At 42.4% G+C, this 985246-nt stretch overlaps 25 protein-coding genes, 1 long non-coding RNA gene, 2 other non-coding genes and 5 pseudogenes across 106 annotated transcripts; 17 read left to right on the top strand and 16 right to left on the bottom strand.

The window, feature by feature from the left end:
- Positions 1 to 9788: 9788 nt before the first annotated feature.
- On the top strand, positions 9789 to 27939 carry F2 (coagulation factor II, thrombin). The gene is made up of 14 exons (XM_037840456.1): positions 9789 to 9913; positions 10337 to 10500; positions 11199 to 11223; positions 11483 to 11533; positions 13002 to 13107; positions 13206 to 13342; positions 14738 to 15052; positions 15388 to 15516; positions 15592 to 15718; positions 16279 to 16446; positions 16966 to 17139; positions 17402 to 17583; positions 27452 to 27522; positions 27673 to 27939. The coding sequence occupies exons 1-14, from the start codon at positions 9835 to 9837 to the stop codon at positions 27814 to 27816; spliced, it is 1872 nt and encodes a 623-aa protein (XP_037696384.1). The 5' UTR covers positions 9789 to 9834; the 3' UTR covers positions 27817 to 27939.
- A 2435-nt stretch (positions 27940 to 30374) lies between these two features.
- On the bottom strand, positions 30375 to 168736 carry CKAP5 (cytoskeleton associated protein 5). Its single transcript, XM_037838906.1, has 44 exons — positions 168675 to 168736; positions 124078 to 124171; positions 121226 to 121419; positions 119528 to 119734; positions 116541 to 116712; positions 115801 to 115933; positions 115456 to 115556; positions 90962 to 91075; positions 89609 to 89713; positions 87279 to 87368; positions 87001 to 87165; positions 86303 to 86431; positions 85411 to 85593; positions 73426 to 73539; positions 73023 to 73133; positions 71977 to 72069; positions 67561 to 67746; positions 67023 to 67117; positions 64859 to 64916; positions 64643 to 64768; positions 63941 to 64080; positions 63634 to 63808; positions 62931 to 63044; positions 61754 to 61882; positions 49487 to 49681; positions 48967 to 49102; positions 47775 to 47863; positions 46262 to 46387; positions 44856 to 45005; positions 44346 to 44549; positions 44058 to 44193; positions 43447 to 43640; positions 42288 to 42460; positions 40925 to 41098; positions 40583 to 40703; positions 35786 to 35965; positions 35093 to 35280; positions 34586 to 34661; positions 33625 to 33813; positions 33391 to 33528; positions 32842 to 32925; positions 32595 to 32754; positions 31250 to 31401; positions 30375 to 31103 (listed from the first exon to the last, which is right to left on the bottom strand). Exons 2-44 carry the CDS (start codon positions 124132 to 124134, stop codon positions 30858 to 30860), a joined length of 6102 nt encoding a protein of 2033 aa, XP_037694834.1. The 5' UTR covers positions 124135 to 124171; positions 168675 to 168736; the 3' UTR covers positions 30375 to 30857.
- Positions 40433 to 40532, bottom strand: LOC119538947. Its single transcript, XR_005217728.1, has one exon. It is a non-coding gene; the product is annotated as a small nucleolar RNA SNORD67 (small nucleolar RNA).
- On the bottom strand, positions 43850 to 43961 carry LOC119538946. Its single transcript, XR_005217727.1, has one exon. It is a non-coding gene; the product is annotated as a small nucleolar RNA SNORD67 (small nucleolar RNA).
- Positions 142312 to 151220, top strand: LOC119536896 (annotated as a pseudogene).
- On the top strand, positions 168142 to 171659 carry LOC119536894 (annotated as a pseudogene).
- Positions 171660 to 174507: 2848 nt separating this feature from the next.
- LRP4 (LDL receptor related protein 4) lies at positions 174508 to 225104 on the bottom strand. The gene is made up of 38 exons (XM_037838931.1): positions 224881 to 225104; positions 210550 to 210696; positions 209190 to 209306; positions 208817 to 208930; positions 208364 to 208480; positions 207846 to 207974; positions 207487 to 207606; positions 206978 to 207103; positions 206255 to 206380; positions 205929 to 206063; positions 205427 to 205552; positions 204916 to 205146; positions 203900 to 204056; positions 202770 to 202987; positions 202436 to 202612; positions 201848 to 201970; positions 199956 to 200164; positions 199696 to 199777; positions 198835 to 198940; positions 197789 to 197990; positions 196266 to 196455; positions 196046 to 196177; positions 194950 to 195090; positions 194585 to 194671; positions 194307 to 194478; positions 193722 to 193884; positions 193384 to 193609; positions 192740 to 193043; positions 191467 to 191685; positions 191139 to 191273; positions 189510 to 189618; positions 187906 to 188050; positions 187531 to 187644; positions 186937 to 187072; positions 184052 to 184119; positions 183578 to 183665; positions 182006 to 182147; positions 174508 to 178185 (listed from the first exon to the last, which is right to left on the bottom strand). The coding sequence occupies exons 1-38, from the start codon at positions 224930 to 224932 to the stop codon at positions 177853 to 177855; spliced, it is 5718 nt and encodes a 1905-aa protein (XP_037694859.1). The 5' UTR covers positions 224933 to 225104; the 3' UTR covers positions 174508 to 177852.
- Positions 225105 to 236011: 10907 nt separating this feature from the next.
- On the top strand, positions 236012 to 556671 carry C6H11orf49 (chromosome 6 C11orf49 homolog). 2 transcript variants are annotated; one of them, XM_037838577.1, is made up of 9 exons: positions 236012 to 236176; positions 306015 to 306117; positions 403250 to 403380; positions 530525 to 530609; positions 544409 to 544494; positions 546222 to 546417; positions 547102 to 547211; positions 549957 to 550020; positions 552371 to 556671. In XM_037838577.1, exons 1-9 carry the CDS (start codon positions 236131 to 236133, stop codon positions 552528 to 552530), a joined length of 981 nt encoding a protein of 326 aa, XP_037694505.1. In that variant the 5' UTR covers positions 236012 to 236130; the 3' UTR covers positions 552531 to 556671. The 2 variants fall into 2 exon arrangements, with proteins under 2 accessions (XP_037694505.1, XP_037694504.1); XM_037838576.1 differs by lacking the exon at positions 552371 to 556671 and adding an exon at positions 550277 to 551126 and having other exon boundaries at positions 236016 to 236176.
- On the top strand, positions 316894 to 320226 carry LOC119536051 (annotated as a pseudogene).
- On the bottom strand, positions 372000 to 373254 carry LOC119536054 (POU domain, class 5, transcription factor 1-like). Its single transcript, XM_037838574.1, is given in 1 exon segment — positions 372000 to 373254. A coding segment is annotated over 1 exon segment (1086 nt). The 3' UTR covers positions 372000 to 372168.
- Positions 403828 to 406213, top strand: LOC119536052 (calcium-transporting ATPase type 2C member 1-like). Its single transcript, XM_037838571.1, has one exon. The coding sequence runs from the start codon at positions 404273 to 404275 to the stop codon at positions 405998 to 406000; it is 1728 nt and encodes a 575-aa protein (XP_037694499.1). The 5' UTR covers positions 403828 to 404272; the 3' UTR covers positions 406001 to 406213.
- Positions 496326 to 498345, top strand: LOC119536056 (ras-related protein Rab-31-like). Its single transcript, XM_037838578.1, has one exon. The coding sequence runs from the start codon at positions 496413 to 496415 to the stop codon at positions 496998 to 497000; it is 588 nt and encodes a 195-aa protein (XP_037694506.1). The 5' UTR covers positions 496326 to 496412; the 3' UTR covers positions 497001 to 498345.
- Positions 526858 to 527537, top strand: LOC119536057 (annotated as a pseudogene).
- ARFGAP2 (ADP ribosylation factor GTPase activating protein 2) lies at positions 552583 to 563711 on the bottom strand. Of its 2 annotated transcripts, XM_037838572.1 has the most exons (17): positions 563428 to 563711; positions 563140 to 563258; positions 562497 to 562569; positions 561780 to 561911; positions 561610 to 561690; positions 560726 to 560807; positions 560379 to 560435; positions 559657 to 559698; positions 559231 to 559283; positions 558621 to 558757; positions 558351 to 558482; positions 556246 to 556374; positions 556032 to 556166; positions 554875 to 555001; positions 554642 to 554735; positions 554404 to 554522; positions 552583 to 553822 (listed from the first exon to the last, which is right to left on the bottom strand). In XM_037838572.1, the coding sequence occupies exons 1-17, from the start codon at positions 563497 to 563499 to the stop codon at positions 553802 to 553804; spliced, it is 1605 nt and encodes a 534-aa protein (XP_037694500.1). In that variant the 5' UTR covers positions 563500 to 563711; the 3' UTR covers positions 552583 to 553801. The 2 variants fall into 2 exon arrangements, with proteins under 2 accessions (XP_037694500.1, XP_037694501.1); XM_037838573.1 differs by lacking the exon at positions 559657 to 559698 and having other exon boundaries at positions 563428 to 563706.
- A 501-nt stretch (positions 563712 to 564212) lies between these two features.
- PACSIN3 (protein kinase C and casein kinase substrate in neurons 3) lies at positions 564213 to 582848 on the bottom strand. Of its 4 annotated transcripts, none has more exons than XM_037838566.1 (11): positions 571885 to 571989; positions 568828 to 568898; positions 568487 to 568577; positions 568177 to 568333; positions 567211 to 567395; positions 566943 to 567098; positions 566157 to 566332; positions 565897 to 566017; positions 565647 to 565783; positions 565107 to 565228; positions 564213 to 564712 (listed from the first exon to the last, which is right to left on the bottom strand). In XM_037838566.1, exons 3-11 carry the CDS (start codon positions 568538 to 568540, stop codon positions 564597 to 564599), a joined length of 1224 nt encoding a protein of 407 aa, XP_037694494.1. In that variant the 5' UTR covers positions 568541 to 568577; positions 568828 to 568898; positions 571885 to 571989; the 3' UTR covers positions 564213 to 564596. The 4 variants fall into 4 exon arrangements, with proteins under 4 accessions (XP_037694494.1, XP_037694493.1, XP_037694492.1 ...); XM_037838564.1 differs by lacking the exon at positions 571885 to 571989 and adding an exon at positions 582603 to 582847 and having other exon boundaries at positions 564214 to 564712; positions 567211 to 567446; XM_037838563.1 differs by having other exon boundaries at positions 564214 to 564712; positions 567211 to 567446.
- On the top strand, positions 570635 to 572070 carry LOC119536893 (basic proline-rich protein-like). The gene is made up of 3 exons (XM_037839594.1): positions 570635 to 570846; positions 571247 to 571439; positions 571501 to 572070. Exons 1-3 carry the CDS (start codon positions 570635 to 570637, stop codon positions 572068 to 572070), a joined length of 975 nt encoding a protein of 324 aa, XP_037695522.1.
- Positions 582849 to 583061: 213 nt separating the features above from the next.
- DDB2 (damage specific DNA binding protein 2) lies at positions 583062 to 585153 on the top strand (the record flags this gene model as incomplete). The annotated part of the gene is given in 5 exon segments (XM_037839593.1): positions 583062 to 583228; positions 583330 to 583352; positions 583439 to 583491; positions 584820 to 584959; positions 584961 to 585153. Coding segments are annotated over 5 exon segments (456 nt in total), but the record flags the coding sequence as incomplete, so codon positions are not given.
- A 14618-nt stretch (positions 585154 to 599771) lies between these two features.
- Positions 599772 to 613790, bottom strand: ACP2 (acid phosphatase 2, lysosomal). Of its 4 annotated transcripts, XR_005217349.1 has the most exons (13): positions 612765 to 613790; positions 612072 to 612167; positions 611680 to 611766; positions 610451 to 610603; positions 610244 to 610342; positions 609936 to 610025; positions 609354 to 609486; positions 608494 to 608576; positions 608281 to 608387; positions 607974 to 608149; positions 605928 to 606099; positions 602898 to 603163; positions 599772 to 599922 (listed from the first exon to the last, which is right to left on the bottom strand). XR_005217349.1 is itself a non-coding variant. In XM_037838569.1 (12 exons), the coding sequence occupies exons 1-11, from the start codon at positions 612876 to 612878 to the stop codon at positions 605966 to 605968; spliced, it is 1272 nt and encodes a 423-aa protein (XP_037694497.1). In that variant the 5' UTR covers positions 612879 to 613790; the 3' UTR covers positions 602697 to 603163; positions 605928 to 605965. The 4 variants fall into 4 exon arrangements, 3 of the variants coding, with proteins under 3 accessions (XP_037694497.1, XP_037694495.1, XP_037694498.1); XM_037838569.1 differs by lacking the exon at positions 599772 to 599922 and having other exon boundaries at positions 602697 to 603163; XM_037838567.1 differs by lacking the exons at positions 599772 to 599922; positions 602898 to 603163 and having other exon boundaries at positions 605156 to 606099; positions 612765 to 613512.
- NR1H3 (nuclear receptor subfamily 1 group H member 3) lies at positions 612991 to 626404 on the top strand. Of its 5 annotated transcripts, XM_037838557.1 has the most exons (11): positions 612991 to 613132; positions 615891 to 617004; positions 619464 to 619605; positions 620362 to 620442; positions 620858 to 621046; positions 621484 to 621750; positions 622016 to 622224; positions 622330 to 622509; positions 622702 to 622801; positions 625278 to 625391; positions 625877 to 626404. In XM_037838557.1, the coding sequence occupies exons 4-11, from the start codon at positions 620400 to 620402 to the stop codon at positions 626194 to 626196; spliced, it is 1422 nt and encodes a 473-aa protein (XP_037694485.1). In that variant the 5' UTR covers positions 612991 to 613132; positions 615891 to 617004; positions 619464 to 619605; positions 620362 to 620399; the 3' UTR covers positions 626197 to 626404. The 5 variants fall into 5 exon arrangements, with proteins under 5 accessions (XP_037694485.1, XP_037694487.1, XP_037694488.1 ...); XM_037838560.1 differs by lacking the exons at positions 612991 to 613132; positions 615891 to 617004 and adding an exon at positions 625575 to 625669 and having other exon boundaries at positions 625877 to 626169; XM_037838559.1 differs by lacking the exons at positions 612991 to 613132; positions 615891 to 617004 and having other exon boundaries at positions 619310 to 619605.
- A 987-nt stretch (positions 626405 to 627391) lies between these two features.
- MADD (MAP kinase activating death domain) lies at positions 627392 to 744504 on the top strand. Of its 50 annotated transcripts, none has more exons than XM_037838523.1 (37): positions 627392 to 627544; positions 630805 to 630950; positions 631567 to 632163; positions 709659 to 709962; positions 710505 to 710636; positions 711092 to 711205; positions 711908 to 711988; positions 714311 to 714489; positions 714845 to 715080; positions 715298 to 715454; positions 715728 to 715831; positions 715924 to 716114; positions 716510 to 716634; positions 717016 to 717155; positions 717962 to 718063; positions 719385 to 719444; positions 719808 to 719910; positions 720277 to 720463; positions 720561 to 720711; positions 721015 to 721221; positions 723076 to 723129; positions 724092 to 724192; positions 724785 to 724856; positions 725192 to 725350; positions 727685 to 727793; positions 728070 to 728132; positions 728374 to 728494; positions 728600 to 728705; positions 729867 to 729977; positions 732563 to 732670; positions 738322 to 738486; positions 738727 to 738799; positions 738941 to 739047; positions 741048 to 741056; positions 741245 to 741314; positions 743045 to 743091; positions 743444 to 744504. In XM_037838523.1, the coding sequence occupies exons 2-37, from the start codon at positions 630889 to 630891 to the stop codon at positions 743546 to 743548; spliced, it is 4812 nt and encodes a 1603-aa protein (XP_037694451.1). In that variant the 5' UTR covers positions 627392 to 627544; positions 630805 to 630888; the 3' UTR covers positions 743549 to 744504. The 50 variants fall into 50 exon arrangements, with proteins under 50 accessions (XP_037694451.1, XP_037694438.1, XP_037694436.1 ...); XM_037838510.1 differs by having other exon boundaries at positions 716510 to 716763; positions 717043 to 717155; positions 724785 to 724868; XM_037838508.1 differs by having other exon boundaries at positions 716510 to 716763.
- A 1070-nt stretch (positions 744505 to 745574) lies between these two features.
- Positions 745575 to 765696, bottom strand: MYBPC3 (myosin binding protein C3). Its single transcript, XM_037839592.1, has 35 exons — positions 765672 to 765696; positions 765252 to 765350; positions 764285 to 764632; positions 763350 to 763451; positions 763161 to 763268; positions 762923 to 763071; positions 761912 to 762029; positions 761395 to 761443; positions 761227 to 761256; positions 760993 to 761046; positions 760442 to 760462; positions 759965 to 760128; positions 758343 to 758475; positions 758053 to 758055; positions 757795 to 757919; positions 757606 to 757711; positions 757351 to 757517; positions 756808 to 756973; positions 756033 to 756139; positions 755885 to 755914; positions 754080 to 754219; positions 753778 to 753858; positions 752896 to 753055; positions 751777 to 751881; positions 751500 to 751688; positions 749292 to 749426; positions 748954 to 749121; positions 748197 to 748285; positions 747839 to 748034; positions 747435 to 747574; positions 747066 to 747225; positions 746835 to 746971; positions 746193 to 746379; positions 746003 to 746040; positions 745575 to 745855 (listed from the first exon to the last, which is right to left on the bottom strand). Exons 1-34 carry the CDS (start codon positions 765694 to 765696, stop codon positions 746030 to 746032), a joined length of 4002 nt encoding a protein of 1333 aa, XP_037695520.1. The 3' UTR covers positions 745575 to 745855; positions 746003 to 746029.
- A 2074-nt stretch (positions 765697 to 767770) lies between these two features.
- On the bottom strand, positions 767771 to 780212 carry SPI1 (Spi-1 proto-oncogene). Of its 2 annotated transcripts, none has more exons than XM_037840718.1 (5): positions 779968 to 780212; positions 777304 to 777403; positions 769968 to 770155; positions 768965 to 769127; positions 767771 to 768500 (listed from the first exon to the last, which is right to left on the bottom strand). In XM_037840718.1, the coding sequence occupies exons 1-5, from the start codon at positions 780010 to 780012 to the stop codon at positions 768181 to 768183; spliced, it is 816 nt and encodes a 271-aa protein (XP_037696646.1). In that variant the 5' UTR covers positions 780013 to 780212; the 3' UTR covers positions 767771 to 768180. The 2 variants fall into 2 exon arrangements, with proteins under 2 accessions (XP_037696646.1, XP_037696647.1); XM_037840719.1 differs by having other exon boundaries at positions 767773 to 768500; positions 777304 to 777400; positions 779968 to 780211.
- Positions 780213 to 788293: 8081 nt separating this feature from the next.
- On the bottom strand, positions 788294 to 793346 carry LOC119538715. The gene is made up of 4 exons (XR_005217636.1): positions 793124 to 793346; positions 792532 to 792674; positions 792036 to 792165; positions 788294 to 791860 (listed from the first exon to the last, which is right to left on the bottom strand). It is a non-coding gene; the product is annotated as an uncharacterized LOC119538715 (long non-coding RNA).
- A 7742-nt stretch (positions 793347 to 801088) lies between these two features.
- SLC39A13 (solute carrier family 39 member 13) lies at positions 801089 to 808726 on the top strand. Of its 3 annotated transcripts, none has more exons than XM_037841081.1 (10): positions 801089 to 801204; positions 802697 to 803005; positions 804569 to 804682; positions 804991 to 805112; positions 805515 to 805619; positions 805721 to 805810; positions 806629 to 806679; positions 806934 to 807062; positions 807210 to 807337; positions 807419 to 808726. In XM_037841081.1, exons 2-10 carry the CDS (start codon positions 802705 to 802707, stop codon positions 807492 to 807494), a joined length of 1116 nt encoding a protein of 371 aa, XP_037697009.1. In that variant the 5' UTR covers positions 801089 to 801204; positions 802697 to 802704; the 3' UTR covers positions 807495 to 808726. The 3 variants fall into 3 exon arrangements, 2 of the variants coding, with proteins under 2 accessions (XP_037697009.1, XP_037697010.1); XR_005217530.1 differs by having other exon boundaries at positions 801090 to 801204; positions 807238 to 807337; XM_037841082.1 differs by having other exon boundaries at positions 801093 to 801204; positions 806934 to 807066; positions 807238 to 807337.
- A 2033-nt stretch (positions 808727 to 810759) lies between these two features.
- On the bottom strand, positions 810760 to 816502 carry PSMC3 (proteasome 26S subunit, ATPase 3). The gene is made up of 12 exons (XM_037838453.1): positions 816290 to 816502; positions 815964 to 816047; positions 815227 to 815352; positions 814672 to 814776; positions 814497 to 814559; positions 814100 to 814237; positions 813513 to 813656; positions 813271 to 813419; positions 812311 to 812407; positions 811937 to 812082; positions 811005 to 811086; positions 810760 to 810870 (listed from the first exon to the last, which is right to left on the bottom strand). Exons 1-12 carry the CDS (start codon positions 816314 to 816316, stop codon positions 810760 to 810762), a joined length of 1272 nt encoding a protein of 423 aa, XP_037694381.1. The 5' UTR covers positions 816317 to 816502.
- A 13111-nt stretch (positions 816503 to 829613) lies between these two features.
- RAPSN (receptor associated protein of the synapse) lies at positions 829614 to 845596 on the bottom strand. The gene is made up of 8 exons (XM_037839001.1): positions 844901 to 845596; positions 844091 to 844429; positions 833029 to 833187; positions 832332 to 832430; positions 832129 to 832251; positions 831578 to 831631; positions 830359 to 830558; positions 829614 to 829927 (listed from the first exon to the last, which is right to left on the bottom strand). The coding sequence occupies exons 1-8, from the start codon at positions 845150 to 845152 to the stop codon at positions 829855 to 829857; spliced, it is 1299 nt and encodes a 432-aa protein (XP_037694929.1). The 5' UTR covers positions 845153 to 845596; the 3' UTR covers positions 829614 to 829854.
- A 14137-nt stretch (positions 845597 to 859733) lies between these two features.
- On the bottom strand, positions 859734 to 926193 carry CELF1 (CUGBP Elav-like family member 1). Of its 10 annotated transcripts, XM_037838492.1 has the most exons (15): positions 914273 to 914424; positions 912642 to 912764; positions 892945 to 892982; positions 877536 to 877723; positions 876856 to 876938; positions 876310 to 876358; positions 875366 to 875500; positions 874754 to 874833; positions 874278 to 874439; positions 871764 to 871839; positions 870104 to 870232; positions 869650 to 869763; positions 868778 to 868963; positions 866672 to 866815; positions 859734 to 866207 (listed from the first exon to the last, which is right to left on the bottom strand). In XM_037838492.1, the coding sequence occupies exons 4-15, from the start codon at positions 877711 to 877713 to the stop codon at positions 866080 to 866082; spliced, it is 1464 nt and encodes a 487-aa protein (XP_037694420.1). In that variant the 5' UTR covers positions 877714 to 877723; positions 892945 to 892982; positions 912642 to 912764; positions 914273 to 914424; the 3' UTR covers positions 859734 to 866079. The 10 variants fall into 10 exon arrangements, with proteins under 10 accessions (XP_037694420.1, XP_037694421.1, XP_037694422.1 ...); XM_037838493.1 differs by lacking the exons at positions 912642 to 912764; positions 914273 to 914424 and adding an exon at positions 926013 to 926193; XM_037838494.1 differs by lacking the exon at positions 912642 to 912764.
- LOC119536038 lies at positions 894254 to 895116 on the top strand (annotated as a pseudogene).
- Positions 926194 to 958604: 32411 nt separating the features above from the next.
- On the top strand, positions 958605 to 962945 carry PTPMT1 (protein tyrosine phosphatase mitochondrial 1). The gene is made up of 4 exons (XM_037838991.1): positions 958605 to 959138; positions 959281 to 959361; positions 961294 to 961485; positions 962619 to 962945. The coding sequence occupies exons 1-4, from the start codon at positions 958647 to 958649 to the stop codon at positions 962772 to 962774; spliced, it is 921 nt and encodes a 306-aa protein (XP_037694919.1). The 5' UTR covers positions 958605 to 958646; the 3' UTR covers positions 962775 to 962945.
- A 376-nt stretch (positions 962946 to 963321) lies between these two features.
- Positions 963322 to 967633, bottom strand: KBTBD4 (kelch repeat and BTB domain containing 4). Of its 2 annotated transcripts, none has more exons than XM_037840290.1 (4): positions 967587 to 967633; positions 966123 to 966740; positions 965364 to 965470; positions 963322 to 964899 (listed from the first exon to the last, which is right to left on the bottom strand). In XM_037840290.1, exons 1-4 carry the CDS (start codon positions 967603 to 967605, stop codon positions 964039 to 964041), a joined length of 1605 nt encoding a protein of 534 aa, XP_037696218.1. In that variant the 5' UTR covers positions 967606 to 967633; the 3' UTR covers positions 963322 to 964038. The 2 variants fall into 2 exon arrangements, with proteins under 2 accessions (XP_037696218.1, XP_037696220.1); XM_037840292.1 differs by having other exon boundaries at positions 967480 to 967628.
- On the top strand, positions 966113 to 972311 carry NDUFS3 (NADH:ubiquinone oxidoreductase core subunit S3). Its single transcript, XM_037840293.1, has 8 exons — positions 966113 to 966136; positions 967613 to 967814; positions 967924 to 967989; positions 969139 to 969236; positions 969443 to 969592; positions 970491 to 970616; positions 970756 to 970875; positions 972067 to 972311. Exons 1-8 carry the CDS (start codon positions 966128 to 966130, stop codon positions 972232 to 972234), a joined length of 939 nt encoding a protein of 312 aa, XP_037696221.1. The 5' UTR covers positions 966113 to 966127; the 3' UTR covers positions 972235 to 972311.
- Positions 972312 to 973389: 1078 nt separating this feature from the next.
- On the top strand, positions 973390 to 976377 carry FAM180B (family with sequence similarity 180 member B). Of its 3 annotated transcripts, none has more exons than XM_037841287.1 (3): positions 973390 to 973556; positions 974406 to 974476; positions 974693 to 976377. In XM_037841287.1, exons 1-3 carry the CDS (start codon positions 973418 to 973420, stop codon positions 975086 to 975088), a joined length of 606 nt encoding a protein of 201 aa, XP_037697215.1. In that variant the 5' UTR covers positions 973390 to 973417; the 3' UTR covers positions 975089 to 976377. The 3 variants fall into 3 exon arrangements, with proteins under 3 accessions (XP_037697215.1, XP_037697217.1, XP_037697216.1); XM_037841288.1 differs by having other exon boundaries at positions 973459 to 973556; positions 974313 to 974476; positions 974693 to 976376; XM_037841289.1 differs by lacking the exon at positions 974406 to 974476 and having other exon boundaries at positions 973453 to 973556; positions 974693 to 976376.
- Positions 976217 to 981343, bottom strand: C1QTNF4 (C1q and TNF related 4). 3 transcript variants are annotated; one of them, XM_037841286.1, is made up of 3 exons: positions 979952 to 980141; positions 979208 to 979335; positions 976217 to 977324 (listed from the first exon to the last, which is right to left on the bottom strand). In XM_037841286.1, the coding sequence occupies exon 3, from the start codon at positions 977317 to 977319 to the stop codon at positions 976345 to 976347; it is 975 nt and encodes a 324-aa protein (XP_037697214.1). In that variant the 5' UTR covers positions 977320 to 977324; positions 979208 to 979335; positions 979952 to 980141; the 3' UTR covers positions 976217 to 976344. The 3 variants fall into 3 exon arrangements, with proteins under 3 accessions (XP_037697214.1, XP_037697213.1, XP_037697212.1); XM_037841285.1 differs by lacking the exons at positions 979208 to 979335; positions 979952 to 980141 and adding an exon at positions 980215 to 981343; XM_037841284.1 differs by lacking the exon at positions 979208 to 979335.
- Between the last annotated feature and the right edge of the window lie 3903 nt (positions 981344 to 985246).

Genomic DNA, 985246 nt, shown 5'->3' with positions numbered 1-985246 from the left:
TTGCTGATGTGTTACCTTGTGCACTTTATGGCCTTAAGACTGTAACTGTGTAACCAAATAAACCCCCTTTTATAAAAGCCAATCCATCTCGTGTTTTGCATTCCAGCAGTATTAGCAAACTAGAACAGGCAGTGTCGCAGCCCATGAGGGCCATGCCAGTCCAGAGGTCAAAGAAGACAATAAGCATTTTCTGATACATGAACTTTTATTCAGGGCTTACTTACAGGGTAAGAAGTCATAGAGAGATCATGGTGGCTCTCTCAGGCCGGGCAGGCATCGCATTCGCAGGGAAGTTGACTGCGCAATGCAAAGAGGACAGCAAGCCATATATAAGGGTTTAAGACAAAGGTATTCCTAAGGGTGAGGGAGCATAGATGTGGGAACAGGTCACTGTGACCTGGGGGGGTGGTGCAGGAAGGAAAGAACTATAGGATGGGGCTTTGTAAATAACCACAAGAGTGTTACCACTTGGGGGCCAGGAAGCAGGTAGACTAGATTAACATTGTTGCCCTTTTGTGAGACCAGGAGACTCTTACCTCCTGTTTGCTTCCGGTTTCACATTTTAAAGTTACATTTTAAGGTCAATTTACCCTTTTTCTCTTTACTGACTTAAAAAGACAACAGGTTAAACATTAGGTGCCTAGGTCATGCAGACTGCTATGCACCAAGATCTGCAGGCCTGTTTTGCTCAGGCCACGAGCTGCCACAGGCACGGTACCCCAAATAGCTAAAATTTTCTTTAAAAATAAGAATGAAGTGGGAGGTCTCACACTATCTGACTTTAAAGCATACTACAAAACTACAGTGGTCAAAACAGCATGGGACTGGCATAAAGATAGATATACCAGCCAATGAAATAGAATTGAGTGCACAGAAATAGACCCTCTCATCTACAGACAATTGATCTCTGATAAGGCAGTCAAGCCAATGCAACTGGGACAGAGCAGCCTCTTCAATAAATGGTGTTTGGAGAACTGGATATCCATATCCAAAAGGATGAAAGAGGACTCCTATCTCACACCTTATACAAAAATTAACTTGAAATGAATCAAAGACCTAAACATTAGCACTAGGACCATAAGACTTGTAGAAGAAAAGGTTGGGAAATATCTTAAAGATCTAGTTATAGGAGGCATTTCCTAGACCCTATACCCAAAGCACAAGCAATGAAGGAAGAAATAGATAAATAGGATCTCCTCAAAATTAAACACTTTTGTACATCAAAGGACTTTGTCAGAAAAGTAAAAAAGGCAGCTTATGCAATGGGAGACAATATTTGGAAACCACATATCAGATAAGGGTTTAGTATCCAGAATATATAAAGAGAGCCTACACATCAACAACAGAAAGACAAACAACACAATTTAAAAATGGGGAAAAGATATGGACAGACACTTCTCTGAAGAGGAAATACAAATGGCAGAAAAACATAAGAGAAGATGCTCAGCTTCATTGGCTATTAGGGAAATACAAATCTAAACATCAATGAGACATCATCTCACACCTACTAGGATGGCCATTATAAAAAAAAAACAACAGAAAATTACAAGTGCTGGAGAGGATGTGGAGAAAGAGGCACACCTATTCACTGTTGGTGGGAGTGTAGAATGGTGCAGCCACTCTGGAAGGCAGTGTGACGGTGCCTCAGGAAGCTAAGTATCAAATTGCCATACCATCCAGCAATTTCATCACTAGGTGTGCCAGTTTGAATGTATTGTGTCCCTCAAACGCCATTATCTGTGATGTAGTCTTGTGGGGCAGATGTTTTGGTGCTGATTAGATTTACTTGGAATGTGCCCCACCCAGCTGTGGGTGATGAATCTGATGAGATACTCTCATGGAGGCATGGCCTCACCCATTCAGGGTGGGCCTTGATCAGTGGAGCCATATAAATGAGCTGACAGGCAGAGGGAACTCAGTGCAGCTGTGAGTGACGTTTTGAAGAGGAGCAAGCTTGCTAGAGAGGAACGTCCTGGGAGAAAGCCATTTTGAAACCAGAACTTTGGAGCAGAAGCCAGCCACATGCCTTCCCAGCTAACAGAGGTTTTCCGGACGCCATTGGCCATCCTCCAGTGAAGGTACCTGATTACTGATGTGTTACCTTGGACGCTTTATGGCCTTAAGACTGTAACTGTGTAGCCAAATAAACCCCCTTTTTATAAAAGCCAATCCATCTCTGGTGTTTTGCATTCCGCAGCATTAGCAAACTAGAACACTAGGTATATACTCAGAGGAACTGAAAGCAAAGACACGAATGGACATTTGTAAACTAATGTTTATAGCGGCATTGTTCATGATTGCTAAGAGATGGAAACAACCTAAATGTCCATCAATAAATGAGTGGATAAACAGACTGTGGTATTTACATATGATGGACTATTATGCAGCTGTAAGACAGAACAAAGTCACGGAACATATAATGACATGGTTGAACCTTGAGGATGTTATGTTGAGCAAAGTTAGCCAGAAACATAAGGACAATTACTGTATGGTCTCACTAATATGAAGTAGCATTAATGAGCAAACTTTGAGAGTTAAAGCTGAGAACACAGGTTATCAGGAGATAGAAAGAGGCTAGAGATCAGGTATTTGATGCTGAAGGAGTATAGAATGTTCAACAGGATTGACTGTATAGATCCATAAATGGGTAGCACAAATACTGTGTGATGGAAGCACAATATTGTAAGTACACTGAACAAAGATGTCTATGAGTAAAGGTGAAAGAGGAGGGCTAGGCATGTGTGACACCAGAAGGAAAGATAGAAGACAAAGACTGGGACTGTATGACTTAGTGAAACCTAGAGTGGTCAATGACGGTGACTAAATGTACAAATAGAAAAATCGTTTTACATGTGGGAGAACAAATGAATGTCAACCTTGCAAGGTGTTGAAAAAGGGATGGTATTAGGGAAAAAATACAATCAATGCAAACTGGAGTCTATGATTAACAATAACATTGTAATATGCTTCCATTAAATGTAACAAAGGCAATATACCAAAGCTAAATGTCTGTGAGAGGAGGATATAAGGGAGGGGTATGGGATTCTTGGTAGTGATGTTGTTGTCTGACCTTATTATTGTATTGTATTGTATTGTATTTCTTAAAAATCTTTTTTATTATTCTTTTTAAAATTTTTTTGGAGTAATGAATATGTTTAAGTGCTGATTGTGGTAATGAATGCACAACTATTTGATGATACTGTGATGACTGTACACTGTGGATGATTGTGTGGTATGTGAATATATCTCTATAAAATCGCAGGGAAAAATATAAACAGAGCGATACAAATGCTGGAGGAAACAATGGAGAGAGGGAGGTACCTATTTACTGTTGGTGGGGAAGTAGGATGGCGTAGACTATCTGGAGGACAGTGTGGTGGTTCCACAAGAAGCTAAGTATGTGGGTACGATAAGGTCCTGCAACCTCATTATGGGGTATATACTTGGAAGATCAGAGAGCAGGGACACGAATGGACATTTGCACACTGGTGTTTATGTCTGCAGTATTCCCGATTTGCAGTGGATGGAGGCGGCCTAAGGGTACATTGACTGATGAACAGAATGGTGAACTGTGGTGTACGCATAAAATAGAATATTGAGCAGCTGCAAGAAGGAATGAAGTTGTGAGACACATAACTAGGTGAATGGATTTTGAGGACAGCGTTTTGAGTGAGGTATGCCAAAAACAGAAAGACAAACATTATAATGCCTCCTTAATATGTACTAACTATAATGTGTTAACTCTGAGAATTGATTCTAAGAGCACAGCTTATCACGGGAATGCTTATTGTAATGGTCCTTAGATCGTAAGCTATTATAGCAGTCATATCTATTCCTGAGTTGTAATGATTATGAGATGCTGAGCTCTTTGTGTATAACCTGGTCAGTCTCTGGAACTTTGGTGTCTGTGTGACACCTCAAATTCAGATCTAGAGCTCGGCAGCTATGAATGTCAGTATTACCTCATATGGCAACTGTTAAAAAAGCTGAAAAAGAATTCAGACTTCAATTAGAGATATGAATGAAGAGGATCTGGTTAGGATAAGGCAAATCCTGCCAAAGGGAAAAGGATGATATTGACTGTGTTTTAAAACTTCAGCTTCTGTGTAAGACCAAGGGAAGAGATGTTTATTTGGTGCAGGATCTATATTTTCTGTAGCACACTAAATAATTTAACTTGTACAGTCAATTTATTCCAACACCATAATTACATGGAACTTTGAATAGGAAGTGAGATCTGATAGGTTTGTACAGGTTAGTGTGAAATCCTGATACATCCCAAAGTAATTTGGGCAGAAAATAAAAAAGTATTTGCAGGGTGCCCCCGAGGAACTGGGCAAAAATGTGGAAATGTTGGACTTCCCCACCTGGGTTGTTACTGATACCTTCACAAACGTTGAGGACTACCAATTTAGTAGGACGAGCCTTTGATCTCAGGGCTTGCCCTTATGAAGCTTGTTACTGCAAAGGAGAAACTAAGCCTACTTATAATTGTCCCTAAGAGTCTTCCCCTGAGTACCTCTTTGTTGCTCAGATGTGGCCCTCTCTCTCTCTCTCTCTAAGCCCACTTGGCAAAGGGACTCACGACCCTCCCCACTACATGGGACACGACTCCCAGGGGTATAAATCTCCCTGGCAATGCGGGACCTCACTCCTGGGGATGAGCCTAGACCTGGCATCATGGGTTTGAGAAAATTTTCTTGACCCAAAGGGGGAAGTGAAATGAAACAAAATAAAGTTTCAGTGGTTGAGAGATCTCAAATGGAGTCAAGAGGTCATTCTGGAGGTTATTCTTATGCATTGCATAGATAACCCTTTTTAGTTTTTAGCGTACTAGAATAGCTAGAAGGAAATACTTGAAACTGTTGAACTGCAATCCACTTTCCTTGATTCTTGAAGATGATCATATAACTATATCGCTTATACAGTGTGAATGTGTGATTGTGAAAACTGGTGGTGCACACTCCTGTATCCAGTGTATGGACAGATGAGTAAAAAACTGGGGACAAAAATTAAATGAAAAATAGTGTAGGATGGGGGAGATGCAATGCTTTGGGTGTTCTTTTTTACTTTTACTTTTGTTCTTATTTTTATTTTTGTTTTTTTGAGTAAGGAGAATGTTCAACAATTGATCATGGTGATGAATACACAACATATGATGGTACTGTGAACAGTTGATGGTACACTGTGGATGATTGTATGGTATGTGAACATATCTCAATAAAACAATTGAAAAAAAAAAGAACATATGCTTGCTGGGTTCAATTTATCACAGATAGAAATTGACTTACACATCTTTTTAATCAAAATGGAAAACTGATCAGACTGGAAAAATAAGGAAATTAACCACCTGAAGAGACATCATTTCAGCCAACAGGAAGATCAAACAAATGTTTTTCTCAACAAGGGAAACTTACAATTTTTGAAACATGGCAAAAATAAGGTTGTCCTGTAAATCATGCATGGAGCCCTAGGCTTGGGAACTGCCAGATTTAATAATATGTGGTCTTCCTTCCAACTCTGAAATTCTCTAACTCTATGTCTTGGAGCATAATTTTGCTCTTTGTAACGAATACAGAACTTAACAACATAGCATTTGTCTTACCCACGATTTGTTTGACACCGACTCACTGAGCAGGAATGCAACGCCTCCTCATGGCCTTGTTCTTAGGGGGCGTGTGATCTGCATTAAGCCCCAATGCGCAGATACGTATTTGTGGTGAACGAAGCGCTCAGTTGCGTGGTACCAGCTGGGTCTGGATCGTTCCCAGGAAGACCTCGTGGAGGCTGAGGGGCTTGTATTGGATCCTGAAGTCTAAGGGTGCACTGGGTCCATTGGGGCCCTGTACCCTGGGTGGTGTCACCTGGGTCTGGCAGATCTCCTGTATCATTCCACAGTAATTTTCATAGATGGGACAGTTTCCCTCAATCTTCTCTGCAAAGTAGAGAGGGAAGGTGTGGTCTTCTGTTTCCCCAAGAAAACATGGAAGCTTTCCAGCTAGATCCTAATCAATAATACTAGTCTCCATATATTAATGAATTAAATTTACCTTTCATTGTGAAAAATTTCAAAGACCAACAATTAAAAAGAATAATACCACTAGCCCTTTATCTAGATTTAATGACTGTTATTAATATTTTGCCATGCTTGTTTCATCGGCTGTTTGTTGTAAATTTTTCATAAGGATATTTAAAAATATAACCCCACATAATTTCATAAAATGCCATTTACAGTTGGTTTGTTCAAAAGTGTAAACCAGCCATGGTAATTCTATCCCTCTTTTGCATTTGGTTGTTATGTCTCTCTTAAGTTTCTGTTATTCTGAACAGTCTCCCCCAGCCCACTCCTTTTATTTTCATGCCATGAATTTGTCAGAGAAACTGGGGTCATTTGTTCAAACGAATGTCCCTCATTTTTTGTGGTGGTGTTTAACTTATTCCTTTATCTTCTATACATCCTGTAAACTAGTAATTAAAGCTAGAGCTTTGATTAGATCCAGGTTCATTATTTTAGGAAGAACAAAGGCAGTGTTGGTCATTTTCTGTTGTGTCTTATCATGTAATAGTGCTGTTTATTGTATGCTTGCCATGTGGTAGGCATTAGGTTACTTTACAAACATTATATGTGTTGGGGGGAGTAGTTTAGTTTTTATTTCATTACCATAAACTTAACTCTGCACCCCAGCTACACTTAGAGGAGGGTAAGGAAAAAAATGGAATCCAAAGAATTGCAGCAAAGGAGAATGCAAAGATTTCAGGATAGGAGAGTTGGGGGTTGCTGTCCCCAGTGACAGAAGGCATGGTTGGGGGTGAGATAAAACACAGAATCAAATTTATGAGAATTTCCCAGAGTTTTGCTGGTCTTGCTGTTCCTGGATCCAAAGCACCCCATGACTTCTGCAATATTCATACCATCTTTCTCCTTGCCAAAGAGAACAAGCTTGCCATCCAACCCTAACCGTGCAGATGACAACCTGGGAACCATTTGGGTTGGGTCCAGCATTTGCTATAGACAAGATGTCAAGACCCATATCCTTTAGAACGAAGTTCTCATTGTCATTGCTCCTCCCAGGTAGGCTTTCCACCAGGACCGCCAGTGCTGACACATGAACCCAGGAATAAGACTCATAACTAAATCCCATCTTCCCACTGCTCAGAGAAGTGACGTGTGCTGTTTTGGAACATTGTCTGCAAACAGCTTGAAGAAGACATGGTGCTGTTTGGGGTGATGGAAAAGTTTTGGTAATGGATCATGGTGATGGTAGCACAACATTGTCAAAATAATTACCACCACTGAATTGCATACTTGAAAGTGACTAAAACAGGACATTTTATGTTGTATACATGTTACCGCAATAAAAAATTAAAAAAAATAAAAATAAAACAGCAACTAACTTGCTGTCAATGACCACATCAAAGTACATGATGGGGTTGGCCATGTCTTGGCCTGAGCATGCCATGACTCAGCAGCGCCACGACTCCAAATAACAGAGTCTGCAGAGAGGTCCATATGATCTTGGTTTAGCTTCTCAACAGCCTGGCAAGGCAAGTAATGTTATAATTCTTTTACAGATAGGGAAACCAAGGTTCAGAGGCTAAGCCAGGATTCAAACATTGATCTTCTGACTGCCTTGTGCAGATGCTTGACTCACCGGGTTCCGTGATGAGTGCTCTCTCTCTCTCACCATGGCGCCTGTCTGCCGGGATTGGGAAGTACTGACAGTGAGGGGACAGACGGCCTTTCTCCAGTCCTTCTCCCTGAACACACCATCCTCTTGCCTCTTCTCTCTAGCCAGGCTGACTCAGCACTGGCCCCAGGCAGTCCTCAGAAAAGGAGGCCCTCCGAGGATCACCCACCTGGCGGGTCACACTTCTTTTCTTCTCTCCACTTCCCAGGAGTCCTGTCCCTTCCCTCCCTCAATGTATAACTGTTGAATAAATTAGAGAAGTGAGATCTTTTCACCATCACACACACACAGAGTAGGATCAATATCTTTAGTCAACAGGGAATACAAATTAAAACCACAATGAGATGCCCCTACATGTCCATCAGAATGGTTAATATTAAATGGATAAAATAAAGTGTTGACAAGGATATGAAGCAACCGGTACTCCTAAACCTTGTCGGTGGGTGTATAAACTAGTACAACCACCTAGAAAGACTATTTGTCAGAGTTACTTAAGCAAAACATAAGCCTACTTTATAACCCAGCAAGTCCACTTCTAAGCATATAGAGATGAGTGCTTATTTATACCAGAAGACTTGTACAAGAATACTTTCTATTCATAAAACTGGAAATGAATCTAAATGCCCATCAACAGATGAAAGGAATGAATTCTCACAATGATATACTACTTGGCAATAAAAAGGAATGAACCACTGATACACACACACTGGATGAGTCTCAGAAACATGCTGAGTGAAAAAAGCCAGACACAAATGAGTGTTATGCTATAGGTTTCCATTTGTACCAAGTTCCAAAAGAGACAAAATTGATCTATGGTGATAGTGGTTAGGATAGTCATTATCTTCAGAGATACTAACTGGAAGCAACACAAAGAAACTCTCTCTTGATCTGGGTAGTGGTTACATGAGTGTAGATGTAAAAATTTGGGTTACACACTTACAATTTGTGAACTTTGTTGTATGTAAGTTACACCTCAGTTAAAAAAATAGATATGTATATATACAGAAAAAATATATAGGAACTTGGGCCACCCTGGAATTAAGCTATTTGCAGGAGCCCAGTCCCCAGTCTTCTGCCAACCCTCTCCTCCTGCCTCTGCACCAGGCCCCTCCCCATGCTCTCCCCAGACTGTTTATGTCTGCTGTCCAGACCCCAAAAGGCCAGGCCCGGAGGGAGGCAAGGCCAGCCAGGAACCTGTGCTTCCCTCTGTTCCTGCTCTTTGTCCCTCTGTCCTAATTAGACCCAGGACTAATATTTACTTTGCATACTGCAAACAGGAAACGGGGGAGGGCCAGGCATAGGGGCAGGGTAGGACCAGTGGCCAGTCTAGGCCTGGCCCAGGCAGACGGGCAAGGAGAGAAGGAGGGGCCCTGCCATGGAGATGTGGGCCTATGGGCTGACCCCTGTTCTGGGGTGGGCAGCAGGTCCTGGGGGAGGAGAAAAAAGAGACCACAGGCCCAGGAGGCCCTGCACCTGGCCCCTCCTCCCAGGCACCCACCACACACAATCACACCTCCCTTGCACCCCAGATGGGAAAGGGGAGAAATGGGGGCCCTCCATCAGTGGCTGGAGGCTGGGCCATTGCTGACTGTCCCCGCACCCCAGGGTGAGGTAGGCAGCCTGCATCTGGCCCCAGCCTGGCTATAACCTTGCCGCTATTTCCTTATATCTGGTTTGTACACATACATCTCTCAGTTATTAAGCACTCACTGTATGTCATGGGCTTTCCATTCATAGTCTCCTTTAGTCCTCACAGCAAAGTATTGTTATGATTCCCATTGCACAGATGAGGAAACTGAGGCACATAGAGATTAAAGCGACCATCGCCATGTGTTCAGAATGGAAGCTTTGGAGCCATCTTCTGACACACACACACGGCCCAAGTTCTCCCCACGGTCAGGGAGGGAGGGCTGAGAGCCCCTGGTCACACTGACCCTTCCTCTCTGATTTCTTCCCACACCATCCAGCCCTGGTCTCAGGGGGACCTGTCCCCTAGGATGGCAGGGGATGCGCAGGAGGACTTTCTGTCCACTTGTCCCCACGGCCCTGACCGCTGACCTCTCCCTCTGGGCTGATTTCTTCACATTAGTTCAACATTAACCCAGAGGGGTCAGGACGAGCCCTCAGAGTCCCGAGCCGACACGCTATGGCGCACGTCCGAGGCCTGCGGCTGCCTGACTACCTGGCCCTGGCTGCCCTGTTTAGCCTTGTGCACAGCCAGCATGGTAAGGTGGCGGGGGGTGGGGGGGCTTGGAAGCTGGGACGGGCCCACAGCCTGGGGTCTGGGCTCATGGGCTGGGGGCTCCTGGCTTGATAGGGAACACAGAGACCACCCCACCCCCACCCCGCCCCACCCCAGGTGGTCCTCAGCACAAGGCACCCAGCTAGAGGAGGAGCTGGGTCCCCAGTGCTGAGCCATCAGTGGCTGCTTCTCTCTTGCAATGTGTGGAGTGAGCTGGGGGTGATCAATGACCGGAAGGGAGAAGGGAGCCGGTGGGCTATGTTTGGCAGCCTTCTGGGTCCTGCTGCCATCCTAGCCACCCCTTTCGGAAGCCAGCTCAGGGCAGGCCAGCCTTCCCTCCTGCCCCCTCGATGGCCAAGGCGGCCTGGCTCCCTGAGGCCACTGTCCCCCCACCCTCCTTCTACAGTGTTCCTGGGCCCTCAGCAAGCACTTTCGCTGCTCCAGCGGGTCCGCCGGGCCAACAGTGGCTTCCTGGAGGAGGTGCGCAAGGGGAACCTGGAGCGAGAGTGTCTGGAGGAGCAGTGCAGCTACGAGGAGGCCTTCGAGGCCCTGGAGTCTTCCAGCTCCACGGTGAGGGCCAGGCTGCGTGGAGGGAGGGAGAGCCAGGGGTCTCACCAAGTGGGTCTAACTCTAGGACCTCAAACAAGGCAGGGAAGGAACATCGTGGTTCTCTGTTGATCAGTTAAGTCATTGCAACTCTGAGCCCCATTTCACTGGGCTGGTAGGAAGACCAACTTCAGCCACTCTTGGGGGTCCCTTTGCCTGGGCCATGCTGAGGTTCCAGGGTTGGTGAGGCCCCATGATATTGGGAGGCCCTGTGGTCTCAAGACATCTGTCTACATTGTGCGAGCCCCTTGCCCTGGCCCACATGGCATATGCTACTTTTGTACCATCTTTTAGTAGCACAAAGGGCCCTGGGCTTAGGCCTCTGTGTTCCTGGAGCTCTCTGCAGCCTTTCCTTTCCTTTCCCTGGCAGAGCTCACTCCAAGGGCCCACAACCCTCTCTCCAACTGCCTACCCCAGACCAGGGGAATCACTTTTCAGTAGTGGCTGGAGGACAGGGAGGCCCCTCTCTTCCCCGCTCCTCAGTGGGCTTGAGCTTTTGGAAACAAAAGCAGGAAGCTCTGCCATAAACCTCCCCAGAGCCTGATCCCCATGTGATCTGGGTAAGGGATGGGACTATAAGAAGACATAAGTTTACTAAAGCAAACAAAACAAAACACAAAATGGATGCTGGCACAGCCTCACCCTCAGCCCTTGTTTTTCAGGATGCATTCTGGGCCAAGTACACAGGTAAGCACTGGGAAGGGTTTGCTCCAGAAGGGGAGGTCTGGGGACCCCAGTTAGAGAATGTTCTACCCCAGAGAATCTGGTCCGTCTGTCCGTCCATCCATCCATCCATCCATCCATCCATCCATCCATCCATTCACCCATCCATCCATCCATTCACCTGTCTGTCCAGCTCTCTGTTTTGATGTCATCCCACCCACCTTTTACTCCAGCCCGTCCTGTCCCTACCCCTATCCCAAAGATGTTTCTGGCTCTTTTCCAGCTTGTGACTCAGTGAAGAAATCTCGAGAAAAGCTCATTGAATGTCTGGAAGGTGAGGAACTGGTGTGGGAGTCAGGGGGACGGGATGTGAGGGGCAAGCAGACCAAAGAGAGAGGGGCTTGAGCCTGGGAGAGAAGCAGTAGGGGTGGGTTTGGTGTGCCCAGTGGTGGCGGCGTCTACCATCTGACACTGCCTGTTTGTCCCTGTGGTCAAGGATGAGTCTTTGCATCCCCAGCACCTGCCTCTGCCCGGCAGTCAGTAAGATGCTTGATGTTGGAGGAACAAGCGAATGAATGTACAACAGATTCATGTTTAAGGCCTCATTCTCATTTGCCTGACCTGAGCCTCTGCTCACCCCAGTCCGTCTTCGTCTACTCCCAGAGCACAACTCCTGCAATGGCACATTCATTCTCCAAAATCTTTAGCAGCTCCCCATTGTCCACAGAACAAAGCACAGTCTTCTTAGCCTGGTGAGCTTGGCATGCTCTTGGTTTTCCTCCACGTCTAGCCTTACCTCCCATTGCACCAATCACAGACCCAACCTCCCAGCTACTCTGACAGCAAGCACTTATCCAAGCATGCCAAGGTGTTTCTCCTTCCTGGCCCTTGCTCACGTTGTCCCCTGCCTACTGAAAGCTTCCCTGTCCTTCAAGGGCTAGCCCAAAGGCCACCATCTACACGAGCCTTCAGGAAGCCTCCTCCCTCCTCTACAGAACAGACCTTTAGTATGACAATTGGCCCCACTACATGGAACTCTTTAATCACTGGCCATACTTTCATTAATTAAATAACTCAGTCAACATTTTACTAAATTCCTGCTACATGCCAGGCACTGTGTTGGGTGCTGGAGATTCTAAGATAATCAGATACAATCCGTGCCTTCAGAGAGCATACAATATCATGGGAAAACAAACTACAAATCATCAAGGTTTTTCCCTCTTCAAAAAGTTCTATTCAAGGTGCCAAGAGAACAGGGAAGAAGGAGCGTCCAGATTGCCAGTGCAATCAGGGATACTCCCCAGAGGAAGCAGAGTTTGACCTAGCCTTATGGGATGTCCTGATGAACTCTGCATCCCAAGCAGAGGAAACAGCAGGTGCAAAGGCCCTGGGGCATGAGAGAGCCTGGTGAGCCCAGGATTTAGGAGCTGAAATACCAGGACAGATAGACCAAGGCCAGATTGTAGAAGGGCCTTGTTCTTTTTTTCCTCCTGTGAGCCATGAGGAGATGCTGAATATAAGCTCTGTAAGGGCCTGGACCTTGACTATGAACATCTTATTCATCCCTATGTCCTAGAGACCCGGTACAGTGCCTGGCACATGGTGGGCACTCCATGACTATTTGGTGACTATTGTTCAGTGGATTGGAGAACTGCCAGGAGTAGGGGAGATGATGAGTAAATGCTGGCCAAGCGTCGTGGACCTGAGAGAGCTTGGAGGGGCTGGACAGACAGAGCTTTGCTGGGATAAAGGGGGACAAATCCTCAGGCTCCCGATGCTGACCTGGACTGGGGCCTCTGCAGGGAACTGCGCTAAGGGTCTGGGTATGAACTACCGAGGAAAGGTGAACGTCACCCGGTCGGGCATCGAGTGCCAGCTTTGGAGGAGTCGCTACCCGCACAAGCCCAAGTGAGTGATGGGCAGGCCTGTCTGCCCATGGGCTGACTGTAGGGAGCAAGGAGACACTGGGGGCCAGGACCTCCTGCTAACCCCCTTTCCCATTCCAGAATCAACTCTACCACCCACCCCTGGGCTGACCTGCAGGAGAATTTCTGCCGCAATGCAGATGGCAGCACCACCGGGCCGTGGTGCTATACTACAGACCCCACCATACAGAGGGAGGAGTGCAGCATCCCCGTCTGTGGTGAGCCAGGGGCAGTTAGGCATCCATGGTCAAGGCCCAGGGGCCTCCATGGGGCCTGGAGGCCTGGGGTGGGAACCAAGATCCCAGCTTCCTTAGGAGCTGGGCTGGTCACTTAGAACATATGGGGGCCTGTTGGTCAGTGAAGTCGGGAGACCCGAGGGACTCGGCTTCAACCCCCTCCCCCATCTTCCTCCCCAGTCTTGGCTTCCTTATGATGCAGGCTGAATCAAATATGCTTTCCTTCCTGCTCAGGATGCTCCCTAACTGTTTTAGTCCACACGCCCTTTTCTGAGCACCACAGCACAAGACTCATACAGTTCCTCCCTGGGTGACTCTCATCGTTATTTCTCATGGTGTATCAGTTAGCAACCGCCACAATGATGCTGCAAAACAAGCCATCTCAGGGGCCGACACAACAAGCATGTATTTCTCATGTGTTTGTGCGGTGGAATGACATAGGTTGGCTTTGGTTCTGCTCCAAACCCTGGGTCCAGCTGAGCTCAGATCCTCACTAATGGTTGGACCCGGGTCTGCTCCACCTGGTTTCATTCTGGGGCTGAGGCTGAGGGGTGGCAACTCTCCCGGGAAGCTCTTCTCACGAAGACGGCAGAAGCACAAAACAGTACACAGAAACATACCATATATCTCAAGGCCTAGCGTCAGAACTGGTTCAGTCACTTCTGCCCACATTCCATTAGTTTGAGCAGGTTCCCTGCACAAGGCCAACACCAAGTGCAGGAGAAGTAGACACTGCCTCTGCCTGTAAAGTTCCAGGGATTCAAGTAGGGCTAACGAATTAGCACCAGTAATTCCATCTCCCACACATGGGCTGGTATTCTTTGCCCTTTGTGCATCCCTGTTGGACCCAGTGCTTGATCTTGGGCCTGGTCTTATACCAAATTATCAATCATCTTAGCAAAAACAGCTAAGATTTACCAAAGACACACACACACACACACACACACACACACACACACACACGCACAAGGATGATAAATATGTTGCAGGCATGGAACTGAGCATGTAAACATCCTTGGTCAATCCCAGAAGTCTTTCCTGCTGTGCCCCTATACAAACAAAACCCTTAAAAGAGCACTCCAGGCGGTCACTAACAATTGATTAAAGCTAGCGCAAGAGACAAAACCTGGTTACAATCTCTGGCTTATCATGTGCCAGACACTTTATCAGATGCTTATGCTTTATATTCTGTTTAATACATTCAACAACCTTGCGAGGATGGCATCAGCAACCCCTTTTATAAACAAGCAAACTGAAGCTCAGAGAGTTCCCTGGATCACATAGCGAGAAAGCAGCGAGGCGGGGCAGGGAAGCTCTGCCCGCCTGGCTCGGTGCGTGGGCCTGCCCACTCGGCCCCGCTCCCTCCTCACCCCCCAGGCCAGGACAACTTCACCGTGCAGCTCACGCCGCGCTCCGGAGGCACCAAGGTGAAGCCGTCGCTCCCGTGGGAGCCGTGCGTCCCGGAGCGTGGCCGGCACTACCAGGGGCGCCTGGCGGTGAGCGCCCACGGGTCCCCCTGCCTGGCCTGGGCCAGCGCGCAGGCCAAGGCCCTGAGCAAAGACCAGGACTTCAGCCCCGCGGTGCCGCTGGTGGAGAACTTCTGCCGGAACCCAGATGGGGACGAGGAGGGCGCGTGGTGCTACGTGGCTGGAGAAATTGGCGACTTTGAGTACTGCGACCTCAACTACTGCGGTGAGTAGGCAGGGCCGGGACCCGACGCCAAGAGGACAAAGCCCGGAGGGAATAACACCAGCAAGACCGACAGTCACTTCCACGCATCTAAGGTTTACCACGTGCGCACGTGGGCGCGTTCCTTAACTCCTCCCCTTAGCCGGGGGAGATGGGTTCTCTCCCCCTCTTACAGAAGAGTAAACTGAGACCCTGGAGGCCAAGTTACCCAGAATCCCAGGCGCCCCGGCACACTTACCCTCGACCCCAAATTGCCGGCAGGGGGCGCCCGGGAGGTCCGGGGCGGGCGGGTGGCGACCGGCCCGGCTCAGCCCCAGCCGTCGCCTGCGTCCCTGCAGAGGAGCCCGTGGACGGGGAGGCGGTAGACAGGCCGGAGGAGAACCCCGACGGCGCCATCGAAGGGCGCACGTTCACCGACGAGTACCAGCCCTTCTTCAACGAGAAGACCTTCGGCGCGGGGGAGGCAGGTGAGGCCGCGGGCGGCCGCTGGGCCGCGGGGCTGGGGGCTGGGCTCGCCCCTCACGGCGCCGCTTGCTCTGCAGACTGTGGGTTGCGGCCTCTGTTCGAGAAGAAGTCGGCGGAGGACACAGCGGAAAAGGAGCTTCTCGCGTCCTACATCCAAGGGCGCATCGTGGGGGGTTCGGAGGCGGATGTCGGCATGGCGCCCTGGTGCGACCCGGGCCCCTGCCCCATGATCCACTCCCTGGGCGTTCTGCCTCCGCCTCTCCCCCACCTTCCCTCTCCCCTCACCTTCAGCCCTTGGGGGCTGGGGGAGGGCCTCTTTCCCTGTAGGCCCGGGCTTCACAGAATATAGTAGCTTGGCCTTATTCTGCTGCAATCCGTTATGTCTATTATCTCTTCTGCTTCTCACAGCAGTCCTATGAGATGAGGTCTGTTATTTCTCTCATTCTGCAGAAGGCAAAGCTGAGGCCCCGCTAAATCACACTGCTAAAGGCAGGACTTCAGACCACCTCTTTTGACTCCAGAGCTGGGCTAATCTATGCAAACTCTAGACTGGATAAAACTGGGGGTGGGGGACAGACACAAAAGCAGGAGGCAGCCCCTGGGCATCGCATGAACGCCCCAGGTCCCAGAGCAGCCAGGTCAAGCTAAGGTCTGGGTCAGACAGTGGCTCTGTCTAATTATATCTTAAATCTGGGACGTTTCACTTGTAGGGTTGGTGGGGGGGCAGCCCCCGAGCCCTTAACACTTTCTGCTCCCCCTCCCAGGCAGGTGATGCTTTTCCGGAAGAGCCCGCAGGAGCTGCTGTGTGGAGCCAGCCTTATTAGTGACCGCTGGGTCCTCACTGCAGCCCACTGCCTCCTGTACCCGCCCTGGGACAAGAACTTCACAGAGAATGAGCTTCTCGTGCGCATTGGCAAACATCATCGCACCAAGTACAGGACCGGGGTCCATGAGTGCCGGGAGGGGTCCAAGTCCTCCAGAGTGACCATGAAGTGCACTGATGAATTTGGGGCATGTGGGATATGCTTGAACAGCTCCCAGAATATGACATTCTGGCAGGGACTGGGAAATCCCACTGGCCACGTCCTCATTTAGCCTTGGAGCTGGGAACAGAGAAACTAACACTTTGCAGAAAGCAAAATCCTGGTCTGTCCCCAGCTTCCTACTACACCAGCATGTGGCCCAGGGTGTTAGTCCCTGAATAGAGGCTCTTCAGACCAGGGCCTGTGATCTGTGCCCCTGTCCTTGCCCCACAAGCTGCCCTTGCCCTTCTGCGTACCCCCATCTTCCTGGGCTGTCTGGCTCCAAAGCCCTATGCAGCTTTCGGCCTGGCCCCCTCCCCTCACGGTGGCTGACAGTTCACCTTGTCTCCTGGGTCCTGCTCGGGGGACCAGCTGCCCCTCACTGGGTGGGCCTACAGCCTCTCTGTTCCTCTGTTGTGGTCTCTGCAGGTATGAGCGTGGCACCGAAAAGATCTCCATGTTGGATAAGATCCACATTCACCCCAGGTACAACTGGAGGGACAACCTGGACCGGGACATCGCCCTGCTCAAGCTCAAGAAGCCCATCACCTTCAACGACCACATTCACCCTGTGTGCCTGCCCGACAGGGACACAGTGGCCAGGTGCGGCCGCTGGAAGGCCGTTAGCTGAGGGGCAGACATGGGCTGAGTTCTGGGTCTGACTCCGCCATGGTGGAGCTTTGCAGAAGTACCTTCTCTTTTCCAGGCCTCAGTTTCTCAGGGAAAAGGGTGTGTGTGGGTGGGTGACCTCTATAGGTCATTTCTGCCTTGGTGTTTCCGATTTGGGGCTCCATGGGATGGTGTTGGGGCCAGGAGGCTCCTGGAGGAGTCAGGTCTCACCAGATCCTTCTCCCTTCCCCCAAAGGTTGCTCCAGGCTGGATACAAAGGGCGGGTGACTGGCTGGGGCAACCTGAGGGATACGTGGACGACCAGCATAAACGAGGTGCAGCCCAGTGTCCTGCAGGTGGTTAACCTGCCCATTGTGGAGCGGCCCGTCTGCAAGGCCTCCACTCGGATCCGTATCACAGACAACATGTTCTGTGCCGGCAAGTCCTCAGGGCATGGCTTGGCAGGAGGGAGCAGCAGGGACTTAGAGTGGGGGGTGGGTGGGTTTGGGACACGTTAAGAGCAACGACGTGGGTTCCAGTTCTGGCTCAGCCACTTACAAGCCATAACTTTGGGCAAGTTGCTTAACCTCTTGGAGGCGTGCTTTCCTCCTCTGTAAAATGGAGATAAAACCGTCTGTCCCATATGCTTGTTGGGTGAGGGTTAAGCAAGATAGTGTGTTTAAAGTGTATGGTCTCGTGCTAGCCACTGATGAAATGTTTGATATATGTGAAATCAGAGAGCAGCTAGAGGCCATGGGGTGGGAGTGAAGGTAAAAGCCATTCAGTCCTTTAGCAAATATTTACTGCATGCACAATTCTAGATGCTGGGAACAGTAGGGCTCAGACAGACAGTCCCTGGGTCCTCAGAGAGCTTCCTCCCTAGGAGAGACCCTTAATTAACAGATCTAGAACACCAGGTGCTGATAAGTGCTACAAAGAAAAAAGAAGCAGAGGATGAGGGCAAGGGAATCTTCTAAATAGAATGGCCAGAGAAGGCTTCGGTGAGAAGGTAAGCAGAGCTTGGAAGAAGGAAGGAGCTAGCCAGGCATGTTCCAGGGAAGGGCACCCCAGGCCGCGGGAACGGCAGGTGCAAAGGCCCTGAGGTGCATGTGTGCTTGAAGTGTCTGAGGTACAGAAGGCAGGCAGATGGGGCTAGGGTGCAGGAAACCCAGGCAGGGCAGTGGAAGGTGAGGTGAGAGAGGTGGGCAGGCAGAAGACGCAACTTCAAGTAGTGCCATGAAGGACTTCGTGTTTTATTCTGAGTGAGACGGGGAATTATGAGAGTGTTTGGGGAAGGTGAATAAATGATCTAACTTACTTAAATTTTTTTTTTTAAATTTTAATGTCATTTCAGGCTTAGGGAAAATTTGCAAAAGTAATACAAAGAATTCATTTATACCTTCATCCAGGTTCTCCTCTCTCTTTCTACATATTATGTATATGTGTGTGTATGTGTGTGTGATATGTATATGTGTGTATGATGCATGAATGTGTGTATGTATTTGTATATACATGTGTGTATAAACACATACTGTTTGACAGTAATTGTACCCCTAGATACTTGAGTGTGTGTTTCTGAAAAGCAAGGATCTTCTTTTACATGACCACAGTACAATAAACGGAAAATTATTAATGGTGCAATATATTATATGACCTGTAGACCTTATTCAAGCTTTGCCAATTATCCCACGAATGTCTTTTATAGAAAAGAAAAAAAGGGTTTTTCTCACCCAGGATCTAATCCAGATTCACACCTTGCATTTTGTTGTCAGTCTTTGTCAACCCTGATCTTGACCTTTTTGAAGAGTACAGGCCAGTTATTTTGTAGACTGATACTCACTTTGGGTTTGTCTAATGTTTCTCATGATTAGGGTCAGGCTAAGTGATGTTGTGTCCCTCTCAGCGCATCCTGTTAGCAGTCACCGATGATGTCAGTTTGTCCCGTTATTGGTGATATTAACTGTGGACATTTGGTTAAGGTTTATCTGCCAGGTTAACTTGACAAGAACTGTGAAGTTCTTGTCTTCCTTTTGTAATTAGCAAATATCTTGTGGGGAGACACTTTGATAATATGTACCCTGTTTCTTATCAAAATGTTCTCCTACTCATTTCTTCTAGTACTTGGTTTACGTTTTTCTACACTTAGATCCCTGATTCATTTGGAGTTTATTCTTAGGTAATTATTTGTCCCTAGTATTTGTGTGGTACTAGTAAGGTATTCCTATTAATTATAGTCCCTAATATGCAATAGGTAGATCTTTCCGATAAACCATTCTGTTATCAACTCTCTCTACAAATGTCATGCCTTAAAAGTATATCATGCAAACACGTATCTATATTTGTATTGCTGATCTGTGGGATATGCCTTTTACAACTCCTTTCTATCCAATTCGCCTTCAGTACAGCTCTGAAACTTATAATCCTATTAACACACAATCATCACCCCTATCCATCCCCATACCTTTGAATGGGCATCCTTGTCTTGTTCTTGATCTTAGGGGGAAGGCTTTCAGCCTCTCACCGTTGAGTACTATGCTGGCTGTGGGTTTTTCATATATGCCCTTTATCATATTGAGGAAGGTTACTTCAATTCCTGCCTTTGGAAGTGTTTTTATCAAAAAGGGATGTTGAATTTTGTCAAATGCTTTTTCAGCATCTATCGAGATGATTCTTGATTTTTCTCTTTTGATTTATTAATGTGTTGTATTCTGTTGATTGATTTTCTTATGTTGAACCACCCTTGCATGCCAGGACTGAACCCCACTTGGTCGTGGTGTATAATTCTCCTAATGTGCCTTTGGATTTGATTTGAAAGTATTTTGTTGAGAATTTTTGCATCTGTATTCATTAGGGAGATTGGCCTATAGTTTTCCTTTTTTGTAGTATCTTTATCTGATTTTTCTGAGTGATATTAGCTTCATAAAATGAGTTAGTGTTCCTTTTTCTTCAATTTTTTGAAATAGTTTGAGCAGGAACGGTGTCAATTCTTTTTGGAGACTTTGGTAAAATTCCCCTATGAAACCATCTGGCCCTGGGCTTTTATTTGTGCATAGATTTTTGTTGACTGATTGGATCTCTTTGCTTGTGATTGATTTTTTAGGTCTTCTATTTCTTCTTGGGCCAGTCTAGGTTGTTCATGTGTTTACAAGAAATTGTCCATTTCCTCTAAGTTGTCTAGCTTGTTGGCATACAGTTGTTCATGGTATCCTCTTATGATTTTTTTTTTTTTAATTTCTTTGGGATCCGTAATGATTATCCTGCTCTCATTTCTGATTCTGTTTATTTGGGTCTTCTCTCTTTTTGACTTTTATCAGTCTAGCTGATATCAATCTTGTTGATATTCTCAAAGAACCAACTTTTGATTTCATTTACTCTCTCTATTGTTTTATTGTTCTCTGGAACATTAATTTCTGCTTTAATCTTTGTTATTTCTTTTCGTCTTCTTGCTAGTTTGCTGATCATTCTCTAGTCTCTTCAGTTCAGTTAGGTCTTTGGTTTTAGCTTTTTCTTGCTTTTGATGTATGCATTTAGAGCTACAAATTTCCCTCTCAGCACTGTATCCCATAGGTTTTGATATGTCATGTTCTCATTTTCATTCATCTGTAGATATTTACATATTTTTCTTGCAAATCTTCTTTGACCCATTGTTTGTTTAGGAGTGTGGTTGTTTAACCTCCACATACTTGTGAAGGATCTGATTCTTTGGTGGTTGTTGATTTCTGGTTGCATTCCCTTGTGATCAGAGAATGTGCTTTGAATAATTTCAATCTTTTTACATTTATTAAGACTTGTTTTGTGTCCCAGCATATGATCTATCCTGAAGAACGTTCCTTTGGGCCCTAAAGAAAAATGTATATCCTGGTGCATTGAGATGTAATGATCTATGTATGTCTGTTAAGTTTAATTCATTTATCATATTGTTTAGGTTCTCAAATTCCTAATTGTTCTTCTGTCTAGTTGTTCTGTGTATAGAAGAGAGTGATGTATTGAAGTCCCCTACAATTATTGTAGACATGTCTATTGCTCCCTTCAGTTTAGCCAATGTTTGTCTCACGTATTTTGGGCTCCTTGATTGGGCACATAAACATTTATGATTGTTATTTCTTCTTGGTGAATTGTCCCTTTTATTAATATATAGTGTTCTTCTTTGTTTCTTATGACATCTTTGCATTTGAAGTCTATTTTGTCCAATGCTAGTAAAGCTACCCCAGCTTTCTTTTGGTTGCAGCTTGCACGGAATATTTTTTCCATCCTTTCACTTTCAGTCTCTTTGTGTTGCAGGGTCTAAGATGAATCTCTTAAAAACAGCATATCGATGAGTCATTTTTTTAATCCAGTCTCCCATTCTGTATCCTTTTAATTGGAGAGTTTAATTCATTCATATTCAAAGTTGTTACTGTAAAGGGAGTTCTTGAATCAGCCAACTTTTTCTTTGGTTTTTAGTTGTCAGATCTATTCCCCACCCCCACCCCCCCTTTTTTTTCCTTCAAGTTACCCTTCCTAATACTCTTCCATTCTGTGCCCTTCTCCAGGCCTCTCTCTCTTTTCTTTTTTTCTCAGTCAGTAGAGCTCTTTTTAGTATTTCTTGAAGGGCAGGTCCCTTGTTAGCAAATTCTCTCAGCGTTTGTTTGTCTGTGAAAATTTTAAACTCTCCCTCAATTTTGAAGGAGAGCTTTGCTGGATCAAGAATTCTTGACTGGCAATTTTTCTCTTTCAGAATCTTAAATATGTCATACCACTGCCCTCTCGCCTTCATGGTGCCTGCTGAGTAATCAGTATTTAGTCTTATGTTGTTTCCCTTGTGTGTGGTGAATTGCTTCTTTCTTGTTGCGTTCAGAACTTTCTCCTTCTCTTCAGGATTTGACAGTCTGATCAGCATATGTTTCGGAGTGGGTTTATTTGGATTTATTCTATTTTGAGTTCTTTGGGCATCTTTGATTTGCATACTTACGTTGTTTAGAACGGTTGGGAACTTTTCCCCAACTATGTCTCGAAACACTCTTTTAGCCCTTTACTCTTCTCCTTCTGGGACACCAATGATTCTTATATTTGTTTGCTTCATGTTTTCCGTCATTTCCTTGTGATCCATTTCAAAATTTTTAATTTTTTTCACCATTTGTTCTTTTGTGCGTTTGCATTCAATAACTCTGTCCTCTACCTCACCTGTTCTTTCTTCTGCCTCTTCAAGTCTGCTGTTGTGTTTCTGTAGTATAGTTTTAATTTGATCCACAATATCTTTTATTTCCATAAGATCTGCTATTTTTAAATTTACTCTTTCAAATTATTGTTATGCTTTTCTAGTGTCTTCTTGATGTCCTTTATGTCTTTAACCATCTTGTTGAAATTATTTTGGAGATTTGTGTGTACTTCTTTAAAAAATTTTTTGTCTCTTTTGGCTTTTTAATTTATTCATTTGGCTTGTCCATATCTTCTAGATTCTTCAAGTGCCTTATGATTTTCTCTTGGCTTTGGGGCATTTGCTTGTCTTGATAAGGTTATTTTGGGAAATATAGGATAATTTGAGCATTTATATATAATTTGACAGAGCTACAGCTTGCTTGAGTGCAGTTTCCCTATCCTACCAGCAGTTGGTGCTCTCAAGCCATCTTTTACTCTCAAGCGGGTCTTCCCCCAACTTCTGTGTGTTGGGTGGGGTCCAAACTGGGTGGGGATCCAATCAGTGCACCAGTTATCTGTGTGCACTGGGGACTATCTGCCCCGGGGCTGCGATGTGAGCCCTGAGCTGTTCAACAGGGAGTTCACTCAAAGGCACACCCTCCAGCACAAACATGCTCCGCTCCCTGGCTGCCTTGTGCCCACGAGCCTCTGTGGTGTAGGAGGGGCTCCTGGTGCTTCTGTATACCGCCCTCTCCTATCCCCGCTTCTTGCCAGTGCATCCCCCCACATTTCCATGGGGGGAGAGTAAATGCTGCCTCCTGGATTCCCTCACAGGAGCTCCCGGCCATATGGATGTGGTGGATCACCTCCCCAGCTAACTGCCAGGGTGGGTGCATGGGAGTGGAGAGCTGCTGCTCACTCCCATTTCCAATGGTCATCTCAACTGCTGCCGGCCCAGGAGGCAGTCCCAGCCAGATAAACTCAACCAGTCCCTGGAGGCAACGTTTCTCAGCGTTTTTTTCCCCACGTCCCCACCATGAACTGTAGGGTTCCCTCTGTGGTCAGTCACACCCCGAAACCATGGTCCAAGGCATCCTCCAGCCCCGCCCTAGTTTCTTTCATGAAAGAGTAGCCTACTCCACCTCACGCACTCTGCCATCTTCCTGGAGGTCTAGAGTATGTTTTAATATCTGGTGGGCTAATCCTCTCTTGTAGCTTTTCTTTTTCAATGTTTGCCTTGCAATTCTTGCATATTTGTTTTTCTATATGTACTTTAAAATCAACCTGCCCTGCTTCATAAAAATGCTTTTGAGTATTTTTACTGGGATTGTGTTCAATCTATAGATTAATTTAGGGAGAACTGACTTTTTTTTTTTCCTCCTTTCTGGGAACAAGAACTATTTTCCCCTTTGTTTATGTCTGCTCTGTTGTCTTTGCAGAGTGCTGCAATGTGTTCTTTTAAGATTTTTCATTCTTGGCTCTTCTTAGTTCATCTATTTGTACTTTCTCCCTTATTTTTTCTTGAGTAAACTAGCTAGTGGTTTGCCTGCCTTGAAGAAAAATTAAAAACCAAAACACAAAACCAAGCCCCAAAAAACCCCACGAAAAACCTGTAGGATTTTGATTTATTAGCCTGATGGTTTTTCCTATTTTCTACCTCATTAATTTCTTTTATCTTTTTTTTCTATGCTTCCTTTTTGTTTACTTTGCTGTTCTTTTTCTAGTTTTTTGAGCTGAGAATTTCAGTTTTCACTTTTTAAAATTTTTATTGAGTAGGGCTATGCATTTTCCTCTGTTCACTGTTTTAAATGTATCCAATAGATTCTGATATGTAGTGTTTTCATTTTTTTTTTAGAAATTCCATAATTTCAATTTTTATTTCTCTTTCACTCAAGAGTTGCTTAATAGGCAGATTTGAAATTTCAAGATGAGCGGGATTTTTGTGTTTTGATTTTGTTAATTTCATTTTTCTGCACTGTGATCAGAAGTTATTGTAATATTTCTACTTTATGGTACTGATGTGTTTATTTTTGGAGGGGGAGCTGTTTGATCAATTTTTGTGTTACATGTGTGCTTGAGAAGTTAGTTTTCTATGTGTAAAATTTGATATATCCACAAATGTACTTTATTACTTGTTATCTAGGTCTTTTATAGCCTTACTTTTTTTTTTTTTTTTTTTTTTTAATCATCATTTTATTGAGATATATTCACATACCACGCAGTCATACAAAACAAATTGTACTTTCGATTGTTTACAGTACCATTACATAGTTGTACATTCATCACCTAAATCAATCCCTGACACCTTCATTAGCACACACACAAAAATAACAAGAATAATAATTAGAGTGAAAAAGAGCAATTGAAGTAAAAAAGAACACTGGGTACCTTTGTCTGTTTGTTTGCTTCCCCTACTTTTCTACACATCCATCCATAAACTAGACAAAGTGGAGTTTGGTCCTTATGGCATTCCCAATCCCACTGTCACCCCTCATAAGCTACATTTTTATACAACTGTCTTCGAGATTCATGGGTTCTGGGTTGTAGTTTAATAGTTTCAGGTATCCACCACCAGCTACCCCAATTCTTTAGAACCTAAAAAAGGTTGTCTAATGTGTGCGTAAGAGTGCCCACCAGAGTGATCTCTCGGCTCGTTTTGGAATCTCTCTGCCACTGAAGCTTATTTCATTTCCTTTCACATCCCCCTTTTGGTCAAGAAGATGTTCTCCATCCCACGATGCCGGGTCTACATTCCTCCCCGGGAGTCATATTCCATGTTGCCAGGGAGATTCACTTCCCTGGGTGTCTGATCCCACGTAGGGGGGAGTATAGCCTTACTTTTAGTTCGCTTGACATTATATAAGTTTGGTGTATTAACATCGATTATAAATATGTTTCTATGTCCCCTTGCTTCTCATGTAGTTTTTGCTTTATAAAATGTGGTTGCTATGTTATTTGGTGTGTAGATGTTTATAACTATTATATCTTCACTGCAGATTGTGGCTTTTAGAATTAAAAAGTGTCCTTGTCACTTTTTTTGACTTGAATTCTTGCCCAATTTCAGGATCACTATCTGTGCTCTCTTATTGTTTCCAGTTGCCTGAGGTCCTTTTGCTTTTATGAACTGCTTTGTTTTAGGCATGTCTCATATAAATATAGGGTTGGGTCTTGTCCTGTGAGCCAAATTGAAAATCTTTTTCTTTTTTAATAGTTGAATTAAGCCCATTAATATTGATATGATAGCTATATTTGGTATCATCTCTCATGTATTACTTTGTAATGATTATGCTTTTTATGTTTCATTTGTACCTTCCTCTATTGCTTTATTATTTAAAAAATATGTTTAGGAAGGTTTGAGTTTTGTTCTAGTGATTATCTTTGTGCTTACACCTCTTTTTAAATGCCCTTAGTTGCGTGTTTTCTTATATAACCTTTTTAAAAAATGCTATTTTATTGAGGTATTCACACACCATACAACCCATCCAAAGTATACATTCACTACCTCACCATTTTATCACTTAGTTGGGCATACATCCTCATGATCAATTTTAGAACATTTTCATTACTATAACCTTTTAATTGTACCTTTGAACTCTCACCTATTGGTTATACAACAATCAGTGAACTGATTTTACTTTCCTTTTTTCTCCTCTCTTATTTTTAGTTGCATTATTTCTGCTTTCTCAGAACAGTTCATCAGTGCTTTTACTGAAGTTACTCCATTCATCTCTTGGTTGGAAGAAGCTTGTGTGCTAGTAGATTCTTCAAGAAGGGTCAGGGGTGTAGTATTTCCCAAGTTGAACAGTTGATAACTGGTTTTCTGTAGCATTGACACCTGAGGGTAAACTTAGTAGCTATAAAGTCCTTGGTTCATATGCTGGAGTTTTCTTTATGGATTTTATATTATTTTTGTAACTGTCTTATAAATCTGAAATTATTTCAAAATACAAAGTTGAAGAAAAATGAAACAAAAATCCTTGATTCACCCTTTTTTTCCTTGATGTGTTTTGAAAATGCAGCTTTATTGTTGATTGCTTTGTATTTTTTGACGTGTGACGCCAGTCTAATTCTTTTGCCTTTGTAAGTTATTTGGTCTTTTTTTGCTTGGAGGCCTTGGGGATTTTTTTTCTTGATCTTTGAAGTCTAACAGTTTTACTAGGATATGTCTGAGAGCTGATCACTTCAGGTCAGTTTTGCCAGGCATCCCTGAATTCCTTTCAATATGTAGAATCAAATCATCTTTTATTTCTGTGAAGTTTTCTTGGATAATATTCTAAATTGGTTCTGTTCCATTGTTTTTTATTCTTTGCCCTAGTTTCATTTCAACCACTTTCTGCTTTTTATTTCTTCCAATTTTTTTATTGATTTGTTTTTAATGCTAATTAAATCTGTTTCTGATTCATGGTGTTTTTTTCACATCCCAAAAATTTGCTTGAGGATAAATATGTTTGGAGTGTTCAGTTTTCTTCTGTTTCATGGTTGTGTTTTGGGGAAAATTTTCATTAGCTGAGGTATTTTTACCCTTATTTTGTTTACTTATGGCATCTTTATATAGATTTATTTAGTTTTCCTCTATTCATTTTGTGGAATTGGGGTTACTTACAAGATTCCCTATTCAATTGCATCCTCTTCTTTTATCTAGTAGATAGTATTTTTCCATCCTCATCCCTACATAAGTTTTAGAATTCTATATACAATTAAATAGATTAATTTGAAGTTTGGATGCTCTCTGTATTCTAGTCATGCTGAAGGTGTGGTTTGTTTGCATGTAGGATTTTATTATTGTTCTTCATTTTGTTCTGTATTGTTTGAGGAAGATAAGTGGGAAAATTCAGTTAAAGGCTACCACCCTTATCCTCAGCTACCTGTAAGTCTAACTTACTTTTTAAAAGAGTCATTCTGCCTGCTGGCTGAAGGGTGGGTTTTTTAAGTGGGTGAAAGTAGAATGAGGGAAACTAGTGGGTCACTGGAGAGGTGGATATGATTTGGCCAGGCATAGAGAAATGAGAAGTGATTGGATTAGGGATATATGCTGAAGGCAGAGCTCAAGGATTGAATACTTGGGGTGATGGAATGAGGAGTCAGGGATGACTAGAAGAGAGTAGGCAGACACTCACCCTCCGTATCTCTTGAAGGGGAGCAACTGAAGAATGAGCTATGCTCCTGAATACTGCTGTTCTCTCTCAAGGTTACAAGCCCGATGAAGGGCAACGAGGGGATGCTTGTGAAGGCGACAGTGGAGGGCCCTTTGTCATGAAGGTAAGCTTCTCTCAAGGCCAGGGACTGGTGGGTAGATCTTTGTGTGTGTGTGTGTGGGGGGGGGCGGGTGGGTGAGGAGGGACCCCAGTTTTCAGAAACAGCTGCTTGGCAGCGTAATACTTGAATTGAAATCCCATGTCTCTTCCTCAGAGCCCCTACAACAAACGCTGGTATCAAATGGGCATCGTCTCATGGGGTGAAGGCTGTGATCGGGATGGGAAATATGGATTCTACACACATGTGTTTCGCCTGAAGAAGTGGATACAGAAAGTCATTGATCGGTTTGGAGGATAGCGGGCCACCCACATTCCTGGCTCCTCACTGCAAACATGACAGAAACCAATCCAGTGAAAGAATTTTTTTTTCTGGTTTGTTTCTACAAGTATGGTTCCCAATAAAAGTGACTCTCTCAATGAGCTTCAGTGCTTCCCAGTGCTGTTCATAGCCAGCTCCCTGGACTGGGTCTGAGAGAACTTAAAGAATCCAGCACCTCCAGAAAAGGGCCAGAGGAGAGGGGAGCTGGAAGCTTGAATTTATGAGCACTTAGAATGTCCTAGATTTGGGGCTTTAACGGATTATCTCATGTAATCCCCACAAGAGATAGGTACTATCCTCATAAGAGGTAGGTAGGCTGAGGTTTGAAGTCAAGTACCTTGCCTCAGTTTACACAGCTAAGAAGAGGCAAAGCTAGGACATGAAATGTGGTCAGAAGATACTGAGGCCTGTGCTTTTAGTCACTCTGCTATAAGGGCTCCAAGGAGCTTGTTCTTGGACCAGAGAAGAGGCAGGAGGGTAGGTATGGTGAGGGGTGGGTAGATTCTAGTGAGTCCCTATATCTTTCCTCATGTCATTAAAATCATGTCAAGTTTATGTCTTGACATGCTCAGTATTTAAAAGGCCTTCATTTTAGAGTACTGTGAGCCCAGTGGTTAGGCTTGGGCCTTAGTGCCAGGCTGCCTGCGTTCTTATTCTGGTTCCACCCTTAATAGATAAAGTCATTACCCTTCTTGAACCTAAGTTTCTTTATATATAAGTTGTATGTAATGATATTACTTACCTCATAAGGTGACGATTAAATGTGATAATTTACATAAAGTACTTAGTATAATGTTTAGTTCCTGGTAGGCTCTCCATAAGTCATTGTCACAGTTTTTCTCACTACTGCCTGGCAGCTGGAATAGAGGTCTGGGTTGGCAGGTTAAAAGTTCTTCCTCTGCCACTTACCATCTCCTCTGGTCCTTGCAAGTAGCATATTGGGGTTTTTGTGTCCCAGAATTTCTTTTCACACAGCCATTATTGTACTTCATAAATTATGAAGTGGGACCAGCAGAGTATGTAAGTAAAAGGTATCGCAGCATATTCTCCAAGGTTGCTGTCGGCAGATGTCACTGGTGGGGAAGGAGGGAGGGAGCATGGCTCTAACCCATTGCTGTCCTTCCACATGGCTCTACCAGTTTCCTAGCTATACTATGTTGCATTACTATTCCTGTTAAATGCATTTATGATTCAGAGGGAACCAGACACTATAGCCAACAACAGGTGTGATAGTGAGTTTTAACTTGTGTGACATGCTAATCAATTGATAAGTATCTGGAGGATTAGGCTGAGACGTCTCATTTCTGAGCCCAGAGGGAAGGAGTGAAGACTGTCTGCCTTGGGTATAGGATAGGGGAGTGGAGCAGGGATGCCACGTGGTTACCATTGCTGCCCTAGGATCTTCCACTAACGTGCATGGTTTAAAGGGGCAAGGGACCTAAGGCTGGTGGGTATTCTTACCCTTTATTTTTTTATTTTTCAATGTTCCCATTTTCTAATACATGAAGGAACAGATAACTAGTACTGAATTCTTTGCCCTAATTCTTTGTTTTTGGTTGACCAGAAAGCAGGGTAAAATCTGGAAATTCAGTGAGCTTGCAGGACCTTGGTAGTCCAGAATTTTAACCAGAGCAAGGGGTGAAAGGATTAAGAATTAGTTGTAATACTGACTCTGCTTTGTAAACAAGAGTATGTATTCTCACAAGAACACTTCCCTCCAACCTATAGTTGTCTGGGTTGTAAGCTCTGGGCACTTTGGTTTTTCAGGTTAGCTGTGCTAATACCAGACCTGAGCAGACACTTCTATAGCACTGAATTCCTCCATCTTCCCTCCAGTGAACCCATACCCGCTCCCATGTTCCTACTGTAAGGAGGAGAGGGAATTTCAAGCAGTGTAGAGGGCACCTGAAAATGATGACTGAAATCAACAGAGGATTCATTTTTCTGTCAACCTTTCATTTCTTGAACACCAGTCTTCAAAGTGGGCTAGAAAAGTTCCTTTGAACTCAATGATTGCCCAAAAAAGTCTTCACTGGATCCAGAATCTCTTAGTCTTGAAGAGGTCTTCTGACTGTGGAGGGAAGTCCCTGAGGAATTTATTCTAAAGGTCAATCCTCAGTATTTCTGGTATTTTGAAGGAATTGTTAATCTGGACCCAAACTGACTCAGATAACCAAGCAGGAAGCTCCTAAGTTCCCCCATCCTCCGTTAGTCAAATGAACTCAAATCCATTTGTGGGGTGAGAATCCCTGTAGCACAGCCAGTCCCTGGGCACAATTTCAGATGCACTTGGGCTGGAAAGTGGTTGGATGCCTAAGAGCACATTAATACCATGGCGATGACAGGAAGAAGTCACAACCAAAACCTCAAAACAGGGAAGGAGAGGATTTCTCTGTTTTCTTAAGAGCTGCCCAAGGAAAGCTAGAGAGTCAGGTTCCTCCTATTCCAAAGGAGTAAAAGAGAGCTCCAAGGAGTGAACCAGGAAAAAGTGACAGAAAGAGCTGCCTCAACTCTCCCAGATATGGGGCATCTTGGGAGACAGGTATAGTTAATGCAAACTTTATTTACAAAAGACTCTTAAATTAGTTGTATCATGCCATGCATTCATACAGAATACAGTGACCCTTCAGGACTACAGGGAGAAGCGCTAACAAAAGAAAACTATTAAAGAGTTTAGAATAGTTAAAAGCTAGGAAAGATTAGGACAACTTTACAAATGGGTAATTAAAAATAAAACAAAAAGAAAAAGTATATGGTGACTAGTCTGAGCTGAGAGGAGAGCAGCTGTTTACAAGTCTGTACACTAAACTAATACACAGACAGTCTTCTAGAGAGGCAGGATGCTGACAGAGAGAGCAGAGTATGTACAAATACTTGTGCCACAATCACTCCTCCCTCAGATCCATGTATGATACATACAACCAGTGTGTGTACACTAGGCCTGCCAAGGCCACTTTAAACTATGAGGACTTCTAGTTTAGTAAACTAAAGCTGCAGGGTGCCAGGGGAATGGGGTAGCTTCATTTGCGACTGCTCTTTATTCTCTCCAGTCTTTTTTTCAAGTCATCAATGTTAGCTGTGGAGGAGGAAGATGTGGTCATGGTTCCTGAAGAGTGAGTCTGGTTAGAATCCAGGTCTGAATGCTGGTGCTGCTCCCGGGACTCGCGGAGCTGAGACAGTTTGCTGTGGAGCATGTCTGTGGAGGAGGCGACAGTAGGAACTGCTGGTTTGGAGAGCAAAGAGGTCAATGAAGGCCGGTCATCTTGCTATTGAGAGAAGAAGAGACATCGTCTAAGCAGGTCAAGATGCAAAAACATCTCCTAAGACTGAGCCACTTCTCTGTGGGCTGGCCTGCCCTTGGCCTGGCCTGTCATCGCCCTCCCTGACCCACACAGAGGGGAGGGAGCAGTACCTTTGTATTGTCCAGACCACATCGCTGTCGGAGGATTTTTAGCCTTTCCAGGTAGACAGATGGTCCCACCTCTTCTCCATTTGTGTTACCTAAGGAGGACACTGTGCTTGTGGGGGTGGGAACACATGTGACTTCCATCTGAGGGGAGATGCCTTAGAAAGGAAAATGCATAAAGAATATTCAGATAAATGAACACCCTACTTCTGGGCTCCCTGGCTGATCTGTCACCAAAGGGGACAATTAAGATTTTCCTGGAGCTTGAATATCTACACTAAACTTAAAAACTAAAAAATCCACAAGAATTCACCTGGGCTTGGTGGTGAAGAGTGCACAGAAATATACACGATAAGCTTGATGGGAACTGCAAGAACTGATTCAGAAGGACGAATGTATGTTGGGCCATTATGCGTTATGCAGGGGGTTGTATTTCAGCAACCCCAGGTCTTAATCCTGAAACTTGGACAATCCAAATAACCTAAGCAACCCAAGCTACTGTGTACCCAAGTATACTGTAATTGCCCAAGTGAAGAACATGAAGACCTTACATGTTTTGAAGAATTCCACTAGATTCAGACCATGTGCTACACACAGGAAAGCTCTTATTCAAACCTATAGAGGACAGCAAGGAGCTCAAGGCTATGGTGTATTCATGAGGAAAAGTGGGAGAAGCTGAAGTGCCCAACAAATATCTTAAAGCGGAGATAGGAGTGAGGGCATCCAACCCCCCGCACTAAGATCAATATTCTGGCAGAAGAGGGAATAAACCAAAACCAAACTAAAAATCCATCACAGTTCCTAAATTTCTGAAAAGAAATACTAGCAAAATGTAGGCCTTTAAAATAATTAATTCAAACTCAATGAAAACGTATGACACAGGCCAAAAAGACAAGGAAGGCACTAGAAAGAAAAACTCCCTCATGGTAAATAGAAGAATAAAACAAGTTACTCTAGGAAAAATGGTATTCTTTAATGTAAAGATGAGAACTTTCTAAAGGGTGGAAAATAAATGAAGAACAATTTAAAAGTCAGCAACAGGAGGTATTTGAATATGCTAAGGCAAGAAACCAATTTAGTTCTCAGTGGGGTCACGTCTTATGTTGCAAATGTGCTGTTTAGACTAAAAATATAAAATGTTGGACATCAACCAGAAAGATCTTTGGAAATGAGAAAACGAAGCCCTACCCTTACTGACCAAACCACGATCTGTCCATACCTGGCATACCATTTGACATTCTGCTCATCACACTTCAAGAAAAAGATTTTTAAGGTCTTGGAGAAGGGTAATTTAAGGGGTCAAAAGGAAAAAAAAGGATGATTTAAGAGAACACAACTGATGAAACCATACCTGTTGAAGTGTGAATTCGGCCTTTGCCTTCCCTCTCCATCTCAATTACCCGAAGGCCTCTCTCAACATAGCTCTGGAAAAACTGTGAAGAATTTTTCAGAAATGGCTCAATGTCAGCATCTGAATATTTCTTCTTATATTCATACAACTCTGCTAGGCCCTGGTCAACAAAAAGGGGTGGGGGTGGATGTTAGTTAGTGACTCCATAAAGCACATCCCGAGTTGCGCTTATCCCTTTCCCTCTCACCTCTTTAGTGTTTTCCTTAGAACCAATCTTCTTAAAAATCTCAGCTAAGAAATCATTCACTTTGGCCTTTGATGATTTTTCATCCTGAAAAGTTAAAAGACACAGGAAGGACTATTTAGACTTGAGTTACTAATTAGGAATCAACCATTTAATATGAACTAAAAATATCTCAAAATTTGGACCTTATTGGAAACACTAATATTCTGGGTTACTGAATGCCTCCAGTCTGAGGTTTTCAACTAAATTTGATGAAGAAAGTCCTGATCCTTCCCTATTAAACAGAGCTCACAGATTTATTTGGTGACCAATGTCTTTAATAGACACAGAAAACTTTCTTAGGGATCTAGAAGTTCATGGTTATAATTAGTTTATATTAAAAAATGTGATGGTGGAAATGGTTAAAGCGTCACGGCAGGGGATGGGTTTGACCAATCCCTGAGCCTTCATCTTAGACCCTCAGAAAGACAGGCTCTAAGGGGCTTACACCTTAGACAAGATCACTTTCAGGACAACCTCATTTCCCTCAGTCTTTCGAGTCAGGACACTCACTATTCGAGATGCTCCCTTTTCTGTATCCTTATCAGATTTGCTCCCAGTCTGGTCCATACTGTGCTTCATCATCCGGCAGAGATGGGCCTCCAGCTCAGACTCATTCTTGTTGTCAATCATTGTTAGGTGGTCTAGAATCTGAGGGAGACACATATGCACATTCAAATGGGAGTAATGCCATTTCAGGATGTTCTCTCAAGCTTCCTCAGGAACTGGTTAACTGTTCTCGCTCACCTTGGGCCCTTTTAATTTGCATAAGGTGTGCAGCAGGGTCTTTAGGGTTCTTATGGGAAATTCACTTTTGCATTGCTTCAGTTTCTCTTTGGGGAAGACCTTCATGAAAATATGTATATCCAGAAGAATTCTGTCCAGGTTAATGCTGTTGATGGTATCAGGCAATAGTCGAACCATTCTCCAAAGACACTATTGAAAAAAGAAACCAAAGTTAGAAGAAGTGACTAAAGAATGAGGATAATTTCTGTCATTCCTCATCTTCCCTAAGTTCTGGGATCATTTCTAAACGATGATCAGGTAGCTATATATATATATATATATTTCGTCTTTCAAATTTAGCTGCTAAAACATGAATAACTTTAGTCACATCAATCTGGCTTAAGTGACAAATCATCCATCTGATCATCCATCTCCACTCTTCCCTCCCATCCCCTAGAGATAGGGGCCTTAAATGATCTGAAAATGTGGAAATTATGTCTGGAGTTTGCTTGGTACCTAAGGGTAAGTAATTCATATTAACAAAATCCAACCTGAGGAAACAAAATTACTGATATGGTACATTAACAATATTGTTATTGTTATGTTCCTTTGGAGTCTTCTATCAGAGACCAAAGTATTATAGGGTTATACACATGTTTTTTCCAAACAGGTAAGAAATTTGTCTCCAAACATAAAGCCACCAACTTCTAAACTCAGGTTTCAAACCTCTTTCTTGCCTTTTGATTCTAGAATTGGTGAAATATTTACAAAGTAGTTCTTCTTTGTCACTGTTTGAGGCCAGTATTGTTTAGGCCTGAGCATGGGGTATAAATTGGAGGCAGGGATATTTGGACTAACTATATTCTTCAGGTGGGTCTTGTTTGATTTGAGCCTATGTCTTAGCTCCAGATCCTCTTTCCCCATACTTTAATAAATTGATTTTATGTTTGAAAGAAAAGAGATCAAATAATTTCAACTTCACCTTCATAACAAGCTCTGAGAATTTGGGGGAACTGGCTGTTGCTAGCAGGCTGTCTTGGAGCAAAACAAGTAGAGCGCTGTGAAAAAAAAACCAACATTAGTAATTTTCAAACCTGCATTCCAATTAAAATCAGTACTTGAAAGGGCAAGTGTGAATATTCTCTACCCATCTAATAAACTGAGAGCTCACAGACCAGCAACTGTCTTTGATTACTTTGACATTCAGTTATTAAGATAATACACATAATTTTAGCTTTGGTACCAACTGGTAAATGATAAAGCCTGACTGCTCTTTTTTATTGTCACTGGAAGCAGAGAAAGAAATGTACTGGAAGTGTAAATTATTACTTGTTTTACCTGTTGTCTCAAGCCGGAATGAATACCTTTGGTTCATTAGGAGGAGAATAGCAATAAATCAATTTATTAGGCAAACCTAAAGTTACATACAACTTTATCTAGTGACTTTCTGGTTTCTATGGGTAGACAGAGTTGTTCTGGGCTCTAATACCTCAGGATGTTGGTTTGGTCTGACTTCTCCAGAACTTTCACCACCAAGAGGTTCACAGAGCGGATCACCTGTTGTCCTTCCTCTAGATCTTCAATTCGAGAATCCAGCATTAAGGTGATGAGGCCATGCATTAGGTCCTTCAGTACTCCGGTGGAGGCCTCCCGGGCTAGACTCTCTATCTGAAACAGCTAGCCAGCCATAACCATGTTAGGGAGGTTTAAAAATGTATAGAATAAGAAAGATAAACCTGGATGGCATAATTTAACATTTGATTGGTTTTGTAAAAGATTCAGAGTATTAAGAAAAAAATAAAAATCACACAATCCCTCAGAAGGTTATTATTATTAGTAATAACCAAAATGAACTGGTGTCTTTCCTTCCTGTTATACAAAGTATTTTTAATTTTAATGTAAGCATTCTTATATTTGAAAAGCCAGCTGGAGACCACCATGCCTAATGAAGAAACTGACAAGAAGCAGAATTCTAGGTAGACTATAAGCATTCTGCTTTATATCCTAACAATAAGGTAAGCTGGAGTTCCAATAGAAGTAGTCAGTAGCTTGCTACGCTACATATGTAAAATTTTACCAAGTGACATAGGACTCTCTGTTACACCTGCACTGGTGCAGGCTTTAGAACCTGGTGGGTGAGAGACTGAAGGGAAGGTTCATGGTGTGCAGAGGTTGCCCTTACCGAAATCATGTTGCCAATGATACAGCTGTACAACTTGATGATCTCATCCTTCTCCAATTTCTCATCTGCCATGTGTGTGTTGTAGATGAGTCTCAGCTGCATGAATGTGGCTATCAGAAACTGATCAATATGGCCAGACATAGCTTCGGCTTTGTCTTCCTGTCTCAGGACCTCATCGATCTGATAACAAAAAACCCAAGATATATTTTCCAAGCTTCACACTTCTAAGTAGCAGAAAGATACAAAAAGGGACTTCTCTGTATTTATTGGCAAAGTATTTCCAATATCTTACCTTGAAAAAAAACCCCAGATACTTTGCATATAAATAACCAGGCCTTAAGGATTCAATCATTCAACAAATATTTCTGAACAAGACACTGTCAAATGAATTAGGTGCAGGTCCTATAAAACCTTACTGACTAATAAGGGAATAATAATCCCTATGTTTAATTCAATTTGTTAAAAAAAATACTTTCATATCCATTATATCATTTGATCATCCTAACAGCTCTAAGAGGTTGACAGGGCTGACATTAAGATATCCATTTACCAGATGAGAAAAGTGAGGCTCAGAAAGATCAGACAACTCATTCCAAACTCAAAACTTAGGTCTCCTACATCTTGGCCCAGTGCTCTTTTTGCTTCAGTACACTGGTTGTCACTAATGGTAAAACATTACTGTGGGAAACATATACCTGCTATTCACTGTAGTAAAAATAGCTTTATTTTTATGATTACCTCACACTCTACATAAATAACAACCATGATAAATTCTCAGTGATCATGCTTTCATGCAGGGCTGCCACCACGCCCAATTCCAAGAGCACCAAATTACACTCTGTATTCCACGTGCCAGGAGGCAGCATTTATATAGACTACGATGTGAATGGTACCCCAAGGTGTTGTGGAATTCAGGGATCCTACTTTCATTTATCTCTTTGTACATATATACCCCATAAGCACACACACACAATTTTATATAACTGAGTCCATTTAACAACGCCATTTCAACATGGACACCATAGAAAAATACTATCTTTTTTTTGGTGGGAATGGGTATGTACACCCCTTTTTCTTCATGTTCATAGATATAACCACATATGCATACATTTATAGTGTCAAAGTTTCGGTCACTGTTTATTCTACAAGAGGATTATAGTATATACACTTTGCTGCATCTAGCTTTTCTCACGCAATAGAAAATTATGAAAATCCCAAAAGTCAACAGAACAGTTCTAACATTATTTTTAAAGGCAGCATCATTGTCCATGTATGCATGTACCAAAATTTATTCAAACACTTCCTTACTGATGAACTTTCAGTACGTTTCTAATTTGTTTGTTCTTCCTGTTGCCAGATACCCTAAGGTGTGTTATGTTATTCTTTACCTGCTCAGGATTCACTCTTGGGTGTGGCTTTTGGAAACCCTCAACAGTGGCAATCTGAGAGTGGTGGGAGACGTAGCAGCTTCAGGCCTTGCCAGCTAGTGGCGTACCAGCTGCAAGTTGTCAGTCATCTGGCAAAGCACCAAGAACAGGCATTTCTGTTCTTTGGTCTCTGAAGGGGTAAAAGCTAGAGTCTTTCCAGGCTCAGAGAGTCAACTCAGCCTTTCTATTCAGCTACCTGTAGTTCCTTGGGGGCCAGGGAGAACACCAGAACCTTTCAGTAATACTCACATAGGTCACTGTTACCCTTCAGGATTCCCTTTGGGGATCTACTGATCTCCACAGACAAAGAGACGTCTCTCCAGGATTTCTGGTGTTTTGATCCTCATCCTTGGGCTCTACCAAATTAAACCCCAGATTCTCTGTAGGCTCACATGGAAAAATGTCTTGTACAAGATAAAGCTTGAGATCTGCTCACACATTTCAGACACAGTGTAGCTGACCTAGTAGCTCCTCTGTTTAGAAAGGCAGATGGTTGTTGGATTGAAAGTGATAGAGAAGAGCAACAGAGATGTATGTATTCAAGTCACTAGGTTCCAGAAACCCGTTTGTTTTCTTCCCGTACCCAAATTGTTAACAGTGTTAATTTGTCAAACAACAGCAAAAGCCCTGTGCTAGGATTCCTTATTCTGCCCTTCCATTCCTAATCATCTGTCTTCATTTGGTTGTCTAGTGGGCTGCTCAAACTTAACACAGCAAAGACATATATATCTCTTGATTTCCAACCTCTCGAGCCAGCTTCCTGATCTTGGTACATACACAGTACTACTATCCACCTAGTTGCTCAAGCCAAAAATCAGGGGTTTATTCTTGATTCCGTTCCTTCCTTTCTCATATCCAATGTATCACCAATTCCTCTGGACTCTATCTCCAAAAAATAAATCTATTTTCTTCCTTTCCATCACCATCTTAAGGGCATGTCATAGAGTTTTTCATATGAATTTTGGCCATAGCTTCCTAATAGGTCTCCCAGAATCTATTCTTGCCCTACCTATAATCCAATTTTTAGAGTGGTCAGAGTGGTTTTTACCCACCCAAATTAAAAAAAAAAAGTTCAAACATTACAGAAAACTTGGAAGTATGGAAAAGGAACTTTATATTCTGAATCATATAAGAGTAAGCTGCCAGTCTGATGTTCTATGCCCTTCAAATACTTTAGTGTGTATTACTTAATAACAATGACTTTAATGACTTTCTCTGTCATAATCATGATACAATCATCAAAATTAGGAAATTAACATTGACTTCACTACTCTCTATCCTCAGACCCCATTCACTTTTCTCCAATTACAGCAAAAGGTCAGTCTAGAATCATGTACTGGATTTAGTTATCTCTCTTTGGTCTCTCTTCAGTCTGAAACAGTTCCTCAGTCTTTCCTTCACTTTCTTGACCCTAACACAGGATACAGGCCATTCATTTTATAAAATGTCCCTCAATTTGCATTTGTTTGAGGTTTCCTTTGGATTCAATTCAGGCTGCACATCGTTAGCAGAAATATCACCAGAGTGAAGCTGAATTCTCACTGGATCCTATCAAGTGGCACATGATTTCATTTTGTCCCATTATTGATGTTGTTCACTTTTATCACTTAATTAAGAAGTAAGGTGGTTTCCGCCAGGCTTCTCTTCCTTCAAATTACTCTTTGTACTCAAAGAAATTGTTGGGAAGTACTATGAAACTACATAAATATCACATTTCTCTTCAAATTTTTAATTGAAACATTAACATGTACATGGACCTGTGGTTTCCTATTTTATTAAATATTTTATTGAATTTAGTAAGTTTACTGATTTTCATCCAATTTATTAGATTATAACTCATTATCATTATTTATTTTGATTCTCAAATTGTCCCCCATTTGGATAGAATCCATTCTAGTTGGCCTCTGTTATCTTTCTGACATGTCCCTATCACCCTATGAGCCTACCTTTTTTTTGTCTGGCATAACATGTTCCAGACTTATCTTGTATTTTCCCTGACTCAGCCCTGGAATCAGCCATTTCTCTAAGGAACACTCATTACTTTTAAGTGGAAAATGGTATTTATAAGACAAGATTTGGGTACTGGGTATGCTCATTGCCATTCTCAGTTCCTCGCAGTGCAAAGAGCTAGGGAATATATATATACACATACACCTATATGTATATTACATGTCATAAAGATACCTTATGTAGGTATATATATACACATGTACATTTATATTTAATTCCACATTTACCTATAAATTGAAAACCATGAGTTCATACTGACACATCTAATTCTGTTCCAACACCAGTCTATTTTGCTCACCTTCCATATCTGTAATTCCTTTCTCTGACAGTGAGAAATCTGATTCTCTTTACTGTCATCATATTCATTTATTTGACCAATCTCTTTGTATGTAACCAATTGCTCATCTCTGCCACCAACCCACTCCCACGCAGATGCCCTTTTCTCCTACTTCGGCTCCTGACTCCCCATTCTGAGTCCTTCTCCACCACTTCTCCCAACACACATGGAAGCCCTCCTCACAATGCTTGGGCTCTGAGACCCTCACTTTGGGCCCTGTGGCTCTCCACTCCTACCCTCTCACCACAACCATGGATGCCTACCTTGCTCCACCCTACCTAATGGCTTTAGGACTGGATTGTTAAGAAAGAGAAAATGAGGAAGAAGAGGAAGAGGAGAAAGACTTAAAAAAAAAAAAAAAAAAGTAGCTTCTTTGCTTCAAATCTTTTAATGGCTTCCGATCACATAAATAAAACCCAAACAACATTGCCTGAAACTTCCAAAGCCCTACATGATCTGGTCTCTCTTTTTACCTCTCAAAACTTATTTTGTACCATTCTCCTCCTTGCCCACTATGCTCCAGGTGCATGGGCTGTCTGTGATTTCCTTGAAGAACCAAACTCATTCCTGTAACAGCTGTTCCTTCTGCTTGGAATGCTCTTATCTCGGATCCATACATCCTTGTTATTCAGACTTTCCCCTACCACCCAGTCTGTTATTCAGACTTTCTCTCTCTTAAGACTCCTACTTTAGTCATATTTACAAAGTAGTTACTATTCTCTGATATTGTCTTATTTGTCTCTGTCCACTAAAATCTAAGTAAGTTTCATGGTCCCTACTTGTTCACAGCTGTATCTCCAACTCCGGTGAATGAATGCAATTATAAAAATGCAAGGCTCTAGTAGAGCTATATCCTGTGAGGCAAATGATGACTGTGAGCAACTCCTGTGCACTTTTTTCACCAGGGCAGAACTGAAAGATGCCTGCATCCCACTACTGTGACTCCACCAGTGTACAACCCATCACTCTCACAGCCTCTACATGCAAAAACAGAATTACAGTTATGATTAGAACCCCCATTACCTGTGTTAGAGCTTGGATGCTCGTATTGATGTCACCACTGGCTACTTGGGAGATAATGAAATTGATTGTGGATGCTGTATTGCTGTGCATGTCATCGAAGTGTGGTGAAACAGCCCGGATCCTAGACAGCAGAGCAAAGGGAAAAATTCAATCTCTATTACAAGACATACCAGTAAGATGGAATTACTCAGTTCCCCACTAGGTCTGGGTCTTATTCAAGAATGGTTATTAGATAGTAGTTCTAAAAGGTTTTAATTGCACACTACCAGCATGGAGTTCTTTTCACACATGCGTTGCAAGGACCACGGACTGCTTATAATTAAATGAAGGAGTTTAACTTACTTGGGTTCAGGAATAAGAACTGGTTCAAAAATGTCATCCAGTTTGTGTTGGACAAGTTCTGGCATTTCACAGCGGACTGTACCACTGTCATTCTCAATCTCATCTAGATCTAGCTGGAATTCTCGGCGAACCATCTGGGCTGCTTCAGGATGCCCACTCATGCTTCGTGCTTGGCTAAGGGAAGCAGAAAGAAGGTCCTGAACTAACAGAATTCTTAACCAAAGGGCAAGAGTAGCACTGCCAGTTGCCCCAAAGCTTCAAGACAGATGTTCAACTTCTGGTTTCAGCCCCACTGAATGATTTAAGTCCTAGAGTCTAGGCAAATGCCTTCAATGGGCAACGAACATTGGTTCATGAGTATTCTGAAAAAGCAGATAACTTTAACTTGTACTTACACCATCTGCCAAGTTATAAGTATTACCTCTGGTTTATTACAGCCAACAACCCTTACACTGCTGTGGCAGAAAATAATAAAAGTATCCATAATACTTACATTGACTCAAAGTTCACTTCTTATGGGAAAATAGATAAGAAAAATCTAGACTGGCTATTTTTTCCCCATCAAATTAACCAGTGTTTAAGTTTTTCTAATCATGAGCATCATTCCAGGCAGTGCACAGTATACATCTTACAGTTTGAGGGACAGTCAGTTACCTTTTCTAGGAATATTCACTTCTGACAAATCAGGACCAGCATTCTATCCAAGCAATAGGCATTAAAAGTTTCCAAATTCAAAATGGTTAAAATTATACTTATGACACAACCCCAAATAGAGCTGTCCTGCTTAGAAGGCAGAATTTTGAGTCCCTAAGCCAATTCTGGGTTGCATCCATTTTAGTTAGCCTTAACTCAATAATAGGGACCTGAGGATGACCAAATATAATACAAGGAAGAAGGTGAATCAGTATTTAGCCACATGACATTGAGTTGCCATTTCTGCTAGACACTGGGCTTTTGGGGAAGGCTTGATTCATCGGATACTTATGGATACCCTCCATCCTGGTTATATACTCTAAGCCAGTCATCCTGCAGAGGGGATGAATCCAAATCAGAAGTTAGAAAGATATAAGAGCCTGCTAATGAGAAATTAGCAGGCAGTACTTACATCCTATAAGTGTGATACATAATTTTGTCCACGGAAAAGCAATGAAAGAAGGCACAAGACCATTTAGAAGTGGTTTTGAGACAAAGACAAAGACAATGAAGACTGAAGATTAAACATCTGATTACAGGACATTTACCCATACATTTTCTCATGCATGATAATGATACAAGAACTCAAGATTGTGTTACAAGACAAGCTCTGAGCATATAAGGCAAAGCTCACAGAGACGCTCTCAGACAACTATCTCCATCTACATACTTGAGTTTGGAGGACATGTCCTCAGATGGTCCCTTGCGAAGTATGTTGGCATTGGAGCTTATGCTTTGTGTGCGCTGAGGCTTCTCTTCCATTTGTTTTATTGGTGCAGCAGAGGGCCTCTTTGCTGACCGCTTAATCCGCTCTTCAAGCATGCTCATATCCTTTTCAGAAAGCTGTATAAAGAAGCCAAATTTAATTTATTAGCATATCCCTCTACTAGAATATAAGGAAAACTAAAAATCTAATTGGAGGACTCAAGAATTAATATTCATTTTCATATCTAAGCAAATAGAACCTAGAATGTTAGAAGTTCAGTTTTAAAACACTATCTACATTTTTAAATCAACCACTGTTAATAACTGCCTAGCTGTAATAATAAGAGAACATAAAAAAGAAGGAAAGAATACAAAAGGGAAGATTATTAATAACTATAAATAAAAAAGGCAAAAATAGTAAATGAAGCTACCCTATTTTTGTTCGTCAATGCTAACTTGCTGTGTGACTATGGGCAACAAACTTTAATTTTGATCATCTGCAAAATTCCCACCTCCTTTTTCTCCTTCACTGGGCTGTACAAGGATTAATCAGATAATTCAAGCAAAAGTTTGTAAGTACAGGACAAATATATGGTGAAATGAAGAGGCAACTGGAGCGAAGAACTGAGATCCAGCCATGATAGGGACTGGCTTAAAGGAGCTAAAGAAGTCAGAAGCAAGCTAGTATGCCTGGAAAGTCTGGCTCATGGCTTTAGCATGAGACTTGATATGACAGGTACTAGTATCCACTTTGTACACAGATTCAGTGGGTACTTGTTAACCAGAAACTACACGCATTAAAAATTACAAAGTAGACTGCCAGCAGAATTTAAATCCCCAACTAGCTCAGATTTCTTCATTCAAATATGGCTCTCATTTCTAAAGCAAATGGCTATAAGTAGAATGCTCTGAAAAGAAAATTTGATTTTCAATAAAACACAGCCTAAAATAACCAGAGACACCCTCAAGTGTTCATCTGGATTTAAGAACATATTGATAGGTTGAGTATAATAAAAAAGCGGAAAAAAATTTAGCTATAGCCGAGATGGCATGAAACTTGACACCTAAGAGGTCTTGCAGTTCTGTTCACATGCTGACAATGTTCAGAGAAAAGAGTCACTCACATTTCCAATCAGTTTGAACACCTGATCCCCATGTACATTGTACACCGTTACAATGGTGTTGAGTGCAGCATTGCGTACAGCATTGTCACGGTCTCCTATATGAATAGCTATCTCCTTTAAGGCTTTTCCTGGGGTTGGCTGGCAAACATTCATGCCATAGGACTCCACCAGACACCCAAGCTCTTCCAAGCACTCTGATGGGAGAGAAAGGCTAGTTAATAATAGACTCAATACACATCTGGCATAGAGACCTATCTTTACTAGTTAAATTTCCCTTGGCATACAGAAAGGACTAAAACCTTATTCTGGCGCCAGTTAGAACTTTTTCTTGTTTACTAACTTCTTATAAAACACACAATAAAATAATGGTGCTATACCAAGTGATCCTGAAAGAAAGGGACGGTGTGAGTCAGATGGCCCCTGTGCACTTGATTTTGTCACCAGGGTGGTACTGAGTGGTCCCTGTATCAACCTGATACCACGGCTCCACCAGTGTGCAACTCATCATTCTCACAGCCCAAATCAAAAGGTTGGAATCAACTATACAGATTTTGAACAAATTTCCTTCTTAACTTATAAACTATTTTCTCAATTTCAATTATATACATCACCTGCTCTCTGCTTAGAGTTTTTGGATTTGGTTCCTTCCATGATGAAAGGGAACATCTTGCTAGCTGGGTAGACAAGGCACATCCGGTTCAGGATGGCACGGACATCTTTACGAATGACATCCTTTGGTTCTCCAACCTAATCAATAAAGGAAATAATAATAAAGTGAGGCATTTTCTGAGATAGAAGGTATCACCATAGAATAAATGAAAATGGGAGAGGGAATAAGTATAGGAACTGAGGTCAGCTGGGATTTTTGAGCAGTCTTCAAAGTGAGAACAACACATTACCTTGAGGATGAGATACGGGATAAAGGAAGATGCTTCATTCTCGGTAAGATGATATTCCTCTTCACTTAGCAGGGTGAAAAGTAATTTTAAATATTCTAGGGCTTTCATTAGGACGCTTGTATTGGTGTCAAAAAACCGCAGGGTAAGCCACTTTAAGATAAGATCCAGGCAACCAATGACACCCTCTTTTTCACTCTCCAAGTGCTTAAAATAAAACAAAATAAAAACCTCACAAATAAGACTCTATAAAAACTTAAGTCTTATTAGACAAGTACCTCTTAAATTTTACAGGGGTCCAAAAATAAAATGATAGATTTTTAGGCCTGCATAAGACCTAAAAAATACAGATGTGCAGTTTTTATTCTACCAAAAAACAAGACAGCTCTAAAAACAGTGAACATAGTGTATTCCACTTCCTTCTCAACTCAATGCAAACTGCTAAGTTATTTCACAGGGCTCAGTATTGTCACATGACTGAGATATGTATATATTTATCTACAGCAAACTTACATCAACCATGACAGCTAGAGCTTTGTTATGATGCTGAAAATCTGAGTGAAACATTTCATCTTGTAACCATTTTGCTACACAGCTAGACATCTGAGTCTTCAGTTGTTCAATGTATTCATCCCGGGGAGTAGTAAAATTCCATTTCAGCACCTGAAAAAATCCAGTGAAAAGGATGTCAGCAGTGCTGGAGTTCAACTGCGAAATGAGGTAGAATCATATTTAATCCAGTTGCAGCTATCAATTTAATAGGATATTTTAAAATTAATAAGATTCATTTGTAATTAAACATGAAGGCAAAATTTACTCTCAAGTTGTAATCCTTCTGAAAGATGAGCAACTCTGAAAGTCTTCTAGGAATAAAATTTTTAGTAATTCTTACTTACTAGATAAGTCAATGCTATGCTCCCGTGTGATATGGTGGACACAGTACAACTTTATAAGAGTGCAATTTTGAAACATCTATCAAATTTTAAAATGCACATACCAATCTAAGAATTTAATATAGATATACTCACATATGATCTACATAAAAAGATCCTTACTGCAGTACAGTTTGTAACAGAGAAAGACAGGAAATAAGTAACCTAAATGTCCAACATAGTGGATTGGATAAAGAAAGGTACATACATACAATCTACCAATAAAAAGAATAAGCCAAATTATATGTATATATATAATGCAAATACATATGCAGACATGGAATGATCTTTAAGATATTTCAAACATATTAAAAGGTAAGATACAAAACAAAAGTATGACATGTTCCCATCTGTGTAAAAGGAAGGGCTATATATTTATACATACACATTTGTATAGGTATGGGATAGTTCTGGAGTAGTACCCACACACAAAAAAACTGGTAATAATATCTGTCCCTGCGGAGGGAGACTGGACTTGAAGTGAGACATGCTTTTCATCTATATGATACAGTTTTTGTAGTGGATGATTTTTTTTTAAGCCACATACATATTTTGAAAAAACTTTAAAATGACCCAATAAAACCAAAACAACATTAAAAGATAAATGATTGAACTTGTCATATTTAGTCACCAAGTCTGTCTTTTAATATATTGGGGTATAAGGAGTCGTCCATTATATATGTATAGTTGATAAAAATCAATGAATACTTCCCATACTTTGATTCTAGAAATTAAACACACCTCTAAATCATTCTTTTCTATTTGGAGGAAAAACAGGCAATAGCTTATTTCTATAGAGTCTTTTGTAGGAATCAAAGCACCCATAAAGTACTTTAGAGAAAGAAAAAGATGTAATTCACAAGGTAAAGATTCAGTTAATTACAAGATGTTTCACAATGATTCAAATTTCAGATAGTAAAACTATTATTAATAAAACAAACAAACAAAAAGCCCAAAACATCTGAAAAATTCTTATCCCTTCCTTACCTTCAATCCTTTTTCATCTTTCATCCTTTGCTCCTTTCCATTTGGAATAACAATAAAAATAGGACCAGATTTGTCTTCATCCTCCTTTAAGCTGGTTTTACTTGGCACTTTCTTTCCTTGTGCACTCTACAACCATGGTTCAGGAAATATGGATTAGCAAGGTCATTTCTCTGGGACTATGAGGTTGCTGCCCAGTAAAAGGGTACTGTAGAAACCAGAGAACCCTTTCTACATTTTATTTCACATGAAAGAAATAGATGAGATAGAATCTTGCTTATAATAATGTTTTTGTAGATGTTCTCTAGAAATGTTTCTAATAGCGTTCTTAAGCAACTATTGGTTAGCCTTTGGGCTGGCATGCAGTTTAATTGGCAAGCTGCTACTATCTATCATAGACTATTTTTATTTATTGGATAGTTCTTTTCTTTCTTGAAATCTTCAATACCATTTACAGCTACCTATATTAACAATATTTTGAATGACATTTAAACATTTCACACCACTTAGCTGAGAAAATTTTTCTGTAACTCCCCATATTTATATGTATCTTTATCACATCAGAATAACCTTAATCACTGGGGCTGCTTCCAGAGAGTTGCTAGAAACATTTTAAATACTTAAATCACAAAAGTGGCTTTTAAAAATAATCTAAGATTTAGAATCTTTGGATCAGATGGAAAGAAAATAGTGAACACTCAGTATATATGTTTAAAGTAAAATTTGATTTTAATTATTGGAATTATTATTATAAATATTGTAAGAGTTCACTATTTCTAGTGAACCAGAACTTTCTTTCTAGTTCAAACACTGCAACCATTCAGTCAAAACAAATATGAGATAACATATGTGAAAATGCTTTGTAAACTGCAAAATATTGAAAAAAAAAAAAAAGTATGGCATTAAGAACAGAGTTAAAGAGTTTGAAGCATTCATGATCAAAACACTAAAATAAACACTTGTTAAATATGGGGTGAGGATGGGGAGAAGGGCAGGAAAAGACAGCTTCACTGGATAGTTTAGGAAATAATTACCCATTTAAATTAACACACGGAGTTAAAGGACCCAAATGTAGGGAAGAAACATGAATAACTAATATTAAGAAGAATGGTCCCAGAGTGCCCATTTTATGAGTGCACAGATGTGGAAAGAATTGGTGATGCATTGAAGAAAGTCACAATGGTGTAAGGACAAAAGATATTTCCTTATAGATGAATCAGAACACCTTCTTGTATGAAGACTTCACTGTGCCACATTCGAAGGAAGCTGATTACCTTCCTTTCTCAAATAAAAATCAACCAAAATAATTATTCTGCCAGAGCTACAAATGATTTCCTTCCCTCTTCATTACAGGAACCGTAACAGCATCTCTAGAGAACTGGATGTCTCTGTTTTCAGATATTATTTAAAATGAACACTTGTATAAATAAATACTTTATATTATCTGATATCTTTCCTAATAGAATGTCTTGGTGTACAAAGCAATTCTATATCTAAGAATTCAGAGTTAACCTACCTTTGCTTTAGAGGAAACTCCTAGTGCTTTGGCCTTTTTGGGATCAGGCTTGGGTTCTACACTGCTCAAAATGGAATCTTCAACAGGTACTTTGAGAAAAAAAGCATGAACAATACACATAAGCTCTAAATAATAACTTTTATTCTAGGCATGTTAAATATATAATGATGATGATAAGGTCTGCAGTTTCATATTTATAAAGTTATAAAGTATTAGATTTTTTTCCTAATCTTTTCCTCCCCTAATTTTTCGTAAAGTTTAACCTTAAGAAATGAATTCAGAAAATCTATACTTCCTTTACATTTAAACTTCAGTGTTAAAACCTTTTTCTAAACAGCAGTTTAAACATCTTTTTTGCTAGACTGATACTTCTTTAAGGGTATCATTTTTGATACTTTGCTACTATATAGCAGTATTCCAATATTATAATTATATATATATACACACACACATATATATACATACATATATATATACACACACACACACACAAAATAGGTGTAAATTTCTAACATCTAGCACCAACAATTTCTTTCCCACTAAACTAAAGAATACTGTTTTGTTTAAGAAATAAATCTCTAGAAGAGAAAGCTTACATGTTAGCATTCTATTTATACATTATGGAATTTTAACAGCAGAATGAAGAAATCAAGAATATTCTCTTAAAGAAGATTAATATTAGAATGGATCAGTAAACAGCCAAGTGTTGTAGAAGGAGAATTCATTTGTGAACCAGGGAGTGGAATTCTATGCTGGTTCAGGCACTGGCTAGCTGGTTGACCTTGAGCAAGTCAACCTTGAGAAGCTAACCTCTTTTGATTAATAAAGCACATTAAGTTAGGTGGTCTCAGTTTCCCTTCCAACTATAATATCCAATAGGAGAAAACTGATTGTGGAAACTTTAATAAGATAGAACACTGGTTTTCTGGAGTATTTCAATGTGCTACTCACTCAATGAAGAGTCCCTTTTTGGACGTGGAAGCCAAATTAATCCTCTTTGTACCTTTAGCACAGTTCCTAACATAAAATAAGTACCAGACAAATGTTTGTGAAAGGAGAGTAAGCAGAGAGGAAAGGAGGGCTTGATATTTAGGCTGTAAGGGACTGTGATGAAAAATGAAGGGTGGATTTCTTTTCAGCATCCCATAGGGCAGTGTTTCCTTCCCCTTTAACCCTCTTGAAACAGAATTACCTGAGGCAGGCTGGAATTTGGCTGGAGCGGACCCTCCTACTGGTTTGGAAGTTGCCTTAGCAGGTGCAGCAGGTTTAGCTGGCATGTTAGCTTTGGCTTTCTCTAGCATGGCCAAAACCTGATCTTTAGAAGTTGGCTAGAGACATAGTATAAGAAGTGAGAAGCCACATAAATGATACTCTCATATTATGTTTACTACAGATCTGCTGTAAAAAAATTACTGTGCTCCTAGCTTTGAAATACCAACGAAGTATCAAGGAGGCAGCAAACAGTGCAAGAGAAGTAACACATTATGAAGTCACACTAAATTAGCTATCCTCCTAGAAGGTCAGAATTTTCACCCTTGTGGAGTCAGCAGATTCTTTAGAGGTTCTACACTGCTCAATATTTTGTTTTTCCTCTCATCAGGATTACAAGTTTGAGATTTATAAGAGGTAACATAATCTTTTGCTTATATAAATTCATGTTCAATATTTTTCTATTGGCTTTCAACAACAACAACAACAAGTAGTTTAAGTACCTTTAGTTTCCCAGTAGCCTTGGCCATCTTCTCATATCCTAAATGCATCATGAAGAATGGCAAGGCATCCTGGGCCTTCTTTCGCACATCTCCATTGCGATCCTCTAGGCACGAGTAGAGATGAGGAACACAAAGGATAAGGTCTGTGGGGGTGGAACGAAGAGTAGGTAGTTTCTCAGCCAGCCAGCCCAGAAGCTGCCAAAAAATAGAGTAGTTAGTTACACACTTCAAGTGGAAAATTATTATTTATGATCTCAGGTTTAATGACTTTTTCAGTCTCAAACACTGAATTAGCTCTTACACTGCAACTTTCCAATAGAAAATCAGTAATTTCATTGCTCAATAATTGTGCTATATTTAAATAATAAATGCAAAGATGACAAAGTACTGTGAGGATACAGATATTTGAGTGTGAAATTATAAAGCATTAATAGTTCTTAATGAATTATAAAGATAGAAAACTTTCGCTTCTCTCCCCTCACCCCACCTTGTTTGTAAGTTGTAAGAAACACTCAGCTAGAGAAGGCCCAAAACATTTACTTCATCAGAAGACAAAATCTACCAGGACTTCTGTTTTCGTCTTATACTGACAGTTTTTCTCTGTAGCCCTAAAACAATTTATCTGTACGTATTTTCTAATTGAAATTTTTATTGAGATAACTGTAGTTTCACATATAATTATACTGTTACAGAGAGATCCCGTGTACTCTTTACCCAGTTTCCTTTAATAAAAGCATTTTACAAAACTACAGTACGGTATCACAACCAGGATAATGACCATTGATACAATCCATTGATTATTCGGTTTTCCCCAGCTTTACCTGTACTCATTTGTGTGTATTTAGTTCTGTGCAATTTTATCACATGTGCAGATTAGTATACCCACCACCAGAGTCAGGACACTAAACAGTTCCTGCTCAAGGATCCCTCAATGTTGCCTTTTCATAACTATACCCACCTCCCTCCCCATACCTTACCCTGACCCAATCCTAGCAACTACTAATCTGCTCCCATTTAAAAAATTTTGTCACGTCAAACATGTTATATAAATGGAATCACATAGTGTAACCTTTTGGGATTGGTTTTTATTGAACAGCATAATTCCCTGCAGATTTGTCATATGTATCAATAGTTTATAATTGTATTGCTGAACATCTATGGTATGGATGTGCAACAGATTGTTTAACCATTCATTTGTTGAAGGACATCTTGGCTGTTTCCAGTTTAGGGCTATTATGAATGCAGCTGTTATAAACATTTGTGTACAGGTTTTTGTGTGGGAATGTTTTCATTTCTCTGGGATAAATGCCCAAGAGTGCAATTACTGGGTAACTGCATGATTATTTTTATAAAGAACTGCCGAACTCTTTTCCAGACTGGCCGTACCATTTTACATTGCCACCAGCCAAGTATGAGCATTCCAGTTTCTCCACATCTCACCAGCATTTGGAGTTATTACTATTTTTTTATTTTAGCAATTCTGGTAGATGTGTAATGTTATCTCGTAGTTTTAATTTGCATAGCCCTGATGGTTAATGATGTTAAACATCTTTCATCTGCTTATTGGCCATCCATATATTCTCTTTACTGAAATGACTTGTTCTAGTTTGCTAAAGCTGCTGGAATGCAAAATACCAGAAATGGATCGGCTTTTATAAACGGGGTTTATTTGGTTACACAGTTACAGTCTTAATGCCATAAAGTGTCCAACGTAAGTCATCAACTATCGGGTACCTCCACTGGAGGATGGCCAATGCTGTCTGGAAAACCTCTGTTAGCTGGAAAGGCATGTGGCTGGCGTCTGCTCCAGAGTTCTGGTTTCAAAATGGCTTTCTCCCAGGATGTTCCTCTCTAGACTGCAGTTTCTCAAAAATGTCACTCTTAGTTGCTCTTGGGGTGTTTTTCCTCTCTTAGCTTCTCCGGAGCAAAAGTCTGCTTTCAACAGCCATCTTCAAACTGTCTCTCATCTGCAGCTCTTCTCTCAGCTCCTGTTCGTTCTTGAAAGTGTACCTCTTGGCTGTAGCAAGCTTGATCCTTCTGTCTGAGCTTATACAGTACTCCAGTAAACTAATCAAGACCCACGCTGAATGGGCGGGGCCACATGTCCATGGAAATTATCCAATGAAAGATCTCGTCCTCAATTGAGTGGTCACAACTCCATGGAAACATCCAATCAAAAGTCTCCAACCCAATCAATGTCAATATGTTTCCTGCCCACACAAGACTGCATCAAAGATAATGGCGTTTTGGGGGACATAATACATCCAAACTGGCACATGCCTGTTCACCTTTTGATCATTTTCTAATTATATATTTTTTTTTACTGTTGAGTATTGAGAGTTGTTTATATATTCTAGACATTAATCCTTCAACGGATAGTTTGAAAATATTTTCTCCTACTCTGTAGGCTCTCTTTTCATCCTCTTGACATGGTCTTTTGTAAAGTAAAAGTTTGTAATTCTGATAAGGTACAATTTATCAATTTTTTCTCTTGTAAATTGTGCTTTGATGTTAAGCCTAAGAATTCTTTACCCAGCTCTAGATCCTGAAGATTTTCTCCTATGTTACAGTTTAAAAGTTTTATAGTTTTATGTTGTACATAAAAGTCCATGACGCATTTTGAGTTAATTTTTGTATAAGGTGTGAGGTTTAGTTGCTGCTCATTTCTTTGTCTATGGATGTCCAATTGCTCCAGATTCATTTACTGAAGAGGCTATCCTTTCTTCATTTTCAACAATTCGTTGATCACATTTGCGTTCTATTTTTGGGTTCTCTCTTCTGTTCTACATATCTATATGTCTTTCCTCCACCAATACCATAGTGTCTTGATTACTACAGACTTATTTACCAGTAAAGTGATTGTTCCTCACTTTTTCTTTCTCAAGATAGTTTTAGCTATTCTAAGGCCTGAGCCTTTTCATATAAATTTTATAATAAGCCTGTCTGTGTCTATAAATACTTTGCTGAAATTTTTATAGGCACTGCATGAAACCTATAGATAAATTTGGCAAGAACTGACATCTCCACGATGTTAAGTCTTCTAACCCATGAACAGAGCCTATCTGTCCATTTACTTAGGTTTTCTTTGCATTCTTTCATCAGCACTTTGTAATTTTCAGCATATATATTCTGTATCTATTTTATTAATTGTATACCTAAGGCTTTCATTTTTTTTTAGCATGACTATAAATGGTATTGTGTTTTCAATTTTGGTTTCTATATATTCATTGTAGCATAAGAAATGCAATTGGTTTGTTTTTTTTTTAATTAACAGATGAATTTTTTTTTAATTCAGTTTTATTGAGATATATTCACATACCATACAATCATCCATGGTATACAATCACTTTTTCACAGTACCATCTTATAGTTGTCCATTCATCACCCCAATCTACTTTTGAACATTTTCCTTACACCAGAAAGAATCAGAATAAAAAATAAAAATAAAAAAAAGAACACCCAAATCACACACCCTCCCCATCCCACCCTATTTTTCATTTAGTTTTTGTTCCCATTTTTCTACTCATCCATCCATACACTGGATAAAGGGAGTGTGTGTGATCCACAGGGTTTTCACAATCACATTGTCACCCCTTGTAAGCTACATTGTCATACAGTCGTCTTCAAGAGTCAAGGCTACCGGGTTGGAGTTTGGTAGTTTCAGGTATTTGCCTTTACCTATTCTAATACATTAAAACCTAAAAAGTGTTATCTATATAGTGCGTAAGAATGTCCACCAGGGTGACCTCTTGACTCTATTTGAAACCTCTCAGACACTGAAGCTTTATTTCATTTCTTTTTTTTTATTAAATTCAGTTTTACTGAAATACATTCACACACCATACAATCATCCATGATATACAATCCACTGTCCACAGTATAACATAGTTTTGCGTTCATCACCACAATCTATCTCTGAACATTTTCCTTACATCAGAAAGAACCAGAACAAGAATAAAAAATAAAAGTGAAAAAAAAAACACCCAAATCATCCCCCCATCCCACCCCATTTGTCCTTTAGTTTTTATCCCCATTCCTCCACTCATCCATACACTCGATAAAGGGGGTATGATCCACAAGGTCTTCACAATCACACTGTCACCCCTTGTAATCTACATTATTATATAATTGTCTTCAGGAGTCCAGACTGCTGGGTTGGAGTTTGGTAGTTTCAGGTATTTACTTCTAGCTATTCCAATACATTAAAGCCTAAGAGGTGTTATCTATATAGTGCATAAGAATGTCCACCAGAGTGACCTCTCGACTCCATTTGGAATCTCTCAGCCACTGAAACTATTTCATCTCATTTTGCATCCCCCTTTTGGTCAAGAAGATGTTCTCAATCCCACGATGCTGGGTCCAGATTCATCCCTGGAAGTCATATCCTGCATTGCCAGGGAGATTTACACCCCTGGGAGTCAGGTCCCACGTAGGGTGGGAGGGCAGCGAGATCACCCACCAAGGTGGCTTAGTTAGAGAGAAAGGGCCACATCTGAGCAACAAAGAGGCTGGGCATAACTTTTCTTTTCTTTTTTTTTTTTCATTTTTATTGAGATTGTTCAGATACCATACAATTATCCAAAGATCCAAAGTGTACAATCACTTGCCCCTGGGTACCCTCATACAGCTGTGCATCCATCACACTTAATTTTTGTTCAATTTTTAGAAACTTTTCATTACTCCAGACAAGAAATAAAGTGAAAGATGAAAAAAGAAAAAAGAAAAGGAAACACTAATCCTCCCCTATCCCTAACCAACCCCCCTCAATTGTTGACTCATAGTATTGATATAGTACATTTGTTACTGTTCATGAAAAAATGTTGAAATACTACTAACTGTAGTATATAGTTTGTAATAGGTATATAGTTCTTCCCTATATGCCCCTCTATTATTAACTTCTAATTGTATTGTCATACATTTGTTCTGGTTCATGGCAGTGATTTCTAGTATTTGTACAGTTGATCATGGACATTGCCCACCATAGGATTCAGTTTTATAAATTCCCATCTTTTGACCTCCAACTTTTCTTCTGGTGACATATATGACTCTGAGCTTCCCCTTTCCACCTCATTCACACACCATTCGGCGCTGTTAGTTATTCTCACGTCTTGCTACCAACACCCCTGTTCATTTCCAAACATTTAAGTTCATCCTAATTGAACATTCTGCTCATACTAAGCAACCACTTCCCATTCTTAAGCCTCGTTCTATATCTTGGTACCTTATATTTCATGTCTATGAGTTTACATATTATAATTAGTTCCTATCAGTGAGACCCTGCAATAATTGTCCTAATGTGTCTGGCTTATTTCACTCAGTATATTGCCCTCGAGGTTTTGTCATCAACCCATTTTTTTTTAATATGGTTTTGTTCACTCACCATACATTCCATCCCAAGTAAATAATCGATGGTTTTCTGCATGGTCATACATTTATGTGTTCACCACCTTCACCACTATCTATATAAGAGCATCTACATTTCTTCCACAAGGCAGGAGGGAGAGTCAAAGAAGGTAGAGAGGCAAAAGAAAGAGGAAAAAAAAAAATGACAGCTAGGAAGCAGCAAAAGGAAAAATAACCTTAAATCAAAGTAGAATAAAGAATCAGACAATACCACCAATGTCAACTGTCTAACATGCCTCCCCTATCCCCCCCTCTTATCTGCATTGACCTTGGTATATCACCTTTGTTACATTAAAGGAAGCATAATACAATGATTCTATTAGTTACAGTCTCTAGTTTATGCTGATTGCATCCCTCCCCCAATGCCTCCCCATCTTTAACACCTTGCAAGGTTGACATTTGCTTCTTCTCCCTCGTAAAAGAACATATTTGTACATTTTATTACAATTGTTGAATACTCTAGATTTCACCAAGTTACACAGTCCCAGTCTTTCTCTCTCCTCCTTTCTTGTGGTGTCTCACATGCTCCCCATCTTCCTCTCTCAACCGTATTCATAGTTACCTTTGTTCAGTGTACTTACATTGTTGTGCTACCATCTCCCAAAATTGTGTTCCAAACCACGCAGTCCTGTCTTCTATCACCCTGTAGTGCTCCCTTTAGTATCTCCTGTAGGACAGGTGTCTTGTTCACAAAGTCTCTCATTGTCTGTTTGTCAGAAAATATTTTGAGCTCTCCCTCATATTTGAAGGACAGCTTTGCTGGATATAGGATTCTTGGTTGGCAGTTTTTCTCTTTCAGTATCTTAAATATATCACACCACTTCCTTCTTGCCTCCATGGTTTCTGCTGAGAGATCTGCACATAGTCTTACTAAGCTTCCTTTGTATGTAATGGATCGCTTTTCTCTTGCTGCTTTCAGGATTCTCTTTGTCTTTGACATTTGATAATCTGATTATTAAGTGTCTTGGCGTAGGCCTCTTCATATCTCTTCTGTTTGGAGTACGCTGCCCTTCTTGGATCTGTAATTTTATGTCTTTCATAAGAGATGGGAAATTTTCATTAATTATTTCCTCTATTATTGCTTCTGCCCCCTTTCCCTTCTCTTCTCCTTCTGGGACACCAATGATACGTACACTATTGTACTTTGTTTCATCCTTGAGTTCCCGGAGACGTTGCTCATATTTTTTCATTCTTTTCTCCATCTGCTCCTTTGCATGAGGCTTTCAGGTATTTTGTTCTCCAGTTCTTGAGTGTTTTCTTCTGCCTCTTGAGATCTGCTGTTGTATATTTCCATTGTGTCTTTCATCTCCTGTGTTGCGCCCTTCATTTCCATAGATTCTACTAGTTGTTTTTTTGAACTTTTGATTTCTGCCGTATATATGCCCAGTGTTTCCTTTACAGCGTCTATCTCTTGCAATATCTTCTCTAAACTTTTTGATTTGATTTAGCATTAGTTGTTTAAATTCCTGTATCTCAGTTGAAGTGTACGTTTGTTCCTCTGACTGGGCCGTAACTTTGTTTTTCTTAGTGTAGGTTGTAATTTTCTGTTGTCTAGGCATGGTTTCCTTGGTTATCCAAATCAGGTTTTCCCAGACCAGAACGGGCTCAGGTCCCAGAGGGAAGAAATATTCAGTATCTGGTTTCCCTGTGGGTGCGTCTTAGAAAATTGCTCTACCCTTTGATGCCTCGGGTCACTGTGCTTTTCTGCCCAGCAGGTGATGCCTGTTAGCCTATAATTCTTGCCTGGTGTGAGGAGGTATGGCCATGTTCCCCCAGGCTCTGGGGTCTGGTTCTGAATGGAAAGGGCCCCACCCCTTTCTTCCTAGAGAAGACAGACCCCCCAGGTGGAGGTCATTAGCATTTCAATGGTCTCTCTCTCTCTGCTTGTGCTGTCTCCACCCTTCGCTGTCACAGCCCTGGAAACTGAAAATGACTGGGGCTTTCTCCACTGAGCCAAAAAAGAAACAGATAGTCCCCTTCAGACCCAGTCCAAGACGACCCTCCTGCTCTCCAAGGTCAGTCGTCACCCAAAGCCTGTCTGTTTTTTGGGGATGCGTACCTGTAGTGAGCAGTTCACACTCGCTACTTAAAACCCCAGTTGGAGCTCAGCTGAGCTATATTCGCTTGCTGGGAGAGAGCTTCTCTCTGGCACCACGAGGCTTTGCAGCTCGGGCTATGGGGGAGGGGGTCTCACGACTTGGATCCGCAGGTTTTACTTACAGATTTTATGCTGTGTTCTCGGGCATTCCTCCCAATTCAGGTTGGTGTATGAGGAGTGGATGGTCTCGTTTGTCCCCCCGCAGTTATTCTGGATTATTTACTAGTAGTTTCTGGTTTTTTGTAGTTGTTCCAGGGGGACTACTTAGCTTCCACTCCTCTCTCTGCCGCCATCTTGCCGGAGTCTAACAGATGAATTTTATTGCATTTTTAAAATCACAAATAGGTCTGGCATCTTGTTGTTTCCGTTGCTGCACAACCCTTAGATCTTATTCATCAGCCTGCTGAACTGTTTCTTTTTTCAGAGACATAGATACCATCCAAAAATTTTCTTATATTCTTGTTTTTAACTATTGTTGCTTGCTGAATCAAAGCAGCTGAATTTGATACAAGTTCAATGTCATTTCCTTCAAGAATTAACTCATCTCTCTGGGATTGGGATACTGAATAGGCTAACCCCTGGCCTCATCCGAACCCTGCGGATATATTTTTTACCCAAGAAATTTCGGATTTCAACTAGAGACCCACTCTCCTGAACAACAATGTTGATGGGGAAGTGAGCACACACAGACCTCATCTTGTACAGAAGCCCAGGGTAACACCCTTGATCATGTTCTGTACATGACTACAGATAGTGCAACTGTAGCCAGCTCTTTTTTATTTCCCCACAATTTGTCAACCTGAAGCCTCTTCCTTTTCTTCTTAAGTAGACTGAGTTCGACATTGATATTATTGAAGTCCCTCTTCAGGGTTCCTCGGGTGCCCTTCACAATAACTGTGTGTCCCTTCAGTGTGATGTTGACATTTTCTGGAATGTTGACAGTCTGGTTGCCGAGAATGGTCTTCATTCTCGCAGTAGATGCGGCAAAGAGAGAACGTGTGCAATTGGTTTTGTATGTTGATTTTGTATCCTGTAACCTTGCTGAATTCATTAGTTCTAGGAATTTGTTAGTAGATTACTTGAGATTTTCTATGTAGACAATCATGATAACTGCAATTAGGGTCAGTTTTATTTATTCCTTTCCAAACTATATGCCTTTCATTTCTTTTTGTTGCCTTACTGTAGAGACTAGAGCTTCCAATATATGGTGAATAAGAGTAGTGGGAGAAGATGGCAGAATGAGAGGCTTCAAGGCTCCTTCCCCTGACAGAAGTTTTGAACAACTAGCAAGAACTGGCAGAAACACCTTTCTCAAAGTTTCAAGAAACAGTTAAAGGACTGCACTTACAGAGTTTAAATCAAGAAAAATGCTACTTAAAAGCAGTAGGATGATCTCATGGTGCCTTGGCTGGCCCCTCCCCCATCTCCACTTGCTTGGTGTGGAGCCAGCTCATGATCCCAGTGTGGAACCCTGGTCCCAGTTCCAGAGGGAACAGAGTAACCTTTGCATACATAATGGAAGCCTCTATGTCTGGCCCAGTCTATCTAGTGGTGGCCCGAGGGACTTGCTGACCCAGAACTTGCCCTGATGAGAAGGCAGTTCACAGGGCTCTCCTACAGAACACTGTGGGACAGCATTCAAGTTGTGCTGCCTGTGGCAAGGGAATGCTGGCTGTAGAACACACATTGCAGTGCCCATGACTGTGAAGAAACTGTTTCTGAGGGAAGAGGGGATATTAGGAACCCAGTAAATGGGGAAATTCCTAAGGCCACATGCATATGACCAAGACAAGACTCAGGGAAGATCAGGGAGGCCCCTACACTTGGGCCTGGAGCTATTCTTTGAACTCAATGTATGGATAAGCCCTGAAGGAGAACACTTGGACAAGTTAATCTGCAAAGACTGGGAAAGGGGTTTCTTTTTTTCCCCTTCATCTTTTACTTTTTTAGCTCCTGGCATTCAAGGCAAGTTCTGCCATTACACCAGCTGTATAAAAGCTTCAAGAACAGAAAACTCATTTAGAGTCTAAATTCCAGCAATAAATTAAATATCAAAATGTCCAGGTTTCAACAGAAGATTACAGAACATACAAAGAAACATGAAGTGATGGCCCAGGAGAATGAGACAACTAAAGCATCAGAAACCATCAATGAGGAAGACTAGAATGGCGGCACACCAAAGACTTTAAAAAAGTGGTCCTAAATATGCTCAAAGAGCTAAAGGAAAATATGGACAAAGAACTAGAGGAAATCAGGAAAATGAAAGATGAATATAAACAGAATATCAGCAGAGAGATGGGAATTACGAAAGGGAACCAAACAGAGCTGAAGTCCATAGTAACAGAAATTAAAAATTCCCTAGAAGGTTTCAACAGCAGATTGGAGGTGGCAGAAGGAATCAGAGACCTTGAAAATAAGACAACTGAAATCACTCAGCATGAGAAGCAGAAGGAATAAAGTATGAAGAAAAGTGAACAGAGCCTGAGGAAACTGTGGTTACCATCGAGCATGCCAATATATAAATCTTGGGAGTCTCAGAAGGAGAAGAAACAGAGACAGGGACAGAGAGAATATTCAAAGAAATGATGGCTGAAAACTTCCCAAATTTAGACAAAGACATGAACATACAATCTGAGATACTCAATGAACTTCAAATAGGATAAACCCAAGAAACCCACACGACACCATGTTATAATCAAACTGTTGAATACCAAAGATAAAGAGAGAATTCTGGAAGTCGTAAGAGAGAAGCAATGTGTCACATACAAGGGAGCTTCAATAAGATTAAGTGCTGCTTTCTCATGGGAAACCATGGAGGTAAGAAGGCAGTAGTATGACATATTTACATGCTGAAAGCAAATAAAAAAATTGCTAACCAAGAATTCTATGTCTGGCAAAACTTTCTTTGAAAAATGAAGGAGAGATTAGGACATTCCCAGAGGAATGAGGGAGTTTGTCACTATTAGACCGGCTCAGCAACAGATGCTAATGAGAGTTCTGCAGCAGGCTGAACGAAAAGTTCAACAAACAATACATGGAGCCACATAAAGAAATAAAGAGTGCCAGTCAGGATAATGACATGGGTAAATATAAATGCCAGTACTATTCTATTTTTTATTTTTAACTCTGTTTTACTTTTCTATAGGAACAAAAAAGCAAATCATAATATGTAGCAAAAAAATCAGTGATTTTGGACTCATAATGTATAAACATGTAATCTGTGACAAGAACTACATAAAGCTGGGGCTCTGAGCTATGCTCAAAGTTTTGCAAGTTTCTGCTATGTAGTCAATACAGTAGGAAGTTTCTGGTCTACTTAAGATATAGAGAAATCAACCAAGTGGGGTATAGGAATGTAGTTTGTGTAGTTGGTATCAACAAAAACAAGATTATTATAGATTTAGGATGTTATATTTAAGTACCATGGCAACTACGAAGAAATATTGGAGAATATGCAAGCTCATAGAGACAGAAATTAAGAGTACAGGACGCCAACACTGGAGAGGGGAAGAAGGAATGGGCCATTAACGTGTAATGGGTGTAGGGTGTCTGTATGGGGATTTGGGAAGGTTTTGGCAATGATAGTTGGTGAGGATACTGCAATATTGTGAATGTGATTAATCCCACTGAATGGGTATGCTTGGGATTGGATGAGATGGGAAAATTCACATTGTATATATGCTCACATTAAAAAAAAAAACAAAAAAACAAAAAACAGAAAGAAAGAAAGAAAAAGCAACTAAAGAGACAACAAGAATTAAATGCAACACATGATCCTGGATGGGATCCAAAAAAGCAGGAGAAAAGGCTCAAAGGGATATTATTGGGATGTATGAAAAAACTGGAATATAGATTATAAGCCTTATATCAATGTTAAATTTCTTGAACTTGATAACTGCAAGGTGATTAGATAAAGTGAATGTCCTTGTTCTTAGGAAATGTACATGGCAGTATTAAGTGTTCAGGGAGCATGAGGTATACCACCTAAACTCAAGTATTCAGAAAATGGATTGACAGATAGGCGGACTGACAGACAGACAGAAAGATCAATGGATAGACAGAATGATGTAGGAAATGTGGCAAAATGTTAAAATTGGTGGATCTGGGTATCTGGAGACTGGTTAGGGGTATGTTAAAGTTCTTTATATGGGGTTTGTATTATTTTGGAACTGGCCTTTAAGTTTGAAAGTATTAAAAAAAAATGGGGGGTATCAAGAGTGGACATCCTTGCATGTTCCTAATCTTAGGAGGAAAGCACCCAGTCTTTCACCATTAAGTATGATTTTCAGTTATAGGCTTTCTGTATATGCTGTTTATCAAATTGAGGTAATTCTCCTGCATTCCTAATTTGCTAAGAATATTTACCATGAATGGGTTGTAGATTTTGTCAAATGTTTATTTAGCATCAACTGATACGATCATATGATTATCTTTTCTAGCCTATTTATCCACCTTGATGTGGTGGATTAACTTGATGGATTTTCAAATATTGAACTCGGTATTTTTATGTTCTCATTAAAACCTCTTGTTTTACCATTTAAGAGTTCAAGAAAAGAGAACATCCCACCTTTAAAAGGCTAGTCATTTAAAAAGTTTATTAAATAAGCACATGTAATGAAAAAAAGCACATGAATACAGGAATTTGGTTTTATTTCATTAACTACTTTATAATGAAACTCATTCTTACCATACATACATATTAGGCAGACCCAAGCCCCTATGAAGGTAAAAGACATGAGCAAAGCACATGATTATACAGTACTAACCTCTTGCCTCAAGAAAGGATTTTCCTTTTTGAGCTCCTCAGAAAGATCTTCTCCCTCCAGCCATTCCTTCATGCCAGTCTGTTCTGCCCAAGCATTCACAGTTGCTAGGGCAGCAGCTCGAACATTGTTCTGAATTGAGAAGAGAATTAGCAAAAATAACAACTATGGCTTGGAGGTGGGGATGAAAAGCTTGTTACTTTGTGACCACTGACAATGGAGGTTTCTTTAAGGTCCACAGGATCATAGTTGGAACCATCTTCTCTGAAACAGAATCTACTTCTATTCAAAGGTAGAAACATAAAACTCCAAATTATAAAGATCCTGAACTCAGTTAATTAGGCAAAAAGTTATCTAGGCATAAACTATCATGTAAGAGGAATAAACTCTAAGGTTTTGTTTCCTGTATGTCTGGGGGCTCATATGCCCATGACTATTTCATAAAGAATGCAATTCTACATTCAGAGACCTCATAAAGGTTAAGATTGAAATTGCTAACAATTCAAACATTTAAGTTATGTTTATATACAACATTTAAGTTATATTAGTTTGTATTCATAGAATGAGATGGATATATTGACATGAAGAATATTAAAATAGACAATTCCTCAAATTAAAATAATTACAAAAAAGTAACTCAAATATTCTAAGGCTAAATATAAAAGGCCTGGAACTGAAAACAGAACTAATTCCAGGACTGTGAATCTAAAAGATGTTACTGAACTACAAGAGCCTACTCTAGTAGTATGTGGAAAACCTATAAAAAAAAGCACATGACCACAAAATTCATGTATTTATTCAACTTCTATTTACACCAATACTTTTTACAATGATGTCATAATCATAGTAGCAACCATTTACTGAATGCATACTATATGATAGGCACAATACAACATACCTTTACATACAGACTTTAATTATGCAAGAATCATATTTCAAAGATAAACTGAGCTGCAGAGAAGATAACTTATCTAAGGGTCACAAAGCTAGTAAGTGATTTATCTGGTCATCCTAATACTGCCTGGGAGATAAAAATCTTCACTGTTTTACCCCTAAAATTCTCTTCTTTAAAAAGCATATAAACTCTTAAATATGCTCTAGGAAAGAGAATTATTTTTAGCCCAAGAATGTGGTTGACCTATTCTAGAATGGAGCTATGGTGAAAAGAGTTTAAGTTTACCTTGCTATCTCCAAGGACTGTGATGACAGGGATACCCAAGTTCTTCACATGTTGCCTGATGTTTGGGCCCATGGCTACTGCCATTTGCTGGAGGATATTCAATGTCTGTTGCACCTGAGTAGAAAAAGCAAACACTTTATGTTCAAACCATGAGTGAGATCTGCTCAAAGTTTTGCAAATTTCTGCTATATAGTCAATACAGTAGGAAGTTTCTGGTCTACTTAAGATACAGAGAAATCAACTTGTTATGATGCTATTCTAATTGGCTTAGTAATAATTTTTAGGCCATGACCTCTTCTTTTATCCATTCCTAAGACCAAATTACTAGAATTTTAGACTACTGATTACACTGCTTTATAATTTTATGATAAGGTAAGACCTAGTTTAAGAAAACCCTGACTCAAAAATCCAAATTTAAAAGTTATAAATTAAGCATATTTACGTGTATTATAAGAGGTTTTATATAAAGATATTTAATATTGGATTCCTATAAAAAGCAAATTCTGAGATTTATGAAAATTTTATTAATAAATCTGCTTTCCACAAACATATCTTGAATCACACTTAAGGAATTAAAGGAAGCTATTTCTAGTTTAAAGCAAATAAAGTGACCATTCATTTTTTGCTAGTGAAAGTTGTACTGAAAAAGAACCTCTAGAAAATAAATAAATAAATAAAAAGAACAGGCATATGCTCCACATACCAAGATTTTATTTGAATCATTGAGCCGACCCTTCAAGGCAGTTGGAAGTTCACCTATATTTGGTTGGATAAATTTTGCTTCATTGATAATGCCTGCTACTTCATCTAAGCCTTCTTTCCGGATCTTCCAATTCTTGTCACCAATCTTAGACACCAACTCTGAAGTGATTTTATCACTGAAAAACAGCAGAAGACAGAACCCTTAATTCCAGATCCCTAAAAGAATAATGATGTCATAGAAGTACCCTTGACTGAGTTCACAGAGGAGACACCATTAAGAATAAACCAATTCACAGATCAAAACCTACCTGATCTCTGTCCTTGGCAAAAGATCAACAACATCACTGCCCCCTTCATCTGGCTCATCTCCGTCTTCTCCTTCATCTGTACCATTTGTGCTGTGCTTGGAAATCCCTCTAGTTGGAGCAGGTGGGCTTTGTCCTTGCATCTACACATAAGCAAACAAAGGTAATTAAACTAATGAAGGATGTGGGAATAAACAAATTAGAGGGAACAGTGCCTGTGTCAAAATTCCAAATTTATTCATAATACTTAATATTCATATAGTAGACATTTTAATCCCTACCCAGGTTCCAATTTTGAGACCACATGGCAAAGGTATTTTTATACAAACATATTAAAATCTAACTTCTCAACCATGAAGCTGTTTTTTGACTTGCATGCCCAAGACAAGAAACCAAGTCTGTGAATACTCAGCAGCAATTTCAGTTAGAAAGGTTATTCAAGGAGGGCCAAGTTTTTTAATGTTAAATTTTAAGAAATGTTTTCTTACTATACTTTTTGAATAAGTAATATATTCACAATGCTTGAAATTTCAAAGGATCAAAAAGACATAAAGATGAAAATCTCCTCTCCTACCCAGTTCTCTTCCTCATAGGCAAAGTCATATATATATTCTTTATTCCAAAGTGTTAGAAGTTTAAATTTAACCAATTAATATGAGCATTCTTGAGTCTACCAATAAATTATATCATTTGTAGAATCCTTACCTTTTCAAATTCTGCATCTATTTGGGATAGGAGGGCAGGTTTCTCATCCTCAAAGAACATTCGCAAAGAGGGACCAACATACAGATACATTACACCAAGCAGGGTGATGGCAGAGGTCCTCACAGCCTGCCAGACAAAAACAAAAAGAACTTTCCATGTCAGAACAGAACCACAAAAATGGCTATAATGCTGCTACATATGCTGGCATATACTCACTGGGTTTGTTGCAGCAAGAGCTGTCTTCACATTGCTAATGAAAGCTTTGACATTCAACCTGGAAGAAATATCATTTAGAATTATAAACAAACAAACAAATGAAATCTTCAAAATACTCAAAAGTTTTAGAAAGCCAGAGTCTATGACTAGCTACCTTTGGATGTCCTGGGTTTCATCTATTCTCTTTCTACACTCACTTTCAAGTGAACTTTAAACACCATCTACCATGTCAATTGCTCCTAAATCCAGTCTAGACCTCTCTCCTGACACCAAATTCATATATCCAACTGGCTTTGTGACATCTCTATTTTTACGTTTAGCAGACATCCTACACCTAACATGTCAAAAACCAGACTCCTGATTGTCTACAACTACCCCCAAAACCTGTTTTTCCTACAGTCTGTCCTACTTCAGTTGAGTCACATCACTCTTCTAGCTGCTCAGGCCACCATGACTCCTCAAAGTCATTCTTGACTCCTCTCTTCTTTTAAATTCAGTATCTTCTTCAGCTCTACTTTAAAAATCTATCCCAAGTCCTAATACTTCCATCTCTACAGACTATGTCCAAGTCACTACAGTCTCTCAACAGGATTATTCCAATAGCCTATGAACTTGTCTCTCTGCTTCTGCCCTTGATTGCCACTATCTGTTCTCTCTGATGATAGTCAAAAACATCCTGTTACTCTTCTGCTCAAAACTCTCGAACGGTTTCCCAACTTAAACATTTATGAGGCCCTGCATAACTCAGCACCCTGTTCTTCCTCCAATCTCATCTCTTACTACTCCCCAACCCCCTTACTCATTTCACTCCAGTTATATTGGCCTCCTTGCTATTTCTGAATATATTATGTGTGATTCTACCTTAGGGCTCTTGCACTTGCTGTTCCCTTGATCTAGAATGCTCTTCTCCCATGGTCTATAGGTTTCTGCTCAAACGTCATTTTTTTTTTTCAGGAAGGACTCTTATTAACCTACAGAAAATAACACCACCCCAACCTCTCCAGGATGACGCTACCCAGTTTCTTATCCTGCTTTATTTTTATTCCATTGTTCTTATACCTCTTGATATATTTTGCTGCTTACTGACCATCTTTTATTAGTCAAATATAAATCCCATGAAGGCAGGAATTTTTTCCATGATAAATTCCCAGGGCCCAGAACAAAAGATTGGAAATTGTAAGTGTTCAATAAGTAGTTGTTAAATGAATGAGCAAATGAAAGATCATGGATGAATGAAACAAGAGGAAAATATTTACCTGGCTTTTATGTCATGTTACAAGATTAGTTTAACATCAAAAACTGTACAATTCAGAAGGGATTATATCAATACCATCAACTATGGCAGGACACCAGAGTAGTAACAGAACAAACAATTCCTCGCATTACTTGAATGATAGCTCCTAGTGTTTCTTCAACTGGTAGAACTCAGAACTCTATTTTGCAGGATATTAAGAAGTATGTTGTGAAAAACAGCATGGCACAGAAAAAGGCAGCATAGTGTAGTCGTTAAGAATATTCTCTCTTGAAAACAAAATGCCTGGATTCAAATCTTTGCCACTTCCTAGCTGTGACTTGGGCAGAATACTTAGGTTTCTGTGTTTTTTTAGTTTCCTTAATTATAAGAAGGGATAATAACAATTCCACACGCATGGTTGTGAGTTAAATCAAATGAATTATTTGTAAATTGCTTAGAAAAGTGCCTTGCATGAAGTAATATAAAATTTCCTTAAAAAAAAAAATAAACAAACAAATGTGTTCTTTATGAAAATAAGTTTGGGAAAGAGTGGTTAAACAAAGTCAAATGAGTTTATTTCAGGATCTCTCAAATCCTTTAATTTACCAATATGCACTGTAGGTCTCTAAACAGAAAGATACATAGTAATTTTCAAATGTATTTAACTAGAAACTGTTGGAATTGGCTTTTCTGTTGGACACCGATCAACATTCCAGGAAAAATAACTTAGAGAATTCTGTAAGTGGATATCAAATGCAGGAATAGAAGTAAAGATAGACTTTGGAAATCTAAAGGGCTTTTGTTTTATGTAAATTAGCACTCTAACTCTGGTTTCTCAAAAAACAAATAGAAATAGCTATGACAAATATTATAATCATCAATTAGAGGCTGGCAAAACATTCATTTTTACTTGATTTCTCTGTGACTTACCCAGAAAATCCAAATTCTTTTATCGCATTTGATAGCCAATTCAGAGTTTCTGACTGATTCTTGGGATTCTTCTGTGAGAAAGCCATTGACATAACCTGGAACAGGGGGAAAAACAACAGACTGATGCTTTCTTTCATATTTCTCATTGAAATATATATATGGCACGATAATAAGGCAAACGGTTTTTCTGATGCTAAAACAAATGCTGAAAATGCCTTAGATATATATTTATCTTACACAAGAAAATGAGGTAAGTGAAAATAGTATTAAAAGCAATCTGAACTGTTTACATCTTTATCAGTGATCTCTGTTGTACCGTCTAAAGATAAAATTACTCTCCTTTTTAATAGACTATTCTTGATTAAGGTAAATTTTTAATTATCAGGCAATAGTTTGTTATTAAAGGCAACAATAAAAATGCAGCATCAAAAGGGTTTTACTCCAGAAGATAAAAACTAAAATTTAATTAGTAAGCCTGAAATTACAAATTTGGGAGACAATGAGGAAACTTGGGGAAGGAAAGGTTTATATTACTGACCTGTTCAGCTGTCCAAGGCAACATACAAGCTTCGGCTATTGCTGTCATAGCTTCTTTTGCATTGTTCCCACACTTCACATCTCCAATCTTGTCTACAAGGCCATCTAATACAATCTGAGCTGAAGTTTTGGAAAAATTTCCCTTCTGGGCCATCACAGCAACTACATGGAGCTTCATCTGCATCACCTGAATAAAGACAAGCATCATAAAGTTATGAGTAAGCCAAAGAGAATTACTTATTTACTTATTTTTATAGTAGCTTAAAGATGTAACACAGAGACAGCTGTGAACATAACCAAACTAAAATCAGAATTTTAAACAAAGCAGAATTTTTATCCTTTAGTTGTTATCACTTACCAATTAAAGTAGCGAATTGACAGTGAAGAGAGAAACAAACCAAACCACTCAATAATGCTTCAAAATATTAACAAGCAATGTTTATCATGTGGAAAGTTTATGAATTGAGAAAGCTGATTTCAATATTCTCCTCCTTATGTTTATTTGTATTTGGTACTGGATACATATCCTGAGATACTTATGACCATAATAGCTCATTACAAAAAACTATAACCCTCATGCATCCACACACAACAGAACTTGGGAAAATTAAGAGGACTTGCAGGTTTTTAAATGGAAGCAAGGAAGAAGTTGTGGTAAACAATTTAAAAACATAAATAGCATGGTGGACTTACGGCCTCTTTACTCATAAATATTTCTATTTCGACTTTACTTTGTTAAGCTACTATAAATTCCATCAACTACAGATCCATTTAGATAATAAGCAACCTCTTTCAAAATTTAATTATTCTGGGAGGGAGTTATGCAATGGTGAAGCAAACATCTACAAAATCTTCTCCTCCATAAAAGCAATGAAAACAGTGGCAATAATAATCAAAATCAATTTTTTTCAGAACACTGGAAATTAACCTAAGGTTTACAAGAATAAAAAAGAGCATTTAAAGAAAAACTGCTGAATCTTTCTTTGTAAGGAGAGCAGTGAGCTTTGTGGTAATTTAACTTGGCCTATTCCCAACCCTGTCCCCTTCTGTGACACCGGTTTGGATGTATTATGTCCCCCAAAATGCCATGTTCTTTAATGCAATACTGTGGGGGCAGACATATCAATGTTGATTAGGTTGGAGTCTTTGGATCAGGTTGTTTCTATGGAGATATGACCCCACCGATTCAACATGGGTCTTGATTTAATCACTGGAGTACTTTAAAAGAGAGCCACACAGGCCCCAGACGTCTGCTGACGCTGATGCTTAGACATGTTTGGCATTGCGGACCCCTGATGTCAGCTACAGCCAAGAGAGACATTTTGAAGATGGCCATTGAATGTAGACTTTTGCTACTCCAGAGTTTGCCTGGGAGAAACTATGAGAATACTCCCAGACGCCTAGAGAGAAATGTCCTGGGAAAAAGCCATTTTGAAACACAACCTCGGAGCAAAAGAAGATGTTAGCCATGTGCCTTCCCATCTAACAGAGGTATTCCAGACACCATTGGTCATTCTTCTGTGAAGGTACCCTGTTGTTGACGCCTTAGCTTGGACACTTTTATGGCCTTACGACTGTAACTTTGTAACTAAATCAACCCCCTTTAAAAAGCCAATCCATTTCTGGTATTTTGCATAACGGCTGCATTAGCAAACCGCAACACCTTCATAGCAGCTATGAAAACCAGCAGCCTTGCAACCAGGGTAGCTGTGAAAATCTGCAGCTGTGCAGTCACTGGAGTGGGGTAGACTAGGTTTGGAGGTCCTCAAAAAGTCTCAACCCCAGAGCACTGTCACTACTTGACTTGTCTGGCAGCACCCTGCAAAGCCCAATTTGTAAGACCTCTTCCTACTTTACCTGACTTGGACTAATGTAGTTAGAAAACACCCATCTGCAATGTTTCAAAAACAATCTACAATGACTGTTTAACATTGCAGCTGCCTGAGGCTATAATACCAGTTGGGGCAAGCAAGAGCTTGGCAAAAAACTTAGAAGGAAGATAATGAGATTTTAAAAAATTAAAAGGAAGAGGAATAAGATTTCTAGAGGGGGTTTTGAGAGTCTAGAAGGCATGTGCACATGAGGCTGCACACATGCCCAGGAAACACCTGAAAGGGCCCTAAACAGTAACATGAATCCACACAAAAATAAGGAATATTGGTAAAGGGATTTTTGTTTGTAACTCTTTTTTTCTCCTATCTGCTAAAAAAAACAAAACCTGCATAAAGCAGTAATTATAAAACTCTGCTGATGGGCTTATAATGTATAAAGATATAATTTGTATGACAATCATAGCAAAAAAGGAGGAAAAAAAGGAGTTACATTGGAGCAAAGTTTTTGTATACTACAGAAATTAAATTATATTTAGATTGTTACAGATTAAGATTCAACTGAAATCCTAAGAAAATAAAAACATATGTAACGAAGTAAATGACAAAGGAATTAAAATGACAACCAGAAAATATTTAACACAAGAGAAGGCAATAATAGAGTTACAGAGGAATAAACAAGACATAAGATATATAGAAAACAAACAGCAAAATGGCAGACATAAACTCTACCTTATCAGTAATTACATTAAATGTAAATGTATTAAACACCCCAATTTAAAAAGATTGGCAGAATGGACAACAAAACACAATATAACTAAATATTTTCTGCAAAAAAAAAAAAAAAAAATTAGATTCAAAGACACTAAAAGCTTGAAAGTATAAGGATTAAAAAAGATAACTGAAAAATGTGCTGAAATGGCTATACTAGTATCAGATCAAATAGATCTGACGACAAAAATTGTTACTAGAGACAAAGAAGGCTTTTATAATGATAAAAGGGTCTATCCATCAAATATGAACATATATGCACTGAGCAACAGAGCCCCCAAAATGAAGCAAAACTGTCAGAATTGATGGCAAAAAAACAAGTAATTCAACAATATTAGTTGGAGATTTTGATACTCTACTTTCAATAATAGACCAACTAGACAGAAGATCAACAAAGAAGAATCTCAAATCAATAACCTATTCTTCCACCTTAAAAAACTAGAGAAAGAGAAAACTAAATCCAAACAAGCAGAAGAAAAGAAATAATAAAGATCAGTGTGGAAATAAATGAAATAGAGAATGGAAAAATAGAGAAAAATAATGAAACCAAAAATCGGTTTTTAAAAAGAATAAAAAATATTGGCAAGCCTTTAGATAGACAGAACAAGAAAAAAAGAGAGAGAACACAAATTTCTAAAATTAGGAATGAAAGAGGTGCAATAAATTAAAAAGACTTTGGGAATACTATGAATAACTGTATATCAACAAATTAGATAATCCAGATGAAAAGGACAAATTCCCAGGGAAACTCAAAGTACCAAAACTGAGTGAGAAGAAACAGGAAATCAGGAAAGACCTACAACAAGAGAATGAATTAGTATTCAGAAAACTCCGCCTCCACCCCTACCTCCCCCTGAAACCCGAAAAGCCCAGGATGAGATGCCTTCAGTGGTTTAAAGAATTTTAAAACTTTTCAAAATAAATTAACAACAGTACTTCATTTCACCAACTCTTCAAAAAGATAAAAGAGGAGGAAACACTTTCCAACTCATTCTGTGAGGCCAGTATTATCCTATTACCAAAGTCAAACAGTGATATCTCAAGAAAAATACAGACTGATACCCCTTATGAATATAGTCACAAAAATTCTCAATAAAAGAGTAGCAAACTGAATCCATTAACATAATGAAAAGGATTACATACCATGACAAAAATGGGATTTATCTCAGGAATGTAAGGTTGGTTCAATATTCAAAATGAATCAATGTAATTCATTATACTAATGGAGTAAAGGGGAAAAACCCACATGATCATCTAATAGATGTCCCTCTCACCCCCCAAAAAAGCATGTGATAAAATCCAACACCCTTCCATTAGGTCTATATAAAAAGAGAGAAGGAAACTTTTCTTTTTCCCCTCTGTATCAACTCTCAACTTTCCTTTACCTCTCTCTTCTACTTCTTTTTTAGACTATTAAGTTAGTATTGCTACATTTTGTTTTATCATCAGTTAATGATGCCACAAACTATGTGGTAAATTTGCACCGGCAGATTAAATACTGCATTTATTATTTACCCAAATGAATAAGAAAGCTTTCACAGTATTTTTCCTTGAATACACAAAAATCAGAGGGTTTCTAGGCCTAAATAATGAGAAAAAATATATAAATATATATAAACTACTAATTATACAAAGTTATAGTTACATGTTTAATTGAAATGTACACATTTAAAAAGATGATACACTGGTTGAATGTTTTTTAAAATAGTCATGCTAAATACCATTACTAAAAACTATACCTCTCTTTTACCTCACAGGATAATGTAATCGAAATTACTTGTATGTTAAAAGACATTAAATCTCCAATTTAAAAATACCTGAAAATTAGTTTCTTTCCATCCAGGTTTCTTGGCCAGCATCCTCACTAACGCCTGGCATGGCATTTCAGATCGGTCCATTAGTTCAACAGCCTTGACGTAAAACAGGATAGTGAGAGAGTTAAGGATTAAAGACTAATTTCAAAAGAATACTAAATTCCAAAATCAAGTAAGTGGTTACTTCTGAAGGAGGAAGCGGAATGGAATTGAGGAGGATTTTAGACGGAACTTATATAGTTTCTTTTCTAACACTTTAGTTTGGCATATGGCTAAATTATCATCATTGGAACTCGTTTTTTGACGTTTGAGGAATTCATAAATACTTTCTTCTAAAGAATGTAACAGAATCAGTTTTCATTAGCTTAGTGTGTGGCAGGAACTACTTATACATAGTTTGTCTTATTTGATTTTCCTAGAGACATAGTGAAATAGGGTAGGTTAGAAGTGCTTAAGTACTAAATATCAAAGACACAGAAAGTCAGGTCTAAACCAGATAAGGGACAGATGCAAGACTAGAAGCCAGGTCTCCTGCCTCAAGTCCCAATGCTCCTTCAGTTTCTTCACATTCCTCCTCATTAGAACTACACAGCATATGCCAGAATGAACTACTGTGTTTCTTTCCACTCCTGGATTTTGAAAGAAGTTTCTCATACCAGGAGATAATGTTCTGTTATACCAAGGAATCATTTGACAAAGGGGAAAACAAAGAAATGGATAAGGGGTGATTTAAATGGAGAGCTCTGTCTAATAAGTTTAATGAACAAGTACCATAATTCTGAAATTCATCTAAGCCTTATAATTCAGAATGAGAACCTAATTTTCTCGAGTAAGCACTAAGTTATAAGTTGAGATAAGTCATAGAATACAGATGCTGAAAATAAACATTACACAGCTATAAAAAAATAAAACCCTCATCTTTTGTTAACACAGTGAAACATATTTACTGGTTATCAAACAGCAATGAAGACAAATACTTCATTTGTCAATTTCATTGTCCCCATAAAATTTAATTTTCTTCCACACTCAATTCATCCTTGTGTACCCACCTTCTGGAACTCTTCCATAGAAGCCAGCCTTTCTTTCCAGTTACTACTGTCTAGAAGTTGTATACAGTTAGAGGGAAGGACAGCTGAAGCTTTTTCTTCACATATTTCAATCTGTCAGATACAAAAATATAAAAATGAGGAATTGCATAAGAAAACATTTCAAGACTGTAAAAATACGCTAGTGAAAACTAAAAGAATACTCCCATAGGCATGCTAAAGTATATGAAGTTTCTATTATACTGCCATAAAGGGGAGGTCTGGTACGCTCAAGGCAGTTTCAATAAGCTAAAAGACATTGATTTACTATAAGGTGTAGAACCCAGCAAAAGAAAGATCTCAGATTTTCTCACAGGTTTCAACTTTCCACAGTTTTTTGAGTTTGAGGTCCATATATAATACTGACCGAGAGCTCAGGCTCCACGATTTCTTTGGTATCTAATCCTTTCTTGTTCTTGGTTCCAGTGTTCCCTGTGCCTCCTGGCGCAGCTGGCTTCCCCTTCTTAGGTGGCCCACCAGCCTAAAATTAATTTTTAAAAAACATAAGCCACTTAACGGTTTAGAACAGTGGTTGTTAAACTTTTTGGGGGTCACAGACTGCCTTGAATATCTGATTAAAATGAGGGATAACCCCCACAACAAAATGCATATTTTTTTTCAGGCCCACAGAATTTAGCAGTTTCAAGGGCAGAAAGACTCCTTCAAGACCATCAATGGTAGAATCTGAAGACTCAATATTAAGAACCTCTGAATCATTAAAGGGACAGATACTGTATGATCCACTCATACAAAACAGATAGAATATGGAAATACAGAAAGTAGAGAACAGGTTTACCAGAGGCGGCAGGAAGGGGAATGAGGAGTTAATGCATAATGGTTTCTGTTTGGGGTGATGGGAAATTTGTGGTAATGAATGGTGGTGTGGGAAGCACAATATTGCAAACCTGGTTAATCCCACTAAATGGTATATTTGGGAGTGGTTGAGATGAGAAAAGTTGAGGTTCCATATATGTTTCCACAATTTAAAAAACAGAAAGAACCTCTGATTCAGAATGAGATAAATGAAATAAAAATTGACTACAATTATACTATATTACAGATTAATTTGAGAATTAAACACTGAAGTTTTCCTACATTAGTAAAGGACAGTTGTTAATTTAAAACATTTACTCAATACTTAACCACAAGGAGCCCCAAATAAAGGGGAATATGGGAATATATTACTAGTTACTGTAGAACTATATAGCTTGCAAAGAAAAAGAGACTGAAATAGGAATCTCAATAAGCATTCTGGATATGCTGAAGATGGTCACCTCATTCAATCTTTTTATTGTTTTAGTAGTTTTTCAGATGACTTGCTTGGATTTTACATATACTTATATCAGCATATAATCTATAAATAATTCACAAATAATGAACAACTCTTCCTTCCTAATATTAATACCTCTTATTTTTTTTTTCTAATTACAGAACATTATTAAGCAATAATAATAATAAGAGCAACCTTTTTTTTAACATTTCTCATTTTAATGAGAATGCTTCCAGTGTTTCACCACTAAGCATGATGCTGGTTTTTGGTTTGCCATATCTATTACTATATGTAGATCAACCAATCTATCTATCTATCCGTCTATTTATTTAATCATGTCAAAGTATCCATCCATTTCTATGTGGTTAAGAATTTTTATCAAGAAGGGTGTTAAAATTTATTAGATTCTGTTAACAATATCTGAAATGATAGATTTCTTTTGAGCAATTTATCTAGTAAATTTTACAATATTAATATTAAACCATCCTGGAATAAAACTTCAATTGGTCATACTTTTTATTGCACCTCTTAGATTCCATTTGCTAAGATTCTATTTAAATTCCTGGATCTAATTTAATTTCACTCAGTTTTTTTTTTTTTTTTTTAATCTTCATTTTATTGAGATATATTCACATACCACGCAGTCATACAAATCAAATCGTACTTTCGATTGTTTACAGTACCATTACATAGTGGTACATTCATCACCCAAATCAATCCCTGACACCTTCATTAGCACACACACAAAAATAACAAGAATAATAATTAGAGTGAAAAAGAGCAATTGAAGTAAAAAAGAACACTGGGTACCTTTGTCTGTTTGTTTCCTTCCCCTATTTTTCTACTCATCCATCCATAAACTAGACAAAGTGGAGTGTGGTCCTTATGGCTTTCCCAATCCCATTGTCACCCCTCATAAGCTACATTTTTATACAACTGTCTTCGAGATTCATGGGTTCTGGGTTGCAGTTTGATAGTTTCAGGTATCCACCACCAGCTACCCCAATTCTTTAGAACCTAAAAAGGGTTGTCCAAAGTGTTCATAAGAGTGCCCACCAGAGTGACCTCTCGGCTCATTTTGGAATCTCTCTGCCACTGAAGCTTATTTCATTTCCTTTCACATCCCCTTTTTGGTCAAGAAGATGTTCTCCGTCCCACGATGCCAGGTCTACATTCCTCCCCGGGAGTCATATTCCACGTTGCCAGGGAGATTCACTCCCCTGGGTGTCTGTCCCCCACGTAGGGGGGAGGGCAGTGATTTCACCTTTCAAGTTGCCTTAGCTAGAGAGACAGGGCCACATCTGAGCAACAGAGAGGCATTCGGGAGGAGACTCTTAGGCACAACCACAGGGAGGCCTAGCCTCTCCTTTGCAGCAACCGCCTTCCCAAGGGTAAAACCTGTGGTAGAGGGCTCAACCCATCAAACCACCAGGCCCCTATGTCTGTGGTCATGTTAGCAACCATGGAGGTGGGGTAGGCGAATACCCCTGCATTCTCCACAGGCTCCTCAAGGGGGCACTAAATCTTTTTTTTTTTTTTAACTTTCCCTTCTTTTTTAAATCAACTGTATGAAAAAAAAGTTAAAAAGAAAACAAACATACAATAAAAGAACATTTCAAAGAGACCATAACAAGGGAGTAAGAAAAAGACAACTAACCTAAAATAACTGCTTAACTTCCAACATGTTCCTACTTTACCCCAAGAAAGTTACCTAATATAGCAACATTTCTGTGAACTTGCTCCTACTATATCCATCAGAAATTAACAGACCATAGTCATTCCTGGGCATCCCCAGAACGTTAAATAGCTTATCTGTTCTTCTTGGATTACTGTTCCCCCTTCCTTAATTGTTCTCTACTACTAGTTCCCCTACATTCTACATTATAAACCATTTGTTTTACATTTTTCAAAGTTCACATTAGTGGTAGCATATAATATTTCTCTTTTTGTGCCTGGCTTATTTCGCTCAGCATTATGTCTTCAAGGTTCATCCATATTGTCATATGTTTCACGAGATCGTTCCTTCTTACTGCCGCGTAGTATTCCATCGTGTGTATATACCACATTTTACTTATCCACTCATCTGTTGGAGGACATTTGGGTTGTTTCCATCTCTTGGCAATTGTGAATAATGCTGCTATGAACATTGGCGTGCAGATATCTGTTCGTGTCACTGCTTTCCGATCTTCCAGGTATATACCGAGAAGGGCAATCGCTGGATCGAATGGTAACTCTATATCTGGTTTTCTAAGGAACTGCCAGACTGACTTCCAGAGTGGCTGAACCATTATACAGTCCCACCAACAGTGAATAAGAGTTCCAATTTCTCCACATCCCCTCCAGCATTTGTAGTTTCCTGTTTGCTTAATGGCAGCCATTCTAACCAGTGTTAGATGGTATCTCATTGTGGTCTTAATTTGCATCTCTCTAACAGCTAGTGAAGCTGAACAGTTTTTCATGTGTTTCTTGGCCATTTGTATTTCCTCTTCAGAGAACTGTCTTTTCATATCTTTTGCCCATTTTATAATTGGGCCGACTGTACTATTGTCATTGAGTTGTAGGATTTCTTTATATCTGCAAGATATCAGTCTTTTGTCAGATACATGGTTTCCAAAAATTTTTTCCCATTGAGTTGGGTGCCTCTTTACCTTTCTGAGAAATTCCTTTGAGGTGCAGAAACTTCTAAGCTTGAGGAGTTCCCATTTATCTATTTTCTCTTTTGTTGCTTGTGCTTTGGGTGTAAAGTCTAGGAAGTGGCCTCCTAATACAAGGTCTTGAAGATGTTTTCCTACATTATCTTCTAGGAGTTTTATGGTACTTTCTTTTATATTGAGATCTTTGGTCCATTTTGAGTTAATTTTTGTGTAGGGGGTGAGGTAGGGGTCCTCTTTCATTCTTTTGGATATGGATATCCAACTCTCCCAGCCCCATTTGTTGAAAAGACCCTTATGACTCAGTTCAGTGACTTTGGGGGCCTTATCAAAGATCAGTCGGCCATAGATCTGAGGGTCTATCTCCGAATTCTCAATTCGATTCCATTGATCTATATGTCTATCTTTGTGCCAGTACCATGCTGTTTTGGCAACTGTGGCTTTATAATAAGCTTCAAAGTCAGGGAGTGTAAGTCCTCCCACTTCGTTTTTCTTTTTTAGAGTGTCTTTAGCAATTCGAGGCATCTTCCCTTTCCAAATAAATTTGATAACTAGCTTTTCCAAGTCTGCAAAGTAGGTTGTTGGAATTTTGATTGGGATTGCATTGAATCTGTAGATGAGTTTGGGTAGAATTGACATCTTAATGACATTTAGTCTTCCTATCTATGAACAAGGAATATTTTTCCATCTTTTAAGGTCCCCTTCTATTTCTTTTAGTAGAGTTATGTAGTTTTCTTTGTATAGGTCTTCTACATCTTTGGTTAAGTTTATTCCTAGGTACTTGATTTTTTTAGTTGCTATTGAAAATGGTATCTTTTTCTTGAGTGTCTCTTCGGTTTGTTCATTTCTAGCATATAGAAACATTACTGACTTATGTGCATTAACCTTGTATCCCGCAACTTTGCTAAATTTGTTTATTAGCTCTAGTAGCTGTATCGTCGATTTCTCAGGGTTTTCTAGATATAAGATCATATCATCTGCAAACAATGACAGTTTTACTTCTTCTTTTCCAATTTGGATGCCTTTTATTTCTTTGTCTTGCCGGATTGCCCTGGCTAGCACTTCCAGCACAATGTTGAATAACAGTGGTGACAGCGGGCATCCTTGTCTTGTTCCTGATCTTAGAGGGAAGGCTTTCAGTCTCTCACCATTGAGTACTATGCTGGCTGTGGGTTTTTCATATATGCTCTTTATCATGTTGAGGAAGTTTCCTTCAATTCCTACCTTTTGAAGTGTTTTTATCAAAAAGGGATGTTGGATTTTGTCAAATGCTTTTTCAGCATCTATTGAGATGATCAATTGATTTTTCGCTTTTGACTTGTTAATGTGTTGTAATACATTGATTGATTTTCTTATGTTGAACCTTCCTTGCATGCCTGGAATGAACCCCACTTGGTCATGGTGTATGATTTTTTTAATGTGTCTTTGGATTCGTTTTGCAAGTATTTTGTTGAGGATTTTTGCATCTATATTCATTAGGGAGATTGGCCGGTAGTTTTCCTTTTTTGTAGCATCTTTGCCTGGTTTTGGTATTAGATTGATGTTAGCTTCATAAAATGAGTTAGGTAGTGTTCCATTTTCTTCAATGTTTTGAAAGAGTCTGAGTAAGATTGGTGTCAGTTCTTTCTGGAAAGTTTGGTAGAATTCCCCTGTGAAGCCATCTGGCCCTGGGTATTTATTTGTGGGAAGATTTTTGATGACTGATTGGATCTCTTTGCTTGTGATGGGTTGATTGAGGTCTTCTATTTCTTCTCTGGTCAGTCTAGGTTGTTCATATGTTTCCAGGAAATTGTCCATTTCCTCTACATTATCCAGTTTGTTGCCATGCAGTTGTTCATAGTATCCTCTTATAATTTTTTTAATTTCTTCAGGATCTGCAGTTATGTCACCTTTTTCATTCATTATTTTGTTTATATGGGTCTTCTCTCTTTTTGATTTTGTCAGTCTAGCTAGGGGCTTGTCAATCTTGTTGATCTTCTCAAAGAACCAACTTTTGGTGATATGTATCCTCTCTATTGTTTTTTTGTTCTCTATGTCATTTATTTCTGCTTTAATCCTTGTTATTTCTTTTCTTCTACTTGGTTTAGGATTGGTTTGCTGTTCATTTTCTAGCTTCTTCAGTTGATCCATTAGTTCTTTGATTTGGGCTCTTTCTTCCTTTTTAATATATGCGTTTAGTGCTATAAATTTCCCCCTTAGCACTGCTTTTGCTGCTTCCCATAGGTTTTGGTATGTTGTGTTCTCATTTTCATTCGTCTCTATATATTTAGCAATTTCTCTTGCTATTTCTTCTTAAACCCACTGATTGTTTAGGAGTGTGTTGTTTAACCTCCAGGTATTTGTGAATTTTCTAAGTCTCTGATGGTTATTGACTTCTAATTGTATTCCATTGTGGTCAGAGAATATGCTTTGAATAATTTCAATCTTTTTAAATTTATTGAAGCTTGTTTTATGTCCCAGCATATGATCTATTCTGGAGAAAGTTCCATGAGCACTAGAAAAGTATGTGTATCCTGGTGCATTGGGATGTAATGTCCTGTATATGTCTGTTAAATCTAATTCATTTATCAGATTGTTTAGGTTTTCAATTTCCTTATTGGTCTTCTGTCTGGTTGATCTATCTATAGGAGAGAGTGATGTGTTGAAGTCTCCCACAGTTATTGTGGAAACATCAATTGCTTCCTTTAGTTTGCCAGTGTTTCTCTCATGCATTTTGTGGCACCTTGATTGGGTGCATAGACATTTACGATTGTTATTTCTTCTTGCTGAACTGCCCCTTTTATTAGTATGTAGTGGCCTTTTTTGTCTCTCAAAACATCCCTGCATTTGAAGTCTATTTTATCTGAGATTAATATTGCTACACCTGCTTTCTTTTGGCTGTAGCTTGCATGAAATATTTTTTTCCATCCTTTCACTTTCAGTTTCTTTGTGTCCCTGTGTCTAAGATGAGTCTCTTGTATGCAACATATTGATGGTTCATTTTTTTTGATCCGTTCTGCGAATCTATATCTTTTAATTGGGGAGTTTAATCCATTTACATTCAACGTTATAACCGTGAAGGCATTTCTTGAATCAGCCATCTTATCCTTTGGTTTATGTTTGTCATATTTTTCCCCTGTCTATTAATATCCTTTATTGTACCCATACCAAATCTCTTTAGTACTGAACCTTTCTCCAAGTCTCTCTGTCCTGTCTTTGTTTCTCTGTCTGTAGGGCTCCCTTTAGTATCTCCAGTAGGGCAGGTCTCTTGTTAGCAAATTCTCTCAGCATTTGTTTGTCTGTGAAAAATTTAAGCTCTCCCTCAAATTTGAAGGAGAGCTTTGCTGGATAAAGTATTCTTGGCTGGAAATTTTTCTCACTCAGAATTTTAAATATATCGTGCCACTGCCTTCTCGCCTCCATGGTGGCTGCTGAGTAGTCACTACTTAGTCTTATGCTGTTTCCTTTGTATGTGGTGAATTGCTTTTCTCTTGCTGCTTTCAGAACTTGCTCCTTCTCTTCTGTGTTTGACAGTGTGATCAGTATATGCCTCGGAGTGGGTTTATTTGGATTTATTCTATTTGGGGTTCGCTGAGCATTTATGATTTGTGTATTTATGTTGTTTAGAAGATTTGGGAAGTTTTCCCCAACAATTTCTTTGAATACTCTTCCTAGACCTTTACCCTTTTCTTCCCCTTCTGGGACACCAATGAGTCTTATATTTGGACGTTTCATATTATCTATCATATCCCTGAGGTCCATTTCGATTTGTTCAATTTTTTTCCCCATTCTTTCTTTTATGCTTTCATTTTCCATTCTGTCATCTTCCAGGTCACCGATTCGTTGTTCAACTTCCTCTAGTCTTGTACTATGAGTGTCCAGAATCTTTTTAATTTGGTCAACAGTTTCTTTAATTTCCATAAGATCATCCATTTTTTTATTTAGTCTTGCAATGTCTTCTTTATGCTCTTCTAGGGTCTTCTTGATTTCTTTTGTCTCCCGTACTATGGTCTCATTGTTCATCTTTAGTTCTTTGAGTAGCTGCTCTAGATGCTGTGTCTCTTCTGGTCTTTTGATTTGGGTGCTTGGGCTTGGGTTATCCATATTGTCTGGTTTTTTCATATGCTTTATAATTTTCTGTTGTTTTTGGCCTCGTGGCATTTGCTGAACTTGATAGGGTTCTTTTCGGATTTGTAGACCTATTGAAGTCCTTATCTCTAATTTATCAGATCTACAGCTTCATGGAGTACACTTTCTCTAACTAACCAGCAGGTGGCGTCCACGAGCCACCTGTTCTCCACAAGCCAGTTCTCCCCTGCTTAGCCTTTTTTGTGAGTGGGGGAGTGAGTCTTGTGGGGTCCAATTGGTGTACCAAGCTTGCGTGTGTAGTTGGTGTTGCCTGCCCCGTATATAGGGCGTGTTTCTGGGCAGTCAGGGAGGGGGGGGTGGCTCTAACAATCAAATCTCCCTGGTGATCCTAGAGTTTTAAAGCTGCTGCAATAGTCTAATCCTTCAGTGCAGTCCTGCCACAGTTTGTCTCTGCCACTGACCCACAAGTCCTTGGTATTGGCGTATGGCACCTGAGACTTGCAAGTGGGCCCCTCTTCCAGGCCGTGCACCCCGGGTCCTCTGTTGAGGGATGACTGTGCTATGTCACAGGTGAGTGCCGTCCCCCCAGGGCAGTTCTGGGCTGCTGGGCTGTGTAGGGAGGCTCCTAGTCTGCTGAAATGATGGCTGAATGGGGCTTTGTTAATTCACACTGCTCTACCTTCCCAACTCTGGGACAATCAGCTGAGGTTGCAGGGAAGGCTAATGTCCACGCCCAGTTTTGTGGTGTGTGCCTGTTATTTGAAGCGCTTCCGTCACACTGCGTTGTCTGGGGCAGTTCTGGGCTATGGGGCTGGCGATGGGCAGGAGTGTTTCCTGTCCACCAGGATGATGGCTGTGAGCGGACACCCCCCTTTTCTTGGGAAGTTGTGGTGTTTAGTGAATTTTCTCAGCCACTGGATTATTGCCTTTTGTCTCAGAGCTCTCCTAGTTCTGCTCTTGACTTGACCTGCCCAAATTGTAAGTCTTTGAAGCTTTCTGTATTGGGCTTCTTAGAGTAATTGTTTTAGAAAAAGAAAAAAGGATTAAAAAAAAAAAAAAAAAAAAAGGGCCCTCCTCAGAGATCTAATGGGTTATTGAAATGCTAAGAGACAAAGCAACCAGGGCCATTAAGGAAAGGTCCACAGGGCTGAGAGATCAGCTTTTCTTCGGGATTTGCATATGCGCCTCAGGGCCTGAGCTCGGGCCTGATCTCTGCCCTTCCCCTTTCTATGTTCACCAGAACTCCAAAAATCCTCCGCTTTTATTTTGGAGTTTTTCGTGTTGTTTTTTTTCTATGCCTGTCTCCTCTCTGCTGGGCTGGCTGCTCTCAGATTCTCTGGTGTCTGGTCTCAGTCTATCTATGGTTGGAGTTTGGATCAGCAGAATGAGTTTCCGATAAGGGCTGCCACTTCAGTTCTCCCTTCTCCTTCCCGGAGCTGACAGCCCCTCCTCCCACGGGACTGAGCCTGGCAGGGAGGGGCGCGGGTCCCCTGGCCGCAAAAACTTACAGATTTTGCTGATCTCAGCAGTTCCACATTTTCATGAGTGTTGTATGAAGTATGCCCAAAGTCAGATTGCTCTGTGGTGTCCAGTCCACGCAGTTCCTGGCTTTCTACCTACTTTCCTGGAGGAGTAACTAAAACATACAGCTCACCAGTCTGCCATCTTGCCCCGCCCCCCATCATAAATTTTTACTCAGTTTTTAAAAGACACTAGTAAATAGCAGTATATCACAAGGCACATAACCAACAGCAATAACAATATTATGGCAACACACATCACTGTTCACATTTCCTTCTATTTAGTGGAATATTTGTTTAGAAATTTCCCAAACCTGAAAAGAAAAGCTAGAAAGATGGAGGAGCAAATTAACCTTCGGCAACCAGACCAGTTCTGAAACCAACATTATCTGAACACATTCCAAGATTTTTAAGACATAGTTAACAAAACTAAGATGCTGGTATAGCCCGCATTCTAATCAAATGGCAACCTCTAACACTTGACACTTCATGTAAGTAGTATGATTTTGTTAGTTCATGATAACAACCCCCTCAAGAGATTTAAAAATGTAAAATTCTACACTTTTTTATTAACTAGAATGTATATTCTGAATCTTTCACTGTAGTAGCATTCTCTGCAGAGGGATACCTCAAATAATAATCTCCTGCTTAGGTTTTTAAAATGGGAATAGAAGGAGGTTGCCCTTAAAAAAAAAAAAAAAATCCTCAAACTATAAGAAGGACAATTAAGTTTGGGCATGGAAGGGTTCAGAAAGATAAGAAGAATTTAAGAGTAGACTGCAGTAAGAAAACCCAGACAGGTCTTAAGGTGTTAGGCCCAGGTAACTGACCAAAGAGTAGTAGATGGTGACAAAGGAGAAAATAACTGCCTACTACCTGTCCTAGAAATGCTGGAGAGATAGCTTAATATGATAGAAAGTACATACATTCTGTAACTAGAGACACCTGGGTTCAAATCTCAGTTCTTGTACTCCTTCATTCAACAAATATATGGTAGGCCCCTACCATATGCCAGAAACTGTTACATACATGGGGAATCAAGTAGTAAAATGATCTCTCTCCTTGTAAGATCACAATATAGTGGGGAGACAAAGAGTAAACAAACAAATGTGCAATAAAAATATCATACAGTAAAATGTAAGTGTGTAAGGACACTTAAACTCAGCCTTAATGTACTTTTTTTTGAAAACAGGGATCACAAAACACCTACCTCAAAGGTTGTTATGATGATTAAATGGTATTATGCAGGTAAAGTGCTTCACAAAGTGATGATCACTAAATACCAGTTCCCTTCCTCAACTCCATGCCAGGGTTGGGAGGGGGAGTGGTAAGTAAAAAGAATTACACTTTTTGCATCTGCAGCAGATAGCTTTTATCCTTAACAGAGATCACAAGAGGCTAAGCCTATTTGTGCTTGTACCTAAGAGTCCCCACCCAAACGCCTCTTTTTTTTGCTCAGATGTGGCCTCTCTCTCTCTAGGGTTACTTAGCAGGTGGACTTGTTGCTTTCCCCCCTGCATGGGCCATGACTCCCAGGGGTAAGAATGTTCCTGGCAATATGGGACATGGCTCCTCGGGACAAGCCTGGACCTGACATTGTGGGACTGAGAAGGTTTTCTTGACCAAGAGGAGGAAGAGAAATGGAACAAAGTAAAGTTTCAGTGGCTGAGAGATTTCAGTGGAGTCTAGAGGTCATTCTAGAGGGTATTCTTGGGCGTTATATGGATATCCCTTTTTGGTTTTTGGTGTGTTGGAGTGGCTAGAGGGAAATGCCTGAAACTGCTGAACTGCAACCCAATAGCCTTGATTCTTCAGAACGATTATATTACCATGTAGCTTCCACAGTGTACTGTGTGATTGCGGAAGCCTTGTGGCTTGTATCCTTTTGTCCAGTGTGTGGAGATGAGTGGAAAAATGGGAACAAGGATTAAATGAATAGTTGGGGGGGTGGGGGGAGGGGTGGGAGGTTTTGGGTGTTCTTTACTTGTATTCTTGTTTTTTGGTTTTTTTTGAATGATGAAAGTGTTCGAGGATTGATTTTGGTGATGAATGCACAGCTATGTGATGGTACTGTGGATAACTGTGCACTGTGGATGACTAAAGGGTATGTGAACATACCTCAATAAAACTAAATTAGAAAAATAAATAAATAGGAAGAGTAGCATTTAAAAAAACACAAATGGAATGTGTTTTGGGGGTTCTTTTCTGTTTTGGGGGGATTCTTTTTAATTTTTATTCTTATTTTTATTTTTTCTTGGAGTAATGAAAATGTTCAAAAATTGATTGTGGTGATAAATGCACAACTATATGATGAAATGAACAATTGATTGTGTACTTTGGATGACTGTATGGTATATAAATATATCTCAATAAAATTGCATTTAAAAAAAAGAGTCCACAGGACAGGTGTGTATGAAAATAATGCCGTATTTGCCACTGAACATTTTCCTCTCTTCTATACTGTACAAAAGTGACAAGACTGTACTGGTGTGGAGTATCAGTGGTGTGGCTCAGCAGCATTATTAGCAAAGTGACCAATGTGATGTTATTAGTGTTAAGGATCTTGGTGTGTCTCTATTTCATTATTTAATGATATTTTCTGATCCCTTAACATGCTCTCCTACAACTTCACTACTATTTTTATCTCTATTAAAGTTTCAAATAGCCACATGTATTTTTGGAATACTCCATTTTTATTAACAGATGCTCTGCTGTGTTTTGAATGTGGCCAATGAATTCAAATCTCAAAAGAGTCATATGGGAAGGACTATCATAAACCTAAGGCTATCCTCTCTTACTAAATTTTAATTTTTAAACCATATTTTGCAATGTCATCTATTAACCTTCGTAGCAGGTGCCTTTTTTAAGGGTCCTGGTTTGGGTGCTGAACTGTCCTTTATGTCCTTATCTCCTGCAGCTCCTGAAGCAGCAGTCCTTCCAGGGGCAGTTTTGAATTCCTTCTTATCCACTGCTAGTCCACCTTTCTTACCATGTACGAGTTCTACTTTTTCTGAACATTCTTTGATCTGGAGAATGAAATTGAGACAAACATCATTAATCCTAATCTTGAAATACAAGCACTTCTTTATTATTTAATACATCATTTCTAAACCATAACTACATGAGAATTCAGAGAGAAAACAGTTTCCTTTTCAACAAAGATAAGTTACTCATTCTTACATTAATAATGTCATATATTTTATTTCTAAACAAATAGAATTATAATAAAATTATAATGATCACATTTATAATGTAAGGCATTCATATTTGGAGCAGTAATTTTCCAGATATTAGAGACAAATTTATCTGAAAACATTGTTTTTATCTTCACCACAAATTGATCACTTGGCTTTCTTCCTTATAATTTCAAAGGTATCTCTACTATCGATATTGTAGCTTGGAATGAAATTTAAATCCTCAATAGCTATGTTTTCAAACTCCAGGACGAAACCATCAATGGTTTTAGGAGTTATGAGAATTTTTTTCTTAATGAAATAGAACAAACAAAGTAAAAAATAACAGAGTGCATCCTCCAAGACTTGTTTCTACTGTATGTGTGCATGTGTATGCGTGCGTGTGATGTGATGTAAAATGCATTTTTATTGTGGATTATAATAAAAAAACAGAAATACTGATCAAAAGAATGCCATTACACTCAAATTTGCAAGAGACAAAACTAGAATGCACTGAGACAGGACTGTTGTCCAATTTCATTGTACTCTATCACTAACCTACCTTGTCAAGCTTGAGTTTATCCACATCAGCCAAAAATGGATTTACTGCTTTCTCACCAACCACCTTCAAAGCAGTACCCAATGCTTCAAATGCAGCATCTCTGACTTCAGGAGCAGAATCATTGATGTGCTATAGCCCAGGAGTAAGCAAAATGATTTTAATGCAAGGTATCTGAAATTACAAATTTTAATTCATATGGATGGAGTTTGGTTGTAGAATTTCTTTTTACAATTCATTGAAATTAAGTATAGCTTTCGTTTTGCTAGTTAACAGTTACTCTTTCACAAACTCTGTTTGGGTTAAGGAAAGCTCTGATAATCCATTTAGCAAATAAGTACTTCCTTTACTCTCTACTCTCTATCTATAACACCTTACTCCCAAATGAATTTCAAATATTCCAAATTGGATGCCAGTGCTTGACTAGATTGAGCCAAACACTAGTACATGGACCAGTAAGAAACAAAGTGTTTAGCAGTTAGTTGAATCACAAAGTTAACCTGTGCTTCTCTTTAAGAATAAGAACACAAACAGAATTTGGCTTCAGGTTCCAAACCTGTAGAGTATCTGCACCTCAAAAGACCACAAGCTACAATCTGAAAGTCAACTAGTCACTTACATATTTAATAGAAACAGAAAAATCTTGATTACATTAAAAAAAAACAAAACAAAAAAAACCCTATTTTGAAAACAGCCTATACCTTAAGTAGAGCAGCACAAAAGGGCTTTAGTAAACACTTTGGCAGGGTAGAAGCAGTGCAGTGGCGGAAACTTCTTGCAATAAAAAGAGATGTCTGCTGCTTGATGGTTGGGTTTTTATTATCCATTACTGCTAAAACATCCTCACTGATGCTCTGTAGTGTGGTCTGTAGAAGAAAAATTTGGTCAATATTTTTTCAATTTTAAGGAACAACCAAACTATTACACTGATAAAATTTTACTTTAGACAAAAACCTCAAAAAACATGCTATCAACTTACAGTAAGGAAGACTGCATCAATTGCCTCCTGCAGGGCCTGTACCACTTGAGGCTTTTTCTCTTTGAATTTCTCCAAAATTGTTGGCACAACCTATAAAAGTGGAATATTATTCAGTGATAAAAAGGAATACATACTGATACATGCAACAACATGGATGAACCTCGAAATCATCAGGCTAAGTAAAAGAAGCAAATCACAAAAGATTACATATTGTATGACTCACTTATATGAAATGTGAAATGGAAAGAGGCAGAAGTTAGATTAGTGGATGTCAAGGTCTGAGAAAAGGGCAAAATAGGGACTGACTTCTAATGGGTGTGGGGTTCCTTTATAGGGTGACGAAAATGTTCTAAACTTAATAATGAGGTGACGGCTGCACAACTCTGTGAGCACAACAAAAACCACTAAATTAAACACTTCAAAAGGGTGAATTTTATTGTATGTAAACTATATCTCAATAAGGTTGTTATTAAAAAAATGACCTTGGTTCTATATATTTAAAAAAAGGTAACTAAATAGAATAAAAAGTCATTTCCCTTCCTGAAGAGCACAAAAATCTTACATTGGAACAATTAAGGGTTCCCATTCCATCCCACTGTACCAGTGCTTCTCAAACTTTTTTCTGCCTCTACACCTTACATGCAAAAACCCACTTCCATCAGTAACATCTTTCATTAGACAAAATGATTCTCAACTAGGTGGACTTAGGTAAGAGAACAGGTAAAGTATATAATTCTCCATCCCCACCAAAGATTCTGAAATACTTCCTGGGAAGTCTCCTACCTCTTCACTACTGAAAGGCAAAAAGAAACAGTACCAAAAATTATAGCAATTTGTGATGAGAATTTTATCTTCTTATTCAAGTACTAAGTTTAGATCAGTAATGTTGGAATTCTAATTTTCTAAATTACCACTAATTCATTAAATATTTATTGAATGTCTAATGTATATACTGAGTGCCAGGCACTGTGTTAGCAGTCAAATTAAAGATTTTTTTTTAAGATCCAAAAGAGTGCAACTCAATGGCATTCAAAATATTTTTTCCCAAGATTCACAGAAATGGTAATATAGTTTCCATGAAGAAATATGTCTTTTTAATACTGAGTTATAAACTTGAAAAATCAAAATATTTTAATGGCTAAAAAGTTAAAGTTCACTTTTATAAATAATGTCAAGAAGACAGTTCACAAAATGGCAAAGAAAATAAAACTGAATCACAAACATGCTAGATACCAAATGGTATACAATCATCCAACCATGAATTGGTAAATAAAAAGGATTCAAAAAATCATTTTCTAGCTTGAAAAGCTACTCCTAATAGAAAAGTAAAAAATACCCTAATTATACAAAACTGACCAAAACACAGTTATTACCTTGATAGCACACACACACACAGATATTACATATATTCCAATTTATAGTTTATGTCTAAGGCTTTTATAGATCTTAAAAATTTCCGTTAAGCCAGTCATGATTTATTTGGTAGTATGTTTTTTTCCTTTAGCTAAGTTGTCTGAAATTATTTTTCAGGCTATGACTAAGAAAGCTCCTAAGTGATACTAGATATTAGCCTCACAATATAAAACTGACATATGACTAGGGACTATTAAGAGACTTGTAAGTCAATCTAAGGAATCAAATGATCAAAAGGCTAGGATGTTGAACCCTAAAATTCAGTAAAGTCAATTTTCAGGATGCTGAACCATTCTAAGTAATTCAGACCAGACTTTGAGATCAATTGACATATGCCACAATTAAAGAAAACATCTCATTAAAACTGCTACCAAATTTATACAAGGAAAACAGCATATTCAACAAATGTCCTGTCACATTTTCTTAAGATCAATTAAACTGATGCATCACTAACAGTGTAACTTATATAAAATGTCTCATGTATATAAGTAAATTATTCTTTTTTAAACAGGAAAACATTATAAAATACATTTTATTTATTGGCCTCATTTCTGGTTTTATATTGCCTTTCCTAATCTCATTTTCACTCTGTCCTAGTTATTTCAAGTTTTATTTCATCCTGTTGAAAGAACAAAACAGGATATGAATAAATGAATAAAAACAAACAAATCAATTCAACTAAATACTCTAGGCCAAGTGCCTGGTTTTATACATAAAGCTAATGAATTAAGTTACAAATGATGTCTTCATTGAAATGCTGTGAGGAGCTATGCTGAATATTAATAAGTCTTAGTGAGAGACTTAACTTTGCCCAATATAGAAAGATTATGCCCAAGAGTTGTTTTAAAGCATAAAGCAAACCAGCCCACCATTTTTAATCATTTTTTGATCTGTATATAAAAAGTTGTGTTGCTTACATGTCCTGCATATTGTCCAAATTTCTTCCGAAGCCCAACAGCCAGGCCAGTAAGACATTTTGCTGCCAAAGCCACTAACATGACATTGGTATCCTTTCCAACAACCTACAAAAGGAAGAAAAAATGAAAAATAAAATAGCTGCTGCCCTGTAGATGGGAACTGAAAGTTTATTCTCAAAAGAACACTGAAAACTATCATGCTAATGGTTACCAATTTTGTTTCCTACAAACATGAAACATTGTTTTTGACAATAACAAGTCTGGAAGCTTCCCTGCCTCTTACATGCCTCCTATCTTAAGTTCCACTGAAGAAATATATTGACATATTGAAAATTCAGTAACAGAGTAATAAGATTCCTGGTAAAAATCATAAGCTGGAAGAATTTACAGAGAATCAGAAGCTCTATTCTCAGGCTGCTAGAATCTCACTTCCCTCTCTTGGTGCCCTGTACCCTTCACCCTGCTATTCTCTTTCCCTGGTGTCCAGGCTGGTAAAGCCTTTTCCCTTTAGGGCAATTCTCTTATAAATAATTTTGCCTGGGTCTGTGGCTCTTCAAGATGGAAGACTGATGAGTGAATAAGGACTCTGACAAGTCATATCCCTGCCTCCAAGTCTCACTTGGAACAATGTGCACAGGAAGGCCAGCTATAAGAAACACGTATACGTACAAATTAAAGATTAACTGCCTCCTCCTATCATTCTAATCCTCTGTAATTTCTGGCTCAGGGAGCAATCAAAACAAAGTTTTCAACCTTGCTGTATTCAAGAAGATGGCTTCAGAGTTTGTTCTCAAGCTTTCTAACTATATCCACAGTGTCTGATCTAAACTTTCAGATTTTATAAAAAGCTATTCAATAAAAAAACTATCCACCAGCAGCATTCAACCCTGTTGAACCTAAATAATACTAAAGGAGTATATTTCCTAAAAAGATTTATTTCTTATTTAGTACTTGCCTGCTTAATCACCACATATCCTCACATCCTTTGCTTTACATGCTGAGACAATATAGTGTATTACACTACCCACTATCCAGTGAAAAAGACACTCATCATATTTAGTATTTGCCCCATTAAAAGGAGCCAATTAAAACAACTCATCCCACAGAATTATAAAACTTGAATATGTGGTGCTAGATCGGCAAATGCCTCTTTTTCTTGAGACTTATAGAAGCTATCAAACAACGTACTTAAAATCAGTGATAAAAATCCCTCCAAACTACCCTAGGACAATTCTGAACAATCCTTAAAAAACTTATGCCTATAATTAAATAGTAATGTATTTTTGATCAAAAATGACTAATGAAGAAAAATTCTGTTATTAGAATGCCAATGCCTTAACTCCTCACATTTACCTTCTTTAATGCTTTTACTAAATCCGCATAATCGCCTGCTTCCAGTTTGGGGTTTTTCACTAGTACTTCTACAGCCTCCAGAGCTTCCTTCCTCTCTTGCCATTTTTTTGCTTCCTGCAAGACACAATATGAGTCACTTGTAGAACAAAATATATGAGAGCAGAATAAAAGTCTATTCAATTAGATATATGAATGAAAAGGACCTGATTAGAACTAAGGTAAACCAGACTAAAGGGAAAAAGATAATTTTGACTACTTTAAACCTCAACTTCTGTGTAAGACCAAAGGAAGAGATGTATATTTGGTACAAAAACTATACTTTCTGTAGCTAGCACACTACATAATTTAACTTGTATGGTCAGCTTATTCAAACACCGTAATTACATGGAACCTTGAACAGGGGTTGAGATCTGGTTGGTTTGTACAGGTTAGTGTGAAACCCCGATACATCCCAGAGTAATTTGGGCAGAGAATAAAAAGTATCCGCAAAGCCCCCTTGAAAATTTTTCCAGTTGGGTTTTTCACTAGTACTTCTACAGCCTCCAAGCTTCCTTCCTCTCTTGCCATTTTTTTGCTTCCTGCAAGACACAATATGAGTCACTTGTAGACAGTTTGAAAAACTGCAAACTGGAAAAATGTGGAAACATTAAACTTTCCCACCTGGGGAATTCCTGATATTCTCACAAGCATTGGGGAATACAATTGTAGTAGGCCAAGTCCTCGATCTTGGGGCTTGCCCTTATGAAGCTCATTACTGCAAAGGAGAGGTTAAGCCTACTTATAATGGTGCCTAACAGTCACTCCCAGGGAACCTCTTTTGTTGCTCAGATGTGGCTTGTCTCTCTCTAAACCCACTTGCTGGTAAACTCACTGCCCTCCCCGCTACGTGGGACATGACTCCCAAGGGTGTAAATCTCCCTGACACTGCGGGACATGATGCCCAGGGATGAGCCTGGACTCAGCATCATGGGATTAAGAAAGGCTTCCTGACTAAAAGGGGGTAAAAAAATTAAACAAAATAAAGTTTCAGTGGCTGAGAGATCTCAAATGGAGTCGAGAGGTCATTCTGGAGATTATTCTTATGCATTATACAGATATCCCTTTTTAGTTTTAGTGTACTAGACTAGCTAGAAGGAAATACCTGAAACTGTTAAACTGCAATCCACTATCCTTGGACAATTGAATAACTACATAGCTTATATAGTATGACTGTGTGCTTGTGAAAACCTGGTGGCTCATACTCCTTTTATCCAGCGTATGGACAAATAAGTAGAAAAAATGGGGACAAGAAATAAATGAATACTAAGGGGGAAAAAGGAGTATGGGATGTTTTCGGTGTTCTTTTTTAACTTTTATTTTTATTCTTATTCTTTGGAGTAATGAAAATGTTCAAGAAATTGATTGTGGTGATGCACAACTATGTGATGATACTGTGAACAACTGATTGTGCACTTTGGATGATTGTATGGTATGTAAATATATCTCAATAAAACTGAATTAAATTAAATTAAATTACTTAAATTTATTTAAATAAAATTGCATAAAAAAAGAAAAAAGAATAAAAGTCTATTTCTTCTACTTTACTAATTCAAAGAAATAATGGTTTTGTTTCCAGAAATCTTTTCTAAAGCTAGTTGAAAAAATATAATTGCAAAAGTGCGCAGGCATTAGGAATGTTTTGTTCATATACATAAATTTTTGTTCATACATAAAAAATATTTTCATAAAATTTCATAACCCTAAAGTTCTATAATAAGTAAGCAGGATGAGGTGCCATTAACTTATTCCTTCTCAATTAGTAGGCAGATTTTAGTAAGCAGGTGTTAATAAAAAACATCAATAGAGAGGGACATTTGGTAGACCAAGATGGCTGCCGTTCCAGGGTTCTGTTCACCCAGAGAATCTTTGAACTAGCAAATGCTGGTGGAACAATCTTCCTCAAAACTCCAGAAAACAGTTAAAAGGGTGAAGAGATGCAGTAACTGGGTAAGCGCCGAATCAAGGAAAAGCAACTTAAAAACGGTATGAGACGTTAGCGGTGCCCTTGCTGGTTCCTCCCCTCCCTCTCCCCAGTATGGAGCTGGCCTGAGCTCCCGCTACAGGTCTCTGGCTCTGTTCCAGAGGAAGCAGAGTAACCCCTATGTGCATACTGAGGTGTTGTATGTGGATGCTGATATATCAGGTGGCTGCCTGAACCACTAATCCAGGACAGCTATCTCTGGCTTACCCTCCCAGAACTTGCCCTTAAGGCAAAAGCAGCTTGCAGACAACTAAAGCAGTAAAAGACACACTTAAGTCAAAGCAGTCAGGGGCAAAAGATTACCTGCTTTAAGTCATACAATAGAGCACCCAGGAGGCGGAGAAAGTCATAGGGAGTAGAGGAGGCATTGGAATTCCTGTAAACAGTAATTCCTAAAGCCAACTCTGCTTTTTACAAGAGATTCACAATTCAAATACACAACTAGGCTGAAAGTAAAAGGATAGAAAAAAATATACCATGCAAATAATAACCAGAAAAGAGCTGGGTTAGCTATATTAGTATCAGATAAAATAGATTTTAGGTCAAAAAGTGTTAAGAAGGACAAGGAAGGACACTATATACTGAAAGGACACTATATACTGATAGAGGGGTCAATTCAACAAGAAGACATAACAATTATAAATATATATGCATCTAATGGCAGAGCCCCCAAATATATGAAGTAAATATTGACAGATTTGAAGGGAGAAACAGAAATCTACATTAATAGTAGGAAACGTTAATATATCATTTTCAGTAATGGATGGAACATCTAGATGGGGGATCAATAAGCACATAGGAGACTTGAATGATAACATAAACCAAGTAGACCTAATAGATACATATAGAACACTTCACCCAACATACTTCTCTAGTGCACATGGATCATTCTCCAGAAAAGACCATATATTAGGTCTCAAAACAAGTTTCACTAAATTAAAAAATATTGAAATCATATATCTTCTGCAACCGTAAAAGAAGGAAGCTAGAATTCAATAACAGGGAGAAACAGAAAAGTCACAAATACGAGGAAATTAAAACAACACATTTTAAACCAACAAATGGGTCAAATAAGAAATCACAAGGGAAATTGGGAAATACCATGAGGCAAAGGAAAATGAAACCACAACATACCAAAACCTATGGTATGCAACAAAGGCAGTGCTGACAGAAAATTTTATAGCTCTAAATGCTTACATTAAAAAAAAGAAAGATCACAAATCAGAGGTCTAACCTCACAACTAAAGATCTAGAAAAAGAAGACCAAACCAAACCCAAAGCAAGCAGAAGGAAGGAAATAACAAAGACTATAATGGAGATAAGAGAGAATTAATTTGTATACAATATCTATTTGGGTTGATTACAAAGGTTTGAAAATGGATGGTGGTGACAGTAGCACATCATTGTGAGTGTAGTTAACAGAGCTGAACTATGTATGTTAATGTGTTTGAACGGGGAAGTTTTGGGTCATGTATGTTACCAGAATGAAAGTTAGAAGACAAAACATGGGACTGTATAACCCAGTGAACTTTGCTGTACACATTGGCCTGGGGTAATATAAGAATGTTCTTTCATGAATTATAACAAATGTTATGACACTAATAGAAGGTTTTAATAATAGGGTGGTATACAGGAAAAAACACACCCAATGTAAACTATGGACTCTAATTAATAGTACTATTTTAATATTCTTTCATCAACTGTGGCAAAGGCACCACACTAAAGCAAACTTTCAACAACAGAGGGATATATGGGAATGCTGTATTTTTTACATGATTTTTCTGTAAATCTACAATTTCTTTAATTAAAAAAAATGATGTTAATAATAATAAGATATATTCCACAGGCCTGCGTATTGGGTGTTTTAAAAGAGGTAATCCATGTAAATTGCTTTGCACAGTACCTGCATCATAAAATCTCTCAATAAATGCTGTAACTGTTAAAAAATATATACAATTATAAAAAGTGCTATCAGCAATTGTAACAAATGTTCCACACCAATGTAAGGTGTTGGTGGTGTTGCACTGTATGGGAATCCTATATTTTATGCATGATTGTTCTATAAACCTACAACTTCTCTAATTAAAAAAAAAAAACAACAAAAAAACAGAATAAACAAAACCAAAACTTTGTTCTTTAAAAAGATCAATAAAATCAACAAGTTTTAGCTAGACTGACCAAGAAAAAAGAAAAAGAGAGAGAGAAACAGAGAAGACACAAATAACTAAAATCAGATATGAAAGGGGGGACATTACTTTAGACCCCTCAGAAATAAAATGGCTGAGAGGATACTATGAACAATTATACACCAACAAATCAGATAACCTAGATGGAATGAACAAATTCCTATAAACATACAAACTACCTACACTGACTCAAGAAGAAACAGAAGATCTCAACAGACCAATAACTATCAAAGAGATTGAATCAGTAATCAAAAACCTTCCCACAAAGAAAAGCCCAGGACTAGATGGCTTCACAGGTGAATTTTACCAAACATTCCAAGAAGAATGAACACCAATCTCGTGCAAACTATTTCAAAAATGTGAAGAGGGGGAACACTCTCTAACTCATTCTACAAGGCCAACATCACCCTAATACCAAAGCCAGATAAAGATACCATGTGAAAAAAAAAAATTACAGACCAATATCCCTTATAAACACAGATGTAAAACTCTTCAACAAACTGAATCCTTCAGCACATTAAAAGAATTATACACCATGATCAAGTGGGACTTATTCCAAGTATGCAAGGGTGGTTTAAAATAAGAAAATCAATTAATTTTCTATAAATTAGTAAGGAGCAATCTCAGGAAAAAAATCAAGAAAAAACTTCCATCTACAAAAGAATGGAATTCTATTCAGCAGTAAGAAGGAATAAAATATCTAGGAATAAATTTAAAAGAACCAAATATCTAGGAATAAATTTAACCAAGGATGTAAAGGACCTATACACAGAAGAGTACAAAACATTGCTAAATGAGATCAAGGAAGACCTAAATAAATGGAAAGACATTCTGTGTTCATGGATTAAAGATTAAATATCATTAAGATGTCAATTCTATCCAAATTTGATTTACAGATTCAACACAATCCCAATCAAAATTCCAATAGCCTACTTTGCAGAAATGGAAAAACCAATCATCAATTTTATTTGGAAGGGTAAAGAGCCCCAAATAGTCAAAAACATCTTGAGAAAGAAAAACAAAGTAGGTGAACTCACATTTCCTGACTTTAAAGCATATTACAAAGTTACAGTGGTCAAAAAAGCATGGTACTTGTATAAGGACAAATACATTTTGACCAATGGAACTGAACTGAGAATTCAGAAATAGACCCTCACATCTATGGTCAAATGATTTTTGGCAAGGCTGCCAAGTCCACTCAACTGGGACAGAACAGTTACTTCAAAAAATGGCATGAAACATTAGAACTAGAAACATAAAACTCCTAGAAGAAAAAGTAGGGAAGCATCTTCAAGATCTTATGGTAGGTGGTGGTTTCTTAGACCTTACACCCAAAGCACAAACAATGAAAGAAAAGATAAATGGGAACTCCTCAAAAATGAATCCTTTGTGCTTCAAAGGATTTTGTCAAGAAAGTGAAAGGCAACCTACTCAATGGGAAAAAATATTTGGAAACTACATATCTGATAAGGGTTTAATATCCAGAATACAGAGGGGAGGAGCAAAATGACTGCATTGAGAAATATGGAATTTAGTTAGTTCCCTGGAAAAACTAATAAACAACCAGAAACAACTAGTAAATAATCAGGAATATCTGCTGGGGGACAACTGTGATTGTCCACACATCGTACACCAACCTGTAATGGGTGGAATGGCTGAGATCGCAGCATAAAAGCTGTAAGTAAAAACTGCGGAACCGCACCAGGAGCCCCCTCCCCCCACAGCAGACTGAGCTGCAACACCTCGCTGTGGGAGAAAGTAGCATTCCCAGATTAAGTGAATATAGCTCAGCCCAGCTCCAAATGCGGTTTTAATTAACAAACGCAGACTGCTGAATATAAGCTACAAACATAAACAAACCCATAACAAGCAGCAAAGTACTCTGAGGTCGCTCCCAGTGGAAAGGAGGTGGGGCTGAAGGAAAAAAACAATTAAATTAAAAAAAAAAATACAGAGGCTTTTAGAGACAGCTGACCTTAGAGAGCCAGAAAACTCCTGTGTCCTGGGAAAGGGAGCCCAGAAGACCAGGTGCTATCTCTGGCTGATGGGTGAAACGGGGGAACCATGGACTGACTCTGAAAAAGGGGCTTTCTTTCCCTTTTTCTCTCTCTCAACCTGAGTGGCTCAGTGGAGAAAGTAGCAGTCATTTTCAATTCGCAGTGCTCTGACCCAGACAAGGGTGGGGTCAACAGAGTCAGAGAGACAAAGGAGTAATTCAAGTGTAGAAGATAACTCCATAGGGGGTGAATCTTCCCTAAGAGGAAGGAAGCGGGGACCAGCTCTAGTGCCTACCCTCCCTATAGAACTCAGACCCAAGGGTCTGGGGGAAAATAGTCAAAACAGAAACAACTTAAGCTGAGAATTAAAGGGGCCACACATTTTAACACCAGTGGGGAGAGACAGGCTGACAGATGCCACCTGCTGGGCAGGTTAGGAAAAGCACAGTGGCTTGAGGCCTCACAGGAAAGTCTGTCAATCTTCCAAGACAGACCCTCAGGGAAACCTGATACTGAATATAGGCCCCTTCTGAGACCTGAGCCCCTTCTGGTCTGGGAAAATCTGATTGGGGTAATCAAGGAAACCAGATGCCTAGACAACAGAAAACTACAAGTCTCAACAGGAAAAACGAAGATATGGCCCAGTCAAAGGAACAAACTTACACCTCAATTGAGATACAGCTGAGATCCTGTTTCACTTTAATGAAACAATAAATTAAAGATTTTCAAATAAATATGCTAAATCAATTAAAAAACCGAGTCAACGAGTTTAGGGAAGATACAGCAAAAGAGAGGAAGGCTATAAAGAAATCGAAAGTTGAAAAAACAACTGGCAGAATCTACGGAAATGAAAGGCACAAAACAAGAGATGAAAAACACAATGAAGACATAAAATAGCAGACTTCAAGAGGCAGAAGAAAACATTCAGAAACTGGAGAACAAGATAACTGAAATTCTACACACAACAGAACAGATAGGGAAAAGAATGGAAAAATATGAGCAACGTCTCAGGGAATTGAATAACAACATGAAACGCATGAGTTATGTGTAATGGCTGTCCCAGAAGAAGAGAAGGGAAAAGGAGCGGAGGCAATAACAGAGGAAATAATCACTGAAAATTTCCCATCTCTTATGAAAGACATAAAATTACAGATCCAAGAAGTGCAGGGTACCCCAAACAGAATAGATCTGAATTAGACCTATGCCAAGACACTTAAAAATCAGATTATCAAACGTCAAAGACAAAGAGAGAATCCTGAAAGCAGCAAAAGAAAAGCGATTCATCACATACAAGGGAAGCTTGATAAGACTGTGCAGATTTCTCAGTAGAAACCATGGAGGCAAGAAGGAAGTGGTGATACATTTAAGATACTGAAAGAGAAAAACCGCCAACCAAGAATCCTATATATGGCAAAACTGTCCTTAAAATATTCTCTGACAAACTGACAATGAGAGAGTTTGTGAACAAGATAGCTGCTCTACAGGAAATACTAAAGGGAGCACTACAGACAGATAAGAAAAGACAGGAGTGAGAGGTTTGGAACACAATTTTGGGTGATGGTAGCACAACAATGTAAGTACACTTAACAAAAATGACTGTGAGTGTAGTTGAAAGAGGAAGGTTAGGGGTATGTGGGACACCAGAAGGAAAGAGGGAAAATAAAGACTGGGACTGTATAACTTGGAGTACTCAAAAACTGTGATAAAATGTACAAATATGTTATATGAGGGAGAACAAATGAATGCAACCTTGCAAGGTGTTAAAAATGGGGTGTTATTGGGGAAAAAAAATGCAATCAATGCAAACTAGAGACTATAGTTGGTGGAAACATTGTATTATGCTTCCTTTGATGTAGCAGGAGCAATGTATCAAAGCTGGATGCCTGTGAGAGGGGGTTATAATGGAGGGGTGTGGGACTCTTGGCACTGGTGATGTTGTCTGACTCTTTTATTATACTAGATTTTAATTGTGTCTTTCCTTTTGTTGATTTTTAGCTGTCATCTTTTCTTTTTCTTTTTCTTTTATCTCTCCCCCTTTGACTCTTCCTCTTTCTTTGTGGAAAAAATGGAAATGTCCTTCTATAGATAGTGATGATGGTAGTGAATACATAAATACGTGATTATGCAGGGAACCACCAACTGTTTACTTAGGATGGAATGTATAACGTGTGAACAAAAGTCTTAAAAAAAAAAAACGGGTTGATGAGGAAACCTTGAGGGCATTATATGGAGTGAAATAAGTCAGACACAAAAGGGCAAATATTATATGGTCTCACTGATATGAACTAATTATAAATGTAAACTCATAGACATGAAATATAGGTTACCAGGATACAGAATAAGGCTAAAGAATGGGAGTGGTTGCTTACTATGAGCAGAAAGCTTAACTAGGTTGAACTTAAGTGTTTGGAAATGGACAGAGGTGATGGTAGCATGTTATTTTAAGAATAACAGTGCTGAATGGTGTGTGTATGTGGTAGAAAGTGGAAGCTTAGAGTCACATTACGTCACCAGAAGAAAAGTTGGAGGTTAAAATATGGAAATGTATAAAACAGTGAATCTTGTGGTGGACAATGTCTGTGATTAACTGAACAAGTATTAGAAATCTCTTTAATGAACTAGAACAAATGTATGACATTATAAGTAGAAGTTAATAATAGAGGGGTATATTGGGAAAAAACATACCTACTGCAAACTATGTACTACAGTTAGTAGTATTCTGAACATTCTTTCATCAATAGCAACAAATGTACTATACCAATACTATGAGTTGGTAACGGTGGGGGGTGGTTAGTGGGGTATGGAAGGATTTGAGTTTTCTTTTTTTCTTTTTATTTCTTTTCTGGAGTAATTTAAATGTTTTAAAAATGGAAAAAAATTAACTGCGGTAATGAATGTACAACTATATAATGGTACCATGTACAACTGACTGTACACTTCTGATGATTGTATGGTATGTGAACAATCTCAATAAAATTGAATTTACGAAAAAATATCCAGAATATATAAAAAAAGTCCTACAACTTAATAAAAAGACAAACAACCCATTTAAAAAATGGGCACAACTCCCCCCTATGTGGGATCTGACACCCAGGGGAGTAAATCTCCCTGGCAACATGGGTTATGACTCCTGGGGAGGAATCTAGACCTGGCATCGTGGAATGGAGAACATCTTCTTGACCAAAAGGGGAATGTGAAAGGAAATGAAATAAGCTTCAGTGGTAGAGAGATTCCAAAAGGAGCTGAGAGGTCACTCTGGTGGGCACTCTTATGCACAATATAGACGACCCTTTTTAGGTTCTAATGAATTGGGGTAGCTAGCAGTAAATACCTGAAACTATCAAACTACAACCCAGAACCCATGAATCCTGAATACGGCTGTATAAAAACGTAGCTTAAGCGCGGGGCGGGGCGGGGCATGGTGCCCACAGCCCAGGGCGCCTGGCGAGCTCCGCGCGTCCCGGCAGGAGCGGAGGGCCCCGCGGCACCATGGGGTCCGGGGACTTCGAGCTGATTTTTGACCGTGTGGGACACTTCGGCAGATTCCAAATATTCCTCTATTTTGTATGTGCCTTCCAGAACATCTCTTGTGGCATCCAATATTTGGTTTCTGTGTTCATGAATGTCAACCCCAGATATGTCTGCAAACCCCCAGGCAATGTGAGCTTGGTTCTTTTCCAGCAGCACTTCCGTAGGAAGTTGTAGGACACCTGGGCCCTGTTTTCCCCAGGCCAGGAAGGTCACATTGCACTGCAGCTACAGGACGGCTGTGTGTGGGAGCTCCTTGGGTGTCACATGTTCCGGAGGGAGGATGCAATTTATTTGGAGTACAACTACAATGGCAGGTAGGAAAATGGCTCATCCTGTGGTGTATAAGCATTGGCCAGCTGCTGTTTGGAATAGCCGTGGCAGTCACTCTTGATTATTACAGCTTCACGGTCACCCGCTTTCTTCTTGCCACGGTCACAAGCGGCTATCTCATGGTGATGTTTGTCTACATGACAGAATTCATCGGCATGAAGGCTCGGACGTGGGCCTCCACCCATGTGCATTCCTTTTTTGCCACTGGGGTGACAGTGGTAGCTTTGGTGGGCTACTTGGACAGGACCTGGTGGCTCTATCAGATAGTTCTCTCCACGGTGAACGTCCCCTTTGTCCTGTGCTGCTGGACGCTCCCGGAGATGCCTTTCTGGCTTCTCTCCCAGGCATGATATGAGGAAGCACAAAAAGTAGTTGATAAGATGGCCAAATGGAATAGAACCAGCTCCTGCAAACTATCCAAACTTTTATCTCTAGATCTAAATGGTCCTATTGGTAACGACCTCTCCAAAGTAAAGAAGCACAACATATCAGATCTGTTTTGTGACTGGAATATTGCATTCAGGACACTTTCCATTTGGCTGATTTGATTCACGGGGAGTCTGAGATTCTACTTGTTCTTGAATTCTGTTAATTTAGGAGGCAATGAATACTTAAACCTCTTCCTCATGGGCACAGTGGAAGTTCCCACCTACGTCTTCGTGTGCATTAGGATGGACAAGGTGGGAAGAAGAAATGTTCTGGCCTTCTCCCTTATGTTAAGTGAAGTGATCTGGGCTGTGATTATGGGGATCCCCCAGGATTACCATATTTGGGGTGTGGTGGCAACCATGGCTGGAAAATTTGCCATAGCAGCAGCCTTTGGCCTTATTTACCTTTACACAGCGGAGCTGTATTCAACCGTTGTGAGATGTCAGTAGTCCTTTGCTCCCTGAGAAGATCACCTCATTCAGAAGTTCTCAAAGCTCATCAGAATTTCCAAGGCATTTGATAAAAATCCCAACTCCGGGGCCCCATACTGGACCTGCTGGATCAAACTCCAAGGATGAGTCTCTGGGCACTGCCCACCATTTGATCTGAGTCCCACTGAGTTGGAAACCACAGGCACTTTTAAAAGGCTTGAAAGGCTTTTCAGACAAAATTTTACTTGAAAACGCATTGTGTGGTGAAGACGACAGAGCTTCTTTGTGGGAGAGCTCTGTTGGGGTATCTGGGGTCCCCCTTCTTGCTCTAGGGAGCCGCAGCAGAAACTCCAGGGCTCCGTAGACACCCCTTGAGAACCACAGTTCTTTTCTCAACCTCTCATTTCTGGATGAGACAATGAGACCAGGGAGATCAAGGACCCAAGGACCTGGTGCAGGGCACATTCCCAGGTCCTCCGGTATAATGTGAAGGCATCTTTTCTCCAATTCTCCATCTAACTTTTTGGGTCTTGCTTTGCAAAATCTTCTGGCAATTTTTTAAGTTTAAATAGTCTTTAGGGTCACACTATTGCCACAAGAGGTTTGTGCCCCAGGTTACCCACTGTGAAGGTCTATAAAAGTTTCCTACTGATAGGCTTCCTCAAATCCTCCAAGCTGCACTGTTCCTGCCACAAAGTGGTTTTTCAAGTAAAATTTCTTATTTGCTAAGGGAAAAATAACTTTGTTAGTGAGACTGGGTAATTTCTTAGCTGATTAAAGACCCAATCTTTTTTTTTTTTTTAATCTTCATTTTATTGAGATATATTCACATACCACACAGTCACACAAAACAAATCGTACATTCGATTGTTCACAGTACCATTACATAGTTGTACATTCATCACCTAAATCAATCCCTGACACCTTCATTAGCACACACACAAAAATAACAAGAATAATAATTAGAGTGAAAAAGAGCAATTGAAGTAAAAAAGAACACTGGGTACCTTTGTCTGTTTGTTTCCTTCCCCTATTTTTCTACTCATCCATCCATAAACTAGACAAAGTGGAGTGTGGTCCTTATGGCTTTCCCAATCCCATTGTCACCCCTCATAAGCTACATTTTTATACAATTGTCTTCGAGATTCATGGGTTCTGGGTTGTAGTTTGATAGTTTCAGGTATCCACCACCAGCTACCCCAATTCTTTAGAACCTAAAAAGGGTTGTCTAAAGTGTGCGTAAGAGTGCCCACCAGAGTGACCTCTCGGCTCCTTTTGGAATCTCTCTGCCACTGAAGCTTATTTCATTTCCTTTCACATCCCCCTTTTGGTCAAGAAGATGTTCTCCGTCCCACGATGCCGGGTCTACATTCCTCCCCGGGAGTCATATTCCATGTTGCCAGGGAGATTCACTCCCCTGGGTGTCTGATCCCATGTAGTGGGGAGGGCAGTGATTTCACCTTTCAAGTTGGCTTAGCTAGAGAGAGAGGGCCACATCTGAGCAACAAAGAGGCATTCGGGAGGAGGCTCTTAGGCACAATTATAGGGAGGCCTAGCCTCTCCTTTGCAGCAACTGTCTTCCCAAGGGTAAAACCTATGGTAGAGGGCTCAACCCATCAAACCACCAGTCCCCTATGTCTGTAGTCATGTTAGCAACCATCGAGGTGGGGTAGGCCAATGCCCCTGCATTAAAGACCCAATCTTAATTTCAACAAATATGCAAACAAGCTTTTTCCACAGGAAATTGGTTTTTAAAAAATCTAAAAGGCAAATGGTTTTCTGTAGAAATAAGTCCACATAACACCAGCTCTTAGGGATTTCCTCTTTGTTTCCTTGAACAGGAGGAATGTAGGGCCTAGGACATCCATTGGTCAAGAGACAGCATAAATCCCTCTCTAGAAGTCAGCCATGCCCATACCCTGGAGGCCATTATATCAACCTCATAGGGGTGCTTTAAAAGGAAAGGAAGGAGGGGGGGGCAAGATGGCAGACTGGTGAGCTGTATGTTTTAGTTACTCCTCCAGGAAAGTAGGTAAAAAGCCAGGAACTGCGTGGACTGGACACCACAGAGCAATCTGTCTTTGGGCATACTTCATACAACACTCATGAAAACGTGGAACTGCTGAGATCAGCGAAATCTGTAAGTTTTTGCGGCCAGGGGACCCGCGCCCCTCCCTGCCAGGCTCAGTCCCGGGGGAGGAGGGGCTGTCAGCTCCAGGAAGGAGAAGGGAGAATTGCAGTGGCTGATCTTACCGGAAACTCATTCTACTGATTCAAACTCCAACCATAGATAGACTGAGGCCAGACACCAGAGACTCTGAGAGCAGCCAGCCCAGCAGAGAGGAGACAGGCATAGAACAAAAACAACACGAAAAACTCCAAAATAAAAGCAGAGGATTTTTGGAGTTCTGGTGAACACAGAAAGGGGAAGGGCGGAGATCAGGCCTTGAGGCGCATATGCAAATCCCGAAGCAAGGCTGATCTCTCTGCCCTGGGCACCTTTCCTTAATGGCCCTGGTTGCTTTGTCTATTAGCATTTCAATAACCCATTAAATCTCTGAGGAGGACCGTTTTTTTTTTTTTTTTTTTTTTTTTTTTTTTTTTTTTTTTTTAAATCCTTTTTGCTTTTTCTAAAACAATTACTCTAAGAAGCTCAATACAGAAAGCTTCAAAGAATTGCAATTTGGGCACGTCAAGTCAAGAGCAGAACTAAGAGAGCTCTGAGACAAAAGGCAATAATCCAGTGGCTGAGAAAATTCACTAAACAACACAACTTCCCAAGAAAAGGGGGGTGTCCACTCACAGCCACCATCCTGGTGGACAGGAAACACTCCTGCCCATCGCCAGCCCCATAGCCCAGAGCTGTCCCAGACAACCCAGTGTGACGGAAGTGCTTCAAATAACAGGCACACACCACAAAACTGGGCGTGGACATTAACCTTCCCTGCAACCTCAGCTGAATGTCCCAGAGCTGGGAAGGGGGAGCAGTGTGAATTAACAGAGCCCCATTCAGCCATCATTTGAGCAGACTGGGAGCCTCCCAACACAGCCCAGCAGCCCAGAACTGCCCTGGGGGGACGGCACTCACCTGTGACATAGCACAGTCATCCCTCAACAGAGGACCCGGGGTGCACAGCCTGGAAGAGGGGCCCACTTGCAAGTCTCAGGAGCCATACGCCAATACCAAAGACTTGTGGGTCAGTGGCAGAGACAAACTGTGGCAGGACTGAACTGAAGGATTAGACTATTGCAGTAGCTTTAAAACTCTAGGATCATCAGGGAGATTTGATTGTTAGGGCCACCCCCCCTCCCCGACTGCCCAGAAACACGCCCCACATACAGGGCAGGCAACACCAACTACACACGCAAGCTTGGGACACCAATTGGGCCCCACAAGACTCACTCCCCCACTCACCAAAAAGGCTAAGCAGGGGAGATCTGGCTTGTGGAGAACAGGTGGCTCGTGGACGCCACCTGCTGGTTAGTTAGAGAAAGTGTACTCCACGAAGCTGTAGATCTGATAAATTAGAGATAAGGACTTCAACTGGTCTACAAACCCTAAAAGAACCCTATCAAGGTCAGCAAATGCCACGAGGCCAAAAACAACAGAAAATTATAAAGCATATGAAAAAACCAGACGATATGGATAACCCAAGCCCAAGCACCCAAATCAAAAGACCAGAAGAGACACACCTAGAGCAGCTACTCAAAGAACTAAAGATGAACAATGAGACCCTAGTACGGGATATGAAGGAAATCAAGAAAACCCTAGAAGAGCATAAAGAAGACATTGCAAGACTAAATAAAAAAATGGATGATCTTATGGAAATTAAAGAAACTGTTGACCAAATTAAAACGATTCTGGACACTCATAGTACAAGACTAGAGGAAGTTGAACAACGAATCAGTGACCTGGAAGATGACAGAATGGAAAATGAAAACATAAAAGAATGGGGAAAAAAATTGAAAAACTCGAAATGGACCTCAGGGATATGATAGATAATATGAAACGTCCGAATATAAGACTCATTGGTGTCCCAGAAGGGGAAGAAAAGGGTAAAGGTCTAGGAAGAGTATTCAAAGAAATTGTTGGGGAAAACTTCCCAAATCTTCTAAACAACATAAATACACAAATCATAAATGCTCAGCGAACTCCAAATAGAATAAATCCAAAAAAACCCACTCCGAGACATATACTGATCACACTGTCAAACATAGAAGAGAAGGAGCAAGTTCTGAAAGCAGCAAGAGAAAAGCAATTCACCACATACAAAGGAAACAGCATAAGACTAAGTAGTGACTACTCAGGAGCCACCATGGAGGCGAGAAGGCAGTGGCACGATATATTTAAAATTCTGAGTGAGAGGAATTTCCAGCCAAGAATACTCTATCCAGCAAAGCTCTCCTTCAAATTTGAGGGAGAGCTTAAATTTTTCACAGACAAAGAAATGCTGAGAGAATTTGCTAACAAGAGACCTGCCCTACTGGAGATACTAAAGGGAGCCCTACAGACAGAGAAACAAAGACAGGACAGAGAGACTTGGAGAAAGGTTCAGTACTAAAGAGATTCGGTATGGGTACAATAAAGGATATTAATAGAGAGAGGGAAAAATATGGCAAACATAATCCAAAGGATAAGATGGCCGATTCAAGAAATGCCTTCACGGTTTTAACGTTGAATGTAAATGGATTAAACTCCCCAATTAAAAGATATAGATTCGCAGAATGGATCAAAAAAAATGAACCATCAATATGTTGCATACAAGAGACTCATCTTAGACACAGGGACACAAAGAAACTGAAAGTGAAAGGATGAAAAAAAATATTTCATGCAAGCTACAGCCAAAAGAAAGCAGGTGTAGCAATATTAATCTCAGATAAAATAGACTTCAAATGCAGGGATGTTTTGAGAGACAAAGAAGGCCACTACATACTAATAAAAGGGGCAATTCAGCAAGAAGAAATAACAATCGTAAATGTCTATGCACCCAATCAAGGTGCCACAAAATACATGAGAGAAACATTGGCAAAACTAAAGGAAGCAATTGATGTGTCCACAATAATTGTGGGAGACTTCAACACATCACTCTCTCCTATAGATAGATCAACCAGACAGAAGACCAATAAGGAAATTGAAAACCTAAACAATCTGATAAATGAATTAGATTTAACAGACATCTACAGGACATTACATCCCAAATCAACAGGATACACATACTTTTCTAGTGCTCACGGAACTTTCTCCAGAATAGATCATATGCTGGGACATAAAACAAGCCTCAATAAATTTAAAAAGATTGAAATTATTCAAAGCACATTCTCTGACCACAATGGAATACAATTAGAAGTCAATAACCATCAGAGACTTAGAAAATTCACAAATACCTGGAGGTTAAACAACACACTCCTAAACAATCAGTGGGTTAAAGAAGAAATAGCAAGAGAAATTGCTAAATATATAGAGACGAATGAAAATGAGAACACAACATACCAAAACCTATGGGATGCAGCAAAAGCAGTGCTAAGGGGGAAATTTATAGCACTAAACGCATATATTAAAAAGGAAGAAAGAGCCAAAATCAAAGAACTAATGGATCAACTGAAGAAGCTAGAAAATGAACAGCAAACCAATTCTAAACCAAGTACAAGAAAAGAAATAACAAGGATTAAAGCAGAAATAAATGACATAGAGAACAAAAAAACAATAGAAAGGATAAATATCACCAAAAGTTGGTTCTTTGAGAAGATCAACAAGATTGACAAGCCCCTAGCTAGACTGACAAAATCAAAAAGAGAGAAGACCCATATAAACAAAATAATGAATGAAAAAGGTGACATAACTGCAGATCCTGAAGAAATTAAAAAAATTATAAGAGGATATTATGAACAACTGTATGGCAACAAACTGGATAATGTAGAAGAAATGGACAATTTCCTGGAAACATATGAACAACCTAGACTGACCAGAGAAGAAATAGAAGACCTCAACCAACCCATCACAAGCAAAGAGATCCAATCAGTCATCAAAAATCTTCCCACAAATAAATGCCCAGGGCCAGATGGCTTCACAGGGGAATTCTACCAAACTTTCCAGAAAGAACTGACACCAATCTTACTCAAACTCTTTCAAAACATTGAAAAAAATGGAACACTACCTAACTCATTTTATGAAGCTAACATCAATCTAATACCAAAACCAGGCAAAGATGCTACAAAAAAGGAAAACTACCGGCCAATCTCCCTAATGAATATAGATGCAAAAATCCTCAACAAAATACTTGCAAATCGAATCCAAAGACACATCAAAAAAATCATACACCATGACCAAGTGGGGTTCATTCCAGGCATGCAAGGATGGTTCAACATAAGAAAAACAATCAATGTATTACAACACATTAAAAACTCGAAAGGGAAAAATCAATTGATCATCTCAATAGATGCTGAAAAAGCATTTGACAAAATCCAACATCCCTTTTTGATAAAAACACTTCAAAAGGTAGGAATTGAAGGAAACTTCCTCAACATGATAAAGAGCATATATGAAAAACCCACAGCCAGCATAGTACTCAATGGTGAGAGACTGAAAGCCTTCCCTCTAAGATCAGGAACAAGACAAGGATGCCCGCTGTCACCACTGTTATTCAACATTGTGCTGGAAGTGCTAGCCAGGGCAATCCGGCAAGACAAAGAAATAAAAGGCATCCAAATTGGAAAAGAAGAAGTAAAACTGTCATTGTTTGCAGATGATATGATCTTATATCTAGAAAACCCTGAGAAATCAACGATACACCTACTAGAGCTAATAAACAAATTTAGCAAAGTAGCGGGATACAAGATTAATGCACATAAGTCAGTAATGTTTCTATATGCTAGAAATGAACAAACTGAAGAGACACTCAAGAAAAAGATACCATTTTCAATAGCAACTAAAAAAATCAAGTACCTAGGAATAAACTTAACCAAAGATGTAAAAGACCTATACAAAGAAAACTACATAACTCTACTAAAAGAAATAGAAGGGGACCTTAAAAGATGGAAAAATATTCCATGTTCATGGATAGGAAGGCTAAATGTCATTAAGATGTCAATTCTACCCAAACTCATCTACAGATTCAATGCAATCCCAATCAAAATTCCAACAACCTACTTTGCAGACTTGGAAAAGCTAGTTATCAAATTTATTTGGAAAGGGAAGATGCCTCGAATTGCTAAAGACACTCTAAAAAAGAAAAACGAAGTGGGAGGACTTACACTCCCTGACTTTGAAGCTTATTATAAAGCCACAGTTGCCAAAACAGCATGGTACTGGCACAAAGATAGACATATAGATCAATGGAATCGAATTGAGAATTCAGAGATAGACCCTCAGATCTATGGCCGACTGATCTTTGATAAGGCCCCCAAAGTCACCGAACTGAGCCATAATGGTCTTTTCAACAAATGGGGCTGGGAGAGTTGGATATCCATATCCAAAAGAATGAAATAGGACCCCTACCTCACCCCCTACACAAAAATTAACTCAAAATGGACCAAAGATCTCAATATAAAAGAAAGTACCATTAAACTCCTAGAAGATAATGTAGGAAAACATCTTCAAGACCTTGTATTAGGAGGCCACTTCCTAGACTTTACACCCAAAGCACAAGCAACAAAAGAGAAAATAGATAAATGGGAACTCCTCAAGCTTAGAAGTTTCTGCACCTCAAAGGAATTTCTCAAAAAGGTAAAGAGGCAGCCAACTCAATGGGAAAAAATTTTTGGAAACCATGTATCTGACAAAAGACATATCTTGCATATACAAGGAAATCCTACAACTCAATGACAATAGTACAGACAGCCCAATTATAAAATGGGCAAAAGATATGAAAAGACAGTTCTCTGAAGAGGAAATACAAATGGCCAAGAAACACATGAAAAAATGTTCAGCTTCACTAGCTATTAGAGAGATGCAAATTAAGACCACAATGAGATACCATCTAACACCGGTTAGAATGGCTGCCATTAAACAAACAGGAAACTACAAATGCTGGAGGGGATGTGGAGAAATTGGAACTCTTATTCATTGTTGGTGGGACTGTATAATGGTTCAGCCACTCTGGAAGTCAGTCTGGCAGTTCCTTAGAAAACTAGAGATAGAGCTACCATTCGATCCAGCGATTGCACTTCTCGGGATATACCCGGAAGATCGGAAAGCAGTGACACGAACAGATATCTGCACGCCAATGTTCATAGCAGCATTATTCACAATTGCCAAGAGATGGAAACAACCCAAATGTCCATCAACAGATGAGTGGATAAATAAAATGTGGTATATACACACGATGGAATACTACGCGGCAGTAAGAAGGAACGATCTGGTGAAACATATGACAACATGGATGAACCTTGAAGACATAATGCTGAGCGAAATAAGCCAGGCACAAAAAGAGAAATATTATATGCTACCACTAATGTGAACTTTGAAAAATGTAAAACAAATGGTTTATAATGTAGAATGTAGGGGAACTAGCAGTAGAGAGCAATTAAGGAAGGGGGAACAATAATCCAAGAAGAACAGATAAGCTATTTAACGTACTGGGGATGCCCAGAAATGACTATGGTCTGTTAATTTCTGATGGATGTAGTAGGAACAAGTTCACTGAAATGTTGCTATAGTATGTAACTTTCTTGGGGTAAAGTAGGAACATGTTGGAAGTTAAGCAGTTATCTTAGGTTAGTTGTCTTTTTCTTACTCCCTTGCTATGGTCTCTTTGAAATGTTCTTTTATTGTATGTTTGTTTTCTTTTTAACTTTTTTTTTCATACAGTTGATTTCAAAAAAGAAGGGAAAGTTAAAAAAAAAAAAAAAAAAAAAAAAAAGACAAACAAGGAAAAAAAAAAAAAAAAAAGATGTAGTGCCCCCTTGAGGAGCCTGTGGAGAATGCAGGGGTATTCGCCTACCCCACCTCCATGGTTGCTAACATGACCACAGACATGGGGGACTGGTGGTTTGATGGGTTGAGCCCTCTACCATAAGTTTTACCCTTGGGAAGACGGTTGCTGCAAAGGAGAGGCTAGGCCTCCCTGTGTTTGTGCCTAAGAGTCTCCTCCTGAATGCCTCTTTGTTGCTCAGATGTGGCCCTCTCTCTCTGGCTGAGCCAACTTGAAAGGTGAAATCACTGCCCTCCCCCCTACGTGGGATCAGACACCCAGGGAAGTGAATCTCCCTGGCAACGTGGAATATGACTCCCAGGGAGGAATGTAGACCTGGCACCGTGGGACGGAGAACATCTTCTTGACCAAAAGGGGGATGTGAAAGGAAATGAAATAAGCTTCAGTGGCAGAGAGATTCCAAAAGGAGCCGAGAGGTCACTCTGGTGGGCACTCTTATGCACACTTTAGACAACCCTTTTTAGGTTCTAAAGAATTGGGGTAGCTGGTGGTGGATACCTGAAACTATCAAACTACAACCCAGAACCCATGAATCTCGAAGACAGTTGTATAAAAATGTAGCTTATGAGGGGTGACAATGGGATTGGGAAAGCCATAAGGACCAAACACCACTTTGTCTAGTTTATGGATGGATGTGTAGAAAAGTAGGGGAAGGAAACAAACAGACAAAGGTACCCAGTGTTCTTTTTTACTTCAATTGCTCTTTTTCACTCTAATTATTATTCTTGTTATTTTTGTGTGTGTGCTAATGAAGGTGTCAGGGATTGATTTAGGTGATGAATGTACAACTATGTAATGGTACTGTAAACAATCGAAAGTACAATTTGTTTTGTATGACTGCGTGGTATGTGAATATATCTCAATAAAATGATGATTTAAAAAAAAAAAAAAAAAAAAAAAAAAAAAAAAAAAAAAAGAAAAGTAGGGGAAGCAAACAAACAGACAAAGGTACCTAGTGTTCTTTTTTACTTCAATTGCTCTTTTTCACTCTAATTATTATTCTTGTTATTTTTGTGTGTGTGCTAATGAAGGTGTCAGGGATTGATTTAGGTGATGAATGTACAACTATGTAATGGTACTGTAAACAATCGAAAGTACAATTTGTTTTGTATGACTGCGTGGTATGTGAATATATCTCAATAAAATGATGATTAAAAAAAAAAAAAAAAAAAAGGAAAGGAAGTGCTCAGTTAGAGAAGACCTCTGTACCTGAAGATGGGTGAATACATCTGTGCTGGTTCTAAATACACAGATAGATGACAGATGATAGATGGATAGATGGATAGATAGATAGATAAGAAAAACGTTTATCAGACTAATATGTGACCAGGGATATAGGATATCAGAAGAAGAGTTCCCCATGGAATTGTCACTTAGCCCTGTTGTCTGAGGGGGGAGAGGGGATTTTTCCTCTTTTCCCCCTACCTCCCCCCCAGGTCACCAGGAGTGCTTGGGGAGAACAATCTAATAATGAATACAGCTTCCTTTCACAGTCCTCATCTTCCTTAACCCCCGAAGCAGCTCTGTGAGGTTAGCATTTTGGTTTCCATTTTGCAGATTGAGGAGCTGAGACTCAGACAGGCTTGGCCCAGATCCCATGACTGGTCAGTGGCCAATCAGAACTCAGATCCACAGTTTTTGTCCTTTTCTGTCTCCCAATGAAACACACAAGAATTTTCATGGGGCAACAGTGCTTATCACAGCAAGTGGTAGAGTTTGAGTATCAAAGGGGAAGGTATTTTGGACTCTTCTCAAATCAAGCAAGTGCCACCCATGCATAGATGTACAATAGCAGACAGGCAGAATAACCAATTGAATTCTTACACTTGTAGTGTGACAACAGGGAAGACTGTCTAATGTGCAGAATGTCATAGGGTGTGAAGTTGTGCACTTGCTGACTCAGGTTGAAGTTCCAGGCTCCCTCATGGCAGACCCAAGGAAGAAAGCACTCTGTAAAGCAGGGTGAATGTCTTTGCCACATCCTGTGGGGCCCTCCCTCTTCGGTGGATTTCTGCACAGCTGAAGCTGTAGGTTTCCCCAGTTCTGCATCCAGGTTGCATAAGATCCACCCATACCTTGCACACACTAAACTCTCAACACATCTGTGCTGAGTGAATGTATGTTATTTGCATATATACATACCAATTACTGTGGTATGTTAGGATTATTTTAAGACCTTTTGTTGGTTTGGTTGGTTGGTTACAACTGCAGGTACATGCCGTCAAAAAAATCCAACATATGACTATTTAATACAAGGGATGCAGAACAAACTCTAAGGGCTCTTTGCACACTTGTCTTAATTTGCCAGGCCACTATGACAAATACCACATAATGGGTTGGCTTAAACCACAGGAATTTGTCTCATGGTGTCAGGGGCTAGAAGGCCCACTTTCTTCTTGAAGACTGTATCATTCTACGTTGAATCAGGTTCTGGTAAGTGTGTGTGACCCAAGATGAAGCACCATGTACTTGAAGAGGTGCTTATTCATCACAAAAGGACATTCTACGCTTACTATTAGACATTCTATAGGTTCTCTTTAAATCACCTTTAAAGAAAAACGTTTTAAGATATTTGACTTCAAAAATTGAGCTAAATATTCCACAGATATAAAAATTTTGCTCTCCCAAATATGCACTCCTTACCCCAAACAAATTCCTGATCTAGAAGATCAATTCTACCCTTAATATCAGAGTGGATGAACACACATAAGGACCTCATCTACACAGCAGATGAAGAATTGTTGTTGACCTTTTTGGGGACAGGCTTGAATTGTCTTGAATTACTTACAGCCTTGTTTAAACCACTGTTTCACAGACAGTGAATTTTAAATCACAGATGATTTTTCAAAAATTAAAATCAAAGTAAAATTATTTCTAAGTCTAAAAAAAAAAAATGTAGCTTATGAGGGGTGACAATGTGATTGGGAAAGCCATATGGATCACGTTCCCCTTCGTCCAGTGTATGGATGGATGAGTAGAAAAATGGGGGGGGGGTGGGAAGCACCCAGTGTTCTTTTTTACTTTAATTGTTCTTTTTCACTTTAATTTTTATTCTTATTATTTTTGTGTGTGTGGTAATTAAAATGTTCAAAAATTAATTTTGATGATGAACGCACAACTATATAATGGTACTGTGAACAACTGAATGTACGCTTTGTATGACTGCATGGTATATAAATATATCTCAATAACATTGAACTTAAAAAAAATGGGCAAAAGACTTAAAGACACTTATCCAAAAAGGAAATAAATATGACTAAAAAGCACATGAAAAGATGCTCAACCTCACTAGCTATTAGGAAAATGCAAATCGAAACCACAATGAAATACCATTACACACCTACTAGAATGACCCTTATCAAAACAACAGAAAACTACAAATGCTGGAGAGGATGTGGAAAAATAGGAACACTTATTCACTGCTGGTGGGAATTAAAAAAAGTGCTATGGAGGAGCAGTGTGCTGGTTTGTATATATTATGTCCCCCAGAAAAAGCCATATTCTTTGAAGCAATCTTGTGGGGGCAGGTGTATTAGTGTTGATTAGGTTGGAACCTATTGGTTCAGTGTTTCCATGGAGATGTGATTCAATCAACTGTGAGTGAGACCTTTCATTGGATACTTTCCATGGAGGTGTTGTCCCACCCATTTAGGGTGGGTCTTAACTGGATCACTGGAGTACTTTAAAAAGAGCCACACAGCCCAGTTGCTGAAGCAGCTGTGACTGACATTTTGGATAGCAAATGAAAGTGACATTTTGAAGAGCAGCTGCAGCTAAGAGAGGACAAAACGCCCCAAGAGCAACACTTTGGAGAATGCCATTTTGAAACGCAACCTGGGAACAAGCAGACGCCAGCCATGTGCTCTCCCAGCTAACAAGAGGTTTTCCAGATGTCAATGGCCTTCCTCCAGTGAAGGTACCCTTTGTGGATGCCTTACCTTGGACACCTTATGGCCTTCATACTGCAATTTGTAACCAAATAAACCCCCTTGATAAAAGCCAATCCATTTCTGGTGTTTTGCAAAAGGGCAGCATTAGCAAACTGTAACAGGCAGATACAAAAGCATTATAGGAGTAAAGAAGAAAGACACACCTAACTCACTCTATAAGGGAAGATAAGGGGTGGAAAAGGGTGCCTCAGACAAGTGCTAAGCAGAGCATTCTCTAATTCTATTAAGTAATGATTTAAAACAAAATAAATTGTTGGGGCTTGAGTTATGTGCCCCAGAAAAATATGATATTAATCTCAGTTCATTTTTGTGGGTGTGAGTCCATTATAAATAGAACCTTTTGATAAGGCTACTTCAGTTAAGGTATGGCCCACAAATGAATCGGGATGGGTCTTAATCCTATTCCTGGAGTCTTACAGAGAAGACCACAGAGCGAGAAACAGCAGGAGAAATAAGAAGATGGTAGTCAATCGAACCCAGAATAGAAAGAAGACACTGCAATATGTATTGCCATGTGACAGAAAAGGCAAGGAACACTGAAGATCGCTGGCCAGCCAGAAGATCCCTGGGAGGAAACAAGCCTTCTAGACTCTGTGAGCCAATAAATTTCTGTTGTTAAGCCAACATATTGTATGGTAAAACTAAATGTAAACACAACTAAACTAAATAAAAAGTTTAACCATTACTTACAATTTTGTCATAAAAGTCTTTTGGAAGCTTAGAAAGAATTTCTACTGCTTCCAAAAGCTCATAAGCATCTATTTGTGGCACTTCATCACCATCGTCACCACCTTCGAAAAGAAGAATAAGACAAACCTTAAAAACAGATGGAATTGTTTTATTCTCTTACTTATCAAACAGTTCTCAATCCTTTCAAACACCTTATGAAATCTTAATGTGGAAGGTTATAAATGCTATATCCATCTTATATTTTATTAATTGACAGCCCTAAAAATGTTCTTAGCAAACACAGGTTCTTGTAGCAGTGCCAGGTTTGCAAATTGTTATAAAAACCAGTGTTTAAACTTGGCTTACCTCCCTCAGCATCTCCACCAGCAGACTGCTGCTGTTCTAATTTAGCTTCTAGTTCTTGTTGGGAACGCAGAAATCGACTTGGTTTAGGAGCACCTGTTGGCAGTTTGACCCATTCTTCCTCTAATTCTTTCAACTGCGTAGAACAAAAAATATTTTAGAAACGTGTCTACATCTCTGCCATTAGAGAATATTTAATGTTTATATTTTCTAATATATCTGAACCCAATTTCTTATTTATGTGGCTCTAAGAGGGCAATTAAGATAAATTTAAATTGTTCATATTTTATAGGCCAAGTCAAACCAACTTACATTTACTAAAAGATTTATATCTATGAGCTGAGAGAGAATAAAATTAGCTTTTTAGTACACCTTCATTAGTTCATGAATTCAGATATATCTGCATCAGAACACAATCTCCAAAACCAATTATAATAAAAAACTCAGATAGAATGCAGTTTGCCCAAACCTATATTAATTCCTGCCATCCAATAGCATTATGAAGTTATCTTTTATACTGTCATAGATTCAACACTAACATATTGGAATCATTGAATTTATGGTATTTAATTTGACAGGACAAAGTAACAGCAGAAAAAGTTAGCCATACTCAGAAAAATCAGCTGAATTCAAAGTTAAGTGTGAAAAAGCATTATTTGCATGAGAGGAATATCAATTAATCATAGAAAGGATATATAATTATATACATTATGCAAAGACAAACAGAAAACTTTATGCCTCACCTGGACAGAGTTTATATTTTGTAATGGCGGTCTCAGAGCATCCCGAATCCATCTGTAAATCTCTACAGCAATTAGTTTGGCTTCATCTCGAACAGCCTTCTCTCGGGATTCAAAGAGTTTTGGCAACACTTTGATAATTGGCTTAAGCAAGATGATTTTTGAACCAAATTCACTAGAAGAAAAAAATTGGAAAGAAATTTGTCAACAGGGAATATCACTGGGTAAAATGTTAGATTTCATTCATCAAACATAGTTCTGTATCTATATATTAATAGGGTTACATAGGTTGAGTTTTTTTAAAGCAGCAAAAAAAAGGAACTGATACTATGTCTATATTTAGAGTTCATTCTTACATAAATATTATTATCTAGGGCTGAAAATAATATTACCATTTAAAAACTAATCTTCTAGATAACCAACATTCAAATTCATAAAGGCCCAACACTTGTGTAATATTTTAAATATTTATACACTTAAAAATATAAATGAATCATTTTATAAATATTTACATGAGTGAAATCTACTTTTAATAGACTCTTAATAATTCTTAAAATTAAGGTGATACACTCAACTAGATAGATCACAAATCCTGGCAGTATGTGTTTCATTCCTGGCTTTACAGCTATCACATTGCAACCTCAGACAACTTAAATCTCTCTTTGTTTACCCTATGGAGTAAACAATTGCATTTTGACTTCCTTTAAAAAGACAACACATTTAACCTTACATATCTTCCATGTATTATATTTTTAAGTTACCAACTGGTCAATTTTAGCTGTATGATGTCACTGCTAACTTTTCTAAATAACTAATTCTGGAGCAGGAGGGATTTAGTTTCAAAAGAATACTGAAAATCTACATGAATAGTAGGACCCATATATATTATCTATTTCATGTGCACAGTGGACATGCAACAAAATTTTTTAGTAAGAGCTGTTGATCTACTCCAACAGATGAAAGAAGGACTGTGAAAATACTTTCCTTAGAAAGTGATTTTTAACAAAACACTTGGCTATGTGACATAGTTTAAGCTTACCTATCATTCCATGAAAATAAACCACATGATCTCTAAAATTTTCTTTCAAATGAACTTTATTTTAATAGAAAAGAACAAATTAACCTGACTTTAAAATCAGAGGAAAAATAGGAAATCCTAGTGATGATAACCCATTCTGCTTTAGGGATACTTAACATGATGCCTGAAGAACCTCAGATTTGGAACCTCACTCTTCCTTTACATAACTACTACTTCATCTGTTTCTTTTTTGTTTTTCTATCCTGACCTGCTTCTGAAAGATAGACAAAACAGATGGATCAGCTCCATATGGAAAACAGACACTTTAACAAATCAAAACCTAATTTTGATATTAAGTTACCATAGAAAAATCAAGAGTTCTGGAAGTCTGTTTTTAGAGGCAATAGAATGTTTCTGGTCTCCTGACAAGAACCATTTTACATTCTGAGATGCTTTAAGACAGGTAAAGAACCACACAAGGATAAGACTAAACAACAATATCTAAAAGGATGACATAATAAAATATACCTAATCTGTTCTATTCCCTACCCTTATTCTCCCAGTCAATTTGAAAATGAAATATCCAGAGTTTACTGCATGCCAGATTACGAACTTCAAATTTAAAGGTAGAAGATTATAGCATAATATATATTTGTAATCAAGAGATCCATTATTACCAAAGACAGATCTACTGACAGAAGCACAGTGCTAATAACCAAATCAATTCACTAGATCTCTAAAATGATAAAATGAGCATACCATTTACTACTCATGAAAGCACATGCCTACCACACCAAAATAGGCTAGAAACAAGGAAAAATTTATCACACAAGAATCTAAGTGAAAGTCAAACTTTATAAAAGAACATTATGTCAATTAAACTGTATTTTGCAAAAGGAAATGAACAATGGGGGAGAAAGAGAATGGGATGTTTTGGATATTCTTTTCTATTTCAATTTTCATTTTATTTTTTGGAGCAATGAAAACGTTCAATGTTTGATTGTGGTGATGAAAGCACAACTATATGACAATACTGTGAACAATGAACACTTCGAATCTATATTATGTAACTATATCTCAATAAAATTGCATTAAAAAAAGAAAGAACATTATGAACCAAGCTAAAGACAATGTAAAATTGAGGACAGTTTAATGAAATTGTAGAATTTTGATACTTTCACATAACATAAATACCAAAGGAAGCATTTTCTCTAAGACGTAGGTCATAAGCAAAATCAAAGGAAGTCAGATTGGGATGACCTTCATTCTGACCGGTCATATATTTTGCATTTCACTGGAGCTGCTTCTACAGCATCTCATGTGGATAGTATTTGGGACAGGATATCAGAGCAGAAGGACTGCCAAATTCAAACAGAACTGTCTAATTCAGTTTTCCATAGCACTGTACAACTACTTGTCCCTGAAAGAGAGTCTATTCACGAAAAACTTCAAGGCCAAACAGCAAGAAATTCTAGGGCTGAAAATACCTTATCACATAAGAGTAAAATTGTTTTCTATTTGCAGTTGCTGTGCTTCTGTTTAAAGACATCAAGCCTTTGCTTCTATTTTACTAAAATGCACCTAAACAAAGGTTTGCTTTAGCCAACACTACAAAATACAGAAATTTATACTTGAGGAAAACACGAGTCAAAGAGCTTATTAAATACCTGAGGAATGCTTTTCCAAAAAAAGGTCAATTCTTAATTTGAGAACAGGTTAGAAATATTCCCTGTTAATCTTCATTACAAAGGGTTTTAGATAAAATTGCACTGCAACACACTTGAAGGATACAAGTACTCAATACAAAGTGCCACACTGGAGGAACAACTTCAGCTTTTCAGGCCAATTGACTGGTGGTTGTGGCATACCAAGTCAAATCCTGCAGTTCCCATCTCTGTTTAAACCAGGAGCCCAAACTCAGATTGAAATGTTCTAGCTATTAAGAGAACTAAAGCAAAATAAAAAGTCTTACCTTAAAGCCTTCCTCAGTGTCTCTATACAGGCCACTATGATCTTGGGGTTCTTATTGTCCAGGCCTTTCAGGAGCTCTTCTTGCACGGCCTCTCCTTTCTCAATCTCTATGTACATTAGACAGATCTCTATGCCTAGCTCCTTGGCTTTGGCTTTAGGCTGGTTGAACACTTTGCTTACAACACCTGACACAACTTCTCCAGTGGTTCTGTAACAAAGATTATAAACAACCACTATCACCAAAAAAACCACACACACTTTAGTAGAAAGAACTGGATAAAAGTCATAGAAAGGAGGGTACAAGAACCTTAATAAGTGCTTAGAAATAAAGGAAATAATTGCCTAATTTTTAAATTTATGTTCAAGTATATTTTTTAAAAAAACTATGCAAACCATAAAAACAGACAAACAGAACCAAGTAGGTATTAAAAAAGTTATAGATTTTTAAAAATCCTTGTTTAGAAATGCAAACAAATGTAGAAAACTCAAACAACAAAGTAAAAATTCCTTGAAATCCCACTACCCAGAGGAAGCTATTTTTCGCTTTTTCCTGTCCATCTTTTCAGACCTTCCTCTATGCATATATATGTATACACAAACACACACACATACACACATGAATACACAGATATAGTTTATAAAAATAAGATTACAGAGTACTTGCTTTTTTTGAACATTTTTTAAAAAGTCATTTAAAACACTTCTTAGGACAAGGGAATTTCTTCACAGAGGGAGTGGATATGTTGTACCTTTAATAACAAATGGCTACTCTTGACACCTTGGCAAGACTTTACCAGTACTTTTACTGCTTTGAGTCTCTTCTAAATTAAATAAAGCCTAAATTGCCAGGAATTAGAAGACTTGAGTGGGCCAGTACTACATTAAGCATTTGTCAAAAAACAGCTTCTGAGATCAAAAAAAAAAAGAAGGAAAAAGTAATGGTTTCACTTACAGCAGGGGAAACCACGTGATGCTGACTAACCAAACTCTTAACTTAAGGACTTCTTTATTGCTATAACCTTTGAAGTAAGTGAAGTATAAATTATGTGTGCAATTAAGTCAAGGGGCTCAAATAATTTTGTGTGGAGGGCTCCTTTCAGTGACTTAATGACTAGTTAGAAAAATCAGATTTATGGAATATGGAGGGGGGAAGTGACTAGAAACCTCTATAAAATACTGCACAAGTCAAATAGGCCGGGTGTCATAGAGGCTGTCCTGTCAGCATTACATCCCTGAAGAAATAAAATTCTTAATGATCACAGGAAGAAAGATGTGAATCTAAGATTAACTATCTGGGATCCCTTACAGAGAAGTTTTTTTGTAATGTCCAAAATGCCTTGAGTGAAATTCTGATAACTCCTTTGCTGAAGACATTAGTTTCTTCCAAAAGTGACTTTAGCATAGGATAATTTCATACAAAAGGAAGCAAAGGAAAATGACTTGCTCTCAAGCCTTGAGGTAAAAACTTAACATCTGATTTCTGATTTTCTCCTCTTTAGAGAGATCATGTACTTCTAAGAGCAGATAAATACTGAATGAAAAACAAGTATCCAAGAGCTATGAAAGTAAGAAAATTGATATATTTTTAAAAGTACTAGTAAGTAAGGACGGCTATCCATAAATACACATTAAATTAATCTTAATCTATGTGGCACCAGAAAGGAGTTTTTATCAAAATAATTGGAAAGAAACTACTTACTTCCCTGCTACATGGGCATTTTCAACATAAACAAGTGAAGCTTCCAATCCTTTCAACTGAACCACTGCATTGGAATCAGTCACAAATTTTTTGATCAATCCTAAAAATTTGGACCATTCTGGGCTCTTTTCATCTTTTATTTTCTGGAAGATCTTCAGGGCTTCTTCATAACCACTTAACCTTGCTTTCCACAGCTAAAAGAAAAATAATTTTTGAAATGAAATATCATTACATTTTAATGTAATATATTATTATCTACTCAATTTTTTTGGGGGGGGCAGGGAGGTAAAAATGACTATCATACTGGGTAATTTGAACAAAGGATCCCATGATTGGAAACCAAAAAAGAAGTTTAAGAAATTCAGTTTTCAGAAAAGATTAGCTAATAAACATTTCCTTATTAAGTGTTTAATATTTACAACACCCTGCCAAAACCATCTAAAATTTATAAAAGGCCTTGATAAAAGAAACTCACTTTGTATCCAAGCATTAGTTCTTACTTCTGTTTAATATGGTATTAAAGATGTAAAAATTCAAACACGGAGAAATCACCCTGCTGAAACTGCCTAATCTTCAAAGTATCTTGTTTTTTAGCTGTATTGGTATAACAATTAGACAGCCTTATACTATACTATAAAATTTTTTAATCAATAATTTTTTGTCTTAGTAAATCTCACACCCATTTATTGAGCTATTCTGTTTTCATTAATTTATTCAACAGATATTTAATATATATAAACATAGTCTTGGCCCTTGTGGAACTTACATTCTAGTAGTAGAGAAGGACATTAACAATCATACAAATAAAATCAAAAGTAACAAAGTGATAAGTGCTACAAGAGAGAAGGGATTTGGTGCTATGAAACTGCATAATAGGAGGTCTATTCTGATTAAGTTAAGAAAAGGTTTCCCTGAGAAAGTGGTGATTGAGCTGAACTCTGAAGGATAAGTAGGAATTAACCAGGAAAGGGTAGAAAAGGGGGAGAAAGAAGATTACAGGAGAGGAAACAGTATATGCAAAGGCCCTATGGCATCAGGGAACAAGGTATTTCCCATTCCTATATAGAGAGAGTATGGTATGAAATGAGCTGGAGAGGACTAGTAAAGGCAAGACCACACCAGACTGTGAAGGCCAAATTAAACATTTCACTCCTTATTCTAAGAGCAATGGAAAGACAATGAAATGTTTTCTGGATGATAAGTGAGAGGTTAGTATGTGTGATTATCAAATTTGCATTTTGAAAAGATCAGTATTACATTGTGTTGAACATGCAGGATCCTGTGTGTTTGACACTGATAGATTTTTCACCTCAACATATTAGATCAAAGACAGATAAGGATCAACATCTGATTGAAAAACAGGAGAAATAATTTATATATTATTTAATAAATGAAATAATTGGGGAATGTACTATGTTCATAAAAAAAAAACTTTTCTTTCTTAGGAAAAAAGCTGCCCAATCCACTACAGAGTGCCTTTAAGTTCTTCCAAAGAAGGCACTTCACATTCTGCAGCATTAGAGTGAAGTATAATATAAATTAGCATCACAAGTTGTACATTTAATTAACAATTTAAATCAGATGTAATGTCTCCATTCTTACAATTTCAAAGACATAATAAGTGCAACAGCAGGAACACGAATGGAAAAAAAAACCCCCACCAACTTCTACTGGATTAAAGAGTTCTTAGTACATAATAACTGATCAAAAATTGGGAAGTCTTCAAGAAATTTATCTAATTCATCTGCCCCTTTCTGTGAGAAAAGACAATATCTACAAAAAAAGGCATTACAAATAGCTATCATTCTAAACAGGTTCCAAAATGTTTTGTTAAAATTTAATATTCTACATACTAACAATTTCAGTAACAATAAATTAAAATGAACCAGGTCACAGTTAATCTGGCCTTATATGACGATATAAACTGATTTTTATTGATACAGTATTTGACCTCCACTAACTTATTATACAAGGTCCAAGAGTGGCTCTATTGAGGATATAGGGACCTGAGCTCCAAATTTCTACTTTACTATATAGAACTGAATGCATACAACTATGTGGATTAATATATCTATTGTGTATTTTTAGCAATCATCAACCATAAATCTTGTATAATCAGATTCAAAACAAACTTTAAACAGCTGCCAACAACCTAAGAGGGTCAATCTGAGAACCCTCTTTATTAATTTATTAAATAAAATAAATTTACAAGAGGGGGCATGGAGTTCTACAATCTACTAAATGACAGTTATTTGTTGTTTTAAGAATTATTAAAAATGAAAGAAACTTAAGAGGTATAGTTGAGGACAAACAGGATAATTTGAAAAAATAACCAATAAATAATGATAAAATATATATAAGTTGTTTCTCCTTAGTTTTAAATAAAATAAGCCAGAATAAAAAGACTGGTAGCTTCTGGTGGTAGATATTGGAATACATATTAAACAGATTGGAGCACCTAAAAAATGCTGGAGTTCTATGGCAGAATTCAGAAATATATTTCTAAATAAAAGTTTCTATACAATGAAATATTACTAAATACTTAGTTACCCTGAGCATACTGTACATATACAATAGGAGATTACAAAATTAGCCAGTTAGTAACACTTTACAGGTACGACTTGCTTTCACTTCACTCATGTATCTTCTTTGAATTCTTCTCAGAGATTCAAAAAATTTTTTTATTGAGCTAGAAAAGCCCATTTTTAATGAGATAAAATGACAAATATCTAACAAGGCACTAGCGTTTCTGCAACTAGTAACGTTTCCACATGCTCCTAAGTAAGTCAACAGTATAAGTGCTGACAAAAAAAGCCGATGACACTGAAATTTGAGTTCCAGAAAATTCTCACCTTGTGTTCACATTTCTGATCAACTGGCAGTTTCATCCACTCACTGTCATCTCCCATTGTGCTTCCAGTTTCTTCTTAGAATTAAGAGTAATTCCTGGCCAGATAAAAATAGAAACCTATTCACTCTAGCAATCACAGTCTCTCAAGACAAAATGACTTTTCTGAGATTCTCATTTTATCATACACAGTACCAACAAGTATAAAAAGCCGCTTTTTTTATCAGACCCCATTTAATTCTATTAGTAGAACATTTTAAAAAAGTCAATCAAAAAATCTAAATCAACTTAGAAAGGATGGACACAATCGCTTAAAAAAAAAAAAAAAAAAAAAGATGCTTATATATTTTCCCAAATGGGAACTTCTTAGATATATGACAAAACTAGAATTAAACTGAAAAGCTTCAATTTCCTTATAGGATACAATCAATATAGAAAATCTCAATGCTACCCAGTTCTTCACTTAAACCTGATTCTAGTCAAAATGTTTATATAAACCAGTAAAAAATCAAATTGCTGATGAATGATTCCCATATATTCTTTATACTAAACCATTTATTAGTAAAGTTTATGGTTAACATTCCTTTAGCAACCTTACACTCTACGCCATTCATTTAGATAACACCTTTTTTTTTCTGATTATAAAGGTAATGTAATGTTAACTGCATTACATAGAAACTATAGAAAATACATAAGGATTAAAACACAATTTCATCATCCGCTGGTAATCATGACGAATACTCAAGTGTGTGTCGTTCCAGACTTTTTTCAAGGCACATGCAGTGTATAAATTATAGTAAAAAGATGGGCATAATCCTATTTCATAATCTTTCTCTTATATAATCACCAAGTATTTCCCTGTATTTGAGAACATGATGTTTAAAGGCTGCCTAGCACTTCATTTTATGAATGTACCATAATTGCCAATCCTACCGTTAAGATATTTAAGATGTTTTCCAATTTTTCAGTATCATAAATAACATGTTAAGACCTCCACATAGTAGAGTTCCTGCTTCTCTCTCCATCCCAAGTCCTAGCCTGACATAAAATATATTTTCAAAGAATATTTGTTGAATGAATAAATTACTATGAATCAGGCACTGTGCAAAGTACTTTTTAAACTTGTTAACGTACTAACAGCTACATGAAAGACAAATATTCTCACCATTTTCACTCCAGGCTCAGATTTAAGAAACTTGCCAAAACAGAACAAATAGGCAGTGAAATCAAACTAGGATTTGAAGTCTACATACCTCTTATATTATATCTTGTTTCTTCCCATCAAAATGAGAGAACTATTCCCAGGGAAAGTTATATATTCAAATATTAAGACTGAATTCTAGAAATGTATTAGAATAAATGAAACTTTCATTAAGACTTCTCTCCAAAATCCCTAGGACCCCTGTGAAACAACAGCTGTATGTTTTAGTGTGAAAGTCAAACTTTAATAGGAAATCAGCAGGAACTCAAATACAGCAATGATGGGAGTTAAAACAGTATTGCAGACAAGGCAGCTCTGGCTAATTGGAACCAATCGTTAGGAAAGCGCCATTTTGGGAGCTGGTGGCGCCATTTTGGGAGCTCTGACTGCGTGTGACTGGAAAGGCATAAGGCGCATTGGACTGAGGCAGGGACGTAACTGGAGAAAATTGAGAACGTGGTTGAGGATTTGGCTCTGAAAGACCAGGCGCATAAGGAGGTGGCCGAAACGGAGGAAGGGAATGATCCTCCACAGAAAAGCTTTTGAATATCAGGGGCCAGAGAATGGACTTTTAGGATTTCATTAATTAGATTCCACGAGTTACTTCGCGGCGATCCCTGGTGCGAAAGAGTGTGGAGAAGTGAGGTTTATAAATATAACAACCAAGAAGAGAAGATGACACGGGACCTCAGTAAGAATGAGCAGCTTGTCTACATCTTCAGGCCTCTAGTGAGCAGCAAGAATGGCTTTCAGGATGTTGCAACTCTGTCTGCTTCCACCAGAGATCATAATTGGGCTATGGATTTTTGCAACAGAAAAGTCTTCCTATAATAGACTGAGACTGACAAAAAGTTTATTTAAATTAATGCCAAAAGAATCTCAGAACTGTAGAAGCTATGCACATGAATATACTTAAGTATAAAGTATCTTCTTTCTTTTTTAAAAACTTAATTTCTGTTATACTGCTCTTTAGAGTTTCTAAAATACAGCTTGTTTCTGGGGCTTGTTCTGCATACTGGTTTTCTGCCCAATGACATGATGTGTACTTTGGGGAATTCAAGAAGCCAATTGAGGTGAGTAGAGGTGATTTATAAATTGAAACCAAATGATAGCAGAAGATGTGAACTAAAGCTATTTCTTGATCAGTGAAGAGCTAATTGGGCACATTTCAGAGCAGGTCTCTGAAGACACAGCTCATGAACCCTGTCTTTCTGATGCTGTGCTCATTATGGACACTCAATAGCGGACTGGCTAATTGCTAGGGAAATCCCCATAAAGATGGACTTTATATGACACTGCAGATTTACCTCAGGAAGGAAAGAGAAAAGAAGGCAAAGGGAATGAGAAATTCCAGGCAACTAGCTGTTTATAAATTCCTATTTGCTTTATCAAATTTATCTGAAATGGAAGAGCTTATCTCTAAAGTCTGCCCTTCTTCACAAAATCTCAAGGGACATTTGTCATCCTCTGACATAACTGAGTTACCAGGTCATATTTGTTATTTGGCTATTGTGAGAATAAATTTAGGGAGGCTGACAGTTCTTTTCCTTCACCTTATCACAGAGTTCTTTGGTCCTGTGTCTGCTATTTGATAGGGGCGACTGAATACAACACCCTTGTCCCATGTACTTCTGGAACAGCCCACACATGCCACTGATACTTAAACATTTTAGTGGTAATTTTAAATGAATGCATGTGTCAGTTTGATGTGTTATGTCCCCCAAAACGCTATTATCTTTGATGCAATCTTGTGTGGGCAGACATATTAGTGTTGATTAGATTTTGGAATCCTTTGGTGTTTCTATGGAGATGTGATTCAATCAACTGTGGACAAGACCTTTGGTTGGAAAATTTCCATGGAGGTGTTGCCCCACCCATTGAGGGTGGGTCTGAATTAAATTACTGGAGCACTAGATAAGCTCAGAAAGAAGGAGCAAGCTTGCTACAGCCAAGAGGGACACTTTGAAAAATGCACAAGAGATGAGAGAGGAGCTGCAGCTTACAGAGACATTTTGGAGATGGCTTTTGAAAGCAGACTTTTGCTCCAGAGAAGCTAAGAGAGGACAAATGCCCCAAGAGCAACTAAGAGTGATATTTTTGAGGAACTGCAGCCTAGAGAGGAACGTCCTGGGAGAAAGCCATTCTGAAACCAGAACTGTGGAGCAGACACCAGCCACGTGCCTTCCCAGCTAACAAAGGTTTTCCAGATGCCATTGGCCATCCTCCGGTGAAGGCACCCAATTGTTGATGCCTTACCTTGGACACTTTATGGCCTTAAGACTGTAACTGTGTAACCAAATAAACCCCCTTTTATAAAAGCCAAAAAAAAAAAAAAAAAAAAGAAACAGTATTGCATTACCTACAATGAAGATATGAAGATGTACATCTATACCACCCAGCAACTCCATTCTTGGATACACACCCTTGAAACAGATGCCAACTGCACCAGAAGGCCCATAACAAGGAAGTTCATAGCAATATTATTCACAACAGCCAAAAGCTGGAAACGATCCACAAGTTCATCGAAAGGAGAATGAATAACACAGGGTGCAGTATTATACAGCTGTGAAAATGAATGAACTATACAGCGCTCATACTTTCAGCAGTGAAAAGCTAGTCTTTTAAATTTCCAATGTATTGTGTATTGATAGACATATTTGTAAAATACAATAAAAATTAGTTACTAGATCTGTGTATTTTTAAAGTGCAGCAAGGGTAGAAAACCTCTAAGTTACCTTCCTGTCAAAAGTTTGAAGTGCAAAAAAAAAGTAATCTTTCTGTGTTTTCAAAAAGAAACACTCAATGAAAGCTTTTAAAACATTCTCCAAGCAAGAGAATGTGAACAACAATATTTCATTTTCAGTTTCTTGTGAGTACATTGGAATACTTTGTCTTTTTTCCTGTTTTATTCTTTTAGAAACATGAATAAAAAGGCTCTGCTTATATAAAATTTAGAAATGGCTCTTTGACTTTATAGCCTGGGTTTTAAATACTTGTTTTGATTTTGTTTCTTTCCATTCAAAGGAAAGGCTTGCTTCATACCAACATTTTCCCAGTCACTGAAATAAGGAATGCAATGTATATACATGTGACAGTAGGACTCTTGATCTTTGTGCTTACCTTTCTCCACTAATTTTACCCACAATTATTTTAATTTGAAAATTAATTTTAAAATTTAATGTATATTACATGTAAGAATATATATGCAGCAATATAAGAGCTATGAAGCAGTACAATAAATTCCACATTATCAACCCATCACCCCAATCTCTAGAACACTACCAATACCATCACTGCATCTGTATGTTTCTTTCCTACCTCATCCTTCTTCCCATAGAAGTAAGTATTTTCCTGAAGTTTTAGTTTTATGCCATAGACATATATCCACATATCCCTAGCAACAAAATTAGTTGTGTTAGTGAGCTGTTTATAGTCTTCTATAACTTGCTTTTTCACTCAGTATTTTGTTTGTAAAGTTCATCCACATGGTGCAGTATAGTTCAATGCTACTCAAAGTGTGGTTCAAAGACTTGCACTAGTTCACAAACTGTTATCATTCAGAGATGAAATGAATACAGAAATTGGGTCAAGTGTTTAGAAACTTTCAATGTACCTCTTCTAACTTCTTTTATTACAGTAGACTGGAAGAACTGAAAAAAGTTCAGCATGGTTCAAGTATAAAACACAAGGAGAGTGAGACTTGCAGTGCAAAGCGAGACTAGAGAGTAAGCAAGGTCAGACCCTGGAAAGCCTTACAAGGCAATATTAAGGAATTAGAATCTACCTGAAAACAAAAAGGAGACTTAGAAGGATCATCAGTAGGAAAATTATATATGCTATTAGCCTCGAATTTCTTTGCAGATCAAAATCACAATAAGATTCCATCTCATACCCACAAGAACGACTATTATGAAACAAAGAGAAAACTGGAAGTGTTGGCAAGGATGCAGAGAAACTGTAACTCTTGTGCACTGCTGGTGGGAATGTAAAATGATGCAACCGCTGTGGAAATAGCAAAAAGTTAAACGTAGCATTACCATATGACCTGGCAATTCCACTACTTGGTATATATATAAAAGAATTGAAAAACGGAGTCAGATACTTCTAGCCAATGTTCGTAATAGCAGCATGATTCACAACAGTCAAAAGGCAGAAACAGCCCAACTGTCCATCAGAGATGAATGGATAAATAAAATATAGTGTAGTCATATAATGGAATATTATTCAGCCACAAAAAAGAATGAAGTTCTGATACATGTTACAACACAGATGGACCTTAAAATCATTATGCTAAGTGAAGACACAAAAGGACAAATATTGTATGATTCCACCTATCTGAGATATCTAGCAAAAGCAAATTCCAGAAAAGGTTAATTAGATGTTTCCAGGGTCTGGGAGGAGGTGGGAATGGGGATTTATTTCTTAATGGTTAATTGTTTGTGGTGATGAAAAAAGTTTGGGTACTGGGTGGTGGTGCTGGTAGCACAACACTGTAAATGTATTTAATGCTACTGAATCATACATTTAAAAATGGTAAAAACAGTACAAGATCAACACACAGAAATCAATTTTGTTCCTATACACAAGCAACGAACAATCTGAAGAAGAAGTTAAGAAAACAATTCCATTTACAATAGCATCTGAAAAAGTAAAATACCTAGGAATAAATGTAACCAAGGATACAAAGACTTGTATACTGAAAACTATAAAACACTGCTGAAAGAAATTAAAGAAGTCCTAAACAAATGGCAAGACATCTCATGTTCACTGACTGGAAATTAATATTTTTAATAAGTCAATTAACAATTACCCAAAACAATGTACAAATTTTTTCCAATCCCCATCAAAATTCCAGCAGCCTTTTTTTTTTTTTTTTCCAGAAATGGAAAAACTGATCCTTAGGTTTATATGGAATTGCAAGGAGCCTCAAATAGCCATAACAATATTGAAAAAGAAGAGGATTAGAGGACTGACAATTTGATGATTTCAAATTGTACTACAAAGCTACAGTAATGAAAACAGTGAGGTACTGGCATAATGATAGACAAATAGATCAATGGAGCAGAACTGAAGGTCCGGCAATAGACCAACACATCTATGGCAAAGTGATTTTTACATTGGTGTTAAGTACATGCAGTGGGGAAAGAATCGTTCCTTCAACAAATGGTGTTGGGAAAACTGGATACCCACATATAAAAGAATGACATTAGACCCCCTACCTCACACCATATAAAAATCAACTCAAAATAGATCACGGACCTAAGTATAAAAACTAAAAACTATAAAACTCTTAGAAGATAACATAGGGACAAACCTTCATGACCTGGGATTGAACAATGGACTCTTAGATATGACACCAAAAGCATGAGCAACAAAGGAGACAAAAGATAAATTTGATTTTATCAAAATTCTTTATAGACCAAAAGAAATTATTAAGAAAGTAAAAAAAGACAGCCTATACAATGGGAGAAAATAGTTGCAACTTACATATTGGATAAGGGTTTAACATCTAGAATATAAAGAACTTTAACAGAAGATGGCAGACTGGTGAGCTGTATGTTTTAGTTACTCCTCCAGGAAAGTAGGTAAAAAGCCAGGAACTGTGTGGACTGGACACCACAGAGCAATCTGTCTTTGGGCATACTTCATACAACACTCATGAAAACGTGGAACTGCTGAGATCAGCGAAATCTGTAAGTTTTTGCGGCCAGGGGACCCGCGCCCCTCCCTGCCAGGCTCAGTCCCGGGGGAGGAGGGGCTGTCAGCTCCGGGAAGGAGAAGGGAGAATTGCAGTGGCTGCTCTTTTCGGAAACTCATTCTACTGATTCAAACTCCAACCATAGATAGACTGAGACCAGACACCAGAGACTCTGAGAGCAGCCAGCCCAGCAGAGAGGAGACAGGCATAGAAAAAAAACAACACGAAAAACTCCAAAATAAAAGCAGAGGATTTTTGGAGTTCTGGTGAACACAGAAAGGGGAAGGGCGGAGATCAGGCCTTGAGGCGCATATGCAAATCCCGAAGCAAAGCTGATCTCTCTGCCCTGTGCACCTTTCCTTAATGGCCCTGGTTGCTTTGTCTATTAGCATTTCAATAACCCATTAGATCTCTGAGGAGGGCCGTTTTTTTTTTTTTTTTTTTTTTTTTTAAATCCTTTTTGCTTTTTCTAAAACAATTACTCTAAGAAGCTCAATACAGAAAGCTTCAAAGAATTGAAATTTGGGCACGTCAAGTCAAGGGCAGAACTAAGAGAGCTCTGAGACAAAAGGCAATAATCCAGTGGCTGAGAAAATTCACTAAACAACACAACTTCCCAAGAAAAGGGGGGTGTCCGCTCACAGCCACCATCCTGGTGGACAGGAAACACTCCTGCCCATCGCCAGCCCCATAGCCCAGAGCTGCCCCAGACAACCCAGTGTGACGGAAGCGCTTCAAATAACAGGCACACACCACAAAACTGGGCGTGGACATTAGCCTTCCCTGCAACCTCAGCTGAATGTCCCAGAGCTGGGAAGGGGGAGCAGTGTGAATTAACAGAGCCCCATTCAGCCATCATTTGAGCAGACTGGGAGCCTCCCAACACAGCCCAGCAGCCCAGAACTGCCCTGGGGGGACGGCACTCACCTGTGACATAGCACAGACATCCCTCAACAGAGGACCCGGGGTGCACAGCCTGGAAGAGGGGCCCACTTGCAAGTCTCAGGAGCCATACGCCAATACCAAAGACTTGTGGGTCAGTGGCAGAGACAAACTGTGGCAGGACTGAACTGAAGGATTAGACTATTGCAGCAGCTTTAAAACTCTAGGATCATCAGGGAGATTTGATTGTTAGGGCCACCCCCCCTCCCCGACTGCCCAGAAACATGCCCCACATACAGGGCAGGCAACACCAACTACACACGCAAGCTTGGTACACCAATTGGGCCCCACAAGACTCACTCCCCCACTCACCAAAAAGGCTAAGCAGGGGAGATCTGGCTTGTGGAGAACAGGTGGCTCGTGGACGCCACCTGCTGGTTAGTTAGAGAAAGTGTACTCCACGAAGCTGTAGATCTGATAACTTAGAGATAAGGACTTCAACTGGTCTACAAACCCTAAAAGAACCCTATCAAGTTCAGCAAATGCCACGAGGCCAAAAACAACAGAAAATTATAAAGCATATGAAAAAACCAGACGATATGGATAACCCAAGCCCAAGCACCCAAATCAAAAGACCAGAAGAGACACAGCACCTAGAGCAGCTACTCAAAGAACTAAAGATGAACAATGAGACCATAGTACGGGATATGAAGGAAATCAAGAAGACCCTAGAAGAGCATAAAGAAGACATTGCAAGACTAAATAAAAAAATGGATGATCTTATGGAAATTAAAGAAACTGTTGACCAAATTAAAAAGATTCTGGACACTAATAGTACAAGACTAGAGGAAGTTGAACAACGAATCAGTGACCTGGAAGATGACAGAATGGAAAATGAAAGCATAAAAGAAAGAATGGGGAAAAAAATTGAAAAACTCGAAATGGACCTCAGGGATATGATAGATAATATGAAACGTCCGAATATAAGACTCATTGGTGTCCCAGAAGGGGAAGAAAAGGGTAAAGGTCTAGGAAGAGCATTCAAAGAAATTGTTGGGGAAAACTTCCCAAATCTTCTAAACAACATAAATACACAAATCATAAATGCTCAGCGAACTCCAAATAGAATAAATCCAAAAAAACCCACTCCGAGACATATACTGATCACACTGTCAAACACAGAAGAGAAGGAGCAAGTTCTGAAAGCAGCAAGAGAAAAGCAATTCACCACATACAAAGGAAACAGCATAAGACTAAGTAGTGACTACTCAGCAGCCACCATGGAGGCAAGAAGGCAGGGGCACGATATATTTAAAATTCTGAGTGAGAGGAATTTCCAGCCAAGAATACTTTATCCAGCAAAGCTCTCCTTCAAATTTGAGGGAGAGCTTAAATTTTTCACAGGCAAAGAAATGCTGAGAGAATTTGCTAACAAGAGACCTGCCCTACTGGAGATACTAAAGGGAGCCCTACAGACAGAGAAACAAAGACAGGACAGAGAGACTTGGAGAAAGGTTCAGTACTAAAGAGATTCGGTATGGGTACAATAAAGGATATTAATAGAGAGAGGGAAAAATATGGCAAACATAATCCAAAGGATAAGATGGCCGATTCAAGAAATGCCTTCACGGTTTTAACGTTGAATGTAAATGGATTAAACTCCCCAATTAAAAGATATAGATTCGCAGAATGGATCAAAAATAATGAACCATCAATATGTTGCATACAAGAGACTCATCTTAGACACAGGGACACAAAGAAACTGAAACTGAAAGGATGGAAAAAAATATTTCATGCAAGCTACAGCCAAAAGAAAGCAGGTGTAGCAATATTAATCTCAGATAAAATAGACTTCAAATGCAGGGATGTTTTGAGAGACAAAGAAGGCCACTACATACTAATAAAAGGGGCAATTCAGCAAGAAGAAATAACAATCGTAAATGTCTATGCACCCAATCAAGGTGCCACAAAATACATGAGAGAAACATTGGCAAAACTAAAGGAAGCAATTGATGTTTCCACAATAACTGTGGCAGACTTCAACACATCACTCTCTCCTATAGATAGATCAACCAGACAGAAGACCAATAAGGAAATTGAAAACCTAAACAATCTGATAAATGAATTAGATTTAACAGACATCTACAGGACATTACATCCCAAATCACCAGGATACACATACTTTTCTAGTGCTCACGGAACTTTCTCCAGAATAGATCATATGCTGGGACATAAAACAAGGCTCAATAAATTTAAAAAGATTGAAATTATTCAAAGCACATTCTCTGACCACAATGGAATACAATTAGAAGTCAATAACCATCAGAGACTTAGAAAATTCACAAATACCTGGAGGTTAAACAACGCACTCCTAAACAATCAGTGGGTTAAAGAAGAAATAGCAAGAGAAATTGCTAAATATATAGAGACGAATGAAAATGAGAACACAACATACCAAAACCTATGGGATGCAGCAAAAGCAGTGCTAAGGCGGAAATTTATAGCACTAAACGCATATATTAAAAAGGAAGAAAGAGCCAAAATCAAAGAACTAATGGATCAACTGAAGAAGCTAGAAAATGAACAGCAAACCAATCCTAAACCAAGTACAAGAAAAGAAATAACAAGGATTAAAGCAGAAATAAATGACATAGAGAACAAAAAAACAATAGAGAGGATAAATATCACCAAAAGTTGGTTCTTTGAGAAGATCAACAAGATTGACAAGCCCCTAGCTAGACTGACAAAATCAAAAAGAGAGAAGACCCATATAAACAAAATAATGAATGAAAAAGGTGACATAACTGCAGATCCTGAAGAAATTAAAAAAATTATAAGAGGATATTATGAACAACTGTATGGCAACAAACTGGATAATGTAGAAGAAATGGACAATTTCCTGGAAACATATGAACAACCTAGACTGACCAGAGAAGAAATAGAAGACCTCAACCAACCCATCACAAGCAAAGAGATCCAATCAGTCATCAAAAATCTTCCCACAAATAAATGCCCAGGGCCAGATGGCTTCACAGGGGAATTCTACCAAACTTTCCAGAAAGAACTGACACCAATCTTACTCAAACTCTTTCAAAACATTGAAAAAAATGGAACACTACCTAACTCATTTTATGAAGCTAACATCAATCTAATACCAAAACCAGGCAAAGATGCTACAAAAAAGGAAAACTACCGGCCAATCTCCCTAATGAATATAGATGCAAAAATCCTCAACAAAATACTTGCAAATCGAATCCAAAGACACATTAAAAAAATCATACACCATGACCAAGTGGGGTTCATTCCAGGCATGCAAGGATGGTTCAACATAAGAAAAACAATCAATGTATTACAACACATTAAAAACTCGAAAGGGAAAAATCAATTGATCATCTCAATAGATGCTGAAAAAGCATTTGACAAAATCCAACATCCCTTTTTGATAAAAACACTTCAAAAGGTAGGAATTGAAGGAAACTTCCTCAACATGATAAAGAGCATATATGAAAAAACCCACAGCCAGCACAGTACTCAATGGTGAGAGACTGAAAGCCTTCCCTCTAAGATCAGGAACAAGACAAGGATGCCCGCTGTCACCACTGTTATTCAACATTGTGCTGGAAGTGCTAGCCAGGGCAATCCGGCAAGACAAAGAAATAAAAGGCATCCAAATTGGAAAAGAAGAAGTAAAACTGTCATTGTTTGCAGATGATATGATCTTATATCTAGAAAACCCTGAGAAATCAATGATACACCTACTAGAGCTAATAAACAAATTTAGCAAAGTAGCGGGATACAAGATTAATGCACATAAGTCAGTAATGTTTCTATATGCTAGAAATGAACAAACTGAAGAGACACTCAAGAAAAAGATACCATTTTCAATAGCAACTAAAAAAATCAAGTACCTAGGAATAAACTTAACCAAAGATGTAGAAGACCTATACAAAGAAAACTACATAACTCTACTAAAAGAAATAGAAGGGGACCTTAAAAGATGGAAAAATATTCCATGTTCATGGATAGGAAGGCTAAATGTCATTAAGATGTCAATTCTACCCAAACTCATCTACAGATTCAATGCAATCCCAATCAAAATTCCAACAACCTACTTTGCAGACTTGGAAAAGCTAGTTATCAAATTTATTTGGAAAGGGAAGATGCCTCGAATTGCTAAAGACACTCTAAAAAAGAAAAACGAAGTGGGAGGACTTACACTCCCTGACTTTGAAGCTTATTATAAAGCCACAGTTACCAAAACAGCATGGTACTGGCACAAAGATAGACATATAGATCAATGGAATCGAATTGAGAATTCAGAGATAGACCCTCAGATCTATGGCCGACTGATCTTTGATAAGGCCCCCAAAGTCACCGAACTGAGCCATAATGGTCTTTTCAACAAATGGGGCTGGGAGAGTTGGATATCCATATCCAAAAGAATGAAAGAGGACCCCTACCTCACCCCCTACACAAAAATTAACTCAAAATGGACCAAAGATCTCAATATAAAAGAAAGTACCATAAAACTCCTAGAAGATAATGTAGGAAAACATCTTCAAGACCTTGTATTAGGAGGCCACTTCCTAGACTTTACACCCAAAGCACAAGCAACAAAAGAGAAAATAGATAAATGGGAACTCCTCAAGCTTAGAAGTTTCTGCACCTCAAAGGAATTTCTCAAAAAGGTGAAGAGGCAGCCAACTCAATGGGAAAAAATTTTTGGAAACCATGTATCTGACAAAAGACTGATATCTTGCATATACAAAGAAATCCTACAACTCAATGACAATAGTACAGACAGCCCAATTATAAAATGGGCAAAAGATATGAAAAGACAGTTCTCTGAAGAGGAAATACAAATGGCCAAGAAACACATGAAAAAAAGTTCAGCTTCACTAGCTATTAGAGAGATGCAAATTAAGACCACAATGAGATACCATCTAACACCAGTTAGAATGGCTGCCATTAAACAAACAGGAAACTACAAATGCTGGAGGGGATGTGGAGAAACTGGAACTCTTATTCATTGTTGGTGGGACTGTATAATGGTTCAGCCACTCTGGAAGTCAGTCTGGCAGTTCCTTAGAAAACTAGATATAGAGCTACCATTCGATCCAGCGATTGCACTTCTCGGTATATACCCGGAAGATCGGAAAGCAGTGACACGAACAGATATCTGCACGCCAATGTTCATAGCAGCATTATTCACAATTGCCAAGAGATGGAAACAACCCAAATGTCCTTCAACAGATGAGTGGATAAATAAAATGTGGTATATACACACGATGGAATACTACGCGGCAGTAAGAAGGAACGATCTCGTGAAACATATGACAACATGGATGAACCTTGAAGACATAATGCTGAGCGAAATAAGCCAGGCACAAAAAGAGAAATATTATATGCTACCACTAATGTGAACTTTGAAAAATGTAAAACAAATGGTTTATAATGTAGAATGTAGGGGAACTAGCAGTAGAGAGCAATTAAGGAAGGGGGAACAATAATCCAAGAAGAACAGATAAGCTATTTAACGTTCTGGGGATGCCCAGAAATGACTATGGTCTGTTAAATTCTGATGGATGTAGTAGGAACAAGTTCACAGAAATGTTGCTATATTAGGTAACTTTCTTGGGATAAAGTAGGAATATGTTGGAAGTTAAGCAGTTATCTTAGGTTAGTTGTCTTTTTCTTACTCCCTTGTTATGGTCTCTTTGAAATGTTCTTTTATTGTATGTTTGTTTTCTTTTTAACTTTTTTTTTTCATACAGTTGATTTAAAAAAGAAGGGAAAGTTAAAAAAAAAAAAAAAAAGAAAAACAAGGAAAAAAAAAAAGATGTAGTGCCCCCTTGAGGAGCCTGTGGAGAGTGCAGGGGTATTCGCCTAACCCACCTCCATGGTTTCTAACATGACCACAGACATAGGGGACAGGTGGTTGGATGGGTTGAGCCCTCTACCATAAGTTTTACCCTTGGGAAGATGGTTGCTGCAAAGGAGAGGCTAGGCCTCCCTATATTTGTGCCTAAGAGTCTCCTCCTGAATGCCTCTTTGTTGCTCAGATGTGGCCCTCTCTCTCTGGCTAAGCCAACTTGAAAGGTGAAATCACTGCCCTCCCCACTACGTGGGATCAGACACCCAGGGGAGTGAATCTCCCTGGCAACGTGGAATATGACTCCCGGGGAGGAATGTAGACCTGGCATCGTGGGACGGAGAACATCTTCTTGACCAAAAGGGGGATGTGAAAGGAAATGAAATAAGCTTCAGTGGCAGAGAGATTCCAAAAGGAGCCGAGAGGTCACTCTGGTAGGCACTCTTACGCACACTTTAGACAACCCTTTTTAGGTTCTAAAGAATTGGGGTAGCTGGTGGTGGATACCTGAAGCTATCAAACTGCAACCCAGAACCCATGAATCTCGAAGACAGTTGTATAAAAATGTAGCTTATGAGGGGTGACAATGGGATTGGGAAAGCCATAAGGACCACACTCCACTCTGTCTAGTTTATGGATGGATGAGTAGAAAAATAGGGGAAGGAAACAAACAGACAAAGGTACCCAGTGTTCTTTTTTACTTCAATTGCTCTTTTTCACTCTAATTATTATTCTTGTTATTTTTGTGTGTGTGCTAATGAAGGTGTCAGGATTGATTTAGGTGATGAATGTACAACTATGTAATGGTACTGTAAACAATCGAAAGTACGATTTGTTTTGTATGACTGCCTGGTATGTGAATATATCTCAATAAAATGATGATAAAAAAATGGAATTAACATCATTTACCTCTCATTTTGTCTTAAAAGTCTACAAAATGCTGATGTTCACACAAACATTGAGGACTGATGGCTTGGTATACCAGGCCCTCTATCTTGGTACTTGCCCTTATGGAACCTGTTACTACAAAGTAGAGGCTAAAACTGCTTATAATTGTGCCTAAGAGTCTTCCCCTGAGTACCTCTTTGTTGCTCAGATGTGGCCTCTCTCTAGGTCACCCAACTCGGCAGGTGAACTCACTGCCCTCCCCCCTACGTGGGACCTGACTCCCAGGGGTGTAAATCTCCCTGGCAACGCAGGATATGCCTCCCGGGGATGAATTTGGACCCGGCATCATGGGATTGAGAACATGTTCTTCACCAAAAGGGGGATATGAAATGAAACAAAATAAAGTTTCAGTGGCTGAGAGATTCCAAATGGAACCGAGAGGTCACATTTTCATAATCACATTTCATAATGATATGGAAATGATTTTTATTGGTGACAAAGCCACAAGTTTTTCTATTATTATAGTGACTTATTTCCTACATTCTAACTGAAGGAAATGCTAAATTTTAGTCAGAGATTAGTGAAAATAAAGACGTAATTATTTTCCCATCCAAGTTCAGACCCTCTGAATTCTAATCCCAAATTAAATCCCATCTATTCTCTTTCAAATCCTACGATCAAATGAAAGCTCCTTTCTTTCAAAGACTTTATAGCACTGTTTACAATATTCCCAAAGTTCCTCTTAAAATAACAATAACTACCAACCCCAAATTTTAATAGGACTTTATTAGAAATATTTTCACAATCATTCTCTTACTTGAGACTTGAGTGAGGAAGACATTTAATCACTTCTATATATTTCATAATAGAAGTACAAGCACATTGTTATACTTACTGCCTAATTCTGGTTTCTTTTCTCTCTTTTTTTCTTTTTTGGTATTATTCTTACTTATATGGCTCTTCCCTACAGATGATAAGATTCTTTTGAGCAAGGTCTTTGTCTTATTCATCTCTGAATCTTCAAAAGGCTCAGGATATGGGGTGGGAAATGGGATAAACCATGTATCATTATCCTGTTTTTACATATGGGGAAATAGAGATTCAGTGAGGTTAAGTGTCTTGCCCAAGGTCACTTAAGTAGGGGAGACTGGACTAGAAGAGGTTTCTTAATTCCTAGTTTGGTGAGATTCCTACAATTTATCTACATATGGCTTCTAGATATCCATATCAAAAAATATTCACACATTACAAATAAGATTTATTTTGGTGATTACCTACCTCACTAAAATGTTGTGAAAAGAAAATGAGATAATATGTGAAAAGCAAGTTTATTTGCTCCAAAGGACATGGTAATTTAGAGAAATTTAAAATAAAGTTAACTGGGAAGGGGAAACCTAACCTCATCAGCAGCTACCTAATAATCAAGCCTAATTACCGTATTGGGACTTAAAACACTGTTTATCTGCTCCTGGATAAGAGAAGAATAACCACAATTTTAATTGTAATCTGGGGTTATCCATACAGTCCAACCCGTCCCCTTGGCAACCTTCATTCCATTGAGAGTTGAGTCTACCCGTTGAAAAGGAAAACCTTTCCTTGAGATTACAAGAGACTGAAGGGTGGCAGACTGTGCTCTCTATGATGCATATTAGATCTAAATTTCTGGTTATAACTCTCTCAAACTTTTTTTTTTAATAATAAAATGGCTACTTGTTTGGAAGCTAAACTCTGCCTCTATACACAAATTTTAAAAAACAATTATCACAAAGTAATGTAAAGGGTTTGGGAACGTCCAGAATATGCTTGGGAAGTACTGAAGTAACCTTAGAGTCAGCATAAAATGGAATACATGTAGAATTAAAACTTCACAATTTCATGAAACATCATTCAAGTTAAAGGCCTGAACGATCTCTTTCAAGAAATGTAGTAATGTTTTCAATATGCATAGCAAATTAAAACTAAACTAACATTCATAATAGCCAAAAAGTGAAAACAACCCAAATGTCCATCAACTGATGGATAACTAAAATGTGGTATAACCATATATGGAATATTAATCAGCAATAAAAACCAAATGAAGTATCAATATATGCTACAATACAGATGAACCTTGCAAATATTTTAAGTGAAAGAAGCCAGACACAAAGGATCACATACTGCCTAATTCCATTTATATGAAATGCCCAGGAGAGGCAGATCTACAGAGGAAGAAGTACATTAGTGGTCATCTAGGGCTGGGGAGGTTGGGGGATTGGGAATGATGGCTAAGGGGAAGGTCGTTTCTTTTTGGGACAATGAAAATGTTCTAAAATTCACTGTTGTAAATCCTAAAACTCAACAACAAAAAGTGAATCAATCCAATTAAAAATTGGGCAAAGGACTTGAATTGACATTTCTCCAAAGCACCAAAAAGCACATGAAAAAGATGCTCAACATCATTAGCCATTTAAGAAATGCAAATCAAAAACCACAGTGAAATACTACTTCACACCCACTAGGATGGCTATGAAAAAAAATACAAAAAACAAAACAAACAAAAAAATGGAAAATAACAAGTGGTGGCAAAAATGTGGAAAAATAGGAACCCTTGCAGCATTGATGGTGGGACAACAAAATGGTGAAGGTGCTGTGGAAAACAGTCTGGTGATTCCTAAAAAAGTTAAACACAGAATTACCAGATGACCTGGCAAACTCACTTCTAGGTATATACTCCAAAGAACTGAAAGCAGGGACTTAGATATTTGCACACCAATGTTCACAGAAGCACTATTCACAGGAGCCAAAAGGTGGAAGCAATCCAAATGCCCATTAGCAGATGGATGGATGAACAATGTGGTATGTCCATACAATGGAATATTAGACAGCCACAAAAAGGAATGATGTTTTGATACATTGTACAACATGGATGAACCTTTATAACATTACGCTAAGTGAAGTAAGCCAGACACAAAAGGACAAAAACTGTATGAGTCCACTTATCTGAAATATCAAGAATAAGCAAATTTATAGAGAAAGAAAGTAGATTAGAGGTTATCAGGGGCTGGCAGGGAAGGGAAATGGGGAATTATTGCTTAATGGGTACAGAGTTTCTCCTTGGGGTGATGAAAAAGTTTTTGGTAATGAATAGTGACACAACATTGTAAAAGCAATTAATGACAATGAACTGTATATTTAAAAATGGTAAAATGGCAAATTTTATATTATATAATTGCTACTACAATAAATCTGCTTTGAATTATAAAAAAAAAAAACCTGAACAAATAAAAATAAAATTGATTGTGGTGATGGTTGCACAAAATGTGATGAGTAAATCGTATGGTATATGAATTATATCTCAATAAAGCTATTAAAAAAATAAAAACAACAAAATAAAGTTTAGTAAAAGTCCATAGGAAATAAAAATGATTTGTTAAAGCTACCAGTCATTTACATGTGCATGGGTTGGTTGTAAAGGTTGAGTCCTCTCGAATAATAAGACCTAATAACAAGGATTATCAAATTCCAATTTTTACCTGACATTTCCATTCACTGAATTTCCCTCTGGGCAAACTTCAAGGAATTCACAGTAGTATAAACAAGGCATGTAAACAATCAAAATATGAATCAGTATGTGGAAAGTGCCATAAGCAAGGAACAAATAAGAGCTATGGAAGTTCAAAGTTGGATTGACCACCATAAGTGAGGAATTGTCAGTAGGATGTCATTTGAGCTCAGTGATGAATGGTAGGTGAGATTTTTCAAAAGATAAGGTTGAAAGGGGGGATATTCCAGACTGAGGAAATAAAAAAGGCCAAGCCTTGGGGGTAGGAAAGTACTATGCATGTTTAAGAACACTGAATGCTCCATTTATCAGGCTGTAAGACCAGAAAGGAAGACTAGGGTTAGATCATGGAAAGTCTTGAATATTAGTCTAAACAGCAAGGGATGATAATGAATTGAAGCGGGGGAGTGACATGATCATATAAACCTTAGAAAGATAAATCTGTGTAGAATGAATTGTAAGGGAGAGAAAGTAGAGACTTGACAGGAAAATATTTTAGTATTCAAAGCTAAGATGAATAGGAGATGGAACTAGGAACCTTGGCAGTAGAAATGGAAAAGGTAGGCAGGGGAGCCTGATGGGAGTTATGTTAAAGAGATACAATCAGTAAGCCTCAGAACATGGGAGTCCAAGAGTCAAGGCATCTCCAAACCAGATGACTGGGAGAAAAAAAGTGCTAATGACAGAAAAATAAGTCAGAAGGATGTTCTGATTAGTTTGCTCTTGAGGAGTAGAGGAGAGGTGAGGAATCTGATGAGTTTGGTTTTAGACTCGAGAAATATCTTTGAGTGGCTGGAAATAGGGCACTTGGAATGAACAGTAGGGTCTGGATGTTGTAAACAGACACAGGAAACCAAATTTTTACTACATAGCAGGGTTCAATGCCTTAAGAGTAAATCAAATTGTAACAAAGAGAAGCTTTAATAAAATTAATTTGAACTATATACGATGCTTGCCATGGTTCATTCAATCTCATTTCTACAACAAATATTCAGAAATTTCAAGTTATTCAGTGATCTCATAAGGTTTTACTCTAGACTAAAACAGAGACAAAAACAAGGTCAGCTAAAATAAATCTGTTCTATAGAAATATTATTACTTTAAACCACTGATACATCTAAAAATGTCTTCCAAAGAGCTTGAATGGTCCACTGTTGATGGAAAGGATTTAGATGTAATTGTTTATTTTTAGACCAGAAATGTTTCCAAGGTTATATATAAAAGCAAAACATAGAATTCCAGCCTGTCCAATTTTTTAGTTCAGTATTCAACTAAGCATTATGTACTATCACAGATTGTAGACCTCAGTGATCTACGCATTTTCTCAGACCTCAACCAGCTAGAAGTAAGATATAGAGAGATTAAGAAATGAGTAATGTTAGAGATGAACCTAGAACCTATGTCTCCTCTCAGTCTACCAACTGAGGATTCAAGTATGGTTTCCTTTTATTTTAAAAAAATTCTTGTGCTTTGAAAGTCTATAGGAATAAATTATACAGATACTAAACAGATTAGTTTAGCCTTTTACTAAGAAGTACAACTATATTTTGTGGGAAATTCCCAAGTTCTTGACCTACAAAAGCTCTTCACTATTACAATACAAGAGATCTGGATTTGATTACCATTCCTAGACTTTTACTTTTGGCTAAAGATATGCTACCACAGAAACACAAAATGAGCTTGAGGAAAGTTTGAGGAAAATTTCCATCCAATAAAAGAGCAACCACTTTGAATAACTAAAGAGGTGTGATGATAGGCTTATTCAAAAAAGGAGAATAATTATAAAACAAGACTAAAACAGAATGCTGGTATATGCCCAGAAATCTTTACTTGAACCATATCTAGGAAGGACACTGGATTAAAGAAGTGTAACAATTATGTAACTGTCATAGAAAATTTAAGATATTTCTTATTTGGCAAAGGCCAGCCAAAATCCCATCTTTAAGTAACCAATAACAAAAATACTAGTTATTTCCCTCTAATTTAAAAAAAAACTCACTGCTCCCATGCATTCCCATTAACAAGGACAAGTGTTAACTTTCTGCTGGAGCATTCTGCAGTTTCAGGGGGCCAGAAATCTGAACTGCTTCTCTAGATTATCTCAACAAACTTTCATGTGCTTGCTGTCCAAGCCCTGGGACAGCAGCCTCCCACAAATTCCTTCAGAGGGGGAGGGGTGCAGAGCTGTCTCTTTCATATCATGCTATTCATATCAACAGGGAAGGTTAACCGGACTCTCTCTAATAGATGAACGCTGGTAATGGCTCCAAAAGGAGGATCCGACAGCAACACAGGCCTCTGGGAACACAGAAAACTAAAACTGACTGTGAATTAGGTCAACTTTGAGTTACTGTTCAGTTGTACCAAGATAGATGAGAATCTAATGCTTACGCATCCTGAAGCTGCCCAGAGATCTCCAAATCCCGGGTTAAGTACCCAAGGCCCAGGGCACTAGATCCAGCTCCACCCAACCAGAAGCTGAGCTGTGTTATACACTGGTAAAAGCAATCCTCTCCTCACCCCCAAGAAGGAATCAGCGTGGGGCAAAGCCTGGTTGTCGGCACCACTCAACCACTGCATATCCAAACAAGTACCCTAGGGCCGCTGTCACCACCCAGAAGTAGAGCAGATGCCCCAGGCTTTAGCTCACTGCAGCCGGCATTGTTTACGCTCTTTCGCCGCCTTAGCCTCTGATAGGCCAGGAAAGTCCCTTGTACTGTCCACCAGGACTTCCCGCATGGGTAGGGGATGCTTGACCCCAGCCTGCAGTTTGACACTTACGCTCCCCCCGCAGGGAGAGATCGGGGGCTCTAAGGTCCGAGCAGGATCAGCAGGAATACCCGGCGGGCGGCGGCATTGGTGCAGTGAGGCCTCTGGGAAACGCCTCCTCCAAGGGCGGGGCACAGAGTGCTACTGTCAGAGTGCCCGCCCCACCCTCAGTCCCTGCACACACTAAAGGTTTAAAGGGGCCACGCGTCCCTTCCCCCAGGGGTTCGTAGAACTCACTGTGCTGTTTCTAGTCCAGAGGGTTTCCAAGGGAAGAGGCAAATGAACAACCATCCAGGAAGACTGCACCACAGTTGGATGGACCTTTTTTTGTGTGTGACAACACAGGTAATATTCCAGCAACAAAAGAGATGACCAGTTTCTACTCTCACAATCCTAATCCTTCCTCCAGGAGAAAGAAATCACTGCAAGAAGCTGTCAAAGCAGCAGGGCAAATCTATACAGCTGGCTCCATTAAGTAAACAGCTTAAATCATCAACCTCCCTCGGACCAGAGCAGTTTAAGAATGTTTTTCGAGCATCAACTCAAAGGCCTGAAAAGAAATTCTACACCCCGCACTGCCTCACCTTACCCTTCCACCGACATCCTTCTCCATAATTTGATTTTAGAGTATGGATATTCCAGACAGCGATAGAAGATGAGTAGGAAGATAACGGAGGCCAAAATAGAAAAGTAACATTCTCCTTTGTGTGAGTAAATTGTGATCTTTTAAAATCCTGGGAATTTGACAACAAAGCTACTTGAGTTAATAAAAAAATTCAGCAGAATGGCAGGATATAAGATTAATGCACATAAGTCAGTAATGTTCTTTTTTTTTTTATCTTCATTTTATTGAGATATATTCACATACCACGCAGTCATACAAAACAAATCATACTTTCGATTGTTTACAATACCATTACATAGTTGTACATTCATCACCTAAATCAATCCCTGACACCTTCATTAGCACACACACAAGAATAACAAGAATAATAATTAGAGTGAAAAAGAGCAATTGAAGTAAAAAAGAACACTGGGTACCTTTGTCTGTTTGTTTCCTTCCCCTATTTTTCTACTCATCCATCCATAAACTAGACAAAGTAGAGTGTGGTCCTTATGGCTTTCCCAGTAATGTTCTTATACACTAGCAATGACCTGAAGAGGCAATCAAAGAAAAAATTCCATTCACAAAAGCAACTAAAAAAATCAAGTACCTAGGAATTAATCTAACCAAGGACATAAAAGACAAAATTTTACTAAAAGAAATTAAAAAGGACCTAAAAAGGGGGGAAAATACTCCATGCTCATAGATAGGAGGACTAAACATTGTTAAGACGCCAATTCTACCCAAACTGATCTAGAGATTCAATGCAACTCCAATCAAAATTCCAACAACCTACTTGGCAGACTTGGAAAAGTTAGTTATCAAATTTATTTGGAAGGGAAAGGAGCCTAGAATTGCCAAAAACATCCTAAAAAAGAAGGATGAAATCGGAGGACTGATACGTCCAGACATTAAAGCCTACTATAAAGTTACAGTGGTCAAAACAGCATGGTATTGGCATAAAGACAGACATACTGATCAAGGAATTAAACTGAGAATTTGGATATAGACCCCCCTAGAAAGATGGTTGACTGATTTCTGATAAGGCCCCCAAATCCACAGAACTGGGACAGAATACTATCTTCAACAAATGGGGCTGCAAGAACTGGAAGGCCATAACCAAAAGAATGAAAAAGGACCTCTACCTCACACCCTATACAAAAATTAAGACCAAGTGGAACAAAGACTTCAATATATGAGACAGCACAATAAAACCCTTAGAAGATAATATAGGGAAACATCTTCAGGACCTAGTAATAGGAGGTAGCTTTTAGACCTTACACCCAAAGCACAAGCAACAAAAGAAAAAAACAGATAAATGGGAACTCCTCACAATCAAAACCTTCTGTGCCTCAAAAGACTTTGTCAAAAAGGTAAAGAGGCAGCCAACTCAATGACAGAAAATATTTGGAAACCACATTACCTGATAATAGACTGATAGCCCGCATATATGAAGAAATCCTACAACTCAACACAATAGTTCAAACAGCCCAATTATAAAAAGGGCAAAAGACACAAAAAGGTATTTTTCTGAAAAAAAAAAAAAAAAAAACAAATGACTAAAAAAAATACATGAAAAAATGTTCATCTTCACTAGCTATTAGGGAAATGCAAATCAAAATCACAATGCGATACCATCCCACACCAATAAGAATGGCTGCCATTAAACCAACAGGAAACAAATGCTGGAGAGGACACTGAGAAATTGAACTCTTATTCATTGCTGGTGGGAATGTATACTGGTAGAGCCACTGCGGAAGGCACTTTGGTGGTTTCTCAGAAAACTAGATATTGAATTACCCTATGATCCAGCAGTTCCACTTCTTCACATATACTCAGAAGATATGAAAGCAGTGACACGAACACACATTTGCACACCGATGTTCACAGCAGCATTGTTCACAATTGCCAAGAAAAGGAAACAATTCAAGTGTCCTTCAACAGGCGATAAACGAAATGCTATATACATACAATGGAATACTATGCAGCAGTAAGGAACAAGGTCCTGAAACACATGGCAACATGGATGAACCGTGAAGATATAATGCTGAGTGAAGTAAGTCAGACACAAAAAGAGAGATATTGTATGTTACCACTTCTATGAACTCTCTGAACAATGGGAAATCAATGTCTTATAATATAGAATATGGGAGACCTAGTGATAGACAGAAACTAATGAGGGGGAATGATAATCTAATATGTTCAGATGTATTAATCACGGTGAATTCAAAGGTATGGTCATAGATAGGGGTGATGAATCCTTGTTAATGAGATTATAAGTATTAGCGCTATATTGAAGGGGAATAAGATTGAAAGGGGTTGTTTAAAGGCATATTTTCCACAGATTAGCACCACAAATATAGATAGGTGTTTGCATGATATACTTCTAATGTATGACACTAGCACAGAGAGTTGAAAACAGAAGTGTATATGGGAAAAATCTATTTATTGTATACTAGGGACTATAATTAATAGGAATACCATACTAGTACCACACAAACACTAGGGACAAATAATTAAGGGCTGACAAGGGCTATGAGATGTTTTGGGTCATGAGAATTGTTTAAAATGGAGAGTGATGAGGATTGCATAACTAAGTGAGGATAATGTAAGATATAGATGGATTACCGTGGACATAACATACACTATGTGAACCTAGGAAACCCCTAGGTTTGTAAGTCAAGCTTGGGTGGTATTTATGGTTGTAGGGGAGGCTAAGCCCACCCACAATTATGCCTAGGAGTCACCTCCAGAGAACCTCTTTTATTGCTCAAATGTGGACTTTCTCTCTCTAAGCCTAACTCTGAAAATAAATCCATCACTTTCTCAACCCAACATGGGACAGGACCACCCCACCCCCCCCGGATGAATGAGTCTTCCTGGCAACGCGGGGCACGGATTCTAGGAAGGAGTCTGACCCTGGCATCAAGGGATTGAGAATGCCTTTTTAACCAACAGGGGGAAAAGAAAGACAACAAAATAAGGTTTCAGTGGCTAATAGAATGCAAATACAGTCAAGAGGCTGTCCTGCAGGTTACACCAATGCATACTTCACCTAGATATGTCAAATGACCACAATATGACATGTTGAAGTCAACAGTCATCCCAAAAACCTTAAAGAATACCCACATCCCTGAGACTATAAGAGTTTCACTCATTAAGTTTATTCTTCAGAAACAAAATTCCTTCAGAGAACTTTTATACTGGCTAAGTCCCCAAACCCAGAGGCAACAGCCTCTTTAAGAACATCAACCAGAAGTGACCCCTTTTCTCATAAGGTTGACACCCCTTATCAACATGAACAAAATTAGGGTGGTCACTGCCTCGACATCCCTGAAGATCGGGAAAGTGACTAAACTAGAGGAAGGGGTAGAAACAGACAAGATGGAATTTAACAAAGGATGATGAAGACTGAATCTATATAATTTTCTTTTTCTTAGTTACTAGGGTATTAGAATAGCTAGAAGGAAAGAACTGAAATGATAGGACTGTAACCCATAGCATCCTTTGAAATTTGTTCTAAAGCTACTTATTAAATTGTAATTTGAAAGCTATCATCTCTTTGCATATATATTATATTTCACAGTAAAGAAATAACTGAAACTATGGTACTGTAACTCATAACAACTTTGGAAATTTCCTATGTAACTACTTGTTAAATCATACTTTGAAAGATTTTTTTTTTGTATATATAAAAAAGTCTGTAACCTTTTATCAGAAATTATCCTTAAGAGACCCTATCGGTCTATTCCCTTGGCCTGTGTAGCACCGTTAAAACCTGTAGGCTCCCAGGCATGATGAATATGCTTTACCTGATAAGCATGTGCTGTCTGAATCCACAAATTCCCATATTAAAAAACCTTCCACTACAAGCCAGGAACAGAACTAGCAGGGAAATCTTGCAGCTCCAGGGTTGGTAGATCTCCCCTCAATCACTATCATTGAAAGAATGACTCTTAGAGATTTGTGGGTTCCTGGAGTATCTGATGCCCCAGAAAAGAACTACAGTAAGGGCCATTGGTTAGAAATTAAAATCCTATGACCTCTTCTCTTTTATGCTTCTTCCTCAGCAGCTCTTTCACCCCCCGATAGTCTTTCACCCTTTCTCTTCTGATTTCTTCTTGGTTTCAGGTACCTGCTGATGTGTGTTTATAGAGGGAGTGGTGCCTCCCCAGATTGCTAGTACCAAGTCCCCTGACTCTCCCTAACTCACCCAGAATGTCTCTCTGATGAAGACCCTGAGTGGCCTGCATCTTACATGACACTAATTTCAGCTTAGAGGGTGTGCTGGTTGAACGGACCTCTGTATGTGCGTGTATGTATGTGTGTGTGTATGTGTGCCATCTGTGTCTCTGCATGATTGAGGGTGCTGTCACTCACAGAGGGCAGGGACCACATTCTATATACATTTATCTAATCATCAAAGCACCTAGTACAGTATCCTGCATAATGTAGGGGCTCAATAAATATCTGTGGAATTGAACTGTGGCTAAACTAGAGCAGGAGTTACATGGCTCTGGACAGGAACCCAAGCCATGGCCCATTTTCTCCTGGCAATGGCAGCATGTGGGTTGATATCCCCCAGAAACCAGGAGTAAGGCTACCTTTTGAGGAATCCAATTCATAAAGGGAGAAGCCTAAGCAGTACTTAAGGCTGTCTTTGGAATAATCCCAGGTTGCTTGGAAATGACCCCAGGGTTCATAGGAGCCTGAGTAACCTCCCAAAAAAGGTTACAGGTTATGGGGCCTCACTGGATTGACACTTAGAACCCAAGTCTTGCTGCCTGAGTTTTCTCCTTAACAATATTACAAAGAAGAGATAATTAAAAACAAAATAGCATAGTTTAAAATCCTGAATAAATGCATATTTAATTGCTTTTGTCAATTGCTTTCGATGATTTATGTCAGCATGATGACTGAACAACAATTTTACAACAGCTAACATGTTTCAGTATATCTTGTGTGTCAAGCACTCTTCTAATTGCATTTCATGTATCTCCTCATTTAACGCACAGCATTTGTCTGTGAGATGCGGCTGCTGTTATTCTCCCCACACTGCAGATGTGGAGACTGAGTTTTAGAAAGGTTAAGTAATTTGCCCAAGGTGACACAACCAGTGAGTGGCTGAAGCCATGGTTTTCCCTCCTCCCTATTTGATAATGGTAACAATCTTTATAGCTGTTCCTGTCCTTTTAGGCTAGTCCTCTTATATTTGCTCTGACCAAGTTTCCCCATTTGTTTGTGGGATATTTGTGCTCTTCTTGCCCACCCTTACCCCATTGACTTCCTCTTTCAGTTCGCCACGAGATCATTAATAGAAAGCCAGCCGACTGGCCATTGTCTCCCCCTCTCTGTACCCTAGGGTGGGCCTGACCACAACTACACCAAGGAGAAGATCAAGGTAGTAGAGGAATCTGCCCCTGTCTGGGGACGATGCTGAGTGGGATGACCTCAAGCAACTGTGCAGGTCACGGGGGGCCTTCTCCGGGATCACGTGTGCATGAAGACAGACACAGTGTCCATCCAGGCCAGCTCTGGCTCCCTGGATGACACGGAAACAGAGCAGCTGTTGCAGGAAGAGCAATCTGAGTGTAGCAGTGTCCACACTGCAGCCACTCCAGAAAGATGGGGATCTCTGCCAGACACAGGCTGGAAACATGAACGCAAACTCTCCTCAGAGAGTCAGATCTAAATGCCCACGTTTCCTTCCCTCTGTGCTTGTGTCCTCTCCTTTATGGACTTCCAGTCCTTGTGCTCACTTATACAACAGGCCTCCTTCCTATGTGCTCATCCTCCTCTTCTTACCACCCCATAACTGTTCTTCCCACCCCATAAGTGCTCATAAGCCCTCCATGAGAGCTCTTTCCACCTGAACCTATAACCACCCGTGCTCAAGAAATGATGGTATCACCTGAGAATTTAGATCTGGATTTTACCACAAACCTCACCTGTCCTGGGCCTCCTGAAATTGGGCTATCAACTTTTTGTATATATGTTATGTTTCACAATAAGGTAATAACTAAAAGTATGGTACTGTAGCTCATAACAACTTTGGAAATTTCCTATGTAACTACTTGTTAAATCATACTTGGAAAGATACTATTTTCTGGTACATGCTGTATTTCACAATAAGGAAATAATTGAAACTATGGAACTGTAACCCATAATATTCTAAAAGTTTGCTCTCTAACTAATTGTTAAAGTGCATTTGGAAAGTTATCACTTCTAAGGCATACTTGTTATATACTACAAAAAAAAAAAAAAAAAATCAGCCAAGAATTCACTACAAATCTATGAAGGTAAAGAAATCTTGCAGGCAAATACAACTCTGATGCACAGTTATCTGGTTTAATATGAAGAGTCCTTGAGATAAGTCTAGTAGAAAGTGCATTGATATCTCAGGAAGTCTTGATCTCTGAGAAATCCTTTATATATCAATGAGCTCTAATTTTCTTTTCATAGGAAGAATTTTTTTCAATCTCAGCTTCCAAGGATTGGCTGCATTTTGTGTCTCCATCATACTGACAGGAAAGATTTAAGGTTTATTAAGCCTGTATTCTTCCATTTAATCTAAGTGAATAAGCAGACCTTACTAAAGCTTTAAACCATTACGCAGCCTAGTATGGAAATCAATTTAGTGAGGCTAAAGACCATTTGTAAGTACCCTAACACCTCTGATTCCAAACAGGGGTTCAAGTAGAAATTCATATTCCAAAACAGGCATGAAGATTGTTCTACCAGGGAACAGAGGTCTAAGAGAGAATACTAAGCTAAGGTGGCCATGAAGAGCAACTAGGACTAGAATAGTCTGATATTGAACTGCCTGACAATCTCATTCTAAAATACATTTAACTCCTAATAATACTTTTCAATTAGGTAATAAAGACCTTCTTTCATTATATCCCCAAATTTATCACAGTGTTCTGAAAATAATGGTTTGCAAATCAGTCTTCCCCACTAGACTATGAGCACCTCAAGGGCAAAAGCTAGAATGTATCTTAATTAGCTTTTTCTCCCAGAGTGTGATACAAAATAGGTACTCAATAAATATTTATCCCAAAAGTCATGGCCAACACTTTCTGTTGTATAGCATCCTAGTGATACAGGAGTCTAGATAATCTCAATGAGCACAGCACAGTGAGTGCATGTACCCACATGCACACACAAATGCACAATAATCCACTGCCGTGCTTACTAATGAATTAAAAATTAGAGAAAAAAATCCACTGATTCTACAGCTTAGTCTCAGATATTAGAGCTCAAGATTATTGGGATTTCTATTTTTTGTCCCCAAATGCATAGACATTTTATACAAATATTCCTGAATAATTCCTGAATTTGTTAGCAAATGTCACAGTCCAAACATAGTCCATCTTACTTCAGTTACTGCTTCCTTTTCTTTCCTACGGCATATAAGAGATTAAACTGCATGTAAAACCTTCATAATTCAACAATTTGCCAGGTAGTAGAATTCTCCTTAACATACAAAGTGGAAACTGTTTAGAAAATGACAATAAATATTACATGCATTTGGTTAAAAACTGGAAGAGAACATGAGAAAATGACAATTCATGTATTAGGAAGGCACAGAGTTTAAGTAATTTGCCTAACGAGAGAGTCAACTAAAAATTGTTGTTATGAAGATTAAATGAGATTACTGCTTGTTCATGTTAAGAATCTCCCCAAATGTTCATATTCTGCTGTCCACAAATACATTTGTATTTGTCAGATCACGTGAAGCTACTCTGCGCTAGGCATTCAGCTAGGTGCTGTGAATACAGATTGTGCAATACAGTGGCCCTACACCAGGATTTTAGAAGATGGTTTGACAGAGGCATCAAATCTAGACTGGGTAGTCAGGAAAAATCTCCTGAGAAAGCAATACTCAGGCTGAGAACAAAAGGAATTAATAGGGATTAGACAGGCAAAGACATAACAGTGGATATCAGAGAATGCTTCAGGTATGCGTGTAAAGGCCTGAAAGAGCTAGGCAAGAGCAAAGAACAGACATGCCCATGTGGCCAAAAAGGCTGAGAGAGAAGGGCAGACTGTAAAGGACCAGATCATACAGACCCAAGTGACTTTATGCAAGTAAACAGTACTAACAGATTTTCTGGTAAATACTAAACACTCAGTATAGTAGCTATCATTACTGTATTCATATTATAATCATCATCCCAGAGACATTTAGGGATTTTAGACTGAAATTCAGACTTAACCAAAGTCATATTTCAGCCTTCTAGTCCAAGAAAAGCCTAAATTAGGTTAGGACTTTCAGGAACAAGTAAAAGCAAGTCTTCTCTGGTCTAAAACAAACTGCTTCTATTCCTTTTTATCTATTCCTTTTTGTCCTACAAAGAGCAGGTTCACTATTAGCTAAACAAGCCAAATGCCATTTGGTAATACTCCTGGGCACTGTTCATATTTTTTTGGAGGGGCCTCCCATATTTAACATTGCTCAAAATAAGCAGGCAGTCTTTCAACGCTTAAAATTTTTTTACTTACTGTTCAGGGATTTTTGATATGGAATCTGACATTTACTCCCAAATGCAGCACCCACACTAGTTATAGACTAGGATTGTTTTCATGATATATTTTTTTTAAAAGGCATGTATCACATAAAAAAAAGGCCAAACAAAAAAGTATGGAATCACAGTACTGACAAAATTCCTAAAATCTACAAACAAGAGACTTCATACTGCAAGTGGAGGAGGACACGAAATAATAGAAACAAGCACTGCAAACAAACACAAAAAAGGAAAAAATTTCACAGCAAAACTGATTAGGAAATGCGATGTTCTAGACAGCTAAGTTTACCAGGTATCAGAGGTTTATCCCTGTAACATCAGTTATTTAACACAAACTGTTTTCATAGAAATCTAAGAAAAAGTATAAGCCTTCCAACCTTCCTAAACAAAGTATACTGATAATCATTTAAACTTTTCAGGATTTTCCATCTGAACAATCAATTCATTGATATCCTCAAGTCTACAGCTACAGAGGTAAACTCTGCACCAAAGTAAAAAATGGTCCCAATGTGGCTCTTTTGAGGTCCCCCTCCATTAAAAAAAATACATTGATGTGAAACTCACATAACATAAAATTAACTATTTTAAATGAACAATTCGGTGACAGTGCATTCACAATGTTGTACAAGTACCATCTCTATGTAGTTCCAAAATATTTCTATCACCCCAAAAGGAAATCTGTACCCATTAAGCAGACGCTCCTTCGCCACCTCCTTCCATTCCCTGGCGAACACCAATCTGCATTCTGTCTCTATGGATTTATCTATTCTGTTATTTATAAGAGAACAACACAATATGTAACTTTAGCATAATGTTTTCAAGGTTCATCTACATTGTAGCATGTATAGTATTTCATTCCTTTTTATGGCTGAATAGCTCATTTGGTATGCAAATACTACAATTTGTTTACCCACCTCTTTTGAGTTTTAATGCTTTATATTTTGTAGCTTTCCTTTCTCAATCTTGTGATCAAGTTATTGCTTCTAGTTATCTGTGGTAATATCTAAGGTAGATTTCTTATCTCGGAATAAAATAACCATCATGTTTGAAGAGACAGGTCATCATGTCTTATCTGCCATCACATCTGTGCCAGAAATATATGACCATTCCAAATGAGTCAGAATTTATGCTTTAAAGCATCTCTAAACAAAGATCATGTGCCAGGAACAAATAATCACTGCTACCATGTCAAAGAAACTATGTTTTCTGTGGAACTTAAAGGAGATATCAGGAAGGGGGTGGGGGAAGAGACGTTAGATCTCGGTAAAAAGTGAATCAAAAGGGAACATTTATTTAGGGCATAAGTTTCCTCCAAAAGTCAGAGACATCTATATGAGCTCATGATTAGCTTAAAATAAATACACACAGAAAGATACAGAAACAATTATAGATATATGCATATATACATACACATATACACACATAGCTTAGAATTCACACATGTATTACCTAGCTCTGTCTGCTGAGAGGGCCTAGGAACAATGATACACCAGTAGCAATGAGCATACCCAACATCCAGATCTTCAGTTCTAAATACTATGTCCAATAAAAGGAACCAGGGTTTCTTGGAGAAATGGCTGATTCTAGGACTAGGGCAGGAAATACACAAGATGAGCCCAGAACATCTTGTAGTACCACAAAGTAAAAATGCGTTCAAAACAAAAGGAGGGGGAATGTCAAAGGGACACAGAAGTCAACCTGAAAGAACTCCCAATGATCAATGTTGGAACAATCTGAGCCAAAAAAACAAGTATTGGATTATAATCCAAAGTAAAATATAAATATACATCAGCCAAATATATACACTGATATAAATGGTTGAATAAAGAAATAAATGGGGAGTAAAGAGACAAATATTTCTTACAAAATTACAAATATATGTAGATACTCTCCACTTCAGTAAGTGGAACTTAATTTCTCCTGCTACTTTGAGAGTAGGCTAGACTTAGTGACTCATTTCCAAAGAATAGAGTATAGAAAGGGAAAAACAGTAACTTTACTACTTAACCTGGCAAACATGACCTTACAATTCACATCTCCAATGACGTTATGGATATCATGTACTCACATGACAGTGTTCTGTGGTAATCTTTCCAAAATGCCTAACTTTAGTCTAATGATGAGAAAAACATCAGACAACCCCAAAAAGAGGGATACTTTACAAAATACCTGACCAGTACTCCTCAAAATTGTCAAAGTCTTAAAAAACAAGAAAACAAAACAAAACAAAACAGAGAAACTCTCACAGACCAAAGTATAAGGTGAGATGATAACGAAATGCAGCTTGGTACTCTGGAATGAATCCTGGAACAGAAAGGGGACGTTAACAACAACAAAAAACAGTGGAATCCAAACAAAAACTGGAGTTCAGTTAATATGATGTACTAATGTTGGTTTCTTAATTTTCATGAATGTTACCATGCAAGATGTTAATAATAGGGGGAACTGAGTGAGAGGTATAAGGGAAATCTCAGTATTATCTTTGCAACTTTCTGTAAATCTAAAATTGTGCTAAAACAAAAACCTCATTTAAACAGTTTCCTTTAAAATAACTATCATTTCTCTTCAAAAAAAGTTAATGTCATGAAAATCAGACATCTTTAAAAGTGGAAGCACTACACACCTACTAGAATGGTTAAAAGCCAAGAAACTGATAATACCAAATGCTGTCAAGGATGCAGAGCAACAGGAACTCTCATTCACTGCTGGTGGGAATGCAAAATGGTACATCCACTTTGGAAGACAGTTTGGTATTTCTTACAAAACTAAATATAGAGGGGTGATGTCATCAACATGGCAATATAAACAACTACTGAAAACCCCTCTCCACAGATTCAACGAAAAAAGGACAATTCTGAATTGTCTGAAACTCTGCAGAAGGATATAGACTGGAGAAGACACCACAGATGCCAAATTGAAGAGAGAGAAGTATCAGGTAGGAATCTTCCATCCCAGACCAGCGGTTCCTCTCCCTCCCCCTAATGGGACCCCTCCCACCAAGGACAAAGATTTTAAAATCTTTCACAGCAGTGAGACATACCCCACTGTTTGAAGATCTGGGAGACATGGGAGGACATTTTAAGGCCCAAGTCAGTGAAGGACAAAGAGACTGAGAAAACATGGACAGAGACTGTGTTTCCAGCCCTAGATCTGAAAATCCTTCCCCCACCCTTGAAGGAAGCAGCAGTCGGTGGCCATTTCCTTGCCTTGGGGTGGCTGGAGTACTGGGTCAGCTGAGAGAGTACTCGGGCACAGGTGTAGCATCACATGGAGCCAGATTTTGGCTGGTGAAGTGAGCGCACAGAAATCCTGCACTTTCAGCTCACCTGTTTAGACACAGCTTGAGCTTGGAGGCAAAGCATGAGCAGTGCCATCAGCTGGACAGTCTGGAAAGAGCAAAGGTATAAAGATGCTCCAGACCCTTTATTAGGACCACAAGAGCTGGTCTACATGTCCTGCACAGAAACTCAGCCCTGTTTTGGCTGAGACATACAGACAACACAACTGTTAAAGCAGGGCGCTAAAACAAACCCAGGTCTTAATGGCAAGGAGAAAACAGAGCAGCACTGGAAGCCAGCAGATCTATATTACCACACACAGTGAACTTCCTGGAGTGCCCAGTGCCTACCTCCCATCCCTGTGGCAGCCCATGGTGGGTGCCTGATTTGGGGGGAAAAATAGGGGGCAGAGGCAATCTGACAACTGCCCAATGAGAGAAACAAAGAAATACAGACATCAAAGAAAACCAACAAGAAAACCCAAGGCAAAAGAGAGAAAACAACCTCCAAAATAAACTAAACAAAAAAAATCAGATGCCTAGACAGCAAAAAATCACAAGCCACACCAGGAAACACAAAGATATGGCCCAGTCAAAGGAACAAACTAACATCTCAACCAAGAATCAACAGCTGAAACAACTAAAGATGTTCAAACAAACATGCTAAATCAAATCAAGTTGAAAGAAAATGTGACAGCCCAAACGTCCATCAAAGGACGAGTGGATAAACAAACTGTGGTATATACACATGATGGAGTATTATGCAGCTGTAAGACAGAACAAAGACATGGATCATGTAATAATGTGGATGAACCTTGAGGACATTATGTTGAGTGAAGTTAGCCAGAAACAAAAGGACAGATTCTGTATGGTCTCACTAATATGAACAGACATTAATGAACAAACTTTGGGAGTTAAAAGCTGACAACACAGGCGACCAGGAGATAGAAAGAGGGCAGAGATCAGCCATTTGATGCTGAAGGACTACAGAATGTTTAGGATTGACTGCATAGATCCAGAAATAGATACCATAATACTTTGTGATGGTAGCACGGTATTGTAAGTACACCGAACAAAGATATCCTTGAGTAAAGCTGAAAGAGGTGGGATAGGAGAATGTGTGACACCAGAGGTAAAGATAGATGATAAAGACTGGGACTGTATAACGTGGCAAAAACTGGAGTGGCCAATGACTGTTACTAAATATACAAATATAAAAATGTTTTTGCATGTGGGAAAGAAAATGAATGTCAACCATGTAGAAATTTGAAAAAGGGATGGTATTCAGGAAAAAACATAATCAAAGCAAACTGGAGTCTATGGTCAACAGTAACATTGTAATATACCTCCATTAAATGTAACAAAGGCAATATGCCAATGCTAAATGTATATGAGAGGGGGATATAGGGGAGTAATATGGGATTCTTGGTAGTGGTGTTATTTGCTGTCCTTACTAGGATATTGTATTGTATGACATGTTATTTTTCTTTTTATCATTTTTTCTTATTGCTAAAAAAAAAAATTTTTTTTCTTGTAGTAATCAGTATGTTCAAGTGCTGATTGTGGTGATAAATGCACAACTTTATGATGATACCATGAACAACTGATTGTACACTGTGGATAAATGTATGGTATGTGAATATAACTCTTATGAAGCTCATTACCACAAAGGAGAGTCTAAACTTGTATGAATGGTGCCTAAGAGTCTCCCCCTGAGTACCTCTTTGTTGCTCAGATGTGGCCCTCTCTCTCTCTAACTGAGCCATCTCGACAGGTGAACTCGCTGCCCTCCCCCCTACGTGGGACCCGACTCCCAGGGGTGTAAATCTCCCTGGCAACGCAGAGTATGACTCCCGGGGATGAATGTGGACCTGGCATCGTGGGACTGAGAGTATCTTCTTGACCAAAAGGGGGATGCAAAATGAGACGAAATAGTTTCAGTGGCTGAGACTTCAAATGGAGTTGAGAGGTCACTCTGGTGGACATTCTTATGCACTATATAGATAACACCTCTTAGGCTTTAATATATTGGAATAGCTAGAAGTAAATACCTGAAACTACCAAACTCCAACCCAGCAGTCTGGACTCCTGAAGACAATTATATAATAATGTAGATTACAAGGGGTGACAGTGTGATTGTGAAGACCTTGTGGATCACACCCCCTTCATCTAGTGTATGGATGAGTGGAGGAATGGGGATAAAAACTAAAGGACAAATGGGGTGGGATGGGGGGATGATTTGGGTGTTCTTTTTTCACTTTTATTTTTTATTCTTGTTCTGGTTTTTTCTGATGTAAGGAAAATGTTCAGAGATAGATTGTGGTGATGAATGCATAACTATGTTATCATACTGTGGACAGTGGATTGTATATCATGGATGATTGTATGGTGTGTGAATGTATTTCAATAAAACTGAATTAAAAAAAAAAAACAAATGGCAGAACTTAGGGGAATGAAACGCACAATAGAAGAGATGGCCAAAGGGTACACTGACTCATGGAAATGCAATGGCGGACTGTAGTGTATACATACAATGGAATATTGAGCTGCTACAAGAAGGAATGAAGTTGTGAGATATGCAACTAGGTGAATGGACACTAAGGACAGTATGTTAAGTGAAATAAACCAGAAATGAAAAGACAAACATTATAATGCCTCACTAATCTGGACCAACTACAATGTGCAAACTCTGAGGATTGAATCTAAGAGCATGGGTTGTCAGGGGAAGGCTTACTGTGAACATTCCCAGACTGTAAGCTCTTACAGCAGTTACATCTATTCCTGAGTTGAAATGGCTATTCCTAAATTCTGAGATGCTGAGATCTTTGTGTATAACTGGTTGTTCCCTGGAACTCTGGGTATCTGTATGACACCTGAGACTCAGAGCCAGAGTTCGGCAGCTATGAATGTCAGTGTTACCCCATATAGCAAATGTTAAAGTGTCTGAAAAAGAGATCAGATTTCAATTAGAGATATGAAAGAAACGGACTTGGTTAGCACTAAGGTAAATAAGACTAAAGGGTAAAGGAGGACATTGATGGTGATTTAAAACTTCAACTTCTGTGTGAGACCAAAAGAAGAGATGTTTATTTGGTGGAAAATCTGTATTTCTGTAGCACGCTATACAACTTAACACATATGGTCAGTTTATTCAAACACCATAATGATGTGGAAACTTGAATGGGGGTGAGATCTGGTTCATTTGTACAGGTTAGCACAAAACCCTGATACATCCCTGAATAATTTGGCCAGAGAATAAAAAGTATTTGCAAAGCCACCTTGAGGGCCTGGGGAAAAATGTTGAAATATTAAATTTCCCCACCTGGGGAACTCCTGATATTCTCGCAAGCATTGGGAGCTACCATACTAGTAGGCCAAGTCCTCAGTCTTGGGGCTTGCCCTTATGAAGCTTGTTACTGCAAAGGAGAGGCTAAGCCTACTTATAATGGTACCTAAGAGTCACCCCCAGAGAACTACTTTTGTTGTTCAGATGCGGTCTCTCTCCCTAAGCCAACTCTGCAGGTAAATGCACTGCCATCCTCACTATGTGGGACAGGACTCCCAGAGGTGTAATTCTCCCTGGCAACATGAAACATGACTAGCGGGAATGAGCTTGGCCCTGGCATCACGGGATTGGGAAAACCTTCTTGGACCAAAAGGGGGAAGAGAAATGAAACAAAATAGAGTTTCACTGTGGAACTGTAACGCATAAAAATTTCTGAAATTACCTATATAACTGCTTGTTTAGCTGTACATCGAAAGTTAATACATTTCTGTATGCATATTATATTTTACAATAATGGAAATAGCTGAAGTTGTAGAACAGTGACCCATGATATTCTTTGAAATTTGCTAATTAGCTGTTAAATAATACTTTGAAAGTTATCATTGTTATGTATACATGTTAAAGTTCACAATAAAAAAATGCATTAAAAAATAGAGTTTCAGTGGCTGAGAGATTTCAAATCGAGTCGAGAGGTCATTATGGAGGTTATTCTTACACATTATATAGATATCCCTTTTTAATTTTTAGTGTATTGGAGTGGCTAGAAGTAAATACCTGAGACTGCTGAACTGCAACCGAGTAGCCTTGATGCTTGAAGACGATTATATAACTATACAGCTTACACTGTGTAACCATGTGATTGTGAAAATCTTGTGGCTCCTAATCCCTTTATCCAGTGTATGGACAGATGAGCATAAAAATGAGGACAAAAAGTAAATGAATAATAGGGAGGGGCGGGAGGGTATGGGATGTTTGGGGTACTCTTTTTTACTTTAATTTTAATTTTTATTCTTTTTCTGCATGGTAAAGAAAATGTCCAAAAATTGCTGATGAATGCACAACAATATAAAGTTAATGTGAACAACTGACTGTATACTGTGGATGACCGTATGGTTTGTGAATATATCGCAATAAAATCAAATTAATAAAAAAACTAAATATAGTCTTACCATATGCTCCAACAATTGCACTTCTAAGTATTTACCCAATGTCCACCCAAAAACCTGCACGGAAATGTTTAAAATAGCTTTATTCACAACTGTCAAACACTAGAAGCAACCAAGATGTCCTTAAATAGGTGAATGGATAAGCAAACTATAGAACATCCATAAAATAAATAATCAGCAATAAAAAGAAATGAGTTATCAAGTCACAAAAAGACACAGAGAAACCTCACATGCATATTACTAAGAAAAGGAAGCCAGTTTGAAAAGGCTACATACTGTATGATTCCAGCTATATGACATTCTGGAAATGGCAAATTATAGGCACAGTAAAAAGATAAGAGCTCCCAGTTATCTGAGGGGAGAAGGGAAGGGATGAATAGGTGAAGCACAGATGATTTTAAGGGTGATGAATATATTCTATATATTATAGTGGTGGATACATGACATTATGTATTTGCAAATCCTATAGAACCTTACAATACAAAGAGTAAACTTTAATGTGTGCATATCAAAAATAAATAATTTCAGAGGTTAGGTGATCCCAGGAAAGAATGTAGGCTGTGACAAGGGTATCTAACTATATTAGAAATGTATGAAACAATCTCATGAAGGGAGGGGGTGAGGAAGGAGTGCTCACCTAAGTAACTTTGGACATGAAAGGAGACTGTATGACGAGAGGCAAAAGGAGCTGCACATAAGCACTGTACTCTAGTTGATAAAGTTACTTCTCATAGGGTTATACAATTCTGATACTGCTACACATGTATACTGGAAATGAACCACTAAGTAAATGAATAGCAGATGGTGGGAGCCAGATTTTTCACTGTTGGAGTGGAGATTTACAGATTCAGCAAGGGAGTAGGCTAGAATGATCCATGGATAAGAGTTGGAGATTATCAGCAAAAACTCATTTAACTTAATATATATACAGATGGCCACATAAATCACTATTTATAGATACATGGCTATACATGCATGGTAATATATATATATGTCTTTCTTTGCTCTGACAGCTGAGACACCCTGGCAGCAATGAGCACATCTAGTGCCCAGGTCTTGATTTTAAATACCACTTTCCAATAAAAGGAACCACGACTCCTTAGAGAAATGGCTGATTCTAGAACAGGTGCAGGAAATATACATGATGAGGTTAAAGCATCCTGTGGTACCAGAAAGTAAGGAAGTGCTTAAAAAGAATTGATGAGGGTGGGTCAAAGGGCTTCTACCAATGGCTAAAGCAGGAAGAATTTGAGCAACAAAAGAAATAAAATAGTATTGGAATATAACCCAAAGTATAAAATAAATATCCCTGAGTCCACACTGATAAAAATTAAGGATTGACTAAATTAATAAATAGAGGAGAAAAGACAAATCTCCCATGAAGAGAATTCCAAATAAATATGTAGAAACTATGCCCTCAAAGAAGAGGAACATAACTCCTGAAGTATGGGCTGCACAGTGACTTTCCTCCAAACAGTAAAGTATGGAAAAGGGGGGAAAAAAGAGTAATTTTACAGTGGAGAGACCTGACAAACACTACTTCAGCCACGTGATCAAGGTCAATTATCAGCAGTCGTAAATCATGTTGATAGAATGTAACCTTGATACATCAGATGTGATGAAAAAGGCACCTTACCTCTGTGATCTTTCTCCCTCACACCATAATTTCAGTCTAATCATGAGAAAAACATCAGACAAATTCCAAAAGAGGGACATCTGACACTATAATATACTCCTCAAAACTGTCAAGGTCATTGAAAACAAGGGAAGTCTGTAAAAAACTGTCAAAGCCCAGAAGAGCCTAAGGGGTTAAAACAACTAAATGTAATGTGGTATTCTGGATGGGGTCCTAAATAAAAAAGGACATTAGGTAAAAACTAAGGAAATCCAAATAAACTATGGGCTTTAGTTAATAATAATGTATTGATATTATTTCATCAATTGTAACAAATATCACATAATAACAGAAGATGTTATAACTGGGAAACTAGAGGAAGGGGAAAGGGAGCATATGGGAACTTTCTGTACTATCTGCTGAATTTTTCTGTAAATCTAAAACTGTTCTTAAAAAATAAATTTAATTCTTTTAAAATTAGAAAACTGTTGTAGAATAAAAGAGACTAAGGACATAACAACCAAATACAATATGTGAACCTTAACTGGATTCTGGATCAAAAAAAGGGACGGTGGGGTCAGGAGAATGTTATTCGTAAAGGACTGCTAAATGGTTCAGAAAAAAAGTTTGTGTACATATATACAATCTTCACAAATGTATAGAGAGAGAAAGCAAATGTGGCAAAACATTGAAACTGATTAATCTAAGTAAAGATAGTATATGAGTATTCTTGATACTATTCTTTCAATTATTCTGTAGACTGAATTAAAAAAAAATAGATCTCATCACCCAATTGACACAAATATAAAATTATGATTTTTTCTGGTTTTCTTAGTTAAAGATTTTCCAAATTAGTCTGTAGAGATACTGCTTACATCCAAAGACACAGTAACACATCCAATTGGTTAGTTACGTACTGTCTTTATCACTACAGAGGACACTATACCAGTTTTATTCAATTTTGTCCAAAAAATATTTTGAGCATTTGTTCTAGGCATCGTTTAAGGCACTGTGATCACAAGATAGAAAAATCTGTTCTCTGCTTTCAGGGTACTTACATGCTGTGAGGAAATCACACAATATACAAGCAAACAATAAATGCTATGAGATAAATGAAAAAGAAAAATGAGGTAAAAGTGATTGTGCCAGTTTGGATGTATTATGTCCCCCAAAATGCCATATCTTTGATGTAATCTTGTGGGAGCAGACAAATTAGAGTTAGAGTGGAATTCTTTGATTGAGTGTTTCCATGGAAATTTGACTCAATCAACTGTGAGTGAAACGTTTCATGGGATAATTTCCATGGGGGTGTAACCCTGCCCATTCAGGGTGGGTGTTAATTGGGACCACTGGAGTCATATACAGGAGTTCACAGACAGAAGGACGTCAGAGCAGCAGAGACTGACATTTTGGAGAGCAACGGAGAGTGACATTTTGATGAGAAGCTGCAGCTAAGAGAGGACAAAATGCCCCAAGAGCAACATTTTGGAGAATGCCATCTTTTTTTTTTTTTTTTTTTAATCTTCATTTTATTGAGATATACTCACATACCACACAGTCATACAAGACAAATCGTACATTCGATTATTCACAGTACCATTACATAGTTGTACATTCATCACCTAAATCAATCCCTGACACCTTCATTAGCACACACACAAAAATAACAATAATAATAATTAAAGTGAAAAAGAGCAATTAAAGTAAAAAAGAACACTGGGTACCTTTGTCTGTCTGTTTGTTTGTTTGTTTCCTTCCCCTATTTTTCTACTCATCCATCCATAAACTAGACAAAGGGGAGTGTGGTCCTTATGGCTTTCCCAATCCCATTGTCACCCCTCATAAGCTACATTTTTATACAATTGTCTTCGAGATTCATGGGTTCTGGGTTGTAGTTTGATAGTTTCAGGTATTTACCACCAGCTACCCCAGTTCATCAGAACCTAAAAAGGGTTGTCTAAATTGTGCGTAAGAGTGCCCACCAGAGTGACCTCTCGGCTCCTTTTGGAATCTCTCTACCACTGAAACTTATTTCATTTCCTTTCACATTCCCCTTTTGGTCAAGAAGATGTTCTCCGTCCCACGATGCCAGGTCTACATTCCTCCCCGGGAGTCATATTCCACGTTGCCAGGGAGATTCACTCCCCTGGGTGTCTGATCCCACGTAGAGGGGAGGGTAGTGATTTCACCTTTCAAGTTGGCTTAGCTAGAGAGAGAGGGCCACATCTGAGCAACAAAGAGGCATTCGGGAGGAGGCTCTTAGGCACAATTATAGGGAGGCCTAGCCTCTCCTTTGCAGCAACAGTCTTCCCAAGGGTAAATCCTGTGGTAGAGGGCTCAACCCATCAAACCACCAGTCCCCTATGTCTGTGGTCATGTTAGCAACCATTGAGGTGGGGTAGGCCAATACCCCTGCAGAGAATGCCATCTTGAAATGCAAACTGGGAGCAAGAGGATGCCAGTCACGTGCTTTCTGAACTAACAGGTTTTCTGGATGCCAATGGCATACCCTATTGTTGATGCCTTACCTTGGACACTTCATGGCCTTAAGACTGTAACTTTGTAACCAAATAAAACCCCTTTATAAAAACCAACCCATTTCTGGTGTTTTGCAAAACGGCAGCATTAGCAAACCAGAACAGATTTTGGCACCAGAGAAGTGGGGTGATGCTGAGTTTGCAAACACCAAACATGCTGGACTGGCTTTTTAAATGGATAAGGGGAAAATTCTGGAGGAATTGTGGGGAGCTTAAAAGGCCTAGACTGCTTTGAAGAGAATGTTAGTAGAAACATGGACTCTAAAGATACCTCCGATGAGGCCTTGCACAGAAATGATGAATGTGTCATTGCCAACAAGGTGATCCTTGTTTTAAAGTGGCAGAGAATCTGGCAAAATTCAGTCCTGGTGCTGGATGGAAGGCAGAATTTGAAAACGATGACCTGAGATACTTAGCTGAAGAGATTTCAACACTAAATATCGAGAGTGTGGCCTGGCTTCTCCTTGTAGCTTATAGTGAAATGTGAGAGGAGAGAGATAAACTTGGAACTGAACTCCTGGGTTCAAAGAAACCAGAAACTGATGGTTTGGAAAATTCTGGGCTTCTAAAAAGTGAGACCCCAGAAGCTACAGCCCCACATGAGGATTTAACCAAACATGGAACCCAGTTGCCATTTCAGTACAAGCCAGGATTGGAGTTATCTAGAAAGGATTTGTGGACAGTCCTATTGTCTGACGGCTTTGACCCCTGTAAACTGCATGCCAAGCCTACAGAATTTTTGCAAAATCTATATAAACAGAACCAGGGTAACCAGAACAGATTTTAATCCAGCTGCATAACTTCTCTAAGATTCAGTTTCCTCATCTGTTAAATGTTGTTGTGTGGATTAAAAAAAGATGAAATATGGCACCCACTTGGCATTCAATAAATGTTAGCAACTGCTAATAAAAGTATTTGAGCATTTATTTAGTTCAAGGACCAGAGCTGGGCCACAAGGATTATAAAAACTAAAATTTGCAATAGCGTATTGTTGGAGAGATAAGACTATAAAACTCCCTTAGGTCTGGGAATTTGTCTTTTTCTAGTTCACCAGGGTATTTCCAGAACCCAGAAAATGTTTAACACACAGTATACATCAATCTTAACATCTGTTGAATGACTGAATAAATGAGACCCCATTAAATAAAAAAGCATAAGCTTTTCAACAATACCCTAAGGCATTATTAAAGATGTTTATTATTTTTAACTGCTTCCCCAAAACCTAGAATGCTATTCATAAAATTAATTTACTCAAATTTACTGCAATTAAAACCCTACTGCAAAAAATGAGCTGTTAGCTGTAGAAGACTATCTCTGTGATAAAATTACCAAAACATTCCAACTCCAAGTTGAGGATCAAAAAAAAAAAAAGAGAATGAAGTTTAAGATCTATTTATCATTATAAAATATCTTTGCTTGCCATTGCCTGTGTGAAGAGACTTCAAAAATTTGTGTTAATTTTTCTTTCTCAAGACTTTACCTACTAGCTTTAATTTATGCTGGCAATATAAATTGATTTCACTTTCTCTATATTAAATTTTACAAAAGCAACATCACCTTTTGTCCAGTCACTTAAGAAAAGCCCAAATCTTTTATGACTTAAAAGTTTCAAAAGCTTGTTAGCTTAATTATTGGTAGCTACTCTTTAGGTTAAAAAGGACTTTGGGGGGGGGGGTGAAAAATGGAGAAAGGAGGAGCTCAACCTTTCTAAAAATGAGTTTCAATTACTATAATTATGCATAAAAACTAAGGCAGGCAGCATTTCTGGGCCAAGATTTGATGCGTTGGTTCCTACGAGATTAAATTAGAGCCATGCATAAATCTGGGGCAAGTTCTACAAAAGCCACTTCACACTCTGTTGATGATGAATGAAAACTCATTAAGATTCATCAACATGACTATATTTTCTAACACACAGTAGGCACTCTGGCAACATCACTTTCATTATTTTCTATTCCACAAACAAAACCGAACGCATTTAAATCCTGCCATTACTAAGACAGCAGGGTAACTAACTCAACAGTGGTAAAAGCTAAGAAGTAAAAGTCCAGTTTACCGAACCCCTACTTTGAAGTAGCAAGGCCTGCTTAGCCTACAGGTCTGGCTATTGTATTGGTCCCCCAAACCTTCAAAGCTGGAAAGACACCTTTTAAAGGACAAGTCTCCTGGCTTGGAGAAAGCCTGGCGTATCAGCCGGGTGGTTAATGACTGGAATCGTCAAAATCGCAGTAAACCGCAAGTCGGTGGGGACACAGGTGCGTGACCAGGCCCCGGTACCGCTGTCATTGTCAGACTCCAAGGCGACCGGACCCTTCCCAACCACTACAACCCTCACAGGCGTTCCTTCACTTATTCATTCACTTGACAATTACGCGAGGAGCACTATAGAAAGGTGGGTTGCAGGGCCCCCGCCCCAGCCCCGGAAAACCTCAGCGGCCAGATGCAATTCTGCGCCGCCCGCGCCCCACCGACTCTACCCCCCGGGCCTCGCCGCTGCGTACTCGGGTCACCGGGATCCCAGCCTCGGCCCCCACCACGTAGGCGCGCCCGCGCCCCCCGCCTTCCCAGCCGCGGGTCCCGGGGCCTCCGCCCCGCCTTGCCGCTTCACCACCGCCGGGGTTGCGAGGAAAGGGAGGCGCGCGCCCGCGGAGGACCCGGGGTTCGGAGGCCCTCCGCGCGCGCGCGACACTTGGACCCGGAGGTCTATATGGGTGGGTCAAGCCCACCACCCACTTACCTCCGCCGAGCCAGAACCCAGGGGCCTGCTCCAAGCCGTTTAAAACCGCCAGGGCCGCCGCACACCCCGCAGTGTTCTTGCTGTCTATTGGTCTTTATCGGACCTCCCATTGCCCTTCCATTGGTCCATTTGAAAGGACTGTGGGCACGCGCCGCCTGCAGCCTTAAAGAGGCCGCTCGCGATCGGGTTTCCCTGTACCCCGCGGTGTCAGCTTGGGTTTCGAGGTTCCCGGGAAGGGGCGAGGGAAGCTCTAATGAAAGCGGCCATGACCCCGGTAGGAAGGGCGAAAGGGATTGTAGAGCTATGCAACCCTGGCCGCCAGCATATTCTCTTTAATTCCAGATGTTGAGGCTGCTGTTTACACCTGACATTTTTTTCAGTCATTTCATTCACCAAATATTGATTCTGCAGCTAAGAGCAGTGAGGGAAACCAGAGAGGCAGCTAGGATGTAGTGAAAGGAGCAGTGAATGGAGCCAGGACTCTGGATTCTTGTCTGGGACCTGTTACTGAGTAAATTACTCAGTATATCTTTCTGGAGCTTATTTTCCTTGTCTGTAAAATGGGGATAACGATGCTTTCGTTACAAACTTAGTGTGAGGATTTACTATAACTAATTGAAAATTATCTGGTAGAGGCCTTTGATGAACTGTTATACATTCTGCAAATGCTTAATATTCCTGTTATTTATAAAATGAAAGGCTTAAGTGAATATGAGTGGAAAGCTGTAGATATTTAGTGAAGGAAGACATTTTTGATGAAGTGTCTATGAAAGGGATGGATTTTAATCTGGGATTAGAAGAATATGTAGATTACCAACAGGCTGAAAACTGAAGAGGGGATGGATAAAAGCAAATTAAAACAACTTTTTTTTTTTTTAATCTATCAAATTGGAAAAGATAAAAATGTTTAACAGCCTTCAGTTGAACATGATTTGGAGAACTAGACACTCAGACTCACTGATGATGGAAGTATAACTGGTGCAAACATTTAGTAGGACAATTGGCAGATATTAAGATGTAAAATGCGTAAAATCTTTGACCCAGTAATGCCACTGCTATTGGCATTAAAGCCTTAGATTAATGAAAATATGCAAAGAAAAATGTACACTGCAGCACTGCTTATGATAGGAAAAAAACCTGGAAACTACAAATCCATCAATAGAGAACTTGTTACATGCATAAATTGTAGTATATCCATTCAATGAGCTGCAACCATTAAAAAGAATGTGGTTAATCTATGCATGCTGATATAGAAAAATGCACAAATTTTATTAATTGAAAAGAGGTAAATTGCAGAAAAGTTTATGTGGGATGATTTATATATAGTTATAAAGGTATGTGTGTGTTTGTGCACATGACCGAAAATGATTAGAACATTCCTGGAATTACAAGAAACTTAAAAGGAGTGGGACTCCACGGGGAGGGAAATGAGTTTTTTATTATTGTCGTATAACTTTTTTTTATTAGAGGGGGCAGGGAGAATATGTCTGGTGATGGGAAAAATATGAGCAAGGGCTCAGAGACAAGAAAATGTATGTAAGTGAATGAACATCTGGGTCTGAATTTTGGACTGGGTTCATGTTGGGAAGTAGTAGCACACTTGACTAACAGAAGCTAGAAACAGATCATGGGGGGCCTTGAATGCCAGGGTAAGGAATTTGTGCTAGTTTTAGAAGGCAATGGGGAGCTATTGAAGGTTTCTGAGCAGTACCGTACTTTAGGAAAATTAAAGCTTGATTGTCTAAAATGGGTTAGAGTTGTGAAGTGGGAGCCCAATTAGGAAACTCATGTGACGTATAGCAGTGGAAATGAGAACAGATTAAAGAGATAGTGGAAGATTTGGCAACTGACTAGATTTAGGTGCAAAGGTGAGGATTTGAGCCTAGGGACCGGGAGGACAGTGATTGCCCAAATGGAAGTGGAAAGTCAGGAGATACTGGTCTCAAGGGAAAGGCAGTAGTCTAGTTTTAAAAATATTTACTTTTAGGTACCAACGACACATTGGAGTAGAATCATCTAAGTAGGCCTGGAAAATACAGGACTGGAGCTGCCAGAAAACATTAGGACTCAAGTAATATAGATTTGAAAATCACCTCCATGGAGTGAAAGGTTAAAATTGTGGTAGTGGATGAGACCAGAGGGGAAGAGTAGAGAGAGTGAAATTATGGGAGATGAGAACAGATTCACATGTAGGGGAAGGAGAAAGAAACCAATTAGAATAAAAAGGTCACAGTAGGCGCGGCCCTGGGGACGGAGGAGGGACGAGATACCCCCCCCACCACCGACCGACAGGTTATATGCGCTGTGGCTATGACTAGTGTCAGATTGCCTACCAGAGTTTTAAGAAAGCCAGATGCCTGGATTGGACTCTGGGAAGCACTCTGAGGAATACCTTCTTCATACAAACTCTGTGCTTCCTGGAATCAGTATTTATATTTTTCAAGTGCCAGGTTAAATGCATCCAATTATAAAACACTTTTCCACGACATTTTCTCACTGAGATTCCCAGAGCTTTTGGATATCTCTGGAATATATTTTTCCACTTTTCATAAGTCTCAGTAATATGAGCTCTAAAAAATCCACTAAAAAGACTGCACAAAGTAGAAGATGAAGATGGCTCTGATGAAGAGAGGGATCCTGATGAGATGAGCGAGCAGGAAGAGGAGCTCAAGGATGATCCCAGTGCAGTGAAGGCTATGAAGACCTAGAAAAAGTTGTGCATTCTTTGCCGTATGATGATATCCTGAAGACACTGGATGTTGGAAGAAACAAAGTGGAAGATGCAGTCTACAAAGGTGAACTCAAGCTGCATGGGGGAAAATTATGAAAGAAAAGCAGAACAGTGCAAGTGGAAGATATGTTAGATTTCATTGGAGAGGATAAAGAAGCAGAAACAGAGACAGAGATGCAAGTTCTCCAGAGAAAAGTGTTTGAAGGGAAAACTGAAAGTGAAAAATACAGAAGTTAAAGGTGCCCAGGAAGAGTGTACCCAAATAGATAGATTGCTTTGTAGGGATAAACCTGCTTTCTGGGGGTGGGGAGTGGGGTGACACCAGCTTAAAATGAGGACGTTTTAATTAAAATAAAGTTGTTACCATCTGTGGAAAAAAAAAAAGGTCACAGTAATCTTTGGGTTGGGAATATATAGAGTCTTCTTCAGTCACTGGTCATTGACATATTTACTTTATTTAAATACTACCAGAAATAAACTGAAGATTACATTTAAAGGGAGGGTGAGGATACCTAGAATTTGATCAATAAAGGATGTGTGGAGTCTGGGTCCTGGGGAGTGGCTAAAACCCATAGCCACTTAAAATCTGCATTAATGTCAGCACGGCTATCTTCAGACAATACTTAAGGAGATATCTGAACTAAAAGGATGACATGATCCATTTTTGCCTTAGATGGGCTAGGTGCAGCCCTTCTAGAGGGTGGGCAATAGATTTGATATCATTTATTTATTCATTCAACAAATATTTATTAAGCACCTAATATCTATAGGGACTATTCTAGGCACTTGAACAGTGAACAGGATAGACCAAATCAAACCAAACCATGACAATGAAACACCCTCCCCTTGTGGAGCTCACATTCTGGTGGGGAAACACAAGAAAATGATATTGTATGGTAGAAGATTATATGTACAATGGAACAAGAAAAAAAGAATAAAGCAGGGAAAAGGAATCAGGTAGTTGGGGTGGGGAAGACTGTAATTTTACAGAGGGTGGTCAGAGTAGGTTTCACTGAAGATACATTTGAGCAAAGACTTTAAGTAGTTAGCCATGAGTATGTCTAGGGGAATAAATTGCTAGCCAGAGGGAATAGCCATCCAAAGACCCTAAAGTGGGAACATGCCTAGCAGGTTGGAGTTACAGCAAGGGGTCCACTGGAGCTGAAGCAGAGGAGTAGGCAGTAGGAAGATGGTAAGAGAGGGGGTCTGATAGACAATGCAGAGAGAGGGGTGATATATCATTTGGGGCCTTGTAGAAATCTTGTATAGTATCTTGCCCATAGTAGATGTTCAAGAATTGTTAGGCTAGAGATCTTTTGCAGTCTAGGATTATCCTCACATAGCATTTACAATGTATTTATTAGTGTTATGTGTGCCTTCTTTGCTCCAGGGGCCTCTCAATAGTTCTACATAAGGGGAGTATTCATTGGTCAATGAAACCCTTGAGGGCATTAGAGTTCAAAGTGAGCATTTTATATCATTGCAACCAGAAGCAGGAAACAAATGCCACTGTGACTGCTGAATAACTGTGCTGGGCATTTCTGCAAAACCTGTTAGGATTGGGACAGTGCTCATTCCATCATCAAAAGTTGCATTCTGGTCAAGGCATTACTACCTTGGGACATGGATCTGTCTTTTCAGCCTAGAGGCACAACCTTGATGGTTATCTTCCTTTCAACTTTCAGTTCAGGTATCTCCTGAAGTATTGCCTGCAGATAGCCATGCTGACACTAGTGCAGATTTCAAGTGGCTGCGGGTTTTAGTGAATTGACTGGCCTCCCAAATTGAAAGACCTATTCTAGCTTGCAACTGGTTGCATTTAATAAGTGCTCGTTGAACAAAAGAATGAGTAACTTTTCCTCTTCTATCTGTAGCTCCAAGAATGCAGATTGTCCAATGACTTTGACCACATAAGCATCAGCTTCACCAAAAAGGAAAGCAATGGAAGGAGAGATAGGGACCTCATTAGCAGGCTGTCAACAGACTTACAGGCTGGAAGGAAAACCATTTTGGAGGGCAGGATAAGTGAGAGTTCTTGGCTCTTTATGTCTTGTAAAATGAAATAAGCACATTGTGTGGCTTGGGGCTAACTTCAGCCTTAGGTCTACACTCAGACCCTTAATTAGACTGCCTGGGTCTGTTTTAATACCATATCAAGGAATCTAAAGTTGTGAGCTGGAGCCTTGACTGGAGAGAAAACTGTTCCCTGTGCTGAGCTCTACTAGCCTCTGCCAGATCATTAGTGGGGAAAAAATCTAGAGGGAAAATAAATATGCGAGTGAGGAAGTGTTTCAAAACAAAATTAGAGAACTGAAGTTTACTTGATACTCTTGAATGTCAGTGCATAATATTTAGAAACTTGTCTTGTAGATGCTTTTACTAAGTTCCTCTGCAGCACTGACTTTCTGTTTTCTTCAGGCCCAGATTTGGTAAAAGCTTCAATATTCGTGCCATGGAGATCTTTCTACCTTAGGTTTCACAATTTATTCAAAGTAGAAAGAAGGGCAGTGATTATATTTTGAACATAATCAGTTTGCAAAAATATGTCCAGTTGGTTATAATTTGACCCACCTTCTTCCTGCTTTTCAGTTTTGGGTTTTACTTGCAGAAAACCAGACAAGAACTCTTAACCCTAGTGTCATCCCCAGGATTACCTGGAAAGAACACAAATTCAAATTTCAGGCTAGAAGTGACTTCAGAAATCGTCTGGTTCAACTTTTTTGTTTTACTGAAAACAGAGTACTAGTCCTTAACACTGTGACTAACGTCTCACTTGCTACCAGCCAAATTCTTGCCAAAACCTGGGCCGGGAGGCCCAGCTCATTCTCCTTTCCCCCATCTCCTGCTGAAGCAACAGGATGGCCACAGGTTAGGGGAAACTCTAAGGCTCAGGGAGTGTTGAATGCCTGGTTAAACTGGCTGTCGTGGTCACAAGGCGGCAAAATATATTCACCAAACTTTGTTCTCCCAGAAACATCTTCAGTTTTCCAAGCAAATATTATCTGTTTGCTGCATTCCTTTTGTCTTCCCATTTTAAGAGTTCTTCCTGAGTTCCCAGCTCTGGAGGACACTGTCCATAGACCCCAAAGCTTTGGGAGAGGGTGCTACCTATAAGTATATAGGCTTGTGCTTTAGGCGGGTTGTACTGCTTAAAATGTCCTCCTTTTCTCTGTTTTTTTTTGTTGTTGTTGTTGTTTTTTCCAAAAGAGAATGGTGGGGTGGAGGTGAGAGTTGTCCTTGATCTATTTCACTTACTTTTGTCTTCGCACCTTTACCCCCTTGTCAAAGTTGGAAGAATACACACTGTAGTTTATACTCAGATCTCTTGTCACTGAAATGCAAGAGTCTTTCTTTCTTTCTTTTCTTTTCTTTTTTTTTTTTTTTTTTTGGTGGGTGGGGGGCAGGGTATTGCTAGACTCTAAACTCTGTGAGACTGTCTTTCTTGTTCACTCTTGGGCAATGCCCAGCCCATAGTAGGAGATGAATGAATGAATGGGAGCATTATTCTATACATGGGTTGTGATTTAGAAAATCAACTACTGAGCCTTGACACCAAATTCTACATCTGGCATCAAGACTAACATAATTCCTAGCCTTCACTGAGGGGTAATTACATTCAGAGAATCTGAGAAGGGATCCTTTACTCCTTGTTGCAGCCCTGATATGTAGTGGATGAGAAATGAGAAGACACCTTTTTGAAAACAAAAGGAATCTTCGTGTTCCTTTGACCTAATCTCAGACTAACCATGAAACTTGACTGAAGTCAACTAGAATAAGTGGCAGAGCTAAGGCTGGAATTAGCCCTTCTTGTCCCCATTCTAGTACTCTTCTTTCTTACTACATCAAACAGTCTTGTCAGTGTGCAAGGCAAAATCAAATTCTGTAACACTCAAGTTCTCATAGGCCTAGAAGAGATAGATGATCACGGTACACATGCCTTCACTCTTCCTTCTGGAGCCCGAGGGAGATATCACTAATGATCATGACACTTCCCATTGAGTCTGGACAGGACCTCAGGCAGCCACTACCAACCCGTTAGAGCTGGCACCCAAGATAAAACCTGCCATCCCTCCTCCTCCAGAGGAAATAAGGCTTTCATGAATTCTGGTCTTGACCTGTCTTCTCAAGATGAGCTGAATTTCCAGCCAGGAATCTCACACTCCTTGTTGCTCTTCACCATCCCCACATCCCCAGAGGACTCGGAGGTGATGCCTGCAGGCAGGTTTCCCACACACGGGTCTGCCAGACAGAGCAGGTGTGGCATTAGTCATGACTCCAAGCCAAGCAAGGTGATTAAGAAAAGCTAAATTTATATTAAATTATCATAAAGTTCTAAAATACTGAACATAGTGGTTAAATAACTCAAGAAAGTCCAATCTCTCCAGTGAGTAACGTTAAAACCATTACACATGAGCATGGGAGAATCACTTCCATTAGCTTAGGACAAAGAGATTTTGCTTTTTACATAGTAAATCAATCAGTGCTCAAATAGATAATTCCTCAAATATGTCCTTTCTACATTCTGAACAGCCCAAGTGCAATAAGATCCTTCCCCTTTTCCAGTCAAGAAAATACCACTTTTCTACTTTCTCCTCCTCCCCAACTGTGAGGCTGAAGACCCCAAGTGCTCCTTCTTTTCCTGCCCCATCAAGTGTGAAATGTCCCCCTTTCCTCCCGGAAGTGGCCCCTCAACTTCCCCACTATGTGCACTGGAAAGCCTTGGCCTGGCCTGTCTGTAATGTGGAAGCCCAGACCTGGGGCTGACTGCCGAGGGCAGGGTTTAGCATCTGTCTTTAGCAATCTTAGAACTGACCAAATAAAGTTTCATCTTGTCCTCCTTTTTCACTCATGCTTGGCATCTGTTTTCTTCATATCAATAACCATGGGAAATGTTTCAATTTAGGAAACTTCCCCTAAAATCCTTCCCCTCTGCTTCTCAGCCCCTATCATCCTCTCCTGCGGCCTCTAATTCCTAAGTGGAAGAAGCCCCGGCCTGCCCCTGGCCTTCATCCCCATCGTCCTTCTCACCCACTCCTTTGCATCTGTTGAGCCCTCCTCACCACAGGACTCTGAAGACTGCTGGTGCCAAAAGGCTAGGTCAGAAAAAAGAAAATTAGGCAACAAAGTGAAGAAGAGCTAAGTAGAAATTTAAAGACAGAAAGGTCTCAACTCTGCTTGATACTAGCCTGAGATGTATATGCCCTTTGTGTGAATGAACATGGACCAAGTGATGGCATCTCAGCAGAGAAAGTAAGTCACTTAGCTGAGAAGAGAAAGGTGGAATAGAAACTTCACCACCCCATAGCCACAGACTCTCTGCCCACTGACTTAGATCCTGGCTCATGTGAGAGAACACAGGAGGTTCAACATCATGGATAAAACTTCCATTTACATGCCCCAAGTCTCTAGTCACCCAATGGCTTTTCCTGAACATTTATAGAAACTTCTGGTCCTTTGCTGAACAGTTGTTTCAGAATCTCTTCCCTCAGCATCCCAGAGAATGAGGCAGAGAGGGGTAGAACACTAAACTTCAGGTGGTATGCAATACTTGGTCTAGACAGAGCTTCTTAAACAGACATTGCAGAGACTCAGCCCCTAGATCCCAACATGTATTCAAACCACTAGTCCCCAACCTGGTTAATTAGAGTAAAAGACTTAGGAAAGATACTGGCAAGTAGTGGCACCAGAAGGGAATTCATATTAGTCAGTAGCTACGTAATAGGGGTCTCCAGTCATCTGAAGGTAGAAGAGTCCCCAGACATTCAAATTGAAAGAACAATTTGAACCACACCCAGATCTTACCAGCATCTCTGCAGTTGAAAAAACAGCAACTCTTAGGGCAAGAGTAACATCCGCTGCCAGCAATGGACACCCAGGCCCAACTGCCCCCAAAAGCTTTTTCATATTACAAACACACTTGAGGCTGGAGGTTTTCCAGATGCCCATACCAGCTGGGCTGACTCTTCCTTCCTTCTCTCAGCCTCTGTCCTTTATCCGTCTCTTTACCTATGACCCCCTGCCCCAGGCCCTGGAGGGCAAGTTCTCTCAGAGAAGCAGTCAGGCCAGCTCTGATGGGGGAGAGTACAGTTTTGGATCATCCAATCTTGGGGGGCAGGCATCGAGGACACCGGGGTAGGGGGAGGTGTGGCTCTGAAATGATCGGGGTCCTTACTGAGCCCAATTTCAGGGGGCCCAGAATGAAGTGCAAGAGGTGAGGTTTGTGGTAAAATCCAGATCTAAATTCTCAGGTGATACCATCATTTCTTCTGCACAGGTGGTTATGGATTCAGGTGGCAAGAGCTCTCATGGAGGGCTTACAAACAGTTATGGGGTGGGAGGAGGAGGAGGACGAGCACATAGGAAGGAAGCCTGTTGTATAAGTGAGCACAAGGACTGGAAGTCCATAAAGGAGAAAACACAGGCAGGGAGGGAAGGAAACATGGGCATTTAGACCTGGCTCTCTGAGGAGAGCTTGCGTTCATGTTTCCAGCCTGTGTCTGGCAGAGATCCCCGTCTTTCTGGAGTGGCTGCAGTGTGGACACTGCTACACTCGGATTGCTCTTCCTGCAACAGCTGCTCTGTCTCCGTGTCATCCAGGGAGCCAGAGCTGGCCTGGATGGATACTGTGTCTGTCTTCATGCACACGTGATCCCGGAGAAGGCCCCCCCGTGAGCTGCGCAGTTGCTTGAGGTCATCCCACTCAGCATCATCCCCAGACAGGAGGGAGATTCCCTCTACAACCTTGATCTTCTCCTTGGTGTAGTTGTGGTCAGGCCCACCCTAGGGTACAGAGAGGGGAGACAATGGTCAATCGGCTGCTTGCTATTAAGGATCTCATAGTGAACTGAAAAAGGAAGTGGATGGGGTATAAGGGTGGGCGAGAAGAGCACAAATATCCCACAAATGGGGAAACTTGGTCAGAGCAAATATAAGAGAACTAGCCTAGAAGGACAGGAACAGCTATAAAGATTGTTACCATTATCAAATAGGGAGGAGGGAGAACCATGGCTTCTGGTCCTGCATCAGTCACTCACTGGTTATGTCATTTTGGGCATATTACTTAACCTTTCTAAAACTCAGTCTCCACATCTGCAGCGTGGGGAGAATAACAGCAGTCGCACCTCACAAACAGGTGCTGTGAGTTAAATGAGGACATACATGAAATGCAATTAGAGGAGTGCTTGACACACAAGATGCACTGAAACATGTTAGCTATTATTACATTGTTATTGGATCATCATGCTGACATAAATCATCAAAAGCAATTGACAAAGCAATTAAATATGCATTTATTCCAGATTTTAAACTATGTGTGCTATTTTGTTTTTAATTATCTCTTCTTTGTAATATTGTTAAGGAGAAAACTCGGGCAGCAAGACTTGGGTTCCAAGCGTCAATCCAGTGGGACCCCATAATCTATAACCTTTTTTGGGAGGTTACTCTGGCTCCGCTCCTATGAACCCTGGGGTCATTTCAAGCAACCTGGGATTATTCCAAAGACAGCCTTGAGTTCTGCTTAGGCTTCTCCCTTTATGAATTGAATTCCTCAAAAGGTAGCTGTGCCAGTTTGAATGTATTATGTCCCCAAGAAAAAGCCATATTCTTTGATGCAACCTTGTGGGGCAGACATATTAGTGGGGATTAAGGTGGAACATTTGGATTAGGTTGTTTCCATGGAAATGTGCCCCACGCAGCTGTGGGTGATAACTCGGTTGGATAATTTCCATGGAGGTCTTGCCCCACCCATTCAGGGTGGGTCTGAATTAAATTACTGGAGCACTATATAAGCTCAGACAGAAGGAGTGAGCTTGCTACAGCCAAGAGGGACACTATAAAGAATGCACTGGAACTGAGAGAGGAGCTTCAGCTTACAGCGACATTTTGGAGGTGGCCTTTGAAAGCAGACATTTGCTCCGGAGAAGCTAAGAGAGAACAAATGCCCCAAGAGTAACTAAGAGTGACATTTTTGAGGCACTGAAGCCTAGAGAGGAACATCCTGGAAGAGAGCCATTTTGAAGCCAGAACTTGGAGCAGACGCCAGCCATGTGCCTTCTCAGCTAACAGAGGTTTTCCGGACACCATTGGCCATCTTCCAGTGAAGGTACCCGATTGTTGATGCGTTATCTTGGACACTTTATGGCATTAAGACTGTAACTGTGTAACCAAATAACCCCCCTTTTTATAAAAGCAAATCAGTTTCTGGTGTTTTGCATTTCAGCAGCATTAGCAAACTAGAATGGTAGCCTTACTCCTGGTTTCTGGGGGATATCAACCCACACGCTGCCATTGCCAGAAAAAAATGGGCTGTGGCTTGGATTCTGTCCCTGGGATGGTGTTGCTGCCCAGAGCCGTGCAACTGCTGCTCTAGTTTAGCCACAGTTCAATTCCACAGATATTTATTGAGCCCCTACATTATGCAGGATACTGTACTAGGTGCTTTGATGATTAGACAAATGTATCTAGAATGTGGTCCCTGCCCTCTGTGAGTGACAGCACCCTCAATCGTGCAGAGACACAGATGGCACACACACACACGCACACACACACACACACATAGAGGTCCATTCACCCAGCACACCCTCCAAGCTGAAATTAGTGTCAGGTAAGATGCAGGTCACTCAGAGTCGTCATCACAGAGACACGCTGGGTGAGTTAGGGAGAGTCGGGGGACTTGGTACTAGCAATCTGGGGAGACACCACTCCCTCTATAAACACACATCAACAGGTACCTGAAACCGAGAAGAAATCAGAAGAGAAAGGGTGAAAGACTATCAGGGGGGTGAAAGAGCTGCTGAGGAAGAAGCATAAAAGACAAGAGGTCACAGGATTTTAATTTCTAACCAATGGCCCTTCTTGTGGTTCTTTTCTAGGGCATCAGATACTACAGGAACCCACAAATCTCTAAGAGTCATTCTTTCAATGATATTGATTGAGGGGAGATCTACCAACCCTGGAACTGCAAGATTTCCCTGCTAGTTCTGTTCCTGGCTTGTAGTGGAATGTCTTTTAAATGGGAATTTGTAGCTCCAGAAAGCATATGCTTATCAGGTAAAGCATATTCATCATGCCTGAGAGCCCACAGGTTTTAATGGTGCTATGCAGGCCAAGGGATTAGACTGATTAGGGTCTCTTAAGGAATAACTTCGGATAAAAAGTTATAGGATTTATATATATATATATATATATATATATATATATATATATATACACACACACACAAAAAAAAAAATCTTTCCAAGTACAATTTAACAAGTAGTTATATAGGAAATTTCCAAAGTTGTTATGAGTTACACTACCATACTTTGTTATTTCCTTATTGTGAAATATAACATATATATAAAAAGGTGATAGCTGTCTAATTACAATTTAACAAGTAGCTATAGAATAAATTTCAAAGGATGCTATGGGTTACGGTTCCATCATTTCAATTCTTTCCTTCTAGCTATTCTAATACCCTAGCAACTAAGAAAAAGAAAATTATATAGAGATTCAGTATTCATCATCCTTTGTTAAATTTCATCTTGTCTGTTTCTACCCTTTCCTCTAGTTTAATCACTGTCCTGATCTTCAGGATGTCTAGGCAGTGACCACCCTAACTTGTTCGTGTTCATAAGGGGTGTTGACTTTATGAGAAAAGGGGACACATCTGGTTGATGTTCTTGGAGAGACTATTGCCTCTAGGTTTTGGGACTTAGCTGGCATAGGAGTTCTCTGAAGGATTTATGTTTCTGAAGCATAAACTCAGTAAGTGAAACTTTTATAGAGTCTCAGATAGGGATCTGGGTATTCATAAAAGTTTTCGGGACTAATGTTTCTTGGGTTTATCATATTGTGGTCATTTGGCATATCTAGGTGATGCTTACATAGGATTTTTACACAGGATTTTTAAAAATTCAAGGGTCATATCAGACTTGGAAAAACCTGAAATAGATCCAAGAGATTCCTTGAGAAAATGGGACTATTTTTCACGCCCAAGTATTTAGCAAAAAAAAAAAAAAAAAATTTCACTGAAGTGACAAAGGAGTTAAAGGGAAAAAGAAACCAAAGAAAACAAACAAAAAACCAAAAAGAGTGTAAAACCTTGTAGATTCTAGAGAAATCCCTTAAGACTCTGTGATAAGAGGAAGGATGGAGAAAAACCAGCCATTCCCAGCCACAGAGGCCACCAAGTTGGACTGGAGGTCAGAAAAGGGACTCCGGCAGCTCTGGGGCTTTGGGGGCAGTGTCCATAAGAGCCCCCTTGTTTTCACTGGGGCACCAGTCTCATTGCAGGAGAATGACAACTCCAGGAGAGAAGAACCTATTGGCCTGGGAAACTATCTCCTGGCAAGAGATGCATATTCACTTGCTTTAAGACCTAACCCTTCTGAGCTCTCCTTTCTAACCTCGCTCTCAATAGAGTCCCCCAAGCTAATCACAGATTCTACACCTCTCCAGAAACCCAAATTATATTCAGCTCTTCTGTTCATTATAACTTCCAAAATGGTGGATGGGACCACCCAGCATCCCTAACTGATCTATTCAGGTGGTTAGAGCATAACTAAACCCTCCCCAACAAAAACCCAACAAACTACCTTGAATATAAATTTTCATTTCTTACCTCTTTTTTATAGCATAGTTGATTATACATGGCTGGTTTGGGGATTGCTTCTATTTTCACCTCCTGAGTGGAAGTTCGGTAGGAGGGGTTGCTGTAGGTCAGATTCCCCATTCCAGGATCAGTGAACTTGGATTTTTTGTGTCTTTAGGAGGAAAGGTGATGAGAAATTAGTTCAGATATTTTGGGGGTAAAACACCTGGGGAAGCTGAAACCAACATGTGGTAGACAGTTTCTAAGATGTCCCCCGTGATCACTACCTCCTGATATTCATGTCCTTTTGAATCCCCTCCCCTGGAATGTCAGCTGGTAACTAGCTTCTATCAAATAGAATATGCTAAAGCAATGGATACTATATTAGGATTCAAAAACACAGAGGCTTGGATCTTGTGTTGCCCTCCTTCACCCTCTCTTGGTCTCACTCTGGAGGAAACAGGCTGCCATGCTATAAACTGCCCTGTGGGAAGGTCCACATGGCAAGGAACTAATGCAGGAGGCCTCCAACCAACAGCCAGCAAGGAACTGAGGCCCACAGTCCAACAGCCTGCAAGGACCTGAATCCTGCCAACAACTATGTCAGTGAGCCTGGAAAGGGATCCTTCCCCAGTTAACCCTTAAGATGAGACCACAACCCTGACTGACACCTAGATTGCAGCCCTGTTCTTGAAAGAACTTGAGGTCAAGCCCCCAGCTAAGCTGAATCCAGATTTCCGACTCAGAAACTAGAAGATAATAAATGTTTGTTGTTTTAATCTGCAAGTTTGGGGGTAATTTGTTATGCATCAATAGATAGTTAATACACCAAGCTTTGGAGTCAAGACAGATCTATGTTTCAATCCCATCTCTGTTAGCTAATAGCTGGGATCTTGTTGGACAGTATCTAAACTTTCTGAATCTCAGATCCTCATCTGTAAAGTGAGGAATAATAATATCTGTGTAACAAGGATGTGTGGCATTAATACATATTCATTAAATGGTAGATGTTATCAATATTAATAGTAGTAGTAGCAGCAGCAGCAGCAACAAAATCCTGACATTTTTGCTGCAAGCTGTGTTTAAAGCATTTTGAAAAAATATAGAGAAAGAGGGACATAAAAAGAAGATTCCGAATTAAAAATGGCACCTTTTTCCTTCCCAGGATAGTCCTTACCAAGCAATGACATACAGACCAATATTATAGTAAAGAGCAGTGTTTGTATAAAGAGAAAATTATTTCCAATTTCAATGGTTTAAGGCAGTGTGGGATAGTGGAAAAAACAAAGATGCTAGAGACAGTCCCAGCCTTGCCTCTTACAGCGTGTCCTTGGGCAAAGCCCTCTGCGCCCTCAGCATCCTAGGGTAAAATGAAAGTCCCGAGGGTGGCATGGTCATTAAATGAAACAACATATGTAAGTGCTTAGGCCTGACCAGCGAAGAAGAGTATGGTCCTTTCCTTCTGCTGCTCTGACCAGGGACCCAGCCTTGAAATGAGGCTGGTCAGAGGCTGAATCAGTGAACTGTGGAGCTTCAGAAAGATCCCAGATGTGCTAATGAAGACCAGTAAACATGTGGCCCCTGCAGCGGGTCTGAGGTTACCTGTATAGCACCAAAGCTGCAATCACCAACAGAATCAACAGAATGCTGAGGAGTCCTCCGATGATATAGCTGACATGAAGTCCTTCCCCTAGAAAGAACAGACAGACACTAGGCAGAAGCCACCAGCAACCTTGTAGCTGGTGCTGTGGTGGGGAGTGGGATGGGGAATGACTTAAGGCAAGTTATGTATCTTTTAAGCCTACGTTTTCTCAACAGTTAAATGTAAATAATAAATTTATCATGGGGCTTGTAGAGATTAAATGAGAGGGGTGTGTGTGTTTGTGTGTGTGTGTGTGTTTATCTTTGCAAATGCCTGCATTTGGAAAGCACTTGATAAGTAGTGGCTATTATGATTATTATTTCTACAGATTTAGTCAACCCCAAAGAGTCCCCATGAAGGTTATGAAACATATCAGTGGAGACTCAGATTCCTTACATCTTCTTTTCCAAACCTGTTGGGCACTCATGGCTTACCTGGAGCAGCAGGTATGGCCTCATTGGAATGTGCACAGAGGCCCAGCTGAGCGTCCTTTTCAGAGCATCTGTGGGCATAAGAAAACTGAACATGAAGGCTACTTGTATTCAATAATGACTTCACCTTCCTTTAGGACAGGATCAAAGTCCTGTGAGTGGGGCTGTCAGATATGAGAGTTTGTACAGGTGAGTGGTCAGAAGCATGGAGAGGTTGAGACCAGAAAATATAGAGAAATCAGTATGAGACATTGTCTTCAAACAGCTATACCATACTTAAGTGTGTTTAAAAATATGTGCCTTTTAAGAGGATTCTTTTAAAAATGAGAAGGTTGGTGAGAAAGCTGGAAGTCTGCTGAATGAATACTTAGGAAATCCGTATTAGGCTTTATTAAACTACCAGGATGAGGTGGAAGAAATTACCAGCCAAGCAAACCTCTGATTGGATAAAGACTATCATGAGGTTTAGATTGAACTAAAAAAAAATTTTTTTCTTCTCTTCATTCCTTCACAAGGGAACATGCAAGATATCCAGAGGGATGGCTCAGATAAGTAACTTGGAATGCCAAAAAGGTAGCTTTTTTGTGGCACATTATGCACAGGCAATTAAAGGCATCTTCTAGAAGGCTAGAGAAAAAGCTACCTGGAAGAGCTTTTGAAACCAAGATGCATGAATCTTCAAATAGAATTCTGACATTCACAAAAGGTCTGAGGTGAGCACACAAATTGTCTAAATAAACCTAGAGAAAATCAGGGATTAGTAACAATTAATAGTACTTAAAAGTTAGTGAGAAAGATACATGATTATACTTGGGTGTTTCCTTTTTTTTTTTACAAACTGTTCTAAAAAGAAAGAATGGGGCACACAGCATATGATCATGTGCAAATCTTATAATTTTAGGAATGTGAATCTAGAGTTCTTACTTTACATTATTAATATGTTTTGGGTTTTGAAATTGAAATCAAATGTTATTTTTTAAAATAAACTTGATATTAAAAATAAAGAGGCCATGAATCTCTCTGGCAACGTGGCACATGACTCCCAGGAATGAGCCTAGCCCTGGCAGCGAGGGATTGAAAATGCCTACTTGACCAAAAGAGGTTAAAAAGAAAGGTAACAAGCAGAGGTTACAGTGGCTGAGAGATCCCAAATGGAGTCTAGAGGCTATCCTGGAGGTTTCTCTTATGCAAGTTCCAACTAGAAATCCCAAATGGCCACAGTGTGCCATGCCCTTACCAAAAGAAGTCCCCAAATACCTAGGTCCCTACCTGAGATTCTAAAAAAGATTCACTCACTAAAGTTTTCTCTCTCAGAAACTTAAATCCAACAGTGTGTTCCTATGCCAGACAAGTGCTAAAACCCAGAGGCAACAGCCTGTTTAAGATCAACAATCAGATGCAGTCCCCTTCCCCATACTTCCCCCTTTCAATATGAACAAGTTAGGGTGGTCACTGCCTAGACATCCCTGAAGATGGAGAAAGAGATTAAGTGAGAGGAAGGGGTAGCAACAAGCAAGATAAGATTTAACAAAGGTCTATGAATACTGAAACTTTATATAAATATATATATATATTTTTAGATGCAGGGGTGTTGGAATAGCTGGAAGAGGTAAATGACATAGTGGAACTGTAACCTGTGACATTCTTTGAAATTTGCTCTATAGCTACTCATTAAATTGTGCTTTGAAGGTCTTCACCTTTCTGTATATACCCTATATTTCATAATAAGAAAAGAACTGAAACTGTGGAACTGTAACCCATAACAATTTTTGAAATATCTATATAACTGCTTGTTGAGCTGTACATCAAAAGTTAACAACTTTCTGTATGTATGTTATATTTTACAATAATGGAAATAGCTGAAGGTGTGGAACTGTAACCCATGACATTCTCTGAAATTTACTAACTACTTGTTAAACCGTATTTTTAAAGTTATCACTGTTATGTATATATGTTAAAGTTCACAATAAAAAAAATGCATTAAAAATAATAAAATAAAGAGGCCAGTATACTACAGTGAAAAATTGCTCTAATAGAAAATGTCTGGAAAGATATACATCAGAATATCAAGAGTGATTATATATAGACATATGGTTGCTCATTTCTTCTTTATTCCTATCTGTATTAGCAGATTTTTTTTTTTTTTTTGCAAAGTGAAAATAAAAAAACAGGCTGTAAGAATTTCTTCAAATTGGATGTGACATCATGTTTCACCAATTTTAAGATGTGCGTTTTTTCCTTAGACTCTAACATCTCTGAAATAGGAATACGTCTTATAATCAATGGCATGTCACAATTGCTGTTGGTCATTTTTCAGTTTAATCACTCAAATCAAGATGCATCTCATAATTGATACACTTAATTAAAATAAAATATGATATTTTTATACTTGATCTGAGAACTGTTCATTTTTATGCCATTATTTAATAATGGTGTGTGTGTGTGTTTGAATGCTAGAGGTCATTATAATTTGAAGCTAAGTCCATCACTTCCCTGGGGAAACCTTTTTGTTCCAAGTCATAGAGACCTCGATGACTCAGTGGCTTCTAAGTGAACTGCTAGACAAGACCATATACTAAACCTGTGGTGTGAAAGCAAATGTCACAGAGAGAGGGGAAGAAGAAGGAATGCCACGTGTGAAAATCCTGAGTGATTTCTCTCTAAAGCTGTTCTTAAAGCTTGTTGCCTTCAGAGGTAAAAAGGGAATCACTTTCAACAATCTACAAGTCTAAATATGATCTCCTGTTCCAAATAGCAGGGGATGCTGGCTAATGATGGGATCAGCCTCCCATCTGCCAGAATAATCAAGCTGGGACTACTGGTTTTCTAATGATAGGGGGTGTTGATTTGACTCAAAGGGCCCTCAATCCTGTACTGAACCCACTTACCTTCCTTCTACCTCCTCCAGGGATGTGCGGGTCCGGGTGGTAGAAGAATGCAAGGTGGTAAGTAGTGTGTTGGGTAGCACTGGGCTCTTTTCACTCATGCTGGTAGCCCTGGGAGCTGGGGGGACCAGGCCAGGAACTGGAGACAAAAGAGGATTGGAGTGGACCTTCACATATGGTCCAAGGGCAGTATCTAAAGAACTTGATGAAACAATCCTTTAGCTGCCCTAATCCCAGATACTCTCAATAGGGGCCCTTCTTAAACCTGTAAATAAAATGATTTGGATTCTAATATTATCTGGCCCACAAAAGTCAGGAAGAGAGAGTAATGCACAGGCCACAGCAGGGATCAGGGAATCAGGAGACCTAAATTCCAGTCTAATAAATGCCAGAAGCCAGACTCAAACTCAGGTCTGTGCGATTCCAAAGCCCAAGCTCATTGCTCCGAGTCACTCTGCTGTACTGCCTCCAAAGGTATATTGTTTGGCTACAAGATGCTCTGAAGAAGGATCCCTTCTAGAAGAACAAAGCTGAGGCTGCTGATTCTCTGCCCTTCTGTTGGCTCTGCTATTCCAGGAGCCATTTGGTCCAACTTACCAAGGGAGCAGGGCCGGCCATCGGGCTCATCAGGACAGGCACACACAAAGTCCAAGGCTCTGGCAAAGCAGAGGTGGGTACAGCCACCGTTGTTCACACCACAGGCATTGGTCCCTGGAGGCAAAGGACATGCATGTCTGATCTGGGATAGAATCAGGTCTCCCAATTTAACACCTCTCAGATAGGAGGAGATCAGTGCTACCCCACTCCCAGGGACAGAAGAACAGAAGAAGTCTAACCATAGGAGGCTGAAAAGAAGTTGTAGGAGCTTAAAATGTGAACCAAAAGGCTCTCCTGGGGCCCTAATTGTCTTGGTCATTGATGGTCCTTAGGGTGACTGACCCCACTGATGGGTAAGGAAGCCCAAAGGCCCACCTGTCTGCCGTTGAGGGGAAACCACGATGATATCCATGAGCCCTTCCACATTTGCCAATACCGTCTCCTTGTTCCGGCCGGAATACTTGTCCACACGCTGGATTGATTTGGTCTGCCAGTCTGTCCAGTAGATCCACCTGTCCTGCTACTCAATAGGGACCCCCCCCCAACCCAAAAAAAAGAGTAAATGTTATTCAATAGTCATACCCCAGTAGAGCCCTGCTGAATGCTCTTTTCATCTCTTATCCATCAGGTCACCTTCTCTGCATCTCCAGAAATGACCTCCAGGAAATCTCCCCCAACCTATATAGAGTTCATCATTCTCTCCTCCATGCTGTTCTGTGCCTGGTATTTACTTCTATAAGCGAGTTTTGATACTATATATTTGTTTATATATCTCTCTGTCTGTCCTACCAGATTATTTTAAGGACAAGATTGTGTTTCATTCATCTCTGAACTTCCAGCACTAACACTTAGTCCTCAATCAGTTGATGGAGTGGCTCAATGAATAAATGAGTTCCCAAACCTAGCATATAGGAGTACCTTTGGGAGTCCTGCTAGATCCCTGTTCTTCCAGGCCCTCCACTCAAAGCCCTGGCCCAGTTTTCTCTGATACTTCTGTGGGCAGCTGCCTTCTAAAGCAGTGATCCTGAGATTCTCAACCAGAGGTGTGAAGGGTCAATAAAGGCACTTTTCCTCCCAGCCCAGGGTTACATATCAGAAACTCCAAGGTGAACTTGTAGATTGAAAAAATATATTCAGTATTACCCTGTAATTTTACATTTGAAGTATGGAAAAAAAAAAAAAAGCCAGACAAAATTGTATTGGCTACTAAGATGTAAAACACAATGTATACAGATGAGGTAGATGATGTTTGTCAAAAAAGGACAAAGATTTTTAAAAGGTTGAGAATCCCTGTTTTGACACCAGGCTTGGTAGATGTTTTTTTTCCTTCCCTGAATCATCTCACAGGGTTAGAACTCTCAAAATGACAGCTAATAATAATTAAAATGGTTAGAGATACCATGCACTAATTACTTACTATGTACCAGGTACTGTGCTAATACTGTGTATTTTGAGGACGATACTGTGTATTTGGGGACGATACTATTATTAAACTCAAATGCTTTAAAGGTAACTGAAACTTAGGTTCAGTACCTCACGGAAAGTTATAGTTACTTAATGGGACAGACAGAACTTGAACCCAGGTACCTGGCATGTTGAAAGTACTCAATAAACACTGGCTGGTTGCCTCAAGAGCTCTAAGCTCTTAGCTACTCCACCCCACTGCCACTAAGTGAATTGCCTTAGCTCAGATTCCAGGAAAACAGCATTAGAATCACTTAGGGGACTTGTTCAAATGCACATTCCTGGACCCATCCCTCATGAAGCAGATTCTCCACGGTCATTAACACAGGTCCAGGAACCCTCATTTTAACAAGCTCCATGGATGATTCCGTTCATGTCTGAGAGTCACTCCTTTGAATGCTAGAACATGGGAGTGGTGGGACAGGAGTAGCAACCAGAGCTGAGGCTGCTGATTCAGAACTCCAAGAAAACATGCCAGTCAAGAAGGTTTCATTATCTGTTTCCTAAGCCAGTACCTGTGTGAGGGCAAAGGGGTGAGACACATGGCTGACCAGGACCTGCCGAAGCTTCCCATTGAGGTCAGCACTCTCGATCCGGTCCAGGTGTGCATCTACCCAGTAGATCCTGTGAAGAAAAGGAGAGAAGGGTGGCTGCTCAAAAAGCTTGCCAGGCAGGTGAACTCACTGCCCACCCCGATATGCGGGACCCAACTCCCAGAAGTGTAAATCTCCCTGGCAATGCAGGATATGACTCCCAGGGATGAATCTGGACCCAGCATCGTGGGACTGAGAGTATCTTCTTGACCAAAAGGGGGATGCAAAATGAGACGAAATAGTTTTGGTGGCTGAGAGATTTCAAATGGAGTCGAGAGGTCACTCTGGTGGACATTCTTATGCACTATATAGATAATACCTCTTAGGTTGTAATGTATTGGAATAGCTAGAAGTAAATGCCTGAAACTGCAAAACTCCAACCCAGCAGTCTGGACTCCTGAAGATGATTATATAATAATGTAGATTACAAGGGGTGACAGTGTGATTGTGAAAACCTCATGGATCACACCCCCTTTATCTAGTGTATGGATGGATGACTAGAAAAATGGGGATAAAAACTAAATGACGAATAGGGTGGGATGGGGGGGATGGTTTGGGTGTTCTTTTTTCACTTTTATTTTTTATTCTTATTTTGATTCTTTCTGGTGTAAGGAAAATGTTCAGAAATAGACTGTGGTGATGAACGCATAACTATACGATCATACTGTGAACAATTGATTGTATACCATGGATGATTGTATGATATGTGAATATATTTCAATAAAACTGAACTTAAAAAACAAAACAAAAAAAAAAAAAACCTTGCCAGGGAGCCTAGCCCTTCCCTCTAAGGAGCTATCTGTCCCCTCCAGAGCCGAACATGCTGTGAGCAGTCAAGAAGCCCCTTGAAAGGACATTGGAAGTCCCAGAGAAGAAGAGGGTAATTGGATTTGTAAGTGGGGAGGCCACAGCTTTTCTGGGGAGGGGTAGAAAGTCTGGGACCTCAAAGGAGCCACCACCCAGCCTCATCTTCAGCAACTTGATCACCCTTTGATGCCTAACTCAGAATCTAAGACCAAATTCTTAAGAATGATCTTAAGAAGATAGCTCAGCCTACATGGATGCTTCTAAAATTAAAGGAAGAGGACAAGTCTGCCACTTTCCTGGTGACTTTGATTCCTTTCCCTTCTGATGGGAAAAGGGGAACGGTTTCAGATCCCCCTTTACCCTCTTTTCTTGCCCTCCAGCTACTTTCCCCTAGACTGGGAGTTGTAAATTCCAATCCCTAAGGGACCAGAAAGGTGATAAAGAGGAAGAATCAGCTCTGTAAATGGATAGGGGATAGTGAGCCTGTAGCCAAGCTAGAGGATGTGCCCTGCTAAAGGCACTCAACTTAAAAACATTGAAACCAGCCAACCAAAACCCATGCGAAGACAGAGGGCTGGATTCAGCAATTCAAGCTCTAAGACTATGTTCCTTCTGCTTTCTCATTGCTTTCTCTTCCCTACCTACCAAGGAGCTTACTATCTTTTTGTTTTCTCTACTTAAGTCTCAACCTTCCTCTCCTCTACCCATCAATTTGTAAGAGGCGATTTGGGACAGGATTCTCACCTGCGGGTGTCGTAATCCAAGGTAAGGCCATTGGGCCAACCCAGGTCTGTGTTGATGAGGACCTTTCGTTCAGAACCATCCAGGTTTGCTCGCTCAATCTTGGCAATGTGGCCCCAGTCTGTCCAGAAGAGGTACCTGAGACACAACAGTGCCATCATCACCAAGGTATGGGAAGATGGCACCCAGAGGTTGAGAGACCCAGAGTCCACCAATACCATTAATATATAGGTAGGAGTCCACCAATACCATTAATATATAGGTAACCTCCAAGGGCCTCTCTTCCAGGACCTTCTTCCCTAGATCTCTTTTCAGTTGGCCATAAACTTACCCCTTTCTGGGGAAAACAGCAATGGCTCGGGGCTCATCCAGGCTGTTGTTGATTAGCACTCTGCGGCAGGAACCATCCAGCCTTGATGCCTCAATAGTATTTCGGCCTGTATCTGTCCAATACAGGTTCCTGGCCACCCAGTCCACTGCCAGCCCATCAGTGGTCTTCAGCCCACGCCCGATCACTGTCTCCATGTTGCTGCCGTTCAGATCTGCTCGCCTTGGGAACAGCCCAGGGGTGGATGAGTCACCAGACTGACCAGCCATAGACCAAAACCCCTTTAGTCCATGCTCTCACAATTGGACCCCCACTAGACTGTAAGCTCCATAAGGACAGAAGCCAAGTACCTATTCGTACATTCCTCAGCACCATGCACATTAGGTACTCAATAAAATATCTGCAGGATGAATGAATGAATATCTAGGAGGACAAAGTGTTTCCTGCTAACCGGAATATAAAGGGGGTTTGGGCCTATGTCTTGCCAGAATATAGGTTAATAAGTCACCATAAAGCTTTGGGAAGAGACAAGGACTGCTAGATGGTGATTATCAGAAAGGGAGTTGTTTCAAAACCTGCCTGTGCATTTTCACAGTGGTCCTACACCAGAAATCTCAACCTCTGGGTAGGCAGGGCATGTCACAACCACCTGGGGGACTTCTCTAGATGACATGTACCCCTCTCCCCCAGCAGGAGATTCTAATACACACCCCTCTAGGAGAGCAAAATGGAATGCCCCCATTCCTCCATGTGAGAATCTCTGCCATGGTAAACCACTCTTACTGGTGGCAGGACATCATATTCCTCAGCTATTCTGGGTCAAAAACTTAAAGAATAATAAAAACAAAACACAAAACAAAAACAAAAACAAAAACTCTGTCAACTACCACAGGCTTTGTCATTTGGCCAGGGCTCCTATATTTCAATACAGATACATGGTTTAGCTGCATGGCTTACACATTAATGAGTCCTAGGGGATCCTTGGAGCTCCCTCAGAGCCCAGCGGTAGGCGTAGAAAGCTCCAAGGGCCCAGCCTGACTTTAACTTTTTTTTAAAACACACTGGGCTTTCACATAAACTTTAAGCAAACCCACCAGTTTGAAACTCTTCTCTAAGTGATAACACTACAAAGTGAGCCAAATCACGATTAGCACTTGCTATTCAAATTGCAAATCATTCAGTCCATGTAGAGGTCAATGTAAAACATAACCTCACCCATCAGGGATCAGAGGCAGGTAGGTTTGTGTCTCTCTGGAGATCTCAGCAATACTCATACCTGATAACATCCAGGAACACATCTGTGTAATAGACTTTCCCGTCCACACTGTCATAGTCCAGGGAGATGACATTGTTGAGCTCAGGAACAGGCACATGCACATCTGTGTGGTCGCTGGTGTCCAGGGAGATACGCCGGATAGAGCCGCGGCTGGAGAAGAGCAGGTAGGTCTCAGGAGAGGGATCACAGGTCTTCCCATCTCCCTTTAGCTGGATGCCAGTGGGGCAGGCACAGGAGAAGCCAGAAGGCCGAGGCAAGCAGAGGTGGGAGCAGCCACCATTTCTTGAGCCGCACTTGTTAACACCTGGTGATGAGAGACAGAAGCACAAACTTTCACACCCAACCTGGAATACTGGCTGAATCTTAAAAAGATCCTGGTTTCACATGGTTGATTCTCTGCTTTTCTAAGAGGCAGGGTATTATGCTTGGCAGGGATGAAGTAGAAGAAGCAGGGATATCCCTAAGAGTCATCTGAAGGCAATAGCCATACCCAGATGGAATACAGCCTAATTCTGGAAGGTGGCTTAGATGGGTCCCCATCTCTCTGATTGTAAAGGAGTCTCTGGGCTCTGGATTTAGCTCTGATGTTGAGATACCCCCCAGAAAGCCCAAGGATTCTGACTCAGCCCCTAGGGTCTTCTCACCCAGTGGCTGTGCCCGGTTCACAGCCTGGATGTCCATGAGGCCTGGCAGGTTGGACCTCACCAGGATGACATTGCTGCCGGTACCCTTGTCGGCACGGTGGATGCTACGGGTCTGCCAGTCTGTCCAGTAGATATAGGAGTCAAGCAGGGTGAGGCCGTATGGGTGCTGCACAGGTGACACCAGTGTGTGCCGACTGGCACCATTCAGGTCAGCAGTCTCAATTCGCTGGAGAGGAAGGAGAGGGTAGAGGGTGGCAATCAGTAGACTGGAAGCCCTCAGGGAGAGAGACCTCCTTCTCAGGCTCCTGGAACACAGCAGGAGCCAGCAGAGCTCTAACCTCGGTGTGGGCATCAGCCCATAGCAGTTGGGAGCTGGCCTTGTCCACAGTCAGTCCATTGGGCCATCCCAGGTTGTTGTTGATGAGCACGGTGCGGTCTGATCCATCCATTCCAGACCGCTCTAACTTGGCATTCTCCCCCCAGTCTGTCCAGTACATGTACCTGGGTGAGGAAGAATACTAGCTGGTGACACCCAGAGCCACTGTATACCATGAGCACTTATGGTGTGCAATACACCGTGCAAAGTACTTTACATGCATTACCTCACTTAAGGTTCATGAGGACCATGAGCTAGGCATTTTCACTAGCACCTGTTTTACAGGTTAGGAAGCTGAAGATCAGAGAGGTTAAGTACTGGGCCCAAAGGGACATGGCTAATAGAGGTGAAGGAATTTGGTTTTCCTGGTTTTCTGACTCCAAGGCTCATGCTTTTGACCTCTCTATGCCAGCCCGAAAGAAGTCACAAGTGAATGGAACAATCCCAGGAAAGTCAGTCCAGGTGTTTCCAGGAAGCATGCTTGCTCTCCATTGCCCATTCTCAGCCCCATCCTTGGCTCCAGCCAAGACACAGAGCTGGCCCTCACCCCATCTCGTGGTACAGGACAATGGCCCGGGGGCTGTCAAGGTTCTGCCACACCAACACTTTCCGCATGGACCCATCCAGGTTGCCCACTTCAATCCGATTGGTTCCGGTGTCTGTCCAGTACACTTTCCGGCCAATGGCATCCACCGCAAGCCCGTCTGTGGTTTGTAGCCCTGCAGGAAGTCAAGAGAGCACACTGGCTCCTGCTTTAAAACAGATGGGATATTTCCCTGGCTCTGCAGCCAGACAGGTCATCCCTGGGCTGGGAGGAGGCCCCACCTGTAGTGATGATGTCCTCATGCTGTGAGCCATCCAGGTTGGCGCGGCTGATCCTGTGTAGTGTGCTATCAGTCCAGTACACTTTTCCTGGGGAGGGAGAACTTGGCTCAGCTAGCAGAGGAGAACAAGGAAAACACAGAAATACCATAGCAGGATGGCTATAGCAGGACAGCTTTTGGCAGAGATGGAGACGAAGTACCCCTTAACCAAAGAGAAAGTGCTGGAGAGCTGGGGCAGGTTTGTGCCAGAGGGAACAGGGAGCCCCCACACCTGTAACAGGGGGCAAAAGGTGGTGGGAAAGGAAGGACAGCGGTTGCTGTGGGGTAGGGACAGATGGTCAGCTGAGAGGGGAGGGCCACACAGACCTTCCTGGGGATCCACCCCAATGGCAATGGTGTTCTTCATGGTGACATTGATTGGCACCACCACATCGGCAAAATAAGGGATGTCCAGGGAGACCATGCGGACATCTATTCTCCTGGCGAAGATGAGGAAACTGTTCATGCCTGCATGGGTGGAGAGAGAAGGAGAGGAAGTCACTTTAGCATGGCCATTAAGAGGATCTGGAGTCAGGCAAACTCAAGTTCAAGTTTGTGCCCTGGCTCTGCTAGTGCCTAGTTTGTGATCCAGGGAAAGTTATTTAAAATACTTAAGCCTCAGGTCCTCATCTGTAAAATAAGAACAATAACACGGTGGCTCTAAGGATTAAAAGGATTCATGTACAAAAATGTCAGCATTGGGTTTGATACAGAGGAGCTCAATAAATGGCAGTTGTTTATTAATTTTATGGAAGCAGGTCCCTTGGAAGGTCCCCTTACCATGAAGTTTAAGAAATGGAGTAAAGACCCCAGAGAACTTTCTCCACAATCTGGGAGGCAAAGTCCACAGCTCCTTTCTTACTCCAAATTCCCTGGAGGGTTAGGTTTCAAATGCAGCCTACCTTACAGCACCCCCCAGGGAGAAACCTCAATTTCCAAGATCTGGACAGCCAGGTCCTGCTTCTGGGACCCTCCAGTTAAAGCTGCCACATAGGTTGTGCTTGTTGTGTGATCACAAAAGTGCCACATCCATGGGGGCGGGGTGACATTTACATTGTAGACATGATACATTTTTATATTTATTATGCCAATTCGGGGGCAGATGGAAGTAAAGTATCTTCTTTTTATCAAATCAGTGTATTATGACAGTTTTCCAACAGACAAAAATAAAATGTCTTGAGAAAGGAGCACTTTTTCCTAATATGCACAAAATCACCATATGGACTAGTTGGACCCTGCCTCCAATCCTGTCCACCTGCTCCTCCAGGCCTCGCCCCTTTTCTAAAAGCTCTCAGTCTCTCTCCCAGGCCTCTAGAAGCACCAGGAATCCCAGGGTTTCTCAGACCACAGCCCATCTGCAAGGAAGGAGAACCACTTCCCCTCCCAGAGAGACTCCATCAAGGTCTGTGATATTCTGACTCACCTGGTGAACAGGTCTTGCTATCAGGCAGCAAGTTGATGCCCGTGGGGCAGGTGCAGCTAAAGCCACTGGGATTTGGGGAACGAAGACACAGGTGGCTACAGCCACCATTCTCCAGAGCACATGGTGTGGACACTGGGTAGGGAAGAAGAGGGGTGGGTCAATGAAGAAACAGGATGTAGAAAGATGGGGTTGAAGCCAGTGCAGGCCAAGGGCTGTTCACCTGGGGGCCGCCGGCGGTGGAAGACATGGATGTCCATGAGGTTCTCTAGGTTCTCCTGCAGGGTTTCCCGGTCAAGCCCCGTAAGCCGATCAGCACTCTGAATACTCTTGGTCTGCCAGTCAGTCCAATAGATGCGCTCTCCATAAAGGGTCAGACCAAATGGGTGGGGGAGCTGGCTTCCAATCAGCACCTGCCGGGGCCCCGGTACTTATGTCATCCCCCAGGAAGGTCCAACAGTACAGAGCAATGGTCAAGAGCATTGTTGTGGAGTCAGAATGCAGCTCTGCCACTACCACCTGCTGTGTGACCTTTAGCAAGAGCTAGTTACCAAACCTCTCTGAGCCCTGACCTACCAATCTGCAACATAATTCTGGTGATGGCTGGCTCCAAAGGTTGGTAGGGATTGAAAAAGATTACAAGCAATTTACAAAGTCCTCGTAGAATCTCTCTACATATTACTTATTAATTATAAAAGGAAAAATAGCAACTTTATAGTGGACACCACCTTAAACAAGCAATCAAAGATAATACCATCAATAATGGGATAAACCAACATAATGTACCTACTGAGGAGACTGAGAAGTCAGGACATAATGTCACTTATACAACATTCCTGCCAAAAATGAATAATCTAAATCTAATCAGGAGAAAACATCAAACAAATCCAAATTGAGGGGAATACTTCAAAAGAACTGGATTTTACTCTTTAAAAAAGCAAAGGTCAAGAAAGACATGGTAGAAAGGCTGAGAAAGTGTTCCACATTAGAGATTAAAGAGATGTGAATACTAAACACAATGGGTGATCCTGGATTGGATCCTGGACCAAAAAAGAAAGAAAGAAAAAGAAAAGAAAAGCTATAAAGGACATTGGAATAATTGGTGGTGAAATCAAATATGGACTATGGATTAATGTTGTATCAATGTTAAATTTCCTGATTTTCAAAACTGTACTGTGGCTATGTAACACAATCCATGTACTTAGGAAATATGTGTTGAAATATTTTGGGGTCAAGGGGAAGGATGCCTCCAACTTAATCTCAGATGGTTCAGGAAAAAAAAAAATATGTGTATATATATAGAGAGAGAGAGAGAAAGACAGGGAGAGACAGAGAATGGTAAAGCCAGTGTGGCAAAATGTTAGTTATTGGTTTTTTTTTTTTACTAGTCTTGTAACATTTTTGTAAGTTTGAAATTATAACAAAACAAACAGTAACAAAAACAAAAACAAAAGAAAGATTGAGATCATGAGCCCAATATACAGCTGGTGATTAATTAGTGTTGGTTATGACGGTTATTAGAGAAGTCTATGCACTTATACCCACAATGCACTATCCAAACAAATCCTGTTTCCTTTCACCATCAACCAGCAGAGATCACTGTGCAGCCAGAACCTCAAAGAAACAGCACTTTCCCCATACTGCTCCCATAACCCTTGTGCCCCCTAGTTTCCATCAGCTGCTGGCCAGTGGGCACTGCCCTGAAGGCTGTCAGGCTGTAGGAGGGTGCCCTGGTTCCATCCTTACCTTCCTCTTGCTGCCATCCAGCCCAGCAAATTCGATTGTCTTCATGCCAGCATCAGCCCAGTACAGCTGCTGGGACCCATAGTCAATGGCCAATCCATTTGGCCAGGTCAGATTAGAAGAGATGATGACCTGGCGGCCAGAGGCATCCATGCCGGCTCGTTCTATCTTGGGGCTTGCACCCCAGTCAGTCCAATACATGTACCTGGGTACAGGCAAGGGAGGTCTTAGAAACCTTCGATTTAATACCCAGTGGGGATTCGGGGTACCCAGGGTTTCAGGATTTCTGCCTGCAACAGTGGCCCCAGCCTCCTGTCTCAGCTCCCAGCCCCAATCCTGGGCTCAGAGCTGTTGCATCTTCTATCACTATCAAAAAGTACCCACAGTCTTAAAAAAGGCAGAGCTCATTATTCAAGCAGTGTTTGGCAAACAAGGCTTATTTGAGAATAAAGAAAGAAAGGAAATGAAAATGGGAAATAAGAAATGTTTCCTTGGCTGGATGTGTTAAATAATTTTGACACATATATTTCATGAATACCATATAAGCAATCATTAAAAAGAACGAGGTAGACCTGTACGATCAAATGGAAAGATACCCAAGATATATAGGCAAGTGAAAAAAAAAATCAAGTTATAAAACAGTATGCCATTTTTATAAAACCAAAACCACCACCACCAATAACAATGTATATATATATACACTTAGAAGAAAATCCGGAAAAAATACCCTTAACTATTAACAATGGTTTTTGCTGGAGAATGAGATTATAGGAAATTTTCACCTTTCACAGATTAAATTTTTTTTTACTAATCAGTTACTTCGTAAGCTGACCACCCCCCCCCCATTCCCCCCAGAAAAAAATAGATGAAAAAATTTAAAAGGTTTCCTTGTTCACAGAGGAGACAGGGTCGTCACTACCCTCTGTGGTTGCTGCTGCTGCCCTTGCTTCCTCAGTGTGCGCATTAAGATCTGGCCTCTTTCCGTAATCCCCAGGCTGCCCGCTACTCCTCAGGTCTGGGGGGTGGGAGTGGAAGAGGCAGGTGCTCACCCGCCCATGGGTTCCACCACTATGTCCCGGGGACGATCGAGGTTCTCCCAGATGAGTACTGTCCTCATGCTACCATCTGTGTTGGCCACCTCAATCCGGTCAGTACCTACCGAGAAGTAAAGACAAAAATATTACTTCTACTCTTGTTCCCTACCTTCCATGCCCAGCACAGAGGCTGGCATGCAATCGATGCTCAATAAATATTTTCTGATAGATGTGCAATGGATATTTAGTGAATTGAATTGTGAGAGCAAATTCAAGGAAGTGACCAGTTACATTTCTTAGAAGTGCTAGCCTTCCCCAACTCAAGCAACTAGCCCTGTTCTCTACCTTAAGGCAAGGATTCTCAAACTTTTGTGTGCATAGGAACTGGGAAAGCTTGTTAAAATACAGATTCCTGAATCCAACAGCCAAAAATTCTGATTCAGTAGGTCTGGAGTGGGGCCCCAAATTTTGCATTTCTAACAAGTTCCCAGGTGATACTGATGCTCCTGGTCCAGGGATCACACTTTGAGTAGTACTGATTTGAGTCATTTCCCTTGCCTCCCATACCTACCTGGTGAAAGAAAATACCTGTTTTACCCAGACAGTGATAGGAGGAAAATCACAGGGCCATAGATTCCTTATCTGAAATGCTTTAAAACATCCCTAAGCATCATCTGCACAGCAGAAGTAGCTGCCATTCAATTGGCAAATGCCAAACCTTCAGGTTTCTGCAGAAACCCCATCATTCCTGACCTACCAAGGACAAAAGTGGTCTAGGGTGGGCACTGGCCATCTGTCCAAGGCCAGGGTTTTAAATAAGAGGACTTCCAGAGAGGCAGGCCCCAGCGGCAATGGGCATGGCTGCCCTGCACTTACCTGCATCTGTCCAGTACAGCTTGTTGGTGACCCAATCAATAGCCAGGCCTGCAGGGCTCTCCAAACTGGTATCCACTACCACCTGGGCAGAAAGCAAAGTTATATCACCGGCTGAACTTTCACTCTGTCTCTGGGGCCCAAACGCAGCCAATTCCCAAGTTTGGGGAAGGTGTGGGAAGCCCTTGCCCTACAGAGGGCAGATTCCATCCGGCGATCTCTGCCCACCCCTGGGTGGCTGGGCCCAGCACCTCCTGTCCTACCTCCTGTCCTGTTCCATCCCACTTGGCCCGACTGATGGTGTCAGTGCTGACATCTGTCCAGTACACGTGGTCATCCCGGGAGTCCCAGTCCAGGGCCACAGCACTGCGCACGTCAGCCAGTGGGATGACGTCGTCGGACAGGTCCTCTGTGTCGAAGCTGATCCGACGGATGTCCATCCTTCGGGCAAAAAGCAGGAACTTGTCAAGACCTGATCAAAGGCCGAAAGGGGTCTCCTTTTAATGCTCTAAATCCAATAACAGTGACAGACACAGGTGCTCACCTGTGTGACATCTGGTTCAATCATACTTCCTGGCACTCGGTGCCCTTCGTGCCCCTGCTCTCCACACCGCAGGCGCATTTGGAACATTGGGCAGCCCACGCTGGCTGAATCAGACTTTGGGATCAAATGGAAATGGACTCTATCCAGGGCCCAAAGTGCATCCTGTTTTGTCTCTAATTTCTCCCTAAGTGTTTCTTCTTCTCCTCCAGCACACTGGCTAGATCGCTGCCTCCCCCTCCCCACTACTTCTTTGATTTCGGTGTCTGCTTCAAGTTTCTGTTGTTCTACTCATCATCTAAATTCCTTCCTCTTGCTTTTCTTTTCACAACTTTAGCCTATAATGACTATTTCTTGGGCAGTTATCTTTGCCAAGCACTGTGCCTGGTGCTTTTCTTGCCTAATCACCTTTCCCCTCACACCAACACTTTAGAGTACATTTCTAATTCCTATTTTCAAGAGAAGGCTAACAGAGATCAAGGTCAAGTAACATGCCCAGCATTACATGGCCAGAAAGCAACAGATCTGGGACTTGAACTCTGGTCTGTCTGGCTCCCAAGATGGAGCTTTGGCCACTCCCCTATACAGCTTTTTCCCACTTGCTTTTCTCCCTCTTCTGCCCTGTCTCTGGTCTGTCTGAATCCTTTCCCAATGTATGTCTCTGCCTGGAAAGGTACTTTCTGCCTAATATTACCAACTGTCTTCTCTCAAGCTCTGGGAAACCCTTAAAGGAAAGCTTCCGGGGAAATCTCTTATATCCCACTAAGAGAGTATGAGAAGAGCTGAGCACAAAAGAATGCAAGGGAAAAACTCAAGAGCATAAAACCAGGTGTTCTCAATCAATGTGTATTGAATGAATATTGTCCCAGCTCCTCTGAATTTTTCCCCTAATCTGGAAAGGACCCAGATCCCAAGAGAATTTTATTTTAACCAGAGATGAGAGGGTCAGTGAGGTACAAAATAGTAAATAAAAGCAGCTGCTGATGTGTGAGGAATTATCCCAGGCCCCTCTCTGGTCATGATACACCTGCATCACTCCCCTCTGGACTGTTCTTAGGAAAAGTCACCTGTATGGCTCTGAGCTATACCAGGCCACCCTCTCTAAGCAATAACCCTGCAGGAGCCCAAAGAAGGTCAAAGCAGCAACTTCGGGAAAGACCTGGCAGCTGGCACAGGAGATGGGGAATCCCATTATCTTTCACTTGTTGGACACGTATTCATCTAGAGCCTATATACACAGTGCATCATTAGAGATCCTAATTTTGGCTCCCTGTTTAGGGACTGAAGGGCTTCAATAGGGTGAAGCTAAAGGTAAAGAGGTAGGAAACCATTCTCCTGCTTTCTAGAAGGACGTAGTGCCTTCCTGCTGCTTCTAGATCCTACCTGGCTCCAGGGTAGATGGGTGGTACCCCTGAGCCTCAGCAACTACTGCTGGGCCCTCCATCCTCAGCTTTCATATAGAAGGCCCCAGCCTCTGAAATTCGTCCTCTCCGGGTGCCACATGAGGAGCCTGGTGGCTCTTCCCCATCAGACAATCCCTCAAGCTCCTATCCCTTGTTCCTTCCACCACCCTCCCAGGTCCCTCCATTGAGGCTGGTGCTCAGACCCACTTACTTTGGGCACAGGCATGGCTGCTGATTTTGCGGAAGCCAGTGGGGCAGGCGCAGGTGTAGTTCTGGCCATTGGGCAGACACAGGTGGGTGCAGCCTCCGTTGTTGTCTCCACAGCGGTTTTTTCCTGCTCAAAGAGCCCAGAGTAAGAGGACCAAGTAAGACCAAAGTTTTGCAAAATGGAGCCAAGGCTAGGGAATAAGGGTTTAGCTAGGGTGTGAGCTCCCAGAAGGCAGGAACCAGGTCTTACTATTTTTTGAATCTGCCCCCCATCTGCTAGCACAGGAAGTACCTGGCACAGAGTACATGCCCTATCAATGTTTGCAGGAATTAGATGGGAACAGAGAAGCAGAATGAGTCAATGTTCACCATCCACGAGTCTCGATATTGTACCACCCTAAATGTCCAGCAGAGGGAGGAGTTAGCCCATGTCAATGCCAACACCAAATTTCCCCACCAGGTGCAATGGCAATTGTGACAGGTTCAAGGAAGTTTCCCAGAAGCATCACTCATGATTCTATTCTGGCTCACCCAATGGGCAGTTTTGTTTTTTTTTTTGTTGTTGTTGTTTGTTTGTTTGTTAGTTTTTTACCTGCAGGCTGGCGCTGGGGGTGCAAGGTGTGGATGTCCATGGGGAAGTGGAGTTTGTTCCGAATGATTTCCTGATTCTTGCCAGTAAATTTGTTAGCACTGTTGATGCTCTTGGTGTGCCAGTCTGTCCAGTACAGGCTGTCTTCAAATACCGTGATGGCAAAGGGGTGTGGGAGACCTGGGGAGAGTCCAGGAAGACCTGAGTCCAGGTGCGACCTGCCATGGCCCCGGGTCAGGCCTGGAAACTGCACAATCTCACCATCTGCCAAGGCTCCGCGGGGCAGGGACTGGGGGAGGAGGACGGGAGATGAAGGAGAGCGGAGGAAGGGCCTCACCCTGGCTAATGACAGCCTTGCGATGACTCCCGTCCAGATTGGCCCGCTCGATGACATGGTGCTTAGCGTCCACCCAGTACATGCGGTGCCCAGCGTAGTCGATGGTGAGGCCATTGGGCCAGAAGAGATGGGTGTCGGCGATGATGCGGCGTCCGGAGCCATCCATGCAGGAGGCCTCAATGCGGGGCGTGTTGCCCCAGTCTGTCCAGTAGATGGTCCTAGGAAGGGAGAAAAGGGAACTGAGAGGCTGGCCCAAGAGGGCGGAGGGCAGCAGGGGCAGTAATCAGGCCAGGGGATGCCAACTGGTGGGAGAAAGGTTCCGATTGGACCACAGAGTGTTTGTTTTTTTTTAAAGTTTGAAGTTAGGGGTCTTTAGATACGGCATTACTCATTTCAAAACAACAAGTTTTTTGAGTACCCTGCTATGGGGAGGACATTATTCTAGGTATTGTGAAGACAGCAGTGAAGAAAACAGACAAAAATCCCTACCCTTGTGGAATTGATGATATAGCACATTATTTAGGATAGGTACTTTCTTCTTTGTCACCATCTCTACCACTACCTATTGTTTTTTTAACTGTGGCATAATATTTATAACAAAAATTCGTCATTTTAACCATTTTAAAGTATACATTTGCTTATCGTATTTTACATACATACAATGGGTCTAAAGTCAACCCACAACTGTAGGATCCTAGAGGATACCCCACACCCCTCAAATGACTATTATTAATAAAATTAACTTATTATTAATAAAATTATTAATGATTTTTATTAATCAGCTCAACCCTGTGAGGTGATGCTAAAAATACTAAAAACCTACAACTTACCTAATGGACATTAGGTACCATTTCAAATGCACCATCTCATTTAATCATCACACAACTATAAGGCAGGTGCACTTTTTTATTGTCAATTTAGAAATGCGTAAACAGAGGCAGGAAGAGATCAGCCCAAAGACACACAGCTAGTTACTGCAGAGCCAAGACCCAAACCCAGCTGTGTCTGGATGCAGAGCCTGTGTTGTTAACACACACTGAGAGAATGCCCTCTGTAAAATTCTAGACCAGTGGGCCTGGGAACGGCCCTAGAAGTTGCAGAAGGGATTCAGGAATTGAACCCTGACTCACCCCTCCATGGGGTGCAAGGCAATGGCCCGGGGCTTCTCGAGGTTCTGCCACAGCAGCACCTTCCGGTGGGCTCCATCCAGGTTGGCCACCTCAATCCTTGACGTCCCTGAGTCAGTCCAGTAGAGTTTGTCATGGACCCAGTCTACAGCCAAGCCCCCTGGTGGAAAGTGGCAGGGGCAAGGTGTCAGCAATTCAGCCTGGGCTCCTCTGTGCTATAATAACAAGAGCAAACTTCTACATGAGGCACTTTCTTAGGCCAGGCATTGTTCTGGTTGTTTTGCATATACTAACTAATTTAATCCTCACTGCAACTCTGTGAGCTGGGGACTATAATTCCCATGAAGATGAGGAAACAATACAGAGAAGTCAAGCAGCTGTCCAGGGTCATGCATTTACTTCTCCCAGCTGATCATACTCCCACTTCCTGAATCCTGGCTCTCTGATCCACACCCAGTGTTCCAAACTGCACAGTCTCATGGGTTTGCAAATTGTGGCCTAGGATTCTGCAGAGATATAGCATTAATTACAGAAGAATTTTAGTCAAATGTGGTTATTCCAAATCACCTGCTTATAGAATAGCCTGAGATTGCAAAGTGAGCTGCTGCTGTTGTTGTAATCTGTAATCATTTAGATATAGTTATCTGGGTCTATCAGAATATTCTTGACACTGAACAATCAAAAGAAACTCAGAAATAAACTGATGCTAAGGCTGATAGAATACTGTAACTGTCACTTGTAAATCTCTTGATCTCAAATTATTGCATTCATCAAAAGTCTTACTGATCTCATGGACTGAGCTCAATAATGAGCAAATGTTACAAGTCTGAATCTATTTCTGAACCTGTAAAAGTAATGTATGTTGACAAATATTTTCTATATTGGAGTTCCATCTAAAATTTTACCAGAAGCAAAAAATGTTCTGCTGCCCAAGACTTGCAAACCACTAGCCTGGTTCCTTCCACTGTTGCTTGTGAATGGTGTGGCCCTGCTTCTCCCCACGGGGCCTTGTTCCCTACCTGGGCTCTCTAGCCCCGTAGACACAACTTCCTCCACACTGCTGCCATTGAGGTTGGCTCGGAGGATCCGGTCCAGGGTGACATCTGACCAGAAGACAAGTTCGCGCCGGTGATGGAAATCAAGGGCAATGGCATTCTCCAGGTTGTTGAGCAGTAGAGTGTACTCAGAACGGTGCGGCAGCACCTGCCGGATGTCGATGCGATTGGCGAACAGTAGCACAGGCTCTGGCCCTGGGACACGGTATGGAAACGGGGCCCCCACTGGGCTCCAGAGCTGCCCCTCTGCATGCACCCCAGCTCCTCAGCTTACAGGTTGGGGATGACCACCAGGGCATGCTCCAAGAGCTCAGCATCAGTAGTAGGAGAGGGAGCCTCCAGAACGCAGCCCTCTGCTGCATTTTCCTGAGATGGAAATCTCTCTACCTCTCAGCCCGTCTCTGAGCATTGGAGCACCTGGCCTGTCTCCAGGCCCAGCCCTCTGTCCACCCAGCCAAATGCCAATACCGCTTACCCAGAGCCTTGCAGCTGCGCCTGTCAGGCCGTAGCTCGTAGCCTGCTTCACACCAGCATTGGAAGGCCCCTTCGCTGTTGGTACAGCCCTGGCTGCAATACCCCTCCTCAGCACATTCATTCACATCTGTGAGGACCAGGCAGGACCAGGAGCTGTCCTTTCTGCCATCATTCCACCCCAATTCCCAAGCCGACTAGCTGCTTTCCTGCCCACATACCCATCTGCTTTCCAGGCATGGCAGGAAGGCTGTATCACAAGTGATTCAGCCTGGGCTGGAATCCCACCTCAGCTACTCACTAGCTGTGTGGCCTCCAATAAGTTATCTAACCTCTCTGAGCTTCAGTTTTTCCATCTGTGGTATGGGAGGGACAATCCTCACCTCCTAGGGTTATTGGGATGATTAAATAAGGGCTCATCCAGCAAATGCCTGGCCCATAGGAAATTCAGCTAACTGTCTACTGCCCCTGTGCAAAAATCTGTTCCAAACTAGGCCCCAGCTCACCCTGGCATGTGCGCCCATCCTCTGTGAGCCGGTAGCCTGTATGGCAGGTACACTGCACTGTGCCCCGCACCATCTGGCATTTCTGGGCACAGCCACCGTTGTTAACATTGCAGTTCTCCTCTCCCATCCGGGGCCCTGTGCCAACCAAGCCAGAGATGGGAGTTGAGCCCAGAATCCTCCCCCAGAGAGCCAACTTGGCATTCTACCTGGACCACGAAAAACAGCTCTCGAAGCTGCAAGAGTCCCTGGAGAGGATTTCCTTTGAACTCTATGGGTGGGGTTCAGCCACAAACCAAGGGCCAGGCCCGCTCACTGGGGACACTCACGGCAGTTCTGCTGTGGGCTTTCATCACTGTTGTCACCACAGTCATTGATCCCATTGCACAGCTTCCTCTGCCCGATGCAGCGCCCGTTCCCACACAGGAACTGGTCTGAGGCACACTGAGGGCTTCCTAGAAAGGGAGGGAAGATGGGAGGGGAGGGTCACAGCAGGAAAGGGATTGGGTCAACAAAAGGATGGGAGCCTTTCATTTTCTAGACAGAAGAGACTCAAGGTGGGAGGGTTGGGGTCCAAGGCAGGAAACAGCTCAGACAGGCTGGCTGAATGTCTGCATTCATTTTTCTCCCCAGGACACCACAGTGGGAAGGTGAGGGATGCGGGACAGAATGAGAAAGTGCATCCGTGTGCCTGGCAGAGGGTGTGGCTGGGGGTGGGGGTGGGGAGCTGTCAGCCACCCAGAGTCCTTGCTCACTAGGCCACAGTGAAAGGCACTGGCTGGGGGTAAACTGGAATGGGAGTGGCAACTGACACCTGCAGCCCTGATATTGTGCTCCCAGCCATAAGGCTGCAGGTCAACAGTCTTACCAGGTAACCAAAACCTGGATTTGACCCTGGTTAGTAAGAATGGCAGACCAGTTCAGGCCATGGACAAGATCTGAAGAAAGCACCCCCTTGGCCCTAAAGGAAGGCAGCAATAACTTCCTCTTTCCACCCTGTCCCCACCTCAACTGCAGGCTAAGGGGTCCAGGGCACCCCTGAGAGACTTCACCTGTGTTCTCACAGTTCTCTTCATCGCTGTTGTCTGCACAGTCGTCCTCCCCATCACAGTGCCAGGACAGGCGGATGCAGCGGCCTGACCGACAGCGGAACTGTTCTGCTGTACACATCGAGGTGGCTGGGCAAAGCAGAGGCCAAATGAAAGGTTGGCTCCCTGAGACTCCACCCTGCCACTCAAAGCCACACCTCATGTCAGCGCCACAGCTGACACTGGCGTCACAACTGGCCCATACGGCACCTGTGGTGTGAATCAGAAAAAGGCGTGCCTTCCTCAAGACACGTTATGACCATCAGCTGAAACACTGCTAGGATGAATATATACATACGATGTCTATTATGTGAACAGCATCCCTTGGGACATAGTGCCTCTGTGCTGTGCACAACCTGCACAAATGTACACAGTGGCCCCATCCAGTATGTCTTTATCCCTGGTGGCCTATTTGGCTCCATAAGCCCTCTCTCTAGGTCCAGCCTGACCTTTTGGTGCTGTCCCCCACTCACTGCAGTTACGCTCATCAGACTGGTCGTCGCAGTCCGCGTCGCCATCGCAGCGCCAGCCTGCGTTGATGCATAGGCCGCTGTCACACATGAACTCCCCTGAGCGGCAGGGCTGGTGGGAAGCTGGAGAAACACAACAGACTTGTCTCTAACCAGTCTGTGCACATGATGTCTCAGGGCAGACCAGAAAGCCACAGCCCTAGCACCCAGACTCCATCTCTGCCCAAGAGGGACTACAGACAAGTCCCTGGGAATCCAGAAACTCATCTCCTGAGCTCTTGCCCCAGCTGGCACCTGTGCCTTCTACTGAGGAGTGCCTCCCAGCCTGGCCTCCCCTTCTCTCAGCCAGCCAGGGCACTCACAGCAGTCAGACTCGTCCGACCAGTCTCCGCAGTCATCATCACCATCACAGTGGTAGATATCGAGGATGCAGCGGCCGTAGGCACACTGGAACTCCTCCAGGCTGCAGGGGGGAGCTGGCACTGCGGAGGCTGAAGGAAGGCAGGTGTGGGGAGGGGCATGCACTCACACCTGGATGGAGAAGAGGGGCCCTGACTCCTCAAAGGGACAAGATGCTCAGGCAGGGTGACTTCCTCCAGGAAGATGTGACCAGGTTTTATTTGGGACAGCCCTTAGGGACAAAAAGAGAACTTCCCTTCCCACCCTGGGAGCCTGGTCCCACCCTAGCCCAGACTAGAAGGAGATGCTTCTTAAGAACCCATCCCCATAGTAGGATTGGTGCCTCATTCTCCACCAAAAACAATTTTTTTTAAAAGAACCCACCCTCCTTGCCTATTGTACATGCACTCCTCGGCCTGGCCCATTGGAGGCGGATCTCTGCCCTCTCCCAGCCCAACAGCCTGAGGTCGGGGCCACTCACGACAGCTCTCCTCATCAGAGCCATCTTTGCAGTCGGTGTCCCCATCGCAGTACCAGTGCTCAGCAATGCAGCTTCCATCAGTGCAGCGGAATTCCTTGTCGGAGCACTTGCGCATGTCTGGGGGGGAGGGGACGGCAGGATGCAACAGGACAGCAGTCCTGAGAGACCCCTACATGGACCCCTGGTACCATCCTCCCTGATCCCCAACCTCACTGTCCCTGGGGGTCTGATCCAGCCCCTGAAAGACCCACAGATTCAGGGCAGACTTTTGGGGAAAAGCTGAGGCCCTGGAGAGACGGGCCTTGGACTCCTGGTCCCTGATTCCTGGGGGAGTAGGCCCTGGATGCCTGGGGCAGCTGGAGGTCCAGCAGTGTAAGGGCCAAGGCTGCCCTCTCCTCCCACAACCAGGCCACCCACTGGCCATCCTGTCCGGCTCCCTGGGACACCACTCACCACACTGCTCATCGCTGTTGTCGCCACAGTCATTGTCGCCATCGCAGTGCCATAGGCTCCGAATGCAGTAGCCGTTCTGGCAGGGGAACTCGTCCTCCTCACACTCCCGGGGGGCTGTGGGCACAGCGCGGTCAGACTGCTGCAGGCAGAGGGGCCCAGGGCCTGGAACCCCAACCTTATGCCTTCTAGAACAATCAAGGTGTTCCGGGGCCACCCCACAGGACCTGCCTGCCTCTGACTAAGAGAGGAGGCGAAGGGATGCGACAAGAGCGGAAAAGCCCAGGGCCCACAGGGGCCTGAGCATCTTTTCCTGATTTAGAGTCCTTTCCCGACAGAGCCCGATGGAGTCCACCTGGCCCCTGCCAACACTCACGACAATCCTGCTCGTCCGAATCGTCCTCACAGTCATTGTCCCCGTCGCACACCCAGGAGCGGCGGATGCACTTGCCATTGTCACAGCGGAAGACGAGAGGGGAGCAGGTGGGCAGCACTAAGTCCCAGGAAAAAGAAGGAAAGAGTTCCTCCATCCAGCACACTGACACAGGCATGATACACTGGGCCTGAAACCCTTTCCCAACATCCCTTGTCCTAAATCTTCTGGTCTTCCTCCTGGCCCTTCCTCACAGACCCCTAACTCCTGCCCCAGCTGATGCAGAAACTTCAGCTAAGAAGAGGCAGTGTTAGAAAGGAACGATGGTGAGAGGGTCCCAGGGCAGGGGAAGGGGTACAACCCAAGGAAGTCAAAACCACCAAGAAACAGTAAGAAAACATGAGCAAGAGAGAGACGTGGGGGAAAAAAGAAAGAGCTATTAGTGGTTTTTTTCCCTTTCCTCTTATTAAATAAAGATTGACACATCTAAGCTCAAATTCCACTTCTGGCATTCATTACTTATTATACTGAGCAAGTCAGTTACCCTCTCTGGGCAATAGTTTCTTTGACTTTATAATGGGGATAATTATACTCAGCTCACAGAAGTCTTTTGAGATAATGCATATGAAACCATGACATGAAAGTGAGGCATTTATCACCATCACAATTAGTAAACTGGTTAGGGTTAATAAAGCTCAGGTTGTAGTTTCATTCTCATTAGAGTAATTAGCCACCTTTGGCTGTAGATGCTGCAGGTCAGAGATTGCCTCCCTAAAACTGGAAGACTGGCTCAGCAGTGACATTTCTATATATCCAAGACAGGATACCCAAGCCAACTATTCACAGGTTACTATTGTGAGGGGCAAAGGGAGAGTTAAAGAAAATATACGATTTCTTACAGAGTTTTTGGTATTATAAAAGGTGTAACTGCACAGAATACCAAGACAAGAAACAAAAATAATCTGTGTCCATGCATAGTCTGTAAATTAAAAATGCACAAATAAGCAGAACACATACACAAATGCCTATGCACATAAATACAGAAAGATCTATTTAAAGAGACTACCTGTTGTTCCAAGGGTGTTTTTCCCTACACTTGCTTCTAGGCTTTATTGGACTTACATGCATGGGCCAACCAAGAGAAACTACAAGGCATGAGTGGCAGAGGAGTTGGGGCCATGTGAACTGTGAAGAAACCACCCTTCTGTCAATATCTGTCACCCTCGCCAGAGCTCAACTCTCTGAGTCTGATGCAGTTGGTCCACAGAACTCTCCATCAGCCTTGTCCTTGCTCCCCAACCCCAGCCCGTCTTCTATCACCTTCCACCCCCACCCTCTCCCCGCCCCATGGGGAGGTTCTTACTACATCCATCCTCATCACTGTGGTCCCCGCAGTCATTGTCTCCATCACACTGCCACTGGGCGGGGATGCAGGTACACTCGCCGAGGGCACTCACTGCACATGTAAAGTGGCTGCGACCACAAGCACACTCGGGGCTGCTGGCCAGGCCTGGGCAGAAAAGGAATCAGTGAGGGCTCAGCTCCCACTCATCCAAAGCCCATTCCAGGGGCAGGGACAGGAGCCTAGTCCGGGGCAGAAATAGCCAAAAAGGCATCCTCTGACTTTGGGCTCACAAGTTGTCCGGGTACCCTCTAAGCACCCCAAAGGCCCTGAGACAAATGATGCTGTCCAGAGGGTTGGAACTCTCAGGGAAATGGAGGAGAGGGAAGATGTGATGTTGGGAGGCCTCCATTTCCTTCCCTCCAAAACTAGGTTGAGCTATAGATGATTTAGCCTCTATCCGGGACAGGGCCCTTGGACCTTGCCCAGGGAGGGCAAGAAATATTAGTGGGGTTAAAATCCTTGGAACCCCTTTAGGAACAAGGGGACCACACAGAGGAGAAGGAAGCAACACTGGATACTGTGAGTCTTCAATCAGAACTTACTTTTGAGGAGGGTGACCGGGGGAGTGAGGTCAGAGGGGTGGGAGAGGGGCTGGGAGCAGTCAGGGCCTTCCTGTCTGTGGAACAGGTCACAGCCTAGAGGTGGGGGGCAGAAGCAGCCCTCCCCCCAGCCTCAGCAGCATGCAGCTGGGCTTCCCCATTGAGCTTCGAGCTATCTGCCTGGCCAAGTCCCATGACTGGCTTTTGCGTCCCTTCGCTAGTGTGCCCAGCATGATGCCCTGGGATGGCGTGTGAATGGTTCCGATGCCCCTGATACAGCCTCAGCTGGAACAAAGGGTTCTGCCAGGGTCACTCTCCCCTGTCCAGCATTCATCTAACCTGCTGAGTTGCTTGCAGCTGGGGAAGGAGGAGGCCACTGCTCACTGCTCGTCCCCCGCCCCCACGCTTTCTTCCCCACTTCCTCCCATCAGCTGGGCCCTGCCCCCAGGCTGAGCTGGAACACAGGAGGAATCAGCTCCTAAATTGCCACCCATCTTCCTTTATATTTAACTGGCCCGGCTTCTGTCTTGACTCATCTCCTTGATGTACATCTTCGCCTCACATTAGAATTACTTGGCCTGGCTTAGTTAGGGCTTAGGGCCAAGAATCAAAAGGGTGTGCTGTCATCCCCTCCAAGAGCTGCGAGAGAGCCCTAGACCCTGCCTTCTCTACTCAATTCCATTGCTGAGTGTGAGCATAAGGCAGGGGTCCCTAACTTGCAGATGAATGGAGATGGCCTTTGGGATCGGCGAACCCCTGAAACGGCATGCAAAAATGTATGCTTCTGGGGCGAGGGACCACAGCTTTCACCAGATTCTCAACCCAGGTCAAAATACAGTCTTGACCTCCCCTTCCAAACACTAAAGGAATGAGCTGCCCTAGAAAAGATGCAGGATTTCCTGCAAAGACAAGGTAAGTCTGTTTGGGAGGTGTAGCATCGCTATACCTCGCAGGCAGGCTCACTCCAACCCCAGGAACTTCTGTCTCTCCAAGACGCTTTGCAAAGGCAGGGCAGAGGATTCTTTCCCAGGGAAGCCTGAAGACCCTGCTGTCCCAGCCCCACCCCCATTTGCTCAGGCCGGTTCGGAGAGCACTGAGAAGGGATAGGGTCTTTTCTCACTCAGGCCCTGGGCAACAGAGCATGAGGAAATTGTGTAGTGTTACCAGCTCATCACAGCTACAGGGGCCACTTTAGACAAGAACAAAGAAGGGCAGAATCAGGTGGTTGGGGAGCAGAGGAAAAAGCACAAGACTTAGAGTAGGCAGCCCCAGGTTTTGATCATCATGACCTTGTGCAAGTCACTTAATGCCCTAAGCCTCCGTTTCCTCATTTGTAAAAAAGTCACAAGGATTGGACAAGAAAATACATGTGGAATAAATGAACCTTGTGCCTTGGCATATAGAAGAATCTCAATAAATGGAGCCTAGGGATGTGTGGGTGTGTAATATAGGAAACAGGAGTGAGGGGATGTGGGGTGCAGTTGTGTAGAGGTGCAGGGGTGTAGGGATGCAGGGGGGCTAAATTTTTTCCAAAAGAACCTTGATTTTAAGAACCCAAGCACCATGGATCTGGAGAGCAGAAAGAACAGCAGTATCGATACAAATGAAAGGAATACTGAGTCCTCAGTCCTGTTTTTTTTCAGGGTCCCACCCCTGCCTTTGGCTAAGAGGTAAAAGAAATCCTGATTTCACAGAGTAGACTTCAGGAACAAAGCATTCCATCAGAGGGGCATCAAGATGCAGGGGTCTGGAGAGTCCCCAACTTCCTGCTTGCGGGGGCGACATTCCAGCGTCATCAGCACCGTGAAGGTTCGGCAGCCACCAGCAAGGCGAACCCTTGACTGGGGCTTTCCTACAGTAAACAGACATACACACACGCCCCAAAAAGCTCTTCTGCACAACTGGTGCCCCTCTGGGTCCCCGGAGGTGGAATTCTGCCTTTTCACTCAATTCCTGGCTTTGATCATGAAGAATAGCTTTTAACCCCTTTTAAACTAAAAGAATGGTGAGCAAAGAAAGGAAAGAAATGACCACGCGCAGCAAAATGCAGTCTTTATTTTAAGAAGTTTTGAGTTAAAACATTCAGCTTTGTTTCTGGCCTCGAAAGCCATTCCGGGGCTTCCCTGACCTCTGGACCTAATGTTTTCAACAAAGGAAAGGTCTCTCCCTGACGTGTTCGCTCTGAACAAAAAGGCACCCAGCATTTGAAATACATGTTCATGTGCTCACTGGGCCTTCCTGAGGAGTTAACCTGAATCTCACCGTTTACACCTTACTGGTCTCACCCAGCCACCTTACCACTCCCTCACTGCTTTCTTTTGGAGAGAATGGAAACACCCACTTGATATACAAGACTCAGTATAAAAGGATGGTAGAGAGCATAGATACTGGAGTCAGAGACAGGGATTCCAATCCTGGTTCTGCCACTAACTGTACAACTGTAAGCAAGTGTGATGGTTAGGGTCACGTGTCAACTTGGCCAGGTGATGGTTCCTATTGTCTGGTCAAGCAAGTACCGGCCTAACCATTATTGCAGGGACATTTCGTGGCTAGTTCATAAACCAGAAGGCTGGTTTATTAAATTATCAGTCAATTGACTGCATTTGTGGCTGATTACATCCATGATCAACTAAGGGAGTATCTTCCACAATGAGAATCCAATCAGTTGGATTTAATCCAATCAGTTTAAGACTTTTAAGAAAGAAGAGAGAACTTGCATTTCTTCTTCAGCCAGCCAGCCTCTCCTGGGGAGTTCATCGAGGACTTTCATTGGAGTTGCCAGCTTGCAGGCTGCCCTATGGAATTTGGACTTGTGCATCCCCACAGTTGCATGAGACACTTTTATAAAAGCTCATATTTACAGATATCTTCTGTTGGTTCTGTTGCCCTAGAAAGCCCTGACAAATACAGCAAGGGACATAATACCTCTGAGCCTCAGTTTCTTCATCTATAAAATGGGAGGGATAGTATCACCTAAAAGAGTTTTTCTAAAGATTAAGTTAAATAAACTATGTAATGCTTAGCAGGGGACTGGCACACAGCAAAAGCTTCATAATAATACAACCATCAAATATTGAATACTTATCAAGAGCCCTGCAAGCACTTATCCAAGTGATTTTCATATGTAACATCACTTGATCCTCTCAGCAACCCTGGGAGGTGGTACCATTACTATTATCAGCCCTGTAGAGTTGAGGACCTTGAGACACAGGGAAGTTAGGTCCATAGGTGGGTTACACAGGTGCTAAGGGTTGGAGTCAGGCAGGTTGATTCCAGAACCTCTGCTCCTAACCACTTCACTATATTCTCTCCCAATAAATGGTACTGCTCTTATGAGAACCTCTAAAACCTGGAGGTCAAAAAAAGCAATTTACACAACCCTGGGTTGTCTGGGTCCCTCTGCTTTATACATTCTCAATTAGCAAATTTGCAGTGAGTTTACTTGTCTCAAACAGTGGCCTCTCTCATTCTGGTTACTGCTAAAGCTAAAGACCAATTTCCTGTGCCCTGAAGTAAAGTAGTGAAGCAGGAAAGTCTGGAGCCTCAGCCCTTTTGAACCAGTGCCTTAGGTGTTACACAGGTCCAGGCAGAAACAGGGCTTCTGATAACAAATAATAATCCTTTGCAGATTCTCTTTGTAGTTTACATACTACTTTTGCCTATGCATTTGCATTCTCAGTTAATCATTATACTAACCCTGAGCAGATACTGTAGTACCTATTTAATAGGTTAAGGTTACCTGCTATGGCCAAGGTCCTGGAGTAAGTGGGTGAGCCAGGAGGAGAGCCCCAGTCTGACCCTTAGGCTAGTATTCTTGCAGTGTGACCTCAGAATCTGGAACTTCAATAGGCTTCCCAGTGACACTGATGCACACAGGTTAGGGAGGCATTGCTCGCCACCATCCTACAGAATGGGGGGAATCCTCATGTTTGCTTATAACTTGCCCTCCTCTCTCCTCACGCCTACAGGTGGCAATGGTGAGACTATAAAAACCTTATTTAATGAGGATAAGTTATCTGACCCTAAACTACATCCAGGCCAATTGAGGGACAGACCCACTCATTTCAGCTCCTTGGCAGCCTCCACTGTAGGCATCTCTCAGTGAAAGGGGCACCCGTGTAGCAAGACCCACTGATATAACAGGAAGGAGTGGCAGCAAGGAATCACATGGAAATAGACCTACCCTCATCTAAGAGATGCCTGGAATCTGGAGAGATCTGGTTGCCTATAAACAGTCACTGCTAGAAGAGAGCAGAGCTTGCTTAGGAGGCATTAGTACCAATACAAAAAAAGAGTCAGTGGATGGTAGCATGAGGAGATCAGAAAGTGAATCCTTTCCTGATGCTGCCCTGCCTGGCTCCACTTGGCCCCAGGCTAAGGTGGAAGCTCCTCCTCTGAACCCCAGAGGCCCTTTGTGTCCACTCCATGGTAGCACTTGGTCAACTCAGGGATTATTGTCCACTCACTAGACCACTAGATCTTCTTGGTAGCTGGAATTGTACACTATAAACTTCATCTTCACGGTACATAGGTCAATACTTGGTATGTAGTAGGTGATCAACACAAGTCTGTTAGATGAACGAATGAATGATATACATTCCTCTAGAGGCTTGGGAGTCAGAGCCAAGGGTAAAAACAGATGCAAAGATCAGACATAAGACTAGTTATTTCCTACCTAACCAGTACTCAAGAGGAAGCCTCTTAAACTTAAAAAGGAAGCTTCTCCTTTTTAAGGTGGCTTTCTAGTCCTATCTGAGTTAAGCTCTCTCTCTTCTCCTACAAGAGTTCCTTTCACTTGCTATAGTATCAGGCTGTGACACTGATGTCATAACTTTACTTACTTCTGTCCCATGGTTACTTTTATTCCTGTGATCCTTAGAAGCCAGCCTTACTTGGTTGGTTTGAAAATCTACCTGGTGAAGTCTTTTCCTAGTGGGCACTTTCAAACAGGACACCATCAGATATGTCATTACTGGCCCCAGCAAGTTCTGCCCTCCCTTGCCACTCTTAAAAACAAACAAACAAAAAGGACAGATACATAAAATGACACAGCAAATGTAGCAAAATGTTAAAAGTAGGTAGATCTGGTAGCTGCGGGGGTGGGTGGGTAGTTGTTCTCTGTATGGTTTGTTATTTACAACAACGAAATGTAGAAGAAGTTCTCAATGTTCTCAATGGTCAGCTTCCAAAGTTATGAGACAGAAGAGCATAATGTTAAGAACATGGAAACAAAATCTTCCGGGTGCAAATCCTGACTCAGCTAGTTCCTGGCTGGCTGACCCTGGACATATCATTTAATCTCTTTATACTTTAGTTTTTCATTAGGAAAATTGGGATAATAAGGAACCCTACCTCAGATGGATATTATGAGAATTGAATGAGTTAATGTCTTATCTAGCTGTCCCACAATTAAGACCTGCCACTTCAGGGCTTAATTGAGATGTCTAAAAAACCTTACTGTGTGCCAAGCAGCAGTGCCACCCCCCTGGGTTAAGTTGGTAACATAAGTCACCACAGGAACGAAACAGCCACAGGGGGGAAGTGAAAGAGTAATGTGTCAAGAGCCCTGCTTTGCAGCCTTTCTCTAGAGAAGACTGAGGCAGATAGCATCCTTTATCCTTACCTAATTTATCATCAGCTAATTCCTAGGAGGCGAGTGTAGAAGAGAGAACTCAGAACCTAAAGTACAGAGCAATTCAGAAGTGGATTAGTTCCCTCTTTTGCAAAATAAGGATAACAGTACCTGTCTTATAGGGTTGCTGGAAGGTTTCAATGAGATAATAGACTGAAGTACACAGTAAATGGCTATTATAATTTTTATTATTATTATTATTACTACCAACACTACCTTCTTCTTCTGGATGTGTCCTCTCTCTCAACCCAGTAATGCAGCCATGATAGCTATCAAGGTGCCTCCATACAGATCCTCAAAGTTCTACTTACCCTACCCAGGAGCTCAGTCAACAGATATTTCACAAATCCAGCAGAGCTTGAATCTGGATGTGCTCTGTGAGGGGCTGCACAAAATATCCCTCTCCCCTTTCCCGACATTTTAAAACACAAGGCCCACAAGGAACAGGCGGGTGGCCTCAGGGAGCAGCAAACCACATTGTACATTGTCCCTTCTTGGAGCCTTCTGAAGCACATCTCCATCAAAAAACACCTGGAAAGTAATTCTGTTTGCATTGGGATTCCCTGCAAAGAAGATGCCTGAAAATGGACAAAAGCAGTCAATCCAAGATGAAATATAGGTACTCTCGAACCAGACCTTCTGGGACCGCCTGGATTTAAAATATTCTATTCTGAGAGGTATTATGGTTTGGGGATTAACAGTTTAGACTCTGGGGTCAAAACCAGCCTCAATTCACTAGCTGTGTGACAGTCAACTGCTCTGAGCCTTAGTTTCCCCTCTGTAAAATAGGAACTTAATATCTACTTCATAAGGATATTGTGAGGAGTAAATATAATTAACACATGTAAGTACTTATCACCATGCCAGGAATGGAGCAAAGCACTCAAAAGTGTTAACTGCCCTAGAAATACATTTGTATTTTTTTTTTAACCACATGTTGCTGACCACAGTTTTTGGTGCAAAAATGGTCACTAAAGGAGATCATTCTCAGAAGAGCAGATGTTCTTATTTGGGGGACATATATTTTAGAGCCATTCACTTTTACTGCATCTCTGAGTCAGTCCTTGAAACTTCTTTATTGAACTGCCTGGGGTGGGGGGAGTGGAAAGAGGAGAAGGGAGTTCCCTTACTTTCTAGGCTTACAAATGTTATAACCTGGCATCTCCATTCGGTTTCCTGAAGGCTGTGTCCAGCCCAACAGAGGAGGTGTCTCCGTCCTCACCTATGCCCACAAGGTGGTGGCAGTTGAGCTGGGGCCTACAGAAGGGAACACTTGAAGCAATTCCCCTCACCCCCTCTCCGCCCCGCCCCCGCAGGCCTGGCAGGAAGTCGAGTTGCTGAGCTTGGAGCAATCACTGGAAGCACTCACAGCCTCGTAGCTTCTTTACTTTCATGTGCTAATCAAGTATCTCCCTCAAAACCATGTTCTGTTCCTGCCTGGCCTTATCCCCAGGAAGGCGGGGAGGGTCCTTCTCCCCATAAAAGGCTCTGCCTGGAGCCAGGAGCTCCCCAGCCCCAGTAAACCACCTGTGATAAATTATGCAGCAGCACCTTTGCTGTCGCTGCCCCTCAGCCAGATGGGAGGTTTGCTCCCAGTCTTTTGTTTCCGGTTTTGCTCACAGCTCTGAGCCTCAGCTCTGCACAGAGATGAGGGGGGAGCTCCGGCAGGCCAAGTCAAGACTTGCGGCAAGTCCGGGCCAGGCTTTCTCCAGCTGGGTCTCAAGCAGTGTCCCTCCCTTCTGCATTGGGACCTGAGTGCTTGGAGAGCTTTGAAAGTGCCCTTATGTATGGGGGAGCAGAGCGTTAGGGAGAGCTTACAGCCAATCCACTCAAGTGTGAGCAAGGATGGGAATGCCTACATTGAGTAAAAGAATGAAGTTTTCTCGGATAGGCGTGATAGGTGCCTGAGGACACCTAGGGTGTTTGCTTCTTGCTAAATCAGAAACACAGAAGAAAAGAAAATGGAGTCAAAGGACCACCTGGAAGCCAGAGAAGCAACTCCTTTTAACGGCTGCTCTTGGTTACGGTCAACTTTCCGCAGCTCCCCAAAACATCACATCACTAGCACCAACTTAAAAAGAAGAAACAAAGAGACAAAAGGGGTCAAACTTTGGGGTGGAGGAGCTGGGGGAGAGTCAGAAGCTTGAGACCCACATCAATTATCCCTGCACAGTGACGGGATTCCTGATTGAAGATGGTTGTCGTGAAGGAAGGAGGCTCTGCAACAGCCCATCCTCTAAATTGAGGCAATTATTACCTTATGAGTTCTGAGTCTGACTCCCTTCTCAGGCCACTGCGAGGGAGAGCTTGGAATTCTAAACTGTTCAATCTCAGTGTGAGAAGTTGCCTTGCTGCAGCCCTGCCTTGCAGATTATCCTGTTTTTTTTGTTTTTTTTTTTTTAACAGAGAAGCTCTGAGAGGAAAGCCCATCTTCCAGGACTGCTCCCAGAACTAAGGCAGAGAGGACTCCCCCAGACTCACATTAAAGCTTAACAGACCTCTTTTCCGCAAGCATGGACAGGAGGAAAATAGGCTTAGATTTCATTCAGTTGTTTGTTTTTTTTTTTTTGGTGGTGGTGGTGGTGGGGGGTGGGTGGGAGGAAAAAGGGGCAAGATCTTTTTTTTTTTTTTTTTTTTTGCAGTTTTATTTAATGGGGGAGAATAAACAAACCTACAGAATTACTTTGCAGAAACAATGCACAGTATCTAAATCATGTCAGTTCAAATCACTACTTTGTCAAGATGGGGCAAGATCTTTAAAAGAAAAGTGAAATAACAGCTGAAATCAATGAAGGGCCAAGCCTGTGTTTTAGCATATGACACTGTAGAATAATTATTTACCTGGCTCCCATATTCCAAATACAAGACCATCTCTAATCCACTTATGCAATCTTTTTTTTTAAACCTGAATTCTGTAGTCTTTTTTTTTTATTTTAATGCAATTTTATTGAGATATATTCACACCACTTATGCAAACTTGCTAATAAATAGGTAACATTTGTCCATGCAAAAATGGTAGTCAGGGTCTGTGCTGAATGGTTTTTTTTTTTTTTTTTTTTTTTTTTAATCATCATTTTATTGAGATATATTCACATACCACGCAGTCATACAAAACAAATTGTACTTTCGATTGTTTACAGTACCATTACATAGTTGTACATTCATCACCTAAATCAATCCCTGACACCTTCATTAGCACACACACAAAAATAACAAGAATAATAATTAGAGTGAAAAAGAGCAATTGAAGTAAAAAAGAACACTGGGTACCTTTGTCTGTTTGTTTCCTTCCCCTACTTTTCTACACATCCATCCATAAACTAGACAAAGTGGTGTTTGGTCCTTATGGCTTTCCCAATCCCATTGTCACCCCCTCATAAGCTACATTTTTATACAACTGTCTTCGAGATTCATGGGTTCTGGGTTGTAGTTTGATAGTTTCAGGTATCCACCACCAGCTACCCCAATTCTTTAGAACCTAAAAAGGGTTGTCTAAAGTGTGCATAAGAGTGCCCACCAGAGTGACCTCTCGGCTCCTTTTGGAATCTCTCTGCCACTGAAGCTTATTTCATTTCCTTTCACATCCCCCTTTTGGTCAAGAAGATGTTCTCCGTCCCACGGTGCCAGGTCTACATTCCTCCCTGGGAGTCATATTCCACGTTGCCAGGGAGATTCACTTCCCTGGGTGTCTGATCCCACGTAGGGGGGAGGGCAGTGATTTCACCTTTCAAGTTGGCTTAGCCAGAGAGAGAGGGCCACATCTGAGCAACAAAGAGGCATTCAGGAGGAGACTCTTAGGCACAAATATAGGGAGGCCTAGCCTCTCCTTTGCAGCAACCGTCTTCCCAAGGGTAAAACTTATGGTAGAGGGCTCAACCCATCAAACCACCAGTCCCCTATGTCTGTGGTCATGTTTGTGCTGAATGGTTTTAATGTATTATCTCATTTAATCTGTACAATATTCTTATGTGGTGAGCTATTATTATCTGCATGCCCCCCTCTTCTGCCCCACCTCCATCCAATTAACAAATAAGAATCTTGGAATTCAGGGAGATTAACATTTTGCACGGGGTCACCAGGAAGCGTCAAAGTCAAGATTCAAACCCAGGTCTGCCTTCTTAATCACTCAGCTCTGTATGCAGTGATTAGATCTGTGCTCGACAGATGTGTTTGCTGAATGAATGAACAAATAAATGGGTGTAGAGCCCAGTTTAGCAAATGCTCTGGAGTATACTAGGGAAAAAGAATTTGATCCTGCTAGCTCTAAGCTGGAGGGAGCTATTTATAGGGCCATACTTGGGCTCTGCCAGTCAGCATGGAGTCTTCCCTGGGACACTGAATCCCAGTAGGCTGAGAAGAGGAGAAGGGCTTCTGTTGCTGAAGATGTGATGGCAATCCAAACAAAGTCTGGGGCCTGGATGCCCCATGCCCAGGCCAATATGACAACACTCGTGTCTAAGGCCCGTCAAGGACGCAGAGAGACCATGGCTGGAAGAAACTAACAGACCTAGACAACCAAGGGCATTCAACTGTCTCATAATTAAGAGAGGTGCCTAAGCATATAATAGACAAGGCCATGGGGACTTTTCAGCCACGAGAGTCTTAAAGTAGACCCTGAAATTCTGTAGCCCCTAGTATTGATCTCTTCAAAAGGGATGCAATATAGCCAATCCCTCCCATTTTCTTTCTTTTAAGGATCAAGGTTAGTGGTCAGTCTGTAGAAAGGGTGAGCAAAGACATATAAAACACCCTGTCCTCTGTGACCTCCTATGTTCTTTGCTTGCCCAGAAGATGGACATGTCTAATATGCATTGCATCAGACATGGCCAGACGTGGTTCCCTTGCACCTGTCATTCTTAATACCATGTGCCAGTCCCAAAGATGAAAACTGATATTCAACAGGGGACAGAAGAGGAAATCCAAAATCAGTGACAAGCCAAGTATCTTTCAGAAGTCCAATAAGATCAGGGGCAAGGTTACCCAAGCACCATGACAACCACCGTCATGACAACCAAGACAACAGCTAGATGGAAAGGTGACCAGTCTCAGCTCCACTCTTTTGCACTCGTCCTCAGAAACAACCCTTCATCTATCTAAGCACTCTTGAGCAGAATTTTTCAACTTTTCTTTTACCTGGAAGTGATGTCCAGGATAAACACCGTTTCTTCCACCCTTCAAGTAGTGGTAGATTGCCTGTGGCCTCACCTCAACCCTCAAAAAGAAGACACCCATGGCTACTAAGAGCAATCAAGGTTCCCTCCAAAATCTTTTAAGGCTGGAGTGTTTTGTAGGCTTGGGCCAAACCCATAGGCTCTAGGAAGAGCCAAAGAGACAAGCCGCATCCAAATAGGCACTTTAAACATCAGTGCTTGAATTTGCTTCTAGCTAAGGTCAGATCTGCCTAACTGATCAACTACTTTGCTTATCTTCTCCCTAAATCCCTGGAATCCTGGTGGGGATAAGTTTTGGTTGTGCTGGTTCCAGACTCTGCAATTACTCAGTCTCACTGGTGAACCATGAATCTGTCTGTCCCCTCGCAGCCTCCAAGGATGGCTCAGTATCAAGCTGGGCAAAGTTTAAATCTTTGTGCCACTGACTATCCTTATGAACGCACACAGAAAATTTCCTGTGCTTCAAAGTTTAACTTCAAACTTAAGTTTTCTTAAAAAGGAACCCTAAGGAGTTATTCATCTTTTTGTTGTGTGTGTGAAACGTTAAATACAGACAAATCACTATCCGTATTCTCACCTCCAGCCTTCCGTGTGGATGTAGTGTATATAATTTTTTTTTATTTTAGTTATTTTCAAGTTTAATTTCTTTATTTTCCAAATAAAGCATATAGATAAGTAGAAATTATAATTTTTCCACACATCCTAACAGATCGTACTCCATACTCTCTTTGGTCAGTCATTTATAACTTTTTTCCCCCCAAGTCCTCTGTCATGAAATGGCTGTCACACCACCTCTTTCATACATTGTTGCCATATTGAAATTTTTGCTTTAATCCATCAGGTTTCTGGTAGTGGTTGCTTTCTTATTACTCTTTTCATCTTACAACTCTCCCAGCAATCGTGGTGTAAGAACATATACTTGGGTGAAAAACCTCAGTGCAGACTCTCCCAATGGCTATAACCCAGCTGTTCCATCTCAGTTTCTCCTGTTCCCATCTGAACCCTAGTCCTACTAGAGTCTTTTCATACCCTGGCCCATAACCACAGGGAAGATCACATCAGTTGGGAAGTAGACCAGGGAGAGCTTCTCAAGGAAGGGTATACAGTTTTGACAGCTCTGGAGCAGGAAAATCCTTTTAGCCAGTCTCAGCCCAGAACCTTCCAGCTCCCCCTTCCCTAGGGCACAAAGGGACAATATCCTCTGTGGCTTTGTTGGTATCCCTTTAGTCCTTTTTTCAGTCCCCAGCCATTTCCCTTGATCTCTTTCAGAACTTCCTCCAGGGGGCCGAAAGGAAAGTTCCACCCCCTCCCCTGGCAGCCAAGGGGGACCCTCCCCCAAAAAAAAGCATAGCTGTCCCTTTAAGGGGCCCATGAGGTGGGAAGAGCAGCTACATTCCTACCCCAGTAGGGCTGCTGTCCCGACACGCCAAAGAGGCTACAAATAACCTTCTAGGAGAGTCCCGGGAGGGGGAAAGCACAGTGCAGAGAGGACCGTGGGTCGGCCAGGCTACCCTCGTCAGAGAGGAGTGAAGCGCCGAAAGAGCTCCGTCGGCGCTAGAAAGGACCTGGAAAAAGCCATTTAAAACCCATGGGTAGTTTAAACAACAGACATGAGAATTCTGTTTTGGATTTGGGAGGTAAACCAATCTTTAAAACAAGTACCTAGACATCTCCACGCCCTGCCAGGCAAGTTCCGAAATCTGCACTATTTCCACATGACCTCCCCGTGTTCAAGAGAAAACTGACGCAAGGCCAGGGTCTACGAACCCCTCCATGCTGAATCCCGTCCCTTCATCCGGGATGGGAGGGGAAGGGGCAGATTCGGATCTTCCCCCACATTGAATACCGGTGGGATGATGGGGATGGGGTTCGAAGATCAAAGTTCTTTGATCATTGGGCACAGCCAGAGACAGCTGCTTAAGTCAAGGGGTGCACCCACAGTCCCAGCCGGCTGCGGAGAAACAGATTCCACTGGAGCCCTAATCACACACAACAGTTTCGTAAGGGCACCAAACGAGTTATTAATGCGGAGCAGATGAAGCAGCAGTCCTGCTGCGTCGGTCCGGCTCCCCTGAGGGCCGAGGCCCTACTGCGCGGGCCGGGTGGCTGTCTTGTGAGGCTCAGCGCCACCCCCGGCCAGGACTGATCTGAGGGCGCCTTCTAGCAGTTTCTTCCCTATGTCCTTCCTTTGCCCCCTTTCCTACCCTATCCCTCCTCCGTCCCCCACTTTCCCTGGGGAGGATCCAGGGCAGGAAGCTGATTGGCCGCCCCGCAGCCAGGAGGGGGACCCCAAAACACCACTAAGGGGAGATGCTGCGAGCAAGCAGTGTCCAAAGACTCTCGGAGGGAGGAAGGTCTGGAGTCTGAGGAATTGTTCCCGGAGAAAGGAATCCCCGGAGCTCAAGTACTCAGATTCCACTGGGGCCCCTCTCCGCAATCCGCCCGAGACCCCCAAACTCTGGAAGTAGATCTATTTACAATTTATGGGTTTAGCTACCATCCTCCCTTGCCTCCCTGTCTTTGCACACATTCCCTTGCACCAAGGACACAGAGACCCTGTCTTAATCCGAAAGAGAAGCAGCCCCAGCTCTTCAAAGAGCAACGAGGGACGGCGAGCGAGTGCCTCCGATCTTACCCCAGCTCCGGCCACAGCAAGGGAGGCAAGCCTGGGAGGGAAACTTGGGAGCGCCGAGCCCCGCCCAGACTCGAGTCCACGGGGATGGGGGGAGCTCCTCCACCTCTGCCCAGTCTCGGCTTGGGGCGCTGGGGGAACTCCTGATCCCCTCCACAACACGCAGTCTCGGGGCTACGGCTACAAGTCGGAGCGATGGGTCCCTGGCCCCCACCTGCACCGTCCCGCTCCCGGGAGGTGAGTCCTGCAGCGGCCGGACCCTGGAACAAACTTTCCCGGTGGGCCGGGCGGCGCTGGCGCTGCAGCGCGGCTTACCGTGTGCGCAGAGCAGGGCGCCAAGCAGCAGCGCGCCCCACGGCCGCCTCATGGTGCCGCGGTCGCCGCGGCCGGGGGTCCCGCCAATTCCCGCAGGACGGCGCAGCGGAGTCGGCCGAGGGTCCCCGGGGGGGAGCGTCCCGGCTCCACCGCGGCTGACGCGCCCCGCAAGTCGCCCTCCGGCCGCTCCTGCCTCCAGTGCCTCCCGAGCCGAAGCCTCCGGGGCTGGGGACCGAGAAGGGGTGTCCCGGGCCGGCCGCCCCGCCCCCCGCGCCACAGCCCCCGCGCCTGGTCCCGCCCCCAGCGCCAGCCCAGCCCCTTCCCGCCCTCGGCCCCCGCCTCCCAGACCTCGCTCCCCACCCGCCCGCGCCTCTTCGCGGGCCCAGCTCCTCCTCAGGCCGCCCCCACATTCTTAGCCCTCGAGAGAGAGCCCCCCTCCCTGTCCCCATTACTACTGCTCGAATGTCCCTAACTTAAAAGAAATTATTCTAGAGACGCTATCCCCTTCACTCTTGCTCTACCCCAGTGAGGAGCACCCAAGCTGACCCAAGGCCCCTGGACGTGACCCCGGCCCCCCACCGGCCCCAAGTCCAGACTTTATTGATGTCTCAGAATACGCAAAGCTTGCTAATGCATAATCCGCTCCGTCTTTATTGACATCAAACAAGGGACAACAGGGGGCCTGGAGTGCTGTATCTTAACTAGAGTTCTCACCGTCAAAATTCCTCTTCTGAGGTCTTTTTTTCTCCTCCTCCCCCTCCCCCTTCTTCTATTTTCTTTCTTTCTTTTCCTTCCTTCCTTCCTTTTTTCTTTCTTTCCTTTTTTTTTTTTTTTTTTTTTGCGGGGGGTGGGGGGGTGGGGGTTCTGGGAAGCGTTAATCTAGAGCTAAATAATTCCACGAACTCTGCTTTTCATTTGCTGGTTTCCTGAAGTGGTTGTCTGTGTCATGTCTCCCAGCTCAGACATCCAGAATTGGCCCAGACAGATAGTTTCTCCTGCCTGTCTTGGTAATTCAGCATTGTTAGCCTCTTCACCTTCTCTGACTTTCTGATCCTGGCTACAAAGGAAGGGGCTGAGGAAATGAGTCTTTCCTAAAAGTCACAATCCCCCAAATACCTCAACCTCTTCCTCAGCTTCAGAGTGCAGGGCCCTCCAGCAATATAAAACTTTTGGATTACTATTTAAAATTGCAAACTCCTCTTTCCTCTTAATCTTGTGGCCTATCCCTCCTTAATGCATATTAATAATGTGGGTTAATTTTTCTATGTTGAATCTTGTTTTGTTACTTTTGCCCAACTCTCCAACCTCTTTAGGGCCCTATGTATCATTTTTCTCTCCAAGCTAGTATGCCAGCATTTCCTGGCTTTGGATCATCTGTGATTTCATTAAACCACTTTCCTCTCACTAGAAAATAGAGTCAGGAAGACCCAAATGCCATGTGTTAGCTGAGGGGAAAGTAATTTGGTACAGTGCAAAGTGGATATTAGGAAATTTCTCCAAATGGATAGGTTGACATTTCATTCATCCTTGCTTATTTTCAATTTTTCAAAGGCTTTCACATTAAATTACCCATTTCTAACCAAAGCTAACAAAAACCACACTTTGCAACAGCAACAACAAATGTGAAGTGTTAACTCCTTCTTAGCCACTGTTTCTCTATATTGTTTTCTCTGGAATTTTTACCCAGATGCAATGTGGTTGAACTAGCATCACCATGATAACTAATACTGAGGCATTTTCTGTATCTGTAGTTCTTCCCAACTGAAGGCGGCAGTTGCGTCAGGTCAGGTTTAAATGATCTTACTGCTGGGAATGATAGTTGACCTTTCTGGCCTAAAACACCTTAGCCTAAAGTCCTAGGAGAAAAAAGTAACACGAAGAGGCTGTTTCTCAGCCCTCTCTAACTTTCTGATGCAACCTTAGTTGGTTTCAGGCTTGAAGCATATGCTGCTTAAGAAGACTTACTTTTCAACCTGCTGAGAAAGGCCTTATGATTCTGGGGACCATATTTTTTTCCAAATGAAAACTAGGGACATATGATGTAATGAATTCATTTGTACCAAAAAATCCAGGACAGGAGGTCACCATACTTTCAATATCAGGGGATTAAGAATTCATAAACAGTTTCCACTTTGTATGTTCCTTTCTAGAAGGCATTATTTGTGTTGTTTTTCTGGGATTGGGGAGGAAAGGGGAGGCTGGCTGTCCCTGTCTGACTCAGGCTCGAGAGACTGCGTTTTTTTGTGTGCATCCCAAGTCCTTCTCCTCTTCCATGGTTCAGCACAGCTCTGGTGCACAGAACCATCCCTGGCTGCTGTGAGTCATTGGGAATATCAATGGGTAGAAATGAACTCCGTGCATAGTCCCTGCTTGGGTCACCCCCTAGGGTGAGTTAAGTCTTGGCTGTTAGAAACTGCTCTTGTGCCAAGAGTGCTAAGCCATATTTATTTTTACCAGGCCTCTCAGACTTTCTTGTTTAGAGTGAAAGATCCTGAAAAGCATGCCAGAATGGGCTGTTTTTTTCTCCCCTTTGTTGTCCTCTGGGATATGCCCCTAGAAAAGTTGTGGGGGACTGCCAATTCCATAGGGGTCTCAGAGGTGTTGGTTTCCTCAGAAACATCACCTCTTTCCTTCAACCTTGTAGCATAGTGCAGGAAACTGAATTTCCAAGATCAGAAAATGCTCTAAATTAGACCGTCACTAATGGCCTTTTCAAAGGAAACACAAGGAGTGCTACATAGACAATACAGAAATGGGTACTCTTTTGATCCAACTGGGTTTTTAGAATCCTCTTGTAACCCGGTCATCATTCAACAGCCTGAATTTCTAAACATAATTCACCTAAAAAAGAAGGTGGCTTCAAGTTTCGTATTTTAAAATAGTGGTTCTCAATGGCCGCCTCTAGTGCCAAGAGACATTTGGCAATATTGAAAGACATTTTTGGTTGTCACAACTAGGAGGGGTTCTACTGGCTTCTAATGGGTAGAGGCCAAGGATGCTGCTAAACATCCTACAACTATCAGGACTGTTCCAACAACAAAAAATTACCCAGCCCCGAATGCCAGTAGTATTGAGGATTGAGAAATCCTGCTTTAAAAAATTAAGTACATGAGTCTGCAACGAAGTGCTCCATTTTGTCTCTGGAATCAGTTGTTGAATCACTTCTGAAGTGAAAGCAATGCAAATGGAGGGAAGGAGTTTTTAAAGCTGTAGAAGGGAAATGAAGAGACAGCACAGCTAAAGGAGCCTGGCTGCATTTGGGAGGCCTATTTTCAGTATTCTTTTCATTCAGTATTATTGAGGGCATATTATGTGCCAGGCTCTGTGGAGGCAGTGGTCTTTGGAACTTACAGTTTGGTAGTTGGGGGACTGCAGGTACACAGAGGCATTAAATTAATAATCCCACAAATGAATTTAAAGCTACAGATGGTAGGGTCTTTGAAGGAGAAGTACAGGGTTCTATGAAAGGAGAGACTGGATTTAGATTTGGGGGTTCAAGAAAGGCCTGTCAGAGGCACTGATATTTAAGCTAAGTAGCAGTTGTCAGGCTGAGAGTGGGTAGAGAGAGGGCCTTCTGGGCAGAGGAAACTCCTGAGCCAGGAAAGAGGCCATAGGATTTAGGGAAAAGTATCACTACTTTCAGCGATAGGTGTGTTTTGGGTGGCATAATTTTTATCTAGGTTCAGGGGGTACTCCTGGAGAGAGGGAAAAGGCAGAAGCCTGAAAGGATAGTCTTACTGCATTTCTGTGCTTTCTTTAACTGTAAATCCTCCGTACCACCATTTCTAGCACTGACACCTTTCATGCTTTAGCTCAGCAGTGGGGCTCAGGATCCTGGGCACCCTGGCTGATTCAGTTCTCCAGCCTAACTTAGGGCACACCCTGAAAGGTAGGGCTTTCCAGCACATTTGTATCTCCTGAAAACTTGATAGTCACACACCTGGCACATATAAGTAGAGCCTGTGCAGCAAATAGCTCAGTGTATCTTGCTTATTTCAGCAGCAAAGGTAAATTTTAAATGGTGGATAAAGCAATAGCTCAATGAATAAATGCTTGCTTAATAACAAATATGAATCAAGCATCTATGTAAATGGTCTCTTCGTGTCCACTGTTGTCCCTTTCTAACTCTATCCACACAGCAACCAGAGGGACTTTTATAAAACCGATAAATCAGACCATGTCATTACTGGGCTTAAACTGACCAATGGCTTCCTGCTGCACTTGGAATAAAATTCAAATTTTCACATGCCTTCAAAGTCCTTCTTGATCTGTCCTCTGCCTCCTTCACTGACCACTCTTCCCTGGACACGTTTTGCTCTAGCCACACTGCTTCCTTTCAGCTCTTCGATATGCTGTCATTTCTGGCTACCAACTTTTGCATGCGCTGTCTCCTCTACTTAGAAAGCGGTTTCCCCAGACCCTTCCATGGCTAGCTTCAGCTTCAATGTCACAGGCTCGGAGAAGTCTCACCTTACCACCCGAAAGTTGCCTTGTCCTCACTTCACATACCCTGTTTCATTTTCTCTGTAGCACTTATCACTCTCTGAAATAATCTAGTTAATGATTACTTGTTTATTGTCTGTCTCCCTACCAGTAGATTATAAACCCCATTGGAGGGGGGATCTGATTTGTTTTATTCGCTAGATTAGTGCCTGCCACACAGAAGGTGCTCAATACATTTTTGTTAAATGCATGAAAACCCAACAGTCTTCTAGGGCTAGGAAAATACAAAGGTAACTAAGGTAGGGTCCCTAACTTTAAGAAGCTCAAAATCCAGTGGGGAGGAAAACTTGAAAACCAATTATTAAAATACAGTGGAATGAAGGTGTCAGGGATTGATTTAGGTGATGAATGTACAACTATGTAATGGTACTGTGAACAATCGAATGTACGATTTGTTTTGTATGACTGCATGGTATGTGAATATATCTCAATAAAATGAAGATAAAAAAAAGAAATAAATTGGGAAAATTTTCCATGGGGGAAAAAAAAAAAAAGAAAAGCTATTGCATTAAAAAAATTCAGCTTCAGTGTAGTTATTTTAGGTTATTTGGTTTCTCTTAGGCCTTTGATTATGGTTTGTTAATTTTCTTGGGGTATGGTAGGAACATGTTGGAAGCAAAGTAGTTATTTTAGGTTATTTGTTCTTAATCCTTTGCTTTGTTTTGTTTGAAATGTTGTGTTTTTTGTTATTTTTATTTTTCGATAAAAAGTTAAAAAATTTTTTTAAACAGTTAAAAAAGTTTATCTAGAAATCAATTTGTGTTGTATTATTCTTTGTTAAGGTTAAAAAATAAAATGTGAGATCTTTAAAAAAAAATACAGTGGGATAGAAGTATGTATAAAAGACTTTGCAAACAGAGAGGAGAAGACCCTTAGATTTGCTTGTGGTAGCTGCTGTCTTAAAGGTGGGGAATATCTCACCAGTTGAAGAAAGGAGAAAGTAGGATGGGGGTGGGGGACATATTCCAAATGGAATTTGGATGAACAAAGGCATAATAGCTTGATAGTGCGTGGCATGTTCAAAGAATGACCATTAGTCTCATGTGGCTAGAAGTAAATAGGGTGACTTGCAGAAATCAAAAAGGGGAGCTCTTAATTACCAACTACGGCTACAAATTGTTTTTGAATTAAATGCCCCTTTACACATTTTAGATCTGTTTTTTTTTTTCAATCAATATTCACTGAGTTCCTGCAAAGTACAAGGGAAGGATAATATTATTCTTATTTTTTAATTAGTTTTTCTGTTCTTTACATACTTTTGACTCCAGACAATCAGGATAATATTTTTCCAGGGAGAATGGTAATCTAGGTGGTGGGCTAACATTTGGTTTTCTTTAACTGTTATCTAAAATTTTACCCTCCTTAGGAAAGCTTAAAATGTAAATATCCTTAAGAACATATTCCTACAAGATCAAAAGCATTGCAATGTCAGAACAGAGCCCGAATCCAGTTTGTCTAGGTTTCTGCCTCTGATGATGGGTGTGTCGTGCAAAGCAGAGTTGTTTTACCTGAAGTCCCCTCAAAACAATGGGGCCATAACACACCTGATTTTAGTTTCCCTTAAGGACGTCCACTGCCTATCACCCACAGACTTATTAAACCCATTTTGAAGCCATGTGAATGTTCATCCTTTGTAACTTCTTGGAGTAATAAGTTTCTTAAGTTTACTACAGCCATGTAATGTAGTATTTCTTTAATTTGTCTTACATTTTCCAATTTAAAGCTTGAATCATTTATCCTGACTTCCAACAAATGTTTATTGAGTGTCTTGCTAGGCACAGGGAAGTTTATAACTGTGAACAAAACACGTTCCCTGACCTTGAAAAATTCACAGCCCAAGAGGAAAGAGACCCAGGTAAACAAATAAATATAGAATATAATAAACACTACAATACAGGTACATGTCAAGTGGTTACTGACTCCTTGGGAGATTGGCTAAGGTTTCATGGAGCTGGTGGCATTTAGCCTAGGTCTTATTGCCTGTGTTCAAGTTTACCAGGCAGAAAATGTGGAAGAGGGATGTTCCAGGAAAAGGGAAGAGCTTATGCCAGAGCAAAAGGAAAGAGCTCAGCATATGTGACAATATTGAGTAGGAAAGTATGGGTGGAGTATTAAGTATGTAGGGAAGAGTGAATGGCAAGGTGGCTGGAACAGTAGGTTGGGAGCAGACTGTGAAAGATTTATATCTGCTAAGCAGTTTTGCTTCATCCCAGTAAGGGTGAGTCAGCAAAGCTTTTTTAAAAACAACTTTTTCTTTTTAAATAATTTCAAACTTACAGGAAAGTTGCAAATATAATCCAGAGAACTCCTATATCCTCTCTCCCCAGATACCCAGATTTACCAACTTTTAATATTATACCATATTTAGCTAAGCTTTTTCAGGAGAGAAGTAACATGGTCAAATTTTAATTTTAGAACAGTAAACTTGTGTGATAACATACAGAATGGCTTGGGAAGAAAAAAATAGACACATACTGCTCCAGCTTTTTGTCCTAAGATTCTGAAATTTGGAAACTTCCAGTTCATACCTCAAGTTTATTCAACGACTCCTAGAATATTTCCTCTTGGCCTCCTGGACTAATTCTCTTAGCTTGCATACATATAGCATCATCTATAAGCCTTTTGTCGATTTAGTTGCTTTTTTCTGGACATTCCTGAAGATATGGAGATCTGTCGCACATAGTAATTAGGTATAGGAAGAATATGCCAGTGCCTTCTGATGGATTTTTAATGCCCTTCTCAGTAAGGCCTTGCATTTTGCTGGCCTTTTTGTTTAATGATGTTATGAATTGGTTCCTATGAGGCAACCATAAGTCCATGGATTGGATGGCCTTTGATTTCAAGACTTAATCTATAGGGAAGAAATTCCATTTAACAGACATTTATTGTATACCCGCCTTTTGCCAGGCACTGTGCATGATCCTAGAAATTTAAAGATAAAGACTATCTCTGTCCTCAAGGAAATCACAATCTAGTGAGAGTCTGAAGAATTAAAAGAAAAAAAAAAGACAGCACATAACATAAATGCTTATAGAGGTGTATACTCTGGGACAGAGAAAAGCACAACTGATTTTTACAGGTTATCAAGAAGGATCAGAAAATCTTCCTTCCTTTCAAACTATATGAAAGTGTAATTTCCAACTTTTTTTTGTAGCATCTGAAAATACTAGAATAGCACGACGGTACAAGTCTGTAATTGCCTTTGAGTTCCAGCTCAATTTAAGCCATATGCTGTTAACCCCATTCTTGTAATTTATTACTCTTCACTGACCAAGAATTTGTGAACATTTTTCTTTTCCTTGAAAATTCCCCAATGTTCTGATCTGTAGACTTGTGACAGTCCAGAATGACTTTTCCGTAAATAGCAATTTTAATTTAAACATGTTAATCCCGTACAGTGCCATTGCACTTAGTTTCTGTTTGGCTCTTGTGGACGATAAGTCTTTTAAGAAGAGCCTAATAGCTCAGCATGAATTTCATGACCCGCATTTCTTAGTAGCTACTTCGCCTTTAGCATCTTTTCTGCTTGATGAGTTGATAAAAGCTTGTCCTAGTTTCTTGAACCTGTTCTGTAGCAATAATTCAGCCTGCATTTTCTCTTTGCTTATTGTTTCCTTGAGGTTTACAGCTATTTGGTGCATTCATATTTGCTTTCAGGGAGGCCTTTTTTTCTCAGTCTCTTAGTAGCTCCTTTGCAGAGTCAGAGACACCTACTAATTTTCTCTTTGTAATAATTTTTTCTTTTTAAGAGAGGAGTTATAATCTGATAAATTGATGCCTTAACATATACTCTTTCATGGGTGTTTTCCCCATTTGCTTGGAGCCTGATGTTTGCATTCATTATACTGTATTGCTGCCTTTAACATTTCATGCCATTTCTATGTTTTGATCAATTTCACATTATTTGCCTCTTTTCAAGATTGTGGAGTTGTCTTCTGATTTATTGGTTTGCCTGGGTGATTAGTTGTTTAGGTAAATTTTTCAGAAATATACTTTGATAATTTAGGAACCTTAAAAACCCATCTAAATTGAAGGCCAATATTTTTTTTCCTTAACATTCAACAGGATCACAAAAATATACTTGACTTCAACAACTCTTGTGTATCTCCTCTCCTCTTAAAACTGGTACTGTGGATGTTTCACTGAGGATTTTCCTCCATCACTGCTGTGTTGCCAACATCGAGTCTCTTGTAATCTATGACAGAAGAGAATCTAAAAGTAGTGGCTTCTTTTTGGGAAAAAATAAACATTGTGGTCATCATTTGTGCTTGAAAAATATATATATATTTTAAATTCAGTTTTATTGAGATATATTCACATACCATACAACCATCCACAGTCATCACCACAGTGAATTTTTGAACATTTTCCATACTCCAAAAAAAAAAAAAAAAGAAAAGTAAAAGTAAAAAAGAATACTCAAAGCATTCCATCCCTTCCATCCCACCCTATTTTTCATTTAATTTTTGTGTCCATTTTTCTACTCATGTGTCCATATACTGGATTTGAAAAATATTTTAAAGTTTTTCAAGCCACTCATTTATTGTTTTTTTTTTTCAGGTTATAAATATAACATATGCCCAATATAGAAATTTCCGAGAATATAGAAAAGTAAAAAGAAGAAAAATGTAAGCAGTAGGTAATTCTACTACCAGTAAGGCTTCCTGTTATTTCAGTGCAACCCTAAATTTTTTTGAAGCCTTAGTCTAGCAACCTCCTACCCTTTTCTAACTCCTTCTCCTCAATAAACTATCTAGGACATTCATAGTTGAAGTCTGTCTTCAAAACAAAGGCCCTTAGGATTTTTATGGAAGGGATGGAGCTGTAGGAAAAACCTACCAATTGCTCCAGAGATGACATCTTGTTCTTATTTAGCTTTCTTTGAGTCATTAACATTCGGGCGCCACTTGTGCTGAAACTTATCATTGTTACAACCGCAAATGGGTTAATGCCCAAACAAAGCTATATTCTTGGGGCTGCTTCCCAGCTCTTTACACAGACCCCAGCAGCAGCAGCCTCCAAGTCCCAGGTTAATATTCCACAAATAAGAAGATGTCAAATGTTCGGCCTGGACTCAAAATTCTCTTCTTTTATCTGGACACTTCCAGTTGTTGGCAAGGCAGAGCCAAAGTTAAAAAACATAAATAAAAACCAAGCCAACAAACCCTAAAAAAAGGAGGCTGTGTGGTTTAGTGGTTAGACCACTAGCCTGGATGTTGGGATAGCTGAGATCTAGTTCCAGCTCTCCCATTGATTGGCTGGATGATGCTAGACAAGCCACTTTCCTGACTTGTGCCTCAGTTTCCTCACTTAGGAAAGAGAGAGGTGCCTTAGAAAGTTTTTATGAGGACAAATGAAATTGGCTTAGGTTGCTTGAGAATAAAATAAAATTATCATCCTTAATAATTACTTTCCTATTATTTTATTTATAGTGTAGTAATAAGCCACAGGTGTGAAACGTATGAAACACCCAAACCCACAAGGAACGGCTGCATTTAGGAGGGTGGGGGTGATAGGAAGAAGGCAGTTTTGATCAAATTTGCAGAACTTCACATCAAGTACCAAATTAGCAAATTTATTACCTCAAGACACTAAGTGCTGTTCCTAGTTTGGCTCTGTCCCTTTATCCTCACCACATCCAAACTCAGGGTGACTCACAGGATCCTAGAAATGAGACACATATACAATTTTAAGGGAAAGGGAGAATTAGGAGGTTTGAGGCTCTTTGCTGGAGGACGCTAAGAATAGGACACTCAGAACAAAAAGAGAGGAACCTCCTCTTTCTTTTTCCTCCCAGTGTAGGTGGTCCACTGCTTTCCCGGTCATTCCTCCGATAGCACGCCCTCCCCGCCAAACCTCACCTTGTTTCAGAGGTGGGTGCCAAATTATCTGACTCTACCACAAAATAAAAAATGAAGACAAAGTGTCTTTTTCTACTAGGTTTGAACTATGACAAGTCCCAATCCTCTGACCTGTTGTTGGATATGGAGAGGGGCAAAAAGAGAAATGTTTGGGAACTTGAAAATCCATGAATGCTCTTCTCTCTTAAAGGAGAAATGAGCAATTAGGCACATGGGGGGAGGGGGGAATCATAGGTGTCCTCGTTTGTGGACCTCTTCCCTCAAGAGGTGAAGTGTCTAGGTAGGAAAAATAAATGACATTTGGGAAGGGTACTAAATAGTAAGGGGTGGGAGTATCAGGGAGTAAATTCATCAAAGAGCATCTTCCTGTGGTAGGCAGAAAAGATATATCCCCCATCTCAAGAAGCAACCAAGATTTATGAACATAAAACCTTTTGGGGGCAATTTAAGGTAGTAACTTTAAAAGATAAAAATAGAAATTCCCATAAGTGTTTATGGGAATTCAGGGGTGGGAACTATTATAGTTTTAGGTTAACAGCTGGAAAAGGCAGAAATAGTTAATGATTCTGAAACTGCGGATATGGATGGCTGACAGTAATTCAGTGACACCGGGAAATACGGACGGATTCAAAAGAATTTTCCACCACAGATTCCTCGAGAACTAACTCAAGAATGGGAGTCCAAAGGAACCTCCACTGCGGCTGGAAGACTGCTCCCGGAACTTGTGTGGTCTGCTTGGTGATGCTATACGGAGACTGTTTGCGTGACACCCCCGCCGCCTTCCACCTCGCCTCCTGCCGCGTACGTGCCATGGCGACGGAGAGCGACGGTGACCTGGGTTCCGGCAGCCAGAGAGTTAGAGCTTTGAAGCTACCCTGGCCAAAGGATGCTGAGTCCGGAGCGCCTAGCCCTACCGGACTACGAGTATCTGGGTAGGATCTTCCTTCAGCTTCGGGGAAGAAAGGAGTGAAGAAGAATTAGGCTAGAGTTTGGGGAGGAGGCGGAGGCGGGGTCTGAGTGGGAACGGGTGGAGGTGGGATAGGGAGGGGCAGGGAAGGGGAATTGTTCCAGGGCCTGAGGCGGATGAGGCGCATCCAGGAGGGAAAAAAAGGCTCTTGGGAATGCCTAAGGATCGAGCTGGAGCTTGGCAGTGGGGATTGTGTTCAAAATGAGGCAGGTTGGACGTGGGAATTTGGGGTTCTGTTGGAGAATTGCTGATGTGCTGGTACTGGAGTAACCTTGGAATGTAAACTGCCCAGTCATTCCGTTGATTTTATGTTATAGCAGCGGCTAGTATTTTTGACCATTTCATTTCCATTAGGCACACTGTTAAGCATTTTACATGAATTCTTTCTTTGCATCTTCACAACAGCCCTAGGAGGAATTACTGTATTTTCTTCCATTCTGCGAAAAGAGAAACTGAGGCTGAAGAGGTAGCTTGCATAAAGAAAGCCAAGTAGCTAGAAGGTGATAGAGCTAGGATCAGAACCCAGTCTTGCCCACTCCAGCACTTGAGTTTTAGTTCTCTAAGGCTGTAGAGCACCTTCAGTGTGAAAGGCACTTACTGGATGAAAAAACGGCACCCACACACGTATTTTTTACATTGAAAACAATTCTGATTTAAAATTTTGAATTGGTAATTTGGAAATTTGGTTCAAAAATTAAAAAAAAATATACGTATGTGTGTATATGTATATATATATGTATATATAGAGAAAGAGGTTTGCAATGAAATGTCTCCTCCCACTTTTCCCCCATCTGTCCACTTCCCATCCACCCTGTCCCCATACACTTAACCGCTATTACTGATTTCCTGTGTATCCTTCCACAGTTTATATTATTATGTACATAAGGGAGCATACAGAGTGTGTGCATGCACACACACACACACTCACACACACCCTTAATGTATCTTGGAGAACTTTCTATATCAGCAGACAGCTTCCTCATTCTTTCTTTCTTTATTTTAGCTATGTAATATTTAAATAATTTATTTAGCCAATCCCCTGTTGATAGACAATGAGCTGTTTTTAGCCTTTTGCTATTACCAAAAAAATGCTGGAACAAATAACCTGCAATTTCATTCCTTTGCAAGTGTATCTGCAAGGATGAATTCTGTGAAGTGGAATTGGTGGGTCAGAGGGAATATGTATTTAAAATATTGCTAGATATTGCCAAATTACTCTAGTAGGGGTTTGCCATTTTACACCTGCCACCAGCAGTGTGAGAGAATATATTTCCCCATAGTCTTGCCAACAAAACATATCAAACTTTTGAATTTTTAAAAATCTGTTAAGTGACCAGTAGTATTTCAGGTTTAATGTGCATTTCTCTTATGAATGAAGTTGAATGTCTGTGTCAGTTTGGATGTATTATGTCCCCCAAAATGCCATGTTCTTTGATGCAATCTTGTGGGGGCAGACATTTTTAGTGTTGATTAGGTTGGAATCCTTTGATTGAATGTTTCCATGGAGATGTGACTCAATCACCTGTGGACTAGAACTTTGATTGGATAATTTCCATGGAAACATTACTCTGCCCATTCAGGATGGGTCTTACTAAATCACTGGAGTCCTATAAAAAGAGCTCACAAACAGAAGGACCTCAGAGCAACCGTGAGTGACATTTTGGAGAAGAGCTGCAGCCAAGAGAGACATTTTGAAGATGGCCACTGAAAGTAGATTTTTGCTACTTCAGAGTTTGCCTGGGAAAAACTAAGAGAACACTGCCAGATGCCTAGAGAGAAGTGTCCTGGGAGAGAGCCATTTTGAAACACAACCTGGAAGCAAAGGAAGAGGACGCCAGCCACCTGCCTTGCAGACAACAAAGGTGTTCCAGAGGCCAGTAGCCATTCTTCTGTGATGGTACCCTATTGTTGATGCCTTACCTTGGATACTTTTATGGCCTTAAGACTGTTACTTTTTAACCAAAGAAACCCCCTTTATAAAAGCCAATCCATTTCTGGGATTTTGCATAGCAGCAGCATTAGCAAACTGCAACTATGTCTTTACTACAAGTTTAAGGGCTATTTTTGAAAGGTATGAAGGTAGGTAGATAGTTGATAGATTGTTCAAGAGAGTGACCAGATGCATTAATGAGCCAAAGGGGATAGCTGTATCACAGAACATTTTGTGTCCAATGAAGAACAATATCAATGTCTAGCAATGTCCTGACTTTAGATATTTTATCTCATTTACCCAGTATACGCAATTAATCTATGAAGTATTTGAAAAGACTCATTCATTATTTGATTCCTTGGGCATTCGCTTTTTTAATGTTATGTCTCAAGGGCATGGTGTATTTGGTATACTGGTGCTCCTGGTGAGTGGAAGTTAGTCGTTCTCCATAAGTGTCTTTTTCATGAAGACTAAATCAGTGGCAAAACTGATAATGAATCTAGAGAGACTCAAAATTTCAGGTTGTTTGAAAAGGCTTCAGTGTTCATGGATTCTGACCACCCACCTAATGCTTGAATCCTGGACAAGTGCTCTTCCGGGATCTGTTACCTATTTAAGTTTCTTGACTCCCTGTCCTAACCACCATCTGGATATTCATACTGCCCTAAGCAGGCTGTCACTACTTAATGGCATCCTTATGGATCATGAAACCCTACAACTCTGCTGAAATGCTTTTGTCTTTAGTTGAAGATAACCTCTGCCCATTACAATTTTCTCTCTTTTAGAAACTTGCTATTTTAAAGCATTCACTCGCAATTTAATGGCCATTTAAAACCACCCGCTATATGTTTACTTAATAAAATATTTTCTGAGTTAAATTTTTAAATACCTGTGGTTTCTTTACAAATTATAAAGTTACTTGCACAATAGGCCTAGAGAAGAGAAAACATACAGAGAAAAGAAAATTGCAGATATAGGAACGCCCTAGGCATTTAGTGAAACAGAAAGACCAAAGCTGAGTACCTCTCAGTATGTGTATTTGGAGACCTCTTTTTAATATTTATGGTATAAATTACAAGGATATCTATTCAGTTAATATCTATAGATTGCCTTTATTCCTTCCATCCAGGGACTGTGTTTGCCTTTTTGACTATTAGTGAAGAAAACAATCTTTCATCATGTTGGGTAAACTGCTCCTTTCCCCACTGACTTTGTGGCCATGTAGTCATGGCCTGGAATGGCTTCAGATCTTAAGATCATCAATAAAGAATCAGCTCAATGATGTTCTGGCCTGAGTCATCAGAATGTAATGATAGAAACTGTGTTAATACTCAGTCCTGAAAAAAGAGAGGAGAGTCTAGTAAGGAGATGAAATAAGTTCCATGAAAGATTTCAAGCCTTATGAAAGCTATGTACTGGCAGCTTCTGCCAGAGACTGAGGTGTGGCTGTGTATCTTGGTTAGGTGTGGTCAGTTCTCTAGAGCGAAGGGCAGCCTGTTCTGGCCCCAGGTTTGCAAAACACACCACCTACGTGCTGACCCGAGTATATGCATGAGGGTGTGAGGTTTATTTTTTACCCTACGTAATTTGTGAGGTGCATGCTTTTTATTCAGGCCCCATGATGCCTCTTCTATTTCCATGGAACCTGCTTATTTTCACTAAGGCTAGCAGTGGGTTGGCAATAGATAACTCTAGGAAATCAGAGATGATCTTTCTTCTCTGGAGGCTGTGATTTTGGAGGAATCATGATAAATTGGATAGTATTTTTTTTTAAAAGCTATAGTTTTGGGGCACTTCCTGTATGCTTAGCACTGTGCTAAATATTTTGTATGCCTTTCTCATTTAATCTTCATAACCACCTTATGAAGTAGGTAATATTATTAGTCCCATTTAATAGTTAATATCATCTCGTTATTTTAAAAATGAGAAAACCGAGGCTTAGAGAGGCTAATTGATTTGCATAAGGTCACACAGACAATGATGCATAGCCAAACAGGGATTCAAACTCAGGTTTGTCAAATTCTATTTCCTTTCCACCAAAGAGATATTTTTTAAAAATGCACCTGTTGGTTGCAAAAGACTGATCCCTTCTTCCCTGTTAGGGATGAAACTCTTGAACAGTTCACTAGTTGCAAATAAGTTTCCCGGGAACAGTAATTATATCTATCTCATTTTGGTATACCCTCCTTTCACAATGTAGACCCTTTGTACACACACTCACACACACACACACACACACACACACTCTACTTTTGGGTACCCCAAATGTGAGCAGTTAACAGTAACAACTAAGACTTAATAAGCACTTCTTATATACCAGGCACCATTTTAAGGGCTTCACATATATTAATGCATGTGAGGGTAGTTTCAGTTATTATTTCCTTCTAAAGATGAGGAAACTGCAGCATAAAGATATTACATAAATAGAAGTGCTGGAGCCAGAACTCTAACCCAGGATGCTGACTCCAGGGGCCACATTGTTAAACAATGTGCCATAAATATCTCAAACAACTCCAAAAGTGAGACTCCAACTATAGCATAGATTGCATAGACCTATATATGGATCCTAGAGGAGGTTCAGGTGATTCCAGGGGCTCCATTTAACATTTCTGCCAGGAGGTGGCACCCTGGGAATCAGGATGGATCAGAGAATGGTAAAATTCCAGTTCCCACTTGCCACTGGACACAACTCAGAAGCAGGCAATGTGGAAGATAACTTCTAAAAATAACCATTTGGGAACGGTTTACTGACAGTAATCTGTGTATTTTGGTTAGCTGGGTGACTTTGAAGAAGTAACTTAACCTCTCTGTGCCTTAGTTTCCTCATCTGCAAGATGTGGATAATAATAGTACTTACCTCATACATGTAAACATTTAGAGCAGTTCCTGGCTGCTACTTGGTGTCTACATTGTGAAAGGAGTGTATACAAAGATGAATAAGATGTAATTCCTTTTACAGCACCTGGGTAGGTGCTCAATAAATATTAGCTACTATTACTATTATTATACCTTTATAAAAATATATATCTGTGACAGCCGTGAAAATGCACCTCTCAGATCTCCTGCAGCAGAGAGGGTAATTGACTAATGACCCCAGCTCTGAATCTATCACTGCCTTCACCCTAAGGTCACATCTCCCTCAGGCTGCTCCCATTGACTGATGAGCAACTTTGGCTTGAGGACTCCCCTCAGGCCATAGACTGCACTGTGATCTAAGTCTTTCCCTCCCTACTTCTCTCTCCTTCCCTCTTTCTCCTTTACAAGGATCAGACCTGCATTGTGTTCTTTTGGCTCTCCTGGGTCCCTCTGGCTCCCTCCACGTTTTCCCTCATGGGTGTTTTCCTGAGTACATCTCTTGAGCGTCTGATCTTGTCTTGGTGTGTGCTTCTCAGAGTACCTGGACCTAGACAACATCCAACTATCGATGATATAGTCCCTTCCAGCCATGAGGTTAATATAGTTTCGTTAACACTTGGCATAGGTTCTGACATAGGGCTCTTTATGTGGAAGACTCTTTTTTTCAGATTTCAGAAAATCTTTATTTTGTTGATTTTTATATATAAAAAAATACACATAATATTTATTATAAGCTTCTTTTGTGTTTAAAACTTTTAAATGTATCTATCTTTGACTTAGCACTTCTGCACAAATATTATTGGATGAGAAGGCAAAGATACATGTTAAATGTTCACTGCAGCATTGTTATAAAGTAGTTTTGTTTTTTTTTTAAATAACCATCCACCTATCCTTCTGAGGAATTTAAATAAGGTTATGACCATGCTTTACAGCCATTGAAATTGAAGATGTATATCTTTTTTTGTTTATATGGAAAAATATGTTCACAACATGCAATATGGAAAAGGCAGGTTAATAAACACTATGTGTGGATAGATGTGTAGGTAGGTAAGTAGATAGATGAAAGTCTGAAATGTTTTACATGGCAGGGTCAATAATAATTATTTTGGGTGATGGGATTATGGACAGTTTTCTATTTTTTCTATTTTTTTTTTAACTCTTTAAAATGAACAAATACTTATTTTTAATCAGAAAGAGCAAAATCAACAAAATTAGGTATGAAAAAGCAGAAATAACCAAAAAATACTGGGTGGTACTTCATTAAACTCTATGCAGATAGATGAAAAGGATGGTATTTCTAGGAAAGTTGACTTTCTCAGAGTGGCTCCCAGGAGAGAGAACCTCAAGTAGTTACTGTGGAAGAAATGAAAAAGTTATCAAAACGTGCTCCTAAATTTGAAGTGCAAGCTCCAAAAACCCTGAGTAAATTCTTCTAACATTCGAGGACTTTGATATTATTAAGCAGGTGACCATGTAATCTTTTGAAGGGAGTTTTAATTTTTGGGACACTGGGACAGTAGGATTAAACCAGGACTGTTCCATGTACACCTGGATGAATGATCACACTACTGTTTAAACTTTTTCTGAGAATAGAACAAAAAATCAAATTTCCAAGTTTTTTTAAGATGCAGAGAGGATCTAAATACCAGCCTTTCAAAGATAGTATGCGCGCACACACACACACACACACACACACACACACACACATACACATGCTACAGATCAATTGTGCTTATGAATATGGATGCAAAACCCTTAAATAAAATACCATCATATAGAATTTAGCAGGATATTATGTAAATATCATGATCAGTGGGGTACATCACAGGAATGTAAACGTGGGTTAATATCGGGGAAGATTCTCTCCATATTGATAGATTTAAAAAAAAAATCTGAATAGATGCCAAAAATGCTTTGTTAAGATTCTAAATGCAGTGATATATGGATTGTGGTGGTGGTTGCATGACTAGATATACATTTGACAGAACTCATTGAACTGTATATTTATATATATATATATATATATATATATATATATATATATATATATATTTAGCTTTTATAAAGGGGGTTTATTTGGTTACAAATTTAGAGTTCTAAGGCCATAAAAGTGTCCAAACTAAGGCATCAACAAGAGGATACCTTTACTGAAGAGTGGCCGTTGGTGTCCGGAACACCTCTGTCAGCTGGGAAGGCATGTGGTTGGCGTCTGCTGTTTTTTTGCTCCCAGGTTGTGTTTCAAAACGGCGTTCCTCTGGAATGTCCTGGGTCTCTGTCTTAGCTTCTTCGGGACAAACTCTGGGCTTCATCTCTTAGCTTAGCATCTCCAAACATCCTTCTGTCCACAACTAAAAGCATCTCTAAGTGTCAGCAAGTATCAGGTCTGCTCCTAGCATCTCTTGTCAGCCCAAGCATCTCTTACAGGACTCCAGTGATCTCTAGTTATATATTTTTTAACATGCTGTTTTACTGAGATATATTCACACACCATATAATCCATCCAAAGTTTACAGTCACAGCATTGTCATATAGTTGTGCATTTATTGCCACATCAATTTTAGAACATTTTCATTACTCCAAAATAAAGAAAAAAATAAAAAAGAACACCCAAACCATCCCATAATCCTTATCCCCTTCTCTATTGTTTATATATATTTTTGTCTTTATTTTATTACTCATCTGCTCATACACTGGATAAAGGAAGTGTTAGTCACAAGGTTTTCACAATCACATGGTCACACGGTAAAAGCTATATAGTTATACAATCAGCATCAAGAATCAAGACTACTGGATTACAGTTCAACAAATTCAGGTATTTCCTTCTAGCTATTCTAATACACTAGAAATTAAAAAGGAATATCTATATAATGCTTAAGACTAACCTCCAGAATGACCTCTCAACTCTATTTGAAATCTCTTAGCCACTGAAACTTTATTTTGTTTCATTTCTTTTCCACCTTTTGGTCAAGAAGGCATTCTCAATCCCACAATGCCAGGGCCAGGCTCATCCCTGGGAGTCATGTCCCACATTGCCAAGGAGGCTTACACCCCTGGGAGTCATGTTCCACACAGCGGGGAGGGTGGGGAGTTTATTTGCAGAGTTGGCTGAGAAAGAGAATCAACATCTGAGCAACCAAAGAGGCTCCCTGGGGGTGACTCTTAGGCATAATTATAAGTGGGCTTAGCTTCTCCTTTGTAGGAATAAGTTTCATAAGGGCAAGCTCCAAGACTGAGGATTTGACTTACTAAATTGGGAGTCCCTAATGCTTGCAGGAATATCAGGAATTCCCCAGGTGGGGAAGTTTAATATTTCCATATTTTTCTCCAATCCCTCAAGGGAACTTTGCATATATTTTCTTATTTTCTGCCCAAAATACTCTGGGATGTATCAGGGTATTACATTAACCTGTACAGAATAAAAGATCTCCTTCCCTAATCTAGGTTCCATGTAATTATGTTGCTTAAATAAACTGACTGTACCAGTTAAATACAAGTAAACATCTCTTAAATAACAGCTAAAACTCAGGAATAGGTGTGACTGCTGTAAGAGCTTACAATCTAGGAACCTTTACAATAAGCTTTATTGAACATTCTGTACTCCTTCATTGTTGTTTGCCCAATCTCTGCCCACGTTCTATCCCCTGATAACTTATGCTCTTGAAATCAGTTCTCAGCATTTGCTCATTATAGTTAGTTTATATTAGTGAGGCCTTACAATAATTGTCCTTTCCTTCCTCTCTTATTTCAGTCAGTATCCTCAAGTTTCATTCATCTAGTTGCATGCCTTACAACTTCATTCCTTATTGCAGCTGCTGAATGTTCTGTTGTATGTCTACATCACAATTCACCCTTCTGTTCACCCATGGATGTACCCATGGCCACCTCTATCAGTTGCAAATCGTGAATACTGACGTCATAAACACCAGTATGCAAATACCTATTTGTGTCCCCACTTTCAGTTCTTCCAAGTATATACCAAATAATGGGGTTGCAGGATCATATGGCAACGGTATACTTAGCCTCCAGTTGAATCACCACACCGCCCTCCAGAGGTGCTGCACCGTTCTACTTCCGTACAACAGTGAATAGGTATCTTTCCCTCTACATCTTCTCCCAGCATTTGTATCCTATTCAAAAAATAATTTTATTTATCTTATTCACATTTTATTCATAATTTTATTTTTTTATTCACACACCATACAGTCCATCCTAAGTGAACAATCAGTAGCTCCCGGTATAATCGCATAGTTATGCATTCACCACCACAATCTCTGAGAACATTTCCATTTCTTTATGTGGAAGACTCTTAAGTGTTAATAATCTTATTTTTATTTATTTATTTATTTATTTTGTATTTGCTGCTACCATAGCACATGGTATTTACTTGTCTGACAGCCAGGCACAATTTTTTTTTTTGCTTTTGGATGAATCCTGATAAGCAAATTTATTTTGTTTGAATATAACTAACGAACCTTCTAAACCCCCTTATATGCTTGAAAACATTGCTATTAACAATAAGTTAGTAGAAATACTCTTGGTCGTGCTTGGTTTTGTGCTTGGGTTTTTGCAGAAAGGAAATGAAATAAAATATCATGGATGTTACATTGACTCCCTAAAGAGTTGGGAATGAGTTTTATAACATGCAAACTGGTCACCTTAAAATAGTTATGAACCTATTCACAAAATTGTCTCTTTCCTTTCTTCCTTCCCTCTTTGTCCTTTCTTTGCTGTCTTCTTAATTGTTCCTTTCTGCCTTCCTTCCTGCATACCTTCTCTGTAAACAGTAAGGCATGAAAAAATATCCTTCCCTATAGAAAGCTTATGTCATAGATGGGAGATGAGACATATTCATAAATGACCACAGCACAAAGTGACATTATAGAATGGGTAAGCAGTATGATTCTGGAACTAAGAGCTGTCATGGCTCTTTCTCAGTTTGGTTGCCACTTTCTCATTCATGGCAGGGGCAGCAGTTCTGGTGGTAGCGGCCCAGTTCTGTGATGTGCTTATCAGGGTTTTTCCTGGAAGTTCTTCCTTCCCAGACTCTGTGCCTTGACCTTTCCAAGGATTCTGTAAACTATTTAATAATGTAATAAATATCTTTTGTTGGGGGGTGGTAGTGGAGTTATAGGGTATGTTATTCCCCACCTTCACCCACCTTCATTTCCAGAAGGACTAAATTGCTTAGTGATTTTGGTGCTACACTAGAGTTTTTTTTGTTTGTTTGTTTGTTTTTTAATTTATTTATTTTATTTATTTTTTATCTTCATTTTATTGAGATATATTCACATACCACGCAGTCATACAAAACAAATTGTACTTTTCAATTGTTTACAGTACCATTACATAGTTGATCATCACCTAAATCAATCCCTGACACCTTCATTAGCACACACACAAAAATAACAAGAATAATAATTAGAGTGAAAAAGAGCAATTGAAGTAAAAAAGAACACTGGGTACCTTTGTCTGTTTGTTTCCTTCCCCTATTTTTCTACTCATCCATCCATAAACTAGACAAAGGGGAGTGTGGTCCTTATGGCTTTCCCAATCCCACTGTCACCCCTCATAAGCTACATTTTTATACAACTGTCTTCGAGATTCATGGGTTCTGGGTTGTAGTTTGATAGTTTCAGGTATCCACCACCAGCTACCCCAATTCTTTAGAACCTAAAAAGGGTTGTCTAAATTGTGCATAAGAGTGCCCACCAGAGTGACCTCTCGGCTCGTTTTGGAATCTCTCTGCCACCGAAGCTTATTTCATTTCCTTTCACATCCCCCTTTTGGTCAAGAAGATGTTCTCCATCCCACGATGCCGGGTCCACATTCCTCCCCAGGAGTCATATTCCACGTTGCCAGGGAGATTCAGTCCCCTGGGTGTCTGATCCCATGTAGGGGGGAGGGCAGTGATTTCACCTTTCAAGTTGGCTTAGCCAGAGAGAGAGGGCCACATCTGAGCAACAAAGAGGCATTTGGGAGGAGGCTCTTAGGCACAACCATAGGGAGGCCTAGCCTCTCCTTTGCAGCAACCGTCTTCCCAAGGGTAAAACTTATGGTAGAGGGCTCAACCCATCCAACCACCAGTCCCCTATGTCTGTGGTCATGTTAGCAACCATGGAGGTGGGGTAGGCCAATACCCCTGCATTCTCCACAGGCTCCTCAAGGGGGCACTACATCTTTTTTTTTTTTTTTTTTTTTTTTAATCATCATTTTATTGAGATATATTCACATACCACGCAGTCATACAAAACAAATTGTACTTTCGATTGTTTACAGTACCATTACATAGTTGTACATTCATCACCTAAATCAATCCCTGACACCTTCATTAGCACACACACAAAAATAACAAGAATAATAATTAGAGTGAAAAAGAGCAATTGAAGTAAAAAAGAACACTGGGTACCTTTGTCTGTTTGTTTCCTTCCCCTACTTTTCTACACATCCATCCATAAACTAGACAAAGTGGTGTTTGGTCCTTATGGCTTTCCCAATCCCATTGTCACCCCTCATAAGCTACATTTTTATACAACTGTCTTCGAGATTCATGGGTTCTGGGTTGTAGTTTGATAGTTTCAGGTATCCACCACCAGCTACCCCAATTCTTTAGAACCTAAAAAGGGTTGTCTAAAGTGTGCATAAGAGTGCCCACCAGAGTGATCTCTCGGCTCCTTTTGGAATCTCTCTGCCACTGAAGCTTATTTCATTTCCTTTCACATCCCCCTTTTGGTCAAGAAGATGTTCTCCGTCCCACGGTGCCAGGTCTACATTCCTCCCTGGGAGTCATATTCCACGTTGCCAGGGAGATTCACTTCCCTGGGTGTCTGATCCCACGTAGGGGGGAGGGCAGTGATTTCACCTTTCAAGTTGGCTTAGCCAGAGAGAGAGGGCCACATCTGAGCAACAAAGAGGCATTTGGGAGGAGGCTCTTAGGCACAACCATAGGGAGGCCTAGCCTCTCCTTTGCAGCAACCGTCTTCCCAAGGGTAAAACTTATGGTAGAGGGCTCAACCCATCCAACCACCAGTCCCCTATGTCTGTGGTCATGTTAGCAACCATGGAGGTGGGGTAGGCCAATACCCCTGCATTCTCCACAGGCTCCTCAAGGGGGCACTACATCTTTTTTTTCCTTGTTTTTCTTTTTTTTTTTTTTTTTAACTTTCCCTTTTTTAAATCAACTGTATGAAAAAAAAAGTTAAAAAGAAAACAAACATACAATAAAAGAACATTTCAAAGAGACCATAACAAGGGAGTAAGAAAAAGACAACTAACCTAAGATAACTGCTTAACTTCTAACATGTTCCTACTTTACCCCAAGAAAGTTACCTAATATAGCAACATTTCTGTGAACTTGTTCCTACTATATCCATCAGAAATTAACAGACCATAGTCATTCCTGGGCATCCCCGAACGTTAAATAGCTTATCTGTTCTTCTTGGATTATTGTTCCCCCTTCCTTAATTGCTCTCTACTGCTAGTTCCCCTACATTCTACATTATAAACCATTTGTTTTACATTTTTCAAAGTTCACATTAGTGGTAGCATATAATATTTCTCTTTTTGTGCCTGGCTTATTTCGCTCAGCATTATGTACACTAGAGTTTTAAAAGAGCTCTTTAAAATGTTGACCTTGCTTATCATTTATATATTCAAGAAATCTTAAAACCTTTTCCCCCAATGTTGGGGATTTAACCCACTTTTTAAAAACCTGTATTTTAGGAAGGAAGGAAATTTTATCTAATTTGGGGTATCTTCATGAGCTCCTGTCCATTATAGTTGGGCAGAGTAATATGCTTTGATTAAGAGTGGAATTACCCTGGTAAACTAATCTCTGGGTCCTCTCTGTGTTGGGATCTCCCTTGAACTACTTTCCTAGGGGCCTTAGGAAATAGCTCATTCTATGATTGGAATTTCAAGTCAAAACACATTCATCTGAGCAGAATTTTAATGATTTATCAAAGAGAGGAGGGATTTTCCCAAACACAGCTGAATTTACCGAATTACTGATCCCATTAGCTATGTTTTTTCTTAAGTACCTTTCTTTAAACAAAGCAATTACTGCTGAAAATGTATTTTTCATAAAAGTATTTGACTAAGTTTTGTTTGATTAGCAGGAATCCAGTAAAAGTAAATATTGTTTGAGAAGGCACTTTCAGAGCCCTTTCTGTTTTCTTTGTTGAATTGGCTTTTTTAAAGCAGCCATTCTTTGGAAAGAGTAAGAACCTTTTCCCAGCTGTCCTATTGTGTAGCTCAAGGTCTTGTTAATACTATTATCTGGCGCTGAGATTACAGGTAATTGTGATAAAACACAAGCTTCAATTTCTATAATCTCAGACAGAAATCTGCTCACCGCCCCAGGCCTTCATATCAGGTGTTTGTTAAATTCAGACTTCTCTCACCTGGGATAGCCCCATCAGCCGTGGTAAACAGAGGCATCTGGCGGGGATTAGGCTTGCTTTAAAGCCCATTGCTTTTTTTTTTTTTTTTAATTCACGTGGCAGAACTCCTCCTGTGGCCAACTTACATACAACATGCTCTAAATGGGAAAATTATATATATTAAAATAGGCATGTTTGAAACAACACTTTTGAATGTGAAATGTACCAAAGGCCACATGTCTCTGGCTTTGCTTGTCAAATGGAGAGGCTGCCAGAATCACTTGGCTCCATGGTTCTCATGCCCCAGTCCTGCAAATTGACACATAAGTGGGCAACACACAAAGAAGTTCAGCCCATGAGAAAGTGAGTTTGGGCACTTGGGCTGGCCTCCTTTCTCTGTGTGTGAAGTTCTTTCTAGCTTTGCTTCTTCTGTCCCATCTTAGTTTTTCAGAAAGGAGAGATTAAATGTGTCTGGTATTTCAGCATGTTAAGTCACAGGCCACATGAGGCTAGCACTCAGGCCACTATTCAGCCTGTCATATGGAAGGAATTGCCTTTCAGGGGAGATTATAATTGTGTATGTAGCCACACAAATGCACATTCTGCCTGGAGGAAAATGCACAGAAGAGGAGGCCTTATGCTGCCACTCAGGTCTCTTTGTGGAGGGCCGCATAAGAAGCCCTTACATGGCATAGTCAACTCTTTTGGGCTTAATTAGTTATCTTTTTGTGTGATGCCTACTTAAAAAAAAAAAAAAAAAAGGAACAAGAAGAAATGCACTCTTCCCCAAGTGAGTTGCTTTTATTGGCCCTGCAGCTTTGTCTAAGAGTTTTGTACATTCCTGATGACGTCATTTACAATGGTAGTGCACAGACAGTAAACAAAAAATAATTTCGCTTTGGGCATCTAGACAAAACTGGAATAGTCCAATTTAGAGAAATAATAACAATAAGTTTTATAACAGTGAGCACATTAGCTTAAACAACAAGCATGACCTCGATCCTTTTTGGAATGTGATGTATTGAGAGATGGCTCTGCAGAAAATGAGAAGCTTGACAATCTTGAATTATGTGCTGTTCAGACTTGAGTCCATGGTCCAGTGTTAATCCCGCTAGTTAGTTAGTGGATAAAACACCAGTTACCATGTGAAGGAAGTCATTGAGCTGATTGAGCCAAAGCATTTCACCTATAAAAATGGAGAACGTAACATTGCCACTTGCCTCACAGGAATGTTAGAAGATTGAGAAGATAAACGTGGAGTTCTTTAGAGGGACAGTGTTTTGTAAATCGAAAATAGTAGTATTATTCTCCTTGATCAAATTTCCCCAACAAATAGAGTTGATAAAAGCTACCTCACAGAGGGTTGAGAGGATGAATTAATATATGTCAGGTATCTTAAAAGTAAAGTTTAATGAGACCTAAAATTGAATGTTTTTCTTGATAGTTTATAAACCACCAAAGCTGAGATTTAGACACTTGATCACCTTATAAAGTCTCTTTGTCTTGTCTTCAAGGGTTGGCGTGGTAGAAGCTGGTGAATATATTGAAAGAATAAAATAGGTTAGGTCTTCAGGGAGAACAGCCCTTTTTTCTCTTCAAGGTTATTCCTACAAATAGCCTTTAGAGTCGTCCTGATCTTTGTTGCCACGTCTGGACATAGGGACTGTTTTGACCTTTGCTCTCTCAGTAAATATTTATTTTTGATTTCATATTTCTAAAGGAGAAACAATCTTACAAGGGAAAGAAGTGGTTGATTTGTCTCACATTCTGAACTTTTTTCTTATCATTTTGCCTAATCTGGTAAGAGAAAATAACTATTATTGAAGGACCTGACACCAGGCTCCCTAACTGGAAAGTTCCCAAACTCAGCCAAGCAATAAAAAACAGCTTTGGCTGTTGTCTGTAGAGAAGGGACACCAAAAAACAATTTATATTTTTAAATGATAGAATTGTCACTGGCATCTGCCCTTCCATTTTTGTTGATCTTCTCATAGTATTTTAGGCAGCAAAACCTGAGAAGACCCCTCAGGTATTTTACAAGTTCGGAATTTCACCTTTAGTTTCCAATTATAGCTAGTAGCATTTGGGTAAGTAACTTCATTTCTCAGATTTCGTTTTCTATTAGATAACACATAAATGGGGGGGGGGGAGCTATTTCATTTAAATTCTAAACCCCTAGGCAAGGATCATATCTCTTACATTTTTATTTTATATAGAGATAGTATGCCAACCTCTAAGTAGTGGAGCCCTCTAAATACTGTCTTAAGTGGGAAATATGTTTGAGTAGATCTTCTTGGTATGCCATCTGGAGTCATTCTCCTATCCAGGAGAACCGGAGGTAGACAGCAATTTCATTTCATCCTCACAACAGAGCTATGAGGTAGGCACCAGGATGATCCCCACATTTTCATAAGGAAACTGAGAATTAGGTTACATAATTTGTCCAAGGGCACTCAGCTAGTAGGTGTGGAGCTGAAGTTTGAATGCAGTTTCTCTGACCCTAAAGCCTTCATCCAGTTAGCCACTTTGCTTGCTGCAGGTCCTGTTATTTCTTTGGGCTCTTTGGTTAATATTGTAACCAAAATTTCTACTGAATACTGTATGTGATACATTCCCTAGATTCTTTAGTATAATATATAGAACATAAGTTAACATTTTCTCGAAGATGTGGTATCATTACTTTAGACGTCACTTATTGTCTGTTGCTGTAGGCATGTTTTTTGACTGTGAGGGAGGATGTTATTTTTATTATGCATATAAAGAAATGGAGGCTCCAAAAACTTGAGTAACTTATCCCATGGTGCATAGATACCATTTGGTAGATTGATTCCAGTTTTTCTGATTTAAAATTAGGTGGTTTAGGTGCCATTCAATCAATGGTAATTAAATCTGACTTCTATAGCTATCATTATTGTTTTAATTTTTTGATTAGAGAAGTTGTGGGTTTACAGAACAACCATGCTTAAAATACAGGGTTTCCATAGACCACCTTATTAACACCTTGCATTAGTGTGGTACTTTTTTTTTTTTTTTAACATTTTTTATTGTGAAATATAACATATATGCAGAAAAGTGATAAAGTTCAAAGTATGGTTTGACAAGTAGTTATAGAACAAATTTCAAAGTATAGTATGGGTTACAGTTCCATAATTTCAGGTATTTCCCTCTGACTGTTCTAATACCCTAGAAACTAAAAAGGAATATCTATATAATGATTCAGTAGTCATAATAGTTTGTTGAAGACTAACTAACTTCTCTGTTACAACTCCTCTCTCTCATTTAATCATTCTCTCAATCTTCAGGTATATTTGGGCAATGACTGTTCTAACTTCTTTGTGTTGAAAAAGGGTTTGACATTATGGGGTAGGGGAATGCACCTGGTTGATGTTCTGGGCAAGACTGTTACCTCTAAGTTCTACGTTTCAGGGCTCATCTGGCATAGGCACAATCTGGAAGTTTTAAGTTTCTGAAAAATAAACTTAATAAGTAAAACTTTTATAGGGTCTTAGATAGACTGGGTTTTCTTTAGGGTTTTCAGGAATACTGTTGGATGGAGCTTGGAATACCATGGCAATTTGTAGTATCTAGCTGAAGCTTACATAAGAGTAACCTCCAGAATGACCTCTTGACTCTATTTGAAATCTCTTAGCTACCAAAAACTTATTTTGTTACATTTCTTTTCCCCCTTTTGGTCATGAAGGAAAGTGGTACATTTTTTTCAATTAATGAAAGGACATTTTTATAATTGTACTATTAATTATAGTCCATGGTTTAACTTAAGGTTCACTGTTTTGTACAGTCCCACAGATTTTTTTTTTTAATTTTTGTTCTAGTAACATATATATAAAACCTAAAATTTCCCCTTTTAACCACATTCAAATATATAATTCAGTGCTGTTAATTACATTCACAGTGTTGTGCTACCAACACCACCATCCATTTCCAAAACTTTTCCATGATGCTAAATAGCAACTCTGTACAATTTAAACATTAACTCCCTATTCTCTCCCCCACCCCCGAACCCCCAACCCCTGGTAACCTATATTCTAGATTCTAACTCCATGAGTTTCCTTATTCTAGTTGTTTCTTATCACTGAGCTCATATAATATTTGCCTTTTTGTGTCTGGTTTATTTCACTCAACGTGATTTCTTCAAGGGTCGTCCATGTGTCGCATGTATCAGAACTTCATTCTTTTTTATGGCTGAATAATATTCCATTGTGTGTATATACCACATTTTGTTTACCCATTCATCGTGGATGAATACTTGGGTTGCTTCCAACTTTTGGCAATTGTAAATAATGCCACTATAAATATCAATGTGCAAATACCTGTTTGAGTCCCTGCTTTCAAATTTTTTGGTATATACCTGGAAATAGGATTGCCAGCTCATATGGTAATTCTATACTTAACTTTCTGAGGAACTTCTAAACTGTTTTCCATAGCAGCTGTACCATTTTACATTTCCACTATCAATGAATGAATGTTCCTATTTCTCTGCATTCTCTCCAACACATGTAATTTTCTGTTTTTTATTTTTTTTAGCAGTAGCCATTCTAGTGGGTGTGAAATGAATCTCACTATGGTTTTGATTTGCATTTCCCTAATGGCTAATGATGTGAAGCATCTTTTTATGTGCTTTTAGGCCATTTGTATATTTTCTTTGGAGAAATGTCTATTCAAGTCTTTTGCCCATTTTTTGATTGGGTTGTTTGTCTTTTTGTTGAGTTGTGAGATTTCTTTACATAGTCTGGATTTTAAATTCTTATTGGATATGTGTTTCCAAATATTTTTCTCCCATTGTGTAGATTGTCATTTTATTTTCATTGTAAAGTCCTTTGATGCACACAAGTTTTTAATTTTGATGAACTCCCATTTATCTATTTTTTTCTTTTGTTGCTTGTGCTTTGGGTGTAAAGTCTAAGAAACCAGTGCTGAAGACAAGGGCCTAAACATGCTTCCCTACAGTTTTTTCTCAGAGTTTTATAGTTTTGGTTTTTATATTTAGATCTTTGATCCATTTGGAGTTGATTTTTGTATATCATGTGAGGGAGGGGTTCATCTTTTTTTTTTTTTGCTTATGGAGATCCAGTTTTCCCAGCACCTTTTGTTGAAGAGACTATTCTTTCCCAATTGAGTGGTATTTGTCTCCTTGTCAAAAATCAGTTGGCCATAGATGTGAAGGTTGATTTCTGAACTCTGCATTTGACTCGATCTATATGTCTGTCCTTGGGCCAATAACATGCTGTACTGATTACTGTGATTTTGTAATAAGTTTTAAGATCATGAAGTCTGAGTCCTCCAACTTTGTTCTTCTTTTTCAAGATGACTTTGGCTACTTGGGGCTCCTTATCCTTCCATATAAATTTGATGATTGACTTTTCCTTTTCTGCAAAGAAGGCTATTGGAATTTTGATTGGGATTGCGTTGAATCTGTAAATTGCTTTTGGTAGAATTGGCATCTTAACAATATTTAGTCTTCTAATTCATGAATATGGAAGGTCATTCCATTTATTTAGGTCTTCTTCTATTTCTTTTAGCAATGTTGTGTAGTTTTCCATGTATAAGTCCTTTACATCTTTGGTTAGATTTATTCCTAGATATTTAATTCTTTTAGTTGCTATAGCTATTAATTTTTTATAAGAACTTCCCTCTGGCACAGACACACACTCACAACTCCCCTCTATCTAGACTAATGATTTTTACCAGTCCCTAAGCTGTTGAGGTCTACTGATGTTTTGCATACTTCAGGTAGTTTTGTGCCTTGATCTCTCAGAGTAGTAGGATTAAGGCTGACCTGTTCTTTTTTTTTTTTTTTTTTTTAATCTTCATTTTATTGAGATATATGAGATATATTCACATACCACGCAGTCATACAAAACAAATTGTACATTCGATTGTTCACAGTACCATTACATAGTTGTACATTCATCACCTAAATCAATCCCTGACACCTTCATTAGCACACACACAAAAATAACAAGAATAATAATTAGAGTGAAAAAGAGCAATTGAAGTAAAAAAGAACACTGGGTACCTTTGTCTGTTTGTTTCCTTCCCCTATTTTTCTACTCATCCATCCATAAACTAGACAAAGGGGAGTGTGGTCCTTATGTCTTTCCCAATCCCATTGTCACCCCTCATAAGCTACATTTTTATACAACTGTCTTCGAGATTCATGGGTTCTGGGTTGTAGTTTGATAGTTTCAGGTATCCACCACCAGCTACCCCAATTCTTTAGACCCTAAAAAGGGTTGTCTAAAGTGTGCGTAAGAGTGCCCACCGGAGTGACCTCTCGGCTCCTTTTGGAATCTCTCTGCCACTGAAGCTTATTTCATTTCCTTTCACATCACCCTTTTGGTCAAGAAGATGTTCTCCGTCCCACGATGCCAGGTCTACATTCCTCCCCGGGAGTCATATTCCACGTTGCCAGGGAGATTCACTCCCCTGGGTAAGGCCGACCTGTTCTTACAGAAAGATCCACTGTCCTCCTTCCTTCCCTGCCCCCCAGTGCAACGGCTCATACAAGACAGAACTTTTATTTCTCTTACCTAACCAAGTCTAGTATGTGGAAAGCAAGATCTGCTCTAGGAATTCATCATGGGATTTCAGGTTAGCAGGGAAGCCAAGATATTTTTCAATACATGGCATCTCAAGATGCCTCAGCTGTAGCCATTTCAAGCCAGGAGAAAGGAAAGGAGAAAGAATGAGTCCAGGGCAAGGATCTTTAAAGCAAGTGAGGCAGAAGTTGCAAACATCACTTGAGCTCACATTTCCTAAGTTTGAACTTTTTGTAAGGGTCCAGCTAACTGCCAGGGAGATTGGGAATTAAAGTCCAACTGGACAATCGTATCCAACATGGACTTTAGGGATGTGTTCCAGTCTGCTAATGCTGCCAGAATGCAAAACAACAGAAACAGATTGGCTTTTATAAAAGGGGGTTTATTTGGTTACAAAGTTACAGTCTTAAGGCCATCAAGTGTCCAAGGTAAGTCATCAACAATTGGATACCTTCACTGGAGGATGGCCAATAGTGTCTGGAAAACCTCTGTTAGCTGGAAAGGCACATGGCTGGCGTCTGCTCCAGAGTTCTGGTTTCAAAATGGCTTTCCCCCAGGACGTTCCTCTCTAGGCTGCAGTTCCTCAAAAATGTCACTCTTAGTTGCTCTTGGGGCATTTTTCCTCTCTTGGCTTCTCGGAGCAAAAGTCTGCTTTCAACGGCTGTCTTCAAACTGTCTCTCATCTGCAGCTCTTCTCTCACCTCCTGTGCATTCTTCAAAGTGTCCCTCTTGGCTGTAGCAAGCTCGCTCCTTCTGTCTGAGCTTATATAGTGCTCCAGTAAACTAATCAAGGTCCACACTGAATGGGCGGAGCCACACCTCCATGGAAATTATCCAATGAAAGATCTTTTGCCCACAGTTGAGTGATCACATCTCCATGGAAACATCCAATCAAAAGTCTCCAACCCAATCAACACCAATAGGTTTCCTGCCCACACAAGACTGCATCAAAGATAATGGTGTTTTGGGGGACATAATACATCCAAACCAGCACAGGGTGCAAACCAGAGTCTACCATATGTAGTATGTATTAAAGAGGTATCTCTCCATTCAAGGTGCGCTGTTGGGAGCTACTCACCCTTATTCATAGGTGAAGTGGAAATAAGCCAGTGGGTGTTTGACTTTTCCTTCCCACCATCTACCTCTCTAAGTGCAGTGATATCTCATGCCTTTGTTCCTGTTCTCCACTGTTCTGCCTCTCTGCCACCACTGAGCTCGGTTTATTACCTTTTATTGTTTTTCTTTCTTACCTCTTGTATGTCGTCATTTCTCTTGTATCACTTCTCTGTCCTTTGTAAACATTTCCACTAATCAGAATGGTTCCTTTCTACTTGTTAGTGAGCCACAGTGATCTCTGTGACCATATTAATATTAAGGTTTTTGGTTCTTTATAATTGTGTTTGATGTTGGGGGTTGCTTCTTTGCTGCCAAATAATTTATTCTTGGTTGGGAGTTAGACCTATTGTAAGAACCTAAATCTTATTTCCAGAGAGCTACTTTTACAGCCTTCATCTTATTACTCTGAGAGATCAAGTCACAAAACTACCTGAAGTGTGCAAAACATCAGTAGACCTCAACAGCTTACTGACAGGTAAAAATCATTAGCCTAGATAGAGGGAAGTTGTGAGTGTGTGTGTGCCAGAGGGAAGTTGTTATAAAAGATGTTTATCATCCTAGACTGAGAGTGATTAGTAAGAGATTTAGGAGGAGAACAAGGAAAAGGCCATGCCTCAGTATCCAGGGGAGGAGAGAATTTCAAGATGGAGGGAGTGTTCAGCGATTTCAAATGCCTCAGAAAGGAATAAGGTAAGAACTGCTAAGCAGGTTGTTAGAGGCATTAGGAAAGAAATTTTAGTAGAGGAGGATGGCAGGATGCCACACTTTCCTGAATTGAAGAGTAAATGGTAAAGATGAAGGAGAGGAGACAGTAAATGTAGGTTAGATTTTTTTCAAAAAGTTTGGCCAGTGAGAGAAGGAGAACAGGGTAGGTGGTGATAGCAAGTGGAGAGAGGGAGAGTTTGTTGTTTTTAGTTTTTTAGGTGGAAGAGATTCGAGTATGTTTATAGGCTAAGGAAAGGTTGAATAACTGATGGAACTCATTTTTAGAGGATGTGGAGAGAACTCTGGGATCAAAGGCAGAGATGGCAAGGTTGGTTTGGAGGTGAAATCAAGGCCATATCTATTCATTAGGCATTATAGGCATTGTGCCTAACCTACAAATTGTTTTGAGATCTTTGAAAATATTTGAGGCCTGAAAAGAAATTTATCAACCCTAAAATATGATAAATGTTTAACTATGTATTTATAAAACATAATATAATTTTGCTTTCATTCTTACATTTAGTATTGACAAACATTTTATTTTATTGCAAAGCAATTTATAGGTAAGATTTTTCTCAGTCAAGAATTTCTCAATCAAGTGAGAAATTTGAGCCAATGTTAAATTATTTCAATCATAATTAAATTATTTGAGCAAATAAATTATTAACATTCTTTTTTTATCCTGTTCCTGCCTTTTTTTAATAATTCAATTTTATTGAGATATATTCACAAACCATGTAGTCATACAAAGTGTACAGTTGTTCAGAGTACCACCATATAGTTGTATGTCCATCACCAAAATTAATTTTTGAACATTTTTATTACCACACATACAAAAGTGATAAGAATAAAAATTAAAGCGAACAAGAACAATTAAAGTAAAAAAGAACACTGGGTGCTTTTTTTTTTTTTTGCCCCCATTTTTCTACTCATCCATCTATAAACTGGACAAAGGGGAGTGTCAGCCGCATGGCTTTCCCAATCACATTGTCACCTCTCATAAGCTACATTTTTATACAATCGTCTTCAAGATTCAAGGGTTCTGGGTTGTAGTTTGATAGTTTCAGGTATTGACTGCTAGCTATTCCAATTCATTAGAACCTAACATGGGTTATCTATAGTGCGTAAGAGTGCCCACCAGAGTGACCTCTCAGCTCCTTTTGGAATCCTCATCCACTGAAACTTATTTCATTTCATTTCCCATCCCCCTTTTGGTCAAGCAGATGTTCTCCATTCCATGATGCTGGGTCCAGATTCCTCCCCGGAGGTCATATTCCAAATTGCCATACAACCCTGGGAGTCAGATCCCACATAGTGGGGAGGGCTAGTAACATTCTTTTAAAAAATCTTTTTACAGCAAAAATTGTTTGAAAGTTGAATTTGGGTGCATTTTAGTATTTTCATAGTATGTGACTTGGGCCTTTAAAAGTAGGAGTCCCAAGATGGTCTTATAATGGCTGTAGAAGAAATTATTGTATTTGAACAACAGAGGTATAGAGAGTACAGATTGTTATGGACATAATTAAGTTTAGGAATGGAGCTGAAAGTTGATGTTCTTTACCTGACAGCTTTGTCTTTGAAATAAAAATTAAGTTATCTTCTTAGAGTTAGGGAGGTAGAAGCAAAAGGCTTAAAGAGAGCAGAGAAAGTTTGTATTAGTTGCTGTGTGAAAGAAGAAAGATAGCTTGACTAAGGACAAGTAAAGAATATTGAGCTGCATCAAGACATTTGAAGTAAGTCTACGTAAATAGGTCTATTGAAGAAGGAAGTAAATAAGAACACAATGGAGCAAAATTGACTATGTAAATTGTTAAAAGAGAAAATTACAAAGTATTGCATAATAATAATTAGATGAAAAAATTGAAAAACTGTTTTAGGAAAACAAGAAGTCACAAGCAATGGGTATGAAGAGGAAGCACTCAAATAGCACAAAATTCCACTTTTTCCGTAGAAGAATGTCCAAAGGATTGTTGGATTTTTGTAAATCAAGTTTTTATTTATATTAGCTATAGAATTTAAAAAGTCAAATAGATCCATAAGAGTTATTACAAAAAACAGTACCCCATCCACAAATTTCCCACCTCTTAAGTCCTACTTCTTAAAGAGACCACTTTCAAATTGGAAAAAACTTCTTTTGATATCTTGCTGCCTATTTTTAAATAACATACTTAATCTGCTCCTCTTGATTTTTCAGTTTTAGATATTATATAATGATTTCCTATTATGAAAGAAGAGGATTTATTCCTTCTATACCACCCTGCTTCCCTTCCTACGAGCCTTCCAATAAAATTATAATTCTTGGTGAAATCAATTTTCAGTGTTTACTTTATTATGACTATGGAAATGTTATGTGTATATTGGTCATGTAAGATTAAATTTCCTTTTTTTACATAATTTTTTTCTTTTTCCTGGAGTTTATAATCACCCCTTTTTTATTGGCTTAGTTTTCTGTGCCACTAATTTGTCCCTAAACTCTCCAACAAAAAGCTCAGTCTTCTCTCAGTCATTCAAACCCATCAGGTATTTTCTCAGTTTCAATTTCTTTTCTTCCCTGGAGTGTTCTTCCACCTAACTGGTCCCCCTTACTCCATATGGCCTTGTAGCACTCTAGCCCTTGATTCTTATGATGGGCATTACTTGCCTCTCTTAAATTATATTCCATATTTTATGAAACCTATATCTTCCTTTTTCCTTATATACTCCTTTTTGTTAGATTCCATCATCTAGTAGCTTTCTAACAGTTTGTGCAAAGTAATATTGGGGGGATCTTGTGTCTCTGAAAAAGCCTTTTTACTACTCTTACTCTTGATTGATAGTTTGAACAGGTATAAAATTCTAGATTGGAGATAATTTTCCCTTAGAATTTTTAAGGCATTTCTGCATTGTTTTCTAGCTTTCAGTGTTTCTGTTGAGAAATCTAATGCCATTCTGATTAGTGCTATTTCATGAAGATGTACCTTGGTGTGGATCTTTCATTCATTGTCTTGAGACCCTTTCATTGTGGAAATTCGTATCTTTCCATTCTGAGATGTTTTCTTGAATTATGTGTTTGATAGTTTTTCTTCTCTGTTTCCTCTGTTCTCTCTCTGGAACTGCTGCTCCTCAGGTGTTGGACATTATGTATTAATGCTCTAATTTTCTTATTTTTCTCCCCCCTTTTCCGTCTTTTTTTGTTGTTGTACTGTCTGTGCAAACTTGAACTTTTCCAATCAGGCTGTTGAATTTTTAAAATATCTACTATTATATTTTTAATTTCCATTCACTTTTTTTGTGTGTGTTTTTTTTATTTTTTTGAAATTCGTGAGTACAAGATTTTGTCTTACCTTTCTGAGACTATTAATTGTGGGTGTCTTTTTTTAGCTTTCTAAAAGTTTTCTTGTGTGTTTCCTGCGTTTTCTTTTTTTCTCCTGAGTTCCTTTTTTTCTATTTGTTATTTTTGTTCTCTTTTTCATTTAAGAGGCTTTCCTTAAGGTTCTGGAGCTTCTTGGATATCTGTTCAAATGCGAAGTGAGGGAGGGTGTGCAGGTTTGGATATATTATGTCCCCCAAGAAAAACTCATGATCTTTTAATCCAATCTTGTGGGATATTTGGATTAGGTTGTTTCCCTGGAGATGTGACACACCCAACTGTGGGTGATATCTTTGATTAGATTATTTCCATGGAGGTGTGGCCTTGCCCATTCAGAGTGGGTCTTGATTAGTTTACCAGAGCCCACAAGAGCTCAGACAGAAAGAGCTTGCTGCAGTTTAGAGAGACATTTTGGAGATGGCTGTTGAAAGCAGACTTTTGTTGATGCTTTGGAGATACTAGCACAGAGTCTTCCTAGAGAAACTAAGCCTAGAGACATTTTGGAGAACACCATTTTGAAATGCAACCTGGAAGCAAGCAGATGCCAGCCACAGGCCTTCCCAGCTGCCAGAGGTTTTCTGGATGCTATCGGCCATCCTTCATTGAATGTCCTTGTTGTTGATGCCTTAGTTTGGACACTTTTATGGCCTTAGGACTGTAATTTTGTAACCAAATAAACCCCCGTTATAAAAGCCAATATGATGCCGGTGCCAGAGAAGATGTAGTTGCCTCTTCTCTGAGCCACCCCTTGCCTCCTGTCTTCTCTGGGGCCAGCAGCTGCCTGACCAGGGGCCCGGGGCCACAGGCTCAGGTAACGACCATGGGCTTGGTGTCCAAACAGCAGTTTGCAGGTGGCTGCGCCAAGGTGGCGGAGGAGGCACTGGAGAACGCGGCCAGGGAGGCAGAGGAGCCGCAGCTTCTGCACAGTGCCAGCGTCTGTAAGTGTTCAATGTGTCATGGGGTTCGGCTTCCTGTCCATGACCGCCTGTGCCGTGGTGGCACTCGACCCCCCCGGTGGACATCTTTGTGCATCAGAGTAAGCTGCACATGGAGAGCTTCTGGAGCCTGGAGGAGGGTGAAGCAGTAGAGTTCACCTTTAAGTCAGCCAAGGGCCTGGAATCTATCTGTGTGTCACTGGACCTGGTGGGGTGTTCTGTATTGGGAGTGAGAGGCAGCCAAAGGAGAACATGCAGAAGCACAGATCAAAAAGAGACAGCCAGGGAATGCAAACTGCCACCCCAGCCCAAGAAATGTCACTTCTGCCAGAGCATTAGCTATATGGTGGCTTCATGACCAGTGAAGTCTCAGCGGGCACCCAGCTCACAGAGAAAGCCCTCCTACTTTCATGAGGAAACAGAAGAGATCCACAGCCGTGCCCTGCTCCCAGAGGCCAGTATTGAGCTACTGCACATTGGGGCAATCCTTTTGCGTTTAGGAAGTTCCAAGGAGTAGGCATCAATTGGCAGCATGGAGAAAGTGAGAGAGGGTGGGTAGGGGGCAGCTGGCACTGCCGTATATCTCAGGCTGGGGTCCATAGCATCACCCCCTCTTCCATCTTGGTGAGGGAAGGGGGTGAAGCAAAGGGACTCCAAATACAAGAGAGGGCTTTCAAGAGAAATACCCCTATAATCTACATGAAATACCCTAGAATCTCTAGTTTTTTTGACAGTGGCCTGGATAGGAAAGTTTTCTTAAGAAAGAGGATTTATAAAAATTTCTCATGCCAGAGTGAAAAGATGAGAGCAGATTGATGGACCCAACCCAGGAGGAGCCACTACATTCTGTGGGAGGGAATCTCTCAGGGGTGGAGCAGGGTTTTTCCTTGTCTTGTCTCATAACCCTCTCTTGGGACAGAATGCTGGGAACTGTCCTCAGCAGTGGCTTGTGATGATAGGCAGAAGGGGTGGTTGGTGGGACAGCTGCTCCTAAGTTCACTCCTACCTCATTCTGGCCAATAATGATTTTATTTATTTGCTCCCTTGGATAACTATACCTTGGGTCCCACTCTTTCCAGGATGCCAGCTGCACTAGCTGTGTGCAAATGATGTATCGTGTGCATTTTAACTTTTTTTTTTTCTTAATATGCTGGTTTTGTATTTTGTATATTTTAATCTAAGGCCCTCATTCCTGCACTGTGTTCTCAGGTACATGAGCAATCTCAGGGATAAGTCGGCAGCAGCTCCATGTCTGCACAGCAGGAATACTTTTTTTATTGTTGTTGCTTTATCAACACAAAGAACAACTACTTGAACTACCTCATTTTTGCCAATTAGAGCTGGCTTTTCTGCCATAGTGTCCTCTTGAAATCCCTCCCTTTACGGGAGACTAGATTTTAATTGGGTCACCCCATAACTTGATCTCCTACTGAAAGATTGGAAATTGATTTAAATGGGAATATTGTGCGGAGAGGTTAGGAGAGGCTGGGCCAGGTTAAAGGTCAAGAGAAGAAGCCAAGATTAGGTGAGAGTTACCAATATATGTAATAAAGGATTCCTGTTCCCAACCTCTTAATCCTAGGGCTTGGTACACCAGATCCATCCTTCTCTGGATTAGACTGGGCCTGCCATGCACAATGGGTGTGTGTGTGTGTGTGTGTGTGTGTGTGTGTGTGTGTGTGTGTGTGTGTGTGTGTGTGTGTGTCCAAGGATGGATGTATGAAGCAAAGACTAAAATCCTTAACCTTTCAAAATTCTGGACTTTTCCTCCTTGGCTTCTGGAGAGACCGTAAGTGAAGGCTTCTTTGTGGCACCCAGAGCCAATGTCCTACCCTGCTGCAGTAGTGATTATAGTGTCATTGTAGCTAAAGGAGAAAGGGGGTTTTGTTTACATGCTGTGGGATCACTGCAAACCTACCTCACTGTGTTGAAACAGGGCAAATGCAACAGAATGCATTGGGTGATGTGTGTCTGATCCTGGGTTCTTGTCTCCCCCAAATGCTGCTCCCGTCTAGTTATTGTATTTGTCTGGGTTTTGTAGAACTTCATGAGTCGCTGATCTGATGATTGCTAGGTGGCCTAATTTGTGTAAATATAATGTGTTAGTCTTTCTTCATGTTCTTTTGGGGTTTTTATTGTTTACAAACTTCTTTTTTTTTTTTTTTTTTTTTGGTGGTGAAAGAAAAATAGCTAAAGCATCTTTGATGGAAGATTCTTCACCAGGCAAAAGGATTTGAAACATGCTTGGGAGCCCCTCTTTGAAGTGGGGATCTTGAACCATCCTTTCTTTCATGGTCTCTTTCCCTTATTTCCTATTTTGGACTGAATCTTCTGTCCTAAAAACTTACCCCATCAACCCTTTCCAGCTCTCCCTCCCCAACGCCACACACACATATAATTTTGGGAGAATCTCCACAAGTCTTAAATGACTTATGCAAAAGACCTAAAGAATCTAGGAACCCTCCGTCTCTCATTCCCAACCTTCTGAATTAAGACCATTCCTCAACGTGATTCATGCCAAAGGTTTAATGCTGCTGTACTTGGATTGACTAAACCTACTTAATCATCAATCCTAGGATAGAGAGCAACAATGGGTGGCAGTGGGGGTGGGGTGGTCCCATGTAGAAAGTGGAGGTAAGAGATTCAAAAAGGGACGATGAATGTATATCCAAGTCACTCAGGGACTTTTATGCAGGTGCAAGAAACTTATGTCAAAGTGGCCACAAGATTGTTTAATAGGAGATGGAAGAATGTAACTCCATGTTTAATGCTAGAAACCAAAGCGTTGTGTGGAATCTTGAATTTATGGGGATGAAGGGAGGGTAGGAAAGCATGTACCAGTCTGTTTCCCTAATCCCTTCCCCTCATTCCTGAACTTCAGGAGACTGAGCCCCCTTAGGCTTCAGTGACCCGATCGCTGGGTATGTTTATTTGATGGTTGATTTTGTACTGGGTACTTCTTTCCCCTTCTGCTATCATTTTGTATCATGTGTTGACCCTTTCCCCTTCCCCCTTTTTCCTGGGATAATAGAATGAATAAATAAAGACTTATTGGTACCAAAAAAAAAAAGCCAATCTATTTCTGGTATTTTGCATAATGGCCGCATTAGCAAACCAAAACAGAGGGCTTGCAGATTATTATTTAGACTTTCATGTAATCCTCTTGTTTTTAGTAGGTCACTTCTGCCTTCAGCTGTTCTTGATGTTCCCAAGTTCAAAGTCCTCTAATTCAACCTCTCTAGAGAAAAAACCTTCACTGTTTTACCAGGGTAAGGGAAGGGTGGTAACTTGCTCACAAGGTTGGGGAGAAAATCTAGGAATGTAACTGCTTCTATGTAGGTTTTTAACCTGTACTTCTGTTTTTACCTTTACCTGTACCAATGATTTCAGTGGTACCTAATATCTACAGTTTCTGAGCCTTTCTGGTACTACATAACAGTATGGGCTTGTTTCTTGTCACTTGACCTCAGTACAGTTGCTTAACTTTTAGCTTTTTCTAGTCTATTACATCAGTTATTACTTGTTTGTCTTTCTTCCATCTTCCAGAATTTTCTCAGCATCTTTTTTTTTTTTTTACTTTTTTTTTTTTAATCATTTTATTGAGATATATTCACATACCACGCAGTCATACAAAACAAATTGTACTTTCGATTGTTTACAGTACCATTACATAGTTGTACATTCATCACCTAAATCAATCCCTGACACCTTCATTAGCACACACACAAAAATAACAAGAATAATAATTAGAGTGAAAAAGAGCAATTGAAGTAAAAAAGAACACTAGGTACCTTTGTCTGTTTGTTTGCTTCCCCTACTTTTCTACACATCCATCCATAAACTAGACAAAGTGGAGTTTGGTCCTTATGGCATTCCCAATCCCACTGTCACCCCTCATAAGCTACATTTTTATACAACTGTCTTCGAGATTCATGGGTTCTGGGTTGTAGTTTAATAGTTTCAGGTATCCACCACCAGCTACCCCAATTCTTTAGAACCTAAAAAAGGTTGTCTAAAGTGTGCGTAAGAGTGCCCACCAGAGTGATCTCTCGGCTCGTTTTGGAATCTCTCTGCCACTGAAGCTTGTTTCATTTCCTTTCACATCCCCCTTTTGGTCAAGAAGATGTTCTCCATCCCACGATGCCGGGTCTACATTCCTCCCCGGGAGTCATATTCCACGTTGCCAGGGAGATTCACTTCCCTGGGTGTCTGATCCCACGTAGGGGGGAGGGCAGTGATTTCACCTTTCAAGTTGGCTTAGCCAGAGAGAGAGGGCCACATCTGAGCAACAAAGAGGCATTCAGGAGGAGACTCTTAGGCACAAATACAGGGAGGCCTAGCCTCTCCTTTGCAGCAACCGTCTTCCCAAGGGTAAAACTTATGGTAGAGGGCTCAACCCATCAAACCACCAGTCCCCTATGTCTGTGGTCATGTTAGCAACCATGGAGGTGGGGTAGGCGAATACCCCTGCATTCTCCACAGGCTCCTCAAGGGGGCACTACATCTTTTTTTTTTTTTTTCCTTGTTTGTCTTTTTTCTTTTTGTTTTCTTTTTAACTTTCCCTTCTTTTTTCAAATCAACTGTATGAAAAAAAAAGTTAAAAAGAAAACAAACATACCATAAAAGAACATTTCAAAGAGACCATAGCAAGGGAGTAAGAAAAAGACAACTAACCTAAGATAACTGCTTAACTTCCAACATGTTCCTACTTTACCCCAAGAAAGTTACATAATATAGCAACATTTCAGTGAACTTGTTCCTACTACATCCATCAGAAATTAACAGACCATAGTCATTTCTGGGCATCCCCAGAACGTTAAATAGCTTATCTGTTCTTCTTGGATTATTGTTCCCCCTTCCTTAATTGCTCTCTACTGCTAGTTCCCCTACATTCTACATTATAAACCATTTGTTTTACATTTTTCAAAGTTCACATTAGTGGTAGCATATAATATTTCTCTTTTTGTGCCTGGCTTATTTCGCTCAGCATTATGTCTTCAAGGTTCATCCATGTTGTCATATGTTTCACCAGATCGTTCCTTCTTACTGCCGTGTAGTATTCCATCGTGTGTATATACCACATTTTATTTATCCACTCATCTGTTGAAGGACATTTGGGTTGTTTCCATCTCTTGGCAATTGTGAATAATGCTGCTATGAACATTGGCGTGCAGATATCTGTTCGTGTCACTGCTTTCCGATCTTCCGGGTATATACCGAGAAGTGCAATTGCTGGATCGAATGGTAGCTCTATATCTAGTTTTCTAAGGAACTGCCAGACTGACTTCCAGAGTGGCTGAACCATTATACAGTCCCACCAACAATGAATAAGAGTTCCAATTTCTCCACATCCCCTCCAGCATTTGTAGTTTCCTGTTTGTTTAATGGCAGCCATTCTAACCGGTGTTAGATGGTATCTCATTGTGGTCTTAATTTGCATCTCTCTAATAGCTAGTGAAGCTGAACATTTTTTCATGTGTTTCTTGGCCATTTGTATTTCCTCTTCAGAGAACTGTCTTTTCATATCTTTTGCCCATTTTATAATTGGGCTGTCTGTACTATTGTCATTGAGTTGTAGGATTTCTTTGTATATGCAAGATATCAGTCTTTTGTCAGATACATGGTTTCCAAAAATTTTTTCCCATTGAGTTGGCTGCCTCTTTACCTTTTTGAGAAATTCCTTTGAGGTGCAGAAACTTCTAAGCTTGAGGAGTTCCCATTTATCTATTTTCTCTTTTGTTGCTTGTGCTTTGGGTGTAAAGTCTAGGAAGTGGCCGCCTAATACAAGGTCTTGAAGATGTTTTCCTACATTATCTTCTAGGAGTTTTATGGTACTTTCTTTTATATTGAGATCTTTGGTCCATTTTGAGTTAATTTTTGTGTAGGGGGTGAGGTAGGGGTCCTCTTTCATTCTTTTGGATATGGATATCCAACTCTCCCAGCCCCATTTGTTGAAAAGACCATTATGACTCAGTTCAGTGACTTTGGGGGCCTTATCAAAGATCAGTCGGCCATAGATCTGAGGGTGTATCTCTGAATTCTCAATTCGATTCCATTGATCTATATGTCTATCTTTGTGCCAGTACCATGCTGTTTTGGCAACTGTGGCTTTATAATAAGCTTCAAAGTCAGGGAGTGTAAGTCCCCCCACTTCGTTTTTCTTTTTTAGAGTGTCTTTAGCAATTCGAGGCATCTTCCCTTTCCAAATAAATTTGATAACTAGCTTTTCCAAGTCTGCAAAGTAGGTTGTTGGAATTTTGATTGGGATTGCATTGAATCTGTAGATGAGTTTGGGTAGAATTGACATCTTAATGACATTTAGCCTTCCTATCCATGAACATGGAATATTTTTCCATCTTTTAAGGTCCCCTTCTATTTCTTTTAGTAGAGTTATGTAGTTTTCTTTGTATAGGTCTTTTACATCTTTGGTTAAGTTGATTCCTAGGTACTTGATTTTTTTAGTTGCTATTGAAAATGGTATCTTTTTCTTGAGTGTCTCTTCAGTTTGTTCATTTCTAGCATATAGAAACATTACTGACTTATGTGCATTAATCTTGTATCCCGCTACTTTGCTAAATTTGTTTATTAGCTCTAGTAGGTGTATCGTTGATTTCTCAGGGTTTTCTAGATATAAGATCATATCATCTGCAAACAATGACAGTTTTACTTCTTCTTTTCCAATTTGGATGCCTTTTATTTCTTTGTCTTGCCGGATTGCCCTGGCTAGCACTTCCAGCACAATGTTGAATAACAGTGGTGACAGCGGGCATCCTTGTCTTGTTCCTGATCTTAGAGGGAAGGCTTTCAGTCTCTCACCATTGAGTACTAAGCTGGCTGTGGGTTTTTCATATATGCTCTTTATCATGTTGAGGAAATTTCCTTCAATTCCTACCTTTTGAAGTGTTTTTATCAAAAAGGGATGTTGGATTTTGTCAAATGCTTTTTCAGCATCTATTGAGATGATCAATTGATTTTTCCCTTTCGAGTTTTTAATGTGTTGTAATACATTGATTGTTTTTCTTATGTTGAACCATCCTTGCATGCCTGGAATGAACCCCACTTGGTCATGGTGTATGATTTTTTTAATGTGTCTTTGGATTCGATTTGCAAGTATTTTGTTGAGGATTTTTGCATCTATATTCATTAGGGAGATTGGCCGGTAGTTTTCCTTTTTTGTAGCATCTTTGCCTGGTTTTGGTATTAGATTGATGTTAGCTTCATAAAATGAGTTAGGTAGTGTTCCATTTTTTTCAATGTTTTGAAAGAGTTTGAGTAAGATTGGTGTCAGTTCTTTCTGGAAAGTTTGGTAGAATTCCCCTGTGAAGCCATCTGGCCCTGGGCATTTATTTGTGGGAAGATTTTTGATGACTGATTGGATCTCTTTGCTTGTGATGGGTTGGTTGAGGTCTTCTATTTCTTCTCTGGTCAGTCTAGGTTGTTCATATGTTTCCAGGAAATTGTCCATTTCTTCTACATTATCCAGTTTGTTGCCATACAGTTGTTCATAATATCCTCTTATAATTTTTTTAATTTCTTCAGGATCTGCAGTTATGTCACCTTTTTCATTCATTATTTTGTTTATATGGGTCTTCTCTCTTTTTGATTTTGTCAGTCTAGCTAGGGGCTTGTCAATCTTGTTGATCTTCTCAAAGAACCAACTTTTGGTGATATTTATCCTCTCTATTGTTTTTTGTTCTCTATGTCATTTATTTCTGCTTTAATCCTTGTTATTTCTTTTCTTGTACTTGGTTTAGGATTGGTTTGCTGTTCATTTTCTAGCTTCTTCAGTTGATCCATTAGTTCTTTGATTTTGGCTCTTTCTTCCTTTTTAATATATGCGTTTAGTGCTATAAATTTCCCCCTTAGCACTGCTTTTGCTGCATCCCATAGGTTTTGGTATGTTGTGTTCTCATTTTCATTCGTCTCTATATATTTAGCAATTTCTCTTGCTATTTCTTCTTTAACCCACTGATTGTTTAGGAGTGTGTTGTTTAACCTCCAGGTATTTGTGAATTTTCTAAGTCTCTGATGGTTATTGACTTCTAATTGTATTCCATTGTGGTCAGAGAATGTGCTTTGAATAATTTCAATCTTTTTAAATTTATTGAGGCTTGTTTTATGTCCCAGCATATGATCTATTCTGGAGAAAGTTCCGTGAGCACTAGAAAAGTATGTGTATCCTGGTGATTTCGGATGTAATGTCCTGTAGATGTCTGTTAAATCTAATTCATTTATCAGATTGTTTAGGTTTTCAATTTCCTTATTGGTCTTCTGTCTGGTTGATCTATCTATAGGAGAGAGTGATGTGTTGAAGTCTCCCACAATTATTGTGGAAACATCAATTGCTTCCTTTAGTTTTGCCAATGTTTCTCTCATGTATTTTGTGGCACCTTGATTGGGTGCATAGACATTTACGATTGTTATTTCTTCTTGCTGAATTGCCCCTTTTATTAGTATGTAGTGGCCTTCTTTGTCTCTCAAAACATCCCTGCATTTGAAGTCTATTTTATCTGAGATTAATATTGCTACACCTGCTTTCTTTTGGCTGTAGCTTGCATGAAATATTTTTTTCCATCCTTTCACTTTCAGTTTCTTTGTGTCCCTGTGTCTAAGATGAGTCTCTTGTATGCAACATATTGATGGTTCATTTTTTTTGATCCATTCTGCGAATCTATATCTTTTAATTGGGGAGTTTAATCCATTTACATTCAACGTTAAAACCGTGAAGGCATTTCTTGAATCGGCCATCTTATCCTTTGGATTATGTTTGCCATATTTTTCCCTCTCTCTATTAATATCCTTTATTGTACCCATACCGAATCTCTTTAGTACTGAACCTTTCTCCAAGTCTCTCTGTCCTGTCTTTGTTTCTCTGTCTGTAGGGCTCCCTTTAGTATCTCCAGTAGGGCAGGTCTCTTGTTAGCAAATTCTCTCAGCATTTCTTTGTCTGTGAAAAATTTAAGCTCTCCCTCAAATTTGAAGGAGAGCTTTGCTGGATAAAGTATTCTTGGCTGGAAATTTTTCTCACTCAGAATTTTAAATATATCGTGCCACTGCCTTCTTGCCTCCATGGTGGCTGCTGAGTAGTCACTACTTAGTCTTATGCTGTTTCCTTTGTATGTGGTGAATTGCTTTTCTCTTGCTGCTTTCAGAACTTGCTCCTTCTCTTCTATGTTTGACAGTGTGATCAGTATATGTCTCGGAGTGGGATTTTTTGGATTTATTCTATTTGGAGTTCGCTGAGCATTTATGATTTGTGTATTTATGTTGTTTAGAAGATTTGGGAAGTTTTCCCCAACAATTTCTTTGAATACTCTTCCTAGACCTTTACCCTTTTCTTCCCCTTCTGGGACACCAATGAGTCTTATATTCGGACGTTTCATATTATCTATCATATCCCTGAGGTCCATTTCGAGTTTTTCAATTTTTTTCCCCATTCTTTCTTTTATGCTTTCATTTTCCATTCTGTCATCTTCCAGGTCACTGATTCGTTGTTCAACTTCCTCTAGTCTTGTACTATGAGTGTCCAGAATCTTTTTAATTTGGTCAACAGTTTCTTTAATTTCCATAAGATCATCCATTTTTTTATTTAGTCTTGCAATGTCTTCTTTATGCTCTTCTAGGGTCTTCTTGATTTCCTTCATATCCCGTACTATGGTCTCATTGTTCATCTTTAGTTCTTTGAGTAGCTGCTCTAGGTGTGTCTCTTCTGGTCTTTTGATTTGGGTGCTTGGGCTTGGGTTATCCATATCGTCTGGTTTTTTCATATGCTTTATAATTTTCTGTTGTTTTTGGCCTCGTGGCATTTGCTGACCTTGATAGGGTTCTTTTAGGGTTTGTAGACCAGTTGAAGTCCTTATCTCTAATTTATCAGATCTACAGCTTCGTGGAGTACACTTTCTCTAACTAACCAGCAGGTGGCGTCCACGAGCCACCTGTTCTCCACAAGCCAGATCTCCCCTGCTTAGCCTTTTTGGTGAGTGGGGGAGTGAGTCTTGTGGGGCCCAATTGGTGTCCCAAGCTTGCGTGTGTAGTTGGTGTTGCCTGCCCTGTATGTGGGGCGTGTTTCTGGGCAGTCGGGGAGGGGGGGGTGGCCCTAACAATCAAATCTCCCTGATGATCCTAGAGTTTTAAAGCTACTGCAATAGTCTAATCCTTCAGTTCAGTCCTGCCACAGTTTGTCTCTGCCACTGACCCACAAGTCTTTGGTATTGGCGTATGGCTCCTGAGACTTGCAAGTGGGCCCCTCTTCCAGGCTGTGCACCCCGGGTCCTCTGTTGAGGGATGACTGTGCTATGTCACAGGTGAGTGCCGTCCCCCCAGGGCAGTTCTGGGCTGCTGGGCTGTGTTGGGAGGCTCCCAGTCTGCTCAAATGATGGCTGAATGGGGCTCTGTTAATTCTCACTGCTCCCCCTTCCCAGCTCTGGGACATTCAGCTGAGGTTGCAGGGAAGGCTAATGTCCACACCCAGTTTTGTGGTGTGTGCCTGTTATTTGAAGCACTTCCGTCACACTGGGTTGTCTGGGGCAGCTCTGGGCTATGGGGCTGGCGATGGGCAGGAGTGTTTCCTGTCCACCAGGATGGTGGCTGTGAGCGGACACCCCCCTTTTCTTGGGAAGTTGTGTTGTTTAGTGAATTTTCTCAGCCACTGGATTATTGCCTTTTGTGTCAGAGCTCTCTTAGTTCTGCTCTTGACTTGACGTGCCCAAATTTCAGTTCTTTGAAGCTTTCTGTATTGAGCTTCTTAGAGTAATTGTTTTAGAAAAAGCAAAAAGGATTTAAAAAAAAAAAAAAAAAAAAACGGCCCTCCTCAGAGATCTAATGGGTTATTGAAATGCTAATAGACAAAGCAACCGGGGCCATTAAGGAAAGGTGCACAGGGCAGAGAGATCAGCCTTGCTTAGGGATTTGCATATGCGCCTCAAGGCCTGATCTCCGCCCTTCCCCTTTCTGTGTTCACCAGAACTCCAAAAATTCTCTGCTTTTATTTTGGAGTTTTTCGTGTTGTTTTTTTTCTATGCCTGTCTCCTCTCTGCTGGGCTGGCTGCTCTCAGAGTCTCTGGTGTCTGGTCTCAGTCTATCTATGGTTGGAGTTTGAATCAGTAGAATGAGTTTCCGATAAGAGCAGCCACTGCAATTCTCCCTTCTCCTTCCTGGAGCTGACAGCCCCTCCTCCCCCGGGACTGAGCCTGGCAGGGAGGGGCGCGGGTCCCCTGGCCGCAAAAACTTACAGATTTCGCTGATCTCAGCAGTTCCACGTTTTCATGAGTGTTGTATGAAGTATGCCCAAAGACAGATTGCTCTGTGGTGTCCAGTCCACGCAGTTCCTGGCTTTTTACCTACTTTCCTGGAGGAGTAACTAAAACATACAGCTCACCAGTCTGCCATCTTGCCCCGCCTCCCTGACTGTTCTCAGCATCTTTTATATGCTTCATTTTAACTTCAACTCTTGGTTTTGTTTTGTTTTTTTTTTTTAATTCAATTTTATTGAGATTGTTCACATACCATACAGTCATCCAAAGTGCATAATCATTTGCCCATGGTACCGTCATACAGCTGTGCATCCATCACAATTAATTTTTTTTTTCCATTTTTTAGAACATTTTCATTACTCCAGAAAAGAAAAACAAAAAAGAAAACTCAAATCCTCTGATACCCCTAACCCCCCCTCCATTATTGACTCATAGCATTGGTATAGTACATTTGTTACTGCTGATGAAAGAATATTAAAATACTACTAACTGTAGTACAGAGTTTGCAATAGATATATTTTTCTTTATATACCCTTCTATTATTAACTTCTAGTTATAGTATCATACGTTTTTTCTAGTTCATGAAAGACATTTCGGATATTTATACAGTTAATCACGGACATTGTCCACCAGAAGATTCACTGTTTAATACATTCCCAAATATCTGACTAAGTCCATACTTTCAATTCTTTTGGGTACATACCTAGAAGTAGGAATGCTGGGTCATATAGTAATTGTATGTTTAACTTTTTTTTTTCCATCACCCCCAACAGATAATTCTGTGCCCATTAACTTTAACTTCCCATTCTCTAGCCCTCCCTAGCCCTTGGTAACCTGTATTCTAGTTTCTGATTCTGAATTTGCTTATTCTAATTATTTCATATCAGTTAGATCATATAATATTTGTCCTTTTGTATCTGGCATGTTTCATGCAACATGATTTCTTCATCGTTCGTCCATGCTGTACCATGTATCAGAACTTTGTTAATTTTCATAGCTGCATAATATTCCATTATATGTGTATATCACATTTTGCTTATTCATTTATCTGTTGATGGGCAGTTGGGTTGCTTCAGTCTATTGGCAATGCTGTTCTGAACATTGGTGTGCAAGTATTTCTGAGTCCCTGTTTTCAATTCTTTTGTGTATATACTGTACCTAGAAATAGGATTGCTGGGTCAGATGGTAATTCTTTACTTAACTTTCTGAAGAACTGCCAAAGTGTTTTGTACAGCAGCTGCACCATTTTATAGTCCCGTCAACAATGAATCAGTGTTCCTGTTTTACCACATCCTCTCCAACACTTGTTATTTTTCATTTTTATAGTTGTTTTAGTGGGTGTCATGTGGAAATGATTTATATGTCCTTAGTGGCTAATGATGTTGAACCTCTTTTTTTTTTTTTATTTTATTTTGAAATAAATTCAAAGTTATAGGAACAGTTGCAAAAACAATACAAACCCCATACACAGAACTCCAGCATTCCCTGATTCCCCTCCCCCGATACCCCGATCCACTAACTTTAACATGTCACACCGCTATTTCTTTCCTTCCCTCCCTCCCTCCCTCTCTCCCAATCTATCATCCATCATCCATTGCTCTGTCTTCTGAACATACGAGAGCTAGCTGCACACATCCTTGAAAAAACAATGTAATTCACATATACAGTTCCCATGAACAAGAACATTCTTTTATGCAATCCCATTCAGCGCAGCTAAGAAGTACAAGAGATTCAACAATGATACAAAGCTTACATTCTATATTTCCTTTTCCTTATGTCTCAACTGTGTCCCTTTGAGCCTCCTGTCCACCATCCTCAGATCCCATCCAGGGTCATCCTTGGCATTTAATTGTTATCTATTTAGACTGTCTTTTTTTTTTTTTTCCTCAATTGTGGAAACATATATACAGCCTAAATCTTCCCATTCCACCCCCTCCCTAGCCTTCCATTAGTGGGATTAATCACATTTAGAATATTGTAATGCTATCACCTTCCCACCATCTATTACTAGAAATTTCCCTTCACCTCAAACAGCAACCCTACACTCATTTCTTAACTCCCCATTGCCCCTTCCCCCATTTCTCTTAACCCATACTCTACTTTTCATCTTTATGGTCATATACTCTGATAATTTCTTTGTGTTTACTGTGGGGCTTAAAATTAAACTTTTAAATCCTTAACAATCTTGTTTTTCTTTGATACCAACTTAATTTCAATAAGACACATAAACTATGTACCTATACTCCTCCATTCCCCCACCTTTATATAGTTCTTGTCAAAAATTACTTATTTTACATTGAGTTCAAAACCACTGATTCGTCATTCGAGTTTGTGTGTTTTATATCATGTAGGAAGTAAATAGTGGAGTTACAATTCAAAAATTATTGACTTCTATTTGTATTCCATTGTGATCAGAGATTGTGCTTTGAATATGTTCAAAAAAAATTTTTTTTAATTTATTGAGGCTTGTTTTATGTCTCAGCATGTGGTCCATTCTGGAGAAAGATCCGTGATCACTGGAGAACACTGTGTGTCCTGGTGATTTGGGATGTAAGGTTCTATATATGTCTGTTAAAATTCTCTATATCTCTTTTTCCTTTCTTTGTTTCTCTGTCAGTAGGGCTCCCTGTAGTATCTGAAGTAGGGCAGGTCTTTTATTGGCAAACTCTCAGCATTTGTTTGTCTGTGAAAAATTTAAGCTCTCCCTCAAATTTGAAGGAGAGTTTTGCTGGATAAAGTATTCTTGGTTGGAAATTTTTCTCTCTCAGAGTTTTAAATATGTCATGCCACTGCCTTCTCCCCTCCATGGTGGCCGCTGAGTAGCCACAACTTAGTCTTATGTTGTTTCCTTTGTATGTGGTGAATTGCTTTTCTCTTGCTGCTTTCAGAACTTGCTCCTTCTCTTCAGTATTTGACAGTGTGATCAGAATATGTCTTGGAGTGGGTTTATTTGGATTTATTCTATTTGGAGTTCGCTGGGCATTTATGCTTTGTGTATTTATATTGTGAAGAAGGTTTGGGAAGTTTTCCCCAACAATTTCTTTGAATATGCTTTCTAGACCTTTACCCTTCTCTTCCCCTTCTGGGACACCGATAAGTCTTAAATTTGGACATTTTATTTTATCTATCATATCCGAGATTGTTTTCAATTTTTTCTATTTTTTTCTCCATTCTTTCTTTTGTTCTTTCATTTTTTGTTCTGTGGACTTCTAGGACACTGAGTCATTGTTCAACTTTTTAATTTGGCCAACAATTTCTTTTATTTCCATAAGATCTTCTATTTTTTTATGTACTCTTGCAATTTCTTCTTTATGCTCTTCTAGGGTCTTCTTTATGTCCCTTTTATCGTGTTCCATGGCCTTCTTCATGTCTTTTATATCCTGTGCCATGTTTTCATTCCTCGATTAATTGTATGATTAATTGTGCCAAGTACTGTGTCTCTTCTGATATTTTGATTTGGGTGTTTGGGATCGGGTTCTCCATATCGTCTGGTTTTATCATATGCATTAAGATTTTCTGTTGTTTTTGGCCTCTTGGCATTTGCTTTGCTTGATAGGGTTCTTTCAAGTTGTAAAAAAAAATGCCAATCTAATTTTTCAGAAATACAAGTTGGTGGCATGCACTTTCTCCAACTAACCAGCAGATGGTATCTGCGAGTCACCTATACCCCTCAAGTCAGTTCTCCCCAACTCGGTCTCTGTGGTGTGTGGGGAAATGATTTTTGTGGGGTTCAGTTGGTGAACTCAGTTTGGGTTTGTTGTTGGAGCTGTCCGCCCTGAACGTGGGGCATATGTCTGGGTGGTCAGGGAGGCAGGGCAGCTTTAATATTCAAACCTCCCAGGTGTTTCCAGAGATTCAAGGCTGTTGCAAGAGTCTAAGCTTTCATTTCAGTTTTGCCCCAGATTTTCTCTGTCACTGACCCACAAACCACCGGTATTGACGTAGCATCCCTGGGTTTTCTGAGCGGGCCCCCCTTCTCAGCTGTGATCTTCCAGGACCTCTGCTGAGGGAAGGCTGTGCTATGTCACGAGTGCACGTCGTCCCTCAAGGGAAGCCCCAGGCCACCGTGCTATGCAGGGGCACTCTCTGCCTGATGCAAAGATTAGCCTATAATTCTTGACTGGTATAAGTTCTGAATGAAAGGCAGGTCGTAGAGCTGGGCCCCACCCCTTTCCTCTTAGAGAAGATAGACGCCTTGGGGGGAGGTCATTAGCATTTCAGTGGTCTCTCTCTGCCTGTGCTATACCCTTGTCTGGGTCACAGAACTGGGAACTGAAAATGGCTGAGGCTTTCTCCACTGAGTCGAAAAAGGAACAGAGCTAGTCCGAGGTGACCTTCCAGATCTCCAAGGTCAGTCGTCACCCAAAGCCTCTGTCTACTTGTTTGGGATTTGTATCTCGTAGTGAGCAGTTCACATTCACTAATTAAAACCCCAGTTGGAGCTCAGCCGAGCTATATTCGCTTGCTGGGAGAAAGCTTCTCTCTGGCACCGTGAGGCTTTGTAGCTCGGGCTGTGGGGGAGGGGGTCTTCCCGATTTGGATCTGCAGCTTTTACTTACAGATTTTATGCTGTGGTCTCAGGCATTCCTCCCAATTCAGGTTAGTGTATGATGAGTGGACGGTCACGTTTGTCCCCCTGCAGTTATTCTGGATTGTTTACTAGTTGTTTCTGGTTTTTTTTTAGTTGTTCCAGGGGGACAACTTAGCTTCCACTCCTCTCTATGCTGCCATCTTAGATCCTCTGAACCTCTTTTTATGTGCTTATTGGCCATTTGTATATATCTTCTTTGGGGAAATGTCTATTCAGGTTTTTTGCTCATTTTTTAAATTGGGATATTTGTCGTTTTGTTGTTGAGTTGTCAGATTTCTTTATGTGTTCTAGTACTAAACCCTCGTCAGATATGTGGTTTCCCAATATTTTCTCCCATTCTGTAGGTTGTCTTTTTTTTTAAATTCAATTTCATTGAGATATATTCACATCCCATACAATCATCCAAAGTGTACAATCCATTATTCACCGTACCATCATATAATTGTGCATTCATGACCCCAATCTATTTTTGAACATTTTCCTTGTACCAGAAAAAGTGAAAATAAGAATAAAAAAATAAAAGTAAAGAATAACACCCAAAACATCCTCCCTTCCCACCCTATTTTTCATTTAGTTTTTTGTCTCCATTTTTCTACTCATCCATCCATACACTGGATAAAGGGAGTGTGATCCATAAGGCTTTCACACTGTCACCTCTTGTAAGCTACATTGCTAAACAATCGTTTTCAAGAGTCAAGGCTACTGGGTTGCAGTTTGATAGTTTCAGGTAGTTACTTCTAGCTGTTCCAGTGCATTAAAACCTAAAAAGGGCTATCTATATAGTACATAAGAATGCCCACTAGAGTGACCTCTTGACGCCATTTGGAATCTCTTAGCCACGAAACTTTATTTCATTTCATTTCACATCCCCCGTTTGGTCAAGAAGATGTTCTCAATCCCACAAAGTCGGGTCCAGATTCATTCCCTGGAGTCATATCCCATGTTGCTAGGGAGATTTACACCCCTGGGAGTCAGATCCCATGTAGTGGGGAGGGCACTGAGTTCACCTGCTGAGGTGGCTTAGATAGAGAGAGAGGGCCACATCTGAGCAACAAAGAGGCACTCAGGGGGAGACTCTTAGGCACAATCATAAGCAGGTTTAGCCTCTCTTTTGCAGTGATGAGCTTCATAAGGCAAGTCCCTTGATAGGGGGCTCGGCACATCAAACTGCCAGTCCTCAATGTTTGTGGGAACATCACTAACAATCCATTTGAGGAAACCCAACACCTCTGCATTTTCCCTCAGCCCCTCAGGGAGGCCCTGCATATATATTTTTATTCTTTGTCCAAATTGCTTTGGGATGTGTTGCTATTTCACACTACTGTAGGTTGTCTTTTAAAGAACAATCATTAAAAATTTTTTAAATCAAATTTTTCTTTAAAAGTGCATGCTTTTTATTCTATTTAAGAAGTTTTTCCTCATCTGAGGTCACTAAGATTATCTCCAATTTTTTTAGTAGAAGTTTTATAGTTTTAGCTCTTATATTTAGGTTTATAACCCATTTTGAGTTAAGTTTTTTATAATGGTATGAGGTAAGGTCAAGGCTCATTTTATGCATATGGATATCCAATTGTTACAGCACCATTTGTTGAAAACATTATCTTTTCTCCACCAGATTGCCTTGGCACCTTTGTTGAAAATCAGTTGGCTCTGTATGTGTAGGTATATTTCTATATTTTCTATTCTTTTCCATCATCTATATATTTATCTTTATACTAATGCCACAGTGTCTTAATTAATGTAGCTTTGTCATAAGTCTTGAATCAGGTAGAGTAAGTTCTCTAATTTTGTTGTTCATTTTCAAAATTGCTTTAGTTATTTGATATTTCTTAATAGCTATGTGATCTTGCTTATCTTCTTTGTGCTCAATTTCTCCATTTGTAAAATGAAGAGTAATCAGACTGCTGTGAGGATTAAATGAATATCTCTTAGAACTGTTCCTGGCACATAGGAAACACTTAATAGATATTTGCTAATATTATATTTTTCAATTCATTTTATGAGGCAAATATTGTGTTTATCAACAAACCTGGCAAAAATAATTCTTAAAAAGGGAACTATAAATTCTTCTAAGACTTGGAAAGGTGTAAGAGTTCCTCAATAAAATCTAACAAACAGAATGGCCATATATGTTTATCCCAGAAATGCAAGAAAATAGTCATATCATTTATAAAAATAATAACTAGAAATACCTTAGAAGCATATTAATAGATATTAAAGCTGTTTGATAAAATTAAGCAGCTAATCTTGATAAACCCCAAAACAACTGAAAATAGTGTTTCTAATCCATGTTAAAGCATTGATTTAAAATGAAGAGAAACAAGAATAAAACAAGGATGCCTCCTAGAACCACTGTTAATTTTGTAGAATTTTTTTTACAAATTCTTGTTATAAGACCTGAAAAAAATTTTTTAAGATGGATATAGGACCACAAATTGTAAGCAGTAAAGTTTCAATCTCATGCATTGCTGGTGAGAGGGTAAATTGGTACACTTTGGAAAACTATTTGGCAGTGTTCCTATTTGCCAATGCTGCCATCATGCAAAATATCAGAAACGGATTTGGCTTTTATAAAGGGGGTTTATTTGCTTACAAAGTCACATTCTGAAGGCCACGAAAACATCCAAATAGAGGCGTCAGCACGAGTATACCTTCACCAAAGGAAGGCCAATGGCATCTGGAAAACCTCTGTTAGCTGGGAAGGCACGTAGCTGGTATCTGCTGATCCTGGGTTTTGTTCCAGCTCCTCTCTCAGAACCTGTGTATTCTTCAAAATGTTGCTCTTGGGGCATTTGTCCTCTCTTAGCTTCTCTGGAGCAAACTCTGGGCTAGCATCTCCAAAGTTTCAGCAAAAGTCTGCTTTCGGTGGCCATCTGCGAAATGTCCCTGTCAGCTGCTCTCAAAATGTCCCTCTCAGATGATCTGAGGTCCTTCTGTTTGTGAGCTCTTTTATAGGACTACAGTGATTAAATTAAGACCACCCTGAATGGGCAGGGTCCATATCTCCATGGAAATAATCCAATCAAATGGTTCATTCACAGTTGATTAAGTCACATCTCCATGGAAACACTCGATCAAAGGATTCCAAACTAATCAACACTAATACATCTGTCCCCCCTCCCCCCACCCCACAACATTGCATCAAAGAACATGGCATTTTGGGGGACAAAATACATCCAAACAAGCACAACAGTATGTAGTAAAACTGAATATATGCATACTCTATGTCCCATTCATTCCATATTTAGGCATAGAACCAACAAAAATTCAGACTTATATTTACCAAAGACTTGTACTAGAATGCTCATAGTAACACCATTCATAATAGGTCCAACCTGAAAACTACACAAATGCCGTCAACAGTGGAATTGATAAATAAATTGTGGTTTATTCAACAATGGAATATTATGCCAAAGTGAGAATTAATGAAGTACCCATACCATGTGAATGAACCTCACAAACGTAATGTTGAGGGAAAGAAGCCAGTCACAAAAGAATGCATACTGTTGATTATATATGTGTATTACGAAATAAGCAAAACCAGTCTATGTGTTTACCCATGGGGGATTAGGGGCTGGCAGGAGGCTCTAGGAGATGTTTAGGGATGCTGATTACAAGGGTGTATATTCAGTTTCTGTAAATACACACTTTTCTGTATATTATTATTATTCAATGGAAAATTGTAAAAAAACAATTAAAAGCATGGTAGTGAATTTCAATTTAAAAATGGCAATTGAAATAGAATTGCAATCCCAGAAATAGATGGCAAAGTCCATACAAATTAACTTGTAACAAACTAAGTATAATAAAATAATGGGAAAAATTCATTAGTTGGGATAATTGGATTTCAATATGGAAGGAATAAAATTATAGATTCACACCTCATACTATGTGGTATAATGAATTCTAGTTGAATTAAAATGTTTAAATATTTTTATAACTAGAAGAAAATAATAAAGTATACTTTCTCCTGTGGTAATTTGATGACATAAACCAATGGTAGATATTTGAAAGCAGAAAAATAGGTATATAGAATTAAAAAAAAAATTCTCTAGAACAAATAACAAAGATAAAAGGAAAGTGACAGGATAGAAAAAATTGTGATGAATATGATGAGTAAAAGCTTAACATAAAAGACATGCAAAGAAAATAAATGATACAAACTTATGTTACAGTACTAAGTTCCTTCAGGACAAGTGATCACAAGACATGTTTTAAGAGATTGTTCATGTGCAACATTCTTTGTTAAAATGAAAAATTAGAGGCAATCTGCATCCCCCATTAATAGAGTGAATGGTTAATAAGTTATGGTATATCTATAATAGATATTACTATGCAGTCATTTAAAAGAATAAGTTAGATTTGTTAATATGGAAATGTGCATGAAGAATTAAATGAAAAAAATAATTTGCAGAATGTTTACAGTATGATTGCATTTTTGTAAAAAACATATTAATGAATATTTTCAAATGTATGTATGTTCACACATAAAATAAGTTCAGAAAGATATAGAAAAATACATGTTTTATATTGTAGAATGTAGGGGACCTAGCGATAGACAGCAAATAGTGAAGGGGGAACAATAATCTAATAAGAACAGATAAGTTATAGAGGGTAATCTTAATGTTACGGGAATGCTGAGGAACAACTATGGTTTGTTAATTTTTGGGGGTATGGTAGGAATATGTTGGAAGCAATGTAGTTATTTTAGGTTATTTGTTTTTCTTATTCCTTTGGGTATGGTTTATTTTCTTGGAGTAGGGTAGGAACATGCTGGAAGAACTGTAATTATTTTAGGCTATTTGTTTTTCTTATTCCTTTGTTTTGCTTTTGTTTGAAATGTAGTTTTTTTAAAATTATTGTTAGTTTTTTGATTTTTTGATGAATAAAGTTAAAAAAAAGATATAGAACAAGGTATTAACAGTGACTACCCTGGGGAATTGGATTAAGAGGGTGGTTAGGAGTGAGTAAGGCTCACTTTTTACTTCATATCCTTCTGTATTGTTCTATTACATTCATGTGTTGCTTTTATAATTACTTTTTTAAGTCCAGATGAGAAAAATATAACTTAACTAACTGTTCAGATTCACTAATAATTAAAGCTTTGCAAATTATGACAATTTTCAGTTAGCTAAAACAAGCAACTTTATAGTGGGATGTGTTCAAAGAAATTGGTATACTCCTTTTCTTGGCAGTGATGTAATTTGGTATAATCTTTCTGGAGAGTAATCTAGCAGTACATAACCAGAGCCATAAAAATGAGCATATAATTTGATCCTAAAGCCCCACTTCTGGGAATATATCCAAAGGAAGCCACCTAAAAGGAAAAAGAAATTGTGCAAAGATGTTTATAGCCTCATATTTTTAATAAAAATGTGGAAATAATTCAGAAGCAAACTGAGATATTAATGCAGTGGAATATTATGTCATTAAAGAATTTCTAAGAATTATTATTTTATATATGTGAAAAAGCATGTAGGAATTAAAGTTAAAAAAAAAAATGGAACTCCAGCATAAACCTGTGTACTGAAAAAGATGAGAAGGGGCCATAGAGATACGTAAATTCTTGCTGTTTTAAGATAAAGGAATTCAGTATCTAAGTTATGTTTTAAAATGCAATAATAATATTATCTTCTACTTAAAGTATTAAGCTAGATGAACCTAAAAAAATTGCCATCAGCTCCGTGATTTTATAGTCTCAAGAAAGTGAAATTGAAAGTAAATTTTCTTTGGTCTTCTTATCCCACTATCACCATTCAAATGCTTCTTCTCAGTTTACTTTTTTCTTTAAACTAGGTCCACTTAATGTGGCTTTCTCCTGGGTCATTTTGTTTCAGAAAACGAGTATGATTTCAGAGAGGTAGAAGAGAATGCAGTAATTTCATTCTCCACATCTAATTATATTTAACATTACAAAAACAAAATATTCACTTATGCTTAATCAGGCTTCCAAATAGTCCTGGAGAGTACGTTATCCTTCTCTTCCAATGGTCTCATGAGGAAATTAAGGAGGGGGGAAATACCTTGCATAATACCCCAAGGAGTCATATATAGGATAAGGATTAGAAAACAGGTCTTAATATAATAAGACCCTTTTTCTCAGACCATTTAGCTAGGGTGCCTCTCTGTAGGTTGGCAATGCAGGGCTGGGATCGTTCCTCATTTTAGGATCTAGACTGAAGGTCAGCTAACCTTTCTTTGATGAGTCAGGTTACTTGAGCAGTATACATTTTCTGAATAGAGATTTCTGGAAGTAATTGCAGAAATGTCATACTTCCAGCAGGTAGAACTGGATAGTATCTGATCTAGGTTTTCACAAGGGAAACTGTCATTAGAGAGTATAGTTGTACTTCCCCTTTGCTACCTCTTACTTCACATGCCACCCCTCATCTGTTCATTTTCCTCTCTAGTTCAAAATGCAGGATTTGAGAAGGAAATGGAGCTGTCATCAGTTCTAAAGTGGAGCAGAATATTTTCTCTATTAGTAAATGGAAAAATAAATTTTAAAAATATGTAAGTTCTGGGAAATGTCAAGACATTGATTTAATGTCATTTCTGCAATCATGGTATTAATTTATATCAGTTAATTAGTATTAATTTTAAACTTAATAAATTTCTCTAAGAATTAATTTAGTCTTGTGATTTAGTGGGAAATATTTATACTCATGAAATTAAGGTTTAAATTTTTGTCCTACCTGTTATAAGCTGTGTGACCTTGGGTGGTTTCCTGGTTTGTAAAAGGGAGATAATAATCCCAGCCTTATCTGACTCCCAGGTTGGTTGTAAGGTTCAGTGAAATAATATATATGTGAAAATGTTTGGTAAACTTTCAGGGGATGATACAAATATTAGTTATTGCTCAAGTTTTGAAAGTCATAAGTCCTTACCTTGTGTATAACACAGCAAGCTTGGAAGATAGCTGTATCATCAGGACAGTGTCTGGAAACACTCTGTCTCCTGGCATGCACTAACCTGGATTGATAAATAGGCTAATGGTCACTTCCCTGCTCCATTTATTTGACCTCTTCATTTATACTTTCTAGAAAATATATAGATGCTTAATATAGCATTTTCATACAACAGAAAAACCTAAAATAATGTGGTTTAAACAAGATAGAAGATTAATTCTCCTTCGTAGAAAAGAAGTCTGAAGATAGGTAGTCATCAGCTGATTCCAAGATGTCATCAGGGAGGGACTCAAGCTTCTGTCTTTCTGCTCCAACATCCTAACCACAGATTCTGTCCTTACCTCATGATCCATGAAGGCTGAGGGAATTCCCTGTTATCCCCTGGGGTAAATAAGGGGCATCTCTTAACTGAATCCATTCCATTTAAGCATTTTTTAGAAGACCCACACAATATTTTGTTTACATTTTACAATTCAATCTCATGGTTAAAGCCTAGCTGCAAGAGAACTTAAAAAAATTATCTTTTATGCCAGTGGCCATGAACCTAGGTAAAAATTGAATTAGGTGTCTAGGGAGGAAGAGGTTGCTGGGGTTGGCAATTAACAGTCCCTGCCATAGCATTATATAAATATTTGGAGTTTTCTGTTATAAACTATCCTTTTCTCCCTAACGCATACATATGAACACACACACATATACCATACACACTGCCCATTTCATTTTAATGCAATTTTATTGAGATATATTCACATACCATACAATCATCCAAAGTGTTCAGTTGTTCACAGCATCATCACATACCTGTGTGTTCATCACCACAATCAATTTTTTGAACATTTTCATTACTCCAAAAAATAAGAATAAGAATAAAAACAAAAATAAAAATAAAAGTAAAAAAGAACACCCAAAACATCTCATACTCCTTTTTCTCCCCTATTATTCATTTACTTTTTGTCCCTCTTTTTTTCCTACTCATTTGTCCATACAATGGATAAAGGGAGTGTGAGTCACCAGGTTTTCACAATCACACAGTCACACCGTTTAAGCTATATAGTTATACAGTTGTCTTCAAGAATCAAGGATAATGGATTGCAGTTCAACAGTTTCAGGTATTTCCTTCTAGCCAGAGTAGTACACTAAAAACTAAAAAGGGATATCTATATAATGCATAAGAATAACCTCCAGAATGACCTCTCAACTCCATTTGAGATCTCTCAGCTACTGAAACTTTATTTTGTTTAATTTCTCTTTCCCCTTTTGGTCAGGAAGTCCCCCTCAATCCCATGGTGCTGGGTCCAGGCTCATCCCTGGGAGTCATGTCCCACATTGCCAGGGAGATTTATACTCCTGGGGCGTCATGACCTACGTAGGGGGAAGGGCAGTGAGTTAACCTGCCAAGTGGGCCTAGAGAGAGACAGGCCACATCTGGGCAACAAAAAGAAGTTCTCTGAGGGTGACTCTTAGGCTTAGCCTCTCCTTTGAGCAAGAAGCTTCATAAGGGCAAGCCCCAAGATCGAGGACTTGGCCTACTACAATGGTAGTCCCCAATGCTTGTGAAAATATCAGGAATTCCCCAGCTGGGGAAGTTTAATGTTTCCACATTTTTCCCCAGGCCCCCAAGGGGGCTACACAAATGTTTTTATTCTTTGCCCAAACTACTCAGCTGCCCATTTCATTTTGTTTTCTGGATGAGTTGGCCCAGTTCTGTGATCCTTGCCTGAGGATTCTTTACTGGTGTCAATGCATGGTAACTGATGCCAACTTTAGGAGAGTGACCAATTGAAGTCATTAACAAAAAGGCTCTGTGGTCTTTTTTTCCCAAGACAGTCAATTGACAATAGCATGAATTGACTGTTTGTGTGCTCAGCATTATTATGGTTGATACTACAAAAGATAAAAAAGGAATTTTTCTGGTTTGCTAAAGTTACCATATGCAAAATACCAGAAATGGATTGGCGTTTATAAAGGGGATGTATTAGGTTACACATTTACAGTTCTAAGGCCATAAAACTTCCAAACTAAGGCATCAACATGAGGATACCTCCATTGAAGAAAAGCTGATGGCGTCTCAAACACCTCTGTCAGCTGGGAAGGCACATGGCTGGCATCTGCTGGTCCTTTGCTCCTGGGTTCTGGTTTCAAAATCACTTTCTTCAAAATATCTCTGGGTTCCCATCTCTCTTAGCTTCTCTCTCTCAACTCCTGTGCATCCTTACTTGTAATCCAAGGACATTTCTCTCTAAGCATCTGGGGGTCCTCTCTTAGCTTCTCCAGGGCAAACTCTGGGCTTCATCTCTTAGCTTAGCATCTCCAAATGTCTTTCTGTCTGCATCTCCAAGAGTATGGGTCTGTGTCAGCTCTTAGCTCTCTTAAGGACTGTGATGAACTAATCAGGAACCACCTTGAATGGGTGGGGTCACATCTCCATAGAAATAATCTAATCAAAAGGTTTCACCCACAGCTGGGTGAATCACATCTCCATGGAAACAACCTAATCAAAAGATCCCACCCATAATAAGTCTGCACACACAAGATTGGATTAAAAGAGCATGGCTTTTGTGGGGGGGGGCATAATAGATTCAAACCAGCACAGGGATATATATAATACAGACCCTTTCTCCTGTATTCTCATTTTTGTGAATGGAACCCCAACTGTCCAACCAAGGAATCCAGAAACCATCCTAAATTCCCTCCTATCCTTTACCTTTCCTATCCAGTCAGTTGCCAAGTTTCACTGAATCTCCTTCTTTTTTGATCTGTCACTTTTTCTCCATTCCCATTGCTACATTCCTAGTTTAGACCTTCATTATCTCTGGCCTAGACTTTCAATACCTGCTTTATCTGTATTTGTGCCTCTAATCTTTCACCCTCCAATTCTTCCACAGTGCCGCCAGAATGAACTTTCAGAAATAGAAATCTGATTTTTACTCTCTAGCTCAAAGTCTTTCAGTTGTTTCCCAAAATTTGTTCTCCATTGCATGGCAAATAAGACCCTTTGTGATGATGATGCTACCTTGCCTTATCTCTCAGCAGTATTGAATTGTTTGTAGCTTTCCAGATCCACCAAGCTTTTTACAGCTTCATGCCTCTGCTTGTCCTGATATGTCTGTTTTTAATATCCTTCTTTCGCTTGTTTACCTGGCAAATTCTTTCACATCCTTTCTCAGCTTAAATGCTCCTCTTTTTTGAAGCTGTCTCTTTCTCCTTAGGTGGACATAGGCACTCTTTTTCCCTACACATTTACACAACTCCTTTATAGCAATTATCATATTATATTGTCATTGTTAATTCACATTCCTGCCTCTCCATTAGACGATAAGCTCCTCATGGACAAGGACCATGCCTAGGTATCAAATAATTGTTGAACAAATAAAGGAATGTCCTGAATTATATTGTCTTCAATTTCACTAACAAGTGAAATATATGGAACACTCCAAGCCAGTATGTAATCAAGTGCTATGTAATAAGTAATAGGAGTTCAGGGGAAAAAAGGGGGTCACTGAACATTGGAGGAATTAATTAGGGAAGGAATTAAAGAGAATGTATTTCCATAGGGAGAATAGCAAAGTGATTTGGGCAGGGAAAACTAAAACTTCTAGGAATGATTATACATTATGAGTTCAAAACCACTGATCTCTCATTACATTTTATGCATTTGCCTTTTAGATCCTATAGGAAGTAAAAAAAAATGGAGTAACGAATCAAAAATACGATAGTATTGACGTTTATATTTACCCATGTCATTACCGTCATTGGAATTCTTTATTTCTTCATGTGGCTTTTATCTGTTGTCCATTGTCCTTTCCTTTCAACCTGCAGAACTCTCTTAGGCATTTGTTGTAGAACCAGTCTAGTGGTGAAAAATGTATTCCTCTGGGAATGTATTTATCTTGCCCTCATTTTTCAAAGACAAAGTTTTGCCAGATATAAAATTCTTAGTGAGCAGTGTTTTGCTTTCAGCACTTTATGTCATTACACTGCCTTCTTACCTTCCAATAAAAAATCAGCACTTACTCTTATTGAAGCTCCCTTGTATGTGACACCTTCTCTCTTGTAGCTTTTAGAATTCTCTCATTATCTTTGACATTCAAGAGTTTGATAATTGCATGGCATAGTATGAGTCTCTTGGGTTTTTCCTGTTTGAAGTTCATTGAGTATCTTGGGATGTATATTCATGTCTTTCGTTAAATTTGGGAAGTTTTCTGCTGTCATTTCTTTGAATGTTCTCTCCTCCCCTTTCTCTGTTTCTTCTCCTTCTGGGACTCCCATGATGGTGTCCCACAGGTTCCTCAGACTCTGTTCACTTTTTTTCAGACCTTCTTTCTGTTCCTTAGATTGAATGATTTCAATTGTCTTACTTTCAAGTTCTCTGATTCTTTCTTCTCCCAGCTCCAATCTGCTGTTGAACCCCTCTAGGGAAATTTTAAATTTTCTGTTACTCTGGTCTTCAGCTCTGTTTGGTTCCTTTTCATAATTTCCATCTCTATAATGCTATTCTGTTTGTGTTCATCTTTTGTTTTCCTGATTTCCTTTAGTTCTTTGTCCATGTTTTCCTTTAGCTCTTTGAGCATATGTAGGACCATTTTAAAAAGTCTTTGTCTGGTATATCCCAGGTCTGGTCCTCCTCATTGATGGTTTCTAAAACTTTACTCTGCCAATGGCCTTCTATATGCAGCGTAAGTTCTGGGATGGCGAGTCCCTCAGGCTACTACCAGACAGATTGGGCCAATCATACATGCTCTTGGTATGTGCCCAAGGGTTACTCAGCTCCACTCGGAACCTAGGCCTGGGATCCACACTGAGAGGGTGGGCTGAGTCTGCACCAAGCATGTAAGGGTAGAGAGAGGAGCTAGCCAGGGAGCCACAAGAGCCTACTGCTTTTTAGTAGACCTTTTCTTGATTCGTCACTTGCTCTGTTACTATAGTTCTCTAACTTTTCTGGGGCTTTGAGAAAGATGTTTATGACAGTTCCTGTTAGTTGTTCAAAGCTGCTGAGGGAGGATGGAGCCCTGAATCCTCTTACTTCACCATCTTGATCAGAATGGAAATATTGTTTTAATTTTGTACCCTCTTATCTATACATGTTTTTAGTTCCTTTAAACTTTAGCTTTTTCTCATCTCTGAGTCCATTGTATAAATGTTTCGTTAATATCACTACCTCAATTATAAGAATTCACATTGTCTCAACCTGTACTCTTTTAAAAATTTGTATATGTGTGTATATATATGCTCCAAATAACACATTCACATGGTCAAATAATATATATAACAAGGCATACATTGGGAGGAATTGCTCCCATCCTGTCTCACTTCTAATTTTCCCCTTTCCCCCTTCCTTCTGTGCCCTATAATGCAACTGCTTTTATTTCCTATGTGTCTTTATTCAGTAAGCTCTTTAAATCCATACAATATGATTATGTTTTGATTCTCAGTGCCTCCAGTCCTGTTGAGCTTTGTTGTTTTTTTTCTAAAATAACCTACTATATGAAAGAATGTCACATTACTTATTACCGGGTAAACAAATTTTTTTTTATAATTATCTCTAGATTATGATTGGTACCAGAGACCTGAATGGAATAGCAGTAGGATAAAAGAAGCCTTGGTAATATCATTTGACTATTTCATTTAAAAATTAGGCCCATTCAGGGAGTATGTAAAAATATTTTAAAATATTCAGTTGTTTCCATGATTTATTTTGCTTGCTCTATAAAAAAAAATTGAAAGATGGTTAGAGATAGAAAGATAGAATACTGTTGAGCTACATTGAACAAGTCCAAGAACATTTCATTACTAAATCAAGAGGGAAAAGAATGAGGAAATACTTTAATTTTTTTATTTGTAAAATGGTGGAAGTTGGACAATATGATATTAAGGTCCTTCTATTAATTATACTTCTGTAATTTTGGAGCCTGGGGAAAATAGTAATGAAATGGCTGGCTGTTAGTTCCAAGTTAAGTACAATCGAGAGAGGCCAATGGGACAGAATCTGTAGGAGGAGTTAAGTGATTTTAAGAGAAATAGTGTGTTCAATGGAAATTGAGAAAAACAAGGAATTATCAGGTCAAGGGTTTTGATGGGTCATGATTATGTTTGTTGCAGACCTTAAGGACAGTAATAAATAGGAAACAAGAGAAAAAGAAAATGGACCATGTACTGCTAGGAAGAATGATGTGAGTTCTAGGGTTGTTTCCTAACATATAGTTCATGAACCCTTAAGGGAGCAATTTAATGACATATTAAATTATATGCCTTTTTCTGTGAAAGATATTCCATAGTTTTAATCAGATTCTTATCATGACCTAAAAAAAAGAGCTACCCACTCTTAAAAATGGATGTAAAGCCTTCAGATGATATAAATGGAAAGAGTGGCACTCCAAAATGTATAGAATGGTGAGGGGTTAGCCATCAAACAGTTTTGGGTCTTGTGGCTTGCCATTATTAGTGGTGTGACCTTGGGCAAGTGATATAACCTCCTTAAGCCTCAATTTCCTCAAATGTAAGATAGGGATAAGTATCTACCTTAAATGGTGACTGTGAAGATTAAATGAAATATTACACATTAGGCACATAGTATAAGTGTTTGGCATACAGTAGGCATTTGGTAACCCCCTACCCTCACAAGATTTTTTATTTTCTAAGTTTATTTTAAGGGCCTTATTGTATATTGCATTTTGAAGGACTAGTTCTCAGCAGGTTCATCTTCAGAGAACTACTCAGGGATACTCACACTCAAGAAGACCATTAAGTGTTTAGTTCAGAGGCTCTTTCCCATGCATATTTGCAAGCTGGGCGTGTAAAAATCAGACATTGGACTTGTTGCCTGGCAGCACGTGTCCCTGAGTGGTAGTACATGGCTTGCATTGTAATGTTATCAGTGCTGAGGCCAGCTGGCTGGACATGTACTATCACATGGGCTAGGGACTCCATTTCTCAAGAAACAGCAGCCAGCACTAGGGTTAACAGAAAATGACAAACCAGGCTTGGATGAGAGAGGCGCCAGCAGAGCAGCGGGATGTCCTTTGATTTGCTTCTGTTATTTGCATGTCTTTCTTGTGATGTCTGTGAAATACTCAGAATGACAAAGTTTTTAAAAGACCTGCTGATTCCGCCTGGAAAATGTGAAAAACCTCCTGTTTAGAGACCTATTATGTCCAGCTAGCCTGCATTTTCTATATCTTTTCCTTCATTTTTTATAATGCAAACATTTGCATGAAGACAGAGCCTTTGTTTCTTAAAGAGTTCATCTGCTCCTGCTGCTTACTGGCCCTGCCATGCAGGAGCACAACGGAACCTTTGTTATGCTTTCAGCAAAGCTGTTTATGAACGGTGGCTTACTTAGGACAGCTTCCTGTGCTGTGTGCTTCCATTTTGCCTAAAAAGAGAAAAAGAAAATAGTTCTTGGAGTGAAAAGAATTTGGACTTTCTTTTATTCAAGTCCTGTGGATGTTGAAATGACAAATAGCCCCCAAATTTGTGAGGAACTGGTAATTGCATCGAATGCAATTTTTCACTTTATCTTGAACATAATGTGGCTCTTAGTAACAATAGAAAGAACAAGTGCCTTCTCACTGGAATAGAGAGAAGGAACAGTAAGGAGGCAACAGCAGGAGGGGTTGAGAATAGGACAAAAGTGGCTTCCTGTAAGAACACTAATATTGTAACAGAATGTGTTTTGGTACTTAGTGTTTCCCACCTGGGAGGCACAGTCCTGAAATGGTAGTGTTGAATAGATTGGCACCATAGTTGGCAATTAGTGGGTACAGTTTATGTATTCTTTCAGTAAATATTTGAATGACTGCTATGTAGAAGACATTGAATGGTCCCAAGTGTTAAAGGGAGTAAAAGATAAATGAGTCTTGGTACCGACGTGTCTTTATGGAGCAGGAATTCTAATGAAGATCACACATGCAGAACAGGAATAACTCTATATCAAGATATAAAGTATATAAAGTGCCATTGGAAATATTTTAAATGTGTGTTCATGGAGTTCAAAATAAGGAAAGATTGCTTCTGGCTAGATGGAAATCAGGGAAACCTGCACAAAGAAGCTTGAGTTGGGCCTGGCAGGAAAGGTACAATTGGGCATGGCAACATTCCTAAAAGCAATTGTTTCAACCCAGCTTAGCCCTAAGATCGAAGAACACACCAGGCACAGAAGTGGACATGGGTTTAATTGGGACCAACTTATAGGAGATGATGATTTCACAGTTGCTGCCAGTCATGAAAGTGAACTGTGCAGAAAGAGAGAGAGGAGTGCCAGAGGGAGTGGTTTATAATGACTTAGGTCCACAGGGTGTGACAATGGAGTTTCAGCAGGGTCTCGTGAGATTTGGGTATTAACAGTGATCAGAGGAGGGAAGTTTTACTTCCCCCCACTCCCTGAGGGGTGGTGATTGTAGACATTGATGTCTGAATTGGTCAGGTAGGTGGCTGCCTACACTGAAAATGGAGGAGGGGCACTGGGTCCTCACAGCAATGAATCAAAAATTCTGTTGGTCTGGTAAAATAGATCCAAAAGTATGTTTTTATAGGGTACTGTGATTTTTTTTTTTTTTTTGATATTAATTTAGACAATATGTTAACTGTTAGAATGAATTTTCTGTGTAACTAAACAGGGGCCTCTCTGCCTAGCCTTCCAATCATTTGCCCTATACAATTTTCATGCACTTTGGCCTAGGCCTCTAGAACATCGATAAATAGCCTCAAGGCATCCTTTACTTTCATAACAAAAGTAAAAACTCAAAGGGATTGTTGAGCATTATATCCCAGAAGCAGGGTGTGAACATTCTTCTTGATGGGGATTTGACACTAAGATTCTCATTTGAACACGAATTCTCCTCTTCATACAGTGGTATTATCAATCAGAAGAGAGAGGAACAGGAATTCTAAACCCATGAATGCCAAGAATTGATGTTATTGCATTAATATCTTATTGCTTATTGCATTTAATATCATGAACCTGTTTATTCTTAGTTAAGCTTCATGTTGCCAATCTAAATATGGTTTGCCCCTAAAGGTTAAAATGTAGAGACACACCTAAGATGAAAATTAATAGCACAATTAATTTTCACCCCATAATCTTAATACTTTCCTGCCTCACATGACATTATGAATTGCATGATTTACTTCATGATTGTCAACTTACAAGTTTTTTTAACCTGTAGTTCATTTTGGAAAATAGTTTTGTGAATCTTTATGTGCTTGATATGATAACCTATACTACTCTATGAGTAACTACATTTGTGAAGTTATTCTCTTGACAAATTATTACTTGGGTTGTTCGTGTGTTCATTAGAGACCTACATGAGAAACTCAAGTATCATTTTAGATTTCTCTGATGTTCAGGCATTACATTTTGTTATGGTCAACTAGCTGAATGTTTTAAAATTGAATCTCTATGAAAGCATCTTTTAAAAAAAAAGTTTTTGTAGCTTCTGGCACTTCAAACTGTGGGACTCCAACCTCATAATTCTGTATTATGATATTTAGGATTCAAATACTGAAGCAATAGGATTTAAGCACTTAGCCTTAAGTGACATCCTAAAAATAGAAAAAATTGCCAGTTTTAGGAAGAAAACGAAAGAGGGGAGGATTAATGGTTGGCTAAAGACGGTGAATATCAAGGCATTTGGCCTTGCACAACATTTAACTGATTCAGTACTTCTTTTGGTTGAGGGAAGTAGACTTTAGTTTTTCATCCTCTATTTTACATGAAGTTATCTCTTGTTTTCTGGTTGTCACAAGTGATGTTAGCACATGCATAATGCTTTGTTTGCATCTTGGCATGTCTTTTAGTATTTGTGAGTTTGACTAGCTGTATAGCAGTACGCTAGTAGTTTGGTTGCAGAGATGAAATGTATTAGTTGCATCTGTTTTATAATTATTAATGTAAAATATCTTTCCTTAAATTGTAAATTTGTTCTTAGAAAATTCCATTTGATACATATGATACTACATAGCTCAGACAGTAGTGATATATTACACTGCAGACCAAAGTACTGAGTTCAAATCCTGTTTGTGCTGCTTGCCAGCCGTTTGACTTTAGATAAATTACATTACGTTTCTGAGTCTCCATTTTTTCCATCTAATATAATATAATATCTCAGAGGATTGTTGTGAAGATTAAATGAATTAATACCCATAAAATGCTTAGAATGGTGCCTTGCACATTAATAAATATTGACTGACATTATTCTTTTATTTATAGGTTTAACTACCGTTAAGTAGATCTTATAATGATCAAGAATCATTAAAGGAAGGAGGCCTTCTGTGTTTATATTAAGAATATATCTTAGGATATTGATCTGTAAGGTGTGATCCATTTATAATGTTTTCCAGGGACCTAAAATTAAACTTGATGCAGAGCTATTGTATATTCAGAGCTGGTTAATTTTTCAAGAGGCCTCATTTTGGTTACTACTTTTACTTTTTATTTCACTACTGCAAGTTGTAAATTTCTTTTTCTACTATACTCACTATACTAACCCAAAATTGTTATTTTGTTAAGGGACGTAATTAGCTTAATCTAAAAATCATGCCAGAGGAAAACATAGGATAATAGGTTTATATACTCTGGGTAGAGAGTATATACCTTTTTGAACAAAACACGAAACACAAAAGCCATAGATAAATCCATGTGACTATATCAACATTTTAAACTAACTTTGTACCATGAAAGATACCATAAACCAGTTAAAAGAAAAACCATACCAGCATTTGTAGCAGCATTATTCACTATTGCCAAAAAATAGAAGCAACCCAAAAGTCCATCAACAGATGAATGGATAAGCAAAATATGGTATATACATCCAATGGAATAATATTTGTCTGTGAAAAGGAATGAAGTTCTGATACATGCTACATACAAGGTGGATAAACCTTGAAGACATCATGTTGAGTGAAATGAGCCAGGCACAAAAAGACAGATATTATATGATTCCACTTATCTGAAATAACTAGAATATGGAAATTCACAGAGACAGAAAGTAAAGTACAGGTTAGCAAGGGTGTAGGGATAGGGGAATGGGAAGTTAATGCATAATGGGATCAGGGTTTCTGTTGGGGGTGAAGGAAAATTTTGGTAATATAAGGTGGTGATGGTAGCACAACATTGTGAATGTGATTAATACCACTGAATTGTAAGTTTGGGAGTGGTTGAGATGGGAAATATATCTTAACACAATTTTAAAAAACGAGAGACACTAAAGAGACAATGACAGTTAAATGCAATACATGATCCTGGACTGGATCTAATAATGGAGGAGAAAATTGCCAAAAGGACATTATTAGTACAATAGAAAAGATTGGAATATGGATTGTGTGCTTTTTATAGAAATTTTAAATTTCTTGAACTTGATAGCTGTATTTAAGCTGGCTTAATAGATGAATGTTCTTAGGAAATGTTCATGCAACTGTTAGATATTAGAGGAGCATGATGTATGCAGCCTACTTTAAATGTTTAGATAATGAAGAGATGATAGATAAAAATGATATAAAAATGTGGCAAAATGCTAATTAATAGTTGGTGTATCTGGGTGGGGGGTATGCTGGGATTCTATGTATTGTTTCAGTATTATTTTTACAATTTTCCTGTGAATTTGAAATATTTCAAAATAAACAATTAAAAGAAAAGAAAGGCCACACAGTGGTTGTATATATTTGTGACAAATATAGCAATAGAAAAAACTTTAAGTCTAGAAGAAAAGACAACCAAAGAGGAAAATGAGCAAAATATATTAAATATTATTCACAGAAGAAATACAAATGGCCAGTAAACATGAAAATAAGCTTAATTTTATTTGTATTCAGGAAAACCAAAATTCAAACAACAGTGAGAGAATATTTTATACAAATTAAATTGGTGAAATTACAAAATCTTAGACCAAGGATAGTGAAGGAAACAGATACTCAAGATGCTCGTAGGACTGTAAATTGAAAATACCGCTTTGTTAAGCAATTGTCTATAAATAGTGAATTTGAATGTGTGTGCATCCTATGACATGCCAATTCCACTTTGAGGCATCTATCTTAGAAAAATTCTTGCATATGTGCATAGGGAAATGAATAAATATGACCAGCACAGCATAGTTTGTTATAGTGAAAATATGGAAACAGTCTAACAATTTATCAGTAGGGAAATATTTATCAATAAGGATATATCAAAAGGGTAAGTTGGCTCCATATTATCTTATAAAAGATATCCAGATATTGTTGAATGAAAAAAGCAAGGCAGAGAAAAGTATATCTCATTTACTTAAAAAGAAAACAAAACCAAGCTCATACAACTGTGTATTTCTATATGTTTTGAAAGTACGCATACGAAACTGATAGTTGTTATCTATAGGGTGGGCACTGGGATTGGGTGCCCCAATGAAGGAGGTCTTTAGCTTTTTCTGAATTGTTTGAACTTTTTAAAATAATTACAAGTGTAATTAGAGTTAAACATTTTTAAAAAATAAAGATTATGTTAATACTTAACTGTCTTTACCAATTTAAGCTTCTTTTCTGGTGTTAGCAGTGGAGAACCAGCAATTCAAGAGAGAACTGAAAGATGTAAGATACAAGATTGGACACCTTGTAGCTTTTTGGATTTTTCTTGTTTTGTTTTGCTTTTATTTTTGTTATCTCATTGGTTAGTTGTAAGGATTCCATGTGCTAGTTTTCCTCATTTCCCCATAACCTTTGGTCAAGGAAAATTGGTCTAGTGTGGACCAAAATCAGAAATGGTCCCTATGTCCCTATGGGTGATAAAATGTTTCACCAGAACATACTGTATCTCTGAACCAAGACATAGCAGTGAAGGTGGAGAATGTAAATAATTAATTTAGGAAGTGTATTAACCTTTTACGCCATTAAGGTATCTATATGTACCTCAGAAGATCAAATACTATGTTAGTAATATGTAAGTGATATTGAACTTGAAGCTTCTAAACAGTTTACATGATTTCATTCTCTGATGGTTGGTTAACAGGGTTACTTATGTTAGAGCACAGTTTTAATTTAGTTCAACAAACATTTATTTGTGCCGGTTGGCATCTGAATCTCAAGAAGCCTCTAAAATCAACATGTGACTCAAAAGTACTATGGCAAAGAGGAGAAAGTAAGGTTTAAAGTTGAGTATATGTATATACTCTGATTTCTACTCACACTAATTTGCTTTTGTGGATGTCTGTTAATTTCACATATAGCAATTCATGTGAATATTTTTCTAGTAAGACTTGTTCATTATAGTGTAAGGACTCTAATAAAAAAATCATAAAAAGAAATTGGAGTGGTCTAACTAATGTTTTAGATGGAAATTCTAACCCCCTCAAACAAAAACTTCCAAATGGTACCTCTTACTTAATTGTAAAATAAACAGTTAACGCTTTGATGATATTTATGCTTGGGAAGAGAGTAAAAAGAAATAGTTTTGGACTTTCCCAATATAAATTAGAGCCTCCTAAGTAATTAGCAGTTAATAAGTGAATGCTTTCTGCAAGTTTAAAGGCTACAGCTGAAAAGGGTATATGATTATGTGTGTTGTTATCCATGTAGGGTTTTACATAGCCCAAGAATACTTGAAGATAATCTGCTAAACATCCATGTTTGGATGAATAGAACTTTAAATAAGTGGGTAGGGGGCTATAGTAGGTACGTCTCTTGTTATACATTGGTATTAGAACCCCATTGTCTCATGGGAGGGGTACATAATAACCATTTTAATAATAACTACAATCATAAAAATAACAGCTAATATTTATTGAGTACTTACTATGTGCCAAGCACTACGTTAAGATTATTACATGGATTATTTTATTTAATCTTCTTTACCACTGTAGGTGCTCGGTACTAGTATTTCCCCAATGTTAAAAAAAAGGGCAGGAAATTAGATCATTTGCTTAAAATCATGCAGCTAATAAGTGACAGAGCCAGAAATCCAATCCAGGTCTCCCTGACTCTAAAGCCCATTTTCTTCACCTCTGCTATAAATTGCAATGCTTTTTAATCTGATGAGTCAGTGTGTAGCAATAATAACAATATAATCATTAATATGCTACTTTTGTATATATCAAATATTTGCTAAAGAACTAGTTTATTATCAGATATATCCTTTTTAGTATCACACCCATTTTGTAGCTGGAGTGACTGGTATAACGAGATAAGTGATCAGTATGACGGAACCAAGAAGTTTCTGATCCACAATTGCCTTCACTTGCTAGGTTCATATAAGGATCATACAGTGGTTATGTATATTTCACTTAGATTTTTTTCAGTAAGGCATGAAGAAGTTATAAATGCTTATCACAGTCAGCGATACTTTTAAGCAAGACAGTTGGGCCTTAGCGGGGATTTCAGGACAACAGAGCCTTATTGGTACATGTTAGAACACTTAAGCCTGATCTTGTTGTAGAAGTCACGACAAAGCAGAAGAGGAAAAGCCAATCTTAAATGTTTTTCCTTTTCCAAGAGGGCAGCAAAGGTGCCCAGATATCTTTGCCCTCAGGAGGTGCAGGTGTGCAGTTTTTATTCTTTAATCATTCACATAAATGAAAGCCTATTCCTTTACATTTAAAAAATTAAATATAAAGTGACACCCTCCATGTTTTATTGCCAAGCAAGAGCTTTGAAGTTCTGTCTCATTGAAGTTTGATAAACTGCAAGCGTTTTCCAGGGTTGGGTGGTGCACTTAACCATAGAGGGAACATTGGACTGATAAGAGCTGCAGGTGAGGGAAAACACCAGAGAACAGCAATTAGAGCACTTGGCCCTTGGCTGGTGTGAGATTCTCCACTGGGAGGAACCTTTCCCTACCTCTGCTGGCACTTCTTAGGGCCTTCCCTTCCCCCACAGATAAAAAGAGCCACAGAGGTTTGATGGGTTGAGCCCTCTACCGTAGGTTTTACCCTTGGGAAGACGGTTGCTGCAAAGGAAAGGCTAGGCCTCCCTATAATTGTGCCTAAGAGCCTCCTCCCGAATGCCTCTTTGTTGCTCAGATGTGGCCCTCTCTCTCTAGCTAAGCCAACTTGAAAGGTGAAATCACTGCCCTCCCCCCTACGTGGGATCAGACACCCAGGGGAGTGAATCTCCCTGGCAACATGGAATATGACTCCCGGGGAGGAATGTAGACCTGGCATCGTGGGACGGAGAACATCTTCTTGACCAAAAGGGGGATGTGAAAGAAAATGAAATAAGCTTCAGTAGCAGAGAGATTCCAAAAGGAGCCGAGAGGTCACTCTGGTGGGCACTCTTACGCACAATTTAGACAACCCTTTTTAGGTTCTAAAGAATTGGGGTAGCTGGTGGTGGATACCTGAAACTATCAAACTACAACCCAGAACCCATGAATCTCGAAGACAATTGTATAAAAATGTAGCTTATGAGGGGTGACAATGGGATTGGGAAAACCATAAAGACCACACTCCCCTTTGTCTAGTTTATGGATGGATGAATAGAAAAATAGGGAAAGGAAACAAACAAACAAACAGACAAAGGTACCCAGTGTTCTTTTTTACTTCAATTGCTCTTTTTTACTTTAATTATTATTCTTGTTATTTTTGTGTGTGTGCTAATGAAGGTGTCAGGGATTGATTTAGGTGATGAATGTACAACTACGTAATGGTACTGTGAACAATCGAATGTACGATTTGTTTTGTATGACTGCATGGTATGTGAATATATCTCAATAAAATGAAGATAAAAAAAAGAGTCACAGAGCTTTCTGGTTTTTGTTTGTGTACTAGGAATGGGTGGGGTGGATATGATTCTTTGTAAGGAACTTTGAAATTTGTGCACAAGTTCTAACTTTACACAAATGCTAATTGGCATGTATATGTATGCAGATAGGGACAGAACACACACACACATGTAAATTTCACATATATGTAAGTCAACAACATCTCTCAGTTGATTTTACTGTTAACATACACCCCTGCCTTTGTACTCTGTGTAAAATAAAGACAATATTTATTTGCATAACTGATTATAAAGTGTAAGTGATGAGGTGATATGGTATAATGTTAAGAGCATGGTTTTGATATCAGACAAACTTTTGGTTCAGATCCTGGATTCTTCTCCTACTAGCTATGATCTTGAGCAAGTTTCTTAAATTCTGTCTCAGTTCTTCCATTTGTAAAATGGAAGTAATAAAAATACCTATCTCATAGAATTGTTGTGAGGACTAAATAAAATAACGCATGTAAAAAATTACAGTCTGACACATTATCGGTAAGTTGCACAGGTGCTCAAAAATGGTAGCTGATACCAATAAGCACATGAAAAGATGCTCAACATCATTAGTCATCAGGGAAATGCAAATCAAAACCACAATGAGTTACCACTTCACACCCACTAGAATAGCTGTTATTAAAAAAACAAAATAACAAGTGTTGGTGAGGATGTGGTAAAATTGGAAACTTTATACATTGTTGGTGGGAATGTAAAATGGTGCAGCTGCTGTGGAAAATAGTCTGGCAGTTTCTCAAAAAGTTGAACATAGAATTACCATATGACCCGGCAATTTCACTTCTAGGTATATGCTCCAAAGAATTAAAAACAGAAACTGAAACAGGTATTTGTAAACCAATGTTTATAGTGGCATTATTCACAGTAGCTCAAAGGTGGAAGCAACACAAGTACTCATCAACTGATGAGTGGAAAAACAAAATGTCATATATTCATAAAATGGAATTTTATTCAGCTGTCAAAAAGAATGAAGTTATGCTATATGCTACAACATGAGTGAACCTTGAAATCATTATGTTGAATGAAATAAATCAGACACAAGAGGATAAATATTGTATTATTCCACTTATATGAAAATCTAGAATAAGCAAATTCATAGAGGCAGAAAGTCAGTTAGAGGTTACCAAGGGCTGGGGGCAAGAGAAATGGAGTGTTATTGCTTAATAGGCAGAAAGTTTCTATTTTGGGTCATGAGAATGTTTTGGTAATTAAACTCTAAAAATTTGCTTGACAGATGAAGGTTAACAAATACAGTCTATTTTGGGGGGTGCAGTGGGGATGTACAGAAGGAATGTTCCAACTCCTGTTTTCCAGAAAACTCCTCCCCTTTTCTGTTAGGACAAAAGTATTTTGATTCTAATTGCTTTGAAAATGTTTCTTGCATAAAGGGCTTTCACAATGACTTTAAGTCCCTGGAGCTACGGAGGAGAAGCAGTAGGCTTTGCTTCTCAGGGAAGCTTTCATTTCTGTCATCAAAAGAAAAAACAATACTTTACTAGCCTTAGGTAGATCTAAGTCATAAAAGCCCATATTGCCCAAGGAAGGAATCTTTTTGTAAGATCAGGATAAGTGGATAAAAGAAGGGGAGGAGAGTACAGAGGTGAAAATATAGCTGCTTTCAATATTTTGCCATATTTTTCTTTCTGATTATATATATACTTAATTATTATGATTGGTATTTTGAAAGCCATTAATGCCGGAAATTGGCATGTATTATCTCACAACTTCACTCTCAGTTTTGGCCATTCCTTAGAGAAATAGTTATTCAGTTGGATGCACTGTTGATAAAGCACAGATTTTGTTTTCACATCTTTTTTTGGGGGGTGGGGTGGAGAGATGTTCACAGTTGTTGATAATTGTTAACTTTAGGAGGTACTCATATAGATAGAACAAGTGATGGAATGCAAACGTGATTTATCTGGATTTTAGGTTGGTGCAAACATGGTGAAATCTTAGGTCACCATTGTCAGATGAAGACCTTGAGTTCAGCTTGGGTAGACAAACTTATTTGATTTATAGCTTCACTGAGCTATCAGGATTTCAGGAATAGTTTTTTGAACACTCGTTTTCATAAATTTTAGGTAACTTCTGCATATTTTCCTGAGGGATGAAACTGTGGCCAAGAAGCAAATGACAACTTTGGCAGCAACTTCATGGAATTTCTTTTTGGCAGGATATTCATCACATTTGGATTTTTTGTTCTCTGTGCTCCAGAAGAAAGTATTTTTCTGATTCTTTGGATGGTAAATGGAAACACTGAGTTGGAATCTTCTATGGGAAGTGTGCTGGATACCATTGTCATACCAAAAGACAAAATTCAGGGAAAGAGAATAAAAATTTGTTGAGCAGCTTCAATATAAGAACTCTGACCTTTGATCTTTACTGAAGTTATATCATTTAATAGCCCCAACATCTTCTGAGATAGGCTTTTAAGAAAATATATAATCAATGATGTACTACATGCCAGGCACTGTTGTGTTTTCTATGCATTATCTTATTTAATTCTCACAACCCTATGATGCAGGTACTACTATTATTATCCCCATTTTACAATGAGGAAATTCAGGCTTGGGGAGTAATTTGCTCAAGGTCACACAGCTAGGAACTGGTAGGGCTGAGACTGGAGGTCTTTCTGAACTCCAAACCAATGATTCTTAAACTTCTGGGTGCATAAGAAGCACCAAGGGTGCTTATTAAAAATTCCTGGGCTCCAGTGAAATTTAAGTTCACCAAGTCAGGAATGGTGCCCATAAATCTGCATTTTAATATAACATCCCAAGTGATGCAGACCATACTTTGAGAAACAGTTAAATTACATTGCTTTCAATGCTTGATAAAAAACAAAACAGGTGCAGATTGTTTAGTAACTACCCAAGATTAAGTACCAAAGACAGAGCCATGATTCAAACCCAGGCCTATCTGACTCTAATACCCATGCCGTTTATTACAAGTCCATGATTAATTCACAGATTTCCTGGTTACAACAAATGCAGAAAACATGATTTCTAATAAATTGAATCATCCTGGTTTTATGGTCTTATCATTTACCAATGATAATAACTTATGTTTATTCCAGTACTGAACTTTTCATGGCCCATAAACATTTTCATTGATTATTTTTAAAAGAACTGAGTTTTCTTTACTACCAGACCATCCACGCTTCAGGCATGGATTCTCTAACTCCCTGGGATAAATTTCTGAGGGAATCAGAAGTGGAAGAGAGTAGAAAGAGGGGGAAAGAAAAAAACTTCCAGATGTATCGGCTAAAGCTCCTTTCTCCTTCATTTCTCGTTACACAAATGAAGATGGAGGGTAGGTGCCGATACTGACAGCCAGTGAGATGGGAGTAGGTTGTGTTTTGCATCATCCCTAATTTTACCACTTGAGACTGTAGTTCAGTTAGGTCCAGCAAATTTGATTTTCCTATCCCATGTCTACTTGGCTAATGGAGAGCCAACACCTTGATTGACTTCCATGGCTTCTATGCCAGTTTGGATGTGTTATGTTCCCCGAAATGCCATGTTCTTTAAAGCAGTCTTGTGTGGGCAGATGTATTAGTGTTGATTAGGTTGGAATCTTTGGATTAAGTTGTTTCTTTGGAGATGTGTCCCATCTAACTGTAGGTGATAACTCTAATTGAATTATTTCCATGGGGGTGTGGCCCCACCCATTCAGTGTGGGTCTTGATTTAATCACTGGAGTACTTTAAAAGAGAGCCACACAGAAGTGTTGGACTTCCTCACCTGGATTGTTGCTGATGTTCTCACAATCATTGAGGACTGACAGTATGCTGAGCCTCTGTCCTTGGGGCTTGCCCTGATGAAGCTTGTTACTGCAAAGGAGAGGCTAAACCTGCTTATAATTGTGCCTAAGAGTCTCCCCCTGAGTGCCTCTTTGTTGCTCAGATGTGGCCCTCTCTCTCTAACTAAGCCACCTTGGCAGGTGGTCTCACTGCCCTCCTCCCTACGTGGGACCTGACTCCCAGGGGTGTAAATCTCCCTGGCAATGCAGGATATGACTCCCGGGGATGAATCTGGACCTGGCATCATGGGATTGAGAACATCTTGACCAAAAGGGGGATGCGAAATGAAACGAAATAAAACTTCAGTCTATGAGAGATTTCAAATGGAGTCAAGAGGTCACTCTGGTGGACATTCTTACGAACTATATAGATGGTGCTGACGGGGCGACGCAGAAATGAAACACAGACACAAAGTTAAGATTTAAGGGAGCAGGGGACCCACAGCATTGTGCGCCAAGTGGGTGCTAATGCACCTGTGCTCCAGTTATTTATTCATTTGTTACACAAAGCAAGACTATGCTACATAATCAAAAGCATTCAGGGTCTCTCAGATATTAATCTTTACATCCTGCTGCAGATAAGAAGGAACAATCTGGGGTCAATGGTTAACGCTGCTGTCATAGTCACAAGACACACATCTTTACAAAGTGTGCCTGCATGGCGTTCCATGCAGGCTTGCGACCCAGCGTTCCAGGCCACCACCCTGGACATGGTCTGAGTAACATGAAAGGCTTGGTTCCCCACATATAGACAACACTTTTTAGGTTTTAATGTATTAGAATAGCTAGAAGTAAATACCCAAAACTATCAAACTCCAACCCAGTTGCCTTGACTCTTTAAGACAATTGTGTAACAATGTAGATTACAAGGGGTGACAGTGTGATTGTGAAAGCCTTGTGGATCACACTCCATTTATCCAGTGTATGGATGGATGAGTAGAAAAATGGGGACAAAAACTAAATGAAAAATAGGGTGGGATGGGGGGTTGGGGTGTTCTTTTTTACTTTTCTTTAATTTTTATTGTGATTCTTTCTGGTGGAAGGAAAATGTTCAAAAATAGATTGGGGTGAAGGATGCATCACTATGTAATGGTACTGTGAACAGTTTATTGTACACCATAGATGATTGTATGGTATGTGAATATATCTCAATAAAACTGAATTTAATTAAAAAAAGAGAGAGAAGAGCCACACAGGCCCAAACGCTTGCTAACGCTGATGCTTAGACATTCTTGGAGTTGTGGACCTCTGATGTTAGCTGCAGCCAAGAGAGACATTATGAAGATGGCCATTGAAAGTAAACTTTTGCTACTCCAGAGTTTGCCTCGGAGAAACTAAGAGAATACCCCCAGATGCCCAGAGAGAAACATCCTAGGAGAAAGCCATTTTGAAACCAGAACCCCGGAGCAGATGCCAGCCACGTGCCTATGCCTTCCCAGCTGACAGAGGTTTTCCGGAAGCCATCAGTGTACTTCAGTGAAGGTGCCCTATTGTTGATGCCTTTGTTTGGATACTTTCATGGCTTTAGGACTATAACTTTGTAACCAAATAAACACCCTGTGTAAAAGCTAATCCATTTCTGGTATTTTGCTTAATGGCAGCATTAGCTAACTGAAAGAGCTTCCTACTGGGATTAGGAGAATTTTTTGTGTTTTTATTTCTCTCACTTCCTCTTTCTCTCTTTGCCTCTTGTTTGCAGCTCAGCGACATGTGCTCACGTACATGGAGGACGCAGTGTGCCAGCTGCTAGAGAACAGGGAAGAAATTAGCCAATATGGCATTGCCAGGTTCTTCACTGAATAGTAAGTACCTGAATGCTTTTGCCAATAGGGTGGGCCAAGAGGAGGCTCTTGGAAGCAGGCAGGGTACATGAAGAATAGAACAGGACAATGCCGATTATGTAGTGGCAGTGAATGCTTAGTTTTGGTAAGTTAGCTGAGGGCTGCCCAAACATGTTTTGAAGCATGCCTTTGGTGTAGCTAATTCTGACCGGTGATATGTCTTATAAATGGTCATGACTGCATGTAGCTCAGCAACTAGCTTGTTTGATCTATTATATCTGTTTCTTTAGGTTCCTTTTCTAATTTTCACTTTTTCTTTTATTCAAAATATTCACTCTGATTTCCTTTAGTCAGGGTTCCCTTTAGCCTGTGTTTTTCATGGCTGGCTTTTTCCATGTTTAGGATGGTTCCTCTGCAGTTTTCTTTCTACAGGATATTGTGTCAGTCATTTAACAATTCAAGAGTATATCTAGAGGCAGATCATCTTTTAGTTTATGTCTTCGAGTGGTCATGCTTCTTTGTAAAGTATGTTTGCATTGGGTAAAAGGCAAAATGATTGTTTATCCTTTTTGAATATTACAGAACTTTTTTAAGTTCAATGAGATAATCACTTCAAAAGACCTTGATCTTGGTGAAAAGATGTGCTAAAGAAATACAAAGCATTATTTTTATTACCAATATGCCATCACCTATTTATATAATGATTTGGATTCTCTGAATTTGGAGAAACATTCTAAGAGAGGAAGCTTAACCTCTTAAAGGCTTCCATTTAAGATGAATCATGAACTTAAGTCCTCCTCCTTGAAAACAGAATTTTTCCTTTCTGTTCTTCAGAGGCTCCTTGGAGATAAGATGGCTATTCTAACAGCCTAAACTTGGGTTACTGTTAGGGTAATTCTTGACTCTCCCTACCTCTTGTACTGAGCTATACTTCTTGTATATAAATCTGGGTTTCTTATGGATTGGAATTTCAAGTTCCTGGGAAAAACAGGATTTTTGGGAGCACAGCAAGTCCCTTCTCTGTCTTCTAAAGGAGGATGATGTAGAGAAAGAAATCTTACATGTTCTTATGGTGTGAGCTGAAGCAAATGAGGTGGGTAGGAAATAAAGACTGAGGTTGAATTAGCCTTGCTTGCTTTTACAAAACTGCCAGGTTTAGGGTTCAAGTTTCTAGGTCATTTAATCTGTACCAGCACTCTTGTGGCTCCTTGCCAAGTAATATACGACTCTTTTGGGGGCAGTGCTTCTTCCTGGTTTTTAAAATTTTACTTCCCCTTCCCACATCCCCCTCTCCTTTATAAGTCTTTTTCCTATTATACTGGTTCCTTATAAGGATAGTGATCATTACTTCTTCTCTGTATTCCCAGTGCTTGTTGCGATTCTGAGCACATAATAGGTCAGTGTTTGTCTATGTTTTAAGTTATCGTATAGTATCAACCCTTATTCTTAATCTTGTTAGTAATGACTATTTTTTTTCTCTCTTTGTTTTTGATTCTTTTTTGTAAAGCTCTATATTCTGCCATTTGAGAAGCTGTATCCCATGTGAGTAACACTCCAAAAGGGAACCCCACTGGTCTATGTATCTGATACTGAACCCTAGAGACCCAATAGTATGTTTGATAACCATTTCAGGATTCTACTGACTATAGCTTTTCTCTACCAATACACTGTTGAAAAAAACCTTAAGATTTTCCAAGGTGCTGATTCAAATGTTATGGCCAAGTGAGCTGTTTCTCGTCCCCAGGAAACTAAAACTTACATAATGTATGTGAGTGGCCTATACCTGACACTTTTGTAACTCCAAGAGACTCCATATTGGCCTGGAGCAAGTCATTTTGAGAAATGAACCAGCATCAAAGCTCCAAAAACTTTTTTTTGTAAAAGCCTTGACAGACTGGATATATGACCAAATAGGAGGTAGTATTTGGTAAACAAGGAGACCTAAATGGTAGAAGCCCTGATATTACTTTGATTCTAAATTTGATTTATCTTGTGAAAATCCTTCTCTTTCAGGGCTCAGTTTAGTATTCATTCATAGAGGAAGAAGCACAGTGAATGAAAAGAGTACTACTGTAGGAGAAAGAAAAGCTCCTTATTCTATAACCTTGGGCAAATTTCTGAATTTTTCTAAGCCTCAGTTGTCTCATCTATGAAATGATTTCATCAGGTCTTGGTAAAGTTTGTTAGCAATGCATTCTAGTAGTAATAATAATAATCTAATAATCATTGTATTTTACAATGGGGGATTTTTTATTATACTCATACTCTGTGTCAGCCACTATAACAATTCCTTGAAGTAGGTGTTTTATTATTTCTATTTTATAGCTGAGGAGACAAGGCTCAGAAACGTTAAAATAGCTTCAAGTTCACAAGCTAGTAAGAGTCAGGAATCAAGCCTGGTCTTCAGTATTACAAACTCTATTCTCTATTCTCTACCGTCTCCAAGTCACTGTATTGCTTAATGTTGTTAGGGGCCTAACCAGGTAATATTTTGAGGTCTTTTTTAGCTGTAATTTCTACAATTCTTTGAATTCTCCCTTCTAACCTATACTCTGAAAAGCTTATCACATAGCCTTGTCTGGTGACATTGGTTCATTGCCATTTGAATGTTTAGTATTGGTCTTTTGTGAGATACAATTGAAGCTGGCTTTAAACAAAAAGAAGCAGGATTTGTCTTTTTTTTTTTTTTTAATTTGTTAACAGTACACTGCCACTCTCAGTTTCAAGTTCACACCTTAAGCTTTTCATACATTTAATGATGGGTGATATACTTTTAAACAATGGTAAAAGTACTCTTTTAAATTGTTTTTGGAAGGCTTTCTCCTGATTTTCTTCTCTGGGTTTGTTTGTCCTTTCATCTGTGCTGTCATTCCTTGGCTTTTGGTGTTTTCAAACAAACCCATGATTGTTCCAGCAAATCTGGATAAGCTGTAAAACATGAGTAGCTGAGCTGTATGTGTGTGTGTCTGTAAGACTGGGAGCTCTCTAGTTCATATTCCTCTGGACACTCATGAAAGAAGGGTGCTAAGTCCCAGAGGATTTTCTTTTATGTTGTATGCAACCTCTATCTCTGAACGTTGTCCTTCAACCAGTGGAAGGTCAAAGGACTTAATAGTTAGAGGTGCTGCTCTGGGAATAGACTGAGTGTCAGCACCAGGTCAGGACCTCTGGAGAAGTATGTCCAAGAAAATGAGGCTAGAGTAGTTGTAATTTAGAAACCACAGCAGAGTGTGACCAGGTTCTCGTGATAATGATAAAATGAGTAATGTGGCTTTTTAAGACACTGGAAAAATAATGATGAGAGAAAAACAGGCTGAATTCTGTTATCATAATTGGGAATCATTCCTTAAAGGCTAAATTAATAGTTAGAACACTCTGGCATCAGGGAGCTTGCCCTCCACATACTAATATAGAAAAGAATAATACTCTGTGGTCTTGGTTGGTGGGCCTAGGAGAGGTCTTTCTTGTGATCAAGTGTCTCAGTTTTGTTTTTTCAAATAATGATTTTAGCTTCTTGGTAAAATTTTCATGATGACTGTTTTGGTTGCAAGGAAAAGAAATACCAATTACCTTCATTGATGGAAGTTTAAGAATACATAAGAACACAAGACAGCATAATTCATGAGAATTATTCATTCAGTATTTTCAAGCACCTTATATGTGCCTATGTATAATAGGCAATGGAGACATAGCAAGACAAATAAGGTACTTGTCCTCAGGAACCTAGTGTTTTAGTGAGGCAGATAGTCAAGCAACAGGTAAACTGATGATGTTGATAATAGCTAATAGTTAATAAAAACTTATTATGTGCTAAGCACTATTCTAAGCATATAGCGTATTTATTTCACTTAATCCTTACAACACTTGAGGTAGGTTATTAATAGTATCTTCATTTACACATAGTAAATTCAGAATTATTAAAAGAGTCCAGAGGTTACACAGCTGGCAACTGTAACAAGGTAAATAACAAGGAGACAACCAGAGTAATGTGATAGGATGGCCAGAGAAGTCCCCTCAGAGGAAGTGGCATTTGAGGTGACATTAGCCCTGGAAATCAACCCACTCAGGTGACCCACCTTCCCTTTGTCCACCTTGATTATCTAGACTATGTGTAACTGAAAAAAATTATTTGATTGATTTTATTTGCTGCTACTCAGAATGGAATACCCTTAATAGGCAGTATGTGTAAAAGCTGCTTCATGGGTGGTTGGCCTCCCTCATGCGCTGCTCATAATAAGGGAAAGTAATAAAATTATTTGTGATATCAAATGTATGATATAAATATGGAGATAGAAATGTTTACTTGTCAGTGTTTAGGAAAAGAACATTAATAATTCTATTCTGATACATATTAATGACCAAAATTCAGTTGGAAAGTTGCATACCTTTTATATACTCTCATAAAATTACCAATATCAAATTCCTTTTTTATTGTTTTAATTAGAATAAAAACATGAAATGTAAACTTCATTAATTTTCTACTAGAGAACAAAGGGAAATTCTAATTGTGTATGTTTCTAAATCACTTAAAATGTAACTCTAATGACAACAATCCATGGATATAAAATATTAGTTTCTTTTTTTAAAACCGTTGCTCTAGGCCCATGAAAATATGATCCACTTCCTTTTCAAGCAATCTAGATCAGTCAGGGTGTAAAGTTAGCAGATATTTTCTTAAGAAATTATCCACTGCCCAGCATTTAATGCTGTTTTGGATTCTTCTTATGTCCATAATAATGGAGGAGTAGAGGTTTGGGCAATAAGAAATATAACCAAATGAACCAGGACTCCCGTGTTTTCCAGGCTTATGCGTTTGAATGAGAGATGAACTTGAGGAGACTTCTCTGGGCTGTTTCTGCTCCATGATTTCTCTTCTTATTATTGTTAAATTAAGCCAAAATGTGGTGTGGTGAAGTAATGGTAACTAATCCTATTATAGGCTTCTTCAAAAGGGATAATGCTTCTTCTGCTTTCCTCCCCCTCATCTTTTTTCCGTATTTCCGTTCTTAGCTGGAATTGACACATTATAACAGAAATTTACCCATTTTTCATTGTCGTCATCTGGATTCTCATAGACTCAGATAATTGCCAGGAATAGACTTTGCCTTGAGTTAAAGCAAGCCTATCCTCACTGTTACTGGAACAGGCATTTCGGTTAAGCCATCACTTGTGAAATGTGTAGAGGATTTTGGTTCTTCTCTATATTGTCAGAGATAACCTATAGCTAAAGGACTCTGGGGAGCCATAGTGTTGAGTTTAGAGTCAGCAAAGTCTATTTTGAAATTTTAAAAAGTCAGATTCATTGGTGATATAAGAAGCTGCCTGTATGCTTGAATCCATCTCTCTGCTTCAGTCCTTTCATGTTATGATTACAGGAAACCATCCAACAGCACTTGACCTGGTAACTGGGGATGTGATTTCACAGCCCACTGCTCCTTGACTTTTTTAGAAACCTGTGTCAAAGGTTACAGAAGTAATAATTGGGCCCAGATTTTCCCTGTCAGGAAAGACCTCAGCTCCCCACCCCCTCTCTTCTACAAATTTAAAGAAATTTAGCTGTTGTGAAACTGTTCAATAAAAGGAAATGAAGGAACCTCATCCTTGGCTGCAGTATTCTCAGGATCTAGGAATATTATTTCTCTTTTCATGGGAGCTGCTTTTGCAGTTAGCTAGTATGAAATTTAGGTATAATTCTCCACACTAAAATATCTCTTCTTAGAGAAATTATTTATTTCAATCTATAAATAATGTAAAGAATCTTTACTTGGTCCAAGTCCTGATATTCCTTCTTCCCCCACTACTCTGATAATTCCCTGAGTATTCCTCTGGCAATGAAGTAGATACTCACAAATTTGAATTAACTTAAGTGCTGTTAGTAATGTAAAATAGCTCATCAGAAATTAAGAAGCTTTATTTCATCAGCTATAGAACCATTTAAATTCACTTTGCTTTTAATCCTTTCATAATTTGCTAAGTACTTTAGATCTATGATGCTGGCTGGCACAGTCCTGGCACAAGAGCAGGAAAGAATGACACAATCTGGCACCTTTAACCAGAGGGCCTTTAATGAACTGGGATGGGGCTGGGGGAGGGGTAGAAGGGAAAGAAGAAGACGGTTAAAATTTTGGCAGTCACGCAAAGGTTCTTCGTCCCTGAGAAAAGTAAAATGAAAGTCAAATGAAGCTTCTCTTTGCTATTCTCGTTTGCTAAAATGTTTGTCTGTCTTTTAGCTTCCAGCCCCATAGCAGGTGCATCTTTACAGTCAATGTCTTCTCCACGAAACAAATTGTTTCTCAGGATCCCTCAAGAGGGGTCATGTCCAACCAATTTCCTGTCTGCGACCATAACTGATTCCTTTCTTCAACTATTAGATGCAGTTCTGACCAGCAAAGCAGAAAATGTCCTATCAGAAAAAGACATGAGCATCTAAATTTATTTTAGGTCATGTTGGTTCCAGGGTTGCTGAGTTCTGGGGCTGCAAAAGTGGTAATACTATGCTGAAAGAAATTTAGGAAAAGCGTTTTTTCCCCGGGTGGCCATAGAAGGAGCCTGGAATTCATTCCTTTATCGTTAAGTAACAGCACCAATAGATGCCTTTGTTAATGTCCTCATGTTATAATTTTCCAGGTCTGCATCATTGCTAGGGATGATAATGCCTAAATCACAGGGTTGTGGTGCAAATCAAGTGAAATGACATTTGCAAAATGGCTATATATAATTCATCTTCATTGTTTCTTATTCCCCTTTAGCTCTACTTTTCTGGGATTTTTACTTCTTTCCTACTTTGTACATCTCTTGGAAAGTGATAGTCTTCTTTTTCTTTCCCTTTAAATGATACCAGAGTTGACGATCTTGGGGACTTTTTAGTCTCTCTTCCTATAACATTCTCGCTTACTCTGCATTTTGTGTACTTTTTTGGAGATTAAAAACATTTGATGATTTCCTGCATGACTTAGCCACTTCACTCATCATTTAGGTCATTCAGAGAAGAGCCTTAAAAAGCATTTCTTTCCTGTTTTCTTTTTTTCACCTACAAGCCATTTCCCCACATCCTGTCCATAACCTCAGTCCTCTGGCTGCCAAGATTAAAAAACTCAAGGTATAATGGGAGACCTGAGTCGGTCAAGTCTAACCAACTTGTATCGTTCCTTCTCTTAGTTCTAGCGGTGCAGTGATGTGCTCCGGGTAATGAAAAGCAGACATTCCCTACTGAGGTCATTGCTCCTCACACTGGCGGCCTGCTCCAGGAAGCTGTTTATCTGTGCTGGCTGAGCCAAGCCCCAGCCTCTGAACAGTTGGAATGTACTGAAAAACCACAGAGCCCAAAGAGAGTGCTACACAGGCGGTTCCAGGCAGGGAGAGGATATTTACACCACACAAGCTGCAGTTTACATGCTATGGGGATAATTGTCCATATGCATAATCTCATTCTTCACCCTCTAGGCAAAATATATGCCCTCTCTATGGGGTTCAACCAAGAGAACTATACTGCTATGTCCAAATTGCCCGTAACGTCCCTTAACTTGCCATCAGGAAAAAGTTACTATAGAAAATTTTATGTAACACCCACCCTTTTTAAGGTAATGTTTTTCTGAGTCAAATTTTATGTTTAGAATCTTAAACCATACATGCCTGATCTCTAAAGCATTCAAAAACACTCAGTTCCTTGCATGTTTTTTCCAACTAAATGTTCTTCATGATTTTATCAAAATATTTTTATTCAAGAGCTTTAAAAGTTCCTTATATAAGGTATATAAGATATGGTCCCTTGCCTATGAGGAGATATAATCTGGTTGAGGAGATAATGCTTATTGATTAGCAAACAATTATATAACAATACAAGATTTATATAATGGAATTAAATTGTGTGGCCCAGTACTCTGAGAATTGAGAGTAAGGTAAAATAATGGGTACTAGGGTAGTTAAGTAAGGCATCATAATATGGTTAAAAGGGGAAATTTTAGGTCATATATATTTTACTAGTATAAAAATTTAAAGTTAAAACAGGATTGTACAACACAGTGAACCTATTGTAAACAATAGACTATAGTTAATTAGTGCAATTATAAAAATGTTCTTTCATGAATTATAACAAAAGTACCACACTAATGCAAGGTGTTAATAATGTGGGAAAAAAAAGACATCCTAATGTAAACTATGGACTTTAGTTAATAGTACAATTATGATATTCTTTTATCAATTGTAACAAAGATACCACACTAATGGAAAGTGTTAAGAGTGGGGGGCAGACACAGAATATGGGAATGCTGTAATTCTACATGATTTTTCAGTAAATCTTCAACTTCTCTAATTAATAAAAAATTTTTTTAAAAGTATCTGTGCAAGGTTATTATCTACCCCACTGTGAAGAATTATGTGCATTTTTAAAGGAAGAAGTTAAAAAGGAGAAAAATAAAGGATTTCTTCTGAAAAAAAAAAAAGACATCATGGAGGATTTTGTCTTGACTGGGAAAGGTGAGTGGAATTTGAAAAAGTAAAAAGGAAGGGGGACACAGTTTTATGTGACATAAAAGCACTATAGAATTATAGAATAGGGTTTAAGAACACAGACTTTCGGGTAAGGTAGGTCTATATTTGAGGTACCTGCCACTTACTAGTATGTGATCTTGTGCAGATTGCTTAGCCTCATCTATAAAATAGGGATAATTCCATGTTACATAATTGTTAGAAGGAAGAAGTGAGATAATGAATATAGAGTGCTTGAAATTCTTCTAAAATACAATGTCTAATAAATGGTAGCTTCTGTTACTTTTGTTCATTCATTCATTCATTCATTCATTTATGTGTTAGTCTGTTATTAGTCTGGGTTCTATGCACTAGGGATACAGTTGTAAAAAAAAAAAACAAAAATAACTCTTAACCCTCAGGGAACTTCCATTATGAAACTATCTTTATTTCACCTTATTTCTTTTTGTAATAATTTTAGATTTACGAAAACATTGTAAAACTAATTTAGAGGTCCCATATCTTCTTTATACAACTTCCATTAATGTTAACATCTCCTACAGCCATAGTGTATTTATTAAAAGCAGGAACTTAACATTAATACTACATACTGATCCATTGACATTAATAGACTCTTCACTTTCATTTTTTTCAATTTTCTTTTAATTAGAGAAGTTGTAGGTTTACAGAAAAATGTAGAAATACATCGTTCCCATATTCTGCACCCCACCCCCTGCCATTATTAATGCTTTGCATTAGTGTGGTGCCTTTGTTACAATTGATGAAAGAATATTATAATTGTACTATTAGCTATAGTCCAGAGTTTTCATTAGGGTGTGTTTTTTTCCCACATACCACCCTATTATTAATACCTTGCATTAGTGTAGTAATTTTGTTATAATTCATGAAAGAATATTTTTATAATTATACTGTTAACTATAGCCCGTCATTTACAATGGGTTCACTATGAAGTAAAATCCTAATTTTTATTCTAGTAAAATATATATGACCTAAAATCTTCCCTTTTAACCTCATACATATTTATAATTCAGTGCTATTAATTACCCTCACAATGTTGTGCTACCATGCATACCATCCATTTCCAAAACTTTATAATCAACCCAAATAGAAATTCTGTACAATTTAAGCATTAATTCCCCATTCCTACCCCCATTCCAGCCCCTACGTAACCTATATTCTAGGTTCTAACTCTATGAATATGCTTAACCTAATTATTTCATATCAGTGAGATCATACAATATTTGTCCTTTTGTGTCTGAGTTATTTCACTCAACCTAATGACTTCAAGGTTCATCCATACTGTCACATGAATCAGAACTTCATTCCTTTTTAGTGTGAATAATATTCCATTGTATGTATATCCTACATTTTGTTTATCCATTCATTGGTTGAATAGATTGCTTGGGTTGCTTGCATTGCTTGGTATTGCAAATAATGCCACTGTGAACATCGGTGTGCAAATATCTGTTCAAGTCCCGGCTTTCAGTTCTTTTGGATATATACCTAGTAGAGGGATTGCCAGGTCATACGGTAATTCTATAATTAGCTTTCTGTTTTCCACAGTTGTTGTACCATTTTACATCCCCACCAGCAATGAATGAGTGTTCCTATTTCTCCACATTCTCTCCAACACTTGTAATTTCTGTTTTGTTTTTTTTTTTAAATAGCCAGCCATTCTAATGGGTGTGAAATGGTATCTCATTGTGGTTTCAACTTGCATTGTGGTTTCACGAATAGCTAGTGATGTTGAGCATCTTTTCACGTGCTTTTTAGCTATTTGTATATCTTCTTTTTAGAAGTATCTGTTCAAGTCTTTTCACCATTTTTAAATTAGGTTTTTGTCTTTTTATTGTTGAGTTGTAGGATTTCTTGTATATTCTGATATTAAACCCTTATTGAATATATGGTTTCTAAATAATTTCTCCCACTGGGTTGGTTGTCTTTTCACTTTCATGATAAAGTTTTTTGATGTGCAAAAGGTTTTAATTTTGATGAAGTCCCATTTATCTAATTTTTTTTGTTGTTCCTTGTGCTTTGGGTGTAAAGTCTAATACACCATTGCCTACCACAAGGTCTTGAAGATGGTTCCCTACATTTTCTTCTAGGAGTTTTATATTCCTGGTTCTTATATTTAGGTATTTGATCCATTTTGAGTTAATTTTGTACATGGTGTGAGATAGGGGTCCTCCTTCATTCTTTTGCATATGGATATCATGTTTCCCCACCACCATTTTTCTTTCCCAATTGAGTGGACTTGGCAGCCTTGTCAAAAATCAGTTGCCTCCTTCACTCTCGCCACTGTCCAGCAAGCAAGCCTGCAGGGGCAGGCACAACGTGATGGCTGCAGCTGCATGCTGCTGGGGGCACTTTTGGCCACCTCTCTCTCCACTCCATGAATGGACATTTGAAAGTGCTATTGTCAAATGCCTGCAAGCACGGAGACCTCATCAATGCTTTCCTCATTAAATGATGATTATAAATCAGACAACTGCATTGAGCCTCACTCACTATAAGGAATGGTATCCAATAGCCATTGATATGCTGATTGAACATGGGTGAGAAGCATACCAAGAATTTCTTGCTAAAGAATGAATTTCAGAATTTTTAGCTGAGGAAGGAATTAATTTGTTTTTGAAAAATGTCCAGAAAGTTACACAAAGTACAGTATACAGTCCTGACAATTCCTGTGATGATGCCTCATCTTTGGGGACTTACTGGCCCATTGAATCTGATGTGGAAGCTCCAAACCTTGACTTAAGATGGCCATATGTGATGCCTGGACTCTTAGGAGGTACCCATATAGACCTCTTTCACCTGTCAAGAGCACACCTTCTAACAATAAAGGGGACTATTTGGAAGATGATAAAAGAAGCAAGAAAGATCATTGCTTTAGTACTATATTTAGTAATGATGTATTTACAGATGTGCATATTTTCAAAGAAATAGTTGATGTATTAACTTGAGGGATATCTATATACATTCTGCTTGATGCGCCCAATTTTAATCATTTTCTAAATATGACTGAGGAACAGAGTTGTCAAATTCAACGTCTCAGGAATATTTGAGTGCAGACAAGTAAAAGGCCAAGATTACATTTCAAAACCAGGAGCGTATTTCCATGGAAAATTGAAAGAGAAATTTTTGTTAGTTGACTGACAGAAAGTTATATATAGTTCTTACAGCCTCATGTGGTCATTTGAAAAAGCTTACTTCAGCATGGTTCAGATAATCATAGGACAACTGTTTGAGTCCTTTGATGAAGAATTTAGAATTCTATATTGCTAGATCTTGTGCCCCCAGTTCATTTTCTCAGGAAGAATCAGCAAGGGTGAAACATGGCAAAGCACTCTGGAGAATGGTACTTACAAGCATTCAGTTTCTTCATTAGCTTCGGTTTCTAGTCAAAGAAATCTTTTTGGTAGACAAGATAATTTTCATAAACTAGATTCTAGTTACTTCAGAAACAGAGGGATATGTACTTGAAATAAACATGACAAATATAGCATAAGAAATCATAGATGCAAACCTCATTTTGTTCCCAACTTTAATGGTCCAAATAAAATCTGTCAGTATCAATCCAGTCAGATAAATGAAAACTGGAAAGGACATAGTTATGCTGGGGAACAGCCAGAAACAACTCCATATCTGCTGCTTAACAGGGCTCTGAATCGCTACCTGGTAATTGGAAAAGGCCTTCAGATAGTGTGGCATCATCATCATGGGGAGGCTATGCAAAGCACCATACCACACCTGCCCAGAGTTTTGCCAGTCAGCTCACCCAGAGAAAAACAGTTCTTGCGGTCAGGAATTTAAATGCGCAGAGGTCTTTTAATAGGACAGATAATCATATTCGTTTTTTTCAACAGCGAATGCCAACACTTGAACATACCACACAGTCATTCCTATGTAACTGGAGAATTGACTCCTATTTAAATGATCATTCAGAAGCTACACCTGATTCAAATGAATCAGCTCTAGGGTACCAGTTTGAGAGCTATGACGGTTCTGAGAATTTGAAAGCCAAAGCTCTTTAGACTCATTCTCAACTTTGTAAATCTTGTATTTAAACCCAATTTATCTGAGTAGCAAGAAGTTAACAGCTGTGTGTCTGGCTCCTCAAATTCAACTATAACTGGTTCCCAGGAAAGTGACATGCTTAAAGAGATCCCAGATACCCCTACAAGTGTACAGTATTTGACAGACAAACCCTTGCCAGAATCAGTCCCCAAGGTTCTGTTGCAGTCAAAGACACCAATAATGCACACTTTGCAGGTTCCTGATAACCACTCAGCAGTCTTAAACCATACTACAAATGGCCATAGAGAGTCAAACAACTAGTTATATATAATTATGTTTAAATAAGCAGGCAGAAAATCAAGAACCAACAGAATGAGAATCTGCTTAAAAGGTGAAGTCTCCTGATCTTTGATCACACAAAAGTCAATTTAGATCATGGAAATAGTAAGCATTATATATATAGTACACTTCCCAAGAATTGAGTAAGACAATCAGAAAAACCCAAAGAGAATCTACTGAAAAGTTCCAAAAGCATACAGGATGTGATACATAACATGGAAAAGAATGATGATGTTATCACAAGAGACCCCCCCACCTGGCACCATTACTAAGTCAATTTCCATTGCTGTTGTACTTGATGTGAATAAAGAGGAACTCAACAAAGAACTCACTTCAGAGAAGGAAGTTAAAGGTTTTTTTTTAAAAAGGATCCCAGAAGTTAAGTTCATACTTAGCCTTACCCCAGAAAAGAAAACCTATCCAAAAATAAAGCACCTGCCTTTTATACAATTATTGTAGTTCTCATACTTTTGTTTCTGAGCATGAAGAGAATCAAGATATCAGAGCCAAAAGTTAATTCATCTCCTAGAAGAAAGTATTATTCTTCATCAAACTCTCAAGGCAGTATCCACAAGAGTAAGGAAATTAGCTCATCTCAGGGGATAAATTCTCCATCCGAAGAAAATAATAAAGTAATCTTTTCTAGGTCCAGTTAAAAGCAAGTTACTGGAAAGGGCGAGAATGCCTCTGCCCCAAGATTTAACACTAAACAGATCCAATACTGAGACTCAAAGGAGATCAGTGCAGTTGTTGCTCCTGAATGAAAATCAGCTGCTTCTCCAAGACCAAAAGCTGCTGCTGCTTTTTTTTTTTTAAATGCAATTGTATTGAGATATATTCACATAACATACAGTCTTCCAAAGTGTACAATCACTTGTTCATAGTATAATCTGTGCATTCATCACCACAATCAATCTTTGAACATTTTCATTACTCCAAAAAAATAAAATGAAAATGAAAAAGAACATCCCAAACATTCCATCCTCAATGAGCTTCTAAGAGCTCATTCAACTGATAGGTGAGTCTCCAGTTGTTTTGAGCCATTTTCTAAGATTGAGAGCACTATTCAGCCAACAAGCAACATGCCAAATATCGGTATATACCACCCAGAAATAAAACCCAGAACTATGGCAACAGTTATGGCAGGTTGAGCTTAATTACAGCACTGGTGTTTCATCACTCTTATCAGCCCAAAGAAAGCAAGTTTTCAGGATTTATGCAAAAGTGTCAAAACTTCATACTCAAAAATAAGTGCAATACCATAATTTCAAATAGATATTAAAATACAAAGGAGTGTAGTTATAAATATTTGTCCAAAGAACACTGTGGACCAGTTTGCAATGGGCCAGTAGACTTCTGTATGGGCAGAGTTTTGGATATTATATTTAATATATACGTTTATATTTAGAAAACTCTCCCCTTCCCTTTTCTAATATATAAAAGCTTTTAGAAATTTTCTTAGGTTAACATGACAATGCTTAGGAGTTTTGCTTGCAAAATTCTTTGCTCCTTTTTTTCAAGCTGTGCCAAATATGATATGACCACATAGTGTTTTCATAAGAATACCAAGCGGAAAAGGAGAAGTGTTACCCAGACTAGTTCTTTCATGACCATGAGGTCTAGTAGAATTTTTTAAATCTTTCTAAATCTTAATTTGTTGATGATAGGGAGGGCGGGGCAAGATGGCAGACTGGTGAGCTGTATGTTTTAGTTACTCCTCCAGGAAAGTAGGTAAAAAGCCAGGAACTGCGTGGACTGGACACCACAGAGCAATCTGTCTTTGGGCATACTTCATACAACACTCATGAAAACGTGGAACTGCTGAGATCAGCGAAATCTGTAAGTTTTTGCGGCCAGGGGACCCGCGCCCCTCCCTGCCAGGCTCAGTCCCGGGGGAGGAGGGGCTGTCAGCTCCGGGAAGGAGAAGGGAGAATTGCAGTGGCTGCTCTTATCGGAAACTCATTCTACTGATTCAAACTCCAACCATAGATAGACTGAGACCAGACACCAGAGACTCTGAGAGCAGCCAGCCCAGCAGAGAGGAGACAGACATAGAAAAAAAACAACACGAAAAACTCCAAAATAAAAGCAGAGGATTTTTCGAGTTCTGGTGAACACAGAAAGGGGAAGGGCGGAGATCAGGCCTTGAGGCTCATATGCAAATCCCGAAGCAAAGCTGATCTCTCTGCCCTGTGCACCTTTCCTTAATGGCCCTGGTTGCTTTGTCTATTAGCATTTCAATAACCCATTAGATCTCTGAGGAGGGCCGTTTTTTGTTTTTTTTTTTTTTTTTTTTTTTAAATCCTTTTTGCTTTTTCTAAAACAATTACTCTAAGAAGCTCAATACAGAAAGCTTCAAAGAATTGAAATTTGGGCACGTCAAGTCAAGAGCAGAACTAAGAGAGCTCTGAGACAAAAGGCAATATTCCAGTGGCTGAGAAAATTCACTAAACAACACAACTTCCCAAGAAAAGGGGGGTGTCCGCTCACAGCCACCATCCTGGTGGACAGGAAACACTCCTGCCCATCGCCAGCCCCATAGCCCAGAGCTGCCCCAGACAACCCAGTGTGACGGAAGTGCTTCAAATAACAGGCACACACCACAAAACTGGGCGTGGACATTAGCCTTCCCTGCAACCTCAGCTGATTGTCCCAGAGTTGGGAAGGTAGAGCAGTGTGAATTAACAAAGCCCCACTCAGCCATCATTTGAGCAGACTGGGAGCCTCCCTACACAGCCCAGCAGCCCAGAACTGCCCTGGGGGGACGGCACTCACCTGTGACATAGCACAGTCATCCCTCAACAGAGGACCCGGGGTGCACAGCCTGGAAGAGGGGCCCACTTGCAAGTCTCAGGAGCCATACGCCAATACCAAAAACTTGTGGGTCAGTGGCAGAGACAAACTGTGGCAGGACTGAACTGAAGGATTAGACTATTGCAGCAGCTTTAAAACTCTAGGATCATTAGGGAGATTTGATTGTTAGGGCCACCCCCCCTCCCCGACTGCCCAGAAACACGCCCCACATACAGGGCAGGCAACACCAACTACACACGCAAGCTTGGTACACCAATTGGGCCCCACAAGACTCACTCCCCCACTCACCAAAAAGGCTAAGCAGGGGAGATCTGGCTTGTGGAGAACAGGTGGCTCGTGGACGCCACCTGCTGGTTAGTTAGAGAAAGTGTACTCCACGAAGCTCTAGATCTGATAAATTAGAGATAAGGACTTCAACTGGTCTACAAACCCTAAAAGAACCCTATCAAGTTCAGCAAATGCCACGAGGCCAAAAACAACAGAAAATTATAAAGCATATGAAAAAACCAGACGATATGGATAACCCAAGCCCAAGCACCCAAATCAAAAGACCAGAAGAGACACACCACCTAGAGCAGCTACTCAAAGAACTAAAGATGAACAATGAGACCCTAGTACGGGATATGAAGGAAATCAAGAAGACCCTAGAAGAGCATAAAGAAGACATTGCAAGACTAAATAAAAAAATGGATGATCTTATGGAAATTAAAGAAACTGTTGACCAAATTAAAAAGATTCTGGACACTCATAGTACAAGACTAGAGGAAGTTGAACAACGAATCAGTGACCTGGAAGATGACAGAATGGAAAATGAAAGCATAAAAGAAAGAATGGGGAAAAAAATTGAAAAACTCGAAATGGACCTCAGGGATATGATAGATAATATGAAACGTCCGAATATAAGACTCATTAGTGTCCCAGAAGGGGAAGAAAAGGGTAAAGGTCTAGGAAGAGTATTCAAAGAAATTGTTGGGGAAAACTTCCCAAATCTTCTAAACAACATAAATACACAAATCATAAATGCTCAGCGAACTCCAAATAGAATAAATCCAAAAAAACCCACTCCGAGACATATACTGATCACACTGTCAAACATAGAAGAGAAGGAGCAAGTTCTGAAAGCAGCAAGAGAAAAGCAATTCACCACATACAAAGGAAACAGCATAAGACTAAGTAGTGACTACTCAGCAGCCACCATGGTGGCAAGAAGGCAGTGGCACGATATATTTAAAATTCTGAGTGAGAGGAATTTCCAGCCAAGAATACTTTATCCAGCAAAGCTCTCCTTCAAATTTGAGGGAGAGCTTAAATTTTTCACAGACAAAGAAATGCTGAGAGAATTTGCTAACAAGAGACCTGCCCTACTGGAGATACTAAAGGGAGCCCTACAGACAGAGAAACAAAGACAGGACAGAGAGACCTGGAGAAAGGTTCAGTACTAAAGAGATTTGGTATGGGTACAATAAAGGATATTAATAGAGAGAGGGAAAAATATGGCAAACATAATCCAAAGGATAAGATGGCCAATTCAAGAAATGCCTTCACGGTTTTAACGTTGAATGTAAATGGATTAAACTCCCCAATTAAAAGATATAGATTCGCAGAATGGATCAAAAAAAATGAACCATCAATATGTTGCATACAAGAGACTCATCTTAGACACAGGGACACAAAGAAACTGAAAGTGAAAGGATGGAAAAAAATATTTCATGCAAGCTACAGCCAAAAGAAAGCAGGTGTAGCAATATTAATCTCAGATAAAATAGACTTCAAATGCAGGGATGTTTTGAGAGACAAAGAAGGCCACTACAAACTTATAAAAGGGGCAATTCAGCAAGAAGAAATAACAATCGTAAATGTCTATGCACCCAATCAAGGTGCCACAAAATACATGAGAGAAACATTGGCAAAACTAAAGGAAGCAATTGATGTTTCCACAATAATTGTGGGAGACTTCAACACATCACTCTCTCCTATAGATAGATCAACCAGACAGAAGACCAATAAGGAAATTGAAAACCTAAACAATCTGATAAATGAATTAGATTTAACAGACATCTACAGGACATTACATCCCAAATCACCAGGATACACATACTTTTCTAGTGCTCACGGAACTTTCTCCAGAATAGATCATATGCTGGGACATAAAACAAGCCTCAATAAATTTAAAAAGATTGAAATTATTCAAAGCACATTCTCTGACCACAATGGAATACAATTAGAAGTCAATAACCATCAGAGACTTAGAAAATTCACAAATACCTGGAGGTTAAACAACACACTCCTAAACAATCAGTGGGTTAAAGAAGAAATAGCAAGAGAAATTGCTAAATATATAGAGACGAATGAAAATGAGAACACAACATACCAAAACCTATGGGATGCAGCAAAAGCAGTGCTAAGGGGGAAATTTATAGCACTAAACGCATATATTAAAAAGGAAGAAAGAGCCAAAATCAAAGAACTAATGGATCAACTGAAGAAGCTAGAAAATGAACAGCAAACCAATCCTAAACCAAGTACAAGAAAAGAAATAACAAGGATTAAAGCAGAAATAAATGACATAGAGAACAAAAAAACAATAGAAAGGATAAATATCACCAAAAGGTTGGTTCTTTGAGAAGATCAACAAGATTGACAAGCCCCTAGCTAGACTGACAAAATCAAAAAGAGAGAAGACCCATATAAACAAAATAATGAATGAAAAAGGTGACATAACTACAGATCCTGAAGAAATTAAAAAAATTATAAGAGGATATTATGAAGAACTGTATGGCAACAAACTGGATAATGTAGAAGAAATGGACAATTTCCTGGAAACATATGAACAACCTAGACTGACCAGAGAAGAAATAGAAGACCTCAACCAACCCATCACAAGCAAAGAGATCCAATCAGTCATCAAAAATCTTCCCACAAATAAATGCCCAGGGCCAGATGGCTTCACAGGGGAATTCTACCAAACTTTCCAGAAAGAACTGACACCAATCTTACTCAAACTCTTTCAAAACATTGAAAAAAATGGAAGACTATCTAACTCATTTTATGAAGCTAACATCAATCTAATACCAAAACCAGGCAAAGATGCTACAAAAAAGGAAAACTACCGGCCAATCTCCCTAATGAATATAGATGCAAAAATCCTCAACAAAATACTTGCAAATCGAATCCAAAGACACATTAAAAAAATCATACACCATGACCAAGTGGGGTTCATTCCAGGCATGCAAGGATGGTTCAACATAAGAAAAACAATCAATGTATTACAACACATTAAAAACTCGAAAGGGAAAAATCAATTGATCATCTCAATAGATGCTGAAAAAGCATTTGACAAAATCCAACATCCCTTTTTGATAAAAACACTTCAAAAGGTAGGAATTGAAGGAAACTTCCTCAACATGATAAAGAGCATATATGAAAAACCCACAGCCAGCATAGTACTCAATGGTGAGAGACTGAAAGCCTTCCCTCTAAGATCAGGAACAAGACAAGGATGCCCGCTGTCACCACTGTTATTCAACATTGTGCTGGAAGTGCTAGCCAGGGCAATCCGGCAAGACAAAGAAATAAAAGGCATCCAAATTGGAAAAGAAGAAGTAAAACTGTCATTGTTTGCAGATGATATGATCTTATATCTAGAAAACCCTGAGAAATCGACGATACACCTACTAGAGCTAATAAACAAATTTAGCAAAGTAGCAGGATACAAGATTAATGCACATAAGTCAGTAATGTTTCTATATGCTAGAAATGAACAAACTGAAGAGACACTCAAGAAAAAGATACCATTTTCAATAGCAACTAAAAAAATCAAGTACCTAGGAATAAACTTAACCAAAGATGTAAAAGACCTATACAAAGAAAACTACATAACTCTACTAAAAGAAATAGAAGGGGACCTTAAAAGATGGAAAAATATTCCATGTTCATGGATAGGAAGGCTGAATGTCATTAAGATGTCAATTCTACCCAAACTCATCTACAGATTCAATGCAATCCCAATCAAAATTCCAACAACCTACTTTGCAGACTTGGAAAAGCTAGTTATCAAATTTATTTGGAAAGGGAAGATGCCTCGAATTGCTAAAGACACTCTAAAAAAGAAAAACGAAGTGGGAGGACTTACACTCCCTGACTTTGAAGCTTATTATAAAGCCACAGTTGCCAAAACAGCATGGTACTGGCACAAAGATAGACATATAGATCAATGGAATCGAATTGAGAATTCAGAGATAGACCCTCAGATCTATGGCCGACTGATCTTTGATAAGGCCCCCAAAGTCACCGAACTGAGCCATAATGGTCTTTTCAACAAATGGGGCTGGGAGAGTTGGATATCCATATCCAAAAGAATGAAAGAGGACCCCTACCTCACCCCCTACACAAAAATTAACTCAAAATGGACCAAAGATCTCAGTATAAAAGAAAGTACCATAAAACTCCTAGAAGATAATGTAGGAAAACATCTTCAAGACCTTGTATTAGGAGGCCACTTCCTAGACTTTACACCCAAAGCACAAGCAACAAAAGAGAAAATAGATAAATGGGAACTCCTCAAGCTTAGAAGTTTCTGCACCTCAAAGGAATTTCTCAAAAAGGTAAAGAGGCAGCCAACTCAATGGGAAAAAATTTTTGGAAACCATGTATCTGACAAAAGACTGATATCTTGCATATACAAAGAAATCCTACAACTCAATGACAATAGTACAGACAGCCCAATTATAAAATGGGCAAAAGATATGAAAAGACAGTTCTCTGAAGAGGAAATACAAATGGCCAAGAAACACATGAAAAAATGTTCAGCTTCACTAGCTATTAGAGAGATGCAAATTAAGACCACAATGAGATACCATCTAACACCGGTTAGAATGGCTGCCATTAAACAAACAGGAAACTACAAATGCTGGAGGGGATGTGGAGAAATTGGAACTCTTATTCATTGTTGGTGGGACTGTATAATGGTTCAGCCACTCTGGAAGTCAGTCTGGCAGTTCCTTAGAAAACTAGATATAGAGCTACCATTCGATCCAGCGATTGCACTTCTCGGTATATACCCGGAAGATCGGAAAGCAGTGACACGAACAGATATCTGCACGCCAATGTTCATAGCAGCATTATTCACAATTGCCAAGAGATGGAAACAACCCAAATGTCCTTCAACAGATGAGTGGATAAATAAAATGTGGTATATACACACGATGGAATACCACGCGGCAGTAAGAAGGAACGATCTGGTGAAACATATGACAACATGGATGAACCTTGAAGACATAATGCTGAGCGAAATAAGCCAGGCACAAAAAGAGAAATATTATATGCTACCACTAATGTGAACTTTGAAAAATGTAAAACAAATGGTTTATAATGTAGAATGTAGGGGAACTAGCAGTAGAGAGCAATTAAGGAAGGGGGAACAATAATCCAAGAAGAACAGATAAGCTATTTAACGTTCTGGGGATGCCCAGAAATGACTATGGTCTGTTAATTTCTGATGGATGTAGTAGGAACAAGTTCACTGAAATGTTGCTATATTATGTAACTTTCTTGGGGTAAAGTAGGAACATGTTGGAAGTTAAGCAGTTATCTTAGGTTAGTTGTCTTTTTCTTACTCCCTTGTTATGGTCTCTTTGAAATGTTCTTTTATTGTATGTTTGTTTTCTTTTTAACTTTTTTTTTCATACAGTTGACTTAAAAAAGAAGGGAAAGTTAAAAAAAAAAAAAAAGAAAAAAGACAAACAAGGAAAAAAAAAAAAAAGATGTAGTGCCCCCTTGTGGAGCCTGTGGAGAATGCAGGGGTATTTGCCTACCCCACCTTCATGGTTGCTAACATGACCACAGACATAGGGGACTGGTGGTTTGATGGGTTGAGCCCTCTACCATAAGTTTTACCCTTGGGAAGACGGTTGCTGCAAAGGAGAGGCTAGGCCTCCCTGTATTTGTGCCTAAGAGTCTCCTCCTGAATGCCTCTTTGTTGCTCAGATGTGGCCCTCTCTCTCTGGCTAAGCCAACTTGAAAGGTGAAATCACTGCCCTCCCCCCTACGTGGGATCAGACACCCAGGGAAGTGAATCTCGCTGGCAACGTGGAATATGACTCCCGGGGAGGAATGTAGACCCGGCATCGTGGGACGGAGAACATCTTCTTGACCAAAAGGGGGATGTGAAAGGAAATGAAATAAGCTTCAGTGGCAGAGAGATTCCAAAACGAGCCGAGAGATCACTCTGGTGGGCACTCTTACGCACACTTTAGACAACCTTTTTTAGGTTCTAAAGAATTGGGGTAGCTGGTGGTGGATACCTGAAACTATTAAACTACAACCCAGAACCCATGAATCTCGAAGACAGTTGTATAAAAATGTAGCTTATGAGGGGTGACAGTGGGATTGGGAATGCCATAAGGACCAAACTCCACTTTGTCTAGTTTATGGATGGATGTGTAGAAAAGTAGGGGAAGCAAACAAACAGACAAAGGTACCCAGTGTTCTTTTTTACTTCAATTGCTCTTTTTCACTCTAATTATTATTCTTGTTATTTTTGTGTGTGTGCTAATGAAGGTGTCAGGGATTGATTTAGGTGATGAATGTACAACTATGTAATGGTACTGTAAACAATCGAAAGTACGATTTGTTTTGTATGACTGCGTGGTATGTGAATATATCTCAATAAAATGATGATTAAAAAAAAAAAAAGAAAAAAAAATTTGTTGATGATATTAGATCATAAGATACCCTTTACCTTTCATAGAATAATAAAATAAAAGGTCCATATTCATCACAGAGCCTTTAACTTGGCTTTCCTTCATTCACAAATAACAGAATTCAAGAAATGATACATCGTTTTAGAAGATTCAAGTGTTTCTACAACACTTTATATGTATTGTTAAAACCTTCTAGGCTGATATATAGGGCATTATGCAATTGTTTAAAAAATTCATTATTCAGCCAGATATTTTAACTCTGTCATTAAAATAATTGCACTAATATCTATGTCATTAAAATAATTTCTTATCATATATACAATAAATGAAAGGAAACATAGCAGGGAAACATGACAGTAGGAAAAAGAAAACCTAACGTTTATTGAACACTAGCTGTAGACCAGGTAGTGAACTAGATCCTTAAGTCCTAGCTCACTATTTTGTGGGAATCATTGTTCTCATTATTTATAGATGAGAAATGAGATGATAATTGAGACTCAGAGAAGTAATGTCTCAACTCATAACTAATAAGTAATGACTCTAAAATGCCCAAAACATTCTGTCACCTCCAAACTGCATTCAATGCCTACCTTACTGAACCTTTTGAGAGTTAAATGAGAGAAAGTTTATGAAAATATGTAGCCTATTTCCTGACTCAGTAGCAATCAACCAGGAAAGATTAAGTTGATTTTCACCAGACAACAAGGACACACAAGGGCTTAGCTTAATCACAGTAGATGAGATTAGAGAATTAAATTCAGATTAATTTCTGAAGGTAGTCTGGTAGGGCCAGCTTTATTTGCTAGGTGGCCACTTTAATCTCCTTCTCATTTACCTGAAGCAATAAGAGGAAGGAAAAGGAACCAGAAGTGAGTTCTAACTTGCTCCCTGGTTTTCTGTGCTAGAGAAAGAAGTCCATTAGGTCAGGAGGCTAGTTGGGGAAAAGGAGTTCCACATTAAATACATTATCTCATTAAATATTCACAATAATCCTGTGAAATAAGTATGTCTTTTTTGCACATGAGAAAATCAAGTCTCAGGGAAGTAACTTCCAAGAGTTAAAAAATTCTAAATTGTCAGAGCTGGGGTTTGAACACTGTGGGTGGTTTGGAACTGTATGTACTCCAGAATAGCATGTTCTTAAATTTAACCCATTCCTGTGGTTGTGAATCCATTGTAAATAGGAACTTTTGATGAGGTTACTTTAGTTAAGGTGTAGGCCACCTCAATCAGGATGGGTCTTAATCCTATTACTGGAGTCCTTTACAAGATAATGAAATTCAGACAGAGAGAAAGCCACAGGAAGCAAGAAGATGACATGGAACTTGGAAGAAAATGAAGAGACCAGGGTTTGCCACCATGTGCCTTGCTATGTGGTAGAAGAACTAAGGATCATTGGCAGGCAGCCCTGGAACACCACTGTCTTCAGGGAGAAAGTATCACCTTGATTATGTTTTTATTTGGACATCATCCTGGCCTCAAATCTGTGAGCAAATAAATTGTTTAAGCTGAACCATTTCATGGTATTTTCTTGAGCAACCTAGAAAACTAAAACAAACACTAAAGCCTGTATTTTTAACACCATATCACAAAGCACCTTGCTGACTTCTATGTCACTATGCTTTAGGAACCTTCTTTGAATGTGGAAATGTTAAACTTCCCCACTTGGGGAATTCCTGATATTCTTGCAAGCATTAGGGACTCCCAGTTTAATAAATCAAGACCTCAATCTTTGGGCTTACCCTTATGAAACTTATTCCTGCAAAGGAGAAGCTAAGCCTACTTATAATTATGCCCAAGAGTCATCCCCAGAGAACCTCTTTTGTTGCCCAGATGTGGCCTCTCTCTCTCAGCCAACTCTGCAAATAAACTCACTACGCTCCCCTCTATGTGGGACATGACTCCCAAGGGTGTAGGTGGCAACGTGGGACATGACTCCCAGAGATGCTCTTGGCCCTGGCATTGTGGGATTGAGAATGCCTTCTTGACCAAAAGGGGAAAAAGAAATGAAACAAAATAAAGTTTCAGTGTCGTAAGAAATTTCAAATAGAGTCGAGATGTCATTCTGGAGATTATTCTTATACATTATATATATATTCCTTTTTAGTTTCTAGTGTATTAGAATAGCTAAAAGGAAATACCTGAATCTGTTGAACTGTTATCCAGTAGACTTGATTCTTGATGATGACTATATAACTATATAGCTTTTATCGTGTGATTGTGTGATTGCAAAAACCTTGTGAGTGACATTCCCTTTATCCAGTGTATTGGCAGATAAGTAATAAAATAAAGACAAAAAATATATAAATAATAGAGGGGATAAAGTGTATGGCATCTTTTGGGTGTTCCTTTTTTATTTTTTCTTTATTTTGGAGTAATGAAAATATTCTAAAATAGATTGTGGCGATGAATGCACAACTATATAATGATACTGTGAGCCACTGATTGTATACTTTGGATGGATTATATGGTATGTGAATATATCTCAATAAAATTGCATTAAAAAAAAACAAAAACAAAACAAAAACAAAAATAAAATAAAATAAAATAAAGAAACTTCTTTGGAAGTAACCTTTCTCTTTCACTCTGTATTCCTTTACAGATTGGAGAAATATACCAGTAACTGTATAGCAATAGTATTTTATAAGCATGACTATAGAATTTAATAGTTTTGCATCATTTATAAAAGTAGGTTTTAATCTCCCTTTATAACAAAGGAAATTCCCAAATACTACAACATGAAATTAGGAAGTAGAGTGTAATAGACTGGAAATTTTGCACAATTCCTAATAAATTAATAGCATAAAAATAAAACTTTGACAGAGAACAGTCATGATTCACAAGAAAGGTAGCCAAGTATATTTACAGAAAATGTGTTTTTTTAAAAAATAACCTTTGCAATATATACTTCCTTATAATCAGGCAAGGAATTCAGTTGCAATAAGAGAAATATTTCTGATTATTAGTGGGATTTTTTGTGTGATTTTCATAGGTGTCATTTTATTAAAAAGTATTAAAATTGGGGCACAGTGAGTGGAAAAAAATGTTCATTTTGCTCTGAGCAAAAATTCATTTCTGTAATTCTACACCATAGTCCTTTACACACTTCTCAAAGCACTGAACCCATACTTACCCAAACTAGATTTACTTTAATGTTGCCCATTCCTTGTTACTATTTGATGGAGCATTTTTTATAGCTAAGAAGATAGTGGGATCATTGTCATAGGGTAGCTCTGAAATCGAAAGCCCTGAAATTTACAGTAATGTAATTTTAAAGCTGACATTATGTAAAGATCAGAGTTAATCATTTTTAGTTATAAGAAAAACCCTTTTTCTTTTTGTACAACTGCTGCAGTTTCTGGAAATGTATAAATAAGTTATGGAAACAACCTGTCAAATAGTTGCTGAGCACCTCTTCTCTGAAGAAATGGAATTGAGGAGTATAGGATGTTGTTTGCCTCCTGCTATATTTCACCCACCAATGACAGGTAGCTTAGGCTTTCACATGACAGATTTATTCTCTGTTTTTTACTCTTGTTTTCCTTCTGTTTCTGTTTCTTCCATAAATTTCTGTATCACAGTATACAGTAACTTTCCAAATTTCCTGTGGCTGAGAAACTCCTCAGGCTTATGACTGAACAAGCACATTGTGGTGGTTTGAAGCTGTAATGTACCCTAGAAAAAGCCATGTTCTTCTAATCCATTCCTGTGGGTGCAGACCTATTATAGGTGGGACCTTTTGATTAGGTTGCTTCAATTGAGATATGACCCACCCCATTCAAGGTGTGTCAGGTCTTAATCCCTTTACTGGAGTCCTTTATAAGAGGATAAAACACATACAGAAGCTAAGAGACAAAATTAAGAGAAGCTCATAGTGAAAAATCCCTGGAGAAGCTCAGAGAGGAAGCCACTGAAGCCAGAGGCTGAAAGCAGTGAAACCTGGGAGCAAAGGAGCTGCAGATGCTGGCCATTTGCCTTCCCATGTAATAGAGGTGTCCCAGATGCCAGCAGCCTTTCTTTAGAGGCCAGTTATCATCCTGTTGATGCCTTGAGCTGGACATTTTCACACCCTAAGAACTGTAAATTTTAAGTTAATAAATCCCCATTGTAAAAGCCAACTCATTTCTGGTACATTGCATTCTAGCAGCTTTAGAAACCCAAAACACACATACTACTTCAAAATACTAACTCAGAGTTTTAAGTTTTAAACTGACATTACCAAAGCTCAAGCAATATACTTTCCCTAGTTTTCTCGCCATGTTGATATTGGAAAGACATTGTCACTTACATGTACTTTCATATTAAAGTTTGGTAACATAATTATTATTCTGTAAGTGAGACATTAGTTTGTAAGCAAACACTAAAGAAAATGGGTGTATTCTGGAAATATCTCTTGGTTGATAGCCTCAGAATAATTTAAGTGACTGTATTCTGAACACACTTTTATCCCTTTATTACAACAATCAGGATTAGCCACAATTCTGATGTAGTGTATTGAGGCATGGATATAATGTTGGAAGTCTTGCTTGTGGAAGCAAATATTTTGTTTAATTGAGATGATGATGTCTAACATGATCCAGATATGCAATGAAGACAGTTGAACTCTAGCTGCTTTCAACTTTAACTTTACTTAAGAGCTATCCAGTTATTCATGTTATTCTACAGATTCTATCTTCTGAAAATCTCTGTTGATGCATAATATGCACATGGCTAAGGGATATAAAGTAGAACCATTGTTTCACATTAAGTGTGTGAGCTATGTGCAATGCTGTTAAAACAAAAATACTTTATCACAATATTCATTTGGGTTCTATTGTATTTAAAGCAAAAAGGATGAAATAAAACCAAAGACTCAACTTTTTATATGCATACAATATTAGCAAAGAAATATTCTTCCAAATTAACTTTTGTTTAACAACAAATAAACATTAAATAATTTTGTAGAAAAATATCAATTGGCCATAAAAACAAGTCTATTTCTGAATTCTTGAGTTTGATTCCATTGGTCTATATATCTATCCTTACACCAGTACCATGATGTATTGACCACTGTAGCTTTGTAATAAGCTTTAAAGTCAGGAAGTATGAGTCCTCCAACTTTATTCTTTTTCAAGATGGTTTTGGCTATTCAGAATCCCTTACCCCTCCAAAAATTTTTTTTCCCATTTTATTGAGATATATTCACATACCACATAAACCATCCAAAATATACAATCACTGTCTCAAAATGTCATCACATAGTTGTACATACATTCCCATGATCAATTTTAGAACATTTTCATTACTTCAGAATGGAAATAATAATAAAATAATAATAATACAAGATAGAACCAAAATAAGACCCAAGAACCAAATAAGCAATACTCCTTATTGCTCCCTCTTGTTGACCTGTAGTATTGGTATAGTAAATATGTTACTGTTGATGAAAGAATATTAAAATACTACTATTAACTATAGTGCATAATTTTCAATAGCTATATTTTCCCCATATACTCCTCTATTATTATTTATTTAATTTGTAGTAGTTCATGCAAGAACTTATTTATATTTGTAGTGTTACTCAGTGACATACATGACTGTAAACAACCACTTTCAATCAAATTCAACTACAATACGGCACTATTACTTATAATCCCAATAATGAGCTACCATCACCTCTATTCATTCCCAAAAATTTAACTTTAACCTCGTTAACAATTCGGTACATATGCTGTATGTATCCTGTACTTTTTATGTATGTATTCTGTAACAATTCTGTACATATGCTGGATTTTGTCAGATGCCTTTTCTGCATCAATTAAGATGATCATGTGTTTTTTCCCTTCATTTTGTTAATTTGGTGTATTACATTAATTGATTTTCTTATGTTGAACCACTCTTGCATACGTGGAATAAAACCCACTTGATCATGGTGTATAATTCTTTTAATGTGCTGTTGGATTCAATTTGTTAGTATTTTGTTGAGGATTTTTACATCTTAAATTCATAAGAGAAATTGGTCTGCAATTTTCTTTTTGTGTAGTATCTTTATTTGGCTTTGGTATTAGGGTGATGTTGATGTTATAGAATGAGTTAGGTAGTGTTCCCTCCTCTTCAGTTGTTTTGAAGAGTTTGAACTAGATTGTTATTAATTTTTCTTGAAATGTTAGGAGAATTCACCTGTGAAGCCATCTGGTCCTCGACTTTTCTTTGTTGGGATGTTTTTGATGACTGATTCAATCTCTTTACTGGTCTGTTGAGATCTTCTATTTCTCGTAGAGTCAGTGTAGGTTGTGCATGTATTTCTGGGAATTTGTCCATTTCATCTAGATTGTCTAATTTGTTGGCATACAGTTATTTATCCTATCCTCTTATGATCCTTTTTATTTCTGTGGCATCAGTAGTAATGTCTCTCCCTCTCATTTCTGATTTTATTTATTTGTGTCTTCCCTCTTTTTTCTTTGTCTTTGTAGCCAATGGTTTGTCAATTTTATTGCTCTTTTCAAAGAACCAAGTTTTGGGTTTGTTAATGTTCTCTTTTTTTTTAAATTGTCTTTTTGTTTATTTCTGCTCTAATGTTTGTGATTTCTTTCCTTCTGCTTGCTCTGGGTTTAGTTTGCTGTTTTTTTTCTAGTGTTTCCAGGTGTGTGGTTAGGTCTTTGATTTTAGTCTTTCTTCTTTTTTAATTTAAGCATTTAGGGCTATAAATTTCCCTGTCAGAACTGCCTTCACTGCATCCCATAAGTTTTGATATGTTGTGTTCTCATTTTCATTTGTCTCAAGATATTGCCTGATTTCCCTTGTAATTTCTTCTTTGAAGAAACACTGATTGTCTAAGAGTGTGTTATTTAACTTCATATATTTGGTATTTCCCAGTTCTCTGCCTGTTTTTGATTTCCAGCTTCATTCCATTATGGTCAGAGAAGATGCTTTGTGTAATTTCAATCTTTTTAAATTTATTTAGCTTGTTTTGTGACCCAACATGTGTTCTATCCTGGAGAATGATCTGTGAGCACTTGAGAAGAATGTATGCCCTGCTGTTTGGGGTGCAGTATTCTGTACATGACTATTAGGTCTAGTTCATTTATTATATTATTCAAGTTCTCTGTTTCCTTATTGGTCTTCTGTCTAGATATTCTATCTATTGGTAAGAGTGACGGATTGAAATTTCCAACTACTAATGTAGAGCTGTCTTTTTCTCCCTTCAGTTTTGCCAGTGTTTGCCTCATGTATTTTGGAAGATTATGGTTAAGTACATAAATATTTATGATCATTATTTCTTCTTGGTGGACTGACCCTTTTATTAATATATAGTATCTTCTTTGTAACAGCTTTCCACTTAAAGTGTATTTTGTCTGATACTATTATAGCCACACAAGCTCTTTCTTGGTTACTGTTTGCATGGAATATCCTATTCAGTCCTTACACTTTCAACCTATTTTGTCTTTGGGTCTAAGGTGAGTTTCTTATAAACAACGTAGAGTTGGATCATGCTTTTTTCTTTTATTGATTCCAGCAATCTGTATCTTTTGATTGAGGAGTCTAATCCATTTACATTCAGTGTTATTACAGTAAAGGCAGTACTTTTTTCAGCCATTTTGTCCTTTGGTTTTTATATGTTGAGTCTCTTTTTCTCTCTTTTCCTTTATTGCAACCTCCTTTTCTGTATAGTTGATTTTTTGTGATGTAACTCATTGATCCCTTTCTCCCTTCCATTTCTGTATATTTTAAAAATACTGTCTTTGTGATTACCCTAGCATTTGTATTACAAACCAACATCTATAACCTACTAATTTGAAAAGATACCAAACTTAGCTTCAATAGCATACATGTTCTCTGTTTTCATATCCCTGTTTCCCCTTTGTGTTGTTTTCTCACACATTACCTCTTTATATTTGCATGTCTGTTATAAGTAAATATGATTAATTTTTATTCAATTGTATTCTCTTTGACATTCTGATTAGTATGTGTCTTGGGGTATGTCTATTAGAATTTATTCTGTTTGGGGTATGTTGTGCTTCTTGGACATGTTTGTTTATGTCTTTCATAAGAGTTGGAAAAATTTTGGCCATTATTTACTCAAATATTCTTTCTACTCCTTTTCCATTCTCTTCTCTGGGACACCCATGATTCATATGTTGTCACTCAAATCCCTGAGACACTGCTTATTATTATTTTTTTTCCTATTCTTTTCTCTGTCTGTTCTTCTGACTGATTTCAATTGTGCTGTCTTCAGGTTCATTGATTCTTTCTTCTGCCTGTTCAAAACTGCTGTTGTATGCGTCTACAGTATTTTTAATTTCTATTATAGTGCCTTTTTCCCCCATAATTTCTGTTATGTTTCTTTTTAAACTTTCAAATCTTTATGCTCACACATTGTCTTCTTAATATCTTTTAGCTCTGTTTCCATATTTTCCTTCATCTCCTTGAATTTATTTAGGAGGTTTGTTTGAACTTCTTTGATTAGTTTTTCTGTCTCCTCTGAAGTTTTAAATTGTTCCCTTGACTAAGCCATATCTTCCTGTTTCTTAGAATGGCATATAATTTTTTTTTTAATATTCATTTTATTGAGATGTATTCACATACCATGCAGTCATACAAAACAAATCGTACATTCGATTGTTCACAGTACCATTATATAGTTGTACATTCATCACCAAAATCAATCCCTGACACCTTCATTACCACACACACAAAAATAACAAGAATAATAATTAAAGTGAAAAAGAGCAATTAAAGTAAAAAAGAACACTGGGTGCCTTTGTCTGTTTGTTTGTTTCCTTCCCCCATTTTTCTACTCATCCTTCCATAAACTAGACAAAGGGGAGTGTGGTCCTTATGGCTTTCCCAATCCCATTGTCACCCCTCATAAGCTACATTTTTATACAATCTTCTTCAAGATTCATGGGTTCTGGGTTGTAGTTTGATAGTTTCAGGTATCTACCACCAGCTACCCCCAATTCATTAGAACCTAAAAAGGGTTGTCTATATTGTGCGTAAGAGTGCCCACCAGAGTGACCTCTCGGCTCCTTTTGGAATCTCTCTGCCACTGAAGTTTATTTCATTTCCTTTCACATCCCCCTTTTGGTCTCAATTAACTTTTTTTTTTTTTTTTAATTTTTTATTAACTTTATTTATCATAAAATTTAAAAAAACATTTCCAAACAAAACAAAGCAAAGGAATAGGAGAAACAAATATCCTGAAATAACTTCATTGCTTCCATTATGCTCCTACCATACCACAAGAAAATTAACGAATCATAGTCACTCCTGAGCATTCCCGTATCAAGACTGGCTGCAATATCTTATCTGTTCTTATTAGATTATCATTCCACCTTCACTATCTGCTGTCTATCTCTAGGTCCCCTATATTCTACAATATAAGACACTTGTTTTACATTTTTCACAGAGTTCACATTAAATTTTTGAACACTTTCATTACTCCAAAAAATAAAAATTAGAATAAAAGTAAAAGTAAAAAGAACATCCAAAACATCCCATACACATCCTTCCCCCTATTATTCATTTACTTTTTTTTATCTTCATTTTATTGAGATATATTCACATACCACGCAGTCATACAAAACAAATTGTACTTTCGATTGTTTACAGTACCATTACATAGTTGTACATTCATCACCTAAATCAATCCCTGACACCTTCATTAGCACACACACAAAAATAACAATAATAATAATTAGAGTGAAAAAGAGCAATTGAAGTAAAAAAGAACACTGGGTACCTTTGTCTGTTTGTTTCCTTCCCCTATTTTTCTACTCATCCATCCATAAACTAGACAAAGTGGAGTGTGGTCCTTATGGCATTCCCAATCCCATTGTCACCCCTCATAAGCTACATTTTTATACAACTGTCTTCGAGATTCATGGGTTCTGGGTTGTAGTTTGATAGTTTCAGGTATCCACCACCAGCTACCCCAATTCTTTAGAACCTAAAAAGGGTTGTCTAAAGTGTGCATAAGAGTGCCCACCAGAGTGACCTCTCGGCTCGTTTTGGAATCTCTCTGCCACTGAAGCTTATTTCATTTCCTTTCACATCCCCCTTTTGGTCAAGAAGATGTTCTCCGTCCCACGATGCCGGGTCTGCATTCCTCCCCGGGAGTCATATTCCACGTTGCCAGGGAGATTCACTCCCCTGGGTGTCTGATCCCACGTAGTGGGGAGGGCAGTGATTTCACCTTTCAAGTTGGCTTAGCCAGAGAGAGAGGGCCACATCTGAGCAACAAAGAGGCATTCGGGAGGAGGCTCTTAGGCACAATTATAGGGAGGCCTAGCCTCTCCTTTGCAGCAACCATCTTCCCAAGGGTAAAACTTATGGTAGAGGGCTCAACCCATCAAACCACCAGTCCCCTATGTCTGTGGTCATGTTAGCAACCATGGAGGTGGGGTAGGAGAATGGCATATAATTTTAAGCTGATGTCTGGGTATCTAATTATCTTGGTGAGTTAATTCTCAAGGTCACTTTCTCCCTTTTGTCTAGGTTTTATTGTTGCCTGGCTTTGTATTAAGACTCTTCTTTGATGCTTGATCCAACTTATTCTAGATCTTTAGAATAGTCCATGTTACTGATCAGATTTTCACAGATCTTCATCTGCTTCTTGCCCTGAGTATGCACTACAGTTTTTAAGGTCGTACTTTTTGTGCAATTGTTTGACCTCTAGGAGAAAGCTTCATTTCCTCTATTCCTTCTCCAGAAATCTTGATCTGTTCTGTTTGTCTTTATGTGGAATTTTCTCCCCAGCTCCTATGATTGGTTTAAATTCTCTCTGTCACTCAGTACCCCCTTTTCCTTACACTTTTCAGTTTTGAAACCCATCCTGTCTTAACAGCAGTTCAGTGTCTCCCCAATCCTTTTTTTTTTTTTTTTTTAAACTCCTTGAGGCTTCTCTGTTTCTTGTTTTAGGGTATCCTGACCTGGGACCCAGATGGGGTCAATCCAGAAGGGTGAGTCAATCCAGAAAGCTTCGATTTGTGTTTAGGTGGTCCAGCAAACAGAGAATGGATTGAGTGTGTGCACCTCTTGCCAACAGTTCTGCTGCAGTCCCCACCCCGGGCGGGGAGAACACTTTTATACGTACCATTCCTCAGCTGCCTGTGTTCCGCTCTGGTCTCTGTGGACTTTGGTTCCCTGTGCCTTTATAAGCATGGGGTTCTAACTTGCTGCTCTGAGTGGCTCTATAATCTGCTTCTGTGGCAGTATGGATCTGGGCCTTGCTGCCTTTGTGTGACTCCTAAGTTGCATAGGACAGAGTGAAGGGGAGGGGTCTGGACTGGTGGGTCCAGGATGAAAACCTCCTACCTGATTTTGATGATTATTTTTCTTTTCTTAGATTCAGCATTTGAGGAGTCCTTCTCCAGTCTTTATCATCCATTAGAGTTCCAAGCAATTGGGATTTGTCCTGTTAGTAGTTGATACTGAGGGCAGACTCTTCCAGGGTGACATGTTGGTGACATCATGCCACTTTCATTTCTTTTCTCTGAATTGTTACATATCTTTACAAAAGGAGCACTTGAAGTAAAAGGAGCACGTTTACAAAATAAAAATGAATGGATACATTACCAGCTTGGGAACTTCAGTCTCTCCAGTCACAGCTGGATGTCAGCTAAGAGTTCCTTCCAGTCTAACGTCACTTTCATTTTTGAAGGGCATTGTTTCATGGTATAAATTCTAGGTTGGCAATTTTGTTCTTTTAGCACTGTGAAGATATTCCACTGTTCTGGTTTCTACTATTTCTGTTGAGAAGTCAGCTATATATCTTATGCTTGCTCCTTTGAAAATAATCTCTCTTATTTCTGGCTGCTTTAAAGATATTTCTCCTTGATTCTGGGAAGTTTTACTATAGGGTACCTAGGTTTGCTTTTCTTTACATTTAAACTGTTTGGGTTCTGGGTGCTTCTTGAATCTGTAACTTGATGTCTTTTATCATTTTTGGCAAGTTTTCAGGTATTAGCTCTTCAAATTTATTTCTGTTTCATTCTGTTCACTCCTTCTGGGACTCCAATTACACAAATATTAGACCTTTTCCTGGTATCCTCTCATACCTTTTCTTCATTTTCCATCTTTTTTGTTTTTATGCTTCACTCTGGATATTTTCTTCTGACCTATTTCTAGTTCATTGTCTCTCTCTTCATTTATGCCTAATTTGCTATTAATCCCATCTACTGACTTCTTAAATCATTTCATTTTTTAGTTCAAGAATTTGAAATTCGGTTATTGTTATGACTTCTTTACTAAAGCTTGACTTTCATTTTCTCAAACACATTAAAAGCATGGTTATTTAAAAATTCATAATTTATTATCTGTATTTCTTATGAGTCTGTTTCTATTATCTGTTCTATCTCGTTTGTTTTGTTGTTGTTGTTTTACTCCATCATCTTAGTTTATGGTGACTTTTGTTTTTCTGTAATTGAGTGCTATATATTGTATATAAAAAATTGTAGCAATAATGTGAAGCTATAATTATATTATCTTTCTTCAGAGAGGATTCACATTTGCTTGGCAGATGGCTTAGGTACCAGGAATTCTGGTTCACCTCAATCCAATCAGGGGTTGGAATGATTTGAAGCTAAGCTTAAGTATCAGGGTAGGCTGATCTGTTTCCAGGTGTAACTCTTTAGGGTACCAACCAGAACCTAGGGGTGTTTGCCAGAGCCTCCTTCCCCATCATGGGTGGCTTATGAACTTCAATTTTTTACATTCAAGCCTCAAGAGTCATTTGAAAGCTCAGGAAACTTAAAATTAATTCAAAAGTATTAACTGCTCAGTCTATCACCTGCCTCACCCAGAACTAGCAGATGCTCCTGCAGGGATTTCTAACCTTTTTTGTACCATGGATTCCTTTAATAGTTTGATGAAGTCTGTATACCCCTTTTAAATGTATAAAATACAATACATAGGATTTTAAAGGAAACAAATTATATTGAAGTACAGTTGTCAAAATAGTTCTTAAATGTGGTCTAGTAATACATGTGCTTCTTTATTAACATTAAATAACAAGAACTACTTGTGGGTCTAATGATAGCTTAACTTTGAAGTAGTAATGAGTGTAAGTGATAGTGTAAGATATCTGGAACAACTGTAATATAATACTTAAATAACTAGAATCTTTGTTGTTGACAAAATACTGCTAATTCTATGTCTACATTCATAATTAAGGATATGCTAAATTTCAATTATAGATTAGTAAAAATAAAGATGTAATTTTTTTCCCATCCATATTTGTGGATCCCTCGAGCTCAATTCATGGACCCTTCTGTTTAGATCCTCTGCCTGTGGCGAAAAGTGGTACCAAATGCTGGGTTCATCACCCTGTGTTGATTTGTCTCTCATAACCTTGTCTTGTAATTCTTCATTTTCCCTGGTATCTCTCTAATGACTCCAAACAGCTGCTTTTAATATTTCATCCAGCTTTTCTAGTTATTCTCAACCAGGAAGGTTAGTCTGAATTACCTAGTTTAACATTTCTGGAAGAGGAACTCTTTTGGAACTTGCATTCTAGTGGAATACAATTATATTAGCAGATGTAGAAAATAGCATACCCTGCAAGGGGTCATAAAGGAGTGTAACCTGACTCATGGAGGACTGGTACATGTTGAAAGCAACAGAGAGGAAATAATTATAATTAGAATAGTGCCAGTTTGTGGAGGGTTCAGTTATGCTGAGACAAGAAGAAAGGCATTAAAAGAGTACCTTGTAAATGTAAACTCACAGTTTGGTTGTCTTTTAATTTTTAAAAGTAGTATCTATTTTTAAAGTACTATCTATTCCAATTTTGTGCCAGACATGGTCTTTAAGAAATTCACTGTCATGTGAAAATGATAGACACACAAATACAATTATATAGAGCATTAGAACTGTTGGACTACTGAATAAATGTTTATAGGAGAAGTGATTAATTATTTGTAAAGAGTTAGGAAAGGATTCACAGAAGAGTGACATTTAACTTAGGCCTGGAAGAATGTGTAGGTGATTATCAGACAGAGTAAGGAGAATGGTGCTTCAGAAAGAGAAGAGTACATGGGAAAGGAGTGGACATGAAAAAGCAGATCCTAAGTTTCACATGTGACTTTCTGAATATAGGGAGGAAAGTAGGGGGAATGGGGATTGTGGTATGCAATGAAATTCCTCAAGAGTGAGATCAGTTTTTCTTTAAAGAATTTCACTTTATAGAAATTCTGTATCAGTGAAGGTTCTTGGTTAATGCAATAGAAAGTGATTCTGGCCATCTAAAGCAAAAAGAGACTTTAACAGAAGGATATGTGAGTTGCAGTAAAGTAACTGCTTGTGGACTGGACTGTACTTGTGAGACGTTTGCCTAGTTTCCTGATGCTCAGCCTCCTAAACTCCCTTGATTCCTGCCTGATTTCCAAGTCTGGTCCTCCAGAAACTTGTAGATTTTGTGAGCCACTAATACCCTTCCAACAAAGTCCCTTTTTCCTTAAGATAGCCTGACTTGGTTTCTGTTTCTTGCAACCAAGAATCCTAACTGTTACTGTTATTAAACTGAATTCTCATAAACTTTATGTGGGTAGTAACTTTTGCTTTGTAGGAGAAAAGGAAGAGGGATGATTTGACTATTATTCTTATTGACAAGTAATATTTAGATTTTAACACCATCCTTGGGTATTTTTTTTTCCTTCTCTCAAGCTTCAGTGTGATTCCTAGGAAAACCCTAGAAATTGCCAACAGAGAAGATGTATTATTAAATACCAGAAGGTTTCTTGAAAGTGCGTCTAATCAATTTCCCTGGATGGGGCTCTGTCTGTTCAATGGCTGCTTGAGTGCTAGGAAAATTGCCCCTAATACTTCCTAAGATATTACTGAAATTTTTGAGATATGTAAAGGAATAGTGAACATATTGGAATTATTTTTTGAATGGTGAGAAAAGTGGAGCCAAAGCTTATTTTAGGAATTTTAAACTTTCATCAGCCACAATTTTTGCAAAGGAGACATTGTGTCACAGTCTGTTAAACTGTTTTTGTCAACCTCAAAAAAAAAAAAAAACCCAAACCTGTAAATGGCCCATTTAAAATAAATTTTTGATTACCTTCTTTCTTATGAATCTGAGAAGTATGCCAGGTGGTAAGAATGGTAGAGAAGAGGTCCCTGGTATTGACAAATTGAAGGATGAACCAAGGGAAGACAAGAATTTGAGTATAGAGATCAGTGGATAGGAATTCAGAAGTATTGATTTATTACTTGCCTGTGTTGAATTTTGAAAAGGGACCAGGTAGAGTGGGTTGCAAATACAGAAGGTGAGAATAGAAATTGTTCTTACTTCAGAATCCCTGTAATTTAACACAGCTACAGAAGGTAGTGAATATTTGGTTGTGGGCAGAATTTTAAAGAAATACTTCAACTGCTGAGCTTCTCAGGAGTGGTATAAGAAAGAAACCGAGACCAATGTCTCTCAGATGGAAAAAGCGGAAATGTAGATCATTTATTCATCCTCATTGTACTTCATTATTTTTCTCTGAGAATTGTGGATTTGCTTCTTATATGGCTTTTCTTTAAAGCAGTTCTTGTATGGCTTTTAAAGAATGTAAATTTATTGTGCAATCAACTTCTCTCTTCTTGGTTTTTAATACTCTGTTTAGTAGGTTTGCCAACTGTTTTCTTTTCTGATACTCTTCTAGATATCTAAATTTTTCTTATCACAAAATGGATTGTGTAGCAGCATTATTCACAATAGCTAAATGGTTGAAACAACCCAAGTGTCTATCAGCAGATAAATAGATAAATAAAATGTGGTATATACAAACAAGGGAATATTACTCAGCCTTAAAAGGGAAAGAAGTTCTGATATATGCCACAGTATGGATGAACCTTGAAGACATGATATTGAGTGAAGTAAGTCAAACATGAAGGGATAGATATTGTATGTAAGTGAAATATTATATGTATGTGAAATAGCTGAACTGTACAAATTCATAGAGCCAAAAAGTAGAGTTGGGAGGGGAGGGGGAGATGGAGAGTTAATTCATAGTGGGTAGAGGGTTTCTGTTAGGGGTGATGGGAAAGTTCTGGTAATGGGTGGTGATTAGGATAGTGAAATATTGTCTATATGTGAATATAATTAATCCCACTTAATTGTATGCTTGGGAGTGGTTGACATGGGGAAATTTATGTTGTATATGTTTTCATAATAATAAAAAAAAAACAATTAAAGAGACAATGACAATTAAAGGCAATACATGATCCTAAACTGGATCTAATAACAAAGGAGAAAAGGCTCAAAAGAATATTTTTGGGACATTTGGAAAATTGGAATATACACTGTAAGCTTTATATCAATGTTAAAATTTTTGAACTTGATAACTGTACTTAAGATGGTTACGTAAGTGAGCATCCTTGTTAGGAAATGTACATGGAAGTATTATGTGTTCAAGGAGCATAATGTATAACATCTACTGTGAAATATTTAGAAAATAGATAGGCAGATAGATAGAGAGATAGAGCAAATGTGGCAAAATGTTGAGATTAGTGGATCGGGTATCTGGGGGAAGGGGGTATGCTGGGCTTCTCTGTATGGGTTTGTATTATTTTTGCAACTGTCCTGTAAATTTGAAATTATTTTAAAATAATAAGTTTATGAAAAAATGGATTAGGTGGTTTTTCAGTAATATAAGTTGCTGTAATTATGGTATGGTGTGGTGTGGGTGGAGGTAGGTTAACCAACATATATTTAATAAGTATTTATTGAAGGCGTACTGCATCCCAGACAGGTAATAAGTAAGTAAAGGACAAAAATAATAATATATATATATTTTTATATAAAATAATAATATATATTTATATATATAGTTCATAATAGAACTATTATGAAAATAAATGAAGGCTTTGGGATACTGAGTGGCTGGGGGGTGAAGAGCTACTTTTGTTAGCGTAGTCAGAGAAGGCCTCGCTGAGGAGATGACATGTATGTTGCTATTTTTTTTAATACTTGCATTAAGAAAGGGGTGGTCCTTTAAAAAGTATATTCTTGGTTAAGATAATGGAGAGAGACAAGGGAGAGGAAAGAGGTGTTACAACCTATAGTGCATAAGGGAATAAGAATAGAAAAAAAGAAGAGGAGAAGTTTGAACTTTTATTTTATTTGCTATATGATGATTTGTGATTAGTGACTTCCATTTCAAGGGTGTGATAATGGTAGGTGTTAACTGTCTGGCATGACTGGGTTCACTAAGGAGCTATTTCTTTAGAATTGGGCTGCTAAGTCTTCTCTGAGACCCCTTCCATATAGATCATAATTGATACTCTCCCAGAGTTTGTAGGAGTTCTTTTCCCTCTATCCCTCATGAAAATAAAAGGGGGAATGGAATGTTGTAGATAATACTAAGGTCAAATAGCCTTGGATGTAGTGTTAAAGTTGAAAAAAATCAGAAAGGACCCTCTTTTCCTCTGTTACTTGTAAAATACTTGGCTTTCTCTCTTACTATGTTGGTACCATTTGGACAGGATGGTAATTATTACTGTATTTGGTTTAATTCCATACATATTTATTGAGCATTTACTTGGTTTGCACCTACCTTTGTCTAGGTGCTGTGGAAGATAAAAAAAGAAATGTATAGTCTTATGCACTGCCTCAAAGAGTATGTAATGTAATGGGAAGACCTACTCTATTAGGACTTTTTTTGGTTGCAGGTAACAGAAACCCAACTTAAATGGGGGGAGAGAGAGAGAGAGAGAGAGAGGGAGGGAGAGAATATAAATATGAGAATGAATTTAACTGACACGTATAACCAAAAAGGCCCATGGATGTGTAATTTGGCTTCAAAAAAGCTGAAATTGAGTATTCTAATAATGTCATCAGCAATCTGCCTCTTTCTATCCAGTTTCCTCTGTGGTGTCTTCATGTTTAGCAAGGTTTGGATTTTCCCCAAGGTGGCAAGATGGCCACTAGCAGTTCTATGCCTGTATTTTATGAGTACAGCATTCCTGGTGAAAAAAGAGCTTCTTTCCCAAATGTTCTAGCAAAATAGCCCTGAGATTAACACTTATTGGAATGTCTTGCATCACATGCCCAAACTTGAACCAATCATAGTGATGAGGCAAAAGGAATAAATTAGACTGGCCTGGCCAGTGCCCTCCTCTGTAGTTAAGGGAGTTAAGTAAACACACTTAAATAGGAGAGTAAAGGGTGGGTTTCCTAGGAAAATCAGGATACTGTTACCAGAAGAATAGGAAATGGATGTTGGGAGACAAAAATAATGGCAGTTTACATACCCGAACAAACTGTCATTCTATAATGTTTGTGGACCCTCTCTACGCTAGACACTGTGCTAATAAAGTATATAAGATGGATAAGCCATTTGAACTCAAAACACTTATGAACTCAAGAAGCAAGTCAGATGCGGGCATAACTATTAAGTTCTAAGTAGAGTTTCAGGCAACATCTTTTGGGAAAGTGGAAGGAGAGATTTATTCTGACTAGGAATCTTGGGAAAGCTTTGTGGAAGAGGTGGTTTTAAGGTGGTCCTTAAAAGATATATAATAGATAATGGGAACTGAACAAGGAAAGCATCTCTAGCTAAGGGAATGGCATGAGCAAAGACACAGCAGCCTGGTGTATTCAGGGAGTGGCAAAAGGTCTAGGGTCAGTTAATAGGACTCAGAAGGACATGTAAGGGAGGAGTTAGAAGATTATTTGGCCATGAAATTTTTTTACCCTATGTGACTGGTAGGATATTGGTGCTGAGATAATTCAATCCAGGAAATATTTCTTACATACCCCTTATGTTCCTGTGTTTATAACAGGTGCTAGGGAAACAATGATTAGTAAGGCATGCTCCATACTTTGAGAGTACTCACAGTTAAATAAGCCAAAAACTACTTGTAATTTGAACTAAAAAGAGGTTCAAAGTGCTAAGAATGCTGTGAGGAGGACTATCTTAACTAAGCTTTAGGGATGAACAAAGGTGTCACAGAGCAGGTGAAACTTTAAGCTGAGTATTCTTTTCCTAATTTAATTTTTTTTAAACTAAAAGTTATACATGCACACAATGTGTATTTTGGAAATCAATGTAATTAATATAAGGGATAAAATAGTTCTACAAGAATTATTTTTAAAAAAATAGCATTCCCCCTACTCTCTCAAGATAATTTCCCATTCCCCAGAGGCAACCACTTTCAATGACTTTGAGCTATTTGTTTGGTAGTTATTTCTAGATCTCTAAACTTGCATGCTTATATTGTTGCATCTTGATTTTTCAATTTCAGGCATTTCTATTGACTTCCCACTGTGTCAGATGAAAATCTAAGTCCCTTTTTTAAGAAAATTTATTTATTTATTATTTATTTATTACTTATTTATACAAACATTCCCCTTTCACTCTCACTCCTGTGCTCTCTTCCTCTAGTAAGTGCCATTCATTCTGCTTTTTATCTCTGCAAATTTGCTATTTCTAGTCATCTTTTGTAAGTGATATCATACAATTTTTGTCTTTATGTGTCTTGCTTGCTTCTCTGAGCATAATGTTTTGAAGATTCTTCCATGTTGCAGCATGTCTCATAACTTCATTTTTTCTTATAGCTGAATAATACTCCATTTGTGTAAGTATCACATTTTGTTTATCCATTAATTTGTAGATGGACATTTAGGTTATTTCTAGGCTATTGCAAGTAATGGTGCTATAAACTGTATATAAGTATCTGCTTGCAACACTGTTTTCCTTTTCTTTGGATATATACCTAGAAGTGGGATTTTCAGGTCAAAAGGAATTCTATATCTAACTTTTCGAGGAACTGCCATGTTGCTTTACACAGTGGCTGCATCATTTTACATACCTGCCAACAGTGCACTAGAGTTCCAGTTTGTCCACATCTTCTCCAACACAGGTTATTTTTCATTTTTTAAAATAACCATTCTTATGGGTGTAAAGTGATACTACCTTATGGTTTTAATTTGCATTTCCCTAATGGCTAATGATGTTGAGCATCTTTTTATGTGTTTTTTGGCCATTTGTATGTATTCTTTGGAGAAAAGTCAATTCAAGTCCTTTGCACATTTTTTAATTGCATTGTTTGTCTTTTTGTTGTTGAGTTGTAAGAGTTCTTTATATATCCTGGATATTAAGTCATTAGCCAATTTACAGTTTGAACCTTCTCATTCTATAGGTTGTCTTTTCACTTTCTTGGTAATTTCCTTCAATGCACAAGTTTTTAATTTTTATGAAATCAAATGGATCTATTGTTTCTTTTGTTGCTTGTGCTTTTGGTGTCATAAAGGAGAATCCATTGACAAACCCAGGTCATGAAGCTTTACCCCTAGGTTATCTTCTAAGAGTATTATAGTTTTAGTTCTTATTATTTAGGTCCTTGATCGATTTTTTTTTTTTTAAGAATGAAGTTCTTTATTACTTTTAAAAATTATTTTTCATTTTTATCACAATGATATATGTAAAGGAGTGTGTATAAATTACAGAGCATAATATTAAAATGAACATCCATGAATCTAATTTTCAAATCAAGAACTAAAATGTCTGGTTATATACCTTGCATCTACCTGTACACTCCTTACCTATTGCCTCCTTACTGCCTCTCCCACAGAAGCAGTAACCACTATACTTAATCTTCAGTCTAACAGTCCCTTCCCTTGCTTTTTTTTTTTTTCCTAATTGAGGTTGTTCACATACCATACATACAATTATCCAAAGATCCAAAGTGCATAATCAATTACCCCTGGTACCATCATACAGCTTTGCATCCAACACCACAATTAATTTTCTTTTCAATTTTTAGAACATTTTCATTATTCCACAAAAGAAATAAAGAAAAGGAAACTCAAATCCTCCCATACCCCTAACCACCCCCCCATTGTTGACTCATAGTATTGGTATAGTACATTTGATACTGTTGAAGAAAGAATGTTAAAATACTACTAACTGTAGCATATAGTTTGGAATAGGTATATTTTTCCGTTTATGCCCCTCTATTATTCACCATTGAGTACTGTGGTGGCTGTGGGTTTTTCATATATGCTCTTTATCATATTGAGGAAGTTTCCTTCAATTCCTACCTTTTGAGGTGTTTTTATCAAAAAGGGATGTTGGATTTTGTTGAATGCTTTTTCAGCATCTATTGAGATAATCATTTGATTTTTCTCTTTTGCTTTGTTAATGTGTTGTAATACATTGATTTTCTTATGTTGAACCATCCTTGCATGCCTGGAATGAATCCCACTTGGTCATGGTGTATGATTTTTTTTTTATGTGTCTTTGGATTTGATTTGCAAGTATTTTGTTGAGAATTTTTGCATCTATATTCATTAGGAAGATAGGCCTATAGTTTTCCTTTTTTGTAGCATCTTTGCCTAGTTTTGGTATTAGATTGATGTTAGCTTCATAAAATGAGTTAGGTAGTGTTCTATTTTCTTCAATGTTTGGAAGGAGTTTAAGTAGAAATGGTGTCAGTTCTTTTTGGAAGGTTTGGTAGAATTCCCCTGAGAAGCCATCTGGCCCTGGGCATTTATTTGTGGGAAGCTTTTGGATGACTGATTGGATCTCTGTGCTTGTGATTGGTTGGTTGACGTCTTCTGTTTCTTCTCTTGTCAGTCTAGGCTGTTCATGTGTTTCCAGGAAATTGTCCATTTCCTCTACATTATCCAGTTTGTTGGCATACAGTTGTTCATAGTATCCTCTTATAATTTTTTTTAATTTCTTCGGGATCTGCAGTAATGTCACCTTTCTCATTCATTATTTTGTTTATATGGGTCTTCTCTCTTTTTGATTTTGTCAGTCTAGCTAGGGGCTTGTCAATCTTGTTGATCTCAAAGAACCAACTTTTGGTGTTATTTATTCTATTGTTTTTTTGTTCTCTATGTCATTTATTTCGGCTTTAATCCTTGTTATTTCTTTTCTTCTACTTGGTTTAGGATTGGTTTGCTGTTCATTTTCTAGCTTCTTCAGTTGATCCATTAGTTCTTTAATTTTAGCTCTTTCTTCCTTTTTAATGTATGTGTTTAATGCTATAAATTTCCCCCTCAGTACAGCTTTTGCTGCATCCCGTAGGTTTTGGATGTTGTCTTCTCATTTTCATTCGTCTCTATATATTTAGCAATTTCTCTTGCTATTTCTTCTTTAACCCACTGATTGTTCAGGTGAATGTTGTTTAACCTCCAGGTATTTGTGAATTTTCTAAGTCTCTGATGGTTATTGACTTCTTTTTTTTTTTTTTTTTAAATCTTCATTTTATTGAGATATATTCATATACCACGCAGTCATACAAAACAAATCGTACTTTCGATTGTTCACAGTACCATTACAGGTGATTACAGGTGATGCTGGTGTCACAGGGCTAGAAGCGGATCTGATGCCTGGCTTTAACATCTAGTTCAGGGAGGCGGGGCAAGATGGCAGACTGGTGAGCTGTAAGTTTTAGTTACTCCTCCAGGAAAGTAGGTAGAAAGCCAGGAACTGCGTGGACTGGACACCACAGAGCAATCTGAATTTGGGCATACTTCATACAACACTCATGAAAACGTGGAACTGCTGAGATCAGCGAAATCTGTAAGTTTTTGCGGCCAGGGGACCCGCGCCCCTCCCTGCTAGGCTCAGTCCCGTGGGAGGAGGGGCTGTCAGCTCCGGGAAGGAGAAGTGAGAACTGCAGTGGCAGCCCTTATCGGAAACTCATTCTACTGATCCAGACTCCAACCATTGATAGACTGAGACCAGACACCAGAGAATCTGAGAACAGCCACCCCAGCAGAGAGGAGACAGGCATAGAAAAAAAACAACACGAAAAACTCCAAAATAAAAGCGGAGGATTTTTGGAGTTCTGGTGAACATAGAAAGGGGAAGGGCCCCGAGGTGCATATGCAAATCCCGAAGAAAAGCTGATCTCTCTGCCCTGTGGACCTTTCCTTAATGGCCCTGGTTGCTTTGTCTCTTAGCATTTCAATAACCCATTAGATCTCTGAGGAGGGCCCTTTTTTTTTTTTTTTTTTTTTAATCCTTTTTTCTTTTTCTAAAACAATTACTCTAAGAAGCCCAATACAGAAAGCTTCAAAGACTTGCTATTTGGGCAGGTCAAGTCAAGAGCAGAACTAGGAGAGCTCTGAGACAAAACGCAATAATCCAGTGGCTGAGAAAATTCACTAAACACCACAACTTCCCAAGAAAAGGGGGGTGTCCGCTCACAGCCATCATCCTGGTGGACAGGAAACACTCCTGCCCATCGCCAGCCCCTATTGACTTCTAATTGTATTCCATTGTGGTCAGAGAATGTGCTTTGAATAATTTCAATTTTTTAAAATTTATTGAGGTTTGTTTTATGTCCCAGCATATGATCTATTCTGGAGAAAGTTCTGTGAGCACTAGAGAAGAATGTGTATCCTGGTGATTTGGGATGTAATGTTCTATATATGTCTGCTAAATCGAATTCATTTATCAGATTGTTTAGGTTTTCAGTTTCCTCATTGGTCTTCTGTCTAGTTGATCTATATAGGAGAGAGTGATGTGTTGAAGTCTCCCACAGTTACTGTGGAAACATCAATTGCTTCCTTTAGTTTTGCCAGTGTTTGTCTCATGTATTTTGTGGCATCTTGATTGGGTGCATAAACATTTATGATTGTTACTTCTTCTTGTTGAATTGCCCCTTTTATTAGTATGTAGTGGCCTTCTTTGTCTCTCATAACTTCCTTGCATTTAAAGTCTGTTTTATCTGAGATTAATATCACTACTCCTGCTTTCTTTTTTCTGTAGCTTGCATGAAAAATTTTTTTCCATCCTTTCATTTTCAATTTCTTTGTGTCCCTGTGTCTAAGACAAGTCTCTTGTATGCAATATATTGATGGTTCATTTTTAAAATCCATTCTGCCAATCTATATCTTTTGATTGGGGATTTTAATTCATTTACATTCAAAATTACTACTGTGAAGGCATCTCTTGAATCAGCCATCTTATCCCTTTGGTTTATGTTTGTCAGATATATTTTTTCCCTCTCTCTCTTAATGTCCTTTAACATACCAATACTGAATTTCTTTAGTACTGAACCTTTCTCTATATCTCTCTCTCCTTTCTTTGTTTCTCTGTCGGTAGGGCTCCCTTTAGTATCTCAAGTAGGGCAAGTCTCCTGTTAGCAAATTCTCTCAGCATTTGTTTGTCTGTGAAAATTTTAAGCTCTCCCTCAAATTTGAAGGAGAGCTTTGCTAGATAAAGAATTCTTGTCTGGCAATTTTTCTCTCTCAGAACTTTAAATATGTCATGCCACTGCCTTCTTGCCTCCATGGTGGCTGCTGAGTAGTCACTACTTAGCCTTATGCTGTTTCCTTTGTGGTGAATTGCTTCTCTCTTGCTGCTTTCAGAACTTGGTTCTTCTCTTCAGTATTTGATAATCTGATCAGAATATGTCTTGGAGTGGGTTTATTTGGATTTATTCTATTTGGAGTTCACTGGGCATTTATGACTTGTATATTTATGGTGTTTAGAAGATTTGCGAAGTTTTCCCCAAGAATTTCTTTGAATACTCTTCCTAGACCTTTACGCTTCTCTTCCCCTTCTGGAACACCAATGAGTCTTATATTTGGACGTTTTATATTATCTATCATATCCCTGAGGTCCATTTTGATTTTTTTTATTTTTTCCCCATTCTTTCTTTTGTTCTTTCATTTTCTGTTCTGTCATCCTCTAGGTCACTGATTCGCTGTTCAGCTTCCTCTAGTCTTGTACTATGAGTATCCAGAATCTTTTTAATTTGGTTAACAGTTTCTTTTATTTCCATAAGATATTCTATTTTTTTACTTAGTCTTGCAATGTCTTCTTTATGCTCTTCTAGGGTCTTCTTCATGTCCTTTATATCCTGTGCCATGCTCTTCTTCATGTCCTTTATATCCTGTGCCATGCTCTCATTGTTCGTCTTTAGTTCTTTGATTAATTGATCCAAGTACTGTGTCTCCTCTGATCTTTTGATTTGGTGTTTGGGCTTGGGTTATCCACATCGTCTGTTTTTTTCATGTGCTTTAAATTTTTCTGTTGTTTTTGGCCTCTTGGCATTTGCTTAACTTGATAGGGTTCTTTTAGGATATGTAGACTGATTCAAACCCTTATCTCTATTTTGTCAGATCTACAGCTTCGTGGAGTACACTTTCTCTAATGAACCAGCAGGTGGCATCTGCGAGCCATCTAGTCCCCTAAAGCCAGTTCTCCCCCACTTTGCCTTTGTGGTGAGTGGGGGTGTGAGTCTTGTAGGGTCCAACTGGTGCACCAATTGGTGTAGTTGGTGTTGCCCGTCTTGCATATGGGGCATGTGTCTGAGTGGTTGGGGGGGGGGGCTTTAATAATAAAATCTCCCAGGTGTTTCTGGAGATTTAAAGCTGTTGTAATAGTCTAATCCTTCAGTTCAGTTTTGCCACAGTTTGTCTCTGCCGCTGACCCAGAAGTCCTTGGTATTGCCGTATGGTCCCTGCTACTTGCGAGTGGGTCCCTCTTCCAAGTTGTGCACTCCTAGGTCCTCTGCTGAGGGACAACTGTGCTACGTCTGCCCTTCTATTATTAACTTCTAGTTATAGTGTCATACGTTTGTTCTGGTTCATGAAAGAGATTTCCAGTATTTGTACAGTCAACCATGGACATTGCCACCACAAGGTTCACTGTTGTATACATTCCCATCTTTCAAACTCCAACTTTCCTTCTGGTGACATACATGACTCTGAGCTTCCCCTTTCCACCACATTCACGCACCATTCAGCACTGTTAGTTATTCTCACAATGTGCCACCATCACCTCTGTTCATTTCTAAACATTTAAGTTCAACCTAGTCGAACATTCTGCTCATAATAAGCAACCGCTCCCCATTCCCCAACCACATTCTATATCCTGGTAACTTATATTTCATGTCTATGAGTTTACATATTATAATTAGTTCATGTCAGTGAGACCCTACAATATTTGTCTTTATGTGTCTGACTTATTTCACTCAATATAATGCCCTCAAGATTTCTTCATATATCCATTTTTTTAAAGATGGTTTTGTTCACACACAATACTTTCTGTCGTAAGTAAACAATCAATGGTTCTCTGTATATTCACATATCTATGTATACCATTCACAAAGCAGGAGGAAGAGTCAAAGAAGATAGAGAGACAAAAGAAAAAAAAAAGAAAGAGAAAAAAACAAAACAAAACCTTGACAATTAGGAAGCAAAAAAAGGAAAGATAGCATTAAACTAAAGTAGAATAAAGAGTCAGACGATATTACCAGTGCCAAGAGTCCCATACCCCTCCCTTATGTCCTCTTCTACATGCATTTAGCTTTGGTATATTGCCTTTGTTACATTAAAGGAAGCATAATACAATGTTTCTGTTAGTTATAGTCTTTAGTTTGCACTGATTGTATTTTTCCCCCAATACCTCCCTATTTTTATCACCTTGCAAGGTTGACATTCATTTGTTCTTCCTCATGAGAAAACGTATTTGTAAATCTTATCAAAATTGTTGAGCACTATAGGTTTCCCTGAGTTATACAGTCCCAGTCTTTATCTTTTCTTTCCTTCTGGTGTCCCACATGCTCCTAACCTTCCTCTTTCAACCATACTCACAGTCACCTTTGTTCAGTGTACTTACATTGCTGTGCTACTGTCACCCAAAATTGTGTTCCAAACCTCTCACTCCTGTCTTTTCCTATCTGTCTGTAGTGCTCTCTTTAGTATTTTGTATAGAGCAGCTATCTTGCTCACAAACTCTGTCATCCTCTGTTTGTCAGAGAATATTTTAAGCTGTCCCTTATATTTGAAGGACAGTTTTGCCAGATATAGAATTCTTGGTTGGTGGTTTTTCTTTCTTTCAGTATCTTAAATATTTCACACCACTTCCTTCTTGCTTCCATGGTTTCTACTGAGAAATCCCCACATAGTCTTATCAAGCTTCCTTTGTATGTAATGGATTGCTTTTCTCTTGCTGCTTTCAGGGTTCTCTCTTTATCTTTGATGTTTGATAATCTGCTTATTAAATGTCTTGTGATAGGCCTATAAAGATCTATTCATGCATTTCAGGTTGTCATTCATTTCCCTGAGACATTGCTTATATTTTTCCATTCTTTCCCCTATCTATTCTTTTATATGTAGGATTTCAGGTGTCTTGTTCTTCAGTTCCTGGGTATTTTCTTCTGCCTCTTGAGATCTGCTCTTGTATGTTTCCATTGTGCCTTTCATCTCTTGTGTTGTGCCTTTCATTTCCATAGATTCTGCCATTTGTTTTTATGAGCTTTCAATTTCTACCTTATGTATGGGCAGTGTTTTCTTTATAGCCTTCAACTCTTTTGCCATATCTTCCCTAAACTTTTGAATTGATGTAGCATTAGTTGTTTCAGTTCCTTTATTTCAGTTGAAGTGTAAGTTTGTTCCTTTGACTGGGTCATAACTTTGTTTTTCTTAGTGTAGGTTGTAGTTTTCTGTTGTCTAGGCATCTGGTTTCCTTGGTTACCCTAATCAGGTTTTCCTAGACCAGAACGGGCTCAGGTCCCAGAAGGAGGAAATATTCAGTATCAAGTTTCCCTGAGGGTGTGTCTTAGAAGATTTACATGCCTCAGGCTGCTGTGCTTTTCCTAATCTTCCCAGCAGGTGGTGCCTGTCAGCCTGTAGCTCTTGACTGGTGTAAGGAGTTGTGGCCCGTGGCTGTTTTCCCCTAGGCTCTGGGGTCTGGTTCTGAAAGGAAGGTAATAGAGCTGGGCCCCACCTCTTTCCTCTTAGGGAAGATACACCCCTAGGGAGTTTTCGTTTGCATTTAAATGGGTTCTTTGTCTCTTTGACTCTGCTGTCTCCACCCTTGTCTGGGTCAGAGTGCTATGAACTGAAAATGGCTGAGGCTTTCTCCACTGCAGAGCGCTGTGAACCAAAAATGTCTGAGGCTTTCTCCACTGAGCCTCTCAGGTTGAGAGAGAGAAAAAGGGACAGAAATCCCCCTTAGGGCCAGTCTTGGTCCCCAGTTTCACCCGCTGGCCAGAGACAGCACCTGGTCCTCTGGGCTTCCCCTCCAGGCACAGAGAAGTCTCCCGGCTCTTCAAGGTCAGTCATCACCAAAAACCTCTGCTTTTGGGGGATTTCTAGCTTGCATTGAGCAGTCCATGTTTGCCAATTAAAACCCCAGTTGGAGCTGGACTGAGGAACATTCGCTCATTCAGAAAGTGCTGCTCTCTATCACAGCAAGTCTGGGCTGCCATGGGGGGAGGGGGATCCCAGCTCGCCACTGCAGTTTCCACCCACAGATTCCATGCTGCGATTTCAGGCATTCCTCCCAATCCATGTTGGTATACGATGTGTGGGCAGTCATGGTTGTCCCTCAACAATTATTGCAGATCATTTACTAGTTGTTCCTGGTTGTTTATTAGTTGCTCCGGGGCAGGGGGGTTGTTGCTAACTAACTTCCACTCTTCTCTATGCTGCCATCTTCTTCCATCTCCCCTTGATCCATTTTTTTAATAAGAAATTTAATTTTGAGATAAATTCAAATTTATAGGAACAGTTGCAAAAACAGTACAAATCCCATACATAGAACTCCAGCATACCCCGACCCCCCTCCCCCAATACCCCAATCCACCACCTTTAACATCCTGTCACACCACCATTTCTCTCTCTTTCCCTCCCTCACTCCCTCCCTCCCTCTGTCCTTCCATATCATCCATCATCTATTGCTCTGTCTTCTGAACATATGAGAGCAAGCTGCACACATCCTTGAACAAACACTATAATTCACATATACATTTCCCATGAACAAGAACACTCTTTTACGCAATTCCATTAAACACAGCTAAGAAGTTCAAGAAATTCAATCTTGATACAAAGCTTACAATCTATATTTCCTTTTTTTTTTTTTCCTTATGTCCCATCTGTGTCCCTTTGAGCCTCGTCTCCTCCATCCTCAGCTCCCATCCAGGATCATCCTTGGCATTTAATTGTCATCTATTTAGAGTGTCCTTATTATTTTTTTTTTCAATTGTGGAAACACATATATAGCCTAAATCTTCCCATTCCACCCCCTCCCTAGCATTCCATTAGTGGGATTAATCACATTTAGAATGTTGCAATGCTATCACCATCCCACCATCCATTTCTAGAAGTTTCCCTTCACCCCAAACAACAACCCTACACTCATTTCTTAACTCCCCATTGCCCCTGCCCCCAATTCTCGGAACCGCTACTCTACTTTTCATCTCTATGGTCATATTCTCTAATACTTTCTTTGTGTTTACCATGGGGCTTAAATTTAACATCTTAAATCTATAACAGTCATGTTTTTCTTTGATACCAACTTAACTTCAATATGACACATAAACTATGTTCCTATACTCCCTCATTCCCCCACTTTTATGTAGTTCTTCTCAAAAATAGCATATTTTACACTGAGTCCAAAACCACTGATTTATCATTACAGTTTATGTATTTTAGATCCTGTAGGATGTAAATAGTGGAGTTACAAATAAAAAATACAGTAGTATTGGTATTTATATTTACCATATGATCTTTAGTAGTACCCTTTATTTCTTCATGTAGTTTCAGTGAATTGTTTAGTGTCCCTTCCTTTCAGCCTGCTCAGCTCCCTTTAGCATTTCTTATAGGATTGATCTACTGGTGGTGAAATCCCTCAGCTTTTTTCTCTGTTGGTAGGGCTCCCTTTAGTATCTGAAGTAGAGCAGGTCTTTTATTAGCAAAATCTCTCAGCATTTGTTTGTCTGTGAAAAATTTAAGTTCTCCCTCAAATTTGAAGAAGAGTTTTGCTGGATAAAATATTCTTGGTTGGAAATTTTTCTTTCTCAGAATTTTAAATATGTCATGTCACTGCCTTCTCACCTCCATGGTGGCCGCTGAGTAGTCTTATGTTGTTTCCTTTGTGTGTGGTGAATTGCTTTTCTCTTGCTCCTTTCAGAACTTGCTCCTTTTCTTCAGTATTTGACAGTCTGATCAGAATATGCCTTGGAGTGGGTTTATTTGGATTTATTCTATTTGGAGTTCACTGGGCATTTATGCTTTGTGTATTTATATTGTGTATATTGTGTAGAAGGTTTGGGAAGTTTTCCCCAACAATTTCTTTGAATACTCTTTCTAGACCTTTATCCTTCACTTCCCCTTCTGGGACACCAGTGAGTCTTAAATTTGAATGTTTTATTTTATCTATCATATCCCTGAGATCTGTTTCGATTTTTTTTATTTTTTTCCCCATTCTTTCTTTTGTTCTTTCATTTTCTGTTCTGTGGTCCTCAAGGAGGCTGAGTTGTTGTTCAACTTCCTCTAATCTTGTATTATGGGTCTTTTTAATTTGGCCAACAGTTTCTTTTATTTCCATAAGATCTTCTATTTTTTTATTTACTCTTGCAATTTCTTCTTTATGCTCTTCTAGGGTCTTCTTTATGTCCTTTATATCCTGTGCCATGCTCTTCTTCATGTCCTTTATATCCTGAGGCATGCTCTTGTTGCCTGTCTGTAATTCTTTGATTAATTGTGCCAAGTACTGTGTGTCTTCTGATCTTTTGATTTGGGTGTGTTGGTTTGGGTTCTCCATATCAGCTGGTTTTATCATATGCTTTAAGATTTTCTGTTGTTTTTGGCCTCTTGGCATTTGCTTTACTTGATCCCTAATTTGACAGAACTGCAGCTTGTTGGGGTACACTTTCTCTAACCAGCAGATGGTGTCTGTGAGTCACCTATTCCCCTCAAGTCAGTTCTCCCCCACTTTGTCTTTGTGGTGTGTGGGGGTCTGATTTTTGTGGGGTATAATTGGTGCACCAAGTTTGGGTGTGTTGCTGGTGTGCTGTCTGCCCTGAATGTGGGACATGTGTCTGGGTGGTTAGGCAGGCAGGGCAGCTTTAATAATCAAATCTCCCAGGTGTTCCTGGAGATTTAAGGCTGTTGCAGGAGCCTAAGCCTTCATTTCAGTCTTTCCACCAATTGTCTCTGCCGCTGACCCACAAGTCCTTGGTATTCATGTCGGGTCCCTGGGATTTCCGAGTGGTTCCCCCTTCCCAGCTGTGCTCTTCCAGGACCTCTGCTGACGGAGGGCCGCGCCACGTCACTAGGGCACGCCAGCCCACCAGGGAAGCCCTGGGTCACTGGGCCATGCAGGGACTCTCCCAGCCTGCTTCAAAGGTGGTTGAATGGGACTCGTTAACTTCCCCCTTTTTGCACAGCTCCGCCCTCCCAGCTCCGGGACAATCAGCCATGGGTGTATGAAAGGCAACTGTCCATGGCCGATATTGTGGCTTGTGTGTAGTGCTGTGGGAAAGATTCCCCATCACACTGGGTTTCTTGGCACAGCTCTCGGCTGTGGGTCTGGCCCCGGACAGGAGTGTCTCCCGCCCGCTGGGGAGATGGCTGCAAGGAATGCGGTTTTTTTTTCTCCTTTTGGCTCCCCTCTGCTCCTCTGGTCTCGAGACAATCAGCAGTGGGTGTGGGAAGGGGTATTGTCCATGCCAGACACCGAGGCATTAGCCCAGCCCACTCCTGCTGTGCTTCACTGCATGGCTCTCCCTGTCATATCTGCAGCCACTCCTGGGCTTTTTTTTTTTTTAAGAACTAGTCCATCTCCAAACGCCAGCCCACTGTTTCCCCACACTGCAGCATGGCCATGGGACTTTCAGCCAACTCACTCACTCGTTTCAGAATGCAGGCTCCTGGTTTCACCAAATGCATGTTCCCTGTGGATTTAGCAGACCTTGTCCGGCTGGTGCTATGCTGGAAGTGGTGTTCTGGGTCGCTTTCTGGTTTTTATCTAGTATTTTTCATGGAGGTGTTTTTTTGCCCTGTCTCACCTAGCCACCATCTTAGATTCTCCCTCTCCCCTTGATCCTTTTTTGAGTTGACTTTTGTATATGGTGTGATGTAGGGATCTAACTTCATTCTTCTGCATGTAGATATCCAGTTTTCCCAAAATCATTTGTTGAAGAGACTAATCTTTCCCCTCTGCATGTACTTAGCATGCTTGTCATAAATCCATTGGTCATTGATGTGTGCTACTATCCTGGACTTTCACTTCTGTTCCAGTTATCTGTTTGTCTGTCTTTGTGCCAATACCACACTGTTTTGATTACTGTCACTTTGTAATACAGTTTGAAATTTGGAAGTGTGAATGCGCCAACCATGGTTTTTTTTAAGGTGGTTTGGCTGGTCAGAGCCCCCTTCCAATTCTATATGAACTTGAGGCTCAGTTTTTCCATCTGCAATAAAAGGCAGCTGGAATTTTAATAGGGATTGTATTAAATTTGCATATAGATTTGTGTAATATTGACATATTAACAATTTTAACTCTTCCTATCCATGAACACAGGATGTCTTGCCATTTATTTAGGTTTCTTTAATTTCTTTCAGCAATGTTTTGTAACTTTCGGTATATGAGTCTTTTGTATTCTTAGGTAACTTTATTCCTAGATATTTTATTCTTTTAGATGCTATTGTAAATGAAATTGTTTTCTTATTTTCCTCTTCAATTCTTCATTGCTAGTGTGTGGGAACTCAAATTATTTGATGGGTTGATCATGTACCCTACTACTTTACTGAATTCATTTATTAATTCTAACAGTGTTCTTGTGGATTCCTTTGGGGTTTTTTTATATATAAGGTCATGTCATCTGCAAATAGAGATGGTTTTAATTCTTCCTTTCCAGTTTGGATAGCATTCATTTCTTTTTCTTGTCTAATTGCTCAGGCAAGAACTTCTAGTACAATGCTAAATAGCAGTGGTAAAAGCAATCTTCCTTGTCTCATTCTTGATCTTAGGGGGAAAGCTTTAAGTCTTTCACCACTGAGTATGAGGTTACCTATGGCTTTTCATAAATGGCCTTTATCATGTTCAGAAAGTTCCATTATATTTCTACTTTCCTGAGTATTCTTATCAAGAAGGGGTTCTGGGTTTTGTTGAATGCCTTTTCTGCATCTCTTGAGAAAATTGTGTGTGTTTTTTTCCTTCATGCTATTTATGTAGGGTGTTACATTGATTTTTTATGTTGACCCACCCTTGCATTCATGGGATGGATTCCACTTAATCATGATGGATAATCTTTTTACTGTACCACTGGATTCAGTTTACTAGTATTTTGCATCTATAAAGGAAATTGGTCTGTAATTTTCTTTTCTTGTGATGTCTTTACCAGGCTTTGATATCAGGGTTATGCTGGCTCTAAAGAGTGAATTAGGAGGTGTTCCATCCCCTTGAATTCTTTGGAAGAGTTTTAGAAAGATTAATATTAATCTTTTAATGTTTGATAGAAGTTCTGGACTTTTCTTTGGTGGAAGATTTTAGATTATTGATTTATTCTCTGAATTTGTTATAGGTTTGTTGATGTTCTCTATTTCTTCCTGAATCAATTTCTGTAATTAATACATTTCTAAAAATTTTTCATTTCTTCTAAATTATCTAGTTTGTTGGCATACAATTGTTCATAATATTCTCTTATAATTCTTTGTATTTCTGTAAGGTCGGTAGTGATATCATTTTCCTTTTTGATTTTAGTTGTTTGTGTCTTCTCTCTCTTTTTCTTTTGCAGGCTAGCTAAATGTTTGTAAATTTTGCTGACTTTTTTCAAAGGGCCAATTTTTTTTTTGGTTATTCTCTTTTCTCAATTGTTTTTCATTTCTCTGTTTCATTGATCTCTGCTCTAATCTTTTTTCCTTTTGTAATTGAGATTTTATTGGTTGCTTTAAAGATCAGCACACAGACATTATGAACAATTTGTACATAATTTTTAATGTATGTGCCAAAAATCTAAAAAGCTATGTAGTTGTAATTCTTTTCTAAAGTTATTCCAGTGACTTTCCAGCTTAAAATTTGGAGGCAAGTTTTCCTTAAGAAGATATCAAGTACCAATAGTTTCAAATGTTGATAAGCTGTTACATACTCATACTTACAATCTTTTATAGCATATAACAAAGTTATTAGGAAAACTGGATGACCACAATGAAAGATGTTACAGAGTACACACAATTCTCACAGAGAGAGCCAAGATCGGGGAGCAGTTTTAAGAAACAATTCTACTAAAAAAAAATGGGGGAGAGGCAGGACAATATGGCAGAGTGGTGAGGTGTGGGTTTTAGTTACTCCTCTTGGGCAGCTGGTAGATAGCCGGGAACTATGTGGAACAGCCACATCAGGGAAGTCTGTGATCAGTCATACATGGTATAACAGTCTGGAATGGGTGGAATAACTGAGATCATAGTAAAAACTATAAGTTTCTCTGGCCAGGGACTGGTGCCCCTCCCCCTGAGGAATGGCAGACTGCATTGGATCTGGTTCCTGGAGGGAAAAATAAACAATCTGTGCTGGGAGCAGGGAGGGGGCTCAACCCTCAGTTGCAGAATTGATTAACAAACTTGGATGGCTGAATAAAAGCTCCAACCACAGATAAGCTGAGACCAGGCATGAGAGAATCTGGGGGCAATCAGCCTGGCAGAGAGGAGGCAGGGCTAGCAAAAAAAGCAAGAAAAAAAGAGAGACTTTTGGAGTTAGGGATGTTCAGAATACTGGAGAAGGGCTGGGCTCTAACAGAAAGGGGCACATAGAAACAGTTACCAATTTCCATATGCAAATCCAGGAAGCTGGGGCCTGGCTATGAAAAGCCAGTTTTTCTGTTGTTGTTTTTTTCCCTCTTCTATTCCTCTATGATTCTTTATCTTTTTCGTATTTCAGTAGCCCATTAGAGCTCCTGTTTCAACCCAGCCCCCTGCTAGGGAAGAATTAAAGTTGTCTCAGAGTAACTATTCAAGTGAAAGAGATAATAGCCTACAGGGCTTATCTTTAAATAGTCTATACTGGGACTGACAAAACCTAGGGGCTGAAGAAAGGCTTTTCCTTTTCTTTCCTTATTTTTTTTTTAAATAACTATTTTAAGTAGCTCATTACAGAAAGCCTCAAATATTTGCAATTGGCCAGGCAAGAGAGCAGCTAAGATAGCTTTGAGCGACAAAGCAAAAGTCTAGTGGGGGAGAGAATTCCCTAAAGGGCATAACTTCCCCAAGAAAAGGGGATGGTGGGGCCCAGCTTGGCCCTTCTTCAGAGAGCTCAGTGCCCATGGGCTGGAAAACAGAAGCCAGCTTGAGTAAGCTATGCCCCCACAGGCACAAGGTCTGCAGAAAATTAATGGCACTTGTGACACCTCTTTACACTGGTGGGGAGCTGCGGGTTTACAAGTGCCACCTGCTAGATAGGTTAGGAAAAGCACAGAGTCTAGAGGCTTCACAGGAGGGTCTGACAACCTGCAGATGCTAATTCTTAGGTAAACTCTATACCCTCCTCTTGAGACCTGGGCCTGTCTGGATGAGGAAAATCTGATTGGGGTCCATCATATCTGAGGAGACCCTCTCAGAAAAAGGTTGCATATAGGCAAATCAAGAACCAGAAAAACGAGGGGTGAGAAACCCTGATCAACTAAAAAGAAGCTACAGTAGAGGTCTAGAATCAGTTGAACTGAATGCCAAAGAACAGAGAACAAAGGCAACCATCAAGAAAACCCTAGGTAAAAGAGTGAAAATGAGCTCCAGAATAAATTAATCAAAAAATTCAAATGCCAAGACAGCTGAAGATAATGAACCATACTAGGAAACATGAAAATATGGACCAGCCAAAGGAACAAACTAACAGTTAAACTGAGATACAGGAATTGAAACAACTAATTAATCAAACAGATCTCCTAAATCAACTCAAAAACCAATTCAAAAATCCAATCAATGAGCTGAGAGAAGATATGGCAAAAGAGATGAAGAATATAAAGAAGACATTGGGCGAACATAGGGAGTAACTCGAAAGTATGATAAAACAAATGGCAGAATTGATGGAAATGAAAGACACAATAGAAGAGATGAAAAACACTGTGAAGACTTATAACATCAGATTTGAAGAGGCAGAAGAAAGGATAAGTGAACTAGAAGACAGCACATCTGAAAGCCTACCCATAAAGGAACAAATAGGGAAAAGAATGGAGAAATATGAGCAGGGTCTTAGGGAATTGAATGACAACATGAAGTACATGAATATATGTGCTGTGGTGTCCCAGAAGGAGAAGAGAAGGGAAAAGGAGCAGAAAGAAAAATAGAAAAAATAATCACTGAAAATTTCCCAACTCTTATGAAAGACATAAAATTACAGATTCAAGATGTGCAGCAAACCCCAAACAGAAAAGATTCCAATAGACCTACTCAAAGGTACTTATCAGACTCTCCAATGTCAAAGACAAAGAGAGAATTCTGAAAGCAGCAAGAGAAAAGTCATATTATCACATACGAGGGAAACTTGATATGACTGTTTACAGAGGTGAGAAGGCAACAGTATGATGTATTTGAGATACTGAAAGAGAAAAACTGCCAACCAAGAATTCTATATCTGGCAAAACTTTCTTTCAAAAATGAGTGAGAGATTAAAATATTTTCAGATATAGACACAGAGAATTTGTGAATAAGAGACCTGCACTTCAAGAAATACTAAAGGGAGGGCTGCAGGCTGATAGGAAAAGACAGAATAGAGAGATTTGAAGAAGAGGGTATACATTAAGGCTATCAGAAAGAGTAAAGGGAGAGAAAGAGAGAAAAAATAAGATATTACATGTAAAATCCAAAAGACAAAATGGTAGAAGAAAGTACTGTCCTTACAATAATAACACTAAATGTTAATGGATTAAACTCCCCAATAAAAAGGCATGGACTGGCAGAATGGATTAAAAAACAAGACCCATCTATATGCTGTCTACAAGAAACTCACTTTAGATTCAAGGACAAAAATAGGCTGGAAGTGAAAGGTTGGAAAAAGATATATCACACAAATAACAGCCAGTAAAAAGTGGGAATAGCTATATTAATATCAGACAAATTGGACTTCAAATGTAAAACAATTAACAGAGACAAAGAATAAAAGTGACAATTAATCAAGAAAACATAATAATCATCAATATTTATGCAGCAAGTCAGCATGCCCCGAAACACTGTCAACACGGAAGGGAAAAGTAGATACTTCTACAATAGTAGTTGGAGACTTCAGTATACTGTTCTCATCAATGGATAGAACATCTAGACAGAGGATCAATAAGGAAACAGAGATGTGGAATTGTACAATAAATTATCTAGATTTGACAGACATTAATAGAACACTACACCCCACAAAAGCAGTACATATTTTTCTCAAGTGCTCATGGATAATTCTCTAGGATAGATCACATGTTGGGTCATAAAGCAAGTCTCAACAAATTTAAAAGAATTGATATTATACAAAATACCTTCTCAGGGCATCATGGAATGAAGTTGGAAATCAATAACAGGCAGAAGGTTGGACAATTCAAAAATATATGGAAGTTAAATGATACACTCTTAGACAACCAGTAGAGAAAGGAAGAAATTAAAGAGAAATTAGTAAATACCTTGAGGCAACTGAAAATGAAAACGCAACATATCAAAACTTATGGTAGGCAGCAAAGGTGGTGCTAAAGGGAAATTTATTGCTCTAAATGCCTATGTTAAAAGAGAAGAGAGAGAAATAATTGAGGAATTAACTGCTCACCTGGAGGAACTAGAGAAAGAACAGCAATCTAACCCCAAAGTAAACACAAGGAAAGAAATAACAAAGGTTAAAGCAGAAATTAATGAAATTGAGAACAGGAATACAATAGAGAGAATCAACAAAACCAGAAGTTAGTTCTTTGAGAAAATCAATAAAATCGATGTACCCTTAGCTTGGCTAACAAAAAAAGAGAGAGAGAGCAGATGCAAATAAACACAATCAAAAATGGGAAAGGGAACATAACTACTGAGCCCACAGAAATAAAGAAGATAATGAGAGGATGCTATGAGCAACATATGCTAATATTATTAGACAACTTAGATGAAATGGACAACTTCCTAGAAAAGCATGAATAACCAACATTGACTCAAGAAGAAACAGACAACCTCCACAAACCAATCACAAGTAAAGAGATTGAGTCAGTCACCAAAAAACTCTCAAAAAAGAAAAGCCCAGGACCAGATGGCTTCAGATGTGAATTCTTCCAAACACTCAAGAAAGAATTAGTACCAATCCAGCTCAAACTTTTCAAAAAAATTGAAGAGGACGGAAATCTACCTAACTTATTCTCTGAAGCCAACATCATCCTAATACCAAAGTCAGACAAAGATATTACCAAAAAAAGAAAATTATAGACCAATCTCTTTAAAGAATATAGATGCAAAAATCCTCAACAAAATACTCGCAAATCAAATGCAGCAGCACATAAAAAGAATTATACACCATGATCAAGTGGGATTTATTTCAGGTGTTCAAGGCTGGTTCAACACAAGAAAATCAATTAATGTGATACACCCATTAATAAATCAAAATGGAAGAACCACATGATCATCTCGATTGATGCAGAAAAGGCATTTGACAAAATTCAACATCCTTTCTTGATGAAAACACTTCAAAGGATAGGAATTTGAGGGAACCTTCTCAATATGATAAAGGCAATATATGAAAAACCCACAGCTAACATCATATTCAATGGGGGAAGACTGAGAGCTTTCCCTCTATGATCAGAAACAAGACAGGGATGCCTACTGTCACCATTTTTATTCAATATTGTGCTGAAAGTTCTAGCTAGAGAAATTAGGAAAGAAAAAGAAATAAGGGCATCCAAATCGGAGAAGTAAAACTTTCACTGTTTGCAGAAGACGTGATCCTTTATGTAGAAAATCCAGAAAAATCTACAGCAAAGCTGCTAGAGCTAATCAATGAATATAGCAAATTGGCAGGCTACAAGATCAATATGCAAAAATCTATAGTGTTCCTGTACACAAATAATGAGGAACAGGAGGAGAAAATCAAGAAAAATTTCATTTACAATAGCAATCAAAGGAATCAAGTAGAGGAGCTAAGATGGCGGCATAGAGAGGAGTGGAAGACTGTTAGTCCCCCCTGGAACAATTCCTAAATGACCAAAAAACTAGTAAATAACCTGGAATAACTGCGGGGAGACAAACGTGACTGTCCACTCATCATCCACCAACCTGAATTGGGAGGAATGCCCGAGATCGCAGCATAAAATCTGTAAGAAAAAACTGCGGACCCGTGCTGAGAGCCGAGAGCTGAGAGCTGAGAGCCCCTCCCTCACGGAAGCCTCACAACCACAATGAGATATCATCTCATACCTACCAGAATGGCCATTATCCAAAAACAGAAAATTACAAGTGCTGGAGAGGATGTGGAGAAAGAGGCACACTTATTCACTGTTGGTGGGGATGTAGAATGGTGCAGCCACTCTGGAAGGCAATGTGGAGGTTCCTCAGGAAGCTAAGTATAGAATTGCCATATGATTCAGAAATTCCATTACTAGGTATATACCCCGAGGAACTGAAAGCTAAGGTACAAACAGACATTTGTAAACTGATGTTTATAGCGGCATTATTCACAATTGCCAAGAGATGGAAGCAGCCCAGATGTCCACCAACAGATGAGTGGATAAACAAACTATGGTACATACACATGCTGGAATATTATGAAGCTGTAAGACAGAACAAAGTCAAGGAACATATAATAACATGGATGAACCTTGAGGACATTATATTGAGCAAAGTTTGCCAGAAACAAAAGGATAAATACTGTATGGTCTCACTAATATGAACTAACATTAATAAACAATCTTTGAGAGTTAAAGCTGAGAACACAGGTTATCAGGAGATAGATAGATGGTAGAGATCAGGCATTTGATGCTGAAGGATTATAGAATGTTCAACAGGATTGATTGTGTAGATCCAGAAGTGGAGAGTGCAGTGCTATGTGTGTGATGGTAGCGTAGTGTTGTAGGTACACTGACCAAAGATGTCTGTGAGTAAAGTTGAAAGAGGAGGGCTGGAAGCATGTATAATACTAGAAGGAAGGATGGATGATAAAGACTGGGACTGTGAAACTTAGTGAAATCTAGAGTGGTCATTGATGGTGACTAAATATACAAATGTAAAAATGGTTTTACATGTGGGAGAACAAATGAATGTTAACCTTGCAAGGTGTTGAAAAAGGGATCATATTGGGGAGAAATATAATCAATGCAATTGGAGTCTGGGGTTAACAGTAACATTGTAATATGCTCCCATTAAATGTAACAAAGGCAGTATACCAAAGCTAAATGTCTGTGAGAGGGGAGTGTAGGGGAGGGGTACGGGATTCTTGGTAGTGGTGTTGTTGACTGACCTTATTGCTGTATTATTGTTACTTTTCCTTTTATCTTTTTTATTATTCTTTTGTTTCAATTCTTTTTTTGAGTAACGAATATGTATAAGTGCTAATTGTGGTGATGAATGCACAACTATGTGATGATACTGTAAACAATTGATTGTACACTGTGGATGATTTTATAGTATTTGGATATATCCCTATAAAATTGCAGGGGAAAAAAAATAAACAGAGGAACGCAAGTTCTGGAGACAACTTGGAGAGAGAGATGTATGTATTCACTGTGTGGGGAAGTAGAATGGTATAGTCAATCTGGAGGACAGTGTGGTGGTTCCATAGGAAGCTAGTTATGTGGGTCTCACAAGTTCCTGCAACCTCACTATGGGGTATATATTTGGAAGATTGGAGAGCAGGGACACAAATGGACATTTACACACCGGTGTATATAGTGGCAGTATACACGATTTGCAATGGAGGGAGGTTGTCTAAGGGTACATTGACTGATGAACAAAATGGTAAACTGTGGTGTATGCATACAATAGAATATTGAGCAGTTACAAGAAGGAATGAAGCTTTGAGACACACAACTAGGTGAATAGATCTTGAGTACAGCATTCTGAGTGAAGCACACCAGAAACGAGAGGACAAACATTATAATGCCTCACTAGTATGGACTAACTATAATGTGTAAACTCTGAGATCTAAATCTTAGGTCACAGATTATCAGGGGAATGCTTGTTGTAATGGTCCCTAGATTGTAAGCTCTTACAGCAGTCACATCTATTCCTGAGTTTAATGGTTATCTCTAAATTCTGAGGTGCTGAGCCCCTTGTGTATAACCTGATTGGTCTCTGGAACTTTGGGTATCTGGGTGACACCTGACACTTAGAGCTAGAGCTTGGCAGCTATGAATGTTAGTATTACCTCATATGGCAACTGTTGAAAGAGCTGAAAAAGAGTTCAGACTTCAATTAGAGATATGAACGAAGCAGATCTGATTAGGACTAAGGCAAATCAGGCCCAAGGGTAAAGGACAATACTGACTGTTTTAAAACTACAACTTTTGTGCAAGACCAAGGGAGGAGATGAGGAGATGTTTATTTGGTGCAGGATCTGTATTTTCTTAGTATAGTGGATAATTTAACCTGTACGATCAGTTTGTTTGAACAGCATAGGTGCATGGAGCTGTGAAAGGGAAGTGGGATTTGGTGAGTTTATACAGGCTGGGGTGAAATCCCGATACATCCTAGAGTGATATGGGCAGAGAGTAAAAGTGTATTTTCAGGGCCCCCTGAGGAACTGAGGTGAAATGAGGAAATGTTGGACTTCCCCACCTGGGTTATTGCTGATTTTCCTGCAGACATTGAGGGCTGCAATTTAGTGGTCTGAACACTCGATCTTGGGGCTTTCCCTTTTGAGGCTAGTTGCTGCAAAGGAGAAGCTAAGCCTTATAATTGTCCCTAGGAGTCCTCCCCCAGAGAGCCTCTTTGTTGCTCAGATGTGGCCCCCTCTCTCTCTCTAAGCCCACTCGGCAGGTGAACTCACTACCCTCCCTGCTACGTGGCACATGACACCCAGGGGTGTAAATCCCCCTGGCAATGCACAAAACAACTCCTGGGGATGAACCTGGACCCAGCACTGTGGGATTGAGAGGCTCTTCTTAACCAAAAGAAGGAAGCGATGAAACAAAATAAGGTTCCAGTGGCTGAGAGATTTCAAATGGAGTCAAGAGGTCACTCTGGAGGGTATTCTTATGCGCTATATAGATATCAACTTTTAGTCTTTAGTGTGTTGGAATGGCTGCAGGGAAATACCTGAAGCTATCGAACTGCAACCCAGTGATCGTGATTCTTGAAGATGATTGTATAACTATGTAGCTTGCACAGTGTGAGTGTGTGATTGCAAAAACCTTGTGGCTCGCACTCCCTTTATCCAGTGTATGGACAGATGAGTGGAAAAATGGGGACAAAAATTAGATGAACAATAGGGTGGGATAGAGGGTATGGAAAAATTTAGATGTTCTTTTTTGCTTTTATTTTTATTTTGGCATAAGGAAAAGGTTCAAAAATTGATTCTGGTGATGAACGTACAAATGTATGATGGTGCTGTTAATAATTGATTGTACACTGGATGACTATAGGGTGTGTGGAGATATCTCAATAAAACTATTAAAAAAAGTAAATGAACAATGGGGGGAGGGGAATGGGATGTTTTGGGTGTTCTTTTTTATTTTGATTTTTATTTTATTTTTTGGAGTAATGAAAATGTTCAAAGATTGATTGTGGTGATGAACGCACAACTATGTGACAATACTGTGAACAACTGATTGTACACTTTGAATGATTGTATGTTATGTGAATATATCTCAATAAAATTGCATTAATTAAAAAAAAAAACACACACATGGAAATAGAAGTAATGTAAACTGTTGACATCCAAGACAGTCAAAGCTTCCTATAATTCAATATCCCAGTATTTTCTGGTTATACCAAAAAATAAACAACCAGCAAATTATTTGGCCTCTTTAAAAAAAGTATTTATACTTAAAAAATGGGATGAAGTAAGATTTCAATTTCCTTCTTAAAAATGTTTCTTCTTAGAGCTACTAAAAAAAAATTGCATTTACCAACTAGTTAATAAAAATATTCCTCTGGATTGTACAAGAAGGGAGAAACAGGGACCACTGATAAGACATGGTATATAATATTAATCAGACTTGGTTTCTTTCTCTCCTGGACTCTCCTCATTTTTAGTTTCTCCGTTTTCTGCAGGTATATCTTCTTTAGTTTCTTGGTTAGCCACTTCAGCTTGTTTTCTTTTTGCTTCTCTTCCATTTTGGTTGCACTTTTTTGTCTGAAGGCTTATCCTTTCCTGCTGCCTTTTTTGGCTTCATTTCCACTTTCACAGGAGCAGGTTTGGCTAACAGCCTCGCCGACCTCTTCTTGGGTTCCTCCTTCTCTGCCCCTTCCACCTGGTTGATCTTCCTCTTAGGCATCTTGGCGGTAGAGTGGGTGCATGCTGCGTGCTGCGGGATGCGGCATCTGGAGAGCTTTTGCAAATCTGGGCTGCTGGCCACTGCCACTCCTCCCGCCACCCCTCTGCTCTAATCTTAATTATTTCTTTTCGTTTGCTAACTTTGGGTTTACTTTGCTCTTGTTTTTTTAATTCCTCAAATTGCAAAGTTAGGTTATTAATTTGAGATCTTTCTTCTTTTTTAATATAGGCATATGAATTTCCCTCTGAGCACTGCCTTCACTATATCCCATAAGTTGGTATATTGTGTCTTTATGTTCATTTTTCTCTAAATATTTTCTAATTTCCATTGTAATTCTTCTTCTTCTTTTTTTTTTTACTGTGTCCCATGATTCTTTATTTAAGAACAAAGTGATGAGTGATGTGAGAGTACATGATAATCAAGAGCATCATTGAACTTCACCTTCCCTCCAACCAGTTTCCCCAAAATCTCCCTGCCCCCACCCTTTGTGTTCCCAATTCTTTCCTTAGTGAATTTAGGACTTAATCCCAAAAGCCCTGGTTATAAACCCCAGGGTCCCATTTCCCCAGTTTTTCCCTTTTCCTCTGCCCCCCACTCCTGGTCAGGAGTGAGGTCAGGCACCTCAATTTGAATGCATGGGAGAGCCCAGATTGGCGACCTGGACAGAGGGAAAGGCTTCACCCTCAGGGAAAGGGACAGAGGAGTACAGAGTAGTGAAGTGAGGGCCCCCATAGCCTGGGGTACCAAAATGGGGTCCTGGTGGCAAAGGAAAGGACACTGGTCCCCCTGGGAAAGGAGACCCAGCAGCCTCAAATTCCTCCCGTTGTGTATAGTCACTGCTGGATTGCTTGCCCTTCTGGCGCCTATTACAGAACCACACTCGGACCACATCCTTCTCCAGCCCGAGCTGCTGGGCGATGTGGCTGATCTACTGCAGTGTGGGTTTCGGTCACTGCAGGAACATGTTCTCCAGGTTGCCTCTCACTCGGTTCTCAATGCTTGTCCGCTTTCTCTTTCTGGCCTGCTGCAGGAGGGTCTCCGTTTTGCATATCTCCTGAAGATTTTCATTGTTGTCAGCTTCCTCCACCCACTTCTGCAATAGGGGCCGCAGCTTGCACATGTTCTTGAAACTCAGCTGCAGAGCCTCAAAACGGCAGATGGTCGTCTGGCTAAAAACCTTCCCAAAAAGAACCCCCAGGGTGAGCCCCACATCATCCTGGGTATACCCCAGGGTGATCCCCTTCTGCTTCAGGAGTTTGGCAAATTGTTCGAGTTCTTTCTGTAGCGCTTTGATGTCTTGAGACTCCTCGGGGTTTTGCTCCAGCTTCTCGTTTTCCAGCTTCACAGCACCAGGGGGGACCGCGCGGGGCTCGGGGGAGGCCCCCTCGGAGTTGCTCTCAACCCCAGCCCCCACCTCACCCTCGGGCTGAGGGTTCTCCAGGCAGCCTTGGGGCACTAGCCCCGCTCCAACCTGAGGCCCACAGAACGCCATCCCTCCGCAGAGCTCATACGGCGGGGGGCAAGAGGGAATCCCCCACACCTCAGCGCCCGGTGCAACCCCCTGCCCGACTCCTGGCCCACTTGGAGGGCCTTGGAAGTTCACCCAGGACCGGGGGTCAATCCAGCCCGGCTCAGGCCCTCCTGGCCCTTCGCCTCCACCGCCCGGACGGGGCGAGAAGGTGAAGTCCGAAGCCAGGTGTCCCGCCATGGGGAACGAAGGCGCCCCGAGCCGGGGGCCTGGTGGAATCTGTAATTTCTTCTTTAACCCATTGGTTATTTTATGGTGAGCTGTTTAACTTTTACATTTTTGTTAATTTCCCAGTTTTCCTTCTGTTATTGATGTCAGCTTCATTTCATTATGGTCAGAGAAGTTACTTTTTATGATTTCAATATTTTAAAATGTATTTAGACTTTTCTTATACCCTAACATATTGTCTATCCTGGAGAATGAAGCATGCACACTTGAAAAGAATGTGTACTCTGTTATTGTTGAGTGAAGTGTTCTATATGTGTTTCTTAGATCTGGTTGGTTTACAGTGTTGTTCAGGTTCTCTATTTCCTTATTGGACTTCTGTTTAGATATTCTATCCAGGGTTGAAAGTGGTGTGTTGAAATCTTCAACTATTATTGTAGAACTGTCTATTTCTCCTTTCAATTCTGTCAATGTTTGTTTCATATATTTTGACACTCTGTTGTTAGGTGCATATATGTTTAAACTTGTTAAATATTCTTGTTGAATCACCCTTTCATAAATATATAATGTCCTTCTTTGTCTCTTCTAAGAGTTTTTGACTTTCTATTTTGTCTGATATTAATACATCCACCCCCACTCTTTTATTATTATTTGCATGAAATGTTTTTCCCATCCTTTCATTTTCACGCTATTTATATCAATGTATCTAAGATGGGTCTCTTGTAAACAGCATATAGTTGAGTCATGTTTCTTTATCTATTCTGCCAATCTCTGCCTTTTGATGGAGACTTCAATCCATTTACATTTAAGCAATTACTGATAAGGCAAGATTTATTTCTGCTGTTTTGCTAATTGAATTTTGAAAGCCTTATGCTTTTTGTTCCTTCTTTCCTCCATTAATTACGTCCTTTTTGTTTAGATGATTTTTTATAATGAGCCATTTTGAATCATTTATCCTCTTTTGTGTAGATTTTTTTAGATATTTTCTTTATGAATACCATGGAGATTGTACTTAGCATACTAAATCTATTACAATTTAGTTGTGTTGATTCCAACTTGACTTCAGTAGTCTACACACACACAGTACCTACATCCTTCCCTTTTATGTTTTTCATGTCACAAATAACATCTTTTTGCATTTTTTGCCCAGTAACAACGATTTGTGCCTGTGTTTTTTATGCCATTGAAATAATACCAGCATGTATATGTACCCATATTGTTCCTTACACCAGAGATCTTTATTTCTTCATCCAACATCAAGATTCTGTCTAATGTCCTTTCCTGGAGGACGCTTCTTTAGTATTTCCTGTAAGACAGATCTAGTGGTAATGAATTCCCTTAGTTTTTGTTTTTTCAGAAATGTCTTAATTTCTTCCTCATTTTTGAAAGACACCTTTGCTGGTATATTATTCTTGGGTACCAGTTTATTTTCTTTCTGCACTTTAAACATCTCCTCCCCTACCTACTGGCCTCCATGGTTTCTGTTGAGAACTCAGGTGTTAATCTTATTAACAATCCCTGATATGTGACACATCACTTCCCTCTTGCTGTTTTTAAGATTCTGTCTTTGTCCTAGGCATTGAACAGTTTGATCATAATGTGCTCAGTGTAGATCTGTTTGGGTTCTTCCTGCTTGGCATTCATTGAGTATCTTGGATTTGTATATTCATGTCTTTCAACAGATTTGGGGAGTTTTCTGCCATTATGTCTTCAACTTTTTTTTCTGGCCCTTTGTCTCTCCCTTCTCCTTCTAGGAATCCTATGATGCATATGTTGGTATGCTTGATCCCACAGATTCCTTGGGCTCTGTTCATTTTTTTTTTTTTCCATTCTTTTTTCTTTCTGTTTCTCAATCTGGACAATTTCAATTGCTTCATCTTTGAGTTTGCTGATCCTTTGTTCTGCATTCTCCAAGTTGCTCTTGAATTCTCCCCCCCAATGAATTTTTCATTTCAGTTATTTTATTTTTGAGCTCCAGCATTTCTTTTTGGTTCTTCTTTATAATTTCTATCTCATTATTGAACTTCTCATTTTGTTCATATGTAGTTTTCCTGATTTCCTTTAGTTTTTTCTGTATGTTTTCCTTTAGTTCATTGTTATTTATTTATGAAAGTTGTTCTAAGATCTTTGATTAGTAATTATAAATACTGTGCTTCCTCTGGAATATTTTCTATCAAATTCTTTTTTTCCTGTGATTGCTTCATATTTTCCTGTCTCCTTGTATGTTATGTAATTTTTTTTTTTTTTTTTTTTTTTGCTGAGAACTGGACATTCTGAATATTATGTTGTGGTTACCCTGGAAATCTACTTCTTCTACTCCTCAGTCCACCAGACTAAAAACAAGAAGAAAAAAACAAAGGGAAAGAAAGAGAAAGCAGAAAAAGAGGGACAAAAAGAAAAAATGCTAACAAACAGACAAAATACCCCCCCACACACATACACACAAAAGAAATAAAAGAAAAAACAATAATAAAGTGCACTGCCTCTCTAAGTCTCTTGCTGTTTTTCAGTAGGAAGCCAGAAGCCACTGCTTTCAAAGACAACCCAGACCTGTGTCTCTTCTCATCCATCCCTCAGGGAGCCAGAAGACCCAAAAATATGTAACAGAGAAAGGAAAACACTAACCAACCAAAAAGAAAGAAGAAAGAAGTGCACTGACTCTTTATATCCTTGTAGATGCTGGCAAAAGGCCAGAAGATGCTGCCTCTGAGAGAAACCAAGGCTGTGCTGGGCCCTCAGAGATCTGCCAAACCAAACAGCACAAGAAAGGGAAAGAAGAAACACAACCAATGAGAAAGTACACTGAGTCTTTAAGTCCTGGTAGATGTGGGTGTGAGACCAGAAGCCACTGCTTCAAGAAAGCAAAACCAAGGCCAGAGTCTATGCTCTGCCCTGAGGAATCTGCTAGATTGGGAAATGCCCACACACAAAAGGAGGGAAAAAACAAACAAATGAAAAACCACTAACTCTTCATATCCAGATAGATACTGGTGGGAGGCTGAAAGCACTGCTGCCCAGAGGACCAAAACTGAAGCCAGCTTCCACACTGGTGCCCCATAGATCCCCCAGACTGACCTCGACCCTCAACCCTAACTTTTTAGAGATTACTTCTGTCAGTCCTGGCCCTGGACTGTCACTCATGGAATCCTGGCCACATTGCCACAGCTGTAGCCATTTTCATAGCTGCTGCCTTGGGGGCTAGCAAAAGGATGGGTGGTCACTGCTTCGTGCTTTCACTTAACAAAAGCTGAACTATTGGCAGCCTCTCACTAGCAGTGCACTCCTATAGTTGTTTTAAATGTCCATTCTGGTTCCAAGGCTACCACCCAGTAAATTCCAGTCTCTTTTCCAGTTCTTTCATTTTTCTAGTAGAGGTAGCGATTTGTAAAACTTCCTGCTCTGCCATTTTGTGCCAGAGCTCCCAAAAACTCTAGCTCCCTTTAACACACCTTGCCATACATATGTGCTTTTATTTATCCCCCAACCTCCTTAAATATTTATGTCATGATTTTGGTCATACCAGTATTTAGTGTTTACATTTTATAACTACATAAGCACTGTTGACACCTGAGCCGTGTACAACTTTCTGCCTCCTAGGATTAATAACTGACTTTCTTTTCCCTATGACTTTGTAACCAATTTATCTCCAAACCCTACCCAAATTGAATCAATCTCCCTTTACTATTGTGCTGTTTATTTACCATTTGCCTGTCCAGATCCACTCTGCCCTTTTCTATTCTGGATGGCTGATCTGTATGGACTTTAATCTAAAGGCTCCATTGTCCTATGGCTTCCATTTGAATTAAAGCCAGTGGAAGGCATTGGCAGGAGATTGGCAGGCAGGAAGAGAGTGAAGTTGGGATATGTATTCCCTTATTTCTGCCCCTGCTAGTTTGCTATGGATTAGGGTTGGCTTTGTTTCCTCTACTGAAGGTCACAGCTCATGTTGAGTGGTCCCTGTTTTCTCCAGATTCAAGAAACCACTCTCTCCACTCAACTCTTCAGACCTAGATAGGGGTAATAACGGATTCTTATTTCTTTTGTTGCTGGCCCTGGGGTACTGTACCCTCTCATCTGGGTTTCCCTTAAGCCTGTCCACACCTTTGTAAATATTCTTTTTTTCAAACTTTGGTTACCCTTTTTTAGTGTACCAGCTTTTAACTAAAAGGACTCTGATGAAGCAACTACATTAACATTTGTATATATCCATTCCTTCGCAGTTTTATTTTCTTGACAAATTCTCTCCCAAAGCTTCTGACCTGCTTTATATAGATAATTTTTTAATTTATTTTTTTATTGTGGTAACATAATATGTACCATAAAATTTGCCATTTTAATCATTTTTAAGTGGCATTTATTATACTTACAATATTGTGCTACCATTACTACCATTTATCTAGATTATTTTTCACTATGCCTACTATAGAGCCGTTGTCCAGAGATCTCTGGAATTTCACCATCACTTTTGGGATTTCATATCTTCTTTCTTCCTCTTTTTTTGGTGTGGTGATTTTAAAACATGGCCCTACATCCTTTGACACTCCTGCCTTTAAGAGGTGCGGTCTATGTCCCCTCCCCTTAATTATGAGTATAATAGAAGTGACACAATATAGCTATCAAGTCTAGGTAACAAAAGACCATGTAGCTTATGCCTTTCTCTGGGAATTCTCGCTTTCCAGGCTTACCCTTTCAGGACACTACCTCTCACTACTCAGTTGCCATACTGTGAGAAGTACAGCCATAAGCTTGGTCATCAAGTCATCCCAACATAGGTACCAGATGTGTGAGTGAAGAAGTTTCTAGATGATTCCATCTCCCAACCATTTGAGTCACTCTCAGCCATTCAGGTCTTCCCAGCTGAGGTCACAAACATTGTGGAAAAGAGAGAAGCCATTTCTGCTATAGTCTGTACTAATTCCTGAAGCACAGACTCAATGAGCATAATAAAATTGTTGTTTTTTATGTCACTAAGTTTGATGTGGTTTGCTTTGAAGCAACAGATGACTGGAACAAAATTTGTTTCAGAGAGTGAGGTGCTATGGTAGCAAAAATCTAAAACCTGTGTCATTGGCTTTGGGACCAGGCAGCAGTAAGAAGCTGGAAGGACCTTGAGGAAATTGATAGTGGAAGTCTGATGGGCCTCAAGGAGACTGTTGGTTAAGGCTTGAAAAAAAAGTGAGAAAAATGTTATTGTAAGCTGGAGATAAGATGACCCTTGTTATGTGGTGTCAGAAAATTTAGTAATACCATCACTTGTGGTAATGTAAAAAATAAGAGATGTACCTAATAAACTCAATGGTGTAACTATGGAGGTTTCCAGGCTTCCTGTCTTCTTCTAGCTGCCTAGAATAAAATGTGAGAGAAGAAAAAAATGACTTAAAGAATGAACCATTCTGTTTTCAAGTAGAATTTAGAGGAAATGTAGAGGGTTCAGGACAGTCTTTCCTACTAACAAAAGGTACTCAAAGTAGAAAAGTTACTCAGGACAAAGATCAAATCCAGAGTGCTGTCAGGAAAATGTGGGTTCAAGGACAAGATGAACCCTTTGTTAAGGCCTCAGAAAGATTTAAAGTTGGTGCCTCATAGATCCTTTTGGACAAACACAAGGCCTTCTAAGGATCCTAAGGGTACTGTTCCACAGCAGCCTTATAGGGAGCCGAAGATAGAGAAGGGCTTGTCCCAAAGAGATTTGTGGGTGTAGCTGTTGTCTAATGGCACAAACCCCAGTACAGTTCATACAAAAACCTTGGCATTTTTAAAAAAAGAATTATAATCATGGAAGTATCACCAGCTTGGACTAAAAGGGACAGAGACAATACAAGATCAGAAGCAGACTTTGGATCCCCAGACTTCTGTGGGCAGGAAGATGGTTGAGGAAGCTAATCAGCTACAAACTAAGTCTATTTTTTTTTTATAGAAATGAAAATATGATTCAGACAGTGGAACCAAAAGCCCAGAGTACACAGTCATGAGCCATGGAAAATCATTACCAGGGAGCAGTGCTTGGCCCAAACCAAGGAAATAATGACTTGTGCCTGGATGAATTTCAGAACTGCAGTGAACCAGTGATTAGTATATGCCTTCCATTCTCCCACTTTTTGAATAAAAGTATCTGTTGCAGTTATCCCATCCCTATATCACCATCGTACATATTGGTTTTGTGGGAGCACATAATTTGTCTCTTTAGTTTGCAGATATTCTGAATAAGAGACACCATACTTGAGGAACTGTACCCGTGAAATTGCACTTGAGGAACTTCACCTGCAACTGGACCTGATTTATATGAATTTATATGACAAGATCCTGAAGTTTGAGTTGATGCTGTAAATGGAATTAGACTTTGGGGATGTTGGGGGACAGAGTATATTTTGCATTTGGGAGGGATGTGAATTGTTGTGGCCAGAGGGCTACTGTCGCAGATTACATTTTCCAAAGATGGCTGCAACAATACTTCTTATTCCATGTACTTTTCCACAAAGTAATCTTGTCGCACTGCAGTAAAATGTGGAATCTAATTCTTCTTCCCATCCCCTGAATCTGGGCTAGCCTTATGATTTGACTGTAACCAATAAAATGCAGTATAAGTGGTACAGCATGACTTTTGAGGTCAGGTCAGGAAAGGGCATGCAGTTTCTACCTGGTGCTCATGGGATAGTTGCTCTGGGGAAAGCCACCTACCCTGTAAGAAAACTTGACTACCCTGAGACTGCTGTTGGAGAGGCCACATGTAGGTGTTCTGTTAACAGACCCAACTGAGCCCAACCTTCAAGCCATCTCTGTCAAACCCCCAGATAAGTGAACAAAGTGACCAGCTGAGAACCATAAGTGAGTGAAACCAATTCCATAAGAAGCAGAAGAATTGTCCTACTGAGCCCTGTCCAAGTTCCTGATCCATGGAATCCATAAGATATAAAAAAATGGTTGCTGTTTTAAACTGCTAAGTTTTGGGATAGTTTGTTTTGCAGCAAAAGATAACCAGAACATGTTGGACTTCCTTACCTGGATTGTTGCTGATGCTCTCACAAACACTGGGGACTGACAGCTTGATATGCTGAGCCCTCTGTCTTGGGGCTTGCCCCTATGGAGCTTGTTACTGCAAAGGAGAGGCTAAACCTGCTTATAATTGTGCCTAAGAGTCTCCCCCGAGTGCCTCTTTGCTGCTCAGATGTGGCCTCTCTCTTTCTAAGCCACCTTGGCAGGTGATCTCACTGTCCCCCCCTTCCCCCCAGCCCTATGTGAGACCTGACTCCCATTGTTGTAAATCTCCCTGGCAACGCAGGATATGACTCCCGGGGATGAATCTGGACCCAGCATCGTGGGATTGAGAACATCTTGACCAAAAGAGGGATGCAAAATGAAACAAAATAAAGCTTCAATGGCTGAGAAATTTCAAATGGAGTCGAGAGGTCACTCTGGTGGACATTCTTACACACTATATAGATAACACTTTTTAGGTTTTAATGTATTGGAATAGCTAGAAGTAAATACCTGAAACTACCAAACTCTAACCCAATAGCCTTGACTCTTGAAGACGATTGTATAACAATGTAGATTACAAGGGGTGACAGTGTGATTGTGAAAACCTTGTGGATCACACTCCCTTTATCTAGTGTATGGATGGGTGACTAGAAAAATGGGGACAAAAACTAAATGAAAAATAGGATGGAATGGGGGGGATGATTTGGGTGTTCTTTTTTATTTTCATTTTTTATTCTTATTCTGATTCTTTCTGGTACAAGAAAAATGTTCAAAAATAGATTGGGGTGATGAATGCACAAGTATATGATGGTACTGTGAACAGTTGATTGTACACCATGGATGATTGAATGGTATGTGAATATATCTCAATAAAACTGAATTAAAAAAACAAAAGATAACCAGACCATAATGGAGTGGAATATGGGAGGAAATGCACCTATTGCAAACTATGGACTATAGTTAACAGCAATATTTTAATATTCTTTCATCAACAGTAACAAATGTACCATACCAATACCTAAGGGTCAATAATAGGAGGGGATAAGGGGTATGGGATGTATGTTGTGTTTTTTGTGTTCTATTTTTTGTTTTTTTTTTGTTTTGTTTTATTTTTTTGAGTAACGGAAATGTTGTAAAATTGATTGTGGTGATGAATGCACAACTATCTGATGATACTGTGGACCACTGATTGTACACTTTGGATGGATTGTGTGATATGTGAATATATTTCAGTAAAACTGCTTAAAAAAAAAAAGATAACCAGAACACTTGGCCTATTCCTTAATTTTGGTGAAACATTTGGTGGGAGCTTTCTGAGAAAAGGTATAATGGACATAGAGTATTTAGAAAATCTGAAAATTTCTCTGTTATGCCTTCACACTTAATTGATAACTTTGGCCATAGAATTTTAGGGTGGAAATGATTTTCTCTTAATTTTTAAAAGGCAACATTTCATTGTCATCTAAGTTTCAGACTGACCACTGGTAAGTCTTATACGATTCTGATTCTACATCCTTTGTATGACACTTCTGATTTCCCCTCTGGAAGCTTTCAGGATCTTCTTATTTCCAGTGTTCTGAAGTTTTACAATGATTTGCCTTGGTATGCATATATATTCATTCATTGTAGTAGACTTAAGGATCCTTCCAATCTGGGAACTCATGTCTTTCAGTTCAGAGAAATTTTCTTGTGTTATTTGTTTTTTTTACTCCTCTCCTTCTTTTCTGTTCTTTCTAGAAATAAATAATATGTGATTTTTATTATTTTGCTTGAGTATAGAAAGGGCAGAAACCTGGATAGGTGAAGTTGGAAGGGGATCTTAGGATCTTTCAACCAAATCTCCAATTTTAACCCCACTCCCCACCCTACTTCACCTCTACTTCTAGAAATAATGTGTTGCTACCAAACCTCTTTTGGGGTTTGTGCTATGCACATTAGGTTTCTTCTTGGCATTCTCCACTCCCAGCTTAGGATTCAGCTTTCCCAGGCCTGCTAAGTGTCAGTTTGCTTTCTATCCTTTAAAATACTGATGTTATTTTTAACCCCTCATTTTCTTTTTGCTCTTGTTTTCTGTTGTTGTTTATTAAACTTTTTATTTTAAACTGTCTCAAACATACTGAAAAGTTGTAAGAACAGTACAAAGAACTTTTTATACTTTTCTATTAGAGAGAACACTCTGTTTATATCCTTGAAGAGGTAGCACTAGAGGTAGGGAGACCAAATATGAGTCTACTGCAGTTTAAGGATGTAAAGTAAGACAGGGTCAGCTGAGTTAGAGAAGTAAATTTGGATTCCAGAAATTTTGTCTCTTTTTTTCTGTTTACAAAATCACATGAAATTCAAGCATTATGGAAATACATAACATAGAAACTGATAATCCTTTGTAATTCCACCCCCTATCATCAATGTTTGGTACATATTTTCCAGTTGGAAGTGTATTTCTATAAAATATTTCTATAAAAATGGAAAAATACATGAAGCAAAAACTCACATAACTACAAGGAGAAATAGACAAATCACAATTATAGTTAAGACTTCAACACCCCTCTCTCAATAATTGATGAAACAAAGAGAAAAAGCAGTAATGACATGGAAGACTTGAACAACACTAGCAACTCAACCCAATTGGCAATTAGAGAATGCTTCACCCAACAATAGCAGAATGTGCCTTCTTTTCAAGTGCACTCTGACCACAATGGAATTAAAGTAGAAATGAATAACAGAAATATATCTGGAAAATCCCCAAATATTTGGAAATTAAACAACATACAGTAGGGTCCTCTTATCCATGGGGGAAATGTTCCAAGACCTACCCTGGATAGCTGAAGCCATGGATATATAAGCAAACACCAACACCCTGTCACTCACTGTGGCAGTTACTTTTGCAGTTTGAGGTACAATAGAAAACTAGCATGAATTTCATCTTTATGTTTTATCACTTCACCAATCAAAGAGTCATTCTTGCCATACCACTTGGCAATCTCTGCATACAATTTTCTTTCTTTTTCAATCATATCAAGAATTTATATTTTTTTGCTAATGGGAAGCCCTTCATGGCTTCTCTTAGGTTTGGAAGCACTACCAGCACCACTACTCTTGCACTTTGGGGCCATTATTATGGTATATCAGGGGTTTCTTAAATAAAGGCACTGTGATAACACTACAGTGAATGAGACCAGTGAGAACACTAGAGGCAGACTGGAGGAAAGTTTCATATGGGAGTGAAAGTTAGATGAATCACATATGGGGCTGGCAAACTTCACCATGGTATAGCCTGTGCTTGTTTGGTGGGTGGTTTGAAATTTATGAACTGTTTATTTTTTTATTTTCTGGAATTTTCCAAATTTTCCAATTTTCTTTCTTTTCTTTTTTTTTTCCTGTGGTTAACCTTGAGTAACTGAATCGACAATACTGAATCAGCTGATGCAGGGGCACAACTGTACTTCTATATGATCTATAGGCCAAAGAAGAAATCAAAAGGGAAATTAGAATTTTGAACTGAATGAAAATGAAAGAAACAATATATCAAAAATTGTGAAGCGAGCTAAAGCAGTACTTAAAGCAAAAATCATAGCAAGAAATTAGGAAAAAAAAGTCTCAAATTAATGAGGTCAGCTTCCGCCTTATAGTACATACCACATTTTGTTTATCCATTTGTCAGCTGATGGACAATTGGATTCTTTCCAGCTTTTGTCAATTGTGAATAATGCTGCTGTGGACACTGGTGTTCAAATGTCTGTTTTCCTATTTTCAGATCTAATGGGTATATATCAAGTAGCAGAATTGGCAGGTTGTAGGGCAACTCAATATTTAGTTTTCTGAGGAATAGCCAAACTGTTCCACAGTGGCTGTACCATTTTGCATTCCTACCAGCAGTGAATAAGTGTTCCTATTTCTGCACGTCCTCTCCAACACTTGTAGCTTCCTGGTTGTTTAATTGCAGCCATTCTGATAGGTGTAAGATCATATCTCATTATGGTTTTGATTTGCATTTTCCTAATAGCTACTGAATAGGAACATCTTTTTGTGTGCTTTTTAGCCTTTTGTATTTCCTCTTTGGAGAAATATCTATTCATGTCTTTTGCCCATTTTATAATTGGGTTGTTTGTCTTTTTTTTTTTTTAATTCAACCAATTTTTTTTTTCAAACGTTATCAAAAAATTAAAAAAAAATTAAAACAAAACAAAAAAAAGGAATAAGAAAAAAAAATAACCTAAAATAACTGTATTGCTTTCAACATGTTCCTACCATATCCCAAGAAAATTAACAAACCATAGTCATTCCTGAGCATTCCCATACCATTAAGATTACCCTCAATATCTTATCTGTTCTTATTAGATTATTGTTCCCCCTTCACTAGCTTTTGTCTACCTCTAGGTCCCTACATTCTACAATATCAAACACTTATTTTACATTTTTCACAGAGTTCACATTAGTAGTAACATACTGTATCTCTCTTTTTGTGTCTGGCTTATTTCACTCAGCATTATGTCTTCCAGGTGCATCCATGTTGTCATATGTTTCATTACATCGTTCCTTCTTACTGCCGGTAGTATTCCATCGTGTGTATATACCACATTTTGTTTACCCACTCATCTGCTGAAGAACATCTGGATTGTTTCCATCTCTTGGCAATTGTGAATAATGCCACTATGAACATCGGTGTGCAAATATTTGTTTGTGTCACTACTTTCAGATCTTCTGGGTTTTTACCAAGAAGTGAAATTGCTGGGTCATAGGGTAACTCGATATCTAGTTTTCTAAGGAACCGCCAGACTGTCCTCCAGAGTAGCTGTACCATTATACAGTCCCACCAGCAATGAATAAGAGTTCCAATTTCTCCATATCCTCTCTAGCATTTGTAGTTTCTTGTTTGTTTAATGGCAGCCATTCTCATTGTGGTCTTAATCTGCATCTCCCTAATAGCTAATGAAGATGAACATTTTTTCATGTGTTTTTTTAGCCATTTGTATTTCCTCTTCAGAGAAATGTCTTGTCATATGTTTTGCCCATTTTATAATTGTGTTGTTTGTCTTTTTATTGTTGAGTTATAGGATCTCTTTATATATACTGGATATCAAACCCTTATCAGATGTGTAGTTACCAAATATTTTCTCCCTTTGAGTTGGCTGCCTTTTCAACCTTTTGACAAAGTCCTTTGAAGCACAGAAGTACTCAATCTTGACAAGGTTCCATTTATCTATTTTTTCTTTTGTTGCTTGCTTGTGCTTTGCATGTAAGGTCTAAGAAGTTACTTCCTGTCACTAGGCCTTAGGTATGTGGTTTTATATAAATGGCATCATACCTCAATGCTGTTCTGTATAATGAAATTTATTTTTCAGATTACATAGGCTGTAAATCTTTCAAAATTTATCAAATAAGTAATATGACATTTTAAAAAGAAAATCTAATATACATAACCAATCAATAAACTTTAATATACATATACAAATACATATATATGTGTGTGTGTGTGCTATGTGTGTGTATGTGTATATATATATGTATATATATCCTTAGGCTGTTTCTCATGCCTGGAAGTGGCCCACATACCAAGTAAAACTTTTTTAGACTATGTATCCCAATTTGAACTTCTGAAAATATGGACACCATATGCCAAGGCATGGATTGGGAGTGAGCATGGAATTTGGTGTGTTCCCTCTCCATCAGTCTTCCCTGTTTCCCAAATGATGACTCTGTTTGAAATAAAGCAGAGTCTACATACTGGACAGTAGTCTAGAAATGCAACATTTTATGGAAACAATTATCTCTAATAACTTTATAAAAACAATGTATTTATTTTGGAGTCTTAAGCCTAGCAGTATAAGCAAAACCCCACTCATTTTTTTCTTAGGAATCCAGATTTTCTCTTTAATCAGCACAACACTTTAATTTGCTAATGATCAGTTATATGCCCTGTTGACTACTCAATGGATCAAGCAAATGTTGGAGATCCTCTGTTTTTCTTTAGATGTAAATTCCATCAAGCTATCCAGTTCATTGTAGCATGTGGGAACTGGAGAGCTATTCATTTGACAATTTGCAAATGGTAGTTAGAGAGAAGAAAAATATCTTTATTAGCCAACTAGGTTAATGTGTTTATCTTCAGGGGTACCTGTGTTTAAGTACTTTGAATTACTCTTAAATCATTGTTTTGTAGAATACTAACAAGATCTTAGAGTTAGCTAAAACAGTGATTGGGAAATTCTCATCCACTATTGAGCAGAGTGTTTGGGAGATTGATAAGCAAACACAGATTAACTAATAGAGTAAGAAGTCCTGTGTCCTGTGATTAGCTCTCTGTGTGTGAGGATGGATGTAGTTTGCAGGCAAGAGGCAACTTCTTAGGGAGGGGTCCACTATCTCTGTTTTGCAGGTCTTTTTTTTTTTTTTTTTTTCCTAATTCCAGCCTAGAAATAGCAAGGATGTTTGGTGGCACTACATGGTTTTCATTAGCATTTTTGGATGTTGACATGTAAGTTTGCTTAAAACAAGGCAAAGAGGATTGCTTTTTGCCAGCTGCATCATTCCTGGCAAGAGCATGCTACTCTTGCTTGCTTTTTCTTGTTGTCGTTGTTAATCCATTAGAGAAACTAACCACTATATGGGCTCCAGCCAAATATTTGTCATCATTGGCCCTACAATTTCTTGGGGACTGAAGAGCACCTGGTCATTCTGAAAGCCTCTAATGTTAGTGATTGATGCTCATCTCTGCAGGTTCCCCAAAGTCCTTCTCCCTTTTTCCTGGAGCACCTACATTTCTGCATGGCTACCCACTCTCTTCTATTATACCTTCTTACTGAATACTGGATTTCCCAGCTCACAACTCTAAGAAGCAGCTTTATTTCAGAGTAGAAAGGGGCCCCCATATGTGGTCTATTATATCCATATCAACTTACTTACCCTTTTCAAACAGCTATTGTCTTTTAATAGGGTCCTGCCTGGCAGGGGGAGTCCTTAATTCCTGCCATGTAAGAATAGGCAGCTTGAGTTACAGCAAGCTGCAGTTCGGTGCTTTGATCAAAAGCCTCTGTTGTTTTTAGGGTTTTCTTTCTCTCCCTCTTTCTCTTTTTCTATATCCTGGGCTAATAATTCAGCACAGCAAGGTCATTACAGTCTTTGAATTGCAAGCTGAGAGTGTTAAATTACTGACCTAGAATAAAAGAGATCTGGGGGGCTCTCAAGAAAGATAAAGGGATTTCGGCTAGTAAAGTGCAAGCCCAGCAACCTCACTTCTTAACAATATTATTTTTTTTAATCCTCTCTGTCTCCAAAAGCTTTTTCTAGGACAAGGAAAGATCTGCTGCCAGAGAAATTAGGTTAGGAACTCAATGACATCTTCCAAGAGTTGTGGCCCAGGTGCTAGCCCAGGGCATCTGTGTCATTATCCTTTTTATCTCTCCACCTTGACAATATTTCACCATCTCTTCCACCTTGCTCCCTCAGCCAAATATTTGGTCCTTTATCTTATAAGTCAAATATAGTCATGATGTTTCAGCTTTGAAAGGTAATGCCCTACACAGAGAATTCAGACATGTGACAAACATACAACTTAGCTCTCCAACTATCTTAAAAACATGTCATCTCAGCAATCTTATTTTAGGAATTCCCAGCTAATATAAAAATTGGAAAGAATGGATTTTAACTTGGAAGAGTAAAACAACACAAAATAGCTTTTAACTAAAGTGAAAGTGAATACTTGAAAAAATATACATGAATTTGCTAGTAGCTTCAGAAGATAAGTATAAGTGGTTATTGAAGGAAACCACATTTATTTTCTAAAAGTGAGATTTTGGAGATAAAAAATAAAATAACAAAAAGAAGTTGACTCTGGAAATGATGGTAGTAAAGTAAAACACCAGACATGTTAAGATGATAACCATGAAGAGGAATCAGTAGCAGCAAATCTAATATGAGCGGCTCTAAAAGAACAAATCCTGCGTGTCAAAACCACTTTATTTTATTATTTTGAATTATGATCAAGTCCAAGAAGACTTGACTGTAACGAAAGCATTTGTGTGAAACTTTTTTCGAACCTAACTCATATAATCTTGAATAAGAACAAAGAATGATGGTTTAAGATTTCCTTGCTTGACTTTGAACCAAGAGTGTTGAAGAAGTTAACATCTCTAGCTCCCGAATGAAGTCATACTGAGGAAGGGGTTTGTAATATGTAGGGGCCCATAAAAAAAAGTGTAGAACTTTTTAATGAAATATGCAGGTGAAACTAATGAAAACATTTCTGGAACCTAATGAGAACAAAAGGATGACATAAAAGGACCTAAAAGTTATATCTGCAGGCAGAAAAGAGAATTCAATTCACCTTAAAAAAACGTTCAGTGCCTCTGGGAGGAAATGATACAAGGCACAGATGTGCAATGGATGGGAAAAACCTGGAAAGAAATTAGTATTGAGTTGAAAAAGCTAAAGAAGAAAACTGACAAGAAAGTGATGAGAATGTGAAATGTGATCTGGCAGTAAAACAGACAAAAGCTTTTTTGAGATATGGAGGTAGAGAGGAACCACATTGTGGGGAAGGAACAGTATGATCTGTCTACAAATGACCAAGGGGAATCTCACCTGCAACACTATAGGCAGCTTCAGTAGCAGAGGAAAACAGTACAGATTGGGTGAGCCAGTTGACAAAAGAAATATGGAGGTTGAAAGAGAAAAAGCTGAAGAGGAAGAAATAACAGATGACAGGTTTAGAGAAGATATAAGTAAGAATGTAAAATGTAACATGTAACAGAAGGTGAGATGTAATAGAAATCCTATAACCTTCTAAAGAGGTGCACACTGTCTGAAAACTTTGCCTGTATGACTAGGGGATGTTTCCCCTAGAGAAACCATGAAAACCCTATTTGAATTTCAACTGAAATGAGGCAAGCTCCTGAAAGCTCCTTTATCAAGAACTGTGCTTAGAGGCCTTGGGGAAAATGCTCAGGGATTTTTTAGGAATGAGACAAACTAAAGATTTATGGTAACTATCATTTAAAAAACTGTTTTATTGAAAAAAACTTAATAATGTAAAATATGTAGAAGACAGGAAGAAATCAATTACAAGCCAGCAACTCAAATACAATTAATAAATAAAATTAATGTCTTTAATTTTTGTTTTCCTTAGGCAGATCTACTTTAATGTAGTTAAAATTATAATGTACACAATTTTCTTTCCTGCTTTTTATCTAGCACATGAAAACGTTTTCTAAACTGCAACATTGTCTTTTTATAATTTAAATATCTTCAATGCTATAAAGAGTTCATATGTAGTAACCTTCTCCCAGTGCTCCCTGTTGATTTCCAATTGTGAGACAGATGCGTTTGCCTGTTTATACTGTTCTGGAGTAACCAACCTTATAAGAGGGATGTGCTTTCACACTTAAATTTTCAAGGGATTAGCACATGTTAATGAATCCTCTTGCTTCTCCACTGAGTAAAGATCTGATGTGGCGGGTATGCAATTAGGAGTGTACCATCACATGCCAGGCCCTCAGCAATAGTTTTGAAGAATAGTTTTGAGATTGAAATATTTTTTAACTCTGTCAGGGGGCCTAAATGAATTATAAACAAAGATCCGTGGAGAGTAGTTTACTTTTAGAGAAAGAGAACCAGAGAACTGGGTCCTGTGCCTAGCCTTCTTGGAGAGAATTTGCTTGGCTATCACCCTGTCTGTCCCCTTAGCACCAGCTCTGGGTGGACAAATGCTCTGATGCACTGGTATTTTAAGAAGCTTCTCTGTGAGGTTTGGTGACAGAGGATACTTGGTAAAGTGATGAAAGAAAGAAAACTCAGCAGTGCTTATACACAGCTCTCAAGGCCTGTCAGGTTATCTCATGATAACCTCTTCATTATACAGTTAAAATGTCACAGTCTAAAAACCAGCTTTGCTTCTGAGGATTACTCGGGCAGAAAAAAAAAAAAATCTTGGTATGAAATGCTGATGCTTAAGACATTAGACTGAACCAGTAGGCCCCTGATTTATGTTGTTGTTTTGCTGTTGTGGTCATTAGGAATCCTTTTTACCGCAGTGGAGCTCAGTTCTCACAAATTGGTTCACCTGTCCCTCAATGTGACTGAAGGTTGACTAGTCCCTGTTGGGGTTTTTTCTAAATTTGGAATTATTTAAAAGCCATAGATCTTGGATTGTCTGCTTCTAATTTAGCCAACAGTGGCAATGGGAAGATGAAGAGGATTGTGAGGGCCCACCTGTCATGTGGCAGATCTCTATTTTCCATACTGTTTATTACACTTATTTCTTTCTGGTAGATCTGTTTAGGGTTCCTTGCAAATAAAACTCAGCAGAAGACAATCCCAATACTAAGGGAAGGCAGTTCGCACTAATGAACTGGACTGGTTTTGAAAACACAAAAGGGTTAGATAAGAGAATGGCCAAAGAAGACCCTGAATTGCTACAGTCCAATCACACTGTGTAGGTCAAAGCTCATGGTCATTTTCTGTTTGAGTAAGAGTAAGGAGTACTTGAAGGAGATGGGAATGTCAGATCAGTGAAGGTTTTGGGAAACTTTTGCCGCTTTGTGCATTGAAAATTAGCTGGGATATTTTAATTTGGTATTAACCTTATCTTTATTACTTTATATATGAATGTGAATGCCTATTTCTTAGATGTACTTTGATTACATTTCTATTGAATTCTTTCCATAGTAGTTCTTAAGCTACTTACCAGTTCACCAAAGTAAGTTAACTCAATTCAGCATTTTGCTATTTAATATCCAAAATTAAAGTGCGTCTATAGAATTAACATCAAAAGAAAATTCTTAAAATTTACATATTTAAGTATTCAGGAGAAAAGAGATGCCGTTTAATAGAATTCTGTATGATTTTTTTCTGTTTAAACAGCCTTCATTACTAGAAGAGAAAATGAAATTGTATCAAAAATTTACACTAGCTTAACATGCTTACAAATGTCTGATTATAAAATAATTATAAAATCAGCTTCTCCTACATATCTTGATATATTACTGGAAAAAATTGCCCAAGTTAATTAAATATTAAGCTAATTATAGGAAAATTATGGAATTTAATGGTCTTATTTTCTTGTCAAAATCCATTTAAGAGACATTTGTACTCAGACCATTTTATTTAATGAATTAATTTATATCTAAGATATAAACCATATAATTTTCAAAGAAATTTTAGTTTTGATATCTCTGTTTCTCTGTGGCCAGAGGCTCCATAGAGAGATTTCCTGAAGTTCTTAGTCATAACAGCTTAAAAAGAAATCATCAGATCTCTATGAATTGGGAAAAAGAATATATTATGTTACCTTTTGTGTAGGAAAGAAGGGGAAATAAAAATATATACCTGTATCTGCTCATTTGAAGAAAAAAAAGTGTACATGGGAAGAATAAACCAGAGATCAGAATGCTGATGGAAATGGAGTGAGAAGACAGAAGTGGGGATGAAGGGACACTTGTATGAAAATACTTTTTTGTTCAGATCTAACTTTTTGAACTATGTTAATGCGTCACATACTCAACTAATGAAAAATACAAAATCAGCAAGGATGGGATGGGGGTTAGGCTAAAGTTTAATACAAATAGAAACAAATGGACCAAATAGTATTTTAAATGAATAAATCAAATAATAAATAGTAAAGGGGGATGGGGAGAATTAACCAAAGTAACTTTTAACACAGTATTTGGACCATATGCCCTCAGGTTAAAAACAAAAAGCACTTTAACAAGCACTGAACTCTAATTAGTAGGCTTCTTTTTCACAGACGCATGGGTTAGCAATTTTTGTACCTTTTAGGATTGTACAAATAGGTCAACATATTATGGCTAATGGGAGCCAGGTTTCTCACTGTGAGAAAAGAAAGTTTCAGATATTGAAAGGGGAAAGGATAGAATGTACCTGGCAGTGTTGAATTGGAATTGGAGGTATCAGTGTGAACTTAATGGGTTTTAATATAGGTAGATAACTAGATATATAGAAATGTATATAGATGTGTATTTTGTGTATGTGTGTGTCTGTGTATATATACAAATACATGTGTATCAGTGTAGGTATATCTATATATCTCTATATATATGCACATATGTTGAATGAGTGTATATATCAACCTTCATCTGTTTCCCATCTTCTGAGAGAGACCAGAAGCAGTGACATACTTGGAGCAATAAGCATGCTCAGCACCTATGTAGATCTTGGTTTCTGAATGCCTTTCTCTGCTAAAAGCAACGAGGGCTCCTTGGAGAAATGGTTGATTCCAGGGTGGGTTACGGCAAGAACAAGATGAGCCCAAAACATCTTATTCTATCAGAAAATAAGGAAGTGATCAAAGAATCATATAGACAGGTCAAAAAGACATAGAATTCAGCTTGAAGTGGCTTCCATGGTCAAATCTGGGATAATTTAAGCATCAAAATAAATAATGATAGGAAAGGATTATAATCTGTTGAATAAAGTAGGAATCTATGAGTCCACACTGATATAAATAAACACACAGATAGATAGATAGATAGATAGATAGATAGATAGATAGATAGATAGATAAAGGGAAGGCTCTTCCTTATTGTAGAAAGTCAACTAATAAATATAGATGGAATCAGGTAATTAGGAAGAAAATCACCACCATTAGGCAAAACCGTCATAATTGTTATTGATTCTGGCAAGAATTATCATTAGATGCTAAAATTAGTGAATGAATGTTTGAATAGTAACACTATAGTTATGCAATCTCAAAGTATCTCCCCACAAGGTACTTATTTCTTACAAAGGGTAAAATAATAACTTTACAGTGGAGAAACCTGATCATTTAACCAGATTGATATTTGTTGAAGAACTTTTAGTTCAGTTAAACACAATGAAAGCTTAGGATAAATGTGTATTTTTATACTGGGTAAATACAAAGTTTGTTTGGGATTCCTGGTCATGATGGCTTGCCATGTTTATGATTTAGGGCTCCTATCCATTCCAAACACACAGTAATCCATTCCATTCCATTACTCATGGTAATGACACATAAAATAGAAAGAGAAAATTTAAAGGACATAGCCATGTGTAAAATCAACATAAATTCATCATGGACCAGTGTGCTGGTTTGAATCTTTATGTACCCCATAAAAGCCATGTTCTTTTAATCCAATCTTGTGGGGGGCAGACATGTTATAGGTGGGATCTTTTGATTAGGTTGTTTCCATAGAGATGTGACCCACTCAATTGTGGGTGGGACCTTTTGATTAGATTACATCCATGGAGATGTGACCTCTGCCCATTCAAAGTGAGTCTTAATTAGTTTACTGGAGTCCTTAAGAGAGCTCAGGGAGAGAAAGAGAGTCCAGAGCTAACACAGACCCAGATGCTTGGAGATAGAGACAGAAAAACATTTGGAAATTCTAAGCTAAGAGATGAAATCTAGAGTTTCCTCTTAGGAGAAGCAAAGAGAATCCACAGGAGCCAAGAGAAGCTAAGAGAGATGATTGGACAGAAAGGCCCTGGGAGAAACAAGAGAGAACCCAAGAGAGACATTTTGGAGACATTTTGGGAAAAGCCATTTTGAAACCAGAAGGTGGGAGAGAAGGGCCAGCAGACATGGCCATATGCCTTCCCATGTGACAGAGGAATCCTGGATGCCATCGGCCTTTCCTCAGAGAAGGTATCTACCTCTTAATGCCTTAATTTGGACATTTTCCTGGCCTTAGAACTGTAAATTTGTGAACTAATAAACCCCCATTGTAAAAGCTAATCCATTTCTGATCTATTGCATTTTGGCAACTTTAGCAAACTGAAACAACTAGGAACTAAACAGAAACACAATATAGTAAATGTAACTAAAACCACAGGCTCCTGAGCTCTGGGTTCAGAAGAGGCATAGGTAATTGAGAGCTCATTTTTCACAGAATTGTGAGACTGAAAGTGTCACACACAGGGCAGGACATGGAGCCAGCCTCCTTCACTCCCCACTTCTCTAAAGGAGATTCAAGTTATGTCTGCTGCCTGGGAAATGATTTATATAAAACTGCATATCTGGGGAAATAGGAGGAAGCAGATGGCTTTGTAGCCAGAATTTAGTAGTCCAAGCTACTCAGAGGTTCAATATCAGTCTCTAATATCCCAAATATCATCAAGGATGGAGCCATAGTCATCCAATGCAAGATCTGGTTCTGGACTAGGGTCTGTCCTCAGGAGAGAGTGGAAACCTCCTACTTACAATGAGGCTGCACACGGAAATTCCAAAATATATGAAGAAAATGAATGCTAAAAAAGACACCCAACAAACCCAACAATTGAAACATAAGTTTACTGCTGAGAAAATAAAACTAATTGAACTATTTTAAATTGACTTTGAAATGAAATTTAGGATCCTCAGGAAAATAAAGAAGGAATGATCATTATTAAAAAAGAAAACAAAAGACTGAGAAATGAAAAACAGGCCAAATGAAACAAGAACCATGTAGATTTTTTTAAAGGACCAATGAAAAATTCTGGAAATAAAAAACTGAAATTAAAAACAAAACAAAAAAAACAATAGATAGAATGAACTCTAGACCAGAAACAATAAAATAGAGAATTAGTAATTTGGAAGATAATACTAAATGCAATGCAAAGATCAAGAGATTAAAAACTATGGCAGCACAGGAAAGAGACATTCAGAGGCTACAATGGAATCTCTATTAGGAGATTCAGAAGAAAAGAAGAGAGCGAATGACAAAAAAGCAACAGTAAAAGAGATATTGGCTGAGTAGTTACAAAACTGACAGAAGACATGTCCTCAGATTAAAGTGCTAAGCATGATAAAAATAAATCTACACGGTAGATGCATTGTAGAAACTGCAGAACATTAATGATAAAGAAAATAACCTATCAGAATGATTAACTCCAAAGGAATGGCAGGAGTTTGACAGCTGGCTTATTGATAGCAGTGATAGATACCAGATGACAATGGAGTAGTATCTTTCAGGTGCTAAGAAAAGATAAGCAACATCCCAGAATTCTCTACCCAGTTAAACCATTACTCCAGAGGGTAAAATAAAGAAGGTAGGTGAAAACTGAGAGCATTTACTACCGACAGGCACTACAGTTCTGTGAGTCCTTAATCTACAATTCAGAAATCCAAAAGCTTTAAAATCCTGATGTTTTTAAGTTTTTGGTAAATCCATTGGGGGGCAAACTTGACCTTAACTAACTCTTGAGGCTATTTATTTATCCCAGTTAGTGTGACTATTCATATGTTTCACTGTAGAAATTTTAATATGCTTGATTATGGGGTGCTACCCCAGCTCCATTTGGGGTGTTATATCACATATGGTTTGTGTTATATATTGCCTTTCAAAAATCCAAAAATTTATCAAGTCAAAAACATAGAGGTCTGAAGGATTTCAGATAAATGATCGTGGACTTTTCCTAAAGGATGCACTTGAGCAGACAACAATTGAACCAAGAGGGAAAGAGCTGACTGCAAGAAACAGTTGTGAGCAATGAAACTTGGTACAATATATTAGTAAACTTAATTAACTTAAAAAAGTAAAAAGTAATTTTTATGTTGAAGAAGGTAGAAGTCAAATTCTAGAAAACAATATCAGAAGATGGGGAGTTATGTTATTTAAATAAGTTATTTATAAGTTAGTTAAATAAGTTATTTACAGTGTTTAAAGTGTGCTTTAGTCCATGTTTTGTTTTGGAGGGTGATAAACATAATGAGTAGTTTTAGATCTTTTTAAACATGTGTAGATAAATATGTATATTAAATTTTAAGAGAAATAGTTAAACATTACAGATTCTGTAGATACCTTCCAAACTAATAGAGGGAGAGAAAAATTTTTAAAAAACTTTACTAATACAGTAGAAGGCAGGAAAAAGGGGGAAAATAAAAGAATTCACAGGAAACACAAAATAAGATAGCAGAAATGATTCAAATACATCAACTCCCTTTTTTTTCCTTTTTTTAAAAATTAAATTCAGTTTTATTGAAATATATTCACATACCATACAGTCATCCATGGTGTACAGTCACCTGTTCACAGTATCATCATATAGTTATGCATTCATCACCCCAATCTATTTTTGAACATTTTCCTTACATCAGAAATAATAAGTATAAAAAATAAAAGTAAAAAAAGAACACCCAAACCATCTCCCCTATCCCACCCTATTTTTCATTTAGTTTTTGACCCCATTTTTCTACTCATCCATCCATACACTAGGTAAAGAGAGTGTGATCCACAAGGTTTTCACAATCACACTGTCACCCCTTGTAATCTATATTGTTATACAGTCGTCTTCACGAAGGAGTCCAGACTACTGAGTTGGAGAATAACTCCCTTTTAAAAGATAAAGATTCCAAGTTTGAGTACAAAAGTAAAATATGGCCAAATATTAATTAAAAGAGACATACCTAAAACAAAATGGCCCAGAAAGGTTAAAATTACAAGCAAAGAAAAAGCTATGCCAGACAATTACTAATCAAAACATAGCTGGTACAATCACTGTTCTCCCCCCAAATGCAAAGTGTTTGGAGAGGATGAAAGGAAAAGCAGGTCTTGTACACAGGACTACAGAACATGGTTTCCAAAGTCCTGAGCTCAGGTGGTCTCCTTGTCCAATAACAGTCCAAGGTGCCTGTCTGTACCGCTCCCTCTGCATTGTGGAAAGTGGGTGAAGGATGTTCTCTATGTCTGGAAAAAGTTGTGGGTAATTCCTGGCATCAAACTTGTGACCTGCCTTTTATACTGCTGTCTCTGGTCTCTCTTAGTTTATGGAGAATTTGCCCCAAGGGTAGAGAGATCCCCTGACACTCTGCAAACAGATCACATGGAAATGGAATGATGACCACAGCTGGTGGAATTTTAGCTGAGAGCTTCGTCAGAGCCACTATGTAGGGAAAGCTCATTTCCAAAAATAACTGATTCCAAAAAACTGGTAAATTTGTCCCAACAGGAAGAAATTATAGATCTATGTCTCCCTTGGATTAGATGCAGAAATTCTAAAGAATTTAGGTAAACCAAATATATTATCTATTAGAGATATGATGTGTCACAACCAATTGTTTTTCTTCGTGTAAGTTAAAAGCAACTATTCTTTTAAAATCCACCCATAAAAATATTTCACTAATCTAACAATAAAAAAAAAAACATAGCTGGTATTATAATATCAAAACAATAATATCAGACCAAAGTCCTGGATTTTAAAAAGCTTCTAAAATACATACTTTCAATATTTCCAGTGTGGCTAGCTGAAAATATAAATCCTGATACATTCCGCCTGGTGTTACTTATCTGTTGTTTTCTTATTTTTCTAAATCAATTACTCCAAATATATATGGAGCATCCACCATGTTTTAGGTAATGTACAGAGACAAAGATGAGTATAGCCTAATTTCTTACTACCATAGAACTTATAATCTAGAAGGAGAAATAAGTCCACCAACTTTAAAACAAGGCAGCAAATGTGAGTACCATTAGAGAGATATAAATGAGATATATGGTGGGAATCTGGGGCGAAAGCAGGATCAGGAAGACTTCACACAACACTTGGCATTTGATATTGGTCCTGAAAGATTGGATAGAATTTTAATAGACAGAGGTGGGAAAAGACATTCCAGTAAAGATTTGAGATTTGAGCAGTATTACATTTTCTTCTTTTTCATTACAGCAATCTTATATAAAAGAATTTTAGGTAATTATATAGTTTCATCTGTTAACTTTTTGGGTAAGGTGATTATGATCTCCATACTGACCAACTGTCACCTTAATCAAACATTTCTAATCATTTTTATTTTCAATTAAATGTGAATTTTATTGGTATGGATTATCTAAAGGCATTTGCCTAAATACATATATAAATCTTTTTAACTTCTTCAATATGTTATGCCCTTGCTCTTTCAGTTTGTTTTGTAAGATTCTTATTTTGTAAATTCTTGTGTAAATTCTTACTTATCTATATTGCTGTTCGGTCAGATTCTTTAGTGCAAATTATTCCCTAGTTAAAAAATAGATTTTTTTAAAAAGCTACACTAAGGATATAATTTCATTATGATTAGTTCTTTTATAGCCTAGACCATGCCTTAGACACAAGCATTTTTCCTTTAGGGTAGGAAGCACAATCGGGGACTAATTCTTTGCTGGATAACTTCATAAATTTAGGCTGGAATGTTATCATTTCAGACTTCATTTGCTGGAAATGTAGCCTACCCCATTTACCTGTAACAGCTCATTTGTCTTATTTTCCATTTTCCTTTGCTCCAGACAGCAGAGGTACCACATACTGAGTGGGTAGGTTAACACGTTCATTGCTTTTTTTTTTTTATTTTTATTGAGATTGTTCAGATACCATATAAATTATCCAAAGATCCAAAGTGTACAATCACTTGCCCCTGGGTACCCTCATACAGCTGTGCATCCAACACACTTAATTTTTGTTCAATTTTTAGAAACTTTTCATTACTCCAGACAAGAAATAAAGTGAAAGATGAAAAAAGAAAAAAAGAAAAGGAAACTCTAATCCTCCCTTATCTCTAACCAACCCCCCTCAATTGTTGACTCGTAGTATTGATATAGTACATTTGTTACTGTTTATGAAAAAATGTTGAAATACTACTAACTGTAGTAAATAGTTTGTAATAGGTATATAGTTCTTCCCTATATGCCCCTCTATTATTAACTTCTAATTGTATTGTCACACATTTGTTCTGGTTTATGGAAGCGATTTCTAGTATTTGTATAGTTGATCATGGGCATTGCCCACCATAGGATTCAGTTTTTTTTTTTTTTTTTTTTTTTTTTTTAAATCATCATTTTATTGAGATATATTCACATACCACGCAGTCATACAAAACAAATTGTACTTTCGATTGTTTACAGTACCATTACATAGTTGTACATTCATCACCTAAATCAATCCCTGACACCTTCATTAGCACACACACAAAAATAACAAGAATAATAATTAGAGTGAAAAAGAGCAATTGAAGTAAAAAAGAACACTGGGTACCTTTGTCTGTTTGTTTCCTTCCCCTACTTTTCTACACATAGGATTCAGTTTTATACATTCCCATCTTTTGACCTCCAACTTTCGTTCTGGTGACATATATGACTCTGAGCTTCCCCTTTCCACCTCATTCACACACCATTCGGCGCTGTTAATTATTCTCACATCTTGCTACCAACACCCCTGTTCTTTTCCAAACATTTAAGTTCATCCTAATTCAACATTCTGCTCATACTAAGCAACCACTCCCCATTCTTAAGCCTCGTCCTATATCTTGGTACCTTATATTTCATGTCTATGAGTTTACATATTATAATTAGCTCCTATCAGTGAGACCCTGCAATAATTGTCCTTATGTGTCTGGCTTATTTCACTCAGTATATTGCCCTCGAGGTTTTGTCATCAACCCATTTGTTCACTCACTATACATTCCATCCCAAGTAAATAATCGATGGTTCTCTGCATGGTCATACATTTATGTGTTCACCACCTTCACCACTATCTATATAAGAGCATCTACATTTCTTCCACAAGGCAGGAGGGACAGTCAGAGAAGGTAGAGAGGCAAAAGAAAGAGGAAAAAAAAAATGACAGCTAGGAAGCAGCAAAAGGAAAAATAACCTTATATCAAAGTAGAATAAAGAATCAGACAATACCACCAATGACAAGTGTCTAACATGCCTCCCCTATCCCCCCCTCTTATCTGCATTCACCTTGGTATATCACCTTTGTTACATTAAAGGAAGCATAATACAATGATTCTATTAGTTACAGTCTCTAGTTTATACTGATTGCATCCCTCCCCCAATGCCTCCCCATTTTTAACACCTTGCAAGGTTGACATTTGCTTCTTCTCCCTCGTAAAAGAACATATTTGTACATTTTATCACAATTGTTGAATACTCTAGATTTCACCAAGTTACACAGTCCCAGTCTTTATCTTTCCTCCTTTCTTGTGGTGTCTCACATGCTCCCCACCTTCCTCTCTCAACCGTATTCATAGTTACCTTTGTTCAGTGTACTTACATTGTTGTGCTACCCTCTCCCAAAATTGTGTTCCAAACCATGCAGTCCTGTCTTCTATCACCCTGTAGTGCTCCCTTTAGTATTTCCTGTAGGGCAGGTGTCTTGTTCACAAAGTCTCTCATTGTCTGTTTGTCAGAAAATATTTTGAGCTCTCCCTCATATTTGAAGGACAGCTTTGCTGGATATAGGATTCTTGGTTGGCGGTTTTTCTCTTTCAGTATCTTAAATATATCACACCACTTCCTTCTTGCCTCCGTGGATTCTGCTGAGAGATCCGCACATAGTCTTATTAAGCTTCCTTCGTATGTAATGGATTGCTTTTCTCTTGTTGCTTTCAGGATTCTCTCTTTGTCTTTGACATTTGATAATCTAAGTGTCTTGGCGTAGGCCTATTCATATCTCTTCTGTTTGGAGTACGCTGCGCTTCTTGGATCTGTAATTTTATGTCTTTCATAAGAGATGGGAAATTTTCATTAATTATTTCCTCTATTATTGCTTCTGCCCCCTTTCCCTTCTCTTATCCTTCTGGGACACCAATGATATGTACATTATTGTACTTTGTTTCATCCTTGAGTTCCCGGAGACGTTGCTTATATTTTTTCATTCTTTTCTCCATCTGCTCCTTTGCATGTAGGCTTTCAGGTGTTTTGTTCTCCAGTTCTTGAGTGTTTCTTCTGCCTCTTGAGATCTGCTGTTGTATATTTCCATTGTGTCTTTCATCTTCTGTGTTGCGCACTTCATTTCCGTAGATTCTACTAGTTTTTTTTTTGAACTTTTGAGTTCTGCTGTATATATGCCCAGTGTTTCCTTTACAGCCTCTATCTCTTTTGCAATATCTTCTTTAAACTTTTTGATTAGATTTAGCATTAGTTGTTTAAATTCCTGTATCTCAGTTGAAGTGTACGTTTGTTCCTTTGACTGGGCCATAACTTTGTTTTTCTTAGTGTAGGTTGTAATTTTCTGTTGTCTAGGCATGGTTTCCTTGGTTATCCAAATCAGGTTTTCCCAGACCAGAACAGGCTCAGGTCCCAGAGGGAAGAAATACTCAGTATCTGGTTTCCCTGTGGGTGTGTCTTAGAAAATTGCTCCACCCTTTGATGCCTCAGGTCACTGTGCTTTTCTGCCCAACAGGTGATGCCTGTTAGCCTATAATTCTTGACTGGTGTCAGGCGGTATGGCCGTGTTCCCCCAGGCTCTGGGGTCTGGTTCTGAATGGAAAGGGCCCCACCCCTTTCCTCCTAGAGAAGACAGACCCCCCAGGTGGAGGTTATTAGCATTTCAGTGGTCTCTCTTTCTCTGCTTGTGCTGTCTCCACCCTTCGCCGAGTCACAGCCCTGGAAACTGAAAATGACTGGGGCTTTCTCCACTGAGCCGAAAAAGAAACAGATAGTCCCCTTCAGACCCAGTCCAAGGCGACCCTCCAGCTCTCCAAGGTCAGTCGTCACCCAAAGCCTGTCTGTTTTTTGGGGCTGCATACCTGTAGTGAGCAGTTCACACTCGCTACTTAAAACCTCAGTTGGAGCTCAGCTGAGCTATATTTGCTTGCTGGGAGAGAGCCTCTCTCTGGCACCACGAGGCTTTGCAGCTCGGGCTATGGGGGAGGGGGTCTCACGACTTGGATCCGCAGGTTTTACTTACAGATTTTATGCTGTGTTCTCGGGCATTCCTCCCAATTCAGTTAGTGTATGAGGAGTGGATGGTCTCGTTTGTCCCCCTGCAGTTATTCTGGATTATTTACTAGTAGTTTCTGGGTTTTTGTAGTTGTTCCAGGGGGACTACTTAGCTTCTACTTCTCTCTATGCCGCCATCTTGCCCTGCCTTCACACGTCCCGTTCATTGCTTTTTAAAAACTCTTCTAGCCTAATCTTTTGCCAAATGTCCTTATACTTCCTTATACTTGTCTTAGAAGTAGATTTCTATGCTAGTTTTCCATGAGGCAAGGAGGGTATGTAATTTGTGTTGTCATACAGTATTGTTAATATTAACAGGCGGAAGCTAATTTTATCCTAAATGATAGCATACTTTATGTTAAAGACAGGTTGACACTTCCCCCTGAAGTTGGTCTGGGAGAAGGGGAATGGAGTAAATGGATCCTGGAAATTTTTTCCTGTTCAGTTCAGTGATTCTGATTTTTTTTCCCCTGTAAACAAAGGAAAATTGGCATTTGGAGTTACATTGTTCCTTCCATTGCTTTCATCTTCAGTTCATTGTCTGCTTCTCTGCAAAGATTAATATATTTTCCACCCAGGGAATTTAGGAGTTTTCTGGAACCTGAAGTCTACCCTTGATAGAGATGATTTCTGGATAATTGCCTATGCTTTAGTGGAATTTCCATTTTTAGACTATTCCAGGCTCTACACCCTTAATTTCTTTGGCAGAAGAACCCAATTACAATTGAATATATTTTTTTCTCTTTTCAGGGCCCAGCTTAAATAGTGACTCATTTGGGTCCTGGGGCTCTGCTTCATACTTTCATTTGGGGGCCACTTTCTTTTGCTATGAATCCTTCTAATTTACCTTCTGTTACAGGAACTTTTATATCCTCTGGCACATAGAATTTCTCTCTGGGGTTACTGTCAGAGAGGTAAATAACACCACCCCCAAACTGGAACAGATAACCCAGTTATGACCCCATAAACCATGTCTTTATATGGCAGCGGTCAGGGAGAATACTGAAAGAATACCTTTAAGAATGAGGTAGAGGAAGAGCTATTTTACAAAAAGAGAAGAGTACCAGTGTCATCCAGGTAAAGGCTGAATGATTTCCCTCTATATAAAATGATCCAGTGACTGATTAAAACTTCTTTAGTGCATGTATGTGGGAGATGGGGAGCACTCAGAGGAATTGTAATCCAGGAATTTTCAGAGGTGGTTATGTGAAGAGACTTCCCTATAGAAAGACTCAGTCTAACCTTTAGAGTTTTGTTGAAAAAATAAAAAGATTTTTCCCTTTTTTGGCAGTGGTTCTATCAGGTCTCAATGTTTTATTTTGAGTCCTGCCCCCTAGACATAACCATCTAACAATGATTTCTTGTTTTTTTTTTTTTTCTCTCTGCAGCTTTAATAGTGTATGTCAGGGAACTCACATTCTCTTTCGAGAATTCAGCTTCATCCAAGCCACTCCGCACAATAGGGCATCATTCTTACGGGCCTTCTGGAGATGCTTCAGAACTGTGGGGAAAAATGGTGGTAAGTCTTCCCAAATTATTTCTTTCTGGCCTTCTTTCCTTCCTTTCTTCCAAACTTGTATCCTTCTTTCCTTCATTTAAATACTATTTGAGTGCATGCTATCCACAGCTCTAGGAGTACCTTGTTTTTAACAAGCTGTCTTGTGCCAGAGATACAATAATTATTTCTACCACCACCACCACCATGACTAATAAAACTTATTGAGAGCCAGGTGCTCTCTGAGAACTTTATGTATATAACTCATTTAATCCTCACAACAGCTCTCTGTGGTAGATACTATAATCCCCATGTTATAACTAATGAAACTGATGATCAGAGAGTTAAGTAACTTGGCAGGTCATACGGTAAATGCTGAGGCCAAACTCATAGCCAGGCAATTTGGCTCTGGAGACCTTGTTCTTGGCAAATATTAAAATGCCATGTATACTGGTGTGCTATACCCTTGTCTGGGTCACAGAACTGGGAACTGAAAATGGCTGAGGCTTTCTCCATTGAGTGGAAAAAGGAACAGAGCTAGTCCGAGGCGACCCTCTGGCTCTCCAAGCCTGTGGATCTTTCCATTGATGAGTCCAGCCTGACAGGAGAGACCACTCCTTGCTCAAAGGTGACAGCTCCTCAGCCAGCTGCAACTAATGGAGATCTTGCATCAAGAAGTAACATCGCCTTCATGGGAACACTGGTCAGATGTGGCAAAGCAAAGGGTATTGTCATTGGAACAGGAGAAAATTCTGAATTTGGGGAGGTTTTTAAAATGATGCCAGCAGGAGAAGCACCAAAAACCTCTCTGCAGAAGAGCATGGACCTCTTAGGAAAACAACTTTCTTTTTACTCCTTTGGTATAATAGGTATCATCATGTTAGTTGGCTGATTACTAGGAAAAGATATCCTGGAAATGTTTACTATTAGTGTAAGTTTGGCTGTAGCAGCAATTCCTGAAAGTCTTCCCATTGTGGTCACAGTGACTCTGGCCCTTGGCGTTATGAGAATGGTGAAGAAAAGGGCCATTGTGAAAAAACTGTCTATTGTTGAAACTCTGGGTTGCTGTAATGTGATTTGTTCAGATAAAACTGGAACACTGACGAAGAATGAAATGACTGTTACTCATATGTTTACTTCAGATGGTCTACATGCTGAGGTTACTGGAGTAGGCTATAATCAGTTTGGGGAAGTGATCGTTGATGATGATGTTGTTCATGGATTCTATAACCCTGCTGTTAGCAGAATCGTTGAGGAAGGCTATGTGTGCAATGATGCAGTAATTAGAAACGACACTCTAATGGGGAAGCCAACTGAAGGAGCCTTAATTGCTCTTGCAATGAGGATGGGTCTTGATGGACTTCAACAGGACTACATTAGAAAAGCTGAATACCATTTTAGCTCTGAGCAAAAGTGGATGGCTGTTGAGTGTGTACACCTAACGCAGCAGGATGGACCAGAGATTTGTTTTATGAAGGGTGCTTATAAACAGGTGATTAAATACTGTACTACATACCACAGCAAAGGGCAAACCTTGACACTTGCCCAGCAGCAGAGAGATGTGTACCAACAAGAGAAGGCACAGATGGGCTCAGCAGGACTTAGAGTTCTTGCTTTGGCTTCTGGTCCTGAACTGGGACAGCTGACATTTCTTGGCCTGGTGGGAATCATTGATCCTCCTAGGACTGGTGTGAAAGAAGCTGTTACAACACTCATTGCCTCAGGAGTATCAATAAAAATGATTACCGGAGACTCACAGGAGACTGCAGTTGCAGTTGCCAGTCGTCTGGGATTATATTCCAAAACTTCCCAGTCAGTTTCAGGAGAAGAAAACAATACAATGGATGTCCAGCAGCTTTCACAAATAGTACCAAAGGTTGCAGTATTTTACAGAGCCAGTCCAAGGCACAAGATGAAAATTATTAAGTCTCTCCAGAAGAATGGGTCCGTTGTAGCCATGTCAGGAGATGGAGTAAATGATGCAGTTGCTCTGAAAGCTGCAGACATTGGAGTTGCAATGGGCCAGACTGGAACAGATATTTGCAAAGAGGCAGCAAATATGATCCTGGTGGATGATGATTTCCAAACCATAATGTCTGCAGTTGAAGAGGGTAAAGGGATTTATAACAACATTAAAAACTTTGTTAGATTTCAACTGAGCATGAGTATAGCAGCCTTAACTTTAATCTCATTGGCTACATTAATGAACTTTCCTAATCCTCTCAATGCCATGCAGATTTTATGGATCAATATTATTATGGATGGACCTCCAGCTCAGAGCCTTGGAGTAGAACCAGTGGATAAAGACACAACAATGACTTTTACGTGCTTTGTGTTTTTTGACATGTTCATACTGAGTTCCAGATCCCAGACCAAATCTGTGTTTGAGATTGGACTCTGCAGTAATAAAATGTTTTGCTATGCTGTTCTTGGATCCATCATGGGACAATTATTAGTTATTTACTTTCCTCCACTTCAGAAAGTTTTTCAGATGGAGAGCCTAAGCATACTGGATTTGCTGTTTCTTTTGGGTCTCACCTCTTCAGTGTGCATAGTGGCAGAAATTATAAAGAAGGTTGAAAGGAGCAGGGAAAAGATTCAGAAGCATGTTACTTTGGCACTATCGTCTTTTCTTGAAGTATGATGCATATTGCATTCTTTTATTTGCAAACTAGGAATTGCAGCCTGAGAATCATTTAGAAGGGCAACTTCAAGAGGATTAATGAAGATTCGAGAACTTTGTAACTTTACATTGACTAAATGTGAACGTTAATGTTAAAAACTTGATATGAGACTTTAACCTGCTGACAATTCTGAATGAAATTATGCAACTTTGATAACATATTCCGTGATTGAAGTTGGCTCTTGCAATAGAGTGCAACTTTATAAAGCCTATGGGTAGTTATTTAATTAAAAAAAAAAAAAAAAAAAAAAAAAGGCAGAGCCTGAACCACCTTCTGCACTGAAAAGAGGTCTAGCAATACCTAGTGTATTTGTAGTAGTACAAATACACTATCTATCTTAGATAGTTTTTTTGTTTTGTTTTTTGTTTTTAATTTTAAATATTGTCCTATTTATGGTGGTGGGATTTTCTTACTAATACACAAATAAATTTAATTATTTCAAAGGTATTCTTTTGGTTGAGAAATCAAGTCCCAGGAGTGCCATATTTCAGCTACTGTATTTACTTTTTCCTGCAGTGTAAGCAACTCAGATACCTTGTGCATACCATTTTTGTATCATGTTTTTTGCACAGGATGTGACCACTGTCAGGTTACTGTTCTTTTCTTTCTTTTTGTGATTGAAAAGGCTATACTACAATTTGAAAAAAAAAAAAGAAAATACCATGTAAACTAAAGCAGAAAAACAGCCAGCCAAAAACTCTTTATCTGGCAAAACTGTCCTTCAAAACTGAAGGAGTGTTTAAGACATTCACAAATAAACAAAAACTGAGAGGGTTAATCACCAAAAGACTTATCCTATAAGAATTGCTAAAGGGAGTTCTTCAGGTTGAAAGGAAAATACAGAAGAGAGTAGCTTACAGCAGTATGAAAAAGTGAAAATCTTCAGTAAAGGTAACTAAATGGATAAAGACACACCCCAATAGTACTGTATCTTCAGTATATAACTGTATCTTTATTTCCTGTAAGACTTAGAATACCATTGAATAAAAAATAATCGTATTTCCTTATAGTGGGCACACAAATATAAATAGGTAATGTGTGACAAAAACAACATAAAGGGGAAACAGAGGGATATGGGAGCAGAGAATGTGTATGTTATTGAAGTTAAGTTAGTATCATTTCAAACTAAACTTAGGTTGTTTAGTACAAACCCAGGGTAACCACAAAGAAAGTATTTTAAATGAGAAAGGGATCAGTGAGTTACATTACAAAAGATCAACTACACAAAAGGAGGCTATAATAAAGAAAAGAGAGACAAAAAAAATATAACATATAAAAAGCAAAGGGCAAAATGTCTGAAGTCCTACCTTATTAGTAATGACACTGAATGTTAAGGTATTAAACTCACTAATCCAAATACACAGATTGGCAGAATGGATAAAAAAGTACAATCCGACGATATGTTCTCCATGAGGGACATACCTTAGGCCCCAGAACACAAATAGTAGAAAGAAAGGGAAGGAAAAAAATAATTCTATGCAAATAGTAATCAAAGGAAAGCTGGGGTAGCTTTAATAATATTGGACAAAATAGACTTTAAGTCAAAGGCTATTATAAGAGACAAAGAAGGACTCTATATATTAATGAAAGGGTCAATTCACGTAACAATCATAAACATTTATGCACTTAATCACAGTACCTCAAAATATATGAGGCAAACATTGGCAAAACTGAAAGGAGAAATAGACACCTCTACAATAACAGTTGGAGACTTCAATACACCACATCAGTCAATGGACAGGACATCTAGACAGAAGATCAGTAAAGAAACGGAGAACTTGAACAATATGATAAATGAACTAGACCTAACAAACATACACAGAACACTGAACCATGAAACAGCAGGATATACATTTCTTCTGCAGTGCACATGGATCATTCTCCAGGGTAGACCACATATTAGGAAAACAAGTCTCAGTAAATTTTAAAAGATTGAAATTATACAAAGCATCTTCTCTTACCACAATGGAATGAAGCTAGAAATAAATAATGGATGGAGAACTGGAAAATCCACAAATATATGGAAGTTAACATACTCTTAAACAATCCATGGGTCAAAGAATAAATCCAAAGGGAAATAAGGAAATATCTTAATGAATGAAAATGAGAACACAACATAATCATAACTTATGGGATGCAGCAAAGGCAGTGCTGAGAGGGAAATTTATAGCCCTAAATGCTAACATTAAAATAAGAAGAAAGAACTCAGAGACCTAACCAAGCACTTGGAGGAACTAGAAAAAAACGGTAAACTAAACTCAAAGATTAGAGCAGAAATAAATGAAATAGAGAACAAAACAACAGACAGAATTTAAAAATAGAGAGAATTAACAAATCCAAAAGTTGGATCTTAAAAAAAGGTCAATAAAATTTGACAAACATTTAGCTAGATTGAAAAAGAAGAGAGGAAACAATTAAAATCAGAAATGAAAGGGTGAGCATTACTACTGGCCTAACAGAAATAGAAAGAATTGTAAAAAGGTACCATGAACAACTGTATGCCAACAAATTAGACAACCTAGATGAAATGGACAAGTTCCTAGAAATGCGAACAGCCTACATTGATGCTAGAAAAAAAGAAGCTCTCAACAGACCAATTGCAAGTAAAGAGATTGAATCAGCAGTCAGAAACCTCCCAACAAAGAAAAACCCAGGACCAGATGGCTTCACTAGTGAATTTTACCAAACATTTCAAGAGGAATTAAAACTAACACTGTTCAAACTCTTCCAAAAAATTTGAAGAGGAGGGAACACTTCCCAACTTGTTTTATGAAGCCAACCTCATGCTAATACCAAGGCCAGATAAAGATATCACATGACCATCTCAGTTTACCCAGAAAAGGCATTTGACAAAATCCAGTACCCCTTATTGATAAAAACACTTTTAAAACTAGGAATAGAAGGAAACTTCCTCAACATGATAAAGGGCATATTTAGGAAAGTCACAGCCAGCATCGTACTCAATGATGAAATGAAAGCTTTCCTGATAAGATTTGGAACAAGACAAGGATGCCCACTGGCACCACTGTTATCCAACATTGTACTGCAAGTTCTAGCCAAAGCAGTTAAGCAAGAAAAAGAAGTAAAATGCATCCAAATTGGAAAGAAAGAAAATAAAACTCATTATTTGCATATAACATGATCCTGTATATAGAAAGTCTCGAAAAATCCACAGCAAAGCTGCTAGAGGTAATAAACTAATTCAGCAAAGTGGCAGGGTACAAGATCAACATCCAAAACTCAGTAGTGTTTTTATACACTAGTAATGAATAGTCTGAAGAGAAAATTAAGAAAGTGGCTCATTTACAATAGCAACTAAGAGACTCAGATATCTAGGAATAAATTTAACCAAGGATGAAAAAAGGCATATACATGGAAAACTACAAAACATTGCTAAAAGAAATCAAAGAAGACTTAAATAAATAGAAGGATATTCCATGCTCATGAATTGGAAGACTAAATATTTTCAAGATGTCATTTCTTGTTGACACCCCCTTTCAATATGAACAAGTAGAGTGGTCACTGCCTAGAACACCCCTAAAGATGGAGAAAGAAATTAAGTCAGAGGAAGGGGTAGCAACAAACAAGATAAGATTTAACAAAGGTCTATGAATACTGAAACTTTATATAAATGTATATATATTTTTTAGATGCTGAGGTGTTGGAATAGCTGGAAGGAGGTAAATGAAATTGTGGAACTGTAACCTATAACATTCTTTGAAATTTGCTCTATAGCTACTTGTTAAATTGTGCTTTGAAAGTCTCCACCTTTCTGTATATACCCTACATTTCATAATAAGGAAAGAACTGAAACTGTGGAACTGTAACCTGTAACAATTTTTGAAATTACCTATATAACTGCTTGGTGAGCTGTGCATCTGAAGTTAATACTTTTCAATATGTATGTTATATTTTACAGTAATGGAAATAGCTGAAGTTGTGGAACTGTGACCTATGACATTCTTTGAAATTTTCTAACTACTTGTTAAATCATACTTTGAAAGTTATCACTGTTATGTATATATGTTAAAGTTATGAAAAAAAAAAAAAAGATGGCATTTCTACCCAGAGTGATTTACAGATTCAGTGCAATCCCAAACAAAATTCCAACAAGTCTTCTTGGCAGAAATGGAAAATCCCATCACCAATTTACTTGGAGGGGTAAGGGACCGTGAAGAGTCAAAAACATCTGTTAAAAAGTGTTATTTGAAGGATTTTAGACAGGAGAGTGTTGTGATTATATTTGAATTATAGAAAGATCACTTTAAAGGCAGTGTGGAAGATGGCTAAGAGGGCAAGATGGAAGGCAGGGAGCATAGATAGGAGACTTGCAGTGGTTGAGGTGCCGAAATTAAGGCACTATTGGTGGACATGGAAGGGACATTTTCAAAGATAGATTCCATAGGATTTTGGTGATTGGATTTGGCATGTAACGGGGAGAGAGAAGACCAATGATAATTTCTAGATTTCTGGCTTGGGCAACTTGGTAGGTATATTGGAGGAGCAATAGATTTGTACGGGGAAATGATATCTTGTATTTGAAAAGTTGAAGTTCCTTTGGAACACAGTTAAAAGCTTTGTTTAGCAACTAGAAATACAGGTCAGATTCTAAAACTAGATTTTGGGAAATAGAATAAAGTTTACTAAAGTAAAAATCTCCTTAAATCCTTGAGAAGAGCCATGAGGATACTTTAGGAACATGCTAGACATTTATATATTGAAATACTGTTGATTTGGCATCTTGTAATTAGACTCGAAGGAAAAATTTTAAAAAGACACCAATTGGAAATGCCTTTATTGAGACTTCTCTTGGTGAGATGAAGGATGAAAGCCACCCCTGTTGAAGCTTATCTTAGAAAATGGCACTAGATTCTTATATTTGGAATATTAAAATAGATTCAATTGCTCCACATTTTTCAGATTTAGAATCCCTACATCAAAACCTTTTTTCACGTCTGTTTTTCAAGAACTTGTTCTTATTCCTACCTTTGAATTTTATATTTTTCCAAATAAGTATTGAATACCTTTATGACAGTTTCTGTAGTAACCCTAACAAAGTAGAAGAAGGCCTAAACTGTTTCCTCATTCATTCAACAACTACTTCTGGTGGGCTTACCAAGTGCCAGGTATACTGCTTGCTTTCATTGAGTTTTCAAGATCCCCAACCCTGCTTCATTCATTGCTACTGCTACTTTATATATAAGTACTGAAAATTTTTTTCTAAAACTCCTCCTACTCAGTATTTTATTAGATCGTTTCAACTATCCTAAGAAATAGGTAAGGTAGGTATCATTGTGCCTACTTTATGAATAATGAAATTGTTTAAGTTACAGAAGGATTGCATAGTGGGTTAGTAGCACGACTAGAAATAGGATCCAGAGTTCTATTGTGCTCATGTGCTATTTCTACTATTTCTACTTCATTTACTGCTTCTGTGAACACAGCCCTAGAGATCATCTATCTCAATTAAACTATTGTGCAAGAAGTACTTCATGTACTGAAAATAGCATCATTTCCTTTACAGAATGTAGGCACTAATAAGCAAAAACTAATGTGGACTCAATTTAGCTCAGAAAAACTCTCCCATTGGTCTCTACATAAACAAAACTGGGAGTTGCAAGTATATATGTGAAGTTTGTGCTATTTCATCAGAACCTGTCTTACCCAATCCTTTCCCAGGCCCTTAATCAGTCAGCAAATATTTATTGAATGCCCATTATGCTGAAAAATGATGCATTCAGCTAGAGCTAAACTCTGGTTTCTGTGACATAGCACATGGAGATAACTATGGAAAACAGGCTTTGAATATCCCTAATTCTTTTCCTGATTTAGAAGTGGGGCCTCTTCAAGAATTTATTTACTATCACAAGGGATCCATATAGCATTTGGACTCTAAGCAGATGTGCATTTCTCTATCTTTCTTATAGCTGCTTCCAGTGATTCTTCCAACTGATGAGAGGAAGCAGCTCCAACTTCTTGCTGCTTTCTCTTGTGCCATAAAAAGACCTAGATATTATACTGGATATTTATTGTTATGCTTGTTAATCAGACAGCCTCTGCTTTCTTAAAGACCAAATACAATCTTTCAGGTCTAGGTGAGCCTAAAATCTTTGGTTAAATAGTTTTAATATATTCTCAGTTCCTTCCAGGAAACTTCAGAACATCTTTCATTCCCAGAATGTCAGTCCTGAACTTTAAATTCAGAATGAATGAAAGCTCTCAGAGGCAAGATCCAAAGGAAGGGATTTATTAAGCCCCCTTTTTCCTATTAGATTGTCAAGTACCAGATGCCTACTCAGTGGGCTGTTACTATTGTTCTGCAGATAAGTTTCTTAGAACATCTTGTACATATTTTCCCATTATCAAGGGGAAACTAACTCCTCTAGGAGGTAGCAAAAGAAGAGCAGAGTTCCAGCATAATATATCTAAAACTGAAGCCACCTGCAGAAAACTAAGGACCTTGTCCCTTCTGGAAAGAAACATTTTATCCCAGTTTTTTTTATCAAGCACAGGGATGCAATGCCATTTCTGCATGTCTAAGTACTAAATAAGGCTAAGTTTCCTATGTGAATTTCAGATAACCTCATGAAGACTATAGGAAACCTCTTGCTATCTAAGCAACTTTAGACTCTTGGAAATAAAAAGATTTATTCAAATTTGATAAGCCTTTAAAATTCTTCTCACTTTGTTCTTTCTTTCTTTGTAAAATGATTAACCTGAATTTTGTAAGTCTGGCAAAGATTGAAATTTCCTTGAAATAAATCTTCACTTCTGTTTAGTGATATGAACTCAAAAAAGCTTTTGTCCACAGTTTATTTCCAATTAGAATTTAATTTTGGACTTTGTCTTTTTACCAATTGTTTATATATGTATTGTGATGTATATATGTATGTGTGTGTGCATATATATATTTTTTCTTATATATAAAATACTATTTAGGAGGCGGGGCAAGATGGCAGACTGGTGAGCTGTATATTTTAGTTACTCCTCCAGGAAAGTAGGTAGAAAGCCAGGAACTGCGTGGACTGGACACCACAGAGCAATCTGTCTTTGGGCATACTTCATACAACACTCATGAAAATGTCGAACTGCTGAGATCAGCGAAATCTGTAAGTTTTTGCGGCCAGGGGACCCGCTCCCCTCCCTGCCAGGCTCAGTCCCGTGGGAGGAGGGGCTGTCAGCTCCGGGAAGGAGAAGGGAGAACTGCAGTGGCAGCCCTTATCGGAAACTCATTCTACTGATCCAAACTCCAACCATAGATAGACTGAGACCAGACACCAGAGAATCTGAGAGCAGCCACCCCAGCAGAGAGGAGACAGGCATAGAAAAAAAAAAAAACAACACAAAAAACTCCAAAAAAAAGCAGAGGATTTTTGGAGTTCTGGTGAACACAGAAAGGGGAAGGGCGGAGCTCAGGCCTTGAGGCGCATATGCAAATCCTGAAGAAAAGCTGATCTCTCTGCCCTGTGGACCTTTCCTTAATGGCCCTGGTTGCTTTGTCTCTTAGCATTTCAATAACCCATTAGATCTCTGAGGAGGGCCCGTTTTTTTTTTTTTTTTTTTTTAATCCTTTTTTCTTTTTCTAAAACAATTACTCTAAGAAGCCCAATACAGAAAGCTTCAAAGACTTTCAATTTGGGCACGTCAAGTCAAGAGCAGAACTAAGAGAGCTCTGAGACAAAAGGCAATAATCCAGTGGCTGAGAAAATTCACTAAACACCACAACTTCCCAAGAAAAGGGAGGTGTCCGCTCACAGCCACCATCCTGGTGGACAGGAAACACTCCTGCCCATCGCCAGCCCCATAGCCCAGAGCTGCCCCAGACAACCCAGTGTGACGGAAGTGCTTCAAATAACAGGCACACACCACAAAACTGGGCGTGGACATTAGCCTTTCCTGCAACCTCAGCTGATTGTCCCAGAGTTGGGAAGGTGGAGCAGTGTGAATTAACAAAGCCCCATTCAGCCATCATTTGAGCAGACTGGGAGCCTCCCTACACAGCCCAGCAGCCCAGAACTGCCCTGGGGGGACGGCACTCACCTGTGACATAGCACAGTCATCCCTCAACAGAGGACCCGGGGTGCACAGCCTGGAAGAGGGGCCCACTTGCAAGTCTCAGGAGCCATATGCCAATACCAAGGACTTGTGGGTCAATGGCAGAGACAAACTGTGGCAGGACTGAACTGAAGGATTAGACTATTGCAGCAGCTTTAAAACTCTAGGATCACCAGGGAGATTTGATTGTTAGGGCCACCCCCCTCCCCGACTGCCCAGAAACACGCCCCACATACAGGGCAGGCAACACCAACTACACACGCAAGCTTAGTACACCAATTGGGCCCGACAAGACTCACTCCCCCACTCACCAAAAAGGCTAAGCAGGGGAGAACTGGCTTGTGGAGGACAGGTGGCTCGTGGACGCCACCTGCTGGTTAGTTAGAGAAAGTGTACTCCACGAAGCTGTAGATCTGATAAATTAGAGATAAGGACTTCAATAGGTCTACAAACCCTAAAAGAACCCTATCAAGTTCAGCAAATGCCACGAAGCCAAAAACAACAGAAAATTATAAAGCATATGAAAAAACCAGACGATATGGATAACCCAAGCCCAAGCACCCAAATCAAAAGACCAGAAGAGACACAGCACCTAGAGCAGCTACTCAAAGAACTAAAGATGAACAATGAGACCATAGTACGGGATATAAAGGAAATCAAGAAGACTCTAGAAGAGCATAAAGAAGACATTGCAAGACTAAATAAAAAAATGGATGATCTTATGGAAATTAAAGAAACTGTTGACCAAATTAAAAAGATTCTGGACACTCATAGTACAAGACTAGAGGAAGTTGAACAACGAATCAGTGACCTGGAAGATGACAGAATGGAAAATGAAAGCATAAAAGAAAGAATGGGGAAAAAAATTGAAAAACTCGAAATGGACCTCAGGGATATGATAGATAATATGAAAAGTCCAAATATAAGACTCATTGGTGTCCCAGAAGGGGAAGAAAAGGGTAAAGGTCTAGGAAGAGTATTCAAAGAAATTGTTGGGGAAAACTTCCCAAATCTTCTAAACAACATAAATACACAAATCATAAATGCTCAGCGAACTCCAAATAGAATAAATCCAAATAAACCCACTCCGAGACATATACTGATCACACTGTCAAACACAGAAGAGAAGGAGCAAGTTCTGAAAGCAGCAAGAGAAAAGCAATTCACCACATACAAAGGAAACAGCATACGACTAAGTAGTGACTACTCAGCAGCCACCATGGAGGCAAGAAGGCAGTGGCACGATATATTTAAAATTCTGAGTGAGAAAAATTTCCAGCCAAGAATACTTTATCCAGCAAAGCTCTCCTTCAAATTTGAGGGAGAGCTTAAATTTTTCACAGACAAACAGATGCTGAGAGAATTTGCTAACAAGAGACCTGCCCTACTGGAGATACTCAAGGGAGCCCTACAGACAGAGAAACAAAGACAGGACAGAGAGACTTGGAGAAAGATTCAGTACTAAAGAGATTCGGTATGGGTACAATAAAGGATATTAATAGAGAGAGGGAAAAATATGGCAAACATAAACCAAAGGATAAGATGGCCGATTCAAGAAATGCCTTCACGGTTATAACGTTGAATGTAAATGGATTAAACTCCCCAATTAAAAGATATAGATTCGCAGAACGGATCAAAAAAAATGAACCATCAATATGTTGCATACAAGAGACTCATCTTAGACACAGGGACACAAAGAAACTGAAAGTGAAAGGATGGAAAAAAATATTTCATGCAAGCTACAGCCAAAAGAAAGCAGGTGTAGCAATATTAATCTCAGATAAAATAGACTTCAAATGCAGGGATGTTTTGAGAGACAAAGAAGGCCACTACATACTAATAAAAGGGGCAATTCAGCAAGAAGAAATAACAATCGTAAATGTCTATGCACCCAATCAAGGTGCCACAAAATACATGAGAGAAACACTGGCAAAACTAAAGGAAGCAATTGATGTTTCCACAATAATTGTGGGAGACTTCAACACATCACTCTCTCCTATAGATAGATCAACCAGACAGAAGACCAATAAGGAAATTGAAAACCTAAACAATCTGATAAATGAATTAGATTTAACAGACATCTACAGGACATTACATCCCAAATCACCAGGATACACATACTTTTCTACTGCTCACGGAACTTTCTCCAGAATAGATCATATGCTGGGACATAAAACAAGCCTCAATAAATTTAAAAAGATTGAAATTATTCAAAGCACATTCTCTGACCACAATGGAATACAATTAGAAGTCAATAACCATCAGAGACTTAGAAAATTCACAAATACCTGGAGGTTAAACAACACACTCCTAAACAATCAGTGGGTTAAAGAAGAAATAGCAAGAGAAATTGCTAAATATATAGAGACGAATGAAAATGAGAACACAACATACCAAAACCTATGGGATGCAGCAAAAGCAGTGCTAAGGGGGAAATTTATAGCACTAAACGCATATATTAAAAAGGAAGAAAGAGCCAAAATCAAAGAACTAATGGATCAACTGAAGAAGCTAGAAAATGAACAGCAAACCAATCCTAAACCAAGTAGAAGAAAAGAAATAACAAGGATTAAAGCAGAAATAAATGACATAGAGAACAAAAAAACAATAGAGAGGATAAATATCACCAAAAGTTGGTTCTTTGAGAAGATCAACAAGATTGACAAGCCCCTAGCTAGACTGACAAAATCAAAAAGAGAGAAGACCCATATAAACAAAATAATGAATGAAAAAGGTGACATAACTGCAGATCCTGAAGAAATTAAAAAAATTATAAGAGGATATTATGAACAACTGTATGGCAACAAACTGGACAATGTAGAAGAAATGGACAATTTCCTGGAAACATATGAACAACCTAGACTGACCAGAGAAGAAATAGAAGACCTCAACCAACCCATCACAAGCAAAGAGATCCAATCAGTCATCAAAAATCTTCCCACAAATAAATGCCCAGGGCCAGATGGCTTCACAGGGGAATTCTACCAAACTTTCCAGAAAGAACTGACACCAATCTTACTCAAACTCTTTCAAAACATTGAAGAAAATGGAACACTACCTAACTCATTTTATGAAGCTAACATCAATCTAATACCAAAACCAGGCAAAGATGCTACAAAAAAGGAAAACTACCGGCCAATCTCCCTAATGAATATAGATGCAAAAATCCTCAACAAAATACTTGCAAATCGAATCCAAAGACACATTAAAAAAATCATACACCATGACCAAGTGGGGTTCATTCCAGGCATGCAAGGATGGTTCAACATAAGAAAATCAATCAATGTATTACAACACATAAAAAACTCGAAAGGGAAAAATCAATTGATCATCTCAATAGATGCTGAAAAAGCATTTGACAAAATCCAACATCCCTTTTTGATAAAAACACTTCAAAAGGTAGGAATTGAAGGAAACTTCCTCAACATGATAAAGAGCATATATGAAAAACCCACAGCCAGCATAGTACTCAATGGTGAGAGACTGAAAGCCTTCCCTCTAAGATCAGGAACAAGATAAGGATGCCCGCTGTCACCACTGTTATTCAACATTGTGCTGGAAGTGCTAGCCAGGGCAATCCGGCAAGACAAAGAAATAAAAGGCATCCAAATTGGAAAAGAAGAAGTAAAACTGTCATTGTTTGCAGATGATATGATCTTATATCTAGAAAACCCTGAGAAATCGACGATACAGCTACTAGAGCTAATAAACAAATTTAGCAAAGTAGCGGGATACAAGATTAATGCACATCAGTCAATAATGTTTCTATATGCTAGAAATGAACAAACTGAAGAGACACTCAAGAAAAAGATACCATTTTCAATAGCAACTAAAAAAATCAAGTACCTAGGAATAAACTTAACCAAAGATGTAAAAGACCTATACAAAGAAAACTACATAACTCTATTAAAAGAAATAGAAGGGGACCTTAAAAGATGGAAAAATATTCCATGTTCATGAATAGGAAGGCTAAATGTCATTAAGATGTCAATTCTACCCAAACTCATCTACAGATTCAATGCAATCCCAATCAAAATTCCAACAACCTACTTTGCAGACTTGGAAAAGCTAGTTATCAAATTTATTTGGAAAGGGAAGATGCCTCGAATGGCTAAAGACACTCTAAAAAAGAAAAACGAAGTGGGAGGACTTACACTCCCTGACTTTGAAGCTTATTATAAAGCCACAGTTGCCAAAACAGCATGGTACTGGCACAAAGATAGACATATAGATCAATGGAATCGAATTGAGAATTCAGAGATAGACCCTCAGATCTATGGCCGACTGATCTTTAATAAGGCCCCCAAAGTCACTGAACTGAGCCGTAATGGTCTTTTCAACAAATGGGGCTGGGAGAGTTGGATATCCATATCCAAAAGAATGAAAGAGGACCCCTACCTCACCCCCTACACAAAAATTAACTCAAAATGGACCAAAGATCTCAATATAAAAGAAAGTACCATTAAACTCCTAGAAGATAATGTAGGAAAACATCTTCAAGACCTTGTATTAGGCGGCCACTTCCTAGACTTTACACCCAAAGCACAAGCAACAAAAGAGAAAATAGATAAATGGGAACTCCTCAAACTTAGAAGTTTCTGCACCTCAAAGGAATTTCTCAAAAAGGTAAAGAGGCAGCCAACTCAATGGGAAAAAATTTTTGGAAACCATGTATCTGACAAAAGACTGATATCTTGCATATACAAAGAAATCCTACAACTCAATGACAATAGTACAGACAACCCAATTATAAAATGGGCAAAAGATATGAAAAGACAGTTCTCTGAAGAGGAAATACAAATGGCCAAGAAACACATGAAAAAATGTTCAGCTTCTCTAGCTATTAGAGAGATGCAAATTAAGACCACAATGAGATACCATCTAACACTGGTTAGAATGGCTGCCATTAAACAAACAGGAAACTACAAATGCTGGAGGGGATGTGGAGAAAATGGAACTCTTATTCATTGTTGGTGGGACTGTATAATGGTTCAGCCACTCTGGAAGTCAGTCTGGCAGTTCCTTAGAAAACTAGATATAGAGCTACCATTCGATCCAGCGATTGCACTTCTCGGTATATACACGGAAGATCGGAAAGCAGTGACACGAACAGATATCTGCACGCCAATGTTCATAGCAGCATTATTCACAATTGCCAAGAGATGGAAACAACCCAAATGTCCTTCAACAGATGAGTGGATAAATAAAATGTGGTATATACACACGGTGGAATACTACACGGCAGTAAGAAGGAACGATCTTGTGAAACATATGACAACATGGATGAACCTTGAAGACATAATGCTGAGCGAAATAAGCCAGGCACAAAAAGAGAAATATTATATGCTACCACTAATGTGAACTTTGAAAAATGTAAAACAAATGGTTTATAATGTAGAATGTAGGGGAACTAGCAATAGAGAGCAACTAAGGAAGGGGGAACAAGAATCCAAGAAGAAGAGATAAGCTATTTAACGTTCTGGGGATGCCCAGGAATGACTATGGTCTGTTAATTTCTGATGGATATAGTAGGAACAAGTTCACAGAAATGTTGCTATATTATGGAACTTTCTTGGGGTAAAGTAGGAACATGTTGGAAGTTAAGCAGTTATCTTAGGTTAGTTGTCTTTTTCTTACTCCCTTGTTATGGTCTCTTTGAAGTGTTCTTTTATTGTATGTTTGTTTTCTTTTTAACTTTTTTTTTCATACAGTTGATTTAAAAAAGAAGGGAAAGTTAAAAAAAAAAAAAAAGAAAGAAAAACAAGGAAAAAAAAAAAAGATGTAGTGCCCCCTTGAGGAGCCTGTGGAGAATGCAGGGGTATTCGCCTACCCCACCTCCATGGTTGCTAACATGACCACAGACATAGGGGACTGGTGGTTTGATGGGTTGAGCCCTCTACCATAAGTTTTACCCTTGGGAAGACGGTTGCTGCAAAGGAGAGGCTAGGCCTCCCTATATTTGTGCCTAAGAGTCTCCTCCTGAATGCCTCTTTGTTGCTCAGATGTGGCCCTCTCTCTCTGGCTAAGCCAACTTGAAAGGTGAAATCACTGCCCTCCCCCCTACGTGGGATCAGACACCCAGGGGAGTGAATCTCCCTGGCCACGTAGAATATGACTCCCGGGGAGGAATGTAGACCCGGCATCGTGGGACGGAGAACATCTTCTTGACCAAAAGGGGGATGTGAAAGGAAATGAAATAAGCTTCAGTGGCAGAGAGATTCCAAAACGAGCCAAGAGGTCACTCTGGTGGGCACTCTTACGCACACTTTAGACAACCCTTTTTAGGTTCTAAGGAATTGGGGTAGCTGGTGGTGGATACCTGAAACTATCAAACTACAACCCAGAACCCATGAATCTCGAAGACAGTTGTATAAAAATGTAGCTTATGAGGGGTGACAATGGGATTGGGAAAGCCATAAGGACCACACTCCCCTGTGTCTAGTTTATGGATGGATGAGTAGAAAAATAGGGGAAGGAAACAAACAGACAAAGGTACCCAGTGTTCTTTTGTACTTCAATTGCTCTTTTTCACTCTAATTATTATTCTTGTTATTTTTGTGTGTGTGCTAATGAAGGTGTCAGGGATTGATTTAGGTGATGAATGTACAACTATGTAATGGTACTGTAAACAATCGAAAGTACGATTTGTTTTGTATGACTGCGTGGTATGTGAATATATGTCAATAAAATGATGATAAAAAAAATATTATTTAATAATGGTAGGTACTTTCTCTTCCATACATGAACAAGTACCTGCTAAAGGAATTGCCCTCCTGCCATAAACAGCAGTTTATATAGGTAATTTCAAAAAATGTTATGGGTTATAGTTCCACACTTTCAGTTCTTTCCTTGTTATGAAATATAGGATATATACAGAAAGGTGATAACTTTCAAAGCACAATCCAATAGCTATAGAACAAATTTTAAAAAATGTTATGGGTTACAGTTCCACCATTTCAGTTATTTCCTTCTAGCTATTCTAATACCCTAGCATATAAAAAAAAATGTATATATATATTCATATAAAGTTTCAGTATTCATAATCTTTTGTCAAATCCTATCTTGTCTGTTGCTACTCCTTCCTCTCATTTAATCACTTTCTCGATCTTCAGGGGTATCTAGGCAGTGACCATCCTAACTTGTTCATACTGAAAGGGGGTGTCTACATTATGGGAAAGGGGGTGCATCTGATTGTTGTTGTTGTTGTTGTTTTAATTAAATTCAGTTTTATTGAGATATATTCACATACCATACAGTCATCCATGGTGTACAATCAACTGTTCATAGTACCATCGTATAGTTGTGTATTCATCACCCCTATCTACTTTTTTTGAACATTTTCCTTACACCAGAAAGAATAAGAATAAGGAAAAAAATAAAAGTAAAAAAGAACACCCAAATCATCCCCCCATCCCACCCTATTTTTCATTTTTGTCCCCATTTTTCTAGTCATCCATCCATACACGGGTTATAGGGAGTGCGATCCACAAGGTTTTCATAATCACACTGTCACCCCTTGTAAGCTACATTGTTATACAATCATCTTCAAGATTCAAGGCTACTGGGTTTCAGTTTGATAGTTTCAGGTATTTACTTCTAGCTAGTCCAATATTAAAACCTAAAAAGGGTTATCTGTATAGTGCATAAGAATGTCCACCAGAGTAACCTCTCGACTTCATTTGAAATCTCTCAGCCAGTGAAACTATTTCATTTCACTTTGCATCCCCTTTTGGCCAAGATGTTCTCAATCCCACAATGCAGAGTCTAGATTCATCCCTGGGAGTCATATCCTGCATTGCCAGGGAGATTTACACCCCTAGGAGTTCATGTCCCACGTAATGGAGCGGGCGATGAGTTTACCTGCCGAGTTGGCTTAGCTAGAGAGAGAGGGCCACATCTGAGCAACAAAGAGGTACACAGGGGGAGACTCTTAGGCACAATTACAAGCAGGTTTAGCCTCTCCTTTGCAGTAACGAGCTTCATAAGGGCAAGCCCCAAGATAGAGGGCTCAGCATACCAAACCACCAATCCTCAATGTTTGTGAGAACATCAGCAACAATCCAGGTGAGGAAGTTCAACACTTCCTCACTTTCCCCCAGCTCCTCAGAGGTTCCTGCATCTATATTTTTATTCTCTGACCAAATTACTTTGGGATGTGTTGCTATTTTATACTAACCTGTACAAACCAGATCTCACTTCCTATGCAAAGTTCCATGTAATTATGATGTTTGAGCAAACTGACTGTACAAGTTACGTTGTTTAGAAAATGTAGATCCTGCACCAAATAAATATCTCTTCCCTTGGTCTCACAAGGAATTTGAAGTTTTAAAACACAGTCAGTATCGACCTTTATTGGGTTGCTTTTGAAAATCTGCTTTACACTGACTTTTGTACATTGTTTGGAACCTTGACTTCAAATAGTAACAGATACGATTTATTGACCACTTACTATAGACCAGGTGCTAAACTTCATGTTCAAAGTGCCTCACTACAAACAGGCCCATTCAAAGCCATCCTGTATTAAATGGCACCTAATTGAAATAATATTCAGCATCCACTGATTCTTCCAAAATCAAAATTAGATTTAGATCGTGATCAGTATGCAAACTTTAACATTGGTGGGAGCCAGACTAGTAGTACCTCCTTTCCTTCTTTTGTATTCTTGATCCCAATGTGAAAGGAAATAAAACAAAATGGTAACATTTTATACTGTCATGGTAGCAGAATAAAAATTAAAAATAAATAAATAAAAAACAAAATGAAGTAACTTAGACTAAGAAACTTAAAATAGTCTAAGGGCTGTGCATACAGAGGGGCCCTTGTATCACCCCTGAAATCCCAAAATTGGCTGTTATAAGTGATACTTAAACAGCTAATAACAAAATCATTCCCTTTATAAAACATGATTTCCCATGATTTCCAATTTCACGTGAAAAGTGGAGAGTCATTCCAACAACGTGCCCACATCCCTGCAGGAAGATGGTTCACCAGGGCTGAGGTGTAGCTGCTCCCTTTAAAAGGGCATGTGGCCTCAGATTTACCCCTGGCGCCAGCTGCCCTGCGTCACCTACTTACATTTCCTGCATGGCCCCTGTAGGCATTTGAGTTTGCTACCATTGCTAGAGCTTCTTGGCCCATTTATAATCACTCAAAGGGTAGAGTTGCACCCTTAATTCAGAATTTGGGGAGTCAAGAGTTTATTCCTCAATTAGATTGTCTTTCTGTTTTCTCTTTCTCCCTGTTATCACAGTGTCTCACAAAATTTTAGAATTGGAAGGGACCTTACAAATCATCTCTTCTTGAATTAAGTCTGGTTTTGAAACTTTTTTTTTTTTTACCTAGCAGTAGGATTCTTTCTTTGAAATGAAATTTTGTGCAGAAGTCAATACAATAAAGTAGATACATAAAGCATAATATGTAAAAGTATTATTTTATTAGCATAAGTTTATTTCATAGGTTCTAATTTATTACATTTATTTATAAAACAAATACTGATAATGATGCATAAAAATGTGAAATTTGAATTATGGGTGATAGCTGCAGTTTTATATCAGTTTCAGGATCCACTTTATTTCAGTATTTAGTTTTAAGATAAAAGCATATTAAAATCATGATTCACAAAGGTTAAGTAGCAGAAAATAGTAATAGATTTGTTTGCCTTCCAATCTATTTTTTTTTTTTTTTTTAGTTGTACTAATACAATATTCTGGAAAGGAGTGAGAATAAATTTTTGTGTCAAAGCTGAGTTTCTAAAATACCTGACAGTTGCTCACATTCTTAATTCATGAGTAATCACTTTGGAGAAATCAATGAATGATTTTCTCAGCTACTTTAAAATCTTTATTGTTTAGAGAAAAATAAATGTGTCTTGTAACATCATATATTAGTTGCTCAATGGTGTCATTTTTAAATAAAGATGAGACACCTGAGTGGCTGTCTTTTCACAGATTCAGAACAGAAAAATGAATTTTGTTTTGCACATTTGTTTCCATTCACTGTCATTTTTATCCAAGTTTTTGAGTATGACAATATTGTGACACTGCATTCTCAAATTGAGCTATCCAATTTTTTTTAATGTCATAAGATTTTCAAGTTGATAAGCCTATACTTAATGAATTTACTTTAAAGTAGAAATAATGAGGGTTTTTTTGTTTTGTTTTGTTTTGTTTGACTATTGTTCTGACACCCCGCCTTCTGTTAGTCAGCAAAGTTTAGTATAAAAGAATAAATTCTGGTGCCATGGTTGGTATCTCTATAAATAATTCTCAATGGTCTGCAGTTTAAAGACCTCATCTGAGACAGGGTAAAAAAACACCTCTGTGAAAAATACTAGATAGAAGCCAGAAAGTCACCCAGAACACCAGTTCTAGTGATGCGTCAGCTGGACAAGGTCTGCTAAATCCACAGGGACCGTGCACTTGGTGAAACCAGGAGTCTGCGTGCTGAAACGAGTGAGTAAGCCTGCTGAATATCCAGCAGCCACGCTGTGGTGTGGAGAAACTGTGGGTTGGCATTTGGAGTCAGACTAGTTCTTTTCTAAAAACCCAAAAGCAGCTGCGGATACAGCAGCGAGAACCACACGTGGAAGCGCAGCAGGAAAGGCATCTCCACAACTTGTGAGTACGCCTCAATATCTGGCATGGACGATAGCCTTTCACGCACTCACTGCTAATTGTCTCGGAGCTAGGAAGGCAGACATTAGCCAAAAGAGGAAAACAACCACGTCCCTTACAGCCATCTTCCCGGCGGGCTGGGAACACTCCTTCCCGGCGCTGGCACCACAGCCCAGAGCTATACCAAAAAACCCAGTGCGACAGGAAGTGTTTCCAGCAACGTGCACACACACCACAATATCTGGCGTGGACAATAGCCTTTCGTGCACCCATGGCTAATTGTCCCGGAGCTAGGAACAGCACGAAAAGTGGGAAATCAACATGCCCCATTCAGCCATCCTTTCAGCAGGCTGGGAATGCCCCTACACAGCCCGGTGGCCCAGAACTTCCCTTGTGGGTCGGCGCACACTTGTGACGTAGCACAGCCTTCCCTCAGCAGAGGCCCTAGAAGGGCATGGCTTGGAAGAGGGACCCACTCAGAAATCCCAGGGACCATACACCAATACCAAGAACTTGTGGGTCAGTGGCAGAGACAATCTGTGGCAAGACCAAACTGACGGTTTAGACTCTTGGAACAGCCTTAAATCTCCAGGAACACCTGGGAGGTTTGATTGTTAAAGCTGCCCTCACTCCCTAACTGCTCAGACACTCACCCCACATTCAGGACGGGCAGCAGCAACTACATGCAAAACTGGTGCACCAGTTGGACCCCACAAGAATCAGACCCCCACACACCACAAAGACAAAGGTGGGGAGAAGTGGCTTGAGGGGAATAGGTGGCTCGCAGATGCCACCTGCTGGTTAGTTAGAGAAAGTGCATGCCACCAAGCTGTAGATCTGAGAAATTAGAGAGAAGTTTTTGAATTAGCATACATATCCTAAAAGAACCCTCTCAAGTTAAGCAAATGCCAAGAGGCCAAAAACAACAGAAAATTTTGAAGCACATGAAAAAACAAACGATAATGGATAACCCAAACCCAAACACCCAAATCAAAAGATCAGAGGAGATGCCGTATTTGGAGCAATTAATCAAAGAACTAAAGACAAACAACAAGACCATGGCACAGGATATAAAAGACATGAAGAAGAGCCTAGAAGAGCATAAAGAAGAAATTGCAAGACAGAATAAAAAAAATAGATGATCTTATGGAAATAAAATAAACTGTTGACCAAGTTTAAAAGATTCTGGATACTCATTGTACAAGACTAGAGGAAGCTGAACAACAAATCAGTGACTTGGAGTATGACAAAATGGAAAATGAAAGAACAAAAGAAAGATTGGGGAAAAAGATAAAAAAAATCAAAACAGACTTAGGGATATGATAGATAAAATAAAACATCCAAATGTAAGACTCATTGGTGTCCCAGAAGGGGAAGAGAAGGGTAAAGGTCTAGAAAGAGTATTCAAAGAAATTGTTGGGGGAAATTTCCCAAACCTTCTACACAACATAAATACACAAAGCATAAATGCCCAGCAAACTCCAAATAGAATAAATCAAAATAAACCCACTCCGAGACATACTCTGATCAGACTGTCAAATACTGAAGAGAAGGAGCAAGTTTTGAAAGCAGCAAGAGAGAAGCAATTCACCACATATAAAGGAAAAAATATAAGACTAAGTAGTGACTACTCAGCACCTACCATGGAGGCGAGAACGCAGTGGCACAACATATTTAAAATTCTGAGAGAGAAAAATTGCCAATCAAGAATTCTTTATCCAAGGTGAAATCACTGCCCTCCCCCCTACATGGGATTGGACACCCAGGGGAGTGAATCTCCCTGGCAACGTGAAATATGACTCCCGGGGAGGAATGTAGACCTGGCATCGTGGGACGGAGAACATCTTCTTGACCAAAAGGGGGATGTGAAAGGAAATGAAATAAGCTTCAGTGGCAGAGAGATTCCAAAAGGAGCCGAGAGGTCACTCCGGTGGGCACTCTTACGCACACTTTAGACAACCCTTTTTAGGGTCTAAAGAATTGGGGTAGCTGGTGGTGGATACCTGAAACTATCAAACTACAACCCAGAACCCATGAATCTCGAAGACAGTTGTATAAAAATGTAGCTTATGAGGGGTGACAATGGGATTGGGAAAGACATAAGGACCACACTCCCCTTTGTCTAGTTTATGGATGGATGAGTAGAAAAATAGGGGAAGGAAACAAACAGACAAAGGTACCCAGTGTTCTTTTTTACTTCAATTGCTCTTTTTCACTCTAATTATTATTCTTGTTATTTTTGTGTGTGTGCTAATGAAGGTGTCAGGGATTGATTTAGGTGATGAATGTACAACTATGTAATGGTACTGTGAACAATCGAATGTACAATTTGTTTTGTATGACTGCGTGGTATGTGAATATATCTCAATAAAATGAACATTAAAAAAAAAAAAATAGAATTCTTTATCCAGCAAAGCTCTCCTTCAAATCTGAGGGAGAGCTTAAATTTTTCACAACCAGTGCTGAAAGATTTTGCTAATAAAAGACCTGCCGTACTTGAGATACTAAAGGAAGCCCTACTGACAGAGAAACAAAGAAAGGAGAGAGAGAAATGGAGAAAGGTTCCATAATATTAGATGAAGATGCACTTTTTAAGCCATATAGTGACCACTGAATATAGGTTTGGCTTTATTATCGTCATAGTCATCATAAGACACAACCCTATATTAAATTATTTTTAATTCTGTATTTCAGAGAGAACAGACATAGCAGAATGGTGACATGAAAGAGAAAACATACTTGGTATCACATCCTATTCCATGCTACCATTTCTTTCACTCTATTTCAAATGATAACTCAGGTTTATGGTATGGCATTCTTTCTGAAACACTAGAAGTCAGAAGGTGAAGATACTTGCCTCACTTTTCTGACTTACTGATTGTAAATGTGGTCATCTCACTCAACTTGTAAGGTGACTCTTAGTTTCCTAATTGATAAAACAGGAATTAGACTAAGAATAATTAAAAACTAATAAATTTAAGTCTGAAAATATAGACTTCTTTTGAAAATCCAAAGGAATACTCTTACACTTTTTGAGAGCATTGAAAATGTGTATTCTCAATTATGTTTTATTGGTTGGTGTAGATTAAATGCCGTTGTCTGGAGATAGGCATGGGATATATAGAGCAAAGGCATATAGGGAGCAGTGTTGGTGAAAATGTTTATTTATATATGGAAAGACATCTGTTATTGCAGTCACCGAACCACTAAATTTAAGTGGCAATTATTAACTTCTATTTCATACGCTGAAACAAAAGAACATTAATTGTGGACCCAAGATTTGCTGCTTATTGCATAGTTAATGGAAAATATGGAACCATTTTAGCTTCTGAGTTCAGATAGAGGGTTTGGCAAAAAAAAAAAAAAAATCTATTTACTCTCTGATTCCTAAGCTTGTATAGTTTAAAGTGAGAATTCCTATAAACAAAACAAAATTATCTCAATGCATTTAGTTCCTTGGTTCAGATAAAAATAATTTAAATAGCAAGGGTTATGTAAGCATGCTTGTAAATATACAAAGAAAGAAGAAGGGGAAGTATTGATCTGTATTCATATTTATTCTGCAACCTATGAATGGTGAGAATAGTGCAACAATATCCTCATCTGTAAAATTTATAACACGGCCACTATTTTGTGATATCAAATAAGATGACTATAAATATCTGAAAATTAAAAACTATTCTGAAACTTTAAAAAAAATAATGGAAGGGCATATAGGGAAAAATATATCTATTGCAAACTAACTACAGTTAGTAGTATTTTAACGTTCTTTCATCAACACTAACAAATGTACTATACCAATACTATGAGTCAACAATGGAGGGGGGGTATTTAGGGGTATGGGAGGATTTGAGTTTCCTTTTTTTTTGTCTGTATTTCTTTTCTGGAGTAATGAAAATGTTCTAAAAATTGAAAAAAAAGTAATTGTGGTGATGGATGCACAGCTGTATGAGGGTACCGGAGGCAATTGATTGTACACTTTGGATCTTTGGATAATTGTATGGTATGTGAACAATCTCAGTAAATAAAAAAAAATTTTTTTAAATAATAAAGACCTCATCTGAGTAAAATTGACAGTTTGTATCAGTTTATATAACATTTACCCAATAGGGATTTGAAAAAATCCTTGCATAATTTTAACTGCTAGTTGTCTACGTAACCTCTGATGACATTTTGGCCATGTCTTTTATATGATTCACTTCTCCTTAAATTTTTTCTGCCATTGCTTTTCTAATCAGAGTACAAATTTGACTACATTTTTGCCACCTTATTTGTTATCATGTTGACACTTAAAAATTTCTATTTGTAATTATCAAGTGTTTTATAAAGTAATGTATCTACCATGTATTTGCTTCCATAATCACATCATGTAGAAACATGTAAAAGGAGAGCTTGGCAACATCTGCCCTCTCACCCAGTTGAATTTAAAGGTTTAATGTAAATTATTCAGCCTTCATGCCAATATAGTCCTGAATTAAAAAGAAAAAAAAAAGACCAGGGCAGATAAAAAGGCTTCCTAGTCAGTGATTCAACTATATAGAGAGAGATGGAAGGAGAAGCTCCACAAATGAGTTAACCTGAGAGTTAACCTGTTGGTGGTCTGTGCATATGATGATTTACTATGTAACTTAATGTGCATGCTGCTTTTCATATAGATTTTAAATAAAAATATGTTTTAATATCAATTAAATTTAACATTTATAGAACTTTAAAAGTGTATGCAAAATTCTAGTCTTCTATGGAACATGGTTTGAAAACTACTGACCTACTTCAATCCCTCCCCATTGTACAGATAAGAAATTGAAGTCCAAGGTCTTCCAGCCAGTTGGTGGTAGAACCAACACTAAATTCAGGTCTTCTGATCTCAGTCCAGTGCTCTTGCCATTACCATGCCCTGCTACTAAATGAACACCTATATTTTATGAATGTATAATTTTCTAACCCCAAATTTAATCCAAGTAGTTATGGCATAGAATGTATTGCAGTTGTCTGTGATTTTTTTGTCTTCTTCCATTATTTTACAGATGGAGGAAAGGTAGCTACAAGTTCATTAAGTTTAAGTTCCATTCTACTTGTCAGGAGAAAAAATAAAATTATTTCACCTTATTTAAAATTTAAAAATCATGATTTTTATTACTGAGGGAAGTATAGTACTTCCTTTATTGCATATTTTATGCTTTGAAGAACATAATTAGCAGAGTTTAGAAAGTCTTAGAAACTACAACAGGGATTTTTTTTAAGCTACACTAATGTGAGATTTTTAACATGAGATGTTATTAAATCCATTCTCTAAAGTAGATTTACCAGGACATCAATTGAATGACACCTCTTAGACTTCTGAAATTTCTTACTCTCTTGGTTCTGGTTGAAACAAAAGTAAGTGACTCAGTTAAAGTTTATACACTACTAATCAAAATAAAACCACCGTAGGCTTAAAATGTCAGTTTAATCAACCATACTTAAATTTGGTTGTTTTTGTGGTTTTTAAACTGGAAGCATATAAAAGCGAGTATAAATAGTGTTGAAAATTTAATCTTTTCCAGTCTTATTTTGCTTGGCATAACCTGCTTGTCATTCCTTCTGCCACCACCTGACCCTAATTTAGCACTCTAATTAAATACCTTGGAGAGGTTGTAAAAAAATACAGATTCCCTGATCCCATCTCGAGCCTACACAGAGTCTGCAGGAGATGATCTAAGAATCCATTTTTTTAACAAACATTTCAGGTGATTTTTATCATAACACAAATTTGGGAAAGCGTTGAGTAACTTCTTATTTTCTTTACGTCAATCTTTGTTCTACACTAGTGGTTTCAACCCTGGTTGCATATTAGGATCACTTCAGGAGTTTTTTAAAAATACTGGTGCCCAGGCCCCATCCCAGACCAATTTCATCAGAATTTCTTAGATAGGGGCCCAGGCATCATATTTTAAAAGATCTGCTAGTCATTCTGTTGCACATTGAAGCCTGAGAACCCCTGCTAGACCTTTGATAAATGTAACTCCAAAGTACAGCTCTGGGCTCATTACCCCTGCTTAGAGTGTCAGTGGTTCTGTATTGTCTACTAATGAAATATGAATTCCGCAACTTTACTTTTTTGACTACTCATGATCCAACTCCAGCCTTTCCAACCACCACTCTGATACTCATAGCCTACATTTTCACCACACAAAGACCTTCACTTTCCCCAAACACTCCTTATGCTTTTCTCCTTGCACACCTTTGCTTTTGGTTTTTCCCTCTGTGGAAGAACTTTCTCCCATGTCTACATGTCTATCTGTCACACTCTTTCCCATCCTCAAGGTGACCCAGCTCAAGTTATACGTCTTTTAAAACTCTTTTCGGTTCATATTCTTCCCCTTTGTCTTCTCTCACCTCCATTCAAAAGTGATCTTTCTTATGGCACTTTATTCTATCATACTCTCTTTTCTAAGATATTGCATGGGGTTAAGAATAAATCAGTTTTTATCATTATTTCCCACCACCCCATCTAAATTGTAAGTTTTTAATATCAAGCTTTTGTTTACCTCTGTGTGAGGCACTAAAAAGAAGGATATTAGAATTAAGTGGTCCTAGGTTCAGATGGCCTTTTTACCGTGTGACCGCAGTCATAGTACTTTTTTCAAAGCTTAGTTTTCTCATTGATAAAATGGAGAGTATGATGCCAACTACTAAAGTGTTGTGAAAACTAAATGAGATAATGGACTAAAGCATTTAATAATTCTGGCATGTAATAACTGCTTCGTCAATGTCAAGTGCTTTTGTCTTTGTGATAATTATTGTTGGCCCTCTTGCAGGCGGAGACTGCATACTTTATCTTTGAATCCTTATTCGGTGCCTTGCATTTTGTAGGTATTCAGTGGGTTAATAAATTAATGAATGCCTGCTTGGTGATTGAATGAGCCATGCTTATTTATAGTACTTTTCCAATCAGTTCAATCTGTCTTGGAAGGAGCAGTTCAAATTTCAATTTAACCATCAGATATGGGCAGAAAGGGGGGTTTCTAGAAAGTTTAAAGCTATATTTAAGCTTTAAAACTTTACAAACGATATTTTAAAGCCCAGAACCCCCGTTTAACCATACGACAGCTGCCCTCCTGCTGCCAGGAAACATGGAAAATCCAAGAGCTGTTTGCTTTTTGTTTGTTCATCTGATGATAAACATGTCATGACTTGGAGAGAGCACGCATTTCCCCTGCAGGCAAGTGTAGTTTTGGGGAAGTTGCATTTGCAGCAGTGTGGAAGAAATCTCCCCTCTGTGGAAGAGGTTCCTGTAGGGACTCAGCTTAGCCTATTTGCAATTTCGCTGAGTTATTTACTTAGATGAAGGGACTGGGTGTGGCTGGTCTGAGATTCCTCCTGGGAAGTTACTTCAAGAATCTCCTTAATTTCCTCACCCTTCATCTTTGTTCTCTGGCTTTAGTGCAAGGGTACAGGCAGGCGCACCCAGCTGGCTGCTGTTCCCAGGACACTGTGAATTCTTTGAAGCCAGTTGTTGCAGCCAAGGATGCCTGTCTTTTTCTTCCCCTTTGTCCTGGGGAAAAAGTTCTGGAAATTTTTGTCTGGCATTGAGATTGATGAGAAGGAACTTAGTGGATTACAAGCTGTTTTTGTAGATAACAGGACCAAAAAGGACCGATAGAGCTTAGATGGACATTTCTCAAAACTCCAGTGAGATGGATTCTAGGTGAACAAGTTATACAAAGTAGGCTCAGCCATCATCACCATCCTTTAGGGCTAAGAGACTGTAGGGATGAGGTGAAATCGATACAGGAGAGTACTTGGCTACCACCTATGTCGCTTGCAAGAGGAATACAAAGATGTTTTAGAAAATTGAAACCTCAGGAAAAATGTGTGAAAAACATACAAAATTAATGTGTAGTCTACAAAAAGTATTTACCAGGTGATCAAATTTTCTCTAGCTTTCTCTATATTTATCCAGACCCTAGCTTATATCAGATACTGAATATCTTTTTAAATAGATAAATGAATAAATACATTTAACCATGTTATAATCACAATGGGTATGAGAACAAAAGAATTAGTCTGAAAAATATATAGTGCTAATACTCAAAACCTTATTTGTTATGCTAATTGGCCAATAACTCCTTGGAAGCACATCTCTACTTTTAAAATAAAATTAAATTCAGAAAGCAATGATGAACAAATAAGTGGTGAAATTCCAGGCAGATGCTGAAATTTTACATTTGTCGTTGCAAGTTGCAGAACAGCATGATAGTTTAATACTGTTTATATACATTTTATATCTTTTTGTCTATATAAGTTTATATGCATCCAGAAATACTTGGAAAGAGGTTTACCAAAATATTATTAATGGTGCTCTCTTAGTCCTGGGATTTTACTTTTCTCTTTGCACTTTTCTATATTGTTTGAGTTTTCATAATAAGCTTGGAATATTTTTATAATATAAGAAAAATAAAGCTATTTTTATTTTGAGTAAAAGAAAGTTTTCCTTGAGCCTCTGCATATATCCAAAGTGATACTAGGAATTACAAGTTAGAGAAAGGAAGTCTGTGGTCTGGTCACCAAGGTGCTTACAATCTAGTTGGGAAGACAGGGATGGTATAGTGTAGAGTATAAGCAAGTGTCAGCGTCAGGATGTGTGGTTCAAAGATATCAGGACATCCGGAAGGGCAAGGTTATGTGGAAGCTTTCACTGAAGGGAAGAGCCTCTGGTAAATAAAGATAGGCAAATTTGAATAGGAGGGAAGGAAAAAGGCATTTTAGGCAGGAGCTTGAGCACTGAGGTGATGATGTAGTGTTTTAAAAGAGTGAGGAAATCAGCTTATCTAGTGTAATAAGCAAATATGATTTGTGCTGCATTGCCAAGTTTCTTCTGTAGATTGCAAACTTTGTTTTAGCGTGCTTGAGATCAGTTTAAAAAGCATAGTCTAGAATAAATATTATTCTGAGTATTAAAGTGATATAGAAACTGTTGATTTCTCTGGAAGATTTTATTATTTCATGTACTAGGCAGTATTAAATGTTCAAAGAGCATAATATTATATGACCTACACTCAAATGTTCAGAAAATGGATAGATAGATAAATAGATAGAAAGAAAGAAAGAAAGAAAGAAGAAAGAAGGAAAAAGAAGTGGCAAAAGTGGTGAAATGTTAAAATTGTTGACATCTGGTTGGGGAGAGAGGGGTATTTTGGAGTTCTTTGTATGGGGTTTGTCTTATTTTTGTAACTATCCTGTAAGTTTGAAAATATTTCACAATAAAAAGCTTAATTTTTTTTAAAAAAAGAGAGAAATTTATTATTTCAGTATATTGAGAATGGGAAACTTCAGTCCAATTTCTCTGTAATCCTGTCATCCCTATCCAGTGGCTTTTTATATAATATTTTTAATTTGTGGTTCATATGTTCCTACACTTTCTTCTTCTACTAAAAAATAAAAAAGCAATAGGAGTGACCAAAACAAAAAAAGTTTGTTAAAAAAAGGAAACATCAAGATTGAGACTTTTTGAACATGGAGTCAGGATTCCCTTTCAGTAATTGCCTATTTAACATGACTACATTAAACTTATAGTATACACCCTAAATATGTTAACCATATAAACTACACTTATCATACAAACAAGTCTTTCTGGGAATCATATGTTTGATATTTTAAATACAAAATGTCTAACCATAAGGCTTTCCTTTTTTAATTCATTTATACTGAATGCTTTTATTGTTCAAAGCACTGTGCTAGGTGACATGAGGTAGCATAGAACTCTGAAATATGGTCCTGTTCTCACTCATCCATTTATTCATTCATTCAACAATATTTATTGAGTATATCCTTGGTCTCAGGTATTGTTCTAGGTGCTGGTACTAAAAGGATAAAGAAATATAGTTCTATTTTTAAGGAGCTCCCTGCCTAGTTGAAGAGAAAGTAGACATGTAAATAAAGAGCTACAGACCACTGGTAGAAAGTCAAGGACACATATTTATTTGCCCGCTCTGTAGGATATACTAAAATTATAATAAAGGGTGTGGGGGGAGATATTAAGCCACAAGAACAAAAAGAACGAGAGGAGATGACAGGAAATGCTATGATAGCTGACAACCATATTTTCGAAGGTGGAAAGCAGATAAGTAGGAACTGATTTAGCAAAGAACACTGAATACTGAGTGCTTGCAGAAGGGAAAAGTATCTGTGTCTCAGAGGACTAGAAGGATTTGAGAACTGGAGGTGTCAAGTACTCTGAAAATCATTGGTGAGGGGGAGAGTTGAAAACAGGAGTATTGGTGAAAGTTTTTATAAATAGCAGTTAGAGTCCCAGGTTCTCTCCTCCACCTCAAGCATCAAGGTCACTACCCCTCTCCATTACAAAAGATGACTAGAGAACTAACTTGACTCAGGAATACAGGGCACAGAACAAAGATGAGATTCCCTAGGGAAAACAAGGAGATTAAGTCAATGTCTATATATTGAATGTTGATATCCCCAGTTCATATCCTTTTCCTTGCTTATCTCTTAGAATGCTGCTGGCCAAATGAATAGACTCCACCAGGAAGGAGTCTAGAGTATTTTCTGGAGAAACTGAAACAGTCCAGAGAAAGTCCTTACAAATCTGGCAAGAAAATCTGACATTTAGGAATTCCACAATGAAATGATCAGGTCTCCACCCATTTATTTTACAATGACGCTCAATGTCAAGAAGCTTTATCCATTTACGTAATCCACTTTTAGTACCTGGCTCTAAATATGAATGGACATTCAAGCATCACCATACATTTTGGGGAGAGTCTCTAACATGATAGTCAGAAACCAAAACAAAGCAAACAGGATAAGGAAGGGGGAACTTAGAAGAAACAGTGACAAAATGGAGAGCAGAAGAAAACGTTTTAAAAGCTATCATAAATATCCTCAGGAGAAAAAAAGAGAAGATATTGCATTTATTAAAAAAGAACAGCTGGCTACAAAAAAAAAAAAAAAAGAACAAGAAAGAGTTCTTGGGAATTAAAAATATAATAGCTGGAAGAAAAAATTTAATAGAAGAACTGGAAGGTAAAGTTGAGGAAATTACCTAGAAGAGGCAAAGAAATAGAAAATAGGAGAAAAAAATCCAAGAAAATTCGAGGCCTAGTTCAGGAAGTGTAAGATCTAAAACACAGGAGTTCCAGAAAGAGAGAACAGAGGAATTACAATGGCATCAGGGGTTCTCAACAACAACACTGGAAGCAACAACTGAAACTCAAACAATATAGCAAAGTTCAATGCTTTCAAAATTCTAAGGAAAAATTATTGCCAACCTAGAATTCTATACCAAACCAAATTATCAATCATATATGGAAGACATAATAAAGGTTTTTAAATGGGCAAGCTCTTATGAATTTTCACTACCATACAGCTTTTCTCATGAAACTACTGAACAATGTCTTTAATTTAAAAAATGAAAGTAAATCTAGGAAGATTAAATTATAGGATCTAAAAACAAGGGATCCAACACAGGAGAGAGGTAAAAGAATTCTCAGGGTGATAATGAAGGGTATTCAAGAGTATGTGCTGAGTGCAACAAGAGGAGGAAATCAAGAAAAAAATCCCATTTACAATAGCAACCAAAAGAATCAAGTATTTAGGAATAAACTTAACCAAGGACACAAAAGACCTTTACATAGAAAACTATAAGAAACTGCTAAAAGAAATTGAACAAGACCTGAAAAAATGGAAGAACATACCATGTTCATGGATTGGAAGACTAAATTTAGTTAAAATGGCAATTTTACCTAAACTGATTTACAGATTCAATGCAATACCAATTCAAATCCCAACAACTTACTTTACAGAAATAGAAAAACCAATAACTAAATTTATGTGGAAGGGTAAGGTGCCCCGAATAGCCAAAAATGTCTTGAGAAAGAGGAATGAAGTGGGAGGTCTCACACTACCTGACTTTGAAGCATATTACAAAGCTACAGTGCTCAAAACAGCATGGTACTGGCATAAGGACAGATATACTGATCAATGGAATCGAATTGAGTGTTCAGAAGTAGACCCTTACATGTATGGACAACTGATCTTTGATAAGGCAGTGAAGCCAAAGCAACTGGGAAAGAGCAGCCTGTTCAATAAATGGTGTTTGGAGAACTGGATATCCATTTCCAAAAGAATGAAAGAGAATGTCCATCTCACACCTTATACCAAAATTAACTCAAAGTGGATCAAAGACCTAAACATTAGCACCAAGACCATAAAACTCTTAGAAGAAAATGTAGGGCAATATCTTAAAGATCTTGTGAAAGAAGGTGGTTTCTTAGACCACACACCCAAGGCACGAGCAACAAAAGAACAAATAGACAAATGGAATCTCCTCAAAATTAAACACTTTTGTACATCAAAGGACTTTGTCAGAAAAGTAAAAAGGCAACCTACACAATGGGAGATGATATTTGGAAACCACATATCAGATAAGGGTTTAATATCCCGAATATATAAAGGAATCCTGCATCTCAATAACAGAAAGACAAACAATCCAATTAAAAAATGGGCAAAAGACATGAACAGACATTTTTCGGAAGAGGAAATACAAATGGCTCAAAAGCATATGAAAAAATGCTCAACTTCACTGGCTATTAAGGAAATGCAAATCAAAACCACAATGAGGTATCATCTCACACCTACCAGAATGGCCATTATCCAAAAAACAGAAAGTGACAAGTGCTGGAGAGGATGTGGAGAAAGAGGCACACTTATTCATTGTTGGTGGGAATGTAGAATGGTGCAACCACTCTGGAAGACAGTATGGAGGTTCCTCAGGAAGCTAAATATAGATTTGCCATATGACCCAGCTATTCCATTGCTGGGTATATACTCACAGGAACTGAAACTTAAGACACAGACAGACATTTGTAAACCAATGTTTATTGCAGCATTATTCACAATTGCCAAGAGATGGAGACAGCCCAAATCAAAGGACGAGTGGATAAACAAACTGTGGTATATACACATGATGGAATATTATGCAGCTGTAAGACAGAACAAAAACATGGATCATGTAATAATGTGGATGAACCTTGAGAACATTATGTTGAGTGAAGTTAGCCAGAAACAAAAGGACAGATTCTGTATGGTCTCACTAATATGAACAGACATTAATGAACAAACTTTGGGAGTTAAAAGCTGACAGCACAGGCGACCAGGAGATAGAAAGAGGGCAGAGATCAGCCATTTGATGCTGAAGGACTACAGAATGTTTAGGATTGATTGCATAGATTCAGAAATAGATAGCATAATACTGTGTGATGGTAGCACGGTATTGTAAGTACACTGAACAAAGATGTCTGTGAGTAAAGCTGAAAGAGGTGGGATAGGAGAATGTGTGACACCAGAGGTAAAGATAGATGATAAAGACTGGGACTGTATAATGTGGCAAAAACTGGAGTGGACAATGACTGTTACTAAATATACAAATATAAAAATGTTTTTGCATGTGGGAAAGCAAATGAATGTCAACCATGTAGAAATTTGAAAAAGGGATGGTATTCAGGAAAAAACATAATCAAAGCAAACTGGAGTCTATGGTCAACAGTAACATTGTAATATACCTCCATTAAATGTAACAAAGGCAATATGCCAATGCTAAATGTATGAGAGGGGGATATAGGGGAGTAATATGGGATTCTTGGTAATGGTGTTATTTGCTGTCCTTAGTAGTATATTGTATTGTATGACATGTTATTTTTCTTTTTATCATTTTTTCTTATTGCTAAAAAAAAAACAAAACAATTTTTCTTGTAGTAATCAGTATGTTCAAGTGCTGATTGTGGTGATAAATGTACAACTTTATGATGATACCGTGAACAACTGATTGTACACTGTGGATAAATGTATGGTATGTGAATATAACTCTATAAAATTGTAGGAAAATATATATTTAGGAGTAAGTGTTGGAGAAAACATGGTGAGAGGGATGATGCCTCACCAATATGGACTAACTACAGTGTGTAAACTCAGAATTGAATCTTAGAACATAGCCTAACGTGGACACAATAATTGTAATAGTCCCTAGATTGTAAGCTCTTACAGCAGTTAACTCTATCCCTGAATCGTAAGGCCTATCTCTAAACTTTGAGATGCTGATCCCCTAGCGTATAACCTGATTGGTCTCTGGAACAATGCATATCTCTGAGACACCTGAAACTCAGAGCTAGAGCTCGGCAGATATGAATGTCAGTATTAGTGCATACAGCCACTGTCCAAAAAAAAAAAAAAAGCTGAAAAAGAGCCCAGACTTCAATTAGTGATATGAATGAAGCAGGTCTGGTTAAGACCAGTGCAAGCCAGGCCAAAGGGTAAAGGTTGAAACTGATTGTGTTTTAAAACTTCAACTTTCATATGAGACCAAGGGAATAGATATCTATTTGGTACAGGATCTAAATTTTCTAAACGGTACAACTCTACAGTCGATTTGTTCAAACACCACAATTGCATGGAACTTTTACGGTAGGTTAGTATAGGCTGGAGTGAAATAGTGACACATCCCAGAGTAATTTGGGCAGATAATAAAAAATATATTTACAGCCTCCCCCTCCCCAGCCCCGAGGATCTGGAGGACGGTGCGGATGTGTTGGACATCCACACCTGGACTGGTGTTGATGTTGTCACAAACATTGGGACTGGCGGTTTTATGTGCTGAGCCCTCGAGCATGCGACTTGCCCTTATGAAGCTCATTACCACAAAGGAGAGTCTAAAGTTGTATGTAATGGTGCCTAAGAGTCTCCCCCTGAGTGCCTCTTTGTTGCTCAGATGTGGCGCTCTCTCTCTCTAACTGAGCCATCTCGACAGGTGAACTCACTGCCCTCCCCCCTACATGGGACCCGACTCCCAGGGGTGTAAATCTCCCTGGCAACGCAGAGTATGACTCCCGGGGATGAATGTGGACCCGGCATCGTGGGACTGAGAGTACCTTCTTGACCAAAAGGGGGATGCAAAATGAGACGAAATAGTTTCAGTGGCTGAGAGATTCCAAATGGAGTCGAGAGGTCACTCTGGTGGACATTCTTATGCACTATATAGATAACACCTCTTAGGCTTTAATGTATTGGAATAGCTAGAAGTAAATACCTGAAACTACCAAACTCCAACCCAGCAGTCTGGACTCCTGAAGACAATTATATAATAATGTAGATTACAAGGGGTGACAGTGGGATTGTGAAGACCTTGTGGATCACACCCCCTTTATCGAGTGTATGGATGAGTGGAGGAATGGGGATAAAAACTAAAGGACAAATGGGGTGGGATGGGGGGATGATTTGGGTGTTCTTTTTTCACTTTTATTTTTTATTCTTGTTCTGGTTCTTTCTGATGTAAGGAAAATGTTCAGAGATAGATTGTGGTGATGAACGCATAACTATGTTATCATACTGTGGACAGTGGATTGTATATCATGGATGATTGTATGGTGTGTGAATGTATTTCAATAAAACTGAATTTAATAAAAAAAAAAGAGTATGTGCAGAAAAGGAGAGACTAAACCTGCTTATAATTGTGCGTAAGAGTCTCCCCCTGAGTGCCTCTTTGTTGCTCAGATGTGGCCATCTCTCTCTAACTAAGACACCTTGGAAGGTGATCTCACTGCCCTCCCCCTAAGTGGGACCTGACTCCCAGGGGTGTAAACCTTCCTGCCAACACAGGGTATGACTCTCAGGGATGAATCTGGACCCGGCATCATGGGATTGAGAACATCTTGACCAACAGGGGGATGTGAAATGAAACGAAATAAAGCTTCAGTGGCTGAGAGATTTCAATTGAAGTCAAGAAGTCACTCTGGTGGACACTCTTACTCTTACACACTATATAGATAACACTTTTTAAGTTTTGATGTATTGGAATAGCTAGAAGTAAATACCTGAAACTACCAAACTCCAACCCAGTAGCCTTAACTCTTGAAGACGATTGTATAACAATGTAGATTACAAGGGGTGACAGTGTGATTGTGAAAACCTTGTGGATTGCACTCCCTTTATCCAGTGTATGGATGGATGAGTAGAAAAATGGGGACAAAAGCTAAAGGAAAAATAGGGTGGGATAAGGGGGGATGATTTGGGTGTTCTTTTTTATTTTTATTATTTATTCTTATTCTGATTCTTTCTGATATAAGGAAAATGTTCACAACTATATGATCGTACTGTGAACAGTTAATTGTACACCATGGATGATTGTATGGTATGTGAATATATCTCAATAAAACGGAATTTAAAAAAAATAAAAATAAATTTTAAAAAGAGTATGTGCAGGAGAGTTAGAAAGCAACCAATTCAGATTGAGGCAGCAGAACAGTAGGCTCAAGGAGAAATGTCTACAGGAAAATTAAAAACACAGAGCTGATGGTTCATCTATTGTGTTAGACTACATTCAGTTGGAGAATTAGGGATTAATATTTCAGTTGAAGAAACAGCGATTAATACTTAGAAGCTACAAGTAAACCAACAGAAAAATAATTATTAATTCCAAGAGGGAAAAAAAAGGTATATAAGAATGAAAATGTAAAAATAATACATCTTGTGGCTCAGCAGTCATAAAAATGTAAATAGTGAATTTTTTAACTAAAAATGGTACATATTGTGTTAGGAGATTGCAAAATGTGTGTGGTTAGTGGAAAAGATAAATCCTCATCTTCAATTAACTGTCAAAGGATTATGTCTATAATTTAGAAATTAAAAAACAGTATAGGCTTATTATTTTTGCTGGTTTGGATGTATCATGTCCCCCAAAACACCATGTTCTTTTACTCCAGTCTTGTGGGGGCAGACGTATTAGTGTTGATTAGGTTGGAATCCTTTGATTGGGTGTTGCCATGGAGACATGACCCAATCAACTGTGGGCGAGAACTTTGATTGGACTGTTTCCATGGAGGTATTACCCCACCCATTCAGGGTGGGTCTTAATTAAATCACTGGAGTCCTATAAAAGAGTTCACAGACAGAAGGAGCTCAGAGCAGCAGAGAGTGACATTTTGGAGAGCAACCAAGAGAGACATTTTGGAGATGGCCATTGAAAGTAGACATTTGCTAATCCAGAGTTTGCCTCAGAGAAACTAAGAGAACATCCTCAGATGCCTAGAGAGAAACATCCTGGGAGAAAGCCATTTTGAAACCAGAACTCTGGAGCAGACTATAGCCATGTGCCTTCCCAGTTAACAGAGGTTTTCTGTACACCATCGGCCATCCTTCAGTGAAGGTACCCTATTGTTGATGCCTTATCTTGGACACTTTATGACCTTAAGATTGTAACTTTGTAACCAAATAAACCCCCATTTATAAAAGCCAATCCGTTTCTGGCATTTTGCATAACGGCAGTGTTAGCAAACCAGAACATTATTTTGAAATGCAAAGTATGAAACAGAACACTTAAGTGGGGTTGGTTAAAAGAGTTGCTACTGTAGTTTGGCTTGGGGTCAATTAGTTTCAGAAGCCAGTGAGCCTTTCAAATGAACTTGTCCAGTAGGAAATCAAGATTGAAATAGAAATTGGGAGTGGAAATAAAGATGAGGTGACTGGATAAGATCACTGAGGAATAAAAATGCAGTGAAAGAGAAAGAGGACCAAGGGCAAAACTTTGGGAAATGCTTATATTTAAAGGGTGGGAGAAGGAAGAATCAGGGGGAAAGCAATCAAAATGTATGAAGAGAAATAGCATGAGATGATATTACAGAAGCCAAGGGAGGAGAGTTTCAAGGAAAGGATGGGCAACGGTATCATTGTTGTAGTGCAGAACTAAGAAAAGGTCCTTGAATATGTGATGATTGAGAGATCATAACTTTCAAGAGAACAGTTTTAGTTGAGTGATAGAAACCATGTTGCAGTAGTTACTGAGTGAATGTGTGGTAAGAAAGAGGAGGTAATGAGTAAAGCACATTCTTCTGATAAATTTGGCTGTGAAAAAAATGGAGAACAAAGTAGCTTTAGTCAGTAGAGTCTATGGAAAATTGTTTAGATTAGGGGACTGCTTAAACATGGGTAGGTGGATTGTGAGGAGTTAATGAAGAAGGCAAGATTAAAGATGTAAGTATAAGCACAAGATCCCAGAGAAACCAAGACAACATGGGCTCAAGAGTACAGATGGAGAGATTAATCTTAGTAAGAGATGGTAAAGATTTCTTTTTCTGAGGTAGATAAAAGGTTAAGAAAAGTAAAGTTGCAGAGAAATATTAAGATATAAGGAAGGAAATTGAAGGACTAAAAAATCAGATGGCCTTGAGCTTCTCCATAAAATGAGAGAAGAAAGAAGTTAGTTGCTGAGAGTTGGTGATTGGCGCATAGGATCGGTTTGGAAATTTGAGAACGGAAAATGTCTGGAGCAGCTGCTTTAAGGAATGCAAGACAATGTTAAGAGGAGATGACTAAAAGGATTACCCAGTAGCCATGAAAGTCCAGTTGAGGTTAGATAGTATGAATTTGTAATAAAGCCAGTCACTATGGTTTCTGGACTTTCTCCAATTATGCTCTGTTTCCAAACGTTGCATTAGTCATCATCTTGGCTAGAGTAGGGTTTCCTTAGAGTGTCTTAAGAGACATCCCAGTGTTAAAAAAACTTTAGAAAAATGATTTCTTAAGGGGAGTTAGTGTTCAGGAATATAAAGAGCAGGTTTCCTTGTGGGATACTTCCGTCTGTGGGTCATTCAGAGGTCTTGTGGGGAGAATCATTGGTCATGAAAAAGAAAAAGACTGAAGCAGGGCAGTTGTATATCAAAAAGAGCTATAGCTTCATGGATATCTAGACACAAATCTGAGGGTGGGAGCATGTTGGAGAACATCTGGATGCAGATAAAAGAAGAGCAGAAGAGAATGACATCATTGTGGGATTACACTGTAGGCTACCTAGCCAGATGGAAGAAATAGATAAAGCATTCCTGAGGCAGATCACAAAACCGGCCTGAGCTTGGAGAGCATGGTCATGGGGATTTCAGCCATCAAGACATAAGCTCAAAGCCAAAAAGCAGGATCCTGGATAAATTCTTTTTTTTTTTTTCCAGTTTATGTTTTACTGATCATCAAAGAAGCACATGCTTTGCAGAAGATGTAGAAGTAAAGTGTAACAAAGAAAAAAAATAATCACCCATAAGTCTACTACCCACAGAACCCACAGAGCATCAAAATATTTGATAATTATTTCTTATCTTTTTATGCATTGTTGTCTTTATGTAGCAGAGATTATGCTAAATATATATTTGTATAACCTGTGAGGTTTTTTTTAACATATAAGCCTTCTCTTGTGTCATTAAAAATTCTTCATGTATATTGGAAATTTTTTTTTAACTTTAAATCTTTGATCTACATGTTATATTCATCCCTCAGCAGGAGGAAATATGAAATAGGAGTTCAAGATATAATTATAAAAACAATTTTACTGTTTACTACTTGCTGACACTGTTTACATTGTTCTGAGAATGTGAGGCAGGAGAAAGAAATAAGAGTCATGAAAATTTTAAAGAAGGAAAAAGTACATTATTTGCAGGGGATGTGATTACTTACCTGGAAAGCCTGAGAAAATCAAACTGAAACATTATGAAAATTCAGCAAGGTTGTTGGACAAAATTAGTATACTAAAATCAATAGGTTATTTTCTAAAAATAATAACTTTGTATATTCAAATAAGAAACGATCTTATCTGTAACAGCAAAGGAAGATAAAAATAGTTAGGAATAAACCTAACAAAGATATGCAAGAAAATACGAGGAAGGCATTCAAATGCTACTGAAGGACCCAAAAGAAGACTTGGGCATGTAGAAGAGCATAGCATATTCTTAGAAAAGAAGGCTTAAAATCATAAAGCTGTCTGTGCTCCCTAATTCAATCTATGAATTAACATGAACTAAGAAAAAAATACCAACAGGATTTTATTTTGTTTGTTTGATTTGTTGAGGCAAGCTGACTCTAAAGATCATAAGGAAAAACTAAATGAGAGTTAGCAGGAAAGAAAAGCAATGTAGGTGCTTTTCTTGTAGCAATACTAAAATTTTTTATAAGGCCACAATAATTCTATTAATAATAGTTAAAACAGAAACACTTACCATGTGTCAAACACTGCTTTAAGCACTTTACATACAATAAGTTATTTAATCCTCAGTTAATCATTGAGAATAACTTGTCCAGTCTTCACAGAGTCCATAAGTGAAGTGGCCAAGCTGAGATTTGAGCTCAGGTACTCTGGCTCCAGAGTACATACTCTTCATCTCCACACTATATAAACATTTGTTACTGGCATATGAAGAGACAGACAAAAATCAATGTGGACCAGAATCAAAGGCCCAGAAATTGACCCAATGAAAATGAAATTAATCTGTTAAGGGGGGCATTTTTCCCCCTTTATTAGAGAAGTCTGGGGTTTACAGAACAATTATGCATAAAATACAGAATTCCCATGTGCCACCCCGCCACCAACACCTTGCATTGTTGTGGAACATTTATTACAATTGATGATAGCACGTTTTTATAATTATACTGTTAATTAAAGTTCATGTTTTAACTTAGGGTTTGCTGTTTGTGTAGTATAGTTCCATGGATTTTTTTTTAAGGATTTTTATTGTTACCATATATACAATCAAACATTTCCCCTTTTAGTCATATTCAAATATATATTTCAGTGCTGTAATTGCATTCACAATGTTGTGCTACCATCACCACCATACATTACCAAAATACTTCCATTATTCCAAATAGGAATGCTGTACATGTTAAGCCTTAACTTCTCATTCCCTATCCCCACCCCATCCCATGGTAACCTATATTCTAGGTTCTGACTCTATGAGGTTACTTATTCTAATTATTTCAAATCAGTGAGACCATACAGTGTTTGTCCTTTTGTGTTTGGCTCAACATTAGTCTTCAGGGTTCATCCATGTTGTCACATGTATCAGGACTTCATTCCTTTTCACGGCTGAATAATATTCTGTTGTATGTATGTACCACATTTTATTTATCCGTTCATTGGGTTCATGGATACTTGGATTGCTTCCATCTTTTGGCAGTTGTGAATGATGCTGCTATGAACATCAGTATGCAAATACCTGTTCAAGCATCTGCTTTCAATTCTTTTGGGTATATACCTAAGTAGTGGGTTTGCCAGCTCATATGGTAGTCCTGTACTTAACTTTCTGAGGAACCACCATACAGACTTCCACAGTGGCTGCACCATTTTATATTGCCACCAGCAATGACTGAGTGTTCCTATTTCTCTGCATCCTCTCCAGCACTTGTTATTTTCCGTTTTTTTTTAATAACAGCCATTCTCTTGGGTGTGAAATGGTATCTCATTGTGGTTTTGATTTGCTAGTGATGTTGAGCATCTTCTCATGTGCTTTTTAGCCATTCATATGTCCTGTTTGGAGAAACATCTATTCAAGTCTTTTACCCATTTTCAATTGGGTTTTTTTGTCTTTCTGTTGTTGAGTTGTAGGATTTCTTTATTTGTACTGGATATTAATCCTTTATCAAATATGTGATTTCCAAATATTTTCTTCTATTGTATAGGTTGTCTTTTAAGGTAAAAAGTACGTGATAAAGTCCTTTGATGCACACAAATGTTTCATTTTGATGAGGTCCCATATATCTATTTTTTTCTTTTGTTGCTTGTGCTTTGGGTGTAAAGTCTAAGAAATCATTGCCAGACACAAGGTCCTGAATATGCTTTCCTACATTTTCTTTTAGGAGTTTGATAGTTGTAGCTGGATTTTTTCTTGATTTCTTGTTCTGATTGTCCGTTGCTTATGTAGAAACACTACTAATTTTGGGGTGTTGATCTTATACACGCTTTTCTGAATTCATTTATTAGCTCTAGGAGCTTTGTTGTGGATTTTTCAGGATTTTCTGTATATAGTATCATATTATCTGAAAATAGGGAAAGTTTTATTTCTTCCTTCCCAATTTGAATATCTTTTATTTCTTTTTCTTGCCTAACTGCTCTGGCAAAATCTTCCAGTACAATGTTGAATAACAGTGGTGACAGTGGGCAACCTTGTCTTGTTCCAGATCTTAGAGGGAAGGCTTTCAGTCTTCCATTATTAAGTAGCTTTTCATATATGCCCTTTATCATGCTGAGGAAGTTTCTTTCTATTCTGAGTGTTCTACATATTTTTATCAAGAAATGTACTGTACTTTGTCAAATGCCTTTTCTGCATTGATTGACATGATCCTGTGTTTTCTTTCTGTCATTCTGTTAATGTGGTAGCTTACATAATTGATTTTCTTATGTTGAACCAACCTTGCATACCAGGGATAAATTCCACCTGATCATGGTGTATAATTTTTTCAATAAGCTGTTGGATTCAGTGTACTAGTAATTTGTTTAGGATTTTTGCATCTATATTCATAAGAGATATTGGTCTGTGGTTTCCTTTCCTTGTGGTATCTTTATCCAGCTTTGTTATAAGGATGGTGTTGGCCTTGCAGAATGACTTAGGGAATGTTCCCTCATCTTCAATTTTTTGGAAGAGTTTGAACATAATTGGAGTTGTCTTCTTGGAATGTTTAGTAGAATTCCCCTGTGAGACCACCTAGTCTTGGGCTTTTATTTGTTGGGGGTTTTTTGATTGCTGATTCAATCTCTTTATTAGTAATTGGTTTGTTGAGATCTTTTATATCTTCTTGAGTCAATGTAGGTAGTTTGTGTATTTCTAGGAATTTGTCCATTTCATCTAGGTTATGTAATTTATTGGCATACAGTTATTCATGGTATCCTCTTATAATTCTTTTCATTTCTGTTTTTAGTTATTTGTGTCTTCTCTCTTTTTTTCTTTCATTGTGGTTTGGATTTGTATTTCCCTGATGGATAATGATGTTGAGCATCTTTTCATGTGCTTATTGGCCACTCGTATAACTTCTTTGGTGAAATATCTATTCAGATCCTTTGTACATTTTCTACTTGGTTATTTGACCAGTTGTTCAAACTAAGGTTCTTCCTGTAAATTTGTATCTCAGCTGTATAAGAAATACAATTGATTTTTTATATTGAGCTTGTATTCTGAAACCTTCCTGAAATTGTTTGTTAGTTCTAATAATTTTTTAGTGAATTTCTTAGCATTTTCTACATACAAGATCATGTCATCTGCAAGTAGGCATAGTTTTACTTCTTCCTTCCCAATTTGAATGACTTTTTTATTCTAGCCAAATTGCCGTGGCTTGAACTTCCAGTCCTGTCTTGAATAAAAGTGGTGAGAGCACCCCGCCCCCAGCACCAAGGAGCTGGGGGAAGGTGCAGAAGTGTTGGACTTCCTCAGCTGGACTGGTGTTGACGTTGTCACAAACATTGGGACTGGCAGTTTGATGTGCTGAGCCCTTGATCATGGGACTTGCCCTTATGGAGCTCATTGCTGAAAAGGAGAGGCTAAACTTGCATATGATTGTGCCTGGGAGTCTCCCCCTGGGTGCCTCTTTGTTGCTCCAATGTGGCCCTCTCTCTCTCTGGCTGCGCCACCTCAACTGGTGAGCTCGCTGCCCTCCCCCCTACCTGGGACCTGACTCCCTGGCGGTGCAGGATGTGACTCCCGGGGATGAATCTGGACCCAGCATCTTGGGACTGAGAGTACATTCTTGACCAAAACGGGGATGCAAAATGAGGCAAAATAGTTTCAGTGGCTGAGAGATTTCAAATGGGGTTGAGAGGTCACTCTGGTGGACATTCTTATGCACTATATAGATAACACCTCTTAGGCTTTAATGTATTGGAATAGCTAGAAGTAAATACCTGAAACTACCAAACTCCAACCCAGCAGTCTGGACTCCTGAAGATGATTATATAATAATGTAGATTACAAGGGGTGACAGTGTGATTGTGAAAACCTTGTGGATCACGCCGCCTTTATCTAGTGTATGGATGGATGAGTAGAAAAATGGGGATAAAAACTAAATGACAAATAGGGTGGGATGGGGGGATGGTTTGGGTGTTCTTTGTTCACTTTTATTTTTTATTCTTATTCTGATTCTTTCTGATGTAAGGAGAATGTTCAGAAATAGATTGTGGTGATGAACGCATAACTATATGATCATACTGTGAACAGTTGATTGTGTATACCATGGATGATTGTATGGTATGTGAATATATTTCAATAAAACTGAATTAAAAAAAAAAAAAAAGTGGTGAGAGCAGACCCCCTGATCTTAGAGGGGAAAGCATTCATTCTTTAACCGTTAAGTATGATGCTAGCTGTGGATGTTTCATAGATGCCCTTTTATCAGGTTGAGGAAGTTTCTTCTTTTCCTAGTTGTTGAATGTTTTAACCATGAAAGATACTGAATTTTGTCTAAAGTAATTTCTGCATCTATTTAGGGGATCACATGGAATTTGTCCATTAATCTATTGATAATGTATTACAAATGGTTCTTAAAGTATGATACAATGTTCGACTTCATTCATACTAAGAAAAAATGTGAATTAAAGCTACAAAGATTTATCACTTTTCACTTTCAAGATTGGCAAAGTATATGTGAAAGTAGGAAAATGGGCATTCCTATATATTGTTGGCAGTAGTGTAAATTAAATGAACCTCATTGGAGCACAGTTTAGCACTATTTTTCAAAACTGAAAATGTACATATCCTTTGAACCAGGAAACCCACATCTAGGAATTTCTTCTGCAGATGTAAGTGAAGGTGAGCAAGATGTCGTCTGTGTAAGGATATTCATAAGGGTCTGGCTAAATAAATTATGACACGTTCACCCAATAGAACACTATACAGCTATGACAAAAGAAACAGATAGTTTTTTGTTTACTGATATGGAATTAGCTCCAAAACACATTTAGTGTAAAAAGTAAGGACTGAACACGGTGTACAATATGCTACCATTGTATTTTTTTCATAAAATTAATTTTTTTTCATAAAAACAAAATTTTATTTTTTTATAAAACAAAATTTTATTATTTTTTTCATAAAACAAACACTGTATATATGTAATATCTTTGAATGAATATACAAGGAATTCTTTAACAGTGATTAGTCGTAGTGAGGGAAATGGGTAACTGGGAGACTTACTTTTCACTGTTCCCTTTTATACCATTTGAATCTTGTATATATATGCATTATCTATTCAAGAAGTTAAAAACAGGAGGAACACATTAACAAAGTAGATATAATAGAACCTTACAAAATAGGAAAGCATTACCTTAGACCTGTGATTCTTAGACTGTGTGATAAACTCACAGGAGTGTCACTGGATATTTTTTAATTTTTATATTATGTCTTAGTGAAGCTAGGTTTTGTTTTGTTTTGTTTTGTTTATTAAATTCAGTTTTATTGAAATACATTCACACACCATACAATCATCCATGGTATACAATCCACTGTCCACAGTATGATAACATAGTTATGCATTCATCACCACAATCTATCTCTGAACATTTTCCTTACATCAGAAAGAACTAGAACAAGAATAAAAAATAAAAGTGAAAAAAGAACACCCAAATCATCCCCCCATCCCACCCCATTTGTCCTTTAGTTTTTATCCCCATTCCTCCACTCATTTATACACTAGATAAAGGGGGTGTGATCCACAAGGTCTTCACAATCACACTGTCACCCCTTGTAATCTACATTATTATATAATTGTCTTCAGGAGTCCAGACTGCTGGGTTGGAGTTTGGTAGTTTCAGGTATTTACTTCTAGCTATTCCAATACATTAAAACCTAAGAGGTGTTATCTATATAGTGCATAAGAATGTCCACCAGAGTGACCTCTCGACTCCATTTGAAATCTCTCAGCCACTGAATCTATTTTGTCTCATTTTTCATCACCCTTTTGGTCAAGAAGATACTCTCAGTCCCACGATGCTGGGTCCACATTCATCCCCGGGAGTCATATTCTGCATTGCCAGGGAGATTTACAACCCTGGGAGTCGGGTCCCATGTAGGGGGGAGGGCAGCGAGTTCACTTGTCGAGATGGCTCAGTTAGAGAGAGAGAGGGCCACATCTGAGCAACAAAGAGGTACTAAGGGGGAGACTCTTAGGCACAATTACATGCAAGTTTAGACTCTCCTTTGTGGTAATGAGCTTCATAAGGGCAAGTCCCATGATCAAGGGCTCAGCACATCAAACCGCCAGTCCCAATGTTTGTGACAACATCAACACCAGTCCAGGTGAGGATGTCCAACACATCCGCACCTTCCCCCAGATACTCGGGCTGGGGAGGGGGAGGCTTTAAATATGTTTTTTATTATCTGCCCAAATTACTCTGGGATGTGTCACTATTTCACTCCAGCCTATACTAACCTACCATATCTCACTTCCTATTCAAAGTTCCATGCAATTGTGGTGTTTGAACAAATCGACTGTAGAGTTGTACCGTTTAGAAAATTTAGATCCTGTACCAAATAGGTATCTATTCCCTTGGTCTCATATGAAAGTTGAAGTTTTAAAACACAGTCAGTTTCAACTTTTACCCTTTGCCCTGGCTTGCCCAGGTCTTAACCAGACCTATGAAGCTGGGTTTTTAGTGGTTGATGTGATAGAAAGCAAGTCCCACACAAAACTCAGTGTGGAAGAGGAGTTGTAGATGGCGATATCTGATCTGGTTTCACAAGTTTGAGTTGTTTGGTGCGCAACAGGTACACACATCGCATTAGTAAGTAATTGTGGTTAAAGAATAAAATAAAAAGTCTATTTTATTTCAATGTATTTTTTTTTTTCAAAAAACTACAAAGTTGTTAGAACATAAATACCTTCTTAGTTGTTTAGATATAGCTACTTAATAGACAGAAGTGTTAGGTATTTCTTTTGGCCTAGAAGTGCTGTGAAAAAATTACTGGGACACTAAGTTCATTTGCTGTGAAGCAAGTATGGGAGTGTCTGCCCTAGACTCTTCAATGTTGTAATGGTTAGGGAAAGGAAGGCTGGGCATGCTCAAATGTATATCCTAAACTTGAGGAAAATAGATTTCAAAAGGGAAAAGAGGCAGTATCCCATGGCTTGACTTTGAAAGGGAAATACCTTAAATATTACATCTCGGAAAGGTAATTCTGCCTATAATATGATCAGTCACAAATAAAGAGGAGATCATAAAACTAATGCACCTGCAATGATAATATGCTAAGAAGCTCAGATTTTAGGGGGTCCTAGATAAAAGAATGAAAAAAGGATAGATACAAAGGTAGTGTCATGAACTGATAAGAATGGTATCAGGAACTTCTAACATCCCAATGTGCCCTTGTTTGGAATGTTCTGCTTAACCCTAGCTCCATTGTACTCTTTCCTTTCTTTGTTTTCTTCTCCAGTAAATAAGTTTGTTTAATTGAGACATAGTTTACATGCTTACAGTGAATATAAGTGAACAACTTGAGGAGTTTTGGGTTTTTTTATTTTAAAATTTTTTAATCAATTCTATGAGATAGAATATAATACAGTAAAATGCACTCATTTTAAGTGAATTTTGACAAATGCATACACTTGTGTAACAACCACCCCATCCAAGATATAGAACATTTCCATCACCCTAAAATGTTCCCTCTTTGCCTTTTTTAGTAACCCCCACCCCCATCCCTGCCCCAGACAACCATTGATCTGCTTTCTCTCACCATTGATTTGTTTTACCTGTTTAAGAATTTCACATAAATGGGATCATACAGTATGTACCCTTTTATGTCTGACTTCTTTTGCTCTGCCAGTAGTTTTGAGATTCATCTACATTGTGGTATGTGTATCAGTACTTTGTTCCTTTTATTGCTGAGTATTGTTCCACTGTATGAATATGCCACAGTTTGTCTGTTCACCTGTTGGTGGACGTTTGGGTTGTGTACAGTTTTGGGGTATTATAAAACTTCTAGGAACATTTGTTTATAACTCTTCTTATAGACGTATGTTCCCATTTCTCTTGAGTAAATATCTAGGGATCGAATTGCTGGCAAACTTTTCCAAAGTGGTTGTACCATTTTACATTTCCACTAGCAAACTATGAAAGTTCCAGTTGTTACACATTCTTGCCATTGTTTGGCATTCTTAATCTTTTTAATTTTGGGCATTCTAGTGGGTATGAAGTGGTATCTCATTGTCGTTTTGATATCTCATTGTGACCAATGATGTTGCACACTTTTTTATTGCTTATTGCCATTTGTATATCTTCCTTTGTGGAATGCCTGTTCAAGTCTTTTGCCCACTTTTAATTGGGTTGTTTAACTATTGAATGGTAGGAGTTCTTTATATATTCTGGCTACAAGTCAGATATAGGTATTGTAAATATTTTCTCCTGTTCTGTGGCTTTGTTTATTCATTTATTTAATGGTGTCTTTATTTACTAACAGAAGTTTTTAAAGTCCAGTTTATCAATTTTTTCTTTTATGGTTAGTGCTTTCTGGGTCCAGTCTAAAAATTTTTGCCTATCCTAAGTTTGTAATGCTATTACCTTATATTTTCTTCCAAAAGAGTTCTAGCTTTTATGTTTAGGTCTATTTACAACTTGAATTAACTTCTATGACTGGTTTGAGGTTAGAGTCAAGGGTCTTTATTTTTCCAATATGGATAGCCAGTTGTTCTAGCACCCATTATTGAAAAGACTTTCTTTCCCCCCACTTAAATTATTTGTTTCCTTTGTAAAAAGTCAGTTGACCATATATGTATGGGTCTATTTTTGGACCCTCTATTCTGTTCCATTGATCTATTTGTTTAAGATACCTTGGTCATGTTATATTACATGATATATTATTCTTTTTATGTATTCTTTTTCCTAATATTTTGTTAATGATTTTTATGTCTTTCTAGATGAGATATTTTAGGCTGCAGTTTTCACTTCTTGTACTATCTTTTATTTCAGTGTCAGGGTTATGCTGGCCTCATAAAATGTTTCCTCCTTTTTGTTCTTAAAAAGTTTATGATTGGTAGCATTTCTTGTTTAAATGTCTGTTTTTCTAGGAAGACTTTCCTGAACTTCTAAACTAGGTTTAATATGCTTCTTCTAAGCTCTTTTCCTAATACTTACCACATTTATAATTATTTGTGAAATTTTGTTTTCCTCATCAGGCTATAATCCCCATGAGACGTTTATCTGTCTTCCTTACCTTTGTGTTCCTAGCATCTAGCCAACTGACAGGTTCAAAGGATATATAAATGAATATTTTCTGAAGTGTATTAAATTAAAGGGCAAATAAGAATCTAGGAAAACTGAGAATTGTGGCAAACTATTAAAGGCAATATAAAAAGTCTTCCATTTTTTAAACAAAAATTACATTTGAGAGCAAGAACGAGTCCTAGATGAATGGTGTGATATTAATGAATGAAAGAAAGAAGAAAAGAGCATTCACCTCCTATTTTGCGTTAATCTTCTCAGACAAAGAAAATGTTCATTGGACTAGAAAAGATAAAATACACCCTAGTTACAGGGAATAAAATCAAACGTAGCTGAGATTGTAAGAGACCACCTGTTTTAAATGAGCTCAAATTCCTTGACCCAATTTACATTCCAAGGTACTGAAGGCTTGTAGGTGAGCTGACTTTCAACTACTGCTGACAGTCTTTAAGAAGGTTGGAGGTGGAGCATCGCAGGTGGGTAAGAGAAGTTCCAGAAGGTTGAAGTCAGTGAACTGAACTAATATTCAGAAGATGAGTTCAGCAGACTGAAGGCTAGCAACCTTGAATTGTATTCTCCATCTACTTAATAAAAATAATAAATTGTAAACATTCGGGAAAGGAAGTTGTGATCATTATCATCCTGTCAAAGTTTATTTTAGAAGAAAGAGAAAGAGAAGAAGATGAGGAGGAGGGGGTTGGGGGAAAAGGCAGGAGACGGGGGAGGAGGAGAGAAGGCGAATAGGAAGAAAAAGAAGAAGAAAAGGAAAAGGGAGAAAGAGGCAAAGTAATTAAGAGCCCAGGCTTGGTAGGTAAAGAAACCCTTTTTCAATGGTAGCTTTTCACATCTTAGTCCAATGACCTTGGGCAAGTTATTTAATCTCTATAAGCCATATTTCTTTATTGGTAAAATAGAAATAATAAGAAAAACTGCTTCATAAGGGTAAAACTGGGGATTAAATTAAATAATGTTGTGAAGTGCTTAAAAAATTGCTGATAACAGTGAAGGAGCTTATAATGACGATTGATTGTAATGGTGATGATACTGAAAGAAGAAGAGAAGTAATCAATGAAAATTTAGTCCTTTTTTGGAAGGGATTACTAGACTGGTAAATTGGTAGAAAACTGTTTTTATTATAGTTATATTTAGTTATATGGATTTCAACATGACCTTGAAAACAGGAGAAATATAGGCTGAATGATATAAACTGGTTGAAAGAAACAGGAACTCAAAAGAGACAGAAAAATACAGAGCAAAGAGTATGGGCTTGGTGTCCTGGGTCTAATCCTACTAGCTGTGTGGCCTTGAGTACATTACTTAACCCACCCGGGCCTTTGTTTTCTCATTTGCACAGTGATACCGCTTATTCCATGGGGGTTGGGAGAGTAAAAAATATATGTGTATTAGTTAGCTATTGCTGTGCAACAAATTACCCCAAAACTTGGGGGCTTAAAACAATAAATATTTATTGTCTTCACACATTTTCTGAGGATTAGGACTCCAGGGGCAGTTCACCTGGGTTGGTTCAGCTGAGGGTCTCTCACAAGATTACAAACAAGATTTGGGTTAGGCTGCATCATCCGAAGCTTGAATAGGATTAAAAGATCAGCTTCTAAGTTCACTCACATGGCTGTTGGCAGGAGGCCTCAGTTCCTCACCAGAGTTCAGAGAAAAACCAAGCAGGAAACTGTAGTACCTTATGACCTAGTCTCTGAAGTCACACAGTATCACTTTCATTTTATTCTCTTCATTAGAAGTGAGTCACTAAGTCTAGCCCAGACTTAAGAGGAAGAGAATTAGAACCCACCTTTTGAAGGGAGGGGGGAAATAATATAAAATATTAATTTTAAAAAATTAAAAACCTTTTTTAATTTTTTATTTGCATTTATTTTATGCTGAATTTATTCCTGAGCCATAAGTTTTTGTTTCTTCAGTTTTGTGAACATGTCTTAAAACCACCACAATATAAAAAGTGCTCAGTTACAATGCACACCACATAGATGGTGCTCTGTAAATGGTAGTTGTTATTATACTATTATCAAGAATCAGCTAACATACATGGTCCTTACTATAAAACTAATGTGAGTAGGACAAGAACAAACTCCTGATTTGTCAGATTTCTGGAAAATAGAGAACAAAGCACCATATATCACTATATTCATTACATCTGTTTTGTTTACTAAAATGAATGGATTATTTTTTGTACTGCATATGTTGCACTAATGAACAGTACTAGTAAAAATAAATTTCCATAACACTTAATAGGTATACCTAAAATGCATAATCAGCCTGCAAATACCTTTGATGTGGATAATTTGAATGACAGCTAATTCAAACATTGATTTTGTTTCATTTTGATAAGAGTTTTATACTTACATTTAACTATGGGTATTGCTCATCTAAGAATTCATCAAAGTTTAAACTACGTAATATAATAACTTGTCTTTCTGAATGTCTTGCCCCCCTTTCCATTTAAAAATTTGCCACACACAGCTAAGACTGACGAAGAGGCCCCCAGTACAGCAAAGATGGGGAAGACTTAGTTCAGACACTTTCCTGAGGGCAGGGAATAATTTGGGAGTGGAGTGGGGAATAAACCAACAAACAAAAAGTATTATATCAACAAAGGGTTCAATTAAGCGGGGAAGTTGTTGACAGCAAGAATTTTGAAACAAGATTTAATATGGATAGATCAACTGGGTAATCTAGATTTCCTCTGTTTATATATACATTTGTATACATTTGGGTGCATAACGTCCATCATTAGCCTCAAGGATTGTCTAATGTTCATTGTAAACAAAAACATAAGAACTCCCCCTCTCCAGGATGATTTGGTCAGATAAGATCATTAAATTAAAGATATTGTCACATTGTAATTTCCTGGTGTTTTCATTTGCATTGAACATCAGATCCTTAGGCTAATTTCTGACTTGGTTGAACTCTCCTTAATATCTCAGCAACATGGCAATCAAACTCCCTAGCTGTTCAGAACATAGTCACCAATTTGAAAGTAAGTAAAAATGGTCCTTGAGGAACCAGTGTGCATCTTTGTCAGAGATTCAGGAAGTCTCCTAAGAGTTTCACAGGAGGCTCTTGATTTAGAAACTTATAAACCACAAGTGCTGATCAGGTTAGTGGTAGCAGATAATAAGTGTTGAGGTGGTTCTTGAGTGTTGCTAGCCTGAGCCACACACTGACAGTCATGATAAATGTTAACAGAAAAGGGAATGAGTAGTGATCCTATCAAGAGATGATCCATATTTTAAAAACAATACACAGAGTAAGGGGAGCGGCATGTGGCATAGAGAGGAGTGGAAAATAGTTAGTCCCCTGGAACAACTGATAAACAACCAGGAACAACTAGTAAATAATCTGGAATAACTGCTGGAGGACAACCATGACTGTCCGCACATTGTATACCAACTGGATTGGGAGGAGTGCCTGAGACTCAGCATAAAATCTGTAAGTAAAAGCTGCAGAACAACAGCAGGAGCCCCCTACCCCCATGGTAGGCCAAATGGCAAAACCTCACTGTGGTAGAAAGCAGCACTCTCTGAACAAGCAAATATACCACGGTCCAGCTCCAACTGGGGTTTTAATTAACAACTGTGGACTGCTCGACACAAGCTACAAATCTCCAACAAACAGACAGAGGCTTTTAGTGACGACTGACCTTAAAGAACCAGAAGACTCCGCTTTCCCGGGAGGGTGAGCCCAGAAGACCCGGTGTTACCTCTGGCCAGCGAGTGAAATTGGGGGTCTGTGGACTGGCTCTGAAAGGGGCTTTCTGTCCCTTTTTCTCTCTCTCTCTACCTGAGCATCTCAGTGGGGAAAACCTCAGCCATTTTCAGTTTGCAGCACTCTGACCCAGACAAGGGTGGAGATAGCACAGTCAGAGAGACAAAGAACCTATTTAAATGCAGATGGTAACTCCCTAGGGGCTATATCTTCCCTAAGAGGAAAAAGGTGGTACCCAGCTCTACTACGGCTTTCCATTCAGAACCAGGCCCCAGGGCCTGGGGGAAAACAGCCAAAACAGAAACTAAGGGGGCCACACCTCCTTATACCAGTGAGGAGTGACAGGCTGACAGGTGCCACCTGCTGGGCAGGTTAGGAAAAGCACAGAAGCTACAGGCCTCACAGGGTGTGTCAATCTTCTAAAACACACCCTCAGGGAAACCTGATACTGAATATTGCCCCTTTCTGAGACCTGAGCCCGTTCTGTTCTGGGAAAACCTGATTGGGGTAACCAAGGAAACCAGATACCTAGACAACGGAAAACTACAACCTACACTAAGAAAAACAAAGATATGGCCCAGTCAAAGGAATAAACTTATACTTCAACTGAGATACAGGAATTGAAACAACTAATGCTAAATCAGTTCAACAAGTTTAGGAAAGATATGGCAAAAAAGATGAAGGATATAATGAAAACACTGGGTAAACATAAAGTAGAAATCGAAAGTTTGAAAAGCAACTGACAGAATCTCTGGAAAAGATTCTGGCACCACACAAGAGATGAAAAACACAGAGGAGACATACAACAGCAGATCTCAAGAGGCAGAAGAAAACACTCAGGAACTGGAAAACAAGACACCTGAAATCCTATACACAAAAGAACAGATAGGGAAAAGAATGGAAAACTATGAGCAACATCTCAGGGAATTGAATGACAACATGAAACGCATGAATGCACATGTCATGGGTGTCCCAGAAGGTGAAGGAAGGGAAAAAGGACAGAAGCAGTAAGAGAGGAAATAATCAATGGAAATTTCCCATCCCTTATGAAAGACATAAAATTACAGATCCAAGAAGCACAGTGTACCTCAAACAGAATAGATCTGAATAGGCCTACACCAATACACTTAATAATCAGATTATCAAACATGAAAGACAAAGAGAGATTCCTGAAAGCAGCAACAGAAAAGTGATCCGTCACATACAAAGGAAGCTTGATAAGACTATGTGCAGATTTCTCAGTAGAAACCATGGAGGCAAGAAGGTAGTGGTGTGATATATTTAAGACACTGAAAGAGAAAAACCCCCAACCAAAAATCCTATATCCAGCAAAACTGTCCTTCAAATATGAGGGACAGTTTAAAATATTCTCTGACAAACGGACAAGGACAGAGTTTGTGGACAAGATAGCTGCTCTACAGGAAATATTAAAGGGAGTACTACAGACAGATAGAAAAAGACAGGAGTGAGAGGTTTGGAAAACAATTCTGGGTGATTGTAGCACAGCAATGTAAGTACACTGAACAAAGATGACTGTGAGTATGGTTGAAAGAAGAAGGTTAGGAGCATTTGGGACACCAGAAGGAAAAAGGAAAGATAAAGACTGAGACTATATAACTCAATGAAACCTAGATGTTCAACAATTGTGATAAAATGTACAAATACATTTTTACATGAGGGAGAAAAAATGAATGTCAACCCTTCAAGGTATTAAAAATAGGGTGGTATTGGGGAAAAATACTATCAATGCAAACTAGAGACTATAGTTAATAGAAACTGTTTTGTGCTTCCTTTAATGTAACAAAGGTAAAATGCCAAAGCTAAATGCATATAAGAGGGGGACATAAAGAAGGGGTATGGGACTCTTGGCACTGATGATGTTTTCTGACTCTTTATTCTACTTTAGTTTAATTCGATATTTCCTTTTGTTGTTTCCTAGCTATCGTGTTTTCTTTTTCTCTTTTGTTTTTCTTCTTCTTTTGTCTTCTACCTTCATTGACTCTTCCTCTTTCTTTTTGGAAGAAATGGAGATGTCCTTATGTAGATAGTGGTGATGGTGGTGAATACATAAATATGTGACTATACAGGGAACTGTCGATTGTTTACTTAGGACAGAATGTATGGTGTGTGAACAAAACCGTCTTAAAAAAAATGGGTTGATGAAGAAAGCTTGAGGGCACTGTATTGAGTGATATGTCAGACACATAAGGACAAATATTGCAGTGTCTCATTGATATGAACTAATTATAAAATGTAAACTCATAGACATGAAATATAAGTTACCAGCATATAGAACAAGGCCAAAGAATGGGGAGCGGTTGCTTATTATAAGCAGAATGTTCAACTAGGGTGAACTTAAACATTTTGAAGTGGACAGAGGTGATGGTAGCACATTATGAGAATAACTAACAGCACTGAATGGTGTATGAAGGTGGTGGAAAGGGGAAGCTCAGCATCACATGTCACCAGAAGGAAAGTTGGAGGTTAAAAGATGGGAATGTGGAGGCAGGGCATATGGTGGATTGGTGAGGTGTATGTTTTAGTTACTCCTCCAAGGAAGTAGGTAAAAAGCCAGGAACTGCATGGACTGGACACCGCAGAGCAATGTGATTTTGGGCATACTTCATACAACACTCATGAAAACGTGGAACTGCTGAGATCAGCGAAATCTGTAAGTTTTTTCAGCCAGGGGACCTGCGCCCCTCCCTGCCAGGTTCAGTCCCGTGGGAGAAGGGGCTGTCAGCGCCGGGAAGGAGAAAGGAGAACTGCAGTGGCAGCTCTTATCGGAAACTCATTCTACTGATCCAAATCCAACCACAGATAGACTGAGACCAGGCACCAGAGAATCTGAGAGCAGCCAGCCCAGCAGAGAGGAGACAGGCATAGCAAAAAAACAGCAAGACAAACTCAAAAATAAAAGCAGATGCTTTTTGGAGTTCTGGTGAACATAGAAAGGGGAAGGGCAGAGCTCAGGCCCCACGGGCTCATTTGAAAAACCCAAAGAAAAACTGATCTCTCTGCCCCTTGGATCTTTCCTTAATAGCCCTAATTGCTTTGTCTCTTAGCATTTCAATAACGCATTAGATCTGCTGGGAGGGCCCTTTTTTTTTTTCTTTTTTTTTTTCTTTTTTTCATTTTCTAAAACAATTACTCTAAGAAGCCCAATACAGAAAGCCTCAAAGACTTGCAATTTGGGCAGGTCAAGACAAGAGCAGAACTGAGAGCTCTGAGACAAAAGGCAATAATCAAGTGGCTGAGAAAATTCACTAAACACCACAACTTCCCAAGAAAAGGGTGGCATCCTCTCACAGCCATCATCCTGGTGGACAGGAAACACTCCTGCCCGTCACCGGCCCCATAGCCCAGAGCTGCCCCAGACAACCCAGTGTGACGGAAGTGCTTCAGATAACATGCATACACCACAAAATTGGGCGTGGTCATTAGCCTTCCCTGCACCCTCAGCTGGTTGTCCCAGGCTTGGGAAGGTGGAGCAGTGGGAATTAACAAGCCCCATTCAGACATCATTTCAGCAGACTGGGAGCCTCCCTACACAGACCGGCAGCCCAGAGCCACCCTGGGGGAATGGGACTCACCTGTGACATAGCACAGTCATCCCTCAACAGAGGACCAGGGGGTGCAAGGCCTGGAAGAGGGACCCATTCACAAGTCTCAGGGGCCACACACCAATACCAAGGACTTGTGGGTCAGTGGCAGAGACAAACTGTGGCAAGACTGAACTGAAGGATTAGACTATTGCAGCAGCTTTAAAACTCCAGGAACACCAGGGAGATTTGGTTGTTAGACCTCGCCCCTCCCTGACCGCCCAGACACATGCCCCTTATGCAGGGCGGGCAACACCAACTACACACGCAAGCTTGGTACACCAACTGAACCCCACAAGAATTACTCCCCCACTCACCACAGAGGCAAAGCGGGGGAGAACTGGCTTGAGGGGAACAGGTGGCTTGCGGACACCACCTGCTGGTTAGTCACAGAAAGTGTACTCCACGAAGCTGTAGACCTGACAAATTATAGATAAGGATTTCAATTGGTCTATAAATCCTAAAAGAACCCTACCAAGTTAAGCAAATGCCAAGAGGCCAAAAAACAACAGAAAATTTTAAAGCATATCAAAAAACCAGAAGATATGGATAACCCAAGCCCAAGCACCCAAATCAAAAGATCAGAAGAAATACAGTACTTAGAGCAACTAATTAAAGAACTAAAGATGAAACATGAGACCATGGCACGGGATATAAAGGACATCAAGAAGAGCATGGAACAGGATATAAAGGACATCAAGAAGACCCTAGAAGAGCATAAAGAAGACATTGCAAGACTAAATAAAAAAATAGATGATCTTATGGAAATTAAAGAAACTGCTGACCAAATTAAAAGGATTCTGGATACTCATAGTACAAGACTAGAGGAAGTTGAACAATGAATCAGTGATGTGGAAGATGACAGAACGGAAAATGAAAGCACAAAAGAAAGAATGGGGAAAAAAGTTGAAAAAATCGAAATGGACCTCAGGGATTTGATAGATAATATAAAACGTCCAAATATAAGACTCATTGGTGTTCCAGAAGGGGAAGAAAAGGGTAAAGGTCTAGGAAGAGTATTCAAAGAAATTGTTGGGGAAAACTTCCCAAATCTTCTAAACACCATAAATACACAAATAATAAATGCCCAGCGAACTCCAAATAGAATAAATCCAAATAAACCCACTCCGAGACATATTCTGATCACACTGTCAAATACGGAAGAGAAGGAGCAAGTTCTGAAAGCAGCAAGAGAAAAGCAATTCACCACATACAAAGGAAACAGCATACGACTAAGTAGTGACTACTCAGCAGCCACCATGGAGGCGAGAAGGCAGTGGCACAACATATTTAAAATTCTGAGTGAGAAAAATTTCCAGCCAAGAATACTTTATCCAGCAAAGCTCTCCTTCAAATTTGAGGGAGAGCTTAATTTTTTCACAGACAAACAAATGCTGAGAGAATTTGCTAACAAGAGGCCTGCCCTACTGGAGATACTAAAGGGAGCCCTACAGACAGAGAAACAAAGAAAGGAGAGAGAGACATGGAGAAAGGTTCAGTACTAAAGAGATTTGGTATGGGTACATTAAAGGATATTAATAGAGAGAGGGAAAAATATATACGACAAACATAAACCAAAGGATAAGATGGCTGATTCAAGAAATGCCTTCACGGTTATAACGCTGAATGTAAATGGATTTAAACTCACCAATTAAAACGTATAGATTTGCAGAATGGATCAAAAAAAAATGAACCATCAATATGTTGCATACAAGAGACTCATCTTAGACACAGGGACACAAAGAAATTGAAAAGTGAAAGGATGGAAAAAAATATTTAAACGCAGGGATGTTTTGAGAGACAAAGAAGGTCACTACATACTAATAAAAGGGGCAATTCAACAAGAAGAAATAACAATCATAACTGTTTATGCACCCAGTCAAGGTGCCACAAAATACATGAGAGAAACACTGGCAAAACTGAAGGAAGTAATTGATGTTTCCACAATAATTGTGGGAGTCTTCAACACATCACTCTCTCCTATAGATAGATCAACCAGACAGAAGACCAGTGAGGAAACTGAAAACCTAAACAATCTGATAAATGAATTGGATTTAACAGACATATATAGAACATTACATCCCAAATCACCAGGATACACATACTTCTCTAGTGCTCACGGGACTTTCTCCAGAATAGATCGTATGCTGGGACATAAAACAAGGCTCAATAAATTTAAAAAGATTGAAATTATTCAAAGCACATTCTCTGACCACAATGGAATACAATTAGAAGTCAATAACCATCAGAGACTTAGAAAATTCACAAATACCTGGAGGTTAAACAACACACTCCTAAACAATCAGTGGGTTAAAGAAGAAATAGCAGGAGAAATTGCTAAATATATAGAGACGAATGAAAATGAGAACACAACATACCAAAACCTATGGGATGTAGCAAAAGCGGTACTGAGGGGGAAATTTATAGCACTAAATGCATATATTAAAAAGGAAGAAAGAGCCAAAATCAAAGAACTAATGGATCAACTGAAAAAGCTAGAAAATGAACAGCAAACCAATCCTAAAGCAAGTAGAAGAAAAAAAATAACAAGGATTAAAGCCGAAATAAATGACATAGAGAACAAAAAAACAAGAGAGGATAAATAACACCAAAAGTTGGTTCTTTGAGAAGATCAACAAGATTGACAAGCCCCTAGCTAGACTGACAAAATCAAAAAGAGAGAAGACCTATATAAACAAAATAATGAATGAGAAAGGTGACATTACTGCAGATCCCGAGGAAATTAAAAATCTCATAAGAGGATACTATGAACAACTGTATGGCAACAAACTGGATAATGTAGAGGAAATGGACAATTTCCTGGAAACATATGAACAACCTAGACTGACCAGAGAAGAAACAGAGGACCTCAACCAACTAATCACAATCAAAGAGATCCAATCAGTCATCAAAAAGCTTCCCACAAATAAATGCCCAGGGCCAGATGGCTTCACAGGAGAATTCTACCAAACTTTCCAGAAAGAGCTGATACCAGTCTTACTCAAACTCTTTCAAAACATTGAAGAAAATGGAACACTACCCAACTCATTTTATGAAGCTAACGTCAATCTAATACCAAAACCAGGCAAAGATGCTACAAAAAAGGAAAACTACCAGCCAATCTCCCTAATGAATATAGATGCAAAAATCCTCAACAAAATACTTGCAAATTGATTCCAAAGACACATTAAAAAAATCATACACCATGACCAAGTGGGGTTCATTCCAGGCATACAAGGATGGTTCAACATAAGAAAATCAATCAATGTATTACAACACGTTAACAAATCAAAAGGGAAAAATCGAATGATCATCTCAATAGATGCTGAAAAAGCGTTCGACAAAATCCAACATCCCTTTTTGATAAAAACACTTCAAAAGGTAGGAATTGAAGGAAACTTCCTCAACATGATAAAGAGCATATATGAAAAACCCACAGCCAGCATAGTACTCAATGGTGAGAGACTGAATGCCTTCCCCCTAAGATCAGGAACAAGACAAGGATGCCCACTATCACCACTGTTATTCAACATTGTGCTGGAAGTGCTAGCCAGAGCAATCCGGCAAGACAAAGAAATAAAAGGCATCCAAATTGGAAAAGAAGAAGTAAAACTGTAATTGTTTGCAGGAGATATGATCTTATATCTGGAAAACCCCGAGAAATCGATGATACAGCTACTAGAGCTAATAAACAAATTTAGCAAAGTAGCGGGATACAAGATTAATGCACACAAGTCAGTAATTTTTCTATATGCTAGAAATGAACAAACCGAAGAGACTCTCAAGAAAAAGATACCATTTTCAATACCAACTAAAAAACTCAAGTACCTAGGAATAAACTTAACCAAAGATGTAAAAGACCTATACAAAGAAAACTACATAACTCTATTAAAAGAAATAGAAGGGGACCTTAAAAGATGGAAAAATATTCCATGTTCATGGATAGGAAGGCTAAATGTCATTAAGATGTCAATTCTACCCAAACTCATCTTCAGATTCAATGAAATCCCAATCAAAATTCCAACAACCTACTTTGCAGACTTGGAAAAGCTAGTTATCAAATTTATTTGGAAAGGGAAGATGCCTCGAATTGCTAAAGACACTCTGAAAAAGAAAAACCAAGTGGGAGGACTTACACTGCCTGACTTGGAAGCTTATTATAAAGCCACAGTTGTCGAAACAGCATGGTACTGGCACAAAGATAGACATATAGATCAATGGAATCAAATTGAGAATTCAGAGATAGACCCCCAGATCTATGGCCGACTGATCTTTGATAAGGTCCCCAAAGTCACTGAACTGAGTCATAATGTTCTTTTCAACAAATGGGGCTGGGAGAGTTGGATATCCATATCCAAAAGAATGAAAGAGGACCCCTACCTCACACCCTACACAAAAATTAACTCAAAATGGACCAAAGATCTCAATATTAAAGAAAGTACCATAAAACTCCTAGAAGATAATGTAGGAAAACATCTTCAAGACCTTGTATTAGGTGGCCACTTCCTAGACTTTACACCCAAAGCACAAGCAACAAAAGAAAAAGTAGGTAAATGGGAACTCCTCAAGCTTAGAAGCTTCTGTACCTCAAAGGAATTTCTCTAAAAGGTAAAGAGGCAGCCAACTCAATGGGAAAAAATTTTTGGAAACCATGTATCTGACAAAAGACTGATATCTTGCATATATAAAGAAATCCTACAGCTCAATGACAATAGTACAGACAGGCCAATTATAAAATGGGCAAAAGATATGAAAAGACAGTTCTCTGAAGAGGAAATACAAATGGCCAAGAAACACATGAAAAAATGTTCAGCTTCACTAGCTATTAGAGAGATGGAAATTAAGACCACAATGAGATGCCATCTCACACCAATTAGAATTGCTGCCATTAAACAAACAAGAAACTACAAATGCTGGAGGGGATGTGGAGAAATTGGAACTCTTATTCATTGTTGGTGGGACTGTATAATGGTTCAGCCACTCTGGAAGTCAGTCTGGCAGTTCCTTAGAAAACTAGATATAGAGATAGCCTTCGATCCAGCGATTGCACTTCTCGGTATATACACGGAAGATCGGAGAGCAGTGACACAAACAGATATCTGCACGCCAATGTTCATAGCAGCATTATTCACAATTGCCAAGAGATGGAAACAACCCAAATGTCCTTCAGCAGATGACTGGATAAATAAAATGTGGTATATACACACGATGGAATACTACACGGCAGTAAGAAGGAACGATGTCGTGAAACATATGACAACATGGATGAACCTTGAAGACATAATGCTGAGCGAAATAAGCCAGGCACAAAAAGAGAAATATTATATGCTACCACTAATGTGAACTTTGAAAAATGTAAAACGAATGGTTTATAATGTAGAATGTAGGCGAACTAGCGGTAGAGAGCAATTAAGGAAGGGGGAACAATAATCCAAGAACAGATAAGCTATCATGGGTAAATTTAATGTTCTGGGAATGCCCAGGAATGACTATGGTCTGTTAATTTCTGATGGGTATAGTAGGACCAAGTTCACAGAAATGTTGCTATATTAGGTTACTTTCTTGGGATAGAGTAAGAAAACATTGGAAGTAAAGTAGTTATCTTAGGTTAGTTGTCTTTTTCTTACTCCCTTGTTATGGTCTCTTTGAAATGTTCTTTTATTGTATTTTTATTTATTTATTTATTTATTTTATTTTATTTTTCATACAGTTGATTTAGAAAAAAGAAAAGTTTTAAAAAAACAAGGAAAAAAATATGCAGAGCCCCCTTGAGGAGCTGGTGGAGAATGCAGGAGTATTGGCCTGCCCTACCTCGATGGTTGCTAACATGTCCACAGACATAGGGGATTGGTGGTTTGATGGATTGAGCCCTCTACCACGGAATTTGCCCTTGGGAAGACTGTTGCTGCAAAGGAGAGGCTAGGCTTCCCTGTAATTTTGCCTAAGAGCCGCCTCCTGAATGCCTCTTTGTTGCTCAGATGTGGCCCTCTCTCTCTAGCTAAGCCAACTTGAAAGGTGAGATCACTGCCCTCCCCCTACGTGGGATCTGACACCTAGGGGAGTGAATCTCCCTGGCAACGTGGAATATGACTCCCAGGGAGGAATGTAGACCCGGCATCGTGGGACGGAGAACATCTTCTTGGTCAAAAGGGGGAAATGAAGGGAAATGAAATAAGCTTCAGTGGCAGAGGGATTCCAAAAGAATCTGAGAGGTCACTCTGGTGGGCACTCTTATGCACAATATAGACAACCCTTTTTAGGTTCTAATGAATTGGGGTAGCTGGTGATGGATACCTGAAACTATCAAACTACTACCCAGAACCCATGAATCTTGAAGGCAACTGTATAAAAATGTGGCTTATGAGGGGGGACAGTGGGATTGGGGGGGTCATAGGTATCACACTCCCATTTGTCTAGTTTGTGGATGGATGAGTGGAAAGGTGGGGGAAGGAAACAAACAAACAGACAAGGGTGCCCAGTGTTCTTTTTTACTTTAGTTGCTCCTTTTCACTTTATTATTCTGGTTATTTTTGTGTGTGTGGTAATGAGGGTGTCAGGCATTGATTTTGGTAATGAATGTACAACTACGTAATGGTACTGTGAACAATCAAATGTACGATTTGTTTTGTATGACTGCATGGTATGTGAATATATCTCAATAAAATGAATTAAAAAAAAAAGATGGGAATGTATAAAACAGTGAATCCTGTGGTGGGCAGTGTCGGTGATTAACTATACAAATATTAGAAATCTCTTTCATGCAGTGTAACAAATATATGACACTATAACCAGAGGTTAATAATAGTGGAGCATATAGGGAAAAAAATATACCTATCGCAAACTGTGTACTACAGTTAGTAGTATTTTAACATTCTTTCATCAGCAGTAACAAATGTACTATACCAATACTATGAGTCAATACTGGAGGGGGGGGTCCTTTTTGGTCTTTATTTCTTTTCTGGAGTAATGAATATATTCTAAACATTGAAAAAAAATTAATTGTGGCAATAGAGGCACAGCTGTATGATGATACTGTGGGCAATTGATTGTATACTTTAGATCTTTGTATAATTGTATGGTATATGAACAATCTCAATAAAATTAAATTTAAAAAATACACAGTATTTTGAGGTTATTTACTGTGTAGGGCACAAATAATTGACTTTTTAAGCCTTTTTTCATTTGTTATTTGCATTTATTTTATGCTGAATTTATTCCTGAGCCATAAGTTTTTGTTTCTTCAGTTTCTTCTGAGGTATCTTTTCCTTCTGTGCAACTTCCTCTTATGGTTTAGAAACGTGTTCTTTTTCAGTTAGGATCACCCTGTGTGGCAGGGGAAGCTCAGGTAAGGGTTAATCCAACCATGAGCACTGTAAGTACAGGGCATCTTGGGGACTTTGTTCATCTGGATGTGCTCAATGACCAGAGAATCTACATCTAACCTCTTAAGTTCAGCCTTTCTTTCTCCATTGTAAGCATGTGTAACAAAAATTCAGCACTTGCTTTGGGCCACTGACCCTGTGTCCAGCCCCACTGTTTCACCTGGGTACACCTACTACCAACATGGTAATGACAGAATAGAACATATTGTTTCTGTAAAGTGGCATCTTTCAGATACTTGGTGACTTTTTGAATATCCATACCTTAGTTCACCTGGGCAGTTTTCGGGTGTTCTTAAAATGAGCACAAAGATTTGAACCTCTTGATTTGCATGATTTTGTGGGGTTTTCTGGGCCAAGTGAGTAGCAAACCATTTTCGGAGATCACCTCAGCCACTTACAGGAAAAGGTTTATAAACCTTTTTGTTCTCTGAGGATATCAGTCTATTATGGTCCAGGACAATAAGTAATATTCATAATATTGAGCCAGAATTAATAAGAAAAAGGTAACTTACTTTCACTGTTGTCTTTTTAGTAAGTCAGGGAAGTTTGTGATACAGTTTAGAGGTACTTCTATCAAATATACTTAAAATGAAAAAAAAAAAGTTTGACTCAAGTAAGTTTTACTTATCGACACAAAAGGAGAAGGGACCACAGAGGACCCTGGAAACACTGCTCACTGATTCAGCATCATGGGGATTGCATAGCCTGTTCTGTAAATAATAATTATAATAGAGGCAGCCAAATCAACGGGAAAAAATTTTTGGAAACCATGTATCTGACAAAAGACTGATATCTTGCATATATGAAGAAGTTCTACAACTCAATGACAGTAGTACAGACAGCCCAATTATAAAATGGGCAAAAGATATGAAGAGACAGTTCTCTGAAAGGGAAATACAAATGGCCAAGAAACACATGAAAAAATGTTCAGCTTCACCAGCTATTAGACAGATGTAAGTTAAGACCATATTGAGATACCATCTCACACCAATTAGAATGGCTATCATTAAAGAAACAGGAAACTATAAATGCTGGAGAGGATGGGGAGAAATTGGGACTCTTATTCATTGTTGGTGGGACTGTATAATGGTTCAGCCACTCTGGAAGACAGTCTGGCAGTTCCTTAGAAAACTAGATATAGAGTTACCCGTTGATCCAGCAATTGCACTTCTCTGTATATACCCGGAAGATCTGAAAGCAGTGATGTGAACAGATATCTGCATGCCAATGTTCATAGCAGCATTATTCACAATTGCCAAGAGATGTAAACAACCCAAATGTCCTACAACAGATGAGTGGATAAATAAAATGTGGTATATACACACAATGGAATACTATGCAGCAGTAAGAAGGAGTGATGTTGTGAAACATAAGACAACTTGGATGAACCTTGAAGACATAATGCTGAGCAAAATAAGCCAGGCACAAAAAAGAGAAATATTATATGCTACCACTAATGTGAATATTGCTGGGGGAGAATGCGTGGGGTGTTGGGCTTCCCCACCTCGATGGTTGCTGATGCGCTCACAGACATTGGGTTTGATGGGCTGAGCCCTCAATCACAGGAGTTGCCCTTGGGAAGACTGTTACTGCAAAAGAGAGGCTAGGCCTGATTGTAATTGTGCCTAAGTGTCTCCTCCTGAATGCCTCTTTGTTGCTCAGATGTGGCCCTCTCTCTCTAGCTAAGCCGACTTGGCAGATGAAATCACTGCCCTCCCCGCTATGTGGGATCTGACACCCAGGAGTGTAAATACCCCTGGCAATGTGGAATATGACTCCCGGGGAGGAATGTAGACCCGGCATCGTGGGACGGAGAACATCTTCTTGACCAAAAGGGGGATGTGAAAAGAAATGAAATAAGCTTCAGTGACAGAGAGATTCCAAAAGGAGCCGAGAGGTCACTCTGGTGGGCACTCTTACGCACACTTTAGACAACCCTTTTTAGGTTCCAAAGAATTGGGGTAGCTGGTGGTGGATACCTGAAACTATCAAACTACAACCCAGAACCCATGAATCTCGAAGACAGTTGTATAAAAATGTAGCTTATGAGGGGTGACAATGGGATTGGGAAAGCCATAAGGACCACACTCCATTTTGTCTAGTTTATGGATGGATGAGTAGAAAAATAGGGGAAGGAAACAAACAGACAAAGGTACCCAGTGTTCTTTTTTACTTCAATTGCTCTTTTTCACTCTAATTATTATTCTTGTTATTTTTGTGTGTGTGCTAATGAAGGTGTCAGGGATTGATTTAGGTGATGAATGTACAGCTATGTAATGGTACTGTAAACAATCGAAAGTACGATTTGTTTTGTATGACTGCGTGGTATGTGACTATATCTCAATAAAATTGAATTATTAAAAAAAAGCAAAAAAACATAATTATAATAATAGCTGTCATTTAATGAGCACTTAGCATGTGCCAGGCACTATGTTAACTCTTCACATGCATTATAATATACCATGTGAGGAGGTCCTACTATGATTTTAAAAATAAGGAAATTGAAGCATAGCAGTTAAATTAATTTGCCCAGTAATGTTCATATAATCAATGGCAGTGACCAGAATCCAATTGAGGTTAAGCAACTCTATCCAGGTTTACTATCTCTGTCTAAATGTTTTATGGTAATGAAGAAGACCCTTTCTGAGAAGGAATATTATTGTAACTTCTAATTTATTTTCAAGGATTGAGTGGAAATCCCTTCTTTATTTCTTATTTATTCATGTGACCCTTTGTTTTCTCTCACCCTATGGTAAGCTGAATAATGGTCCCCAAAGATATCCAGGCCCTTGTCCTTGGACCTGTGACTGTTACGTTATATGGCAAAAGGAATTTTGCTTATGTAATCAAATTGAGAATCTAGGGAGATTATCCTGGATTATTCGGGTCGGTCCTATAAGTGTCCTTATAAGAGGGAGCATATGAGGGAGACTTGGTGAAAGAGGAGGAAGGTGATGTGTCGCTGAAAGCAAGGGGAGAAAAGGCTATGTGAGGCATGGCACTGCACCAAGGAATGAGGACAGCCTTTACAAGAGGAAAAAAGCAAGGACCCAGATTCTCCCTGTGATGGTTAATTTGATGTGTCAGCTTGGCTAGGTTCTGGTGTCCAGTTGCTTGGTCAAGCAAGCACTGGCAAGAGTGTTACTGTGGGGGAATTTAAAAAAAAACAAAAACAAAAACATTTTTTATTGTGAAATGTAACATATATACAGAAAAGTGATAACTTTCAAAGTATGGTTCAACAAGTAGTTATAGAGCAAATTTCAAAGTTTGGTATGGGTTAAAGTTCCACAATTTCAGTTATTTCATTCTAGCTGTTCTAATACACTACCAACTAAAAAGAAATATCTATATAATGACTCAGTAGTCATATCCTTTGTTAAATCCTATCTTGTCTGTTGCTACCCCTTCCTCTAGTTTTATCAGTTTGCTGATCTTCAGGGATGTCTAGGCAGTGACTAACTTGTTCATGTTGAAAAGGGGTGTCAACATAATGGGAAAAGGATATGTGACTCGTTGATGTTCTTGAAGAGGCTGTTGCCTCTGGATTTGGGGACTTAGCTGGCATAGGAACTCTCTGGAGGATTTAAGTTTCTGAAGAATAAACAGTGAGTGAAACTTTTATAGAGTCTCAGATAGGGTCCCAGTTATTCTTTAGGATTTTGGGGACTAGTGTTTACTTGGGCTTATTATATTGTGGCTGTTTGGCATATCTAGCTGAAGCTTGCATAAGAGGAAGCCCCAGAACAGCCTCTTGACTCTATTTAAAATCTCTTAGCCACTGAAACCTTATTTTGTTACATTTCTTTTCTCCCTTTTGGTCAAGAAAATATTCTCAATCCCATGATGCCAGTGCCAGGCTCATCCCTGGGCGTCGTGTCCCACATTGCCAGGGAGACTCACACCCCTGGGAATCCTGTCCCATGTAGGGCAGAGGGTAGTGAGTTCATTTGCAGAGTTGGGCTTAGGAGGAGGCCACATCTGAGCAACCAAAGAAGTTTTCTGGAAGTGATTCTCAGGCATAATTATACAAAGGCTTAGCCTCTCCTTTACAGAAGTAAGTTTCATAAGAGCAAGCCTCAAGATCAAGGGCTTGACTTGTTAAGTAGGGGGTCCCTAGTTTCACATAGCATATATTCTATACAAAATAAACAATCAGCGTCTCACATTATCCTCACTACAATCATCATCACTTTCAATTTTAGACAATTATCATAACCCAAAACACCCCAGGACTCTTATCCCCCCTCCCACTCTGAGTTACTTACCCCTTGTATTGGTACGGTACTAGTGAGGTATTCCTATTAAATATAGTCTATAGCATGCAATAGGTGGTTTTTCCCTTATACCACTCTGTTACTAACTCTTTGTTCAAATGTCATACATTTGAAGTAGATCATGCAAGAACTTCTTTATATTTGTAGTGCTAACCTGTGAGATACATGACTTTAAACAACCCCTTTCAGTCATGTTCGCCTTCAACATGGCACTGTTACTTACAATCCCATTAACAAATTATCATCACCACTGTCCATTCCCATCCCTTTAAGTTCAACTTTGTTAACAAATCTGTTCATATTAGATAACTGCTCCCCCTTCTCTAGCTTCTGTCTATCTGTAGGTTCCCTGTATTCTACATTTTAAGGCTCTGATTTTACATTATCTAGGGAGTTCATATTAGTGAAATCATATAATATCTTTCCTTTTGTGTCTGACTTATTTCATTCAGCATTATGTCCTCAAGGTTCATTCATGTTGTCACATGTTTCAGGATCTCATTCCTTCTTACTGCAGCATAATATTTCATCATATGTATATATCACATTTTGTTTATCCACTCATCTGTTGAAGGACATTTGGATTGTTTCCATCTTTTGGCAATTGTGAATAATGCTGCTATGAACATCGGTGTGCAAATGTCTGTTTGTGTCACTGCTTTCAGATATTCTGGGTGTATAACAAGTAGTGGAATTGCCGGGTCGTAGGGCAACTCGATATTTATTTTCTGAGGAACCACCAAACTGTCTTCCACGGTGGCTGTACCCTTATTCATTCCCACCAGCAGTGAATAAGTGTCCCAATATCTCCACATCCTCTCTAGCATTTGTAGTTTCCTGTTGTTTAATGGCAGTCATTCTTAAAGGTGTGAGATGATATCTCACTGTGGTTTTGATTTGCATTTCCCTAATAGCTAATGAAAGTGAACAGTCTTCATGCGCTTTTTAGCCATTTGTATTTCCTCTTTGGAAAAATGTCTATTCATGTCTTTTGCCCATTTTAAAATTGGGTTGTTTGTCCTTTTATTGTTGAGTTGTAGGATTTCTTTATATGTCAATCCCTTTTCAGATAGGTGGTTTCCAAATATTTGCCCTGTTAGAGCATTTTGTAGATGAATTTAAATCATTAGTCAATTGATTGCATCTATGACTGCATAGATACATACATCTATAATCAACAAAGGATTTTGCCTTTAACTATGAGAGGAGTATCCTCATCCAATCAGTTGGAGGCCTTAAAGGGAAAACTGAGGATTTCAACAGTCAGAAAGAAGAATTTCTATCTCCACTTCAGCCAGACTGCTTCTCCTGAGGAATTCAGCTTCTCTTTTATTGCAGTTTCCAACTTTCGGCCTGCCCTACAGAATTCAGCTTGCCAATCCCCATGGTTGCATGAGCCAATTCCTATAATAAATCACTTAATATTTACATTTATATATATATAAATGTATATATATATAGCCTGTCACTTCTCTTTCTCTGGATAACCCTAACACACTCCCCTAGAGGCTCCGAAAAGAACCAGCCCTGACAACATATTGATTTTAGTCCCATAAGATCTAGCCTCCAGAACTGTAAGAATAAATTCCTGCTGTCTTAAGCCACCAAGTTTGTGGTACTTTGTTACAATAGCTGAAGGAAATTAATGCTCCCTTTATTACTGGCATCGTGGTTTATTTGCTTCATACTTTGTCCTTGTATTTTTCCTCTTCTTTGTAATTATTATATTCTTGAATCCAGCTCTAAAGTGTGAATAACATATGTTAAAGCATTATTTCAGATGAAGTTTAAGGAAGAAGCATTTCATTTTGGGAATATCCTATCCTGTGGCTCTCCTATAGCTCATCCTTTCCAACAGCTGAAGTTGAAAAGGGCAGATGATAGGACAAGTGTTGCTAATGTATAATGAAAAGAAATCTTTTCAAGCTAAATGATCAGCACACTTATAGAAAAATGCCCGGAGTAACAAGAGTCGGACCAGTTAATCATGACTCACATTTCTGATTGAAAACACAATAGGTTGCCCCTACTCCCACCACTCTATTTTTTTTTTTTAATTTCCAACCTACCAAAGAGTTATGCCGGTAATATAAAGAACATCTGTATACTTTCCACCTAGATTCACCAAATGCTAACATTTTACTTCATTTGCTTTCTCGTTCTCATTCTCTCATCTATCCATCTATCTCTCTCTTCATTTGGAAGTGAGATATGGGGATTATGACACCTAATCCCTACGTACTTCATCTCCTAAGAGTAAGGATATCCTCCTGCATAACCACAATGTCATTATCACATCTAAGAAAATGAAAATAACATCATCCAACATCCAGACCAAATTAAAATTTCCCCAATTGTTCCCGTAGCAGCATTATTCACAATTGCCAACAGATGGAAACAACCCAAGTGTCCATCAACTGATGAATGGATAAACAAAATGTAGTATATACACACAATGGAATATTATTCAGCATTAAAAAATAATGAAGTTCTGATTCACATGACAACATGAATGAACCTTGAAGGCATTACATCGAGTGGAATAAGTCAGACACAAAAGGACAAATATTGTATGATCTTGCTGATAAGAAATAAGAAGAATAAGCAAAAGCATAGAGTTAGAATCTAGAATGTAGGCTGCTAGGGGCTGGGGTGGGGATAGAGAATGGGGAGTTATTGCTTAAATTGTACAGAATTTCTATCTGGGTTGATTTAAAGTTTTGGAAATGGATGGTGGTGAGTATAATTAACAGCACTGAATTATGTATGTGAGTGTGGTTAAAAGGGAAAATTTTAGGTCATATATATGTTGCTAGAAAACAAATTAAAAGAAAAAACTGGACTGTACAACACAGTGTACCCTATTGTAAACAATGCGCTATAGTTAATAGTACATTTATTAATATGTTCTTTCACGAATTATAAAAAAGATACAATTCTAGGTCAGGTTGCAAAGATAAAAATAAAAAGGAATAATACATACACACATACACACCCAAAGAATGATGCCTGGCCCGTAGTAGGCACTTAGTAAATATTTTTTAAATAAATAGATGAGTAAATGAATAGGTAATACAAGAATAATGAGCATCATGAAAGGTGATTTAGAAGATGCCAAGGGGATTAAGACTCTAAGTTGTTGTGTGTGAACCTCTTACCTATGTGTCATGAGTATATATGTTCTAGGCTTGAGCAACAGGCTCATTTTACAAACAAATGGGAAAATAAAAATATAATAAAATCCTACTAATGAAGTATGATTGCTGGAGAGAACAAGCTATGAAAAGTATGAATTATAATTTTTAAAGATTACAAATGTATTATAAATTATTAATAGCACTTATTAAATGAGGCAAATTAATGAAAAATTACAATTCACATTAAGTTTGCATTGTCTAAAACAGATATTTTATGTAATAGATCTTTAAATTCAGGAATTATTTCCTCATCCCAGAGGAAGAACTCCTTTATTTCTTAAGCATACTGCATGAAAAAATTGTTGATCTTAGTTAGAATTCCTTTAGAAAATAGGCATTTCAAAAAAATTATCCTCATGGTGAACAAGTCTATAAAATACATAATCATCTCTGAATTTATTAGGGGGAGTAAAGCAAGATTGTCACATGTCAGGGCATGCTAAAATTGAGATCTACCATAAATTTAGGCCTCAATGATTATTGACTATATGAACTACAAAAATGATACCATGACCATATCCAGTTTCAGGAGATAACCAAGGTGACCTAAGAGCTTTTGCTATTTGAAATCTGTTCCGGTTTGCTAGAGCTGCCGTTATGCAAAATACCACAAATGGATTGGCTTTTATAAAGGGGATTTATTCAGTTACAAAATTACAGTTCTAAGGCCATAAAAGTGGCAAATTAGGGGATCAACAAGAGGATACCTTCACTGAAGGAAGGCTGATGGCATCCAGAACACCTTTGTCTGCTGGAAAGGCATGTGGCCGGCGTCTGCTGGTCCTTTGCTCCCAGCTTGCATTTCAAAATGGCTTTCTCCAAAATTTGTCTCTCAGCTTCTCTCTTGCAGCCTCTGTATCCTTTCTTGTTCTCCCAGGGCATTTCTCTCTAAGCTTCTAGGGGTCCTCTCTTAGCTTCTCTGGAGCAAACTTAGCATCTCCAAATGTCCTTCTGTCCACATCTCCAAGCATCTCCAAGCATCAGCAAGCATCTGGGTCTGTGTCAGCTCTTAGCTTCTCTTTTTTTTTTTTTTTTTTTCACTTTAATTGCTGGATAGTATTTCATTTATTGATTTCATTCCACTGTAGATGGATATTTTAATTAGTTCCAGTTTTTTTTTATATCTTCATTTTATTGAGATATATTCACATACCACGCAGTCATACAAAACAAATCGTACATTCGATTGTTCCCAGTACCATTACATAGTTGTACATTCATCACCTAAATCAATCCCTGACACCTTCATTAGCACACACACAAAAATAACAAGAATAACAACTAAAGTGAAAAAGAGCAATTGAAGTAAAAAAGAACACTGGGTACCTTTGTCTGTTTGTTTGTTTGTTTCCTTCCCCTATTTTTCTACTCATCCATCCACAAACTAGACAAAGTGGAGTGTGGTCCTTATGGCTTTCCCAATCCTATTGTCACCCCTCATAAGCCACACCTCTACACAATTGTCCCCGAGATTCATGGGTTCTGGGTTGTACTTCGACAGTTTCAGGTATCCACCACCAGCTACCCCAATTCTCCAGAACCTAAAAAGGGTTGTCTAAATTGTGCGCAAGAGTGCCCACCAGAGTGACCTCTCGGCTCCCCTTGGAATCTCTCTGCCACTGAAGCTTATTTCATTTCCTTTCACATCCCCCTTTTGGTCAAGAAAATGTTCTCCATCCCACGATGCCAGGTCTACATTCCTCCCCAGGAGTCATATTCCACGTTGCCAGGGAGATTCACTCCCCTGGGTGTCTGATCCCACGTAATGGGGAGGGCAATGATTTCACCTTTCAAGTTGACTTAGCTAGAGAGAGAGGACCACATCTGAGCAACAAAGAGGCATTCGGGAGGAGGCTCTTACGCACAATTATAGAGAGGCCTAGCCTCTCCTTTGCTCTTAGCTTCTCTCTTAAATCTCCAGTGAACTAATCAAGACCCACCCTGAATGGGCATGGCCACACCTCCGTGGAAATAATCTAATCAAAAAAGTATCATCCACAGTTGGGTGAGTCATATCTCCATGGAAACACTTAGTCAAAAGGTTCCACCCTAATCAAAAGACTAATAAATCTGCCCCCACCAGACTGCTTTAAAGAAGATGGCTTTTGGCGGGGCATAATATATCCAAACCAGCACAGAACACTATGAATAATTCATTGCTGGGCTGATATTTTAGAACAAAATATAAATAATCTATTTCTAAAAGATAAAACTGAAGATAAATAATAGAGAATATTAAAGAAGAGGATCTTCTGAATTTAAACTGGAAAGCATATAATTTTTAGTTCAGGCAACTTGAGGGACTGCATGGATCATGGGCTTTGAGATTGCCAGGGCTGGGTTGAATTCCCAGCTTCACCTAGCTCTCTGTTATTGGGAGACTTAACCTCTCTGAAACTTTCCTCAACTCTAAAACTATGATGGTGCTTAGAAAATTATAGGCATTTAATAAATGCTTAGCTATCTTACTGTCACATCACTCCCCAAGCACCGATCAGGAGTAACAGATCTTGCTTTATGCAGTCTTAAAAAGCTATACTCATTTGAAAACCTATAAATACCAACTGACAAACTTATTAAGGTATATCTTGATACGTTTTAGTGATATAATAAAGTTGTTCACTCACTTCCTTTAAGAGTAATTGTAGAGAGGGGTGACATCTTCAACATAGCGATGTAAACAGTTACTGAAAACTTCTCTCCAGAGATTCAACTAAAATAGTTAGAAGGAAATATCTGAAACTGTTGAACTGAAATCCAGTATCCTTGATTCTTGATGGCAAGTATAATTATATAGCTTATATGGTGTGACTGTGTGATTGTGATAACCTTATGGCTCTCACTTCCTTTACCCAGTATGGACAAATGAGTAGAAAAATAGGTGCAAAAAGTTAATGAATAATATGGGGGAGGAGGGGTATGGGATGTTTTGGGTATTCCTTTTCCTTTTATTTTATTCTTATTTTTATTTTTTGTAGTAATGAAAATGTTCAAAAATTGATTGTGGTGATGCATGCACAACTATATGATAGATACTGTGAACAGCTGTTTTACACTTTGGATTATTGTATGGTATGCAAATATATTTCAATGAAAAATAAATTAAAATAAATAAAAAGAATAACTGTAGGACAGACAGGAGTCACAAAATGCCAAGCACAGCAACATTTGGAGACCTCATTTCAAATATACCATACAGTATTTGCTATTATTTTGATTGCAAGTAACAGAACCACCTCTAGCTAGCTTAAACAGAAAAGAAAATTTATTGAAAAAATACTGTGATATCGCGTAGAATCCTAGGAAGGTTTACTTAACCTTGTGATGAGAAGAAACAGGATAGCTTAGGAGACCTAAGTAGCAAGAATTCTTTGGGCTTTTTCTCTAAAGCACTGACATTAATATAGAAAGATCTTGACAGGCCAAAATGGTGAACCAAATATAATAAGATGAAATTTAACAAAATAAATATACTCAAGTTAAAAAAAATTCCCAACTGAAAAAGTTGGTCAAGATGAAGAGGCGTGATAGCATGCCCCTTAACAGCAAAACTACAAAAAATATTTAAACTGAGTATTGTGCAAAAGGTGATGTAACTGCCAAGAACCTAAATTAGTCTTAGATTTAATAAAAGAAGGACAGAGGCCATAATGGAGAAGGTATTGCTCTGTTTATCCATTCTTTCATTCAACAAAGATTTATTGAGTGCCTGCTGTATGCCAGATACTGTTTTAGAGCTGGATATACAGAAGTGCCCTCACTGAGCTTCTATTCCATGATGATTACACAATACCTACAGTACGTGTTTAGTTTTGAGTGCTGTGCTTTCACAAGGGAGGCAACATGGCATAATGGTTAAGAGCAGAAGAGAAGTTTTGGAATCAACAGACATAGGTTTGAGTCCCCGCTGTACACTTCTTTGCCCATGGTGGTCTTAGGTAAGTTCCTTAAACTTTAGAGCCTGAGTTTCCTCATCAGTAAGGTCAGGGAAAATAATAGTACCAGCCTTATAGGTTGGAAAGGGACTCAAATGAGATAATGCATGAGAAGTGCTTCACACAGTGCCTAACCCTACTTAGGTTCTTGATAAGTGTTAATTGTTATTTTCATCATCATTGGCATTGGCTAACTGAAATATGCTGTACTGGTGACAGAACTTGAAAACAAATGGTGAAGAACAGTGAAAGGAACTGGGGATGTTAAATTCAAAAGAATATGGGGAACATGATTACTGATTTCAAATGCTTGATGATGAATCATGTGAAACAGGGCTTATTTATTCCATCTGCACCCAGAAAACAGAATTAGGACCAGTAGGTGGAAGTTACCAGGGAGACAGATTTCACAATATAAGAAGACATTTTCTTAACAATTAGAATTGTCTGTAAATGAAAAGAGCTGCTTGGGAAGCAATGGATTTGCTGTTGTTATTAAAGGTAATTAAGCAGATACTAGTCATGCACTGTCCAATACTGTAGCCACTGGCTACATGTCATTATTTAAATTTAATTAAAATTCAGATTTTTAGTCATGTTTCAAGTGCTTAAGAGCCACATGTGGCTATTGGGCAGGACCAAAAAAACAAACATTTCCATCATCACAGAAAGTTCTACTGGACAGTGCTGTCCTAGACAGTCACTGAAGGGAGACTGAGGCAATTCAGGATCAGGATTGAGAAAGAAGGGTTGGATTAAGTAGGTAACTTCTAACATCCATTCTAACATAGTTCTATAGATTCTTTTTATTTATTTATTTTTTATTAGAGTAGTTGTAGGTTTACAGAAACATCATTCAGAACATACATCCTCTCCAATGCTTGTTATTTTCTATTTTTAAATGGTAGCCATTCTAGTGGGTGTGAAGTGGTATCTCATTGTGGTTTTCATTTGCATTTCTCTAATGGCTAATGTTGGGCATCTTTTCTTGTGCTGTTTGGGCTAAGTTTTATAAATTCTTGAAGGACACCATTTTTAACCATGAAACAATACAGAGATAATCACAGCTTCAATTTGGGATAAAGGAAGAGTAATTTTCGCAGTAATAAAACTGTTGTACTATTTGGAGATTTTTTTTTTTATTGATTTGACTTAAAAATTGCTTCTTTTCTTTTATTCCTGCAAAGAAGCTAAGCCTACTTATAATTATGCCTAAGAGTCACCCCCAGAGAACCTCTTTTATTGCTCAGATGTGGCCTCTCTTTTTCTTAGCCAACTCTGCAAATGAACTCACTACCCTTCCCCCTACATGGGACAGGACTCCCAGGGGTGTGAGTTTCCCTGGCAATGTGGGACATGACTCCAAGGGATGAGCCTGGCCCTGGCATCATGGTTGAGAATGCTTTCTTGACCAAAAGGGGAAAAAGGAATGAAACAAAATAAAGTTTCAGTGACTAAGAGATTTCAGAGTCTAGAGGTCATTCTGGAGATTATTTTTATGCATTATATAGATATTCCTTTAAATTTCTAGTATATTAGATTAGTTAGAAGGAAATACCTGAATCTGTTGAACTGTAACCCAGTAGACTTCATTCTTGATGATGATTGTATAACTATATAGCTTTTATTTTGTGACCATGTGATTGCGAAAATCTTGTGACTGACACTCCCGTTATCCAATGTATGAGGGCAGATGAGTAATAAAGACAAAAATATATATATAAATAATAGGGGGTAACGGATATGGAGATTTTGGTTGTTCTTGTTTTTTTTTTCTTTATTTTGGAGTAATGACAATGTTCTAAAATTGATTTGTGGTGATGAATGCACAAATATATGATGATACTGTGAGCCATTGATTGTATACTTTAGATGGATTAGATGTGTGAATATATCTCAATAAAATTGCATTAAAAAAACAAGTTTCACATGTAAAAAAATTGCTTCTTTTCAGCTCATCACTCTAATTAGAGAAATAAATTTCTGAGGGGAATTGGCCTACCAACAGTATGACCAAGATAAAGTACAATAATCATTGCATCTTTCTCCTGAAAGAACTATCCCATGATTGTTTAGTGCAGCCTGAAGAACCTTTGGTGACACTTGAAAATCACTAACAGGATCAAAAAGAACTGAGCTGGGTCTGTTTAAAGGACAGGAGTGGTGAGTCTTGTTTCAGCTGCCAGTATTAGATAGGATTTCATCTGTGAACTTTGTTCTCTTGTCCAACTCCAGTTTCTACAGGTTTTCTTTTTCCTTTGCTCTCTAGTCAAAAGGAAGGATACTCACATGATGATTAGAAAACTGGAGCAGTAAATTGTTTGAGGGACTTGAAAACCCTTTTTTCTCTCCTTTCAAAGTCTTAAATGATACTTGCTTCATTGAAGCTTCCAGATCATTAAAAGCAGGCTTGCCAGGGTGGTGTAATATATGTTTTGGCTTCCAATGGAAAGATCCTACTCAACTAATCTTTGAGTCATACACATTTTTTTTCTTTTCTAATTTTAGTGTTCTTAGGCATTCTAGCACCTTTTCACCACCTGCCATATACAAAATTCCTGTATCTTTCTTGAGCCAAAAACAAAGCCTCTAACAAATTCATAGCCCTTTTCAAGTATGGTATTAGTTGCCAAGTTTATTCATTATAGAGCAGTTCCCAAGGGGTAGTGTCCCGGAGAAATGGAGAAAACAAAGCAATAGAGGAGCAGTAGTTTTATGGACTTCAAGAGTACCATTACAAACCTGAAATTTCTACATTGCTGTGGCTGCAGGTTAGAGTAACTGTAGATTGGCAGAGGCAAGCTATTTCTAATATGACTCTTGGTTAATCTAAAAACTACACAACTAAGGATACACTGCTTCCCATTACTTACAGAGAGAGATACATAAGCGGGCCAAATTAATAAGAAAAGGATGTAACATTTGTTGAGTGCCTGCAATAAGGCAGGCATTGTGCAAGGCCTTTTTCAAAGTTCTGATTCATATGTTAACACATTTAATCACCAAAGCAATCTGCAAGGTATTATTATCTCTATATTATAGATGAGAAAACCAAGACCCAGTCTAATTTGCTCAAGTCAGTAAGTAATGAAGAAGGGATTCTAAACTGATTCCATTTAGTTCACAGTTTATGCCCATTCCACTACTTCTCTGACCAATCCTCCCCAGTGTCTTTTACAAGTTTCTCTTCCTCTGTCCTCATCTTAAATATTGTTATTTCCCAGAGTTCCATTCCTGGCTCATTGCTTTTCTCACCATACACAGTTACTGAGCAGTCACATCTCATGACTTTTCCTACCAGCTTAGGCAGATGACTTCTAAATCTCTGTCTCTAACCCTGAACTCCCCCTGAGCACCGGACCCATGCTTCCAGTGTCCTGTTGGCCTCATCCATCTCTGCTTGCATATCTGACAGGTACTTCATTTTCACTATGTCTGAAACAGAACTTTTCATCCTTGCCCTCAAATCTTTATCCTTGCCCTCAAATCTTGGGTATCCTATAGCAGTTCCCAGTCTCCCAGTCTCCCAATATCATGCCATCTTCCTAGACTCCTTTTTTGTCACCCCTCACATACAGTCAGATGAGAAGTCCTACTGATCCCATCTCCAAAATAGTTCCTCAATCCCTGACGCTTCCTCTTGATTCCTATTATTGTCCCAGTTCTTATTTGGACTCTTGCAGTAGGCTTCTAGTGGACTCTCCTATCTATCTTGCTCTTTTTAGAGCCAAGTGATTTATATATATAATGAAAATCTGACTGTGCTATCCTTCCCTTACTTAAAGCCCTTTAAAAGTGTCCCCATCATCTACAGAATAAAGCAAACAAGGCTTTCCATGCCCTGATCTCTGCCTCCCTTTATTGCTTCTCTTCCAGCAACTCCTTGCCTTAAAATTTACTCTTCAGTTATTCTAACTCAACTCACACGTTGTTTCACATAAGGATGACTTTGTTTAGGCTCTTCTATAGCACTACCACCATATCCTTTCACCTGGATAAACTCCCACTTCAGTACTCATCTCAGATAGCACTTTCTCTAGTACACCTTCCCTCAAGAATCCCATAACCTCAGCTTACAAAATGGGCTAAACCCTGTCTGGTGTGTTCCTTAGCCCCCATCATTAAATTATCAACATGTTTTGAAATCAGTTGTTTGCTTTCTCCACTGTAAGTTCTTTGAGTGCAGAGTCCATCTTATTCAGGTTTGTAATCCTCACGCCTCATCCTATGCCTGGTAGAGAGAGGGCTTTCAATAACTTAGTATAATTGAACTACAACATGTAAATGTCCCAAAGACAACCTCTATATCGGAGGCTCGAACTAGAACCTTTTTTATGTAAATCAAATCTGACAACTATTCTAATACAAGTACTGAAGTCTAATATAATACAAGTACTGAATTTGTACCAACATGTCCCTAGTACAGACAGCGGTCAACTATCTCTTTATGATCCTTCCTCAGAACCCAGTAGTTCCCAAATAGCCAGTCCAGGACTGGGCAGGGAATCTGTAACTTTAATAAGCACCCCAAACTCTTTTCCACAGAAGCTGCACCATTTTACATTCCCACTAATAATGGGAATTGTTGTTTCTCCCCATCTTCTCCAACACTTGTTATTTTCCATGTTTTTAATAATAGCCTTCTTCTGGATGTGAAATGGTATCTCATTATGGTTTTTACTTGCATTTCCCTAAAGGCTAAAGATAGTGAGAATCTTTTCACTTGCTTTTTGTCCATTTCCATGTCTTCTTTGTAGAAATGTTTAATCAAAGGACTAAAGTCCTTTGATGCACAATAGTTTTTAATTTTGGAGAACCACTTTTTATCTATTTTTTCTTTTCTTGCTTGTGCTTTTGGTATAAAGTATAAGAAACCATTGCCTAACACAAGGTCCTGAAGAGGCTTCCTTATGTTTTCTTCTAGGAGTTTTATAGTTTTGCTTCTTATATTTAAATCCTTGATCCACTTTTAGTTGATTTTTGAATATGGTATAAGATAAGGGTCCTCCTTCATTCTTTTGCAAATGGAGATCCAATTTTCCCAATACCATTTGTTGAAAAGACTATTCTTTCCCAATTGAATGAACTTGGCCCTCTTGTGAAAAAATCAATTGGCCATAGACGTGAGGATTTATTTCTCAACTCTCAGTTTGAATCCATTGGTCTATATGTCTATCCTTGTGCCAGTACCACACTGTTTTGAGTACTATAATCTTGTAACAATTTTTAAAACTGGGAAGTATGAGTCCTCCAACTTCATTCTTCTTTTTCAAGATGGTTTGGGCTATTTGGGGTCCCTTATCCTTCCATATAAATTTGGTGACTAACTTTTCCATTTCTGCAAAAAAGTCAGTTGGAATTTTGATTGGGATTGCATTGAATTTGTAAATTACTTTGAGTAAAATTAGCATCTTAACAATATGGAGCCATCCACTCCATGACTATGGAGTATCCTTCCATTCATTTAATTCTTTGATTTCTTTTAGCAATGTTTTGTAGTTTGCCATGTATAAGTTATTTACATCCTTGGTTAAATTTATTTCTAAATATTTGATTCTTTTACTTGCTATTGTAAATGAAATTTGTTTCTTGATATCCTCTTCAGATTGTTCATTACTAGATTATAGAAACACCACTGATTTTTGCATATTGACCTTGTACCCCACTACTTTGCTGAATTTGTTCATTAGCTCTAGTAGCATTGTTGTGGATTTTTCAGGACTTCTATATGTAGGATCATGTCATCTGGAAAGCTTTACCTCTTCCTTTCCAAATTGGATGCCTTTTATTTCTTTTTCTTGCCTAATTCTCTGGCCAGAATTTCCAGAACAAATTTGAATAACAGCAGTGACAGTGGATATCCTTGTCTTTTTCCTGATCTTAAAGGGAAAGCTTTCAGTCTTCCACCATTGAGTATAATGTTAGCTGTGGGATTTCTTTCTACTCCTAGTTTTCTGAGTGTTTTTGTTTGTTTGTTTCAAGAAGAGGTGCTGGATTTTGTCAAATACGTTTTGTGTGTCAATTGATATGATCATGTGATGATTAATATATGACATTAGCTGATTCTCTTATGTTGAACCACCCTTACATACCTGAGGTAAATCCCACTTGATCATGGTATATAATTCTTTTAATGTGCTATTGGATTTGGTTTGCTAGTGTTTGTTGAGAATTTTCTCATCTGTATTCATAAGGGATATTGGTCTGTAATTTTTTGTCTTATGGTGTCTTTATCTGGCTTTGGTATTACTGTGATGTTGGCCTCATAGATTGAGTTAGGGAGCATTCCTTCTTCAAATTTTTGGAAGAGTTTGAGCAGGATTGGTTTTAATTCTTGGAATTTTTGGCAGAATTCACCAGTGAAGCCATCTGGTCCTGGGTGTTTCTTTTTTGAGAGGTTTCTTGATTATTTGATTCAATCCCTTTACTTGTCATTTGTCTGTTGAGATCTATTCCTTCTTGAGTCAATGTAGATAATTGGTGTTTCTACAAATATGTCCATTTCATCTAGGTTAACTAATTTATTGGTGTACAGTTGTTCATGGTATCATCTTATAATATTTCTATGGGTTTGGGAGTAATGTTCCCTTTCATTTCTGATTTTAGTTATTTGCGTACTCTCTCCCTTTTTCTTTGTCTAATTAAAGGTTTGTCAATTTTATTGATCTTTTCAAATAACCAATTTTTTTGGTTTTGTTGATTCTGTTTTTTTAAATTCTGTATTTCATTTACTTCTTCTAAGTTTGTTATTTCCTTTCCTCTGCTCGCTTCGGGTTGTGTTTGCTCTTCTTTTTCTAGCTCCTCCAATTGTGAAGTTAGGTCTCTATTTGAGATCTTTCTTTATTTTTAATGTAAGACTTTGGAACTATAAATTTCCCCCTCAGAACTGCCTTTGCTGCATCCCATAAGTTTTGGTATGTTGTATTTTCATTTTCATTCACCTCAAGATATTGCCCAATGTACCTTGTGATTTCTCCTTTGACCTATTACTTGTCTAAGAATGTATTGTTTAATTTCCACATATTTGTGAATTTTCCGGTTCTCCCTCTGTTATTGAATTCCAGCTTCATTCTTTTGTGGTCAGAGAAAATATATTGTATGATTTCAATATTTTTTAATTTATTGAGACTTCTTTTGCGACCTAACATAAGGTCTATCCTGGCCAAAGATCCCATGTGCACTAAACAAGAATGTGTATTCTGCTGCTGTTGGTTGAAGTGTTCTGTATATATCTGTTTGGTCTTGTTGCTTTATAGTATCATTCAAGTCTTCTATTTCCTTATTGATCTTCTATCTAGATGTTCAGTCCATTATTGAAAGTGGTACATTTAAGCTTCCTACTATTAATGTAGAACCATCTACTTCACCCTTCACATCTGTCAATATTTGTTTCATATATTCTGGAGCTCTGTCATTATATGCATACATATTTATAATTGTCTTCATGTTGAATTGACTCCTTTATCAGTTTATAGTGACCTTTTTTGTTCCTTTTAACAGTTTTTTACTTAAAGTATATTTTATCTGATATTAGTATAGGTACCCTGGCTCTCTTTTGATTACTATTTGCATGGTATATATTTTTTCCATCCTTTCACTTTCAGCCTACTTGTGTGTTTGAATTTAAGGTGGGTCTCTTGTAGATAGCATATAGTAAGGTCATGCTTTTTTATCCATTCTGCCAATCTTTGCCTTTAGACTAGAGAGTAATCCATTTACTTTTTTTTTTATTTTGAAATAAATTCAAAGTTACAGGAACAGTTGCAAAAACAATACAAACCTCATACACAGCATACCCTGATCCCCCTCCCCCGATACCCCGATCCACCAACTTTAACATGCTGTCACACCGCCATTTCTTTCTTTCCCTCCCTCCCTCCCTCCGTCCCTCCCTATCATCCATCATCTATTGCTCTGTCTTCTGAACATATGAGAGCAAGCCACACACATCCTTGAACAAACACTATAATTCACATATACAATTCCCATGAACAAGAACATTCTTTTATGCAATCCCATTAAGCACAGCTAAGAAGTTCAAGAAATTCAACATTGATACAAAGCTTACATTCTATATTTCCTTTTTTTTTTTTCCTTATGTCCCAACTGTGTCCCTTTGAGCCTCGTGTCCTCCATCCTCAGATCCCATCCAGGATCATCCTTGGCATTCAATTGTCATCTATTTAGACTGTCTTTTTTTTTTTTTTCAATTGTGGAAGCATATATACAGCCTAAATCTTCCTATTCCACCCCCTCCCTAGCATTCGATTAGTGGGATTAATTACATTTAGAATGTTGTAATGCTATCACCTTCCCACCGTCCATTACTAGAAATTTCCCTTCACCTCAAACAGCAACCCTACACTCATTTCTTAACTCCCCATTGCCCCTTCCCCCACTTCTCATAACCCGTACTCTACTTTTCATCTCTACGGTCATATTCTCTGATAATTTCTTTGTGTTTACTGTGGGGCTTAAATTTAACCTCTTAAATCCATAACAACCTTGGTTTTCTTTGATACCAACTTAACTTCCATAGGACATGTAAACTATGTTCCTATACTCCTCCATTCCCCCACCTTTATATAGTTCTTGTCAAAAATTACATATTTTACATTGAGTCCAAAACCACTGCTTTGTCATTAGAGTTTATGTATTTTATATCCTGTAGGAAGTAAAAGTGGAGTTACAAATCAAAAATTATTGACTTCTATTTGTATTCCATTGTGGTCAGAGAATGTGCTTTGAATATATTCAATTGTGGGTTTTTTTTGTTTTTTTGTTTTTTTTTTTATTGAGGCTTGTTTTCTGTCCCAGCATATGGTCTGTTCTGGAGAAAGATCCGTGATTACTAGAGAACAATGTGTGTCCTGGTGATCTGGGATGTAAGGTTCTATATATGTCTGTTAAAATTCTCTATATCTCTTTCTCCTTTCTTTGTTTCTCTGTCAGTAGGGCTCCCTTTAGTATCTGAAGTAGGGCAGGTCTTCTGTTGGCAAAATCCCTCAGCATTTGTTTGTCTGTGAAAAATTTAAGCTCTCCCTCAAATATGAAGGAGAGTTTTGCTGGATAAAGTATGCTTGGTTGGAAATTTTTCTCTCCCAGAATTTTAAATATGTCATGCCACTGCCTTCTCGCCTCCATGGTGGCCACTGAGTAGCCACTACTTAGTCTTATGTTGTTTCCTTTGTATGTGGTGAATTGCTTTTCTCTTGCTGCTTTCAGAATTTGCTCCTTCTCTTCAGTGTTTGACAGTCTGATCAGAATATGTCTTAGAATGGGTTTATTTGGATTTATTCTATTTGGAGTTTGCTGGGCATTTATGCTTTATGTATTTATATTGGGTAGAAGTTTTCCCCAACAATTTCTTTGAATACTCTTTCTAGACCTTTACCCTTCTCTTCCCCTTCTGGGACACCAATGAGTCTTAAATTTGGACGTTTTATTTTATCTATCATATCCCTGAGATCCATTTTGATTTTTTCGATTTTTTTCTCCATTCTTTCTTTTGTTCTTTCATTTTCTGTTCTGTAAACCTCTAGGACACTGAGTCATTGTTCAGCTTCCTCTAATCTCGTATAATGAGTATGCAGAGTTTTTTAAATTTGGCCAACAGTTTCTTTTATTTCCATAAGATCTTCTATTTTTTTATGTACTCTTGCAATTTCTTCTTTATGCTCTTCTAAGGTCTTCTTTATGTCCTTTATATCCTGTGCCATGTTCTTCTTCATGTCCTTTATATCCTGTGCCATGCTCTTCTTCATGTCCTTTATGTCCTGTTCCATGCTTTCATTGTGTGATTTTATGTCTTTGATTAATTGCGCCAAGTACTGTGTCTCTTCTGATCGTTTGATTTGGGTGTTTGGGATCGGGTTCTCCATATTGTCTGGTTTTATTATATGCTTTAAGATTTTCTGTTGTTTTTGGCCTCTTGGCATTTGCTTTGCTTGATAGGGTTCTTTCAAGTTATAAAAAAAACCAATCTAATTTTTCAGATCTACAGCTTGGTGGCATTCACTTTCTCTAACTAACCAGCAGATGGCATCTGCGAGTCACCTATTCCCCTCAAGTCAGTTCTCCACAACTTTGTCTTTGTGGTGTGTGTGGAAATGATTCTTGTGGGGTTCAATTTGTGCACTAAGTTTGGGTGTGTTGTTGGTACTGTCCGACCTGAATGTGGGGCATATCTCTGTGTGTTAGGGAGGCAGGGTAGCTTTAATATTCAAACCTCCCAGGTGTTCCTGGAGATTCAGGGCTGTTGCAAGAGTCTAAGCCTTCATTTCAGTCTTGCCACAGATTTTCTCTTCCGCTGACCCACAGGTCCCTGGCATTGACGTAGGGTCCCTGGGTTTTCCAAGCGGGCCCCTCTTCTCAGCTGTGATTTTCCAGGATTTCTGCTGCGGGAAGGCTGTGCTACATCACAATGCGCACTGTCCCTCAAGGGAAGCCCCAGGCCACTGGGCCATGCAGGGGCACTCCCAGCCTGATGCAAAAATGGCTGAATGGGGCGTCTCAACCCCCCCCCCCCTTTTCGCACAGCTCCACCTTCCCAGCTCCAGGACCACTAGCTGTGGGTGCACCCAAGGCCACTGTCTATGGCTGATATTGTGGCATGTGCACTGTGCCATGGGATACACTCCCCGTCAGACTGGGTTTCCTGGCACGGCTCTGGGCTATGCGTCCGGCCCCGGACAGGAGTGTTGCCAGCATGCCGGGGAGCCGGCTGCAAGCGGCGTGGTTTCTTTCTCCTTTGGGCTCTCCCCTCTGCCCCCCTGGCCCTGAGGCAATCAGCAGTGGGCGGCTATGCTCCACGCCAGACACCGAGAGGTTGGCACAGCCCACTCCTGCTGTGCTTCACTGCGCGGTTCTCACTGTCACAACTGCAGCCGCTCCTGGGTTTTTTGTTTTTTTTTTTAAAGAACTGGTCTGTCTCCAAATGCCAGCCCCCAGTTTCCCCACACTGCAGCGTGGCCACAGGACTTTCAGCCGGCTTACTCACTCGTTTCAGAATGCAGACTCCCAGTTTCACCAAGTGCACGGTCCCTGTGGTTTTAGCAGACCTTGTCCAGCTGGTGCATCACTGGAAGTGGTGTTCTGGGTCACTTTCTGGTTTTTATCTACTATTTTTCACAGAGGTGTTTTTTGCCCTGTCTCACCTAGCCACCATCTTAGGTTCTCTTCCATTTACTTTTTTTTTTTTTTTCATTTTTATTGAGATTGTTCAGATACCGTACAATTATCCAAAGATCCAAAGTGTACAATCACTTGCCCCTGGGTACCCTCATACAGCTGTGCATCCATCACCAAACTTAATTTTTGTTCAATTTTTAGAAACTTTTTATTACTGCAGACAAGAAATAAAGTAAAAGATGCAAAAAGAAAAAAAGAAAAGGAAACTCTAATCCTCTCCTATCCCTAACCAACCCCCCTCAATTGTTGACTCGTAGTATTGGTATAGTACATTTGTTACTGTTTATGAAAAAATGTTGAAATACTACTAACTGTAGTATATAGTTTGCAATAGGTATATATTTCTTCCCTATATGCTCCTCTATTATTAACTTCTAATTTTATTGTCATACATTTGTTCTGGTTCATGGAAGCGATTTCTAGTATTTGTACAGTTGATCATGGACATTGCCCACCATAGGATTCAGTGTTATACATTCCCATCTTTTGACCTGCAACTTTCCTTCTGGTGACATATATGACTCTGAGCTTCCCCTTTCCACCTCATTCACACACCACTGGGCACTGTTAGTTGTTCTCACATCTTGCTACCGACAACCCTGTTCATTTCCAAACATTTAAGTTCATCCTAGTTGAACATTCTGCTCATACTAAGCAACTGCTCCCCATTCTTAAGCCTAGTCCTTTATCTTGGTACCTTGTATTTCATGTCTATGAGTTTACATATTATAATAAGCTCCTATCAGTGAGATCCTGCAATAATTGTCCTTATGTGTCTGGCTTATTTCACTCAGTATATTGCCCTTGAGGTTTGTCATCAACCCATTTTTTTTTTTTTTAATATGGTTTTGTTCACTCACCATACATTCCAACCTAAGTAAATAATCGGTGGTTCTCTGTATGGTCATATATTTATGTGTTCACCACCTTCACCACTATCTATATAAGGGCATCTACCTTTCTTCCACAAGGCAAGAGGGAGAGTCAAAGAAGGTAGAGAGGCAAAAGAAAGAGGAAAAAAAAATGACAGCTAGGAAGCAGCAAAAGGAAAAATAACCTTAAATCAAAGTAGAGTAAAGACTCAGACAATACCACCAATGTCAAGTGTCTAACATGCCTCCCCTATCCCCCCCTCTTATCTGCATTTACCTTGGTATATCACCTTTGTTACATTAAAGGAAGCATAATACAATGATTCTATTAGTTACAGTCTCTAGTTTACATCCTCCATTTACTTTTAAAGTTACTACTGACAATGCAGGATTTTTTCTGCCATTTTGCTATTTTGTCTTTTTAAGTCTTACACATTTTTTGTCCCTCAATTCATCAATTAATGCCTACTTTAATATTTATTTGACTTTTTGTAGCATACCATGTTGAGTCCCTTCTCATTTCTTTCTGTACATATTCTTCATATATTTTCTTTATGGTTACCATGGGACTTAAATTTAACAACCGCATCTATAATAATCATGTTTGATTTGATACCAACTTAACTTTAATAGCATATACTTACCATCTATATCCCCACCTTTTTATTGTACTTGTTGCAAATTATGTTTATACATTGTGTGTCCAAAACCATAGATTTGTCATTACTTTTTATTCATTTGCATTTTGGGACCTGTAAGGAGTAAAAACTGGAATTATGTACCAAAAAATACAATACAATACTACTGGTATTTATAATTACACATATGGTTACATTTAGTAGATATCTTTATTTCTTTATGCCATTTTGATCCACTGCCTAGTGTCTTTTCCTTTCAGTCTTAAGGACTCCTTTTAGCATTCTTTATAGGGCAGGTCTAGTGATGAAAAACTCCCTCAGCTTTTGTTCAACTTGGAATGTCTTAATCTCTCCCTCATTTTTGAAAGTCAGCCTTGCTAAATATAAAATTCTTTGTTGGCAATTGTTTTCTTTCAGAACTTTAAATATTTTTTTCCAATGCCTTCTTGCTTACCTGGTTTCTGATGAGAAATCAGCACTTAATCTTATTGGGGCTCCCTTTTACATAATACGTTGCTTTTCTCTTTCAGCTTTCAGAACTTTCTCCTTGTCCTTGGCATCTGACAGTTTGACTACTATGTGTCTGTTTCTCTTTGACTTTATCCTGTTTGGGGTTCATTGGAATTCTTGAATGTCTTGAATGTCTTTTGTTAAATTGGGAAAGTTTTCTGCCATTATTTCTTTGAATTTTCCTTCTGCCCCTTTCTCTCTTCTCCTTCTTAGATTCCCATAATTCCTATTTCAGTATACTTGATGGCGTCCCACAGGACTTTTAGGCTCTCTTCACTTTTTAAAATTCTTTTTCTGTTCCTCAGCCTGAATTATTTCAATTGTTTTGTCTTCAAGATCTCTGATTCTTTGTCCTGCCAGCTCCAATCTGCTGCTGAAACCCTCTAGGGAATTTTTCATTTCAGTTGCTGGTTAATAGCTTCAGTATTTGTTTGTTTCTTTTTGAAATTTTCTGTTTCTTTATTGAGATTCTCATACTGTTCCTTCATTGATTTCCTGTTATCCTTTGTTCTTTCTCTGTGGTTTCCTTTATGATCTTGAGCATATTAAGGATCATTTTTTTAAGTTTTATCTGGTATGTCCAAAGTCTGATGGTTTCTGGATTTTTATTTTGTTTCTTTGGGTGGGCCATAATTTCCTGTTTCTTTGTTTTGTCTTGTCATCTTTTGTTGCACACTGCACATTTTAATATTTTAATGTTAACTCTAGGGTTTAGTCCCTGAGTGATCTATTCTTTAAGTTTGTATCCAGCTAGTGATATGACAAAGATTTCCTTCAGTGCCAGGAGCTAACCAAAAACAAACAAACCAATGCAAAAAATATCTTTCATAGTCTTTGCAAATTTGTTCTGCTTTGGCTCGTGCTTCACTTCAAAGTTTAGCCCTCCTACTATCAAGAAAATCAGCCCAAGGCAAATGTGAAGGGGAAGGTCTTCTCTGTCTTTTCTGAGTTGTGTCTTGTCCTGGGCTTGAGCTTGCTCCTGGCATTAGGAATTACCCTGTTTACAAGAATTCATATGCCCTGTTTACAAGAATTCATTTTCATTCACCACCACCACCCCTTCCAGGTGCTCTGTTGTGTGACTTAAAACAGGTAATCCTTTGCATCGAGCTATTTTAACTTTTCACACTGCTTTAGCTGTCTGCATGCTGCTTCTGCTTGTAGGGCAAGTTCTGGGAGGGTTAGGTTTTCTTACTCAGTCTTTCAGGCAGCCACCTGATAGATTGTCACAGACATGCAGACTCCCCAGTATACTCCTAGGGGTTACTCTGCTTCCTCCAGAACAAGGGCAGAGACCCAAAATGGTAGCATAGGCTGACTCCACATGACACAGGAAGGGGATGGGGGAGGGGTCATCAAGGACACCATGAGTCTCCTACCATTTTTAAAGCTAGGTTTTATTGATTTAGCACTTGCCCAATTACTGCAGCCCTTTAACTATTTTCTGGAGCTTTGAGGAAGATAGCTCTGCCTGTTTTTGCTGGTTGCTCAAAAATTCTGTGGGGGAAGGGCACCATGGAGTGTCTTACCCCACCATCTTGTTAGACTGGAAACTTCAGATAATTGTTTTTGTTTTTGTTTTTTAATAAAAGTTTAATTACTCTCTTGCCTGGAGGCATCATCAGTCTGGGTGAAGGGAAGCAGACATTATTTGGGTGTCTGGACATGACAAGCAGGGTCACATTTGGATTTACTGAGTTTATCTCAAGCAGTAGGAAACTTTGTTTATGAAATTTGGTTTGAAGGAATCATGGAGACTCCTTTTATCTAATTTTTAAAATCATAACCTTACATGTTCATTTATAAAGTATATTTGTACAAAATGTGTAGTGACTAGTTGGTGATTTCAGTCTGATTTTCTCATAAAAGTTAACGAGTATCTAAAAAAATCACTTCTTAATTATATATTCTAAGTTATTTCTGCAATATTAAGGCCTAGCAGGAAAAAAAGAGAGAGAAAAAAAAAGATTACTGTTAAAATAGTTCCAATGTTCAAAAACAGGAATCAGCACTTTTTAATTCCTTTTTTTATATTCCTTTTCTTATAAAAGCATCTACTTTAAGCCACAGCAAATTTGAAGTTTCAAATCATCCTGTCCACCAAATTTATTACTTGACTGCAGCCCTATTACCTTCCTCTAGACATCCTAATGAAGCAAGAAACTTCTTCAGTGCCCAGCATACTAGTCTGGGAAGAAAGTCTCTTCATCTTGTCTAAAGCAGGACTTCAGCAGACATCTGTGCAGGAGCCCAGGAAAGTACCCACCATGTGGAATGTAGAGCAAAAGAAATGATTATTTTAGTTATTTTAAATCATATTTCTCATAACTTTTAAAAAGCCAAATATCTGTGACATGCTCAACAGCTTCGATTCCTGACCACATAAGTATACTTGTGTCTGATCCTTCAGTAATAATAGTATGGTAGCTCCCCTATGTATGCTGTTTTGAACAAAACTATGGTCCTACCTCTTACTCTACTTAAACCTCTAATTGTAAAATTGTTTTTGGTATTCTTTCCCTTGAGGTTGGATCACTACATTATGGTATATCATTGAACTGATTTACCTATTCTTCATTTCATTCTCTGTTTTATTTTTTTACATGTATGTAAGCTTCTAATTCTCAACTGCAAAGGGCACTTCTGATTATATAGATATATCACTGTTTGAAGTTGCCCCTAGATTCTATCACCCTCTCTGTAACAGTCCTACTCTGTGACTTTGAGCAAAATTTTTATCTTAAACACTTAACTTTGCACACCACTCTTCATTGAGCATAAAACCAGTATGATCATGCCACCTCTAGAAAAAAAAGTTTAGTGACTCAGTGGGTCTGTTATGTCTGAAAGGAAATTGCCTGCTAACTCATTCTTCTAAATTCTTCCCCTTGGGCTCCTGGCCCAAATGGAGAATTGCTCTTGCTGGCAGCCTCCATGACTGCCAAGAGGAACTTTGCTGCACTGCCTTTGAAGTGGTGGAGCAAAGCCATTACTGGCATGCTTGGAAGATCCGGCACCCTGGAGAATCCTTGGGCCCCCACCCACACCCTCTTTGGGAGGTTCTTTTCTAAAGGTGTGTTCAGACTTACATCACACAGAGGAGACATCCTTCTTGCCAAAAGCTTGCTTTTCTTCCCACAGCTATGGGGAAGGTCGTAAAGGGGAAATAGGAACTGGGTATAATATTGGTAAATATTTTGAGCACTTCAGATAAAAATGATAAGCACAGGCCGCGGGGGCCGAGGAGGGGGGCGGGGAGGCGGAGACCCGAGCGCGCTCGCGGGGCGGGCGGAGGCGGCGAGGGCTGCGGGGACCCGGGCCCGGAGGATGCGGAGCCCCTGCCTCGGCCCAGCCGGAGCAGATGATGGCGATTCGGGAGCTCAAAGTGTGTCTTCTCGGGGATACCGGGGTGGGGAAATCCAGCATCGTGTGCCGATTCGTCCAGGATCACTTTGACCACAATATCAGCCCTACTATTGGGGCATCCTTCATGACCAAAACAGTGCCTTGTGGGAATGAACTTCATAAATTCCTCATCTGGGACACTGCGGGTCAGGAACGGTTTCATTCACTGGCTCCCATGTACTATCGAGGCTCCGCGGCAGCTGTCATAGTGTATGACATTACCAAACAGGATTCATTTCATACCCTAAAGAAATGGGTTAAAGAGCTGAAAGAACATGGCCCAGAAAACATTGTGATGGCTATTGCTGGGAACAAGTGTGACCTCTCAGATATTAGGGAGGTTCCCTTGAAGGATGCTAAGGAATATGCTGAATCCATAGGTGCCATCGTGGTTGAAACAAGTGCAAAAAATGCCATTAATATTGAAGAACTCTTCCAAGGAATCAGTCGCCAGATCCCACCCTTGGGCCCCCATGAAAATGGAAACAACGGAGCGATCAAAATTGTGAAGCCAACCTCATCCAACGGCTGGCGGTGCTGTTGACGCGGAGGCCGCCACGGCCGTCCCCGAGCATCCAAAGCCCAGGCCCACTTGCTGCCTGCCGGCCCCCTCCTCGGAGGCCTGGCACCTTCCTTGGAGAAAGTGAGCCTGCTGGCTGTGCACGGTGGAAGACCTGCTGGGAACAGGGAAGAAAATGTCCCTGGAAGAGGATTTTCTAAAACTCCCGATTGAAGCCCACCACACCACCGCCAAGCGGCCTTTAGCGCGTGAAACACACAAGGGGACGGATGTTAGGTAATGCGTAGATGCTTGAGTTTTTTGTTACAAAACCTCAAAGAATTCTTGAATTTGTACAAAAGTCTTGCTGACTTAGTGTGGGGTGGGGTTCCAGTGTCCCATTTCCTGTGTCACCTGGCCAAATTTCAGTTACATCTTCAACTCCAGTGCCTTTGTCACCTAACCAGCCTTCGCTGAACCGCACATTTAATTTAGAAGGTAAGCTTCTAGCTGGCTTTGGAATGAAGCCTTTACTTAACATTGTCTGAAGGAAATCCGAGAAGTGTAATTAGACCATCACTCAAGCTCAAGACAAGCTCTTACGAAAGAGGAGAAAGACGTGTTAGAAACTGTTGTCCACAGCTCTGACTTTTTTTTTTTTCCACAGCTCTGACTTTTAATTGATCAACATTTTTCTTTCTTTGGGTCACATACAAACCAACCAAATGTGACTAAAATATTGTGTATAATTTTGGGGTTGGGAGGCCTGGTTTGAAAGAGTCATTTAAGTAGTTACTATCTAAGCAGTGACTGATGTTGAATACAAATATTATTTAGGAGTCTGCCTGGCATGTGGCACTCCACAGTAATATTTCTTAAGAGAATATGTTCTGGTGTCTTATGTAGGGGGAGAAATCACCTGGAGGATATTTGAGTCTAAGTCGAAGGACAAACGTCTAATAGCAATTGATTATAGATTACAGGAAGGGCAGCCAGAGGAAGTATCTTAAGATTTGAGACACCACCTGCCCCCCCCCCCCCCAAAAAAAAAAGACAAAATCAGAGAAAGCATTTTCAAAGTTGCCAGGCTTGGGGAGGTGGGTAAACCTCGGGCAAACACGAGGTACTGCCCTGGAACTAAACTGCAAATAGGTTTCCATGAAAACCTTCCTCTTCAGATTCCTTGTCTGCTCAATTAATAAAAAGTGGCTGGAAGTAAACAAAAGGGATAAAAGAGATGGGACAGAAGACAAGCTGTTTCCAACCCCAGTTCAAAACCAACCGCCATTGTAACTTCCATAAAGACCTGGTATCATGAAGCAGGTGATTTCCTATCAGGCTTATATTGGGAGGTGATTTTTAGGGACAGGGTGTTTTACAGGAAAACTGTTAAAAAAAAGGGGCTCGGAAATGGTTAGTCAAGGAGCAGGTAGCCAGGTAGCCTGGGTGCAAGCATTTATTGGAAACCTACAGCAGAAACGGTAGGAATGAGAGTGTGAACTGGCTAAAGACCTCAAACCCTTAGTGGCTCAGTGGGCTGGTGCGTTCGAGTCCCATCACAGCTGTGCCCACCATCCTCTTGACAGGCTAGAGACCCCAAAGCATCAACAGAAGGAAGAGTCCTTGAGGGTCTGAGTTTACAGGTGCCACTTTCTTGTTACTATGACTTCATGTTGACTGCAGTCAAGGAGGCAGGGCTGGGTGAAATCACAGATTTGTTTTGCACCTCAAGAATGTGCCTTTCATTTGATGTTCTTACTACTTTTCTCAACTTGCGAGAATTGATTGACCATCTTAGAATGGGAATGCTGGAAAACACTTATGTTTGATTTTTGGTTCGAGAGAGAGAGAGGGCCTCTTAGTTTTCCCCGACAGTTAGCTCAGGAACTATTGGCAAGAGGGACTTGGCCATCTAGATGGGTCCACTGTAGGGAATTTTAGGGTTTTCTCCACACTGTCAGCATTGCTTGCCAACACAATTCTGCTTGTAGACCAAGCAGGAATCATGCTTCTTTCCAAAGGTAAAAGGAAAATCTAAGTCAAACGTTGAGGTGACCACTTTCCAGATGATGTGCAGGCTCGTCTCTGAACCTTTCATCATCCAGCTCTCCCTGAGACATTAGGGTTATTTCCAGACAGTCTTTGGGTTGTCTCACTAAGATGGTGCACCCACCCAGCAGAGACATAATGGCTTCTGGCTGGGTTTGCAGGGGTGGACCTCTTGCATGAAATGTCTAGTCTTAACCACATGACGCTGGCCACCTACCAAGGAGCCCATGGCTTCATTGCAGAAGCACACAAGGGTGTGAAACCACTCTGTTACCTCTCTGTACTGCCTTAACAATTCAGACCAATCAGAGGATATATTTACATCAATGCTGCAATGAGAGAATAGACAGCCACTGGGCACACGGCATTAATACACACATGGAATCTTCTCTGAGCAGGGATGCTTGGGCCTCATCCATCAGTGAGACTTTCCCTCCTCCCTTTATTTTAGCTTGGGATTACTTTCTGGCTGCTCTAATAATTGAACTATAACCACGTAACATTATGTGAAGACCTTGAAATTACTGTAGCTCCAAGTGTAGTTTCACGGGACGTAGCATCCTTCACATCCTTTCCCAAAACTCACTACCTTTCCCCAGTTTTCATTTCTCTCCTGTGTGGTATGTGTATATGTATGTAAATATGATTTATATCTGCCACACTGACATGTAATCCCTTTCGCCGGCTGAGTTTGGCTCGTGGCTCTCTGTTACATGACATTGGCATGGCTTCTCATAGGGATTGTCTCCCAGTTTGGAGCTCTCAGGAGTCATGTGGACGTTTGTTGTAGGTACATAATTGACTAGCCATTTCAGAGCTAAAATGGTACATTAGGATGCCAAATAGGACGTTACCTTGCAGACTCTAAAAGGTTGATGACTTAAAACTAAACTTTCACCAATGATTAGGGCCTATGCCCCAATGAAGAGTGAATTTGTTTTCCGAGGGTGGCACGTATCACCGAAATTTGCCCTCCGTGATCAAGGAATATGGCAGGTGATGGCTGGAACTGTGGGCTCCACTTCTCATGGCCCTGCCAGGCTCGTGGCAAGGTGAATAATGAGGTAGCTCATAAAGCTCATAAAGATGAATAATGAGGTAGCTCATAAATTAAAGGGATCTATACTCAGACCTGAGAGGTAGATAGTTTACTCGGTCAGCCATCATTATTTAAACCAGCCCCGGTGACGCAGTGTCTGCCCTGCCGTGCAAACTGCCCCTTTGCTTGTGTTGCTTCCGGGGTTCTTCTGGGCTGGACCCAGTTCATGCATCTAGAAGATGCCACCAGAGGGTGTTCGAACCTCTCTCCCCCTTGTAACTGCTAGCAAAGCATTTGCCTCAACAGTGCCCGACTGTATCTATTATTTTGGGTTTAACACACACTGATTCATACTAATAAATATTTTAAATTTAAAAAAAAAAAAAAAAAAAAAATGATAAGCACAGAGTCTTGTTTTGTTGCATGTTTATACTGCCCCTTGGGGAATGTGTTTTCTTTGGGCAACTGCCAATGAAAAAAAAATTAGCCTTTTCCTGAATCTGGGATTATTTCTTTAACTAGTCATGTTGGGAGGACAAGATAGAAAATGCTGCTTAAGTTAAGTCAAGACTGGAGCATGGTGATATTTATTTCTCCTCACTGCCCTTTTCAATTCATTGACAGCTGCTGAACAAATATGAACTGGTTTTTGATGAGACTCTCTCTCTTTCCCTCTTCCAAGTTGGAGTATTTTCATTTTAGTTCTCTTGCTCTAATGTATGAGACTTTAAAGGATTTGCCCCCCGCACATACATTTGTTCCTGTTATATAGCATCCAGTAGGAAATGGTTTCAGTTAAATGCCTCTTCTGTCACATTAGAGTCACTTTTTGGATTCCCATATGTTTTATCTTCTAGTTTCTATTGTAGCTCAGAATAGCTTTGGTTTTGTTTTCTTTAAGGAAAAGTGTGAATTTTTTGGTTTTGTTTTTGTTCTGTTTTGTTTGGTTTGGTTTGGTCCTCCCTCAAATTTGTTCCCTGTTTGACTAGAGCCAAAGAAGCTGTTAATATAGCATTTCTGTATCAGGAGCCAGTTGAGGTACATGTATGTACTTTATTGTTTGGGTTGACCTAGGGTGTGTCGTTTGGCTCTGGGCGTTCTGAATTAGTGTTAAAGTCTTCAACTCTTAATTAGCTCATCTCCATCTCTTCAAACAAAAGGGAAATGAGCATCTATTGCAATGTGCAGGACTGAGGTCTCGTATAAGGACAAATTTATTAGAGGTAATTAGAGGTTATTCAATGTCACACCATACCAGGTTCCTAAGCAATATTGCAGACTCTCTCTCTGAAGTTCTTTCTTATTGTGTTTTTGTTTGTTTGTTTGTTTGTTTCAGTAGAATAGATTGTTATGAAGAATGAACTGGTTACCAATCTACTTGAAGGCATGCGATGGACAGGTTAGCACTTAAAGTTACTTATTCTTTAGAACAAATAAGTTGTATTTTGTTCTAAGGGAATTCTAACACTGGTTTAATTGGGAGAATTAAATGAGCCTGAGGCTTATTTCAGAGAAGAACCCTTTTAGGTAGTATTTTCTTTTTATTTAGCTTGCCAACCTCTAATTCCCATTCCCTTAAGATGTGGTCAGTTTCCATGACTGCTAAATAAAACATGAATTTCTCATGTTACTTGAAGACTATTTGTGGGAGGTCTTGATTTGGGTCTTTGCATCTTTTGAGAAGTACATCATGGTTTATGCCTCTCACCTGAACCCTGCAAAGATAGTGGTGTTAACCTTAGAAAAGAACTTGCCTACCTCTCTATACAACTGTTCTAAAGCCATTTGCTTGTGAAGCAGTAACTTTTAGGACAATAGCCTGCGTCCTCTTCCTTTCTCTCCATCAGTCAATTCTTAGAGACTTATTAAATGCTGTTATTTTGGGGGTGGGGGGGTGGGGGGGTTGTGTTGTTTTTTTGTTTGTTTGTTTTTGTGTTTTTTGCTACTCTGCTGTCAGATGGAGAGAAGGGATTGGCAGAGCAGAAGAGGAACAATCTTTACAAACTTATCTTTAGAGTACTATGATCCTAGATGAGAGTAGGAACCAGAAAACATAGGTCTAAAATTGTCACAGTGACCTTATCTGACAGATAAGGTGTTTATATGAAGAAACATCAGTCCCAGTAAGCTATATTAAGCTACCTAATCTCTCAATGTCATAATTTCTCTGCTTGTAAAAGGGGAATAGTAATACTAATCACTCTTCTTCTGGAGTTTGGGAGAATTTTAATGGTTTAATGAATTTAATTCCACTCCTACAAGGGAATATATTGTTGGCTTTTAGGAGACTGAACTATTTGGGGGTCCCCCCAGGACCCAACAATCTATTACCTCTTCTAACACTCAAATAGAACTATTGTAAAAAGCTAACCCACTGCCAAAAAGTAAGCCATTTATTCTGTGGATAGATCAGGTCCAGTGTGAAAAAAAGGATTTTGATCTCTGCTTTGGAAAAACTCACTACACTGTCACAAAGATGTCCTTTTTTTCTTTCTTTCTCTCTTTTTAATATCAGAATAGAGGTGTAATTGTGTTTGATGGTTCACTTTGGGAGAATGTTAGGTTCAGTCCTGGAACCCATTAAATCAGATGATATACTCTTTTTTACTTTTAAGTCCCTAGAACATTCATTTTCAAGGGGGGGGGCAATATTGCCCCCAGGAGGCAATACTTTTTCCCTAGATGTTAGTAGATATTACAATAGTTTGTGGCTCTCTGGTACATAAACAGATATACAGTGTATCTATGGAATTAAATTTTATGGGCAAGTGGTGGGGAGCCAATTAGAAAAAAATAATGTCTAAAAAGGATCCTTGGCGGGAGGGGGTGAAAATGGAAAAAAAAAAAAAAAAAGATTAGGAAACTCTGCTCTAATCTAGAATAAGCATATTGTTAGTTGTCAGTTACCCTTTTGGACACCTTTGTTTCTCAGCAAAGGCAGGCTGCAAATTGTGAGGTGGAATGCAGATTGCTATTGATTATTCCTTCACTCTGACAGGAACTGAGTTCATAGAAAACTTGAAAGAAAATGCAGTTCACACCCTAAGGGGTAATGATCTCAGACAAATAACTCAAACATAAAATCTTTCAGTTAGAACCAATACTTTGTACCTAAATAAAATGTGGTTAAATCTCTAAGGTAAGGAGTTCCTTTTTTCTCCTGCTCCTTTAGCCTTTCAGAAAAGCACATCAATGGAAGGAGTGATCTTCAAAGTGCTTCACAAAAAAAGCCAGATTGGGAGAAAGGAGAGGGTTTGGGCCCTGCAGGCAGGAAGGGAATAACTGTCTAAATAGCGATGTGAGGTGTGCAGTGCTAAGACAAGGAAATTGGTAGAACTTGGCCTTTAAATGTCTAAGAAATTTTAAGTTTGTTTTTACTGCTAATAGTGATAAGCATTTATATCTAAAGTAGCCCCCTTCCCATATGTCTTATATAGTTCTTTTATGCACTTAGAATGGATGGGACAACCCAAAATTGACTTGCTATGAAATTGGTTTCTGCTTGGTTTAGCAGCCCTGGAACAATAGAATGGCGATATTAATAAAATAAAATAAAATAAATTTCCAGAGTCTGACCCTTCCTTGCTGAATCCCTCTTTGTTTTGACATATACAACCATAACTTGGAAGAAAGAGAAACAGTGATTATTCCTATCTGCTGCTTACCCATTTCACAGTGATGCTGGGAACAATGAGTATTCAGGCCAAGCACTTGATAAGCATTTGTTGCTGTGGGCATTTAACTGCCTTACAGAAATCCATTCAATGCCCTGCTTATAGACTTCTTAGATCATATAAGAAAATGTAATGAATCTGAGAGAGGCCTTCAAGCCCCCTGACACCGTGGAGCCCACTCATCTTCACCTCCAACCCCAGTTCCGAAATCTAACATATTGTCCCTTTCATAGTTCCTCGGATCCCCACCATTCAGCTTCTCTTTGTTACCTATTGGGCGGGTGTAACCAAACCTCAGTCACACTGTGGCCCGAGCAGCTGGGCTTCCCTCTCTCCCCCACTGCATTGCAGACATTCTTTTCACATCATTTTGTTCTCTCTGCTGCATTCCCTCCATTTGGCGTCATTCCCTCTGTGCAAACTTCTGCTTCAAGGGACTGGGGTCTGCCAAGGAGATGCTGGCAGAGAGGGTCCAGTTCTCTCCCTTCTATCTGAAGAGCCCAGTTTCACTCATTAGCATATGAGGAGAATGGTTGTAAATAAACATCAAATGAGGTTAACGAGCCGCAGCTCATCAATATTAATGAAGTCCACCTCACAGCCTTGGAGCGAGGTAGCAAAGGCTCTAATCACAAGAAGCAGTTTCACAAGGCACCAAATACCAGGGCAGGAAGGGTTAGATTCAGCCTGTTGGAATGTTTGTCATTTTATGACACCAGGAATGCTGCAGAGAAAGGCTGGCTGACACCAGATCTGTGCCTGCAAGGCCTCTCGTGTTCAGATTACATGTTTGTCTCAACAGGTGGAAGCCTAGAGGAAGAAGGTTGTGTTTGCTAAGCCAGCATCCAGAGTAGGGAGACTCCAAAGAAATCTACAGTTCCCAAGTCAAACATGAGGCCCCCAGTGTACTAGAATTTGATATCTCATTGCCCTCTCATCAGTAACCCCATGGAACCAAAACTCTTGGTTCCAGCCTGCTAAGGGATGATCTAGAGACCTTTCCCAGCTTGATAGAGATGCAGAAGCTCCCATTTCATGTCACTCACGTGCCCTCCACAGAACCATGTTTAGTTTCTATGCCTCAGTTTAGATGAGTCAAACAGTAATAAGTTCAGCTGCGATTTACTGAGCTCTTACTGTGTCCCAGGCACTGTTCTAAACATTTATGCTATCTCATATAAATCTCACAGTAATCCCATGAGGGTTATTCCCATTTTACAGCTGAGGAAATTGAAGCTCACTGCTTATATGTAACGTGTCTAAGATCACATATCCAACAAGTGGCAGAAGAGGAGGAACTCGCAGTTAGAACTGACTGCAAAACCCAGGCTTCTAATCCTAGCCAGGGTGGCATCTCAGAGTCCATGCACATGAAGTGTGTGAGCTTTTGCACTGCTCCTTCTTCTTAGATGTGTGCCCTTTTTTCTCCAGTTCAAGAGACCAAACACAGAGTAGCTCTCTGAAAGTAGATTAAAAGGACTTTAGAATGAAATTGTTTTAAAAGTCAAAGTGCCTCTCTCAAATTATTTTTAGAAAGGATACTTTCACTAAATGTGTTTTTCTTTGTATTTAAATTTGAGGTCAGTGGAATATGTGCTTTCAGGTTTTTTGTGTTGGGTAGCAGTGAGAGAACTGCCTTGATTTATCTACCACATCGTGCCAGTTCCTTTTATGATTCATCACACACCCTTCATGAGGTCAGTGATGACAGAACACGGAGAAGCTGCCTGGCTGATGTGGCTCATTTGAGCTAAGATCCTAGCCTCAAATACTTTTTTCAACAGTTGAACCCCTACTTTATTACTTAAAGTTCATACTATCAGCTTCTTTATCTATGAAATCCTAGGGTGAGAAGGAGAACCTGATGCTTCATCAAATGGTTGTTATCCCAAAAGTTATACCTGACTGTTTTTTTGTTTTGTTTTGTTTTGTTTTTAAACAAGTCATAGGGAAAGGATCTGAAAGTAAAACAGCTAATTCTCTTTCTTCTGCTTTCCTCCTTGAAAACTCAGGGACCTTACTTGGTAATTCTTACTTAGGCAAAACGCCCAGGAATGTTTCCACAGAATGGCACCCAAAGCCCACCCATGCAGGAACCCTTCCTGCCACCAGGGTAACCAAGACTCGGAAGCAATTGAAACTGGGCCTTCCTTTCCCAGGCCTGAGGCTGTCAACTTGGCTCAGAAAGAGGCAGACTGATGACTGTGTCTCCTCACCCAGTCACATTACCACACAGTTCTCATTTGGGCCTAAAGTCACATGGTTATGCCTTCTTATGGCCAAACAAGGATGCGCTGTTTCCAGTTCTTTGCATCCTGGTTTGGCCTGGGCATCCTTAGATGAAACCATCACGGCCCCCAAACCCTGAAGCTTTTCCAGCGACAAATTGCATGCAGTGGTGGAGAGGAGGAGCTGAACTCTGCAGCAGAGCAGCGGATGGTGTGCAGTCAGGCTGTTTGCGAGAGCCAAGGGGTTAGTTCATCACTGCTTTGTATATTCAGGCACACCAGAAAACTCAGATTAATAGGCTGTTTATTCTTCAGCATGTTCCTTGAATCAAAGGCTCTGGATGGTATTATTAAAGAGTGTTTGTGAGAGCGCCCTGAAGCACTCCTCCTGGGCTCCGCTCACTGAAGAGGAACGATTTGAGTCCTTTCATTTCTTGGGCAGCATCCCTCTTGCTCATTGCTCACTGTAGTATAAAGGTCCGCAGATCCTTTGTTAGAAACAGGATCTTTTATTCTGTCTTTATGAGGTCTCATTACCTACAGCATCTTGGTCTGTTAGATTCTAATTATTTAATGTTCTTGTCTTTGAGCTACCTGAACCTAATGAATGCAGTCCACTCTACCCCAGGGAGTTGTTTTGAGCTCTGTTTGGCACCAGCTTCCTGTTTAGGCAGAATTGTCTTTTTTTGTTTGTTTGTTTTTGTTTTCCAGGAGGGAAGGAAACATCTACCTGAACCCTTTTCTGTGAAGCAAATGAAGAGTTGTTTTGTTTTGTTTTATTAGAAGTGCTCCCTGAAATGTAATGACGTTTCTGCAGACCTTAGAATAGAATCATACTGAATTAGGAGAGAGCTACTCCTGCTACTTCTTCCTCTCCCATCCTCTACAGTAGAGACTTACACTGGAGAAGGTAGAAAAAATTAGGAAGGAAACTGCTTTTCTCCCCACCCACCCCCAATTCCCTTTCTGCCGCTGCATGAGTTCGCGTGAGTGGTTACTGCAGCCTGTTCCTCTGGCAGTTATACTTTCCCTGGGCCTGGAAAATGTTGGATTTCAGGTTCTCGATAACTTCTGTGCACACACACTCATGTAACACACAACCATAACCCTCCTGAACATCCCCATCACACAGAGACATCCTATATGTCTCAAAGGTGCTCGAAGCTCAATAATCGCTATCCACAGTACAAACACACAGCACACTGTGGTCACCCATACATATGTACAAATAATAAGCAACAGTTTTGAATCTGGCACAATTCTTAATTACCACAGCCAGAGTGCAGAAAATGAAACTGGGGTTATATATCTGAGGTTAGAATGCTAGAAACCATCTGGCATCCTGTAGCCCAAAGTTCCTCCAGGGAGGTACATCTTGCAGCAGTGGGAGTCCCCCCCCCCCCCATCCAGAATATGCTGTCGCCTCACTTCCCTGCAAAACCAGTACAGCTGTTTGGATGAGAACTATTTGCCATATATACACCGAAACCAAGATATATATACACCCTGGCATTCTGCCTGATGCCTTCCATGAAGCTCATCTGTTTATCCAGTTCCAAATTCCAGAAGGCCATCACCAAAAAGTAAATAGTGAGAAGGGACAGAGTTTTTTTCTTTCCTTCTTTCTCTCTTCCTTGATAAACATGTTCCAATGAAGAAAACAGATTTTGCAAACACATTCCATCTAGTAAATCTTACCTAACAGCTGTGTGAGAAGGGCTTGGAGGGGAGAAGGATGGGACATGGGGAGTCTCAAGAGTTGATTAGGAGAATTAGAAAAGTTCAGAAATCCACAAGGCAGGGGCAGTTCAGTACCATCCAGTTCGTGTAAAACGGAAATTTGCTTCTTTCCCTTGTTCTAATCCTTCATCCAAAACTCAGCATCTGTGATCAGCTTGCCAAAGATAAAGATCTGGCTGCAAATGTAATTCAGCTTCTGAATTCAGCTGCTTTAGCTGAAAGGTTGGTCTACCTAAAATTTATCTTTGGAGGACACATTCCGCATTTCTGACTATACCCACTTCCTCTTCCTCTTCCACTGACCCCTACTCTCATAGACCCTGGCTGTACTGCTCCTCTGGAGTCAATGAAGTATTACCCCTGAACACCCATTCAGTCTGCCTCTGCTTCACATCCACCCCTTTGGCTGGGAAAATGAGGGAATAAGCTCGGATCAAGAACTTGGATTCTAAAGATCAGGGACAAGCACAAGAAATTGACCTTTTGCCTCAGAGGCAGCTGGATATTTGTGTATCTGTTCTATGTTGAATTGGCTCACTGAACCATTCAGGAGTTGTTTTTAAAAATGTTCTTCTCACTCCTCATTTGTGGGTCAGATGCTTTGGATAATCCAGTGGAATTCTCTCTGCTTCACTGCTGGTTGCTGCCAGACCCAGAGTGCTAAATCCTGTCCTTTGGTGCCTTGAAATGATGATGTGTGAAATAGTGCTGCAATTTAGACATCCTGCATTCATTCACAGGGACTGCTTTGCCAATTAACCAAAGTAGTGAAATGCGGCAACAAAGGGGAAATGAGCAGTTTCTCCAGCTCTTGCCTTATCTGTACATCAGGCAGTATGTGTCTTCAGTAATTGGTAAGCATTGGAATTCTATTTCATTCAATATTTTTCCTTTCCCAGGCCCCATAGAGCAATTTCTTTAACAGATTGTAACATACCAGAGACAGAAAAATAGTATTTGTGTACAGAAAAGGGATGTGGGAAGGAAAACAGTCTTGCTGCTAGTTCCCATCTCACTGCCTTTGCACGTGCAGCTCCCTCATTTCCCAGATTGCATCTGGCTGGCTCTTTCTCATCTGGTTAGGTCTCAGCTCAAATGATGCCTTCTCAAGGAGAGATCCTTGACCACCCTGTCTAATGATGTCCCACCCTCAGTCACCCTGTATCATATCACTCTGTTTTACTTTTATCATTACCATTATCACTTTCTAAAAGTATTTTATTTATTTGCCTACTCATTTACTGTCTTCCCCCTCCTCCCCCAACACTGGAATGTAAATTCCGTGAAAATAGGGATTTTATCTGTCTCATTCATTGCTCTTCCCCCAGAACTTAGCACAGTCCCTGACACACAGTTGGCACTTTGTATTTATTGATTAAATACACAGGTAGAAATGTAGCAATTAAGAACTCCCAAAGCCAATGTACATGGTTAATATCAGGGAATAGTGAAGGCAAACAGACAAAGAGTTTGAGGAGCAGAATAAAAATCAATTTCCTTGTATCGATTTTATTAATGGTTTTAATTACAAGTGAAAAGAAATGTGTTGAGTCAAAAATCCCTAAACTGAGTCACTCTTCATTTCTTATGACTCATGCTAAACTGTTCCCTATTAAGTAAGTTAAGTCAGGGTCATGGAGACCAAGTACCACGTCCTTGCCAAGCTGGCATCATTGAGGCCACAAAGGATACCCACTTCCAGATTTCCACTGGACAGTGCCTGGCTTTGCTTTCCCTAGGGCATGTGCCAGAACAGACTGGCACAGCAGTCTGAGGATGAAAGCCCAGTCTGGGTATCTTCATCCAGCTTTTATTGCATTCTTGCCTCCTTCAGTTTCCAAAGAGAGCACACTCCTCTCTGCAGCCCAGGGGCCCTGCAGCTCTTTCAGTTGTGGAAACCATGGGGATAGGGTATAGATGGTGTCCCCTCTCTGACCTACCCAGTTGTGAGGCAGTAGGACTCAGAACTCTTGCTTTTAGCCTGGCAGACATGGCACTCATCTCCTCAGAAGTTGCTCACCCAAAAGAAAAGATGTATTAGCTTCCTAGGAGTTATCCCCTGTCTTGTTGGGGCAAGATCAGTGCCTAGTGTCAAGAGAGAGAGATATTAAAGATTAAAGAGCCTCTACCAGAAAAGGGGGGTAGTTTTGCCTGAATCTCTTTATTTGTTTTTTGCTCCCCTGCAAGTATATTCATGTTGCTGGGCTCCCTGGCTTACTCCCCAGGCAGTTTGTAGTCATTATCATCATGACTTTGTGGTCTCATTGGTATTAGAATGGGGTTCAGCTGCTATAGGTGATGCTTCCATGCTCCACTGCTTTTTCTCTTACATTGCTAACGACACTTCTGTGGGTTTCCGCCTTTAGCCAAGCCCACCCCATTCCACACCCCACTCTTTCCCTGTCTTTTATTGACGCTATGTTTACTTTGCATGTCTCTGTTAGTTCAGTTTTCTGAGCACCTGCAGAGAATTAACCATCTCTACTTGCTGTTGGGGATCACCCAGGCCTTTGATCTGTTTGATTCTTTACTTTCGGAGATATTGAAAGACTCCATAACTCCTCCAAAGGATGTAAAAAGTGTTATGGTTCCTGTAATGTAGCTTGACCTTCCAGGCTGGCTCTGCTTAGGACCAGAAGATATTAATGAAATACAGAAAAAGGTAACATTTATTAAATGTTTCCTATGTACCATATACTGTCTTAGGCACTTAATATGACTATTTCATTTAATCCCTATTTGTAGGCTTAAAAGTCTGGACATTAGCTGGCCCCAGTTATTTCTCTAACCTCGTCTCCTGTTCCTTGTCTTCTTCTCCCCCACCCCCAATTCTCTCAGCTCCAGCCACACTGGTTCCATATTGCTTCTCTTACCAGTAAGCATGCTCCCTCCTTAAGGCCTTTGCACTGGCTGTTCCCTCTTCCTGGAATACTCTTCCCTCAGATATCTGCATGAGTTATTCCTTAACCACCTTCTAGTCTTTGCTTAAGTGTTATCTTCTTGATGAGATTTATATCTATGTATAAAATATATAGAGAGATATATAAAATATATAGATATATATATTTTTTATATATCTATATATATTTTAGATATAAATATCTAATATATTTTATATAGAGATACATATAAAATCTATGTATATAGATATTTGAGATTCCCTATTACTCTATATAAAATTGTACCACCACCACCACCTCACACTCACTATCCAACTTGCTCTATTTTTTTCTTTATGGTAATTATAGTTATTACTAACTTAAATGTCGTTTACTTTGTTTATTATTTATTGTCTGTGTTCCCCACTATATGTAAGCCCATGAGGGCAGGGAGCTTCGTCTGTTTGTTCCCTAATGTCCTAAGCACCTAAAGAAACAGTGTCTGGCACATAGTAGATGTTCCATAAACATCTACTGAATGAATGAATGTAGTCTCCTCAAAAACCTTGTGAGGTGGCTACTTCTGTTATCCTCATTTAGAAGATGATGAAATTGAAGCTCAAAGAATTTAAGTTAGGTAACTTGCCCCCCGATCATTCAGCTAATAAGTAGCAAAACCTGAACCCAAGATTGACGCCAAAAAAATGTGCTTTCAACCACTTGGTCAATAGTTCTCAAACTTTAGTACGTACTAAAGTCCTGAGATAGTTATTTAAATGCAGATTCCCACATCCCCACCCTGAGGATTCTCTCTGATTCCACAGGTCTGGGATGCAGATGATCTAGCAATCATACCTTGACAAACATGCACTGGGATATACTGCCTTGCCTTTAAGAAGTGTAGGATCCACATAGTGAGGCATAAAGATAAAATCCATTGGACATTTTTTGAGTGCCTCCTCTTTATCAATCCTTGTGATATATGAAAACAAGTGAGATGGAGTCCCTGTCCACAAGGCTCCGTCTGCTGTTGGTGAGAGGACAGACAGACAAGCAAATCAATGTAACCATCAGTAAAAAGCAAATATATTGGATGTAAGGATGTAAGTATGTACAAGCATATGTTTTGTATTCAGTCAGACCCATGTTTCAAAGCCTGAATGTGGTACTTGCCAGTTATGTAAGTGAGCAAATTACTTAACCTCCCTGCATCTCCAAGTAAAATGAGGACCATACTTACCTTATTGGGAGTGTTGTGAGAGATTAAATGAGATAATAGGGATGTACTGCACTCAATAAGGTATTTAAAAACAAATAACTAACACCAAGAGGCAGTGTATAAGAAGTGATAAATGTTTTAAAGACACTAAATACTAGTAAATACTAGAAAAATCAGAGGATGGCTGGCCTAGCCTATTTTACAGTTAAAGTATGGGCACCAAGGTTTTGTGTTGTTTTAATATAATTTACATGGAAATATTTTTAAAATATATTTAAATATACATATAATGCATTTCCCTACCTTCTTACTAAATATAATTTAACTTTTCTTGGGATCTAAGTGCCATCTTTATGAATGTAAATTATTATGCTATGCTGGAAAACACTATTGCCTTCAGATTTTATTGGTGTGCACCCTAAATGCATCCAGATTATATTTTAAATAATATTTTCCTGCTTCTCTGTTTTTGTCATGGTCTTAATGCCTAATTTCTCTCTACTGTCTGTGCATTTTGCCTTTTATAGTTCCTTTTCCTCTCCCAGTTTACTTTGTCTAGTATTTATTGGGCTTATAAACTAAATGGCTAAGCATGCTAAAACTGTAAGTATAATCAGAGTGTGCCTCAGACCTAGTAAGTTAACCACATGAGCTGTAGTGTGTGACTACTTAGAGACTTATTGACATTTAGATATTTGAGATTCCCTATTACTTAAGTTTCAAAAAGATGAGGTACTACTGTTTATGGTGTAGATGCCTGGAAAAAACATCCTCATTGTTCTCAGCATTGGAAGTTAGTCTACTTTGTAGCACCACAATTTAAAAGAACCTTGGGAATCACAAGATCATAGACCTGGCCTTTTGCTGTCAAGTAAATAATTTATTATCTCCATTTCATAGATGAAGTAAGTAGGCCTAAGGAGTAAGTGGCTTAATACCACTGAAGTGTACACTTCAAAATGATTAAAATGAGAAATTTTGTGTTGTATATATATGTGTGTATATGTGTGTGTGTGCCTGTGTGTGTGTGTTACCACAACAAAATTAAAAAAAAAAAAAGAGAGATAGAGAAAGTAGATGGCTATTCCAGTTGGCTAATGCTGTATTATGCAAAATACCAGAAGTGGATTGGCTTTTATAAAGGGGGTTTATTTGGTTACAAATTTACAGTCCTAAGGTCATAAATTGCCCAAGGTAAGGCATCATCAAGAGGATACCTTCACTGAAGAAAGGCCAATGGCGTCCGTAACACCTCTGTCAACTGGAAAGGCATGTGGCTGGCATCTGCTAGTCCTTTGCTCCCAGGTTGCATTGCTTTCAGCTTCTGATTCCAGTGGCTTTCTCTCTAAGCATCTGGGAATCCTCTCTTAGCTTTTCCAGGGCACTCTGGGCTTCATCTCTTAGTTTAGCATCTCCAAACATCCTTCTGTCTGCATCTCCAAGCATCCCTAAGCATCAGCAAGCATCTGGGTCCGTATTGGCTCTTAGTTTCTCTCTTAAATACTCCAATGAATTAATCAAGAACCACCCTGAATGGACGGTGCCTCACCTCCATGAAAATAATTCAGAGGTTCTACCCTAATCAACAGACTAATCAATCTGTCCCCACAAGATTGCCTTAAAGAACATGGCTTTTGGGGGGACATAATATATCCAAACTGGCATAGTGGCCCTCTAAGTGAGGTAATCTAGCCAAGCCAAAGCAGGGTTCCATGTTTTCTGAGCCTTGCCTTGTGCTTAGCCACGCTGTTCCCAGGAGGAAATGGGAGATCATCTTAGGCTATGAAAAAGAAGGAAAGCCATCAGTGAATATGAACAAATACTAGAAAAATGAAATCAATGGTGAGTATTGTAACTATTCCTTTTTATGCCCTGTTGTTGATAGGTGTTTTTCCTCTTACTCCAGCCCACATTTGAAGGGGTCTATAACTATACAGTGCCACCAGTGAGCCCAAGCTGACTGTGGGCACATATAAGAAAGGACTGAAGAGCGTTGTAATAAGATCCAAAGCACAGGCAGGATTATAAAAAACAATTATCGGCTTTGCACCCCGTTTTCATCATGGATGAATTAAGGTAGAGGAAAGGAACTAAATGGCAGCCCTGGTGATTTAGACAGGAAGATAGAGCCACTGAAAGTGAGGTTTCTGAATGAAGGTTCAGAGTTGACAATTTCTCTGGGTAGCTTACTTTTTGTTTGTTTGAACCCAGGCCTGTCTTAATTCCACATCCCATGTTTTTAGCTACTATGTGATACTATGCTGGAAAGTGATAAAGCAGGTTTCACTGTATTCCCATTCTTCTAGCAAGTTATGTGCTACATCGATTGAAATTATATCCTACCCAGTCTTTGTGCTACTACCTCAATCACAGAAAATTATAATTAAAGAATCCTAGACTATTAGACCCAAATAGTTCCCTGAGGATTATTGAAGCAATAGGTTTGCACATTTTTAAATGGTTCTTAATGGTCTTGCTTTTTAAAAACCCTTTGATGTCTTCTCACCACTCATACTTACGTGTGTTTTCTTAATTTTTAAAATACATTATACGTGAACATGACAGAATTCAAGAGGTCAAAAGGGTATACAATTTTACATACTTTAAAATCTATTTAATTAGCCTAATTGGCCCTGATGATTTATATGTGAAGAATGGCAGAAGAAAAAACTGATGCACAGAGAGCTGGGGCCCAAATGAGGGCCACCCTTCAATGGGGAAACAGGTGATCCAAACCCCAATGAGTCAGACCAGACGTTGTCGTTTAGAATATTTGTGCATAAAAGAAATTGGGTGGTTCATCCTTTGATGCACTACATTAATTTCCTTGGCTCTGGGGCATTTTTCTTCTTTTTCCTTTTCTTTTTGTGTGACTGCCAGTCCCAGTGGAGGATAAGGATCAGGGTTCAGAAACCCTAACTATTGTGTCCTTTCCCAGAATGGAGAGCACTATCATTTGGTTCACATTTTATTAAAATAAGATGAGTGATTCACTCACTTTACAGGCAAAGGATCTTTTTACCAGGAAACCCATATTTTGAAAAACAAAGCTGATAGCTTTAAGGAACAGTAACTGCTAACATCAGCTTCCTTTCCCATCCAGTCCCAAAAGAGTCAAATACTCTTTTTTCTCTAGCTGCCTCTTTCTCTTACCCACACATATACATATAATTATAGATATGTTGCATTATATATACCCACAAAAGACAGAAAGAACAGGAAAGACAAAGGTGGATTCATTTGAAAAGATATATGTGTTTTCTGGTTTCTGCTGTTTTTGTCTCTTAAGTCTATTTTTTAATTGATGGGTAGTCGTAAATCCATCATCATTGGTGGAAATTAGTGGATTCTGACTAGAGAACAGGCTGTGTTCTATAAATACGCCTACATGTTGGCAAAAGCCTTCCCATACTCTCATACTCACTGAGAACCAGGGAACCTAGATTGTTGTTTTTTGTTTTTTTATTTTTAGTCTGTCTTGGTTCAGTTCACCCGTACTGACTAACTCTGTTAGCCACTGCTTCTGTTTATATTTATTTAGAAAAGAAAGAAAATGCATTTTAAGCAAATCAAATGCATAATCTGTTCCACTTTTTATTTATTCTATGGATGCTTTGGACAGTGGAAAGCCCAGGGAAATAATAACCCTTGTTAGATTCTGTGTTCTGTGGCTTGCTTTCTTAAACAAGCCCTCATCAGACACTTTTGCTGATACTTTACAAAATTTCAATCCAGTTGTATGCCTGATTTTTAATTCAGTTTTATTGAGATATATTCACATACCATACAGTCATTCAAAGTGTACAATCAGTTGTTCACAGTACCATCATATAGTTGTGCATTCATCACCCCAATCTTTTTTTTTGAACATTTTCCTTGTACTAGAAAAAGTAAAAATAAGAACAAAAAATAAAAGTAAAAAAGAACACCCAAATCATCCCCCTCTCCCACCCTATTTTTCATTTAGTTTTTTGTATCTGTTTTTCTACTTATGCGTCCATACACTGGATAAAGGAGTGTGATCCACAAGGCTTTCACAATCACTCTGCCACCCCTTGTAAGCTACATTGCTAAACAATAGTTTTCAAGAGTCAAGGCTACTGGGTTGGAGTTTGATAGTTTCAGGTATCTGCTTCTAGCTATTTCAATGCATTAAAACCTAAAAAGGGTTATCTGTATAGTGCGTAAGAATGCCCACCAGAGTGACCTCTAAACTGCATTTGGAATCTCTCAGCCACTGAAACTTTGTTTCGTTCATTTCGCATCCCCCTTTTGGTCAAGAAGATGTTCTCAATCCCACAATGCCAGGTCCAGACTCATCCCCAGGAGGCATATCCTGCATTGCCAGGGACATTTACACCCCTGGGAGTCAGGTCCCATGTAGGAGGAGGGCAGTGAATTCACCTGCCGAGTTGGGTTAGCTAGAGAGAGGTACTCAGGGGAAGACTCTCAGTGTCTGCCTGATTTTTAAGTTGGAAAGGAAAAAGGTTGCTGGAAGTATTTTTTAAATATAAATTAAATAGACTTTTTTTTCTCACTGATCTCAGCCTAGTCCTGTTAAATCTGTGGCTACAGGCTTATAATTGCTTAAAGTGTTTTTTTGTTTGTTTTTTAATTTTTGTTATCCCTTCTCTATTTTCTTATCGAGTTTTGAAGCAACTCACTTAAAATAGAAAGGGCCTGTGAGTTTGTTTGGGGGGCAGCAAGGAGCCAGGAGCCTGATAGACTGCATCTGACTCTGGAGCCAGCCTAGGAGAAAGGTGATAGAGGGAGATGGAAAAGCTGGTGGCCGATTTAAATATGAACACTAATAATAATAACAGTAGCAACCACAGCTAACAGTTACTGAGTTCTCATTATGAGAATTTACTGTGCTAGGCATTTTTCATCCACAAAAGGAAGAAAAGTGAGCTGAGTTCCCAGAGGCCTATGGCAGGAAGGAAAAGGACATCCCAGGGAACCAGCCTTTGTGGGAGGAAGAGGCCTGGCCTTGGAATGAGAAGGCTTGATTTGATCCTGGCTCTCCTTGATTTCATCCCTTGCTGAGTCTAATTTTCCTTATCTATAAATCGGGATAACACCACTATCCCCTTCCTGTCCCACAGGGTTCTTATGAGGAGCAAGTGTGATAACATGTGTAAAAATGTTTGCAGAATCACACAGTATCTCTAAAAATGTGAGACATCCGCACTATTAAAAATGAGGTGATGGAGAACTGGAAGTGCCTTGACTGTCAAGGAAAGTGTTATGCACTTGCCTTCAGGCAGGAATTCTGTTGCTCATTCATCAGTAAAGAACAAAGGCAAGATAAAATAATCATGAGATAAGGAATAAGATTGTTTCAGCCACCCACTGGCTTGAGCTGGAGGAGAACTTGGATTAACTGTGCCTTTTGTTATGCAGGTGCCACCCTCCTGTTTGCCTCAAAGGTAGGAGAGCAGTAACCAGGGCAGGTACTGCTTGTTTATTGAATGCATACTCTGTGCCATACACTGACACTTAAAGTTTATTCTCTCTCTCTCGTTTTTTGTTTTTTTTTCCCTTTTCTTTTTTTTCAGTCATCTCTCTTAACTCAAAAACTCTCAGGCATTAGTACTCTTATCATCATTATTCATACTGTTATTATCCTGATTATTACTGGTATTGTTCTTAATCTCATCTTTAATTGGCTTGCCCAACATTGTAAAGCTAATTAGCTAAAGAACCAGGATTTGGACCCTAATTGGCTGATTCAGGAGCCTGCACACACACCTAACCTCTGCATTATGTAAGACCCCCTTAGGATTAGGGCTAGTGGTTTTTATGTTATCCTCAGCAGATCCCTAGAGTTTAAAGGGCTCAAGCCCTCTCTTTATGCCAATGCACCCCTCACACCTCTGTCTTGGTGAGGGCTATTGAGGAGAAATCTGGGTAAAAGACTTTGCTTTTATCTATGTTATATATTAAGTTTCCTTGTAAACTTTCCATTGGCGGGGGGGTGGTATATCTGTTTAAATTTTTTTTTCAACCCCATATACTATAACTTCCTTATTTTACAAGTGGGAAAACTGAGACCCAGAAAAGTTGAACCCACAGTAACAAAATTAGTTCTTTGCAGAACTCAGACTAGGTTCTTTTCTCATTATCATGGTGAGTCTCTGTAATAGGACATTTTTTTCTCCCTAAAACAACATGAAAACCATCATTCTGACTATAAAAACTCACACAGTGACATGAACAGACATTTTTCTGAAGAGGAAATACAAATGGCTCAAAAGCATATGAAAAAATGCTCAACTTCACTGGCTATTAAGGAAATGCAAATCAAAACCGCAATGAGATATCATCTCACACCTACCAGAATGGCCATTATCCAAAAAAACAGAAAATGACAAGTGCTGGAGAGGATGTGGAGAAAGAGGCACACTTATTCATTGTTGGTGGGAATGTAGAATGGTGCAACCACTCTGGAAGACAGTATGGAGGTTCCTCAGGAAGCTAAATATAGATTTGCCATATGACCCAGCTATTCTATTGCTGGGTATATACCCAGAGGAACTGAAACTTAGGACACAGACAGACATTTGTAAACCAATGTTTATTGCAGCATTATTCACAATTGCCAAGAGATGGAAACAGCCCAAATGTCCATCAAAGGACGAGTGGATAAACAAACTGTGGTATATACACATGATGGAGTATTATGCAGCTGTAAGACAGAACAAAGACATGGATCATGTAATAATGTGGATGAACCTTGACATTATGTTGAGTGAAGTTAGCCAGAAACAAAAGGACAGATTCTGTATGGTCTCACTAATATGAACAGACATTAATGAACAAACTTTGGGAGTTAAAAGCTGACAACACAGGCGACCAGGAGATAGAAAGAGGGCAGAGATCAGCCATTTGATGCTGAAGGACTACAGAATGTTTAGGATTGATTGCATAGATCCAGAAATAGATAGCATAATACTGTGTGATGGTAGCACGGTATTGTAAGTACACTGAACAAAGATGTCTGTGAGTAAAGCTGAAAGAGGTGGGATAGGAGAATGTATGACACCAGAGGTAAAGATAGATGATAAAGACTGGGACTGTATAATATGGCAAAAACTGGAGTGGCCAATGACTGTTACTAAATATACAAATATAAAAATGGTTTTGCATGTGGGAAAGCAAATGAATGTCAACCATGTAGAAATTTGAAAAAGGGATGGTATTCAGGAAAAAACATAATCAAAGCAAACTGGAGTCTATGGTCAACAGTAACATTGTAATATACCTCCATTAAATGTAACAAAGGCAATATGCCAATGCTAAATGTATGAGAGGGGGATATAGGGGAGTAATATGGGATTCTTGGTAGTGGTGTTATTTGCTGTCCTTAGTAGTATATTGTATTGTATGACATGTTATTTTTCTTTTTATCATTTTTTCTTATTGCTAAAAAAAAAAAAAATTTTCTTGTAGTAATCAGTATGTTCAAGTGCTGATTGTGGTGATAAATGTACAACTTTATGATGATACCATGAACAACTGATTGTACACCGTGGATAAATGTATGGTATGTGAATATAACTCTATAAAATTGTAGGAAAAAATATATGTAGGAGTAAAAGTGTTGGAGAAAACATGGTGAGAGGGACGATGCCTCACCAATATGGACTAACTACAATGTGTAAACTCAGAATTGAATCTTAGAACATAGCCTAACATGGACACAATAATTGTAATAGTCCCTAGATTGTAAGCTCTTACAGCAGTTAACTCTATCCCTGAATCGTAAGGCCTATCTCTAAACTTTGAGATGCTGATCCCCTAGCGTATAACCTGATTGGTCTCTGGAACAATGCATATCTCTGAGACACCTGAAACTCAGAGCTAGAGCTCGGCAGATATGAATGTCAGTATTAGTGCATACAGCCACTGTCAAAAAAAAAAAAAAAAAGCTGAAAAAGAGCCCAGACTTCAATTAGTGATATGAATGAAGCAGGTCTGGTTAAGACCAGGGCAAGCCAGGCCAAAGGATAAAGGTTGAAACTGATTGTGTTTTAAAACTTCAACTTTCATATGAGACCAAGGGAATAGATATCTGTTTGGTACAGGATCTAAATTTTCTAAACGGTACAACTCTACAGTCGATTTGTTCAAACACCACAATTGCATGGAACTTTGAATAGGAAGTGAGATATGGTAGGTTAGTATAGGCTGGAGTGAAATAGTGACACATCCTAGAGTAATTTGGGCAGATAATAAAAAATATATTTACAGCCTCCCCCTCCCCAGCCCCGAGGATCTGGGGGACGGTGCGGATGTGTTGGACATCCACACCTGGACTGGTGTTGATGTTGTCACAAACGTTGGGACTGGCGGTTTGATGTGCTGAGCCCTCGAGCATGCGACTTGCCCTTATGAAGCTCATTACCACAAAGGAGAGTCTAAAGTTGTATGTAATGGTGCCTAAGAGTCTCCCCCTGAGTACCTCTTTGTTGCTCAGATGTGGCCCTCTCTGTCTCTAACTGAGCCATCTCGACAGGTGAACTCGCTGCCCTCCCCCCTACGTGGGACCCGATTCCCAGGGTTGTAAATCTCCCTGGCAACGCAAAGTATGACTCCCGGGGATGAATGTGGACCTGGCATCGTGGGACTGAGAGTATCTTCTTGACCAAAAGGGGGATGCAAAATGAGACGAAATAGTTTCAGTGGCTGAGAGATTCCAAATGGAGTCGAGAGGTCACTCTGGTGGACATTCTTATGCACTATGTAGATAACACCTCTTAGGCTTTAATGTATTGGAATAGCTAGAAGTAAATACCTGAAACTACCAAACTCCAACCCAGCAGTCTGGACTCCTGAAGACAATTATATAATAATGTAGATTACAAGGGGTGACAGTGTGATTGTGAAGACCTTGTGGATCACACCCCCGTTATCTAGTGTATGGATGAGTGGAGGAATGGGGATAAAAACTAAAGGACAAATGGGGTGGGATGGGGGGATGATTTGGGTGTTTTTTTCACTTTTATTTTTTATTCTTGTTCTGGTTTTTTCTGATGTAAGGAAAATGTTCAGAGATAGATTGTGGTGATGAACGCATAACCATGTTATCATACTGTGGACAGTGGATTGTATATCATGGATGATTGTATGGTGTGTGAATGTATTTCAATAAAACTGAATTTAATAAAAAAAAAAAAAAACTCACACAGTAATGTTAAAAATACTGCTGCTTTTTCAAAGGTTGAGTGAGACCATGTTTGGGTAGGTGAGATGTTTCGGTTCCCCTACCTAAATCTCTTCTCTTGATTTTGTCACCAGTTGGAGGGAATGAAGTTCATTCTTCACCTTAGCTCTTGGGCCTATTTAACCATTTATGTTCAGTTAAGAACAGGAGTGGGTCACAGGCATTTGCAACTGCACCTGCTTCTTCCTGGGTAAGAATTACACTTTGAGTCTGAGGTCTCTGTTTCATAGGGCAAGCCAAGTCCTCCTATTTCCCAACAAAAATGTAACGTATCAACACCTGGTAGAATAGGACAAGCTGGTCTTTGAATTAGAATGTGTATGATGGTGTAATTGCTAGGCTTGGAATAACTTCCTTGATGGGCTGCTGGGCCCATTGGGAGCTTATGATGCCAAGATCCTGCTCCACATTTTGTGTCCAAAACTGCCTCCCATTTCCTCAATAAATGGGTAGGAAAGTGTGTCCAGGCCAAAGTAGCTATCACTGTTGCTACTGGAGAGAGGTTTTCTTTTCTTCCATCCCTGGTACCTGCTTCCACAATACCATATGGCTGCCCACCCTGGTGCCTGTGCAGCCTGCTGTGTTCCATGACATCAAAGTGTTCTTTGGCCTTCCCCAGAACAAAGTCTGATGATGCACAGAATAGAGGGTAACATCCCAAGGGTCTGACGTGGTAGGGGATTCTTATCACATTGAACCAGGCCTCTGGTTCAGTCACACAGTGGTGGCTAGGGATGTCCATGGTAAGCCTAAAAACCTGATTCACTTGTCATGGTGTGCTGAACACACTCCCTGGGGAAGAATTTTTCAGACCCTGATGGGAAATGCTCACATTTTTTAAAATCTTGATATGATAGAAACAGTTCCTGGGGAGGTGCTCCAGAAGTTTTTTGTTCACTCTCAACATTACCATGAAATATCTGATTTAATGCTTTGCTTAGAAATGTGCACCGGTCAAGTAGCAATAGGCTAAATAATGTCTTGAAATGTTGGCCTAGCCATATAAAAATATAAAGTTTTATTAAAACTAAAGGGTTTGGCTTTCCACCCCTATTTGAACACACCAAACATGTTCTTGAGAGTGATGAGCTGGCAAAGACTCACATTAATTATGGCCCAAGTACTTTACCCCCATGGGTGTTGCTAGAAGCCATTGCTTCTTACTCTTTTTGTGGAGTCATTTCCCTTTCAGTAAATTGAAATTATCATTTCCTCCATTTATAATATAAAACAACAGTGTATCGGAGAAGATAAAATTAAAGAACACAGCCTGCTCTTGTTTGGGGGCTTTGCTTGACAGGAACATAGTCTTAGGATGTTAGCAATCTTCCTGTGACTTGTAATACAAAGTGCTGCATGTGGAATGAAGCTGTCAGATGTCTTGCCTCCTTCTGCTCCTTTCCCCCACTCACCCCTCTCTCCCCTGCCCTCATTCAGAGTAGCACTGGGAAGGAAGTATTTACTCAGCTGTGGCCTGGTAACAAAGCCTCAGTGCCCTGGGGATGGGAAGGGGTGGCGTGGTCATGCTCTGAACTGTCCATGTCCTTCCCAGCATCCCTTGGCAAGGCAGGCTGGCAGAGGGCGAGTGTCGTTTAGAATGAGTCCTCGTAACCCCTGCATAAAAGAACATAAAAACAATTGCAACCAAAAACTGGAGTGCCCTCTCAGAGGCTGTGGTGTTCTCTGGCCTCTGTGGTAGTTCCTACTGAGATCATGCAGCCAACCAACTAGAGGTTGTTGAATCCTCTGGGATTCCCCATGGCCTGGTAGTATTTCATTATCTCCCTCTCTTGTCTCAGCACCAGCTCACCCAGCCACCCACACATCAACAGGCAGTCACTCACACAGATGAATTCTGACTAAACCCCATTTCATCCCCCAGACTTCTGGAGCTAAAAACATTGATGCAGTCTTTGGGAAAAGCTTTCTCTGAGTAAGGGACAGAGATATGTTTTCAATCCCTTCAGTCTGGCGCTCCTCCATTGGTCTCTTTTAGTGACACCACTCTGACCCTGCATAAGGCTGTATGTAATTCCCTGGAAGATAAGAGGCATCTGAATCTATAACCACAAACCATCACCAGTTCTTCTGAGCAAGCTTTGGTGGACACACATGGTGGTCTCAAAGAGGATGTAGAGATGACTAAGCTGCCCCCACGCAGCTTCAGAGGCAGGAATTTCCACAGCAAGAAGGCAGGCTAGATGCAGAAAAAAAATAAAAATAAAAACAGAAGATCTTCATTCTTCTCTTCGGTGTTTTGTGCAAATGACATTTGGTTAGTCCTTCAATATATTGGGCACCAGGAATTTCCAACTAGATTAATTTTCTTACCCAGGTATCACTCAGTAGGATTTGGTAGAGTTAACTGTATTAATTTCCTAGCTGCTAAAACAAATACCATACAATGTATTGGCTTAATAACAGGAATTTAATGGCTCATTGTTTCAGAGGCTGGAAGGCTTGCTTCTTCCCGGGTTCAGTATCTTCTGGCTGGCTGGCAAACTTTGGTGTTCCTGGGCTTTTCTGTCACATGGCAATGCACATGGTAGTGTCTTTTCGTTTCTCTTCCAGGGTCTGTTGATTTCCAGCTTCTGGCTGCTCCCCATGGCTTTTCTTCCCATATCCAATTTCTTTTGCTTATAAGGACATTAACCATATTGGATAAAAGCCCACCCTCATTCAGTTATCTAATAACATCCTCAAGGGTCCTATTTACAAATGGGTTCACACCCATAGGACCAGGGGTTAGGACCTGAACATGCCTTTTGTGACATGATTCAATATCCAACAGTAACCAACAAAAAGAATATTTTTAATCAGGGGTCTCCTTATCTTAAACTATAGACATTCATGCTAGAGATACAACATTAGCTGTAAAGTGAACTGCTATGAAGTGAAGCCTGGGCTTCTTCTGGTTTTTATAGTAAAATTGGTGATGCAGTCCTTTGAAAATAAATACTCAAGCTGATTGAATTGAGCCATTGGTGAGAAGGTGCTGGAGTCAACAAGCCCATGAAATACAGTACACCTACCGTTATGTGTTTGCTGAGAGTTGTAGTACCTACCAAAGAGCACATTTTCCATTTCCAGCACATTGTCCATTTCCAGCATTTAACAGCTCTTGGTATCTTCTCACATCTTTCTAAGTTTGCAGAAGCACCTCCTGTGCCTGGGGAGCCCTTGTCTCTGTGTTCACACAGTGAAATTTGGCCCTCTAAATTTTGATCTAGATCACCATGCAATGCATGTTGTTATTCATTCATTTCTTCAACAAATATTTACTTCTATATAGAGTGCCTACTATGTACCCAGCATTGGGCTGAGCACTTTAGTTAAATCCAAAATTTCCTTAAGTTCAGAACTTCAGGCTTTAATCAGCTGATAATAATTATAAAATAATACTACCAGTTAGCACTTTGCAAATTTTTTAGGCCTATATATAGGTTGCCTCACTTGATTTTTTTCAACAATCCCATTAGGCAGGTACTGTGGTCATTCCCACTTTTTAGATGAGGAAACCAAGACTCAGAGAATTTGTTTAACTCATCCAGAGTTGTATTGGTGGTGAGTGGTTGAGCCAGGTTTTAAAGCCAGGTAGCTGATTGCAAAGCGTAGGCTCTGTACTAATACAACTGCCCTGCCTGACTACCCTGCCCTATGTAATGTGGCCTGACTGAAGGGTATCTGAAGGTTTAACTTAGATATAAAGTCTGTCTGTCACCTGGCCGTGAAAATCCTATCATCAGAATTCAATCCCTCCATAAAGCAGCTGCCTCCCACCTGCTGTGGTAGAACGCACAGGATCTTGCGAGTCAGACAGGCTTATGTCTGAATCTCAGCCTTCCCTATTCTTACTAGCTTTGTGTCATTGAAAGAGTAATTAGCCTCTCTAAGCCCCAGTTTCTTCATTTCTAAATTAATAATCTCAAATTCTAGCTGAGTACTTACTATGGGCCAGACTCTGTTCTAAGCACTTTACTTTAATTCACAACCCTATAAGGGTCGCTCATTATCCCCATTTTACAGATGGGGAAACTGAGGCACGGAGCACTTAAAAGTCAAGCAATTTGAAGTCATTGGCAAAGCTAGGATTTGGACCCAGTCAGTCTAGTTCATTCCAAAGCCCATGCTGTTGGCCACAGTAAATAAAACAATAATAAAGTAAAAAAGGTACAAGGGCTCAGTCAGAAACAGATCAAGGGTGTGAAAACCTCTGGTCTGGAGCCAGGCACACAGTTGGTGGGACTGTTCCAAGGTTTAGAAGAAGAAAGTTCAACAGCTCTGACCACCCACAAAAAGAGAAGCACCAATTGTGGGATGTTCTGATTTTGATCTTATACCAAAGGCTTTTTATGCCTTTGCCTTTGAACTTTCAGGACGTGCTAGCTGAAGCTTTCCTAATTGTGGGGGGATTCCTTTAGAGAAGGCATCTGTTGGGGCACACTGCTTACCTTCCCTGCACCTGCAGAGCAGGGCTGAGACATGACGGCGCAGCCACCAGCACAGGTGTGCTCGTTCCCTGCCAGGTCCTCCGGCCCAGCACAGGCTGCTGGCACGGAGTTGCAGTCCTTCCTGTTGACAGTAATTAGAGCCTTTCAGACTCAATTTCTTACATGAAAAATCCCAATTCACTTGAATTGTCCCCTTGATCCTGTTCACCTGGAGCTGTTTAGTTTCTGCAGTTTGTTGGGGGGGGTGGGGTTGGGGAACAAACTCCTTAAGCCTTCACACATTGTAGTTGATAAGATCAAGGTGCTGAAAATGTTCTTTGGGTAAGCTTTGGAGCCAGATTGCCTGGGTTTGAATTCCACTTCCACCTCTTAAGCATGCATGATCAGAGTTTTTATGTTGGTAAAATAGTAAGTCCTCAATAAATGTTAAATGTTAGTATTATTATTAAGCCCCTCCAGCTCTCAGCCCCCTTCTTTGCCTCCCACCCTGTGCTCTTCCTCTGGGAAGCCACATGCCCTTCCTGTTCCCTAGGCTCTGGAGCCTCTTCCCACTCACCAGGCTATTTCTTCTCTGTGAGCTTTCAGGTTCTTATCTGTAAAATGGAACTGGGAATAATGAATCTACTTCCTAAGGTTGTTGTGAAGGTTAAACATGCTAATTCAGTTCAAGTGCTGAGCACCGAGCTCAGTGACTATTTGCTCTTATTATTCCTGAAGCACAAAGAGATGCCTTTAAGGACCTTTGAGGACAACTTCAGGGGAGCTCTAAGACCAAAGGGCCTGCAGGAGACGGGAGCATTTAGGGTTAACTAATGCCGGAGTGTAAGCCTGGGAGCTCCGGGAGACTGCGGCTCATCCATGCCTGTAACTGCTCTGCTGCCCCAGAGGCGCACATGGTAATGGTGAATGAATGGATGGATGAATGGATGAATACTGCAGCGGGTATTCAGAAATGTGGTTGGCTAAGACAACCTGACAGAGAATTTTCAAGGCAGAACACTCCTGGATGTTTCAGCAAACCCAGCAAGAAACTCCTTTCTCCTCTCGTCTCCTATCTTCTTCTCCTCTTTTTGCCCTCTGGATTTAAAAAACAAAGCCAAAACAATTGCCATTGTTTAGTGTTAATAGGCATTCTGCTAAGTAATTTATAGATACAGTCTCCTCTAATCTTGACTACAACCTTGAAAAGTGGGTATTATTCAGATTTTAGAGACAAGAAACTGAGATTTAGAGAGATTGAACAATTTGCTCCAGGTTACATACCTGGTAAATTGCAGAGCCAAGATGTGAACCTTAGTCTTTGGGGAAGGAAAGAGATCCCATTTGCTCATTATTGCTCTGATTTTGGAACAAATCTTACCACTCACCATTCTTACATATCCCCACTATACACCAACCAAGGAGCATCTCCAAGTGGCAGATGCCTCTCTCTTGAAATCATCTGGCCACTACTTTAGGAGAAATAGAACTGCTCTCTCCCACAGTTAAAGTGGTAAAAGTTGTCTGTTTACCTGCCTTCTCACTCATCTCTATTTGACCACCTTCCTCACTTTACACATAGGAGAGTCAAATTCCTAAAGTGGTAGGCAGGATGTATTCTGTTTTTGGTATTTTCAAGAACCTATCGTTGCATTAGAGAAATAGAATGTGGTTTTTATAATCTTCTTTCCTTGGAAAACAAGTATTTGAAGTGTGTGAGTTAGAATAACATCAAGAGTTAACATCAAGCTCCAGGTAGGCTTGGCACACTGCACCCACAACTCCGCTGGCCAAAATGCCCAAGAGGAAGGTCAGCTCTGCTGAAGGGGTGGGGAAGGAGGAGCCCAAGAGGAGGTCGGCAAGGCCATTGGCTAAACCTGCTCCTGCAAGAGTGGAAATGAAGACAAAAAAGGCAGCGAGAAAGGATAAATCTTCAGACAAAAAAGTGTAACCAAAAGGAAAAAGGGGAGCAATGGGAAAACAAGCTGAAGTGGCTAACCAAGAAACTAAAGAAGATTTACCTGAAGTAAATGGAGAAACTAAAAATGAGAGTCCAGCCTCTGATGAAGCAGGAGAGAAAGAAACCAAGTCTGATTAATATTGTATACCATGTCTTATCAGAGGTCCCTGTTTCTCTCTTCTTGTACAGTCCAGAGGAATATTTTTATCACCTAGTTTGTAAATGTAAGTTTTTTAGTAGCTCTAGAAGAAACACTTTAAGAAGGAGATTAAAATCCCACCTCATCCCATTTTTAAAATGTGAATGCTTTTTTTTTTAAGACGGGAAATCATTTGCTGGTTGTTTATTTTTTGGTACAACCAGAAAATAGTGGGATACTGAATTACGGAAGGCTTTGACTGTCTTGGATGTCAACTTAACATTCCATACGGTGGGGGGGGTGGCAGTTTTTATACCCTATAATACAATGCATAATGATGATTTGGAATCACAGCCATGCATTTAATATGTATTGAACATTTAAAATTACTTCTATTCCCATGTTTTTTAGTAGAATTATTTCTTAAAACCACTCCCTGATCTTGGCTTTCCCTGCCAGAACTGCGTGCACTCTGTAACATCCTTGGTCATGGTCGTCCTGTTTTTCTAATAACTTTTTTATATGCTGTGAAAGATTGGAAGTGTGAATATGTAATGTGTATGATACTAAATTGTGAATTCATGGGACTTACGATGTAACAGCTTATCAACATTTGAAGATATCCTCTTAAGGAAAACTTGTCTCCAGATTTTAAGCTGGAAAGTCACTGGAATAATTTTAGAAAAGAATTGCTACGAAATGGCTTTTTATATTTTCGATACATGCATTAATATTTGCTTACCAATTGTCCATAATGTCTGTGTGCTGAGCCTCAAAACAACCAATAAAATCTCAATTATAGAAGAATTTTTTGAAGCCCATGGGTTAAATTCTGGCTTAAAAAGTTTTATTTAGAGTATTGCCACATTTGGTCTTCCAGAATTACTTTTAAATTTGAAAGCATGAAAGATTTAATTTGTCTGTAATATTTGAACATCTACAGTGTACTCTGAAGAGGTTTGTATAATTAGATTGGTTTATTAAAGGAAAACAGTCCAGTGTCCTCTGAAGCGAAGTAAATAGCTTTTCTTTCATGTGAGATAAGCTTACAATACAGAACAAGATAGAACTAGATCTAGTATGGTTTGTATTTCATGGTATTTTTGAGACTTGCTTACGTATGTAATGTACATCCACTTTGCTTTCTTCATAGTCCTTAGAGGTAGTATAAGTCAACTGCGCTAATTTGGCAAATGTGAAACTGCGCCAATTTTCCCATACAGATCCTAAGGCTGTGTCTCCCTATCACAATCCCAGTTATTCCAGGAGTTTGCAATCAAAATACTTACTTGAAGGATAAAAAAAAAAAAAAAAAATCTGAAGTCTGTCTAAGGTCTGAGAACCAGGGAAAGTGAGTTTGATTCCCAGCAATATCTTTCTTGAGTGAATGTGGGGTTGGTTACACAACTCACTCTCTATAGGCTTTTCATTCTTCTTCACCCTGTTATCTTCCCAAGGATATTTTGTAGATAATTTTGATAATAAAGGTGAATTCCTGTGAAACTCTTTGACCTCCTAAAATGGTGTCAGATACATCCACCGAAGGTTAGCCTAGAAAAGCACTGATGTTTCAAAGATAGAACTTTATTTACTTCCTGCCAGAACTCATTCCTTTCTGAATATGGCAAGTTCTGGAGTGAGAATAAAGTGGGAATCTTTTAGATTCAGTGACTTTTATCCTTTCCCTTCAACCCTCCTGTCCCTCACCCGGAATCGGTGAGACCGTGCATGGCTCTTACTCCCTTCCTTGAAGAACAAAACCTCCTGCCAGGCTGTGTCCGAGGCCAGGCACGTGAGGAGAGGAAAGTGCACACCCACTGTGGCCAGGATGAAGGCCGCAAAAGCCATCTTGATCCTTTGACCTACATTGACGCCGAATCTGTTCTTTTGGTGTCCCTGACTTTGGCAGTGTGGTTAGTCTAACTCTCTGCCCCCACCTTGAATTGAACTTTGATGAAAAAGTAGTAGGAACCGAGGCCTGTCCCTAGGGATTTGGGGTTTTAGTCCTGGAAAAGCATCAACCAAACTAGCAGGGGCAGGAGATCTGGATTCCTGTGGCTTGGGCTAACTTAGGTCCAAAAAAACCAAGTGCCTGTGATCATCATCTTCATTCTCCAAATGTGGCCATGCCCTCTGGATCCCCTTTTCTTATTCATCCTGTTCCCAATTAGGATGGCTTTGGAGTTGCTTGCTTTTGCTTTACCGTTAGCATGTCTTTACCTATTTGAGATACTTTGGTACATGGAATACTTGCATATTGCAGCCGCTACAGCAATTAAAAATCTTTTTTGGCGTTTGTACATGAATAACAAAACAACCGTTAAGCATCAGTGTATTTCCTCTCCCTTGGCATCTTGTAAACCTCCCTGAGATTTGCTTCTCTGGATTTTCTGTTGGGCCACAGAACCTCATACTGGCTTAGTTGCCTTGATTGTATATCTTGGACCTTTACTCTTGGCTTCCTATAATGGGATGACCAGATTTGTGCACAGGCATCCAAAAGAATCCAGCCTGCTTCGATACTGGATGAAGGAGTAATGAAGTCTGTGGGTTGCTACTCTATACTGTTCGCCTCCATATATTGCAAGACTGAGTTTGCCTTAGCACTGCATCCAGATATTCTGCAGATGGTCTTTGGGCATGTTGTGATGAATGTTACCATGCCAGAGAATTTCAGCAAATGTACTCGGCTTGGAAATAGCTTATTCTTCCAGATTTTTGCACACAAGGAAAACGGAACTGAGAAGGCTAATAAAGGTACCCCTCTTGTTCCTTTCCTTCACCCTACTATTTCTCAAGCCAGTGAAATTCCTTTGGCCAAGATGTTGTAACTAATGCCTCTTACTCAGGAAAAGCTTTGTAGAAATATTGATCTCACCTTTAAAAGAGCAGCTCTGCTGATCTAGAGCTGAAGCCCATGAAATGACCCAAAAGAGGGAAGTGACTTCAAATGCAGAGGCCTGATGTGTTCCTATTTCCACTTCAGATTTGCTGACTATGAGAGAATATCACTGTTTGCTGCAATTGCTGTGCCCAGATTTCCCACTGGAGCTCACTCAGAAAGCAGCCAGGTATGTATCCTGGGCTCCAGGTACATCTAACTCTGCCATTTGTGGACCAGAGCACCTTAGCATCTTATTTATACAAATAAAACCACTAGGGAAGACTAAAACCATTAGGATAGAAATTTTGAGAGATAGCGTTTGGAGAGGGGTCTATTTGGGATTTGTCCAAAAATATAATACTTAGTTTGTGTTTCCAAGGGGACAGCAAATCATCCTTTGTGGTTTCTGTGGGGAGTCTCAGGGTCTGAAGATAGAGTTGGGGGTGGTAAGATGAAGAGGGGAGAAAAAAACCCACACACAGAAAAAATCCCTAGAGAATACTCTGAGAAAAGGGGAGATGGGGTGGGAGTTGGCAGTGACTTGTGTAAAGGAGGTTGAGTTTGGGGACCAGAAAAGCATGAAGGTGATAAAGCTCTGACTGAGGAAAGAACAAATTGTATTATTTATGCTAAAAGGCTCTCAAGATTAGTCCAGAACCAGAAACGCTTGGCCAGAAATAGTTAGAAGCCCCTAATTTCTGTATGTGGTTTCATTCATAGTTTTTAACCAAATGAGGTAGACTATGGCTCAGTTAACTTTTAATTAGTTAACCCAAAATGTGAGCTAGCATTACAAATGGAAGTATGGCAAAAAATCTTATTTTCATAAATACTCCCAGCTTTTCTCACACATATTGAATGTATTTACCTTCATTGTCCCATTTAAATTCATTTATCTCTATTATCACATTTAATCCTTAAAAAAAAAAAAGTTACTTCCCATTTTACCGAGAAGAAACTGAGGCTCGTTGGTTAAAGTATGTTGCCCAAACTTGGTGATAGCTTCTAAGTGGCAGAGATATGATTTGAACCCAGGTTTGCCTAAATCTAGAGTCTTCTCTCTCAACCTCTTCACATTCCTACCTTCCTGTGCTGGGGCATCAGTTCAGCCTGAAGCCTTTCTGGTTTGACCCACCGAAACCAAAGCTGGGTTGGCTGCACTGCACCAGGAATCACCTCACTCCCTGAACAAGCCAACCCACCCCTCTGCTGACTAGGAAGATAGGAAATCCACGCCTAGCAGCAACAGACACCAGCCTCACACAGCAGCAGGCTGTTTTTCCAATTCAGAGCTCGTGAGCTAATTTTGCAAGTCATGTGCAAAACCTGTTTAGTGATCACACAACCAAAATTTTGTTGGTTTTTTTCCTTCATCATTCAGTGAATATTTATCTTTCCCAATGGCAACTGGCCACTGGTAAAAGCTGCAGTTCAGGTTTTTTCATTTTAATATATCTGCTATCCAAAGGGGATTTGTATTTTTTTCCTTTAGCTTAAAAAAAAAAAAAGCAGGGGAGATTATCTCTTGTAATTTAAAAGCAGCCAATTGGAGTTAGCTTCAAATTTCCATGATAGTTCTCCTTTGGGCAGCTCAGATCATTCTAAGGAAGATTCAGCCACCAATTTTTTTTTAACTCATCATTCTTAAAGACTAGACTTAATAATAAAAGTCAGCTATGGCTCTAACTATGGAATTCCTAAATAAAGAAAAGGAGCCATGAATAGGAGGGCATACAATCCCTGAGTGTAGGCTGGATCTGTACTAGTCTTGTTCACTGCTAGATCACTCTCTTAGCATAGTACCTACAATGGTACCTAATTCATGCTGGGTACTCCTTGTCTGCTAAATGAATGAGTACATGAATAAATGCATGAATGAATAGTCCTTACCTGGTATTTTCCTTGGTTCTCATAGTCCATGTTTCTAAGCAACAGTCCATTAGAACAAGAGCCAGCAACTACACATTATATTCATCAAATATTGTATATTCATCAAATATTTCTGGGGTGCTTATTTTGTGCCAGGAGCTTTTCTACATGCTGGGAATACAGTGATAAATAAGATAGAGTTCCTGCCCATCAAGGAACTTGACATTGAGTTTAAAGGGGATAGCTTGGGTACTAGTCACTGGCTGTCACCACTTTGTGATTTATCCCCATGGTTTCCACAATTCCAGAACAGCCACTGTCTTCCTTTCCCATTCTTGAATGGTAAGAGGCAAGCTTATGAGGATGAGCCTTCTGTATGAATCTCAACCTCCAGAAGCCACAGCTGTGCACTCACTCCACCCATCTCCCCAGACCCTTCAAAAAAATCTGATATATGCAAGCATTGCAAGATTAGAGTATAAGTGATCGAGTCCTCTAAGAACCACAAATTCTTTAAAATGATTGATACCAGTGTGCACCTGAAGTGGTCTTCCCCTGGCTATGGCCAGAAGCTTACCCCTTCCTCACCTAGAAGTCTGCTGTTTGATAAAGACCTCAGAACTTTCCATTTGAGGAGGAGGAAGCATTGTATCCAGTCCATGCCAATAGCAGTGTGAGGAAATTGTGGGAATGCAGGCCTGGGCCATCTTTTGAGTACTGTACTGGCTGCAAACGTAGAGATGATTTCAGAATTAGGGGTAGTTTGCTTTCTTCCTTTGTATGAGCATCAGGCTTCTGTATAAACCCCACCTCCCCAATACCATTTCTTTCCCGCTGCACGCCAGCAGTTGCATCCATAGTAAACTTATACATATCTCAAGAAGTGCTCTCTGATTGTTTAAGCTATTTGGGTGTTTTCCTGAGGTTAGGATCCAGCTTCCCCACACACATTCCCAGGCATCAGACCAGAGACACAAATGGGGAAGGTTAAGCCTCCAAAGCAATTTCTATTGCTAGAAGAGGAACTGCCCTCTCCCATCCCACTGCTGGGCTTACTTTATTCAGGATGCTGAGGTCTGGGGACAGGCCACAAAAGGCGGCTCCAATCCATGATGTCTGTGTAAAAGAATGCAATCCACAGGCAGCTGTAAGCCAGAGCCCTATTCAGGGACATGGCACGCCACATGCGCCCAACTCATGTGCTGTAAGCACCACGGCCCGGCCCTGGGGTGGCAGGTGTGAGCTGGAAATACAGGAATGGAAAGGGCAGACAGACCCATGACAGCAGCCCAGCCAGACATCTCCCCTCCGCCTCACACACTCCTGCAGCAATGGGAGAGGTTAGGTTATTTCATCCCTAAATGAGCACCATCCTCCATGGACTGGGAGGCCTTCCTGGTGGTTAAGTGCATGAGAACTGGAGCCAGACTTCCCAACTCCAGTCCTGGTTCCACAACTTGCCAGCTGGTGGCCTTGGGAAAATTATTTAACTTCTTTGAGCCTCAGTATTTGTAAAATGGGAATAATAACAGTTGTAATGATTGAAGGAGTAGAAGTATGCAATGTGTTTAAATAGCACCTGTATTAGAGTCACCTTTCAATAAATGTTGAGGTAGTAGCACTAACCTTGACCTAAAAGAACACAAGCATCTGGCATTGGAAAGACATGGGCACACATCCACCTGTGCCTCATTAACTGGATGATCTTGAACTTATTTTTTTAACTTCTCTGAGCCCTGTTTCCATATCTGTAAAATGGGGACAATAATTGTAACTAATTCAAAGGAAGGTTATGAGATTTCAACAACAACAAAAAAACACATATGAATTGCTTAGTACATTGTAGGCATTCAATAAATAATAGTCTCTTGCTGTTAAAATAATGGTGGCATTATTATTATTACCAGATTTTTAAAAATTAAATGAGAAGTTCCTGGGTTCCTAGAGGCAATGATTTCTGACGTTTTTTCACTTCACAAAGCTCAGAAAATAATATCTTAACAAAACAGGGTGAAGACAAGACTGCCTGTGGTTGGCCCACAGGCTCTGGCCTCCCCGCCGGGCCAAGGGAACTAGTACACCTATAACCCAGTGGAGGCCCAAATGACACAGGATTGGGAAGCTGTGCTCAAAGGGTGAAGATTTAAAGTAGTGGGTCTCAAACTTGAATGCACAGCTGATTCACCTGCAGGACTTATTAAACCACAGATGGCTGGGCCCCATCCCCAGGATTTCTGATTCAGGAGGTCTATAATGTGGAGCACAAGCATTCACATTTCCAAGAAGTTTCCAAAGAATGCTGATGGTCTGTGGACCACACTTTGAGAACCATAGATTTAGAGTGCTGCATTCCAGTCTCACTTAGGCATTTTAGAATTGGTGGAATTAAAAGGAGTTAGATTCCCTTCTCTCTCTCTTTTTTTTTTTCCTGAAACGCTGACACTATTCTCCTTCACCAAAGAACAGATCCCCTAGTGAATAATATATGAATAGGAAAAGTTCTCTTATAATGGTTTGGTTCTGAATATATGTTTTGAAATCACCTAACTTCTAAGGAATTTAGTTTTAGACATAACCACTCACTCCTACTAAAGAAAGTCTCTTTTCAGCTGCTCCCTGCATCACAAAAGCCTAATGGTGACGTATTTAGGTACTAGAGTCACACAGTCCTGGGTTCAAACATCAATTCCTTCACTTACAGGCTTATGACCTTGAGCATGTTATTTAACTTCTCTAAGCCTCAAGTTCCTTCTCTGTAAAATGGGAATAATAATAGCACCTGCCACATAGAGTTGTTTTAAGGATTTAATAAGAGAATCCATGTAAAATACCTGTTACATAGTGCTTAAAAATATTACCTATTTTTTTAAATCATAATTTAGTGAGTAGGGAGTGATGTTTCATTCCTGTGTTTCATTTCTGAGCATCTACTACCTGCCAGACCTCATATTATAGACTGAGGATGCAGCTTTATGCTTTCTTGGTATCTTTCTTTATTTCTCTCCCCTCACAATATCCTTTGCAGAGATACCCCCACCCCCACCCGCCGTGGTCTGACTTGCCATTTAGCAGTGTCACTGTTGCCCCTGGAAGGAGCAGGAGATCTTTTTCCAAAAGCCCTCCAAAAGAAGGAAAAGGATATCTTTTTCCAAACCAAACTATTCTTTCCTTCCCCATTTTTTTATTCACCATTTTTATTGTGTACCTGTTATATGCCACTTATGCTGGTTTGAAGCTGTTATGGACCCCAGAAGAGCCATGATCTTTTAATCCAGTCTTGTGGGGTGGGACCTTTTGATTGAATGTTTCCATGGAGATGTGACCCACCCAACCGTAGGTGAGATCTTTTGATTAAATTATTTCCATAGAGGTGTAAACCTGCCCTTTCAGGGTGGGTCTTAATTAGTTTACTGGAGTCCTTTAAGGGAGTTCACGGAGAGAAGGAGCTTAGAGAAACTGAAAGAGACATTTTGGAGAGAAACTAAAATATGTAATCCACAGTTTGCCCCCGGGAGAAGTTAAGAACCAACACAGACCCAGGTGCTTGGAGATGCTTGGAGACACTTGGAAATAAAGACAGAAAGACATTTGGCGATGCTAAGAGTTTGAGGACCCCCAGACACTTAGAGTGAAATGCCCTGGGAGAACAAGCAATGAGCACAGGAGCTGAGAGAGAGAAGCTAAGAGAGACAGAAGCCCAGAGACATCTTGGAGAAAGCTATTTTGAAACCAGGACCCAGGAGCAAAGGACCAGCAAACACCAGCCACATGCCTTCACAGATGACAGAGGTGTTCCAGATGCCTTCGGCTTTCTTCAGTGAAGATATCCTCTTGTTTATGCCTTCATTTAGAAACCTTTATGGCCTTAGAACTGTAAGTTCTTTATAAAAGGCAATCCATTTCCAGTATTTTGCATAACGACAGCTTTAGCAATCTGGAACGCCAGTTGTGTTTTGTAGAGGGAGTATGTTAGTGAGCAAAAGAGATGTTGTTTCAGCCCTCCTGGAGCTTACAAACTGGTCTAGAAGCAGACATAAATAAATGAAGAAGTGCCAAGTACCATAGGAGCATAGAAACAGGAGAACCAACCTAACTTGGAGAATCATAGAAGGCTTCTCCATGAATAAGAGATGTTGAATCTGGGACCTATAAGGATTAATCAGAGATGAACTTGCCCTATCATATATCAAGATTTATTATAAGGCTGTCATAATGAAGACAGGATGGTACTGGACTAAGGATAAACAAATAGATCAACCTAAACAGGCCAGAACAGACCCATGCATTTATAAATACTTATAAAAAAAGGTAGTATTGTAGAGCAGTAGGGAAAAGGGATGATTCAATAAGTTATTGGGACAATTGGTTATCCATATAAAAAAAATAAAATCAGATCCCTCTTCATACTGTACTCAGAAATCACTTCCCCATAGATTACAGACCTGAATGTGAAATGCAAAACTATTAATACTCTTAGATGAGAATAGAGGAGAATAGATCTATGGCCACCAGGTAGCAAAGGAATTCTTAAAACAAGATACAAAAATCACAAGCCCAATGGACAAGGTTGATAAATTTGACCACAAACAAAATTGTATTCCTTCATTCGGTCAGTATTTATTGAGTGCTTATTATGTGCCAGGCACTATTCCAGGTGCTGAAGATAGAACAGTGAACAAAACAAAATCCTTGCCCTCATGGAGCTGACATTCTAGAGAGAGAAGAAATATCAGCTAGAAAGCAAGGATTCCGTAATGGCAAACTGAATTCTGGCTGCAGCAGTGAAAGTATCAAATCCTAACCAGTGGACTGCCCAAGGAATTAAGAATTAACATTTCCTGTTCAACAAAGATACCATAAACAAAGTTGAAAGACAAGAGACTGAAAAAATATATTTATTTTTTATTATGTATTTTACTGACAAAGGATGTCTCCAGAATTTTTTAGTGTCAAAAATTTTTTATAAAGACTCCTACAAATCAATAAGAAAAGACAACTCCAGTCAAAAAACAGACCAAAGATAAGAACGGGCAACTTACAGGAGAGAAAACCCTAACAGCCCATAAACATTTGAGAAAATTTTCACGCCCACACCTCTAGTAATCAGAGAAATGCCAACTAAACTGAGATATCACTTCACACTCGTCAAATGGGCAAAAATTTTAAAGTCTGATAGTACAGGTATTGGTGAGAATGTGGAACAGTGGGAACTCAAACTGTTTGTGGGAGTGTAAATAGGTACAATCATTTGGAGGCAGTTTGGGAGAATCTAAAGAAGTTCAAGAGTTGCACCTGGGTATAAGAAAACCTACGGCATTGCTTGTAAGAGCTGCACATTGGAACAATCTGCATGTCTCCCTAGAGAAAGTGTGGTATGTTCATACAGTGGAATTCTATGCAGCACTAAAATGAATACATGTAGATAAACACGCATCAACATGTAGCTCTCAAAATAGCAAGTTACAAAATGATACCTAAAGTTTGAAAATAAGCAGAACTGAGCTATATGTTTTAAGAATGTAGACGTGCATGAATTAATATAGCATGAAAACATGCAGAAGAATGCTAAGCCCCCAAGTTTCAGTAAGTCACAGTGAACCCTGGGGAAGAAGAGTAGAGGAATGGAATGAGCAAGGGGTCCATGGGGGCTTGAATGGTATCTGTAATATTTTCTAAAGCTTTTCCAAATTGAAGCAAAGATGGCAAATGTCAGGGTTTAATAAAGTTAGCTAGTTGGGTACGCAGATGTTTGTTAAGTTATTCTCCATAATTTTCGGAGGTTTTAAGTAGCTCATTTAAGACAAAAAGGATGGGGAGGACTCAGGAATGAGAGGAGGAAAAGCATTCTGGGGAAAGGGAGCAGCATGGGGCAAAAGCCGAGCTTTCACCAATGGTGACCTAGAGGAACTGAGAGAAGCCAGTTGTTATGGAGCTTGAGTTGAGGGGGCAGCGAGAGGAAAGGAGGGCCCACCGGACTTGGGTCTTTACAGTGGAAGAGTTCTGAAAGGCTTTAGGGGACCCCTGTCGGGCTGCTGGGGAGGGGCCAGGGTAACCAGTTTTAAACGGCTGATCTGGGGCCTTCTAGGTGTCTGGAGGAAAGCAGCAGCATCCGGGGCCTATGCTTCCAGCCCTCCTGGGAGCAGTTGCTACATACTACTAACAGTCATCAAGAAGGGGAGAAGGCAGAGCACCAGCAGGAAGGTTTTATTGCTAGTAGAGAGCACAAAGCCCACGTTTTCTTACCAGGTGCAGCTGCAGGTGGTCGAGGACTGTGTTTGAATTTACAGCTCTTTCACATCTAGCTCATGACCTTGGTCAAGTTTTTTAACCTCTCTGAACCTCCATTCTCAGTAAAGATATTCATTGTGCTTACCTCATAGGATTAATATTAGGAGAAACTGAAATGGCAGATGTATAGCGCTGACAGTATAAGACTCTAATGACTATTAGTCATTATGTCATTATTGTTATTGCCCACTCCCTCCTGGCTCAAGCTTCTCATGAACTACAGGGCAGGTGGGGTGTGGGGGACACAGAGGCTGGAGCCAGAGTCAAGCAGCCACAGAAGAGCAGTGCCCTGGATATCCCACACAGCTTTCAGGGCCTGGATGTGTGGCAGCTCGTGCAGCATGCAAGTGCCTCCAGTGCAGTCCAGAAAGGGGAAGGGGAGCTGCAGAACTAAAGAGGTGTCCCAGGAAACCTTGACAACAGCCTTTTTCCTCCACCTGGGGAAGGCCACCAGGGTGCAGTTTCACTCCTGCCCCTCACCCACGGCCCTGCCATTCAAACGGAGACTGCAGAGATACACACTGTGAGCCCAAACAGACTTGGGGACACACTTCAGCTAACCCATGAAGGACACTGGTCATGTGACCTCCCTAGAGGAGAGCAGTCAAGGAAGGTGACTCTTCTTTCTGGCACTGAGGGCTGACTTCCCCCAAAAGTGGACTCGAAACAAGATAGCTAGCTTCCGTCAGGGAGCCTCTGCCTGGTTGGGTGCTGGCAGACTTACTTCCTCTGAGGCATGTTTTTATTTGCTGTGTTGGCCCCTGACGATACCTGAAACCAAATAGTATCCACGTGTTGAAGGCAACTAGCACTTATTGAGTGCCTATTATACACTAGGCCCAGTCCATTGTCATACTGACTCTCCGCAAGAATCTTGTGAAATACGAACTGTGATTGTCTCCTCTTTACAGATGAGGAAACTGAGGCTCAGAGAGAAAAGGTAACTTGACCAGTGAGTGGTGAAGCTGGAGTATGATTCCAGAGTTGTCCAAGCCTGACCTGTGGAAGGCGGGTACAGCTTGTGCCTCTAAACAAGGATACTGACCCTTAGGAGTGAACAGGAAGTTGGCAAGTCAGTAGATTCAGGCTGGAAGCTGTTGCTTCCTTGGCATCCACTTAACTCCTAGCCAGTCAACCCATCCCAGCTGTCGGATGTCAGTAAGGGAGGGAGAAAGCGGCCAGATCCCTCTGGACTAGCTTGGACCCTGCCAAGGGCTCTCTTTCTTCATTCCAGTCCCCTGCCCTGGACTCCACCCTCCACATGGTTCTGCTCAGAGCCAGCTTGGACTGGAGTGCCTTTGCCTCTCCCCTGAGCCCCCTCTCTACCCTGAGGCATGTCCTGCAAAGATCACTCCATGAGCCAATATATCCGTGCAGCCTCTTGTTGGCAGCAGCTCTCTATTGGCTCCACTTCAAAGCAGGGGCGGCCAGGCTTCTCCAGGTGTCAGAAGCAGCTGGCACATTAGCAAAAGACCTCTGGCAGGAAGAGGTGTTGGAAAACAGCACATGTGGATGACCGGGTCTCCTGGAAGATTCCTTTTTCAGTCCTCTGGGGTTGGTGAGGAGTTTGAGTTCAGGATGAAGGAACTGTCTGTGGCGATGTGGGACCAATCGTACAGTGTCCCCATCACCAAAGGCAGAGACAGACCTATAGTCTCCTGCCTTCCTTTTCCCACAGTTCTGCTGAGATTCCAATGCAAGAAGTAGATGTCTAGAACTTTCATGGGTCAGAGCATTGGTTTGGAGATAGACATTGCAGCATACGAAGTTTTTAAAAGCACATTTCTGTAACTCTTTCAGAATTTTCTGCAACCACAGGGCTTTGAACAGCAAATTTTTCCCTAGCAGAACCAGCGCTAACAGGAGAGGCCATCGGTTCCATCCCCCAGAAGGGCATGACCCCAGTACCATAACTATTAGAGCTGGAAGAAGCCCTTTAGAAAGTCTGACCCTTGAGCTTCTGCTCAGACATCTCCAGCAACAAGTGGCTGAATCCTTCACAGAGCAGCCGCCATCCCAGAGTGGGGCAGCTTGGAAAAGTCTTCCTCGGAATGAGCCAAGCTCTAGATCCTTGTGGCATCTCCTTCAGAGGCAGCCCTTCAAGAGTGGGGGTCTCAGCCCTCACTTCCTTCTTGGTCTTCTCTTCCAAGCTAAGGGAACTTTCAGTTCATGCATTGTTTGTCCCATATCACAGTCGCCAGGCTCTCCACCACCCTGACTCCCTTCTTCATGATGCCAGCTTACTCCTCTTACATGGACTGTCCAGAGCTGAATGTGGAATCCAGGTGTCACCTGCCCAGAGGAAGAGAGAGGGGGGCTGTGGCCTTTCTTCCTCATTATTCACACATTGCCTCATTCAAAAAATATTTACCGAGTGCCTACTATGTGTCAGGCACTGGGCTGGGCCCTGGGGTCCAGCAACAAGGAGAAACAGAGTTGTCCCCTTGCATCTTATAGTCCTGGGCCAAAGACAGACATGAACAGGATGAGGAGGTCCCAAAGAAAGGTCTGAGCCTGTAGCAGGGAGGCCGACCCTAATCTGGGTTAGGGAAGGCTTCCCCAAGGAGTGCTGAGTAGGCTGCAACCTGAAGAATGCAGGGGCCTCAGGAAGGTAAGGAGAGTGGCATGGGGGCAGGTGGAGGGACTGGCTGGTCTGAAAGACACAAGGAAGGGGAGAACATGACTACTGGGAAGAACTGAAGGGTCAGTGTGACTAGAACTTAGTGAGGGAGGCCGCCTGTGGCCTATATTGGGTCTAGGGAGGTAAAGGAAGGCTGAGGGCAGGTTATGTGGGCTCATAAGCCAGAATAAGAATCAGGGACCCTGTTCTAAGGGCAATGGTAATAGCCTGTGAAGGTTAATTCACATTTGTCAAGAGACGTTTCTGCCACCCTATGGATACTGGGTTAGAAGGAGGCGAGAATGTTTGCAGGGAAAGTGGGGTAGGAGGCCATGCAATCATCCAGGAAAAAGAGGTGGAGACTGGACTTCAGGTGGTGGCTGTGGACAAGGAGAGAAGTAGATGATTCCAGACAAAGTTAGGAGATAGAATTGCTAGGACGTGGTGTTTAATTGACCCGAGGTAGGCAAGGGAGAAGTTTCCAGGATGTCTTAGCTGATGCCCAGGTGTCTGGCTGAGCAGACTAGTGGGTGGTGTTGCTGGTAACAACAGCTGAGAGCCAATTGGCTTTTTGGCAGCCAATCTCACTGCTTGCAACCAAGAAAACCCCTTGGTCCTTTACACACATGCCACCAGGGTCCAGGCCCACATCCCTGGGAAAGAAAGCTGCTGCCATCATCTACCACCTCCAACTAGCCTGTTGGCCCCTTCTGACCAGTGTAAGTTTCAGCCACCAGGGAGCAGGGCTCAAAACCAGCAGACATGCAGGGCTGCCTGCTCCCACAGACACTGCCACCTTATGTTGGTGAGTGTCACCTGCCCTTTGAGGGCTTGCTCTCACCGTGCCCAGCTGCTCATCTTAAAAAAGGGTGCTAATGATCAAAGTCAAGAAAAGCCCCTGATGGAAAGCTGCGGGCTAGTTCTGAGGCTGGAGGGGTGGCCCTGTTTGCAGCTTATAACCCCATCTGTGGCTGACAAAGGCTGATGCTTATGGTGCTGCTTCAAAGCCAACATGAGGCAGGGCCTGTCTCAGAAGCATGTGGATGATGATTAACAAGAATTAAAAATGGGGTAACTCCTCAAAAACAGAGGAATTAAGTAATGGCAATGGTTGTTAAATGTACTAAAACCCACTAAATGTACACTTTTCTAAGGGTGAGCTTTATGGTATTTGAATTCTATCTAAAAATATAAATTAATTAATTAAAAAGGAGGTAATTGCTCTGAACCAGAGCAGTAGTTTCCAGGTTTCTGGTTAACAAAAGAGAAGCCAAGTAACCCCTTCAGGGGACCCTCCACTCAGCCAGGCTCCTCCTTCAGCAATTCACTTCAGGCCAGGACGATGTTTGGCTGTCCTGGGAGCAAGGCAGAAAGTAAAGGGCACTGGCTTCTTCTCCAGGGCCTTTTCCTTCCCTGCTGAGCCCGGGAAGGAAAAACTGCAGGGCTCTGGTATCCCTTTCTCCCTGAGGTCCCTGGGAGCGTGCTCTCTGCCCCTGCAGTTTGGGTGTCTTTGCCCAGTACCCTCTACCTGCCCCCTCTCTGCTCTCTCCTCTCCCTCTCCGTCCAGATGTCAGAATCTGGGCTTTGTGCCCTCTCTCTTCTTTTTTGCCAGCCTGATCCTCCTCAGGTTAGTGGAGGCGAGAAATGGGGTCATCGCTAGGCCCAAAGCGAGGCAGTCAGCCCACAAGCCACCAACAGAGGGACTCAGGCGCCCTCCTGTGGCCAACAGCAACGTTGCTTCTCACCCCACTCTGGCCTGGCCTTTCTTCAGCTGGAATTTCAACCATGAATGAACTCTGGTCATTGAGGCAGCTTTTTTCCTCCCTGAGGTATACAGAAGAAGCAGTTAAGGCCCTAAGATATAAGTGACCAGAAAAAAGACAAATCAGCCAGAGAAACGAATAAATAAAATGCTCTTGTTTATATTCTGTATGTTTATTTGAAAAGAGGCAGTGTTGCCTGCCATGTCCCTGGACTGGGGAGTTGCCTCATCTGTGCATGGACTCACCAGCTCCGGGCCCTTGCTCAGGGCCTGCCATGTCGGAGGGACTCAGTAGATGGGATTTGTTTCTATTGTTTCCGTTACTGCAACTAAAGATAGGTAGGAACCGTTGTATCTCTTCGGGGAGATCTGAAACCAGGGCCAGCTGCCTTTGCACAGTTCCAGGGGCATCGCTCACGTTTATCTCTATAATGTCCCTTCCCCAGAGCTGAGCAATGCTGGCTCTCTCTGGGGCTGGTCCAGTTGCCAGTTTGGGGACCCTCTGACACAAGGAGGTGAAGAGAAATTTAAAAAAAAAAAAGTACACAAAAGAGCAAATAAAACAATTGTTAAAAATGTGAAGATGAAGCCAGAAGGGCCCAGTCAGAAACAGACTGGAGGCACAGCCCACTCCAGTCGATAAGCCTGGCACTCTGCCTGGCACACGGAAGGAGCCAACAAGGGCTAATTTCCTTCCCTTCCCACCCCCTCTTGGATGTAGCCCTGAGGAGAGTACGAACTTGGTGTGATCCCTTTAGTCTTCAAACGGTTTTCTTCCTGGAAGTGGGTGCTCAGGGGGAGGGACTAGAGAGAGAAGGAAACAGGCAGTGATCAGCTCCTGAAGGGGGACAGTGAGAGGGACCTTGGCCGCCATCGTGGTGTGTTCTCTGAGTCTCCAATAGCTCTTACCCTCTCCCCTCGTCTGCTATTCGTGTCCTAGGATGGAGGTGCCTGTCGCTGAGTTCTGGCCCTTTGGTAGCTTAGTAAATCTCAGTACCACTTGCCAAGACCCCTTTAAACCTCTTGGCTGTTCTTTTTGCCTTTTCTGATCAGCTGTGTTTATTCTGAACTAAATGGTCCTCTCTGCAGGATGAAGGGATTTACTGCTTAAGTATATGAAAAGAAATCTTGGCTGCATTACAATTGCACCCTCTTCTCACCCCCTCTCCTCACTTCCCCCACGCCCCCAGGCTGGTGCCACGGAGACTGAACAGGGAGCCTGCTCTTGATGGTGTGGTCAGTTCAGCTCAGTGGCAGAGCCCAATTGATGGAGAAGAAGTGAGGTGACTAGGAGGAGCTTGCTTTGGGGAGCCCTCTCTCAAATGTTTCTTGCTGCCTCAAGGGAGTCTGGAGGCCCAGGAAATACTCCCTCTCCCTCTTTCTCTCTTTCTCTCTGTCTCTCTCTCACACACACGCACACCCATTTTCTCTCCCTCTTTCCCCTCAGGATTGTGCTCATGGATGATGCCATGGACTGCTTGATGTCTTTTTCAGATTTCCTTTTTGCCTTCCAGATCCAGTTTTACTATTCAGGTGAGAATCTTCTAGGGCCCCGTGTAACACTGTCTAGGACTGTGTCTCCCTTCCCTTCCCTTCTGTGTGTCCGGTGCCCACATTTCCCTCCCCCCACTTCCTTGGGTGCCATGTATCATCAGATCACTCACAGGAGGTCTAGTTCTCGCTGGCTGTCACAAGATGCAGTCTGCAGAGCCTATTTCCTCAGCCGCCTCGAGATGCCCTAGACTCCATTGCTTCCCAGTCAGCAGCACAGCAGATCACTTTAAGTGATAACAGCATTCAACAAAACAACAGTAACAGTCACTGTTTATGAAAAACTTACTATGTGCCAGGCATAGCACTAACACAACAGCCCATAAGAGATAAGTGCTTTCAAGAGTAAGCATTAACATAGGTAAGTAGCCAAAGTCACACAGCTAGCGAGTGGCGGAGCTCAGGCTTCAGCAGAGGGCAGACTCCAAAGCCAGTGCTCTTAGCCACTCTGCTGTATTATAAGATTAAATGTCTCCCTTGGCCCCTGACTCGTATGTGTGGGCACACATTCCCCCTTCCCCACAGCTTTTAATAAGCACACACCAATCCTATCTTATACACCCATTCTGCTCCACAACAGACACTAGCTGTGCCCCGACACACACCAGTTCTGGAATCAGGTGGAATAAAAATAGATGGATAAATACAAATGCATACACAATTGACATCAAATGGAATGTTGGGTTTAGAAATTGCTGACTATGCCCATAAACAAACTTCTTTGAAACAGCTCTTCCACTAAATAGAAGGCTGTCCTTGGAGCCTGGGGATGGCCTTCCTGCCAGCGCTAGCCTCACTTAGGCGCCACATTCTGTTTACTCGCTGGCAGCCCAAGGGCCTGGTCAGACAGGGATTGGAGCCTGGGGCCTGGCCACCTGCTCTTAGCAGCTCTGGGCATCTCTTTGCCCTTTCTCTGAAGCTCCCTAGAGGAGGAGCAGTGTGTGGGGAGAACGTTTCCCATCGCCACCTCCCTGGGCCCTCTTCTCCCAGCACTCCCGGAAGGGTGGGCCAGCAGCACCAGGCCTTGAGCAGCACAGCACCGCACAGAAGTGGGAGGGTCAGAGATGAGACGGGCCACAAGTCAGTGGTTACTAACAGTGGCTCCATCACTACAGTTTGGAAACAACTTCACATGTGTACTAAGTTAGGAGATGGCAGGCTTTCTCTCTTCCTCACTGGTACTCCAACATGCTTTCTTAAGTTGGAGAGTCAGGTGGCCTCACAAGATGGGGCTTTCCAGTGGGAGCATGCCCACATTCATTCTTTCAAAAGATACACATAGCATTTTATGTGTGCCAGGCATAGTGTTAGATGCTGGGGAAAGAGGTTAACAAGGCATGATCCCTGTCTTTGTCCAAGGATCTAACATTGTAGCAAGGAGACAGAGTAAACAAATAATTACACAGAAAACTAGTCCTTGGATAAATGCTACAAAAAAATATGGGGTGCTGTGAAAACATGTAATGGGGAATCTCACCTAGTCTCAGGGGCCAGGAACAACTGCCCAGAGGTCAGGGCATTGGAGCTGAAACACAGATTAGTGTCCTGAGTGTTGTGACCACACAAGCTCAAGGGCTTCTGATCTCCACACACTGGGCCTTGGGCACTGAGGCTGGTTTGCAGCCAAACAAACATGAGAAGGGAACACAGAGAAGGGACAAAATACATCCTCCCTGCCTGAACTATGCCCCCTTCCCTATGGTACCCAGAATTCCTGGAGAGTGTGGCTGCCATCTATCAGGACCTGCTAACAGGCAAGAACCCCAATACGGTGATTGTGCCAACATCGTCCAGCGGTCAACACCGTCAGCGGCCTGCCTTGGGCGAGGCTAGCATGCTGGAGGGAGTAGAGGCGTCGCTGTTCTGCCAGTGCCTGGAGAACCTGTGTGATCGGTACAAGTACAGGTGAGAAATGGGCGCAGACCCCACCTCTGCCCCAAAGATCCAAGGCTGCAGGCTTTTGGAACAGATCCCTAGCGGGATGCTCTGATTGGTCCAGGGCTTCCAAGACCCTTCACGGTCCTACTAGCCATTAGAACAGCACCCCCAAACCAGCAAGTTACCTGAAAGGCTTCCCAGTCGGCTTGCTTAGAAAGGTTGCTTTCATTTGGGCAAGACCAGCTATAGATGACCAGCTTTGTCCCCTTCTCCTTACTAGGAAAGAGCTTGGCCCTGACTTTTTAGAGAGAAGGAAAGAACATTCATGCTACAAAACTTTCCTACAGAAAGGGAGAGTTAAGCTATCCTGTGTGGCACAAAGTGCCCTTAGGGACAGCACAACCAGTTTTGGTCTCCTGCAAGAAGAGGCTGTCACCTGTAGCCATTTCCTCCTCCCCACTCTCCCACAACCCCCAGGGGAATCACCAGTCAGTGGACACACCAGCCCTTCCTGCCTATAGTCCAGGTCTTGCTTCTGGACATCACCATGCTCCCCCAGGGCCTGATGCTCCTTGGGGTGGACAGGCTCCCTAGGCCTGGTAGGCTCCTCAGTCTTAGCTTTGGGAATCCTACTAAGCCTAAAGGTATGAATGAAAAGATGGCACTAGACTTGCTAGCCTTTGAATCTGACACCTGTACTCTCCTTTCTAGCTGCCCACCCCCAGCTCTGGTCAAAGAGGTCCTAAGCAACGTTCAGAGACTGACCTTCTATGGATTCCTTGTGGCTCTCTCAAAGCATAACGGAATCAACCAAGCCCTAGGTAAGCCAGTGCTGGCTGTGGCCACCCAAAAGACAAAGCCAGGTAGGAGCCAGCCTCTATTGGCAGATACAGCCTCCCCGGGGCGGGGGGAGGGGGACATCACTATCTCTGCCTTGACTTCTCAGAGCTGTACTCTGTGTCCTAGGGAGCTGGAATGGGCATGACAAAAGACTGCCTTTCTGGAGTAATAAAAATGTTCTAAATTTGGGGGAAAAAAAAAAAGACAGTGCCCTCTTAGTCCTCTGACACTGGGATAGCCTGCCCAGCCCCAAGCCCTGCCCCAACATGAAGCAGCCTCTCCATGGCAGGGGCATGCCCAGCCCCTCCCCATAGAATCCCCAGTTCTGCTTTGGGGAGTGGCCTGCAGGTTGGGCAGACTGAGAGCTCTTTACTCAGTGGAGGTTAAACATCAAAGAGAACTGAATCCCATTTGTAAACAGGGCAAAGGTGTGTCTGAGGAAGCCTTTTTTCCCCAGCTAGAAAAAAAAAATAATTCTTATTAGTCTGAGAGGGAACAGAAAAAGGAAGAGGCCTGCACTGGCCCAGCTTTCCCTGTCATCATTTGGTTCTCACCAGTTGTGTTCCTTATCTCTGGCCTTCTCCACCCAATCTTGTCCTGCCCCCCTCCCACCTACTGATCTCCTGAGGGAAGAGCCACCAGGCTACCAGCCTCCTGGAGCTTGGGTTCTTGTCTCTCTCGTGAAGAGATACTCCAAGTATTCTCAGGATCCCAGGTCCTGACTCTCAAAGAGACACACAGAATTCCCCTTCCTTTTGCCTGTTCTGGGATTCTCTGTGGCTGGAAATGGGTCAAAGGGAAGTAAAGTAACATTTATTAAGTGCCAACCACAGTAGACCAAGTACTTTCCTCAATGCTTTATAGTTACTATCTTAACTAGTATAGAGCCTGTGAGGGGATGCTACTGGGATCCATGGGAGCCCAAACCCCAGCAGGACTGACTGAGGGTGCACTCAAGCAGGCACCCACCTGGCAGCCTGGTCATCCTGGGTCTATTCCTGGGACATGCACAGGCCCAGGAACCCTTTAACTAAGTGAATGGAGTAGGAGTAGAAAGGAGACAAAATGGAAGTCCCAAGTCAAGAGTGAGAGGGTGCTGGGTAGGGATTTGCTTAGGTTTTCTTTGACACTCCCAGGTAAATGGTCACTCTCCCTTCCTTTCCACCATCACAGCTGCTAGGAAGGAAAGGAAAAAATAACTAGCAACTGGGTCACAGCCTGGACTAACCTCAAGCCCTCACTTCTAACAGCCTTTAAAAAGGACAATCACTTAACAACTTTTACTGAGCACTAATACTGGGTGGAGTGGGAGATATAAAGAAGCAGATGATCTCTGCCCTCATCTGGAGGGTGTCCGAAAGAGAAGTCTGGAGATACCCTCTTTCAGATTAAAGCCAGTTGTGTAGAGGGGTGGCTCTGTACCTTAGTCCCCAGGGCAACCCCAAAGAATGAGAGTGTTCCATAGGACAGTTTGAAAGCCGCTAACAGAGCAAGCTTTGGAAAACATGGGAATTGAACTAGAGCCAGATGAATAATTTTTTTTTTTTATTAGATAAGTTGTAGATTTAGACAAACATGCAGAAAATACAGAGTTCCCATATACCCCTCCCCCCATTAACACCATACATTAGTGTGCTACCTTTGTTACAACTGATGACAGAATATTATTGTACATTAGAGTTCACTGTATTGTACAGTCCTATTTTTTTTAATTTTTTATTCTAGTAACATATCTACAATTTCCCCTTTTAACCACATTCAAATATTTAATTCAGCACTGTCAATTATGTTCACAATATTGCGTCGCCATCACCACCATCCATTACCAAAACTTTGGTTTTGGGTAATTTTGAGTCTTTCTCGAGAAAGCATTCTTGACTGCCAAATCTAGATTCTAACCACCAGCGAGCTCTTGGCTCTCAACAATTTGCTGGTGATAATTCTTCCTATCTGCAAACTTCAGCTTCACCTTTCCTCCCACTGTTAACAGCTCCTGGGAGCATCCAAAAGTCTCTCCTCTCACTTCTACCCAATATCAGAGAATTAACTTCCTTTAGTTTATAGCTAAGGAAACCAACTCAGAGAGATTGGGGTTTGTCTGCGATCTCAGAGAAAGTGTGTGACAGAACAGAGACGGGACTGCTCCCTTCCTGGCCGCTCCTGGCCATGCAAAATGGAGCTTGCAAAAAGGATCCCCCCTTTTCTTCTCATATCTGGGACCCTCCCTGGAGGCCACCCTGACTTGGGGGTACAGAACTGATAATATCTGGTCTTGAGGGACAGCCTGGGCCCCATCACGTGTCTCTGGCTCCTTTTCAGCCCCAGTACTGAGACCTCAAGGAAGGACTAAACCCCCAGCACCAACTAACAATCCACCACCTAGTCTTGGGAGGAGAATGCCCTATTAATGCAGTGAGCCTGAGGTTTGGGAACGTCTCCTTAGCTGTGGTGTCTGCCCAAGTGGGGGGTGGTGAGAAGCAAGGTTTGAAATTTATCAAGCGGCACCCAAGACTTCCTCCTCCATGACTGCTCTTTGGCCCATATAGCAGTCCTTCTACACCTCTATTATGAGCTCTTGCCAAAATCTTTTAGGTCAGCCCTCCCAGAGGCAGAATAGGCAGACATGAAGGTGAGCGACATGGAGGCATCTGCTGGGAATGGGGCTGCTGGACTGGAGCCTGGCTGAAGGACCCTGAGATTAAGTTTGCTTCTCAACTCTTTCCTAGGAGCTTTGCCTGACAAGGGGGACCTGATGCATGATCCAGCCATGGATGAAGAGCTGGAAAGGCTGTAAGTGTCAGGGGGGAAGATGCTGCCCCCTTGTGGGGGCCAAACTTCAGTCAGACATGGCCTTGTCCCATCATGGGTCACATGAGGCTTGTTGGTACCACCCCACGTTGGGGGCCAGCCGAGGCCTGAGGTGTCTTCTCTTTGAGTCTTTGGAGCCAAAGACCATGGGTTCATCCAAACGCAAGAGTGAGCACGGAGGCCCTGGTCTTTGGACAGGAGGCACCTCGCTGCCCTTGGGGCTTCTTCCCTCCTTCAGGCTGGTCCAGGTCCCAGGCCTGGTCAACTCGGTCACTGCCAATCCAGAGGTCAGCTGCTTGCCTTCCCGGACCCCTTCCCGGGTTGGCTCCCCCTGGAGGCCCCTCCATCACTCCCGCAAACTGGATGCAGAGAGCGATGGCTCCACTGAAGAGACAGACGAGTCTGAGACTTGAGGCATCTGAGGGGTCCTGCCTACAATCCTGCCCTTTGTTCCCAGCCCAGCTCCTGGGATTCCCACCCAACCTCCTCTCCAGCACCTGTGCCATTCCTCCCTCTGCTGGTGAAAAGGCTGCATAACAGCCCCAGCCCAAAGATATGCCTGTAGGCTCCTGGTGATCAGCCAAGCCAAGCAGCGGCCCTACAAGTGAACAGCCTACTCTCACTGGCTCGGTCAGTCCTTGGGCTGTAGTCAGGTCCCAAGCTGACAGGAGATAGATAGAGCTGGGCCATCTGGTCACTGGGAAGGGAACCTGGCCTTGTCCTTTTGCTGACAATCCTCCCAACCTCTTGGGCACGACCAGTCTCTTCTCAGCCAAACTGTGCTAGTTCCCTGAAAAGGTTCATCTTTTCACAACTCCATTAAGTGGGAGACCATGAATAGCCAATGAAGGGGCTGGCATGGTCAAGGGTGAGGCCAGAGATGCAAGTGCTGGGGGGATATAACCACTGTGGCCTTCTGCTCGAAGAACAGCCACCAGCCATAATAGGATGAAGGGTGGGTCAAGACAATTTCACTTCCAAAACCTGCTTCAATTCTCCTTTGTCTAATAGTTAATATATGTGAAATGAATAAAGGTCCCTTGTGTCTGATAAGTGGTGCATCTCAAGCCACTAGACTGAGGAGGGGGTGAAGGGAAGGGGTGAGTTTGGGTTTTTGGTGCTGTGTCCTAACTTTTGCAGCAGGACTGGGGGGCAGGGGCCAGAGATTCACCCAAGCCTGGAGACCTACCTCAGATGATGAGCAAAGGGGCTTATGTTCAGGCACCTGGGAGCAACCCCCAGCTCCAAAGGTGCTAACAGCTGAATGCACCTTTGGGAAACTGAGGCCTGGAGGGTTCAAGACCAGGTTCCCATTGCTTCGCAGACCTTGGCAACAGACAGGTTAGCATTGCACAGCCTTCCAGCCATGGGTTCTTTAAACATTGGCCAAACACCTGCTCTGGGCTAAGGCAGTGGGGATGCAACTGACAGACGGCAGGCCTGAGGTACACAGGCTTCCTGCAACTTCCTAGAATGAGGTAGGGGACCCTCCAGAAAGTAAAATATACCCAGGGGCCCAGGCAGGGGAGGCTGCTCCCCTGATGCCGTGTATACCCAGGGGCCCAGGCAGGGGAGGCTGCTCCCCTGATGCCGTGTCACCACCACTGGGCTCACACATCCTTTTGGGCTCATTCCTGCCCAGACCAGTCCCACTGGATAGTTGCAGGGAATGGCTCCCAAAGCCCTGCAGTGCCCCAGGCCAGGACTGGGAGTACCAGAACTAAAGGAGCTCCAGGCCACATGGCGAAGCCTCTGGGCCACACCCATCTCCAGCTTCCACCCCAGGAAAGCAATTCTTAAATCTTGGTGTACATCAAAATCATGTAGGAAGGTTCTTTACCATGCTAATTACCAAGCCCCAGAATCTGATTCTGCACCTGATTGGGGGGGGGGGGGGCAGCAATCTGAAATTTTTAATGAACATGCCAGATGATTCCCAAGCTGCAAGCCCCAGACCCACTCTTTGGGAATCACTGCCCCACGGCTCCCTCTACCCATCCCTTCTAATTATCACTTCCCAGACCAGCAGTTTTCATCTGTACCCTGAGGACCCCTGAGGTGGAACAGAAATGTTTCATGAGCTCCTAAAATGGGTGGCCAAGTCAGGGGTTTATACACAAACACACATCCTTTCTTCCTAGATCTGAGTTCCATTTAAGTCTGTTTTTTTTTTAAACTCCAGTAAGAAATACACCCCCAGCCAATCCCATCATGAGGAGCCTGCAGGGTTGCTGTGTCATTGGCTCAAGTGGCTCGCCTGCCCTCAGCCACATGGCTCAGTGGATGAGTTAAAGGGCCAACTAATACCAGCTCTTTCCTCTGCGTGCAACAGGGTGGTGAGGTCAAGGCTGCACTGGACCTGGCAGCAGCACAGGGCCGAGGAGCCAGGGGCCTTTGGCTTTCAGAGAAGAGAGAAGCTGGAGGCCCTGGAGAGAGTGCCCTCAGCTTCTGCACCAACGTCCTACCAGTATCAGTGGGAGCCCAGAGAGTGAGGCAAGGGGCCTGCACTGGCAGGGAGGCAGGATCCAGAGAGGACACTTCAGCTCAGATCAACAGGGGCCCTGGGCCCCAGAGGGGCTTTATTTTGACACCATTTTGTTTCAATACAAACAGTCCAGAAAGAAAAGTCACATCCTTTTGGGGGAGGGGGTAGAGTGGTCTGTGTTGCTTGGGACCCTAACCCACAACCCAAAGGGAGGGCTGGGCCCAGACTGCCAGCAAGGCAGGGGAAGATGGCACCAAGGACGACACAGTGCAAGGCCCAGCTGCCAGAGGGGAAGGCCTGAAGCTCTGCAGCCCCTCAAGTGCTCACTGGTGGGGTGCTGTACAGACCTAAGCCCAGGATGATGCAGAAGAAAGGTGAGTCCCAGGGGCCTGCTTCTGTCCCTCATGTCCTCTGCTTCCTTAGCCGGTAGTAGGCACACAGCCTCCCAAGTCAGGGTGCAGGGCAGATGAGACCCACCAAGGCCACCGACCAGGCAAAGAAGGGGCAGAGAAAAGTCTCAGGAGGGGCAGAGGGTCCTGTGGTCCAGAGATACCCAAGAGAAGTAATCCTCCCCCTGACAGTCCAAGTGAGCACTCTTAAAAGGGGTGGTAAGGCAGGAAAGGAGCAGAAGAGCACTCGAGCCTCTAGTCTGATCCCAAATGAAACCTTCAGGTTCCAGGTGAAGTTTCTAGCCCTTAGTAAGGCCCAGACGAAGGTCCATCTCCTCCCATGCCCTCTCCTAGCATCCAGAAGCCCCTGGTGGCAGGAGCAGTAAGTCCAGAGCCTCTCTTCCCTGGGGTTGGTCAATAGCAGAACTCTTTCCAGGCCTCTCCCCCACTGGTTCCAGAGGACTAAGGCCCAAGCCCCAGACTACCCAGAAGGATCCTAGAGCCAGCAAAAAAAGCCTCACTCTTTTCATTCTCCCTACTTGAGGAAGGGCTGGACCCAGAAAAAGCCACCCTAAGGGAAATCCCTCCCCTTACTCCCAGTGTGTCAGGGCAAGTGAGCAGCAGCTTTGGGGTGTAGGACTGGAAGGACAGTAATCTGGCACACAAGAAAAGGGATATGAGGGGAACAGAATAAAGGGCTCAATCCACAGGCAGAGGACAAGGGCTGGTACTGACCATTCCCCTCACCCAAGGTCCTCAAAAGCCACCCGGCTCACACACCACACATATAAAGTAACAAATCCTCCATAGCTTCCCCAAGGCAAGCATCCCTGGCCTGGGAATCAGGTTTCTTGCTGTTACCAACAAAGGCCTGAGCCCTGGAGCCCGATCAGTAGGAACCATAGCGATCCTGGAGGTGGGGGAAAGAAAAACAAGGTCAGTCTCTAACCTGCAGTGCCTTCCCACCTCTCCCCCAATACACACCACAGCAGAAGTGGGACTACAGGGGGCTCTGAGCACCCACAAGGTGGGAGTTCACAGTGACATCAGGTGGGCCTCCAACCACCAGTGTCACCACAGCAGAGACTTTTTATATTTTATTGACTTGGGAAGGGGGTTGTGGTCAGAACCCAAGGAGGAAGCCTGCCTGATCTCACAGAGCTGGGAAGGGATAAAGAAAGAGTGGTACTCCATTAAGTGTGGGCTGTACCTAGTGACTTCCTTCCAAAAAAAAAGAAAGAATGGCACAGGTGACAGGACTGGGGAAAAGATCAATGTGGACACAGCATCATTTTATCATTTTAGGGAGAGGCCTCAGCCCGGCGAAGAACTCAAAGGAAGGATGCTGCCCCTCCAAGAAAACAAAGTGCTGTCTCTGAGGTCAAGGGTGTCTACCCAGCAACAGTCAACAGTGTATGAGCATGGTAGAGAAGGCAAACCTCTAAGCAATACATGTTAGACCCCTTCCTACCCCAGGTCAAGCAGCCTCACCTGCAAAGAATTCATCACACCATTAGCTAGCACAGCCATCTTCCCAGCCACAGACTTGACACCCTGTTTAAACTGTGCAATGTCAGCTGTAGGGAGCACATTCCCCAGAGATACACTGCCTGTAAGCACAAGGGAAGGGGTGACCCGGAGCCCTGCAAGAAGTCCTTCCCATCCAACAGGGCCCTCCAGCATAGCTCACAGGCCTCCTTTGTTATCTACCACCCCTTTGGGGCCCCACCTGCTCCATGAGTGCCATCCACTTCCCCAAAGAGGTCTGAAGAGCTGATGGCGCTGCTGCCTGAGAGCTGCTGTAACCGAGACCGGGCTTCATGCTGTGGGGAAGAAAAGGCAAGGCCCTGGGGATGTTTTGGCCAATGACCCAGGACCCATGAAGGCCAAAGTGGTGGCAGGGAGGAAGCTCTGCATCTAGGACCTGCTTCCCCCAGCCTCAGGGTAGCCAACTCCACTTACCTCGGCATCCACCTCCCGCCCAAAGAACATGTCAGACGAGATGGCTTTGGCTCCTGCAAATTTCTGACACGCCTCATTGGACTCGGGGCCTGAGCTCCGGATCTCCACTTCCCTCCGGTTTGTGGCTCTGAGGGATGGATGTGCAACAACATCTCTAACCCTTCCCATGACACCAAGGGAGGCAGAGTTCAGAGGTCAAAGAAAGTACCAAAGACTTTTATTAATCTTCCACCAAAAAACACTGTGAAGATGGCTTACTGTCCCCAGTCTACCTGGGGCCCTCTCCCATGCATGAGGAGCCTCCAAAGGGATGCTCTGAGAGCCCTCCCCTCACAATGAAGACAAGGCACAGAGAGCTTATGGGCTCTGCCCCAAACCACTAGAGCTTATGTCAAGGTTCAGGAGGTCACTACTGCTACACCAACTACTAAACTGCTTGCCTAAGACTAGGGGGATGATATGTCTTGGTCTGCCAAGGATAGTCCTCGTTTATGCCTACTCTCCTATCATAATTATTAATAGTATCCCACTTTTACTGTCAAAAGCACCCTAGTGTGGATGAAAAACTGTATGGTCACTCCTACCTAACGCTGAATTAGCACAGATACTGGCCAAGGTGTTGTACCAGTTTCATTATATTTAATTCAATTACATTTAATATAATTTAATCCTTCCAGTGACCCTGTGAAGTAGTTACTTATATCCCCATTTTACACATGGATGATTTACAAATCACTTATCAATTAGTAGATTAAAACAGGATAATGGTTTTTTTGATAAACTGAAAAATAAGACAGGGGCCAGAGACACTTAACTGTGGGCAGTCAGGACTGAAGCATTAAATCAGGCCCCTCCTGCCAGAGTAACGGGTCCCAAGCAAACGAGGCTCCCAGGCCCTCTGTGATAATACAACACACTTCCAACCAAAGCCTGATTCCTGTGTGTCTAATATGGTAGCCACCAGCCCACATGTGGCTATTGAAATCTAAATTTACTAAAATCAAACCAAATTAAAATTTTAGTTCCTTTGCTGCACTTACCACATTTCAAGGGCTCACAGCCACATGGCTAGTAGCTACCACATTGGACAGCAGATTCTGAAATTGTCCTTAATCAGAGAAAGTTCAACTGCACAGTGCTGCCTTAGACCATGCTACCTTTCTGAAATAGGCCGGATGCTTGAGATGGTCACTTCTGGTTCCTTCTCCTCTACCCTGTCCATACCCCAGGTGGCATCTGTGTCCCAGCGTGAACCAAAACTTTCCCCCAAGGAGAAGGGGTTGTCCTTGTACCTGGGGAGAAAGCAGAGTGGCTCAGAGAAGCCTGATGAGGAGCATGGTAGCCAAGTCTGCTCCCCAACAATAGCCTTACTTTGGGGGTCCAGAGGCGAAAGTACCAACATCGTCAAACAAGTCCAGCTGTGAGCGGGAGGATTTTGCACTCACTGGGGTTTCCTGCTCGATCACCAACATCTCAGACAGCACCGAGTGGGAGACAGAACTGTGGAAAGCAGCAGAGCCAAGGCACGAGACCAGAGGTAAACACTAGTGTCACCACACAAGAGAAGACTGACATAAGCCTGGGTTCTCCTTTGCTGGTCACCATCCAGAGCCTTCTCTCCCTACCTGTGCTTGGGACTGGGCAATGCCACAGTCAGGGCCCAGCATGTAATGTAACATCAATGAGTGAAGCAGCTGGCTGTGACCCAACAGCAAGTGCTAGGGATGTGTGAACAAAGCAGCATGCCCCCAAATCGTCTACACATTAGCTAAAGTTCCCTGGCAGATACTGTTTATCTATTTTACTTTAATAATAATGCACACTAAATGATAGTGCTCTGTCCTTAAGAACAGCTCTCAAGCTTGCTGCACCATGAACCATATCCTTCACTGAGACACACACACACACACAAATGAAAAGATAAAAACTGACCCAGAACCAGAGAAACAAGTCTAGTGGCATCAAAGGATAAGTGCTTAATTATCCCCTGTTCCCAGCCCCCCTCCACCTTTTTTTTTCTTTAAAGAAAGCATTTCAAAGCACAAAGCCTGGCTTTATCCACTAAGACCAATTTAACTAATTGGGAGGCAGTACCAATTCTTGATGCCTCTGTTTCCTCTTCTGTCTTGCTTCACAGAGACACTTTCAGGATCAATTTGATTTAAATAAATTCATTTTTAAAATATATACAGTTTTTAGGTGGGAGAACCCCAGGGAGTAAATATTTTACAATTAAGGTGTAAAGAGGGTGTGCTGGACTTAAGTAAAATTCTTCCACCACAAAAAATATATATACATATATATATAAATACATATCTATAAAAAGAAAAAGTATATACATACTCATATATATATATATGTAGTTCCCAGCTTTTAACTGCTGAAAAACTGTCCTTACCCTTTAACCCAGTAACTCCTATGTGACCAAAATGGAAGAAGGGGTGGTGACCTAAAGTCCTTTTCAGGATTAAAATTTTATGTTTCGCTGATTAGCTGTTACAACGGCACCACAAAGACTGAAATGGAATGAATGAAATCCAATTGGCACATGCTCTAAAAGATTAAGTAAAAAATACCCAGCCTCGTCTTCTTCCAGGGAAGTAGGGCATAAGGGCCCAAAACACTGAATTTGGAAGCAAATGGGTCTGTGTTCAAAATCTAATTCTGCCAATTACTAGTTTTGTGGCTCTGGGCAAGTTGCTTCATTGCTCTAGGTCTCAATTTTCTCATCTGTGGAAACTGAATGCATGAGACTGCGGGTTTCTGTAGTAAGGTCAATGGCAGAGCTCATGTCCCCTATAAAGGAGCAGCCGCCATCGGCACCAAGCTAACTACAGCCAGGAATGCTGGCCCCCTGCACCCTAGGATATTCTGATTTTTTTGAGAAGCCAAAAACTCTAGATTTATTACTGGAAGCTCTGTATGTTTAACTCGTAGTGCAGAGCAAACAAAATGCATGAGCAGAACCAATTTGCAATCCCTTTTTTTGTTTTTTTAAGAAAACCACAGCAACACAAGCCCAGTGGTACTCAAACAAGGATACTGCCCATCCAAAGGGTGTCTGCAATGTGTGGGGGTATTTGGGGATTATAGCATCTGTTAGCAAATTGGCATTTAGTTCACAGGGGTGAAGGATGTTAACAACAGCCCTACAATTCTCAGAGAGGCCTTGCAAAATAAAAACCTGTCCTGCTCAAACAGGGCCATTAGCACCCCCTCTAAGAAACACCACCCTGGTCTCCTGAGCATATCAAACTAGTATCTGATGCTATGTTTCATTCATTCAACAAATATTAAGTACACACCTACTTTATGCCAAACATTGCACTAGTGTTTTAAGACAATAAGCAAAATGATCTATTCAGCCTTGAACAAAGGCTAAACCCAGAAGCCCAACCTACAACTGACGGGAAGAACCTGCAGTGATTCCAAAGAATAACAGCCTTTCCCCACCACACCCCTGGGCTGAGCCTCACCTTCGGGATACCAAGCCCATGCCCAGCCTCTCTGCCTGCTCACGCTTCTTCCCTTCCAGATTCTGTAGCTTTTTCTCCTCCTTCTTACGATCAATCTGGAGCTCCTGGTAGGCCAGACGCATGGAGGCAACCCTTGGAAAGAAAAACATGTCAAGAGGCCAGCACCCATCTTGACTTGCCCTACCTGCCTGCCCACCCAACCCACCCACTTCCATCTCTGCCCTGCCCCAAGCACAAAAGTTGCTGGGGGGCCCCAGGGCAACCACTCACATGGACTCCTCAGCCTCCTTCTTGGCATCGGCTGCCTGCTGCTCCCGGAGCTTCTCGGCCACCTGGGCCTGCCGCTCAATCTCACTGAAGCTCTGGCTGCTTACTTTCTGGGCTCCTAGCCCTTTCTTGGCACCCAACTGGGAGGGAGAATCAGGGGATATGGGGCCATGCCAACCACCATCTCACCTGAGCCCTCCCTGGCATGAAAACTCTACCCACATCTATGAGGAAGGGGTTGTTTCATAAAGCTTAGAGTAGTAACAGGAGAGCATTCAGGATGGCTGAGCGAGTTAACAGTGGTTCTGCTGAAGCTGGGCACAAGCACAGTTGATAAAGGTCATGAGGCAGCTGGCACAGGCCCAGCAGAGGCCTCAGGGTCTAAGGACAGCAGCTAATGCTGACTGAGGCCCAGGATGTGCCAAGCACTCTGCTACGCACTTGAAGTTGCATTATCTCACTCACTCCTGCCAGAAACCGCTTACAGATAGGCATCTTTACATCCCGTTCATGGGTAAGGAATACAGACATTAAGTACCTTTGTTGAAGTCATACAGCCAGTGGTAGAGTCAAGGGGCAAACCCAGGCAATCTGACTGCCTCTCCCCACCTACCCCTTTCTTAGCTGCTGCTGGCTTCTTCTTGCCAATGATGGAGGTTTTCAGTTCTGTGTGAGAAAGAGGCAGGCATGAGCTAGGACAAAGGGTGGCAGCAGCCAACAGCTCAGTCCAACCATGCAGCTTCACCACAAAAGCGTCTAGAAAAACAGCTTCAGGCAGGAGAAGGCAAAGCTGCCACCGCCAGTTCCAAACAATGGTGTCCAGGTCAGTCCAAGCCAAAGACAGACAAAGTTAAGACAGGTTACTGACTCCCAACAAACTGAGACCAGAAAGTATACCTGAAAGCACCAGAGAAAATCAAAGCCCTTGAGCCAACATAAAGACCGCTATGCAGGGGGCAGATGCCAAACACCAGTCTCAGCTCCTAAAGCAGGGAGCCGACGTGCAAGGGGCCAGGCTCTCCAAGCAGCTGTTGGTTACCTCTGGTAGGAAGAGCCCCTTTAGCTGACAGAAACACGGACTCTGGAGGAGAGACAGACTTGTGGCTAACAAGGGGCCCATCCCAGAGCCTCCATACAGCTCCCAAGCCCAAAAGCCAAAGTTATCCCAGAGGCCTCTGTAGGACCAGCTTCAGACCAAGCCTTGCCAGCGTTTTCATAGGGTCAATGCTGGCTTCCTGCCCCAACCCTCAAAGTTCAACAGAACAAAACGAGGTAAACAAATGGTTCACCTTGAACCATGTCTGAAGAACATTAAGGAAAGAGTAGAGAAGAGCTGAAGGACAGGCCAGGAACTGGCTGAGGAAAGCCAATGTCACCCCCAGCCTTCAGCAGCTCAGAGTGGTACCCCCCCTACCCCAGGGAAGGTGGGTAATGGGCGGCCAGGCCAGCCCAGCTTCAGACTCCAGTCCTGTACTGGCCTCTCCACACTGTGGCTAGACCCAGACCCATAACCAGAGGCAGACCCCAATCTTGCACACCAGGACCCCCAGAGTCATCAATCAAAGGGCCTGGCTCTAAGGTCCTTGCAGTCAAGGTTGCAGCCACCACTTCAGTCACAGTCCCCACCCCAGAGAGATCGGATGCTCAGTCTCCTGTGGCATCGGTCCATGTGACCAGGCAGCAGCAGATCCGAGAAGAGCACCTGAGGCCCACCCTCGCCCTCTCGCAGTCTACCCCACACCCACCAGCTGACATACTGACCCAGAGAGGCTTTGGGTGAGGTGCCAAGCAGGTCTGTGTTGGGGCCATGCTCCGGCTCTGTGGGTACAATGGTGGGAGTTAGGTTTAAGGCTCAAAAGCACCCTGTGACCTCTCCTTAAAGGAAAGTCATGGGACAAGAGTAGAGTGCACAGGCTTTACCCAGATTGCCAAGGCTGCCAAAGGATAAAAGAAATGGCCACCACTTCCTTCAAGAGATTGAAATGAATTCCTGCCCACCCAAAGATATAGGAGCCCCTACATCTATTCCCTCAGCCCAGTGCTCCTTTCCTTGCCCTGAGTCTTTTCCCAGGACCAGAGCACTTGGTTGGAATGTGGGTTGAACTCACGTGCCAGGCCACTGCTGTCTGTAGGTAGGACTGGCTGCTGGGTCTCTGAGGGCTCAGTAGCTGGTGCATCCCAGGCAGGGGGCTGAAAAGGAGAAGAAGATCTCAGAATCTTCAATGAAGCCTCAATGAGCCACTCCTGCTGGCAAGGAGCACCAAGAACCTAACTAGTACCTTGTGGATATGAGGCCCTGCTCCAAGCCTATAAGGGAAGGAGCGTGGCAAGTAAATTCACTATGTAATTCACTATGGAAGAAAGAAGCAAGAAACTAATAGCCCCCTCCACCCATCCACTATTTACTTAGAGCCAGAACCCATTTCCCTAATCTAGTAACAACTAACAATTATTGGCACTTACCATTTGCCAGGCACAAGTCTAAGGACTTTGCACATACAAATCCATCTAATTATCCCAACGATCTCCATGAGATAAATACATCTCTATTTTACATCTGAGGTTCTGACAGTTTAAGAGACTTGGCAGATACCAGAGAAATGCTAAGCAGAAGAGCAAAAAGTCAGAGTCTGACTTCAGTGCTCAGCGCCAGGGGAAGGGAATCCTTTCATTTTCCCCAGCCACGGAGCCTTTCTTGGAGAGGAAGAATCCAGGAAAAGTTGTGTGTGGCCCCTGAAATCTCTTGGAAACTCCTCCTCCTCCCTGCCTCACTACATTATGAGTCCGCTCTTAAGGAGGGCCACACTGTACCCCCATTCACGGGAGAAACAGGCAGCAGTAGCCAACTCAATGGGCCCCAGACATTCCCTATCCATTGTATATAGCATCATGGTAAATGGAATGCATGTCCATGATTGCAGAAGGCCTTGGCCTTGGTAAGTAAACCACCTGTCAGGAACAACTGTAGAAGGCATTCCTTGTGGGCACTCACTTGAGTATGTTCTGTGAAGAAATCAGAGTTGTTCTTCTCTGGGGAGTGACTGGGAACACTGTTCATATTGTCTATCCAAAGCTGTAAGGGAGAAGGCACTCCTGGAACACAGGGTTCTGAATACTCCCACTATCACCCCCATTACCCCACCCCTGGGAACAGGCACTTACATCAGTGCCATGTCTAGCCAGGGCTGCACTCCCCAGCTGCCGGATCTTCTCCCGGTACATCTGGGCAGCTCGGCTGTTATATTTGCTGTTGGCATCGTTGGCTGTGCACCCATGTTGGCGAAAGAAAACCGTCTTGGGAGTGAAGAAGAGAGGAAAGCATGCTACAGGTGATCCTCACCAAAGCAAAAATGCACTGGCTGAAGAAGGCACCCCTTATACCAGCAAAGTCTTTATTTATACAGGATGGTATATTCTATTATACCAGCAGCTTATCAGTTCCTCAAAAATTCTTGCAGAAAAACACAGCCTCCATTTCTCTGAGATGGCTTTTTGAAATCCAACCCTCACTCAACCCTACCTGAGGACTGCATGCCATACCCACCCCACTCTGCCCTTCCTGCCTCCAGGCAGGTCCACAAGACCTCAATGACTGTGAAGGCCTCAATTCCTTTGGCCATTCTCCCAAGAACATCTATCCAACTTAGTTTGAATCTGAAGCCCCTTTGAGAAGGACTGTGACCAGTTTCCAAGTTTAAAGAATAGTGTTGAGTGTTCTTACAGACCAGGAAACCTCTCTGAACAGAGAAACTAAGAGGGCCTCCTAGGAAGTCATTGTAAAGCTAATGCCCAGGCAGAAAAATAGATTTTGGGTAAAGCTAATGCCCAGGCAGAAAAATAGATTTTGGGGCCAGGAGGAGGAGGTAGAAGGAGCTTTACCGCATTGGCATTCCCGCCGACCTGCATACACCTCAGCTGGAACCAGCTCCAGTTGGAATCCAACTCTGTGGACCTGTGTGCAAAGGTTGTGTGTCACCCACCAGCAAGCACCAGGAGAAATGCTTCCCTGACAGACCTGCCATTTGGCCTCCACTGCTGTAGGTGCCTGGAAAATATTAATCAGCCACCACCCCATTTCCTCCCCTCTAACCCGTCCAGGAAAGCCTAGCTCTTCATTCAAGTCTTCAAAAGGATACTAATTACTTCCCCAGATCAGAAAGGAGGTTGAATTTCCAGACATATCAGCATGGGCTTGCTTTCCTCTCAAAGACAGTCACAGTCTCATTTCACACATACTTGGCCAATATATCAGCAACAAAACGGTCAAAGCTGCTAACTCTTCCCCCAACTAACTCTCTGAGTCTCAAATCTGACCTCCAGGATAGACTGGAGTTTCAACCCAGACGGGGAGACGAAGCGCCTAGGTGGCAAGCGACCCTCACAGGCAATTCCCTCCAGTGGAATCGTTGATTTCCGAACAACGAACTCAAGAGAGGTCCAAGTCGGGGAAGCCACTCGCCCTTGCAGACCACACAGGCCCAGCCGGCAGAAAGGAGGCACGACAACCGCGGGGAGACCTCACCTGATGAAGCTGAGATGGACGCCCAAGGAGCGATGCACCCCGGAGCAGTCAATGCATAGGAAAACACCGTACGTGATGCTTGCCCAACTCGGATTCTTGGCGCCACAGTCGAAGCAGGCCTGAGTAGAGAAGGCGATAAGCGAATGGTCAAGAGCTCCGAGTCGAGGCCGGGGGCTGACACCCCAGGAAAACAGCCCCCTCTCGCCCCTCTCCCGCCCTCAGGCCCCAGGGGAGTCAGGAGATTTCCCTCTGCCGGAGCCGGATTCCGCACGCCTCACGTTCACGCACCTTATTGGTTGGAATCGCACGAAGCCTCTTAAAAAGAGTCTGAATTTCAGTCTTGCTCGGCTCAGCCGCCATTTTCTCTCCTTCCCAGACACAACCGAGACCGACGGGTCCTGACGCGGGCCAATCCACAGCTGAGAAGGCGGGGTGACCCGGTCGGCCTCAGCTCTGCGCCAGCCGGCCGCGGCGGAGGTGGGCGTGTCCCGCTCTGGACCAATGAGCAGCCGGCGGGACAGGAGCGGCGACATCAGCAGCCTGGGGTTCTACGATGGTCGCAAGAATAAACACCGCACCGAACCAGGGCCAGTCGGCTGCCGGGGCGGAGCGACGGCTCGCGGGCTGGCCCATACCTCCTCGGCAGCGCCGACGTGACGTTTTGGTACGCCCAGAAGGCGGGGGCTCCGGGAGGCCAGGGACGGGGGCTTTAGTGCTGGCCAGTAACCGATTGGTGAGTAATGATTAACGTCCTAACAAGCACTCATAGTCCGACTGGCCTGGACGAGAAGACGGCCTGGCCCGGCTCCCCCTAGCTCAGAACTCTGGCCCCAGGACCCAGCCCCCCGCCGTAGCCGGCTCACACCAAGCCTGGAGTCCCTTCCACCCCATGTCAGGGCCCCGAAATTCCAAAGTAGGTACCAAGCTGGCGAACCCTTGACCACCACCCACCCCCACCCCCAGAACATACTCTGGAACCCTAGATCTCCCCTCCGTGCCTCCCTCTGAAGGCCTCGCAAGTGTGGAATATTAAAAAAGATACACAGCTTGACAGTGCTTTTTTTTCTTTCAAGTTTAATACACACTAGAACAAGGCACAAAAAAAAGCATTGCTAGGCTAGAACTACACTCACCCCAAGCCCACCCCAGGAACCCCAAAACAGAGGCCAGGAGCTGGGTCCACAACTTCTGGGGAGACCCAAGCACCCCTGGGAAGGCCCAGGCACCCCTGAGCCCTCGGTCAGCACCTGACCTCCCCATCTTACCCTCAGTCTAGATTCAGTTGGCCCTTCCCGACCAGTCTCTTCCTAGCCTCAGGCCCCTACCCTCCCCAGGTCCCAGGATTTCCTCCCCCTCAAGGGACAGAGGGTCAGGGGCATGATGATTCAGGGCCCTCGGGGCAGGCTGTCCAAGGAGAAGATGGGCTCTGACCCACAGTGGAGAAACGTTGCAGGAGGTCAGGCCCCCACACATTCCACGTAGTTTGCAGGGTACAGGCCAATGCGTCCACTCTGCAACTGACCCTGGCACCAGCCTTGCTCATCCTCCTCGCTCATCTTCAGCAGCTCCTCCCCTGGGGGGAAGGGTAACTGTCACTGGCAGTTGCCTTTGCCTAGCCTCTGTTCCTACAACTGGGTCAAGGACTGAGTGCAGGGGGTTGGGGGAGAGAACACGAGATCCCAGCTAGTTGCAGAGACATGGCTCAGGCAAAGGGAGGTGGAAGTCAGCAAGCCACCCACCCAGATCCTGAATGCAGCCATCAAGACCCAGCTGGTGACTGAGAAGAAGGTGAGGGCTCAGAGGGACCGCGTGGCATGCCTCCTAGGGCCTGAACTCAGAACAGCCTTGGGAGTCAGAGAACTGGCCCTTGAGAAATAAGTGCCTGGCTCCCCTTTTCCAGATCCCTGTTCAGGCTTGTGAGGGAGGAATTGAAGTCTGAGAAGAAGAGGAAAGGGGTTCCAGGGTACCTGCTTGGAAGCTCAGCTCATCAGCTTCCTGGCCGGCATAATCGTAGAGGGCCCGCACCCGGACCCCGGTGGTAGCCTTCCGGGGACTCTCCTCATCTGACCACTCCTCCTCCTGCCCACTGCTGTGGAGGGGAGCAGAATGGCTCAGGCTCAGGGGACAAGGAAAACCTTGGGCCTAAAGAGCCCAGGACTCAGGAGTAAAGAGCTTACTTCCTAGAGGAAGTCAGAGAGGCAAGGTGGGAAGGAGCTGGATGATTCTAGGCCTCCCTCTGCCACTCATGACTGTGAGTGCAGGGGCGATTCCTGCCACATGGAGCTGGGGTCAGGAGTGACTGAGAGGGAACGTGGGAAACGCCAGGCAAATCTAAACCACTATGAAAACTGCTATGATTACAGCTTCTCAGTAGGCGCTAAGATCCCCAGCACCAATTTTCAACTCACTTCAGGTGTGAAGGGAATGAAGCAAAGGAGACAAAGGAAAGGAGGACAGGGCAGGGGGACAAGCTGTTTCTTTCCCACAGCCAGGCTCCTGGCTCTCACCCTGGGGACCCCGGAGACCGGGGTGGGGGTGCGGTGCCATCTCTTGTGGGCATGATGCTGGTCAGAGTCACCTCATCAGGGCTCCGGCTGCCCTTTTCCTTTCTGCTGATTGTCCTCTGCGTGTCCAAGGACCACTCCTGGGGGGACAGCGCTAAGGATCAGGCTGTGACGGCCACTAGGGTCATCCAAACCGGCCCTCACCCACTTCAGCCCACCCACGTCTCAGCCCTACCCAGCTTGGGACACGTGCCTCAAACTGTGGCCAGTTCATGGCCATGCCGGGCCCGTGGGTGCTACGCCACCAGCGCAGGTCCTCCTGGTCACTGGCTGCCTCGATGCTCTGGTGCAGGTCACGGTGGAGCTCATGGAACCTGCAGCCCGAGGCTCAGCCCTCAGTCTGGGAAGGCCTGGGCCCCAGCACCCCCCATCATCCTGTTCAGCCTGGCCAGGACCCAAGGGAGATGGAAGAGACCCAGAACTACCCACATCCCCCTGCCCCACAGGCCATACTTCTCACTGCTGGAGAGGTCCAGGTGCTGGTGTAAAGTGAGCAGCATGTCCTTGAAGAAGAGAAGCCGCTGGCGCTCAGCGGCTTGGCAGGCCTCGAAGGCCTGCTCCATGTCCTCCATGTAGCGCGGGGTGTAGCGATGCAACTCTGCCAGCATCTGCTCATATTGGGTTTTTGTCTGGGTGGGAAGGCAGGGGGCAGGAACATGACCTTCTTCGACTCAGGACTCCACCAGTATTTACTAAGCTTCTGCCACAGGCTAAACTCTGGGCTAGGCACCAGGGTCAATCAGCCCTCAGACCCAGCTCCTGTCTGCAAGGACCCCAGCAGCCTAGCAAGGGAGATGGCATTCAGCTGACAGTCTGGTGGAAAGTGAGATCGGGTCAACTTCTAAGGAGGGGTGGGAGAAATCCGGAAAGGCTTCATGGAGGAGATGGAAACTGAGCAGCACCTCTGAAGATTGGGAGAACTCGGATAGGCAGAGTTGGAGGAAAGGGTATACTGGACAGAGCAGATGATCTGAGAATCTATCCCAAGAGGTACACTTTGAAAAGAAAGGAGCTAGGGAGGGTTTCCTCAACTGTAAATCTCCTAGTCTGGGGACCCAGTATTTGAAATCCTACATTTCTTTCCCTGGGGAAAGCATCACCTTTTCTCAGGTTCCTCCTTTAAATGATAATCTGTAGAGATGGTGGCAGGTGAGGATTAGGGCAGTAAGAGTGCTTTCCAGAAGCCAGATTCATTCCGGAAACCTTAGCCTGGGCCGGGGCCAGGTCCTGCTGCCTTACCTTCTCGGCGTCCTTGGAACAGCGTTCCACCCGCTCCTGCAGTTTGCGAAGCTGCTCCTGGGAGACGGCGCTGTCCGCCTTTGCGTGGCTCTCCCTAGTCTGGGCTGTCTTCTCGTCTTTCCGGGCAGCGTGGTAGCTCTTCTTGGAAGCCTCAACCTGGCACACATGGGAACAACTCTGGACTCTGGATGCCATGCCCTGGCACCCTTCAGCCCCGTGCAGACCCAGGCAGGGGCTTGCCTCTGACACCCATCCCACCCAGGCTCACCTCCTTCAGCCTCTTTAGCCAGGGCTTCTGGGCCTTGCGGAATCCATCCTCGGCAGCCCGGCTCTCTCGGAAGCCACCAAGCACAGGCCGGTGGAAGGCCCCCCGCTGCCAAGCACGCACCCGATCGCTGTCTTGCCCCTGCAGCTTCTCCCGCACCTCTAGGTGCAGTGCACTCAGCCGTTCAGCTGCAGTGAAGAAGGCATGCCAGGCCTTCTCCAATGTGCCGTACTGGGGTCCTGCAGGGAGGCATGGGTCTTGGGCCAGACCTGGAAGCCACCCTAAGGGAGCCCACCCCCTCTCATTTGGTGCTGCTCTGGGTATGAAGCCTGGGGGCATCAAGGGGGTGCAAAGATGAACGACGATGATATAACCTGCTGCTTATTGAATGCCTGCTCTGTGCCTTGACATAGGTGGAACCCTTGCCACACCCACCAGCCTGCAGTCAGCATCATTATTAGCTTTTAACAGAAGGAAAAAAGGAGGCACAGAGAAGTGACATGAACTTGCCCAACAACTTACAACTACAAATAGAGCTGAGATTCAAACACAAGCCTGTTGCATAAACCACTACACTCTATTGCCTCCAAGAGAAGAACCAGTGCCAGCCCTCAAGGAAGGCAGCCCATTTTAGGGTGGATTAATCCCACGCTCCCAAGTCAGAAGGCCTCGCTCTTCCCAGCTGTGTGACATCAGGCAAGTCACTTTGGCTCCCTGAATTTCAGGTTTTCTCTCTCTAAGTTGGGTAGAACAAGACCATCTCCATCATAGGGTTGTTAGAAATATCAAAATAACTCATGAAGGTATTTTGCAAACTGCAACAGCACAACTGTGAGAATAACCAGAAGGATCTTCTCTCTTTAAAGGACAGGCAGTCCTGGAAGGCTCAGACTTTCCATGAGAGGTGCATGGAGTAGTTGCCCTGGTCTTCCCAGCCCTCTGCTCCCTGCGAGGCCCGAGTGGGCTCACCCTTCTCCATGGCACCCCTCCACTTGCGGGCCCAGTCAGCCAGCTGCTGGGCATAGGTTTTCTCGATGCGGGCACGCTCCTGGAAGCAGCTGACCAGGTCCCCGCACAGCCGGTGCCCGTCCTCTACCCTCTGCACTGTCCGCCTGTAGTTGCCAGCCTGTGGTGCCCAGGAGAAGGGTGGCATCACCAGGGAGAAGCCCCCTTGCAAGCTGGGGCTGACAGCCAAGCAAGTCCCCTGCACAGGTGGCTGAGCCCTGCAAGTTAGGGACATTTCAGTGCCACCCCACAAATCTGGGATGCAGCTGCTCACCTCCCAGAAGCTGCCACCTAAGGCCTCCCCTCCAGCATCTTCCTCTGGAGCCATGGTGTCCCCGCAGCAAGGAATGATGGCAGATTTGGGGCTGTGGAAGGCAGAGGGGTGAGCAGAGAAGCTGGGCATACCCTTTTAGAAATAGGAAAAGACCCTCTCCTATCCCTGTGCTTTGCCCCCATCACTATCCCCACTGCCCAAGAAACCAGCAGAGCTCGGACTTAGCATGCAGGGGGACAGACGTCCCCAGGAGGTGCCAGGATAGAGACAAGGATGGCAGTTTCAAAACCACACCTGGGTCTGCCCTTCTCCCCTCTCCCTCAGCCCCTGCCATCACATACCTCGGGCTTAAAGATCACTTCAGGGACCTTGGCGTCCAACTCAAGGCTGCCACTGTGACTCTGACTTGAAGCTAACAAGAGCAAAGCAGGGGGTGAAGGTGGGGGCTTGGAGTGTCCAGGGCGGTGCCCAGCTCCCCCAATATAGCAGCTGCTGTCAGAAGCACCAGATTCCAGCCAGGAGAATGCCAGGCAGGTCACACGATCCAGCCAGGGATTAGATAAGGCAGGCGGGGACGGGTGGTGGGCAGAGGGCCCCACTCCCCAGACTGCGGATGACAGACACCTGCCCAGACCGGGGCCCCCCGTTTCCTTTCCGTGAATGACAAGGTGACCCGTTTACCAGACTAGGCCAATCAGAGAGTCCAGGCCCAGCCACACCCTAAGAGCCCCCAATACTGGGAAGAGCAGACTGGGAGCCAGGAGGCCTGGATCCATCCCACCTTGGCCAGGAAGCTCAGACAAGTGCATTTTACTGTCCCTCTTCCCCAGGAGCCTCAGCTCCCTCCTAAGATGGAAATCCCGCCACCTGGTCGGCTTCCATGCCAGGGCTTGTGTGAGACAAACCAGGCAATGAGCAAGAACTATGAGGCGCCACACAATCACAAGCAGATATTCATCCTGGTCCACAACATCTGCTGAGCCCCCACAGGGCTCCACGGATGACAAGCAACAAGAACTCAGTTTTGCCCTTAAGAAACCCAGGGGGGTCTGAAGCAGCATGGGGGTGTCAGACAGGTGACCAGCCAGTTATAACAATGTCCTCCAGAATCATAAGGAGGGCAAGGCAAACTCCAGCCCCAGAGCCACCACCCAGGGGACTAGTGGACAGAGTGGCATGCGGCCGCGCCCCTCCTGCCTGTGGGCAGGGTCTCAGCTGTCTCCAGCACTGGCTCACAGACCCTAGAAGGAAATCCTTTCCTCCTCTTAGCAAGCCCAAGGTCCAAGGGTGACAGCCAAGCCCAGGAAGGCAGAGCATGTGCCTGCTGCCCCCAGAGCAGGGCTGTCACAGTGCTCCACTCCAAATGGAAGAACTCCTAAGCATCCTGCAAATCTCAAATTGAGGCAGCTTCCCCACAGTCACTCCCCTCTGTCCTTCCATCCTGTGGGCTCCTAGAACCCCTCGTAAATCTTCACTCAGGGTATATATATATATATATCCCCTTAGGTTGTGACTGACAGGAAAGGATCTAGCTGTTAACAGTGACTTCCTGGAATTCTGCCTTGTATTTTCCCAGGCACTGGAATCAGTACTTGTTAGCTGAATGAAAAATCAAATGAAGTCCACCTGAAGACCAGGAGATCTGCGGGTTCTAACAGCTGTGAGGAAGGTTAGCAGGAGTGGGCTTCCATCCCTCTGCTGAGAGGAGGGAGGGTTCAGGCCTCCCTGGAGACTCCGAGGGAGGGTGCAAAGAACAGAAGTCCCTGGGCATAGAGCAGGAGAGGAGCAGGGCAGCTTGCCCCACCAGGGTCCTCAGCTCTTCAACTCGCCTCCTCTTGAGCCTGTCCCAGTTTGCAACCAGATGGAGAGAAACAGAGCTGCAGCCATAAATCAGAAGGCCTCAAAGCTGTCCCAAGCAGGCATCTAGGGGCCGGGGGCCCCTGCCCACTTTGGCCTCTGAGTTCCCCACTCCCCAGAGAACTGCCCCCCACCCGTTCTCTCTCTGGCCCCAGAACAGAGCAAGCTGTGTGTGCTGGGCTGGCATTGCTCCCTGTGGCCTCCTAGAGCAAACACAAGCCCAGGCCCCAGGCACAGCCAGGCCCCATGCGCCCTCCCCCTCCATCTAGCAGTGGTAGGTAGATCCTGCACATGGGTCCCTTGTTGGGGTCAGCACCCCCCTCCTCAGCAGGGTCTCCTGTCTTCAGCAAGGGCCCAAACCGGTCCCCAGAACACTCTTCAACACAGGCAAGAGCTCAGAAAGCAGAAGAGAAAGTTTCCCAGGCCAGGGAGCCAGCAAGTACTGGGCCTGGGGAGTTCCTGGGGGGCTCGGCAGGGGTCTCCTCACAGCTGCCTGGGCCAAGGTAGGGGAATCCCAGGGCTCAGGGAAGAACCCACCCTCCGCCTCTCCCCAGAAGCTGGGGGCATGCGCCTGGGAGGGAACACTGCTCTCCTGCCCATCCCTCGGTCCTGAGTCACAGACGGCACCCAAGGACCACTTCCCCGTCCCCCCCGCCCCCCCGCAGCCCTGGGATTTGAGGGCATAAGGAGAGGACAATCTGCCAGTCCTGAGACCCGCTTTAGGGACTAGAACCCGCAGCCACAGCGGCCCAAGAGGCTGGGGGAGGGGGTGGCGCAGGAAGAGGGGGAGGAGGCAGGACCAGGGAGGGGCAAAACAAAGGGGCACTTTAGGAAACCCAACCTGCCGGCTGAGGTGCCCGCTCCCTGATGACGCACTCCAAACTCCGATCCTCCACACCAAAGCTCAGGGCCCGGGGGCTGCCCGGTTCCTGGCCTCACCCCTTGTGGAGGGCGCCCCTTGACCAGTGCCTCCCTCGCCTGCCCCGGCGCTGCACAACTCCGAGCCACTGGAGCCCACGCGGAGCGGCGGGGCAGGCCTAGCCAGGGACGCTCCGGGGCTTCTCCGCCAAACTTGTTGAACTTGGTCTCGGCGGGGGTGGGGCGGGCCGGTCACCTCTGGGGGGAGGGGGTGTCCCCTGACTACGTCGGCCCCGCAGGCGATTCCAGAGGGTGGCCGAGGACAGCGGCCCCAGGGATTGGGGCTCCTTGCCGAGGACAGCGGGTCACCGGGGGAGGAGGCCCCTTCTGGGGTTCCAGAACTGGCGCGAGGGGGGCGATTTGTGCCCTCGAGGGGCCCCGGAGATGTTCCCCTGTTCCCCTCGCCTGCGTTTGGCGCTTCAGCCCTGACGCCCCCTTTCCCGGGTCGGACTGGGAAGCCGCGGGCGAGACACCCGCTCCGCTCCGCGGCAGCCCTTCTGGTCCTCGTACCGAGCGGGGAGACCAGGGGCTCCCCAGGCGGGAGTCGGTCCCGCTACAAACTTCAGGGACAGGAGGAGGAGAGGGCAGGCTCCAGCCACAGCTCCCGCCCGGGCCGCACTCACCCGCGTCCTCCCTGGGCGCCTCGGGCCGGTGGGGGTCCGGCCACGCTCCGGCGGTGTCCTGCTGCTCCCGGGCCGGAGCCACCGCCTCCCGGAGCGCGCCCGGCCCTCCCCCGGGAAGCCCGGCCCCCCGGCCCCGCCCTCTCCCCGCCGCCGCGGCCCCATCCCCGCAGGCATCGCGGCGACTGACAGATCCAGGGAGCCATGGGGGTCTTGGCCCCTGCGTGCGGAGCGCCGGGGCACACTCCCCAGGGTGGCGCTGCGCTGCTGCGGGGAGTCAGATTCCGGCTTTGCCCCTGCCGGGCCTTTGCAGTGCTCGAGAGACCGGTGGGAGCCAGGAGGAACCCGACCTGCACGGGCATCCTTTGGTGGGTGAAGGGAGGGGTTGTCTGGGACAGTGTCTTACATCTTTTGCACAGAGCACAGCTTTCTTAGCGGTTACGCTGGTTCGAAGCTCAAAACCACCACCTTGTAAGCATTTAGATTCCCATTGTGCAGATTTGGAAACTGAGGCTCAGAGACCTTCAGATCTCTAGTCGGGCTGGGCAGGGACACCGAAGCTGTGCCTTTTCCTCGCGCACCCCTGCCTACCAATCTGGGGCGCACTCTGAGGCCTGGGACAGTCACGCCGTGGGGGTGGGGCGAAAAAGCGTAGCTCCTCCCCCTCTCTGTTCTTACTGCCAGATTTTGTTTCTTGATCCATTCTTAAAACACCTTCGCCCTTCCACCCCGTTTGTCAGTCACCAGGTCTGGCAGATTTTTCCAGTTCACCACGATGCCACCCCCACCCTAAAAAATCCCTTCTTCACTCCCTCCATCTCCACCCCTCGGGATTTTTCAGAGGCTGCCCGTCTGTTATTTATATCCACTGGAGCGGTCCAAGAATGTTCCGAGGCTGACCTAATCGCCACCTGCTCGACCTCCCTGCCCGCTCCAACTCTGTCCTGGGCCCGGTGACCCAGCGGCGGTGCCCTCCGCGGGGCGAGGCGACGGGGGAGTGGGACCGCTGGGATCGGCCTCCGCGGGCGCTCACAGGGTCTCCAGCCGCCCGGATTAGCTCGGGGTTGGGGAGCCCCGGGGGACGGCGGGGCGCTCTGGGAAGCCAAAGGGCCGCGATGTTCGCTTTCCAGCACGTACTCTTCCTCCCCGCCCCCCACACCGCGGCTCCCTGAGGAGCGTGTGTACGTGTGCGCAGATTTTTAAATGGCAGCTTTAAAAATAGCAAAATGATGTTGTTTCTAAATCTCGGAAGACTCACTGGCGCGTTCTTTATGCAGATGAATCTCCCATAAAATGGAAAGGGGGCCTGAAGAGAATGAATGGGGGTAATTTCAGGCGGTAATATTAGCTGCTGAGAGCTGACTTGCTCGGCAGTCGTAGTGGGAAGGTGAAACTGTCTGCCTAAGATGTGGGGCATCCAGGAAGCGCCACTTTTGGCCTGAGGGATCTAGCTGCGTTTGACAAATCAAACCTGAGTAGTGGATCCCGGGTTTGGCGCTCCCAGGGTATGTACCCAGCAGGATGTGGCTTCTGAAACCAGTTTCACCACCCACTCTCTTGATGGGGCTTGAACAAGTCCGTTCTCTCCCCGTTTCTACCTCCATAAAATAAGACAGGTGACCTGGCGACTTCCCACGGGGCCATGTGCCCCAGCTAATTAATGATTGTAAAACAACCACAAACGAGAGCAGCTGGGGAAATGTCTAATGGCAGCCACAGTGTTTTGTATTATTTAAAATCAGTTAACATCCCACCCAACGCCTGGGGGCCTTCAGGCACCTAGACAGAATGTGTGAAAACAGGAGAATGAAATTAATTACAGGATCCTCCTATTAAAACTGGATTAAAAATAAAGGGAGCAGGCAGGCTCTGGAATCTGGGGAAGCCAGGAAGTAGAGAGATTTAGAAAACAAGTCTGTTCATCAGACAATGAGAAGGGGATGCAGAGTGAAACATCTGGCTTTCCTTGGGTTCAAAGCTGGAAGCCAAAAGCAGAAATGTTGCAGCTGATCTTGATTGCCCTGAAGGTACTGAGGGGAGAAAAAAATAAACCCAAACCCAGAGCATATGGGCTGCTTCAAAGGTGAAAGACATGCTCTTGGAAAGCCAACCCCCAACAAGTGCTGCCCCCAGGAGTCAAATTTCTTTGTTTTGTGGCCAGAGCTCCTACACACTCACACTGCTCCATCAATGCTGTACCCAGGGTCAGAGGTCTGGAGAAAGACAGAAGCCTAGAGAAGTGGCTTGGCTCAGGGCACCAGGTGGCAGATTGGCTCAAAATCCAATCTCACCACACTCATGGACTCACCTTAAACTTCTGGAATGTCCTAACTATGATGCCTTTGTTTATTTATTCATTTATCATTCATCCAGCCAAGAAAAGTGAATTTCTACTCTGTGCTAAGTGTTGGGGTCACAAAGCTAAATAAGCAGAGCCATAAGTGTATAGTAATGACAGCAGTGTGCATATACAGTAGTGCTATGGGGAAACAGAAGCAGGAGAGACCACCTTTCACAGAGAAGGTGACACTCAATTGGTCTCGATGAGTAGGGATTAATCATGTGGAGAGGCATTCTAGACCGGTACACAAGGGTGTGCCAAGCCCCAGAGGTATGACTGTACAGCTTCATGACCCAGCAATTCCACTTTTTGGTATCTACCCTAGACACAAGTGTACAAGTGCCAAGAGAAGTACAAAGATGTTTGCAAATAGTATTCTTTGCAATAGGGAAAAATTGGAAGCAAGTGTTCATCAAGTGGGGAATGGTTGAGTAACCTAAAATTCATTTGGGTTATGGGTTACTCTGCAGCAATGGAAAAGGCAGGATGGATGAGAGATGTATTCTTATATAAAGACCTCAAGACACCATTGAATGCAATAAGCAAGGTGCAAGACTCACGCAACATGTTCAGAGAGAACATAAGTCAAACAGATTTCAGCAGTTATTTTTGGGGAGAGGTCTAAAACTGATGAGAGATATTTTTAAAGTTAGAAAATTTACAATGAGAATGCATATGTGTGTTGGGGTGGAGACAGATGGAAGAGGCTGGAAAGATGGGTTGGGATTGGATAGTGAGTTTGGACTTGATCCTATAGGCATTGGTAAGTGGGAGTGAGTAGATCAGATTTATCTTTTTAAAGGTTAACTCTGGTAGCCCCGTGGAGGGTGGATTAGAGTAGGTGGAAGGCTGTTTGAAGCTGCAATGTTTCTCAAGTTTTCCTCTGTGGTCTCTGGAGGTTGTCCCAGCATTCTTGAAGGGCAGCTGAGGAAAGTATGCTGATTCAACAGCCATGTTTTTAAGATCTCAGGCAACCCCAGGTAGAAAAACTGGAGTTATCATCAAGAATGGTTAACCTTGGGGTGGGGGGCGGGGGACAGGAAGAATGTAACAGAGTGAAAATGCAGAGCAGGTTTACAGTGTGTGGCCTATAAAGCTTTTCCAGGGTCAGGAATTTGCCTGGGGCAGATTCTTTGGAAGGTAGAGCAGAGCTGTTGGGAGGTGCCCCAGGAGATGCCTTTGTAGTAGGGTTTCAGCTGGGGAAGGGAGGCTCCTGCTCTTGTTCTCTGGGGCCTTGGTTCACAGCTGCCCTTCCCAGGAGTCCACTGGAGCCCTCCCTGCTGGTGAAGGTTGAGCTCCAGTGGAGGATCTCACGCCTCCTTTCATTTAGCAGACCTTCAGTGAACACCCACTACAGGCCAGACACCAACTCAGTGCTCCAGCCACAATGCAAACAAAGCAGTCACAGTCCCTGGCTTCATAGTTTTCCACTGAAATCATATGAAGGTCCAAATACATAGTTACAAATAGTGATGTGTTGAGAAAAAGAAAAAAGATAGGGTGCTATGAGAGAATACTAGGGGGAACATAATTTAGATTGGGAGAGGGTGGGAGAAGACTTCTCTGGGGAAGTCTAAACTAACACCCAAACAAAAGACACATGGAAGTTAGCCAGGTAAGGGGGGGCGGAGTAGGGGGTAAGGCTGGGGGAGACCATTTCAGGTGGAAGGACTGTGCAAAGGCCCTGAAGTAGGAGCTTGGCCTTCCCAGAAGGGGGAGGGAGTGGGTAGAGCATGGAGAATAAGAACGAGTAGCCCAGGATGAGCTAAGAATGATTTTCACATTTCTAAATGACTGAAAAAAAAAAAATCAAAAGAAGATTTCATGATACACAAATTGTAGGAAATACAAATTTCTGCATCCATCAATTAAGTTTTATTGGAAAACAGCTACATTCATTCATTTACAAATTGTCTAGGCTGTTTTTGCACAAGGGCAGAGTTGACTAGTTGGCAAAAGAAATTGAATGGCCCACAAAGCCTAAAATATTTATTATCTAGCCCTTTATGGAAAAAGAATGCCATTCCCTGGATTAGAGGGAGTCAAAAAGCAGGGAGACCAATTAGGAGGTTAATGCAGTAATCCCGGTGAGAGAGAGTGGTGGCTCAGATAACAGAACCTGCTGATGGATTGCATGTGAATGGTAAGGGAGAGAGACATTTCAAAAACGATGTCCAGACATAATGCTTCCTGAGCTTAAAAAACAGGAACCCATTCTAATTTTTTCTTCATCTGGTTTCACAAACGTGCTTCTTTGCAGAATAGATCTGCAGCCTAAATGCTGCCAGCACAAATGTGGCTTGGTGTTCTAGACTGCCTATAATTATGACATAACTCTCAGATACTGGGGCCTTGTGACTCAGGGATATTCAAGCGTGGAAGGGAATGGACAGTAAATGTGACTGCAAGGTTGCCCTCTCAGAGTTTGGGGTATTGGGGAGTGTGTGTGTTACTGGACCAAGGCAGTGGATTCTTTGCTTGATGTGCTCAAATGACCAATTCCTGAGACACCGGGGTTTCAAAGAGAGAGTTTTTATTGCTAGGTGCAAAGCAAGAGAGCAGGTGGCCTGTGGGCCCAAAATCTCTCTTCCCGAACTTCCCTGCAGTAATTCTGATAGAGTAATAGTATCAAGAGATGGGCAGGTTTTAGGATAATGAGCACAGTGGCCCCAAATGATGTAATTAGATGTGATCTAATGATTGGGCATGCACAGATTGATTCAATGCTTAGTCACAAAACGTATGTAAGAAAATGGCAGCCTTAATACAATGATGGGCATGGTTTTTAGTATTATAATGAGGTATAGGTGACTTGTGGGTTAAAGTCTAAGCTACTGCACATGTCAGGTGGGCCCATTTTAGTTAGATCCAGCTTCGGTTATCAAGGTAACTTCGCACTTGGGGAGGGTTAGTTCTGGGCTGACCCAAGACCCTTCATTAATAAACATTAGGGGCTGACTTTAGTGATCTTAAGACTTTAGAGTCAAAAAACTGGATAAATGGGTTCAAGTAAAGATTAGTCACCAGGTTTTTTCAATCACAAGGGCACAAGATAGTGGCTATACAATCATTATCAGAGGTCAAGGCAGCTGGATTACAGTTCAGATTTCAGGTATTTCCCTCTATCTACTCTAATATACCAGAAAGTAAAAAGGAATAGCTATATAATGATTCAGTAATCATAATCAGCCCTTAAATCCTAACTTCTCAGTTACATTTGGATCTGTACCAAGATACCTCCCCCTCAAGGCTTCACCATCTGTAACTAAGAACCACAGCGACCCACACACTTCTCAGCCTTCCTTGACAGGGAGAAACTTTTTAGCTGGGATTCCTTGGGCAAAGTTTTTTGTCACATGCTTCTGGATTTACAATGTCACAGGAGGGATGGGAGCCAAAGCAGGGCAGTGGAAAGGGGAGTGGGAAGAGGGGAATGTACATGTAGCTCTCCCCACTAGCTTGTGATTCATCTACCCTTGGGCAACTGGCTTGGCTATGGCACAAAGGGAATCATTTTTATTTCTGCCACTTGGGATTTTCGCAGTCCTTGGAAGAGACCATTGGCATCAGGAGAAGAGTGATTAGAAGGCATGGCCACCACTCGAACTCCTAGTTTCTGATTCTCAGGTTGCCTGCTCTTTCCATGATGGCTCTCTGGCGAGAACTCTTGAAGCAAAGAGCTTCTTCACCACCTTTGTTAGACCTTATCAGCACAAAAATACTGCCAGAACATTATATAACAACTTCTATTTGTAGAACACTTTACAGTTTGCAAGCATTTTCACATATATTATTTCAGCCCTCTGGCAATTGCCAGGCAAATCTGGCTGCCTAGAGAAGTTTCCTGGCACCCTGTACCTATGGTATTTCATGACAGGATATTGATTTAGTGTGTGGATGGTGCCTCATCCCCCACAGTAAAGACAGATGGTGGGTTTGTTTTTTGTTTTTGGTATTTACACAGCTGTCTGACACTTCCAAAGCTATCCAAATTTATATTTTTGAAAATGCATGCTCCTAGAGGGTGGTGTCATGCCTTTGTTTAGCATTATTACAAATGTATTCATATTTGGACATTTAAATATGCATTGGTAATGACAGGCAACAAGGACTCTGGATGCTTGCATCATTCTGATTCCAATCCTTTAGAAGGAATTCAAACTTCAGTTCCCTGCAAGCTTTGCAAAATCTTAAGGCTATCATTTGCAAACCACTGGATGTAGTCACTGTGTGTGGGAAGCCAGCACACATCAGTACCATGTGGATTATGGATGGTTTTGCGGACTCAGCAGAACACTGTGGATCCATAGACAACTTGAAGAGACTCAGAGTCATGTATCAGCCTGCACCAGGAAAATAATTCCTACTAGATAGATATTTCCCACAGGGAGGCTAGAGTTGAAAACAGTCACTGGCCTTCTGCTGCTTGTGCAGCAAGGCACAGGGTCACAGATTTTAAAACTGAAAGGGAACTTAGAGACCATCTAAGAGACCTTGATGAGGAAACTAAGGCATAGAGAAATGAAATGGTGAACCCAAGGTCATATAGTCCAAGCACAATGCTCTTTCCACTGTGCTATATTTTCTGTTCTAGAAAACACCTCAATAAAAGCCACATATTGTACTGCAGATCAAAGAAACTGGCATTATTTAGGGGTCATGCTCACAGCCAGCCCAGTTTCCAGGATGGACACGAGACCTTGATTTGCTATTACCAGCAGCTTTTGAGTGAATTGCTTTGTGATGCCTCGTGTCCATATGTAGTGTCACAGATAAGACCAAAATACTCATGGCACAGCCTCTCCATGGCATAAAACTGGCACAGTGCTGCACCGTTCACCTCATAATCAGATTAGCAGCATCAAAAAAATATTAAGTGTGTTTGTCCACCCTGCACCTGATGGCTCATCAGATGGGAATGGACGACATCAAGTCCCTTAGGCAGTAGCTCTATGGTAAAACAAAGGGAGCTAAAGCAAAACCCAGGGTAAAGATGTCCCAAAGCACAACAGGAAACAAAGAGCTCACTAGCCTTTGCAAGGCAGGTTTCCACTGCTCACGCATGGTTTTTTTCATCCACCGTGGGAAAACCTTCCCACTCCTAAAAAAGGATTCTGGGGAAACCTGGCTTTAAGGACATTTCCTCACTCATCCTGGCTATCCATCACTTCCCTGCCTTTGCATCTCTTGCCCTTCTGCCTGGGTTGCCTTCTCCATCCCTCTCTCTAGATTCAGTCTAAGTGTCACCTTCTCTGGGAAGACTTCCTTGATACACCCCTCTGGTTCCCCATTTCACAATGAGTTAAGATGTCCCTTTTTTGGAAACGAAATAAGCTTCAGTGGCAGAGAGATTCCAAAACGAGCCGAGAGATCACTCTGGAGGGCACTCTTACGCACACTTTAGACAACCTTTTTTAGGTTCTAAAGAATTGGGGTAGCTGGTGGTGGATACCTGAAACTATTAAACTACAACCCAGAACCCATGAATCTCGAAGACAGTTGTATAAAAATGTAGCTTATGAGGGGTGACAGTGGGATTGGGAATGCCATAAGGACCAAACTCCACTTTGTCTAGTTTATGGATGGATGTGTAGAAAAGTAGGGGAAGGAAACAAACAGACAAAGGTACCCAGTGTTCTTTTTTACTTCAATTGCTCTTTTTCACTCTAATTATTATTCTTGTTATTTTTGTGTGTGTGCTAATGAAGGTGTCAGGGATTGATTTAGGTGATGAATGTACAACAATGTAATGGTACTGTAAACAATCGAAAGTACAATTTGTTTTGTATGACTGCGTGGTATGTGAATGTATCTCAATAAAATGATGATAAAAAAAAACACTAAAAAAAAAAAAAAAAAAAAAAAAAAAAAAAAGATGTCCCTTTTTGGTCCCCCCTCTACCTCCCCTAGCAGAACCCTATGCTTCCTCTCTCACTAAGCTCATCACACTGTATTATAGTTGTAGGTTTACTTGTCTTTCCCACTGTTAAAAGGCACACCCGATGCGGGGAAGGAGAGTTTTCATTTCAGCATTCCTTTTGCCTGTAATACTGATGGGCACAGAGGAGGGTTTTTTTTTTTTTGAAATTGAGGTGAAATTCACATAACATAAACTTAACCATTTTGAAGTGTACAATTCAGTGGCGTTTAGTACATTCACATCATATACAACCACCACCTCCATCCAGATCCAAAATATTTTCATTACCCCAGAAGAAAACCTGGTACCTATGAAGTACTCACTCCCTACACTCCACTCCCCCGAGCCCTTGGCAACCACTAATCTGCTTTCCATCTCTGTGGATTTACCTATTCTGGACATTTCATAGAAATAGAATCATACTATAAATGAGCTTTTGTGTCTGTGTTCTTTCACATAGCACAATGTTTCTGAGGTTTATTCACATTGTAGCATCTATCAGTACTTCAGTCCTTTTTATGGCGGAGTAATATTCCATTGCATGTCTATACCACATTTTGTTTATCCATTCATCCATTGATGGACATTTGGGTTGTTTCCATCTTTTGGCTATCGTAAACGTGTTGTTATGGACATGTGTGTACATGCATTTATTTGAGTACTTGCTTTCAATCCTTTTGAGTATATATCTAGGAGTGGACAGAGTAGGTTTTTGATGTCAGTTGAATGAATGAAATTTGAATTCCTCTGCCTGCCATTCAACTTCCCCCTTTTAGTTAGTCCTTCTTACTTTGCACAGATCCTCAACCTGATTAACCTTCTCCTCAGATCAGATTCCTTTTTGAGCTGTCTCCTACCTCACTCATAAATGTCAAAGTCCTCAGCCAAACACCACACTCCTGTAGTTGAACTTTGGGTTTGTTGCTCATTGCAAATGAAGAATGCATACCATGGGGAATGGTGGGATGTCTCTTTAAGAGGATGCTCGAAAGGAATTAAGAAGATTTGGTTTGTGTTAGATGATTTGGGGATGGGTTCAAGGAAGCAGAGCTTGCTCTGGATTGGAGGTTGTCTGGAAGTGGGGGTAATTCTATAATTGGGTATCTTAATAAATCTTATCTATAAGGTGTGAGCGGGAATGAAGCAAACCTGAAAGTATAATTGGCAAAGAAGCAGCAGGCATGCACATTAGCCAAGAGAAGGAAATGTTTGGTGATTCGTGTGGTTTGGACAATGTTTGGACAATGTTCATATTTTTTGCCTGTGTTCCAACATGAGTGATGTTTCTGTCTTGATCTATCATAGTCACACAGTGGCTTTGTCTGATGTTGACGTTCTGTGAAAAATGTTCAATTAAACAGAACACCAAGGCCTAGCTGATAGGAACAGGCCATCTTCCAGATGACAGGGGCTGCTTTTCTCTTTCTCATAACCACACCCATTCCTAATTTTTCCTAAGCTGTTCCTCTACCCAGGATGCTCTTGTCTCTTACCTACCCAATTTATAATTTACTTATAATTCAAGTAAAACTAGAGGAGATCCCAGCTTTCCAAACGTCTGTCTCCATTGGATTGTCTTTTCTGAATGCATCTAAAAGTCTTGGTTGGCTTAATACGACCTAGTACTCAAACTGTGCTCTATCTTGAATTGTTTTACTTGTTTCACATGTGTTTTCTCGCTAATCAGGTAGGTCATAAACCCTTTTTGGGCAGGATCCATTACTTACACATTTGTATCCCCCAGACCTGAGCACCCTGCTGTGGCGGAACTGACGTTGGTTGGTCTAAGGGGGAGGGGGGAATTTCCTTCCACACGGCAGCTCTGAAAACACAGCTACAAGCCACCATCCTGCCATTACTCCTGGCGATTGCCATATCTAACGGTCTGAGCTGATCTCCCTATTTAGGAAGCATTCTCCAGTTTCTCTTTCGGGACATTCATTCCTTCCAAGAGTTATTTTTGAAACGTTTTCTGTCCCTACCTGTTTTAAAGCTCCCTGAGTGCAGGATCTACCGCTAAGGCAAAGTGCCTGGCATGGGATTCACTAGGTGGAAGGAAGGGCCCAGCAGTCTCCGACTATCCCCAGCCGCTGCCTGCCTCATCGCAGAAAGGGTGGCAGGGTGGAGTGGGGAGGGGGGCACCTGAACTGCCTCCTCGCAGACCGGCTTCACATATAAGGCCCACTGCCTGGGCCTCTGGCTGAAGTCGAGGGCATAGGACCTCAAAGCCCCTCCGGCCCATCACTGCCCAGGCTGCAACCTGGGCGGACACACAGCTGACTCTGAAAAGTCTTGGTTAAAACCCTCGAGCTCCAACCACCCTCCACAGAGAAGCTTGGATCCAACGGGGATGGGAAAGTACTCGACAGCGACCACAAAGAGCGCGGGTGGGAGAGCCCCACCTCCCCACCACAGCAAAAGGGCTGAGCGTTTTCCAAAGCATCCTCTTCCTTACCACACCTGTACGGTCCAGCCAATCCCAAAGCCGGAGCGGGCTTCTCCACCAATGAGAAGGCAGTGAAGGCGGGAGCCGAAGCCACAGGCCTGGCAACGCCGCTTCTGGAGAGGCTTCAAGTTGGGTGGCCAAGCCCTGGCGGCCATCTTCACTCTGGCAGATGTGCTGACTTGCTGACGAGATCAGGCAGGTCACGAAAGTGAAGTCCCATTTCTTCAGAAGAGATTAGAGGCATTGGTGTCCTCAAGGGAGCAGATGAACCCCACCCCTTACACACCTCCCAGCTCTCCGAGCGCCACCGCCTTCCCGGAAGGGGCGGGGCCGGAATGAGATGTTGGCTGGAAAACCGTGAGCCTGTTTGGCGGGAAGTTGGTTTAGTTGGGCTACCTGTGTCCTCGCTGGGCTCCCTGGTCCTGTCTTCTTTCTCTCCAGGGGCATCTTAATTCTCCTTCCATGATCTTTGCATACTGCCTCCAAGTACTCCTTCGGCGGAAGGCGCGACGTCTCCTAGGAAACCCCCAGAAACCCAGAAGGCCTCTGAGGTTGCTGTGCCCCCCCTAGGCGAGAGGAACAGAATCACCCAGGAGCTGGAGACTGACGCCCAGAACCTCTGCCTGGACCTGCTGCCTTAGTATTTCAGCCCTTTGGGCTTCTCCTGCTGGACGCTAGGGTGCGGGGTGGTGGAGGCCTCAGGCTGTACATTTTGCCAGCCTGTCCTTTGACACCTTCCAGCTTTGAGACTAGAGAGCATGGGCGTAAGTCCCCTAAAATAAAGGGAAATGGCAGATAAGCTTCATCCCAACAGACTCCAAGGACTTTTCAAATTCCTTGTCTGTACCAGGATTTTTACACACTGAAGATTGCTTTAAAAATCCCTACCTTGCCAGGTACTGGGTGTGCTGAATTACATTAGTCGTGCTTGTTATCTGTAAGCCCTCAGTTTTCTTCCTTAGAAAGCTCATTTTCTGGGGTTTATTGAGGTTTGAATCTGGGGCTATAAGAAGTTTAGAGGAACTCAAAACACTGAAGCAGGGAGTTTTGAAGTGTTTCTTATTTGTTGTTTTGTCTATGAAAAAGAATTGGTTGTTTACATTCTGGTTCCATAGAGATCAAACCCTCAAATACAACCTGGTAGTCCAGAGCTGGTCTATACCTATTCTAAGTGGATTTACCTTTCCGGAACTAGCCTAGTTTCCTTAGAACTAGGCCAGATCCTCTAGATCCTGCTGGTTTCCAGGAGGAGGAGAGAGAGGAACCTGGGGCCAACAGCTGGACTCCTCTACGTTATTTTAATATAGGATTTAAGGATACTTCTTTTCCTAAACACTACTTCTATTATAGGATGTTTAATATCTTTTTATTGCATACTATATGTGACTTAAAAATTGTCACTCAACCCCTTGAATTTTCCATCTCAATCTGGGATGAGTTCTGCTATGTACTGTATTCTTGCATGCTTCTTTGGCTCAGCTCTCAGGAGCCCTGCAAGATTATATTCAGCTTTCTCTTCAGAATTATTCTTTTTTTGAGGGGTTTGGGATGAGGCAGAGAAGGGGTGGAATCCCTACGCACTATTCATTTCTAGTGCTGAGTGAGGCTAAGCAGATCCTGGAAAGACCTTAGGAGGTAATGATGGGTTGGCTATGCTGAGCCAAACAACAAGGCTTTCTTTCTGGGATTTCAGCAGAAAAACCTTTCCTGAATGAGGCCAGAGAGGAAAATATGTGTCTGTTCTGCTTGGCAGGTTCTAGCAGAAGGCATGACTCAGGCTGTCTTTGGGTGGGATTGGCTAGCCTGTAAGAATAAACTGGGCAAAGCTGTCCATCACTGTTGAAAGGGAAGCATTTCTTGGCTGAAGTGCTCAAGGGTTTGCATGGTGCCTTTTTCCTATTGGATGCTCTGAAGTTAGAAGATGGGTTGGTTTGGCAGGTTGTTAGAGTCATCAGATCACACCAGTTACTGGTCTACTGGGCACTCAGCAAGGTAGAAGTCTTATGCTATAAAGATCCCATTTGGAATGAACTCTGCCCCCTTGCTTTTTAAGATTAGTTCACGTGTACATTGCAAATACGTGTTGGGGGATGGGAGTGGTATTTTCAGGCACAGGGCCAGGTAACTTGTGGGAGAACTTGGCTCTAGGCTCATCTGTGGAGGAGGCAGAGATTGGCAATTTATTTTGGATTGGGTTTCAATCCTACTTCATTCTTTTCTCTCTGTGTTAGGGTCTCCAGTAGTCCTTTTTGCACTTTCTGACTTCTTATCAGATATTCCAGAAGGCTGCCCCCTTTAACAGGAGATCCATATCCTTCATGCACCTGACTCACCCCAGCACCCTGGCTCTGAGTTCCCAAGGGGGAGATATTGCTGTGGAACATTGACATAATGGATAAACCCGCCTGCATTAAAGGGGTGAGCAGTTTCCGTGCCAGACAGTAGTGCAAAAGAAGTGTTTGTTGAATGAATAAAAAGTTATCCAGTAAATACAAAAACAAAAAAATTTAAAAAGTCATCCAGTACCAAGGAGATGATTGGGATAAAAAATAACTATCAGTACTATCAAACATGTAAATGGTAATGATACTCAAGTATTTATCGAATGTTTGCCTTTACAAGAAAGAAACTACAAAATATTGATCACCCTCTAGTAAGTCACTACTTAGAATAGTAGTAAGCTCCTTCTTACCTCTTTGACCTCATGTTTTGGTTTGCTAAAGCTGTCAAAATGCAATATACCAGAAGTGAATTGGCTTTTTCAATGGGCATATATAGGGTTGCAAATTTTCAGTTCTAAGGCCATGGAAATGTCCAAATTAAGGGTTCAAGAAGTAGATACCTTCTCCGAGGAAGGGCCGATGGCATCCAGGGTTTCTCTGTCACGTGGGAAGGCCCATGGCTGGCTCTGCTGAACCTTCTCTCCTGGGTTTAGCTTTTGGTTTTAGTGGCTTTCTCCAAAACATATCTGGGCTTGTGTCTCAGCTCTTGTGGGTCCTTGCTTGCTTCTCAGCGCTTCTTTACTTGTTTCTCCCAGAGCGTTTCTGTCTGAATGTCTCTCTTAGCTTCTCTTGGCTTTTGTGGGTCCTCCTTGCTTCTCCCAGAAGCAAACTCTGGATTTCATCTCTTAGCTTAGCATCTCCAAATGTCTTTCTGTCTGCTTCTCCAAGTGTCTGGGTCTGTGTCAGCTCTGAGCTCTCTCTCCCTGAACTCTCTTAAGGACTCCAGTAAACTAAGACGCAACTTGAGTGGGTGGTATCACATCTCCATGGAAATAATCTAATCAAAATGTCCCACCCACAGTAGGTCTGCCCCCACAAGATTGGATTAAAAGAACATGGTTTTTATGGGGAACATGACAGATTCAAACCAGCATACCCCATATTTTACTACTGTCTCTTTTCACTTCCTATGCTTTAACCTCATTGGCTACATCTATTTCTGAAACTGAGCCTCTGCACTTGCTGTTCCTTTTGTCTGGAATGCTCTTTCCCATGATCTTATGGCTGGCTCCCTCTTATCATGCAGGTCTCAGCTCACTGTTACCTCTTCAAAAGACTTCTACTGACCACACTATCTAAAGTAGCTTCCACCCCCCTCAGTCACTCCCCATCCCATTACCTTGCTTCATTCCCACCCGCAGCCCCCAGCATTTGTCAATATCTGAAATATTTTACTTGTTTCTTTGTATGTCTTTGCCCATTCTGGTCCACTACCGTATCCCCAGTGCCTAGAACAGTGTTTGGCCTAGTGTAGTTGCTTCATATTTGTGGAATGAATGAGGGGCTTAAAGTGTAACTGGGCAGACAGGACATATGTATAAAAGATAACTAACAGTAAAGATGCTAAAAGCTATAGAAGGTGAGAGAAGGAATAACCCCATGTGAATCAGAGTTGATGGAGAAGGCCTCATGGAGGAGGGAGGAGGGAGGAAAAGCAAAATTTAGATAAATGAAGAGAGAAGGGGGAAAGGCAGGGTGTGTTCAAAACAAGTTTTGACACAGAGCTTTAGCACTAAACATACTAGTATTTATCATCCATAGGTAAGGGATGAGTGTGTTGGTCCCTCCACCAAAGAGAAGACCTTGGGGGCTGACATTGGAGAGCTGTACTGTGAAAAGGGATGCCTTGGGTTTAGAGCAGAGGTCACAGACTCATATGCCTAAAGAGGCCAAACAGATAAAAGAAATGATTGATGTAGGGTGGCGGGGTCAGCAGTAAATTGGAGATGGTTGCCATGCAAGAATGTAGGTCCAGTGGTATCACATCTCGTTTTTTCAATGAAGCCTGAAATCCTGATTTTTTTACATGAAATTTCCTGATTTTTAATCTTGGCAGCTAAATAGGAGTAAACTCTCTCTAGGCTAAACAGAACACATCTGTAAGCTAGATTGTGCTCCAGCTCACCATTTCGCTGTCTGGTTTAGAGGTAGAGGCAGTGGGAATGAACCCCTGAAGAGGTCTTTTAAGTGGAGTTTGGAGAGCATCCCATCAGAAAAGTTCAGATGGTTTGGGAGATTAGGTTTCAAGGTGTGACTTGGTTGTTCAAGAAAGCAAGTGCCTGAAGCTAGAAGAAAGGCAGCCGGAGGAGTGCAGTAGACAGAGCTCAGTAGGCTTCCTGCCCTCCCAGTAAACCAGGTGAGCACCAGTAAAGTCAGAACCTAGAGCCCAGGCAGGAAGAGATTTGTTTTTTTCTAGGAATCTAGGACATGGACCCACAAAGGGAGTGCTGGCTGGCTGCAAATTGCCCAGGGGAGGGGATGAGGGAGGGGCCAGGAAGGGTGCCAGGAGCTTCCTCCATAGCTTCCCCAAACTGCTCTTTCTTGCCTCCGTACCTGCCTAGCAAATGCAATCCTTCAACTGTCCTTTACAGCTCCAAGGAAGCGCGTCCTCCACCACCTTTGTGCAGGGAAGGTTGGAACAATGGCTGCTCTCAGAGCTGGGCCCCTAGCTATCTGAAGTAGCTAATCAAAAGCAGCGATCAGTGCTCTTGGGGAACTGGGTCTTTATGTCCCACTTTGGCACCAGCAAGCTGTGCTAGTATCTTTCTGCTGCCTGCCTCGAGGTTGGGGAATGGGTGACAGGTTGCCCCCTCACGGAGGGTGCAGTTCAGTGATATTTACTGCAATTTACCAGCCTCCTCCTCCCACCCTTCCCTGGATGCTGCACAGTATTCTATTGGATTTCAGAGTTTCAAAATAGTTGATTCAGACAGTTCCTGCCTGTTCAATAGTTGTTCTGGTGGAGGCACTGATTTCTGGAGCTTCTTACTCTGCCATCTTCCCACAATCCTCCTTGTTTTTGTTTTTATTACATTTTTAAAATTGAGGTATAAGTGATATACAATACACTGCACATATTTGAAGTATGCAATTTGATGAGTTTTGACATATGTATAGAACTTGAAATCATCGCCACAATCAAAATAATAGACATACCCATCATCCCCAAAAGTATCCTAATGCCCCTTTGTAATCCATCCCTCTCTTAACCTGGTGAGGACCCGCCAGAATTTTCCACAGCTGCTGCACCGTCTTAAATTCTCATCATCAGTGTATGAGAGTTCTGATTGCCCTGCTTCCTTGTCAACACTTGCTATTTTCTGTTTTTTAAAAAATAGTCATCCTAGGGAGTCTGACTGTTTTTTTTTATTCAGTTTTATTGAGATATATTCACATACCATGCAGTCATCCATGGTGTACAATCAACTGTCCACAATACCATACTATAGTTGTGCATTCATCACCCCAATCTATTCTTGAACATTTTCCTTACACCAGAAAGAATAAGAATAAGAATAAAAAATAAATGTAAGAAAAGAACACCCAAATCACCCCCCCATCCCACCCTATTTTTCATTTAGGTTTTATCGTCATTTTTCTACTCATTCATCCATACACTGGATAAAGGGAGTGCAATCCACAAGGTTTCCATAAAAGGAGTACGATCCACAGGGTTTTCACAATCACTCTGTCACCCCTTGTAAGCTACATTGTTATACAATCATCTTCAAGAGTCAAGGCTACTGGGTTGGAGTTTGATAGTTTCAGGTATTTACTTCTAGCTATTCCAATATATTAAAACCTAAAAAGTGTTATCTATATAGTGCGTAAGAATGTCCACCAGAGTGACCTCTTGACTGCATCTGAAATATCTCAGCCACTGAAACTTTATTTCATTTCATTTTATGTCAAGAAGATGTTCTCAGTCCCATGATGCCAGGTCCAGATTCATCCCTGGGAGTCATATTCTGCGTTGCCAGGGAGATTTACACCCCTGGGAGTCAGGTCCCACGAAGGAGGGAGGGCAGTGAGATCACCTGCCAAGGTGGCTTAGCTAGAGAGAGAGGGTCACATCTGAGCAGCAAAGAGGCACTCAGGGGGAGACTCTTAGGCACAATTATAAGCAGGTTAAGCCTTTCCTTGCAGCAACAAGCTTCATAGGAGCCAGCCCAAGACAGAGGGCCCAGCACATCAAGCCAGTCTGACTGATTTTTAATATTTCAACCAACCTTGCATTATTGGAATAAATCCACTTGGTCATAGTGTATCTATTGTTTTAAAATATCATCACTGGGTTGAGTTTGTTAATATTTATTTAGGATCTTTGCATCTGTGTTGATGTGTGAGACTGGCCTGTAATTTTTCTTTCTTGATAAGGTCTTATCAGGTTTGGGTATCAAGGATATGCTGGTCTCATAACCTTGGTAATTATTCCCTCTTTCTAGACTACAGAGAGTGTAAGATTGATATTATCTCTTCCTCTTTCTCTTCCTCTTCCACCCCCTTCCTGAATAATTCAAACCAAATGTCATTAGGTAGGCCAAGCAAGGTAGATGTTCATATAGTGAGGCAGCCACAGTGGCCGGTGCCAAGAGCTGGAGCCCAAGAATGTGAGGTGGCTGTCAATGCCTGTGGTGACAAGGTGGCAGCTCAGCAGACAGTCAGAGCCCAAGCAGGGAGGGAGGACATTCCTGCAGGCAGGGGGAAGGGATGGGGGATAGTGGTGGCCTGGTATGGAATATTGAAACTTAAGGATGAAGAAAATGAGCCTGGATGAAGCCTGGTATGGGGGACTGGAGCCCAGTGGGATGAGGAAGGCTTCTACATGGAGAGAAGTGTCAATGGCAACTGTTGTGGGCTAGGGGGATGTGTCTGTGTATGGGTGGGGGGCGGTAGTGGCTCAGTGAGGGGTGAAAGAATCTAAGCGGGCTGATGAGGATTTGCGTTGGGGAGGATTGGAAGCGATGATGGACGACTTGTTACACATAAGGGGATTGATCAAATAGGTAAATATATTGAGTATAATGGGTACCAGGTTTATCACTGTCAAAGAAAGGAATTACAAATATGGGAAGGGAGAAACTAGAATGAACCCTATTGGAAACATTGGGGTGAACTCATGGTTTTCAGTATATGTAGGGAGAATAGAAATAAAATAGATATAAATGTGTGTGTGTGTGTGTCCTCCATTTCTGTTCGCTGAGAGGCACACCTTTCACCCAGATCTTATTTCTAAATGCCATGCTCTGCTAAAAGAAACCAAAGTTCCTTAGAGATATGAGTGATTCTAAACCTGGGGCAGGAAAAGTAGATGAGTCCTTAATATCTTGTTTGCTGAAAGTAAAGAAATACTCAAAATATGACAGGGATATGTCAAAAGGAGCCAGCTTAAATTGGCTCCCACTGGCCAGTTTTGAGACAATTGGAGTAATAAAATATATTGATAGTAGCAGATTATAACTCACTAAATAAAATAGGAATCTGTGAGTCCACACTGATATAAATAAGTGAATACTTTGAAATTTTGGTGACAAATAGGATATTTATGTTGTTTCAAAATAGTTCTCCAAAGGGAGGAAAAATAACTTCATAGTGGAGAGTCCTGTCAGACACCACTTTAATGAAATGATCATTGCCAACCACCAGTAATGGGACAAATCAAAATCATGTGCCACCTGATAGGGTTCCATGAGAACATAGAATCACAGGATATTCCTGCCAAAGATGCACAATCTGAATCTAATAATGATGAAACTTCAGACAATTCCAGTTGAGGGACATTCTTCTACACAAGACATGACCAGTACTCTTAAATAAGTGTCCAGGTCATGGAAGTCTGAGGGGTTGTCCCAGATTGAAGGAGACTAAAGAGTCATGAAAACTAAATGCAATGTGTCTGTGCCAGTTTGAATGTATTATGTCCCCCAGAAAAAGCCATATTCTTTGATGCAAACTTGTGGGGCAGACATTTTAGTGCTGATTAGATAGGAATTCTTTGAGTATTTCCATGGAGATGTGCCCAACCCAACTGTAGGTGATATCTCTGATGAGATAATTTCCATGGAGGCATGGCCCCTCCCATTAAGGGTGGGTCTTGATTACTGGAGCACTATATAAGATCAGACAGAAGGAGCAAGCTTGCTACAGCCAAGATGGACACTTTGAAGAAAGCACAGGAGCTGCAGATGAGAGACAGTTTGAAGATGGCCATTGAAAGCAGACTCGTGCTCCAGAGAAGCTGAGAGGACAGATATCCCAAGTGCAACTAAGAGGGACATTTTTGAGGAACTGCAGCTTCAATGCAAGGCTCATCTCTCTGGACTTCCCTCTTTCCTCCCCTAAATCTTGGTTTTCACTGCCTTCAAACAAATGTTGATTCTGTTACTTAACATTTTTCATCAGTTTTTGAAGATTTTTAGCCATTATCTCTTCAAATATTGCTTCTATCCCACTCTCTTTTACTTCTCCTGTTGAGACTCAATGATAAATTTGGACCTTTTGTCCTATACCATTTGGTCTCTTTTGTTCTTTTGGAAAAATATCCCATTCCTTTTTTCCCTTCTGTACTCCATCAGGATGTTTTCTACTGGCCCGTCTTCCAGTATAGGAATTCTCAATTATGTTAAATCTGCAGATAAACTCATCTTCTGAATTCTTTTTCAGTTATTGTATCTTTCAGTCCTAAAATTTCCATTTTGTTCTTCTTTGTAAATTCTGTTTATCTACTGAAATCCCCATTGTTCTAGTTTGCTAATGCTGCTGGAATGCAAAATACCAGAGTTGGATTGGCTTTCATAAAATGGGGTTTATTTGGTTACACAGTTACAGTCTTAAGGCCATAAAGTGTCCAAGGTAACACATCAGCAATTGGGTATCTTCACTGGAGGATGGCCAATGGTGTCCAGAAAACCTCTGTTAGCTGGGAAGGCACGTGGCTGGCGTCTGTTCCAAGTTCTGGTTTCAAAATGGCTTTCTCCCAGGACGTTCCTCTCTAGGCTTCAGCTTCCCTCCAAAATGTCACTCTCAGTTGCTCTTGTGGTGTTTGTCCTCTCTTAGCTTCTTCGGAGCAAAAGTCTGCTTTCAAAGCCATCTCCAGAATGTCTCTGTAAGCTGAAGCTCCTCTCAGTTCCAGTGTTTCCTTCAAAGTGTCCCTCTTGGCTGTAGCAGCTTGTTCCTTTTGTCTGATCTTATATAGTGCTCCAGCAATTTAATTCAGACCAACCCTGAATGGGTGGGGCAACACCTCCATGGAAATTATCCAATCAGAGTCATCACCCACAGTTGGGTGGGGTGCATCTCCATGGAAACACTCAAAGAATCACAATCTAATTAACACTGATAGGTCTGCCCACACAAGATTACATCAAAGATAATGGCATTTGGGGGGACATAATACATTCAAACTGGCACACCCATCTTGCCTCTATTGCTGTAATTCACACACCATAAAATTCACCTTTTAAAAATTGTATACCCTTTTAAAGTAAACTATTTTGATATATTTACAAGGTTGTACAACCACCCTCACTATCTAATTCCAGAACATTTTCATCACCCTAAAAAGAAACCCCAACAGGTTAGCAGTCACTCTGCCCTTTCCCAGCCCTTGGCAACCATTAATCTACTTTCTGTCTCTACAGATTTGCTTATTCTGGACATTTCATTTAAATGGAATCATACACTATATGGCCTCTTGTGTCTGGCTTCTTTTGCAGAGCATAATGTTTTCAAGATTCATCCATGTTGTAGCATGTATCACTAGTCCATTCCTTTTTATGGCTGAGTAATATCCCATTGCATGAGTATAACACATTTTGTTTATCCATTAATCAAATGATGGACATTTGGGTTGTTTCCACTTTTTGGGCTATTATGAGTAATGCTACTATGAACATATGTGTATAAGTTTTTGTATGTTTTCAGTCTCTTGGATTTATACTTAGGAATGGAATTGCTAGGTCATATGGTATGCTAGTTTGGATATATTATGTCCTGCCAAAAGCCATATTCTTTAATGCAATCTTGTGGGGGCAAGATGTATTAGTGTTGATTAGGTTGGAATCTTTCAATTGAGTGTTTTCATGGAGGTGTGACTCAATCAACTGTGGGGAAACGATTGATTAAATTATTTCCAAGGAGATATGGACCCAGCCCATTCAGAGTGGGTCTTGATTGAATCACTGGAGTCCTATAAAAGAGTTCATCAACAGAAGGAGCTCAAAGCAGCTGAGAGAGACTTTTGAGAGATGCTTTGGAGCTGACACTTTGAGATGCTAGCCCAGAGTTTGCTGTGGAGAAGCTAAGGAGGACAAATACCCCAAGAGCAGCTGAGAGAGACATTTTGAAGATGGCCGTTGAAAGCTAATGCTTGGAGATGCAGACAGAAGGATGTTTAGCTAAGAGATGAAGCTCCGAGTTTCCTCAGGAGGAACTGAGAGGACCCCAAGATGGTTATATGCACAGGAGCTGAAGAGGCTAAGAGAGACAAGCCCAGAGACATTTTGGAGAAAGTCATTTTGAAATACAACCCAGGAATAGCAGACACCAGCCATGTTTCTTCCCAGCTGACAGAGGTGTTCTGGACACCATCGGCCTTTCTTCAGTGAAGGTATCTTCTTCTTGATGCCTTAGTTGGAACATTTTTATGGCCTTAGGACTGCAACCAAATAAACCCCCTCTATAAAAGCCAATCTATTTCTGGTATTTTGCATAATGGCAGCATTAGCAAACCAGAGAATATAGTAACTCTCTGTTTAAATTTTTGAGGAACTAACTGCCAAACTGTTTCCAAAGTGGCCACACCATTTTACATTCCCACCTGCAATGTATGAGGGCTTCAGTTCCTCCATATCCTTTCCAACACTTATTATCCATCTTTTTGATTGTAGCCATCCTGGTGGGTGTGAAGTAGTAGCTCATTGTGATTTTTTAAATATTTTTTTTTATTACAGCAGTTGTAGATTTACAGAAAAATAATGCATCAAGTACTGAGTTCCCATTATGCACCCACCCCCATCTCACACACAGATTTTTCCCTATAATTAACATTCTTCATTAGTGTGGTACATTTGTTTCAGTTGATGAAACAATATTATTATAATTATATTATTAACTATAGTCCATAGTTTACATTAGGGTTCATTATTTGTATTGTACATTTCTATGAGGTTTTAATTTTTATTCTGGTAACATATATACAGCCTAAAATTTCCCATTTTTACCACTTTCAAGTATACTACTCAGTGGTGTTAATTACATTCTCAATTTTGTGCTACCATCACCACTATCCATTATCAAAACTATTACATCACTCCAAATGGAAACTGTTCCAATTAAGCATTAACTCCCTATCTCCCACTTCCATCCCTGCCCCGTGGTAACCTGTATTTTAATTTGCATATTCTAATTATTTTATATAAGTGACATCATACAATATTTATTCTTTTGTGTCTGAGCTTATTTGTCTCAACATGATGTCTTCAAGTTTCATCCATGTCGTCACACGTATCAGAACTTCATTCCTTTCATGGCTGACTAATATTCCATTTTATGTATATATCACATTTTGTTTATCCATTTTTCTGTTGATAGATACTTGGGTTGCTTCTACCTTTTGGCTGTTGTGAGTAATGCTTCTATGAACATTGATGTGCAAATATCTGTTTAAGTCCCTGCTTTCAATTCTTTTGGGTATATACCTAGGAGTGGGATTGCTGGGTCATATGGTAATTCTATACTTGACTTTCTGAGGAACTGTCAGTCTGTTTTCCACAGTGGCTGCACCATTTTACATTCCCACCAACAATGTACACAAGTTCCTATTTCCCCACATCCTTGCCAACACTTGTTATTTTCCTTTTTTTTTTCTTAATTATTCTAGTGGGTGCAAAATGGCATTTCATCATGGTTTTGATTTTCATTTCCCTAATGACTATTTAATGTTGAGCATCTTTTCATGTGCTTATTGACCATCTGTGGATCTTCTTTGAAGAAATGTCTATTCAGATCCTTTGCCCATTTTTAACTGGCTCTATTTTTGGGGCATATATTAATAATGATTTTGAAGTCTGTATCTAATGACTCCACTATCTGGATCTCCCATCTTTCTATTACTGTTTTTTTTCTCTTGGTTGTTGGTCATTTGGTCCTCTGATATGCTTGATAATTTAGATAGAATATCAAATACTGTGTACAAAAACTTGTAGGGGTAATTTGAAGTTCTGGGTGGAGCTCTTTTCCTCCAGAGAATTTATTTTTGCCCCTGGCTGGAAGGTAGAGTCAAAGCAGATCATCTTAATCTGATTAGAGGTTGAAATTATTTGAATCTTGGCTTCACTCTTTGTGAAGATAGTCTGTTTCCAGTTAGCTCTTATTTCTAGGGTGTCAGAGCCTAACAAAAAGACAGATTTTTTTCCTGAGGCCTCTCCTCCTTGGCAGGTCTGAACTCTGGTTTTTGTCCCCTAAGCCCTGTGAGGCTGACAAAGCCTCCGGTCTTCTCAGCCTTCAAGCCACCACTTTCTGTTCATCTTCTATGCAGTTTGGTTTCGCTGCTTTTAAATCACAGATTTCTCATCTGCATCTGCCTTAATGGGAAAAGCAGCATCCAAATGTCACACTTATCTTTCTTCTCTTCTCTAGGATTTTGGCCTTCAAGTCTGCTGCCTTGATAGCTCCCCAATGCCTTCAGAAACCTGTTGTTAAACTCATATATTTTATCTAACGTTCTTAGTTATTCTCTACAGAAGTCTGGTCTGACACAAACTAACTCACCAGAGCTAGAATTGGAAGTCTCAAATAGATTGTTTTCATGTTTTGTCCAGCTTTTCTAGAGCTTCTCAGAGCAAGAGTTGGTCATAACTGTCTGGTACACCATTGCTAGAAGGGTACACTCATGCATTTTATTTAGTTTTTATGGGGTGGTAAAATTGCAATCATCTTTATTATTATTATTACTTTCTAGATTTTTTTTTCTTTTAACAAAGTCCTTGTAAATTTTCACTCTGTTGCAAGCAGCAGTGCACCATTACAGTACATCTGTTTTGCTTATTTCATGTATACAACGATCTAATTATGTATAGTATCTTGAGAGTGTCTGGTATTAGAACAACATGGGGTTTGCCTTTGGTACAGACCTTCTGCAGAGAGATTCCACTTTCACTTGAGCTCACAACACCTAAGCCCCCAAATTTTCAGGTCACTTCTCTATCTCCTTTTTTTTTTTTTTAAATTTGGTTTTACTGAGGTATAGTCACATACCCTACAGTCATCCACAGTATACAATCATTGTTCACAGTACCATCATATAGTTGTGCATTCATCACCATAATCAATTTTTAAACATTTTCATTTCTCCAAAAAAATAAAAAATAAAAAAATACAAGTAAAAAAGAAGACCCAAAGCATCCCACTCCCCCAACCCCCATATTATTCATTTAATTTTCGTTCCCATTTTTCTACTCATCTGTCCATACACCGGATAAAGGGAGTATGAGCCACAAGGTTTTCACAATCACACAGTCACACTGTGTAAGCTACGTAGTTATACAATCGTCTTCAAGAATCAAGGCTACTGGTTGCAGTTCAACAGTTTCAGGTATTTCCTTCTAGCTATTCCAATACACTAAAAACTAAAAAGGGATATCTATATAATGCATAAGAATGCCCTCTAGAGTGACCTCTTGACTTCATTTGAAATCTCTCAGCCACTAAAACTTTATTTTGTTTCATTTCTCTTCCCCCTTTTGGTCAAGAAGATGTTCTCAATCGTACAGTGCTGGGTCCAGGCTTATCCCTGGAGTCATGTTCCGCGTTGCCAGAGGGATTCACATCCCTGGGTGTCGTGTCCCACATAGGGGGGAGGGCAGACATTCATGCATTTTAAATTAAAATATATCTGTGTGTGTTTCACTAATGCTTTGATATAGGGCCAATCCTTTTCCTAGAGTATGGGACTACTGATTAGGGTTCACTCAGTTTTACATAATCCACACCTATAATGTATTCTTTATGGGATCTAGTTTCCTTTTTCTCTGAAATGGAGAGAGAATTTAAAGATACTTATGAAGCAATCCATTTGCAGATTCTTTAATTTTTATTATTCCCCACCCTAATCTTTTTTTCTAGTTTTTTTTAAATTCATTTTTACTGAGATATATTCACATACCATGCAGTCATACAAAGCGTACATTCAGTTGTTCACAGTACCATTATATATATATATATGCATTCATCACCAAAATTAATTTTTGAACATTTTCATTACCACACACACTAAAATAATAAGAATAAAAATTAAAGTGAAAAAGAACAATTAAAGTGAAAAAAATGCTTTTTTTTTTTGCCCCCATTTTTCTACTCATTCATCCATACACTGGACAAAGGGGAGTGTGATCCATATGGCTTTCCCAATCACGTTGTCACCCCTCATAAGCTACATTTTTATACAATTGTCTTCTAGATTCATGGGTTCTGGGTTGTAGTTTGATAGTTTCAGGTATTTACTGCTAGCTATTCCAATTCATTAGAACCTAAAAAGGGTTGTCTATATTGTGTGTAAGAGTGCCCACCAGAGTGATCTCTCAGCTACTTTTGGAATCTCTCTGCCACTGAAGTTTATTTCATTTCCTTTCATATTCCCCTTTTGGTCAAGAATATGTTCCCCATCTCACGATGCTGGGTCTAGATTCCTCCCCGGGAGTCATCTTCCACGTAGCCAGGAAGAGTCACTCCCCTGAGTGTCAGATCCCACGTAGTGGGGAGGGCAGTGATTTCACCTGCCAAGTTGGCTTAGCTAGAGAGAGAGGACACATTTGAGCAACAAAGAGGCATTTGGGAGGAGGCTCTTTATTCCCCACCCTAATCTTTTATAAGTATCTCACCCTTGCTTAATTTGACAACTATTATTTTTAGCAACTCATTTTTCATAGCTTTTGCAAAGCTTTCAACGTGGTTTGCATAGAAATACCAACAGTCTTGCTTTTTGTACTTATATTATCAGTTTACATGTTTAATTAAACTGTATAAGTTAAGAGTTATTTTTAAATCAAACATAACTAAACTTTGGTAAGCATAGAGCTCAACTGGTGGGAACAGATGATTGTCTTACTAGTGGCAAGGGTTGGGCAGACCATGGGCATTGGTTAGAATGTTTTGTAGAGGGAATAGAAAGTACTAGTTAGTCTGTTGTGTGTATGAATTCGAATGACCTGTCTTCCAGTTCACTGATCCTTTCTTCTGCCTGTTCAAATCTACTGTTGTGTCCCTTCATTGTGTTTTTCATCTCCTCCATTGTGGCCTTCATTCCCATGAGTTCTGCCATTTGTTTTTTTAAGTTTATGAATTCTTCTTTATGGTCAGCCAGTGTCTTCTTTATATCCTTCAGCTCTTTTGCTATATCTTCCTTCATTTCATCAAATTTATTTAGCATTAGTTGCCTCCACTCCTGTGTCTCAGCTGAGCTATTAGTTTGTTCCTTTGGCTGGTCCATGTTTTCGTGTTTCCTGGTATGGCTTGTTATCTTAAGTTGTCTAGGCATCTGATTCTCTTAATTAGTTTATTTTGGAGCTTGTTTTCTGTCTTTTACCTAGTGGTTTTCTTGTTGGTTGGCTTTGTTTTCTGGCCTCTGTTATTCAGTTCAGCTTATTCTAGACCTCTAACTTAGGTTCTATTTAGTTGATCAGAATTTTTCCCCTCTTGTTTTTTCTGTTCTTGCTCTGCCTCTATGTAACCTTTTTGTGAGTGGGTCTCCTCAGATATGGTCGACCCTAGTCAGATTTTCCCAGTCTAGTGAGGCCCAGGTCTCAGTGGGAGGGTATGGAGTTTTCCTGAGAATGAGACCCTCCTATGAGGCCTTTAGAATTGGTGCTTTTCCTCTCCTGTCCAGCAGGTGGCGCTGGCCAGCCCGCAGCTCCCCTACCAGTGTAAGGAGGTGTGGAGCCTTTAGTTCTCCTGGTGACTCTGATCCTGTCGGGGGCGTGGCTGACTGAAGCAATGTTCGCTGCGATCTCAGCTTTTCCTCCAATTCCAAACTTGTGTCCAATGTGTGACTGGTTACTGGAGACCCTGAAAACACTGTTTCATATAGTTCTTGGGTAATTGCCAGCTGCTCTAGGGGAGAGACGAAATTCTGCTCCTCACCACTCTGCCATCTTGCCCCCACTAGTTAGTCTGTTGAATTGGTTAAGTGGAAATTGTTTAAAAAAACCTTGAATAGGTGTATGAGGCTGGGATAACAGCAGCATAAGGAAGAAGTGGAGAAGGAGCTCTTGGAGATGTAAAGTTCTTAAAGCAGTGCATTGTGCATGCATAATAACTACTTAATAAGTGTAAGCTGTTGGTATTATTCTTATTTTCATCATCATCATCTGGATGTGGGGAAGAATAAGGAGTCCAGATCTGACTCCTTTCCTCCCAAACCAGCCACTGTTCCAAGTTGAAGGTCTTCTAAAAAGAGCACTGTGTGATAAACTATGTTACATCCATACAATGGAATAATTCTCAGCAATAAAACAGAACAAACTATCAATCCAGGCAACCCCTTGGATGAATCTCAAAGGCATTATGTTGAGCAAAAGAAGCCAGTCTCAAGAGGTTACAGTTACACACTATATGATATGAATAATGAGACATAAAAGGCAAAACTACAGTGATGAAGAACAGATCAGTGGTTGCCGGGTGTTAGGAATGGGGAGAGAGTATGACTACAGAGGGGAAGCATGAGGGAGTTTTTCGGGGTGCTGGAACTGTTCTACATCCCAGTTATAGTGGTAGTTACTTGAATCTATACATGTATTAAAATTCATAAAACTGTTCAGCAGAAAAAGGTCAAATTTTCTGTATTTTAATTTAAAAAATAAAAGTAAGACTAAAAGCTTAAAAAAAAAAAAATCAAAAAAACAACAAGCACTGGAGAACATCCTATTCTCTGGGCCTGGCCCCAAGGGCTGGCTGACTGGCTTCGCTCATGGGGTGAGTATGTTTACCCAGGCCTGGCTCTTCACTTCCTGGTCCATCGTCACTCACTGGCTTCTTCCTTCCTCACCTTAGATGGGAGCTGGAGGAGTAACACAGGGATGAAGTTTAACCTTCTCAATACCAACCAATTTTTCATCTCCTCAATGGAGGGAACAACCAGGCTGCAAGATTTTAAAAGCAACACTCTCCAAGTTACCAGCTCAGGCACCTGCAAGTGAGTCTAATCAGTAGGGAAAGGGTTTCTGGGCTCTAGGTGTAGTTATGGCAAGAGGATCTAGATACCATTTCCTTTACCCAAACCTGGCCCAGGGAAGAGAGGAAAGGCATTAGCCACGTTCCCCCCTTCCCTCTATTTCTCAAACTCTCTCTTGGGCTGCCCTTACTTTGGTCCTGGTGGGGTTACTGCTTTGGGTTGGTGTTCTGGAGTCTCAGCTCCTCTCATAAGGGAAGGCCGTCAGCCCTTTTGTAAGTCATACCTCTATTAGACTAGAGCTTGAGTCTTACTAGACAAGTCAGCATGGCATTGGCCTACAAAGCCACTTAGGAACTGGAGCAGGTACTAAGAACTTAAGGTTTAATTCTCTACATTTGCTGGCATGTAATGACCCAACCAATTCCTTGGTGGAAGCTTAAATTGATAGAATCAGGTCCATAAAGTACTTTTGATTCCCCACGAGCAAGTGGCTGGAGAAATTACAAAATGCTTGTTACTTTGATTTCTAGGCAGAAACACAATTCTAGTTCCCTAAGGAATTAGGTGAGAGTGCTGGGGCTTAACTAGCATTGGATGTTATCTCAGGCTACCCCACTGGGTTCAGAAGTATATGTGCAATTAGGACAGGTGATTGGACAGACGCCTCACAGAGCCACAAATGGGAGTAGGTCCTGTGAGAAGCAGCAGCTATTTGTTAAAGGGTCAAAAAGTATACATGTCTTCGGGTTGGAACTGGGGCACTATGACGGAGACACTGGCATGTTACAGTTCTGGACCTAGCTCTGGAAACTTCTCCAGAGCTGCCTCAAAGATCCCTGCTATAATACCTACCCTGGAGCTGAGCTTATCCTGGGGCCAAGGTACTTTTCTCCTCCCTCTTAAAGATATTTATAGAGGATGGCAAAAGGCAATGTAGCGTGGATTGGGGATTTGAGGGAGAAGAACTTGTACTCTACGCTTTCCTGGCTGTGTATCAGGACCCCTGAAGCACCCTCCTGCCCAATCTCCTTGTCCTCAAGTAGTTTGAGAGGCAGAAGAGCAAGGTGTAGTGCTTTTGTGTTATGTGTGCATTTTCCCCTAACTGCTCAGAAGGGGGCAGAAGTTCCTTTCTAGCCAGCTCTGAGGACCAGAATTAGGCAATCCCTGTTTGGTTGAGAATGTCATCTCCTTGGACTCAAAGGGTGGAGAGTGAAGGGAAAGAGTAGGTAAATGATTCTCTCAGCACTTGGGGCTAGCTGGGGGCAAGCTAGCCTGCGGACTGCTTTATGGTTCTGAAATTTGGCTGCTTTGGGGACTCTTCTCACTTGCTGATGATCCTGGGCCCAGCAATAACTGGACAAAATTCTGAGCCCCAGGGCCCTCGGACTTTCAGTCTGGATGGTAGAGAAGTCTTTGTGTACCTCACTGTGAACTCGTGGCAACAATTATCAATTCATTTAACAAACATTTCTTGAATGCCTACTGTGTACTAGACACTAGAATAGCATTGTGAAAAACATGGACCTCATCCTTGTCCCAAGAATCCTATAGTCAGTCTCTCCCTCTAGCTTCTGGTTTTGCAAACTGGACATGGCTGCCCAAAGCCGAGGGGTGGTCACAGGAGACAATGAGGGGCGTGTGATCCTCCTAAGCATGGACCACAGGGAGGTACATTCTCTGTAGCTCAAAGGTTCCCTTTCCCTCCCGTGCTCCCGCCCTTGGTTCTGTGTCCCACCTGAACCAAGCTCTTCTCTGCTGATGTGGAATCTCAGACTGCACTAAAAGAGAGTGACTCGTATGGCCCTGAACCTGTGCTGTGATTGGTTCCTGGCCATAGCCTCTGTAGAGCAAACAGTGGAAATCTGGGACATGCACCAGGTTACAGGGAAGGCCAGTTTCCTCTGCTCGCTACCACACGACCAAGCTGTCAGTGCAGGTGTGATACACCAGACCTCATCTCGCCTGCAAGCCGTGCCAATCCACCTGCTCTTGATGTTTTCCCTCAAAGTGTAGAAGCCAGGTAAAGGTCAGACCTTTACCCCAGGTAGCATCAGCTAAGCTGATGTCTTGGGACCTGTCTGACTCCAGCTGCCCCCATCAGCTGCTGAGTTTCCAAAATGTTTTTATCCATAGTCGAGGTTCACCTCTTCCCTTCTACCTTTGTCTATAGTGTAGCAGGACAGAGGGTGCCCCTGCCAGAGGAGACCTGTAGAGGCCAGGACAACAGAGGGATCATGAGTCCTTCAACTCAGGGGGCTTTTTAAAGGCTATTTAAATCCTGATGGAGCCCGACTCCTGAGCACTGACCAAAATAGCAACATCCAAGTTTGCTCTGCCTCCCAGTGGGACTGCCCTCTGGGCCTGATCCCACACTTTCACCGCCACTTCCAGCACCTCACACCGATCAGGGTGAGTGATGGAGGGAAGAGAGCTCACAGAAGGGAGCTGTGAGCAGGGGACAGAGTGCATCAGCTAGAGGTGGGGGAAGGGGGCACATGCGGTAAGGCCAACACAAAGCTGCCTCTCACTCAGCCTGCTGGCTCTCCCTGCTCCTTTCTCCCATTTCTGCAATCCTATTTCTCTGTTTTTTTTGTTTGTTTTTGTTCTTTGTCTCTCTGATAAGCTACTTCTCTGAGTTTTTTTCAGCCCTGCCCTGATTTCCTCACTGTGGGCATTTTCTAAGCTCCTGACCCTCTGTTCGATCCTTTCATGGTTTCTGTTACCTGTGTATGCAGTTAATTCCACAAACTAACCTTAACCTTCTTAGTTTGTCGTGCAGGTTTAGGTGGCTTCTAAGATTAGGAAGAGGTCCCATATTTTTCCATCTCTTACTAGTTTCCCTGTAATGCCTAATGGCTTACCTATCCTTGGTCCTCATAGTTCAGCCTCAAGTTCTCGGGTTCCTTTCTTCACCAGGGACCCAGGCACTCTGAATTCTGATAGTTCTTCAGCTCTAGGAGCTTGTATTCTTTTCCAAATCCACAGCCCCTGTTCAGATCTTGTTCATGCCTGTATTTCTTTGGTCAGTATAGCATACTGGTGGCGAGCACCAGCTTCAGGCAGTCAGACATCCCTGGGTTTAAATCCTTAGGCAAGTCACTTAACCTTCGTCTCTCAGTTTCCCCATCTGTACAAAGAGAATCACAGTATCTAGTTGATAGGGCTGTTGTGAAGGTAAATCAGTACCCTAGAAGCACTTAGCACCATGCCTGGCACCTGCTAAGTACTCAGTAAATGGAGGGAATTTAATATTAGAGTGGATCTCATGTACCTCAAGTCAAATCCAAGCTCTTAATATCTTCCAGTGGTCTGTCACCAGTTGGCGTTCCCATTGATCCATCTGTCCTCATCTCCCACTATATCATTTGCTCTTTGTACACAGCCAGGCCAACTTACAGCTTCCCACATGTGCTTTGTTTGTAACTTATTTCCAAGCCATTGTACAATCACATCTTCCTTCTTGCTAACCATGTCTTTCCTCCTTCGAAACTTCTTTGAGGTTTCTTTTGAAAATATCACCCAATTTATGTCATTCCAATAGCTGCCTGGGGTGATCTGGGAAGCATGGGTTTCCTCCCCTTTTACAGCCACTAGCTGTTTTATGCTCAATACTTTGTTTTTCACACTGATGGAGGATAGTAGTGGGGTTACTTCAGAACTTATGTCCTATTTAGCTTTGGTTACTGGAGGCTTTTTGCTTTGTTGTAGGTTTACCCCTTTGGTTAATGTCTGGGCCAGGCTGATGTTAAAACATTTATTAGTTGATATGATCCCAGGAAATGCAAAAGAGAGAAGGCCTAATGGTGTCCCAAGAGCCAGGGAGGCCAGCTAGGGATTAAAACTTTGCAATAGATGCACACGCAACAGAAAATCATTCTTGCAGTTTCGTGTAGGTCTTATCTCCATCATTAAATTGTTAGCTTGTTATTGGCAAAGAATAGAATATTTTTGATATGCTCTCGTGACCAGCCTCTCCATCTCCTAGGCAACCTGGCATCCTCAGTACAATCTCATTGTCGTGGGCAGATACCCAGATCCTAATTTCAAGTTATAGCCCCCAAATTAAGACCAACTGATGTGTTTCACAGAAGCTCAGGGAAGATGATCTGTCAATTCTATGACCCAGAATCTTCTGGTATCATTTTGGTGAGGCTTGGACCCTCAAATAATGATGGGAGGAAACATGGGCTCAGCCTACTTTATTGACCAAAAATGACCTGAAATTAGTCTTGGCTGTTTTCTGGCTCTGCCAATACCCTCACCCCCTCCTCACACTCATCTCTGCAGCTCAATGAGTTCAATCCCATGGGGGCCACGCTGGCCTCTGTGATGGGTGAGTAGAAGCAGGAGGTAACCTCAGACTGGCCAAGCCCAACCCTACTCCCCAACATTTGGTGCAGGCTAACCTCAGTTCAGTCCTGCCACACTCATTCCAGGGAAGCGTCAGTTACAAGATAACTGGGAGACAGGGGTCTCTTTGGCCTAGACACTCTGTCCCCTCTTGCTTTCTCTCAGTCATGGGCAATGCCTGGCTGCTGTCCAGTTTCCTGGTATTTCCTTACAAAGTCCTAGGTTCCCTGGGCCGGTCCAAAGCTCTGACAGACTGATAATGGAAGGTGCAAGTCAGACTGGTCTCACTCCTCCTGGATTATCACATTCTCATTTGGAGCCAGGAGGAAGCCAGGATACAGATGTGAAAGACCTTTAATAAAGGTGTGGGCCAAGCAAGGGCCTGGAGCCACAAATGGTAGCAGGTCCTGTGAGAAGAGGCAGCTATTTGTTAAAGGGTCAAAAAGTAAACACGTCTTAGAGTTGGATGCTGTGGTGGAGACACTGGCATGCTAGTGTTCTGGACCTAGCTCTGGAAACTTCTCCAAAGCTGCCTCAAGGGTCCCTGCTATACCTACCCTGAAGCTGAGCTTATCCTGGGGCCAAGGTAATTTTCTCCTCTCTGACATGCAGCGGCAGGGTGATCAGGTCGTGTTTTTTGGTTCGTTCTCACTATTGACATAGCCTATAAATCCACATCCAACTGAGAACTTTTAAGAGGATCTTCCAGCACTGACTTGGTCAGGGGTTTCTTGGGTCCCAGAAATGGAGAAAAGGCACAGAAACAGCATAAAAAGTCCAAAACTTTCATTCTCTGGAAGCTGCCTTGGCCCCTATCTGGCTCTAGTCAAGAGCTGTCCTGCTCATGACCTGCATTACCTCAGGGTCCCTGGAGATCCCAGCCCACCAGGAGGGATAGTAATTTCAGGACCTATAGGACCAACTCCATCTCACCCCACCTCCCTCCACTCCTCCACAGGTACAAATACCCTCAGATCTGCTCTAGCTGAAGGGGGTGACAGAGATTCCTGAAAGCATTATGAAGCATTATGTCTGGAGTAACGATGTTCTGCCAGACAAGAAAAATTTGGCTAGCTGGCTGTTAGGTGGATCCGGTTCCTTGGTAGCAATGTTGAGCTACCAGTGTTGTGCAATTTTTTCAACTAAAATAATCACTGAAGGCGAAACTGCGTCCTCTGAGCCATTTGCCAAAGACACTGGGCTGGCAGAGAGAGAGCAGGGCTTGATGGAAAGGCAAGGCAGACCAGGCACCAGTTCCTTCAGTTTTTGGTTTTTGTGGGTTTTTTTTCATCCCAGGTCCTGAGTGTAACCTGAATACTTGTCTGCATCTCAGGCCCTCGTGGAGCATGGAGGAGGCAAATCCTATTTGGGGAAAGCCAATGTCCAACACAGTACTTGGTAAACATCAGGCACATGAATGCTGATTAACAGGTGCCAGGGCCAAGCCGAGCCCCACTCGTTGGTCTGGGCTGAAATGATCAGAGGGAGGCCCAACCCAGGGCTGGGGAGCAGCAACAGTCAGGAGCAAGGGCCCAGCCTACCTCCCCCAGGAGGCAGAGGGAAGGGGGCTGAGTGGTTGTCAGGCATGGTCCTCTCCATCTGCGATGTGGCGGTAGCCAGGAGGCTGGGCCTGCATCCGGAAGAGGATGGTGAGGATCAGCACGATCAGAAGGAAGAGGATGGAACCACATACAGCCAAGGCCACGATCACATCTAGGGGTGGGGGAGAGAAGGGTAAGGTTAGCACTCATTCAACAAAGAACTGAATGCCCACCACATGCCCGGTACTGTTCTGACAAAGGGGATACAATGGTGGAGAAGGCAAAGTCTCTGCTCGTAGTGAGTTTATGGTCTAGGAGAGGAGCCCTAGGATACAAGCAAGTGACAGGAATGATAGGTTTGTGACAAATGGTAAAAAAAAAAGCAAAGCAAGGCAAGGGGGAAAGTGATAGAGATGTAGGTCAGTCAGGGAAGGCCTCACTGATAATCCAAACACAGACCTGATCGAAGTCAATGAGTAAGATGGACCAAGACCCAAGGGAAGAGTGTTCTGGGGCAGGGGACAGGGGAGACAGGAGGAAATGCAAAAGGGCCCTGACATGGAAATAAGCTTGGCATGTTCTAGGATCAGCAAGAAAGTCAGTATTACGAGAGCAGAGTAAGTGAGGGGGGAAGTAGGAGAGGAGGAAGAGGAGATGAGGCAGAGGACCGGATCAAGTAGGGCCTGAAAGGTCCTGGTAAAGAACTGGGATTTTATTCCAAATGTGATAGGAAACTACTGGAAGAGTTTGAGAAGGGCAGTGACATGAGCTGATCAATGCTTTTCAACTATTAACTCTCTGCTGTGCTGACACACTAGTAGGGCAAGAACAGAATCAAAATGTTAGGAAGCTTCTCAGTAATTCAGGCAAGAGATGATGGTAGATTGGACTAGGGAGGTGAAAGCATATATTTTAAAGGGTCCGGAAATGGATTGGATGTGGGGTGTGAGAAAGAAGATATCCAAGATAACTCTTATGCAACTGGGTGACTGACGTGGCATTTACTAAGATGGGGAAGCCAGGAAGAAGAACAGATCTGGGGGGAAAAACACTGGGTTTTAGACATGTCAACTTTGAGAAGCCTTATCTGACACCCTTACAGAGACTTCAAGTTGGCAGCTGGATAAATGCATCTGAAGCTCAGAGAAGATGTCATGGCTGGAGATACGAATCTGCAAATTGTAATAAAAGGACCCAACTTCACAAGGAGATGGAATATAAAGCCATGGGGTTGCATCAGATTATCTTGGGTGTAGGCATAGATGAGGGAAAGGGCCAGGGACAAGCCCTGGGTCATCCATTGTTTAGTAGGGAAGCAAAGCCCATAAACAAACTGCCTGAAAATTAGGAGAAAAACCAGGGGAGGCCAAGAAAGTGTTTTAAGGAAGGAGTAAATGATGACAGATGATACAAGATGATTAAGAACTGGCTACTTGGTAGGAGGAGGTTATTGGTCACCTTGAGAAGAGTGGCTTCAATGGAATGGAAAGTGACACACGACTGTCTAGTATCAGTCTAAGAGAACAGGCTGAGAGGAAGCCAAGTCAGAGTTGAGGCAACTCTAAAAGGTAACAGTGAAACAGAGTGGTAGCTGGAGAAGGGCGTGGGTCTCAGAAGGATTTTGTTATGACTGTGAGATGGGAGTGATTCAACACAAAGGGAAATAGGGAGGCAGCAGAGGCCCTTGAGGAGGTGAGAAGAGATGGACCCAGCACAGAAGTGGAGATGCTCGCTTCAAGTAGCAGCTCATCCACTATCCCAGGAGGGGAAACCGAGAACAGCCCACAGATGCAAGTAAGCTGGTAGATCTGGTGGTGGAAGAATGAGACAATTCTCTCCCAGTTCCCTTGATTTTCTCAGCAATACAAGACAGACAGGCATCACCTGTGGGGGAAGACGGTGTGAAATGGCCTCAGGGTGGGAGAGTGAACCATCTAGGGAAATGCAATAAGATGGTGGCAAGTGCCACAGCTCTCTTGAGATTTGGGGATATAAATTTAAAGTTGGTTTGGGGCTTGAGTAGCACAGAGGCAGGCAGCAGCTCACCTGTACCTGCAGGACCACTTGTCGGCTGGCACTCCTGCTGCCAGTCCTTGGGCACAACAGGCTCTGTGAGGCGAAGGAAGTCCTGCAAGGGGCAGTGGTGAGGGCAGCCAGGCAGGATCAGCGGCCAGGGGGCCTTGTGACTCTCATTCCGGAAGTACATTTCCACTGAGAAATTCCTGAGGGTTGACAGGAGGCAAAATTGGAGCTGCTCACCATGACGGAGTCCTTGGGCATTTGGATGAGGAGAGATCCAATCTCAACACCACCCGAGTACCCCTGCGCGGGGTAGACCAGCAGCTCCACTCACCCATTATCTTCCTGATACAGTTCAAATAAGTGGCAGGAGGCGTAAGGGGCCTGTTCCCCATTGTAAACGTCCAATGCCATTTGCAGAGCGACTAGTGTGGTATCATGCTGTAAGGGAGATGGGTGCCCCATCAACACTGCCCCTCCGCGTCCCCAGGAACTGAAGAGAGGAAATCCAGTTCCTTGCTTGATATTAGCACACTGGCGAGCTTACCGCAGAGTAAACCAGCAGCTTAGGGAGTTGGGAGGCAGTTGCCATTAGTGTCAGGTTCTTCCGTATCTGAGCCAGCAGGACTCCTGAAGGAGGAAAGTCGCCTGTGTCGGTGACTACAGCCATCAGTGTCAGATCTATCTGATCAGACCCATCTGTTGTCCCTCCCACTCTGCTGGTCCTGGGTATGATCACCAACACAGAGAACCCTTTAGGTTCATGGGAACCATGTAGGAACTCTACAGTACTCCCTGCTCTCTAAGAACTTTCATATTTAGAGGAAAGCAAGATAAAACAAAATATCTCTCTACATTTCAACACAGTTGTGTCCATTTGTAAATGACCTATGAGACCCTGCCCAAGTCTGAAGTATCACTCTGGTTTGGAATCCATGTAAATTTAACATTGCTTCACAGCACACAAGATAGAGGCTTTGTGCCAGCATAACTCTGCTACATGCAGGCTCTGAAAACTACTGAGATGTCAGAAAGATATGACAACTGGCACTCCCTTGAGCATGCAGATCAGAGAACCGTCTTCTTTCAAAATGGCCCCCTGTGGTTCTCTGGCGGTCGGTATTCATTACAGGAGAGGAAGGGTTTCCTCACATGGGTGAAACCTCAGAATATGAATGGCAGAAAAGGAGCACGCAAAACTGGTCATGGCCAACTAGAGATACATGCTAAGCATTTGGAGAAATGGGGAGACTTTGGTAACTAGGGGTCAGCTGGGGGGATCTGGTTTTGAAGCAGCGGAGAACATTTCATGTAGAGAAGAAAGTGTGTGAGGAACCCCTAGTAGCTGACTTCTTTAATGCTGTAGGTTCCTGAGGAGGGGAGTGACATGCTGCTCTTGCCACTCACCCCCCTGAAGCCGGGCCTTCTCTGCCTGCTGGTAGATCCCGAAGAGGAAGCGGAAGCTGAAGTCCTTTAGCCCGCGCAGGCGCTGCATGGTTTGGGGTGAGGCCCACGGCGGCAGGACCAGCCCGTGTGTTTGCTGTGTACCGTGGCATGCAGGTTAGCTCCACAGGCCTAGGCCAGAGCCCCTCCCGGGGTAGTTCTCCTCCCCAGTGGGAAGATACCTGTGTGTGTGCGAGGGGAGGGAGAGGAGAGGAGCCAGGAGACATGGCGGACAGTACTGAGGCTGCAGGGCCCAGGAAAGGAAGCTGAGGCACAGAGAGTGTGACTCAGCAAAATGGGGTCCCATACCACGAGAGTTCTGGGTGGAGGAGAGGAGTAGGAACTGCTGACAGTTCATAAACCATTTCCCACACTGAGTTTCTTTTTCATCAGGGAGGGAAATTCCATTGTTTCACAGGAAGTGGCTTGCCTGGGTCTCCCCAGTGGGAATGGTACCCAGGCCTTGTGTTCTGCTGGTCCTGGCGACCGGGGCCTGCTGAGGTGGGGGAAAAGAGGGATTGCACCTGCGGTCCTAGGCTGGCTCACCTCACAGAAGAGTGTGTCGTAGACATTCCAGACAGTCTCCAGCGTTAGGTCCGTAAGCCCCGTCTCATTGGCCACCATCTCCAGAAATTGCTATGAGAAATGGATCAGAACTGATTGTATACTTTGGAGGATTGTATGTTATGTGAATGTATCTCAATAAAATTGCATTATAAAAAATAAATTAAATAAATTAAATAAATTTAAAAATTTAAAAATTTAAAAATTTAAAAAAATAAAATGGATCAGGAGGTCAGTCTTGCCCTGGGGGAAAGAACAGTCTGCTGGCCTCCAGTTCAGCCCCCACTCACTGCATTCTGAATACTCTCATTCTGATACTCTGGGGTCTGCCGGGTCTCGTTCTGCAGCTGCTCATAACGAGGACACGGGCCCAGTGGGAACTTCAGCAGCTGCAGACCAAAAGTGGGGGAACAGGCAGGGAAGGAGGTGGGGATCAGCAGGCCCACAGCCAGTGTTGTTCCCCTTTCCATCTCCAGAGAAAGGCTAGCCAGCCTTACCCTGTCCTCAGTGATGGGCACCGTGTGGACGGGGACAGGCTGCCATGAGATGTTTGGGTTGAAGCGCTGCATCCCGTCGGGAGGGAAGAGTCCAGCCAGGTTGGCCTCGGCGCTCATGAGGGTGCGGTCAAAGTCTGTGCTTCGCACGTAAACCTGCAGAGACAGCAACACCTGGTGTGGGAAGACTTTGACCCCTTGGTGGGGTCCCAGGGAGAGAGCCTAGTCTTGATGGTAACCCAGAAAACTGTAAACCCACCATGCATCTGACTTCCTCTCCCAAACTGGGCTTCCTCAGCTTATTCCCAGCAAAGGCCCAAATGCTCAGCAGGGAACTGTCACCACTCTGTGAAGAACTCCCATGAGAATGGCTCTAGCTCAAATGCCCCTTCCACCCAGTCTAGGTGTTTATTAAGTAAGACTTTGGTCAGTCTGTCTGGTTTTAAAACAACGCCTGTCTCCCCATCTAGACTATATTCCTTGGGGAGCAGAAACTGTCTCCAGTCAAGCCCCCATCCCCGCCCCCTATTAAACTGGCTTAAGAGACCAAGGAGAGGAAATAAGGAACAGAAATAGTCTCTTGTCACAAGGAAGAGGAAGCTGTAGGGAAGGGCAAAATGAGGATAGAGACCAGCCTCAAGGGAACAATATGTAGAGACTCTTGAGGCAGCTGGGGCTGAGTAGTAACCAGAGGAACAGCTATCCCTGTCCCTGGGGTGGGGAGAGGACCTCAAGGAGCTAGCACACTTGTCAGTCTTCTGTGATATGCGTTATCTAAGTATGTCTTCCCTGTTACTCTTCATCACTTAGCACTGTCTGGTTTATCCTGTGACACTCCCACTGTATTCTATGCTCCATGAAGACAGAGATCCTATCTCCATGGCTCACATTGAATGCCACAAGCTAGCACAGTGCCTGCCCCTTAGTACTCAATGTCTGTTACCTGGAAAGCTCAGGTTATTTTACAGTCAGAAACTACTTTGCCAGGCCCTTCTCTAAGTCTGAGCTTGGATGCTTGATCAGTGTTCCTCTTCCCAGTGTTTCCTGGCTAGCAGGGGCTACCTGGCCTCTAAGGCTCTTTTCTAGACAGCTCTTGGAAGGTCTTGTTCTGTAGCTGTAATCAAAAGTGCAGGAGGCAGGCCTGAGTGCCCAGCCTCAACCTTAGGCTTCCTGCGGGTAAACAGAAAGGACGCCAGGTCCCATTTCCCCTTTCTCTTGGGTTCTCAGCTTACCTCTTGCCGTTGGTAAGAGGTGTTTAGAAAGCCATGGTAGCGCTGCCGCAGAGCCTGACCCAGCTCCCAGTGCTGTAGCATCCCCTCCTGCAGGCAAATTCAAGGGTTAAGAGCATCCAAAGGGAAGGGGTGGCTTGCAAGTCCCATGGGGCTTAGGCACTGTTGCTGTCCAAGTCTACCCCGGCTGGAAGTAGGAGTGGGTTGATCTGGTCCCAAAATTCATTTATTAAATGGCCAGTCATGCATAGCACCATCCTGGGCACAGAGGAAGATAAGGTTAAGAAATCTGACCAAAGTCAGCTCCCATGCCAGGAAATGGCAGTTTGGTGGGGCCCCAAGTTCTGTGGCTGCTTTAGAGGCTCATCCTGAGGGTGGGCTGGCCTGTGACCCACCCTGGTTAGCTGACCAAACCCCTGGGGCCATTTCTCTTCCTGATAGGGATCCTTGGGATATGTATTCACTGGTGACCGGTCTCCATGTCGGTATACCTGAGGAAAGAAAACAGTTTGCCTATCAGTCAGAAGGGGACAACAGAGCCCACCTCTGCCCCATGGGGCAGGAAGCCTCCCACCCTTTGGGAAGCCTCAATCCTGCCCACTGCAAAAGCCCCCAACTCAGGAGTCAGTAACTTCCCCCAGGTTCCAGGGATTCTAACTTGGCTAAGCAGTGCCACCGGGGACCACTGGCAAAATCAAAGGTACAGGTGGGAAGGGAAAAGAAAAGCGAAAGCAATGCATACAGTGGGGGAAACCGGAAAAAAAAAATAGAAAATAGAAAAAAAGACCACCAAAGACTTGTTTTAGGAAAGAATCCTTTATCCACTTAACTACATTCTTGTTCCCGGGCAGACGCACCCGGATCTAACCCGCTGATACAGAAGAAGTCCCTACTCAAACACCCTGCCCCCTAGGGGTTCCATATCAATTCTGAACCCAGTCCCCCCAGTCCCCAGGCCAGCCGCTCCTTCCTAAGCCACCTCCTCCTCCTAGAGACCCCCGTCCCCCGGCACAAGCCCACCCCTCCTTACACCCGCAGGCCTTTGACCCAGCTCCGGCGAGCCCCTTGGTGACCCCGTCTCTCATTACCAAGGTAACGAAGCGCAGACTCCGGGCCTGGGCCGGCGGCATGACGATAAGGTTTACGCCAAGAAGAAGCTGGAGAAGAGTCGCCCAGCTCCAGCCGGACTGTCTGCCCGCCATCACCGCTGTAGCCTATACCTGCAAAGAAGCTGGAACCCGCTGGGTGGCACCTGCAGCAGCCGCCCGGACTCACCCTTAAGGACACTCACCGGAAGTGCGCTCGCCGCCATCTTGCTAAAGGAGGGACGGGGATAGTGGGAGAAGGAGGAATCCGGGAGGGAATGTGTGTAGGAAGTTCGCGATCCGGTTGTGGCTGAGGAGCGTGGGAATGTAGCGCGAACTCGCCCGAGAAAGGGGTTGAAGACCTCGCCTTGGTAAAGAGCGTTATGAGCTGGGGTTTGCCTCTTTCCCCTAGGAGACCTCGTACAAAGCTGGCCCGAGCACTGGCCGGGAGAGCGAGCACCCCCTCGGTCTGTGGGACTGATGGACCTGTGCTCCCAGAGCCAGAGGGGATGCAGAATGGGGGCGAGGGATGGGGAAGTATAGAGCGCTACTTCCACGCCCCTGACATCGGGTGGAGTTTGAGCCTTGGCCCTTGGCTCCGTTCCCTCGGACAGGTCTTGTCAGGGGCGCAGGGCACAGCGTGTAAACAGCCCTTTGGACTCGCTGTGTCCTTGAAGTTGGTCCCAGTCTAGTCTACTGCTTATTCCCTAAGCAAAGCTTCAGTAGCCCTCTCATTTCCCCCTCCAGTCCTTTCCCTGGCCTCCCACCCGTCCACTTCCAAGTTTTAGTGAATTCGAATCAAGATGTCATGCCTCTTCCCGAAGGAGTCAGGTTGCACAGGAAGTTGAAGTCTTCCAACCCAAAGCAGCGAAACTCTTATGGGAAGAATTTCAGACCACTGGGGAAGATTGTTAGGAATAACGGGCAGGCGCATATCATAAAGTGGGAGCCCTGTTGGCAGTAACTTAGAATTCAAATGCAGCCAATTTAGCCTCAGAGTTTTGTGACTCCACAGGACAGTCAGATCCTAGCTCCTTGAATGCTTATGTAGTATATATTATTTAAAATTTCCCAAAATTTCCAAACACGGTATTCCCACCAAGCAACAACTTCCCCTTCCCCCGTTCTCCCATGCCTTGGTAACCTCTAATCTACTTTCTGTCTCTACAGATTTGCTATTTCTAGATATTGCATATAAGCAAAATTATACAGTATTTGTCTGTACATGCCTTGCTTATTTCGCTAAGCATGATGTTTTCAAGGTTTATCCATGTTTCAGCATGTCTAAGAATTTCATTCCTTACAGCCAGATAATATTTCATTGTTTGTATGTACCACATTTTGTTTATCCATTCATCTGTTAATGGACACTTAGATTGTTTCCACCTTCTGGCTATTGCGAATAATGCTGCTATGAACATTGGTGTACATATCTGTTTGAGTCCCTGTCTTCAGTTTCTTTGGGTACATACCTAGGAGTGGAGTTGTTTGGTCATATAGTAATTCTATATTTCATTTTTGAGGAATCACCATATTGCTTTTTACAGTGGCTGCACCATTTTTCATTCCCGCCTTTGGGATGCTTTGATTCAGATCTGCCCGCTAGAAGCAAATCACTTCACATCAATTCACTGGGAACAAAACCTTATGAGGATTATCTGGGGGAAGGCAGGATCATTATCTTGCCTCTAGATTCAGTTATTTATGTATACTTCAGAATCTAAACTGCTTCCAGAGTTGTCATGGAGGAGGCTGAAGAGTGAATAGAATATGAGGTCTGAAGGCCATGTAGCTAAATAATTCTTAACTTTCTTATTAAGTCATAAGCCCCTTTATGAATCAGATGAGAATTTAGTCCCCTTTCCTCCAGAAAAAATGTCCACACACACAAATGGAATTTTGCCTTTAGTCCCAAGAGATTTTACGAAGATCATCCATAGGTTTTGTAAATCAGCATCTCTGGATTCTTGATCTAACCTAGTCCCCTTACTTTACAGATAAGGAAACAAACCCAGAAGGAAGTGACTTGCCCAAGGTCACACAGTTTAGGAGATGTGTTAAAACTCAAGTTGCCTGATTCCCAGTCAGATATAGTCTTAATAGTGGGTATTTCCTGCAGACTACTCAAACTGTGTTGCTAAACTATATTTTGGTGGTCCTAAAGCACTTTCAACGAACAGGTTTCTAACAAAGGGAATCTTTTCACATTGATCAGATTGTATGGGGCATGGCTGTGCAAAATACTGCATTTTCGTGGTGTTTTTGCATGTTTTGTTTCAATGTGCCCCTTGCTCTCCTTGCAAATTAGCCAGACCATCATGCCTTAAGAATGTAAATCTTTGGGTCTCTAAATGTTAGGAAGTAGAACAAAAATTCCTCAAATTCATCTTTTTGCTTTTCTTTCTACTTGCTCAAGTATGTCTATAGCCTTTGTGCCTGCAAGTATCCCATGTAGGAGGGATGGATGGAACAGCTATTATTTGAGATTTTATAGTAAGGAAAACTCCAGGAAGGATGGGTATTACACCACAAATAGATGGCAGGGCCAGTAGCTGAGCCCTGGTCTCTTGACCCCCAGCCTCTGCATATTTTCTACCAGATGATCCTGTGGTCCTCACATCTGGGGTCCCTAATTACAAATATAAAACACTAGACAGGCAGATGGATGCATGGGCCCACCCCAGACAAATAAATCAGAATTTCTAAAGGGGAGGCCAGGATTGGGAATCACTGCTCTACCCTATGTGGGCAGAAATGAACCTAAATCCAGGTGAGTTGCCATTTTTCCCCACTGGGGGAGGGAGTTTTGTGTAAGGGAGTCTCTTTTTTTTTTTTTTTTGAGTTTGAGCTTTTTAGTCAGTTATATCTGTATTCAAATTTGGTATTTGCTCCTTGCAAGTAACTTATCTCTTAGGGTTATTGTGGGGATAAATGAAATAACACCTGCAAAAATAAAGGTATGTAGTAGGGGCTAAATAAATGTTACTTTTCTATTTTCTTTTCTGCTTTCTGTATCTTCTGAACTCATAGGTCTGGGAACCAAGAATTGCTTGGTTCTTCTCGTGATTGGTGGCTTGGATAAAAGTTATTTGAGTACATACTCAGTGGCCATACTTTTTGCCTTTCCAGAGCAGTGGAAGGAGAAAGAAGCTGTTGCCTGAGTCCCTGCAAACCTTACCTTGTGGCCTGCTTCGTGGAAATTTGAATGCTTTGAGAAGTTACCTAGTAGTGCATGGCCATGGGCTAGGAAATCCCGTTTCTCTTCAGTATCCTTCTTGCTGCAAGGAGAAGCCTCTGGAGGTCCAGGGGGTTAGAAATGTGACTCAGGAAGCCCCCTGACGATGTTCCCAGGAATGCTGTCTCCTCTGGGAGCCAGGGAAACATAGGAAAGGCCTCATGGGACTGGAAGGTTTTGGACCTAACACTTCCTGGGGGCTGGTGGGCCTGTGCCATGGGGGTGGGGTTTGCAAGCTGGGACCTGTCATTCTACCTTGCCACATCACCTGACTTGGGGGAGAAGTCCATGTGGTTGACCTCCAGAAACTCCATGGAGACATCTCCAATAGGGTTTTGGTCTTCTCCCATTTTCCTCCCCTTTTCTCTCTTCGTGGGGGTCCCCTGAACTCCCTGGGACTTGAAGGGGCAACTCTTTGTCAGTGAAGCACTAGCAATGCTTCCTCCTCTGCATGGAAGCTTGGGGGAGATGGTGACTTACCCTGATGGTCCAGCAATTGGCTCTGGCCTCTGTCAGGGGTGGAAGCTCCAGATGTGGCTTGTGTCTGGTTCCGAGAAGACACCAGTGGAGAGACTAGGGTGTCAGGAGGGAGCTGAGGATCAGGAGTGGATGAGGGAGGCTTTTCCCAGCTCCCAGCAGATAGCCATAAGGCGTCAGACCAAGTTACATCCTGAGTTCCTTGAAACCCGATGTTTCAGGGACATCTCTGACTATGCTGGAGTTTGGGGCTATTCGAGGAGTAGGGGGTGAAGGGGATGGAGGAGAGTGCTGGATTGATGATAAGGGTACTGGGACAGAATAGTTGCAGTTTTCCTGTAGCCAGAGCTCCCAGTTTCTACTTGCCCAGGACATCTGGGGCCTTCTGAAAATCAAGGAAGGGACAAATACAAGAGGAATGGAGAGCCTTATGCTCATGACTCAGATGCCCACAGCAGGGTGAGGACCTTGTGAGATGACCTTGTGACAAGAGGGAACAAGAGCAAAAGCTGGAGCAGAACTTTGAGATGGGTGGGTGCCAGAGTGGCTTTTCTGAAATGTGAAAATGAATACATGGGCAGTTTTTGCAACATCACCCAGCCTTCTGTCTTCTCAAGGCTCTGTTCCCTGACCCCCAACCCATAGCCCCTGCTCCACCCTGGGCTTCTCATTTTTCCTCAAGCTCCTTTTCTATTTCTGCTTTCCCTGACCTCTCGTTCTGTTCTCTCCATTCCACCCACACCCCCTGTCCTTTCTTTCCCTGCTCCCTCTTTTCTCCTCTTCCTTTGTGCCCTGTTCATCTCCATTTTGGTCCCTCTGGCTATCTGCCCTGGCTCCCTGTCCTTCTGTGCTTTAATGTGGGACCCATGGGAATTAAGTTTATAGCAAAACAGGAAGAGCCTGTGAGCAGGAAACGGGGAGTGGGGCAGGGGGTGAACGGCCAGCAGTAACCTCAGCTCCTTGCCTCCCACATCTGGACCGAAGCATCTGCAGGACTCCCCACTTCTCCCCCTGCAGCCCACCAGCCCCAGCTCCCTCCTCCCCGCCCCCCCAGCAATTCACTGGTTGATCAGACCTGAGAGGCAACAAGACCAGAGTGTCATGGACTCTGAACACAGGACAGGGACTGGAGTGAGGACACCTGGATTCTGATCCCAGCTTGGCCACTAGCTGTGTGTGGTCTTGGAAAAGGCTCTCCCATGAGCTTTGGTGTTCTTGTTTGCAAGAAGGAGTTCATGTTGTTTATCCTCCCTCCCTCCTGGGCAGCTCTAAGGACTAAAAGAGGTAGTGAGGGATGTGTATGTGGAAACAAGCACTTGAAACCTTAATAGCGTCGAGTCAAGACAGTGGGCAGACCCATAGCTGAAAGGGTTGGGAAGGTAATGATAACTGCTTCCATTACACATGGTGGCTACAATATATTGTTTAATCTTTACAACAACCTTATATGCCAAAACTATCATTGTGGTTATCCCTTCCACATTGCAACTTTCCCCATCATGGTTTTGATATATCGCAGGTCAGCATAAGAAATTAAATGGAAATTTGGGGGGAGTTTTACAGAAGCCGCCTATGACATGCAAAGGCCAGCAGATGGCAAAAAGTTTAGGAACTCAGAAATGCATAAGATATATGGTACTTTTACTTAACATTGACCTACATATAGCTTATGACCAAATACTTAACCCAAATTTTACAATAAGGTACTGTAAACACCCCATAGAAGAAAAGGAAAAAATTCTGACTTCTCTGGTATGAAGGGAGGGTAAAAAAATTTTACACGGATTTTCCAGCTTACAGGGGTGCTGCACCCCTAACCCCTGTGATGTGGAAGGGATAACTGTATTTTCTCTATTTTATAGATAGGGAAATAGGTTCAGAGACATTAAGTAACTTAATCAAGACCACACAGCTAATAAAGAGTCCAGGATGTGAACCCAAATTCTAAGTTCAGAGCCCAAAATGCTCATCTAAGTATGATGAGATCAAATAAATTAGAGTTAATAATGAGTGTGGGACAAAGGAATATCATGTTATTTTACTTGTATACTTATTCATTCAACAAACAGGAAGAATACCTACTCTGTTGCCTATTCTGCAGGCCTGTTCCAGGGGCTTTGGAGGAGATAAAAATCAATGAAACATGGCATCTACCCTCAGGGATGGATATCCTGTCCCCGGCAGCAGGGCAGAAAGGCTTCGGCTAGATGGAGCCTGCCATACCTACAGATGGGGCTGTTCCCCAGATGAGGGGAACCTGCATACATTCCCAGGCCCATCCTGGACTGATGCCAGGGTCCCCCACCATCTGCTCCCCCTCCTGCATCCCGGGCTTGCCAATGCTCATTCAACTTCCCAACACCCCTTTCTCCTGGGCTGCTTCCCCACTCTGGCCCCAGTGGGCTACCCACTTTTGGAGACCTCCTGGAAGGCTAGTACCTGCCAGTCTCCACTCCTGGAGCTCTACCAGCTTGGCTGAGACCTGGGACTAGCGGGGAGAGCAACATAGTTCTTTACCAGAGCTGGGGAGGAGGAGGAGGAGGGTTGTTGGGAAAGCAGGCTGGGGCTTGGTGTCGCAATTCAAGTGACATTCATGGCCGGGACCTTTGCTCTGCAAGATGTCTGTGGAGGGGAGGGAATGCTTACTCTGGAGGCTGCCGGGATTGGGGTGTGGGTTCCTGGGAGGCAGTCGTCCTGTAAAAGCAGCTAAGAGCCGCCGGGGTGAGGAAAGGCAAGGGGAGAGACATGGGACAGGTTCGGTCTGCAGGGAAACGTGACTGTGTTGGTGGGGGCAGGAGGGCAAGGGCGGCGCTGGGCTGAGGGGGCGGCAGGCTGGGGAGGAGTCAGCGGCGTGGGGAAGCTGCCCCATGGGCGGGGGCAGAGGAGGCCGGAGCGCCGGGTCGCCTCCGGGTCCGCCTGGCAGGAAGGAGAGGTGGCCCGACCCCTTGACGATCCCTCCCCTCGGCCCTTCCCCACATTCACTTCCCCAGGGCTCGGGGCCACTCTCGTGCTCAGCCCAGGCTCGGCAGCCAGCCGCGTGGCCTCTGGACGAGGGACTGCACCATCCTCCTCTCCCAGCAAGGGGGCTCCAGAGACTGCCCCAGCCAGGAAGTCTGGTGGCCTGGGGATTCGGTGGGTCCGCTCCTCGGCTGTGGCCCCGGGTTGTGTGTGTGTGTGTGTGTCTGGGCGGGTATCCTGGCTGTCCTCGGCTGTGGCCCTGGGGTGTGTGTGTGTGTGTGTCTGGGTGGGTATCCTGGGGCTCGTAGAAGGGAGTCTCTGGGGAGGAGTGAGGAATGATGGCGATGAAAGCTCAGGGCAGGAAGAAGATTCCGTTCAGTTCCCAGAACACGGCTTGAGGGGTTCTGGGTAGGAGGTCCTGCATGTGAGTGGGGAAATTCTTGAAGGCAAGAGGTTTCTGCTGGGACCCTGGGAAGTGGCAGGAGTGAGGTCTGCTAAAAGGTGAGCCTCTTGGGTAGAGTGAGCCACAATCTCATGGCCTTGCCCTGCCCAACTTGGCGACAGGCCACTCTGACACGAAGGGGCAGATGTGCCCAAGCACTCCCTGATGGTCTGGAGGGGGGCCCTGGGGAGAAAGGGTGGCATGGTAGCCAAGAGCTCAGGCTTTGGAGTCAGAGAGGTCAGGGTTGGAGTCTTGGCACTACAATTGCCTAACTGGGTGCAATTTACTTAATCTCTTTGAACCTCAGTTCAAATGGACTTAAAGAATAGTCCTGAACTCATAGGGATATTGTGGGGAAGGCATCTAAAGCCTTAGCACAAGCTAATACATGGCAAATAAAGATTAGCTGATATTGTTAGTACTGGTAAAAGGCAGGCTCAGGAGGAGAACGAAGCTCTAGAGGAGTGTAATCTGGGTTGTTCCTGTAGGACAGTCCCCTTGGTAATGTCCAGGGCTCCAGGAAGAGATGTCCTTGTGGCTGGAGGCCTCTGTGCCCGATGTTTCTCTTGGTAAGCTTCTCCACTCCAGTCCTGTCCCCAGAGTCCAGGCCTCAGTCTCCTCATCTCCCTCAGGAAGCAGCTTCCTTTGCTACCTGTCCAAAGCCATTCTTGGTATTGCCCGGTCCTTCCCAATCTGTATTGTGCTTACCCAACCCCAACTTTGAGGAGTCCTGTCTGATTTCTGATTTTGCCAGCTCCCCCAAGAGGACAGAGGTTAATATCCCTTATTTAAGGTATTGGGGTGCAGGAGACTACAAGTGTCTAGTCCTAGCGCCCACACAAACTCTGGGGTCCCAAAGCCCGATCTGGGGCTCTGCTGCCCTCTAATGGTGGAAATAAGTTTGCAATTTCCCAACTAGGATGCTGGGGAGGGGTCCTGGGGGTAAGGTCTGAGATCCACTAGTGCCTCTCTTTTGGGGCTCAGACTCTGCGGTGGAGCTGTGGGAGCCGGAGGCACGAGATGCAAGCAGCCAGGCGCTGGGAGGCAGCAACGGCACCCTCAGGGAGCAAGCCAGGACGCCTCAATCCATGGGCAGCACTTCAGGGCTGGGGCTGGAGGCAATGGAGCCCGCAGCCCTGCTCCTCAGGGCAGAAGCCCCCCGAGACTCCATAGGTGAGGAGCTTCTGGATTTGGAGGAGACAGGGGCTCCCTGGACCTGGAAGGGCTACCTTGGGGCTCTTTACCTTATAATGTCTTGGTTAAATCCAAAGGCTTTGGAGTCAGCTAGACACAAGTGATCTGAGTGTGAATTTTTTCTCTACCTCAGGCAATGACTTAACCTTTCTGAGCCTCAGTTTCCTTGTGTGTATAATGGAAATAATAATAGTACCTCTCTCTTATGGTTGTTGTAAGGAACAGTGCCTATAAAGGGTTTATACAATACTTAAGACATAATGGCACTTGGTAAGTGAGAGCTACTATTCTTATAACAGAGAGATTAGACTGCATATAGTGAAGGAACTAAAAGTCTCTGAGTGCCCGGGGTGGTGGCTGCACGGGCCCCAAGCTTTTTCCTTGGGGAAAAATTTAAGGTTCTTCCTTGTATCCAGAGCTCCATCCACCAAAGCGGAAAAAAGGGCCCGCCCCCAAAATGCTGGGGAACGAGCTGTGCAGTGTGTGTGGGGACAAGGCCTCGGGCTTCCACTACAACGTGCTAAGCTGTGAGGGCTGCAAGGGATTCTTCCGCCGCAGTGTCATCAAGGGGGCGCGTTACATCTGCCACAGCGGTGGCCACTGCCCCATGGACACCTATATGCGTCGCAAGTGCCAGGAGTGTCGGCTTCGCAAATGCCGCCAGGCTGGCATGCGGGAGGAGTGTGAGTGTCTGGGCACTGGAGTGGTGGGAGGGTCTCCTGGGAAAGAGGGGACATGTGGGTGCCAGGGTATGGGGGTAGTTAGGTATCAGAGCCTACAGGGGCTTCCTAATCTTTTGGGTCCCTAAGTAAGGATTAAAATCTCTTCCTTGGCTTTCCCTAAAGTCCTCTGCTCTTCTGGAGACTGAAACTACCCCCTCTTCTGCATCCTTGCTTCCTGCCCCCTCTCCCCCCTTTTCTCCCTTATTCACCTCTGGCCCCACTTTAGGTGTCCTGTCAGAAGAACAGATCCGCCTAAAGAAACTGAAGCGGCAAGAGGAGGAACAGGCTCAAGCCATGTCCATGCCCCCAAGGGCTTCCTCGCCTCCCCAAGTCCTGCCCCAGCTCAGCCCGGAGCAACTGGGCATGATTGAGAAGTTAGTTGCTGCCCAGCAGCAGTGTAATAGACGCTCCTTCTCTGACCGGCTTCGGGTCACGGTATTGAGGGACCAGGGGAGAGGTGGCTCTACCCGGGACACCAGGTGGCTTCTCGATGTCCGCCTCAAAGTGGTTTGCCTTTTCTCTCCTTGCCCTTCTGGGTAGCCTTGGCCCATGGCACCAGACCCCCAGAGCCGGGAGGCCCGCCAACAGCGCTTTGCCCACTTCACTGAGCTGGCCATCGTCTCGGTGCAGGAGATCGTTGATTTTGCCAAGCAGCTGCCTGGCTTCCTGCAGCTCAGCCGAGAGGACCAGATCGCCCTGCTGAAGACTTCTGCCATTGAAGTAGGTGGAAATGGCCGAAGGGGTGAAGGGAACCAAAATAGGACTGTCTGTGGGAAGGGCCTCCAGACATGCAAGTGGAGGAGCCAAATCAAATGAGAAATTGGGGTAAGGGAGACCGACCATCCCTCCAGGGCACTATGTGCCAAGACAAGCCCTCATAGTCCCCATTTGAAGTCTGCTACTTGTTTGCAGGTGATGCTTCTGGAGACATCTCGGAGGTACAACCCCGGGAGTGAGAGTATCACCTTCCTCAAGGATTTCAGTTATAACCGGGAAGACTTTGCCAAAGCAGGTGAGAACTGAGATCATGAAATGATTGGGTTGACTGGACAGATACTTTGTGTCACGAGTCCCACAGTGACTACAGAGCCACAAGCTCAAGGTTTGGGTGACTGTAAAGGGAAGGCTCCTCTTGTTTTTCCGAGACATTGGTTTTCAAACTGTGTTCCAAGGAATCTGAGGGGTTCCATAGAAGTGTCACCTTAGAAGAGAAACAGGAAGGCTTAGGAGTGTCCTTCATCCTTACTTGAGCCAAACAATAAGCTCCACTTAAATCTGCATTTTATAATGTGCTTTGCATAGCATTTTGAAGAAAAGATTTTTACAATTAGGAAAAAAAAAAGTTTGAAAACCACTGCACTGAGGCTTTTGTAGTTGTCAATAATGAACAAATCTTTCTTTAGACATCCTCTTTAAGAATCAAGACTCTTCTTCCCTGGGATGATTTTCCCCTACCCTTTTTGATGGGCCATGGAACCAGGGTTTAAACATTGCAAGGAGCCCAGAGAGGGCAGTTTTAGGGTGAGAGCATGAACCCGTCTATTCTCATCCTATACTGGGTGTATTTTTTCCAAGAATTAGCTCACCTTGCTGCTCTGTATCTGATGCTTGCTTGAGGGCTAAGCGGTGGGGCTTTCCTCACATTTCATTGTTGCTAACATATGTGTTACAGGAGCATAGTTGGGAAAGGATAGAAGGTGAGGGAATTTTGGAGGGAATAGAACTGAGGCTCAACAGGAGACCAAGCAGTTCAACAACTGGGTATCTGGGTCTATAAAATGTGGCTGATGCTGTGATCTTATTCTTGGGGTTTGATAGATCCTGGTTTCCAGACCAGAGTTCATAAAGCCTTCCCTGGTTTCCCACCACTCAGGCCAGCTCATGTGCCTCCTGCTTTCCCAAGACAGGCCACCCAAAAGGCTTTCTAGGAAGGCCTTCTTTAACTGTAGGGCATAACAGACTGTGTTGGCACCCCTTGCCATCTGTAGTGCTCAATGTGCCGCCCAAATGTGAGGCACCTAATAGGGACGAGCTGATGACTTTATCCATCTTTAAAAGCTCAACCCTGCCCCCTTTCTCTGCCAAACCACCTTTTCCCCCAAATGGTTATTGTCCCAGTTCCTCTTAACTAGGGCCTTCTCTTCCTTCACAACATCCTGTTTTCTGAACCCCTTCCAGGTCTAATGTCTGTACTCCTTCTGTACTTGTGGACTTAACTTATGCTATCTGAATCTTCACCTATTTATAGATGTATTTATTTATATAAGCAGATGTGATGTCGTCATGTTTGCTTTTCATTTCTCATTTCATCAGCAAGGTCTTGGGGAGAAGGAACAGGGGCTCTACTTTGTCAGGTCTCCTTCCCCCTCTGCTGCATGCACTGGGTAACTAATGATGTGGACTAATTACATTTCAGGCATTCATTCAGTGAGCCCTAGCAGACCCTCACAGCATGCCTCACCCAGTTCTAGAACCTTCTCTCCCCTTCTGCACAAAGGGGCTGGTAGGCATAATTTGAGGCTCAACACCTTGAGGATAGGATACTCACCAAGAAATGCTTTCTAAAATGGGGTTTCTGCACTAAATGGATCAACACACAATGCTGATAAATATCAGGGTGAAAGTACAGGAAGTGACTAATCAAGAAACCTTGAATGGAAAAGTGCAGCAGATGGTTGCTAAAAGAAATCTGAGATAGCCTAGGAGCCAGTGTGGGGTGGGGAGACTTTGACAATGTGTATGGGTGCTCTGGGTGCCATGACTTTTTGTTATCATTTATTGAACTCTGGTCTTCTCAGCAAGAAGACTGGTTCCATTCTTTAAAAAAAATATTTATTTAACAAACACTTAGGTGCTAGACATTGTTCTAAGGACCCATTATGAGGTAGTATGATGTAGTATTATCTCCATTTTACAGATGGGAAAACCAAGGCCCAGAGAGCTTAAATAACTTACCTGAGGCCACAGAGCTAGTGAGTGGTATAGCCAGGAGGCAAATCCAGGCAATTTAGCTCCAGAGTACATACTCTCAACTGTGTTCCCTCTGGGATATGATGCATGAACTGTATCTCTAGTATTTTTTGAAAGTAGGGTCAATTGCCAGCACACACACACTCAAACTCTGCTTTATAAACAAAAATAAAAGTTGCCTCTATTTCTAGTAATGTGGGGCCCTCAAGAATTCTAATAAGAATAATGGAATTATTAATATCCTTTAATTCAGCACTTGCTATGTGCCAGACACAGCACTAAGTGCTCCACATGCATTCTCATTTAGCCATCACACAGCCTTACTAGATAGGTTCAGATATGATTCCCATTTCACCGATGAGGCTTAGAGAGGTTAAGAAACTTGCCCAAGGCTACACAGCAGAGTTCTGGAGACTTCTTAGTGAGTTCTTTGTAGGTCCCTAAGCTGAAGAGTTGGAGGAGAGAAGGAAGTCCCGCTGCTCCTGCCGCACGCCCCAGCCTCCCTTCTGCCTCTCCAGGGCTGCAGGTGGAGTTCATCAACCCCATCTTCGAGTTCTCCAGAGCCATGAATGAGCTGCAACTCAATGATGCCGAGTTTGCTCTGCTCATTGCCATCAGCATCTTCTCTGCAGGTGTGGAGGAGGGCCAAGAGGGAAACTGAGCAAGAGATGGCACCAAGGAGGGTGCAGGGCCCACACACAGAAATTGTGGGGTGGAGGCCCTGGCTGTGGTATTTTGGGATGGGAGAAGTTGGGTGGGTCACAGAACTAAGACCCTGGCCAGACCTGCTCCTCAACTCTGTTGGTGACCTATAGACCGGCCCAACGTGCAGGACCAGCTCCAGGTAGAGAGGCTGCAGCACACATATGTGGAGGCCCTGCATGCCTACGTCTCCATCCACCACCCCCATGTGAGTCTCCTCATGACACCCCTTTCCCCCTCTCTCCACAGGCCCATCCCTTGCCACACCTCACCACCTACTTTTCCTGCAAGAATTCCTCTCTGACTACATGGCACACAGACAATTCTCTACCTCTTCCTCAGCTCCCCTACCCTTACCCTCCCACCTCTCTTTTGGGGGTGAGGCAAAGGCTACTTGTCTCTCTCCTTTCCCCAGGACCGGCTGATGTTCCCACGGATGCTAATGAAACTGGTGAGCCTCCGTACACTGAGCAGCGTCCACTCAGAGCAGGTGTTTGCACTGCGCCTGCAGGACAAAAAGCTTCCCCCACTGCTCTCGGAGATCTGGGATGTGCACGAATGATTGTTCTCCCATACCTTCTCTTTTCTGGGCTGGACTGGCTGAGACCCGGTGACTGCCTCCTAGAGAGGGAGCAGACTGAGAAGGGCAAACATTCCCAGGGGCTGGGGGAGGGAGACCCTTATGGGGCATTAAAGGAGAGTCAAAGGGCTGGGAGTTCTGTGGCTGCTGGGTAGTAGAGGGTCCTGTTAAAGCTGCACTCCATCAGAAGACAGTACTGACCCAGTCAAATGGGTGAACCTGGGGAGCCACTTTGCACAAGATTCTCCAGGGCTCTGCCCATCCTGCCACCACCACTTCCTGTTTTCCCCACGGAGCCCCAAGAGAAATTCTCCATTGTCACCCCGTGGCTTGGCTATAAATGCCTCAGGGCTTTCTCACTGATAGGTCTGGCAGTGTTTGAACCGGAAGCCCAAAATGAACACAGAATAAAAGAAACCAATTTCTGGCTTGGGGGTGGGGACACAGGAGTTGAGGAGAAAGCGCTGTCTTGTAGGATCCGCCTCCAGACTCAAAGGAGGGACGTTAAATCACAAGTGACAGCTGTGGCAATGAGAGGGGGCCTCCTTATAATAGTCCCACTGCATCATATGGGCAAATGTTTTTCTTGGGGGGTAAGTAGTGGTGGACTTTCAGAACTAACGCCTGAGCCATGCATGTCACCTGTGTGGGGATAATGCCTTCATTTTTCAGTTGGCTAATGAGCATCTGAAAAAGAGGGCACAATCAAAAAGGCTCAAGGCCGAGTAATCCCTCCTCTCGGTCCCCAGGCCCCGTGGGACAGGAAGAAATGTCCCCTGAGGCCAGAGGGAAGCTGCCTGGTATTAGGTTTGGCTGTCCAAAAGGCTGGACTCCATTTCCCGGCAGGCACCGCGGCACCGCTCACGCCCCCTTCTCTTGGTACGCGCCCAGTGCAGGTGGTTGCGCGGCCGCGGTCCAGCCCGTCACCCACCCCCGCCCCTGTATTGGTAGGCTCCACCTCCCGTGTAGCTGGCTTCCAGCCCAGAAGGCTGGGCACTTCCAATTTGTGTGGCGGGGGAGTAAGGTGAGGCGTTGGGGGACAGCCAGAAAATCTTGGGGGGACAGTTTATCTTGACAAGTCGCTTCCAGATTAATCAACATTTCGTCAAAATGGACTCTATTACCATGTCAAATTAAAAACTTTGCTCAACCTAAACAAAAGGTATTCCTTTGAGTCCTCCTCCCCTTGGCACTCAGCGGCACTGAGCCGGCCCAGCGCTCCCCATCCCATTCCCACTCCCACACGGATAGGTGTGTGCGTAACCGCGAGGTCTGCTCCACCCTTCAGCTCTCAGTTTGGTGCAGCCCTATCCCCCATAGAGTGGATGGTAAGGCCCTCGGCCCCTCAGTCTTCCCCTTCCTCCCCCAGTCCGAGTGGTACGCGCCCCTCGGTGCAGACGCGGAACTGGCGCTCGCTCTGGGCTGCAAGGCACCGGGGAGCGCCTGACTCTCCGCTGCCCCGGGACGTCAGGTCGGGCCTGGCCGGTCCCCGAGGCTCGAGAGGTAGGCAAGTCGGCCACTGGGGGCCTGGAAGGATATTTGGGGCGGAGGCTTCTAGGGGGAAGCAGAAGCTCTGAGAGGAAACAGGGGTTCTAGGGGTAAGGGGAGTCTGAGGAGGCCGTAAAGCAGTGTAAGGGGTCGTGGGGTCTCTAGGAGGAGCTGGGGGGGGCGGTTCCGTGGATGAAGGGGGCGGGGCCAGGAGTGGGGGTGCTCCAGGCCGCCGAGCGGTGTGCGGGCTGCTGGGCTCAATTCCTGCCGGGCGGTCTGGCGGCGCTGGTTCCTGGGCGGGGGCTGGGGAGAACTGTCCAGCAGGTGAGGGGGCGGGCGGACTTGGCCCGCCCCTGGGGCCCGACCGGGACAGTGCCTGGCATGTGCGTGTGTCTAATGTGTGTGTGTGTGTGTGTGTGTGTGTGTGTGTGTGTGTGTGTGAGGGTGTGTACCTTATTTCTGGTTAGGATTCGGAGAGCCACGATTGGTCCTTTAAACAATTTTTTTGCTTTGTTTTGTTTTGTGTTTTTAATTTGGCGTGCTGGAGAGCGGGAACACTGTTTAATCTTTCCTGCAACTGCTCCTCTCCCCATCCTCGTGCGTCTCTAAATTATTCCTCCTTTTCCTGCCCTTCCCTCTTTTCCAACCCTGCCTATTGCCTGCCTCATTGCTCTAGTTCTCCCCCACGCTGGACCAGTCTGTGCTGATGGGCTTGCAAGGTCACTGCCCGGGGATGGGGAGGAGGGGAGGAGAGCCTCCTGTGCTGCTCACGTCAGCAGAGATGTCATGTCGCTCTCCGGTTCGTGTGGTTTTACTATGAGATCCTGCCCCCGAACGAAGGACTCGTCTAAAAGGTTGGTTAGCATGGCCTTTGTAGGCTGAAAGAACATAGATAATTTAAAGGTATGTGGATTCTAAGTCTGCGGCTCGATGGAGTGGATCCGGTGATGTAGAACCTTATCAGATAGGAATGTGTTGTGAGCTTAATGCCTTTGGAATATATGGAAATAGGAACCAGGGTCTTTGCAGTTACTAAATGTGGTTGAGACAAGAGTCAGAATTTGAGTTTTTCTGGCTATGAAGAGAATGTGCCAGTTATAGGGAGTATCAGAGGATTCAGTCTTTATGGGGCGGAGAGGGGAAGGGGGTTGGAAGAAAATCCTTGTTTATCTCTGCATTCTGAATAACTAAAGGCAATGGCTGAGGTATGAATTGTATATGAATTGTGGCTATAAATCGATCCCATCACTAGTAGCTAGACTAGTCACAGGATCTCGGGGTCCTTGTGGCTCTGGAGAGAGATGAAGACTGTAGAGCATAATAGTGACTTGAATTTTATCAAATGATTCTCAGTGGAGAGGGGATCCCACCAAGGCTAGAGGGCCAATGCTTAATATATTAGTAGGAGATGCTTCAGGCGTGATCTTTTGTGATTCTGGCTGGAAAGGGCTCCTGGTTTTCATTGTGAACATAGATTGCTTAGCCTTGAGTTTTGGTCTTGCAAATTCTGTTTTACTTTAAAATGCTTTCACTCCCGCTCTAGGCATTTTCTCTGTGATTCTTTATGTAATGTATTATCCTTTTAACCATCTCCTGCCTAATGTCTCTCTTTCCCTCCTCTCATTCTGCTTGGGAAGAGCTCAGCTCAGCTCTGTAATGGTGCCCCACCTCGGGCAGTATGCTCATGACTCCATAGTAGTTGGGGGAACCAAAAGACTGGGTGAATTAAACAGTGGTGTTGCCTAGAAATGAGTATATGGCATGCTCGGGAACTTGGTTTTGGTTGTGTGGCGAGGAGCCAGAATTAGGACAAAGCGTAAAGTAAAGACAGGTGGGGGAGAGGCTAACCCATTCCTTAACAGGTGTCACTAGTGAAGGTGTCTCCAGGTTCAAGGAGAGTGAATTGTTTTGGGCCCCGGCTGACTCTAGAGTAGCAGCTGCTAGCACTGTGCGGTCACCAAGCAGGGGAGAGGCTGTGGCTCTGCTATAAATAGTGCTGGCAGCCATAGTCGCTATGGAGACAAAACTGAATCCTATTACCTGCAGGTCTTCTGTTGGGAGCAAAAGAAAGGGGGGAACAGTATTTTGGGGATTTGAGGGGTGATGCAAATAGGTCTTGTTTTTTATTGGGTAAAAGGAAAAAAAAAAAAGAACTTGTACTCATTGTCCAGATCAACTAGGGCCTTATGCATACAGGGAGTCTGTATAATTCTGGTGTATGGGAGCACAGGCAGCAGCAAACAAGGGAGTGGTGTGTGACTGTGTGTGAGTGTGTTTAATGGGGTTCTGTTTGTATATACAGTGAACCAGGTCTTAGTGTGGCCCCATGCAGAGCACAGAGATGAATTCTTGGAAGCACTGGAAAATAGCCTTGTAGTGGAGCAAAATATTTTATTTAGAGAAGTATATGGAGACACAACAGGGAAAAAAATTATAATTAAGACCATGTAAGCTTTTCCTAATTTTAGGTCTATAGTTTTCACATTCCTTTACGCAAGTCTCCTCCTACAGAAATCCTGGTATTCCTGCATTTACTTTTTATCTGTATAAGATATAGTAGGGACAAGACCTCATCTGTATGTATTATATTACTGATTCCAATCCTGGAACTAGAATAGAGGAGAAAGACTATGATTCAGCACCAAGGGCAGAGCTAGTAGCCGTAGCCACTGGGCCCCCTTTCTTCCTTGAAGGTGGGAGAAAAGTGACTTCGATGAGACAATTGGGGCATAGACATTCTTCATTTGAGATCATATGCAGTAGAATAGCCAGCTGTTGTTATTGTCTGAGAGCAAATTAACTATACAGTCTATTTGGTAGTTTCACATCAAGCTGAATGCAGAATGTTGGATTCCTTCTAGAATCTTCTAGGTCTAGGTTTCCTTCTAGACCTAGGAGTGTGAGTTAGTGCTGGTTGGAGAGTCTGGTTTGATACTGATCCACCCTGGAGCAATCCCGAAAGTGACTTTTTTTTTAAATCTAAGTCCAGATTAGTCTGCCTGGGTCTGTTTTTCAGAAACGAAGCCCTAAGGGCTAAACTGGAAATAAGCGAGATTGTAGGGGTGGAGAGGTGGGTCATTAGTTATCCTACTTCATGACATTTGACTCTGTGAGCTCCTAAGCCTAGCCAGGGCTCCAGGCCAGGAAAGTGTCATGTTCTCTTATCATTACTACAAAAATGCCCCTGCCTGGTATAAAATTGAGAGAGCTGAGTCCCTTAGGCACATCAGTGGATCTTATCAGTACTTTTTTCCTTTTCAACTTGAATTTTTCAGATAATATCAGAATTCCTTTTGGGAACATTGACTCCTTGCTTGATGCCCTGAGGTTTCTCTGAGATGAACTGATGCATTGGAACCATGGTGCAAAAGAAGAAGTTCTGTCCTAGGTTACTTGACTATCTAGTGATCATTGGCGCCAGGTAACCAAGAAGAGACTGATTTTTGTGTTATCATCTGGGATAGCCACAAAATTTCCAGTTATTTCCATTCCCCATTCCCATGTTGCTTTGAATATCTTGTCTTCCCCAATTATTTTACCCTGATGGGAACTTTGATGCCAGTAGTGAAAACAGCAGTCACCCAGTCAAGTGGATTGAAAGTATTGGCCTTGAGTGTGGACAGAGCAAAACTGTGCTCTTAACCAGCACCTTTGTGACTTTGAGCAAATATACTCTTTTTACCCCAGCTTCCTTATTTTGTAAAAAGGAAAAGTACATTGTGCTCCTTCTCTACCTACATATGCTTTCTTTTGGTGATGCATTAGCTAATACACCTTCAAAGCTATTAATGATTTTAAAATGCTAGCGATAGTCTCATTGTCACAATTTTCCTTTCATTTCAGGATAGGTGTCATGACGTGCAGACCTCATTTAGCCTGCCAGCTAAATATGGCAAGCAGCACTCATATTTTCCAAGGTCCTACCTTTAGGTTACTTTATTCAAAATAGCATATTGAGCTTTATTTGTTGACTGTGGTTAAACTTGGATAGATCGTTCCATCCTTCAGACTACTGAATTCGTCTTTACTTTCTTCAGGCATCCGAGCAGTGACAGCGTGGCCCAGACTCCCGAGTTGCTGCGGCGATACCCTTTGGAAGATCACGCCGAGTTCCCCCTGCCCCCAGATGTGGTGTTCTTCTGCCAGCCCGAGGGGTGTCTGAGCGTGCGGCAGCGGCGCATGAGCCTGCGGGATGATACCTCTTTTGTCTTCACCCTCACCGACAAGGACACTGGAGTCACGCGTTACGGCATCTGCGTTAACTTCTACCGCTCCTTCCAAAGGCGAATGCCCAAGGAAAAGGGGGAAGGCGGGGCAGGGACCCGTGCGAAGGAAGGAACCCGGGCCAGCTGCACCTCAGAGGAAGCTGGCACCGAGAGCTCCGAGAGCGGCTCATCCCTGCAGCCTCCCAGCGCCGACTCCACCCCTGACGTGAGCCAGTCTCCGCGGGGCAAACGCCGGCCTAAGGGCGGGGCGCGTTCCCGCAACAGCACGCTGACGTCCCTGTGCGTACTCAGCCACTACCCCTTCTTTTCCACCTTCCGGGAGTGTCTGTACACCCTCAAACGTCTGGTGGACTGCTGCAGTGAGCGGCTCCTGGGCAAGAAACTGGGCATCCCTCGAGGTGTTCAAAGGTACAGTTTGCTGCAGACCCTCAGGGGAGACTGGAGGCATTTAGAGGTTAGGCATAGGAAGTGTCCTCTAAAGCCTGAGGTCCTGCAGACCTACTGAAGCAAGCCACAGATTGTCATGGTCCTTACTAAGCAGACTACTGCTGGGTCAGACCACCAACCACAGAATTTGATGTGGACAGAACAATAAGTCCTACCATGTGTACATTCTTTTAAAAATTTATTTAAATTTATTTTTATTTTTCAGAGCAGTCGTACATTAACAGGAATCATGCACTGCCCTCCCCTCCCCACATGGAGTTTTCTTATTATTAATGTGTTTGCATTAATGTGGTACATTTGTTATAACTGATGAACTAATATTATTATAATTATTTTATTAACTAAAGTCCATAGTTTACATTAGGGTTCACCCTTTGGGTTGTACAGTTCTTTGGGTTGTTTTTATTTATTTATTTTTTTACAAAACTTTTTGTGGTAACATAGATGCAACCTAAAATTTCCCATTTTAGCCACATTTTAGCTATTTAGTGGTATTGATTACATTCATAAATGTTGTGTTACCATCACCACCATCCTTTATCAAAACTTTTTTATCACCCCAAGCAGAAACTCTGTGCCATTCCCCACACCCCCCCACCCCCGCCTCCACCAACCTGTATTCTAATTTCTGACTATGAATTTTCACATTCAAATTATTTCATATGCATGATCGAACATTATTTGTCCTTTTATGTCCGTTTTATTTCTCTCATCATGCTTCCTTCAAGGTTCATCCATGTAACATGCTTCAGAATGTCATTCGTTTTTACAGCTGAGTAATATACTATTGCACATGTATACCACATTTTGTTTATCCCTTCATCTGTTGATGGACACTTGGGTTGCTGCCTCCTTTTGACTGCTGAGAAAACGTTAGTATACAAATATCTGTTGGAGTCCCTGCTTGCAATTCTTTTGGGTATATACCTAGAAGTGGGGTTGCTGGGTCATATGGTAGTTCTATCTTTAACTTTTTGAGGACTTACCAAACTGTTTACCACAGCGGCTGCACCGTTTTACATTCCTTCCAGCAATGTATGAGGGTTCCTATTTCCCCACATCCTCACCAGCGTTATTTTCTGCTTTTTTTTTTTTTTTTTTTTAATAGCATTCTAGTGGGCAAGAGATGATACCTCACTGAGCTTTTGATTTGCATTTCCCTAATGGCTAATCATGTTGAGCATCTTTTCATGTGCTTATTGGCCATTTGTATATCTTCTTTGAAGAAACGTCTATTCAAGTCCTTTGTCCATTTTTTAATTGGATTGTTTTGTTGTTGAGTTATACTATATCTTTATATATTTTTGATATTAAACCTTTATCAGATACACGGTTTCCATATATTTTCTCACATTCTTTAGGTTGTCTTTTTAATTTATGATAATGTCTATTGATGCACAAAAGTTTTTAAAGTTGATGAAGTCCAATTTATCTGTTTTTTTTTTCCTTTTGTTCCTCATGCTTGTGGTGTAAATTCTAAGAATCTATCGCTGAATACAAGGTCCTGAAGATGTCCCCCTATTTTTTTGTTTAGTGCTATTTAATACCACTGAATTAACAGAGCTGTTAATATCAGTGGGATCAATTTCAAAGATTGTTTTTTTTATTTCTAGATTCTTGCTCTTCTTTTAAGCAGTTTTATTTACACACCATACAGTCCATCCAACGTGTACAGTCAGTGGCTTTCAGTATAATCATAGTGTTGTGCTTTCATCCCCACAATCACTTTTGAACATTTTCATTGCTCCAAAAAAAAAAAAACCCTATGCCTCTATAATTGACACTTAGTATTTGTCTGTTACCTTTGTTACTGTCGATGGAAGAATATTATAACATTACTATTAACTATAGTCTATAGTTTGTATTACGTATATTGTTTCCCCATATACCACCCATTAGTAGCATCTTAGAATAGTGGCATATATTTGTTCAAAGTTCATGGAAGAACATTCTTATATTTGTACTATTAACCACCTTCATCATCCACAACAGGGCTCTCTATGTTATACAGTCCCATGTTTCATCCTCTAGCTTTCCTTCTAGTGACTTACACAACCCTAAACTTCCCCTTTCAACCACAATCACATGCGCGATTCAGCGCTGTTAATTACACTCACAATAATGTGTTCACATCACTTCTCTCCATTTGCAAACATTTGCAATCAACCTTATTTACAAATTCTGCGCAAATTGAGCATCAGGTCCTCACTCTCTATACTCATACTGTCTTCTGGTAACTTGTATTCTAAATAATAACTCCATGAGTTTGCTCATTATATGTAGTTCATGTTAGTGGGATCATACCATATTTGTCCTTCTGTGTCTGGCTTATTTCACTCAACATAATGTCCTCCAGTTTCACCCATGTTGCTGCATGCATCATGACTTCATTCCTTCTTTTGTCAGAATAATATTCCATCGTATGTATATACCACATTTTGTTTATCCATTCATCAGTTGAGAGACACTTAAGTTGTTTCCATCTTTTGGCAATTGTGAATAATGCCACTGTGAACATCAGTATGCAAATGACTGTTTGTGATCCTGCTGTCAGTTCTTCTGAATATATATTCCTGGTAGCAGGATTGCTGGATCATTTGGCAGTTCTATACTTAGCTTCTTGAGGAACTGCCAAACTGTCTTCCACAGCAGCTATACTGTTTTATATCCCCACCAGCAGTGAATAAGTATTCTTATTTTTCCACATCCTCTCCAACACTTGTAGTTTTCTGTTTGTTTAATAGTGGTCATTCTAGTAGGTGTAATATTTCGTTGTGGTTTTGATTTGCATTTCCCTAGTATCTAGTGATGTTGAGCATCTTTTCATGTGCTTTTTAGCCATTTATATTTTCTCTTTGGGAATATGTCTATTCGAGTCTTTTGCCCATTTTTAATTGGGTTGTCTTTTTATTGTTGAGTTGTAGGATTTCTTTATATATTCTGAATATTAAACCCTTATCAGATACGTGGTTCTCAAATATTTTCTCCCATTGAGTAGGCTGTCTTTTTGTTCTTGTTTTTGTTTTTTGTTTGTTTATTTTGTTTCTATGCTATTTTATTTAGGCTGCCTGTTTAAAAAATTCAGTTTTATTGAGATCTGTTCACATGCTATATAATCATCCATGGTGTACAATCAGCTGTTCACAGCACCATCATATAGTTGTGCATTCATCACCCCAATCTATTTTTGAACATTTTCCTTACACCAGAAATAATAAAAATGAGAATAAAAAATAAAACTAAAAAAGAACACCCAAATCATCCCCCCCATCCCACCCAATTTTTTATTTAGTTTTTGTCTCCATTTTTCTGTTCATCCATCCATACACTGGATAAAGGGAGTGTGATCCACAAGGTTTACACAATCACACAGTCACTCCTTGTAAGCTACATAGTTACGCAATCATCTTCAAGAGTTAAGGCTACTGGGTTAGAGTTTGATAGTTTTACGTATTTACTTCTAGCTGTTCCAATACATTAAATCAGAAAAAGGGTTATTTATGTAGTGCATAAGAATGTCTACCAGAGTGACCTCTCAATTCCATTTGGAATCTCTCAGCCATTGAAACTTTATTTTGTTTCATTTCGCATCCCCCTTTTGGTCAAGAAGATGTTCTCAGTTCCACAATCCTGGGTCCAAGTTCATCCCCAGGAGTCATATTCTGCATTGCCAGGAAGATTTACACTCCTGGGAGTGAGGTCCCTGATGGGGGGGAGGGCAGTGAGTTCACCTGCAAGTTGGCTTAGCTAGAGAGAGAGGGCCACATCTGAGCAATACAGAAGTTCTCTGGGGGAGACTCTTTGGAACAATTATAAGCAGGTTTTTGACAAAGTCCTTCAAAGCACAAAAGTCTTCAATTTTGAGGAGGTCCCATTTACCTATTTTTTCTTTCATTACTTGTGTTTTGTGTGTATGGTTTAAGAAAACACTGCTTACCACAAGATCTTGAAGATGCTTCTGTACATTTTTTTCTAGGAGTTTTATGGTCTTGGCTCTTATATTTAGATCTTTCCTCCATTTTGAGTTAATTTTGTATTAGGTATGAGCTACAGGTCCTCTTTCCTTCTTTTGGATATGGATATCCAGTTCTCCCAGCACTATTTTTTGAAAAGACTGTTCTGTCCCAGTTGAGTGGAGTTGGCAGCCTTGTCAAACATCAGTTGACCATAAATTTGTGGATCTATTTGTGAACTCTCAATTTGGTTCAATTGATCAATATGTCAGTCTTTATACCAGTACCATGTTGTTTTGACCACTATAGCTTTGTAATTTTCTTTAAAGTCAGAAAGTGTGAGTCCTCCAACTGTGTTTTTCTTTCTTAAGATGTTTTTGGCTATTCAGGGCCCCTTACCCTTCCAAATAAATTTGATAATTGGCCTTTCCATTTCTGAAAATAGTCTGTTGGAATTTTTATTGGGATTACGTTATTCTGTAAATCAGTTTGGGTAGAATTGAATAGTAATGATATTTAGTCTTCCAATCCATGAACACAAAATGTCCTTCCATTTATTTAGGTCTTCTTTGATTTATTTTAGCAGTGTTTTGTATAGTGGTCATTCTAGTAGGTGTGAAATGATATTTCGTTGTGGTTTTGATTTGCAGTTCTCTAATAGCTAGTGACATTGAGCATCATCACTGTTTTTGAATACAGATCCTTTACATTCTTGGTTAAATTTATTCCCAGATATTTGATCCTTTTAGATGCTATTGTAAATGGAATTTTTTCTTGATTTCCTTCTCAGACTACTGATTACTAGTGTATAGAAACCCTACTGATATTTGCATGTTGCTCTTGTATCCCACCACTTTGCTGAACTCATTTATTAGCTCTGGTAGCTTTGTTGTCCATTTTCCAGGACTTTCTAAATATAGGATGATGTAATCTGCAAATAGTTAAAGTTGTACTTCTTTCTTTCTGATTCAGATGCCTTTTATTTCTTTTTCTTGCCTAATTGCTCTGGCTAGAGTTTCTAGTATAATGCTGGATAACAGTGGTGACAGTGGGCATCCTCATCTTGTTCCTAGTCTTGGAGAGGGAAAGATTTCAGTCTTTCATCATTGATTGTGATGTTAGCTGTGGGTTTTTTCATATACGTCTTTTATCATATTGAGGAAGTTTCCTTCTATTCCTGTCTTTTGAAGTGTTTTTATTAAGAAAGGATGCTGAATTTTGTCAAATGCCTTTTCTGTATCAATCAATATGATCTGGTGGTTTTTCCCATTTGACTTGTTAATGTGGAGTATTACATTAATTGATTTTCTTGTATTGAGCCACCCTTACATACCTAGAATAAAACCCACTTGATCATGGTGTATAATTCTTTTAATGTGCTGCTGGATTCAATTTGCAAGTATTTTGTTGAGGATTTTTTTATCTATATTCATTAGAGAGATAGGTGTATAATTTTCTTTTCTTGTAATATCTGTATCTGGCTTTGGTATTAGGGTAATGCTGGCTTCATAGAATGAAGTAGAGGGTGTTCCCTCCTCTTCAATTTTTTTGGGAGAGTTTAAGCAGTATTGGTATTGTATTAATTCTTTTTGGAATGATTGGTAGAATTTACCTTGAAGCTATCTGGTCCTCGGCTTTTCTTTGTTTTTGTTTTTGTTTTTTTCCAGCTATATTAGAAATATGTATATATATGTGCCATCTCTTGGCAATTGTGAACAATGCCGCTATGAACATCGGTGTGCAAATATCTGTTCGTGTCAGTGCTTTCGGATCTGGGTATATACCGAGAAGTGAAATTGCTGAATCGTAGGGTAACTCAATAACTAGTTTTCTGAGGCACAGTCAGACTGTCTTCCAGAGTGGCGGTACCATTATACAGTCCCACCAGCAATGAATAAGAGTTGCAGTTTCTCCACATCCTCTCCAGCATTTGTAGTTTCCTGTTTGTTTAGCAGTCGTTCTAATTGGTAAGATGATGTCTCATTGTGGTCTTGATTTGCATCTCCCTAATAGCTAGTAAAGGTGAATGTTTTTTCATGTGTTTTTTAGCCATTTGTATTTCCTCTTCAGAGAAATGTCTTTTCATATCTTTTGCCCATTTTATAATTGGGCTGTTTGTACTATTGTTGTTGAGTTGTAGGATTTCTTTATATATGCAAGATATCAGTCTCTTATCAGATACATGGTTTCCAAATATTTTTTCCCATTGAGTTGGCTGCCTCTACCTTTTTGACAAATTCCTTTGAGGTACAGAAGCTTTTAAGTTTGAGGAGTTACTATTTATCTATTGTTTCTTTCGTTGCTTTCATTGCTTCAAGACCTAATACTAGGTCTTGATGTTTCCCTACATTATATTTTAGGAGTTTTATGGTACTGTCTCCTATATTGAGGTCTTTGATCCGCTTTGAGTTAATTTTTGTGTAGAGTGTGAGGTAGGCGTCTTCTCTCATTCTTTTGGATATGGATATCCAGTTCTCTCAGCCCCATTTGTTGAAGAGACTGTTCTGTCCCAATTCAGTGGATTTGGGGGTCTTATCAAAAATCAGTTGACTGTGGATCTGGGGGTCTATTTCTGAATTCTCAATTCGATTCCATTGATCAATATGTCTATCTTTGTGCCAATACCATGCTGTCTTGACTACTGTAGCTTTATAGTAAGCTTCAAAGTCAGGAAGTGTAAGTCCTCCTACTTTGTTTTTCCTTTTTAGAATGTTTTTAGCAGTTTGAGGCATCTTTCCCTTCCAAATAAATTTGATAACTTTTCCAATTCTGCAAAGTAGGTTGTTGGAATTTTGATTGGAATTGCATTGAATCTGGAGATCAGTTTGGGTAGGATTGACATCTTAATGATGTTTAGCCTTCCTATCCATGAACACAAAATATTTTCTCTTAAGCTCCCCTTCTATTTTTTATAGTAAAGTTATGTAATTTTCTGTGTAGAGGTCTTTTATATCCTTGGTTAAGTTTATTCATAGGTACTTGATTTTTTTAGTTGCTATTGAGAATGGAATCTTTTACTTGAGTGACCCTTCAGTTAGGTCATTTCTAGTCTATGGGAACATTACTGACTTATGTGCATTAGTCTTGTATCCCGCCACTTAGATAAATTTGTTTATTAGCTCAAGTAGCTGTGTCGTCAATTTCTCAGGGTTTTCCAAATATAAGATAATATCATCTGCAAATAAGGACAGTTTTACTTCTTCCTTTCCAATTTGGATGCCTTTTATTTCTTTGTCTTGCTGGATTTCTCTGGCTAGAACTTCTAGCACAATGTTGAATACTGGTGGTGACAGCGGGCATCCTTGTCTCATTCCTGATCTTAGGGGGAAGGTTTTCAGTCTCTCACCATTGAGTACTATGCTGGCTGTGGGGTTTTCATATATGCCTTTTATCATATTGAAGAAGTTTCCTTCATTTGCTGCCTTTTGAAGTGTTTTTATCCAAAAAGGATGCTGAATTTTCTCAAATGCTTTTTCAGCATCTATTGAGATGATCATTGGATTTTTCCTTTTTGATTTGTTAATGTGTTGTATTAAGTTTTCCTATGTTGAACCACCCTTGCATGCCCTAAGATGAACCCCACTTGGTCATGGTGTTTGATTTATTTTAATGTGTCTTTGGATTCGATTTGCAAGTATTTTGTTGAGAATTTTTGCATCTATATTCATGGAGAGATTGGCCTGTAGTTTTCCTTTCTTGTAGCATCTTTATCTGGTTTTGGTATTAGAGTGATATTGGTTTCATGAAATGAGTTAGGTAGTGTCCCATTTTCTTCAATTTTTTGAAAGAGTTTAAGTAGAAATGGTGGCAGTTCTTTTTGGAAAGTTTTGTAGAATTCCCCTGTGAAGCCATCTGGCCTTTGGCTTTTATTTGTAGGAAGCTTTTGATGACTGATTGGATCTCTTTGCTTGTGATTGGTTTGTTGAGGTCTTCTATTTCTTCTCTGATCAGTCTAAGTTGTTCATGTGTTTCCAGGAAATTATCGATTTCCTCTAAATTCTCTAGTTTGTTGGCATACAGTTGTTCATAGTATCCTCTTATGTTTTTTTTAATTTCCTTCAGGATCCACAGTCATGTCCCCCCTCTCATTTATTATTTTGTTTAATAGGGTCTTCTCTCTTTTTTACTTTGTCAGTCTAGCTAAGGGTTTGCCAATCGTCTCAACCAACTTTTGGTTTTATTTATTCTCTGTTGTTTTTCTGTTCTCTGTATCATTTATTTCTGCTTTTATCCTTGTTATTTCATTTCTTCTTGCTTTAGATTAGTTTGCTGATCATTTTCTAGCTTCTTCAGTTGTTCTATTAGTTCTTTGATTTTAGCTCTTTCTTCCTTTTAAATGTATGCATTTAGAGCTATAAATTTCCCCCTCAATACTGCCTTCACTGCATCCTATTAGTTTTGATACGTTGTGCTCTGTGCTCTCGTTTTCATTCATCTCTAGATATTTAGCAATTTCTCCTTTGACCCACTATTGTTTAGGAGTGTGTGTTTAATCTCCACATATTTGTGAATGTTCTAGATCTTTGATGGTTATTGACTTCTAGTTGCTTTCCTTGTGGTCAGAGAATGTGCTTTCAATAATTTCAGTATTTTAAAATTTATTGAAGCTTGTTTTATGCCCCAGCATCTGATCTATCTTGGAGAAAGTTCCATGAGCACTAGAGAAGAAATGTGTATCCTGGTTAATTTCAGATATAATGCTCTATATATGTCTATTAAGTCTAACTCATTTATCAGATTGTTTAGGTTTTCAGTGTCCTTATTGGTCCTCTGGTTGATCTATCTACAGGAGAGAGTTATGTATTGAAGTGTCCCACAATTATTGTGGAAACATCTATTGCTACCTTCAGTTTTGCCATTGTTTGTTTCTTGTACTATGTAGCACCTTGATTGGGTGCATAAACATTTATGATTGTTATTTCTTCTTGGTGAATTGTCCCTTTTATTAGTATATAGTGTCCTTCTTTGTCTCTTATGACATCCTTGCATGTAAAGTCTATTTTATCTGAAATTAGTATTGTTACCCCTGCTTTCTTTTGACTGTAGCTTGCATGGAATTTTTTTTTTCATCCTTTCACTTTCAATTTCTTTGTGTGGCTGGGTCTAAGATGAGTCTCTTGTAAACAGCATATTGATGGTTCATATTTTTTAATCCGTCCTGCCAATCTGTATCTTTTAATTGGGGAGTTTAAGCCATTCACATTCAATGTTATTGTGGTAAAGGCAGTTCTTGAATCAGCCATCTTATACTTTGGTTTTTATTTGTCAGATGTATCTTTTTCCCCTCTCTTTATTTCCTTTAAGGTATCCTTACTAAAACTCTTCAGTTCTGTGCCCTTCTCCAGACCTCTTTCCTTTCTTTTTTTTTTCTCAGCCACAGTAGAACTCCCTTTAATATTTCTTTTAGGGCAGGTCTCTTGTTAACAAATTCTGCCAGCATTTGTTTGTCTGTGAAAATTTTAAATTCTGCCTCAATTTTGAAGGAGAACTTTCTGGATAAAGAGTTTTGGGCTGGCAATTTTTTTCTTTCAGAATTTTGAATATGTCATACCACTACCTTCTCACCTCCATGGTATCTGCTGAATAGTCAGCACTTAGTCTTACGTTGTTTCCCTTGTACGTGGTGAATCACTTCTCTCATGTTGCTTTCAGAACTTTCTCCTCCTCTTTAGCATTTGGCAATCTGATCAGAGTATGTCTCAGAGTGGACTTATTTGGATTTATTCTATTTGGAGTTCATTGGGCATCTTTGATTTGCATATTTATGTCATTTAGAAGGGTTGGGAAGTTTTCCCCAACAATGTTTTTGAATGCTCTTCCACCCTTTACTCTTCTCTTCCTCTTCTGGAAAACCAATGATTCTTATATTTGCACACTTCATGTTGTCCATCCATTCTTTTGTGCTTTCACTTTCCATCACTGTATCTTCGAGTTTGCTAATTCATTCCTCTACCTCTTCAAATCTGGTGTTACGTGTCTCAAGAATATTTTTAATTTGATGAACAGTATCTTTTATTTCCTGAAGATCCACTATTTTTTTATTTACTCTTGTAAATTCTTCTTTATGCTTTTCTAGGGTCTTCTTCATGTTCTTTATATCCTGATCTTGATATTGATGTTTGTGTGTACTTCTTTGATTAATTGCTCCAAGTTCTGTGTCTACTCTGGCTTTTTAATTTGGATGTTTGGGGTATCCACGTTTTCTGGTTTCTTCATATGCTTTATAATTTTCTGTTGTTTTTGGCCTCTTGGCATTTGCTTATCTTGATAGGGTTCTTTTAGGATGTGCAGGATTATTTGAACATTTATCTATAATATGGCAGAGCTACAGCTTGGTGGAATGCACCTTACTTGACCTCCCAGCAGATGGCCACCTCTTACACTCATGCCAGTTCTCTCCAACTTCATCTGTGCACTGAATGGGGGTCCAAACCATGTAGAGGTCCAATCAGTGCACCAATTTTCTGTGTGCACTGGGGACCACCAGCCTTGTGGGGGTTGGGGGGTCGTTCCCTGTGCAGTTTGGCGGGGAGTCCACTCCAGGACACAGTGATCCCAGCCATTCCTGGGCTGCAGTTGGAGTACTCTGGGGCTTCAGAGTTGCGTGACTCACCTTTCAGCTCAAATGCCCCACAGTCCCTTGTTGGCAGGTTTTTGATGACTGATTCAATCTCTTTACTTGTGATTGGTTTGTTGAGGACTTCTGTTTCTTCTCGAGTCAGTGTAGGTTGTTCGTGCATTTCTAGGAAATTTGCCCGTTACATCTAAGTTGTCTTTTTGTTGGCATACAGTTGCTCATCATATCCTCTTTTCCTATCTGTCTGTGACACTCCCTTTAGTATTTCCTGTAGAGGATGTCTCCTGTTCATGAACTGTCTCTGTTTCTTTATCTATAAATATTTTAAACTTTCCCTCATTTTTGAAGGACAGTTTTGCCAGATATAGGATTCTTGGTTGGCAGTTTTTCTCTTTCAGCATCTTGAATATGTCAAGCCACTGCCTTCTTGGCTCCATGGTTTCTGCTGAGAGATCTGCACTTAGTCTTATCAAACTTCCCTTGTATGTAATGGATTGCTTTTCTCTTGCTGCTTTCAGAATTCTCTCTCTGTCTTTGACATTTGAAAATCTGATTAGCAAGTGTCTTGGAGTAGGTCTATTTGGAACAATTCTGTTTGGGGTACACTGTGCTTCTTGGATCTGTAATTTTATGTCTTTCATAAAAGTTGGGAAAGTTTCATTGATGATTTCCTCTATTCTTCCTTCTGCCACTTTTCCCTTCTCTTCTTCTTCTGGGACACCTATAACACATATATTTGTGCACTTCATGTTTTCTTTCAGTTCCCTGAGACCCTGCTCATATTTTTCCATTCATTTCCCTATCTATTCCTTTGTGTGCAGGATTTCGGATGTCCTGTCCTCCTTCTCAGTGACTTCTTCTGCCTCTCCAAGTCTGCTGTTGTATGTCACCATTGTGTTTTTCATCTCTTCTATTGTGCCTTTCATTCCCATAAGTTCTGCCATTTGTTTTTTCAAGCTTACAAATTCTTCCTTATGATCATGTAGTTTCTTCTTCATATCTTTTATCTCTTTTGTCACATTGTTTCTCACCTTGTTGATTTGATTTAAAAGATTTGTATGAATATCTATAATTAGTTTTTCAACTCCTGAATCAGTTGAAATGTTAGTTTCCTCCTTTTACTGGGCAATATCTTCCCATTTCCTGATGTGGCTCATGATTTTCTGCTATCTTGGCTTGTGGTTTTCTTGATTGGTTTATTCTGGAGGTTGTTTTCTCTCTTTTGCATAAGGTTTTCTTGTCAGTTGACTTTGATCTCTGTATTTCTTTGTTTCTCTCCCTGGCCAGTTGTCAGATTGATTCTGCCTCCCAGTCTTCTCCCTGAAATCAGGTGCCCACCGTGGCCTGCCACAGGGATGGGAGGTAGGCACTGGGCTCCCCAGCATGTTTACTGTGTGTGATAATACAAATCTGCTGGCTTGCAGTAGTGTTCTGTTTTCCATTGGCTAGCAAAACCTGAGTTTGTTTTGGAGCCCTGCTTTAACAGTTGGGTCTTTCCTATTTTTCAGCCAAAACAGCCAGGTTTCCATACAGGGCATATAGACCAACTCCTGTGTTCCCGAGTAGGTCTTTGCACTTTGTGGACTGTCCAGGAGATGGCACTGTTCCGTAACTTAATTGTCTTCAGAGGCTGCACTGCCTCGTAGCTTGCAGTCAGCTACTGCTTTCCTCAAGGGTGGGGGAAGGGCTTTCAGACCCAGGGCTGGGGACGTGGGTCTGTCTGTGTTTTCTCATTCTCTTTGTCCCTCACTAATCTTGGCCTTGAAATGCCTTCCTCTGTCCACCAGGTCTTCAAACAGTGATGGTATTTTTCACTGCTGTGAGATTTTAAATCTGTCCCCAGTGGGAGGGGTCCCATCTTTTGTTTCTGTGCCTTTCTCGCAGGGAGACTGAGTGATGGTGAGGGGAGAGGACCAGCTGGTCTGGGATGGAAAATTCCTACCTGATATTTCTTCTCTTTTTTCAATTAAGCATTTGCAGGGTCTTACTCCAGTCTATCTCCTCCTCCAGAGTTTCAAACAATTCAGAATTGTCCTTTTTATCATTGAATCTCTGGTGAGAAGTTTCCAGTAGCTGTTTACATCACCATATTGATGGCGTCACCCATCATATCCTCTTATGATCTTTTTTTATTTCTGTGGGGTCAGTAGTAATATCCCCCTCTCTTTTCTGATTTTATTTATTTGTATTTTCTTTCTTTTTATTCTTTGTCTAGCTAAGAGTTTCTCAATTTTATTGATCTTTTCAAAGAACCAACTTTTAGTTTTGTTGATTCTCTCTATTGGTTTTCTATTCTCAATTTCATTTATTTCTACTCTAATCTTTGTTTTTTTTTTTCCTTCTGCTTGCTTTGGGATTAGTTTGCTGTTCTTTTTCTAGTTCCCCCAGATGTGTCATTAGGTCTTTGATTTTAGCTCTGTCTTCTTTTTTAATATAAGCAATTAGGGTTATACATTTCCTTCTCAGCACTGCCTTCTATGCATTCCATAAGTTTTGATATGTTGTGTTTTCATTTTGATATGTTGTGTTTTCATTTTCATTTATCTTGAGATATTTACTGATTTCTCTTGCAATTTCTTCTCTGCCCTACTGATTGTTAAGAGTATGTTGTTTCCCCTCCATGTATTTGTGAATTTTCCCATTCTCTGCCTGTTATTGATTTCCATCTTCATTCCGTTATGATCAGAGGAAGTGCTTTATATGATTTCAGTCTTTAAAATTTATTGAGACGTGTTTTGTGACACAACATGTGGTCTATCCTTGAGAATGATCCATGAGCACTTGAGAAGAATTTACATCCTGCTGTTTTGGGGTACAGTGTTCTATATTTGTCTGTTAGGTCTAGTTCCTTTATCGTATTATTCAAGTTTTCTGTTTCCTTATTGATCCTCTGTCTAGATGTTCTATCTATTGATGACAGTAGTATTTTGACATCTCCAACTATTATCAGAGATGTCTGTTAGAGAGTTTTGCGACTTTTTGCCTCATGTATTTAAATATTTAAATATTTATGATTGTTATCTCTTCTTGGTAGACTTCCCCATTTATTAATACAATGTTCTTCTTTGTCTCTTTTAACGTTTTTGCATTTAAAGTCTGTTTTGGCTGATATTAGTATAGCAACCCCAGTTTTTTTTTTTCTTGGACTGTTTGTATGGAATGTGTTTTTCCATCCTTTCACTTTCAGCCTATTTGTATCCTTGGGTCTAAGGTGAGACTCTTGTAGACAGCATATAGATGGATCATATTTTTTTTATCCATTCTTCCAGTCTATGTCTTTTGATTGGGGAGTTTAATCCATTAACATTCAATGTTGTTATTGTAAAGGTAGTACATACTTCAACCATTTTATCCTTAGACGTTTTTTTTTTTTTTTTTAATCATCATTTTATTGAGATATATTCACATACCACGCAGTCATACAAAACAAATTGTACTTTCGATTGTTTACAGTACCATTACATAGTTGTACATTCATCACCTAAATCAATCCCTGACACCTTCATTAGCACACACACAAAAATAACAAGAATAATAATTAGAGTGAAAAAGAGCAATTGAAGTAAAAAAGAACACTGGGTACCTTTGTCTGTTTGTTTGCTTCCCCTACTTTTCTACACATCCATCCATAAACTAGACAAAGTGGAGTTTGGTTCTTATGGCATTCCCAATCCCACTGTCACCCCTCATAAGCTACATTTTTATACAACTGTCTTCGAGATTCATGGGTTCTGGGTTGTAGTTTAATAGTTTCAGGTATCCACCACCAGCTACCCCAATTCTTTAGAACCTAAAAAAGGTTGTCTAAAGTGTGCGTAAGAGTGCCCACCAGAGTGATCTCTCGGCTCGTTTTGGAATCTCTCTGCCACTGAAGCTTATTTCATTTCCTTTCACATCCCCCTTTTGGTCAAGAAGATGTTCTCCATCCCACGATGCCGGGTCTACATTCCTCCCCGGGAGTCATATTCCACGTTGCCAGGGAGATTCACTTCCCTGGGTGTCTGATCCCACGTAGGGGGGAGGGCAGTGATTTCACCTTTCAAGTTGGCTTAGCCAGAGAGAGAGGGCCACATCTGAGCAACAAAGAGGCATTCAGGAGGAGACTCTTAGGCACAAATACAGGGAGGCCTAGCCTCTCCTTTGCAGCAACCGTCTTCCCAAGGGTAAAACTTATGGTTGAGGGCTCAACCCATCAAACCACCAGTCCCCTATGTCTGTGGTCATGTTAGCAACCATGAAGGTGGGGTAGGCAAATACCCCTGCATTCTCCACAGGCTCCTCAAGGGGGCACTACATCTTTTTTTTTTTTTTTTTTTTTTTCCTTGTTTGTCTTTTTTCTTTTTTTTTTTTTTTAAACTTTCCCTTCTTTTTTAAATCAACTGTATGAAAAAAAAAGTTAAAAAGAAAACAAACATACAATAAAAGAACATTTCAAAGAGACCATAACAAGGGAGTAAGAAAAAGACAACTAACCTAAGATAACTGCTTAACTTCCAACATGTTCCTACTTTACCCCAAGAAAGTTACCTAATATAGCAACATTTCAGTGAACTTGTTCCTACTACATCCATCAGAAACCAACAGACCACAGTCATTTCTGGGCATCCCCAGAACGCTAAATAGCCTATCTGTTCTTCTTGGATTATTGTTCCCCCTTCCTTAATTGCTCTCTACTGCTAGTTCCCCTACATTCTACATTCTAAACCATTTGTTTTACATTTTTCAAAGTTCACATTAGTGGTAGCATATAATATTTCTCTTTTTGTGCCTGGCTTATTTCGCTCAGCATTATGTCTTCAAGGTTCATCCATGTTGTCATATGTTTCACCAGATCGTTCCTTCTTACTGCCGCGTAGTATTCCATCGTGTGTATATACCACATTTTATTTATCCACTCATCCGTTGAAGGACATTTGGGTTGTTTCCATCTCTTGGCAATTGTGAATAATGCTGCTATGAACATTGGCGTGCAGATATCTGTTCGTGTCACTGCTTTCCGATCTTCCGGGTATATACCGAGAAGTGCAATCGCTGGATCGAATGGTAGCTCTATATCTAGTTTTCTAAGGAACTGCCAGACTGACTTCCAGAGTGGCTGAACCATTATACAGTCCCACCAACAATGAATAAGAGTTCCAATTTCTCCACATCCCCTCCAGCATTTGTAGTTTCCTGTTTGTTTAATGGCAGCCATTCTAACCGGTGTTAGATGGTATCTCATTGTGGTCTTAATTTGCATCTCTCTAATAGCTAGTGAAGCTGAACATTTTTTCATGTGTTTCTTGGCCATTTGTATTTCCTCTTCAGAGAACTGTCTTTTCATATCTTTTGCCCATTTTATAATTGGGCTGTCTGTACTATTGTCATTGAGTTGTAGGATTTCTTTGTATATGCAAGATATCAGTCTTTTGTCAGATACATGGTTTCCAAAAATTTTTTCCCATTGAGTTGGCTGCCTCTTTACCTTTTTGAGAAATTCCTTTGAGGTGCAGAAACTTCTAAGCTTGAGGAGTTCCCATTTATCTATTTTCTCTTTTGTTGCTTGTGCTTTGGGTGTAAAGTCTAGGAAGTGGCCTCCTAATACAAGGTCTTGAAGATGTTTTCCTACATTATCTTCTAGGAGTTTTATGGTACTTTCTTTTATATTGAGATCTTTGGTCCATTTTGAGTTAATTTTTGTGTAGGGGGTGAGGTAGGGGTCCTCTTTCATTCTTTTGGATATGGATATCCAACTCTCCCAGCCCCATTTGTTGAAAAGACCATTATGGCTCAGTTCGGTGACTTTGGGGGCCTTATCAAAGATCAGTCGGCCATAGATCTGAGGGTCTATCTCTGAATTCTCAATTCGATTCCATTGATCTATATGTCTATCTTTGTGCCAGTACCATGCTGTTTTGGCAACTGTGGCTTTATAATAAGCTTCAAAGTCAGGGAGTGTAAGTCCTCCCACTTCGTTTTTCTTTTTAGAGTGTCTTTAGCAATTCGAGGCATCTTCCCTTTCCAAATAAATTTGATAACTAGCTTTTCCAAGTCTGCAAAGTAGGTTGTTGGAATTTTGATTGGGATTGCATTGAATCTGTAGATGAGTTTGGGTAGAATTGACATCTTAATGACATTTAGCCTTCCTATCCATGAACATGGAATATTTTTCCATCTTTTAAGGTCCCCTTCTATTTCTTTTAGTAGAGTTATGTAGTTTTCTTTGTATAGATCTTTTACATCTTTGGTTAAGTTTATTCCTAGGTACTTGATTTTTTTAGTTGCTATTGAAAATGGTATCTTTTTCTTGAGTGTCTCTTCAGTTTGTTCATTTCTAGCATATAGAAACATTACTGACTTATGTGCATTAATCTTGTATCCTGCTACTTTGCTAAATTTGTTTATTAGCTCTAGTAGGTGTATTGTCGATTTCTCAGGGTTTTCTAGATATAAGATCATATCATCTGCAAACAATGACAGTTTTACTTCTTCTTTTCCAATTTGGATGCCTTTTATTTCTTTGTCTTGCCGGATTGCCCTGGCTAGCACTTCCAGGACAATGTTGAATAACAGTGGTGACAGCGGGCATCCTTGTCTTGTTCCTGATCTTAGAGGGAAGGCTTTCAGTCTCTCACCATTGAGTACTATGCTGGCTGTGGGTTTTTCATATATGCTCTTTATCATGTTGAGGAAGTTTCCTTCAATTCCTACCTTTTGAAGTGTTTTTATCAAAAAGGGATGTTGGATTTTGTCAAATGCTTTTTCAGCATCTATTGAGATGATCAATTGATTTTTCCCTTTCGAGTTTTTAATGTGTTGTAATACATTGATTGTTTTTCTTATGTTGAACCATCCTTGCATGCCTGGAATGAACCCCACTTGGTCATGGTGTATGATTTTTTTAATGTGTCTTTGGATTCGATTTGCAAGTATTTTGTTGAGGATTTTTGCATCTATATTCATTAGGGAGATTGGCCGGTAGTTTTCCTTTTTTGTAGCATCTTTGCCTGGTTTTGGTATTAGATTGATGTTAGCTTCATAAAATGAGTTAGGTAGTGTTCCATTTTTTTCAATGTTTTGAAAGAGTTTGAGTAAGATTGGTGTCAGTTCTTTCTGGAAAGTTTGGTAGAATTCTCCTGTGAAGCCATCTGGCCCTGGGCATTTATTTGTGGGAAGATTTTTGATGACTGATTGGATCTCTTTGCTTGTGATGGGTTGGTTGAGGTCTTCTATTTCTTCTCTGGTCAGTCTAGGTTGTTCATATGTTTCCAGGAAATTGTCCATTTCTTCTACATTATCCAGTTTGTTGCCATACAGTTGTTCATAATATCCTCTTATAATTTTTTTAATTTCTTCAGGATCTGCAGTTATGTTACCTTTTTCATTCATTATTTTGTTTATATGGGTCTTCTCTCTTTTGATTTTGTCAGTCTAGCTAGGGGCTTGTCAATCTTGTTGATCTTCTCAAAGAACCAACTTTTGGTGATATTTATCCTTTCTATTGTTTTTTTGTTCTCTATGTCATTTATTTCTGCTTTAATCCTTGTTATTTCTTTTCTTGTACTTGGTTTAGGATTGGTTTGCTGTTCATTTTCTAGCTTCTTCAGTTGATCCATTAGTTCTTTGATTTTGGCTCTTTCTTCCTTTTTAATATATGCGTTTAGTGCTATAAATTTCCCCCTTAGCACTGCTTTTGCTGCATCCCATAGGTTTTGGTATGTTGTGTTCTCATTTTCATTCGTCTCTATATATTTAGCAATTTCTCTTGCTATTTCTTCTTTAACCCACTGATTGTTTAGGAGTGTGTTGTTTAACCTCCAGGTATTTGTGAATTTTCTAAGTCTCTGATGGTTATTGACTTCTAATTGTATTCCATTGTGGTCAGAGAATGTGCTTTGAATAATTTCAATCTTTTTAAATTTATTGAGGCTTGTTTTATGTCCCAGCATATGATCTATTCTGGAGAAAGTTCCGTGAGCACTAGAAAAGTATGTGTATCCTGGTGATTTGGGATGTAATGTCCTGTAGATGTCTGTTAAATCTAATTCATTTATCATATTGTTTAGGTTTTCAATTTCCTTATTGGTCTTCTGTCTGGTTGATCTATCTATAGGAGAGAGTGATGTGTTGAAGTCTCCCACAATTATTGTGGAAACATCAATTGCTTCCTTTAGTTTTGCCAATGTTTCTCTCATGTATTTTGTGGCACCTTGATTGGGTGCATAGACATTTACGATTGTTATTTCTTCTTGCTGAATTGCCCCTTTTATTAGTATGTAGTGGCCTTCTTTGTCTCTCAAAACATCCCTGCATTTGAAGTCTATTTTATCTGAGATTAATATTGCTACACCCTGCTTTCTTTTGGCTGTAGCTTGCATGAAATATTTTTTTCCATCCTTTCACTTTCAGTTTCTTTGTGTCCCTGTGTCTAAGATGAGTCTCTTGTATGCAACATATTGATGGTTCATTTTTTTTTGATCCATTCTGCGAATCTATATCTTTTAATTGGGGAGTTTAATCCATTTACATTCAACGTTAAAACCGTGAAGGCATTTCTTGAATCGGCCATCTTATCCTTTGGATTATGTTTGCCATATTTTTCCCTCTCTCTATTAATATCCTTTATTGTACCCATACCGAATCTCTTTAGTACTGAACCTTTCTCCAGGTCTCTCTGTCCTGTCTTTGTTTCTCTGTCTGTAGGGCTCCCTTTAGTATCTCTAGTAGGGCAGGTCTCTTGTTAGCATATTCTCTCAGCATTTCTTTGTCTGTGAAAAATTTAAGCTCTCCCTCAAATTTGAAGGAGAGCTTTGCTGGATAAAGTATTCTTGGCTGGAAATTCCTCTCACTCAGAATTTTAAATATATCATGCCACTGCCTTCTTGCCTCCATGGTGGCTGCTGAGTAATCACTACTTAGTCTTATGCTGTTTCCTTTGTATGTGGTGAATTGCTTTTCTCTTGCTGCTTTCAGAACTTGCTCCTTCTCTTCTATGTTTGACAGTGTGATCAGTATATGTCTCGGAGTGGGTTTTTTTTTGGATTTATTCTATTTGGAGTTCGCTGAGCATTTATGATTTGTGTATTTATGTTGTTTAGAAGATTTGGGAAGTTTTCCCCAACAATTTCTTTGAATACTCTTCCTAGACCTTTACCCTTTTCTTCCCCTTCTGGGACACCAATGAGTCTTATATTCGGACGTTTCATATTATCTATCATATCCCTGAGGTCCATTTCGAGTTTTTCAATTTTTTTCCCCATTCTTTCTTTTATGCTTTCATTTTCCATTCTGTCATCTTCCAGGTCACTGATTCGTTGTTCAACTTCCTCTAGTCTTGTACTATGAGTGTCCAGAATCTTTTTAATTTGGTCAACAGTTTCTTTAATTTCCATAAGATCATCCATTTTTTTATTTAGTCTTGCAATGTCTTCTTTATGCTCTTCTAGGGTCTTCTTGATTTCCTTCATATCCCGTACTAGGGTCTCATTGTTCATCTTTAGTTCTTTGAGTAGCTGCTCTAGGTGGTGTGTCTCTTCTGGTCTTTTGATTTGGGTGCTTGGGCTTGGGTTATCCATATCGTCTGGTTTTTTCATATGCTTTATAATTTTCTGTTGTTTTTGGCCTCGTGGCATTTGCTGAACTTGATAGGGTTCTTTTAGGGTTTGTAGACCAGTTGAAGTCCTTATCTCTAATTTATCAGATCTACAGCTTCGTGGAGTACACTTTCTCTAACTAACCAGCAGGTGGCGTCCACGAGCCACCTGTTCTCCACAAGCCAGATCTCCCCTGCTTAGCCTTTTTGGTGAGTGGGGGGAGTGAGTCTTGTGGGGCCCAATTGGTGTACCAAGCTTGCGTGTGTAGTTGGTGTTGCCTGCCCTGTATGTGGGGCGTGTTTCTGGGCAGTCGGGGAGGGGGGGTGGCCCTAACAATCAAATCTCCCTGATGATCCTAGAGTTTTAAAGCTGCTGCAATAGTCTAATCCTTCAGTTCAGTCCTGCCACAGTTTGTCTCTGCCACTGACCCACAAGTCTTTGGTATTGGCGTATGGCTCCTGAGACTTGCAAGTGGGCCCCTCTTCCAGGCTGTGCACCCCGGGTCCTCTGGTGAGGGATGACTGTGCTATGTCACAGGTGAGTGCCGTCCCCCCAGGGCAGTTCTGGGCTGCTGGGCTGTGTTGGGAGGCTCCCAGTCTGCTCAAATGATGGCTGAATGGGGCTCTGTTAATTCACACTGCTCCCCCTTCCCAGCTCTGGGACATTCAGCTGAGGTTGCAGGGAAGGCTAATGTCCACGCCCAGTTTTGTGGTGTGTGCCTGTTATTTGAAGCACTTCCGTCACACTGGGTTGTCTGGGGCAGCTCTGGGCTATGGGGCTGGCGATGGGCAGGAGTGTTTCCTGTCCACCAGGATGGTGGCTGTGAGCGGACACCCCCCTTTTCTTGGGAAGTTGTGTTGTTTAGTGAATTTTCTCAGCCACTGGAATATTGCCTTTTGTCTCAGAGCTCTCTTAGTTCTGCTCTTGACTTGCCGTGCCCAAATTGCAATTCTTTGAAGCTTTCTGTATTGAGCTTCTTAGAGTAATTGTTTTAGAAAAAGCAAAAAGGATTTAAAAAAAAAAAAAAAAAAAAAACGGCCCTCCTCAGAGATCTAATGGGTTATTGAAATGCTAATAGACAAAGCAACCAGGGCCATTAAGGAAAGGTGGACAGGGCAGAGAGATCAGCCTTGCTTCGGGATTTGCATATGCGCCTCAAGGCCTGATCTCCGCCCTTCCCCTTTCTGTGTTCACCAGAACTCCAAAAATCCTCTGCTTTTATTTTGGAGTTTTTCGTGTTGTTTTTTTTCTATGTCTGTCTCCTCTCTGCTGGGCTGGCTGCTCTCAGAGTCTCTGGTGTCTGGTCTCAGTCTATCTATGGTTGGAGTTTGAATCAGTAGAATGAGTTTCCCATAAGAGCAGCCACTGCAATTCTGCCTTCTCCTTCCCGGAGCTGACAGCCCCTCCTCCCCCGGGACTGAGCCTGGCAGGGAGGGGCGCGGGTCCCCTGGCCGCAAAAACTTACAGATTTCGCTGATCTCAGCAGTTCCACGTTTTCATGAGTGTTGTATGAAGTATCCCCAAAGACAGATTGCTCTGTGGTATCCAGTCCACGCAGTTCCTGGCTTTTTACCTACTTTCCTGGAGGAGTAACTAAAACATACAGCTCACCAGTCTGCCATCTTGCCCCGCCCCCTATCCTTAGACGTTTATATGTCATATTTTGTTTTTGTCTTTTTACCCTTTTAGTTACTCTTACTGATAGTCTTCATTTCTGCACTCTCCTGCAATTTCTGCACTCTCCTCCAAGCCTCTCTCTCCTGTAGGCAGAACTCCCTTGAGTATTTCTTGTAGGGTAGGTCTCTCGTTAACAGATTCTCTCGGCTTCTATCTGTGAATATTTTAAACTCTCCCTTGTTTTTTTTTTTAATTCAGTTTTATTGAGATATATTCACATACCCTGCAGTCATCCATAGTGTACAATCAACTGTTCCCAGTACCATCATATAGTTGTGCCTTCATCCCCCCAATCCATTTTTTAAATTAAATTCAGATTTACTGAAATATATTCACATACCATACAGTCATCCATGGTGTACAATCAGCTGTTCACAGTACCATCATATAGTCGTACATTCATCACCCCAATCTATTTTTTTGTTGTTGTTGTTGAATTGTATTTTGAAATAAATTCAAACTTACAGGAACAGTTGCAAAAACAATACAAACCCCATACACAGAACTCCAGCTTATCCTGACTCCCCTCCCTCGATACCCCGATCCACCAGCTTTAACACCCTGTCACATCCCCATTTCTTTCCTTCCCTCCCTCCCTCCCTCCCTCCTTCCCTATCATCCATCGTCTATTGCTCTTTTGAACATATGAGAGCTAGCTGCACACATCCTTAAACAAACAATATAATTCACATATACATTTCCCATGAACAGGAACATTCTTTCATGCAATCCCATTAAGCGCAGCTAAGCAGTTCAAGAAATTCAGCATTGATACAAAGCTTACGTTCTACATTTCCCTTTTTTTTTTCTTATGTCCCAACTGTGTCCTTTGAGCCTCCTCTCCTCCATCCTCAGATCCCACCCAGGATCATCCTTGGCATTTAATTGTCATTATCTATTTAGACTTCTTTTTTTTTTTTTTTCAATTGTGGAAACATATATACAGCATAAATCTTCCCCTTCCAACCCCTCCCAAGCATTCCATTAGTGGGATTAATCACATTCACATTGTTGCAATGTTATCACCTTCCCACCATCCATTACTAGAAATTTCCCCTCACCCCAAACAGAAACCCTACACTCATTTCTTATTAACACCCCAATGCCCCTTCCCCCATTTCTCGTAACCCATACTCTACTTTCATCTCTGTGATCGTATTCTCTGATACTTTCTTTGTGTTTACCATGGGGCTTAAATTTAGCATCTTAAATCTATAACAAACTTGTTTTCTTTGATACCAACTTAACTTCAATAGGACACACAAACTATGTTCCTATACTCCTCCATTCCCCCACCTTTATATAGATCTTGTCAAAAATTACATATTTTATATTGAGTCCAAAACCACTGATTTATCATTACACTTTATGTCTTTTAGATCCTGTAGGAAGTACATAGTGGAGTTACAAAACAAAAATACATTAGTTTTGGTATTTATATTTACCATGTGATCTTTACTGGAAATCCTTATTTCTTCATGTGGTTTCAGTCAGTTGTTTAGTGTCCCTTCCTTTCAGCCTGCTCAGTTCCCTTTAGCATTTCTTATAGGACTGATCTACTGGTGATGAAGTCCCTCAGCTTTTGATTATCTGGGAATGTTTTCAACTCCGCCTCATTTTTAACCTCCAGGTGTTTGTGAATTTTCTAAGTCTCTGATGGTTATTGACTTCTATTTGTATTCCATTGTGGTCAGAGAATGTGGTTTGAATAAAGTCAATTTTTTAAAATTTATTGAGGGTTGTTTTATGTCCCAGCATATGGTCTATTCTGGAGTAAATTCCGTGATCACTAGAGAAGAATGTGTGTCCTGGTGATTTGGGATATAATGTTCTATAAATGTCTGTTAAATTTCTATCTCTCTCTCTTTTCTTTGTTTCTCCATCGGTAGGGCTCCCTTTAGTATCTGAAGTAGGGCAGGTCTTTTTTTTAGCAAAATCTCTCAACATTTGTTTGTCTGTGAAAAATTTAAGCTCTCTCTCAAATTTGAAGGAGAGTTTTGCTGGATAAAGTATTCTCGGAAATTTTTCTCTCTCGGAATTTTAAATATGTCATGCCACTGCCTTCTCGCCTTTCATGGTGGCTGCTGAGTAGTCACTACTTAGTCTTATGTTGTTTCCTTTGTATGTGGTGAATTGCTTTCAGAACTTGCTCCTTCTCTTCAGTATTTGACAGTCTGATCAGAATATGTCTTGGAGTGGGTTTGTTTGGATTTATTCTATTTGGAGTTCACTGGGCATTTATGCTTTGTGTATTTATATTGCATAGAAGGTTTGGGAGGTTTTCCCCAACAATTTCTTTGAATGCTCTTTCTAGACCTTTTCCCTTCTCTTCCCCTTCTGGGACAACAATGAGTCTTAAATTTGGATGTTTTATCTATCGTATCCCTGAGATCCATTTAGATTTTTCCGATTTTTTTTCTCCATTCTTTCTTTTGTTCTTTCATTTTCCGTTCTGCATTTCTCGAGGTTGCTGATTTGTTGTTCAGCTTCCTCTAGTCTTGTACTATGAGTATTCAGACTCTTTTTAATTTGGTCAGCAGTTTCTTTTATTTCCTTAAGGTCGTCTATTTTTTTATTTACTCTTGCAATTTCTTCTTTATGCTCTTCTAGATCTTCTTCATGTCCTTTATATCCTGTGCCATGCTCTCGTTGTTTGTCTTTAGTTCTTTGATTAATGGCTCCAAGTACTGTGTCTCCTCTGATCTTTTGATTTGGGTGTTTGGGATTGGGTTATCCATATCATCTGTTTTTTTCATATGCTTTAAGATTTTCTGTTGTTTTGGCCTCTTGGCATTTGCTTTACTTGATATGGTTCTTTTAGGGTATGAAAGATTATTGAAACACCAGTCTCTAATTTGTCAGATCTACAGCTTTGTGGCGTACACTTTCTCTAACTAACCAGCAGATGGCATCCACGAGTCACCTATTCCCCTCAAGTCAGTTTTCCCCCAGCTGGTTCTTGTGGGGTCCAGTTGGTGCACCAAGTTTGGGTGTGTTGTTGGTGCTGTCCGCCCTGAATGTGGGCGTGTGTTTGAGCTTAGGGAGACAGGGCAGCTTTAATAATCAAACCTCCCGGGTGTTCCTGGAGATTTAAGGCTGTTCTAAGAGTCTAAACCTTCAGTTCGGTCTCGCCACAGATTGTCTCTGCTGCTGACCCACAAGTCCTTGGTATTGGCATACGGTCCATGGGATTTCCAAGTAGGTCCCTCTTCCCAGCTGTGCCCTTCTTAGGGCCTTTGCTGAGGGACGGCTGTGCTGCATCACAAGTGTGCGCCGCCCCTCAAGGGAAGTTCTGGGCCGCCAGGCCATGCGGGGGCGTTCCCAGCCTGCTGTAAGGATGGCTGAATGGGGCATGTTAATTTCCCCCTTTTCGCACAGCTCCTCCTTCCCAGATCCAGGACAATTAGCTGGAGCCTAAAGGCTATTGTCCACGCCCAATATTGTGGCATGTGCTCGTGTTGCTGTAAACAGTTTTTGTCACACTGGGTCCCTTGGCATGTCTCTGGGCTGTGGTGCCTGCGCCAGGCAGGAGCGTTCCCAGCCCACTGTGAAGATGGCACAAGGGACATGGTTTTTTTCCCCTTTGGCTAACCTCTATCTTCCTTGCTCTGAGACAGTTAGCAGCGAGTGTACGAAAGGCTATCTTCCATGCCAGATATTGCAGCGTTTGCCCAGCCCGTTCCTGCCATGCTTCACTGTGTGGTTCTCACTGCCATATCTGCAGCCACTTTGGGGTTTTTTTTAAAAAAGAACTAGTCCACCTCTGAACGCCAACCATGGTTTCCCCATACTACAGCGCAGCCACCGGATATTCAGTGGCTCACTCACTCGTTTTCCGAACTCAGACTCCTGGTTTCACCAAATGCATGGTCCCTGTGGATTTATCAGACCTTGTCCAGCTGGTGCATCGCTAGAACCGGTGTTCTGGGTCACTTTCTGGCTTTTATGTAGTATTTTTCATGGAGGTGTTTTTTTGCCCTGTCTCACCTATCCGCCATCTTAGATTCTCCTCCCAGTCTATTTTTGAACATTTTCCTTACTTCAGAAAGGATCAGAATAAGAATAAAAAGTAAAAGTAAAAAGAACTTCCGAATCATCCCCCCATCCCACCCTGTTTTTCATTTAGTTTTTGTCCCTATTTTTCTATTCATCCATCCATACAATAGATAAAGGGAGTGTGATCCACAAGGTTTTCACAATCACACCGTCACCTCTTGTAATCTACATTGTTACACAGTTGTCTTCAAGAGTCCAGACTACTGGGTTGAAGTTTGATAGTTTCAGGCATTTACTTCTAGCTATTCCAATACATTAAAACCTAAAAGACATTATCTATATAGTGCATAAGAATGTCCACCAGAGTGACCTCTCGACTCCATTTGGAATCTCTCAGCCACTGAAGCTTATTTCATTTCATTTTGCATCCCGCTTTTGGTCAAGAAGATATTCTCAATCCCACGATGCCAGCTCCAGATTCATCCCCGGGAGTCATATCCTGCGTTGTCAGGGAACTTTACACCCCTGGGAGCCAGGTCCCACATAGGAGTGGGGAGGGCATGAGTTCACCTACTGAGGTGGCTTGTTGGAGAGGGAGAAAGGGCACATCTGAGCAACAGATCAGTGCTCAGTGGGAGACTCTTAGGCACAATTATTTGCAAGTTTAGCCTCTCCTATGCAGTAATGAGCTTCGTAAGGGTAAGTCCCATGATAGAGGGCTCGGCACATGAAACCACCAGTCCTCAATGTTTGTGAGAACATCAGCATCAGTCCAGGTGAGGAAGTCCAACACTTCCACGTTTTCCCGCAGCTCCCCAGGGGGGCCCTGCAAATATATTTTATTCTCTGCCCAAATTACTTTGGGATGTGTCACTAATTCACTCTAACCTGTACAAACCTACCAGATCTCACTTCCTATTCAAAGTTCCATGTAATTGTGGTGTTTCAACAAACTGACTGTAGAGTTATACTTTTTAGAAAATACAGATCCTTTACCAAATAGACATCTCTTGCCTTGGTCTCACATGGAAGTTGAAGTTTTAAAACACAGTTCAGCCTTTACCCTTTGGCCTGGTTTGCCCTAGTCTTAACCAGATCTGCTTCATTCATATCACTAATTTAATTCTGGGCTCTTTTTCAGCTTTTTTTTTTTTTTTTTTTTTATTGTAACAGTTGCTGTATGGGCTAATACTGACATTCTTATCTGCCGCACTCTAGCTCTGAGTTTCAGGTGTCACACAGGTACCCAATGTTCCAGAGATCAGTCAGGGATCAGCATCTCAAAGTTTGGAAAAAGCCATTACAATTCAGGAATAGATTTGACTGCTCTAGGAGCTTACAATCTAAGGACCATTACAATAACCGTTCTCCTGTTAGGCTGTGTTCTAAGATTCAGTTCTGAGTTTACACATTGTAGTTAGTCCATATTGGTGAGGCATTATAGTGTTTGCCTTTGTTTCTGGCGTATTTCAGTCAAAATGCTGTGTACGGTATCCATTCACCTTGTTGCGTTTCTCACAGCTTCACTCCTTCTCATAGTTGCTCAATATTCCATTGTATGCGTACACCACAGTTCACCATTCTGTTACTCAGTCTCTGTACCCTTAGGCCACTTCCACCCATTGCAAATCATGAATACTGCCTCCACGAACACCAGTGTGCAAATGTCCATTCATATCTCTGCTCTCAGATCTTCCAATTATATACCCCATAATGAGGTTGCAGGACCTTATGGCCCCCGCATACTTAGTTTTTTGTGGAACCACCACACTGACCTCCAGAAAAGCTACACCATTCTACCTGCTCATCAACAGTAGATAGGTATATCCCTCTCTCCATGTTTTCTCCACGTTTTTACTGCTATTTATATTTTTTCCTACAATTTTATAGAGTTCCATTCACATACCTTACATTAATCCACAGTGTACAGTCAGTTGTTCTCGGTATCATCGTAAAGTTGTACATTTATCACCACAATCAGCACTTGAACATATTGATTACTACAAAAAAATATTTTTTTTTTAGCGAATAATAAAAAAGATGATAAAAAGAAAAATAATATGTCATACAATACAGTATAATAGTAAGTACAGGAAACAACACTACTACCAAGAATCCCATATTCCTCTCTTATATCCCGACTCATACACATTTAGCTTTGGTATATTGCCTTTGTTACAGTTAATGGAAGCATATTACAATGTTAGTGTTGACCATAGACTCCAGTTTGCTTTGATTATGTTTTTTCCCAAATACCATCCCTTTCAACACTCTGCATGGTTGACATTCATTTGTTCTTCCACATGTGAGATTTTTTTTTTTTATTTCAGTTTTATTGAGATGCATTCACACACCATACAATCATCCATGGTATACAACCCACTGTCCACAGTATGATAACATAGTTATGCGTTCATCACCACAATCTATCTCTGAACATTTTCCTTACATCAGAAAGAACCAGAACAAGAATATAAAATAAAAGTGAAAAAAGAACACCCAAATCATCCCTCCATCCCACCCCATTTGTCCTTTAGTTTTTATCCCCATTCCTCCACTCATCCATACACTAGATAAAGGGGGTGTGATCCACAAGGTCTTCGCTATCACACTATCACCCCTTGTAATCTACATTATTATATAATTGCCTTCAGGAGTCCAGACTGCTGGGTTGGAGTTTGGTAGTTTCAGGTATTTACTTCTAGCTATTCCAATACATTAAAGCCTAAGAGGTGTTATCTATATAGTGCATAAGAATGTCCACCAGAGTGACCTCTCGACTCCATTTGGAATCTCTCAGCCACTGAAACTATTTCGTCTCATTTTGCATCCCCTTTTGGTCAAGAAGATACTCTCAGTCCCACGATGCCAAGTCCACATTCATCCCTGGGAGTCATACTCTGCGTTGCCAGGGAGATGTACACCCCTGGGAGTCGGGTCCCACGTAGGGGGGAGGGCAGCGAGTTCACCTGTCGAGATGGCTCAGTTAGAGAGAGAGAGGGCCACATCTGAGCAACAAAGAGATATTCAGGGGGAGACTCTTAGGCACCATTACATACAACTTTAGACTCTCCTTTGTGGTAATGAGCTTCATAAGGGCAAGTCCCATGCTCGAGGGCTCAGCGCATCAAACCGCCAGTCCCAATGTTTGTGACAACATCAACACCAGGCCAGGTGAGGATGTCCAACACATCCGCACCTTCCCCCAGATCCTCGGGGCTGGGGAGGGGGAGGCTGTAAATATATTTTTTATTATCTGTCCAAATTACTCTGGGATGTGTCACTATTACACTCCAGCCTATACTAACCTACCGTATCTCACTTCCTATTCAAAGTTCCATGCAATTGTGGTGTTTGAACAAATCGACTGTAGAGTTGTACTGTTTAGAAAATTTAGATCCTGTACCAAATAGATATCTATTCCCCTTGGTCTCATATGAAAGTTGAAGTTTTAAAACACAATCAGTTTCAACCTTTACCCTTTGGCCTGGCTTGCCCTGGTCTTAACCAGACCTGCTTCATTCATGTCACTAACTGAAGTCTGGGCTCTTTTTCAGCTTTTTTCTTTTTTTTTGACAGTGGCTGTATGCACTAATACTGACATTCATATCTGCCGAGCTCTAGCTCTGAGTTTCAGGTGTCTCAGAGATATGCATTGTTCCAGAGACCAATCAGGTTATACGCTAGGGGATCAGCATCTCAAAGTTTAGAGATAGGCCTTACAATTCAGGGATAGCGTTAGCTGCTGTATGAGCTTACAATCTAGGGACTATTACAATTATAGTGTCCACGTTAGGCTATGTTCTAAGATTCAATTCTGAGTTTACACATTGTAGTTAGTTAGTCCATATTGGTGAGGCATCATTCCTCTCACCATGTTTTCTCCAACACTTTTACTCCTATATATATTTTTTCCTACAATTTTATAGAGTTATATTCACATACCATACATTTATCCACAGTGTACAGTCAGTTGTTCATGGTATCATCATAAAGTTGTACATTTATCACCACAATCAGCACTTGAACATACTGATTACTACAAGAAATTTTTTTTTTTTTTTTTTTTTTTTTTTGCAATAAGAAGAAATGATAAAAAGAAAAATAACATGTCCTACAATACAATATACTACTAAGGACAGCAAATAACACCACTACCAAGAATCCCATATTACTCCCCTATATCCCCGTCTCATATACATTTAGCATTGGCATATTGCCTTTGTTACATTTAATGGAGGTATATTACAATGTTGCTGTTGACCATAGACTCCAGTTTGCTTTGATTATGTTTTTTCCCAAATACCATCCCTTTCAACACTCTGCATGGTTGACATTCATTTGTTCTTCCACATGTGAGATTTTTATATTTGTACATTTAGTAACAGTCACTGGCCACTCCAGTTTTTGCCAAGTTATACAGTCCCAGCCAATCCATTTTTGAACATTTTCTTTACACCATAAAGAATAAAAATAAGAATAAAAAACAAGAGAAAAAAAGAACACCCAAATCACCCCCCCAATCCCACCCCTGTCTTCATTTAATCCCTGTCCCCATTTTTCTACTCATCCATCCATATACTGGGTAAAGGGAGTGTGATCCGCAAGGTTTTTACCATCACACTGTCACCCCTTTGTAAGCTACATAATTGTGCAATCATCTTCAAGAGTCAAGGCCACTGGGTTGGAGTTTGGTAGTTTCAGGTATTTACTTCTAGCTATTCCAATTAACTAAAACTTAGAAAGGGATATCTATATAGTGTATAAGAATGCCCATCAGAGTGACCTCTCAACTCCATTTGGAATCTCTCAGCCATAGAAACTTTATTTTGTTTCATTCCACTTCCCCCTTTTGGTCAAGAAGATATTCTCAATCCCACGATGCCAGCTCCAGGTTCATCCCCAGGAGACATATCCTGCATTGCCAGGGAGCTTTACACCCCTGGGAGTCAGGTCCCATGTAGGGGGAGGACAGTGAGTTCACCTGCTGAGTTGGCTACCTAGAGAGAGAGGGCCACATCTGAGCAACAAAGAGGCACTCAGAGGGAGACTCTTAGGCACAGTTGTAAGCAAGTTTAGCCCTCTCCTTTTCAGCAATGAGCCTCACGAGGGCAAGCCCCAAGATAGAGGGCTCAGCATACCAAACCGCCAGTCCTCAGTGTTTATGAGGACATCAACAACAGCCAAAGTGAGGAAGTCCAACACTTCCACATTTTCCTCCAGCTCCTCAGGGGGGCCCTGCGTATATATTTTTATTCTCTGCCCGAATTACTCTGGGATGTGTCACTATTTCACACTAACCTGTGCAAACCTACCAGATACCACTTCTTGTTCAAAGTTCCGCTCCCTTGTTTTTGAAGGACAGTTTTTTCCAAATAAAGAATTCTTGACTGGAGGTTTTTCTTTCAGTATCTTAAATATATCATACCATTGCCTTCTTGCTTCCATGGTTCTGATGAGAAATCTGATCTTAGTCTTATTGAGCATTGCTTGTATGTGATGGATTGCTTTTCTCTTGTTACTTTCATAATTCTCTTTTATCTTTGGCAGTTGACAATCTGATTAGTATTGTCTTAGAGTACATCTATATGGATTTACTCTGTTTGGAGTCTGTTGCACTTGGATATGTATATTTATGTCTTTCATAAGAGTTGAGAAGTTTTTGGTCATTATTTCCTCAGATATTCTCTCTGACGCTTTTCCCTTCTCTCTTCCTTCTCGGACACTGAAGACATGTATGTTTGTGTGCATAATACTGTCATTCAATTCCTGCTCATTTTTTTCTATTCTTTTCTTTATCTGTTCTTTGGTCTGTTTGATTTTAGATGTCCTGTCTTCTAGGTTGATGATTCTTTCTTCTGCCTTTTCAAGTTGCTGTTATATGCCTCCAGTATAGTTTTTTTTTTTTTTTTTTTTTAATCATCATTTTATTGAGATATATTCACATACCACGCAGTCATACAAAACAAATTATACTTTCGATTGTTTACAGTACCATTACATAGTTGTACATTCATCACCTAAATCAATCCCTGACACCTTCATTAGCACACACACAAAAATAACAAGAATAATAATTAGAGTGAAAAAGAGCAATTGAAGTAAAAAAGAACACTGGGTACCTTTGTCTGTTTGTTTGCTTCCCCTACTTTTCTACACATCCATCCATAAACTAGACAAAGTGGAGTTTGGTCCTTATGGCATTCCCAATCCCACTGTCACCCCTCATAAGCTACATTTTTATACAACTGTCTTCGAGATTCATGGGTTCTGGGTTGTAGTTTAATAGTTTCAGGTATCCACCACCAGCTACCCCCAATTCTTTAGAACCTAAAAAAGGTTGTCTAAAGTGTGCGTAAGAGTGCCCACCAGAGTGATCTCTCGGCTCGTTTTGGAATCTCTCTGCCACTGAAGCTTATTTCATTTCCTTTCACATCCCCCTTTTGGTCAAGAAGATGTTCTCCATCCCACGATGCCGGGTCTACATTCCTCCCCGGGAGTCATATTCCACGTTGCCAGGGAGATTCACTTCCCTGGGTGTCTGATCCCACGTAGGGGGGAGGGCAGTGAATTTCACCTTTCAAGTTGGCTTAGCCAGAGAGAGAGGGCCACATCTGAGCAACAAAGAGGCATTCAGGAGGAGACTCTTAGGCACAAATACAGGGAGGGCCTAGCCTCTCCTTTGCAGCAAACCGTCTTCCCAAGGGTAAAACTTATGGTAGAGGGCTCAACCCATCAAACCACCAGTCCCCTATGTCTGTGGTCATGTTAGCAACCATGAAGGTGGGGTAGGCAAATACCCCTGCATTCTCCACAGGCTCCTCAAGGGGGCACTACATCTTTTTTTTTTTTTTTTCCTTGTTTGTCTTTTTTCTTTTTTTTTTTTTTTTTTAACTTTCCCTTCTTTTTTAAATCAACTGTATGAAAAAAAAAGTTAAAAAGAAAACAAACATACAATAAAAGAACATTTCAAAGAGACCATAACAAGGGAGTAAGAAAAAGACAACTAACCTAAGATAACTGCTTAACTTCCAACATGTTCCTACTTTACCCCAAGAAAGTTACATAATATAGCAACATTTCAGTGAACTTGTTCCTACTACATCCATCAGAAATTAACAGACCATAGTCATTTCTGGGCATCCCCAGAACGTTAAATAGCTTATCTGTTCTTCTTGGATTATTGTTCCCCCTTCCTTGATTGCTCTCTACTGCTAGTTCCCCTACATTCTACATTATAAACCATTTGTTTACATTTTTCAAAGTTCACATTAGTGGTAGCATATAATATTTCTCTTTTTGTGCCTGGCTTATTTCGCTCAGCATTATGTCTTCAAGGTTCATCCATGTTGTCATATGTTTCACCAGATCGTTCCTTCTTACTGCCGCGTAGTATTCCATCGTGTGTATATACCACATTTTATTTATCCACTCATCTGTTGAAGGACATTTGGGTTGTTTCCATCTCTTGGCAATTGTGAATAATGCTGCTATGAACATTGGCGTGCAGATATCTGTTCGTGTCACTGCTTTCCGATCTTCCGGGTATATACCGAGAAGTGCAATCGCTGGATCGAATGGTAGCTCTATATCTAGTTTTCTAAGGAACTGCCAGACTGACTTCCAGAGTGGCTGAACCATTATACAGTCCCACCAACAATGAATAAGAGTTCCAATTTCTCCACATCCCCTCCAGGCATTTGTAGTTTCCTGTTTGTTTAATGGCAGCCATTCTAACCGGTGTTAGATGGTATCTCATTGTGGTCTTAATTTGCATCTCTCTAATAGCTAGTGAAGCTGAACATTTTTTCATGTGTTTTCTTGGCCATTTGTATTTCCTCTTCAGAGAACTGTCTTTTCATATCTTTGCCCATTTTATAATTGGGCTGTCTGTACTATTGTCATTGAGTTGTAGGATTTCTTTGTATATGCAAGATATCAGTCTTTTGTCAGATACATGGTTTCCAAAAATTTTTTCCCATTGAGTTGGCTGCCTCTTTACCTTTTTGAGAAATTCCTTTGAGGTGCAGAAACTTCTAAGCTTGAGGAGTTCCCATTTATCTATTTTCTCTTTGTTGCTTGTGCTTTGGGTGTAAAGTCTAGGAAGTGGCCTCCTAATACAAGGTCTTGAAGATGTTTTCCTACATTATCTTCTAGGAGTTTTATGGTACTTTCTTTTATATTGAGATCTTTGGTCCATTTTGAGTTAATTTTTGTGTAGGGGGTGAGGTAGGGGTCCTCTTTCATTCTTTTGGATATGGATATCCAACTCTCCCAGCCCCATTTGTTGAAAAGACCATTATGGCTCAGTTCGGTGACTTTGGGGGCCTTATCAAAGATCAGTCGGCCATAGATCTGAGGGTCTATCTCTGAATTCTCAATTCGATTCCATTGATCTATATGTCTATCTTTGTGCCAGTACCATGCTGTTTTGGCAACTGTGGCTTTATAATAAGCTTCAAAGTCAGGGAGTGTAAGTCCTCCCACTTCGTTTTTCTTTTTAGAGTGTCTTTAGCAATTCGAGGCATCTTCCCTTTCCAAATAAATTTGATAACTAGCTTTTCCAAGTCTGCAAAGTAGGTTGTTGGAATTTTGATGGGATTGCATTGAATCTGTAGATGAGTTTGGGTAGAATTGACATCTTAATGACATTTGAGCCTTCCTATCCATGAACATGGAATATTTTTTCCATCTTTTAAGGTCCCCTTCTATTTCTTTTAGTAGAGTTATGTAGTTTTCTTTGTATAGGTCTTTTACATCTTTGGTTAAGTTATTCCTAGGTACTTGATTTTTTTAGTTGCTATTGAAAATGGTATCTTTTTTCTTGAGTGTCTCTTCAGTTTGTTCATTTCTAGCATATAGAAACATTACTGACTTATGGGCATTAATCTTGTATCCTGCTACTTTGCTAAATTTGTTTATTAGCTCTAGTAGGTGTATCGTCGATTTCTCAGGGTTTTCTAGATATAAGATCATATCATCTGCAAACAATGACAGTTTACACTTCTTCTTTCCAATTTGGATGCCTTTTATTTCTTTGTCTTGCCGGATTGCCCTGGCTAGCACTTCCAGCACAATGTTGAATAACAGTGGTGACAGCGGGCATCCTTGTCTTGTTCCTGATCTTAGAGGGAAGGCTTTCAGTCTCTCACCATTGAGTACTATGCTGGCTGTGGGTTTTTCATATATGCTCTTTATCATGTTGAGGAAGTTTCCTTCAGTTCCTACCTTTTGAAGTGTTTTTATCAAAAATGGATGTTGGATTTTGTCAAATGCTTTTTCAGCATCTATTGAGATGATCAATTGATTTTTCTCTTTTGACTTGTTAATGTGTTGTAATACATTGATTGTTTTTCTTATGTTGAACCATCCTTGCATGCCTGGAAATGAACCCCACTTGGTCATGGTGTATGATTTTTTAATGTGTCTTTGGATTCGATTGCAAGTATTTTGTTGAGGATTTTTGCATCTATATTCATTAGGGAGATTGGCCGGTAGTTTTTCCTTTTTTGTGGCATCTTTGCCTGGTTTTGGTATTAGATTGATGTTAGCTTCATAAAATGAGTTAGGTAGTGTTCCATTTTTTTCAATGTTTTGAAAGAGTTTGAGTAAGATTGTGTCAGTTCTTTCTGGAAAGTTTGGTAGAATTCCCCTGTGAAGCCATCTGGCCCTGGGCATTTATTTGTGGGAAGATTTTTGATGACTGATGGATCTCTTTGCTTGTGATGGGTTGGTTGAGGTCTTCTATTTCTTCTCTGGTCAGTCTAGGTTGTTCATATGTTTCCAGGAAATTGTCCATTTCTTCTACATTATCCAGTTTGTTGCCATACAGTTGTTTCATAATATCCTCTTATAATTTTTTTAATTTCTTCAGGATCTGCAGTTATGTTACCTTTTTCATTCATTATTCTGTTTATATGGGTCTTCTCTCTTTTGATTTTGTCAGTCTAGCTAGGGGCTTGTCAATCTTGTGATCTTCTCAAGAACCAACTTTTGGTGATATTTATCCTTTCTATTGTTTTTTTGTTCTCTATGTCATTTATTTCTGCTTTAATCCTTGTTATTTCTTTTCTTGTACTTGGTTTAGGATTGGTTTGCTGTTCATTTTCTAGCTTCTTCAGTTGATCCATTAGTTCTTTGATTTTGGCTCTTTCTTCCTTTTTAATATATGCGTTTAGTGCTATAAATTTCCCCCCCTTAGCACTGCTTTTGCTGCATCCCATAGGTTTTGGTATGTTGTGTTCTCAATTTTCATTCGTCTCTATATATTTAGCAATTTCTCTTGCTATTTCTTCTTTAACCCACTGATTGTTTAGGAGTGTGTTGTTTAACCTCCAGGTATTTGTGAATTTTCTAAGTCTCTGATGGTTATTGACTTCTAATTGTATTCCATTGTGGTCAGAGAATGTGCTTTGAATAATTTCAATCTTTTTAAATTTATTGAGGCTTGTTTTATGTCCCAGCATATTGATCTATTCTGGAGAAAGTTCCGTGAGCACTAGAAAAGTATGTGTATCCTGGTGATTTGGGATGTAATGTCCTGTAGATGTCTGTTAAATCTAATTCATTTATCATATTGTTTAGGTTTTCAATTTCCTTATTGGTCTTCTGTCTGGTTGATCTATCTATAGGAGAGAGTGATGTGTTGAAGTCTCCCACAATTATTGTGGAAACATCAATTGCTTCCTTTAGTTTTGCCAGTGTTTCTCTCATGTATTTTGTGGCACCTTGATTGGGTGCATAGACATTTACGATTGTTATTTCTTCTGCTGAATTGCCCCTTTTATTAGTATGTAGTGGCCTTCTTTGTCTCTCAAAACATCCCTGCATTTGAAGTCTATTTTATCTGAGATTAATATTGCTACACCTGCTTTCTTTTGGCTGTAGCTTGCATGAAATATTTTTTTCCATCCTTTCACTTTCAGTTTCTTTGTGTCCCTGTGTCTAAGATGAGTCTCTTGTATGCAACATATTGATGGTTCATTTTTTTTTGATCCATTCTGCGAATCTATATCTTTTAATTGGGGAGTTTAATCCATTTACATTCAACGTTAAAACCGTGAAGGCATTTCTTGAATCGGCCATCTTATCCTTTGGATTATGTTTGCCATATTTTTCCCTCTCTCTATTAATATCCTTTATTGTACCCATACCGAATCTCTTTAGTACTGAACCTTTCTCCAGGTCTCTCTGTCCTGTCTTTGTTTCTCTGTCTGTAGGGCTCCCTTTAGTATCTCTAGTAGGGCAGGTCTCTTGTTAGCATATTCTCTCAGCATTTCTTTGTCTGTGAAAAATTTAAGCTCTCCCTCAAATTTGAAGGAGAGCTTTGCTGGATAAAGTATTCTTGGCTGGAAATTCCTCTCACTCAGAATTTTAAATATATCATGCCACTGCCTTCTTGCCTCCATGGTGGCTGCTGAGTAATCACTACTTAGTCTTATGCTGTTTCCTTTGTATGTGGTGAATTGCTTTTCTCTTGCTGCTTTCAGAACTTGCTCCTTCTCTTCTATGTTTGACAGTGTGATCAGTATATGTCTCGGAGTGGGTTTTTTTGGATTTATTCTATTTGGAGTTCGCTGAGCATTTATGATTTGTGTATTTATGTTGTTTAGAAGATTTGGGAAGTTTTCCCCAACAATTTCTTTGAATACTCTTCCTAGACCTTTACCCTTTTCTTCCCCTTCTGGGACACCAATGAGTCTTATATTCGGACGTTTCATATTATCTATCATATCCCTGAGGTCCATTTCGAGTTTTTCAATTTTTTTCCCCATTCTTTCTTTTATGCTTTCATTTTCCATTCTGTCATCTTCCAGGTCACTGATTCGTTGTTCAACTTCCTCTAGTCTTGTACTATGAGTGTCCAGAATCTTTTTAATTTGGTCAACAGTTTCTTTAATTTCCATAAGATCATCCATTTTTTTATTTAGTCTTGCAATGTCTTCTTTATGCTCTTCTAGGGTCTTCTTGATTTCCTTCATATCCCGTACTAGGGTCTCATTGTTCATCTTTAGTTCTTTGAGTAGCTGCTCTAGGTGGTGTGTCTCTTCTGGTCTTTTGATTTGGGTGCTTGGGCTTGGGTTATCCATATCGTCTGGTTTTTTCATATGCTTTATAATTTTCTGTTGTTTTGGCCTCGTGGCATTTGCTGAACTTGATAGGGTTCTTTTAGGGTTTTGTAGACCAGTTGAAGTCCTTATCTCTAATTTATCAGATCTACAGCTTCGTGGAGTACACTTTCTCTAACTAACCAGCAGGTGGCGTCCACGAGCCACCTGTTCTCCACAAGCCAGATCTCCCCTGCTTAGCCTTTTTGGTGAGTGGGGGAGTGAGTCTTGTGGGGCCCAATTGGTGTACCAAGCTTGCGTGTGTAGTTGGTGTTGCCTGCCCTGTATGTGGGGCGTGTTTCTGGGCAGTCGGGGAGGGGGGGGTGGCCCTAACAATCAAATCTCCCTGGTGATCCTAGAGTTTTAAAGCTGCTGCAATAGTCTAATCCTTCAGTTCAGTCCTGCCACAGTTTGTCTCTGCCACTGACCCACAAGTCTTTGGTATTGGCGTATGGCTCCTGAGACTTGCAAGTGGGCCCCTCTTCCAGGCTGTGCACCCCGGGTCCTCTGGTGAGGGATGACTGTGCTATGTCACAGGTGAGTGCCGTCCCCCCAGGGCAGTTCTGGGCTGCTGGGCTGTGTTGGGAGGCTCCCAGTCTGCTCAAATGATGGCTGAATGGGGCTCTGTTAATTCACACTGCTCCCCCTTCCCAGCTCTGGGACATTCAGCTGAGGTTGCAGGGAAGGCTAATGTCCACGCCAGTTTTGTGGTGTGTGCCTGTTATTTGAAGCACTTCCGTCACACTGGGTTGTCTGGGGCAGCTCTGGGCTATGGGGCTGGCGATGGGCAGGAGTGTTTCCTGTCCACCAGGATGGTGGCTGTGAGCGGACACCCCCCTTTTCTTGGGAAGTTGTGTTGTTTAGTGAATTTTCTCAGCCACTGGAATATTGCCTTTTGTCTCAGAGCTCTCTTAGTTCTGCTCTTGACTTGCCGTGCCCAAATTGCAATTCTTTGAAGCTTTCTGTATTGAGCTTCTTAGAGTAATTGTTTTAGAAAAAGCAAAAAGGATTTAAAAAAAAAAAAAAAAAAAACGGCCCTCCTCAGAGATCTAATGGGTTATTGAAATGCTAATAGACAAAGCAACCAGGGCCATTAAGGAAAGGTGGACAGGGCAGAGAGATCAGCCTTGCTTCGGGATTTGCATATGCGCCTCAAGGCCTGATCTCCGCCCTTCCCCTTTCTGTGTTCACCAGAACTCCAAAAATCCTCTGCTTTTATTTTGGAGTTTTTCGTGTTGTTTTTTTTCTATGTCTGTCTCCTCTCTGCTGGGCTGGCTGCTCTCAGAGTCTCTGGTGTCTGGTCTCAGTCTATCTATGGTTGGAGTTTGAATCAGTAGAATGAGTTTCCCATAAGAGCAGCCACTGCAATTCTGCCTTCTCCTTCCCGGAGCTGACAGCCCCTCCTCCCCCGGGACTGAGCCTGGCAGGGAGGGGCGCGGGTCCCCTGGCCGCAAAAACTTACAGATTTCGCTGATCTCAGCAGTTCCACGTTTTCATGAGTGTTGTATGAAGTATCCCCAAAGACAGATTGCTCTGTGGTATCCAGTCCACGCAGTTCCTGGCTTTTTACCTACTTTCCTGGAGGAGTAACTAAAACATACAGCTCACCAGTCTGCCATCTTGCCCCGCCCCCTATCCTTAGACGTTTATATGTCATATTTTGTTTTGTCTTTTTACCCCTTTTAGTTACTCTTACTGATAGTCTTCATTTCTGCACTCTCCTGCAATTTCTGCACTCTCCTCCAAGCCTCTCTCTCCTGTAGGCAGAACTCCCTTGAGTATTTCTTGTAGGGTAGGTCTCTCGTTAACAGATTCTCTCGGCTTCTATCTGTGAATATTTTAAACTCTCCCTTGTTTTTTTTTTTTTAATTCAGTTTTATTGAGATATATTCACATACCCTGCAGTCATCCATAGTGTACAATCAACTGTTCCCAGTACCATCATATAGTTGTGCCTTCATCCCCCCAATCCATTTTTTAAATTAAATTCAGATTTACTGAAATATATTCACATACCATACAGTCATCCATGGTGTACAATCAGCTGTTCACAGTACCATCATATAGTCGTACATTCATCACCCAATCTATTTTTTTGTTGTTGTTGTTGAATTGTATTTTGAAATAAATTCAAACTTACAGGAACAGTTGCAAAAACAATACAAACCCCATACACAGAACTCCAGCTTATCCTGACTCCCCTCCCTCGATACCCCGATCCACCAGCTTTAACACCCTGTCACATCCCCATTTCTTTCCTTCCCTCCCTCCCTCCCTCCCTCCTTCCCTATCATCCATCGTCTATTGCTCTTTTGAACATATGAGAGCTAGCTGCACACATCCTTAAACAAACAATATAATTCACATATACATTTCCCATGAACAGGAACATTCTTTCATGCAATCCCATTAAGCGCAGCTAAGCAGTTCAAGAAATTCAGCATTGATACAAAGCTTACGTTCTACATTTCCCTTTTTTTTTTCTTATGTCCCAACTGTGTCCTTTGAGCCTCCTCTCCTCCATCCTCAGATCCCACCCAGGATCATCCTTGGCATTTAATTGTCATTATCTATTTAGACTTCTTTTTTTTTTTTTTTCAATTGTGGAAACATATATACAGCATAAATCTTCCCCTTCCAACCCCTCCCAAGCATTCCATTAGTGGGATTAATCACATTCACATTGTTGCAATGTTATCACCTTCCCCACCATCCATTACTAGAAATTTCCCCTCACCCCAAACAGAAACCCTACACTCATTTCTTATTAACACCCCAATGCCCCTTCCCCCATTTCTCGTAACCCATACTCTACTTTCATCTCTGTGATCGTATTCTCTGATACTTTCTTTGTGTTTACCATGGGGCTTAAATTTAGCATCTTAAATCTATAACAAACTTGTTTTCTTTGATACCAACTTAACTTCAATAGGACACACAAACTATGTTCCTATACTCCTCCATTCCCCCACCTTTATATAGATCTTGTCAAAAATTACATATTTTATATTGAGTCCAAAACCACTGATTTATCATTACACTTTATGTCTTTTAGATCCTGTAGGAAGTACATAGTGGAGTTACAAAACAAAATACATTAGTTTTGGTATTTATATTTACCATGTGATCTTTACTGGAAATCCTTATTTCTTCATGTGGTTTCAGTCAGTTGTTTAGTGTCCCTTCCTTTCAGGCCTGCTCAGTTCCCTTTAGCATTTCTTATAGGACTGATCTACTGGTGATGAAGTCCCTCAGCTTTTGATTATCTGGGAATGTTTTCAACTCCGCCTCATTTTTAACCTCCAGGTGTTGTGAATTTTCTAAGTCTCTGATGGTTATTGACTTCTATTTGTATTCCATTGTGGTCAGAGAATGTGGTTTGAATAAAGTCAATTTTTTAAAATTTATTGAGGGTTGTTTTATGTCCCAGCATATGGTCTATTCTGGAGTAAATTCCGTGATCACTAGAGAAGAATGTGTGTCCTGGTGATTTGGGATATAATGTTCTATAAATGTCTGTTAAATTTCTATCTCTCTCTCTTTTCTTTGTTTCTCCATCGGTAGGGCTCCCTTTAGTATCTGAAGTAGGGCAGGTCTTTTTTTTTAGCAAAATCTCTCAACATTTGTTTGTCTGTGAAAAATTTAAGCTCTCTCTCAAATTTGAAGGAGAGTTTTGCTGGATAAAGTATTCTCGGAAATTTTTCTCTCTCGGAATTTTAAATATGTCATGCCACTGCCTTCTCGCCTTTCATGGTGGCTGCTGAGTAGTCACTACTTAGTCTTATGTTGTTTCCTTTGTATGTGGTGAATTGCTTTCAGAACTTGCTCCTTCTCTTCAGTATTTGACAGTCTGATCAGAATATGTCTTGGAGTGGGTTTGTTTGGATTTATTCTATTTGGAGTTCACTGGGCATTTATGCTTTGTGTATTTATATTGCATAGAAGGTTTGGGAGGTTTTCCCCAACAATTTCTTTGAATGCTCTTTCTAGACCTTTTCCCTTCTCTTCCCCTTCTGGGACAACAATGAGTCTTAAATTTGGATGTTTTATCTATCGTATCCCTGAGATCCATTTAGATTTTTCCGATTTTTTTTCTCCATTCTTTCTTTTGTTCTTTCATTTTCCGTTCTGCATTTCTCGAGGTTGCTGATTTGTTGTTCAGCTTCCTCTAGTCTTGTACTATGAGTATTCAGACTCTTTTTAATTTGGTCAGCAGTTTCTTTTATTTCCTTAAGGTCGTCTATTTTTTTATTTACTCTTGCAATTTCTTCTTTATGCTCTTCTAGATCTTCTTCATGTCCTTTATATCCTGTGCCATGCTCTCGTTGTTTGTCTTTAGTTCTTTGATTAATGGCTCCAAGTACTGTGTCTCCTCTGATCTTTTGATTTGGGTGTTTGGGATTGGGTTATCCATATCATCTGTTTTTTTCATATGCTTTAAGATTTCTGTTGTTTTTGGCCTCTTGGCATTTGCTTTACTTGATATGGTTCTTTTAGGGTATGAAAGATTATTGAAACACCAGTCTCTAATTTGTCAGATCTACAGCTTTGTGGCGTACACTTTCTCTAACTAACCAGCAGATGGCATCCACGAGTCACCTATTCCCTCAAGTCAGTTTTCCCCAGCTGGTTCTTGTGGGGTCCAGTTGGTGCACCAAGTTTGGGTGTGTTGTTGGTGCTGTCCGCCCTGAATGTGGGCGTGTGTTTGAGCTTAGGGAGACAGGGCAGCTTTAATAATCAAACCTCCCGGGTGTTCCTGGAGATTTAAGGCTGTTCTAAGAGTCTAAACCTTCAGTTCGGTCTCGCCACAGATTGTCTCTGCTGCTGACCCACAAGTCCTTGGTATTGGCATACGGTCCATGGGATTTCCAAGTAGGTCCCTCTTCCCAGCTGTGCCCTTCTTAGGGCCTTTGCTGAGGGACGGCTGTGCTGCATCACAAGTGTGCGCCGCCCCTCAAGGGAAGTTCTGGGCCGCCAGGCCATGCGGGGGCGTTCCCAGCCTGCTGTAAGGATGGCTGAATGGGGCATGTTAATTTCCCCCTTTTCGCACAGCTCCTCCTTCCCAGATCCAGGACAATTAGCTGGAGCCTAAAGGCTATTGTCCACGCCCCAATATTGTGGCATGTGCTCGTGTTGCTGTAAACAGTTTTTGTCACACTGGGTCCCTTGGCATGTCTCTGGGCTGTGGTGCCTGCGCCAGGCAGGAGCGTTCCCAGCCCACTGTGAAGATGGCACAAGGGACATGGTTTTTTTCCCCTTTGGCTAACCTCTATCTTCCTTGCTCTGAGACAGTTAGCAGCGAGTGTACGAAAGGCTATCTTCCATGCCAGATATTGCAGCGTTTGCCCAGCCCGTTCCTGCCATGCTTCACTGTGTGGTTCTCACTGCCATATCTGCAGCCACTTTGGGGTTTTTTTTAAAAAAGAACTAGTCCACCTCTGAACGCCAACCCATGGTTTCCCCATACTACAGCGCAGCCACCGGATATTCAGTGGCTCACTCACTCGTTTCCGAACTCAGACTCCTGGTTTCACCAAATGCATGGTCCTGTGGATTTATCAGACCTTGTCCAGCTGGTTGCATCGCTAGAACCGGTGTTCTGGGTCACTTTCTGGCTTTTATGTAGTATTTTTCATGGAGGTGTTTTTTTGCCCTGTCTCACCTATCCGCCATCTTAGATTCTCCTCCCAGTCTATTTTTTGAACATTTTCCTTACTTCAGAAAGGATCAGAATAAGAATAAAAAGTAAAAGTAAAAAGAACTTCCGAATCATCCCCCCCATCCCACCCTGTTTTTCATTTAGTTTTTGTCCCTATTTTTCTATTCATCCATCCATACAATAGATAAAGGGAGTGTGATCCACAAGGTTTTCACAATCAACACCGTCACCTCTTGTAATCTACATTGTTACACAGTTGTCTTCAAGAGTCCAGACTACTGGGTTGAAGTTTGATAGTTTCAGGCATTTACTTCTAGCTATTCCAATACATTAAAACCTAAAAGACATTATCTATATAGTGCATAAGAATGTCCACCAGAGTGACCTCTCGACTCCATTTGGAATCTCTCAGCCACTGAAGCTTATTTCATTTCATTTTGCATCCCGCTTTTGGTCAAGAAGATATTCTCAATCCCACGATGCCAGCTCCAGATTCATCCCCGGGAGTCATATCCTGCGTTGTCAGGGAACTTTACACCCCTGGGAGCCAGGTCCCACATAGGAGTGGGGAGGGCATGAGTTCACCTACTGAGGTGGCTTGTTGGAGAGGGAGAAAGGGCACATCTGAGCAACAGATCAGTGCTCAGTGGGAGACTCTTAGGCACAATTATTTGCAAGTTTAGCCTCTCCTATGCAGTAATGAGCTTCGTAAGGGTAAGTCCCATGATAGAGGGCTCGGCACATGAAACCACCAGTCCTCAATGTTTGTGAGAACATCAGCATCAGTCCAGGTGAGGAAGTCCAACACTTCCACGTTTTCCCGCAGCTCCCCAGGGGGGCCCTGCAAATATATTTTATTCTCTGCCCAAATTACTTTGGGATGTGTCACTAATTCACTCTAACCTGTACAAACCTACCAGATCTCACTTCCTATTCAAAGTTCCATGTAATTGTGGTGTTTCAACAAACTGACTGTAGAGTTATACTTTTTAGAAAATACAGATCCTTTACCAAATAGACATCTCTTGCCTTGGTCTCACATGGAAGTTGAAGTTTTAAAACACAGTTCAGCCTTTACCCTTTGGCCTGGTTTGCCCTAGTCTTAACCAGATCTGCTTCATTCATATCACTAATTTAATTCTGGGCTCTTTTTCAGCTTTTTTTTTTTTTTTTTTTTTTTATTGTAACAGTTGCTGTATGGGCTAATAATGACATTCTTATCTGCCGCACTCTAGCTCTGAGTTTCAGGTGTCACACAGTACCCAATGTTCCAGAGATCAGTCAGGGATCAGCATCTCAAAGTTGGAAAAAGCCATTACAATTCAGGAATAGATTTGACTGCTCTAGGAGCTTACAATCTAAGGACCATTACAATAACCGTTCTCCTGTTAGGCTGTGTTCTAAGATTCAGTTCTGAGTTTACACATTGTAGTTAGTCCATATTGGTGAGGCATTATAGTGTTTGCCTTTGTTTCTGGCGTATTTCAGTCAAAATGCTGTGTACGGTATCCATTCACCTTGTTGCGTTTCTCACAGCTTCACTCCTTCTCATAGTTGCTCAATATTCCATTGTATGCGTACACCACAGTTCACCATTCTGTTACTCAGTCTCTGTACCCTTAGGCCACTTCCACCCATTGCAAATCATGAATACTGCCTCCACGAACACCAGTGTGCAAATGTCCATTCATATCTCTGCTCTCAGATCTTCCAATTATATACCCCATAATGAGGTTGCAGGACCTTATGGCCCCCGCATACTAGTTTTTTGTGGAACCACCACACTGACCTCCAGAAAAGCTACACCATTCTACCTGCTCATCAACAGTAGATAGGTATATCCCTCTCTCCATGTTTTCTCCAACGTTTTTTACTGCTATTTATATTTTTTCCTACAATTTTATAGAGTTCCATTCACCAACCTTACATTAATCCACAGTGTACAGTCAGTTGTTCTCGGTAGTCCATCGTAAAGTTGGTAAATTTATCACCACAATCAGCACTTGACATATTGATTACTACAAAAAAATATTTTTTTTTAGCGAATAATAAAAAAGATGATAAAAAGAAAATAATATGTTCATACAATACAGTATAATAGTAAGTACAGGAAACAACACTACTACCAAGAATCCCATATTCCTCTCTTATATCCCGACTCATACACATTTAGCTTTGGTATATTGCCTTTGTTACAGTTAATGGAAGCATATTACAATGTTAGTGTTGACCATAGACTCCCAGTTTGGCTTTGATTATGTTTTTTCCCAAATACCATCCCTTTCAACACTCTGCCTGGTTGACATTCATTTGTTCTTCCACATGTGAGATTTTTTTTTTTTATTTCAGTTTTATTGAGATGCATTCACACACACCATACAATCATCCATGGTATTACAACCCACTGTCCACAGTATGATAACATAGTTAATGCGTTCATCACCACAATCTATCTCTGAACATTTTCCTTACATCAGAAAGAACCAGAACAAGAATATAAATAAAAGTTGAAAAAAGAACAACCCAAATCATCCATCCCAGCCACCCATTTGTCCTTTAGTTTTTATCCCCATTCCTCACTCATCCATACACTAGATAAAGGGGTGGTGATCCACAAGGTCTTCGCGATCACACTATCACCCCTTGTAATCTACATTATTATATAATTGCCTTCAGGAGTCCAGACGCTGGGGTTGAGTTTGTAGTTTCAGGTATTTACTTCTAGCTATTCCAATACATTAAAGCCTAAGAGGGTGTTATCTATATAGTGCATAAGAATGGTCCACCAGAGTGACCTCTCGACTCCATTTGGAATCTCTCAGCCACTGAAAACTATTTCGTCTCATTTTTGCATCCCCCTTTTGGTCAAGAGATACTCTCAGTCCCACGATTCCAAGTCCACATTCATCCCTGGGAGTCATACTCTGCGTTGCCAGGGAGATGTACACCCCTGGGAGTCGGGTCCCACGTAGGGGGGAGGGCAGCGAGTTCACCTGTCGAGATGGCTCAGTTAGAGAGGAGAGAGGGCCACATCTGAGCAACAAAGAGATATTCAGGGGGAGACCTCTTAGGCACCATTACATACAACTTTAGACTCTCCTTTGTTGGTAATGAGCTTCATAAGGGCAAGTCCCATGCTCGAGGGCTCAGCGCATCAAACCGCCAGTCCCAATGTTTGTGACAACATCAACACCAGGGCCATGGTGAGGATGTCCAACACATCCGCACCTTCCCCAGATCTCGGGGCTGGGAGGGGGAGGCTGTAAATATATTTTTTATTATCTGTCCAAATTACTCTGGGATGTGTCACTATTACACTCCAGCCTATACTAACCTACCGTATCTCACTTCCTATTCAAAGTTCCATGCAATTGTGGTGTTTGAACAAATCGACTGTAGAGTTGTACTGTTTAGAAAATTTAGATCCTGTACCAAATAGATATCTATTCCCTTGGTCTCATATGAAAGTTGAAGTTTTAAAACACAATCAGTTTCAACCTTTACCCTTTGGCCTGGCTTGCCCTGGTCTTAACCAGACCTGCTTCATTCATGTCACTAACTGAAGTCTGGGCTCTTTTTCAGCTTTTTTCTTTTTTTTTGACAGTGGCTGTATGCACTAATACTGACATTCATATCTGCCGAGCTCTAGCTCTGAGTTTCAGGTGTCTCAGAGATATGCATTGTTCCAGAGACCAATCAGGTTATACGCTAGGGGATCAGCATCTCAAAGTTTAGAGATAGGCCTTACAATTCAGGGATAGCGTTAGCTGCTGTATGAGCTTACAATCTAGGGACTATTACAATTATAGTGTCCACGTTAGGCTATGTTCTAAGATTCAATTCTGAGTTTACACATTGTAGTTAGTTAGTCCATATTGGTGAGGCATCATTCCTCTCACCATGTTTTCTCCAACACTTTTACTCCTATATATATTTTTTTCCTACAATTTTATAGAGTTATATTCACATACCATACATTTATCCACAGTGTACAGTCAGTTGTTCATGGTATCATCATAAAGTTGTACATTTATCACCACAATCAGCACTTTAAAATACTGATTAATAAAATAAATTTTTTTTTTTTTTTTTTTTTTTTTTAGCAATAAGAAGAAATGATAAAAAGAAAAATAACATGTCCTACAATACAATATACTACTAAGGACAGCAAATAACACCACTACCAAGAATCCCATATTACTCCCCTATATCCCCGTCTCATATACATTTAGCATTGGCATATTGCCTTTGTTACATTAATGGAGGTATATTACAATGTTGCTGTTGACCATAGACTCCAGTTTTGCTTTGATATGTTTTTTCCCAAATACCATCCCTTTCAACACTCTGCATGGTTGACATTCATTTGTTCTTCCACATGTGAGATTTTTATATTTGTACATTTAGTAACAGTCACTGGCCACTCCAGTTTTTGCCAAGTTATACAGTCCCAGCCAATCCATTTTTGAACATTTTCTTTACACCATAAAGAATAAAATAAGAATAAAAAACAAGAGAAAAAAAGAACACCCAAATCACCCCCCCAATCCCACCCCTGTCTTCATTTAATCCCTGTCCCCATTTTTCTACTCATCCATCCATATACTGGGTAAAGGGAGTGTGATCCGCAAGGTTTTTACCATCACACTGTCACCCCTTGTAAGCTACATAATTGTGCAATCATCTTCAAGAGTCAAGGCCACTGGGTTGGAGTTTGGTAGTTTCAGGTATTTACTTCTAGCTATTCCAATTAACTAAAACTTAGAAAGGGATATCTATATAGTGTATAAGAATGCCCATCAGAGTGACCTCTCAACTCCATTTGGAATCTCTCAGCCATAGAAACTTTATTTTGTTTCATTCCACTTCCCCCTTTTGGTCAAGAAGATATTCTCAATCCCACGATGCCAGCTCCAGGTTCATCCCCAGGAGACATATCCTGCATTGCCAGGGAGCTTTACACCCCTGGGAGTCAGGTCCCATGTAGGGGGGAGGACAGTGAGTTCACCTGCTGAGTTGGCTACCTAGAGAGAGAGGGCCACATCTGAGCAACAAAGAGGCACTCAGAGGGAGACTCTTAGGCACAGTTGTAAGCAAGTTTAGCCTCTCCTTTTCAGCAATGAGCCTCACGAGGGCAAGCCCCAAGATAGAGGGCTCAGCATACCAAACCGCCAGTCCTCAGTGTTTATGAGGACATCAACAACAGCCAAAGTGAGGAAGTCCAACACTTCCACATTTTCCTCCAGCTCCTCAGGGGGGCCCTGCGTATATATTTTTATTCTCTGCCCGAATTACTCTGGGATGTGTCACTATTTCACACTAACCTGTGCAAACCTACCAGATACCACTTCTTGTTCAAAGTTCCGCTCCCTTGTTTTTGAAGGACAGTTTTTCCAAATAAAGAATTCTTGACTGGAGGTTTTTCTTTCAGTATCTTAAATATATCATTACCATGCCTTCTTGCTTCCATGGTTTCTGATGAGAAATCTGATCTTAGTCTTATTGAGCATTGCTTGTATGTGATGGATTGCTTTTCTCTTGTTACTTTCATAATTCTCTTTATCTTTGGCAGTTGACAATCTGATTAGTATTGTCTTAGAGTACATCTATATGGATTTACTCTGTTTGGAGTCTGTTGCACTTGGATATGTATATTTATGTCTTTCATAAGAGTTGAGAAGTTTTTGGTCATTATTTCCTCAGATATTCTCTCTGACGCTTTTCCCTTCTCTCTTCCTTCTCGGACACTGAAGACATGTATGTTTGTGTGCATAATACTGTCATTCAATTCCTGCTCATTTTTTTTCTATTCTTTCTTTATCTGTTCTTTGGTCTGTTTGATTTTAGATGTCCTGTCTTCTAGGTTGATGATTCTTTCTTCTGCCTTTTCAAGTTGCTGTTATATGCCTCCAGTATAGTTTTTTTTTTTTTTTTTTTTTAATCATCATTTTATTGAGATATATTCACATACCACGCAGTCATACAAAACAAATTATACTTTCGATTGTTTACAGTACCATTACATAGTTGTACATTCATCACCTAAATCAATCCCTGACACCTTCATTAGCACACACACAAAAATAACAAGAATAATAATTAGAGTGAAAAAGAGCAATTGAAGTAAAAAAGAACACTGGGTACCTTTGTCTGTTTGTTTGCTTCCCCTACTTTTCTACACATCCATCCATAAACTAGACAAAGTGGAGTTTGGTCCTTATGGCATTCCCAATCCCACTGTCACCACCCCTCATAAGCTACATTTTTATACAACTGTCTTCGAGATTCATGGGTTCTGGGTTGTAGTTTAATAGTTTCAGGTATCCACCACCAGCTACCCCAATTCTTTAGAACCTAAAAAAGGTTGTCTAAAGTGTGCGTAAGAGTGCCCACCAGAGTGATCTCTCGGCTCGTTTTGGAATCTCTCTGCCACTGAAGCTTATTTCATTTCCTTTCACATCCCCCTTTTGGTCAAGAAGATGTTCTCCATCCCACGATGCCGGGTCTACATTCCTCCCCGGGAGTCATATTCCACGTTGCCAGGGAGATTCACTTCCCTGGGTGTCTGATCCCACGTAGGGGGGAGGGCAGTGATTTCACCTTTCAAGTTGGCTTAGCCAGAGAGAGAGGGCCACATCTGAGCAACAAAGAGGCATTCAGGAGGAGACTCTTAGGCACAAATACAGGGAGGCCTAGCCTCTCCTTTGCAGCAAACCGTCTTCCCAAGGGTAAACTTATGGTAGAGGGGCTCAACCCATCAAACCACCAGTCCCCTATGTCTGTGGTCATGTTAGCAACCATGAAGGTGGGGTAGGCAAATACCCCTGCATTCTCCACAGGCTCCTCAAGGGGGCACTACATCTTTTTTTTTTTTTTTCCTTGTTGTCTTTTTTTCTTTTTTTTTTTTTTTTTTAACTTTCCCTTCTTTTTTAAATCAACTGTATGAAAAAAAAAGTTAAAAAAGAAAAAAAACATACAATAAAAGAACATTTCAAAGAGACCATAACAAGGGAGTAAGAAAAAGACAACTAACCTAAGATAACTGCTTAACTTCCAACATGTTCCTACTTTACCCCAAGAAAGTTACATAATATAGCAACATTTCAGTGAACTTGTTCCTACTACATCCATCAGAAATTAACAGACCATAGTCATTTCTGGGCATCCCCAGAACGTTAAATAGCTTATCTGTTCTTCTTGGATTATTGTTCCCCCCTTCCTTGATTGCTCTCTACTGCTAGTTCCCCTACATTCTACATTATAAACCATTTGTTTTACATTTTTCAAAGTTCACATTAGTGGTAGCATATAATATTTCTCTTTTTGTGCCTGGCTTATTTCGCTCAGCATTATGTCTTCAAGGTTCATCCATGTTGTCATATGTTTCACCAGATCGTTCCTTCTTACTGCCGCGTAGTATTCCATCGTGTGTATATACCACATTTTATTTATCCACTCATCTGTTGAAGGACATTTGGGTTGTTCCATCTCTTGGCAATTGTGAATAATGCTGCTATGAACATTGGCGTGCAGATATCTGTTCGTGTCACTGCTTTCCGATCTTCCGGGTATATACCGAGAAGTGCAATCGCTGGATCGAATGGTAGCTCTATATCTAGTTTTCTAAGGAACTGCCAGACTGACTTCCAGAGTGGCTGAACCATTATACAGTCCCACCAACAATGATAAGAGTTCCAATTTCTCCACATCCCCTCCAGCATTTGTAGTTTCCTGTTTGTTTAATGGCAGCCATTCTAACCGGTGTTAGATGGTTATCTCATTGTGGTCTTAATTTGCATCTCTCTAATAGCTAGTGAAGCTGAACATTTTTTCATGTGTTTCTTGGCCATTTGTATTTCCTCTTCAGAGAACTGTCTTTTCATATCTTTTGCCCATTTTATAATTGGGCTGTCTGTACTATTGTCATTGAGTTGTAGGATTTCTTTGTATATGCAAGATATCAGTCTTTTGTCAGATACATGGTTTCCAAAAATTTTTTTCCCATTGAGTTGGCTGCCTCTTACCTTTTTGAGAAATTCCTTTGAGGTGCAGAAACTTCTAAGCTTGAGGAGTTCCCATTTATCTATTTTCTCTTTGTTGCTTGTGCTTTGGGTGTAAAGTCTAGGAAGTGGCCTCCTAATACAAGGTCTTGAAGATGTTTTCCTACATTATCTTCTAGGAGTTTTATGGTACTTTCTTTTATATTGAGATCTTTGGTCCATTTTGAGTTAATTTTTGTGTAGGGGTGAGGTAGGGGTCCTCTTTCATTCTTTTGGATATGGATATCCAACTCTCCCAGCCCCATTTGTTGAAAAGACCATTATGGCTCAGTTCGGGTGACTTTGGGGGCCTTATCAAAGATCAGTCGGCCATAGATCTGAGGGTCTATCTCTGAATTCTCAATTCGATTCCATTGATCTATATGTCTATCTTTGTGCCAGTACCATGCTGTTTTGGCAACTGTGGCTTTATAATAAGCTTCAAAGTCAGGGAGTGTAAGTCCTCCCACTTCGTTTTTCTTTTTTAGAGTGTCTTTAGCAATTCGAGGCATCTTCCCTTTCCAAATAAATTTGATAACTAGCTTTTCCAAGTCTGCAAAGTAGGTTGTTGGAATTTTGATTGGGATTGCATTGAATCTGTAGATGAGTTTGGGTAGAATTGACATCTTAATGACATTTAGCCTTCCTATCCATGAACATGGAATATTTTTCCATCTTTTAAGGTCCCCTTCTATTTCTTTTAGTAGAGTTATGTAGTTTTCTTTGTATAGGTCTTTTACATCTTTGGTTAAGTTTATTCCTAGGTACTTGATTTTTTTAGTTGCTATTGAAAATGGTATCTTTTTCTTGAGTGTCTCTTCAGTTTGTTCATTTCTAGCATATAGAAACATTACTGACTTATGTGCATTAATCTTGTATCCTGCTACTTTGCTAAATTTGTTTATTAGCTCTAGTAGGTGTATCGTCGATTTCTCAGGGTTTTTCTAGATATAAGATCATATCATCTGCAAACAATGACAGTTTACTTCTTCTTTTCCAATTTGGATGCCTTTTATTTCTTTGTCTTGCCGGATTGCCCTGGCTAGCACTTCCAGCACAATGTTGAATAAACAGTGGTGACAGCGGGCATCCTTGTCTTGTTCCTGATCTTAGAGGGAAGGCTTTCAGTCTCTCACCATTGAGTACTATGCTGGCTGTGGGTTTTTCATATATGCTCTTTATCATGTTGAGGAAGTTTCCTTCAGTTCCTACCTTTTGAAGTGTTTTTATCAAAAATGGATGTTGGATTTTGTCAAATGCTTTTTCAGCATCTATTGAGATGATCAATTGATTTTTCTCTTTTGACTTGTTAATGTGTTGTAATACATTGATTGTTTTTCTTATGTTGAACCATCCTTGCATGCCTGGAATGAACCCCACTTGGTCATGGTGTATGATTTTTTTAATGTGTCTTTGGATTCGATTTGCAAGTATTTTGTTTGAGGATTTTTGCATCTATATTCATTAGGGAGATTGGCCGGTAGTTTTCCTTTTTTGTGGCATCTTTGCCTGGTTTTGGTATTAGATTGATGTTAGCTTCATAAAATGAGTTAGGTAGTGTTCCATTTTTTTCAATGTTTTGAAAGAGTTTGAGTAAGATTGGTGTCAGTTCTTTCTGGAAAGTTTGGTAGAATTCCCCTGTGAAGCCAATCTGGCCCTGGGCATTTATTTGTGGGAAGATTTTTGATGACTGATTGGATCTCTTTGCTTGTGATGGGTTGGTTGAGGTCTTCTATTTCTTCTCTGGTCAGTCTAGGTTGTTCATATGTTTCCAGGAAATTGTCCATTTCTTCTACATTATCCAGTTTGTTGCCATACAGTTGTTCATAATATCCTCTTATAATTTTTTTAATTTCTTCAGGATCTGCAGTTATGTTACCTTTTTCATTCATTATTCTGTTTATATGGGTCTTCTCTCTTTTTGATTTTGTCAGTCTAGCTAGGGCTTGTCAATCTTGTTGATCTTCTCAAAGAACCAACTTTTGGTGATATTTATCCTTTCTATTGTTTTTTTGTTCTCTATGTCATTTATTTCTGCTTTAATCCTTGTTATTTCTTTTCTTGTACTTGGTTTAGGATTGGTTTGCTGTTCATTTTCTAGCTTCTTCAGTTGATCCATTAGTTCTTTGATTTTGGCTCTTCTTCCTTTTTAATATATGCGTTTTAGTGCTATAAATTTCCCCCCTTAGCACTGCTTTTGCTGCATCCCATAGGTTTTGGTATGTTGTGTTCTCATTTTCATTCGTCTCTATATATTTAGCAATTTCCTCTTGCTATTTCTTCTTTAACCCACTGATTGTTTAGGAGTGTGTTGTTTAACCTCCAGGTATTTGTGAATTTTCTAAGTCTCTGATGGTTATTGACTTCTAATTGTATTCCATTGTGGTCAGAGAATGTGCTTTGAATAATTTCAATCTTTTTAAATTTATTGAGGCTTGTTTTATGTCCCAGCATATGATCTATTCTGGAGAAAGTTCCGTGAGCACTAGAAAAGTATGTGTATCCTGGTGATTTGGGATGTAATGTCCTGTAGATGTCTGTTAAATCTAATTCATTTATCATATTGTTTAGGTTTTCAGTTTCCTTATTGGTCTTCTGTCTGGTTGATCTATCTATAGGAGAGAGTGATGTGTTGAAGTCTCCCACAATTATTGTGGAAACATCAATTGCTTCCTTTAGTTTTGCCAATGTTTCTCTCATGTATTTTGTGGCACCTTGATTGGGTGCATAGACATTTACGATTGTTATTTCTTCTTGCTGAATTGCCCCTTTTATTAGTATGTAGTGGCCTTCTTTGTCTCTCAAAACATCCCTGCATTTGAAGTCTATTTTATCTGAGATTAATATTGCTACACCTGCTTTCTTTTGGCTGTAGCTTGCATGAAATATTTTTTTCCATCCTTTCACTTTCAGTTTCTTTGTGTCCCTGTGTCTAAGATGAGTCTCTTGTATGCAACATATTGATGGTTCATTTTTTTTGATCCATTCTGCGAATCTATATCTTTTAATTGGGGAGTTTAATCCATTTACATTCAACGTTTAAAACCGTGAAGGCATTTCTTGAATCGGCCATCTTATCCTTTGGATTATGTTTGCCATATTTTTCCCTCTCTCTATTAATATCCTTTATTGTACCCATACCGAATCTCTTTAGTACTGAACCTTTCTCCAGGTCTCTCTGTCCTGTCTTTGTTTCTCTGTCTGTAGGGCTCCCTTTAGTATCTCTAGTAGGGCAGGTCTCTTGTTAGCATATTCTCTCAGCATTTCTTTGTCTGTGAAAAATTTAAGCTCTCCCTCAAATTTGAAGGAGAGCTTTGCTGGATAAAGTATTCTTGGCTGGAAATTCCTCTCACTCAGAATTTTAAATATATCATGCCACTGCCTTCTTGCCTCCATGGTGGCTGCTGAGTAATCACTACTTAGTCTTATGCTGTTTCCTTTGTATGTGGTGAATTGCTTTTCTCTTGCTGCTTTCAGAACTTGCTCCTTCTCTTCTATGTTTGACAGTGTGATCAGTATATGTCTCGGAGTGGGTTTTTTGGATTTATTCTATTTGGAGTTCGCTGAGCATTTATGATTTGTGTATTTATGTTGTTTAGAAGATTTGGGAAGTTTTCCCCAACAATTTCTTTGAATACTCTTCCTAGACCTTTACCCTTTTCTTCCCCTTCTGGGACACCAATGAGTCTTATATTCGGACGTTTCATATTATCTATCATATCCCTGAGGTCCATTTCGAGTTTTTCAATTTTTTTCCCCATTCTTTCTTTTATGCTTTCATTTTCCATTCTGTCATCTACCAGGTCACTGATTCGTTGTTCAACTTCCTCTAGTCTTGTACTATGAGTGTCCAGAATCTTTTTAATTTGGTCAACAGTTTCTTTAATTTCCATAAGATCATCCATTTTTTTATTTAGTCTTGCAATGTCTTCTTTATGCTCTTCTAGGGTCTTCTTGATTTCCTTCATATCCCGTACTAGGGTCTCATTGTTCATCTTTAGTTCTTTGAGTAGCTGCTCTAGGTGGTGTGTCTCTTCTGGTCTTTTGATTTGGGTGCTTGGGCTTGGGTTATCCATATCGTCTGGTTTTTTCATATGCTTTATAATTTTTCTGTTGTTTTTGGCCTCGTGGCATTTGCTGAACTTGATAGGGTTCTTTTAGGGTTTGTAGACCAGTTGAAGTCCTTATCTCTAATTTATCAGATCTACAGCTTCGTGGAGTACACTTTCTCTAACTAACCAGCAGGTGGCGTCCACGAGCCACCTGTTCTCCACAAGCCAGATCTCCCCTGCTTAGCCTTTTTGGTGAGTGGGGGAGTGAGTCTTGTGGGGCCCAATTGGTGTCCCAAGCTTGCGTGTGTAGTTGGTGTTGCCTGCCCTGTATGTGGGGCGTGTTTTCTGGGCAGTCTGGGAGGGGGGGTGGCCCTAACAATCAAATCTCCCTGATGATCCTAGAGTTTTAAAGCTGCTGCAATAGTCTAATCCTTCAGTTCAGTCCTGCCACAGTTTGTCTCTGCCACTGACCCACAAGTCTTTGGTATTGGCGTATGGCTCCTGAGACTTGCAAGTGGGCCCCTCTTCCAGGCTGTGCACCCCGGGTCCTCTGGTGAGGGATGACTGTGCTATGTCACAGGTGAGTGCCGTCCCCCCAGGGCAGTTCTGGGCTGCTGGGCTGTGTTGGGAGGCTCCCAGTCTGCTCAAATGATGGCTGAATGGGGCTCTGTTAATTCACCACTGCTCCCCCTTCCCAGCTCTGGGACATTCAGCTGAGGTTGCAGGGAAGGCTAATGTCCACGCCCAGTTTTGTGGTGTGTGCCTGTTATTTGAAGCACTTCCGTCACACTGGGTTGTCTGGGGCAGCTCTGGGCTATGGGGCTGGCGATGGGCAGGAGTGTTTCCTGTCCACCAGGATGGTGGCTGTGAGCGGACACCCCCCTTTTCTTGGGAAGTTGTGTTGTTTAGTGAATTTCTCAGCCACTGGAATATTGCCTTTTGTCTCAGAGCTCTCTTAGTTCTGCTCTTGACTTGCCGTGCCCCAAATTGCAATTCTTTGAAGCTTTCTGTATTGAGCTTCTTAGAGTAATTGTTTTAGAAAAAGCAAAAAGGATTTAAAAAAAAAAAAAAAAAAAAAAACGGCCCACCACAGAGATCTAATGGGTTATTGAAATGCTAATAGACAAAGCAACCAGGGCCATTAAGGAAAGGTGGACAGGGCAGAGAGATCAGCCTTGCTTCGGGATTTGCATATGCGCCTCAAGGCCTGATCTCCGCCCTTCCCCTTTCTGTGTTCACCAGAACTCCAAAAATCCTCTGCTTTTATTTTGGAGTTTTTCGTGTTGTTTTTTTTTCTATGTCTGTCTCCTCTCTGCTGGGCTGGCTGCTCTCAGAGTCTCTGGTGTCTGGTCTCAGTCTATCTATGGTTGGAGTTTGAATCAGTAGAATGAGTTTCCCATAAGAGCAGCCACTGCAATTCTGCCTTCTCCTTCCCGGAGCTGACAGCCCCTCCTCCCCCGGGACTGAGCCTGGCAGGGAGGGGCGCGGGTCCCCTGGCCGCAAAAACTTACAGATTTCGCTGATCTCAGCAGTTCCCACGTTTTTCATGAGTGTTGTATGAAGTATCCCCAAAGACAGATTGCTCTGTGGTATCCAGTCCACGCAGTTCCTGGCTTTTTACCTACTTTCCTGGAGGAGTAACTAAAACATACAGCTCACCAGTCTGCCATCTTGCCCCGCCCCCTATCCTTAGACGTTTATATGTCATATTTTGTTTTTGTCTTTTTACCCTTTTAGTTACTCTTACTGATAGTCTTCATTTCTGCACTCTCCTGCAATTTCTGCACTCTCCTCCAAGCCTCTCTCTCCTGTAGGCAGAACTCCCTTGAGTATTTCTTGTAGGGTAGGTCTCTCGTTAACAGATTCTCTCGGCTTCTATCTGTGAATATTTTAAACTCTCCCTTGTTTTTTTTTTTTTAATTCAGTTTTATTGAGATATATTCACATACCCTGCAGTCATCCATAGTGTACAATCAACTGTTCCCAGTACCATCATATAGTTGTGCCTTCATCCCCCCAATCCATTTTTTAATTAAATTCAGATTTACTGAAATATATTCACATACCATACAGTCATCCATGGTGTACAATCAGCTGTTCACAGTACCATCATATAGTCGTACATTCATCACCCCAATCTATTTTTTTGTTGTTGTTGTTGAATTGTATTTTGAAATAAATTCAAACTTACAGGAACAGTTGCAAAAACAATACAAACCCCATACACAGAACTCCAGCTTATCCTGACTCCCCTCCCTCGATACCCCGATCCACCAGCTTTAACACCCTGTCACATCCCCATTTCTTTCCTTCCCTCCCTCCCTCCCTCCCTCCTTCCCTATCATCCATCGTCTATTGCTCTTTTGAACATATGAGAGCTAGCTGCACACATCCTTAAACAAACAATATAATTCACATATACATTTCCCATGAACAGGAACATTCTTTCATGCAATCCCATTAAGCGCAGCTAAGCAGTTCAAGAAATTCAGCATTGATACAAAGCTTACGTTCTACATTTCCCTTTTTTTTTTCTTATGTCCCAACTGTGTCCTTTGAGCCTCCTCTCCTCCATCCTCAGATCCCACCCAGGATCATCCTTGGCATTTAATTGTCATTATCTATTTAGACTTCTTTTTTTTTTTTTTTTCAATTGTGGAAACATATATACAGCATAAATCTTCCCCCTTCCAACCCCTCCCAAGCATTCCATTAGTGGGATTAATCACATTCACATTGTTGCAATGTTATCACCTTCCCACCATCCATTACTAGAAATTTCCCCTCACCCCAAACAGAAACCCTACACTCATTTCTTATTAACACCCCAATGCCCCTTCCCCCCATTTCTCGTAACCCATACTCTACTTTCATCTCTGTGATCGTATTCTCTGATACTTTCTTTGTGTTTACCATGGGGCTTAAATTTAGCATCTTAATCTATAACAAACTTGTTTTCTTTGATACCAACTTAACTTCAATAGGACACACAAACTATGTTCCTATACTCCTCCATTCCCCCACCTTTATATAGATCTTGTCAAAAATTACATATTTTATATTGAGTCCAAAACCACTGATTTATCATTACACTTTATGTCTTTTAGATCCTGTAGGAAGTACATAGTGGAGTTACAAAACAAAAATACATTAGTTTTGGTATTTATATTTACCATGTGATCTTTACTGGAAATCCTTATTTCTTCATGTGGTTTCAGTCAGTTGTTTAGTGTCCCTTCCTTTCAGCCTGCTCAGTTCCCTTTAGCTTTCTTATAGGACTGATCTACTGGTGATGAAAGTCCCTCAGCTTTTGATTATCTGGGAATGTTTTCAACTCCGCCTCATTTTTAACCTCCAGGTGTTTGTGAATTTTCTAAGTCTCTGATGGTTATTGACTTCTATTTGTATTCCATTGTGGTCAGAGAATGTGGTTTGAATAAAGTCAATTTTTTAAAATTTATTGAGGGTTGTTTTATGTCCCAGCATATGGTCTATTCTGGAGTAAATTCCGTGATCACTAGAGAAGAATGTGTGTCCTGGTGATTTGGGATATAATGTTCTATAAATGTCTGTTAATTTCTATCTCTCTCTCTTTTCTTTGTTTCTCCATCGGTAGGGCTCCCTTTAGTATCTGAAGTAGGGCAGGTCTTTTTTTTAGCAAAATCTCTCAACATTTGTTTGTCTGTGAAAAATTTAAGCTCTCTCTCAAATTTGAAGGAGAGTTTTGCTGGATAAAGTATTCTCGGAAATTTTTCTCTCTCGGAATTTTAAATATGTCATGCCACTGCCTTCTCGCCTTTCATGGTGGCTGCTGAGTAGTCACTACTTAGTCTTATGTTGTTTCCTTTGTATGTGGTGAATTGCTTTCAGAACTTGCTCCTTCTCTTCAGTATTTGACAGTCTGATCAGAATATGTCTTGGAGTGGGTTTGTTTGGATTTATTCTATTTGGAGTTCACTGGGCATTTATGCTTTGTGTATTTATATTGCATAGAAGGTTTGGGAGGTTTTCCCCAACAATTTCTTTGAATGCTCTTTCTAGACCTTTTCCCTTCTCTTCCCCTTCTGGGACAACAATGAGTCTTAAATTTGGATGTTTTATCTATCGTATCCCTGAGATCCATTTAGATTTTTTCCGATTTTTTTTCTCCATTCTTTCTTTTGTTCTTTCATTTTCCGTTCTGCATTTCTCGAGGTTGCTGATTTGTTGTTCAGCTTCCTCTAGTCTTGTACTATGAGTATTCGACTCTTTTTAATTTGGTCAGCAGTTTCTTTTATTTCCTTAAGGTCGTCTAATTTTTTTATTTACTCTTGCAATTTCTTCTTATGCTCTTCTAGATCTTCTTCATGTCCTTTATATCCTGTGCCATGCTCTCGTTGTTTGTCTTTAGTTCTTTGATTAATGGCTCCAAGTACTGTGTCTCCTCTGATCTTTTGATTTGGGTGTTTGGGATTGGGTTATCCATATCATCTGTTTTTTTCATATGCTTTAAGATTTTCTGTTGTTTTTGGCCTCTTGGCATTTGCTTTACTTGATATGGTTCTTTTAGGGTATGAAAGATTATTGAAACACCAGTCTCTAATTTGTCAGATCTACAGCTTTGTGGCGTACACTTTCTCTAACTAACCAGCAGATGGCATCCACGAGTCACCTATTCCCCTCAAGTCAGTTTTCCCCAGCTGGTTCTTGTGGGGTCCAGTTGGTGCACCAAGTTTGGGTGTGTTGTTGGTGCTGTCCGCCCTGAATGTGGGCGTGTGTTTGAGCTTAGGGAGACAGGGCAGCTTTAATAATCAAACCTCCGGGTGTTCCTGGAGATTTAAGGCTGTTCTAAGAGTCTAAACCTTCAGTTCGGTCTCGCCACAGATTGTCTCTGCTGCTGACCCACAAGTCCTTGGTATTGGCATACGGTCCATGGGATTTCCAAGTAGGTCCCTCTTCCCAGCTGTGCCCTTCTTAGGGCCTTTGCTGAGGGACGGCTGTGCTGCATCACAAGTGTGCGCCGCCCCTCAAGGGAAGTTCTGGGCCGCCAGGCCATGCGGGGGCGTTCCCAGCCTGCTGTAAGGATGGCTGAATGGGGCATGTTAATTTCCCCCTTTTCGCACAGCTCCTCCTTCCCAGATCCAGGACAATTAGCTGGAGCCTAAAGGCTATTGTCCACGCCCAATATTGTGGCATGTGCTCGTGTTGCTGTAAACAGTTTTTGTCACACTGGGTCCCTTGGCATGTCTCTGGGCTGTGGTGCCTGCGCCAGGCAGGGAGCGTTCCCAGCCCACTGTGAAGATGGCACAAGGGACATGGTTTTTTTCCCCTTTGGCTAACCTCTATCTTCCTTGCTCTGAGACAGTTAGCAGCGAGTGTACGAAAGGCTATCTTCCATGCCAGATATTGCAGCGTTTGCCCAGCCCGTTCCTGCCATGCTTCACTGTGTGGTTCTCACTGCCATATCTGCAGCCACTTTGGGGTTTTTTTTAAAAAAGAACTAGTCCACCTCTGAACGCCAACCCATGGTTTCCCCATACTACAGCGCAGCCACCGGATATTCAGTGGCTCACTCACTCGTTTCCGAACTCAGACTCCTGGTTTCACCAAATGCATGGTCCCTGTGGATTTATCAGACCTTGTCCAGCTGGTGCATCGCTAGAACCGGTGTTCTGGGTCACTTTCTGGCTTTTATGTAGTATTTTTCATGGAGGTGTTTTTTTTGCCCTGTCTCACCTATCCGCCATCTTAGATTCTCCTCCCAGTCTATTTTTGAACATTTTCCTTACTTCAGAAAGGATCAGAATAAGAATAAAAAGTAAAAGTAAAAAGAACTTCCGAATCATCCCCCCCATCCCACCCTGTTTTTCATTTAGTTTTTGTCCCTATTTTTCTATTCATCCATCCATACAATAGATAAAGGGAGTGTGATCCACAAGGTTTTCACAATCACACCGTCACCTCTTGTAATCTACATTGTTACACAGTTGTCTTCAAGAGTCCAGACTACTGGGTTGAAGTTTGATAGTTTCAGGCATTTACTTCTAGCTATTCCAATACATTAAAACCTAAAAGACATTATCTATATAGTGCATAAGAATGTCCACCAGAGTGACCTCTCGACTCCATTTGGAATCTCTCAGCCACTGAAGCTTATTTCATTTCATTTTGCATCCCGCTTTTGGTCAAGAAGATATTCTCAATCCCACGATGCCAGCTCCAGATTCATCCCCGGGAGTCATATCCTGCGTTGTCAGGGAACTTTACACCCCTGGGAGCCAGGTCCCACATAGGAGTGGGGAGGGCATGAGTTCACCTACTGAGGTGGCTTGTTGGAGAGGGAGAAAGGGCACATCTGAGCAACAGATCAGTGCTCAGTGGGAGACTCTTAGGCACAATTATTTGCAAGTTTAGCCTCTCCTATGCAGTAATGAGCTTCGTAAGGGTAAGTCCCATGATAGAGGGCTCGGCACATGAAACCACCAGTCCTCAATGTTTGTGAGAACATCAGCATCAGTCCAGGTGAGGAAGTCCAACACTTCCACGTTTTCCCGCAGCTCCCCAGGGGGGCCCTGCAAATATATTTTATTCTCTGCCCAAATTACTTTGGGATGTGTCACTAATTCACTCTAACCTGTACAAACCTACCAGATCTCACTTCCTATTCAAAGTTCCATGTAATTGTGGTGTTTCAACAAACTGACTGTAGAGTTATACTTTTTAGAAAATACAGATCCTTTACCAAATAGACATCTCTTGCCTTGGTCTCACATGGAAGTTGAAGTTTTAAAACACAGTTCAGCCTTTACCCTTTGGCCTGGTTTGCCCTAGTCTTAACCAGATCTGCTTCATTCATATCACTAATTTAATTCTGGGCTCTTTTTCAGCTTTTTTTTTTTTTTTTTTTTTTATTGTAACAGTTGCTGTATGGGCTAATACTGACATTCTTATCTGCCGCACTCTAGCTCTGAGTTTCAGGTGTCACACAGGTACCCAATGTTCCAGAGATCAGTCAGGGATCAGCATCTCAAAGTTTGGAAAAAGCCATTACAATTCAGGAATAGATTTGACTGCTCTAGGAGCTTACAATCTAAGGACCATTACAATAACCGTTCTCCTGTTAGGCTGTGTTCTAAGATTCAGTTCTGAGTTTACACATTGTAGTTAGTCCATATTGGTGAGGCATTATAGTGTTTGCCTTTGTTTCTGGCGTATTTCAGTCAAAATGCTGTGTACGGTATCCATTCACCTTGTTGCGTTTCTCACAGCTTCACTCCTTCTCATAGTTGCTCAATATTCCATTGTATGCGTACACCACAGTTCACCATTCTGTTACTCAGTCTCTGTACCCTTAGGCCACTTCCACCCATTGCAAATCATGAATACTGCCTCCACGAACACCAGTGTGCAAATGTCCATTCATATCTCTGCTCTCAGATCTTCCAATTATATACCCCATAATGAGGTTGCAGGACCTTATGGCCCCCGCATACTTAGTTTTTTGTGGAACCACCACACTGACCTCCAGAAAAGCTACACCATTCTACCTGCTCATCAACAGTAGATAGGTATATCCCTCTCTCCATGTTTTCTCCAACGTTTTTACTGCTATTTATATTTTTTCCTACAATTTTATAGAGTTCCATTCACATACCTTACATTAATCCACAGTGTACAGTCAGTTGTTCTCGGTATCATCGTAAAGTTGTACATTTATCACCACAATCAGCACTTGAACATATTGATTACTACAAAAAAATATTTTTTTTTTAGCGAATAATAAAAAAGATGATAAAAGAAAAATAATATGTCATACAATACAGTATAATAGTAAGTACAGGAAACAACACTACTACCAAGAATCCCATATTCCTCTCTTATATCCCGACTCATACACATTTAGCTTTGGTATATTGCCTTTGTTACAGTTAATGGAAGCATATTACAATGTTAGTGTTGACCATAGACTCCAGTTTGCTTTGATTATGTTTTTTCCCAAATACCATCCCTTTCAACACTCTGCATGGTTGACATTCATTTGTTCTTCCACATGTGAGATTTTTTTTTTTTTATTTCAGTTTTATTGAGATGCATTCACACACCATACAATCATCCATGGTATACAACCCACTGTCCACAGTATGATAACATAGTTATGCGTTCATCACCACAATCTATCTCTGAACATTTTCCTTACATCAGAAAGAACCAGAACAAGAATATAAAATAAAAGTGAAAAAAGAACACCCAAATCATCCCTCCATCCCACCCCATTTGTCCTTTAGTTTTTATCCCCATTCCTCCACTCATCCATACACTAGATAAAGGGGGTGTGATCCACAAGGTCTTCGCTATCACACTATCACCCCTTGTAATCTACATTATTATATAATTGCCTTCAGGAGTCCAGACTGCTGGGTTGGAGTTTGGTAGTTTCAGGTATTTACTTCTAGCTATTCCAATACATTAAAGCCTAAGAGGTGTTATCTATATAGTGCATAAGAATGTCCACCAGAGTGACCTCTCGACTCCATTTGGAATCTCTCAGCCACTGAAACTATTTCGTCTCATTTTGCATCCCCCTTTTGGTCAAGAAGATACTCTCAGTCCCACGATGCCAAGTCCACATTCATCCCTGGGAGTCATACTCTGCGTTGCCAGGGAGATGTACACCCCTGGGAGTCGGGTCCCACGTAGGGGGGAGGGCAGCGAGTTCACCTGTCGAGATGGCTCAGTTAGAGAGAGAGAGGGCCACATCTGAGCAACAAAGAGATATTCAGGGGGAGACTCTTAGGCACCATTACATACAACTTTAGACTCTCCTTTGTGGTAATGAGCTTCATAAGGGCAAGTCCCATGCTCGAGGGCTCAGCGCATCAAACCGCCAGTCCCAATGTTTGTGACAACATCAACACCAGGCCAGGTGAGGATGTCCAACACATCCGCACCTTCCCCCAGATCCTCGGGGCTGGGGAGGGGGAGGCTGTAAATATATTTTTTATTATCTGTCCAAATTACTCTGGGATGTGTCACTATTACACTCCAGCCTATACTAACCTACCGTATCTCACTTCCTATTCAAAGTTCCATGCAATTGTGGTGTTTGAACAAATCGACTGTAGAGTTGTACTGTTTAGAAAATTTAGATCCTGTACCAAATAGATATCTATTCCCTTGGTCTCATATGAAAGTTGAAGTTTTAAAACACAATCAGTTTCAACCTTTACCCTTTGGCCTGGCTTGCCCTGGTCTTAACCAGACCTGCTTCATTCATGTCACTAACTGAAGTCTGGGCTCTTTTTCAGCTTTTTTCTTTTTTTTTGACAGTGGCTGTATGCACTAATACTGACATTCATATCTGCCGAGCTCTAGCTCTGAGTTTCAGGTGTCTCAGAGATATGCATTGTTCCAGAGACCAATCAGGTTATACGCTAGGGGATCAGCATCTCAAAGTTTAGAGATAGGCCTTACAATTCAGGGATAGCGTTAGCTGCTGTATGAGCTTACAATCTAGGGACTATTACAATTATAGTGTCCACGTTAGGCTATGTTCTAAGATTCAATTCTGAGTTTACACATTGTAGTTAGTTAGTCCATATTGGTGAGGCATCATTCCTCTCACCATGTTTTCTCCAACACTTTTACTCCTATATATATTTTTTCCTACAATTTTATAGAGTTATATTCACATACCATACATTTATCCACAGTGTACAGTCAGTTGTTCATGGTATCATCATAAAGTTGTACATTTATCACCACAATCAGCACTTGAACATACTGATTACTACAAGAAATTTTTTTTTTTTTTTTTTTTTTTTTTTTTAGCAATAAGAAGAAATGATAAAAAGAAAAATAACATGTCCTACAATACAATATACTACTAAGGACAGCAAATAACACCACTACCAAGAATCCCATATTACTCCCCTATATCCCCGTCTCATATACATTTAGCATTGGCATATTGCCTTTGTTACATTTAATGGAGGTATATTACAATGTTGCTGTTGACCATAGACTCCAGTTTGCTTTGATTATGTTTTTTCCCAAATACCATCCCTTTCAACACTCTGCATGGTTGACATTCATTTGTTCTTCCACATGTGAGATTTTTATATTTGTACATTTAGTAACAGTCACTGGCCACTCCAGTTTTTGCCAAGTTATACAGTCCCAGCCAATCCATTTTTGAACATTTTCTTTACACCATAAAGAATAAAAATAAGAATAAAAAACAAGAGAAAAAAAGAACACCCAAATCACCCCCCCCCAATCCCACCCTGTCTTCATTTAATCCCTGTCCCCCATTTTTCTACTCATCCATCCATATACTGGGTAAAGGGAGTGTGATCCGCAAGGTTTTTTACCATCACACTGTCACCCCTTGTAAGCTACATAATTGTGCAATCATCTTCAAGAGTCAAGGCCACTGGGTTGGAGTTTGGTAGTTTCAGGTATTTACTTCTAGCTATTCCAATTAACTAAAACTTAGAAAGGGATATCTATATAGTGTATAAGAATGCCCATCAGAGTGACCTCTCAACTCCATTTGGAATCTCTCAGCCATAGAAGAACTTTATTTTGTTTCATTCCACTTCCCCCTTTTGGTCAAGAAGATATTCTCAATCCCACGATGCCAGCTCCAGGTTCATCCCCAGGAGACATATCCTGCATTGCCAGGGAGCTTTACACCCCTGGGAGTCAGGTCCCATGTAGGGGGGAGGACAGTGAGTTCACCTGCTGAGTTGGCTACCTAGAGAGAGAGGGCCACATCTGAGCAACAAAGAGGCACTCAGAGGGAGACTCTTAGGCACAGTTGTAAGCAAGTTTAGCCTCTCCTTTTCAGCAATGAGCCTCACGAGGGCAAGCCCCAAGATAGAGGGCTCAGCATACCAAACCGCCAGTCCTCAGTGTTTATGAGGACATCAACAACAGCCAAAGTGAGGAAGTCCAACACTTCCACATTTTCCTCCAGCTCCTCAGGGGGGGCCCTGCGTATATATTTTTATTCTCTGCCCGAATTACTCTGGGATGTGTCACTATTTCACACTAACCTGTGCAAACCTACCAGATACCACTTCTTGTTCAAAGTTCCGCTCCCTTGTTTTTGAAGGACAGTTTTTCCAAATAAAGAATTCTTGACTGGAGGTTTTTCTTTCAGTATCTTAAATATATCATACCATTGCCTTCTTGCTTCCATGGTTTCTGATGAGAAATCTGATCTTAGTCTTATTGAGCATTGCTTGTATGTGATGGATTGCTTTTCTCTTGTTACTTTCATAATTCTCTTTTATCTTTGGCAGTTGACAATCTGATTAGTATTGTCTTAGAGTACATCTATATGGATTTACTCTGTTTGGAGTCTGTTGCACTTGGATATGTATATTTATGTCTTTCATAAGAGTTGAGAAGTTTTTGGTCATTATTTCCTCAGATATTCTCTCTGACGCTTTTCCCTTCTCTCTTCCTTCTCGGACACTGAAGACATGTATGTTTGTGTGCATAATACTGTCATTCAATTCCTGCTCATTTTTTTCTATTCTTTTCTTTATCTGTTCTTTGGTCTGTTTGATTTTAGATGTCCTGTCTTCTAGGTTGATGATTCTTTCTTCTGCCTTTTCAAGTTGCTGTTATATGCCTCCAGTATAGTTTTTTTTTTTTTTTTTTTTTTAATCATCATTTTATTGAGATATATTCACATACCACGCAGTCATACAAAACAAATTATACTTTCGATTGTTTACAGTACCATTACATAGTTGTACATTCATCACCTAAATCAATCCCTGACACCTTCATTAGCACACACACAAAAATAACAAGAATAATAATTAGAGTGAAAAAGAGCAATTGAAGTAAAAAAGAACACTGGGTACCTTTGTCTGTTTGTTTGCTTCCCCTACTTTTCTACACATCCATCCATAAACTAGACAAAGTGGAGTTGGTCCTTATGGCATTCCCAATCCCACTGTCACCCCTCATAAGCTACATTTTTATACAACTGTCTTCGAGATTCATGGGTTCTGGGTTGTAGTTAATAGTTTCAGGTATCCACCACCAGCTACCCCAATTCTTTAGAACCTAAAAAGGTTGTCTAAAGTGTGCGTAAGAGTGCCCACCAGAGTGATCTCTCGGCTCGTTTTGGAATCTCTCTGCCACTGAAGCTTATTTCATTTCCTTTCACATCCCCCTTTTGGTCAAGAAGATGTTCTCCATCCCACGATGCCGGGTCTACATTCCTCCCCGGGAGTCATATTCCACGTTGCCAGGGAGATTCACTTCCCTGGGTGTCTGATCCCACGTAGGGGGGAGGGCAGTGATTTCACCTTTCAAGTTGGCTTAGCCAGAGAGAGAGGGCCACATCTGAGCAACAAAGAGGCATTCAGGAGGAGACTCTTAGGCACAAATACAGGGAGGCCTAGCCTCTCCTTTGCAGCAACCGTCTTCCCAAGGGTAAAACTTATGGTAGAGGGCTCAACCCATCAAACCACCAGTCCCCTATGTCTGTGGTCATGTTAGCAACCATGAAGGTGGGGTAGGCAAATACCCCTGCATTCTCCACAGGCTCCTCAAGGGGGCACTACATCTTTTTTTTTTTTTTTTCCTGTTTGTCTTTTTTCTTTTTTTTTTTTTTTTTAACTTTCCCTTCTTTTTTAAATCAACTGTATGAAAAAAAAAGTTAAAAAGAAAACAAACATACAATAAAAGAACATTTCAAAGAGACCATAACAAGGGAGTAAGAAAAAGACAACTAACCTAAGATAACTGCTTAACTTCCAACATGTTCCTACTTTACCCCAAGAAAGTTACATAATATAGCAACATTTCAGTGAACTTGTTCCTACTACATCCATCAGAAATTAACAGACCATAGTCATTTCTGGGCATCCCCAGAACGTTAAATAGCTTATCTGTTCTTCTTGGATTATTGTTCCCCCTTCCTTGATTGCTCTCTACTGCTAGTTCCCCTACATTCTACATTATAAACCATTTGTTTTACATTTTTCAAAGTTCACATTAGTGGTAGCATATAATATTTCTCTTTTTGTGCCTGGCTTATTTCGCTCAGCATTATGTCTTCAAGGTTCATCCATGTTGTCATATGTTTCACCAGATCGTTCCTTCTTACTGCCGCGTAGTATTCCATCGTGTGTATATACCACATTTTATTTATCCACTCATCTGTTGAAGGACATTTGGGTTGTTTCCATCTCTTGGCAATTGTGAATAATGCTGCTATGAACATTGGCGTGCAGATATCTGTTCGTGTCACTGCTTTCCGATCTTCCGGGTATATACCGAGAAGTGCAATCGCTGGATCGAATGGTAGCTCTATATCTAGTTTTCTAAGGAACTGCCAGACTGACTTCCAGAGTGGCTGAACCATTATACAGTCCCACCAACAATGAATAAGAGTTCCAATTTCTCCACATCCCCCTCCAGCATTTGTAGTTTCCTGTTTGTTTAATGGCAGCCATTCTAACCGGTGTTAGATGGTATCTCATTGTGGTCTTAATTTGCATCTCTCTAATAGCTAGTGAAGCTGAACATTTTTTCATGTGTTTCTTGGCCATTTGTATTTCCTCTTCAGAGAACTGTCTTTTCATATCTTTTGCCCATTTTATAATTGGGCTGTCTGTACTATTGTCATTGAGTTGTAGGATTTCTTTGTATATGCAAGATATCAGTCTTTTGTCAGATACATGGTTTCCAAAAATTTTTTCCCATTGAGTTGGCTGCCTCTTTACCTTTTTGAGAAATTCCTTTGAGGTGCAGAAACTTCTAAGCTTGAGGAGTTCCCATTTATCTATTTTCTCTTTTGTTGCTTGTGCTTTGGGTGTAAAGTCTAGGAAGTGGCCTCCTAATACAAGGTCTTGAAGATGTTTTCCTACATTATCTTCTAGGAGTTTTATGGTACTTTCTTTTATATTGAGATCTTTGGTCCATTTTGAGTTAATTTTTGTGTAGGGGGTGAGGTAGGGGTCCTCTTTCATTCTTTTGGATATGGATATCCAACTCTCCCAGCCCCATTTGTTGAAAAGACCATTATGGCTCAGTTCGGTGACTTTGGGGGCCTTATCAAAGATCAGTCGGCCATAGATCTGAGGGTCTATCTCTGAATTCTCAATTCGATTCCATTGATCTATATGTCTATCTTTGTGCCAGTACCATGCTGTTTTGGCAACTGTGGCTTTATAATAAGCTTCAAAGTCAGGGAGTGTAAGTCCTCCCACTTCGTTTTTCTTTTTAGAGTGTCTTAGCAATTCGAGGCATCTTCCCTTTCCAAATAAATTTGATAACTAGCTTTTCCAAGTCTGCAAAGTAGGTTGTTGGAATTTTGATTGGGATTGCATTGAATCTGTAGATGAGTTTGGGTAGAATTGACATCTTAATGACATTTAGCCTTCCTATCCATGAACATGGAATATTTTTCCATCTTTTAAGGTCCCCTTCTATTTCTTTTAGTAGAGTTATGTAGTTTTCTTTGTATAGGTCTTTTACATCTTTGGTTAAGTTTATTCCTAGGTACTTGATTTTTTTAGTTGCTATTGAAAATGGTATCTTTTTCTTGAGTGTCTCTTCAGTTTGTTCATTTCTAGCATATAGAAACATTACTGACTTATGTGCATTAATCTTGTATCCTGCTACTTTGCTAAATTTGTTTATTAGCTCTAGTAGGTGTATCGTCGATTTCTCAGGGTTTTCTAGATATAAGATCATATCATCTGCAAACAATGACAGTTTTACTTCTTCTTTTCCAATTTGGATGCCTTTTATTTCTTTGTCTTGCCGGATTGCCCTGGCTAGCACTTCCAGCACAATGTTGAATAACAGTGGTGACAGCGGGCATCCTTGTCTTGTTCCTGATCTTAGAGGGAAGGCTTTCAGTCTCTCACCATTGAGTACTATGCTGGCTGTGGGTTTTTCATATATGCTCTTTATCATGTTGAGGAAGTTTCCTTCAGTTCCTACCTTTTGAAGTGTTTTTATCAAAAATGGATGTTGGATTTTGTCAAATGCTTTTTCAGCATCTATTGAGATGATCAATTGATTTTTCTCTTTTGACTTGTTAATGTGTTGTAATACATTGATTGTTTTTCTTATGTTGAACCATCCTTGCATGCCTGGAATGAACCCCACTTGGTCATGGTGTATGATTTTTTTAATGTGTCTTTGGATTCGATTTGCAAGTATTTTGTTGAGGATTTTTGCATCTATATTCATTAGGGAGATTGGCCGGTAGTTTTCCTTTTTTGTGGCATCTTTGCCTGGTTTTGGTATTAGATTGATGTTAGCTTCATAAAATGAGTTAGGTAGTGTTCCATTTTTTTCAATGTTTTGAAAGAGTTTGAGTAAGATTGGTGTCAGTTCTTTCTGGAAAGTTTGGTAGAATTCCCCTGTGAAGCCATCTGGCCCTGGGCATTTATTTGTGGGAAGATTTTTGATGACTGATTGGATCTCTTTGCTTGTGATGGGTTGGTTGAGGTCTTCTATTTCTTCTCTGGTCAGTCTAGGTTGTTCATATGTTTCCAGGAAATTGTCCATTTCTTCTACATTATCCAGTTTGTTGCCATACAGTTGTTCATAATATCCTCTTATAATTTTTTTAATTTCTTCAGGATCTGCAGTTATGTTACCTTTTTCATTCATTATTCTGTTTATATGGGTCTTCTCTCTTTTTGATTTTGTCAGTCTAGCTAGGGGCTTGTCAATCTTGTTGATCTTCTCAAAGAACCAACTTTTGGTGATATTTATCCTTTCTATTGTTTTTTTGTTCTCTATGTCATTTATTTCTGCTTTAATCCTTGTTATTTCTTTTCTTGTACTTGGTTTAGGATTGGTTTGCTGTTCATTTTCTAGCTTCTTCAGTTGATCCATTAGTTCTTTGATTTTGGCTCTTTCTTCCTTTTTAATATATGCGTTTAGTGCTATAAATTTCCCCCTTAGCACTGCTTTTGCTGCATCCCATAGGTTTTGGTATGTTGTGTTCTCATTTTCATTCGTCTCTATATATTTAGCAATTTCTCTTGCTATTTCTTCTTTAACCCACTGATTGTTTAGGAGTGTGTTGTTTAACCTCCAGGTATTTGTGAATTTTCTAAGTCTCTGATGGTTATTGACTTCTAATTGTATTCCATTGTGGTCAGAGAATGTGCTTTGAATAATTTCAATCTTTTTAAATTTATTGAGGCTTGTTTTATGTCCCAGCATATGATCTATTCTGGAGAAAGTTCCGTGAGCACTAGAAAAGTATGTGTATCCTGGTGATTTGGGATGTAATGTCCTGTAGATGTCTGTTAAATCTAATTCATTTATCATATTGTTTAGGTTTTCAGTTTCCTTATTGGTCTTCTGTCTGGTTGATCTATCTATAGGAGAGAGTGATGTGTTGAAGTCTCCCACAATTATTGTGGAAACATCAATTGCTTCCTTTAGTTTTGCCAATGTTTCTCTCATGTATTTTGTGGCACCTTGATTGGGTGCATAGACATTTACGATTGTTATTTCTTCTTGCTGAATTGCTCCTTTTATTAGTATGTAGTGGCCTTCTTTGTCTCTCAAAACATCCCTGCATTTGGAGTCTATTTTATCTGAGATTAATATTGCTACACCTGCTTTCTTTTGGCTGTAGCTTGCATGAAATATTTTTTTCCATCCTTTCACTTTCAGTTTCTTTGTGTCCCTGTGTCTAAGATGAGTCTCTTGTATGCAACATATTGATGGTTCATTTTTTTTGATCCATTCTGCGAATCTATATCTTTTAATTGGGGAGTTTAATCCATTTACATTCAACGTTAAAACCGTGAAGGCATTTCTTGAATCGGCCATCTTATCCTTTGGATTATGTTTGCCATATTTTTCCCTCTCTCTATTAATATCCTTTATTGTACCCATACCGAATCTCTTTAGTACTGAACCTTTCTCCAGGTCTCTCTGTCCTGTCTTTGTTTCTCTGTCTGTAGGGCTCCCTTTAGTATCTCCAGTAGGGCAGGTCTCTTGTTAGCAAATTCTCTCAGCATTTCTTTGTCTGTGAAAAATTTAAGCTCTCCCTCAAATTTGAAGGAGAGCTTTGCTGGATAAAGTATTCTTGGCTGGAAATTCCTCTCACTCAGAATTTTAAATATATCGTGCCACTGCCTTCTTGCCTCCATGGTGGCTGCTGAGTAGTCACTACTTAGTCTTATGCTGTTTCCTTTGTATGTGGTGAATTGCTTTTCTCTTGCTGCTTTCAGAACTTGCTCCTTCTCTTCTATGTTTGACAGTGTGATCAGTATATGTCTCGGAGTGGGTTTTTTTGGATTTATTCTATTTGGAGTTCGCTGAGCATTTATGATTTGTGTATTTATGTTGTTTAGAAGATTTGGGAAGTTTTCCCCAACAATTTCTTTGAATACTCTTCCTAGACCTTTACCCTTTTCTTCCCCTTCTGGGACACCAATGAGTCTTATATTCGTACGTTTCATATTATCTATCATATCCCTGAGGTCCATTTCGAGTTTTTCAATTTTTTTCCCCATTCTTTCTTTTATGCTTTCATTTTCCATTCTGTCATCTTCCAGGTCACTGATTCGTTGTTCAACTTCCTCTAGTCTTGTACTATGAGTGTCCAGAATCTTTTTAATTTGGTCAACAGTTTCTTTAATTTCCATAAGATCATCCATTTTTTTATTTAGTCTTGCAATGTCTTCTTTATGCTCTTCTAGGGTCTTCTTGATTTCCTTCATATCCCGTACTAGGGTCTCATTGTTCATCTTTAGTTCTTTGAGTAGCTGCTCTAGGTGGTGTGTCTCTTCTGGTCTTTTGATTTGGGTGCTTGGGCTTGTGTTATCCATATCGTCTGGTTTTTTTCATATGCTTTATAATTTTCTGTTGTTTTTGGCCTCGTGGCATTTGCTGAACTTGATAGGGTTCTTTTAGGGTTTGTAGACCAGTTGAAGTCCTTATCTCTAATTTATCAGATCTACAGCTTCGTGGAGTACACTTTCTCTAACTAACCAGCAGGTGGCGTCCACGAGCCACCTGTTCTCCACAAGCCAGATCTCCCCTGCTTAGCCTTTTTGGTGAGTGGGAGAGTGAGTCTTGTGGGGCCCAATTGGTGTACCAAGCTTGCGTGTGTAGTTGGTGTTGCCTGCCCTGTATGTGGGGCGTGTTTCTGGGCAGTCGGGGAGGGGGGGTGGCCCTAACAATCAAATCTCCCTGATGATCCTGGAGTTTTAAAGCTGCTGCAATAGTCTAATCCTTCAGTTCAGTCCTGCCACAGTTTGTCTCTGCCACTGACCCACAAGTCTTTGGTATTGGCGTATGGCTCCTGAGACTTGCAAGTGGGCCCCTCTTCCAGGCTGTGCACCCCGGGTCCTCTGTTGAGGGATGACTGTGCTATGTCACAGGTGAGTGCCGTCCCCCCAGGGCAGTTCTGGGCTGCTGGGCTGTGTTGGGAGGCTCCCAGTCTGCTCAAATGATGGCTGAATGGGGCTCTGTTAATTCACACTGCTCCCCCTTCCCAGCTCTGGGACATTCAGCTGAGGTTGCAGGGAAGGCTAATGTCCACGCCCAGTTTTGTGGTGTGTGCCTGTTATTTGAAGCACTTCCGTCACACTGGGTTGTCTGGGGCAGCTCTGGACTATGGGGCTGGCGATGGGCAGGAGTGTTTCCTGTCCACCAGGATGGTGGCTGTGAGCGGACACCCCCCTTTTCTTGGGAAGTTGTGTTGTTTAGTGAATTTTCTCAGCCACTGGAATATTGCCTTTTGTCTCAGAGCTCTCTTAATTCTGCTCTTGACTTGACGTGCCCAAATTTCAATTCTTTGAAGCTTTCTGTATTGAGCTTCTTAGAGTAATTGTTTTAGAAAAAGCAAAAAGGATTTAAAAAAAAAAAAAAAAAAACGGCCCCCCTCAGAGATCTAATGGGTTATTGAAATGCTAATAGACAAAGCAACCAGGGCCATTAAGGAAAGGTGCACAGGGCAGAGAGATCAGCTTTGCTTCGGGATTTGCATATGCGCCTCAAGGCCTGATCTCCGCCCTTCCCCTTTCTGTGTTCACCAGAACTCCAAAAATCCTCTGCTTTTATTTTGGAGTTTTTCGTGTTGTTTTTATTCTATGTCTGTCTCCTCTCTGCTGGGCTGGCTGCTCTCAGAGTCTCTGGTGTCTGGTCTCAGTCTATCTATGGTTGGAGTTTGAATCAGTAGAATGAGTTTCCGATAAGGGCAGCCACTGCAATTCTCCCTTCTCCTTCCCGGAGCTGACAGCCCCTCCTCCCCCGGGACTGAGCCTGGCAGGGAGGGGCGCGGGTCCCCTGGCCGCAAAAACTTACAGATTTCGCTGATCTCAGCAGTTCCACGTTTTCATGAGTGTTGTATGAAGTATGCCCAAAGACAGATTGCTCTGTGGTGTCCAGTCCACGCAGTTCCTGGCTTTTTACCTACTTTCCTGGAGGAGTAACTAAAACATACAGCTCACCAGTCTGCCATCTTGCCCCGCCCCTCCAGTATAGTTTTAATCTTGTCTATTGTGCCTTTCATTCCATAAGTTCTGTTATATTTCTTTGCATATTTTCAAACTATTTTTTATGCTCACTCAGTGTCTTCTCAATATCCTTTATCTCTTTAGCCATATTTTCCTTCATCTCTTTGAATTGGTTGAAAAGATGTGTTTGAACATCTTTGATTAGATGTTCCTAATTCTGTATCTCCTCTGACTTTTTACTTTGTCCTTTGACTAGGCCATATCTTACAGTTTCTTAGTACGGCTTGCAATTTTTTGCTGATATCTGGGCATCTGATTATCTTGATGAGATTATTCTGAAGGTTGGTTTCTCTCTCTTATCTAGGATTTTGTTGTTGATTGGATTTGTGTTAAGGCTCTTCTTTGACCCTTGGTTCATCAGTATTTCCCAGGCAAAACAGGGCCAGAAACCCACTCTGGAGATGCAGACCAGTTTCAGTAGGCCCTGGGGAGAACATCAGGAAAGACACCAAAAAGCCTTCATTTCAGCTCCTTGAAGGTGTGCTTTCCTTGCTTCCCTCTCAGATGGTGTTGCGTTTCAGCAACCTGTTCCCCACAGTTCTGAGAAGGCAGAGTATTTTTAGCCTTCTGGTGGCTTCTCCTCTTACACAGTGGAGACAGTGATACAGCCAGCGCCTGTCCAGGTCAGATTAAAGCAGCCAGATCCCGCCATCTAAATTCACCACCAATAGCTTGATCAGTACTGGGCCATGTCCCCCTCTGTTCTTGGGGAGAAGGGCTTCTGCGACACTCCTAGTCCTCAGCAGCCCACCAGGCAGGGACTGGGCTGACCCAGAGCTGCTTGCCTCATGGGTTGGATGGACACAGGATCAGGAGTCTTGGCACAAGGGAGTTACTCACAGTTTTTCACTACAGTTTCTCAGTCTGTTAGTTCTACTCTTCCCTGAATGCTGTGCAGTGCTCCCCTGGTCTCCAGAGCCCCAGAACAGTTATTTTGGACAGTTTCTATTAGCTGTTTTTGGAAGAGGCGTGAGCTCGGCAACTCCCTATTCCACCATTTTCCTGAAAGTCTTCCCCTTTGCTTTTTTATAGGAGTTTTATGGTTTTAGTTCTTATATATTTAGGTCTTTGATCCATTTTGAGTTAATTTTTATATTTGGTATGAGGTAGGGGTCCACTTTCATTCTTTTGCATGTAGCTATCCAGTTTTCCCAGCACCATTTGTTAGAGATTATTCTTTCCTCATTGAGTAGACTTAGCACCCTTGTCAAAAATCAGTTGGGTTCATTTCTGAACTCTTAATGAATTTGATTCCATTGATCTGTATGTCTTTCCTTGTGCCAGTACCAGACTGTTTTGATTACTGTAGCTTGTAATAAGTTTTGAAATTGGGAAGTATGAGTCCTCTGGCTTTGTTCTTTTTTCAAGATGGATTTGGCTATTCAAGGTTCCTTATCCTTCCATGTGGATTTGGTTATTGGCTTTTCCATTTCTGCAAAGATTGGGATTACACTGAATCTGTAAATTGCTTTGGGTAGAATCATATCTGTCTTAGTTTCCCAGCTGCTGAAACAAACCCCATACCATACATTGGCTTAGCAACAGGAATTTATTGCCTCATGGTTTTGAGGCTAGGAGAAGTCCAAAATCAAATTGTCAGCAAGATGATGCTTCCTCTCTGAAGGCTGTGGCATTCTCAGACTGGCTACTGGCGATTCTTGTTCCGTGGCTTTCCGTCACTTGGCAGTGTAAATGGTGGTGTCTTCTCCTTTCTATTCTGGGTTCTGTTGACTTCCAGCTTCTGGTTGCTCCCCATTGCTTCTCTATCTGTCTGACTTTAACTCTACTTATGAAGGACTCTGGTAATCCAGGTTAAAGAACCTGATTCAGTTGGTCCATACTGTAACTGAAATAACGTCTTGAAGAGTTCTTATTTACAGTGGGTCCACACGCACCAGAATGTGGAGCAAGACCAAGAACATGACCAAACTGGGGTAGACAGTTCAATCCACCACAATGTTTTAACAATGTTTCATCTTCCAATCCATGAACATGGGATGTCCTTCCATTTATCTTCCATTTATTTAGGTTTTCTTTAATTTATTTCAGTAATGTTTTGTAGTTTTCCATGTACAAGTCCTTTACATCCTTCATTAAATTTATTCCTTAGATATTTTATCATGTATACATTCTTAACACACTTGGTTCACTCCCTCATACATAACTTCTGGTCCTGTCTGAGTCCAAAGAGTGGGCTTTCCTATTGATACTCCTCTTCCAATTGTCATCATAATGCTCCCTCTGATTTTATTGGGTTGCAGTGGGGTTATCAGCTTTTGATGCTTATATGTCTGTTTCCTGCTGTCTGTGCTTCAGGGACACCATGTGGCGCATTTTTACTGGATCGTTGCTTGTGGAGGAGAAATCAAATGCCCTTCTGCATGATCTTCGAGAGATTGAGGCCTGGATCTATCGATTGCTGCGCTCGCCAGTACCCGTCTCTGGGCAGAAGCGAGTAGACATTGAGGTCCTACCCCAGGAGCTTCAGCCAGCTCTGACCTTTGCTCTTCCAGACCCCTCTCGATTCACCTTGGTGGATTTCCCATTGCACCTTCCCTTGGAACTTCTGGGTGTAGATGCCTGTCTTCAGGTGCTAACCTGCATCCTGTTAGAGCACAAGGTGAGAGGGCCCGCTTTCTAGGGGAAAAGCTTTGACATATGGCAGAGGCTAGACCATGTGCTTCTTGAAGACAGGAACTGCATCTTTTACATCTTTTGTCTCTAAGAGGTTACATGGTGCCTGGTATACAGCAGGTGCTCAGTGGGTGTGGGTTGAATTAAGGTTCTGGTATTGCGTGGGAATATATTCAGAGGGCTTGCTCTCAGCTGAATTATCCTTAAGTATTCTGACCTAACTCTCTGGAAATATCAATAGTTATGTTCCATTGAATGGTGCTGAGATGGCAGAGGGGGTGGGGGTGGGGGTGGGGGTGGGGTACAAGAACTAGGATGGTAAGGCAGTGATTCCCAAGAAGATGATAGTGGTGCTTGGGTTGGGAGGTGGCAGACAGACTGAGGCAGGGGGCAGTGGTAACTGTGGAAACCAAGCTTCTGGAGCTGGAGGAATAGTGGAACACAAATTAAACTGTGGTGTTGGAAGCTGTTTTCTCCTGAACCTTATATTCTGCTTTTGAGTGATACTTATGGTATGGCTTGTGGCAGGTGGTGCTACAGTCCCGAGACTACAATGCACTCTCAATGTCTGTGATGGCATTTGTGGCAATGATTTACCCCCTGGAGTATATGTTTCCTGTCATCCCACTGCTTCCCACCTGCATGGCATCAGCAGAGCAGGTGAGTCTTTTCTGGCTTTATCACCTCTTACTTTCCAACTTGGTCCAGCCCTGAGCAAGAGGGCACAGTGGCCAGGGAAGTCATCAGTCAGTACTGGGCCCCAGTCACTTACCATATGTGTTTGTCAACAAAATCTGATCTGACCTGTACTGATTTGGTGGCCAAACCAATGCTATTTATTTATAGCCTTTCTTTATCACAGTTAATGTTAACGATTATAGGCTACTGGCTCTAACCCTGCTGCACGTGTTACATAATGTACAGAGTGCATACCATGTTACCTTTCTAAAATCTCAAAAATTTTGAATTTTGAAACATTCCAAAACCCTTCAAGGGTTTTAGAAAAGGGATTGTAGACCTGAATTCCCTTATGTAAAAAAGTCCCGACTCAGTAAATGGGATTGACTATGCTAGGTTTTATTCTTAGTCTCTTATCCTCTTTATCCTTTCTATAGCTGCTGTTGGCTCCAACCCCGTACATCATTGGGGTCCCTGCCAGCTTCTTCCTCTACAAACTGGACTTCAAAATGCCTGATGATGTATGGCTAGTGGATCTGGACAGCAGTAGGGTGAGATCCTTGGCTGAGACATTGTAGGATCTAGGATAGGATTATGTTCTCTTTTTTCTAGATCACTTCCAGGAAGGGCATCTAAGCTGTGTTGAGTTCTATTATGAGACTCATTGAAACCATTTTTTTTTTCAATTCTGCTTTTACTTCATTGGCTGAATAGTAAATTAACCAAAAATCTCTTGGTTAGAACTCAAAGAATTACAGGATTCAGTTTTCCCTGAGTTAAGTGCCCCCCTGCAGCTTCCTAGAGCAGTAGGGCAGGCATGGTTTTGGGACCACCATATATGGTGTAGGTCATCTCCTAATGGCTTTCCTGGGCTATGGTTTCTAGTAAGATGCTGTCTTTTGATGCAGACTTGAAAAAAAAATTATATGAACATTATGCAGTGTGAATAGATTCAAAACTTTGTTAGGACACTGTCCTATGTATTCATTGTAACTTTAGCAAATACAAATAAATGTAAAGAAAAAAATGAAAACTATAATCCTATATCCCAAGATAATCACCCAATACCACTTATGTATATTTCCTTTCAGATATTTATGTATATCTCATATATGAGTGTATGTAATGTGTATGTATTCATATGTATATGATAATATCGTATATATGACTTCCTCTTCTTGCTGCTTACCATTATGTAGGAGAAACTCCTGAGCAATTCCAAGATCATGCCTATTATCTTTCCTCTTGTTCAGGTGATTGCTCCAGCCAATGCAGAAGTGCTCCCTATCCTACCAGAACCAGAATCTTTAGAGCTGAAAAAGCATTTAAAGCAGGTAATTGAGGAATGAAGAAAAGATGCTATAGGATTGCAGTAGGAAAACAGTTATTTTAAGAGCCAGTTTCCTTTCAAACTTCAAGTGGTATAGATTTTATTAGCCTCAGATGGGCAGGATAGGAAAGAAGCTTAAGGAGTGTTGCATCCCATTTCCGGATAGCAGGGTGACTATTATCTTAAAAACCACTTTTAGATTCCTTCTAATTCACTGAATACCCTACCATCCTCTAATGCTTACAATGCTATATAACACAACTCATCAATTCCCATTTCTAGTCCTGCCTGCCATTCTTTTTTTTTTTTTTTAATTCAGTTTTATTGAAATACATTCACACACCATACAATCATCCATGATATACAATCCACTGTCCACAGTATGATAACTAGTTATGCGTTCATCACCACAGTCTATCTCTGAACATTTTCCTTACATCAGAAAGAACCAGAACAAGAATAAAAAATAAAAGTGAAAAAAGAACACCCAAATCGTCCCCCCATCCCACCCCATTTGTCCTTTAGTTTTTATCCCCATTCCTCCACTCATCCATACACTAGATAAAGGGGGTGTGATCCACAAGGTCTTCACAATCACGCTGTCACCCCTTGTAATCTACATTATTATATAATTGTCTTCAGGAGTCCAGACTGCTGGGTTGGAGTTTGGTAGTTTCAGGTATTTACTTCTAGCTATTCCAATACATTAAAGCGTAAGAGGTGTTATCTATACAGTGCATAAGAATGTCCACCAGAGTGACCTCTCGACTCCATTTGGAATCTCTCAGCCACTGAAACTATTTCGTCTCATTTTGCATCCCCCTTTTGGTCAAGAAGATATTCTCAGTCCCACAATGCCGGGTCCACATTCATCCCTGGGAATCATACTCTGCGTTGCCAGGGAGATTTACACCCCTGGGAGTCGGGTCCCACGTAGAGGGGAGGGCAGCGAGTTCACCTGTCGAGATGGCTCAGTTAGAGAGAGAGAGGGCCACATCTGAGCAACAAAGAGGTACTCAGAGGGAGACTCTTACTGCCTGCCATTCTTTACAGCCTTGGAGCATATCAGTCTTGTAAAGTGGGAGTTAGTAGTTTGGTCAATCTGGCTTCTTTTATATTTTCTTCTTGAATTGGTCCCTAGGTCCCTATAGAATCCTTCCTTCTAAAGTTCCTTTCTGTAAGTTGTCCCTTAAATCTACTTTCATTGATTGATTTTCTTCTGCATGCTGAGTGCAGTACCTGAAGGGGGAAGAAAAAAACAAAAAACAAGGTTCCATTTCCTTGTCCTGCTCTCTGTGTTATGGAGGACCACCAGCAAATAGCACTGTATTTCATTTTAGGAATCCCTGCTCTCTTCTCAAGGGTCTTCAGAAATCTCAGTGTTGTATGAGGTACTTAGTAGTATCTCTAGGTGGTATCTATTTGGATTTAAGTGGGTCATTTTGTGTCATCCTTCTCTCTCTCACTTGCTTCATTACTGCTGATATAACATGCTATCTTATTACTGCAGAGTCTGGTGAGGAATGCAAGTTCAGAAATTTCTCTTAGCTGTCTTCCCTTGCTATTTCATTCCTGATGATTGCTTTAGCATGCAAGGGCTGGTATATGGAATTACACTTTCAATGCTCGTAAGAGCTAAGATCCTTGGGCCCAATGACCCTGTGCTCTAACCCTGGCTACTTAAAGTTGGTCCATAGACTGGCAGCATCAGCATCACCTGGGCTTGTTAAAAATGCAGAATCACCCAGACCTATTGAAGTAGAATCTGCATTTTAACATCTTTAGGTTATTCCTATGTTCGTTAAAGTTTGGGCACTGCTGGTCTAGACTAGTGATTTTCACACTGCTCCATGGACCCTCATAGGGGCTAATTTAAGTTGGGACTACTAAGCCCTGAGGCTCTGGTTCCTCATGTCCTTGAGCCTATGTACTTGTGCCCTTCAGAGATGCTCTATTTTTACATGTTTCAGTTGTTTATATTGCCACATAACGTTTCAATTGAAAAACAAGACTTCATGGTTTAAGTTTGAAAACCATTGCCCTGGACTTCAGATTTGATCAAGTTGCTTTGAGCTAGGTTGGCTTGAGCTGGAGAGCTACAAAATTACGATTAGTTTTCAAAAACTAAAAATTTGGATTTCTAGCTCAAAGAGTAAGGTTCTGAAACAGGTTGGCCATAATTTGCAACTTAGTACTGTTCTTTGTTGCAGAACTTTTTCAGCAGAGGGTATGATGTAGAAACTTTAAGAAGGCTGTTTCCTAGGAGATGATATTGGCTGGTCTCCCAGGAATCTGTTTTCTATGGGGATTTCTTTTTCTTCCACAGGCTCTAGCCAGCATGAGTCTCAACACTCAGCCCATCCTCAATTTGGAGAAATTTCATGAGGGCCAGGAGATCCCACTTGTCTTGGGAAGGCCTTCTAGTGACCTGCAGTCCACTCCTTCCACTGAATTCAATCCACTCATCTATGGCAATGATGTGGATTCTGTGGATGTTGCTACCAGGTAAGACCAAGCACAGTCTGCAATCATGAGTTCTTAAATTGGTCTCTTTGCTCTTTAAGTGATCTTGGGGCAGACTACTTCCCTGAGCCAGTTTCTTTATATAAAAGATGGGTATGATATTTGGCTCATATTTGTCATCTCAGTAAAAGCAAGGAGGAAATAGCTCATTATACTCTTGGGCCTTTCAGGCCTTTGGTGAAGAGAGAGATTGATGATTTTTGAAGATATCTCTTCCTTTGATGTTGGAAGCCTGTTGAGTGATGGCTGTGAGAGGTGGTCTAAGACCTTGAATCTAAGCCTCCTTACCCTGCAAGGTATGGGACTCAGATGATCTCACCGCCCCCTTCTTTCCCAGAGTGGCCATGGTGCGTTTCTTCAACTCCCCCAACGTGCTGCACGGCTTTCAGATGCACACACGTACCCTGCGTCTCTTCCCTCGGCCTGTGGTAGCTTTTCAAGCTGGCTCCTTTCTAGCTTCACGTCCCCGTCAGACTCCTTTCGCCGAGAAATTGGCCAGGACTCAGGCTGTGGAGTTCTTCGGAGAATGGATCCTTAATCCCACCAACTATGCCTTTCAGCGAATTCACAACAGTGAGTGCCTCTGTCCTCTGCTCCTACTGCCTTCTGCCTTTGCCCTTCAGATTGCTCTTCTTTTTGCCTTTTCCCTTTATCATCTTTGAACTGCCCGTTCCACTCCTGTTTTACTTTAGACTTTTTCCTACTTTTCTTTTATGTTCTACTTGCCTCCCCGCACACCCCAACCTCCCTGCTGCTAATGCTTTTTTTTTTTTAATTCCCTCTTGGATAGGTATGTTCGATCCAGCACTGATTGGTGACAAACCAAAGTGGTATGCTCATCAGCTGCAGCCCATCCATTATCGAGTCTATGATAGCAATTCTCAGCTGGCTGAGGCACTGAGTGTGCCACCAGAACGTGCCTCTGACTCTGACCCAACTGATGACAGGTGAGCAGTCTCTCATGGCAGCAGATCAGTTTTTGAAGGCAAGGAAACTCTCGTAGCCCTTATTTAACACAGTGGGGCAGAATCTCAGAGGGTTTAGATCAGTCTTTGAGGCCTTGGATTTTATTTTGACTTGTTGCTTTTTTCTTGGCTTCCTTGTTCTATTTTGTTCCCTGGTCTTGAGGTAGGAGTGTTCCCTTTTTATTTTGCCTAATGCTGATTGCTGGTTCTTTTCTCTGCCCCTGTTTTCTGGGTTTCCTCCTCTTCACTCTGCAGTGGTAGTGATAGTATGGATTATGATGACTCAAGTTCTTCCTACTCATCCCTTGGTGACTTTGTCAGTGAGATGATGAAATGTGACATCAATGGTGATACTCCTAGTAAGTGTACTTGGGGAAATTGGCCAGCTCTGGGCAGGGTCTAGGGTTCTGGGGTGGGATGGTCTGTACCTGCCACCCTTGGGTTTTGGCAGATGTGGATCCTCTGACGCACGCGGCACTGGGGGATGCCAGTGAGGTGGAGATTGATGACCTTCAGAACCAGAAGGAAGCAGAAGAGCCTGGCCCAGACGGCGAGAACTCCCAGGAAAACCCCCCACTGCGCTCTAGCTCCAGCACCACCACCAGCAGTAGCCCCAGCACTGTCATCCACAGAGCCAACTCTGTACGTGAGGACTTGGAGGGGTGGGCGATGAGGACTTGGAGGGGTGGGCGAGCGAGAGCTGCTTGGGATGTGGGCCTCATCTCCATTAGGAAAGCCATGTTGTAGCCATTAATTTGTCTCTTTCCTCACAATCTTCCTGGCTTCCTTTCCTTAGGCCCTACAGTTTAGGGCCTATCAGAAACGGTTTAGACCCCAGAAGGAGGTCATCAGGTTTTGTTCAGGGTGTAGCTAAGGTCCCCGTTACGTAGTTCATGACGGCAGCAAGTAGGGGTATCACAGAGATTTTTTCCCCATGGGATAGGAATCTGACAGGCCAGGCATTACCCAGCCAAACTGAGATTACAGAAAGGCATCACTGGGCACCAGGTGACTTTTTTTTTTAATGTGGTCCTTAGGAACCTGCTGACTCCACAGAGATGGATGATAAGGCAGCAGTGGGCGTCTCCAAGCCCCTCCCTACCGTGCCTCCCAGCGTTGGCAAATCGAACATGGACAAGCTTCAGACAGAAATTGGAGAGGGGTCAGTGCGCCGGCCAACCTATGACAATCCATACTTCGAGCCCCAATATGGCTTTCCCCCTGAGGAAGATGATGATGAGCAGGGGGAAAGTTACACTCCCCGATTCAGCCAACATGTCAATGGCAATCGGTGAGAGCCTGGGGATCCCTTCTAGACGGGTGACTGAAGGACCTCACTAAAGTGGACCCTGGGTGAGGGTTAATCAGAAAGTCTGAGAAGTCTGAGTGCTCTCACGGTCCTGCCATCCCTAAGGGTGGTGCTCTGACCTAGGGATTGAAGAATTGTGGGAAGGGAGAGGTGCCTGCAGTGTAGCTTAAGGCGCACACTCCCAAGATTAGCTCCCCTGCCTGGGGCTCACAGGTGCCACTGTGCAGTTCCAAGGGCTCAAAGGCTGCTGCGGCCCAACAGCTTGAAACTGGCAAGTGACTCAGACGCAGAGTCAGACTCTCGAGCAAGCTCTCCCACCTCCACTGTCTCCAACAACAGCACCGAGGGCTTCGGGGGCATCATGTCCTTTGCCAGTAAGTGCCTTAAGGTCTCTCATTCTTCCGGTCCATTTTCTCTACAGTGGGGCCTGGCTACAGCAAATGTTGCTTAGACTTTAGATGGAGGGCTGAGTTGGCATTACCAAGCCCCAACTCAGATCATTTGGATGATATTGAATAAGGTATTTTCAGATGAGGTCAATAAAGGACAAGGACAGATTTGTCATTATCTTTACACCTGGAGGTTTGGTCTATTTTTGAGAAGATAGCTGAAAAATATGCATTATATTAAAAAATCACACATCTGTACATATATTTTGTGTAAATATTTTGGTCACTTCTGGTTTGGGTATATATCTAATAGCTTCTTTGCCTGATGAGGGACTTTTTTATAGCATGTTTTGAAATCTATATGAGATTGACTTTTGTACATAGAGAATATTTCTAGATACAAGGGGTGGTGTCAAAGACTGAAGATAGAGAAGGGACTAGAGAGAGCCGACATAGGGGATAACTGGGATCGCTAGTGTTTTCGGAGGTCGGGGACAGAACCAACTTTAGCCCAGTGGCACAGTTACTCCTGGTTTTCATGCTGCATTAGCAGGGCATGATGCACTGGGCTATTATCACAGGTGGTAGTTAGAGGAAGTTGTTCCTGGGTCACAAGCAATCCTGGCAGTGGCTCCTTTGTTTATGTTAAGTTAAACTTGATCCTTTCCAAGATAGAGGTGCTGGGATTTTATTTGCCGAGGAGGGAGGTAAAGATGATACAGTCATTAAAGTGCAATATTGTGATTGTTTACACCCCCTAACTCATGGTTTTCACACCCTCTCATTGATAGGCAGCCTGTATCGGAACCACAGCACAAGTTTCAGTCTTTCCAACCTCACACTGCCCACCAAAGGTGCCCGAGAGAAGACCACACCCTTTCCTAGTCTGAAAGGTAACTGCAGCTGCCCTTTTGCCAAACCAGGATTCTCTGGGAATTATTTGAGGCCCGTGGTGCTTGTCAGGAGCCCTGTGTATGATGAATCATTTGACCTGGCTGTTTCCCCTCATGTCGCTTCTCATGGCTTTCCCTGCACACCATGGGTTCTTGATAGTTGTCAGACGGGAACTATCTTTGTGGCTAAAGAAAAGGCCGTTATGTCATTTAGAATAATGACGTCTGAGATGTCTGCTGCTTCTGGAGGGAACTTTGTCAGATGTACATGATTAACAAAGGGATCCTCAGGTACCACCAGCCTGGTCCACCTGCCCGAATGTCAGAATGAACTCCATCCTGAGTCACTGGTCCACCAGAGGACGGTTGTGGAGAGTCTGGCAGTGTTCAATGTAAAAGCCTCTTAGGTTGGCTACGTGTCAACTTAGAACCTATAGAGGACCAGGTAGTATTTGTTGGCTTCTAGAGTAGTAAGACTTTACATGAATTTCATTTGTGATCACTGACAGTTTGAGGGACTCTTCTGAATTTAATCTGACTTTAGTTTGTTTTCTCTGCATATTGTGCTGGTATTTAATTATGGTAGGAATTACAGTGAGAAGCAATGCCACGTATTCTTTAACTGACTCCTCGTCCCCAGTGATTAAAAATGCCGGGAGTCTAAGGAATGTTCCTTGGTGGGGATGGGAAAATAGGATCGAAGGGCAAAAGGACCTCTTAATTAGTGGTATAGGGACTTAAATAGCCCTGCTACAGTGAATCCACACATGGCTGGTGGTTAGGGATGGAAAGGTGTTAGTGTCACTGGCTTTCTCTTTGATACATATGAAGAGGAGAGCAATTGATAACTCTTCCATTGCATGCTGATGCTTCATCTGATTTGATGTGCTTATACCTCCTGCCCACCTCCCATCCTTACCCCCCACAACCCCTCCTCACACCCATGACAGTGTCTGCAAGATGGGACCCTCCCCTCTGCATACCTGCAAGCCCTCTGGACCCCTGTGCTGGATGTTCCATGAAAGCCGGTGGTCCCTCCTTCATGCATGTGCCTGTGGAATACCCAGAGGCTCCTGTGTCATTTACCCTGTCCATAAAGCTTTGCAAGGCCACAGTCTTAACGGATGGCCTTTCCTACAGCCTTGTTTGCCTCCTGATCACCTGGATCAGGCTTCCAGCTCTGAGGTGCCCAAGAAGCAAGGTTATGTGCACTCTTCAAGCTTTGTGAGAATGCTCAAATGATCTGACTTACGGCTTCATTGAGGGGTATAGGGATTGGGGTATCATGGTGCACCTACTAATTGTGTATTTTGTGTCCCAGTATTTGGGCTAAATACTCTAATGGAGATTGTTACTGAAGCCAGCCCCGGGAGTGGCGAAGGTGGGTCTCGCCTGTGAGCTGTGCATGATCTTTTTTTTTCCTAGCCTCTTCCGTGCCTGCCTGAGGGCCATCCTCCTCATGGAGCAAGCGGCATCACATGAGTGACCTGCCTTGCCCCGTCCCCTGTGACACCCGTGCTTGCCCATGGGGCCTGCTGCTGGTGCATGTGGAGTGGCCTGAGTCTCCATCCCCACCTCCTCCACATTGCCATGGCTGGTTTATACCTGTGTGTGATGCCCTGGTGCCACCTTCACCCAGCCCTGCAGGGGAATGGGTGTGGAACATGGTTACCCAGAGCTGTGCTAACGCTAGCTACTGAACTATGATAGTGATGTCTCTCATTCCTACCTTCCCGGCTTATAGGAAACAGGAGGGCCTTAGTGGATCAGAAGTCATCTGTCATTAAACACAGCCCAACAGTGAAAAGAGAGCCTCCGTCACCCCAGGGCCGATCCAGCAATACTAGGTAATAAATGGCAGAGCTGTTTTAAAATTTCTTGGGTAGAGGTAGTGATTCCTAGACAGAACTTTAGGGATGCTCAGGAGTGGGAGAAAAGCTCTCAGTAGGGTAGACAAAATGAATTTCCTGCCAGCACTTCCCATTCTGCCTCAATCCCAGGCATGCATAGTAGCTTACACTGTTAAGGTGAAACAGCAGTGGTGGGTACTTGGGCACACCGGGTTATCTGGAGAGGTGGGAAATGTGCTGGACTTGGCCATTTGGAGACTTGCTTTTGTGTTTTGCCCCTGGAGGCAAATATCTAGTCTGGTGTAAGGGGGGATCTGCCACAAAGGAGCTGATGACCACAGTGGTAGTGTGTGGACTCCGTAGTGAGAACCAGCAGTTCCTGAAGGAGGTTGTGCACAGTGTGCTGGATGGCCAGGGAGTTGGCTGGCTCAACATGAAAAAGGTGCGGCGGCTGCTGGAGAGTGAGCAGCTGCGAGTCTTTGTCCTGAGCAAGCTGAACCGCACAGTGCAGTCAGAGGAGGATGCCCGGCAGGACGTCATCCCAGATGTGGTCAGTGTTTGGAGTTGGGAATTGGAATCAACTGGCAGGTGGGATGTGGGCACCAAAGGCAATTTGGCCTACTCTAGCCCCTGGGTTATTGTTGCAGGAGATCAGCCGAAAGGTGTACAAGGGAATGTTGGACCTGCTCAAGTGCACAGTCCTCAGTCTGGAGCAGTCCTATGCCCATGCAGGCCTGGGTGGCATGGCCAGCATCTTTGGGCTTCTGGAGATCGCCCAGACCCACTACTACAGTAAAGGTAGGGATTGTGCCAGCAGGACTTCATGCCATCTGCCACGCTCCAACTTGTCTCCAAAAGAGAGTGAACTTACTTGTCAGATTTCCCAACAAGCTGCTTCCCATCAGGCTTCGGGATTTTATTTTCTAGTGCATATTTATACTTTGCAGGTATTTCTCCATCATAAAAAGAAGATGTCAGCTTTCCTTGTGCTTCTTCCATTCCATACCCTCCTGATCCTTGCTTCTCCCACCTCATTTCCATACCTTGCTTCCCACATACTGACCTCTTTTGACCACTTCCTTTATTTGTTCTTTTCCTCAGAACCAGACAAGCGGAAAAGAAGTCCAACAGAGAGTGTAAATACACCAGTTGGCAAGGATCCTGGCCTGGCTGCCAGGGGGGACCCAAAGGCTATGGCTCAGTTGAGAGTTCCCCAGCTGGGACCTTGGGCACCAAGTGCTGCAGGAAAGAGTCCTAAGGAACTAGACACCAGGAGCTTAAAGGAAGAGAATTTTGTAGCATCTATTGGTATGTATACCTGTGTTTGGTGTGGCGGAGGGGTCCTGGCTTCTTAAATATCCCTCCCCAACTCTCAGTTCATCCAGAATCCTGCTTTTCTCTTCCCCATGCTTTGCTTTACAGAGAGGGAGATAGGTCTGTATCCATTTCAAATGGCATTTCTTTATATTTTCCTATCTCTTATGTTTGGTTTACAGTCACACCCACCTACACCTTAGATGAAGAACAGAAGTTTGGTTTAGGGGGCTTTAGTAAGGCTTTGGGCAGGGAATCTGAGACGTATTCCTGGATCCCTCTTTTTATTTACATCTGGATTTCTTCGTCCACATTGTAGGGAGGCTGTGTGAGCTCCTGGAAGCTATGAGGAAGTTTATAGATGCAACTTGGGGCTATAAGATTATGGTCATCTGCATCCCTGAGCTGTTTTCCCTCATTCAGCCATTCCACTGCCCTTGAATTCTTGCTCCTCTGGAAGTTTCCCAGTAGCCCCACTTCCCTGGGGTCTGGATCTCAGATGTATGATTCTGAGTCAGCTCTTCTTTAAACCCTTCCTTGCTGGACTTGGTTAAGAGCTTGCTTTGCATTTGGTGTTTCTCCATCCCACTAAGGCAGTGCCTTAGTGAGCTGTCTGGGTGTCTTGTCTGTTTAGCTCACTCCCTACTTGCAGACCTTGAGTCTTCTAGGTTATGTCTTTCTTCTGGTTTTAGGTCCCTGGGCAATATGCTTCCAGCTGATTCCTCTTTTCCACAACCGTTATGCTCTTATAACTGGCAATGAGGAACCCGTTTCCTTTTTAGGGGAGCTATATTGTCTAGCCCAGTATAATATTGTCCTAGAGGCAGTCAACCCTGGCTTTTTCCCTGCCTGGTATAACATTCTAGTAAGTCTGGGGGTCTGGGGTTTTAGTCCTGTATCTGCCCCCAACTAAGAATGTGACTTTGAACAAATCACTTCCCCTCTCAGGATCCCTATCCCCTCGTCTATGAAATGAGATCAGGCTAAGGTACCTCTGAAGTTCTTTCCAGGAAAAGAATTGCTGTTATCAGCGTTCTGTCTTCTTTACCCCTATTAAGATGCTGTCCTTGACCATTTTATGTTCCCTCTCACCTCTACCAGAAGAAAGAACTTAGTTTCCATTTACCTTCCCAGATCAGTTGAAATGACTAGCTCATTGGCCAGGTAAAAGCATTTTCCCAGATGACTGGCTAAGAATGGGTCTCTTGGTAGGGCAGGCACTGAGTTTGAGAGTGAGTTGTGTTTTGTTTTTGTTTTGTTTTTCCCTTTTTTGTTGTTTTTGTTGTTGGTAACAACAAGGAGGGATGCTACCTGCCTGCATGAGCTGGCCTCTGTCCAATCCAGCAAATGACACAGATGTATGCTCATGCTTCTGAAATCCTTTGGCTGCTTGAAGTAATAACCTATATTCTCTGGAATCTTTAAAAATTCCTGTTCCCCAGAAAGGAAAGCTCATTTGGCAAAGAAAATATGATGTTGGTGGGAAATTTACACTGATCTTAAGTTACACAATCTTGAGTGAATTCTCCAGCTTCTTTAGGATCAGTTTCCTTGTACTAAGATGAAGGAGCTTGATTAAGGGCCCTTCCAGCTCTAACGTTCTGCAGGGTTTTTACTGCCACAAGGGGATTAGGATTAGAAATTTGGAGTCTTTAATTCATGAGTTTGGGGGAAGGCATTGGATCTCTTGATTTCCCTCCTCAAAAATGAAGGTCTTTTTATCTCTTGATTTGTAATCCCGTGCCTGAGACTGAATCAGCTTGGGGTGGGTGGGTTTCCATTTCGTCTGTCTGACCAGCCTCTGACTCTCTCTGTCTTTCTCTCCTGCTTGCATTGCATCTGGGGTAGAATTGTGGAACAAGCACCAGGAAGTGAAAAAGCAAAAAGCTTTGGAAAAACAGAGTAAGGAACAAATGCCCCTCCCTGTTCCCAAGTCTCCCATACCTGCCAACTCCCCAGGCCCAGTTGGGGCAGGCTCCCTTTGTCAGCCCCACCCAAAATTTGCTCTTGGGGGGTATTTGGAATGAAAGCAGGTAGGTGGTATATGACATAGATACGTGGCTTGTAGGCTGCTTTTTTTCCCACTCCCTTCCCCTCATGATAATTAGGCTGTGATCAGGGTGTCTACTGAGTAAAATCCCTTAGAACTTGGTTCTCTGTTTCTTCAGAGTTGGTGGGGAGAATGTTTGCCCACTTTGGTTTCCCTCATTGGCTGAGATCTCCCTCACCCATTGGAAGGCCTGTGGGCACAGTTGGCAGAGATGGTTGCTCTCCCTCCGTGTTGAGTCTGTAGCTGCCCGACTCTCTCTGGTGCTTGCCTAGGCACGCTTTCTTGCTTTCTGTCATTCTGTCCTTCTGCCATACCATTGTTGGTGGGTGGGAGAAAATGGGGTGGTTTTTGTCTCAGATTTAGAAGTTGTAGGGTGGGGGTAGGCAGTACCCAGTATTTATCCCACTGGGCCTAACCTTTTCTAGTCCCTTGAGAGACTTCTGTTTGGGCACCACCGAGTGGCCTGGGGATCCTTAATATGATCACAGGCACTATTGAAGCTCTGAGTGCAGTGGAATATGCTTTAGACATTTGTTTCTGGAACCTTTATGTTTTAGGGTGATTTGCCCAGAATTTTCTCAGGTTGAAAAGATGGCTGCAGAACTCCTTGAGACCAGGTCTAATTTGTCTTAGCTGGTTCTTAAGGCATCTGGGGACTTCTTCTTCCAGTGGGTCCTGAGAAGGGGCAGTTCCTGGAAAGGTGACTGGGACTTGCTGACCAGTCTGGGTGCAGGCTGTGCTGCTGTCCCACTGCCTTCTCCAACCTGCCCCTTTCCTGTGTATACTGAGTCACAAGAAGTCTTCTCCTACTCAGGGCCTGAAGTGATCAAGCCTGCCTTTGACCTTGGTGAGACAGAGGAGAAAAAGTCTCAGATCAGCGCAGACAGCGGTGTGAGCCTGACATCTGGTTCCCAGGTTTGTGATGACCTTGTTGAGAATTTTGAGGTTCAGATTTGCTATCTCAGATACTTCTTTAAGTTTAAAACAAAAAAAAATGACACAGTCACAGAAATGTAGTTATTTTAGGTTATTTGTTTCTCTTATTTCTTTGTCCGGTTATAGTTGGTTAATTTTCTTGGAGTATGGTGGGAACATGTTGGAAGAAATATAGTTATTTTAGGTTTCTTTTTCTTATTTGTTTTGGTTTTGTTTGAAATGTATTTTTTTTATTTTTTGATAAAGTTAAAAAATAAAAAAAGTTAAAAAAATAATTAAAAAAATAAAATCTTAGAAAAAAAATAAAACAACATAAATGACCAATAATAGGGGAATGATGAAATAAATATAATATATCCATGTAATATAATCTTGATAGCATTAAAGATTGTGTTTTCAGAAATTTAGTGATATGGGAAAATGTATACAAATCTATATACAGGATGATTTTCTTGTGACCCCTCTTGTTGATGATAACAGAAGGCTGGGGGGTGGTACCATATGTCTTTGGGAAACCGAGAGCAGATTGGACATCCCTCTAATGTGCCTGCGTCCCTGTGTCTTACTTCAGAGGACTGATCCAGACTCTGTCACTGGTGCGAGTCCAGCTGTAATGATCCGAAGCTCCAGTCAGGATTCCGAAGTTAGCACCGTGGTAGGGGAACACCACACTGGCATCTTGGTGGGTGGGGTGCAGCTTTCCACTCTGGAAAGGGGCAGTTATTTTCTCCTTTGGAGGCCATTCTTGGCCTCAGGCCAGCTCGTTTCTCCTGGTGGAGATGTTTACCTGTCATAGGTCTGTGTTGGGGGGAACAGACCCTGAGCGTCTGTCCAGGCTTCTCCACCTTATACAGAAGGTACTTCGAGAGGCCATCTGACACACCAGATGCTTTTTCATGGCAGCAGAGCCCTCTCACAGCCTGGCTTTCTGGGGCCCCTCCTGGGGGAATGTCCCTTACTACCTTTCTTCCTTTCCAGGTGAGTAATAGTTCCGGAGAGACTCTCGGAGCAGACAGTGACCTGAGCAGCAACGCCGGTGATGGACCGGGTGGCGAGGGCAGTGCCCACTTGGCAAGCTCCCGGGGCACTTTGTCCGATAGTGAAATTGAGACCAACGTTGCCACGAGTGCCATCTTTGTAAGCTATATTTACTAACCGAGGAAGACCATTTCTTTAATTGCCCTTGGGGGTGGAGGTAGGGGCATAGGGAGAAGGGGTGGCTGGGTGGAGGGGTATGGGGGTGGCAGGGGAAAGGTTTGTTAGAAAAGAATGAAAAGGGAAAATAAGGAGGAAAAGATGAAGAAGGGAATGGATAATCCTTGTGTATTTGGCTTTAAAGAGCCTATTTCTTAAGGTTTTACTTGCAGTCATTTGATGATTTGGGGCTTTTAGAGTACTCCCCTGAAACGCTGATGAGTTAGTCTCCCTGCCCAGCCAGATTCGGACTGAGAATCCTATGTAATAATAACCCCTGTATTTAAAATAGACGAAACAGTCCCTTTGTGTAATGTCAGCGTAATTACAGCTCTCCTTTAGTCTACCTATTTCTGCGGACTGGTCCTCTTTTTTGTTGTTGGGACTCTATGTAGCCCCTTAAAATAGCATTTCTTTTGGAAATTCCTGAGGATCATTTGAAGTTTTCATTCACTGATAAACATCTACTAAGTGTTTACTGAGTGCCAGATTCTGTACTAAAGAAACAAGGTTGAATAAGGCATGATTTCCACTTGCAGGAAGTTTGCAGTTTAGTAGATTGCTATGAATAGTCTCCTCTGACAGGTGAAGGGGAAGAAAGCCTTGAGAAACAGAGAACTTGCCCTAGGCTACACAACAAGCCAATGAAATTAATTCTTTTCAGTCCTTGCCTGAAACACAGTGCTTTTCAGTATATACACACCCTCTTTAGGCAGTGTTAAACATTCTGATACAGTTGCTACTTTATTAGAGATGAGAGGGGATACTCTCCACAAGAGCTCATTGGTCTTATATTGGGTTTTTAGAGAGAATGGAGTATGGAATTTAAATGAAATCGAGTATTTAACACTGCGGATCATTCCCACCCCCGGGGCTTTCTAGATATCTGTTTCTAATAGAACAAGTAAAGTCCCAGAGTGTGGGCGGGAGGAGGCTTGAGAGCCCCCAGAGCCAGTCAAGTTAATGGGCTTTAACTCCTCTTCTTTTTAAAAATTTATTTTAAAAAATTTTCTCCCAAAACTTTATTATGATAATTTGTAAACATGCAGAAAGGTTGGAAGAATTGTGCAATGAACACCCATATACCTACACCCAGATTCCTCAGTTCTTAACATTTTGCTAGACATGCTTTACTAGGTATCTATTTTGCTAGCCATCTTGAATCTAAACAGTATAGGATTTTTGTTGTTGTTACCTTCCTTCCTTCTTCTCTTCCTTCCCTTCCTTCCTTCCTTTCAATAAGAGTATTTTAATCCTTCCAGTGTGCTTTCATCCTGGACACTAAAATAAATATTATGGAGTAGCAGTCCTGCAAGAACCCCTCAGCTGTGTGCTATCTTTTCTGGCACCTTCCTGGGACAAATTCTTACTTGTCCTGGACTGGTGGACAAGGGCTCTTTGTACAGTTGAGTTGCTGAGAGCACTTATCCAAATTTCTTGGCCCCAAACAGGGTGTTTTAGCAAGGAATAGATTCTCTTAAGTTGTTGTGGTCCTCTGAATAAAGTATTGCACTATGAACCAGGTGACTGGTGTTTAGTCACACATTTGCCTGATAACCTTTGATCAGTTGCTTCTCTGCTTACTGTTTCATCTGTTGTGAAATGGGCATGGTATTGCCTACCTCTTACCTAACGGAAAATCTTTTCTGGATGAATAGAAAGTTTAGTATGGCAGAAGTGGCAGATAAAGTTAGTGACATTTCTAAGGGGCAGTAAGAGACATAGAAAAGAGAAAATGAACATTAATCGAATGCCAACAATGTGCCAGGCACTGTTAACTGCTTTATATGTATTTTTAAATTTAATCCTCAAAACAGTCCTATGAGGTAGGTAATAGAACCTTCATTTTCCAGATGAGAAAGACAAGGCTCAGAGGAGCCAAGTTTCTTGCCTAAGGTCACATAGCTAATAAGAGGCGGGAATCTGCACACAGGTCAGCCTGGCTTCAACCCTTGTGTTCTTTCCACTGTGCCACAGTGCTACAGAGAATTTGCCTGGTTTTTTAGAGAAAAGAGTCTTATAGAGACCAAGGAATAAAGGTAAGTCAAAATGATAATTTGATCGCATGATTTAGGAGGTGGTAACAGAAAGCAGGATTATCAAATTGGCTTTTGGTCAAATTCTAGAGGCAGGCAAAGTAGCAGAAGCAGGGCTGCTGGAGTATATATGCTGCTAGTGGATGGTGACTGGTGTGTGAGCCTCTTAATGAGCTGCTTGATTTTCTTTGCCTTATGCATTTGTGCCTCTGGCAGCTAACCTGTCACGTCTTCTCTCTAGGGTAAAGCCCACAGCTTGAAGCCAAGCGTCAAGGAGAAGCTGGTGGGCAGCCCAGTTCGCTCTTCTGAAGATGTAAGCCAGCGGGTCTATCTCTATGAGGGACTCCTAGGTGAGAAACAGACTGAGAAGTCCCTGTGCTCTGGAAGAAAGCTGGGCTCAGCCAGGGGGTAGGGCAGCACTGATCAAACAGCTGCTTGGCTGTTTGGTGGTCTCAGTGGCTGGTATTAGATGGCATTTTTACATCTGCAGGTGACTTACTGGGTTTGGAAAAAGCAGTGGGTAGAAACTAGAAGAGATAGTATTTTGGTATTAATCAATAGCCTCTGTCTTTCTTCCTTTCTTTTCTTTCTTGCTACCATGGTCCCTCCTGCTCACAAATTGGCAGGAAGGGACAAAGGATCCATGTGGGACCAGTTAGAGGATGCTGCTATGGAGACCTTTTCTATAAGTAACCACCTTTCTGTGTGTGTTGTGTTTATACCTCCACCTTGGGTGGGACTGGGCCTCACTTGGAGGCAGCTGGGGCCGGTGGCAGGAAGATTAAATCTGGGGTAGAGGGGCTTATGCTTCCTTTGTCCTGGAGTTTGTAATTACTCCCTTTCCTCTGGACTTTATTCTTTATTTTGCTTTGGTAGCTATGTTATTTATATATTAAACAAGCCCCTTTTAAAAAACTCTATTCTTCACAGGCAAAGAGCGTTCTACCTTATGGGACCAAATGCAGTTCTGGGAAGATGCATTCTTAGATGCTGTGATGCTGGAGAGAGAAGGGATGGGTATGGACCAGGGTCCACAAGAAATGATTGACAGGTATGGGGCTTAGGAAACCCTTGGGAATAGGCCAATTCTGCCTCTTCCCAGTTTATTCTGTGATCTCCTACCTGGGAGCTGATTTGTCTCGGGTCTTCTCCTCAGATACCTGTCCCTGGGAGAACATGATCGGAAACGCCTGGAGGATGATGAAGATCGCTTGCTGGCCACACTTTTGCACAACCTCATCTCCTATATGCTGCTGATGAAGGTAATGTCAGTTTTGCTGCTCCTGCTGCTGGAGGTGCAAGGCTTGTTCTTACTGCCTAAATTCTGAGGCAGCGAGACATCTGTCAGAGCCTCTTACTAAGGCTTTCTTCGTGATGGAAAGTCTGAGGTCTGTCAGCTCACACATCATCCATTTATCAGAAGTTGCCAGGCTGTTTTGCGAAGGAATGTTGTGAAGGTGATGATTCCATACCAATTGTTTATTTTGACTTTTAAATTGGCTCCCTTTGCTAAGTAGTTTTAAGATGCAAATAAAGTTCCCCATAGAATACAACAAATTAAAAAAATATATTTTTAAAATGTTCTAAAGCCTTAGAATGGAAGCTTAGAATTCACTTTTCAGCACCAGCTCTTTATCATATAGAATCTCCCACAACTACCCATTAAAGTAAGAAGAGCTACCCATTAAAAAAGTAGTTGTAGGTTCTAGTTTGATTTTAATGTACTTGGGTTTTATAGCTGTGGAAGAAGTATGTTACCAAATAGAAGAGTCTTGCTCTGAGAGAAAAACATGTTTTGGCGTTGGTGGGTAGAAAAGAGTTGTTTTCAGAATGAGCCTCTGGGTTTCTTCTCCTCCTGTTCTCCCACCTTCCTGAATTTGCAGGCATTACTAGATTAAATGCCAAGAATTCCCTACAGCCCCTTTTGGTTTGTTTCATTTTCTGTTATAATGTTCACCCTCCTCTGTCGACCTCCAGGGGTACCAGTTAACTCTGGTTGGGCAAGAATGATGTCCTTATCCCTAGGAGGGTGTCTCAGCTACGACTGAGTGTAGGATAGTGACTGTTTCTGAATTATACTCTGAGGAGCCCCAGGGGTTTTTAGGGTGGCTTTAGGGGTCAACGTTGTGGCTTTGGTTGGGGATAGGAAGGAAGTGTCTTCTTGATTGCCAGTCCACTTGAACCGGAACTGCTCTAAGGACCGCCTATCTGCAGAAGCCATCTGGGACAGAGCCAGGGTTTTTCTTCCCAGCACACTGGCTGAATACACAGTTGAATGTTTCCTCCCATGTCCAGGGATGTGCTCTTTCAGAATTCCTCTTCTGTCAGGTAGTAGGATGCTTACTTGTACATCCTCTTCTCTCAGCCTCAGTTGAGAGCAGAGCCCTTCCTCGTTAAGGTCTTGTTTTGGCCTTACTTTCCAGGTAAATAAGAACGACATCCGGAAGAAGGTGAGGCGCCTGATGGGAAAGTCCCACATCGGGCTCATGTACAGCCAGCAAATCAACGAAGTGCTTGATCAGCTGGCAAACCTGGTAAGCACATCTAGGTCAACCCTTTGGTTCCCCTTCCACTGCACATGTCAGCCTCTCTCTGCCTTGGTCCTTCTGGCCTATTGCAGAGACTTCCCCACAGGTCATTTCTTGGCTTGTATGTCGGTGGAGCCAGTTCACCCCCCGTTTTGGAAATGAGGCAGTAGTCTTTGACGATAGATAAGGCTTGAGCCCTTCTGTTCCAGGGTAGGGTTCATTGTACTAAAACCATCCTAGTGCTCTCCGTGTGTGGTCTGCGGACCCCAAAGGATCCACAAGGTCAAAACGATTTTCATGATAATACCAGGATGCTATTTGCATTTTTCACTGTGTTGACATTTGCACTGATGGTGTAGAAGCTCTGGTGAATAAAAATGTGTGCTGTTGTCCTAACACAAGTCAAGGCAGTGGCCACCCTATTCTTCACCTCCACACATTCACAGTAAAAAAAAAAAAACAAAAAAAAAAAACAAAACAGGAAAAACCAGTCTCATTTATAAAGGTCTTTGATGAAGGTGTTAAAATGATTAATTTTATTTACTCAGTCATTCATTATACATCTTTTTAATATTCTCTGTGACAAAATGGAAAGTATACATAAAGCGCTCTTGCTGCAAACCCAAGTATAATGGCTGTTTTGAGGAAAAGCAATTTGAAATAGTTTTAGTTGCAAGATGAACTAGACGTTTCTTTTTCATGGAGTGTCATTTTTATTCGAAAGAATGACAAGCTAAACTAAACTGACATTAATGAAGTGTGCCTTGTTTCAAGGAAGACAGCTGACATTTGTTGCTCATGATAAAATTTAAGCTTTTAAATGAAAATTAGAATTTTGGGAAACTTTTGCACTTGAAGCTGCTGAATATTTAAAGACTTTTTGAATGAGATTGAAGTCAATATTAATGAATTTAATTTTGTGATACTGTGTAATGAAATGTATCAGCATTTGGGAGAGCTGCATAACTCAGTGAACCAGTATTTTCCAAATGACCAATATGTGATGTTACAAATTCAAGTGTAGTAAAAGAGCCATTCAAAATGTAAAGTAGACCAATGGATTTTAATGTAACAGAGTACAAAAAATTATTGTATTTTTTAACTAAATTCAGTTTTATTGAAATATATTCACATACCATACAGTCATCCATGGTGTACAACCAACTGTTCACAGTACCATCATATAGTTACGCATTCATCACCCCAATCTATTTTTGAACATTTTCCTTATATCAGAAAGAATCAGAATAAGAATAAAGAATAAAAGTAAAAAAGAACACCCAAATCACCCCCCACCCTATTTTTCATTTAGTTTTTATCCCCATTTTTCTACTCATCCATACACTAGATAAAGAGAGTGTGATCCACAAGGTTTTCACAATCACACTGTCACCCCTTGTAATCTCTATTGTTATACACTTGTCTTCAGGAGTCCAGACTATGGGTTGGAGTTTGATAGTTTCAGATATTTACTTCTAGATATTCCAATAATTAATGTATTTTTAAATTCCATATCGCAACTAACTTTATGAGTTTTGGATTTGTATTAAAGAAGACTATGCATACTTATCTAAAAAGGCTTTTAAAATACTCCTCCCTTTTCCAAATACATATATGTGAGGCTAGATTTTCTTCATATACCTCAACCAAAGCAACAGATCACATCACATTGAATACAAAGCAGATATAAGAATCTAGCTATTTTATCTTAAGCCAAACACTAAAAAATATTTGCAAAACTGTAAAACAGTGACACTCTTCTCACTCTTTTTTTTTGTTGTTTTGGAAAATATAATTATTTTTTAAAAATCTTTATATTACCATGTAATAGATATATCATTACTGTTACTTATTTTTAAGGAATTAATAAATATTTTAAAAATTTCTCAGTTTTAATTTCTATTATGGTAAATACTACAAATATGACACACAAACAGAAGCTCTTTGGGGTCTTCAGTAATTTTTAAAAATTATTTATTTGTTAATTGTGGTAACATATAAAAGTTGCCATTTTAACCATTTTTAAGTGTGCAATTCAGTGACATCAATTACTTTGGGAATGTTGTTCCCAAAAGTCACTACCTTCCATTACTAAAATTTTTTCATCACCCAAAATAAACTCTTTTCCTTTAAAGCAATAACTCCCCAGTTCCTTTCCTGGTAACCTCTAATCTATTTTTTCTTTTGAAATTTGTTTATTCTAGATATTTCATACGAATAGAATCATACGCTATTTATACTTTAGTGACTGGATTATTTTACATAACATTATGTTTTTAAGGTTTATCCATGTTGTAGTATATATCAGAACTTCATTCCTTTTTATGACTGAATAATATTCCATTGTATAGATATATCACTTTTCGTTTAGCCATTCTTCTGCTGATGGACACTTAGGTTGCTTCCAGCTTTTGGCTATTGTGACTTAATAATTTTTAACAGGTATAGGGGTCCGGAGACCAAAAAGTTTGAGAACACTTCCCCAGTGGCCAGCAGATCAGACTATGCTAAGGAAGCTGATATGAATTTAACTGCTGAGCCCTATATGAGAAGGATTTACAGATGTCCCTGAAAGAGCTCTCTTTCCTTAGAATGGACGTGATCTCTCCATCCGGTCCAGTGGCAGCCGGCACATGAAGAAGCAGACATTTGTGGTACATGCGGGGACAGACACAAATGGAGATATCTTTTTCATGGAGGTAGGTATTGGCCCGTGCTGGAAGCCCAAAGGAGCATTTGAGAGTCATGAGGAGCTTCTAGAACTGTTGCCAGAATATTTTTCCCATTTATCTCATTCCTCTTTCACAATCCATTTATCATTAAATTGTTAGGTTATACGCAAATAATTCCTCACCATTCACCATTTCCTTTTTTTTTTTTTTTTTAATATTTACTTTGAATAGTTAAAATATACTTTTGAATAGTTAATATAGTCACGTTCATAAATCAAAACAACATAAAATAGTATGTTGAGCAGTCTTACTCTGACTCTTATCCCCTTCCACTCCATTTCCCACCAGCCTCATCCCTTTCCTCCTATAGGTAAGCACTTTTGTTAGTTTCCTTTGTATCTTCCGGTGGTTTTTTAATGCAAACACAATAAAATTTGAATATAAATTCTTATTTCTCCCCTTTCTTAAAAAAAAGTTAGCATATCATATTTACTGTTCTGTATCTTGCTTTTTTTCATTAAACATATCCTGGCGATCATCTATATCAGTTAAAAAAGAGCTTTCTCATTCCATAATATACCACTATGTGGCTGTATCATAGTTTATTTAACCAGTCCGTATACATGGATCCTTGGGTTGCTTGCCGTTTTTTGTTGTTGCTAATAGTGATATTGTGGATAGTACTGTGCCGACTTCATCTCATACACGTGCAGATATATTTGTAAGTATTCCCGGCACTGGGATTGCTGGGTCACAGGGTAACTGCATTGTCCACTTGATGGATATTGCCTAATTGTGCTTCATAGGGTTGTACTATTTTGCACTCCCACCAGCAATGTATTAAGAGCACTTATTTCCCAACACCCTCACCAACAGAATGTGTTGTTGGAATTGTTGTCAATCTGACATGTAGTTTTTAACTTGCATTTCTCTTATGCTAAGTGAGGCTGTGTATCTTTCCATGTGTTTAAGCACTATTTGTATTTCTTTTAATGTGAACTGTTCATGTCCTTTGCCCATTTTTCTTTAGGTGGTTGGTTTTTTCCTTCCCAATTTCTAGGAGCTCTTTATTAACTAGAGAAGTTAGCCATTTGTCTGTGATATGAGTTGCCAATATTTTTTCCAATTTGTCATTTATATTTTTTAACTATTATAGAAAATTTCAGAAATCCCTAAATGTAGAAAGAATAGTATAATGAACCCCCTTGTATCTACTGCCTATAAACATGTGGCCCATCTTGTTTCATCTGTACCCCTCCTTTTTCCCCCACACTGGATTATTTTAAAGTAAATCCCAGACATCATGCCATGTCATCCATAAATATTTAAGTATGTACTTCTAACAGATAGCGATACCTTTTTAAAAATACAACCACCATACCATTGTCACACCTGAAATGATTGTAATAATTCCTTAATGTTATCTAATATCCAGTCAGTGTTCCTATTTCCCTGTTTGCCTCAAAAATGTCTTTTTATAGTTGGTTCCTTTGAATTAGAATCCAAACAAGATATACATATTGGATTTGGTTGATATGACTCTTAAGTATCTCAGCATATACATATATATATGTATCTATATACATTTATAGTAGTAGATATACATATATAGTAGCCCCCTGTTTTAGTTTCCTAGAACTGCTAAAACAAATATGGTACAATGGGTTGGTTTAAACAATGGGAATTTATAGCCTCATGGTTTTGAGGCTAAGAGAATTCCAGTATTGAGGTGTCAGCAAGGTGATGATTTCTCCATAAAGACGGTGAAGTTCTGGGGCTGCCTGCCGGCGTTCCTCAGGGTTCCTTAGCTTTTCCATTATATGTCAATGCACATGATGGCATCTTCTCTCTCTTCTGTGTTCTGTTGACTTCTAACTCCTGGCTGCTCCCTGGCTTTCGCTCTCTCTGTGGCCTTCTCTTTAAGGCCTCCAGTAATAGGATTAGGACGCGTCTGGATTCAGTTAGGTCACACCTTACCTGAAGTGACCTCCTCAAAAGGTCCTGTTTACAAGGGCTCACTCCCATGAGTATGGATTAAGATTAAGAACATGATTTTCTGGGATACGTAACTCCAAGGCACCACACTCCCCTTTCTCTTTTTTTCCCTTACTATTTATTCTATTGAGGAAATTGCATCATTTGCCTTGTTGTGTATCCCCCATCCTAGATTTTTTGCTGACTGCATCTCCTTGGTGTCATTTAACATGTTTCTCTATCACCTGTATTTCCAATGAACTAGTACTCCAGTGTGGAGGTTTGATCAGTTTCAGGTTGTGTTTTGGCAAGAATATGTCATAGGTGGTGCTGTGTTGCCTGTTGCTCACAGGGTCGTCTCTCTTCAGTCTGCGGGTTCAGATGTGCCCAGCCTGGTTTATCCTCTGTAAACCTCCTCATTTGTCTTCTGATTTTGCTGATGGTATTTTATATCATGCAGGTGCTTCTTATTTTTATGTAGTTGAATTAATCAATCTTTTCTTTTATGGATCCTGGATTTTGAGGCAAAATTAGTAAAAGCCTTCCTTGTCAAGGACAAGGTTGTTCGTGTTTTCTTCATTTATGCATTTTAATTCTAAAATGGATCTCTTTAAGTATTTGGGGAGCCAAAGGCAATGCCTATAGAAAGCAGTGACATAAAATAATTTTGATAAGTTATCTGCTCCCTTTCATTTAGTTGAAACTGTTTTTCATATTCACCACTTTATGACAGATGGTTTGCCAAATACAGGCATGCTGCTCAGAAGCAGAAACATACATGTCAATGTTGCTGAGATGGGAGTTATTTTTATGTCACCCCATTGAAGTGTTAGAATTTGGCTAGATACATCTCAGAGCTGAGGGCTGGGTGGTGGTACCGTTTACTCAGATGAGGAACTTAGAAGGAAGATCTGCCCAGAAAGAGATGTCGAGTTCAATGTTGGACATGATGAGTTTGAGGGGCTGCATTGAGACATCCAGGTAAAGCTGAGGGCTAACTTAGGACATCTGTGCCACATAGAGGTGGCAGGTGATTCTTGCCCTTTTCTTTTCCTTTTGCAAAATAAATCTGTCCAGAAGATACCCCAAAGATAGGACTCAGCACTGTCAAAGGAAGCCTTGAACAAGGTTTCTGGAGCACGAGGTTGGATCCATCACCCTTGTGTTTCCATGCCAAGTTAGAGTGTCTCCACATCACTCTGTCATCCCCTGGATGCTGTAAGGTTATCTGGTTTAGCTTTTCTCAGAGCAAGCCTGCCGGCTGGAGAAGACTTTTTAAAATCATCTTTTCTGCCTTTTTTTTTTAAGTTACAAATGTAAAACAGTATATATGCTTTAGAAGTTTCATACCATGTAGAAGTAAATAAAGTTTCCCTTTTCTTTCTCCAATCCCATATCTCAGTGAAATCTTTGGTGTGAGTCTTTTTGGATTAAAAAAACTGCATATTTATATAAATACAACTTACTTAATATGGAATTTTATTTTAGTGTCTACGAAAGTGGTATCCAACCACAAATGTTGTTTTATAATTTGCTTTTATTCACTTAATGTATCCTAGACATCTTTCCATGTTTCATATTATGTAAACATGTCTTTTTTTTTTTTATGGCTACTTAGCTGTCATCTGTTATATGGATGTACTGTAATTTATTTAAGTAGTCCTTCCCTACATTTTTTCCTTAAAAACACTGCTTCATTGAATATCTTTGAACGTGTATCTCAGTAGGGTAGATTCCTAAATGTGAATTTTCTAGACCAAAGTTATATACATTTAAAATTTTGATAGATTCTGGCAAAGATTTTTGCCTGTTTAACCTGCACGAGCAGTATTAGCAAATATGACAGGTTATTTTCTTCATCACTAGCCTAGAAATCATGTGTTCTCCCTGCCTCTCTCCTTTACATGACGTCAAAGCTTTAGGGAAGGTGGTGTGGTCGTCTCCATTTTCATATGGAGAAGACTTTACTGAAAACCACAGAGTCAAACGGGGGCTAGATGTCAGGTTTCCAATTCCTACTCTGCTTCTTGACCCTTTTCTTCATAAGGCTTTTAGAACCCCCAATAAATTCTTATGTAGTGGATTAAACCTGGTAGTCTCAGGCATTCTTCAGTCATTCACCAGGTATTTATGGAGCACAAATTATATACTAGGTCTTCTGCTGGATGTGGGGTTATGGCAGTGACAAAATAGACAAGGTTTCTGTAGCCATTGGGGAAGATGGAGAATTAAACAAACTGTCACAGTGTGTGAGGAGAATTACAACAGAAGATGTTCACGGGGCAGGTGTTGAGGGAATACATAGCAGAGGGTCTAGGAGTCATGGATGACCCCTCGAAAGAAGTGACCTTTGAGCTTGGCCTTGAAGGAAGAGTAAATGTTCATGTTTGGGGTGGGGGAGGGGAAGAGTGTTCCAGGGATATTTGAGGTAGAATGGAAGGGACCCACGATGGGGGTAGTTACAGGGCAAACGAAGGGGTCCTGCCTTACCTCCACTTCTGACTTGGGCAGCTGGATAGAGGTGGTGCTGTTTACTCAAACGAGGCTTAGAAAAGAATCTGCCCAGGGTTACATGTCAAACTCAGCCTCAGACTTGGTGCCTTTGAGGTGCTGTATGTGAGGCAGCCAAACAAAGAGAGGTTCAGGGGCTCGGGAAGAAGGGTCTAATATGGAGAATGATTCGAGAGCCATCAACATGACAGTAAGGATAATTATTATCATTGTGATTATATCTCTTATTCATAATGATGTTATTATATAGCCACTAACAAGGTTGCTTTCTCTGTGCCTGGCTTTGCTCTGAGAATTGTACGCACATCAGCTTACTTGGTCTTCACGATAACTCCGTGAGGCTATTCCTGTTACTCTCCTCATTTTATACATAAGGAAACGTAGACACCGGGAGATCAGCTTGCTCAAGATGACCCAGCTAACTAATGGTAGGACCAGAATTCAAATCCAGGCATTCTGATCTTAGGCCTGTGCTCCTAACCATTCTGCTGGTGTAGCTTTCATAAAATTGAAGCCATAAGAACAGATAAATCTACAAGGGAGGGTATTGAGCAAGAAGAGGATGTGGAGGGGGACTTTTGTTTTTCATTTTACATCATCCTGTATGGTGTGTGTGTGTATGTGTATATACACATACACACACACATATATATATATATATATTTTTTTTTTTTTTTTTACAATAAGCATTGTTCATGTACCACTGGTGTAAATTAATTTTTAATAAGATTTATACAGAAGTAGGGCAGAGCCAGGATTAGAAAGTGCACTGGTTCCATTTTTTCCTCTTTGGTTAAGTCTGCCATAATCCCCTTCCTTTGCGTTTGTCAACAGAGATGATTCCTAAAGTTGTAAGATGGAGACATGAGGTATCCTCGAACACTTTAAATTTGTAGAACATGTGAGAGGTAATACACAAAACACTAACTGAATTGAATAGTGAACCTCCTTCCTTGCTCACAGGTTCATTTCAGCGACTACTTTTCTTTCAGTAAACCTGTCTGGAAGACACACGTCCAGCGGTTCTGTGTTCAAGTCTCCCCCTCGGGAGTACTGTGTGCTTAACACAGAAACCCTGACCAAGGGGATGCTCGCAGGGCCAGGGGTCCCGCCCTCGCCCAGTGTAGTGTGGGCCGGGTGGGAGCGACTGGAGGAGACCAGTGGCCCTGAAACTGCTCCGTCCACTCCCCCAGGTGTGTGACGACTGTGTGGTGTTACGCAGCAACATCGGGACAGTGTATGAGCGCTGGTGGTACGAGAAGCTCATAAACATGACCTATTGCCCCAAGACCAAGGTGCTGTGCTTGTGGCGCAGGAACGGCTCTGAAACCCAGCTCAACAAGTTCTATACTAAGAAGGTACCCCAGGGGCTCTGTTTGGGTGTCCAAGCGCAAAAGTGTTGTATTTGCTGGGAAGTTAAACTTAGAAAATCCATGTCTGGAGCCACACGTGTGCTTCCAGCTACTGGCTGGGATCCCCAAAGCTGTCTCGGAGGCCCGGGCATGAGCCCAGGCCTTCAGCAGACGTCACAGAGCAGAGGGCGGGGAGCTGGGGAAGGCACGTGTGACAGGAGGGCCCTCTCCCCCCTTGCGCCGCAGTGCCGGGAGCTGTACTACTGTGTGAAGGACAGCATGGAGCGCGCTGCTGCCCGACAGCAGAGCATCAAGCCCGGTGAGAGGCCTCTCCCCACTCGGAGAGAGTTTCTGCTTTTATTCCCATCAGGCCTTCTGTGTGTCAGAGGCCTGACAAGGAAGCCAGGTTCTGGGACTCCCCACCCCACCGGTTAGCTGATCACCTCCTCCCCCACCGCAGGGCCCGAACTGGGTGGCGAGTTCCCTGTGCAGGACATGAAGACTGGTGAGGGTGGCTTGCTGCAGGTCACCTTGGAGGGGATCAACCTCAAGTTCATGCACAACCAGGTGGGTGCAAGCGGCAGCACAAGGCCAAGTTGTTCCGTCTGTCACGAAGGATCCATTTCCAGGTCCCCAGTGCATTTCCACTGAGTGCAAAGCGGGGCGTCCGGGGCTAGTGAGAGAACTGGAGCAGCCAGACTGGAGGGTGAAATCTGAGGGAGGGCAGAGTGACGGTGGCACCCCCCAGGCCCCGCGAGGGGGCAGCAGGGAGCCTCTGCCGGGAGGCTGGAAGGCTGGCTGCCTCCGCCCGCCCGTTAGACTCAGCTCAGTGTGAGTGGGAGCGTCTCCCGTGGCCCCTCGTTGCACAGCGTCCCTGCCTTCCTTCACCCCCAGGGTGTGCTTCCGCTTGGTGGTTTTGCTTTGAGAGTCCAGACTGGCCACTCTCCTCGCGTGTTTCTGGTATGCGTGAAGCTTTTGTGTGTGTGTGAGTAGCGTGTATCTGTCCTTTCTGGAGTGTGTGTGTTTATTTGCCTTTTTCTTTTCCTGCTGATCCTTCTTCCTCTTGGTTTCCTTCCTTTCAGTGTTCCCACTCTGTCCCCTGCTCCACAGGCCCTGTTCCCCTTCTTTTGATTGGGGAGCACCCCAGGATACACCCTCCCTGATTGTGATTCCACCATAGGGGCTGACTTTTTTTTCCTCTCTCTTGGACTTTTAACACAGTGTTACTTTTTCTCTCAGTGGACATCCCTTAAGTTAATTCCTTTCTGAGGCCAGCACATCATCCCAGGTCCGTTTGCAGCTCTGCCTCTTCACACAAGTGCCTTCCCTACCCCTATCTTGGTGTGTGGGTTCCTTGCCCCGAGGCCCTGAGCAGATCTGACCGTGTGCAGCACCACAGCCCCTGGGGCACATTCACAGGGAGACGGACACCTGGGCTCTGACCGGGGCTTTCTCTCTCCACTTGCTGTTTTAGTGCTCCTTACTTCAGGGACTCGGGCTGAGTAGGTTTGGTGTAATGGGAAATGGCCACCCAGGCTTCCTGGCAGCCCCTTAGTATATTTTCAGTCTGGGGCTTAGGGTAACCGGAAACCCTAAAGATTTAGGTTCAGCCCAAAGAGAGATTTACCTCAGTCCTTTTTTGGACCACAAACGAAGGTACCAGCACTTCTTGGGGAGCGGACGTCTGCCCGCGTTTCAGGGCTGCAGCCACTGGGCCCTTCGCCCCTGGGCTCTGGACTGTTCTGAAGAAGAGAGCTCATGAGAGAGCTCCCAGAAGGCCTGCCCTCTCCCCCCATCCTCCCAAAGGGTGTAAACCCTTTGAATCCTTCCCCTTGTCCAGAAGTTGCGAAGCACATACAAGCTAGTCTGTAGTTTCAGGCTCTGCCCCAGAAGATGTTTCCTATGGAGAGGGGGAGTCCCAGCCTGACTTCTCTGTCTCTCCTCTCAGTCTGACGATGTGATAATGGCCTTGTGGTCCATCTTCTACCACATCACAGTCAGTTGAAGTTGAGGAGGCACTGGACCCTTCCCTTGGAGTTGCACAGTTTGGGGTAATAAGTGGAAAAAGCGTGGACTTGGAAGTCAGACATACTCAGATTTGAAGCCTGGCTTCACTATTCATGGGCAAACAAGCTTTCTCATCAGCTTCCTCGCCTGTAGAATGGGGGTGATACTGTATACTGCACCACACAGATGTAAGAATTAGGAGGAGTTTTTGTGACACTCCTAATAGGTGTTCAGTAGGTGGTAGCTGCTGTTGTGATCACCACACACTTCTTTGGAGATCCAGGACCCTGTTTCAAGGAGGATACCAGCACCTCCCACCCCAGGGACAGTGTGGAGGGAGCTTTGTGCCTGTGCCAGCCCTCTGCACCGGAGGAGGATGCATGGAAGGGTAGAGACCAGAGGGGCTGAGCGGGGGACCCCTGGGGCACAGTGTCCTGTAAGCGCTGCCCTGGGCAGAGGGTACGGGCGGGCAGCCCAGGCCAGCAGAGGGGCCTCCCGGGTGGGTTTGGCCATTAAAACTAACGCCTTCGTTTCTCTCCCATGCTTTCTCCTCCGGCCAGGAGCGGAAGGTACTTGCCCTTTCTGCTTTCTTCACTTCTTAGCACTTTTGAGTTGTGTGTGTGTGTGTGGATTCTTCTGCCCTCCCTTTGGGAAGTAGGTTTTCTGTGTGCGGGTGGGGCCGTAGCTGGGAGAGTGGGCTTTGTGGGCCGGGGTGGAGCCTCTGGGCCTCACCCCACCCTCCCTCCCTCTCTTGCAGGTTTTCATAGAGCTGAATCACATTAAAAAGTGCAATACAGTTCGAGGCGTCTTTGTCCTGGAGGAATTTGGTAATTACACTATTTTGCTCTTAGGTCTGGACTCAAATGGCAGTAACTCAAACCTTGGAGCTCCAGAAGAGGGACTAGGGGCAGGGAGAAGAGGAACCTCGGGAGAGAGGGCAGGAGGAACAGGAGTGATAGGGAAGAGAAGGGAAGCCTGAGAGCAAGAAGGGGAGAAGAATGGAATAGAGGCCATGGCTGCTGGGGAATGGGTGGCAGAAAGGCAGGTGGCCTCAGGTTTAGGGTTTTAGAGGCTCACCGAACCACGCCACCTTTCCTTGCTCGGGCAGCTGGTGGTCAGAAAGTTCTGGGGCAGAGCAGACTGGCGATCCCCAAGCGCTGCTGTGTTCTTGTCGCCTGCTGTGACCCCCCTGGCAGCCCAGCGCTCCACACAGCCACCCTGGACCCTGGTGCCGAGCTGGTCCCCGCCCAGCCTCTGTGCTAGAGGAGGGGCATGTGTGGGGTTAGCAGGTGGACCCTCCAGAGGGAAGGGAAACCTAGTGGCCTCAGGCAAAGGGTCAGTGTAGCTGGAAAGAGGTTGCAGGGGTAGGAGGCAGCCTCACCAAGCCGGGCGCTAAGGAGTGGTGTAGTGTGTTCTTGCCCTGGGGCTTTGAGTTCCTGCTGTGTTTGTGCTTCATTCTTTTGTGCCCCTCATCACTGCTATGAAAACCTTCGTTCTCCAGCAGGTAAAGTGATCTCAGCTCGTGCTGCCTCTCCCCAGGCCCCTGCCTTGGGCCCTGCAGCGGGTGGAGTGGGTTCCCTTCAAACCAGCTGCTCACAGCACCGATTTGTCTCTTCCTTTCTCTCCCCACTCTCTTCCTTCCCAACTTCCCTCCACCCTTGTGCTGGCTCACTGGTTCTGAGTTTTCTCCCTTTGGCGTGCTCCCTTCTCTCTTCCTGCCAGAGAGATATTTGGGGGAATCTTCCAGCTCAAGAGAAGGACCTGGGGCTTCCTGCTCTCCGTTTGATGAGTTTATTCCCTGTTAACCCTGAGTCCCCAGAATTCTACCTCCCAGGGTCAGAAGAAGGTGTGGCCAACTCTCACGCCACCTCTTCTGGCCCCAGTGGGCTGCCCTGCCACTCTGCTCCCATCTCAGGGGCCGTGATGCTGGCTGAGCTGGGGTACTGGGTGGGGGTGCTCCCCACTCCTTCCTCCGGCCAAGCAGACCCCTGCATGGTCAGGGCAGAGGCGACTCTTAGCCTTGCATCCTGGGCTGTGGACATGTGTGTATTTTGCCTGGTGCTCCCCGTCACCTCCCTCCCTGTCTCTCCTGCTCGGTGTGTCTGCTCCAGAGCCCTCTGACGCTCTCCCTCACACAGGCAGGCCTGGGCTGCTCCTGCCACTCAGGGAAGACTTACAAGTCTGATGGGCTTAGGACCATGTCACTCTCCACCCAGCCTCAGGACCCTCGGGTAGGGGCCGGGAGTAGCGGGAAGTGTGGTTGACACGACCAGAGTTTTGGGCTGGTGGCAGGGATGAGTTCATGGGCACCTCAGCAAGGTGAGGCACAGGCTAGAAACCACCGTCTTCTCCCAAATCTGGACATAACCCCCACTGCCACCCCTGGGGGTCAACTCCAGCAGCGTCTGCCCTGGGAGAGCCCAAGCTGCTGTGGCCACAGCGAGAGGCCACAGAGGGGAAGGGGACCCTGGTACCGGGCGCTGCCGCCTGGGGGAGCATGGCACCGTCGCTCTTAGTTTTGAACTTTCTGTTTTGTCTCTTGCCTGTCCGGTTTTAGTTCCTGAAATTAAAGAAGTGGTGAGCCACAAGTACAAGACACCAATGGTGAGTATGCTCCCCAGCCCTGCCAGGCCAGCGTCTGCACAGGGCTCCCTGGGGACCTTCAGCCAGGAGTGGGGGGCCCTCCGAAAGCAGGGCTGAGTGGGCGTTGGGAGTGACTCCAGAGGTGAATTCGGTCTCGAGGCCAAAGCTTCAGCTGAAGCTGGAACACGTCTTCCGCCTTGGGAGAGAGACACACATCCTAATCCCCTCTCTCCTGGGACAGCTTCTGAGGCATGGCTTGGGGTTCACAAACAGCCCAGAGGTCTCTACCCGAAATTAGGGTAGGAGTCTCTCACTTGGCAGCTCCTCCACAATCTCAGTGTTGTTAATCTGCCAGTTTTCCTCTCCCCTCTAGGCCCATGAGATCTGCTACTCTGTGTTGTGTCTCTTCTCGTATGTGGCTGCGGTTCGTAGCAGTGAGGAAGATCTCAGAACTCCACCCCGGCCCGTCTCCAGCTGATGGACAGGGATTAAGCTGCTGCCTGGCCCGGGGACACCCCTGGCCTCTTGCCCTCTCGCTGTCCCCAGTGCACGCTGCTGCTCTGCTAAGAGTGGAGGAAATGTGTGTGTTCTCCACAAGCCCCTCACCATGGCTTAGTGGGTTCCCAGTGATGCAACTCTCCAAGGGTGTCTTTGCGTGTGTGAATCACAGGACCAAGCTCAGCCCTTCCCCCTTCTCCCTCCCCACTCCCAGAACACCAGCTTGCTGTTCCCTCAGGGCTCAAGAATGTGTGTATGTGTGTGTGTGTCTGTCTGCCTGCCTGTCAGGTCAGTGACTTCTAAGAACTCTGAGGTTAGGTCAGTGCGAGTCCATTAGTGCGTGTCCTTGAGACATTTGTGTTGTGTTTCCTCGTCCTTGTGCTTGGCACTATAACCCTCCAGGGCAGGAGTCCAGCTCTGTCCTCTGGGATTTGGCCCAAGTGGGCACCTGGAGCAGGTCCACTCAGCGGGGCAGTGAGGGAAACCTGAGGCTGCCCTCCTAACCAGGGGGAGCAGGGAGAGGAAGGGCAGAGTTGGGGGGGAGGCAGCTGGAGTGCTGGCAACCTCCCTGCTTCCTTACGCCTTTCCCAAGCTGGCAGCCATCATCCGAGGGTCCCAGCTTTGCTGCGGCCTGCCAAGACCTCAGTACTGCAGTGGAGAGCGTGGAGGGGCTGCCGGTTGCAGAGCAGCGATCTGCCCGTGGCTAGCCTTGACTTCGGCATGAGAGCAGAGTCCCCGGGAGCACGGGCTGCCCTGCCCAGACACAGGGCAGGTGGGAACAGGCTGCGTTGAGTGTACACAGCTGTCTGCAGGCACTGGGTGCCACAAGGGAGGGACGGCCCAGGTGGGCAGGAGGTGACTGTAAATATTTCAGCTCCACATTATTTATAGAAAATGTACAGCTGTGTGAATGTGAAATAAATGTCCTCAACTCCCCTTGGGCTTCCTGGATTAAATGATGGCTCCTCTCAGCCTGGCCTGAGGAGGGACTGGCCGTGGACTCTAAAAAGGCCCCTCTAGCTTGAAGGAAGGAAGCGAGATCATCCATACCAGCCTCAGGCGTGAGGAAGCCCCGGCTCCCACCCGCCGGCCCCTGGCCCAGTGGGACCTTCTCTGAGGCACTTAGTGCCCCGCAGAAGGCCGGTGTGCTGCGAACTGGCCACTAGAGGGAGCAGCCAAACCGGGCCTAGCACCTGATCAGCGATGGAGACGCATTTAGCACTGGGGGGATACCAAGGCCCTGGGGCTCCCCCTTCCCTTTGCAGCAATGGTCTGGAGGGCGTTGACACGGCCGGGGCATCCTGCAGCGCCTGCAGCCAGGGCTCTGGGCTCATGGCCAGGGGTGCCTTTGGAGCCCTTGGGTAGGGTAGAGCTCTGAGAAGCAGCCCTGGGACCAGCCTGCATGGACTATTTTTTGATCTAGGCCACGGGGAGACCTTCTGGCACTCCATGGGCAGGGAGGACCCTCTAACCTCTGACTGGGCACCTCTGAGTCCAAAAGAAAACTGATGATGGGATTGAGGCTTCCCGTGGGGGAAGGAAGACCAGAGTAGGGCGCTGGCCTTTCCATGCTCCTGATCCCCAGTATTTCAAACCGGGCAGGGGAGCTCTCGCCTACATGGGGTGTGGGTGTGGGTGGGCTGCAGGCTTGCTGCTCCCTGGGACCCACAGCAGCCCCGGCAGCTCCACTCCGGGCCTCAGAGCCAAAGACCCCATGAGATCCGGCCTCGCCCCGCCCGGCTGCCATGACCAAGGGCCGTGTGGGATGATGCCTTGGGTTTCTGGCTCTGTTGCTAACACTTTCCTCCACATCTCCTCTGTCACCTCATTTGCAGAGTGTATACAATGGGGGACGCCTAAAGGTTCCTTCTAGTGCTGACGGTCTGTGGCTTTAGGATTCTACTCTGGGCCTTCTTTAACTCATCTGGGAGACAGCACATACACCCTCAGTTTGCTGTGAAGGGCAAGTCAGTTTCCCTATGCTGGTTCTGTTGAAAACACAGTGTGCTGATTGTTTATTTCCCTCAGACATTGAGACATGGCAGCCAGATGAACCTCATCCCCCACCAGCATTTCCTGAGCCTACACACTTTTTGCCCCAAAGATGTGAGCTTCCAGGAGTTCTGAGAGTTCATCAGTCCACATCCCACCCAGTGCCCACTTGCTGTAACTACTGTGCCCTGCTGAGTCTTCCCCCACCCCGGCCCCAAGATACACACTTGTGCACACACAGCCAACAGCAGATTCCCTCCAGGCTCCCGGCACGTGGGGCTGGCGTTCGTTGCACCTATGACACAGGTTCCCCAGTGAGTGAAGCAGACACCTCTCCCAAGGGCCTCCTGCATCTCCATTTCCTCTGGCTGCCCCTGGACCAAGGGCCAGGGCTCAGCCTCCAATTTGGTCCCTGGGTGTCAGGGTGGTCTGGAGTACGTACCTTGCCATCTCGGGGGAGCCGGCCTGGTCACTGGGGCACTGTGGGAGAGAAGGAGGCCATGCCACGTGTCCTCCCAGCCTTCCACGAGGCGGGGGGCAGCTGTTTCGGCCAGGACAGAAGAGCAAAAGCCCAGAGTCCCAGCGGGTGCCCTGCCTTCTCCACCCTAGGCCCCGGCCCAGGGGCTCCTCACCTCGCACCTCCAGGCGGCACTCACACTGCGCCTCGCCCTGTATGTTGGCGGCTCTGCAGACGTAGATGCCCCCATCAAAGGGGCAGGGCTTTCTGATCTCCAGGGTCAACACCCCCTGCTTGCTGAACATGCGGAAGCGGGCGTCATTTCCTAGGTCCATGCCATTCTTGAACCAGGAAACCTTGGGCTATAAATCGGGGAGGGAGGGAAACCATCACAGGCTGAGAGGGGACCTGGCAGAAGCCCTGGGAGTCTGGCATTTGTGCATCAACTCCGAGGCGCCCACTGGAGTCCCCAAAGCTGGAAGTAAACAGGGCCAACAACAAGCACCAAGGCCCTGACACCCAGGGGGGATGCAGGAGACAGGCTGACGCCTTTGAGCCACCCCCCACCCACCCACCTACCCATCCAAAGAATGATCCAAAGGCAGGGACAGAGCAGAAGGACATAGAAACCAGCTGAAAAGGGGACTCACCAAATCAGGACAATTTGAGCATAAAAATAGAAATGATAGTAAGATTATAACCCACTGAAAAAATTCGTTAAGTCCACACAAATAAAAATAAATGAATTAATAAAAAGAAAAAGGCTTATGAGTGCTGCCTCCTGGGTCAGTAGCACGGGTCTGTCTGAACTCTCTACCTTGGGGCTGCCCCGGACAGCGCAGCAGAGGACAGCATTGTAACCCGCGAGGACAGAGCGGTTCACCAGGGGGTGGGTGAAGCTCGGGGCCTCGCTGAAGTCCAGGGCCTTGTAGCTGGGGGGCTCATATGTGTTGCCTGTTGGCGAGAGGACCTTATACCAAGGCGGCCACCAAGTTAGGCTACCCTCCCTGCCCCGGCGCCTCCCGGGGTGAGAGCTGGGGCACAGCACCTGGTCTGGGGATCAAGACGGGCTCCTTGGTGGTGGCGGCTTTGTCACTGGGACCCACCATGTTGTGGCTGAAGACCCGGAAGTAGTAGCCGTTGCCGATGATGAGCTCTGACACCACGCAGTGAGTGCGGCGGTAATGCTCCAAGACCGTGAACCACTCCTGGGGCAGGTGGAGGAGATGGAGGGATCCCTGGGGCCAGGCCCTACTCCCTGCCTGGGGCCTCTCTTGGGAACCCCTGGGATCTCCTCCCCCAGGTTGAGGGGGGACCAGAGCAGCAGCAGAAGGGTGAGAGGTAGGGCTGTTCTGAGGCCAGGGTCAGCGTGGATGTACGGAGGATGTATGTGGGGGGCTCAGGACCCCAGGCTCACCATGGTCTTCTTGTCAGCTTTCTGTACTGTGTAACCCCAGATCTCCGTGTTGCCATCATCCAGGGGTGGCTTCCACTCCAGAGCCACATTGAAACCCCAAGCGTCAACGACCTGAATATCCTGGGGAGGGCTGGGCTTGTCTGCAAGGAGATGGGCATGGTCAGAGCACACACCTCCCGATACTGCCTGAGTAAGAGCTTGGGGGTGGGGAGGGGGTCCCGGGCACCAGGGGCCCCTTTGCCCCTCCCAGCCAAGTCTTGGCTGCCATCATCTTCACCCAGAGGAAGAGCCCAGGGCTGGAAGCGGTGCAGCTCTGGGTTGGGTTCTCAGGCTTGGTCCTGGGCCCCGCCAGCTCAGCCCAGGGGCTAGAAATGAGCGGGGTCCAAGGCCCCAGGGCCACGCACCCACGATCTGCAGAACCAGCATGGCCTTGTCCTCCATATTCTCGATGCGCACCGCCACCTGGTAGGTGCCCGAGTGGGCACGGTGAGCAGCCCGGATGAACAGGATGGTGTCCGTGGGGCTGTTGCGGATGCTCACCTCCTCATCTGCCAGGGGCTGCCCCTCTTTGGTCCAGGTTATCTGGGGCCGGGGCTTGCCCTGGAAGGAAGGGATAGCCCCACTCTGAGCCTGGCCCTCCCGAGGCTGGCCACTGCCCCACCTCACACGGCAGCCCATCAGCCCGGTGACCCTCCATCCACTGGGTATGGACAATACACGGTAGCCTCTCCCCTTGGGGACAAGGAAGGAGGCCAGCGGTACCTGGAAAGGAATGAGGAGGTTCACAGGCTCCCCAACCTTCCTCTGGATGGTCTCGCGCAGGTGCCTGGGCAGCTGGAGCCGTGGCCGCTCTGTGGGTCCAGAGTGGGTGGCTCAGTGCAGGCCAGCCACGGACCCACCCTGAGAAGCTCCCCGGTTTCCATTCTCTCTTGAGGCAGGACCCAGAAAGCTGCAGCTAAGAAAAAAGCTGCCTGCTGGACCCTGCTCTCCTTGAACTTTCCCTGACCCACAGCAACTTACATCTACCCAGCCCCAAATGGCTTACAAATCTCCAGCTTCCATCTGAGCCTCGTCATGTGCTGCAAGAAGCAGGGACCAGAGAGGGCAAGCAACTTGTTTGAGGTCACACAGCTAGTAAGTTGCGGGCCGGGATGCAAACGGAGGCCCCAGTTTACTGCCTCTTTACAACTTAGAGAACCAATCCTTATACTCGAGGCTTTGTTGGGACAAGGAATAGGGGAATGGGAAATTGATCCCACATAGGCAATCTGACCCTGAGTGGCCTCTACTCAATCCTGAGGACATGAAGCTAAGGGACTCAGAACAGAGCTCTGTGGGGATGGTGTAACGACCCATATCTTCCCTGTTGCAGAACTGGGAGGCTGACTTGGAAAATCCAAGAGGGCCCTCTCTGCAAATGTCTGCCCCACCCCCTGCCGTCCCTGCCCACGTGGGACCCCTTCCTCTGATGGGCTGCCCCGCCAAGGGCTTGTGACCATGCATGGGGCAAGGCACTCACGCAGAATCTCCTGCACTGTCACAGGCTCCTTGGTGGTGGCAGGGGTCCCTGGCCCGGCCACGTTGTGAGCCCGCACCCGGAAGAGCAGCCGAGCCCCTGTGGGCAGGTCCTTCACCAGCAGCGACGTGCGCTCTATCAGCCCCGGCAGGGCAGCCACCCACTCCGAGCCTGGGGTGGGCAGGCCAGGGGCAGGGTCAGCATGGACACCCCACCGCCGCTGCCCACCTCTCTGACTGACAAGGCCCAGCAGGGATCAGGTGCCTGGCCTGGGGGACAGGTCGGAGCAGGGCACTGGGGGATGGGGTGGCACCCGGCTCAGGGCTGGGGGAGGTGCTCACAGCCCTCCTGGCAGTACTCCACACTGTAGCCGTCCAGGCCTCCAGCTCCCACGCGCTCCGGGGACCGCCACTTGAGGGAGACGGTGGTGTTGGTGACATCCTCCACAGTCAGGTGCGTGGGTTCGCTGGGGGGCCCTGGGCAGGGGAAAGTCAGACAGGGGTCTGCGGGGGCCTGCACCAGCTGGGGATGCTGAAGCAGCCACGGCCCAGATGCCTCCACTGCCCCCAGGTTGCATGGGGGGCTTCCCCCTCTGCAGGCTTTCAGGCAATTTAAGGAATATTTCAGCTCCATTAAAAGGCATGTCTCTAGATTGGCTTAAAAACAGTCAGACACACACCTATGAGAACGGCTAAAACCCAAAAAGGTGACAAGACCAAGTGCTGGAGAGGATGTGGAGCCACAGAGATTCTCATTCATTGCTGGTGGGAATGCTAGATGGTACGGCCCCTTTGGAGGACAGTCTGGAAGATTCTTACACAGCTAGACATGGGCTTACCAAATTGCACTCCTGTGTATTTACCCAAATGAGTTGAAAGCTATGTCCACGCAAAAACCTGCACATGAATTTTGATAGCAGCTTTATTTATAATTACCCCAAACTGGAAGCAACCAATATGTCCTTCAATAGGTGAATAGATAAACAAACTGTAGTACATCCATACTATGGAATATTATTCAGCGATAAAGAGAAATGAGCTATCATACCACAAAAAGACACGGAGAAACTTTAAATGAGTATTTCTAAGTGAAAGAAAAGAAAAGCCTGAAAGGCTACATACTGTATGATTCCAACTATATGACATTCTGGCAAAGGCATAACTATAAAGAGAAAAAGATCAACGGTTGCTAGGGATTGGGGGTGAGGGAGTGATGAATAGGTGGATTACGATGCATTTTTAGGGCAGTGAAACTATTCTGTATGATAGTGTAATGGATATGTGACATTACACATTTGTCAACACCCACAGAACCGAACAAGGCAAAGAGTGAACCCTAATGTAAACCATAGACTTGAGTTAATAATAACACTTCAATACTGATTCCTTACAACATTATAACAAATGCACCACACTAAGGCAAGGTGTTAGGGGAAACTGGGGAAGGGGAGTGTATGAGAACTCTACTTTCTGCACATTTTTTTTTGATACACCTAAAACTACTCTAAAAAAATTAAGTCTATTAAAAATTTAAATTAAAATAAAACAATTTCAAAAGAGGGATCTAAATAGAAAAAGACACCTAAGAGAACACAAACATGCTCAGAAGGAGCCTTGTCTAGTCAAATAGTGTAAGAAATGCTATAAATGTGATCTAGGAAAAGCAACAAAAACTCGCATAAAACGTGGAATTTCCTGGAGTTATGACAAGGTGAGCTAAGTCTGAACAAACCAGATGTCAGTCTCTATGAACAGAGGCTGGACCTTTCTTCTCTCCACAGACACAACCCCTCCCTGCTTATTCCCGAAACTGCACCCCTCCCCGGACTGGAGGGGCACTCCCGCAGCTGCCCCTGCCCCTGCCCCGGACAGACTCACACACCCGGATGGGGACTGGTGTCCTTGAGAGCCCAGCCACACCCTCAGCATCTGGTCTACCCTCCCAGCCCATCACACAGAGGGGAAAACCAAGGCCTCAGGGAGAGGGTGACTCCAGACGGCTTGCCAGGGAGCCACGGGGCTGTTTCTCCAAACCAGGGTGCCCATCACAGACAGATGCACTCAGGCACACCAGCCGACCCCTGAGGCACCACTGCCCTCGTCCCACCCTGTATGTGGCAAACCTTGGGTTGAGGGAGGGGCTAACATTTATTGAGCACCTCCTTTATACAGATGCTCTGCCTGTTTTATCTCACTTCACCCTAACCACAGGTCTCTGCGGAGATCTGTCATTATCCCCCTTTGGTAGATGTGGAAAGTGAGGCTCCAGAGGGGAAGGGGTTCAAGCAGGGGTCACTGTTGTGTGAGTCTCAGCTCCACCCTCTCCCAGCTGGGTGACCACCAGCAAGTCATTAGCCTTCTCTGAGCCTCAGTTTCCACATCTGTCCAACGAGAAGGTACATCCCCTTACAGTACATACCCGTGGGGGATTAGAGAAGATGGATGGAAAGGCCTCGTGTGGGGCCGCCCACGGAGCAGCTGGTGTTACTGCGGCTCCTTGGTTGGGGACGGTGTTGGGGAGGTGGGGGCAGCGCCGGCTGGCAGGCTCACCGATAGGCATGAAGGGCCGGGAGGCAGGGCTGGGCCTGGACATGCCGATGGCGTTGACCGCATAGACGCGCATCTCGTAGACCACGCCCTCGATCATGCGCCGCGCCTCGTGGCTGAGCTCCCGCAGCAGGTCGAAGTTGAGCCGCATCCACCGGTAGCTCTTCTTCTTCTTGCGCTCCAGGATGTATCCTGGCAAGGCGGAGTCAGCCTCTGGCCCGGGCCCGGGCACCCCCACAGCCCCTGCTCCCGGCCCTGACGCCCATGCCCCGGAGCTCACCCAGGACTGGCTGCCCGCCGTCATAGACAGGAGGCTCCCACTGCACCGTGCAGGAGTCCTCGCCCACGTTGCTGATCAAGGGGGCCGCAGGGGCGTCTGGCACATCTGGAGAGGTAGACCCCAAGCTCGTCCCTGCACCACCCCTCCAACAGCCGCAGGCGGCCCCCACCACCCCCAGAGCCAAAGCCATCTTTCTAGAATGCAGTTCTGATCAGGTCACCAGCTTGCGATAACCCTCATGGCTCTCCGCTGCCCATATGGGTTGAGTCGTGTCCCCTAAAAAGGCACATTCAAATCCTAACCCCTGGTCCTGTGACCGGGACCTTATTTGGAAATCGGGTCATTTCAGATGGAATTGGTTAAGTTAGAATGAGGTCACACTGCAGTAGGGTGGGCCTTTAGTCCCATGTGACTGGTGTCCTTATAAGCAAGGGAGAAGACAGACCCAGGGAGAAGGCCAGGGACTACAGAGGCCAGCGAGTCTACAAGCCAAGGAACACCAAGGAACCCCAGCAACCCAGAAGCAGGAAGACGCGAGGAAAGATTCTCCCCTATGGGTTCCCATGCAGCGTGGCCCTGCTGACTCTTTGATTTCAAGCTTCTGGCCTCCAGAAGCGTGGGACAATTCGTTCATATGGCTTTAAGCCATCCGGTTTGTGGGGCTTGGCTGTGGCAGCCCAGGACACGAAGTCATCCCATGTCCAAGCCCCGATCCTCCCCCGGTTCTCCACCCACGTGGACCCATTCATTCTGCTCCACACCCAGAAGGCCCTGCCACCCCTCCACGCCTTTGCACTGCCATTCCCTCTGCCTGAGATGCCTTTCCCCGCCATCTTCGCAGCCTCTAAAGGCTACACTTCGCCAGTCATGAGGAACAGCTCCGTCCTCAGTGCTCCCACAGCACTTTGGACACCTCCCCCTGCATCATAGGAAATCCGTTAGGTGTTTCTGCCTCTGTCTCCCCCAAGAACGGGGGTCTCCTTGAGGGCAGGAGATCGCCCCATTGAGGGCCAGTGCCTGGCTGGGAGAGGGTGCCGAGATGTTTGCTGAATGACTAAATGAGCAAATGCATGGCCCTCCCTGGGGATGCCTTCCCCCGGGGGCTCCGGCCAGCCTCACCGATGACCTTGACTGTGAGATTGACCTGGTCCTCGCCCACGGGGTTCTTCACGGTGACAATGTAGATGCCCTCGTCTTCCTTCTCCGCCCCCTCGACGGTAAAGATGCTGCGGTCCTTTGTGGTCTCCACGCGGACCCGGCCCTCGGTCTCACACAGCAGCTAAGGGGGAAGAGGGGAGCTGGGGGACAGGTCCCACAGGCCCCTATAGCAGCCCACAGCCCCAAAATGGGAACGGCGCTCAACCTAGGCTCCACAGGGGGCCCACAGCTGCCAAAATACCTAGATCAGAAGCATTTATTTGGCCCCGACCATGTGCAAGCAGGGCAAGGGGCTCAGGCTCTAGCTCTAGCTTTGTCCTGGAACTTTGGTCAACCACCACCTCCCCGTGCCTCAGTCTTCTCATCTGTCAAATGGGAATAACTTTCCCTCACAGAGCTGTCATGAGGACCCACAAGGCCTCAGGTGGGTAGGCTTCCAGAACTCACAGTGCCACGGAGAAGGTAAAGCAGATCCAGGCACTCAGCCCAGGCAGCCACACTTACCAAAAAGTCACCCCCTCCCTTGTTGGGGGGAGCACAAAGTCTAGGTCTGCTCAGGAAGAAGGGAGCCAGGGAGGGGGCTTCCTGGCCATGTAGAGGGTGTGAACACCCATGGGTGGGTGGGGATTTCCTCAGGGTACCTGGCTGTGTGAGGACCCCCAGAGACCCTGCCTGGGGTGAAAACACAGCAGGGGTCCCTGGCCAGGGGTGAATCTACCCCTCACTGAGGCACCTTTTGGGTGTGAGCACCCCCAGAGAGCCCTCACTCACGGGTCGGCAACACACAGGCAGGAAAAAAATACAGAAGACAAATGAGCCGTGTCCCAACTCCAGCTTACTCACCTTCCTGTCAAACACCCACTCATCACTGGCACTTGTGTCCCCTGGGGCATCAGAGGCTGGTCCCGCTGTAACCTTATTCCCCTGAGAACAGAGCAGGAGGGGAGTCGGGAGAAGGGGAACTGACCCAGCCTGGAGGGAATCCCTGCCCGGTGGCCCCTTGGCCCCCCCTCCGCCACCCCCTCCTCTGCTGCCCTCCTTACCCCAGCTGCGAGGGCAGGGCTGGGTGTGGCACAGGCCCCGATGCTCATTGGTCCCATGCACCCATTTTACAGGTGGGAAAACTGAGGCAGGGTCCACAGTACCTGAGTGAGGGTCTTCTGCCAGATCACGGTGGGGGCGGGGTCCCCGGAGATGGGGACGTCCAGGCGGAGCTTGTTTCCGGCCACAACCACGATGGTGTCCGGCTTGCGACCAGGGCAGTCCAGGTGGATCTTGGGAGGTTCTGGGGAGGAGAAGACCCAGGTCAGAGAAAGGGGAGGCGCCCAAGCCCAGGAGAGAGGGGGGACCTGGAAGGAACACAGATCGTGGGGCAGGGGCTGGAAGCCATCTGTGCCAGTTTGAATGTATTATGTCCCCCAAACGCCATTATCTTTGATGTAATCTTGCATGGGCAGACCTATCAGTGTTAATTAGATTGTAATTCGTTGAGTGTTTCCATGGAGATATACCCCACCCAACTGTGGGTGATGACTCTGATTAGATAATTTCCATGGAGGTGTTACCCCACCCATTCAGGGTGGGTCTAAATTAAATCACTGGAGCCATATAAATAGGCTGACAAACAGAAGAAACTCAGTGCAGCTGTGAGTGACATTTTGAAGAGGAGCTACAGCCAAGAGGGACACTTTGAAGAAAGCACAGGAGCTACAGATGAGAGACAGTTTGAAGACGGCCGTCAAAAGCAGACTCTTGCTCCAGAGAAGCTAAGAGAGGACAAACGCTCCAAGAACAACTAAGAGAGACATTTTTGAGGAAATGCAGCCTAGAGAGGAATGTCCTGGGAGAAAGCCATTTTGAAACCAGAACTTGGCACAGACGCCAGCCACATGCCTTCCCAGCTAACAGAGGTTTTCCGGACACCATTGGCCATCCTCCAGTGAAGGTACCCGATTGCTGATGTGTTACCTTGGACACTTTATGGCCTTAAGACTGTAACTGTGTAACCAAATAAACCCCCCTTTAATAAAAGCCAATCCATTTCTGGTGTTTTGCATTCCAGCAGCATTAGCAAACTAGAGCACCATCCCACACCCATTTTGTTTTTTGTTTTTTGTTTTTTTAAACATCAATTTTATTGAGGTGTAATTTACATACAATAACATGCACAGGTTTGAGCATACAGTTTAGTGAGTTTCAACTAATGTATACATTGTGTAAGTAACCATCACCCCAATCAAGATCTAGAATATTCCCATCACCCCAGGAAGTTCCCTGGGAGGTTTATAATATCAATTCACCTAGAGTAGCATTTCTCAAATTGTGTTTGGGGGAACACTGATGTCCTGACAGAAAAAAACAGGGGGGTTCCATGGCCATTAGGAAACAAATGAAGTTCAGCACGGTTCTTCACTGCAGGACTTCTCAGAACCTTTAACATGCTAATGCACCTTCTAAACCATCAAGAGGTAGAACAAGTGTTCAGTGTTTCCCAAACTTATTTCACCATGGAACTCACTTTAAAGGGAGTGTCATCTTAACTGAACCCCCAGGCACTGACCTAGAGTATGCCTCAGCCTGGCCTTTTCTCCTGAGGCGAGGATTCTAAAATAGTTTAAAAACAGGAGGAGCAACTTCCAAAAGAAGAAAGGATTTAATAATAAACTCTCACTTCTGTGATGCATTTGACAGCTTGCATGCATCCTGCCATCTCATCTTCCCACCCTCCCTAGAGAGGTTGGGACACCCATTATAGAGATGCGGAAACTGAGGTTCAGAGAGATTATCCTTGGCCCATGGCCATGAGTGGCAGAATAGGGGCAGGGCCTCAAGACCCCAATACCCAAAGCCCTGCTCTTTCCTCTGCTTGTGAGTGGCAGGGAGCGGTGGGGGAGTGGGGTGCAGGGAAGCGGGCAGAGCCGAGGCAGCACAGGGGGGCCCCAGAACTCACCCTGCCTGGGCACGAAGTCAATCTTGACCTCTGCAAGAGAAGGAAAAGCAAGTGGCACCAGGGCCAAAGCAGGGCCCAGCAAGGGGCACCTGGCCCTGCCGCCCCTGCCCCAGCTCCCCTTATCCTCCCAACCCAGGCAGCGGCTCACCCATGAAGTGGAGCTTGGCCGACAGGTTGCAGGCAAAGCCCTCGGGCACAAAGCTGTAGTCCGCCTCGTCCTCAGGCGTGACGTCGTCGATGGTCAGTTTGTGGACTCTGCAGGGCAGCGGGGGCTCAGGGGACCCACGTGGGGGTGGGTCTCCCCGGGTACACCAGCCGGGGACCCCAGGGGCTCTCGCCTCCTCCTGGCTCATGGGTGTTCTGGTTTCTTGAAATATTTTTTTTTCTGTTTTTTTTTTTTTTTTTTGGCATTTCCAGCCTCTTCACATCAGAAGTAGGCAGCGTAGGAGGGATTTCTTTACCAAAATGACCCCTGGGTTGGATCCTTAGAGACCGGGCAGGGGCTGGGTCTCATTAATCCCCGTGAACTCAGGCCCAGCACGGGCTGCCCAGATGCCCAGGGCGTGAGTAAGAGAGCGGGTGGGCCACGGCCTCTGTTCAGTGCCAGAGGGGCAGGGTTGGGGGCTGGGGCCCTGCCTGTCTCCATCCCTGCTGCTTTGTCTCTTTGTCCCTCTTTCTCCATCTTGAATGTACTCTCCTTCTCTCTGTCTCTCCACATCTTTGTCTCTCTGTAACTTTATTTTCTTTCTGTCTTGATCTCTGTCCGTGCTTCTGTCTGTCTCAGTCTCTCTCCATCTCTATCTGTATCTCTCTGTCCCTGCGCCCCCCACCCCATCTGCCAACTCTCTGTGTGCCCCTCCCCAGCCTCCGCCTGCCCCTCCTGCCGCGCCCCTGCGCCCAGGGCGGGTACATGCCCCACTCACCGCCCGATGTGGGACACCTTTATGCGGCTGTCGGGCACCAGCACCTTCCCGTTCTTCAGCCACACACCCCGCACGTTCTCGTCCGACACCTCGCACTTGAACACGGCCTGGTCCTTGGCGCCCACCGTCAGGTCCGCGATGCTCTGGTACACCTCTAGCTTTTTCTCTGGGGGGACAGGCAGATGGGGTGAGTGTATGAGGAGCATGGGGGGTGAATCCGTGGTGCCGAGTGTGCCCCCGTCTGGGCCCATGTGGCCATGATGTACGTGTGTGCTGGTGCAGTGCACACGAGGAGCCTCAGGTGTGCAGGAGCGGGACGCTGACCCACGCCCATCAGACCCTCCCAGCAGCCTCTGGGGTGGTCACCTCAGCACCCTCCTTTCCCAGATGAGAAACAGGGAGCTCAGGGTGGCGAAGTGGCCTGTCCGGGGTCCACACAGGCCTTGAGCCCAGGTTTGCCTGATCCCTAGATGTAGCTGGGGGGGGGGCTGGGAGGGGTGTGCGGCCCTGAGCCTTGTGTGCCCCCGCCCGGCCCCACCCCACCCTGCACGATGAGCTCGGCCAGCGCCTGGCCCCCACTGGTGCGCAGTGCATAGTGGCCGGCATCCTCAAGCGTCGCCTCGTTGATGATCAGATGGTGTTTCCGTCCGTCCTTCTTGAACCGGTACTTGAAGGTCTCCTCCCGGGTCAGCTCCACTCCGTCCTTCAGCCTGGCCGGGATGGGGGCAGCAAGGGCTGGCAGCCTCTCTGGGCAAATGCCCGCGGACTCCTACCCACGCCCAAGCCTCTGGCACTCACCATTTAACCTGGGCCCCCTCCTCTGACACCTCACACTCAAACTCCACCCGCTGCCCCACCATCACCAGCTGGTCCTCCAGGACACGTGTGATCAGCACGGGGGGCTCTGTCAGGGGAGAATGCCATGGGTCCGTGGCTCCTCTGCAGGCCCCTCACCCCGGCCCGGCAGTGCCAGGGCCCCAGGCCCACCTTTGACGAAGAGCTCGGTGCTGCACTTCTCACCGCCCACCACACACTGGTAGGCTGCGTCATCTGCCAGGGAGCACTGGCTGATGGTCAGCGTGCGCTTGTTGCCCACAGACTCGAAGATGTACCTGGGCAGGGGCCACGGAGGCATGGAGGAGAGCCAGGGACTTGCCTCCTGGGCCCGGGCTGCCCCGTCAGGATTCCCCATGGGAATCCCCCCATCAGGATCCCCACCCCAAGCCTTCTAGGAGCTGGACTTACTTGCTATGGAACAAGAGGGGCCATTGGAGCATCCCAGATGGGTGGAAGCAAAACCCAGAGGCAGAGGTCAAGAGAAAAGGGCAGGGCATAGAATCCGACAGACAAAAGGAAAGGAAATTAAACACACATCCAGAGAACTGGGCAAAGGGGAGTGGGGGCAAGCAACAGACAGAGACACACAGGCAGACAGAGAGGCAGGGAGAGCGGGGCTGGGGGAGCAACCCTCTCCCCTGAGGGGTGCCTCTCTCCACCCCCAGCACCCCAGCACCCCTTCTGCCCTCAGCCCTCACCTGCCACTCATCTGGATCTCCTGTCCATTCTTGAGCCACTTGACATCCGCATCAGGGTCCGTCAGCTCCACAGTCAGCCGGATCTTGTGGCCCTTGCTCACCTGGTAGGCTGGCTCCAGCTTCTTCTGAAAGGCTGAGTGCCACCCCTTGGCTGCCCCAGCTGTCTGCACCCTGCTTCCCACCACCCAGCCTCTCAGGGCCTCCTGCCTCCACCTCGGTTTCTCGGTGTCTCTGTGGTGACTCTGTTTCTTTGTCTGTTTGGTGTGCCTGTCTGCCTCCTTCTTTCTGCCTGTCCCTCTCTCTCTGTGTCTTTGTCCTTCTGTTCTTGGGGTCCTTTCCACCTGCTCAGCTCAGTGGTGGCAGTGATAGGGTCGGGGGTTTCCAGAAGGGCAGAAGCTTGGGGGGGGGGGGCGAAGGGGGATGGGCCAAATGGACCTTCGCTTCCTCTCAGCTCTGTTTTCACAGCACCCCCAGACCCGTGTGCTCCTGTGAGATGACCCACCCAGTGGACGCTGCATTCCCACCCCAGCCCTGCAAGGCAGCCTTATGGTCCCCAGGCCGCAGAGAGGGAGACAGGGCTGGGGAGAACCAGCCCCACTGCTATGTGGCACAGCTGGGACTGGAGCCCTGGCCGGCCACCCGGGAGCACCTCCTCCGGCCACTGTGTGCCCGCAGAGGTGGGCAGCCCCCAGAGCTGGTAAAGCCAGCACTGCCGCTACCGGGCCCAGGGGGCTGCCGGGGTTGGGGGCTGCATCTACAAAGCAGAGCAGGCCCCCCAGGTCCTCAGGCAATCTGGCTGGGCCTGGGGCCGGCTCGGAGGGGGCAGAGCTCTCCTGCCTGGCTTCACATCCTGGACCTGCTGCTTGCTGCTCTGTTACCTTGGGCTAGTTCCTTAGCCAAACTCTCTGTGCCTCAGTTTCCACATTTGTAAAATGGGGATAATAATAGTGTGGTGGCGAGAATGAAAGGACAGTTCTGTAAAAACCCCGAGTGCCTGACCCTTAGTAAGGAATTCTTTGGGCTAGTTTTACTATTAGTATCTTACTAGCTGACCTCCCTGCCCTGGAGAGCACCTGTCTGCCCCACCAAGCCGCCATCTGTTTTTCCTCTTCCTTTTGCCTCTGGGCCTGAAGTTCGGGGCTCCCCTGCACCAGAGGCCCGGTGGTGGCGGAGTCAACCCTGTGGCAGCCGGTGGATTTCTGCTCATAGTGGGGGCCACGTGTGCAGCTCGGGCCCCGCCGTGCCGAAAGAGACTCCCCGGAGCCGGCGCGGGGCTGCAGGGCCGGGCCGAGTCTCCAGGCGCCGAGGCGGAGAGGTCTCGGGGCGGGCGGCGGGGAGGACGAACCCTCCGGATCTCCCTTCCCGCGCGCGCGGGTCGGACGGGGTCGTTTGGGGAGCGCGCCCCGCGAGCTCGTTCCCCGCCTCCGAGCGCCCGCCGAGGCCCCGAGGATAGCGCGGAGGGCGGGCCGGCGAGGCCCCTGCCTTTCCCCGCGCACCCCCTAGGGGGCTCCCGCCGCTCTCGTCAGCCCCTCGGTGGGAAGGGCTAGCCGGGGCCCTGTCACTTTCCGTGGGGGTTTGGGGCTAGCCTGGGCCCCTCTCCTTGTCCACTGGCAGGGGCTGACCTGTGCTCTTCTTCTCGTCACGCCTGATGCCCTTGAGCCTCTTGAGCATGCCGCGCAGGTCGGTGACGCCGTACTGGAAGGCGATGCGCTCGTACTCGGCCGGGGTCGCCTGCCGCAGGATCTCCCACACGTCCTCCTCGGCCGGTGCCTCCAGCTTGACGTCCCTGTGTCCCGCAGTCCGCGCGAGAGGCCTCAGGGGACACCCTAAGGCCCGGGGCAGGACGGCAGCCCCCCCCCCACCTCCCCTTCTCTGGGGTAGGACTTCCTGGGCCCGGGAACAAGGAGCTGCAGCTGCCCCTGACCCTCTGCCCCATTCCCTCCCCTCCCCCGGGTGGAGCGGCTGGAACTCAACATGGGTCCATGGCCAGGTCTGAGGGCCAAGGGGTTTTGGGGCTCAATATGGGGGCTGTGGCCAGGAAAGGGCTCCTAACTGAAGTCGGTAGGTGTCAGGGGTGCTGGGACTCGTGGGGCACTCACCGCGGGGTCCGGAAACTGCTGCTCCAGGGTGGGCAGAAAGGGCAGTGGGCTCGTTAGAGGCCTGGACCCCAGCCCGAGGACTTCCGTACCCCCTTTCCCAGGACCTGCACCCTCTACCTTTACAGTGCACCCGCGATCGGCCGGGCCCTGGGCAGGGCCTCCTTTACCCCTCCTGAGCTCTGCAGGTGGGTCTCAGGAGAAACCGAGGCTGAGAGAGCTGGGGACCCCCACCCGTCAGGGGCTCCTCACCCAGGTCTGACTGATTCCCAGCCCCAACTCTCACCACACCCTGGCGAGGACGGGATGGGATCCCAAAAGGGTCAGCTCTGCACCCACCAGCACCCTGCAGCCCCCAAAGCACCCAGACCCCGTTTCTTACTCTCTGGGAGGCGGCAGCAGCAGCAGCAGCGATAAGGGAAGGGTCGGGGGAGAGGGAAGGAGAAGACGGAGGGAACAGAGGTCAGTGCGGCTGGGCCCGGTGGGCACTTCCAGCGCTGGGATTTGAAGTGAGGCCTCCCTACCTGCCCTGGAGCCACCACCCAGGGGCTCACCTCTTCTTGAGCAGTGAACTAAAGTCCAGAGTCCCGGCGTCGTCATGGCCGTCACTGCGGAGAGGAACCCACCCCCGCGCCCATCACCAGTGAGGCTGCAGCGGGGGGACTGTGAGGGGCTTGGGAGCTGTGGGGGAACATGGGGTGGGAGTGGGGGGAGAGGGCAGGGCACTGGCAGGGGTGGGGCTCCCAGGGGTCCATGTAGGGGGCAGGTGGGGACCGGGGAAGGGATACCTGGTCCACCGACTACCTCCGGCTGTGCTCCTGTAGGGGTTAAACCCAGCGTCTGCTCACTGCCCCTCACCATCAGCTTCAGCCATTCTGCCCACCCACAACCCCCTCCAGCCCTGACCCCGTGGGGCCTCATACTCCCCCAGACCCTGAGGAGAGACGGCCACTCACGTGCGGCGGAAAGCTGATCGGAGGTCCAGATCCGCCGGGCCGATGGCCTCTGGGTTCAAAGAGGGGAAGGGGACCCGGGAAGGGACTTCAGAGGGGGCTGTCCCAGGGGCCGTGTCCAGCACCCACTGAGAGCAGCGTCTGCCCCCTGGAGCCCACATTCCCAGCCTTGACCAGGATCGAGGTTCCCAATTCCCTTACAGGTGGGTGCTCTCCCCTCCAACCTGCTCACCAGACATCCAGGCAGTGCCAGGCCCTGGGCTAGGAACCGGGGATACTAAGATGACAAGACAAAGTCCCACCCTGGACGAGACCTGGACTCGGCTGTGCGATGCCCACCCACCACCTTCCTGGAGGTCTCTTCTCGCCCCTGCTGAGCCCCGGGCAACACTGTGCAGGCGGTCGGCATTGCTGGCTGACCAGGGCGAGGCGTCAGCTTTCAGGGTGAGAAATGGAAGCAGGGCCGAGGGCCAGGACCCCCGGGGAGCCCCAGCCCAGGACAGACTGGGCCCGCCCTCACCATGGACGGTGAGGTTGAAGTTGCAGCTGTCAAACTTGTCCCTGGTGGCCACCTCACAGCGGTAACCGCCGGCGGAGGAAGGCTGCGCGTCGGTGATGTGCAGCTCAAACAGGTAGACCTGTGGGGGTGGGGAGTTAGGGGTGACAAGAGACCTCACTCCTAAAGCAGACTGGGGGTGCCAAAGGCCGGGAAGGGGTCCTCTGCTTCTACCTCCCCAACCCTCCCACCCTGCAGGGCTTTGTTAACCCCTTTTGTGTAAATTAGACAAAGGAGTCCCTTCTCAGGACACATGACTGCCATCTGCTGGAGCAGGGTCATGATAAAATACACATCTGAGATGTCTCCGAGGCCAGTGGCATTCACTGTGGATGAGGCGCTTTTGTGCAGTGCGCAAACCACACAGCTGAAATGTCTGCCTGCCCTGCCAGAGGCCCCACGCCAGCCCCAGGACAGTGTGGAAGAGTGGGAGGAGCAGAGGCTGGGAGTTGGAGGCACAGGTTCCAGGCCTGAATCGAGTGACCCTGGGCCATGGACTTAACCTCTTGAGCTTTGGTTTCCTCATCTGTATCATGAAAAATTGTTCTAGTTGATCCCTAAGGACCCCTTGAGCTCTGATGCCCACTCAGGGGCTTTAACCCTCTCAGGGTTAACCGACTCTCCCCCGTACTTCCCAGTGCTCCCCACAGCCTGTCTGAGCTCCCCAGCCCCCACCAGGCCCCATTATGACCCCTTGAGACCACCATGCTCTCCAAGCCCCCCATGTCCCACAGCCCCCTATACCTCCCCATAACTCTCCCCTAAGTCCCCCCCCCCATGCCTCCCTCTGTGTCCCTGGTCCCCACGGCCCACCCTCCGTGTGTCTCCCAGGCTCCTGACCCCCCTTTCTTGCACCTCCGATGTGCCTCCAGTCTCACGGTGCCCGCCGCTCCTCCCGGGGGCTCTCCGTGTTCCCTCTCCAGGCAGCCCACGACCCCTGTACCCCTGAGCCTCCCTGTCCCCAGGTGCCCCCACCTTGCTGGCTCGGTCGTAGCTGTCGTGCAGCTGCAGGTGCTGGCCCACCTTGCTGCTCAGGTCCACCCACTTGCCCTTGAACCACTTGACCATGGGCGGTTTCAGGAGGCTGGCCCCGGCCACGCGGGCCGAGAAGGTGATGCTGCCGCCTGCGGGACAGGGAGGACAGGCCGGGCATGGGGGGCACCTGGCTGATCCCTCCCCACGCCACCCCTGGGTGTAGCTGCCCCACACTCACCCACGGTCACCTCACCATCCTGGGGCCGCATCACAAAGAGGCCAATGGGGTCCTCAGGGGCGCCAGGGCATCCAGGGGCAGGGCTGTCGGGGACGGCTGAGCTTGACCCTGTGAGCAGAGGCCTCTGGGACTTGCCCTGGGACACCCCCCCACTCACCAGCCCTGTCCCTCCCCACCAGCCCCTCTCACCTTCGGGACTTGGAGAGCTTCCTTCCAGCTCAGCAGCCGGGGCCAGGGCTCCTCCAGGGGCTCCAGGGGCCTCGGCAGGGGCTGGTACAGGCTCTGCCTTCTCTGGAGGGGATCAGGCAAGGGGCCATGGAGCAGCTCCTAACCGGAGACCCCTGCTCCCATCCCTGGTTCCTCCCCAGTCTTTGCAGGCTCATTCAGTGTAGACAGAGCTTCATCTGTCCTTCTTTCCTCATTCCCCTCCATGAGCCCTTCTCTCCCCTACTTTTGCCCACCACCTCTGCAAGCTCAAGTAGCCCCCCATCCCCTCCTTCCATCTCTCCTGAGCACCAGACTAGACATCTCACTTGGATGAAGACATCCAACACTTGGCTCCTCTCCTTCCTGCCGTATCTGGTCCTTCCCACTCCACATCTCAGAGGTGGCACACATGAGCCAGGAAGCCAGCCAGCATCTTGCCTTCTCCTCACTCACAGCCTATCCCCACGTCCCGGTGGGTCTGCCCTGAGCAGCTCTGGGAGCCATCTCTCCTCTCCTCTCCCCGGCTCTAGCCTCAGTCTGGTCCCCTAAGCTGGGCTGGGGGCTCCCTCCAACCCACAGCTCCCAGGGGCCTCCCCTGACAGCACACAGAGCCCACCAAATAGCCGTCTATGTGGGGGTGGCCTCGCTTTGGGTCTCCCAGAGGTCAGGGCTGTGCCTGGTTCATCTCTGTGTTTGCCCCACCTCTGCAAGGGCTGAAACAGGCCAGGGAGGGCTCTGGGGGCTATCAGAGAGGTCTTAGTGCAGAAAACGGGCAAAGGGCTTTTTGCAGGAGCAGCAGAGACAAAGCCAAGGCAAGGACAGGCAAAAGCACGTCCTCCCTGGGCAGCTGGAGAGGTGACTGGGCTGCCCCTGTGCCTAGAAGCTCAACCCTCAGGGAAGGCTGCCCAGGGGCTTACCTGCCTCCATGACCTTGAGGTCAAACTTGACCTTGGAGGAGCCGGCGATGACCGCATAAGACCCCTGGTCGGCAAGGCCCACGTCCTGCACTGATAGGGTGTGCCTCGTGCCCTCGGCGGCCAGGCTGTACTTGTCGCTGGCGCTGATGTCACTGCCTCCCCGCTGCCAGCGCACCTTCAACCCTGCCTTCTCTGTCTCGGCCTCGAACACGGCAGAACTTCCCACAGCCACCTCCACTGACCGTGGCTTCTTGCTGAAGGCTGAGACTGAGGAGCCAGACCGAGGCTGCAGGGTCACCTGGCACAGCTGCACACATCTGGTGCCTGGGTCCCGCCCCTTCAGCCCCTCTTCTCAAGCATGGTGCTAAGCACTTGACATGCATCCCCCCATTTAATGCTCCACAGCTCTAGGGCAGGTGCAGTCATTATGTCCATTTCTCAGATGAAGACACTGAGGCTCAGAGAGGTTAAGTGGCTTGCTCAAGATCACAGAGCCAGTAAGTGAGAGAGCTAGGACTGTGATCCTAACCTCCACCCAAGACTGTCCCCTGGATACTCCACCCCCCACTTCTTGGGAACATGGAAGATGAGCCCTGGCCTACCTCGGCTCTCTCCACCCCCAATCTGGGTCCCTTGGCTGGGGCCAGTACTCTGCCTACTTGGAATATGACTAAATTTATCCTCCAAGGGCCTCAGGCTGAGAATCAGCAATTGAGATAACGCTGGCCTGAGAGGGCAGTGGGGGTGGGAACAGGATTCCTGCCCTGGGTGACCTTGGTAGAGGTGCAGGCCAGGGCCAGGACCCGGCGCTGGGACTTTCTCTGTCCTTGACCTGGGGTTTCTGGGGCCTCTTGATCGTCCAACCCCAGAGCAGAAGGGCTGTATTGCCACCAAACGGGGGGTGGGGAGGATGGGAGGCACAGGGCTGCAGCCTCCTAAAGCAGAGAATCTCATTGCTAGAAGGAACCTGAGGAGCCTAGGTCCATCTCCTCCTCGTTCAGATGGAGAAACTGAGGCCCAGAGATGGCAGGGGCTTTCCCAAAAGGCAAGGCCAGGCCCAGCCTTGCTGCAGAAGGGGATGGGGGCAGGGAAGGGAGCCTTCTGGTCCTGGGATTAGGGTGATCAACCCTGGGGGCTTCCTGCTTGACTCTCTCACTTCTCTGTGTTCCCTGGCCCTGGATCCACCCTTATCCTCATCAGAAGAGGGGACCGAGAAACTGAGAATCAAGAAAGGACCCAGGAGGCTCCTCCCCACATCGTGGGGCTCAGAGGCCCCGTCACCCAACTCTTCAGGCATTAGTTTCCAGCCCTGCTCCCCAAGTGTGGGTGCCCCCTCCCCCAGCCCTCCCTGCACCCCACTCAAGCCCAACCCCGAGGCTGGAGCTACCTGGCTTCTTCCCGGGCTCCGGCATCTTGGGAGAGAACACCACAGGTACTGGACAGACACAGGGCGCTCGCAGAGGGACTGAATGGGGATGGCCCCCCACACTATATAAGGGCCCCTCCCCCTGCAGGCCTCCTTATCTGCCTCCTGCCGGCCACCCGCTAAATATAGACAAATTCCAGGGAGCCCAGGTCTTCCAGGGGGTGGAGAAGGTGGGGTGGGAGAAGGGGTGGGGAGTTGGGGCCACTTTGCTCGTTTCCTCTTTCCCCTCCCCCAGGACAAATAGGACAGCTTCTGTACCCCAACCCTCAGTGACCTCAGGGGTACCCCAAGCCCCATCTATATGTCTGTTTGACAAGCACACTGAATGGTGGAAGTGTACTGGGCCATAACCCTGAGGCCGATAGGTCAGGTACATCCACTGCTGGGCACCTTGCTAGGCAGTGCAGGGCTGGGGGGAGTGGGGGGGGGTGGGGGGTCAGGTGGGGCTGGAGGGGCAGAGGGGGCAGGGCAGAGCTCTGCAGGGCAGGGCGGGGGTGGGGTGGGGGTCAGTGGTTAGTGAAAGGACCCCGAGGCCACCTGCCTCTGAGTCCTGGCTCTGCTACTCCCCTAACCTTTCAACACCTTCCTTTCCTCATCTGTAAAGTGGGGCTGGTGATAGCAGCACCCAGGGTGTAGGATTGTTACACAGGTTAAGTGGGTTTAGAAATAAAAATGCTTAGAGCAGGGCCTGGTCTAGAGAAAACACCGAATGCTGCGTGTTTGTGGTCATTCTCTGGCCCACGTGGCCGCAGCTCACAGGGCCCTGCTGGAGACTCCCGGGCCGGCTTAGTCCAGGGCCAGCCAGTGGGGAGCAACACTGGGGGCTGGGGAGGCCCTGTGGGTGACTCTCTGAATATGCTCCAAACTGAAAGACCGAAGCAGAGCTGGCTTTAGCCCAAGTCACAGGGATTCGTGCCCAGAGGTTGGGAACCCCTCGGCTCCCTGCTCCCTGAGGTCTGTCCCCCGTGACTAAGATTCTATGTGACTCACTCCAAGCAAGACCCAGTCTCAGGAAACAATGTCGCCTGCACTGAGTAGGTGGAATTTCGTGCACACGCATTTTCCAGCTGGCCAAAACGTACTACCCCTCGAAACACCAAAATCCACCATTCCCTCCCATCTTTAACTACTTTTAAACCGCATTCCATGCTTCTGAGCCCTCTTTGAAAGAGGACTCTGAACACCGCCCAACCCTTTCCTGAGGGTCTGAGGGGCATGGGCCCCACGCTGAATGGCTGGCGACCCAGGGTTCCCGCAGGTCTACAGGCTGCCAGGAGTGGACCCTCTCCTAGCCTGTTGGCGCCTCTTCTAGTCAGAAGCAAGATGCTTGCAGGCTGACACTTGACGGTCCTGCTCATCGTTTTCTGTTTCTGCCCCGTCATGGGGTGGGGACCAGAGCTAAGGAGCGAGCACCATGCGGCAAGCCCAGGGTGCACCCAGGGTGTCAGGCCGTGCGGGGCACTCACCCATCTGCGGCCCCCGTGAGAATGCTCTGTGGCTCGTTGGAGGCCTTTGGGGCTTAATTCCTGAGACTTGGCTCACTGACGGGCGTCCTCTTCCAGAGAAGTGAGGGAGCCGGTGAGCGAAGCTTCCTATTTCAAAGGCTTGGGGTTCCAGCCCAGCCACCCCATCAGCAGTGTGACCTTGGACAAAGTATTTGACCTCTACCAGCCACAGTTTCCCATGCTATAAAGTGGGATGTTATTAGCCTCCACCTCGCAAGGTTGGAAAATCCAGTGTTCCTACTATTCCAATCATCCTCTGTGGGTTTGCAATTTAAGGATTATGAGTTCGAGCCCCATGGAGGGCTTTTCATTATGACTCATCCCCTAACAATGACTGAGGATGCATGCTTTCCACCAGGCCCTCGCTCCTGGCCAGACCCTGGGTGTCATCTGTGCTCATGTCCCCAGGATCCAGCGTTGGGCCCAGTGCTCAGCCAATACCTGGACAAATGAGGAAAAGAGAGACATCTCTGCCCACGGGGGGCCCTTGGAGTTGCACAAAATATTTTCAAGAGAACACTTAGGGCAACGTTGGACTTTATAAAAAGACTGTGCTGCAGGAGGATTCGCTGAGAATAACTTTAATTACTCAGTGGTTCCTTGAAGAGACAGATGGGGTGAGAGGGGTGGACCTGGGAAAATGCCTAAAAAGGAGGATTCAATTTACACAAATATAGCTCAGAACTCCCAAGGAAGTATACGCTTGATTGTACGAAGCAAGGCTGACCCTTCGGTCGGGTCCAACGCCCGGGTGGCCTTCTGGAGCCCGGGGCTGAGTCCTGGTCGGGGGCGAAGCGGGACTCGGGGCTGGGGGCGGGTGGGAGCGGGCTGGGCGGGGGAGGCGAGGCCTGGCCCGCCCCAGTCCTGCCGCTGGCCCCTGGGAGCGTCCCTCCCTGTGTCCGGGCCAGGCGAGGGGTTAATGCTATGGCCGGCGGGGAGGCCTGGCAGTGGGGGGGCCCCTGGGCTCAGTGGGGCGGGTGGCGCCGCTCGGCCAGGCCCCCGCGGCCCAGCACCTCCCCGCTGAACTGGTAGGTGAGCTTCTTCTTAACCTTCTTGACCTCTCCCGTCTTGCCGTAGTTGCGCAGCGCGCGGGCCATCTTCTGGTACGTCATCTTCTTGCGGTTGCCCTTCTGGATGCCCCAGCGATGCGCCAGTGCCTCCTTGTGCTTGGACGAGAACTGGAAGGTGCCCTTGTCCTTGTCCACCCACCAGATGCTGTCCTTCATGTCGCCGCTGCGGAGCAGGTCCAGCAGGAACTGGTACAGGCGGATCTTCTTCTTGCTGCCTGTGAGGAGGAGGGGCCAGGGCGGGCTGGGAGGTGGCCAGGGGTCCAGGCCAGGGACCCACCTCTCCCCACCTGCCCCTTCTCGGGTGGGACTCCCCTAGGAGGGGCCGTGTGTGTGTGTGTGTGTGTGTGTGTGTGTGTGTGGTCACTGGGGAAAGACTGGACACGGCTCCCCCACTCCTGGCACACTTGCCTCCACACCCACACATAACAGAGACACACTCACAAGCTCGCACAGAGATGCCTGTGTGCACTCAACACACACACGTGCTCATAGGTATTCGTGGGCTCACACATCCTCCGAAACACATGGGTAGATACACCTTGGCAAGCATCCACATGCTAACAGACACCCCCAGGCCCCGAGTGCTGTGGCAATCGGCCTTGGCTGGGTGGGGCTGGGGCACAAATGTGGCCAGGCCTGGCCCGGGCTGGGTCAGGGGCTGGGGCTGGGCCCCCCGTACCTGTTTCCCCATGCAGGAGGCCAGGCCCCGGCTCCAGGCCGTCGGCCTCCCCGTCAGACACCTCCAGTGGGGGGCTCTGCCGCTCGCCCTCCTCCTCATCCGAGCTGGGCTGGGCCGGGGACAGGGAGGGGTATGGGAGGCACATCCGGGGCAGGTAGGAGACCTGTGCAGGTGGGAGAGAAGGGGTGAGGTCAGTCAGGAATAGTTCAGAGCTCATGGCCACAGGGAGTGCTGAGGGCTAGGTGACCAGCAGAAAGCAGAAAGATTGGAGGTGAATCAGGTTAGCAGGGGTTGGGGTCAGCCAGGGTCACCATGCACAGATGTGCAGGTTGTGCACTGCACAAGGGTACATAGCTGTGGGACAGTGGGGTTGCTGAAATGCAGCCCACTCAGCATTCACCAAGCTGGGCTTCCTGCTGTACGGACGAGCAGTGGCCCTGGGGTTGGAAGTGGGCGGGCTCGGGGACCAGTGTGTTGGAAACAGGAATCAATGGGGTTTAATAAGTGGGGGGAAGCACCAGTGAAGGGGGACAGTGAAATTAGTGAAGTGTCATAGAGGTCAATGGAGGTCACTGAAGAGGGTTAGGAGGATCCATGGGGCTGAGTAGGGTTAGTAAAGGGGTCAGTGGGGAGAACAAGGGGTAGATAGAGTTCAGGATTCAGTGTCTTGGATACCGGATCCTTGAGAAACCTGTCAATGCAGGCTACCGTCCGTGAGGTCAGGAAGGCCCGCACCGAGGCTGCTGGGGTCAGGAGGATCAGCAGGGGCGTGTGAGAATGATCTGGGACCTGTCTACCCGTGGGGTGAGAGTTGATAAGAGGTGTGGGGTCACGAGGTCAGTCGGAGGGGTCAGGAGGCAGCCGTTGGGGCTCCGGCCGCCGTTGGCGCTGTAGGGCAGGAAGCCGAGTTGAGTAAGAGCCTGTGTCAGCTTCCTGTGAAGCTCCTGGGCCTCACCACAGGCTCCCGCGGGCTCCTGCGGGATGGGGCGGCGGCGGCACGCACCTGGTGGCCGAGGGCGGCGTGGGGCGGCGCCATAGGGGCATCGAGGACGTGCATCTGCTCCAGCTCCATGTGGCGGTAGAGCTGCTGCAGCTGGGGGGGCTGCACGCTCTGCAGCTCCGTGAAGTGGTTCTCGGGGAAGCTCTCGAACTCGCTGTGCACGTGGTGGGGGTGGAAGTCCCAGTAATGGTCTGTGGGGGGACAGCCAGGGAATAGGGTTGAGCCCCGGGGGGCGGGCGGGACAGGAGAAGGTTATAAGAAGATAAAATACTCCTGCCAGACCCTCGGGGGCTTTCATCCTGTGCCAGTTTGGGCTACAAATCTGTGTGACTATCTCATTTAATGCTCAACACCCATCTTGGTAAGGTACCACCCCTGTTTGATAGATGACGCTGAGACTTGGAGAGGCCACAGGGCATTGCCCAAGATCAGCAACAGAGCCAGGACCCAGGTCTCACAGCAAACCCAGGTTCTCCACAACCATTCTATCCTGCTTCCCATGTGGTCACAAGGACACAGGCTCTCTGGCCAAAAATTCTGGATCCTGGCTCGGTCGCTGACTTGCTGTGTGACCTCAGGGGCATGTGTGGGCTGCTCTGGCCTCGGTTGACTCACCTGTGAAATGGGAATAATGGTTATCGGGAGGATACAAATGAGTTCACTTTTGTGAACACTTCTAGCACAGGACCTGGTCCAGAGAGGGCCCCCAGTGAAAGCTGATGCCCCCTTCCCAGCCTGACCGGCCATCTCAGCCACATGGACACCCAGTCTCACACGCAGCCTCATTTAGTGGCCAAGGTACAACTGTGAAGCCACCTGGCTGACATTTTTTACAGGCCCACAGTGCTGCCCCTGCCAAGCCATGGCCTCAGGTGGTGGCACCTGTGTTCCAGCAAGGTGTCTGGGACCTGAGGCTTTCCTGGAAACTCCCCTGTGGTTGTGCTTTCAGTCTGTGGTCGGGTGGGTTTGACTTTGGGGAACAGCCACATGCCATCAGGAGTCCTGTCTCAGGACTAGGGCAGGTCCTTAACATAGTTTTCTGGGCATCTTTTCCAGAAACAAAAACTGCCACGTGTCTGAGGACTTCCTGGGTACAATTTGGGGTCCAAAAGAGGGATTTTTCTCACGTGGCCCCAAGAGGGAATGTACAGACGTACGAGGTCGGGGCAGTGTCTCTTGGGAAAGGGCACAGCCCTGCAGGGGGCCACCACTCACCAGCCCGTGCGTGTGCGTGTGCACATGTGTGTGTGTGTGAATGCGTGTGTCCCTCCTTCCTCGCCTCCCTCCCTCTTTCTCTGCCTCACAAATACATCCTCACTTTATTTTAGCTCAAGCCTGGAAAGCAAAGGACTTGTGTTCTAATCCTGCCTCTGTGATGGATTTGCTGTGTGACACTGGACAAAACATTTTATCCCCTTGAGCCTCTGACTCCCCCTCCAAAAATCGGGGATCCACCTGAAGGGTTGCTAAAGTCCCGTCCATGTGTGAAATCATTTGAACCCACAATCCAAGCTGCCCCAGCTCCCGCCCATACGAGGCCACATGGCATAGAGGAAAGAAAGTACATGATTTGTGAGTCAGGTGGAGCTGTCTTCAAATCCTGACTCTGGGCAGATCATTCCACTTCTCTAAGCCTCAGTTTCCTCATCTGTAAGGTGGGGCTAATAATTACAGCCACCTCACAGGCTTGCTATGAGGATTAAATGAGCTAATGCACACCAAGTGCTTAGAACAGAAACTGGCACAAAGTGAGATTCAATGACTGCTAACTGGTGTCATCACCAGCACCGTTGTTGTCATTTTTTTTTATTCTAAAGAGCCTGGCTTAGCACCCGAGCATACAGCAGGTCCTTAACATATGTTTATTTCCTCTCCTCCCCCGACCCCTGCCACCTAAGTCAGTGCAGTGACACAGAGAAAGTTTTAGGGGGCCTGGCTGTCCCTTTCTCTGGAGGCTGGACTTGGGGTGCCAGCATCGCACCATAACAGCAGGATCTGGTTTTGTTCACCTCCGTGTTCCCAGATCCTAGACCTGGCACATGGTGGGCGTGCAACAAACATTTCCTGAATGAATGAGTGAGTGAATGAATGAGTGAGTGAACGAGTGAGTGAGTGAATGAATGAATGCATAAATGAATGAATCCTAGCTTCTGAAGAACTCTCCCTGACTCTCATCCATGAAATTATCTAAATCTGAATGGAAAAAACAAAGCAAAACAAAATTTAATTTGTACTTTCAGCTTGAAGTGAGTGAACGAGATGTAGAAACCCCCCACTTGCTGTGGCGGTCCACAGTTGCTCTGTTCTATAGAGTGGGCCTCTGGGATTTGGTGAGCAGATCCAGGTTCCTCTTTAGTAGATCCCCTCTCTGGCACCAACCCTGGCCCTTCCCATTTTTGCCTTCTCCTTTGCAGACTGAAGTGCCCAGATCTTTGTAGAATGCCTTCGAGATCCTGCCAACCAACCCCGCCATTCCTAAGCCCGCCCCAGATCAGGACTGGGGGACCCTGAGTTCAGACGGCTCTCCGGTTGTGGGGTGAAGGGTCTCCAACTGCTCTCTCTTTCCCACCCCACCCCTCACCTCTGTTCTAGCTCTACATCAGATCCATGAGCTCAGCAAGCAGCTCATTCTGGTGGTCCCAGCCTGAGTCCAGACAGAGGCCACCTTCTTCAGAATCGTTTGGGGGTCTGCAAATTTGGGGCCCCACTGGAGACCCACCGAATTGAAAGTGCTAAGAGTGGAGCTGGGAATCTGCATTTATTAGGCTCCCAAGGAGATTCTTCTGCTCACTGGAGCTCCAGTGAAGGCCACAACGGGGACTCCAGAGCCACGATTAAGGTTTCAAAAGGCCCAACGGAAACCTTGCCTTTACCCTCGATTTGGGTGCTCAGGCGATTATGTAGTTAACGCTGTCTGGTAGGCAGATACGTTCCAAATATGGGGCGCTCGGAGGGAACACAGGGAAGGAGTCCTTCATAGTGCAAAGGTCAGCACTCCTGGGGTATCCGGGCCTCATTTCTGGACTCTTCATGCATGCATCACTATCTTTTTTGTCCCTTCACTAGGTCACCCAGCCCGTCCTGCTCTGTATGCCCCCTTAAAGCATGACTCTGCTCCTCAAAAGAATATAGTTTCATTTGCGTATCTGAAGATAGCTCTGGACCCTCCTTTCTGTAGCCCCTTAGGCACAACATACAGAGTAGGCCTAAATTAATATTTGATTAAATAACCAAAAAAGTCAGTCTGTAATGTATTTGCATGTACCAGGGACTGTGCTAAGTACTCAATCCACATTGTCTCATTTAGTCCTCCCCCCGCTCTGAGGAGGTGGCCATTGTGGTGTGATCTTTTGCACATAAGGAAACTGTGACTCGAAGGGGTTGAGTTCCTTGTCCACAGGCAGTCATTTGTAAAGTCAAGATCCCAACCCACCTCTGTCTGACTTCAGGGACTGAGATCACTATACCATACCACCCCCGAGGCATGAGACTGTGATTGCTTAAAGTAAGACCATGATGACACTGAGAGACTTCATTGACTGTTGTTATCCATCTGTCTGTCCACCATCACTTACTCATCATCCATCACTCATCCATCTTTCATCCATCCATCACCCATTCATAATCTATTCATCATCCATCCACCATCCATCACTTACCCACCACACATCCATTGTCCATTATCCACCCATCCTTCACCCAACTATCATCTACACATCTATTCATCCATCGTCCATCATCATCCAATAATCATCCACCCATCACTCACCCATCATCTGGCCAGCCAGCTAGCAATGACCCATCCATCTTGACCTCTCATTTCCTCCCTCAAAACCAGCTCCCAATCAGGGGTCAAAATCCTCCCCATACATTCTTATCATTACTCAGTGTTTTTGGTGTCACTAACACCTGTGTGTCACCAGGAAAAAAATTTAAAATACTCAAAACAAACACCCCCCATAAAAATACAAGCCTGAAGTATCATTCAGTTGATATTTTTCTTATAACAGAAACCCCAGCCTGAAACTCAGGGCTCTCCCTAGGGGAGTAGAAATAAGTTCAAGAAAGAGAAGGAAGATGAAAAATCGAGAAAGGAAGGGTCAGGGGAAAAAAACCTCAGAAAATCAGGGGTTATTAGACTAGGGATTTTGAAGCCCAGCCCTTTCTGCACATTGTTCAGATGCAGAAACTGATGCCCAGAATGCAGAGAGGCTTGCTCCAGGGCTCATGGTACTTACTGATCCCTCTCTACCCTGTAGCCTAATTATTTAGGTTTTTAATTATCACCCCTGTTACAAAGGTAAATGTGGGAGGACCTGTGTTGTATTCATCCCACAACACCAAGCAAAGTGCCTGGCATAAAAGATACTCAGTAAATAATTATTAGATGAATAGTTCAGTGGGCAACAGATGGAAATCTTGGTAGGTGGGGCAGAGGACAGTTGGAAAGGTGGATGAGTGAATGATTAAATGATTGTATGAATAAGCTGGTGGATAGGTGGATAATTAGTTGTATAAAAGGATGAATGAGTGGATGGAAAGGTGGATGGATGGATGGATGGAGAGATGGATGGAGAGAAGGGATTATAGTTTGGAACTCTCTTTCCTTCACCATTCCAATCCAAATTAACAAATCCTATGAGCTTTACCTCAAAATCTACCCTGAATCTATCCACTTATTTCTGTTTCCACTGCCACCACCCTTGTCCAAGCCAGGATCATCTGTTGCAAAGCTTGTTCCACCAGTTTCCTAAGTGTTATCCCTGCTCCTATTCTCGCTTCTTCTCCATCTGTTCTCCACCCAGAAGCCAGGGTGTTCTTTTAAAAGGGTTATTCAGATCATGCCATTTCCCTGCTCAAAACTCTCCAAAGGCTTCCCACTGTACGTAGGATAACACCCAAACTCCCAGTATGGCCTTCGACCCCTGTGTGATCTGGCCCCTGCCGACCCCTCTGCTTCCTCTCCCCACCCACCGGCCCCTCAGGTCCTCTGTCGAGGCCACTCCCGCTTTGGCATGTGTTGTTCTCTCTACCTAGAAACTCTTCCCCTGCCTCTGCGTGGGTGATTGCTTGTCTTCATTCAGATTTCAACTCAGTGGCCACCTCCTCAAAGAGGCCTTCCCTGACCACCCAAATTAAAGTAGCCCCAAGCTTTGCATTACATTACTCTGCTTTTTATCAGACCTACCACTGGATTATATTACATTCTTACTTGTAATTATTTTTTATGGTCTTTCTCTGGAATGTAAACTCTCTGAGAGCGGTGCCCTTGTCTGTCTGACTCATCTCCATGTTTAGAACAGTGTCTGATACATGGTATATCATCTGTGAATATTTGGTGGATGAACAAATGAGGGGATGAGTGGATACGTGGATAGGATAAGGGATTGGGAGGATGGGTGGGTGGGTAGATGGGAGGACAAGTGGGTAGATGGGTGGGTGGCTGTTTGTCTGTCTGTCTTTCAGCTGGGTCAGTGGAAAAGGACCCAGTTGGCTAGTCACAGAGCTCTCTATAGCCAATTCCAGTGCTTCTCCCATTCTCCCAGCTGCTCCATCTCTCCTGCCTAAGGGGATGCAGTAAAGCTAGTATCTTACATATGAGAGCTTACCTGGCCTTGTGCTCAGCCACTGCATTGCCTCAGATATAATATCCATCACCTCATTTAAGCATCACAACTCTATGAGGTAAGTATTTTCATGCTGTCAGTTTTATAGATGACAAAATGGGGACTCAGAGAGGTCTGGCCTCCAAGCCTTTACACTAAGCTTCACCTCCTAGAAATGTAGGTACAGAGGACATGTAGTAGCTGGTGGGAAGATGTAGGGACTCTCTGCTTAGAGGGGGGTCAGATGCCTGGGTTGGACATGACCGAGGGATAGAACCCAGGACACCTGGGGACGTTGAAGGAGACTCGGGGGGGAGTTGGGGGTTCCTGACCTGAACGGGTGCTCAGACAGCGAACCTGGAGTCATTCCAGGAGCCCCACCCCAGATGGAGAGGACCTCCCTGGCCACTGAGCCAGGAAAACGCAGGCTTTCTCCAAAGTGTTTACCCCAGGCTATCCCGGTTTCCACATACGGGGGACAGCATCCCCATCTTACAGGAGGAAAAATGAAGGCTGAAATAGGCCCAAGGAAAATACACTCAAACCAGCGAAACTGAAGCGGGGGGGTGGGGGTGGGAGGTGGGAGTTGGGCCAGAGGAGAAAGCGTCCCCAGTGCCGGGAGGGGACCCTGAGCGGGCCTGCTGCCTGTGGCCACCAGGGGGCGCCAGTCCTCAAGCGCGGAGGGACAATCCCAGGTCCCCCGAACGCATTTGGTGGAAGGTGTGTGTGTGCTGGTCCCTGGGTCACGGGGATCAGGCCCTTGATCCTGGGTGGGGGGAGCTGGGGACAGGGTGGGACGAGGGGGACTGTCTCCCTAACTCGCCCACCTTTTCCACAGACAGGATGTATTTCTTGTGCAATTACAAATAAATGTACAAGAATGAAAAAAAGGATATGTTGAAGCCTTTCTAGCCAGCCAGGCCCAGGTGAGGGGTCCCCTGGCACAGGCCCCTTCCCCACCCCACAAGTGGCAAGTCGGGGGCCTCAGCCTCTGCAGAATGAGGGGTACTCAGAGCCTTTCCCATGGCCCAGTGGTTCTCTACTGGGGGTGACCTTGCCCCCTACCCGGGGGACATTGGGCAATGTCTGGAGACATGACTAGGGGTGCTGCTGCTATCTAGTGGGTAGAGGCCAGGGGTGCTGCCAAACATCCTACGAGCACAGCTCAGCCCCCACAACAAAGAATTATCCAGCCCTGAATGTCAACAGTTCCGAGGATGAGAGCGGCAGCAGGGAGCAGGGAGGAACCCATGAGAGTCCAGGGTAAAAAGGGTGACAGGTCAGAGAAGCCCAAGAGGGGATGGGAGGTGTTGGGAGCAGAAGAAAAGGCACCGACCTTGCCGCAGAACAGACTCGGGTCCCACAGACCAGCTGTGTGGTCCTGGGCAAGTCACCTACCCTAGGCCTCGGTTTCCTCATTCGTAAAAAGCCCACAGGATTGGACAAGAAAATAGACGTGGAGGAAACGAGCCTTGTGTCTTGTGCCGTGTGCCTTGGCCTGCGGAAGATGCTCTATGAATGGAGGCAGGGGGTGCGGGCGGGGGTGTGGGGAGCAGGAATTGGGGGAGCAGGGGCAGTGAATCTGCTTCCCCTGAGAGCTATCATGACACAGTTCTCAGAATTCCAAAGCAACTCTGGGAACCATTTCTTTTTTCTCTCTCTCCGGATCCCGGGGGTTGCTTGGGTGCCCAGGCCAGGCAGGGCTGGGGAGGAGGTGGCAGCCCGGTACTCACCGCTGTGGCTTTCTCCATCACTGCTGAGATATGGGTAATATTCATGCGTCTGGCGTTGATACAGATCTGTGTCGTAGGGGACCAGGTCTTCCGATGTCTGCTGAGAGAGGAGGGCGTCAGGGCCTGAACTGTGACAGGGAGACTCCAGACAGTTTGGAGGCTCCCAGGATGTCAGGGCCACAGCACGCTCCCTGACTGGGGCAGTGCCAGGCCTGCAGCCCTCTCTGCTTGGAATTGGGAGAGGTCAGAGCAGCAAAGAATGGGAGCAGGAGACCAGTGAGAGAAAAATCCCTGGCTCCTGCAGCAGGGAGTGACAGGGACCCTGGAGGTCAGAGGTCATAAAATAACACGGCCTGGCTCCTCGGCCTGCTCAGCTCCTCCCCCGGCCACCTCACACTCACACCTGTGTGTGTGCTCCCCGCACAACCTCACAAACACATCCTCTCACACTGATTACACCTACATGCCTCAAATATACACATGCGTACACATACTCTGCATGCCACACACGTGGTCTCACTCATCCAGCCACCCGCCTGACACCCACACATCCACTCGCACCCTGTACCACACGCACACATGCACTCATATTCTCCCTCACACTCAAAGTTGCTTGCACACATGCACCACACCCTTCCCATGTTTTAACACTCACTCTAAGGGCTGTACAATTGACACTCCCATTCACACACACTTGCGGTCACACCCAAACACGCAAACCATTATACGCTCTGCCCTGAGTGAATACGCTTGTGTTCAAGCGCACTAATACACGTTTACACCCAGACCGTTACACACTGCCACTCGCATCCCACTTGCACGCTCATCCTCACAGCACACACATAGCCACACTCGTCCTCCTGCCATAGTCTCCCCCAGTCCCCAGCCCCACACGCTCTCCCAGACCCTCTGTGTGCGCAGGGCCTCCGTTGTGACCTTCCACACTGAGGTTTGTACAGTGTTGACCCAGGCCTAGGGGGCCTAGGGGGCAGCCAGAGCCTTTTCCTGCCACCCTCCCTCCTCCATCCTCCCTCTGACACCCTCACTGGGATACTCCCTTTCCCTCCTCCCTTTCCTCCTCTCCCTCCTCCTCTCCGTCCTCCCCTCGCCCCCTCCTCTCCCTCCTCCTCCTAGCACTCTGGTGCAGACAGGGACATGCACACCCTGAGCCTTCCCAACAGTCATCAGGCCTCTCCCCACCCCCACGGTGTGTGCCCAAGGATTGCACAACAGTTAACCCTCAGGGCTTGGGTTGGGGGGCCAGGGCTGTCTTGGGAGCCCACCCAACTGGGAGGCACCCAAAAGTGGCCCTGGGGGCTGGAGAGAGGGGCTGAGGGGCCTCCTGCCTAGCTCTACCAGGAGATCAGGGATTGAGGGTGGAGGTCAAGGGTCAGAGCCAGCATGGCCAAGCCCATGGGCCTGCAACTTTCTTGGGGCAGAGTCAGCTTTTTCTGGGACAATCTCCACCACCCCTCTGGCCCCAGGAAGGGTGGGACAGGGTAAGCAGGGGTGGTGGCTGGTACTGTCTGTGCCAAACCCGGTGAGGAGCCCAGGAGCCCAGCCAGCCCCAAGATGTCAGGCCTGGGGTGTCTCTAGTTTCCGAGGCTGGGGTGGGGTGGGGGAGGGAGCTGCCTCTAGGCTGGGAAAGCTGAGTCAGGTGGGCAAGCCCTGTGAGGCCCTTCCCCAGCTCCTGCTACCCCTCCAGGCCTGAGAGCGAAGGGGGTGGGAAAGCGGCGCCTGTCCTCACCAAGGCCTGGCTCTCACGCCTGCCTGGAGCTGCAGCTGTCACTGAGAGCCCCAGCCTGCTACCCTTTCCCCTGCCCTGCGCTTCCTGGGGTCCCTAGGGATTCCCGCTTCTTCATCCCCCAGATCCACTGACCCTGTCCCAGCTCCAGCCACTACCCCTGCTCCGGTCCCACACTCAACCCGGGTCCTGCCACAGCCCCAATCTCAGCCCCAACCCTGCCCTCAGCCCAGCCCTGCCCTGCCTCTCCCTTAACTCCAGCCCCTGCCCCAATCCTGACTGCAACCTCAGCCTCCACTCCTGCCTGGCCCCTGCCCCAGCCCCAAGCGTTTGCCCCAACCCCAAACCTAAACTGAGCCCTGGCCCCAGCCTGGCCCCAGCGTCCTGGGGACTTGTGGGCCCGAGGCCCAGGCTCTTCAGTCAACAGCCATGTCCTCTGTGCCAGGCCCCAGACTGGGCGCTGGAGAGCCAGAGTTATGCCAGCCTCAGTCTCCAGGAGCCCCCAGGCCATGGGCCTAGACCTCTGGCCTATTGCCTCCTCCCCTTGCTGTCCTGGGGACCGGCTTGCCCCCGGTGCCCGTCTCCCCATCTCCTCTTCCTCTACCCCTCTGCCGCCGCCCTCACCAGCCTCAGCCCCGAGCCCTGCCCTCAGCTCCAGCCAGCCACCCAAGCCCCGACTATAAATAACTGTTCAGGCCCCACCGAGCACAGCCCCACCATGGGCCCAGCCTGCCAGGGCCCACTCCGAGGAAGCCGGTGGCCCCCTCGCTGGGTCTCAGGCCAGGAGCTCCGGGGAGGAAACACCAGCTTCCCACTGATAGCAAGCCACAAGGGCAGCGGGTGGGCTGGTGGGCCCGTGGGCAGGCAGGTGGGCGTCCGAGGGCCGTGGGCCCGGCTGGCAGAGGAGTCCCGGTACTCACAGGGGGGACGAGGGGAAACCCTTCCATTTTGCACGCCTGTAACATCCAGCCGAGCTCCGAGCCAGTCAGGTCCCCTGCCTCGGTGGGGGCCACTGTGGAGCCCCTCAGCTGGGGCGCCCCGTCAGGGGCTGGACAGATGCGGGGCGGGCGCAGGGCTCAGGCCTGCCCCCTGAGCTACAGGAGCCCTGGGCGAGCCCCCTCCCTTGACATTGCAGGGCCAGCGCAAGTTCCTGATTTTATCGAAGGGCCTGCCGCTGGGAGATAGTCCCCTTGGGGTGACATCACGGCCCCAGCCCGTTTGCATAAATCTCTTGCGCTACAGGAAGTCTCTGGCCGACTGGGGCAGGTGGTGCTCCAGGGGCTGGCCTGGGAGGCAGTGGGGGCCAGGCCCCTGCCCAGAGGAAGCCCGGACTGTGAGGAGCAGCCTTGGGGGCTGGGATGGGGCGGTAGGGTGAGAGGGATGTAGGCTGGCTCAACCACTGGAGGTCTTTGCTGCCCCCAGACCTTGCTGAAGCTCTGTAACCCCTAACTCCACAAATGCCTGCTTCTCCTGAGGCCCCCCACATGGTTCTCCACTTCCTGGGGTCAGCCTGGCTTGTTGAGGGCTCTTGTCCAGCAGACAGCCAGGCTTGGCTCTTCCGGTGGGCCTTGGGCCCCTGACACCTGGGTTCTGGCCTGGCTGGGGCTGGACTCAGGGGTGGGGTCCTCAGCACAGTGCTGCTCTTCCCCCTCCCCTCTGAGTCCCTTGGCTTGGGCTTCCCTTCCACCAAAAGAGGGTCCTGGATTCTTACACCCTAACTTCCCAGTTTCCTGAGCACTCTGCTTCTTCCAAATCCCTAGGGGCTCTATTCCCAACCCAAGTTCTCCATTTCCCATCCCTTCTCAAGTCCAAATACCAGTCTCGTCTTCCTAGTTTATAAACTTTTATTGTCTGTCCTTCCATTCATCTATTTTTCTATCCATCTGCTTATCTTTTTGTTCATTCATCCATCCACTCATCAAGCCAGTATACATTCATTCATTCACTCTTTTATGTGTCAGTTCAGTCATCCATCCTTGACCATCTATCCATCTACATGTCCATATATCAAACCAAACATCTGTTTGTTATCTACCCATCAGTTTGTATTTCTGTCTATCCATCCATCCACTCATCCACCCATCCATCCATTGCTCCATCTTTCCAGCAATTCACTCATCTACCCATCTACTCACCCATTCATCCAGCCAGTCAGCCACCCATCCATCCATCTAGTCATACATCCACACATCCATCTCCTAATCCATTCATCCACCCATTCACTCATCCATTCATCTATCCACCCACTTATCCATCCATGCATCCATGCATCCTGCCAATATCACTGAATGCTAGCCCCTATTCTGAGCACTAGGAAATGGAAAAGTATTGGACAAGATCCAGGCCTTCAGCGAGCACTTGATCTAGTTTAGAGGGTGGAGAGATGAAGGGGTAATTAATAAAGGAAAGTCTTTTTGACCCATTGACCTCTAGTGAGTCCATTCTGCTAGGGGAGAACTTCTTGAGCTTTCAGTTTCCTTCCCTGTATAGTCTAGTTCATTGCTTTATATTCTCTTCCCACTAAGACTAGTCTGCCCAGTTACTGCTAGTGGAATCTCAGGTCCTCAAGTGTTTCTACACTAGGAGCAAGACCAGGGATTCACAGAGCAAGCACTGCTAGATCTACTTCACTTTCCTCTTCACTTATTTTTGCCTCTGCACTTGGGGATCTCCAAGAAGTCCAGGTGCTCCTAAGGTCCCTAGCCAAGGTAACTCCCAAGAAGAGGGGAGGGATAGGACCAACTTGGCATCAATTTTGTCCTTGCTCCTCACTTCTCCAGCCAGCCAGACAGCCAAGCACCAGCTGACTGGGTGCTGTGGGGGGGGGGGGGGGACCATTGTCTACTCCTGTGAACCAGGCCCTGTTTGATGTGTCCATTCATTCATGAAAGAATTCATTATTGTCTTGGTTTGTTTTGTGTATGTGCTCATTTATTCATTCATTCATTTAATCATCAACTTGTTATTGAATGCCTTCCATGTGCTGTGCCCTCTAAGGGGGTGTGGGTTCACAAACATGAACAAGGCTTGTCCCTGCCCTCCAGTTCTCAGTCCTGCAGAGAGAGAGCAGATGTATACCCAGATAGTTTGATACTTTTTTGGTGGGGGCCACAGCAGAGGGAGATGCTAGGTGTGCCAGGGAGCAATTAATTTGGTTAGGGTCCGGGATGGTTAGCTTAGGGAAAGCATCCAAGAGAATGGTCATGGCTGGCCGAAGAAACAAGGGAGCAGGGAGCCACCCATCCTTGTGGCTGGCGAGGGGAGAGGCAGGACGGGAAGGCCAAGAGCCTTGAGTGCCAAGCCAAGGATCCAGGGTGGTATCCAGGGGCTAACTTGGAGCCTTTGCTGGTTTGAAGGAGTGAGGCTGGTGCTTGTCTCCGTGGGTACAGGTGGGAGACCGGGTAGGCTATGTGTTCTGAAGTCTAAGCCTCCTGGGGGCACCCAGGATAAGAAAAACAATTCCATCATCTTAAGTCTGGTCAAACTCGGGGCCTGAGTAAGGAAACCCACAAAAGAGATCCAGAGCCCAAACTTGCTGGAAATGGACAGAACGATTCCCACCCTCAGTGTAGTTCTGGCGTCCTGTGTCCACTCACGCACCTCCAAATCCTCCCCATCCCTCCTCCCTGGGCCCTCCTCCCAAAGGACATCAGAGGCCTCTTCCCTGGACCTCGCATCCCCCAGGAGCCTCTGCTATTCCAGTCCTTCCAAATAGCAAGACCCGGATTCTAAGCAATTCCAAGAAGCACAGGAAGGGTCTGATAATCCATAGCTCCAGGGCGATTTGCTCCTTAAAAGGGAAAAATTAAAGTTTTTGAGTGTCTCCAGCTGGGCCTGGGTGCTTCCACTCTTACAATATCAGGTGACCAATGCAGCCTTCTGTGAAGCCTGATTGCCCAGGGTCCTGCAGCTCGTGGGTGGAGAGCTGGGGCACAAAACGCAGGAAGGGTTGGGTCCTAGTGGGGAGGGAAGAGGCAGAAGAAAGAAAGAAGAAAGACCAAGAAGTCGAGACAGAGAGAGGAAAGGAGAGGAGGGAAAGAACAACCATATAGAAGAAAGGGGCAAAGATGGGAGCAGAGAGAAGTAAGAAATAGGAGACAAGAAATGAGAAGGCAGCCAGTACCTCCAGCAAAAAAAAAAAGAGGTGAGAACAGGGCAAGGGTGGTGGAAGAGGAGGACAGAAAGGAAGACAAAGGGAAGGCGGGACAGGACACAGGGACAGCCGGTGTCCGGGAGGCATGGGACTTAGGGGAGACGGCGTCCTTCTCCTGCAGTGGAAGAAACAGGGGCCAGAGAGGGTCCCCGATTTGCTGAGGTCACCAGCATTCGTTCACGCCTGGGCTGTGGCTTGGTCTCGTTCTCATTGGCAGGAAATTGGTCTGAAACCAAAAATCTTGAGGCTTCAAAGAATGAAAAGCAAAAAAAAAAAACTTTTTAAATTATTTTTATTTTTTGAACAGGTAATACGTGCACATGGTACAAAATTCAGAAGGTACACACTTCACACCCACTGGGATGGCTATTATTTTAAAACATTGCTGGTGGGAAGGTAAAATGGTGCAACTGCTGTGGAAAACAGTTCGGTGGTTCTTCAAAAAGTTAAGCATACAACTACCATATGACCTGGCAATGACACTCCTAGGTATATAATCAAAAGAACTGAAAACAGGGATGCAAACATATTTGTACACCAATGTTCACAGCAGCATTATTCACAATAGGCAAAGTGTGGAAAATACCACGTCTATCAGCAGATGAATGGATAAGCAGAGTGTGGTATGTAAATACAGCAGAATATTACTCAGCCTTAGAATTCCGATACGAGCTACAGCATGGAAGAACCTTGACTACATTATGCTAAATGAAATAAGCCAGAAACAAAAGGACAAATATTGTATGATTCCAGTTATAAGAAACCTCCAGAATAAGCAAATTCATAGAAACAGAAAGTAGAAGGAGGTTACAAGGGGCTGGGGGGAGGGAAATGGGGAATTATTGCTTAATAGGTGCAGAGTTTGTTTTGGGTGATGAAAAAGTTTTGGAAATGGGTGGTGTTGATGGTAGCACAACAGCATCTTGTTCTTTTTGATGACTGCATAATATTCCACTATTTGGATGGACTGTGAGATGTCATTTATGTATAGTTTAAAGAGAAATTATAAAGCTATCACCTATGTAACTACCATCCAGGTCAAGAAATAAAATATTACCAGCCTCCCAAATGTCCCCTTACAATCCCTTCCCTCCCTCTAGAAATAACGCTATCCTAACATTTTCAGTAATTATTTCCTTGCTTTTCTTTATAGCTTTACCACTACGTAAGCATCCCCAACAATATGTTCATTTTTTTATCTTATCAGGTTTTAATCTTTATATAAATGGTATAAAGGGGATCACAGAGTATGTGTTCTGTTGAGTCCTGCTTCTTTTTCCTACCATGCTGTTGCATGTAGCTGAAGTCCATCTTCATTAAGGAATAGTAGTCTGCTATTATAATTTATTTAACTGCTCTCTTATTGATGGACATTTAGGTTGTTTCCAGTCTTTTGCTATTACAAATAATGGAGCAATTGATAACATATGCTATTTTTCACATATGCAAGTATATGTCTAGGATAAATTCCCAAAAATTGAATTGCTGGGTCAATGAGCAGGGCATTTTTAATTTTGAGATAGATGTTGATGATAAATAAATAGATAGATGATAAATAGATTAGATAGAGAGATAGATAATAAATAGATACATAGATGGATGAATGGATGATAAATAGATTAGCTAGATAGGTGATAGATGAATGATAAATAGATTCGACAGATAGATGGATAGATTGATTGGTGGATGGATGATAAACAGATTAGATAAACAGATAGGTGATAGATGGATGATAGATTAGATAGATGGATGATAGATAGATGGATGATAGATTAGATAGATGATAAATAGATTAGATAGATGATAAATAGATTAGATAGATGATAAATAGATGATGGATGATAGATGATAGATAAATGGATAGATGGATGGATGATAAATAGATTAGATAGATGATGATAGATAAACGGATAGATGGAAGGATGATGATAGATAGATAGATAGATAGATAGATAGATAGACAGAGACAGGTGATCACTAGTGAGCTAGCTATTGCCATGTTGCCATGCACCCATTTGCCCTCCCCCCAGCGGGGCATCACAGAGCTTGCTCCCCACTCCGCCAAGGCTGGGCAGAGCCTGGTCCACGGCAGGGTTCTCTAAGGACAGGTGGACGACTGAGTGGGCAGCACTGTCAGGATGGAGCCTGCCACGTGGCAAGAGGGCTGAGCAGGTATAGGGTGGCATGGTGCCCTTTGTCCCCACTGTGCTGGGCAGCTGATGGGGCAGAGTGGGTGCTAACGCAATTGCGGGGTAGACAGGCAACAGGAAACGTGGGCGCTGTGTTGTCGAAGCTGAGTCCAGAAGAGTGGACAACAACCCCTGGCCCCAGAGACCCCTCCGCCTTCACTCCCAGGAGCTCTAAAATGAGGAAACGGTGCTCCTCACCTTCCAGCCACCTGTCTCCATGGGGAGTGATGGGGTATGACGGAGCATGTGGGAAAACTCGAACTTCGGATCAAGAGCTGGGAAAGTTTACCCAAAAGAGCTGAGCCTGTGTACAGCAATGGCTGTCTTGCAACTTCCTCTCACTGTTGAGACACAGGGAGAGGCTCCTCGGGCCCCAGTCTGGGTCATCTGGGCCCCTCGGAGCTCGCCAAGCTTTGGTCACAGCCCAGGGCTGGCTCTTGTTCATTAGCACATTCGACAAATATTCACTGAGAGCCTCTATGTCCCAGGTGACCAAAATGGGCAAGGACCCCTGCCCTTGTGGGGCTTACACTTAAGCTGGGGGAGAAAGATGATAAACAAAATGGATGAGAACATTTCCCCATGGGTTAGCAGGTAGCAAGCACTATAGAAAAAATGGAACGTTCAGCTGGGTAACAGGGATCGGGAGTGGGGCAGAGTGGGGTGGGGGGAAGTTTGCAATATTAAAGAGGGTTGCATGGGGTACGCTTCATGAGAAGGTGACATTCGAGCAAACACTGGAAGCAAGTGAGGTTCTGAGCCAAGCAGATATCTGGGAAAAGAGTTCCAGGCTGAGGCAAAAGCCAGTGCAAAGGCCCCAGGTGGGAGAGTGTCCCAGGAACATTGAGGAGGTCAGTGTGAGCAGAGGGTGGGGTAGGGGATGAGGCCAGAGAGGTGAGGGGTCAGATCAGGGAAGACCTTGGGAGCCACTGTGGGGTATCTGGCTTTGACTCTAGGTGTAATGGGAAGCCATTGCAGGGTGCATTCTCTCTTATCAAATCAAGTTGGTGCCATCATCATCCCGGTGGGACAGGTGAGAAAACAGGCTCCTCGAGGTAGCCATGACTTGACAGCATCCCTCAGCCAATCCATTTGACAGGTGAGGTTTAAACCAAGGTCTGCCCGAGAACCCAGCCCAAACTCCTGACGACCACAGGGGCTCTTGAAGTGCTTGTGGGAGAAGACAATAGCCAGGGGAACATGGCTAACATTTGTCGCGCTCCTACAGTATGCCTTCATCAACTCATGCCCTCCTCCCGCAACCCTCTGGTTCCGACGTTATATTATCAGCGCCGTTTTACCAATGAGGGAACTGAGACTCAAGGAGAAGGTGCCCATCTGAGTGGAGCCAGATGTGACCGCAGTTCCATCTCAAGGGTCCCCATCCGTATTCTCCTGCCTCAGAGTCTTCCTTAGCTCTCACTCGTCCACAGGCTGAAGTCCAAATCCCTGAGGCCAGCGCTGGAGCCCCCCATCCCCAGCATCCAGCCAGATTTCCCCCCTCCCCACTCCCCAACAGGCCAGCCCCACCCCCAGCCAGAAGATACTACTCAACATTCCCAGAAGATCTTTTGCAATCTCCTTCAGCCTCTGCTCACAGGTCCACCCCCTTCCAAGCCCCAAGGCCTTGTCTTCTGAGGGCTCGCCTCCTCCAGGCAGCCTTCCAAGAACTCCCTTCCTGGTTTACCCCCTTTCCACACCCCACTTCCCAGTTTACCCCCATTTCTCCCCAGCTCTGCTAGGGTCCTCCCACTCTGCCCACCCCCTGCTCATGCTCCCCAGCACAGCCCCAGGGGCCAAGAGACACAGATCTCCAGAGCGGCCCTGACCTCCTCCGCTGGGCCCTAAATTCCAGCCACTCCACCGCACCCCTTTTCTCCTGCTGACCAGGCTTGCAGACGGGGAGCTCACCTCCCAGCCACATCACTCAGCCTCCAGCACCTCAAACCCACCACCACCCACAGTGACTTCCTTCTGCTCACCACGGGCAGCACCACGGCCCCCGTGCTTGCTCACCGAGGACAGGAGCTGCTTCTCCATCCCAGTCGCCCTCCTCTGCGGAGCCCCCTCCACCTTCCCCCACCCAGGTACCCCTGGCCCCGCCGACATGGATTGACTGTGAGGTCTCCCAGTGACTCCTTCCTTCTCTGAAGCTCAGCTGCCTCCATTCTACAGAGGGGTCTACAAGACCCACCTCCCAGCATTTTTCCAAGGACTGAATGAGACGGCGTATGAGAGCTTTTGCCTGGTATACAGTAGGGGTTCAATTGGTGCACATTTCCCCCTCTGGTGTCCACAAATGCTTACTGAGCACTGGAGAGGTTAGAAGTACAGCCCTGGAGACCTTGACTTGAATCCTGCCCTGCCCCTCGTTTGCTGTGTGGCTGAGGGCCAGTTGCCCCACCTCTCAGGGTCTCAGTGCCCTCATCTCTAAAATGGGGACAATCACAGGACGTGTCCCGCAGGACAGAGGCAGGCTCATCCCTCAGTGCGTTGGAGTTCCCACCCCAGCTCTCCAGAGGGGCAAGCAGCCAGGGAGAAGGGCCCGGCCCGGCATAGGGACCCTGTGATAGGATGGGAGGGGCCCTTTGCAAACAGATGAAACACTGGTGATGACTGAGCTCCCTTCGTCGGCCCAGCCCGCTGGATCTTCACAGTGGGACTACCGGAAAGGACTTGTCTCCCCTTTACAGATGAGAAACGAGGCTCGGAGAAGAGACTTACGCTTACTCAAGGTCACAAAGCCAGCAAGGGCCAGAAACAGGATTTGGACCCAAACTTCTTGAAAGCTGATGCTCTCAACTGCAGCCCAAAGCTGCCTCGTGTGTGAGTCCGGAGCCCTGGGAAGAGGGGTCTCCGTGCGTATAGCAGGGTGGGTGGGCCACGGGGAGCTACAGAGTGAGGGGCTGGCTTCAACTTGGAGACTGTGGGGCCTCAGGCTGGTGCAGAGCTGCCCAGGGGTCCCGGGTTGGAGGTGGGAGCAGATCAGCATACGGGAGCAGGAGGCCCAGAAGGAGTTAACTGCGTGAGGGGCCTGAGTGAATCAGAGGCTCCACAGGCTGCGATGGAAATTCCCTGTGCATGGTGTGTGGTCACCCAGAAAAGGGAAACGGTGCTTTTCGGAGCAGGGGACAGCGGGGGCTAGAGCCCAGGAGCCCACGCCTGCCTGGGAGGGGCTGGTGAGGGGATTGCAGCCTCCTGGTCTGCTCAGGGAGATGAGGAGCCACCAGGCCAGACCTGCTCATGTCGGGTCCATGGGTCGTGACGGATGGGTAGGAGTTCACCAGGCCCAGAGGGAGGAAAGGCGCTCCGGGCAGTGGGAACTGCTGAAGCCAAGGCGTGGGGGTGTGATTCAGTATGGGGAGACCGTCCGCCTGCTTTTGTTGGTAAACTCTTTCCTGTTCTTCTTGTCCTATTCCAAGCAGCACCTCCTTCCCCACTCCAAGCAGCACTTATCCCTTCTTCTCAATGTCCCACAGCCTCAGTTTCCCTCTTGGAGCTCTCAAAATTTTGTAACTCATCTGCCTTCCCCATGCACTGTGGACTCCCCAAGGGCAGAGCAGTGTCCTAGCAGGAGAGACAGTCTGCTCCCAGCACAGGGCCTGACACCCAGCAAGTGCTCAGATGTCTGGGGAATGACAATTTCCCCGAGGAGGAATCTGAGGCTTAGAGAGATTAGGTGAATTTCAACGCCACTGGCTGGCTGTGGCTGAGCAAGGCTCAGGCCAGGCTTCTTCTTCCTCAGTGGGGACTTGGTGGGAGGGAAAGAAAAGGGTGGACAGAGCCTTCCAAGGCCTGCTTCCCCCTGAAGCCTCAGGCCAGCCCTGCTCCTGCCCTTGTCACAGCTCTAGGAAACTTCCACCCTTCCAGGAGGGGGACTGAGCAATGAGATGGCACAAGGGGCAGTCAGATGGAGAGAGAAGGGGTTTGGGTGTCAGAAAATCTAGAATCTCAGTCCAGGCACTACTAGTTGTGTAGCCTCAGATATGTGGCTTCCCCTGAGCCTCAGTTTCCTCTTTATATTGGAGATAATGGAACAGGCTGTTCTGAGAAGAGAATGAGCTGACTGATGTAAACCATCAGCCTCTGTACCAACGTGAGGGGGTTTCCTTATCATTAATAATGATTATTATTACATCACTCTGCTGTCTTTCCTTGGAGCAGGAGTCTGCTGCAGTGCCATCCTGCCTACCAGTTCCTACGCAGTGTTGAAGCTAAGGTCTCGGGCCCAGCGTCCATCTGTCCCAGCTCAGCTCTGTCCTGCGTGACAGCCTCTGACCCACGGCAGCCAGATGGGTGGGCCAAATCCCAACTTGAGGAGAGCGATGACCAGGGCTTCCTGTCCAGAACCACGACCCCAAGGGCTTCAGTTGCTCCCAGTTCCACCGTAGTGCCTGGTGTCTTCGCCCCCCACCCCACATTCGCCTTGAAGGTCAAAGGAGCCCAGAGACCCTCCCCTCCCTCAGGCAGGGACCAGCAGCCTTGCAGCAGCCATTGGTGCTGGAACTTTTCCAAGCAGGAAGGGGAACTGAGAAAAGGCCTGTGGGAATGGGCTCTGAGCAGGACCGCGTGGGCTGGGCCCCATTGGGAGGGGGCGGCTCCTTGGAGCCCAGGCTGACGGGGTCGTGAGGGTGAAGAGGAGAAGGGGACCACAGGCAGGTGGCTATGGGGTTGGGTATCGTGACGAAGTGCTTGCTGGTCATCCAGGGAGAGCTGGCCAGGCAGTGGGAGGTTGGGGAGCTGTGTGGGGAAGGAAAGAGGAAGCCAAGGGGAGAGGGGGGTTGGGGCTGCTGGGGATGGACTAGGAGTGGGGGCTGGGGGCCTGGAGCCACTTTGGCCACAGCCACTTGGCTCCTCCCGGTTTCGGTTTGTAAATAGCCTCTGGCTCAGTGCAGGCGGGGTGGGCCCTGCCGCCTCAGACCCGTGTCCAGGTGGGCTCAGGTCTGAGGAGTTAGGGATGCTCGCATCCTGGACTGGAGGACCCCAGGAGGTGTATTCTGGTGGGCCCAGCTCTGGGCAGCCCCAACCTGTGGTCACTGAGGTAATGCAGCTGGGCGAGAGCAGCTACAGAACTTGATGACTTGGCCAAATTGGGCTTATTTATAACTGGTCCTGTATGGCCAGAAGCAGCTGCTGAGCTGCCAACTCAGCACTCAGATGATGGCATGGTGGGGGTGGGCTGGTCGATGGCCCCTCTGCCTGGGCCCAGGCACCCTGGGATTCCCCAGTGCCTCTTCGGCTGGGCCCAGTTGCTGCACTGTCCCTGTGCTGTCTGCGATGGGCAGGCCTTGAGATTTAGGGGGAACTCTTGGTAGGGGGATGAGGAGGCCTCAGGGCTTCCTGGGCCACAGGGTGACTGGACTTAGTCAGTGGACTGGTCAGTTCCCAGGGGGCTTGGGGCTCAGTCTTCCTGTAAAGAAACCCTTTCTCCAGAGGTCAAACACTGTCAGCAAACTCAACAAGAAGCAAAGTCATCTCCCCTCCCCTTCTTGCAATATCAGCTTAAAAGCAAAACAAAACATATTCGGGAAGAGGGCAATGCCGAACTGTAAGGTCTGGCCCTAAAGGTGGAATTCCAGGCAGCCTCCCAGATGGACAATTTGGGGGGTCTGTCCTGAGGCTCCTGCATCACACCTCATGGCCCCTAGCTCTTTGGCAGATGGAAGGGTGACTCCGCCCCCACCCTCCAAAGAACCACTTGCCTTTCTTCTAAAGAAGAATGCGAGGGGGGTGCCAGGCCCTGTCCTAAGGTTCATGGTAACAAGGTTCCTAAAATCCTTTTCCCACTTTTGGGTCTTGGGGGATCAACCCTGTCGCCCTCTACTCTTCCATCTGTGCCAGCTGTCTGCCCAACTCAGTCCCGGCCTTCCAGTGTCCCAGCCTTGTTCCGGGCTGGTTCCCCACCTGGCGAGATTTCCTTTTCCCCTCGGCCTCTCCGGCTCCCCTCTCTTCAAGGCCGAAACCAACTCCCACCAGTGAGTGTCCCAGCCTCAGGGCTCACCGTCCCCAAAGCTGAGGCTCTTGGGATGTAAAGATCAACAGACATCACTGTTGGGCCAGAAATAGGCAAAGAACTTTAGCTCCTGGATGCTGTGATAGCTGCACAAAGGAGGAAACCAAGGCCTGCGGTGGGGCCGAGACGGCCAACGGCACTCGGCGGGCTAAGGACTGAGCTGAGACCAGAGCCACATGCCTGACCCCCAGTCCAGAGCTCCCACCTTGGACCTCTGACCTCCGGGACCATCTGCTCGGCCTCGAGCAACAGCCCTACCTGGCCCCTTGCTTTTGGCGGGAAGCTGCTGGGGAAGGGTGGGGGCCTGGGGAGGTGGGTGGCATCGCAGGCCAGCCCCTGTCTGAGGCCTGGGGGCGGTGGGCCCACTTGGCCCCTCTGGGCAGGGTCGGGGCACCCAGCCTGGAGCCACCCGGGCTGCAGCTGCCCCTGTTTCCACATCGGCAGTAGCAGGCCGGCGCCTGAGAAAACAGGAAGCGTCCGGTCACCACAGGAAGCGTGTGCGCGCCGCCTCCCCACCCCCGGCCCATTGCAAAACGCCAACAGCCCCATTACCACAGGCACCACACAATGGCTGGGAGACATGCTCCAGCCTCTGGGCCTGCCGAGGAGCTGGACACAGACTCCGGCACTTACCTGTCCGGGCCGGGCCTCAGGCCATGACCAGTGGTCGCCTGAGGAGCCCGGAGTGTCCCAGGCTTCAGGCCTCCTCACGCCTTCTTTTGGGTTCCCATCCTGATTACCAGACTGGCCTGAGCCAGGCCTGCTTTGGTGACAGCAGAATATGGGGTCAGGGGTCAGAGAAGCCATGTCTCTGACCCTGTGTTTGGCACTTGAGGCCTCTGGGCCTGGCCTTTCAGACCCTGGCGGGGCCCGGCCCCCGAGCCTCCCGGAGGCTGAGGCCGTTGGCCCGGAGCCCGCCACCCCCACCACCCCCACCACCCCAGGGAGCCGTCTGCCGCCAAGTCCACACCTGCCACACCCTCGGCTCAGCCCCTGCCCTGCCCAGCTGCAACTCTGCCCGCCCCTGGGGGTCCTGCCCAGACTCACCTTTGGGAGGCCTGGGCCGCCCCTCATCTCCCCCCCACTGCCCCCACCCCACACATCCCCTCTCCTGCCTGCCCCGACTCACCTCCTGTTTCTGGCCCCCACAGGGCTCAGCCCTTCGAGGGAGATGGGGGGCCAGCGAGGCAGAAGCCCAGTGGCCAGGGAAGCCTGTGCTCCTCCAGCCCCGGGGACAGCAAGGAAAAGAGAAGAGAGCAGAGCATTTCATGGCTATAATAAATCAAAGGGGGAAGTCGGAGCAGGAGAAATAAGAAACTTCCCTACCCTGGGCACGGGGACCTGCCAGGCAGCAGCCCGAGTGCCCTGAGGCCTTCCCTCCTCCCTCCTGCCTCCGGGGCCAGTGCACCCAGAGCTGGTACCCGGTCTCCTCAGACATGGGCACCCCCACCTGCCCAGAGACAAAAATCCCTGAGTAGTGGAATGGTCTAGGGAGGGGATGGTCAGACTGCCCAGCAGAGAGGGGCAAAGATAAGGAGTGCCCCTCTGGACTAAGAGCCCTCAGGGGATGCCAGGAGGGATGAAGCACCCTAGGAGTGCCTCATGGCACAGTTGGGGCTAGGATGGACAAATGTCTGCAGAGAGAAGACGGGAAGGCCAAGGCAGGAGGAGAGCACAGGGGCAGCCCCAGACTGTGGGAACAAGCAGGGCCTTTTCCTCACCCCTGTCAGTGCATGTCTCTCAAGCCAGGCAAAGCGTCCAGAGGTCCAAGGTGGGGACCCAGGATATACACAGCCACTGGATGTAGCCATGGTGCATCTTCCTGGAGCCCCCACAGAGGCAGAAGGCTGAGAGCGGAAGCTTTTAATTTGAAAAGGAAAAACAAAAGCATTAAAAAGAAGAATGCAAATTTGCATGGATTTTTAAGAAAACAAGGAATCTCAGAAAAATTCTGGCTAGTTTTGGGGCCACCATGAGCCTTGCCCCCAGAGGCCCAGGGGACCCTTGCCCCCAGTCCTAGGCTGTTGGGTGCATTGGCAGAGACTCAGGATGCTTCTAACTTGAAGCCATCCTGAGACAGCGAGCTCACTGCCTTACAACTGGGGTTTCTGTTCTCCCTGTGAGCAAACTGTCCTCTAGTGCCAGCTCTGGGTCTCCAGGTGATGCCAAGAGGACAGCTGCCAGCCCAGAGCTCAGGGCTCCTGAGAGAGACTGCCAGCGCCCAGAATCACTCAGAGCCTCAGTTTCCCCACTTGTAGGATGAGGATCATTCAGGCAGATTAGATAAAGTGGCAGTGACCACTGGAGTCCAGGCTGCAGAGCCAAACAGATCTCACAGCATGCAGCATGTGACTTTAGGCAAGTGATCTCACCTCTCTGAGCCTGTTTCCCCATTTGAAAAATGGAGGAACAATGCTTACCTTGAAAGGTTACAATAAGGGACAAACGCGGTCATGGAATGGGGCCTCTGGGTGATTGTGGGGCTGGTGTCACACAGTAGCCGCCTGTCTCATCTCCTCCAAGAAGCCCCCACTTCCTCCCTCCTCTCCCTTTCACCTGTCTGAGTCGGGGTGAGAACCTCTGCTCTCCACTCTTCTCTGCTCACACCCAGGGCCCCTGACCTCACTCTGACTCTGCCTGATCTGGGAGCGTTCTGGAGCTGGGGTTCCCAGCCCTGCCCCAAGTTGCAACCTTTCCAGGACAGAGACCTTGGAGGCCCAATCTCTTGCGCTGGCAGGACTTCCTGCTTCTGTATGCTCACCTCCTGCCCTCCAGACAGCCACAACTGTTTTTACAAGTGTTTGCATCCACGTTGCACTATATGTGCATATCATCTTGCAATCCTTGCAGCTATTCTTATTCCCATTTTACAGGTGAGGAAACCAAGGCTCAGAGGAGAGGAGTGACTGGTGCGGTACAAGGTCAGCTGGCAAGAAAGGGGCAGCCCTGAAAGGAGCTGTCAATTCTCCTGTCTGCCAACCCAGTGGAAAGCCTATGCAAACTAGGAGGCAAATCTGCACCGCTTTGTCTGGGAAAGACTTCCAGACTTTTGGGGTGTCCCTGCCACTCGGGCCCAGGGCCATGGCCTATTCCCAGCTCACCTGCCCTGGTGCCATCCCCAGATTCTTCTGGTTAGGGTTGTAGGATGTCAGGATTGGAGCAAAAACTTCAGCCTCAGCCACCCATGAGAGCAGAGATGATGAAGTCCAGAAAGATGAGCAGTTCTGCTTGGCTGGCTCTCTGCCCTGAGCATGCACCCCTAGCAGCAGGAGGCAGGCCCCAGGAGGCAGTATTCCCTGGCGGTTAGAGCTGGGACACTGGTGCTAGGCATTTGTGGGTTTAAATCCCAGCTCTACAACTTAGATGAGAGACCACCCCCAGAGAAGTGACTTAACCTATGATGGGGAGAAGAATGCCTGTACTAGCCTGGAGATTTCACACAACGGACTTTTTTGTATTGTGTTAACAGCCTAAAGCTCAGCCCTTGGTCATGCATGGTCTCATTTAAGCCTCATAACAGCTCTGTGGGGTAAGTGCTATTATTACTCCCATTTTACAGATGAGGAAACCAAGGTGAAGGAGACTTCTAACTACACAGCCTTGCAGGGGCTTGAACCTGAATCCTGGCTGACTCTAAGTCCAGTACACTTTTCCTGCACCGGAGAGGTCCCCCCTTCCTTTTCTCCTAAGGATTGCTCTCCACCAGCCCCAGCCTGCAGGTTTAAGAGGCCTGAGTGGCAGGCCGAACCTGACTGGATGCAACTGGAAGGCTTGGCCCTGCCCAGCTGTGGGTGCAGCCCCCAAGTGCCTGGCTGCCCTCGCTCTTGGGTTGGGCTTGGGGCAGCTGCCTGGGCGTGCAAGTGCTGAGGACCAGCTACAGCGACACCTCCTACAGGCAGTCCCCCTGCCAGACTGTCTCGAACCACCCTGCCCTGTGGAGAGGAGTGTAAGCCCTTCCAGGAGGCTTACAGGGTGGGGCTGGAGGATAAAGAAGATAGACTCCAGCGATGTCCCTTCCAAGGTCCTGGGAGGGGCCTCAGAGTTTTGAAGTGATTTTGTCACCTTTTTTTCTTAAAGAGGGCCCCGCAAATTGTATAAACATCAGGCTCCCCCAAATTTAGACCCTTCCCCCAGGATGGGGGTAGTGGACAGGGTGTGGCCTGGCTCCCATTGCCATCGCCCTCCCCCTTTGCTTCTGGCTTGCTGGCCCTGTGACTTTGGGCACCACCCCCACTTTCCCTCCTCCTCATGGGGATGAGGCCTGGCGAGTCAGAAGGATCTAGCAGGGGCCAGTGATGGGAGCTCGGGGCTTCAAACGGCCCAGTGCACAGAGGGCTTGCGCAGGCTTGCCCTTGGTCCAACCCCAACAGCCTCCTGGGGTACGTGGGACTCCTGCCCCCGTTTCCAGCTGAGACAGCCGAGTTTCGGAGCCCTGCCATCACTTGTCCCTTGCCCAGAGACTGAGTGAGCAGCCTGCAGCCCCATCCCCCACTGCTCCCTTGGGTCCCCTACCCACGATGCCTCGCCCCGGGTGGAGTGCAGGGCGGACCCTGGCTCCCGGAGCCAGGACGGAGGGTGCGGGGGCGGCTGGCGGAGGCAGGGGGAGGAGCCGCGTCCCGCACTGTCTCACCGCAGGACCGACCTCGGCCCTTATCTGCTCGGGCAGCTTCCGCCCCCCTCCCCAGCCCGCGCCGCAGGTCTGGCCCCCGCCTCCGCCTCCGGAGGGGCCGGGCCGCCCGCCCCCAGGGGAGTGCCCGGGCCTTCGCCGCGCTGCTGCCCGGCCGAGCGGAGAGGGGGCCCGGGCCCCCAGGTGGGGAGCCGGAAGTGATAAATAACTCCTCGAGGTGGGGGCGCCCCGGCTGCCTGCCCCCAACCAGAGGGAGGCTTACAAAGCAGTCCGCCTCGGCCAAACCTGGCAGGGGCATTGGAGGAAAGGTGGAGGGGGGGCGTCCCTTAAAGCCCCAAGGGGCAGGAGGAACAGCAGGGTCAGTCTACATGGGGTTCCGAGGCACGCACCCTAGCATTGCCAACGGGCGTCCCTGGCACAGGTGGGCGAGGCAAGAGAGAAGTGGAGACACCTTCGAGAAAGTGAAAAGCAAGCCACAAACTGGCGGAGAGGTCAACATACAAACCGCAAAGGATAAGCATCAAAACTACAGAAAGGACTCCCGCGAATCCCTAAGAAAAGTCAAATCGTGCAATAGAAAAATAGGCAAAAGGCAAGAACGGGCATCTTACAGAAGAGGAAACCCATTGGTCCAATAAACCTTTAAGGGATGCTCAAAGCTCACCATTGGCGATGAGGGAAATGCAAATTAAGACTACAAAGAGAAGCTATTTACACTATCTGATGGGCAAAATTTTAAAAGCCTGACAGCACCAAGTGTGGGAGAAGAGGTGGTACATAGGGCTCTCCAGTGCCTTGCTGGTCAGATTGCAAGTGTTATCTTAAAAAGCTGAACACTGTTAGCAGATGCAGTGACCCAGCAAATCCCCCTTAGGCATAAAATCAAGAGAACTTCTTGCATGTGTTCCAACAGACGGGGACAAAAAGGGTCATAGCTGCACTGTTTCCAATAGTGAAAAATCTGGAAACAACCCATATGTCCATCAACAAGAGAATGGATAAATAAATTACAGTTTATTCATACACATCATTTTGCAGTGCAAACGAATGAACCACAGTTTCCTGCTACACCATGAATGAATCTTAGTGCCATCATGTTGAGGGAAAAAAAGCTAGTCCCAGAAGATAAAACATTTACCATTCTTGTAAAGGTCAAAAATGAGCCCAACCAGACCTCTACAAATAACGTTTGGTTCTTCCTTCCTTCTAATATTTATTTTTGCTATTAGATGATATGTTTACCCACCTAAAAAACTCAAGAGCGTGTACAGAGAAATGATTAGAAGCAGAAAGAAAATGTAGTTGGTTTACTAGGCATCAAAATAATTTGCTTTCCCATATACTATCAATACGTTATTCAAATGTAATGGGAAATCAATTCAAAATATCCACAAAAATGTAAAATACTTGTTAATAATTAGGCAGGATCTATACAAAAACAACTGTAAAACTCACTGAATATTGTGGAAAAAAACTTGAAGCAGAGTGCTTTTTTTCCCCTTGTAAAAAAACAAAATAGCCAAATCATACAGAATATTGTCTAGGCCTACATATATATGTGACAAAACTCTTTATTTAAAAAAAAAAAAAAAGGCAAAGGACTGTTCAAAAAATTTACCATCTGCCAAGAAGGAGGCAGGATTTGCAGGTGGGTGGGGGTGGGGCAGAAGTAAGCAAGTTGTATAAATAAACACAAAAATTAAACAAAAGAGGGACTTGCAAGGGCAAAGATGACAGAGTGTAATGCACAAGGGTTTCCCCACCAATCCTTCGTACCTGAGATAGGAGAGGGGGAAAGAGAAATTAAATTCATTTGGATGAACTTTGATGCAGGGTGACCTGTGCACGAACCTGGGCAAGACCTTTTCCTTTCTTCCAGGAGCCTCACGGGCAGAGGCAAGAGGCTTGTGCACACAGGGGACAGGGCTAAGGGCTCCAAAGACACATCAGCACCAAGGGCCTTCAGGCTGCACGGATAGGCAAGGCCTCAAAGACATGGAGGAAGGGGAAGGGCATTCCAGGTCTGCCAAGAGTATGTGTGTATTTGTGTTTGGGTGGGGGTGTTACAGTATTTGCAAAGGCAGAGAGGCTGGACAGAAAGTACTGGGGCTCAGCTGTACAGGGGTCGCCCAGGGGAGAGTTGGTGAGGGACAGAGGAAGAGGGAAGAAGACCTGAGGGTCCTGGTGGGCATCGTCTGGCCAGGGCCGGGTGAGCAGGCTCAGGATTTGGGAGAGACAGCACCCCAGGAACTCATGAAGGGGCTATAAGGTAACTCAGTCAGGGGCTGATGATTCCTTTGGCAGGTCCCGTTTGGAAGGCAGAGCCTGCAGCTGCCATAGCAGTAATATAAAGAGTACAAGGCCCTGGGCAAGCACCTAGCTCTGCCTCTTTACTGCTGTGACCTCGGGCAAGGTGCATCATCATCCTGAGCCTCTATTGTCTTTCCATAAGAAACTGTTGCCTGCCAACTGACCCCTACAGGAAAGCCCTGTGAGTCAGAGAAGATCCTGGGGTCAGGGTGTGTCAGTTTCCTCACAGGAGACCACACTCCGGAAGCAGAAAAATGTGCATCCAGCTCTAGCACCAGACTCTCCAGGCCGGGACCACCAGAGCGGAGGGAAGGTTGTCAGGCCCCATCTGCCCTGCTGAGGTTTGCCTGTCCAGTACCCCAACCTCTAAAGTGATGGATAAACGTGTCAGAAAAGATTCATCTGTGCTCAGCCAGGAAAGGAGAGGGGAGCCCCTACCCGTTTTATTTGATTTTTCTGTTAATTGCTTTAACATTTTCCTTATAACCATATATCCACACTTATCAATAATAATAATAGTGTCTAACCCTTAGATAGCACATGCCAGGCATAGTTTCCAGTGCTCTGTATATGTTCACTCATTGAATCCTTACAACAATCCCATTTTACAGATGAGAAAACTCAGGCATAAGTATATAAGTGATTTGCCCCAACAAAGTTGAGTACCAGAATCTTGCTGTCTCACCCCCAAGAAGCTAGGCTATCATATGTATAAAATTTTACATAATTGCATAAATACTATTATATACAAATTTTAGCACAATTTTTAAATCTCCCTTTTATATTTGTTCCTGCCCTTATCCACAGTAGACATGGAATCCATGTTAACAACCTATTGTGTGACTTTCTCTACTTTTTATTTACTCATAAATCTTCATGAACATATATACAGATGCCTATCATCACGTGTACAAGGATTCTTTTTGTGAGTAAAATATTGGACTGTATTAAATAGACATCTCTGCATCTTGCTTCTCTTACCCATCTGTACCTCATGGAAGCCCCTGGCGGATCCAACTCTTGTTTTAACCACTTCGCATTACAGTCCAGCCACCATAGGTTTTCACCTGGTCATCCCTGCTCACAGTCACCTCCTAGAGTTCACGGTCACCCATCCCACCTCCAGTGCACTTATTTCCTTAGTCCATTAGGGCGTCTGATGGCAGAATTTCAGGCTAAGTGGGATGAAAGGGCAGTGAGGAGGCAGCAAGTGGCATTTCTGGCTGGGTCTTGTCCATCCCCCCTGAGCACACTGGGGGCCCTCAACCCTCAGAGACAGGAATGCTGACTGTGTTATTGTGAAATCATTTGCATATTGTGAAGGCCTTTGCATATGATGAAGAGATTTGCATATAGGGAGAGGGGCACCTCAGAGGTCCCAGAGCAGCATCCCTGTGAGTTTTCCTCCCTTTTCAAAGAAAATAACCCTGAAGCTTCCATTTCAGAACTCCGGGAGGGGCCCCAGGAGGGCGTCTTGGCAGACCTATAATATAGGCCTGGTGGGAAGAGGTAGGCAGGAGGCTTTCAGAGAAAAGGAGTCTGGGAAGGGCAGACACTAGGGTGTGAGATGAGACAGGTCACAGGTGGCAGCTTGTGAGAGTTGAGTGTGCCCTCAGAGCCCCCAGTAGGGGAGAGCCAAGCAGGACAAGATGGAACTGCCATGGGAGGCAGATGAAGTTCACCCCTATCCCAGTGCAGTCTTTGCCTACGTGAGTACATACCCACATGTCCCTTCCTAAATATCCTGGCTGATTCCTAGAGAAGGATGCAAGATGGAATCACTAGGTGAGACTGAGATTCCCACTGCTGTTCAGGCCCGCAATCAAGAGGTGGCAGGTGGTATAGCACTCTCTGGGTTTAGGGGCACTCTAGTTTGAATCTTGGCTCTGCCATCTGCTGCCATTGTGGGACCCTGGGCTAACCGTACTCATCCTCATTGGGATCTCATGAAGATTACCTGCAATAATGCAAGCAGAGCAAATGAAGATAGTAGGTGCTCAGTAAACGGCAGTTATAATAATCATTGCTAGTAATTATTTGTTGCCCTAGTCTGTCAGAAGGGGCCAGGTCAGACTTAGCTTCCCCGAGTTGAGGGGAGTACTGAGCCCTTGCCCCCGGGTTTGCAGTTTGGAGAAGCAGGGTCCAGCCAGCATGCACTGGATCCCAAAGGGTTACAAGCCCTGGAGACAGCGGTCTGAGGTTCCCAGCGAAAAACCAAAGCATAAAAATAATTCGATGAGTAAGAATAAAATTCCCTATTCTGAGGTTCCCGGGGCCAGGCCCCTCCCTGCGGCAGGCACTTCCCCTTTCCCTTGTTCTTGGAGGAGCCAGGCCGGGCTGACTCAGAGCCGGAGCGCCGCAGCCGTCCTCCCACCCCAGACCCCGACCCACCGCGGCCTGGGACGGCGCTGTCTGGCAGTCGAGAGCGCCCCCATGCGGTCGCGGGCGGGACTGCATCCCGCGAGGAAAAGCTGCGGCCAGACCCGCAGGCCGCGCAGCCTGGCAGATCGCTGTCCCCGCGAGGCTGCCGCCTCCGCCCTTGCCCAGCTGGGGCCGTGGGGCTCTCACTTCCGCTCTGTCCTCCCTGACGCCTCCATCCCAGTCGCAGTCCCGGCGGAAGTACGTCCGTCGCCGGGGTCCCCCATAGCCCCGAGGCGGAAGCGCGCTCCGACCCACGCTCCCCCCGGCCCCGCGCCGCGCGGCGCGTCGGGTTCCGGACAGGCCCCCTGTGACGTGGCTGCGCGCCGGGGGCGGCTCCGGGCCCGGGGCCGAGCGGCCGTGCAGGGCGGGGCAGACCTGGGGCGGGGCGCGGCGCCGCTGCTGGATGGCCGGGGCCGCCCGGAGCGCCGTCGCCGCCGCCGCACGGTGAGTGACCGCCGGACCCTGGAAGCCCGCGCCTGGGGCAGGACGGACGCGGCCAATCCCCCGACTCCGTCCCGGCTCATCCTGGTCAAACCAGGGCCCCTCGCCCAGAGCCCGGGAGTTAAACTTGCCTCTCTTGGGCTCCTCTTCCCGTAGCCCCTACTTCGCTCCCCATCTATTTCTCGCCGTTTCCTCCATCTTTCTCTTTCCCTCACTCTCTGGCTCTCTCAGACTCCGTCTCTTGCTTTCTCCTCTCCTTCTCCCCTCTGACTCTCTCTGTACTCCCTTCCCTTCTCGCAAACTTATGGCCCCTCGCCTCTGTGTGACCGGCCTCGGACTGGCTTCCGAGTCCGGCGCAATCCCGCCTTTGGACCCCAGTGGGGTCCAGTTGATTTCCTCAGGGTCTCTAGTTAAGGCCCGGAGATCCCCGACCTGGACATCTTTTCTACTGGAAAAATTGGCCCCAGAGGCAGCTGCTTTCCCTCCCTCCCACCTCCATCAGCAGATAAGGAAACTGAGGCAGGAAGAGCACCAGCTCAAGGTCATGGCCGGCATGAGGCAGGGCAGAACGGCATTTAAATCTCATGCCTGACTTTCCAGACTGAACTTCTCGCTTGGTTGACTCACTTCCCCTGTGCTGTGATCCGCCGGCTGGACACATTCCTGCCGCGGAGCACTGCAGGCCTCCCCCAACACGAGGGCCTCTTGGTGCCTCCTCCATGCCAGGCACGTTCTTCTGCATCATCAAGCTCATCTCATCTTCACAGTCGTGTGATGCAGGCAGTACTTCTTCCCACCCTACAGAGGAGGAAACTAAGGCTCAGAGGGGCTTTCAGGGACATGTCCAAAGTCAAATAGCTGAAAGTGCAGAGCACAAAGTTTTAACTGCAGTTCTCCAAAGCCTGTGCCCTGCTTGTCTGTGAGGCCACTCCTGACTGTGGGATCTTTCTTTGCTTTCTCTTCAGTCCCGCCTCCTGTCCTTCTCCAAACCCCAAGGACAATGGGCTCATATCCTAGGAAGAAACTGATGGTCCTCTGCTAGCTCAGCCTCTCTATTTCCCCATCAACCTAAACAGTGCTGGCCTCAGACCCTGGACCGTCCTCACGGGAGCACATCCTGGCAGCCAGAGACACCCGGCTGGGCCGGGCCTGCCGGTGGCTGTAGGGAACCCAGCCAGCGCCTCACCCTGTTATTAGGGAAAGTTTAGCCTCAGGCAGACATGCTGACACACCGTCTGGAGCTGGCTCAGAAGGAAAAAATGTGTGATCCTTGGGAGTGGGAGTATGGAGGAACAGAGCCCCTTTGCTCGGTGACCCACCATTTGAATCCTCTGATGCCCTGTGCCAGGCAAGCAGGAGAGTGATGGCATGGCCATTTGGCAACTGGTGTATGTGTGTGTTTGTGTGTGTGTAGGTGTGAAATGCCACATTTCTGAAGCAGGTGCATGGCCGAGGGTGGCAGCCAGCTCACCTTAGTAGCCTTTGTGTTTTTCAGCCCGTGGCATGCCTGGATGTCCCTGCCCTGGCTGTGGCATGGCAAGCCAAAGACTCTTCTTCTTCACCGCTCTTGCCCTGGAGCTCCTGGGAGGGGCTGGGGGTTCCCAGCAGGCCCTCCGGAGCCGGGGGTCTGCAGCGGCCTGTCGCCTGGACAACAAAGAAGGCGAGTCCTGGGGAGCCCTGCTGAGTGGGGAGAGGCTAGACACCTGGATCTGCTCCCTCCTGGGCTCACTCATGGTGGGACTCAGCGGAGTCTTCCCGTTATTCGTCATTCCCCTGGAGATGGGGACCACACTGCGCTCTGAAGGTAGGCGACCCTCCCCTGAGGCCCAGGGGCAGCCAACGGTGTGGGAATGTGCTGCTGCTCTTCCTGGGTTATCCAGGTTCTCACATACTGGGTTAAAGTGTGTCTGGGAGGGATGGTGGGGATAGAGGAGGAATTCTCAACTTGGTCCTGTTCATACACTTTGTACATTTATTTATTCTTTCAGAAAGCAAACATTCACCAAAAGGCAGTATGCACAGGGGTTAGTTGGACAAGTGGATGTCAGGCTGCGTGGGTTCAAATCCTGACTCTCCCACTTACCACCTGAGCAGCTTTGGGCAGTTTACTTCATTCACCGGGCCTCAGTCTCCCAACCTTTAAAATGGGATAAAGAAAGTATTTACCTCATAGGTGCTACTGTCAAGATAAAATGAGCCAATATTCATAAATGGTGACTTTCAAGCTCTTTCATTCCTTCTACTAAAGCACATAGACGATTGCCTGGTGCAGGGAGGGGTTGTGTGGATGATGCAGAGGTGAGGGAAGCACTGCCTCTCTCTTCAATCTCTGCTCATGGTGTAAAAGAGTTCTCAAGCCAGGAGCAGCTGGACCAGCACTGCCTGCTCACAAATAATTGCAATTAAAAATAAAAAAGATTATGTGGGGAGCTGCTAAAAAGGCAGGTGCCTCACCCCGAGAGTGTAGGTCTGGACCAGGGCCCCAGAAATCTGTTTGTGACGAGCACCCCAGGGGCTTGTGCTGCCCACCAGGCTCATGAACTGTTCACTCAGTGGATGGTTATTGAACACCTAGGTGCCAGGTGCTGGGTCGAGGTTAGTCGTGACAGCTGTGACCTGAACTCTCGTGAGGCCTACTGTCCTGCCCAAGGACCCTGCATGTCAGTTCATTCCCTTCTTGTAGCAGCCCTGTGAGGTCAGAGTAAGGAGGACTTGGATTATTAGCTCCACATTACACATGGGGAAGCACATGCACAGAGAGGTCTTTTCACCAGCTGAAGGTAACACAGGCTGGAAGCAGCAGCTTCCCTTGGGATCCCATGCCACCACCGAGCTGCCTCTGCCCTCTGGGCCTCAGTTTCTCTATCAAACTGAGGAGCTGGACGTGGTCCTCTTATGGCGCTTCCAGCTATGGGGGCTACAAATCTGCAAAAGTCCTCAGACAAATCTCTACCTCTTCTGAGAGTAGCAGTGACTGATAAGAAAATAGTTCCCATTTAATGAATATTTGCTATATTCATTGTTACAAGATCCCTATCAGATAGATACAGTTATACCCAGATTACATAACCTCAGGAAACCAAGTCTCAGAAGTAATCTGCCCAAAGTCACTGGCTGGTGAGTGGAGGAGCTAGGACCTGGTGGCTTCAAAGCTCAGACTCTTCCCCATGGTGTGGTAGTGGCTCCACAGCCATTCAGCAGGTTGCCGAGCACCCAGCCCTTGCCTAGCCTGTGGGGTGGAGGATCCTGGAAGAGCAGCAGACCTCACCAGCCTTCCAGAGGCTTGCAGTCTGGTTGGGACAGCCAGAAGTAGCCCAGTGTGATGGGTTGTGGGTCAGCCCTCAGGGCCCACGTCTCTACCTTGCAGCTGGAGCCCGGCGCCTGAAGCAGCTGCTCAGCTTTGCCTTGGGGGGGCTCTTGGGCAATGTGTTTCTCCATCTGCTGCCCGAGGCATGGGCCTACACATGCAGTACCAGCCCCGGTGAGTGAGGCTGCAGCCCTGGGGCACGAGGGCAGGAGGGGGATATGGTACCCATGCCAGGGATGGCCTTGACCCTGCCTGCTCTGCCAGAATGACTGGGAGAGGGGTTCTGGGCATCTGGCCAGGAACTTGCATGGGAGGGAGAGTCATTGGCCTGATCCCAGCGCCCTGGCCCCTGTGGGAATCCCTGGGGCCCAGCTGCCCCACCAGCCAGCCCTGGCCCCTGTCACTGCCCTGGACTAGGTCCCATCCCAAATGGCCCCCACTCCAGTGGTCCTGGCTGGGCCTGACAGTGCCACCCCCTGCAGGTGGTGACGGGCAGAGCCTGCAGCAGCAACAGCAACTGGGGCTATGGGTCATCGCTGGCTTCCTGACATTCCTGGCATTGGAGAAGATGTTCCTGGACAGCAAGGATGAGGGTCCCAGTCAGGTGAGTCCCAAACCCAGGGTCTGGATACATCAACCTCTGATTCTATGGTGGTGCCCAGGGCGTAAAACCCAAGCTCTAATTTGAGCCCTGTAAAGAGGGTCTCTTGGTCTCTTGGCTCTCTTTCCTGGGAGCTCTGGGATGCTGGGCCAACTTCTTTGGGATAATCTGGGTGGTGATGACCTCAGCCCCTGCTGTGGCTTGTTCCGATAGACTGATAGTGGCTGCAGAGTGGGGATGGGGGCTGTTGGGTTTGGGGGCACCCAGTTGATTGAGCAGCAGAGAAGTCTATCTAGATAAAGGGGGTATTGCCTGTCTCTCTTCTCCATCTCTCTCTTCCCCTCTGTGTCTGCCCTGGCTGGGTGGGGGGCATCTAATGCCCCCTCTCCCTCCTTCTGGCCATAGGCCCCCAGCAAAGATCCTTCTGCTGCTGCCGTGCTCAATGGAGGCCCCTGTCTGGCCCAGCCGGCTGCAGAACCCGGCCTGAGTGCCGTGGTCCAGAGCATCAAAGTGAGTGGCCCACTTAAGGCCCCCTCCCCCTGCAACCACCCTACCCCGAGTGGCCAGCCCAGCTCAGCCCCACCTACCTGGCTCTCTCTCCCCTCATCTAGGTCAGTGGCTATCTCAACCTGCTGGCCAACACCATAGACAACTTCACGCATGGGCTGGCTGTGGCTGCCAGCTTCCTTGTGAGCAAGAAGGTGAGTGGGGGCTGGGGTGAGTGGAGCCACAGGCAATTCCGGTGGAAATAAAGGTGTCTGTGTGGACTAGTTGGTTCTACCTCCAAAATATGTCTGGGGTCTATCTATTTCTTGCTCCCCCTCCCCTATTGCCAGTACCCTCCCCAAAGCCTCCCATGTTCCCCCTGTTGCTTTTCTGGACACTGCCACAGCTTCTTCCTTGGTCTTTCTGTACCTCTTTTTATCCCAAGCTGCTGTCTGGTCTCTGTTGTGACACATCTTGCTGGGTTGTTGGGATTACATGTCTCTCCTTAAAACACTTTGTGGCTTCCCAGAATCCAAGAGAGGCCTGCTAGTTTGCTAGGCTTGGCCCCTGCTTCTAGATTATTCCTCCTCCCCCTCCTCCCTCTGCCCTCTGTGTGCCAGCCCACTGGTCTACCTATCCTGAACTGGCCAAGCTCTCTCACCTCATGCTGTTCCTTCTGCCTGGAATGTTCTCTCCTCTCCTCATCCTTCAGACCCCCTTACTGCAGTTCCTCAGTGAGCCTTTGCTGACCCCGTCTAGGGCCCAGTGTTCCCATCTGTGGATGCCCAGTCCTTTCCTTTGCAGCACTTACCACAGTGGTGCAACCTCATACTTCTTTCTTTGTGTGTTCACTCAGTTTCTGTAGACAGTAAGCTTCATGAGGGTGGGTTTCTCGTCTTTCATTCACTGCTGTGGTTCCAGTAGCCATCACAGTGTCCAGCCCAGAGCAAACTCAGAGCAGAGTAAATGTTTGTAGAATGAGCGGGCAGAGGTTGCTGCCCAGGCCCTGCAGACTCAGGCTCCCTCCCTGCAGATCGGGCTTCTGACCACCATGGCCATCCTCCTGCATGAGATCCCCCATGAGGTGAGTGCCCAGAGGGGTGGTCAGCAATGTGGGCATGAGCTTGGGGGCAGGGATTCAGGGGGGCTGGACTATAGGCCTGGAGCTCCTCACCCCAACAAGCTGCCCATCTCAGCCACGCTCCAACCTCCTCGGTTCTGGGGTCCCAGAGGCAGGGTTGGCATAGGGCAGGGGCTCCATGTGCATGTCCCTAACCTGAGGTGCTCAGAGCATCAGGCCAGCTGGGGCCCAGAGCAAATATCTGGACCTTTCCTCAGGTGGGCGATTTTGCCATCCTGCTCCGGGCCGGCTTTGACCGATGGAGTGCAGCCAAGCTGCAGCTCTCGACAGCACTGGGGGGTCTGCTGGGCGCCTGCTTTGCCATCTGTACGCAGTCCCCCAAGGGAGTAGGTACGGGCATGGTGGGTGGTAGCGGTCAGCAGAGGGGCCCCAGCCAATGGACACGGCTGCCCAGCCGCTGGCGTCCAAGCCCGTCTGCCCCTGGGATTCCCTGCGGGAGGGGATGGGTACACATGGCTCCCCTGGGCTCCCAGCCAGGCAGGCCATCTCCTCCCACTGCAGAGGAGACGATAGCCTGGATCCTGCCCTTCACCTCCGGTGGCTTTCTCTACATCGCCCTGGTGAATGTGCTACCTGACCTCCTGGAGGAAGACAACCCATGGTGAGTGACCCCGAGCCAGAGCCCATGGATCCCCCGACCCCCAAGCCGGTACACCCCCTGAGCCCAGCCCTCTCCCCGCAGGCACTCCCTGCAGCAAGTGCTCCTGCTCTGCACGGGCATCGTGGTGATGGTGCTGTTTTCGCTCTTCGTGGAGTAGCGTCCCTGCTACCCCACCCCCCCATACAGCAATAAGAGACTTGATTCGCGCTGTGACTGTACGTGAGGCAGAGAGGGTGAGTGCATGTGAGAGAGAGCAAGCCTCTGGCCAGACGGGAGAGGTGTGTGTGTGTGTGTGTGCACACGTGCGTGTGCCGTGTGCGTGTGTGGCCAGAGAAGCTGCGTGTGTAAGGCCGACACTGTGATCCCTCATGCGCTGCCCAGGGCCCAGCGTCAGTGCCTGCCCCACCCCACCCCCCAACCGAGGTCTGCCCTCCCTCTGCCCTGTCATCTCATACTTCCCAGGGTGAGCGGTGGGAAGTGGCAACATGGTCCCAAGCAGAGACCTCTCTTCCAGGACCCACGGGAGGCCTGGGCCTGTCTGAGTGAGAGCAGCCCAAGGAGCCCGGGGCTGCAGGGTGCCCCAGGGCTACCTGCCTCCAGCTAGGCCTCGGGTTCCTGGCTTGAGGGAGTAAACATCTCTGCTCCTGCACCCAGGCTCCAGGCAGCCCAGGGGCTGAGGCTGGGGCCACTTCTAGCTGCTGCATCCATCTTCCTGGCCCTTCCTTCATCACCTCTAGGGTCCCTTCCCTGATGGCCAGAAGACAAAGAGGCAGGTGCTGGTGTGAGCCCCTAACCCCACTCGGCACTGACAGTCACACCCCTCCCAGCCTTGAACTGGGAGATGCTTTCCAAGGCCTTTTCCTTGTGGCTGCCAGCCCTGAACCAGCTCCTGTTCCCCCAGTGAGTGCTCCCTGGCAACGCAGCACCTCCTGCCACTTGCAGCTGCCAAACAGCAGCCTGCAGGGTAGCGAGCAGCCCCAGGCCAAAGACGCCTCCAGTCCAGCTCAGGGACACTCCTGCCAGCACAGGGGCCCAGGCAAATACTTTGGGAGCAGGAAGGAGGCAAGCCCACCTCTCCTGCTTGGGCCCCTTTTCCTTTCTCACTGGGGGTGAGGGTGGTGGGGTGGTGAGAGCCCACGTTGTCAGCACTCAGGAATGTGCTCTGGGAGAAAGCTGAAGCCATAATCCCCAGCTATTTCCCTTGGCTGACACCCAGGGACTCAGCCGGCCCACTCAACAGCTGGGCTTGAGCTCTACCGCTTGACCAGACGCTCTGAGAAGTGGCCACCAAGAGGGTTGGGATGGCTTTACAGCCGTTCTGCTGTGGTTCCATTCATATCTGTAAATACCTGTTCTATAGGCAAGAGACAAATAAATATTATCCACAAACCGGCTGCCTCTCTGGTCTACACACCAGATTCTGTATTCAGGCAGGGCTTCCCTGGGCACCCTGTCCCCCCTGCCTCTCATACACATGCCCATCGGGCTGGCTGCTTGGCCAGCCTCCACTTGGGGCCCACCCACCTCTGCTGCTCCTGCTGGCCATCCTGCCTGGCCTCCGCCAAGTTACCCCTACTGTCCCTACCCTTTCACTTCGTTCCTGTCTCTGAACTGTTAAACTTGCAGACAGCAACAGGACACAACATTTCATGTTTTTCTGGTGTGTTGTGTTGCTAGTCTTTATCCCAGGAATAGCTAAGTGCTGTGCCATTTTGGCCCCTTACCACCTCACGGCTGTTATTCTCATTTTGTAGAAAAGCCAGTGGCTTTTCCCCTACCCCAGCTGCTTAGGAATTTAATCAATGTCATCTCAAGGTTTGGCCTCTTCATTGCAAGAGTATGGGATCCTTATTCTAAACCATACGGCACCCCCTCCTCTGACTGTGTTGGGTGTAGACAACACCGGGTGCCAGGGGGCGCTGCTTCCCCGCAGTGCGATTGGGAGAAGGCAGAAGGGAAAGTACTGCCCCATTCTTTTCCCTCTAGGACAACCAGGACAATCTTCAACAGCCTATTGGCTGAAAGCAGCAATGTCTGTGTGCTGTGTCAGAGTCCCAGATCCTTGGCTGGGAGTGCTTGGCTCTCTATTTTCAACAACACAACATTTAAAAGGGGCATATCTGCTCCACCTAGTTGACACAGTAGGATGACCTTGTCTCAAGGACCTGACAGGTCCTGGTCTGACACAACCAAGAACAAACCCAGGGCTGTTTCCACCAGCTCTCAGCTATGCTCAAGACTCCTGGCTGCACTGCTCAGCCCCTGCTGTGTGGGTGACACTGTGCACCCATCACCTCTCACTGAGGCAAGCAGTGTAGCCCCATTTTATAATTGAGGAAGCCAAGACCAGAGGGAGAATTTGATAATGGCCAGGAGGCAGGTGCCCTGTCTGGTTAGAACAGGGAACAAGGAGTGGGGCAGAGGAGGTGGCTGAGTCCAGGGCAGGGAACAGAACCAGGAGCACTTCAGAGACTGCCACTGGGCCCTTCAGACAGTGGGGTGGGAAGTTGATGGTCAGCAGTGGAAAGGCCATTCAAGGGGCTGCCAGAGTCCCTGCTAAGACGGCTTAGTGAAGAGAAGACTGGTTTCATTACCAGTCCTAGGTTTGAATCCCAGGGATGCCACTACAGGTTGTGTCACCTTGGGCCAGGTGCCCAAGCACATCTATTAAGTGAGGACACACCATGGTTTTTCTGAAAATGGAAGAAAATCATGCCTGAGGCCTGTATGGCACACACACTGTGCCAGCTCAGGCAGGAGCTAGAGCCTAGAAGGCTGCTGGTGGGCAGGAGAGGACGAGCAAGATCACGAAGGGAACTGTGCTGGGGTATGGGGCCTTGTGGAGTGGGGCGGAGGGCAGAAAAAAGCCTGTTAAAGAGATGAAGCCTAGAAAGGCATTCAGAGTGATCTTGCTCAAGGCTTGTTTTTCAGCCAAAGGAAGCTGGACTGAAAGCTAATGGGAGCACAGCAGAAAAACCGGAGGCCAGAGGCCTAGGACACAAGAGGAGTTTCAAGGAGCCAGGGCCAAAGAAATCTGGCGTTACAAGGAAGTGAGGACTAGGGCCAGAGCCCCAAAAGGCAAAAAGTTGTTTTCTTCTAAATGTAGGCCATTCATACTAGTGCTGCAGGGCCACAAGCCTCTAAATCTCAGAGAGGGGGGGCAATGAATGGGGAGTAAGGGGCTTGGGGAGTCGTAAAGAGCCCAGGCAATAGCTGCAGCCCTGCTTCCACTCCACCCCACCCCTGGAAGGCTCTTGGGCTCCCAAGCAGCTGTACATAGGTAAGGGGCCTCCTACATATGCCTCTCCTCTTCCACTCAAGAGTCCAGGGAAAGCAAGACAGATGGCAGCAACCTGAAACCATCTTTTATTAGTAATCATAACTAGCAAGACACCAGGGCATAGGTCTGGTGGGTGGCGCCGCTAGGCATAGTACTGCAGGTTGGCTTTCTTCTTGGCCTGCACCTCCAGGATGCCCTCCATGTAGTCCTCGTGGGTGAGCTCTGTGGCGCCCCGGCGCAGCGCGATCATGCCCTACAGCCAGACAGGGTTCAGGGCGTCTCCCCACACTCCTAGCCCCACTCCCAGAGACCCTGGCCTTCTCAGCCTCTTCCCCTCAGCAGTTGCCATTAGGGAAAGCAACCTGCCTACCCCAACCCACCACTTACCGCCTCCACACACACGGCCTTGCACTGGGCTCCGTTGAAGTCATCCGTGCAGCGGGCCAGCTCCTCGTAGTTCACGTCAGGACTGGGGAGAGGACGGGTGCCATGGGTTTCAGTTACTTACGGGAAGGGAGGAGCGGATGTGTACCCCATCTCCCCCATCAAGCAGCAGGGTCAACTGGCTCTGTGACCATAGGCCAGTCCCATACCCACTGGGCCTTGTGGGAGGGGCAGATTAGAGTAGGTTACACCCAGTTATTTCTAGTGTCTTCGGAGCCTTCTAGAAATCTGCATCTGAGATCCCAAGGACTGACTGGGCCCGAGGCAGGGGAGTAAAGGAATGTGAAGACAAAACAGTCATTATGTCTTGATCAGAGTGCGTCCTGTGTCAGCACCAGCCACACCGTGGCTACCACTTACTGAACTCAACAGGTACCCAGCACTGTTGCTTGATGATGTCATGTCTACCACTGACAACACCCCATAAGGCCAGTGCCACTATCCCAAGTTCCAGTTAGGAAAGCTGAGGCTTAGAGAAGTTAGGTACCTGCTGAAGGTCACACAGATCCGAACCCTGGGCCATTTGGCCCCTGGCTCGATTCTTCTTGGCCATGCTTGGGCTGTGCTCATCTGCTGGGGCGTGGGAGGCTGGGGGCCTGAGGGTCTCAGGCCTACATGCCTTCAGAATCATGGGGAAGGGTGGGTAGATTCTAAAGAGCAGAGCACCCAGAATTTGAATCTTGCTGAGGCCCAAGCCCTGTCTTGGGCAACTGGGGAGCAACAGAGGCTGGCACAGGGAAGGGTGCTATGTGCAAATCACGGTGGAGTGGGTCGCAGAGGTCCGGAAAAGCTCAGTACAAAGAGGAGAGAGAGAGACTGCTGTTCTGTCAAAGCTGCCCCTTCAGGTCTCGGAGCCTTGTCACATCCTTGCTCACCTGACGTTCATCTTTCGGGAGTGGATCTGCATAATTCTGGCCCGGGCCTCCTCATTTGGCATTGGGAACTCAATCTTGCGGTCCAGGCGGCCTGAACGGAGCAGGGCAGGGTCCAGGATGTCCACCCTGTTAGTGGCTGCAATTACCTAAGGAAAGCAGCAGTGATATGAATGGAGGAGGATGGGGGTGCACAGACAGGCAGAGTCATGGTCGTAAAAGGCAGACGGTCCAGAGTATAGGTGAAATAGGAGGGGATGTTAAAGACAGAGCCAGGCTGATTCCAGCTCTCCCACTTGCTAGCTGGGTGGCCCTGAGAACGGTCTCTGACCTCTGAGCCTCAATTTCTTCATCTGCGAGGTCATGAGAACACTCACCTTTACTTGGGTGTTGGGCTGGAACCCATCCAGCTGATTCAGAAGCTCCAGCATCGTCCTCTGCACCTCCCGGTCCCCGGCTTTCTCACTGTCAAAGCTGGGGCAGGGAGGCCCAACACCCTGGTGAGGTCGCAGCTCAGGCAGAGCCCCCTCCCGCGCCACCCCAAGGAAGCCTAACCCAACCTGTTTCCAGGGCATCTCAGTCAACTTGGAACCCCCAGCCCAGGGACTAGCATATAAAAGGTATCAGTAATTGATGATCACATTTAGAGTCTACAGAGGCTACTGTGGTCAAATGCTATGCTGAGGATGCAACAGTGAGTAAAAACCACCACTGCCTGCTGGGCTCTCGTCCCATGCAATTGGAAACTGAGCTAAGGCTTGGAAATGAAGGGATCTGGCCCCGTCTTAGGGAAGAGCAATGGAGTCTCGACAGGCATCCCTGAAGGCTGAGCACACCAGGGAGGCAAACAACCAGTGGAGAACAGGAAAGAGGAATAGCACATTCCAGAGAGGGAGTGATAGGTACAAAATCTCTCCCACCACAGAGCCAGTGTGGCCTGAAGACCCTGTGGAGGAAGCCCAACAGGGGAAGGGGGGAGATGCAGGATGAGCCTGGAGGGGGGGGCAGGGGCAGTCACACGTGGGGCCTTGCAGGCCACAGCAAGGTCAGCATTTATCCCAAGTAGCAATGGGAGGCCCAGGATGGGCTTTAAGCAGTATCTGTGTCTGCATGTATGTGGAGTGACCAGATTTCTGTTTTGAAAGGAACATGCTGGCACCTGTGAAGAGGATGATCAGGAGGAAAAAGCAGCAGGAAGGCTGATTAGGGGAGTTTAGGAAACAAAACAACAAGAATCCAGCAGCCACTGTGCCAGGGGAAGGAGGAGGGAACAGGTGGGAAAAAGCCCAGCCACCCAGGCTACAGAGATCTCCTTGGTGGCGCCAGCACTCCCTCACCGCTTGGTGCCGATGGCATCCAGCTCATCAATGAAGATGATGGATGGAGCTTTCTCTTTGGCCAGAGCAAAGGCATCCCGGACCAGCTTGGCACCATCCCCAATGAACATCTGCACCAGCTGGGGTCCAGCCAGCTTCAGGAAAGTGGCCTGGGCGGAGGGAGGGAGGTGGGGTCAGGCTGAAGGAACCAGGAAAGCTTCAGCTCCTGCCCACTTTCTCCTCATCCCTCCCACAACACTCACCTTGGTCTGCGCAGCACAGGCCCGGGCCAGGAGCGTCTTCCCCGTGCCCGGGGGTCCATACATCAGCACCCCCTTTGGAGGCTGGATCCCCAAATTCTCAAACTTCTCCTTGTGGTTCATTGGCAGGACAATGGCTTCCACCAGCTGCCAGGAAGAAGTCCTGAGTGAGGAGAGGGATGCCCTGAGGGCTCCTATAGCCCAACCCTTAATGGCTTTACCCCAATCTACAAGCCTCCCGCTCCAATCCACAGACTCTGCCCTCTCCTTCCCCACCTCAAGAGGACACAGACCTTTACCCCTACCAAGGGCTAGCCATGACCTCTCTAGGAATAACAGGATATGGTGGGAAGACATTGGGCTGAGAACCAGGAGACTGAGTTCCAGTCCTGGCTCTAGCCCTAACTTTCTGTGGTCCTGGGCAAGTCATTCAATCTCTCTGGCCCCCAGTCCCCTAACTTGTACATGGCACCCCTTTTTTCCTAGAATGCTACGAGGATAAGAGGCACATTATGGGAGGTGCTCTGGTCAATGAAGGAGAAAAACATGAAAGGCTTGTGAGGCCCTGGTGGCTGCCATGCCTCCCTTACCTCCTGGATCTGCTTGTCCAGGCCACCGATGTCACTATATTGCTCTGTGGGCCTCTCGTCCACCTCCATGGCCTTTACTCGTGAATCATACTCTGTGGGCAGGGTCTCCAGGATCAGATAGGAGTCTTTGTTCACACCCTAGGAACATAGCATGGAGCCTTCAGATTTATCCCAGCTCAAGACCTACCTAATTCTGGCTGGGTGACAGGTATCCATAGAGTGAAAGGAAAGACATGGGGCCAGATAACACAAGAATCAAGGAGCAGGTGGACAGGATCCCAGACTCTCTAGGTTGCTCTGCCGAGATTAGGGCCTACAGTGACCTGGGGGCTGGGGCTCAGCTGGTCAGTGGAGAAACCTGCTGGAAAAGCCCCACCTGGGCTCAGGCACCACTCACCACCAGGTCTCCAGGCTTCAGCTTTTCAGCATCCACCAACCCAATCACAGGCAGGAAGTAAGTCTGTAGGGAAGATTCCAGGTACAGTCTCAGTTATGGTCTGTAAAGCTTCGTAGTCCCGTCCCACATCCATCCCTCACCTTCCTCAGTTCTCCCGCTGTTGAGCCAGCCTCACCTGTCGTGTTGAGGTTTTGATCACTGCACATTTGCCCTTCCTCTGGGAGTCCAGGTCAATATTGGCACCATCTTCCTCTTGGTCATTAGGATCAACATCCAGCAGCTGGGAAGGAAAAAAAGCTTGGCTCAAAAGGCGTTGCTCAGCCACCCGAATTTCCCAGAGCCAGTACTTCCTGGGCCCTGAGACAATTCCAGCAATCACAAGGCTGGCTGTCTCCACCTCACTTCTCAAACTAGCCTGAGCCCAGCAAAGATACAGCTAATAAACCAGGGGATTGACAAGATTTCTGCTTAAGTGCTGCTGCTCTGCAGAGGTCAGTGATCCCCGAGAAAGAATAACACAGCAGAAAAGGAGACATAAGAGGCTTCCAAAGCCTTTTCAAACCCTACATCTCCCCTGGAATCGCACACCAGGAGGATAGCCCAAGAAGTATAGCTCAAACATGCAATTCGGACCTCGAAAATCTCCACCCATTCTTTCCCTGACAGTCCCACCCCAGGTTGTGCCCAAGCCCCAGTGACCCCCTCTCTTCCCCTCCACATACACACACACCTCGATGACGTTGGAGACAAGGTATGGCAGAGTCTTGTTCACTTTGATTTTCTCACTGTTCTCTTTAATCTTGTCCTTCATGGCCTGGAGTTCATGGGTGACTCGCAACACTTCACTTTTCATGATCTGGGATGAGGGTGAGTGGACGTGAATGCTCAGCCCTGCCACAGCGTGACCTAAGGCCCTGTAACTGGTGAGGTTCAGGCTACCCTGGGGACCCATCTCGCCTCCCTTCATCCAGCGCTAGGGCTCCCTGAAGGCTGAGCCTCACTGTGCCCACATCCAGCAGAGGTCAAAACAGGAAGCCAGTTTGGAAACCTCCTGGTGAAATAATATAGGGAAAAGAACAGGATTTCAAGCCAGGCAAGTATAGGTTTAGGTTCTGTCTCTTATTAAAGACTGGGAACTTTACAGTAAAAACCTCTCTGAGCCTCAGTTCCCGCATCTGTAAAAATGGGGTGCTGATACCAGAAGGATTCTTGGGAGAAATACTTAAGACCTTATTAGAGGAGGACAGTCTGGTGGTTATTTGTCTTAGGACTGGTCTCCCACCTCCCTATCCCTCCAATCTTCCTTCTTGTCCCCCTTAAGGCTTAGTTTTCTTTAATTGTTTCCTGGGGAGCAAGGAGGAAGCCGCGAGACACAGGCCTCCCCCGGGGATTAGGAAGGCCAAGAAGCGGCTGGGATCACCGTCCTGTCGGGGCTCCACTGCCCGAGACAGGGGCTGTTGGGCCCACCTTGATCTCACTGTCCAGCAGCCGTGTCCGCTGGATGATTTCTTCCGTGGACATCTTGAGCACTTCCTCTCCGATTCCATCTTGCTGTTAAAAAAAAAAAAGTTTGTTTAACTCAGGGCAGGCATCATGCGTCCTCCGAGCCCAGTCAAAGCCTCAGGTTCACCACTCATAAAACCGGGTATCGGGGTCGGATCCTTGCCCACATCCCAAGCGGCCCCCTCCCCGGGACCGGAGCAGACCTCGATCCCCGGTCACCTCCTCCCCTCGGGTCAAGTGCATCTCCCCGCTGGCCCGGTTCCAGCGCCCCCAATTCTCCCGGCGCCCACCTCAGCCTCATCCCACACGGTCGCCATCTTCTCCTGCCGAGTCACTGGATTCCTGAGTTCCGGCAGCAGATTCACTTCTAGGAGAAGGAAACCAAAGAGCGCACCGGGAAGGACCCGCGATGGGGAGAGTAAAGCCGTCTTCTTTAACTCCTGCTCCTGATTAGTGACCGACTTCTCCCCCTCAAATCCTAACTAAGATAAGGGATTAGCTCCAGCCGCGTTGTTGCAACGAATCTGCTTCTCAGAATCAAAAGATGAAGACGGTGCCACAGGACCTGCCCGTGCAACTCCTGAAACCTTCCCGCCCTCGTCCTGTTTACGCCAGGCCCGAGGGTTAGGGCCGCTATTGGCCGGCGCGCGCATAGGGGCGGGGCCTGGATTTAAATCCTGAAGGAGAGCGAGGGCCCTTGGGAAATGTAGTTTTAATCTCGCCGGTAACTGAAAGGGCTCTAACCACTGGGCAAATTCAACTCTAGGACCCGGCGAATTCAACCTCTGAATCCGGCGTCGTTAGGAATTAGGGCATTCGCACAATGGCGCTGTCTCCCAAACTATGCAAAATATGCGACAGCTGTGTGCAAAGGGTCAAAAAAAGGGGATGCCGCCTCAGGTCGCATTTTTATAATTATGATTTCATTACAACCTGGGGTTACCGGAGAGGCTCATTAACCCAGTTTTAGAGAGAGAAATCGCTCCTGCTACAAAATCTAGAACAGGCTCCACGAATTGCCCTCGTGGGAAAAGCTCAACTGACAATCAACTTCTGTCCATGGTTAGTTATTTCAATGGGCAGGGCTGATCTCTTCCGGTCATAGACTCACTTGTACCTGTGTCTGCTGCTCCGTAGGATCCCCTGCTTTTTACTTTGAGGTGAGCCCCAGAGCCCGTCCTCCCTCAAATTAACCTTATGTCAGCCATGTAGCTGATATTTTAAAACAAACTGTCACAAATACCCTCTAAACTTGGTGAAAATTTGTTCATGGTTTGTTTGGAGTGCAGTTGAAAGCAGGAATTGATTTTTTTATAACAACATTTGCAGTCGCTCCCTCAAGCTGACAAAAGCCTACTGAGAGGCGGGGCAAGATGGCAGACTGGTGAGCTGTAAGTTTTAGTTACTCCTCCAGGAAAGTAGGTAAAAAGCCAGGAACTGCGTGGACTGGACACCACAGAGCAATCTGTCTTTGGGCATACTTCATACAACACTCATGAAAACGTGGAACTGCTGAGATCAGCGAAATCTGTAAGTTTTTGCGGCCAGGGGACCCGCGCCCCTCCCTGCCAGGCTCAGTCCCGGGGGAGGAGGGGCTGTCAGCTCCGGGAAGGAGAAGGGAGAACTGCAGTGGCTGCTCTTATCGAAAACTCATTCTACTGATTCAAACTCCAACCATAGATAGACTGAGACCAGACACCAGAGACTCTGAGAGCAGCCAGCCCAGCAGAGAGGAGACAGGCATAGAAAAAAAACAACACGAAAAACTCCAAAATAAAAGCAGAGGATTTTTGGAGTTCTGGTGAACACAGAAAGGGGAAGGGCGGAGCTCAGGCCTTGAGGCGCATATGCAAATCCCGAAGCAAAGCTGATCTCTCTGCCCTGTGCACCTTTCCTTAATGGCCCTGGTTGCTTTGTCTATTAGCATTTCAATAACCCATTAGATCTCTGAGGAGGGCCGTTTTTTTTTTTTGTTGTTGTTTTTTTTTAAATCCTTTTTGCTTTTTCTAAAACAATTACTCTAAGAAGCTCAATACAGAAAGCTTCAAAGAATTGCAATTTGGGCACATCAAGTCAAGAGCAGAACTAAGAGAGCTCTGAGACAAAAGGCAATAATCCAGTGGCTGAGAAAATTCAATAAACAACACAACTTCCCAAGAAAAGGGGGGTGTCCGCTCACAGCCACCATCCTGGTGGACAGGAAACACTCCTGCCCATCGCCAGCCCCATAGCCCAGAGCTGCCCCAGACAACCCAGTGTGACGGAAGTGCTTCAAATAACAGGCACACACCACAAAACTGGGCGTGGACATTAGCCTTCCCTGCAACCTCAGCTGAATGTCCCAGAGCTGGGAAGGTGGAGCAGTGTGAATTAACAAAGCCCCATTCAGCCATCATTTGAGCAGACTGGGAGCCTCCCTACACAGCCCAGCAGTCCAGAACTGCCCTGGGGGGACGGCACTCACCTGTGACATAGCACAGTCATCCCTCAACAGAGGACCCGGGGTGCACGGCCTGGAAGAGGGGCCCACTTGCAAGTCTCAGGAGCCATACGCCAATACCAAAGACTTGTGGGTCAGTGGCAGAGACAAACTGTGGCAGGACTGAACTGAAGGATTAGACTATTGCAGCAGCTTTAAAACTCTAGGATCATCAGGGAGATTTGATTGTTAGGGCCACCCCCCCTCCCCGACTGCCCAGAAACACGCCCCACATACAGGGCAGGCAACACCAACTACACACGCAAGCTTGGTACACCAATTGGGCCCCACAACACTCACTCCCCCACTCACCAAAAAGGCTAAGCAGGGGAGATCTGGCCTGTGGAGAACAGGTGGCTTGTGGACGCCACCTGCTGGTTAGTTAGAGAAAGTGTACTCCACGAAGCTGTAGATCTGATAAATTAGAGATAAGGACTTCAATAGGTCTACAAACCCTAAAAGAACCCTATCAAGTTCAGCAAATGCCACGAGGCCAAAAACAACAGAAAATTATAAAGCATATGAAAAAACCAGACGATATGGATAACCCAAGCCCAAGCACCCAAATCAAAAGACCAGAAGAGACACAGCACCTAGAGCAGCTACTCAAAGAACTAAAGATGAACAATGAGACCATAGTACGGGATATGAAGGAAATCAAGAAGACCCTAGAAGAGCATAAAGAAGACATTGCAAGACTAAATAAAAAAATGGATGATCTTATGGAAATTAAAGAAACTGTTGACCAAATTAAAAAGATTCTGGACACTCATAGTACAAGACTAGAGGAAGTTGAACAACGAATCAGTGACCTGGAAGATGACAGAATGGAAAATGAAAGCATAAAAGAAAGAATGGGGAAAAAAATTGAAAAACTCGAAATGGACCTCAGGGATATGATAGATAATATGAAACGTCCGAATATAAGACTCATTGGTGTCCCAGAAGGGGAAGAAAAGGGTAAAGGTCTAGGAAGAGTATTCAAAGAAATTGTTGGGGAAAACTTCCCAAATCTTCTAAACAACATAAATACACAAATCATAAATGCTCAGCGAACTCCAAATAGAATAAATCCAAAAAAACCCACTCCGAGACATATACTGATCACACTGTCAAACATAGAAGAGAAGGAGCAAGTTCTGAAAGCAGCAAGAGAAAAGCAATTCACCACATACAAAGGAAACAGCATAAGACTAAGTAGTGACTACTCAGCAGCCACCATGGAGGCAAGAAGGCAATGGCACGTTATATTTAAAATTCTGAGTGAGAGGAATTTCCAGCCAAGAATACTTTATCCAGCAAAGCTCTCCTTCAAATTTGAGGGAGAGCTTAAATTTTTCACAGACAAAGAAATGCTGAGAGAATTTGCTAACAAGAGACCTGCCCTACTGGAGATACTCAAGGGAGCCCTACAGACAGAGAAACAAAGACAGGACAGAGAGACTTGGAGAAAGGTTCAGTACTAAACAGATTCGGTATGGGTACAATAAAGGATATTAATAGAGAGAGGGAAAAATATGGCAAACATAATCCAAAGGATAAGATGGCCGATTCAAGAAATGCCTTCACGGTTTTAACGTTGAATGTAAATGGATTAAACTCCCCAATTAAAAGATACAGATTCGCAGAATGGATCAAAAAAAATGAACCATCAATATGTTGCATACAAGAGACTCATCTTAGACACAGGGACACAAAGAAACTGAAAGTGAAAGGATGGAAAAAAAATATTTCATGCAAGCTACAGCCAAAAGAAAGCAGGTGTAGCAATATTAATCTCAGATAAAATAGACTTCAAATGCAGGGATGTTTTGAGAGACAAAGAAGGCCACTACATACTAATAAAAGGGGCAATTCAGCAAGAAGAAATAACAATCGTAAATGTCTATGCACCCAATCAAGGTGCCACAAAATACATGAGAGAAACACTGGCAAAACTAAAGGAAGCAATTGATGTTTCCACAATAATTGTGGGAGACTTCAACACATCACTCTCTCCTATAGATAGATCAACCAGACAGAAGACCAATAAGGAAATTGAAAACCTAAACAATCTGATAAATGAATTAGATTTAACAGACATCTACAGGACATTACATCCCAAATCACCAGGATACACATACTTTTCTAGTGCTCACGGAACTTTCTCCAGAATAGATCATATGCTGGGACATAAAACAAGCCTCAATAAATTTAAAAAGATTGAAATTATTCAAAGCACATTCTCTGACCACAATGGAATACAATTAGAAGTCAATAACCATCAGAGACTTAGAAAATTCACAAATACCTGGAGGTTAAACAACACACTCCTAAACAATCAGTGGGTTAAAGAAGAAATAGCAAGAGAAATTGCTAAATATATAGAGACGAATGAAAATGAGAACACAACATACCAAAACCTATGGGATGCAGCAAAAGCAGTGCTAAGGGGGAAATTTATAGCACTAAACGCATATATTAAAAAGGAAGAAAGAGCCAAAATCAAAGAACTAATGGATCAACTGAAGAAGCTAGAAAATGAACAGCAAACCAATCCTAAACCAAGTAGAAGAAAAGAAATAACAAGGATTAAAGCAGAAATAAATGACATCGAGAACAAAAAAACAATAGAGAGGATAAATATCACCAAAAGTTGGTTCTTTGAGAAGATCAACAAGATTGACAAGCCCCTAGCTAGACTGACAAAATCAAAAAGAGAGAAGACCCATATAAACAAAATAATGAATGAAAAAGGTGACATAACTGCAGATCCTGAAGAAATTAAAAAAATTATAAGAGGATATTATGAACAACTGTATGGCAACAAACTGGATAATGTAGAAGAAATGGACAATTTCCTGGAAACATATGAACAACCTAGACTGACCAGAGAAGAAATAGAAGACCTCAACCAACCCATCACAAGCAAAGAGATCCAATCAGTCATCAAAAATCTTCCCACAAATAAATGCCCAGGGCCAGATGGCTTCACAGGGGAATTCTACCAAACTTTCCAGAAAGAACTGACACCAATCTTACTCAAACTCTTTCAAAACATTGAAGAAAATGGAACACTACCTAACTCATTTTATGAAGCTAACATCAATCTAATACCAAAACCAGGCAAAGATGCTACAAAAAAGGAAAACTACCGGCCAATCTCCCTAATGAATATAGATGCAAAAATCCTCAACAAAATACTTGCAAATCGAATCCAAAGACACATTAAAAAAATCATACACCATGACCAAGTGGGGTTCATTCCAGGCATGCAAGGATGGTTCAACATAAGAAAAACAATCAATGTATTACAACACATTAAAAACTCGAAAGGGAAAAATCAATTGATCATCTCAATAGATGCTGAAAAAGCATTTGACAAAATCCAGCATCCCTTTTTGATAAAAACACTTCAAAAGGTAGGAATTGAAGGAAACTTCCTCAACATGATAAAGAGCATATATGAAAAACCCACAGCCAGCATAGTACTCAATGGTGAGAGACTGAAAGCCTTCCCTCTAAGATCAGGAACAAGACAAGGATGCCCGCTGTCACCACTGTTATTCAACATTGTGCTGGAAGTGCTAGCCAGGGCAATCCGGCAAGACAAAGAAATAAAAGGCATCCAAATTGGAAAAGAAGAAGTAAAACTGTCATTGTTTGCAGATGATATGATCTTATATCTAGAAAACCCTGAGAAATCAACGATACACCTACTAGAGCTAATAAACAAATTTAGCAAAGTAGCGGGATACAAGATTAATGCACATAAGTCAGTAATGTTTCTATATGCTAGAAATGAACAAACTGAAGAGACACTCAAGAAAAAGATACCATTTTCAATAGCAACTAAAAAAATCAAGTACCTAGGAATAAACTTAACCAAAGATGTAAAAGACCTATACAAAGAAAACTACATAACTCTACTAAAAGAAATAGAAGGGGACCTTAAAAGATGGAAAAATATTCCATGTTCATGGATAGGAAGGCTAAATGTCATTAAGATGTCAATTCTACCCAAACTCATCTACAGATTCAATGCAATCCCAATCAAAATTCCAACAACCTACTTTGCAGACTTGGAAAAGCTAGTTATCAAATTTATTTGGAAAGGGAAGATGCCTCGAATTGCTAAAGACACTCTAAAAAAGAAAAACGAAGTGGGAGGACTTACACTCCCTGACTTTGAAGCTTATTATAAAGCCACAGTTGCCAAAACAGCATGGTACTGGCACAAAGATAGACATATAGATCAATGGAATCGAATTGAGAATTCAGAGATAGACCCTCAGATCTATGGCCGACTGATCTTTGATAAGGCCCCCAAAGTCACCGAACTGAGCCATAATGGTCTTTTCAACAAATGGGGCTGGGAGAGTTGGATATCCATATCCAAAAGAATGAAAGAGGACCCCTACCTCACCCCCTACACAAAAATTAACTCAAAATGGACCAAAGATGTCAATATAAAAGAAAGTACCATTAAACTCCTAGAAGATAATGTAGGAAAACATCTTCAAGACCTTGTATTAGGAGGCCACTTCCTAGACTTTACACCCAAAGCACAAGCAACAAAAGAGAAAATAGATAAATGGGAACTCCTCAAGCTTAGAAGTTTCTGCACCTCAAAGGAATTTCTCAAAAAGGTAAAGAGGCAGCCAACTCAATGGGAAAAAATTTTTGGAAACCATGTATCTGACAAAAGACTGATATCTTGCATATACAAAGAAATCCTACAACTCAATGACAATAGTACAGACAGCCCAATTATAAAATGGGCAAAAGATATGAAAAGACAGTTCTCTGAAGAGGAAATACAAATGGCCAAGAAACACATGAAAAAATGTTCAGCTTCACTAGCTATTAGAGAGATGCAAATTAAGACCACAATGAGATACCATCTAACACCGATTAGAATGGCTGCCATTAAACAAACAGGAAACTACAAATGCTGGAGGGGATGTGGAGAAATTGGAACTCTTATTCATTGTTGGTGGGACTGTATAATGGTTCAGCCACTCTGGAAGTCAGTCTGGCAGTTCCTTAGAAAACTAGATATAGAGCTACCATTCGATTCAGCGATTGCACTTCTCGGTATATACCCGGAAGATCGGAAAGCAGTGACACGAACAGATATCTGCACGCCAATGTTCATAGCAGCATTATTCACAATTGCCAAGAGATGGAAACAACCCAAATGTCCTTCAACAGATGAGTGGATAAATAAAATGTGGTATATACACACGATGGAATACTACGCGGCAGTAAGAAGGAACGATCTGGTGAAACATATGACAACATGGATGAACCTTGAAGACATAATGCTGAGCGAAATAAGCCAGGCACAAAAAGAGAAATATTATATGCTACCACTAATGTGAACTTTGAAAAATGTAAAACAAATGGTTTATAATGTAGAATGTAGGGGAACTAGCAGTAGAGAGCAATTAAGGAAGGGGGAACAATAATCCAAGAAGAACAGATAAGCTATTTAACGTTCTGGGGATGCCCAGAAATGACTATGGTCTGTTAATTTCTGATGGATGTAGTAGGAACAAGTTCACTGAAATGTTGCTATATTATGTAACTTTCTTGGGGTAAAGTAGGAACATGTTGGAAGTTAAGCAGTTATCTTAGGTTAGTTGTCTTTTTCTTACTCCCTTGTTATGGTCTCTTTGAAATGTTCTTTTATTGTATGTTTGTTTTCTTTTTAACTTTTTTTTTCATACAGTTGATTTAAAAAAGAAGGGAAAGTTAAAAAAAAAAAGAAAAAAAGAAAAAAGACAAACAAGGAAAAAAAAAAAAAAGATGTAGTGCCCCCTTGAGGAGCCTGTGGAGAATGCAGGGGTATTCGCCTACCCCACCTCCATGGTTGCTAACATGACCACAGACATAGGGGACTGGTGGTTTGATGGGTTGAGCCCTCTACCGTAAGTTTTACCCTTGGGAAGATGGTTGCTGCAAAGGAGAGGCTAGGCCTCCCTGTATTTGTGCCTAAGAGTCTCCTCCTGAATGCCTCTTTGTTGCTCAGATGTGGCCCTCACTCTCTGGCTAAGCCAACTTGAAAGGTGAAATCACTGCCCTCCCCCCTACGTGGGATCAGACACCCAGGGAAGTGAATCTCCCTGGCAACGTGGAATATGACTCCCGGGGAGGAATGTAGACCCGGCATCGTGGGATGGAGAACATCTTCTTGACCAAAAGGGGGATGTGAAAGGAAATGAAATAAGCTTCAGTGGCAGAGAGATTCCAAAACGAGCCGAGAGATCACTCTGGTGGGCACTCTTATGCACACTTTAGACAACCTTTTTTAGGTTCTAAAGAATTGGGGTAGCTGGTGGTGGATACCTGAAACTATTAAACTACAACCCAGAACCCATGAATCTCGAAGACAGTTGTATAAAAATGTAGCTTATGAGGGGTGACAGTGGGATTGGGAATGCCATAAGGACCAAACTCCACTTTGTCTAGTTTATGGATGGATGTGTAGAAAAGTAGGGGAAGGAAACAAACAGACAAAGGTACCCAGTGTTCTTTTTTACTTCAATTGCTTTTTTTCACTCTAATTATTATTCTTGTTATTTTTGTGTGTGTGCTAATGAAGGTGTCAGGGATTGATTTAGGTGATGAATGTACAACTATGTAATGGTACTGTAAACAATCGAAAGTACAATTTGTTTTGTATGACTGCGTGGTATGTGAATATATCTCAATAAAATGATGATTAAAAAAAAAAAAAAAAAAAAAAAAAGCCTACTGAGCTGTAGGTAGCCACATTTCATTTCATCCTCTCAACAGCCCTGCCCCATGGCAGAGTGGATTATCATTCTCAATTTCAGATAAGGAAACAGGGTCTCAGAAGATTAAGTGACTTGCTTGCCCAAGGTCATCCAGTGAGTGAGTGTCAACACTGGGGTCACTGACCCCCAAATTCTCACTTTTTAGAGTTTTCTGATGGCAGTCAGGAAGCCCCATTTGGGGAGGCTGGTGTCTGCTGGGAAGGCACGTGGCTGGTGGCTGCTTCAGAGTTCTGGTTTCAAAATGGCTTTCTCCCAGGACGTTCCTCCCTAGGCTTCAGTTCCTCAAAAATGTCACTCTTAGTTGCTTTTGGGGCATTTGTCCTCTCTTAACTTCTCTGGAGCAAAAGACTTTCAAAGGCCATATCCTAAATGTCTCTGTAAACTGCAGCTCCTGTGCGTTCTTCAAAGTGTCCCTTTTGGCTGTAGCAAGCTCACTCCTTCTGTCTGAGCTTATATAGTGCTCCAGTAAATCAATCAAGGCTCATGTTGAATGGGCAGAGCCACACCTCCATGGAAACTATCCAATCAGTTATGACCTACAGTTGGGTGGGTCACATCTCCATGGAAACACTCAAGGAATTACAATCTAATCAACACCAGTACGTCTGCCCACACAAGACTGCATCAAAGATAATGGCATTTTAGGGGACATAATACATTCAAATCGGCACATTCCACCCACTATGTGGCATTTTAAGGACCTTTCTAGGCTGAATGTCTTCTTGTCCGATCATGGCCAAGGTGACAGGGATTGATCATCTTGGGAGTCCAGCAGCAGGGGCGTTTTAGGGGAGGTTGGAGAAAAAGGAAAACCAATTTATAAGGGTTAAGGATGCTCAAGGAGATCAAGAACCAGAGGTCAGTCCCTGAAGGGACCTGAGAACTTGGGGTAGAGCATGTCCTCAGGCAGAATAAGGGTGGGCCCAGCTTCAGGCCTTGGGTTTATCTGGCTTTCTAGAGAGGATAAAGGGCCTAGGCTAGGCCTACAGCAAGCAGGACAGAGGATCCTGGGAGCCTGGGTGTCCTGGGAGCTTGGAGAGCCCGGGACTAGGAATGGATCAGGAATCATGTTTGGGCAGCTCCATTAGAGCTGGGACTATTGGGGGTGAAGGGGGAGGCAGGTGCAGAGAAGGTGGTTCAGAGCCCGGCTCTGCCATGTGACCGTGGGCAGGCCTGTTCTCTTCCCTGGACCTCAGTTTCTCCAGGTGGGAAAGGGAGAGGCCCTCATGCCCACTACATTAGCTAGTAGGCAGGGTGATGGATGCGAAAGGGCTTCAAGAATTGTAAGAAAACAGACATTTTTCTGTCTCAGAATTGGGCTGGGGTTAGAGCCACCCTCTCCTCAGTCCCTACCCCTACTCAACTGGTTCTCCATAGCATAGCCAGAGAAATCTTTCCAAAACCAGATCTTGTCATGGCACCCCATTCCCTCAAAAACAAAGAAAGCTCTCTGGAAGGTTTCTGGCCCCTGCCTACTGCTACAGCCACATCTCACGCATGGGCCCTCCCTCACTGTGCTTGGCCAATAACTCCCTCCTCTCTAGGCCTCTGCTTCTGCTTTTCCTAGAATATCATGTCCTGACTGTAAACCAGTGAACTCCATATTCTTTGCATTGCGGTTCTGAAGTCCTCTGACTCCTACAGACCAGGTCAAGTCTTCTTGCTCATTCTCCCACAACTCCTTGAACTTGGCCTTCAGGGCACTTATGATAATACACTACTGTACAATTATTTGATTGTTTTTCTCTCTCTCCCTTCCCTGGATTATAAACTTCATGAGTGCTTTGTTTACCCTGAGTCTTCAAGGGCGTAGGAAAGTGCCTGGCCCACAAAAAATTATTTACCAAATGAAGAAGTAATTAAACCCAAAGCACCAGGGGGACAGTTCCCTCTCCAAAGCTCCATGCTGGCATCCCCAAGCAGCGCCTCTCAGTCCCTGGGTGGGGAGAGAAACCAAAACCCCAAAGGTCTTTACTCTGGGCCCTTCCAGCTGCTCGAGCCCCAACCTTGGAGTCATCCTTCGCTTCTCTTTCCACACACCACCTCTGATCCTCTTGATGCCATCTTAAACAAATAACAGAATTTGATAAGATTTGCATCAAAATAATTCAGTGGAGGGAGTGGAGGGAGCATATATGAAACAAGATGGTCAATATGCTGACTATGGTGAAAACTGAGATGGGGATTCATTATACTATTCTCTCTACTTCTGTATACATTTTTAAATTTCCAAAATAAAAGAGTTTACATATATATGTATATAGCAAAATCATATATTATTTATATAAATTGTATACCTATATATAATTTTTTTCCCAGAATCTGACCACTCCCCAGCTACCACCCTGGTCCAAGCCCCCATCATCTCTCACCTGGATTTTTGCAGGGACCCCCTCATCGGTCTCCCTGCTTCTACTCTCCTGTTATCAGTTGAATTGTGTCCCCCCCAAAAGATATATTGAAGTCCTAACCCTCAGTACCTCAGCATGTGCAGAACAAGATCTTATTTGGAAATAGGGTCACTGCAGATGGAATTAAGTAAGATCAGATCTTACTGGAGTAGGGCAGACCCTTAATCCAATGTGGCTGGGGTCCTTATAAAACGAGGACATCAGGGGGAAGGCCGTGTGAAGATGGAGGCAGAGATTGGAGTGATGCATCTACCGGTCAAGGGACACTAAGGATGGCCGGCAAACCCCAGAAGCTGGGAGAGGCAGGACAGGCTTCTCTCCTACAGGTTTCAGAGAGCACAGCCCTACTCACACCTTGCTTTTTGTACTTCTAGCTTTCAGAACTGTGAGAATAAGTTTCCATTGTTTTAAGCCATCCAGTTTGTGGTACTTTGTTAGGGCAGTGGGAGAAACTGATAAACCCCCTCAAGTCTATTCTGTTTATCCCCAAACTGTTTTGAAAAATGTTAAGCCTACAAAAAAGTTGAAAGAATAGACAATGAGCACTGGTGTTCCTTTCACTAGATTCGCCAACTGACAATGTCTTGCCACAGTTGCTTTCTCTGTGTGTATGTGTGTGTATTCACGTGTGTCTTTGTTTGTTTGTGTCTTTTGTGGCACTGATACTTTTGAAGTGTCCAGGCCAGTTGCCATGGATCTAAAGTCTGGGTTCAACCCAGCAATCAGAGGAATTCTTTTAAAACCTAAGTCAGAGCTCATCACTCCTCTGCACCAAATTCTGCAACAGCTGCCTGTCTCACCCAGCATGAGTTCAAGTCTTCACAATGGCCCACAAGGCTCTGTGCGATTTGTCTTCCCCACAGCTCCCCCCCTGGGGACCTCAACTCCCACTGCCTTCCCCTGTGCTCAGAGTTACAGCCCTTCCTGCTGTTCTTTTAAGACTCAGTTTCCTCTTCCTATAATGCTCTTTCCGGGATATTTGCTTGATTCTCTCCCTCACCTCCTTCACGTCTTTGCTCAAATGCCACCCTCTCGTGCCCCAGACCTGGAATCAGCCATTTCTCCAAAGAGCCGTAGTTCCTTTTAGTAGAGCGTGGTATTTAGGGGCTAAGGTCTGGGCTCTAGGTGTGCTCACTGCTATTGGCAAGTCACTGCCTCCAGGCCCTCTTGGGACACACACACATGCACACACATTTATACCTATTTCTATGTCTAGCTATATATATATTGAAATCCATGAGTTCACGATACCTACAACTGCAATTCAACACCACAGGATCCCTTCTGGTTTTCTCCCTTTTCATATTTGTAACCCCCTCTTCAACAGAGAGAAACCTGTCTCCCACTATTCTTCATTTATTTACTTATTTTATCAGCCCCCTTCTAGAAACCAATTTCTCCTGGCCAAAACCACTCCTTCCCTGCATGGATCCCTCTTCTCCCCACTTTAGTTCTGATGCCCCATGCAGGGACACCCAAACACATGGATGCCCACTCATTCTACTCATCTTTGACCCCCACATGGACCTTGGGTTCCAATGCCCCACTCCAGGCCACCCCTGCACTGTCTTGCTCTGTCCCACGTAATGGTTTTAGGGCTGAGTTGTTCAGGAAGAGAAGGGGTGTGAGGGGAGAAAAAGGACTCCTGTTCTACTCTTTGTTTTTCTGAAGCACATCACTTTCTAACAGACTTTATACATTGCTTTATTCATTAAGTTTACTGGTTGTCATTCCCCTCCTTACCCCTGCATGTCAGCTCCTTGCTGGCAGGGGTCTCTGCCCCAGCTCCACTGAGGGTACCCCAGGTTCCTGGAGGGGTACCCAGAGGTTCTCGTATATACGTGTGGAGTGAACACAGGCCTCTGGGGGAGCTCACCTTGGAGGCCTCCTTCCCACTCTGCCCACTCCCAGCCTAGGTCAGGGAACATCCAAATCACTGGGACCAGGTACAAACGATTTATTTTTCCATAAAGAGCAAAGTACAAAGAGGTGAGAGAAGGGGCTGGGCCTAGAGGAGCTGCAATGTGAGGTCCCAGGCCTGACTGAGGCCCAAGGAGGCCCTGGGGGCTGCCCCAGGATTAGACAGGCATCTGAGGCCTGGCCAGTCAGGGGCCCCCAGCCAGACGGTGCAGCAGGGGCAGGGGAGGCCAGGGGGAAGCCCAAGATCGCTGCAGGGCCGGGCGTCACACAAAGCCAGGCTTCACGGATGAGCGGCGGCAGTTGGGGCAGCTCCGGGTCCCATTGTTCTGCAGGCACCTTGTGGGGCAAAGGGCTTTGTCCACCCCAGCAAGGCCCAGCCTTCCATCCTGGGCCCCTTTCCCTCCTCTTCCTCCGCCCCTCCCCTCGGCAGCGGGGAAGGCATCCACTGCTGCTGGAAGGGAGGGGACGGTCCCCCAGCCTCCTGCTGCCCTCTCCCGCTCTGCCCCAGGTTGGGAGGGAGCCTGGCCTCTGCCACAAGCCCTGAATTTAGTGACCTTTGAATGCCCTCTCTATATTCTCTTTAGGGATGATAATAATCATAGCCACCTCATGGGGCTGCTGGAAAGATTCGGTTAGAAAATATATATGGGAACACACGTGGGACACGGAAAGCACTGTGTGTTTGCAGTTATTAAAGGAGTTATTAAAGCGCCCGGAAGGGACCCTGCCCACCCCCCTCCCCCCGACACTGCCCCCCCCCCCCCAACCTGAGGTGGAAGATATGGGAGCAGGGCAGGGCCTGGAGCCGGCTGTTCCTCTCGCCGATGGACTCCCCGCACAGGCCGCAGTACAGCTCCGTCTCCTCCACGCACTCGTGGAACCGCACGACGTGCGCGCGCAGCTCCCGCTGCAGCCCCTTGCTGCGGTAGATGCCCTCGCTCAGACAGTGCAGCTTGAGCTGACTCAGCTGGGGCCAGGCCCGCCGGGGATCCGGAGCAGGGTAAGGGGCACAAAATCAAAGTCAGTGTCAGCAAGGAGCTGTCCCGCTGCCCCTCCTTGACCAGCCCGTGGGCTGCCACTGGACCGCTGGGTGGGCAGTGCATGCGGGGTCCAGCCTCAGCCACCTCCCTGCCTTGCTGATGGCTCAAGGGAAAATGTCCTGCCCTCTCTGGGCTTTGATTCCCTTTTTGCAGAATGAAGCAGTGTGTGAGATCAGTGGTCATCTACCCTAGAACTCCCTGGGAGCTCCATGTTTTTGAAAGATTCTATTGAGCAAACCTGATGCGCTGATTCCAAAATAATTTGCTTTCCCATTTTATTCATTAATGCAGACATGGCAGCTCATCAGTGTTTTCTCCTGGATAAATCCCTGAGTGGCTGTAATCCAGCCCAAAGCAAATAGATTTGGCGTTTTAGTTAAACCAGGCACCTGATCCCAAAAAAATGCATATCACCTAGAAGACCTTACGAAGCGTTAAGCTTCTCTTTAAAGACTTGCTAAGAATTGGGGGTATGGTTTTTATATGTCCTGGAGAGGCCACATGTCTGTGAAAGGAACACAGGCTTCGGGGTTAGGACAGTTACTAGGGGTCAGAACTTCAGCACCTCTCTGAGCCTCACTTTCCTCATTTGGAACTTGGGAAGTTGATGTACCCACCGTGCAGAGACACAGTGAGTTCTGGAACTGACACGTGTAAGAACTTAGCGCAAGCCCAGCTGTCAGGGAGTGGAGGCCCCTGTTGGAGTTTTAAATGAACATCAAGAAGCAACGAGCTATGACATTCTTGACCTGCCCTCAGAAAGGCTCTCTGGGTAGAAGGGAAGTAGCCAGGGCCTGGGGATGACAGGGGCAGCTCCTAGAGGATGGTGAAGGGCCCAGGGTGTAGCAGACACTGGGCATGAGCAGGCTCAGGACGTACCACCTCCCCCAAGTTCCCAGCTCGGACCCTTGTCCCCCTGGACCCAAGAGAAGAAATCAGGTCTCACCTTGTTTCCCACTTCCTCGGCCAGGTCTTGGGCTCTCTCGATGGCGTCCAGAGCCTAGAAGGTGAGCACAGGCCAGGGCTGAAGGCAGAGTTGCCTGCCAGCAGCCTTGGATCCCAGGAAAGGAGTGGAGGGGCAGCCCCGGGAGAGCGCCGTGGGCTGGGCAGCTGCCCCATGTGCGAAGGAGCAGAAGAGATGAGGGCACATTCCCAAGCACTATAGGACAAGTTAATCTCCTGCCTCAGTTTACCCAGATATAAAGCAGGAAGAATATTCCTGCCTCACTGGGTGCTGTGAGATCATGGGGGAGATGATGGAGGTGGCCCAAGCATTCTGAATTCAAACCCCAGCTCTGGCCCTTTATCAGCTGTGGGTCCTTGGGCAAGTCACTGGCCTTCTCCAAGCCTCAGTTTCCTCATCTGGGAGCAGGTGAGGCTGATGTTAGACAGAGTGACTGAAAGAGCCCTGCCCAACTCAAGCCCCACAGATTGTTGGCTAACCTGCTGGGATGCACTGGGGGAAGCTGGGGGCTGGGGGACAGGGCCCGATCTCACCTTGTCCAGTGCCTTCCTGGCCACCCAGCATTTGGCCACACCCAGCAGCACTTGCACCTGCCCCAGGCGGTTTCCAATCTCGGTCATGATGCTCATGGCAGATTCGTACCTGGGAAAGGCCGTCTGCCGGGCCGGAGTGGGGTGGAGTGGAGTCAGGATGGGGCAGACCTCCCACACATCCCACGCCATCCCAGCAGCCTCACCTCCAGGTCCCCGCGGCTCCGATGGATGTCAGCAAAGCAGAGCAGGCAGAGCGCCTGCAGTGGCCGGTCCCCATACTGCAGTGCAATCTTCATGGACTCCTGAAAGGGAGGCCGGTCCTCAGGCCTGTGCACCTGCTCCCCTCCCCCGGGGGGCCCGTCTTCCCAGTGGGCCTCTCAGAAGGGCAGCTGGGCCTCACCAGCATCCTCAGAGCCCAGTATGCCTGACACATGGCCGAAACCTCATGCAGTGAACCACTGAGGCCTCACAGCACCCAGCAAGGGGACTACTGTCCTGTGACAGGTGGGAACTGAGGCTCAGAGAGATCTGACTTGATCAGGGACACCCGGCTAATCAATGGCATGGCTGGGATTTGAACCCTGGTCAGTGGAACTCCAGAGATTGACTGTCTTTCTGCTCCACTCATAAAAATGCCCCATGGAGTTGGGAAGGGGGACAGCAGAGGGAAGTCCCCACCTGTCTGGGGAGGATGGACTGGAAGGGAGTAGGTTTGGGGTGAGGGGCAGAGTGGAGAAACAAATGCATCCTTCAGGGGCTCAGCTATAGGGAGGCTGGGCCGGGGGCAATGCTTAGAGGCCCCAGTGGGCTGATTTGGACAAATGGGGCCCAGCCACCTTGGGCCCCAGACCCCTGCCCACACCACGCCCCCTCCCGCTGCCCCCTTCTCTGCTGCCCCACCTCACAACACTCCATGGCACTGCCCAGGTGGCCCAGCAGGCGATACGCCACTGCCATGTGGTACTGGCTCATGGCCCGGTACTTGAGGCTCCAGCCTTTGCCGTAGTCGCTGACAAGCTCTGCGGCTTTGCAGGGGAAGAACAGGGCCTTCTCGAAGTCCTGCAGGGACACGGGGCAGGGTGGGGTGGGAGGGGCACACAGAATCAAGGGCTCCAGGGCTCGGCTTCCCCTGAAGTCAGGGGACCCACAGGCACTTAGGAGATGTTCAATAAATATTTGTTGAGTGAATGAATGAAAAGGTAAGAGAATACAGCTGGCTTCTCTTCTCACCCAGTCCCAACTGGGTCCCTCAGCTGCAGAGACACACGGGGAGGGGAGGACATTGGAGCACCCCCCACCTCCCCTGCCTGACCAGGGTTTGCCCCTAGCACCAGGACCATCAGCTACAAAGAACATGGGGACGGATTCATTGAGGCTACGAAATCCTTCTCTCCTACTTCCATCCTCGTCAAACCTCCAAAATGCCTTTTTCTACCTGCCTCTTTTCCACTGATGATCTCACCTCTTTCTCCATTGGAAAAAACGGAAGAAAATCAGGAAAGAGCCCTGTCACTGTCCCTCCACCAGCTACCGCCCACACTCTCTGCCTTCCCTCCTGTCACTGCGGAGGAGGTGGCTGCTCCTACCAAATGCCAGCCCCTCCACGTGGGCCCCTACCCCCACCCCCTGCTTGTCTGTGCATCATATAATTCTCTCTCTACTCAGTCATTCCCATCACTGTGCAAACAGGTTCTGGCACTTCTGCCCCATTAAAAAAATAAATACAAACCAAACCAGTGTAAATAAACCCATCTCCACCAAAACAAACAAACAAAAAAAACAACAAAACGGGGGGAGGGGCTCATTCTCCCTTCAGCCACAGTCCCATTTCACTGTTTTTTGTTTGTTTGTTTGTTCTCATAACATTTTTATTTATGAAAGTTAAAATATAGTAACAATTGAGTACCTTTTTTTTTTTCTTTTTTTTTTTGCTATACAGATCTTCCAATGAGAATCATGGAATTCTTTTTTGGAGGATGTAACATTTAATTAAATTGGGTTTCAAAGTTAGTTTTCCCTATTATCAAATTCATTGCAAATAATCATCTGTAGAAATCATGTTTAGCTCATGGGCTGTGCAAAAACGGGGTGGGTTGGATTTCACTCATGGGTTGTAGTTTGCTGACCCTGACTAGAGGATAAAAATTCTGGGAGATCCAATAATGGCAGAAAGAGGAAGTGCACAGAGATAAAATCAAAGATGATCCCAGAGCATTTTTTAAGACATGAAGTTCTGAAAGGTATCCTTGGCTTGGATGTTAAACCATTCTTCTGTACAGCTAACTGTGTGCCTTAGTTCTAATGGGGAAGACACTACTTATGCAAATTGCTTAGAAAAACTGGAGGTGCAGGGGTCCTCAGACGGCCAGTAACTGCCCCAACAAGACAGCTGAAGGAACTTCTCCCCTCGCTGGTGAATTTCCCACTCCGTTCCCCCCGGCGCAGATGCCACCCCCCCCCCCCACCTGTGCTTACTGATCTTCATACAAGCTCACCAGCCCCAGCCCCAGCCAATCCCTAAATACGGATGGGAGGGAAAGAAGAAGGGGTAGAAAGGAGGCCCCTTACCAAAGTTCATCATCCCTTCCTCCTTGCTAATGTCCCTCTTCTCTGCCTGCTGAGCAAACTGATTTTATAGTAAACCCATTTGGTCTTACACTCAATAGCATCTCAGAATTAATGTGACCCAAAGAGAACTCTTGATACTCCCAAGAAAAACCTGTTCCTTATGGACTTTTAAATTTAAATCCATGTAAATGTTTTATAGATCCATAAAACAAAATAAAATGTTAAAAATGCAATACCTAAAAATGGAAAATGGAAACAAATGACCCTAACTGTATATCATGTTAATATAAACACAGAGAAAATAATGATTTCAAGTGACTTTAGAATACAGTACTTGGATGGTGCATCAGTATGGGGATATAAGGATGAAAAGAACTGCAAATAAATCTTTAAAAGACTCAAAACTTCAGTCCATTTTATTATTTTTTTAAGATTAATATTGTTTTGTCTCTTGAAACTACTGTAAGTACTTTGTAGGATAAAGCAAATATTTAATATGTTGTCAGAAACCAAGAGAACCAAAGAAAAGAGAATCGAGTTTAAAATAAATTAAGGAAAATCCTGCCACGTTAACCTTGAATTGGGAATATCAGTATCAACTTAATTTGTTATTCTAGCAACTGAAACAATTTAGGAGCAAAGACAACTCAGTAGCAATGAGTACCCCTAGAGCCCACATCTTGGTCTCTAAATACCGTTTCCTACTAAAAAGTACCTGGACTCCTTGGAGAAATGGCTGAGTCCAGGCTGAGTCCAGGGAATATACTGAATGAGCCTGGGACAGCTTACTTTGCCAGAAAACAAGGAAGCTTCCAAAGACTAAATGGAGTCTTGTCAAAAGGACACAAGAGCCATAGTGAAGGGACTCTGTGCCAGTTTGAATGTATTATGTCCCCCAAAATGCCATTATCTTTGACGCAGTCTTGTGTGGGCAGACATATTAGTGTTGATTAGATTGTAAGTCTTTGATTGGATGTTTCCATGGAGATTCGACCCACCCAATTATAGGTGATAACTCTGATTAGATAATTTCCATGGAGGTGTGGCCCCACCAATTCAGCGTGGGCCTTGATTAGTTTACTAGAGAACTATATAAGCTCAGACAGAAGGAGTGAGCTTGCTACAGCCAAGAAGGACACATTGAAGAATGCACAGTAGCTGAGACAGACAATTTGAAGACAGCCATTGGAAACTGATGCAGACATTTTGGAGAACACCATTTTGAAACGCAACCTCGGAGCAAGCAGATGCCAGACATGTGCCTTCCCAGCTAACAGAGGTTTCCAGATGCCATTGGCCATCCTCCAGTGATGGTACCCGATTGTCGATGTGTTACTTTGGATACTTTATAGCCTTAAGACTGTAACTATGTAACCAAATAAACCCCCTTTTATAAAAGCCAATCCATTTCTGGTGTTTTGCATTCTGGCAGCATTAGCAAACCAGAACAGACTCCCATTAGCTAATGTTAGGACAAACATAAGCATTAAAAAGAATGATGATGGCAAATGATTGAAGAACACCAAATATTAAAAATCCATGATTTCATACAATACTCCAAAAAGAGACAGCAAAACAAACAATTGTGAACACTGGAGATAGCTATTACCAACTCCTTATGGTGAAAACTGGTAATTAAAGGAATGGAAAAAAGCATTTATTCAGCTTTTCCTTTAAGAACTGTATTTCAGAGTAACCAGTCACCCTAATCCATGAGGGAAAGCTCCTCCTTAGAGGAAAATCCTGGCTAATAGATGGAGAAGGAATGACAGAACTTGGAAGTCTATATTTCATTAATGTTGAAACAAAATAATTGATTTGAGGAATGAACACCAATGGATGCTAAAACCATGAGGGACAAAGTAGCCTTAGGGTGCCAAAGCGAGATCACACAAGTTTCCCTGCTGGTCATGAACTGAAAGAGGCAAACTTTAAAATGGAGGGATCCCTCCCCAATACGTGGGACATGACTCCCAGGGGTGTAAATCTCCCTGGCAACATAAGACATGACTCCTGGGGATGAGCCTGGACCCAGCATTGTGGGATTGAGAAAGTCTTCTTGACTAAAAGGGGGAAGAAAAATGAGACAAAAAAAGTTTTAGTGGCTGAGAGATTTCAAATGGAGTCGAGAGGCCATTCTGGAGGGTATTCTTATGTTCTGTAAGAGATCCCTTTGTAGTTTTTAGTGTATTGGAATAGCTAGAAGGAAATACCTGAAACTGTTGAACTACAACCCAGTAGACTTGATTCATGAAGATGATTGTATAACTATATAGCTTACAGAGTGTGACCGTGTGATTGTGAAAACATTGTGGCTCACACGCCCTTTAGAAAAATGGGGACAAAAAGTAAATGAATAAAAGGGTGGTATGGGGGTATGGGATGTTTGGGGTGTTCTTTTTTACTTTTATTTTTATTTTGATTCTTTATTTTTATTTTTGGAGCAATGAAAATGTTCAAAAATTGTTTGTGGCAATGAATACACGATGATACCATGAACAACTGATTGTATACTTTGGATGATTTTATGGTATATGAACATATCTCAACAAAATTGCATTTAAAAAATGGAGGGATCAGGTTGTCACCCCTGAAATTTCCTGTGCATTTAAAAAATGGAGGGATCAGGTTGTCACCCCTGAATTTTCCTGATATGATGCAATATAAAGTAGAGGGAATCATCTATATAGTATTCTTACCAAAAAAATGTAACCTAAATCTTACCAGGCCATTATCTAATTTCCAGTTCATAGGCAGGAGAGAAAGGAAGGAGTTACTTGACTTCTTGAGGAAGCAATGCAACAATGAGATAGGCCATTTTACAGAGCAATTAATGTGGTTTCTTCAATAAATCACAGAAAATAAAGAAGAGGGTAGAACTTTTCTATTAAAGGAGACCTAAGAGACATAGCCATTACAACATGTGGTTGTTATTTGGGTCCCAATACAAATAAGCTGAGAGTAAAGGCATATTTCAGGGTAAGTAGAGACATTTGAATATGGATGAGGTATTAGATGCTATTCAGAGATTATTATTAACTTCAGTGTGAGTGATAATAGTATTGTGGTTATGTAAAAAAATGTCCTTATGTAAGAAAATACCCTTGTTTTTTTAAAGATGCACACTGAACTATTTAGGGGTGAAATATCACAATGTCTATTATTATAATGCTTCAATTGAAAATGATAAATACGGCAAAATATTAGTAATTGTTAAATCTAAGTGATGTGTATAGGAGGATTCACTGTATTAATTTCTCCACTTCACTGTACGGTTAAATTTTTTCACAATAAAAAAATTAAAAACCAAAACCCAAAGCCCTTATTCTTCTTCAATCCTATCTCATCTCATTGAATAGCTCCCCCATGCATCTAGCAGTTGAAAAAAAAATCCTAGACGCTGTCCTACATGGCGCTCATATCCCGAAGCCCACCTCTCATCCATCAGCATTTAGGAGCTCATTTATCTTTAACCCAAGTTTATTAAGCATCTACTGTGTGCCAACCTTTAAAACTCCTGTGGATAAATTTATAGCTCTAAATGCATACATTAAAAAGGAAGAAAGCTAAAATCAAAGAACTAATGGAACAACTGAAGAAGCTAGAGAATGATCAGCAAAACAATCCTAAAGCAAGTAGAAAAAAGGCAATAAGGATTAAATCAGAAATACATGATATGGAGAATAAAAAAATACTAGGGAAAATAAATAAATCCAAAAGTTGGTTCTTTGAGAAGATCCACAAGATTGACAAACCCTTAGCTAGACTGACAAAGTTAAGAAGACAGAAAACCCAAATAAACAAAATCATAAACGAGAGGGAGGACATTACTGTCGATCCCAAAGAAATTTTAAAAAATCATAAGAGGATACTATGAACAACTGTACACCAACAAATTAGACAATATAGAGGAAATGGATAATTTCCTGGAAACACATGAACAACTTAGACTGACCAGAGAAGAAATAGAAGACCTCAACAAACCAATCACAAATAAAGAGAGTCAATCAGTCATCAAAAAGCTTCCTACAAATAAAAGCCCAGGGCCAGATGGCTTTACAGGGGAAGTCTACCAAACTTTCCAAAAAGAACTGACACCACGAACAGCCTAGACTGACCGAAGAAGAAACAGAAGACCTCAACAAACCAATCACAAGTAAAGAGATCCAATCAGTCATCAAAATCTTCCTACAAATAAATGCCCAGGGCCAGAAGCCTTCACAGGGGAATTTTACCAAACTTTCCAAAAACAACTGACACAATTCCTGCTCAAACTCTTTCAAAAAATTGAAGAAAATGGAATACTACCTAACTCATTTTATGAAGCTAACATCACTCTAAAATCAAAACCAGATAAAGATGCTACAAGAAAGGAAAACTATAGGCCAATCTCCCTAATCAATATAGATGCAAAAATTCTCAACAAAGTATTTGCAAATCAAACCCAAAGGCACATTAAAAAAATCATACATGACGACCAAGTGGGGTTTATCCTTGGCATACAAGGGTGGTTCAACATAAGAAAGTCAATCAATGTAATACAACACATTAACAAATCCAAAGGGAAAAACCAAATGATCACCTCAATAGATGCTGAAAAAGCCTTCAGCAAAATTCAGCATCTTTTTTTGATAAAATCACTTCAAAAGGTAGGAATTGAAGGAAATTTCCTCAATATGATAAAGGGCATATATGAAAAACCCACAGCCAGCATAGCACTCAATGGTGAGAGACTGAAAGCCTTCCCTCTAAAATCAGGAACGAGATAAGGATGCCCGCTGTCACCACTATTATTCCCCAGCATTGTAATAGAAGTTCTAGCCACAGCAATCCAGCAAGACAAAGAAATAAAAGGTATCAGATTGGAGAGGAAGAACTAAAACTGTCCTTATTTGCAGATGATATTATCGTATATTTGTAAAATCTTGAGAAATTGATGACACAGCTACTTGAGCTAATAAACAAATTCAGCAAAGTGGCAGGGTACAAGATTAATGCACAAAAGTCAGCAATGTTCCTATACACTAGAAATGACCCAAATAAAGAGACAGTCAAGAAAAAAATACCATTCACAATAGCAACTAAAAAAATCAACTACCTAGGAGTAAACTTAAGTAAAGATATAAAAGACCTTTACACAGAAAATAACACAACTTTACTAAAAGTAATAAAAGGGGACCTAAAGAGATGGAAAGATATTCCATGTTTGTGGATAGGAAGGCTAAACATTGTTAAGATGTCAGTCCTACCCAAACTGAGCTACAGATTCAATGCAATCCCAATCAAAATACCAACAACGTACTTTGCAGACTTGGAAAAGCTAGTTATCAAATTTATTTGGAAGGCAAAGGGGACCTGAATTACTAAAAACCTTCTAAAAGAGAAAAATGAAGTGGGAGGACTTATACTTCCTGACTTTGAAGCCTACTGTAAAGCCACAGTAGTCAAAATAGTATAGTACTGGCACAAAGACATACTGATCAATGGAATTGAATTGAGAGTTTGGAAATAGACCCCCAGATCTATGGTCAACTGAGTTTTTGATAAGGCCCTCAAATCCACTGAACTGAGACAGAACAGTCTCTTCAACAAATGGGACAGGGAGAACTGGATATCCATATCCAAAAGAATGAAAGAGGACTCCTACCCCACACCCTATACGAACATTAACTCAAAGTGGATAATCAAAGACCTCAATATAAGAGACAGTACCATAAATCTCCTAGAAGATAATGTTGGGAAACATATTCAAGACCAAGTATTAGAAGGTCACTTCTTAGACCTTACACCCAAAGTACAAGCAATGAAAGAAAAAAAATAGATAAATGGGAGCTCCTCAAAATCAAAAGCTTCTTTAACCCCAAAGGAATTTGTCAACAAGGTGAGGAGGCAGCCAAGGCAATGGGAGAAAATATTTGGCAACCATGTATCTGATAAGAGATTGATACCTTGCATATTTAAAGAAACCCTACAACTCAACACAATACAGCCCAATGATAAAATGGGCAAAAGATATGAAAAGACATTTCTCTGAAGAGGAAATACAAATGGCTAAAAAACACATGAAAAAAATATTCATATTCACTATTAGGGAAATGCAAATCAAGACCATAATGAGATATCATCTCTCACCAATAAGAATGGCTGCCATTAAACAAACATAAGACTACAAATGTTGGAGAGGATGTGGAGAAATTGCAACTCATTCGTTGCTGGTGGGACAGCTGCTGTGGGAGACAGTTTGGTGGTTCCTCAGAAAATTAGATATTGAGTTACCCTATGATACAGCAATTTCACTTCTCGGTATATACCCAGATCTGAAAGCAGTGTCATGAACAGACATTTGCACACTGATGTTCATAGTGGCATTGTTCACAATTGCCTAGAGATGGAAACAATCCAGGTGTCCTTCAACAGATGAGTGGATAAACAAAATGGGGTACATACATATGGTGGAATACTATGCAGCAGTAAGAAGGAACGAGGTCTTGAAAAATATGACATGTGTCAACATGGATGAACCCTGAAGACATAATGCTGAGTGAAACGAGCCAGACACAAAAGGAGAGATATTGTATGTTACCACTAATGTGGACTCCATGAACAATGTAAAATAAGTGTCTTACAATGCTGAATATAGGGAATCTAGAGATAGACAGGAGCTAGTGAAGGGGGAATGATAATCTAGTATGTACAGACATGATAATGAGGGTAAACTTAATGGTATGGGAATGGTCAGGTGTGATTATGGTTTGTTAATGGGATTATAAGTATCAGTGACACATTGAAGGTGAGCATGTTCAAAAGTGGTTGTTTAAAGGCATGTAACCCGCAGAGTAGCACTACAGATATAAATAAGTGTTAGTATGATATAAGGTATGACACTGAGTGTCATACAGAGTGGTATATGGAAAAACTACCCATTATACATTATAGACTATATTTAATAGGAATGTCTTACCAGCACTACACTAATACTAGGGATGAATAATTAGTGGCTGATAAGAGCTCTGGATGTTTTATGTTATGATAATTGTTTAAAATTGAGAGTGATGAGGATTGTACAACTAAGTGAAGATAATGTGAGAAACTGATCATTTATCTTGGGACAGAATATATGTTAGGTGGAATTAGGAACCCCCTACTTAATAAATCAGGCCCTCAATCTTGAGGCTTGCTCTTGTGAAACTTAGGGCTGTAAATGGGAAGCTAAACCTTCCTATAATTATGCCCAAGAGGAACCTCCAGAGAACCTCTTTTGTTGCTCAGATGTGGCTTTTCTTTCTCTAAGCCCAACTCGGCAAATAAATTCATTAACCTTCCCCCCTCACCACATGGGACATGACTCCCAGGGGAATGAATCTCCTTGGAGACATGGGATATGACTGACAGGAATAAGCCTGACCCTGGCATCAAGGGATTGAAAATGCCTACTTGACCACAAGGGGGAAAAGAAAGGTAACAAAACAAAGTTATAGTGGCTAAGAGAGATCAAATAAAGTGGAGAGGCTATCTTGGAGGTTTTTCTTATGCAAGCTCCAGTTAGACATCCCAAATGGTCACAGCGTGCCATGCCCTAACCAACAGTAGTCCTGAAATACCTAGGTCCCTACCTGAGATTCTATAAAAGATTCACTCACTAAGTTTTCTCTCTCAGAAACTTAAATCCACCAGTGTTCCTATGCCAGACAAGTCCTAAAACCCAGAGGCAACAGTCTCTTCAAGAACAACAATCAGATGCAGCCCCCTTCCCCATAATATCAACACCCCCTTTCAATATCAAGAAGTTATGGTGGTCACTGTCTAGACACCCCTGAAGATTGAGAAAGTGATTAAACTAGAGGAAGGGGTAGCAACAGACAAGTTAGGATTTAACAAAGGATTACGAATAATGATTATATATATATATATATATTAGATGCTAGGGTATTAGAATAGTTAGAAGGAAGTAACTGAAATGGTGGAACAGTAACCTATAACATTCTTTGAAATTTGCTCTATAGCTACTCATTGAATTGTGCTTTGAAAGTTATTACCTTTCTGTATATACCCTGTATTTCACAATATGGAAAGAACTGAAGCTATGGAAATGTAACCCATTACATTTTTTGAAATTACCTATATAACTGCTTGTTGAGCTGTACATCAAAAGTCAACACTTTTCTGTATGTATATTTTACAATAATGGAAATAACTGAAGTTGTGGAACTGTAACCCATGACATTTTTTGAAATTACCCATATAACTGCTTGTTGAGCTATACTTTGAAAGTTAACACCTTAATGTATGTGTTATATTTTACAGTAATGGAAATAACTGAAATTGTAGAATTGTAACCCATAACATTCTTCGAAACTTGCTCTCTAACTACTTGTTAAATTGCACTTTGAAAGTTATCACTGTTATGTATATATGTTAAAGTTCACAATTTTAAAAAATGCATAAAACCAAAAAAAAAAACCACAAACCCCTGTGGGGTGCAGCCTGGCCAGGATGCCCAAGGGGAAGGGGAACCAATACTCATGATCAGAAACCTGCAGTCACTGACCCTGTCAGTCAGTCTGTTCACAAGCCACCGCCCCCCTTACCTCTCTGACCTCATGGCCTCCTCTGCCGCTCAAACTCTGCTCCACCGTGCTGGCTGCTTGAGCCTTCCTGCAACAGGCCCAGCTCTCCCCAGGGCCTTTGCTCTAGCTGCTCCCTCTTTTTTGCTGAGATTTCTGCCTGGCTCACCCCCTCATCTCCTTTGAGTCATCCAACATCATCCCAGGGAGGCCTTGCGACCACCCTATTTGAAATTGCAATGTCCCCAACTCCAGCACTTCCCATCCCCCTTTCTCTGCTTTACTTTCTCCTAAGCACTTTCTAACATGCTGTATGACTTACTGATTGGTTGGGTTGATTGTGTCTCCCCCAAGCAGAATACAAACTTCTTGAGGACAGGGACTTCGTTGTGTTTTTCACTATTGCAACCCCAGGCCAACAGGGGTGCAACATGCTCAAGAAATACAAGATGAATGGATCCTTACAACCCACTTGTAAGGTAGCTTCTAATCTTGCTCATTTTATAGAACACCTACCAAGGTTCAGAGAGGAGAGGCGACTTGCCCAAGATCACACAGCAAACGTGCCAGTGCAGGTCCACAGCTGGACCTCACACGGGAGCCTTCCATTCCCCCAGGAAAGGAAATCAGACAGATAGAGGTTTGAATCCTGGCTCTGTCCCTTCCTGGCTGGGTCTTTGCCTTCCTAGGTAAGTCTTTTCCCTGAGTCTTACACTCCTCAGCCCTACCTAAGAGGACTGAATGAGGTAGTGTAACCATCAGTGCGGCTAGTAGGGGCTGCCAGGGTACCCCCAGGACTCCTTCACCCACTCCCTGGGGCCCCAGCCCACCTTGACCTGGGCGTAGAAGCTGCCCAGGCTGCAGCAGACACGGCACTCGAGCATGGTGTCGTCGTTGTTGTGGGCATAGCGCAGGGCCTTCTCGAAGCTCTCCAGTGCCTTCTGGAAGAGGCTGAGGCCCAGGAAGGCATTACCCATGCTCAGGCTGACCTGGCCTCCGAGCTGGGCACTCGCCCTGGTGCCTGGGAGGCCGAGGCAGGTCTTGCAGTAGGAGATGGTCTTGTGAAACTCGCACAGCTTCTCGTTGCTGCGCGCCAGGTTCAGGTAGCTCTCCAGGAGGAAGTCAGCATCCTCCAACTCCCGCGCAGTGTCGATCTGCACCACGGCAAACTGCCCACCCAGGATGGTGGGCAGGAGGTGGTCAGCCTGGATCCTGAGTCTGGGACCCGACCAGACTAGAATCTCTACCCTCAGGCTCAGCCCTGGAGACTCCACCCTCAGACCCAGCCCTGGAACCTCCACCCTCAGACCCAGCCCTGGAGCCTCCACCCTCAGACCCAGCCCTGGAACCTCCATCCCCACCCCAGGCTCAGACACAGAACCCCGAACAGGAAGGCTGAAACCTAGACCCTGAAACCTAGATCCTGAAACCTCCATCTCCAGTGTCTCAAACACTCGAGCTCAAGACCAAAGGCCCAGAAGCTCAGACCCAGCATCTGACAGCCAGGGCCTTCCTTAGAGTGGGGTTCAGGGCCTCAGGGAGGCAGGAGAGCCTGAGGAGCCTGCAAGGTGGGCTGGGATGGCTGGGAGAACTCCAGCCCGGAATTGCCCCTCCCGCGCCAGCCCGGCCGCCGGTCCCACCTTCAGCATCTCCTTGTAGCGACCCATCTCCGAGTGGGCCGTGACCAGGCAGCCCAGCACGCGGAAGCGCCCCACGAGGTCCGAGCTCTTCTCCAGCACCTTCATCCACACCTGCAGCGCCTTCTCCGTCTGGTTGGACTGGTACAGCTGGAGGCCCTTCTCAATCTGCTGCTTCGTCTGGTCCTGCCCCATCCTCCCCGAGCCCTGCGCCCCACAAGCAAGAGACCCTGGTGGCTCTAAGCCTCTAGGCATTCATGGCCCAGGACCCACTGTGCCAGCTGCCCACTGAGCCCCAGGAGGGAAAGCAGCGTCGGGGAGGAGCCCAAGCAGGGCCTGGATGGAGAGCGGGCGCCACTTTGGGAACAAAGCTGGTTCGGCCCCTGGCTGCAGCTGTCCCTGCCAGTTGGGGCCACGTGGCCACAGAGGAATGTCAGCCGCAAGGTCAGGCGGGCCTCTGCCACGCCCACCCCCAGGCTGGCTTCCCCAGGGATACAGGCACCCCGCCTCCTGGGCACCCCTGTGGGTGTCTCCTCGACACCTGACACTGGCCCTGATGGCTCTGGCAGGGTGGCTTTCCCTGCAGTCCCTCCAGGGGCTGGGCAGTCCCTAGGTCTGGAGGGGCTGATGCTGGGAGGACATGGGGGATGAGGTGGGGCACACAGGCATCGGGGAGACTGGGGCCAGCGTGCAGCCCGCTTTGCCCTGCCACACCTTCCCCTGACCTGGACCCTCCCCGGGGAGCTGGCTTTGTTCCTGTGATTCCCCGGGCCCCACAGTCACAAGCCTTCTGCACCATTCCCAGCATCTTGCCCTTGGGAGGACTGGGGAAAGGCCTCCTGCTGGTGCCAGAGGCCTGGGGGCTGGCCCGGTCTGCTTCTACCGCACAGAATGATCCTGGCCAAGACATTCACCTTTCTGAGCCTTGGTTTCCTTGTCTGTAAAATGAGGATGATAATAGGATAATCGTTGTACCCTAGGTCATGTGGTGTGGTGGTTAAACATCAGGGACCCTGGAGCCAGGCTATCGGGGTTAAAATCCTGGCTTTGCCACTTAACAGCTGTGTGACTCTGGGTGAGTGACCTGGCCCCTCTGTTCTTGTTTTTCCATCTCTGGAATGTATACAGTAAAGGTAGCTACCTGGGTTGTTACGAGAACTAAATGAGTTACTAGTTGCCAAGGCCTTAGATTAGCAGGACAGGAAGGATGTAGCAAGCACTGTGTGTTGATTAGCAAATAAAATGCCAGATGAGGTTGGCTCTTAAAGATTTAAAAGGTGTCCCAACTAATAATGAGCTTTAATGCCAGATGCTCTGGAGAAGGGCAGGGTCTTATGTAGGGAGCAGATGCTTGAAAAACTGGGTCCAGATTAGGTTCTTTTTGTTTTTTTAATAGCAGCTTTACTGAAATATAACTGACATATCATAAAATTCACCCTTTCAAAATGCATAATTCAGTGGTTTCTGGTATTTTCACAAGGATGTGCTTCGATCACCACTATCTAATTCTATAACGTTCCCATCACCCCGAAAAGAAACCCCATACTCATCAGCAGTCCTTTCCCATCCCCCCCCTTCTTCCAGCTCCCAGCCCCACTAATCTACTTTCTGTCTATGGATTTGTCTATTCTGGTCATTTCATATAAATGGAATCATAAAATATGTGGCCTTCTGTGACTGGCTTCTTTCACTTGGCATAATGTTTTCAAAGCTCATCCATGTTGTAGCATATCATTCCTTTTTATTGTCAAATATTATTCCACTGAGTAGCTACATTGATTTTCTTTATCCATTCACCAGTTGATGGATATTTGGGTTTTTCCACTTTTTAGCTATTGTGAATAATGCTGCTACAAGGATTCATTCATTTACAAGTTTTTGCGTGGACATATGTTTTCATTTCTCTTGGGTATGTACCTAGCAGTGGCGTAGTTGGGTTATTTGGTAACACTATGTTCAACTTTTTGAGTAACTGCCAACCTGTCCCAACCCCAGGGGCCTTTGTACTTCCAGATCCCTACCTCACCCCCCTTTCCTGATTAAGTCCTGCTTAGAGTAAATCAGTTTATTATGCTCTGATAGAATTGTATTCCCTTCTGATATGATTTATCTCTGTAATTTTATATTCATTATTGGGATTATTTTATATGTCTGTTTCCCCACTCAAATGTGTGGACAGAGTTTATCTCACTCACCACTAACTATACCCCTAGAGCAAAGCCTGGCACACAGCAGCAACTCAATAGATATCTGTTAAATGAATGAATGGGGAAAAGGGGGAGGAATGATGGTTTAATTTTGAAATCTAAAACAACTGTTGCAAGCTTAGCGGCACCTTGGTGGTGTACTGCACAATCTCAGGGAAACTGAGTGCAGGAGATGAGCTCCCATTTACTGAGAGCAAAACAGGCCCAGAGAGGAAAATTGGGGAGTTGAGAGTCAAGTGGCCGTCTCAGGGTTCCATGCCCTAGCTTGGCAGAGAGAGAGGGGATGTTGGAGCAGGCCCATGACACAGGTGGCAGGGCAAGGCCACCAGGACTCTCTGTGGGAAAGTGCTCTTGGACCTGGACCACGGGAAGCTGGGAAAGGAGGGAGAGACCAGTTCAGCGGCCGGTCAGGGAGGCACTGGCCACAGAGGAGCGCTGGCTGGGGTCTTAAGTGCCTCCAACTTGAGTCCCCTCCTTTCATCTCCGCTGGGTCCTGGGTTGAAGTTAACCACTGCATGGGAAGGAAGCCCGGCCCATGGGGAAAGTGCTGGCAAGGCAGCAGATTCTCTTCCATTCAAATAGTCCAGCCGTGAGTTCGCCTTGAGTCTTAGGTAGGAAGGGAAGGGAGACAGGAAGCCTGCATAATGCCCTAAAGGAGTCTGGGCCCACAGCCTTCCAGTTAGCTGGCGAACTCAAATATCAAAACTTGAAAACTTGATAGGATAAAGACTTCCTCAGCCTCAGAGTCAGCTCTTTGCCCCTCTGATTTAAGCAGTAGGAAATGTGCCCATACTTGTTTGTTCTAGGTAGCAGAGTCTGCCTTCTGTTTCCTTCAAAGATTTAATTTCCATGCATATTTTTCAGAATTCAGCTATTGCACACAGTTGGATTAAGATCATGTTGCTTTAGGGTGGGGGCTGTGGGTTACTTGTCTTGGTACCATCAGTCAACTGTGCAGCCCCTGACAAAGTGGGGGGAGACCAACAGCAGAATTGTAACAGCTAGTGTTTAACATTTCCTCCAGTTTACAGATAAGGAAACTGAGGTACAGAGAGGTAAAGTGACCTGCCCCCAAGCCACACTGTTATTTAAAGACAGCACTGACAACGGAACCCAGGCAGTGGTGCTCTGGAGGTCCCACCCTTAACTATTGTTCTGTCCCAAGGCAGAGAGGGAGATGAAGAGGGAGAGGGTGAAAAGGGAAGGAAGGGTCTTCAATGTGGTAACATAAATAGCTACTGAAAATTTCTCTCCAGAGATTCAATGAAAAAAAGGACAATTCTGAATTGTTGAAACTCTGGAAGAGGTATAGACTGGAGAAGGACCCTGCAAATGCCAAATCAAAGAAAGAGAAGAATACCAGGTAGGAATCTTCTGTCCCAGAATAGCCGGTCCTCTCCCCTCCCCCTCACTCAGGCCCAGTGTGGGAAAGGCACAGAATTAGCAGATGGGACCCCTCCCACCACAAACACAGACTTCAAAATTTCTCACAGCAGTGAGACATTCCTTCACTGTTTGAAGACCCGGTGACAGGGGAGGACATTTCAAGACCCAGGTCAGTGAGGGACAAAGAGACTGAGAAAATGTGGACAGAGGCTGCGTTTCCAGCCCTGGGTCTGAAAGCCCTTCCCCCACCCTTGAGGGAACAGCAGCCGGCAGCTGTTTTCTTGCTTGGGGAATGGCTGGAGTACTGGCTCTGCTGAGGGAGTACTCAGCCACAGGTATAGTCCCACATCAAGCCAGATTTTGGCTGGCAAAGTGAGGGCAGACGAATCCTGCAGTTTCAGCTCAGCTGTGTAGATGCAGCTTGTGCTTGGAGGCAAAGCAGCTTCTGAGGTTAAGTTACCGAACAGCACCATCCACTGGACAGTCCAGAAGGTGCAAGGGAATTGAAAAACTTTTAAATAGATGCTCCAGACTTAAGATGACAGGAGCTGGTCTACATGCCCTGTACAGAAACCTGGCCCTATTTTGGCTGAGAAATACTGAAGACCAACTGTTAAAGCAGGGCTCTAAAACAAACCCAGGTCTTGCTGGTTAGTGGAAAGCAGAGCACCACTGGAAGCCAGAAAATTTGTATTACCACACACAGTGAACTTGCTGGGTGCCCAATGCTGACCTCCCATCCCTGCAGCAGGCCACAGGGGGTGACTGATTGTGGGGGTGGGGGAATGGGGGGCAGAGCCAATCTGACAACTGGCCAGCAAGAGAAACAAAGAAAAGATAGGGATCAAAGACAACCAACAAGAAAAAAAAAAAAGAAAAAAAGAAACAAACAAACAAACAAACAAAAAACAAAAAAACAAAGAAAACCCTAAAAGAGAGAGAGAGAGAAAGAGAGAGAGAGAGAGAGAGAGAGAGAGAGAGAGAGAGAGAGAGAGAGAGAGAGAGAGAAAGCCTCCAGAATAAACTGATCAAGAAAATCAGATGCCTAGACAGCAAAAATCCCAAGCCACAACAGGAAACATGAAAATATGGCCCAGTCAAAGGAACAAACTAAAACCTCAACTGAGATTCAGGAGTTGAAACAACTAATTAAGGATGTTCAAGCAAATCTTCTAAATCAAATCAATGAGTTGAAAGAAAATGTGACAAAAGAGATGAAGGCTATAAAGAAGACACTGGGTGACCACAAGGAAGACTTTGTAAATTTGAATAAACAAATGGTAGAACTTATGGGAATGAAAGGCACACTAGAAGAGATGAAAAATACAATGGAGACATACAACAGTAGACTTGGAGAGGCAGAAGAACGGATCAGTGAACTAAAAGACAGGACATCTGAGATCCTACACACAAAAGAACAGATAGGGAAAAGATGGAAAAATATAAGCAGGGTCTCAGGGAACTGAAGGACAACATTAAGCGCATGAATATATGTGTTATAGGTGTCCCAGAGGGAGAAAAGAAGGAAAAAGGGGCAAAAAAGAATAATAGAGGAAATAATCAATGAAAATTTCCCAACTCTTATGAAAGACATAAAGTAACAAGTTCAAGAAGTGCAGTGTACCCCAAATAATTGATCCAAATAGACCTACTCCAAAACACTTACTAATAAGATTTTCAAATGTCAGAGACAAAGAGAGAACTCTGAAGGCAGCAAGAGAAAAGCGATCCATTACATACAAGGGAAACTTGCTAAGACTAAGTGCGGATCTCTCAGCAGAAACCATGGAGGCAAAAAGGCAGTGGTATGATATATTCAAGGTACTGAAAGAGAAAAACTACCAAGAATCCTATGTCTGGCAAAACTGTCCTTAAAAAATGAGGGAGAGATTAAAATATTTACAGATAAACAGACATTGAGAGAGTTCATGAACAGGAGACCTCCTCTAAAAGAAATACTAAAGGGAGTGCTACAGACAGATAGGAATAGACAGGGGAGAGAGGTTTGGAGAAGGGTGTAGAAATGAAGATATCAGTAAATAGAAGGAAGGGAGTGACTGGGCATTTGATGCTGAAGGAGTATAGAATGTTCAAGAGGACTGATTGTATAGATCCAGAAATGGATAGCACAATACTGGGTGATGGTAGCACGACAGTGGAAGTACACTGAACAAAGATGACAGTATCATTGAAAGAGGAAGGTTAGGGGTAGGTATAACACCAGAAGGAAAGATAGAAGATAAAGACTGGAAACAGTATAACTTAGTGAAACCTAAGGTGATCAGTGATTGTGATTAAATGTACAAACATAAGAATGTTTTTACATGAGGGAGAACAAATGAATGTCAACTTTGCAAGGTATTGAAAATGGGATGGTATTGGGGAAAAAAATTACTATCAATGCAAACTAGAGTCTATAGTTAACAGTAATATTGGAATATGCTTCCATTAATTGTAACAAAAGCAATATAACAAAGCTAAATGTCTGTAAGAGCGGGATATAAGGGAGGGGCATGATACTGATGTTGTCTGAACTTTTTATTGTATTATATATTTTTATTTTCTTTCTTTTTTTAGTTATCTTTTTTTCTTTTTCTTTTTTCTCCTCTTCCTCTTTCTTTGGGGAAGAAATGGAAATGCCTTCATATAGATTGTGGTGGTGAATGCCTAAGTATGTGATTATACCGGGAACAGTGTTTTAAAACTTCAACTTCTGTGTGAGGCCAAAGGAAGAATGTTTATTTGGTGTAAAAATCTATATTTTCTGTAGCACACTATATAATTGAATTGTATGATCAGTTCCCTTGATTCTTGAAGACAACTGTATAACTATATAGCTTACACTGTGTGACTGTGTGATTGTGGAAACCTTGTGGCTCACACTCCCTTTATCCAGTGTAGGGACAGATGAGTAGAAAAATGGGGACAAAAACTAAATGAGTAATAGGGAGAGATGAGGAGGATGAGATGTTTTGGATCTTCTTTTTTCCTTTAATTTGTATTCTTACTCATTATTATTATTTTGCAGTAATGAAAAATGTTCAAAAATTAATTTTGGTGATGAATGCACAGCTATATAATGGTACTGTGAACAACTGATTGTACACTTTGGATGATTGTATGGTATGTGAATATATCTCAGTAAAATTGAATTAAAAATTTTTTTTAAAAAGTGAAGGGGGAGTCAGACCCGTTTTCAGGAATCATAAGTGATCTTTACCTGATGAGTAACAAACTCTCTAAGAATGTTGTCCCAATACAGAGGAAATGGATGCAAAGAAGGTTAAAGAGAAAGCAAAGAGTCAGGGCTTGCTCATGCTGCCCAGCCATGAGGGTGGACAAAGACCCCTGGAAGACGGGAAGAGGAGCCACAAAATGGCAGACAATTGGGGGCCTGGCAAGTGAAGCAGCCTTTTCCAAGTGCTTGTGGGATCAGGCCGGGGGCTCTGCTCCTCACATTTTAGATCCCTGCTTGAGAGGCAAAGAAGAAAATAAAGGTCGAAGCAGGGCCACCACCTGGTGTGAGAGGGTTGAGTATTTCTGAGTTGCCTGCCAACATTTGTTAATTGGGAGGTTTCATATTAAAATCTGCATTTCCAGCTTCTCTTGAAGACTGGGAGCTGAAGCATCCCCCAGCCTGTGATCTGCAAGGATCCGTGGTTGAGATGTCAGTGTCTGGCTCCAAGAGACCGAGAACATCTCTCCTTCGCCCACGGCCCCCACTGCTCCCTATTTCCCCCTTGACATGGAAGTCACTTGTCATCTTAGATTGGCCTAATTTCTCCTGCTGACATCATCGGCCTGGCCCTGGCATGGCTCTGCATTTGCTGCTCCAGGATGGGAGGACAGTCCCAGGCCCTCTGCCATGATCAGCAAGATAGATCCCTGAGAACAGTCTCTTCTTTTCAACAAATTAGTTTTCCCAGTTGTAAAATGAGATAGCACCTCTCTGATAAGGTTTCTCTGAAAACCAAATCACATTAAAAAATGAGAACCCACTTTGAAAACAAGATGTTGAACTCCAGCCCCTCTAGATAACTCCTGAACTTTTCCTGAATTGGTCCTTTTTTTGTTTGCAATTGTGAAATACCTGGATCTACCCCTGTCCGAGAGGAGAGTGTTTGATAAACCACAGCCTCTCAAAAAGGAAAGCGGTAGATTTCTGTGTACCCAGATGGAGAGGTGCCCAAGACATAGCAACTAGAAAAAGCAAGCTGCAGAACATTCTGTAATTTTTGACAAAAATTACATATGTACATACTTTTGTATACGTGGAGAAAAATTCTGGAAGCATACCTATCCCCACCTGTTTAGTGGCTATGAACGGGCTATGGGATGTGGGATACACTCACTTCAGGTGATAGCCAACTCGAACAAGTGTTTGCCAGGGGAAACAGTGTGCCAAGCACTTGCAAGTCTTTCATCTTCCCAGCTCTACTGGGTGGATTTTCTACTGGGTGGATTTTTTTGTTTTTTTTTTTAAATTTCTATTTGACAGATGAGGAATCTGAGACTGAGAGAATCAGGTAATTTGCCCACTGTCACAGGGCTGGTGATGGAAGAGCAGGTATTACAGCCAGATTAACAGACTCCTAAAGAAACACAAGCTTTTCCCCCTACACCATAAGGCTTCTCCTGTAACTATTTGAATGTTTTGCATTAAAAAAAAAAATTCAAATCTTAAAACTTTTTAAAAAGATTGTTGTGTTGTGCTCATGCTCTGGGCATAAGGCACCCTAGGGATAACCAGGCTTTCCACTCAGGCCAGTGGCACCTTTGGGATCGCATGGCCACAGGGAGGTGAGCCTCCTTCCAGACCCTTCCCTGCTGCCCACAGGTTCTCCAGCAGCAGATGGCCCTGCAGAGCAGGTGCTGGCACCAACTTCCTCGCTGGGCAGGGCCGCTGGCAAGTGTCCTCACCAAGTTCAGAAGCTGTGTTAGCAGGACTCTTGTCAAGTGGCTCTGAGAGACTTGGCTCTCATCTGTTTCATGGCCACTGGAGCATATGGAAAGTTCAGGTACTGGCTGGTAGGCTAGCAATCTGTACACCAGGTGCCAAAATAAGTTATTTCCTTTATTCTAGAGCACATGGAAATTTCTAAAAGATCAAACTGTGTAAAACTCTAATGTATTGGGGGAGGGGGGGCAGCACACTAGCAGGAAGCTCTTGGGCAAAAAGCAATAGTCATCTTTTGGTATCTATTTGTTCATTTACTCATTCATCAAATGTTTACTGAATACTCATCTTCCAGCCCCCGAGGCTCCAGTGGGGAAGAAACTAAATGTGGTTCCTGCCTTCATAAAATTCCACTAGAAAGGTGGAATTTAAACCCGGACACCCAGTGTCCACCCTATTGACTCCCCAAAGAAATATGCTCTGTAGAGACTCCGGAGTGAGGTTAACCGGGGTTTTACGCCAAGCTCTCCCACTTCGCCATGGAACAGGGAAGAACTGCAGCGTCTGTGCCTCACCTCCAGCTTCCTGTCCTACTGGGACTGGTACAGTGGCTATGATTAATCAGGAGCGGTTATTATTGTTTTTTAAAAGCAAAGCAACTGTGGAGGGAAGGGAATTGAGATGGTGGAACTGTAACCCAAAGCATCCTTTGAAATTTGTTCTATAGACACTTGTTGGATTGTACTTTGAAAGCTATCAACTTTTTGTATATATATTTCACAATAAGGAAATAACTAAAACTATGGTACTGTAACTTGTAGCATTTTTGGAAATTTTCTGTGTAACTTGTTAAATTGTACTTTGAAAGATATTATCTTTTTGCATATATGTTATATTTCACAATAAAGAAATAACTGAGACTGTGGAACTGTAACCCATAACATTCTTTGAAATTTTCCCCCTAACTACTTGTTAAATTGCATTTGGAAAGTTATCACTTTTATGTATATGTTATATTCTACAATAAAAAAATGACTAAAAAAAAAAGCAAAGCAACTGCCTAGCATGGCCCTACTATAACTGACTGTGATAATGGAAATGCTCTATCTGCGAGGTCTAATAGGTAGCCATTAGCCACATGTGGCTGCTGAGCACTTGAAATTGGGTAGTGAAACTGAGGAACTACCTTCTTAATTTTAATCCATTTGAATTTAAATAGCTGCAGAGGCTAGTGGGTACCAGATTGAATAGTGCAGGTCTAGAGGTTGCCAGATACAGGTGAGACAGATGATGCAACAAGGAAGCAGGAGCAACTGGGCGAGGTTTAACGGACAGGGTGGCTGCAGGAACGTGCTGGATTGAGAGCAGTCATGCTCAGAGGGCTAGGAATCGCAGGGCGGGTGGTGCATCAGCATTTGAGAAGGAAGAAAGGGAAAAAGCCTCGGGAGGCAGGCTACGTGAACACCAGACACAGAAGGCCATGTATTGCACAAGTCCATTTATATGAAATGTCCAAATCCAGAAAGACAGAAAGATTAGTGGTTGCCAGGGGTTGGGAATGGCCAGTGTGTGTGTGTGTATGTGTGTGTGACTAATGGATATGGTTTTTTTTTAGTGTGGTGAAAATGTTCTAAATTAGATTTGTTAATGATTGCCTGACTGTAAAACCCACTGGATCACACATTTTAATGGGTGAATTTTACTGTATATGAATTATATCTTGATAAAGCCATTAAAAAAAAACCACACACACAAAAAAAACAAAAAATGAAACAGAACCCCAAACCTCATAGCCCTCTGGTCAGTGAGACTCCAAGCAGAGGGGATGGGGAAGGACGCCGACCACAGCCTTGTAGACTTTCGATGACTTGGCTGCAAGAAGTCCCAGGATGGCACACAGCCCTGCTCAGTTGAAGGTGTTCAAATTCTCACCCTAAGACTGACTTTATGATTTTTTTAAAAGGAGCTTTCTCCATAGCTGTATACAAAATAAATTAAACACCAGATGGTGGAGGCAGGACAGGGGGGAGGACCCCTGAAAGGGAAGAAAAATGTTTGAAAAACGCAGAAGGTGTAGGAAAAAGCCACATCTGATCCCTCCAGGAGGAGAAAGGTCACCAGACATTAGCTTGACATTCCCAGAGGAGAACGGACAAGCTGGTCTCTAATTTCCTTCCTGATGGCTTTTCTTCATCAGGGCTGAGATGCTCGGGTGAGCCCAGCATGTAAAGAAACTAGGAAAGCTGGGGAAGCTGCAAGCTGACAAAGTCCATGCAAGGGCTGCCTCTGCAGCAGACATGCAACAGTGGGCGGGAGGGGACTGCAGCAAACGGTAGGTGCTGAGGAAGCTGGAGGAAGATAAAAGGAGACTGCATGCCAGTTTTTAAAAGGAACACAAATCAGTAAATCAAGACAGCTATACGATTATAAAGATGCCAAAGCCTAAACTTAAAAAAAAAAAAAAGGTTAAAACAGTACTTTTAGCACAATCCTTTTTTTTAAGTAACAGAAGCTTCAGTCTTACATATGATGTTAAATGGAAAGATGCTCAAGTTGTACTTATTTCCGTATCAGGATATGTCTTAGGAACATAGGGGTACTAAGGCAGAGGCTTACAGAGAAGATCCACCACCTTGATCTTGACTCACAGAAACTCTGTGCTAGTTAGGAGAGAACTTTCAAGTTTAACCCCCTGTCATTTGACAGAGCAGACAGGCCTAGGGAGGGAGCCCACAGAGAGAGCCCCTGGCCCCCCATCCTGACCCTCCGCTATACCAATCTCCCAAAGTGTCAAACTCTTTGAGAAGGCAACCTGATGGACATTTTAGACATTAATGCTGGTGTAATTTAATGAGTATTTAAAAATCTAATTAGGGTATCAAACTTGTGATTTCACAAATATGAACAGTTGAATGAAGTGAAGCTGAAAAAAAAAAACTAGAAATGGTGATGGTTGCCTAACATTGTGAAAGTAATTAATACCATTGAATTGTTCACTTAAAAATGGTTAAAATGGCAGACTGTATGTTAGATATTTTACCACAAGAAGACAAAAACCAACATTAGGTAAAATGTAGCTTGGGTGGTGGCAGCCACAGTAAAGCCCTGTGGGTGTAACCGACTGCCGTGGAGGATGCGCTCGGCCACCAGCAGGCAAAGGCACCTGGCAGCAGCACCCTGACAACTATCTGGGAGTTACCAGTGAACCCCTAAGGCACTGAAACAGCAGATCTATGGAGGGTAAAGAAAGCTGTAATGCTTCACCACCCAGGAGTCACAAAAGGAATCAGGTTCCCCAAGTTCTCGTCACTCAAGACTCAGAGGACAGTGTGAACATCTGCCCAGGTTAACTAAAGCACATTTAACGGCCTTTATCGAGTTATTACTCCTCAGGAGAGGTTAAGAGAAAGGGCTCACCCCCTGAGGAGCTAGGGGAGAATGCAGGGATGTTGGGCTTCCCCACCTCAATGGTTGCTGATGTGCTCACAGACACTGGGGACTGGTGTTTGATGGGCTGATCCCTCCATCACCAGACTTGCTCTTGGGAAGACTGTTACTGCAAAGGAGAGGTTAGACCTGCTTATAATCATGCCTAAGAGCCTCCTCCTGAATGCCTCTCTGTTGCTCAGATGTGGCCCTCTCTCTCTAGCTAAGCCAACTTGGCAGGTGAAAATCACTGTCCTCCCTGCTATGTGGGATCTGACACCCAGGGGTGTAAATCTCCCTCACAACGTGGAATATGACTCCTGGGGAGGAATCTAGACCCAGCATTGTGGAATGGAGAACATCTTCTTGACCAAAAGGGGGATGTGAAATGAAATGAGGTAAGCTTCAGTGGTAGAGGGATTCCAAAAGGAGCCAAGAGGTCACTCTGGTGGGCACTCTTACGCACAACATAGATAACCCTTTTTAGGTTCTAGTGACTTGAAATAGCTAGCAGTAAATACCTGAAACTATCAAACTACAACCCAAAACCCTTGAATCTTGAAGACGATTGTATAACAATGTAGCTTATGAGGGATGACAATGTGACTGGGAAAGTGGATCATACTCTCCTTTGTTCAGTGCATTGATAGATGAGTAGAAAAACGGGGCAAAAAAAAAAAAAAAAAAAAGGCACCCAGTGTTCTTTTTTACTTTGTTCTTTTTCACTTTAATTTTTATTCTTATTACTTTTGTGTGTGTGGTAATGAAAATGTTCAAAGATTAATTTTGGTGATGAATGCACAACTATATAATGATACTGTAAACAACTGAATGTACACTTTTTATGACTGCATGGTATGTGAATATATTTCAAAAAAACTGAATTAAAAAAAAAAGAAAGTGCTCAGGAGTGAGGCACAGCTGGTTTGAATCTCCAGCACACACCACTTGTAGCTGGTGACCTTGTGCTGGCAGCCCAGATTTTTGAATCTATTCACTTGTAAAATGGCGATGGTTAACAGAAGCTACCTTCCAGGGTTGTTATGATGAAGACTGGAAGACTGGAACACGCAAGGAGCCTATTTCCCACAGGACACTGACTGTTAGCTAGGACAATGACTAAATATTAATACAAAGTTCTGATTTTTAGCTATATATATATATATATATTTTATATATTCATTTTATTGAGATATATTCACATACCATGCAGTCATACAAAACAAATCGTACATACAATTGTTCACAGTACCATTACATAGTTGTACATTCATCACCAAAATCAATCCCTGACACCTTCATTACCACACACACAAAAATAACAATAATAATTAAAGTGAAAAAGAGCAATTAAAGTAAAAAAAAAACACTGGGTGCCTTTGTCTGTCTGTCTGTTTCCTTCCCCCATTTTTCTACTCATCCATCCATAAACTAGACAAAGGGGAGTGTGGTCCATATGGCTTTCCCAATCCCATTGTCACCCTTCATAAGCTACATTTTTATACAATCGTCTTCAAGATTCATGGATTCTGGGTTGTAGTTTGATAGTTTCTGGTACCTACTGCCAGCTACCCCGATTCATTAGAACCTAAAAAGGGTTGTCTATGTTGTGCGTAAGAGTGCCCACCAGAGTGACCTCTTGGCTCCTTTTGGAATCTCTCTGCCACTGAAGCTTATTTCATTTCCTTTCATTTCCCCCTTTTGGTCAAGAAGATGCTCTCCATCCCGCAATGCTGGGTCTAGATTCCTCCCCGGGAGTCATATTCCACGTTGACAGAGAGATTCACTCCCCTGGGTGTCTGATCCCACATTGGGGAAGGGCAGTGATTTCACCTTTCAAGTTGGCTTAGCTAGAGAGAGAGGGCCACATATAGATATACTTTTAATGTATAGAAGTGGGAAAGTGAATAAAAGAGCACTTAAATGCAAACTAACTTAGACAAATGGGTTAAATCAAGTGTAAGAGGCTTCTTCACTGCTAGCCTTCTCAGAGTTTTGGAAATGTTAATATGCAAGTAGGAGCGAGAAGGCAGACAGAATATTCCCAAATTTATTTGCATTTAGAAACTTTGCTTTGCCAGGACATTTCATGGGCTACCAGCAAAAGCTACCCCAGACATAGAGCCCACCTGGAGACACTGACGGGAAGGCTGAGGCCTGGCCCGCTCACAGGCCACATGCTTGCTGCATGCTCCCAGCTTCAAAAGGGCTGGCCCACCCTGAAGGAGGTGAGCAAACCCAAGCGAGGATGTCAGTGGCAGGGAAGGAGAGGGTAAGGAACAGACAAGCCCATGCTTCAGCCACAGAGCCTGAGATTCCTGGCCCACTGGCTAACTCAACCTGAAGTTCTCCAAGAGGTGAGGCAGCCATAGAGGTAGGATCTCAGAATTTTAAAAGCCTTCCCCTGGTGAGTGATCTAGAATTCCTGAGCAACACACCCTTCTGTGACCTTGTCAGTACACCCGATGTCATAACGAGGGAAATAGGAGCTTATTCTCTTTCAACCGGAGCTTTAAAACCTGAGAGGAAGAACTGTCTAGGGTTCTGCTGACTGCCAGCGAGCAGGTATGCAGCGGCACCAGGGAGGGAACTGCACTGACAGGTCTGGATTGGGTTCTGTGGCAAGGCAGCTGTTACCGGAACTAGAGAGGTGCGAGAAGTAAGGCTGCCCAAAAAAGTTTTAAGGTGCTTCCATACAAGTAGGGGTCTTGCAGAAGAATACAGGAAAATGGGACAGACAGTTTTGGGGGGAATGATGTTTTCTTTTCAGGAGCTTTGGGTGGTTTTGCTTGCATACCAACAAGTAGATCATAGTGAAACCTTACCAAGGCACCCACTCCCTCTTCAGGAGTGCCCCCAATCCCACTCTCTCCAAGGACCCACTGCCTACCCCAAACAATAACTCTGAAGACAACATCAGTTCTTCTCAAACAATTTAATAGCAAATAAACAAAGGAAGGTACCACACTTGGCAGATACAAAATGACTTTTTGTCCATGTGTCTGTGCAATTAAAACAGATCTAGGTTCCCTATCGGGACAAAAGGAAAAACACACAAAAAAGGAAGATTCCTTTTAAACACATACTCCCTTGCTCCAAACTTGTAACAATTTTTTTTTTCTTTTTTAATCCACTACACAAACTCGGTGATCAGGTCAGAAAAGCGACAAGGGCTCTTCTTGTCCTTTTTTTTTTTTTTTTTTCCTTTTTTAATCATTAAAGTAAAATCCATAATTTTCTACAGAGTACAACACAAGTTCACACAAAAAAGACATTTTCTTTTGCAAATAAAAACAGGAAAGAAAGGAAAAGCTCAAACAAGGCAAAAGGAAGCATTTCTCCGGCTGAATCACGACTCTGAGTTGATTGAATCCCGTTGCTGCTGCAGAACAGACTGTGCGTTTGGTCACAGTGGCAATTTTTTTCTCTTCACATTGTGAAATCACTTTACATTGTTTTCTAGTAGAAAAGGCAAAAAACTGTACAAAACCCCTAGTGTTAAATACAACGTTTGTACCAATAAAAAACTCACACAGGTTTGTCTCCAAAATGTAAAGTTTCTTTTTTTTTTTTGTTTTTAAATTATTCACAAAAAGCAGCTGGAAATCAGAAAGGCAGCTGCCGCTCCAGGGTCTCAAATCCATTAAAACCACCACAGAACAATTAAAACAATCAGAGAGAGAAAAGGATAAGGAAACAACATCCAAAGTTTGGCATTTGGTTTAATCCACAGGTTTTCCCAGAGCTCCTCTTGGAATTGAAAGCAAAATAGATTGGCAAACACGGATTTTCAATACACAGGAAGGGGAGCCTCAGCGCCTTCTGCCCACAGAGGCGGCTCTGTGCAGTCAGACTGTGGGGCGCCCAGCAGTCTCACTCAGCCTGGGGTTCCTTGGCCTTCTCCCATCCAATCACCCTTTCCAGGAAACGAGGCAGCCTACCATACCCAGGCCTCTGTTCAGCAAGGGTGGCCTCAAGTGTAATACTAGGCAACCTGCTGGGTCCCAGAGCAGAAACTCTGACAGGATCCCTTCCTTCACCAACCCCATCATGCGTGACACTCAACAGTGCTTCTACGCCCTTCCCCTACCCCCTAGGCCCTCGGCTACACCTCTCCGCCCTTCCCTGGACTCTCTCAGGGCATCTGCCCAGCGCTCCCACCCACTAGCAGCCTGGGTGAGATCCGCCATCAACTCCTCCCTCTGCAACCTCTTACCTCCACAGATCCATCCCGTGACTCTGGTCTCCTCTGGCCTCTCTCCCCTGACCTTCACATTCTTATTCAAATCCTGAAGACCCTGAGGCTGAATGGCGCCACAGGAGAGGAGGGCAAGTTCCCATCAGGGAACCAAGGAATGGGCTGGCCTGGCACCCAGGGACAGTAGCTATTTGGCTCTTCACCCAATTAAAAAAAAAAAACAACAAATCCCCACCCCACCAGCTAAGCAAGAGCAAAGCAGCGGTGAAGAGCCAGTGTGGGGTGAGGTGGTTGGTGTCCAGGGCTGTAAACAGTGTGAAGACTACGGTAGTATTGTGCTTGTCACCCAGGCAAGCGTCGGCAAGTGAACTGCCACTGAGCGCCCAGGCGGCCTCCTGTGAGTGGCTGGGAGCACCCTACTTCCTCTGGGACAAGGGATGCGCACTCCTCCCAACATGATAAGCCTCTTTTGCCCACCCGCAGCCACCTTCTGGGTCCCTCCCTATGCTCCCCGGGCCTCTCCGTGCCCCCTTCCTAGCCCTCTCTGAGCTGAGCGGCTAGCTACCTGGAGGCCCTGCTGAGGCCTGGAGGCCACGCGAGGTGACAGTCTAAGTGCACAGGCAAACGCTCTACGGGCAAGAGAGGAGAAAAAGTTGCCACTTCAAAATAAGACAATACAATCTTGGAAAAAAATAACCCCACAACAATTTAAAACAGCTTCTTTGAAACCCCTTAAATCGGTCAGTTTTTGCACAAACTATAGAAAACAGAGGTGAAGGTGATATATACGAAGGTGTGAAGAAACAGGAAACATGCAAAACTTGTTTTTCTGGGCATAATCTTAGTAGGAAAGGAAAAAATTCAGAACACAAAAACAAAAACAAAAAATCAAAGCATCACATTTTGCTGTGGAGACTGAAGGAATAAGCATGGCAGTGGGCATGGAGGGGCCAAGGGGAAGGGGGCAAGAGGGATCCAAAGGTTCCCCATAGGGCCACTACAGGGAAGAACCACAAAAGAAAAAGGGTTGGCTGGGGCCCAAATTGTAGCCTGTGGTCAAAAGGGAAAGGGGTTCAGGTATTTTCTGCAGTTGAGAATTCAGAAAAACAAAAAATAAGAATAATACATGCAGTCTCCTCAAGCCCCACAAACTATATCAGCAAAATGTGCTCAGGAGCCTCAAAGGTTTTAGTGACATCTTTTATTTCATTGTTTACTTCAAAGTTGTCTTTAAAACTAAGCACACAGAGAAACAAAGCCTAGAAACGGACTGGCTGTGTGTTCACAGAAATACAAACACCACAAGGTATGTGCTAGTAGGGCTGCTCTGAAGACAATTACAAAGAATTGGAATCACAAAATCAAGTGGTTATCTTATGAAGTTCTAGAAAAATAGATTTTTTTAATATTCAAATGCAAGTTTAAATATTTCCCCTTCAGCAGTCGTTCTAGCAAAACCAATTTGGCAGCACAAAAGAAAAAAAAAAAAGGAAAGAAAAAAGAAAAAACAAACAAAGGAACAAACATAATAAAAATACACGTCAGCATCAAAGGTCAACACAAGGTCAAAGGTGAGAGTTCAAGCATCAGAGAAGCTGAAGAGACAGGGATTTGGACGATGTACTTGACGCCACATCGACATGCTTTAGGCACAACGATGAACAAACGGCAGGAATCTAGAAAAAAAAACAAACCAGAAAGAGGGAGACCCACTGAGTTACACAGAGCAATACATCCAAACAGAGAGAGAGAACAGGAACACTCACTGTGTGTACAGCCCTGAAATGAGGAGGCAGGGCGGGCGGGGCTGGGTAATGACAGGGAACTTTTGCACATGCTAACAATGGATACAGGGAAAAGTAAAAAAGGACATGGAGGACATCAAGAAAACATCCAACTGCCAGAGACACAACCGAACCTAAGGCTTGGATTTCCCCTGAAGTGCCCGGAACACATGAGAAGGCCTCTGGCGGAGCAAGCCTCAGCTCTTCCCCTCTTCCTGGTTAAGGCCCAGGGAGAAAGTGGAAGATGCTGGCTGGGGGGCAGGGAGAATTTCCTAGGGGAGAGGGTCAGGAGTTCTCCTCAACTCTCTGGGGATGGCTCTTAGTTCCCAGAAATCCAAGCTCTTAGCCTCCATGCAGGCCCTGGCCACTAACGTGGAACCCAGGAGACAGTGGTGTGGCTGCATTCAAGACAAATCAATTTCATGATGTAATCCAAGTAAGAAACAAAACTACGGCAAAAAAACACATTGTAAGTGAAAAATCCCACACAACAGAAAAGGACTGCTTAAGACTTGACTGTGAGTCTCCACTCTCTGAGCTGAGCCCTTTCACACTGTGAGGCTTGTAGGGGAGCAGCTTTTTCACAAAACCATCTTTGGCCTGGGGAGAGAACTGTGCTCGAGGACAGTGCTGCTGCTGCCATGCAAGCTCACCGGGCAGGGGAGGGAAGACGACAGAGAGGTGCTTGGTCTCACCAGCTGGCTGCTGTAGCTGCCCAGGACCCTGCTGTGGTGCACACTCCTTTTGAAAAGAGAACCCACAAGCAGGTATGAAACCTCAGTCTGGTATCAAAGGTGGGCTGATCACACCTTGCCTTTTATGTCCTCATGAAAGGGGGCCTTCCTAAGGGCCCAGAGCCCAGGTTAAATAATGGTGAAATGGGGAGGGGGAGAGAAAAGGGAGGAAATGGGAAGGAAGCAGACTCTGGGCTTTGGCTAACCACCCGATGGTTAGCAATCACAGCATGGGCAGTACCCGGGGAGCACAGCTCTCTCCTCCGCCAATTCACAGCATTAACTCCTTCCCCTATTCACAGCATTAACTCCTTCCCCTTCTGGCGGATTAGCTGGGCTGCAAACGGGCCACAGAAAGTCAGTAGTTTCAATCATACACAGCACCCTGTGTGTACAACAATCACATTCTGGAGTCTACAAAATCCTGGCCTTTTCCAGAGATATAATTTAGGTAATAAATATTCTCCACCCCGGAGCTGTATAAAACTTCTATAAAAATAGAAACAACATTCTTGGTTCCAGCCGGTTGGGATTCAGAACAGCGCCTCCCCAACCTAGCATTTTTTTCTTTTTTTTTTTTTTGTTTTCTTTTTTTCTTTTTTCTTTTTATTTTTTGCATTTATTTAAAAAATCCCATCATGACCCTGGAAGCCTTTGGAACAGTTTTATCCTTTGAAACACAGGACACATTTCTCCCAGTGTGCAGAATTCAAGTTTACACAGTTCAGCTTAAGTATATTTTAGGTTTCTTAGAGGACAACAGACCCAAGTTATCACTATGAGAAGGGAACAGCTGTCTCAGCTTCAACAGGCATAATCCAACACCACCAACTACCTGTTCAACAGAAGACAGTCTATCCCTGTCTGATAACCAAATGGCTAGCATGACAAGAAGAGGACCCCCATCTGACTTAATAGTCAAACAACTCCTTTGTTCTCATCTCTGCTGCTAAGGGTCAGGACTGATGTTTTACCGAGTCCCTGGCCTTGGCTGATGGTCACATTCTAACAGGGCTACCTCTGCCCAGGTGTACATTCCCACCAGCACATCCTTCCTGGCTCTCCAACCCCATAGCAATTCTTAGAGCCCAAAGGCTGTGTGGGTCACAGGCTAGAGCTGGAATGAGGCCAGTGGGAGGCAACAGGAAACTAACTGTAAGCATGAGGACAAAACTGGATACAGTAATACTGAGGTAAATGAACACTAAATCCATACCAAGGCTGTAAATGTCCTCGTCTCCCTCTGCCCAACAGCAGAAGATGGGGGCTAAAGTGGTTAGAAGAGGGGTCTGCCATGCCTCTGTGCAAATATTACATCTGGGCTGTTTTAATCAAGAAGGCAAGTATGGATTTCTTAATCCTCTTAAATATTAAGTGCTGGCCACTGGAAACTGTGGAACTCTGGCTAAAAGGGGCCTTCTAATTTGGGTTAACCAAGAAGCAGGCACCCCCCCCCCCCTACTTTTAGATGGTTTGATTACTCTGCTCAGGGGATATTATTGCAAGCCCTTCTTAGATCTGCCCTCATGAAAAAATTGTGGCTTGGGGTGGAAATGATGCTGCCTGCTGTGGTGAACTGAAAGGTAAGAAATCAGGCTGTGTCTTTAGGAGAGGCCTTCCTTAAACGAACCTGTTGGAAATGGGCCACAGCCTACAACTCAGGGTTGAAATAAACTGACCATGAATGACTTCTCTAACAGGCTGCTCCTCCCAACAGCCTCTGGCCAGGCACAGCCAATCCAATACCAATGGCTGGCTGGGAAAGCTGGTAATGGGTAATGTCTTACTGCTCTGTGCATATGTAAGGCTAACTCAACAGGTGCTTTATCCCCAGAGAATTACTAGCCCCTTCTTGGGAAAGAGGGACAGAAATCCAGGACAAGAATCTGAAAAACAGGCCAAAGCTCAGTGTTTCCAGAGGAGGCAGTTATGTGGAGGAGTTTCAGCCTCTAGCTCAAGGCTGCTTGGTGTCAGTCCATTACCCCCACACTTCCCCAAAGCCAACCCAACTTGACACCCACCCCCACCAGTTCCCCACCTCAGCTCTTGGATGCCAGTTCTCATTTTTGTCCACTCACACTCAGGGAAATTCTGGGGGGTCAGTTTTTTGTTCCATTTAGTCCTCTCTTGGTGTAGTCTGGGGTAAATTCTGATCTTTTCTTTTTCTTCTTCTTATTTTTTTTTATGTTTCCCCATTCCCCTTCCCCCAGGTTGGTTTGGTGTTGGTCCTTCTCAACACACACTGTTTACAAACACAGCAAACTTTAAATAAAGGGAGGGGGGAAAACAAACAAAAAAAAAACCTCAGTATATGGCACCTAAACTCCAAAGTAAAACACTGGAAACCAAAGCACAAACTTGTCCTCTGTACGAAGCGAAACTCCCACAGAAGGCAGTAGCTGAGTCTTCAGGGCAAGCTGTGCCTGCGAGAGTGGCAGGGATCAGGGTCCAGGGCTGTAAACACACAGCCTTAGAGCTTCGAATCATTAAGGGTGCTCCTCCCCCACTTACCAGAAGACCCTCTCACTCCAGTCTCAGAGGGGAGCACGCTCAGTAGGGCTTGCTGTCATTCTTCGAACGTTTGAGCTGCACTTTAAGCCGCTTCATGCCAATCTGAAAGCCATTCATAGACTGGATGGCAGCTTGAGCCGAAACAGGATTGTCGTAACTTACAAAACCTGTGTATCCAAGCAGAAACCTAGGTGAGGGATACAATGAGGCAAGGAGATTCTCAGTCCTCCTTATCCAAGAGATATTTTATGTGCTTAGTCTCAAATCTCAATTTTTCTCAGCCCTTAAATCTGCCCTCATGAAAAAATTGTGGCTTGGGGTGGAAATGATGCTGCTTGTGGAAATTATATCACATGAAATAAGCTAGGTTCCTAGCAGTACCACTTGACATTGACATGGTTTTTCCCAAGCCATTTTCCACACATTATTTTACCTTTGGAGCAACAGTGTGGGTAGAAATCATCTCCATTACAGAAATGAGAATATTCACTCAAAAAGTGGCCATGTGATCAGCCCAAGGTTGAGTCAAGCAATAACTCAAACCCAGCTTTTTCTCCTATGAGCCACTTCTTTCTTTCTCAGTGGTAAAATACTTAATCCCACCCTGACACCAGAAGATAAGCCAACATACCAAAACACTTGCTCAGGTTTGTCTGCTTGTCTATAAAAACCTTGGCAGACACGACATTCCCAAAGGGCATGAACATCTGCAGCAAGTCCTGATCTCCAAATTCCTGGGGCAGGTGGTAGATGAACAAGTTGGCTCCCTCTGGACCTTCAAAATACCAAGTGATTGGAAAGGTTATCAGGGTCAGGCACACACATTCCCCTGCACCAGCTGTCTTTCATTTCCACCTGTGTTAAACTGCCATAATCCCAAACAAGAGATTTATATGGATAACTAAACAGATTCTTCAAAACACAAAGCAGAGAAAAGAAAGGATAAAAAGATACCTTTCCTCACATTTAGTCATGACGCATCTTACTGAGGGATGTTTTTTCCCCATTAAAAATTCTTTTAAACAGTTTAATTCATATACCGCATACAATCCATCCTAAGTAAACAACTGGTGGCTCCCAGTACAATCATATATATAATTATGCATGCACCACCACAATCTATGAAAGCATTTTCATTTCTTACTGAAGGATGTCAGAATTCCACCTTGGGGGAGGAGGCATGTATGCTGGGATGATAAAGTAGGGAGACTTGCATGTGGAATAATTAAACCGGAGACTAGGGGGTGGTAGGGGAGCACAGAAAAGGAGGTAGAAAGAGGTTCTAAACAAACCAGGTTTCAAAATTATGCCTAGAAACTAGAGGGACAGCAAATATACAGGCAGTTGTCAGAGGCAGGGGGTGGGGCAGGGGTTGACTACAAAGGGGGATGAGGGATTTGTGTGTGTGTGTGGGGGGGTGTTCTATATCTGTGGAGGTGGTTACACTATTGCGTGTGTTCATAAAAGTTCATTGAGCTGTATACCAAAAAGGATGAATTTTACTCTATGTTAATTATCCCTCAATAAAAATAAATTATATTTACACAAACATGCCTAGCATCAACCCTGGGCTCAAAATCAGAACAAGAGTTCCTCTTCTGACAACTCATACTCAATGATTTTCTAACCAAATAATAGTCTCATTACAACAGCAGCCCCACCATTCTCCAGCCACACTGGCCTCCCTGCTGCTGTTAACACACACATCACAGGGTACTCCTGTCTCAGTGCCTTGGCACTTGCTGTTCCTCAGTCCCCATTGCTCTGCTTCCTCTAGCTATACAAACGGCTTGCTTCTTTATTTCCTTCAGGTCTCTGCTTAAATGTCAACTTAGAGACAGACTTTCTCTGACCTCTCTGCAGAATGTAGTGTCTCCAGCAATCCCTATCTCTCTTTCCTGTTCATCACATCACCTGATACATCTTCTGCCTTTACTAGTTCATTGTCTGCCTCTGTAGTTACCATTAAAATATCAGCTCCATGAGGGCAGACATTCTCCCACTACCGCATCCTGAGGGCACAGATGTGTCCAATTTAGAGCAGGAAACAACTAGGCCAGGACTCCTTGCTGGTATGGCAAGAGAGGTTACTTGTCTTTTTCCTATATTAAGTGCTTAAACTTTTCCAGTTTCTAGTTTTAAAAACCTAGTCAAATCTGAGCAAAGGTGTCAGCAGGGCTTTCTGCCAATACAAATTACCTCCAGGCCTCTGCCTAGAAAGCCTCTCCTAAATGTAATGCCATTTGTTAAAGCACACACATTCCTCTCCATTACCCATGAGCCATAACTCTTTCCTTCCCTTTACCCCTAAGTTTGTTCTTAATCAGGAAAAGCATAGACCAGAAAGTGAGGAAAATGCCAAGTGATACAGCTAAAACAGACACCTAGACAGAAGATCCCATCACATTTATAACCTGTAGAGAAGACTTCTTAACAGAAACAGATTTTAAACATTGTCAGATGGTATCAGACACAGTAAAGCCAGCTTCTGTTTCTTCATCTAAAAACTGAAGCCCCATCCTAGGAAGGCATATAGGATTCTGATCTTAGCCACATCCAGAAAGTATTCCAAAAGCAGATCACATCTTTGCAGAGTGCCTCAACCTACCCTTGACATTGTTAAGAGTGTTAGTCTGATCACCAAAATGGTTCTCATAGCCTTTGCCCTGCCATTTGGTTCTGGTGCAGATGGAGTAAACCTTTCCCATCCCTGAATCCGATCTCCCTGTGCACTCACCTTCCTTCTGGCTTCCAGCAGCACCAATACTCTGCTGTGTCAACAGATTCTGGTTGTACAGAGTGGGGAGCGCCGCAGCAGCATATTGCTGAATCCCCGAGTAGGCCTGAGTGAGGGCCTCCATTGTGCTCCCAGTGCCATTGGAAAGGCCGCTGCTGCCCAGGCCACCATTTAATGCAGCCATCCCTTGATTGCGGGAAGAGTAAGATTAACACTGGGAAGACTCACTAGTGACAAAGACAGGTATACATAGGGATGGCTATAAGACAGGAGATTCCAAAGTTCTTCCTAAGGAGGAGCACCTATCTGGTCAGATTTCAGGGTCACCAGGCATTGTTGTTAATGGGGACATTAAAAAATGCCACATCCAGTGTGGCTCTCCCCCATTCTTCCGACCTGTTGAAGAAGTGATGCCACTTACACATGACAGGGCTCCATTTTCTCTTTGGCTTTCAAGTCACTTTCTCATACAGAGCTGGGATGTGATAAAATAAGAGACCCAGAAGTATGGACTAAAAGCGGTACATATGGTCCATGACAAGATGTGGGCAAATCCCACAATAACAGGTAGTATTTACTGAACACACACTGTGGAGCCAAGCACTTCACCTAGGTTCTCATTTAACTAAAGCACTCAGAAGTGTTCTACTGCTCCCACTTCACAGATGTGAAAATGGCCTTAGAAAGGTTGTTCAGAGTTAGAGCTAGTTAAGAGGCAGAGGTGGACTTTAACTCAAGTTTGATCTGAGTTAAAGTGATTATTTATTTCACTGGGATACCCCAATCATTTTAGCAGTGTTCCTACCAGGGTTGTTTAAAACATGCTACCTGCATAAGGAATGGTTTGATGACATACAGGGGCTGCCTCTTACCTGCCAAAGAGCCAACATTGAGGCCAGCCGTTGCTCCAGCTAATGTCTGCAGGGCTCCAAGGGAGGCTATGGGGTTGACCGAGTTGCTGCTACTGGAGCTAGGTGAGGATCCTGCTATTAGAAATACAAGAGTTAAACTCAAGTCATCACTTGCCCTCTGTCAACAGAAACCAAACAAGCGTAATGATACCCATGTATTCTATTTGCGAAGGGATTTTCAGTTATGAATTCTGACAAACGCCCTTGCAGGACACAGAAACAATAATGTTTACAGCAAATCACAAATTATGAGATTTCTCTTATGTGAGAAGACATTTCAGTCTGCTGTTCAAAATCTTTGGAAATGAATGTTAACTACTTTCCAGAATGACACACCCTTCTCTTTGGACTCTGCCTTCAAATAGAGGATCTACCCCTGACACACATGGCACACTGGCTCCTATTCCAGGCTTACCTGAACTGGTGAGTACGCTGAGGGGGCTGCTGGATGTAGTGAGGGCATTGGTACCACTTGGCGTGTTCTGAGCTGCACTAGCTGCAGCAGCTAGTGCAGCCAAATTCTGTAACTGCATTGCATTTAACCCTGTAATATCCAAACAAGAGATCAGCCAGCAGATAAGGGTGCCTCACACCCATTCCAGCAATGACAGGACACACTGGCAGAGGCTGGTCCCAGACAAAAAGGAAATGTTCTAGATAAAAGCTTTACAAGCAATGCTACAGGGTTCCAGAGATTCAGATATCACTCAACTTTATAATAACTTGTTGTTTCCTTGGAGAAGAGATAATTTAATCCAATAGCATGCCCCCCCCCACTCCCACCCCCACACCAAGTAACCATTAATAAAGGAATGGGCAATTAGGAAACCAGGAAAGGAGGGGTACTGGGTGAAGAGTCCAAGAGAACAACAATGCCAAAATCTGTGGCACAGAACTGGACTGCGTCCAAGCCCCTCACTCATACTTTATAGGGATTTGCTCTTTGCATTAGAGATGAAGAAGCAGAAAATGTAACAGAGATCCTGAATGCCATGGGAGGAATGACAAGGGAAAATACACGTGAGAACAGGAATAGGACAAAGAATAAAGAAAAAAAGAGAAAACCACCACTTAAATAGCATATTAATCATTAGAAGGAGAAGAGAGAAAAAACACAGAGAAAAATTCCCAAGTAGAACCCAGGCAACATAGTTAAAAGGAGAGCAGGAAATTTGAACTGCTGACAATGTTACAAACCATTTACAGGACGATGGAAAGGCACATTGCAGGGGAAGGAACGGGAAGAGAAAGTAACATTGAAAAACTGCAATATAGGTTATGATATAGCAAGTTTCCAAAAATATAATAAACTATAATTTCCTGGTACAAAATGAACCACTAACAAAAATTTTTAAACAGCAAAATGCAGTTTGGCTAAGCCCACCCCTCTCTCAAATGCACTAGCCCATCCTTATCCAATTTCAGAAAGGGCAGTCAGCTTTGAAACTGCCCCCCACCCTACCTCTACCGACTTTGCTGATGGCCCTGTCTCAGATTTGTTTGTGGAGCCCCATTTTGCTAAAAACTCAAGAGGTTTCTCAATTAAGTTTGCCAAGAACGTTAACAGTAACAACAGCAGCAACATGTATAAGAAACACAGGTAAACTAATTGCCAGGGTTCTAGCAACTTCAGGATAAGCCACCTGCATGGAAACTATCTTTGGCTTTTCTTCACAGGGTTACTGGAAAAGTCTCTTTCTTGTGGAAATAGAGAGTTCCTACAAATTTCCCCTTAGCAGAATGGTTCATATAACCCTGTGCTAACAGCTCTTTTCCAGCTTCTTCCCCAATAGAAACTTGGGAGAAGGGGAGGGGTAGACAAGCCCAGAGCAATCTGGCATCAACTAACAATATAGCCACCTTATAGAGACAAGGCAGCTGAGTCCTGGGATGCTCCTCTTATGTCAGATTTATGTAATGAGTAAAACTATTTTTTTTTTCTTCTGCACAAAGGGTACAAAACTGCCCCTGTTCCTTTTAAGGCACAAAGGGGATGCTGCAAAAGTTTCAGACTGTTGTTAGCTGGGTCTGTTGGCCTGGCTGCTGCTGCTGCTCGAGAGCAGCGCAACACTTACCTCCCATTGGGTGGAGGCTGCTCAGGGTGTTGAGGTTCCCAGAGGAGGCAGTCTGCTGAAGGAGCTGCAAATAAAGCTAGACATTACACCAAAAAACAGAACAAGAGTGAGAGTGAGGGCTGGTTCTGCATCTGGGATAACTCTACAGCACAGCAAAGCAAGAGTGCAGAGGCCCCCAAAGAAAAGAAAGTCGAAGACAAGAACCCAAGCCAACACAACAGAAACAGGAGGCTTATGACAGTGCAGGACAATACAACACAGCTAGGCTCAGATAATAGGATATTCACTGAGTACTAAGCCAAACTCAAGTCCCATGGCAGCAGAATGCAATACAGCAGAGGAGAGAAGTAGAACAGGGAAATAAACTCAACTCAAGCTGTTGTGCATCTCAACTGCATTGAGATGACTGCCATTTCTAGTTCCTTTCTCCCAAGTTCATCTCTTTAGCTAGGTCCACACATCTTACTCTGCAGACTGTTTCCATTTGGATATCCAATTTCTACTTCACACAATTAATTTAAATATCCAATCTGTCATCAAATGCCATTTCTTTATGGCCATAACAGACCCATTACTAGACCATTCTCTCACATGTTACACAAATACCAAGCCCTATCTATTCCTCCCCCCTCCCCAAACTGGTCTTCACTGTTGCAGATGACCAAATGATTGGTTGATCAGTCTGTGTCAGGTTCAGTGTAAAATCTCTGTGAAGGGCTGTCACATAACAGTTTAAATAAGAGGGGTTTGTCCATGAGCTTACAGAACTCTATGCCCGTAATCTGTATTTCAGCAAAACAAAATCTTCATCTAACCAACCTGAATAAAATCTGTCCTCCATTCAAACCCAATTACTGTTCCTTACAGACAACTGGCATACTTATTTCTGGATCCTTTATTCAACCTGTCGCCCATTCTTATAAACCACCTAACCAGCTCCTCTGTCATTATGAACCCCTCTAGGCCAGAGTTCATGGATAGGTTTTAGGAGGTCCACAGACCTCCAAAAACGGAATGAAGACTGGATATGCACATAGTTTTTTTTACCAGGTTCTCAAAGGGGTCCACAACTCAATAAAGAGCAAAAACCACTGTTCCAGTCCAGCAGAGCTCAGGTTCAAGTCCACATACTCCAGAAAGAAACTCATAATTAATGATAATGTACTATCACTTACACAGTCCATTAGCACCCACTTATCTTCATTTTTGTCTTCTTAAATACCTTGGGCAATAGGTTCAGTCCCATATGGTGCCTACTGCACTTGGTACCTTCATCTCCTCCCTAAATGAGAACAGCTCTTAGGGAAGGGACCCATTTCAAACTGAAACAAAGATACCACAGCTCTCAACATACACCATCATGCCCTCACTGGATGTCGCAATGATGACAAAAGGGGGCGTTTTCCCTAAAAAGAGGCTCCAAAACTCTCTTAGAAAAGCAAATATGTACTGTGGAGACCTCTGTCAAAGTATTATCATTCTGGCAGGAACCAAAAATCTCTCTAAATTTTCTGAACTTATAAACAATGTTCTAGCACTAAAAAGCAATTTAACCTGTTGAAATGTAACTATCATTTATACTTCTTGACTTCAGAGAAATACTAGCTAAGATAAATTAGGATTTCTTCTAACAGTTTAGAACTATGGAGACCAGAGGTTATCAAATTAGCCAAAGCTCAGTGCTAGAGGACAGTAATCATTGCTTTTCTTCATTTTTTTAAAAGAGCAACATTTAAAAGGATGAAGAATGATTGACTGTCCTATGCATATTTTTTTCTTGGACTACCATACAAATCTAGTGTTTTCACCATTTTTTCTTCTTCACTGGTAGGTTTATAGATGATCTTTTCTTTCTGACTCACACATGAGACGGTTTTAAGCATCTGTGTTGCCTACAATCCTTTTAAGGGTTAAAGCAGTAATAATCCCTTATAACATACACTGCAGGCAAACTGGAATATAAATAAACTGGAGCTTGATCCTCTTCTAGACATTATGTCTCAATCTCAACAAGAGAAAGATCAAATTAAAGGAAATCTATTTGGGATGAGATGAACTCAAATATACACCTGTAATATCCATTTAATGTCCATGTTAATCTCTTGATCTCTCCATTAGCTAAAAAAAAAAAAATCATACTCAAGAGAAGATTCAATACGAATTTGCACGATGTACTCCATATCTGGTAGAGATATGGAGAGAGATACTTGATAGTTTAGATTCCCTCAGGAGTTTTTTTTTAATGGTGGCAGAGACACATGAGATGTTTCTAATTCCTGAAGTCAGGAAATCAGGACTTCGCTTTAATTGCTAGCAGAAGCCTCATGATAGAACCAGAGGTGTGTGAGGAGAGAAACTAACACGACTGAAAAAACACTGCCTCGTCTGAATTTTACATAAAATTTCTAAATGCCAAAAGGTATAAATGCCACCATGTCTGTTAGCTAGGGACAGCAGAAGAAGAAACAGATGGGAGCTTGCACAGTCTGCAGAAAGCAAACCACAGAGACTCACTGCTAAATACTGGGGTCCAAGAGTATTTAGACCAGCAAGGTTTCCCCACACAGATGCTGCACTGATTTGCTGCATCTGCTGCTGGAGCTGCTGGGCCATTCTCTTCTGTTCTTTGTCCTTCTGTGTATCAGCAAATTTTACCACCATGGGGGATGAGCATCCCTAAGAAAAAAACAAAACAAAGGGTCAAACTTTTCCTTCTAGGTGAAGGAAATATCCTTCTATAGTGACACGCAGACTGCATTCTAACTTCATTCATTGCCAAATGATTCCCCTCCTGATAGACCCTAGTGGCAGAAGACAATTTAAAAAGGCAACTATTTCCAATATGTTAATTTTAAAGAAAGATACATAGACTTGCCTGTTTAAATTTTTAGGGCAGTCAGATCCTGTACAGACTACTGCACTTTGATGGCCAGATTTCCCAGCATTTTCAAGCTAAGGAACTTTACCCCTTTCACCCATCTGCTCCCTACCTCCATGGTCTGTGCCTGATGCATTGCCTTGATAGCTGTCTGGGCCATAGCTCTTGTTGTAAAAGTCACAAACGCACAACCTGGTAACAGAAGAGTCAATAACTTTTTTATTCGTTTATTTATCTGACACTTACTGAGAAGCTATTATGTGCCAAGTACCATGCTAGCCCTGCTTTCTGGGGTTCATGAGCTAGTGGATGAGATGGATATGTTACAACAGGGTGGTAAGTGCTATAATGAAAAACAAGAGAACCACAGACAGGAAGGAAAGTGCTTCAGGGAGAAGGAGGAATCACATTGTCTAGTCCCTCTTAAAAAGAGAAGAAAATAGAAGCAGGAAGTGTTTCCATTTCAGCATCAAGAACCTCTCCCAAGCACAAAAAAAGAATTTTAATTCATGACACTGAAGTGTGGAATGTAGACCCCTGGAGGGGTGGGAGTGAGAGAACAGTAAAGGAGGATGAGTCAAGACAGGATAGGACCAAGGTACAACAGTAAGTAGCAGGCCCAACCCTCCCCATGTTGCCTAGGGACCACTGGTTCCCACTGGTCCAATTAAAATGAGACTCCAAATTTAACATGAGTATCTTTAAAGGCTAAAAATGTACCCACCTCGGCTCAGGCCATCAGGTCCCCGCAATATCCGGCACTCTTCAATCTGTCCAAATGAAGAGAACATGACTCGGATGTCATTTTCAGTGCACTTCTTGGAAATCATACCAATAAACAGCTTCCTGTCTTCCACTGCTAAGAGAGGAAAACACAAAAGGCTTAAACATCACTACTAAAAGAGGCCATATAGCACAGACTATGGAACCAGACAGTCTGGGTTTAAAATCCTGGCTCTGTGACTTTATATTATATTACACTGATTATAAGACATATTTTTTCATGATTTAAATCTCCAAAATCACAATAATTCTTATAATCAATGGTAACTTAAAATTATAATTGGAAATAGGGTAGCTCTGTGATCTTATGAAAATTAGTTAACTTTTTTGTGCCTGTTTCCTCATCTGAGTAATAAGGATAATTGGGTTTACTTCAAAGGGTTGCTATAGGTATTAAATAAATTAATACATGCAAAGTGCTTAGCATCTTGCCTAACACTTAGAAATGCTTGCTCTATTACTAATACTACTACCAAAGAAAGACGAGGTTTTCACATTTAACTGACATGACAAGAGGAACAGAACACACCTTTCAGTGAATGCAACTGTCTCCTTCCCTTTTCTATTCTCTGGAAAGCAAAGTTCTCCTTTCTAGCTTGCTCATTTTCTCCCCTCACCCCAGTACATGAGAAATTAAACTGACCAAAGACATTCCAGTTCATTCTAAAATGTTCTTGTCAACTTTCTGTCAATTCTAGTTTTCTCATTTGCTTCTCATACTTATTTTTAAAAGAGAAACACACACACACACACACACACACACACACACACACACACACACAGAGTTCAGATGACAGACTAAGAGAACAATACAACCCAGATGCCATGAGAACAGCAAACAAACTAGGAAGAAACCTTAAAACAGAGCTTTATACACTTCCTTACCATTGTTCTTCTCGCTGTCAGCAGGTTTCATTTGTATAGGATGATGCATCTAAAAAGGAAAAAAATATGAATATTATCATTGTACACATTGAAGGTATTCAGAAATATAAATGGGGACTCTACCAAAACTAGAGCTTTAAGAGCTTTTTCTGAATTTCTGCTTCACAATCTTTTCCTCAAAAGTATCAAAAGAGATAGAAGGTGAATTAAGAAATCCAATCACCTAAGACTCTTGGTTGAAAAGAACTATTTTCTGCCTAACATGAAAGACAAACTTCTGTGGTTTTTAAATATTTTTGCCATTCCAGCCCCAAGATCCAATGATACACACATGTGGGCCTGTCTCTTGAATTTAGAGCTCTTGCAAAGGACAGCCCCAAACCTAATTTATGCCTATCTTCTTTGAAATGTTCCCTTTATGTCTTTTTTTACATCAATTCCTGTGGCAGTCGTCTTTCCCCCAAAACGGTTTTCAGTGTGTGTCTGATAAGATTGTTCTTCATGACAAAACCAGCACAATTTCATTTACTCTAGGAGTTTTCTTACCCCTGGGAGGACCTTCATGTTGTGAAGAGCATTCTGCGCTTCTAACGCGGCTTTACGGGTGTAAAAGGTAACAAAACAGCACCCTGCAATAAACAAGATTTCACAAAATCAAAGCATTCCTTTGAAAGAAGATAATTCCTAGACTACTCCCTCCTCCACTGCCATGTTGGAACTTAATACCTGCTGAGCATTTCTGGAAGCAGCTCAGCCTTTTTTCTGCTGTTTATTTTATAGGCTATAGCAAACAGGCTGCCTACAAACAAGTCTCTCCTAGTTGATAAACTATCCATAGAAAGGCCTCTGGAACACTAACAAGAGATCCCTGTCCTTTTCTTTCAGCTTATCTTAGCCTAAACACTGAAGACAACCTTTTGTGGTTGGTTTATTTCAATATTATTTTTGTCATTTCATTCCCTATATCTAATGAGATACACATGGGCTTGTGTCTTGAACTTGGAACTCTTGCAAAGGATTGCCCAAGACCTGACTTACAAGACGTCGTCTTAATTTTTTATTAAGTCTATGGGCTGGAACATATAGCTATTTAAAAAGACAGACTTGTTCCCCTATATAAGCACAGCAGCATTCTGGCCATGCAAACTGCATGCTCTTGGCAGAAACTATACATAGAAACCCAAGTCTTGATGCTCTGGCAAAAAACCAAAGCCCCAAACCCTCACCTTTGCTCTGAGGAGGGTTTTGGCTCCTATCCCTTAGGACATTGATTTCATAGACAGCACCATACTGTTCGAAGAGTTCCCTCAAGTCCTTCTCAGACCAAGTCCTTGGGACCTGGCCCACAAACATCTTGATAGCATCAAGATCCGGTTGGTCTGGGTGGTCTAGGGTGCCGTTCATTTTCTTTGAGCTGCATGAGTTAAAAATGAAGATTCTATTATGTATTCATGTCAGTTTCCAGAGGGAGTCTTCTTTAAAAATCTCAACTACTTCCTGAAAAAGTAAGAGAAAAAACTCCACTTGTTTAACAAATTCACATACACTCAAAAGAGGAGATGGAGGTGAACTGAGGGGACAAGAACCTGAATGGCACCCTTTCTACTGGCACTAATTATATCTGCTCATGGTCAAACCATGACTCCCTATTTCCTCCACTATTTCATGCTTGGAGTAGGGAAAGGAAACAGAAGACAGCCTAGGGTATTATATTCTCTACCTCTAGAAGTACCTTTATAGAGAAAGTCATTCCACTGGATGGACTGTTATCGATTCTCTTTCACCACTTCCATGCAATTCGCCAGAGTTCCCTGGTCCTCCCTCATGGGCCACCCCCATCCCAATAAAGTCACCATTCTAATTAAGACATTCCAGCTTTTAACTAAGGAACTGACAATGTCACTAGGTCCTTGTCTGGCATGAAAATTCTCAGAGAAACTTAAGAAGCAAAGCTCCTAAAGCAAGATCAAGTTTTAGTAATTTTTAAGCATAATTAACAAAACACACACTTTTTAAAAATGGCCTTTAAAAGAAATCACAAAGGACTATTGATTGGGGATAAGATTCAGAACTCTTTAACAAATACAATGACATGAAAAATTTCCTTTCAGTAGATGTTTCAACAGAAGTGCTTGATTTCCAAGGCCTAAGCTAGGAACTGACTAGAATGTCGGCCCTTAAATTAATGTAGCTGTCTCATGAGTAATCCTAGTGTTATGAATTGGGCCCTGGACCAAAACTAAGCTTGCCTCTTGAACATCTACAGATGATTGTGATACAAGCATCAACAATATTGGCATCATTCTAGTCTTTTTAAGTTATCCAATTTATTGCCCTTTCTTGGTGACTTCATCAGTTGAGTCCCTTACTAACTGGAAGTTCCATCATAACATCCAAAAAATTCCTTCAATCCCATCACACCAAACTTTTAATGCTCCTATTTTATTAATACCTTCATTCCTACCCCTGCCATTGCCAAGAACCTAAGGGGATTATTTCCAAGTCCTTTTACCAGTTTCAAAACGTTACTCTTAGCATTTATATAAATCAATAACCACTTGAATTCTAAATAACTGTCATAGTTAGCTTTTTTACTATCAATATTCTGTTTAATCCAGACATCACATTATCATATTCAAATGTGCCATGCTCTAAATAAACAATTCTAAATACAATGTTAGTTTTCTTTAAAGGAAAAAAACAGTAAAATAGTGTCTGAAGATCCTGGATGAATTTCTCAAAGTACTTGAACCTCTTTCTTTTTATTCCTAAATCTCTTATAACTGAACATCCACAGGGGCTGGTCTCATAGCACCTTTGCTGACTCTAGCACTACCTGTCAAACTGTAAGTCAAATGGCATATACAGACCAACTTTTGTCCCCATGTCTGCAAAGGTTCCCCATACTCTCCCAGGCTAAACAGTCACTTTCCTTCTAGGACAGTATTATGTTTCTACCTCTATTATAGCATTTACCACTTTCTTAGCATAATCTGGTTATATCCATCTCTCCCAACTGAGACCTCCGGAGAGCAAAAGCTGCTTTATTTCCTATTCGCAAGCCACACGCAGTACAGTGCCTAGTTTGTCCCAAGTAAGCACTCAAACATGGGATGGGAGGAACTTGTTGTTAATATTGTCAACAATCCTCCTATATTTAAGCAACTACCTGAATAAAATGAATGCTGTACACAAAGATAAGAGCAGCAATTTTCTCCTGTGATTATCTGATTGTCATAAGAATACATTGTTTTACTGGTTTTCCTTTAATCTATTACTTTAAAACCATCCATGTAAGGTCATTACAGAAACATAACATTGTAACTGCTTTTAGAGGCCTAATTCTAATGTTCCAACTGAAACCATCCTACCACAATGAAAAAAAGGCCCTATCACTAGTGAAACGAGCGTCACTCCCTAGAACCTGCCCCCAACAACTTTATCAGTTTTTTTTTCCCCCTGTGGTTTGTTTGTTTTTTTTTTTTTAATCTTCATTTTATTGAGATATATTCACATACCACGCAGTCATACAAAACAAATCGTACTTTCAATTGTTTACAGTACCATTACATAGTGGTACATTCATCACCCAAATCAATCCCTGACACCTTCATTAGCACACACACAAAAATAACAAGAATAATAATTAGAGTGAAAAAGAGCAATTGAAGTAAAAAAGAACACTGGGTACCTTTGTCTGTTTGTTTCCTTCCCCTATTTTTCTACTCATCCATCCATAAACTAGACAAAGTGGAGTGTGGTCCTTATGGCTTTCCCAATCCCCTTGTCACCCCTCAAGCTACATTTTTATACAACTGTCTTCGAGATTCATGGGTTCTGGGTTGTAGTTTGATAGTTTCAGGTATCCACCACCAGCTACCCCAATTCTTTAGAACCTAAAAAGGGTTGTCTAAAGTGTGCGTAAGAGTGCCCACCAGAGTGACCTCTCGGCTCCTTTTGGAATCTCTCTGCCACTGAAGCTTATTTCATTTCCTTTCACATCCCCCTTTTGGTCAAGAAGATGTTCTCCATCCCACGATGCCAGGTCTACATTCCTCCCCGGGAGTCATATTCCACGTTGCCAGGGAGATTCACTCCCCTGGGTGTCCGATCCCACGTAGGGGGGAGGGCAGTGATTTCACCTTTCAAGTTGGCTTAGCTAGAGAGACAGGGCCACATCTGAGCAACAAAGAGGCATTCGGGAGGAGGCTCTTAGGCACAACCATAGGGAGGCCTAGCCTCTCCTTTGCAGCAACCGTCTTCCCAATATCAGTTTTAATATAATTTTATTAAAACGGTGCTAATCTTTAACTGTATTTCTAATCTAGGAAGGAATTACAGAAAACCCCAATAGTGCTCAAAATATGTTTCGATGATAAGGAACCTGAGAGCTATTTCCAAAAAGAGGCAGGGGTTTAATTCATACTATGTTGAAGTCAACTGCTCCCAGCTTATCCCTTCCTTCTGTATTGGTGTGCACTATTTAGTGTAAAAGCATAAACCGAGTCAATACATACGGATTATGGTTCACTAAAAAATTTAGTGAAGACTCAAAATTCTAGACAGAATGCTCTCCCTTCCTCTTCTTTTACTCCCTAAATCCTACTCCAATTCTTCATGTTCATCCACACCCCTGGGTATACCAATGCAATAACCAGAAGAACGCCCCAGAGAAAGGCTATTCAAAGTATGCCCCAAGGACTGGGGCAATCTTCAAACTTGAGCCTTTAGAAACTTTTACAGTTAGTTAATCAGGCTGAGTAATTAATAATAAAGATATACAACATATGAGATCACATTTTATTATTCTGCTTTCTCAGTAAATCATTTCTATCGTATTTTACAATACTGGTTGGAGGGGTACACAGGGCATGATCCTTCACCACAGCAAACGTCCAGAGAAGCCCTGTAGTTCAGAGCACAGCAAATTATCAGGCCAGGCTCAAGATGTTATGATCACGCAAATGGTGTCAGGCACTGATGTCTCCTTCCTCCAATAAATATTTACTGGGCACTCACTTAATACAGGCTAGGCACTGTGTTAGATAGGATATACACTGATGAATAAGAAAACATGGAGTATTTTCTTAGTGCTCATACAGACACAGAAATAAAGGTGACACCATTGACTAGAGATTAAAAAAGAAGACAAGAGCAACCATATGCACACCTATGTACACATAGTACAAGCTTACAACCTGCTGTTACACAACTGTGAACGTGTCTGAAGAGATGAGCAACAGTGCTCCATCCTCCCCTTCCACACTCTTCCAGCACACAACTGAGCTTATGGTTCAGAGTACCCACTGCATTAAAAAGCCACCTGGGGACAAGACTTCAAGTCAAAGCACCATGTATCACTAAATGTATTCTCAAATTTGCACTCCGGACTACATGAGAGCTCCTCAGGGACTGTGATTATGGGTAGGTTTTTTTTTTTGCCCTTTCAAGAACCAGTGACTTCAATAGCCCCTGGAGAAGCTGCTATAGTGTCCCTGTCACCCCCAGGAGGCAAGTCTGTAGAAATTCTTATCTTTTGTGGAAGTGCTGCCAGCCCTGGCCTGGGAGTGGGATAAAGAGAAGAAAATTAGGCCTGCAGCAGTGAGGGAAGGGAGATGGGGGGTGTTTCAGGAGAAAGGCATAGCACCGATCTTCTTATGTTTCTGCTCTGGCAGCAGAAGTAACTGTCAGCGACTGCTTTAAGAGGCAAATCATTAAGAACAAGCAACTTGACAAATTAGGACTGCCTAACTAGAGGCTGCCTTGTCTAACTTTATTTTTGATGGAATATGCCAAAGGAAAACAGAATGGAGGCCCAACTGGGAAGAGCTAAGAGGGAGGGAACAACAAAGAGCTTTATTTTCAAAGCGTTCATTTGCTCAACATTCTTAAACCTTCTCTTCTTTTTCTCCTATCTTTTCCCTCTCAAAACTACCTAACTTTAGGTCCAGCTCAGGGGCAGTAATCATGTTCTGTCCCACTTTTTCCCTGTCTCTCCTGGATCCAGCTAACTAGACCACAGGGTGGGGTCTTAACCCACAGGTAAGCCAATCCATTGGCTGGCCAGAAACCTAAGAACCATGACCTATGCTTAAAATAGAAAGATAAGCCTGGCCAATCAAGTTCCTCTACAACTGTACTGAGCAGTAAAGTAGCCAGAGCCATGTGTGGTTGTGGATAATGTGTTGGACAGTGGAGATATAGAACATGTTCATCATCACAGAAAGTACTGTTGGATAGAACTGCTCTACAGAATCTGGAACTGCTTAACAGAAACAGGCAGTTAGTGGTGAAGTCAGAAATGGAAAAGTTGCAACCACAGATAGCATGAGTTAAGGGGACAAACTGAAAGGGCGTGACAAGAGATAACAGAAGTCATACTACAACATAGATGAACCTTGAAAACATTACGCTAAGTGAAAAAAGCCAGTCACAAAAGGCCACATGTTTAATTCCATTTATGTGAAATGTCTACAGAGACAGAAAGTAGAATGGTGGTTGCCTAGTACTGGGGATAGGGAAAGGAGAAGGGAATGACTGCTAATGGGTACAGAGTTTCTTTTTGGAAGTAATAAAAATGTTCTGGAATTAGGTAGTGGTGATGGTTGTACAACTTTGTGAATATACCAAAAAGCACTGAATTATACACTTTTGAAGAGTAAATTTTATGGAATAAGAATTGTATCTTGATTTGAGGGAGGATGAGAGGGGGAGAGAGAGATAAGTCAGAAGGCAGGCTGAAGGATGAGGTGGGTGGCAAAACTCAGCCACGCTGCACCCAATGCAGGCAAACACTAGAGGAAGAATGGGCAGTCATACGCTTAATGGACACAGAGTTTCTATTTGGGGTGACAGAAAAATTTTACTAATGGATGGCAGCACAACACTGTGAATGTAATTAACACCACTGAATTGTATATTTGAAAGTGGTTTAAAATGTTACCACAATAAAAATTTAAAACAAAAACAACCAAAAAGAGTAGAGGAGGAAGCACATGCAAAGAAAGCCAGACCTTTGTCCTGGGAGCAAGAAAGTTTCCAGGCCTACCAGCTGTGGAATTTCTGATCGCATTACAGCCCAGTCCACATGTATCCTTACAAGAAAACTCTTTCATATATGTTAGCTTGAGTGGGTATCTGTTTCTTGCAGCCAAAACAGGCTGATAAACACTACCTTCAAATCTACTTAAAAAACATTCTGAAACCCTGCATTATTCACTGATTTGCTTTCTTCCCTCATTATCTGTTGACATTCCTTTGTTAATTATACAAACAGAAAAAAATCTGATACCAAATAACGCCATATCTCCCCAAGCATAAATACTCATTGCATCCCAAACTCCAGCCACCACCCAAACCTACCAGGTCCCTAAGGTTCACTCACTGTGCCGTGGAAAAACCGGAACAGAAGTGCATCCAAATAAAAAGGGCCTGAAACACTGCCCCGCATTACTTACCAGTTGCTCTCTAGTGAGAACAAGATAAGATGTGTCTGTGCTGTAAAGGAAGTAATTTTCATTTGAGTAAAGGCATATCTTCTGTCTCTTGAGATGTTTGGTACTTGAAAAAGCTATCAATAAAGGTTTAAGAGTCACCACTCAACAATAGGATAGCTAATAATCTGCTTCTGAAGATTTTCAGCATTCTTCCCTGAGGTACAGAGATATTTCTGCAGAACTTATCTTCACAGTCATCTCTGATTATTAAAAAACCTCAAAGGGTTTATCATTCACTCACTACATTTCCCAAGCTCCTACTATGTGCCAGATACTACACGCTAGAGGGAGGGTCTATAAAAGTAGACTGAGCAATACCTGCCCTGGAGACAATGGTATTGAAGAACAAATGGAAGGATGCAACTATAATACGCTACAAAAAAAGAAAATATCACAAAATCAACAAGAATAAAGAGGTAGGTTGGAGAGATCTTGTGAAGAGCTTTTCATGTTAAACTGATGGGCTTGGACTTTATTCCGAGATTTAAAGAAAGGGAATGATCAGATTTGTCTTTGGGCAGCATTCACTAGGATTTGGAGTTCACTCAATAATCGAGAGGAGGGAGGAGCAGCTATTGATAACAAATCAGAGCATGGACAATTTGGGAAACTGTTTTTTTGTGGAGGAAGCCTCCAAATGTAGATGTCCAACAGGCAGTTTGGGACCAAGTCATAGAGCTCAGTAGACATTTGGGGGAATGACATAATCTGAGAATTAGAGAAGCAGATCAGTGGTCCCCTTAAACAATGAGAGAGCTGGAAGAAAAAGGTCTGAGACAAAACCACCCAGAAAACACCCATATCCTAGGGTGCAGGCAAAGCAAGAACAAACAGTGGCAGCTGAAAGTGATCAGAGCAGAAACAAGGACACTGATTACAAATAAGAATAGGAACCAGGACCCAGGTCTCCTCTTTTCCATTATAAAAAAAATCCTGAAATAAGTTACATTCCCAGGCAAAATCACTTCAGAGAAAGAAAACACTGCTGTCAAGTGTCCTGCTAAAGTAATGCAAGTGAGAAGAGAGGCTAAGACTCCAGAAAGAAATGACAAGTACACACCATTCTCAAGAACTTTTTTCCCAGCTCCTTACTGTTTGAATGGTATTTTGGTGTATGATGCTCATGGGAGTGGCCCCAAAGACTTGCAATGATGGGAAGATGTGATGGCTCATTGAAACCTGAGGCAGCCTAGACTAGTGGGCAAAAAAAAAAGAGGATATTATTAAACGTGAACTTTAAACCCATCTGTCCTAAGGCAAGTCATTTATAGCACTTCTCTAAACTGGGTTTCTCATCTGTAAAACAGGGGTAGCTGCCTATGCCCAATTAGCTTCACTTGGTTTTTGTGAAGATGGATTACTAAATCAGATGCAAATGCACTTGGAAAATAATATTAACCTATTCAAAATGACCAGCATTAAGTCCATTAGTTTTCAAACTTTAGTGTACATCAAAACCACACAGGACACTTGTTAACAGTTTCATCAACAGTAAAGTGTTACTAAAATTTGGGCAGAGAATAAGAAATATGTTTACAGCCACCACCACCCCACCCCACCCCTCATGCCCCGAGGAGCTGGGGGAAGGTGCAGAGGTGTTGGACTTCCTCACCTGGACTGGTGTTGATGTTGTCACAAGCACTGGGACTGGCGGTTTGATGTGCCAGGCCCTTGATTGTGGGACTTGCCCTTGTGAAGCTTGTTGCTGCAAAGCAGAGGCTGAGCTTCCAAGTAATTGTGCCTGAGAGTCTCCCTGGGGTGCCTCTTTGTTGCTCAGATGTGGCCCCCTCTCTCTCTGACTGAGCCACCTCGGCGGGTGAACTCACTGCCCTCCCCCCTATATGGGACCCAACTCCCAGGGGTGTGGATCTCCCTGGCAACGCAGGATGTGACCCAGGGATGAATCTGGACCCAGCATCATGGGATTGAGAATATCTTCTTGACCAAAAGGGGGATGCAAAATGAGACGACATAGTTTCCGTGACTTAGAGATTTCAAGTGGAGTCGAGAAGTCACTGGTGGACATTCATTTGCACTATACAGATAACACCTCTTAGGTTTTAATGTACTGGAAAAGGTAGAGGTAAATACCTGCAACTACCAAGCTCCAACCCAGTAGTCTGGACTCCTGAAGACAACTGTATAATGATGCAGATTCCAAGGGGTGACAGCGTGGTTATGAGGACCTTGTGGATCGCACTCCCTTTGTCTAGTGTGTGGATGGATGAGTAGAAGAATGGGGATAAAAACTAGATGACAGGTGGGGTGGGATGGGGGGATGGTTTGGGTGTTCTTTTTTTACTTTTATTTTTTGTTCTTGTTCTGATTCTTTCTGAAGTAGGGAAGGTGTTCGGAAGTGGATTGTGGTGGTGAATGCATAGCTGTGTGATCGTGCTGTGAACGGCTGATTGTATGCCATGGATGACTGTGTGGTATGTGAATATATTTCAATAAAACTGAATTTAAAAAACAAACAAAAAAAAAGTGTTACTAATACTAAGGGTCAACATGGGGGGGAAAAAGGAGTCTGGAGTGTTCTGAGTTCTTTTTTTATGTCTGTTATTCTTCTTTTTGGAGCAATGAAAATGGTTTTAAATAGACTGTGATGATAACTGCACAACTAGGTGCAATGAAGCAATGATTGTATACTTTGGATGGATTATATGGTATGTGAATGTATCTCAATAAAATTTGCAGGGAATTAAAAAACACAGATTCTTGGGCCCTACTCAAGCATAACAATTTTTGGGAATGGGCCCAAAATATTCCTGGACCCATATTCCAAGTGGCTTCCATGCAGTAGTCCACAGTCCACACTTTGTTGAACACTGAATTAATCCAACCTCTTAAAAGATGAGAAAACAGGCTGAGGATAAATGTTGCGCCACATGGTCCTATTTTAGGGATCATGTATCCTGGAACATGGGAATATTTATTATGTATTAAGCCAGACACAAAAAGAGAGATATTGTATATTACCACTAATGTGAACTCCGTGAAAAATGTAAAATAAGTGTCTTATATTGTAGAATATAGTGGACCTAGAGATAGACAGCAGGGGGGATGATAATCTAATACAAACAGGTAAGATATTGAGGGTAATCATAATGATACGGGAATGCTCAGGAATGACTATGTTTGTTAATTTTCTTCGGGTACTGTAGGAACACTTTGGAAACAATGTAGTTATTTTAGGATATTTGTTTTTCTTATTCCTTTTTTTTGTTTGACATGTTTTTTAATTTTTTGATAAAATAAAAAAAAAGTAAAAAGAAGTCTTCATGATGGCAATCACTGTCATTTCACCTGTTATGTACCGCTAAAATGAAACGAAATTTTAGCAGTAAAGAACCTCCATAAACAGACACATCTGAATTATCATTATTTTGAAAACTACCCAGAAGTCACAGGATCCATTTCAAAAGAGCAAGCCAGTTAACTTTGGGCCTCCAAAGGATTCCACAAGGAGGTATTCAGTATCTGCCAATATCAACACCTGCTATATACCTAATTCCAGAATAGACTGATTTTCACATGGAGGCCTGAGCTTACCTTAACACCTGTTATCTAGGAACTATTCTACCATTTAATATTGATGGCTTTGAATAACACAAAACTCTTCTGTTTGAGGTTTCAATAAACTTTGAAGCTTGGTTAAAGCAACTGAAATCTGGGTTTCCACATGTGCCCTTCCCTAAAATGCCAAGAATTCAGATTCCCTGTAGTAACAACCCAAGGCCAGGCTAACATTTTAGGCATGTACAATGGCAGTGTCACCTCTTACACAGTACTGGAAGCTGACAAGGTCTCTCATCCCCACATTCAAAATTGATTTGGTCAAACTGACACTCAGGATTGATCCAGTTTTGTTTGTTGAGGGACACCTGATGTTCCTGAAATCATGTGTTGACGTGCATTTTCAATTATACTGGGGAAAAAAAAATCAAAGTCCAGGACTACATGTGCATGTTAATACAGAATGCTCTATACAGTACTACATACACACTGGCTACCAGTCTCCTCTGTGATATGAGCCTAAGAATTTGTTAATTAAAAACAAAACAAAAACCCCACTTCCTTCCCAAAGGATTATTTGAAATTGCATACCCAACCCAAAGCAATAATGCTAATAGTTAAACACACACACACACACACACACACACACACCCTGGAATCTATCATATGGGAAAACATTACAGCTTGAAGGGATTAGAAACAGCACACTTGAGCTGATGTTGCTGGTCTTATATCAAGTGCACCCTAATGTAAAGAACTTAGTTATAGCCCTGAGGAAACCAGCAGTAATGAGACAGAATCAGACTACAATAAAAAAAAAAACAAAAACGATAGCTTGAGAGAATTCAGACTTTGGCTTTCTCATCCAGTTTTTTCTTCCTTCTTCTAAGGAAAAAGACAAGTTCATGAAATAACAAAACAGCCCAGTTTCTCTGCTTTTGATAAAAATTAAACAACAAAAAATACTTACACAGGACTGGAATTCAAAGAGCAATGATCCACCATCATTTCTGGAAGGAAATCCAACTTAAACGCAGCCATCACCTCACTCTCCCCTTCTGAAGCCAATGACATTAACTTGCTGCACTTGTCTGATCCACAAATACACACAGCTTTAGCTTCCTGGGCCCCACAAAAAACACAAAGTGCAGAAACAGGAGCTCAGGGAAATCAGCAATAAGTGCCACAGAAACAGGCAGTACTGGGGAAGGGAGAGGGAGTACTGGATTAAAAAGGGGATGTGACCATGTGAAGGGAGGCTCAGCCCAGCACACAATGAAAGTGCTGATGCACCAGGCTTGTTTTGTGTGATTTTCCCTGGCGAAGCAGTACTAAGTGCACTGTCAGATAAATAGAGTGTCAAATCCATGAAGACAGCAGTGGCTAACAGAGCAGAAGAAACACAAACTTGTTTTACATCCTCCAAACTCCTCCTGCAAATCAGTTTTTGAGGTTACCCAAAGGCTGAAACTACCTGCGGCAAAAAGCTCCCTCATGTGGTCTGAAAATATTTTTGGAAGGAAGAACATGAGTTGTTAGCCCTGGTTTTAAACATAGTTCCATGTGCCAAAGACGGTGATGAGCACAGTGCTTTGGTCCAAACTGACCTCGGAATAATCACTTAAGGAGGAACGGCCATCAAAGCAGGTCAAAGTCAAGCTGGTTGAAGAACTGGCCACCAGAAACTTACCATTCGCATACAACTACCTGCACTAGACTCACCTTGCTAGTCTGATACTGCTGAGAGCAAAGTGTGCTAACAGTTCCTCATCAGGGTGAAGGACTTTAAAAATCCTTGGTTCAGTGACATTCATTAGATGGCACAGGCAACATTCCTTTACTAACACGAAACTAAACTTGCCAGAAAATAAAACGGAAAACTAATATTCTGCCTCTTGATAGAGTACTAGGAGTCTAGTCTTTTTAGTCCTCTCTTTGACCCTGCTAAAGAAACAAAAAAAAAACAAAAGCAAACAAAGAAAAACCAAAGAACTGGGGCCTACGGGGATAAACTCTCAAACATGTAAGGGAAGGACAGAGGAATGTAGGCTGTCTCTTCATTCTCTCCTTCCTCCTTTAAATTGTTGCTAAAGCCAAGATTAATGAATGCACACATAAAAATGCTATTCTGGGTGAGCAGTAGAGATGGATATACTTAGCAGTTAAGGCAGATGTGGTGATCCTGTTCTCAATTTAGCTCCACATCCCTCCAAACAACAAATGGTTGCATTTCAATATTTAGGCAGTGACTCTCAAACTGTATCTGTGAAGGCTCCCAAATTTCACAAGCCTTCTTTCCGTTTTTATCTTTAAGGTTGCCTCACCTCAAAGAGCCCACCCAAGCTCAGTTCACAACACAGGCAACTCGGAAAAAAGAAATGTTCAGCCTGTAAAGAGGTAAACAAACTCCAAAACATACAGTTATTTAAAAAAAAAAAAAAAAAAGGAAGAAAGGCAGCATGTCACAGCACAGGCCTAAAGTACTAGCCTGTGTAACAAAGGCTGACACCTATCTGCATGTGACCCAGGCAGATAGAAATCATGTCTTCTGCCCAATGTTTAGGCATAACTGTAACAGCAGCCAACTGCTTTTCCTATTTTGTCAGAGATCCTGACTCATATAACCTATCAATTTAGAGACAGAAGGGGCAGGAGCTCTCTTCTATCCTATTGAAGGAGGGTACAGAAACAGGTTGCCAGTGAGGGGTGACTGAGCAACTGTGCACAGTTCGCCAAGCCCTGATTGTCAAACAGACGAAAGATGCGAACCCTAGCCAGGACTGGTTAGGTTACTTGTTACATTTGTCCTTGGTTCTCCTATGTCCACTGGAGCTGGCCACATGACTCTTCCTACAGAAAGCAACTTGGACCAAAGAATAACTTTGGAGGTCAGTCAACAACCAAATGAGATTATCTAACTCAAGGATTCCTTTTAAATGCTAACAAATTTCAAGAAACCTCATTGGTTATTGTTGTGCTTATTCACTAATTGAGTATATACATGACTTTTAAATACATCTTTATTTTAATCATAATCTCATCTACAACAAAGCAGTATTTAAATGTGGGAGACTTAATACTGAGTTGCCAGGCACTGCCTACCATATGAAAGGATTTACACTCCTCACAGTAATTTTTACTAAGTTTAAAGACTGGGAAACACTGATTTAGAGTAATAGTTTTAAGCCCATTTTTCTCAGTCACATATATATATATATATATATATAAAACATGGAGCAGAGGACCCACAAATTCTCTGTGCCCGATCTGCTATTAAAAATCCATTTTATAATTTATAAAAAAAAATACTGCTTTAAAAATCTACAAAATGGAAATATTATTACATGAAGGAGGACATGTCTCTTTAGGCAGGTCACAATAGTTACCTCAGTATCATTAAATTCAACATGCTTGCGGGAAAGAAAGCACAGAAATTAATCACAAATCACCCAATCTTAGAAAAGGGTTATAAAGTTAAGACAAGTATGGGAATGCAAAAATGCAGATATTAAGGGGAAAATAAAAAGTATAATTAAAAGTCAGTTATTAACAGTAAAATGTCTATAAGGCATTTTCATTTTTTAAATTCAATACACATTCCAGGCTTTTCTCCACAAAGGATGCATTAGAAATAGAGATGGCAGGAGGAGTTATAATCAAGGACCTGAAAAAGAAGGCCTTAACTTTCCCTCAGTCTCTTTTCATCCCCTGTCCTCTTACTCTGAATTTACTTTCATGGTTTCCTCTTCTTTCCCTGGTTGTCTCAGTTTTGTCTTAAATATTCTCCACTTCTGTTCTAAGATATCACTATTCTTTTTTAACTTTCTTTTTTTAAAGGCAACATTCCAAAGCCTGATTATGCGAGGGTAGACGCAAACAGCCTGCTGTAACACAAAAACCCAAATCATTAAAAATGATTGGTATAGATAAGGGAAGCACTCAAGAGCACGGCACACTACCTTTAGAATACCAGAATGGAATAAATTTAACAGGAAAACACTGCGAAACGGGGTTAGAAGACGGAAATCCTAGAAATCACAACACTTGTTTTACCAAAAGGGTGAAAGAGCAAAGAAAAGTCTAGCTGGGCAAAAAGGCCCATAAGTGGCATGAGCAAACATCAGGCTATTCATCTTGACTGATACAACCAGGAAGTTCCCAACAGTCTGAACTGTGTTCTACAGGGCACTAATGTGAAATCTGGTTATATGAGGGTAGAGGAGATTAGAGCCTAGTGTATTATAAAAGAATCTATGTCATTAAAAATTACCTTCAGTCTATACAGGACATTACAAGTTCAAAAATCTAGGAAAAAGCCATAACCTTAGACTGTAAGTGGACTGGGTATTTTTTCCCCAGAGCTGTTGGCAGTTAGGGGTAAACATAAATGATGTAGAAAAGAAGCATTTGATGCCACTGGAAGAGTAACTTAAAACCTTTATGGACAGCAAAATTCACTTCTAAAATTGAGTTATTCTAATACAATTAGTGGGCCTCCTCAAGTACCATATGCAAGAATATGATGTCCCAAATTTACAATTATCTTTGTGGCATTTTACTTTGTGGGAGCTTTTTTTTTTTTTTAAACAGCAGAAATTAACAGTTAAGTAATGTAAAACAATCCAAAAAACTTTTGTGAGTCTCCATTAAGAGTCTATACAATGTAAAAATGTCTGAACTTGGTTGGAGTGGAGGTGTCCTTCTACAGAAAAAAAAAAAAAGGAATAGAAATAGTGTAAAAATCTTATTTCTATTTCAAATCTAAAAACACTAAGAAAAAAATAGTTTAACTGTTGTGTGCAATACTGTATACTGAGAGGATATGACAAGGCCAAAGGAAGGAAAACCATCACCTTTTTTTGAAAGCTAAAATGTTTTCCTCACACTATCCTTAATCACTACTATCTTCTCCCCCTATCCATACCAAAGTTAAGAACTAGCAGAAAGACCCTCTTCTGTGAACAGTGCTCTCAGCAAAAGTGTAAGTTCAGAGCCTCCCTTGGATTTCTACTACTAACCTTGACCTAACAAACTGTTCTGCCAAATTGTGACCACTTTTCAAGTCAAGTCATATTTTCAGATCCCTAACTAGTTCTAGAACTTAAATATAATTCTTAATTGTTAACAATAAACTATAAATTTAAAACTTATTTAAGCTCTAGCACCGATTTAAACAATCAGTATTTGAACAAATTATGATTCCAGGAGGTAATACTATCTGTGGAGAGTCCACTAAGTTCCATCCTCATCCTTGTTCTAGTTTAGCAGGGACTTCCAACTATAAGGTAGAATGGGGGAAATAAAGTTAGCAGGGTAGCCGTTGTATGTATTGCCCTGGAACCCTGCCCTCTCTCCCAACACCCTCCACCCCCTCACTCCTACAGCTGTTAGAACTGGGCAGCAGCTAGTTCCAATGAGAGAGAAGTCTGCCTTGGGAAATAGCTAAGAGAGGAAAGAGAGCAAGAAAACATTTCTACCCTCCTAGTTATGGACATCATATCCCATAATATAGAAAAGAAGCCATCACCTTTTAAAGGCAACTTTTTTTACATCTGCACAACAGGTTTCATGCAAGGTTAAAAAGAAGCCCATGGAACACATCCATCCAGCATTTAGCCCATACCTGTAGCTTTACACCTCCCTCTGGACTATGTCTTCACTCTAAAAAAACCAAGGAAAGAAAAATGAGTATGTCATGCCTACGAGTCTCATGATTCCACATATGTAGCTTCTTTCCAAAGAAAAGCCCCCTTCATCACCATGGTAGAAGACCAAAAAGCAAAAGGACTCCTCTCTCCCTAACTGTTAAAAGTATACAATCAATTGCATTTAATATCTCAACACTAACTTAAACACACCATGAACTTATAAGACAGAAAACTAAAATACTAAAATGTTAAAAAAGGCTTACCCCCAAATGTCACCATAAATAGCAAAACTGATGACAAGGATTTCTGGGGTTGAATTTCTGTACATCTAGGTCACCAAAACAATCATTATCAGCATCTCCATTTGGAGAAGAGACTACAAAAAAGCTAAAGGATGTGCAATTCTTCTGGCAATTAAGGATCATGTTATTAACGTGGAGAGGACATGCTATTTCCCCAAGGCAATCTTCCTGAATAGGTAGGGGCAGGCATGAAACTTCAAAAGCAACCAAGTTCCTGCCTCGGTAAAGGCATCTCAGTGGCCTCAGAGCAGTGGTGAACCACAGAAACCAAAAAAATCAGAAGAAGGGGAAGTTAATTGAAGGTAAAAGCAAATAGAGGAACCACAAAACCAATTCATTTTATTTTTAACATTATCAAACAATCTTGCAAGCAAAGTCTGATTCTATAAAGCTGCTCAAATTCCTACAAACCTCCATTTACAACTCCTGCCAGTAATATTTCTATCTGGCCCAGGCAACAGACAGAAAACTGCTGAAAGTTGCCAAGGATGATGTCTACACTGGACCGGTAAGAAGACTTCTGAAAGACAAACCCAGAATGAGAACTACTAATAAAATACTACACTCTGCCTATCCTCCCTGAAGGAAAAGAAGCTTCTTGACTAGCATAAAATAGGTGTTTCATGTATTTAATCTGACTTTTCATATGGACTTAATCAGTTTACAATTTTGCTAATGAAGTCGTGATGCTTCCAATAATTTTAACCAAGGCAAAGTCTTTACTAACAAAAAACTTCTAGTAACAAAAGTTCCAAAAAGAACTTCTAAGAGCATTTACTTGGACCCGTCTAGATCATCAAAAGTTATTAAGAGAACATCTAATATAGTTAGAGTCCGTGTGGAGGCGGTGCAGAGTGTTTCGGCTCTGAGCAGTTCTGAAGCCAGTGTTTTCTGAGAGGCTGCAACAGAGCCTCGATAAAGAAGGCGCCAGAGGCTGGCTGCTTCCATTAAGCACATCGAGCAACGACAGCAGCCGGGAGTCATGAGCGACAGCAGCCAGCAGAACTACAGTGAGTGGGAATCCCATTCTGCTTCCAGAAGTGGAAGTGCTCATGGATCTGGGAAATCTGCAAGGCATATCCCTGCAAGGTTTCGCTCCAAGGAAAATTCCAGGCGTTCCAGATCAAAGTCCAGGTCCAGATCTGAATCTAGATCTAGATCCAGAAGTTCTCAGAGGCATTACACAAGGTCACAGTCTCAATCCTGCTCTCACAGACGATCCTGTAGCAGGTCTTACAGCTGAGATTATCACAGATGGCATAGCTACAGTCATTCTCCCATGTCTATTCGCAGGCATCACGTTGGAAATAGGGCAAATCCTGATCCCAACTGTTGTCTTGGAGTATTTGGGTTGAGCTTGTACACCAAAGAAAGAGTTAAGAGAAGTGTTCTCTAAATATGGCCCCATTGCTGACATGTCTACTGTACATGACCAGCAGTCTAGACGTTTAAGAGGATTTGCCTTTGTATATTTTGAAAACGTAGATGATGCCAAGGAAGGTAAAAAGCGTGCCAATGGAATGGAGCTTGACGGTCATAGGATCAGAGCTGATTTCTCTATAACTAAAAGACCGCATACCCCAACACCAGGAATTTACATGGGGAGACCTACCTATGGCAGCTCTCGCCATTGGGATTACTACGACAGAGGATAGGATCGAGGCTATGATGATCGGGACTACTATAGCAGATCATACAGAGGAGGAAGTGGAGGAGGTGGAGGATGGAGAGCTGCTCAAGACAGGGAACAGATTTACAGAAGGCAGGTCACCTTCTCCTTACTACAGTCATGGAGGAGACAGATCATGTTCCAGATCTTGATCATACTCACCCTGACGCTATTAAAGCATGAAGTTGAAGACTTTCTGGAACCAGCCCTAGAGTTGGGATATTTGTGGACAATATTTTTTATTGTCTCATTTTTAAAAAGTGAACAGTGCCTAGTGAAGTTAGGTGACTTTACACCTTTTATGATGACTACTTTTGGTGGAGTTGAAATGCTGTTTTCATTCTGCATTTGTGTAGTTTCATGCTTTGTTCAAAGTTAAGTGTTTTCAGAAAAGCATGTTTTGCATGTATTTTTTTACAGTTTAAATTTTGACTGCTGAGAAGTTTCTACTGTACAAATTTCATTTAAAAGGTTTTTCTACTGAATCCAGGGTATTCTGAAGATCGAAGCCTGTGTGTAAAATGCTACCAAATGGGAAAAAGCAACAATAAACACTTTGATTTCTACTTTTATTTCTAACATACCAATGCTTAGCAGAACAGTTCTGATTGTTGGTAGTAAATTTAAAGACAAAAATGCCCTTTTTCCTCTAGTCCATGAAAAATACCATACTTAAATATACCTGCAAAGAAGTGTTAAAATTATGCTCTGTAACTCTGTACTGCTAGTACTAGAACTAAAGATTTCAATACAGCAAATGCTTAATGCTTATCTAAATGTGGATTTGTCAGCCTTTGTGTATTCTGTATTATATATAGCAGGGAGTAAAGAAAAGAGTTACACAGTGCGTGCCTACAAAAGGCTAAAGCTTGTTAGGAAGGGGATAATGGTTATCTCGACTATAATTATCAGCAAGTGACAATACATTCCACCACAAATGTACTCTTGTTCTTCCAGCTTTTAGGCTATATGAAAAAACTATGAAAAAACTGGGTGCTTCAAAGTACAGGATAAGAAGGGAACACCACAGCTATGTCATGGATGAACTGAAGAATTTGCCTGTTCATTTTTTAAATAGTATTTTCAGGTCCTTTGCTTACCAAAGGAGGCCCTATTTCACTCAAATGTTTTGAGAACGGTGTTTAAATAAACTCAAATGAAAAGAGAAAAAAAAAGTTATTAAGAGGAAAAGAACTTACATTTACTACATTCACACTATATTCAATCCTGTATCATTGTATCATTTAAGGTGGGGACTACTCTAAGGATTCAGATGCTAAAGAAGGTAATCTGCACGTGCTCTCTCAGCAGGTGCTACAGATGGAAGTCTAACCCTAGAGCCCATGTGCTTCTACCAATGTGCCACACTGAGTCTCTCAAGAAATGTGACCATCACCTAGGAAGTACAAACTTTTATGGAGACAGTGTGTCTTGAAAAGGCTCTGGAGCAGTAATACCTTGGAGGGTCAAGAGCAAGTTAAATATTTCTATTTGTTAGTTTTGTTTGGGAAGATATAAGGGGCAAAGAAAAAGCCAGAGAGCCATGGTTCCAAAAAGTGTCCCATGAAACAAAGTTTGAGAAATGCTACTGTTACATAAAAATTTTTATGGGCATCACTTCTCTTGTCCCGTGAGGCCAGATTCAGACTGCACATTAGTCAGGGATCTCAGAATACAGAGAGCTTTGGAGGTCTGGGGTTATAAGAAGGGCTAATGCATAAAAGGATGAAGGACACACATCTAGGTTTCAGATAACTTGGCAGAAGCCCTTCGATGGCTGAGGAATACCCTAATTGCCTAACCAAGAGAAAGAGAAAAACGAATTCTTGGCGGGGGCAGAATTAAAAAAAAACAAAAACAAACAAAAAAACATAAATAGGATACTAATCACCCTGCCCCAAGTTATCAAAAGACTTCTTAAAATAAAACTCAAACACACAAAAAAGATTAATGCTGTATTCCTCTTGTCACTCGGAGGAGCAGGTCGGTGGGTAGCCCAACACACAAGAAGTTATTTTCTTAAAAACCTTTGTCTTCCAATTTTACTTTTCCTGCATTCTGTCACCTAGTCTATGTGAAGAGAAATGCTTTGAGAATAGGGGAGCTGAGTGGAAACTAAAAGCTTTAGGTTTGTGTTCTTTTACATCTTTCATATCTGTGGGAAACCTAAAATGCACAAGCTCTGTGAGGAAACCAACCTCAACTACATTTATCCTGTACTTCCTTGCAGCTCCATACAAGTCTGTTTATATTAACATTACCTCAACCTTTCGCTATCACCATGCAGAGGATGAGAGGTATAAAGGCAATTCCAAAGAGGGCAAAAAAAAGGACCAAAAAGGTGTGTGTGGGAGAGCAGAGGTAGGTGACAAAGGAGAGAATAGTGCAGGGCAAGCTAGCTTTGATGGAAACAAGTGGTATTATCTGCTTGTGATATGTCAGACTGCTCAAAATATACCCTCCTATGAAGTTTTTAAACCGTACCTGGCAAGTCAATGGTCCAGGGACTACCAAAGACAAACTACTTACCCCACAATTTCCTCAAGGGAAGATAAATAACCTGGAAAGAATTTATATTTGGCTTTGGAGTATATTTTGGAATGTATACGTGGCTGTGACATGAATCAAGGATGCAAGAGTGAATCAACAGCATCACCTCTTAGGAATGACACAAAACCTCTCAGGTCTAGAAGGCTTCCTTAGAGTAGGCAAGGTAATGAACCCTTTTTTATTTCTGTTTTCTGCCGGTCTATACAGCTTATATGTTGAATAAATGACAAAACACTGTTCTTCGCAGGAATATGGCCACTGACTCACTCACCATCAGCAGCTCTTACATAGTCACAAACTCCAAAGACAGGGCTGGTGTCTCAGTGATGCTCAAAGACCTACATAAGTCCATAACCTTGACCTCATTAGCAAGGCTCACTAAATCTTACTAACAATTGTCAGTTAAGTGCCCTTAATAATAACTTGAAAAACTTTTCTAATAAAAGGCAGAGAGCTAATGAAGAATTTAACTATCCAAATTAGAAGTTTTCAAACATTTTTTTAAAGCAGAAGTGTTTTCCCCCTAAACCCAGAAGTGAGGTTGTTCAGGTTGAAGTCTCCTGGGAAAGACAAAAACTGGCCTGGATAATTCAAAACAATAAATAACTCACTAATATTATATACAGCTTTGAAATGAACAGTGTTTTCAGTTTTGTTTTTATTAGAGAAGTGGGTTTACACAAAATCATACATACCCCATTATTAACACCTTGCATTTATGTGGTACATTTGTTACAACTGACGACAGCACATTTTTATAACTGTACTATTAATTATAGTCCATGGTTGACGTTAGGGTTCACTGTTTTGTGTTGTATAGTCCAATGGATTTTTTTCTTTAATTTTTATTCTAGTAACATATATATCCAACCTAAAATTTCCCCTTTTAACCATGTTCAAATATATAATTAGTGCTGTTAATAACATTCATACCATTGTGCTACCATCACCACCATCCATTACCAAAACTTCTCCATCATCCCAAATAGAAACTCTGAAAATTTTAAGTAATAACTCCCTATTCCCTAACCCCACACCATCCCCTGGTAACCTATATTCTAGAGTCTGAGTCTATGAGTTTGCCTGTTCTAATTATTTCCTATCAGTGAGAGCATACAATATTCATCCTTTTGTGTCTGGCTTTTTTCACTCAATGTGATGTTTTCAAGATCCATCCATATTGTCGCATGTATCAGGACTTCATTCCTTTTTATGGCAAACAAGATTCCACTACATGTATATACTACATTTCATTTATCCATTCATTAGTGATGGACACTTGGGCTGCTTCCACCTTTTGGCAATTGTGAATAATGCCACTATGAATATCGATGTGCAAATATCTGTTTGAGGCCCTGCTTTCAATTCTTTTGGGTATATACCTAGAAGTAGGATTGTGGGTCATAAGGTAATTCCATACTTCACTTTCTGAGGAATTTCCAAACTGTCTTCCATAGCAGCTATACCATTTTAGATTCCTATCAACAATGAATGAGTGCTCCCATTTTTCCCCATCCTCTCCAACATCTGTAATTTTGTTTTTTAATAGTAGCCATACCAGTCGGTGTGAAACGGTTCTCTCATTATGGTTCTGATTTGCATTTCCCTAATGGCTAATAACGTTGAGCATCTTTTCATGTGCTTTTTTGGCCATTTGCATATCTTCTTTGGAGAAAAATCTAATCAAGTCTTTGCCCATTTTTAAACTAGGTTGTTTGTCTTTTTGTTGTAGAGTTGAAGGGTTTCTTTATATATCCTGGATAGTAAACCCTTTTGGATACGTGGTTTCCAAATATTTTCTCCCATTATGTAGGCTGACATTTTACTTTCATGATAAAGTCCTTTGAGATGCACATAAGTTTTTAATTTAGATGAAGTCCCATTTATTTTTTTCTTTTGTTGCTTGTGCTTTGGCTGTAAGGTCTAAGAAACCATTGCCTAACACAAGATCCTGAAGCTGCTTCCCTACATCTTCTTCTAGAAGTCTGATAGCTATGGCTCTTATGTTTAGATCTTTGATCCATTTCAAATCGATTTTTGTATATGGTGTGAGCTAAGGGTCCACCTTCATTTTTTTTGCATAGGGAGACCCAGTTTTCCCAGCACCATTTGTTAAAGAGACTATTCTTTCCCAAATGAGTGGTCTTCATCGCCTTATCAAAAATCACTTGGCCATAGATGTGAGCGCTGATTTCTGAACTCACAATTTGATTCCATTGGTCTATATGTTTGTCCTTGTACCAGTACTATACTGTTCTGATTACTGTGGCTTTGTGATAAGTTTTAAGATTGGGAAGTATGAGCCCTCCAACTTTGTTCTTCTTTTTCAAGATGACTTTGGCTATTCAAGGCCCCTTACCCTTCCATATAAATTTGCTGATTCATTTTTCCCCATTTCTGCAAAGGAGGTTGAAATTCTGACTGGAATTGAGCTGAATCTATAAATCACTTTTGGTAGAACTGATATCTTAACAATATTTAGTATTCCAGTCCATGAACATGGAATGTCCTTCCATTTATTTAGGTCTTTGATTTAGCAATGTTTCGTAGGTTTGTGTTTACGGATCCCTTTTATCACTCATTAGATTTATTCCTAGATATCTGATTCTTTTAGTTGCTATTGTAAACGAAATTTTTCCCTTGCTTTCTTCTTCCGATTGTTCATTACTAGTTGTGATGGTTAGGTTCATGTGTCAACTTGGCCAGGTGATAGTACCCAGCTGTCTGGTCAAGCAAACACTGGCCTAACAATTGCTGCAAGGACATTTGTGGCTGGTTAATAAACCAAAAGGCTGGTTTTTTAAATCAACAGTCAACTGACTGCAGCTGCGACTGATGACTCACCAAAGGGCGTGTCTTCCACAATGAGAGAATGCAATTGGCTGGATTTAATCCAATTAATCAGCTGAAGACTTATAAGCGAGAGAGACAGAGGACCTTCACTTCTTCAGCTGCCCAGTGAAGTGTTTCCTGAGGAGTTCATCGAAGTTGCCAGTTGTTTCCTGAGTTCATCGGACATCTTCCTTGGAACTGACAGTTTGCTGACTGCTCTACAGAATTTGGACTCATGCATACCCACAGTTGCATGAGTCACTTTTATAAATTTTATAATCATAGACACCACTCATTGATTCTGTTTCCCTAGAGAACCCTAACTAATACACTAGTGTATAGAATAGTTTTTAAAATAACAAATTTCTGTATCTTTAAAATCTAATAGGTTACCACAAATTAACAAATTTAAGATGCCATCAGTCTTAATACCTGCACATTCTTGAATTGATGGAGTATGAATTTGTAAACCCCCAGTGCCTGAAAGCAGGGAGAAATGCCCAGACATTTGCAAAGTGGCAGTGATTATAACAGCTAACATTTATTGAGCATTTATTATAGGCTATGCACTGTTTTGGGTACTGTATATTTAATTTTCATACCAATCCTATCTCCATTTTAAGGATGAGAAAAAGACACAAAGAGATGAAGAAACTTTCCTCAAGGTCACACAATCCATGAATGAGAGAACTGAGATAGAAAGGCAAGCAACCTGACCCTTGAATGAGACCCTGTCTTGGGTTAACAACTGTCTACAAAGAAGATCATGCACATATACCACAGCAATGACTGTTTAAGTACTAGGGGTCACAGAGTTAACATCAATCATTTTACTAAGGCAAATATTGTGAGGTAAACACCCAAAATCTCAACTGTCACAAAGGCCTCTAAAGAGATATGATTAAGGATACTAAAAATTTGTTCTTACTCAGTAGACAGGTAGATGTGGGTAAGTAAATTAATGTCTAGAAGTATCAGTTTTCTCATTTGTTAGAGGGCTTGACTACACACCTCAAACTCAGAGACATCTCAAAGGATTTTCTTGTTTTACCCTGACCCATTGGTCAAAGTTCATCAATAGAAGTCAAGGATCAAATGGATGCCTAGGATACTATTGAGCCACTGTACAAATCTCTAACTGGAAGAAGAGACAAATTATAGAAATGAATTGGGGAAACTGTGTGTTGTAAATGTTCACCACCTTTGAAACCGCTTGCAATGCTCTTTCTTTCTTTCTTTTCCTATTAACATGGCTGGGTCAATAAGAAGATTGGACTTTCTGCTTGGGATATTTGTATGTCTTCCTACCCCTATACCCTAGAAACCAAACAACCAGAAAAAAGGATCAACTGGGAAGCTTTTCTGACTAGCCCAGTTCATCATGATGCAAAATCACCAGGGATTGTTGCTAAAATCCAGCAGTTTGCCTGGAGTAGCCCCAGTGTAGCCCTCTTCATTAGAAACCTATAGCAAGGGAACAGCAATTGCTACCAGATTCTTATCTAGCTAGGATGCTGGGCACACACATCACAACTAATAGTGGATAAAATCTACCTCAAAAGCCTAGTACACTAAATGAGATCAAATGTGTAAAGCACTCAACAATTAGGTAGACCCACAAATGGATGATCCCAGAGAAACTAACCATTGTTTTGCTCAACTGTAAAATGAAGATGAGCCCTACATGGAGAGGTTAGCTGGAATAAACAGGCATACTACAGCACACAAATTCCCTTCTTTCTAGTCCCATCATTCCCAGAGCACCTTCTTTTACCTTAATAAGTTGCTCTATATTCAACCGTCTGGGTCCTACACTACATAAGGCTTAGATCTGACTTGCCTCGGTCAGCAGAGACTTAGCATTTTCTCCGTGGGGTGGGAAAAACTTCCATTTTTTTTTCCCATGTGACACCTGCTCTATGGTTACTCAGCTAGTCTATTTTCAGGACTCAGGCTTAAATTTGGGGCTTCTGACTCTCTACTGACTGAGTCATCCATCTGTGTCCTCTCCAAGACCCTAATAGAGAAGTTTATAATCAGCTCTCAATCTCATCTCCTTTCTCTACACTGGCAACAATGTTCAAAGATTTCTTCTTTGACCAGGATTCTTAATCTGGGATCCTCAGATCCCTTTGGAGCCCATGAATGAGTTTTGGAAAAGGGGAGTAGATCTTTGAATCCTATGCTAAACTGTGTGAGGCAATGTGACATTTCCCGAAGAGAAAGTCCACGGCTTTCATCAGATTCTCTAAGGGACTCACAACTATTGTTAGAATGGTACCCCTCTCAACACCCCCCCCTTTCCCCCCTCCCCACCCTGCTGCAACCTAACAAAATGGAAAGCATGTCAGACAAAAGCCAGGTGTGATGCCATTTTTGTGATTCTGAGCAAGTCACTTGTTTCTGGGCCTGTTTCCTCGTCTATAAAACTAGAGGATAGAACTAGATTAATCAGGACTATCACTACGGCATCTAAAAGTATAATTGTATTTTATCCAAACTGGTTTTAAACATTTATTTAAAGGCTCATGGCCAAGGTCTGGTTCAGTCCCTGCCACATATGAGAAACTGTAGGACTACTTCTGTGAAACTGTGTATACCCCTCATTTTTTTAGTCATTTTTAATAAAATGTATTTCAACTGTCACTATTTTCTGTGTGTGTGAAATATTTTGTAAATTAGTAACAAGTCCCTCTTTCTCTTGTATATTTATATCCCCAGAACACCTGGAATAAAGAAAACACTTTTCAGACATTCAATTGTTGAACTGAATAGCCTGTTTATCTACTCTTGTTGGTAAATTTTTCCTTTCACATTTTCTTAAATTTAGACATATCTGCACAATAAATAGTCGCACTTTTGGTTTAAAAAAAGCCTTTTTTTCCCCTTTTGAATTGTGGATACTCGGTTAAGAGCAACATGGTGAGCAGCCCATATTTAAGGATCAGAATCAGAAATGGCCCTTTTGACTCTGTGAACAGCATCTTCACCGAAATGTCATAACCAATAAATATTATAACACCTATTTCACAAAACCAACATAATTATTAAATCCTCTGAAATTGCTACAAAAAGTAGTGTGCCAAAGTTGAATAGGAGTGGGTAAATTGGGCTCTTCTCTTTCCTTTCCCTGATCTGCCGTCTCACCTGCTTAGTTACACGACCTTTCCATATGACAACACAGGCACCTATACAAGTTCATCTCATTTGAGCAGCACCCCATTTTGGAGGTGCCAAATTAAGGCAAAATGGGAATACAAAACACATTCCTTTATCTTTTTTCCTAATTCCTCCCCAAATGTCCATACTCTTAAAGTAATTCTCAATTCCCCGTTAAGCCTTCCCTTCCCTTCTCCCCATACAGCTCCCTGATGGGGTGGGGGTGGGGTGGACTCATTCTTTCTTTAGCTCCTCCTGTTTCCTTCCCATGACAGCACTGCCAGTACTGAGCAACAAATTGCCGAACACAGCAGTAGCAATTACATATGGTCACTAAGCTAATGTGCAGCCTTCTCTGGGCAGAATTACTAACTTCTACAGCATCTTTTCAGTCTGAACCTAATATTCCAAGCTTATCAATGTGAAGTATTTTGAACAATGCACAGAAGTCAGAGGTAGCAAGGGTCCGCACTGTGTGAAAGAAGTTGGGGCTCTGAAGCCACAGAGGGGGGCAAGCTACAGGAACTGTGACATCAGACAAAGCACCCAATCCAAATACATGGGCTCAGTCATTTGGCTTCTCTATAATATTCATGTGTCACTTGCTCAAATTTGGCACATATTAAGACCACCAGTTCCCTCCTTAGTTTCACTGCCCTGCCATAAGGCCAAATCTGTCTCATCTAGTGAGTCACTACTGCTCCTCTCTCCAAATGCATTTTGATTTCAGCCCACTTGTGCAGCTCATCAGAGCGACACCATATGTTAGTCCCATGTAGGGAGAATGTGACTAATTTTTTTCAAAAACACTGTCAGCGTTACTTTTAAAATTACCTTATAATCTTGATGTCTCCGTAGAGTCATTTCTATAATTCATAAACTTCTTTCTGGAAATGACTTTATAATTATTTTTCTAAGTGCTCAAAGAAGATTTCTTCAGCATTTTAACCCCTATTTTTCAAATAAGAGAACTAAAGTGAAGAAATCTGATTAACTGACCCAAGTTCCACACTAGCAACTGAGACTTATTCTTGAGCCATGGTGCTCTATTTGAAAAAATAAGTCATAATTTGTAAAATGTTTTTTATTGGAAAACTCAAAATATTGCTTTGCTTTTATTTTTTGATGGGATGAGTAAACTCTACGTATAAGAACTACCTGGAATTTATAGGCTAATTGTGGTGACTAGATGGTCTCATGTTAGCCATCCAAGTAGTTTTAAGAGAAAAGTTCTGACAGGGCTGAGGACACCAAATGCTTTTCTAATTGGTGGGATCATAAATGGTTGAAACTAACATTTTTAGAGTAAAAGAGATGATTTGCAGATTCACCTACCATCAACAAATTCCCCAAAAGTAAAAAGAAAAAAGGCTGTTCTTTTTCTACTCCAGGCAACTTGCTTCCTCTCCAGCAATAATGGTTGCCAGGTTTGGTAACTAAGCTTATCTAAAGATTTTTTAAATCTTTCGGATACGTCAGGTCATCTATTCATTCTAGTAACTGTTTGGAGTGGGAAGGAAATGTATTTTTCAGTTACAATCCTTGGTACTGGTTGGGCTATTTATATATGGAAACATTACCTATTTTATAGAAAAATTTTAAAAGACTTTTGAAACTATGAAGTTACAAAGTAAAGAAAAATCCTAACTCATGCTCTGTTCTAAAACAAGTTGTTGGGTTTTTTGTTTTGTTTTGTGTTTGCTTTGCCTGAAACTTCTGTATGAAATCAGCCATTGTCCGGGTGAACCAGCAACATACCACATGTGAGCTGGGTAATTATATTACACCTTCTGAAATTCTTCCAGCAACTCAACTGATGTTCATGCAGCTTGAACTGCAAACCATATGGCTGGCCTATTAACAAAGTTTGGAGCTATTTTCAATCACTCAACTGCCTATCTATGTATGTGTACGTTTTCTTCAATCAACCTCTCCTGCCAGGCAGAGTGCAACATTCGCAAGATTCCAGTAAGGAACGCAATGGAAAGCGTGAGATAATACGTCAAAACAATTTCTATAAATATAGCTTTTGGCCTAGTATCTCAAAAAAGGAATGAGAACAGCTTTAAGCTTAAACAGAAAAATCTTACAGTCCTGCAATATCCTCCTCGAAGTCTCTAAAGAACTTAAGAGACCAGGGATCTGGAATCTCATTTCTCACACTGTATCTTGTCTCCCTCTCTCTAATCTCAGAGGGAGGTTCAGGGCGAACTGCAGGCTTTATTATCCAAGACAGCATCTCTCCCACCTCTTCCCTTCTCTCACCCCCATACTTCTCAACACATCAACATCCTCTCACTGAGATCATTTCCCCTTCTAGGCAGACAGGCCCAATACACAAGACATACAAAAACCTTTCCACAGCTCCAAGCATCTAACCTCTATCAGCTCCAAAACCCTTTACCAAGCAGCCAAGAACCATGCCTGTACCATGCTTCCATATGGTCTTGTCTCAAGAGGTCTGTCCTGTTCTCTGGAAAGGCCGGAAACTTTATTCAATCTCTTGCAGCTCTTAATTTCATAATTCTACACAACCAGAACAACTGATGTTCTTTGTTCTGTGGAGATGCTTCCTGATACCATTAGGTTATATGCCAGAAAGTACAAAAATTACATCTTTGCTTCAGCCAATCAGGGAGAATGTATGGGCCCAAACGTTGTGCAGTCCTAGGACAAGTTCTAAATTCCACTTAATATATTGTCACTTTTTAAAAAAGTGATTTCAATTACCATGCTTTCATCACCCTCGAATTGTGCTCCTAAAAATGCTCCTCACATTTAAATACCCATTTACAGGATCTGTCACCTCCTTCAAATCACTCCCCAAAGAAATCCTTCAAAATTCCAATTGTTTCACAAGATGAAATTTGTCATGCTTTGATTTCATTTTTACAAAAAACAAGCTCTACAAAATAAGAGATCAATCAAAAAGCATACAGGGCACAAAAAAAGTAAAGAAAAAAAAAAAGGGGGGCCTAATCCATCCTGAAGGAGTTTACAGTCTTGTTCAGAAGAGATGACTTATAATAGAAAGAAAGAACACAGGACAGCATACATCCAAGGGAAAGTGTTGCCATAAATTTGAGAGATCAAAAAACTTGTAAAGAGCTGGTTATTTCCCTGTCTAAATCAAATTTTTATGCTTTTTGATAACACTGTCCATGAAAGAGTATTTCTGCTACCCTCCAATGAAATTGCTCAGCCTACCAGTAATTCTCCCAACCTCATTTATTTTGGACAGATTTCTCTATTATCCTATTGTACTCATAAAGATTATAGAGTTTATGGATTAGGTAAACTTTGCCAGTCCTCCTTTCCCATGCTCCCTGCAAAGACATATCTAGAATAGAACAAGAGATTAAAAATAAAAAAAAAAAGCTAAAATTAATTGTGCTTTCAATATCTCAGTATAGAGTCTGGTACTAATGCAGATAAACTAGCAATTGGGGAATGCTCCATGGACTTGCTGTTTGGCTTGCTGCCCCCTTTACCATCAATAAACAGATTAGCATAGTTGACCATGCCTTGCAAAACCAAAGTCATATAGTCATTTTCATAAGGAAATTCTAAAATGAAACTAGGTTAGAGAGATTCATAATTCAATAATCCCAAATAACTTTCCGAGCATGTTAATAAAATTAATAGACAAGTATTTAATGCAAGCCTACAATGTTTTCGATGCCCAGACTATGAATTCACTCCAGTTTCTAATACCAGCTTCACCACTTACTAGATGTGTGATTTGGGGTAAATTCACTTCTTCATACCTATTTTCTCATCTGGAAAATGGTTACAATAACAGTATCTACCTTAAAGGGAGTTTGTTAGGATTAAAGGACGTACATGTAACATATTTGTAAAGTGCCTGACAGAGAGTGCTCAATAAATGTTGCTATCATTATCATTCCAGACACTAAGCTTGGGGCCTATGATAGGAGAGGATGAGTTCCAAAAAGTTTTATTCTTTGACAAGTGATTAAGTCTCTTCAAACTGGGGTACCTAAGAATACATAGAAATATTTCCTATTAGAAGAGGAAGCAGAATGGAATAGGTAAGAAGGCAGTGACAGGCTTCCATCTCCAACTGGGCCAGTATAAATGTAACCTTCATTATGGAATACTGAACCACTTGTTCTAAGAGTAATTATTTATAAACATTTATTTATTCATTCACCTCATGATACCAAAAAGGATTTGTGGAAGCTTTCAAAATGCATACAATGGAAAAAATATAAACCAATAAAATAAGATCATGGAAATTATAAATTAGGAAAAAAAAAGACCAAAAATAAAGGAAAAGCTGAAATATAGATGCAGTAGCCACAGTGCCATTTGCTGAAGCTGCGCTATAAAATCAGAGAGCTGCCAGTGACTTTAATCTCAAATGACAGCCACGATAGAGGGTGTACAAAGATTCACAGTGTAAACGGGAAAATGTTAGCAGAAGGGCAAACTGAGCTGGGCACAAAGAGCTGCCAAGAAGGGGTAGGTGAGGCCAGATTTAATGCCAAGAACAACAGAATTTTACAAAGCCACTAAGTATGCAGGACCCGTGAGAGACTCAGCACCAAGTTCTAGGCCCTCACATACACCAGAAGCCAACAATGAACACATGGCAGAACAGATTCCTAAATGATTCAGGGTCAGAATACATCAGAAAATGGTCAAGTAAAACTCTGCATCCACACCACACAGTCACAGGATGATGCTCCCTCAGTGAAGCTGTTTCTCCCGCATTTAAAGTCCTTTATCCTTTTCTCATCAGCCACAGTTACAAATATATGCAAAGAACTATCTCATCCCCACTCAGCTGACAAACTCAGTTCCCACTCTTGCAGGCTTATGACTCATGAGAGGATAAGAAAAGAGGAGGGGGAAAAAAACTGTAAAACAAAGAGACAAACTTGAATTTAGACTCTAGTTTATCACGAGCAATTCATTTCACTAAAGTATCCTTTTAAAATATAGTTAACAAACTCAATACCCTTTGAACATGGCCTGAAATCTGTCTACATGTCATGTCCCCCACTATTCGTTACAGACATAATTCCAAAAGACATTACAAGGCTCCTGAGAGGCCAAACTTTACAAAGCACCCTGAAGCAGTGCAAATACAGCACAGGCCACTGCAAAGCCCAAAGCAACAGGGCATTCACCACAGTTCCTTTGCCAGCATCCAGCCAAGCCAACAGGCTTAACCCCTTACTGCACCCTATTCCAAAACAATGAGATTAAACCATTTCGTAAGGGAGTGGAAGCATCTCATTCCTTTTTCCTCAAACTTTATGTCAGGAAAGGAATTTGGTTCTACCACTGATGAGCTAAGAGCTCATCTTTATGATCTACAAACTCAAAGAGTGAATTATGCTTCTAAGAAAACCCAAAGACCACTTCCGGCATCCTCTCCCTTACAGCATTTTGTTAAATAATACAAATCTTGCCTCCCCCAAGGTTCTGTAATTTATAACTGACAAAACAAAATAAAACAAAAAAAGACAAACAGATCACCTCTTTTACTTGAAATCTAGTCCTTCACAGAAATGTACACAGACAGGCAGGACACATGTAAGAACACAAACTGGCAGCCCCGGCTGAGTCCTGAGCAGGCTTAAGCCAGTATGGATGCACAGGGCATACACAATGCCTAGCTAGTGGGCTGCTCCTGCTGTTGCTATACAAATATAGAAAGCTGAAATGTGGAACAGCAGCTTCAGCAGAACAGATTCTGCTCCATGCTCAGAGAGGGAGGAGCAGAGAACTGAACAGCTTTACCCATACATGGTTGCTGAAAGGGGGCCATTACTGAGAGCCTAATTATCTCACACACATGCATTCTGTTCACATGCCTCAGACAAAAAAACAGAAACACACAGGCTGAAGTAAGGTTTAAGAGATTCTATTTCAGTCAAGGAACTTCCCAATAATTTCAGTCACTTATACCAAGGATCCCTCAGCCATGGGAAAAGGAAAAGACACCATGAAAATTTTACTAGGTCAGATTCTTACCAGATCAGCAGTAGACATGAGGCTTAATTTACCATTTAAATCCTGGAATTTAACATGCAGAAAAGGTTATCTCCATTCGTGTGAGCAATCCTAGACTTCACCAGCCAGAACCCCTCTGCTACTTTCAGAATGGAGGTCTCATGCCAACTCAGACTATGTTTTGAGGTCTCTTTTTTTTTTTCCTTCTAGTTGGTACAAAGTAAAATAAATTAAGATATAATTTTTAAACAAATATTTCCCAGGATGCTAGCTTATAATCAGAAGCCAAGTATTTATGTTCCATAGTTATTTTGCTTAAAATTCATTCTGATACATCTCAAAGTAAAGTATATAGAAATGCTTAATTTCTGAACAAAGTGAATGCCCCAAAGATATGAAAGGCACAGGTGATTTGCTCAAATGACGCTGTTCTTCACTCTTACTGAATCAACCAAGTACTTAGTGAATACCGGCCAAATATTTATTCAGTATCAGAGGGGCTTGTAGCACAAACATAAGCCATACTATCACTGATCTCTAGTGCTTATAAACTAGTTCCTGAACAAGATCAACACATGGAATAATAAAGGCTGATTGCATATGACTAGTGCTATCATGTGTATAGAGGTTACAAACTAAAACAGCTATGTACATTAAGAGAAGAGAGACTGAGGACAGACAGTCCTGGACCTTCTTTTGCATGATCTACCCACCAGCACTGTCCCTAAGAGCACCTGCAATACATTTCATGCATGAATACTGGAAATACAGGATTTGGACTAGATGATTTTTAGGGTCCCTCCATTTCTGAAATTCTTTGAGTCTGCAATTTAAACCTCAAATGTTTCAGAGTGGCATGAGATTAATATAATACCACACTGTTTATGGAAGGAAAATTATAGTTTTTCCAACTTTGGAGAAAATATGTTCTAAGAAAGATAAAAACAAATTAAGACCATAATTCAGCATCTATTCTAATGTTTCTCACGTGATATTTTCAGGAAAATATTCTCCCATCTCAGACATCTCTGCCTAGCCTTCTGAGGAAATTTCAAACCCATCATTCAAAAAATAATACTATCATAGGGAAACAAAATGGTGGGAGTAGAAATGTTTATGCTGATATACTCTGAGATCCTTGATTACTAAACACTGCTAGGTCAAGACAACAGGGGGCACTCTGGAGAAAAGCTTCTTTTTATCACTGCACTGCCTGGTGCCTATGTGTGCACAATCCCAAACTTATAGGGCATAAACACACAATTATACTAGGTAGCTCCCAGTATAGAAAGTCTTTCCCCAACACTTAAAATAAAAAGAGAAAAAAAAACAAAAAAACCTCAAATTTTTATAAGTGGGCCATCATAAACACTTACTTTATTTCATCAGCAAATTAACCACTCAGAATTTTGAAATTTTCTCTTTGTCCACAGTAGTGATAAGTAATGCAGGGGACAATGGTAATGATGAGCAAAGGATTGCTAAATGAAAGCAAACTAGATCTGTATACTTAATCCCACTACCCAGATCTCCTACCTAGTGCAAGGCAGAGCCTTGTCCACCATTTGATGTACTGAAAAAGAAAACAACATAAAAGCAGGATTCAAGCAACAAAGGTGCATTCCTGTTCCAAAAAACAAAGAAATACAAGTGTTCAACATTTTGAATCTCTTAAGTGGGTATAGTGATTTATATATTTAATTTCTTAGAGTCTGAACAGCCGTGGTTAAAGCAACTTTGACTTCCCCAAAAAATAGTACATTGTGAACTAACATGCCACCTTTTGAGTAAAATCACTCCTTTAATTAACTGTTATGTACTTTACTAAGATTACTTATATAAAGGCAACTAAGTAAAAAGAAAGAGCTCAATGCAAAAGAGCACAACTGTATGTATCAAGGGTGATTATGTAAAAGCATAACCTCAAAATCAAAGTGACTATAAACACCTACAGTATGGCTTTTGACAAGTCATCTCTCCTCTCTGGACCTGTTTCTTTGAGTGAAAAATGGGCTTGGGCCCATATCTAGAGTCCACAGACCTATGGAAACCATGGACATTTCATGGATTCCATAAGCTTCCTTATATTATGTGCAAAAATTTACATATATGCCCTTATAGGGAAGTGGGTCTATAGCTTTTACCAGATTCTCAAAATAGGTTTTAAAAACCCAGGACTAAACAATATATGATTTGTTCCATTTCTAACATCCTGGTCCAAAAAGAAGGGAATCTTCTAGACTCAGTCAGTCAAGAATAAACAAGTCAAGAATAAACAAGAAATTATTCAAAATCATCTATTTCAATTCAAACTGAACATGAACTGGCTTTATGCAACAGACTAACTTCACAATGTTTTTTAAAGAAAAGTTTTTCAAGCAAATTTTAGTCTATGAGTTACCACTACAGCTCATCTCAGGGGCCTTACATGAGAGGAGAATCCTTGAATGTGCTAAGAGATACCTCACTAAATACTTCCTCTCTTACCAGTTGCACTTTAAAAAAAAAAAAAAAAAAAAGTAAAGCTTCCAGTTCCTGCTTCCAATCCTGCCCTATAGAAGGAAAGTAATAGGTAGAGGGAAAGACACCGAAGCATAGCAAATTGGAATGAAGAAGACTGATAACAGGCAAGCAAACAAAGCAGCAGCCCATCCTATTAGCAAGAGGTGATATATGAGAACAGCCACTGCCTTATGCCTCAATCTGTAAAAATATTTTAGATTTAAAAAGAAAATTAGCCTTCTTTTAAAAGATGACAAAAGAAAAAAAATGCATCTGTTACTGAAATATTTAAGCCTAAAATTTTTAGGTTCTCATGGCAACCTAAGTCATCACACTGCACATACTGTATATAAAGCACATATTTAGAGGCTTAACTAGTAAACTCAAAATATGACATATGTGTGATGTGGGCGACAACATTATTCTGGGAACCTTAACTTTAAAATCTTCCAACTTTTATTTTGCAGCCCTGAGGATGACATAACAGAGTCAGCTATGCAGAAAGTACAAGTTCAAAGAAGAGGTACAAAGAATATAAATAGAAGCAAAGAGTTGAAAGACAAGAAGAAAATTCAAATTTCTGAACATGGTTCTCCTCCACTGTAAAATAAACTGTAAATGGAGGATTAAAAAACAAGATTGCTAATGAAGACATATATTAAGATATACTCACAATAGCATTTAGGACACTGGTTCATGTGGGCCCAGACAAAAGAGGACATGGCCCCAGTCCAGACAGCCTGCAGATTGGTGTTCTTTTCTTTCATTCTCTTTTCTAGGAGCTCATGGAATATAGCTGCTTGGAATTAAGCAATGCCAGAGTCAAAAGGATGGCTGCAGGATTTGGGGGATGGGAGAGAAGGATGGTACTTTAGGCTTAAAGAGGGGGAGAAAAAGGACTATAAACCTAGGAGTCAGGAGATGGCAGTCTTTTTAGGACCTATCATGTCTCACTAGTTTTGGTAATGGATGTTGGTGTTGGTGAATGTAATTAACACAATTGAATTATATATTTGAAAGAGGATAAAATGTGAAATTTTAAGTTGTATATATTTTACCAAAATAAAAAAAAAATTTTAATCCCACAGAACTGTATAACAGAGTGAACCCTAATGTAAACTATGCATTTATACAGTTAATAGTATAATTATAACTAATATTGTTTCACCAACAGCGACAAAGGTGCCACAGTAATGCGAAACAGTAATAACAGGAAAAACGGGAGAGGGTTTTATATGGGGTTGCTGTAGCTTTTGCATGAATTTTCTGTAAACCTACTAATAATAAATATATATGAAATAAAGAAACTCAAAAATGCAAAAATTAAAAAAAAAAGCAACACTCAATTTTCTCATCTATTAAAGGACCCAAGGGAGGGACACCTCCACCTTTCTGCCCACAGGAGCTCCATCATTATCTATGCATCTCTTCTGAAAGAACTGAAGTTGTTATGAACGATACCTACCTTAAAACCACCATTTCCCCACCTCTTCTGTTAGGGTTAAGTTATGCCTACTTCTCAATAAGAAAACAGGCAAACAGTTTAGGTAAAGGTACACAAACAGCATCTTATCAAGGCAGTTAAAAGATGTGCCTATTTTCCTGACTCTCTCAAAGGTAAAAATTCCCCCCCCAGGGGCTTCTTTATTTTTTTATTAAATCTTCATTTTATTGAGATATATTCACATACCACGCAGTCATATAAAACAAATCGTACATTCGATTGTTCACAGTACCATTACATAGTTGTACATTCATCATCAAAGGTAAAAATTTAATGAGAAACTGCTATTATATTCTACTATATGAAAAGAGGTGGTCACAAAAATAAAACTATTTCATTACTGTCATGAGACTGTGCCTCAATAAGCAAGAAAGGTACAGATAGAGAGGAGAGAATCTGGAGTGAGCGCCTGGTAGCAGAGTCCTGTTCTACTACCTAATAATCTGGATGCTCCAAGTAAATTACTAACCTCACTAAGGTTCCTAATCCTAAACTTGTCTATAAAATGGTGGCAATGTAGCCATCTTTCTCTCCCTCTTCTCTCCCTCTCTCGCTCTATGGATCAATGTAAAATCCAACAGCTAGCTCCTTTCATTACAGTACAATTTTGCACATCTTCAAGGAAAACTCTGTACAATGAACTTGTATGCAAAAATTGACTGGTCAAAATAAGAACCAGAACGACGACGAATAATATGTTTCAGAGTAAATGAGGGAAAAGGCCACCGCAAATGAGGCTAGGATTAGAGATTTCTTTCAGACCCATCCACAACCTGCTAACAACTGAAATATTTGATTACCTTAATTACGTTGGCTGCACAACAAGAAGTGCTGGTGGTCATGAAATTCCAGAATATTAAACACTCAGCTACATTTTCATTATAGCACTCTCTACCGTGTTGAAGTCAAGACAGCAAAATACTGCCAACAGCCTCATTTTCACTTTAATTTTCTGGTAAGACAAAAACAAAAATTAATATTGGAGCCAAACTCTCTATTTTTAGGTATGGTAAATTCTTTAAGAAAAAAACAAATCTGTGGTTACAAGAAACTGAAACGCCTGTATATCTTATTAGAAAATATACAATTGTGCATTGCTTCTTAAATTAAAAAATATTTTTTAACAAACTCAACTTTAGAATTTTAAATGTTTCCTACTACTACCTTTCAAGCAGTTCTAAAAGAGGAAAGTAAAATAAAAGCTAAAGCACTGACAAGGGCATTAAATGAATAGCATACTGAGCAATATGACCTTCAAAAAATGAACTTAGAAAATCCGTTTTTGGCATATGCAATTAATAATTTCCAAAATAGTGGTTTTGAACCCAAAACTCACTTTCGTGTTAATGTACCTAGTCTATGAATAATGACATAAACACATCATGAAAACACAAAACCTGCCTATTTGACTTTAGACTTTGATTTAAAAATATTTTGAGGGCTCTTTTAAAATTCTTTAGCTAACACTCATTTCATCTTATTAAGCACATTATAAAGTACTTTAAGCTCAGTATAGCATTTACCATCATCTCTTCCCTCCCACCTGTGAAAGGACTAGCTTGTTCCAAATATGGCATTATCTTTTCAAAAGTTTTAGTGTTTAGGCATGATAAAATGGAGATAAACAGGCTAATGAAAATTTGGGAATTATTCTGATTTACAACTGTTATTTTTTTAAGGGAAGAAAAAAAAGACTACAGCTTTAAAATGGGAAATCCATGTAAAACTATCTTCTCTTTGAACTTGGGTAATCTCCCCGCAAAACAGGTAACCTTGTTTCAAGAAGGAGGCAGAGGCCACCTGCCCAGGATTGCTCTAAGAAAGGATTTCTGTGCTAGGTAGAATTTCCCTGCACAACCTCTAATGCCCTTTCCTAACATCAGAAACTGTGACTTCATTATGAAAAGTAGAGGCAAGGCAAATCCAATGTGTGGGTAGAGACAGCAGAACAGTGTTCTGAAAAAATTAGAAGGCCTGAACTGGAATACTGCTTCTGCCTCTATGTGAATGTAAGTAAGGCATTTCATTTCCCTCATCTGCAAAACGAAAGGCTTAGACAAAAAATATCTCTGAAGATTCTAACATCTTGAGCCTATGGCTCACTTCCTCTTCCTCCAAAGCCTGCCTGGGCTACCCACCATCTTCCCACTGCTGCACCTTACCATAATTAGGCAGCCTTTTTAAGCATCTAATTAATGGAACACAGAAATTAAAACCCTTAACTTTCTTTTCTATTTCTGGCTTGTTGCAAATGTGCAACATTTTATCGAGTAGTTAATGCCACACAGTTCTTGAGATACTGGCTTTCTGGCTTTTCTCTGAACCCCAGTGGCAGTTACACAGTGACAAGTTGTAAGCAAGGAGGTTGTTACCATAGAGACCCACTAGGATTCCTGGGGGTGGATTCAGCAGGCTTTTTTTTTTTTTTTTTTTGGTCAAAGCATCTTTTTATGTTCTGGATCTAACAATTCAGAAAGACTGATCTAATTTTTCTTCAGCAAGCTAACTGCCTTCAAGAAATATTACCATGTAGAACACAATTCTGGAGAAATATTAAAAATTGTTTCAGTGACTCTTGCAAAAGAAGAGTTAAATATATTCAATTATTAATCTTTCTCATCCCTATTCATAAAAACAATTAAATAAATACAAACTCAATGAAGTTTCAGTGACCTATGTATGCTGTCATTTCTTCCCAGCCCACCATATTTCCCCTATCAAGTGCTCAAAGTTCTCCAAAGAAAATTTCTACTCAAGAAATTTCTGCTTCCCTGTATGATTATTTTAGAAATATATCAGACACACAAAATTACAATACATAATACCAACTGGACCAGAACAAAGAAATGTAAGTTTAAATTCAAAGTCTGCTCCAAAATTGCTGTGTGTGGACAAAGGTGATGTAATTCAGGGAGATGAACTGCCACTTCCAGCTAAATGTGTGCTGCCACTCTGCTCCCCAGAGACCTGTTCTGTTAGAAGATGTTTTAAGAAAACACATCCCTTACAAATCTGATCTGTCGATCTGGTTTGTTCAGAGGAGAAATGGAACAGTGAGAATTCAAAAGAAAACATTTTTCTAAGTTGTGAGTCTCCTACAGGTCTTACTTAGCCAAGAATATAGTTAGACCAGACAAATGACACTAATAAATAAAAAGAGCACTTGATTTCCTAACAATAATCTAAAACTTCAGTATCCTAGTCTTCAACCACAACAACTTAAGAGCTAGAAAGTTATCTGGAACAAATCTCAAGAAGTATCCTGTGTTCATTAATAGCCTTCCTTTACCTCAAACCAGTAACTAGTAAGCCTAAATGTAAATGTCACTATGGTAAGATGTGTTGAAAATCAAATAGCCATTTTATAAAAGTAAAACAGAAATCTGAATTTCACAAGCAAAAAGAAGGAAATGGAATATACCATCAACTTTTAAAAGGTAGGCACTAGGCATCAAGATATCCCATAAAAATATTGTATCTGGTTTTGATATATTTATTCACCTAAAGTTTGCTGAAACAGGTCCATAAGGGTTATATTTCTGAATAGTTTCCATCACCAAACTCTACAACCCAAATTAGTTCAGTAAAGAGGCTTGCAAGCTTTCTTTAAATTGCACTCATAAATGTATTCAGGCTATTAAACAGAAACAGCATGTGATAAATATATAATAAAAGTATATAATCATTTCCATGATTATTTCCCATAAACTTGAAAGGGGAAGTGTGAGGGACAAGGCCAGAAGATAGTTATGGTACATTACTTTACATAACAGTCTAGAGACAAAAGGGAAAGACAAGCCACAGGACACAAGAGGAGACAGACTCTTGGGTGCCATACTCATTTTTACTACTGGTTTACAATTTCCTTGATTTTATTCTTAAATGCATGTCTTGGCCCAGAAAGGCAAAAGAACATAGGCTGCCAGCAGTGTCAGATTCTCCTTTTCTTATTTATTCTCTGGAGTTACAGAAAACAGAGCCAGAATCAGGGCTGTCTAGGAACCTTCTGACTTTGTCCAGGCAACATACAATATAAGGTTTTGCGATCACAAAGGCTTTTATAGTACAAATCTTAGCCTATTTAATATCTTTTAATGGAAAGCTGCTTACTTTTCCCCCAGAAAACTCCTTGGAGCTTCAAAGTACTTTGATTATCTTCAGAAGACAACATTATTTGAACAAACAAGATATCCATAGAATTTCAGTTTTAAAAGTTTTCTTTCTATTCCTAGGCCTTAGCACCGAACTTTCTCAAAACAGAATTAAGTGCCATTCAGCCTAACATGGAGTATTCAACAAATAGTTACCAAAGATCTACTCCGTGCAAGCACTATGGACTGTAAAACTTCCTCTATGTCCAGCATTAGGGTCAATATTATAAACATACTGCTTGAAGGCACAATATTATTTAGATACATATTCATAATCAGTGTTTGGTTTCTGATGTCAAATCATGTCTTCCAGCTTTTTCTACCCTACAAATCTATTCTTTCCTGGTTGTATACAAACCTCATTTCAAAGATGCCGCTTGTCTCTTTTTAATTCCTGCTCGTTAATATTACAGGGAAATTTTACATTCCCCTGGAATAAAGTCTTTTAACGTAACAGAAACCAAAAGATCACAGGAAGAAAAAATCAAATTAGAAACCCTAAACCATCTTTCTCAGAGCTTTCCTCTCTCCCTCATTAACATTTTTCAAAAAGAAAAACACCACTGTGATGCTCCTATTACAGATCATTCATGAAGTTACTAACTGAGCTGGGACCAGACAGACTCCATCATCTGGGCACACAGCCACTCACATTACCCCTTTGTTTAAAGTCTCAAATGCATTCAACCCACATTACTGTGTTCCACTCAAGCCCATCAACTCTTTTTTTTTTTAAGAGGAAACAATCAGGAAACTAAAAGAAATGTGTTACTTGACTGGAAATGATGAAAAGACCAAATCCAAACTCATGAAAATTATTTTAAAATGATGGCTCACTTTAAGTGTCCTATCTTAAATAGTATTATTTTTGTTATTATCAAGCTTATGTCTCAAAGAACTAGTTATAAACAAGCATCCTTTAAAAATTTATGAAAAACTTTATAATCTTGATCTGGCAAAGCACCACAGCGAAAACACTCTACATATCAAAACAACACAGGCAAATGTCTACACTGCAGACGGAGCGAAGACTCCAAGCAGCCTCAGAGCCTGGAGGTGGGGAACGGGCGATCTTCCGAAGAGTTTCCTGATTATCATGTATTAGATAATCCTAATACATGACCATTCTAAAAATTCAAATGAATTTAAGAAATGTTATGCAGCGCTCTGTACTAATTCAAAGCATTTGGTTATAATAACAGAAAACTTAAAACTAGCTAAGCCAAAAGTGGAAAACAGACTAGTGTCCTAAGGAGCCCAAGGGCAGAAAGTACAACAGAGCCACACCTGGAAAGCCTTTAGGCACCCAGGCTTCTATTCTGCACACAGACGGCTGCCTCTCTTCAGAGCTGCATTTCTCATCCATGCTTCTCTCTGGACGAACCTTCTTAATTCTCCCTCCCTGCAGACTGGCCTTCGTTGTTTCCACATTTATGAGCATAAACTTGGCTGCAGCCCAGCATCCAAGTTCAGATGTTCCCAGTTCTCTGAATTTAAGCAACCTGTTTATTCTCTAAAGACCTGAATCTCAGGTGCAATCTTAAATTCCTAGGAGAAACTGATTTGCCCAGTTTGGGTCGGGTATCCATCCCTGTTACAAGCAGGGCTGGGTCACAGAAGGGATTGTGTATCTGATCCCCCCAAAAAGATATGTGATACACTGAGCAATAAGGCCATCTCCACCTTCAAAAAGCATAAAATCTCACTGAAATGAAAAAAAAAAAATCTTGAAAGAGATCATTAATAAAATATCCAATCATATCCTAAAGACAATACAGGAATCATTGGACAGGGAAAGCTTCATGAAATAGGTTAGGTGTGCACTAAATAAGAAATACAAATTGAACCAGGAGCAGGGAAGGGCTAAAAAACATTCCAAAACACAAAATGTGATACCTGCTCCTCATGCTGTAGGCATTCAAGAAACACAGACCTATGGGATAAATAGTCTTTCACCACATAAACAGCTTCCAGTGAAATATCCTTGTAGCAAAGCCTGTTATTAGGCTTAAAATGACTGTATGACCGCAAGGCAGTACTGCTTTCAATGTGCAGTAATAACCAGGTAGCTGATGAATGTCGAAGAGTTACACATTTCCAAGATGCTTATTACCACCATATCCTGGCTTCCTCTCACCCTCAGTACCCACAAGGCTGCATTCAGAATCAAGCAGGCAGCCAACAGGGACACCACAAGTGTTTCTCCCTACTAATATCCCAACCAACCTAGCACAGTAAGTTAGCAGCAGTATGAAGCACAGATGGAATTCATGCAGGAGAGAAAGAAACACTAGATAAATTATGTGACTATAGTGTAGGGGGAGGGGATTAGAGCAGAAAAAAAGAATGTTTCCCACACACAAAAGCTACAAGCACAAAGAAACTGGGGAAAGCCTATAGTAAATTATAAGAAAGAGAAACTAGCAAAAATTAACAGATGTCCAAATAATATTGGGTTAAAAAAGACAAGTGTACTCACAGTAGACTATTAGTTACCCAACATTATCACCAAATATCACACATTCCCCAAGTCACTGCAAGAGCTTGCTTCAATCTCACAGAAAACAAAAGGTAGAAGAACAATGAGAACGTGGCGACAGTTTCTAACTTAGCGATTCTTTTGCTGAACAGCAGTAATGTTACGTAAATGGAAACTACTGACCTTTCAAAATTAGAAGCATAACACTATCAAATTAAACTGCTTTAGAACCAAAACGACTTCATTTTGTATAATCCCCAAACTAAATATGTTTCCCAACTCAAAAATAAATTTTCAATGGAGTTTCAATTTGACTCCATTTTGTCAAAGCTTATCAAAGCTGAACATAGGAGTAAAAAAGAGCTGGCGGTCCCACGGAGGTCAGAAAGTTAGCGAACAGTTCTTTCTAAAGCCACACTCTGTACTTGTGAAGACATCTCCAATGCAGCACATTAAAATCAACCGAAATCTCTCAGATCTTATGGCAGCCTCTCAACCAAAACTCACCATTCCTCTTTGTATTTGCTGCTGAATTTTCCAAGTGGAGGAAAAGAAAAATCAAAGTTTTACAACCCAGAAGCTATTCTAAAAATGAGTCCATTTATTCTAAGGTGAGAAAAAGGTTTGGCTGATTCAGTGTCACATGAGAACTTCACAAATTCCAAAGAGTTAAAATATTTAAATCATTTAAGATACTGAAATATCTTACACTCACAGACACACACTTAACTAGGCTTTTTCATCTCTCGGAAAAAAAAAAAAATGCTGAATTTTAAAATAAAATTTTCCTATTTATGAGAGCCATTGCTCTGAAAAATTCCAAACAATGGTTAGTACAAAGGGGAAAAAAACCACCCATAGACCTTCTCCCCAGGGATATATTTTGGTATTTACTTTTCTAGTCTGTAAGACATAGTTTTTAAGAGAACTACAAAGTTCCTTAGCAGAAAGAATACAGAAAGTCAACATGGGGTTTATCACAGACATAAAACATTCCTGAAAAAGTTTACAGGCTTGGTACTGAATGAAGTTTAAAATAAGCAAAATATATGCTCACGGTCTCTAATAGGGATAGTACAGCAAAAGTTAAAATATAACTCTATAGAACAATTCTGCTGATTAATTCTGTAATGAAACCCCTATAAGAAGATTCTGTGAGACAATTTCATGACAAGGACAAAGTTGCAATTACAAGGCTCTCATCAAGAAAACTGTCTTCAGCAAGTTACAAAGCTCAGAAAAGGATTCTTGATACAACACAGTTTACAAAGCAAATGGCTAAAACTGATTACTTCTTTCATCTAAATTACAACTCTAAATATTAGAGCTCACTCTTCCCCCAATCCTAAAACTAGTCACCTAATTAGGAAGAGATCCAGGTGTCCTATTACAAATCCAATAATATATTCATCTGTATTTTTCAGTTTTCTATGAACATAGAAGCCTTCTATCAACCACAGACTCGCACGTGAAGTAGAGACAGTGAAGATGAATCTAGGAGATCACATTACTCAAGCATTCCACAGAGAACAATGAGATAACAGGTTCTATGGGAAAGATGCCCTTCTTAGCAGAACATTTCCGATGCACGAATTGGACTTTGGGAAACAATCTTATCCCTCAAGCCATAATAGAAACAGGAAAATGCAAAACAAAATACACCCAAAAGGGGAAATGAGAGGAACACTAACTTAGCTACTGTCTATGTAGGGCACTGCTAAGCATTTTACCTGTTTTATCTTATTTGGTTGGACTGCATTGCTACTCCCATGAGACAAGTAGTATCCACATTTTTACAGACAGACGGAGAAAGGAAATAGCATTATCAACACTCTGCCAGGCGCTGTTCAGTGCCTAACATAATTTACCTCAATTAATTCTCCAACATTACCATTTTAGCTTGGTATCTCCATTTTAAAGATGGGAAAACAGGCCCAGAAATTTTAAGGTCACAGAGTAGTGGTGCCAATTTTTAAGCCCATTGTCCCAGGCTGTCACACCTATATTTCCCAGGCTGTGCCTGTAAATGCCAGTAAACTCACAACATTCTTTCGAACAACATTTCCATTTTATGGACTCTAAAATCAAAGAATCAACTCTCAATTATGGGAAGATTAATTCGTCAAATTTTTATCCAAGTTTTGTTTCTCTTTTCTCCTATTAGCTTTTTGACCATTTCCATGTGCCTAAGGACCTCTAGCAAAGATAAATAAGTGCAGGATTATATTAATAGCAAGCAACTTTCGAATTTATTAGACGTTCCACTCAAAAGCTACAACGTTACTTACTGATTCAAATTACATTTCTGAAATAGTTGAACTGCAAAAATACTTTCTATTTCTTACCATTATCAAAGATAATCAAGAATCAACAAATAGTTCTGAACAAAAGAATTATTTATGTTGTCTGAAAAAAGGTATACATGTCTTCCCTGACACTAAAATGAAGCACTATGTTTTAAGTACTGTGAGGGCTATAATTTTTAAAAGTACTTTTTGGGCTCTAACTACCTCTTTGGGACAAGAGGGTGGACTGAATAAAACAACTCTGAATATTAGAGCTCATTCCATGCCTCGGGATTAATACTCAATTCCCTTTATTACTAGAGAAGGAAAATGGAGTAGGAGGCTCAGCCCAATTAATAAAGAAAAAGTAGACAACCAAGCAGACCCAAATCAATTGTGAATCTCCAAAAAGATAAGTAGAAGCTTATCTTAAGCATGAGAATACTCAGTGAATAGCTTCATTTGTACCAGAACAAACTAGGAGGCCTACAAGTACCTTCAAAACACTCTATTAACTATTTATTCTAACTAGGCCATTAATTACAAGATTTAAAAACTTAACTGTACACAATGTGGAATACCTGGAGATTAATCCACCCCTCTAAAACCACAGATTATTACAACCATAAAGTAAAGGCAGAAACTTGCCTACTCTTTTGACACTTTTTCAGTTAACACGTATTCTGAAAATGTACAAAGATTAGAAATTATGATTAGATTAGAAATCAGGAATGAGGCTATTAAGAGTGATCTGGGTTGTTAAATACGATGACGCATGCTGACATTTCAATTTTCAAGAGCTTTAAGTCTGTCCGTGATTGACAGTCCATACGAAGAGCATGAATTCTAATCAATTCAACAACCGTTAAAGATCCCCAAGAGAAATATCAGAATAAAGGAGATACCCCTGACCTCAAGAAGCAGAGGCTAGTGAAGAAAATAGAGCTTAACCAAATCCTACCATTCAATGATTTTAAGAGAACAGAAAAATGTGCTGGGATTACCTAAAGATCTGAGCAGAGAGGAGCCTATGCTACTTCCTCCTCCAACTTCACCCTGGCCTCCAAGTGACAGTTCTGTTTCCAAGGGACCTCCAGATACCTTCTAACCTCCCATTTCCTTCATAGGTCCAGCCTCATAAGAAAATGGAGTTAAAGAAGCTACAAAGACAATCAAAGGAAAGGGCAGCAGAAACCAAATCTTTACTTTAAAAAAAAAAAAATAAAATATATATAGACATACAATAAACTTACATACAATAGACATACAATAAATGTCAGCTCTCTGCCCCTTTCCTTTCCTCCTCCTCTTCCAGCCCAACGTATGTTTAAAAGAACTCCTGTCCTGGGATATCCACTGGTCTACCTCACACATGCTAAAATTATTAAACACAGGGCACCATTTAAAATGTGATTATTAAAAGCAAATTATGCCAAAAAGGAAAAAAAAAAAAAAAAAGGCCTATCACCTGTTTCTAAATCTTAAAAACATATCATACAAAACGGTGGCTAGGATAAGCCTATTTCAGGAAAGTAATAAAATTATGGCATATAAAAAAGGATGGGCAAGATAAAGACCAAAGGACTGTGGAGAATTTTTTTTGTTTTGGGCTTATTTTTTTAATAATGAATCTGTAGCTTCTGTAATAAGAAACATACATAGAATTCTTTAGAAAAATAAACAAACCATTCTGGCTTAAGATTCACTGACTGCCTATTACACTGCAGGCACTTTCGCATGTTACTGCACTGAAGCTGAATTACCACCAAGTGAGAGACAGACTATTTCCTCCATTTTGCAGATAAGAATAAAAATGAGGCTCAAAAAAGTTGAAAGACTTGGCTAAGGTGGTACACCTGGTAACTGGCAGAGCAAGGACTGCAAACCAGGCCTTTTAACCTTAAGTCCAGGGCCCTTTTCACTTTTCATTCCATCACATTTCAAAAGAGCAAAGTGTACTACTGCTCATGATATTGTGAAGAAAATATCTGTGGTGACCCTTTTAAGAGCACTTGCTTTGGAACCCTGGGCAACTCAGGTAACTTCTGGGGGTTACGGTTTCCTCATCTGAAAAGTGAAAGGGTTGGAAAAGATATTCAATCTCTAAAAGCCCCTCCTGCTAATGGATTTTAATCTTGATACTATCCTGGGAGAAGAAAACCCTACAGAGCAAGAAAGCATGGATGGAGAAGTTGAGGCCTATATTCTGGGCCAAGAGCCATTGCAGATGGAAACAGGTGATGGGACAGTCGTGAGGAAAGAAATACTGGAGAAACCATAAACTTCCTGGTTAAAGCCAACAGCTGAAAGCTTTGCCTTACTAACAGCACTGCTTCAATCTTAGGATCAAAAACCACATAATCAGTAAGTAAAATAAGAAAAATAGAAAAACTGACATCGGGAAAAAATACCAGGAGCAACAGTTCATTCATGCTATTTTAATACTCAGTAAGTGGACTCATTAATGCTAAAACAGAAAGCACCGTGGGTGATTCTATACGAATAAGCCTTCACCCTCACCAAGGATTTGAGAAGCTGGAACTTGCTTAGCCCACTCTAAGAGATACTATGCTTGTGGAAGAGTGTACCCAACACTTGTCAAAAATGTGAAAAAATGCAATTAAATCCTCTCCAATCCATAGAGAATCAAAAACAGTGAAAACACCTTTAAAAGGTGAAATTCTTGAAAAGGATTCATTGGGTATTTCTAATCTCTTATATGGCAGACATTACAAAGCACCCTATGCTCTTTAAAACTGTTATTCGGCCTTTTTGTTCGAGGGTAATAAATGTATAAAATTAACTGCTGGCGAGAAAGAGATTCCATTTTGCTGAAACAGGCTCCGACAAAATCTCCCCACGTTCCCCCCCAACTATGGGGATAAGCCTAAACCAATGAGAAGCTTCTTAGAGCCTGTACAATGGTCTCAGAGAATTAAAACATCGTGCCCCGGGACCAGGACCGAGACACCACCGACGTTAAATCCAAAGCCAGATCTCTAACGAAGAAAGACCTTCAATGTGCTCTTCGCGCTCCCGGGTGCGAGATTCCAGCCCTGCTACTAGGCCATGACCGGGTGAACAACTGACGTGGGGGGAGGGCGAGCCAAGGCCCTAGCGGATCTGGGGCGAAGAATGGAGAGCTCCCCAGATCCTGAGAAGGGCTGCCCTCTAACGAAGGGGGTCCTGGGACAGCCTCACGGGTGGACACCAAGAACACGTGGAGAGCAGGAGCTTGGAAGGGGTGTCCGGGCCCGCAGCCCGGGTCCGGCACGGCGGCCGGATGGAAGCGGAGGTGCCCCTGGACAAGGATCGAAGCTCTCTGGACCCGGAGAGTGAAGGCAAAGAGCGCGGGAAGAGAGAGCAAAGCCGCGAGGAAAGCGGGTCTCCCGGGACGCGGAGCGCGCGCTGGACAAGCGTGCGGATTCCGGGCAGCCGAGAACCCTGACACGAGGGAAGAGATCTCAAACTCGGCCCTGGGACGCGGGGAACGAGAACCTGCCGCGTCCGGAGGACCCTGTGAACCGAAGCCGTCCGGACCGGACCCGCCCCGCGGCACCTCCCTTTCCCTCCCTCTCTTCCTCTCTCCCACCCGCGGCCCGTTATCCGCGGCCGCCGCACTCACCAGCGGCTGCACCTGAGCCCGCCGCCGCCTCAGCTGCTGCCTGCGCCTCCGCAGCCTCCGCCGCCTCGCTACTGAGGCCGAGTCCCAGGGGAGCCTTAGCGTCCCGCCGCCGCTGCCGCTGCCGCTACCGCCAGAGCAGAACACCCCAAAATGGCGGCACTTCCGGCACCTACCACCGGCGGGGAGGGCCGTGGAGGAGGGGAGGGCGGCGAAGGGAACGTACCACCACGGCGCCGCCCGCAACGCTGAACCGAGCGGAGCGCGGCGCAGGGGCGGGCAGAGCGCCGGGCGCTGCAGCGCCCCCTCGGGGAGTGGGGAAACAGCGGCGCGATCGCCCCCAGGGCGGCTGGCGGAGAGGAGCCTTCAGCCGAGGTTGCTGCCAGGGTGCATCTTTTTGTCTCCGACCTTGACTAAAGGGAAGAGTGGTAAGACTGCGGCCTGGGAATCTGAAGTTCTCGGCTCTGGCACACTGCACCCACAGGACCTTTAGATATGCAGTCCCTGCTGGACAAGGACCCCTGCCTGGCACTGAATATGCGTTTAATAAAATATTTGATGAATGAATGAATGAATGAATGAATGAAGCTTGGCCAGCGAAGGGCACATAGGACATTTTCCTCTGCCCCAGCAAACAAGCAACAGTATCCAGGCCTTTTCCCTTCTTTGCGGGGCTGGGGAATGTGAGTGTGTTGCAAGATTGCAGAGTTAAGGGAGTGCCTTCCAGCGAGATGAAGAAACGGTATGTACGCACAACCTCGCAAAAATGCCTGCAACTCCAGAAAGTTCCCAAGGGTTCTATCAAGAGACGGATTGCCCCGCCGTAAACTGCTTTTCCCAGATAATTTTTTTTAACAATCCAGGTTAGGTTCCTAAAGACTTCTTTCGGAGTGACTCAGGAATCCCAGGAACTAGGCGGAATGCGAAAAGTTTAACAATTTGATTTGAAAAAAAAAAGCCAACATTTTTCATCCTGCAGGTTCCAGAGCTTGTGAAGCCGTGAAATGCAGATAGAGAAAGGAAACTTAGTTCTTTTGGCCCCATAGACATGCAAATAACTCATGGGTTTGCAAGTGATTTCTCTAACATCATCTGGCTTCCCAGAGCAAATAATTTTCATACCCACAAATACTGACTATACCCTACCTTACCACAAAAAGCAACAAGTGGGCTCCCAAGCAGAAGCCTCAAAGGTTTTCTCATGTATTGGAAGCACCTCATTCCACTTTGGGGGAAAAAAAAACTAACTACAGTTTTTCGGGTACCATATACATGGGGCATTTAGCCCCTGGGTTGTACATTATCATATTCCCTAATTGAACTATGTAGTTTATCATTTTATATACATTTATAATCCTGATATATGTTCTTGTTAAAAGTTTTATGTGTAATTTACTGAAAGCCTCCTATATTTATAGACCGTTATAGCTTATAGCATGCCACCTACATTACCCAATTAATTGTATATTTGTCTCCCAGCCGCCATAAACTGCAGAGACTTTGTCTCATTGTTTTCTGTGCCACAGCATCATCCAAACATCCACATGGCTCACTCCCTGACCTCCTTCACTTCTTGACTCAAATGTCACCTCAGTCAGGCCTTCCCTGACCACCCTATTTAAAATTACAGATCTACACCCATCCTCCCAGTCCCCCTTCTAGCTTTATTTTTGTCCAAAGTACTTATCACCATTTAACATAGTGTATTTTGTACTTACATAATTTACTTACTTTGTTTTATTTGTAGTCTCTCCCCCCACTAGAAGGTAAACTCTATGTAGAGATTTTGTCTATTTTATTTCACTACTACATCCACAAAATCTAGAATAATGCCTAAAACATAGTAGGAGCAGGAGCTCAACAAATATTACTGAATGAATGAATGAATGAATGAATAGACATAGCTAGTTGCTGGGTATGGAAAAAAGATTGTTTAGCTTCCAAAAGCTTCCTGGAACGTGCCCTTGAGCTGGATGAGAGCAGGGACCACAACTGTCTTGTTATTCTCTTCTACCTCCAGGGTTTAATGCAGTGTCTGTCTCAATAAGATCTTGAATGGTTGCTGGGGAATTCAGGGACACACCCAGCCCTCACTTACTCCTGGCCGCCTTTTGTGCGGAGATTTCAATATATTTCCATTTGGCAGCCCCCCTGGGAGATGTTAGGTCTAATGAAAAGGCCTGACCATACCTTAAACCCTGAAACCTGGAACTTGCAGAGGCAGGGCCACTCCCCCTGGGTTGTATAAATACTCAACTCATACAGCATAGGGTCTGTCCTCTCCAAGCTGCCATCCACCTATCCTGACCCAAGCAGTTGTCCTCTCTGGGAGACCAGCCACAATGGGATCTCTTCCGCCAGCTCTTTTGGACCTGTTGTGCTGTGTAAGTGATAAAGTGGCCATTTGTGGTAAGTTTCTGTTGTGCCTGAGCCTGTGTTCCCATGCACCACATAGGGATGTGCTCCACAAGGCAATCAGAAATATGTCTGATTAGGGCTCCCATTGCCCAAGAGGAAATGTCACTCCTTGCAGAGGATTTGCTAGTATCACTCGTTTTTTGTGCTTTTTTTAAATGCAATTTTATTGAGATATGTTCATATACCATATAATGCATCCAAAGTATGCCATCAGTGTCTCACCGTGTCATCGTATAGTTGTGTATTCATCACTACAATCAATTTAAGAACATTTTCATTACTCCCCCCAAAATAATAAAAATTTAAAAAGATAAAAATTAAGAACATCCAAAACATCCCATGCACCTTCCCCCCCCCATTATTTATATATTTTTTTCTTTATTTTATTACTCATCTGCCCATACACTGGATAAAAGGAGTGTCAGTCACAAGGTTTTCACAATCACATGGTCACATGATAAAAGCTATGTAGTTATACAATCATCATCCAGAATCAGGGCTACTGCATTACAATTCAACAGTTTCAGGTACTTCCTTCTAGCTATTCCAATACACTAAAAACTAAAAAGACATGTCTATACAAAATATAAAAATACCTTCCAGAATGACCTCTTGACTCCATTTGAAATCTCTCAGCCCCTGAAACTTTACTTTGTTTCATTTTTCTTCCCCCTTTTGGTCAAGAAGGCTTTCTCAGTCCCACAATGCCAGGTCCAGACTCATCCCCACGAGTCATGTCCCATGTTGCCAGGGAGATTTACACCCCTGGGAGTCATGTCCCACGTAGAGGGGAGAGCAATGAGTTTACCTGCAGAGTGGGCTCAGAGAGAGAGAGAGGCCACATCTGAGCAACAAAAGAGGTTCTCTAAGGGTGATTTTTAGGCACAATTATAAGTAGGTTCAGCCCCTCCTTTGCAGTTAACAGGCTTCATAAGGGCAAGCCCCAAGATCAAGGGCTTGGCCTTCTAAATTGGTATATTCTAATATACTACACACTAAAAAGAAATATCTATATAATGCTTAAAAATGACCTCTAGAATGATCTCTCAACTCTATTTGAAATCTCTTAGCCACTGAAACTTTGTTCCATTTCTTTTCCCACTTTTGGTCAAGAAGGCATTCTCAATCCCACAATGCCAGGGCGAGGCTCATCCCTGGGAGTCATGTCCCACATTGCCATGGAGACTTATACCCCTGGGAGTCATGTCCCACATGGGGGGATGCGGTCGCGGTTACTACTTCTAGGGGGAGAGGCGGCCGGTAGCCGAGCCCTCAGCTCTCGGGGCTGCTCAAGGGGTACCGGCGGCGGGGGCTCTTTCCCGGAGGCGAGGGCGAGGCGGAGGACGTGGCCGGGGTCCTCGGCGGGAGGCGTGCAAGGTATGGAGGGCGGCGATAGGGACAAGACACTCTTCATCCAGTAGGAGTATGCGCCAAAGAGATTTATTCAGGGGTGATTACAGGTTATATAGGCTGGTAAGAAGGGCAGGGCTGGAAAGGAGGTGTAGTAGCCTTAAATGGCAATATTGAAGGGAGAGGGGCTAGGATTGGTTCTGAGAGAACGCCGGAACCGTTGCAGCGGGGCGGGGGTTGTTCTGGCCACGGGCATGCGCGCTGGCGGTGGCAGGAGTGGCCTTGGCACCAGGGAGTGAGTGGGTAAGATAAGGAAGTGGGGAAAGGGCAGTTGGGAGAAAGGCGGTTTCCTCCGGCAAGCCTCCCCTGCCCGTGACATTTTGGGTGAGGAAAAGGGAGCTGCCTTGACCTCGCTCCCCAGGCTCGGGGGGGCTGCAGAGGGCACTCACGCCCGTACCTACTACCCTCCCCAGGGGGTGATATCAGGTCCCCTGGCCCAGGCCTGGTAAGTCGAGGTACAAGCTCAGTCACCCGCAGGGGGAGGGTAGTATCGCTCTTGCATCCAGTTACCCAGGAAGCCACAGACTACTAGCTCAAATTTGGTAGGGGAAGAACAATTACATGAAGGATAAAAATGGGCTCCTATAACTTCAAAGTTCTCCACAGGAGCCAGGGGCTCTCAAGGCAGCCATGGTGCAAGTAAAGTGGTGATGGTAGCTCTTATATGTGAGTCTGCAGTTGCAGCGGGCCGTCCCTAGGCCGGCGGAACGGTTTACTGGCCTGGTCTGGGACAGGAAGGGACCTCCAGAGGTGTGGCAGCCACCACCCCGACGCGAATGGGAGGGGAGGGCAGTGGGGGGGGTGGTAGGTAGTGCGCTGGCAGTACCTGCCTGCGAAAACCAGCTTTGCTCACCTGCTTGTCTGGTTGTGAGTGAAAATTCAAAGGAAGACAGTTGTCCTCTGAGCTATTGGCAATGCAACAATGGGAGTTAATGACCTTCAAAGACAAAGCTGTAGACTTCACCCGAGAGGAGTGGGCATTGCTACACACATCCCACAGAGAAGTGATGCTGGAGACTATCAATCATCTGGTCTCAGTGGGCTATCAGGTCTGCAAATCAGATGTCCTTTCCCAGTTGGCACAAGGAGAGGAAGTGTAGAGAGAAGCAATGGAATTCCACCAACACCAGGGTCCAAGCAGGAAAGTTCCCTGGAAAAAGCAAGAAATTATATTCTTGCAACTTACCTACAAGAAAGACAATTCTGACATCATGTCATTGAGAACACAAGAGGACTCACACTGGAGAGAAGCCTCATGAAGATAATCTATGTGGAAAGTCCTTCAGTCAATCTTACCTTCAACAGCATAAGAGAAACATTGGAGAAAAACCCTATGAATGCCATACTTGTGGGAAGCCTTCATTGATTGTTATACCCTCAGATGACATGAGAGAACTCACAATGGAGAGAAACCACATGAATGTTATCTATGTGGGAAAACCTTCACTCAATATTCTTGTCTTAGAAATCATGAGAAAACTCATACTGGAGAGAAACCCTATGAATGCCAACGGTGCCAGTTTGAATGTATTAAGTCCCCCAGAAAATGCCATTATCTTTGATGTAATCTTGTGTGGGCAGACCTATCAGTGTTAATTAGATTGTAATTCTTTGAGTGTTTCCATGGAGATGCACCTCACCCAACTGTGGGTGATGATTCTAATTGGATAATTTCCATGGATGTGTTACCCCACCCATTCAGGGTGGGTCTAAATTAAATCACTGGAGCCATATAAATGAGCTGACAAACAGAAGGAATTCAGAGCAGCTGAGACTGACATTCTGAAGAGGAGCTACAGCCAAGAGGGAAACTTTGAAGAAAGCACAGGAGCTGCAGATTAGAGACAGTTTGAAGACAGCAGACTCTTGCTCCAGAGAAGCTAAGAGAGGACAAATACCCTAAGTGCAACTAAGAGTGACATTTTTGAGGAACTGCAGTCCAGAGAGGAACATCCCGGGAGAAAGCCATTTTGAAACCAGAACTCCGGAGCAGACACCAGCCACGTGCCTTCTCAGCTAACAGAGGTTTTCTGGACACCATTGGCCATCCTCCAGTGAAGGTACCCGATTGCTGATGTGTTACCTTGGACACTTTATGGCCTTAAGACTGTAACTGTGTAACCAAATAAACCCCCTTTTATAGAAGCCAATCCATTCTGGTATTTTGCATTCTGGCAGCATTAGCAAACTAGACCACCATCTATGTAGAAAAACGTTCAGTTGGTACTCTCATCTTAGACAATATGAGAGAACTCACTCTGGAGAGAAACCCTATGAATGCCATACACGTGGGAAAGCCTTCATTGATTGTTCTGCCTTCAGACAACATGTAAGAACACACACTGGAAGAAACCCCATGAATGTCATCTTTGTGGGAAAACCTTTAGTCGTTATTCTTCCTTCAGACAACATGAAGAGATCTCCAATGCAGCACATTAAAATCAATTGAGATACCTCAGATCTTATGGCAGTCTCTCAACCAAAACTCACCATTCCTCTTTCTATTTCTATTCCTTAATTGATGAAAACTGGAACCAACCTAACTTTCCATCATGGGACAATGGGTCAATAAGTAGTTGTATAATCACACAATGGAATATCATAGCATAGTAAAAATTCATGGACAATATCACATGCAAAAATGTGGTTGATATTTAATGAAGAAGTAAGTTATACAAGACTATTTGCTGTATTTAGTATTTTTATAAAGCTTGAAAAAAGCAAAATTAAGCATGATACCAACTTAGGGATGGATAGATTAGATAGATAGGAAAAGAGAGGGAGAAAGCAAGGAGGAGAACTGTGTTAAGACTATATTTTAAATAAAGGGCAGGAACTAATATATTTAAAATTCAGGATGGATTTTACCTTTGTGGGAGGTGTATAGAGGCAGAGAGACAGAACCAGGGAGGAAAATATGGGGTTTTAGTTCTTAAGTTGGGTGGTGGTTCATGAGTATTTGTTTTTATTTTTATAATTATACTTCCTAACTTACAGATGTAGTATGCCTATTCCTTTTATGTATCAAACAGTTAACAGTTTCTAAAGGAAAAATAAAATCACTAAGATTTTAAAGATAAATGGGCAGAGGATATAATCAGACAAGCTACAGAAGAAAAGAAACATAAAAGGATAAAAATTGGGGGAAAATAAAATTCATTAATAATCAAAAATACAAATCCAGATTCCAAGAAGTCCTAAGAGACTTGACCCAAATTTACAATGAGGTGTCTTTTGTCCCTTATTGCTGATGTTTGCAAAAATCAACATCTAATCCTAATAAGTCTTCAGTCAACCAAGCAGGATAATGCACTGGTTGTGTGGACTCTAGACTCAGACTGGAGAATGCAAATCCCATCTCTACCACTTATTCTCTTGTTACCTAGAGTTAATTATTTAATTGCTCTTATAGCTCAGTTTCCTTATGATAAAATGGGGATAATAATAGTTTTTAACTCTTAGGGTAATTGTGAGAATAAAATCAGAAAATCCATGTCAAGCATTTGGAATAATACCTTGCACATAGTAACTGCTCAATAAATGTTAACTATTACTACTATAGACAATTTCACATATTATGAGGCAATTTGACTATGTATATATAGGCACATATGTATGTCATGAGGCTGGAAAATGCTCATACCCTTTCCCTAATTAACCTATAAATTTACTATTTTCCAATCAAAATCATAATAGGATTTTTTTTTTTTTTTTTACTAGAAAAGACATTCCAAAAGTTCTTTCTGGAAAAGTAGTTTAAGAATTGCCAGGAAATTTTTTTAAAAGAAGACTAATGAGGAAGATTAGTCATATTAGAAACTAATCTAAAGCAACAGCCATTAAAACAGTGTGTTATTCTATATGAATTAAAGATCTAAATATAAAAATATCCATAAAATGCTAGCATAAAATATAGGAGAAGGTTTTATAATTTTGAGATAGAAAAGACACAAACAAGACATGAACCTAAAGGCTATAAAGGGAGATTGAAATATTTAACTATATAAAGCATAAATCTTCACAAATTCAAAGACAAAAAACAAATTGCTTGATAAATACATTTGCAACTTACAGTTAATAAAGAGCTCTAAAAGCCAGTTAAAGAAAAGAACATACTATTGGAAAAAAGGGCCAAGAAAATGAATAGGAAATTCATAAGAGAAGGAACACATATGACCAATAAATGTATGAGATATTCACCTCACTACTAATCAAAGAAATTACAATCAAAATAAAATGCCATTTGTCATTGATCAGACTGGCTATGATTCAAGATTAATAAACCCCAGATTTGGCAAGGGCATGGGGAGACAAGTACTATTATACTTGGTTGGTAGTCATGAACAATTTTTCTGGAGGACAATGTATATATATTTGTTCATAAATTGTAAAAAAAAAAAATACAGAAATATTTTACTTCTAGGAATTTATCCTAAGGAAATCAGAATATAGTACAAGGATATAAAGATGTTTAGTCACTCAGCAAATTTTATTGAATACTTACCTTTTGATATACTATGGACCCAATTATGAACAAGACAGAAAATTTGTAGTGTCTGACCTCAAGAGGCTTATAGTCTTCGAAGAGAAATAAAAACTAATTAAACCATTACAAATGCATCAATTACAATAAATATATAAACTGCCTAAACTCCTCTACATAGGTGGCTCAAAAAGAATTAAAGTGAAAACTCCTCCAAGAATTTGAGAATGATGATGTAAAATATCCTCTGAGAGGTAAACTCCAAAGTCAACACATTATGGATAATAACAGGGATAGCCAGCATCAGTTAAAACATGAGAATGAAAATGAAAATAAAGGAAATGCAGACTCCAAGAGGGCCTAAGAGACTTGGCCCATCCAAGCACTAGCTGGGTAAAAGAGTGTTCTAGAGTCCACGTCAAATATTCAACCTACCTGACAAATACAAACTCTTTGGGAATGGGGGTCACAGCAGCCGGTAAACCTTTGGATTACTGCTACAGTTGATCTTGCTCTGAATTTATGCTCCACCAACAACTGCCTGTCAATGTGCTAACAAAGATGGTTGCCTTAAGGGAGAAAATGGGCTAGTCTGCGTGACACTACTATTTCCTCCACTTGGCTGTTATGGTTATGATTTTAAATTTTAAAATTAGCATTTTAGTTTTAAAAAAACATATTGAACAATACCTATGTATATTTTGCTAAGTGATATAAAAAGTACATCCCATCCCCCTCCCCAGCCTCACCCTTACTGCTCGGTCTCATTGCTACTGTGCTCTCCTTCCTTCCTGCTCTAGCTGCAAGGGCCTCCCCTTCCTGGACCAAGCGCCTGCCTTTGCCTTGGTCCTTCCCTCAGCCTGGAACGCTGCACACCACTCCCCAAGATAACTGCTGGCTTACTCCCTCATCCCCTTCAACTCTTTGCTCAAACATCACCTTCTCAATGAGACCAACTCTGGCCACACTACCTAAAACTGCAACCCATGCTCCTGATTCCACCATATCCTGCTGTCCTGTTGCTCTTTTTTCCATAGCACTCATCACTTCGAAATATGGTATATAATTTACATAATTATGATATTAATGTTTATTGTTGCTTTCTCCACCACACACCTACACACAAACACACTCAAATGTAAGCACCATTACGGCAGGGATCTTTTTTGTTTTTGTTTTTTTATGAAAATATTCAAAACTAAAATAGGCAGAAGGGTAAAATGAAACCCCATAGATTATCACCCAGATTCAACAATTATTAATATTTTGCTGTGTTTGTCTAATTTGTCTTTTTCTCTTGGTAAAGTACTTTGATGCGAATCCCACATATGTCATTTCATAGCTACATACTTTAGTAAGCATAGGTAAAAATATGGACACTTTCTTACATAACAATGCTATGACCAAATTACAAGAATTCTCAATAATTCTTTGTTGTCATCTAATCTCAGCCCACAATCAATTGTCTCCAATTACTTCAAAAAATAACTTTTGTCCCACCCTAATCAAGATGGCAGAGTGAGCTGCTTCAGGGCTCCATCTCCCCAACAGAAGCTTTGAACACCCAGCAAGAACTGGCAGAAACATCTTTCTCAAAGCTCCAGAAAGCAATTAAAGGACTGCAGTAACAGGAACAGTGCCAACTCAAGAAAAAGGTCATATAAAAGTAGTAGAATTACATGGTTCCTGGGCTGGCTCCTCTACTACCCCCCACCAGCTTGGCAGGGAGCTAGCCCAGGCTCCTAGCACACAACTCTGATCCCAGTTCCAGAGGGAGCAGAGCAACCTTCAGGCACATACTGGGAGCATGTATGCCTGGCCCACTCCATCTCTGCTGGCCTGAGGGACTCCCCACTCCCAGAACTGGCCTTGTGTGTAGAAGGCTGCTTGCTGAGCTCTTTCTTAAAAAATGCCGTGGGAGAGAAGTCAGGTCATGCTGTCTGGGGACTGGATTGCTGGCTGTAGGTCAGACAGTGCAGTGGCCAGGACCTCAGAACCTCATAAATGGGGGAATTCCCAAGTCCTCCATGGGCCTTGCATGCCCAAGACAAAACACCCATGCAGAAAGGATCAGGGAGGTCCATATGCTTTGGCCTGGAGCTATTGTTGACACTCATTGCATGGATAAGCCCTGAAGGAGAGCACTAACATGGGTCAATCTGCAAAGACTAGTGCGGTCGCGGTTACTGCTTCTGGGGGGAGTGGCGGCCGGTAGCGGAGCCCTCAGCTCTCGGGGCTGCTTAAAGGGTACCGGCGGCGGGGGCTCTTTCCCGGAGGCGAGGGCGAGGCGGAGGACTTGGCCAGGTCCTCGGCGGGAGGCGTGCAAGGTGTGGAGGGCGGCGATAAGGACAAGACACTCTTCATCCAGTAGGAGTATGCGCCAAAGAGAGATTTATTCAGGGGTGATTACAGGTTATATAGGCTGGTAAAAAGGGCAGGGCTGGAAAGGAGGTGAAGCAGCCTTAAATGGCAATACTGAAGGGAGAGGGGCTAGGATTGGTTCTGAGAGAACGCAGGAGCCGTTGCAGCGGGGCGGGGGTTGTTCTGGCCACGGTGCATGCGCGCTGGCGGTGGCAGGAGTGGCCTTGGCACAAGGGAGTGTGTGGGTAAGATAAGGAAGTGGGGAAAGGGCAGTTGGGAGAAAGGCGGTTTCCTCCGGCAAGCCTCCCCTGCCCGTGACATTTTGGGTGAGGAAAAGGGAGCTGCCTTGACCTCGCTCCCCAGGCTCGGGGGGGCTGCAGAGGGCACTAACGCCCGTACCCACTACCCTCCCCAGGGGGTGATATCAGGTCCCCTGGCCCAGGCCTGGTAAGTCGAGGTACAAGCTCAGTCACCCGCAATGCCCCTTTCTTTTCTAATTAGAGGAAGAGGCTTTACCGGAGAGGCCCGCTAAGGGTGAGGGAAGGGGGAGGTCAGGGAAGGGAAAAAGGGGTTGACGGTGGCTCAGCGAGGCTGGAGCTCAGTGTTGGTGTGGTGTCCGGGCGCTTGACAATGGCTTCGCTGCAGCGGGCTGGGTGAAGGTGAGGGGTTTAAAGTTCAGGGGTTCAGAGAAGCTGGAACTCGAGGCGAGAACGATGTTCAGGTGATTGAGAAGGGTCTCGCGGTCGGCGAGTCGACCGGTGGCGTTGAGGTCGCGGAGGGTTGACTGTCATCTTGGAGTGGAGGAAGTCAGAGGTGGCGAGTCGCTGATACTGGATTTGCACGAACGAGGAAAAAATGGCATCCGTTTGTTTTCTTACAAGCTGGACAATTTTGCGGATGAGGCAGGGTCCTAAGATGAGAGCTAGAATAATTATTAATAGGGGGCCAAGAAAAGGAAGGATGTATGGGAGAATGGGAGTGAAAAAACTGGACCAATAATTGGTGGCTTCACGATCTCTTTTACGCTTTTCTAGTCCCTCTCGGACTCTTTTCAGGCTGTTCTCGACGAGACCTGTGGAATTGGCATATACACAGCACTCTTCTCCTAGGGCGGCGCAGAGGCCTCCCTCTTTGAGGAGGAGAAGGTCAAGACCTCGGCGGTTTTGGAGCACTACCTTAGAGAGGGAATTGACAGAATTTTTTAGATGGTAAATAGCGTTTTGTAAGTGATGAATGTCTTCGTCAACAGCTGCCCTGAGGTGAGTTAGGGCGGAGCCTTGACTGGCTAGTGCAGCGATTCCGGTGCCAGTGCCGGCAAGACCTAGGAGGGAGGCAATTGTAAGGACGGTGATGGGCTCTCGCTTTTGCAGTGGGGTAGAAGCTGCAGTTGTTTCCAGGCGGAGGAAGAAGTCTTCTTCGCTGTGGTATAAGACCCTAGGGATAAGGACAATTAGGAGGCAAGTTTCTTTATATTCACTGATGATATTCGTGCTGAGACAGGGGGTAAGTCCTGTAGAGGAACAGAGCCATTGGGAGGAGTTATGAGGAATGAGAAATTTTGCCGAGCTGCTGGGAGATGAGTAGCTGGCACAGGCAGTGAGGTCGGGAGAGTTACTGGAGCGAGGGCGGACGCACTTTCCCATATAGGAGACTGAATGAAAGGTTAGGGGGACGGCAGAGGTATTCCAAATGCATTCTAAGGGGCTGTTTTCTGTGCTTTCTGAAAAGGAGAGGTTGGAGGCAACGGGCTCGTATAGTGAGGAAGAGGTGGAGAGGCAGAGCCAGCAGGATGAGGTAAAATTGGGGTTGGAGGAGTTTACTGAGGTAAAGGCGGCTTGGATGAGGCTGAGGAGGGGAGAGGAATAACGAGAAGGGGGCAGAGGAAGCTGGGGTGGTGGGGTTGGCGATGCGCTGTTTGTAGCTGAGGTGCGGTTTCCGGATGCGCTGCTTGTACTTGAAGTGCGGCTGGAGGGCTGTGAAAAAAGGGGGTTAATGACTTGGTTGGAACCTATGCTAGAGGGTGTTTTTAATGCAGTATTTTGGTATGGTTGGCTTACAGCCTCCTTTTTTATTAGAATAAGTGATCCTCGGTCGGTTCCTTTCTCATAGATTCTGAAGCCCCAAGTTTGACCGAGTAACCAGGAGGGATCAGTGGGGAGCTGCACTGTAAGATTAAGATGTGTGCAGGATCCCTCACTTTCTTGGCCGAGCCAGTTAACAGTAGGGAGTTTGCACCCTGTAGGGGTCCATTTTAAGGTAAGGTAATGATTAGGAACAGGAGGCTTCCAATTAGTGGTTAGTGTTTTACACCCCCAGTATGCACAGTAGTACTCGTTGGGGGAATTACAGTATGATTTTCCAGGATTTGAGGATGGGCACATGTAATATTGGGCCTGGGGATCACTTACCTTCCTGGCGCAGGTTTCTTCGACTCTGGAGACAAAGGTGGCGAAAGGCTTACTCGGCTCCTGGAAGAGCTTGGTGAATTTATTAGGCCGACAGGCAGAGCAGTTGGCAAACGCGCGTAAGGCGATGCCTCTGAGGACAGTCCAGAAGGTGGCAGGGACATTAATATAAGCAGACGCATTTAGAAACGCTCCAGTGCCCATATAGGCTTCGGGGGGATGATAGACTCCAAGGGCTGCGTCTTGTTCACTTTGCTTAGCTGCTTCCGCCTGGAAGTGAGCACGCCAGTCAACAAACTGACCGGGGTTAAGAATGGAACGGGCAAGCGAGGCCCAGTCTTGGGGGATGCAAAAGTCCATGCCGAGATCCTGCAGTATTTGGGAAGCGTATGGGCTACCTAACCCGTCCTCCTTGACGGCCCTGCGAAGCTGCTTGATAGTATCTGAGTCAATGGGATACCAGTCATACGGTTTCTGTGGGGTGGGGGCAAGGTTAAGAGGAAAGCAGCGAAAAGCACGAGAGAAAGGAGGACGCGCTTGCAGAGGGCTTGGCGCGGGAGTGGGGGTAGGGGGAGCGTTGTCCCAAGGGTTGCCTTGAGGTGTAGAAGGCAGCCAGGGGTTGTTAGTCGGCAGGGTGGAAGGAGCGGCTGCAGCTGCCGGTAGCTGCCGGTAGCGGCTCCGAGGGGGAGCTCGCCGAAGGGGGAGGTGGGAGTGGGAGGCCCCAAGCGTCGCAAGATGGCGGCGCGGTGGGCGTGGCTAAGACACAAGATGGTGGATCAGCCCCGCCCTGTGAAAGGGCGGGGTTCAAGGCATAAGATGGTGGACTAACTCCGCCCTGTGAAAGGGCGGGGTAAAGCGTATGCGATTTCCGGCCCAGCTTAGGGCTGATGTCATCGCCGGAGCATTTCCTCCCCTCGATGGAAAAAGAAGGAGGAAGTTCGCCATCTTGGCGTGGCGCAGTGTTATTTTGCTTTTTGGGAGTCACCACGAGCGCGTTGTTAATCTGCTCGACTAAGGACTCCGTGTCTGAGTCATGATTTGAATTAATATCGCTATTTGAATCTGTTGGCTGGGTTGATAGGGCCTCCTTGGATTTAATGGGGCCTCGATCAGGGGGGAGGGAGCCCTGAAGGCAGGAGCGGATGGTTATCAAGGTGGGGAGCAAGCCGGGAGGGAAGCGCTTGCTCTCATGTTCCATGGCGTTAGTGACTTGATCAATAAGACGATCATAAGTAATAGGGTCCCAAAGATGGCAAGTGGTGAGCCATGGGTTAAAGGGCAGCAGGAGGTCCCAGTATACTTGCAGCTGCTGAACAGACACTTTGTAGCGATGAGTGTCTAGGAGACCCGCTAGAGCACGAACTTGAGGTGCCTGGCACGTAGACAGACGATTACCCATAGCTGAGGGGGGAGGAGGAGGGGTTGTTTACCGAGCAGAGAGAATGAGATAAACCGTGGCCGTGAGGCCGAAGGAGACGGCGAGAGCGGAAAGCAGTGCCCTTTGGCAACGGGAGCAGTCGGGGGGGGGGCGGTTGCAAAGAGGCACACGGCGCCAAATGAGGAAACAAAGATACAAAGAACCACAGCAAAGTAATGGAGGGGAAGAGGGAGAGCGTTAGGAGGAACGGGGGTCATAGAAGTGCGCATACAAGAGGACGAAGAGAGCTCTCCTTGGCGCACACTCCCACCGGACGAAGAGAGCGTGGGGGAAGGGAGGAGCGGCTTCGGAGCAGTGAACCTCCCACGGCTCCGGAAGCGGCGAAGGAGAGGCGGCCCTTACCTTGCAGGCGAGGAAACGGGAAGCTGGAGAGGCGTCCGGGCGAGCGGGCGACCTGCCGAACTGTTGTGTGGAGACGTTTCCTCACACGAGGCACCAGTTGCGGTCGCGGTTACTGCTTCTGGGGGGAGTGGCGGCCGGTAGCTGAGCCCTCAGCTCTCGGGGCTGCTTAAAGGGTACCGGCGGCGGGGGCTCTTTCCCGGAGGCGAGGGCGAGGCGGAGGACTTGGCCGGGTCCTCGGCGGGAGGCGTGCAAGGTGTGGAGGGCGGCGATAAGGACAAGACACTCTTCATCCAGTAGGAGTATGCGCCAAAGAGATTTATTCAGGGGTGATTACAGGTTATATAGGCTGGTAAAAAGGGCAGGGCTGGAAAGGAGGTGAAGCAGCCTTAAATGGCAATACTGAAGGGAGAGGGGCTAGGATTGGTTCTGAGAGAACGCAGGAGCCGTTGCAGCGGGGCGGGGGTTGTTCTGGCCACGGTGCATGCGCGCTGGCGGTGGCAGGAGTGGCCTTGGCACAAGGGAGTGTGTGGGTAAGATAAGGAAGTGGGGAAAGGGCAGTTGGGAGAAAGGCGGTTTCCTCCGGCAAGCCTCCCCTGCCCGTGACATTTTGGGTGAGGAAAAGGGAGCTGCCTTGACCTCGCTCCCCAGGCTCGGGGGGGCTGCAGAGGGCACTAACGCCCGTACCCACTACCCTCCCCAGGGGGTGATATCAGGTCCCCTGGCCCAGGCCTGGTAAGTCGAGGTACAAGCTCAGTCACCCGCAACTAGGGAGAGTATTTTCTTTTTATCCTTCCTCCTCTCCTTCCCCCCTTGCCCCCCTCCCCCCTCCTCCTCCTCTTCCTTCTTCTGTTAACTCCTGGCTTCAAGGAAAGCTCTGTCATAACACTAGCTGCATAGAAGCTTAAGAAAAAGATGGCCCAGAGTCTAAATTCCAGAGAGAAAACATTAAAATATCAAAAGGCCCAGGTTTCAAAAAAGAATACAAAACAAGGAAACAGGGAACAATGGCCCAGGCAAAGGAGAAGATTAAAGCATTAGAAACCATCGATGAAGAGGGCCAGACTTGGGACATATCAAAGTCTTTTTAAAAAATAGTCCTAAATAGGCTCAATGAGTTAAAGGAAAACAAAGAACTAGAGGTAATCAAAAAAACAATAGATGAACATAAAGAGAACATTAATAGAGGATGGCAAGTATGTAAAGGAACCAAAAAAAGCTGAAGACCTCAGTAACAAGAATTTAGAATTCCCTAGAGGGTTTCAATAGCAGATTGGAGCTAGAAGAAGAAAGAATCAGAGACTTTGAAAATAAAGCAATTGAAAGAATGAAAAATAATGAACAGAGTGTAGCAATATATGCATTGTAGGCATCCCAGAAGGAGAAGAAAGAGAAAGGGGCAGAGAGAATATTTGAAGAGATAATGGCTGAAAACTTACCAAATTTAATGAAAGACATGAATATACACATCCAAGATATTCAATGAACTCCAAACAGGATAAACCCCAATAGATCCATGCCTCAGCATATAATTGAACCATCATATGCCAAAGATAAAAAGAGAATTCTGAAAGTCACAAGAGAGAAGGTGTGTGCCACATAAAAGGGAGTCTCTATGAGATTTAATGCTGATTTCTCATTGGAGACCAAGAAGGCAAGAAGGCAAGTGTTGAAAACAAAAAACTGCCAATCAAGAAGTCTATATCTGGCAAAACTGTCTTTCAAAATGAGGCAGAGATTAAGATATTTCCAATATCTGAGGGAATTTGACAGCATTAGACCACACCTACAAGAGATGTTAAGGAGAATACTGCAGGTTGAAAGAAAAAGACAATAAACAATAGTTTGAAGCTACATGAAGAAAATAAAGGTTTGTAATGCCATTTTTTATTTCCTATAGGTTCTAAAAGGCAAATGCATAAAACGTATTGGCAAAATCAGTGGTTTGGGACTCATAATGCATAAACATGTAATTTGTGACAAGACCTACATAAAGGTGGGGGGATGGAAGGGTATAGGAACACAGTGTGTGCATACTGTTGAAGTCAAGTAAGTATCAAGGCAAATGAGATTGTTATAGATTTAGGATGTTAAATTTACGTCCCATGGTAACTACAAAGAAAATATCAGAGAATATGCAAGCTCAGTTGATAGGGGCAGGGGACAAGGGAAATGGGGAGTTAATACATAATGAATACAGGTTTCTGTTTGGGGAGATGGGAAAGTTTTAGTAAGGGAAGGTGGTGAGGGTACTGCAATATTGACAATGTGATGGATCCTATTGAATAGTATGCTTGGAAAAGCTTATGTTGTGTATATGCTCTACAATTAAAAAAAAAAAAAGACAAAGAAAGAGAGACTAAAGAGACAGTAACTTCCCCATCTGGGGAATTCATGATAGTCTTGCAAGAATTAGGGACCCCAAATTTAGTAAGTCAAGCCCTCAGTCTTGGGGCTTGTCCTTATGAAACTTATTCCTGCAAAGGAGAAGCTAAGCCTACTTATAATTATGTCTAAGAGTCACCCCAGAGAACCTCTTTTGTTGCTCAGATATGGCATCACTCTCGCAGCCAACTCTGCAAATAAACTCACTACCCTTTCCCTATGTGGGACATGACTCCCAGGGGTATAAGTCTCCCTGGCAATGTGAAACATGCCTCCCAGGGATCAGCCTGGACCTGGCTTCATGAGATTGAGAGAGCCTTCTTGACCAAAATGGGGAAAAGAAATGAAACAAAATAAAGTCTCAGTGCCTAAGAGATTTCAAATACAATTGAGAGGTCATTCTGGAGGTTCTTCTTCTTTTTTTTTTTAATTCAATTTTATTGAGATATATTCACACACCATGCAGTCATACAAAGCATACAATCAACCGTTCACAGTACCATTATATAGTTGTACATCCATCACCAAAATTAATTGTTGAACATTTTCATTACCACACACACAAAAATAATAAGAATAAAAAATAAAGTGAAAAAGAACAATTAAAGTAAAAAAGAACACTGGGTTCCTTTTTTATTCTTTTTTCTTTTCTTTCTTTCTTTCTCTCTCTCTCTCTCTCTCTCTCTCTCTCTCTCTCTTTCTTTCTGTCCCCAATTTTCTACTCATCCATCCACACTCTGGACAAAGGGGAATGTGATCCACATGGATTTCCCAATCACATTGTCACCCCTCATACGTTACATTGTTATACAATTGTCTACAAGATTCAAGGGTTCTGGGTTGTAGTTTGACAGTTTCAGGTATTCACTGCTAGCTATTCCAATTCATTAGAACCTAAAAAGGGTTATCTATATTGTGCATAAGAGTGCCCACCAGAGCAACCTCTCAGCTTCTTTTGGAATCTCTCAGCCACTGAAACTTATTTCATTTCATTTCACATCCCTCTTTTGGTCAAGAAGATGTTCTCCATCACACGATGCCAGGTCTAGATTCCTCCCCAGGAGTCATATTCCATGTTGCCAGGGAGATTTACACCCCTGGGTGTCAGATCCCATGTAGCGGGGAGGGCAGTGATTTCACCTGCCAAGTTGGCCTAGCTAGAGAGAGAGGGGGCCACATCTGAGCAACAAAGAGACATTCAGGAGGGGACACTTAGACACGATTATAAGCAGGCCTAGCCTCTCCTTTGCAGTAAAGGAGATTATTCTTATGCATTATATAGATATTCCTTTTTAGTTTCTACTGTATTAGAATAGCTTAAAGGAAATACCTGAATCTGTTTAATTGTAATCCAGCAGACTTGATTCTTTTTTTTTCAATTCAGTTTTATTTTTATTTTTAAATTCAGTTTTATTGAGATAGTCACATACCCTATAAACATCCACAGTATACAATCAGTTGTTCACAGTACCATCATATAGTTGTGTATTCATCACCAAAATCAATTTTTGAACATTCTCATTACTCCAATAAATAAATAAATAAATAAATAAATAAATAAATAAATAAAACAAAAAACAAAAAAGAATAAAAATACAAGTAAAGAAGAACACCCAACACATCCCATCCCCAAATCTCCCCTATGATTCATTAAATTTGTGTTCCCATTTTTCTGCTCATCTCTCCATACACTGAATAGAGGGAGTGTGAGCCAGAAGGTTTCACAATTGCACAATCACACCATGTAAGCTACATAGTTATGCAATCATCTTCAAGAATCAAGCCAACTGGGTTACAGTTCAACAGTTTCAGGTATTTCCTTCTAGCTATTCTAATATACTAAAAACTAGAAAGGGATACCTATGTAATGCATAAGAATAACTTCCACAATGACCTCTTGCCTCCATTTGAAATCTTTCAGCCCCTGAAACTTTATTTTGTTACATTTCTCCTCCCCCTTTTAGACAAGAAGACTTTCTCCATCCCGTGATGCTGGGTCCAGGTTCATCCCCAGGAGTCATGTCCCATGTTGCCAGGGAGATATACACTTCTGGGAGTCATGTCCCAACTAGGGGGAAGGGCAGTGAGTTTACCTCCTGAGTGGGCTTAGAGAGACAGAGGCCACATCTGAGCAACAAAAGAGGTTCTCTGGGGGAAACTCTTAGGCATAATTTGTAAGTAAGTTAGTCTCTCATTTGCAGTTACAACCTTCATAAGGGCAAGCCCTAAGACCAAGTGCTTGGCCTTCTAAATTGGTAGTCCCCAATGCTTGTGAAAATATCAGGTGTGGAAGTTTAATATTTCCATTAATATTTCCACATTTTTCCCAAGTCCCCCAGGGGGGCTTTGCAAATATATTTTTATTCTCTGCTCAAATTACTTTGGGGTTTCACACTAACCTGTACAAACCAACCAGATCTCACTCCCTATTCAAAGTTCCATATAATTATGGTGTTTAAATAAACTGACTGTATAAGTTAAATTGTTTAGTGTGCTACAGAAAATTTAGATTTGGCACCAAATAAACATCTCTTCCTTTGGTCTTACATGGAAGCTGAAGTTTTAAAACACAGTCAACTAGTTTTTGGCTAATTTCACTCAGAATAACATCCTCAACTTTCATCCATGTTGTTATAGGTTCCGTGACTTTATCCTGTCTTATACCTGAGTTAAAAGTCCATCGTATATGTATACCGCAGTTTGTTTATCCACTCTTCTGTTGATGGACATTTGGGTAGTTCCATCTCTTGGCAATTGAGAATAATGCCACTATAAAACATCAGTTTACAAATGTCCATTCGTGTCTTAGCTTTCAGTTCCTCTGAGTATATACCTAGTAGTGGAATTGCTAGATCATATGGCAATTCTATACTTAGCTTACTGAGGAGCTGCCACACTGCTTCCAGAGTGGCTGCACCATTCTACATTGCCATCAACAGTGACTAAGTGTGCCTTTTACTCCACATCCTCTCCAGCACTTGTAGCTTTCTGGTTTTTTGATAATGGCCCTTCTGGCAGGTGTGAGATGATATCTCATTGTGGTTTTGATTTGCAGTTCCCAGTGATTTGCCAGTGAAGTTGAACATCTTTTCATATGTTTTTGAGCCATTTGTATTTCTTCCTCAGAAAAGTATCTGTCCATGTCTTTTGCCCATTTTTTAATTGGGTTATTTGTCTTTTTGTTGTTGTAGACTTGATTCTTTATGATGAATGTATTAACTGTATAACTTTTATCATGTAACCATGTGATTATGAAAACCTTGTGACTGACACTCCCTTTATCCAGTGTAGGGGCAGATGAGTAATAAAGACAAAAATATATATATAAATAATAGGGGCATGGGATGTTTTGGGTGTTCTTTTTTATTTTCGTTTTTTCTTTATTTTGGAGTAATGAAAGTGTTCTAAATTGATTGTGGCAATGAATGCACAACTATATGATGATACTGTGAGCCAATGATTGTATACTTTGGATGGATTATATGGTGTGTGAATATATCTCAGTAAAATTGCATTTTTAAAAAAATGTCAAAAACAAACTAACTAAAAGACAATGACATTTTAGTGCAATACATGATCCTGAATGGGATCTAACAAGGGAAGAGAAAAGGCCTGTGATGGTTAGGTTCATGTGTCAACTTGGCAAGGTGATGGTGCCCAGGTGTCTGGTCAAGCAAGCACTGGCCTAACCTTTACTGCAAGGACATCTGTGGCTGGTTAATAAATCAAAAGGCTGGTTTGTTAAATCATCAGTCAGTTGACTGCATCTGTGACTGATTACATCAGTAAAGGGTGTGTCTTCCATAATGAGAGAATTCAATCAGCTGGATTTAATCCAATCACTTGAAGACTTTTAAGGGAAAAAGAGAGAGGACCTTCACTTTTTCTTCTACTAGCAAGCAAAGTGTTTCCTGAGGAGTTCATTGAACACCTTCATTGGAATTGCCAGTTTTCTGTCTGCCTTATGGAATTTGGACTCGTGCATCCCCACAGTTGCATGAGACACTTTTATAAAATCTTATATTTACAGATACCTCGTTGGTTCTGTTTCCCTAGAGAACCCTAACTAATACAAAGCCCAAAGGGACATTATTGGGTAATATGAAAAAATTGGAACATAGACTGTAAACTTTATATCAATGTTCACTTTTTTGAACTTGATAACTGTACTTAATGTGGCTACATAAGTGAATATCCTTGTTTTTAGGAAATGTATATGGCAGTATTAAGGGTTCAAGCAGCATGATATATACAACTTATTCTCAAGTGTTTAGAAACAGGATTGATAAATAGACAGACTGAGAGAATGATATAACTAACATGGCAAAATATTAAAATTGGTGAATCTGGGGTAATAGGGGTATGTTGGAGTTCTCTGTATGGGGTTTGTATTATTTTTGTAACTGTCCAGGAAGTTTGAAAGTATTTCAAAATAAAATATTAAAATACTAACTTGTAACAGCTCGTACTTTTTAATCAGGATCCAAATAGGGTCCACAGGTCAAATCTGGTTGTTATGTCTCTAGGACTCTCCAGATTTGAGGCAGCCCCTCCCCTCCCCCCTTCCTTTTCTCATGCTTTTGACTTATTGCAGACACTAGGTCAGTTGTTCCTGTAGAATGTCCCATGTTCTGGATTTGTCTGTTGCTCCTCCATGATGACGCTTGACTTATCCTTCTATCTCTTCTGTTTCCTGTAAATGAAAGTTAGCTTTTGAGGCCTGATTAGATTCAGGCTCAACTTTTTTGAGCCTCATATTGCATCATATCAGGCAGCCTACAGTGTCAAGTTGTCCCACTTTTAGTGATGGGGCCTCAACCTGATCCTTCCAAAGTAAAACCTCCTATCAGCAGCATGTCAACTAATATTTTTATCCATTGATCACCATAGACAGAATTAGTTATTTCACTAGGAAATGCAAAATGCTGAAGTTTCTAAGTCTGTTATTTCTTCCACGTTTATTACCCAGAATGCAAAACCCAGAGTTTCTGATTTTTTTATTCCTTCCACGTTTATTAGCAGAGTCTTCTGTAAAGGAGAACTTTCCCTCATCAACGGGATATTTGGTTTTCCTGAAATACATTTCATAAAGGAAAGGCAAGAGAGAGCAAGAATCTTTGTCTATTTTATTCACTGATGTATCCCAAGTGCTGGAATATTGTCTGGAACATACAGGATACTCAATAAGTATTTTTTAATTGAACTGAAATCCAAATATTAGTATACTATACAGTCTTTTAAAAGGGATAAAGTAGATCTACATCTGTCTATAGTGACATGGCATATTTATACATATTGTTGAGTGAAGAAAGGAGTTACAGTAATATAGGATATAAAATATAGAATATAGGATGAATAAATATAGGATTAATCCATTTTAATAAAATATGTATATTTTAAATCCATCAAAAAAAGACAGATTGCATATGAATATGTAATATAATAAATATAATGAAATATTAATTGTAGTACCTAGGTGATGGGTTTATGGGTTATCACTTTTCAGTGCACTTCATTTTTCAGTTTTCTGTTTCTTTTATTATGAAAATGTTCATAATAAAACATTGGGAAAAATATTTGTATTAAAAATCTGTATCTCTGAGAAGTGGGTTTGGAATCTTTCAGGTTCTATTATATATATATATATACTCATATATATATGAGCAAAAATTGTAAATGATGGTTTGACCAGTAATTCCACTTTTGGGAATCTATCCTAATACAATAATCCTAAATATAAATATATTTTTTGCACACAAACGTTCATAACACCTTTATTTGTAATAATCCCAAACTGGAAATAACCTAAATGTCATCAGCAGGTGAATGGATAAACAAATTGTAGTATAATCCCTGTAAGGGAATACTAATCTGCAACAAAAAGGAGTGAATTACTGATAGACAATTGAATAATCTCAAAATAATTATGCTAAGTGGAAGAAGCCATACAAGAAAGAGTACATGCAGCATCATTCCATTTATCCAAAATTCTGGAAAATGCAAATGAATATTCAATAACAGAAAGAAGCTCAGTGGTTGCCTGGAGTACATGGGGGAGAGGATGCAGGGATTACTAAAGGGAAGCTTTTGGAGGTGATGAGTATGTTCATGACCTTGATTTCATGATAGTTTCATGCCTGTATATGTATGTCAAAATTGTACACTCTAAACATGTGCAGTTTATTGTACGTCAGTTATACCTCAATAAGGCTATTAAAATTGTTAAGCAGTTTTACTGAGATATATTCACATACCATACAATCCATCCAAAGTGTACAATCAGTGGCTTTTAGTATAATAAATACAGATTTTTAAAAAGCTTTATGTTCATGCCAGAAATAGTTTATAAGAACAAAAATTTGGAAATATCTTAAATGTCTAATAGGAGAATGATCACTTTACTGGGTAGTAATCATGTCCATTATAAATGATAGTTATAAAGACTATGTAAAGATAAGGAAAGTGCTCAGTAAAAGAATGTGATACAAAATTTATCAATATAATTATATTACATGTATATAATTATATAATGACCTTTTAAAAATGGTCATACACATAACGTATGATTTTATTTATATGAATAATAGAATAGCAAATTCATACAGACAGAAAGATTATGTGGTTGCCAGGTGTGCCGGTTTGAGTGTATTGTGTCCCCCAAATGCCATTATCTTTGTGGTCTTGTGTGGGGCAGGCGTTTTGGTGATGGTTGGATTTGCTTGGAATGTGCCCCACCCAGCTGTGGGCAATGATTCTGATGAGATGTTCTCATGGAGGCGTGGCCCCGCCCATTCAGGGTGGGCCCTTATCGGTGGAGCTATATAAATGAGCTGACTGGGGGGGGGGGGGGGAAGAAAGAGGGTGCAGCTGGGAGTGATGTTTTGAAGAGAAGCAAGCTTGCTAGAGAGGAGCGTCCTGGGAGAAAGCCGTTTTGAGGCCGGAGCTTTGGAGCAGACGCCAGCTGCCTTCCCAGCTAGCAGAGGTTTTCCAGATGCCATTGGCCATCCTCCGGTGAATGTGCCCGGTTGCTGATGTGTTGCCTTGGACGCTTTGTGGCCTTAAGACTGTAATTGTGTAGTGAAATAAACCCCCGTTTTATAAAGGCCTATCCATCTCTGGTGTTTTGCATTCTGCAGCATGAGCAAACTAGGACACCAGGGATTAGGGGGAGGGAGAAATCAGTAGTGATTGCTAACAGGCACAGGATTTCTTTTGGGGGTGATGAAATGTTCTAAAATTGATTGTGGTAATGGTTGCACAACTCTGTGAATATCCTAATAACCAATGAATTATAAACTTAAAAGGGTGAATTGTATGCTATATGAATTATCTCTCAATAAAGCAGTGAATAAAAACAAAGATGTTAACAGTAGGGGGAAGGATAAAAGGAACTTTCTATCCTATCATTTGCAACTTTCCCATGCATCTAAATTATTCAAAATTTAAAAGTTTATTCCACAGTGAGATACAACTTCCCACTCACTAGGATGGCTATGATCGAAAAGACAGATAATAACAAGTATTGGCGAGGATGTGGCAAAATCAGAGCATTCCTACATTGCTGGTAGGAATGCAAAATGGTGCACTGTGAAAAACAATCTGGCAATTCCTCAAAAGGTTAAATAGAGAGTTACCATAAGACCCAGCAATTCCACTCCTGGGTGGAACTGAGAGAAAAGAAATGTATGTCCATAAGCTTATAGCACCATTATTTATGATAGCTCATTATTTATTATTAGCACTATTATTTATAATAGCCCAAGTAAAAATAGCCCAACTGCCCATCAACTGATGAATGGATAAACAAAATGTATTCTATCCATAAAATGGAATGTTATTTGGCAATAAAAAGAAATGAAGTATATTGATACATGCGACAACATGAAGGAATCTTGAAACATTATGCTAAGTTAAAGAAGCCAGCCACAAAGGACCACATTAGTATATAATTCCATTTATTTGAAATGTCTAGAGTAGGCCAATCTATAGAGACAGAAGGCAGATTAGTGGCTGCCTAGGGCAGGGGTGCGGTCGCAATTGATTCGTCTGGGGGGGGGTGGCGGCCGGTCGCTAAATCCTAGGCTCTCAGGATTGCTCGGAGGGTACCGGGGGCGGGGGCTCTTTCCCGGAGGCGAGGGCGAGGCGGGGGACTTGGCCAGGTCCCCGGCGGAGGCGTGCAAAGTATGGAGGGCGGCGAGAAAGGAACAGGCAGGACACGTTTCTTTTTAGGGTGAAGAAACCAAGAGAGAGTTTATTAGGGGAGAGTACAAGCTTATAACGGGCGGTCTAGAGGGCGGGGTAGCTGTAGAGGTTAAAGGCTTGGATTGGTTCTGAGAGGGCGCGGAGGTTGGTTGTTGGGTGTTGCACAATGATTGGTGCATGCGCACTGGCAGTAGGGGACGTTGCATTGTAACGGAGGGGTTGAGTGGTTAGACGAGGGAGGCGGTCTTACCCGGCAAGCTTCCTCCAACGGTTGGTTTTGGGTGAGGAATTGGGGCCTGCCTCCGGCCTCACCTTCTCAGGCCCGGGGGGCTGTGGAGGGCGCTGTCACCCATACCCACTACCCTCCCCAGGGGTGGATCCGGTCCCCCGGCCCAGGCCCGCCAGGTTGAAGCACGTAATCAGTATCCCGCAATTCCCCCTTCTTTTCTAATAAAAGGAAGAAGCTTACCGGAGAGGTCCGCTAAGGGATGAGGGAAGGGGGAGGCCGGGGAGGGGAAAAGGGGTTGACGGTGGCTCAGCGAGGCTGGAGCTCGGCGTTGGTGTGGCGCCCGGGCGCTCGACAGGGGCCTTGCTGCTTGCGGGATGGACGAGGGTGGGGGGTTTAAAGTTGGAGGTTCAGAGAAGCTGGAGCTCGAGGATGGTGCGATGTTCAGGTGATCGAGAAGGGCCTCGCGGTCGGCGGGTTGACCGGTGGCGGTGAGGTCGCGGAGGGTTGGTTGTCATCTCGGAGTAGGGAGCGTCAGAGGTGGCGAGTCGCTGGTACTGGACTTGCACAAACGAGGAAAAAATAGCATCCGTTTGTTTCCTTACAAGCTGGACAATTCTGCGGATAATGCAGGGTCCTAAGGTGAGAGCTAGAATAATCATTAGTAGGGGGCCGAGGAGAGGGAGGAGGTATGGGAGGATGGGGGCAAAGATATGGGACCAATAGTTGGCGGCTTCACGGTTTCTTTTGCGTTTTTCTAGTCCCTCTCGGACCTTTTTTAGGCTGTCTTCGGGGAGACCTGTGGAATTGGCATATACACAGCACTCTTCTCCTAGGGCGGCGCAAAGGCCTCCTTCTTTGAGGAGGAGAAGGTTGAGACCTCGGCGGTTTTGGAGCACTACCTCAGAGAGGGAATTGACAGAATTTTTAAGATGGGAAATAGCGTCTTGTAGGTGACGAATGTCCTCGTCAACAGCCGCCCGGAGGTGAGTTAGGGCGGAGCCTTGACTGGCTAATGCAGTGATTCCGGTGCCAGCGCCTGCAAGACCTAGGAGGGAGGCAATCGTGAGGACGGTGATGGGTTCTCGCTTTTGCAGAGTGGCAGGAACTGCAGTTCTTTCCAGGCGGAGGAAGAAGTCTTCCTCGCTGTGGTATAGGACCCTAGGGATAAGGACAATTAGGAGGCAAGTTTCATTAGTTGTATTGAGGGTTTGCACGTTAAGGCAGGGGGTAAGCCCTGTAGAGGAGCAGAGCCATTGGGAGGAGTTATGAGGAATGAGAAATTTTGCAGAGCTGCTGGGAGATGAGTAGTCGGCGCAAGCTGTGAGGTTGGGAGAGTTACTTGAGCGAGGGCGGATGCACTTTCCTGTAAAGGAGACTGAATGAAAGGTTAGGGGGACGGCAGAGGTATTCCAATTGCATTCCGAGGGGCTGTCCTCTGTGTTTTCTGAAAAGGAGAGGTTGGAGGCTACTGGCTCATACAGGGAGGAAGAGGTGGAGAGGCAAAGCCGACAGGAGGAGGTAAGATTGGGGTTGGAGGAATTCACTGAGGTGAAGGCCGCTTGGATAAGGTCGAGGAGGGGAGAGGAGTAACGAGAGGGGGGCAGAAAAGGTTGGGGTGGTGGTGTTGGCGATGCGTTGTTTGCAGCTGAGGTGCGGCTGGAGAGCTGTGGAAAAAGGGGGTTAATGACTTGGTTGGGACCTATGCCAGAGGGTGTTTTTAATGCAGTATTTTGGCATGGTTGGCTTACAGCCTCCTTTTTTATGAGAATAAGTGATCCTCGGTCGGCTTCTTTTTCATAGATTCTGAAGCCCCAAGTTTGACCGAGTAACCAGGAGGGATTAGTGGGGAGCTGCACTGTAAGATTAAGATGTGTGCAGGATCCCTCGCTTTCTTGGCCGAGCCAGTTAACTGTAGGGAGTTTGCACCCTGTAGGGGTCCACTTTAAGGTAAGGTAATGATTAGGAACAGGAGGCTTCCAATTAGTGGCTAATGTTTCACACCCCCAGTATGCACAGTAGTACTCGTTGGGGGAATTACAGTACGATTTTCCAGGATTTGAGGATGGGCACATGTAATATTGGGCCTGGGGATCACTTACCTTTCGAGCGCAGGTTTCTTCGACTCTGGAGACAAAGGCGGCGAAAGGCTCACTCGGCTCCTGGAAGAGCTTGGTGAATTTATTAGGCCGACAGGCAGAACAGTTGGCAAATGCTCGCAAGGCGATTCCCCGAAGGATAGGGCAAAAGGTGGCAGGTGCATTAATATAAGCAGATGCATTTATAAACGCTCCCGTGCCCAAGTAAGCTTCGGGGTGATAATAGACTCCAGTGGCTGCGTCTTGCTCGCTTTGCCTAGCTGCTTCCGCCTGGAAGTGGGCACGCCAATCAACGAACTGGCCGGGGTTAAGGATGGTACGGGCAAGCGAGGCCCAGTCTTGGGGGAGGCAAAAGTCCATGGCGAGATCCTGCAGTATTTGGGAAGCGTATGGGCTACCTAACCCGTCCTCCTTGACGGCCCTGCGAAGCTGCTTGATAGTATCTGAGTCAATGGGATACCAGTCGTACGGTTTCTGTGGTGTGGGGGTAAGGTTAAGAGGAAAGCAGCGAAAAGCACGAGAGAAAGGAGGACGCGCTTGCAGAGGGCTTGGCGCGGGAGTGGGGGTAGGGGGAGCGTTGCCCCAAGGGTTGCCTTGAGGTGTAGAAGGCAGCCAGGGGTTGTTAGTCGGCAGGGTGGGAGGAGCGGCGGCAGCTGCCGGTAGCGGCTCCGAGGGGGAGCTCGCCGGAGGGGGAGGCGGAAGTGGGAGGCCCCAAGCGTCGCGAGACGGCGGCGCGGTGGGAGTGGCTAAGGCATAAGATGGTGGACTAGCCCCGTCCTGTGAAAGGGCGGGGCCCAAGGCATAAGATGGCGGACTAACTCCGCCCTGTGAAAGGGCGGGGTAAAGCGCATGCGGTTTCCGGCCCAGCTTAGGGCTGACGTCATCGCCGGAGCACTTCCTCCCCTCAGTGGAAGAAGAAGGAGGAAGTTCGCCATTTAGGAGAGGCTTAGTATTGCTTTGTTTTTGGGGGGCGACTTCGAGCGCGTTGTTAATTTGCTCGACTAAGGATTCAGTGTCCGAATCGTGGTCTACATTAGTATCGCTGTCTGAATCTGTTGACTGGGTTGATAGGGCCTCCTTGGATTTAATGGGGCCTCGATCAGGGGGGAGGGAGCCTTGAAAGCAGGAGCGGACAGTTATTAAGGTGGGGAGCAAGCCGGGAGGGAAGCGCTTGTTCTCATGTTCCATGGCGTTGGTGACCCGATCAACAAGGCGATCATAAGTGACGGGGTCCCAAAGGTGGCAAGTGGTGAGCCATGGGTTAAAGGGCAGCAGGAGGTCCCAGTATACTTGCAGCTGCCGGACAGACACCTTACAGCGATGTGTGTCTAGGAGACCAGCCAGAGCGCGAACTTGAGGTGCTTGGCGTGCAGATAGACGATTACCCATAGCGGAGTGAGAAAAGAAAAAAAAGAGGGGGGTTGATTATTGAGTAAAGAAAATGAGGTAAACTGTGGCCGCGAGGCCGAAGGAGACGGCGATAATAGAAGGCAGGAGCCTCTAGTAGCGAGAGCAGTTTGGGGGGGCAGTCGCAAAGAGGCACACCGCGCCAAACAAAGAAACAAAGACACAAAGGACCACAGCAAAGTAATGGAGGGGAAGAGGGAGAGCCACTGGAGGAAGAGTGTTAGGAGGAATGGGGGGGACATAGGAAGAGAAGACGAAAGGTAGTCGGGGGCAAAAGCTAGGTTAATGCGGGAAAGGAAGAGCGGCCCGGGCGCGGAGCGGCGTGGGAGAGGCGGCTCCAGACGTGGAGCGGCGAGGGAGAGGCGGCTCCGCGGGGCGGCGAGGGAGAGGCGGCCCTTACTTTGCAGGCGAGGAGAAGGGGAGCTGGAGAGGCGTCCGGGCGAGCGGGTGGCTTCACTGGACCGCTGCGTGGAGAGGACTTTGAATCCCAGGGTCGGCTTTTAATCCCAGGGTCGTGGGTTCGGGCCCCACGTTGGGCGCCAGTTGCGGTCGCAATTGATTCGTCTGGGGGGGGGGTGGCGGCCGGTCGCTAAATCCTAGGCTCTCAGGATTGCTCGGAGGGTACCGGCGGCGGGGGCTCTTTCCCGGAGGCGAGGGCGAGGCGGGGGACTTGGCCAGGTCCCCGGCGGAGGCGTGCAAAGTATGGAGGGCGGCGAGAAAGGAACAGGCGGGACACGTTTCTTTTTAGGGTGAAGAAACCAAGAGAGAGTTTATTAGGGGAGAGTACAAGCTTATAACGGGCGGTCTAGAGGGCGGGGTAGCTGTAGAGGTTAAAGGCTTGGATTGGTTCTGAGAGGGCGCGGAGGTTGGTTGTTGGGTGTTGCACAATGATTGGTGCATGCGCACTGGCAGTAGGGGACGTTGCATTGTAACGGAGGGGTTGAGTGGTTAGACGAGGGAGGCGGTCTTACCCGGCAAGCTTCCTCCAACGGTTGGTTTTGGGTGAGGAATTGGGGCCTGCCTCCAGCCTCACCTTCTCAGGCCCGGGGGGCTGTGGAGGGCGCTGTCACCCGTACCCACTACCCTCCCCAGGGGTGGATCCGGTCCCCCGGCCCAGGCCCGCCAGGTTGAAGCACGTAATCAGTATCCCGCAATTCCCCCTTCTTTTCTAATAAAAGGAAGAAGCTTACCGGAGAGGTCCGCTAAGGGATGAGGGAAGGGGGAGGCCGGGGAGGGGAAAAGGGGTTGACGGTGGCTCAGCGAGGCTGGAGCTCGGCGTTGGTGTGGCGCCCGGGCGCTCGACAGGGGCCTTGCTGCTTGCGGGATGGACGAGGGAGGGGGGTTTAAAGTTGGAGGTTCAGAGAAGCTGGAGCTCGAGGTTGGTGCGATGTTCAGGTGATCGAGAAGGGCCTCGCGGTCGGCGGGTTGACCGGTGGCGGTGAGGTCGCGGAGGGTTGGTTGTCATCTCGGAGTAGGGAGCGTCAGAGGTGGCGAGTCGCTGGTACTGGACTTGCACGAACGAGGAGAAAATAGCATCCGTTTGTTTCCTTACAAGCTGGACAATTCTTTCGAGCGCAGGTTTCTTCGACTCTGGAGACAAAGGTGGCGAAAGGCTCACTCGGCTTCTGGAAGAGCTTGGTGAATTTATTAGGCCGACAGGCGGAGCAGTTGGCAAAAGCTCGCAAGGCTATTCCCCGAAGGATAGGCCAAAAGGTGGTAGGTGCATTAATATAAGCAGATGCATTTATAAACGCTCCCATGCCCAAGTAAGCTTCGGGGTGATAACAGACTCCAGTGGCTGCGTCTTGCTCGCTTTGCTTAGCTTGGGCGCCAGTTGCGGTCGCAATTGATTCGTCTGGGGGGGGGTGGCGGCCGGTCGCTAAATCCTAGGCTCTCAGGATTGCTCGGAGGGTACCGGCGGCGGGGGCTCTTTCCCGGAGGCGAGGGCGAGGTGGGGGACTTGGCCAGGTCCCCGGCGGAGGCGTGCAAAGTATGGAGGGCGGCGAGAAAGGAACAGGCGGGACACGTTTCTTTTTAGGGTGAAGAAACCAAGAGAGAGTTTATTAGGGGAGAGTACAAGCTTATAACGGGCGGTCTAGAGGGCGGGGTAGCTGTAGAGGTTAAAGGCTTGGATTGGTTCTGAGAGGGCGCGGAGGTTGGTTGTTGGGTGTTGCACAATGATTGGTGCATGCGCACTGGCAGTAGGGGACGTTGCATTGTAACGGAGGGGTTGAGTGGTTAGACGAGGGAGGCGGTCTTACCCGGCAAGCTTCCTCCAACGGTTGGTTTTGGGTGAGGAATTGGGGCCTGCCTCCGGCCTCACCTTCTCAGGCCCGGGGGGGCTGTGGAGGGCGCTGTCACCCGTACCCACTACCCTCCCCAGGGGTGGATCCGGTCCCCCGGCCCAGGCCCGCCAGGTTGAAGCACGTAATCAGTATCCCGCAAGGGGGGTTTGGAGATGGTGAGTGACTGCAAACATTCCAGGGTTTCTTTTTGGGATGATGAAAGAAAATGTTTCTAAAACCGATTGTGGTGATGGTTGCACAACACTGAATATGCTAACAACCATTGAACTGTACACTTTAAATGATGAAGTGTATGGTATGTGAATTCTATGTCAATAATGGTACAAAAACTGGTACCTGCATAAAAGAAAATTGGAAAATTAAATGTATTTGAGGTGGGAGGATTATGGATGATTGAAGCAAAATCTTTCTACATTCTTATATTTCCCAGTTGTTATGAGTATGCATTACTTTTCTAAGGAGAAAATAAACTTTTTTAAAAAGCATCAGGTGATGAATGCACAACTATATGATGGTATCGTGAACAGTTGATTGTACACCATGGATGACTGAATGATATGTGAATATATCTCAATAAAACTGAATTTAAAAAAAAGCACCTAGAACAGTACCCGGCAATTGGTACTACCCCCCCCCCAAAGGCATTAGATGCCTATTTCAGAGAATTATTTACATACAAATAACCAGCAGTAAGAACATTCCTTTTACCTCTTTGTAAGTTGTGGGTTTTATATTTGAATTTTTCATAAAATTTTTCTTAATAATATATTAATACATAATGTTATGTTTTCACACACACACAAATATATATATTTATGCAGGAGAAAATCACCATGAATTCAGATTTCTGATGGGGGAGATAACTCAGTTTCCCTCTAATTTATTGCTGTTCCCACCAGGGTAACGACAAATAGACAAAAGTAGCCCCCTATTTAAAGGCGTTAAAGCCCCTTCTTCACTCCCCCTACCAGCCTCTTCCCTGTCGTGTCTCCCATTGGTGGGGTCACGCCCCTCTGGCGGGGGTGGTGGTGGAATGGTTTCAGGGACCGCTGGCCCAGGGCCCCTCCTCCCCCGGCCCGAGTTACGGTTCCACACGCAGGGGTCACACCCCCCTCGCTTGGGGTCACAGCCCCCTCCCGGGGAGGGGGCTCGTCGGCCATGGGTGGGGGTCACAGACCTCAGGCCCCAAGCCCGTCCCGGGGAGGGGATCGGGTTCCCTGCCCAGGCGCCCCTGGCCCCTCCCCTGAGGCCTGCGGCCCCTCCTCCGGCGCCCTGGTGCCGGTCTCTGCGGCCCGAGGCGGTTCTCGAGAATCCGAAGGGCCTGCGCCAAACGCGTCGCTGGCAGCAGAGGCCTGGGACAACTCGCAGCCTTCGTCCTCGTCGTCCTCCCGACTCTCTGCACGGCCGCCGACTGCGACCCTGGGGACGTGCTTAGGGGTGGCGAGGTCGCCGCTGCGCCAGGCCGGGTGGGACGGGATGGCGGTCGCCACGTTGCTGGAGGCCGGCCTGGCCCGGTTGCTCTTCTACCCGACCCTGCTCTACACACTGTTTCGCGGGAAGATGCCGGGTCGGGTGCACCGCGACTGGTACCACCGCATCGACTCCACGGTGCTGCTGGGCGCGCTGCCGCTGCGGAGCATGACGCGCCGGGTAGGCCGCGCCGGGAGCCAGGCCGCGCCGGGCCTGGGAGCGGGGCGAGCGCGGCCGGGGCCCGCACGCCGGTCCCGACCCCTACCCCACCGCGCTACCTGCGTCCGGTCGCCGTTTCTGAGCCCCCTCTTTGCCTCGGCAGCTGGTACAGGACGAGAACGTGCGCGGGGTGGTCACCATGAACGAGGAATATGAAACGAGGTTCCTGTGCAACTCCTCACAGGTGAGGGGCCGGCGCCCGCGGGAGAGGTGTCGGGGTCTGCAGCGGGAATCGGGGTCAGCCGGGGAGGCATCGGGCCCCGGAGGGAGTGACGGGGCCTGCGGGGCGGGGTGTCGGGCCTGCAGGGATGGGTTGGTGCTGGTGCAGGGACGCCCGCCAATGTAGCTCACTACCCAGGAGAGCTGGGAGGGGTTGGGGAAGGGGTGTCCCTTGCTTCTCTGAGGCGGAGGGTGTGGTCCCCTAAGCTTAAACGCCTTGGGCTGTAGGTAGGACAGCAATTAATTGTGAAAGGCATTGAAAAGCAAAGTTGACAAAATCTGATAACTCTATGCCCAAATGTAATCTCAATTTCGGTAACTAAAATCAGTAAAATCAGTGGCTTGCTGATTTCGTTCATTCATTCAGCCCTTACTGAGCACTAAGTATGGGTCAGATACAGGGTTAGACAAATTCAAGATGAAGGCTGCCAACCATAAAAAGTTCACTCCCCTGCCACATACAGAATAAATTTATCATAAGATTACCCATTGAAAAACTGCATAGGGTTCATTTGGCTCTGATTTAGGGGAATTTTTATTCATATGTTAGAGGATCATGGCAGAACTCTAAGTACTATCATAACAAAGTTCAGGCCTAAAACATAGTTTTCATTAAATGTGAATGCTTATTTGTGGATCCTTCCACATGGTTATTAGATGTTGCCCTGGCTTTCCTAATAGTGTTTGACATCTATTAGCAGTAAAATTCTCAATACTGGCTTACTGTTTCAAGAAGATGCTATTATTTCAACCTGTGGAGTTTGTGAAACCTTAAAAATATTTGTGACTCACATTTAAAATATATTGATTAGGCATGGCATACAATTGTTAAAAATGTGTAATGGTTCCTTAGATTTCTCAAAGAACTTTGCCACAGACCTATTAGTCCTGTTGAGAAAGGGAAGTCAAAAGCTACTGGGCATGGGTAGAAAATGCTTGGTCTCTAGAAGTGAGGCGTTCACATTTGCAAGATGCAGCTGTATCATCCCACTTGCTTAAAGAAAAGAAATCTCTAAGGCAGTGGTTCTCCCATTTTAGTGTGCTTAAGAATTATCTGGCAGTCATGTTAAAATGCAAATTTCTATGCACATCCCCCCAAGAGATTCTGCTGCAGGATCTGGGGTGGGGCCCAGGAATCTGAATGTTTAGCAAGCTCCCCAATTGTTTCTAGTGCAATTGATGCATGGGCCACATGCTGCAAAAATGCTTTTTTTTTTTTGTTAATTTCATGAGCAGTTTAAATGTTAGTCTTCATTCAGAAACATAGTCATAATCCCTGGTTATAGCTAAAGAGATCAACATCAAAAGTAGCTGGAGCACATCCAGATTCTTAAAGCAAAAATAAAGTTGCTCAGTTCAGCAGAGGGCTTATTTCTCTGATTTCCTATTTTTTATTTTTTTTCTTTTTAAGTGATATCACACTAACAAATGTATGGTAAAAAAGAGGGGACTTATGGACAGATTTCTATTTAGAAAGTGTAAGCAAAAACAATATAAATATAAAAAATATGTAGTACCCCAACCCTGCAACTGGGTCACTGCCCAGGTGTCAAGATTATTCAAAAACACACACAACTTTTGCAGCTGGATTTTACATAGCTAATATTGTGCAGCTAAAGAATCAAATACCCAAAGGGGATTTTCAGAAGAACACTTGAGATCTTAGACATATTTCTGACTCAGCAGCACAGCTGTTGTTGGAGGAAAGCCCAAACATGCAGGTCAGCCATTTTAAAGAAATTTCTGTAGGAAGTTTCTTTTTTAGAAATATTCAAATTGTAATAAGCCTTGAAGCTTCCTTCTTGCTTTGATGCTTTGATGTCTCTTGGGAGCCTATCTTCATACCACCCACATCAGGCTTTTTCCTTTTTTTTTTTGGTGGTGTACTTGTTTGCAGGAGTGGAAGAAAGTAGGAGTTGAACAGCTGCGGCTCAGCACAGTAGACATGACTGGAATCCCAACCTTGGATAACCTCCAGAAAGGAGTCCAGTTTGTTCTCAAGTACCGGTCACTAGGCCAGTGTGTCTACGTGCATTGCAAGGCTGGGCGCTCCAGAAGTGCCACCATGGTTGCAGCATATCTGATTCAGGTAGGAAAGGTTTTTCTGGGTTGGCCCCATTTATAGCAGATTTCTAGAACTTCAGTAGCATGGTCCACTGGCAGGCCTTTCTGGAAGGAACCATGCCCCTAATTTCAGGCTGTTGGGAGTTGGTGTTATTATGGAATGCACCTGAGCTTTGAGGACAGGCTGACCTTGGGCTTTGCCACCTGCAAGCTGTGTGACCTTAGGCAAAAGTGACTTCCCCTCTCGGATGCTGTTTCCTCAAACTATAAATGTGTTAGAAGCTTAACTGAGAAAATATGTCAAGCACTGGTATCTAGCAGGCACTCAAAAAATGGAGTTGCAAAGGATGTTCAACAATAGCAAAAGGATAAAGACACATTATAGATAGCATGTTAGGAAATGTAGTACTATAGATACAGCTGTATAGTACTCAGGTCTTCAAATATTTCAGAGTAAAGTTCTGGACATTAGTTTCTAGAAACAGGATTCAAAGTGAATTTTGCCAAACATCTTGTTACGATTGGCAGGTGGGATGCTTTTGAAAATCTTTAGGAGAGGCAAGTACTCTCCAGTCCTTCACCACTATCCTCCCAGCTGGGTTCATTTTCATTACCTGCCTGGCCCCTGCAGAGCATTTATTATTTTACATGGGTAGGAAATAGTAAGAAAATGTAAAGATAACCAGCCTATCATATACTCATCAGTCCACAGTTGTACAAAGTCAGGCAGGTTATCTAGAGGATACCTTCTGTGTTCTACTTGCCATGGTGATGAGTTGCATAAAAATATCTACTGTATACTCTTTCCTGGAAATCCTTGTAAACAACAGCCCAGCTCAGAAAGGGCACCTAGGAAGGCTTGAACTTAGGATCTTTGCATGTTCAACCTTCTTTTTCCAAGATTTGGCAGAGTAAGAATTGGGTAGAAAGACTAACCTGTTCACCCAGCCCGCTGCACAGCATGGTTGACTGAGGTGGTTAAAGTGTGTTCCCATTTATGATAGATGGAGCATGGTTTTTAACTCCTAAGAAAATGATATTTTTAAAACTGAAACTCTCAGAGCCCATTAGCACTTGTTCATAGATCAGCTTGTAGGCCAAGGGCACCCTGATACCTGCTCCTTTCTTTCTCTGCTGATTTTCTAAACCTGTATTCAGGTGAACAACTGTAGTCCAGAGGAGGCTGTACGAGCCATCACCAAGATCCGGTCACACATCCACGTCAGATCCGGCCAGTTGGAAGTTCTCCAAGAGTTCTTCAAGATTACAGCAGGGCTAGCAAAGAATAAGACTCTTCACACATCAGAGACATGAAGAACGTGGATTAGAAAGAACTCAAAACAACTCTGCTTACTACAGAATAAAAAAGTTTAACAAAACCAAAGGGGCTTAAGCCTAGACTTGACACACCAGAAATGTGCCAAGTAATGGATAATTTGCTCCCTTTGTCTTGTTTCAGTTTCCTGAAATAACACTGTTGTATGGCTGGAGAGATTTAGTGTGGCCTCCGTTCATGGGATAGGGGAGATGGGACAAGGGTGGGGGCACCTTATTTTGTTGAATAAGGGAGAAGAAATAATTTCAGCAAAAATCTGTTGTACACCTAATGTGCCTAATGCATCATAATTCAAAGACATGTAACGCTAGGAAGAGAGAGGAGAAATAGTCAGCTCTGGCTCTTTGCCACTGTCAGAATCCCAATTTTAGTGGTCTCATGGGGCTCCCCTTACACTTTTAGAGCAATGATCCTATATGTAGAAAAGGAAGTATAACATAAAATCAGAATTGCTGCTGATTTAGAAATGTGTGGGTACATAGTTTCCCTTAGAAAGGGAATTCAGAATTCAAACACACACACATATCCCTTGAAAAACTTTATTTGTATGAACAGTTCTTAGCTCTTGATTAACTTACAGCTTTTAAAAAGAGCAGAGATCTTACATATTTGTGAAAAAAGTTTCTGCTATTAATCAGAAATAAACCTTTCTATTTCTGGCTTATTCCCCTCACAGAGGAATAGAATAAGCCAAAAATAAAACAAGAAAGGATACATTTCTTGACAGATAAGAAAACAATAAAAGGAACATCCTGAATTCTAGATTTGACTCTTGCTGGTGAAATTCACCTTCAGCTTAGTCCATTCTCTCAACAAAGCATGAAGGAAAACCCTTAACACCTAATTCTTTGTGGAAAAATTATCAACTGGCCACTTCGCAGGCAATAGAAAATAGTAGGATTGGGCATCTTTCCTTGTGCCCTGGGATCAGGAGTGCTTCTATTTAACATTGATCACGTAAAGAGGGGAGGCTTGCTCCAGTCCTGTGAGGCACAGGGTTACTAGGGGGTGGCAGAGAACAGGCTGGCCTACTTTGAGTTTAAGCAGCCAGCTGAACAGCAGCAGTCTCAAAAGCCGCAAACAAGAAACTGGGTTCGGGGAAGGGCTGAGGTGCTGCCTTTCTAATATGTGCCAAAGTATAACACAGTTCTTAGAACTGGGGCCTAGGGAACTTTGAATTTGAATGGGTGGGTGCTGGAAGAGGAAAGGGCACAGGAGGCAGCAGCTCTTCCTCCCACAGCCTCAGGCCAATACAAACTGCAAATTGGTAAGCAGCACCTTGATGCCTCTGGTGACAGTTACAGCAGAAGTGGCAGGGTCAAGCTTGTATGTATTGGCATCCCCCTTTTTATATCTGTCCCGGAAGACATAGATGCTCCCATTACAGCTGGCGATCTTCCAGAGGGATGGGGCAGAGCTCCAGGCCTCAGGAAGGCAAAGCCGGGTGAAGCTGTCTAGCAGGGGATTGTAGCATACCAGGGAGTCTCCTTCAGCTACGATGAACACCAGATCTTTATGCACAGCTGCATGCATGCGGCCTGCAAAAGGCAGCACATAGGGCTTCACGTGGCACTTGTCTGTCTCTGTGTCAAAGCACTGGATGAGTCGGGAAGGTTTGGTGAAGAAGTCTAGGTCATTCTCCTCCCCACCTAGTAAGTAAATGATCCCATTGAGGTTGGCACCAGCTGCCCCTGACACAGCCACCTCTAGCTGGGTTGTCTCTGTCCAGACATTATCACCCACCCGATAATAAATAACAGCATTAGAGAGGGTATCCTGCAGTGTCTTGCCACCCAGTGAGTATATGGCATCTTTCCCAGGCACAGACACCAGAGTGTGCTGAAGTCGGTCCCGGGGCAAAGGCGCACACCACTCCCAGTCAACGGTGGCATTATTGCACTTCCACATGCGCCGTGGGATGGAGCCTCCTACCACGTACAGGTCTCCGCCATGCTTGCAGGCTGCAGTGATCTGGTGGCACAAGCTGTTTTGGCCACTTACACTGATGGAGTCATCTTCCGCGCAGTGCAAGGACACAGCCAACGAGTGGGTACGAGATGACTCTTTCCCAATTAGATAAATGTGTACATTCTCCCCAATTTCCTGTTGGCAAAATTAAAACAATAAATTTTACGTCAGTTCTAGGCTAAGGCTCAGCTGGGATGCATATCCCTATGGTCCTGGATCAGACATCTTTATCTTGCTCTTACTCTAACCTATTCCCCCCCTAGGTACTGTGTGTCACCCTAACACTTCCAGTCACTTTCTTTCAAATATTTTGTGCTGAGGCAGACAATCCGTTGCATTCATCCCTGCAGCTTTTTTAACTATCACAAACTGGTGCTTCAGACAAAGTGTGCTTATGATTGTTAACATACTCATCAAAGTAGTTCTCTCAAGTTTTGGAACTCAGAGGCTGGTGGCTTCTGGGCTCAGGAACACATTCACCTTCCCAGGTCATATCAATTTCAAGCCAGAGACGACTTATGCTACCAGTTGTCAAAGATGGCCAGAATGCATGGAGATTATGGTATCTCAACTCTTAAGAAATCTGAAATCTACCTTACCTTCAAACTAGTCCTTAGTGATTCTGCAAAAGCCTCTCTTTCCTCTTTGTTAAAATTGATCCAGGCTTCTATTGCTTCTGTTGGATTCTGGGAACATGGAACTCCATCTGTGAGAGCCAGAGGAAAGGCATGTCAGTGACCACCCAAAAGGGAAAGTTAGAGCGAGGAGCTTTGAACACACGAACTACTTTATAGACTACCAGCATGTACACACACACACACAATCACAGAAAATGCAGAAATGAACATAAAATTGCCTTGTTTCTTGCTTCTTTTAATCAAAATAGATAGCTTGATATGATCCCATTTTCCATTGAAGCAACAACCTAAGGTGCAGAGCTCACATCTGAAGTATGTTTATGCCTCACTTGTAGGGTTGGGATCCTTACCTAAAGTTAGCCCATCACTACAAAGGTTTTAAATTCAGTATCTTGACTCACCATCAAGGTAACTAGTCCCACAGGTTACCTGCAAAGTGCAGGACAGATGAGAATGTTTATACACAAGAGAAGTTAGAGTACAAATACAATTAGTTCCTCATTACTTTTTGTGGGTAACTACTGCTTCTTTTATTTTCCCAGCTTCTTCTTCTGTAATGGGGCTCTGTTTATGAGAGCAGCTATACTGATTCTCAACTCAACCTCTCTCAGAAGGTATCTACCAGGAATACCAGGAAGTCTGAGGGTTTCTTTTTCCTGAACTAGAACATCTTCTGAACGTCATCTCCAAGTAGCTGATATGTCTTCTCCCTCAACTTACCTGAGATGATATCAGTGAGTAGATGCTGGGGCAAGTGGAGAAATTCCTCTGTACCCTGCAGCTGGGCCAGGTGAGTCTTGGCACAGTGCTTGGCAGCAGTGTAGAGCTCAGGATCACTATGCCGATCTGCCAGCCACATCACCTGAAGACAGTTTCCCACCTGGACTGTGCGAGCCAAAAACCGAGAACATTCCTCAAAGAGAGATGTCAGCTGATACATATCTGACACCTCATAAATCTCCTGCAGCTCATCAGCTCGAAGTTTCACAGTCCCATGGTAGATATAATCAACCAGGAGCTGGAAAACAGACTCGCTGACATCCTGCAGCACAATCACCCGGTTGTGGGCCTCCTTCAGGTTAGAAGTGAACATGGACCTGAAGAAACAGCTCTGAGCTGAGAGGACCAGCCGGTGGAGCTGAAATTCCCGGCCCTCTACTGAAATGGTGACATCAGCAAAGAGCTCCTCCTCCAGACACAGTTTCATGATGCCCTGAGCCACCCGGCCTGAATGTGACCGATCTTTGAAAGTGTAGTTCACAAAGTAGTTCTCATCCATGGATGCTCCAGGCTCTTCTGGTGATTCCATGGCGGTCAACTTCTCTCTCTGACAGCTGTCTGCAAAGCAACAACCACCCTGAGTAACTGGGGGAATCCACAGTCATAGTCTATGAACCCAACTGTCCAACTTAGGGAGGGAGAAGGGAAAAATGAGAGCAACTGGGTCCAGATTGGCCTTAGTTCTGACCCTGCCAATGATGTCCCTAATGCTCTCCTACAATCAAAGCAGGGTTCATTCTCCAGCACCCACTGCAAATGAAATCAATCAAAGTACCTACTATGAGAGTTCCCCTGAAAAACAAAAGCAAGGGGCGGGAGGAAGCCTATGATCTTAAAGTCTGGCAAAAAGTCTTACCAACAAAATAACTATTAGGCACAAAATTACGAATGAGACTGAGGACAGCAGAACAGACAAAAAAGACCCCCACGCCCTTGTGGTCAGGGCCCTTCTTCCTCTGCAGAGTCCAGACTCTCCAATATGAGATCTGGCCTGGGACACCTACCCGTCAGTCCCACATTTGCTCTTTTACGAGCTTCTCCCTTCCATTTCCCCGCTCGCTCTGGGGTCTCCCCAAGGCTTCGTCCCAGAACTCGAAACAGAGCCCAGCCGTCCCCAGCCCGGAGCACGAGGAGGCCCACTGCCCTGTGCAGTTTGCCCGCTCCACCTAAAGTTGCCTGGAAAACCGTCACTAGGGATATCGTTCTTTCCCCTCAAAACCGCCAGCCCTCGCTCGTGAAGCGGGGGAGGGATACGGAATGTAGAACCCAGAACCTCCGCTTCTTCCCCTCCTCTCACCAATTTGTTTTTTTTTTTTCGGCGTCCTCGCCGTCTCTCCAGCCTCCGCGATACTCAGGAAAGCGTTCACCTCACGGTTTCCCTACCTGCTGGTCTCGCTTTCTCACCTGCGTTCCCTCCTTTCATCCCGCAGCCCGGAACCCCTGCTGTCAACCCCGTGTCCGCCCGGAAGAAATCCGCTAAGAACTTCCGCTTCCGGTCCGTGCCCTTGGGGCTCCGTCTCCTGTCGGCTTTCCCTCGGCTGCTGGGTTTGCATCCGGGGAACATGGCGGCGGCGGCGGCGGCGGCGTGGGGCTGGTGGCGGGGACTCGCCGGAGCCACGGCGCTAGCCCGTGGTGAGCAGGGGGCATGCGGCTGAGGCGCAGGGTAGAAGCAGAGGCACGTCGGGCGTAGGGATCCCCTCATGCGTCACCCCGCCCATCTGTGCCTTTATCTCCTGTGCAGGGGCCGGGCGACCCTCGGCGCTGTTCCTGCCGGTGAGGAGGGAGAGCGCCGCGGCCCACATGCGCCGTGAGTATGTGCGGGTTGCGCTTGTCTCAGGTCAACCGACAGGGTCCTTTCATTCTCTTCTTCAGATGTTTGCCATTGCCGGAGGCCCATGATGCCCTTCCCTGTGTCCTCTTGGCAAATGCCTGCTTGTGCTTAGAGACCCTACTGTATGGTCCTCGCTCTTCAGAGGAATAGGACCCTCCCTGTGCTCTTAGGCCTCTCTGTAATGGCCTTTATTGCACCTCGTCCGTTTCCATGATTCCCATTTTCACTGACTAAACTTTCAGCTCCTTGAGGCCTCAGCGCCCTGTAATAATAGTTCACGCTAATTGAGTGCTTGCTGTGGGCCAAGCACCTTGTTGAGCTAAAACGCTCAGCATGATCTTATTTAATCGTAACATTATGAGGCACATAGCATTATGATTTCTATGCTATATATCGGGAAACAGCAGGGAAATACTTGCCCGGGGTCATAGACAGGGCTGTGAGTGACAGGGCTAATATTAGAACTCTGGTCTGCCTGTTGCCACAGGCAGAGAATGCTTAAACATTACTTTGCATCTTGTAATGTGTGGGTGCTTGTTCATTTAGGTTTGTGCACATGACTATTGAGATATTTGCTAAGGTCAACCAAAGCAGACTGGGAGTCAGGAAACCAACATTTCCCCCTTCCAGGGCCTCAGTTTCGTCCTCCATACCAAAGAAAAAGAAAAAAAAGATTTAAACTAGATAATGTTAGAACTCTTCAGCCTTTAAGTTCTTAGCTGGAGAGCCACCTATGAGCCATGTGCCAAAGAGATAATGAACAGCAAAAGTTTTTGTTCCTGCCCTTAAAGAGCTTGTGGTCTGGTAGGAGAGCTAAGATGCATACTACTTTAGCAAAATGCAGGCTGTGAAGGAAGAACTATGAGAATAGTTTCAAGAAGGGGCAAACACCCCAACTGTAGTAATGAGAGTGTTTGTGGACTGTGTAGTTTAGGTAGCATTTTTCCCAAGTTTTCATGACTTCCTGTTCCCTGGGACTTAAGACTGCCCCCACCCTCACCTCATACCTTTCCCAAGGTTCTGCAGGGAGCCCTGCTGGGAGATGAGACCCCTTACAAGCTCAAGAGACTGGATACAGGACTGCTGCTGCTTTCTCTATTTGCCCAATATGCCTTTTCTTTCCAGCCACTGTCAGATCACGGAATGATGTGGCCCACAAGCAGCTCTCAGCTTTTGGAGAATATGTGGCTGAAATCTTGCCCAAGTATGTCCAACAAGTTCAGGTAATATTCGCTGCTGTTGTTTGGGTCACAAAAGAACCACCTTCTCAGGGCATGTGTTTATGTGCTGGGAGTCGGCAGCCTGGTTTCCAAGAAACAGCAGACTCCTCTGTCCCAACCTTGGGCTTCTTTCTCTACCTTAGCCCAGGTGACTCCAACTAAAGTTAGCTATCTTTGTTCCCTTGCCCCACCCCACTCCATGCCTGCAGGTATCCTGCTTCAATGAACTAGAGATCTGCATCCATCCTGATGGTGTCATCCCAGTGTTGACTTTCCTCAGGGATCATACCAATGCACAATTCAAATCCTTGGCTGACTTGACAGCAGTGGATGTCCCAACCCGGCAAAACCGTTTTGAGGTCAGTCAGGAGATTTGAGAAGGTTTGGGGAATAAGGGAAAGAAAGGGGACAGAACAGCTTCAGGGTGATAGCTATCTAAGGGAATCATAGCCTTCTTCCTTTTAGTTAGGTCAAATGGTAGAACATAGCAGTGAAACTTGGGCTTCTGGCTTAGGCAGACCTTGAGTTTGAATCCTGGCTCTGGCATTAATGGGCTGTCTGACCTTAGACATTTTATTTAATCTTTCTGAACCTCAGTTTTCTTATCTGTGAAAAAAGGAAAAAGTCATCCCTGCCTCATATGGTGTTGTGAGGATTAAATGAGATAGTGCAAGTAAATTTCTAAACACACTGTAAGTTCTCAATACATTTAGCAGTTAATATTTACTGATCATATATTGTTTGCCAGATCCTGCCCTGGGGATCAAGAAAGAAATAACACCCAACCCAATATCTGCCCTCCAGGAGCTCCCCACCACCACCAGCACACACACACTCCATTGAGGAAGAAACATACATAAACAGATTATTATAATGTCATATAATATTAAGGTGGGATTAATAGGAATGCTATAAGAACATAAGAGGGGAACTTAGCCCTGTCTGGGAGCTTTCCTAGGAGAGAGACAGTATTTTTGGAGGGTGGGGAACAGGAGGGGGGACATCTAAGACCAAGGGGAAAAGCATGAGCAGAGAGCAGACAGGCATGCTGCACCACAGCCATAGCCTAGGCCTTTGGATGTAGTTGTAAATATAGAAGCATCTTGAGAGTCTGAGCTTCAGGACAGAAGGCTGGTTTATAGAATGGAACCCTAACGCACACTGTGTCCTCATCATTGATGCTCCACTCAGGGAAACTGTTTCAGACCCCTTGGTCTGTGGCCATCTTAGTCTTCCAGCTCCCTATGTTCTCTCTAGATTGTCTACAACCTGCTGTCTCTGCACTTCAACTCAAGAATCCGTGTGAAGACTTATACAGATGAGTTGACACCCATCGAGTCCACTGTCTCTGTGTACAAGGCATCTAACTGGTATGAGAGGGAGGTGAGTTACTGGGAATGGTGGATGCTGCTGCCTCTAGGCCAGATTTGCAGAACTGGTTGAAGCAACTGGATGCTTTGCAGCCCCTTTCCCTTGTTTTTGGCCATGATGGGCTGGATGCTTGAGGGTCTTTCTTTTCTAGATCTGGGACATGTTTGGAATCTTCTTTGCTAACCACCCTGATCTAAGAAGGATCTTGACAGACTATGGCTTTGAAGGACATCCTTTCCGGAAAGACTTCCCCCTGTCTGGCTATGTTGAGGTAGGAGCCTTAATACTGGGGCAGCAACCTCAGAGAGGGACTGGCAGGGAACCCCAGGGATCCTGGGCGTGGCAGGAAATATGGTCTGTGGATTGTGGTTGTTTAAGAGTATGGGCTCTGGATTCGAATCCTAGATTCACTTTTATAATCTGGGGCAACTTACATAATTTCCCTGTGACTCAATTTTCTCATCTGTAAACTGGGAATAAAGATAGTACTTGTCATGTGGTGAGCATTAATGGTGTATGTGTAAAGCCTGGTGAATTGTAAATGCTCGCTTGATGTTAGCCATTATTGTAATGATTGTTTTAATGGTTGAGGCAGCCTTTAGGACACAGTGTGTCTGGCTCTGCCGTGAATCCTTGGGCAAGCAGCTGACAGGGAAGACACTACATGTTCAGCCCTTGAGAGTGACCACTGAAGGAGGACCAGTAACTACAGAACCCTTATAAAGAATTTCAATGGTTTACTTTACTACCCGTGTGCTATAGGTTGTTTATATGCAGGAAGATGGTTTATTGTATAGTAATTGTGAATTTTGTAGTATAGTAACTTTCTTTGAGATGGTGGCAGTCCAGCTCTGCTTCTTCAGTACCCAAATGCTCCCATTTCTCTTTTGAGCTACTTTTGGTCAGAGCTGCTACCCCCCCTTTTCCCTTTCACTCAACCCTGCTGTCTCCCTTATCTGGTTTGCCTCTTCATCCCAGCACCAGGCTGTCCCTACCATACCTCCTAATCCTCCAATAGGAAGAAAAGCTGTGCCAAATTTATTAAGTGTCTTGGAACTTGACAGTGATAATGTCAAAGCCATGTAGTCTGAACTTATCTACTTCCAGTGACTGCTTCCCTAATCTTGGGCATATTCTTACCACTACCTTTTAAGAGTATGTGTATGGATTAGGAGGAATCCATCAGCTGTGCTGGACAAGGAGCTCAGAGCAAATGATTTTGGTGATTATGGCAGGGCATGAGAGGTAGAAGCCATTTTGGGGACCCACTACACTAGCTGGTTGGAATGTAACTTGATGGGTAACACAGATGTGGTTGGAGATTTATTGACAGCCTGGGAAAAGGCTGGGACAGAAGCCAAGGACAGAGAGGGCAAGTCACCCATGGCCTTGTGCAAGAGGGCTCCTTAGTGACTATAACCAGGCCTTATTCTGTGCTCAAGCCTGCCTTCTGTTCCTGCAGTTACGCTACGACGACGAGGTGAAGCGGGTGGTGGCTGAGCCAGTGGAGTTGGCTCAAGAGTTCCGCAAGTTCGACCTGAACAGCCCCTGGGAAGCTTTCCCTGCTTATCGCCAGCCCCCTGAAAATCTCAAGATTGAGGCTGGAGACAAGAAACCTGAAGCCAAGTAGCTCCAGGGAAGGCATGTGGACCCTAGAAAGCGCCTTATCTATACGTTTCTGTGTAAATAAAATCCTACTTAAATTCACCACTTCTTGTGTGTGTGTGTGTGTGTGTAATGGGTAGAAGTGATGCTTTGGCTCAGGAGAGGGGAGACAGAGACAGGGCTTGGCCTGCTCCCTTTGACAGACTCTACCAAAATGAGAAGTCTGTTTTAATGGGACTAATCAGGGCAGTTGCAGACATTGTGACCTGAAGGCCGAATGTATTTCTGAGAGGAATTCTGGAGCTGTAATTGAAAGTTCTCATAGTCCACAGGGCTCAGGCTGGGTGTGGCACAGCCTCTCCTGAGTACTGGTGGGGTCTGAACTCCTGGAGAAAGCCCTAGTTGCAGCAGACTGGTGGCAGCTGACGGATCCAGGGACCTGGGTGAAAGTGGTGAATCCTCCCCCCTCCTGCATCCTTCCCAACATCCACAGGGTTCTGGGAGCCAACAGCCCAGGGCCAGGAAGAGCCTCAGATCATTTTCAGTCTTAAGCTGCTCCTTGCAGCCTGACAGCCAGCCCATCATGCCTAGGGCTTAAGGGAATACCTGAGCTGAGAATGTTGTTAGCAAGCAGAAGAGATCTCAGGGCTGGGACAAAAGAAAAAAAAAAAAACAAAAAACATCAAGGTTGTAGATTTGTCTTGTCTTCTAGGGGATGGGACTCCCCAACACGGCTGGTCTTGGATCTGGCTAGCCCATTATGCAGCTGTTGGAGGGCCCAGTCTTGAGCAGCTGATGCTCTTGGCTTCTGAAGGACTCCCTGGAAGCTGAGCTGGACTGGGCTGGGTGTTAGGGGCTGGCTTCAGTTGCAGGATGTTTTGGGGGTGAGGACAGATAGTAAGGTAGGGAGCACTGGGTTCTTCTCTACCTCTTGGGAGGGGCAGGCTAGAACTGTTTGCTGCCAAACACAATTTTTCTGTTAACTAAGCCTCCCGCCCATCTGGGCAGGAACAAGCTGAGGGCTTGACGAGCAGAGAGCCAGGATCCTGCTGCCAACAACCAAATTTCCCCATTTCTGAGAGATGGAAAGAGCCCTGGGAGCACACGGAGGCCACAGCCAGCCCCTCCCTTTTCGGCACCAAAGACTGACACGCAAAAGCTTGAACTGCCTACAGTGGAAAGTTGGAGCTGTGGTGTGTGGCAGGCAGATGGAGAAGCAGAGAGCTGCTGGGGAGAGGGAGGCTCAGAAGATGTGGTGGGGCATGGCCGGAACACTCCAGTTACTGACTTCGCTAGGAGTAGCTGTTTGCCTCCTCCCTGGGGTGGCTGCAACCTGGCATCATGCAGGTACGGAGGCTTCAGGGTGGGGTGCATGGGAGCCAGGGAAAATTGTCCATCGATAGCAATTACAGCTGGCTCTATCTGAGCCTAGGAGAGTAGGAACGGTGGGAATGACAGGTACCAGGTTGGACCTGTGTTGGGTGCAGGGACTAATGGTTTGGCCCCCACCCCCAGCATTAGAAAGGTCTAGGTGAAGTCAAAGGAGATAGCCATAGGTGTCTTCAGTGCTGGTCCCAGACATAGTTGAGTCCTTGGCTTATTTCAGCTGATGCCTAAAGCAGGAACAACTTGACCTTCCCTGGACTTAGACGGTCATTCTAGGGCTTGGTGACACCCCAAGGTGTGGGATGGAGGAAGCTACAACAGGCATCCTGCCCTGCCAGGTCCTCCATGCCTTGCACACAATCCACTACTGAGGAGGAACAGGGAAAGAGTAGGCTCCTCATCCTTTGGGGTCCTCGTCCTTTGGGGAGGGTCACTGGTACTGTTCTGGGTCAAGCTGTTCCAGATAATTGTAGGGAGGCAGGAGATGATGGGTCTCATGACCTGCTGGCCTGGAGCTCTCAACCAAGGGCATTGTGGGAGCTGAAGGAGGAGTCCTGGGCATTTGCCGGTGGTATCTGGGCTTAGGCTGATGCTTTTTGGGATCACAAGACCTAAGCCCTGGGAGGGTGAATGTCAGCATGCTTGTGTGTGGGGGTGGGGTCGGGGGTGGAGTGCATGATGGCATGCCAACCCTTTTGAAGTTAGACGAACCTCTAGGGACCCCTTCCAGGCAGCTGAGGAGCACTCGTGGGAGGCTGAGGTGTTCAGGGTGGAGTATGGCAGGAGCCTGACTATTCTCTGCTGCCTCAGGGCAGCCCATGGACAGCACCAGCGTGGGAGGTGGCCTGCAGGAGCCAGAGGCCCCGGAAGTAATGTTTGAGGTCTTTCCTCCCAGCCTGGGATGTGAGGGTGGGAGTGTCCAGAGGTTCCTAAGCTCAGGGTTGGGAAGCGGGATGTTTCAGGGTGGACTTGCTGGGGGAGGGTGGACAACCCAGCATGAATCCACTGCCTGCTTATGCCCTCCCACCCCGGTGCACTCTTGCCCCCAGCCCTGTTCCCCAGGCTTCAGCCCACCCCTCACATGGCTCCCCTTGCAGCTGCTCTGGGCCGGGCTGGAGCTGGATGTCATGGGGCAGCTGCACATCCAGGATGAGGAACTGGCGTCCACACGTCCAGGCCGCCGACTCAGGTTCCTCCTACAGTACCGTGTGCCCATCGACTTGGAGGGTGCTAAGAAGCGGCTGCAGCAGCTCCAGCATCTGCGGAAAGGGCCTCCTCTTAGCCCTGGGGATTTTGAACATCTGCTCCTCACAGGGCTGTCCTGCGTCTACCGGCTCCATGCAGCTGGCGAGGCTGAGGAGAGGGGCCTCTGGGCTCAGGTCTTCGCCCTCCTGGCACAGGAAACACTCTGGGATTTGTGCAAGGGTTTCTGCCCCCAGGGCCAGCCTCCCTCTCTGGGGCCCTGGGCCTCAATGGGAGGCCCATTACCCTGACCCTCCCCTTCCACCTGCCATTCTCCTCTCCCCTCCACTACTCCCACCTGAGCTAGAGCCATCCTAAGTAGGTGCTTCCAACTGGCATTTGCTTCTTCCCATTCTATTAGGTCTCTGGGTTTGGCCTGTACCCTGGACTCCCACCTATTCCATCACCCATCCCACCTTGTTCCCTGGGTCCTGGTTGGTTGAGAACCCAGGTTCTAGGTTGCAGGCAGCAGGCACAGAGAAAGCTAAGGGCAAGACTTGCAGCCAGCATCTGTGGGTGTGTTGAGGTTAGGGTTTGAGAAGTATGTTTAAGAGATGCTGAAAGGGAAGCTGCCCCCAAGTGGAGATCCAGGTGAGACCAAGTCAGACCTTTCAACTCCTATCCTGGCAATCCATGAGAGGTCCTGTGGAATATACAGGAGCCCCAGAAGTGCTCAGAACCCAGGAATTCCTATTTGGGCTCAGAGAATAGACTGGACTTTTTGAGTTCTGTCTGTTAAGACAAGTGAAGAAGCAGTTAGAGGAACAACACCTCTTTCTGGGAAGAGAAGGGAGGAGAAATGTCTTTGGGTCCACGTCAACAAGGCTCAGAAGAACATCTCAAAGTTCAGAATGAAGATGGGAGGGGACAGACTAAGGACACCAAGGTGGGTGGGAGTGGGTATAGCCCTGATCCTGTGTAGCTCTTCCCATAAAGTGCTCTGTTCTAGCCTCCTGGAGTCTCTGTCCTTTTGTGTCAGAGTAAGCTGCCTAACACCTGCCCGGAACAAACTGCCCTCCCATCCTGGGAGGACAAGAGTCAGGGCAACCAGGAGGAAGAAGGAATGTGCTATTGCATTGAAACCCATACCCCAGTGCAGGGCCTGGGGTAGTGGGGTGTCGTCATTTGTCCCAGAAAGGAATCAGCAGGGCTCTAAGAATGAGATCACAGGCCAAATGGGGAAGATCAGACCGATGGGGAGGGGTGAGCTGAGAGACTGAGGAACTGACTGCAACTGGACATGAAGAGAAGGCCCACGCAGATAAGGCGAGAAGGATTCAATCATATTCCTTGCCCTCCCAAGGCCTGACGGAATCCTACTCTCTGACCTCCCATCCGGGGCAGAAGCGTCGCAGTGAAAACAGAGCGCAGGACCGGGGGTAGACAGACGCCGGCGCAGGCACACTTTATTGGCAGAGTCCAGCCGCGCCGGGCAGGCCGTCATGCTCGCGCCTGCGGCGTCATGCACGTCCCCTGGACGCTCCCGGGCTCTTCTCCGGGCCGAGGCTCAGAGCTCTGGGGGCCCGAGGCCTGGAAGGCCGGCGGGGGCGAGGTCGGGGTAGACCAGGAAGCCGGAAAAAGTGATGTACTTGCCGTGGTTGCTGTAGGCGCCGTAGCCGTCGTGGTCGTGGCTCAGCAGCCAAACGGCGTCGCCGCGCCGCAGCGCCAGCATCACGCTCTGGCTCTGCATCTCGCGGCGCCGCGACGCGCCGTCGTCGTAAATCATGGCCTGCACCTCGTCGCGGTTCTTCATCAGCTTCACCGACAGCGTCTTGCGCGGCAGCTTGCCCAGCGTGAAGGAGAAGAAGTAAGCGCCCGGCAGGCGGCAGCGGAACACGCCGGCCGCCGCGTCGAAGTCGCCGCCGATGTTGACGAGCTCGGTGTCGAAGGTGAGAGGCGTGTGCTGGGGCCCGGGGCCAGCGTCCGAGCCCACCAGGCTGCGCGTGCGCGCCGCGGAGAAGGCCGAGCGCGGCTCAGGGGGCGCGGGCGGCCCGCGCGCAGGCGCGTCGGCGTCGGCGTACACTAGGTAGCCGCTGAAGGTGGCGCCGGGCGCGCCGAGCGCGTACTGCGGCGCGCCGTGCAGCCGCAGCCACACCGCGTCGCCGTAGTCGAGCTGCAGCATGGCGCTCTGGCTGGCGGCGCGCCGCGTGCCCGGCCGCCGCTGCTCGTCGAAGGCCAGCGTCTGCACTTCGTCGCTGTTGCGCACCAGCATCACCGACAGGCTCTTGTGCGGGGCCTTGCCCACCGTGAAGGAGAAGAAGTAGGCGCCTGGCACGCGGCAGCGGAACTGGCCTGTGGCCGCGTCGAAGTCGCCGCCGATGTTCACGTACACCTTGTCGAAGGTCACTGCCATCTCCGACGTGCCTTCCAGGGCGCTGGTGCGAGCCGCCGAGAAGGCCGAGCGCAGCTCCGACGAGCCCGGGGCTGGGCCCAGGGCCCAGCAGGCGACCGGGCCCAGCAGGCCCAGCAGGAGCATCAGCATGACCCCTGGGAGCAGAAGCAGAGAGGGCTGGAGAAGAGGGTTGGGCAGGGGCCGCTTCCAAATGTCCGGCCCTTCCAGACTGGGAGGCATGGGTTTTCTTTCCAGCCCTGCCCTTGACTTAACCCTGGGTCTTGGTTTCCCAACACTCAGACTACTTTAGTTGTTCTCAAACATTAAAACGCATATTGTTGGGCCTGGTCCCCAGAGTTTTGAAGCCTTAGGTCTGGGATGAGGCTGAGAATTTGTATTTCTAACAAATTCCCCAGTGATGCTGATGCTGCTGGTCCAGGGACAGCACTTTGAGAACCATTGAATTAGGCCAGTGATTCTCTAGCTCTCTTTTTTTTTTTTTTTTTTTTTTCAATAAGCATGGGAATCCCTTTCTCAAGTGAAAGCTTGCACACATACACCACAGATACAAACAGAAATGCTCTAGTTGAAGGGGCGTACAGTCCTGTCTGCTGGGCTCACCCACTCACCCCACCCCAGCACCAAGGGGCCCTGTGAATACAGAGGGTCTCTGAGTTTCCCTCAGCCTCTAGTTCACTGCATTTTCCTGTGGCTATTCCAGGGTCCTTGGCCTGCCCCTCACTCAGGCACTGGCTCTCTGTTAACGTCCTCCATGATGGCTACTCTTAAAGCCCCTTTCTGGGCAGGAAAATAAATAGCTGACTCCTTTCCTGGGCTCTGATCCATTTAAGGAGCAGCTCCCACTCTAGAGCCTTTCCCGCACTGAGGAGGCCAGAATAGTTGGGCTTTGAGACGTCTCCCTGCCACCATGAAATCTGAGGAAAAGAGAAGGTGACTTGGGGGCTAGTCACTCAGGGGAAGGGGAGAGCCAGGAGCTGCTGGGGACGGAGATGGAGAGCAACAGTACCAACAGGGCTTTGGCCAATCTGTGAGGTCAGCAACTGTTCCTCAATGGTGGACGAGTAAAGACAGCTAGACCTGGGCTTTTGGCCCCACCATTTACACACTGTGAACCAACCCTTGGGCACGTTCCTTAACATCTTTGGTCATGGCGTCCTCTCTGTTAATGGGGTGGAAACCTGCCTCAGGAGCCTGCTGTGAGGCTGCAGAGATTGCAGGTGTGAACATGGTTTGTGAATGGCAGTGCTGCCTAGGTATGCAGATACTTCGGTTCCTGGCCCTGACACAAGTGATCTGATAAAAGTTCTTGACATAAGGGGTTGGGACCTCGGTACTTCTGACACCTGGGAGCTTGGTAAAGGCACAGCTTAACTCAAAGGAGTCCATCTCTGGTGTGATTCCAGACCTCATGCTTCCTAGCAGGGAATAGTCTTTGGGACCTAAATACCCAAAATGCTGAAGTGGAGACAAAATAGGAATGAAAATGAGCTGGAGAAACTCTAGGATGTGGGCTTCTATAGAAAAGACCTTGGGGGTGTGTATGGACATGTGTCTCTTGGAGGCACTGGGGGACTGCTGGAAAGGGTTGCCAGATGCAGCAGTGCAGATGTGTTCTGCACAGGGGCACCAGCCTGAAGGGAGGTGGGAGCTGGAATCTAGCCCACATTCCACTTGCCCTGCTGTGTGGAGCTGTGGCCACCCAGGGGAAAATGTGTTTCTCATTCTCATAATAAAGACCCCAAGCTGCTACCCAAGCTGAACACCATCTCCTTCCAGAGGAGGTAGCTTTTCTAATTTTTACTAAGGGGCCCTAAGGGATAGCTGATAGCCTTGGTGAGGACAGGGAGGAGGAAGGGGGCCCATCAGCAGGGGAGAAGATTGCACCTCACAGGAGACCAACACAGTCCCTTTTACAAAGTTCTTTGGTCACATCTGGTCTTGTAGCAAACCTGTGAGACAGGCGGGCCCTCTTCCATTTTATAGATGAGAAAACCGAGGCTCAGTGGTCTAAGGTTACCATTGAATCCTGGTGCTCGAGGGCAAGCCTTGAACCTAGGTCGTTTGGCTTCAAATGCAGAGTCCTTCCACCACTCTTTTCTTCCAGACACAGGTGTCTCCAGCCACCCTGCCCTCTGCCTCAGTTTCCTTTTTTGCAAATACAGGAAGGGGGATAAGTGGGAGTCTTAGAATTCAGGGTGAAGGAGAAAGAAAACAAAACCAAACAAAAATTCCCCTAGTGTCTTGTCTTCTGGAAGCAGGGAAACAGCTCAACAGCTACTGACCCTCCTTTCCTAACAGGTCCTGCCCCAGGAGCACCTGCCCACCCGTACCCCAGCAATGTCCCTTCCAAGCCTGGTACACTCTGCCAGTGCCAGAGGTTCCTCCTGTGTGCCCGTTACCCAGCATCTGTTTTACCCAGCACTGCCCATTTCATGGATCCCTGAGTCCCTTGTTTCCTCTGAACCCCCTTCCGTGAGCAGATGAGAGGTGGGTGGGGGTTTGGTGGGCATCATAGTTCCAGGGAACGAATGGCTCTTCCCAGCTCTGTCCAGGTGGAGCTCAAAATAGTCATCTTCAAAGAGAAAAACCTGGGACATAGAGAGCTGGACACTTGAGGGTCGGCAGACCCAGAGCCCCGGAACCACGCGTGAGGTGCGGTGATGTCAGGCTGAGGGATCTAGCCCCCCCCACACACACCAACCCTCCACTCCCTAATCAACCCACTCCTCAAGCCCTGCCAGACCCCCCACTCCCCACTTACCTTGAAACCTCCTCATGCTCCTAAAGAGATGGTCCCCTTTTTCCTTCTCATGAAAGAGAGAGATTCTCCAAAAGGGGTACCCCAGGTCCTCCCCACCCGCAGACCTCCCTTCAGCCACCCCTTTGGAATAAAAGCCCTTGAGCTTCTTTCATAAAAAAGCTCCTAGGTCCTCCTTTCAGGGAGAAAGGACCCAGTTCTGCATCCCTGCCCACGCCTCACATGAAGGAGAAACCTTGCTTCCCCCCGCCTTGCGCTGCTCTCACCTGGCTGGGGGCGGCGGCCGGGTCGGGTCCGGGTTTGGGTTCCGGACGAGCCGGCTCCGGGCTCCGGGGCTGCGCACTGACTGCCCGCGCTGCGGCGGGGCCGGGCCCGCAGGCGGAGGCGGGCGGGGCGCTGCGAAGCCGGGATGGGGCGCGCGGGGCAGGGAGGCGTGGGGGAAGAGGAGGACAGCTAAAACAGGGAGGCGAGCCGAGAGGCAGGAGGAGGGAGAGGCAGGGGAGAGGGAGAAGGGGGGAACGAGGGGAGTAGGAGCAAGGAGAGGGAGGGGCGCGCCGAGGAGGGGGAGCCGAGCAGCAGAGCCTAGGGGCACGGCGTGGAGGAGGCCCCTTCGCCGGCTGCAGCCAAGCCGCTGGACCCTTCCTCATCTGTGATCTCCTTAGAACTTCATCCTCTGGGTCCAGAGGGCAGGCATCATTAATCCAAGTTAGCAGATGGGGAAACTGAGGCCCTAAAGGGACTTACAACCCAAGGCAGAGGCCAAACTAGGGGTGATCCAGGACATTCTACAGACCAGTCACCTCCCTGATTTCAGGGGACGGGACTGGAGCAGCTCATCGAGTCTGGACTAACCTTTGGGCTGCAAGGACAGGGAAGGTGAGATTTGGTTGGGGCAGATGTCCAGGCTGAATGGCCTCTGGGGAGGGGGTCTGAGAGAAGAGAAGAATAAGTGGGTCAATGTTGCCAGTAAAGGAGGGGCTTAGAATGACCTGATTTTCCTCCTGTCCTCCAAATCTGCAAATGCCCATAGTCGATTAGGAAGGAAGAAGGGAGACAAAGTCCAGAGACATCAGAGGCTCAGCCTTCGCTGCCCTGGGGAAGGGTGAGGGAGGAGGGGAGGCCTTGAGGGGCAGAAGGCAATTTGCAGCTGGAAAGGCTACTTCTTGGCATCTGCAAGAAGGGAGAGGGTTGAGAAGGGTGATGGGAGAGCCTGAAGGGCTTCCAGTTGGTGGGACCGGTGTGGCGGGGGTCTGGCAGGGCATCGGGGCTGGGTACAGCTGTCTTCCCATCTCCACACTCACTAGAGGCCCTTACGATGGCCTCCCCTCCCTACTCCTTTCCTCTGGGCTGCTTTTCTCTCCCGTGCCAGCTGGAGAAGTGACCAAGTTGCCTGGCACACAGTAGATGCTGATTGAGTGGATGGCTTTTGAAGGACCTCACCCTCAGCTGCCAGGAGCTGAGGCCCTCTGCCTGCTCCTGGTTGACCCAGGGGGCCTGGGCTCTAGTCCTGGGTTCCTAAGAGGCCTGCCCCCAGCTCTCCCCCAGCACCCCCCTGCCCCTTCTGTGAAACATCCTGCCTTCTGGACTCTCTTTCTGGGACTCTCTCAAAATTCATCTGCCCACAGTTCCCTTCCCAGGAGGCCCTGATCTCCAAGCAGTCTAATGATGAAGGTGTTGATAATGATGATTGGCTCATTAAGTTACCCTTAAGGGTGTTAGGTGAATGATGAAATGAGTGAATGAATACATGTCTTAATGGAAAGGAATGAATGGAGGCATTTCAGGTGTGGGTGGGTGGGGGTCTGTGTGTTTCTGGGCATCGGATAAAGTGCCTCTCTAGCCCTTGTCAGATCCCAGCTGTCTCTTTCACTGGCTTTGAAGGCTTGGGCCATAGGCCTACTGTGAGGGCATGAGCCACACAGCCAAGCGGTGGCAGCCATGACCCTTCTTAGGGCATTGTATACCCTCTGAACCAGGAGGGTGGGGCTGCCCTCTTGAAGGTGTGATTTGAATGGTGGGAAGGAGGGGAGAAGGCTGGACTCTCAGGCTGGATGACGAAATCCCATTGGGGGCCCAGCTCAGCCTGGGAATCATTTTACCCTTTTTTGGGGTCCACAAAAGGCATTTTCATCAGAGAAGCTAGAGTGGGGAGGGGAGATCAGTGGCTGGCAGATGATGATGGAGATTGCTTCAGGGGACTGGGACAGGGAAGAGGACAAGGGGAAAAGGATATGGAGGAAGAGGATGCAATGAGCTGGTGGTGTATAAGGCAGGCTGGAGTGAGGAGTGAGGGGGCTGCCAGAATGGAAGTTAGGAAGAGGTGGCATTCGGGTTCAGAGAAAGTAGCCCTGGGTGAGGCTGTCATTTCACACATGGTCCTACTTTGTTGTGTGACAACCACCACCACAGTCATAATTTTAATTTTAATAGCAGGTTCCCTTTATTGAGTGTAGCAGATACTGTCGTTCCCCACCCCACCCCCCGACAGAGACCCCAGCAGACTTGAATCTAGGTTGTCCATGGTAGAAATCTACTCAGATCTGTGTGCTCTATTTGCTTTCCTCCTTTCCTTGTCTCACTTCCCAACTCCCTCACCATGTTTCTTGGGATCACCTTCTATATAAACTACTTGTACCCAAGTCCTTGTCCCAGGGTCTGCTTTTGGGGGAAGCCAGACGGAGACAAGGAACAATTGTGTACCTGGTACCTGGTACTGCAGTAAGTACCTTTTCACATCCATTGCTTTACTTAATTTCCTTAATATCCCCTGAGGTAGGTTTTATTAACCCAACTTTTCAAAAGACAAATAAAGGGGTTAATGCAGGGGCAAGAGTCAAAACCATGTCTCTCAGGCTCCAAAACCCATTCTTGAACCATTGTTCTCGGCAGCTTCCCTCCAAATAACTTAGATTTGGGGTTTTCCTCAAATCTCCAAGTGTAGTCTGTGGAGAGAAGAGGAGCCTTCAACTTGCCTTTTGGGCAGGAGTCGATATTGAAATACTTCATTTGGGATCCTTTAACAGGGAGAGTTGGAAAAGTGGACGTATGCTGTCTTTTGAAGATAATCATGGAGGGTTTGGAAATCTTGAATTGGTCCATCTGTCTCTGTGTTTGGCTTTTAAAAAAGTCCTTTAGGGTAAAGCAAAAATAGTCTGCTATTCCAGTTTTAAAGACTGGAATTCCCAGGATCACCTGGGAATTGGTTAGAAATGCAAATTCTCAGGTCACCCCAGAATTAATGACGTTCACACCAATTTTAATTTCTAATGTAGCAAACACTGATACATCACAACCCACATAATTGATAGCCCATAAAGTTCTTCAGGGTCTTTAATTTTTCAGGGAATAAAAGCTCCAAAAGCCATCTAGCTCAGCATATTAAATGAATGTTTATGAATTAAAAAAAAAAGATGCTGACATTTTTTAAAAAAAGGTGTGGAGGTGGCATTGACGGGGTTTGAGGAGGGAACTGTCCATTGGCTTGGTTCTGGAAGGAAGGGTTTTTGAAGGGAAGTGATGGCAGGTAAAGTGTGTGGGGCTTTTTCAAGTGCTGGGCTAAGAAGCTTGGTCCATCCCGCAGCAGAGGGGAGAGGCGTACTCAGAGCTGTATTTTAAGTTTACTTAAACTGCAGAGTGAAGGACAGACAGGAGATGGAGGAAGGGGGGTGAGGCAGGGATGTGTGCAAGGAAAATACCAAAAGTGTCCAGGTGAATCTGAACTAGGCAGGGGCAATAAGGAAGGAATAGAAAGGGAAGAGACCGACGGGAGAGAGACTGAGCAGAGTGATTCAGAGGCTGATGGCTGAGTGCATAAACTCACAATTTAATTAGCCTCCTGGTTTGCCAGTGGATTACAGGGGAATTAGCAGAGCTCAGAGTCTAGGGACCTTGCTGGGAGGTGAGGGTACATTAATGAGAAAGACAACAATATGCCCCAGGGAGAAATGACAAGGGGAATCATTAGCCAAGCAGAGATGCCAGCAGGAAAAACAGGTGTCAGGGTGATGAGTCTCTGCCTTCCGTGGAGATTTCAGCCCTCCAGGGGAGTAGACATTTAGGGTTCCTGGGTCCGGCACCTGGCCCCACTGCCCCTGGTTCTAACTCCTGTGAGCCCTTGGTAAATGATGTGGGAGCCGGGAAGGTGGCAGTGACTGTAAGAATCAAGTTCCCAACTTCCCTGGGGCCCTTTTCGCAACACTAGCAGAACTGAATCTCCTGGGCCCTTTCTGTAGATGGGGAAGTGGGGCCAGGGAGGGGGAGGTGACCTGTTCATGACCAATGTGACAAATTGCATTCTCCAACAATGCCTGTAACAGTATCTCCTAGCCTACCTTCTGTTCTGATAATGTGACCTGGTTACTCCCCATTAAAAGGGGAAATTAGTTTGGTTAGTTCAGGTCATAAAAGGCAATGCAGCTTCTGCCTGGCTCTCTCTTGAAACTCAGCTGCCATGCTGTGAGAAAGCCCAGGCCATGTGGAAAGGCCACGTGTGGTGGTTGTGGCCAGTAGCCCCAGTCAGGACAGGTTACATAATTTGTGGGGTCTAGTGCAAAATGAAAATGCCCCTTGTTCGAAAATTATTAAGGGCTTCTTGTTCAAAAAGAATCAAGAGCTCCTTGACCAAAAATTATTAAGAATTTACAGGTGGTAACAGCAGAGCCTTAAACCAAGTGAAGGGCCCTTCTAAATGCAGGGCCTTGTGTAGGTGCACAAATTGCATGCCCACGAAGCTTGTCCTGGCCCCGGTGGAGGTCCCAGCTGACATCCAGCATCAACTGCCAGCAATGTGAGTAAGGAAGCCTTCCAGATGCCTCCAGCCCCACCCACTGTCTCATTGGAACCATATGGGTGACCCTGAATGAGAACCACCTAGCTGAGGCCCGTGCACCTCCCAAGCTGCAAAGGATAAAGATGATGTTGTTCTTTTAAACTAGTAAATTTTGGGGGATAGTTTTTTTTTTTTTTTAACTTTTTAAAATTTTTTATCGTGGTAACGTATACAACTTAGTCATCCATGGTGTACAATCAGCTGTTCACAGCACCATCATATAGTTGTGCATTCATCACTCCAATCTATTTTTGAACATTTTCCTTACACCAGAAAAAATAAAAATAAGAATAAAAAATTAAAGTAAAAAATAACACCCAAATCATCCTTCCCCCATCCCGCTCTACTTTTTAGTTAGTTTTTGTCCCCATTTTTCTACTCATCCTTCCATATACTGAATAAAGGGAGTGTGATCCTCAAGGTTTTCACAATCACACTGTCACCCCTTGTAAGCTACATGGTTATACAAT

Source organism: Choloepus didactylus, chromosome 6 (genome assembly GCF_015220235.1).
Source record: "Choloepus didactylus isolate mChoDid1 chromosome 6, mChoDid1.pri, whole genome shotgun sequence".
NCBI classification, from domain to species: Eukaryota; Metazoa; Chordata; class Mammalia; order Pilosa; family Megalonychidae; genus Choloepus; species Choloepus didactylus.
The sequence above is the reverse complement of the archived record's forward strand: the minus strand, read 5'-3'. Positions and strand labels throughout refer to the sequence as shown.

Excerpts from the sequence above, each read along its gene's own strand:
- LOC119536052 (XM_037838571.1), top strand. The coding sequence starts at position 404,273 with ATGTTTACTATTAGTGTAAGTTTGGCTGTAGCAGCAATTCCTGAAAGT.
- SLC39A13 (XM_037841081.1), top strand. The coding sequence starts at position 802,705 with ATGCCTGGATGTCCCTGCCCTGGCTGTGGCATGGCAAGCCAAAGACTC. Across the intron at positions 804,683-804,990 it reads CACATGCAGTACCAGCCCCG|GTGGTGACGGGCAGAGCCTG; the intron begins GTGAGTGAGGCT and ends CACCCCCTGCAG. Across the intron at positions 807,338-807,418 it reads CTGGAGGAAGACAACCCATG|GCACTCCCTGCAGCAAGTGC; the intron begins GTGAGTGACCCC and ends CTCTCCCCGCAG.
- SPI1 (XM_037840718.1), bottom strand. The coding sequence starts at position 780,012 with ATGTTACAGGCGTGCAAAATGGAAGGGTTTCCCCTCGTCCCCCCT. Across the intron at positions 770,156-777,303 it reads TGATGGAGAAAGCCACAGCG|ACCATTACTGGGACTTCCAC; the intron begins GTGAGTACCGGG and ends GTCCCCCCACAG. Across the intron at positions 768,501-768,964 it reads CCTCCTGCATGGGGAAACAG|GCAGCAAGAAGAAGATCCGC; the intron begins GTACGGGGGGCC and ends TCCTCCTCACAG.
- RAPSN (XM_037839001.1), bottom strand. The coding sequence starts at position 845,152 with ATGCCTAGAGGCTTAGAGCCACCAGGGTCTCTTGCTTGTGGGGCGCAG. Across the intron at positions 831,632-832,128 it reads CCAGGAAGGCACTGGACAAG|GCTCTGGACGCCATCGAGAG; the intron begins GTGAGATCGGGC and ends CTCACCTTCTAG. Across the intron at positions 829,928-830,358 it reads TCCCATATCTTCCACCTCAG|GTGCCTGCAGAACAATGGGA; the intron begins GTTGGGGGGGGG and ends TTGCCCCACAAG.
- ARFGAP2 (XM_037838572.1), bottom strand. The coding sequence starts at position 563,499 with ATGGCGGCTGAGCCGAGCAAGACTGAAATTCAGACTCTTTTTAAGAGG. Across the intron at positions 555,002-556,031 it reads ATCCGGCCTATTTCAGAAAG|AGCCACAAACCGGAGGGAAG; the intron begins GTAGCATGGTCT and ends TCCATCCCTCAG. Across the intron at positions 554,736-554,874 it reads GGCGGGAGGTGGATGCCGAG|CATGAAGCCCGGTCTCGGTT; the intron begins GTAAGTGGAGTT and ends TCTTCCCCACAG.
- PACSIN3 (XM_037838565.1), bottom strand. The coding sequence starts at position 568,540 with ATGGCTCCAGAGGAAGATGCTGGAGGGGAGGCCTTAGGTGGCAGCTTC. Across the intron at positions 566,018-566,156 it reads GACCTCTCCAGCAGTGAGAA|GTTCCATGAGCTCCACCGTG; the intron begins GTATGGCCTGTG and ends CTCGGGCTGCAG. Across the intron at positions 565,229-565,646 it reads CGGTCTCCGGGGTCCCCAGG|CAGTGGGCAGGAGGAGGAGT; the intron begins GTGAGAGCCAGG and ends TCCCCTCCACAG.
- ACP2 (XM_037838569.1), bottom strand. The coding sequence starts at position 612,878 with ATGGCGGGCAGACAGTCCGGCTGGAGCTGGGCGACTCTTCTCCAGCTT. Across the intron at positions 610,604-611,679 it reads CCTCTTACCAACGGCAAGAG|GTTTACGTGCGAAGCACAGA; the intron begins GTAAGCTGAGAA and ends CTGTCTCTGCAG. Across the intron at positions 610,026-610,243 it reads ATGAGAGTATTCAGAATGCA|CAATTTCTGGAGATGGTGGC; the intron begins GTGAGTGGGGGC and ends CATTTCTCATAG.
- MYBPC3 (XM_037839592.1), bottom strand. The coding sequence starts at position 765,696 with ATGCCGGAGCCCGGGAAGAAGCCAG. Across the intron at positions 761,444-761,911 it reads CTTCAACCTCACCGTCCATG|AGGCCATCGGCCCGGCGGAT; the intron begins GTGAGGGCGGGC and ends CTTTGAACCCAG. Across the intron at positions 753,056-753,777 it reads AGTGGGTGTTTGACAGGAAG|CTGCTGTGTGAGACCGAGGG; the intron begins GTGAGTAAGCTG and ends CTTCCCCCTTAG.
- FAM180B (XM_037841287.1), top strand. The coding sequence starts at position 973,418 with ATGGAGAAGCAGAGAGCTGCTGGGGAGAGGGAGGCTCAGAAGATGTGG. Across the intron at positions 973,557-974,405 it reads TGCAACCTGGCATCATGCAG|GGCAGCCCATGGACAGCACC; the intron begins GTACGGAGGCTT and ends CTGCTGCCTCAG. Across the intron at positions 974,477-974,692 it reads CCCCGGAAGTAATGTTTGAG|CTGCTCTGGGCCGGGCTGGA; the intron begins GTCTTTCCTCCC and ends CTCCCCTTGCAG.
- NR1H3 (XM_037838557.1), top strand. The coding sequence starts at position 620,400 with ATGTCCTTGTGGCTGGAGGCCTCTGTGCCCGATGTTTCTCTTG. Across the intron at positions 622,802-625,277 it reads GGAAGACTTTGCCAAAGCAG|GGCTGCAGGTGGAGTTCATC; the intron begins GTGAGAACTGAG and ends CTGCCTCTCCAG. Across the intron at positions 625,392-625,876 it reads CATCAGCATCTTCTCTGCAG|GACCGGCTGATGTTCCCACG; the intron begins GTGTGGAGGAGG and ends TCCTTTCCCCAG.
- CELF1 (XM_037838487.1), bottom strand. The coding sequence starts at position 888,395 with ATGTCATTGGCTTCAGAAGGGGAGAGTGAGGTGATGGCTGCGTTTAAG. Across the intron at positions 876,359-876,855 it reads ACATGAAGGTCCTCCCAGGG|ATGCATCATCCTATACAAAT; the intron begins GTAAGAAAACTC and ends TTTCCTTTTTAG. Across the intron at positions 866,816-868,777 it reads TGCTGGAAGCCAGAAGGAAG|GTCCAGAGGGAGCCAACTTG; the intron begins GTGAGTGCACAG and ends GGTATTTTGAAG.
- CKAP5 (XM_037838906.1), bottom strand. The coding sequence starts at position 124,134 with ATGGGAGATGACAGTGAGTGGATGAAACTGCCAGTTGATCAGAAATGT. Across the intron at positions 121,420-124,077 it reads ATCAGAAATGTGAACACAAG|CTGTGGAAAGCAAGGTTAAG; the intron begins GTGAGAATTTTC and ends TTTTTCTTTTAG. Across the intron at positions 46,388-47,774 it reads GAGTTTCCTCTAAAGCAAAG|AGTGCACAAGGAAAGAAAGT; the intron begins GTAGGTTAACTC and ends CCATGGTTGTAG.
- LOC119536056 (XM_037838578.1), top strand. The coding sequence starts at position 496,413 with ATGATGGCGATTCGGGAGCTCAAAGTGTGTCTTCTCGGGGATACCGGG.
- LOC119536893 (XM_037839594.1), top strand. The coding sequence starts at position 570,635 with ATGGGTCCCTTGTTGGGGTCAGCACCCCCCTCCTCAGCAGGGTCTCCT. Across the intron at positions 570,847-571,246 it reads TCACAGCTGCCTGGGCCAAG|CTCAGGGCCCGGGGGCTGCC; the intron begins GTAGGGGAATCC and ends TCCACACCAAAG. Across the intron at positions 571,440-571,500 it reads TGAACTTGGTCTCGGCGGGG|GCGATTCCAGAGGGTGGCCG; the intron begins GTGGGGCGGGCC and ends TCGGCCCCGCAG.
- KBTBD4 (XM_037840290.1), bottom strand. Across the intron at positions 965,471-966,122 it reads ACTCACTGATATCATCTCAG|ATGGAGTTCCATGTTCCCAG; the intron begins GTAAGTTGAGGG and ends TGGCTCTCACAG. Across the intron at positions 964,900-965,363 it reads CACTAAGGACTAGTTTGAAG|GAAATTGGGGAGAATGTACA; the intron begins GTAAGGTAGATT and ends TTTTGCCAACAG.
- MADD (XM_037838505.1), top strand. The coding sequence starts at position 630,889 with ATGGTGCAAAAGAAGAAGTTCTGTCCTAGGTTACTTGACTATCTAGTG. Across the intron at positions 719,911-720,276 it reads GGCCGATCCAGCAATACTAG|TGAGAACCAGCAGTTCCTGA; the intron begins GTAATAAATGGC and ends TGGACTCCGTAG. Across the intron at positions 741,315-743,044 it reads CTTTGTCCTGGAGGAATTTG|TTCCTGAAATTAAAGAAGTG; the intron begins GTAATTACACTA and ends GTCCGGTTTTAG.
- PTPMT1 (XM_037838991.1), top strand. The coding sequence starts at position 958,647 with ATGGGTGGGGGTCACAGACCTCAGGCCCCAAGCCCGTCCCGGGGAGGG. Across the intron at positions 959,362-961,293 it reads TCCTGTGCAACTCCTCACAG|GAGTGGAAGAAAGTAGGAGT; the intron begins GTGAGGGGCCGG and ends ACTTGTTTGCAG. Across the intron at positions 961,486-962,618 it reads TTGCAGCATATCTGATTCAG|GTGAACAACTGTAGTCCAGA; the intron begins GTAGGAAAGGTT and ends ACCTGTATTCAG.
- PSMC3 (XM_037838453.1), bottom strand. The coding sequence starts at position 816,316 with ATGGCGACCGTGTGGGATGAGGCTGAG. Across the intron at positions 814,777-815,226 it reads TTGTCTCCAACGTCATCGAG|CTGCTGGATGTTGATCCTAA; the intron begins GTGTGTGTGTAT and ends TTTCCTTCCCAG. Across the intron at positions 811,087-811,936 it reads TCCCGAAAGATGAACGTCAG|TCCTGACGTGAACTACGAGG; the intron begins GTGAGCAAGGAT and ends TCCTCTCCCCAG.
- C6H11orf49 (XM_037838576.1), top strand. The coding sequence starts at position 236,131 with ATGCTGAGTCCGGAGCGCCTAGCCCTACCGGACTACGAGTATCTGG. Across the intron at positions 236,177-306,014 it reads ACCGGACTACGAGTATCTGG|CTCAGCGACATGTGCTCACG; the intron begins GTAGGATCTTCC and ends TCTTGTTTGCAG. Across the intron at positions 403,381-530,524 it reads AACTGTGGGGAAAAATGGTG|ATTTGCTGACTATGAGAGAA; the intron begins GTAAGTCTTCCC and ends TTTCCACTTCAG.
- LRP4 (XM_037838931.1), bottom strand. The coding sequence starts at position 224,932 with ATGAGGCGGCCGTGGGGCGCGCTGCTGCTTGGCGCCCTGCTCTGCGCA. Across the intron at positions 206,064-206,254 it reads AAGCCCACAGCAGAACTGCC|GGCCCCGGATGGGAGAGGAG; the intron begins GTGAGTGTCCCC and ends TGGTTGGCACAG. Across the intron at positions 197,991-198,834 it reads GTGGTGGAACCCATGGGCGG|GTACATGTATTGGACTGACT; the intron begins GTGAGCACCTGC and ends GCCTGTACCCAG.
- F2 (XM_037840456.1), top strand. The coding sequence starts at position 9,835 with ATGGCGCACGTCCGAGGCCTGCGGCTGCCTGACTACCTGGCCCTGGCT. Across the intron at positions 15,053-15,387 it reads CTGCGACCTCAACTACTGCG|AGGAGCCCGTGGACGGGGAG; the intron begins GTGAGTAGGCAG and ends GCGTCCCTGCAG. Across the intron at positions 15,719-16,278 it reads GATGTCGGCATGGCGCCCTG|GCAGGTGATGCTTTTCCGGA; the intron begins GTGCGACCCGGG and ends TCCCCCTCCCAG.
- NDUFS3 (XM_037840293.1), top strand. Across the intron at positions 969,237-969,442 it reads AGTATGTCCAACAAGTTCAG|GTATCCTGCTTCAATGAACT; the intron begins GTAATATTCGCT and ends CCATGCCTGCAG. Across the intron at positions 970,617-970,755 it reads CTAACTGGTATGAGAGGGAG|ATCTGGGACATGTTTGGAAT; the intron begins GTGAGTTACTGG and ends TTTCTTTTCTAG.